The following is a 965,852-nucleotide window of genomic DNA, read 5'->3' as shown; positions in this document are numbered from 1 at the left end:
TGTAGAGAGCAGAGACAAAAGCAACTCCCAGCAATTTTTTTTTTCCTCATTTTCCTGACAAGCCATTTTTTTCACATTGGTTAAAGCTTATGGCAAGGTGAAAGTTAAAATTCACTCTAGACCTCCCCTTTCTCAGTAGGTAACTGAAGAAATGCAGATCTCTAGAATTCTTAATGATATAATAGCAAAATGTACATTATCACATGCCCGCAGCTCTCTGTATGCTCCGAGGCCACGCAGTCAGTAATACGTCTGCTGCCTCTAAAAACAGGGACGCCATAGAACAAGGTCATTAAAAAAGTGTGAGGAGATAAGTGGTTTGCTGCTGTTGTTTTTAGAACCAGTTCAATAAACTATGGTGTCCTTATCAACTGTCACTACCAAGTCTCTTGATAGGATCTGACGTGTGAGGTACATAAACCTGTGCTGTTGTATCACTGTGGCCTGAGTGAAAAGGTTAGATAAATGCAGAATATTGCCCCAACATGCTGTTTAATCTTGGTGATAACAAGAAAGAAAATGGATGTGTGAAGTGAGTTACCATTGAGGGTTGTATCTATATAAGCAATTTGTATATACTGGGTGTAGAGAAGTTAAGAGGGGTTACATTCTTTGACACCGTCATTCACAAAAAAAAAAAAAAAAAAAAAAAACAGGGAGGTCTGGTGTCTCTATGGCTTTGACGCCTTTCCAGTGACTACAGTTTATCCTGCGATACCACTTCTGCTTCCTAGAAACCAGGAGGGTTTCCTGTCCCATATATATTTTATCTCCATTCTTTTAGCTTTTAATTAAGGCGAAATAGGAGCCATATTTTAGAGAAATCCTTTCTAATAAGGATTCAATGAAATCCAAATTCCTAGAGAAATAAAACAATATTAACAAGTCGAGTATTAAAAGTCCACATAAGAGGTATGCTTGTGGAAAGAATAGTCATTATTCCTCAAAATCTTCCTTGCAAAGCCATACTCGAACATCTTTGTCACAGGTTCTAAGGGCTGTGCTAATCCCTGGGCAGTTTTCAATGGTGTGCTGCTTAACTGGCTCCGTAAAAAACAGAAGGCAAGCAAAGCCCTGATTTGCATCATTTGCCAACTTCTGTGGTGTAAATACTCTCACCGTGGCTGATTTCAGGCCACCAAAGGTAGCTCTCGGCTACAACTGGTTATTTCTCCCATTCTGTTTCATTGCTAAACAAGAACTTCTACAGTAACTCTTGCGCTGGCCCTAAAGAACTCACAAAGGTTTTTAACCTTTTTTCCAAGATGACAGTCTTCAGGGGTATTTCTCTTTTATGTGATTACTTCAGACAATTTGGTGAAGCTCTAAACTGTAGCAACATCTGCACCCTATACTTTTCATGAAGAGTTTGCATCTTTAGGTTATCTGCTGAGAGAGTTTTCTGAAGTCACTTGGCTCACATTTATTTTTCCCTCTGCTCATCTTTTTGCCTCAATTTAGTCCAAATCTCACAGAATAAAGGGAGAGGGAGAAGGAAATGTAATTACATTTCTTTGAATTATTTTCTGTAAGTGATAATGTAGAAATTCATCATTTAAATTTTTTGGAAGATATTTTGGGCTAAGGTTGGAGAATCCTACCTGGAGAGAACACCAGCTTCTAAATGAAATGCAGACAGGAATCAGGTCTCTCTATTCCACATCTGCTGGGGATTATTCCTTTAAGGTTAGATCATGATATTAATTCACATTACTTGATCAGTAAGAACATCTTCTGAAGGCTTTCTTCACAGCACCAGTCAAAAAGAAGGTGTTCTTAATCTTTTAGAATATTGTTTTCTCATTCCATGATGCCAGAAATGATAATCATTGCTGCAGTTCCAGTACTTTTTAATAATCAGGATAATTTTGAGAGCAGAAAACTCTTATGTGATTTTCTCATTTGTTTTCTGATTAATATAATTGGAGCTTTGTTATTCAAATGCTTTAATAAGAATATATTTGAAACAAAGGGCATCATGTATTGAAAACATATTTGAAATGAAAGGCATCATGTATAGAAAATAAATGACTACTCTAAAGTAGTATCTATTCTATGGCTAGTTCTCACTGCTTATGAATAAATTTAAAATTTGTGAACTACCTTTTTTTTTTGTATTATGTGTTTCTCAGTTTCTCTACATCTCCCACTGTAGTTATATTCAATGGCACTGCAAACTCCTAAGCACTCTTCCTTATTAATTTATTTAACTCTTACAAACAACCCTATGGAGGAAGTACGAACTCTTGTTACCATTTTACAGATGAGAAATTAAGCTTTACAGATATTAAATTGTTCTTTAATTTGCAATTTTTGAGGAAATATTTTATTTAGGGTAAGAGGAATGTGATCTCTGCTCTAAACTTTTATTATATTATTGGTGTAAATGAATACAGTAGTTAAGAATGGGTACTATCTCCCAAGCAACCAAGAAATTCAATTAGTGATTTTTAAATTAATTTAGAAAAGTTGTGCATGTGAGGTGTGGGTCCATTTCGGAGTGAAGTTTCCTAATGTCCATCTTGTGGATTTCATGTGTCATCAAGCCAACATGTCCAACGCTGAACCTGTCTACACCTCTGAGCCCTTCTTCCCCTGGATCTGCTTCTCCTGCACTTTCCCCCATCTTCCCCATTGGCAGTGAGACTTTTCTAGTTGCTCAGGCCAAATAGTTTGGATTCCTGTCTTCATCTCACACCCTGTATCCAGTCTGTTATGATAATCTGTTGGCTCAACCATTGACATATACCCAGAATTTCACCATTTTTTTACCACTTCCCACTGTTACCGACCCTGGTCAAAGGGACCATCAGCGTTCGTGTGGACACCATAACAGCACCATAACCAGTCTCCCTGCTTCCACCCTTGTTTCCCTAAAGTTATTAACAACACAGCAGCCGAGTGAACCCTTTTAAACATAAGTCATATTGTTACAACTTCTGTCAGCGTCTCCCCATTTCACTCACAGTAACACCCACAGCCTCACAATGGCCTACAAGGCTCTGGAGGACCACCATCCCCTCCCTCAGTCTCCGACTCCCCGCTTAGTACACTCCTCCTCGTCACTGCACTGACCACACCGTGTGTGCGGTGCTGCATCCAACGAGCGGGATGCGGTCCTCTCGGGCGCTGTGCACTAGCCAGTTCCTCCGCCTGACCTCTTGTCCTCCACACCCAACTCCCACATCTCCTTCAAGTCTGCTCAAATGGCCCTTTTCTCATTATGGCCTACAGTGACCCACTCAACTTTAAAATTGCAACCCATCCCCACCCCGCATGCTCAGTTTCTCTACGTCTCCCACTGTAGTTATATTCAATGGCGCTACAAACTCCTAAGCACTCTTCCTTATTGATTTATTTAACTCTTACAAACAACCCTATGGAGGAAGTACGAACTCTTGTTACCATTTTACAGATGAGAAATTAAGCTTTACAGATGTTAATTGTTTTTATCATAATCTCCCACCACAGAATGCCCTCTAGGAGGACAAGGAGTTTGGTCAGTTTTACTATTGATCCAGTGCCTAGAACCATGCCTAGCAAACACAGACGCTTAATATTTGTTGAATGAATAACCCTCCCTCCAAAAAAAAAAAAAACAGGATCCATTATAGTACTGAGGCTTCCCTGGTGGCTCAGACAGTAAAGAATCTGCCTGCAATGTGGGAGACCCAGGTTCAGTCCCTGGGTTGGGAAGATGCCCTGGAGAAGGAAATGGCAACACATTCCAGTATACTTGCCTGGAGAAGCCCATGGACAGAGCAGCCTGGCGGGCTACAGTCCATGGGGTCGCAACGAGTTGGACATGACTGAGCGACCAACGTTATATAGTGTTAATCTGTATTTTATCACTTAATATTACCATCATAGCCTTGAAACTCCAGTACTTTGGCCACCTCATGCGAAGAGTTGACTCATTGGAAAAGACTGTGATGCTGGGAGGGATTGGGGGCAGGAGGAGAAAGGGACGACAGAGGATGAGATGGCTGGATGGCATCACTGACTCGATGGACGTGAGTCTGGGTGAACTCCAGGAGATGGTGATGGACAGGGAGGCCTGGCGTGCTGCAATTCATGGGGTCGCAAGGAGTCGGACACGACTGAGCAACTGAACTGAACTGGATTACCATCATTTCAGAAAGTTAGGAGATTTTTATACTAAAAATGAAGGAAGGTTATAACTTCAGTTCAGTAACAGCTCTAACATTTGAAGAAATTTAACTTTAGGAAAACTTACTACATTGTCCTTTTCTCTTTCTACTATAAGATACTTTGTCACAGGTGGGCACAGATCCAAAGAGCATTTGGAGAGACCTCTGGTCTGTAGGAAAACATACATGGCTTCCTTGAGTACATGCTCTTTATAGAAAGCGATATTCTAACTCCTGAGATGGGAGGGAGCCGAGGGCCAATAGGTAATATGTAGAAAGCCAGACGTGTAATGTGTATAAGGCTTCAGACATGCAACTGATTTAACAGAAAAACAATATAACCTCTTAATATCACTTTTCTCCTCTCACATGGGAACAGTATCAGCTGCCTTACCTACCTGTCACAGTCAAAAGAAGGGATAAACACAAAAACCAAGCTTTATAAAGCATATAATGATAACAGCTAACATTTAATGGATGCCTCCTTTATGCCAGACACTCTTCTAAGTACTTTATCTGTATTAACTCTTTTAATCCTTATAAACAACTCTATGAGATTGGCTCTACTGTTGTCTTCATTTTACAAATGAGGAGGAGACTTGAAGCTTAGCAAAGTTAAGTAATGTGTCCAGGTCACACATGAAGTAAAGCAGCTTGCTGAAATCTAAAACAAGACTGAACCCAGAGTTTTGAGTTGGTCACTAGACTACCACGCCTCTTGCTATACAAACCAGACTGCTTTACAGTACACCTCTCGTATACCTATAGGGTTACAATCCAAAGAAGGCTAACAGCCCAGAAGAAAGACACAACACAGTGACTTCAATTGACAAGAGTTATATGTGTAAAAATGAAGTGAGTGCTAGAATGAACACAGACTGTGGTTTAGTGGGATTAGTCTAGAACTGCTTTGTGGCGGAGGGAATTCTGACCATAATTTGGAAGGAAGGGAGAACATGGCATTGAGGAGACAGGTCATGTTGCAGGTGGAGAGAACGTTATGCAGACAAGCCATTAAGACAAATGCAGGAGACAGTGATGTGTCTACATGATGCCAAAACATCTGGTCAATTCAGTTTAAAAAAAAAAACTCTATCAGCATAGATTTCTTCAGTCAATCCAGATGTTTGGCGTCCTGTAGACAAAACATCCAGATGATTAACTGAAGATCTGACAGAGTTGACTGAATTAACCAGATGTTGTAGCATTGTATAGACATCGTGTCAGGACATTTGTTTGGCTGGAGTGGGGTCCAGCTGTCAAGGAGATAATGGTCTGGGCAATGAGAGAGGACTGGAGCTTGCATTTGACGCAACTGGGAGCTGCTGGGAGAGGCGTGTGATGGAAAGGATGCTTAAGGAAGAGGATTCTAACAACCATGTGAAGAAAAAAATATGGTGAGAGGAAAAGTTGCAGACAGGAAAGAGGATGTGAGTAGAGTGCAGGTGTGTGTGAGGTAATTAGAGCCTGGACCAGAATCAGGCTGGGGAAAGAAACAGGAAGGAGCGGATCTGAAAAACATTACAGAAAAAGAACAGGAAGTCATGATGGGCTAGACAAGGGAGTGAAACTGCACATCACCCCAAGGTTGGAAGCCTCCAGGCCTGGGAAAGCATGCCGTCAGCCTCGCCACAGTAGTGAACCAAGACGGAATCCCCGAGAGACCTCCCCCACGCACCTCCACCCAGAGGCCAGAGCTGGGCCCACAGGCAGAGGGAACTTGGTTGGAGACCACAAACACAACTCTTATGCAACGCTCCCTATTCCTTTTAGAGCCACCTAAATGATTTCCCTTCAAATCCAATTTCATGCAAGGATTGAGAATGCTAAATTAAGACTGTTAGGTAGACCCAACTTCAGCCAAAAAAGACAATATTTTGATGTAATTTGCCTTTATACAGTATATAATGTAAACTAAGATCTATAGAGGTATGACTAAATTAGATGAGATTAAGAGAAATTATAAATATAACCTATATTACCTAGTTAACATTATAAAATCCTGTTAACAGGCACAATTAATGGCTGAATTCAAGAATTTATATATCTTTTAAAATCCTTAATTTATGAAACCTTGGAACACTGACTCTTGGTTTGGATATTCTGCAGATTTTTTAAAATTCCAAATATTTTATTTGACAAGAATCAAGTTTATATTTATCTCTAAAGAATCACAAATTCTAAATTACTAGGATTCAAACTATGGTAACTGTGATAGTGTGCTCCTATTTATTTTTAAAAATTCCAAATATTCATGGTTTTGAAAATTTGCCGTTTCAAATGTTTTCAGCCCCAGGTTTATCAGCCCACCCAACGAGCGCGTGCCCTTTACAAAAACACCCAGGATTTCTTCAACTGTTTCCTTGTTCATTTCAGGAGGCAAGAAACCATCAACAGAGGTTTGTTGTTGTTGTTCAGTGGTTGCGTCCAACTCTTTGCAACCCCACAGACTGCAGCACGCCAGGCCTCCCAGTCCCTCACCATCTGCCAGAGCTTGCTCAAACCCATGTCCATTGAATCGGTGATGCCATCCAACCATCTCATCCTCTGCCGTCCCCTTCTCCGCCCTCCTTTCAACAGAGGTTACTCTCTCTTTGTCCATGGTTTGGAGCAAAACCGAGAATTTCTCTCTTTCCCTCTCTCCCCTCCCATCTCTCTCTCCTTCCTCCTTCCCCCACCAGAGAAACAACACAGAATGTGAGACCATAAATATATTGATGTGTTCCAAATCACCATGGGGGAGGTGGAAGGGTCAGGAAGCTTGTTAAAATCAATTTCCCAGACCTCTGAAATGACAAGTCTGTTGATCTGGGGTGGGAGCCCAAGCATCTGTTGCTTTTTCTGTTAGATTTTTAACAAACTTCCCCAACACTTCTAATGCCTGTTTCCTGAAAATCAGACTTAGATGCTGCCCTAAAGCAGAAAGCTAGAGAATGAAATGCATCTATTGGAAATGCAAATTTAAAATGGTAAAACGTAGATTAAAATTATTTCACATCCCTTAGTCCTTCCTTTATGTAATAAGTGCCTAAGTAAATTCACTGTGTTCTATGATATGCAGAATGTTTCACAGAAACTGCATAAAGTCAAGCACACCTATGCAATCAAGCTAGAAGTGCAGAAGACAAATGGGACAGCTTGTCTGTTCTCAGTTCCCAGCAGTGGCCACGACAGCCCTTCCTGAACACAGTGTGTCCATGATGGGATATATAATTAATGATCTCGGTAAGTATTTCTAGTGCTCCAAGGCTGGGTAACTTATCAGATAGAAAAAACAGGTGAGTTCACCAAAACAATGGGTGATTTATCCAGGTGTGTTTGAATATAACCTTCCCACAGCCATCTTTTTGTAAGAAATACTTCAAAGTTAGTAGATAGCAAACTATTCAAAAAGTTAATCAGTGAAATGTCCCCCATCATAACATCAAGATTACCGTGTTTGTTCTCTACATATAATCCCTTAGGTATCCTTTTCTGGCAGTACTAAATCTGCTACAAGAAATATTAGTGGATTTTTTCCCCTGGTACTATGGCTTCATTTGCCTTAAGCTCAACTCACTCTCAGAAATCTTTTCCCCAAGGATATAGGAATGAGAATAAATTGGGAGAACCTTATTAGGGGCCCTTCATTACCTAAGGTGTAACAATTAAAAGTCAAACTTACTTTTATTGTGCTTTGAATGATGCTTTGGAAACAATCAAGGGTCTCATATGTAACTCAAGTAGTTTTGACTTGAGTAGTGATTCTTTCCCACTTAGCGTTCTCCTGCCACTTTCAAATCTCATCTGCAACCATGGGGAATGGGAGAGAATTAGGACAAGCTAGGATTACAAAAGAAAACCCTTAGGAACTTTCAGACTATAAAAAGCCCTTGCCTTCTGATACAGGTTAAAATGAAGATTCATTTCCAATGATCCTCTTTTATCCCACGGCATGTGCTCTAGAGCCTGAGCATCTATCTGCCTCTACATCCTCTGATCAAAGAAGACAGCTTTCCTTTGCTTCTGAACCAAACCTGGTCTCTTTCTGTTGGTTCAAACAACACCAGGGGTTGGGAGGAGAACCCTTGTTGGGGCTTGACTTCACAGGGTTTTTAACACTACCTTCTTGGAACTCTCTCCTCCCACCTCTTAATCCTGACTCTCCCTTTCCTACCAGCAGTTCTTGTCCTGCTCCTCCTTTTTTTTTTTTTTTTTTTTAACTCTGACCTTAGATGCTGGGTCTGAAATACTCCCTGAGATAAAATGGCCTTCAGAGCCAAGGCATTTAACAGGTGGAAGCTAAAAGTGCTGCCTGTTCCACATGACTTAGCCTGTACCACCTCACTTTCCCACCACGAATACTCATCAAATACTTGTCTGCCTGTAAAACTTGTGGCACAAGCTAGCCGATTTAGTGACAAAACAGTAATTTATGACTTGGGCCATCCGATGTTCCATCTCACCTGCAGAGGCCCATGGCTTGTTCAAGAAATAGATCTGCCTGGAAGTTCAGACTCTACGATAACTAAAGAGGCTTCTGAGCATCACCGTTTGGGACCACAGCCCTCTGCCTCTGGCCCCCAACCATCTGCAGCACTTTGAGGAAGATGGTTTTTCACCAGGCCTACAATTTCATGGCCACCCAGTAAGATGTGGAACAAAGACACTCTTCCCAGGCCTGTGAGCTATATGAGTAGCCAAAGTGTCTCTCCACAAGCTGGCAACAGTCCCAGGTTTAAGAACGAGGTCCTCATGACCTGCTGAGCTGGGAGAATACTATGTTCCTGGATGGCAACCTGCCTTTGGCTCCGGGGGACCCTCTCTGTAGGTATAATGTGAAAATGTGTTTAGTGCCTCTCTTTAAAGAAAACCTCCTCTCTGCTGACAAGGGTTAGTAATATGCTAAAATGGCACACTTACCTCTCTCTCTCCTTTATCCAAGACACTTAGTGTCTCCCGAGGTTTGCTAGTTAATAACAGGGCTATTTTTTTGCCCCTGACAATCCCATCAAGTATCACCTGAAGAAGGGCTAGCCATTTCAAAATCCATAGTAGCCAAAGAATTCTTCTAGCACCTGAACGCAGTTCCTCTTGTCTTCTATCCCACATTATCCTTACTGCTTTTCAATAAAGTATCTCCTACAAATAGAGGGAAAAATATTTTTTATTTTGTTTTTCTGCAAGTGCACTTTTTCTCAATCATGTTATGTGCTGGAAGTTAAGTAAACATTGACCTAAAAATGTTGCAGCACCTTCAAGAACCAAGTTTTTTTTTCCCTCTGTCTCATCCAATATGATGGGGCCAAGTTTGACATTTCCAGAGTATTTAAAATATAAAGCTAAAATATAACCTCGGTGGTCATTGGCCTGACATGAGTCTGGTTAAATTTAAGGAAACTGCTTCCAGGATACGACTTAGATGCTTCAGAATTTGTTGGAATGTGGTCAACAAAAAAATAAAATTTCAAATCCCAGTTTATTTGTTTGAAGGACCTCCTTGAGGTAGACTCTATACAAGAAACAATTCCATCATCCAGAGTGAATATTCACTCATTTTTTTTCCAGCCAGGAGTTTGGAAGAAGCCAGCAGGCAATGTAATCATTTGGTAACATCCTTCCCACTGCCAAGATGGATTAATGCTGGGAGATCTTACAACTGGTGAGTAATCGGTAGTACTTACAGACCCTTCATGATCCCCAAGGTGTGATTATTTTCCTACATGGATTTCTGTCCTCATCCTCCAAAGGGTGCCTTGTCATTTCCTTTACTCTCCCCGCTCTGGACTCTCAAGCCCATGTTACAAGTATGGCATGGTCTCCAAGTCATTGCCGACTTCCTTCTCAAACCAAGACGGTGAGCACTGTAGAGACACTGCTAAAATGTGAGGGCTGTATTATCAAAGTTATACCAGTTTCCTTTTAAGTGATTCTGGAAAGGTATGAATAATTGTTTATTAAAATTTAGAACCTAAGCATCCTTTGGTTCCACTGGTTTGGTTTATTATGCCCCTACCTAATACTCAAGCTGATTTGAAGATATCATGGATATACTAAAATCTCACACTATGGAGAACCTAATTGAAACAATAACCCCACTGTGAGTTTTCAAAATAAACGCTCTTTGCGTCTTTTAGCACTATCATTCGTTCCTTAAATTTTGCTCACCTCCACTACCCCAACTCTTCAACTTATGTTCAACTCCCTTCTTGGACTAAAAAGGCCTCTGAAAAGGGAAATGAAATCTGACATCAAAAGAACTCATATTTGGGAATCAAACAGCCTAAAGGTCAAACGCTGTCTCTGCCACCAACTAGCTGGGAATCCTTAGATGATTCACCTAATTGCTCTGAGCTTTGGTTTCCTCATCTGCAATTTGGACATACAGTTTACCTCAAAAGACTGATGGTTCTTTGACCTAAGCCAAACTCCTTTCCTTTAGGCTTAGGGACCTGCAAACCTTTGCCTCCTAATCACTCAGGAGGTAGGTACTTTGGTCCTCTTCCCAGATCCCTTCAGCTGAGTCCCAAGTCTTAAGGTCATCCCCAACAGTAAGGCTAATTTTGGAAAACTGGGCTAAATATATCTCCAAAACCTCATTATTTCTGATTAGAAGCCTCACCCCCAGAAACACTGTGTTGCCTAAGCTGAGTGCTACCCCTCATTCACAGTAGCCCACAAACCAGTGGGCCCTGCCTTACCTGATATCAGAATCAGCCAAGAGCTTTGAAAACCACAGATGTCTGCTCCACTCCCAACCCTGGAAGCCTCTATTTTAAGTTTCCTGGGTAATTCTGATGATAACCTCAGTTTAAGAAGCTCTGATTTTAGTAGCCACCAAACATCCCTATCTTTTCCTCCCACACCTTTGAACTGGCATATCTCTCCTGAGCTACATAAACCCACTGCTACTTCTGAACCCAGTTAGATGTTGACTATAAGCTCCAAACAGGTCACAGGGACTCAAGCTACTGATTATGGCTTGGGAACCCTCCTCCACATCCCCAGCCCCTTGGGTCCAAGAGGCAGAAAAGGCATCACCTTTTAGCCAAATAAATATAATCAAGAAAGCACTGGGGTTGTAGAATCAGTAGCAGCCAGTGTGGAACAATGGATCTAAGTTCAAAAGATTTAAAGGCCTGAGACTCCAACAGTGATCAAAAGCAGATAAACACCTGTCTCCCTGCCAAGGCAATCTAACGTGATGCAGCACTGAGCGTGCTGGTGAAGTTCATAAAGCAAGCCTAGTGAGACCTCTGTTGTGAGAGAGAGAGTGTGTGTGTGTGTGTGTGAGAGAGAGAGTGTGTGTGAATGAGAGAATGTGTGTGAGAGACAGAGTGCCTGAGTGAGAAAGAGACAGAGTGTGAGTGGGTGTGACAAAGAGAAAGTGTGTGTGTGAGTGAGAAAGAGACAAAGTGTGTGTGGGAGAGAGTGTGTGAGAAAGAGACTGTGTGAGAGAATGAGTGAAAGAGTGTGTGTGTGCATGAGACAGTGTGTGAGAGAGACAGAGTGTGTGTGAGACAGTGAATAAGAGTATGTGTGTGTAAGAAAGTGTGTGTGTGAGTGTATGAGTGTGTGTGTGAGGGAGTGCGTGTGTGAATGAGAAAGAGAGTATGTGTGAGTGAGAGGGAGGGAGGGAGAGAGGGAAGGAGGAAAAGAGAGAGGAAGAAGGAAGGAAGAAAACAGAAAGATCGTGTCAAGTCCTGACGTGATTAAAACAAATCAGCAGGGCAGTCTGCACTTATGGGCATTTTTTAGGAGTACCAGTGCTGCTCATGTGGACCCCAACTCCAGCTCTAACTCCACTCATCCCCAAGTTCCAGGTACTTGCCTACACCCTGCTCACTGGTGTGGTTCATAGTATGGCTCACAGTTTAACATGTGCCTGATAAACCAGACAACACACACAGGGTGTAGGAGCTGGGGCGCTGAGCTGCAGGGACTCCAGTAGGAGCTCCTTCAAGACTGCCCACAAGGAAAGTTCATGGAAGAGTCTGCTGTGAGATGAGACGCTGTGAAGGCAAAGGGAGGTGTCCCTCACTCCCTGTGCTCCTGGGCACTCTTCCCAGCACTGCCTCCTGAGCAGAGTCCAGTAGCTTCCCACTTAAAATGCATCAAGCCCTTTGCTTGACTGGCCTGAAAAGAGTGTGTCACCTCACCCAGAATTCTTTTCAGAAGATTTTACAAAGCCATTCATAAGAACGACATATTTCACTATCTGATGTCTTTACTGACATCCCAGAATCCCTAGAATCCTTTGATCACTTTTTCTCCCAGAGGACATAGCTTTTCAGCAAGACCAGTGTGAGGACCATCTCCAAGGAAAACAGTCAGCATCCAAGGTTCACCATCCTTTGGCAAGCCTCTCCAGGCATCCGCAGCCCTGTTCCATGAAATGCTGCTAGGTGCCCATTCTGTTTTTGCTGCGGTGCCTCCCCGCAAGGGCTCCTGGGGAACACAGGCCTGCACCCTAACTCTGGATCCTAGAGCCCGGCCATCCTCCAGCAACTGGCTAACGGAGCGGGCTAACAATGGTTGGAAATCGTTAAAACAATTTTAATAAAAATCAAGTCATGAGTAATATGGAACTCTAATACAGATCTCATTAAAGCAGGTAGCTATAAAACCCTATACTTTAAAAATAAGACAAGCCTCTCTCTCCAAGTGAATTCCAGTTACGGTCCAGGATTTAATTTACGCTTTGGGGCTCTGATACTACTGCAGATGGTGGCCAAACCATTGTCTCAGCACCGTGGTGATGGTCAAGCACGGTATTAGTACAGAGCAAACCTGCCTGGCTGGAGGGAGCAGGTGGCCGGCCAGCGACCTGCGGGCTGCTGCGCATGCGCATAGCCTGCCGGGGAGGGGGCGTGGCTGTCCGGACGGCGGCCCCCGCGGCAGCGTCTGACATCGCTGTCTGGGGCACCCTCTCATCTCACCCCGACCCGAATTCCTTTCAGGGATTAGTCGTGACTTCGTGATTAATCGGGGCTTTCTGGTTTTCCTAGGGTGACGTCATAGGTGCGCAGAGATAAAACAGGCTCCCCTCTGAAGGCTCCGGCGCAGAGCGGGGTCCTGAGCCCCACAGGCGGTCCCGGGACCCCGCCCCGCCCCGACGGTGGTAGCCAACTCCGCCCTGCGGCCCGGAGGAGCGCTGGGTGCCCCGCCACGGAGCCTCTGCTCTTTATTGCTTTGGCCCACTGGTTAAATGCAAAGTTCAAGACTTTCTGTGCTTCTTTTCATAGTTATAAAAGTAGGACATGCTCATTTCAAAGGCTGGAAAATTATAGAGAAAAGGTAATCAGGCAACGGCTCACCCTGCGGGCTCCATCTCTGTTCATTTTGATGCGTTTCTTTCCAGCCTTTTTTGTCTTTCTTTGCAATAGATTTTCAGGCGTTAAACACTGCCCAGCTGCAGTCGTGTTATAAGGAAATAATTTTGAATCTTTTTTAACTTAATGTGGGAGCAGATACAGTCCATGTGCTTGGATTAGCCAACATTTCTGTAAAGCTCCTTTAGAACCTCCTTAGTGGATGTACTCTCAGATACGAAAATATTATTTCTATTTATGGACATCTAGGATGGGGCTTCCCTCATAGCTCAGTTGGTAAAGTATCTGCCTGCAGTGAAGGACACCCGGGTTCAATCCCTGGGTCGGGAAGGTCCCCTGGAGAAGGCAATGGCAACCCACTCCAGTATTCTTGCCTGGAGAATCCCATGGGCGTGGGATGTCCGTGGGGTCACAAGAGTCGGACACAACTGAGTGACTAAACCACCACCAGGATGCCTCCATCTTTTACTGGAATCCAGGTAACAGGTAGACCAACTCTGCAGCCTCTCATGTCTGCCTGGGATTGGTTTTTGGTGAAACATACAAACCCAAACTAAGAATTTCATCCAGTATATGTTAAAGAGAGAGAACTTGAAAACATCCGCCCTTTTCCATATTGCTGAGGGTGGGGAACTAGGGTGGGGGCTGGCTGCAGGATGAGCTTTCTGTGTCTGTGAAGTGAGAGGTCACAGGGCTTTGCAATGGAGATGGAGGCTGGCAACAGAAGAGGATGCAGCCTCCACTCCGCTGAGAAAGAGAAGTCAAGAAGGTAGTAATATGGCAACTATGGGGAAAACTCCCTGTGGAGATAAGGGGTTAATTATTTTTTGTTGATCAGTCGCTAATTCCTGTCTGATTCTTTGTGACCCCGTGGACTGCAGCATGCCAGGCTTCCCTGTCCTTCACTATCTCCCAGAGTTTGCTCAGAGTTATGTCCACTGAGTCAGTGATGCCATCCAACTATCTCACCCTCTGTCACACCCTTCTCCTCCCGCCTTCAGTCTTTCCCAGCATCAGCATCTTTTCCAGTGAGTCAGCTCTTCACATCAGGTGGCCAAAGTATTAGAGTCTCAGCATAATGCTCAAAATTCTCCAAGCCAGGCTTCAGCAATACGTGAGCCATGAACTTCCAGATGTTCAAGCTGGTTTTAGAAAAAGCAGAGGAACCAGAGACCAAATTGCCAACATCCGCTGGATCATCAAAAAAGCAAGAGAGTTCCAGAAAAACGTCTATTTCTGCCTTATTGACTATGCCAAAGCCTTTGTGTGGATCACAATAAACTGTGGAAAATTCTGAAAGAGATGGGAATACCAGACCACCTGACCTGCCTCTTGAGAAACCTGTATGCAGGTCAGGAAGCAACAGTTAGAACTGGACATGGACCAACAGACTGGTTCCAAATACGAAAAGGAGTACGTCAAGGCTGTATATTGTCACCCTGCTTATTTAACTTATATGCCGAGTACATCATGAGAAACGCTGGGCTGGAAGAAGCGCAAGCTGGAATCAAGATTGCTGGGAGAAATATCAATAACCTCAGATATGCAGATGACACCACCCTTATGGCAGAAAGTGAAGAGGAACTAAAAAGCCTCTTGATGAAAGTGAAAGTGGAGAGTGAAAAAGTTGGCTTAAAGCTCAACATTCAGAAAATGAAGATCATGGCATCTGGTCCCATCACTTCATGGAAAATAGATGGGGAAACAGTGGAAACAGTGTCAGACTTTATTTTGGGGGGCTCCAAAATCACTGCAGATGGTGACTGCAGCCATGAAATTAAAAGACACTTACTCCTTGGAAGGAAAGTTATGACCAACCTAGATAGCATATTCAAAAGCAGAGACATTACTTTGCCAACAAAGGTCTGTTTAGTCAAGGCTATGGTTTTTCCAGTGGTCATGTATGGATGTGAGAGTTGGACTGTGAAGAAGGCTGAGCGCCGAAGAATTGATGCTTTTGAACTGTGGTGTTGGAGAAGACTCTTGAGAGTCCCTTGGACTGCAAGGAGATCCAACCAGTCCATTCTGAAGGAGATCAGCCCTGGGATTTCTTTGGAAGGAATGATGCTAAAGCTGAAACTCCAGTACTTTGGCCACCTCATGCGAAGAGTTAACTCATTGGAAAAGACTGTGATGCTGGGAGGGATTGGGGGCAGGAGGAGAAGGGGACGACAGAGGATGAGATGGCTGGATGGCCTCACTGACTCGATGGACTTGAGTTTGGGTGAACTCCGGGAGTTGGTGATGGACAGGGAGGCCTGGCGTGCTGCGATTCATGGGGTTGCAAAGAGTCAGACACGACTGAGCGACTGAACTGAACTGAACTGATCAGTCCTTCCAATGAATATTGAGGGCTGATTTCCTTTAGGATGGACGGGTTTGATCTCCTTGCTGTCCAGTGGACTCTCAAGAGTCTTCTCCAACACCACAGTTTGAAAGCGTCAATTCTTCAGTGCTCACCCTTCTTTAAGGTCCAACTCTCACATCCATACATGACTACTGGAAAAACCACAGCTTTGACTATACAGACCTTTGTTTGCAAAGTGATGTCTCTGCTTTTTAATACACTGTCTAGGTTTGTCATAGCTTTTCTTTTAAGGAGCAGGCATCTTTTGATTATTTTTAGAACAGTTATTAAATGATCTATTTTAATTCTGTTGGTCACAAGCTCCAATGTATTATTTAAAAAAATAATAATAAAATCGGAGAAAAAAAGGTGGGAGAGCTGGTCTAAGTGAAGGGAGAGAATCACCACTTGCATTTACTGCCCTGCTGTGATCTGCCCTCTGGAAAGTCCCTGCTCCATTTTATGAGAGACTGGTGTAATGTTTTTGTAAGATTCCAGATAGCTGGGATAAGCAGAACCCATGAGCCATCCAAAACTTCTCTGTGGGCTCCTGCATAAGCCTACTTCTATTTTACCTCCTGCAAGTCACCTTGCCTGCAAGTCGTGATAGGAGCAGGAGATAGTGGGACAAAGGCAGCTGGGGAGTAAATTCAGCCTCCCGGGGCCCTTGCTCCCAGGTTTTATGCACTGTGTCACTTGTGAGTCTAGTTAGTAAATGGGCACACCACCCTACTAGTTGTGTGAGGACCAGAACACTGCAGGTCCCAGCCGTGCCTGGTCATGACTGTCTGTAACCCAGGGGAAAGCCAGGAGCAGCCCTGGCTTTCCCTCTCCCTCATTGCTTGGTCTGGGGACGCTTTCCCTTTATGCGAGAGCTCTGTGTCCAGTGTAGTCCGTTTCCTCAATGCTATCTCTGAGAGGAGAGCTAGACTGACCAACTGGCAGCATTAAGACCCACCACCATGGTGCTTGCTCTGAGAGGAGAGGAGAACCAGCTTTCTGGAGGGCAACACTCCAGACCTGCCTTCCAGCAGCAAACCCACCAGCTCCCAGATCTCAAAATCTGGTCCTCTTTTAGTAGCCAGTGGTTTTCAAAGCTTCCATTTCTGGAGGATGGTTTCCTTTTTGCTGTCTGGCTCTCACAGGACTAGGGAAAAGCCAGCTCCTTCACAGTTACTTCTCATCATGTCCAGTGAGGTCAGTCCCTCTTGGCCTGGGCTCTCAGAATCTTTCTCCAAGTCACAACATTCTCTAGGCACTTGCTGACCCTGCTGTGTTCTGCCTGTTAAAAGGTCACCTGCATTTTGAATTCTTTCCACTCTCCTCCCAGTTATTTGTGATAGCCTCTTAGAAGCTTAAAAATAACATTTATTTCCCCGGTGGTTTTGTATATTTCCATTTGGCAAACTCTATTTTGTTCCATGTGTTTCTAAGGGAACAGAAACCAAAATGGTTTTATGTCCTACTTCCTACACTGGCCTGACTGATGTTGTCAGCCTGGAATTGTCCTTCAGCCAGAGTGGGTACTTCCAACCATAAGCTGGACCTTGATGCAGAAACTATATAAACTGCAAAGACAATGGACATTGTTTGGCTGTTGGGAAAGCTACTTCATTGTACTTCCTTTAATCAAGCAGTTAATTTTTTAATAGATAGATTCAAGCCACTTTGCATGGATATGATAATATAAAAGTGGGTTATACCAAGATACTGTGATTGTGAATCCATTGTTAAAATAAAACTGAGGGCAATATCAGACATAAAAATGGAAAGCAGCAGTTACCAGAAGGGGTATACCGGGGGACTTCTGAGGAAAGAAAATGTGCTGGAAATATTCTATTTGAAGATGTGGGTGAATTATATGAGTGTGTTCGCTTGTGGAAATCCAATGAGCTCTGTAATTTATGATCGCATTTTTCGGCATGGATGTTCTACCCCAACAAAAAGATGATTTAAATAAACAGACAAACTGAGGGCTTTGGTTGAGGTAGGCAAGTAAAGGAGCGAGGACAGCTCTGCTTTCATGTGCCGCATATTGTTCTGGCGCTCACACAGTGCTCAGCGGGAAACAGGCTCAGTGCGTATTACAGAAATGGAACAGTTAATGGCCACGGGGCCTGACTTCAAGGAGTTCACAGTTACGAGTCAGTTACAATATAGATGCAAGTGCTCAGTATGTATACCAATGCTGCTAATTAGTTGTGGCAAATGTACCACAGTAATGTGGGGTGTAAACGTTAAGGGACACTAGCTAAGAGGAATATGGAATTCTCTACACGGTCCTCACACCTTTTCTATAAATCTAATCCTATTCTATGTTTAAATTTTTATTTTAAAAATATGCAATGCCATGAGAATGACTAGAAGGAAGAGATTATTTTTGTACTAAGGAAATCAGAGATGACTTTGTAGAAGAAAAGATGTGATTACTTTAAAGGAAGAATAGGATCATATCAAGAAAACTAGGGAAGAAGTTAACTGACAGGTGAAAAATGATATAAGCAACTATGGGGCTGGAGTCAGGGGTTTCCCTGGCAGTCCAGTGGTTAAGACTCTGTGTTTCCAATGCAGAGGGTACAGATTCAATCCCTAGTTTGAATCAAGCCAAACCATGTGGCCAAAAAAAGTAAAAATTAAATAAATTAAGCAAAAAGAAAGAAATTTTACAATCAACAGCCAAGATATGGAAATAACCTGTGTCCATCAACAGATGAATGGATATGAAGATGTGTATGTATATATATATAATTCAACCACAAGAAGAATGGATTCATTTAGTATACTGCGTTCAAGATCCATCCTTTATGGCAACATGGATGGATCCTGAATGCAGTATACTAAATGAAATTAAGTCAGAATAAGCCAGATAAAGACAAATGCTATCTGATTATTACATATGTGTGAACTCTAAAACTCAGACTCAAAGAAACAGAATAGAATACTGGTTACCAGAGGCATGGGGTGGTAGGAGAGAGGGAAATGTTGGTCAAAGAGTTCAAACTTCTAGTTGTAAAGTCATTAAAAGTTCCAAGGATCAAATGCATAGCACGGTGATCATATTTAATGATACTGTATTACATCCTTTAAAGCTCCTGAGAGAGGGACTCTTACATGTTCTCACTGCAAAGAAGAAATGGTCATTTAGGACGTGATGCAGGTGGCACACCCTACCCAATGCTGTGCTGGTAAGCATTTTTGCAATATATAAGTGATCAAGTCAACGTGTTATACACTTGAAACTTACACAATGCTGCATGTCAGTTTATCTCAGTAAAGGTGGAAAAGAAACTGTGGAATGTATCAGGACTAGTACATGGTTCTGTCAGACCGGTGAGTTGGAGGCAGGAAAGAAGTGGTGTGGAATAGGACCAGAGAAGCAGAGGGCTTTAAAAGCAGATCGGGAACAGCCTTCAATTTTAAAACTTAACTAATGCACAAAATATTAGCTCTTGATTGCCATTAAAACTCATTATTGGGCTTCCCTGGTGGTCTAGTGGTTAAGAATCCACCTGCCAGTGCAGGGGACACAGGTTTGATCCCTGGTCTGGGAAGATCCCACGTGCCACAGGAAAACTGAGCCCGTGCCCCACGACTACTGAGGCCCATACATTCTAGAGCCCATCTCGGCAACAAGAGAAGCCACCACAACGAGAAACCCATACACCGCAACAAAGTGTAGCCCTTGCTTGCCACACCCAGAGGAAGCCCGTGTGCAGCAATGAAGACCCAGAGCAGCCAAAAATAAATAAAATAAATGAATTTTTTAAAAAAACCTCATTATTTTTCAATGAAAGACAAATGTTAATTTGAAAACCAATGGATATTAACGCAGGTCTTACCCACTTTTCAAAACTTGACTTTACATCATTTCACTTTTACAAAAGGCCTAAGTTAGTACCTGTTTTTGCTAAAAGAAATCTGAGGAGGATTTTTTTGCTTTTATGAAAAAAGGTGAAAAGCAAAAATACATTTCAGTGTCTGACTTGCAGAGACTGATAAAAGTAGCACCCAGCTCAAGTGGTGAGAAGTGGCCCTGCCGAGCTCCTTCCCCAGAAACTACACTCAGCATCTCAACATCAAGATGCCATAGCTTCTGGATTATCCTTTAGATTCCACAGATAAGTTACATCATATAATATTTATCTATATATCAGTCAGAAACAGACTTATAGATGCAGAAAACAAACTTATGGTTAACAAGGGGGGAAATGGGGAGAGAGATAAAATTAGAAGCATGGCATTAACAGATATCATCTACTATACAAAAAACTGATAAGCAACAGAGTTTACTGTATAGAGCAGGGAACTATATTCAGTATCTTCTAAGAACCTATAATGGAAAATAAAGTGAGAAATACATGTATGTATGACTGAATCATTTGGTGTATTTCCAAAACAAACACAATATTGTAAATCAACCAAACTTCAATTAAAAAAAATGCCACAGCTTTGAACTGTCTGTGAGGATATCTTGATTTATTTTGTGCCTCCTTAGCAAGATGTGCCCTAAGGTAATTGCTTTTTCACTTTTTGCCATTTCACCTTGTGAAATAATTTCCTAGGAACTCTCTATTTTCAGATAGTCATTATACATGTACCATGAACTAAAGGAATTAAATTTATTAAACATTCACTATGTACCTCATACTGTGAAATCACTTTGTCTACTATCTTAATCATCTTAAAATCCTTATGAAGCAGCTGTTATTATTTTATTTTACAGATAAAAAAATCAAGAACGTGTTCATTTCCAACAAACACAAAAGAGTCATAAATATAAAAAATAGATATAGGCACCTGAGATCTTGTTTGTTTCCAACAAGCGCAAAAGTCATAAATGCCAAAAAAATAGATACAGTGCTTACTGCCAGAATGTGCTTCAGTGGTTGAAATAGAACTGAGTTAAAAATATGTTTACATTCAGATTTTGTTTAAATTCATTTTTTAACTGGAGAGAGAGTCATCTGGGACTAATTTAAGTTCTTCAAGACTTAATGGGCTTGATAAACCCATTTATCAAGTTGTTTCATGGAATAATTCAGACAAGTGTGTTTGGCAAGGAGTAATTATCACACAGAGTACCCAAAACTGATAAAGCCTGGCCTACACAGACTGGACTAGACATAGCACAGGAGAGCTGTTTTCCAATTCAACTGTATAAACTCTTGTTCTGTAGAGTCAGAGACAACACAGCCATGCTGCATGGACCATGGCGTGGACAGCCCAGTTCTGAGCTCTGAATGTTTACAAACAGTTCCAAAGGAAATGAAACAGACTTATCTTGGGGTGACTTGCATTGTGACTTGCCTGCAAAGCTAAATTACTGGGTATTGGAGAATAATAGGGTCCAATAGTTACTAATGTCATTTTCCCCTCGAATTATAAGATAGAGTGAGGAACAAAATAGGTTTCAGCTTGGCTCTTCTAAATCTCAAATCATGCAGAAATGAAAAAGTCATCAAAGATCCATAGTTTCTATTGAGGATTTCCTTCCTTTGTTTTTTATTTTCTAATGAGATTTTCCCTCCCCATACAACCACATAACAAATTTTACCTTCTTTATATTTGTTGAAAGAAAACTAAATTCTCAATTCTCTAAATTCTCAAAGAGAAATAAATTCTAAATTTTGCTTTCCTCTAATTCCTGATAAACTGTGCTCTACACCTGACAGCCACAAGGTAGGAAGGCAGCTGAGTCATTCAGAGAAGCATTTTGTTCTTGATCTTGCCATTCAATATCACAGGGTGTGATGAAAACTGGAACAAATATGGAAATCACAGAGGTGCCAGAACATTACATTTAAAAAATGGAATTATTTGAGTCAATCTGGAATGTCTGGTTCTTTTAGTTTAGGCCTCATGGGTAGCATTGTGCTTCAAAAACAACTTGAATTGGCTACCAGGATTCCAGAAGGGTAACATAATCGTGTACCTTTGTGGGAGATGCTTATCTATGTCTCCTACGAGCAGAAGGAGGCTGGATTCTTCTACCTTTTCAAGTTTCAAAATGAAAATTATTCAAAAAAGTTCCAAACCTGAGTGGAATTTGGAAACAATGGGAGGAGGCAGTTTCTCAGATCTTTTCCATTTGTGCTAGTCTTTATTTGAAATAAACGCCCAGCATGAATCAAATCCTCTACAGCTACAGACATATGGGGCTTGGGGGAGGTCCATCCTCACCACTTCCCTTATGTGATTTGGCAAGTACAGAAAAGGTCTCCAAGTTAATAATCTTGAATACAAAATTCAGACCTGCAGAGGAGACAGAGATACTTAACTGAGACCCAGGAGCTGGCAGCAGCTCACCTCCCCTTCTGAAAAATGCAGCTCGGAACCCTGGGACCCCCACCCCCTGGAAGGACACTGCTCCCTCTGCAAAGTCCTCCACTGGGGGCTGTGAACACAAGTCAGGTCTCTTCTCCCCGGGCACTGATGCACAGCACTGTACGGGTGTTGTCAGACCTCAGAAAAGGGTTGGGGAAAACCAAAGGGAATTATAACATATGAAGGAAGGAATTTTCAGCTGTGTCATCCAACACAGGGGAAAAATTCTCCACTGAGTTAAGGGGACACACCCAAACTCCTAACCTCGTTGCCTTGTCACACACTGGGAATGAATCCCCAAGTGCCTCTGCGGTTGGAATTTCTTCCCATGGGGGTAGCCTGCCTCCATCATTCTTCTCTCCTCTGTGTAGTACCCATCTCCATGTCTGGGCTATCCCATCTAGTAAAAGACTCTAAACGGCTCTAGCAGAACAAGCCACGGTGCCTCGCAAGAGTCTAGGATCCAGTTCCCTTGAAGGCTTCATCTTTGGTCTGGGTTGCGGACATGCCTCTGAATGCTACTTGGATGACCCAGATGCTCCTCCCCTCCACACACACACAGAAGCATTCCCCTGACGTAGTAATACCACAACCAAGAAACGTAATACTGTTCAGTCATAAAAAAAGAATGAAATAATGCCATCTGCAGCAACATGGATGGACCTAGAGATTGTCATACTGAGTGAAGTAAGTCAGAATAAGACAAATATCATATGATATTACTTATTTGTGGAATCTAAAAAACTAATACCAATGTACTTATTTTCAAAACAGAAATAGATTCACAGACATAGAAAACAAACTTATGGTTATAAAACGGGATGAGGGGGGCATAAATTAGAAGTTTGGGACTAACATATACATACTACTGCTGAAGCTGCTAAGCCGCTTCAGTCGTGTCCGACTCTATGCGACCCCAAAGACGGCAGCCCACCAGGCTCCCACATACTACTACTTACATAAAATAGGTAAGTGCCAAGGCCTACTGTATAGTACAGGAAACAATACTCCATATCGTATACTAACCTATGGTGGAAAATCATCTGAAAAATAATATATGCATAACTAAATCACCTTGCTGTACACTTGAAACTAACACAATATCGAAAATTAATTATGCTTCAATTAAAAATTAAAAATAAAGAACTTCTTAAAAAGAAGTGTTAAACTGATTTAATAGTATCATCTAATATTCTAATAGAATGCTTCTCAACCTTTAATGCGCATACAGACAACCTGAGGTTGAAGCTGCGTTCTAACACGCTTCCAGGTGCTGCCACTGCTGGTCAGTGCCCAGACTCTAAATAGTAAGGATCTAATTAACATACAATCCATATTCAACTTTCTTCAATAGTTGAAAAATCTCTCTGACAGTTTTTTATTCCTGACTCAGGATCTGGTCAGGAACCATTCATCACACTTGGCTGTCAAGTCCTCTCAGACAGAGGATGGGAGCTTTTTCTTGGCTGCTCACTTACTTACACAAAGACTCAAAGTGGTGACATTTCCCCTAGTGAGACCCCTCACACCATTAAATACTGAGACACGGACCAGCCCTCTCACAGTCTCAGTGAGGGGGAGGCAGAGCAGAGTGCTGTCCTGTCCAGTTGCGTCTGGAAGGAATCACCTGCGGGAGGCACTGTTATGGTTAGGCTCTATTATGTTCTTTTTAAAAAAATGCAAACCACGTATACTGACCTGGATTTTCTGAGACAAGCACAGGTATATGGTGCCTGTCTCAGAATAGCAGCACAGCACTCAAACATAGCTGCAAAAGAGTTTTATTATCCTTGTTACTAGCCTGAAAGGTCTTATCCATTCTCTCCAGAGAAATTAGAGTCCCATTGCTACAGGCATAGTGAAACGCACTGGGTGTACAAACTTCATTTTCTATTCTTCAGAGCTTAGAGTTTAGATGAATTCAATCCGTTCTAGAATAACTCTTCTAAGGACTCCCGCAGGGTGGACCATAGGGACTTGTCCAAATCCCACTACACTGTCCACTGTGGGCTCTACCATCCCCTCCCTAGCTTGGTGTGCCCATCTCATTCACCTGTGCAACCTCATCATAGTAGTATTTGCTAAAATGCTAAATATTGCCTGAAAGGAAAGATGAAAGATGCATCCTTACGGCCAGTTAGCTATCAAAGACTCACCTGAAGAATCAAGACGGGTTATCTCTCAAGCTGATAGAGAAAGGGGTTATGTGGCAAAGGGACTTGACTAAATAGGAGGAATGGAGAAGCAGGGAACCCACATAGGCAGGCAGCACAACCAGCCATCTGGCACCTGAGATGAGGACAAGTGTCTCAAGAAAGGCAGTGGCATTGAAAGGGCCCTGAGAAGCTCCCGGTTCACCAGCCTCATTCTTTGTCCTCAGGTTCACATATTATGCTCCCAGGCAGCACAGGAATTATTTCATAGAATGGAAAATAATCTAAGATGATGTTAGATCCAGACACCCTTGTCCCCTCATATTCCAGTACTGTATTCCCTTACAACATTTTAACAGTAAGAGTATTTTAGCCTGTGCTTGAGCATTTCCTACATGGGGTTCACAGCAGGCCTACATTCCTACAAAACACATAATACTAACAGTTAGTGGTTACCAACATAGACAGCATATTAAAAAGCAGAAACATTACTTTGCCAACAAAGGTCCGTCTAGTCAAGGCTATGGTTTTTCCAGTGGTCATGTATGGATGTGAGAGTTGGGTTATAAAGAAAGCTGAGTGCTGAAGAATTGATGCTTTTGAACTGTGGTGTTGGAAAAGACTCTTGAGAGTCCCTTGGACAAAAGGAGATCCAAACAGTCCATCCTAAAGGAGACCAGTCCTGGGTGTTCATTGGAAGGACTGATGCTGAAGCTGAAACTCCAATACTTTGGCCACCTGATGTAAAGAGCTGACTCATTGGAAAAGACCCTGATGCTGGGAAAGACTGAAGGTGAGAGGAAAAGAGGATGACAGAGGATGAGATGGTTGGATGGCATCACCGACTCAGTGGACATGGGTTTGGGTGAACTCCGGGAGATGGTGATGGACAAGGAGGCCTGGTGTGCTGGGATCCATGGGGTCGCAAAGAGTCGGACACGACTGAGCAACTGAAGTGAACTGAACTGAGTGGTTACTGAATGCATTCAACATGGGCACCGCTCCAAGGGCTTTACAGAGTCATTTAACCTCCACAATAGCCCCAAACCTGTAGTTCTATTATAATCTCCATGTTATAGATAAGGATATGAAAGGATCCAAACTAGACCAAAATTGGGATTATAGACCAAAACCAAGATTATGCATTCTAAATTGGAACAAGAAGTGGGATTCCAAGGCCGGTGATCTTAACCACTTCTCCAAACTGCTTCTCAAGAAGTCACAAAACAAAACAGTTGCTACCTTACAGAGGATTCAAGCCTAAAACATGTAGCACACATATATTATGTATGCACTCAACTTAAAAATGTAAAACTCATAATGCAATGTAATGATCAAACCAGTCAATCCTAAAGGAAGTCAACCATGAATATTCATTGGAAGGACTGATGCTAAAGCTCCAATACTTTGGCCACCTGACTCAAAGAGGCAACTCATTGGAAAAGACCCTGATGCTGGAAAAGACTGCAGGCAACAGGAGAAGGGGGAGGCAGAGGATGAGATGGTTAGATAGAATCACGGACTCAATGAACATGAATTTGAGCAGACTCCGGGAGATAGAGGTGGATAGAGGTGCCTGGCGTGCTGCAATCCATGGGGTTGCAAAGAGTCAGACATGACTCAGCGACTGAACAACAGAAACAACCCAATGCAATGTACTTTTCTTTAAAATTTCTTGCCTTGGTTTTCTGTTTTTCCTATTTTCTACATTTTACTTGTGGTAGACTCAGCACAGACCTTCTGGGAAAAGACTTATGCCAGAGAGGAACGATGAAGATTCCTCCCATAACTCACCCACAACAGGAGGCTTCCCTCAAGGTTTCAGGGGGGATTTGGCAAGAGATTTATGGGGGAGAGAGGGAAGGGAGATGGCTAAATACTGTCTCTGAGATGATGACTTCCAAATCGATCATTCTTGCCCCAAACTTTTCCATTTTGATATCTAATAGACGTCGCCAACTTAAGTCCAAAATGAAATATTTGATTTACACCACTGCTCCCCAAACTGGCTCTCATCCACCTTGTTAAATCATACCACTGGTCACCTAATTCCTTAAGCCAAAAACATGAGAGTCATTTGAGATCTCTCTCTCCCTAATATCCACAGCAATTCCACTGGCAAGTCCCATCGGTTGTACTTTCTAAAGATATCCAGCATCCAAACATTTTTCATCACCCTGTCATTCTCATCACCTCTTGAGTCTAAGCTGCCATCATTCTGCCTGGATTCCTGCATTCGCCTTGCATCTGACCTACCCTCTTTGGCCCTTGTTTCCTGAAGACTCTACTCCAAATGGCAGCAGTGGTCATTAAAAGCTTAAGTGACATCATTTCACTCCCTGCTCAGAACTCTCTAATGGCTTCTCATCAAACTTAGAATAAGATACAAATCCCTCAACATGGTCAACAATGTAAACTCCATACGACTAGTCCCCGACCACCTCTCCAAGAGCAATCTCTATCCCTCTATTCTTGCTCATTTCCTCTGCTCACATGGTCCTTCTTGCTGTCCCTAAAACACACTATGCTTATCTTCCCTTTGCACTGCTTCATTCAGATTGCTTCTCCTTGTCTTCGAACCTTTGTAGGACCTACTCCCTAATTCCTTTTAATGGCACCTCCTCAGAAACAACTTCCTGGACCCCCTTTCTGAAAGAGCTGTTCCAACCCCACCTCCAACCATCATTCTTTACCACTTTGCTTTACTCTGTTTTTCTTTGTGAACATTTATCACTCCAAAATCGTATTTTATGTTTACTTATTTTTATTTATCCTATTAGATTATAAATTTTAAATTTTATAATGGTCTTGTTTCCCTAGTGGCTCAGTTGGTAAAGAATCTGCCTTAGGAGATTCTCTCCTGCAGAACCTGGATCTGCAGGAGATCCAGGTTCAATCCCTGGGTCAGGAAGATCCCCTGGAGAAGGAAATGGCAACCCCCTTCAATTCTTGCCTGGAGAATTCCATGGACAGAGGAGCAGGTCAGGCTACAGTCTGTGGGATCACAGAGTTGGATCCGACTCTGTGACTAACTTTCATAATTGTCTTATTCACAAGTGCTTCCCCAGTGCCTGGTAGATTGTAAGTGTTCAATTTATATTAATTTATTGAATGAATATAAAGATTGCCAGGAGAAATATCAACAATCTCATATATGCACATAGCACCACCCCAATGGCAGAAAGCAAAAAGAAACAGCCTCTTGATGAAGGTGAAAGAGGAAAGTGAAAAAGCTGCCTTTAAACTCAACTTTCAAAAAACTAAGATCATGGCATCTGGTCCCATCACTTCATGGCAAATAGATGGGGAAACAATAGAAACAGTGACTGACTTTATTTTCTTGGACTCTAAAATCACTGAAGATGGTAATGCAGCCATGAAATTAAAAGATGCTTGCTCCTTAGAAGAAAAGCTATGACAAACCAAGATAGCATATTAAAAAGCAGAGACATCAGACTCATTGCCAACAAAAGTCTGTATAGTTAAAGCTATGGTTTTTCCAGTAGTCATGTATGGATGTGAGTGTTGGACCATAAAGAAGGACTGATTTGGTGAAGCTGAAGTTCCAATACTTTGGCCACCTGATGTGAAGAACTGACTCATTGGAAAAGACCCAGATGCTGGGAAGGACTGAGGGCAGGAGGAGAAGGGGACAACAGAGGATAAGGTGGTTGGACAACATCACCGACTGAATGGACGTGAGTTTGAGCAAACTCCAGGAGATACTGAAGGACAGGGAAGCCTGGCTGCTACAGTCCATAGGGTCACAAAGAGTTGGACACAACAGAGTGACTAAACAACAACAACCAGTCCACAATTTGTTTTTAGACTTTCTCACTGATACTCAGATCCATATAACTTGCTGTGCACGACCCACAAGTCCAAAAGGAAATTCAAACTCAGCATGGAAACTGAGCTCACTATTCCTTCCATTCATCCCCTGTCATTTCCAAGCATGATTGACAGCACTACTATTCATCTAGGCCCTCAAGACAGAATTCGGGGTGTCATTCTAGATTTCACCCTTTCTCTCATCCCCAGTCTATCACCAAATCCCATCATTTCTGCTGGTATCAGATTGTGTTCTTGGTCACAAACAACAGAATCCACTCTAGCTGCTTTAAGAAAAATCAAAAAGCACTTACTAAACTATCAGGTAGCACACAGCGTCTTCAGGAGGGCCGAAGGTCCAACTTGGCAGATTTGCAGACAAGAGCAATGCCCAAATCACCCTGCCAAGCTGTCCAGAGGAAACCTGTCACCGCTGACCCAGGCCCCAAAGATCACAACAAACTCCAGAGTGGGAAATTATAGCTAGGACCACTGTCTCTCAAAACCCAGTGGCCCCCACTCTCCTCTGCAGAATGTGTTCCCTGTTATCTCTTTCTTCACGTCCCTCTTTTTTAAAATCAGGTACTAATGGGCAAAGCCTAGATCACATGCCTGTTCCTCATCTGTCAGGAAGGCTTCCTGGGAAATTCCCGAAGCATTGGAAGAGTGTTTAAAAAATGAAGGGCAGCCACAAGGCATCACAGATGTCAGCTCACACTGTCTCCCATTTCCCGAGCCCACCCACCACTGCTGACTCAGCGCTAGTCTTCATAGTTTGTGGTCTTGACTAATATGATCACCTCCTAACTGGTTTCCCCTGCCTCTTTTCTCACCTTCTCACTAATGCTAGAGGACCATGTCTAAAAGCTTACCCTTACTTAGCATCCATTACTAAAAAACAAAAAGTCTCTCAAAAGCTCTCATTGCCTAGAGATGTAAGTCCAAACTCCTTTGACTGGCATAGAGAGCTTTTGTAACATGGCCCTGCCCATCTTTCCACGATCACCTCCAGGCTCCTCTGCTTCCATTGTACCAAACAATTTGCCCTTCTCCAAACGTGGTTGCCCATTCTTCCCTGTTTCTGCTTCTTTGTACACACTCCTTCCTTCTCCTTGGAATGGCCTTCTCCTCAACACACTCTTACTCATCCTTCAGAGCCCAACTCAAGCATCACCTCTTTGCCTCTACCCTGATCCCTCACTGAGACACCCCAGATTTGGTTCTCCCTTGACATCTACCTCTACCACTACTTATTCTATTATTTTGTAATTGTTTGCTTCCACATTTGTCTCTGTGACAGGAAGGAGCTTGACTGTGAACGCCTTGAAGGCAGGAACAATTGCCTTACTTTTGTATCCCAAACATGTTGACTGACTCATAGCAGACACAATGAATTTTGTGGATAAATAGAACTGCTGATGCCTCTGCTGCAGATAATCAACTCCATTTATGCCACTTCCTGTGTGTCAGGCACTGTACTGAAATATTTATACATATTATATATATATATATGATATATGCATATATAGATTCCAATATACTGTTTATTTAACAAAGATAATGACTCTATGATTTAAGTATGATTATCCTCATTTTACAGATTGGGGAAAAAGAGCCTTAATGAAGATATAAAAAGGAGAAGGGGGCGACAGAAATGGTGAAATGGTTAGATAGCATTACCAACTCATCGGACATGAATTTGAGCCAACTCCAGGAGGTAGTGAAGGACAGGGAGGCCTGGTGTGCTGCAGTCCACAAGACTGCAAAGAGTCAGACACAACTTAGTGACTGAATAATAACAACAACAAATAACATTCCCAGGATCACATCACTAAAAACTAAGTGAGCAAAATTTGAACTTGTGATTCCAAAGCTTATACTTTTGATTAATATAATTGACAGCTCCCTGTGAATAAATGAAAATGTGGGGAAAAGAATAAACAAATCAAAGTGTGAAGCTTCACCTTGCATTCTACAGTTGGCATTACTCTCCAGCTTGCACAACCAGAACAGTGTCCTTGCTTTTTGTTATTTTATGTACTTCGTTCGGCTTGAAATACAACTGTTCCTTCCCATGCCCTTAGAGACAGTGAGCTCCGTGAGGGCAGGAAGTCCTATCCTTTTCATCTTCATGGCTGCCCATTTGTATTAGTTTCCTGGTGCTTCCCTGGTGGCTCAGGCAGTAAAGAATCCACCTGCAGTGTGGGAGACCTGGGTTCAATCCCTGGGTTGGGAAGATCCCCTGGAGGAGGCCATGGCAACCCACTTCAGTATTCTTGCCTGGAGAATCCCCACGGACAGGGGAGCCCTGCAGGCTACAGTCCATGGGGTCGCAGAGTCAGACACGACTGAGCAACTAAGCACAGCACAGCCTGAGGTTACCAAAATATTGTACCACAAATTGGGTGGCTTAAACAACAGAAACATATTGTCTCACAGTTCTGGAGGCTAGAAGTCTGAGCTTAAGGTCTGCGCAGGGCCACGCCCCACTGAAGGCATGAAGGGAGGATCTGCTCCAGGCTCTCTCCTAGCTTCTGGTAGCCTCTTGGCTTGTAGCAGCCGAACACTAATTTCCACATGGCGTTCTCCCTGTGTGACTGGTCTTTCTGTGTCCAAATTTCCCTTTTATAAGGAGCCAGTCACTTTGGATTAGCGCCCTCCCTCATGACTTCATCTTAACTTGATCACATGCAAAGACCCTATTTTCAAATAAGGTTGCATTCACAGGGACTGGAGTTAGAACTGCAAAACATTCAAGGGGACACAATTCAACCCGTAACACCATGCATCCAGCAAAGTGTCCTGACGTTATCAATGCTCACTGAACGTTGGTTAAAAGACCTGGAGGGCTCACAGTGAGGCCTGGCCTCCAGCCAGTGTGTCTGAGATTCCCTTCCCTGATGGCTCAGACAGTAAAGAATCGGCCTGCAATGCAGGAGATGCAGGTTCGATTCCCATGTCAGGAAGATTCCCTGGAGGAGGGAATGGCAACCCACTCTGGTATTCTTGCCTGGAGAAACCCATGGATAGAGGAGCCTGCTGGGCTACAGTCCATGGGCTAGCAAAGAGTCAGACAGGACTGAGCAACTAACACACACACATACACCCATGGTGAGGTAGAAAAGCATCGCCAGGTGGTCACATTACTCCTTGTAAAATCTCTACAGGGCTGGTGGGTGGAGAGAAGTTGTAGAGACTTCAGGTCATCTTCTCTTAGAAAACAGTATTTTCTTCCAGGAAGGGTGTAATGTCCTGGGGCTCATTTGTAGATAAGAAGAACGGCATTTTAGCTGGCTGCTTTTATGACAGTGGTGTTGGGCCAAGAGGTTGTAAACATGCCATCCTCTGGAATGCGTCTGCCTGCCTCACTTGGCAGACTCCTCAGGGACTGGATGGGCTCCAGCCGATGTCCAGGCTCTGCATGCTCACTTGGGGCCCAGCAGACTGCCCTGCTGTTCACAGCCGACTCCTCTGTGCCGTCCGGCCCCACCCTTGCCAAGGCTCAGGGAAGAATGATTTTATTCTTTTTTTAAAAAAATTTACACACGTATTATATTGATCACTTTTATGCCTGGCACCATGAGTGTGTCGTGGGCCATTTAATCTTTTTAATCTTTGCCATAATACCACAGAGTAGAGTTTTTATTTAATTGCAGGATGTACCACAGATAAATGAATAAATTTTATCTGTAAATGTTTAAAATAATGGTGAAATGTGTAACCACTGCCCAGAATAAGAAACAGAACATTATCAAGTATCCTAGGGCTTCTGTGGACCTCTCTCCGGTTGCCCTGCCTTCTCTCCCTGTTGCTTTTCTTTATAATTTGCGAACTGTGTATGCATCTCTTAGAGTATAATACTTGGTTTGGCCAGTTTTTGGTTTTTTACATAAATGGAATCATCCCATTTGTAGTCTTAGATTATTTTGCTACATTTTCATGCTTTGTTATATTTTTTATCATCACTCTGTTTTTGAGAATTGTCCATGTTATAGTAGTTCAATCGTTTTCTCTGCTGTGTTTTTCCCACTGTATAAATAAGCCATTGGAGAAGGCAATGGCAGCCCACTCCAGTACTCTTGCCTGGAAAATCCCATGGATGGAGGAGCCTGGTGGGCTGCAGTCCATGGGGCCGCTAAGAGTCAGACACAACTGAGCGACTTCACTTTCACTTTTCACTTTCATGTGTTGGAGAAGGAAATGGCAACCCTCTCCAGTGTTCTTGCTTGGAGAATCCCAGGGACAGGGGAGCCTGGTGAGATGCCGTCTATGGGGTTGCAGAGAGTTGGACACGGCTGAAGTGACTTAGCAGCAAATAAGCCATAGTCTGTCTATTTTACTCTTTATGGACATTCGGAAGGTCACCAGTCAGAGCTATCGGGAACAATGCTGCTAGGATATTCGTCTCTTTTTGTGTTGTTTAGTCACTAAGCCTGTCATGCTCTTCTGTCCATGGGATTTCCCAGATAAGAATACCGGAGTGGGTTTCCACTGCCTTCTCTAGGGCATCTTCCCAACCCAGAAATTGAACCTGTACCTCCTGCACTGGCAAGCGGATTCTTTACCTCCGAGCCACCAGGGAAGCCTACAGGAAATCCTTCTACATGTCTTTAACATACATAGCAGAGTTTCTCTAGGTTACATACTCAGAAGTATAAGGAATGGATTCCAGATATGCACATTTTAGCTTTACTAGGTAATGCCAAAGTGTTTGTAAAATGTTTACACCAAGTTATATTCTGCATAATTACATTATTCCAAGTTACAGTGGATTAGAGGGCTCATTATTCCATGCACTTGCCATCTGCATTTATCAGAATTAAAATTTTCACCCATCCAATGAGTAGGAAATTATAATTTTAATATTAATATATATTTCCTTGATTGTTAGAAAAGGATGAACACTAGTGAATTTGAGGCTCTCTTATGAAGTGCCTATTTTCATTCTTTTTTCTATTGGACCATGCTGTCTTTTTCTTATTGATAGTACACTTTAATATAGTCTGGATGTTAGTACTTTTTGGTATTTTATTTTATGTGCTGAAATACCTTTTTCATCTTTATTACCTCTTTTTACTCCTTATTTGGTGTCTTTTGAAAGATATTTAACCAAATTGAATTTTTCAATTTTTCATTATGGTTTATGTTTTCATATTTTGGCCTAGAAAACCCTCCTTTACCCTTAGAATACCATAAAGATATTCTCCTAATTTGCCTTCTAAAACCTTTATACACTTGCCTTTCATATTTAAGTCTGTATTCCATTTGAACTTGATGTTCGTGTGCAGGTTAAGTTCGGATCTGATTTCAGGTTCTTCCACGTGGATAACCAACTGTCCCAATACCATTTGTCAACTTCATGCATCCACCACAGCCTCTTTGTCTTCTTTCAAGTGTCCACGTGTCCATGTGTGTTTGGAGCCCTCCCTTCTGTCCCACTGGCCTGTTTTATCTGTTCCTGTATAAATATCACACTGATTTAATTCCCATAGCTTTAGCAGATCTGGCAGGGCAAGTTTCCTAGCGGTCTTCTTCCAGAGAATACCGGCTATTCTAGGCCTCTGTACCTCCATAAAAATTCTAGTATCATTCCATCAAGTTCCAGGAATACCTCTGAGAGAATATTGACTGGAATTCTGTTGAATCTCTGTATTTATTGATTTGTAAGCTACTGTAAATTCCTACTGAAAAATTAGCTATATGGCTTCACTTATTTCAGTTCAGTTCAGTTCAGTTGCTCAGTAGGGTCCGACTCTTTGCGATACCATGGACTGCAGCACACCAGGCCTCCCTGTCAAATCACCAATTCCTGGAGTTTACTCAAACTCATGTCCATTGAGTCGGTGATGCCATCCAACCATCTCATCCTCTGTTGTCCCCATCTCCTCCAGCCTTCAATCTTTCGTAGCAGTAGGGTCTTTTCAAATGAATCAGTTCTTCACATCAGGTGACCAAAGTATTGGAGTTTCAGCTTCAGCATCAGTCCTTCCAGTGAATATTCAGGACTGATTTCCTTTAGGATTGACTGGTTGGATCTCCTTGCTGTCCAAGAGACTCTCAAGAGTCTTCTCCAACACCACAGTTCAAAAGCATCAGTTCTTCGGTGCTCAGCTTTCTTTATAATCCAACTCTCACATCCATACATGACTACTAGAAAAACCAAAGCTTTGAGTAGATGGGCCTTTGTTGGCAAAGTAATGTCTCTTCTTTGTAATATGCTGTCTAGGTTCATCATTAACTTTTCTTCCTAGGAGGAAGCATCTTTTAATTTCAAGGCTGCAGTCACCATCTGCAGTGATTTTGGGGCCCAAAAAAATAAAGTCTGACACTGTTTCCACTGTTTCCCATCTATTTGCCATGAAGTGATGGGACCAGATGCCATGATCTTAGTTTTCTGAATGTTGAGTTTTGTGGGTTTTTTTTTAATTTTATTTTATTTTTAAGCTTTACAATATTGTATTAGTTTTGCCAAACATCGAAATGAATCCGCCACAGGTATACCCGTGCTCCCCATCCTGAACCCTCCTCCCTCCTCCCTCCCCATACCCTCCCTCTGGGTCATCCCAGTGCACCAGCCCCAAGCATCCAGTATTGTGCATCGAACCTGGACTGGCGACTCGTTTCATACATGATATTATACATGTTTCAATGCCATTCTCCCAAATCTCCCCACCCTCTCCCTCTCCCACAGATTCCATAAGACTGATCTATACATCAGTGACTCTTTTGCTGTCTCGTACACAGGGTTATTGTTACCATCTTTCTAAATTCCATATATATGTGTTAGTATACTGTATTAGTGTTTTTCTTTCTGGCTTACTTCACTCTGTATAATAGGTTCCAGTTTCATCCACCTCATTAAAACTGATTCAAATGTATTCTTTTTAATGGCTGAGTAATACTCCACTGTGTATATGTACCACAGCTTTCTTATCCATTCATCTGCTGATGGGCATCTAGGTTGCTTCCATGTCCTGGCTATTATAAACAGTGCTGCGATGAACATTGGGGTACACGTGTCTCTTTCCCTTCTGGTTTCCTCGGTGTGTATGCCCAGCAGTGGGATTGCTGGATCATAAGGCAGTTCTATTTCCAGTTTTTTAAGGAATCTCCACACTGTTCTCCATAGTGGCTGTACTAGTTTGCATTCCCACCAACAGTGTAAGAGGGTTCCCTTTTCTCCACACCCTCTCCAGCATTTATTGCTTGTAGACTTTTGGATCGCAGCCATTCTGACTGGCGTGAAATGGTACCTCATAGTGGTTTTGATATGAATGTTGAGTTTTAAGCCAACTTTTTCACTCTCCTCTTTCACTTTCAAGAGGCTCTTTAGTTCTTCTTTCCTTTCTGCCATAAGGGCGGTGTCATCTGCATATCTGAAGTTATTGATATTTCTCCCAGCAATCTTGATTCCAACTCCTGATCCCTCCAGCCCAGAGTTTCTCATGATGTACTCTGCATGTAAGTTAAATACGCAGGGTGACAACATACAGCCTTGACGTACTCCTTTCCCAATTTGGAACCAGTCCGTTGTTCCATGTCCAGTTCTAACTGTTGCTTCCTGACCTGCATACAGATTTCTCAGGAGGCAGGTAAGGTGGTCTGCTATTTCCATCTCTTAGGAATTTTCCACAGTTTGTTATGATCCACACAGTCAAAGGTTCTGATGTAATTAGTAAAGCAGAAGTAGATCTTTTCCTGGTATTCTCTTGCTTTTTAGATGATCCAGCGGATGTTGACAATTGATTTATGGTTCCTCTGCCTTTTCTAAATCCAGCTTGAACATCAGGAAGTTGACGGTTCACATACTGCTGAAGCCTGGCTTGGAGAATTTTGAGCATTACTTTGCTAGCGTGTGAGATGAGTGCAATTGTGTGGTAGTTTAAGCATTCTTTGGCATTGCCTTTCTTTGGGATTGGAATGTAAATTGACCTTTTCCAGTCCTGTGGCCACTGCTGAGTTTTCCAAATTTGCTGGCATATTGAGTGCAACACTTTCACAGCATCATCTTTTAGGATTTGAAATAGTTCAACTGGAATTCTAGCACCTCCACTAGTTTTGTTTGTAGTGATGCTTCCTAAGGCCCACTTGACTTCGCACTCCAGGATGTCTGCCTCTAGGTGAGTGATCATACCTTTGTGACTATCTGGGTCATTAAGATCTTTCTTGTACAGTTCTTCTGTGTATTCTTGCCACCTCTTCTTAATACCTTCTGCTTCTGTTAGGTCCATACCATTTCTGTCCTTTATTGTGGCCTCCTTTGCATGAAGTGTTCCCTTCGTACCTTTAAGTTTCTTGAAGAGATCTCTAGTCTTTCTCATTCTTTGTTTTCCTCTCTTTCTGTGCATTGATCACTGAGGAAGGCTTTCTTCTCTCTCCTTGCTATTCTTTGGAACTCTGCATTCAAATGGGTATATCTTTCCTTTTCTCCTTTGCCTTTCACTTCTCTTCTTTTCATAGCTATTTGTAAGACCTCCTCAGACAATCATTTTGCCTTTTTGCATTTCTTTTTCTTGGATCATATATTTAGGTCTTTTTAACCTCTTTCCTTTTGAAGGAGGTAGCCATTACTTAGGCCAAACTACAGGGAGGGAACACAGCCCTACCCATCAACAGAACATTGGATTAAAGATTTACTTAGTCCCACCCATCAGAGCAAGACCTAGATTCTCCCACAGCTAGTCTCTCCCATGAGGAAGCTTCCACAAGTCTCTTATTCTTATCCATCAGAGGGCAGACAGAATGGAAACCATAATCACAAAGAACTAACCAAACTGATCGCATGGACCACAGCCTTGTCTAACTCAATGAAACTATGAGCCATGTCATGTAGGGCCACCCAAGACGGATGGGTCATGGTGGAGAGTTCTGACAAAACATGGTCTTCTGGAGAAGGGAATGGCAAACCATTCTTGCCTTGAGAACCCCATGAAAAGTATGAAAAGGTAAAAAGATATGACACTGAAAGATGAACTCCCCAGGTCAGTGGGTGCCCAATATCCTACTGGAGAAGAACAGAGAAATAACTCCAGAAAGAATGAAGAGACAGGGCCAAAGCAAAAACAGCATCCAGCTGTTGATGTGACTGGTGATGGAAGTAAAGTCCAATGCTGTAAAGATTATTATTGGATAGGAACCTGGAATGTTAGGTCCATGAATCAAGGTAAATTGGAAGTGGTCAAATAGGAGATGGCAAGAGTAAACACTGACATTTTAGGAATCAGTGAACTAAAATGGACCAGAATGGGTGAATTTAACTCAGATGACCATTATATCTACTACTGTGGACGAGAATCCCTTAGAAGAAATGGAGTAACCCTCACAGTCAACAAGAGTCCAAAATGCAGTACTTGGGTGCAATCTCAAAAATGACAGAATGATCTTAGTTTGTTTCCAAGACAAACCATTTCTAGTACCACAGTAATCCAAGTCTATGCCCCAGCCACTAATGCTGAAGAATCTGAAGTTCAATGAATTCTATGATGACTTATAAGACCTTCTAGAACTAACACCAAAAAAAGATGTCCTTTTCACCATAGGGGATTGGAATGCAAAAGTACAGAGTCAAGAGATACCTGGTGTAACAGGCAAGTTTGGCCTTGGAGTACAAAATGAAGCAAGGCAAAAGCCAACAGAGTTTTGCCAAGAGAACGCACTGGTCACAGGAAACACCGTCTTCTAACAATACAAGACCCTACACATGGACTTCACCAGATGGTCAATATTGAAATCAAATTGATTATATTCCTTGCAGCTAAAGATGGAGAAGCTCTGTACAGTCAGCAAAAACAAGACTGGGAGCTGACTGTGGCTCAGATCATGAATTCCTTATTGTCAAATTTAGACTTAAACTGAAGAAAGTAGGGAAAACCACTAGGTCATTCAGGTATGACCTAAATCAAATCCTTATGATTATACAGTAGAAGTGAAAATAGATCAAGGGATTAGATCTGATAGACAGAGTGCCTGAAGAACTATGGACAGAGGTTTGTGACGTTATACAAGAGGTGGTGATCAAAACTGTCCCCAACAAGAAGTGCAAAAAGGCAAAACGGTTGTCTGAGGAGGCCTTAAAAATAGCTGAGAAAAGAAGAGAAGTGAAAGGCAAAGGAGAAAAGGAAAAATATATCCTTCTGAATGCAGAGTTCCAAAGGATAGCAAGAAGACATAATAAAGCCTTCCTAAGTGATCAATGCAAAGAAACAGAGGAAAACAACAGAACGGGAAAGATGAGATGTCTTAGATGTCTTCAGTAGGAACCTGGAATGTTAGGTCCATGAATCAAGGTAAATCAGAAGTGGTCAAAAGGAAATGGCAAAAGTGAACATCGACATATTAGGAATCAGTGAACTAAAATAGACTGAAATGGGTGAATTTAACTCAGATGACCATTATATCTACTACTGTGGGCAGGAATCCCTTAGAAGAAATGGAGTAGCCATCATGGTCAACAAAAGAGTCTGAAATGCAGTATTTGGATGCAATCTCAAAAATGACAAAATGATCTCTGTTCGTTTCCAGGGCAAACCATTCAATATCACAGTAATCCAAGTCTATGCCCCAAACAGTAATCCTAAAGAAGCTTAAGTTGAACAGTTCTATGAAGACCTACAAGACCTTCTAGAACTAACACCCCAAAGAGATGTCCTTTTCATTATGGGGGACTGGAATGCAAAAGTAAGAAGTCAAAAGATACCTGGAATAACAGGCAAATTTGGCCTTGGAGTAGAAAATGAAGCAGGGCAAAGGCTAACAAAATTTTGCCAAGAGAATGCACTGGTCATAGCAAACACCGTCTTACAACAACACAAGAGAAGAATCTACACATGGACATCACCAGATGGTCAACACTGAAATCAGGTTGATTTTATTCTTTGTAGCTGAAGATGGAGAAGCTCTGTACAGTCAGCAAAAATAAGACCAGGAGCTGACTGTGGCTCAGATGATGAATTCCTTATTACAAAATTCAAAACCACTAGAACATTCAGGTATGACCTAAATCAAATCCTTTATGATTAAACAGTGGAAATGAAAAATAGATTCAAGAGATAAGATCTGACAGAGTGCCTGAAGAACTATAGATGGAGGTTTGTGACATTACAGGAGGCACTGATAAAGACGATCCTCAAGAAAAAGAAATGCAAAAAGGTAAAATGGTTGTCTCAGGAGGCCTTACAAACAGCTGTGAAAAGAAGAGAAGTGAAAGGCAAAGGAGAAAAGGAAAGATATACCCATTTGAATGCAGAGTTCCAAAGAATAGCAAGGGGAGATAAGAAAGCCTTCCTCAGCAACCAACTCATGGAAAGAGAGGAAAACAATAGAATGGGAAAGACTAGAGATCTCTTCAAGAAACTTAGAGGTACCAAGGGAACATTTCATGCAAAGGTGGCCACAATAAAGGACAGAAATGGTATGGACCTAACAGAAGCAGAAGGTATTAAGAAGAGGTGGCAAGAATACACAGAAGAACTGTACAAGAAAGATCTTAATGACCCAGATAATCACAAAGGTGTGATCACTCACCTAGAGGCAGACATCCTGGAGTGCAAAGTCAAGTGGGCCTTAGGAAGCATCACTACAAACAAAACTAGTGGAGGAGATGGAATTCCAGTTGAGCTACTTCAATCCTAAAAGATGATGCTGTGAAAGTGTTGCACTCAATATGCCAGCAAATTTGGAAAACTCAGCAGTGGCCACAGGACTGGAAAAGGTCAATTTACATTCCAATCCCAAAGAAAGGCAATGCCAAAGAATGTTCAAACTACCATACAATTGCACTCATCTCACACGCTAGTAAATTAATACGCAAAATTCTCCAAGCCAGGCTTCAACAGTACGTGAACCGTAAACTTCCAGATGTTTAAGCTGGATTTAGAAAAGGCTGAGGAATCAGAGATCAATTGCCAACATCTGATGGATCATCTAAAAAGCAAGCGAATACCAGAAAAACACTTACTTCTGCTTTACTAATTACACCAGAGCCTTTGACTGTGTGGATCATAACAAACTGTGGAAAATTCTTAAAGAGATGGGAATACCAGACCACCTTACCTGCCTCCTGAGAAATCTGTATGCAGGTCAAGAACCAACAGTTAGAACCGGACATGGAACAACAGACTGATTCCAAATAGGGAAAGGAGTATGTCAAGGCTGTATATTGTCACCCTGCTTATTTAACTTATATGCAGAGAACATCATGAGAAATGATGGACTGCATGAAGCACGTGCTGGAATCAAGACTTCTGGGAGAAATATTAATAACCTCATATATTCAGATGATACCACCTTTATGGCAGAAAGCAAAGAAGAACTAAAGAGCCTCTTGATAAAGTGAAAGAGGAGAGTGAAAAAGTTGGCTTAAATCTCAACATTCAGGAAACTAAGATCATGGCATCTGGTCCCATCACTTCATGGCAAATAGATGGGGAAACAGTGGAATCAGTGACAGACTTTATTTTCTTGGGCTCCAAAATCACTGCAGATGGTGATGCAACCAAGAAATTAAAAGAAGCTTTCTCATTGGAATAAAAGCTATAACAAACCTAGACTGCATATTAAAAAACAGAGACATTACTTTACCCACCAAGTCAAAGCTATGTCACTATGTCAAAGCTATGGTTTTTCGAGTAGTCATGTAGGGATGTGAGAGCTGGACTATAAAGAAAGCTGAGTGCCCAAGAACTGATGCTCTTGAAATGTGGTGTTGGAGAAGACTCTTTAGAGTCCCTTGGATTCCAAGGAGTCTAACCAGTTGATCCTAAAGAAAATCAGTCCTGAATATTTATTGGAAGGACTGATACTAAAGCTGAAACTCCAATACTTTGGCCACCTGATGTGAAGAGCCAACTTATTGGAAAAGACCTTGATTATGGGAAAGATTGAGGGCAGGAGGAGAAGGGGACGACAGAGGATCAGATGGTTGGATGGCATCACCGAATCAATGGACATGAGTTTGAGCAAGCTCTGGGAGTTGGTGATGGACAGGGAGGCCTGGCATGCTGCAGTCCATGGGGTTGCAAAGAGTCAGACACAACTGAATGACTGAGTTCAGTTCAGTCGCTCAGTCATGTCTGACTCCTTGCGACCCCATGAACCCTAGTCCTGCAGTCCTTCCTGTCCATCACCAACTCGCGGAGTCCACCCAAACCCATGTCCCTTGTGTCAGTGATGCCATCCAGCCATCTCAATGCGCCTTTCTTTGGGACTGGAATGAAAACTGACCTTTTCTCGTCCTGTGGCCACTGCTGAGTCTTCCAAATTTGCTGACATATTGAGTGTAGCACTTTCACAGCATCATCTTTTAGAATTTGAAATAGCTCAACTGGAATTCCATCGCCTCCACTAGCTTTGTTCATAGTGATGCTTCCTAAGGCCCACCTGACTTCACATTCCAGGATGTCCGGCTCTAGGTGAGTGGGAGTGATCACACTTTCGTGATTATCTGGGTCGTGAAGATCTTTCTTGTACAGTTCTTCTGTGTATTCTTGCCACCTCATCTTAATATCTTCTGCTTCTGTTAGGTCCATACCATTTCTGTCCTTTATTGAGCCCATCTTTGCATGAAATATTCCCTTGGTATCTCTAATTTTCTTGAAGAGATCTCTAGTCTTTCCCATTCTATTGTTTTCCTCTATTTCTTTGCATTGATTGCTGAGGAAAGCTTTCTTATCTCTCCTTGCTATTCTTTGGAACTCTGCATTCAAATGGGTGTATCTTTCCTTTTCTCCTTTGCTTTTCACTTCTCTTCTTTTCACAGCTATTTGAAAGGCCTCTTCAGACTGAACCTAGACAGCATATTAAAAAGCAGAGATATCACTTTGCCAATAAGGTCCATCCAGTCAAAGATATGGTTTTTCCAGTAGTCATGTATGGATGTAAGAAAGTGAAAGTTGCTCAGTCGTGTCCGACTCTTTGTGACCCCATGGACTATACAGTCCATGGAATTTTCCAGGCCAGAATACTGGAGTGGGTAACCTTTACTATGCCAAAGCCTTTGACTGCGTGGATCACAATAAACTGTGGAAAATTCTGAAAGAGATGGGAATACCAGACCACCTGACCTGCCTCTTGAGAAATCTGTATGCAGGTCAGGAAGCAACAGTTAGAACTGGACGTGGAACAACAGACTGGTTCCAAATAGGAAAAAGAGTACGTCAAGGCTGTATATTGTCACCCTGCTTATTTAACTTATATGCAGAGTACATCATGAGAAACGCTGGGCAGGAAGAAGCACAAGCTGGAATCAATATTGCCGGGAGAAATATCAATAACCTCAGATATGCAGATGACACCACCCTTATGGCAGAAAGTGAAGAGGAACTCAAAAGTCTCTTGATGAAAGTGAAAGTGGAGAGTGAAAAAGTTGGTTTAAAGTTCAACATTCAGAAAACGAAGATCATGGCATCCGGTCCCATCACTTCATGGCAAATAGATGGGGAAACAGTGGAAACAGTGCCAGACTTTATTTTGGGGGGCTCCAAAATCACTGCACATGGTGATTACAGCCATGAAATTAAAAGACGCTTACTCCTTGGAAGGAAAGTTATGACCAACCTAGATGGCATATTCAAAAGCAGAGACATTACTTTGCCAACAAAGGTCCTTCTAGTCAAGGCTATGGTTTTTCCTGTGGTCATGTATGGATGTGAGAGTTGGACTGTGAAGAAGGCTGAGCGCTGAAGAATTGATGCTTTTGAACTTTGGTGTTGGAGAAGACTCTTGAGAGTCCCTTGGACTGCAAGGAGATCCAACCAGTCCATTCTGAAGGAGATCAGCCCTGGGATTTCTTTGGAAGGAATGATGCTAAAGCTGAAACTCCAGTACTTTGGCCACCTCATGCGACGAGTTGACTCATTGGTAAAGACTCTGATGCTGGGAGGGATTGGGCGCAGGAGGCGAAGGGGACGACAGAGGATGAGATGGCTGGATGGCATCACTGACTTGATGGACGTGAGTCTGGGTGAACTCCAGGAGTTGGTGATGGACAGGGAGGCCTGGCATGCTGCGATTCATGGTGTCGCAAAGAGTCGGACATGACTGAGCAACTGAACTGAACTGAACCTTTCCCTTCTCCAGGAGATCTTCCCAACCCAGGGATCAAACCCAGGTCTTGTGCATTGCAGGAGGATTCTTTACCAGCTCAGCCACAAGGGAAGCCCAAGAAAGCTGAGTTTCGAGGATTTGATAGTTTTGAACTGTGATACTGGAAAAGATTCTTGAGAGTCCCTTGGACTGCAAGGCGGTCAAACCAGTCAATCCTAAAGGAAATCAACCCTGAATTTTCATTGGAAAAACTGATGCTGAAGCTGAAATACCAATACTTTGGCCACCTGATAGGAAGAACTGACTCATTTGAAAAGACCCTGATGCTGGGAAAGATTGAAGGTGGGAGGAGAAGGGGATGACAGAGGATGAGATTTTTGGATGGCATCACTAACTCAATGGACATGAGTTTGAGCAAGCTCCGAGTTGGTGATGGACAGGGAGGCCTGGCATGCTGCAGTCCATGGTTTGCAAAGAGTTGGACACAAATGAGTGACTAACTTACTGTATCTTTTTCCTAATAAAGTTCTGTAATTTTCTCCACTAAGCACTTTCACATTTTCTTCTTAGATTTATTCATCACATGTATTTTGGTGTTTCCATAAATTATTATTATTTTTTAAATGCATTGCTTTTTGTAAATGATATGCTGTTTTGAATGACTTTCTAGTAAAATACTGTATAGCTATTCAGTCTCCCTTTTTTTTTCCTGGATGTTATATAGAATGCTTTCAATATTTCCTTAAAAATTATAATGTATTCTGTAGAGATTTTAATGGATATCGTTTTCCAAATTAGGTAAACCTTTTTGTTTGTTTTTTAATCATGAATAAATTTTAAATTTTATTAAATGCCTTTTTCTGAGTCATATGTGCCTGGCAGCTCTTTGTTTTGTTTTGTTTTTGTATGTGGAAAGATTTTAAATTACTAATTCATTTTTTAAAACTATTGTAGTAGAACTATTCAGATTTTCTACTTTTTGAGTCAGTTTTTCCATTATGTTTTTGTAGGACCCAATCCATTTCATCTAAGTTTTCAAATTTATTGGTATAAAGTTGTTCACAATGCCATCCATCTTTTTATCTAGAAAATTTTTTTATAATTGAAGTTTTGTTTCTGCTGTCTCTTTTTTCCTCCCTCATTCATAGTGTTCTGTTTTTCTAGTGTGTTTTGGGGGTTTGGTTTTATTGTGAGTTGCTCATTTTCCTTGTAACTTTATCTGAAAAAATTCTTTAAGTCTAGGGTTGAAGGTGAGTTCCTTTTCAGAAGATTCAAATTGCTTCTGCGAGTCTCCTGGGGGCACTAATCTGGTACTATTTGAAGTTGAATACTTTACTTAAAGTTGTTTTGACCCTGAAGGAGTATGAATTCAGGCTGATAGAGCCTTATGAGGGCTCAGTTATGGTTACCTAATTCAGGGGAGGGCTGTTTAATCCCTTCCCCCAGCAACCAGGTCAGTGCGCTGATTTCTCTCTGTGGCAGTTCGTGCCAGGGTGTCTTACTCGATCTCCATGCTGAGCAAGCACTGGGAGTTATCTCCAACTTCTTGAGTCTGACATATCCATCAAAGTAGAAATTTGCTGGCCGCCCAGAAAACCTCAGGGTGAAAATTACCTCATTTCTCAGTGACTCCAGTGACTGCTGTTCCTTTCCTTTTGGGAATCACAGATTCTTTATTTTCGACACTTAAACAACATGTTTTTGTTATTTAAAGGCACTTTTTTTTCCTTCTTTCATTTTAGTTGGTTCAGTTGGAAGTGTCATTCAGTGTATCTAATCTGCTATACTGCCAGAAACTAAAACCCAGATACTCAGAGAAGGCAATGGCACCCCACTCCAGTACTCTTGCCTGGAAAATCCCATGGATGGAGGAGCCTGGTGGGCTGCAGTCCATGGGGTCGCTAAGAGTCGGGCACGACTGAGCGACTTCCCTTTCACTTTTCACTTTTCACTTTCACGCATTGGAGAAGGAAATGGCAACCCACTCCAGTGTTCTTGCCTGGAGAATCCCAGGGACGGGGGAGCCTGGTGGGCTTCCATCTATGGGGTCGCACAGAATCGGACACGACTGTAGTGACTTAGCAGCAGCAAAGTGAAGTTTGATAAAGCTACAGCCAAGTCCAAAAGCCACCACGTGAGCAGTGCTGACACCTAGAAGGAGCCACAGGTAGTGTGGCCTCTCACATAGCACTCTGGCTATGGACAGGTGCACGAGATATAATTTAAACCCACAGACTCTCAAGCAAAAGGTCCCAGGAAGTCTTCTGTCTCCCCTGGGAAGTAGAAGTTGATACTGCCTCATGGGGAGAGTGTCTACCTCCCTTTGCAGTCCCCTACTCCATGTCTGCTGCCCTTTAATACCATCTTCACTCATGAATCTGGTAATTCTGTGTATTATGTAAGGTAGGAAGAGTCAGGTGTAGGAATGCTTACAGAATCAGCCAAGGTCAGAACTTCAGCTTAGAAGTCATCCCTTAGGGACTTTCCTGGTGATCCAGTGGCTAAGAATTCCATGCTCCCAATGCAGGAGACCAGAGTTTAATCTCCCGTCAGGGAACTAGATCCCACACGCCTCAACTGAAGATCCTGCATATTGCAACTAAAAGGTCACACATGATGCAATTAAAAATCCCTCATGCCATAAATCAAGATCCTGCCTGCTGCAGCCGAAAGATCCTGCATGCTGGAACTTCCCTGATGGTCGAGTGGTTAAGACTCTGCCTTCCAGTGCAGGGGGTGTGGGTTCGATGCCTGGCTGGGGAACTAAGATCTCACATGCCTCAAGGCCAAAAAATCCAAACATAAAGCAGAAGCAGTATTGCAACAAATTCAATAAAACACTTTAAAAATGGTCCACATCAGAAAAAAAATTTTTTAAGATCCCATATGCCGCAACTAAAGATTCCACATGCCACAACTAAGACCAGGCACAGCCTAAATAAATAAATATTTCTTTAAAAGGTCATCCCTTAATTCCTTCATTTTAACAAATGTTTATTGAATACTGTGCTATTCCTGGGGGAGTCACCAAAAACAAGAGCCAATATTTGCATTTACGCAGCTTACAGCTGGTGGAGGAGATCAAGGGATGGAGCAGACTTTCTGAAGGTAGGACAGTTGCTACAAAGGGTGAGCAGCGGATACGGTGGCAGCACTAATGAGTCAAGGGGTCAAGGAGTGCTTCTGGGAGAAGTAACGTCTAGGCAGAGATCTGAGGGCAGGAGGGGATTAGCCAGGCAAAGAGAGGAGGCGGCCATGGTGTTCCATGCACAAAATATCCTGGGCTTGGGAGCTGAAGTGAGGAGCAGCATGAGAAAAGTCTGGAAGGTGGGTAAGGGCAGCTGGGGGAAGGGTCTTGCCTGTTGCCTTAAGAAGTTTGGACTTGGTCTGGAGGGAAATAGAGAGTTAGGGAGGGTTTTAAAGAGAGCTCATTTAGAACAATTGCTCTGGCTGCATTATAGGGAATGGAGTATTATAGGGAATGCAGGGTGGGGGAAATGACACCATGGTGGCCTCTGAGGACTGAGACACATTTAATATTTAGGGCTTTGAAGCCAGACTGCCTGGGTTCCAATCCTACTTCTATCACGTATTGTCTGTATGACTTCAGGCAAATTGTCTAATCTCTTTTGCCTCAATTTCCTCGTCTGTAAAGAAGAGTATGACAGCATCCACTTACCAAGTTGTGAAGCTTGATGACAACACATGTAGAGTGGTTCTGACAACCTAACAAGGAGACCCAGCCAGTCCATCCTAAAGGAAATCAGTCCTGAATATTCACTGGAAGGACTGATGCTAAAGCTGAAACTCCAATACTTTAGCCACCTGATGTGAAGAACTGGAAAAGACCCTGATGCTGGGAAAAATCAAAGGAGGGAGGAGAAGGGGACGACAGAGGATGAGATGGCTGGATGACATCACCAACTTGATGGACATGAGTTTGAGCAAGCTCCGGGAGTTGGTGATGGACAGGGAGGCCTGGCGTGCCGCAGTCCATGGGGTCTCAAAGAGTTGGACACAACTGAGCAACTGAACTGAACTGAACATATATTAAGAGCTTCATTTTACGGTTATTTAAATGGACAGGACTTTGTGGGTGATTGAATAAAGGAAGTGGAGAAAAGAAGAATCAAAGATGGTTGAAGGGACAAGGAAACCACGGAAGGAGCCAGTGGGACATTTGTGTCTAGTCTATAGCTGGATGTTCTTACTTTCTGGTTCTTATATATCCCTGAAGCCTAGCACACAAAGAGCCAGGAACAGTAATTCAGTCCCTGCTTTGGAGGAGCTAACAAAACAAAGTGATGAGTGTTCGGCTGGAAGAATCCACAGGATGCACAGGAATGGCTCCTACCTAAGCTCAGGTGGGCAGGGAAGACATCCCAGAAAGAAACTGAGCCGCACTGTGAAGGACACGTAGGAGCTACTCAAGTGCTGGGAAGCAGGGAGAGGAAAATGACAGGAGATAACCCGGGGAGAGGGATAATGCAGAAAAGCCAGAGAACAAAAGGGAATGCAGCAGAGGAGGGCAACAGTGGAGGTAAAACAAGAAAATAGCAGTGTTACGACCTAATAGTGTGACGGAGTCCTTCTCAACTCCCTTTTCTCAACACCTACCATGAGAACTGACTTTTCTTTTTCCTTCCTTTATTTTTTCTGGGGAATGCTAACTTCTTAAAATGTTTCCAACATGCAAAATGCTCTTGCCCCATTGCTTGCACTTTTAAAAATAGTTCACGGCAGATCTATTTAATCAACGTGGTAGGTCGTTACAGTGTCTATGTGGGCCTGGGCATCTCTGTGATTCTGCATCCCGGGAGTGGGGCTGAGGCCCGGCTACCCTTCCCTCTGTAGGTTGCCCGGAGCACATGACAGACTTTGATGCTAATGAAAACGCTTCTCTGCTCCTCTTCACGGGTCAAGTCCATGGCAACGGGCCAGCTAGCACCCTGGACCTCACTCACTGTCAGACTCTCAATATGATGTGTTCTTTCCACTTTCAAGGCTTAGTAAAGCCACCCAAAGTTTAAGCCAGAAATGTAGCTGCAGGCCAACACTGACAGCACATCCTCATGATTTTTCAACATCAGGAGTGCAGGTGTGCTGGTCACAACTCTTTATGCCCCTCCTCTTCACTCTTCCCAGACCTTGGGTCCTGGAAACGGGCTGCAGCAGTCCCACCAGGCAGCGTCCCCTGAATTCAGCCCGATGAGTCATGGGCTGCTGATTCCACATCCCCAGTGAAATTTCCTGAAATCCAGCACATGGTGTATGCTTATGAAGTTGGGCCACTGGGGGTGATAGTCAGTGCCAGGCATGGCCCTTCCCGGAGGGTTCCTCACTCCTGGCATCCTGAGCTCATTCAATACTGGGGAGACAGACCTGGGTTCAAATCCTGACTCAGCCATGCACTTAGAGAAGCTAAGCCTCTGTGTCCTCACCAAGAATGGCCCCCGGAAAATGGAGGTGATAATAACTACTGTAAAGGGTTGTTGAAAGGATTAGAAACAATTACATAAAGATTCTAGCACACAGTAAGGATGCAACTGTTAAAAATAACATTTTGTAGGACTGGAGGCTCAAGGTGTTAGACTGCATGATTTCAGAGTTTCAGAGAGCAGACTTGGAGGCTGATAGTTTCCTCCCAGGCCAAGAAAAGAGAGAGGGTTGCTGGTGGGAGGGTGGGGAAGGGGTGATCAGACCCTAGACCCCAGGGATTCTCTAGATTCTCAGCCCTTGCCCCATAGGACAGCAGGGAGTTAAATGGAACATCTTTTCTCCACAGTTCACCCCTTCTTTGGGCAGAGGCATGAACTCTCCAGCTTCAGGGAACCCTCTGTCTTCTATATAAGCCACTTTTACAATTTCCCCTTGGCTAATGTTTAATATATAATTTTATAATTAGCACTTCCCAGTCACCATCTCCAACTGTTCTGCAACCCCCCGGGGACTGTGATGTGATGAAACACACCCTCCCCGCTTTGCCACAAACCCTCCCCCACCAGCGCTGGCTGAGAAGGGCACAGGAGTCTGTCCCCTCATTTCCAGAGGGTCATTTCCTCACTTTCTGCAGGCTGGTATCTCAGTCCAGCTGCGGTCCTTGTTCTGGAATGATTCCACATAGACAGCACCAGATGTAACACGCACACAGTTCACCTCTCAGGCCTTCAAGCTTCAGATCCCCTCCACAGTTCTGCTTGGACTGTAAGAGTGCCAGGAGAAAACAGGACTGAGGATGCGAGGCTCCTCAAGGATAATCCTTTGGGATTTGAGCAATCTTCCCAGCCAGACGTTACAATGTGCTAACACCCTTGTGAGTCATGAACTAACTCATGGTCAATTCTGTTTGGAGAACAGGATGAATAATTGAGAGTAACTGGGTGTTTGCTTGAATCTGGGCCTAACCCAGTATTTATTCTGTTTTCTTGTCTCTTTTTGCCTAAAACAAACATGTCTAGTTTCCCATCTTCCTCCACATTCCCAGCCTAATCCTTCACTGGCTCTTAGAGGAAAATCAAACCCTTTAACATGGTCTGAAGATGCTGCAGGATGGCCCTGCCTACTTCTCAGGCATCTCTAGACTGGATGTGAGGGCAACCACATCCTTGGGGGTATGTGCCTGAAAGTCATGAACTTTATTTTCTTAAAAAAAAATTTTTTTGTGGAATACTTTTACAGACAACTTGCAAAAATAAAACAGAAAAGTTCCTCCATTTCTCTAAACCAGCTTCCCTAATGTTCACATCTTACATAACCACAGTCCAATGATCAAAACCAGGAAAATAACATCGGTACAATACTGCTAACTAAACCACAGTCTATATTTGAATTTTAACAGTTTTCCTATTAACATCTTTTTTTCTGTCCCAGGATTTGGGACCACACATTGCATTTAGTTGTTGTTATTTGTTAGTTTCTTTTAATCTGTGACAGCTTCTCAATCACTCGTCTTTTATTTTTGATGAGCACTGGGCAGTTATTTTGTAGAATGTCTCTCGGTTTGGATTTGCCTGATGTTTTCTCACAGTTAGATTGAGATTATGTATTTTTTGGCAAAAATGCCACAGAAGTAATGTCATACTCTTCTCAGCACATCATATCAAGGGGTAGGTGATATTGCTATGTTTTATTACTGCTGATATCAACCTTGATTACTGACTAGAATTGCCTTTTTCATGCTCAGCCTCTAAACATACTGTTCCTATTCTCTATCGTAATTCCTTTGGTGAACTTGTCCTTTCTCACTGGTTTGAGTATCATCTATCTATACCCCAAATATAACCAAATTTGTATGTTTACTTTAGTTCTCCTCTTTAATCTTTAACCTGTATGTCAGTCTATTCATGCTTTCAAATTGATTATCTAGTAAGGATCTCAAACCTAATATTCAAAATCAAACTCCTTAATCTCCAGTAGTCTTTTATATCTTAGTGAATGGCAATCCATCTTCTTAACAGCTCAAGACAAAAAATCTTGGTGTCATCCTTCCCTCCTTTTCTTGCTCACTACATCTAATCCACTAGAAAACGCTGTTGATTGCCTGGTGGCTCAGACGGTAGAGAATCCACCTACCAATGTGGGAGACCCCAGTTCAACCCCTGGGTCAGGAAGATACTCTGGAGTAGGCAATGGCTACCTACTCTAGTATTCTTGTGTGGAGAATTCCATGGACAGAGGCTACAGTGCATGGGGTTGCAAAGAGTGGAACATATTTGAGTGACTAAGACTCTGTATTAAAAATCTGTCCAGGTTCATTCCTCACCAACATCTCAGCTGCTGCCCTGAAGTTAAGTCATCACCACCCCACCTTCTACTTGGATGACTGTAATTGCCACCCACCTGATCTCCTTGATGTTAGTCTTGTCCTCCTAGAGTCTTTTCTCCATACAGAAAAAATCTTTCAAAAACCTAAATCAGATCATGTAATGCCTCTGCTCAAAACCCTCCAATAGCCATCTCATATTGATAGCATCCCATCTTCATCCCGTCGAAAGGTAAAATCCTTTCCTGGTGACCTATATCATCTGCCTTCTCCAATCACACCTCTGATCTCATCTCCTACTCTCCCCCATGCTATTCCTTGAAAACCATCGAGTTTTGTCCAATTCAAGGCTACCTTTGCTCATGATTTCTGTTCTCCTTTTCAGTGATCCTTCACACATAAGTGGCGCTCAACTGATCCAGCAGCACAAATTGGAGCCTCAGTCATACTGGATGATCCCTTTCCCTTGAGTCCAATCCATCATCAAACCCTGTTTTCCCACATAGACAATGCTCAAACCTGTCTATTTCTCATCACCACTGCTAAAGCCTGCGTTCACTATGATCTCTCCTTCCTGAGCTCTTTGCCCACTGCCAATTAATTCCCCCCACTGAAGCCCAAGTGGTCTTTTTGAAATGCAAATCCAGTCAAATCACAGCCTGTTCAAAGGCTCCTCAATGGCTTCTCACTCCTGGTAGACAGAGATCACAATTCTAAACACAGCTTACATATCCCTCCTCCTGTGGCCCTCACTCCTCTGTTCCAGCCACAGTGACCTCCTCTCCATTCCTCCCAGGGCACAATTCTCCCCTCACCATGGCCTGCTACTCTGGAAAACACTCCTCAGCCCAACCTGCTCCCGCTCCCCAGCCGTTTTTTGCCTAGTTGAGACTTATACTTACACATACTCACACAACCTAATCGTCACTTCTTCAGAGGAGCCTCCCCAACTACTCTGTCCAATTGAGGTGTGTGTTCACTCAGTCATGTCCGACTCTTCACGATCCCATGGATTGTGGCCCATTAGGTTCCTCTGTCTATGGGATTTGGCTGCCAAGAGTACTCGAATACTGCCATTACCTCCTTCAGGGGATCTTAACCCAGAGGTCAAAGCCACATATCGAGTCTCCTGCATTGCAGGCAGATTCTTTACCCACTAAGCCACCTGGGAAGCCCCCTTTGTTTTATAGGTACTATCAAAGAATCTTTCCTACAGAAATGCTCACCAATTTATAATTGTCTATTCAGTACTGGAATTCTTTGTCAAATATGTCTCTCCCTCATTAGACCATAAATCTTGTTATAGCAGAGAGCAAAGTGTTTGACACCCAGTTGGCACTCAATAAATATTTGTTGAATGAATGGATAAATTGACGGACTGCTGAAAATAAAATCATACCTTTGAAAGACAGATCTGGCAAATCAATTAACAGAAGGAAGAGAAAGGGAATTCTGTGTAATTAAGAGGCAGAGTAACACAGGTCAGGAAAGAGGAACAAAATCCTAAAGTAGGATGCTGCATGCAGAATGCAAAGTAACTGCCTTGGGGGGCTGTGTTTTGCTGACATACCAGGTCACCCACAAATAGCTAGCAACACCGTGCGCAGTGCCCATAGCTCACCCCACACACGGGTGGAGGACCAACAGACATCTGGCATGCTCAGGAATCTCAGCACTGAGGGAAGTTCCAAGGCAAGGACAAAGGCACTTTCTAGGACATCTTGTCCCTTCAAAAGATAAAGCTGTTTGAATGACAAAGAAATTCCAGTACCCTTTTGCCATCCTTGGACCCTGGGAGTTCATAAATAGCCTGGTTCCTGTGTTTTAATAGCCTCTGATGTATTTGATTACATTTTCAATTCAAATGGTTCCATTACTACAAGCAGCAACTTCATTACCAGGAGGGCCCAGAGCCCAGACTATACTAGCTCCCTGTCATATAATTTAGCCTCAGTCATACCTCAGACAATATTTATACAAGGTCACTTCTTCAGACCATGTCTAGTCTTCCCAAATGACAATATTATTTATGCCAAATGCTTCTCCTAAGAGGTGGAAAACTGCCAACTCTGGTTTAATAGGCTATACGGACAGGCTAGAAAAACATCATTTGTAGCACACACAGTTTATGCATTTAGTATATAACTAGAAGTACAGACTGATCATTGGAATCATGGCCGAAAGCTGGCCCCAGGAAAAAAAAAAAAAAAGCCACAAAAGCAGTAAGGTTTGGATCTTTCCTCCCTGATATTAGTTTTGGAAGCCCTAGGCTTAGCCAGAATTATGAATGCACAAGAGAGAGCTGCTTCAGTGGCTACCTGAATATCCAAACTAGGGGGAAAGCCTGCAAAAGGAAATTTAACTTGGGCGTGTTTGCCCAGCAGCCATCCTTCTGTGGTTGCAAATTAATGTGACCATCCAGTGGAACAGGCAGCCCAGGGGCATTTGGTAACAAAGAACAGTCTAACCCATTGATGTTAATTTACCAAATTATTCACATCCCACAATCTGGAATAGAAATCAGCGGCCAAAAAAATGCCTCCTCTACACCTCAGTCAAAACACCTATAAAAATCTAGATACCAGGAGGCAAAGTCTGGAACATAAACTACTTCATCCTGTTGCCAATGAGTTATTAAAGCACAGAGCGTCGGAGCTGCCAGCGGTGTCTGGGCCTCCCTTGCTTCCAAGCTCCATTCTTGGTGGTGTCTTTAATAAGACATTTGGGCAAAATATATTGGTGACAACTCCTTTCTCTTAAAATCTAGTTAAGGATACAAGTCATGCATTCCACTTAATCCCTTGGGGACCTCAGGAACTTGAAAATCTCTCTCGTAGAGAGTTGGCAAATGTTAGGATGCTGAGCTTTCTTCACATAAAGTGAAAATATCTGTCCAGATTTGCATGATTTATTGATGAAAAATATCACTAATAAACAATTTAAACATTATTGTCCTTTAAAGAGATGTTTACTACTCTTATGTAAAAATACTGTATCTAATTTAAATTTTAGGAACAAAAATGTCAGATTATAAAGGAGTTTAAAAATTCAAAATTTTCCTTTGTATTGATCAACTTGGACTGGTTCTTGTTTCTTAATATGCATTTTTTTAGAGAATTTACATGTTGCATTTTTGTTTTCAAGCACTGTCTCCAGAGTAATTGCCTCCCATTGGCCCAATGTTTAACAGGATTTTATATCATTATGATTTATTAATAATAATAGAATTAACCCTTTATGATGACTATAGCCTTGACCAAGCAACTCCATGCCCAGAATTCATTTCAGGACAGCATTTAAGAGATGTGTGCAAAGATGCAAATATAAAGACATGCATGCAAAGACAATCATCACAGAATTATTTTATTATTGGTAGTAAATGTACAACAATTGAGGACTGGTTAAACAAATTATCCATACGATGGAATACTATATAATCATTAAAAATGTAATACAAAGCAGGAGACACAACCCTCACACACTTCAGACAATACTACAAAACTACAGTAATCAAAAGAGTGGTATTGGCATAAAAAACAGCCATATGTATCAATGACAGAAAACAGAGCTCCAAAATAAATCTACACACTTAGAGTTAATTAATCTTTGACAAGGTGCTAAGAATATAAAATGTGAAAAAGATAGTCTCTTTAGCAAGTAGTGCTGGGAAAGTTGGACAGCTCCATGTAAATCAATGAAGCTAGAACACACCCTCACATCATACACAAAAACAAACTCAAAATGGCTTAAAGACTTAAATATAAGACAAGACATCATAAAACTCCTAGAAGAGCTCATAGGCAAAACATTCTCTGACATAAAATCATACCAGTACTTTCTTAGATCAGTTACCCAAACAATAAAAATAAAAACAAAAATAAACAAGTGGGTCTAATCAAATTTACAAGGCTTTGCATAGAAAAGGAAAACATAAACAAAACAAAAAGACAACCTATGGAATGGAAGAAAAAATTTTCAAACAACACGACCACCAAGGACAATCAGTCTGTACAAATCAACAACAAAAAACAAATAACCCAATCAAAAAATGGGCAGAAGACCTATATAGACATTTCTCCAAAGATGACATACAAATGGCCAATAGGCACATGAAAAGATGCTCATCAATGCAAATTATTAGAGAAATACAAATCAAAACTACAATGAAGTATCACTTCACACAAGTTAGAATGGCCATCATCAGAAAGTCCACAAATAATAAATGCTGGAGAAGATGTAGACCAAAGGGAATTCCCCTACACTGTTGGTACAAGTGTAAATTAGTGCAGCCCCTATACAGAACAGTCTGGAAGTTCTTTTAAAAGCTAAAAATAGAACTACCATATAACCCAGTGATCCCACTACTGGGATATATCCTGAGAAAACCATAATTTAAAAAGACACATGTATCCCAATGTTCACTGAAGCACTATTTACAATAGCCAGAACATGGAAGTGACTTAAATGTTTATCAATAGAGGAATAAAGAAGATGTGGTACATATATATAATAGAATATTACTCAGCCATAAAAAGGAACAGAACTGAGTCATTTGTAGAGAGATGAATGGACCTAGAGTCTGTCATACAGACTGAAGTCAGAAAGACAAAAACAAATATTGTATATTAATGCATGTATGTGAAATCTAGAAAAATGGTACAGATGAACCTAGTTCCAGGGCAGGGACTGAGATGCAGATGTAGAAAACAGATGTGTGGACATGGGGCAGCAGGGTAGGGAGGAGGAGGTGAATTGGGAGATTAGGTTTGACTTAAATATACTTCCTTGTGTAAGACAGATAGCTAGTGGACAGCTGCTATAGGGCACAGGGAGCTCAGCTCGGTGCTCTGTGATGACCTAGATGAGTGGGGTAGGGGAGTGGGAGGAATTCAATAGTGAAAGTCCCTCAGCCGTGTCCAGCTCTTTGTGACCCCATGGACTATACAGTCCATGGAATTCTCTGGGCCAGAATACTGGAGTGGGTAGCCTTTCTCTTCTCCAGGGGATCTTCCCAATCCAGGGATCGAACCCAGGCCTCCCACATTGCAGGCGGATTCTTTACCAGCTGAGCCACAAGAGAAGCCCAAGAATACTGGAGTGGGTAGCCTATACCTTCTCCAGCGGATCTTCCCGACCCAGGAATTGAACCAGGGTCTCCTGCATTGCAGCTGGATTCTCTACAAACTGAGCTATCAGGGAAGCCCCCAATATATGTATACATATAGCTGATTCAATTTGTTGTACAACAGAAACTAACAGAACGTAGTAAAGCAATTATACTACAGTTAAAAAAAAAAAAAGATACATGCACCCCTATGTTCCTAGCAGCACTATTCACAATAGCCAAGATAAGGAAACAATCTAAATGTCCATCAACAGATGAATGGATAAAGAAAATATGGTACATACAAACAATAAAATACTACTCAGCCATAAAAAAGAAATAATATCATTTGCAGCAACATGGATGGACCTAGAGATTATCATACTCAGTGAAGTAAGTCAGACATAGAAAGACAAATATCATGATATCACTTATATATGGAAACCAAAACATGGCACAGATGAACCTGTCAACAAAACAGAAACAGACTCACAGGCATGGAGAACACTGTGGTTGCCAAGGGACAGGCAGGTGGGGGAAGGACAGACAGGGAGTTTGGAGTTGGCAGATGCAAACTATTATGTAGAGAATGGATAGACAACAAGGTCCTACTGTATAGCACAGGGAACTACATTTCATATCCTGGGATAAACCATAATAGAAAAGAACATGAAAAAGAATGTATGTGTGTCATGTACAGACATGAGAGCTGGACAATAAAGAAAGCGGAGCACCGAAGAATTGATGCTTTCAACTGTGGTGCTAGAGAAGACTCTTGAGAATCCCTTGGACTGCAAGGAGATCAAACCAGTCAATCCTAAAGGAAATCGACCCTGAATATTCATTGGAAGGGCTGATGCTGAAGCTCCAAAATTTCGGCCACCTGATCTGAAGAGCTGACTCATGGAAAAGATCTTGATGCTGAAAGATTGAAGGTAGAAGGAGAAGAGGGTGACAGAGAATGAGATGGTTGGATGGCATCACTGATTCAATTGGGCAAACTCTGGGAGATGGTGAGGGACAGGAAAGCCTGGTGTGCTGCAGACTATGGGGCTGCGAAGAGTCGGATATGACTCTGCAACTGAACAACATGTGTATGACTGAGTCAGTTTGCTATACATTAGAAATTAGCACATTGTAAGTCAACTATACATCAATAAAAAAATAAATTAAGAAAAGAGTCATGTTAGGGCTTCCCTGGAGGCCCAGTGGTGAAAAAAAAAAAAAAAAAAAAAATCTGCTTGCCAATGCAGGAGACACAGGTTCAATCCCTAATCTGAGAAGATCCCACATGTTGCAGAGAACCTAAGCCCATGCACCCCAACTATTGAGCCTGTTCTCTAGAGTCAGGAAGTTGCAGCTACTGAGGCCCCAGCACCCTAGAGCCCATGCTCCACAGCAAGAGCAGACACCACAATGAGAAGCCCTTACACCATAACTAGAGAGGAGCCCCTGCTCACCGCAACTAGAGAAAGCCCGCACAGCAGTGAAGCCCCAGCCCAGCCAAAAAAATTAAATAAGACTTAAAAATGAAGAAATCATTTAAAAATCAGTTTATAGAAAATAGCCCCTCGTAGGAGAAAATTCACAGTACACTAAATGAAAAAGGGAATAACAAAGCAATATATACCAAGTGTATATCCAGATGGAATAATATCAAAATATTCACCCATGCAAGACAGTCCTGGAGACGCCCCAAAATTTTGTGGGTCGGGTTTTAGGAGGAGGCTAGGGAAGTAACACTGATGTGATTTCATTTATACCTGCAGGCAGGTAAGACTTGGGAACATTTAGACAGTAAGAATTTTTATTTACACTTTTATTATGGAAGTAATTTGCTTCCTACTTGTCCTCATCCAAGCAAAGAAGGGAGAGCAAGGGCAGTTTTCACTGTTCCTAGCCCAGTGGTGGTTTGGATGGGGTCTGCATAAGATTCCATCTGGTTCTCTGTCTGAATCGCTTTCCTTAAGTCAAGAGCGAGAAGCCTGACTTCAGTCTCACACAGTGAGATCCCTGTGTCCTCAACAGTAAAGTGTTGCCATATGGTTCGTAACACTACAACACTCACGGGTAACCCCTGAAACCGTCTTCATGTCCACGTGATCCCAGAGCACAAAGATTTATTTAGGATATTGTAAATAAAACTTGGATAAACAAAAGCATGAAATGGGAGACCCCACAGGCTAGGCGAAAAAAGTTGTTAGAAAAATAGACCTGCTTCATCAGCCTCTCTGGCAAATAGATATGACCCATGATTTATTAAAACAGGAGCTTTTTCAACACATAATTATAGGCAAGAGAAAAAGCCTTTTCCTAAGAGTGTCTCTGTATGCTTCTGCTGAGACTTTTGTATTTGAATTTGACACATCTGAAAATCATTCTAATTTTTTCTTAGTGTCACTGTTTGGGTAGTACCTGAACAGAGGTAACAAGCAAAGCAAGAGGGGTGACTAAGATCTCTGCGGGCAGGAGCATCATAAGACTGGGGAAGAGGATCAACAAAAGACTCTTGGGATAGACCAACATTTGAGGGAGAAGAAGAAAGAAGTAAATACAAAGGTATCATTCAAGAAGTCAGAGTGTGAATGAGTCGTCTCTGTATCAAACTATGTAAATAACATTTGCTTGAAGGTGGAAATTTTTAGTGAAAAATATGGTTTGAAAGCTATAGTTTTGTTTTGTTTGATGCGAATGGATCTTTGCCTGGGGCTAAATTAATCCAGATGTACTGGATAAAACAAAGCAAAATTATACTTAAATAGATTCAAGAGTTCTACTATTTTACTCATCTGAAAAAAAAAACACTAAAAATAAATAAAGGTTTTCAGGGAGTAAGTGAATAATTACAAGCATATAATCCTACTCCAAAACACTGAATGTATCAAGAAAAGTTTCTAAATGAGCAGACCTTGAAAGGGTCCTACTGGTTTTACAGACCACGGTTTCTCATCCTCAAAGGTTCAACTTACATTTTTGCTAGAACATATTACTAAACAGAGGGGACTAGTGAGGGTTCACTTTTTGTTTCCCAGCCTGCGTGTTGCCTGGCTCCCTCTCCTCCGAAATAACCACAGGGCTTGCTCACTCGGTAGCAATGCTGACAGCATTCTCAGCGACTGGAAGGTAGAAAACTTGTCTCTGTGGTTCCCGAGGCTAGGATCAGACTAGAGCAATTATGCAGTGTTTGGCCCACCTTGGGGACTTTGGCTCTCAAATGGCAGGGCCACGCAGACTAAACTGAAGGTTGTTTTACAAGAGACCATCAAAATCCTCATTTGCATGTGTGACATTCCTGTGGAGAGGCTGATTTTCAATCAAGCTGGCTGAGCCCGATTACAAATCCAGTCTGCTAGTGTGAATGTAAATGGCATCAGCTGGATCTCATCCCTCCCAGTTAGCCTTTGCCTTCTCTGACCCAATGCGTGCTAAGTCACTTCAGTTGCGTCCTACTCTTTGTGACCCTATGGACTGTAGCCCATTAGCCTCCTCTGTCCATGGGGATTCTCCAGGCAAGAATACTGGAGTGGGTTGCCATGATCTCCTCCAGGGGGTCTTCCTGGAGGTTGACCCAGAGATCGAACCCATGTCTCTTATGTCTCCTGCCTTGACAGGTGGGTTCTTTACCACTAGCGCCACCTCGGAAGCCCTAGATCACTAGCCAATTGAGTTTAAATACAAATGATCCCAACACCTTCTAGCTAACAGGAAGACATCAAGTTTTCTTAGAACAATGGTCATCAGCAGCCATCCCCACAATCATGAGGTCCATTGGGTATTTACATTGTACTAAGTGCTTTACATGCATCATCTCCTCCGATCTTCACAGCAGCCCTGTAAAATTAAAGTGTGAGTTGCTCAGTCATGTCCAACTCTTTGTGACCCCATGGACTGTAGCCCACCGGGCTTCTCCGTCTGGGGAATTCTCTAGGCAAGAATACTAGAGTGAGTTGCCATTCCCTTCTCCAGCGGATCTTCCCAACCCAAGGATCTAACCCGGGTCTCCTACATTACAGGAAGAGTCTTTACCATCTGAGCCACCACAGAAACCTTCACAGCAGACCTATGGCATGTGACACCACTGTACTGTCATGTTGCCATTTTTCAAGGGGGAAACAGAAGCTCAGAGAGATTAAGGTTAACTCATCTCTGGTCACACAGGAAGAAGGCAAGAGATGTGAATGCAGACAGTCTAATTTTCACATCTAAGCTTTCCACCCTTTCTGCCTGATGTCATATTGCTTATGAGTAGCATGGCTTCAGTTGACAATAGCAGCAATGAACTTTGAGATCAAAACCAAAAGGCGATGTGATACAAAAGCATAAAGTGTGATTAGAAGCTGTGTCATTTTTGTCACACAGAGCTGTGTGAATCATAGGGAGCCCTCCCACTTCCAGATGGCGATTCTAGTTCATAAAAAACCTGGACCTTATATGGAGGATCCAGACAGAGGATCTGCTCCATGCCTCTGTCTCCCAGTGGTAATAACTCTGTAATTCTGCAGATTTTCTCTGTTAGGCAGCTCTGGGACTCAGCGCTTTCTCTGTAGAGGCCTGGGGGGAATAGAAAACCATCCATAAACAAAGTCCCAAACTGGAGCTGCAGAGGGCAGGTGCCCATAGCATTGCAGTTGCGCAGACTACTCCCCTACCCCACTTTCAGGGTAGGTGCTGGGGATCATGCGGAGAAGGCGATGGCACCCCACTCCAGTACTCTTGCCTGGAAAATCCCATGGACGGAGGAGACTGGTGGGCTGCAGTGCATGGGGTCGCGAAGAGTCAGGCACGACTGAGCGACTTCATTTTCACTTTTCACTTTCATGCATTGGAGAAGGAAATGGCAGCCCACTCCAGTGTTCTTGCCTGGAGAATCCCAGGGATGGGGAGCCTGGTGGGCTTCCGTCTATGGGGTCGCACAGAGTCGGACATGACTGAAGCGACTTAGCAGCAGCAGCTGGGGATCATAAGGAAATGGAGACATTTACTCTTCAACACAGAGATTTCTGGGAGTCATCAGGACACCCTCGGTCTTGAGGACACAAGGCCCTGACAGCCATTCCAGGGGAGAACGAAGCCCAGTAGTTACAAACTTCCCAGCTCTCAGCCCCTGCGGAACCTCTTCCACATATGGAAGGGGGTCCTCCACTCATCACCTGGACAGCAGTCTGGCAACTGCTGGCCGAAGTGGTTTATAACATCTGGATAACTGTTTCCAGATGGGGCCTTCCCCTGAAAGACTTGATTAAAAGTTTCACACTCAGCGTCTTGAAATAACTGACATATGCACAGAGAGTTTCTATCATCTGCACCCAGCAGCGGAAGCAGCAAGCCATGCCTAAGATGAGAGCACGCATCCTTTGTAGGATTTCAAGAGCCTCAGAAAACTGCAAGGCTGTTTCTACTGGGTCCACATCAAAGTCCAGCAAATCCAGCTGCATAGGGAGGCAGTAAAGTGGACTGGACAGAAAAAGAGCTCTGGAATCAGATCTGCATCCAAACCCAGAATCTACCCATTGCCAGCAGGGACTTCAACAAAGACTTAACCTCTCAAAGTCTCAGATTTCCTCTCTGTAAAATAGGAATGCAATAGTCCTTACTTAGAGGAGGACTGTGACATGCCTGCATACAGCAGGCACTCAATAAATGTTTTTTCTCTCTCTCTCTTTTTTTATTATTAGCTGAGTCTATAAACACAATTCACTATCATACTTATTACAAAACTGTTAGCAAAACACAGTAGGACTGCTGCTAAGTCACTTCAGTCCCCATAGACGGCAGTCCACCAGGCTCCCCCGTCCCTGGGATTCTCCAGGCAAGAACACTGGAGTGGGTTGCCATTTCTAGAAGTTCCTTTTTTAGTCTTTATACAGAACATTAACATTAACATTTTAAAAGCATAAACAATAGTAGCAAATGTTTACAATGTGTCCTTTTGAGGAGGAGCTCTAACCATCTCCCATCAGAAAAAAAAAAACAAACCCCACCCTCAATTTGTCTTATAAACAGATTCAGACCAATTCTGACCCCTGGATTAAAATCCTGTGGTCCCTCATGTCTTCTGGAGCTAGACATCTCGATGTTGAAGAGAAAAGGAAGTCTGACTGGACCTAAGATTGGGGGCTTCGCTGGTGGCTCACGGTAATGATGCCTGCAATGTGGGAGACCAGGGTTAGATCCCTGGGTCGGGAAGATCCCCTGGAGAAGGGAATGGCAACCCACTCCAGTATTCTTGCCTGGAGAATCCCCATGGACAGAGGAGCCTGGCAGGCTACAGCTATACGGTCCACGGGGTCACAAAGAGTTGGACACAACTGAGTGTTGTCTTATAAACAGATTCAGACCAATCCTGACCCCTGGATTAAAATCATGTGGTCCCTCACTTCTTCTGGAACTAGACATTCTGATGCTGAAGAGAAAAGGAAGTGAAAAGGAAGTCCAACTAGACCTAAGATTAAGATTCACCAAATATGTGAATGGGTCAAGCAAAATGATCCTCATTTAAAAGGGAGGGGCTTCCCTGGTGACTCAGTGGTAAAGAATCTGCTTGCCAATGCAGGAAACACAGGTTCGGTCCCTGATCCAGGAAGATCCCACATGCTGCAGAACAATTAAGACCATGCCCCACGACTGCCAAGCCTATGCTCCCGAGCCCAGGAGCTGCAACATTGAGTCCATGTGCCACAGCTACTGAAGCCCTCTCGCCCTGGAGCCCGTGTTCTGCACCAAGAAAAGCCACTGTAATGAGAAACGCTCATACCTCAACTGGACAGCAGCCCCCGCTTGCCGCAGAGAAAAGCCCGAGAAGCAGTGAAGACCCAGCACAGCTGAAAACAAATAAAATTAAAAAAAATAAAACTAGGTTCAGAGAGGTTAAGTGATGCTTTGAGTGTTAGGTGGAAGATTTAGTACAAATGAGTAAGCTAATTTTCTTCACTTTACAGCATTTCTCCCACTTTTTTTTTTTTAATTAATTGGAGGATAATTACTTTACAATATTGTGATGGTTTTTGCCATACATCAATATAAATCAGCCACAAGAATACATGTGCCCCCTATCCTGAACACCTCTCCCACCTCCCTCCCCACCCTATCCCTCTAGATTGTCCCAGATTACTGGCTTTGACTGCCCTGTTTCATGTATCTAACTTGCACTGGTCATCTATTTTGCATATGGTAATATATATGTTTCAATGCTATTCTCTCAAAACATCCCACTGTTGCCTTCTCCCACTGAGTCCAAAAATCTGTTGTTTACATCTGTGTCTCCTTTGCTGCACTGCATATAGGATAGTCGATAAATTCTAAATTCCATATATACACATTTATATACAGTATTTGTCTTTCTCTTTCTGACTTACTTCACTATGTATAATAGGCTCCAGTTTCATCCACCTCGTTGGAACTGACTTAAATGTGTTCCTTTTTATAGCTGAGTAAAATTCCATTGTGTATATGTACCACAGCTTCCTAATCCATTCATCTGCCAATGGCCGTCTAAGTTGCTTCCATGTCCTAGCTGTTATAAATAGTGCTGCAATGAATACTGGGGTACATGTGTCTCTTTGAATTCTAGTTTCCTCGGGGTGTATGCCCAGTAGTGGGATTTCTGGGTTGTATGGCAGTTCTATTCCCAGTTTTTCAAGGAATATCCACACTGTTCTCCATAGTGGCTACACCAGTTTGCACTCCTACCAACAGGGTAAGAGGGTTCTCTTTTCTTCACACCCTCTCCAGAATTTGTTTGTAGACTTTTTGATGATGGCCATTCTGACTGGCATGAGATGATACCTCATTATGATTTTAATTTGCATTTCCTTAATATTCCCCTACTTATTTTGAAAATCATTATCAATATAATAATGGCTATAATTTATGGAGCACGTATAATATTTCAGGGCAGTGATAGGCACTTTCCTTACACTATTTCCATGTAATCTTCTTTACAACGTGCCTATAAAGCAGGCATAATCATCAACCCTGGGTTTTTTTGGGTGAGGAAATTGTAGCTCAAAGAAGTTAAATAGCTTGCCACAAACCATAAAGCCAACCAGCAGCAGACCTGGAATCTGAAGCCATCAGTCTAGCTCCAAAGGCATCTGCCAACAGCTCTGAAACAATTTCACCTTGCCATGAGGCGAGCAAGAAAACTAGTGAAAATAATTTTTCCTGCTCATCGCCTGAAATCGTTATGATAGTTAACCTGTGGCATCCTCGGTTACTGTGTCCACAATCTGGGCTCTGTCCACTATTCCTCATAGCTGCTACAAACCCTCTTTTTTTTTCTGGTCTCTATTGCCGGACAGGTGTTCAACACAATAGCTCCCTTTTCCTCCATCTGCTTCTCCTTGTGCAGTGAGGCCCTGATCCGTTTCGGGCGGCTGCTCCCCACATGTGCTCACAGCCCCACTGATGAGAAATGGCAGAAGCAGGTATTAAAGGTGGAGGTTCTGGCTTGTTGCTCTGAATGTATTAAAAACCATTCCCAGACTCCACATAAAGAGTTTTACACACATACCCAGCACATGCGATATGAGGGAGACAGAGAAGCAGACGTGGGGATAACCACAGTGAGACAAGTAACCACAACAGAAGTCTGGAGAGATGGGCCCAAGGAAAGCCGCTTTCACAGACCGGGTGATGGATCGTCTCCTCAGCAGACAGACAGACAGCTCGAGGTACTTATTTTTATAAAAAGTTGACAGAAAGAACTCCAGACATCCAGGCCCGCTCCCTGCTCAGTCCTGTGTCCAGAGCTGACTCAGCTCTCTGTTTCCCTTCGCAGGATGGTGAGTTATTCCATGCGCTCCTGCTAATTATCCCCATGCAGCTCCTTTCTTTTCTCACAGGTCGTTTAAATGTCTCCTCGTCTGGGTTAGAACTTGGGTGGATGCTGAATTCCCTTCTGTTTTCCTCCCCAGGGATGAATTTCTCATACCTAGGGTATTGTTTGTGGGGGAAAATTCTTTCAGTTTAAAGCCCCTTGAGATGATTATCCCAAGAACTTGTCTCACTAGGCTCTTGAAGAGGATTCTCACCATTTACTGAGCACACAGTAGGTGCCAGATAATTTCCATACTCTGTCTCCTTTAACTCTCATAACAATTATATAAGGTCCTTGTAAGTCCCATTATATAGATCGATAGCTTTGTGCAGTGGCAGTATCGTAGCCAATGAGGTTTATCCAAGGCGCAATTATTGCTAATTATTGCTAATTGAAAACAGATCAATAGCACATAGGACATACACAATAAATGGAAGGGAAGACAAAGCCGCATAGCATACTGATTTCCTCAGTGTTTCTTTATAAACCAGAAGACAGAGTGATATAGTAAAAAGAGCTGATTCTGGACCAGGAGACCGTAATTCTTGTGTTAACATGAAAACCAACCAGTTCTCTGGTCTGGGCAAGACATTTTACCTTTGTGCACCTCTGTTCACTTAATCTAAAAAAATGCATGAATGGACTAGCAATTTCTATACCCATGGCTCCTTCTTCCTCTAAATTTCTATGCCTACTGCCTTTTTTCATACTATAGTTAATATTCATAATGTCAACCTCTCCAAGAATAAAGTCCTTAAACACAGCTAGTCCATCAGCACTGAATTGACATCCTTCATCACCCAGCTCTGGAGCACATCTAAGCCACATTTGGATAACAAATGAAGGTAGCCATAACACTTTACCTGCTCCAGGCTAATTCAGCATGCTGTCGCTTTTAAAGACAAGTTGAAGCAGAACTTCAAACCCTGTGGCATAATAACAGATTCAGTTGTTTTACTACCCTGAATCTGAGATATTTCCTGACAAAAATAGGTATTTGGTATTGTAGCTATTTATTTCCGCCCCCCAAAAAACCCCAAAACTTAGTAGATGACAACAAATATTTACTATTATCTTTCATGATTCTGAGCCTTGAAAGACTCAGCTGGGTGTTTTTCTTACATGGGGTCCCTCATATAATTTTAGCAGAATGGAGGCAGAGGCTGGGAGTCTTAAGTTAAAGGTTTTTTCATTCACATGTGTGACAAATGAGCTGAGATAACTGTGGGCTTCTTGGTCATATCTCTGTCCATGTGACTACCTCGGGTTTCCTCACAGCATGGCAGCCCTGGGGAAGTCAGAGTTCTCATATCATAACTGATTCCCCCCTCAAGTAAGCATTGCAAGAGAGCCAGTCAAAAGCTATCCGCCTTCTTGTGAACTAACTTCACTTATTCTGCAGGTCACAGCATTCACAGATTAGCCCAGACTCAAATATGTGGAGGCGTGAATTCTAGTGCTCAGTGTGAGCACAGTTTTTCCCTCTAGGAATGAAGGGATGGTAGTCATCTTGGGGACAAGTTAATCTACTTGGCCTATATCAGAGCAAAATGAACTACAGTAAAGGTCAGTTAGATTCTCAACACCTCTCTCTCTTTTCCTTACACACGCACACGCACACGTGCACATACACAAACAGTTCCAAATGATGCCAATTATAGTACCATGCTTGAACCAAAGATGATTACATAAAGTAGGAAGTACAGGTTTAATCCCATAAAGAATAGGTCACAGAAACCACTCTTCCATTTCTCTCTGAAATAATGTTAAGCTCTGTCACTGATGGGAAAGGGAAAGCAACTTAAGTGAGGAAAATGTCTTCAGAAGAAATAGTAATTGCAGGTCAGTGATCTAGTTAAGTCCATCAGGATGGACATTGAATCCCAGTTATCTTAAGAGAAATCCAGATGTACCCTTGAAACCATTCTTAAAGGAAGGTGAGCCAGCAGGATGAAGTTGCCAGACTCTATTCCAGACGTCCACACCGATAAGCAGGCCTGAGGTGTGGCAGTTTTGATGGGCAGGCTTAAGAACACTAAGAAGCAAACTGAGGATCTGGACAGTATCACTATCAGGAAAGCACATCATAAACCTCAGAATGTGACACTGCCCCAAGAAAAACAGCGACCCAGAGGCCAGCTGAAAAACTAGAGATTCTGGAGTACAAACGCAGGTCAGATAGGAAAGCAGTGGTGAGCAAAGTCTGGATGGTGTGTTGGAACCCAAGAGGGATGGCATAAACACTGGAGTTACAGGCTCCCAAAGGGCTGAGATGATCTGCAAAAGAAAATACCAGCAGCTCCCGGGGAGGAAGAAAGGCTTAGGAGTCATCAAGGAAGCAGCACAGTGACCCTTTGGCTATGGATGCCAGAGCAGAGCTAGAATTACTGTGGCTTGGAGGTGACTCTAAAGGCCCCCAAAAGAAGCATTTCTCTTCATGACTCAGAGAAAGTCAGGAATGAATTCCCTAGACACAAAACTTAAGGAGGTTTCTGGCCTCTAATTGGAATATTTAGGATTTGTCAGTCTTGAAATCTGATGGGAACTGCAAGGAGCTCTGTGGGTCTATGGGGCAGGAAGATGCAATAGAAAGTTATTTTTCTCTCTGGTTCTGCCTTCAGATGGGAATATGAGGCTTGTTCTTTAAGCTGTAGAACTTTTAACACCAGAGGTCCCAATGGGTCAATCATAGTCCACCACCCAGCAGAGGAACTAACTGGACCAATCTTCAGGTTATAGTGCTCAGTTAAACCCACCCCTCTGCCTCTTAAAGCACTCTCCCCTAATTCTGGCAATCATAAAAATCTGTAAGGCTTTTTAATTAATAATCTCATTTCTGGGAACTGGATACAACTAAACTATCCATGAGCAGGGGAAATGCATGTGCATGAAAATGTTCACAGCAGCATTATTTATAAGTAGACAAACTCAGAGCTTCTCAAACTTTGATGTGCATCTCTTAGAGGTTTTCTTAAAGGGCAGATGTAGTAGACCTGGTAGGTCTGAGTGGGGCTATCATCTCTGCATTTCTAACAAGCTCTCAGGTGATATCCAGCTTATCAGGCCACACTTTGAGTAGCAAGGGGCTTACTTTATACGTACTGCTAAGCCTGCTGCTAAGTCGCTTCAGTCGTGTCAGACTCTGTGTGACCCCATAGACAGAAGCCCACCAGGCTCCCCCGTCCCTGGGATTCTCCAGGCAAGAACACTGGAGTGGGTTGCCATTTCCTTCTCCAATGCATGAAAGTGAAAGTGAAAGTGAAATCACTCAGTCGTGTCCGACTCTTTGCGACCCCATGGACTGCAGTCTACCAGGCTCCTCCGCCCATGGGATTTTCCAGGCAAGAGTACTGGAGTGGGTGCCATTGCCTTCTCCGTTATATGTAACTTTAAAAAAAAAATCAAACATGTATATGACTAAATAAATGATAGGTAGGTACACCTCCTCCATGGAATACTGAAATGGATGTTAAAATGATTTCAAAAACAAGCAATGTGAAAAAGTGTTTATGACATACACTAAGTGAGGTATGGATGTGAGAGTTGGACTGTGAAGAAAGCTGAGCGCTGAAGAATTGATGGTTTTGAACTGTGGTGTTGGAGAAGACTCTTGAGAGTCCCTTGGACTGCAAGGAGATCCAACTAGTCCATTCTAAAGGAGATCAGCCCTGGGTGTTCTTTGGAAGGACTGATGCTAAAGCTGAAACTCCAGTACTTTGGCCACCTCATGCGAAGAGTTGACTCATTGGAAAAGACCCTGATGCTGGCTGGGAGGGGTTGGAGGCAGGAGGAGAAGGGGACGACAGAGGATGAGATGGCTGGATGGCATCACTGACTCGATGGACTTGAGTCTGAGTGAACTCCAGGAGTTGGTGATGGACAGGGAGGCCTGGCGTGCTGCGATTCACGGGGTCGCAAAGAGTTGGACACGACTGAGTGACTGAACTGAACTGAACTGAAAAGAAAAACACAGGATACAAAATTGTATACATATTAGGATTGCAATGGTAAAAAAAAAAAAAAAAAAGGAAAAACATTGGAAGCAAATCCAAAATTAACTGAATGGTTCTTTTAGGATACTGAGATTATGTATTTCCCCCTCATTTTCAAGTTTTCCATCATGTTGCCACATTACTTTCATAGTCTAAAAATGCTGGTAAACCGGGGAATATTAGGTAATCATACATCCTGCTTTTCTAGAATAGTCTCAGGTGCCTGTTGTCTCTACACAATTATTAATAGTGGTCCCTTCACTCCCAAAATGCTTTATGCAGTTGATAAATTCTGTGGCCATATTAGATACAGGAATGTCTAGAGGCTAGTTACGTGCTTTCTCTGTTACTTCAAAGCATGTGAAAAGCTGAACTGAAATGCCTGGAGAGAGTAGGCAGGGGATGGGGGGAGGTCTCTGATGTGTACATTGTTTCAGTTGATTTTTTAGAGCAGTTTAGGTTCACAGCTAAATTGAGAGGAAGTACAGACATTTCCCATATACTCCCTGTCCCCACACACGCACAGCCTCACCTACTGTCAACATACTCCCCCACTACAACTGAACCCACACCCAGACATCACAGTCACCAAAAGACCACAGTTTACACTAGGGTTCACTCTTGCTGTTGTACATCCTACGGGTTTGGACAAAAGTATAATGCGTGACATGTGTCTACCATTACAGTCTCATACACAATCGTTTAATTTCACTTTCCTAAAAATCCTCTTGCACATTTGTTATAGGTGTATTTAGGTTGTGATATAAGACCTCAATAGTATATGCATTAAAAAATGTCTGACACAACCATGAAAGCTAGCAATTTTTTAACAGGGAGAGAGGAAGTCAGGCAAATGTTTGCTGTGCTTTTTAAAACTCTTGGTTTTCAGTTAGCTCTTTCTGATCTTTTCTAACTGCACACCAGGAGTCAGCTCATAAGATGAAATCCTACACATCTTAGGGCTGTGATTTTTCTCCTGCTGCTGCTGATCCTCTAAGATAGTAGAGGTAATGTTTGAAAAGGCTGATGATTTGATTCCTTTTTGCTGCTTTTGCTAATACGTGAAATTTTTAGAGCCAGGTTTTTTTCATTGCTGCCTTAAACCACGTAACTTACTAGTCTTTTACTTTATACCTTATAAACCTGAATCAAACTAATGCTACTACTTATCAGTTAAATATTTTTAAAGTATTAAGAGGAAAACTTCAAAACAATTGAATTAACTAAATACAAGCCAGGTTTCCCTATAGCAAATTCTAAGGCACATTCCAATTTCACTGACTTGGAATTTTATCATACAGAATATTATCTTCAAAAATGTAAGCAATCAAAAAAAATATGTGAGCCACGAAAAAAAAAAAAAAAACGTGAGCCATCAATTGCAGCTTGGAAAATATCTTATAAATACACCTTCTGTTGTAATTATTTCATACAAATTGAATTTAACTTGCAATGTTATATCTTTTGTCTTTATGAGATTCATTAATTTTTTTATTCTTACAGAAATTGATATATGTTTCTCTCTCTCTCTCTCTCTCTCTCACACACATACACACACCCCCCCTGGTGTGAAACACTCTAAGTCCTAGGCCCAAACTATTTGCTGTAAGTCCTTGTCTGCTAGTGATTAGGTAGGTGGGAGAATGACGGTCTTTGTTCTTTTGCTCCCTCTGGTGTATATTCCATTTCACCTGTGTAGAGCTAAACTTACACCCCAAGGACAAATGACACTTAGGTGAATGACAATAGGTGGTTCTAAATTGAGAACAGCTATTCAGTATGGGTGTAAGTTCTGATTGATGGTGCATTTAGAAGCAAAAAACAGAAGCCCATGGAGTGGATACTGGACTTCACCTTTCAGGTCATTTTAAAGAATAGTGAAAGACAGACAGGAGAGTGAGAGGCAGTAGTTTGCCATTCCAGGAAAATAAAGGAAAGAAAAAGACAACAGATAAAGCTGAAAAGCAATGCCCTCAGAGTATACAAGAAACAGAATAAGAGTGAAATAGAGTGTGAACAAACTCCAGAAAAAAAAAGTTTAAAAATGCTTAGGGGACAAAGTGTTACTAAAGAAAGGAAATCCTAGCTTGTGAGACTTAACGTGAAACAAGAAGATTAAAATCCTTTATACAATCAGCAAACAAAAGCAAGGAAATATAAATTCTCAAATCCCATGGAGAGCCTGGAAGGGAAGTCAGCGAGACAATGCAGAACATGCAGTTGAGAGGATAAATCATTTCTTTACCTCACTCTACACAAAAAGAAGATAAGGGCCAGGGTGAGACATATTTTCCAGCAAAAGGGTAGGGAATTGTTGAAATGCTTTTTCCTTACCACAAAAAACTAACAGAACACCCAATTCCAATGAACAGGATTCTCTCAGAAAGACAATCCATTCCTACAGCAAACACGGGTGAGGTCTGTGAAGGTGGAAGGAAAAGAGGCCGCCCACTCTGACACCACATGAAATATCTGTCAACTCACTGTTGAAGGAAGATCAATAAGGACCTTAGAATTTGTGGGAGCAGCCTCTCTTGAGGGAAGACACTGGGGTTTTCTCGAGGTGCGGTCTGAGTAATTGGCAAGTTGGATCACTGGAACACTGAGACCATGAGTCTCTCACCCATAACCACAATTTTGAGAGGGAAATTAAGATTGTTTAAAGAATCAAATTTACTTAAAAACATTTACTTAAATGTCTCGGCATGTACTTAAAAACAGTACACACACACACAAAAGACCTGGATTCCAAGAAGTAGAAGTCCACCAAGGTCTTACAGGCTTGAGGGAAAACAGAAATGCCTGACATGATATTGAGGCCAAAAATATTTCCCCTTGGCCAAAAAGCATTTAAAGTTCATTTCTCATAATGAAACACAAGTTTGGCACATATACAGAATGTTTATTTTTTCAAATGGCTGAAAAAGTAGGTAACCAAAACATACAATGTCAATGAACCATGTCCATTCATTTATCCTGGCTATGGATAATCAGATATGGAGTACCCTGAAAGCAATTATGTGAGTGACCTGAATAATTGCATTGGGGCATTTTTGTAGTTGGGCCTTAGAACCACTCTTAATTCTTGTCTCTAACAAATTGTCCTCATTGTTCACCTGCAAAATGGACTCTGTGATAACACTGCTTTTCTCTATACTGGCTTTTTTTTTTTTTTTTTTTAATGCTCTGAAAAAGGTCTAAGCTTTTCTGAGATGCAGTTTTGAAAACAACAAGAGGCTTGGCAATCCAATTCAAATTAATTTGTATACAAACTTGAGTTTCAATGATACAGACAGAAAAGGAAGTGTTTTTGGTTTTGCTTTGTGTGTGTGTGTTTTACTGAGTGACTTTTCTTGAGAAATCTTTCCTACTTAGAAAAAAAGCCATTAAAGAGTTTTCACAAGCTGGAGGGAGTCTTGCCAACATCTTCATTTTCCTCTTTCTTTACCTCCTTGGTTTCTGATTGATTTAGAATTTTTCAATTTGTAAAGGAAAGATGCAAATACTGTGGGTACAGGCAAATACAATTTGCATTTTCCCTGGTAAAATGCATATTTCCTTCCCACAGTTAGAGAGTGGTCTAGAGCACGAAAAGAAGGCCATCTCTCTGACTGGGGCACAAATAAATAGTTAAAACCTTTTGATGTGCATGAGCAGACAGCTTAAAGATTACTGATAGAGACTTTCGTGCTCTTTGATGCACTGTGTGGAAATAGTTTTTTCCTTAAACCAAAATAATAATAAAAAATAATATTGGTAAAATAGTGGTTAAAAACTGAAGCTTAGGGGAATATTTAATTTGTACTTAGGTGGTTATGTTTCTTTAAAAATCTGTTTAGACTGTGTAAACATACATTTTATTAAAATGTCCTTTTTATATCCCTTTTATCTTTCTTTTTTTTTTTTTTGGATAGTACTATGATGGCCAAAGAAATGGCCCTTAATTTTTCTATGTGACCAATGAAAACCAAAGTTAAGTATACTCAGAATTATTCTATGAAGGTTTGTTACCCAACAGACGTGTTTCTGGCGAGCAAGCTGCGAATGTCTTTAAACTGCATGTTTGCCTGGTGTTTAGTTCTAAACTCCAACATATTAGTCTATTTCATTAAATCATAAAACCTTTTAGAAACAAGAAAAAAACTGCTGTTATTTCCAAAGAATAAAAGGTAAGAAAAGACATATAAAGTATGGTTTCCTCGTTTTTGTTAAGATTACAATTTTAATTTGTTATGGAACACTTCTGTTAAACCAGGAAATCCAGCTATAACTCAAATTTGTTGCATTATTTGAGATGAACATACTTTTAGTTTGTAGTGAATCTCCTTATTCAAAAGCTATTCGGAATGAAAAACCCAGTCTAGAAAGTGAACCTTATAGTTTGCATTTTTAAAAGAACTAATTTGCTGGTAGGAAATTCTTCTTAGATAAACCACACTGACTTTTCAAATGCTATTTTTTAAGAAGACCCTAAGGGTCATTTGTCTGTAAAAATAAGGACTAGGCTGCCTCCAGGGGCCGTGCCTTTCCTTTACTCTCGCCCAGGCATTCCAGTCAATCAGAGCAGGGCCCATCCTCTGGCCCCCTTTGCCTACACACATCACACCTAATTTTGGCCAATTTCCCCTCTAATCTTCATCTTCCCTTGTTCTTCCTTTGTTCTCTTCTCAGTTTTCTAAAGGAAAAACTATAGCATTTAATTTGATAAGTAGATAAAAATAAAATTCCCTTTCAGCTTTTAAAAACTGCTTCCTAAATGTACAGGAAAACCTTAAATTGTGAAATGTCAAAATGTCACTGAGATGACTATCTGTTTAAAGATACATGTTATTTTATATACATACACACATAATAAAGTTATACCCTATTCATTAGAAATTCATTAGGAATTTACAATAATTCAACCTGGTTGAGATCAGAATTTATCTTTTTAGTTTTTAGAAATGATTTTACATGGAAGTAATACCATAAAAGATAATAGCATTAAGTTTAAATTACTTAAGACTGTCTAAGGCCAAATGAATATTGTTTTCTACTCAACAGAAAGCGTCCAATAAGAAATCTTGGTAACCTTTTCTTAGCAGCTAATGTGAGTTATTTTTTATTTTGAAAGCAAGACCTACATACCTTTTGAAAAATACCTGTGTAACCAGTTAGACTGTTACATCTCTTTTTCACAGTGTGATGAAAGAAAAAAAAAAACAGACTTTGAAGTTAAATCTGTTTGACCCCTGGCTCTGTCGCCCACTAATTTAATAGCTTTGGACAAACTACTTCTCCAAGCCTCAACTCTCTATCCATAAATAGGGATACTAATACCTGCGCCAGTGACTTGTTTTAAGTGTGCAGTGCTAGATCCCTACTCTGAGATTAGTCGTGTACATTTCCTGCCTGTCCCTGAGCTCTTGGTGACCAGTTTCTTCACGGTGATCTGAAGAGAGGAGATGCAGAAAAAGGACGGAGGAGGGGAAGCTTTCGTCAGCTGGTGTTAATGAGCTGACTCAAATACAGTTGAAAGAAGAGTGATATACCTCCCTACCAACAGTGCGGCATTCCAGAATGTTTTTTCTCAACTGTGATTAGAGCTTCTTTTCCTCTCCAAGATGAGTTTTAAATGAATAAAAATGCTGAAGGGTATGGAAAGCTATGAGATAATTGGCAGTGCAATTATTACATGCCCAACGTATCTTGGGAATGACCCTTCAATACCAAGGTATGGGCTTCCCTGTGGCTCAGCTGGTAAAGAATCCGCTTGCAATGCAGGAGACCTGGGTTCGATTCCTGGGTTAGAAAGATCCCCTGGAGAAGTGAACAGCTACCCACTCCAGTATTCTGGCCTGGAGAATTCCATAGACTGTATAGTCCATGGGGTCGCAAAGAGTTGGACATGACTAAGCAAGTTTCACTTCACTATGATCCTCTAACATAGGTTCATTCATTCATTCATCAATCATTCAACTAGCATTTATTATGTGCCTGTCAAGTCCCCAGAACTGCACTGGGTATTCAAAGATTTAGCCCTCAGGCACATTACAGCGTCATTTACAGACATATAAACAAGCACCCTAAAGTCCTGGCACTCAAAGTGCAGCCTGTGGGCCAGCAACATTGGTATCTCCCGGGAGCTTGCTAGAAATTCAGCATCTTGGTCTCTTTTAACTTTGGTTAAGAAATAAGTATTGTCTCACTGTGACCGATGATCTTATTTGACCAAGTATTTCAAAGTTTTTTGACAAACTTCCAAAATACCAAATTTTAATTAACATTCTTTTGACTTCCAGCTAACTTTGGGATACTTTAGAGGGCATCTCAGAGAGAAATGTTTAACATATTATTTGGTATATTAAATTACAAAAAGTCCATTACTACACGAGCAATAAACTGACTTAAGATATACTATACAGATGAATGTTATTAATACAGACATTCTAAAAATTATATAAAGTTTCTAAAATTTGGATAAGTCCTGGTATAATGCTATAGTTATAGTTGTTATCTTAAAAAGGTGTATGTCACAACAGTAACCAAGCTTCTATATCAATTACACTGTAATCAGATGTCTAAACGTGCCTTTTCAGTCTTTTGTCATTCATAGACAATTATTATTGTACTCTGATGGTGTTACAAAAATGCTTTATCTTCAGGAAGATTCATAGAAAGACTACGGAAGCAGTTACAACAGTTCCACATTAAGATGATGTCTGCGCAGGAATTCCAGCACAAACCTACCTAAAACAAGAAGCTGTCCTGTCCTTGGGGCCCTCAGATCAGGCATCGAAAGATTTTTACTTCCTGACAGGGCAGAGTTGATGCCCCTATTTAGCCCTGAAGCAGCTACAGAAAATGGACTATCCCCCTCTGCTTCTCAAAAGATTATGGGAGTAAAATTTCTAAGTGGGGAATGAAACGGAAGGGAAAGGGGCAGGGCACAACCTTAAAGAATGACAGCCATCGAGGACACAACGCACACTGGTTAGAACCAACTAGGTCCAAGATGGCGGATGACTGATTTCCACTGAACCTTGAGCCTTAATACACTTTCACACTACATGAGCAAGCCCCCACAACACACCCACAGGGGACATTTCCAAAGCTAACCATAAAAGGCCCAAAAGTGGGCAGTGGCCCAAATTCCTGGAAATCTCTGTCTCTTCCCCAAAATAGCTGGAATACTCTTCCCACTCATTAGCTTATGAAACTACCCACCCACTATAAAAACTGACAACACCTTGCCCTGGCCCCTCTCACTTTCTGAGATCGCCCACACTCAGTCTCTGGAGTGTTTATCTCCCTAAATAAACCTCTTTCACTTAATGAAAAAAAAAAGAAATTCAGTATGTGAGGCCCCAATTTGGGCCTAATGAATCAGAATCTGCATTTTAACAAGGTTACAAGGTGATTTGTATGTACATTATAACTTTAAAAGTAGCACTTTAAATGGGACCTAATTAAAAGCTTTTGCACAGCAAAGGAAACCACAAACAAAATGAAAAGACAACCTACAGACTGGGAGAAAATATTGGCAAACAATGCTACAGATAAGGGATTAATTTCCAAAATATAAAAAGTTTAAAATATATATATAAAAACAACAACCAAAAAAAAACAATAAAAAATGGGCAGAAGACCTAAGTACACATTTTTTTGAAGGAAGACATACAGATGGTCAACAGATACATGAAAAGATGCTCAACATCACTAATTATTACAGTGATGTAAATCAAAACTACAATAAGTATTACCTCACATCAGTCACAATGGTCATCATCAAAAAGTTTACAAATAATAAATGCTGGAGAGGGTGTGGAAAGAAAGGAATCTTCCTACACTGTTGGTGGGAATGTAAATTGGTGTAGCCACTATGGAAAAGAGTGTAGAGATTCTTTAAAAAACTAAAAATAGAGCTACCATATTATCCTGCAATCCCACTCCTGGGTGTATATCTGGAAAAAACTCTAAAGATACATGCACCCCAGTGTTCACAACAGCACTATTTACAATAGCCAAGACACACAAGCCACCTAAGTGTCCAGGGACTGATGAATGGGAAAAAACGATGTGGTATATACATACAATGGAATATTATTCAGCCATAAGAATGATATAATGCCATTTTCAGCAACATGGATAGACCTAAAGATTATTATGTAAGTCAGAGAAAGACAATATCATATGATATCACTTACATGTGAAATCTTAAAAAATGATATAAACACACATTTATAAAACAAAAATAGACTCACAGACATAGAAAACAAACTGATGGTTATGAGAGGGAATAGAGGGGGCTGGAGATAAATTAGGAGTTTGGGATTAACAGACATACACTACTGTATATAAGATAGCTAACCAATAAGGACCTACTATATAGCACAGAGAACTATATGCAATGACTTATTATAACCTATAATGGAAAAGAATCTGAAAATATACACAAGAGTATAATTGAATTACTTTGCTGTACACCTGAACCTAACAAAACACTGTAGTTCAGTTCAGTCACTCAGTAGTGTCCAACACTTTGCGATCCCATGGACTGCAGCATGCTAGGCCTCCCTGTCCATCACCAGCTCCTGGAGTTCATTCAAACTCATGTCCATTGAGACAGTGATGCCATCCAACCATCTCATCCTCTGTTGTCCCCTTCTTCTCCCACCTTCAAACTTTCCCAGCATCAGGGTCTTTTCTAATGAGTTAGCTCTTCACATCAGGTGGCCAAAGTATTGGAGTTTCAACTTAAGCATCAGTCCTTCCAATGAATGTTCAGGACCGATTTCCCTTAGGATGGACTGGTTGGACCTCCATGCAATCCAAGGGACTCTCAAGAGTCTTCTCCAACACCACAGTTCAAAAGCATCAATTCTTCGGGGTTCAGCTTTCTTCACAGTCCAACTCTCACATCCATACATGACCACTGGAAAAATCATAACCTTGACTAGACGGACCTTTGTTGACAAAGTAATGTCTCTGCTTTTTAATATGCTGTTTAGGTGCACCAAAACTTTCCTTCCAAGGAGTAAACGTCTTTTAATTTCATGGTTGCAGTCACCATCTTCAGTGATTCTGGAGCCCAAAAAAATAAAGTCTGCCACTGTTTCCTCTGTTTCCCCATCTATTTGCCATGAAGTGATGGGACCAGATGCCATGATCTTAGTTTTCTGAATGTTGAGCTTTAAGCCAACTTTTTCACTCTTCTCTTTCACTTTCAGAAGCTCTTTAGTTCTTCACTTTCTGCCAGAAGAGTGGTGTCATCTGCGTATCTGAGGTTATTGATATTTCTCCCAGCAATCTTGATTCCAGCTTGTGCTTCATCCAGCCCAGCTTTTACCATGATGTACTCTGCATATAAGTTAAATAAGTAGGGTGACAATATACAGCCTTGATGTTCTCCTTTTCCTATTTGGAACCAGTCTGTTGTTCCATGTCCAGTTCTAACTGTTGCTTCCTGATCTGCATACAGATTTCTCAGGAGGCAGGTAAGGTGCTCTGCTATTCCCATCTCTTTAGGAATTTTCCACAGTTTACTGTGATCCACACAGTCAAAGGCTTTGGCATAGTCAATAAAGCAGAAATAGATGTTTTTCTGGAACTCTCTTGCTTTTTCCATGATCCAGCGGATGTTGGCAATTTGATCTCTGGTTCCTCTGCCTTTTCTAAAACCAGCTTGAACATCTGGAAGTTCATAGTTCACATATTGTTGAAGCCTGGCTTGGAGAATTTTGAGCATTTCTTTACTAGCGTGTGAGATGAGTGCAATTGTGAGGTAGTTTGAGCATTCTTTGGCATTGCCTTTCTTTGGGATTGGAATGAAAACTGACCTTTTCCAGGTGGCTTCTGCTGAGTTTTCCAAATTTGCTGGCATATTGAGTGCAGAACTTTCACAGCATCATCTTTTAGGATTTGAAATAGCGCAACTGGAATTCTATCACTTCCACTAGCTTTGTTTGTAGTGATGCTTCCTAAGGCCCACTTGACTTCACATTCCAGGATGTCTGGCTCTAGGTGAACGATCACACCATCGTGATTATCTGGTTCATGAAGATCTTTTTTGTACAGTTCTTCTGTGTATTCTTGCCACCTCTTAATATCTTCTGATTCTGTTAGGTCCATAACATTTCTATCCTTTATTGTGCCCATCTTTGCATGAAATGTTTCCTTGGTATCTCTAATTTTCTTGAGGAGATCTCTAGTCTTTCTCATTCTATTGTTTTCCTCTATTTCTTTGCACTGATCTCTGAGGAAGGCTTTCTTATCTCTCCTTGCTATTCTTTGGAACTCTGCATTCAAATGGGTATATCTTTCCTTTCCTCCTTTGCTTTTCGCTTCTCTTCTTTTCACAGCTATTTGTAAGGCCTCCTCAGACAGCCATGCTGCTTTTGCATTTCTTTTTCTTGGGGATGGTCTTGTTCCCTGTTTCCTGTGCAATGTCACAAACCTCTGTCCATAGTTCATCAGGCACTCTGTCTATCAGATCTAGTCCCTTAAATCTATTTCTCACTTCCACTGTATAATAGTAAAGGATTTGATTTAGGTCATACCTGAATAGTCTAGTGGTTTTCCCTACTTTCTTCAATTTAAGTCTGAATTTGCAATAAGGAGTTCATGACCTGAGCCACAGTCAGCTCCCAGTCTTGTTTTTGCTGACTGTATAGAGCTTCTCCACTTTTGGCTGCAAAGAAATCCAAGATCAAAGTGTCAGTAGTCTTGGTTCCTTCTGAGGGCTAAAGGAGAATCAGTTCCATGCCTTTCTCCTGGCTTCTGGTGGCCTTTGTCATCCCCTGGCTTGTAGATGGTGTTCTTCTGTGTCTTCACCTGGTCTTTCCTCTCTGCAAGTCTATCTAAAACCAAATTTAGTCTTTTTATAAGGACACCAGTCATTTTGCATTAGGGCTCACTCTAGTGACCACATCTTAACTTGACCATCTGCAAAACTCTATTTCGAAATAAGGGACTGGGATTAGGACTTCAACATGTTTTGGGAGGACAAAACGTAATCCTTAGCATGACCTTTGACCCCTCAACTTGAAAATGATTAGGTATTAGTGAAACAAGCTGGGCATTTCAGGTGGTAGAACCAGAGTTAGTAAAGGCTTAAGGAATCACACCTCTCAGTAACCACAGTTGAAGGATAAGAGCAAATGGAAGGTGAGGGAAGGAAGGAGGCAGATTTACTAGAAGACTAGGTAAGTCTAAAAATGCTGCAACAGAATTGAACTTTTCATTCTGTAGGCAATGGAGACCCAAATGGAGGGCTCCAACCTTCAGTGATGTGGCCCGGTTTCCAGCTCCCTGGAAGCAGGATGCAGAGTAGACTGAGCTGGCCTCTGGAGTCAAGTCACCAGTGAAGAGGTCACTACATTGGTCTCTGTGAGAGATGAGGAGGGCCTGAGCTGAGGCAAATTCAAATAGGATGAAGAGTGGGGGAAATGAGAGTCATGAGGAAATGGTGATGTCAGCCCTGGGTTTGTTGCTTAGTCTGCTTATGTGGGAAATACCTACCTCAGGGGGAGCATGTTAGACTTGGGACTTGTGTTCCTTCAAGAAGAGAGTTTGGTCCAATGAGAAAGCAAAACAAAGGATGCTCCCCCTCTCTACCCCCAATCCCCGGTAATCAACCTACAAACACAGCAGCAGAGCTTCCTGGCAATATTCAGACAAAGTTGCTGCAGGAGAAACACTCATGACCCTTCTGGGATTCAGATCAAAGAGTAAAGAGGAAGAACCTGGAATGAAAGGCAGTCTCTATCTCACCAGAAACTTTAGGAATCAACTTAGAATCTTATCTTCCCCAAACCTTGGAGGTGAGCCAGCTCTTAAAGAAGGGTATTGGAAGAAAAACACCCAAGTATCAAATGGCTCAGACGATTTGATAAACACGTGTGCTCGCTGGGAGGCAGGGCTGCTCTGGGAGTCCCTTCATGGCTGGGAAGTTAGAGAGCATTGCTCTAGTCCACGTTCAGTCTCACTCTTTGTAAGCCCTTGGTTCTGCATCCACTTACCTGCTGAACACAAGGTATGGCGGCCTTGGACTGTGGTAAGGCAAGCCTCAGAGTGATGCAGAAAGCTCCCAAACTGCACCTGGTTCTCATAGGGTCCTTGAGCCAAAGTCCTGTCCTAAGCTGACAGACAACACAGACAACTTAAGGGACAAAGAGAAATGACACAGCAGCTAAAAATGAGAAATTTCTCATGATTACACCCTCCTAGCTTAGACACTTTTTCTGTAAAAGTCCAGATAATAAATATTTTAGATTTTGTGGGCCACATGCACTCTCTATTCCATATTATTTGCTTTTAGTGTGTTTTTTTTCTAACAGCACTTTAAAAATATAAAATATCATTTTTAGTTTGTGGGCTGCATGATATCAGGGTACAGATGATAGTTTGCTGACCCCTGGCTTAAAGCTGACCCATGAAGCCATGGAAAACAACAGATATGCAATCTATCTTGCTTAATCACTTGAGACATTTGAGTTTTTATTCTCACCTCTTTCCACCATAGAGTCTGATTAATTGGGCTCTTGCAGTTAGCTGACTTGAGAACTCTCCAAGAATTCAGAAGCAAGGCTTGTGTGGCCTGCCCTCTTATAAACAAACACACTCTAAGGTCTGAGGTGCAAAGTGATTGATGTACAGGAAGCAAAAGGCCTCTAGTCTTCCACTCACTACCGTAAAACCCTGAGCACTATCTTTTTTTTTTTTTTTTTTTTTAACCTTTTGGCCTCACCCTGTGGCACATGCGATCTTGGTTCCCCAACCAAGGATTGAACTTGCATCCCCTCCATTGGAAGCATGAAGTCTTAACCCCTGGACAGCCAGGAAAGTCCCACGAGCACTAGTAAGGAAAGAGGAGCCCCACTGAGAAGCATAAGAAAAGGCCTGCCTCTGAGATGGCATGACTTTACGTTCCCCAAACAGTCATGCGTTATGCTTCCAATTAGCTCCAGCCCTCCCTACATCCTGCAGGGAAACTCTTGGCCAGTTCACACGTGTTAGGTGTTACATTAGCAGCACACATCATGGTATCGATACAACAGGCCTGGTGTTTGCTTTCTGACTCATGGACATGGTTTCTGTGGAACTACGAGCATGCAACCCCAACAATGCCCAGTCTGTTCAAGGTACAGACTATTTTAGGAGTGTCTGGCTTAAAGCAGAGTAGATTAAATGGAAATAATCAGAGAAAGAAGAATTACAAAAAAAGTTTTATGGATAGATCTCAGTTCCAAACCCAAATTTCTATTCTAACATCAAACAATGCAGATACTACTGTGAATTTATATGGATGCAATGGGGTGAATTGGAGTTAGTAAACTCTAGCATATATGCAAAGACAACAATATATGATAAACAATATGGCCCTGGGTGTTTGCGGTATTTTATCCTAGAAGCATTGGTAGAACAGTTGATTTGAGCATATGCAAAGACAGATATTTGCCTGGTAATTGACAGAGGAAACAAAAACAGACTGTGCACTCTTTACACCGAGGAAAAAGATGCAGCACTTTGTTATTTTCCCCTTTCCTTCTCACCCCCCAGGCCTGCTTAGAAGCCTGTTCTCAGGTGCTAAACTCCATTCTCGGTTTACAGTGAGCATCCTGCCAAGAGCCGAAAGGAAAACAACGTGCCTGTCATTAGAGCATCTGGGAACTGTTTTGTCACATGAGCCCAGACAAAGCCACGCTCACCACAGGTCAGTCTGCTCCTCGGCTATATACTTGGGTGTTTCTCTGTGTGCCTCGGAATCCCCTCAGCGTGACCTCACCATTGTGTTGTCCAGAAAAGTATCAGCTGAAAAATAAAGGCCCACTTTACAGCTATTGTATTGCTGTCTTGTTTTATGTCCAGAAATATTCAATTTAAATACGGCTTTTGTAGAACTTGGAAAATGCTCACTATAATTGCTAAAATATCAATGTAAACCCTCTTATCTTTGGGATTTAAATATATCCATGAGCTACTATCAAACTGCACAAGTTGAAAATTGTCTGCAAAGAAATAAAAGTGATAAATATGGTAGGAATATACAATAGTACAAATGATGAAAAGTAAATTGCCCTTTGAATTATGCTCATTTAATAACTAAAAACATTGTACTGCACATAAGGGATTTTATGAGGCATAGCATTTTAACTGCTGTTTCTCAATGCAGCCCTCTATCTGTTCCATCTCCCTCTAAAATGCCATAACCCAATGTCCTGCAACTGTGAAGGAAGGACAAATTTTGAGTTATAAAGCTGGGCTCTGCCACGTACAGCTGCCTTCTTAGAATAGTACAGCCCACTGCCAAAATAAATGAACAGCATCTTTTTGTGGAACTTACTGTCAGAAACCCTCTAGCCTCACGTCTACAAGCTTGATTGGTAACAGAAGCAACCCAAGGAAAACTATGTGATGCCTGCTCTCTGCTTAATGGTGCCGTCTGTGCATTTGTTATTCAGACCCAGCTTTTCATAGCAACCATTGAATATGCAAAGTTGAATTTAGGGATGCCAGAGTTAATTAACACCAGCTCCATTTGATGGCAAGCTTTGTAAACAATCAGGATTCTAACTTCTTTAGACTTGAATTTGGGAACCTGACAACTTTTATCCCTTGGAGTTAGGAATTTTGTATAAAGTATAAATAGATGATTTTAGGTCATATTTACTTGCCAAAAGGTGGAACACTGATTGGTAAGGATGCCCACACACCTACAGGCTACTGGATGAAGGAGGATTTTCATTTTTAATGGTTAGCAGTAATACCTCGTTTAAATTCAGAGGGAGGCCCAGGTTTTCCCTCTGTGGAGAGGCAATAATCTGAGGCAGGCTCTTCAGAAATCCTAGGTTGTGACTTCCTTTTGCTAATTTTCCTTGCACACACTTCGAGAATGACTACTACTTTACTGTTCTCAAAGTGACCATGCAGTTGGATGCAACAGAAGAGGGCTCCATTTTTTCCATGTTATACGCTGTGCCCTGAAGATATTGCAGAGGTTTAGCATCTTGCCAAAGGCAAATTTCCCCCATATTCTACCCAATCTACGTACTTTACAGCTCCATACAAACCATTCCCCTTACACAAAACTCTGAGTTGCCACAGAAACACCCATCTCTTACCTGATACCTGGCATTTGAGACTCAGAACTTCCAAGTTTAGAAACCAGGCAGCTTCTGCTCTCTGAAATGAGAGGAGACTAGTGAATTTTCATTTTTCCAGAGGTTGAATGTCCAGGTTGCTGCTCTTCCTCTGGCCACTTGCATTTGGCATTTTGCTGCCCATTCGTACTGCCACCAAAGCCTGGGCAAGAGAAGTAAATGAAGTTAGGATTCAAATCTGCCAATTTGGTTCCTCCTTAGATACTGCCTGGTAAAAGATCTGGCCAAGAAGGGTGACATGTCTAAACCATTTTTTTTTTTTAATTGGAGGATAATTGCTTTACAATAGTGTGCTAGTTTTCACTGTACAACAACATGAATCAGCTATATACATACACATATCCGCTTCCTCTTCCGCCTCCCTCCCACTGCCCCTGCCCACTCCTCGAGGTCATCACGGAGCTCTGAGCTGTGCTCCCTATGTGTCCAAACCATTTTAAAGCGTAAATTATCTATGAGTTGTAGCCATTTGACAACTTGAAAGTCAGGGACTAAAACGATTTTTAAACCTTTCGTAAATGAACAACTTACTCCAACAAACTAGGAGGACTGTGGACAAGTCAGGAGCCAAAGAAAATGAATCAAGAACCTGAATATGGAGAAAGCTGAAAACTGTGTTGCTGGATCTAGACAAAGAAAGGCTACATGCAGTTTCCTGATATACAATATGAAGGAGTCACACTGAATGAGAGCTGCAGTTCCTTCCAGCTGTGACTTTCTACAGCGTTTCAGCTGAGTGTAAGATTATTATTTGTTTCTGTATAGAGCGGCAATTACAAGGAAAGACCTGGGCACTCAGGGCAGGGCTATTTTGCTTTTCTTCTGCCAGGAAACTGCTCTTCTAAGGCTGTGAAAGATATCCTAATAGTCACTATGAACCCACCTCCACCACGTGAGCACCTACTCTTCACCAGGCACTCTGCTAGGGACCCAGGATACGAAGGTGAATAGGACCCAGACTCTGCCTCCTAGGAGCCCAGAATCTGGTGAGGGAGACAAATGTCAAAAATCACCCCAATACAATACAGTAAGTGCTACACTAGAGATGACATAAGAAATACTACGAGTTACACGAAAGAGCAAAAAATCTTATGGGATAAGGCAAGGCAAAGAAAAGGATGCAAGGGCATTTCTGGGAATGGTGATGAGTGAGAAGTGGAAGGAACTGGAGCAGCCTGTGTGGCTGTAGTGGGCCAAGAAGGCAAGCACAGCAAAATGACTGGAGATGTAACTGGAAACAGTTTAAAGTAGGTTATACAGCTCACTAATTAATGTGGATGTCATCTTCAAGGCAGTGGTTCTTGACTGGTGGTAAGTAGTCATGGCAAGAAGTCAAGAATTCATTGTCTACAGATTGAATGTATCTTATGTTTCTGGATAGATATTATTGGTCAATTGTATGTCGATGCTTTATTTTTTTTCCAAGTTTTTTTAAATTTAAATTTATTTATTTTAATTGGAGGCTAATTACTTTACAATATTGTATTGGTTTTGCCATACATCAACATGAATCTGCCACAGGTGTACACATGTTCCCCATCCTGAACCCCGCTCCCACCTCCCTCCCTGTAATAAATGGTAAACTGTTGCTGAATTCAAAGTAGCTTTTAATTTAGGTAATCTCTCAATTAACAGGTGAAAAGAGTATAGCTATCATGGGGGCATCCATGATGGTTTTTGACATGGAAAAAAAAAAAAAAACATGCAAAAAGGATTGGGAACTACTATTTTGGGTGATAAAAAAATAATTACTTTAAATAAGGGCATGATTACTTTAAATAATGCAGCATGATTTAAATCATTCACTGTAGGAATGAATGAATTTTGGAATGATCACTCTGAAAGATATTCAAGGATGAATATGAGTGCAGTGAAAGGAAGCTGCTCAAGTTGAACAAAGATAAGAGCTTTGACAGTAACAGGAAGAGACAGAGGAGAGGATAAACTCATGAGGTATACCTGTGGCGGATTCATTTTGATATTTGGCAAAACTAATACAATTATGTAAAGTTTAAAAAATTAAATTAAATTAAAAAGAAAGTAGAAATAAAAGGATTTGTTGACAGATTGGATAGACTGGAGAGAGAAAGAGAAGAGAGTAAGGACCACTCCCGGGATTCCCATTTGGACTGTGAAATGAAAGTGGGACATGCAGGAAACAGGACTGTTGGAGAGGACAGGAAGCTTGATTTGGGATATATTCACTCAGAGGTGCCTGAGGGGCAGAGACGTGGAGTCCTTAATGGGAGACAGGGAATATGAGTTGGAACCCCAGGACAGAGGCAGAGGTCACAGGTTAAGTGATTTCCACAGATAACCAGTGGAAGTCACGAGAATAATTAGGAGAGGCAATGGAAACCTCAAGAGTGGATGACATTACTCAGAGAGACTTGTTGATTGTAAGAAAGAATGCTATGAAACACCAAACTTTAGGGTTGGGCAGTAGAAGAGTCCTGACAAAGGCGACAGAAGACGCAGCAGGATCTGAGGGGACAGTGAGACAGAAACTCTGGAAGAGATGGCAAAAGGCTAAACATCACAGAAGTAAATTAAAAGGGAATAAAAAAGAAGGCAACAAATTCTGGCCACCAAGGGGCCATGGTGACCTGTAAGAACCCCTCAGGACAGGAATCGGCAGAGAATGCAGAGCACAGGGCCTTGAGTAATGAGTTGTAAAGGGAGGAAAAGGAGGCCAGGAATGAAAGGAAAAGAAAGAGAGATACGGGACAGTAGATTGAGGAAATAGCAAACAAGGAAAATGATTTCAGACCTGAGGAAACATGAGTGTACAGGTTTCAACCAAGGAGAGGCTGTCAAGGGAGACGAATTATGAAGATATGAAAAAGGAAGGTGTCAACTGACAGAGCCAGTCCCAGAACCAATGAGTGGGTTGATCGTGATTACCTCTCCTCCCTGGCAACCTCGACACAATACTAGTTCTTCCCTGGGCTGGCAGAGAGTTTCACACCACCGTACCACAGCTGTGGTATGAAATCTCTTAATCTGTGGCCTCATGTTGTTCTATCAGCTAGAAATGACTTGCCCACTTGCCCTGCTTTCTCTGTCTTACATTTGCACTCACCCTTCTGACCCAGAGCAAATTCTGCCCTCCTCTGAGAATCCCGCCTGATTTCCTCTGCAATTCCCAGTCCTACAAGACAGAGATGAACCTGCTGGATACTTTTATCACAGACTTTATTTGTTCTGCCATCATCATTTTCCTCTCTGTTTCCCCAGTAGAATGTGAGCTCCTGAGGGCAGGGATTTTGTCATAATGTGCTTTGTATCTTAATTGCCTAGCCTGTTATCTGATTGACAGGGGCAGGGAACTGTAATTGCATACTCACTTTGGAGGGTGCTTCAATCCTAGCAAACTCTGTTACACATGTAAGAAGATCTTCCTCTTACAAAGGAGGAAGCTAAAATTCAGCAACTCTAAGCAAGTTGCTGAAGGTCACATTATCAAAAGTAATAAGTGGTGGGGGCGGGGGGGGGTGCTTTCCTGGTGGTTCAGTAGTAAAGACTCTGACTGCCAGTGCAGGAGACACGGGTTTGATCCCTGATCCAGGAAGATCCCACAGGCCGCAGAACTAAGCCCACGTGCCACAACTTTCGAGCTTGTGCTCTAGAGCCCGGGAGCCACAAGTACTGGAGCCTGTATGCCCTAGAGCCTATGCTCCACAAGAGAAGTCGCCACAAGGAGAAGCCCATGCACCGCAACAGAGTAGCCCCTGCTCACCACAACCAGAGAAAAGGCTGCATAGCAATGAAGACCCAGCCCAGCCAATAATAAACACATAGAATCTTTTAAAAAAGACTTCTTGTTTAAAAAATACTTAAAATAACAGTAACAATGCAGTGGTAGCAAATACAGATCATGTTACTCCACCAGGCACTGCTTTGGGTCCCAACGGAAAAAAAAGATACAAAATTCAATTGATTCCGCCCTTACAGTTTCATGCCTTTTAGCCTCAACGAGCCCCAAAATTGCATCTAATCAATCCTTTTATGCTTTTCAGAGCATCTCCTTAACACGATCCCCGCATATTTGACCAATACACTCTTCTTCCTCTCATTGAGTAGCCATCCTCCTACCACTTCATTACTCTCAGCACATAATTACGGACCCAAGCTCAAAGGTAACCTCTTCCCCAAGCCTGTGTGTACTCAATTCTGCAATTTAACCTCATAAGGTGCAGTTAATTGTGGGATCTAAGTCACATGCATATAGCCAATCTCTTCAGAAGACCGAGAGAAACAGGTATGTTTGGTTATCTTTCTATACCTTGTGATAGAGGACCCCTGGAAGGGAGAGGGAATGGCTGTTGAATGAGCTAATCTTCAGTTTCTTCCCTGTATGGACTGCTTCCCTCTCAAATTGAGCATATCCCAAATTAAAACAACATCTTCCGATAAGTCAGATTTCCAATCCGCTCATACTTTTGTGAGATTTTCTGATTTCACACAGAATTTCTGTCAACCCAAACAAAAAAATTAAGTCAACTCTTTTCTCTTTATCAGTTGTGTCCAGTCTTTTACAAAGACTCAGTGTTTCCTTTGAGAGGAACTGTTCATGGACACACACTTTCTGCTCCATCCCTCATGGCCCTAATCTATCCAGGGTCTCACTGCCCCAGTGTAAGACTGCCGCCCTTGACTCCTAGCCTGTGTACATGCCTCCAAGCTCAATCTCTTCCAAATATCTTTTGTAAAGTCAGGCATCCTTCTGAAGCATGGCTTTCATGATCTCAACTTCTGGTCAAAAATGAATTATTAACACAGGAGAAAAAAACATGTGATGTTTGATTAACAATTCCTAATGCTTGGATATGTATGAAAGACATACATATACATACATACATACAAGGAAAACTAAAACCGAGATTGTCAATCTAAAGTTTGCAAACTTCTAAAGTATGCAAGGATGATCTACTACTTACAAACTGAATTGAGAAATTCTATAGAAGGTGACAAGGGCTTCCCTGGTGGCTCAGTGGTAAAGAATCCTCCTGACAATGCAGGAGACGCGGATTTGATCCCTGGGTCAGGAAGATCCCCTGGAGAAGGAAATGGCAACCCACTCCAGTATTCCTGCCTGGGAAATCCCATGGACAGAGGTGCCTGGTGGGCTACAGTCCATGAGTCGCAAAAGAGTTGGACATGACTGAGTGACTAAAAAACAACAAAAAATAGAAGGTGACAAATTTTTGCCACTTAAAATTGAACAAACCACAGTCTGAAAGAAGGCAAAGACATGTTTCTTTCCCACTTCCTGCATGACATTCTGGAATGTACTTTAGAAAATCAGGCAGCTGTTACTGTACTGCTTTTTGGAATAGCACATTACATTCCCCTTGTATCCTCAAAACTATCCTAAGTGTGTCCCTTACTATGTCCTTCTAGGACTATTGCTCCCAGCCTACAACAAGGTGGGATATAGAATAATGGATGTGGTGAACATGCCTCCCATGATCCAAAGTGCTTCAGACCAGATAGAGGCAGAGACAACCCTACTATTGGTGTGGCAGAAACTTCTCATTGCCACCTCCCCCCGCCCCAGCCCCCAAATCAATTCTTTCTTCTTCTCTGGTAAGAATCTATAGCCGGATGATGGCTTCCAAGAAAGGAACCATCACCTACTCTTCACCTAGGTATCCCCATGAATGAAGTTCTCACCAGTGGCCTTTAAGACAAAGGTGCTCATGCATCTTTAAGAGATAACTGGTATATTCTCTTTACCCCTTATTTTTCATCCCCTTTCCCACAAAACTTCCCAGATGGCAACAGTGGTCAAGAATTTGCCTGTCAATGCAGGAGATACAAAAGACATGGGTTCAATCTTTAGGTTGGGAAGATCCCCTAGAGAAGGAAATGGCAACCCACTCCAGTATTCTTGCCTGGAAAAATCCCACGGACAGAGGAGCTTGGTGGGCTACAGTCCATGGGGTTGCAGAGTCGGACATGACTGAGTACACACACACACATTTGTGCAAAATAAAATTGAAAAGCTAAAAATTGAAGGTTGGGCAATGATTTCTTAAGCAAATGCAGACACCAAATCCAGGCATGACAATATTAATTTCAAACAATGGAAAGTTAAAGCAAAAGACATTAGAAAGGACACGGAAGATCATATTCCTTTATAAAGATCAATGATTGGGATCTGCTACTAAGTAACAAAGCATCAAAATACATAAGATAGAAACAATTAAAAATTACAAGGAGGACTTCCCTGGTGATCCACTGGTTGGAGTCTGCCTGCCAATGCAGGGGACATGGGTTCAATCCCTGGTCTGGGCAGATTCCACATATGTCGGGGCAACTAACCCAAAGCAACACAACTAATGAATCCTGAGAGCCCTAGAGTCTGTGTTCTGCAACAAGAGAAGCCACTGCAATGAGAAACCCAAGTGCCTCAAGTAGAGAGTACCTCCCTCTTACCACAGGGAAAGCCTGCACACCACAATGAAAACCTAGCCAAGTCTAATAAAATTCAATAAAAAATTATAAGAAGTCAATAGACATAAAACTAGAGTGACCTTTTTGATAAGTCAGGTAGACTAAAAATAAATGCAATGAATTCTGGAATTAAAGAATTACATTAAAAATTAAACCATTAAAACTCTAGGTGAAAAATCAGCTGATCTAAGAATGGGTAAATCTAAAAACAATGGAAGAAACAACAGAAGACAGAAATGAAAGATTTGTCTATGTAATTTTAAAATACGTAATCCAAAAAACAATGGCAAATGACATACTAGAAAAAGTTATAACAGGTACAACAGACAAAAGGTAATATTCTGAATTTATGAAGGTCTCATAAATAAACTGGAGAAGGACATGGCAACCCACTCCAGTGTTCTTGCCTGGAGAATCCCAGGGACAGCGGAGCCTGGTGGGCTGCCGTCTATGGGGTCACACAGAGTCAGACACGATTGACGTGACTTAGCAGCATAAATAAATATCAGAGATACTAACATTCTCTGCTAGTTCTATCTAATTGTTCTAAATCTGCACTGTCCAATAGGGTAGCCACTAACCACAAGAAGACTTGAAACAAGGCTAGTGTCAGTGTTAAAATGATAATATTTGGGGTATATTTGGCTAAATAAATTCTATTATTAAAATAACTTTTCACTAAAGTTATTTTACCTGTTTCTTTTTACTTGTTTAATGTTGATACTAGAAAATTTTAAATTACATACATGGCTCACATTAGGTCTTTATTGAAAAGGGCTGTTTTAGAATAATGATTAAGAAAACAAAGAAAAAACTCACAAAAGAACAAATACAAATGACCAATAAATTAGGAAAAAATTGTTTGTACCTCACTTATAATCAAGAAATACAAATTGAAACAAGATACCATTTTTTTCTTTGAAATTGACAAAGTTAAAAAAAAAAAAAAAAGAAAGGACTTCATTGTTGGCAAAGTTTCCATAAAATGAAAGGCCCATAAAATGGAAACTCTCATACAGTTCTGATGAGAGTATAAATGAATTCAACCTTTCTTGAAAGCCATTTGGCAATATGAATCAAGAATCTTAAAAACACTTATACTCTTTGACCTAATGTCTCTGTTTCTAGGAATTCAGCCTAAATAAATAATTTTTAATGCAATTAAAGCTTTTGTATAAGGATATCCATCACAGTGCTATTTCTAATAGTGAGAAGTTGGAAACAAATAGTCAACAACAGAGAAACTGTTAGGTATATCATGGTTCTACCTTATTATTCATATTCTATAGCCTTAAAAATTTAAAAAAAAAATCTAGTGATGAGGAAAATGTTCACAACAAACTGAAAAAAGCAGGACTTATTTTACAGTATAACCATAAGGAATACTGTATCTATGTACATATCATGCATAGAAACAGTATTTCATAACTTTAATATCTTAATTTCCTAGTTTATAACACCTTTCACAAAGTTAGGATCAAAGTTAGATAATGCAAAAAAGGCTCTAAGTGGGTATCTCTGGGTAGTAGAATTATTTTATTTTCATCTTCATACTTTCCTGGGTTTTTTTCCTCCAAAATATTCATGAGTATGTACTATTTTAAAAACAAGAAGAGAACAATCCCTTTTATGAAAGTATCTAGGCCACATCAATCCCCACCCTCTCTCAGGTTGCAAGCCCTCTATGAACCAGAGCCCTTTTCCTTTCCAAATTTATTTCCCATGGCTGCCATTAGTCATGTCAGAGTTCCCTCCATGCCGCGTCTGTCCTCGCCTCCCTTTCCCTAATGCGGTCTGACTTCCCACAGCACATGCAGCTCAGAACATTCACAAACCCTCTCATTTATCCCACCAAACAATCCTGAAAGGTGGTTATTATTATCTGCTATGTAAAGAGAGAAGAGGGAGAGGAAATGGTGTTTTTTTCACTAACCTACAATTTCACCCACCCTTACCTTCTGCACAACTGTTTTTCACCTCCACTCGCTGAGTGACAAGGAGCAAGTTACTTAACTTCCGTACGGCTGGCTTCTCACATGCAAAAGGGGGCAACAATGGTACCACCACCACGGAGCTGCTGTGAGGATGATGGGATCCCACTACTCAGTTCTCTTAGCCCACTGCCTGGCCTCCTCCTACCATTACTGACCCTTTTCAGTTGGAACCCAACAAGACACCTCCTGCCGGGTATCTCAGGCCAGCGAGAACTAGTGCGGTGCAGACGCAAAGGAAACCTTTCTTATATCAGGGAATGGACAGCCAGAAGCTCGGGCTCTAGAGCACAAGCTCATCCCACAGGTTGTGGGCCCGGCTGCCTTATAGGGATCTCGCCAGAGGGGGCGGAGTTCTCGCGAGGCTGGCACAAGTGCGCCGCTCAGCTTCCAGAGAGCCGGGCTGAGCACTCTGCACACTGCCTGCTGCCACCGCCGCCGTCTTGAGTTGAGCGTTGTGCTCAGCGCTTCTGCACAGGCCTGGCCAGAACTGAGTTATAGGAAACAGCTATCTGCCACCAGAAACTCTGGTCTAAAGGGCTGGGTGCGAGGCCTCTGCATGTGGCCCCCTGTGAGCAAGTGAAACCAGACTCAGCACAAAGGATTTTTTTTTAAGTTTAGACCTTATTTCATTACTCAGATTCCTTTTTATATTTCCCAGTAATTGTTAATAGGCTTTGCCGGTGACATTGCCAGCTCAAGTCCCTCCTCGCCTTCCAATTCTCTCCAGCTCCTAAGACCGGTGCCTTTCTCTGCCTTCTCTATTCTTCCTTAACACAGGGCTTGGTGGTTCCGTGTGTTAGCTCTGATTCCTCAACTGCACCAGAAGCTCCCACCAGGGAGCGGCAGAGCCGTCCCCCCCCCCCCCCCCATTGAGTGCTGTGGAACATTCTAGACTCCAACGTCTAATTGCTTGAAAAATATTTAATTGCTTGAAAAGTCAGTAGGATTATTTCACATGTCAGCTCTTGGGCAAACTGAAAATTTCATACAGGGTGAGCAACCAGTCACATGGATTTAATAGACTTCTCCCAGAACATTCTTACAAGCCAAAGACTGAGGAGAGGCCCATCCACTTTACTCAAGCAAACCTAAAGCACCTGCATATTGCCACGGGCTGGATACATCCATTGCGTTAAATAGCAGGGACTCCCCAGGGAAGTTCAGGTGGTGCTAGTGGTAAATAACCCACCTGACAGTGCAGAAGACCTAAGAGACTCCGGTTTGATCCCTGGGTCAGGAAGATCCGCTGGAGGAGAAAATGGCAACCCACTCCGGTATTCTCGCCTGGAGAATCCCATGGACAGAGGAGCTACAGTCCCTGGGGTTGCAAAGAGTCAGACGTTCCTGAAGCGAACTTAGCACACACAAGTTAGCCAGTTTTCTAGCTAACTAATTTCCTCTCCTTCCCATCCTGACCCAAAACATCATATGCTGGATCTCAGCGAGATATGGCCTCTCCACAAAGATCAGGATGAGTCTGATACGATACCAAGTTATTAGCCATCCAAGGAAAAAACAAACAAAAAAACTGCTTTGCTTAGTACACACTTTTAACTAAGGTAGTACTGATAAGAGACAGTTACCGAGATGAAAAGAGTTAGTTTAGGGGAAGCAAAAAACTTAGATACCCAGAATATTTCATCTTCAAATAGATTCAACAAATATTTTCTGAGCGTCTGGTGCCAGGCACAGTCTGGGACACTAGGCACACAGCAGCATTACTGTTGCTAAACTCCCACAAACTACCCTGCTCCTTGCCACCCGCCCACCCCTCACCACACCCCACGATGATTCAGAACCCTACATTTATCCACAAGCCTGCCTCCCTTGACAGCTTGGTGAAGAGTGATGTGGACACAGAAGGAAACCAATAAATATTTGTTGAAGGAATGAATTGGCAAGGAATCCAAGTCTTTGGTTTCCCCACGCCTTAAGCACAGGACACACAGAGTGAGAAACATTCCCTGGGCCCCTGGGAGGTAGGATCCTGCAGAGCTGTTCACAGCATCACCTGGAAGTGGGGAGGACGGAATTCTTTACTGAAGGAGCCGCACACACATGCACCAGGGGGCAGAGTGAGCAGTACTTTTGGAGTTGGCTGGGAGCTGGTGCCTTTTCAAGAGAGTCCTCCTGGAGCCGTCTGAGACCTCCCAGTAGAACAACAACATATTTTCTGTGCTTCTCGGCACATTCATGTTTCTAGTCGAAGTACGGTATCTCTGAAATCCAGCGTGTGATGTCTGGGTCAGGATGGGAAGCGGAAGAAGGCAGTGAGCTGGAAAGTTGGGATTCCTCAGGAAATGTGGATAATTCATCCTACCCTTTTGGTTGGGGAGGCTGAAGGAACAGTCACTGCTGCTGGAAGACTGTGTAACACAATTCCACTGTCTGAGGCGCCTTCCCCTCAGTGTCTGAATGGCCAGCCCCATGAAGCTGACAGTAATCCAATAACTGGGAGGCATTCTTAGTTTTATGTCCCAAGAAGAATGTGTAACATTTAGAGGACAGTAAACCCGAGACCCACAGTGTTCCATTAGACTCTTCCTTACGAGGCAGTAGGCACCACTTGGGCACACTAAGCCTAGCATTATCAGGCAATAATTGAGAAATACAAACTGAAAGAATTCTGCTACAAATGGTATTTATTACTTCAAAAGAGAGAACTGTTTTCCCTTTTATGGCATCGAAGATATCCATTTTTTGAAAATGTTTTCCTAGCACATTACAAATTACTTCAGAGTTGGGAAATGCTCCTTGCTAGGAAGAGGCTGTGTGCTCTGAGGATTGGTCCTGACTCCTGATTGAAAATATTGTTTATTTGGGCAACTACATTCTTCAGTCAGTAAGGCCTGGGGAGTTTACTATTAATCCCAAATGTAAACCCCAGTTAGAGTTGCTGCTTACAAAAGCTGATTACTATTTAACTCTCATGTTCACAGCACATCTTGCAAATGCCTCCAATAAATGAGAAAACAGTACTTACAAGCAATGCTGACTGAGGTGACCTAAATTACTGCTCCTTCGATCTTTTCTCCTACCTCGACTCTCTCCATTGACTGTCCCAGAAAACACCTGAAGGTTTAGCCCAAAGATGAACTTGCACGAATCTGCGGGGGGTGGGGGGGGGTGGGGTGAGGACAGCTGGGAGGACAGGAAGTTATGCCTGACGGCTGGCCTGATGATTGCATGCTCCCTTCCTGTTTTAAAGAATTGCTATCTGGACAGGAATTGAACCAGAAGAACCATAGATACACATGGAGTTAGCATTGCTAGATTTAGCAAAACAGACAAAAACTATTGTATGTGACATATACAATATAGGCCCTGTTTATCTGAGGTTCAACTTGAACTGGGCATCTTCACAACCCTCCATTGAACAGATAACCCAGACTTGCAGGAGACAGGGGCCGTAGAAAGGATGAGGCCCTCAAAATCCCTAAGAGAAAGGTTCTCAAGATTTCTAGGGCAGCCACAAGTACCCAAAGTAGAGGTGGAGAGTCTAAGACTCCTAGAGGGCAAGGGCTAGTCCATCCCATGAGCCTGGCACCCCTGGTCCCCCTTGTTCCCCTGGCCAGCAGTGGGCAGTGGGAGAGGAATCAAAGAAAAGGAGATAGCCAGCAGGGTATGCCCTTTCCTCTTCCTGCAAGCTCCTCTCTCACGTGTTCTTTTTCCTCCTCTCCCCTTCGACTCTCCTCGTCCTCGCCCCAGTATCCCCTAAAGCCAAACAAATCCCGAAAATCAAAAAGTAAAAAACAAAAAACAAAAAAGCACCTTTTTTTCCACTGTGGTTTTCACGTAGATTTTCGACCTACGACATGCAGACATGATTGAAGCAATTAACCCTGAGGTGCGAGCCGCTTCACTAGGATTTGCAGCCACCAGTCAGGAGGCGAGATGGGTGCAGGAGGGGCAGTGGGGCCCCAAAGGAGGGCACCCCCAGCCGCCATCCCCGGAGGCTCCCGGATGGCTCCTGCAGCCGCTGCTGTTTATCAAGCTGCTCACAGGAAGGGCTTCACAAAATAAAATAAAAATCAACTTTCCAGTCGCAGCCCTGACAAGTCCCAGGACGACCAGCTCCCGGCTCCCACACACGCACCCCTTGTGCCCTCTCTGGCTTTCAATTCCAACTCCCCGTCACATGGGAGTCCCCACCTGCTGCCCCACGAAGCTGCTCTTCCTCTTGTAACAAGAATGTCCATCTCGGGTTTTATTTCCTCCCGAGAAGCCTGAGGAAGCCTCAGGTGGGTTTCCATGTCAACCTTCACTGAAATCCAAACATTTGACTTTCTCAAAGGCAGTTTAACCTCTGCCACCACATCCTTAGAGGGGCAGAGGATTTTTTCCCAAGGCTTAAAAAAAAAAAAAATAAAAAAAGACTAGAGCTTTCAAAAGACTCAGGCTTCTGGGGGATTCTAGTCACAGAGTGATAACACATCTTGAAACAGGATATTTATAATTTGTTTGGTTTCACATTTATCCTCCCAAAGCTAAACAGTAATGGCTGAGAGCTATGAAAACACTTAGGTAACAAGAGGGGCCAGAGCAGAGATAAAAAGGATAATTGGAAACAGAGAAGCTGCTTCAAGTCACACCTTCTTGAAGGCTCATAGCTCAGCAGGCTGGAAAGCTCAGGAGAGGCCGCAGCATCCTTCCATTCTGGGCATTCCTTAGCCTCCCCTCTTCCAAGATTTACTTATGCAAGCTTAGCTGCAATTTTCCATAGATCCTTGGCCTGGTCCCAGGCCACCTTCCCAGGGAAGAAGCCCACAGGGATGGGAGCTTGGGGGAGAACAAACACAGGTTCCAAGCTCTGGAACAGGCCACCTGGAAATGAAAGAGAACCTGTCGAGATAAGGGATTTACCCAGGCCAGGGTGCATTGTGGGAAGCGGGTAGGGCAGGAGTGGTACAGCCTCACATGGCCAACCATCAGATGATGAAACTGGGAGGTAATAAATGGGTCTAGTGAGGCCACACGTGGAATAGTATGTTCCTCACGGCCTCACAGGGAAGAGGCACACACTGACTTGGCTGCCATTCAGAGAAGAGCAATTAGGATGATTAAGAGGCCAGAGGGAGTGACTTAGGGGGAGAGATTAAAAGAATTAAACATGTATACCTTGGCTAAACTCAAAGCAGAGGGAATGTGGAAACTCTATAAGCATCCTCAGAACATAAACACGAGGAGAACATGGAATTGTTTCACATAGTCCCTGAGGGATGTAACTGGAAGTAATAGGATGGAGGAAAAGAAAACTGAACTACCTGTTGAAGAAAGCTTCTGAATAGGTCCAGATCAACTCTGACACTCAAGAAGTGTCAGTCACACCGAATTTCTTGAAAACAAAGTCAACAAGGGGAGGAACAATGTGATAGGAGAGAAATAAGTGCATGTAACAGGGACTGGTCTGACAGAGACGCTGTGAAAGGGAAAAAATAATAACACAAGACAATTTCTTTTAGGGCATAGTCAAAATCTTTGGAGGCTCCCTACTAACTAAAATTGATTATTGGATGTCTTAGCTTGGCATTCAAGGCCCTCTCCCACTGGCATGAGTGCACTCTCCTAAAATGACTTCTCATCAGTTCTCAACGTTAAGCATATCTCCTGAAGGTTCCTGCTGCGTTTCCTCCTTTGTTTATGAAATCGCCCAACCTGGAATTCCTCCCCCGACTCCCACTGTCCAGCTATTGAAATCTTACTCAGTATTTAGAATATACTTAAACTCTGCTTCCTCTGGCTACCCTGATCGATCCCAGTGCTCTTCCCTCTCCCTCCTTCCTAGAACCCATTTTGGCAGCTGTGACAAACTCCTTGTTTTGTCAGCTAATAGGCTCATGTAGCACTGGAGACATCATGAACTGGAATGTGTATCTTCTCTCTCATCCTTTGCCACCAGCTTTTTGATCCTTCTTTGACAGTTCTTCCCTCCATGTTGAACCAGAATTCACATAACACTAGGGTCCTGTCCTGCTTTCCTCCTTCCTACCACTCCAGAAAAAAACTCTCTCTTTTTTCTGACTTTCAGATGCTGGTGCTCCCCAGAACTCCTTCTCAGCCACTTCTTTTCTCGCTCTGCATTCTCCCTGGAAGATCACTTCCAATCTTGGGGCTGCAAGGACTCTCTCAACACTAATAATTCACAAGTCTCTGTCCAGCTCAGTTGCTTCTCCTGTGCTCCAGGCCTCTTATTGGGCATCTCAAGTTGGAGGTTCCATGTGCTCTTCAACACGCCCCAGGTACAGATCTGAACTCAATGTCTTCTACTTCAAACCTGCTTCTACTCTTTTCAAGAGAATGCCCCCAACTAGAAATCTCCCTATCACCCCAAATGAAAACTCCCAAGTGCCCTCCTAGGCTCATTCCTGCCCCTCCTCCACAATCAATCAATCATCTCAATCAGTCACCAAGTTCAGTTATTCTGCCATGCCTTTGTGTCTGCCCAGGACTGCCCCAAACTCTGCTCCTCTTATCTGGTGATAGTACTTACCTCCTTAACCACTGATGAGAGCACATCCCTTAGACACAGTACTTCTCCCGTTGTATCCAGAGATGAGCCCAGGTGTAAGCATATGATCCAAGCCTGGCCAATTACAGGTTTTCCTGGGCCCCTACATTTTGAAGCTGTTCTGAATCACAGAGATCAGGACTCCTTGGTTTCATCAGACACTGCAAAGACATGATTTCAGAGCCACCAACAGGTCATGTAACCAGGCCTGAAAGAGTGAACAGCTAACTTCCAGAGATAAGAATAAAAATAGAAAGAGATGGCAGGATGCCATTCCCCAAACCAGCTGTGGCAGGGCCAGAGGCTTCCTTGCATTTCCATGATTTGGTTACAGGAGCCAAAAAATTCCCCACCTTTAACAGAGCTTCTTAGAGGTCATTTCTGTCTCTTTGAGAGTTCCTATTAATATATAAAAAAAATTAAATCTGGCATATTTCTTCTCATTCTGTGCATATCACCATCAGTCTCTCACCCGGGCCACTAAAAGCCTCCCCACTGAATTTTGCAAATAGTTTCACTCCTTTCTGTGTCACTCTCTCAGTGCAGCCACCATGAATTTTCTAGAACTCAAAGCCTGATCAAGACACTCCTGACTTAAAAGTCTAAATTCCTTGTCAAGGCTTACCAGGCTCTGTGCACCCCTGCTCTTGCTTACTTCTGTCACATGCTGTGTACTCTGATGTAGAATCCATTCTGCTTGAATTGCTCTTCTTCTCCTAATTTTGACTCATCCTTAAAGTCAAAGTGTAAAATACCACTTTGTCAGAGAGACTCTGAACTCTAAATTGGATTTTGTGTTAGTCCCTCATTTGTGTCCGACTCTCTGCGACCCCAGGCTCCTATGTCCATGGGATTCTCCAGGCAAGAATACTGAAGTGGGTTGCCATTCCCTTATCCAGGGGTTCTTCTCAACCCAGGAACTGAACCCAAGTCTCCTGCACTGGCAGGTTCTTTATCATCTAAGCTACCTGGGAAGCTCTAAGGAGCCACTCCACGTTCAAGGTCAGGAGGGGCGGCGATGAGGAGATACCCCTCATCCAAGGTAAAGAGCCGTGGCTGCGCTTTGCTGGAGCAGCCATGAAGAGATACCCCACGTCCAAGGAAAGAGAAACCCAAGTAAGATGGTAGGTGTTGCAAGAGGGCATCAGAGGGCAGACACACTGAAACCATAATCACAGAAAGCTACTCAATCTAATCACACTAGGACCACAGCCTTGTCTAATTCAATGAAACTGAGCCATGCCCTGTGGGGCCACCAAAGACGGGCGGGTCATGGTGGAGAGGTCTGACAGAATGTGCTCCACTGGAGAAGGGAATGGCAAATCACTTCAGTATTCTTGCCTTGAGAACCCCATGAACAGTATGAAAAGGCAAAATGATAGGATACTGAAAGAGGAACTCCCCAGGTCAGTAGGTGCCCAGTATGCTACTGGAGGTCAGTGGAGAAATAACTCCAGAAAGAATGAAGGGATGGAGCTAAAGCAAAAACAATACCCAGTTGTGGATGTGACTGGTGATAGAAGCAAGGGCTGATGCTGTAAAGAGCAATATTGCATAGGAACCTGGAATGTTAGGTCCATGAATCAAGGCAAATTGGAAGTGGTCAATCAGGAGATGGCAAGAGTGAATGTCGATATTCTAGGAATCAGCGAACTGAAATGGACTGGAATGAGTGAATTTAACTCAGATGCCCATTATATCTACTACTGTGGGCAGGAATCCCTTAGAAGAAATGGAGTAGCCATCATGGTCAACAAAAGAGTCTGAAATGCAGTACTTGGAGGCAATCTCAAAAACGACAGAATGATCTCTGTTCATTCCCAAGGCAAACCATTCAATATCACAGTAATCCAAGTCTATGCCCCAACCAGTAACGCTGAAGAAGCTGAAGTTGAACGGTTCTATGAAGACCTACAAGACCTTCTAGAACTAACACCCAAAAAAGATGTCCTTTTCATTATAGGGGACTGGAATGCAAAAGTAGGAAGTCAAGAAACACCTGGAGTAACAGGCAAATTTGGCCTTGAAATACGGAATGAAGCAGGGCAAAGGCTAATAGAGTTTTGCCAAGAGAACGCACTGGTCATAGCAAACACCCTCTTCCAACAACACAAGAGAAGACTCTACACATGGACAGCACCAGATGGTCAACACCAAAATCAGATTGATTATATTCTTTGCAGCCAAAGATGGAGAAGCTATATGCAGTCAGCAAAAACACGACCAGGAGTTGACTGTGGCTCAAATCATGAGCTCCTTATTGCCAAATTCAGACTTAAATTGAAGAAAGTAGGGAAAACCACTAGACCGTTCAGGTATGACCTAAATCAAATCCCTTATGATTATACAGTGGAAGTGAGAAATAGATTTAATGGACTAGATCTGATAGATAGAGTGCCTGATGAACTATGGAATGAGGTTCGTGACATTGTACAGGAGACAGGGATCAAGACCATCCCCATGGAAAAGAAATGCAAAAAAGCAATATGGCTGTCTGGGGAGGCCTTACAAATAACTGTGAAAAGAAGAGAAGCGAAAAGCAAAGGAGAAAAGGAAGGATATAAGCATCTGAATGCAGAGTTCCAAAGAATAGCAAGAAGAGATAAGAAAGCCTTCCTCAGAGATCAGTGCAAAGAAATAGAGGAAAACAACAGAAGGGAAAGACTAGAGATCTCTTCAAGAAAATTAGAGATACCAAGGGAACATTTCATGCAAAGATGGGCTCGATAAAAGACAGAAATGGTATGGACCTAACAGAAGCAGAAGATATTAAGAAGAGGTGGCAAGAATACACAGAAGAACTGTACAAAAAAGATCTTCATGACCAAGATAATCACGATGGTATTATCACTCACCTAGAGCCAGACATCGTGGAGTGTGAAGTCAAATGGGCCTTAGAAAGCATTACTACAAACAAAGCTAGTGGAGGTGATGGAATTCCAGTTGAACTATTGCAAATCCTGAAAGATGATGCTGTGAAAGTGCTGCACTCAATATGCCAGCAAATTTGGAAAAGTCAGCAGTGGCCACAGGACTGGAAAAGGTCAGTTTTCATTCCAATCCCAAAGAAAGGCAATGCCAAAGAATGCTCAAACTACCACACAATTGCACTCATCTCACACGCTGGCAAAGTAATGCTCAAAATTCTCGAAGCCAGGTTTCAGCAATACATGAACTGTGAACTTCCAGGTGTTAAAGATGGTTTTAGAAAAGGCAGAGGAAACAGAGATCAAATTGCCAACATCCGCTGGATCATGGAAAAAGCAAGAGAGTTCCAGAAAAACATCTATTTCTGCTTTATTGACTATGCCAAAGCCTTTGACTGTGTGGATCACAATAAACTGTGGAAAATTCTGAAAGAGATGGGAATACCAGACCACCTGACCTGCCTCTTGAGAAACCTATATGCAGGTCAGGAAGCAACAGTTAGAACTGGACATGGAACAACAGACTGGTTCCAAATAGGAAAAGGAATACATCAAGGCTGTATATTGTCACCCTGCTTATTTAACTTATATGCAGAGTACATCATGAGAAACGCTGGGCTGGAAGAAGCGCAAGCTGGAATCAAGATTGCTGGGAGAAATATCAATAACCTCAGATATGCAGATGACACCACCCTTATGGCAGAAAGTGAAGAGGAACTAAAAAGCCTCTTGATGAAAGTGAAAGTGGAGAGTGAAAAAGTTGGCTTAAAGCTCAACATACAGAAAACGAAGATCATGACACCTGGTCCCATCAGTTCATGGGAAATAGATGGGGAAACAGTGGAAACAGTGTCAGACTTCATTTTGGGGGGCTCTAAAATCCTGCACATGGTGACTGCAGCCATGAAATTAAAAGACGCTTACTCCTTGGAAGGAAAGTTATGACCAACCTAGATAGCATATTCAAAAGCAGAGATATTACTTTGCCAACAAATGTCCATCTAATCAAGGCTATGGTTTTTCCAGTGGTCATGTATGGATGTGAGAGTTGGACTGTGAAGAAGGCTGAGCGCCAAAGAATTGATGCTTCTGAAATGTGGTGTTGGAGAAGACTCTTGAGAGTCCCTTGGACTGCAAGGAGATCCAACCAGTCCATTCTGAAGGAGATTAGCCCTGGGATTTCTTTGGAAGGAATGATGCTAAAGCTGAAACTCCAGTGCGTAGGCCACCTCATGCGAAGAGTTGACTCATTGGAAAAGACTCTGATGCTGGGAGGGATTGGGGGCAGGAGAAAAAGGGGACTACAGAGGATGAGATGGCTGGATGGCATCACCGACTCGATGGACGTGAGTTTGAATGAAGTCCGTGAGTTGGTAATGGACAGAGAGGCCTGGCGTGCTGCGATTCATGGGGTCGCAAAGAGTCGGACATGACTGAGGGACTGAACTGAACTGAACTGAACTGATTCTGTTATTTCCTTGATCATAACACTACCCATCACGGTTCTTACAAAAATTTATTTAATAAATGTTTTACCTTTCCCCACTAGTCGATAAGCACCTGAGAGCAAGTCCCTGTCAGCTTTTGCAGAGAGAGAGTGAACAGTGGTGAATTAATAATACCAGCTACCACCTAGTCATTGATGGCTTTCAAATGTATTTCTAGACTTTCTCTCTTGGTTCCAGATGTGTATTTCCAGCCGCATCCTAAACTGGTCCACTTTCTGTGGTCCATATCCTCCTAGGAAAACAATCTAGATGCCTGGGAGTCGCTTTCTGACTCCTCCTTCCCTCTTCCCCAATATGCACTCAATCAAGAAAGCTTATCTGTTATCCCTTCTACTCTCTGGCTACGCCAACTCTGCCTAGTAGAGGTGGTAGCCTCTCAACTGTTCGCATTGATTAACTGGCTTAATTCATTTCAATCTATTCTTGACATTGTACCCAGAGTTGTCTTTAGAAAAATGCAAAGCCAATTGTGTTGCTCCTCTTAAAATTCTTATGTGATCTACTCAAGATAGAATTCCTCTCTTTTATGATCTGGCCAAAGCTGACACTTCTCCTTTCACTTTCTGCCCCTTCTATCTCAATATTGTTCCTGGGGGCTTCCCTGGTGGTCTAGAGATTAAGAATCCACCTGCCAATGCAGGGGACATGGGTTCGATCCCTGGTGCGGGAAGATACCAAATGGCACGGGTCAACTAAGCCCGTGCACCGCAACTACTGGAGGCTGTGCACCCTAGAGCCCTGCTTGGCAGCAAGAGAAGCCACCACAGTGAGAAGACCGCGCACCACAACGAAGAGGAGCCCCTGCTCACCACAACGACATGTGCAGCAATGAAAGCCCATGTGCAGCAAGGAAGACTCAGCACAGCCAAAATAAGTACATAAAAATATTGTTCGTGATACTTATATTATCTTTCATGCCTATGTACCTTGGCATATGTAGTTTCCTCTGCCTAGAATGTGCTTTCTCCTATGTCAGCTTGGCCAGCTTAAGACAACTGAGCTCTGGGAAGCTTACCCTAACTTTCTTAAGCAGGTTTAGAGTAGTCTTCCTTCCATGATGGGAAGGAAGATAATGATAATGATAATAATGTATCACATATATACTATATACTAGTTTCTCTGCTACTAACCATTAGTCTATGTGGATTGTTATGTCCAATAAAGAAACTGGGAACTGAGGTAAAGAAAGGTTAACTGACTTGTCCAAGTCTTCACGCTTAATACATTTCCAGTGTCAGGATTCAAACTCAAACTCAAGTCTCATGGCTCCGAGGTCTATGCTCAGGTTCTTTATGCCATGCTGCTTTCTGTACCTCTGTTATTGCACATACACATTTTATCACTAAATACATTATTTGGTTTATTTCTGTCTGTCCTATGGGAGAGTAACCTAGAAGCAGGGCCCATGGCATTTTAAGTCTGAGTCCCAGTGTGGCAGACAGTCAAAAATGTTTGTTGAATGAATAAATATATCAGTGAAGGTATGGTGAGAAGTGAGAACACTCTGTGGCTTATTCACCTCCAAATATGGACAAAATTGCGACATAGGCAAGTTTCCCCTCCGTTTTTGTGTCAGTGCACTCATGTTTGCTTTCCACCCTTGGGAATGATGTGAAATTAGAGACAACAGGCGAAGGCAAGTGAGTCAGAGATTCCAGGGAAACTGTGCAGCCCAGTGGAGCAGAATTGCATGGGAATAAGATAAATAATATGAAATTCACATGAAGTCAAAATTCCCCTTAACATTTCCTCAAGAAGATGCTATGCCAGGACCCAAAGTCATCGCCTGTTAGAAACTTCAATAAGGCCAGTTTTTCCTCCAGAGTTCAAATGCATTACTGCTTCTTTATTGAACCTTGATAACACAGTGAATGCATCTGGGGGTCATATTCAGGTGTTCCAGGCAAGGGTACTTCTTTTTTTTTAATTTAAATTTATTTATTTTAATTGGAGGCTAATTACTTTACAATATTGTATTGGTTTTGCCATACATCAACATGAATCCGCCACAGGTGTACATGTGTTCCCCATCCTGAACCCCTCTCCCACCTCCCTCACTGTACCATCCCTCTGGGTCATCCCAGTGCACCAGCCCCGAGCATCCTGTATCCTGCATTGAACCTGGACTGGCGATTCATTTCTTATATGATATTTTACATGTTTCAATGCCATTCTCCCAAATCATCCCACCCTCTCCTCTCCCACAGAGTCCACAAGACTGTTCTATACATCTGTGTCTCTTTTGCTGTCTCGCATACAGGGCTGTCATTACCATCCTTCTAAATTCCATATATATACATTAGTATACTGTATTGGTGTTTTTCTTTCTGGCTTACTTCACTCTGTATAATAGGCTCCAGTTTCATCCACCTCATTAGAACTGATTCAAATGTATTCTTTTTAATGGCTGAGTAATGCTCCATTGTGTATATGTACCACTGCTTTCTTATCCATTGACATCTAGGTTGCTTCCTGGCTATTATAAACAGTGCTGTGATGAACATTGGGGTACACGTGTCTCTTTCAATTCTGGTTTCCTCAATGTGTATGCCCAGCAGTGGGATTGCTGGGTCATAAGGCAGTTCTATTTCCGGTTTTTTAAGGAATCTCCATACTGTTCTCCGTAGTGGCTGTAGTAGTTTGCATTCCCACCAACAGTGGAAGAGGGTTCCCTTTTCTCCACACCCTCTCCAGCATTTATTGCTTGTAGACCTTTGGATCACAGCCATTCTGACTGGCGTGAAATGGTACCTCATTGTGGTTTTGATTTGCATTTCTCTGATAATAAGTGATGTTGAGCATCTTTTCATGTGTTTGTTAGCCATCTGGATGTCTTCTTTGGAGAAATGTCTATTTAGTTCTTTGGCCCATTTTTTGATTGGGTCGTTTATTTTTCTGGAATTGAGCTGCAGGAGTTGCTTGTATATTTTTGAGATTAGTTGTTTGTCAGTTGCTTCATTTGCTATTATCTTCTCCCATTCTGAAGGCTGTCTTTTCACCTCGCTTATAGTTTCCTTTGTTGTGCAAAAGCTTTTAATTTTAATTAGGTCCCATTTGTTTATTTTTGCTTTTATTTCCAATATTCTGGGAGGTGGGTCATAGAGGATCCTGCTGTGATTTATGTCGGAGAGTGTTTTGCCTATGTTCTCCTCTAGGAGTTTTATAGTTTCTGGTCTTACATTTAGATCTTTAATCCATTTTGAGTTTATTTTTGTGTATGGTGTTAGAAAGTGTTCCAGTTTCATTCTTTTACAAGTGGTTGACCAGTTTTCCCAGCACCACTTGTTAGAGATTGTCTTTAATTCATTGTATATTCTAGGCAAGGGTACTTCTAATAAACATCCTGCATGGTAAGTTTTATCTGACCCTGCTTCCTAGAGAAGTTGGTACCATGAGTAGTCTGGGAGCACAGATGGTAAGATTGGGTTTTAGAGCTGGACCATTTATAGCCTGTTTGGTGGTAGGTAGAGTGCAGATACCCCCCAGCACAAGGTGGAAGTCCAGCTGTTAGAGCTCCATTAAGTCACATGAACCGGGGAAAAGTGTCAGGTTTTTGAGGTGTATGAGGCAAACAGTAAGTGTAAAGTCAACGAAACTGAATGGATATTGCTAAGCCCCACATCACTAAGAAAAGATAATAAAAGGCTGAAAGCAAAAAACAGGCAATAGAAAGTGAAGTATGAAAGCAAAGGGCCTCCCAGGTGTCACACAAAAAAGGCTCCCAGATCCTTCAGGATGGCAGAGAAAACTTAGGACCAGGTTTTAATCAGAAGAATAGACAAACTCCAAAGAAGGTTGAGCTCCCAGCTGTGGCAGGTATGCTATGCCTGGTTGGAAAAGAATACAGCCCTGAATTAGTTATTGTAAACAAACTCATTTCCTTTTACATGGCTTATCACATTAATAGATTTGGGAAGACAATGCAGACATATACATGCATAAAGTGTCTGTTCTTGTGCACTGAGTGGAGAAATATGGTGGATGTCATTCATTCAGTCAACAGTTAAGTTACACAGTGCCAGGCACTGGACTAATTAAGTGAGATACAAGACAAATTAGTCATGGTAGAAAGGAAATAAGAATAGAATCAAAAAATGCCATTTGGTGAATTGATTTCCATCTACAGGGAGGTTTTTAGTGGCATGCCACAAATCTCAGGCATTGTCCATACCTTATGTAATATTATTTATTAGTCATGATTTTGATAAACAATAATAGGAGACCTATTTGTCACATTTTATATTGGCACAAAACTAAGTAGGTTAGCAAGTACAAAGATGGCAGGATCAAGACACAACCAAGACTGGAAGCATCGAGCAGAAATGTTCAATATAGACAAATATAAATTTTATGTTAAGAATAAGTACAGGTTGGGGGTGACGCAGCTTGATACCAGCTCATGAGGAAGAAAGTTGGCTTTGAGAGCAACAAGAAAGTGGGCTCTGAGAAAAGAACTGGATTGTTTGGAGCACAGAATGTGATCCACAGAGCACCTGGAATACCGTATCCAGTTCTGGGCACCACATTTTAAAAACACTGATCTACTTAAGTTGGTTCAGTGGGCGGTAGTTAGGACATGAAAGGTCTGGAAATCATACTATATGAAGAGAGATTGACAGAACAGAAACCCAGAGAAGACTGAATGGAAACACAGTGGTTATCCTCAAATATGTGGAGGCATTTAGGTAGATAAAAAGAATGTCTTGTATTTTGTTCCAAACAACAGAAATAGAATTCCATTCTCCCTCAGACCTGTCCCATAGACAGGCTAGCATTGTCCGGAACAACTTATAAGGCAGAATGTAGGATTGGGAGATCGGGTTTGATCTCCTCTGCAGATTCCTGTGCTTCCTTGGTGGTGCTAGTGGTAAAGAATCTGCCTGCCAAAACAGGAGATGCAAGAAACATAGATTCCATCCTTGGGTTGGGAAGATATCCTGGAGAAGGAATGGCAACCTACTCCAGTATTCTTGCCTGGAAAATTCCATGGAAAGAGGAGGCTGGCACGCTACAGTCTATGGGATCGCAAACAGTCAGACACAACTGAGTGTGCACACACACACAAAGATTCTTTAGACTCTAACATTCTGTGTTCCCATCTGTCAAAAGTGAAAGTCACTCAGTCATGTCCGACTCTTTGTGACCATGGACTATAGAGTCCATGGAATTCTCCAGGCCAGAATACTGGAATGGGTAGCCTTTCCCTTCTCCAGGGGATCTTCCCAACACAGGGATCAAATCCAGGTCTCCCACATTGCAGGTGGATTCTTTACCAGCTGAGCCACAAGGGAAGCCCAAGAATACTGGAGTGGGTAGCCTACTCCATCTCCAGGGGATATTCCTGACCCAGGAATTGAACCAGGGTCTCCTGCATTGCATGTGGATTCTTTACCAACTGAGCTATCAGGAAAGCTCTTCAAGTGTACTGGAGTGGGTTGCCACGCCCTCCTCCAGGGGATCTTCCCATCCCAGGGATCGAACCCAGGTCTCCTGCATTGCAGGCAGATGCTTTACTGTCTGAGACACCAGGGAAGCCCCATCTGTCAAAATCTGCTCTCAAATACTTCATTCAGACTCAGGCATACATGATGGAAGACAGACTTGTAGCCTCCCCATTACCTCCTGGTTATCTGGACTTTAACAGAGTTAAAGACACATCAAAGGGTTAATTTGCTTGCTCGTGGTGAGGCCATTCTAGCTGAGGATTGCAGTGAGCACTAAAGGGTATGGAGCCCTTTCCATTGCCTAGAATTCGGTGGGACGGGACAGTGTTCCCCCAGGAAGCTCACAGCACTTCGCTTTCCTGGCACAAGGAAAAGTTCCGCAAGAATAATGTATTTGTTGTTAAATCTGCTCTTCCAGCAGAGCTGTCATTGCTTCCCAGGGAACATCTTTACATCACAGAAGCATCAGTCTCCTTTTCAAATGAATGAGTGAATGAACAAAAATGTCAATGCTTTCATTTCCTTTCATCAAAAGCCATGCTTACAGTAATAAAAGACAAACCAGGGTAACTGAGAATACATGAAAGCGGGAGGAAGTACCTAGTAAAGCTTACATTATAAAAGCTCCTTTGGCTGAAAGATTTGCCTGTCTGGATACGAAATTGGCATTTCAGAGCCATATAATTTATGTAAACGGTAGCCACAGAGATATTTTATCTTGGTCATGTGCATAATCTGAAAAGAAAAAGAAAAAAACTGGACATCGTCTGGGAGGACAACTTCCCGCTGGAGCTTTCTGGATGATTTATCAAGAGACTGTGCATGAGGTCACCTCTTTAGGTGGCAGACGCTTTGGAGATAATTATTATGACCACGACTGGAGACCCTCCCGAGTCTGGGCTCAGGACCCCTCCCCAGCCTCTCTGGGCCAGCTGCCTCCTCCGTAACCATGGCCGACAGCTGTCTGCACACAGTCCTGCAGTACCCAGCCCGACTGGGAGTTATTAGCCCATCTTGACGGGGCTCTTTCCCAAAAAGAGACTCACTGGCAGTGCGTTTCTGCAGAGACAAGCTGTGTGTGCTCCTGGTGCGCTGGTGTGTGGCTCCCCTAGAAGGTCGGGGAGCCCGGCCTGGGTTTAGAGTAGCACTCCAGAACAAATGTGTGGTTTTGGAGGATGTGAGGGTTGGAGGGTGTTTGTCTTTACTCAGTGTAATTACACACAGGAGTGAGGAAACAGCAGATGAAGTGAAGGGGTTGGTAAAGACGTAGAATAAATAAAAATGAACCCCAAACAGTGAGAAGGCCCAGAGTCAGCTGGGTCCCATTTCTTTGGTCTTGAGTCACATCAGGGAGGTTGTAGGCCCTCACAGGGGCCAGTTTTGTTAGTATAGTGCCTTGTGAACAAGCTGGAAAGCAAGACCACTATCAAGCAGAAGCCCAGCACTGGATCTGGATCTGAGGGAACGCTCTGGCAAAGGCTTGAAACTCACGGGGTCCACATCCACAGACACCAAGTATGGCTGTGGACAGACAGGAGTGGGGACCTGTTGCATAGGCCTGAAAGGTGGTAGCAAAACGACCCTGGGTATTTCTCTGTGACGAATTATTGTTTTTTTCCTTAAGAGAAGACTGGAAGTTTGCAGGCTGTTCTTGGCAATTCTGTAATCCTAGCAAAAGAGTTACCCAAACCATGGATCTGTTTGGAATTCAAGAGATCGTGCTTATCAATTCCTTATCTAGGTCTGACAACTCTGCTTCACTGTAAGGAAGGGCTTTCACAGTGCAGTTTCCACAGAGTATCTGAAAGCAGAGAAACAATAGGAGAGAAGAAAATAATTTGAGAATGACCTGAGACTATCAGAAGCTGATAAGATTCAAGAAACCTAAATCCCTAATGACACTGGGGGCAACTTGTAAATTCATTTAGTGACTCCAAAATGGTCTCTTTCTCAAACAAATTTTTGTTATTGTTGTTTTACATAAGCCTCTTCACAGTTAGCAACATTTTTCTAAAGTACACACTTTTAATTGGTAAAAGCAATCTCTTGCATCATGAGGAATGAGTCATTACAGGACCCAGACGTCCCCTCAGTTTCCTCCACAAACACATAGGTAAGAAAGTGGGTCACAAGAGCCTGTCATCCATGTCATAGTCTTTCTTGTATTTTTCATTCAACATTGTTTTGTACTTATAAGGAATTGTTACACTAATCATCTTTTTGCCAAATTGGCCACAATATAATCCACCTACCACTGACCAACTACAGAAGAAAAATTAAACAAACATTTTGCTGTTGTTATCCTTTTTTTCCTAGGGGTTGAGCTTCTGAAGCCAGGAGGTCACTTGGATTATGTATACAATTTTGGTAATTGCATTCCTAGATTCTACAAAATGCCACGGCACTCGCTGGAGTCCAAAATAGCTGTTGCAAACAATGACAATTACTGCCCAGACATTTTCAAACACAGCAGGTTACTGGCTGAGGCCGTGATGGAAACCCTAAAAAATATATAAATATTTTGAAATGCTCTGTAAATCAAATTGATGCCCCAGACACAGAGTGGATTGTCTTGGAGCAGCTGAAATCATTTGGAGGCTGAGAGGCTTTGTGGAAGGGTGTTGGAAAACTTTTGAGCTTGTTAATATTAAGCCCCAAAGTCATAATTAAATGATTTTTAAGTTTTCTTTCTCTCCAGGAACAGGGATCACAGTTCTGTCTGGTCACCTTCACCCTTTAAAGGCCTGTACTCTATTAAAAAAAAAAAAAAAAAGATTACAACTTAAATTTCCCCAGTGCTTCCATATGTTCAGATTCCCACATCCAATGGCTGCTATTGGATGGTGATTGGCACCTGTTTATGGAAGGGGGAGCTGAGGCCCCTGTCCAGTGGTGATCTGAGAGACCTTGAGGGTAGGCAGTTGGGGTCAGAGGGGAACAATGATGGCCCCAAGAAATCTTGCTTACACACTCTAACAGTTTCTGCTGCCCTGGGTCAGAATGGAGGAGTTGTGGTGCCTTCTGTTTGGAGTTGGGTGGGGCTAATTTTGTCAAGACTGATTTCCAGAGGGAAGCTTCCAAGTCTTGTCCAGTCCGGGTAAGGTAAGAAATCTGACACTAATATAGTCTCACAGCAGCAAGACAATCTGCCACAAGGCCCAGTCCCACCCCAGGATATGAAAAAGCCTGCTTCAAAAACTCCAATATGGCAGGCTGCCCTTGGGGAAGTAGGAGGTCAGAACTGAACCCAGTGCACAGCCTTAACGAGTATCTCTTCTTCTTTCAAGAGGAAGTCTGGACCTTGAGTGAGACTAAGGAGAGTTACTTTTCCTAATAAATGTGTGTCATGGACAGAATGTTTGTTTTCACCCAAAATATATACGTCAAAGCCCTAACCCTAGTATAATGATGTTCGGTAGTGGGGACTTTGAGAGGTAATTAGGTTTAGATGAGGTCATGAGGATGGGGCCTCCATGATATGATTAGTGTGTCATTGTAAGAAGAGAAGGAAACACTGGAGCTCTCTCTCTGCTAATGAGCACACAGATGAGAAGGTAGCTGTCCATAAGCCAAGCGCAGAGCCCTCAGCAGGAATGGAAGTGATCAGCACCTTGACCTTGGACTTCCCAGCCTCCAGACCTGTGAGAAATAAATATCTGTTATTTAAGCCACTCATTCTATGGTATTTCATTATAGTACCCCAGGCTAAGATAGTATACATGCCAGTATACTGGATTTCCTGGAAGTAAATCCCTACATTCAAGTAAGTCATTTCCTGTAAAAGCTGAAAACTATTGAAAAAAAAAAAACAAAAAAACAAATATCCACCTATATTCACTTCTTTAAAAAATGTTAGTTTCAGGTCCTGGGTTACAGAAAAAAACAAAACTTCCAAACCCCAGAAAGACATGAACCCTGTTCTCAAGGAACTTACAGGCCAGGAAGAGAGGTAGATATTTAAAAAAATGAGCTGAGTAATACATTTAAATTGTCCATGAGTATAATATTAATTTATCTCAGCATTTTCCTGTCTTTTTATTTTTTATGTGCCATGGACCATGTGTTATTTTCCACTTGGCAGTGAATAAATCTGTGAAAGAAGACTTTTATCATTATTCAGTGATCAGGAAGCTGGAGGGATCACAGTTAGTGCAGAGGACATTTTGACTCTTCACTTCCCCCAATGTCCCCTTGAAGGTGCTTCTAGCCCTTCTGAGGACCTGCCTCGTTGTGGGAACTAACTGCTGCTTGTCAGGCAGCCCTTACAGGTCATGGGCAGGACTCTCTCGGTTGCTTGTAGCATGAACCCAATTGCTACGGTCTGAATGTTTGTGCCCCCAAATTCATATGTTGAAATCCTAATCCCAAAGATGATGGTACTGGAGGGGACTGAGGCCTTTGGGAGGCACTTAGGTCATGAAGGTGGAGCCTCACGAATGAGATTAGTGCTTTTTAAAAAAAAGATTTTGGTTGTGCTGGGTCTTTGTTGCTGTATGGGCTTTTCTCTAGTTGTGGTGAGCAGGGGCTGCTCTCTAGTTACAGTGCCTGGGCTTCTCATTGTGATGGCTTCTTTTGTTGCAGAGCAGGGGATCTAGAGCAGGCAGGCTCAGGAGTTGTGGCACATGGGCTTAGTTGCCCCATGCCATGTGTGGGATCTTCCTGGACCAGGGACTGAACTCAAGTCCTGGTTTCTTAACCACTGGGCCATCAGGGAAGTCCAGGATTAGTGCTCTTAAAAAAGGAATCCCAGAGAGCTCCCTTGCTTCTTGCACACAACAAGAAGTTCTAACTATGAATCAAGAAGAGGGTTCTCACCAAAATGCAAAATGCTGACACCTTGATCTTGGACTTCCCAGTCTTCAGAACTCTGAGAAATAAATCTCTGTTGCTTATAAGCCACCCAGCCTATGGTGTGTTATTACAGCAACTTTAACAAGCAAAGATGCCAATGGAAAGGAAGTTCCTGATTCACATATATCAAATAAACAGGTAAGGCCAAGTCATAGGATTCCATTAATGGCTGTGAGGCCAAGCACAGCAGCTGCCAGCAGCAGAAGGAGTAGTGAAGCCATACCAGCTGCCTAATACTGGGATGATAGAGCACTTTTTGGGGGATGAAAAATATGTCCCTGTAGTTTCCTCCTTTGGAAAGCCCTAGACAAATCTGATTTCTCTCCAATTTGAAAGTCATCAAAATATTTAAAGACAGGTGTGAAGACTAAGAATTCTTCTCCATGCCAAGTATTCTACAGCCAAAGACCTCATTGCTTAATGTAAAGTCCCCTCATAAGGTGAGTTACCTGTTCATCTTCTAGTTTGTTCATGTTTGTCCCTCTTTGGTCCTCAGCACAATCTCCAGCAAGAGGGTTCAGTTCAGTTCAGTTCAGTTCAGCTCAGTCGTGTCCAACTCTTTGCAACCCCATGGATTGCAGCATGCCAGGCTTCCCTGTCCATCACCAACTCCTGGAGCTTGCTCAAACTCATGTCCATTGAGCCATTCAACCGTCTCATCCTCTGTTGTCCCCTTCTCCTCCCGCCTTCAATCTTTCCCAGCATCAGGGTCTTTTCCAATGAGTCAGTTCTTCACATCAGGTGGCGAGAAGCCCTGTATCACTGGAAAGGAAATGTCTAAGTTTTTTTCCTAGCATTTGTCTAATAATTATATGCATTTGGGAAACATCTTGGAAGTATTTTGAAGTATAGATCCATCTGTCTGTAGTTACCATACATAAAAGAAGACTTCATAAATATTACCTTTCCTGTACTGTCTAAACACCATGAGGTGCCAGAATATACTGACATATTCTGAAAATAAACTACTCAGAGGAGAAGGAAGCCCCCAGGAATCACTTCCCAAGCAACAGATCATTCAATTGTCATGATGATTAGTAAGAGTTATTAGCAATTTTTCCTCCTTGTCTTCCTCTCCTTTACTGAAATACAATAGTGGCCTACGCATGACTTAGTCTTATCCTGACTGGTAATTCAAGAACCATTCATTGAGTGGCTGTTATGTGAAGAATACATTTCAACATTTTGTCTAAGTGATGGGTCGAGGAGCTACGGATTTACTGACTATGCATGGAATCCATTGCTTGTAGTAGAATGAAATCTTGTCTTCTTCAATTGATCAGCAAAGATTCTTGAATTCCTAATGATTACATTGTACAATTATATTATAGAATTACAAGTAATAGAAATGAGCTCAATCTAGTAAAAGTGATAAAAGGAGGGCATGGTATAAGGATTGAGAAGTGTCTCATGGAATAGCAGGAAGGAGCTGCTTTCACAAGGGACTGGGTGGCAATCAGGAACTAAGGCAACCTCTCTCTCCTAGGGCTGTATGGACTCTCACCTCTGTTTATCGCTGTGTGTCTGCTTCTTCTCTGCTCTAGATAGGTCAGCTTTCCAGTATCACCATGTGCATGGCAGAAGATGTCTGCTTCACAGAGAAGAAGTTTATACATCTGCAGGGCCAGTCATAGCCAGAGACTGACCACATTCTTAAATTCCAACTCCACATTTTCAGGGAAACTCCATCAGCCTATCCACCCCAAAAGTGAAAGTGAAAGTGAAGTCACTCAGTCGTGTCCGACTCTTTGCAACCCCATGGATTGTAGCCTATCAGGCTTCTCTGTCCATGGGATTTTCCAGGCAAGAGTGCTGGAGTGGATTGCCATTTCCTTCTCTAGGGGATCTTCCCGACCCAGGAATTGAACTCGGGTTTCCCGCATTGCTTTACCATCTGAGCCACCAGGGAAGCCCATCCACCCCAAGGACCCACCTTATCCACTCTGGTCAAGGCAGCAGGAACGCGTATAACAGGTACAGCTCTGATGGATGAGGGGCCCCTTCTCAGAGTGGGTTGAACAGGCACCGCATAATGCATCACATCTAGTCCTCCTTCACAGTCTGCTTTCAACTCACGACTTCCATGAATTTATTTGTTTTCATGTATTCACTGTGGTCATCTAAATCTTTTTATCTCATTAAGTGCTCCATCTCCATTTTTAGTCACAGCTTCTCTGTTCCTTCCTCTAACGAAGAGATAGTCATGCTGATTCTCACAAGTTGTCAATCTTCTGCAGGACTGATTCTTGGGAGCAGGTTTCTAAGCCTTGCCAGAACCTTCAGTATCTTTGCTTGGAGTAGAGTGAATACTAGATTCTAGCAAACATGTCTGGGAACAGGGCACATGCTAGTTGGCAAATATCCAATGGAAGCAACAATCCATAGGAATACTCAAAGATACACTTACACTCTGAGAATTAATGGGGGAGTGGCAGTCCAAGCCCCTACCTGTGACTGAAATGATGACACAGGATCCCCTTGAGATTTACAAGCCCACTGTGGTGGTAGAACTGTCCTGGGACACCAACAACCTCAAGACCTGGCATCTTACATGCAAGATGTCCTTGCAGCCTTGTATCAACACATGAGGTAGGGAAGTATACAGGAAACTGAAGCAGCAACATCAGACAGGTGACAGAGGCAGGGGAGGAAGACAGCTCTTCTGCCCCCTCACTAATGCTTCCTCTGCCCCAGTGTCCCCCAGTGCCCTCTAGGTGACCTGTGCCTGGAGGATTCTTCTCAAGGAAGGGCTGTCTGTGCTTCCAAGGGGGCAGCAGCTAGTTCCTGAGGCATGGGGCTTGGAGTACAATGCTGTTTTAGTAAGGAACAGATGTAAACAACTGTGATCGGGCCATGGCAACACCATCCAAAGCTCATCTCCCTGGAGGCCTATACCCGTCAACAGCAATCTTATCATCTTGGACAGCTGGTCCACCATGTTCAACATGCCAAGTCTCTACTGACTGGCACCTCCTGGCTTTGCATTTTATTCTTTTTGGTGGTGTCTGGTGAATTTTTCTTTTCTTTTCTTTTAAGAACTAAGGGTCCTGCCTCTTTGGTGAAACTAGTTGGCTTCCATTTCATTTTTCAGGATAACTCAGTGTATTGATTTTTCCCTTTGCTGGTGATCAACTTGGCATCTATGCCTGTGGGGAAGCTGTTTAGTTTTCCTGTTGTTTCAAGTTGGTTCTAGACATTTCAGACTGCCCCAGACTAGTTGAACGGAGGCATTTACAGGGGTTTTGCAGCCACATGCTCATTCTGAAAGGTCTCACCTGGACCAGCCAGGTGTGGAGTCTGTTCTTTGCCAACTGCCTCAGATGGTGATCTGAGGATTGGCAGGCGACTCTGTCCCATCTGTCACCTGTGGGGCCACACAGCAGGGAAGCAGAGGTGTCTGGTGTCCATCTGCTTCCCTCCAGCAGAGGACCCAGCCTGGGTCATGCTCACTCCTGCCCCTTTGGGGAAAGGTCTCCATTTCACGTCACCAACTGTTGCCAACTTGGATTCAAAGCCAAACTATGTTGGGCTGTAGAACCTTTTGGATATTTGACATTGTATGAGGAATACTCCTGAGAAGGAGGCAAGAGGTCTCAAAAATGCCTCTTTTGGCTGGGAGGCAGGAAACTGACTCTGGGGCTATTTGTACCATACAGCCATGGAAAAGCTGACTCACATCTCCATAACTCCACTTCTCCTTCTCAAAAATGGGGACAATTCTGTCCCTTAAAGCTTCCTGAGGCCTCTGGGCAGGGGCAGGAGCTGTGTTCAGAAGTACCTGAGCCCTGTGGCAGAAACACTCCCTGCTTATAAACAGGCAGGATCATCTATCATTTTGTAACTACTTCTCAAACAGGCCAGACTTTGACTTCTGGCGGAATCCCATTTCTCTCCTCTTGGACTGAGAGCTTCAACTCTTCAGGGAGCCAGTTGGTCCCCCACGAAAGACCTCTGGCTCATCAAATGATATTTATTGACCAGTCTCATGCACAGGGCCCACCACTGGCAACTTAGACAGCGAACTCTCTGAGCACAGACTGTTTCTAACTCTGTGTTCAGGACAGTAACTAGAAATTAGCAGCAATCAAGACTCAGTTGAGATCATCATCTTGGGCTATTTTCTGTCTGGCAAGTGTGTGCATCCAGGCTTCTGCCACAAACCTTCTTAGCTAAAAACCCTCTCTGTCTGCCCTGCAGCCCAGGGGATAGCAGCCCACACTTTGTGGGCAGGAGCTGCTCTCATAACTGTACCTATTTTGGGCAGACACTGAGGGAACAGGCAAGAATTCCTGTAGCGTTAGATCGGTAAAGAAAAGATCTGCCTTGGACTTAACAACTTATACATCTCAAATAGGAGGAGAGAAATTCTGAATATTGGAAAAAAGAAGAAAACCAAGAACCATGAGGGTATATTTATATGAGCTGAGGAAGGAAGTTGAGGAATGGGGCTACGATGAGGAGCATTCCCTTCACTCCAGGTCTGGACATCCCTGTCTGTTTGAAGCAATGGCCTTTCCTTTCTGATGCTCTGGCAAGACTGCCAAGATTTTCCCATGAGCTCATAAAGATGGGCTGTTTTCATTTCTCTAGATAAATTTGGAGAAAGATTTCACAACGGAATCTCAGAATAGTCATCTTCAGCTGGACCTGGCTCACAAGATTGGGCAGCCAGGCATGTGGCAGAAAAAGAACATTCTATCTGGGGCACTGTTTTCAGGAAGCATCCCCCTGTGGGGATGGGAGGAAGAGTGTTATGGAGAGAAGAGAAGGCACAGGAAGGGGATCATGTGTCAACATTTTCTTCTTATATCTTAGTGTGGACGTGTGCTTCCAATGTACTCAAATGAACATTCAAAATAGAAACCACCTAAGTGGTGCTGTTTTGGACAAGTCAGTCTCATGGCAGAAAGAAAAAAGAAAGAGCCAACCACCAATGGCCAGGACACAGAGTATGTCACATTTGCTCACATGCCATTGACTAAGCACAGAAAGTCGTATGGCCAAGCCCAAAGTCAACAGGACAGGGAACAGACTTTATTCTGCAGCAGGGGCCACCTCAAGTCACAGGGCAAAGGGCAAGGATGAGAAAGTAAAGGAGCAGCTGGGAAGAACAATATATCCCACCACAGCCCTGTACCATGACCCACTTATGTAGCTAGTACATCCCCATCCTGTGGGCTTGAGGGTCTTTTCCCAAAATCTCCACAGTGCTTTCAGTTCAGGTCAATCACTCAGTTATGTCTGACTCTTTGAGACCCCATGGACTGCAGCACACTAGGCTTACCTGTCCATCACTAACTCCCAGACCTGACTCAAACTCATGTCCATTGAGTCGGTGATGCCATCCAACCATCTCATCCTCTGTCGTCCCCTTCTCCTCCTGCCTTCAATCTTTCCCAGCATCAGGGTCTTTTCCAATGAGTCAGTTCTTCGCATCAGGTGACCAAAGTATTGGAGCTTCAGCTTCAGCATCAGTCCTTCCAATCAATATTCAGGACTGATTTCCTTTAGGATGGTCTGATTGGATCTCCTTGCAATCCAAAGGACTCTCAAGATTCTTCTCCAACACCACAGTTCAAAAGCATCTTTGGCCTTTGAAAGTCAAAATTCTTTGGCGCTTAGCTTTCTTCATGGTCCAACTCTCACATCCATACATGACCACTGGAAAAACCATAGCTTTGACTAGATGGACTTCTGTCGGCAAAGTGATGTCTCTGTTTTTGAATATGCTCTCTAGGTTTGTCATAGCTTTTCTTCCAAGGAGCAAGTGTCTTTTAATTTCATGGCTGCAGTCACCATCTGCAGTGATTTTGGAGCCCAAGAAAATAAAGTGTCACTGTTTCCATTGTTTTCCCATCTATTTGCCATAAAGTGATGGGACCATTTTTGAATGTTGAGTTTTAAGCCAACTTTCTTCCTCCTTGACTTTCATCAAGAGGCCCTTTAGTTCCTCTTCACTTTCAGTTCAGTTCAGTCACTCAGTCGTGTCCGACTCTTTGCAACCCCATGAATCGCAGCATGCCAGGCCTCCCTGTCCATCACCAACTCCTGGAGTTCATTCAGACTCACGTCCATCGAGTCAGTGATGCCATCCAGCCATCTAATCCTCCGTCGTCCCCTTCTCCTCCTGCCCCTAATCCCTCCCAGCATCAGAGTCTTTTCCAATGAGTCAACTCTTCGCATGAGGTGGCCAAAGTACTGGAGTTTCAGCTTTAGCATCATTCCTTCCAAAGAAATCCCAGGGCTGATCTCCTTCAGAATGGACTGGTTGGATCTCCTTGCAGTCCAAAGGACTCTCAAGAGTCTTCTCCAACACCACAGTTCAAAAGCATCAATTCTTCGGCACTCAGCATTCTTCACAGTCCACCTCTCACATCCATACATGACCACAGGAAAAACCATAGCCTTGACTAGACGGACCTTTGTTGGCAAAGTAATGTCTCTGCTTTTCAATATGCTATCTAGGTTTGTCATAACTTTCCTTCCAAGGAGTAAGAGTCTTTTAATTTCATGGCTGCAGTCACCATCTGCAGTGATTTTGGAGCCCCAAAAAATAAAGTCTGACACTGTTTCCACTGTTTCCCCATCTATTTCCCATGGAGTGATGGGACCGGATGCCATGATCTTCGTTTTCTGAATGTTGAGCTTTAAGCCAACTTTTTCACTCTCCACTTTCACCTTCATCAAGAGGCTTTTTAGTTCCTCTTCACTTTCTGACATAAGGGTGGTGTCATCTGCATATCTGAGGTTATTGATATTTCTCCCAGCAATCTTGATTCCAGCTTGTGCTTCTTCCAGTCCAGCGTTTCTCATGATGTACTCTGCATATAAGTTAAATAAGCAGGGTGACGGGGACAGCACATCCTCATAGACTTTCTTTCTTTTTAAAATTGTGATTCAATATACACAACATAAAAGTTACAATTGTCTTCTTAATGGAAGGTAACCCCGTGGTGGCTCAGACAGTAAAGAATCAGCCTGCAATGCAGGAGACCGGGATTTGATCCCTGGCTCGGGAAGATCCCCTTGAAAAGGGAATGGCAACCAGTCCAGTATTCTTGCCTGGGAAATCCCATGGACAGAGGAAATTGGTGGGCTATAGTCCATGGGGTTGCTCAGAGCACAATGAGCAACTAACACTTTTTTTTAATGAACACAGTTCCTTAGCATAAGCACATGTACATCGTGTACTGCCATCACCATCATCCATCTCCAGAACTTTTTCATTTTCTTCAACAAGAATTCAAATGAAATATAACTCTTCCCTCCCCTCCCCACAGTCCCTGGCAACCACTGTTCTACTTTCTGTCTCTATGAGGTTGACTCCTCTAGGTACCTTCATACAGTATGTGTTTTTTTGTGACTGCCTTGTTTTCTTTACCATAATGTCCCCAAGTCTCATCCATATTGTAGCAGGCATCACAATTTCCTTCCTTTCTAAGGCTGATAATATTCCATTGTATATATCACATTTTGTTTATCTGTCAATGGACACTTGGGTTGTTTCCAGCTTTTGACTGCTGTGAATAATGCCACCATGAACATGGCTGTACAAATGTCTCGAGTCTCTGCTTTCAGTCCTTTTGGTTATCTACCCAGATGTGAAACTGCTGGAAAATATGGTAATTCTAGGTTGAATTTTTTGAGAAATGTCCATAGACTGCGGCCGTCCTTATCTCTGAAGTTTGTGGTAAGCAGAAATTTCTGCTGTTGACGACTTAGGTCTGTTTTTCCTAGAGCCACCGATTCAGTCCCTCAAACTGCTTCCTCCCATGTCGGAGAATATTAGTAAGAATTTTTAGGATTTTGTTGACTCACGTTCTTTTCTGAGTACCAGTTATGATGGGTAGGTTCAAAGGTAGGAGTTGCATGTAACTGTGTGGATTGCACAAGACTTCCCTTCAACCACTGTTTTTCAATACAGACAGCAGAAAATTATTCTGCCTCTATTGTTGGCTTGTTGTTGGTGATGTTTTTAGTCTTTTAAAAAACTCTCTTGTTTATTTTATTGGATTGAGGGAAGACAGATTCTATATTATGACTTTATTCTGTCATTTAATCCTGGAAATCTATTTTTTTAGTTTTTGCTAAAATTGCAATTTCTCTTTTATACAATTTCAGTACATGTCTCAAAAGAGATTGGAGCTCCAGGCTAAGATGCTGTTTTAAAATTATCTGTGGGTCATCACGTTTTCCATAGCTTGTCAAGAGAGTAAAACGTTCATTTTAATTACGCTAACAACTTTCACTAGGAGCTGTTACAATTTCCTTTATGTAGCAGAGAAAGACCAGTTCTGTGGGTCTGAATATTTTTGCTTTCATGAATAATTCAATAAGGCAGTTAATAAAGATGAGTAGTTGTTCACAGGCAATTGGGGGTGAAATGATGGGAGATGATTCAAGCTTTTCTCAGCGGAGCTATGATATCATTTGGCCAGGTTTCTCCAGGCTCCCTTGAAATGCAGGAAGATTTTGAGCATTATTTACATAAATCTCTGCTCTCAGCTTGGATGAAACTAAGGAAAGCATTTCTTAGACTGTGGATATATGCTCAGCAGGTGCTGCAGGCCTCAGCATGGGAAGCTCTAAGTGAAGAGCTCCCAAACACCAGGCTTCTGCCCCCGAGGAGGCTTTCAGATATGTGATATTGTCCCTAGTCCCCTACAAACAGTGGATCCTAGGCACCAGTAGCAGAGACACTGCGGATTTCATCTCGGCCTTTTTGGAGCTGGAACATGGAGTGAGGCTTAGTACCTGCCTCTGTGTTCTCAGGGTCCATGTGCTACAGCTTCTGGGAGCACTCTGTCTCCATGACAGTGCCCTCTGCGAGCAGCTGACTCTTCTGCATGCACCCCTGGAACTGCCATGGCCATCTTGCACATGAGGGAAGCCACAGGCATGTGGAGACAGGCAGAGGGAGCTCCAGGGTTCCTCCAGGACCCTGTGGAACAATGGACTTCCATCTGGAACTGGAACTGCACTGCCCTTAGTGTTCCAGTCACTTGTTTAGAGTTGTAAGTGGTAGGGGTGGTTGAGTCACTAAGTCGTGCCAGACTCTTGAGACCCCATGGACTGCTAGGCTCCTCTCTCCATACGATTTCCCAGGCAAGAATACTAGAGTGGGTTGTCATTTCCTTCTCCAGGGGATCTTCCTGACCCAGGGATCAAACCCAAGTCTCCTGCATTGCAGGCAGATTCTTTACCAACTGAGCCACCAGGGAAGCCCTTAGTGTTGTTCGTGTGTTGTGTTTAGTCTCGCTCAATTGTGTCTGACTCTTTGTGACCCCATGGACTGCAGTCCACCAGGCTCCTCCATCCATGGGGATTCTCCAGGCAAGAATACAGGAGTGGGTTGTCATTTCCTACTCCAGGGGATCTTCCCAATCCAAGGATTGAACCCAGGTTTCCTATATTGCAGGCAGATTCTTTACTGTTTGAGCCACCAGAGAAATCCAGTTATTAGTGTTGTATACATGCAGTTAAAAGCCTTCTTAGTTGAAAAGGAGGTTAAATGGAAAAATAAGAATAAGATAGTTAACTTCCACTAAAGAGAAACGTACTCATGTTTTTAGTGTTCAAATGTACTCTCTCTTAGAAAGGATAGATTTTAGAAAAATGTCTTTGCTTGGCAGAGCAAAAAGTTAGCCACTCGACATCTGTCTTCAAAGTAGTTTGAAATTTTACTGGTCCATGAAATCTGAAAGTCTGGGAACCACTGCTCCAACTTGAGAAAAACTCATTTTTGGACAAAGACTCAGAATTGGGTTTTAGCCCAGTTGCTGTCCTCTCTGGCTACTCCTTACATGAAAGACTTGTGATTCCAAGTCCTGCTTTTCACTTGGTTTCCTGCTTAGAAAGATGAAAAAGGATAGGAAAGACTAATTCACTAAGCTTTCTTTTTTTTGACTGAGATATCAATAAGCCATTGCTCATTCCTTCTTCCTCTCTCTAAACACACACACACACACACACACATGCATGTGAACACACATATACATGTATACACATGCAATACATGCACACACATTCTGTGGGGATGAACATTCTTCCTATTTACCCATCACCTATATTTACCAATTATTAACATTTGCTATATTTGTTTGTTGTTCTCTCTCTACACCTGCCCCATTTAAAAAAATCAATTCTTTGAAAGCTATTTGCAAACATCACAACACTTCCCTACAGATAACTTTTAATGACACAGTTGAACTTGCTACAGTTAATTATGTATGGTTACAGTCAGAAATTTTGCAGTGGAGTTGGAATTTGAGAGAAGTTTCATTAACTAGGGGAGCTATTGACTCGCTGATTTTAAAGAAAAATATGGCTGAAATCATTTGCAGCAAGACAGTTACAGGAAGGCAACACTGTCTTACAAAACGCAGGCTGGAAGCACCCATAGTCCGGAAGGGCCAGAGGAAGGGAATTGTTTTTCTCCATGAGTTACTTGTTTTTCGACCACTCTTCTGGGATCAACAAGCAGAGAGGGATGTTGGATGTTCCTCTTCCTAAATGTGATTTGCAACAAAGAAAGGATAGGCACTGGCAGTAGAATTGTTTTCTCATAAATCCTGCTGGGCACAACGTGCCAGCGGATGAGTCTCTCAACCTCTCTCAGCCTCAGTTTCCTCTTTGATAAAATCAATAATTATTATGATAAGATAATGGACAGGAAGCCCCTTCTAATATGACCTGACCGGATATAGAGCATACAGTAGGTGCTCATTAAGTGGCATATACAATTTTTTTACTTTCTTAAGTTTGAGGACAACAGTTTTAAAAAGAGCAAATGCAATTTCACAATGAAAATATAAGTGTTTATAAAATAGTAGTGTGGTCTCTTTTCAAAGTCTTTATCTTTTAGGGCCACAATCAAAAATATTTAATGATGAAATAATTTTGCTTAAATAATCCACAGTAGAGGAGTGTAGATGGAAAAAAGGCTGGTCATGTGTTGATAACTGCCAGAACTTGGGTGAAGAAGGCTGAGTAGTTAAACAAGTTTCTCTGCTCTTTGCATATGCATGAAAATTTCCAAAATAAATTAAAACAAAATAAAGTTGATACTTTCTTGCCTAAAGCAAAAAAATAAAAAAAAAATCAAATATCTTCAACAGTGTGGGAAACAGTTCTAATTTCTCAGCACCCCTTATTCTTATAAAACATATTACATTAAATAAATACACTATCACTTATTATTTTCTTCATACACTTCTGGAAGGGATCCCATCTGTCTTATCAGAGCTTTTCTCCTAGGCAATTATCAGCAACTTAATTACTATGAAGTGGATGAAAAAGCTCCATTTGTTAGACTGTTGGTGGTGGTGGGGGGGAGGGGAGACTGTAAACAGGCTTAAGTGAAGTTTTCTTTCTGATTTGGAGTGACAGTGGGCTCCAAAAGTGTCCCTGACCATAGCTGTCATCACTAATTTTGAGGAACAAGAATTCCTGGCCACCCAAGAAGACTTTTTGAAGCTGTTTGGAAAGACAGGGTATGAATTTAAAATGATCTGGCTCTTTGGGGGTGGGGAGTGGAGCGTTGTGTGCTCAGTCATGTTCGACTCTTTGCGACCCCATGGACTATAGCCCACCAGGCTCCTCTGTCCATGGAATTTTCTAGACTTTGGTGGGGGTGGGGGAGGGTGGGAAGGAAGATACAAAAATTGTGAATTTTAAGGCATGTTACAGCAAAAATCTTGGGAAAAAATTTTTTTGGTTTGTGTCTTGATATTTACATGGGTATCTGTTTTATATGTAAAAAAAAAAAAACTCCTGGTAAAAATTCACACTTCAAAGTTAAATAAATAAAGGAGTAACTATCTTCTTCAAAAGACCACTTGGAATTCCTTACAGTAGCAGTTGACCCCATATGTTTGAGTATCTGTTTACACATCATTAACAACTTCCTTGAAAACTCTAGGACAGAGGCAGACTAAGGGAGAAGACACTCAGTGCTGGCTTGTCAGCCCCACATGCAGCCAATTCACTTCAGAGGACAGGCTCATTTTGGAATTATCATTTAAGAAAATGGGAAATGACTTGGGCTGCAGGAATGCAACACACAGACAGTTGTGTAAACTTGTGGCATTTCCCAATGGTGAGGAAGCAGAGCACCAAGTCTTGCGCACTTGGCGGCAGCTTTGCTAGCGGTGCTGATAGACCTTGGTTAATTAGCCCTCTGGAAGGGAATCCTGAAAGGACAGCTGTGTGCTAACCTCCAGGGTCTGAGAAGTGGTTCTGCTTCCTGTATTTAAGAGTTGCCTCAGTTCTAAGAGGCCAGAGATCTTTCTTCTCGCTAACAGATAACACATCAGGTTAGGTGGTCCAGGTTTCAGCTAATTTTAGAAGTAGAAATAGGGATATTTAGCAAAAGCATGTATTATATCAGTCTTAAATTGGATTATAAAGTAATGCCAATAATTTTTAGACAAAACACCAGCACTTTTGCATCCAAATGAGTGAAATCCTTCAAAAAAGTCACTTGCTCAAAGCGTATTTGGAGTTGTTTTTGTGGTATCACCTGGGGTCAATTTGTAAGACAGAAGATATTTGTAGCCAAAATGATTATATGCAAATTACTCATCAGATCTGGTTTTGAAATTTTGTGAAAATCAAATCCATCTTACTCGGGGAGATAGTCTAAACAAGCAATTTTAAGACAGCTTTGAGTGATGATTTTGCTCTTAGGATGAGTACAGAGTGATCTCCAGTGATTACATGGAAGGGAACAGCACTCATTTGGAGAGTTAAGTTCTAAAGTATTGATTTTAAAAGCCAGCCATAGGAGATAGCTGGTACATGTAGTTTCTTCAGTTGAGATTAAATATGGGAAAAAATGAAACAGTGGGGCCTCTCCTTCTTCCCTTCAGCAGGAGCTTCCCACACTGGAGGGGACTTGGCTCCTGGCACAGTAAATAATAACATCTTCCTGACCCAGCCTACATTCAGAAAATCCTGAAAGCTAAATTTGTCCGCTCCAGGTTATTATCTTGTTTCATAATTTCAACATACACTTCCCCTTTTAAATCTCAAAATAAAATGTATTTAATTTCTCAACTTTACTTTTTCTCTGTTTCAAAGTTTAAAGCTCTTAAATTTGTCTTTATTGCATTTAGGTCAGCTGTGAGAACTGTTTTTCCCCTACCCATTTTAATTCAAACTCACATTTTATCACTTCTGGGAGTGTTTTTTTAAAAATATCAAGCCATTCTTACTACTATCTAGATAATAAGTACACATTATCTCTTTTAACTTGGACGTCATCCTCCTTTGCCTTTATATTTGTATAGATACAAAGCATCAGGAGGTTTTTTTATTCTAACAACAACATAAGCAACAAACAGGAACTAAATGTTGATTCATTTATATTGGATTTGAATGGTTAAAAATAAAATACCAAAGTTGATGATACTGAAAGAAGGGGAAGAGAACAGCATGCTTTTTGCTTGCCTTTGGAACACAAAAGCAATTCCTTAGTGCATGTACACCTTGGTTTTCCTTCTCTGCAGCCTGTTGAGTGACCTGGTTTGGGGAGGAGCTGGGGTGGAGGGCAGAGGCGCATGAGGTCCATCTTGCCAGGCTGAGTCAGGCAATGCAGCTGCTGGCCTGGGCACAAGCGTGGGCGGCCACCTGTGGCTCCCAGCACAGCTGTTTGGTAGAGGGCCAGCCAAAAGCCCTGTCGGTGGGGTGGAGGCAGGTGGCCAGTCGGACAGCCAATGCATTCTGGCATGGGCTGAAAGAACACCTGGTTCCACTCTGTGGACCCACCACAGAAGGTCAAAGAATGTGCTTTCTGGCAGCAGCCCCATGGCCTGGGCTTTCTAGTCCCTATGGTCCTGCTCTGACTGAAACACAGAGAATCCCACCTTCCTTCTTCAGAACTTACCCCAAAGCCAACACGGGACTCATTCTGCTCCAACTGAGTGGTTGCAGGTCAGCAAGGCCATCTGGCACGTCTGGAAATGGCGTGGGGGGCTGTCAGGCAGGGATAGGCTCCGTGGTTCCAAACAGGACGTTTCAGGAGCGGTGACAGCCTTCGTGTTGTTTGGCTGCTGCCACATCCTCCAGTGTCTTTGACCTTCCTTCTCCTCCTCTTCCCACGAACTCTAACCACATGCTCAGAAACCACTTCTGGTCCCCACCTGTAATTTTCACCAGACATAGGAATTTTCAGAGTGAACACCACCACCACCTACCAGACAGGAGCCCCAAGTTTACCCTTCGGTGACCCCTCAGGCCCCTCCCATGGCCTTGGGCCCACTGCTTCCCAGGAAGTAGGACCTCATCGCCTCTGGCCAGGTCGTTTTCTCTTTGGTAGAGGAGCTTCCTTCCCAGCTTCCTTGTCCCAGAGGTGGGCCAGGCAGCTCCCTTCTATATGCCAAAGAAGTGACATTTCCTCACTGGCCTGTGACTATTCATAACTTATTCAACCTCTCTGAGCCTCAGTTTTAGCATCTGTAAATGGGGATCGACAGTATTGTCCTCACAGGTTTGTTAAGAGAACATTCCACGGGACAGCATATGCTAAGTGCCTAGCACAGAAGCTGGTCACAATAGGGCCTCAGCAAATACTGATATAAATGAATGCCCATGGCTAATGCCAATCTCCAGACATAGTGGGCACACCTGGCCTGGAATCGAATTTCCTGTGGCCATATTTGCTTGGGATTTCAGGAGCGTCATCTTATAATTGCTGCTCTGTGAGCCCATGCAGTAGCCTGCTATCCACAACTGCCCTTGCCAGGGCCACAGAGCAGGCCTCCCAAGAATTACATCAGTCTTGGGCTGGTGGATGCCACCAACTTTTTGAGCCATTGATCTGAAGAAGCACTCAGTTCTAGGAGGCCTTGCCCCTTTTTATGTGAAACCTCTTTGTAAGGTAAGGTATTCAAGCCAAAAATTTAAGAAGCACCTATAGAGTTCAAGGCTTTCAGCGTGCTAAGGAAAGCCACTGACCAAGAGACAATATGGGCATAACCTTGGTTTGCTCCACAGAGCAGAGCCAGCCCTCAAACCACTGTTCTATTTCCGGCCTCAGATATCATCTGCGGATGAAATGAGGGATGAACGAGGCTAGAAATAACCTTCTGAGAAAGAAACGGGAGAAAAGACCATTTTCCTTTTACGTTCCAGCCTGAGGTTTTGGAGTCTAAGGCACAAAACCATTGTGAAGCGCTGCTTTTTTTAAAACCATGTGTCAGTTTAGTCCACACATTTTGATGATATGAATGAGACAGAATTGCAAAAATAATCTGTCACTTTCTTTTATTCAGTGAGTGATCTCTTTTCTGTGACCACTTATTTAGAATTTTCCAGTCCTTCTGGGCTATGACTTTTTTCCCCCCTGAATTACATTTCTTATCCCTTCTTTTAAAAGTAATGAATCTTACCCTTGCCACACAAATTCACGTATTTTCGTTACCAAGGTCAATACCCAACTTTCTTCCTAATTTACTTGAAAAACATGTCACCTGGCCTCTTGGAGCATAAGGTTGAAGGGTCCTACTGCTCCTCCAGCAGTGGCAAAATCTTAGAAAGTCGGACTGTCCTTGGGGTCAGTGCCCTAGGCAAGATAGTGACAGGTATTTCACTGGGAGAGAAACATTTACACAGAAGCTTGAAAACAACTGTAGATGAAAAGACAGATTTGAATCTGAGGGATCAAAGCTAAAGCAGGACTTATTTCTTGGTTGGTGTTCCCCCTCCCTGACCCATAGCAGCAGAACTACCCTTTGCAAATGCAGTGGGAGGCTGAAATAGTTGGTGCCAGGGTCTTCTTATTAACTGAGCATTCATAATACTTCACCGTTTTTGGCTCTTAAGATGACCTTGAGAAAGCACCCCCCAGGACTATCTAATCACCTTACTTGATTCCTTCTAATGTATACAATTGAATGTGTGGGGGAGGGATATGGGAGTGAGTGGATTAAAGCACAAACATGTTTTGGACAATGCACATTTTTTAACGTAATTGATGAAGTTGTCATTATGAAAGTACTGAAACAGCTAAGCATGCAGGAGGGATAACTTATTAGCTGCTAAGCTTCATATGAACTGTTGCCTTTCCATATGATTGGGTCTCTCAGTTCAGCAAAGCGGCTCAGCCTAAGAGGAAATGTCTGAAGGTGGCAAAGTATGCTCATCTTGTTCTTTGTTTCTAGTCGAATATGAATAGAAAAACCCTTCAATGAATGAATTCTTTGTTCAGCACCCTTTCTACAATGAAATACCTTGTGTCTATACTAAAGAGCTTACATGGAAGGCAAAAAGGAGAGGGCAAAAGAGTTGTGGGCCATGTGACTGAAGTTACGTGGCAGTGGCCAGTCTGACTTCCCTTCTGGCCTTAGAACAGCTGGCTGGTGGCATCTGGGGATACAGCCCCACCAGAAATAACTGATGCCTTGCATTTAGATGTTACTGACATACAAGTAGATGTAATCTCTGAGGAGGGTAATAAGAAGGCAACAAGTGGGACTTCCCTGGCAGTCCAGCAGTTGAGACTCTGCGCTTCCACTGTTGGGGGTGCGGGTTTGATCCTTGGTCAGGGAACTAAGATCCTGCATTCTTCACGGTGTGGCCAAAAAAAGAAAAAAGAATGCAACAAGTTATCTCAGTCCAGACACTTCCTGGAAAATTTAGACGATGTAGGGGCTTCCTTGGTGACAGACGGTAAAGAATCTGTCTGCAGTTCAGGAGACCTGGCTTTGATTCCTGGGTTGGGAAAATCCCCTGGAGAAGGGAATGGCTACCCACTCCAGTATTCTCGCCTAGAGAATCAAATGGACAGAGGAGCCTGGCAGGCTACAGTCCATAAGGTTGCAAAGAGTCAGACGTGACTAACACTTCCATTTCACTTTCACTGCAGTATGGTATTGCAAGGGAGAGAGTTCTACTGTGAGTTTAACACCATCTTTTCAGGGAATAGACAACTTCCATCTGAATCATTCTTACAAGCTGAATTTTTATTTTTACTAAATTATCTATGTTAAAAAAATCTGTGCCTGGTGTGGAATTTCACTCCATCAAGTGTTACAATGACTTTTTCATTTTCATTACAAGCAGGAGACTGAATGTAGAACAAGTGTTAGGAAACATGGCAATAAATTAGAATATAATTTACAAAGCAAAAAAAAAAGTAACAGTGTACCACATTAATACTGAATATAAAATAAGCAACAACTAATCACAATAATACAAAGGTAATTTCATTCTGTATTATTAAGGATACCTATGTGACATTCACTCATATAATAAAATTCCTAATGAAATGGACTGTTTAGGGAGTCAGTTGGCTACGCTTACCTTGCCTTTTTTGGCGGGTCTCTGCAGTGGCAGATACTTCTCTCAGTCATGGGGTACCAGTTTCCTTAGGCTTCTCTGAGTAGCCTACATAGCTCACTCCTTTTGGAGGGCCTGCAAGGGTGGCTCAGCCTCCACAGACAATCTTATTGTTAATATTTAGGAATAGGGCATCATGCAGCCACGTGATGGATGAGAGAGCAGCAGCAATGTTGTGATGTGATATGGAATAAGACTTTCTCAGTCAGGTATAAATTTGAGGCCGATTTAAAGTTTAGTCCTATTGTATATATTCTGTGTTTGGATCTTTCCAGAAAGTAATCTGATGCTGTTTCCAGGTGCTCTCTGCCCCCTGGCCTTGCCGCTGCACAACCCCCAGAGGAACATGGCTACCCTCCTTTCTAGCACCAGTTTGGGTGCTGCCGGGGCCCAGGGTTACGGCCCTCACAATGTTAGTTCCTGGGTGAGGGGGAAAGGAGCCTCTAGTCAGTAATGTAAGAAATCTTCTTGAAATAAAAACATAAGCTGGTATTTATGTTGGAAAAAAGCAGATCCTGACAGCAAACCTATGTCTAAAAGGTGCCACAGAAACCACCTATCCTTTGTTGGTTTAGTTTATTTCACCAGGCACGTTAGCACCGAGTTAACTGCTCTTTGCAAGGGACCAAAGGAAGTCAGTGCTTGTGGGCTGCCTGCCCTTCACTGAATGGCTGAGGTGGCACTTGGGCTGTCTTCAAGGCAGCAGAGATAGACACACTGGCCACTCTCGCCCACTGTCAATAGCTCTCTCTGGAAACTCAGGGATGTGAGCTGCGGTGTTGAGAGAGAAAGCAGGCGAGGAGACACAGATGACCATGACCGAGCATGCAGAGCAACAAACGTCCCAGGCTGACTGTCCACAGCAAACCTGACATCTAGTTTGGTTTTTGAAGAATATGAGTTTCTCTTCCTTTCTGAAAAACCTAATCAGCCACTCTTAGATCATGGTGTATGTGATACACCCGACAGGTTGTTTCAGAGGACAGTGATGATTTAAGTCAAACACACTCTTTAACCACAAGTAGTATCTTGCAAAGTAGCCATTTGGTTTGAGTTTGAGGTGTTGGTGTCGCATGGTGCAGTCGTGTTTTGGACACAAAACACATTCATCAAGATCCTGCTGCAAGTGTTCAAGTACAACGTATTCATAAAGCAAGTACCCTCTTTTTGTTTCTCTTCTTAAAAAATCTCACTGTCAAATCTTTTTGATGAGCATGATGTGAAACTTGTGGACAGGGAAAATGTGAGCTAGTCAATTTAATTTAGGTAGATTTGATTCTAGAATTTGAGCTACCCAAGAAATTGGATTTCACATTTAATTGCCATTCAGAGTATCCATAAAAAATACAAAATCCTTGGTTAGGTGACTATTTAAATGATGCTTTATGATCTCTAGTCTTCATGAGTTTTTCTTCTTTGGTTATTGTCCCTTGCCTACCTTAGAACTCACAGAAATAGCGCATCTATGTGCAAGCACACTCATCTACCCACACACTCAAAAGCGCCTGCACACACACACACACATACACACACACACTTGCTCTCATATAAATAAATGCCCTTCTGCCATATCAAAGAAGGGACATCTGGAACTCATCGTAATTGTCAGCAAAAGGGTCTGCCTGGTTGTCACCGAGCCAGTCTGTCTTTTGCATGGTATCATCTCAGCAAGCTCAGCATGCATACGCAACGATCCAACAGGGCAGAAGCCGTTCTGTGGCTGGAGAGGATGTAAACATGAGTGAGTTGGGGTGACTCAAATAAGAACTGAGGCAGCCTGTGTGCTGGCAGCAAAAGGCCTGGTACTTCAGTCTCTACCATACCCCAGGTCTGCTTCTGCATGAAATTGAAATGTTTTTCTCTTAAAGTTTTAATGGAAATCTCAGCTTCACTTGCACAATGGCAAGTTGGCCACAGTCTTTAAGCAGTGAATTTATAGACTTGCACAGCTGCAGTAACTGATGCACTGCTTTAAACTAAGTCCTTCATTGTTGTTCAGTTTAATATAGTTTATATATGGCTCACAGCAGTGTTCAGAACAGGGGGATTATTCCTAAGGAAATTAAGTGGAATGAAGAAAAATAATACAAACTTTCATTACTTCTGATTTATAATTCCGCCTTAAATTACAGTTCAAAGCCCATTTTAGAATTTAAATTGTGGTGCTGTTGTAGTGAGATAAAGTATAGTAAATATTTTTAAGCTATGACTTAAGATTTCTGAATCTTCTTTACTTCCATAGTTGACCAAGTCAAAACAGCTACATTTTAAACAGTTTTAAACACAAATGGATTCAGTGTCATTGCTAAGTCCATAATAAAAATTATCTTAATGGTCCAAGGAGGTAAACAGGCTATTGGATTTACTCGAAAGAACACAAAGGTTCCACAGTAAGCAAGTCTCCCTGCGTTGTTTGGATCTCTCCAATCTGGCATTCCCTCCTACTACCGTGTCCAGCACTTTGGATCAATAAATCCCACTTCACAGAAGTTAAAATAATATTGAAATCCTGTCAGCTAGGGCTGACCAGTGGTTACGTTTTCCACAGGGTAATGCATTTGCAAGGACATCAATCCTCTTCCTCTGGGTGGCTCTCTGTGATGGATACATTTCCACGATGAAATGACAAGGCGCTCTCTCTGGCTTTCCGTGGGTCAGTGTCCTTGGCAGGTCTTACAACACATCTGTCTGAAGTATGCTCGACTACAGAACTTGAACTTCAGCACCAGTGGGCAATAAGCCACTTTGTTCACATCTTTGCACTCTAACCAGTGGGGGGAGAAAAGGGAAAACAATTAGAGGCACATAAACAAGTACATAAACAATGAGCTTGGATGTTCTGCAGAGACCCCACCCCCACCCCACCCCGCTGCCTCCCTGGGCCAATGCACCTTGGCTTTCACATCCATGTGGTTTTTGTTTTCAAGCATACCCTGTCTGGTACACCCTACCAGAAATATTCTTTTGATACATTTTAACACGAATTTAAAAAAAAATTATTTGCAAGGCTTTTCTCCCAGACTTTTATAAGTATGGTGCATGCCCACTGTGTCTTGAAAGAATTACCATTTGTTGGGATAAGTGATCACTTTAGACAGCTTGGAAACATGAGTCACTTTTCTTACAGAGCTTTTATTGCTTCTTTCTCAAGGGTTATTTTATTCAGCAGTGCAAGGTTATCCAAAATCAAACATGAGTTGCATTGTTTGATACCAGAGTACACATGTCTCCAGAGAATCTCTGCATCTGTGGGGTGTGGGGATGGGCCTGGGTGAATGAAAAGGACTGCTGACAGTGGCCTAGATTTAGCAACTACACTAGACAAAGAGGAAAACTTGGAGGGGGTTGGCCTCAAATGGCAGCAGTCTGTGGGTTATGGAAACATGTAGAAATGTCTTTTTTTAATTTGGAAGTGAGACATGGCCTTCTTTTTTCCTATGTGTGTTTTCTCCTCAGTGCTAGAACTGCCACAGTTGAAATCTGCAGTTCTTCCAGCCAGAGGTGAATAAATGATTCTTTCTCCACTTCCCCTTGAGGCTGGTTGTAGAAGATGGGGCTGGGGGGCCACTGTAGAAAAATAGACACAGGCTTTGAGTCTCAGAAACCCCCACCATTCCATATAACCCCACTACTGCTAATGAGGATATTCTTCTCCAGTCTTCTGGTCAATTTTATCTGGGGGTTTTAAAATACTTTGTAAATCTAGTAATTAAATTTCCATATGCCTCCCAGAATCAAAGTTCTACCCTCATTTTTCCAGGTGGTTACACTGAAGCATCCTGGGTAAATTAAGGTAATTAGAATCAGGCAGAACACTGAGAAATGTTCAGTGTAACAGAACCGAGTTGTTGTTTCTTTATTTGCCTGTTTTTTTCTTTGGCTTCATAAATCCACTAAGGTTCAAGAGATCATATGCATGGTACATAAGTCATATGATAAACATGGAAAATTAAATGCAAAGAAATGGAAAAATTTCTAGTCATTATTATTAAAAAGGTAACAATTTTATTGATCTCACTTTCAAGGCTTTTTCAGTGAAAGACTTAACATTTTAAACTGTAACCTTTAATCTTCTGAAAGCATAAGCTCTGCCACCATAGAACTCCCTTGAGTTTTGATTTTCAAAGAGAATAACTGTTAGAAATTTGAATAGAAAATTTCTATACTAAGATTCTCAATGAATTTAAGTTTTCGCTGAAAAAAGGTAGGAGAGACATTAAAAATTGCTTTAAACTTTGCACTAAAAAAATTAGATATTTGGTGAATCAAGTTTGAATTTGAGGTGAAAGTATCTCCATATATTTTAATTTGGAGGCCACTTGTTATTTTTCTTCTTCTCTGTCATGATCAGTGAAAAGTAACCAAAAAGTTTAAGGATATTTTTGTGTTGTATATTTTTCATAAAAAAGAATATTTTTGTTTTGTGTTGTACAAAAAAAGTTGTATCAGTGTAACCTAGAGGAATATATTATCCAGATACTGAAGTTATTAAAATGATGAGAAAAGCTAAGCATAAAGGATGAGGCAACCTAGACAGCATATTAAAAAGCAGAGACATTACTTTGCCAACAAAGGTCCATCTAGTCAAGGCTATGGTTTTTCCAGTAGTCATGTATGAATGTGAGAGTTGGACTATAAAGAAAGCTGAGTGCCGAAGAATTGATGCTTTTGAACTATGGTGTTAGAGAAGCTTCTTGGGAGTCCCTTGGACCGCAAGGAGATCCAACCAGTCCATCCTAAAGGAAATCAATCCTGAATATTCATTGGAAGGACTGACGCTGAAGCTGAAAATCCAATACATTGGCTACCTGATGCAAAGAGCTGACTCATTTGAAAAGATCCTGATGCTGGGAAAGATTGAAGGCGGTAGGAGAAGGGGACGACCGACGATGAGAAGATTGGATGGCATCACCGACTCAATGGACATGAGTTTGAGTAAACTCCAAGAGTTGGGGATGGACAGGGAGGACTGGCGTGCTGCAGTCCATGGGGTTGCACAGAGTCGCAAAGAGCAACTGAACTGAACTGAAAGGATGAGGAAAGCTGATACAATATCACTCATCTTTAATTTCAAAACACCATCCTAATGGGGCAGCCTTCCAATGGAGACCATCACTCTCACACATTATAACAGGGTTTTGGTGGGACTGCTTTAAGTTCCAAATAAACTTTGGCTTTCATCTTCTTTGCCAAAATATAAAAATGATTTAGTTTATAAATGGATAGAGGAGGACTGGCTCTTTTACAGTACAAGGAAATAAAATTAGTAGTCAGACTACTTGGATTTAAGACCAGCTTTCTATTTACAAACTTTATGACTCAGAACAAATTTCCTAACCTCTCTGTGCCTTCAAGAGGTTAAACACCCTCACTTGTGAATAGGAAAGATGACTGTTTCCACTCCCACATGTAGCATGTATATCCAATGATTCTGCCTAGCACAGTGCATAGAATGGTTATTGGCTCTCAGTAAGTGCAAAATACTGAATTACTATTACTACTGTTAGTTATCATTACCTTTTACCACCTGATGACAAGTACGTTGTGCTCTGAATTTCTCAACAAGGATGCAATACTTAGATTACTACTTAGAAAATGCTGTCCTACAGACACAAGTCAGTTTGAAGACAAAGAATAATATTTCCTGAGGTGTAACGTTATTGGGAGGTTCATTACTCCATTGTTGAAGAGTTTCTGAACCAGGAAAATTCTGAGATGAGCAAAATACAAGAAAATTTACAGATTTTTCTTTTAGATTCAGACTTTAGAATTTGATTCAATAGTAGATAATGAATAAAACAAAATATTCATAAATTGTTTATTCCTCCAAGCACCCCTCCAGCCACCCATTCAGGTCATTACAAATAAAATATTCAGGATTCAGCTCCTTAGGTAGGGGCTAGAAATGAGAAGCCTCTTTCACACACAAAGGTCCCAGCATGGCCCTTCGGCCGGAGCGGTGTCTAGTCTAGGGGCAGCCTGAAGGCCCACTGCCAGGGTGTCTCCCTCTGAACTTCCCAACGCCTCTTCTAAGTTAGTTCTCAATAACTTGATTCCAAGTAACTTGATTGAAAGCAGGAATTCATTTGGGTCCTAGGGGTAGGATCAAGCTTAGGGAGGCAGGGACGTTCCAGGATCTGAGAGTATCACTGGTGAGAGTGGCAGATCCAGGGGTGAATTCTGGCACTGCCTCTTCCCAGTATTTGTTTGTCCTTGGCCAAGTGACTTCATCTCTCTAAACCTCAGTTTCTTCATCTGTGAAATGAAGCTCATAGGATGTTGTGAAGCTCGTATGAGGTAACATCTATAGCACATGTGTGACTTGGCACAAGAGTGAGCACTCAGTTTATCAGCTCTCATTACTGCTACCAATAACACATTTGAGAACAACCATCCTGTATTGTTTCTCTGGGATTCCTGTGAAAAATATATAGGCTCTTCACTGGCATACATAAGTAAATTAACAATAAGATTTTAAGAGAGAGCAGGTAAATTATGATGAGGTGAGGAGAGATCTGGGGTAAGTACCAGGGTTGAAGACTGCCAAGCAGATAATGGGCCTTGATGAGATATTAAATGGTGATTCCTGGGCTATGGAAGGACACTCAATATTGATGGAGTGCAGGGAGCTCCCATGAAGAAGGGGCCCTGAGGGAGATTTTATTGCTATGTTATGGTTTTACCTGCTAGAGATTGCTTTAGTTCAGTTCAGTTCACTCGATCAGTTGTGTCCAACTCTTTGTGACTCCATGTACTGCAGTACACCATGCTCCCCTGTCCATCACCAACTCTCAGAGCTTGCTCAAACTCATGTCCATCGAGTCAGTGATGCCATCCAACCATCTCATCCTCTATCATCCCCTTCTCCTCCTGCCTTCAAACTTTCCTAGTATCAGGGTCTTTTCCAATGAGTCAGTTCTTCACATCAGGTGGCCTAAGTATTGGAGCTTCAGCTTCAGCATCAGTCCTTCCAATGAATATTTAGGACTGATTTCCTTTAAGATTGACTGGTTGGAGCTCCTTGCAGTCCAAGGGACTCTCAAGACGCTTCTCCAACACCACAGTTCAAAAGCATCAATTCTTCGGCACTCAGCTTTCTTTATGGTCCAACTCTCACATCCATACATGACTACTGGAAAAACCATGGCTTTGACTAGACGGACTTTTGTCAGCAAAGTAATGTCTACGCTTTTTGTATCACCAACTCAATGGACGTGAGTTTGAGTGAACTCCGGGAGTTGGTGATGGACAGGGAGGCCTGGGGTGCTGCAATTCATGGGGTCACAAAGAGTCGGACATGACTGAGTGACTGAACTGAACTGGACTGAGGCTTGTTGTAGCTTTTCTTCCAGGAGCAAGCATCTTTTAATTTTATAGGTGCAGTCACCATCTACAGTGATTTTGGAGCCCAAGAAAATAAGTCTGTCACTGTTTGCACTGTTTCCCCATCTATTTGCCATGAAGTGATGGGATGAGATGTGATGATCTTCGTTTTTTGAATGTTGAATTTTAAGCCAGCTTCTTCACTTTCCTCTTTCACTTTCATCAAGAGGCTCTTTAGTTCCTCTTCACTTTCTGCCATAAGGGTGGTGTCATCTGCATATCTGAGGTTATTGCTATTTCTCCCGGCAATCTTGATTCCAGCTTGTGCTTCATCCAGCCTGGCATTTTTGCATGATGTACTCTTCATATAAGTTAAATAAGCAGGGTAACAATATACAGCTTTGACATACTCCTTTCTCAATTTGGAACCAATCTGTTGTTTCATGTCTGGTTCTAACTGTTGCTTCTTGACCTGCATACAGATTTCTAAGGAGGCAGGTAAGGTGGTCTGGTATTCCCATCTCTTGAAGCATTTTCCACAGTTTATTGTGATCCACACAGTCAAAGGCTTTGGTGTAGTCAATAAAGCAGATGTTTTTTCTGGAATTTTCTTGCTTTTTCTGTGATCCAACAGATGTTGGCAATTTGATTTCTGGTTCCTCTGCTTTTTCTAAATCCAACTTGAACATCTGGAAGTTCTCAGTTCACATACTGTTGAAGTCTTGCTTGGAGAATTTTGAGCATTACTTTGCTAGTGGACAAGATGAATGTAATTGTGTGGTAGTTTGAATATTCTTTGGCATTGCCTTGCTTTAGGATTGGAATGAAAACTTATCTTTTCCAGTCCTGTGGCCATTGCTGAGTTTTCCAAATTTGCTGGCATATTGAGTGCAGAACTTTCACAGCATCATCTTTTAGCATTTGACATATCTCAGCTGGAATCCCATCACCTCCACTAGCTTTTTCGTAGTGATGCCTAGGGACTACTTACACTGGAAGAATTGGTCTTCAGAGAGGTGAAAACCTGCTCATCAAAGAAGATCAACCAATGACCAGTCTTTCATTCTTTGTCTTTTAAGTCTATGAGAGATTAATCTAGTAATGATAACATTAAAAATAATTTATCAAGTGCTTCCTTTATGCCAGGTATTGACTTAGGCAGTTTTACATATTTATATATATTTAATAATTTTAAGTGGGCATCCGTGATGGGTCAGAGGTAAAAAATCCACCTGCCAATGCAGGAGATGTGGATTCAGTCCCTGGGTCGGGAAGATCCCCTGGAGAAAGAAATGGTAATCCACTCCAGTATTCTTGCCTGGCAAATCCCATGTACAGAGGAGCTTGGTGGACTACAGTCCGTGGAGTTGCAAAAGGGTCAGAAATGACTTAGCGACTAAACAACAACAATCATTTTAAGTAAATAAAATGTCAGCTTTACACAGATGGAAAATCTGAGGCTCAAAAAGGCTACATATGAAACTCATTCTGTGTCACAAAGCTGGTTGGTCTAAGAAGTGGGACCAGAACTCAGGTTTGTCTGATTCCAGAACCACTCTATTTTGGCAGCATTCTTTTCATCTTAATGCAAAAGAGTTTCTGCCTGTCAATACTTACTCTTGGCTGATAACCCTGATAAGTCAATCTTTGGGGACATCATTATTAGGAGATCTGCTCTGCCATCCAAGAGAAGGGGTAAATATTTTTAAATAAACAATGACAGATATGTTTGGACTGGATTTCTGAATGATCCTCAGTTAGCATTGATTTCTAGCTAATATCTAAAATATCTAAAAATTGGTTTCTCTAAAGTGAAGAGGAACTACAAAGCCTCTTGATGAAAGTGAAAGTGGAGAGTGAAAAAATTGGCTTAAAGCTCAACATTCAGAAAACGAAGATCATGGCATCTGGTCCCATCACTTCATGGGAAATACATGGGGAAACAGTGGAAACAGTGTCAGACTTTATTTTTTTGGGCTCCAAAATCACTGCAGACGGTGACTGCAGCCATGAAATTAAAAGACGCTTACTCCTTGGAAGGAAAGTTATGCCCAACCTAGACAGCATATTGAAAAGCAGAGACATTACTTTGCCAACAAAGGTTTGTCTAGTCAAGGCTATGGTTTTTCCTGTGGTCATGTATGGATGTGAGAGTTGGACTGTGAAGAAGGCTGAGTGCCGAAGAATTGATGCTTTTGAACTGTGGTGTTGGAGAAGACTCTTGAGAGTCCCTTGGACTGCAAGGAGATCCAACCAGTCCATTCTGAAGGCGATCAGCCCTGGGATTTCTTTGGAAGGAATGATGCTAAAGCTGAAACTCCAGTACTTTGGCCACCTCATGCGAAGAGTTGACTCATTGGAAAAGACTCTGATGCTGGGAGGGATTGGGGGCAGGAGGAGAAGGGGACGACAGAGGATGAGATGGTTGGATGGCATCACTGACTTGACGGACGTGAATCTGGGTGAACCCGGGGAGTTGGTGATGGACAGGGAGGCCTGGCGTGCTGCGATTCATGGGGTTGCAAAGAGTTGGACACGACTGAATGAATGAACTGAACTGATACCCAAGTAATACACAATCTGCACATAAACAATTATACTTGGAAAGCTACTGAAAGGAATCCTTTTTTTTAGGCAGAATATTTTTGTAATATAATCTCTTTGTAGTCGATCTACTTTGAAAGTCTGGTTTTTACTCTCATGTTTTCTTCATGCAGATAAATTTTATCTACTGCTTTTAAAGTAGTGGAATCTGAGCTAGCAGGTCAAAGATTTTAAGATGACAGAGTCTGATATTTTTATTCTACTATCTTCATGTACCAGCTAAGCACTCTCTGGGGAGGAGAATGAGAAGACACTCTTCTATCTTTTTTCTTCTGAAGCTATTAGAAGGGTGAGAGGTCCTTATAGTGTGGTTTCTGGGACATATTTTGTGAACCTAACTAGTCTCTCCTTTTTTTACATCTCCTCTCACCTCCTTGCCCAAAAATAAAGTTTTACTTTACCCAAGATGAGATTTCTGGAGGGACAATTTATGGACTATTTCTTCTCAGAGAGACTTGGGGATATATCAAGGGCTGAAAGCCAGCTTCTAGGCCTTACGATATGAATTAGACCCACTATTAGAATCTTAAGTAACATGCCAGGTATGCTGGAGTGGGTCTCACTGGTAATCTGGGTTCTGGTGGAGTTGAACAATAAAATTAGACAACCTGTTTCATAGGCAACACATGAATTTACTTATCATTGATGTGCCAACAGTTTTTCCCCAGGTACTTTACATTAATCTTTCAAAACTCTGACCTAAAAGATATGATTTTGAACTAGTCACACTGAACATAAGCTTATGAATTTAGGATGCAAAAGGATTGAGATTCATTATGACTTTGATGGCTTGACTTAACCCAAGGAGTATAAGAGCAACTCCTAAAATGCAGTGTTCCTATATTTATTTCATAAAACACTGCCAAGCCTGCCTAAATCAGGCTTAAATTCTATTAATGGAGGAGTTGGGATACATATGACATATCCTTCCATGACCAAGTTGGACCATTCAGGATTTTTCTCTGGAGAATGCATATTCTCTGTGCCTGTAAGTTCTTTATGAGATTCAGAGGGAGAATACAGTAAGCAGAGCTATGATTCCCATCTAAGGGTCTATCCTTTGGATTACAAAAGTAAAACCAGCTGTACTTTTGTCAAAGAGCCCATGGAGATGTAGAGCCTGGTGAGAAGAGAAAGGCAAAGGCTATGCGCATGTACATGTATGGTGATGGAGTTAGGGGTAGGGGACATGAAATCAGAATACTTTTCCTGATGAAACTATACTTGCTGCTGCTGCTAAGTCACTTCAGTCGTGTCCGACTCTGTGTGACCCCAGAGACGGCAGCCCACCAGGCTCCCCCGTCCCTGGGATTCTCCAGGCAAGAACACTGGAGTGGGTTGCCATTTCCTTCTCCAATGCATGGAAGTGAAAAGTGAAAGTGAAGTCACTCAGTTGTGTCCAACTCCTAGCGACCCCATGGACTGCAGCCCACCAGGCCCCTCCATCCATTGGATTTTCCAGGCAAGAGTACTGGAGTGGGGTGCCATTGCCTTCTCCAAAACTATACTTGAGTCCTTAGTATTTTACATATTCAAACTGGAAAAGGATAAAATAACATGTTTTGCTTGGGAATTTGATAGCACTCATTGCAGTGGGAACAGTCCACTGACTTTTACTAGTAAAGCAAGGTAATATCAACAATGAGACTTCATTTTGAGTCCACCTTACCATGGACTAAGCCATTTCTTTCTCTCTTTATTTCTTGGTTTCTTCTTATCCAGTCTTATTCTCTGGATGCCACCCACAGTCAACTTGAGGTGCTTTGAGCCAATACAAATCCAGGGTTCCCTCCAAACTAGACAGCAGGAATGTGACCCTGAATGTTATGGTGGATTATGAGCTCTTGAAAATGGCAACAAAAATGTCTGGTCTTCCTCACCTGCTTGAACTCAAAGTCCAAATGACCTTCACCATTCATTCCTTTCACTGATTTTAATATATCAGATGACACCTTAAAGGTCAAATTCAGTAGCCGTTTTGTTCCATGGATCTCAGGAGATTGCTGGAGCTGCTCAGGCAGCTCAGAGTCATTTACTTAAGGGAGACTGAGACCCGCCAAAGGCACCGTTAGACAGCCTGGTCTGGTAAACCAATGTACACTAACTACACCTTTCCTGCTCACCTTTCCACACCATGAATCATTACCTGGCAGCAATATATACTAGATGACAGAGTACTTTGTGCAACTGAGAAGCTGAAAAGACTCACCATATAAACTACAAGGGAATCTGAAACTGCATAAAGATGAATAAAATGGCATTTGGGATAGAATTTCAGGTGAGCTTGAGTAGGCTAGTCTCAGCTGCCAGATGCACTTAAAAAAAGTACTCTGAGTAGTATTTCAAATGCAGTGATACCCAGTGTGTCTATAATTCACTCTTAGCAGCAATGTAGTGTTACCCTCATCAGTGGCAGTCTGTCAAAATCAGGCCTATAATGCCTTTACTCTTAGTCGAAGGTTTTTAGGCATAAAAAGCTAAAGCAGATGTTAAACGTGGCAAATTGTATCTTCCTTCTTCTTCCTCCTAGCTCCCTCTCACCATTTACTTTTAATTTTTTGATGTTCCACTTCTGATTCTCTTTCTATTACTATCCTTTGTTGGCTTAACCTTCCTCCATTTCTTTAATCTCTCTCCATTGTTTATTTTTTAAAACTTTATTCAAATTCCATTATTTTATTATGGCTTTAGGGGACTAATGTGCTTAATTTCCATATAGATGCCTAAATTCCTTACCATGATTAATAGTATTCAGTTCCCTAATCTGACACTTTAGAGTCATATGTAATACTTCTACAACATATTCTCATTCCTATGTCCAGTGGTTCACCAGGGTCTTTTTCTTCTCCTTTCTATTTTGTCTTTTTTTTCTTCAATTCATTACCCTCTTTTTTTGCCACTTTTTTAAATTGAAGGATAATTGCTTTACAGAATTTTGTGGTCTTCTGTTATACATCAACAAGAATCAGCCATAGGTACACACATGTCCCATCCCTCCTGAACCTCCCTCCCATCTTCCTCACCATTCCAGCCTTCTAGATTGTCACCATTGCCCTCTTTTTGATCCTTACCATATCTGCTTGAGTTCAAGCCTTCATCATCTCTAGCCTGGACTCTTAGCACAACTTTGTAACTCTTCTCCCACACAAGGCTATCTTCCCTCTGCCCCTTTATACACCTGCCAGCCTAAGTATGTCACTCCCCAACTTCCTTCACTTGTTCCCAGAACTGATAGAGTCTTACCTTCCTTCCACTGCATCCAGGAACCCCCCAAACCAAGTCCCTGTCTCTTTCTTTGCAGCCTCATCTCCACTGCCTGCTCATCTGCCTCCCTCTGCAGCCATACTGAACTATGTTTGACTCCACAGCTCTGTGACTGCACACACTCATCTTCTGCTAGGAATGCCAGGCATCTCAACATCTTCTCAGCCAACTATTCCACCTTTCAGTGCCCTGCCCAGTGGTGCTTCTGCTGATACCCCCTTCCTCTGTGTACTCATGGGAGCTTCTGTCTACCCCTATTATCAGATCAGATCAGTCGCTCAGTCGTGTCCGACTCTTTGCGACCCCATGAATCGCAGCACGCCAGGCCTCCCTGTCCATCACCAACTCCCGGGGTTCACTCAGACTCACGTCCATCCAGTCAGTGATGCCATCCAGCCATCTCATCCTCTGTCGTCCCCTTCTCCTCCTGCCCCCAATCCCTCCCAGCATCAGAGTCTTTTCCAATGAGTCAACTCTTCGCATGAGGTGGCCTAAGCACTGGAGTTTCAGCTTTAGCATCATTCCTTCCAAAGAACACCCAGGGCTGATCTCCTTCAGAACGGACTGGTTGGATCTCCTTGCAGTCCAAGGGACTCTCAAGAGTCTTCTCCAACACCACAGTTCAAAAGCATCAATTCTTCGGCACTCAGCATTTTTCACAGTCCAACTCTCACATCCATGACGAGAGGAAAAACCATAGACTTGACTAGACGAACCTTTGCTGGCAAAGTAATGTCTCTGCTTTTGAATATGCTATCTAGGTTGGTCATAACTTTCCTTCCAAGGAGTAAGAGTCTTTTAATTTCATGGCTGCAGTCACCATCTGTAGTGATTTTGGAGCCCAGAAAAATAAAGTCTGACACTGTTTTCACTGTTTCCCCATCTATTTCCCATGAAGTGATGGGACCGGATGCCATGATCTTCGTTTTCTGAATGTTGAGCTTTAAGCCAACTTTTTCACTCTCCACTTTCACTTTCATCAAGAGGCTTTTGAGTTCCTCTTCACTTTCTGCCGTAAGGGTGGTGTCATCTGCATATCTGAGGTTATTGAGATTTCTCCTGGCAATCTTGATTCCAGCTTGTGTTTCTTCCAGTCCAGCGTTTCTCATGATGTATTCTGCATATAAGTTAAATAAACAGAGTGACAATATACAGCCTTGACGAACTCCTTTTCCTATTTGGAACCAGTCTGTTGTTCCATGTCCAGTTCTAACTGTTGCTTCCTGACCTGCATACAGATTTCTCAAGAGGCAGGTCAGGTGGTCTGGTATTCCCATCTCTTTCAGAATTGTCCACAGTTTATTGTGATCCACACAGTCAAAGGCTTTGGCATAGTCAAGAAAGCAGAAATAGATGTTTTTCTGGAACTCTCTTGCTTTTTCCATGATCCAGCAGATGTTGGCAATTTGATCTCTGGTTCCTCTGCCTTTTCTAAAACCAGCTTGAACATCAGGAAGTTCACGGTTCACATATTGCTGAAGCCTGGCTTGGAGAATTTTGAGCATTACTTTACTAGTGTGTGAGATGAGTGCAATTGTGCGGTAGTTTGAGCGTTCTTTGGCATTGCCTTTCTTTGGGATTGGAATGAAAACTGACCTTTTCCAGTCCTGTGGCCACTGCTGAGTTTTCCAAATTTGCTGGCATACTGAGTGCAGCACTTTCACAGCATCATCTTTCAGGATTTGAAAGAGCTCAACTGGAATTCCATCACCTCCACTAGCTTTGTTCATAGTGATGCTTTCTAAGGCCCACTTGACTTCACATTCCAGGATGTCTGGCTCTAGGTCAGTGATCACACCATCGTGATTATCTGGGTCGTGAAGATCTTTTTTGTACAGTTCTTCTGTGTATTCTTGCCATCTCTTCTTAATATCTTCTGCTTCTGTTAGGTCCATACCATTTCTGTCCTTTATCGAGCCCATCTTTGCATGAAATGTTCCCTTGGTATCTCTAATTTTCTTGACGAGATCCCTAGTCTTTCCCAATCTGTTGTTTTCCTCTCTTTCTGTGCATTGATCGCTGAAGAAGGCTTTCTTATCTCTTCTTGCTATTCTTTGGAACTCTGCTTTCAGATGTTTATATCTTTCCTTTTCTCCTTTGCTTTTCACTTCTCTTCTTTTCACAGCTATTTGTAAGGCCTCCCCAGACAGCCATTTTGCTTTTTTGCATTTCTTTTCCATGGGGATGGTCTTGATCCCTGTCTCCTGTACAATGTCACGAACCTCATTCCATAGTTCATCAGGCACTCTATCTATCAGATCTAGGCCCTTAAATCTATTTCTCACTTCCACTGTATAATCATAAGGGATTTGATTTAGGTCATACCTGAATGGTCTAGTGGTTTTCCCTACTTTCTTCAATTTCAGTCTGAATTCGGCAATAAGGAGTTCATGGTCTGAGCCACAGTCAGCTCCTGGTCGTGTTTTTGCTGACTGTATATAGCTTCTCCATCTTTGGCTGCAAAGAATATAATCAATCTGATTTCGGTGTTGACCATCTGGTGATGTCCATGTACTGGCCATATGGTGAAAACTATTTGTTTGCATGCTGTCACCCCTACTAAACTGTGCTTCCTTTGAGAATAGGAATCTTTGTAGTCTCAGTGGCTGGCACATGGTAGGCATGTTTACAAATTAAATGAATTTATTGGTTGGATGACTGGAAAGCACATTATTTAAACACCGTCACTTAACAAATGGACAGATAGATTTCTATGTGATAAGGCAAGTTCAGTAAAATGTTAATGGTAGAATCTAGATGGTGGATGTTCATTATAAACTTCTTTCAACTTTGCTGTATGTTTGAAAGTTTTTATTATTTTAAAATAAGATACCAGGAGGAGAACCATCTCCTAAACTTCAGTAGTTGAAATAATAATCAAGATTCTATCAGTGGTTCATGTCACCCATAGAGATCCCACTGAAAGATGGTCTTTTAGTTCCCAAGAGATCTTCCTCAGCCCTACTCTGTCTTGCTTGGAGTAGAGATGAACTAGCTTCTCAGTAGCCCTCTTTTCCAAGAAACAAGGGAACCTGACTCTGGTAGAAAAAAGCAGTCCTCTTTTACCTCCTGCGTTAACCAGAACTTGACCTGGTCAACCTTCCCCCACAACTGGACCTTCCTCCCAGTTTCCCCTTTGTAAGAGCTATGTCCTCTCTCCTTATCTGATTTCCAGAAACTGTATCAGGTCACGCTCACATTACTTTCATGTTAAGAGCCTTTTCTCTTTTGAAATCCATATTATCTGCCCATTTCATATCTCTATGGATGACAAGTTATGACTTAAATCAACTGTTTCATCTGTATTTTTCCAACTACAGATTACAACTGGGTCACAGACCATTTAGTCTATGAAGCTTGCCTTGATCCAAACATTAAAGTTATCAGCCACTTAAGTGAGCACTCTTAGCATTTGTGTAAATGGCTCCACATAACACATTCCATCTTGCCTTTTTTTTTTTTTTTTAAAGAAGTATCTTCCCTGTAAGACTATGAACTTACAAGAGTATTTGAATTTCCATAATAAATGGCAGAGGCTGGCCACAGCAAGCATTCAATAAGTAGCTTCTCATGGAATGAACAGATAGTTTCAGACATTTTAATATACTCAATATATATGCTATTGGGAAGCTAAGGAGAACACAAAACAAGTTACAACAGCTATATTATTTCTACTTTAATTCTAATTTTATCCTGTCTTAAATGAGTCAACAGCTTTAGGGAATAACAATTTGAAGATTAGTCATACTTTGCAGGATTAATAATTTCCTAAAAGTTTCTTCCTTTACTGAGAAGGCTAAAGATATTGTCCTAACTGCATACTTCAGATTATGGTGATCAAAAGGTAATCTGGCCAGACAGAAATAACTATGAAGTATTTTTCCAAATAATCCAAGAACTATCAGATTAAACCTATCCATTTTAAGAGAATCTTTTTAAGGCAGAAATAAGTACAGTTGCAAAAGATATTCCACTCACTATAAAAACAGCCTTACATCTCCAGCTGCAAAGTTTATGTATGATAATTATCCACTGTAGAGAACTGCTTGGAGAAATTACTAAAATGGTCTAAAATAAAGTTATAAATATAACTTCAACATACATTATTGTGGGCATGTCAAAAAGCCAGGTCTTTCAACAATTATTAAGCCTTAATCCTTTGATGCTGAAGCTGAAACTCCAGTACTTTGGCCTCCTTATGCGAAGAGTTGACTCATTGGAAAAGACTCTGATGCTGGGAGGGATTGGGGGCAGGAGGAGAAGGGGATGACAGAGGATGAGATGGCTGGATGGCATCACTGACTCGATGGACGTGAGTCTCAGTGAATTCTGGAAGTTGGTGATGGACAGGGAGGCCTGGCATGCTGCGATTCATGGGGTCGCAAAGAGTCGGACACGACTGAGCGACTGAACTGAACTGAACTGAACTGAATCCTTTGACAGTCATGCCAGAAGTCTCTGTACTTCATAATCAGAAGCTCTGTTTTCATGTTAAAATTCTTGATTTTAAGAGTAAATTACAAACAGCATATAAATGTAGTTGAAAATGATATGCCTTAGGGCTCTTCCAAATCTTTGTTCAAATACTGGTTGTTTTGTAATGTGGGTAAGTCACTCTCTCTGTGCCTTAGTTTCTTCGTCAGTAATACCAACTCTCAAAAGGTTGTTATCATGATTATATAATACATATAGATATTTATGTACATGAGATATATATAATGGATAATAAATATAAAGGGCCTAACATAATACCCAACATACTTTACTATGATAGCTATATCCTCTCTTCCACCTTAATATTTTATCTTTCAACTCTGAAAAACAGACTCCCAAACCCACATGAACTGATTGATTGCCAATAATTTACAATAGATGAAGATTTGTTTGCTGCAAGGCTTAAAGAAATCTTTAAATTTCATATTATTTAAGGAAAATAGTTTTGCTATGAAAAGTACTTCTGTTTGTCATAGATTTTTGAGCCCTTCTCAAGAGAAGGAAAGCTAGATTTATAGAACATCCCTTACCAAAGGGAAAAAAGGAGATGGCATTACAGCCAGAGATTCTGCAAATTAAAATTGTGATTTTTAATTAATGTAGGGTACAGCTATACTTCTTTGAAACAGTAAACTATACGGTAAGTACACTGTATTGAGCCACTAGGGAGGTTCTGAGTGGCTCAGATGGTAAAGAATCTGCCCGGAATGCAGAAGTCCTGGGTTTGATCCCTGGGTTGGGAAGATCCCCTGGAGAAGGAAATGGCACCCCACTCCGGTATCCTTGCCTAGATAATTCCATGGACAGAGGAGCCTGGAGGGCTACAGTCCATGAGGTCACAGAGTCGAACATGACTGAGTGACTAACACTTTCACTTTTTATACTGCTCAGATAAGAAATGGGCCACTTGCAAAGATGCAAGTTTTCTGCATCTTGTCATGCTAGATGCTTGCTCTTCCTAAAATGAAATTCCTCATGGAAATGTTGAAAAATAAGATTAAAAAATGTTCCTCAAACTAGATAGATTTTATCAAAAGGTACAATCTCTTTTTAATAGATTACCATATCATTTTCATTTGATCAGTATTAACAAATTATAGTCAGCACAGCTCTTTATCTTTTTGTTTTTTTAAGTACAGTCCTATAGCTGGGTTTCTTACACAATTGAAATTCATGGCTTCAGATGTTTATATATGAGACGCCAGCCTGAACTTCCTGACCATGCCACAGTTGTCTCTGTACTCTTCAGCTTCTGTGATAGTGCCTTGCACATAGTAGCATTCAGGAGATTTCAAATGGATGCTTGATTGAATAAACAAAGTACATTCATTTAAATACAATATAAGAAATTTCAGAATTTGGATGGGTATCTGCTGTTAATACAGAGACTTCCCCATATGTAACAGAAAATTTTCAGAGTCTGAAGACATTGTCCTCCTATATAAACAGCTATACAATAATATTCTTTTATTTTTCTTCAATGAGAAAATTAGTATTTGAAACCTAAGAAGTTCCAAACATATGCTTTCATTATATCTATAACAAGCGTGGATTTTAACCTTTCCAATAGCAGAAATCCATTGTTATAGCCAAAAAGAAACAGAAGTTTTTACTTTCAAGCTTGGTTCATTAGAAATCATCTCTATCTTTCTAGCACAAGTCAAACATAAAATGCTAGGTTGGACAGAACTTTAGAGATTATCTCCATTCCAGTGTTTCATTGTATAGATAAGTAAACTCAGCTCCAGAAATGTTAAGTGACTTAATAAGGTCATACAGTTAGTGGAAGAGTCTGGAAAAAAAACACAACTTAGGTTTCCTGATTATATATCCAGTACATGTGTAGCTTTCACAAATGCTGTATGAAACACACTACAACAGTGGTTTTACAGGGCTCTTTGAACCCTGTAAATCAATACAGTTGAATCACTGAGACTACAGTCCCCTCACCATCTGTACTGGAGGTCCTGGGGAACTTACCTTCAGTACTGGAAATGGGGGTACTGTCACATTTGCTTTCACACTGCTGCATTGATGGAGGTCGACTAGTTTCTGGACAGTCACTTGATGCCTGTCCAGTGTAGGAAAGACATTGCACAGTCCGCATTTGCTGTCCAAGGCCACACTGAGCAGAACACTAAACCAAAAGACAAGGAGAGACAAAATGCTGTTCTCAACAATTTTCAGGAGATAAAATAGATACTATGTCATTTCAAATACTATATATATTAGCTTTTAAAGCCCATATATAGTTAATCTTGGGGAGGTATATGATTAAATCATTCTATTACAGCATTGGTTTGGAAACTCAAGGATTGTGGCATTACCCTAGAATATAGAAGTAATAAAGTTTCCAGAAGACAATGGATGGAGATTTCTTGGGCTGTGATTCCAACAGTGCCAAGCAGTGCCAGTGAAGTGAAACAAGAGTATAATGAGAAAATACCTGTGAGGAAGTAAAATAGTCAGAGATTCTAGGGCTGGGACATCACTATTGCTCCCTATTTATTAAAGACTTGTGGGAAGACAACTCAGTGGTCTACTGGAGTGCTCTGAATCTGATTAAAATATTAGTTCAGTCTAACAGCAGTGACCACTGAGGGCCCTGGTGATGAGACCAGTTTGAAAAAAAAAAAGACATTAAATAAGTACCTTGAGTTTTGTAAAGTATGCAGATCTGAGACAAATCTGAGAAGAGGTCTGTAGGTAGCCAGTTAGCATGTCTCCCTTTCCTTCTTCATCTACCCGGGATTCAATTACTTTAGAACTGAAGTGCTCTCTGGGCCTGATGAGCTATCCTGGCTGACGAGTGAAGCTGTGGTCTATTTTCGGGGGCTGCCACTCAGAATACTGGAAAGCCTGTGAGATTTGGGATCAAGGAGATGAGGAGCTACTTGTGCAAAGATAGGTGATGGTGGTATTTACAAGGTAAAGAGACCGAGGCCCTGCTAGATTAATTTGCAAAAACTCTCAAGGCACTTATAGGACTTGCCAGGATATTCGCAGATACTTTTATTTTTAACTTTCTAAATACATAATGATGAATAAATGCACCATAAAGATGTAATAGAGCATCTTTGAAAGGTATTTTCACTGGTTAATTTCAATTTTAGGAAACTGAATTGAAAGTATAGAGGAGAAGAAAAGGACTTGACAACATTTAAAAGAATAATCTCAAACAGGGAAATTTGGTGAAATTATTAACATGAAAAAACTTCTACATGTCCTTTATATAACAGTACATTGCAACAAAGAATATATAAGAAAGGAAATTCCTATCTAATTTAAATACAAATCAAAAGAGTATGCCTGCACTGATTCTTTAATAGCAGAATATCAATTATAAATTGTGAAACTATCACATATCTACAGATAAACACTTAACTGCATTTGATTCTTACTTAAGCTTATGATGTATATTCCAGTTGAGCACTTTGTAAATTAAACTAAATATCATTATATGAAAGAACATTATTAATTACTTGTTAGACAAATGCAAATGTTAATTATTTTACGGTCATACTTCTTTTATTTCCCCACAGGGCTGAGCACAGACCAAGAATATTTATTTGCCTTAATGGAGACTGAAAATCTTTGCCCACTCCCCAAAGAGGTCTGTAGATATAGCTACACTCTAGCAATAATGCATTTTGGCCACAGTTTTGGTAATTCTATGAAATGCCATTCCTACTAAGTAATGGCAGGCCCAGAGCACAGACAAAATCATGCTGGTGTAGTTATATGCCACTATGATTTACCTGGGCTCTCAGATATTAGAAAATAACTAGCTACAAAGTTAATTGTAAAACCACAGGAAAAGGGCATTGATTCACTAGAAATTTACTTTCTGGAGCATTATTTTTTAATATAACCTAAATAGGTTTCCTTTTCAACTTTCAAAAGAACAATATTTAATTTGCCTTCTATTCAAATATATCAATTTGCGTTCAAAGGATTTAAGGGGACCTTCAGCAAGATAACATAATTTAAAACTGAGAAAGAAAAAAATAGGAATCGGAAGATAAAATATAAATGAATCTAATCAATATAAAAATACAGGGACTTCCCTGGTAGTACAGTGGATAGGACTCTGCCTGCCAGTACAGAGGACATGGGTTCGATTCCTGGTCCAGGAAGATCCCACATGCTGCGGAGCAACTAAGCTCGTGTGCCACAACTACTGAGCCCAAGTGCTACAACTACCGAAGCCTTCGTGCCTGGAGCCTATGCTCTGCAACGAGAGAAGCCACAGCAGTGAGAAGCCCTTGCACCAAAATGAAGAGTAGCGCCTGTTCACCCCAACTAAAGAAAGGCTGCTCACAGCAATGAAGACCCAGCGCAGCCATTAAAAAAAAAGATAAAACCTAATTAAGATCCTTACATGTTTTCTGTGAGGTTAAGAGGATTTATTTTCTTAGTGTGAAAATTAAGAAAATGGTGTTAACTGATTTGTTCTTGAAATAGTTGAGAGAGTTGGCAACAGAAGCCCAAGTTCTGGTAGCTTGTTCAAATCTCTGGTCATCTAGATTATTTCTCTTTAAGTTAAAATGTTAGAATCCAAGAAGTAGGTGGACGTGGGAAGTGTGTAGCTGTGGGAGAAACATGGCTCAGCGTCCGCATGTGGCTGCCGCCGCCTGTGCACTTCCCACACTCCCATCTCATCCCTAGGTCTGTGTGCTGCTGCTCATGTCGTGAGCCCCTATAAATGGCCCAATCAGGAACCTCAAGTGTCTCAAGGTGCTGCTTCAGCAGGGGCCCATAGTCCAACTGCCTTACCTGGCCCCAGTCTCCTGTCACCCAGCGAGGAGGAGGGCAGCGGCCCAAACTGCAGCGGATGCGGACAGGGGGTTTGCTCTCCTCGGAACACTGTGTTGCTGGGAATGTTTTAGAAAGGTCACTGCTCTTGCACAGAACAATCCGATGCTTGAATCCTGGACCACATTTGGGAGTGCACTGTAAATAAAACAAATACTAATGAATAACGATAGTCTAAACATAGAGAAAAATTTGAGGAAAATCTTTCTCTAACTAAATGTGTATTTGAGTAAACAACATACACATGTACTAAATCTTAAGCAAAGTCTTAACAGATATGAAAGTTCCTTAAGTTTTTAAATAGAAGAACTTCTATCTTTTGCCCTAAGGTCTTTAAGAGCTAAATCCAGAGTTTGCTTTTCTTGGCAGCTTATCTTCTTTTGTTGTGTGTAGGTTTATTCCTTTTGACTCTTCCCTATCATTGGCCATATTCAGTTGTGGTAAGATACTACTGATTTTTGGAATGCGGAATCCTTGGTTTCTTTTGATAGTCCCCTGGACTGCAAGGAGATCCAACCAGTCCATCCTAAAGGAGATTAGTTCTGAGTGTTCACTGGAAGGAATGATGTTGAAGCTGAAACTCCAATATTTTGGCCACTTGATGCGAAGAACTGACTCACTGGAAAAGATCCTGATGCTGGGAAAGACTGAAGGTGGGAGGAGAAGGGGACAACAGAGGATGAAACGGTTGGATGGCATCACCGACTCAATGGACATGGGTTTGGGTTGGTGATGGACAGGGAGGCTTGGTGTGCTGCAGTCCATGAGGTCGCAAAGAGTCGGACACAACTGAGCGACTGAACTGAACTGAGGTGTAGTCTTCTGAAAAAAATTCTTATGGGTACTAGTAGGCCATGAGAAATTACCTTTGTGAAGCAAGCTAAGGTTTGATTTAGATGTGTACAGGTGGCCCTCAGTATCAGCACGGGACAATTTCAGTACCGTGGAGGACACCAAAACCTGTTGATGATCAAGTCCCTTGTATAAAATGACAGTATTTGCATATAACCTACACACATCCTCCTGTGAACTTAGATCATCTTTAAATTACTTATGATACCTAACACAATATAAACACTATGCAAATAGGTGCCAGTGCGGCAAATTCACGTTTTACTTTTTGGAACTTTCTGGAATTTTTTTCCCAAATATTTTTGATCTTCCGTTGGTTGAATCTGTGGATGTGGAACCCAGAGATATAGCAGGCCAAATGTACTCTTAGTATGCGGTAGCTAAGAATACATGATCACGGGTAAAGACTTATTGCACAGAGAATCTCTGGATTCTTCCTTGTCCATCAGTTAAACATAAGGAATTTGATGCTTCTTTAGTTGGACCAGTAAGCTCTTCACACTGAGGAAAAGATCCTTCTTCCTGTCACAAAGTCTATTATTTACCTCTTTTTGAAGTTAATTGGAGTGCTCTAGAGTTACTGTTCAGGAGTTACCTACTCAACGCGGTGGCTGACTGAAGTCCTCCAGCTTTTTCCCCTGAACATCTGAACCTTTCCTTAAAATCTGTACTTCTCAGTGAAGTGAGACCCTTACCCACAATATTTTGAAGCCCTGTTTCTACGTCTTTCATTCAAAAACTACTACCAAATTTCCTACAGGAACTACACTAGACTATAGTGTAGTGTAGACTGTAGGGGGAGAGGAGACCTAAGAATGAATAAGTCAGTGAAGGAGCTCACGGTTTTAATGCAGGAGATAGACATGTGAACATAAGAATAAGTAACATTACAGAGAATGTAAGAATATATAAATTCGTGTGCCCCTAGTCATCATCTCCCTATTTTATGATTATGAATTCATATATCCTCTCATTCCTATCAGACTATAAGCTTAAAATTATTTCATCCCTGCTTCATCTTCATATACAACCTCACCCTATCCTCAGGATCCAACAGAGGACTTTGAGAATGCACTCAATAAAGATATTTGGAAATATCTTCAAAATATAAATATATTTGGAAAGATAATGGTTTTGATTTATTTTTAGGTAAATCAAGACCTACTAGCTGTGGGATGAGAATGTCTTAAGGAACAATGTACACTCTCCTGAGCGGCTTTGTCAGGGGCAATCTTGAACTGATGACATGTCATAGAGAGAAAGAAAAATAATACAAATTTTTCATGTGTAAATCAAGGACCCATGAACACCCTTCATCACAATGAATGTAGTAACAGAGTGCATTTCCTCTAACTTAGAAAACATTTAATTAAGATACAGTTGAAGGAGAATAACATCCAGTTTTTTCCAATATGGTTCCAGAAAAGGCTTTAGTTAGGGATTTAGAGGTCAAGAGAGAAATTCCTGATCCCTGTTATTATGTTTTACAGCCAAGTCAACATCCTTTTGTCCAGCTGCAGCTTCATTCTACCCATATAATCAATCACTAGATTCTATTAACCAAAGTCCTAAACCTCTCTCACATCTGTTGATTTCTGTCTGTCTCCACTGCCACTAACCCTCCTACCAACAAACATCACTTCTTGCATGTAATATTGCAATGACTTTCTAACAGGTCTCCTGTTTCTTGCTCTTGTCTTACTTCAATCCACTCTCTAAAGGACATATCTGATTATGTTCTATTTTGATTTAAAAAAAAAATCATACAGTGGTCTTCAAGACATAAACTCAAACTCTTTAAATATGCTTACTATACACTGATAGGAAGGCTCTGCTTACCTTTCCAGATTCACTTCAATAGGCATAAAGCTAATGCTGCTGCTGCTACTACTATGACTGTGTGTGTGTGTTCAGTTGTGTCAGACTCTTTGTAACCTCATGGACTGCAGCTTGCCAGGCTCTTCTGTCCATGAAAGTTTTCAGGCAAGAATACTGGAGTGGGTTGCCATTTCCTACTCGAAGGAAATCTTCCTGACCCAGGGTTCAAACCTGAGTCTCCTTCATCTCCTGCATTGGCAGGCGGTTTCTTTACCACTGAGCCACATGGGGAGACTTACTCCTATGACTACTGCTGCTATTAATAATGGTAATTATGATAGCAGCCACCATTTAATAAATACTCTAGATATTAATGGCTTCCCTAATAGCTCAGCTGGTAAAGAATTTGATTGCAATGCAGGAGACCCTGGTTCAATTCCTGGGTTGGGAAGATCCGCTGGAGAAGGGATAGGCATCAAGTGCTGTGCTAAGTGCTGTAATTCACAAAGTTCTCACAAAAATCCTGTGAGATGACAATTATGTTTAAAAGGAAGAAACAACCTTAGGGTAAGTGGTTGGTACAAAGACATGCAGCGATTAAATGGCAGACATAATGTTAACACCTACTGAGTGTTTCCTGGATGTCAGACCCTACATCATGAACTTTGTATATATTATCTCATTTAATCCTCACCACAACCGTGTTAATTTATATGTCAAGAAACTAAGACACGCGACACTATCTTGCAATCATGCATTCTGTAGAATGACTAGAACCCTGATTTGAGTCTCTTGAGCTTGCCCCACTTGTGTTTGGTCCTCTTGACTTCACACAAGTCTCTTCTACCATTTATCAGTGTTAGAAGACGCAGCCTTAGAGAATTTCTGTCATTCTCTTAATGTTTAATATTATTATTGATAATGATAATCCTACTGCTTTATATTCCACTAGAGTTTCACAGTTCACAAAATACGTTCAATACATTATTCTCATATATATTTTTGAGCCTTTTACAGGAAGCTTAAACAACTTAATTGAGGTTAAACAGATAGCAAATTGTAGAGCTGGAACTAAATTCTAAGGCTTCCAGTCTAATCCATACTTTAGCTCTTAGCATTCATAGAAACAAAGTCTCATGAATACATAAGTATTAATTATTATAAAAATAAATTAGGTGAAGTACAAAAGGACAGAGGGGTACTTCAGACTTTAGGGATATGAGCAGAGACATATAGGATGTATCAGGAATTCCAATTAGTATTTAGTATTCAGTTTAGTGTTCAGTCAATATTTTGAGGCTATGATTAATTTTCTATATTGGGAAAATTTATTGAAAAATGCACTCAAGCCTTTCTCTTTCTCTCTTCATATTTTAAAAGCATATGTATATATATTAAAGCCTCAGATAAAAGAATGTCTATATGGGTATAACTGAGTCACTCAGCTGTATAGCAGAGATCTGCACAAAACTGTTAATCAATGATAGTTCAATTAAAAACTAAAGTTAATTAAAGCCTGGGACATAAGTCTCTTGTTTATTCTAATATCTTTTTACAGTAGCAAGAAGCTTCTGCTCTTCTTTGAACACTGTAGTGATATCTAGCAGTCTTCCCTAAGAGCCTGTGCCAAAGTCCTGTTTACAATTAGGGGAAGCAGACAACGCAAAGACAGACGATTCTTTCATTTGTGTCTGAGAAGTCCCAGGGAACCAAAGACAAAACGAAACAAATGAGATCGATGACAATAGGGAGAAGAATAAAATGAGAAAGCAACACTGAAATTTATTAAGTGTTCTAAGCCCTCTGCATACCATAATCTACCTAATCTTCACAGAAACCTCACAAAGTGCTGTTTTCACACTCATTTTACTAGTGGGAAGCTGAAGTATTGAGTAGTGCAGATAAATTCACATGGCGGTTCTGAAAAAGACAATGATCTGAAAGATAAATGTACAAATCCTCTGTGGGACAATGTGAAGTTATATGCAAAGCTTAACATACAACATCTTCTATTGAGACAAGAAATAATTTTAGAGAATTATAGCCCAAGCTCCACTAAATAAGCCATAGATATTCTATCCTATAGCACTGGAAATAAAGAGATAATCAATTGGATTCTCAAAATAGTGAATTACTGAGAACTACATTAAGATTCAATGAATACAATGGCCCCAAGCCCTGAAGATCTAGCCATGAATATTACATGTCTATAGTCATAATCTCAACTCTTCTAGAGGGTGATTATAAAATTAAGTGTTTAAAAATTGCTTGTAAAAAATTATAAAGGCACAAGGATGTCACTTAGACTAGCTTCGATTTAAGTAGGGCTTCATCCTGCAAATTCTTCTGATCTTATGTCAGCGATGCTCAAGCAGAGACATCCCTCAGCTTGTTTTTATTTTTACTTTGTGCCTCTTCTTTCTTTAAGCTACATTTCATCTTCTCCTCTCTAGCCTTCTGATGAATAAAGATGTTTATCTACCTGACAGCCTCAGTTTTATTTAGTTACCCCCAAAAATAAGAAATCCTAGAAAATCAAGAGTAACCATGATTATGCATATGATTAGTAGGCAGTAAATTAATCATGAATGATTCAGAGCATTTTTTAGAGACAATATTAGTCTATACTCATGTAAAGGGCATATTTTTGCACATTTTTTGAGTATGCAGTAAAATTCATTAGAAATAATTAGAAACTGAATACTTAGTTCAGTAATAAAGTAATTTTTTAGACTAAAGTCTAGTTATAAATATCAAAATCCATTCAATTCATTCTTATAATAGCTGGATGGAAGGTAATTCAGTGGAGAATGAATCTTTAGTAAACTTACTTCTCACTATTTCTCCTTATTGCAGATAAATATCTATTTTTCTTTTTTTATTCATATAATCAGAATCTCACAATTATTTAAAATCTGATCAGACCATTTATTTTTTGTTCTCATCTCAGTTGGATATAGATGGTAATTTTTACGAGATACATTTGTACTTCAGTTTAACATTTTACGATTAAGAAGCAAAAACACATTTTGCAGAAAAAATTTTGAAACCACACCAGGGAAAATAATTTGGCTATCACTTATAAAGGATAGAAACATTAACATTTGGGCGTTAGACTGAATTCTCTCTGGATAAGTGGGTTTAATTTACTTAGTTATGGCACCAGAGTAGAACCTAGGAGTAAACACGGTGATAGCACAAGTATCTACTAAAACAAAGAATGACTTGGAGGTAGATTTCCCCCCACCCCATACTTCTTAAGTAATGCTACCTAAATGTAAACCCCATAAAGTCAATTGAGTATGATGCCAGTCATCCACTTGTGGAAGAATAAGTACAAGAAACAGACCTTTTTCAATGGGTACTCTGTGGGAGTCAAAAGAAACCATTCTTATACATCAAAAGAATGGCTAAGGATTGCTGGAGCCCATCCACAGTACACAGCAATGCTTTCAGAGTAACAGGCCAAGAGAGGGCAAAAACAAAGCCATTTAAGTCCAACATAGCATGGGTGATCCCAGGAGTGAGGCTAGATTGTAGGAAATGGGAAAGCCATAGCTTCATTAGTTCCACAAAAGACTGCAGAAAAGTCATTTTCCACGAAGGTAATTTGGTTGAATTTTTTTTTTTTTTTGCCATAAGCATGGGGTGGGATTCACTGATGGGGAAAATGGTTCCTGGCTTTGCAACAATGGAAATTTTATGTGAGAGCAGCCGGCAAAGAAAAGAAAAAGGTCAGAGGGTACATTCCTCTTACTGCAACATGTTTTCACCAGTTGAACCTCACCCTTGTGATTAGCAGAGCTCAGACAGCTGATAGTTGGAAGTGGGAAGGGGGCAGAAAGAGGAGGAAAGTTTTCATGGGTGTGTCAGAAAGATATTGTGTGAAATTATCTTTGCAAAAGTAAAGTGAAAGAGACTGAACACTGCCTGCTCTTCTGCTGGGACCCCCTCTTTTCATTAGTGGGAGATGTTACATTCCTCTGGGAAGATCAAGCTCCTTGTTCTCACTTTGTTCTCCATAGCTACTCAAACATTTTTTCACTTAATGTTATTTACTTTTACTTATTTTTAATTCATCTAGAGAAGAGGTAGGTTTTGTGGTAAAGGAAAGTGGAAGAGTGAGAGTACACCCTCTCCTTTGGAAAATACACAGGAGAGACTGAATGGGGCAAAAATCATCTCTCCTCCAGAACAAAAGATCAACATGATGGTATTGATGATGTTCAACTAGAATCTTTGAGATGGTAATGGCAGGATTTCCTGACTCATGCTTACCCCAGAATAGTTTTCCTGCATTGCCTGTAGAGAGACAATAGCCTACTAATTTTTTTTGGAGGGGGTGGGGGTCGGGTGGGGTTGGGGGGTGGGGTAGGGCGGTGATAGTCCCAACATTTGTAGTCCATGCCTTTGGCTCTGCTTCTCTACCCTAAGCTTTGACTCAGCCATCTTAAAGAGATAGCAGACATGTGATTAGAAGTCCCCTTCACTTACACATATTTCTTCAGGCAGCTTCCAGGAGTGCCTAACAGCCTCATAGAACCATTTGAGCAAGTCACTTATAAGACTGGAGAGATGAGAATCGAAATGCTAAGAGTAGGGTAATTACAACTTACATGAGGTTGAATTAGGAAGAAAATCTTAAAATGGTATTTGAAATGGAAATATACAGTAGTTTACACAATCTATTTTTTAAGGTGATAATATTTGGTGTTTTATGTTAAAATAAAAATATAATAACAAAGAAAAATGTAGGTCCAGAGACTAATGTGAAGTGAGTCTGCACATGAGAAGGTTTTGCTGTTTTAGTGATTGGCAGAAGTTTTTTTCTAGTTTTTGAACTTATCTTTTTCTCTACTTTTTGCAGAAGAATGATGTGGTATAAAGTTCTGTATTCAAGCCTTTAACCTATCACTACTTTTTCGATCTTATCTTCCATTTATTCTTTAAAACAAATCCTTTCCTCCCACCCTACTTTCACCACATATTCTTTGTATTTTTGTTCAGTTGTTTCTCTTATCAGGAATACTTTTCCAGTTTCTCAGTTCTCTTCCCTTCTTCAAATTTTACACTCCTACAATATTCAGTTCAACTCTCATCAACTAAAAAGCCTTCTGATTCTATTCCAGGCTATTCTGACCTTCTTAGCTTCTGAATTTCTGTATCACTTATACAATCCATCATTGTGTTAAACATAGTCTTATGTTATTCTCTAGTTGTTTCATAGATATTCCTTATTTTCCCAAGTTTATGAGAGTCTTTTGAATTCTCCTTAGTCCCTATCCCAATAAGGTTAGAAAGCACCCAATTATACTTATTGAGTTGGCCTAAAACCCTTCAAACATTGCAGCCAATCATCAGGTCTCCCATTATGATTTTCCAGTAACAATGTTGCCATCATTATTGACAACTATTTATGAATTTCTACAAGGGTTTTGGGTACTGACTTGCAAGTAAAACAACTACTAACATGTACAATTTCATAAAATGTCTCTTCTTTATCAATGGATTTTATCTTCCAAATGAATTTAGGAGTTAATCCATCCACTGTAGGTAACAGAAGAGTTCATACCTTTTCCATAACCACTGAGTGAATAATACCAGGAATATCTCTACATCTGATTGAAACACAAATAAAAGTTAGGCAGAATATAATTACTGAAGCTGGACTATGGCCAGGAAACTTGGGAGAACACTCCCAACTTCTCCCAAAGATTCCACAGATAACCACAACTGGTCAGAATCTCCATTTCCATGTACCATCTTAAACACAATCTCTCTTTCAACCCTAGCCCTCTAGCAAAATAAGGCTACTCAAGTAGTAAGATTCACAGGGAGAAAAGTTAACATCCATACGTTCCTAAAGAACAATGTTTAATTATTTTTGTTTATTTTTTTCACAAACTTATGAGATCTACAGGAAATACCTAAAGCAAGTACCACTATGTTTCCAGCAGGAAATGCATCCTGTTTTGCTAACTTAGAAAAATGATCTTTAGTTATATAGCCAGATACTCATCCTTTCTAACACTAAACAACACTTGAGAAAGATTCAGTTCCTCTTTAGGAAAAGTAGAGAATGGTACAATATGTATATGTGTATGTCTCATGCAGAATGAAAAGTCAATTAACTCTACCTCTTACCTCATTTTTCATAAGACTATTTCTCTGAGGGTTTGGGATTATATTTGACTTTTTACATGTATGCCAGAAAAATATTATCTTAGTCAGATCTTCTTCATTAATTATGTAAGTGGAGGTAATAATAAAATCTGAATTTGACTTTTTGATATGTTATAACCCTCAACTCCATATTTCTTCCACTGAAGCAATTAAAATATATATAGATATATATGGAGAAGGCAATGGCACCCCACTCCAGTACTCTTGCCTGGAAAATCCCATGGACAGAGGAGCCTGGTAGGCTGCAGACCATGGGGTCGCGAAGAGTCGGACAGGACTGAGCGACTTCACTTTCACTTTTCCCTTTCATGCATTGGAGAAGGAAACGGCAACCCACTCCAGTGTTCTTGCCTGGAGAATCCCAGGGATGGGGTAGCCTGGTGGGCCGCCGTCTATGGGGTCGAACAGAGTCGGACACGACTGAAGCGACTTAGCAGCAGCAGCAGCAGCATAGATATATAACATGTGATAATCAATTAACAAATTCATATGTAAGAGTTATATAGTTAGGCTTGAACATTACTTTGAAAAAAAGATAAACATATCACTTATTTTGAGCCTATAAATGCTGCTCAATAATAGCAAAGAAAAAGGAAAAAAAAAGAGAAAAATATACAGAAGGTATATATATATATGTATATATATATACATATATACCTTAACTCACTATAATAGTCTCTCAAATTCACTTCAGGCTTGTTTTTAATCAAATTGATTACTAGTTTCTCATTGAGTTTCCTGACCCCCAAAACCTTTAGTTCCTGGCAAGCAGCAAAAAAATATAACATGGCCGAATTCACTGTTATGCAGTCCTTACTTGTTAAGTTCTAAGATGCTCACACGCTCAGGTGTCCTTAATATTAAATGCTTTGGTATTGATAGTTAAGACATCTCAAAACATACAGCCTCAGATTTCCTTACTTCTGACCAGTCCAAAGCCACCCACTGAGGTGGACACGACTGGTTGTTGCAGGGCTCTTTTTCAATAGGCCGGTGTGTTAAACAACCACTGTAGTCCAGTGTCTCCTCCTCAGAAGGTCCAATCTTCCTGATGCAGAGTACTGCCCTTGTGCGCATCCCACCATCACAAGTCTTGCTACATTCCAACCAGTCCCCAATGAACCACCTGCAGCAAGAAGTGAAAGAAACACAGAAAAGCATTCCCTCAGTGCAGCCAGAGATTTCAGCAGAGTGAAGGCACTATATCAGTGGACTACCTCCTCTTCCCAGAAGAGCTAACATTTCAGTGTTTGTTGATGTGACAAATGACAAACAGAAGAACTGCTTCCATATACATAAGGAAAAGATAAACCACTGTTAGCTGCTTTCTAGAGTATAGTGCATGGGCTTTGCAACAGGCAAACAGGTTCAAACAAGCAATCCATTATGTGTTTTTAAACTTCTTTTTCTCTGTTTTTTAAAAATTAATTTCTAAAATGAGGATAACAATACCAATCATGAGATTCTCATGAGGATTAAGCAAGGTAACATATGAAGCTCCAAGCCACATGCTGGTAAATGTTAAAAACTGGCTCCTCGTGGGAGGGAGAGTCCTCATCCATTGCATTTGCCAGTTTTTGTGATATAGATACTTCATTATGGCCAAATTCAAGCTATCACCCTGAACATAACCAAGAGAAGATATGCTAGTCACAGGGTCTCAGGAGCTTCTAACAACATCTGACACACAACAAGCAAGATACAGAAGCCATTTTTATTATTATATTGAGAGAGGTTCTCCCTCAATTGAGAGTTTGGTGATAAACCACCCTGCAGGAGCAAGGGATTTGTTTCCTCATTCCCAGAAATGTACATCACGCTCTGCATAAGACAGAAGTCTTTACTGTCCTTCTAAGGGCAGAGATGGCCCAGGTATCCATTCAGAAGACATGGGAGTGCTGAAGACTCTGCAGTAGGAGTAGAGTCCTGAGCCAGGTCTGTGAAAACATGGAGATCCCTTGCTTTGACCTCCTTTACTCCTAAAAACAGCTTCTACAGAGCTAATGTGGGAAGAAACAGAAATGTCTTAATAAAAGAACATATCTCATATCTGTAGGTATACCATGCCTAGAGTCATCAATGAACTTTCATATATGCAATTTCAGGTGTATGTTTGTGTCTGTGTCATATTTCTGCAGGACTCACTTTTTTGGGCACATTAATTGGTCCAAGGGTACGAATCATGATCCCAACCAAACCAAGAAGGATTCAGCTTTAGAATTTTTACATCTAACATAAGCAAAAGGAATATTTTCCTTTCTGGTCACAAGGGTATATAAAGATATAAGAGCTGATGATGGCCATATTCCGTGTCAAGTGGAATTAACTGATCTGAAAGAATGCAGAGGAGGAGCTAGAGTCTTGAAAGTATTTGAGTGCTTGATTCCAGCCATTCCTGAAGCTAGGTCCACTTTTATACTTCCCTCGGCTTTGTTAATATAAACCAATAAATTCTCTTCAGTGCAGAAGCTAGCCAAAGTTGAAGTTGTGCTAGTTTCGCCAGAGTCCTGACTGATACATTATTGTATTTAATGTCATGAATATATGCTGAATGCCTGCTATGCTCAAGGCAATGTGCTTTGTTTTATAGAAGAAAGTAAGACATTGTGTTAGGAAAACAGTTTTCCAAAATCATAAGTGCAATGATGGAGCTAGAACAAGATCCCGCATCCACTGTTATCCACTGAATTTCACTTCCAACAATTCAACATTTCTAACAAATAGTAGAATCTAAACCACAAACATGAGGTCAAAAGACATTTTCTTCAATCCATGCTTATAAATCATGCATACATCCTAAACGGAGATGTTCATGCTCTTGGGTAGGAGACTAACCAGAGAGAAGAGTATAAAAGTTAAGAACAAATGTCACCTCTTTCCATGAGCTTAATTTATTGTGCCAGTTTTGTATGTGGAAGATAATACCTTAGTGAAGTCAGAGTACTAGTATCCTAAATTTGAGCCTACACTCAGCCAAATAAGCCACAATGGCCTTTGTTCATTATTATTTTTATTATCTTTACTGACAGGGGGAAACCAGCATTTAGAAATATCATAATTAACCAGTTTCCCAAACTTAAAATATATTTTGTCAAAAATTTACAATTTTTCAATCTAAAATTTACTTAAAGAGTGACAATTTAATCTGGAATTTTAGAAATCTGACGTTAACATCTTTTTTATAAGTCATTTTCCAGAGGAGATTTAAAGTGATTTCCATATTCTTTCCGTTTTGTTTTCCACAGATGAGTAGGATCCTAAGTTGTTAGTACCATTTTTGGTAAAGAGGAAAATGTGTACTGAGAATAATAACTTGCATGCCAGCCATAGTGAAACTCTGATTCAATTCGAAACAATGATTTCATCACCAAGATTAGGGGATAAAACAGTAATGTGTATAACTCAGCCACAAAAAGTTCAGTCATACCACCTCCAGCCATGATCTCATTAGGTCTCATAATGTAAGAGGGATGGAGGCCTTCAAATTAAACACAGGTGCCCAGAGTAACAGCGATGATTCAGGAGGTGTTGCTGTTATTTTTGCTCACAAGGCCAGGGCCACCTCTGCCTTTTTATTCTTCATCCTCTCTTTTATTGCCAACCATCAGAGAAGACTCTTGAGAGTCCCTTGGACTGCAAGGAGATCCAACCAGTCCATTCTGATGGAGATCAGCCCTGGGATTTCTTTGGAAGGAATGATGCTTAAGCTGAAACTCCAGTACTTTGGCCACCTCATGCGAAGAGTTGACTCATTGGAAAAGACCCTGATGCGGGGAGGGATTGGGGGCAGGAGGAGGAGGGGACGACAGAGGATGAGATGGCTGGATGGCATCACTGACTCGATGGACGTGAGTCTCAGTGAACTCAGGGAGTTGGTGATGGACAGGGAGGCCTGGCGTGCTGCGATTCATGGGGTCGCAAAGAGTCGGACACGACTGAGCGACTGAACTGAAGTGAACTGATCTCTTAGCTTAGATGTATCATTCTAGCATTTAACTAGAAATGTATGAAAGTAAAAACATTATCTACCCTCCTAATTTCCCTTCTGACTTTAACTTTGATTTCAGGCTTTACACTCAGTCCCTCCCTGTTGTATCTTTATTGCTCAGCAAATCATCCCTTCCCATGTCTCGCTAAAGGATTAAATCAGCATCCAGATATTTAAGTAGTTGTGCAATTTTACCACTGTATCTACTAGTCCCAGTTTCACCATTCTTCTATCCAGTTTAAGACAGACTACTTCCTCCATCATTTTCCATGTATTTGACCCTCTGATGACATTCTCCCTATTTCTCTTTTTTCATTATCTAGATTCAGTGGTAAAATATGAGCATGAAAATTCTCAGACATTATCAACTGCTGAATCATTATAATCTGCATAATACTGGGGCTATTTCTTTTTGAGCTGAAGAACCTACAATAAAATTGTCTTCATTCTCATCAGGATGAAGAAGCTGTACAGTTAGTGGGATTCATTTTTGAGTGTCTGAAATAAGAGTGGCTTGATATAGCCTGTGTAATCCAATCTACAGTATCTGTACATTAAGAGGACAAACAATAATACTGGAGGAAGGGAATGAGATGATGGGAGTTGACTTCTAGGATCCCTCGCAGGTCTGACATTTTGGAGTTTTATACAGGAATCTGATGATCTTTTCCTAAACTTATAACAGAGTATAGTTGTACATGGGAGTGAGGTACAATGACTCAAAATAAAAAGATACTGTTAAAGAAAACCTTGCCCCTGGGTAAAAATCTCTCTCCAGTCTGACTCCTTTTGCTTATAACTCTTATCATACTTTACATATTTTGCCTTGTACTATAGTTATTTTTATAGGGCTTCCCTGGTGGCTCGATAAGGAATCCGCCTGCAACGTGAGAGACCTGAGTTTGATCACTGGGTTGGGAAGGTCCCCTGGAGGAAGGCATGGCAACCCATGCCAGTATTCTTGCCTGAAAAATCCCCATGAACAGGGGAGCCTGGCAGGCTACAGTACATGGGGTTGTAAAGAGTTGGACAGGACTAAGTACAGTACAGCACCATTTACTGTATTCTATTGCTTTCACCTCTCTGATTTTCACCAATTTAAAAATCAAAGTTACATACAGGAATTATATTCAGTATTTAAAGATTCTTCACATGAGGTCATATACAGAAATCTTTTTGCTATTAAAAGACAGCATGGTCAAAACTGAACGCTTGGCCTTTCATTTTGGATTCTAACTCAGCATTACTTCCTTTTCCTATGGTGAGGCACCAACTTCCTATCAGTCATGCTCTTTGATATCAACTCCTCCCTTTTCCTTTTCCTAATGACTTCTGCCTATGTCATGAATCCCACTATTTTCATTCAATGCCTCTAGAATTCTTGTTTTTTTTTTCTCTCTCTCTAGTCACCTCACCACCTTGACTATTATTCTCATTCTCATAAAAGAGTTGCTCCTCTGACCACATTACTTTTTCCCAGCAAGACTTCCTTTGGCTTTTTAAAGTCTCTCAAATAAACATGGTTATCAGTATTTCTTTATCAATGCCTCTTTTGTCTATTCTTCCTAGTCCTTGTCATTTCCTTTACGTAATATAAGGACAAATCTTATTGCCCTCTTTTTTTCCATTCTCTACTTATAAAGTCTCCAATATGACTAAAGGACATTTAAAATATTTTATTATTTGAAAAGATAGTTTCTGATTAAAAAGTACAATTTAGGATTATAAATTAATGGTATTGGGAAAACAGCAATATCTGAAAATAAATATAGGTCCTTTCCTCAAAGCCGGCAAATATATTTCAGATAGATTAGAGTTTACATTAAAAAAAAAAGACTTTGAAAGCATAAGCATAAAGTGGGTAAGGCCTTCTTAACATTATACCAATGAAAGAAATAAAAGTTAGTTTTCCTATATAGTATTTTACAAAAAGCTTTTATAAGTAAAACTATATCATAACAAACTAGAAAAAAAATATTTCCAAAAGAGTTAATAATCTTAATTCATTAAGACTTCAGACAAAACAATAACAAAATGATAAGCACTTTGATAGAAAAATGGCACAGGCCATGAAGAGGAAAAACAAAAAAGAAATGACCACTGAACATAATTTTTAAATGTTTAGCTGCATCAGCAATTGTAGAAGTACAAAAAATAAAAAAGCAATTAGATATCAAGGTTTTTTTCTTCCCCTTTCAATAGTTAAAGATTGTTTTAAAAATAATATTACCAAGTGTTGTTCAGGTTAGGGAAACAACAGTCTTATGTACATACTATCAGTGAGAATACACTTTTATACATTCTTTCTAAAGAGTAATCTGACAATGTGTCCCAGAGGGTTAAACATAATTCTGTTTACACTAGAAATTTTAGAAGCAAAAATGGTTAATGCTGTGGAATAGAAAGGGATCAAAAGCTAGGGCCCAGAGAAGATTGTTCTACAGTGGAAAGTCAATTCAAATAAACATGACATATCTACTAAATGTTGTAGACGGTGTTTAATGTTCAGAACAATATAATGTTCAATATGCTGAGAACTGACTATAAGACATCATAAATAACTGTTGGTTAGTCGCTAAGTCATGTCCGACCCTTTTGCAACCCCATGGACTGTATGTAGCCTGCCAGAGTCCTCTGTTCATAGGATTTCTCAGGCAAGAATAGCAGAGTGGGTTGCCTCTTCTTTCTCCAGTGGGTCTTCCCGATCCGTGGACTGAACCCACATTTCCTGCATTGGCAGGTGTATTTTTTTACCACTGAGCCACCAAGGAAGTCCAAATAATATAATACCACTTTGTTACATACATGTGCCAATGTAGACATTGAAAAAGATGAAAAATATTAACTCTGATCTTACAAGTATTAAGTGTTTTTTAAATTTTTTTCTTTGTATTTATCTGTATTTAAGAAATTTTATGTTTTAATATGTATTAAAAAAAAACAAACACGATTGTCACACTGTCATTTGAAAAAACTTCTTTCTCCCACACTCATTTAAAGTCTTTTTGAATTCAGTAGTCTTTCAGTGAGCCTTATCTCTATAATACCAATGTAATGGGAATCTTATTACATATGATAACCATTCTGGATAGTTTATTAAGATTTCCATATTCATTTTGTATTGGGGTGTAAAAAAAAAAAGTTAAATTTAAAAAATCCTTTTCATAGTCTGAATTCAAAGAAATAAGGAAAAAATTAAAAAGGAACTAACAAGAAAAACTACACTAATAAAGAATATTTTAAATATGTATATTAGCTGTTTTCAATAAAGAAAACTGATTTTTCTTTTTCAAATTCCATTCTCTTACCTCCAAACAACAAAAAAGTTAAGAAGTAACTTTTTATTTCAGAACTACAAAAGAAAGGGAAATACAAAACAATTCTAATTGTTTAGGTTCATTCTAATATGTCAATTATCCTTAAAGTGTTAAAAAAAGACTCCAATGTAATATACAAGCATGTAATATACTGGATGAAATGACCAACCACTGAAATCTCAAAGGATGCTTGAATAGCATGCATTTGAAATTAAATGAAAAAGCTGAGGCCCAAATAGAACAAGTGTGACCACGCCCATTCAAATGCCTTGAATGGCTGATCATGATAAACATTACATTTAAAAGTACTGAGTGCTGGGGAAGTAACTAGGTTGAGGCTCACATTTATATGGAAATACACTTAGGTCTTTAGAAATGTCAAAAAACAGCTTGTGCATTTTGAGCATCACTTGGTTTTATATAGCTTTTCACTTTCTGTTGAGACAAATTTATAAAAATAATTAGCAGAAGAAAGGAAAATAAAAAATAATTAAATATCTTGTCTTTGTAATACATACCATAGGTTGTATTTCTATACTTTCCCATGTCTGGATTTTAAGGTGTTAGTTACATAGTGATCACATTTGAAAAAGAAGAGACATGAAATTTCAAAAGTCTTAGAATAAAAACTTCTATCACTCTAGATTCTGTGTGCTCCTTATTTGGCAGCCACTAAACTTTTCATGGGGTCGCAGAGTCGGACACGACTGAGTGACTGAACTGAACTAAACTGAAACTTTTCCAGAGACTAGGGGTGTGTATATCCCTTAAAGATTGAAACATTCAGGCAGACACTGACTTTGGATATTGAAAGTTCAGAAGGTATTATTTTGGAACAAATATCAACAAGTATATCTTGATTTAACCATATTTTGTTGCTGTTGTTTAGTCACTCAGTCATGTCTGAGTCTTTGCAACCCCATGGACTGCAGCATGCCAGGCTCCGATGTCCTTCTTCAGGTGCTTGCTCAAACTAATGTCCATTGAATTAGGGATGCCATCTAACCATCTTGTCCTCTGTTATCCCCTGCTCCTCCTGCCTTCGATCTTTCCCAGCATCAGGGTCTTTTCTGAAGAGTTGGCTCTTCACATCAGGTGGCCAAAGTATTGGAGTTTCAGCTTCAGCATCAGTCCTTCCAATGAATCTTCAGGACTGATTTCCTAACACTGGCTTGATCTCCTTGAAGTCCAAGGGACTCTCAAGTCTTTCCAACACCACAGTACAAAAACATCAATTCTTCGGTGCTCAGCCTTCATTATGGTCCAACTCTCACATCCATATGTGACTACTGGAAAACCATAGCTCTGACTAGATGGTCCTTTGTTGGCAGAGCAATGTCTCTGCTTTTTAATATGCTGTTCAGGTCTGTCATACCTTTTCTTCCAAGGAGCAAGCACCTTTTAATTTTGTGATTGCAATCACCATCTACAGTGATTTTGGAGCCCAAGAAAATAAAGTCTGTCACTGTTTCCATTGTTTCTCCATCTATTTACCATGAAGTGATGGGACTAGATGTGATGATCTTCATTTTTTGAATGTTGTTTGTTTGTTTTTTCAAAAAATGAGCAATGTGTAGTGCTCTTAAAAACAGATTTTATTTATTTATTTAAAAAATTTTCTATCTGTTATGTCATGCTGCTGCTGCTAAGTTGCTTCAGTCGTGTCTGACTCTTAGTGGCCCCATGGACTGCAGCCCACCAAGCTCCTCCATCCATGGGATTTTCCTGGCAAGAGTACTAGAGTGGGGTGCCGTTGCCTTCTCCGGTATTACGTCATAGATATGGCAAAAACCATGACATGTATGTCATGTCAGTGTATGATAAAACCCACTGCAATAATGTAAAGTAATTAGCCTCCAAATAAAATAAATTAATTAAAAAAATAAAAATATATAAATGAAAAAAATTAAAATTAAATTAAAAATAAATAAAATAGGAAACAACATAGAGAAAGATTGAATGTTGAGTTTTAAGCCAGCTTTTTCACTCTCCTCTTTCACCTTCATCAAGAGGCTCTTTAGTTCTTCTTTGCTTTCTGTCTATGCCATAGATTAAACCATATTCAGTTCAGTTCAGTTTAGTTGCTCAGTCGTGTCTGACTCTTTGCGACCCCATGAATTGCAGCATGCCAGCCTCTCTGTCCATCACCAACTCCCAGAGTTCACTCAAACCCATGTCCATTGAGTCGGTGATGCCATCTAACCATCTCATCCTCTGTCGTCCCCTCCTCCTCCTGCCCCCAATCCCTCCCAGCATCAGGGTCTTTTCCAATGAGTCAACTCTTCACATGAGGTGGCCAAAGTATTGGAGTTTCAGCTTTAGCATCAGTCCCTCCTTAAACACCTAGGACTGATTTCCTTTAGGATGGACTGGTTGGACCTCCTTGCAGTCCAAGGGACTCTCAAGGGGCCAGAATTCTTTATCCATTTTAAGTCTCAGATTTTTGTGACTCTTACTTTTAGAGAAAGAATTACTTTGTTATAGAATTTCCCTTTTCAGTTCTAGAGAGCCTGGAATACATAAATTTCTTTGCCTACTTTCTTTTTTTTTTTTTAATCAATTTCATGTTGGGAATAATTAGCTAACCTTGGGATAATGGTTACTCTGATTTCTCAAACAAGAATGAAATGCCTTCCATACATGTTCTGTCTTCCATACAAGACAAGGATTAAATCATTATCTTTGTTTTTTGCACATAATTATTGCCTTTTGCTCAATCAAAAAACCTTTCTCTCATATTATAGAGTGTGGCCACTGACAGCGTGTCTCATATTTTTGAATTTTTTAAAAGTCATCATTAAGATGGATGGGCTCTCTTCTTCTGCCTCCCTTTATAGTGAGTTGTAATTGCTACATTAATCAATGGAAAGGGCCTGAAGTACACTTCTATGCCTGTGCTCAACACTTAGAAGACAAGATGCTTTAGGATGACAGAATTTAAAACTGGGTCAGCAAATTAAAGCACTGATATTCCATTACCGAATATTTCTAAACAACTAAAAAAGTCTTTAAGCCTTTAAGATAAATATCTAGAAAAGATAGGATTGCATGCCAATCTTTTATAGTTTAATGAATCTAAGATATCATTATTTTATATACCATTAAACAAAAATAATGCTGATTATTATTTTAAGACACCATCAATTGCAAAATGAATCTAATTTCAGAGATGTTAAAATGCAAAAGATATGTGCTTTAGAATTAAGGAAATATGACAACTGCCAGCACTATGCCAGGATTAATCTACTAATTAATCTACTGATTAATCTACTGTCCGATTCAATGGACATGGGTTTGAGTGAACTCTGGGAGTTGGTGATGGACAGGGAAGCTGGCATGCTGCAATTCATGGGGTTGCAAAGAGTCGGACAGTAGATTAATCAGTAGATTAAACCCCTACTCTAAAGAGGTTACTTACTAAATTTTGTGAATAAATAGGAATAAAAATCCTACCCTCTGTGATGTTTTACTTGATTTTCTTAGCTTAATTTATGAATATCATATGAATGTATGTTTCCAGATAAGAATATCTAAAGTTTTTCTCTTTGCACTTGAAAATATTTCTCACTTCTCTTACTTACTCAGGTGGGCAGGGCTCAGTGTTGCAGGTTCTTTGATTTTCAGGTGGCTTACTATCAGGGTCACAGTAATTGTTCTGGACAATGGAGTTGTCATCCAACCTTTTACAGACCACCTCCTGTCTTTGGACACCTTGAGAAAAGGAGGACATCATTAATTGAAGAGTAGTTTACCTTCCAGTAAGTTAGGTATGCATAGCTTTCCTCTGTGGGGAATCAACCTCACTGGATCCATGCTGTCTTATCTGTTCCAGAATACTTGACTGCTTCTCTAAAAAGGAGAGAAGTCTTGGTCATTATATTGCAAATTTAGGCAAAATCACTGTTCTCATACTTAGAAACATAACTGTTTTCAAGTTCAGAAAAGAAACTATTGGTAATTTTAAACAATTGGTATATCCATATGTATATTCTTCTTCATGCTTTCCTTTAAAAAAAGAAACTTTATTTTCTCAAAATATCATCAGATAAAGTGTATGAATATACATTTCAATGCAAAACAATGGTTGTAGATCTATTTAAAAACAAAACATTAGGGACAAATTTACATTTTAATATTTTGTAGGACAAATCCAATCAATTTAGTCTTTGTTAGGAACACATAACATTCACACATTTCATTTTTATCCCTTCCATTTAAAAAAGGTTTATTTCTCTGAAAGTCCACAAAGTCTAGAATTTAAAGACAGCAGTGAGCCTCTTTGAACTGCAACCCATTAAGTAATCGGTTTGCTTTTGTAGAGTTGGCCTTGTTGATCACACCATCATCAAACAGATATATACAGATTCCATCAAATATTAACTTACAGAATACTTTTCATCCTTAAATATTGGTCTATATAACTTGTTTGCCACAGCTAAAAATATTCTCATAAAAGTTGTAAAATTCTAAATATGTTCATTATTTTTGGCAAAGATATCCACCACAACTTGCTCACATTTCACAAAATACAAGGACACACACAAACACACTCTTATTTGTAAGCATGCCTGGAAATAGACTTTGTGCAGATTCATTTTCTCTTCAGTGGGGAAGAATCAAAAGAAGCAAAGATACAGTTTATCAAAGTCTCAGAGAAAAGTCAATCTACAAGACAATGCTAAATATTTCAGATCTTATGGGGGTAGTAGCTTACTCCCAGAACTAAAAATAAAAGCACAAACTAAGTTACCCCCGCTAACCACCCACCTCATTTCTATAACCAGGTAGGCTAAATTACCCAGAACCAGTTGTAAAAGCAGCATTAGCAGTATCCAGGAAACTACAGCTTCATACCAGGCTAAACCTAAATAAACTTTCAGTTTTTCTTTTTTTCTCAGTTGCTTCTACAGTGCTCTAAAGAAAAGAGTTTGACCCCAGATTAGAGAAATCAATGTGAAACAGGACCATTCGATGAAGCAAACTGTCACCTAAAGAGGTATGCACTAAACGCTTCCTCAAGCTCCCTTACACGCATGAGACCTCTGCAGATGGGGGTGCCACAGCTGTCAGGCTTTGCACACTTTTAACTAAGCCCTGTGAATTTGAAGATAGGAAATCTATTTCCCTGATAGGGAAAACCATTAAGTCCCATAGTCTCCATAATGGTGGTGAGCAGTTAAAGATGTATTTGATTACTTGCAGTGGTTCTCACTAATCATCTTCAACAAGTTTCTTGGTTTTCCTAAATTTAGAGCTTTAAAGCACAGCCAAACAACTTACTGGCAAAATGTCTCAGAGTATGTGTTGTATTCATTCCTTCCCAACCCATTGAAGAGGCCAAACATCTCAGTTTATGCAACAACAGTTTGGAATTTTTTTACTATTAAACTTAAGATTTTTGAGGGAAGAATGATTCACAGTAGGCATATCTTTGACCCATTCACAGATGTTCCACAATATTTACCAGATAGCTCCTCATTGTGTCATCCCAGTGGGCAGATAACTAAGTCCATGTGATTCACCTAGACAAAAATCTCTATTATTAGTCATCGGATTCAACTACCAAATGCCACAATGGCTCAGAATATATATCCGCCCGGCTTCAATACTTTGTTCCTATCAGGAAGAGCAGGGAATTGTTTTTATAGGTTAGCATGGTTATTTTTAAAAAGTCATTCAAATATGATTATACTTGAAGTGGGGAGACACAAAATACCCACTTACACGAAGGACTTACAACTTTAATTAATTTTTATAAATATGTTTAATAATTTAAAAAATACGATTATACTCGCAATAAGAAAGTTGTCATTCAATCTAGTACCTTGGGTGTTTTTCAGAAAAGCATAAGCTTTTAATTTTAATTTAATTTTATGTTTATTGAGGGAGGATAAACATTTTCAACACTACAAAATGGGACTGATATTGCTTGATATCAGTGGCAGAAATATCAATTCAGTTTCTACAGGTTAAGATAAAATTCTATTTCCTTAAAAAATCTTAGAAATGTTGTTTGGTTATAATGATATTAGTTTTTAAAAGTACCCTTAATTATAAAAGCAAGGCCTCTGCAATTTGAATCACAGATGAGATACTAGTTATTAGAGGTAAGATTTACACTTGATTTTAAGATAAATTCTATCCATGTATGATCTTGAAAAAATTCAGCTACATAACATTAATTGTTAAAAATTTGGAAAATACACAAAACCAGAAAGAGCAAAATAAAAATTATCCACAATCTCATATCTTTGCTTTGGATCTTTATTTTTAAGGCTATTTTATTCTTTGGTGGGATCCAGTAGTTAAAATTAATAGTACACAAACTAAAAATGCCAGCTAAACATGGTTAGTGGGTCATTCATTCTTTCACTCATCCATTCATTCAGTCAACAGAGAATAATTACTGAATACAAGGCACTGTACTTCTTTATGTGATACTGAGCTAAGTGTGAAGAATTACAAATTGACTTAATTTTCTCATATCTAATTTCTTAACAACTAGAATTTAGAATATTTAGGGGTGCATTTCAGTTTAATAATTTCAGAATGCTATTTTTTATGAAGCAAAAATTAAAGTTCTTGAATAAGCAGCTGAAATAACTGTTTTACAAAGATACATTTTCCTTGCATTCATCTTTTATTTTCTTCTAAAATGTCACATTAGACAGTGTGGTATTTCACAGTCAAGAACTGACTATACCAGTAATCTATTCCAAATCTTCCTAAAATGCTGAACTATCTTCCTTCAACAGCACAAATCTTCCAACTTATACCCCCCACACTTGGTAGGTTTACAGATTTTTTTTTCTATTTAAGTCAGTAGCAACCGAGTAACTCTCTAAGGCAATGCACTTAACTGAATGGATTTTTCAATACATACTTATGGATTAAGGAAAATGCAGCTTTTAGCGTTAGAAAATTTAAATCAACTGGAAATAATCTAAACTAAGTCAACAAGAGAAATGATTGAGTTTAGAATCTTTTTATATGATTAACCCTCTTGTACATAGCTTCTTTTAAAGTAATCTGTAAAACATTGCTAAGAAATTGATTTAAACCTTTTTGGGAATAATTACATCTGGTTACACAAAACTACTATGCTTTCAAATCTAAAGACGTATAGTTTATAACCCAAAACATAAAATATCTGTATGACCAGTCAGTATATGCCTAATCAAAAATAAAATTCTGGTGGTTTAGTGCCCATATCGTCTGGAGCTATTCAGATGTTCAGCAGAATTTAATTGGTCAGACTTAAAACTGCACTAATTATATTTTATTCTTAAACACCTGAAGTTACAGGCATGCAAATTCTATACCTAATTCTGTTTTTAAATGCAATTCCTCTTCCTTGTAAAAACAAAAAAACTTTGCTGCTTTCATATTACTAAATTTAAGTACAAAGATATCACTACCAATATGCATTTACTCTAAACTCTCTAAAATGAGTGTATCTTGTTTAGAGTCTTTTAATTTGTTTATCATTTTGATTAGTAGTAGTAGTAGTAGTGTTAGTTGCTCAGTCGTGTCCAACTCTGCAATTCCATAGATTGTAGCCCTCCAGGCTCCTCTGTTCATTCTCCAGGCAAGAATACTGGAGTGGATTGCCATTCCCTTCACCAGAGGATCTTCCTGACCCAGGAATCAAACCTGGGTGTCCTGCGTTGAAGGAAGGTTCTTTACCATTTGAGCTACAGAACAGCAAACATGCTTCTTAACACAGAAACATAACCTTTATTTTTAGCTTGGAAGCTTAAATTTGACAGATCTTTTATTTCATTTCTGCCAATAGTTAAAGGTTACAGATGATCTACTTGCCTATCAAAAGTTATGTTGTCCAATAGGAGGAAGGAGTACACAGCTTGAATCACTGCTCAAGGTACACATGAAGAAATGGCATTTAGTATTTTGAAATAGCATATACCACAGGAAAATGAGCAAGAAGTCCTGGATGGAATCCTTCATCTTCTGTGCTTATTCTAGGAAATGGTGATGGTTCAAGAATACAGGGTCTTTTGCTCAGCAGTTGCAGTCATAGGGCCAACCCTGAGTGAAGACTTTAGAGAACTTTCCTCCTTTTCATTTCTTGCATCCTTTTCAGTCCCTCTTCTATTCCTCTTATAAGCTGCTCAGAGTTCTCATGTCCCATCTCTCTTTCAGATAATTAAATCACTTTATACATACATGTGTAAAAATATTTAGCAATTTATTGCTTTTCTCAGGGCATTGTTTTCAAATGCCATAATCAACAAACTAAGATCTGGCATCCAGTCCCATTACTTCAAGGCAAATAGATAGGGAAACAATGGCAATAGTGGCAGACTTTATTTTCTTGGGCTCCAAAATCACTGTAGATGGTGAGGCAGCCATAAAATTAAAAGACGCTTGCTCCTTGAAAGAAAAGCTATGACCAACCTAGACAGCATATTAAAAAGCAAGAGACATTACTTTGCCGACAAAGATCTGTCTAGTCAAAGCTATGGTTTTTTCAGTAGTCACGTATGGATGTGAGAGTTGGACCATAAAGAAAGCTGAGCGCCAAAGAATTGATATTTTTGAACTGTGGTGTTGGAGAAGACTCTTGAGAGTCCCTTGGACTGCAAGATCAAACCAGTCAATCCTAAAGGAAATCAATCCCTAATATTCATTGGAAGGACTGATGATGAAGCTGAAGCTCCAATCCTTTGGCTACCTGATGCAAAGAACTGACTCATTGGAAAGACCCTGATGACGGGAAAGATTGAAGGCAGGGGAAATGGGATGACAGAGGATGAGATGGTTGGATGGCATCGCCGACTCGATGGACATGAGTTTGAGCAAGCTCTGGGAGTTGGTAATGGACAGGGAAGCCTGGTGTGCTGCAGTACATGGGGTTGCAAAGAGTCAGACACGACTGAGATACTGAACTGAACTGAACAGGGCAATTCATCATTTTGGCATCAAATTACCACTTGAATTTCACTTAAAAGAATGACATTTATTAAACTAAGAAGGATGGAAGAGACGTTAAGGGCAAGAGAAAGATATTTTAGGTCTTCTCAAATCTACTCATAAGAACCAGCATTTCAGTTCTAGACCATTCAATTGGTAAGTGTGTAGTCTATAACTACATGTGAGTATAAGAGAAAAAGTGCAACTTTAGGATTGATGGGCTAATCAACACTTAGATAATTTAATCTAGTGGCAAAGCACATCGTATTTACCCAAGAAATAGTTTTTCTGAAGAAGAGGGGGGAGGTTAGTAAGTCAGAGCTTATAGTAAAAATGTGGTTGGTGGCTAAGGCAACAATTTGCTTAACCACAGCATCCAAAGTAGCTAGCAACCAAGACAACACTATATAACCACAGTATACAGAACATATGGCCAACAATATTAATTTAATCTAAATCTTTAGTGCAGATAGCATCCAGAGAGCAACAAGTGCCAGGAAAAAAAAAATGTCTCTCTGCTCTGCCTTTCACAGCTGGAATCTGGCTGCTGTGCTGTGATTATTGGCCAGACATAAGCATTTGTAGGGCAGAGCAAAGCCCATCTGCCTTGGATCTAACAGCTGGCATCAGGGTACCAATCAGCTCCACCCAATTGTTTCCTTCTTCTGAAAAGCCTCGTGCTAGTTTTTTATCTTCCAAAGGTTTCCTTTCTCTCTCTTTCCAGTGTCTTCCCTTCTATCTTGAGGAAAATTAAACATCCTAAGACAGCAGGATTAAGAAAAGGAAAATGAGGCTCTAAAAATATTTATTTTTCTAGAGCAACTGTGTTTAGTGATGGTTAGATAAGGTGGAGCATACAAATACTGTGTTTATTGGAAATCATATTATCCTTAGAGGGAATTCCTACTACTCATTACAAATTAACAGTAATCTCTTCCATGGAAAGAATCTAACTTAACTCATTGAATTCCTACTAAGTCTAAGTCATGGATATTCTATAAGGGGGAAAATGAGTGAGACAGATTTGACTTCAATGAGATTACGTTAATAAGGAAGGGAGAGGATAAGGCAATTACCATTATATTATGGAAACTACCTTATCTAATAAGATCATGCCTTTTCAGACCTAATATTGTTAATTTTATAGTCCTCTCATTTTGTTAAGCTGCTGTCTGATTCCTTTTTCTTTGATATTCGTGGATCTTAAGAATTCTCATAGCCAAATGTCTATGTGGTTATCTCCTTTCACTTTATCTTTTTATGATATTTTTTTCTCAGTCCAATTTCTGCCATGTTTAGTTACCACCTTTTTTTGAGTTCTAGCAGTGTAGGTAAACGGTCTAAGGCAAGTTTTTATTCTCCTTTGTATAATGAGATTAAAAAAATTAAATGATTTCTAATGTTTCTTTCAGATCCAAAATTCTATGAAAGTTGGCTTTTCTTTTTTTCCCCCACAATTCAATTTTCCATTTTTCCCCCTTCTATGTCTGCTTTTCCCCTGTATTCTACAGAATATAAGTCTGGAGAACAGCATTTGATAGATTCCATTTGGTTTTGAGTTGTTTAAATGTCTCAGTTCTTAGCAGTGTGAGGTATGTATCAAAGGAGTCAGACATGTCAAGAGGCAGAACCCTAGAAATAAAAGACTTTATGAGAGGCAAGTTTCCTAATATAAAGAATTAACGCATATTATACTAAAAAGGTATTTCCATGAACTTTAGTAGGAGTTTATTGTTTTGGGTATTTCATTAAAAATCTTAGAGGAATGATGCTAGAGTATAAGATGATTTTGAGCTTCTTTTACTTATTTACCAAATAAAAAAGCTTTTCTTTAATTATATGTAAAATCCTTTTCTTGGAACCAAAGAGCAAATATTTCAGATTTAAATTATAACAAGGACACAATCATAAACAAGCTGTACGTTTTTAAAATAAAGTCTTAATTTTGTTTACATAAAAAAATGGGAGTAGTAATATCATAAAATCCTATAAAATTGTGATAATGCTTATCATTATAAGAAGCTTTATTTTTTTCCCAAAAGTATTTTATTCATAATACCTTGTAAACATGCATAATGTTATGACGGTCAAAAATGAGATTCGGGACAAAATTTCTGTGAAGTGAAACATGACCCGTGATACATAGATCATTAATACAACAGGAATGCACTCAAACATTGCTTTCAGCCCTACCCAAGTTTTTCAGTGAGTAAATATATATGCAGGCCCTATTTATGTTAAGGAAGAACACAATCTCTAAAGCAAGAGAAACAAAATGAAAGAGGAAGGAAAACAGCATTAGGAGGAATATTTTAGGTTAGCAGAGACTTCTTTCCCTCAGTTATAAATCTTAACATTAGAGAAAACGCAAGCCACAGTATGCAAGGGTAAACAGTAAAAAATGTCAGATTCTAAAACTAAACTTGCATATGCAAGATTTTTTACAAGAAGTTAGAAAGCTTAAATTATATTGAAAATACAGAGTAGAATTCAAAGAATTTTTTAGAATGTATATTCCATAGAAGAAGCCATATAAGGAAAATGATAAATAGAAATAGAGAAATAAAAGAAAAAACATACTGGCTTTCAGAACTGTGAATCAGCCAAGAGTATGAGTTTACCTAGTGGAATACTCTTGTGAAGGGCATGTTACATGAGAACTGAGCTAAGTGCAGTCGATGGCAACATTTGTTGCTCATTTGCTCAGTGATGTACAGCTCTTTGCGACCCCATGGACTGCATGTAGTACACCAGGCTTCCCTGTCCATCACCAACTCCTGGAGCTTGCTGAAACTCATGTCCATCGAGTTGGTGATGCCATCTAAAAATCTTGTTCTCTGTCGTCCCCTTCTCCTTCTGCTTCAGTCTTTCCCAGCATCAGGGTCTTTTCCAATGAGTCAGCTCTTCGCATCAGCTGACCTAAGTATTGGAACTTCAGCCTCAGCATCAGTCCCTCCAGTGAACATTCAGGATTGATTTCCTTTAGGGTTGACTGGTTTGATCTCCTTGCAGTCCAAGGGACTCTCAAGAGTCTTCTCCAACACCACAATTCAAAAGCATTGATTCTTCAGTGCTCAGCCTTCTTTACGGTCCAACTCTCACATCCATACATGACTAACGGAAAAACCATAGCTTTGACTAGACAGACTTTTGTCGGCAAAGTGATGTCTCTGCTTTTTAATATGCTGTCTAGGCTTGTCATAGCTTTTCTTCCACGGAGCAAGCATCTTTGAATTTCATGGCTGCAGTCATCATCTACAGTTATTTTGGAGCCCAAGAAAATAAAGTCTGTCACTATTTCCATTGTTTCCCCATCTATTTGCCATGAAGTGATGAGGCTGAATGCCATGATCTTCATTTTTTGAACTCTGAGTTTTAAGCCAGCTTTTTCACTCTCCTCTACATAGCATAGGCTTTTAGGAGCTGTGATGTTCACAAGTGCCCTGCTATGAGCCTGGTACAACTAACCCCATATGTTAAAGTGTACACTTCCTTCTCAACATTGAAAGTTAATTGAAAGAAGGGGATGATGAGAAAGAGTGACTAGGGTAATGCCACAGTCAGTACAATGACAGACTATTGTCTAGTCTAACAAATATTTTAGTTTTCAAAGAGCAAAGCGAAAATTAGGGAATAACGAACAAAGCTCATGCAAATCTTTAATTCCTTGTAAACTCAAGTCACTTTTTACAAAGGCCTTGTGTCATTAAAAGTATCACAGTGATGTGCTTTATGTCTAAGTTTGGTATATAAAGGAACCAAATGTAAGAGGACCCTCGTAGTTTCAAACAGTACACAATACAACCTTAAACAGAAAATATCTTTTATAGGGGATTTTTCCTAAAAACTAATTATATAACTATATTTCTTCAAAGGGAAAGAAATGACAATGACTAATATGCTTTTAATTATTCAAACTAAAATTTCCATCTCTTATCTTTTACTTAACTCTGAAAGTAACTTATGAATGGTAATTTCTAAAGCAAAGGGAAGAAAACAATTATTGACTTATTAATGTCTTTCACACTTCATTCCAGTCAAGTCTATCTTGAAACTCGAAAAATAATTGAATTTTGTTCTCCTCTGTTTCATTTTAGGACCCCATCCACTTTGAGTTTGTTTCCAAGTTACAGTGTATGTGTCATTTATAAGCTGCAATACAAGTGTTAGTCATTATTATCTTTGCTGCTGCTGCTACTGCTGCTAAGTTGCTTTAGTCGTGTCTGACTCTGTGCGACCCCATAGACACCAGCCCACCAGGCTCTGCTGTCCCTGGGGTTCTCCAGGTAAGAACTCTGGTGTGGGTTGCCATTTCCTTCTCCAATTATTTACTAGGTCTATAAAAGTCAAGTTTCAAAACCCTTGTTTGCATGAAGCATATTGTTAGTTCACTAATAATGTCAAATGAACATTATTAGTGATGTTAAATATCTTAGGCATATTTAACATCACTAACAGAATCAGCAAAGAAATTAAAAGGACATCTGTGAATATATAAAGCATTTGCCTCTGTTTTATCTAGTCCTTTGAGAGCTGGTCTCTTTCAGCCAGATATTATACTGGCATAAGGATTGCATTATATTTTTCTAATAATTACTTTTCAAAATTGTTATTTTAGAATGGATTTATTTTATTTCTAAGTGCACAATTATGGTTGTGTTGCATTATTCTTGAAAACAATAAAATACATAACATTAAGTGCTTCTATAGAAACAACGTAGAAATATCTAACTTTCTAAAGGGACCAGGTAATCTGTATGAAAGATTCACTAAAGCAATCTGAAAAGTCTATTATTAGTAAATAGAATAGTGTATATTATTACATAACTTGTTAGGTAGTAAATTGCAAAGAAGAATTTGCTACTGGGGCTCTTTTAAATATATAGTTTTTTTTTTTTCTTTTCCCTTTCGTCCTTTCTTTTCTTTTGTTTTAATCACTTGAAACTGAACTAACAGAAACAGAGGAAGGAAACATGTTCAAGCAGGGCACATCAGAAGAAATAATATAGATATGAAGGAGAAATTTACATACTATTCAAAATCTCTAGGTTCTTAATGAAAGTGCATACGAATCTCCATTTTTATACTGAACATCACTAAGACCCTGAATAAGGAGTTTTTCACATTTTTTCTTCTTATGAAATAAAATTCACCATCTACTGAAAGGAAGTGAGGTGACTAATTTTTGTTCAACTTTACTGATACTCATTTTAGTTTAAATCAAGAGGTCTCAAATTTTCTTGGTTCATAGCACCGTTAGTGTCCCAGTAATTTTTTCACAGCTCTGCCAGGAAGAAAAAAATAAGAGCTTCACTTATTAAATAGTTAGGTCCAAACAACTCAAAAGTAATAATTTGTGTAGTGTATGACCCATGTCATTGTGTTTGCATTGAAAATGTACAATATCAGTAGTGCCTCTGTGAGTGTGCTGTAGAGTCCTGGGGAACCACAGTGCGGTGTGAAAAATATGACCCTAAATCAGGAAATACAAACTAGTAACTGGAAACTATGTAAAGCATCTTAAAAATCTTAAAAAGTAGAAACCAGTTCCAATACATACAAGAATCTAGGTGAGCCAGGTAAAACCACAGAGTAAAATTAAAAAATCTGTCTTAGAAAGAGGAAAAACATAGAATTTCTTTTTAAAATTTATATGCTATTCACGCACACACACACACACACACACACACACACACATTAAGCTTAAGATGATATCCAGGGAGGAAAAAGAATAACAAGTAAAATAAGCATCTATATAAAATTTAGGCATCAAATATAAAATAAAATTAAACAGACTATGTAAATGTAAAAGAAAAACTGATAACATTTTAAATAGCCAAAGACAACTGATCAGAAACATTCCTTAAACACTCCATTGTATAAGAAAAATCTGTGCTCTTTGATCATCAAACAAAATCAAAATTGCCTCTAAACATAAATCTGTCTCCCTCTTCCAGTCCTCCATCTAAGCATAACTTTAGCTTATCTTTTTCTTTTTTTCCCCTGAGCTGCTAAGTAATGAATGGCTAGAAGAGAGAGATGCCTTTGTCAGCAGAAACCTGACCAAACTGGTATATAATTTTTGTACTTCAATACAAAGAGAAAGAAATTGAAAAGCCTAGAAAAAACAATTTGGAGAAAGTAATCAGAAGTGTCAATAGACACTGATTGCAGGACAAAGACTGTGTATTTAGAGTCTAAATGTAAAACTGCTGCTCCTGCTGCTGCTGCTGCTGCGGCTAAGTCGCTTCAGTTGTGTCTGACTCTGTGCGACCCCAAAGACGGCAGCCCACCAGGCTCCCCCGTCCCTGGGATTCTCCAGGCAAGAACACTGGAGTGGCTTGCCATTTCCTTCTCCAATGCATGAAAGTGAAAAGTGAAAGTGAAGTCGCTCAGTCGTTCCGACTCCTAACGACCCCATGGACTGCAGCCCATGAGGCTCCTCCATCCATGGGATTTTCCAGGCAAGAGTACTGGAGTGGAGTGCCATTGCCTTCTCTGAAATGTAAAACTAATACATTAAAATACATATGTATTACTGACCTTTCTTGGCACAACTAAAGCATCCTTAAGATTTCTTTTGTAACAGAACAGGTACAACAGTACAGCATCAACTCTGTTAATTGGTTTTGGAATGCTTTGCTTTAAAGTCTTTGTTAGTTTCTCAGTCCTGTCCGACTCTTTGTGACCCACGGACTATAGACCACTATGCTCCTCTGTCCATGGGATTTCCCAGGCAAGAATACTGGAGCAGGTTGTCATTTCCTCCTCCAGGGGGACTACCTGACCCAGGGATCGAACCGGGTCTCCCGCATTGCAAGCAGGGAAGCTTTAAAGTCTAAGGGTTGTATTAAATAAGAGGAGTACTTGGGGGGTGAGGTGTAAAGGGACTGGTTTGAATAGTGGGAAATGAGAGTACATCTAGAAAGATAGGGGAGGAAATTATCGTGAATACTGCTGCATTTTGCAAAAATTCATTCCCTAACAAAAACAACAATTTCCTAAAACAATTTAAAAGGCCTTCTCTGATTAGAACTTTTAGTCACAAAGAGAAAAAAAAGTTTGTTATCAGTTCTTCATAAATGTTAAAACAAGGGCCTCATATTCTGACTTGTGCGTCTAAATTAAAGTTGGTTGAGTATATATATATCACTTATTCATTTTATTTTTTTTATTTTTTATTTTATTTTTAAACTTTACATAATTGTATTAGTTTGGCCAAATATCACTTATTCATTTTAGCTCCCTAAGTACCACAGAAACTTGAAATGAGAAGAAAGGGTTTTGGAAAATCTATTTAGTATAATTTCACTTGATCTTAGTTAGCCAAAAGGCCAAAATAAGATATTTAACACAATTTCAGTCAGTTTTAAAAGCATTATTTAGAGGCTTATAAATGATTTATTAGGTAAAGAAGTAAGCATGTAAATAAACTACAATAAGCTTTCTAAAGAAAAGTCCAAGGACAATGACCACACTAAACAAAATTGCAAAATTAATTAGTATTCTACCACTCTTTTCATTCCCTTCTCTGATGCCTCTAGCTACTTTTCCACCCCAGATACTTATACCAAAAGCTCATTAACCTTTGCATTCAACTACTAGCCAATTAGTAACAGAGATATAAGTAATGCTTCGAGAGGTGTTTGCATCTGAATGCAGTTTGAAGACTAACTAAACCTTCAATCAGCCTCAAAGGCAGTACTTAACCATGGCTACACATTAGACTTACCAATAGAGCTTTTAAAAATTTGATGCCCAGACAATATTCCTAAACAATTAGATAGGAATATCGGGGGCAGGACCGAGTGTCAAAGTTGTTTAAAGCTCCCTAAGTGATTCCAATGAACAGTCAAAGCTGAGAATCACTGCTTTAGGAAAAACATTTGAAAAAATGAAATTTCAAGCTAGTAAAGGAGAAATTATTAGTGGGGAATATATCACGTTGCTCTACTGTTGTTTAGTTACTAAGTCATGTCTGACTCTTTGTGACCCCATGGACTGTAGCAGCCAGACTTTCCTGTCCTTCACTGTCTCCTGGAGTTTGCTCAAACTCATGTCCATTGAGTCAGTGATGCCATCCAACCATCTCATCCTCTGTCACCTCCTTCTCCTCCTGCCCTCAATCCTTCCCAGCATCAGGGTCTTTTCCAATGAGTCAGCCTCCAGAACAAAAACCACAATACAGAAAACTAACCAAAATGCTCACATGGATCACAGCCTTGTCTAACTCAATGAAACTATGAGCCATGCTGTGCAGGGCCACCAAAGACAGGTCATGGTGGAGAGTTCTGACAAAACGCGGTCCACTGGAGGAGGGAATGGCAAATCACTTCAGTATTCTTGTCTCGGGAACCACATGAATAGTATGAAAAGGTGAAAAGATATGACACTGGAAGATGAGCTCTCCAGGTTGGTAGGTATTCAATATGCTACTGGAGAAGAGTGGAGAAATAGCTTCAGAAAGAATGAAGAGGTTGAGCCAAAGTGGAAACAATATTGAGTCTGGTGATAAAAATGAAGTCCAATGCTGTAAAGAACAAAATTGCATTGGAACTTGGAATGTTAGGTCCATGAATCAAGGTAAATTGAATGTGGTCAAACAGATGGCAAGAATGAACATCAACATTTTAGGAATCAGTGAACTAAAATGGACAGGAATGGGCAAGTTTAATTCAGATGACCATTGTATTCACTACCGTACACAAGAATCCCTTAGAAGAAATGGAATAGTCCTCACAGTCAACCAAAGAGTCTGAAATGCAGTACTTGGGTGCACTCTCAAAAATGACAGAATGATCTCTGGTCATTTCCAAGGTAAACCATTCAACATCACAGTCATCCAAGTCTATGCCCCAACCACTAATGCCAAAGAAGCTGAAGTTGAATGGTTCTATGAAGACCTACAAGACCTTCTAGAACTAACAACAAAAAAAGATGTCCTTTTCATCATAGGGGATTGGAACTCAAAAGTAGGAAGTCAAGAGACACCTGGAGTAACAGGCAAATCTGGCCTGTTTGGAGGGCAAAATGAAGCAGGGTAAAGGCTAACAGAGTTTTATCAAGAGAATACACTGGTCATAGCAAACACCCTCTTCCAACAACATGAGAGATGACTCTACACATGGACATCATCAGACAGTCAACATTGAAATCAAATTGATTATATTCTTTGCAGCCGAAGATGGAGAAGCTCTATATGGTCAGCAAAAACAAGACTGGGAGCTGATTGTGGCTCAGATCATTGACTCCTTATTGCAAAATTCAGACTTAAATTGAAGAAAATAGGGAAAACCACTAGGTCATTCAGGTATGACCCAAATCAAATTCCTTATGATTACACACTGGAAATGGCAAATAGATTCAAGGGATTAGATCTGATAGATAGAGTGCCTGAAGAGCTATGGACGGAGGTTCATAACATTGTACAAGAGGTGGTGACCAAAACTATCCCCAAGAAAAAGAAATGCAAGAAGGCAAGATGGTTGTCTGAGGAGGCCTTATAAATAGCTGAGAAAAGAGGAGAAGTAAAAGCCAAAGGAGAAAGTGAAACATATACCCAATTGAATGCAGAGTTCCAAAGAATAACAAGGAGAGGTAAGAAAGCCTTATTCAGTGAATAATGCAGAAAAATAGAGGAAAATAATAGAATAGGAAATTAAGAGACACCAAGGGAACATTTCATGCAAAGGTAGGCCTGTTGCTCTACTGATAATGTCAACTGATGAAAAAGCTCTGTTCAAGGTAAAGGACCATTTTTATTATAAGAGAAAATGCTACATTTAGAAAATCACTAGTTTGAAGTCTTGATTTCAGCAAGTTACTTGAGTTTTACCTGTAGAAGAAGAATAACAATAGCAATGCCTATCTCCTGGTGCTATTTAGAATGAGCAAATGAAACAGGGCACCAAAAAATGTTTCATAAAACTGTAAAATTTTATTTGTTATTACACAGATGAGCTAGAACCATTTATCATTAAAAAGATTAGTTGTAATGTGATTACAACTATAATATGGATTATTATCTAAAAGATTTATCAGTTTGTTTTAATAATTTACTTTATAAAATCTAAGCATCTAGTCCAATGTTTCTTGAAGTATGATTTCTTAAAGTATGGTTCACTGATACCAGTGGATGCTGGTATTACCAGCATCAGTTGAAAATTTGTTAGAAATGCAAATTCTTGGAGTCTGCCTCAGGCCTACCAAATCAGAAACTGGAGGCAGAATCCAGCCATCTTGTTTGAACAAGCCTTCCAGGTGATTCTGATGCATGCTACAACTTGAAAACCATACATCTACCCAAACATCAGTAAAAAGAGAGTATATACAACTAAAACCAAAAGATAATATATATTATTTATTGTGTGTGCTTAGTGGCTCAGTCGTATCTGACTCTTCGTGACCCCATGGACTGCAGCCCACCAGGCTCCTCTGTCTATGGGAATTCTTCAGGCAAGAATACTGGAGTGGGTTGCCATGCCCTCTTCCAGGGGATCTTCCCAATCCAGGGATGGAACCCAGGTCTCTTGCATTACAGGCGGATTCTTTACCGTCTGAGCAAATATTTAAATAAGAAATGTTATTTATTATTTAAATGTTTAAAAGTCATAGAAAAGGTATATCATCATAAATTGCTACTTAAAAAACTCCTAAAGTTTTGTATTTTAAAATAGTACAATTCTCACTACCTGGCCAAGCTTTATCAATTAACACGTTAATCATGAATACAATAGTAGTATATAAGTTTAGAAGTCAGATTAATTACAGAGTATACAATACTTTGGATAAGGAATTCCCACAATAGTGGGAATAACAATGGTTCAGAAAATAGTCAAGTTTTAATTCTCTCAGAGAGGAAGAGTCACAACTGTATCTTAGAAATCACATTTATCCTGAAGACAACACCCCACAGCATCTCAATGCTTTTATTCAGGCTAAGGAAGTGTGTCACCACTGACTCAGAGAAAAGACCATTTCTTGGACTGAATCACCAGTAATGTTTCCTGCAGTCTTAGATTTGTCATTGTGTCTGCTAAGCAACAGAAAAACAGTCTCAAAACTTCTTATCTTGAAAGATTTCATTAGCAAAAATACCAACATTGCTCCCAAACTCAAAGTCCAAAGGTCTTGCTATTAATTAGACATATGCAGGATAGCATAGGTGAGAACACTGACGAGTCATGAGATTGCAATAAAAAGTTCTTTGAGATTGTTCCTGTTCCTTTGTTTTACATTTTAAAAAGTTTTGGCACTCTCAAGATACCTAGCACCATCTTGTAAAGATGAGCATAGAGTATCCCAATTAAAAATTCATGTTTAGTATTCATCTTTAGCTTCTGCGTGAAACTGAGAAGAAATGACTTTCCCTGAAAGACTCCTTAACTATAGATGAAGTTCCATTTACCATCACTGAGCATATGACTCTGGTTCTTTCTTTGATCAAGATTCCTGGAGCCATAAAGGATTTTCCTTCCCTCAATCCTAAGCCTCCAATATTTAAAGAACCTAGGGTTAAAGGTGGGGTTATGTGTAGGAAGAATAACTCTAATAATTGATATCTGTACTCTATATTCTAGGAAATATTTTCAACCTATTCAAACAAAAGACTATAATCAAAATTATACTGTCTTTCTCTAGCAATTGCTTTGTTCCACCTTACAAGAAAAATAGCAATTCCAAACTTTAATTTCCCCCACTGGAAAGAATAACATAAATATAAAATTGCCAAAAGTAATTCACTTCTTTTGCTCATTCATTTACTATAAACATTTCCTGAGTTCCTAGTATTTTCCAGAAATTGTTTTAGATGCAAAATGAATCTAGTGAGATGCATAGACTTCAGTGATGAGGATGTGAATTCTATGTGTCTAGAGCGCTAGGTTTCAGATTCTCTGTGAACTAGGACCAGTGGTACTGAAATTTGAGTGAGTATCAGAATCACTCGGAGAACTTGTTAAAACAGAGTTTGAGGCCCCATCCAGAGAGATGCTATTTGGTAGGTCTGAGATGGGTCCCAAATTAGCATTTCTCATTAATTCTCAGGTAACACTGATACTGCTGGTCTGGTGACCACACTTTGCAAACTACTTACCAAGAAATAACAGCTCATCACACTATGCCTGCCAATTTTCAAACACTGTACATCTCTCTTCCAAAGAAGGGAATGGCCTTTTAAAGGCTTGTCGCTCATAACTGAGCAGAATTTTAGTTTCCAGAACCACCTCAAATATCTAGGATGGTAGCTCCACAAGACAAGAAAAAAGTACAAATAACAAGGAGAAAATTCTTTTTTCAATGGTTTTGCTTCCTCCTCGTTTTTCTTTTGTTTTATCTCCTAGCACAAGAAGTCTATCTTCTATTGTGATTTCTCAATACTAGGGTCATGGAAAAGAATAACACACATTCAGATTTTTCATATTTCTTTACTTTAATAAAATCATAGTTTCTCTCCTAAATTAAGTCCCCTTTTTTGTTGGACTATCTCCTTTCTGAACAAAAGAATCAGAGTTAGAAGGAACATTGAGAATTTACTTAATCCCTCCTTGGCCTCAGACAAGACTGTATCTAAACCATCCCCAAATATAGCAATTGTCAGTACAAAGATGAATAGGTACTAAGAATTTCCCATTCAACATTCTGTCACATACTTGAAGAAACTAATATACTTTCCCTCAGCCTTCTCTTCTCTGAGATAATCAACCTCGACATTTAAACTTCATTAGATTTCCTAAACTTAAATTTTTTTGACACTTCTTTAATAAGTTTATCCCACCTTACCTCAGGGCCTGAATTATGTATTTACTGTTATCATGAAGATTTCTTTTTGGTATGTGAAAAGGGGAAAGTTAATTTATGGATTAAATAAAAAGGAATTTAATTGAAACAAAGAAAGATATATGTATAAATGCCACTATAATATAATGGCATTCACTTGAATGATTCATTTCAAATATTCTTTATTTTATTAAAAGAAGTAGTAATGCCCTATAGTTTTTAAAATTTTCTAAATCACCAGCCATTTCACACATAAAATGGATGGGAATTAGAAATCTTTATAAATATGCCACAGATTACACATAACCATGTTTCATGATACTTCACACAGAAGGAAAACATTATTATTATTCATTGGTTTTTTCTTTTTTCTATAGTGCTTACTACAGAAGTTGGAGTTTATCCGTGATTTAATTCTATATGAGTTTAAAATTACTGAATCTATTATTGTGATTATTCACTTCTGTGAAAAATAATTTCTCTGATTCAAGCTTTGAGAATCAGAAGTATTTAGAGATTCAGTGAATACAGGACTAGTAGGATAAAGTCCATGTAAAGCCTGTGTTTCTCAGTAGTTTAGAAAGGAAAAATAGGTAATTGGAATATGGGGTAAAATGGGATGATTCACTTTAGTTCCATCTCTCCCATTCTATATATCACTATTCAAAATTTCACCTTTGCTTTTGGAATGGTGAGGTGCTCTAGTCCAGCACAGACCTGAGGGATACGTTTGCTTTCTTGCCTATTAGGATCAAGGTGTACGGTGGAGGCGATGCATTTAGTCTCCAGAGAGAAGGAAGATGCTGCTTGCACAGCACTTCTACTCACCAGTCCATGCAGCAGCAAGGGTGTTGGCTTTGAAGGAAGCCAACTGTCCTGCTCTCCCAGCCAGAGGTAAAGAATTGCATTGGTGGCCACTAGAGGGAGGAGGATTAGGAATAGAGTAAATTGTGGGGAAAAGGCACCCATGAAAAACGCACATGGGACAACCAACACATCACCAACCACCGCCTAGCAGCTACCTCTCTGAGGGACTACCATGGGGTCTGCAAACACCATTAAGCCAGAGACCCAGACCAGTAATTATTGTAGTATCCCAGAATATAGCCCCTTAACTTGGATGGCTGCAGAAGGGAGTTTGAATAGGATTGTGGGAAACACACAAGCACACAAACACAAACATACAAGCACACAGACATACATTCTCATCCCCCATTACAAGATGTTGCATCTGTGCCGTCTGATTCTCACTCATTTTCTTATTTAAAACTCTTGATGTTCTTTACCAAGAAAGTGTTCACGAAAAGCAAACAGCCCACCTTCAAGATAGTCTTGGGAGAAGCACCAGCAGAGACACTCATTGTGCCAAGATGTATTTTACCAACAAATCTGTACAAATTACATGAGGTTAAAAACAAACGGAATATAATGTAATTAAAGCAAAGTTTCTTTTGCTAAATTACAGCTTGAAGCAAACCTGCAAGAAATGTTTCCAATTAGCTTCTTTAGCAAACACAAAGCATAGCTCAGAATGTTTTGCTTTCCATCCTGCCCTCTGGGTGGGCTGCCTAGTGGGTGTCTTACCTCCAGCACAAGTAGCCGAGCATTCTGACCAAGGCTGATGATTCCATGTAAAGCCAACTTCATTGTCTCCACTGCCCGTCCGGGTGATGGGAACATTGAATTTATACCTAATTCCCAAATTCTGTTCCTGAAGCAGAACCTGCCATTGAAAACAACTGGTGAAGATAATTAAAATACAATGAGCCTTTATTCAGATATTTATTATTTCTTTTGAAGAAGAAAATGTCATAACCTAAGTCTTAAGGGAAATTTAAGACAACTTTTAGAATACATGTACTTATACTGAATATTCTCCTTCCATTTTCATGGGTAATTTGGAGCCATTTCTCTCATTTGCCTTGTTTGGTTATACAAATATTATTCAAGCAGGCATTGAAAAGATCAGTCACATGAAAAGAGCAGCACAGTCTCAACTTTACACAGATTTTTTTCACCTTTGGGCATTTTACCATTATTTACTTTAATTTCATCACTTTAATTTCAGATAATAAAACCTGCCCCGTCCTACCTCAAAGGAGAAATGAAATGGCAAAGGCTTATTTACCATGACAATGAGATTTTCCGAGGTGGGACCTAAAGCTTCTAAGGATTCTGGTTCATCAGTTGGTCTCTTATAGTGAAAAGCTGTCCCAGCAACATCAAATTTCCTCGGCCAGTCAATAGTCCAGGCACCATTAATATAGTAATCATCCCCTTCAGATTTTAAAGCTAAAAAAAAAATTAAAAAAATAAACCAAAACACTTTAGCTAAAATCTGAAACTTCATTCACTACAATGTAACTGAATAATAACTGCACTGAAGTGTACAATGAATATCCATTTTCATTTAGACATGGGATTCTTGACCATTTTCTTAAGTGCAATTTAAAATAGTAATTTTCCACGTGAATGTCAAGAAGATATTGAGTATTTATAATGTTATTGATAGAAAAGAATGAAAGGCTTATCTGAAAGAATAAAAATATGGAACAAGCAAGGGAAATTATGACTAAAGGATGGAAGTAGGGGTGAGGAGCAGATTTTCCTGTCCGAATGTTAAAACAGTAATTATACAAATACAGGGGTGGGGCAACCTGTGGTCTGGCACACAGATGGACAGAAAAATAGAACAAAATGGACAGCTAAGAAATAAACACAAGTACAATAGGGAGTTAATGTATAACAAAGGAAGCATCCTAAATTGGTAGAGGAAAGAAAACAAGAAATGGAACTAAGGCAGAAGACTAGTAGGCAAAAAAAAAAAAAAAAATGCAAATTCATCTCATTCTTTATATAAGAATAGCTATCACAACTCCATTCCTAGGTATATATCCAAAAGAAATGAAAATTAGTACTCAAATATTTGTATACACAAGCTTATAGTAGTAATTCTCAATAGCCAAAGGTGGAAACAACCCAAATGTCCATCAATGAATGACGGGATAAACAAATTGGGGCATATACAAGACAATGGAATAAAATTCAGCCATAGAAAAGAATGAAGTACTATACATGACTCAATGAGGATGAAACTAAAAAAAAGAAAACTGCACTAAGTGGAAGAAGCTAGACAGAAAAGATCACCTATTTTACTCTTCTATTTACAAGAAATATCTAGAATAGGTATATCCATAGGGACAAAAAGCAAATTGGTGGCTGCCAGGGACTAGGGGATGAAAAGTAACTGCTTAATGGACATGGGGTTGTTTCTGGGATGATGAAAATATTTTGGAATGCATTAAATGCCACTATGTTGTTCATTTTAAAATGTTTGAATTCTATATTATTTGAATCTTACTTCAATAAAAACGAAGTTTAAAGAAAGGGAGAGAAAAGAATAAATGCCAGATGTGTAATTATTTAAATGTAAATATAGTTAAGTCATAAAATGCTAGGAGAAAATGTGGGAATATTTAAAAAAAAAATAATATTGGGGCATTGAAAGGCTTTTCTAAGCAAGATCAAAACCTCAGAAGGTATAAAGAAAAAGATTAACATCATTTTTTAAACTCCCTTAGGAAAAAACTGTATAAAAAAGTTTAAAAATATGTAATACAAAAATGGTTATCAGCACTACTACATAAAAACTTCTATAAATAAATGAGTGATAATTTTGATAATAATTATTAATAATTATCATGCTTTGACAGTGACAAACATGTCAGCTTAATCTTTCTGTTAGTTTGCTAACTTATTCAAAAACTTTATGAGGCCAGATGATCATGCAGCCCCAAAGGACTGAAAGGGTCATGGTACAGAGTCTCTGACTCTGGAAATCTACCACTTATCCTTAGGAGTATAGATTATTTTCATTCCCTCATCTGTAACTGCCTGGAAAATACATGTGTACCTTCTTGACTTCAAATATGTTGTAAATTCATTTGACTGTCAAAAAAAGTCTAAACTTTGGAGACAGGAACATGCTAGCTAAAAATTATTTAGTCTTAAATTTGTCTTATATTTAAATTTTTTTATTTTCAAATCCCATAGTGATTCTCTCTCATTTGAAACATCAAAATTACCTAGGCAATATAAGGACAAAATGAAGCAGGGCAAAGGCTAACAGAGTTTTGTCAAGAGAATACACTGGTCATAGCAAACACCCTCTTCCAAAAACACAAGAGATGACTCTTGGACATCACCAGATGGTCAATGTTGAAATCAGATTAATTATATTCTTTGCAGCCAAAGATGGAGAAGCTCTATACAGTCAGCAAAAACAAAACTGGGAGCTGATTGTGGCTCAGATCATGAACTCCTTATTGGAAAATTCAGACTTAAATTGAAGAAAATAGGGAAAATCACTAGGTCATTCAGGTATGACCTAAATCAAATCCCTTATGATTATATAGTGGAAGTGACAAATAGATCAAAGGATTAGATCTGACAGATAGAGTGCCTGAAGAACTATGGACGGAGGTTTGTAACAATGTACAAGAGGCGGTGACCAAAACTATCCCCAAGAAAAAGAAATGCAAGAAGGCAAAATGGTTGTCTGAGGAGGCCTTACAAATAGTTGAGAAAAGAAGAGAAGGAAAAGGCAAAAGAGAAAGGGAAACACATACCCAACTGAATGCAGAGTTCCAAAGAATAGCAAGGAGAGATAAAGTTTTCTTACGTGAATAATGCAAAGAAATAGAGGAAAACAATAAAATGGGAAAGGCTAGAGACCTCTTCAAGAAAAGTAAGAGATACCAAGGGAACATTTCATACAAAGATGGACTCAATAAAGGACATAAATTGTATGGGCCTAACAAAGCTGAATCACAACAAACTGGAAAATTCTGAAAGAGATAGGAATACCAGATCATCTGACCTGCCTCTTGAGAAATCTGTATGCAGATCAGGAAGCAACAGTTAGAAATGAACATGGCACAACAGACTGGTTCCAAATACGGAAAGGAGTATGTCAAGGCTGTATACTGTCGCCCTGCTTATTTAACTTATATGAAGAGGACATCATGAGAAACGCTGGGCTGGATGAAGCACAAGCTGGAATCAAGATTTCTGGGAGAAATATCAATAACCTCGGACATGCAGATGACACAACCCTATGGCAGAAAGAGAAGAAGATCTAAAGAGCCTCTTGATGAAAGTGAAAGAGGAGAGTGAAAAAGTTGGCTTAAAACTCAACATTCAAAAAACTAAGATCATGGCATCTGGTCCCATCACTTCATGGCAAATAGATGGGAAAATAGTGGAAACAGTGACAGACTTTATTTGGGAGGGCTCCAAAATCATCACTGCAGATAGTGACTGCAGCCATGAAATTAAAAGATGCTTACTCCTTGGAAGAAGTTATGACCAACCAAGACAGCTTTACTTTGCCAATAAAGGTCCATCTAGTCAAAGCTATGGTTTTTCCAGTAGTCATGTACGGATGTGAGAGTTGGACTATAAAGAAAGCTGAGCACTGAAGAATTGATGCTTTTGAACTGTGGTGTTGGAGAAGACTCTTGAGAGTCCCTTGGACTGCAAAGAGATCCAACCAGTCCATCCTAAAGGAAATCAGTTGTCAATATTCATTGGAAGGACTGATGTTGAAGCTGAAACTCTTATACTTTGGCCACCTGATGCAAAGAACTGACTCATTTGAAAACACTCTGATGATGGGAAAGATTGAAGGCAGGAGGAGAAGGGGACAACAGAGGATGAGATGGTTGGATGGCATCACTGACTCAATGGACATGAGCTTGAGAAAACTCCGGGAGTTGGTGATGGACAGGTAAGCCTGTCGTGCTGCAGTCCGTGGGGTTGCAAAGAGTCGGACACAACTAGTGACTGAACAGAACTGAACAAAGTAGAAGAGATTAAGAAGAGGTAGCAAGAATACATAGAACAATTACACAAAGAAGGTCTTAATGACCCAGATAACCACAATGGTGTGATCACTTGCCTAGAGACAGACATCCTATGAATGTGAATTCAAGTGAGCTTTAGGAAGCATCACTATGAACAAAGCTAGAAAAGGTGATGGCATTTCATCAGAGCTAATTCAAATCCTAAAAGATGATGCTGTGAAAGTGCTACACTCAATATGGCAGCAAAATTTGGAAAAACTCAGCAGTGGCCACAGGACTGGAAAAGGTCAGTTTTCATTGCAATCCCAAAGAAGGGCATTGCCAAAGAAAGTTCAAACTACCATACAACTGTGCTCATTTCACATGCTGGCAAGGTAATGCTCAAAATCCTTCAAACTAGGCTTCAAAGAATGTGATCCGAGAACTTTCAGATGTACAAGTCAGATTTAGAAAAGGCAGAGGACCAGAGATCAAATTGCCAACATCCCTTGGATCATAGAAAAAGCAACAGAATTCCATATAAACATCTACTTCTACTTCACTGACTTTGCTAAAGCCCTTGACTGTGTGTATAACAACAAACTGTGGAAAATTCTTCAAGAGATGGGAATACCAGACCACCTGACCAGGTTCCTGAGAAACCTGTATGCAGGTCAAGAAGCAACAGTTAGAAGCAGACATGAAACAACAGGTTGGTTCCAAATTGGGAAAGGAGTTCATCAAGGCTGTATACTGTCACCCTGCTTATTTAACTTGTATGCAGAGTACATCATAAGAAATGCTGGGGTGGATGAAGCACAGCTGGAATCAAGATTGCTGGGAGAAATATCAATAACATCAGATATGCAAGTGACACCACCTTAATGGCAGAAAGTGAAGAGGAACTAAAGAACCTCTTGATGAAAGTGAAAGAGAAGAGTGAAAAAGGTGGCTTAAAACTCAGTATTCAAAAAACTAAGATCATGCCATCTGGTCCCATCACTTCATGGCAAATAGATGGAGAAAAAATGGAAACAGCGACAGACTTTACTTTCTTGGGTTCCAAAATCACTGCAGCCATGAAATTAAAGACGCTTACTCCTTGGAAGAAAAGCTATGACAAACCTAGACAGCATATTAGAAAGCAGAGACATCACTTTGTCCACAAAGTCCATCTAGTGGAAGCTATGGTTTTTCCAATAGTCATGCATGGATGTAACAGATGGACCATAAAGAAGACTGAGTGCTGAAGAATTGATGCTTTTGAAATATGGTGCTGGAGAAGACTCTTCAGAGTCGTTGAACAGCAAGGATATGAAACCAGTCAATCCTAAAATAAATCAACTGTTAATATTCATTGGAAGGACTGATGCTGAAGCTGAAGAGCCAATACTTTGACCACAAAGAGCTGACACATTGGAAAAGACCAGATGCCAGGAAAGATTGAGGGCAGGTGGAGAAGGGGGTGACAGAGGATGAAATGTTTGGATGGCATCACCGACTTGATGGACATGAGTTTGAGCAAACTCCAGGAGATAGTGAAGGACAGGAAAGCCTGGCATGTTGCAGTACATGGGGTCGCAAACAGTCAGACATGACTGAGCGATTAACAACAAATATAAGTATATCTGAATCTGCACAATACAAAACAGTGAAAACAAAAATAAAAACAAGACATCTAGCAGCTTTGAATTCTCCTTCAATTTAAGCTCTCACTTTTCAATTTTCCTATCTACTCAGTTAAGGAATCCTAAATCACCTTTGCTAGTGTCATAATGTATTTCAGAGCAACACCAAACATTTAAAGGACTGAACAAAAATTTGCTAAGGGAGGAGGATGTGGCATTATGGACTGAGAATTATCAAAGGTAAAACATTTGATGTTAGAAATCTTATTTTTGTTTTGATTCTTGCTGTTGCACAAAGGAATCTAAAATTATGCTGTAAAAATAAAAAAGTCTTCTTAAACAAAGAAAGAAAGAGTCTGATGATACTGATACTCTATCTAAAGATGCATTCCAGATATAGTCTTATTTTTAAAAGATTTAAGGAAAAAGAGGTGATATTTTAAGGGGAGTAAGAACTCATAAGGGCCATAATAGAGTCTAAATCCATCTCAAGGAATCAAATATCAAATAAACATAATTTCCATTCTTTTACATGGGAAATAACTGGGATTGGGTTTGCCCTCCATTTATAAACAACTAGAAAACTCATGAAATATATGAAGCAGCTGTTTTTAGACATTGGTCAGGATGGTGAAGAGCTGTGACATGCAAAAAGGAACACAAAGTGAGTCATATAATTTCCCTAGCTTTCTGCCTGGAGGCACTTTCTGTCAGTGTAGACCAGGAGAACCAAAGCAGAACATGGTGGTCTCACTGAGTTAGGAGACAAAGATCAGAAACTAGGAAGGCTAAAATAGCTGGAATTTGCAGAACCAGAAAATTAGAGTAAAAGGAGGGAATTTGTTACTGAATAGTAGTCTCTATATACACAGGATAAAATTCCATGAGGCCAGACTGCCCCACTCCAATACTAGATAATCATAAGCAGAAAAATTTCTAGAGCAAGAATTCAGAAGTTTCAAGCAATAGGACATTCATCAGAGAATAATGCCTTTTTAGTGGGGCTGAGCAACTCTGGAATAAAGGCTGCTGCTGCTGCTAAGTCACTTCAGTCGTGTCCGACTCTGTGCGACCCCACAGACGGCAGCCCACCAGGCTCCTCTGTCCCTGGGATTCTCCAGGCAAGAATACTGGAGTGGGTTGCCATTTCCTTCTCCAATGCATGAAAGTGAAAAGTGAAAGTGAAGTCGCTCAGTCGTGTCCGACTCTTCGCAACCCCATGGACTGCAGCCTACTAGGCTCCTCCGTCCATGAGATTTTCCAGGCAAGAGTACTGGAGTGGGAATAAAGGCTACTCTGGACTCATCTCAACAGCACTCAAAAACATGCCTCAAAGAGATCAAGCTCATCTACAAGTTACTTAACACTCCAAAGAACAATAAAAAAATCCACAGTCTCAGTAAGAAAATATTCACAATGTACAACATCTAATGAAAAACTACTACAAATGGCAAGGAGGAGGAAAATATGGTCTAAACCAAGAAAGCCAAGTAAAAGCAAGAGACTCAGAAATGATAGAAATTATAGAATTAGTAGAAAATAACTTTCAAACAACTATCATAAATATACTCAAGAACTTTAAGGGAAAACAATCTAATGAAACAACCTGGAGGATATATATATATATATATATATATATATATATATATATATATAATAGATGGATGCTCAGGTCAACACAAAGAAAGAAAGTATGACAGATATAGTAAATTTGTAGGTAAACAAAATAATTCTTATTTAAAAAATTTTTTAAAGGGTAACTGACTCTTTAGAAAAAAATAATAACAATGCATTGTGTTTATAACATATGAAGAAGTAAAATGTGCTTTTAAAAAACAACACAAAGGATGGAAGAATACAATAGAAGTAATCTGTTGTAAGAGTCCTGTATCATACATAAATGTTGTAATATTATTTGAAGGTATATTGTGATAAAGATGCATTTTGTAAATTCTAGAGCAACTACTATTTAAGTAGAACAAAGCAATATAGCTAATAAGTCATTGTGTGTGTTTGTGTGCTTAGTTGCTCAGTTGTGTCCGACTCTTTGTGAGCCCATGGACTGTAGCCTGCCAGACTCTCCTGTCAATGAGATTTTCCAGGCAAGAAAACTGGAGTGGGCAGCCATTCCCTTCTCCAGGAGATCCTCCCAACCCAGGAACTGAACTTAGGTCTCCTGCATTGCAGGCAGATTCTTTACTGTCTAAGCTACCAGAGAAGTCCATTACTTGGAATACCATAAAACATTTGATAAAACAGAAAACATAAAAGGAGAATAAAGGGAAAAATACATGGACAGAATAGAAAAACAGCACAATGACAGACTTAAATCCAATGATTTTAATAATCCTACTAACTACAAATGATTCAGACATAGCTGACTGAGATAAAGTCTTCATGTCCTGTAAAGGTGAAATAGTTTCCATGTGGCCTATTACAGAAAAAGTTTGTCAAGCCCCCGCATTTAGAGATTGTATTTGAAAAAGCAAAGATTGTTAGACACCATAAGAAATGAGAATCAAACAACATGTTGCCTAGAAGAAACATATTTAAAGTTCATGAACACCTACATATGAAAAGTGGATGAACAGAAAAGAATTTACTATGCAAGCACTAATAGAAGAAATCTGGGTTGCCAGATTAGTACCAGTCAAAATAGATGTGGGTCAAAGAATACCATCAGAAATAAAGAAGAATATAGGATAATGATAAAATGTTCAATACATCAATAAAATCTAACAATCTTGAATGTCTACACACCTAACAAAGTTTGAAAATAAATGCAGCAAAACCTTACAAACTAATGGGAGAAATAAACAAATCCACAATTCTAGTTGGACATTTCAACATGAATCTTTCAGTATTTGCTGAAACAAACAGGCAGAAAATAAATAAAAATATACAAGACTCTAACAAAACTATCAACCAATTTAATCTAATTGACATTTATGGAATACTAAATCCAATACCACTATAATACACATTCTTCTCAAGTGCACATGGAATAATCACTAAAAGAGACTATGCTCTGGGGCATAAAACAAACCTCAACAAAAGAACTAAAATCATACGAAGTATCTTATCTGTCCATAATAGAATTAAAATAAAAATTAGTAATGACATCTGGAGTCCCCCCAGATATTTAGAAAATGAATAATACCTTTTAAGACATGATTTATGGTAAATAAGAAAATATTTTAAACCGAGTGTTAATGAGAAAACAACATATCAAAAGTATATGGGATGAAGTTAAAGCAGTGCTTAGAGGGAAATTTATAGTGCAAACTACTTATTTTAGAGTAGAAAACAGACTTTAAAAATCAATAATCTAAGTTTTTATCTTGATAAGCTAGAAAAATAACAAATTAAACACAAAGTGAGTCACAAAAAGGAAATAATAAAGAGAAGAATGGGAATCAATATGATAGAAAATGGTGAAATAATAGGAAAAGTCATTTAAATCAAAAGCCAGTTCTTTGAAAAGACAATAAAATTAATAAAAACTAATCAATTTAATCTAATTGACATTTACAGAATACTAAATGATTTATGGAATAATTCATAATACTAGAATGATTAAGAAAAAGAAGATACCAATCACCATTGTGAAGAATGAGAAAAGAGCCATCACTATGATCCTACAGGCATTCAAAGAGGATAATTAGGTAATATTATCCAAAGCATTATGCCAATAAATTCAACAACTTTATAGCTATTACAAAAACTGAATTTTTCATTAAAACTTCCCACACAGAAAACACCAGGCTTCACAGTTTATTTATAATTGGAGGATAATTGCTTTACAATGCTGTGTTGGTTTCCACCATCAACATGAATGAATCATAGGTACACATATGTCTTCTCCTTCTTGAACTTCCCTCCTACCTCCCACCCCATACCACTCCTCTAGGTTGTCAAGGAGCACTGGGTTGAGCTTCCTGCATCATACAGCAAATTCCCACTGGCTATCTATTTTACGTATGGTAAGGTGTATGTTTCAATGCTACCCTCTCAATTTGTCCCATCCTCTCCTTCCTCCACTGTGTCCATAAGTCCGTTCTCTATGTCTGCATCTCTATTGTTGCCCTACAAATAGGTTCATTAGTACCATTTTTCTAAAGATTCTATATACATGCATTAATATATGATATTTGTTTTACTCTTTCTGACTTACTTCACTCTGTATAACAAGCTTTCGGTTCATGCACCTCACTAGAACTGACTCAAATTCATTTCTTATTATGATTGAATACTATTCCATTGTGTATATGTACCACAACTTTATCCATTCATCTGTTGATGGACATCTAGGTTGCTTCCATGTCCTGGCTATTGTAAATGGTGCTGTAATGAACATTGGGCTACATGAGTGGAAGACAATATTTTTAAGATGTCAATTCTCCCCAAATTGATCTATAGATTCCAAATAATCTCATTTTGTAGAAATTAACAAGTTGATTCAAAAAAGTATATAGAAATGTAAGGGACCTAGCGAAGCAAGAATAATTTTGAGAAAGAACAAATTTGAAGACCTAGTGCTTCTTATTTTTAAGACTTAATGGAAATCTCTATTAATCCATACAATGTGGTTTTGGTTTAAGGGGAGGGAACATCAACAGACCCATACATTTATGTGAGATTGACCTCTCACAAAAATGTCAAGGTAGTTGAAGGGGTAAACAATTGTCTTAAATAAATGTGCTATAGCAATTGAATATCTATGTGAAAATAATTGAACCTCAATCCTTATTTCATACCTTACATAAAGATTCAAAATGGACCAAATATCTAAATGTAAAAGCTTAACTCATAATTTATTTAAGACACATTGAAGACAGTCTCTGCAACCTTTAGGGTAGGAAAAAATTTTAAGGTAAGATGTGAAGGCACAAACCATAAAAACATTTACACATTATATCTCATCAAAATTAAAAGATACAATTAAGAACAAGCTACAGACTAGAAGAAAATATTCGTAAAACATATACTTGAGCAGGGATTTATAACTAGTATTTATAAATAACTTACAACTTTATAAATTAAAAAAAAGTAAATAGGCAAAATATTTGTTTAGGTACTTCACACACAAAAAATCTCTCTATGGGTACAGTTAAAAAGACTGACAATGCCAAGAATTGATAAGGTCATAGAACAACTGGAACTCTTTTACATTCCTGGTGGGAATATAAATGATACAATCACTTTTAAAACAGTTAATTCAATCAATTTCTTATAAGGTTTTCTTGTTTGTTTTTGTTTAGTCACTAAGTCATGTCCAACTCTTTTGTGACCTCATTATAGCATGCCAGGCTCCTCTGAGAATGGGATTTTCCAGGCAAAAATACTAGAGTGGATTGCCATTTCCTTTTCCAGGGGATATTCCAGATCCAGGGATTGAACTCATGTCTCCTCCACAGGCAGGCACATTCTTTACTGCCAAGCCACCAGGGAAGCCCTCTTAAAAGGTTAAACATATATTTATCACATGACCAGATATTTCACTCTTAGGCTTTTTATCCAGGAGAAATGAAAATATGTGTCCATACATAGCTTGTCTGTGAACGTGCAAAGAAGTTTTATTCATAATAGTCAAAGACAGCAAAGACCCAAATATCCATCAACAAATGAGTGGATAAATTCATACAATTGAATACTATTTGGCAATAAAAAAGGAATGAACTTCGAACACACTCAGCAATATAGATGAATCTCAAAATCATTTGTTATGAATGAGAAAAGCCAGATGTAAAAGTACATATTGTTATGATCCTATTTATGTGAATATGAAATTCCAGATTAAAGAAAGGTAATATAATAATGTCAGAATAATAATAATATGTCAGAAAAGAGATCAGTGTTTTCTGAGGCTAAGGCTGGGGAGACTTGACTGCAAAGGATAAGGAAAGAATGTTCTGGAGTCATATAAATGTCCTATATTTTGGTTGTAGTATTTATACGGATACACAGACACACACACACATATAATTGCACACTCTTTGAACTATACACTTACAAAGAATGCATTTTATTTTATGCAAAATATTTTTTAAAAATCAAACCACCCGTAAAGAGTAAGGTGTAAACTGCTAATTTTTTGTTTAGTTCTTTCATGTGGATCTTCCTTTTTAACGTCAACGTGTTCCACCTCAAAGCAGTATGTCTTTTCCTTCCTGATACTGTGCTGCTTTTCCTCATTAATATTTAAAATCTAGCAAACTATGCTACTTACCGATATAGTTCTTTGACATGGCAACTTCTTTGACTTCAATGTGAACAGAGCCTCTTGGTATCTGCACTACTTCCATGTAGCCTGGAACACAGAAGATTACCAGTACTAAGCAGCATCTGGAGCTTTCATCAGAAAATGAGTGTTTAGTAACCATTCAGCAGTTAAGTTTCCTTATTCTTCCATTCTTTCTATACACTTTATAAATTATAAGTAATGAGTAAATTCCCCTTTGTGTTCATGAATACATCTAGAGTGTTATTTTTCTCTAAGTCATCTCAAAATATCTTTAAATCCTCAAAATGTATAATATTGGTTCATGCTTTTTTTTTTTCTCAACACAGGCTCTATGGGAATTTCCATCTTAAAGAAACATTACTAAATGAAACCAAGTAGAAATGGAATAATATTTCCTTAAAATAACTAATCTGAAGCCATATTTAATATTTAAAAGATTGAAAGCAATTTGGGGAGAAATCACTGTCTACTTAAATAAAGAAAATTTTAAAATAAGGGGGAAATCAAGTAATTTGTCTATTTCAAGTACACCAGAGGTGTGAGGAAGAGTTCTTTCTACACACTCACCTCCTCTGGGCAACGAATCATTGAAGAACCCTTCAATGGCATCACATGTGCTTCCATCCCCTCCACAGACTCGACATCTATCTTCCCTAGCATCGGATCCCAAAATATTATCACAACCTACATGCTGAAAACAGAGAAGAATATTCAGTGTGGCAAAAAGAGGAACTCTTGGACCCACTAATCAAATGAATACAACTTACTTATCTACTTGCTTTTCCAGTAAAGGAAATCTAAACAGGAAATGTGAACCACTTCTACCTTTATTCTCTGGTAATTCTAGCTAACATTTCTCAACATATAATTTGAAAGAAAAATATTCTGATTCCCCAGGAATGTATACCTACATTTCTAGACTAGATTTCTTCTTCATTTATAGATACCATGCTTCAATTCTTAAAATATTATAATTTGTTGGCAATGGGCTCTTATTTATAACCTCAATTAACTAAGAAAAAATGGCATATGGTCCTATACAACATGAATGATAACAAGAGTCTTTACTGAGCATTATGGTTTGCTCTTTCTAAACCACTGACCCTTTAGGATATCCAATTGTTAGTATTAGTGTCAAAGACTAGTTGTGGAATTGATGCCTGGATAAATCCCTAAAAGTGAATACCTGTTTCCATCAGCTGAATAAAATTATCATAAAGAAAAAGGAGATGTAAACATGTAATTTTAGAACCTGAAAGTCTACCTTTCTGTTTTGCATTTAATCATAGAAATACAGTTTGTATCTATATTTTTGGCATATTTTGGCACTTTATTTGTAACTTGTCTTTTAGCCATTAATACTAGGCATGTAGTCTCTGAATATAACCTGTGCCTGGGTCTTTTTTATCTGAAAAACATTTTTATACTATCCCATAAACAAGGTTTTCTTCAAGTAAATACATGAAAACACACACACACACTGCATCATCTGATACATAAGATACATTTGGAGGCAAGTTAATAAGGACAGAATTTGCAAGAAATTATAAGATTAAAGTAGACAGTGGTTTTTTGTTTGTTTGTTTTTAAATATTTTCTTTCTCAGTTTCTGGCATTCAATTTATGCTTCTCTTTAAGGTAAAACAAAAGCAGACAAGGAAAAAAGTTAAGAGAACAGTGGCTTTTGTGGTTTTTCTTACGATAAGATTCATACACAGTTCTAGGAAAACACCATGGATTTGCTCCTGCAATTTCCAACTGACTGGTCTGGCTAATTCTCTGAAGTAAACGCTTTAAAAAGGTAACACTAATTCTGTAATGAAAATCATTATAAACGTTTCAAAAGAAGACAAAATGAGAAGAGCATAGCTATTTTACATTTTGAGGAAATATTTTGCTATGAAATACATCAAATAATCTTTCATTGAGAACACATAGTAGCCATACAAATAAGAATTGAATCCTCATTCCCTCTCTTTTGCTATCATCTTGTTTATAAACAGAACATAAGAATAATGAAAATTAAGTTCTAAAATATTTTCATAGCTCTAGCAATTTCTATAACTAGAACATCAGACTAAATCACATTTGCAAGGTGCTTGTGAATGGATAATTCTACCTTTAACTGTGTACATTTCTTATAGAAAATCAAATGAGTCCAAAATGCAGCTCTCTTTATTAAAAATTAGCATAGTATTAATTAGGAGCTACTATCTGAGAAAAAGAGACAACAGCCTCAAAAACCCCAGCAAAATGGAGTGAGATTCAAAATCTGAGCAACCTTGCATTCTCCATTGATACAGATATCCAGTGAATCCGCATTGCACTGAGTCCCATCAATCACCGCAGGGGAACGTTCAGTGTAGAAATTGTAACCTTCAGCCAAGCAGTTCAATGCACAAGGTTTTACCCCACCTGGAAGAGTAATAAATAGAGAGAGAGTAGAAGAAAAGTAAATGGAGTGTTTCTCCTACGGAACAGTGATTCAATATTATCCATGGCAAATTTATGATTGATATAGACATCACTCTCTGTTCTATCGCCTTCTTTGGTAAAATTTCATGTTTATTTGTATTGCTTGTGCAACTTGACGGAGGCTCTGCTGAGTAATATTACGGTTTTAAAACCTCAGGTGTTTCCCATATATATATTTTCAATGTATTTTAGGTCAAAAGGGATCATAGTAGAGGTAACTGAATATTGAAAAGAAATGGAGGGAATAAAAGCAATTTTTAAAAACTAAAAAAAAAAGTTTAAGAAGACCTTGAGAATGATCTCGTAAGACAAATACGAATTTATGCAAATGATATCACTTGTTACTGAAGATGATACAAAAACTGGTACTTCAAGCAGAGATATGGTAGTTGTAAAATTAAATTTAGACCTGCTTTAAACATATCAGGGACTTCCCTCACAGCTGGAGATTAAGACTCCGCGCTTCCACTGCAGGGGGCGCGGGTTAAGTTGGGGGACTAAGATCCCACATGCTGCCTGGTGCTGCCAAAAAGTAAAAAATAAAAACATAAAAATAAATAAATATATCCCATGAATATGGCTTTAGCATGGAGATAAATTCTTATGAGATTAGCAAATCAAAGATAAAAATATATTAAATTTGAATAATTCTATGAGATCAATAAATTGAAGAAATATTGCATAGCATCATATGTATTTTAGCTTAAATAAACTGAATAAAAACTTAAAAATAAACTTTAATTAAAAATCTACTTTTATATTGTGAATAAATGTATATAGTAACTCAAGCATTTTTATTTTGTCACTGAAATCTGTATTTCAATGGTTGTATGTATTTTTCAAGGTTGACGTGAAAGAGGTAAAAACAGATATAAATAGCAGCAATTTAAAAAATAAGCAGAGTGCATATCATAACTTCTCAGTACACTGGAAAGTAGCAATAAATATGAATTTACTTTTATTCAAAACTGCACATAAAAAAGCTATTAATAAATACATAATTATTTTAAAATGCTTTAGTTTGAACTCTTGCTTTGGTCTTATTATAATGATCTTATAAAATTTATCTTTGAAATAAAAAAAGACTACTTCTAAACAAGAAAATTAGGCAGGAAGATGATATGCCTAGGTCTTAGTAAAGGTAGAATCGAGGTCTCTACAGGGTGAAGTAAAAGAAAAGCCAACTGAGTGGTGGAGACAATGAGAGAGAACAATCCATTAAAGGAGATCACTGTTACAGTTGACGTTTGTCATGTAAGAAGATGGCCCAATATTGCCAGACATTCTATTTTTTTCAAGAGAAGATAAAAACCTAGATTTTAAAACTTTAAACTCTTCTTGGCAATTCATTTAAAGTTTTCAAAAATACTGTGGAGTTTAAAACATGTATATAAGTAAAAATGGTTCCTGAACTGCCAGTTTACAACTTCTGGCTGAATTCCATGTTTTCTTCCATTTTCAGTGTCTACAGGCTATAGAACTTCTTTATAACTTATAATGTTATTATTCAGCTTAGGTTAATGATACATTTTGCTGTACTAAGCACAGAAATAACAAGTAATAAATATTTTCTTCCTGAACTGATAATCAAGGTATTATATTTATTTTTATAAGATTCTTGTGAATAAAATTGCTCTAAATTTCCACAGATCTTACTGGGAATTTTTTTTTCATTACTACCCAATATAGTTCTTCCCCCATCTCTTTATTGTAATGCTTTGGAATTTAATGCAGCTTTTATGCATCAGGTTTTAAAAAGAGAAGCTGAATATTTTATTTATACAATTTTAGTATTAATTATGTAAGGTAGTATTTGATAGGCAGGACATATAAATGCTATGGTATATTCCTTAGCCCATTATGCTATATGATAATAATACAAATAAAGTTATTCATCTTTTATTGTTGAAGATGTGTTCAGCTTCCTCCCTACTTTTTAGTACCTTTTTAGGTACTTCCTACCCCTTTTTAGAAGAGGTAAAGTTACTATTTCAAGAAGGGATTTAAGATGACTGAATGGGAAGGTCACATTATCAGTTACCTTCATTTAAAGCTCATTATGAATTTAGGGTTAAGTTACTAAGCACACAATTATCAAGATGCTAGTGATTAAATCTGTGAACTATTTCAGGGACTTACTTCTACAGTAAGACAAAACAATCCCAAATGTATATTTACCTAATAAAAGCAATTCAAAATACATGAAGCAAAAACTTCAACCACATATAAAAAGAAAAGCCATAAAATACTTGAAGATTTTAAGACACTTCTCTCAGGAACTAATTTAAAAACCAGAGCAGAAGAAAATCATAAAGATTATATAAAAGACCTGAAAAATATTATGTCAACTTGACATGATGATCATATAGAACACAATAGCCAACAACTGGAGAAAATATATCCTTTTCAAGTATACATAGAACATACATCAAACTGGACAAGAAGCTGTATCATAAAAAAAATTTTAACTAATTTTAAAAATTTAAATCATGTAGACTACTACTGATCATAATATAAATAAATTATAAATCAATAACCCAAAAATCAAGAAAATTTTAAATTATTTAGAAATAAAAATAAAATAGCTTTAAATAATACATGGGCCAAAGAAGAAATTACAATTTAAATAAGAAAATATTTTTAACTGAAGGAAATAAAAATATATAGAATTTGGGGAATGCAAGATAGCAAAATAAACCCCTCAACCAAAATAATAATAAGAGCAAAAAACTAATTAGAAAAAAGGATAAAAGCTTTTTTTCTTTGAAAAGAGTAATAAAATTGATAAACTTCAAGCAAGACTGATCAAGAAAAAGAGAGAAGATACATATTATCAATATCAGAAATACAATAGTATATATCACTATAGATCCTACAGATATTAAACAGGGTAATAAGAGAATGTTATGATAGTTTTCTGCCAATAAATTGGACAACATGGAAGTAACATAAATTTCTTGAAGACAAACTCAAAATCTGACATAAAAATAAAAAATGTGAATAACTCTGTATCTATTAATGGAGTTGAGTTTATAATAAAAAAAAAATCCTTTTCACAAAGAAAATACTGAGCCTAGATGGTTTAATTAGTAAAATCTGTTCTAAGGAGGAAATATTATCAACCCTACGAACTCTTTCAAAGTAAATAAGAATTCTATTTCTGGAAGCCAGATTAACTGAAACCAAAACTTGTCAAAACCATGAGAAGAAAAAACCTACAAATAAATATTCTTTATGAAGATAGATGTAAACATCCTTAATTAAATATAAGCTATCAAGCCCAATAACATAAAAAGGTCATCAACACCTGGGGTTTAATGTGAAAAGCAAATGTTGGTTTGGCATTACAAAATCTATCAACTAATTCACTCTATAAACAGAATAAAGAAGAAAACACATATAATTGACACATGCACAAACTCTGCTGAAGGGCCAAGTCAGTTAATTAAGGGAAGGAAATAAAATAAAAAGGTAAAAAGATTGGGAAAAAAAAAATAGTACCTATCTCCAGAGAGCGTGACTATTTACCAAGAAAATTCTTAACAATCTACAAAACAACTATTAGAACTAGAAAGGATATTTAGAAGGGTCACGGAATGTGTAAGTTAATATATAATAATCAATCTTATTTGTATATATTAGAGCAAACTATTGAAAATGAAAATTTTTAAATCTTTATTTACAATATTGTCAAAACCATAAATTGCTCAGGAAAAGATTTAACAGACGATGTGCATGACCTTAAACCTAAAACTATAAAGCACAGCTGGGAGAAGTTGAGCAAAACATGGAGAGACACACCATGTTCATAAACTGGAAAACTCGACAGTTAGCATACTAGTTCTTCCTCAATTGATGCATAGATTCAACAGGACAACAACCATAAGTCCAACATGTTCTTCTGTAAAAATTAACAACTGACTCTAAAATTTATGTGGAAATGCAAAACAGAATACCCAAAGAGCTCTTGAAAAAAAGACCCAAGTAGGAGGAGCTTATACTACCTATGTCCAAGACTATACAGTTGAAGTAATTCAGTCAGTTTGGCACCAGGATAGGACTGACAAATACATCAATGAAACAAAATAGAGTCTGTAAATATACTACAAATACATATCATACCCCCAAATTATTTTTAGAGTGTAGATCTAAAGACCAAAACCATAAGGTTTTTAAAAGAAAACATAAGAAAATATCTTCCTGAGTTAAGAGAGGCAAAGATTTCTCAGACAGGACAGAAAACACAATGACTATAAAATATTTAAAAGCTGAAAAATTAGAAGTCATCAAAACTAAAATCTTATATTCATCCAAAATATCATTTAAAACATAGTGAAAAGTGAAGTAAAAGTAAAGAAATATTTTCTCATAAGCTATGAGAAAATACTTGTAAAATTTATAAATGAACCACTTGAAAATAAAAGATAAATAACCAATTTAAAAATAAGCAAAGGATTCGAACAAACATTTTATAAGAGAAGATATAGAAATGCTCAATAAGCACATGAAAATGTGTTCAACACATTCAATAATCAGAAAACGCAAATTAAAACTTCACTGAGACAATATAGACCCACAAGAAGAAGACCGCAAACACCAAATGTTGGCAAGGATGAAGAGCAAACAGAACTCTCATACATTGGTGGCAGGAGTGTGCTTGGTACAATACTTTGGAAAAACATCTGGAAGTTTCTTTTAAAACTAAACTCACAGCTATCCTATGGCTTAGCAATCCCACCCTTAAGTATTTACCTAAGAAAAGTGAAAACTATGCCCATAAAAAGACATACATGAATGTTTATAGCAGCTTATTGATAACAGTTGAAAACTAGAAACAATACAGGTTTCCACCAATAGCAGAATAGAAAAACAAACTGGTTAGCACAATGGAATACTGCTCAGAAATAAAAAAGAATGAACTAATTACATTTGCAGTGATATGGATGGATCTCAAAAAATCAGGCTTAGAGAAGACTTACATGAGAGTAAATATGGCATGATTTTATTTACACAAAGTTCTGTAACAGACAAAACTAACTGATAGGAAAAAAAAAATCAGAACTGGTTGCCTCTTGAAAGTAGGTGGAGCCAGTTGCTGAATAAGAAGGATGAGGACTATGAGAATTTTGGAGGCGATGGTAATGTTCTGTAACTCAGTAAGGTTTTATAGGTGCATGTGTTTGTCAAAACTCAAGGAAAGTACAGTTAGGTAGGTTAAGATCTGTGTACATTGTACATAATCTTCCTTCAAAAGAAAAATAAATATTGAACTGCAGTTAATCTTATGCATGCTGAAGTATTTAGAGAGGAAAGTATACTGATGACTACAATTTACTTTGAAATGCACCTGAAAAACAGAATAAATTAATGAATGGGTAAAGAGATGACTAGACATGTAATAAAGAAGTATATTAAAATATTAATGATAGAATCTTGGTGGTGGGTATACAGTTGTCACTGCAAAATTATTTTAACATTGCTCTGTGTTGGAAAGTTTTCAGAGTAAAATGTTGAGAGAATTCCCTGGTGGTCTAGTGGTTAGGACTCAACATTTCCACTACCGGGGCCTGGGTTCAATCCCTGCTTGAGGAACTAAGATCCCCTAGCTGCATGGTATAGCCAAGAGAAAAAAAAAAAAGTAAGATGTTAGAAAAACAATAAATAAAAGTTCTTTTTAAGAGTACATTTTATTTTTCTAAGAGAAAATTTGAACAAATTTTAGTTTGTGTTTTGGGAGCATAAGAAAACTTGTGCTTACTGAGCAATTAGCATCTGATGCTTGCCTAAATTAGAGCAAAAAATGTTTCCCTAAAAAAGAACAATAATCACCCGTGGAAAGATCCTTGGCCTTTGGCCAAGAGAGAAACACATTTTCTTAGCTTCTTTGAGCTGATTCATATCAGGGTGATAATTCCAAATATTTGATATTATAAATTATTATAATGTCTATATACCTCAAGGAAGTCTGAAGAATTCAGAAATATTATTTGGATTTACAACATTTCTAGGAACTCTGTACCTAAATAGATTAGGTTTTAAAAAATGATTTCTGATCATTTGTACTAACATATTAACTATACTACAGGGAAACTACTAATAAAAACAGGAGACCTTTTTAGTACTAGAGCACTTTCCTGCTTTGATGTGTAAACATTAATTTTTACTAGTCTGTATATGAATGTATGGGTATGTTTGTATGTATTTATATATTCTCTTATATTTGCAAAGCTCTCAAGCATAATGAAAACTCTGCCAGGTTATACATTACCTCCAGTATAGGGTTTCCAGTTATAATACTTCCCACGGAAAGGCATATTGTCAAAGTCTGCACACTGTTTCTCTCGAAAATCTCGGGCCCCCAAAGGACATGGCTAAAATAAAATAAAATAATAAATAGCATGATTGTTGAAAAATACCAAAACCAAGGGACAATGCCCCTAAAATTAAAAATATCTGAACTCCCAACACATTAGCTCACTCCCTTATTTTTGGGCTGTAATTTTGGCATTTGCTTTACTGTTTTACAAGCAGTATTCCGACTGAAGTGTCTGAATTGTAATCTTAGCCACGGAAGAAACAACTGAAGTAATTTAAACAAAGTTAAGTGTGAGACAGTTTCCATATAACTTCACATTCAGATGCATGTCACAGTCCACTTTGCAATCAATCCGTTAGGCGTCTCCTTATAAACAGGCATAAAAACTAGGTGAAGACACTAAAACACAAAATCCTTTTTGGTAACAGTATTTGAGGTCCAGCTGCCACAACTACTCCCAGCTCTTTAAGAAATCAAGAGGCAGGTTTGTAACATGACATTCAGCACTATTAATTGTGGTTTGGATCCCAACTACTATAGCTGTTTACTGTCTAGTCCTGACAAAAACCATATTTTGAGATGTGGAATGAACTGGGCAAAATCCTAGGCCTCAAGTCTAAACACCTTTAAATCAAGGAATTTGGACTTATTAAGATTTACATTTAATCTATTAACATCACGGAAAATAAAATACTAAACTTTCAAAACACGTACATGTGTTGGTTGTTAGAGAAGAGAAGGATGTTGAGAGAGTGAAGAGAGGATTATTTGTTTTTAAAAGACTGGAATGCTTTTTCTACCTAAGTTTTTTAGAGAAGAAATCTTGCCAATCTAGCTAGGTCTAGATTCCAAATTCCACATTATTTAGGGCCATCCTAAAGTTCACAAAGAATTAAAAATATAACTTCTCATAGTGTTGAGGAAATATGACCTAATTTGACTTATCTTTTAGAGTTCTGTACCAGTAGCATCAAAAAAGCCAAGTATATATTGCTTTTGAAACAGGGATGGAGAAAATATTCCCCTTAAACATGACAGAACAAAACAAGTCATTAGATGAAATTCTCAACTGTGAACAAATATGTTAGTTACATTCTCAGAGATCATTTTGAGGACATTTTACTACCCTCCCTTAGATCTCTACATTTATTTGATACAGTTTCCTGGGATCAGTACATTGCAAATGTCCTTTAAATCAAGTGCAAAAATAATAAGGCTACAATGTGCAAACATGTGCAAGGTCATCATTACTTGCTACATGCGAAGAGTTGACTCATTGGAAAAGACCCTGATGCTGGGAGGGATTGAGGGCAGGAGGAGAAGGGGATGACAGAGGATGAGATGGCTGGACGGCATCACTGACTCGATGGACATGGGTTTGGGTGGACTCCAGGAGTTGGTGATAGACACGGAGGCCTGGCGTGCTGAGGTTCATGGGGTCGCAAAGAATCAGACACGACTGAGCGACTGAACTGAACTGAACTAAGGTTTGAATTTCTTTTTTTATTTTATTTTATTTTATTTTTAAACTTTACATAATTGTATTAGTTTTGCCAAATATCAAAATGAATCCGCCACAGGTATACATGTGTTCCTCAAGTTTAAAGCCTAAGATTCTGAAAATAGTGGCAGCAAGTCTACATTCTGTTATGAGCCTTGCATTTTAAGGTATTTTCTGCACATTAAAATATGACACTGCAATGCTAAATCCAATGGTTTTACTTATCAAATTTTCCTTCATATTTGCCCTTTAAAAAAATGAAAAAGAACTATTCACATAGGCTATGCAATGCATCACACTAGAAAGATATGCTTCCACCATCTTTTGTTTCATGGTGTGCTAATTTTTGGAATAAAGAAATGCTTCCCATTACAAGACATTTTCAGGAAACCCCAGAAAATGACCAAGGTTATCAGTGGCTTTGTATGCAGCAAGACTAGTTTTAAAGAAAATATCCTCAATTTTAAAAACACAAGTAATTTGAAATACAAGTTTTCACACAATATTTAAGTATTTGCAAAGCACCAACCACCTAAAACTTCATCCAGGCATGTCTTTCAACTTATTTGGAGTAAAATATAAAAATGGAAAAACCACAATCCTATCTGAGGCAATGCGTATATGATAGCACATTATAAGTTGTCTACAGGTGTTGTATATAGGTGAAAGATGGACGTGTCAAATGAATCAGGGAAATATTTGTTGAGGAAGAAAATCTTGAGTGTATCACAAGAATTATAATAAAAGTGTCATACATATTCTTTATAACATTATAAAATATTAAAATATTATAGAAATTGAGCTGGTTAAGAAAGAAAACAGACTTCTATTAAGAATGAAGCCAGGACTTCTCTGTTGTCCAATGGCTAAGACTCCATGCCTTCAATGCAGGGGGGCCAGGTTCAGGGAACTAGATCTCATACACTGCAATAAAAGATCCCGTGTGCCACAACTGAGACCGACCCAGCATGACTAAATAAATAAATAAAATAAAAATAAATATTAAAGAAAAAGAATTAAGCCAAGTAAAGCCATGGGGAAAGAAAAGAAAAGGTCAATTTTGGGAATAGTTGAATAAAGGTCATCCTGGATAAAAGCAAGGAACTGTATAGAAGCATACAAGTTAACATTTCATAGATAAAAATTGGTTAAAAAAAAAAAGCCCTGAAATAAATGAAGTTCAGGGACACTCACTTCAAAAAACAAAACAAAACAAAACAAAAATCCTATTCTTGACCATCTTGTAATTATTATCCTAAACAGCAGAAAAGTAAAAAGTCCAAAAGAAGAATATTAGTTTAATGACATACTTGGATAACATTTTATTAGATTTCTGACCTATTCTTATCTTGTGATAACCACTCCCGAGGTCAGCATAATAAAAATATTAACAATAACAACACATACTTACGTTTTTCTAAGCATTCAGTAAGTACCTATTCCATGGCACACTGTTCAGAGGTCTCTAGATCTATTATAAGCTCTCTCACCACTCTTGAGATAATTACAATTAATAATCCCAATTTACAATTGAATAAATTATATTTTATTAGTCTGCTTAGTAATAGTTTCAATGAGCAAAGATACTTCCTTCATCTGAGTTGGGGCTTCCATTGGACTCTGTAAATGCTACAATAACAACATAGGTTTTTAGCTCTGTTGCTGCTGCTAAGTTGCTTCAGTCATGTCCAACTCTGTGCGACCCCACAGACGGCAGCCCACCAGGCTCCCCCGTCCCTGGGATTCTCCAGGCAAGAATACTGGAGTGGGTTGTCATTTCCTCCTCCAGGGAATCTTCCTGACTCAGGGACTGAACTCACATCTCGTCTCCTGCATTGGCAGGCGGGTTCTTTACCACCAGCACCACTTGGGGAGCCTATATAAGCTGTTACAACTACTCAAATGTGCCATTACACTTATTAAAGAAGACAGACCATATGTAAATGATAGGGCTGTGTTCCACTAAAATCTTATTTACAAAAAGAGGCGATGGTTCAAATTTGACCCAGCAGGCACAATTTGCCAACCCCTGATTCAGGATGTTAACATATAGATACATCTGTATGTCAGCATTGTGCAGAAGAACCAAACTCACCTATTAATTTTTAAGTCAATACAGAATCATACACTTTAAAGAACTGATGTCAGTTATAATATAATTTGCATAAAATTCTTAAACTTCCTGTACAATTATCCCCATGGGGTCATATACTCTGTAGAATCTACAGAAAGATACATAAAATACTCTTCAGATGACCACAATTATTATCCAGTTCTTTCTTTCAGCCAAAATCTGTTTTCCCATAATCCATTAATCTTGCGCCTTTCTTCTGAACAAATCTAATCCCTAATGGAAAGGTATCTAGACCTTGATGGCTTTCTTATGGGGACATAATAAATTATCATTAGTACTTTTAAAACCAGGCACCAAGAACTGACCTTAAGGGTCTTTTTTTATATTCAGCAAATATATATAAAAATATTTTATGTATCACATATGATCTAGGCTCTGGAGATAATACAGTACACAAAACAGATTAGGTCCCTGCTTTCATGGGGCTTACTGTAGTTAGTTGGAGATGAGAAAGAAGAAAAATTATGCAGGGTACTAAGATGGTAGTGAGGTGGAGGTTGGGGGAAGTTGTTTTAAATGGTAGACTAAGAAAAATTCTCTCTGATAAGGTGGCACTGAAGCAGAGTTAAAAAATTGAGGACATGACTTATGTACATATCTTTAAAAGAGTGTTCCAGGAAACATTAAATGCAAAGGGTCTGAGGCAGGAATGTGTTTGGGAAATTCACAAAATAACATGGAAGATGGAAGGTCTCATAAATTGGAAACTGCAGCAGACTTGGGGACTTGATTCCATACCTTTCTGTTTCTAGAATATATCAGCTAGTGTTATATTTTAATTTAACTGTTTCCTTCAGTGGATGCTCTGAATCTGTGTTGATTAGAAATAAGCTTATGAGGAGTTGTATATTCTGGTTGCAAAGAATGAGAAAGATCAAAGAGTAATTTCTTAAGGAAAAATTCCATAAAATATATTTTTGTTTTGTTTAAGAATAGTGACGAGTTTAGGGAGCAATGTTTTTTAAATTACTTAAGTATAATAAATGCTGACACTATGTCAAAACTGTAATAGGAAATAGGCATAGGCAACAAATTTTTTATGTAAAGTTTGACAAGTTTTCAGCTTCTTAGTGTTAACACTAATCAAGCATCCTATCCTTCTAAAAAGCAACCAGCAGGGCCCCACATAAATCTAGAAAGCAACACTGCAGGTCTCAGTATCTTTTGATCTTCAGTTCAGTTCAGTTCAGTTCAGTCGCTCAGTCGTGTCTGACTCTTTGCGACCCAGTGAATCGCAGCATGCCAGGCCTCCCTGTCCATCACCAACGCCCAGAGTTCACTCAGACTCATGTCCATTGAGTCAGTGATGCCATCCAGCCATCTCATCCTCTGTCATCCCCTTTTCCTCCTGCCCTCAATCCCTCCCAGCATCAGGGTCTTTTCCAATGAGTCAACTCTTCACATGAGGTGGCCAAAGTACTAGAGTTTCAGCTTTAGTATCATTCCTTCCAAAGAAATCCCAGGGCTGATCTCCTTTAGAATGGACTGGTTGGATTTCCTTGCAGTCCAAGGGACTCTCAAGAGTCTTCTCCAACACCACAGTTCAAAAGCATCCATTCTTTGGTGCTCAGCCTTCTTCACAGTCCAACTCTCACATCCGTACATGACCACTGGAAAAACCAAAGCCTTGACTAGACGGACCTTTGTTGGCAAAGTAATGTCTTTTGATCTTAGTATTTTCAAATATACAAAAAAACTTAATATTAGCATCTTTTTCATCACTTTTTTTTTTTTTTAGAGAAATGTGTATGTTAGCACATTCTATGGACTATCTTAGGCTTCCAATCATGTTGACAGATTACAAGAATCTCCTTTCACAATACTTTTTATTGGTAGATAAATCTAAAAAAAAGAAAAAGACTAATTCATTGGGGCATAAAAGTGCTATAAAAAGAAATATCAGCTTTTGCTGACAAACTGTCCTGGGGCTTTTCTATTACTAGAGTTGAAATCTTCATTTTAGTTCAAAGAATAAGGTGACCTTGGAAAGTCCTGGGATCTCTTTGTGCCTTCTTTCTTTCGTTTGCAAAATACACCCCAAATGCCCTTACCTTCAAGAGCAATACATCCCAATATGTTTGCAAATGAGGAAAATTCTGCAAATACTGAATTAAGTTTCTTGTTGTTGTTCAGTCACTCACTTGTGTCTGACTCTTTGTGACCCCATGGACAGCAGCACGCCAGGCTTCCCTGTCCTTCACCTTCTCCCGGAGTTTGCTCAAACTCATGTCCGTTGAGTCAGTGATGCCATCCAACCGTCTCATGCTCTGTTGCCCTCTTCTCTTGCCCTCAGTCTTTCCCAGCATCAGGGTCTTTTCCAATGAGTTGACTCTTTGCATCAGGTGGCCAGAGTATTGGAGCTTCAGTTTCAGTATCAGCCCTTCCAATGAATATTCAGGACTGATTTCCTTTAGGATTGACTGGTTTGATCTCCTTGCTGTCCAAGGGACTCTCAAGAGTCTTCTCCAGCATCACAGTTTGAAGGCATAAATTCTTTGGCGCTCAGCCTTCCAGCTCTCACATCTATACATGATTACTGGAAAAACCATAGCTTTGACTATACAGACCTTTGTCAGCAAAGTGATATCTCTGCTTTTTAATACACTGTCTAGGTTTGTCATAACTTTTCTTCCAAGAAGCAAGTGTCTTTTAAATTCATGGCTCCATTCAGCAGCTGCAGTGATTTTGGAGCCCAAGAAAATACGATCTGTCACTGTTTCCACTTTTTTCCCCACCTATTTGCCATGAAGTGATGGGACTGGATGCCATGATTTTGAACTCAGAGTTTTAAGCCAGCTTTTCCACTCTCCTCTTTCACCCTCAACAAGAGACTCTTTACTTCCTCTGTCTTATGGGTAATAAAGAGTGAGAAGCAAGCTGAGAATAAAAACTTGGTCCTCTCCCCCCACTTTTCCCTTTCCTCTTTTTTTTTCTAAAAGAAATGGGAAGGCTAGGAAGACAGGAGGATTCGTACAGCCTCAGGAAAAACAGCAAAATGAGCATTTTGTTGGCCTTTTCTCTTTTCTACCTTCTGTTTTTTCTTTCTTTCTTACATGCATCCCAAATGCACTCGTATTTCTTCACTATTACACTTGACCAACTTTATACATTGCCCAAATTTAATGTTCTTTCTCTCCACGATAGAAACATATTTTTAGCCACTTAATACCCTATTATTTGAAGAAGCAGAAGTGGAGGTTGGATTCTGACCCTTGCTTTGCTTAGCAAGGCATGTACTTGACATGGGATTGTGAAAAGGGACATATTTTTGTTCATTCACCCAGACAGGTGTCATATACATAAAGATACCACATGCCTCTCTTATAAGTTCCAAACAAAATGACTGATTTCTTAATTATCTGGAACTGTTTTATTATCTCATTAAAAAATTCACAAAGGCATTTCCAAGGTTAAATTTAAGTGTTCAATATATGTAATGAATCATTTCAACCCCAGTTTTTTCTTTAATTGGAAGCTAATTACTTTACAATATTGTGGTGGTTTTTGCCATACATTCACATGAATCAGCCATGGGTGTACATGTGTTCCCCACCCTGAACCTCCCTCCCACCTCCCTCCCCATCCCATCCCTCTGGGTCATCCCAGTGCACCAACCCTGAGCACGCTGCAGTTCATGGGGTCGCTAGGAGTCGGACACGACTGAGCAACTTCACTTTCACTTTTCACTTTCCTGCACTGGAGAAGGAAACGGCAACCCACTCCAGTGTAATTGCCTGGAGAATCCCAAGGATGGGAGTGGGTTGCCATTTCCTTCTCAGCGCACCAGGCTCCTCCGTCCATGGGATTTTCCAGGCAAGAGTACTAGAGTAGGGTGCCCTTGCCTTCTCCAGACCCTTTTCTCTAAGCCTGTAAAAATGTTAAGAATCAAATTTTTACTGTGATTTTAGAAATGTCTCTTTAAAGAACAAAATAAGCAAGTTTTTTTCTATGCTTAAAGCTAGTCTTTATTTCTCAAAACAAGATGACAATATAAAATTCATACTAACCTAAAGGTTAATGGCACTGCTTCTTCTATTTTTTGCCATCTTATATATATATAGACACATACATACATACGTATACATGAAAGTAAACTTTTATAAGTGTATTGAAGTGTACTTATAAGAATAATGTGGTTGATACATATTTGCTTTCTAATTATAACTTGGGACACAGTTATTAACAGTTAGTTAATAGATCAACTCTGTACTTTGTCATCATTTACCCCATACCTTTCCCTGGGGGTAAGGTCTGTAGTTTCATAATTTTCTCAGCTATCTGGTTCTGCTGCAGGTTAAGGTTAGACTGAAAGTAAGACAATGTCAAAGGTGACTAAACTCAGAGCTTACTTTGCCACACCCACCTCCCAAAGGCTCCATCTTTTTTAAGAAGGTTAGAGCAGCATCCGGAAATTCTATGCCTTATTGAATCCTTTCCACGGCACTAGCCTATTGCTAAGCTTTAGTTCCTCATTTAAAAATATTAAAAAAACAAACAAACAAGGCACTTTTCTGGGCAGTTTAGTGGTTAAGACTGTGCTTCCAATGCAGGGGGCACAGGTTCCCTGGTTGGTGGAACTAAGATTCCCACATGCCACGCAGCAAGGTCAGAAAAACAAAACAAAACAAAAAACCAACCCTGTCTTTCCCTTTATAAAAGTGATTTGAAGATTTAATGAGTAGTTTTTAAAATATATAAAAGTACTTTGTAATCTCTAAAGCATAAATGTATACAGTAATAGCTGCACTGATTGAGTACAGATTAAGTACTAGGAATAGCACTAGATGTTTTAAAGTGTTTGTGCTCAGTTGCACATGACTCCTTGTGACCCCATGGACTGCAGCCTGCCAGGCTGCTCTATCCATGGAATTTTCCAGGTGAGAATAATGGAGTGGGTTGCTATTTTCTACTCCAGGGGATATTCACAACCCAGGGACCAAACCGTCATCTCCTGTGTCTCCTGCATTGGCCGGTGGATTCTTTACCACTGAGCCACCTGGAAAGCCTAATTAAAGTGTTACTTCTTTTAATTCTCAAACAGACCTGCAAGTTTGATATACTCTATTTATACAGGTGTTCCTTAAAAATTTAGTGATGTTAGGTATCTTGCCAGGGTAAAACAGCAACAACCAGGATTAAATTTAAGTCAATTCTTCTTTCACTATAGTCTTACCTCTGAATATAGGCTATACTTTTCCTGTGTATCACCAAGGCAAAAACACCATTTAACTGACCTTAAGCAATGAATGGAAGTAAAGAACTGCAGACAGCATGCACCTCTAGCAAAGCTGACTGAAAAAAACACCCATGTACTACATAACCTATGCTTAAATTTCAGAACAGACCACAGGTGAACTGGAAAATCCTTTGTCTCCATAATTTTTTATAGTTTTGATGCATAAAAAAAGGAGGAAATGAGATGCTTAAGATGTAAAATAATATGATTTCATCCTAACCAAGGTGGAGCTTAGGTTTTTCACCAGAAGTTCTATCCTAGTCACATTTTCAAGCAGACAGGCAAATCACAAATAGTATGGAAAGGAAAACTTAAGGATTTTCTGGAAAATAGCTAACAATACCAGAATGCTCTTTTTAGAAATGTAGAAAAGTTCTTTGTATTGTAGCTAATATTTCCTCTTTAGGCTTTGATATAAAGTTTGGCTTATAACCTTAATGTAGGTATATTTTTTACCCATGACAAAAATCAAGTTTGAGTATTTAACACACTGATGTATAAATTCTTCTACTTAAAATACTATGTACACCAATTTTTACCCTCTTAGAACATTTTACATAATAGTTTTAAGTGACTGCAGTGAAAAGTTTCTCAGGAAAGCAGAAATGCCTGCTTAACTCAATATTCTTTTATGCCAATAAAAAGGAGATTCCATATACAAAATAAAGTATTTTTTGAGCAGTACTTGAGTAAACACTTTTAGAAGACTGAGTATATATCTGGATCTTTATTTCTCATAATGGCACTACTGGATAATCATGTTAGCTCCTACCTGTGCTCATTTATAAACACTGTCAGGACCTTATCAATCATTTAAGTCCAAAGAGGGCAACTGTCCTCAACCAATGAACCCTCAGCATCACAGCTTCAAAAAAGCTCTGCTCTCCAAACCCAAGTTCCGTAAGACCACGTCTATTAGATTAGTTCATGATTGCAAATATTCTCTTGAAGTTCCTGTTTAATGATGAGACCAAACTTCATTTAATTATCTTGTCTTTAATAGATGCCTTTTAGGGCTCCCCTTGTGGCTCAGCTGGTAAAGAATCCACCTACAATGTGGGAGACCTGGGTTCAATCCCTTAGTTTCTCAGTAGCTTCAAGCCAAGAAGCATATTCATTGTTCCTGCCACAGCTATTGTCTTTACCTGATATTCTGTCCTAGAAACCATGATGTGAATATCATAGAAAGAATCCTTGTCTAGAAGCCAGAGGCTCCTAATACAGGGAACATACTACACGTCTAATACACCCTGATGCAGACAGCCAGCCTCAGAGTCTATTGTGTGATAGCTTTGGCCTCTAGGCTGGTCATGCTGCTGCTGAGAGTGGTCAGACCAATTTTACAGCTCGCTTTATTTAAAAATCTTACAGACTGAGATTCTCTGTCTGAGGCAATTTATAAGTTGCCTCTTTCAAGAAACATGAGAGAAGTAAAAGACCTACACAAAATAAACACAAGAAAATTAACAAAATCGTAATAAGCTCATACATACCGATAATTATCTTAAATATAAATGGATTAAAAGTACCAACAAAAGACATAGGCTGGCTGGGTGGATGAAACATGTGCATGTATGTACTTCCACTTACCACATCACTCTACTTAAACCCCCAAATTATATGTAATCATTTTACATTGTTAGGTTAATCATATTTCCATTATAGCTTGCAACTGTAATTATCTTTTCTGTCTGACTATTGATTGTGAAAACTGATAAATGTCTTTTACTACTGTGATTATTTAACTATTATCCGCTTAATAACATTGTATTATGATTGGTCAACAGAAAATAATATAATTCTATATCACTAAAACTACCATTTAATAGGAAAACTGGTAATCACTTTTTAAAAATCCTGATGCATATCAGAATTATCTTGAAATTTTTGAAAAATACAAATGTCCAGGTATTGCTTTTTTTTCTCCAGAGTTTCAGATGCGTTTCTAATGAGCATCCATGTTTAAAAACAACTGGACTATATGAGGATTTTATCTAGTTTGTTTCACTTATTCTATTTCATATTCAGTACTCTCTTTTCATTTAGTTTATGTTTTCCAATTTTTGTATCTCTTTTTGTTGTTCTTTCTCAAGCCTTCATCAAGAGTAGTAGAAAAGCTTTTGTACACACACATATATATAAATAGTATGTATAATATGATATATATATATATATTAGAAAACCTACGAATTTTTGCCTAGCTAAAAAATTTATGACATTTTGATTCCACTTGTTTGACTTAGTATGAAAAGAATGCTTAATTTCTAATTTATATTCACTCAAAAGCTTGATATAGTTTCATGTATTCTGTCATCTAATATTACTGTTAAAGGACTAGAAAGTTTACTATCTTAGTGATCTTTAAAAGAAAATTTGAATGAGGCTGGAAACTTCTAATCCAGTTCTAAGAATATAAAGAAATACTGTTGTAAAAAAAAACACCAGGAAATTAATGTCATACAGTATTATTAACTAACGTGCAAATTTTGTTTCAATTTCACAAAATGTTATGGTAGTGGCCATTATTTGTTTTCATACCTTATTCAAGATTCCACGTTGTATTTAGTTGCATTAAGCAGCTTCAGCTGCATGCAACAAATTTTGGCAAATTCTCTTCTCATTTTTATTCCATTACAAATATTTTCTGATATTCCTTGCTATATTAATAGATTCTTAGACATACTCATCATTTAAAAGTGAACATTTAATTTTTTTAAATACATGGGGCTTTTAAGGTATCTTTGATATTAATTTCTCATTTTGATATTAATTTCTCACTTAAATGTTTTCTTCTCTGAAACCACCATCTGTGTTTTTTCAGTCTTCTAAGTTTATTGTGGCTTTCAATGGCTAAGTCAAAGATCTCTCTTGTTAAATGTCACATTACACTTGAAAATATGTGGGTTATTTTCAAATATCTTTTGATATTGACTTCTAACATACTTCTACAGTGATAAGAGAACAGATTCTGTATGATTTCAATACCTTTAGACAATGAAATTTTTGCACCTTGTTTTATGTCCCTGGATGTGTTCCAGTGTCTCCTAGTTTAGTGTCTATGGGAACCTGAATATAACTTGTATCCTACTGTTGCAAGAAAATTGTATAAATCTTAATTATGTTGAATTGGTTCATGATGTTTTTAAGGTCTACTATGCCCTTCCACTTTTCTGTATTATTCATCTTATTAATTTTTGAGAGTTTGATATTTAAACTCCAACTAAAAAAGTCTTAATTTATCTACTTAAAAAATAAGTTTGATATATAGTAGAAATATACACAACCTTGTTCTAAATTTTCCAAGTCTCTTATAAATGTGTTATCATACTTTCATAATTTCATCTGCTATTCAGCTGTATAAAATAAAAATATATTTTGACTTCAGTAATGTATTTTGCTGTATTTCTTAGTGGCACAAAATAAATCACTTATGAACTAATTTGTGTTGTAGAAACAAGGCTGTAAAAACACAGACTATAATACAAGCTTATAGCATAGTTTTTCTAGATTTCTATTGAACAAATGGAAATTAAAATTATCCTACAAGTCAACTCACCACTGAGGAGTGCTGAGTACAGAAAATATGGTTAAAATAATAGGTCTAGTATGTAGAAAGTGCTCAATAAATGTTAGCAGCAGCTATAACTATTACTACTACTGTTGCTGCTGGTACTACTGGTATTACTATTAGTACAAGTCCTGTTACTGCTGCTACTACTTTTGTTGCTGAAAGATAGAAACTAAATGAGCTCTAATGCAGAATCTGATATACTTAACATCTATCAGTCCCTACTTTTTTTGCTTGCTTGTTGTTGTTCAGTCACCAAGTCATGTCCGGCTCCTTGAGACCCCATGGACTGCAGCATGCCAAGCTTCCCTGTCCTTCACCATCTCCCAGAGTTTGCCCAGGTTCATATTCATTGAATTGGTGATGCCATCAACCATTTCGTCCTCTGTTGTCCTCTTCTCTTTCTGTATTCAGTCTTTTGCAGCATCAGGGTCTTTTCTGATGAGTCAGCTCTTTGCATCAGATGGCCAAAGTATTGGAGCTTCAGCTTCACATCAATCCTTCTAATGCATGTTCAGGGTTGATTTCCTTTAAGCTTGACTGGTTTGATCTCTTGCTATTCAAGGGATTCTCAAGACTCTTCTCAGCACCCCAGTTTGAAAGCATCAGTTCTTTGGCATTCAACCTTCTTTATGGTCCAACTCTCATATCTGTACATGACTACTGGAAAGACCATTATTGTTTAGTCGCTAAGTCATGTCTAACTCTTTTGCGATTCCAGGAACTGTACCCCTCCAGGCTCCTCTGCCCATGGGATTTCCCAGGCAAGTATAGTGCCATTTCCTTCTCCAGGAGATCTTCCCGAATCAGGGATCAAACCTGAGTTTTCTGCTTGGCAGACAGATTCTTTACCACTAAGCCACCAGGGAAAGACCATAGCCTTGACTATATGGACTTTTGTTGGCAAAGTGATGCCTTTAACTTTTTAATACACTGTCTAGGTTTGTCAGAGTTTTCCTTCCAAGAAGCAACCATCTTCTAAGTTCATGGCTGCAGTCACCATCCACAGTGATTTTAGAGCCCAATAAGAGGAAATCTGTCACTGCTTCCACCTTTTCTCCTTCTATTTGCCATGAAGTGATGGGACTGGATGCCAGGATCTTAGTTTTTTTAATATTGAGTTTTAAGCCAGCTTTTTCACTCTCCTCTTTCATCTTCATCAAGAGGCTCTTTAGTTCCTCTTCACTTTCTGCCATTAGAGTGGTATATGCATATCTGAGGTTGTTGATATTTTTCCTGGCAAATTTTGACTCCAGCTTGTAACTCATCCAGCCTGGCATTCGGCATAAGGTGCTCTGCATATAAGTTAAATAGACAGGGTGACAATATGCAGCTTTGTTGTACTCCTTTCTCAATTTTGAACCAGTCAGTCGTTCCATGTTTGGTTCTAACTGTTCTTGACCCTCATACAGGTTTCTCAGGAGACAGGTAAGATGGTCTCATATTACCATCTCTTAAAGAGTTTTCACAGTTTGTTATGGTCCACACAGTAAAAGGCTTTAGTGTAGTCAATGAAGAAGAAGCAGGTGTTTTTCTGGAATTCCCTTTCTCTATGATCCTGCGAATGTTCGCTATTTGATCTCTGGCTCCTCTCTCTTTTCTAAACAGAATTCTAATTTTTTCTCAGGAATCTACTTCTCAGAGAAGATGACTCTAACCCCATTTTAAGGACTTATCTGGATTAGCTGAAACCAATATGGTAATATCGTTCCTTTTGCTTGTGACTGGGTTAAGGGTGGGCATGTGGCGTCTTGACCAACAAAACAAGAAGGAAGTCTGCTGAAGAAGCAGGGAAGAAGCTTTGGTAAAAACTTGTCATATACTTAAGAAAGACACATGGGAGTATTTTATCTGTTCTCTTCCTCTGAATATTGTCAGGGGAAAGTACCTTAGTTGTTCCGTTGCTCCCTTTTTGATGCTTTTCAGTTTCCTTTAAAAAAATATGACCTTAGGATATTTTCCTTACTATCTGGTCAGCTCTTTGCTGATTTTAAAATGTTAAAAAAAAATCTTATTCAGCAATCTAAAACAATTTTTCTGTCACAGTAATGTCATTACAAAAAACAGAAGTTTCACATTTGTTTCTAAAATGAACTAAGATTGATTTGATTAAAGAATTTTATACATACTATTTATAGTCTTTTTGTTTTTTTAATATTATATTTACAATGCTTTAGCTATAGAGCAAAGTGATTCAGTTATATCTATCTATCTATCTATCTATCTATATATATATACTTCAGATTCTTTTTCATTATAGGTTATTACAAGATATTGAATATAATCTTCTGTTCTATACAGTAGGTCCTTCAAAACAAAAGTAGACTCAACAGACATAGAAAAAAACCTTAAGGTTAGCAAAAGAAGAAGGGAGAAGGATAAATTAGAAATTTGGGAATAACAAATACAATCTTCTTTATAATAATTAGTTTTCTACTGCAAAGCTAGACTAGCTTTGTGCTGTCCAATACAGCTGTCACTAGCCACATGTGGCTATTTAAATTAAATTAATTAAAGATTCTGTTCTTCTGTTGCACTAGATGAATTTCAAGTGCTCAACAGCTAATTTGACTATGCATTGGACAGTGCATATATAGAATATATCCATCATTGAGGAACATACTCTTGGACAATGCTGGGCTAGATTATGTGTCTAGAAAGTTTAAATTTTCATGTATTAGATTAAATTTTAAAAGGCTCCAGCTTGTACAATTTATGCTCAGATAGCTTTATTAACTTGGATAGCATGAAAATAAATTTTGGTGTGGTAATTTAATTGTCTCAAATTCTGACCTAGTAGAGACAAGGTTAATGAAAAAACATTTATTTGCATATCCATGATATATATATATATATGTGTGTGTGTGTGTGTGTGTTAAATATATTTCCTTAACATTTGCTGAAAGCTGAACCAGAAGACAAAGATACTAAAAGAAATGTAAAGTGACCAATAGTAAGCTTTATAAAAAATCTGAGCATATAAAATATGGGTAAAATGAAACAAGCTTGGCATGTGTGTCTGGCATGTCTTTATCTATTTTTTTTATTACCTACCATACATTATTCATGTTATATAGCACTTGTGTTATTAGGCCCAAAATGTGGGCCCACCTCTACAACTACATAACAGAAATAGATGGGGATTGAGAGGTGGGTTTGGCTTTCACACTCCTACCTAACACAGTCTAATATACAGTAGGACTCCCTTCTTCTCACGCATAAAACCTCTATTTTCCGAGATTTATTTTATTCATCCAAATCACTATTTGGTTTCATCATTGCTTTTTACTAACCTCATGATGACCATTTCCTGTCATTGGTTAAAGAGCTTCATACCTACTTCACAGTTTCACTATATGCTCCAAGTCCTAATGTCACCCACATAGAAGACTCCCCAAACTCCCTACCCTTAACAGTCCTTGAACTCCTTGACCTCCATTCAACATTGAGCATGCACTCTCACGACCACACTCTAGATCTGACCTCAATGAGAACAGTCTCACTTCTCACATCTTAAATTGAAATATTAATACATTCCATTCTTGGATCCCCTGACTTGCTATCTCTTTTACCCTGTTTATCCTGCAACCCTGGTTCTTTAATTTTTATGGATTTTTCAAAGTTAGATATCTAACTTTCTCCCTGCTCGCCCTCTTTATAGACTCCACTGTCATTCCCTAGTGTACAGTGCATGACTCACCAGTATCCTCAAATTTCCTTGGTTTGTTTGCTGTTATGTTGTAGTCTCACCTTTCTCTAACCCATTTTCATCTAAAGCATAAATCTGAGACTAAATTTTAACCTGAACTTAATTTTATTTGTGCCTAGAAAGCTCTCAATGTCTCTTCCTTCTTTTCTTTTCCAATTTGTCCTTCAGGTATTTAGCTTCCTATAGGAAGAAATCCTTAACTCCCTAACTAGGCTATGTGCCAATTCCACATGATTTTATAGCATTCCATACTTATTCTATCATATCACTTATCACCCTGCCTTGTGATTTTCTGTGACTTCCTAAGAAATGATAAAATTCTTGAAGGCATAAACTCTTTCACTCTAGCACTGTCTGATAAAAGTAGGCACTCAATTACTTGTTAATTAATGCTGGAAATTTAATACAATCATTGTAATTGAAGCTACATATAATTATTAAATTGAAGCTACATGTATTATTAAAAATAAATTAATAGAACTAAATATCATAAGCTATAAATAAGAGTGTGTTAGCAATAATATGAGGAGAAATAGAGTAGGGTAAGGAAGATTAGGAATCCCAGGGTTGTAGGGAGAAGGGAGGGTTGCAATTTTAAATTCAGTATTCAGATTAGGCCTCACTGAGAAGATGATCAGTTGAGTAAAGGTGAGGTAAGGGAGTTAGTGATGTAGATATCTGGGTTGGAAGAGTATACAAGGCAAAGAGAACAGCCAGTGCAAAAGCCCTAAGGTGGGAGCATGCCTGGCATATACAAGGAGGGAGACCGTGTGCCTGCAGCAGGGTGAATAAAGAGGAAAACAGTAAAAGATGAGTTCAGAGAAGTAATAGAAGGCCAGACTGTGCAGGCCTTGCAGACCTCTGTATGAGTTTGGATTTAAGTAAAACAGAGAGCCTCTGAAAAGTGTTGAGTAAAATACACTGAAACTCTGCCTCTTATATTGAGCACTGTAGGGAGCAAGAGTAATATCAGGAAAATTCACTGAAAAAGCTATTTAGAATAATCCAGGGAAAGATAGGGGACAACTTCCCTGATGGTTCAGTGGTAAAGAATCCACTTGCTATGCAGGAGACACAGGAAACACAGAAGAGCATATGAATGAGGAACAGTGTGGGAATGTGGGTAATAGTCTCATGATATGATAACAAATTAAAAGCTGTGGTTTTTAGATGGGAGAAAGGAAGGAGTAATAAGATATAATGTCTGGGTATGGACTTCCCTGGTGGCACAGTGGGAAAGAATCCACCTGCAATGCAGGAGATGCAACAGACACAGGTTCGATCCCTGGGTGGGGAAGATCCCCTGGAGCAGGAAATGGAAACCCACTCCCGTATTCTTGCCTGGAGAATCTCATGGACAGAGGAGCCTGGTGGGCTACAGTCCATAGGGTCACAGAGAGTTGGACACGACTGAGCAATTAACACACACTAATAAGCTATAACGGAGAAGGCAATGGCACCCCACTCCAGTACTCTTGCCTGGAAAATCCCATGGATGGAGGAGCCTGGTAGGTTGTAGTTCATGGGGTCGCTAAGAGTCGGACATGACTGAGCGACTTCACTTTCACTTTTCATTTTCCTGCGTTGGAGAAGGAAATGGCAACCCACTCCAGTGTTCTTGCCTGGAGAATCCCAGGGACGGGGGATCCTGGTGGGCTGCCGTCTATGGGGTCACACAGAGTCGGACACGACTGAAATGACTTAGCAGTAGCAGTAGCAATAAGATATAAAGAAGACAGTCAATTCACTTCCAGGCCCAGTCATTCATGGGCTAGGGGAGAAAATACAAGTCCTTAACTTTAGAGGCCTGCAAAGGAAGCAGTATCTTCAGAGGAAAGCCAGTTTCCATTAGAACAATAAGGTAAAAGGAAAGAAAATTCAGAGACTTCAAGATATAAGGGATTGTGCTGATGATGAATTACGAGTTTCTGGGGGCACAGAAGAGTTTCAGTGGTTGGGAAGGGATAGGAAACAGCAGGGATATGCAAAGACTTATGGAATTGAATGGAAAGAGATGAGGAATGATGTGGAAGTCTGGGACTTCTTGAAGTGGCAAACATAAAATGGAATAAAGGCCATAATAAGATTAATCCTTATTTCTTGAACTCAAGAAAGATAATGGTGGCAAGGTTGTGAGTAATGAGGGGCTAAGGAAGTTCAGGGTATGTGTGTCTCTATCTTGATTCCTTTTCAGGAGAGCATATTTGTTCCTAGTGCTGGAGCTTCCTCTGACTCTTGTCAATGGAATTGATGGACCTAAAAGGCTGGTTCCATCCAATTTCAAAAATTCATGTGACCCTCACACACATGGATTTCTGATCAAACTAGCTCACAGTTTAAAAAATTTCCGTGCTCTAGGGGAAATGTAAGCTAACTTTTCATAGCAGAATTTGGTTTTACTTACATCTGTGTTGCAGGAGCGATACCGTTTCCTTTCCCCAAGGCAATATTTTCCACCTCCTGAAGGTCTGAAAACACATTTTGTTTAACATGTGAATATAATATATCTAACCACATAAAGAGTACATAAATTGTTTGATGAAAACATATTGACATTTAAGAAAATAAAAAATTTGTCATTTTATTAGTTATTAAAATAATAATCATGGTGATAGCAATAATGATTATGGTTGTTAAAAATTAAGACAATTTACTATGAGTAATTTTATAAGGCTATTAATTGTGATGATACATACATTCTTAAGAAAATGTGATTAAATCAATGTACTTTCTAATTAACATAGTAAACAGGTATTCAGTTCAACACAATGAGTTTAAAAATCATTTATAATGAAAAGCCATTTTAATCGTATTCAACAAAACACATAATCTGATACTGTATGTTTATCAAGTAGGAAGTGGGAAGTTTGTTTTTACAGACTAGAAATAAGGAGAAGACACTAAATAACTTTCTGGAAATAGCTTCAGTTCAGAGTATATAATGTAGAAATAAATTTCTATCTCATTTCAAATATTACATAAAGTTTAAAAGAATTAAATCTAAACATCAGATAGGCTTGTATTATATAGATACTTTATAGTACATTCAATTAGGGTGTCAAATACTTGTTTTACATAAATCAATTTCTGGAGTATTTAACATTAGAGAAAGTCATATGCTATTACTTTGGCATGTAATATTTGAATGGAAAAAACTAACTTGTTGTTTCAAAAGTGGTCCAAGTCATTCTCTTAAGTATTTTGGTATATTATTTATTACCATAGGGTTTTATACTTTTGGTTATTAAATTACAGTAGCTTGGAGCTGAACTTCATTATTCTGTACTTGTTTTAAAAAGATCAAGTCTCAAGTATAATTTTGGTTCACTGATAACTATTATCAATTTATTACATTATCAATTATCTCATTGATATTAATTACAAATGAGATAATTAAAGTTACACTTTGAATATATTTTGAATGCCAGTGAATGCTGACTTCAAACAAGGGAAAGAAATGGCCCAGCCTGAGCCAGGATGGGAGAAATGGGGGTCAGAGAAAAACAAGGTAGTGGGAATAGTGGTGGCACTGCGTTTATGAATGGCTGACAGTGAGCTCTGTTTAACGGAATGAAAAAACAGAAGTAATACAAAGGGAAACAATTTCAAACTGAAAAAGAAGAAAAAAAGAAGACACATTTAGAGGGAGGAACCAAAGACAGGGTTACTAAGTTAAAATAGGAAAAAATTAAAATAGACCATTTTTTTACCCCAGCAGGGGGAAAAAGCAGAGGTGATATCGTAACATCATTTTGCACCAAATATTGTCAACAAAGAAGGTCCTTAACCTGAGTTCTAGACAAAAATGGGAGCACTTGACATGAAGCAGCTAAGGAGCAGTTTAGTCTCTGGTAGGGCACAAAAGACCAAGTAGAGAAATCATCCACCTGTAATGGGCACTGGTGGGAGGGAGAAGCAATACAGCTTAGCAAGGAATAAGGATGGGCTGGCTTTATGCCAGGGGGACTCTGGCTAGAGAAAGAGTGGTGGGAGAGGAGCAGTCTGACCTGCATAAAACAGTCATGAGGAGAAAAGTGGTGGCAGTTCCGGAAGATGATTAATGGGGGCATGTGAATGGAAACTATTTTAACACATGGGTAGTATTCTTTTCATTGTGATTTGTGATGCGAATCAAGGCATTTCAACCCTTGAAGTGCTCTCATTGGTCTTTTTAATACTAATGTAGCAGTAATAATTTTATGTGACATGTGAAAAGACCTTAGGTTTCCTGGGAATAATGGTAATGTAGCTAAGACCAGACCTGGTTTCATCCATAATTCAGTAGTTTTTGGAGGAGGAAATCTATCTGATTATTACTAGATGAAAAGTCTGGCTGTACCTGGGATAGATACACAATGCTTTTCTTTTTTTTTTAGTTACATAGTAAGGTGAAAAGAAGAAAAAGAAAGTCTGTCTAACAAGGCTCCTCCACTTTCCTGTGCCTATTGCTTGTTCTGAAGAAAGCACTTGGCTCACTGGAGAAACGTTTTTACAGATAACATGTGAAACCACAGCTTTGAATCATTTCCAACTGTGTCTTTTTGTTGGCTCCGGCTTACTTTAGCTACTTACGCTGGACTGTCACAGTGTCTTAGGGATGAGGAGACGCCTCCCCCGCAGGTCCTGCTGCACTCTCCCCATAGTGACCAGGGACCCCAGCCCCCATCTATGCTCTGGGGCCAAGTGCCAAAAGGAACACAATCTCCCTGATAACACCACTGCAAGATTTCACAGAAAACACAGAATTAGCTTTTAGGCAGACAGGGCTACCAGGATAGAAATAAATACATAAGGGTCAGGCAATGACCAATTACAGGCATTAGCATTCTCCCCATAGATAACAGACTGAGAGTTCTTTAACTGTGTTTAGACATTAGTAAAGGTGCATGTGATTTGCAAATTAGCTAAGCAATGATTTATAAATCTCTAACAAATACCAGGCGTCTAAAAAACTTGACTTTACTTCTTTTTTTCCTTCTTTCTCCTCCTCCAGACTTTTGGTGTTTTCTTATTAGAGAGACCTCAAAAGCCTTTTTTAGATATTTTAGTATTATAACATTTTTTTCTTTATATTCCACTATTATTAGACTCATGGAATGATAACGCAATATGGAAAGTTCCCCAGTAAGGAATTTTTATGATGGTAATTGCTTTCTCTTAAAAAAAAAAAAAAAAAAAAAAAGGCCGATTGAGGCTACAATAGTAAAAGAATGTGTTGTGGCATTTCATCTACATGAGTACTGCAGACATAATAAAAGTAATGCCAAGACACTAGGGACAGGGTACAAAAAAACCCTTATATACACTGACTAGCCATGTGTATAGCCCTTACATGAACATGTGTATTGGAATTCTTCTCAGCTTTACTCTCTGCAATAAACCACACATACTGCACATAAGTAGAAAGCCAGGAATAATTTATCGAGATGTAGACATCACATAATCAGCTCATAACTCTAACGTGATAAATCTTATTTGCAGAATATGGTAAAAATGAAAGCCGTTTTTAAAAAAACCAAGCACTACGCAAGGCTTTTATTAGCGCATTTTTCTGAGTTATCAAAATTTGATGAACCATGCTGATGCCTGGAGAAGGAAATGGAAACCCACTCCAGTATTCTTGCCTGGAGAATCCCATGGACAGAGGAGCCTGGTGGGCTACTGTTCATCGGGTCACAAAGAGTTGGACACGACTGAGTGACTAAGCAGCATGCTGATGTTATGAAAGTTCTTTGTTTACATGATGTTATGAAAGTTCTTTGTTTATATGATGAATAACAGTAGTGAACATTATCAGAGTTGAGTAACTGTCAGCAATGTTAGACTTTATATTAAAATGTAAAGGGTTTATGACATGTCATATTTTAAAAGTAATCAATTTATTATATTAATTCTATATATCCAGAATTATTTCACTTTGACCATTTGTACTGCTATCACTCTAGACCAAACTGGCAAATGGAATAGCTTGTTACCTGGGCCTCCTGCCTTACTTTGTTCTATCTATCAGAGAGCTCTTTTAAAACATACTGTGGTATCATGTTACTGTTTTCCTCAAAAGACTGTAATGGCTTCCTCTTCCCCTGTGGTCAACAGTGACCTTTGTGACCTAGCCCCTGTCTCCCTCTCCAGCCTCATTCTCTTTCTGGTACAGAATGCTCCAGACACACACCAGCTTTCTTTCTGTTCCGCAATACACTAAACTTGTTCTCTGCTCAGGGTACTTGGATTTGCTGGTCCTCCTAGAAATACTCTTCTGATTCCTTCTATTGTAGTCTTCTCATCATTTGGTCTCAGGTCAAGTGTTATTCAAAGAGGGGGGCCATCTTTCCTTGACCACTCTTATTATGAAGTGGCTGTACCTCACTACCCCTGCCGCCCTCCCCTCCTCCTACTCCAGCATGTACAGAGATTACATCTTCCTGTTTTAATCCCCTTTACCACTCATTTAAATTACCCATGGCAGAAAGATGAGATGGGTTAGACAGCATCACTGATTCAATGGACATGAACTTGAGCAAAATCCGGGAGATAGTGAAGGACAGGGAAGCGTGGCATGCTACAGTCCATGGAGTTGCAAAGAGTCAGACACGACTTAGCCACTAACAGCAATAACTTATTTTTCAAAAAATTTTTTTATTACTTTTATTGTCTCCTCTCTTTGGTATACAAAAGCCTTAAGAGCCTCATGTGGCTATTCAAATTTAAATTAATTAAAATTGAAAATTCAGTTCCTGAGACCCCTTCTAGGACTCCATAGCCACATGTGTCTAGTGGCTATGATACTTGACAGAGTAGATACAGAACATTCCTATCATCACAGAATGTTCTAACTGAAAATGCTGAATGTCTAGAATAGTGCCCAGTGGATATTTAACAAAACTTTATTGAATGAATACATTAGTTAAATTATTGAATTCTGTGTCCCATTTTGGTTACTATATGTTAAGAAGGAACTGGAGATACTGGAGAGTAAAGAAAGTCAAATTCATCTTTGCATCCTTGGTAGTTGGCAGAGAATGTTTCAGTAATTGTAACAACATAAAGACTTTTTAAGAAAACTGCAAAGGAATTATCATTTGTCCATAAAAAATTAGGCAAGAGGAAGTTAAAATTTGGTTGACTATGTAAGGCCAAACATTCTGATCCTAAATTGAATAAATGTTAAAGTAGTGCATTAAAAAAGATAAAAGAGTTTTGGGCAATTAAGAAGTATTATGAAGAGAAAAAAACCATCTGTCTAAAATGATGAAGCAGAGGTAGTTGGCTGAACCGATAATACAGTACCAACTCGGGAAGCAGGGCTGCTAATTATGTACATGTGAGAGGAGAATGTTCAAGGTGCCAGCTTATGATTTACCTAAGTGATCTTGAAGACCAACCAGTTGGTATAATGGTATATCAATTGTGTTAGATCTTCATCTATATAAAAATCATAACAGTGAACCAAATATCCTCTGGTTTTACATTTTTGGTATTATAAATGTTATTGCAAGTAGCTACGTATAAGAATATTTATGCATCATCTATTTTCCTATGAGAGTAACTGAGTAATGTAGTATTAACCAGCAATTACTGTTCTTCCCCCGCCGCGGTTTGGAAGGACTGATGCTGAAGCTGAAACCCCAATACTTTGGCCACCTGATGTGAATAACTAACTCATTTGAAAAGACCTTGATGCTGGGACTGATTGAAGGCGGGAGGAGAAGGGGACGAAAGAGGATGAGATGGGTGGATGACATCACCGACTCAATAGACATGAGCTTGAGTAAGCTCCGGGAGTTTGTGATGGACAGGGAAGTCCAGTGTACTGCAGTCCATGGGGTCACAAAGAGTCAGACATGACAGAGTGACTAAACTGACTGAACACTTAAAAATTCCAAATATTAAAATTTGTGTATTTTTTAAGTCGGAAACTTAGCATTACTGATTTCAAATAAACACCAATACAGTATACTAATGCATATATATGGAATTTAGAAAGATGGTAACAATAACCCTGTGTACGAGACAGCAAAAGAGACACTGATGTATAGAACAGTCTTATGGACTCTGGGAGAGGGAGAGGGTGGGAAGATTTGGGAGAATGGCATTGAAACATGTAAAATATCATGTATGAAATGAAAAAAAAAAAAATTTGATTTTACATTTATCTTATATAATCACAGAGCTGCACTTAAAGCTCAAAGAGATTTTAGAATTTATGTGGTCTAAGCACTTCGTTTTTTTATATGAGGCAACTAGAATCTTAAGAAGGTTGACTTGCCCAAGATCACTTACTGAGAAAAAAGGATTTGCTGTCCAAATACATATAAAAAATGTAGGGAAAAATCAATTGGAAGTGTAGGACTATATATCCGAAGACATTAAAGAATATGCTAATATATTTTATTGAACTGTTTTTACTACATAAAATACAAAATAACACTAGAGATTTTTTAAAAATTCAATTAGCTGCAAGTGTGTATATATATATATATACATATACATGTTTTTTCATACCTCCTTGAATATTCTTATAATTAGTACAGGAAAAAATTCCACTTTGTGCATTTTTTAGGGCATGAAATTGTGAAGGCCACAAAAACACTGAAAGATGTAGGTTCTAAAGTATTAAATAATATTGTTTTACATGTTTTTTAGATGCTCACAAAATACAGCATGGGGAAAGAAATCACATAAATTCTCCTGTTTTCCTCTTAAAATGTACACTTAAGGTACAAGATAAATACAAATATTCAGTTTGTAAAATGTTGCTCAGTTCTTACCGTTAATTAATATATACACAGCAGTAGTATTCTGTAAGTGGTGTGCTAAAACCTTTTATCATGAAAATTCATGCTATTGATTATATCTATTCTACAGAGTCATAACATAATAGACAATTATATCATAAAGTTAAATAACATAAATTAATGGGCAAAGAATGAAGAATTCATAATAATAATATAAGTATCAGCCATTTAGCAGTTGACAAGAGACTAGTGTCTAGTTTAATAATTAATAAGTCTTCAGTCAGTGTGTTGATTTTAGTCACTCAGTCGTGTCAGGTTCTTTGCTACCCCATGGACTGTAGCCCACCAGTCTCCTCTGTCCATGGGGATTCTCCATGGCAAGAATACTGGAGTGGGTTGTCATGCCCTCCTCCAGGGGATCTCCAGGGGATCAGTCCCACGGATTGAACCCACGTCTCCTGCATTGCAGGTGGATTCTTTACCATCTGAGCCACCAGGGAAGCCCAAGAATACTGGGGTGGGTAGCCTATCCCTTCACCAGGGAAAATTCCTGACCCAGAAATACCACCAGGGTCTCCTGCATTGCAGGAGGATTCTTTAACAGCTAAGCTACCAGGGAAGCTCAAAGTTGCTCAGTCATGTCTGACTCTTTGCGACCCCATGGAATTCTCCAGGCCTGGCCTGAATTACTGGAGTGAATAGCTATTCCCTTCTCCAGGGAATCTTCCCAACTGAGGGATCGAACCCAGGTCTCCCGCATTGCAGGCAGATTCTTTACTTTCTGATCCCACCAGGGAAGCCCAAACATTTTCTTGGCTCCTCTGTCCATGGGGATTCTTCAGGTAAGAATACTGGAGTGGGTTGCCATGCCTCCTCCAGGGGATCTTCCCAACACAGGGATCAAACCCAGGTCTCTCATATTGCAGGCGGATTCTTTACCATCTGAGCCACCAGGGAAGCCCACCACGGAAGTCTGTGTGTAGCCTGTTACAAATTTCAGTTCTCATTTTAGCAACATCCTTCTTTGGTCCAAAGCAAGTCCTTTGTTTCTTTTCTTTAGTTTCCCTAACTACAAAGTGGGGTCTAATTCCAGTTTTTGATTATAATATGGTTTGGATTAGGATGACTACAGAAAGGGCTTCCCTGGTGGCTCAGAGGTTAAAGCGTCTGCCTGCAATGCGGGAGACCTGGGTTCGATCCCTGGGCTGGGAAGATCCCCTGGAGAAGGAAATGGCAACCTACTCCAGTATTCTTGCCTGGAGAATCCCCTGGACGGAGGAGCCTGGTAGGCTACAGTCCACGGGGTCGCAAAGAGTCGGACACGACTGGGCAACTTCACTTACTCACTCACAGAAATTAGTTCTATACAGACATACCTTCAAAGAAGTTAAAAATTGATCAAACGACTTGTTTAACTTGGCTCTCTGGCAAAATGTTCTTTTGTGCATGTTTACTTTCCTCTCAACCTTGTGTTTATAGGAAAGGATCTCTGGAATTTTTGCTACCTCTCCGTCTGGTAGTATTATGTATCTTAATGTAGTACATGATTTTAAGAGAAGAAACTCATTTAACTTAATAAGTTTTTTAAGAAACCTATAAGGAACTTCACGTGGATCAAGTTATTTGAGCTAATTTTCTAGATGATGATATTAATCAACCTGTGCTAAGATTAAATAGAAGTCATAATTAATATAATTAGTTTACACCAAATAAACTTTATACAAATTCTATAAGCACAGTAAAGGTGAGAATTCTGAATTTTGTATTTTCTATTTTTATCCTTTTTTAACCTGAAGATGCCAAAACTGTAAAAGTTCTATTTCCACAGGCATAGAATTTTACTTCATTTCTTAAACTAGAAAAGTTAAATATTCAGAGGGAAACTAGTTTTTAATTTTTATTCTCAAGGGTTATATCCAATCTAGTGATTTTGTACTATTCTAAATATCAGTCATATTACTTTAGCCTAAACTATCCAGATAAAGTAGATAAATTTGGCCTTCTTTTCACTAATTCAGGTGTGTTTAACCAGATTCAGAAAGGTGAAAGAAGTGAAACTATCACATTCCAAACATAAAATCTCGTATTGCTCATTCTTGCTTTTCACATTCCTTCTAAATAAAAGAAATATGTCTTTAAAACTATCTAGAAAGATGATATATTCCAGTGAGGCTTTAAAATTTTTCTTAAGAAACATTTATTCATCATTAAACATTTCTTTCTGTTAAGCCACTGAATTTTATTAATATTATAAATCAAACAATCTAACTTTGAAAATTTGTCAGAATTCTACAAAGTAAAATTCAAAATAAGTATACACACAGTATTTTAAAATAATTTTTTTAAACTAGACATATTTTAGGATGTAATTATGGTAGATCTTGTACCATAGCCAGCACTGGATCTAGTCAGCATCTGGAATAAGATAATTCTAAGGAAATCCTAAGATTTTAAAGGATGTGATATTGGTGATTCAATATAGAACATTCTTCCCAAATCAGAAAAGCTTAGAGTTGGAGCACAGTGTTATTAGAAGGCTTATCTTTTGCTGTGCAGGTGTGGGAATGCTAAAGTTTATTTCAGCCCAAATTCTAAATCTGAACTTGTCATCCCATACTATTCAAATTTCTAGAGCAATTGGAAGAGTTATTCTTTCTTCACTTCCTGTGTTTATAGTTTGGGACACAGTCAAAACATATTAAATTCTACTCTAAGAGAATGAAGATCTAAGGCTGCAAATGTCCTATTATATAGACAGTGCTTTAAAAGGACATGTAATAATTCTAATCTAGTCTTATGTTTACCATGCAAAAATATTAGGAATCAATGTCATATACATGTAAGCCTAAATTCTGCACTGTGTCTCTAATTGGGTCTTGTAGAATCATTAAATTAATCTTTTGGCAATAAACCAAGTATATGAAATGTTCTTTGTGGTCATCATCAGAGCTTACAAGAGCTGGGTTTTGATTATCCTTAATATCCAGTTTAGTAACAATGCCAACACTACTATCAGAATTTTTATAGTGCAGATTTTTGTTTACTATCTCATCAAATATGGCATCCCTCCGAGTTCTGTCCAAAGGGCTATTGCTGATGGCATGTCTAACGAAAACTCTTTTACTGCAAGTTACACTGACTGATTTGTAGGAGTGTGACCCATGGACATACAGTACCAGTGCACTGTCTGGGCTCATCAAATTTCCTCCTTTGGTTAATGCTACTGTCCCAGAGCACATCCATTCAAACCATATGGTTCTTATTCAGCCCTTGAATGGCTTATTCAGGCAAACATCCAATGGCTGTAATAGCGATGTCAGACCCCCCAGGACTCACGCAAAGATCAGTTTTTAATTTTTTGGCTATATTTCTTACTCCATCTGCTAAATGTGCATGGAACAGTTCCCATACTTACATGGAACATTTGTGGAACTGTGCCCCCGGGCAAAGATCCCGTATCTTTTGCAGCCAGAGTTTGACGAGATCATTGTGGATCCAGTCCTCTGGATATGTCTATGCTATCACTTGAGCCATATTTCTCCCCTCCCCCAAACTTAAAAAAAAAGATTTATTTAAAAAACTATGAGCAGCTTTGGTTTTATCCTGCTGGCTAGACAGGATATAGGTTCTTTCTTGTTCCTTCTGCTGAGAGTAGTTTTGAAATTCAGAATTAAGATCAGAGGTTGTGGATATACCATTCATGCTTCTGAGACACACAAACTCATGCTTACAGTCTGTGATGCTCATTACTACCAGTTAAGACAGTCTGGCAAATAATTTTCTGCCCACCACCATCTAAGGTTGGCACATAATAATGAAAAGTAATGATGATGTTCTTGTAACATATATTAGCACCATTCCTCTGAGGAAGCCAACAAAAAGCTCACCAAGATAGTATCTCATTCCATTCTCACTCTATCTCTATGAAATATGTAAAAATAGATTTGCTCTCACTTTAAAATGATTCATTATTTTGCCAATTCACTATTTTGCCAACTACCATATATATTTAGCTCAATGCTCTGTCCAGGGGCCTTTTTATTGTGATTCCAGAGATAACAAACTGTTACAAGTAAATAAATGAAAAATCCACTTATTAATAAAGGGTAAAACATATTGTTAAACCATTTCAGGCTCAGTGACTCAGCATTCCTATGACAGTGAAAATTCGCCTTTTATTCCACATAATTTCCCATTTGAAGGTAAAGTATAATCATAGGCAGTAGAGAAGGACAGTTTTCAATTTTGGAATCAGAAAGACCTGGGCTAGAATCTGAGCTTTACTATTCAATTGCTATGTAATCTTAGGCTTTCAAGTCTTTCTTTCTTCATCTGTAAAATGGAATTAAAACAGTACCCACTGTAGAAGATTTTTGTCAATAGTAAACAGAACAAATATGTGCTTGGCACACTGTAAGTATAAAACAATTCATTATCATTTATAATCATTATTACTGATAATGTCAACTATTTATAGATGGCACGAATATAGACTAGATACACAAAGCTGATCAGACCAATTGAAAACTTTGCTTTAATTTTGTTACTGTTTGCATGGCTATTTTGGTTTGAATTAAATTCTGGGCTCTTATTTACTATCCAAATGTGTGTGCATGCCCAGTCACTTCAGTCCTGTCCAACTCTGCAACCCTATGGACTGCAGCTTGCCAGGCTGCTCTGTGCTTAGGAGCCATTCTCCAGGCAAGGATGCTAGAGTGGGTTGCTATGCCCTCCTCCAAGGGATCCTTCCAACCCAGGGATTGAACCTTTGTCTCTTATGTCACCTGCACTGGCAGGTGGGTTCTTTACCTCTAGTGCCACCTGGGAAGCCCTAATACCCAAATAGGTATAGCTTTAAGAGGAAAATCTGCATTTGTTAATAGCACCATGCTTCTCTCTTAAGGAAAAAAGTAGCTTGAGAACAACAATAAAAATTCATAAACAGATAACAAGGCAAATGCAGTAAGTGAAAAATAAAATAAATTCAGCTCACATGAATAGTTCTTTGTACTTTTCTCCCTTAAAAATATAAGTTGGAAAAAAATGTAAGTTGATCTAGCTTTCAAAGTTTTTTCATAAATTCAAAATTAATGATAAGGATATTTTGAGAGTCTTCTCCTAGTACTCTGTCCTTTCTATTTCTAAGAGTTTTTATGTTTATTTGTTTTTTTCATTCATTCATTTAAAAATCTCCTAAGGCTATTCTATCTATAAAAACTTCCATGACTTTGGAAGAACGGCTAAGATTTGTTTTACATATTAATTTGAGATGATGAAATCCAAAGTATTGACTTTACGAAACTGCACTCTAATGTTGTGAATATTAATGACCTCTTGGTAGGCAAACTTTGCTAACACTTACAAGTTCTTAAATAGACTTTAACGGAGTGCAAGTTGTTGTGCCAGTCTGCTGGAAGCTGAGAAGATTCTAAGGAGAGGGTAAGGAGGCAGGCAAGGGGTTCTTTTAACCTAAGCATTTCCAGTGTTTTCAAATGTACATAACAGAATTATGTAGAATGCATTCGAACAAAGTATTTAACAATTAAAAAGTTGACAATCATTAGCCTAGATTAAGAAAGTGAATCTTTAGAAATCAAATACATTTTTGCTCCATTTTATTTACTTTCTCTTGCCTGTGCTTATTCTTACTTATGCTTAGAAATAATTATATTTCCCTTCTATTTGCTAATCTAAATTTAAATTCAATATTGTTAGCTTTGACATTATTTAGAACATTTTCTAAGTAGCCTTCAAAACTGTAATGCATATGTAAATGACATCTCTATCAATTATATGCACATAAGCTTTAAAATATGGTATTTCAGAGCCCTGCTGTTAAGCACAAATTATGAGAGATTAACTGTGTTTACCATAAAGATGACTGTGTTGGGTTTTCAGATAGCCACTACTTGTGATTTACCTAATTAGAGTGATCATATAATTTACAGATGCTTTCAGGAGAGCTCTTAAGTGTTTAAAAGAATGAGTTCTTCATGCTTTGGGTTAAAAATTAAAATAAAAAGAGATATCAGGTCTAGTGATAGTATTATTACAGGCAAATAGAAAAAGTGAGCTGCTGGTGTAGATCACAAGAATAATAATCAATCAATGGCAAATAAAGAAACAGATTCTCACTGTGACTTTCCCTTTACTGTTGTGTTATTTCTTCTAAGTACAGATCGATGTAAATTACTACTTGTCATTGACAAGAATTGTTGGTTCCAGAATAAACCTAGACTGTTGTTTCAAGAATGTGGTTCCTAATATTTCTATTACATCTATGAAAAAACAGAAAGAATTTTTGGTAGTGTGTGAAGATCTCAGTATTTTTATTGGCTACTTACAAAAGTTTTACAAAAAGATTCTTAATCTTTAAAAAATGACCCTATCAATTTATACACTTAGCATAATTTACCAACATTTTCAAACTCAGCATGGAAAAACCATCAACATGGCACTTGGACATGGGTCCTGAATGAAGCCATCAGCAAGGATTAATAAACTGTGACAGCTGCCCAAAAGCTTTCATTCTTTTCATTTAAACGTCAGATTGCAAGCTGAATTTCACTATAATCTTTGTTGAAACTAGCCCAACTAACACGGAAGAAGTCAGAACTGAGAACAGATGACAGTGTAGTTACTGTTGTAAACTCAGTCCATAGCAATAAATTTTAGAATCACATATATAGCAATTCCTAAAGAATTTCAAGAATAGCCTAAAATATTTTTATCTGTTTAAACAATTTCTAATAATTATGGTTTCTGAAAACTAGGCTGATGATACTAAAAATTATTCAGCAATCATTTCTATGCTCAATAAATTATTCTTCTACTATTAGATCTTTCATATTACAATTTAAAAATGACTCATTAGACTATAGTTAAAAAATATATTTTAGGATCACATAATTTTCTTGGAAATTGTTGCAAAAAAACAGCCATATGACTAAATAGACTCTATTAAATAAGACTGCTGTTGGGCTTTTTTTGTGCACATACAGCTCAAACGTATACATATAGAAAGATGAAACTGACTCAGAAAATACTCACTATACTTTCCTGAACAATGCATATTTGCAGATATCAAGATAATTCATTAGGCTAGAAAATTACTATCTTCTCAAGCACATTTTAATTTGTATGCATGATTTTCTAGTGGCTGAATATCAAAACCAGAAATTTGTCAGTTTCGTCTACATGTTAAAAGCTAATGAATCTTTTGAGCTTACCCCCTTTTCAATATTCCCAGTTTGACAGAGTGTTCCCTCAGCTGCGGGAATACTGTTGGTGACACAGCGGTTGCTTTTGCTGAGACACCAGAGCTCTCTACACACTTCCTAGGAAAGAAGGCAAAAGCAAGTTGATCAGAAGTAGAGACTAAAATCATATCCACTTGTCCATAAAAAATACCCACAGTATATAAGCCATATTAAGCATTACTTGTCTCTTGCTGGTATTGAAGCATCAGAGATGAGGATTTTAGAGGAGGTCCTTTTGGAAGGTAGGTTACCTGTTTCACAGATTAATTTTTAATATTGTCTTCATAATTCTTTTTTCAATAGATAAAGTATATCTTTGTTTTTAAGTATATCTTCATTTTAATCAGACTTTTTAAAATAATGTACACATTCTATTAATAGAGAGTAGTGAGGAGGAAAGAATATGTGGAAAGGACACATATGTTTATGACTCCCCAAAACATACGATAGCACAAACTTTAGAACTAACAGAGTCGCCGAGTAGGTAATTTCCTAGACCTAGTGAAATATTCTAATAAAGAGTATTTTTTTTTTAAAGAGAGACTATGGGAATGTACAGGGAGTGATTTCTAAAATTATTATATCCCCAAAGAACAATCTAGCAATGTTATTTGCAGTTCATCAATGTAGCCCACTTTCATGAAAGGGAAATTTGGTTTTGAACAAATGCTGCTATTTATGTGCCATTTCCATAACTGATGTATTTCAGATGTTATCTGGAGCTGTTCTGTCTTCTTGATTATGCCTTCTCACTACCCCACTGCAGCACAGGAGAATTACATTTAACTGTAATGCTGGCAATTTAAAATATCTCATTTTGTTCACACATCCGAGGTGGCTCAGTGGGTAAAGAATCTGCCTGCAATGCAGGAGACACGGGACCTACGGGTTCAATCTTTGGGCCAGGAAAATCTCCTGGAGAAGGGCATGGCAACCCACTCTAGTATTCTTGACTGCAGAATCCCATGGACAGAGGAGCCTGGAAGGCTACAGTCTATGGAGTTGCAAAGAGTTGGACACAACTGAAGTGACTGAGCATGCATGCACATATTAATCTATCAGATTTTAAAATAAGCTGTCCAACATATACCAAAATAACGTGTTTGAACAGAATGGCCAAAAAAGATTACTTTGGAGAAAATAGTGAAATATTTTAGGTGTTTTTAATATATGCTCACCAACTAGCAGGAGGCAGTGTTCAAAGGCATCCCTAAGAAAAGAAATGCAAAAAAGGCAAAATGGTTGTCTAAGGAGGCCTTACAAACAACTGAGAAAAGAGAAGTGAAAGGCAAAGGAGAAAGGGAAACATATATCCATCTGAATGCAGAGTTCCAGAGAACACTAAGGAGAGATAAGAAAGTGTTTTTAAGTGAATGGTGCAAAGAAATAAAGGAATGTAATAGAATGGGAAAGACTAGAGATCTCTTCAAGAAAATTAGAGAATACTAATGTAACAGTCCACGCAAAGATAGGAACAATAAAAGACAGAGACAGTATGGACCTAACAGAAATAGAAGATATTAAGAAGAGGGGGCAAGAATACACACAAGAACTATACAAAAAAGATATTAATGACCCAGAAAATCACGATGGTGTGATTACTCACCTAGAGCCAGACATCCTGGAATGTGAAGTCAAGAGGGCCTTAGGAAATATCATTACAAACAAAGCTAGTGGAGGTGATGAAATTCCAGCTGAGCTATTTTAAATCTAAAAGATGATGCTGTTGAAGTGCTACACTCAATATGCCAGCAAATTTGGAAAACTCAGCAGTGGCCACAGGACTGGAAAAGGTCAGTTTTCATTCCAAACCCAAAGAAGAGCAACACCAAAGAATGTTCAAACTATTGCATAATTGCACTCATTTAACACACTAACAAAGTAATGCTCATAATCCTCCACACTAGGCTTCAAAGTACGTGAACCAACTTCCAGACATTCAAGATGGGTTTACAAAAGGCAGAGGAATCAGAGATCAAATTGCCAATATGTGTTGGATCACAGAAAAAGCTAGAAAATTCTAGAAAACCATCTACTTCTGTTTCATTGATTATGCTAAAGCCTTTGACTTTGTGGATCACAACAAACTGTGGGAAATTCTTCAAGAGATGGGAATACCAGACCACCTAACCTGCCTCCTGAGAAACCGGTATGCAGGTCAAGAAGCAAAAGAACTGGACATGAACAACAGACTGGTTCCAAATTGGGAAAGGAGTATGTCAAGGCTATCTATTGTCACCCTGCTAGTTTAACTTATATGCAGAGTAATCATGTGAAATGCCGGGTTGGATGAAGCACAAGCTGGATTCAAGATTGCCAGTAGAAACATCAATAACCTCAGATATGCAGATGACACCACCCATATGGCAGAAAGCAAAGAGGAACTAAAGAGCCTCTTAATGAAGATGAAAGAGGAGAGTGAAAAAGCTGGCTGAAAACTCAACATTCAAAACACGAAGATCATGGCATCTGGTCTCATCACTTCAAGGCAAAAAGATGGGGTAACAGTGGAAACAGTGGCGGACTTTATTTTCTTGGGCTCCAAAATCACTGTGGACGGTGACTGCAGCCATGAAATTAAAAGACGGTTGCTCCTTGGAAGAAAAGCTGGGACAAACCTAGATAGTGTATTAAAAGGCAAAGACATTAGTTTGCCTACAAAGATTCGTATAGTCAAAGCTATTGTTTTTCCAGCAGTCATGTACGGATGTGAGAGCTGGACAATAAAAAAGGGAGAGTGCTGAAGAATTGATACCTTTGAACTGTGGTGTTGGAGAAGACTCTTAAGAGTGCCTTGGACAGCCAGGAGATCAAACCAGTCAATCCAAAGGAAATCAACCCTGAATATTCATTGGAATGGCTGATGCTGAAGCTCCAATAGTTAGGCTACCTGGTAAGTACAGCCAACTCATTGGAAAAGATCCTGATGCTGGGAAAGACTCAAGGCAGGAGGAGAATGGACAACAGAAGATCAGATGGTTGGACGGCATTTCTGAATGAACGGACACGAGTTTTAGCAAACTCCGGGAGATGGTGAAGGACAAGGAAGCCTAGCATGCTGCAATCCATGGGGTTGCAAAAGAGTCAGACATAACTGAGCGATTGAACAACAACAACAAACTAGCATCATTAGTGACATTAAGTTTTCAATTTAAACTGGAAACAATATCTATAATATATAAATTTGCAATAAGAACATATTAATCTGGAGTGTAAAGATACATTTATGCAACATTCAACTCTATTGCTATTATTCCCCAACTGCTATTTTATTCTCAAAGCATAAATGTACGAACTTATGCCACATATCACAAGAAAAAAAATTGTAACTGTTTATGGTGATATATAGTAACTATATTTATTGTCATGATAATTTTGCAATATATACAAATATTGAATCATTATGTTATACATCTGAAACTAATACTATGCTATTTGTCAACTGTATCTTAATTAAAACTTTTTAAAAATAATTTTTGCCACATAAACACAATTCAGAAATACAATGGTAACATAATGAATTCACTAGTTAATCACTGCTACAAACAGAGATGCCCCACAGAACACAGCAAAAAGGAAGGATCTTCTGGGGCCCCTCTTTAAGGTGTTTCACTCCACCAGGCAGAAAAAGAAACAAAATTTATATTAGACTTTTAAAATACTCTAAAAAATTCATCTATTATACCTAATTTATCTACTTTAAATCCCATGTGGAGAATTATTGAGCCAGAAGAAAGTTAAAACCCCAGAAAAGAAAAACATGTGCTGTGGATCATAATATAAAGATAAAACTTTCCTGTCCTACAATCCAACATATTACAAATTCTTCTTTCTTTCAAAGTTTCAGTTTCTGTTTAAAGAGAAAGCTATTTGTACTAATTTATTCTTCCTTTTCTACAGGAGATGGTTTTTTGCTATATGTTCCTAAACATATTCTCTTAGTTTATTTAAAAGCAGTAGGATTAATATTCTACGCTCTTAAAATATTATATATCAAAAATACTCATATTCAAAGATAAATATATTAAAAAAACAGAAAAGCATTGTTAGGATAATGATTGAGAAATTACTAACAATGTTGTAATTCTTGACCATACTCTCAATATTTTATTATTCTTATTAGGTATAAGAGCTTCTCTGGTGGCTCAGACAGTAAAAAATCATCCTGCAGTAAAGAATCTACCTGGGTTCGATCCCTGGGTTGGGAAGATCCCCTGGAGAAGGGAATGGCTACCCACTGCAGTATTCTTGCTTGGAGAATTCCATGGATAGAGGAGTCTGGCAGGCTATAGTCCCTGGGATCACAAAGAGTCGGACACAACTGACTAACATTTTCATTAGGTCTAAATCTTACTTTAGACAGAAGAAAAGAAGCCTAAAGTTTCTTTAGACAGAACTATGCAAAGAAAATCCTAGCATTATAAAGGACAATATTCATAGTATCTATTAGGAAAACACACTATTTAGTCAAGTTATAGAAACTCTATTGATATTTTCCAAAAGTTTCTTGAAAACCTCTACCTTAAAATGGCAACTGCTTAAGATATTCTTTCCAAAAATGTAATCTCAAGATTCTACAATACAGTCCTCTGATAAAGCACTCATATGCTTCAGGGAATAACACATTTTGAAAGTTTGATTCCCACTCTTAAAAAAAGAATTTATTATTTTAGTGGGCTCCTGGGAATTTGAATCTGCTAGGTATTAACTTCTCACATATTGTGTTTAAAGTATGGGACAAGAAATCCACGTATGGGGAAACTCTCAAGATGTTAAACTAGTCTTGGAGGAGACTCTGCAGAGTTTTCAAATAGACTTCTCATCTAAAATATCAGCCTGAATAAGAAAGACTTTGAAATCCGAATTAAGAATACCAAGATAAAAAGTACTGTCTTGGAAAAAAAAAAAAGGAAATTTTATTTCTTACTGACAGAGCAAGAGGTCCATTTTCTGGAAGAATTTGAGAACAAGTTCACACTTTCAGAAATACCCTTTTTTCTCTAAACTGAATCCTACACCAAGGTTGATATATTTACATATGAATATCAGTTCCAATTGCATATGTATATCAATTGCTGAATAAGCATCAAAAGGTAGGTCCCAACCTCTAATTAAATTAAATGAATACTGAAACATTTTTACTCTTGGAGAAATTGTATAACAATCATAGTAGGTGGGTTAATTTCCCTAAATAAAATATATAAGGTGATAGAGTATAGAACACGGCTGGGTGACTGAACAATGAACAACATAGTACAGTAAGTGTGAGGCACTGATGACTGTTTTTTGATTACCCACCAGCCTAGCTCTAGAAGAACACAGATCTCTTTCACATACGCATTATTCTTCATAGGATAAGTTAAGATTTTTTTAAGATTAGTTTCACAACCTCTATGAACTAATAAATAATTGCCTATTTTTTACAGCAATCAATTCCCTTCAGTAAACCTATAATTCATTTGAGAAGGCTCTCTACGAGAAATTTGGGTCTTAATGTTTGCCCTTGAAATTAAAGGAGAGAGAAGTCCTCAACAATCTCCATTAAGGGAAATTTCTGTTATATTACACTGAAAATTGGAAATGATATTTCTAACCTCATAGGATCAACATTTAACCAGTTAGGAGAATTGCATGGTAAAACAAGTAACAGTTTATTTCCCATTCATTCAAGAATTTTGTTGAGCATCCATGATTCACCAGGTAATATAGTTAGTGTTATGAAAAAATAATACTATCACTTAGAATTTATGAGAAACAGAAGAAGGTAGGATATAATTAGACATGTAACCCAACTGCCATGAATTGATAATGCTCTGTGATAAAGTCTTTAATATTCTGGAAAGAAATTAGAAGAATGCTATCAATATTGTTAGATTTTCCACTAATTTTTAATTTTAATGAACTGTCCTTATTTATTAAATTTTACTGTTTTTACTTTCTAAGTTTCACAAAAGAATGTAAAATTTCTCAGTGCAAGGTATGTGTGCTTATGGCAATCTTTATAAAAATGTTCCTACTTGGCAAATGTGAGAGTTAGCACCCCTATGTTGGTGTGTTAACTTTTGCAGAAAATTTTTCCTAGCATCCAAAATCTAAGTTTGTGACCCCCCCTCATTAAGCAAATGTGTGTTTAGATATAGCTCTGTGTTTACCAATGCCTTTAATAACCAATTGTTTCTTACAGCCCACTACTACCTTCTGAATTCAACTTCTTTCTTCCAGCATACATTCTTTAGTAGTTAAAATAGCAAGTTGGAAGTGGTCAAATAGGAGATGGCAAGAGTGAACGTCGACATTCTAGGAATCAGCAAACTAAGATCGACTGGAATGGGTGAAATTAACTCAGTTGATCATTATATCTACTACTGTGAGCAGGAATCTCTTAGAAGAAATGGAGTAGCCATCATAGACAACAAGAGTCCAAAATGCAGTACTTGGATGCAATATCAAAAATGACAGAATGATCTCTGTTCATTTCCAAGTTTGCAAACCATTCAGTAGTACAGTAATCCAAATCTATGCCCCGACCAGTAATGCTGAAGAAGCTGAAATTGAACGGTTTTATGAAAACCTATAAGACCTTCTAGATATAACAGCCAAAAAATATGTCCTTTTCATAATAGGTGACTGCAATGAAAAAGTAGGAAGTCAAGAAACACATGGAGTAACAGGCAAATTTGGCCTTGGAATACAGAATGAAGCAGGGCAAAGGCTAATAGAGTTCTGCCAAGAGAATGCACTGATCATAGCAAACACTCTCTTCCAACAACACAAGAGAAGACACTACACATGGACATCACCAGATGGACAATACTGAAATCAGATTGATTATATTCTTTGCACCCCAAGATGGAGAAGCTCTATACAGTCAGCAAAAACAAGACCGGGAGCTGACGGTGGCTCAGATCATGAATCCTTATTGCCAAATTCAGACTGAAATTGAAGAAAGTAGGGGAAACCACTAGACCATTCAGGTATGACCTAAATCAAATCCTTTATGACTATACAGCAGAACTGAGAAATAGATTTAAGGGACTAGATCAAATTTAAAGAGCGCCTGATGAACCATGGACAGAGGTTCGGGACATTGTACAGGAGACAGGGATCAAGACCATCCCCAACAAAAATAAATGCAAGAAAGCAAAATGGTTGTCTGAGGCAGCCCTACAAATAGCTGTGAAAAGAAGAGAAGCAAAAAGCAAAGGAGAAAAGGAAAGATATACCCATTTGAATGCAGAGTTCCAAAGAATAGCAAGGAGAGATAAGAAAGCCTTCCTCAGCGATCAGTGCAAAAAATAGAGGGAAACAATAGAATGGGAAAGACTAGAGATCTCTTCAAGAAAATTAGAGATACCAAGGGAACATTTCATGCAAAGATGGGCTTGATAAAGGACAGAAATGGTATGGACCTAACAGAAGCAGAAGATATTAAGAAGAGGTGGCAAGAATACACAGAAGAACTGTACAAAAAACATCTTCACGACCAGATAATCACAATGGTGTGATCACTCACCTAGAGCCAGACATCCTGGAATGTGAAGTCAAGTGGGCCTTAGGAAGCACCACTTCGAACAAAGCTAGTGGAGGTGATGCAATTCCAGTTGAGCTCTTGCAAATCCTGAAAGATGATGCTGTAAAAGTGCTGCACTCAATATGCCAGCAAATTTGGAAAACTCAGCAGTGGCCACAGGACTGGAAAAGGTCAGTTTTCATTCCAATCCCAAAGAAAGGCAATGCCAAAGAATACTCAAACTACCACATAATTTCACTCATCTCACATGCTAGTAAAGTAATGCTCAAAATTCTCCAAACCAGGCTTCAGCAATATGTGAACTGTGAACTTCCAGATGTTCAAGCTGGTTTTAGAAAAAGCAGAGGAACCAGAGATCAAATTGCCAACATCTGCTGGATCACTGAAAAAGCAAAAGAGTTCCAGAAAAACATCTATTTCTGCTTTATTGATTATGCCAAAGCCTTTGACTGTGTGGATCACAATAAACTGTGGAAAATTCTGAAAGAGATGGGACTACCAGACCACCTGACCTGCCTCTTAACAAACCTGTATGCAGGTCAGGAAGCAACAGTTAGAACTGGACATGGAACAACAGACTGGTTCCAAATAGGAAAAGGAGTATGTCAAGGCTGTATACTGTCACCCTGCTTATTTCACTTATATGCAGAGTACATCGTGAAAAACGTTGGGGTGGAGGAAGCACAAGCTGGAATCAAGACTGCTGGGAGAAATATCAATAACCTCATATATGCAGATGACACCACCCTTATGGCAGAAAGTGAGGAAGAACTAAAGAACCTCTTGATGAAAGTGAAAGTGGAGAGTGAAAAAGTTGGCTTAAAGCTCAACATTCAGAAAACTAAGATCATGGCATCCGGCCCCATCACTTCATGGCAAATAGATGGGGAAACAGTGGAAACAATGGCTGACTATTTTTTGGGATTCCAAAATCACTGCAGATAGTGATTGCAGCCATGAAATTAAAAGACACTTACTCCTTGGAAGGAAAGTTATGACCAATCTAGACAGCATATTAAAAAGCAGAGATTCTGTTTGTCAACAAAGGTCTGTCTAGTCAAGGCTATGGTTTTGCCAGTGGTCATGTATGGATGTGAGAGCTGGACTATAAAGAATGCTGAGTGCTGAAGAACTGATGCTTTTGAACTGTGGTGTTGGAGAAGACTCTTGCGAGTCCCCTGGACTGCAAGGAGATCCAACCAGTCCATTTAACGGAGATCAGTCCCGGGTGTTCATTGGAAGGACTGATGCTGAAGCTGAAACTCCAATACTTTGGCCACCTGATGCGAAGAGCTGACTCATTGGAAAAGACCCTGATGCTGGGAAAGATTGAGGGCAGGAGAAGGCGATGACAGAAGAGGATGGCATCACTGACTCAATGGACATGGGTTTGGGTGGACTCCGGGAATTGGTGATGGACAGCGAGGCCTGGCGTGCTGTGGTTCATGGGGTCGCAAAGAGTCAGAAATGACTGAGTGACTGTAGTGAACCCGAAAATAGCAAGGGACTCATTCTTATTTGTCTGAAAATATCTTTGTTTTAGTTTCATTTCAAAAATAATATTTTAGTCAAATATAGAGTCCTAGGCGCTGTTTATCTTACTCCTGCATTTGAAGATATTAAGTTCATTGACACCTGGACTTTACAGAGGCTGATGAAAAATCACTTGTCAGTCTAATTGCTGCTTCTTTGTGATAAAGTCTTTCTAGTTGCTTTCAAGAGTTCTCTTTGTCTTTGCTTTAGAGCGGTTTCAACACTGTATGTGTTCTTTTTATTTATCTATGCTTTGAGGATTTATATCTTTCTTTGTTTCATAAAAATTACTAGTTTAGTCATTAAATCTTTTAATATACCTCTTCTCCATTCTTTCTTCTAGAACTTCCTATTCAACTTACATTGGACCTTCTTATTCTAACTCATGTCTCTTAATGTCTTTCCATATTTTCCACATCAGTTGATCTTTTGTAGGCTTAAAGTCTGTGGATTGTGATACTTCCTTTTTAGAGATGTAGGTCTTTACCTCCAACAGAAATCAGAGTCATAAAAATTACTAAGTGTCTTCTGGATATAGTTTCTATCAATGTTTTAAAAATAAAACAAATGAATATATCTTCACAGATTCTTTACTTGCCCTAATGACTTCATCATCCTAGTTTTGGAAATCAAGCTACCAAGTTATCTGTGTCCAGTAAAGAGGCCATTCTACAGGAATTTCAAATGTTTCTAAGAATCTAACATTACTGCTACAGATTTTTCTCTTTGTAAGAAACTTGCCTGATAGTTTCATACCATTAATGCACTTAGAAACAATCCAAGTTAAGAAACAAGATTTATGCATCATACTGGCATCATCCCACAATATATCAATTTTACCTGTGCCTCTCCTCATTAGAGAAGTACATGCTGAAGCTAAAAAAATGATAGTTATATTTTGTTAGTTTTGTGTGTGTGCATGTTAAGTCGCTTCAGTCGTGTCTGATTCTTTACAACACTATGAATCACAGCCAGCCAGGCGACTCTGTCCATGGGATTCTCCAGGCAAGTATACTGGAGTGGGTTCTCGTGTCCTCCTCCAGGGGATCTTCCTGACCCGGGGATCAAATCCCATCTCAAATTGCATCTACTGCATTGGCAGGCGGGTTGTTTAGCGACCTGAGAAGCCCACTGTTAGCTTTACTCATCTACTATTTTATGTTTCTGTACCTGAAGGAGTGATTGTTTACTCTAAATAATGTTTTTGAAACATGACTTAAAAAAAAAGTTACATACAGGATTGGAGATAAAATATACAAGTCAGTTCAACTAATGGATAAAAGGTAGAAGGTACACAGGAAATTTGTTAAAAGAGTAGATCCTAAGGAACTTTCCTGGTGGTTAAGAATTCAATTTCCAATACAGGGGATACAGATTTGATCCTTGGTGGAGAAGCTAAGTTCCCACATGCCTCACGGGCCCCAAAAGCAGAACATAAACAACAGAAGCAATACTGTTACAAAGTCCATAAAGACTTTAAAAATGGTCCACATTAAAAAAAAATAAAAAACTTAAAAAAAAGAGTAGATTCTAAAAGTTCTCATCACAAGGAAACAATTTTTTTTCCTTTCATTTTATCTATATGAGATGATTGTTTTAGCCGCTAAGTTGTGTCTGATTCTTTTGTGACTACATGTACTAGAGCCTGCCAGGTTCCACTGTCCATGGGATTTCCCAGGCAAGAATACTGGCATGGGTTGTCGTTTCATTCTCCAGGGGATTTTCCAAACCAGGGGTCAAGCCCATGTCTCCTGCATTGGCTGGAGGATTCTTTACCAGTGAGCCATCTGGGAAGCCCATATGAGATGATGCGTACATGCATACTCAAGTCACTTAAGTCATGTCTAAATCTTTGCAACCCTGTAGACTGTAGCCCACTGGGCTTCTCTGTCCATGGGATTCTCCAGGCAAGAATATTGGAGTGGCTTGCCATGCCCTTCTCCAGGGTATCTTCTCGACAAAGGAATCAAACCTACATCTCCTCAGTCTTCTGCATTGCAGATTCTTTAATGCTGAGTCACCGGGGACACCCATATGAGATGATAGATGCTAGCTAAAACATACTATAGTAATTATTTCACGACATATGTAAATTAAATCATCATGCTGTACACTGTAAACTTATACAGTGATCTATGCCAATTATGTTTCAATAAAACTGGGAAAAAAGACTTTTAAAAAAACCTGGGGACTATGCAGATCTGTTTAATGTACAGAAAAATCTTCCAAAAGTCAGACCTGAACAATCATAATTTCCTAATCAGTGGAGATACTGCAGCATACACTAAATAACTTCTTAGCAATGTTGTAGGCATGAAAAAAGAAACTAATTACTTTTTCACGGTATACTGGCAACTACTGTGCTAGGCATCTTCATATCTGTATCTCATTTCATCATGACAATCTATTAGAAAGTGTGAGAAACATAAGCTCAGAAAGACTTAGCAACTGCTTCAATCCTACCTAAACCTAGATTTCAATCAGTTGTCTAATATCAATGCCTAAAATATCTCCACACAATTAAGCTACTTTTCAGTTTCTTTTAAGTGTATCAAAACTGAATAAAGTCACTGGTCAATTAAGGCTGATTAGTAAAGGTTTACTTACAACAACAACATCATACAAAACCCCACTCAATATTCATGATGTCCTTTATGGACATAATCATAATCCTATACTTTACCTGTATTTTAAAGGAAGATACTTCAACTTAATATTAATTAGCCTCCAGTTAAAATAAATAAATTTATATTAAAAATATTATTATGTACTAATTCATAATATATTCATTCAATGTATGAGCTTGAGAGCTTCCCTGGTGGCTCAGATGGTAAAGAATCTGCCTGCAATGTGGGAGATATGGGCTCAATTCCTGGGTTGGGAAGACACCCCTGGAGAAGAGAAGGGCAACCCACTCCAGTATTCTTGCCTGGAGAATCTCATGGACCAGAGCTTGGAAGGCTACAGTCCATAGATAGGGTCGCACAGAGTTGGACACAACTGAGTGACTAACCCATTCACTTTCAAAGTATGAGCTTAGGCATCAACTTATACATTAGAATGTAACATCATCATGTACATTAGAATGTACATCTCTAATATAATTAAAGATACTGTTAAAATACTCTTCAAAACTTATCTAAAATTTTAATATCAACTCCAAGATTTCTATTCCATTTGATTTTTCAAATGAAGGAAGTTTGCAAATATTAATAACAATAAAAATATTAGCAAGTATAAATCATAATTAAAAATACATAGAGAGAGTAGAGTTTTAAAGTAATCATCTAATGAAAAATAATTTAGCTGATATCAAGAAAACAACTTTGTAAAGGACTGAACTTGGGCTCCTTTGATCAGAATAGAATAATTGGTTTTTTTATAGTCAAAGACATTAGGATTAGCTTTCTTAGTGTTTCCATCCCTTTCAAGTAACTATAGCTGTTAAATGATGCTAAAAAAAAGGGGGAAGAAACGCTCTTTGATTTACCTGAGAAAATTAAAATTAACAGCTGACATGGGGGAAAGTGAAAGTGAAGTCACTCAGTCATGCTCAACTCTTTGTGACCCTGTGGATTGTAGCCCATGGAATTTTCCAGGCAAGAGTACTGAGGTAGGTTGCCATTTCCTTCTCCAATAGGGGAAAGGGATATTATAAAAACATAATACCATTTCATAATTATTATATCATTAAGAAATTAAAACAGTATAAGAAGAGAAAATGACCTTTTTACTGCTAGATGGTTTTTGTTTTTAATTTTTTTAACAACTCTAAAGATCAATTAAGAGACATACACAAATTTTCTGCCCTTGTGAAATCCTAACTGTATGACATCTTGGGTCCCTGGTTCTGGATATGAAACATTCTCTTTGTCCTCATTATCCTATTGGTAACATTTCTCAACAGCTGTTTGCAATAAAGGATCCTAATGGCCAAGGGGGAAAACAGAGCACTAAAGAGGTCAAGAAGGAGCATCGCTGATTAGAAAGGTTACTTATCATTGTATCACCCAAAGGAAAATTGAAAACCAACATACGGTAACCCTGTGGCCTGGCTCCAGGTGTTTAGTAGCCATTTGAAGAAAGAGAATAATGCACCCTTATTTCAGCTTTAAATAGATTAATCCTGTTATGTGTGTAATTTAAGTGCAAGAGATCCTAAAAAGGTTAAAAAAAAAGCCATATATGTATATATATATATATATAGTTATATGTGTATTATATATATATACATTAAACACACACACATACATATAAACAAAAAACTAGCCTAGAAATTTAGATTAAATAACTATCAATCTAAAGGGATTAAAAATTATTAAATGGTTTAAAAAATACTTCTAAGAAGCAAGTGATAGTGTTAGTCGCTGAGTTGTGTATGACTCTTTGAGACCCCATTGACTGTAGCCGGCCACAGTCCCCTGTCCATGGGATTCTCCAGGCAAGAATACTGGAGTGGGTTGCCATTTCCTTTTCCAGGGGATCTTCTCAATCCAGGGATCAAACTTGGGTCTCCTGCATCACAGGCTGATTCTTTAGGAAGCCCAGAGTAAGAAGCAGCAAACCCAGAGTAGAAACTACTGATCTCCAAGAATACAAATGATTATAAACCTATGATTTTTGGCTTGAAATTTGAGTAAAAATAAAAATTAAATCAATTTCTTGTCAAGAATATGCCTGATAAATACATATGTTTGCACTCCAAAAGAATATTGAGGTGTTAAAACAATTCCATGTCTTTTATTCCCTGAGCCCATATCAAACCATACTGTAGAATATTTATGTCACCTTAAAATCCTCAAAGAAAGTGATTCTACAATTTCCCTCAGTACAAAATTCCAGTATTTAATAACTTGAAATTCTTCCTACTACCTAATCGACAACCTTCCAGCTATAAAAAATTAAGGCAACGGTGCTTTTTTATGCTCTTGGTGGGGAAGGAGAACAATTTGTTACCAGCAATCAAACTATAATAAATGTTCCAAAGCCTGAAAGTGATTTTGAAGCCAACATTTAGCTTTCTTTTTTACAGGCTACTCAAACTCAATTTCTTTAAACTTCCCTTATATGTACTTCTAAGTATTTCACTATTATCCTCTCAAGTTATCTGAATCTCTTTAAAAAATTATGGAGGTAGTCAAAAGTACCCAAAAAAGACTAATCAAGTATTTTTAGTGAAATGATTCTCAATGAGAAAGCAAAAATGACTTGAACCTTAGCTAACTCATAGTGATAAAATAATAAACAAAAGACAGTAACATGAAAACATTAAAAAGTGAGTCTAAGAGACAAAATAGGTCAGTCTTAAGTACACTCCATGGGGATAATACCTTGATTAAATAACTCAAATATCTTATCTCTAGCAGGTTACTCTTACTACAAAGAGCTATATTTCAGGCAGACACAGCGTGATGGAAGGCTTCTTAAAGACATTAATTACTACAATACTGTAAAGTAATTAGCCTCCAATTAAAAGAAATAATTAAAAATATAAAGACATTAATTAACATGTTGATAAAAATAATTTATACTGTCCTATATTAAATTATATTTATTTCCTAAGATAATGTGCCTTTGAAATTTCATGATCCTCTGCACATCAATAAGTTCTCCTGGTCTCATTCATTAAAAATCTTTTGTTTTCTATTGCTCTTAAGACAAAAACCTAGAATTCTTAACAAAGCCTGTAAGTCTGATTTGTATCCTACTCTTTTCTTGCCTCATGTACATGATGGCTGCTTTGAGAATGACAGTCGCACTGGCCTTCTCTTAGCTCTTCAAATACACAGCCTCAGGGTCTTCACAAGAGTCTTCTCTCCTCTCATTACCAGATAATTCTTCTCACTCATTTATTCACCAAATATTTTCCAAGCTCCTATTATGAGGCAGACATTGTGCTATTCACTTTATAAACAGCCATGAACAAACAGGCAGGCAGAAGCAAAATGAACAAAATATACAGTATGTTAGAAAGTATCAGTAACAAATAATAAGGAATAAAAAAGTCAGGGAAAATTACATGACATGTGTTTGTGTATGTATATGCTTGTGTATAGTTTCAGATAAGGTTGTTAGGGCAGGCCTTACTTAGAAGATCACATTTAACTAGCTAACAGGTAATCAAATTAGTAAAATGATTATGGACTGTGGTAAGTGCTGCTGCTGCTGCTAAGTCACTTCAGTCGTGTCCGACTCTGTATGACCCCATAGACGGCAGCCCACCAGGCTCCCCTGTCCCTGGGATTCTCCAGGCAAGAACACTGGAGTGGGATGCCATTTCCTTCTCCAATGCATGAAAGGGAAAAGTGAAAGTGAAGTCACTCAGTCGTGTCGGACTCTTAGCGACCCCATGGACTGCAGCCTACCAGGCTCCTCCGTCCATGGGATTTTCCAGGCAAGAGTACTGGAGTGGGGTGCCATTGCCTTCTCCGTGGTAAGTGCTTTGAAGGAAATAAAAAGCACAATTTCCTTTATGCTTTAACTGGGAGCATAAATCTAAGGAACTGGGAGAAGACTGCATATAGATGGATCAGACTGAAGGCCTGTCTGCAGAGAAACTGCATGTGAGCTGAGATTGAAGGATGAAATTTAGTCAAAATGTGATGCTTAGAGTATGTTAACATACTCCCCAAAGTACAGATGGCTCAGATTCTCCTAAAGCACTACTAGCATATCAGTTATATAGGATGGTATCATGGATGACATAGATATTCATAGAGGAAAGGGAAATATGTATTGAATATCTACCGTGTGAAAGGTAAATGAAAAGTATGCTTGTCATACTCTAGCTTTTTGAAGTCTTCAAGGACAAATTAGCTAATGTTCACTGTAAAACGTGGCTGAGTAAAATCTCTTGGTGAGCAATGAACATTTAGGTTGCTTCCACGTCTGAGCTATTTTGAAAAATGTTGCAATAAATATGAGAGAACATACCTTCTTATAGATCCTGATTTCAGTTCCTCTGGATATATACCCAGGAGTAGGATTCCTAGATCATATGGCAGTCTTATTTATAATTGTTTGAGAAAGCTCCATATTGTTTTCCACTGTGGCTGAACAAATTTACATTCTCACCATGTATAACAACAACATGGAAAATGATTGTATTTAATGACATAAATGCAGAGCACCTCTTTAAATTGTATACACGAAAAAAAAAGAATTCTTTTTTCCACATTTTTGTGAACACTAATTATCATTTTTTTAATAATAACCATCCTAACAGGTGTAAGGTGATATCTCATTGCTCTTTTGATTTGCATTTTCCTGAGGATTAGTGAGGATTAGCACCTTTTCACATAATTGTTCATTTCTATGTCTTTTTTTGAGAAATGTCTATTTAGTTTCTCTGTTGATTTTTAAACTGGATCATTTGCTTTTTTTGCTAAAACTATAAGAATTCCTTATATACTGTGGACATTATCCATTCATCAGATATGGATAATGTCCACAGTATATAATTTCTGCAGATTCCATAAACCGGCTTTTCATTTTGTTGACTGGTTTGCTGTGCGGAGCCTTTTATTTTGATGTACTCCCACTCATCTATAGTTACTTTTGTTGCCTGTACTTTTCATATCAAGAAACCACTGCCAAGAACAGATCAAGAAGCTTTTCTCCTATATGTTCTTCTAGGAATTTTATAGTTTCCAGTCTTACATTTCAGTCTTTAATCCACTTTGAGTTAATTTTTGCAATATGGTGTAAGCTAAGGGTGCAGTTTTATTCTTCTGAATGTGGTTGTCCAGTTTTTCCAGAGCATTTTATTGAAGAGACTATCCTTTCTCCTGACTCAGCTCCACCCATCAACAGAAAATTGGATTAAAGATTTACTACGCATGGCCCCACCCATCAGAACAAGACCCAGTTTCTCCCTCAGTCAGTCTCTCCCATCAGAAAGCTTCCATAAACCTCTTATCCTTCTCCATCAGAGGGCAGACAGTCTGAAAACCACAATCACAGAAAACTAACAATCTAATCAGATGGACCACATTGTTGTCTAACTCAATGAAACTATGAGCCATGTCATGTAGGGTCATGTTGGAGAGTTCTGACAAAATGTGGTCCACTGGAGAAGGGAATGGCAAACCACTACAGTATTCTTGCCTTGAAATCCCATGAACAGTATGAAAAGACAAAAGATAGGACACTGAAAAATGAACTCTCCAGGCTGGTAGTTGCCCAATATGGTACTGGAGATCAGTGGAGAAATAACTCCAGAAAGAATGAAGAGACAGAGCCAAAGCAAAAACAACATCCAGTTGTGGATGTGACTGGTGATGGAAGCAAGGTCCGATGCTGTAAAGAGCAATACTGCTTAGGAACCTGGACTGTTACATCCATGAATCAAGGCAAATTGGAAGTGGTCAAATAGGAGACGGCAAGAGTAAACGTTGACATTTTAGGAATCTGCGAACTAAAATGGACTGGAATGGATGAATTTAACTCAGATGACCATTATATCTACTACTGTGGGCAGGAATCCCTTAGAAGGAATAGAGTAGCCATCATGGTCAACAAAAGAGTCTGAATTGCAGTACTTGGATGCAATCTCAGAAACGACAGAATGATCTCCGTTCGTTTCCAAGGCAAACCATTCAATATCACGGTAATTCAAGTCTATGCCCCGACTAATAATGCCGAAGAAGCTGAAATTGAATGGTTCTACGAAGACCTACAAGATCTTCTAGAACTAACACCCCCAAAATATGTCCTTTTCATTACAGGGGACTGCAATAAAAAAGTAGGAAGTCAAGAAACACCTGGAGTAACAGGCAAATTTGGCCTTGGAGTACAGAATGAAGCAGGGCAAAGGCTAATAGAGTTTTGCCAAGAGAACGCACTGGTCATAGCAAACATCCTCTTCCAACAACACAAGAGAAGACTCTACACATGGACATCACCATATGGTCAACACTGAAATCAGATTGATTATATTCTTTGCAGCCAAATATGGAAAAGCTCTATACAGTCAGCAAAAACAAGACCAGGAGCTGATTGTGGCTCAGATCATGAACTCCTTATTGCCAAATTCAGACTGAAAGTGAAGAAAGTAGGGGAAACCACTAGACCATTCAGGTATGACCTAAATCAAATCCCTTATGATTATGCAGTGGAAGGGAGAAATAGATTTAAGGGACTAGTCCTGATAGAGTGCCTGATGAACTATGGACAGAGGTTGGGACATTGTACAGGAGACAGGGATCAAGACCATCCCCAACAAAAATAAATGCAAGAAAGCAAAATGGCTGTCTGAGGAGGCCTTACAAATAGCTGTGAAAAGAAGAGAAGCAAAAAGCAAAGGAGAAAAGGAAAGATATACCCATTTGAATGCAGAGTTCCAAAGAATAGCAAGGAGAGATAAGAAAGCCTTCCTCAGAGATCAGTGCAAAGAAATAGATGAAAACAATAGAATGGAACAGACTAGAGATCTCATCAAAATTAGAGATATCAAGGGGACATTTCATGCAAAGATGGGCTCAATAAAGGACAGAAATGGTATGGACCTAACAGAAGCAGAAGATATTAAGAAGAGGTGGCAAGAATACACAGAAGAACTGTACAGAAAAGATCTTCATGACCCCGATAATCATGATGATGTGATCACTCACCTAGAGCCAGACATCCTGGAATAAGTCAAGTGGGCCTTAGGAAGCATCACTATGAACAAAGCTAGTGGAGGTGATGCAATTCCAGTTGAGCTATTTCAAATCCTAAAAGATGATGCTGCATTTGTTGATGATGCTGCACCTGTGACAATATACAAGGCACCCTGCTTATTTAACTTATATGCAGAGTATATTATGAGAAACGCTGGGCTGGATGAAGCACAAGTTGGAATCAAGATTGCTGGGAGAAATATCAATAACCTCTGATATGCAGATGACACCACCCTTATGGCAGAAAGTGAAGAACTAAAGAGCCTCTTGATGAAAGTGAAAGAGGAGAGTGAAGAAGTTGGCTTAAAACTCAACATTCAGAAAACTAAGATCATGGCATCTCATCCCATCACTTCATGGCAAATAGATGGGGAAATAGTGGAAGATTGTATTTTGGGGGGCTCCAAAATTATTGCAGATGGTGACTGCCGCCATGAAATTAAAAGCTTACTCCTTGGAAGAAAAGTTATGAACAACCTAGACAGCATATTCAAAAGCAGAGACATTACTTTGCCGACAAAGGTCCGTCTAGTCAAGGCTATGGTTTTTCTAGTAGACATGTATGGATTGAGAGTTGGACTATAAAGAAACCTGAGCACCTAAGAATTGATGCTTTTGAACTGTGCTGTTGGAGAAGACCCTTAAAAGTCCCTTGGACTTCAAGGAGATCCAATTAGCCCATCCTAAAGGAAATCAGTCCTGAATACTCATTGGAAGGACTGATGTTGAAGCTGAAGCTCCAATACTTTGGCCGCCTGATGCGAAGAACTGACTCATTTGGAAAGATCCTGATGCTGGGAAAGATTGAAGGTGAGAGAAGGGGACGATAGAGGATGAGATGGTTTGATGGCATCACCAACTCAATGGACATGAGTTTGAGTAACCTCCGTGAGTTGGTGATGGACAGGGAGGTCTGGCATGCTGCAGTCCATGGGATCGCAAAGAGTTGGACACGACTGAGTGACTGAACTGAACTGATCCTTTCTCCATTGTGTACTCCTGTCACCTTGATTGAAAATCAGGTGATCATATATGAATGGGTTCATTTCTGCATATCTATTCTGCTTCACTGGTAAATTACCAAAGGTATTCAAAATGTATATTAATCAACCTATTTAGAAAGAATTCAGACAAGATTTTTCATAACTACAGATGCGATTACTGATAATCCCTACAATGACCACATGATGACAAAAAGGGAAGAGATGGAAAGCTCACCACTGCTACAGTTCTGGGTTAGTCTGTAGATCTTTGTTTAAAATCTTCCCTGACATCATTATAGACCTGTTAGTTGAAAGATTTCTTGATGAAACATTTCTTGATGCTTCAACACTACAAGTATCTCCTCACAAAAAGGACAGAGTGCCTTCTTTGAACCTCCAGTGTTTGTGTTTGGCATTTATCTCATGATGCTATACTCAGATAGCCATCTAAATTAGGGCTGGTTTGTTTTTCCCTTGGAAGGAAAGTTATGACCAACCTAGATAGCATATTCAAAAGCAGAGACATTACTTTGCCAACAAAGGTCTGTCTAGTCAAGGCTATGGTTTTTCCCGTGGTCATGTACGGATGTGAGAGTTGGACTGTGAGAAAGCTGAGCGCCGAAGAATTGATGCTTTTGAACTGTGGTGTTGGAGAAGACTCTTGAGAGTCTCTTGGACTGCAAGGAGATCCAACCAGTCCATACTAAAGGAGATCAGTCCTGGGTGTTCATTGGAAGGACTCATGCTAAAGCTAAAACTCCAATACTTTGGCCACCTCATGTGAAGAGTTGACTCATTGGAAAAGACTCTGATGCTGGGAGGGATTGGGGGCAGGAGGAAAGGGGGATGACAGAGGATGAGATGGCTGGATGGCATCACCAACTCGATGGACATGAGTTTGAGTGAACACCGGGAGTCGGTGATGGACAGGGAGGCCTGGCATGCTGTGATTCGTGGGGTCACAAAGAGTTGGACACGACTGAGCGACTCAACTGAACTGAACTGACTGAAGCTACAAGTATATATAAAGATTGTGATTAAAAGTTTGGCTTTTTCTGAGGGAAAAAGCTATAAGGGAAAAAAGTAACTGAAACCATACAGCAACAAGAATAGAAGTAAAGATTCTTTATAGAGAGACAAAGTTTTACTTAAGACTCTAGATCTTTAGATAGTTGCACACAATCTTTAAATCTAGTGCACAAAATGTGCTTCCAAAGCCTCCTAGGAATAATAATATACTTGTCACTCAAAGGTTATTTAAAAAATCACTTTCCTTTGTACTGCACCCAAGAAGAATAACTGGTACAGTACAATGTGTGTATCATTTAGTCTTAACTACCTTTTATTGTTATTATTTTTTTAAGGGATTTTAAACACACTGTTTACAAAAAATTGGAACCAAGGCCTTAAACTTACTTTCAAAATTTTTTGACATAGAATTCATCATTTAAAAATCCTATTCTTTCATTCAACATATTTACATTGTGTATCTACCATGAACGTCTCCGCTATTAGACACTGAAATCTTTCTCTATGAAAATTTAAAAAGAATTATTTTTTAACATCTTCTGAGGTAGATCCTGAAACTTTTTTAGACAGACAAGAAGAGTAAACCATGATGCCTCCATTATTTTCCCATAGCAATTTTCCTTGTTTCTCTGTTAAGCCTAATGTCATTTTGTCGCCACTCAGTTACTGTGTTAGAATGTAGGCAACTTGCAATGACTCAATACTAAAAGTATAAGTTAAAACTATGAGTCAAAGTGAAAGTGTCCTTAACCCAGTTATTACAGTACCAGAAAAGGTGGGAAGTGGGGGAGGCTTCAAAATCATAACATTTTGAAGACAGAAGTTGGCATTATAAACTCAGAACTTAAAAAAGAAATACATAGTGGTTTTGATTTGCATTTCTCTGATAATGAGTGATGTTGAGCATCTTTTCATGTGTTTGTTAGCCATCTGTATGTCTTCTTTGGAGAAATGTCTATTTAGTTCTTTGGCCCATTTTTTGATTGGGTCATTTATTTTTCTGGAGTTGAGCTGTAGGAGTTGCTTATTTCACACCAGTCAGAATGGCTGCAATCCAAAAGTCTACAAGTAATAAATGCTGGAGAGGGTGTGGAGAAAAGGGAACCCTCTTACACTGTTGGTGGGAATGCAAACTAGTACAGCCACTATGGAGAACAGTGTGGAGATTCCTTAAAAAACTGGAAATAGACATGCCTTATGATCCAGCAATCCCACTGCTGGGCATACACACTGAGAAAACCAGAAGGGAAAGAGACACGAGTACCCCAATGTTCATCGCAGCACTGTTTATAATAGCCAGGACATGGAAGCAACCTAGATGTCCATCAGCAGATGAATGGATAAGAAAGCTGTGGTACATATACACAATGGAGTATTATTCAGCCATTAAAAAGAATACATTTGAATCAGTTCTAATGAGGTGGATGAAACTGGAGCCTATTATACAGAGTGAAGTAAGCCAGAAAGAAAAACACCAATACAGTATACTAACGCATATATATGGAATTTAGAAAGATGGTAACAATAACCCTGTGTACGAGACAGCAAAAGAGACACTGATGTATAGAACAGTCTTATGGACTCTGTGGGAGAGGGAGAGGGTGGGAAGATTTGGGAGAATGGCATTGAAACATGTAAAATATCATGTATGAAATGAGTTGCCAGTCCAGGTTCGATGCACGATACTGGATGCTTGGGGCTGGTGCACTGGGACGACCCAGAGGGATGGAATGGGGAGGGAGGAGGGAGGAGGGTTCAGGATGGGGAACACATGTAAACCTGTGGCGGATTCATTTTGATATTTGGCAAAACTAATACAGTTATGTAAAGTTTAAAAATAAAATAAAATTAAAAAAAAAAAATAAAAAATAAAATAAAAAAAAAAAAAAAAAAAAAGAAATACACTGGAAAATATTTATATTTTATCTGCATTCCTCTCAAGACATTTGAAATTTATTTAATTAAAGAATTATTCAAACATTTAGAATAAATATTATACAAATGATTTCAGAAAAGGAGCAATGTCAAAGGCCATACTTGTGTTAATACTGATACCAGAGAAATTACATTCATCAAAATTCCATCTTAACAATTGCATCATGAAAAAAAAAACCCATATATATGACTAAACAGAAGGATTAAGACTTCTTACCCCATATTTACACTGTCGAGATGTTGCTCCATACTGGAAACGGCATTGTTCATCGGCATCATACACCTGACCTGGGGCCACAGCTGGATAAAGAAAGTCACGCTTGGGAGGCTCATTATCAAGGCAAGTACCACGGCCTGAACTGTTCAACATAAAGGATCAAAGGAGATTAGGTACACTGTGGACTATTTCAATCTCAGTCATGAAACCATGTATTGAGTTCTTTATTTTAATAATTGATGCATGAAAAACAATATATTCTACTAATATATAATCATGGCAAAATAGAATAGCTTTACTAAAACTTGAATAAGAGCTCCAATAGTTTTTTCCAGAACTAAGATACAATAAAAACATCTTACAAAATAATTTAAAAATGTCAGGTTGGCCTTTAAACACTGATTTAAACTAATTTCTGGAGGAATCAAAACAATTTCATACTGCTCTAAGTTTCTTGTTTGCTTTCAGTGAAAACATAACCATATCTGGTAGTGGAATCAAAAACAAAATATGGGGAAAAAACTGGTTGTGATCCTTAAAGAACTAATCTATATACTTCCACCTTGGGTAGAACAAATAGATGGTGTGGTAAAACATGTCCAAAGGTTCTTGAAATATTTCAATAACAAATGGGCTGAATGACAGATGAGGCCAAGATCCAAAGTTCTCTTCTCAAGTATATTAAAAGTGTTTAGTCTCTCAAAAATTTCATATTTCATCTAGGATCATCAGAATTGGAAAAGAGAATGTTCTCTTCTCTATAATTTCTGCTTTTCAAAGAATGCTTCATTCAAACATAGTATTTAATTCAGTGGAACAAATAACATAAAGATCGCCAAAAGTCAGACAGAATATCTTAGTTTAAAGAGCTTTATACTTTACTAAATATAATTGTTCTTTTTATTTAGTCAGTGTGCATAAAATAGGACAGATGCTTTTTTACTTTCATTTCACATGTGAGTAAGTTAGAATTTTTAAAGAATTCCTATGCCAACATTTAAAAATTTTTTCCAACATTCCTGTCAATTGTGCCAGCACTTGTGTTTTTTTTTCCAAATCTTTTCCATCCACTTTGCCAAAGGAAAATAATTTTACAAGTAGGAGTTCCTCAACTATTATTTAGGACAGTACAAATTTTCATTTATAGGTAAGCAAGAAAAAAAATGCATAATAATAAACTTCATATTCACTTCAAATTTTATCATTCTTATAATGCGAAAGCAAATGTTATATACTAATATATATTTGCATAGAAGCAAATAAATAACTTTCAAAAACTGAACCATGCTATTCATAAGGCCCCTTTTTCTTTCATTTATGCCTCTTGGTTAATTTTTATTTTGTTTTGTTTTTTTGATTAATTTTTAAACAATAATGATATTTAGATGGAATATTAAATGTAGTACCAAATAGATAGATGTTATTATTGGCTATTATAATCATTTCATTTGTCACTGCTCCAGGTGTCTATTTAATAGAGAAATTTTTTCACCCAGCTATCCATATTTCATGACAGAATGCTTTTTATTTTCTGTTCACAATGCTTTTAGAAATTGACATACACTAAGAAAGACCATTTCCAGATGAATTTTAAAAATAGTAAGTTCTTTTTATTATATAAAATAGCTTCACATGGGTATGCAAATTTTAGCCAAATAAAATTCTACTAGGAAATTCAAAATTTGTATTAAGGTTAGTGATAAAGAGGTCAATGTGAAAGTATAACAAAAGAAGAATTTATGAGGTAATTCCATTAGTAGTTTTATTTCCTAATTTTTTCCTAAAATATAAATTTCATCTCTATCTACAACAAACTATAAAAGTCTCTCTGAAAGGAGCTAAATATGTAATAAAAATAAAATATCAAGCTAAATTCTATATAAATTAATGGAAAATTTTTAAACACTGACATACTTAAGTACAGGATCCTACAGATATTAAATATTTGCCAATAGCATAACAAAGAAAGTATAAGATATATTCACTTAAGTGGCACCAACTCAAAATCCATTAAAAAAATAGTATACATAATTATTTTTAATTAACCTAAAAACTTAAGAGAAAGAAGTATGTGGACCCCCCAAAAGTTTACAAACAGGATAACCTGAGGAAAAAAATAAAACGTGGAAAAAAATTCTTTCCTGATAGGTAACAGAACTGGATTAACCTAGAAAGAAACAATAATAATTACTTCATTTAAAGTTCTTGTTCCCAGGTATTAATGGTCTACAAATCATGGTTGGTGGGCTTTCCTAGTAGCTCAGCTGGTAAAGAATCCGCCTGCAGGAGACCCCGGTTCAATCCCTGGGTCGGAAAGATCCCCTGGAGAAGGGAAAGGCTACCCACTCCAGTATTTCGACCTGGAGTCCGTGAGGTCACAAAGAGTCGGACACGACTGAGTGACTTTCACTTTTTCTTTTCACTTTCAATCCTGGTTGGCATTCTTTAAAAACTACCAAATCAGATGACTATTACAGGAGCCTCCAGACAATGAAGAATGCCATGTAGTGTGGTCCCCTGTGGGAAAATCTTTCTGAGAAAGTCTACCCCAAAAGTGATTTGTGTTTCAATTGCTTTGTACTGATGTGGTCTAGTTAGTCATCTAGACATGCGTCATCTCTTTCCTATATATATATATATATATATATATTTTTTTTTTTTTTTGTAGAAGAAACACCATATAAGATACAAGTGAAAAAAATAACAGACCTTTAAATAATAAACATATATTTAGGAATACAGCATCAACAAAAATCTTTTAAAATGGATTTGGCTATAGTTGTACAAAATATCAATGCTTGCAAGTCTAGTGTTTTACCTACTAGTGTTGGCTCTAGGATACCAAGTGTAGGATATCTGCAAAGTTGATTTAAACTGTTTCTACATTTTGGGTAGAAAATGTACCACATATTTTCCTTCTAGTAATGATAAATATTACATACAGTAAAACCTTGACTCAAGTATTTGAGGGGTAAGATAGTCTTCATACTTTAATTCTTAACTGAGGGTTAAGCTACAAAAACAGTTTTTGCATGATGTTACTAAAATCTGTCTGTTACTTTTTGGTTATTTTCAAGTAAGTTAAAACTATAAACAGTAAGTATTAATTAACTCTTTAGTCACTCAAGCTGTGTTTGACTCTTAAGAGACCCTGCAGCCTGCCAGGCTCCTCTGTCCACTGGATTTCACAGGCAAGATTACTGGAGTGGGTTGCCATTTCCTTCTTCCAGGGATCTTTCCCAGGGATTGTGCCTGCATCTCTTGCACTGGCAGACAAATTCTTTAGCCCTGAGCCACCAGGGAAGCCCTTAGAAGATAATAATTCTGGATATTTTCATGCCTCTGTGCCATCAATTGCCATTATGAAATATCACAGATGTAAGTATAGAAAGAAGATAGAGGACACGAACCTGAGAGATGTACATTTAACTCTAAGAAGTGTTTTCTTTGTTTTTTGTCCCCTTAGGAAATTTCCAAGTGCTCAATCACAACTCTCTTTGTCTCCCAAAGAATTAATGATTTTTTTCTGTGTAATTCAAATTTCTAATGCCCACATATTACATTTTCATTCTCCAAATAAATAAAAGGTATAAAATCTGAATCTAGAGGGAAGAGGATACAATTAATGATTTTTAAAATAATTATTTTTGCCTGATTTTTAAAATAATAATTTATTTGCTGCTCTCAGTAATTATTCATCTCTCAATTTATTCATCTGACAGTTCTTGAATTCTACATAAAAGGAATCATTTTGTAGGTTTTCTTTTATGAATTTATCCTTCTGCTCAATACTATGAATGTGAGACACATCCATGTTGAACTGTGCAATTGTAAGCTATTCATTTATATTGTTCTTTGATATTCCATTTAAGACTATGTCACTTCTATTAACAAGTGTTTAAATTATTTCTAATTTCTAGAAATTGCAAATTATGCCGACATAAATCATTTTGTATTGGCTTCTGGTATAAATGATTTTCTTAAAAATATTAGATATGAGTTAATTACATATATTTTATAGTTGTTTTAACAAAAAGAAGCTATGAGTAATTTTTACTAATCTAAGCTTACAATTAATCAATATAATCATATATTCTTATGATACTGAGCCTGTTATTTATGCTATTTTAAAATTAATAGTAGTAATATTATATATAAATTTTCTTGAATTTTCTCATAAAATGCCACTTTTAAGCATAGTGAGCTTGTGCCCTAGTGTCATATGTGAATTTTTTCACTCAGAAAACATAAACCTCACTCACTAATAAATGAAATGAAGAACATTGTATGTTCCACGTATAAGATGTTATTACAACTTATTATTGCTTGGGACAAGATATACTTGTCCTGAGCAAAACTGTATACTTCATAAAAGCAGAAGTATGATTAGTTCCCTAGCAGCACATATTTCACAACTAAAAGTCTAATCCTGGTTAATATCTATAGCAATATAGATAATTATTGAACTAATACACTCTACTTTTGTTTATGCTTCTAAGACAAGGCAAAAAATATGTATTAGTTTGAGAACATGCCTTTTCCTTGATTATGAAACTCTTAGTAAATCAAAGTATATTTACAGTTCCAGAAATCCTTACAGAATGATAGCAAAGTCATATTTTATGTATTCTACTTCTAATTTAGAGAAGTCTTATTTACAGAGTTCAAAAATTAGCTTTGAAAATAGGAACATGAGCCAGATTTGTGTCAATTAAAATGTACAGATTCTTATGTAAAATATGGTGTCTTGGCTTTGTTTCCAGAACACATGAAAACATAATTGTAATTTTAGATTTATTTTTCAGTTAAACAATTATACTATAAAGTACAGATCTTCAGCCTATAACAGTGGATTAATCTAAGAAATAGATCTTTCTATATAACCCGATTATATCTTAACAGTTTCTTAACAACAACAACAAAAAGTTAACAGATAATATAACAGCTACTTTTTCTTATAAAGTTGTGCTAACACATATAAATTAAGCAAAAATGAATTAGGTGTCTCATCTATGGCAAGTCAAGTGTCTTACCTACTACATTTTCATAAACTGCTCTACCAATCTTCACAAAACTAACAATATATTACCTTTAAAATGAATTACTCTAAGTAAGACCTTTATCTCTTGCCCTCTATAGGACTAGGATACTTGAACACAACTGAACTTGAGGCTTCCAATATGCAAACACTATGCTAATCATGTTTACTAAGTTATGCTCTTTTTCTCCATATGTAATTATGACTTATCAAAGATATTTATGGGTTAGAGTGAAGTCCCCAAAATATGTCAGATAAATGGAAGGAGGAGAAATTTGTTTTGCTAAGCTGTTTTTTGGCTCCACATAAAAAAGAGGTCCCATCTATAAAAGTTGTTTTCTAATAGACTACTGATAGTGACCTTCAAAAGTAATTGCTCTAGAAGAATTGTTAAGTGCCTTATTTGTCCTGTTCATCTTATATCACTTCTCTTGCAGCTCTACCTTTCTTTCTAGTTCATCTTCAACCATAATATTGCTTCTCTTTTTTTCAGCTTCCATCTTTTCTGTTAAAATATTTAATTTGGAACTGTAGGAAATTTTGCTACGGATCTCTGACAGTTCAAACAATATAACAGACTTTAATTTAAATAGAGCAAGAGTTGATTCACAGAGGCCCCAGGATTTTTGAGGACTATAGGAAATTACTCTGTACTACCACTAAGTGGTGGAAAATGTATGAAAAACTGGCCTCAGTTACTTCTGGCTGCCTTCTACTGCCTGGTAAATTAGCCCATAGACATCAATGAATGTGAGCCATAATACCAGGTTCATCTTCTCTAGTTTCTAAATAAATAAATCAATGAATAAATAAATAAATAAGTCCCGCAGGCAGATAGGAAGGACACTACCTGCAAAGCCGTCGTCGAAAACATCAGAAGCTGGCATAACACGTCCATTTTAACGGTAATGGGTTCTTTATTATTTAATCAGGACGGCTTCTGGGCGATTCATGAACCACTTATTGAATCACCGAGTTTAAGAAATCTGAAAAAAAATATTGGGAGTTGGTAAACACCATCTCCTGATTGATCAATAGCACCTAGTGTTTCAGAATGACACGAGAGACTTTTTTACTCTATTGGCATTTAAAGGCCATGGAATTGCTTTCAGTTGAACATAGTGAATAGTGAATCTCTATAAATCATAGAAAGCTTATTGTTAAAATCCACCATCATCTTTGGCCTATATAGTCACTAAGTAGAGAAAAATATGCATTCTGTTGGCAGGGCTGCAATTCCTAAACAATTCATCTTTCAAGATTTCTTTTTCTTGAGAAGAGAAACTAAAATAAAATGTTATGAGTCTTTTTGAGCCAACTATAAAACATAAATGTAACCTCAATCCCTAATCAAAATATCACTGGATTTTTAAAAATATCACACAAAGCTGTTAAAGCAATTAAGTCCCCTGCATTAATAAAGAGGAACAAAGAAATTCAAGAAAGTTACTATTGTATCTTTGTGCTCCAGTGAACTGACCTTTTTAAAGGGCCTTGAGTTTAAAAAACCTTTATTGCTTGGTCAGATTACAATCAGAGTTGTTTAGTTTACTGTTAAAGAGAGGCGGAAGAGATGCCAACTTCTCCCCAAATCCCTACCCATTGTCTTTCACATCTATCTTTTACTAATGCCTTTAACTTTGTGAGCATTCCCATGAGGATGCAACAGAAATATTTTTATAAAATACAGGATAATAAACCCACTAGAACCCTGTCAACACTAATTATGCTTACACATAGAAAATGCAAAGAGGTAATAAGGCTTACATAATGGTTTTTGGATTAATTCTTTCAATTAATTCAGTGGAATGATTTATTGCAACTAGCAATAATTTTACATCTCTCCTCAAACCAGTGGTGATTTCTTAACTGTATTTTATCAGCAATTTAGGGATTCCCTTTTGGAATGTTTTAACAGCCTTAATACAGTTTTAACTACACAGGGTCTGGCAAGAGATCAAAACCAGTCCTTGTATTTAGTATAAAGAGATATTCCTAGCAAATGGGCTGTACAACAGAAACAAGACAGAGGAATGAGAAATGATATATTCGGGGAAGGAAAAAAAAAAACAAAAAACAAGCAGAGGAAATGCAAAAATGCACAGGAATCCTGAGCATTCATACAGTTTGTCTTTCTGGAGATAGACACTAAGATTCCATTATAAAAACGTGAGCCAAGTCAAGGGAGAGATTCCAGATCTGGCTTGATTTCTGGGGAGAGTAGATCTTCAACAGTGCTTAAAATTTAGGTTATATGGTCTTGTTAAAACATCTCAGAAAATGATATTGCTAGTGCTTTGTGTTAAAAAACTACAAAAAGATGTCAAATTTTCTGTGCTCCTTCACCCAGTTTTGGCACAAGGCAAGTAATATAATTTATCTATTACAAAGATTAAAAACTGTTAGGTTATAGTATAGCTATTCAGAAGAGCTACCTTCTAAAAATACTTCCAATTCCTTCAATTTCATTATCACATTAATTCAAAAGAGTCCATTTTAAACACTTGTCTTTTGATCTTTGACTGAACAAAGCATTGCTCTCGGTAATTTATTAATAAAATCTCTTGTCTGGGGCTTTTAAAAATATGCAATTATAAGTTTTAAGAATATAATCTGGTTCTTAGCAGATATGAACCAAAATCTTAATAAGTAATGTTACCCTACATAGTGTTAAAAGAAAATGTTGGTCACTCAGTTGTGTTCAGCTCTTTGCAACCCATGGACTATAGCTTGCCAGGCTCCTCTGTCCATGGAATTTTCCAGGTATGAATACTGGAGTGGATAGCCATTCCCTTCCCTAGGTGATCTTTCTGACCCAGGGATCAAACCCAGGTCTCCCTCCGAATTTCTAAAATGTTACACTATGATCATGTTAAGGTGAACTTTAAACAAAGACAGTTTTTAAAAAGAATTTCTGTTGCTCTCCTATACTTTGTGTATGACCAACTTTTTCAGAATACTTAACTACTCCTCCTCAGAAAAAAATGGCAGAAAACAGTTGAAGGTAATGATAGAAAAACAGTGCTTAAAACCTTGATATTATTTAATATACCACATAATGAATGTCTATTAAGTGCTTTATATACATTATAGTGTTATACATAATTATTTACATAACAACTTGATGATATGTGTATCATTACCTAAATTTATTCAACAAATCAAGTCACTGAATATTAGAAGTTTAAGTAACAAACATGAATGACCAAGGTCACACTGTTAAGAGAGTGAGACCTAAGTCTAACAGTTTCCAAAGGCTAATCTTAAAGTTCTATGCAGGTGAAATACGGAAAAACATCTGCTTTCCTAAACATAGTTACACCTGAGCTAATTTATAGTCTTCAAATTTAAATAACCGGACTCTTAGAATATACATTAAAGGACCAGCAAAGGAGTTCTCAAACTGGAGAAAAGATGAGTCACTTTAATATATTTTCAAAGACAAATTTTCATTTTCTTATTTTCATTCCCTGGGTGTTTGGTTTTTTGTTGTTGTTGTTTGTTACTATTAGATACTTTGGCATTTCTACAGAATTCAGTTTTTTTTTAACCAACAAAATGAAATATGTAATCACTGAATTAAGGCTTGGCTTATGCATTACTAAATTATGTAAATCTAAATTCTTTCTGACATTCCTTCCCATTTATTTAACATTTCTAACTCATATCATCAACCCCTTTTACAGTCTTACTCCAGTTCTTTAATCTGTTTGTGTCCCCCTAATTTAGTCTGCGTTCTATTTGAGTACAAAGAAAAAATTAAAAATTTGCCAGAGTGATATATTAAAGTATTTGGGGAACAGTCTGAAGTATCACTGGGACCTATAAAAGTTACTCATTATGCAAAGTTTGAAGCACTACATTTTAGGCTTCTATCAATGGCTTACTTCTGGAGCAATTCATCATCACTCTCCAGAGGATTACTTACTCTAGAAAGCTGGTTATATAGTCTCGACTGCAGGCAGACCAGGAAAAGGGATTGGTATTTGCAGTAATGTGAGCTGCCATAAGTTTTGCTGCTTCATGACCTTTTGTCCCACAAGAATTTCCAATTCCATCATGGTTCATACCAAAACTGTTTTGACAAGGAAGAAACATAAGAAACATAAAAGAAAAAAATTAGAAAAAAATAAATAAAACAAACCCTCAATATGTTTTTTTCCCTTATTGGATCATTTATTAGCCCTATCAACATATGGCTTCTATCAAGATAGACTAGATTCTCTAAGGAAATATAGGATTAATGTAAAGAGATTAAGGAATAATTCAATGATATAATGTGTTTCTAAATCTGTTTAAATTTATAATATACTCTCAAATGTTATCTCATATGATACAGTCTCTCCTTGAACAGACAGTGGATGTATAATTGACCCATAAAAATCATACAGTTACTAAGTGTTGAAATTGTTAGTAGAACCTACCTAATACCTGCTAGAGTTCAAGCTATTTCATAATGCTGAGTCCAAAACGGAATTATGAAAAGATAGTTATTATCCACAGAGTTCTACATTATAGGCCAAACATAAAAACTTTTTCTTATTAGTATGTATAAAGGAGAATTCAATACATTTTGTAATTTATGTTTGTGTGTGTATGTGCTTTCAAACCACCTTTTGTAAAATCTTGATACATTTAAGGATTATGAATATAGTCTTTTCTTTAACATGGCCTCTCTGATTTTTTAAAGCTTTTCTTTGCCATTTTTTTCCTGTGTCCTATAGCCATGCTGAGTGCTATCACTGTGATCTAAAAACATATCTCAATGATAAATCATAAAATTTTTCTGTAAAGGATCACTGCATATGAATAAAGTTAAGTCTTTCATCACAAGTAGCCAGAAGTTTAGGTGAAATCACTAAAAAATATCCTTGTTGTGTCCACTGTGACTTTCTAGTAAGTGCACCATTGTATCTGTTTAAGGAAATAAGTAATTTGTGTGACACAAGAAAGAAACAGGTAAGAATAGTTGCTGGAGAAAAATTTGGAAAAGTAGTTGAGAACAGATAGTCTCAAGCTAATAAATGTAAGAAAGTATCAACACTTTAGGAAGTGCACAGACTTTAAAGATTTGTCAGTAAGAGCAACTGAAAATTTCTAAGCAGGAGAATATGGAATTGATCCAAATTTTAGAAAAATTATTATAGTAATTCTGTGGTGGAGACAATGGAATGGAATGAGAATGGAGCCAGGGAACACAGATAAAAGATGATAACCAATTGAGAAATTAGGTAGATCTGAATGAGGACATGGGATAGAGAAGAGGGATTAGATTTGAGACATGTATGGGAAGGTAAATTCACAAATATAATATAAAACAGCTATCATTAAGACAGATATGGTGGAGCGAGGGAGGAGAAACTAATTATTCAGGTGTAGGGACTAACATAAGCAAAAGAAGAGAATTATAGACAGCCCTAAATGAAGCCACCAAATAACCTTCCAAGAATATCAATACTTAGTCTTGGGTTTGACATCAACACACTCAAGCCAACCTCTTCCAGGAACATAATGATGGAGTATACTGTTTGTTGAATTAGATATACATTTTGTCAAAACATATATAAATTTACAGCTATTGATTTACATTAAAAAGTTCCTTACTGTAAATTTATAATTCAATAAACTTAATACTCTATATTTCTCACAAAGGTTGATGCTATATGATTTTTTTTGGAATAATGACAGCTTTAAAAATATCATTTCTGTTTAGCAGCAGCAGCATACAAATCCCTGAGTTATGTTAAGATGGGTATATGCAGGCACAGATGGCTTAAGAAAATCATTTTTTAAAGATTCCATAATTTCTTATTTACTCTTTTCTATGAAAGCAAAGTTTCTTTTGAAATCATATTTCTCCCACCTTACAACAGAAAAATTTACCTTTCACTCATCATAATTTTGTAATAGTTCATTGCCCCAGGGTATAAAAACATGGGTGTCAAGGAAAGAGACAATTAGAAACAGTGTCAGGACTAAGAAGAAGAATGATTTCAGTGATTGAGTAACATATGTAGTTTCTTGCTTTCATCAAGTTTGTAGGACGATATAATCAAATTAACACAGCTGATGGGTTGTTAAAAATTTTGATGATAGAGCCAAGTTTATGTTTTAACAAATAATTCAAAAGAAGTTTAAAGAACTGAGTGATATTTCTATAATAAAATCTCTTCATCTCAACTACATATGTGATCCAATTTTATCAACATTCACATCTATAGAAAAAAAATAAAGAAGCTGAATTGGTGCTGAAATCCTGTCTTATTCTAACAGTACAGAGGTAAATACAGTAATTGAAAATATATATTTAAAGATACATCTTCTATTACTTCTTGGTCTTTTGGCTAAGATCAAGTCTAATAAAGATTTATTTTCTAAGATAAACTTTACTTTTATATTTAACTATTTATTAAAATTCATAATATATATATTCTTCTAATCAATTATTAATAATTGTAATGTAATGAACATATAATCCAGAAAAAAGATTTTTTATGATCACAGGAAATTTTAAAAATGTAATTGTAACTTAAATTTTTTGTTGTAGAGATATTTTATATAATTGAAATACTTTTAAGCATAAAAACATGTTTTTAAAAATATTAAGAAATATTAAAATATGCATTAGGAATGATATACTGGGAGGGAAAGGAGCAGCAGAAATGCTGAGCTAAAAAAGGGGAAAAAAAGATGTAAATCTGACTATAAAAGAAGAACCAAATGGATAAAGAAGCTGTGGTACACATACACAATAGAATATTTCTTAGCCATAAAAAAGAATGACTTTGAGTAAGTTCTAGTGAAGTGGATGAACCTAGAGCCTGTTAAATAAAGTAAGTCAGAAAGAGAAAAACACATATAGTATATTAATGCATATATATGAAATCTAGAAAATGGCACTGTTGAACCTATTTGCAGGGAAGGAATGGAGACACAGATGTAGAAAATGGCCTTGTGGACACAGTCGGGGATAGGAAGTGTGAGAGGAATGGAGAAAGTGGCATCAACATATGCACACTATCAGGTGTAAGATGGATAGCCTGTGAGAAGTTGTTGTGCAGCACAGGGAGCCCAGTCTGGTGCTCCATGATGACCTGGAGGGATGTGATGGAGGGAAGGGAGGAAGGCCAAGGGAGGGAGAGGATGTATGTGTAACTATGGCTAATGCATGTTGCTATATGACAGAAACCAATACAACATTGTAAAAATAAGAAACAAAAACCAGAAGAACCTATTAGTGTATTTTCAAAATGCATAATGATAGTTACCAAATTGCTATGGCATTTAGATTCAATCAGGTATATTTAAGGAGGTTTTTACTTTTTACATAGTAATTTTTGAAGTACTCTAGAAATTCTATCCTTTGCAATTAGTTAGACGTAACAAATTTTGGACACCCACTGAAAAATAACCAATAGGGTACATAGTTTTTAAAAATTCATTAGTAAATAAGGGAAAAGATTTGAAAATTGATGAATTCAAGTATCTGAAGAAGTAAATCTTAAATTCTATTTCTACACAATCTTCATAGTTTCAGGGTCAGGTGCAGATAGCTGTCTTAAGGATCTTGGTTTCAGTTGTCTAGGAGAATGTATACTTTTACAAATTATATTTAAAATGTAAGAAATCCGAGAAACGATATGACTAATGTCAACTGGTTTACTGACAGTGATACAAAGTGAAACGGGACTTTACAATTGCCATTCATGACATCAGCTTCAAAATATCCCTCTAGTACATTGACCAGGCTGGAGTATGTGTGTGTGTGTGTGTGTGCGTGCCTGTGGTGGGTGTATGTGTGTGTGTATTACAGAAAAGTTCCTTCCTGAAGAAACTCTATCAGTGAGGAGTTTGGCAAAAGAAATGAAATTCACTAGTAATTAGAGAAAATAAATGAGAGCAAACTTTAAACCATTATATTAGCAAAAATGAGAACGTTACCTAAGACTAAATATTGCAATGGTATAGAGAAACTGAGATCTTAGTATAGAACAGTTAAATTGTGGTAGGGCAGCTGTTCCATAGGGCAATTCAGCAGTACTTTGATTAAATAGGAGAAACATTATGACCCAGCAGTTCTATTCTTAGAGAGATATTCCAGAAATATTCCTAAAAGGAACATGTATGAGGATGTTAGTGACAGAATTATTTACAATAGCAAGGAGTTGAAGACAATATGGGTGCTTGTCACTGGGGAATGGATAAGTAAACTGAAAACTAGGCAGAAGTTGGAAGTAACAAACAAGACAGACGTCTACACATAAATATAGGTGGATCTTAGAAACACTGAAAAATTGAGAAAAGGAACAAGGTCTATACCAGTATATCATACAAACAAAAATTACATACATATTATCAAATAACAAAGAAAGGCCAAGGAACTGTTCAGAGAGTTAAAGATTAAAGAGACATGAGCAAATGCAACAGAAACTAGACTGGAAGAGGGAAAGGTTAAAAAAAACACTGCTGAGACAACTGAGGAAATTTGAATATGGATTACATATCAGCTAATAATAGTGTATAAATGCTAAAACTAACTTGATAATCATACTGTGGTTATGTAAGAGATTGTTTTTTCTTCTTAGGAAAGGTACTGAAATATATAGCGATAGGGGACATGTCTTCAACTTATTTTCAAATAGTACAGAAAAAAATACACGTACATATACAAAAAGAGAAAGAAATGTTGCAAAATATTAATAATTAAAAAATTTGACTCAAGGACATATGGGAACTCTTTCTACTATATCATTTTCTCCATAACTTTGAAAACATTTCAAACTTAAAAAGTTAAAAAATAAACAGACATATATAAAACAATCTGCAATATTTTGCAAGGATACAGATGATTTCAAATATGCTAAGTCACTTCAGTCATGTCCGACTCTTTGTGATCCCATGGACCGTAGTCTACCAGGCTCCTCTGTCCATGGGGATTCTCCAGGCAACAATACTGGAGCAGGTTGCCATTCCATTCTCCAGGGTATCTTCCAGACCCAGGGATCCAACCCTCATCCTTTATGCTTCCTGCACTGGGAGGTGTTCTTTACCACTAGTGCCACCTGGGGAGCCCAAATATAGGTATCAAATTTATTAAAGGAAAGAGGGAAGAAATGGGAGTGAAAACGGGAATACGGAAACACACATTCACATATATTAAAACAGGGCTTCCCTGGTAGCTCAGCTGATAAAGAATCTGCCTGCAATGCAGGAGACCCCAGTTCGATTCCTGGGTTGGGAAGTTCCCCTGGAGAAAGGATAAGCTACTCATTCCAGTATTCTTGGGCTTCCTTAGTGGCTCAGACAGTTAAGAATCCAGCTGCAATGTGAGAGATATGGGTTCAATTTCTGGGTTGGAAAGATCCCCTGGAGGAGGGCATGGCAACCCACTTCAGTATTCCTGCCTAGAATCCCCATGGACAGAGGAGCCTGGTAGGCTATAGTCCATGGGGTTGCAAAGAGTTGGATACAACTGAGTAACTAAGCACAACACATATTAAAACAAGAAGGGTTCTTGCTGGGACTGATAAAAATGATGTGCCAAGATCTAAGGAAAGATAGATAAATAGATATAAAATAAACTCAGCTCCCTGCTCTTGAGGTAAATAATAATTAAAAAAAAAAAAAAAAAAAAAGGAGAGTTGGTGAACCTGGTGCCCACTCCACTGAAAGAATAGTGATAGGAAGAGAACATTATCATGGTTGGTTTTATGTGTTTAATAAAATACTTCAGATTAGGTAATGATTGTCATTTGTTTTACAGAGAGAGATAAAGACACATATAGGTAGAGAGAGAGAAATGAGAGAGACGCTCTTGTAATTTCCCACATTTTGTTGAGTATGATAAGTCTGCAAGGCTTGCTCTTAACCCAGGCCCCAGGACATTCCTCAGAATAACTTTGAGAAATGAGGTTACATCCCCCTGGACAAATAGCAGGTTTACTTATTACTTGTTATAAAAGTATTGGGCTTCCCAGGTGGCCCTAGTGGTAAAGAACCTGTCTGCCAGTGTAGGAGACAAGAGACTCAGGTTTAATCCCTGGGTTGGGAAGATCCCCTGGAGAAGGAAATGGCAACCTACTCCAGTATTTTCTTGCCTGGAGAATCCCAAGGACAGAGGAGCCTGGCTACAGTCCATAAGGTTGCAAAGAGTTGGACATGACTGAAGCAACTTAGCACACATAGAAGTATTAGATTTCCCAAGCTCACTGTTTCTCAGTTTTGATACAAACCCACTACTTATGTGGCATTTATCTGAGGCCATACTGTGCTGCCCATGTGGGATTTTGGGTTCCTTCCAAAAGGAAACAAAATAAATATGCTTATACTACTTGCTGTGCTTAAGTGCCTGATCCAAAAACTCATGCCTTTTGCTAGCATCCACACAACAGTAATAAGCTAACTTACTGGCTTATAAGTAAGGCAAAAACAAATCACAAATCCAATGATAGAGGTTTGTACTCTATTAGGATAACATCATTAGGAAACAGCAACCCACTCCAGTGTTCTTGCCTGGGAAATTCCACAGCCAGAGGAGGCTGGTGGGCTACAGGCCATAGGGTTGCAAAGAGTCACACGACTTGGTGACTAAATAATAACAAGGATAGCATAGTCAATTATGGAAAGCTAAACTAAGTAATCCTGATGCTGGGAGGGATTGGGGGCAGGAGGAAAAGGGGATGACAGAGGATGAGATGGCTGGATGGCATCACCGACTCGATGGACGTGAGTTTGAGTGAAGTCCAGGAGATGGTGATGGACAGGGAGGCCTGGGGTGCTGTGATTCATGGGGTCGCAAAGAGTCGGACACAACTGAGCGACTGAACTGACTGAAGTAATCCTGAAACCAAAGTACTCCAAAATTATTATTCTTAACTTTTCAGAAAATGAAGTACAAAATCTATTATAACAAAGTAGGCTTTTTGCTTTCTTTCTTTCCCAGGAAATAAATTGTTTGATGAACATTTTCAGCTCAACCTCCCCCAGGCGATACAAATGAAAGACTAGGAATTCCCTTTCTCATATCTTAGTACTTCTTATTGTATCTCAAAAGTTTAAAGGACACTTATTTCTACACTGCCCGTAAAAAGTTTTCCCTTTTCCTCTAATATATCACTCAAAAGCAATAAAAAAATGGGAAAAAAGAAACATAAACTCCACATTCAATGAAAAGTAGAAAACTTGTAAAACCATAAACCACCATGTCATAATGTATGTGGAAGGATGACTAAAGACAGAAAAATCAAAGAGCAATGAAGAAAGACACACAGAGGGGACAGTAATAATTGATCTAAGCTAAAACGAGTAGAGCATGTTCTCCGAAGTTAAGTGCAACAACCTGAGGGACAGAACCAACAATACTTTCTTATAAGCAGCTGGAATAAGGGTGCAAACTGTTGGAATATACACCCTTATTCTAGTTGTCAGTAGAGTAGATGGGGCTGACTAGGGAGTCAGTCAAACCATATTTGTAGGAATCAGTCTATCAGTGAGAAAAGGTGAAAGAGAGATTCTACCTGCCAGTAGTTATCAAAAAAAAAAAAAATTACAGGGTTAAAGAATTTCAGTCATGCAACACTGTATATCATTAATACATTTCTGTTGACAAAGTAGCTCTGGTCCCTCTGCAACATAACCTTCTACAAGTAGTTCATCCAGAAAAATCAAACTCATTCAAATATGTGTGGTTCAAAAGGAAAAAGAAGTGTGTCTACAAATATATTAAATATTTAAAAGAAAAAAAAAGAATAGGAAAGTACAAGTAGAAGATGAAGGACATCTGGCAGAAAAAAATATTGCTACAGAAAAGATAAAAATTGGACACATATGAACCCAAACTTAACAAAGCCATCATTTCAGAAAAATAAGAATTCAATGTAGAGATACAAGTAATCAGGGAAGATATGGTAAGACAAGAGATGAAAACATGAACTATCAGAGGGAATAAATGGAGGAGGGGGAGAATAAAACTATTACAAGAAAAAGGCCATGCTGAGGTAGCAAAAAGAAAAACAGGCAACTGCTAAAAATACTCCTCACAGAAGTAAAAAGAGCAGAGTTTAAAAGGATCAAAGTAAAAGAATCCAATACATGTATCACTATTATTCCCAAAGAGAAGAATCAAAATAATAAACACTAAGAAAAGTGATTTAAAAGTACAAGAAAACTTTCAAGAAATAAAAATGGCTCAAATTTAATCAAATGTGAATTATTCTACATCCTAGGAAAAACTGACACAGGTGCATCCACACTGCATCACATCCTAGTAAAATTACTGGACATCAAAAATGAAATATATTGGGGGCAACACAGGGCAAAAGAACAAATTACCTGTAATAGTAAAATAATCAGATTAACCTCAGATTTCTCCATGGTGACATTTAACACAAGCACACAATAGGAAAAGTGCCTAGGAAAAGTCTTGCATCCAGCCAAACTGAGTATAAAGTCGTTTTGAATAAGACCGCAAGAAACAGAGGTCTTATGAATTATTCTTATAACAACTGCTTCAAGATAAACTTCAGCTTTGTTTAAAAATAATGTAAAGGTGTGATGGTTTATTGACTCTGAGTTTTATAGCAGGCAATATATACAACGCATGTGAAATTAGTCACCAGTCAGATTAACTCCCTTATCATATTTCTTAATCATATTTTCTTGTTTGTTGTTTTATTTTTCTGGAGAGGTTAATTTTATTCTCTTATGTTCATAATATATGATATGAGGGAATAAAACATATATTATACATAAATTATAAAGCAAACATCCATGATATCTCCACCGAATTTAAGAAACCCACATTTTCAGAATAATAAGAACTTGTCTCCTGTACTCACCTTAACAGTTATATCCTTCTTTTTACCCTGAGAGAGAACCATTATCCTGACTTCTGGGGTAATCATTCCCTATGCAACTCTAAACAATATATGTTAACTCTGCCTGGCTTTGAAATCTACACAAGTGGAATCACAGTACACATATTCTTTTATAACTTGCTTCTTTTATTCAACAATCTGTTAGAAAGCATCATTTCGGCTGAGCTGTCTAGCTACACACACCATTCATTTTCACTGCTATATAGATTTCCACTGTAAATACACCATTTAATTATCCATTCAATGATGAAGAATTTGCTGTAGTTCCTGATATGGGGCTACTATGGACAATGCTGCTATGAGGATTCTTAAATATCCTGGTCACATATGTAAGAATATCTCTACAACAGCTTCTTAAATTTTTGGTATCCTTTACACTCTTACAATTATCAATGACCCCAAAGACCTTTTGTTTATGAGGTTGTGTGTAGTGATATTTATCATAATAAAAATTAAAACTGAGAAAAAATTTAAAGTTATTAATTCATTTTAATAATGAAATGATTAGATTCATTAATAACTCAATACATGCTAACATAAATAACCACTTTAATTTTAAAAATCTTCTAAAACAGAAGAATGTCACGGAGAATAACAGCATTGTTTAATTATATTTTTGTTAATCTCTTTAGTATTTGGCTTATTAGAAGACAACTGGATTCACATATTTGATTCTTCATTCAATCTATTGTAGTCTTTTGGTTTGGTGAAGTATATGGTGAAAATCTGGCCTTACATTAACATATAGTTAGAAAAGGAAAGAGTATTTTCATTAGTCCTTTCAGATAATGGTAGTGTTTTTTGATTCTACAATAAAACTTGACAACTAGAAATTTCTTAAAAAGTTTAGTTGCAATGCAGATTCTGAAACCGTTATCAATGATCTCTTTGTATCCTGTTTCATCAATTATCACCAATCTCACTGGGAAAGTCTTTAAGTATTAGGAAGCTGTCAGGCTCACAGTGACAGAACTTTTATTAAATTTGAATTTTTGCTCAAAAATGTTCAAATTTTATCATTGGCAACAAACAAGATTGGTTGTTTTCCTTGAATAGTAAGCTCTTTTGTTCATTTTTCAAGTGAATTTCTGCTAACCACCCATAGTTTTTCATTTGTTCTTTTAAATAAAAATTGTGTTCCAGGAAAAAGCAGCTAGTTCATCTCAAACAACTGCACAAGCGCTTTTCATTACAACATCCAACAGACTAAGACATGAAGCAAAAGGAGGTTTACATACTTCCCATTTTGTGAAACAGATGATTTGTTAAAAGACATGCACTTAAGGGTCATGATTTAATAAAATTAGTAGTTCTTCTGCTTCATCAAAGATATTTTTAAGTGAAACTGGAGTGATGGTAACAAATACAATGACTATTAGCATGGTTGCCTATTTCAAGCTAAAGTGCCAGTACATACTCAACACTGTTTTTGTACAATCAGAGGAAACAACAAAAAAAGTCTTAGTATTATCATGAAAGAAAAAAAGAATACAAAAAAAAGAGCGAGTTAGAAGATGTTCTTGACACAATCAAGAGTTGGAAAACTGACCAAGGAAAAGAGGAAAAGAGACAGTGATAAAAAGACATGTTCCTTCAAAAGAGAAGACTGTTTTCGTTATCAATGTATCCATTATACATTATATATTTGGTAAATATAGCAGCTGCTCAGTAAATCTCTGGAATCAAATAAATTGTACATCAATGAGAGAGTACATACTGATCAACTGTGAACCATAACAGACATAATTTGTGAAGTATCATACGTTTATACATCCCTTGATGGTGAATAATATACTGAAAGTACGTACTATCATATAAGCAGTAATAAATGGGCTAGAGGGCAGGTTTCAGGTCAAAATAAATGGCATCATCAGTCAGAGACAAGGTGGTTGCTATATAGAGACCAAGAGATATGCAATAAAGGTTACTCATTAAGTTTCTGTAACTGAGGAGTCTATCATACATATTAATCTATTGTTACACATGCTTTTCTCAAATATAAGTACATAGTTTTCTATGCAAATGATATTTTTTCATTTGAAACTATATTTAAACTTCCCCTTTCTATGATAGACAGATACAAAGAGATATATCTTAGGAAAGAATGTCTTATGTTTTAAGATATATATGAGGCAGCTCATTTGTGATTACATTTTATGTCATTTCACCATATATTATATGACCATTTAACACTGCAAAAGTAATACAACGTGTGTGTGTGTGTGTGTGTGTGCGTGTGCTCAATCCTGTCTGACTTTTTGTGACCCTACAGACTCTAGCCCACCAGACTCCTCTGTCCATGGAATTTTCTAGGCAAGAATATTGGAGGCTGCCATTCCTACTGGCAGGCTGCCATTTCCTACTCCAGGGCATCTTCTCAACCCAGGGATCGAACATGCATCTCTTGTAACACAAAATAACAATTTACTTTTGATTCTGGTACACAATTAATACTGGTTCTTTTGGAAGATTTGTAAAAATGAAAAAGCGTAAATATAGACTGCTGAGTAAAAATTTAATACGCATTGTCAGGATTTCTTCTAAAAATCAAAACAGATGTTTTCAAACCTAACAGAAAATCTATATAGCTAAGGAAAATCTTAAAATGCTTAATTCAATTTTTTGTCTAAGCAGTTAATTTTGCCATGTTGCTAATATATTAACATCATTGTTCTTTTTAGAAAACCATGGTACTTTAAACTCTGCCTTTCATTTTATTAAATATAAATTCTTCACTAAAATAAGTAGATGACTACTCAGTTCTTCAAAAATATAACACATTTACAACTACAAAAAGAATAGTTTCCTAACATTTTCAATATGATTAAATTTCTCTTCAGAAAGTGATGAAATAATTATAGTCTAAATTGTGACAATTATAAAATCTCAAAACTACGTCTTCTTATTGTAGCAGAAAAATACAAAGGAACAAAGGGACATCTTTCTTTACAATTATTTTCCATTTATTCTCTTTGATCTGTTCTTAGTCATAACTGATCTTGGCTACGAATCACTTGTTATAAAAAAGCAAAGATGAAATTTAAGGGATGTATTCAGAAACTTCTCTACCCACATCTGGCAAACATTTTTAGATTTAACAGCTACCCACTAGGATAGCTATTACCATTTGTTCATGTGTTTTCTAAAACAGAGTTTGGAATTCACTTCTACTTTTGGGCTTTATATACAATTTACTAAACTAAGTGAACTCAAGATTCTGAACTTATTTAGGAAGATATTTAACAAGCGAGGTGCCTAAAAGAATCTAGGACCTAGACTCTTTCCACATGTGTAGAAAGCAATGTTCACATTTAGTATAAACATTTCTGAGTTGAAAGTTAGATTTCTAAAGCCAATGATACCACTATAATGCATTTGCATCTTTTCTACTTCTACTTCACACTTTTTTCCTTTCATTAACTGCGAAGAAGCTAGGGGTCAGAGCAAACAAGCTATTTGAGACATACTAAGATTTGGGGCAAGGTGTGCACATGTAGGTGCATTTGCTTGTGTGCATGTGCAGTGAAAGGTAGGGAAGACAGAAAACCATGGCAAAGATAGGGAAGGTAGCTGAAACAAGGACACCTTTGTTGTTATAATCTTCCATGTACTATGAGCAAAATGTAACTGAATTCGTTTATGGCAGCTGAAATTTATGTCAACCAATTAGTACAATCGTGTCTGTCTACAAATTCATTCTTTGTTTTTCTTGCAAAATGAAGAGACTGCCTTATCAAAGTTCTTAAAGTTGACAGTGACTGAATTCTACTTCAGTAGGTTTACTTTTTTTTTTTTATTACTTCAAGATTTTCTTTCTTTTTTTTTTTTTAAATTTTATTTTATTTTTAAACTTTACATAACTGTATTAGTTTTGCCAAATATCAAAATGAATCACACATACACATACATACACCTATTCTGTCCTATAATTCTAGACATTTAATTCAGTAATTACCTGATTGGTTTTACCTACTTTTTGTATTACTACATGTCATAGCAAAGATTTAATCATTGAAATAATTCAATTTGTTAGAATTGTAAGAACTTTTCTTAAAAAATCTTAATGTTACTATCATTGTTTTAGCTATTATTGGGAGTATGTCTGCATATGTGACAGCCTATATATTAAAATACATATTGTATTAACATATATAACATATATATATGTATGTGTACATATGTGCATGTATGCATATGTAGACAGGCAGTTAACATAATTTTGGCTTCTTCCTAGCCCTGACAGTTATGGAGTAGTATTTTAATAATAATAGCAATATGTTCTAATTTGAAATATATATAAATTTTATAGTAGATTCATAAAATCTAATACACATAGGAAGAAACAGGTATATTATACCATACATGGTATTACTAGTTTAGGTAAATAACAATGGCACCATACAGCTCTAAAGCTTAATCAACTGACAGAGTAAAATGTTTGTCATCTTCCATTGAAAAAAAATATTTCCATGTTAGAAAAAAAAAAAGTTCATTGCTTTTCCCAAAGGGTGTAAAACCTTAAAGGAACCACAACATTCATTTTAGAGTTAGACCTTGTAATATGAACATTTATCATTCAATCATTCATTAACAATTATTGACAGAATGCCTATTACCTCACATTAAAGTACTATTTACCTCAGTCCCTATTACCCAATACATCATGTCCGGCTTTAAATAAACAATGGCAAGTCATGCTGAAACACAGTCAAAATGGAAAAAATAATCATCAAAACTAGACTCAGATAATATACAAATTTTGGAACTAACAAAATGGGAATTAAAGATAATTATAATTAATATTTAAGGGCTCTAATGAAAAAAGTAGCCAATATAGAAGAAAAGATAGGTAACAGGCAGAAAGATGAAACTCTAAAAAAAAATCAAAAGAAAATCTAGAAACCAAAACCAGTGTAATAGAAATGTAGAATTCCTTTGATGATCTCATAAGTAGACCAGACTAACTGAGGAAATAATCAGTGAGCCTGATGACAGCTCAACAGAACCTGCCAAAATTGAAATGCAGAGAGAAAGAAGAATGAAAAAGATGCCCCCCACCCAAAACAGAATAAAACATCCATGAACTGTGGAACAATATCTGAAGGTATTATATGTATGTAATGTAAATACCAGAAATAGAATAAAGAAAGACTACAGTCGAATACATGTTTGAAGTAATGACCAAGCATTTTCCAAAATGAACTGATACCAACAACAGACTCAGGAAGTTCAGAGACTATCAAACAGGATAAATATTTTTAAAAAATCAATATCTACTTATATTGACTCAAATTGAAGAAGACAAAAGACACAAAATCTTAGAAGAAATATCTTGTAGAGTACAAGGATAGGAATAGCAGCAATTTTTCATCAGACATCATGCAAATTCTATATCCAGTAAAATTATTCTTCAAAAGCTCTGAAGGATAAATACTTTCTCAAACAAAAACTGAAGGAAGCTATTATCAGTAGACCTGTACTGAAAGAAATGTTAAAAGAAGTGCTTCAGGGAAAAGGAAAACTAAATAAATTAATTAATTAAAAATAAATATATATATATAAATTTTATATAAAATTTTTGTGCTAAAACTTAAGAGAAACCATTAAAATTTTTAAAGGAAGCATAACTGATAAGCTATGAGAAGAGTTAAATTGAAACCATGTAAAATGCTCAATTAAAACCAGAGAAAGGAGAAAAAGATAAGGAAAAGAAACAAACCGCAACAAAGAGAAAAGTTACAAAAATAGTAGATATTAATTCAACTATATTGATAATCACTTTAAATATAAATGGTTTAAATACATCAATTAAAAGAGAGAAACTCTCAAGATGAATAAAGATATAAGAACCAATTATATACTGAATTTAAGAAATCCACTATAAATATAAAGACCCAGTGAAGCTAAAGGGATGGACATACACAAATTAACCTTGCTCACATGAATCAAGAGAAAACTGGAGCAGCTATATTAATTTTAGACAAAGAACACTTCAGAAAGGAGAAATTCTCAGGATAAAAATATTAAATAGTAATTTAGAGGTCATTTCTCTAAGGAGACAAAAAACTTAACAAGAATGTATGCATTTAACAATAGTGTCAAACATTTGAGTCAAAACTGATACAATGTGAGTCACAACTGATACAAAAGTATACACAAATCCATCACTATAATTGGAGACTTAAACATCCCTTTCCCAATAACTGATAGATCAAACAGGAATAAAAAATCAGTAAGGATACAGTTGACCTGAACAGCACTATCAACTAGATCCAAAGAAGAGACATACAGAGGGCCAACAAGTACTTGAGAAGATGCTCACATCACTAATCACCTGGGAAAATCAAAACCACAATGACATATAATTTTATATCTGTTAGAATGGCTAATAAGAGATTACAAGTGCTGGCAAGGATGTGGAGAAAAGGGAACTACTTTGCACTGTTGTGAGAATGTAAATTGGTATAGCCACTATGGAAAATAGTATTAAGTTTTCTCAAAAAAATTGAACATAGAACTATCATATGATCCAGCCATCCCACTTCTGGATACGTAGTCAAAAGAAATAAAATCGCTATTGCAAATAGATACCTAAACTCTCATCTTCATTGGAGTATTACTCACAATAGCCAACATATGAAAGCATACCAAGGATCCACCAATGAATGAATGGATAAAGGAAATGTGATACACATCCCCTCTCACACAGTGGAATATTATTCAGTCATTAAAAAGGAAATCCTGCCATTCCCTTCTGTACAGCAAAAGAAACAATCAACAAAATAAAAGGGACTCTATGAAAGGAAGAAAATATTTGCAACATGGATGAAACTTGGGGCATTATGATAAGTGAAATAAGTCAGATAAAGACAAATACTGTTTGATCTCACAATATATGTGGAATCTAAAAAAGCTGAACTCATACAGAGTAGACTGGTGATTGTCAGGGGATTGGGGTCTGGGAGAAATGGGAAGATGTTGTTCAAAGTGTACAAACTTCCAGTTATGAGATGAATAAGTTCTGGGGGGTCTCAGGAAAGCATGGCTGACTATAGTTAATAATACTGTATTGTATGGGCTTCCCTTGTGGCTCAGCAGTAAAGAATCTGCCTGCAATGCAGGAGATGCAGGAGACACAGGTTTGATCTTTGTGTTGGGAAGATCTCCTGGAGGTGGCATGGCAACCCACTCCAGTATTCTTGCCTGGAGACTTCCATGGACAGAGGAGACTGGTGGGCTACAGTCCACAGATAGGATCGCACAGAGTTGGACACGACTGAAGCAACTTAGCATGCATGTAAGCACTGTATTGTATACTTGAAACGTGCTAACAGAATCAGTCTTAAATATTCTCACCATACCCACACAAAGAAGCAATTATAATGATGTGCTGGATCTGTTAACTAACCTTATCATGGTAATCATTTCGTAATATATATGTGTATCAAATCACCACGCTGTACACCTTAAACTTATACAATGTTATATGTCAATTATATCTCAATAAAGCTGGAAAAAAAGGAGAAAACACAAATTACAAATATCAAGAGTAAATGATGAAATGTCATTATTTATATTATAGACATTAAAAGAGACAATAATAAGAATAACTGTAAAACAAAATTGGTAATTTTGCTGAAATAGTCAAATGTGTTGAAAGACAAAGTTAACCCCCCCAAAAAAAGACTCAAAGATTTAAACAAATATGTTATCTCACATCTAATTTAAAAATTAAATTATTAATAATAGTCCTACAAATGAAATTCCAGGCTCAGATGGCTTCATTGATAAAGTCTATTAAACATTAAAAATGAAATAATATCAAACTTACGTACACAAACTTCTAGAAAACAGAACACTTCTTAATTCAATTTATAAGACTAACTTCATTCTGATACCAAAACTAGTCAAAGAAATTTAAAGAAAGCTACAAACCAACATTTTTTTGACAAATTGAACTGAAATAACTGGATCTTCATATGAGGAAGAAGAGGAATTTCAACCCTTACTTCACATTATACAAAAAAAGTTAACTCAAAGTACATTATAGATCTTAATATAAAAGCTAAAAGTGTAAAACTGAGACAAAAATATTGAAGAAAATCTTCACAATCTTGAAGTAGACAAAGATTTCTTAGGACACAAAAATACAAACCATACAAAAAATATAAATAAGATTTCATCAAAATTTTAAAATTCTACTTTTCACAAGACATCATTAAAAAATGAATGACAAGCAAAAGACTTAGAGAGAATATTCACATTGCATATATATGATAGACTTTTATCCAGAATATATTGAGAATTCTTGCAGCTCAATAAGAAACACCTCAGTTTTTTTTTTTTCCAAATGGGAAAAGAATTTGAGTAGCCATTTCAGAAGATAATAAATAACAAATATGCACATGAAAAGATGTTTATCATCACTGTTTATCAGAAAATAGATAATTAACTACCTAAAGCCACAATGAGATAACACTAAAATGTGTAATGGATAAATCAAAAAGACATAATAAATGTCAGCAAGGATCTGAAGTAACTAGAACTCCCATAGATTGCTAGCAGGAACGCAAAATAGCCATTTTGAATTAGAGTTTGTTTATTATAAAGTGAAACTAACATATACCATTCTACCAGCAGGACTACTCACAAGAAATGAAACAATTATGTCCAAACAAATTCTTATACACCAAATCTACCTGTGGTGGATTCATTTTGATACTTGGCAAAACTAATACAATTATGTAAAGTTTAAAAATAAAATAAAATTAATTAAAAAAAATAAATTAAAAAAAAAAAATAGCTCCAGACGAGAAATAGCCTAAAATGTGATGTATGCTATTATGATATGGAATATTCTTCACAAAAAAAAGAACTATCTATATACACAACAACATGAAATGAATCTCAAAACCTGTGCTGAGGGAAGAAAGCTAGTCACAAACGGGTACCCACTACATGAGTCTACTTAAAACTACAGGAAACTACAGGAAACACAAGTTTAATCTATAAAGATAGAAACTAGATCTGTGGTTGTCTGGGCCCAAGGAAAGCTGTAGGAGTGTGGAGACTGACTGTAAAAGGGAGCAGAGGGACTTTTCTCAGGTAATATTCATGTTGATATCATGATTGCGGTGATGGGTACATGGTTACATACATTTGTCAAAATTCATCAAACTGTACACAAAATGGATGCATATTTATTGTATACAAAGTATACCTAACCATTTTAAAACTTACTTATGGGAAAGCAAACACTTCGAAAAAACAGAATACTTAACTCATTTTATAAGACTAACACTACTCTGATACCAAAATTAGACAAAGGCATTCAAGTACCAACTACCTTAGTGTATGTTTATTATTAGCCTTCTATCAAGAAAACACAACACTTGTACACATTGCTACATTTAAAATGGATAACCAACAAAGACCTACTGTGTAGCACAGGGAATTGAGCTCATTATGTAACAACCTAAACTGGAAAAGAATTTGAAAAAGAATAGTCATATGTATATGTATAACTCAATCACTTTGCTGTACACCTGAAACTATCATAACATTTTTAATCAAGTATACTCCAATATGAAACAAAAAGTAAAATATATATATATAAAGAAAAAATAAAGTCTTCATATATTATATATCCACCAAAAAAAGAAAAAAAAAGCACAGCACTGATCAAACATTTAAAGATATTTAGGGGGTTTCCATGGTGGCTCATTGGTAAAGAATCTGCCTGGCAATACAGGAGACACAGGTTCGATCCCTGGTCAGGGAAGATCTCACATGCCACAGAGCAATTAAGCCCATGCACCACAACTATTGAGCCTGTGCTCTAGAGTCCAGAAGCTGCCACTACTGAGCCTGCACGCCACAATTACTGAAGCCCGTGAGCCCTAGAACTTAAGATGTGCAACAAGAGAAGGCACTGCGATGAGAGACCCCAGCACAACTAGAGAGCAGCCCTTACTCACCACAACTAGAGAAAAAGCCCACATGCAGCAACGAAAACCAAGCATAGTCAAAAATAAATAAATAAAAGTATAAAAAAAATAAAATTAAAGATACGTAGGTATTTGCAGCAGGAGAGGGGAAGTTTGAATAAAGAGAACAATAATAATAGCTTCCTAACAAAAGTAATCTAATTTACAGTTTTATCCTGAAGTCTTGCTACATTTTTCCTTGGGAAGATTTGGGAGAATGGCATTGAAACATGTAAAATATCATGTATGAAACGAGTTGCCAGTCCAGGTTCGATGCACGATACTGGATGCTTGGGGCTGGTGCACTGGGACGACCCAGAGGGATGGAATGGGGAGGGAGGAGGGAGGAGGGTTCAGGATGGGGAACACATGTATACCTGTGGTGGATTCATTTTGATATTTGGCAAAACTAATACAATTATGTAAAGTTTAAAAATAAAATTAAATTAAATTAAAAAAAAATTCATCTCCTAACCAATCTTCTTTAAAAAGTATATCTCTACTGCAGACCAAATATTGATACTGATTTCCAAAAGCAAGACTTATATATCCCTGCAGCTTTCAATACAACTTTCAACAATTCTTCCAAAATTAGAATTATAGTTCACTCAATTGCTATTAATTAATAAATGAGTTAAGTCAAATCTAAAAGTTTTATGATTGCAAAACCTGTTCATTTTTTGTGAAAAAAATCAGACATATATAATAGTAGAGTAGCATAATGAATCCCAGCCACATATCATTAAGATTACAAAATTCAAAATGTTATTATTTTTGTTTCATCTTTTTCTTTTCTTCTTCTTTAACAAGCAAATCTCAGATGTCCTGCTACTTGAATCACATATACTTCAACATATATCTCTAAAAAATATTGATTTCTTAAAAGATTTCTATTTAAGATTATCTGTTTTTGTACAATATATTATATAGCTTTCTCAATATATACATGCCTGGTTGAATTCTTGTGAATTCTCTTCAACATAATTTTTTTCAATTTCTAAAGCCCATGCTGCCAAGTCACTTCAGTCGTATCCGACTCTGTGTGACCCCATAGACGGTAGACCACCAGGCTCCCCCGTCCCTGGGATTCTCCAGGCAAGAACACTGGAGTGGGTTGCCATTGCCTTCTCCAATGCGTGAAAGTGAAAAGTGAAAGTGAAGTCGCTCAGTCGTGTCCGACTCTTAGTGACCCCATGGACTGCAGCCCACCAGGCTCCTCCGTCCATGGGATTTTCCAGGCAAGAGTACTGGAGTGGGGTGCCATTGCCTTCTCCAAGCCTATGGCAGTTACATAATTAATAAAAATAAAAATAAAAAAATCAAAGAAGACTCTTTTCTCTAAGGTTTCGTTAAGTGTTGATAGCTTATGGCCTGCGTTAAAGCCAGACATATATAAATAAAGCATACAGATCAGTTTTTCATTTGACAAAGACACTGATTTTTTGCTTGCATAAGGGAATGAACATGGTCTTGTCTCAGCTATCCACTGCTGTTTAAAATATACCATCCCCACATAAGTATGTGTGTGTGCTCGGTCATGTCCGATTCTTTGTGACCCCATGGACTGTAGTGTCAACAGGCTCCTCTGTCCATGGGATTTTCAGGCAAGAATACTGGAGTGGGTTGTCATTTCCTTCTCCAGTACATAAGTATACCCTGGGTGCAAAACCATATTCTATTAATACACAACCTAAAAATTAGTACAAAATATTCAAAGTCTAGTAACACAGTAGAGGCACTTCTCACTAATTCATGGTCAAAGATTTTTCATAATCACTTAACATTTACCTTACTAAATGATAAAAATGATAAAAACTTTTGTCTTATACTCTATATAGAGCACATTATACTCTGAAAAGTTCCTGATATATTTACCATATTATTTTGTTTCAGCGCTTTATTTTATTTATTTATTTTTTTTCAGCACTTTATTTTAATAATGACATGAGTTGTACCAGAGTTGACTTGCTAAATTCCTTAAAGTTCAACCCTATGATCTTAGAAGCAAGTAAAAGAATTTTCATCCATGAATAGGGGGTATGTTTAGCACATCCTAACTAGTTGTCTGAAGATAAAGGGATAAGGGGATAGTGATATAGGAATCAACACGGAAAAGCATTTTGTGGATTTCCCCCCAATTTTCCCTCACATTATCAAACAAGAATTAGCTGCGAAATAGTTACTCCAAGGCACATACATCTTAAGAGGTATATTCTACTTCTCTTTTACATTTCTTCTACATAAGGTACAAACCATTCATCTTAGGAAGAATTACAAGGAATTATCCATAAAGTCAACAAAAAATCTAATAAGCTTAGAGTAGCTCAGTTAGAATCTAATAAAAAATACAAAAGAGATAAACCCTCACCTTGCCTATTTAAGTGCATATAAGAACGGGGCTCGTAATGCATATGTTGAGATTGACTAACTTGTGGTTGCATGAGGTAATAGTGCCCTCACTGACACATTATTCATCTGCTGCATGTTACTTGTCCTAACCTTTCAATTTGATTGAACCTAAAAGACCCTATTAAATTCAATCTGATTGCATAAGATTATGACAGTCATTAATAAGTCAGATTTTTAAGTGAGTTCAAGATAAACTGCCTGGTTAAGAGGGCTCTTCCCTTTTGTTTCCCTGCTGTTTATTGCAATGGAAACTAGAATACCAATATTTTTAGGACTTCATTAAAAGTGTAATACTGAGTTTCCTTGTGTCTGAATTAAGTCAGGTTTGAAACTTGTTGGTTACTTGAATTCACACATAAATCAATACCAATGTGGTAAAATTTAAATTGCAACTTTCAAAGTAACGCAAGAGACTGACCCAATTTTACTCTTCACTTAGGGAAAAAAAAAATGAATTACAGATTTATCTCAGGAATGACCTCTGAGGCAAGTATACAATAAACATTCATTTTGTTTGTTCTTTTCCCCCATCCATTTTTCTACCAAAAAAAGCAGACTGTAAAAAATTTAAGGCATACAAACAAATATCAGAAGTTCTTGCAAATAGCCTGCTTCTTTTAGTTTAAAATGTTTGACTATCCTTTTAAAGCATTCAAACTTCTCTCCCTCCACATCAGCAAGCTTTTACATTTACTGTTGCCTGTTGCTTGAAATAAAGTAAGGGTTTTATTGCAACTGGGTGGTGGGTTGGGGGAGGGGAAAGTCATAGGATAGTTTTTGGCACAGATTTATTGAAAACAAATATTAAAAACTCCAGATCCTCCTAAAAAGTAGTGAGAATGATATCTCACTACTCCTGTAATATCAGGGTTTTGTTTTTTACTGACACACAAATACACCTGAAAATGCAAATTGCACAGCAGTAATTACACAAACTTAGAAAAGGCCATACTCATAGATGTATGAACAATGAAAAATCAAAGTTCACTTTATGGTAATGATGTCAATCATGATTTTTAAATATATATGTATTGTCACTTAAGGAAATGAAAGATCATTTAAACAATTTGACTGTGAGAAATTGGGTGTTGAGTGGATCATGGTAAAGCTAAATTGTTTCAAACGTATATAAAAAAAACTTAAGTGTAGTGCATTCACTACTCTGAGGACACTAATCACTGAATCAGCGAGACTATTTAACAAGTCTCCAATTCTTAAGATGATTTATCCCCAAACCTTAAATGATAACACTCTCTATTGAAATCAGACAAAAAGGCATAAAATATGGTTGAGTACGGGCATTTCACACAGTAGTTATTTATGAATTGCTCAAAAAAGTGGAGCTCTAAAATTTATTTTGATTTTCTTAAACTCACTCACTTGTGACCAATCTCATGTGCAATGGTAAAAGCTGAACCCAGGCCAATGTCTTCATTAATGCTGCAGCTCCTTTCAGGCTCACACATTCCAGCCACAGAGGCCAAGCCTGAATAAACAGAAGGAGACACAAAGGGTCAAGCCAAGGTGTTTCAGTCTTAAAAAGCCCATACTTATAAATGCCTGGATTCTTTTTAATAACCTCCATGCACAGAAGGAGCAGTTGGCAAAAGGTTAACTTTCTAGTCATTTGCAAAATCACTGGGGGGAGTTTCACTTTGCCGGCTAGACATTAATATTTTTTGAACTGCAGTCAGTGCTGGAAAATGTCTAGACTAGGGGTTAGATTTATAAATTTTACTTCTGGTAACTTGGGACCACCTAGTAACTTGAGCCAGAAGAGGGAATTCAAGAAAGCATTTCTATTTTAACATTCTTCAGGCTGTAGAAAGCAAAATATATCCACATTATTTTTCTAAAGAGATCTGTTTAAGTTTAGTGGGTTCATAAAAATATACAAGCAACTTTTTAGTTACCAGAAAAAGGGAATCCCAAATGGTTTTTTAAAATGATATTTTTATAAAAACATAAATGAATGATTCAAAACAGAAAAAAGAACTGTTAAAGATGCGAGGGTTTTGCTTTTTTTTTTTTAATTTTCTGAAATTAGTCCTGCAAGTGATGCAACAATTTCTTTAAGTATTTTAATGGACAGAAAGTCATTCACACACTCAGTGTAGTTCTCCCCTCTCTCACTCCCCTAAATGAAGTAGAGTTTTAGTAATAAAGCAAAAACTATGGTGTTAATTCACTGATTCTGGTGAAATGTTATGTTACTGAAGGCATTCTTCTCTTGGGAATTTTACTATGTAAAAATTTTAATATTCATTTTCAAATGAATACCATGTTCTGTGATTAGTCCATAACTTAAAAACAGTGCTGAGAAAAAAAAATATTTGTGTGAAAGATAAAATTTCATGTGTTATAAGGAAATAGATGCCAAGTCATACTTAACACACATATGTACTGAAGTTACTTAGAATAACGTGAAGAAAGAGTAAAAAAAAATATTTCATATATTAGGAGTCTACTATCATCACCCAGGTATTAATAATTATTTTCCCATGAAAAGTGATTTCAATCTAATCCAATTAATATTTACTGAATGCAATAAACAATGTTCTATGCTAGGAACAATATCCCAGTTGCACTAATTTGGAACAGTAAAAGCTATCCAATTCATATTCTTACTGACAAGAAAACTCTAAAATTGCGTTTCTACTGTATCCATTAATATGAAATATCAACACTTACTACCATATTGGAACAAAGTTGAGGTTAGTATTGGATTTGCTAAAAGACTGTTTGCTTTTCTTACTGTTTTATGTTGGGGAGTAGACAGGAATTGGGGAAGGAGGTAATTTCTGTCTCACAGAGTTAATAGTGATATCTTTGTTCTGCTCTTCAATTCAACTAGAAGTCTTGGGACTTGAAGAAGAGGAAGTAAAAAGAAAGATTCGTTGGGCAAGATGACTTTATTGGTTTTTTTTTGGTTAATCAAAAAAACTTAATGACTATTACTTCTAAACTCCACAGAGAGAAAAAGAGAGGGAGGGAAAAAACAAAAAACTTTGCAGTCCATTATCTTTTTTAAGCTACTGGGTTCAATATGATCCATAATATGGGAAAAATAAAGCCACTCTATTTGAATATTGTTTCTCTTTTGAGCTTTATGAAATCTGGTTTAAAAAACTGCTAATATTTATTGCTAAATTAACATTATTTATATTTCCCAAATATATTATTCAACAGGTTATCTTTTTGTTGTTATTGTTGTTCTTGTTTGGTATGTGCCATATAGCCCTATTTTTAATTGAGAATTCTAAATGACTCCCCAAGGTGTATTTGCAAGCACAGATTTACTTCTGCATCTGCTACAAAATTGTTAGCTCTACTAAAAGAACGATCTAAGAAAGAACAGTTCTGGGAAATAACTACGATTTATTGAAAATACAAGGTATATCTTAACTAAAATAAAGAATTTAGATGCTAATATATTTTTTACAACTCCCCACCAATTTTTCTATTCTTGTAAAGTTGAAGCTGTCAGTTTTTATGTGTGATTGTGTTAATAAGGGTTTGATTACCATCAGGTCATTTAGATTTCCTCAGTTTGATGGCCAGTTTGCATGCTTAAATCTACTTAGCCATGTCACAATTAGTCACCAGCAGTACTAAGCAAGACAATATTCAAGAATTGGCATAAAACCAATATGAAAGTTACTAAAAAGACCACTCAAAAAGAAAAAAACCTGATCAACTGTGCCGATAACATATTCGCCACATATTAAATTCAACACATGTATATATAATGCAGTTCATTCAGTTTTCAGCATAAGAGATAGTATAAAAATAATTCATAATAGTTTATAATTTGAAAAATATAATTTATATTATGATTGAAAATACATTGACATGTACCCAAGTATTAATATATTGATTCTAGACATTAAAATATACCAAAGCATTAGGCAGTGTTACTATTTATGTCCCAATGAAGAATGTATCTCAAGTATAAATAAACTGCTTTTAAAAAGCAAAATAGACTATGTACAGATCTACATATGAATATAGCTATACATATTTATTTCCTCAAAATATACATGCTACAGAATACAAGCTGTAGCTGGTATCCTCTTTGGGACTTAGTGGATACTGTACCTAAAACTGATTAAGCACTTAATAAAGGCTTATAGAATTTGCACAATAATGGAGGGAATAAGTTAAACTGTATAGATAATTTCTCCATTAAATAATACCAGTTCATTTCTACAGTAAACACCCTTATATTTCCTTAAGTGACTTAACAATATCCTTGCAGCATAAGGGCAGATATTACTCTTAACTTCATAGATAAGGAAATTGAAGAACAAAGAGCTAAATAAACTGTAAAAGGTAATGCACTAAAACTGTCAAAGCCAGTGGTTGGTTTTTAGCTCAGGTTCCCTTCCTTCGGATTATTGTTGGTCTTGTTAACATAAAACACTATGAAGAAAACCTTTCTGATGTGAGCTTTCTCAGAAAAAAGCTCTTTCTCTGTTATGATTTTAACTAGCAAACTTCTCCACCATAATACTTGTCATTGGCAAACTGGGATTTCTTCTTTCACCATAAATCCTGAGGGAAATGGCCTGAGGGAAATGCTGAAGGAGAAGCCTGGGAAGGCAGGTAAAATCATCAAGAGAAATTTTAATTTCTAAAGGGGTATTTAACTGACCTCCTCAGGAAATGGGGTTAATACCTTTTCTCCCACCTCTACTTTAAATTTGATCTCAAAATTCTCATGAAGTGCATAGGAACAGATTTATAACTATTCCTTTACAGATAAGAAAAGTGAGACTTGTCAGAGAATCTAGAGAATTCACCTTCAGTTGCTTAACTTCTAGGTCTGTAAAAAGTCACTATGACACTAGGAAAAAAAAAACATAGAAAAGGCTCCTTTTTTACTTAAAATAATTCTAGTTGCTTAACAATTTAGTTGACTTGAAAGCTACCATTTTCCCTCATTTGTATTTGCAGTTAACATTTAACCACTATGAAGTTACGCTCCGCAACAATGCATAATTTTTTAAATTGTAGACTAGTATAGAACTGCCTTAAAAATGTGATATTTAGGAAGAACAAGGAAGATAATTCTGCTCTGTCTCCAAGTCTGGCTGTAATATTTTACAAAATTGGATTTTTTTTCTGTACAGGTAATAAAATTTCCAATAATATCTTAATGTATGAGGACATAATCTTTCCACAAATTTGGACCAAAAGAAGCACTGTTCTTAATGTCTCTGCATGAAGTATCTCCCAAGTTTCTTTTTCCTTTCCTTTCCTGAGATTTGAAGGTGCTTTAATTTGCCCTCAAACTCTCAGTATTTTTGGAAAATACATTACAGAGATGGATTATATGAAAATGAGTGGTAACTTTTGATTTAGTATTACTGTGTGAAGATTTTGAAACACCTTCTAATTTGTTTTTAATCATCATTCTACTTGTTTCCTAATCAGTGACATATCCACAAAGGTCAGGTTTAATACTTTATAGGAATAATTTCAGATGTGCCAGAAACGAAAATTACCAAATTAATAATGATTAAAAAGTAAAACTATTGGACCAAAAAGACAATCTGAACTATCCTCCCTTTATAAAAAACTTACCCAGTGTTCCACAGGGCTTATTTTTATAAGTGCAGATATCATATCTATAGAGGAGAAAAAAGAGAAATGAAATTTGTAATCTGATCAAATTTTTTAAATGTTTTGTATATTCATCACATTTCTTTCATGGAGCTTTGGTTGTCAGACCACAATCAGTGCAATTATAAGCAGCCAGCTGGAGTGTCGGCATTTTCAGCACTCTGGGGGACACGCCGGCTGTACTACACTCACAGCCTCTGGCTGCAAGCCAATGGGACACCTGCCAGTAAGAAAGAAAGGTTAAAGTGGATTTCTGTAATTGCAAGTTCCATAAAACCATCTACCATACTGTTTTGAAGCTAGAATAGCCTGTCTGCAGAATGCTACTGCTTCTACAAAAAGCAAACGGGTGGCTTTTTATTCCCAATATCTTTTGGACCTGCTGGAACTTTTTTTTTTATTATAGCCACAGACGGTATTTTATACTTCTGAGCTATAAGCAATATTTGGAATTCCTTCAACTCTAACACAGGTTCTTGTTTAAAAAAAAATAGGGCAAAACAACAATGGGAATAAAATTGATATCATATAGTTTTCCTAGTTGTATATCAAAGAACTAAAAAAACAGCTCAATAGAAAGCTTTCCTAATGTTGGTCAGATACTTATTCCATGCTGTACTACATTAAAACTCAGTATAAAAAATGGAATCCATAACACTCCATATTTTAATATATATTACATTTAGAATGCTAAATCAATATTGATGCAGACATTTAAGTACTTTTATAATACCTTTTTAATCTAATCTCTAAAATCAAAAGTTTTCAAACAACTACAGTGAAAATAAAAAATAAAATTAAAAAGACTGAACATTTTTGTTTGCCTACAATTTATACTAAAAAGGAAAAGCTTTTTTGGGAAAAAGAATAAACTTTCACCAACTACAGGAAAATCTAAGTTGGAAAAGTGTTTTTTTTTATTTTATTGTATATAAATGGTTAGTCCATATCACTTGAAGAAGGGGTTAATAATCAATCTCATTCCTGTTCATCAGATCAAAATGTATTTTCAAGAAACAAATATTATACTGTTGGTTATTTCATTAAAATCCCTGAAGATTCCTTTTGCCTACTTTTGAATTTCAAAATCTTGATCTCGATGACTTTATATTTGAGAAAAGGGATTTCTTCTCTTGCATAACTTTATCTTCTGACCATTCACACATTCACGCCCTCTCTTTTCCTGTAATTAGTAAACCACAGGATTGCAGCATCTGGTACACTCCTAAATATAAGATAGATACCAGTATCTAGTACACTCTTGAATATATATTCTGGGTGTCACAATCAATTTATCTTGTGATTATATGTGTAATGCCTATGACATTACATAGACACCACCCAAACCAGCAATCTTCAACATAACATAAACAGACCTCTCATTGGTAATGCAGATACAAATGCATTACCTATTAAACGGAGCCTATTTCCAAATCATTAATTTCCATTTGTACCCCTACCTAAAGTTGATTTGCTGAAAATGCATCTGCAAGTCACCAATATTCTGTCCCTCTTTCACTTTTCATAATCAGCCTGTCTCTACTTTACAAAAAAAAAGAAAGCATACTTCTCACCCTTCCCAAACCTTGTCACCATGCATTGTTCCCCTGGGGATAAAAGTCTCCAGAGCATAATGCAAGTGGATAATTCAAGAATGCATTGATCCTAGAAGATAATCCTTTTGTGAAAAGCAAGAAAAACCGAAGAGGATGATGCTTGCTTCATCCTGGGAAGATCCTGTGTCTGTCAGTCTATCTGACTGTTTATAAGTAAATCTATCTATCTCATAATTAGAATTCAGAATTGAGATGGTTGTCATGGAGTGTATTAACAGGCTGATTTGATCTAAAAAATAAAGACATCAAAGTCTGACTTAGCTAAGTAATTTGGAAGCTAGGAATGATGTAGCCAGTTAGATTTTATGTAGACATTTTTTCATGACAATGAAGTAGGCACCTCCAAAGTTTTGAAAAAATTTATTTGAAGCATTTACACAATATATGTTTTTAGCTATAGTCTCTGTAGCTACTTAAACTTGCAATTAAAGTATTTTAGATTTAAAATATGCAAAGTGGAACATCATTTCTCAAAATTATTTTAGGGGTCAAATTAAGCAAAAAAATTGAAAACCACAGACAAACACAACTTATATTTCCACCTCTTAGCAGTCCTTTCTTCTCTTCTCTTCTTGCCCTCATTTTGCCTATACCCTTTATATTACACTTGATGAATATTATTTCATTCTGTCATGACTGCAAAAATACTTACACAAAGGCTAAAGACACCAATAATAAAAACTAAAGCATCCTAGAATAAGATATATCTATTTGCATTTTCTTCAGCTTTCTCCAGTCCTTTAGTATATCTATAGAATTTTTCTATAAGCCATTCTATAGAGAAAAGACATCATTTCTTATTGGCTTCTTCATTCAATTCATACTCTATCCTTCTCTGTTCTATACTCACAGAGAACAATTATGACCTATGCTTCACCTATAGTATCAAGTACTAAAAGCAACATTTTTACATTCATTCTTTTATATACAGATGTACTGAGTACCTATCATGTGCCCAGGTATAGTGCTATATACTTGAACCTAAAGATGAACAAGTAAGTTATAGTCTATTTGGGAAAAGACACATAAGCAGATAAGCTACAAAATGCTAAAAGATGATTAAATAAATGTTAAAAAGCTAAACTTACACATAATAGAGCTAATACTTGCTAGCTATTATAATTAAGATTATTGTCACAATCAAGTTATAAACAAAAAACTGTGGAAATACAGATGAAGGAATGATTCCATAATAGAAAACTAGGAAACGGATGCATATAGAACATAACATCCGAAATGGATTTCAAAGATCTAGCCAGATAAAATAGAAAAGTAAATGCATTCTAGGTAGATAACAAAATAGTCAAAGAAGCCGAGTTTGGAAAGGGTATGGCATATGCACGGAGAAGGCAATGGCACCCCACTCCAGTACTCTTGCCTGGAAAATCCCATGAACAGAGGAGCCTGGAAGGCTGCATGCAGTCCATGGGGTCGCTGAGGGTCGGACACGACTGAGTGACTTCACTTTCACTTTTCACTTTCACGCATTGGAGAAGGAAATGGCAACCCACTCCAGTGTTCTTGCCTGGAGAATCTCAGGGACGGGGGAGCCTGGTGGGCTGCCATCTATGAGGTCGCACAGAGTCGGACACGACTGAAGCGACTTAGCAGCAGCAGCAGCAGCACCATGGCATGTGCAGGGAACCATGAAAAATTCAAGAGAGACTGAAACACTCAAAGTATAGGGCAAAATATCAGAATACGAATTTGGGGAGTTGTTGTGGGAAGGATACATTATTAAATACTCTGAATGCCAAACAGATTTTTTTTTCCTATAGGCAAAAGAAACTTAAAATAAGTTTGCACAATAGGAAATATTTTTAAGTATGTTTATATGAATGTGTATACAGATTAAGTTTGCATACAGATAAGTGTGGAAGGTAAATGGTGGGTATCTGAGAGTGGGAGGTGATAGAGTGGAGAGAATATAATGATTTTTACTCTTTTTACTATGTGCGTGTTCGTTGCTCAGTCGTGTCCAACTCTTTGCAACCCCACAGTCTGTAGCCCTGTCCATGGAATTCTCCAGGCAAGAATACTGGAGTGGATTGCCATTCCCTTCTCCAGAGGAACTTTCCAACCCAGGGATCAAACTCTGGTCTTCTGCCTTACAGGCAGATTCTTTACTGTTTGAGCTACAGGGAAGTCTCCTAAAAAAAAAAAAAAATATGAAGCCTTAGCACCCGAACAGGGACATGAACCCTGGACCCTCAGATTAAAAGTCTGATGCTCCAACGACTGAACTATCCAGGCAATGTATACTCTATTACATCGTCCCTCAGTGTTAGTCGCTCAGTCATGTCTGACGCTTTGCAACCCCATGGACTGTAGCACTTTAGGCTCCTCAGTCCATGGAAATTCCAGGCAAGAACAGTGGAATGGGTTGCCACTCTCTTCTCCAAAGTTCTGCCTGACCCAAGGATTGAACCTGGGTATCCCTCACTGCAGTCAGATTTCTTTACTGACTGAGGCACCAGGGAAGCCTAATAAGTTTTTGTTTAGCCAAGATTTAATCAGAAAGCATTTTGGCTATACGGGCCTCTGATTATCAACACAAGAGATAACTGATAGCTAGCCTAATTAATATTTAATACATGTTATCTGCCTCCTTAGAAACCTGTATGTAGGACAAAAAGTAACAGGTAGAACCAGACATGGAACAATGAACAGGTTCAAAATTGGGAAAGGAGTATATCAAGGCTGTATATTGTCATCCTGCTTATTCAACTTATATCCAGAGTACATTATTTGAAATGCTGGGCTAGATGAATCACAAGCTGGAATCAAGATTGCCAGGAAAAATATCAATAACCTCAGATATGCAGATGATACTACTTTAATGGCAGAAAGTGAAGAGGAACTAAAAGCCTTTTGATGAAAGTGAAAAGAGGAGAGTGGAAAAGCTGGCTAAAAACTCAACATTCAAAACACTAAGATCATGGCATCTAGTCCTATTACATCATGCAAATAGATCAGGAAAATGTGGGAACAGTGTCAGATTTCATTTTCTTGGGCTCCAGAATCAATGCAGATGGTGACTGCAGCCACAAAATTAAAAGACACTTGCTCTTTGGAAGAATAGCTATGTCAAACCTAGATACTGGTGAAATGTATGGAGAGAGTAACATGGAAACTTACATTACCATATGCAAAACAGACAGCCAATGGGAATTTGTTGTATGATGCAGGGAACTCAAACAGGGGCTTTATATTGATGAGATAAAGATGGAAATGAGAGGGAGGGGACATATGTATATCTATGGCTGATTGATGTTGATCTTTGATAAAAAACAACAAAATTCTTTAAAGCAATTATCCTTCAATTAAAAAAAAAAAATTTTTTTTTAAAGAAACCTGGACAGTGTTTTAAAAAGCAGGGACATCACTTTGCTGACAAAGGTCCATATAGTCAAAGCTATAGTTTTTCCAGTAGTCACATATATGGATGTGATAGTTAGACCATAAAGAAGGCTGAGAGCCAAAGAATTGATGCTTTCAAACTGTGGTGCTGGAGAAGACTCTTGAGGGTCCCTTGGACTGTAAGGAGATCAAACCAGTCAATCCTAAAGGAAATAAACCCTGAATATTCATTGGAAGGACTGATGCTGAAACTGAAGCTCCAATACTCTGGCCACTAGATGCAAAGAGCTGACTCACTGGAATAGACCCTGATGCTGCGAAAAACTGAGGGCAAGAGAAGAAAGGGGTGACAGAGGATGAGCTGGCTGGATGACATCACTGATTCAATGGACATGAATCTGAGGAAATTCATGGAGATAGTGATGGAGACAGAAGCCTGGCATGCTACAGTTCATGAGGTCACAATGAGTCAGACATGACTTAGCAACTGAAAAGCAACAACAAATGCTGAAAATGGGTTTTTCATTGAAAAAAAAAAAATTAATGATGCTCCAGATCTGTAGATTGGCCGAAAGACCGCAGAAGTACTCTACTACTCTTCATGAACACTTACAATAATTCAGCAAACTTTGCAGGCTATACACTAGGGTAAAGATTCTAAGATTTGTCTTGTGTGCCCACTTAGTGGTTTGAGTATTACAGTGCTAACTGACAACTCTAAGAGTAATAGAATTCTGCCCCTAAAATATGTTCATGCACATATGCAATTCATTTTTTTCACACAAAGAGTACCAAAACAACAGCTGAAATGTCATCCAACATATAACACAAGGAGTATGACCTAGTTTTTGACTCCTTGCTTACTTTATAAATATTTGTATGCTTAATGAAATTTGATCTAAAACTTCCCTTCATTACAGTTGACACCATACACTCACCAAACCCTAAGAGTATGCCTGATCATATTAGCTTAGGTCAGTCTGACAATAAAAATTCCTGGCTGATGGAAGGAATGGGTGATAAAGTAACACAAAAATAATACTCTCAGCACCCTTATCAATCTCTAATAAATCTTGACCAATCCAAATATGGCAGGAGTCCCCAAACTTGGGCCTTTGTCTAAACTACAGACTAGGCTAAGAAATACACTGAAGTCCTAAGTAGTGAGAGAAAAGCTAAAATACAATGAGAAAAGATTTTCCAGATACTGAATTTAAATAGAAAAATTGCACTTTTTCACTATGGTACTTTTTTCTTTGTTTTCTTTTCATGAAAGAAAAATAAAGGGCTCAATCAAGGCAGGTGAAAAAGAGCTAAGAAAAGTGATCAAAAGGATTCTAGATAAAGCCAGATACCTAAAAGGAAATCAGGGATCTTTTTAAATGAGTAGATGAATGCATACATTGTCATTTCCTTACCCTCAATTCATCAGGGTGAATTGACTGACCAAGATCAAAACCAGAGTTAGCTAAATATCTGTTACTATAACACTGGTATACTTTTCTGCTGTGGATACTTTAAACTGTTTAATCTCCTAATCACTTTGGCTAGACAGGGCTATCAGAGGAAACTGACCAAAACATATCATGAAGCTCCATTTTAAGATCTGTACAATATAGCCCTAGCTTACAGTGATGTAATACCTGGGTGGGTTCTTCAGAACTTTCTTCAAAAACTACTTTCCATTCTTATGCAAGTGAAACAATCATTGCAAAGAAGCATTCCTTTCAGTGATCTACTTTTGAAAGTGAAATGAATCAAAATCGAAACCTTGAGACTCATTTGTTTAATATCAAATCACAGACTAACTTCCAAACAGAATGTCCTATGTACTGTGCTGTCTCACTTTGTTCTCTTAGATGTGGTGGCAAAAGCCAAGTGATGGTGACACAGCACTCTGCAGCTTTCTTTTCATGTACTAAGGCTCATTGTAAAAAAATGGCCTCAGTTCTAAAACAATTGTAATAAAATGAGAAAAATTATTTTAATCTAATATATTTGAGAACCTGGGAATTCCAAGGTCAAGGTGGCTGAAGATTCACTGTCTGGTGAGAGCCCGCTTTCTGGCCTGTACACAACTGTGTGCACAGGACTTTTCATTGGTGCTTGCTCTCATGAAGAGACAGAGAGCTCTGTGTCTCTTCCTCTTCTAATAAGGGCACTAATGACCTCATGATTTCAACTAAACCTAATTACTTCACAAAGGCTCCACCTTCAAATATCATCATATTGGGGATTAGGACTTAAACACTGGAATGGGGGGTGTGGTTCGGTGGCTCAGTTGTGTCTGACTCTGCGACCCCATGGACATGGACTACAGCACTCCAGAGGAGATATACATTCAGTCCATAACATTTCACTGCTACCCCCCAAATTTATGTCCTTCTCATGTCCAAATATGTTCATTCTATCACAGCAACCTCAAAAGTCTTAATGCATTCCAGTATCAACTCTAAAGTCCAGAGTCTTACCTAAGTATCGGCTAAATCAGATATGGGTAAGACTCTAGGCATAATTCATCCTGAGGCAAAATTCCTTTTCAGTTGTGAACTTCTGAAATCAGAAAAGTTATGTGTTTCCAAATGGAGGGACAGGCATAGAATAGATGTTCTTATTCCAAAAGGTAGAAATTAGAATGAAGAAGGGGGTGATGAGTCCCTAGTAAGTCTAAAATGTAGCAAGCAAATGCTATTAGACCTTAAGGCTTGAGGATAATGCTCTCTGATACGATGTTCTCCCTTCTAGAACCATTGGGGTGGTGGTATCATCCCATGGCTTCCTGAGGTGGCCTCACCCCTTCAGCTTGGCAGAGTGTTGCCCACTTGGCTTCACCCACTCAGCTTTCTGTGAGAGCCCTCCCATGCAGCTCTGCAGGGCAAAGCCTTGGCCTTTGAAACCAGGTAGAGCCAGTCTTGCTTCCCAGGCTGCACCGTCTGGGCCTGTGGTGGGAGTAGTAGCCCTGCTGGTCTCTGAATTGTCTTTAGGGTCTTCCCTTTTCTTGAAGGATAATTCACATTCACAGCTTTCTTTCATTCCATCCTATTTTCTGTTTCCTTTTGTCCCAGCTGGCAATTTTTTCCTAGTATAATCCCATTTCTATTCCTGACTGTTTAGATGGCTGAAGAGGTCTGTAGCTCATAACCACACTACTCTCCTTGTCAAATGGTTCAGTCAGCCACACACTTAGTGTTCTCTTTTGAACACATTTCCTCACTTTTTGCAATTTGGACAGGATGAGGATTTTCCAAATCTTGAAGTCCAGATTCTTTTCTGTTTAATAATTCCTTCTTCATGTCTCTCTTCTTATATTTTATTTTAAGCAATCAGGAGGAATTAAGGCACTCCTTCAATGCTTTGCTTAGAAATCTTCTCAGCTAAATATCCAATTTCTTTTCTCACAAGTTCTACCTTCTACAAAACACTGGAACACAAACATAATTTGGCCAAGCTTTTTTGCCACTTTATGACAAGTTTCAGTAAGATTCACCTTTTATCCATTGTCCAATAACCCTCCCTTCTGACAGAGACATCACCAAAATGGTCTTTCCATCCATATTTTTATCAACATTCTGCTCATGATTGTATATATTCTAAGAACACTGAAGCTTTCTCTGTAACTAACTCTCCTCCTTTTATGACCTCTCACCAGAATCACCTTTAAAAGCCCCTTCATAGCAACTAAGCTTCTTCTAGCAGGCACCTTAAAACTTTTTCAGTCTTTACACACTACCCAGTTTTAAACCTACCCCACTTCTCAGTGCCAACTGCTGAATTAGTCAGCTTGGGCTGTGTAATAAAATACCAGAGACTGAGTGGCTTTATCAACAAATATTTATTTCTCATATTTCTGGAGCTAGTAAGTCCAAGATCAAGGGGCTGGCAGATCCTAGGTCTGGTGAAGGACCTCTTACCAACTCGCAGACAGCCACCTCTTTACTGTATCCTCACATGGCAGAGAGAGGGGGTGGGCTCTGGTATTGCCATCTTATAAGGGCACCAATTTCATCATGGGGGCTCTACCCTCAAAACCTCATCTAATCTAATTACTTCCTAAAGGTCTTACCTCCTAATACTATAACCCTGGGGGTTAAGATGATGAAATATGTATTTTAGGGGACCACATTCAGTCCACAACACTACTTTAAACAGCAAATTTGATTCAATTTATGAACTTCACTTCATAAGTTATATTTTCCCCCAAGTTACATGTTTTATAATACTTATCTCTGTATCCAAACAACCTTAATTATCTTGGAAAAGTTACTTGCTAATATTTTTGAACTCCTAAAACTCAAGACAACCATATGTATATTATTTGATAAAGGGACATAATTATTATTATGTGAATACCTTATACATTAGTCCTCAAAGATATGTCATTTGTTTAATAAATACATATTTAGCTACTAATTCCTGTCTTATGTCAGAGGTTACCCATGTTTTGCTCATGGGATGAAATAAAGATTTACCTTTAAACTGTAAAACACAACTCTGGTTATTCACATTATAATATGAATTTTCCATTCAGTCTACTAGGATTTTTCTATTGGGAAGCATAAAGATAGTTAGCAAACAATGATTTTGCAAAACAGTCTCCAAACTATTATAGCAAAATGTTGATAAACCTGACAAGATTGAAACTTTCATATGTAAGTTATAAAAGGCCTACCAACACAGGATTTTCATTACTTTACAATAACCAGTAGCCTCAATTCAAAAGATTATCATTTTGGTCCTTCGGGCCTATCCTCAATAGCATTTCAATCTTTCTACATCTCCTAGTTAACTAACAAATTTTATCCTTGATTGTTTTGTCACTAATCATGATATATAATTTTCCATGAATAAATTGCTTCTATATTTCTACTCATTCACAAAATCAGGATATTGCATTGTTTGCATTCTGTCTGGTAGTTAACAATATATTTTTAGCATATTTTTATGTTAGTAAAGAAATATGCACATCATTTTAATGACTTTATCAAATTCTACTGTAACAAAATTTATTTAAACAATTTTCTATCGTTGAAAACATAAATGGTTCCTAAGTTTTCGCTGATATAAACTTAACTGCAATGAACATCACTATGTTTTGGCACATTTATCTGATAATTTTTTTCATATTAAAATCCTAGAAAACAAACACAATTAAGGATTATCATTCATATTGTAATGATCTCATCCTTGCTCACTTCAATAACCTTAGGTCTACCTCTGTCCCCTCTCTACAATCAAGCTGTATTTGTCTTCTTTTGGTTTCCTGAACATATCATATTTTCCATTTCACGAGCTCTGATTTTGCTCTTCCCTCTATTTGAAACACTTTTCAACCAACCTTACTCTCTTTGCTGGGTTACTCTTACTAATCTTTCAAATTCCTAGTAATGCAGTTCCTCAAGGAAGTCTCCCCTGACTAGATGAGTTTTCCCTAATCAGTACCTGTGGAACTCCCTAAATTTTTCCTTCATACCTTTCCATACCTTTTCCTTTCCATCAGATGGGTATTTTGATATGTATGCCTTCCCACTAGATTGCAAATTCTTTGAGATTAGAGACTAGACTGTTTGCTCCCTACTGTATCCCAGTACCCAGCAAAAGGCCTGGCACATAATAGGTATTTAGTGTTTATAGAATTAATGTCCTCTAGAAAAATATCCCATTTTTGTGAACGTGGAGAAATATAGAAACAATTTATTTATGGTAAATAATATATCACGATTTAGAAAGAAAATCAAAGAGAAAATTTATTCATTTGTCAGTTTATGCTTCTGCAAGCATATTTCCCAATGCCCTTGGCACTAGTTAATGAGGCGAAAGTTATTTTAAAGTACTAAAACAAAGTTAAATACTGAAGTTCTTGTGTGTTTGTCAGGGAAGCAGAATTTTTTTTTAAAGGTACATTTAACATAGCAATGCCTAGATAATGGAGTAAGTTTGATTCATTTAAAAAATTATCTACTAAAAGATTCTCTCATAAATTTAGAAAATTAATTCCTTTTTTGAACAAATATTTACTGAGTATTTACCAAGTGTTGGGGTAGGGAAAAACATGGACAAGACTAACAAATTTCTCATCTGAAGAAGCTTAGAAGCTTTTCTAAGATCAGTAAAAGATTAATCAGGCATCACCAAAAAGAGCAAATCTTTTCACTCTTTTACATCAGTGGAGAACAATTTATTGGACGCAACTTTAGTCATTTTAGTTATTATTGTGTTCTACTTTTCCTTTATTTTTCAATAAGAAGTGGATAACGTTTTCTCAAGTTAGCTATATTCTTCCTTTGAGTTTCAACTCTACTCTTAACTCCTTAATTTATATGCTATGCATCTCTTGTTGGGGTGAATGCAAATATCTTTTATCCCACTCTACCTAATATATTATTATTATTATTATAATACCTAAAGCTTAGCTCTGCTCATACCATTCTCCCACTCAAAAACTCAATTGTCTCCAAAAAATCTAAGCACTTTAGCTTGGAGTTCAAGACCCTCAAAAATCTCAATTTACCCTTCTACAACTACCTTTTACTTCTCCCTACATATGTCTTTTATTTTAGCTAAATTTGACATGATATTCACCACTGTCTAAAAAGTGATAGGAGGGACTTTCCTGGTGGTCTGGTGGTTAAGAGTTTGCTTTGCAATGTAGGGGACTCAGGTTCAGTCCCTGGTCAGGGAACTAGGATCCCACGTGCCACAGAGCAGCTAAGCCCTCGTGCCACAGCTAGCGAGACTGTGCACCGCAACAAAAGATCCAGCAAGTTGCAGCGAAGATCTTGTGTGCCTCAGCTAAGACCTAACACAGCCAAATACATAAATAAATATTTAAAAAAAAATAAATAAAAAGTGATAGGAATGTAAATTACTATAGCCATTATGGAGAACGATATGGAGGTTTCTTAAAAAACTAAAATTAGAGCTACCATATGACTCTGAAATCCCATTCCTGGCCATAAATCCAGAGAAAAACATGATCCAAAAGAATATATGCACCCCAATGTTCATGGCAGCACTGTTTACAATAGCCAAGACACGGAAGCACGCTAAATGTCCATCCACAGAGGAATGGGTAAAGAAGATGTGGTACATATATTCAACGGGACTATTAATCAGCCATTAAAAAGAATGAGATAATGCCAATTGCAGCAACATGGATGGACCTAGAGATTGTTATACAGAGTGAATCAAATCAGATAGAGAAGGAGAAATATCATATGACATTTCTCATATGTGGAATCTAAAAAGAAATGATACAAATGAACTTACAAAACAGAAAGAGACCCACAGACTTAGAGGATGAACTTATGGTTGCTGGGGGAAGGATGAGGGCAGGGACAGTTGGAGAGTTTCAGATGGACATGTACACACTGCTATATTTAAAATGGATAACCACAAGGACCTACGGCATAGCACATGGAACTCGGCTCAGTGTTATGTGGCAGCCTGGATAGAACAAGAGTTTGGGGGAGAATGGATAAATACAAGCATATGGCTGAGTCCCTTCACTGTTCACTATCACAATATTGTTAATTGGCTATAGTTCACTACAAAATAAGTTTAAAAATATTTTTTAAAAGGCCCTCAATTTTCCTGTAACCCATACTTTGATGATGCAATATTCTCTCCCATTTATATAGTGTAATTCTAGAGATACTTTAAGCTCATTTCAAATATCTCATCCTATATTATGCCTGATGTGATCTATTCCTTATCTAATTATTACAGCATTCTTACGTTTTACATTGCTGCTTTACACCATAATTACTTATATAAACTTCATTTTATTCCCAAATACTGTCATCAGTATTTAGGAATTATAATAAAATCTGCCCATCATTGTACCCCTCCAAAAAAAAAAAGAGAGAAAGAAAGACAACAAAAGACAATAATGATGAGAATTTGATGGATTTTTTATCCTTGGGATATTTATATTTATCACTGCAAAATTATTAAATGGTGCTCAAATTATGATTAAGCTTTTCATGTGATTTTAGCAACAAGGAAGAAAAATGCTATGTTAACTTGTACAGTTTAGTCCAGTCAGTCATATTTGTTACTGTAAATTAATAATAAATGGGGCATTTTTATTTTATATAGATCAGTTTCAAAAGTTTGGTTAATTGTGAGTAAATCTTTAAAAGTGGAATTGAATGCTGACAAAAAGCAGCTTTTTAAATCTCCAAGGTTAAGCACCAGGTTCTAGAGTATCTAAATTCATCTAATTAATAAATGCCACCCTGAGATATACACTTTCTTCTTTAGAAAGTAAATACAAATTTCAATATTCTCTTGCAGTTGTAAGGAGATCCACCAGTCCATCCTAAAGGAGATCAATGCTGGGTGTTTGTTGGAAGGACTGATGTTGAAGCTGAAACTCCAATACTTTGGCCACCTCATGCGAAGAGCTGACTCATTTGAAAAGACCCTGATGCTGGGAAAGATTGAGGGTAGGAGGAGAAGGGGATGACAGAGGATGAGCTGGTTGGCTGGCATCACTGACTCAATGGACATGGGTTTGGGTGGGCTCCGGGAGTTGCTGATGGACAGGGAGGCCTGACGTGCTGTGGTTCATGGGGTTGCAAAGAGTCAGACACAACTGAATGACTGAACTTAACTTGCAGTTTCAGGAACAAACACGTCATTTCTTTCTTTCGCTTTTTTTCTTGCTATGTGATATGTGGGATCTTAGTTCCACAACTAGTGCTGAATATACACCCCCAGCAGTAAGAGTGCACAGTCTTCACCACTGGACCACTGGGGAAGCCCCCCACATCATATACTTTCAATACTAAAATATTTAAAATCATTATAGCACCTAGAACAAAAAAGGATAAGATTGCTGAATGAAAAAAAAAAGGTTGGTTTTCTAAAAAATAAAATTTCTCTTTATAAACAATGAAAAATGCATCAGTCCATTTTATATTATTTATAACATAAGGACACTTTATACAAATAACTTTACATACTTACTACATCTAAAATGTTTTTTTCTTTCTATATTTTTACTGTAGCATCTTTTTGGTTTTATGGAACATGGTAGACCACAAGAGCTCTCTGCCTTAAAATAAAGTACATAGCTTATTTTGTCTTTTTCCTCAAAAACCTCAAAACCAAAGAAGCTATTTAAAGCAAAAAAGGAAAAGCATAATATACATGTAAAGCACTGCTCAATAGGGAGAAGAATTTTTCTGTTGTTAGTATGCGGGTCTTTTATATCTAGCCACAGCAACCAATAGTCTAGTTCTGTCAGTACTATAGTAGTTGATTTGCAAAGATAAACTAATCATTCCTCTCTTTTATTGATATTCACAATAAAACCAATGAACAGCTGTCATCTGTCTTTAGAAAGCATGGTCTAGTTAAAGAAAGTGGGCAAAGAGGTCATATTGACTATTCTGATTTAACAGAACGTTATATACTACACTGTTATTAACATACTTGATTATAACTTGAATTATATTACCTCTATCAAGTCAATTAGAAACATTTTCCAAAAGACTGATCATAAGTCAGAATTAACTGTTAACTTTCCTTAGGGAAAAAAAAACAAAAAACCAAAAAAACACAGGCTTACCTAATGAGCTACTGTGATCATAAATGCCTCAAATGCCCTTTGATGTAATCAATAAGGATCTATAGTGTTGCAAAAGGTTTCACATATACCATACTCACTTATTATATCATTCTATCTGTAAAATTTTCCTCATATCTAATCTAAACCCTTCATGACACAGTTTAAATTGATTTCTTGTTTGACCTTCAGTGAAGATTGAGACAATCTGTTCTCCATACTTTAATGCATAAATTAAATACCTCTAAGTCATCTCTGGAATAATAAAAATCCCTGCTACTTTAAAATTTTTCTTTTAGGTTTCTTTTTCAACCCTTTAATCATCTTTGTGGTCCTCCTCTGAACTTCCTCCAAGTTCTCCATGTCCTTCTTTAGTGGTAGAGCCCAGAACCAGAAACAATGCTTTCAAAAAGTTCTGACCATGGCAAGTACAATGGGGAAATAATCTCAAGTTTCCCACATTTTTGATTCTTATTTATATGACCTTATAATGTGCTTGCTCTAACCACAACATTACATAATGTTAACCCATAACTGTTGACCCATAATAACCTTATTATTTCTTTACTACTGAGGGGCCTTTTAACTTTACTTAAATTCAGTTACTTATCCTTAGGAGTTCATGATATTTTTCATCTCTAACTACATTGCTTTATATCTGTCCCCTACATTATTTCATTATCCTAGTTTCTAATCTATATTCCAATTTACTAAATTATTTTAGTCTAACACTACTTTCTAACTCTGATATAGTAAGGTACTGACGTCTCTTGCCATATTTCTCTCCAACTTCAACTTCTAATATTTTATCAAAAATATTAAAATAAGTAATCATTATATGTCTGTAAGAGGGGATGAGGTGGTCTTAAAAAAAAAAGGAATGCCAGAATTCATCCTCTTAAAAAGTATGATCGCAGAGATCTTGTCAAATTTGCTCCATCACCTTCAGGTCCCAGCCTTAAAACTGTCCATCTCAGGAGCTAGAGGGTAGAATAAATGATGGACCAAAATGCTTTCATAATTTCCAAAGGTCTCAAAGAGCTATGTTAAAATTTTTCCAATAGTTTTCCCAATAGTTCCTTTTGCAGAAAACAATAAAAAGCTTTCAGGATCACAATACATTATAACTATTTGGGTTTCCTTGCTCTCTACTAGGCAGGCCTTCCATTCTGTCATTAACAGAACAAGATTTGTTTGAATAAGTTTACCAATAAATACAAAAAAAACACAACACTTTCATAATGACCTTATTATACATACAGCTATACCAGATAAAATACCAAGAAAATTAAACTGACCTGGTTTCCACTGGGTAGGAATTTATTATGATGGAAGTATACATAGCCAGATAAAATTCACCAAGTCACATATTGCTATCACACAGACATGAATTATATATTAAACGCTGCTGTCATCCATTGGAGAAGGAAATGGCAACCCGCTCCAGTGTTCTTGCCTGGAGAATCCCACGGACAGGGTAGCCTGGTGGCTGCCGTCTATGGGGTCGCACAGAGTTGGACACGACTGAAGTGACTTAGCAGCAGCAGCAGCTGTTGCTGAAACTAAGTCGCTTCAGTCGTGTCCGACTCTGTGTAACCCCATAGACGGCAGCCCACCAGGCTACCTTGTCCCTGGGATCCGCCAGGCAAGAATATTGGAATAGGATTCCATTTCCTTCTCCAATGCATGAAAGTGAAAAGTGAAAGTGAAGTCGCTCAGTCATGTCCGACTCTTCACGACCCCATGGACTGTAGCCTACCAGGCTCTTCCGCCCATGGGATTTTCCAGGCAAGAGTAATGGAGTGGGTTGCCACTGCCTTCTCCATATTAAATACTGTTAAAGAGTAAATGTACTTAAGAGATGAAAAACAAAGATTAGTACATAAATGCCATGAAGAAAAATAATCAGGTGTTCTATGCTCTATCTGAACAAAGTTGTTCCACACAACTTTTAAAAATATCAAATGAGCACAAATATTGTCTTCTACAAAGTGCAAAAGCAAAAGACATTTAACTTTTCAGTTATAAACAAGAAACAAAGGTTCATTTATTGTTTAAATTTAAAATGATTATATTAGGAAGATGGGAATAAAGTCAGTGGTTTAAATCAATGAAGTTATTATCCATAAAAGAAGCAAATAAAAGAGAATATATAAAATTGACAAATTAAAAAGCTATCATAAAAATCATATTTTTTATAGACAGAGCACTAACTCTCAGAAGTAACAGCTGAGAATGAATGGGACAAAAGACAATTATTTAGTACCATAATAATACATTACTTTGGTGTAAACATTTTTCATCTCTTTATTAAAACTTAATCACAAATTCCAAATTTCACATCAGTAAAAACTGTATAATCTAAAAATAACAATAACTCTTTTACTGAAGATTATCAAGCAATTAACAATATTTTACTTTCTGCAGATTCCCTCTTAACTGAATTCACAAAGCATCCATTGAAAGATGATATTTTTAAAATTATAATGTAACTAATAGCAAGCTAGGAACCACCTTGAAATTTATTCTGAATATTCAACAAGGTTTCCTTGGAAGTTGCCAAACTAAAAAATTATTAGCCCTAATGCAGTTAAGATAAATGAAGTGTCAGGAAAGGTTCTGTGGCAAGTATGAAGGCCTGCTTGGCTGGTAAATTTTTTCTATCTGCCAATTTAAAGAATACTTCACCTTTCTTCCAAAACCACTATTCTTTTAGTCTCGTGAGCACTGTAAAAGTAGTCAGCTTTTTTTTTTTAGAAGATGTATAAATCAAATTTGAAATCCCCAAAGTGCTCTTGCTGTTTTTTTTGCCAAATCTAGTATATCTTCTAGTATTTTCCTCTTGTTCTTTGCCCCTTATATTGCTTTCAAGACTAAAAATTTTTCTGAGCATAAGTCCTAATGGCCACTTTTGTGGATTCATCATAACCCAAAAGGTGTGTCACAATGTAATGTGGTAATGTTCTGTCACAAAACAATGATACTGATGTGAATATGAATATAACATGAAAATGAATCACTGTGTAAATATTAAAAGGTATAATGATAATGTTATGTTAAAACTATACAAAGAAAAGGCAATAATCAAAGGTGGATCATTTTTCAGAGACAAAAAGCAAAATTCTAGATAGCATAATAACTTCAAAATACCAAGATAGTTCAAAAATGTGTTTTCACTCAAAGTTTCAACTTCCATTATGAATTTATGCTATACAGGACATGATTCTACTCTCACCAATTATGGCAAAAGGGCAATTGAACTGTGACATTCACATTTGGCATCAATGAACCAAGAAAAAAAGGTTTGACCAAGTAAAGATAGTATTTTACTCACTGAAATCAAATGACTTCTCTAAATCCTTCTTTAGCCTGGCACCAAGCCACATAGGTTTAAAATTAATGACTACTTGAGACATAAAACAAAGCCACCCTGGATAAACAGAACTGGGTTTACTCGATCCAAGGGAAATGAGTAAACAAGGAAATCAAACACCATCTCCAATGCATGGCCACAAGGATATTTCAATAGAACTATCAGCTTCAAATAGGTCTATGAACATTTTAATGATACTAACACTACATACTCTTCAGGTATGAGAGTATTTCATAAATATGTCTGGAGTAATAATGCTGTCATAACATTAAACTATATATTTTAAGTCAGTTTCTTTATTTTTTAAAGTTGCTCTCTTCCATCCCCTAATCTCATCATCACATTTCTCAATCCTAGTTCAAACACACACACATTCAGACAACAAAGTGATGCTAAGAAACCATTCATGTAATATGAGATTTTTTTTAATACCAGAGCTCCTACTTTTAGTAGACATATTTTTAGCTTACATTTAAATAATTAAAAATGGATATACCTTTTTTCAGATTTTGTCAACATATTTCATACTTCCAATTCATTAATATGATATTTATTCTGCAAGCTTGATAGCCAGAAAAATAAATCACAAAAAATTAAAGCAAGGCCCATTGCAATAATAATTCACTGAAATAATCTGTTACAAATATTTTATCTTGAAAATAAAACATTTTTGTAGATCTCTTTCTAACTAGTGTCCTCAAAAAAACTCTGATCTAGGCAAATAGGAGAACTACACCCTGTTCTTGATTGTGGTGTGTCAGTGAACCTTTCCACAACTATGTCAGATAAAGAGTGCTATTCTTTCCCTCTTGTTTATCTCAAAAGCAGAGTCTATAATAATGGAAGACACGCAGTGTGAAAGCAAGAGCCAAACAACAGGACCCTACCTCTCAAGATCCAGAGGACAGCTGGCTAGCCCCAAAGAGCTATGCTTTTCAGTTCTTGTCTGAGAGAATGCATTTTGCACTTTTCCCTGTTTATTATTTAATATCTTTTCTTCATATATTTTTTCATCCCTGCCAAGGATGCCCCCTGTGTATGTCTCTTCTGATTAATTCAAGCCAATGATACCATACTAACATTTATCACTTTGCTCAAATTCTATTTTGCTGGGAATTTATTAGATTTTAAGTTCCAAATATTGATGCAGCTGCTGCTTGAAATTTTAAGGGTATGTTAAAATTGTGTGTTTTGGAGAATGAAAAATAAAGGTGTTCAGCTTCCTACCTCTGCTTTCCTTCCATATCTGAATACACTTTTATTGAGCTTTCAGTTTTAAATGAAGATAACATACATTTTTCAGGAATGATAAAATTAATAATGAAACAGCCTCTAGTGTAGATTGGAAGGAACTAACCTGGTTTGGCATGGAGTTTGCTGTTGAGTATGATAGCAGTGAAAGTAAAAAAGAGTGTCAGATAATTAAATAATAATTAACAGAATTTATTGCACTCAAAACTACGTATAAAACTACTTCATGATCTACATATTTATAGTCAATTAAACTACAATAAAGGAGGCAAGAATATCCAACAGAGAAAAGGCAGTTGCTTCAGTAAGTGATACTGCAGAACTGGACAGCTACATGCAAATGAGTGAAATTAGAACATTCTCTAACACCAAATATAAAAATAAACTCAAAATGGATTAAAGACCTCTATGTTAGACTGGAAACCATAAAACTCCTAGAGAGAAACACAGGCAGAACACTACTTGACATAAATCATCACAATATCTTTTTGACCCAAAGGAAATAAAAAATTAGCAAATGGGACCTAATTAAACGTAAAAGCTCTTGTATAGCAAAGGAAACCATTGAGAAAACAAAAAGACAACCTACTGACTGGGAGAAAATATTTGCAAATGATATGACTGATAAGGAGTTACTGTAAAATATACATAAACAGCTTATGCAACTCAACATCAAAAAATGAACCACCTGATCAAAAATGGGCAGAAGACCTGAACAGACATCTTTCCAAAGAGGAAATGGAGATGACAAACAAGTACATGAAAAGATACTCAACATCACTAATCATCAGTAACATGAAAATCAAAAGTATAATGAGATATCACCTCACACCTGTCAGAGAGGCTATTGTCATAAAGAACAAAAACAATAAACGCCCGTGAGGATGTGGAGAAAAAGGAATCCTCATACTCTATTGGTGGGAATGTAAATTGGTGAAGCCTCTGTAGGAGGTGCAACCTCAGCAGGGAGGTTTCTCAAAAACTAGACAGCTCCCATATGACCCAGCAATTTCACTCCTGGATATATATCCAAAACAAACAAAAATACTAATTTGAAAAGATATATGCACCCCAACATTCACAGCAGCATTATTTACAATTGCCAAAATACGAAAGTAACCTAAGTGTCCATTAACAGATGAATGGATGGAGGAAATGTATTATATATGTGCTACACACACACACACACACACACACACACAATGGAATACTATTCAACCATAAAAAGAATTAAATGTTGCCATATGCAACAGCATGGAAGGACTTGAAGAGTATTGTGTTAAGTGAAATAAGTCAGACAGAGAAAGATATGGCACTATCATATTTGTAATTCAAAACCATTTTTGCTATTTCATTCACACATTGAGAAATTACTGTAACAATGCACTTTGAATAGTCCTTTGTCCCAGAGATCTAAGAAATACAATGAATGTTAAAGAGAATTAAGAGGAGAAAGACAGTATGTCATCAAAAGAATTCCAAATTTAACTATACAGTCCATGGAATTCTCTAGGCCAGAATACTGGAGTGGGTAGCCTTTCCCTTCTCCAGGGGATCTTCCCAACCAAGGGATCGAACCCAGGTATCATGCATTGCAGGTGGATTCTTTACCAACTGAGCCACAAGAGAAGCCATTTTATCTATAGAAGTTGTTAAAATACAACCTTAACGCTGTGTCTCTTTTATTAAATGTTTCATAATTTTTAGTAGTTAGCCATGCTGGCCTCATATTCCTTTAAAGTAAGCTTTTGGAAGGTATTGATCATATCTTCTCTCTATGATGTAAGCTCTTCTAAGAACTTAGTGAAAACTATGAATCCTCACAGACAACTTGCAAATAAAGACTATAAAGTATGTAACCAGATAGCATAGCATCGACCTCCTTTGGGACCATCTAGAAGTGATTCATCAGATCCATGAATATGAATCTCATAGTGAAAACTAGAAGCTAGTCTTAGACACAAAAACTATAGACTAGAGGAAAAAAATTTCAGTAAGAGCAAGATGGCTTAAAATACTTTGTACAAACATGAAACTAGTTTTGTTTGGATTCTAAATTTGCAGTGAATTTATAAGCCATCCTGCTCCAAAATTCTTCTTTATAAGATGTACAATTATGTCGAATGCCTCAGTATTCCAAAGACACTCAAATAGCCACCACTGCCATCTACCCTAAAAAAAAATTGTTTTAAATATATACACAAATTTAGTACTCAAAGTTCAGTACCAATACCACTTCATAGAACTAGGCACCTCAGTTTCAACCTACAACTCCCAAATTGTTTCCGTTTCTACACCACTGCAACTAACAATCCTGCCAGACTGCACAAAACCATCCAGTGGTTTTGTCTGATGTGGAAAAACATCCATGAGGGACTAGGAGGTGCCACCAATTTCATGCCAGGATAAAGATCTACGTTGGTTGTGCTAGAAATTGGCGCCTTAACCAAATGCATCACCTTATTTCCATTCTCTATCTTTTTGAGCAAAAATTACTTTTACCATGGTAATTTTGTATTTATCACTCAAAAAAACCTGCTTTATATGAACTAATGGTAGTGTACCTGAAGGAATCATTCTGATAGATGTTTGAAAGTGTGAATTTTTATAATGGTAAAACTTTAGAACACAGTGGTCAATAGGCTATAAAAGGAGACTGTGATTGGCTAAAGAGAACAAGAAGTTAGCCTGTCAGAAGATCTGAGTTCTAGTTCTGGTACTACCAGCTGCTGCTGCTGCTAAGTCGCTTCAGTCGTGTCCGACGTGTCCGACTCTGTGCGACCCCATAGACGGCAGCCCACCAGGCTCCTCTGTCCATGGGATTTTCCAGGCAAGAGTACTGGAGTGGGGTGCCATTGCCTTCTCCAGGTGCTACCAGCATCTAGTTATATTCCCTTGACAAGTCACCTCACTGTGCCATAACTTTCTCATACTGGCTCTCTCAACTTCATAGTATCCTGCCAGGAGAACCAGATGAAATATTCTATATGCACAGAAAAGTACTTAATGAATATAATAAACTAGTTAATCAAAATTAATAAAAGGTAACTTCACTTTGTTTTTTTTTAACCCAGAGAGAATTCTGTCAATGAATATTATTTATTCTCCAAAATATTTTCCAAGGCTAAGTACTTTTCTAAGGCTGTTTCTCAAAAGATCAAATTATAAATCTAGAAAAGGAAACACTATTCAAATCATATTCTGTGGACATTTATCATATTAATTCAACAATAGAAAATAGAGCTTTAAGAGTATCCCACATGTTTCATAAGAAAGTTACCATAATACCAGGAATTACTGGACTCAATTCTTCTAATCACATATTTTATTTTTCTCTCGCTAACTTTTTCTTCAATTCAGAAGAGATTTGCCTTCAGTTGAGGAAGAAACAAGTTGAGGAAGAGACAAACAAAGCCCAGTCTACGCATTTCACTCCAGGAAATAAGTCATTCATAAATGTGATTTTAAAACCAAAGATAATTATCCTGTTTCAGTAGAAAACTTTTTATAAAAGGAGTATTTTAAATATCACTGAATAAAAATAATTTCTTTCCAAAAATATGACATCACAGAATGCAGAAGGAATACAGAACAAATTCCAGTTATCAAAAATCTAACAGGTAAAATTAAAACAACTAGCATTTTCCCATAATTTTATATAATACCTAAAATTCAAGATATATCCAAGACAATGCAGGAGCCTATCAAGATTTCTGATGCATTAGGTATTAAATTATATTCAAAGTAAATTCTCATACAAGTATTTATTGTAGCCTAGTTTTATGAATACATATTAATCCATGGATACATGCATGCACACGTATGTGTTCTGTCGCTCAGTAATGTCTGACTTTTTGTGATTCCATGGACTGTAGTCCACCAGGCTTCTCAGTCCATGGAATTCTACAGGCAAGATACTGGAGTGGGTGCCATTTCCTACTCCAGGAGGTCTTCCTGACCCAGGGATCAAAGCTGCCTCTCTTGCATCTCCTGGATTAGCAGGAGGATTCTCTACCAACTGCGCCATCTGGGAAGTCCCCAGTGCATGGAAAAAATATAATTCTCATATAAATAAAATACCAAATACTCCATCTTTTTGAAGAAAGAAATAGAGAATACTCTAGCATGCTACTGATGTAATAGGCAATTCAACTAGAAGAAGCACTTAAAGTGCTTCAGTTACTGGTTTCCCAGTTTTCCTACTTGTAAGTCAATATAAGATACAAAGATAGTAATCAATGCCAAAAAGGTTGTAGCAAGAACTTCAACTTCTTTTATGGTAGCAAAATTACATATCCTTTATGCCCAGACAGCAAAAAATGGTATTTTGGTAAATTTTAAAGTTAGCATTAGGAAAGCAAAAGAAAATTTTAGCATTAACATGAGTTTCTAAAAATTAAATTTTTCCTCCAAAATAATACTTTCTGACATAAGATACAAAGTTTTTTGTTAATTCATTTCAGACCAGTATTTATTATTCTTTTGGCAATGCATATTTCTGCATCTTGAAAATGCATTTAAGTTCACTTTACTATTATTGAATCCGTTCATCAAATCTAAATTATCCACTAAATGCAAATAATTTTCAGAAGCATTGATTAGTGCACTTTTATCTGTGTAAAGTATTCAATTAAAGGTAAGAGACTTTTAAATAATCTTTATGGACAGCCACCTGCCAAACCACACAGAGTTCCTGGTAAGAAAATTATCTTTGAGATTTATAATTTCAAATCAAAATAAATCATCAACTATTTAAAAAGAATAATCTTCTGTGCCAAATAGAAATGTTAACATCACAAAAAGCTTGTATCTAATTATGAATCATTTAAAAATCATCTCAGGATACTTCAAGTTGATCTAAGCCATAACAAAGTTCTCAGAGCTAATTGAGAGTTACCTTCACAATCTACTTTGAAAAATTGAAGTGCAAACATCACACAAATATATGGGAAAGATTCTGGTGTTCTGAACTCTTGTCACTTTGACAAACAGTTCACCATCTAAAAAGTCAACCGCTCTGTGTTTGGAAGGGGCATACATATTCTCTATTTAACTATAGGACACGGTTCTTTCTCCTCAAATACTGATATGAAAGTCTTTTGGCAAAGTACAAGGACTATTTTTCCCTAGAGAAACTGCAGCTGTGAGAGCTGACCTCAGTCTTTTAAGATCAAAGGATTCTGTCTGGGAAAATGATTTACTGATTATCAGAGTTAGCCAGAATAAAAGACCTCAGTCTTCAGAGCATCCTCACCAAAAAACTACTGTCTTTTAGTATTCCTAATACATCATGGAGTACGGCCATGTTGCACAACTCCCAGGATAACATTCAAAGAGAATACAATATGAATGAGTATGCCCCTTGGAATTTCGAAACTCAGCCCTGGTATTACCATCATTGCAAAAGCTTTTTTGACTCCCTGCTAAGCTCCTGATTATGAAATCCTGGTTTATTTTGATATAATCTATTCACCTTAGATATGCTGCCTAGATTAGACCACTTTATCACTTTATACTTCTTGGGAGCCTCATAAAGACCTACATCTCTTATAACAAAACTAAGATCATGCCATTTGGTCCCATAACTTCATGGGGAAAAAGTGGAAACAGGGACACATTTTATTATCTTGGGCTCCAAGATCACTGTGGACAGTGACAACAGCCACGAAATTAAAAAACGCTTGCTCTTTGGAAGGAAAGCTATGACAAGGAACCTATTTTCACAACAGGAATAGACACTCAGATGAAAAGAACACTTATAGACACAGCAGGGACAAGAGAGGGTGGGATGAACTGAGAAGCACTGAAACACATACATTGCCATATGTAAAACAGACAGCTAGTGGGAATTTGCTGTATAACACAGGGAGCTCAACCTGGTGCTCTGTGACAACCTAGAGGGGTGGAATGGGTGGGAGGTGAGAGGGAGCTTCAAGAGGGATGGAACATATGCATACGTATGGGTGATTCATGTTGATGTATGGCAGAAACCAACACAATATTGCAAAACAATTATTCTCCAATTAAAAATAAATAATTTTTAAAAAAGAATGAAATAATGCCATTTGCAGCAACATGAATGCTCCTAGAGATTATGTATAACTGAATCACTTTATTGTATACCTGGAACATTCATGGGAAGAGGAGAGTGAAAAAGTTGGCTTAAAACTCAACATTCAGAAAACTAAGATCTTGGCATCCAGCCCCATCACTTCATGGCAAATAGATGGGGAAACAATGGAAACAGTGAGAGACTTAATTTTATTGTGTGCCAAAATCAAGGCAGATGGTGACTGCAGCCATGAAATTAAAAGACGCTTGCTCCTTGGAAGAAAAGTTATGACCAACCTAGACAGCATATTAAAAAGCAGAGACATTACTTTGACAACAAAGGTCCGTCTAGTCAAAGCTATGGTTTTTCCAGTAGTCACGTATGGATGTGAGAGTTGGACTGTAAAGAAAGCTGAGAGCCGAAAAACTTATGCTTTTGAACTGCAGTGTTGGAGAAGACTCTTAAGAGTCTCTTGGACTGCAAGGAGATCCAACCAGTCCATCCTGAAGGAAATCAGTCCTGAATATTCATTGGAAGGACTGATGATGAAGCTGAAGCTCCAATCCTTTGGCCACCTGATGTGAAGAACTGACTCTTTGGAAAAGACCTTGATGCTGGGAAAGATGGAAGGTGGGAAGAGAAGGGGATGACAGAGGATGAGATGGTTGGTGGCTTCACCAACTTGATGGACATGAGTTTGAGTAAGCTCTGGGAGTTGGTGATGGACAGGGAAGCCTGGCATGCTGCAGTCCATGAGGTCACAAAGAGCTGGACATAACTGAACGAATGAACTGAACTGAACTGGGACACTGTAAATCAACTATACTTTAAAAAAACTTTTAAAGTCTTCTCAATATTATTTGAATATAGCAATGTTACATAAACTATTTGGAACAGAATTTCCAAGAGTCTATTTGTTCTAAGTACTGGGGCTTCCCAACTGACTCAGTGGTAAAAGAATCTGCCCATTAATGCAGGAGATGCGGGTTTGATACCTAGGTCCAGAAGAACCCTGGAGGAAGATGGCAACCTACTTCAGTATTCTCTAATGGGCGGTATTCTCCATGGGTTCATGGAGTCTCAAAGAGTTGGACAGGACTGAGTGACTGAGCGTATATATGCATAGCACATACTGTATTTAGGGTCTCTTAGATGGGTCATTTTTTATGTAAAACTAGCTCAAATCGACGGAGGAAGCAATGGCACCCCACTCCAGTACTCTTGCCTGGAAAATCCCATGGATGGAGGAGCCTGGTGGGCTGCAGTCCATGGGGTTGCTAAGAGTCGGACACGACTGAGCAACTTCACTTTCACTTTTCACTTTCATGCATTGGAGAAGGAAATGGCAACCCACTCTAGTGTTCTTGCCTGGAGAAGCCCAGGGACGGGGGAGCCTGGTGGGCTGCCGTCTATGGGGTCGCACAGAGTCAGACACGACTGAAGCAACTTAGCAGCAGCAGCAGCAGCAGCTCAAATCAAATTAAAGAAGCAAGCATTGTCACTCTTTCTAGTAGAATAACAATTACTAGATTATCACACACAACAGTGTTTTTACCTGCTAATTGCTTTACTTATGTACAGACTTTTTAGCACTTTAGAGATTTACTGTATCTATAGTTTCAGGGAATAAGCATTCCTATATAAGCAAATGCTAGTAGACAAACATCTAGTTCTACTTTTGGACTTTACAGTCATCACATGAAACAAGAAACATCTCTTTTAATACCATAGGCACAAAGTCATCAACTAAACTGAAAAACCCAAAATCCATTTACTCCAAGTTTAAACCAGACTATTTATTTCATCAGATTTCTGGAAACTAACCTGAAAAAAGGAACTAACTTCATAAATGCAACCTCCTAAGGAACAAAGGGATACATAACTTTTCATGCTACATAAAGGCAGAAGTTGAGAATTATTATTCAGAGAACCCTACATCAGTTAGTCCAAATTTTTTGTTAATGGTAATGGTAAAAAGTTTGGCAGGCCTAAAAAAATAACATCTCTATAACTTCCATTCTGATTGTGTCTTCAAATTGCCAAAGTTAGAGAAGGAAGAAGAAAATACTTAATACAGAAAGTCAGCCAAAATCTACCAATCTTATTTGAATCCCGGAGTACAAGAAGCAGAAAGCCAAAGGAAGCTAACTTAAATCATTTTTGGCCTTGTGGATTTACACTCCAAAAAGTGTAACCTTGTTATTTAAGATGTGTAAGACTCTCATAACTAGTGTGTCTTGTTATAAAAATCCATGTTCATAAAATTATTTTACTGATCCCATGTTCTCACAAACTGCTCACAGACTTAAAGTCCAGGTTATTCTAAGTGTAAAATCTGTGAAATCTAAATTCAATTCATCTTATTGCTGTTCTTGTAGTCAATACAAGATATCCCCACCCTCTACCCCCTACTAGGTTCAGTAGTAAGCTGCTCTGTTCTATAAATACTGTAGCTTCTGGATGATTTTCAGGGAAAGTCCAAAAGAAAATAAATTATAGCAGTTTAACCAAGAGGCAAGGAAGGTACAGATAACAACCAAGACAGATTCTCTCTTTTCTAAGCTTCCATTCCAAGAAAAAGAATGGGAAGCATTAAAGAAGGGATTCCTTTAATACAGGCCAGTTAATTTATGAGGCAGGAAAAGAGAATGATGTCAAGCATAATTCTTAAAAATACTACAGAAATAATTATGGAAATGCACTAAAATGAATATTCCCATGAGTAAATTAAATTTAAAACTAAAAAAATTGAAAAACAAGCCACTATTCTTACTTAGTATTCAATATATGCAGAATGATATTACAAATGTGATTTAATAAAATTAACATTTCTGAAGGCAGGGGAGACTAAAGTGAAGTTCATACTAATTAAAAAAAAAACAACCCTGTTTCTCAGAATAAGTCACTTTTTAATAGTTCAAGAGCCTTAAATAAAAGCACATATCAGTAAAATTGGCACAACACTGCAAATCAATTCTACCTCAATTTAAAAAAGTACATATATCTGTAGATTTTGCACTTAGCATGGGTAATATTCCTAAAAACTGTAATGTAAAAAAAAAAATGTGTAAGTTAAATCTCATTTTCCCATGATTACAATGTTAAATTAGAAGAATTTATTCTGCAAATGGCTATTAGCCCTCAACTGTCAGTCCTCTCTAAGAATTACTCTCAGTTCTACAGATCACTTTGTTCAAGATTACACCACCTCTTGGTGTCAGCTTGCATCAAATGACTTATCGATGTAGGGGAACACAGATCCAGCCCAACTACTTCACCCTACATCAGCTCTGAACTGCCTCCCTGTAGGATTGGCTAAGGCTATTGTTCTGATTGAAGCAGCACAGCCCTATTTCTCCTTCAGCCCAATTCTGCTTCCTTCCCTTTACCCATTGGTGTAAATCCCAAAAGTTCTCACTAACAACATCTAGCAGGTTGATCCTGCTTCCAGGCAACCAACCTGCAACTACTGTAGATAAATCAAACAAGATTACTTATATAAATCAAACAAGACTACACATATAACCAATCACATAAAATTATATTTATGATCATACTATATCACATCCTACTGCACAAAATTCTTTTTTCTTAATTCATGGTTGCTTTTTTTTTTTAAGTAATCACAAGGGTATGGAGTAAGGAGATCTTGAATTTACCTCCTCCCACAGACACACCAAAACTATAACTACATAAAAGACAACTATCTCTGAGAGCAAATTAAAGACTAACAGAAAAGATTTTCCACAAAGACGGATATAAAGAAATGACCACATCAAGACAACTAAGAAGGGCAGAGACACTGTCCAATTAGAATTTACACTCCTAGTGTGGCAACCCACAAGGAGGAGGGATGTCACAACTATAAAAGTTGTCTCTGAGGAGTGAGTGGTCTGAGTTGTACATCAGGCTTCCCAGCCTGGGGGACCTGCATAACGAAGAGGAGTCCTTATAAACCTGGCTTTGAAACCAGTGGGGCTAATGTCCTGGAGAGTCAGAGAGCTGTGGGAAATGGAAAATCAACTCTTGAAGGGATCATGCACAAACTCACAGCAAAGGGGCAACAGCTTGAAGAGCACATGGTTCATACAAGAAGGAAATTCATTTTAGGACATGTGCCAGAGAGGCAGGGATCTGGTGGAACTCTGTGGATTAAGCACAGGTAGGTAACATTTTTTCTTTTTTCACTCTTCTTCCTCCTAGTAGGTCCTGAGATGGCAGGCATCATTTCTGTCACTCACTAACAACCTAGCTAACACAGTGAACATGAGTTAATGCCCCACTCTAGCACTCCAGAATCAGCCCTGCCCAAAACACCAAACCCAATACCTCTAAAGTTGCCCCTGCCTCATTCTACCTGGTAGGCCACCTCAGCCAGCACTATCAGTCAGTCAGTTAAGTCGCTCAGTCATGTACGACTCTTTGTGACCCCACAGACTGCAGCACGTTAGGCCTCCCTGTCCACCACCAATTCCCGGAGTTTACCCAAACTCATGTCCATTGATTTGGTGATGCCATCCAACCATCTCATCCTCTGTCGTCCCTTTCTCCTCCCACCTTCAATCATTCCCAGCATCAGGGTCTTTTCCAAAGAGTCAGTTCTTCACATCAGGTGGCCAAAGGATTAGAGCTTCAGCTTCAGCATCAGTCCTTCCAATGAAAATTCAGGACTGATTTCCTTTCAGATTGACTGGTTGAATTTCCTTGCAGTCCAAGAGACTCTTAAGACTCTTCTCCAACATCACAGTTCAAAAGCATCAGTTCTTCAGTGATCAGCTTTCTTTACAGTCTAACTCTCACATCCATACATGACTACTGGAAAAACCATAGCTTTGACTAGACGGACCTTTGTTGGCAAAGTAACGTCTCTGCTTTTTAATATGCTGTCTAGGTTGGTCATAACTTTTCTTCTAAGGAGCAAGCATCTTTTAATTTCATGGCTGCAGTCACTATCTGCTGTGATTTTGGAGCTCAAGAAACTTTAGACTCTCACTGTTTCCATTGTTTCCCCATCTATTTGCCATGAAGGGATGGGACCAGATGCCATGATCTTAGTTTTCTGAATGTTGAGTTCTAAGCCAACTTCTTCACTCTCCTCTTTCACTTCATCAAGAGACTCTTTAGTTCTTCTTTGCTTTCTGCCATAAGGATGGTGTCATCTGCATATATGAGGTTATTGATATTTCTCCTGGCAATCTTGATTCCAGCTTGTGCTTCATCCAGCCCAGTGTTTCTCATGATGTCCTCTGCATATAAGTTAAATAAGCAGGGTGACAATATACAGCCTTGACATACTCCTTTCCCAATTTGGAACCAGTCTGTTGTTCCATGTCCAGTTCTGTTACTTCCTGATCTGCATCCAGATTTCTCAAGAGGCAGGTCAGGTGGTCTGGTATACCCATCTCTTGAAGAATTTTCCAGAGTTTGCTGTGGTCCACACAGTCAAAGGCTTTGGCATAGTCAATAAAGCAGAAGTAGATGTTTTTCTGGAACTCTCTTGCTTTTTCGATGATCCAGTGGATGTTGGCAATTTGATCTCTGGTTCTTCTGCCTTTTCTAAATCCAGATTGAACATCTGAAGTTCACGGTTCACGTACTGTTGAAGCCTGGCTTGGAGAATTTTGAGCATTACTTTGCTAGTGTGTGAGATGAGTGCAATTGTGTGGTAGTTTGAGCATTCTTTGGGATTGCCTTTCTTTGGGACTGGAATGAAAACTGACCTTTTCCAGTCCTGTGGCCACTGCTGAGTTTTCCAAATTTGCTGGCATATTGAGTGCAGCGCTTTCACAGCATCATCTTTCAGGATTTGGAATAGCTCAACTGGAATTCCATCACCTCCACTAGCTTTGTTCATAGTGATGCTTTCTAAGGCCCACTTGACTTCACATTCCAGGATGTCTGGCTCTAGGTGAGTGATCGATCACACCATTGTGATTATCTGGGTCATGAAGATCTTTTTTGTACAGTTCTTCTGTGTATTCTTGCCACCTCTTCTTAATATCTTCTGCTTCTGTTAGGTCCATATCATTTCTGTCCTTTATTGAGCCCATTATTGCATGAAATGTTCCTTTGGTATCTCCAATTTTCTTGAAGAGATCTCTAGACTTTCCCATTCTATTGTTTTCCTCTATTTCTCTGCATTGATCGCTGAGGAATGCTTTCTTATCTCTCCTTGCTATTCTTTGGAACTCTGCATTCAAATGGGTATATCTTTCCTTTTGTCCTTTGTCTTTAGCTTCTCTTCTATTCACAGCTATTTGTAAGGCCTCCTCAGACAACCATTTTGCCTTTTTGCATTTCTTTTCCTTGGGGATGGACTTGATCTCTGCCTCCTATACAATGTTACAAATCTCCATCCATAGTTCTTCAGGCACTCTGTCTATAGATCTGATAGACAGCCAGCACTGATATCCCTATAAAATGGCCCCCAAACTACCCCACCCAGTGGGCATCAGTGGCCAGCATTGGCACCTCAAAAGTATCTCCCACTTCAAGTGGCCAGTCACAACCACCAGCCCACCTGCAGCAGTCACAGTCCAATTACATAGGGGATATCACTTGAGGGGACCTGGCTCTGGTGACCATGGGGCATTTTGTCACTGGGTCCCACAGGATATCCACTACATGTGCTTAGTCACTTCAGTCATGTCCGACTCTCTGCAACCCCATGGACCATGGCCTGCCAGGCTCTTCCGTCCATGGGATTCTCCAGGCAAGGGTACTGGAGCGGGTTGCCATTTCCTTCTCCAGTGATAAAGTGTGAAGTGAGTGAACTGAAGTTGCTCAGTTGTGTCTGACTCCTTGCGACCCCATGGACTATAGGCTACCAGGCTCCTCCATCCATGGGATTTTCCAGGCAAGAGTACTGGAGTGGGTTGCCATTTCCTTCTCCGACATAACATCATTAATTGTAGCTAATATACCTGCTACACATAGAAGAAAAGAGTTAGGGAAAATGAAACAAAAGAATACTTTTCAACAAAAGAGCAAGACAAAACCTTAGAAGAAGAACTAAATGAAATGAAGATAAGCAATTAACTTGAGTTCAAAGATACAGTCATTAAGATATTCAACAAACTTGGAGGAAGAATGGATGAACTCTGAGTAATTAAAAAAGAGGTAGAAAGTATAAAAGAGAAATAATCAGAACTGAAGAATACAATAAGGGAAATCAAAAATAAACAAGAGGGAATCAACAGTAGATTAGAGGATGCAGAAACATTTGATTAGTGATACAAAAACTGAGTAATGAATATCACCCAATGTCAACGGCAAAAAAAAAAAATTGTTTAATGAAGACCATTTAACGACCTCTTGTATAACATCAAGCATACTAACATTTGCACCATAGAGGTCCCAGAAGTTGAAGGGAGAGAAAAAAGGACAGAAACCCTACCTGAAACAATAATGGCTGGAAATTCTTCTAACTTAGTAAAGGGAGCAGACATCCAGGTCAAGGAAGTACCAAAAGTACAAACAAGATGAACTGAAAAAACTTACACCAAGACACATTATAATTAAAATGCCAAAAGATGGGGACTTCACTGGTAGTCTAAAAGTGAAGAATCCACCTTATAATGCAGGGAACATGGGTTTAATCCCTGGTTGGGGAAATAATATCCCACAGGCTACAAGGCAACTAAGCCCATATGCTGCAAGTGCCTCAGGTCTGACTTGAAGCCAATCAATCAATCAATATTTTTTTAAATGCCAAAAGTTAGAGAATCATAAAAGCTATAGGAAAAAAATAGCTAGCTATATACAAGAGAATTCTGTAAGACTGTTAACTGATTTTTCAGCAGAAATTTTATACGCCAGAAAGGACTGGCAATATATATTCAAAGTACTAAAAGGAAAAAACTTATAACAAAGAATACTCTACCCAGCAAGATTATCATACAGAATTTAGGAAGAAATAAAGAGCTTCCAGACAAACAAAAGCTAAAGGAGTTCATCATCACTAAGCCAGCCCATACAAGATACAGGGACTTCTTTAAACGGAAAAGAAAAGAATGAAATGGAATCGAAACAAGAAAATTATGAAAGTAAAAAAAAAGTACTACTGGTAAAGGCAAACATATACTAAAGGTAGGGGATCAACCACTTACAAAGCTAGTATGAAGATTAAAAGATAAAAATAGCAAAGGTATCTATATCTAAAATAATTACTTAAGTGATACATAAAATAAAAGATGCACAATATGATGTTCAAAATGTAAAATGTTGGGGAGGATTAAAATGTAGTGCTTTTAGAATGTACACAAACTTAAGGAACCATCAAAACTACTATTTACCTAGATTGTTGTAGATGAATCTCTCAGTAACCACAAACCAAAAACCTATGCAGATACACAAAAAATTTAAGAAAAAGGAATACAAACTTAACACTAAAGAAAGTCATCAAATCACAAGGGAAAAAAATGAAGAAAGGAATAGAGAACTACAAAAACAAAACAAAACAAAAACCAGAAAACAAATAACAAAATGGCAATAAGTACATTATGTCCAAAATACTTTAAATATAAATGGGCTAAATGCTCCAATCAAAAGATATAAGGTGACTGAGTGGAGAAAAAAAAACCAGATCCATTTATATGGTGGCTACAAGAGACTCACTTCAGATCTAAAGACACAGACAGACTCAACATGAAGGGATAGAAAAAGACATTCCATGCAAATGGAAATGAAAAGAAAGTTGGGGTAGCAATATAAATTTTAGACAAAATAGACTTTAAAACAAAGACTGTAAGACAGAGACGGAGAAGAACATTACATAATGGTAAAGGGATCAATGCAAGAAAATATAACACTTGTAAATATCTGTGCACCCAATATGGAGCACCTAAATACACAAAGCAAATATTAACAGACATAAAAGGAGATATCAACACTAATACAACAGTATAGCAGTAGGGGACTTCAACATCTTACTTACATTAATAGCTAGATTATTCAGAAAGAAAACTAATCATTGAAACGTAGGCTTTAACTGACATGCTGTACCTGATTAAATTAATAAATACATATAGAATATTGCAGTCCAAAACAGTAGAATATAAATTCTTTTCAAGAACACAGAACATTCTCCAGGATAGATCACACATTAGTCCACAAAACAAGTCTCAGTAAATTTAAGAAGATAGGCCTGACCCACCCATGGACCAACTCCAGGACTTCCAGGAATCTGCAGCTAGACTCCCTGGAGTGTAACTCCACTCAACTGTAGCCCAGCACTAGCCCCAGGACCAGCCTGCCCCCACCTGTGAGAAGGCATCTGCAGGATGCTCTAGGCCATGGCTCTGCTCATCAGCAGGGTGACACTAACCCCAGACCCCCAGGGGTTGCAGTCAGAGACCTTGGGATCTGTCTGCACCTACAAGTGAGACAGGCCACCAGCAGGATAACAACAATTCAGTCAGTTCAGCCGCTCAGTCAAGTCCAGCTCTTTGTGACCCCATGAACCACAACACACCAGGCCTCCCTGTCCATCACCAACTCCTGGAGTCCACCCAAACCTATGTCCCTTGAGTCGGTGATGCCATCCAACAATCTCATCCTCTGTTGTCCCCTTCTCTTCCTGCCCTCAATCTTTCCCAGCATCAGGGTCTTTTCAAATGAGTCAGCTCTTCGCATGAGGTGGCCAAAGTATTGGAGTTTCAGCTTCAACATCAGTCCCTCTAATGAACACCTAGGACTGATCTCCTTTAGGATGGACTGGTTGGATCTCCTTGCAGTCCAAAGGACTCTCAACAGTCTTCTCCAACACCACAGTTCAAAAGCATCAATTCTTCTGCATTATAGTCCAACTCTCACATCCATACATGACTACTGGAAAAACCATAGCCTTGACTAGATGGATCTTTGTTGACAAAGTAATGTCTCTGCTTTTTAATATGCTGTCTAGGTTGGTCATAACTTTCCTTCCAAGGAGTAAGTGGCTTTTAATTTGATGGCTGCAGTCACCACCTGCAGTGATTTTGGAGCCCAGAAAAATAAAGTCTGACACTGTTTCCACTGTTTCCCCACTGTTTGCCATGAAGTGATAGGGGTTGGATGCCATGATCTTAGTTTTCTGAATGTTGAGCTTTAAGCCAACTTTTTCACTCTCCTCTTTCAATTTCAACAAGAGGCTCTTTAGCTCTTCTTCACTTTCTGCCATAAGGGTGGTGTCATCTGCATATCTGAGGTTTTTGATATTTCTCCCGGCAATCTTGACTCCAGCTTGTGCTTCCTCCAGCCCAGCGTTTCTCATGATGTACTCTGCATATAAATTAAATAAGCAGGGTGACAATATACAACTTTGATGTACTCCTTTTCCTATTTGGAACCAGTCTGTTGTTCCACGTCCAGTTCTAACTGTTGCTTCCTGACCTGCATATAGGTTTCTCAAGAGGCAGGTGAGGTGAACACATTTAGAGTATATTATACTAAATGAGGGCTTCCCAGGTGACTCAGTGAGTAAAGAATCCACTTGCAATGCAGGAGACAAGGGTTTGATCCCTGCAAAGGAAGTCAGGATCTTCCCTGTCAGGAAGATCCCTGGAGGAGGGCATAGCAACCCACTTCAGTATTCTTGCCTTGAGAATCTCATGGACAAAGAAGCCTGGTTGGCTATAGTCCATAGGGTCACAAACGGTCAGATACAACTGAAATGACTGAGCACAAACACACACACACACATGCTAAGTGAAATAAGCCAGATAGGAAAAAACAAATACTTTATGACTTGACTTTATGTGCAATTTAAAAAATAAACAAAGCCAAAACAGACTCATATATGGAGTACAAACAGGTGGTTGCCAGTGGTGGGGTATATGAAAGAGGTGAAAGGGATTAAGGGGTACAAACTTAAAATAACTAAATCATAAGAATACAATATACAGCACTGAAAGGAAACATTCAATGAAGATAAGACTTAAAGTCACTTAACTTTTCGAGTTAGTCATAGTATGTCTGTTTTACCTCGTCCTTCTAATTTCCCTGTACCAAATATGGTTATCAGAAATCAATCTATGTAAAAGAGAAGAAACTTCTTTTGCTTATTTCAGCCATCATTTCATCTGTAACAATTCTGTTGGATCCTGATATTATTCAAAGGATATCTGCTTTCAGAATGCAAAGACCAGCTCAATTAGCCTGAAATTTACTAGTCTTGAATGGTTTATCACTAATTGCTTCATGTTGTCGCTCAATAGCTATTTCAATGCCTCTTTCCTTTGCATTCCTCTATTGTAGAAATTAGAAAACAAATACTTTTAGAAATGTAGCACAATTCTAGACAATGAGATGCAGGCAGAAGTCCCATTCTTTGTAGGGAATGACAGGAAGATCTGAATGCTTACACCCTCCGCCCCCCGCCAAAAGTCACTAATCACTGCTATACTTCAGTTTAAAAAAATGAAATAAACACTAAAATTTGAACAAAGCAAATTCGAACTATGATTACCGCCAACTCAGATTTTATAGAAAATAACTAATACATTAAAAAAAATTAAGGACTCACTTAAATAACTTTATAACATTTTATTAAGAATGAATATCAAAATATTTTGGCATTTAATTAAATTATTGTAGCTGAATAAGGATATTAAGTACTATATTGACTTCCCTGGTGGCTCAGATGGTAACGCGTTGGTCTACAATGCAGGAGACCTGGGTTAGATCCCTGGGTCGGGAAGTTCCCTGGAGAAGAAAAGGAAACGCACTCCAGTACTCTTGCCTAGAAAATCCCATGGACGGAGGAGCCTGGTGTCCATGGGGTCGCAGAGTCGGACATGACTAAGCAACTTCATTTTCATTTTCAAGTACTATATTAAGAATATTATTAACACGAATACAAATATGAGCTATCTGGTTACCTTTAAGCATAAATTTTCCACACAGGCATATTTTTTCTTGATTAATTCTATAACAAGATAACAATTCTAGAAATCATCTGAACCAGCAAAAGTCTATGATCAATCAGATTTCACAGTTGATAACAGAACTGAGGGAAATACTACTCCTTACCAATATGTTTAATGGTAAAGTCTTGAATGGCAACCAAATGGACAGTGTATATCCACTGGGAAAAGGAACTTATGTTCCAAGGTCAACGAACATCAAAGTCTATATTTTCACTAAAAAAATAAAAAATTGTGGCTTAGGCATGAGGAGTTCCAAAAAAGCAAATGTTCACATGCACTTAAAAGTTTTACTCTCCAAATTACTTCAGTTATTTGGTAGCCTAACTGACCAATCTCCAAAATGTAACAAAGAAAATAAAAAGAAGGTATTCCTGCTTGGAAGACATATATATCAGAAACCAAGTCAAAAAAGCAGATCAAGGGGAAAGGGAACAATGTCTATAAAATTAGATACAACCTTTATATTATTTCAGTCATTAAGAAATTGAATTTGTCAGTTAAGACAACAGCACTAATACACAGGACCTCTTCAGAGAGAGTGACAAGGACAAGCATTTACTACTCTCTCCCTTTTCTTTTATTACATCAAGTCCCCAAAGCACCTGAGCATATGCCATTACCGACATGCTCTGTGACTCACACTCTCTTTCCTTATTTCGTGATCTCCATATTCTCCCCACTTCATATGGCTATATTTCCACTTTATTCTGACATCTGATATTCTTGAAAATGAAGGTAATGGGATTTTAGATTGCCAAATAAGCTAGAAAGACTTATTACCTTTATTCCCTAAAAGCATATGCACATACCCCAATGATGTATTCCTGCACAACCCACCAAGATGACTTGGCCCACATTAAAATCCCGTTTAAGAATGATTAAGTGAATAAAATACTAATAAATGAACAGATTATTTTTAAAAGTTAACAAACTGTTTCTCTAATTTTGACTCCATTTACTTATTTGTGTTTTTGTACATTTTTCCCAAGGAGGAAGTTAGGGGAAAGGAATTGTTAAAAAGAAGAATCAGGGATGACCCTTGTGGTTCAGTGACTAAGACTCTGTGCTCCCAATGCAGGGGGCTAGGTTTAATTCCTGGTCAGGGCACTAGATCCCATGTGCCACACCTAAGACCCAGTGCAGCCAAATAAATCAATTAATTTAAAAAAATCAAAGAATAGCATCAGCATCTGTATTAGTTTCCTGTGGCTGCCATACCAGAGTACTGCAAACTCCGTGGCTTAAGACAACAGAAATTTATTGCCTCATATTTCTGGAGAATAGAAGTTTGAAATCAAAGTGTGAGCAGGGCCACACTCCCTCTGAAATCTACAGGAGACAATCATTCTTCGCCTTTTCTAGCTTCTGGTATTTGTCTGTGACGCATGGGGCTCCTTGCCTTGTATATATATACCTCACTCCAATATCTGACTCCATCATCACATGGCCATTTTCTCCCTATGTATCTCTATCTCTTTGTCTCTTCTCCTCTTCCTATAAAGTCTTATTGGATCAAGGGACCATGTTATTCCCACAAGAATTCATCTTAAATAATGACATTTGCAATGACCCTATTTCCAAGTAAGGTCACTGGGGTACTAGAGGTTAAGATTTAAACATGTCTTTTTTAGGGGGATGCAATCCAACCCACGTAGCATATGACAAATGGATATTTCAAATTAGATGTCTAACTATTCCATCAAATACAAAACGTAGTATTTTCTCTTACAAAATTCTATGCTCCCAGACCTCTTTAATTATTGACTTATTCTTTTCACATCTATCAACCTTTCTTTCAAGATGGCCCTAATTCAGTTTAATCCATTGAGTCAGATTTGTTTCAACAGTCTCTGAATTGGCATCCTCCTACTTTCAAGGTCTCCTCATTCAGACAATCCATTTCAAACATACTGTTTTCTTCAATTCTTACCAACATGTGAATCCTCTTTAAAAACTCCATTAAATATATATAAAGTGCTTAGTAGGACTAGTTCATAGTATTACGTAGTAAAAAAAAAATCTATTACTATCCTATTACTGTATTTATTGTTACTCACATTTTTATTATTTCTTATAGTATTTATATTTTATGAACAATTTTTTCCAAATAAAGATCAATAATTTCTCAAAACTAATTCTGATTCCCAATAAATTTTAAAAGCATCAGGACAGAAGGATGCTTGTTATTCATATTTATTATGGCATGATATTATACCCAAGTATTGAATATTTTACAAACAAAAGGGCAAATACATCCAGTTCTATAGCTGAGAAGGAGTGGTTGTAGGAATTTAAAAATTATCAAAAAGAATAGTGTAGTATGAAAAATATCTCAGAGTATAAGACTGAGCATTTAAGTTTCAATGTGGTCCTTAAAATTTACCACTACTCATTCTAGCTGAGCATGGAGGAAGCACTAAGAATTATGGGGCAGTGATGACCTCTATGGTCAGAGAAAAGAGAAGCTGTTTATGGTGACCAGATTTTATTTTATCAGAACTCCTCTAGTCTGATATTTGAGTATTTTCACAATAGAGGCTCTGTAATTTACTAATTAAGCTATAATTATAATTTTATAATTTTTAAGAATTATAATTTATAATTCTTCTAATTGAATTTTAACCTATATACTATTACATTTTGCCTGGGGATTGAAAATATCTCATTTTTAAACAATAGGTAATGAGTACATCTACTCTATTTTTGTGTACATTTGAAATTTTACACTTAAACATCCTCCTTTACTTGATTTTTAAGTTGCATCCAATTTTCTTCTATATAAATAATATGGTAATGAATATGTTTTTCACAAATCTTTAATGACGTATCTGTTCACATCCTTAAAAGGGATTCCAAGAAATGCACTTGATGATCTAAAGATATATAAATGTTAATGCCATTAATTCATATAGATAAAATGCCTTTTGGTAATCTTAAACCAATTTATACTATCAAACACAGGGGACATGAGGGTGATTAACACAATAGCTTAATAAACATCACTATTAGCTTCTTTAATTAACATCTTAACAAGCAATGACTATTACCTTTTAGGTCTTGATGAATATAAAATGATTAGTGAGAAACAAAGATGATTTCATTGGATTTGTTATGGAAGGGAGAACAATAATGCAAGCTGGCTTCTATGTTAGTCATTTGGAAATTGTACAATTTTAAAATTATCTCATGTTGTCCTTCCATGATACCTGAAGTTCTTCCTTCAGTAGAGTTACTCTTTTGTTCAAAACATAGGGCAGTATGTATGATAACTGACATTTATTGATCTCAGCATAGGTGATCTATTGATTAAAAAAAAAAATTATCAGTGTTAAGAAACAAAACCTATGCTATTAGTCTGAATTTTAGTGTGAAAGCTATAAAATGAGCTGCATATATATATATATATATGCAATTACCCTAAACCACAAAAAGCATATTCATAGTCACGTCATCTAAAGCATATTCATAATAAGAGATAAAAATGTAACTCATAGATTAGCTCAAGACTTCATTCCTTAGTCATTAAACTATTATGAATAGATGTTCAGTAACACATTTTTCAAACTTTATAATTCTATCTCCAGCACAGGACAAGAATTTTATACTTTATATATGGTGACAGTGTACCTTTTAAATCAAAGGTTTTAAAGTGTCTGACAGGTTGTCAGTAAGGTCACTGTAAACTTCAGATTCACGGTTAAGTCAAGCCAACCTGATATCTGAGTGATGGAACAGGGCACTGGACAGCATGAACAAATTTCTTAATTTCCAAGCATGCAATCATCAGCAGTTTTATAGAAGTGATATTTATGATCTCAGAAGGTTATAATGAAGGAGACCATTATTAGTAAGTTTTTTGATGTGCATCTCGTGTGGATTAAACTCATGAGTTACCCTGAAAATTTTCAGTGAGGTTTGTTGGTAAATCTTCTGTCCAAGAAAACAGTATAGTTTATCATATGTTGCCATATATAAGACTATTCAGAGAATTGAAACAATATTTAACACCACATTCTTTTGCCTAAGAATACTTACAGGGTTATTGTTACCCGAGGGATGGAATAGGGAGGGAGGAGGGAGGGGGGTTCAGGATGGGGAACACATGTATATCTGTGGCGGATTCATTTTGATATTTGGCAAAACTAATACAATTATGTAAAGTTTAAAAATAAAATAAAATTTAAAAAAATAATAAAAATAAATAAATAAAATTAAAAAAAATTTAAAAAAAAAGAATACTTATATAAGGTAGGAGAGCAAAGAAGAAAATAAATGGTAGAAATTGTACAATAAATATTGTAAGACTGGTATAGTAAGCAAGCATAATATGCAAGTATATACAGTAAGTATAATATGCAATCCAACCCTTATCACTCCTCCACTACCACCCTTCTGTAGTTTGTTGCATCTAAGGGTTCTCCTAAATCTACTTTCTATGATGTGATTTAAAGCAAGTTATTTAACTTCTCTGAACCTCAATCTCATCTATAAAATGGTAAAAAATAATATCAACCTAGGGTTTTAGTAATGATTATATCTGATAATGTAGTGTCTCTCATCCTGAGAGTATGTAAACTCCGTCTGGTCACAGATTTACTGATAATTGTTTTTGTTTTAGATTTTCATTTTGAGGACAATCTTTTAAAATAATGAACCCAAGCATGATAAAAAATAAACATAAGTATGATTAAAAAATTAAAAATAAGCATGTAAAGTGAATGAACATCTAAAAGTACCAGTATGTAGTGTCAGTGCTGCTTTGGTATTTGTGTTCTGGATCACACTGTCCCCCAAAATTGTCATAATTGTCATAGCTTCAAGTGAAAAAAAGTCACCTTTAATGGTCATTCTTGAAAAATTATCATTAGATATGTATGCCTTTGGTTCAACGAAAAGAACAGGATGTCAGGTATTCAAGGAAACTCTCAAAGCTTAGACTCATACAATTTCTTAGAAGCAGCAACAATTAGGGCCTAATAGAGTTACAAAGTAACTCTAGCCCTAACAATCCTGAAAGCAGAAGCAGAAAGTCACTAAAAACAAACTAGTTTTATTCATTTAATTATAACATCTTTCCAAAAGAATTTGATATAAGCATATTAAAATTAACAAAGCCATAGATATGACAAATGTCATCATAGACCACGTCTCCAGGTCTAATGCATTGAGAGATATCACCTGGTGGTGTGACTTGCCTAGTCAAGCATTTTAAAACTGCTTCAGTTGGTCAGAATTCCTCCTGACTAGTTCATAAAAGGAACTTTTATCACTGGGTCAAAGACAAGAGGGGAAAATAAGTAAGAAAGGGATTGATAGAGTAGGCTGCCAGAGAGTTCAGTAAACTGGAGAAAATTAGGGTAGACTACTTACAGGGCTGCAGAACAGAAGCAAAGGGAGCTTTCAAAGCAAGATACAAGCAAAGGAATGGTTAATACGGTAGCACAGATTGGCAAGCAACTACTTTCATAAATAACAGCATAAATTCAGTCATTCAGGTCACAGAAAATAATACATACTGTTCTCTAATTCTACAATTCTGGAAGAAAGGATAATAGTTTGAGATTCTTTTTCTTACTTACACATTTGAATACCTCAAAATAACAGAGAAAAGTTAGGACATTACCAATTAGCTCACTTTTTCTTTGATCTTTTCTCACACCTTTGATTATACTACTTGCCAAAATCACAGAAAGAACCATAGACAGAAGAAAAAATTCCATCATGTTGTTCACTTTGATACCTTCATGAAATAATCTCTTTAATATCTTTGAGATATAGTTTCAAATGTCTCAAAGTAATGGATCTCCTACCAGCTTATTAAATGAAATTATTTAGTTTTGCTTTATTTTATCTTTTAATTCTAACATCAGCTAGGTTTTCTGTTCCCTAAAACACAAAAAAAGCAAATCTTAATTGAAAATTTCAAATTTACACAAAGCTGCCAAAACAAAAGGAGCACATTGAACACATATATCCCGATTCTCCTATTGTTAAACCTTTTATCCTATTTGCTTTATTATGTACCATGCTCTCTATACACATATATAAAATATTGTTTGAAGTATTTAATGGTAAGTTACATACACCATGGTCCTTTACCCCTAAAATTTCAGTGGGTATTTCCTAAGAAATCTACTTATGGATACTCTCTTATCTAACCACAAAAATTATAAACTGTATACATTATATATTGATAAACCTATTTGTATCTAATATTCTAATTGTTAGTTGACTTAATAATGCTGTTTATGATATTTATTTTTCTCTCCTCCAGTACTAGAAACAGCTTAGGGTTAGGTATTATATTTAGTTGTTATGTTTCTTCAATCTCTGAACATTTCCACAGTCTTTGTCTATTTGACATTGACATTTTTAAAGGACACAGTGCTCACTCCTTTCTTTAAACAAAACATTCCTCAGTTTGCATTTGTCTGATGTGATTAGGATGAAATTAAGCATTCTTGACCAGAATGTCACAGCTGGAGACATACCAGGTCTAACTGTCCTTCATTCACTCTATAAATTTTAGTCACATGGTCAAGTTGTTACATGATTTCTCCACACATATTATGGATATTTTTCTAATTGCAGCCTACTAAAAAGCCTCTTGATGAAAGTGAAAGAGGAGAGTGAAAAAGCTGGCTTAAAGCTCAACATTCAGAAAATGAAGATCATGGCATCCGGTCCCATCCCTTCATGGGAAACAGATGGGGAAACAGTGGAAACAGTATCAGACTTTATCTTTTTGGGCTCCAAAATCACTGCAGATGGTGACTGCGGCCATGAAATTAAAAGACGCTTACTCCTTGGAAGTAAAGTTATGACCAATCTAGATAGCATATTCAAAAGCAGAGACATTACTTTGCCAACAAAGGTCCGTTTAGTCAAGGCTATGGTTTTTCCAGTAGTCATGTATGGATGTGAGAGTTGGACTGTGAAGAGAGCTGAGCACCGAAGAACTGATGCTTTTGAACTGTGGTTTTGGAGGACTCTTGAGGGTCCCTTGGACTGCAAGGAGATCCAACCAGTCCATTCTGAAGGAGATCAGCTCTGGGTGTTCTTTGGAAGGAATGATGCTAAAGCTAAAACTCCAGTACTTTGGCCACCTCATGAAAAGAGTTGACTCATTGGAAAAGACTCTGATGCTGGGAGGGATTGGGGGCAGGAGGAAAAGGGGACGACAGAGGATGAGATGGCTGGATGGCATCACCGACTCGATGGACGTGAGTTTGAGTGAACTCCGGGAGTTGGTGATGGACAGGGAGGCCTGGAGTGCTGCGATTCATGGATTACAAAGAGTTGGACACGACTGAGCAACTGAATTGAACTGAAGTAGACTCACACTTGAAGTCAATCAAACATCCAGCTTCTCATCAAAATTTTGCCCTAGCTTTATCACCCATACATGATCCTTCCCTGATCTCTCTTTACTGTGATGATTTTCAAACTCAGATCATGGTATTTACAATTAGCCTGTAGCATTCTATTATAAACAAGAGCCTCTCTTTCTCTTTATTTATGGTAACAAAACTTTACTGTAAACCTGAAAGTTACTAAGAAAGTAGATCCTGAAAGTTCTCTTCACAAAAAGAAAAACAAAAAAGGTAGCTATGCGAACTGATGGATGTTAGCTAACTTTATGGTGGTAATCATTCTATAATATATACATATCAGATTGTTGCATTGTACACCCTAAACTTACACAATGCTATAGGTCACTTATATCACAATAAATCTGGGGCGGGGGAGAAACTGAATAGAGTAGGTATGAGATTAATTTAGTGTGGGTAAACTACCCGATTAATCTCTGAAACAGAAAGTGAAAATGTTAATTGCTCAGTCGTATCTGACTCTTTGCAACCCCATGGACTGTAGCCTGCCAGGTTTCTCCATCCATGGGATTTTTTCAAGCAAGAAAAATGGAGTGGGTTGCCATTTCCTTCTCCAGGGGATCTTCCAGACCCAGGAATAGAACCCAAGTCTCCCACATTGCAGGCAGGCAGACTACCGTCTAAACCACCAGAGGGGTTTCAATACCAGAAATGGGCTAATAACTAATGTTCTTTAATACTGAATAACTGTCACTACCTATGCGCACTAGCCACTGGTTGTAGAGGAATCAGGATGTTCATCTCTATCCCAGAAGCTCTTCCTGTCAACTCCCTGAAAGTACAGATTATTAAATTCAACAAATGTTTATCAAGTACCTACACAGTGATAAATCAGCAATTAATTTTACTTATAATGAGATGACAACATATTCTGAAGATGATATGCATATAACTATAACATAGTATAAAGTAACAAATACGATAACATGCACAGAAGGTGTCAAAGGAAATAAGAATAAAACATCATCACTATCTATCATAGCACAAACTGTTCTCCCCGATAAAAGTGTCTGGAGTTTCAATGCAAGCCAATGACAATGCATACTTTTAACATGTGCTTTCCAAACTAAGGGCTTCCCTGGTGGCTCAGACGGTAAAGCGTCTGTCTACAATGCAGGAGACCCGGGTTCGATCCCTGGGTTGGGAAGATCCCCTGAAGAAGGAAATGGCAGCCCACTCCAGTATTCTTGCCTGGAAAATCCTATGGACGGCGGAGCCTTGTAGGCTACTGTCCATGGGGTTGTAAAGATGCAGACACGACTGAGCGACTTCACTTCACTTCTTCCAAACTAATATTAGCACACTTTTAATAAATAAATATGACTCCAAATAAAATTGAGGGTTTTTGCCATTAGCTCTGTCAATAATCTTTCCAAAATGACGTGTTTTAAGTGAGTAGTCTTATTACTGTTACTTACTTTTTGTTTTTTCCTTATTCATATGTAGCAGGAAATTTGTGTAATTACAAAAAAAATGAAACTAAGTCATTCAATATTGTGGTTCCAGAGAAGTCAGGATATACAGGTGGCAAGAGCTATATAGAAATAATAGGATCAGTCATCATTCACATGGCAGATTATTTTTCCCAAAGATGATCATAATAACATCTCTAATGCACCTGTCATTTTGACACTCCTCTCAAGAGGTGAGATATGTTTCTTCCTCTGGAATCTCAGCAGGTTTGTGACCTCAGAGGTGAGGTCATAAAAGGCATCACACTTCCTCCTGTTTCGCTCAGGACACTATCTTTTGGATCCTCTTGTGAGCAGGCTGGCTGCCTTAAAGTCAGCATGCTGTGAGAAACTCCCAAGAGATCACAAGGAAAAACTACACGAGGAGACAAAGATGTCCAGTCAGGCTTCAGCCGCATCAACTGCTTTTATCAACTCTGGCTGCAGTCTACCTGCAAATGCATTAGAGAACAAACAACCACTGCCCAGCTGAATGCTTCTCAAATTCTGACCCAGAGAATCCATGAGCAATAATAAAAATGACGGCTGCTTTAAGCCACTAAGTTTTGGGGTGATGTTATGCAACGTAACATGTTAGCATTCTGGACAGTGAATAGTGAGTAACACCATGGACTGGTCTGAAAAGAAATGTCAGGTAAAGAATTGAAGGTATGAAAATCATGCTGAATGTTTATTATAATTCGCATTCAAGTGTCCACAGGGCTCTCAGTTTTCCTCAAAGTTCATCCAGTAATGTTAATCTAAGCAAAAAAAAAAAAAAAAAAATCATGAAGAATAAGTGGTAAAGCTAACTTTGGTCTGCTAGAAAGAGTTAGCAGCAGCATTAAACAGAGTTATGATTCCAATAACTGGATCTATCACCAAAGTTCCAGAGACTTAGCTTCTGATTTACCTACTCTAATATACTAATATTATATATATACTTCGTAAATAATAATTTACAAAGTGCTTTTGTGCACATGATTTCATTTGATCTTATAATAATCCTGTGAAGTAGCAGAGCCTCATAGTGAAAAAACGGAGACTCAGAGAAGATAGACAGGTTGCTTAGAATTGAAGAGCTGGGGGGTGGGAAATGCTTTTAATTCAAACAAGTAGAAGATTTGATCTGCTAGCCTGACCTGGGATTCAAGACATAACTACATGCATGGAGCAACATGATATGTTAGACTCTAATTGTCACTGACCATGTGGTATATGCTGGAAATGTGCCACTCACCAAAAAATGAAGACTCAGGTGTATATTAAATATTATGCTCTTAAATGTTATACTCTTTTTGCTTTAAAAAACCCTCCCCAGAAAAACTTACTTTTTTTTTTTTTATTATTCTCTGGATAATCACCAAAGGCTATTCCAAGGAACAGTCTCAGGAGCCTTATAATGTTTTAAATGTTAAACAAAGTAGGTGCTATTTCAAAGTCCAAAGCTTTGATTTAATGAATGCCAAGCATCTCAAATCCACAGGAAATTTTTTTAACACAACATTGCTGGAGATCCTCCAAAAAGGAAGATTAACATATGGACCAAATGGAAATCTCCTAGAACTCCAAGTACTGCTTATCAGGATGGAAGATATTTGTTGCTATTGTTGTTTTTGTTCAGTGTACCCAAATATGGATTATTTATAGGAAAAAAACAAAGTTTTTTTATTCTTTGCCCTACTAACCACTCCTCCCTCATCATTGGAATAGTTCCATCTCCTTTTAACAACTTCCCATTAAACCTCATGAACCATATCCTGTACTTAATGGGCTGTTAATATTTTAAAGCTTCTGTAGTTCTACTGTAAATCCCTAGTCCCTTTTGCAACATTGAAAATATATACCAAAAAAATTCCTTATACTTTGACAGTTAAACAATAAGCTGTACTATTACAACAGACACATCTCTGGCTTCAAGTTACATACTTGTCATGTTAGCCCACCACAGGCCACAATGCACTGGCTTAATCATTAGAATGGCACTTCAGTGCCTAAAAAAATAAGTAATAAATACAGTCAAGGTAATATGCCAAGAGAGTTTAACCTGATTATTTCCCTCTAGAAAATTTACATAGAAAAAAAGATAATAAGGTAAACTACTATCTCAAGGAAGTAAACTAGACCTCTAAAAACATTTTGTCCCTCCCTCTTTTTTTGGGAAAATATATAAAAACAGTTGAGATGATGTCATTTCTAGTTTCTGTGCCCATTTTTATGCATGCATACAATCTTTTAAAAATTCTTGCCAAGAACTGGAATGAGATAAGTTTTATCTAAGTAAAACATTTAAGTTCAGAAAAAGAAACATTATGATAAAATTTACAGGACTTAAAATGTCTTGATTTGAGATAAGGAAGAAAACTACACTACTATCTGATTGGAGCAGACGTTTCCTATCTACGGCCACCCAGTTTATCCCCTGGTCACTCCTGACCTAACCCATCTGGTTCATACTGTCAACCTTGCTTCTGTTTCTTTTTTCAGCTCTCCAACTTCCTCTTCAACAATTAGAGATTTCAGAGCAGAAAGCTGTGCATTTTATATAAATAGAATATATCTATGATGAATGGGACATCATTCTTCCTTAAATTCTAAGGGATGCTTTTTTTTGATGTACCACAACCATTCTTGAAATTTAACTTTAGTTTTGTTTTGTTGTTTAACTCCTGACAATATTCTCAAATGTTTAACTACAGTGCTATTTTGCCTATTAAAACCAAGACTTGTGTATCTTAATATTTTCTCTTGGCTATATAAATAAGCCCCTAAGTCAGTTCTTCAAAACTCCAATACTTTGGCCACCTGAAGAACTGACTCATTTGAAAAGACTCTGATGCTGGGAAAGACTGAACACAGGAGGAGAAGGGGATGACAGAGGAGGAGATGGTTGCATGGCATCACCAACTCAGTGGACATGAGTTTGAGTAAACTCGGAGTTGGTGATGGACAAGGAGGCCTGGCGTGCTGCAGTCCATGGGGCTGCAAAGAGTTGGACATGACTGACTGACTGAACTGAACTGATATAAATAAGCATCTTAAAATTAGCAAGACCAAGAACTCTTGGTTTTCCTCCAAAAACTTTCCCCAACTCTTCTTAAAAAAAAAAAAAAATTCCATTCAATCTCTTAGTCAGCCTAAAACGTTGGAGCTTTCATTTACTCCTCTCTTTATCTAACGCCACTGGCCCGTATACAATACACTGGCATAATTCTATTAACTCTGCCTTCTAAGCATATATTTAGAATGTGATTCCATTGACAAAATACTGGTTCAAGCTCCTACCATGTCTTATTGGAAGTGCTGAATAACTTTTAACTGGTAACTCGACTTTCACCCTTGTTCTTTATAGAGCATGTTATCCACCTAGACAGAGAAGGCAATGGTGACCCACTCCAGTACTCTTGCCTGGAAAATCCCACAGATGGAGGAGCCTGGTAGGCTCCAGTCCATGGGGTCATGAAGAGTTGGACATGACTAAGCGACTTCACTTTCACTTTTCACTTTCATGCACTGGAGAAGGAAATGGCAACCCACTCCAGTGTTCTTGCCTGGAGAATCCCAGGGACGGTGGAGCCTGGTGGGCTGCTATCTATGGGGTCGCACAGAGTTGGACACGACTGAAGTAACTTAGCAGCAGCAGCAGCATCCACCTAGAAGTCAAAATTATTTTGCAGTGCTTTTCTCTCTCACTTATAAGTGATCTAGTCCCTGAACCTCTCTGATCTTACCTTCTATCTCTCTCTATTCCTATCATTTACTCAACTCCTGCCACACTGGTCCCTAGATTTTCCCTTGGATATGTTTAACTTGCTCCTGCCTCCTTTATTCTCCCTGTTCCATTTGACCAGGTGCCTTTCTCCTACTATCTCCCAATATCTACCTGGCTTACCCTATCACTTCGACCAAGTCTCTAAAATTAAATTTCACCTTAAGAGAAGCCTCCTGACCACATAATATAAAATAGCAATTTCTACACACATACATAAACATATACTGTGACTCTCTTGACTCTGTAATGTCTTCACACATTTAGAACTAGGAATTTATTATGTATTTATTTACCTTGCTTTTCACCTGTGTCCCCAATTTAAATGCAAGCTCTCCCAAAGACAGGAGGAATTTTGTTTGCTCATCACTGTACTTCAGCTCTTAGAATGCATGGTACAAAACAGCTCGAAAAAAATAAATTAATGAATATTACACTTTATCCCAATTTAAAATCACTGTTTATGAATCTTCATCCAGGTTGTCTATTATATCCAGATGTGATACAATAAATCCTAAAAAAATTAGAATAAAGTTTCACATTTTAGTATTCCTATTAATAAATCAATGAATTAAGAAACTATATTTGACTCCGTTTTTAATATAAACACGTAGGTTACTTAAATGCTTTGGCCTCTATGAAAATCACATCCTTGAAAAAGAGAAAGCGTATTATTTGTAATTTCAGAGGACTGCTTACAACTTCATTTGGTTGAATTTATCATATTATTTCTTAAAAATATACTTATAGTCCCAGGTAGCAGTAAAAGCAAAGAAAGAGTGAGAAAGGGCATCAAAAAGAGAAACTTGGGAGTCCCACTGACAAACTTGGCCATGTCATAAATGCTCACGTCCTGGACATTGTTGGTAACCAATTAAGAAACATGTCTGTTTACTATAAAAAATAACATTTATTCTTATATAAATTATTATTACATACAAATTCAATCATGTAACAGTTTGTTGACCAATGCATAATTCATTAAGTCAAATAAATTATGGATACAAGTTAGAGATAATAAGTTGCTAGCATTCTTTTTCTTATGTTGTAGATTGAATATTTGTTGTCCTCCCCCAAAATTTATATGTTGAAGCCCTAACGTCCAATATAAGCCTTAAAAGGCAATTAGATTTAGTTGATGTCATGAGGATGGGTCTCCATGATGAGATTAGTGTCCTCAAAAGAAAAAGAAGAGACCACCTCTCTCTCTCTCTCACTCCCTCTTCCTTTTCCCCCATTAGGGTACAGCAGAATAGTGGCTGTCTGCAAGGCAGAGCAAAATCAGGGAACAGAACTGACTGTCACCTTGATCTTGGAACTTCTCAGCCTCCTGTGAGAGAAAAATTCCTGTATTTTAAACCTCCCAATCTGTGATATTTTGTCACTTGCATCTTGAGCTAAGACAACTTAAATGGAAAAAAATATATTTAAAAGATTTGTATAAATAACTCTAACAATTCTACTATTTCTTTCATAAGCATTTATTCCTATTCCAACTACCTCCTAGCTTTTGCTACCAATCTGTCCTCCTCACAGTCTATCTAGTTCCTGTTACTTCTCATATTGGAGTATGAGTAATGAGAGGAGCTTGGCAGGTTGCCATAAAGTAGGCAAAGTCATAAGCTAAATATGGTGCCTCTTCCTGCTCATTCAATTTTATTCAAAGATAGGAGTACACTGGGGAAAGAAAAAAACAACTTAAAAGTTAAAAGAAAACATTATTATTAAAATAAACATGGATATTAAAACTACAGTGCACAGAAGCCTTGAAAGATATTACGTATTTCTTAAAGGCTGTCACAAGCTAGAAGTCGTAGGTTCTCATGTAGACCACATTACTATGCCCTTAAGGGTAGGGAAGTAGGGAATTAAGAGCTGCTCTACAATATATTCTATTTGTAAGTCTCCTACTAAGTCAAATAATCTCAGTAGGGTGCTAAATATTAATAATAGCTGTCATTTATTGAGTGCTAATTTATACCAGGCACTGCTCTAAAATACAAGAAATATTTAATCATCATAATCACTCAGAGAGGGAGGTGATTATTACAATCCCTACTTTATAGGTGAGAAAATTAAGCACAAAGAAATAATCTGTCCAAGGACACACAGGAAAGCAAGGGAGATCTTTAATTTAACAAATGATTATCATGTGATATATATTCTGGGAGAATATATACCTTCAAAGGTGAAAATACAATTATCAAAAACTAAAAGCTTTTAGAACCAAGAAATTATATTTTAAGAGTACAATGACAAACACAAATGCAGAGTCTCAATTATCAATAGTTAGTCCTTGGTGGAGTGAATTATGATTGTAAAGTCATGTATAAGCATGTTTTTGTGCAAGCACACATACATACATTAGCTTTAACCATATACACATAATTTTATATTGTATAATAATGCCCTTTAAATATTTTAAAGCAATAATTTTATTACTCTTACCATGATAGTATGTTGTAACCTATTTTCATGTTACACATTCATAGCACATGTCACCAATACTATATGCCTACACAAATTTCAAATAGAGGGTAATTTATATACATCTGCTTTAGTAATAAAGTTATAGATGATTCATATTGAGATATGATAGCTAAATTATTGGGGTATTACATATAAAAAAAAAGAAAAGATTGTTCATGCAAAACATATACTTGGTATCGAATAACAAAACTAAACAATGTAATTGAAAACAACAATGAACTTACTGAAAACTATTCAAAATAACAGTGATATAATGTTTTCTGAAAATTCAGCTATATGCAGCTGGAAACTGTTTAATGTTAAAATACAAGTCCGTAATCATATGTATCTTAGTACTTTCTTTTGTATTACTTAATTTTATGAATACCAACTTTTCCCAAATCTTTCTAACTTGCTTGTGTGTGCTAAGTCACTTTGGTCATGTCTGACTCTTTGCAACCCTATGGACCATAGTCTGCCAGGCTCCTCTGTCTACAGGAATCTCCAGGCAGGAATACTGAAGTGGGTTGCCATGCCCTCCTCCAGGGGATCTTCCCAACTCAGGGATTGAACCCACGTCTCTTACATCTCCTGCATTGGTACGCGGGTTCTTTACCACTAGTGCCACTTGGGAACCCCTATAAGGTGCTTTGTAGTTTGCTAATAAACAGCCTTAATCTACATATTAAATAAGATCAAAGTTCACAGAGCTGTATTTACTTCTCTGTAGCATCAAAGGAAGAACTTGTAGTTTTGATCAATTTGTACCCTCTGAAAATGACCTTATAAAACCTAAAAACAGGCCACTATATCTTCTTAAAGAATCACTGGCAACAACTATAAGCAGACTCAGCAGGACATCCTCTCAGATGACAATGGTTTCTCTAAAGAAACTTGACCCCTATATATGCTGTTCCACCTCAAACCAAGGAACACATATAGACTGAAAGTGAAGGGCTGGAAAAAGATATTTCATGCAAATGGTGACCAAAAGAAAGCAGGAGTAGCAATACTAGTATCAGATAAAAGACTTTAAAATGAAGACCATGAAAAGAGACAAAGAAGGACACTACATAATGATCAAAGGATCAAATCAAGTAGAAGATAACAACTATAAATATATATGCACCCGACATAGGAGCAACTCAATATAAGGCAAATGCTAACAAGTATGAGAGGGGAAAGTAACAGTAACACAATAATAATGCAAGACTTAAATACCCCACTCACACCTATGGTTAGATCAACTAAACAAAATTAGCAAGAAAACACAAGCTTTAAATGATACAATGCACCAATTAGACCTAACTGATATCTATAGGGCATTTCACCCCAAAACAATGAATTTCACCTATTTCTCAAGTGCACACAGAACATTCTCCAGGATAGATCACATCCTGGGCCATAAATCTAGCCTTGGTAAATTCAAAAAAAATTGAAATCATTTCAAGCATCTTTTCTAATCACAATGTGGTAAGATTAGATGTCAGTTACAGGGAAAAAAAATTAAAAATACAAACATACGGAGGCTAAACAACATGCTTCTGAATAACCAACAGATCATGGAAGAAATCAAAATATGCATAGAAACATATGAAAATGAAAACACAACAACCCAAAACCTATGGAATGCAGTAAAAGCAGTGCTAAGAGAAAGGTTCATAGCAATACAAGCTTACCTCCAGAAACAAGAGACATAAAATAAATAACCTACCTTCACACCTAAATCAACTAGAAAAAGAAGAAATGAAGAACCCCAAAGTTCAGTTCAGTTCAGTTGCCCAGTCACGTCTGACTCTTTGCGACCCCATGAACCGCAGGACGCCAGGCCTCCCTGTCCATCACCAACTCCCAGAATCCACTCAAACCCATGTCTCTTGAGTCAGTGATGCCATCCAACCATCTCATCCTCTGTTGTCCACTTTTCCTCCTGTCCTCAATCTGTCCCAGCATCAGGGTCTTTTCAAATGAGTCAGCTCTTCCCATCAGGTAGCCAAAGTACTGGAGTTTCAGCTTCACCATCAGTCCCTCCAATGAATACCCAGGACTGATCTCCTTTAGGATGGACTGGTTGGATCTCCTTGCAGTCCAAGGGACTCTCAACAGTCTTCTCCAACACCACACTTCAAAAGCATCGATTCTTCGGCACTCAGCCTTCTTCACAGTCCAAATCTCACATCCATACATGACCACAGGAAAAACCATAGCCTTGACTAGACAGACCTTTGTAGACAAAGTAATGTCTCTACTTTTTAATATGCTATCTAGGTTGGTCACAACTTTCCTTCCAAGGAGTAAGCGTCTTTTAATTTCATGGCTGCAGTCACCATCTGCAGTGATTTTGGAGCCCAGAAAAATAAAGTCAGCCACTGTTTCCCCATTTATTGCCAAAGTTAGTAGAAGGAAAAAAAACCATAAAAGTCAAAGCAGAAACAAATGAAAAAGAAGGAAACTATAGCAAAAATCAACAAAACTAAAAGCTGGTTCTTTGGAACATAAATAAACTAGAAAAACCATTAGCCAGACTCATCAAGAAAAAAAGGGAGAAGAATTAAATCAATAAAATTAGAAATGAAACTGGAGAAATCACAACAGACAACATAGAAATACAAAGGATCATGAGACTACTATCAGCAACTAAATGCCAACAGAATGGACAACTTGGAAAAAAATGGACTAATTCTTAGAAAAGTATAACCTTCCAAAACTGAACCAGGAAGAAGTAGAAAATCTTAACAGACCCATCAGAAGCACAGAAATCAAAACTGTAGTAAGAAATCTTCCAACAAACAAAAGCCCAGGACCAGATGTGAATTCACTTCACAGGTGAATTCTATCAAAAGTTTAGAGAAGAGTTAACACCTATCCTACCCCAACTCTTCCAGAAAATTGCAGAAGATGGTAAACTCCCAAACTCATTCTATGAAGCCACCATCACCCTAATACTAACACCAGGCAAAGATGCCACAGAAAAAGAAAACTATAGGCCAATATAACTGATGAACATAGATGCAAAAATCCTCAACAAAATTCTACTAAACAGAACCCAACAACATATTAAAAAGATCATACATCATGACCAAATGGGCTATAAAGCCCAGGGATGCAAGGATTCTTCAATATGTGCAGATCAATGTGATACACCATATTAACAAATTGGAAGATAAAAGCCATATGATTGACTCAATAGATGCAGAGAAAGCCTTAGACAAAATTTAACACCCATTTATGACAAAAACCCTCCAGAAAGGAGACACAGAAAGAACATACCTCAACATAATAAAAGTCATCTATGACAAATCCACAGCAAACATTATCCTCAATGGGGAATAATTGAAAGCATTTCCCGTAAAATCCGGAGAAGGCAATGGCACTCCACTCCAGTACTCTTGCCTGGAGAATCCCATGGACGGAGGAGCCTGGTAGGCTAGAGTCCACGGGGTCGCCAAGAGTCGGACAGGACTAAGCGACTTCACTTTCACTTTTCACTTTCATGCACTGGAGAAGGAAATGGCAACCCACTCCAGTATTCTTGCCTGGAGAATCCCAGGGACAGAGGAGCCTGTTGGGCTGCTGTCTATGGGGTCGCAGAGTCAGACACGACTGACGCGACTTAGCAGCAGTAGCAGTCCCTAAAATCAAGAACAAGACAAGGGTGCCCACTCTCACCACTACTATTCAACATAGTATTGGAAGTCCTAACCACAGCAATCAGAGAAGAAAAAGAAAAAGGAATCCAGACTGGAAAAGAAGTAAAACTCTCAGTTTGCAGATGACATGATGCTCTACATAGAAAAGACACCATCAGAAAATTACTAGAGCTAATCAATGAATATGGTAAGTTGCAGCATGTAAAATTAATACAAAGAAATCCCTTGCATTCCTGTACACTGACAATGAGAAAACAGAAAGAAAAATGAAGGAAACAATCCCATTCACCATTGCAACGAAAATAATAAAATATTTAGGAATAAATTTACCTAAAGAAACAAAAGACCTATATATAGAAAACTATAAACCACTGATGAAAGAAATCAAAGATGACACAGATAGATGGAGAAATATAACATGTTCACAGATTGGAAGAATCAATATAGTGAAAATGAGTATACCACCCAAGGCAATCTAGAGATTCAATGCAATTCCTATCAAGCTACCAGCAGTATTTTTCACAGGACTAGAACAAATAATTTCACAATTTGTATGGAAACACAAAAAACCTCAAATAGCCAAAGCAATCTTAATAAAGAATAATGGAACTGGAGGAATCAACCTACCTGACTTCAGACTATACAACAAAGCTACAGTCATCAAGACAGTATGATTCTGACACAAAGACAGAAATATAGATCAACAAACAAAACAGAAAGCCCAGAGATAATTCCACACACCTATGGACAACTTATCTTTGACAAAGGAGGCAAAAATACACAATGGAGAAAAGACAATCTTTTTAACAAGTGGTGCTTGGAAAACTGGTCAACCACCTGTAAAAGAATGAAACAAGAACACTTTCTAACACCATACACAAAAATAAACTCAAAATGGATTAAAGATCTAAATGTAAGACCATAAACTATAAAACTCCTAGAGGAAAAAATTGGCAGAACACTCTCTGACATAAATCACAGCAAGATACTCTGTGACCCACCTCCCAGAGTAATAGAAATAAAAGCAAAAATAAACAAATGTGACCTAATTAAACTTAAAAGGTTTTGCACAACTAAGGAAACTGTAAGCAAGGTGAAAAGGCAGCCTTAAATAAAAGCAAACAAAACAACTGACAAAGAATTAATCTCTAAAATATACAAGCAGCTCACGCAGCTCAATACCAGAAAAATAAACAACCCAATCAAAAAATGGGCCAAAGAACTAAACAGACATTTCTCCAAAGACATACAGATGGCTAACAAACACATGAAAAGATGCTCAACATCACTCATTAACAGAGAATGCAAACCAAAACCACAATAAGGTACCATCTCATGCCGGTCAGAAAGGCTGCTATCAAAAAGTCTACAAACAATAAATGCTGGAGAGAGTGTGGAGAAAAGGGAACCCTCTTACACTGTTGGTGGGAATGCAAACTAGTACAGCCACTATGGAGAAAAGTGTGGAGATTGCTTAAAAAACTGGAACTAGAACTGCCATATGACCCAAGCAATCCCACTACTGGGCATACACACTGAGGAAACCAGGATTGAAAGAGACACGTGTATCCCAATGTTCACTGCAGCACTGTTTACAATAGCTTGTACATGGAAGCAACCTAGATGTCCACTGGCAGACAAATGGATAAGAAAGTTGTGGTACATATACACAATGGAATGTTATTCAGCTATAAGAAAGAACACATTTGAGTAAGTTCTAATGAGGTGGATGAAACTGGAGCCTATGATACAGAGTGAAGTCAGAAAAAAACCCAGCAATACAGTATATTAACACATATATATGGAATTTAGAAAGATGGTAATAATGACCCTGTATGTAAGACAGCAAAAGAGACACAGATGTGAAGAACAGAATTTTGGACTCTGTGGGAGACGGTGAGGGTGGGATGATTTGAGAGAAGAGCATTGAAACATGTATATTACCATATGGGAAACAGATGACCAGTCCAAGTTTGATGCATGAAGCTGAGCACTCAAAGCCAGTGCACTGGGACAACGCAGAGGGATGGGATGCGGAGAGAGATGGGAGGGGGTTTCAGGGCTGGGGGACATGTGTACACGCATGGCTGATTCATGTCAACGTATGGCCAAAACCACCACAATACTGTACAGCAATTAAACTCCAATTAAAATAAATTTTTTAAAAAAGTGTACAATTCAGTCATTTTATTGTATACACAAAATGGTCCAGAATATTTTCATCATTATAGCAAAAGAAACTTTGTACTCATGAGTAGTCACTCTGCATTTCTTCTTAGCCCTAAGCAACACCTAATCTATGATTTGTTTCTCCACTTTCTTTTATTCTGGACATTTCATATAAATGGAACCATATAATATATATGTATGAATGTATATGCACACACACACACATATATATATACACACACACACACAGAGCCTTTCTATTTGACTTCTTGCACATAATATAATGCCTTCAATGTTCATTAATACTACACCATGAAACTGTTTATTTAACTTATATGCAGAGTACATCATGAGAAACGCTGGACTGGAAGAAACACAAGCTGGAATCAAGATTGCCGGGAGAAATATCAATAACCTCAGATATGCAGATGACACTACCCTTATGGCAGAAAGTGAAGAGGAACTCAAAAGCCTCTTGATGAAAGTGAAAGTGGAGAGTGAAAAAGTTGGCTTAAAGCTCAACATTCAGAAAACGAAGATCATGGCATCCGGTCCCATCACTTCATGGCAAATAGATGGGGAAACAGTGGAAACAGTGGCAGACTTTATTTTTCTGGGCTCCAAAATCACTGCAGATGGTGACTGCAGCCATGAAATTAAAAGACGCTTACTCCTTGGAAGGAAAGTTATGCCCAGCCTAGATAGCATATTCAAAAGCAGAGACATTACTTTGCCAACAAAGGTCCATCTAGTCAAGGCTATGGTTTTCCCTGTGGTCATGTATGGATGCGAGAGTTGGACTGTGAAGAAGGCTGAGTGCCGAAGAATCGATGCTTTTGAACTGTGGTGTTGGAGAAGACTCTTGAGAGTCCCTTGGACTGCAAGGAGATCTAACCAGTCCATTCTAAAGGAGATCAGTCCTGGGTGTTCATTGGAAGGACTGATGCTAAAGTTGAAACTCCAGTACATTGGCCACCTCATGCGAAGAGTTGCCTCATTGGAAAAGACCCTGATGCTGGGAGGGATTGGGGGCAGGAAGAGAAGGGGACAACAGAGGATGAGATGGCTGGATGGAATCACTGACTCGATGGACATGAGTTTGAGTGAACTCCGGGAGTTATTGATTGGCAGGGAGGCCTGGCGTGCTGCAATTCATGGGGTCGCAAAGAGCTGGACATGACTGAGCAACTGAACTGAACTGATCCTCTTTTTGACTATTATGAATAATGTTATTAGTAATAGTGGACAAGCCCTGGGTGTTCTTTGGAAGGAATGATGCTAAAGCCGAAACTCCAGTACTTTGGCCACCTCATGTGAAGAGCTGACTCATTGGAAAAGACTCTGATGCTGGGAGGGATTGAGGGCAGGAGGAAAAGGGGATGACAGAGGATGAGATGGCTGGAGGGCATCACCTACTCGATAGACGTGAGTTTGAGTGAACTCCGGGAGATGGTGATGGACAGGGAGGCCTGGCGTGCTGCGATTCATGGGGTCACAAAGAGTGAGACACGACTGAGCGACTAAACTGAACTGAACTGAACTGAACTTGGACATTAATTTTTCAATTCTCTTAGATTTATGCCTAGGAATGGAATTACTGAATCATACAGTAATTCTACATTTAACTTTTGAATAACTACCACATTGTTTTTTTTCCAACAAATTCAAACTGTATTCCAAAATGACTGTACCAATGTGCATCTATATCATCAATACAAGAGGGTTCCAATTTCTCCACACTATCACCAAAACTTGTTATTCTGTCGTTTTGATTACAATCATCCTAGTGGGGTGAAGTCCTTTCTAATTGTAGTTTGATTTGCTTTTCCCTAATGATCAATGATGCTGAACATCTTTTCATGTGTTTGTCGGCCATTTGCATATCTTCTCTGAAGAAATGTGTATTGAATATTTTACCCAATTCTTAATTGAATTCTAGTGTAAAATTTCAATATTATTTAAAGAACAAAAGATTAGAACTGAACAATAAGGAAGAAAAATTATAGGATACAATATCAATAGGTTATTATTTAAAAAAAACAAATTTCCTCTAAATAAGCATCAAAGAAGTCACATGAGATAACGAATTAAAGTTAAAATTCTGTTTAGGTTCTCTAATTTTCCTAACAGTAATACAGTACACCCCCTCATCCATCTTGCTTTCAGAACATGTGCAAATGGGCAGGAAACTCTTGGTTATTTTCTGGAGAAAAGGAATGATCTCAGGGAAAAGCCCCCAAAACACTGACACTTTTGCTCCCACACACAAAAAAAGTCAAACAACTTGAACTCACCTTAGGGAACTCACCTTATGGAAGCCCTCCTCAACAAGCCCTACCCAATGTAAATAAGGTTCCCAATTAGCATTTTTTCAATATAAACAGACAGCTAAGGGTGCTCATGGAAAGACAAAGCACAAATAAGTGAGAAAAGAGTGAGTGTGCTTGTACCTATAGCAAATATTCTCATAGAAACTAAACTCTTTACCACTTCTTTTACTTGCTAGTGTTTATTATTTACATGTGCTGTTTCCTTTGCCTAAAACATATATATGCTCTTGTCATTTCCTCCTCCAGCAGGCTTCATCCTTCAGAATTTTTAAATCAAGTCACCTTATTAAAGAGACTTTTCATAGTTTATATATATATCACATGCATTTCTTTGTTTACTTATTTATAATCTATTTCCCTCTGTAGAATATAAGCTGTGACCAGATTTTTATCTCAGTCACTGTGATCCCAATAATTTGCACACAGTAAACACTCCATAAATGCTGAATATATGTTAATGTTGTAGAATGTCTTAGTGAATGAATAAATGCAGCTTTAAGATATTTCTTAGAAGAGATAACAATTTCTTTACACTTTAAGATTATTTTTAAATTGTTTACTTATTTATTTTTCCATTGCAGCCCTATAGAGCCCAATAAACATCTCTTCTTAGTTTTTGCTTTCTCAATTACCCTTTGTCATTAGTAAAATGGAAAAGTTTATTTTTTGAAGAAACTTTTGAAAAGTTACTGTATTATTTCAAGTGTTTCTTTTAGGCCCCTAAACTCATTCGGAATTTAAACCCAAAACTTCAGAAAAACGGACTGGTTGGCAGGATCCCCTGAATACATCATTTACCTTGACAAGAACCATAATTCATCTTCTTTCCTCTTAATAGTGTTTTTAAGTTTGTATATTTTGCTAATATAGCTCATGACATACATAAACTATGAGGAGGCAGGAACAAAGATATGAGAGATTAGCAAACAAAAAATATCAATTTAAAGCAAGGAAATAGAGGAAACGCCTGAAAATTCTGTAATAGCTAAATATATATTAATTTCCCAGTATCAAGTTATAATTTCTCAATATTAGTTCCCTAATTGGACCCTCATTCACTTTTTATGACAGGAAAAAAGACTATAATTGCCATTCAAGGACAACCTGAAAAAAGAAAAGCTGCAGAAAGAGCAGGTTTAAAGGAAAGACTGGGAATCTGGTTTAGTTTGAGACACATGGAGATGTCAACTATGCAACTTGATAAAAAAAAAATACAGAGTTTAGGGGAGGGACCCAGCTGATGAAGTATATTTAAATATAAATGGTGCTTAAAACTGTATAGACATACCTAACCCTATAGATGGTACTTAGAATCATGAAAAAAAAAATAATAATAAGATCACTAAGTGTAAATGTAAGCTGAGAAGAGACTGAGAGAGAAATTGGTAAAAGATGTAAACACTACTTTTTCTTATTCTAGAAAAACTTTTCAGAATTATTTCTATCAACATTTCTTTAACATAGGCCTATTATTAAGGTGCTGAGAATTTATGAAATGAGAAAGATATCATTTATAGGGATGCTGATTTTTGATAGCTTTGGGGGGAGTGGATAAGAAAGATAAGGTGAATTTAGTAAATATGTCCCAAAAGAATCCAGTGTAAAATTACCAAAAAAGACGAAGAACCTATCGTAAAGTGGAGTCTTCCCCTTTTTAAGCCCCAAATCTCCTTTTTCTCTTTCTCCTTTACCCTTTTACATCACTCATCAAGAAGTCCTCATCTTCTAACACCAAAACTCAAAGATTTTTGCCTGGCATCCAATTCTTCAGGATAACAAGAAAAAGGAAAATGAAATGCTAATTCAAATGGTTCTAAAAAGCCTTTCTAAACTGGAGAGAAAAGAGGCATTGAATTTTTTTTCTACCCATTTTTCACTGCTTTGCATATATTAGCACTTAAGTCTCTCTCTCTCTCTCTCTCTCTCTCACACACACACACACTCACACTCACACACACACACAATCTATCCTCATACCCTTTCCAGGGACATATTTTGAATTTGCTCATGTCACTTTTCTGTTAAATTTCTACAGTATCATCCATTATGAAAAGAGAATAGAAGCTAATTCTTTTTCTTCTCAAAACCTGATTGTATCTAACATACAGTTAGTAACAGCTCCAAATTATTACTATGCCTCCCTACAAGGTACCACCTACTTAAAAGGATAATATGAAAACATTATGAAGAATTTTGTCAATACATTCTAAATTTAGATGAAATATATTTCCTGAAAGACTGAAACTACCAAACCACATTGAATAAGATAGTCTTAATAGCCTCACATCTCAGGGACGTCTCTGGTGCTTCAGTGGTTAAGAATCCACCTTCCAATGCAGGGGACAAAGGCTTGATCCTTAGTCAGGGAACTAAGAGCTCAAATGACTCAAAGAAAAGATTCCCACGTGCTGCAACTAAGAACAGATGCAGCCAAGTAAATAAATAAACAAATACATGTGTATTTTTTAAAAGCCCTATATCTCTGAAAGATTTGAATTGGTAGCTAAAAATTACCCCACAAAGAAAATTCCAGGTCCAGAGAGCTTCATTTGTGAATTCTATAAAACGTTTACAGTGAAACAATATTGATTCTGTGTGAGTTTTTTCCAGAAAATTGAAAAGGAAACAATGTTCTCTAACTCACACTGCGAGGTCAACATTACCCTCTTAATACCAAAACCAGATAAAGACATTATTAACAAACACTACAGGACAATATCCCTCAAACATGCATGTGTGCGTGCAAAGTCACTTCAGTTGTGTCCAACTCTTTGCAACACTATGGACTATAACCCGCAGGCTCCTCTGTCCATGGGATTCTCCAGGCAAGAATACTAGAATAGGTTGCTGTTTTACCACTGAGCCACTTGGGAAGCCCATTTTGCATATAGATGCAAAAAACTATAAATAAAATTTTGGCAAATCTTATCTAATGGTATACTAAAAAAATAACATACATTACGACCAAATTGGGCTTATCTCAGAAACTTAAGTTGACACAATGTTCTAAACCAATCAGTGCAATTCACTGTATTAAGCTAAAGAATGAAAAATCATATATATAATCATCTCAATAGATGCAGAAAAGGCATTTAACAAAATCCAATATCCATTCCTGATAAAAACTCTCAGAGAACTAGGTATAAAAGAGAACTTTGCTAGCCTGACTGAAGGGCATTTACAAGAACCCTACAACTAACATCACAATAATGAAAGATGAAAAACTTTCCCACTAAGATCAGGAAGGAACAAGACAATGATGTCTGCTTTCGCCACTGTGGGCAGACAGCAAACTAGCCAAGATGGCATGTTTAGGGTCTCATACTCCACGTTTTGTAAATAATGACTATGTAACAGCTGAGATCATTTACAGCACTGAGCATAAGTGTCACAAGGTACTCCCTCGGACACAGGCTACTTCTGATATATGGGCTCCACCTAAAAAGCGGCAGCATTACTGCTGCATCACGACTGTGTCCATTGGGTCAGCAACAAGAGAAGACAGCCTGTCTACTGATATGGCTGCTCTGTCAGCCAGGAGAGAACACTGTTATGGCTGCTGTGTCAGACAGAAGAGAATAAATGTGTCTGCAGTTCCTACAGCTCCTCAAATTTTCTTCGAGTCTCTCAGATCACGCCTTGCCTACCATAGGTTCAGCGAACAGTGCACACAATGGGATACAGCAAGACAACTGGTGCTGCAATACAGTCAGCTTTATTCCACACTGTACTGGAGAGGATAGTCAGTGAAACAGGCAAGAAAAAAAAATCTTTCATGATTAAAAGAGAAAAGTAAAAATATCTCTAATCTTAAAAATCATTATCATCTTTGTAGAAAATACCACTGGAATCTTAAAAAAAAAAAAAAAAAAAAAAAACAAGCTACTTAAAGTAATAAGGGCTTCCCTTGTGGCTCAGCTGGTAAAGAATCTGCCTGCTGGAGACCTGGGTTTGATCCCTGGGTTGGAAAGATTCCCTGGAGAAGGGAATAGCTACCCACTCCAGTATTCTGGCCTGGAGAATTCCATGGACTGTCTAGTCTATGGGGTTGCAAAGAGTCGGACATGACTGAGCAACTTTCACTTAAAGCAATAAACTTAGCACAGTTACAAAAATCAACTGCATTTTAATATATTGAAAGTGAAAGTGAATATACTGGTGATGAACAATAAGTGGATTTTAAAAAACAGTATCATTTACAATAACATCAAAAAAGGACAAGAGGTGTGAAAACACTGAAAACCACAAAACATTCTTGAGAAATTAAAGACCTAAAGAAATGGAGAAATATACCCTGGCTATAAGTGGGAAGAAGTCTCATTATTAAGATATCACAAAGTCCAGCTCAAATCCAAGAGAAGCTGATTGCACAAAGTTATGAACATCAGGAGGCAGAGATAGCTGGGGACCATCTTAGAAGACTGCCTACCATGGGCACCAATATTAGTAAAGTATCTCCATATGAATTTTTGTTGAATACCCTTGTAATTCCTCTAAAAGTACTCTGGAACCAAACTACCTGGTTTACATTCTGGGTCTTCTAACTAATGTGTGAGCTTGCCAATCATTTAACTTCTCCATGCCTCAGCTTCCTCATCTATAAAATAGAGATAATGATAGAACCTATCTCATGCAGTTATTGAGAAGTTTAAATGATTAAATATAATTCTGTAAAGCACCAAGTATTTGGCACACAATAAAAAAGTGCATAAATACATCCATACAAACAACATAAAAATTTACTTACTATTAAAGTATTGATTATAACATATCTTTCTTAGATTTAACTATTTAGTGATGCCCATTATAAATAAAACACAGTTTTAGGCAACATGTATACAAAGACAATTTACTAAATTGCATGCTATTTAATCTTCAGGGACTGAAGAAAAAGTATCTTCCTATTTCCATTTTTTAACCAAAGTTTAACAAGCAAACATACATAACGTCTGGGATGACCATAATCTTGTTTACCTGGTACTAGTTTTGTGCCTATTATTTGGCCGAAACTGTCAATGGTACCCTCTTTTACTCCTAAAGTGTCCCAGATTGCACAAAAATTAGGGTCACACAAGTGTGTCATAATCCTCAAATGGAATGGAAACTGAATCTAGATAAATACATCTACATAAGGGACAAATAAGCCAGGGATAAAGAAAAAAAGAAAAAGACAAAAAAAAAAAAAAAACCTGAAAAAGGAAGAAGAAAGGTAGGCGGCAGGACAGCTAAGAGTGGTAGAGCCAGGGTGCTAAGAGAATAATAAATGCTTCAAATGTCAAAATAAAAAAATCAATATACCCACAACCTGAAATCAAGATTCCTTTTTTGCCTGTAAACACGGCATATTCTTAAAAGCTTAACAATACTTCATAAAAAATTTAACTGGCATTTCCTTAAGGATTAAAAAATCCATAAATGAATACCAAATAAATATTAAGGTACCATATTTAATTTCCCTTTCCTCTGTTTTTAATATATAATCAAAAAGTCGATATATAATTCTCAAAGTCTTTAAATTTTTTTTTAAATTTATTTAAACCTGTATGCTACAGGCCAAGTTTTAGCAAGAAACCATTTTATAGCTATTTTTAATCTCCCACCTGAAAACATTAGTTGACTCTGGAAATTCTAATCCCTTTAAAACCCAGCAGCATCAAAGCAAACAGTCATGATCCCTTAAGAGGATAAATATGCTGATTTTAATTAAAGACTAAATTATGTCACTTGGTGTATAATTTTTGCATCTGTACTATGAGTAGTATTTATATATCATGTGCATTTCATTAATGAAAAATTGAAAAGAAATTATATATTTTGAAGAAAAGCCTATTGACAGAGACACTTTTAAAAGAGCTGTACCTTGAATTTTCCAAGAATTTAAGATAATAGGAAAAAAGTCCTGGTATGTGCTACTATAGGATGAACCTTGAAAACACTATGCAAAGTAAGAGTTATTCAGTCACTCAGCTGTGTCCAACACTTTGTAACCCCATGGAATTTTCCAGGTAAGAATACTGAAGTGGGTTGCCACTTCCTACTCCAGGTGATCTTCCCAACCCAAGTTTCAAACCTGCGTCTCCTGCTTTGGCAGGTGGATTCCAGTAACTGTGGTTACTTATTTTAAAAAGCAAAAATACTGAATGGTATGACTAGGCTTATTACGCTAGTTTAAAAATAGGCCAAGTACTAGCACTGCATTCTCCTCATGCTAACAATGGTAATTTAAAATAGTGAATATTAAACATGTGGGCTCCATAGCTAACCCACAGAATCTCCACCCCAAATGTTAATGTCTGTGTATCAGATGTCCACTCTGTGTGTACTATGAAAGTTTTATTTATGCCAGTCACAAAAGACTATACATTGTCAGTTCAGTTCAGTCCCTCAGTAGTGTCCAACTCTTTGTGACTCCATGAACTGCAGTACATCTAGCCTCCCTGTCCATCACCAACTCCCAGAGCTTGCTCAAACTCATGTCCGTTGAGTCAGTGATGCCATCCAACGATCTCATCCTCTGTTGTCCCCTTCTTTTCCTGCCTTCAATCTTTCCCAGCATCAGGGTCTTTTCCAATGAGTCAGTTCTTCGCATCAGGTGGCCAATGGATTGGAGCTTCAGCTTCAGCATCAGTCCTTCAAATGAATATTCAGGACTGATTTCCTTTAGGATGGACCGGTTGGATCTCCTTGCAGTTCAAGGGACTCTCAAGAGTCTTCTCCAACAGCACAATTCAAAAGCATCAATTCTTCAGTGTCCAGCTTTCTTTATAGTCCAACTCTCACAACCATACATGACTACTGGAAAACCACTGCTTTGACTAGATGGACCTTTGTTGGCAAAGTAATGTCTCTGCTTTTTAATATGCTGTCTAGGTTGGTCATAACTTTTCTTCCAAGGAGCAAGCATCTTTTAATTTCATAGCTGCAGTCACCATCTATACTATACACTGTATGATTCCCTTTATATGAAGAGTTTATAATAAACAAAGCTGAAGTAAATTACCACTTGCCTCAGGCTGGAGCTTGGGTGGGGAGGATGAAGGGAATGGGGAAAATGTTCTAAAATTATGTGATGGTTGTACAACCCTGTAAATATACTAAGACTACTGAATCATATACTTTAAATGGGTAAACTGTATGGTCTATGAAATACTATTTCAATAAAGCCATTACCAAAAGGGAAGTACTTAGATTATAATATCTATTCAAAATATATACTGTTATATAATATCTTAAAGATGCAAAATATGATTCTGATGCATGTTTAGGGGAGAAAACTATGAAATATATGCATTAGTCATGTTAATTTGCCCAAAACAATGATGCAAGTACACTTATGTCACTAAATTTTCTACTTATTTTCAGACTATAGATTTCTTGAATGTCTTTGACTCAAGATAAATTTAAAAATTGACTTGACTTTAAATTTATGGTGGATATTTCCTGACTTCATGTAGAAATATAAATATTTTTTTAAAAATTTGTCAAATTGTAGAGTTTTACTCCTAAATAACATTAATTAACAATTTTTTGATACCAATAAGGATTATCTAAAATTTTTGTAGCAAGTGTAACATTTTAAGTGTACACACAGTTCTATGTTATCTTCTTAAATTCTGTTTCTAGAATATCAGGTGCAAACTATTAATCACTTCTTGAACTAATTATATCATGTCATACTCAATTATTTTGAAAGAGTTAATAAATGTCAGGTTGATTTAGATGAGCACTAATAACTGTCAGATAATCCAAATAGATCTAGCCTACAAAAGCAAGCTATGTAAGTTACTACTATTTTAACTAAAAACAGATCACAAAAATGGAAGATAAGTTTCAATAATCTACCATTATTCAAAAAAGCACCACATGGTCATATTTTGACAAATTTATACATGATGGCACTATCTCTGGTATTCAAAACTAAAATGTCAGGTAGTTGATATACCATAGAGAAGTAATCAATGCAAGTATATCAGTTCAGAAAGTGACATGAAACTGCTCTTTGATGGGGCATAATATTAAGATTGAATAAAGCAAGATGGTGAAGTAGGAAATATCAACCTTCATCACCCAATAGAAAACAATTAGATAGCAATCCACAAATGAAAATGGTCCTGAAAGGGCTTGAGTCTAAGTCTAATTAAGAAACTACAGTAACATGTCTTGATGGTGGCTCAGACGGTAAAGCGTCTGCCTGCAATGTGGGAGACCCAAGTTAGATTCCTGGGTTGGGAAGATCCCCTGGAGAAGGAAATGGCAATCCACTCCAGCACTCTTGCCTGGAAAATCCCATGGACAGAGAAGCCTGGTAGGCTACAGTCCACGGGGTCGCAAAGAGTCGGACCCGACTGAGCGACTTCACTTTCTTTCACCTTCACAGTAACATTAATAGGGCAAAAAATAAAGGGTAACTGCAAAGAAAGGGGAGAAGGCAATGGCACCCCACTCCAGTACTCTTGCCTGGAAAATCCCATGGACAGAGGAGCCTGGTAGGCTGCAGTCCATGGGGTCGCCAAGAGTTAGACATAACTGAGCAAGTTCACTTTCATTTTTCACTTCCATGCATTGGAGAAGGAAATGGCAACCCACTCCAGTGTTCTTGCCTGGAGATTCCCAGGGACAGGGGATCCTGGTGGGCTGCCATCTATGCGGTCACACAGAGTCGGACATGACTGAAGTGACTTAGTAGCAACAGCAGCAGCATAGAAAGGATCACTGGGGAGATCAGCTTACTGAAGATGTCTAAAGGCAACTAGGAACAAAGAGGAAAGGTGGAAACTATCAGCCACAATACTGAAGAGCCCTCACAACAGCTGCTCTCAAGGAGACTGGCAGTTTTTACCATCCAAGTAATTAAGTTATTGCTGTCACAGATCTTGGGGAAGGAGATGTCACTGTGCTTACCCCAAGAAAGAGCCACTGTTATTCTGGCCTGGGAAAAGAACTTCCAGCTCTCCCCGACCCTGAGCACATCCGGGACACTACAGCGTCTAGTTGCTCCCCTTGTTCCCATACGCCAGACCTGGATCTAGGGCCACTTTGTGATACCCATGCACCAGACTCCAGCTCTGCCACTGGTGCACACATGACCACATCTTAAGACTTGGAGGCACTGTCACTTCCAGCTAGCCAGCACCTGGACCCAAATGCCATCACTGCTCTCTAAGTGCCATGCTTCAGACGCCATCTACATGGCTAATTCACACACATCTACAACTCATACATCACTGCTGTTGTGGTATAGCCAGCACACCAACCCCAGAGCCGCTGTCACTCTGCAAGCACTATCTTTTCAGTCCCCAGCTCTATGACTGCTCCACAGGTGCCCACACGTCAGACACCAGCAATGGTGTAGGCTCTTCCAAGCCAGACCCAATACCAAGAGGAATCCCTTGCACAATGATAAGCCCTGTGAGAGAAAAAGAGATCAGCTGGTCTCCAGCAGCCTTTGCTGCTGCTGCAGGGGTCTTGACCATTGGGGACTCCTGCAATCTTCACCAATGCTAACCTCAACTGATGAAGCTGCCTGAAGACTACACTGCTGGGCCTTCTCCAGAGCTAAAAATGATTTAGCTTTAAGGATACATACAGACTGAAAGCGAAGGGAAGAAAAAACATATAAAAGATATTTCATGTAAAGAGAAAAGATAAACTCATATCAGACAAAACAGGCTTTTTAAGTCAGAAGCTGAAAAAGAGACCAAGAAGGTCATGATATAATGATAAAGGGATCAATTCATCAAGAGCATTTAACTGGAAATATATACATACTCCAAAATCAGAGCACCTTAACATATTAAGCAAATACTGGAAGATCAGAAGGTAGAAATAGGCAGCAATGCAATACTAGTAGGAATTTTAATATCTCACTTTCAACAATGGAGATATATCTCCACAAATATATATATCAGCTCATAATGTATATGTATGTCAAATCATCACATTGTACACTTTAGATATACGTAATTTTGCTTGTCAATTATACCTCAGTTTTTCTTGTTCATTTTGGACATGCTTCACGGCTTGTGGAATCTTAGTTCTTTCACCAGGGATTGAACCAAGGCCCTCGCAGTGAAAAGACCAAAACCTAACCACTGGTGCATGCATGCTAAGTTGCTTCAGTCATGTTTGACAATTTGTGACCTATACATGGCATTCTCTAGGCAAGAATACTGGAGTGGGTTGCCATGCCCTCCTCCAGGGGATCTTCCCAACCCATGGATCAAACCCGCATCTCCTGTGTCTCCTACATTGGCAGGCAGGTTCTTTATTATCAGGAAGCCCTGCTAACCACTAGACGGCCAAGGAATTATCAGCTTCAGTTTTTTTAAAAAAACGTTAGCTGGTTCGGCGAACACGCTGAGAGTAAAAATGGTTCTCCGGTGGTTCCCCAGTAGTCTGCTGCGGAACCTTCGCCAAACCAGGAGGAGGCTGCCGCCTGCGCCGTCTTTGCACAGCTACCGCGTGCAGGCTCCTGATTCTCGAAGGAGGGTCCGAGGCACCACGAGGGAGTTAAAACGTCCACCGGTGTGTTATTTTTAAAAGAAGGCCTGAGAGCTTTGGAAGCCCAGCCAGGGCAGTACCCCTTCACAGAGATTCCAGGCTAACCTGGTGACTGAAGGCCTAAGGTTTAGAATTCTCTTGGAGAAGCACTTTTGGGGTGGCTGGGATGTCCAGGTGGTGGTTCCTGCCACTTCAGCAACAGGCTGTGACAAGAAGTGGAGAGCAGCATGCCTTCTACCTGGTACTGTGTTTTAGGATTTTGCTGATGCAGAGGATGTCCTACCTGGTGTTGCTCAGATCCTTGGAACTTCACATGTTTCCTGCATGAACCTGTGTGAGCAGCTGTCAAACTCCGGTGCAGAGGGGATGGGCTGATTAGAAGTTTGGGGACCAAAATCAATTAGGTGATCTTTATTAGAAAGATTGCAATAAAATGTTTTAAAGCAAATAAAAATAGGTGGGTCTGAGTAAAAACAGGAGGGTACAGAAAGGTTTAGGGATGTGAGAGTGAATGAGCATCAGTTGACATCTAGCTGTATGTACCTCTTTCCAGCTACATTACAAAAAACTAAAATTAGGTTTGTCATATATTGACACCAGTGTGAGGATTTCTAGATGGAGTACCATAATATTTTTAATATTTGAGGTTTTAATTATACTATTAACACAATCATCCAGTTTTCTTTTGATGAATTGGTGAAAACATAGGTTGTCTGGATATATTCTTAGAAGAATAATAATCCTGGTGGTTGTCAGGAGCTGGGAATGAGGAAGTGAGGAAGTATTTAATGGGTATTGTTTCACTTTTACAAGGTGAAAGAGTTCATGGGGATGGATGGTGGTGATAATTGCTCAGTGTTATGAACTTAGTTATTACCACTGAACTGTATGCCTAAAAGTGGTAAAGATTTGGGGAGGGATAAATTGGAAGATTGGAATTGATACATACACACCACTAAGTATAAAATAGATAACTAATAAAGACCTGTATAGCACAGGAAATTCAGTGCTCTGTAATAGTCTATAAGAGAAGAGGATCCCAAAGTGTATGTATAACTGATTCAGTTTACTGTATACTTGAAACTAACACATTGTAAATCAACTATACCCCAATAAAATTTTTTTAATGGTAAAAAAAAAAAAAAGTTAGCTAAAGCTAGTTGCGGTATAACAAATTTCACTATATATTATACATACACATATGCTTACACACACAAAAATGTATATGAACATTTTTAAATATATGTATATATTAATCATTTTTAATATGCTCTTTCAGTTCAGTTCAGTTCAGTGGCTCACTCGTATCCAACTCTTTGCAACCCCATGAATTGCAGCACACCAGGCCTCCCTGTCCATCACCAACTCCCGGAGTTCACTCAGACTCACGTCCATTGAGTCAGTGATGCCATCCAGCCATCTAATTAATTCAATACTGCTGATACCAGATAAAACAACAAATTTTCATTTTTTCAATTTTTTTTCTGTCTGCTTATGGTAGTCTGATAGCTTTGTACAGTGCCTTGCTTTAAATTTATATCAATAAAATATCATTTGATAAGAGGAGATAACATTTTTATTTTTATACTTTTTTCCAAAAGTAACTATTATACCTATATAACTAGGTTCCAAATGTTTTTCTGATTAAAACATTTAAATCCCTAGAACAAAATTGAATTCTCGATGAACGCATTATACATTCTCCTTAGTGAGCTGACATTTCAAGCAAGCATAAATCACGATCTTACCTCCAAATGGTGGAATCACAATCCTGAACATGTCAACAAATGAGTTACATGAAGCAATTTTCAAAGTTAATATAAAATCATCTATGGAAGTGTCATAATTACTTTTAATAAAAGTGGTACTATGATATAAACATATATTCAATTTCACAAGTCAAAAATATACAAGAAAGAGTCAAGAACTGGTAAAACTTCCAACCAATAAAAACCTAAATAATATTCAGAAACTCATTTATATAAGCCACTCTGTGGCCCTAATAAAGATAATTACAGATTTTTAATTAAGGTGAAAGTTATTTTGAGACTTTAGTAACAAATCAAAAAGGTATTCTATGCAGTCCCAAAGGGCATTTTCCTAACCTCCATTATGAAATCAATCTAAAATGATATGATATATGAATTCTTTGTAGTATTGACCTTTAAAGTCCTGAGATCATTTCTAGTGCTTTTTGAACATTAGGAGGAAAATTTTAAAAGAAAATTTTGTGTTCAAATCTCAGACATCAAACAGGCGCTCAAAGTAGCTTATAGAAGCAAAGAAGAGTTCTGCAGAGGATCGCAAAAATATCTGGGCCAATTCAGAGTAATAAATCACACAGTTGAATGCTGTAGCCAGTGTAAAGATAGGGTGGCTAACTGCCCAGATATATTTCCCTACTTGAACACTTATAATTTTGCACTCTTAGTATAACTCCTGTCATTTGATGGAAAAGTTAAAAATCCAAGAATTCCTTGGCAGTTCAGTGGTTAGGACTTTGTCCTTTCACTGTGGAGGGGCCAAGGTTCAACCCTCTGGTAGGGGAACTAAGATCCTGCAAGCCATGCAGTGTGGCACAGTCAAGTAAATAAATAAATAGATTTTTCAAAATGCTGAAAACCCAGCACAGATACAATAACAAAAATATGAATCATCAGGAGATTTTTGGGGAGAGGTAGCATTTTATAAATTTAAGTACTATGAGAGTACAGATACCAATGCAAGTATCTGTGATCATTCTGCTAAACATAGATATAGTCCTCCTCTAGTGATTTCATAGAAACTAATCATATCATACAGACCTTTCTATAAAAGTTTCTATATTTGCACAATTCCTAATATATTTTTAACTCCTCAAATATATTTGGGAATCATACCAGACCATAAGACTCTGAAGAACTGAAGAATTTATCAGCCTGATGAGTCAACATATATGAACAAAGAACTTTAAAATGTTGGTTTTATTCAGCAAGCATATCATAAAAAATTTTTTTGGTTTACAATGTGAGGTAGATGAAGTCAATTGTAAGCATAAAAAAAGGTGAAACCAGAAACTTGACAACTCTATTAACAGGCATATTTTTCAAAAAGCTAGTCAGAGAAGGCAATGGCACCTCACTCCAATACTCTTGCCTGGAAAATCCCATGGATGAAGGAGCCTGGTAGGCTGCAGTCCATGGGGTAGCTAAGAGTCGGATATGACTGAGTGACTTCACTTTCACTTTTCACTTTCATGCATTAGGGAAGGAAATGGCAACCCACTCCAGTGTTCTTGCCTGGAGAATCCCAAGGACGGGGGGCCTGGTAGGCTGCCGTCTATGGGGTCGCACAGAGTTGGACACGACTGAAGTGACTTAGCAGCAGCAGCAAAGTCACATTATCATACTGGGCCTCACAGTTCTGATCCTACATACTTCTCCCCGTCTAGAGAGTCTAATGTGGAGTCTGTGGACATACCACAGATGATGTTTATGTTAAATACAGCCTTGCAAATTAAAAAAAAAAAAAAGTAATTCACTTGCCAGGATAGAATAATGCTTCCATTTTGCTTATTTGTCTATTTGTTATAACTTATTTTGTTTTCATTTTTAAATACTAATAAGAGATCAAAGAAAAGCATCTTTAGTTGATTTAAGTATGGTTCTAACCAACCATAATCAAAGTATTACAAAACTAAGACAGACAGCCAAGTATAAACAAAGATAGGATCCTGGACTTGAGCCCTTCTCTTTTACTTAAATATTTTGAACTGGTTTCCTCATTTCTTACATGAGAAAAATAATAACAATATCTACTTTACAGAATTTTTGTTGACGACTAAGGAATAATGTGAATCTGAATATAGGTTTATAAAACTGGAAAGAAATATATGAATTAATTGAGTTATCATCAAGTAATAATTCTGCCTGAAAGACAAGCAACTCAACATACAGTATAGCAAACATGCTTCTTTATGTATCTCTTAATTAAAATGTTTAATTAAATAAGCATTCATCTAAATATACTGCGTAACTACTGATGTCTTCCCTTTTAACAATCTGGAGGTAAGAATAATTAGTATATTTTATAAACAAGAGTAATGACCCACTTTTATGTTTAAGACAGATTTTTCTCATACTTTTCAATTTTGCTTTAGCAAGTATTTTGTTCAATTAACAAAATATGTATGTGTTTCCAGTTAAACTTTATGAATAGACCTTAATAGAAGAAAGATATTTACTAAATTTCTAAGTCAACTCTAAATCTTTTTTTTCTCTTATTTGGTTCATTTAATGGAAACACAATAACAGTGTAATATATTCTTTCTCAGTGGTAAATAATAAAGTACCATTTTGCCTTCTCTACACTCATTACCTGAATGAGGCTTTAGACAGAACCAAATATAGTTACAATATCAAACACAACAATCAAAGGTAAAATACTTTCAACAAACCATACCTAGTAATAAGAACTGCATTATCGTGGTGGGCAATCCCATTTTCTGGAATGGTGTTTCCATCACTTTGGTGGGAGAGAATGGATTTCTGCCATTTACAGAAGCTATCGAGGGACTTGTCTGCATGGTGGTTTATCTCCAAGTTTGGCTGCAATACAACATGCATACCAGAAATGTTCCAAACAAATTACTAAGGTCAGTTGTTAAAACTTTTGAAGACTAAAGTGGGACTATAATTAGACATAGTGGTTTCTAGGAATAACCTCTTGCCAATTTTCATCTCTGTCATATCTGGCCTAGAATTAATTTAATGTATTATTGAACAGCTATTCTTTCCAGTTTCAACTTTAAAGATAATGTGAATATGTGATTATCAGCCTACAAAACCAACCAAAACCACTCTTATAAGGTCTGCCATGCAAATGCTCATCTTTATACTGAAACATATAGCTAACACACACATATATACATCTTGTACATAAGAGGTATACTCTTGTAAACTATTTCAAATTTGCTTAAAATACTAAGTGCTTAGAGCTGAAAGTCATATTCAGCTAGAACTTTCTAAGAATAGCAATAATAAAGTATACTTTTTAATATGTATACATTCTGTTAAGAGTTTTAGACTTATAAACTAACTCATTCTTACCTGATCTTCTGTGAGAACAATTAAACGGGCCACTATAATATTCACAACGTTTCCTAGGCTGGAATCACGGTAAAGTTTGGCAACCTGACCTCCAGAAAATAAGAAAAGACACAAAGTCAGACAAAAATCACAAAGTGATTGTTCAATTTTTTTAGAGTGGTAGAACAATTTTTCATCAAATTAACCACTGTGTGTATAAAAAGGTATTCTTTTATCTCATGTCACTTAGAACTCTACCCTCAAGATATCTTAGTAAAAGGTTTGTTATACAAATCTACTTTAAGAAAAATTTTCTTCTAAAGATGAACTACAACATAGTAATTAAGAGGGTGAGTCAATCTAAATGAACGATAAAGTAACCTTTAAATTTATCTTCCATAGAACTGAAACACTAATAGATCAATTCTAACTTTCAATGAGCTAGTTCTCAAAATTATTTCACAATAAAAATCCATGACCTTAGTCAAAAATCACAACAAATTATTAAGTTAAACAATTATATAGAGGGATCAAACTTACAATATTCATCACACTCAAAATGTAATGTTCAATGTCTCTGCGGCCATGGTAGCCCACCATCATTTTGTCTGCCACTACTAGTGTCTCCACAAACCGCTCAATGCTTACTGATCTCTTCTGTCTCTGGTGGATATATGTGCCATTAATTGGTAGTGAAGAAGGAAAAGCAGATGTGTCATTCAACCACCAAGGTTTGCCACTTCTTAGGAGGTCTACAATAAAAACAATTACATAGTTCACATAGGTTAACTAATTTAACCTACTTATTAACCTACTTTCATGCAGACATGCTTCTCAAACTCTCTAACATATTAAGATTTTTCAAAGTGAGGGAAGGGGATGAGGAAATGCAGTAATGAAAAAATTAAACTCTTCAAATTTTTCAAAATAATCTTACCTGAAAAAATTAATAACATTAAACTGTCCATGAAAACAAAATAAATCTAATAGTTAACTTTAAAAAAGGAATCTTCAAATAATCAGTTCACATTTTTCCAGTGAATGATTATGTCATAATACTTTTAAATTTAAAATCTATACTTTAAACCATCATTTCAAGTTGTTTAAAAAGCAACTATTAAGCATTAACTTTCTAAACAGCCTAAGACAGTTCTGATGAAGAATATTAATATTGCAAAAATCTATTTCTAAAATGCTTTGCAAGTATTTATTTCAAAATAAGATGCTTTTATTAAACTATTTTATTAGAGCAACTTTACTGCTCTAGATAAAGACCCTGACTCAACGGACATGAGTTTGAGCAAACTCAGGGAGATAGTGAAGGACAGGGAAGCCTGGTGTGCTGCAGTTCATGGGGTAGCAAAGAGTCAGACATGACTTACTGACTGAACAACAACAAACGCTCTAGAAATCTCAGTTCTAAAAAGATATGAATTATCTTTTCCATTTAGTTTCACAGTCTAGAACTCTTTATCCTGACAAAGTATCCGATATATTCCTTTTCCAAACTCTAGAGGTAAATGGGATTAGAATCAGAGTTGAAAGACAATGATTCCAACATGACTCACTTTAAACCAGATTTCAGTGTGGATTGTAGCTTTTCTTTTGATTTCTAGACATTTGGTCCTTCAGCACAGAGGAAACTTTTTAGTACTATGGCATTTGTAAACATTTGCCTAACTTATATTCATCTTCATTTAGTAAACTTGAGCAAGTACAGATCCATTGTACACATTTTATTTTTTTTTTTAAGGGAAAACTTTTAACTATAGATTCATTCTTTTTTTTTTTAATTATTTTGGCTGTACTGGGTCTTCACTGAGGCTTTAGTTGCCTCACAGCATGTGAAATCTTAGTTCCCCGACCAGGGATTAAACCTGTGTCCCCTGCTTTAGAAACACAGATTCTTAACAGCTGGACCACCAGGGAAGTACCTATATGCCCCACTTTCCGATCGTCAGACTGAACAAGAAATCCTTCTAACCATCACTTATTGAAAAATTTAGTGAGGAAAAATTAGAGTACTCCGTATTATCTACTTGATAAAAAGTAGTGGCATTACTCTCTGTTTTCAGCTTTTCCCTTTTAAAAATGATGTTGAGAGAAGTTATAAAGTTTAAGAAATAAGAGAAATAACCATAGCAAGCATCAGTCAAATACTTTGAAACTCAAATAAATTAAATGAGTGTCTATTCCTAGGTCAAAAGGTCAAGAAAGACAGAAACATTCTACTTCTCAATTCAACAGCATATCCCCAAGACAGTCAGTAAGTATTCCTCTATGTCCATCATGGCAGACACTCTTAAGGTAGTTCCCATAACATCCTATGTCCTCATCTCCTTCCTTGAGTATGAGATGGAACTGTGACTAGCTTCTAACAGAAACATGTATATGCCTACATAGCTGTATTATATAATATTGTAGCATCTCTCTTACTACAGTTGTTCCCTTGCTGACTTACAGGAAGGAACCAACCAAGTTGGTAAACTGTATATGCTGAGGCACTGCAGGTGGACTCTGGCAGACAACAAGCCAAAACTAAAGCTTTCAGTCTTACAACAGCAAGGAACTGAATGCTGCCAATAACTATGGGAGTGACAAAGTGAATTCTTCCCCAGTAAAAACTCGGGATGAGAACCCAGCCCTGGTTGAGGCTAAATAAATAACCTATCCATACACAAACTTCTGGTCCACAGAAAATGCAAGATAATAAATGCATATTGCTTAAGCCACTGGGTTTGTGGTAATATCGATATGAGACAGCCAAAATCTTTTCTGCAATAATATTACTCCCAATTTCTCTTGCTCAGTCTTTTGTGATCATTAAACCACTCATACATTCAAATCATGCTTAGTTTTCTTCTTCCTCTGGCTGGACAGCTTAAAGGTCTACATACAGGACAGAACTTCCATTATTTTTATCATTTTCATTTCTCATTCAATTTCTCCTTATTTTTATTTAAAGTATTATATAAAGAATTAGACATAAATAAATAATTATAAAATAAACATTAGCAATAGTGTTTCTCATTTTATAGCGTTTAGTATAAGGTAACTGTTGTTATTATCATTTTCACAGCTTTCAGCTTTTAGGATTTTTAAATGTTAAGTTTGCTTGGTTACTGCTCCATCAGAAATATATATATTCACAATGTCCTTGATCGACGTTCATAAATGAAAAAATGTAATGCTTATACTCAAAAGATTTGTAGTCTGATAAATACATGTAATAAATATGCATGTATTCTGAGTAAAATTTAAAGATTAAATTAAAGTCTCTCCCATGTGATTAGATCATTATAAAACATTATCTACATTTTACAATTATCAATTGACTGCTTAACATTAAGTTTAATGATCTGTAATTAACATCCTTTTTAATGTGAAGTAGAATACACAACTGACTTGTTTTGTTTCAAAACAGAGATAAGTAGTTTTTCAAATGATACTCATTACATGTGGCTTGCTCAGTTTAATCCTGGATTGAGTATAGAATGTTAAAAAAAAATTCTTCCACAAACATATATTGTACAATGAAGAACTTTACCCCCAAAGCCAAATACATAGATCTCTTCATCATCTAAAATAGAATTTTAAGTTTTTGATCAATATTAAACATTTTTAATATATACAGCCATGCAAAATTCTCTCATTGATCTGCTTTATTTTTCATTACTCACTACTTCTTGATGGTTGGCCATGTAGTTATTTATTTAAATGCTTGTTTAGTAACTGTCTGTCCTCACTGGGCTTCCCTGGTGGCTCAGATGGTAAAGAGTCTGCCTGCAGTACATGAGACCTAGCTTTGAATCCTGGGTGGAGAAGATCCTCTGGAGAAGGAAATGGCAACCCACTCCAGTATTCTTGCCTGGAGAATTACATGGACAAAGAGCCTGGTGGGCTACAGTCCACGGAGTGGCAAAAAGTCAGACACAACTGAGTAACACTGTCCTCACTAGAATATAAGGTTCCAGGAAGTACGAACTTTTTCTGCTTTATTTGTTGCTGCATCCCAGCACTGAGAATAGTCTTGTGCATGCATGCCAGATGAATATTTATTTAATAATATATATAAGTAGATAATGCAGGTATAAAGACATATCTGTATGAATAGACTATAAGAACATTCAGTTATCTCTGGGTAGTGGTATAAAAGCAACTTCTCATCCTGTATTTTCTAAAATTTCTACAAAGAACAGACATTTCTTTCATAAAAAGTTTCCTTTTTAATTTTAAAAAATTTAATACAGTTCAAATTAATGTGTGTGGTTCATTTTAGCTCCTTCACTGTCAAACCTAGGGGCAAGGACTGCTTCTTCGCTTTCTCTTTGTCTGCGAAGATGAAGGTATACAGGTATCTGCTGCATCGAACTTTAAACTTTGCATTATCCTTATTTTTCTTGATCTTGACAGATCTGGTGTCCCTTCACCTGGCTGTGAGCAGAAAGTCCTTGATTTCTAAATTTGGTGAGACATGGTGATGAAGTGCAGGGAGCGGGGCCACTCTGAGCTCCTTTGAGCTCAAAGGAGCTCACTTTGAGCTCCATAAAAAGTTTTTTAATCAACAGTAAATCTAACTAGAATGAGAAAATTCGTATTTTAATTTGAGGTAAATATACCCACTGTCAACAGTTTTTATATATTTCAATATAAACTTGAGTTCCTGATAACAGGCAGTGTATACCTGTAAATGCACATCTCACTTTACTATACTGAACTATACCGTTGAACTAGTATCAAAATTAAAATCAGTAGTTCTTAACCAGACATTTCTCAAACTTATTAAATATAAAATTCTTTTTTCCCCAATAATATCTAGTGACATATTCATGGAATTTAGGGAACTACTAGTACTACTATAGTCCCACTACTGGGATGCCAGTGGGAAGGTGTGTAAGCCAGAATTAAGAGACAAACCTGATGAAAGACAGAAATGGACAAACCTGGAGATAGGAAGACTAGAGAGAAATTACAGTGGTCTAAGCAAGAGATAATGAGGGTTCAAACTAAATGGACCAGTGTTAGAGGCAGCAGAAATGGCTAATGAAAGGATGCATTAAAAGCAAAGACCATTTAGGAAACAATTTCCGTAATCTAGGGAAAGAGATTGTACAATATAAAAATCTTCTTACAAGAGGACAGAATTTTACAATGGTGATAAAAATAGAATTGCCTGATTCATGTCTAAACCATTGAAAAATAAGAATCTTCCTGGTAAATACCAATTAGTAACAAAATAGGCACTGCAAAAGTCGATAATTTGAATCTCAAATAGTTAAGAGATACTTTTCAGAATATGAAATCTTTAAATGTTTTTGCAAAAGTTATTGTAAAATCATGATGTGGAGAATGTCATGTTAAGGAAAAAATGGTGGGAAAATTATATCACAATAAACAGCTAAATATTTGAATCCTGCTTTTTAAAGAATTTATATAAGGTTTCACTTATAGCCTAAATTTTGTTAACTATAAGATAAATAAACAATTTCCATACTGTTTAGTTTCATTATTCAATCCAAAGACAAACCAAACTTCTAAAAATTATTTACTATGATGTATTTCATCTCTCAGGTAGATTCACTTTAAGTGATCTTTTTTAGGACCAATTATTCTTGACCAATAAGAATCTCCCACAATTAAAAGCCTCAGAAATCACTCAGGAAAAGAGCATGGAGAATGAGAACAGTAAGCTGAGGAAAGAACTCCAAAGAAAACTTGTACTTGAAACAGAAGAAAAAGAGCCTATGAAGGATACAGAGAAGAAACAGGGTTATACATTCACTAACTCACAAGGTAAACTATTCCACTTTTACAAATCTACCTGTTGAACACATTCCATATTTTACTAAATTTACTGGTTGGTGAACTCTTCTTTGTTTTAAGCTGAAAGCTGTCTCTGAAATACTCTGCTCCTACTTCTAGCTACCAGAACCACATGGAATAAATCTACTTTTTTTTTTAATATAATGTCTCAAAGGTCATCCCAGTAATAATGATGGCTGCTGCCACTGGACTGAGTAACTAATGTTTGCTGAGAGGAGTACTCAGAAGGTTGGATAATTTGTCCACAAATATGCCACAGCCCGTGTTCTTTCTACTATATTATACTATATCCTCTATTTCTCTAAGTTCCTAATCTTTAGACTAAACAGCCTCCTAACCCCTTACCTCTAGTCTTTCTCTTCTGCCCAATTCAGTCTCCATAAGGCTGCCAGAGTAAGCTTTTTAAAACCCAAATCTAATCATCTGATTTTCACTGAACCTTTCAGTGGGAGAGCACTACACTTAAGATAAACAAACTCTTCAACAAAGTTTATAAGCCCTTTGTGACCAGGCCGCTTCTTACAATTTCACCTCTCACAACCACTCACCCCAAACCACTATGAATCTCACCCCTTCTCTCCAATCCATATTCTAATATCCAGTTACATCAACTGTCAGTTTCAGGAATGTGATGTCTTCTCTTTTGGTTCAGAACCTTTGTAAATGTTATTCCTTTTATATAGAACACTCTACCCATTACTCCCTCAGCTTAAAATTCATTTCCTCCACGAAGCCTTCTTTGACCAGTGAAGTCTAGGTTTGTTGTCTCTTCTTATGTATCTCCACAGTATCTGAACTAACACTATCTTTGAATACTACCGTTAAGTCTCTTCAAGTTTTATTCAAGTGTTTAGATTCTTATATCAGGCAAACCAAACAGCAAAGAGTACTATAGAATACCTGTGCATGAAAGCTGTAACTATTATCTGGAAAAAATAAGGTTTCCCCTTCAAAGAAACAGGTTTCTCTAGCGGCTCAGGCGGTTAAGAATCCGCCTGCAATGCAAGAGACCCAGGCTTCAATCCCTGAGTCAGGAAGATCCCCTGGAGAAGGGAATGGCTACTCACCCCAGTTCTCTTACCTGGAGAATTCCATGGACAGAGAAGCCTGATGGGCTACAGTCCATGGGGTTGCAAAGAGATGGACATGACTGAGCAACTAACACTTTCAGAAAAAAAAAATACCAACTTTTACACAGACTTGTATTTTACAGACTTCTTAAAGAGCTTCCAAAATTGACTTGAAATTATTGACAGGTGACATCTTTTAATAGACTCTGGATATTATAACTCTAATTACTCAAATTCCTATTTATTTTTTATTATTAATCTTACCATATGCGCCAAAAGAAAGTGGCAACACAAGAGTATACTTTCTAAACACCACACACTCACCCGAGACCCCACAATGAGAGTGATCATATAAATGCCTTTGCTGAAGGGTAGACTTTTTGTAAATGACATGAGGATGGCCATTTTCATAACTAAAATGTTTGGAATCCTCTGTGGTATTCTTTAATGGTTCAATAAAATATTCTTCATCTTCTGTAGCAATAACACCATGCTAAAAGAAAAAGAAGCAAAGAATTTAACAAGAAGAATCATTTTAAATATTAATTACTACTATCACCAAGAGTCAAAAATAAGGTGATACCGCTCCAAAAAGGAGGCTAAAACACATGCTATTCTTTAAAAAGGATGCTTAAATACCTTTACATGCTTTGCCTTGTACTAAGCATAAAAAATAAATTATTCCCTCCAATCTTCCCAATAACAATGTGAGGTAGTAGAGATCTCTGTATGTTCATGTGGTGCATGCTCAGTCACTCAGTTGTGTCTGACTCTTTACAACCCCATGGACTATAGCCTGCCAGGCTCCTCTGCCCATGGGATTTTCCAGGCAAGAATAGCGGAGTGAGTTGTCATTTCCTTCTCCAGGTCTGTATGTTCACTAAGACTTATTTACTTTCCAAATTGTGCACACAACTTAACTAAATCATATGTGCTTAGGTACAGCTTTATAGTCGAATTGTGACCAACAGAAAATAGGCAGAGCATATACGACTTTCAGGCCAAGCCCCTAAGGGTGTCTGCACTGGAATTCTCCACTCTCCCAGAGAAAACCTAGGAAAAGTGGAAGCCAAAAAAGAACTTGGGTCCCTAAGTGACCTCATGGAAAGCTGTCCAGTCTAGACACATATACAGGAGAAATAAACTTGTATTGTGATACACTTCTCACATTTAAAGCTCTATGTTACACCAATATATATGTCCTTAATTCATATACATGCCATACATCGCCATTTTGCAGATGAAGTACTAGGTTCAGAGGTTAAGAACCTGTCCAGTATTAGACAGAGGTAAGTGAAGGAGCTGGCAGTCACACAAAGCTCTGCTCTTATTTGCAATATTATATTGCCTTACATCTGTTTACTTAGCCAAGTCCTACTTAGCTCAGTCATCATTCCTCTTTAAAACATCTTTGAGTCCAAATGGAGTAGCTTCACGCTCTTCTGAACGCCAAGAGAGCTTGCTATTGGTATCATTTATGTTTAATTAATTCAACACTGCATTACTACATCTCAAGTATTGAATCAATTTTTAACTTTTCAACTCCATGTTGTCTTTTCCCAAGCATACTATTTGCTCTCTTAAACAGAGATTGGGCCATTTCTTATCTCTCCAATCCCCATCTCTTAAACTCTGGAAAAGGGTTTCTTGTATCAGTTACAGGCAAAGAAAGTGTTCCATATGTCGTATAAAAAAAAAAAAATAGCTGATTAAAAGAAATGAGATAGTAAGTTATCTGCATCAGAATAAGAACTCCCAGCTTTGTCTAACTGTGTTTTCCTAAGAATGGAACATGTAAGGACGGTTCTTAATCCAACTAATTTACCCTGTAACTTTGGATAAAACACAAACTCTGAGCATATTTCTTCAGCTGGAAAAATGAAAGGGTTGCTGTAAATTAGTGCTTTTAAAACAGCACTCTAGGGAGCCCTAAGGGTTCCATGGAAGTGCCCTCAGGAGATTGCCACAAACAACAAAGGGAGACCTACATGGCTTGGATTGCTAGGCTTAGGAATCAGCTGCGCTTTTATTAATCTATATATTAAGTTTCCACATAACATTTCATTTGAGAAAAGAATTTTGCTGCTTTAAAAAGAAAAAGAAAAACACTGAAAACCTCTGGTGCAGATAATCTCTAAGATCCCTTTGAATCTAAACCTCTATGATTCTGTTTAGGGAAATTCATGCTAAGTACCACATGTTTGAAGAGAAAAATAAGACATAATCAGAGATACTCTAATTAATAGATGAAGTTGGCTGTCACCTACATGAAATGAGCTAAAAAAATGAGTTAAAGAAGAGAAGCAAAGAGCAAGTGAGAAAGGGAATGATATACCCAACTGAATGTAGTTTCAGAGAAGAGCAAGGAGAGATAAGAAGGCCTTAAATGAACAATGCAAAAAAACAGAGGAAAACAGAATGAGAGAGACTAGATATCTCTTCCAAAAACCTGGAGACAACAAGGGAGCATTTCATGCAAGGATGGGCATGATAAGGACAGAAATGGTAAGGACCTAACAGAAGCAGAACAGGCTAAGAAGAGATGGCAAGAATACACAGAATAACAAAAAAAGGTCTTAATGACCCAGATAATTATGATGGTGTGTGTGGTCACTCACCTAGAGCCAGACAACCTGAAGTGTGAAGTTAAATGGGCCTTAAGAAGCATTACTACAAACAAAGCTAGTAAGGTGATGGGATTCCAGCTGAGCTATTTCAAATCCTAAAAGATGATGCTGTTAAAATGCTTCACTCAATATGCCAGCAAATCTGGAAAACTCAGCAGTGGCCACAGAACTGGAAATGCTCAGTTTTCATTCCAGTCCCAAAGAAAGGCAATGACAAAGAATGTTCAAACTATCATACAACTGTACTCATTTTACATGCTAGCAAGGTTATGCTCAAAATCCTTCAAGCTAGGCTTTAGGAGCATGTGAACTAAGAACTTCCAGATGTACAAACTGGGTTTAGAAAAGACAGAGAAACCAAAGATTAAATTGGCAACATTTGTTAGATCATTGAGAACACAAGGGAATTCCAGAAAAACATCTACTTCTGCTTTATCGACTACACTGAAGCTTTTAATTGTGTGGATCACAACAAACTGTGAAAATTCTTAAAGAGATAGGAATACCGGACTATCTTACCCGTCTTCTGAGAAATCTGTATGCAGGTCAAGAAGCAACAGTTATTACCAGACATGGAACAACGAACTGGTTCCAAATAGAACTGGAAACAAGTACATCAAGGTTGTATATTGTCACCCTGCTTCTTTAACTTCTATGCAGAGTACAGCATTTCAGACTCACAAGCTGGAATCAAGATTGCCAGGAAAAATATCAACAATGTCAGATATGCAGATGATACCACTCTAATGGCGGAGAGTGAAGATGAACTAAAGAGCCTCTCAATGAGGGTGAAAGAGGAGAGGCAAGTGAAAAAGCTAACTTAAAACTCAACATTCAAAAAACTAACATCATGGCATCCAGTCACATCACTTCATGGCAAATAGAAGCGGAATAGTGGAAACAGCAACAGATTTTATTTTCTTGGGCTCTAAAATCACTGTGGACAGTGACTGCAGTCATGAAATTAAAAGGTACTTGTTCCTTGGAAGGAAAGCTATGACAAACGTAGACAGCATATTAAAAACAGAGACATCACTTTGCCGACAAAGGTCCATACAGTCAAAGCTATGGTTTTTCCAGTAGTCATGTATGGATGTGAGAGTTGGAACATAATAAGGTTTAGTGCCAAAGATCTGATGCTTTCAAATAGTGCTTTAGAAGACTCTTGAGAATCTTTTGGACTGTAAGGAGATAAAACCAGTCAATCCTAAAGGAAATCAACCATGAATATTCATTGGAAGGACTGATGCTGAAGCTGAAGCTCTAATACTTTGGCCACCTGATATGAAGAGCCTACTCATTGGAAACACTCTGATGCTGGGAAAGATTGAGGGCAGAAGAAGTGGGTAGCAGAGAATGAGATGGTTAGATGATAGCATCACTGACTCAATGGATAGAAATTTGAGCAAACTTCAAGAAATAGTGAAGGACAGGGGAGCCTGGTGTGCTGCAAACCACAGGGGTCACCAAGAGTCTGACACAACTTGCAAATGAACAACAATAAAAAAAAGAATGCAAAAAAACAAAAAAGCGGCCTAGTCACTTCACATTATTTTCACTATTGTTGGCTTTACTTAAGGATATCAGTACCTAAATTAAATAGAAATACTGACATGAATGCTTCGCTGGTGGCTCAGTGGTAAAAAATCTGCCTACCAATGTAAGAGATGTGGGCTCAATCCTTGGGTTGGGAAGAACTCATGAAGAAGGAAATGGCAACCAACTCCAGTATTCTTACTTGAGAAATCTCATGAATAGAGGAGATTGGCCCTCTATAGCCCATGGGGTTGCAAAAGAGTTAGACACAACTTAGCGAGTAAATAATAACAACTGACAGGATAATAGAATAGGCCACTAACAAACCCTAATATCTGATTATGAATTACTTTACCAAGAAGATTAACAAAGCAATATCAAACTGAGCAAGTCTCCTGAAGAAAAGAGGGTGCATGCAGAAGGGAGGGCTTATATAAGACATTTTGATAAGCATGAAGTGGAGGAAGCAGGGTCTACGGTAGGTGCTAGACTGTGGGCAGATGTCAAAAACAAGAAACTCAGGCTGCTGGAGAAACATAGTCAGAAACCTGATAAATAAAATCTCTAATTTCAAGAAGGTAAAGGTCCTGGAAGAAAATCCAGAGATCTGATGTATTAGGTAGTCTGTAAAATGTTTATACACATTATCCCATTTAATCTTAATATTTCTATAAAGTAGGTACTACTATTTGGCAGATAAGAAAATTATATTGAGCAAAGTTCAGTAACAAATTCACTCAACTATCTTTGGAAGCTGAACTCTTAGTCACCAAATTATAATTCCATTAGTCTCTGAGGGTTGCTTCTAACTTCATCTATTTATTTAAAATGTATGCTTTGAGAGCCTATCACATGACAGATACTATTCTAGATGGTAGGAGTACAAAAATGAAAAAAGAGTTTTGCCCTTTCATGAAGCTTATATTCTTTAGGGAAGAACTAGAAAAAAGGTTGTTTATTCATTGTATAAATAAATGATGAATCAGGTAGCAAGATATGTCAAGAAGAGAAATAAAGCAGTAAGAGGACAGAAAGTAATCAGAGGACAGAGAGACTTGTACAAACTATTTCGGATGGTCAGGAACATCCTCTGTAAGGTGATATCTGAACAGAAACCTGAATAAAGTGAAGGAGTATGCCAGATATCTTAGGAAAGAGCCAGACAGTGGGAATGGCAAATGTAGAGACAACAGGACAGAAGCAGGCACACAGTATCTGAGAAGGAGTTCTGTGGATAGAGGGAGGGTAAGGGGCAAGGATCATGTGCTGTAGGTCAGATGATGGAGTCCTCCTTTCCCTGACATGCCAGTCCCTCCAAAAACCCCAAGACTCATTCCCTGGATTCCATTCCTCGTATGGTTAGGTACATTACATTTTGTGATCTCATCTTCTACTTTCCCCTTCACCATTTAAAACACTGACTATATCCTCTCAAACTCAAGGTCAATTACATATAATTGATATACACCCTCTGCCTCATCTGTGAATGTTCATTTCATCATGTTCAAACAAAAGCCTGAATCTCCCTAAACAACATTTTTCCTTCCCTGGAATCTTCTGGAATGGTGGCTACTTTCTCTCCTACATGCCTCCTATTGGACCTGGAGGGAGGGTTAAGATTTCTTGTACTCAATGCCATTTCTAAGCAATTATCACCTTTTCCCTCTGCAAGTAGTAGTTGCCAACTACTGACCCAAAGTTACTTTCATCACCCCTCAAAGACCTTAGCTTCTGGATCATTGTCACTCACTGCAATACCATTCCTGAATAATTGTTGACTTCAGTATTTTCTTATATCATTGGTTCTTAATATTTGTATTTGTGTATGTGCCCTGAATCCCTCTGAAGGTCTAGGAGAGAAGCCATTGATAAACTCAATTATTGGTCTTTAGTCTACTCTTATTTTGACTCAGCAGCATTTTTCCCTTTAAATACTTCCCTCTATTAGCTTCCAGGATATTTGCCTGGTTTTTCTTCAGGTTTCTTGCTCCACTTTTCTTAGATGTCCCCTCCACATCTTTCTGATCTCCCTAACCTATTGGAGCACCCAAAGGCTCAATCCTTAGACTTCTAATTTATTCTATATATACTCTTTCAAAGCAAGTTCATATTATCTCCTGGCTTTAAATGCCATATATAAAGATAGATTCAGATACAGACATATAGACAGACAGATAACTCCCAAAATAAGTTCACAACTCCCATCTCTCTCTTGAACTCCAGGCTTACATATCTAGCATCCTACACAGTATCTCAAGTTCAACATGTGAAATTATGATATATAAAACCCCCCAACCTACTACTACTACTACAGCTTTTCCATCTCAATTAATACCTACATCTTTCTCATCTCATTGATGGCTGCTATTAATATATTCCAGAGAAGGCAATGGCAACCCACTCCAGTACTCTTGCTTGGAAAATCCCATGGACAGAGGAGCCTGTTAGGCTGCAGTCCATGGGGTCGCTAAGAGTTGGACACAACTGAGTGACTTCACTTTCCCTTTTCACTTTCATGCATTGGAAAAGGAAATGGCAACCCACTCCAGTGTTCTTGCCTGGAGAATCCCAGGGACGGGGGAGCCTGGTGGGCTGCCGTCTATGGGGTCGCACAGAGTCGGACACGACTGAAGTGGCTTAGCATAGCATAGCATAGCATTAATATATTCTAGTTGCTCAGGCCCCAAGCTTGGAATCATCACTGATTCTTTCCTTACTGTGTTCTCTAAAACCTAACATCTGCCCCCAGTTCTCTTTCTAACTTCACCTTCCATTACTCTTGCTCTCTCTCACTTAGCTCTAGCCATGGTAATCTTCTAGGTGTTCCTCAAACACTCTCAAATCAGACTTTCGTATTTGAAGATTTCCACCTGGAAATCTTATCCTTCAGATGTCATCATTCCTTTTCCTACTCCTTTTAAGGTCTTTAGTAAATAATTTTTCTACCTTAGAACTTATCACTATCCAACATATTATCATTCTTATTTACTTAATTGTGCATCTCCTCCACTAGAATGCAGGCTATATGATTACATGGAGTCTTGTTTGGCTCACTGTTGTACTCCTATCACCTAGAACAGTGCCTCATACATGATAAGTACTTATAATCATTTGATGAATGGATGAATTAATAATGAAAAATGTAGACAGGCAGTTGTGAACATAACTAAATGAACAGAAAGTCTAACGGGGTTGTTGGTCTTTTCTAACTATGTGGGCAGGAATCCCTTAGAAGAAATGGAGTAGTCATCATGGTCAACAAAAGAGTCCGAAATGCAGCACTTGGATGCAATCTCAAAAATGACAGAATGATCTCTGTTCATTTCGAAGGCAAACCATTCAATATCATGGTGATCCAAGCTTATGCCCCAACCAGTAACGCTGAAGAAGCTGAAGTTGAACGGTTCGATGAAGACCTACAACACCTTTTAGAACTAACACCCAAAAAAGATGTCCTTTTCATTATAGGGGACTGCAATGCAAAACTTAGAAGGCAATGGCACCCCACTCCAGGATTCTTGCCTGGAAAATCCCACGGACAGAGGAGCCTGGTAGGCTGCAGTCCATGGGGTCGCTAAGAGTCGGACACGACTGAGCGACTTCACTTTCACTTTTCACTTTTATGCATTGGAGAAGGAAATGGCAACCCACTCCAGTGTTCTTGCCTGGAGAATCCCAGGGACGAGGGACCCTGGTGAGCTGCTGTCTAGGGGTTGCACAGACTTGGACACGACTGAAGTGACTTAGCAGCAGCAGCAATGCAAAAGTAGGAAGTCAAGAAACACCTGGAGTAACAGGCAAATTTGGCCTTGGAGTACAGAATGAAGCAGGGCAAAGGCTAATAGAGTTTTGCCAAGAGAACACACTGGTCATAGCAAACACCCTCTTCCAACAACACAAGAGGAGACTCTACACATGGACATCAACAGATGGTCAATACTGAAATCAGATTGATTATATTCTTTGCAGCCAAAGATGGAGACGTTCTATACAGTCAGCAAAACCAAGACCGGGAGCTGACTGTGGCTCAGATCATGAACTCCATATTGCCAAATTCAGACTGAAATTGAAGAAAGTAGGGAAAACCACTAGACCATTCAGGTATGACCTAAATCAAATCCCTTATGATTGTAAGTGGAAGTGAGAAATAGATTTAAGGGACTAGATCTGATAGACAGAGTGCCTGATGAACTATGGATGGAGGTTTGTGACATTGTACAGGAGACAGGGATCAAGACCATCCCCATGGAAAAACAATGCAAAAAAGCAAAATGGCTGTCTGAGGAGGCCTTACAAATAGCTGTGAAAAGAAGAGAAGTGAAAAGCAAAGGACAAAAGGAAAGATATTCCCAGTTGAATGCAGAGTTCCAAAGAATAGCAAGGAGAGATAAGAAAGCCTTCCTCAGTGATCAATGCAACGAAATAGAGGAAAACAACAGAATGGGAAAGACTAGAGATCTCTTCAAGAAAATTAGAGATACCAAGAGAATATTTCATGCAAAGATGGGCTCAATAAAGGACAGAAATGGTATGGACCTAACAGAAGCAGAAGATATTAAGAAGAGGTGGCAAGAATACACAGAAGAACTGTACAAAAAAGAGCTGCACAACCAAGATAATCACGATGGTGTGATCACTCATCTAGAGCCAGATATCCTGGAATGTGAAGTCAAGTGGGCCTTAGAAAGCATCACTACGAACAAAGCTAGTGGAGGTAATGGAATTCCCGTTGAGATATTTCAAATCCTGAAAGATGATGCTGTGAATGTGCTGCACTCAGTATGCCAGCAATTTTGGAAAACTCAGCAGTGGCCACAGGACTGGAAAAGGTCAGTTTTCATTCCAATCCCAAAGAAAGGCAATGCCACAGATTGCTCAAACTACCACACAATTGCACTCATCTCACACACTAGCAAAGTAATGCTCAAAAATTCTCCAAGCCAGGCTTCAGCAATACGTGAACCGTGAACTTCCAGATGTTCAAGCTGGTTTTAGAAAAGGCAGAGGAACCAGAGATCAAATTGCCAACACCCGCTGGATCATCAAGAAAGCAAGAGAGTTCCAGAAAAACATCTATTTCTGCTTTCTTGACTATGCCAAAGCCTTTGACTGTGTGGATCACAATAAGCTCTGGAAAATTCTGAAAGAGATGGGAATACCAGACCACCTGACCTGCCTCTTGAGAAACCTATACACACGTCAGGAAGCAACAGTTAGAATTGGACATGGAACAACAGACTGGTTCCAAATAGGAAAAGGAGTACATCAAGACTGTATATTGTCACCCTGCTTATTTAACTTATATGCAGAGTACATCATGAGAAATGCTGGGCTGGAGGAAGCACAAGCTAGAATCAAGATTGCCAGGAGAAATATCAATAACCTCAGATATGCAGTTGACATCACGCTTATGGCAGAAAGTGAAGAGGAACTAAAAAGCCTCTTGATGAAAGTGAAAGAGGAGAGTGAAAAAGTTGGCTTAAAGCTCAAGATTCAGAAAGCTAAGATCATGCCATCCGGTCCCATCACTTCATGGGAAATAGATGGGGAAACAGTGGAAACAGTGTCAGACTTTATTTTTTTGGGCTCCAAAATCACTGCAGGTGGTGATTGCAGCCATGAAATTAAAAGACGCTTACTCCTTGGAAGGAAAGTTATGCCCAACCTAGACAGCATATTAAAAAGTAGAGATACTACTTTGCCAACAAATGTCTGTCTAGTCAAAGCTATGGTTCTTCCAGTGGTCATGTATGGATGTGAGAGTTGGACTGTGAAGAAAGCTAAGCACCGAAGAATTGATGCTTTTGAACTGTGGGCTGGAGAAGACTCTTGCGAGTCCCTTGGACTACAAGGAGAGCCAACCATTCCATCCTAAAGGAGATCCTGGATGTTCTTTGGAAGGACTGATGCTGAGGCTAAAACTCCAATACTTTGGCCACCTCATGCGAAGAGTTGACTCATTGGAAAAGACTCTGATGCTGGGAGGGATTGGGGGCAGGAGGAGAAGGGGACGACAGAGGATGAGATGGCATCACTGACTCGATGGACGTGAGTCTGGGTGAACTCCGGGAGTTGGTGATGGACAGGGAGGCCTGGCGTGCTGTGATTCATGGGGTTGCAGAGTCGGACACAACTGAGCGACTGAACTGAACTGAAAAATAAATCAGCTTAGACCTTTAACTCTTTTCCTAAGATATAAAACCATAGAGATAAGTTTGATACCCCATATTTCCTTTTCCCAATTCCAACATCCATGGTCCTAAAGGAAAATTATTTTTGAACCTAGACTTCTATATCTAGCTAAATTATTAACCAAACAAGAGGGCAATATAAAGTCACTTTGAAACAGGCAAAGACAGAAATTTTACTTCTCAGGCACATTTTCTGAGTTAATTACTTAACAATGTTCTCCAACAAAACAAGTATGCAAATTCTGTAAACAAAAAGAAAATGTGGAACTAACCTAGGAAAAAAGAAACCCCAAGATCTTGAGCTATTACTAGCTCAAGAAATTGAATAACCCATATACTCCAAGAAAAATGCCTCCAAAGAAGGATGGAATATATTCCAAGCAATAGATACAAAGGCTAAGGAAATGGATGAGTAGTATAAGCAGTGTAAAATTGAAATTATGGGTAAGGAAATATGATTAGAAAGCACCAATTATCTCTACATTGAAAACTATTTTATATAGAACAATTAAAAACAAAATTGGTTAAAAAGGATCTTAGAAAAATGGGATTTTAGAAAAACTTATTTATATATTCCATTTGATTAAAAATGTAATGTGATATAGGGCTTCCCTGCTGGGTCAGATGGTAAAGAATCCACCTGCAATGCAGGAGACTCAGGTTCAATCTCTGGGTTGGGAAGATCCCCTGGAGAAGAGAATGGCTACCCACTTCAGGATTTTTGCCTGGAGAATTCCATGGACAGAGGAAGCCTGGCAGGCTACAGTCTATGGGGTCACAGAGTTGGACACATTTTAAAAAATACCATGACATAAAATAAGAATAAATGTGAGGATTACTAAAACTGGTGAATACAAGTGTGATGAGGAAGGGTATTTACATAGGATCTGCTCACAAATTCCTTATTAGTTGCCAAAGCGAAATGGAAACTTCAGTTATAAACCTGGTAGACCACCCCTAAATCAAAAAATCAAAGTGAATCAACACCACACAGTTTCAACAGGTGCTAAAAGGGAAAGTGAAAGTCGCTCAGTCAGGTCCAACTCTTTACGACCCCTACAGTCCATGGAATTCTCCAGGGCAGAATACTGGAGAGGGTATCCTTTCCCTTCTCCAGAGGATCTTCGGAAGCTAGGGGTCAAACCCTGGTCTCCGGCACTGCAGGTGGATTCTTTACCAGCTGAGCCACAAGGGAAGCCCAAAACAGCTGCTAATGAATAGGAAAAAAAAGAGAACAAGAGACACAGAAAGTTTCAATGAGGATGAAAAACAGATGAGTGACACTCTGCTATTCCCTTAAGTACAGATTCCATTTATAACCTTCTTCTCACCTTTGTCTTATCAACGTCTTTCACCATTCCATCAGTAATCACTTATATCAGCAATTCTCAAATTATTTGTTTCCAGAATAAAATTCTTTTCTAAATTTCAAAGCTATATTTTCCAAAAGCCAACTAGAATCTTTAACCTTTATTCCTTCAGATTCTTCACATTTACTATATCAAAATCACTATCTTCATCTTCCTTTAAAATCCAGCATTCCACTACCATGACTTTTCTCTATTAGTAAAATTCATATACAGCCTGGTCCAAAAGTGAAATCTCAATCATCTTCAATTACTTTCTCTCCTCCATTTCACATCCAGTTCAATGATATTTCAATTTTTAAAAATATTATTAAATATCCACTACTTACTATATGCTAGAGAAGAAAAATCAATAAGACACAAATCCTATAAATTTTCTCACCAAAATGAGGTTCAAATTTATTCTATCTGCTCCATTCCCAGTGCTATGGTCTTGGTATAGACTTTCATTATCTCCTATAAGATCTAACTCATCTTCATATCTCCAATCACTCCTCTTCCCTCAGCTTCACAATGGAATTAGCTTTTTTTCTAAATCTCAGATCTGTTCATTTGACCACCGTGTTAAAATTATCAATGGCATAATTAATGCCAAATTTAAAGAGCTTTTAACAGTATTTTTCTATCATACTTAACAGCAAATGTCATTAGTTTAAAAACAATTAGTTTTGATAATTTATTCAAAAAGAGGAATCTCTTTTGTATATAAAGTTTAAAACTGCTTAGAGACAAAGAAACTAGTGATGAATGTATTCAATATGTCTATATTATAAGGCAGTGGCACCCCACTCCAGTACTCTTGCCTGGAAAATCCCATGGATGGAGGAGCCTGGTAGGCTGAAATCCATGGGGTCGCGAAGAGTCGGACACGACTGAGCGACTTCACTTTCACTTTTCACTTTCATGCACTGGAGAAGGAAAGGGCAACCCACTCCAGTGTTCTTGCCTGGAGAATCCCAGGGACGGGGGAGCCTGGTGGGCTGCCGTCTATGGGGTCGTACAGAGTCGGACACGACTGAAGCAACTTAGCAGCAGCAGCATAGGAAATAACCCAAATATTAAAATCTTAGAACAGTCTTATGGACTCGGTGGGAGAGGGAGAGGGTGGGAAGATTTGGGAGAATGGCATTGAAACATGTAAAATATCAGGTATGAAATGAGTTGCCAGTCCAGGTTCGATGCACGATACTGGATGCTTGGGGCTGGTGCACTGGGACGACCCAGAGGGATGGAATGGGGAGGGAGGAGGGAGGAGGGTTCAGGATGTGGAACACATGTATTCCTGTGGCGGATTCATTTTGATATTTGGCAAAACTAATACAATTATGTAAAGTTTAAAAATAAAATAAAATTTTAAAAATAAATAAATAAAATAAAATAAAATCTTAGTAATCATTTTGACTTATTAACATTACAGAAAATTGACATTTGAGCAAATTCTTATATATACCCATAGCAAAAATTTTTCTCAACTATGTGGTTCTTAATACTTCTTTGAAATTTAGAACCTATCTAAACTCAATTCCATATACTTTTTTATACTGAAATAAGATTGAGGATATGGATGTGATAGAGTAAGGAAGAAAAACAGTTTCTGAAAAATGTGAGTTGAACATCAAAATGTCTATACTCTTTTAAACCAATAAAGCTTTAACAGAACATCTACACTGGCATGAAAAGCAGTAGATGAAATGTGAAATACAGGAAGTAAAAATGGAAGAATGTGCTTTGTTCTACAACCATTACTATGTGCAGCCTTGAACTGTGTATTTACCATTAGACTAGAATGGACTCAAATGCCCAGCATAGAACCTATACTCTTGAAATCCAGTTTCAGGGTAAAATAAGATTTATTATCAATTATCAGATAAATGTAGGAAAAAATATTTTCTAAAGAGACATTGATTGATATATAAGATTTTCCTTCAAGGACTTATAAACCTAAGTAGGTCATGAGTAATTTTAAGTTATGTTGATTACCAGAGAAAGACACGAAAGAAACTTAAAGAGGTAAACAGTGTCATGGTTTCCTGCGTAATACAAACACATACATACACACAATACCCTTAAGTTCCTCAACAAAGACTGAGTTTTGTCTATGCATTAAGCATATATTATTTGATCAGAAAAATTTAACTCTAAAAGGAAATGAGAGGTTTCATTCACTCCTCTACTAATAATACGGGGTTTTAAAAATTGTTCCTACTTTGAAAGTTCAATGCAAACATTATGAAAAAGATTATCAAAAGCAAAGGCAATAGAAATAACAAAAATTTTAGAATGTTTTCTTCCCTAGATAAACCATATAAATATATTTGTGTATATTATTAACCTGAGAAAAGACACTTATATTGTGAATTTATTTCCCCATCAGAAATTTAAAATTATAACAGCTACTTACCAACCCAACACAATTGCTTAAAGCCACTTTAGTTGTACTATGTTGATCTTGCAAGTATCCTGTGTAATGACAGTTGTCTAAAAAATCATGCTTCCACTGGGGTCCATCTTTTCCCCAATATTCTACTGTAAAATGTTTGGACACAAAATCTGTGTTGAGAGTCAAGTTTAGGTGAAAGTGCTTGCCATAGGCTGAAAGTTTAAAAAATAACTTAGATACTGCCTGTTGTGGATCGATAGGGTCCATACTCCGTCTTCTCCTGGAGTGTTTATCATTTTTCACAGTAAAGCTGAGAAAAGCTCCATTTTGATCAACTCTTATTGGAATAGTTAGCTGGTAGTGTTCTAGATAAGTCAGGAATTCCTCTTTTGTAATCACAAGGCAGAAAATCCAGAAAAAACACATGGAAGAAAAGAAAATTTAACAGATCAAAGAAGTAGCAGTATAAGCAACTATATTCCTTAAAACTATGCATTATTATATATGAAGTTAGGGAAAACATGTTATATTAAGCAAAAATGAAAGAGCAAAAGTTTAAAATCTCAAGATGAATTAAATTCCAAATATTCCATTCCTTTAAAAAGTATTTTAAAGTTTTTTGAAAGGCTTTTTTTTTTAATTTAATTCTGAAAACATGAATTCTAAGAGCTAAATTCTATAGTACATAAGAATATTGGTAAAAGTATACATATGTAAAACAACAGAATTTCATTCAGATAAAATGTTGTGAAAGTTACCCAAAAGAGTTTACACAGAATCTCTACAGCCTTGTTTAACTTTTTTTTTTTTTTAATTATCAGTCACAAGGTAAAATACAGCAACCACTTTGGAAAACAGCCTAGCAGTTCCTCAAAAAGTTAAACATAGAACTACCATCTGACCCAGCAATTTCACTCTCAGGTATTTTTACAAGAGAAATGAAAACATACATCCACACAAAAACTTGCACAAAAATGTTCATAGCAGCATTATTCATAATAACTAAAAGGGGTAAATAACCCAAATGTCCATCAATTGATAAATGAATGAATGATGAATAATATGTGATATATTCATGCAACAAATTATTGTACAATAAAAAGGAATACTGAAACATGTTATGACATGAATGAATCTTCATAACAGCCTTCATAATCAAAGTTCACTATCTAATACTATAAAAACACTAGGCTAAGTGAAAAGAACCAGTCACACAGAATAGGCAAACCTCTATGAACAAAAAATAGACCAGAGGTTGCCTTGGACTGGGGATAAGGTGGTTTGGAGGGAAGTGGGGAGTGACCATTAATGAGTTCAGTTTCTTTTGGGGTTGATAAAATGTTCTAAATTTGATTGTGATGATGGTTGTACAATTCTGTGAGTAACTATAAACCAATGAATTGTACACTTTAAATGGGTGATTATATGGTATGTATATTACAGTCAGTTGTTTAAAAATTATCAGATCGATAAAAAATTCATAAGACTATTAAATACATTTTCCTCACTTAGATGCACTAAATATTACCAATTTACCTTCTTAACCATATCTTCCTTTAGCTAAGTTTATCACTAAGGCAGAACCAAATGTCTGCACACTGCTTCACTGTCTAAATATGAAGTTCACCCACAAATATAAACTCCCATGAAACCATGACCAAATGGAAAAAAAATTAAAAATAATACTTATTTCAATTATAAATAAGTTTATGTTAAATGCTACGGCTTTGTTGATTTGAGAGCCACATTTTGTACATATGGACTTCTTAGATATATACATCAATCCATAATGGTCCTGAAAATCTGGCTTATCAGGACAAAAAAAAAAAAAAAAAAAGATGTTACTATACATTCATGGGAGCAGATTTCAAAAAGGTATGCTTTCAATAACTCTTTAAGAATTGGAATGGTCTGTGGAAAATAAAATGATCTTCATTCCTAGGACCTCTGGAAACATCTTTTCTATGACAAAAACTTCAATTTTATGGACTAAAATTATGGGCTCCCCTTGTGGTTCAGTTGGTAAAGAATCCACCTGCAATGCGGGAGACCTGGCTTTGATCCCTGGGTTGGGAAGATCCCCTGCAGAAGGGAAAGGCTACCCACTCCAGTATCCTGGCCTAGAGAATTCCGTGGACTGTATAGTTCATGGGGTCGCAAAGAGTTGGACATGATTGAACAAGTTTCACACATGGATTAGAACTTGACAAGTTGAACTTCTAATTCTTTTATCTAGCTTCTAGTCCTTAGATCGGAGAAGGCAATGGCACCCCACTCCAGTACTCTTGCCTGGAAAATCCCACGGATGGAGGAGCCTGGTAGTCTGCAGTCCATGGGGTCGCTAGGAGTCGGACATGACTGAGCGACTTCACGTTCACTTTTCACTTTCATGCATTGGAGAAGGAAATGGCAACCCACTCTAGTGTTCTTGCCTGGAGAATCCCAGGGACGGGGGAGCCTGGTGGGCTGCTGTCTATGGGGTCGCACAGAGTTGGACATGACTGAAGCGACTTAGCAGCAGCAGCAGTCCTTAGATCAGAATTCTTAAGTTTGGAAACACATTTTTATATTAAGGGTCCACAAGGATCTTACGTCAGAATTTGTCTGGTTTCTTATTCTTCTATAGCAATAACCTTTGGATTCCTTTGAACATGATCTTTACTGTAAACCCTGACAATGAGTGTATTAGTAAAGTTAAGAATCAGAAGAAGAGGCTAGGGTCTTCTGAGGAAGACCAGTCAACTCTAAAATGCACTAGATGTTAAATACTAGTAGGACAAGTTAAAAGTCTATTATAGTCATTAACATTTATGAAACTAGCACTGAATTGACACAGTAGGCCTCTGCTCCTACCATTACACATCTGAAAGAAAATGTTCGTTCAACTAAATATTCAGAATCTTTCCTTGTAAGATTAATAGCAATATTTTTTTGTCAGTTTCAAAAGCAGGAATCCTACCTTGAGAACTGTATGAAAGCCTGTAGTCACTATGAAATTCCGATGAAGCCATGATGAGGCTCAAAATCCAGGTAAACGTCTTCCACAAAATTTCCATAATTTAGAAAACTGGATGATTTTTTAGAGGGCTACCTATGTTCTAGAGAGTCAATACCATACCAAAATCGAAGCATAACAATTTTATTTCTTTACAACTTCTTGCAGATTAGTTATTAGATGTTCCACTATTTAGCAGGTATTTTCCCCCAACATCTGGTACTTTCTTCTATATTTGGATTCATTTTCTCAATCCAAAATGAAAAAAATAATGATGGAAATTTTCATAAGCAGAGCATTAGGCTGAATAGTCACTAAAGTATGGCCATTTTTTAACCTAGAAAAAAAAAATTAAGTTAATTGAAAAACATTCTGAATGGACAGATCTATATTGCAGAATGCTTGCCAAAGGACATATACTACAAAATTACATAATTAAATCAGACCATTGTTGTCCTTCATAGTGTAAATAAACATTCACAAGACTAAGTACCGAATTGGAAACCTAAATGTTTAGAAGGATAATACCAAAGCTACCTGATAATCAAAGAAGGACCCTAAAGAGGATCATAAAAATTCTCTTCTTAAAACTTTGAAAATAACAATGTATGGGTAGAGTGACTAATCTTTTGATAAAAACCAGGCTGACTTCACAAAGTTCATTTTATGAAAGTGATAAACAGTATGTGACTGTATTCTTTAACATTTAGTACACCTCTATCTAGAGTTTGATTTGTTACCTATCATTTTTTTCTTAGAGAGTAGATCTACAAATACACAGTGGTATTAAGCAGCTATTTGTGAAAACTCAGACAGTAGCATAAATTAAACTTCTGAAAAGCTGAACCACATTTACTGTAACCCTTGACTTTATCTGGAAATCTTTTGACTCATAAAGCAACACATATGAGACAATTTATCTAGAATATAACTATAAAGAAAAGTAATTCATTTTCTGAAAAGAATTTTTAAAAATTCAGTTCAGGTAACACAACAGATTTCATGTCCTATCTCATGTACTTTTCTTCTGACTTACAATTTCACTCAGAGGCCATGATTTCACATTTTATACAGAACACTGGCATATTTGGCTACCTGATTTTCCAGCACACAGCACTTTAAAATAAGGAAACAAATAATGGACTAAAAAGTAGCTCAGTAAAGGCAACAAAAGTTAACCAAAAAAAGAGGAAAAACCAAAAAGTAGCTTTATAAACCCAAAGTAATACACTGAAGGTAGAGAGAAATGGTCCTTACATAGCTTAATAGTTCATATTGCGTATATGACTGTGTTATAGCTAAGTATCTGATATTCAAAAGCTTAACTGTAAAATTAACTTATTTGGAATACTTCATTCCCTATAGTGCTAGAAATATTGATTATTACAATGTATAAAAAACCCACAATCGTTTCAAGTTTAAGTCTGTGTTTACAAATTATTAAATTGATAAATCTTGAAAACCAATTCAACCAATCAACAACTGTTGTCTTACATGTTTTAAAAATGATGCTATAACAACATGGAGATAAGAAAAGATTAAGACACAATCTTTGCCCTTTAGGCGATCATAATCTAAGGAAAAAGAAAAAATTCAAGACAGACTGACATATGCCATAATAAGCTTACAAAAGTATTTATAAGAGATCAGATGAAGGGGATGACTTCTGAGTCAAAGAAAGATAGGTGAAGAAAAGGTTATGAAAAAAAATAACATTTGAGATACACCCTGGAAGATGAACAGAATTTGACAAGTCAAGTTTCTGGGGGCAATCATTACAAATTAAAGAAACAGATTCCACAAAGTATAGATGGCAAGAAAAAATGGAAAATACTATTAGTAATGATATTAAGTTTTGTTCCTATGCAGAAGACAGGTAATATCTAGAAAGGTAGTTTAAGGTCAGGTCTAAAACAAAGAGAACTTTAAATATATGTTACTCCTTTTAATATTCATTACAATCTTATAAAGTAGGTGTTATTGCCCCTGTGTGAGGAATGGCCCCTGTGTGAGGAATGGCCCCAGTGATCCTGAATCCTAATACCCCTGCCATTCTGTAACCTCCTTCCTTGGAGTAATTTGATCCTAACTAATATAATACCTCAAGGGTGAGAGGATGTCACTTCCATGATTAGATTACAAAAGATTCTGACTTTCATGTTAACGGTAGACTCCCTTACTGGACTTTGACGGAACAAGCTGCCATATGGATAGGCTCACATGGCAAGGAACTGAGAGCAGCCTTCAGATAACCACTAGCTAGGAAATGCAGCCCCGGATGCTATAGCTTGCAAAGAACTAAACCTTGAATATGTGAGCTTATAAGCATATCCCTCCCCACTCAAGTGTTCTGTGGTTCCCTTAGTCCTTGCCAACACTTTAACTACAGCCTCTTGAGAGACTCTGCAGCACAAGACAGAGTAAGCCATGCCCAGGCTCCTGATTCACAGATACTGTTAATAAATGTGTGTTCTTTAAGCTGCTAAGTTTATGGTGATAATTTTTGCACCAATTGATAACTAATACAGCTGCTAATTTACAGATAAAGAAGTTGAAGCTCATAGTGGCCACATAACTCGAAAACAGCCGGGCAGAGAGTCATATATAAGGTTATCTGACTTTGAAGTCTAAATTCTTTCTATTATATCACATTTCCATTTTCAATTACTCTAACTTAAATATTCAATAGTAATTGCATATGACCAGTATCAAGCTAAATATTCATAAATGATGTTAATTAATGTGAAATTTTAAGCAACTTGATACACAATAACTGTTTTATCTCAAAATTTCTTCTACAGTGATTTAGGCAAAACAACAGGCACTATATATTATTTCTCAGGCAAAAATCTATAAAGAGATTAAATCACACTATCATTCAATAACAGCACAACTGACCCTTGAATTATGTGAGTGGGCAGTACCCAGTTTCTGCAAAAATGTAAATTATAAACTACAGGCGGCCCTCTATGTATGTGGCTTCTCCTAATAGAGTCAACTAATCAAGGATAGTGTAGTGCTATAGTATTATTACTGAAAAAAAAAATTCATGTATATGTGGACTTGCAGCTCAAACCTGTGTTGTACAAGCTCCAACAGTAAAGAAAATAATGCAGTTATCTTGATTCCCAGCCTATTTATGTGCTATCTCCAACTGCTTAACTGTTGCTTCATGAACATTTACTCTTCGTTGTTCTTTTTTCAGATTACTTGAGTGCTGGGCATAAAAATATCCGACATTAAGTATGTCCCTCATATACTTTAATCTTCCTTTAAAGAGGAACATATAATAAACATATTTGAGTTAATTTCTAGTAAGTGATGATAGATTTATAGTGAATCATATTTATCCTTTTTTTCCTATTTTCCTAGGCTCTAAAACTGACAAACTTATAATGAGCCACGTTTAGGAAACAACTGTTTTTTCCCCTTGAGAAATTTCCTGCTCTTCACAGTTTTTTAACCTCTACTTTTACCATTACTACCACTATCTTATAAGTGCCCAAGTTAAGTAAGCAAGTATAACATCCAGAGAAAAAGTAGTATGAACTACCTGCCCAAAAGTACACTAACATTTGATTTAAGAACTTGTATTAAAAAAAAGAACATTGGTGCATAATAGAAAGAGCAGAAGTTTTGAAGATAAACAAACCAGTGCGATAGTCCTGGTTCTACCACTGGCTACAGTATCTAGCACATAGGCACTCAATAAATTTCACTCTCTTTCTCCATTCTCATTCCTTCCTCCCCTCCTCACATTTTTCAAGCTTCCAGTGCCAGTGAAGAAATTTAATAATAAGTAAATGAGTGGGCTTAAGTTCAATTAAAGTCAACAACAACTAATATATCTAACCACTCTTAGTCACCAAACAATAAAAATGAACAGCTGAACTTACTTTCTGACACCTACTGGAGAATTTAATCTGGATATCATAAGCAAATATGTATAGGTACTAATTTTTCCAGATATAGTTTCCAAAATTCAGATTAATATTAAAATAGTACATAATTATCCAAAAAGCATAATGTCCTTACATTGGAAAGCAGAAGCATTATGCTGTGGAATATACAAAAGGTTTTGAATCCTGTTTTGACTGTGAGTTACTTAACTATAATAGATGTTTCCTCATCTATAAAAACATGATTATGATATCTATCTTACAAAGACTTGCTGAGAGACTACATTATATATGATGTAAAGTGCCCACATGCTTCACTTTAATAGTTAAATAAATGTTAGTCCCCTTCTCCTCAATATCTGTCTCCTCATTTTTCAAAGGCCTTCCTTCAAGGAGTTTCATGTTCCTCCATCCATTAAGAATGTGGAACAGCTGGATATGATGATGGAATCAACTAGGTCATATTATCTATTAGAGTATACAGTAAAGAATTTAGGTCATGATAACTGGACTTACAACTACTTTAAATTTGAAAACAGAATCAAAACTTCCATTTTACATTGATTTTACATAGACTTTTTCCCCTAAGAAAAATGCACCAATCAGTAGAGTTAAGGGATCATTTACCTGCTTCCATCGATCAAAGCGACACTAAGTAGAAATAATTTTAAAAAACTTAAACTTTACTGATTTCCTCAGTAGTCCACCCTGGTTGAAGGGTACTTACTTGTCTTCTTCCTCTATCATCTGTACTTCCGACTCAAATGATCTAGGAGTAACCAAGGTAATAGTTTCTCTCGAGAACTATCATTATGGAGCTAAAGAACACGTATAACATCCTTCATGACTTCTTTCATTCATCTTAATTCTGATTATTTTTTTAAAGCTGATTTTGTCTTCACTGAGGAAGCAATAATACTACACTTCCTTCAGGTACTTAAATTTTTATATGTGAAAATTAACTTCTCATTTCATTTTCCAATTATTCATTCAACAAATATTTAGCCACCCTGGTGACTCAATTAGTAAAGAATGCACCTGCAATGCAGGAGACACGGATTCGATCCCTGGGTTGGGATGATCCCTGGCAAAGGAAATGTCAACCCACTACAGTATTCTTGCCTGAGAAATCCCATGGACAGAGGAGCCTGGCGGGCTGCAGTCCATGGGGTCGCAAGAGTCAGACACAACTTAGCAATAAAACCACCACCATTATATGCTAAAACTTGAAATACAAAAGTTTATAGGTCATTTATAAATTCTGTGAGACTGCTTTCCATGGAAAGGTGTAGTTAAGGAGACTTAAAAGTTACCTAACAAGAAAAGCAAATGAGCCAAAAGCAAAAATACACAATATTATTTTATAAAAATCAAGCCCCAAATTACATATAGTGCCCAACTGTTTTTCCAGATGGCAAGTTAAATACGTTATCTGTATTATAACTTCTCTCCTGAAAAACAGAAACACCTTTTTCTCTTGACATTAGCTCAAAATGTTGATAATCCTTTGGTAGAACCAAGAGAGCTATCCACTTCTTCCACCTTTTACTCTTCTCCCCAGAAATGTTCCAGAGAATGTGCTATCAACTCTCTTAATATGTTAGCTCTCTTTATTCTCTCAGAAAAGTCACACACAGCATAAGATTTGGCATAGAGGACTATCCCAAAGCACCAGCAGCTACTAATGGTTGCTAAGGAAATGAAGAGGAAGTAGTAAGAATAGACAAGAGTAAGAATTAATCTTACATGCAATGGCTCAGACATGAAAAGTATTAAAGTATTTCAAGTCTTGAGGTTAGAGAGTTTTGCCCTTGAGAATCACAAAAATATTAATACCACAACACAGATTTCATTTGCTGCCATTTGTAAGAAATTGAATGAATTTGATTTGTTTGAAATCAGCTTATTTGCCTCTATAGCTATTCTTCAAAAATCTAAAATACCAATGATCACATATAAACACTAAATTAATATAAACTGGAACTGCAACTACCACTTCGGTGAAACACAGGAAAACAATTATCTCCAAAATTAATTTTCTCAATTTCCTTTCAACTACACCAGTCTTATGTTAACGTTTATTTTCCTGTCATGAATTTTGAGAGCTGTCATTCACACATCTAAGTTTCAGTCTAATCAACATAACCTAAAAAAGGCAAGAAAAAAAAATTGTCCAAGAAATTTGAACATAAAAGAGTATGTTGAAAATCACACTCCAGTGTGTTTTTAAAAGTTCCAAGCAATAGTTCAGTTTCCCCTTTCTTCCATCATTCTGCACACACTCGCCCCCCCCCCCCAACCCTCCCACCCTCACCCCTCTTCACCCAGACAGAGGGTAACAGTCTGAGCTGCCCTGGTTGAGTTGATCCTAAAGTTAACATTCAGCAGCCCATTTCCAGACAGCAGCGCTAAATCTATTTGGATAAAACGCGTGTGACCCAGACAGTTGGCATTTGGCCCAAACGCGTTGCACCGGCAGCTCAAATAAAAACAAGAGTAAGAAACTCACTCTCTTGTTCCCTCTCAGTGCGCTTTCTCACTCTCTCCCTCTCTTTGCCTCCACTACAACAAGGAAAGAAATTACCAAAGACAAGAATTATAGTAAACATTATCTGAAGGCAGCTTTCCAATAACCCCTGAAGCACAATCCCCTCTCCAGTCTCTGAACTTTGATCCCATATACAATATACACGGACATATCCCGATATTCAAGGCTCCAGAGGGTTATGAGCCTACCATGTCCCAAGTGGCCAAAAGTAAATCAAAAACACGTTTCCATCTCTTTGATTAGCCTATTAAGAGCTTAACATATCTAGAGTATCGGGACTATAGCTAGCACATTAATTCTGCCCTCTGAGCCCAGGCATAAAATATGCACTTGTCTAACTAAAGACACTGACTTGAAACTGTAAAATGCAGGTCTTTTTTTAAGAACTGAAAATCAGATTAAAATCACATCATTATTAGTTTCCCAATTACTATTTGGTGATTTAAGACCACAAAAATCATAATCAAGTCATACTTCACAAAACATGTCTATTTGTATAATAAACATATATTTCTTTTTGCATCATAAAATATTTGCAAGACCCAGAATTCTCCAACCCCCGACTAGTCTGGAGTTAAAAGATTTCTATCTGTAAAATGAGTTCAGTCAAGCTCACTCATTGCCATTAAAAAAAAAAAAAAAAAAAAAAGAAGAAAAAGAAAAAAAAAACACACACAGAAAAAAAGTTTTCTACGCGTTATTCGGAAGACAAGCAAAGCACAAGTTTTAATTTAAAAAAAAAAAAACGGTTTCATTGAATATTGTGAACTCTTCCTTACCGTTTTCATCTTCAAATTCTGATAAAAAGTAAGTTTCAAACAATAGAGATTGCACTGGACGACTCACGTACTCCCTCTCCTCTTTTTTTTCTGCCCCCCTTTGCAAAGCCACAGCAGTGAGTTAGTTATTCTGCAGCCAGAATAAAACCCTATAGTCTGGCTAACCCGGGCTTTAGAGAACGGACTTTCCGATTTGGCAGAAAAAAAGATGCCTTCAATACATCCAGGCTATCATCCTGAGATGCTGCCTTTGCAAACCCCCTTTCTCTCCCGCACCCCCTCCCTCCAAAAAAAAAAAAAAAAAAAAGGAAAGAAAAAAAAAGAAAGGAAGGAAGAAAAAAAAAAGACTTATTGGGGGTGGAAATGGTGCCCTCTCTTCCTGGACAGCTTAGTGCCTTTGCTATGCAAATAACATGTGAAGAGCATCAAAAGGTATCAGGAGAAAAGAAGACAAGAAGAGCAGGAAGGGCAGCAAAGTTTTGTTGAAGTAGCCCTAGATCTCACTACCGGCCCCCAGCCAACTTGAATTGCAGCAGTAGAAAATTTTGGCAGCTTTTCCTCAGAGGCAGAGCACACTGACGTCAGTCTGCAGATGTGCCGGGCTGCGTCGGGTGCGCATGTGTCCTGGGTCGTCACGTGGAGGGGGAGGGGAGGTAGAGGTACAATCGGGGTAACCAACTACCAGCCATTCAGAAGGGTTTAGACAATGTCAACTTTTCCACCCTGTGAATGAGAAATTCTGGCCCTTCTAACCTCAATCCCCTTCCCCACTCCGCCTCGTTTCCTCCTCTTCCTCTAACCTCTTTTAGAAATTCTAGCTTGGTTTGTGATTAGTAGTTTCTTGGAAAAGGCAAGGGGGAGGGAGGATGAATGGCTAGGTGAACTAATGTCACTGTTAAGATCTCTGGTACCCTTCTTCGTGTATTTTTTTTAAAGTCCACACAACAATGTTAAAAGTTTCATATAAACAGTGTCTCTGAGGAAACTATAGTAAACATCAATCAAACATCTTGGCAGATTTCAAGACTCCGTAGCTACAAGTGCACAAAATGCCTGTGTGTGAGCTTTTACTCCCCCTTAATATACCTCAACAAGCAAAATTGCCAACAAAAGGGAAAGTAGACTAAAATAAACTAAGACCAGCACATTTTCCATCTGATTACTGACTTCAGGTTATGTGGGGCTTTAAAAGAAAAAAAAAAAAAAAAGTGGGGGAGGAGAGAGAGCGGGGGAAGAGAGAGAAGCTTGCATTATTTCCAGATGAGGGTGAGACTGGATGGTGTTTTAAAGTGCAACCGGGGAAAGCTACAAGTATATATATATATTTTAAGACAGTATATTGAATGAAACTTCAATGACTGCCCCAACGAAAATAAATCCCAAGTCAGACCCCAGAGTCGGGGGAGGTGGCAGATACCCTCCTGCGATCTCAAGATAAACAAACAAAACCTGAAAACTGGTTCTTCAAGTTTCCCAATCCAACCCCTCCCCCACCAACTCCATACACACCAGCTGCCCGTCCCCACTTTAAGGATAAAACAAGGCTACAACGTAGCACTTTCACTTTCATTTGCTGGGGAAAAGCCACTGGCATTAAACTGTGAGTGAAATGCCCAAATATGTTTTCCATGTCCTAAGAAAGCAAACAAAGTCTGGCACACAAATCGGAAACAGGAAAAAATGTGAAAATAGCTCAGGACAAATGTTGCCTTTCAGCGGTGTAATCTGCTGTATCATTTATCTGTCTCTACCGTTGAGAGGAGGGTAGAGAGAGGTTTAAGAGTTTCCGAGGGGTGGGGAGTGCGGGCGGGGGGGGGGGGGGTGCGCGGGGAGGCTGGGAATTGACGCCTCGAAATTCCAGTTCGCTGTTAATGCCAAGTCAATTTCCGATGGCCAGAACCAGAAAGGGGAATTGGACCGGAGGGAAGGGGATAGGGAGGAGGGCGTTTCTGAATACCAGCTCTTAAGTTTCAAGCTTCTGTTAACACTATTGCTCATTTGATTTTTTTTTTTTTTCTTCCTACACCGGAGGTAGTAGGTGTAATACTTCTGGTGAATACATGAATAGTTGGCTAAAGAAGGCATGAATCAGACTGAGAACATCCAAGAATACAGTTATTTCTATTCTTCTTTGAGGACTGAAAGGGGAACGCATCTGTCCACAGTCAATAGTTTGCATCTTGACCTTAATCAGTTTTATCTGGCTCAATTCCATTAAAATGTAGAAACATGACCTGAGGTTGGAACTGACAGTTTTAAATAAAGATGATTCATATGGAGATATATAGATATAGATAGATATTTACATTAAAATATACAAGTTGGCAGTCCATGGGGTCACAAAGAGTTGGACACGACTGAGCGACTGAACTGAACTGAATACAAGTTGGCTAATCTCTTAGCAATAACTGTAAATACTAAAAATAAGAGAGGGCACAGAGCTGGCTTTGCATCAAACCACCTCTGAAATAGTAGTTGAAACTTATCCTTAATTTATCAAAACCTGGTAGTAGACACAGCCAGCAGAGAAAATTTAAAGTTAAGGTATGAGTAGTAATCATGTCTATAAGCTGACTGAAAAGTTTTTTCTCTCACCTAAGACAAACTGCCTTAGGAAACAGCAGTACTGTAAAGGAAAGGAGCTTATTCAATGAGAAGTGGACTTTGGCTAATTACTTATTCAAAGAGTGCCATCCTGCGTCTAAACAGAGTAATGAAAAATTTCCAAGAGATTCCCATCCTATCCTCCAAAAGACTTAAGAAAAATAGCAAGAATAAGGGTAAAAAATTATCAGCACAAGAAATGATGATTTCTCAGTTTAACTGTGTGTGTGTGTGTCCATTTTCACTGCATGAAAGAAAATTCAAACACATTCAAAAGCAGAAAAATAGTACAATGAATCCCAATGTATCCATTATCCAGTTTTAACAAGTATGACATCATGTCCACTTTTCCTATTACTGGTTCTATCCCACTAGATTACCTTAAAGCCAAACTCAGATAACATCTCATTTCATTCATTAAATATTTACTGTATTTCTAAAATATAAGGACTAAAAAAATAGCCACTACTACACTATTGACTTAAAACAACAATCCCTTCATTTCATTAAGTACTAGATTTCCTCAATTGCAAATAAAGGCTTAAAAAACTTATTGGAATCAGATCCATACATTGCATTAGGTTGATCTCTTATGTCTCCTTTTTAAAGAACTTTTTAAAGAAGTAGAATATTCATAAAGAAAAGTACATAAATATATCTTGATGAAAGTGTTATCCTAATGTATTTTCACAAAAAGAAGCTACCCATGTAACCATGTAACTCTTTTAATCTATTGGTTCCTCCTCATTTCTTATCAGGCTTCCCTGGTGGCTAGGCTGGTAAAGAATTTGCCTGCAATGCAGGAGACCCAGGTTCGATCCCTGGGTCAGGAAGATCCCCTGGAGAGTAGAATAGCTACAGACTCTAATATTCTTGCCTAAAGAATCCCATGGACAGAGGAGCCTGGGAGGCTACAGCCCATAAGTCCCAAAGAGCTGGACGTGACTAAGCGCACATGCATTCCTTATCTTGAAATGTAAACACTATATTAATATTTTGCCCTCCTAATACTACACATACCACTTCCATTAGCATGGAAATGTTTTAGTGCACTACCCAGACATTATTTTTTAGTTGAATTATATGTAACAAATTTAAATCAAACCCTGAATGAATTTAGGTTGCAACGGAAATTCTTTAAAATTCTTATAATGAACAATCCTCTCCTCTTGGACCCTAAGTTTTCACTCCAGCTTTCTGTCTCTTTTCACTGTTTCATTTTAAAATGATGGAGGAATCGGGGTAGGGGAGAGATGGAATGGGAGTTTGGAGTTTGGCAAATGCAAACTATTATAGGTAGAATGGATAAACAACAAGGTCATACTACATAGAACAGGGAACTATATTCAATATTCTGTGATAAACCATAGTGGAAAGGAATATAAAAAGAATGTATACAATGCACTCATTTCTCAGTGGGAGACACCTTGGCTTTAAAAAATAATAGTAAATAATTAATTAAAAAAATTTAAAAAGAAATAAAGATTATGGGCAAAGTGGAATTGATAGCAATTTCCCTACCTAAAAATATCTTTGCTATAAGTTTTTAAAATATAATTAAATGTAAATGAATGGACACTTTCAGGAAATCAAAGATGAAATGAATGGAAATATGGGAGAGGAAGAAACTTGTACACACACACATATATATAAATATATTTTCCTGTACACATGTGTTTATTTTTTCAGAGACTGAAAAACAAAGGTAGAAGAGATTGAGAGTCAGAGAAGAGGGACCAAGGGAATTTTAAGGGTAATAAAAATTGTAAGGTAGTTTATTAATATATTAATATAAATTAAATTTAATTTTTTTAGTTAAGAATCAAGCCATGTCTTATAGTTAGTGTTTTCTTGTATTTTCAGAAAAAAATGAGATGAAGAATTCTGATTTTTATGTTTGTTTGAAATTATTAGTTTTAAATTTACCTCACAGACATTAAAACCAGATTCCATACACTTTCTATACAAAACATTTTATTCTTTCAATAGGACTGGATTTAAATTTGACTTAGTTAAAATAAATATCTTCTAATCTTTGAAAGACTATTATAGGATTTCTTAGGTAATGTGCAAAAGCTCAAAGCATAAAGGAAAAGATTGGTAAGTTTAAACTTATTAATGAAAATTTTAAAAACATTAAAAAAAGCATAAACCAGAAAGTGAGAGAAAAATTATAATATAACTGAAGCATAATAAATATCAAGAATATTGAAAGAACTCTCACCAATCTATAAGGGAAAGGTCAAAAAAAATTTTAATGGTATAAATAGAAAAGTAGCAGGAGAAAAAAACCTGAGGGCAGATAAATGAGTAATGAAATGTTCAATCTTGCTAGTAATCATAGAAATGAAAATGTTTCTTTTATCAGAGTGGCAAAAATGTTACAATTTGATAATATCAAGTGTTTGGGAGGACTGGGCAAACTGGACATGTAATATTTGGGGGTTTTTTATCTTTTTTAAAAATTATTTACTTTTAAAAATGTTTTATTTTATACTAGAGTACCGTTGAGTAACAATGTCATGTTAATTCCAGGTGATTCAGTTATACATGTACACGTATCTATTCTTTTTTCAAGTTCTATTCCCATTTAGGTTATTACAGAATATTGAGAAGAGTTCCTAATGCTACACAGTTCATCCTTGTTGGTTATCTGTTTTAAATAGCAGTGTATATATGTCAATCCCAAACTCCCAATCTATCCCTCCCCTTTACACTTCCCCCTTGATAAACATAGGTTCATTCTCTATGTCTGAGTTTGTTTGTTTTATAAATAAGTTCATTTGCATCTCTTTTTTCAGATTCCACATATAAATGATACAGTATATGCTATTTGCCTTCATCTAACTTCACTTAGTATAATAATCTCCAAGTCCATCCATGTTACTACAAATGGCATTATCTCATTCTTTTTAATGGTTGAGTAGTATTCCATTGTATATATGTATTTATATATATACACACACACACATTTTCTTTATCCATTCATCTGTCAATAAACATTTAGGTTGCTTCTGTGTCTTAAATATTGCAAATAGTGCTGCAATAAACAATGGGGTGCGTGATTCCTTCTGAATTATAGTTTTCTTCAGATATATGCCCAGGAGTGGGACTGCAGGATGATATGGTAGCTCTACTTTTAGAGTTTTAAGGAACTTCCAGGCTGTTCTCCATAGTGGCTGTGCTAATTTACATTCTTACCAACAGTGTAGGAGGGTTCCCTTTTCTCAACACTCTCTAGCATTTACTGTTTGTAGACTTTTTCATGATGGTCATTCTGACTGGTGTGAGGTGACATCTAATATATTGTTGATGGAAGTGTAAATTAAGTGCAAACACCACAAAGAGCAAATTTGGCAATGTCTAATCCAGAAGATGTGCATTTTTGACCCAGCCATTTCAGTTTTAAATACATAACCTTAAGAAATTCTTGCAGATGAGCATCCACATTAATAAGTAAGGGAACATTACTTGTAGCAGTGAATAAATGGAAATAACCAAAATGGTTATCATAGGGGAAAAAAAAGTTGTAATCTATTTCTACATTGTAGTATTATATAGCAGTTAAATGATGGACTAAATCCACACACATCAACATGGATAAATTACATAACATTAAGTTGAAATACTGCAATTATGGATACATTATGATTCAAATTGGGATAGGATGTAGATATATGACTATATGTATATAAAGCTTTAATTATAAATATTTTTAACACTAAATTTATATCTCAAACTTACCAAAGTACGCAGAGGAAGAACATAGTATCTCAGGGATCATACTTACCTAGGAGAGAAAGAGGATGGAATTAAGGAGCACAAAGTGAGCATCAGCTAAATCTATAAAATTGTTTGAAAAACAAAACAATTTGAATTATCACAAAATGTTAACTTATACTAATTCAGGGTATTGAGTGTACATGGGTATGTATTAATTTTAATCTCTGTATACTTGAAAAAATTTGCAACTTTATAAAAAAGGAAAAAAGATTACTGTGATTTGTTGTTAGCATTTACCTGGCAATTTCAAAAATATTTTAAATTTGCAATCAGCAATATAATGATACATTACAGGTAAGCAAAGCTCACTAAAATTCATGTATTGTGTTTTACTTCTTAATTTCAGTCTTTATATCCAAAACTTTTTACTACAGATAGTGACAAAAAATAATTTCACTTTAACCTTTCTTTTTTTATTTAATTTATAGAGTATGAGATCAATTACAGGACTTTTTTTTTTTAACTTGCTAAGAAAAGTGTGTGTATAACCAATTACTTTTAACTGTATTATACAAATATCTATCATTCAGAAAGGAGAAGAAAAAGTCAAAGAATATCACTGAGCTAACAGCAAAAGCCTTGATGCCAGGAAAGACTGGGGGCAAGAGAAGGGGATGACAGAGGATGAGATGGTTGGATAGCATCACTGACTCAATGGACATGAGTTTGACCAAACTCTAGCAGATAGTGAAGGACAGGGAAGCCTGGTGTGCTGCAGTTCATGGGGTTGCAGAGTCCAACATGACTTTGCAACTGAACAACAGCAAAGACCCTGATATGCTGATAACAACTGCCTACTCTTCAGCACTGAGCAGAGAGCAAAAGAGTATAACAATAAAAGGCAAAGTTCTTCCCCTCAATTAAGTTACAGATGGACTGCAATAAGTTACATAATTTAATGAGTAAGTACTTTGGGCTTCAAACAAGAGAACTCAGTGCAGTCTAAATAATGATTTTTTTGGACATACATGTAGACAAATTTTGTGGTCGATTTCTTAGTTCTCACTTGAACTCCCAGCAACATTCAATTCAGTTGATTGCTCCCAACTTCTGGAAATCCTAATGCCTGATGTGACTGTATTAGGAGGTGGGGCTTTGGGGAGATGCTTAGGTCATGAGGATAAACCACTCATAAACAGGATGAGTGTTCTTATAAAAGAAACCATACAGAGACCCCCTCAGTCTTTCTATTTTTGCAAATGAATAATTGCTGTTTTTGTCTTTGTAAACTATCTTTTCTCTTTAGTATTTTTGAAAATTCTTTCTCTTTGATATTTTACAGCTTTATGAAACTGTTTCACAGTGAGGTTTATCCTGCACAGTGTACATTCAGTGTACATTTTTCTGAGGCTTTCAGTTCTGCAGAAAAGTTTTCAGCTATTATCTTTTCAAATATTGCTTAACTATCATTCCTGCTATTCTTTCCAACAGTAAATTCTATGTTGAAGTGCCCCAATTTGTTCTTTATCTGCTCTTCATAATTTTTTTAATTTTTCTGGATGAATTCTTCAAATTATCTTTCAATTAACTAAATCAATCTGTAACTCTATCCAATCAAGAGTTTATCCTACTTGTAGAATTTATATTTTAGTCATTATATTTAATCATATATGGAACATACAATTAATTCCTATTTATAACCAAATGTTGTTTCATTTGTTCCTATTTTGTATTACAATGTCTAGCCCTTTTTAAATGGAAAAAATTAATTTCTCCCAGCAACCTAAAAATACACATTTTAAAGTCTTTGTCAGACTGTTTCATAAAATTAATTTCAGCAAGTTAAAGTTCCATTTGATGGTTTGGTTACATTGGTAGAATTCTTCAGTTTCAAAAAACAACAAAAAAAATCTGCCTCAGAAGGAAAATGTATTTACTATTATAAAGTATAATTATAAATATAATTATAAATATAAATTATAAATTTATAATTATAAATCATGCTCCCTAGTACCACAGCTCTATGGTCAATTACCTGGTTCAATAACATCAGGATTTGTTACTTTTTTGAGATACTGCCACACTAAATATGCCAGATTCTTCCATAGCAGCTCTCCAAATGGTTACAAAATGGCTGAAGAGCCCTAGATGTTTCATGCAGATGTAATAACATCCACCAGAACACCACAAACCATTTCTTCATGTTTCTTTAATTAGTAAGAAAAAACTTTCTCCAATTCCTCAGTTCCCATATACTTCCTTTTCTTTGCCCATAGTTTCCACTATCATTAACATCTTATATTTGGTGTTATACTTGTTAAAACTGAAGAATTAATATTGATACATTATTATTAACTAAAGTCCATAGTTCATATCAGGATTCATTTTTTGTATAGTTCTATGGGTTTTAATAAATGCATAATGTTAAATATCCACCGATAGTTATCATAAAGAATAGTTTCACTGCCCTGAAAATCCTCTGTAATCCACCTATTTATCCCACCCCTCCTGCCCTACCCACTACCAATCCCCTAAAACCACAATCAATCATCTTTCAACTGTCTTCATATTTTTGCCTTTTCCAGAATATCATACAGCGGGAATCATACAGTATGTAGGCTTTTCAGATTGCCTTCTTTCACTTAGGAATATGCATTTAAGTTTCCTTCATCCTTTTTTGTGGCTTGATAGTTCATTTCTTTTCATATCTGAGTAATCCATTGTAATCCATTGTCCTATGATTTGTCCATTCAATTATTGAAGAACATCTGGATTGCTTCCAATTTTTGACATTCATGAAAAAGGCTGCTATACTCAATGGTGTGCAAGATTTTGTGTGAACATAAGTTTTCAACTTATTTGGGTAAATACCAAGAAGCATAATTGGTGGATTGTATATTAAGAGTATGCTTAGTACATTTTTTTCCAAATGACTGTATTTTGCATTCCCACCAGCAATAAATGAGTTCCTGTTGCTCCACACTGTCAGTATTTGGTCATTCTGATGGGTGTTTAGTGCTATCTCATTGTTTTTCAGTTTGCATTTTCTTGATGACATACAATGTGGAAATCTTTTCATCTGCTTACTTGCTATCTGTTTATCTCATTTGGACAGGCGTCAGTTTAGACATTTTGCCCTCTTTTTAATTGGGATGTTTGTTCTTATTGTTGAGTTTTCTGTATTTTGGTGACTTTTATCTTTTTGATATATGTGTTCTGCATACATTTTTTCCTAATCTGTTTTTTTTTTTCCACTTTGACTGTTTTTAACACAACAAAAAGTTTTAATAAAATCCAGTTTATCAATTTTTTAAGAAGTCTTCACCAAATTCAAAGTCACACTAGATTTTATCTTATAGTATTTTCTAGAAGTTTTGTAGTTGTGCATTTTATATTTAGGTCTATGATTCATTTTGAGTTAATTTAAAGGTGTAACATCACTACAGCAGTGCCCAGTTTTCTTTCTTTGCATGTGCATGTACAGTTCTATCACCATTTGTTGAAAAAGACAGAGCTTTCTCCATTGGATTGCCTTTCCTCTTTGTCAAAGATTAGCTGATCATATTTGTATGGGTCTACTTCTGAGCTCTCTATTCTGTTCCAGGGATCCGTTATCTGATTTTGCACCAACTTCACAATATTGGTTACTACAGATTTACAATGAGTCTTAAGGTTGCTGTCAGTTCTTCCACATTGTTCTTCTTCTTCATTATGGCAGATATTCTGGGTCTTATGTCTTTTCATATAAATTTATCCATCTTCCTAGTACAATGCTGAACAGCACTGTTGAGAGGACATATTCTTGCCTTGTTCCTGATCTTAGAGAAACATCTGGTTTTTCACCATTAAGCATGTTAGCTGTGTTTTCTATACTTTTTTTTAAAGAATAAGTAATAATGTACAAGATTGTGGATGTTCTTTATCAAGCTAAGGAAGTTTCTATTTCTAGCTTGCTGAGAGCTTTCATCATGAATAGGTATTCAATTTTGTCATATAGCTTTTTAATAACCTATTGGTGTCATCATTTTTCTATTTTCTATTTTGATAATATATGGGTTACATTAATTGATATTTGAATGTTGAACCAGTCTTGAATATTTGGAATAAATACCACTTGGCTGGATGCATAATTCTTTTAATATATTGTTGAATTTGATTATTTTGTTGAGGAAATTTGTGCCTGTGTTCATAATAGATACCTGTAGTTGCCCTTTCTTAAAAAGTCTTTGCTTTTAGTGTTAGGATAATGTAATGTCTGGTTTTGGTATTAGGCTAATGCCAGCCTCATAGAAAGAATAAGCTTCTATTTTTTGGAACAGATTGTACAGAATTGTCATCATTTTCGTCTCAAATATTTGACAGAATTCACCAGTGAAACCATTTGGGTCTGATGTTTACTGTTTTGAAAGTTTAATAATTATTGATTCAATTTCTTTAATATATAGACTTATGTAAAGTGGCGATTTTTCCTTGTGTGAATTTTAGTAGGTTGTGTCTTTCATAAAATTGGTCCAGTTCATCTAATTTATAACATTTATGAGAACAGTTATTCATAATACTCATTACCCTCTTAATGTTTCCGGGATCCATAGTGATGGCCCCTACATACAGGTTCTCAAAAACTGAAACATTTTCTCCAGTATACTCAAAACCACACACACACACAAAAACAACAACAACAAAAAACCCTTCGAGGCCTGTAAGCTTAGATGGGGTACAAATCAAGACTAATTCTACTGTAATTTACTTTGTTTATGATTGAGATGAAAAGTGGGCAAAAAACTGTGCTATATAAGAAGGCTGGGTTAGCAAATTAAAAAGTAGGATGCAATCATCATAGTTTTCTTTAAAACTTTACACAAGCCCATGCACCCTAGAGCCTATGCTTGGCAAGAAGAGAAGCCACCACAATGAGAAGCCTGTGCACCGCAACCAGAGAGTAACCCTCGCTTGCTGCAACTAGAGAAAAGTCTGCACAGCAATGAAGACTCAGTACAGCCAAAAGTAATAAATAAATTAAATTATATAAAAAAAATTTTGCAAAAGATTCTGTAGTAAAAACATCCCACTTAATAAATGTGAAATCAAAACTTATCAAATAAATCATCAAATTGTTTACTGCTTTTATCTATTTATTTCTGTAATCTGCAACACAGAGAAGTTCACAGACAACAGTATTATCTGCTTTGTAGAAATACTGTCAAACTTATATTGCCAGCACCATTTTTCCTTTTTCTAGTAACTTCAAGGAATAGTAAGTTGCTCATTCCTTTGAATCTCAACTAGAGTATTCTAGGAAGGTATTTTTGTATGTCATCTTCCTGAGAAAGAACTTACAAGTTTTCTAAAATATAACAGTATTTGTATTTTCTACAAAAGGGACACGGTATACTTGTAAGTTTTTGCCTGTTTTAAGAGAGATTTAGTATTCAAGGTAAATAAGAAACTTGAATAATACAATGCAGTAGAAATCAATTTCAAAAATAAAAATATATACCAAGTCCACTCTGAAAATTAATGATATAAAAAGTGTTCGGAATTCTCTAGTTTACCTTATATGTAGCTTAATTATATTGTCACTTATCTACCTATGATAAAGTCTATTTATTAAAATATCATGCCACACCCCCAAAAAAGCTAGAGAATTTTAAATGAGAATTTTATTTATAGAAAAGTCACAGAGGATTAACAAAATTTTATGAACACAATATCATTAGTAATAATTAACAGAATCAAGAAAGGTTTAATATATATATCACTTATAATATACATTAAAATACTTTTAATCTACCTTTATTCATTATTTTTTAATATTCCAATTTTTAACAAACCTAGAAATATTGTAGAATACATGAACAGATGTACTATAAAAATTATGCTACATTATACATTAAGATACTAAGTCAGTTTTTTAACCTCCAGCAAATTATGGCCTTTCACCATAATTTATAAATTTAAAGGATGTAAGCACCAAATACAACTCAAAATGTATAAAATAAACCGGCATATATTTTAAAAGAAAAACATTAGGAATATAATTAACAAAAAATTTTCCAAAGAATAGTGCAGAAGGTATATTTAAAGTATTATAATGATTAAGTCTAGAATGGTTTTTACTTACATTCTTGTCAACTCAGTTGAAAACACAAAAGCACTGACTGACTATGAAGCTATCATTTTTAAATGAATAGTAGATGGCAGCATGAGTCATTTTAAGCATGAAAGGAAAATGGACTATATTATGTGCTTTGATTAGCAAATAACGTTCTTTATCCAAGTAATTCTCAGTGTTTCCATTATCCTTGAATGACAAGATTCTTTATGTACTGTGTGAAAAAAACACCATCTTTTTACTGATGGAAGGCTTCTAATCTTATTCGGGTTGGATCTTCTGGATGTCTCAAGGCAATTCCATTACGCAGGAGCAGCTCAATATAAGGTGGCCAAAAAGAATCACTAATTTTGACATATGGGTCATGTGGAACACCAAATAATCTATTTAAAAGAATCTAGGAAAAAACATCATTTAAGATATATCTTACTTGGAAAAAAAAATTGATACAGATATATTAAAAGTTTTTTTTTTAACCAAAGAATGTTGATCTCTTTTCTTTGAATAATTGTTTAATCATAATTTCTATGTATTAAATAGCTGATTCTCTTTTTAAAAAAACTACAAATATTACTGAATGGAAATAGCTTTAAAATGAATCTTTGCACATGAATTTTTAAAACATTTCCTAAAAACTTGTTGAAAAGCATTTACAATTCTCCCACTTCTCTCAAGATTAATAATTTATGTTAGAAATTTGGTTATAACCATTTCTTCAAATTAAAAAACAAAGTTCAAAAAACTGCATACATGTCTTAATATTTCAGGGAAAGAGAAAACACCAACCTTCCCCCTCCACTCAAAGCCACTTATTCATCTGATAAACCTTCAAAACAAAAATTCTATCATCATTATTTCCTTCAAATTATCTTAAACACTTTGATCTCTTCACTAAGGATATTGAGAAATTTTTAATACCTGTAGTAAATTATATAAGACTAACATTTCTTGAACTACATTCCATGAAATTGGTCTCTCTAGCAATGCTCTCAGAGAAGGCAATGGCACCCCACTCCAGTGCTCTTGCCTGGAAAATCCCATGGATGGAGGAGCCTGGTAGGCTGCAGTCCATGGGGTCGCTAAGAGTTGGATACGACTGAGCGACTTCACTTTCACTTTTCACTTTCATGCATTGGAGAAGGAAATGGCAACCCACTCCAGTGTTCTTGCCTGGAGAATCCCAGGGACAGGGGAGCCTGGTGGGCTGCCGTCTATGGGGTCGCACAGAGTCAGACACGACTGAAGCAACTTAGCAGCAGCAGCAGTAGCAATGCTCATGGAGTAACAGGGTCCTGTGGTTAAATAAGCTCAAGAAAGATGCTAATATGCACTAGGAATGACACATCTTTCCCAGATTCAGGGCATTAGAAAAGTTTTGTAAGAAACACACATTAAATATTTGAACATTAATGTTCTATGAGATATAATGAAAAATGTTAAATATGTATCAATTATTACTCTACCTCCTCAGCTCCCACAAAGTGCCTTCAAAAATTACAAAACCAGGATTCATAAGGGTTAAAAGATTCCTCAAGGGGTACATAACTAGTAAAAGATAATGGATTAGAATCCATATCTTCAAACTGCCATGCCAAAGTTTTAACTTAAAGATATTATTTTAAGAAACCCAGAAAAGGAAAAATAAAATTTATACCATAGCAGTAAAGAATCTGTCTGCAATGCAGGAGACGTGGGTTCGATCCCTGGGTCGGGAAGATCCCCTGGAGAAGAAAATGGCAACCCACTCCAGTATTCCTGCTAGAAAATCCCATGTACAAAGGAGCCTGGTGGGCTATAGTCCATGGGGTCATAGAAGAGTCAGACATGACTTAACAGCTAACAACAGTAAAAGTGTCATAGAAATATAATTAAACTATTAAGTTCTCATCTCAATCACATTTCATGATAATATCAACACCTCTATTCTTGTTTTTTAACATTTCAATTCTTAAAGTAAAATCTCACCTGTCATAAATTTTAGCTAATTTTTTTTTTTTTTTTTTTTTTTTGGGCTGTGACAGTGCAGAATCTCAGTTCCTCAACCAGGGACTGAACATGGACTACGGCAGTGAAAACCCAGAATGCTAACCACCAGGCCACCAGGGAATTCTCTAACTAATTATTTCAAGAACCACATCCTGGAGAAAAAAGCTGTTGGTCTCATTTCTTTTAGGTATGATCATAAGAGAATAAGATATTATTCCCATTTTAGAGCAATTGCTCACATTTTAATATAACTTAAAATCTTACTTTTCATTGCTACATAAAATAATATCAATCAAAATCCTAGTAAATGCCAGAAATAATTAAATGTTAAAAATTCTACTTTATTTTTTTTGGTTGTTTGTTTTTTTTGTTGTTGTTGTTGTTGATTTTTTAATTTTATTTTTTAAATTTTATTTTATTTTTAAACTTTACATAATTGTTTAAAGTGAATATGTATATATTATTTTACTTTTCATTGAACGGCAGTATAAATTTAGTTTACAATTATCATTGATAATACAAGCCTTGGTATGTAATGGTTCCTAAATCTAAGCTTTATATGGTATATCTCATAGTACACTATTCAAAAATTACACATGTATTTCCGAGTTAACTGTCAATATTTGCCACATATATGACAATCTTTATCTTAAAAAAAGTCAAGTCATCCATGAGAAATGGTAGTTTTAGTTTCAGTATAAATTGGAAGTAAATTGGAATATGCTGAAAGATTCAAATTATAATCTAAAAAATATTTGTATTTTGCTTTTCAAAGTAATAATATTCTATATTAAGATATCCTGAGGTATCAAAGGTACATGCTTTCTCTGCCTGACATTTACTTTTATTTTCACAAATATCTTTGACCCTTAAAAAAAGTTTTTGAACTTTGGCAAATTATCAACTATATTAAATACTTTAGATCTTGATATGACAACCTATTGCAAATTGGGTGAACAGGAAGGTAGAGGTACCAAAACCACTTAGCTAGATAAAGACTTTAGTATTCAAAAACACTTAGCTAGATAAATGAAGACTTTAACTAGATAAAGACTTTTCATAAAATTATGATGAAGCAACTTTTCTGAAATCACTGTATTCTAAACTTATCACTCATTTTAAAAAGCCACATTGATTGTTGAACAGCTATTCATAGACCATCTATCTTCCTGTTCACCCAACTTGTAACAGGTCGTCATATCAAGATCTAAAGTATTTAATAAAGTTGATAACTTGGCCAAAGTTCAAAAACTTTTTTTAAGGGTCAAAGATATTAGGTAAAAAAAAAAAAAAAAGTAAATGTCAGGCAGAGAAAGCATGTATAGATTACATAACAGCAAAGGGTTTCACTGTATAGATACTAAATGACATCATAAAAATTTTCTTAAAGTAATAATCTGGAGTATAATTAAGGGTAAGATTTTAGTTTCATCTTCTCTTAAAAAATATTCTTTCTTACTACACAAAAAATAGAAACTAATTTTATACTAAAGATAAATTAATATATGTAATAAAATTGGCTGTATATCTTCAAAACTAAAGCAGCATTTTTTTCTTTTTCAAACCTGAGTATGTGCCTGTACATAGTCACTCAGTTGCATCCAACTCTTTGCGATCCCCATACACTGTGGCCGGTCAGGCTCCTCTGTCTATTGGAATTTTTCAGGCAAGAATACTGGAGAGGGTTGCCATTTACTCCTCCAGGGGATCTTCCCTGTTCAGGGATCAAACACTCATCTCCTTCATTGGCAGCTGGATTCTTTACAACTGAGCCAACTGGGAAGCCCCAAGTTTGTGTATAATTGTCCATAAATCACTAATCAGACAAATCTTCAAGACAAAACAACTACACAAAACACTTACCTCTAACATTTCATGCAGTGTTATCAGCTGTGCAGTTGATTCTTGAATGTTTTTCTTTGAGGAAAGTGTGAATAATAAGGAATTTAAATTTCAGTTCTGACAATGGCAGGCTATTAGACTATTTATTAAAAAATTTTTTTAATCTTTTAAATTAATATCTCTCAATTGCAATGATACAAGATATACTAAAACCAAACATTTAAAATGAGATGACTTTAAAAGAATTCTGAAAGAAAACAACCTGTTGTACTAAACATTAAGGTTCATAAAAATACAGCTGAAACAATCTCTAAGACAGAGAAATCTTTTGTAATTACTAAAACATACAATTCAGACTATCTACCTACCTATCTATAAATATATAATGGGTAAAGTATATTACACATATTATATATACTCATATAAGTGTAAATCTAATTTTTGAACCTCCCCAATAGAAATATCCAAGCAAATGACATTTCAGACTGTACTGATACAGTTTCAGGACAGAAAACTTGCTTCCTGGGGAGATTTGCTCATCTTTTCACAGTTCATGATGGTTCCTAATATTAACTCAACTCACTAGTTCTTTTTTTCCTGGAATGACAGAGAACAGATCTCATTCCAGTTCCATTCTAGAGTTTCATTGTATATAGCTAAGATATGTATCCTTTATTCTTTAAATGTTTTAAACCCAAGAAAGATATTCTATGTTTTTTTGTTGTTTTTTTTTTAATTTTATTTTAAGGATATTCTATGTTCTACCACTAAATATTGTTCTATTTTATTTAGACTATCCTATTTTATCATGGCAATTAAAAAATTCAGTTTTAATTTTGTCATCCAATAAATTTACTAATCCTCTTCAGTTTCATATCATTTATAAACTTTGATGACTATGTTCTCTACCTCTTTATCCAAATTACTGCTAAAAATGTTCAATAGGATAAGGTTCTATGGGAAATCTTCCAAGACAATACTAAGTAAAATCAGGAGCTTTTGAGTTCAGACATTCAATTAACTATATTTCCTACTATAGTGAAATCCAGTACTTTCCTGACAACAGGCAAAGATTACCACCGAGTCCTTATAAGGTCTTACAGAAATATAAATATATAAAAGAAATAGTAAAATAATCCTGACAAAAACAAATGTGATTACTGAATAAAGATGGTAAAGCTGGAGATCATCATCTCCTGTTCCCTTAATACCTTACTAAATGGAAAAGAGGTAAAAAGCAACATATGATTCACTAGTGATGAAACCATATACAATTACCAAATTGATAAAGAAGCAGCTTAGGCACAGATAAAAATATAAAAGTTTGAGACAATCAAAGAAAATGCAGAGAAAAATTATAATAAAAGGAAACAAAAAATGTTTAAACATCAAGATATGATAAGCATATAATAAAGGACAAAAATGGCAATATAATTATATAATAAAGGCAATATAACAACATATAATAAAGTACAGAAATGGCAAGGACCTAAAGGAAACAGAAGAGATTAAAAAGAGGCTGCACTGGGATGACCCAGAGGGATGGAATGGGGAGGGAGGAGGGAGGAGGGTTCAGGATGGGGAACACATGTATACCTGTGGCGGATTCATTTTGATATTTGGCAAAACTAATACAGTTGTGTAAAGTTTAAAAATAAAATAAAATTAAAAAAAAAAAAAAAGAGGTGGCAAGAATACACAGAACTTTACAAAAAAGGTCTTAATGACCTACTTAACCACAATGGTGTGGTCACTCACTTAGAGTCAGACATCCTGGAGTGTGAAGTCTAATGAGCCTTAGGAAGCATTACTATGAATAAAGCTAGTGGAGATGATGGGATTCTAGCTGAGCTATTTCAGATCCTAAGAGATGATGCTATGAAAGTGCTGCACTCAATATGCCAGCAAATTTGGAAAATTCAGTGGTGGCCACAGGACTAGAAAAGATAAGTTTTCATTTCAATCCCAAAGAATGGCAATGCCAAAGAACGTTCAAATTACGTTACAACTGCTCTCATTTCACATACTAGTAAGACGACGCTCAAAATCCTTCAAGCTAGACTTCAGCAGTATGTGAACCGAGAACTTCCAGATGTATAAGATAGATTTAGAAAAGACAGAGGAAATAGAGAACAAATTGCAAAGATCTACTGGATCGTGGAAAAAGCAAAGAATTTTAAAAAATATTTATTTCTGCTTCACTAACTACATGAAAGCCTTTGACTGTGTGGATCACAACAAACTGTAGAAAACTCTTAAAAGATTGGAAATGCCAGATCACCTTACCTAGGTCTAAGAAACCTGTGTGCAGGACAAGAAGCAATAGTGAGAACTGGATATGGAACAGCGGACTGGTTCAACGTTACTGGGAAAGGAATACGTCAAGGCTGTAAACTGTCACCCTGCATATTTAATTTATATGCAGAGTAAGTACATCATGCTAAATATTGGGCTAAAAGATTCACAAGCTGGAATCAAGATCGCGGGGAGAAGTATCAACAAACTCAGTTATACAGAGGATACCACTTTAATGGCAGAAAGTGAAGACAAACTAAAGAACCTCCTGATGAATGTGAAAGAGCAGAGTGAAAAGGCTGGCTTAAAACCCAACATTCAAAAAATGAAGATCGCAGGATCTGGTCCCATCACTTTATGGCATATAAATGGGAGAAAACTGCAAACAGTGACAGATATCATTTTCTTGGGCTCCAAAATCACTGCAGATGGTGACTGCAGCCATGAAATTAAAAGATGCTTGCGTCATGGAGGAAAAACTATGACAAACCTAGACAGCATATTAAAAACAGAGACATCACTTTGCTGACAAAGATCCATATAGTCAAAGCTATGATTTTTCTAGTAGCCACCATGCATGGATGTGAGAGTGGGACCATAAAAAAGTCTGAGCACCAAAGAATTTATGCTTTCGAACTGTGGTACTGGAGAAGACCCTTGAAAGTCCCTAGGACAGCAAAGAAATAAAACCAGTTAATCCTAAGGGAAATTAACCCTGAATATGCATTAGAAGGACTGATGCTGAAGCTGAAGCTCCAATACTTTGACCACCTGATGTGAAGAGCCGACTCTTTGGGAAAGACATTGATACTGGGAAAACTTGAGAGCAAGAGGAGGAGGAGGTGGTAACAGAGGATGAGATGGTTGGATGGCATCACTGACTCAATGGATATGCGTCTAAGCAAACTCAGGGAGATAGTAAAGGACAGAGAAGATGAGGTCACAAAGAGTCGGACATTACCTACTGACTGAACAACAAAAGCAGTATAAAATATAATAAAATTTCCATGAAATGAAATGTGACCTAAATCTTCCCCCAAAACAATATATCATCAAAGCAAAACTGATACTGAATGATCAACATAGTGACATATCCTCATTAAGCTACTGAAGGTCAGACATAAAGAATCTTTCAGGCAAGTAGTCATGCCAGAAAACATCTGCAGGCTGGCCTCAACTTCTCCACAGCACACTTCCATCTAAGAAAAATGGAGAAACCCACTACCAAGTCTTGTGATTTTTTAAAATCTCTGCCAAAGATAAGCCTCTAATTATAAAGCAAACAATGTCAGCAGTTAAAATTTCAAAAATAAAACAGCCAGGAATTCTTGAACGAATTACTTGTTAAAGAAATCCATCATAGCAAATAATGGATTAAACTTAAAAACTCAAAAATGAAAGGTAAAATATAATAAGAATGGAATCTAACAATGTACAATAAAGACTAAATGCATACATGAATGATGGTATAGAACAAAATATAAATGAAATAAAACTGGGAAAGTTAAAAATAAATAATACAATTTACTTATTTTAAATAAACTGATGGCACTTTGGACTTTTGGCCGCCAAAACTGTGAGAAAATTAATTTCTTTTGTTTAAGCCACCTAATCTTTGGTATTTTGTTACAGCAGCTTGAGCCCACTAATACCTCCATTTTTCTAGCTTGACAGAGAAAGTAACCTATCATTTTGTAATATGTATCAGTAGTTCATATACTTCATTTAAAAAAACTGAGCTTATCCAGTATGACTTAACAAATTCATGATAGCTTCTGGTAATGAATGCTTTCTTTAAGAATATCTCAAATCTCTGGTTCTACTAGTGGAGAACCTTAAGAGGTTAAAAAAAAAACCCCAAAAAACAGTTAAAAAAAGGGAGACTAGAATCAGGAAATAAATCACTGAGTTATTTTAAGATTATGATCATTAAGACGTAAGGGATCCTAAATTAACAAAAATGGTTAACAGAAGGCTATCAAAATTTCAGAAATGACTAATGGGTATACATAATAACAGGATCAGAAAAATATTCCATAACAAATGTAAAGCCTACTGATAATTACAAAGAAGAAAGAGAAGAATAAATAAACACAGATTATAAGAAAACAAAACTTTCTCCTTTCCCTAGCCATGTGCACAGTCACTCAAGAAATATGAACTGAGGTACTACAATAGGTATGAAATACAGTACAAATACTAATATGAATTAAACAAAGCAAGCAGCTCATAGAGCATGGTAGGTGAAGAGAGAGACATAAATTGTTACTACAAAATCATGTAATAAATGCTAATAAGATGACACCTAAACTTAATTTAATGCCTCATACAAAAGATGATGTTTGAGTTGCTTTAAGAAGGAATTTACTATCCTCATCAGTTAGGAACTCTTTTGTAACCAGAGGGAATAGCATGTATAAGGCACAAAAAAGTGACAGGTCAAACTGTACATCTGCTCCAATAGCATGGATGAATGGACTCATGCAAGAGATGGGTAAAGTTGGAAAGAAGGCCACAGAGATAGACAAAGTCCAGAATACAAATTCATTACTCTAAGGAGTTTATAGACCTCATCCCAGAGGGTGGCATCAAAATCAGAAAAAAAAAAGTTTTACATTAAAAAGATTAAAATATGTGTATTTTTAAATATTTGATTAAATAAATTATTAAATAGGTAAAGTTTTAGAAAGATCATTCTGGATCCACTTTCAATGCCTATCCTATGCCCACAAGTTCTTATTTATACCCTATTTTGCGTTTTAAAAATGAATTAAAGTGCTTGATTCCAACTTTCTGTCACCCAATGAAATATTTATTTGCTTTTGTGAAAAAGGTTTATTTCATCATAACTACTATTAAAATAATCAATAACTTACCTCATAGGTATAGGTATCTTCTGATTTTAAGTTACATATGTTTATTATAGAAAACTTGGAAAATAATGAAAATGAAAACAAAAACAAGTCTCATTTACAATCTTAGCCCCAGGCATAAAGCACTATTACATTTTTTGGTACCAATTAGACTTTTTGTTATACAATTTAATCATCTATGGTTTATCCTCTAACAAAAATTTGTGAGCCTTTCATCAATTCCTTTGATAGTGTTCAATACATTATTTTTAAAAGCTCCATTTTCTCCACTATATGAATACAATATAAAAAACTATATTTATTTCTAATTTATTGAATAACTAGATTCCTTCTAATTTTTCAATAAATACCATAACGTGATGATGGAATACTTCTGTACATGTACCTATTTGTTTATATCTTTGAAAAGAAAAAAATAAAGAAAGAAAATGAAGTCACTCAGTCGTGTCTGATTCTTTGTGATCCCGTGGAGTGTAGCCTACTAGACTCCTCCATCCATGGGATTTTCCAGGCAAGAGTACTGGAGTCGGTTGCCATTTCCTTCTCCAGGGGATCTTTCCAACCCAGGTATCGAACCCAGGTCTCCCACATTGCAGACAGATGCTTTACCGTCTGAGCCACAAGAGATGCAAACTTATATCTTTGAAGTGCATATTAAACAAGAAAATTCATCAGAAAATTTACATTTGAACCTACGACAACAATTTCATATCTGAATATCTACAAGAATGTCTTCTCTACAACTTACCTTTTTCTTTTTAACGTTTCTATCAGGCAGAGGAAAATGGTCTTCGAGAAACTCACCCAAGGTAACCAAGAGTTTCTCCTTAAATTCTTTTATATCACGCATTTTTGTTTTCAGCTCATTAAAAATTCTAGAAAGATTTTTTTTTTAAAATTAAGAGAATTAAATTGTTGATAAAATACTTTAGGTATAAAGAATTGGTTACTCATAAAATTAATCAAACACTCTGTTCAAACTTCATTGCTCAAATCAAATAACTAGCTTTATGAGATAAACAGTCTATTTAACATAGGAAAACTAAAAGTCAAATTATTAATAAAAGATTATATAACTTTTAACAATTAGTAAAGGTCAGGGTAAGACAATTTCTGGTAAAATTCACCCGCTTTTCATCTATGCATTTTATATAACATAAAAAAGGAAATAATTTCTCCTATTTTGAAAACCTAGAACACAAAATCAATACCTTGATTCAGAAAATGTCACAACCTGCTGTTTCAATTCATTTTGTAGTACATTAAGAGATTCCAATATCTGTTGCTGTTCATCCAACCATTTTTGCTCTCTTTGAATGTGAAAAAAAAAAACAAACAATAGTCAAATAAAACATTAATGCTAATTCAATACATATAAAAGACTAATGGTAATTTTAATATATATATACCTTTCTAAGTCTTCCTTTAATTTTTCATTATTTGACTGAATAGTAGATAGCACCAATTCAAGATCATGTCTCAATTTTTGGAACTAGAACAAAATAATTAAAATTAATTGTTTAATCTTTAATCTTGTAGATAGTTATATCTCTGAACAATAGTGAAATTTACATACTAGGATATACATTCAGAAACCAATGGCAAAAAAAGGCTAGCAAAAAAGTCTTTGAAAGGGAAATATACCCCTTTATTGGGCTCTAAAATCACTGCAGATGGTGATTGCAACCATGAAATTAAAAGACGCTTACTCCTTGGAAGGAAAGTTATGACCAACTTAGATAGCATATTCAAAAGCAAAGATATTACTTTGCCAACAAAGGTCTGTCTAGTCAAGGCTATGGTTTTTCCAGTGGTCATGTATGGATGTGAGAGTTGGACTGTGAAGAAAGCTGAGCACCGAAGAATTGATGATTTTGAACTGTGGTGTTGGAGAAGACTCTTGAGAGTCCCTTAGACTGCAAGGAGATCCAACCAGTCCATCCTAAAGGAGATCAATCCTGGGTGTTCTTTGGAAGGAATGATGCTGAAGCTGAAACTCCAGTACTTTGGCCACCTCATGCGAAGAGTTGACTCATTGGAAAAGACTCTGATGCTGGGAGGGATTAGGGACAGGAGGAGACGGGGATGACAGAGGATGAGATGGCTGGATGGTATCACTGACTCAATGGACGTGAGTCTGAGTGAACTCCAGGAGTTAGTGATGGACAGGGAGGCCTGGCGTGCTGCGATTCATGGGGTCGCAAAAAGTCGGACACGACTGAGCTACTGAACTGAACTGAACTAGGGTGTTCATTGGTAGGACTGATGTTGAAGCTGAAACGCCAATACTTTGGACACCTGATGCAAAGAGCTGACACATTTGAAAAGACCCTGATGCTGGCAAAGATTGAGGGCAGGAGGAGAAGGGGAGGATGAGATAGTTGGATGGCATCACCAACTCAATGGACATGGGTTTGGATGGCTTCCAGGAGTTGGTGATGGACAGGGAGGCCTGGCATGCTGTGGTTCATGGGGTCGCAAAGAGTCCGACACGACTGAGCAACTGAACTGAACTCAGTTCTATGTAATATTTCACTGTTAAATTAAAAGATATAAGAGGTTTTGAGCAATAAATTGTAATTTCATACTGAAAGGCAATTCAGTGGAAAATTTTCAGTAACCAGGCATATTAGGTAGGTCTCTTTTCTAAGGAGACTATACTAAACAGACACAGATGAGAATCACTCATTCAACAAATATTTCTTGATCAATTGTAACACCAGGCACTGTTGAAGGAGTCAGGGATGCAAAAGTGAACAGATTACAAAGAGGGGAATCCACACGAAGAAAACAAACTTGAAACTCCAGAGAGGGATAAATACAATAAAAATAGGTCAAAGCAAGAGTACAGAAATGAAGAGCAGAGATGGCATTTTTAGGTATGATATAGACAACACTGATAGTACATCAAATATGGTCCAATAATGGACTTAAATTAAAAATAAAAAAATTTATTTGAAAAAAATGTGAAAATTTGGATACTAAAAATACAAATAAAGATGCAAATAATCCATGGGTCAAAAACACAATCCTCAGAAAAATAAGAAATTATGATGAACTATTTGAAAATAAAAGCAAGATTAAACTTTCTGGAATAAAGCAAAAGAAGTATTCAGATAAGAATTTACACCACTAAAAGCCTGTATTAGAAAAAAAGAAAGCTCTCTCTCTAAATCTAGCTTGAACATCTAGATCATCAAAAAAGCAACAGAGTTCCAGAAAAACATCTACTTCTGTTTTATTGATTATGCCAAAGCCTTTGCTATGTGGATGACAACAAACTATGGAAAATTTTTAAGAGGTGGGAATACCAGATCACCTTACCTGCCTCCTGAGAAATCTGTATACAGGTCAAGAAGCAACAGTTAGAACTGGACATGGAACAACAGACTGGTTCTAAATCAGGAAAGGAGTGGTCAAGGCTGTATATTGTCACCCTGCTTATTTAACTTATATGCAGAGTACATCATGCGAAACACCAGGCTGGATGAAGCACAAGCTGGAATCCAGATTGCCAGGAGAAATATCAATAACCTCAGATATGCAGATGACACCACCCTTAATGGCAGAAAGCAAAGAACTAAAGAGCCTCTTGATGAAAGTGAAAGAGGAGAGTGAAAAAGTTGGCTTAAAGCTCAACATTCAGAAAACTAAGATCATGGCATCTGGTCCCATAACTTCATGGCAAATAGATAGGGAAACAATGGAACAGTGACAGACTTTATTTTCTTGGGCTCCAAAATCACTGCAGATGGTGACTGTACCCATGCAATTAAAAGACACTTGCTCCTTGGAAGAAAAGCTATGATCAATCTAGATAGTATATTAAAATGAAGAGACATTACTTTGCCAACAAAGGTCCATCTAGTTAAAGATATGGTTTTTCCAGTAGTCACGTATAGATGTGAGAGTTGGACCATAAACAAGACTGGGCATTGAAGAATTGATGCTTTTGATCTGTGGTGTTGGAGAAGACTCTTCAGAGTCCCTTGGACTGCAAGGAGATCCAACCAGTCCATCCTAAAGGAAATCAGTCCTGAATATTCATTGGAAGGAATGATGCTGAAGCTGAAACTCTAATACTTTGGACACCTGATGCGAAGAACTGACTCTCTGGAAAAGATCCTGATGCTGGGAAAGACTGAAGGCAGGAGGAGAAGGGGACAACAGAGAATGAGATGGTTGGATGGCATCACTGAGTCAATGGACATGAGTTTGAGTCAGCTCTGGGAGTTGGTGATGGACAGGGAGACCTGGCATGCTGTAATCCATGGGTCACTAAGAGTCGGACATGACTGAGTGACTGAACTGATGAACAATGAGGTGCATGTATCTTTCTGAATTAGTATTTTTGTTTTATTCAGATATATATCCAGGAGTGGAGTTGCTGGGTAATATGGTAGTCTACTTTGAGTTTTTTGAGAAACTGCCATACTGTTTTCCACAGAGGATACACCAATTTATGTTTCCAACAGTGTTTGAGGTTTCCCTTTCTCCATGTCCTCACCATTTGTTATTTGTATTCTTTTTGACAATAGTCATACTGACAAGCGTGAGGTATTATCATTTTAATCAGCTTATTTTTTTGCTTTTTGGGGGGGCATTACCATGAGGCATTCAGGATCTTAGTTCCCCGACCAGGGATTAAATTCAGGCCCCCTGCAGCGGAAATGCAGAATCTTAACCACTGGACTGCTACAGAAGTCCTAGCTTTTTTTTATGTTGACTTGTTTAAGTCATTTATATAAGTTGGATATTAACCCCTTATCGTCATAGCATTTGCTAATGTATTCTCCCATTCAGTAGGTTGTCTTTTCATTTTGTTGGAAGTTTTCTTTTGCTGTGCAAAAGCTTTTAAATTTAATAAGGTCTTATTTGTTTACTGTTGCTTTTATGTCCTTTAGGAGACAAAGCTAAAAACACATTGGTATGATTTATGTCAGTGTTCTACCCGTATTTTCCTCTAGGAGACTGATGATTTCTGGTCTTACTTTTCTGTCTTTAACCTGTTTTGAGTTTACTTTGTATGTGGTGCTAGAGAATGTTCTAGTTTTATTTTATGTATGGATGTCCAGTTTTCCCAGCACCACTCACTGAAGAGACCGTCTTTTCTCCATTGTAAATTCTTGCCTCCTTTGCTGTAGATTAAATGACCAAAAATGTGTGGGTTTCTTTCTGGACTGCCTTACATGTCTACATTAGTTCCTTATTAGTGTAGAGAAATGTAATATGTTTCTTTCTATTAATTTTGTATCCTGAAACTTAACCAAATACACTGAAGTGTTCTAGTAGTTTTCTAGTAGTGTCTTTAGGATTTTCCATGTATAATATCATGTCATCTACAGTGATAGCTTTACTTCTTTTCCAATTTGGATTCATTCTATTTCTTTTCTTGAGTGATTGCTGAGTCTTGGACCTCCAACACTATATTGAGTGAAATTTGGTAATTCACATTTAAAGCTCAAAAACAAACTCCATTCATAAATTACTTTTTGATGAACATCCATCCTGCTTTCCACTGGGAACACCCCTGTATTAATACTTATAGACCTTTTTTCTAGGGCCATTTATATTTTCCAGAGATTATTTTAACTCCAGTTTGAGGCTACTTTTGTACCATACTTTAGGACCCCTAAAGGAAATCAACCCTGAATAGTCATTGGAAGGACTGATGCTGAAGCTGAAGCTCCAATACTTTGGCTACCTGATGTGAAGAGCCAACTCAATGGAAAAGACCCTGATGCTGGGAAAGATTGAGGACAAGAGGAGCAGGGGCGACAGAGGATGAGACGGTTGGATGGCATCACTGATTCAAAGGACACGAGTTTGAGCTAACTCAGGGAGATAGTGAAGAACAGGAAAGCCTGGCATGGTACAGTTCATGAGGTTGCAAAGACTGGGACACAACTTGGCAACTTAACAACAACAAAGGACCCCTGTAGATAGATCAAGAGAAGGAGCTGGTACTTCCACCACAGTATAAAAATGTTAACTTGAACTTTCTGACTTTTGACCTCACACCAACCTTATTAAACCTGGGATGCTAAGGTCAAAGCCTCAATAGTTTAATGTTTCCATATAACATGCCTCCAGTTTTCAGGTGTGTGGGTGAAAGTTATCCACTTGATTGTAAGAGAGAGACAGAGAAGGCCTAGTGGTCTGTTCTTGATTTAAAGAAATCTTATTTTAAGCTCTACAGTTGAACCCTGAATTTTCAAGTACCAGGTTCCTTCAAATCCAAAGCCTTTCTTCAGTTCTATTGGGCAGAGTCTGTCTCTAAGAATACAGATATTTATTTCAATGTTCTACAACTTTGTTTAAAATTCTTATTTGCTTCTATCTTATCTCCAAAACTTTTATCTAATAAACTGATGCTTTAAAAAACATCTTATTGACCTTTATGTTAAGTTTTAAGGACAGATATATATGTATAATCGTTTAGTTATATGTAAACTTTTAACATTTATTATGAAGTTTAATCAACAAATATTAAATACAAGAGTAAAGTTTATATATTTAATTCAAAATTCAAAAAATCTGAAGAATCCTATTCAATAAAACATAATTAATACAATTTTAAAGTGGTTTCATCTCATTCACTATGGCATGAACTTATCCAAAACACTTCTTGTCATAAGCTATTTTGGGTCACTACAAATTCATTCAGTGACTTACCTCTTCTTTTCCTAATGTTACCAGAATTTCTTCATTCAAGGGAATCACTACAGGAACAAAACAAACAAAAATTATACATATGCTTAGTTACTTCTCAAAAATCAAGAATTTGATTTTGTAGTTTCTAAGATACCGCTTTCCCTTTTCATTTATATAAAACAGAATGTTTATGAGATGCGTACAGTTTTTATAAACATTTTTAACACCTTTACATATATAGCCAAATTATATATCACATTAGACAAATGTGATATTTTCACATTTTGTTTTCAGTGCTTTTCTTATTTTATTTTACCAATCCATCAAAAACAAAATTAATATTCTACAGTGTGTTTCTTAAATATTTCTCTGTGGTTAAATGATTCTATGCATACAAACATAGATCCAATGTATACAGTCTACGCATATTTGTACATATACAAAAAAAGGGTTATTAATTTTGTCATTCCCAGTTTTACAAGAATGAGATCATATCATACACATTACTCTTATTTTCACTCAACAAAACCCACATGGAAATCCTGTGTGGGTTTCATTCATCTGGAGTAAGTCAAATTCATAATTTTAAATCACTGCATATTCCACAGAGTAAATTCATCAAATGTGTTGAGCAATTTCACTACTGATTGAGCAGTAACTTCGTGTCTAGAGTTCAGCCTCAAAAAACAATGATGCAGGAAACATTCTTTTATTTATGTCCTTATACACTGATTCTTTCTTTTATTTCTGTGGGATAGATTCCCAGAAAGTGAATTTCACAGAAGAAAATGTGTATTTTGAATTTTAAAATAGGATGCTAGATTCTTTTTTTTAATTTTCTGGAAGCAATGACTAAGAAACAGCAAAAATATTATAAACTCTTCTAAAAATTCTGCCAGTCTAATGAATATAAATTAAAAATCAAATCCTTATATTTACAAAAGTTCAATTCTTATACTAAATTTATTTTTCCTAATAAAGTGCTACTAAAATTTCTCAAATGATATGCTACTGGAAACTTTCTAAGCTTTCTTCCATGCTAGAGGGTTTTCTAACAGAAAAGAGATATGTAAGTCATAAGCCCTGTAGAACTAAATAGGACTAATTATAGGCAGCCCTGGGATAGCTATACAATGAAAAGAATTCTAAGAATAAAAAGTTTAAAAATCTCCCTTTTGACAAGTGTGACCAAAAGTAGCACTTCATATTCAAACAATCATTTCAACCAATATGGCAGGCTCTAAGAATATAAAGATTTTTAAAATCTTTCCAGTGTGGCAGTCTATGGGATTCACAACCTTAAGCAAGGTGGGTATTTGACCAAGAAGTCAGTGTGCTCAGTGCTAGCAGTACAAGGTCTTTATGTAAGATTATAAGACGTCTGGAAGGTAAAGAGATATACAAGTGTGATGTTACAGAGAAGTCTGCTTTGGATACACAGACATGAAAGCTGTGGAAATTTTGTGTCCTCTCCCTATCCTTCCATCCATTCCCACTCCACCAAAATTCAGATTTTGACGTCCTAAGTTCCAGTACCTCAAACATGACTGTATTGGGGCTGGACCATAATTAAGTTAAAATGAGGTCAACAGGGTGGACCCTACTCCATTATGAATGGCTTTCTTATACAAAGAGATTAGAACACAGATGGGTGACCATGTGAAGACACAGGAAGAAGATGGTAGGCAGTCTACTAGCCAAGAAGAGAGGCTCAGAAGAAACCAACCCTGCCAACACCTTGATCTTGGACTTCTATCCTCCAGAATTGTGAGGGGGGAAAAAAGCTTCTGTTGTTTAAGCAACTCAGTCATGCTACTTTGTTATGGCAGTACTAACAAACCAATATAGAAGTCATTAATACAGACATAACACATTAAAATAGGAGCAGAAAAATATAATGTTGAAATAGAGTAAGAAGCAAAAAGCACTGAACACCAACATTTTAATAACAGAGTATAAGCGGTCTTTGAGATGCCCAATATAATGCTAGAGGAGGCAACAAGATATACGGTTGAATATAAATTAAAATCATAATTGTACATACATACATGTCAGAGGTGCTGAAATTAAAAAGACTACTAGGTGGTAGTGAAGACATAAAACAATGGTGGACATTGGCATGAACATATTAGGTTGGTGCAAACATAAATGCAGTTTCAGATCGTGAATTTTAAATCATGATAACTAGGCTCAAACATATCTTTATTAATCAAAATAGGAACCATTATAATCAATACATTTTTGCCAATGAGAAATAAGTTAGTTTATTCCTGTAGCATAAAAATCTGGGCTTCGGGATTTGACAAACTCTTGGAAAGCATTTTCTGCCTCCTGCTGGTTGTGGAAGTGTTTTCCCTACAAAAGTTGTCAAGATGCCTGAAGAAGTGGTAGTCCGTTGGCAAGAAATCAGGTGAATATGGTGGATGCAGCAAAACATCATAACTTCCAAACATTTTGGAAGCACTGGCTGTATGCTGTGCAGTCAGGTGTTGTTATGGAGAAGAATTGGGCCCTTTCTGCTAATCAATGCCAGTTGCAGGCGCTTCAGTTTTCAGTGCATCTCATCAATTTGCTGAGCATACTTCTTAGATGTAATAGTTTCACTAGGATTCAGAAAGCTGTAGTGGATTAGACCAGCAGCAGACCCCAGTGACCATGACCTTTTCTCGGGGCAAATTTGGCTTTGGAAAGTGCTTTGGAGCTTTTTGTTGGTCCAACCACTGAGCTGGTCATCACTGGCTGTCATATAAAATCAACTTTTCATTACACGTCACAATCCGATTGAGAAATGGTTCATTGTTGTTGAGTACAGTAAGAAAACACTTAAAACGATGATTTTTTTTTTACTTTCAGTCAGCTTACAAGGTACTCACTTAACGTGCTTTTTCACCTTTTCAATTTGCTTCAAATACTGAACAACCATAGAATGGCCAACACTGAGTTCTTCCACAACTTCTTGTGTAGTTGTAAAAGGATCAGCTTCAATGATCCTTTCAGCTAGTTGTCAACTTCTGATGGCCGGCCATGTGCTCCTCATCTTCAAGGCTCTCATCTCCTTTGCTAAGCTTCTTGAACCACCACTGCACTATATGTTTATTAGCAGTTCCTGAGAAAAATGCATTGTTGATGCTGCAAGTTATCTCTGCTGCTTCATCACCATTCTGAACTCATATAAGAAAAATCACTCGAATTTCCTTTTTGTCTAACACCATTTCCCTAGTCTAAAATAAATATAAAATAAACAGCAAGTAATGTCATTAGCAAAAAAAACATAAAGCTAGAAATGTGCATTCAATGTATAATATAACCACATTTATTTAAGATTATATTCAAATATTAAATGGCAAAGTTCAACATTGCAAAACTGCTATTACTTTTGCATCAACCTAACAGTTTAAAACAAGAATGCAGATAAAATTGTTTAGGAAGAGAATGAGAAAAAAGAATCCTGATAACTGGAAGAAAATGGAGAGGAAACTAAGAAAGAAAGTTGGAAAGGAGACAGAAGTAGAAGAAAGCAGAAGGGAGACCTAAACAAAAAAAGAGAGTACAATCATATAGACGATTGAATACAGACAAACATACCACTTAAAAGAATGCAATCTTTAATAACTGAAAAATATCTCCTAGCTGGGTATTATAACCACAGATTTTTAAGTAATTTTCTGTTTCTCAACTAAAGGCAAAAATACCGTTGGACAAATCAAAAGGCAACATAAAATGTATGCAGCTTTTAATGCAAGTATCTAAAATAATTTCTCTCCTCCACTATATAAGTTTCATTCACTAGGAAACAATACAGTTTCTACTGAGCATATAAAATAGTGTCTATGAGAATAAAGTGATGGCTATAATAAAGTCTCTGTAACCAAGATTACTATATTCTAACGTGAGGCAGACATCCTCATCTATAATAATAAAGAAGTATGAAATTCTGTGTGTAAAAACAGAAAAATAAGGTGACCTCCTTATAGCAATGGAATTTAGATCAATTTCAAGAAAGTTAAATACATCTTGAATTCTTCTTGTGATCATTAAATTAATTCAACATTAATTTATAAAAATACAAATCTAAAAATAAGAATCTTACTTTCAGGAGTTTCTTTTTGCCACTGACTAAGTTCAGCAGTCAAACATTTCACTTGCATAATTAATAATGACAGCTATTTTAAAAAAAAGAAGAGAATAAAACAAAGTTATTTCCTATGGAATATTCATATCTATTCATAGATGAATGTGTAAACAGTCTTAATACTTTAATACAAGTCCATAAAATAAGTGGCTAATGTAACAGCCATCTAAACTATAAAAAATTATCACTCCCAACATAATTTTCCTTTAAATTACATTAATTATAGACTATAAATTGTCATTATAGCAGCAATACAGTCCTAAAAATGATCATTTCTAATTTCACTATTCAACCTAAAAGAACCTAAGTAATATTCTTTAAAAAAAAAATATTCTCTGAAGTAATATTCTTAAAAAAAAAAATGCTATTTCTTGCCAATTTTGGGGGACAAATTTGCTTGAAAGATGCTCTTTTTTCCCCTTTCTATGTACTTTTAGAAAAATTGCAACTAGTTTAACTGAGCAGTTATAGTTTAAATACATATATAAAAAATAATTATAAAATGAGACTTATTCCACAAATCACACATACACACACAAAAAAAGTTTTACTATACCAAAGTTTGTAAACTGTATATCCCTTTAGCCAAAAATAAATTAGAATAAATGTTTCTGATATTAGGTGATTCCAATCATTTTAATCTTGATAAATTACAAATCTACATGATAAATCTGTTACCAGATTAGACCATAAAATTAACATGTATGTATGCTTAAATTTCTGGAGAAGGAAATGGCAACCCACTCCAGTATTTTTGCCTGGGAAGCACCATGGACATAGGAGCCTGGTGGACTAAAGTCCATGGGGTTGCAGAGTCAGATGCAACTGAGTGACTAACACATGCTTAAATTTCAGAACATTTTTCTCTCTTCTACATAATTTTTATAGGTAGCCAAATAGATCAAAAACTTACATTTCAAAAATGCAATAGGGAGGCCTCCCTGGTGGTCCAGTGGTTAAGACTCCGCCTTGCAATGTATGAAATGCTGGTTTAAACCCTGGTGAAGGAAAATCCCACATGCCACAGAACAACTAAGTCCATGTGCCACAACTCCTGAGCCTGTGCTCTAGAGCTCTCAAGCCACTGCCACTGAAGCCTGTGTGCCTAGAGCCCATGCTCCACAACACGAGAAGCCACCATAACAAGAAGCCCACATTTCACAACTAAAGAGCAGCCCCTGCTCTGCACAACTAGAGAAAAACCCTCACACAGCAGAAGACCCAACACAAAGATAAAAAATAAGTAAATAAATATTTTTTAAAAGGCAAGCAATAAGTATTCCTGTAATAACTATATTTAAAAGTTACCAAGTACTCTTTTTTTTATAATTAAAATTTACGTATTTATTTTTGGCAGTGCTTTGTCTTTGCCGGGGTGCATGGGCTCTTTGTTGCTGAGCCTGGGCTTTCTCTAGTTGCAGGACCAGGAACTTCTCTTGTTGCAGAGCACGGGCTATAGAGTGCGCTAACTTCAGTAGCTGCAGTGCATGGGTCTAGTTGCACTCCAGCAGGTGGGATTTTAGTTCTGGACCCACAGATCAGACCACAGATCAAATCCATAGCCCTTGCATTGGCAGGCAGATTCCAATCACTGCGCCACCAGTTAAGTCCCTCAAGTACTCTTGTTTAATCAATCTTTAAAATACAGATCAGGAAGCTTAAAGACCCTACTCTGGATCATAACATTGGCTGTTGAATAGTCAGACGGAAAAACCTACTCTCTTTGAAAGATTTACTTAATTATATAAAATGCATCTACAGGTATTACAAATTTTTGCCAAAGAAGAGTTTAACATAATTTTATTAGAGATAATTAAACAAGAATGTAAAAAAGATTTTGAGAACTATAAAGTCACTTATAAACGCTAATTATTATTATTACTATAAAAGGATAACAAATTCTTAAAAAGTAGAGTTTAAACTAGGCAAAACTATCAAAATGATAAGGACTCTATATCACTTTTCCTGAACATATTAAATCAAAATACATAAAATTACTGACACTCATTTTTTTAACCTATTAAAAAATATAATTTAACCTCATACTGATAAACAAAGAAGGCAATGGCACCCCACTCCAGTACTCCTGCCTGGAAAACCCCATGGATGGAGGAGTCTGGCAGGCTGCAGTCCATGGGGTCGCTAAGAGTTGGACACACTGAGCGACTTCACTTTCACTTTTCACTTTCACGCATTGGAGAAGGAAATGGCAACCCACTCCAGTGTTCTTGCCTGGAGAATCCCAGGGACACGGGAGCCTGGTGGGCTCCCATCTATGGGGTCGCACAGAGTCGGACACGACTGAAGCGACTTAGCAGCAGCAGCAGCATACTGATAAAACTCAGCTCTTACCTTTTAAAGCTCAGCTAAGGCAAATACACAAATTACATCTGACACTGCTATAAAATTAAACCCTTTCTAACAAAGAAAAGAGTAGTATTTCTAAAGTGATTTTTTTACAATTTGAGAAATCTTACCATTTTCCCATTTAAATATCTAATTTCTTCCTTTAGAAAATGGACTGAGCTTTAATATTGAAGTTTTTGAAATGAATAGATATGCTGAAAAGAATAAACTAAGCAAGCTTGAAATTATCCTTAAAAGCCTGCTTGCAAGGTTGGCCCCTGGCATCTAGGAACCTGGATCTTAAGTAGGTTCCCACCAATCTGATAAGAGTGGCTCTCTGTGCCTAAACTGTGAGAAAATACAATTTATACTGAACACCTGCTTTCCTCCTAAGAGTCTGGTGTTTTGATAACTGACAGGCAAAAGGGTGCCTATGTAACTACCTCCCACAAAAAACTTTGGACTCTGAGTCTCTAATAAGCTTCCCTGGTAGACAATGTTTCACACTCGTCACAACTCAATAGGGTAATTAAGTATGTCTTTGGTGACTCCACTGGGAAAGGGTCCTGAAGGCTCATGCCTGGTTTCCTCTAGACTTCAACCCATGTTTCTTTTCCCTTTGCTAATTTTATTCTGTATCATTTCAATGCAATAAATCTCAGTGATGAATATGATGACTATAGATTGAGTCCTCTGAATAACTGTAGAGAACCATCAAATCTGCCGGAGAAGGCAACGGCACCCCACTCCAGTACTCTTGCCTGGAAAATCCCATGGATGGAGGAGCCCAGTGGGCTGCAGTCCATGGGGTCGCTAAGAGTCGGACACGACTGAGCGACATCACTTTCACTTTTCACTTTCATGCATTGGAAAAGGAAATGGCAACCCACTCCAGTGTTCTTGCCTGGGGAATCCCAGGGACAGGGGAGCCTGGTGGGCTGCCGTCTATAGGGTCACACAGAGTCGGACATGACTGAAGCGACTTAGCAGCAGCATCAAACCTGGGAGGAATGTTGGAGACCCCCAACACAATAGGAAAAGACATTTTGTGGATTCTTTGGATAATGCTATTACTGACTATCTCAGGATACTGATTATTTACCACTACCTGAGCACTTCCCTCAAAACTGATGTTTGGCTTATTGCCCGAAAATCATTCAGGAAACTTACAGGCTTCATCACTAGTGATTCTGATTCAGAAGGTCTCAATTTCTACAAGAAAAGAATCACGTTTCCCAAGGAAACCAGATAATTTAATTATTGTACAATGATTTCCCAAATATAATATTCAGTTTTACCCTGTACAAAAGAACATTATTTACTTATTGATGGATACAAACCCTTTACAAAAGATGATTTCATTTTTTATGACCAGTTTTCAAAGCTCTGCTATAATAGGCACTTTTCAAAGTGACAAATAAGCATTTTTCTTGTCTCTTTCTCACTCATTCTCATTTATCACTGAGGAGTATTATGCTCATAGATTTTAATGTTTTCATATTGTTATAATCAACTGAAGCCATTATTTTTTTTTGATGCTTACATGATACCAAATATGGACAGCTGAGTGCCTTCAATAGGTTCCAATGTCTTTTGACATGCTCCCAGTATTTCTGGAGAACTTTTATTGGAATTATTTGCATATTTAACTCTGTTCTTAGAATTTTTATTTTAAAAACATTTTTAACTTTTTATATGGTGAAATGCATCTAAATTTTCTTTTACCATGTCTAGATTTCTATTATTAGCCAAGCCATTTTCTTCTGTCTCTACCAAGACTGCACAGTCTCCAGCTTTTCTTAGGTTTTCATAGCAATTCATCTAAAACTTATGTTTCTACAATAAAAGACAGAAGTCCAATTTTATTTTCTCCAGATGAATATCTAGTTGTACCACTATTATTTATTAACTAATTCATCCCTTTCCCAAAGATTGTGCTGTCATCTCTGTCACACTTTAAATTCTTAACCTGTTGCACTGAACCACTGGTATATTTCTAAGCTAATTCCACAGGTCTTTGATTATTCAGATGAATAGTTTAATCCTTTTATGAAGCTTAGGGTAAAATTAGTCAAGATTCCACACAGAAAGTAAATAACTGTGGCTACTGCACCTAACACAACATGGGACAGTCTTTGTTCCAATTTTTAACAAGGTATCACGATAGCAGCCAATGAGCAATTCACTCCATGCTGAATGCATGTGTAGTTGTTAAAACATAAATAATAAAGAATTTACTTATAACAGATAATTCAAAAAGTTTTTAGAATATTTCTCTTAATTCAGAAAGAGGAGAAAATTTTCCAAATCATTAAGTATACAGGTAGTAACAAAAATGTTCTACTTGGCATAAATACAAACACATTTTGTACCTAAAACACAATGTATTCTACTTTTAGGAAGAACAAAAGGAATCATACCTGAGCATTTGAATCAGTGAGTGTCTCAGTTCCAGTAAGTGATAATTTGTTTTGACACTTGATTTAAAAAGAAAAGAAAAACAAATCACACACTATATACCATAGACAATTTCTTTCCTCTATCCTTTAATACCAATGTAATATTCCTCTAAAACAATATACAAATATCTTATGTATGAGAACAATCTTTAAAATCCTTACTTCCTAAGCAAGAGGATCAAGAAGGAAGCCAAACAGGTCCCAACATGAACACAACAAAAGTACAAGTGGACTCTCGACTCAACACAGAATGAAAAAATGAGCATAAGAAAAACAAAAACTAATAGCTAGGGTGAATTAGAAAGTAGATAATGGAAAAATGGGAAATAATAGAACAAGGGGGAAAGCAGTACAGAAAGATAACAAAAAAGGTAAGAAGACAGTTAAAATCATATGAAAATAAAATCATCAGGAGACATTGCTACTATGCTATTGAAAAAGAATTCACAATTGTTAATAGTGATTATATCTAAGTAAAAATATGGGCAACTTAAATGTTAATTGTGCTTATTTCTAGTTGCAATACTTTTCCATAAACATTTTTTGTTATTTTTTAAATTCAAAATTCTATATTGAAAATATTTCAAAAGCAACACAGAGTATCTTAAAATTTCAGTAATCACAGAGTACCAAGGATATATGTTCAAAAAACTAATAATTTTTTTAAAAAGGAAAAAAAAAAAAACCATTAACCTGCCTTAATGTAAAATTTTACTGGGAATAAGATGTAAAAAAATGTCTATGGCCTGTATCATATATTACACTATTTTGAGTAAAACAAATTTTTACCAGCATACTATAGTGCACCAGAGTGATTCTATCTCATTAACTCAGAAAATGTACATATAATTCAATCAAATTTTCTAAATTAATTCATATTTTCACTCAAACCCCATTAAGTATAAAGTGTTCTTACCCTTTATATTCTCTATCTTGGAAAATAAAACCACTAACCACTCAATGGCCCAAGCTAGGAACCTAACTGTTAAGTCACTTCAGTCGTGTCCAACTCTGTGCGACCCCATAGACGGCAGCCCACCAGGCTCCCCCGTCCCTGGGATTCTCCAGGCAAGAACACTGGAGTGGGTTGCCATTTCCTTCTCCAATGCATGAAAGTGAAAAGTGAAAGTGAAGTCACTCAATCATGTCCGACTCTTAGCGACCCTATGGACTGCAGCCTACCAGGCTCCTCTGCCCATGAGATTTTCCAGGCAAGAGTACTGGAGTGGGGTGCCATTGCCTTCTCCTAAAACTATCTGTAATTCCCCATCACCATTTCACAACAATTAACCTCCAGGCCCTTTTAGTCCAATCTTCTTAGTATCTCTTAAATCCATTCTTCTATTCGCAATGATATCTGGCTTTAGTACTTCTTACAGGACCACTACTAGAGCCTCCTGAATATTCTTTCTTTCTGTAGTCTCACTTTTCTACATTCCATCCTCTTCAAAACTACCAGAGTTATTTCCTCAAACAAGGTATCTCATAATGCCACTTCATGTTTATAATCCTTTAATAGTTCCCCATAATATTCATTCAACAATATCCTTCACGTCTTGCCCCTAATTACCTCTCCAGTCTCACTCTACAAATCCTTCTTCTCCTAATTTAAATGTCATACTATTCTACTAAGAGTTCTCTAAATTCTCCCAACATTTATGTATTTTGTTCTTTCTACTTTGTATACCTCTCCCACTTTCACAGGCTAACTCCTATTTATCCTTTTGAAATGAATTCAGTATTATTTCCTCTTTAAGAAAGCTATCTTTGATACCTTCGGGCTAGGCTTAGTACTCCTTTTAAGTGTAGTCTTTAAACTTAACTACCATATTAAAATTTGTGATTGCCTGAATTAGATGATAATCTCCTTGAGGACAGGGACTGCCATAATTTTTTCTCTTTCTACAGCTCACCTAGTATAAAATTTCTAAAATGAATGCTTATAAATCTAAAAAATATTTAAGTGTTTATCATATAATATAATGGCTTTCAGGGTTCCCTGGTGGCTCAGCAGCAAAGAATCCGCCTGCCAATCCAGAAGACACAGGAGATGCAGGTTTGATCCCTGGGTCATGAAGATCCCCTGGAGGAGGGCATGGCAACCCACTCCAGTATTCTTGCCTGGAAAATCTCATGGACAGAGGAGCCTGGCAGGTCCATAGGGTCACATATGTCTACGGTCCATAGGGTCACATATGACTACAGTCCATAGGGTCACATATGACTACAGTCCATAGGGTCACAGAGAGTCGGACACAACTGCACACGTGCATAACTGCTTTCAGAAATCAGTGTAATTCTTTCTTACGTCTATTACTGAAATGGAATTCAACCTTACAGTAATTAATTAGTATATCACTTTTATGTCTTGATACTTACTTCTTCCATATCTTTCCACATTTCTTCACATTTTTTAATAAGTTCTTCTTCAGCATCGGCAACATCTTCCACATCTGTAGTACTATCTGGATCTAGATCTTGCTGATTCAATGACATGTGCCTTATGATTTTTGTTAACCTTGTTAAGAAAAACTAAAGTAAAAAATGTTCATTTAACAATATTCATTGATACCCACTACCTGCCAGATACTCACCTGGAAGCTAAAGATGTATCAGTGAAGAAAACAGGCAAATATTCCTCCAACCAAGGAGCTCACATTTCACTTGAGGAAAACAATATAAACTCAAAAGATTAAAACAAATATAAATAAACTATAAATAAAATAAAAGATTAACTATACATATGTGTTATATATCAAACAGTTTAAAGAACTATGAAGAAAAGCAAGACAAGGAAGAAACATAGGGAGTGCTCAGACAGGGGCAACGTGATTTTTCACAAGGTGGTCATATAAGGTCAATGAGACAACTTAGCAAAAATACGAAGGACAGAAGGAAGTAAGACACATGGATATTTAGGAGAAGAGGCTCTAGGCAGAGGGAACTGTAAGTACAAAGGTCCTGGGGAAGTAACATGACTGCTGTGTCCTAAAGCAGTAAAGAAGCCACTGTGATTAGAGCAGAGTAAGGCAGAGAAAACAAGATGAGGTCAGAGGTCCTTTGTTCTTGAGGTGAGGTCACAGGTTGATGTCTCTATAAACCGCCACCATAACAAATGCTATTCCCTGTTCTGACAAGAGAGGGAAAGGTCCCAAAGTTCAACTTTTGCCCCCCAAGGTCCAGGCCCCTCAAGGTCCAGGCTAAGAGAAGGGGGGTCTCTACATGAGCGATTTCCCTTGCCTGGGAGCAGCCATCCAGCACTCAGCCTGGGTCTTCCAGCCAGTGCCCGGGCCTGGCTGAAGAGACAGCTCTCAGCTGGTAGGGCCCTCAGGGCCAGGTTCCCAGACTCTGCCCAGCCATTATCACTGAGGGAACAAGGTGCCCAAGACCCAGCCTGCCCTCAGGCCACCCAAATTAGGGCCAGGTCCCACACACTGTGACCCATGGATACTGCCATGGTCATTTGATCACAGAGGCGGGGATAGGGGAGATGTTCCCTGCTGCTTCAAGGTGAGGGCTCTAGATCTCTACAGGACACAGCCCTTAGCCTGTACTCTGGCCCCTCAGCTCACCCACCGGCCTGAAACCGGAGGGCCTGGAGAAGCTGGAGAGAAGCCGCAGAGAAGCCCAAGATCCACTTCACTGCACTTCTGTTGTGAAGACCACTGAAAGACTGACCAGTGTTGGAGCACAACTTCTAAGCACCGTGCTAATGGCCACACCCTAACAGTTGTGCCCCTGCCCGGCCCCTATTACATAAGTTTTGGAATAATGTGTCACACTATTTCATTGAAGTAAATAACAAAAATGGAGGTCACTGTTAACCTTCATAAAAGTAGCTTCAAGAGAATCATGGAAGTGAAAGCCTGACTGAAGTAGATTTAAGAGACAGCAGGCAAAGAATTGAACATATCCAGTATATAAAACACTTTTAAGAATTTTTTCTCTAAAGGGAAGAAATAAGGTCCCAGCTGTAGTAAGATACAAGGTCAAGAAAGTTATAATTTGTTTTTTTAAAGTAGGATGCAATATAGCATCTTTATATGACATAGTAAGAGAAGCAAACATTCTAATGCAGAAGAGAAAGGAGAGGAAAAAAGAATAACTAGATCTAATGTACAGAATAAATAGATAAAATAATAATAATATAAAAAAAAAAGATCTAATGCTCAAGTAGAGGGATTGGCTTAAGACAGATGTACATGCAGTTCATCCATTTTAATGGAAAGGTAGGCAGAATATTAGGGGCAAAGATACAGGAAGATGAATAAATATGTAAGCTTATGTAAGTTCTGTCTGGATTGCTTCTCTTTCATTAGTGAAGTGGTAACTAAGGTCATCAGCTATGAAAGAAGATGGGAAAAATACAGTGGAGATTTAAGAAAGGGAAAAAAAATATAAAATACATATATAAAAGAGTGGAAGAGGGTGAAATAGTAGGATAACTGGGTAACATTAAAGCCCACTTGAGGTTAGTAGGCATGAATTTAAAGTGAAAGTAGAACGTGTTTGTGTGTTTTCCTCTATAGTGTAGCAGGATAGGTAAAAACAGAGACAAAATGAAAGAAAGACAAAGTCTAAATTAGTATGACCAGAGGAGTGAGTAGCTAAGCTAAGGTGGAGAATATAATCACTGGAGGAAAGGAGGTCAAGAAAAAGAGAGGCCAGGTGATTTGGAAGATCATCTATATGGATATTAAAATCATCAAGAATTATGACAGAAAATAAGGGAGGGTGACAGAGTCAGGAGCTAAAAATCTTCAAGGAATAAAGGCGCATGACATAATCCTGCTAGATAACTGCTGCAAGGAAAAATGATTGGTGGTAGAGTCTGATGACATAAATTCAATGCTGGGTAATTTTAAGGAGGTGGTCAGAGTAATAAAAAACAATGAGAATATCTATCCCACAATACCAAATGCAAACCAGAATAACCCACCCCCCAAAATAGTTCTATTCATATGGAACTTAAATTTTATATTGTTTAATCTATTATTTATCAATAGAGAGTTTTTAAAGATACGTAAAGTTATGTCACAGATTGGAGGACTCAATATTTTAAGGATATAAAATTCTTCCCAAGTTGATCTATTCAATATTATTTCAAAATTTCAAAAGTTTTCATTTCTTTTTGTGGCATCTGACAAGCTAATTCTAAAATTTATATGGAAGTGCAGATGGTCAAAACAGTCAAGATCCTCACAAAGATTAAGACGGGAAGACTTGTTTTACCAGTTGTCAAACTTATTTTTAAAAAATTATATTAATTATGATAGTGTTCAATTAGCACATAGATAGGCAACTGAACAGTGGAACACAAAACCTTTCCAGAGTCACACATTCAGGGAGCTATGATATATATTGCTTTTTTTTCCAGATATATTTTGGCCCATACACACTTTCCTCATTCTTTTTAACAAATGTGCAATTTTTGTGAGGAAAAATGAGCACAGATATGTGCCTCAATCTTTATAGTACTCCTCCAACCCTCAAAAAATCCAAACCATAAAGAACAGGGAAAAAATATTTTTTTAGCTCTTAGATGAGGAAAGGCCTTTCCAGACAAAACTAAGTAAAATCACTATATAAAATTTTTAGAATTCTGAATGGACAAAGATATCATTAAAAAGTTAAAAGTTAAAACCCAAAAACTTAATAAAGAAATTTGTAATATACTTGGCATCCAAGAACTAATTTCTTAATGAATAATGAATGCTCACAAATTAATAGAAAAAAGCAACAACAAATCAGAAAAAATTTAAAAAATGACCACTATAAAAGTCAGGATATTAATTACTTTTGGATAGTGAGAAAGAGGAGGTAAAAGAAGATGGGAGACTGTGATTGAGATAAGCCAAATGGAGAGACTTCTGCAATGATTACCAATATTTCATTTCTTGATCTGCATTGTAATAAGGGTATTCATCTTATAATAATTTATAAATTTTATATTTATTTTGTGTGAGGTTTTTTGTATCGGTATTTATTTTGCAATAAGAAGGCAAACAATAAAAACACTCAAATAGAAATGAGTAAAGAAAACAAATGAGGAATTTAAAAAAAAAGAATTACATTTTAAATATAGAAAAATGCATTATCCTTACCCATGTCATAAAAATGCAAATTAAAATTATTTTTTCATTCAGACTAGCAATAATGAAAAATTAATTAAAAAAAAAACAATATTGGCAAGAGTGTAGAATAAAAGGCATGCATTGTCTGAAGATCAATCCCTTTGTAGGATAATTAGCAATATCCATAAAAACTTTAAATGTATTTATCTTTTGAATCAGAAATTCTACTCCCAGGATATCCTACAGATATCCCAGGATAATCCTACAGATATATTTGCATAAGTCTACATTGGTATGCTTTCTGCAACATTATCAATAATAACACTCATGAGAGGAAACTGTCCAATTAGACTGTCCTGGTTTAAATTCTCGCTTCAGAATTTACAAGCCTAATGACCTTGAGCAAGTCACTTACATTGCCAATGCCTCAGTTTCCTAATCTGTAAAACGAAGACGGTATTACTTACTTTATAGGATTGTTATGACAATTAACTGAGTTAATATATGCAAAGTTCTTAGAAATGTGCCTGGCGTATAAAGAATTATATCAGTATTGGCTACTAACATTAACAAAATGAATGTTAACTGGTAGAAGGTTGGTTAAACAATTTATGCCATATCCAAATGTGTTTACACTAAAAATCTTCCTTGCTATACACAAAAGATAGTTAAGTTCACAAAGCTATAAACAGTCATTAAAAATTTTTAAAAATTTTTAAGCAAAAAATCAAACATTATATATGTTTTAAATATACCTTAATTTAGAAATTAAGTGCAAATTGATCCTTCCCCATCTTGCAGAATACTAGCCAATAAAATACATTATCAGTGAGAAAAATTAATGTAAAATTCTGCGTGCATGTATATGTATAGATATTCAACAAGTTAGCTGAATGTACAACTCAATGTACAACTCAATGTAACAAATAAATAAGAATACTTAAGGATTTAAATTTTGGAGAAGGAAATGGCAATTCACTCTAGTATTCTTGCCTGAGGAATTCCATGGACCGAGGAGCCTGGTGGGCTACAGTCCACGGGTCGCAAAGAGTCGGACACGACTGAGTGACTAACACAAGGGTTTAAATTTATCATTCCCCACAACATATACCCTTAAATCTACCTTTCTATAAAGAGAACAAGTCCTCAGATATTTTGAAGTCCTCAGTATTACAATCTGGAGTCACTTACTGAAGAACAGTAGTGTTATATTTAGAGATACTATGCCATACAAACTTAAAAGATCTAAAACCAAGACTTAATATTAAAGAACCTCATACTATCATTGGAAGAATAATATACATGAAATAAATTAATAGGAAGTACCCATGTAATTCTAAGCTATATTTATTTATCTGACACATTATCTTAATCTGACACATTATCTAAATGGGCCATTTGTCAGACACTGTGGTTCTAACTGTGTAGATGAAGTCTGTCCTCATGCGCATACATTTTCAATGAAGAGACACAATATAAATAAATGGACAACTAAATATCTGAAATTTCTCCAGGTAGTTGCAAGTGCTATAAGGTAGTAAATTATACAATAAAGACTGCAAGTGCTTTCAGAATTAACTATATCGAAGATCAGAGAAATCTACTGAGAAGAACAAATGGCTTAGTACAGTGCTCAGTACACAGTGCTAGCTCCCTAGAATGACAACGATTATGAGAAACTGTAAAGATGAAGGTTAGATTTGCTATCAAAGAATTAAAAGCAAGATTAGACCAAGTACGAACATGAAAAATTTGTGAGACACAGAAGAAACTGGTGCGATTAGATCAGAAGGCAGAGATGAAATGAGAATTTCTAGTTAGGACATGTCAAATAATGGGAGCCTTTAAAATTTGCTGTTGCTGTTGTTCAGTCACTATGCCCTGTCCAACTCTTTTGCGACCCCATGGACTGTAGCCCACCAGGCTCCTCTATCTGTGGGATTTCCCAGGCAAGAATACTGGAATGGGTTGCCATTTCCTTCTCCAGGGTATCTTCCCCACCCAGGGATGGAACCCACATCTCCTGCATTGGCAGGTAAACTCTTTACCACTGAGCCACCGGGGAAGTCAGGGGGAATTTAAAATTTAGGGGTGGGGGGAATCTTTAACAAGTATTTCCTATGGGCAGTTACCTCCCTGTATTTCAGGTCTGTGCGTGCGTGCGTGCGTGCTAAGTTGCCTCAGTCGTGCCTGACTCTTTGCAACCCTTTGGACTGTAGTCTGCCAGGCTCCTCTGTCCATGGGATTCTCCAGGCAAGAATACTGGAGTGGGCTGCCATGCCCTCCTCCAGGGGATCTTCTCCCACCCAGGAATCAAACCCATGTCTACTGTGACTCCTTCTTTACAGGTGGATTCTTTACTGCTGAGCTACCAGGAAAGCCCATCTGGGGTCTACGACAAAGCAAAAGCAAAGAAGCAATTTATCTGGTTTGAAACAGGCAACCCAATAGATGCCTTCTGAGTGGGCTTCTGGAGGAAGTGTTTTAGGGAGACCATTTGACAAGAATAAACTGTGGAAAATTCTGAAAGAGATGGGAATACCAGACCACCTGATCTGCCTCTTGAGATATTTGTATGCAGGTCAGGAATCAACAGTTAGAACTGGACATGGAACAGACTGGTTCCAAATAGGAAAAGGAGTACGTCAAGGCTGTATATTGTCACCCTGTTTATTTAACTTACATGCAGAGTACATCATGAGAAACGCTGGACTGGAAGAAACACAAACTGGAATCAAGATTGCCGGGAGAAATATCAATAACCTCAGATATGCAGATGACACCACCCTTATGGCAGAAAGTGAAGAGGAACTAAAAAGCCTCTTGATGAAAGTGAAAGTGGAGAGTAAAAAAGTTGGCTTAAAGCTCAAAATTCAGAAAACGAAGATCATGGCATCCGGTCCCATCACTTCATGGGAAATAGATGGGGAAACAGTGGAAACAGTGTCAGACTTTATTTTTCTGGGCTCCAAAATCACTACAGATGGTGACTGCAGCCATGAAATTAAAAGACACTTACTCCTTGGAAGGAAAGTTATGACCAACCTAGATAGCGTATTCAAAAGCAGAGACATTACTTTGCCAACAAAGGTTCGCCTAGTCAAGGCTATGGTTTTTCCTGTGGTCATGTATGGATGTGAGAGTTGGATTGTGAAGAAGGCTGAGCGCCAAAGAATTGATGCTTTTGAACTGTGGTGTTGGAGAAGACTCTTGAGGGTCCCTTGGACTGCAAGGAGATCCAACCAGTCCATTCTGAAGGAGATCAGCTCTGGGATTTCTTTGGAAGGAATGATGCTAAAGCTGAAACTCCAGTACTTTGGCCACCTCATGCGAAGAGTTGACTCATTGGGAAAGACTCTAATGCTGGGAGGGATTGGGGGCAGGAGGAGAAGGGGACGACAGAGGATGAGATGGCTGGATGGCATCGCTGACTCAATGGACTTGAGTCTGAGTGAACTCCGGGAGTTGGTGATGGACAGGGAGGCCTGGCGTGTTGCGATTCATGGGGTCGCAAAGAGTTGGACACGACTGAGCGATTGATCTGATCTGATTTATTGGATAAAAAAGATTAAGATGGCAAATTTTACACATAGGTCAACAAAACAGAATAAAGAGCCCTGAGATAAACCCACACATATAAGGTCAATTAATTTTATGACAAATGAGCCAAGAATATATGACAGGGAGAGTCTTCTCAATAATGGTGTTGGAAAATCTGGACAGCTACACACAAAAGAATGAAACTGGACCACTATTTTATACCATACCCCAAAATTAACTCCAAATGGTTAAAAGACTTGAATGTAAGACTTAAAACTCTAAAACTCCAAGAAGACATAAGTGGCAACTTCCTTGTCATTGGTCTTGGTGATTTTGGGAGTTTGGCAAAAAACAAAAATAAACAAGTAGGACTATATTAAACTATAAAGCCTCTGCACAGCAAAGGAAACCATTAACAGAATGAAAAGGCAACTACTAACTGAATGGGGGAAAATATTTGCAAATCATATATCTGATATGAGGTTACTATCCAAAATACATGAAGAACTCAGACAAGTCAATACCAAAAAGTAATATGACTTAAAAATGAAAATGTTCCAAAGAAGACATACAGATGACCAACAGTTACATGAAAAAGTACTAAACATTATCAAGTAAATGCAAATCAAAACCACAATTAGGTACCATCTCACACCAGTCAGAATGGCTGCTATCAAAAAGTCTGCAAACAATAAATGCTGGAGAGGGTGAGGAGAAAAAGGAACCATCTTACAGTCTTGGTGGGAATGCAAACTAGTACAGCCACATGAAGAACAGTGTGGAGATTCCTTAAAAAACTGGAAATAGAATTGCAATATGAGCCAGCAATCCCACTGCTGGGCATACACACTGAGGAAACCAGAATTGAAAGAGATACGTGTACCCCAATGTTCATTGCAGCACTGTTTACAATAGCCAGGACATGGAAGCAACCTAGATGCCCACTGGCAGACGAATGGATAAGAAAGCTGTGGTACATATACACAATGGAATATTACTCAGCCATTAAAAATAATGCATTTGAATCAGTTCTAATGAGGTGGATGAAACTGGAGCCTATTATACAGAGTGAAGTAAGTCAGAAAGAAAAACACCAATGCAGTATACTAATGCATATATGTGGAATTTAGAAAGATGGTAACTATGACCCTATAAAGAACAGTCTTTTGGACTCTGTGGGAGAAGGCGAGGGTGGGATGATTTGAGAGGGTAGCGTTGAAACGTGTATATTATTGTAAGTGAAGCGGATCGCTGGTCTAGGTTTGATAAATGAGACAGGGTGCTCAGGGCTGGTGCCCTGGGATGACCCTGGGGGATGGGATGGGGAGGGATCTGGGAGGGGGGTTCTGGATGGGGAACACATGTGCGCCCATGGCTGATTCATGACAATGTATGGCAAAAACCACTACAATAAAGTAATTAGCCTCCAATTAAAATAAATTAATTAAAAAAAAAAACACAATGAGATGTTAGAGTGGCAATTATGAAACCAGTGTTGGCCAGGATGTGAGGGAAAAGGAATTCCTTGTTCACTGTTGGTGAAAACATAAATTGGTGTGGCCACTATGGGAAATATTATAAAGGTTCTTCAAAAAGGTAAAGACAGAACTACCATATGATCCAGCAATTCCACTTCTGGGTGTTTATCCAAAGAAAACGAAAACATTAATTCAAAAATATATATGCAGCCTCATGTTTGTGGCAGCATGACTTACAACAGCAAGGACAACCTAAGTGTCTATCCACTGATGAATAAAGAAAATCCAATACAATATAGACAGACATATATCAGCAAATTTTACTCAGCCATAAAGGAGAATGAAATCTCCTCATGGGCAACACCAATGGACCTTGAGAGCATTATGCTAGGTGAAATAAGTCGGACAGAGAAAGACATACCACATGATCTCACTTATATGTGGTATCTAAAAATAATAATAATAAAGACAAGCTCACAGATTAAAAAAAACAAAACAAAACAAAACCAGATTGGTGGTTGCCAAAGATGGGCAGGAGGGCCACGCAAATGGGTGGAGAGGGTTGAAAGGTACAAACTTAGTTACAAAATAAGTGAGTCATGGGAATATAGTGTACAGCACGGTGACTACAGAAAATACTACTATATGAAAACATATACGAAAGCTGCTGAGAAGACTTAAAAAGTTCTCACCACAGGGGGTAAACACCATTCTGTAACTATGTATAGTAATGGATGTTAGACTTACTGTGGTGATCATTTCCCAATACATACAACATACAAACATTAAATCATTACACTGTACACCTGAAACTAATATACGTCAATTATATCTCAATTTTTATGGTAAATTTTGTATATATATATTTTTACCATAGTAAAAAAAAAAAAATTATTTTTAAATAAGAAAGCTTACGTCCAGAAATCCACTAAGAGATGGAAACCTAGACCAGAAGGTAAATGGTCCTGCCTGGGCCACTTGGGCGCGCCTGGATTTCTGCCCAGTCCCTCCCTCCCCACTCCCCAGCCCCACCGCTCAACCCCCACAGTAACAAGCGCTCATTATCTTCTTCAGACTGTGTGTGAAAGAATCAAGAAGCTCAGGAAAAAAGACGTTTGGCAAATCTCAAGGGAGGCCCGACAGTTAACTCGTTCTTTCAAATTCCCCACCCCTATGTCTTTCTCTCCTAAACGGTGGGATTCTAGAGCCGGAGAAGAAAGGGACTCAGGCCTGGTGGGACGACAGGTATCCAGTTTCTCGGAGGTAAGGGTCCCACCATAGGGGTCTGCAGCTCCATATCCTAGGAGTTGTCAACCCCGGGAGTAAGTTTCACCCGATAAGACGCTCTCCCGGCCAAACGCTTACCTCCTCCACACCACAGACCTCAGATCGCCTCAGCCTACTCCAGAAGTGGCTCTACGGCCCAGAACCCGCGCGCGCTGATTGCTGATTGGATCTGCTTCCACCCATTCCAGCCAATCCTGGAACTTGCTCGGCCGCTGACGAGAAGGCCGCGCCGCGGCTTCGGGATTGGTAGACGAGCTGTGAGTGTCGCGCACTTTCTGACGGTTCGGACAACATGGCGGCCGAGTGTGGTGGTGATTTACAGCTGAGAAGAAGAAGGCGCCGGGACCCGGAGGAACCGGAAAAAACGGAACTCGGCGCTCGAGAGCTGGTAGTGGCAGTGCCTCAAGAGAACGAAGAAGAAAATGAAGAGCGCTGGGTTGGGCCTTTACCTGTAGAGGCAACATTGGCGAAGAAGAGGAAAGGTAGCTACAGAGACAGGCACAGGGCGAGATGAAATGCTGTGTCCCCCGAGTGGGAGAGTTCAAACCAGACCCCAAAACGGAGGGTGTGTGATTGTGGGGATTTGTGTCGTCGGAACAGAGGGTCGTCTTCTCACTTCTGGCCGTTCTCTACTCCGAAATAGTGATTTGGACAGAGTAAAACGTCTTTTTAATAGTATCTAGCAATCTCTGGTTTGTTACAATAGAGGCTAAAGCTAACTTGCCATTACTTACGTGTTTGGCACCGCTCATATAATCCGTACAGCTGCCGTATGAGGTTGGAAGTTTTAACCCCGTTTAGCAGATGTGGGAAAGAAAACTTTCTATTTCAGGTTTTTATTTGAAGAGTGGTGGTAGGAATAGATAAGGATAATTTAATTCCTGACTCCACCACTAATGAGTTTTCTGACAATTATAAAACTTTCCTGGATTACAAGTTTTTCATCCAAAAACCAAGACCTGTGGTTTCCACACCATACTCGAGATATCATGGCCGGAAGCATTTTGCCACTAGCGTGTAACAGTGACAAAATTTTATCAAATCAAAAGGGTGATCCAAAAAAGGGGGGAGATGTTGGTGAAAGGGTCACATTAAATTTTCTTATTTTTCAGGTTCTTTGGAATGTTTTCCTTAAACGTATAAGACCATTAAAATGTGATCTTTCTGAAAGCTCAAATCTTTAATTACTCTTCCAACTTAAAATTTTAAGTGATTTCTCATTATTTTTAGAACAATGTCCAAACTCCCTAATATAGCATGTAAGGCCCTTGATACGATTCCTCCTTCAGCACATTTCCATTACTTCTCTCCCAAATCTTTGATCCTCCTTACTCTTTGTCCAAGCCATACTATAACACTAGAGAATGGGGCATGCCCTTTTACAACTGCGAATGTCTACGTGGGTGTCACAAGGTGGAATAATTTTCCTCACCCACTTCACTTAACCTACTGTCGTTCAACCTTTAGCTCAGCTATTACCTTCTCTGGAAAACCTATGACTTTTCCAGTCTGGGCTGAGTTTCTAAATTCTAAAGCACATTGATCATAAGTATGAGATGTATTTATCAGAGTGACATTTTTATGGTTCCAAATTTTGAATACAGTTTGGATACCGATACAGCAAAATTTTATGTATATACATTTTGAAGAAGCTACTTTTTTGAATATTGTTCCTTAACACCCTTAAAGTGCAATTACCTTTTTTACTGCTAAGTCTTTTAAGTTAAATGTTTCCATAGCAATTGTTTCCTCATTGCACTTGCTACATTTTAAAATTGTATGTTTATTCAGTGATTGTCTGATGAATGTTTCTCTTCACTGTTAAGACTGTAAGCATATAAGAGCAAAGACCATGCCTATTTTGCTCCAGTGCTGGGTACAGTGCTTTCCATATAGCAGGTACTCAGTAAGTATTGAACGAATGGATATTACTATGTGTATGTTCGCAATTATTTTCTTGCACTAGATATCAGGTCCCTTTTTGTGGAAATGGAAAAGTCCAAAAATATCAAGGTGCTAATATTAGCGTTAGGAAACAAAGAGCTTATAAACTTAATACAGATGAGACAGTGAGATGCTTATTCTAATTAATCAGTAGTGTATTCAGTTTGAAGAAGAAATTCAAAAACATGTATGAAATGTTAGAAAATGTCACTGAAGATTTTATCTAAAAGGATAGGGTTTAAAACTTAGTAGAAATGGAACCATCCCCTTTAACATGTTCTTTGGACATTGGGCTTTTGTACACATTTTCAGAATGATACTATAAATGGTTATATGGCTCTACCTTATATGGTGCTCTCTCTATATATATTATATACTATATGGCTCTACCAATCAATGATGGTTTTCTCAAGACAGTGTTAACTCTTCATGTCCATGTCCCTTGGAACCTAGTTTGTTCTCAGTAAATATCTGTTCAACAAGTGAACTAACAGCAAAAGGAATATCCATCAGGATTAAATTTAGTGTATATTACAGAAAAATCCAAATGACAATAAATTTAAAAAATCCAAAATGACAATAAAGATAAAAGTCCTAAAGTAGACAGTCTGGGATTGGTGTGGAGGCTCCAAAGGTTCTTCCTTCCTAGTTTTCTGCCCCAACATCACTAGGATATGGACCTCATGTTTGTCCTTGATGGTTATCTCCAAGTTTTAAACTGTCAGATGGGGGAAAGAAAGAACAGCACAACTCTTGAGGGAGACTTCTTGACTGTTATACAACACTTCCACTTTTATTTCATTGGTACTTAGTCACTCCTAACTGCAGAGAAGGTGAGGAATATACTATAGCTGGATGTTAATATTCCCGTATAAAAATGGAAGTTCTGTTAACTGAAAATGAAGAGAGACATAATTTATTGGACACAACTTTGAGCTTGCTAAATAGCAGTGATGAAAAACCATGAAACGATCATGCTTAATTTACGAACTTTTTATGGGCATGTTTGGCCATCATTGGATTGTTTTTAGGTATGTCATTTTTTTACTAGTAAAATTTTTTATAGCTCATATCATGAAATATTTCCTCAGATTACCACTCTTAAAAATGTTTTGCCCTTGGAAAAAGTTTGAGAAGCACGTCAACTGGACATTCTCTAGGATTTTCTCAGCTCCAGAAATCTAAGCATTTATTACGTTTACTCAAACCTAGTATCAGTGACTTCAAAGAGGATCATTGCCTTCAAGATAAACTGAGATGTTCTGGATGGCCTCTGACCTCTTACTACTTATTTAAAGTAGCAGTAATAATTGGATCTATATGGTTGGAAAGTTGGTTGCGATATTTTCATGAAACTTAAGGTTTTTCTCTTTTAATGGAACTTGTATATTAAGCCAGAGCCACTCAGTTCTTAAGTTCTGGGACACAGTTAAGCACCTGTATAAAACCTGAGAATGATTCATGACCAAATAAACAACGGTGCTATTCAGTACTATGAAATAATAAGTTACAACTGGCATAACAGACACTGGATATTTTTTCATTACGTGTGAATTGAGAGAAATTAAAATCTAAAAGGAAATACAAAATATTATCTAGTTCCAGTTGTTAAAAATATTTTTCTTTACTTTTTTCCCTTAGTTCTAGAGTTTGAAAAAGTCTATCTTGATAATCTCCCCAGTGCATCCATGTATGAGCGCAGTTACATGCATAGAGATGTTATCACCCATGTGGTGTGCACCAAGTAAGTCTGTCTGTATTTTTTTCTGAAAAGTTTATTGTTTTTTTTAAATACTTCAGTTTTGAGGTGAATTGTAGAAGTAGCTTTAGGATATTGAGGATTTCTATTTCATTCCATAGGTTTTGAAATAATTTGTTAAATAAAGACCTACATGCTTTTTCCTCTATCATACAAAGATGCATTCTCTAAGACCAAATTCCCTAGTTTGTGTACATGTGTTTTGGAGACAGATGCCAATAGGGGATAATCCAGGTAGTGTCAGAGCTTCCGTGAAGGAGAGTGTGTTAGTTAATTTGGGAGTAATTGGTAGCTGGCTTTTTCAGTAAAAATGGGGAAAATGAGGAGATCCAAGACATTCTGGAAATGTCAGAGAACCTTTAAAATACCTGGATAGGGTTTTGTAGAAGGAATAATAATACTCTGCTCTTTGTTGAGCTCATATTATGTCTAGGTCCTGTATCAAGGCTTTTTCATTAATTGTCCCGTTTATCTTAACAGTCTTACAAGTAGTATCCATCTACATTTTATAGATAAGGAAACAGGTTTAGAGGGGTTTAAGTGGTAGTTGAGGCTGGAGAAAAAAAGGCAATAAATCCCACAGTTTTCTATTTCTTGTATGGATTTTGAACCTGATTGGGAGAATAACATCACATATGTGTATACATGTGTCTTTGTGTGTAAACTTCAAGATCACTGTGGTTGTGGTGAAATGAATGGATTCAAACACAGCAAGAATGGATACAGAGAAAGCAATTAGGAGGCTAATACAGTAATCATAGATGAATTAGAATGGTGGCTGAGATGATATTGGCAGTGAGTATGGAAAGAAGTAGATGATTTACTTTGCTGTTTGGATCAGTTTATTCTTGATCTATTAGAGAATTAAAAGATTTAAATATCTTTATATTCCTTTTATGGGATAATTTTGACCAAATATTAGCTCTTTTCCTAGTAGAAAGTTGTCAGTTAATAAGGCAGCATATAGACTAGCTTTCTATCACTCCAGGTTTCTTTGTTTAACCTAAGGCAGCAGACTATAATGGAAAGATTTTTGAAGATTTTATAGAAACCTAGTGTTTTGAAGTTAGGCATACCCAATATTGAATGCTCTTCTCCAGCTACAGACCTGGGGCAAATACATTTAAAACTTTTAACCTATTTCCTAATTTTTAAAAAGATGGTGAAAAATATTCACCTTATAGAGTTGTTGTAAAGATGGTTATAACTAAGATAATGTATGTAGAGTACTCAACATATAATAGCTTTCAACAAATGGTTTCTATTTTTATATAACTGATGAGAGGCTATACTGTACAAAATGTTGGTACTTAACCAAAATACCTTGGATAATATCTGAAACAAACTTACATTGAGTTTTGCTTTATATGTGAGTAGTATGTTGGGATTTAATTATTTATCACCTTCTGAAAGGTAGTACATTTTCCCTGTGAGAAGACTGCCTGTGGGGTAATTTTAGCATTAAAGGACTCTATGATCTAGTGATTCCTTGTGAGACTTTTTTAATGTCTAGATTACCTCAATCCTGATCCTAGCTCTTAGATTTAAAATTAGTGCAGCATGGAACTCTTTTTAGTGCTCTGTGGTGACAGAGGGGATATATTGAACATGTTTACATATACCTAATTCACTTTGCTGTACAGCAGAAACTAACACAACACAACTGGCGTAAAGCAATTATACACCAGTAAAAAATAAATAAGATTAGTGCAGCAGTAGCTGTTATGATATCCAGAAAAGAGCTTCAAATTTTGCAATGTTATGTCTACCCTAATACAGTGATACAGTGGTTTGTATAAAGGAAGATTTTTTTTGTAATCTGTTATTTAAGAGTCCAAGATTCTCAGTAAATATTTGGCTTGGGGGCACAAAGTGATTTTTGCATCTGTTTTAGAAAGTAACTTCTACAATTTTTTATGCAGGACAGACTTTATTATTACTGCTAGTCACGATGGACATGTTAAATTCTGGAAAAAAATAGAAGAGGGAATTGAATTTGTTAAACATTTCCGTAGTCACCTAGGTAAGAATTTTACTTCTTTGGTTTTTTGGCTCTCATTTCAACTGTATTGATTAAAGTTTCTTTTTAATTTTTTTTTCCTTTTAATTATATCCATTTCTTTTATGTTTACTAGAATGTTTTGATTTGGTTTCTTTAAATAGGAGTTATTGAGAGTATTGCGGTTAGCTCTGAGGGAGCTTTATTCTGTTCAGTGGGTGATGATAAAGCAATGAAGGTGTTTGATGTAGTGAACTTTGACATGATCAATATGCTGAAGCTTGGGTGAGTCTTTTTTAAAGTGTGTTTATATATATATATATTTTTAACTTAATGAAAGAATTCTTGAACTAAACTTCACCATTTCATAGGTATTTCTAAATAGAATATATTACCATTCCATTAAAAAATGTGCCTTTAGATTTTGTTTGGGAAAATTAAGTATTATGAATCTTTGTTATGATGTTGTTTGTGGGCTTCTGCTGTGAGTTTTATCATTAATTACCACAGAAATGTCCAAGTAGCACCATAACAAGGATTAATTATATCCATTTTACACTACTTAATAATTTAATGAGCATCCATGATGTCTAATTTACTGGCATTTAAATTAACTTCCTAGTAATGCTTATTTCAGTAATATAGCATTGTGTTTTTATAAGGCTTATGCGCATTTTTGGAATTCTTGGTGATTCTAAACTTTAAAGTATATTGATACCCAAACTATGTGGTTAGACTGTACAGTAACGAAATTAAACTGAAGATCATGGGATGCGTAGCTTAAGCAACAGAAATATATTTTCTCACACTTCTGGAGGTTTAGTTCAGTTCAGTTGCTCACTTGTGTCCAACTCTTTGCGACCCCATTGACTGCAGCACACCAGGCTTCCCCATCCATCACCAACTCCCGGAGCCCACTCAAACTCATGTCCACTGAGTCAGTGATGCCATCCAACTATCTCTCCTCTGTCGTCCCCTTCTCCTCCCGCCTTCAGCCTTTCCCAGCATCTGAGTCTTTTCCAATGAGGAGATTGGAAAGTACAAAACTTTTGGAGGTAGAAAGTCCAAAATCAACGTTCCAACAGTGTGTGTTTTCTGGTGAGGACTCTTACGGGTTTCACACTTCGTCCTCGTTAAGTACAGGGGAAAGGGGAATATTTTGCTCTTCCACTTCTTAGAAGGCCAAGGCCTGTTGGATTAGGGCCCCACCTTTCTGACCTCATTTAATTACCTCTTTAAAACCCTTTCTCCAGATACAGTAACTTTGGGGATGAGGGCTTCACCATGTGAATTGGAGGGAGGTAGGGATTAGAACTACACAATTCAGTATGTGACAGTACTTTTTGGGAATTTCCTTCAAAACCAGTTTATGAACCACTAAAAGAAGTCAGTCTCATTATTTATGATAAGAACTTATTTTTTGACTACAAATAGAAATACCTATTGATATGTGTCATATTCCCAGCTTTGTTTCCCCCAGACTTTAGCTGTTTGCTTTTTTAATCAAATATATGTTGAACATTTGCCACCTTTGAGGGTATTGAAAGAACAGGCATATCTTGTTTTATTGCACTTTGCACACACTGTGTTTGTTTTTTTTTTTTGACAAATAACAAGTGTGTGGCAACCCTGGATGGAGCAAGTCTGTACTCACCAATTTTTCCAATGGCATTTGCTCAGTTTCTGTCATTGTTTCACATTTAGTAATTCTCATATTTCATTTTTCATTATTATTATATTTGTTATAGTGATCAGTGATCTTTGATGTTACTGTTACAAAAGATTACAACTGGCTGAAGCCTCACATGATAATTAGCATTTTTTAAGCAATAAAGTATTTTTAAATTAAGATATGTATATATACATGTAATTTTTTTAGACATAATGTGATTGCACACTTCAATAGAAATACAGGTAGTGTAAACAAACTTTTATTGTGCACTGGGAAACCAAAAAAAATCCATATGGCTCACATTATTGCAATTTTCAATTTTTGTGATCTGGAACCAAACCTGCAACATCTCCAAGCTATGCCTGTGTCTTTTAAGATTTTATAGAAATTCTGCGAGTCCTCAAAAAGTTTTGAGCATTAGCTCTGTCATCGGAGTAACTGTAACTTCTCAGACTGATGATTTTGAAGGCGAAAACACACAATTGAATATATAAGTTTAGTATGTTGATTACATTTGTCCAGTTCTTTTACACTTTATCAGGTAATGTGTTCAAAGCTCATAGTATTAAGATCAAGCTACTGATAATGAGAGAGTGATATCTGAACATTTTTCTTTTGAGCAAAGCCATGACTAAAATATTTTGACCTTAAATATTTCAAGAATGGATTTGTAAAGTATACTAACATGCTAACCTATTTAAAAGTAAGGTATACATAGACAGGGGCTTCCCAGGTGGAGCTAATGGTAAAGAACCTGCCTGCCAATGCAGGAGACATAAGAGATGCATGTCTGATCCCTGGGTAGGGGAGATCCCCTGGAGGACCTGGGCATGGCAGCCCACTCCAGTATTCTTGCCTGGAGAATCCCATGGACAGAGGAGCCTGGCAGGCTACAGTCCATTGGGTCCCAAACAGTCGGACACTACTGAAGTGACTTAGAATAGCACATACATAGACAGAGACATCGAGATCCAAAAAAAAAATAAATAAATAAATGCCTCAGAATATTTTAAGAACCAGGTCTGTTTCAGTTTCCTTGTAAATACTTGCTGTGTGAGTTCTCTTCCTGTGGTTTGATCAGTCCTCAGAAGTTATTATCATTCATTTATGAGGTCAGAAAGAGAAAAATTAGTAACTTTTCCTATTCTTCCCTGTTCTGTATCTTGCTGCTACATTTGATCAAAGAATCTAAAACTGGCTGAATTGCCGGCAGGGACGTTTTTTGGTGATGGGAATGAGTAAGGATGCTTATGACTTGCTTTGGCCTCTTCTTATCCCCCTCAATCCTTTACTATTTTAGGTATTTCCCTGGACAGTGTGAGTGGATCTATTGCCCGGGGGATGCCATATCTTCAGTTGCTGCTTCTGAGAAAAGTACAGGAAAAATTTTCATTTATGATGGTCGAGGAGATAACCAGCCACTGCATATCTTTGACAAACTCCATACATCACCTCTTACTCAGATACGGCTAAACCCTGTTTACAAAGCAGTAGTGTCTTCTGACAAATCTGGAATGATTGAATACTGGACTGGTCCTCCTTATGAGTATAAATTCCCCAAAAATGTGAACTGGGAATATAAAACTGACACAGATTTATATGAATTTGCCAAGTGCAAGGCCTATCCAACCAGCATATGTTTTTCACCTGATGGGAAGAAATTAGCCACTATTGGTTCTGACAGAAAAGTTAGAATTTTCAGATTCTTAACTGGAAAACTCATGAGAGTCTTTGATGAATCACTAAGTGTAAGTGCCATATAAATTTAATCAGATTTTACTTTTCTGAAAATGTCTTTAGTTTGTGCTATTTCTTAAAAGATTTTTTTTCTGGACATGGACATTTAGATTGATGATTAATTTACTTATCACATTAAAGATACTGTTTGACTGCTGTCTTGCATTGTTACTCTTTAAAACTCTCTTCTATAGGTTTATGATGTGATATTTTCTGAGCCAGTTTTTCTTAAACTTACGTGGCTGTTTTTGTAGTTTTGTTGTTTGAAAGCGCATTCTTTTGAGATCCTCAAAACCCATGCTAGGCTTCCTTCTCTTCTCATTCTTTTCACTCCTGCCTTCTATATGACTACTTAAAAATTTATTTCTCCAGCCTTCTATTATAAACAGACCTGGCCCTATCCTTTTATTTTTTTATTTTTGCTGTCTTCATGAATGGCACCAATATGTATCTGCTAGCACAAGCCAGAAATCTGAGTCATCTTTAACTGTTTTTCCTTACCCGTCTATTTAATTCATCATGAGTCCTGTCAATTTTACTTTCTACATATACTTTAAATACATACATTTCCTTTTAGCACAGCTGTGACTACCCTAGCTCATAATCTGTTGCCTGGCCTATTGCATGGCCTACTCCCTATATCTATTCTAGCTTCTTCCTGACCTGTTATCCATGCTCCACCCAGAGGAATCTTTTCAAAAAACATTATCTTGTCATGTCATCCTTTGAATCTTGCAGTGACTACCTGTTGTTTTTAGGAGGGAGACCAAAATCATGGCCTACCATATTGTACCCCTCCCTGCCACTTCAACCTGCTGTAATTCACCTCCCTCCCTGCCTCTGCTGTACCCAGTCAGGCCTTCTTTCAGTTTCTTGACTACGTCTCCCACCACAGCACCTTTGCATATGCTGTCCCTCCTGCTTGGAGTGACCCCTAGTCCCATTAATCCTCATTCCTCCCCTTACCTATTGAACTCATCCTTCAAATCTCAAAGAATCATTTCCCCCAGTGATCTTCCACTATTCTTCCAGTCTTTTTTTAATGTGGTAGTGTATCACTATTTATTTTCTTTTAGAATATTTGGTCTTATTATTTGATTAATGTGTATCACCCCCTCCCCCCAGTAGATTAAACTGTGTGTCATTTATGGTCCTGTATCTGTTTTGCTTGTGATTGAGTCTCCAGCACTAAGAATGATACCTGACACAAAACTGTTAACAAGAATTTATTGGGACTTTGCTAGTGGTCCAGTGGTTAAGACACAGCACTTCCATTGCAGCGGGGTATCGGTTCAATCCCTGGTTGGAGAATGAAGATCCTGAATGCCTTTTGGCATAGCCAAAAAACAGGGGGAAGAAAAGAAGTATTTATTAGAGCATGTAGCTGTAGAATGAGTTTTTATCCATGCAAAGATAATTGGTTTTGTGGATATTTGAGTCTCATCATGTTTCCATCTTGTGGTTCTCTAACTGCTATGGCTATGTTGAATTCTCCAAAAGTCTATGGGTCAAATCTTTGTAACAATAGTGTTTATTGTACAACAGTGTGAATTCTACAGTCTTTGTAGCCACCAGTTTATAATAGATTCCTTGCATTAAGTACTTCAAAAATGCTGTCACCTTATTAGTGATGTGGTAATAAGTTGGGTGAATTAGCTGCCTGAAAGAATATGAATCCAAACAAAGGGGCAGGTTTGTATGCTAGTCAAATTATCCTCATAACTCATTTTCTTATTGGAAGAATATCACTTTCCATTATGCTTTTGGGAAAAGGAGAAACCTTGTGATGTTTTCTTTAATGGTGGCTTCAACTTAACTATAATTTTAAAACTCTTCACAATTTGCAACTCTTCCTAGATTCCTTAAGAAAACAAATCTATTCTCTGGATACAAACCATTTAACACATATACTCTGAGCTGTTGAATTCACTATTTCATTGTTGTCTTTAATATTTGTTGAAATTATAGGATTATTGTGGTAAGATCAGTAGCAAAGTATAGGACAGAAGTTGAGATTCAGGATGAGGGAGTTTGCCCAAAAAGGGGGGTGCAAATGCCAATTAATTTAGTAATAATGCTAGTGACTAGTTAGTTAATGACTGGTATCTCATAGTTCCATGTTAAGGGTTCTAACTAGTTAAGAGTCCTAGTTTAATAGACAAATTTAATTGGATGGTGTGAAGTTGTATCTTTTGGTATTTTATTAATCAGGAGTACTGCATATGGCCATACAGAGATGATAAGATAGATGATAAGAGATGCAGCTATTAAAGCTCTTAAAGAGATGAATATTAAAGAATATTGTAAAAAAAAATCAATACAGTGTATTAATGCATATATATGGAATTTAGAAAGACGGTAACAATGATCCTATTATGCAAGGCAGCAGAAGAGACACAGATGTAAAGTACAGACTTGAACTATGTGGGAGAAGGCAAGGGTGGGATGATTTGAGAGAATAGCATTGAAACATGTATATTACCAAATGTGAAATAGATGACCAGTCCAAGTTTGATGCATGAAGCAAGGCACTCAAAGCTGGTGCTGTGGGACAACCCAGAGGGGGTTCAGGATGGGGGGGACATATGTACACCTGTGGCTGATTGATGTCAATATATGACAAAAACTACCACAATATTGTAAAGTAATTATCCTCCAATTAAAGTAATTTTTTTAAAGATACTAATGTGCTTAAAAGGTTAGATTAGCATTTATTACTTTTACATGGGCAGATGACCATCTATAAACTTTATTTCTTGAAAATGAATCTTCTTTCTAGCAAAATAATCAAGGCTCCCATACTACAAAAATGTAGTCTAGCATCTACGCTATTTCTGGCAAATGAGTAAAGCAATAGTAGTTCAGAGACTGGCAACAAGAAACCCTAATGTTGTTCCCTAACACGTATATATCCTTTTCATTTCTGGAGTTAGGTATATTGTTGTTCTTTCCACATCTAGAAAAACCAGAGATTTTATTAATGCAAGCATGATAAAAAGTAGTAGATGGGACATAAGCCTGACTGACCTTTTTTCATTCGCAATAGAGAGCCACTTTTGATTTCTGCAGTTTTATGCTCTAAATGTTGGGGAAACTGAATGTAAAGGTCACATCTTTGGGGAGGCTGGTAGTGTGACTGTACATAGTAACTAAGATATGACCCTTATCTTGAAAGTTGTGTATTAAATATCTAAAGAAAAGTAAACCAAATACCCAAACTAAAGGGCACTCATAAAATTCATCCATCCTAAATCACATTTACCTAATGATAATTGAATACATAGTGATGCTCCAAAACAACTTGAAACATTTTCTGAAATATGAAATTGTTATAAATTAGTGAAATCATAAAAAATAAAATCAAGTGCTTGTTAAATGGCAGGTCCATGATCTTGGAACACGGTCTCACAGTCCATATCTGCATTGTGCAGCTTAGTAGCCACTAGCCACATAGGGTTGCTGAACACTTGGCATGTGACTAGTCCAAATTGAGCTGGACTAAAATAAAATACACACTGGACTTCAAAGACTTACTATAAGAAGGAAAAAAGATCTCAATTTTTAAATATTGCTTAATATTTTAATGTCTTTATGTTGCTTTTTTGTATTATTGATTTTGCTTAATGTCTTTTGATAATATTTTAGATATATTGGGTTGAATAAAAGATTAATTTCATGTTCATTTTTATTTCATTTAACATGGCTACGAAAAAATTTAAAATTACATATATGGTTTATATTGGAAAGTGCTGTCTGTGGCTTATAAAATGCAGCATATATATTGTTTCTGCAGAAAAAGCAGTAGTTATATTAACTCTTATTTTTTTTTAATTAGAATAACCAGTTAGTATAAATACTATTTTTATGATTGAATTTTCTAATGCAATTCCTGCTTATAGTGTTTATAGAGTACTCCTTAAGAAGATGTATAAGCACATAAACTGTCAGTGGCTATTAAGGGACACTCTGCTTTTATTTAAATTCTCCTTCCCTTTATCATGTAACATTATTTTTGTTAATAACGGTTTGTTTCCTAGATGTTTACTGAACTGCAGCAGATGAGGCAACAGCTACCAGACATGGAATTTGGTCGACGGATGGCTGTAGAACGTGAATTGGAGAAGGTGGATGCAGTAAGATTAATCAATATAGTTTTTGATGAAACTGGACACTTCGTGCTGTATGGAACAATGCTGGGCATTAAAGTTATAAACGTAGAAACAAACCGGTAAGCTTTAATATCACATATGCTTTTTAAAAATTTACTTCTAAAGGACCATTTCCTCCTTTGGGGAAACAATGGGAGTTTTGTTTGTTCCAAGACAAGTGGAATGGTCCCAGATGTCTAAACTTAACCAAATGTTTTGACTGGATTTTTCTGTGGTCTTTGGTTGTTTATAATCTTATGTAAAAAGTTTCCACTCCTGTTTGTTAAAGAAATGGAAGAAAGATATGCATAGTTTCAAGTTGTTGTTGTTTTTTTTTAACAAGTTTCAGTCTGTCTTTTGCTTATTGATTTAAATTAGCCTGTTTCATGTTAAATGTTGCCAAATATTTTAACCACAGAATTCAGCATTACATCCTGCTAGACATAAAATCAGAAGTTAAAATGCATGAAACCACAATAAGCCTTTTGTGCAAACAGCCCATTTGGTCTTAGAACAAAATTGCTATAATAAGATACTATCACTGAATGTAAATGAAAAGAACTTAAAGTATATTTAAAGGAAAAAAGTCTTGTACTGTACATTTTCACATATAAACAAATTTATATTGTAGTTCTTGGCAATACAGAATCTTTGAAGGCTTGAAGAAAGATTATAATGATAGGGATAGGTTAAAACTGTTTAACTGAATTATTTTTTTTAATCTGAAAATTATAAATACCTACCAATTTAAAATAACTTTTTTGGAGGAATGGAAGAGGCAGAAAAATACTTTTTAAAAACCTTTTACTGGTTATTTTGTACAAAAATAAAAGATAGTTGATTCCTAGCTTTTATCTGCAAAGTTGGTATAATTGGAGTTAATCCTGATAATTTTATTATATGTATTTTCCAGGTGTGTGCGGATCTTAGGCAAGCAAGAAAATATTAGAGTGATGCAATTGGCTTTATTCCAGGGAATAGCCAAAAAACATCGTGCTGCAACTACTATAGAAATGAAAGCTTCTGAAAACCCCGTTCTTCAGAATATTCAAGCTGACCCAACAATAGTCTGTACATCCTTCAAAAAGAATAGATTTTATATGGTATGTGGAAGTATCAATACCAAGAGATAGTCTTTAATGTTTCTTCCAGTTTGATTGGAGTTTTATTTTTTTAACTTGTGCTTTCAACTGAAGAGAATGTTGGCCATAATAGACTTTCTAAACAGCCCCATCTTATAACATTAGTGTTGTAGAATCTTTAACTAGGGTTTGTTTAAGTATTTCTGTACTGTTTTATATCTGGTTTTGAACAAGTTTTCAACCTAGCTTCTACAACTTGTGTTGTCTAAGACAATAGGAAGTAAGTGGCTGTGGTAATAATTGCATCCAAAATTGATTTTCCTGTGGACTTTTAAAAATTCTTCTGTTTTAGTATTATTCATCTTTTACTCTTCAACATGACTTGCACATTTCCTTCTCTAGATACAAATCTTTTTTCACCTTTTGATTCCATTGTAATGATGCTACCATGGTGTACATTCCTGAGAGAGATTTTTTTTCTGAAAAATTAAAAGTACTTTGCATGTTAAGTATGATTGGGCTCAAAATCAAACTACTAAGCTATCTAGGAGTAACACTGTTCTAGTTTTGTTCAGTCAAGCAGAAAAATCTGAAGTGTAGAGACCTCTGCGTCTGTATCTGTCTTTCACGCTTAGAGACTTTCCAAAACCCAGGTGTGATTATTTTTTTGCCTAAAATCCTTAAATGACTCCCCAGCTGTCTAATATATTAACCACTCTCCTAGTTTATCTTTCTTCATTTTTAGTTCATTGGCTATACTGAACTTGATCCCATTTGCAGGACTTGATGTTATTTTTACTTGGTGGTGTTTGCACAGGTTATTCCTTCTGTCAGCCACAAACCTCTCCCCACTTCCTCTTCATATTTCAGATCCCAGCTTGGAAGCCCTCTCCTGACATCAAATCTGGAATAGGTGTGCCTGCTTGTGTACATGTCACACTTTTTGGAATAATTTAGTGATTTTGGGGGGGTGGGGAGGGGTTCCTGACACTGTCCTCTCTTCCTCAAGATAATATAAAATCCATAAATACAGAGCACTATGTTTTCTTCACATACCAAACTCCAGAGTTTGGTGAATTGTCTGACCCATTATAGGATACTCATTCATTCATCTGACAATTTACAAGCAGCTGTGATGCTCTAAAGGTTATCAGCATTTGGTAAATGTGGGAAATAGCAGTTTATCTACTCCAGCCAAGCTTTTAGCCTAAAATGGATATATTCTTTTAAAATAAGAATTTTGCTTGTAAACTTTCAAATTCACTGCTGAAGATTTATTAATATATATGTTAAAGAAAAATACTTTTTCTTGTTATTACCTATAATTTAACTGTTTTGAAGGTAAAAAGAAATCATAAAAGACAATTCTTAATATACACTAAATTTAATTTTCCATCCATTTTATTTAAAAATTGTCTTTCCCCAGAGTTTATGTTTGTTGATTAAACCACACATGTTCCTTAGAAACTCTGAAGAAATAGAAAAATAAAAAATTAAGTCACTCACTGAGTATTTATACTGCTAACATTTTCATGGATTATTAGATGTACATATTCTTAAATAAAACTAAAATGGTATTCATATATGCAAATTTTATATCTTTTTGCAAATCTAGTACCATAAAATAAAAGTAAAATTGTATTAAATTTGAACTTTAATAGTTCTATATGTGAACTAAATCAAGATAATTTTAAAAATTCATATAATTAAATAGTGAAACAGACATGTCATTCTTTGGTAACTGGAGAATAATATGCTAAAGCAGTGACATCCTGGCTTAGTTGATTCTTAGTCTGGAATCGATCCAAGTAGACCAAGGACTGACATTAGGCAAAACAGAGTCTGGGCACTAGATTTACCTTTCTGGAGCTCAGTTAATATCCACCTTTCTTAGGGAGAGAAGATTTCTGCTTGCTGCTGCTGCTGCTGCTAAGTCGCTTCAGTTGTGTCCGACTCTGTGCGACCCCATAGACAGCAGCCCACCAGGGTCCCCCGTCCCTGGGATTCTCCAGGCAAGAATACTGGAGTGGGTCGTGTCTGACTCTGAGCGACCACATGGACTGCAGCCTACAGGGCTCCTCCATCCATGGGATTTTCCAGGCAAGAGTACTGGAGTGGGGTGCCATTGCCTTCTCCAGATTTCTGCTTACTGAGAGTCAAATAAAAGAAATAGGCCTTTAGAAGTCCAGAATTTTACAACTGAAAGTTTTTTCTCAGTTCTCTGTAGACCTTGAGGATCCTGAGATTTCTGCTTCACTCAAAATGTACTATACATCCTTTCTTCCAAGCTTCAAGGTTTAGATAGATCAGATGGGACTCTGTCAAAAAAAAAAAAAAAAAAAGAGGAGGTCAAGGTCCACTGCTGATTGATCTTTGAATCCTCATCCTGCCAGCACCAGGTCCTGTTCACAGTAATAACAATTATTAATATGTATATATTGCCTTCTGTGTCAGGCACTATCTCTAAACACTTTATATCCTTCATTTAATCTTCATATCAGGTGTCATTTTGAGGTAGTTTTTATTATCATCCTCTTTTATGAGTACGGAAATGAAAGTAATGAATTTACTTCCCCAAAGTCATGTTAACTAGTTAAGTGGCAAACTATAGTTCAAATCCAGGCAGTCTAAATAGTGAAAAGTAAGCAATAGATGGCAGGTTAGGTAGGACATACTAGAAGGCAAAAGCAGAGAGCTACCTCAAAACTGCCTGTTTTTAAATGGGTACTCAAAAAATTTCACCAAAAAAGAAATTAAATTCCATTTGAAATCATTCATCTTCATCATATGAATTTTCTCATTAGGCAAATGTAGAAATTTAGCTGCCTTGCACGTCCTATGATTGGAAGCAATTCCATAAATAAGCATTTATTCTGATGTAAATTCTTAGTTTCCTCAAATACTTCATTAGAAATGCAATTTTCTTGTTCATAAATTTTAACCAGATGAAAAATTTAATTGATTTACTCACTTTTTATTTTCCTCCTTGAGTTTACTAAACGAGAACCAGAAGATACAAAAAGTGCAGATTCTGACCGAGATGTTTTTAATGAGAAACCTTCTAAAGAAGAAGTCATGGCAGCTACTCAAGCTGAGGGACCTAAACGAGTGTCAGATAGTGCCATTATCCACACAAGCATGGGAGACATTCACATCAAACTCTTTCCTGTTGAGTATGTACTGTTTCTGTTGTCATAAATAAATACCAGTGTAAATGTATATATTTGAAGAAACTGCAACTTCTTGTTAGACTTAAGATATTTTGAAAAATTGAACTGTTAGATAAAGCATCTTTCCTAAGCTCTCTGATAATTGTTACATTAGGAAATGTGAAAATTTTATATATACATAAACATATTTCACAGGTTTATTATTATGACAAATAGTAGATATGACAGTGCTGAATGTAAACTATAGATTGACACACAAATGTCTATTACCACTACCATCCACTACACATGCCAACTATAGGTTTTGTGGCTCACTTGTTATAACTGGCTTTCCTCTCAAATCTTTAAGGGGTGGATAATTATTTTTCCTTCCTGACATTTGAGTTTGCAGAATGAACATACAATACCAAATACAATGCAATACGACTGGTTATTCTTGATCCAAAAGAAGACATCTTGTACAGTGCCTTGATTTAAAAGTACTTTGTTATTTTGATTTGAATGTTTTATGTCCAATATTTTACCATATCTTGACACCGGACAAAAAACTAGGCAATTCTAGACACCTGGACTATCTCATTTTAAGTATTCAGAACCCATGCATCCACTAAGCCTATTCCCTGATGTGGTTGGTACAAGATTCTCTTGATTCTCACTGCCATTCTCAGCATTGGGAGCTATTATATGATAACATACAGTATTAAATCATCTCATGAGATTAGTTAATATTATTTAGAAAGTGTATCTGAGTGTGTGACTATCATTTAAAGTTTATTAAATTTAGTAGTTGTCATAGCAGTGAATAAGTCCTTGGTCAGGAACATTTTTATGAGAAAATTACCTTTCTCAGGAACTATATACAGTGGGTTATGGTGCTATGGTTATATTTTTAAAAAATACTAAATGACTTTGGAACCTAAATACTCTCAAATTCAAGTAAAATAAGCAGTTGTGATATAAAGATGGTGTATTATATAAACTATAAGAACAGGCTACTGCCTATATACCCTGTCAACTCTTGCTTCTGCTGAGATCAGAAGAAATTATGGAAAAAAAGACTGTCCTGAAACATTCAGAAGATTCTGAAAATACCATTGGGAAGCCAAACTACAAAGAAAACTTTCCTAAGATGCTCCATTAAATTTTCATATTTTTAATATATGTCTCAATAGGTGCCCTAAGACTGTGGAAAATTTCTGTGTTCACAGCAGAAATGGTTATTATAATGGACACACATTTCACCGCATAATTAAGGTAAGTTATGCAAATTTTATATGATTTAAGGAAAAATATGTTATTGTATAATGAGGTTTAGAACCTAAGGAATCTCATTCACACTTAGCACTTTATTAGGAATAGGAAAAATGGACTATGGAAGTCAAAAGAATAATGGATGATCATGAAAATCAGATATAAAACCAAGGATAGGAACAGTAGCAGGGTAGCCATTTTAGAAACACTGCAGCAGTCTTTTGTCAGCAGTTAAAGCAAAGATCAGGTAATGAGTAAAGGGTCTTGCTGAGATAAAATCAGTAGCGAAGGTAACCTGTTTCTAGTGGCTAGATAAGGTCTAGATCTAGAAGATTAAGTATTAGAAGAGCTATGTTGCCACTTTATCTGTGAAAACCACCACTAATACCTGATGAACAGAATGAATTCAGCCCAGGATTTTGTTGAGCCACATTCTATGAAATGTATGGAGCAGTGAGGTAGTTCTTGATTACTGGCAGGTCAGAAATGGCAGAAGAAATGTCAGAAGGAAAAATTAGATTTCAGAGTTCTGAAGGAATTAGTGAAGTGACTGACTAGGACATTCAGAGTGTCTAGGGAAAGGGGAGATAAAAGAGTGGGCCAGTTATGTAAGACCTAACACATTAAACAAGATCCTAAAACTTATCTACACTATTAATTGGTTTTAGTTAGATTATTGAGTGAGATAGTACCTGTCTATAAATGGAAAGACCTTTACATTTTTGTTTCCATCATTGAGATAAGGTGGCAGTTATGCAATGAAAATACATAATCTAAAGTATAACCAAGAAATCAGTTTATAGAATGACATATTAAGATTTTATTGAATATAAAGCACTCTTGACAAATATACGACTCCAAAGCATACATATATGTAATATGTGTAATACTATGTGTACTTTCTGTTAAGGGCTTCATGATTCAGACAGGAGATCCAACAGGTACTGGTATGGGAGGAGAAAGTATATGGGGAGGAGAATTTGAAGATGAATTTCATTCAACATTACGACATGACAGACCATATACACTCAGCATGGCCAATGCTGGATCGAATACTAATGGATCCCAGTTTTTCATAACAGTAGTACCAACAGTAAGTAGAACATGCATGTGTGTGTGCTAAGTCGCTTCAGTCATGTTCGACTCTTTGCAGCTCGATGGACTGTAGCCTGCCAGGCTCCTCTGTCCATGGGATTCTCCAGTCAAGAGTACTGGAGTGAGTTGCCATGCTTCCTCCAGGGGATCATCCCAACTCAGGGATCGAACCCATGTCTATCTCTCCTGCATTGACAGGCAGTTTCTTTTCTACTTGCGCCACCTGGGAGGCATTTTCCAGGTGAATTTAAGCCAAAGATTTATGGGCTTAGATCTAAGAGAGTGAATTCAGTGGAAAAGAGAGCTTCATTATTCTCTATTATTTATATATTCTAGGATATAAAAATGAAAACAATTTAGAAAGGAAAATGGAAAAATACCTAACAAGACTTTACAATCAGTACTTTTGTAATTCAGGCCAATAAATAATAAATTAAATAATTTATTTATAATAAATACAAAGCTGAGTTTGTAATAAAGCTGAGTTTGTAATAAAGCTGAGTTTAAGTCAGCTTTGCAGTATTTGTTGGACAATCCAAAACAAATTATTCTACCTCCGGGCTTGTTTCCTCATCTTTCGAATAGTAGGATGAGAGTATAAGAATTCCTTATTTTAATACAGTTTTCCCCACATTTTTCTATCTCTGAAATCAGAATGCATTTTCCAGCTCCAATTGATCTAAAAGATGCAGATATTAAACATTAAGCTTTTTTATTTTTTATTATAACATGGAACTACTCTTAAAAGCTTCTAAGTGAAAATATATCTTTTTAATTATATTTTAAAATGAAGCCAAAGTTTCTTTTTAATCAAGGACACTGTAGCTTTGATGAAATACATGTTAGAATATCTAGCTCTGCTGCTATGCAGTTCTACAAAATTACAAAAACTCTTTATTTTTTAGAATTAAAGAAAACAATTTATAACTACTGTCTGTCTGCCAGGTACATGATCTCATGTAATATTCACAATACTCCTAGTATCATTATGAAAGTGAAAGTGTTAGTCCCTCAGTCATGTCCAACTCTTTGCAACCCCATGGACTGTAGCCCATCAGGCTCCTCTGTCCATGGGAATCTCCAGGCAGGAATACTGGAGTGGGTTGCCATTTCCTTCTCCAGGGGATCTTCCCCACTCAGGGATCAAGCCTCAGTCTCCTGCATTGCAGGCAGATTCTTTACCTTCTGAGCCACCAGGGAAGCAAGTTTTAAAAAAATAGATGAGGAAACAGTGAGACCTGATGAACTTGCCAAAGGTCAAGTAAGTAGCAGAGCCAGAGTCTGAACTCCTATCTCTGATGCCAGAGCACATGCTGCCTAAAGTATTCCAGACTGCTTCTTGAGCAGGTAAGGTTACTGCAAAGAAACTTAGCTTTAGCAAACATCTCCCAGCTCCCTTTGATCTAAAAGATGCAGATATTAAATATTTAACTATGCTTTTTTATTTTTATTATGACATGGAAACTACTCTTAAAAGCTGCTAAGTGAAAATAATCTTAATTATATTTTTAAATGAAGCCAAAGTTTAATTCTTTTTAATTTGCTCATCCAGTGGGTGTGATTTAAGAATTTAGGGTTTACCAAGATTTTCTATTTGTCCTCCAACACAGCCTTGGCTTGATAATAAGCACACAGTGTTTGGACGAGTGACTAAAGGAATGGAAGTAGTACAAAGGATCTCCAACGTCAAAGTCAATCCCAAAACAGATAAGCCCTATGAAGATGTCAGCATCATAAATATTACTGTCAAGTAAAATAGATTTGTCTCATTGTCTGTATAAATAAAAATACACATACATTAAACACAGGATTATTTTACATAAGGAAGCTCAAGATTCGCTGAATGTACAAATCATGTTTCAGGAATTCAGTATTTGTGTATTTTTCATTAAAGGCTATTTTTTAAAAGCTCTGCCTTTGAGTTTTCTTGCAGTATTTCTCATCATAAGAGGTGATAAACTCAAATGGACTAAAACTCAGGCAAATAGCACTCTTTATACATAATTTCTCAAGAGTCTTAAAAACCATATTAAATAATAAGAATGGTATGCATTTGTTCCTCAGCTTTTTAAAAATATGCCAAATAGTCTGCCCTCAAATGTTTCTTTTAAGAAACATGTTTTCTTAGATCTTAATAAAGGGCATCTTTGGTGATGTACCATTTCCTTTTTTACAAGGTTTGTCTTTCAAGCCGAATAGCTTTGTCTTTTGAGCACAGTCAGTTCAGTCGCTCAGTTGTGTCCAACTGTTTCCGATCCCATGGACTGCAGCACGGCAGGCTTCCCTGTCCAGCACGAACTCCTGGAGATTGCTCAAACTCATGTCCATCGAGTTGGTGATACCATTCAACCATCTCATCCTCTGTCGTCCCCTTCTCCTCCTGCCTTCAATCCTTCCTGGCATCGGGGTCTTTTCCAATGAGTCAGTTCTTTGCATCAGGTGGCCAAAGGATTGGAGCTTCAGCATCAGTCCTTCTAATGAATATTCAGTACTGATTTCCTTTAGGACTAACGGGTTTGATCTCCTTGCAGTCCAAGGGACTCTCAAGAGTCTGAGTAAGTGGTAAGCAAAACTTCAATAAATAGGAAGTTCCTCTGGTCAAAAGTGTTAAATTCTGAATAATTATGAAATACTCTTCAAATAAAAGAATAAGAATAAATGAATACCTGAGTCCATGGTTTTGTATAATAGTTCATTTACTATTTTCACATCATTTTTCTAATGTAGCTAAACAATTTTTGTCTTTAGGTTATAGTATCTCATCTTATTTTACAAAATATATCATCAAAAAAACTATATATTGAGTAAAAATGTTAATATCTGCTTAACAAGGGAGAGATTAGTAGAAATTAGAGCAATATGAGTTTAAGTCTTAAACTGAGTTCTTTATTCACCCTCATAAATTACTTCATAACTATTCAGAATCACTGCTTCTACTTTCCAAACTCTTTAGGAGGAACATGTTCAACAGACCTGTTTAGGAAATTCACATTCTCATGCTTTATATCTAAGCCTATACTTTTCCTTCTGATCAGCAGGAATATTTCCTTTACCCATTTTGTACCACAAACTGATGGAAGAACATGCCTTAACTGTAATATTGTGTCCTCCTTTTACAAAGAACTAAAAACAAAATAACACTTTTCACTATGACATTTATCTTTTTTCCCTAATTTTAGGTGTTTAGACTTATCTATCCATTCATTCATAAAAGCTTAATCCTAAATTTCAGGTAATAACTGCCACCAAGTGGTGGTGGTGATGCCTCATCCTCCCCAAAATTCAATTATTTTTGCTTTGAGAGGAAATTATGTTTGATTAATCAATTTTTCCATTCCATGTCACAAATTTACCATAATCAGTAGACCTAAAAAATATACATTGCCACATGTCTATTTTAAAGCATGTTTTAAACTATTAGCAAGATACTGATACTTACTCATTAGTCCTTTTCATTTATTACTCTTTATAGGGAAAAGTATAGCTATTTTCTTCCTTATTACCACCTTGCAAATTGAGAAGTATCTCAGTGTTACATAAAAAGTCTTTCTTGAGCAATATTAGCTCAGGATATAATGAGGTTTTCCAAGGCCTTCTTTGAAAACAGCTATTTAAAATATGATATTCTGTGTGAAACAAGTTAAATTTAAAATTTTAAAAGCAACTATTTCACTTTAGTCAGTGCAGAATTTTAGCTCTCCTTTAAAAAACACTACAGTTTTAATACACATTTAAATGTGACAAGTTGCAAATAATAACATTTCTAAATTTTTAATAAACTATCTCAATTTGACATTCAAGTCAATCCCTATCCCATTTTGTTTTGTTTCTCTTAACCACAGCACAAATACTTTAATTGGTAATTGGTTACTAGCAATACTACTATACAGATGATTCAGGATGATTCAAGAATTTTTAGAAAGATGATAGGATTTCTTTAAAGTGATCTTAACATTTTATTGCTATCCATACTGATGATTTATATAATGCAAATAATGGCTTGTGGTGATTATAAAGCATTCCAGAATTACAGACCAAGACTATACACTTGAAAAACCTGCTTTACATAAACTATACAATAGTATTTAGCTTAATACAGAAATTCAGTGCCAGGAGGCAAATCCAAATAGACTGTATTTAAAACCTCTGAAGTGTGACATTTCCCAGAGGGAACCAGCGCAGTCTTGCTAATAATTAGTGAAAGTACAACCAGAGATAGAAAATAAGAGCCTGAAAAATACTTTATAAAAAAATAATAAATACTACTACTAGATACAATCAGGTCTAAGCACAATTTTTAAATTGTGTTGTAGAAATACGCTAGGAATGTGATTTAAAAGTCAAGCAAAACGGGTAAAATAAATTTACAGAAGAAAGCAAGTTTACACATTAGTGTTAGACTGTTTTTGAATTACCTAGTAGACAAAACAGTTCAAGGGCTCACAGGCAAATGTAACACTTTTTTTATTTTTCACAGTTACTGCAATCAAATATTAATTTAATTCAGAAGTATTATATGCACAAACTACACTTGTAACAGCATGACCTTTTACTTGAAAAATAAAGGATGAAATATTACATTTACTTATTTACACACTGCCCATAACTGACAGCCTTTTTTTTAATGCTTTGTTTTCTAAAAGTTTTGTTGTTTTAAACGAAATATATTTGAAGAGACTGAACCAAAACAGTGCCACCCAGAAGTCACATCTTGTCATCAGCCATCATAAGGATTTAACTTCATCCTAAAGTATGTGCTCAGTCGTGCCTGACTCTTTGTGACCCCATGGACAGTAGCCCACCAGGCTCCTCTGTCCATGGGATTCTCCAGGCAAGAATACTGGAGTGGGCTGCCATTCCCATCTCCAGGGGATCTTCCCAACGCAGGGACTGAACCCGTGTCTCCTATGATGGCATGTAGATTCTTTATCAAAGAGCCCCCTGGGAAGCACTTCATCTAAAGTATAAAGAGCATTAAAAAAACTATAAAACCCAATCTAGGTATTTTTAAATATAAAATTAGACTGCCATAATAAGGGAGTTTCCTTAAAAAAAGAAAAACAGTAAAGAGTGCACACTTTAAATTTTTTACTCACAGACCTGTAATGTGATATAAATTTTTTACACATTTCTTCTTTTCCTTTTGTAGACACGTTTCTCTCAAACAACCTCTTAAGGCCTTGTCATGAAAATCCTTGATCACATTTTATTGTTTAAATAAATGCACTTATTTTGGGAAGACATTTTAAGGTAATCATTTCCACTGCTTAAATAACTTCTCTTGAGGTAGAGGTAATTTCTACTTAGATCTCTACCTTTTATGTAAGACCAACACTGGCTTCTGTGTGTAACTTACTACATTTTACCTATAGTCATTCTCCTTAAAGATGCAATATTATTTTTAAAAAACACTACTAGGTACTTTATATTGAAAAATAGAAGGACGAATTTAGAACTCTGACCTTGGAAATAATATATCCAGGTACAGCTCTGCAAATCAGTCTTTTCATAAGTGCAGATCAACTAGAATATAACTGACTTTCACAGTTTTTTATTAATTGTTCTTCAGTGTAGTACTGATCTGACATCAGGCCTAGTAGGATTACATTTCATTCTAACTCACTGGGTTTTATACAAAAGGCTTTAAGAGAGCTTTAATAAAATATTAATCTGTATAAAATATTAATCTTCTCTAGCTTATAGTTCTTAGCATTAAAGATGTCTGTTATACTGAACATTAATCCTATTACCCAAAGATGCAGTTCAGATTTTATTTCATTAAGTCACTGCCTTTTTTGCTACTGAATACTGCCAAAATCCAGTGAAAAGGCACGTTAAGAAGCCATGCTCCACTTGCTTCATAGAGAGGTTCAATGAAACCGCTGGTTCATTAGACACTTGGTTGGCTATTCTTCCTTTGAGTGAATAAACCTTCACCTGCTCTTTCACTGTGACTACTTACTTCCCAATGCTGGATCAAATACTAATGGATCCCAGTTTTTCATAACAGTAGTACCTACAGTAAGCAGAACGTGCATGTGTGTGTGCTAGATAATCTGTGTGTACACATGTAATCTGAAAAACTTAACAAATGTATGTTTAAAAAAAATGTATACCCAGTAAGTCCCTGTTTAATCCAATTTAATCTGCTCAATCAGCTATTTAAATTTTACTAGTTTTTAAAAGCAATATTGTACTGAATTCCCAATCCAAGATTCCTTTTATATTAATATATACATTGTAAATTAACTATCTTTCAGATGTAGAATTTCTTACATCATATTATGTGCAAAATAACTCTTAACCACAAAACTTTAAACAACTGCTACATCTAAAATCAGGCAACGTCCAACACTCCAGCAGCCACAAGTTGGCGTGAGAGCCAGTCCAATCCTTCATACAGTCCCATACCACTTCGAGCATCACAGCCCTGAATATACCAGCTTCGGCCACAGCACAATTTATGGAGACTAAGAAGCTCAGTGATTTCTTCTACTGACAGAGCTCCAGCAACATCCTAAAAGATACATACACATAAAAAAAAATTTTCATAAGTCTATGAAAATTAGCATTTTTGTAATTATTGCTATATACAATTCTGCTGGTATCATTTTAACAGAAGCCTAAATTCAACTTTCAGTAATTATTCAGAGATTAATGAATAGAATAGAAAAAGAATTGTTTTGGTTATAACAGTTTGTAAGAACAGTCTTGTAAAAAAATATTTGGCTGCATGAGCTCATAGGATCGTCACTGTGTCACGGGGGATCCTTCGTTGTAGCACATGGACTCCAGTTGTGGCACACAGTTTTAGCTGCTCCACGGCAGGGGGGATCTTAGTTCCCCACCCAGGGATCAAACCAGCATCCCCTGCACTGCAAGCCAGATTCTTAACCACTGGACCACCAGGCAATAGTCTGAAATCAATGAAGGCAATGAAATCAATGAAGGCTGTGCCCCCTGAATGAAAGATACTGCCCATGTCATTATAAGGCATCTACTTAAAAGGAAATTAATACAGGTATATCGTAAGAAATGGCTCTTACGTATATAAAGAGTTTATTAAACTCTCCCAGGGAATTCTCTGACAGTCCAGTGGTTAAGATTCAATACTTTCACTGCCAGGGACCCAGGTTCAGTCCCTACTCAGGGAACTAAGATCCTGTAAGATGTGCAGCAAGGCCAACAACAACAAAAACTCTCCAAACAGCCCTGAATACCCTTCTTTCCAGAAGCAACCAACAGTAACAACTGCTTTCATATTTTTCCAGAAAACTTCCATGCACACTCATGTAAAAGAACAGTACACACTCTAGTTTTTTTTTTCTTAACACATATATTGAAAATAAAGATACATTTCCATTATTAGAACAAGCAGAAAAAAATTTCCACCAGTATTTTTAACTTCTGTATTGCATTCTACTGTAGGTGTAACATAATTTTCTTAACCAGTCTTATACTGAATATTTAAACTGAAAATATGTGCTTATGTGCTATTACATATACATACACATGGATGTAAACATATTTTTAAATACATACACTTGCAAAATTATCTCTAAGACAACCTTAGGATACCTGTCTACAGAATACATTACTAGAGATTTACAGGGTAAAAGGGTATATGCATCTAAACCTTCGACAAAGTACTGCCATATTGCCCTCCAAGAAAATGTCTCACATTAATAACCACACCAGCAGTGTATCCACGCCTGAGGATTATCAAACATTTTCATCTTTAACAAGATGATAAGTGGAAAATGGTATTTCACTCTGCCTTATTTGCATATCTTTAATCATAATGTGAAGTATATCAGTTCTTAATAGCTTGCCTTTTTTTCAAATTAAGGGAAAAATCCTTACTGTCTATCCAACTCTTCCTGCTTATGACATCTAAGCCACTTTATTGCACTAAAAAAAAAGCATTCTTATCCTCCTAGAAGCTGTCTCAAAATCTAAGAATCTTCAGCTGCCACAGTTTGAAAGTATCAGTTCTTCAGCGCTCAGCATTCTTTATGGTCCAACTCTCACATCTGTACCTGGCACCCCATTCCAGTACTTTTGCCTGGAAAATCCCATGGACAGAGGAGCATGGTAGGCTGCATGCAGTCCATGGGGTCGCTAGAGTCGGACACGACTGAGCGACTTCACTTTCACTTTTCACTTTCATGCATTGGAGGAGGAAATGGCAACCCACTCCAGTGTTCTTGCCTGGAGAATCCCAGGGACGGGGGAGCCTGGTGGGCTGCCGTCTATGGGGTCGCACAGAGTTGGACACGACTGAAGCGACTTAGCAGCAGCACTGAAAAAATCATAGCTCTGACTAGCTGAACCTTTGTTAGGAAAGTGCTATCCCTGCTTTTTAATAAGTCATCTAGATTTTCAAAGCTTTTCTTCCAAGGAGCAAGCATCTTTTAATTTTGTGGCTGCAGTTATTGTCCACAGTAATTCTGGAGCCCAAGAAAATAAAATTTGTCACTGTTTCCTGTCTATTTTGTCTTCCTGTTTTTCCCTATTTGCCATGAAGTGATGTTCTCAGTTTTTTGAACGTTGAGTTTTAAACCAGCGTTTTCACTCTTCTCTTTCACCCTCATCAAAAGCTCTTTAGTTCCTCTTTGCTTTCTGCCATTAGAGTGGTGTCATCTGCATATCTGAGGTTGTTGATATTTCTCCCATCAACCTTGATTCCAGTTTGTGAGTCATCCAGCCTGGCGTTTCGCATGATGTGACAACATACAGCTTGGAGTACTCCTTTCTCAATCTGGAACCAGTCTGTTGTTCCATGTCTGGTTCTAACTGTTGCTTCTTGTCCTGATACAGGTTTCTCAGGAGACAGGTAAGGTGGTTTGGTATTCCCAGCTCTTTAAGAATTTTCACAGTTTGCTGTGATTCACACAGCAAAGGCTTTAGCATAGTCAGTGAAGCAGAAGTAGATATTTTTTTGGAATTCTTTTGCTTTATTCTGTGATCGAATGGATGTTGGCAATTTGATCTCTGGTTCCTCTGCCTTTTCTAAATCCTACTTGTACATGTGGAAGTTCTCGATTCACGTACTGTTGAAGCCTGGCCTGAAGGATTTTGAGCATTACCTTGCTAGCCTGTGAAATGAGTGCAACCATATAGTAGTTTGACCATTCTTTGGCATAACCTTTCTTTGGGACTGGAATGAAAACTGACCTTTCCAGTCCTGTGGCCACTGCTGAATTTTTCAAATTTGCTGGCATATTGGTCTCCACGATGCTCTCTAAAAATACTCATGTTTTTATTTTTTCTGTCTGTAGTGTTCTTTCCTTCACATACTAACTCAAAGTATTATCTATAATTTCAATTCAAATCCTACTTTTTATAAATCTTAGAGAATACAACCTTTAGAACTACTCTATAATTTTCCATAATACTTTATATTAATATCACTGAAGTCACTTAGCAGTCTTCTTATTAATCTGCACTTAGCAGTATTAGAAATAAACACTTAACATGCAAACCTAAATACATATGAGTTTCTACCTTATTTCTTTCTGTATACTCCAAGGTACCAAGTATGGCACCTTCCATATAGACTGCATTCAAAATACAGCAGAAACTTTATATCTACTGAGTTATTTCTCTCAAAATCTTAACAGTTACCTTATAATGTGGAATGCTAAAATAAATATTCTGAAATACAAATGTATTACCTGTTTGTTAGCAAAAATCAGGAGTAAAGCATCTCGGAGTTCTTTTTCTGTTAACAACTTTGCAAGTTCACTGTGTGCTTCACTAACTCTGTCTCTATGACTGCTATCAACAACAAATACAACAGCTATCAAAAAAAACAAAAATATTCATTTAGTCACTTGTTTAATTTCAGTAAGTGGGCTAAATATTTTAATGTTATATTATGGTGAGTCTACCATCATTATTTTCACAGGAAGGCTGCCTATTATAGGAGCACCTAGCAATAATTAATGATACGATCTCAAGCAGTTCACCTAACTTTTGGTCTATTTTTTCCCCATCTATAACAGGATTTACAACATTTGCACTACCAAACACATATTGCTTTGCATATCATTTAATATTTTTCTCTTAATGAATGAAAATGTACCTCTCATGATCTACCTACTGATGCTACTTCTTTGATTACTTTGATTACTCTACTTCCTTTACCAAAAGATAGTCTTTTAAAAATAAATAAATCACCAACTTTATCTCTCCAAGGTATTCTCTTTAGGTGCCCGGCACAGCACTTTCCATAATTTTACTCAAAATACACAGCAGAAACTTCATGAATATGTACTGAATTAACTGTCTTTTGAAATCTTTCCAGCTATCTAATGGCAGCTAAACATCCTAGGCTTTCAACCATTCCTCATGTTCAAAATTCCATTTCTTCCCCTTAATCACTGGCTCATACTAACCTAATATCAAAAATTTCAAAGTAAAAATTATCTAGTCTTTCTTCTAGGTGGAAAACAGGATGATATATGGACAGAGAGTATGATAAACATAAGCTTTATGCTGGGGTACAGGAGACAAAATGTACAATTCATTTATGTGAATAAATGCTAAGTGGAATGTATGTCACATAACACAGTTTGGTTAAAATCAAACCACTATGGGTTCTTCTGCTGATGATAACTAATTGTGAATGCAAATAAAGGAGTGGAGGAGTGGAGCTATTGAGAGATTATAATGGGATAAATGTTGAGTTGAATTGAATTGAATAGAGCAACAGAACTATACACCACAAATTCTACCCTATACCATAGTATTGCCAATGATTATACTCATATAAACACTAATAATACTCTTTGTTAAGAATACCAAGAGGAAAGTACCCTTAATTGCTTACATGTATAAGATAAATATTAAGTTATGGTTTTTCATGAAATATACCAGAGTATATATCCCAGTCTATCTCACTTAATTTTCTTAATAGTGTGGGGCATGCTACCAATATGTAATAATATGATCATGTATTTAATCAATGCTAAAATATCAGCTTTATTAGCTAAATCAATGCACTGAAAACTGGACTGATATTCTAAAAATCTGAAAAATTAAGATGTAATTTTTACACTCTTACCTTGAGTATTAAGGTAATAATGTTTCCACAATGGTCTTAATTTGTGTTTTCCACCTACATCCCAAATGGTGAACTTTAGATTTTTATATTCTACCGTTTCCACATTAAAACCTGTTAAAAAAAAAAAAAAAAAAAAAAAAACTTACTTTAATACTGACTTATGAGTGACACACCAAAAACAGGCAACCCCATTTGTACCTGTGACTTACAAATCATCTTCATACAGCACTATCTAACCAACTCCACTTGTAATAAACATACAGGGGGAAATGTATACCTTTAACCAGGGCTAGCCCTCTAATCCAGTAGAGTCCTTAAGACCTTGACAGCTGAGTACCAGCTCTGCAACACTACCACCTCCTCATCCCTAATTTTCAGCCAGAGTCATCAATATTTTATTCCTTCCAACTGTCCCACCAATATTCTATTATATCTTACTATCCCCCCTCAATCCACATTTCAATCCCACAGTCACTGAACCTTGCATTTTTCCTCTGAAATGCTGATGTCTTACAGCCAATCTCCACATCAGATGGGCATAAAGTAAGGCCCTGAGAACTCATCTGTAAGTTAGGGTTTTTTTCCTATAAAATATTCATTAAGGTAAAAGCAATATGCATACTCACCAATTGTTGGAATAGGCTGCATGAACTCATCCTGTTTTAATTTAAACAAAATAGTAGTTTTTCCAGCACCATCTAATCCTAATGTAACAACTCGAATTTCCATTTTGGGTCCAATGTGAACTCTATTGTCCTAAAATTTTTTAAAAAATAAATCTTTTAATTTTGATATGGAGTAAAAGTACTAGCACTTACACTTTTATTTATAAAAAACCTTTGTTAATTACTTTGTCTCCTACTCATTCCTCAATCCATTAAAATCAGTTATATTCCCATATTAAAATACCCTGATTCTGATATTTACAAAGAGGAAATGTATCCTCACTGCTTTATTAAATCTTGGCTTAATAAAACTTATTACATACTATGTAAGCTAACACACACACACACACACACACACACACACACTTATTTTTCCCAGATTTTCTAGCTCAACTGAATCTTCTTTAAATAAGATTTTTCATGCTGTGCTAAATATATTAATTAAAAATAAAAAGTGATGCTTACTTCCTATAAGTATTCACTGTTAACAATTTCACATGTATCCCTCCAGACATCTTCCTGTGCATCATACACTGGTTGACATACACAAGGCAGACACACTTAAAAAAAAAAAATACACACTGCAACTCACTTTTTACACTCAATAGTACCTTACAGAATCCTTTCATTTCAAACATATAAAACTACTTTTTTTCTTTCAATTGCTTTATTATATTCCATTTACCATTTGACCAATCCCCATTGACAAATATTTGATCATCTCTGATTTTTTTATATTATAAATAATACTGCAATGAACATACTTGTTCAATTTCTAGCTGCATGACTGCTCTGCCTCACTTCCCCCATGTATAAAATGGGCATTAAAAATAGACTAAAGTCCTAGAGGGGTGGGATGGGGTAGCAATGTGGAAAGGAAGTTCAAGAGGGAGGGGACACATGCATACCTATGAGTGATTCATGTTGATATATGGAAGAAACCAACACAATATTGCAAAGCAATTATCCTTCAATTAATTTTTTAAATAGACCAAACTTACATAGGATTTTGCAAGAATTAATTTTTTAAAACATGGGTAATTTGGACTCATGGATTTGGGAGAGAAAAAAACAATAAAGAAAAGTGAAAAGACCCTACGAGACACATCGGACTGGGAGTCTCAGAAGGAGAATACAGAAATAAAGGGGCAAAGAGATCTTACCTGAAGATATAATGGCTGAAAACTTCCTAATCTGAGGAAAGAAATGGACATAAAAATCCTAGCTCAATGCATTCCAACTAGGATAAATGCAAAGAGACCCACATTAAGATACATTATAACCCAACTGTCAAAATTCAAAAACAGATAATCTTGAAAGCAACAAGAAAAAATGACTAATCACAGAAAGGGAGCTTCCATAAGACTATCAACAAATTTCTCAGCAAAAACACTGCAGGCCAGAAGGAATGGGATGATATAGTCAAAGTGTTGAAAGAAAAAGGCTTCAACCAGGAATGCTATATATAACAAAACTGTCCTTCAAAAATGATGGGGGAAAAAAATCAAGATTTTCCTAGAAAAACAAAAGCTGAGGAAGTCATTATCACTAGACTTGCTCAAAAAGAAAAGCTAAAGGAGTCCTTCAAACTGAAATTGTCAGCAATATGAAGTCATATGAAAATCTAAAATGGTAACAATAACTACAGGGACAAATAGTAACCTGCATTATTATAATTTGGGTGAATAAATTTAATTCTTCATGGAAATGAAATAACAAACACATTAAAAGAAACTATAAGCCTGTGCTAATAAGTATACAGTATATAAAGATATAATTTGTGACATCAATAACATAAAGTACAGGGGGTGGAGCTGTGGAGAAATAGAATTTTTGTATGCAATTGAAGTTAAATTGTTATCAATTTAAAACAATGTTACAACTAAGATATTTTATGTAATTGTAACGGTAACTTCAAACACACACACAAAAATCCATAGAATATAAACAAAAGGAAATGAGAAGGAACTCAAACCATGACACTAAAAAAAAAAAAAAAATCAATAAAACATAAAAGGCAATGAAAGAGGAAAGGTAAAACAAAAAAAAGTATCAAGTTAGGCAGAAAATGAACAAAATGACAATAGTAAGGGTTTACCTAACAATAATTACTTTAAATATAAATAGACTTAACTCTCCACTCAAAAGACATACTGTGACCTAATGGGTGAAAAACCAAGATCTAAAAATATTCTGTTTACAAAAGAGATTCACTTTATGTCTAAGGAAACACACGTTTGAAAGTGAAAGGATGGTAAAAATGCTAATTTCTTTGGGATGCAAATCATACCCAAAAAAAGCAGGGCTGGCTATCCTAATATCAGACAAAATAGATTTTTAAGTCAGAAACTGTCAGAGACAAGTTCATTATATAATGGAAAAATGGAAGGTTTATAAAGAATATATAATAATTCTAAATATCTGGATTATAAACAAATAGAGTAAAGCCCTAAACATAAGAACCAAAGCTATAAAACTCATAGAACAGCAGAAAAGCTTCATGACACTGGATTTAGCAATGATTTTCTTGGATATGACATAAAAAACAATCAACAGAAGCAAAAATAGATAAATGGGACTAGATCAATGTTAAAAGCTTTTGTGAATCAGAGGACACAATCAATAGAGTGAAGAAGAAAACTACAGAATGGGAGAAGATAGTTGCAAATCATGTGTCTGATAATGGATTCATATACAGAATATATAAAGGACTCCTACAACTCAACAACAAAAAGTCAGATAGAAACAGAAAAACAGGCAAAAGGACTTGTAAAAAATTCTCCACAGAACTGACCAAGAAGCACATGAAAAGATGCTTAACATCACTGATCATCAGAGAAATGCAAATCAATACCACAATAAGATATCACTTTACACCAATCAGGATGGCTACTATCAAAAACAAAACAGATAAGAATAAGTGAAAATGTGGAGAAACTGGAATCCTCATGCACTTTTGGTGGGATTTAGATCATGTGATGCAACGCTAAGCAAAGAGTATGACATTTCCTCAGAAAATTAAAAACAGAACTACTATATGAACCATTAGTGCCACTTCTGGTATTTATCCAAAAGAACTGGAAACAAAGCCTGAAAGAGATGTCTATACAATCATGTTCACAGCAGCACTATTCACAATAACCAAGAGGTAAAGTAACCCAAATACCCACTGATAGATGAATGTATACACAAAATGTGGCATATACAAACAATGAAATATTATTTAGACTTAAAAGGATATTCTGTCACATACTACATTACAGGTGAACTCTGAGGACATAATACTAAGTGAAATAAACCCAGTCACAAAAAGACAAATACTATCCATGTATACACTAAATTTAGAGTAGTCAAATTTAAAGAAACAGAAAGTAGAACAGTGGATACCAGCATATGACGAGAAGCAGGGAATAGGGGAGCAGTCGTTTATAAGGTATAGTTTAAGTTTTTCAAGATGAAAAATTTCTGACAATGTTTCACACAATGTGTATATACTTAACGATACTGAACTATACACTTAAAAAATGGTTAAGATGGTAAAAAATTTTGTGTTTTTTACCAGAATAAAAAAATGTACATACTTACAATCAAGTGCCTTGTAGATGTAAAAGGGAATGGAAAAGGTCACTATATACTGCTAAGGAGTGACCTCTAGGATGTACCCTCAAATCAAAATGCAAGGTGGAGAAGTGAGTACAGTACTCTACCTTTAAATGGCTGGAGCGTACATGCAAACATATTTCTCTATTTTTTTAAATGATGAAAAAACTAAGAAAAATTCTTAATAGGTTTCTATGGAGAAGGGAAGAAAAGCATGGAGGGGTCAGGAATTTAAGTTAGACTTCACTGAATGCACTTTGCTTTGTAGATATGACTCCGGACCATGTGAATGCTTCACAATTTTAAAGGCACTCAAAAAAAGCAAAATGAAACACATGTACCTTTTGAAATTAGGGGTATCCACTTGAAAAGAGACCAAAACATATCAAAAAATGCCAAATACAGTCTCAGACCTAAAAAAATTTATTTAACAATCTAGGAAATTTGAATACTAATTCAATAGTGGGTAATATTAAAGATGTATTTAATTTCTTAGGTGTGGTAATGGTATTTTGATCGTGTTTTAAAAATGATTTGATGTTGGGATGAAATATGTTGAGATTCGTTTCAAAATAACCTGGGAGATTGTAGGTAGAACGAGACTGGGAGAAGTGTAGGTGAAATAAAAGGTTTTTAACTGTTCAAATAGGTGGTGATGAGTACAGGAAGATTCATTACACCACCTTCTATTTTCCACTGATAAAGTTTTCTTTTTTAATCCTGTGGTTCATTAATTTCTTAGTTGTCTGTTCAAGCTAATTACCATGGAAGGTAAAACAATTATGATTTAATTGTGAACAATTATGTGTTCAAAAACACACCTAAAAATGAAGTACAGAATGCATTACCTTTGTAAAAGTGACAGGGATGCTGGCATCCAACTGAATGTGATCTGCAATTTCTGTAAACTGCTGCTGCTGCTTTTGCAATGTTTCCAGTAACCTTGTAATTTCTTGTTTTGCCAAGACAACTCTACAATCATCCTAGAAAGGAGATGATATTTCTTACAAACCTTTTAAAGAAACCAGGAAAAGAGATATCACTAAAACTCAAGAAAAGCTCATTTAACAGTATAGTATTCAAAGTTAGCTGCTGAAGATTCGATGCTTTTGAATTGTGGTGCTCGAGGAGAAGACTCTTTACAGCCCCTTGGACTGAAAGCAGATCAAACCAGTCAATTCTAAATGAAATCAACTGTGAATATTCACTGGAAGGACTCATGCTGAAGCTGAAGCTCTAATACTTTGGCCACCTGATGCAAAAAGTTAACTCACAGGAAAAGGCCTTGATGCTGGGAAAGACTGAATGCAAAAGGAGAAGAGGACAGCAGAGGATGAGATGGTTAGACAGCATCACTGACTCAACAGACACGAATCTGAGCAAACTCCAGGAGACAGTGGAGGACAGAGGATCTTGGCATGCTGTAATCCATGGGGTCGCAAGAGTTGCATATTTAACAACAAAAAAGTTAATTTATGTGTAAATCTGACTAAGATAACAATAGTCAGACATTAATAAATAATTTAAAAGCCCATCAACATAAGAATAGATAAATAATTTTATACTCACAAATGCAACACTATCACAATAAAAATGAACTACAATTACATTTTGACAAAATGAATTTCACATGAAATAAGAGTAGACATGACATGAAGAGTTCTTATTGTATTAATTACAATAATAATTGTAATAAGAATTATTATTATACAATAATATTGTATATATTAATATTGTATTAATATTATTAATTGTATATATAATTATTATATACAATAATAATTGTAATAAGAGTTATTATTATTATAAAAGTGGGTAATAATAATAATTACCACTTTTATTAATTACCAAAACAGGCAAAAACAAAGTATACATTAGAAATCAGGATAGTGGTTCATCCTTAGGAGGAAAGGCAGGTAGTTACTAGAAGAGAGTCTGAGGGGCTTCTGGGGTCCTGGTAATGCCCTGTTACTGGATCTGGATGCTGGTTACGTAGCAATGTCCAGTCCCAAAATGCAGCAAGTTGAATGCATATGCACATATTTCTATGTGTTTGTATATATATATATATATATATACACACATATATATAGTACTCCTATAAAAGTTTTTCACAATAATGAAAGATATACACGAATTGGTTCCAAAAACAAAGGACTAAAGGTCAAACTGTGATGTCTCTGTCTCACTCTAGAGTCCCAGGCTCTTTCCTTCCTGTTGCTCAAATATTATTCCAGAAATATTCTATACATATGCCAATGTATTCGTCATAAGATACAGATTTTCCAACAATATATAAGCTCCATGAAAGAAATAGCATTGTCAGTTTTTGCTCACTGCTGTATATTCATATGAAAAGAAACAAAGTGAAAGTTGCTCAGTAGTGTCCGACTCTTTGCGACGCCATGGACTATGCAGTCCATGGACTTCTCTAGGCCAGAATGCTGGAGTGGGTAGCCTCCCCCTTCTCCAGGGGATCTTCCCAACCCAGAGATCGAACCCAGGTCTCCTGCATTGCAGGTGGATTCTTTATAGCTGAGCCAAGAACAGCTGACTCAAGGGATTCCCTTGAGTCGGGAAGCCCAAGAACACGAGTGGGCAACCTATCCCTTCTCCAGGGGATCTTCCCAACCCAGGAATCAAACTGGGGTCTCCCGCATTGCAGGCGGATTCTTTACCAACTGAGCTAGGAGGGAAGCCATAGTCATATGAGGTGATAGCAATCTCGTTGTTCCAATCCCCAGAACAAAAACTTTGAAGTCCTTCTTGTCTTCTCCTTCCTCATTCTCACATGTACTTGTCAACAAATCCTACTAGATATCCAAAATCTGGGTACTTCTAGCCCCTACTATCCAAGCTACTATTCTCTCTCACTTGGAATGCCACAATAGTCGCTAACTATTGAACTCCTTCCTTCTCCTTGCCATTCTTCATATCAGCCAGATCCTTTTAAGTAAGATTAAATCATTCTTGTGCTCAAAACCTCACAATGGCTTCTCCAATTCAATCAGTAAAAGTTAAAGTTCTTCCAACGGCCCAAAGGCTCTCCTTATATATAATTCCCTATTTTCTCTCATTTCAGCTCCTATTACTCTCTCCATCACTTATCACTATCCATTACGGCCATACTGCCCTCTTTTGCTGTTCCTCAAATACACAAGGCATGTCACCTTAGGGTTTTTGCACTAACCATTTCCTCAACTGAAATATTCTTCATTAAGAAGAGATAGTTCCCTTCACCTTCTTCCCATTTGAGTCTGAGTAAATCTCACCTTCTCTCAATGATGCTTCAGTTCACTTCAGTTCAGTTCAGTCACTCAGTCATGCCCGACTCTTTGCAACCCCATGAATCGCAGCACGCCAGGCCTCCCTGTCCATCACCAACTCCCAGAGTTCACTCAGACTCAAGTCCATCAAGTCAGTGATGCCATCCAGCCATCTCATCCTCTGTCGTCCCCTTCTCCTCCTGCCCTCAATCCCTCCCAGCATCAGAGTCTTTTCCAATGAGTCAAATCTTCGCATGAGGTGGCCAAAGTACTGGAGTTTCAGCTTCAGCATCATTCCTTCCAAAGAAATCCCAGGGCTGATCTCCTTCAGAATGGACTGGTTGGATCTCCTTGCAGTCCAAGGGACCCTCAAGAGTCTTCTCCAACACCACAGTTCAAAAGCATCGATTCTTCGGCGCTCAGCCTTCTTCACAGTCCAACTCTCATATCCACACATGACGACAGGAAAAACCATAGCCTTGACTAGACAGACCTTTGTTGGCAAAGTAATGTCTCTGCTTTTGAATATGCTATCTAGGTTGGGCATAACTTTCCTTCCAAGGAGTAAGCGTCTTTTAATTTCATGGCTGCAGTCACCACCTGCAGTGATTTTGGAGCCCCAAAAAATAAAGTCTGACACTGTTTCCACTGTTTCCCCATCTATTTCCCATGAAGTGATGGGACCGGATGCCATGATCTTCGTTTTCTGAATGTTAAGCTTTAGGCCAACTTTTTCACTCTCTACTTTCACTTTCATCAAGAGGCTTTTTAGTTCCTCTTCACTTTCTGCCGTAAGGGTGGTGTCATCTGCATATCTGAGGTTATTGATATTTCTCCCGGCAATCTTGATTCCAGCTTGTGTTTCTTCCAGTCCAGCATTTCTCATGATGTACTCTGCATATAAGTTAAGTAAGCAGGGTGACAATATACAGCCTTGACGTACTCCTTTTCCTATTTGGAACCAGTCTGTTGTTCCATGTCCAGTTCTAACTGTTGCTTCCTGACCTGTATACAGATTTCTCAAGAGGCAGGTCAGGTGGTCTGGTATTCCCATCTCTTTCAGAATTTTCCACAGTTTATTGTGATCCACACAGTCAAAGGCTTTGGCATAGTCAAGAAAGCAGAAATAGATGTTTTTCTGGAACTCTCTTACTTTTTCCATGATAAAGCGGATGTTGGCAATTTGATCTCTGGTTCCTCTGCCTTTTCTAAAACCAGCTTGAACATCAGGAATTTTACAGTTCACATATTGCTGAAGCCTGGCTTGGAGAATTTTGAGCATGACTTTACTAGCATGTGAGATGAGTGCAATTGTGCGGTAGTTTGAGCATTTTTTGGCATTGCCTTTCTTTGGGACTGGAATGAAAACTGACCTTTTCCAGTCCTGTGGCCACTGCTGAGTTTTCCAAATTTGCTGGCATATTGAGTGCAGCACTTTCACAGCATCAATTTTCAGGATTTGAAATAGCTCGACTGGAATTCCATCACCTCCACTAGCTTTGTTCGTAGTGATGCTTTCTAAGGCCCACTTGGCTTCACATTCCACGATGTCTGGCTCTAGGTCAGTGACCACACCATCGTGATTATCTGGGACATGAAGATCTTTTTTTGTACAGTTCTTCTGTGTATTCTTGCCACCTCTTCTTGATATCTTCTGCTTCTGTTAGGTCCATACCATTTCTGTCCTTTATCGAGCCCATCTTTGCATGAAATGTTCCCGTGGTATCTCTAATATCCTTGAAGAGATCTCTAGTCTTTCCCATTCTGTTGTTTTCCTCTATTTCTTTGCACTGATCGCTGAAGAAGGCTTTTTTATCTCTTCTTGCTATTTTTGGAACTCTGCATTCAGATGCTTATATCTTTCCTTTTCTCCTTTGCTTTTCGCTTCTCTTCTTTTCACAGCTATTTGTAAGGCCTCCCCAGACAGCCATTTTGCTTTTTTGCATTTCTTTTCCATGGGGATGGTCTTGATCCCTGTCTCCTGTATAATGTCACGAACCTCATTCCATAGTTCATCAATGATGCTTACCCTATTTCAAAATGCAATCTGCTATATCTTCACATTTTTTGTTTTTCCCTTAGCTCTTAATCACTTTTTAACATACTATATAATTTACTTATTAGAAATGGTTATGGTTTATTGTCTGTCTCTTGCTAAGTTGCTAATTCCACAAGATTATGGCTTTTGGCCTATTTTGCTTATTGACGTATTCCATGTACCTAGAATTTACATGGCACATAGCAGGCACACAAAAAAATGTCTGACTCATAAATAAACCCTAACCAAGCAGCATCACACCTTGAACTTAGACGATGCATCAATTGTTTTGGAAGAGAGGGATGATTAAATTTTATCCTCAAAATTGGTAATAAATATGTGCTATTTCATCCATTCCTCATTCAGGTATCTCTGCGGCAGGAACTTTTAAGACTACTGGCTGAGATTAGGGTTCTGTGGCCATAAATCAGAATAAAACTAATAAGTCCATATGAAGAATGAATCCAAGGCCCCAATTTCATTTGCATTAAAACAGTGAGATAATACCATGTCATTAACATTTATCAGTCACTTTGACAAAATGCTTCAGAAACTCTAAAATACTTCTAAATATTTCAGTAGCCATGAGCATACTTTTAACTGAAATAAATATAAAAATATTTTGAAGTAGTCACAAGTATGATTTAGGACATGCTCCGTTTCCAATTTTGCTGTGTAGCTTGAGCTAAACAAGTGTTTATTAAGCTCTTTCTAATCAGACACAAAGAATTTAGATACAAAGATGCATTCAGCCAACATTCAGAAGGACAAATGTGCATAATGTATCATTAAACTCCAATCAGGAGACAAAAACCCCAACAATCATGTGAACAGAAAAACTAATACCAAGAACTGTTAACTAGGTGTAGTTATTAACAAGGCAACTGAAAGTGTAAAAAGAGCTCGGAGGTCTCATGCAGGAAACAACTGTAAGAAATAGCTACCACTCTCAGGGCTGGGGGAATAAAGGAGAGATGCTAGAATTATTAAAACTTAGACACTTATAGGAGGGATCCCATGGAGCTGAAACTCAGATCTCTAAGGAAAGCTGTCTCCTCGTGTGAGCAGTGAGATTCACATGAACCCCAAGCAATGGGGAACCCACAGGAAATGACGTCGGCCTTTCAGCCTCCCTCTACTGCCCCCTCCTGGCAAAGCATAAATAACATGGAACCAGCTGGCAGAGCAGGTTTTCAGCGTTCCAATCTCAGCATCACAAAGCAGAGGTCAGAATAGGACTGGAGAAAGAAGACAACTTAATAAATGGCAAAAACATCAATTACTACAATTCAATGTGACAAGGACTAAAGGACGCAAGACTGATGTGGTTACAGCCTAGCCTATCAGATTTTTAAGAGAAAAAGCTCTACAATGGTAGAAAGTTTAGCTCTCTAATGATTTGTATCAACACAATCATAAGCAATATATCAAAAAATGAGAGTGTCTGCAGCATATTAGGATTCCTAGGGCAACAATTAGTCTTAAATTGCACATTTATGAAGACAGATCCAAAACAGTAATGAGAAAGACTGACATTTTTGTTAGAATAATCTTAAATCTAAATCATTTTAAAAGCATATTATCTGCAACATGGGTAACAAATTGCTTATGATACCTCATGCATCAAAAAAAACATGGATTTTATGTGACATAAAAGAACCAATAACTTAGAGCAGAGATGGGTAGTTCATGCTACGGATGCACTCCCCACCTCCCCCCACCAAAAACCAATGAACAAAAAAGAGCAAGGAAAAGGAACTTCAAACAACAGTAAAAATTTGAAGAAGGATTTCCAATATTAAAAAAGGGAGACATAAGCCCACCAAGCAGAAAGAATAGTATATACATTTGGCCAAAAAGGGTTAAAGGGCTTGGGATGAATAAAGAATGACAAGAAGTTAATATAATAATATAAAACTATCTATTAAATTAATAACTAGTATGTACTTCCGGTAATGATTTGATTAAGCTTACAAATTCTCCTTCTTAAACTATGTCCTAACCATGTTTTAAACCATGTACCTGTTGCAAAGTCTTTTCACAATGGAGACAGGCTGTTGAAACCTGAGATAACAAAATAGTCATATCTTCTTGTTGCTGCCTAAGCCAAATCAATTTTTCTCGAACATGAGCATCAACAACACTTAGAGCCATTTCTTCTTGACGACACAGAGTTTCATGCAGATCAGAAAAATAAGCTCGGACACACGATCGGGCATTCTCTGCAGTACCTGGTACCTTGGGCAATAAAAATAAGTTGTCAACAACTGTAACCTTAAAAAAGATTTTTTATGTGAAATAATGAAAATTTCAATACCATCTATAACCTTAAAAATCCCAAAATGTATATCTCCACACAGGACTTTTCCCCTTAAATACAGCCTTTGGATATCCAACCGTTTAAATGACATTTCAAAAAAACAAGGAATACCTAACCTACAGTCTCCCTCAGCCACAAACCTAGTTTTCTCCATCTCAATAAATGGCAACTACAACTTCCAGGCTGTTCAAGCTAAAAAAACTGGAGTCACCCTTAACACTTCTCTTTTTTATCTCTCAACTAATTTCTTACTGAATTCTGGTGACTTCAAAATATATCTAGACTCTGATCATGCCTCATCATCTCTACCTCTACCAACCTAATCAAAGCCATTATCTCTCACTTAATTATTGTAATAGCCTTCTAACTTGGTTCACTAGATCTACCCCTGCTCCCTATAACGTATGCTCCATCCAGAAGCCAGACTGATCATTTTAAATGTTAAGTCAGAATGTTAATTATTACTATGCTCAAAACACTCCCATGGTTTCCCACATACAGTAAACGCCAAAATCCTTTATATGGGATGTTCAATGACAGAATCCCTGAGAAAGAGCCATCTGAGCTGAGACCTGAAGGAGGTAGGAGAGGGAACCATATGAACATTTTGAAGAAAAGCGTTCCTGAAATAAAGTAAAGCAAGTGCCTATAAAGCCCTTTCTGACCTCAATTCCAGCTATGCCTTCCATTAATCATTCTGTTTTAGCTACACTGAGCCTCCTCGAAGTTTCTTAAGAAAACAAGGCACACTCCAACTGCAGGGCCTCTGTACTTGATCTAGAATGTTCTTTCCCCAAATATTAGCATGGTTCCCTTTTCTCACCTCCTTTAGGTCTTTGCTCAATGCCCCTTCTCAGGGAGCCTGTCCTCAAATACCACCTTTCTGGATTTTTCTCCAAAGCAGCTAATAAAATACTTCTGCCATATTTTACTTGTATATTGTCTCTCTTCCCACATTAGAACGCAAACTCTGCATAGGTGGTATTTTTGACTTGTAGAGTGCTGTCTCCATAGCTAGAATAGTGTTTAGCACTTGAGATATGTTCAATAAATATTTATTGAGGGCATAAATATTTCCACCATAGTACAACAAGATCCAATAGAATTTTACGTGGTGACAGACATGTTCTATATCTGTGCTGACCAATATGGTAGCCACTAGCTACACACACATAAAATGTACTTCAAATGTAGCTAGTGAGACTGGGGAAGTAAATTTATTTCTTGCGATTGATAAATAATTTAAACTTAAATAGACACATGAGACTACTGGCTACATTTGACAGAGCATGATTCTAGCCATTATTCCCAATGACTTGGCTTTAATTTTGATTACCAAAAAAAACCACTATACTTTGTCTGTCCCTGTGTTTTATATTCCTGTCTGAAAATATCCCTTTCTTCTCTATGCATGTGTGCTAAGTCACTTCAGTCATGTCTGACTGTTTGTGACCCTATGGACTGTAGCTCTCCAGGCTCCTCTGTCCATGGAGTTCTCCAGGCAAGAATAATGGAGTGGGTTGCCATGCCCTCTTCCAGGGGATCTTCCTGACCCAGGGATTGAGCCCACATCTCTTAAGACTCCTGCACTGGCAAGCAGGTTTTTACCACTAGTGCCACCTGGGAGGCTCAAATGCTTCTCCTCTACAATTCAATTTTTAAAAGCAACTACCACTACTGCCTAAGTTCCTTCCTTCTCTTCATAGCCAAACTCTTAGAAGTTAGACACACTCACCTTCTAATACCCACTTACTCTTCACCTTACTGGGGGTTGGCTGGGGGGGGGGGGGGGTGTATTTCCATTTATTTCACAGACATAACAAATTCAACATCCAAATTAAACTTACCACCTTGGTCTCATCATCCCCTCCCAAATTCTTCTTCCTCCCCGTTTAGAGCACAACCATCCGCCAGGCTGGGCAAGGTGGAAACCTAGGCATCATGCTTGACCCTGCAAGTTACCTATCAATCAATATTATCAATCAATCACTATGACCTACCTATTCTACTTCTTTAACATCTCAAAGCCATGTGCTTCTCTCCATCCTCAATACTGCAGTATTATGGGCCACAAACAATTCTCAAGTAGATAATTTCAGCAACCTCACAAGAGGTCGTCTCCTTGCTTCCAATCTTGTTGTTCCTCCAATTCATTTTTTATATTAAACAGCAACCTTTCTTAATGCAAATCTGATTAAGTTATTCCTATGACAATTCTTCAATGGCTCATCACTGCCTGTGAGATAAAGTCCAAACTCTTTAACATAACTAACAAGATGTTGCACGATTTGGCCCTTAATTCTCCAACATCTTTTCTTACCATCTGCCACCCCAATACTCAAAGCTTCAACCACAGTGAACTTAGTTAAGTTTCTACAATATGTCCAAGTCTCACTTCCAGGTATTTTAACATATGCTTCCCTCTCTGGAACAACTCTCTCCCCATCTCACTCTTCTCCCTGACTAAATTCCCTTAAATCTCAGTTGAGACATCACATCTTCTAGAAAGCCTTCCAAGACTTACCTAAGTTAATGCTGTTTATATGCACACTGCCAGGGCATCCTGCATTTCCCCCACAAAGTAAACAGTTACCACACTTGAAACTCTTCACGATGGATAATAAATTTCCTTAAAGACAGAGACTTTTCAAAAAACTTATTTCCACTGACTAATGCAGTACTGGTACAATGGAATTGCTCAATAAATCCTATAAGGTGAAAAAGTAAGAGGGAAAAAGGATAAGGAGGAAAAAAATCCATACATGTTCTGTGTGGGCCATTCCAATTCCATCTTCGACTATTTGTTCTCCTCCTTCAATGTGCTGAACGATTCCAACTAATTTTCTGGAATAATCTGAAATTTCCTCAGTGAAGGTCCGTATGCAATGAGCCATATCTAAAATTGATGCTCGGATCTGGTTAGCTTCTGGTTCCAATACTGAATGCTATAAGATGCAACATAATTATAGAAAAGAACTCATAGTATTGACTAATGATATAAAATGCTATTTAACTGGCTCCTATTAATAAAAAAAGCATTAGCTGCAAGTGGGTTTTATAACATATTTACAAAATCACAGCATTAAGAAATACTAATTTGCCTTCATTTCAAAATTATTGATCCTTCAAAGAAATAATTTAAAATTTGGAATTTCATATACTGCTAAGAAACCAAGAAATCTCTAAAATTTGATCACAAGCATTAGTTCATCAACTGATATATTATCAACACAATCCAGTGCTTTACAAAAACATGCACAGAAAGAAAAGGACTTTTTGTTTCCTGCTGGAAAGCCACTTTCAGTAAAGAATGAATCATGAGGACTCTGAAATTTTTGATAAGTCATTATAAACCTCTCTTTTCCTTTCATGCTACCAAGCTCAACCCATTTATCATTTAGCTCTTCTTCAGTTTCTACTTTTAGTATAAAGAACCAAGTCAGTGAAAATAAACAGTAGGCTGGCAAAGCAGGCAAAGTTATCAACTTTAACTATATTCATACCTTGTGACCTTGGTGTTTCCCATATTCTTTGCAGACACAACACATGAGTGGGCTAGTTTGACAGCCATCTTCCAAGCAAACAAACTCAATGGCATGCACTTGATGCTGAGAGCACATGGTCTTCTCATGAGGTTTATCAGCTAGAGGCACTCTCCTGTGCTTTGCTAGTGTCTTCGTAGAATGAGTAACTTGGGAACATTCTGAGCACAAGTGAGTTGCACATACAGTGCAATATACAGATGCAACATGAGCTTCATCTTCATCACAACGAATGATGCTCTGATAAACAAAAAAGTAATGTAGTAAAACTTTATTAAACAGAAACTGACTGAGACCCAGAAAACAAACTTACCGTTACCAAAGCAGATACCAAGGGAGAGGGAGGAGAAATAAATTACAAACTACTATATATAAAATAGGAAAACAACAAGGGAACTGTACAACACAGGGAACTATACTCAGTATCTTATAACAATTTATAATGGAAAAGAATCTGAAAAAGAATGTGTGTGTGTGTATAACCAAACCATGTTGATGTATGCTTGAAACTAACTTAAAGTAACTATACTTTGATTAAAAAAAATTTTTTTAACTAAACCCCAATCATTATAACATGCCAAATTTTGAAATACAAAAGCCCATAATCTTTATATATATAAAAATAAACTGATCATTAAATACAAAGGTCATTCACTACTCACTTCTATAGGTAAGTGAAAGCTATTTCCAAAACTGATCATCAAAATATGCTATGAATTTGAGGCCAAAAATACAACCATTGTTTTAGATTCACTGTCAGTGCAAAGGTATCTACTGCAAAATCCCCTCACTTTACACACAAGAAACGAACAATAGAGAATAGAAGTCTGTTTTTTTTAAGACTGAAAGAACTGATACACATGTAAACCTGTGGCGGATTCATTTTGATATTTGGCAAATCTAATACAGTTATGTAAAGTTTAAAAATAAAATAAAATTAAAAAAAAAAATAAAATAAAAAAAAAAATAAAAAAAAAAAAAAAAAAAAAAAAAAAAAAAAAAAAAAAGAACTGATAGTAAATACTTTAAATATACTTGTCAGCATAATGTATAGAAAAAGAGAAGCACAAATTTTATTATTTAGATAACCAAGTGAAGCTTTTAAAAACATAGATGCTTGGACTCCAACCTGAGAAATACTCATTGCTCAATAGGTGTAGATGAAATCCAGGCTGTGTATTTCTTCTAAAACTCCATAGTTGAGTCCACTGCACTATCCTGGTTGAAAATCATTAAATTTAAGAAAGAAATAAAACCCTATGTTACATGTAACCTTATAAATGTTTATTATTTTTATGAATTAGTAAAAAGCATTCTGAGTGGTCAATTTTACATGACAGATAATCAAGAATGCTTCGAAAACTTTTTCTGAATACTAAAAGGCCATAACTGGAAAGGGAAAGATTTGGTATAAATTTCTGCAGAAATAAAAATTAGAAAATATATCAATGGTATCATTCAGTATCACAGTAAATAAAAAATGAACCCAAAGTTAAACAATTTTGTTTGCAACTATGAAAAATGCATATGTATAAAATTAAAAAGTCATGTCTTCTGCTTTCTAGAGCTGACAAATTTGTAGGATCAACATTAGATAATCCTTGATATCTTTCAAAATAAAGGTAAAAGATAAATCATGGGAAAGAACTGCAAAATTTTTAGAAAACAGTGCTTCAGTTTGAGATTACTTTCACTGATTCACTTTATATAGGAAATCATGACTTAATAAAAGATAAGTAAAAAGTCAATCTGACATTTTCCTTGATACTAAATATGTGGTTTTCAAGGTGTTCGTCAAAATTATTAACTATTTACTAAACAACTATTCCTATATTCAGAACAGTCTATGAGTTATATAGACAAATTTTATGCTCAAAATGTATTTTAACTTGTGTTAATGGCCTTCTTTCTAATAATTATTGGACACCAGCCTGTCTGGATAAAGAGAGTACATCTACATACAATTTAACTTTTCATGAGGATATTTAATAGTAATTCCCTCAGGAGCTATGGCTACCTGTAAGGCATTTCATCTCTATGCTAAAAGGTCCCTTTCATGGAGTTCCTCTCTCTTTCTCTGTGTTTTAACTGTTGAATGATTCACTTTTGCATCCTCTGCTTTAAAGTAGGCTACATATCCTTTGTATTCATCCATAATCTTACTCTTTCACTTTACCCTTATATAGAACTAATGATGATAAGGAAACAAGTTCATACAAAAAATATAGTTTGCGTATAGTATTTTCAGAGAATTCAAGCTTCAGTTTTGCTTTTGTTCAGCTGGGGATTCTGTTGCCTTCAGAACTATAATGTAATGACAAGTTGTGTCTCTGGAACCCTACTTTATAGGGTAAGTAAGGTAACATTGTGCATATAATGGCAAATATTTTAAATTAAAAAAAAAATTCATGGTCACAACAAATATTTCAACAGTTCAATCAATACCTCTCCAGATATCCCAATGGCTTCTTCTGCAGCTCCATACTGACCACTATGTCCATTCTGTAGTCTTTCCAAAAGCTCCAATAAAGCAAAATTTTTTTTCAATCCCCAGACACCTGAATCTCCTAGAATATAAACATATAAACTAAATATAACAAAATGGAATATTATTTATTTTACCCCATATCCTGATAGTAATTTCAATGTCTCACAGTTCAATCATTAATAATGTTTAGATTTTGGAAATTCAAAATTTCTCCATTTCCTGTTAATGCTATAACAGCAATATTAAATATTCTCTTTAAAACACAGAACTCCTTAGCACTCTAAGTAGAAACATTTTTTAAAACTCTTATTCTTTTTCTATAATTTAACTTCAATATAATTTATAAATCCTATTTCCTCACTGACTTTTAGTGTATATACTAAAACAAGTGCTTTAAATATTTTTAACAGCAACCTACAGTAAGAAATACATTTTACATTGCAACCCAGTATAATACACACACACACACACACACACACACACACCACTGAAACAGAAGATTTACAAACCAAAATTCACCCTCACAGTGTGCAACACACTGATTGGTTTTATCCTATTTCTTTTTAAAAAATCTTATTCACACAATTAAACTGATTTTATGACCACAAATATGGTCATAAAATATGATGCATGTTAGAAAACCACAGTATGAAAGATACACTTAACCTAAAATAAATCCATCTCTAAACTGGAACTAGAGCAGCTACAGACATTTTCCCCATATCTCATCTAACCTAGAACCCTAAGGGCAATCAATAAATACATAAACTCCTTCTCACATACATACACAGAGTTTCACACTAAAGTCTGACGATACTCCCTTTTAGGTAGGTAAGACTTTAGGGCACATCTGAGTGAGGACCAATGTCTCTTTTCCCCAGAACTGACCATAAAAGGCCACGTGAACAAACATATGTACATGCATACGTGGCCACACACATGAGCACACACAACACAAACTCTTCCTAAGACTATAAATAAAAGATAGATCCTCTGGAAATTAGAAGGAATATCTGCTATGCTGAGCTTCTATACAACAAATACCATCTAACACAAAGCTGCCATCTAGTACATACGCATTGAAAAAACAAAAGAATAATGAAGTCAATGGTTACAAGGCTTCCGTACTTCTTGGCCCCTCTTTACTAAGGGAGGAAGGGAAGGAAGAAAAAAAGAAAGGAAGAAGGAAATTTGGAAGAAAAGGTAAGGAAAAAAGCCATTTCTAGTTATGGTTCTCCAAAAAAAATTTTTTAACTAGGCTAAATATCTTTACCCTCCTGTCTGATTTCTGTGACCTCCCTTCTCAAGTATCTTTATGCAGCCCCTACCCAGCATTTCCCCCTGTCTTGCCATCCTAGCAAGGCTTTCTCAATGAATTTAATTTTTCACACACATTCTACATCAAACTGAGTTCTATCCACTTTGTTTATAAAAGATTAAGAGTACACTAAGTCTTTTATTTAAAAGTATTATCTTGACAGTATCCAAATACTTTAATTATATATTAAACACAAACACATAAACTCCTGCTGCTGCTGCTGCTAAGTCGCTTCAGTCGTGTCCAACTCTGTGCGACCCCATAGATGGCAGCCCACCAGGCTCACCCGTCCCTGGGATTCTCCAGGGACAAGAGTACTGGAGTAGGGTGCAATCGCCTTCTTCACATAAACTCCTAGTAGTATTTAAACAGTATCTATCAACTGCCTAAGATATCACTTAATCTTTCTGTGACTATAAATCAACATCTCAATGACTTAAAACAACAAAGATTTGCTTTTTGCTCATATAACATCTCAGGGGTTGGTGAAGACAAGAGAGATTCTGTTCCCTACTGTCCATGATCAAGGACACAGGCCACTAAGGCTCCAACCACCTGTATCACCTCACTATAGCAGAGAAAACAATTTACTACAAACTATCATAAATCTATCTTTAACAGCTTCTACCTGGAAGTTAACACTCCACTTCTACTCATAATTTCACTAGTTACAGGAAAATCACACAGCTCTGCCTACCTAATCATAAGAGAGCAGGGAGGTATAATTTTACCATGAGGAAAGAAGAGAAGAACCACAAATAATAATAACCAGTACTAATAACTATGATAAACAACTACTGATACTAAAGAAGAATTCTAATTTTGATTCTTTCATATAAACAGCAGTTCAAGGGGACTGGGGTGGTAGAAGGGAGGGATGGGTTGGGAGTTTGGGATTAGTAGGTGTAAACTATTATATATAGAATGGATAAATGACAAGGTCCTACTGTATAGCACAGAGAACTCTATTCAATATCCTGTAATAAGTCATAATGGAAAAGAAAAAAAAAAACAGTAACTTGATTTTATAAGCAGGAAATACAAATTATTTTGTTATACTTTTTAATAGATTTTCCAAGTTTTCTGCAATTTATATATATATATATAATTTCTATAATAGATTTAAACACAAATTTTAAAATAATGACATCAAACTATATCAAGAGTCATTAACACATATTCCATAGGCTCGAATTAGAGTAAAATTCTAAGCTAAAAGGTATAGTAATTACTACACAACATGCAAAATGCCAGGCTAGATGAATCACAAGCTGGGATCAAGATTGCCGGGAGAAATATTAACAACCTCAGATATGTGGATGACAACATTCTAATGGCAGAAAACGAGAAGGAACTAAAGAGCCTCTTGAGGGTGAAAGAGGAGAGAGAAAACACTGGCTTAAACTCTACATTCAAAAAACTAAGATAATGGCATCCGGTCCCATCACTTCATGGCATAACAGATGGAGAAAAAAGTGGAAACAGTGACACATTTTATTTTCTCAGGCTCCAGAATTACTGCAGACAATGAATGCAGCCATGAAATTAAAAGACAGTGGCTCCTTGGAAGAAAAGCGATGATGAACCTATACAGCGTATCAAAAAGCAGAGACATCACTTTGCCCGCAAGGGTTCATACAGTTAAAGCTATGGTTTTTCTAGTAGTCATGTACAGATGTGAGAGCTGGACCATAAAGAAGGCTGAGCGCTAAAGAACTAATGCTTTCAAACTGTGGTGCTGGAGAAGACTCTCGAGGGTCCATTGGACAGCAAGGAGATCAAACCAGTCAATCCTAAAGGAAATCAACCCTGAATATTCACTGGAAGGATTGATGCTGAAACCAAAGCCCCAGTAGTTTGTCCAGCTGAAGTGAATAGCCAACTCACCGGAAAAGACCCTGATGCTGGGAAAGATTGAGCGGAGGCGGAAAAAGATGAGATAAGATGATGATGAGGATGAGATGGATCCTCAACAGAGGATGAGATGATTGGATGGCATCTCCAACTCAATGGGCATTAGTTTGAGCAAACTCTAGGAGATAGTGAAAGACAAGGAAGCCTGGTGTGCTGCAGTCCATGGGGTCACAAAGAACTGGACATGACTTAGTCACTGAACAAGAACATAGAAATTACAACCTATATTCAAGGCAAAATTACTGGTTTGATTGATTTCAGCTAGGATATCACTAACCATTACCTGTCACGAATTCCTAGGTTATCACAGTGAGGGTAGTAACAACCCACACTGTGGTATTTATGTAGAGAAGATACAGTGCCCTTCAAAAGGAAGAAAGGGTCCATCTTACATTTGCAAAGTATTACTACTTCTATACAGTTTTATATAAAGAAGATGGTATGATATATATAAATTACAGAATAAAAGGACAATAAAAACAATGTAAAAATAAAGACATCTCCCCCCGAACCTTATTATTTCTTGATTAATGGTAAGTTAATGCTATCCATAATAATGCTAACACCGTCTTATATTAGCTTTCTGGCAAATGAGCATACTACTTAGTTAAATCAAAGACTACCAAAATCTTAAAAAACACATTCTATCCTACCCTTATAAGAAAATATTTTACAACAATGTTTCTTAGCATTTTAAAGCTTTCTGGTCTAAAAATCTGGGTACTCTTGCTTGTTTTCCTGGTGCTTTAATTTCAAATGTGTTCCACATGATATACAGTCTGAACAGTCTTAAACAGTACTACTAAACTAAAAATAAATGACAACCTTAAACTATTAATTTTGGAGAAAATTCCACCATTAAAAAGAATAAACATAGAATTTATGGTTGTAAGATAACTGTTCAAATGTTAATAAATGTCATTTCCAAATCTGGTATCCTATAGTAATAATTCATTTTGAAAACTATAAAGCAAAGTTTGAAAAGTATGCAAAAAACTGAAAAAAATCCACCAGACCTTTAAATACATTTTAACACAGAACAAGAAGTAGTTAGTAGTTATCAAATGCTAAAAATTCTTCTGTCTTTGATATCAATAAATACCATGTTGAAACTCCAAGTACTTATCTGTATTTTCCTTAATGGCCTATTCATGTCTAAGATAAACCCCGTTTTACAGGAAAGTGGAAAAAGTTAGCATATCTTTCTCAGGTGTCTTACAACTATTGATCTATAAGTACTGAATATAAAAATCCTAGAAGATGAAATAAAGTTAGTCCCTAAGAGTGGGCTAGTTTATAGCTTCAGGAATACTGCTTTTAAAAGAAACTGAAACCTCCTTGGAATTTCGTTCTTTTTATTTTTTTGGCCACACCTTGGCATGTTTCCAGATCAGGAAAAGACCCCATTCGTCCTGCAGCAGAAGCAGAGTCCTAACCACTGGACTGCCAGGGAACTCCCAGAATTTTATAATTTTTAAAATCAAACAGAAAGAAATTGTCTACTATGACATTTGTATTACATGAACAATTTTATATATATATATATTTTTTTTTCCTACCTAGTTCTGTTACTTGCCGATCAAAAGGGCAACGGATTGCTCTTCCATGAAGAGGCAGCCGAGTGAGACAGTCATGACAGACTGTATGACCACAAAGCAGAAGGCGAGGCACTTTGTCTCCTTGCAAAGAAAAGACATCCTCACAAACTCCACATTCCAGCACCTAATAATTGGAAAGAACATATGTGCTCTTTAAATGACTTTAAAGCATAAATATTTTAGGCTAAAAAAAAGTCTGATCTTATTTAATGAATCGATCTTGTTACTTTATTCCTCCATGAAAAAAAAATGTCTAGGTGTAAAATCATAAATCATCTTTTATTACTTCATCTGACAGATCTCAAGAAAATTACATCACAGTGAAATCTCCTTGGAAAGATAACTGTCAGGGACCAAAACAATGTTGTAAGTTAACATCTTAAGTTTTGAAAATTATGACATGATTTGTTATATGTGAATACCTAACAGTATATAACTCTACTGAAGTTGGGTTCTTAAACAATTTCTCTGCAATGAACTAACCCTCAGAACAGCCATCATTAATTTGGACAAAAATAATTTGATAAATGTGCTAGGATGACAACTTACCTGGTAAATGATAAAGAAGTTGTTAAGACAAGAATATAAGTAATTTTCAAGTATCTTCTAACATATATTTACATCATACAATGTAAAGGTAAGAATGCAGTTAGACTTACATTTCAATTCCATGTTCTCAATTAATAATAATGCCCCTGGGTTAGAAAGTTTGTTGTTTATCTAGTTCCAATCACAGGTACCTGACTTGTGAAAGTACACAGAGTCAGTCATAGGAAAGATGACAAATCAACTATACTTCAAGTAAAAAAAAAAAAAAAAAAAGAAAAAAGGTATACTTCAATTAAAAAAAAAGAAGGGTGACAAGAATTGGCATATTCTAATTCTTCAGCCCATAAGTTTGTTTTATAATTAGCCAACAAACTATGTTTATATCAATGAAGGTTATTTCTTATATATTTGAAGTTTTCCACAATTTAATAATTTTTTTAAACATACCCACACTGAACTGTTTGATTGTACCCCAAATTCCAGAACCACCATCTGTGACCTGCCACAGCATGGCTCCTGTTCTACTGCTTCTCTTCTCTTTCAAATTCTATTCTCAAACTATATCAAATAACCTGCAGTTCACAGCACACATCAAACTGTTTTTGCCTCTTGCTTTACGTTAACACTGAAGAAACAGCTAAAAAGACATTTTCCTAGGGATTCTTTCTTTACATTAATAAACTAACAAATTCCTAAGTGAATACACTATCCTTAGGGTTCCCATGTACCATGGATAAGTGTTGATCTCAATACCCAAAACACTGTTAATACTTTAATTGCCTTTCCAGCCTGCCTTACCCTGTTAGACCAAAGCCCTCAGGAACAAGGTATTCCAAATACCAAGCACCTATGTGCTTAGGTTAATAAAGTCCAACAAAATAAAAATTTTAAAACAGTTCAGCTAACCACCACCCCCCAACAAATACATACTACAAGGTTAAAAAGAAAAAAAAACACACACTGAAAACCCAGAGTGAAAATCAGACTTAATCCAGTAAAACTTTAATATTAACTCTACAATCAAGTTGGAGTCAGCATATGAAATGTTAATGTTTTTCACTGAAAATAAACTGATAATTCATGACTGGCTTGCATCCCAGTATGGTCCAAAAGAAGCTTAAATGTAACACATAGTTCACAGAAAAGGCAATGAAAACAGATCTTTAATTATACGAAAAGATGCCCAATCTCACTCAAAGCATTTTGAAATCAGTTGAAGTTATATCAATATACTTTTTTCAGATTGTATTTTAAAAAGCTGATAACACTTTCTACTGATGAAAGTGTGGGAGAGTAGATAAACTGCTGGTTGCTGTGAACTGTTTATTGACTGATATAGCCCCCATGGAAGGCAATCTAACAAAACCTATCAACAGTGTGAATAGCTTAGTAATTCTACTTTCAGGAATTTATCCTCTAAGTATATCACATGTGTATAAGAATATCTATATATTATCCCTTCAAGCATCTTTTGCATTAGAAAAATATTGGAAACAAAGTAAATATACACAGAAAATAAATTAAGCAATATTCATATACTGCAAAACTATGCAGTCTAGTGGGGGAATTCCCAGATGGCTCATGAGTAAAGAATCCACCTGCAATGCAGGAGACGCAGGAGAGGCAGGTTTGATTCCTGGGTTGGAAAGATCCCCTGGAGGAGGAAACAGCAACCCACTCCAGAATTCTTGCCTGGAGAATCCCATGGTGGAGGAGCCTGACAGGCTCCAGTCCACAGGATCACAAAGGGTCAGACATGACTGAGCACGTACACACACATGCAGTCTAGAGAGGAAGAGTCAGGAAACTTTTTATGTATACACAGTATGATTCCATATCAATAAAGCAAAGTGAAAAATGACATATAGAATATTTAACTTTTGCATAATGGAGAAGATATAAAGGAGGCATATATTTTTATATACACTGTTTTGCAAGTATATATCTTTGGGGAGCTAAAGAGAATATTAGTAGTTCCATCGCTCAGTCATGTCCAACTCTTTGCAACCCCATGAACTGCAGCACGCCAGGCCTCCCTGTCCATCACCAACTCCCAGAGTTCACTCAAACTCATGTCCATCGAGTCGGTAATGCCATCCAGCCATCTCATCCTCTGTCGTCCCCTTTTCCTCCTGCCCCCAATCCCTCCCAGCATCAGAGTCTTTTCCAATGAGTCAACTCTTCACATGAGGTGGCCAAACTATTGCAGTTTCAGCTTTAGCATCATTCCTTCCAAAGAACACCCAGGACTGATCTCCTTTAGGATGGACTGGTTGGATCTCCTCGCAGTCTAAGGGACTCTCAAGAGTCTTCTCCAACACCACAGTTCAAAAGCATCAATTCTTCAGTGCTCAGCTTTCTTCACAGCCCAACTCTCACATCCATACATGACCACTGGAAAAACCATAGCCTTGACTAGACAGACTTTTGTTGGCAAAGTAATGTCTCTGCTTTTGAATTATGCTATCTAGGTTGGTCATAACTTTCCTTCCAAGGAGTAAGCGTCTTTTTAATTTCATGGCTGCAATCACCATCTGCAGTGATTTTGGAGCTCAGAAAAATAAAGTCTGACACTATTTCCACTATTTCCCCATCTACTTGCCATGAAGTGATGCAACCAGATTAGTTTTCTAAATGTTGAGCTTTAAGCCAACTTTTTCACTCTCCTTTATATATATTTATATATATATTGTTTTACAAGCCTACTATCTTTCTGGCATGATACACAGGAAACATTAAATTGGAACTGTAGTTCTCTTTGAAGGATGGAAACAGCTGGGGAATAACTACACATAAATCATATATATATGTACATTTACACAAACATATATACAATATACTTCATATTATCCTGCATTTTTTAAAAAAGTCAGTAAAAAAGTATTACTTAAATATCTTCACTTGAAAAGAAAAAAATCTTCATTATCAAATTACAGAAAAGATATTCACAATAGAAATTAGATATTACAAAGTAAGTGCAACATTTTAAGTAAATGTTCTCACTATAGAGACACCATAATATATTACCATTATATATGACAAAACTCCAAAGAACCAAATTAAAATTTTATTTTTTTCATTCAGATCTTGTATCTTTAACAGCATCATTACTCATGTTACTACCATAGTTTTTTTTCAAAAAGTACTAGCAAAAGTCCATTGAATTTTAGTTTAATTTAAAAATTAAATTAAATTAAAATTTAATTTTAAAATTCTAGTAAACCACAGTTACTAGACTATTTTGCATCATCTCAGTAAATAACAGAGTAAGAAATTTTTTTCTTCAGTATTTATGAATAGGAATTGTGGCTAACAGCATAAGAAATTAAGTCCTAGATAGGAAAAAAGCTCTTAGTTTTGTATGCCAAAGAGGGCTTCAAACTTATCACAGGTAAATTAAAATTTAATAAAGCAGGCCATATTTTCAAAGGACTAAGGTCAGGAAGCAACGGTTAGAACTGGACATGGAACAACAGACTGGTTCCAAAGAGGAAAAGGAGTACGTCAAGGCTGTATATTGTCACTCTGCTTATTTAACTTATATGCAGAGTACATCATGAGAAATGCTGGGCTGGAGGAACCACAAGAATCAAGATTTCCCAGAGAAATATCAATAACCTCAGATATGCAGATGACACCACCCTTATGGCAGAAAGTGAAGAGGAACTCAAAAGCATCTTGATGAAAGTGAAAGATGAGAGTGAAAAAGTTGGCTTAAAGCTCAACATTCAGAAAACAAAGATCACGGCATCTGGTCTCATCACTTCATGGCAATTAGATGGGGAAACAGTGGAAACAGTGTCAGACTTTATTTTTCTGGGCTCCAAATCACTGCAGATGGTGATTGCAGCCATGAAATTAAAAGACACTTACTCCTTGGAAGGAAAGTTATGACCAACCTAGATAGCATATTAAAAAGCAGAGATATTACTTTGCTAACAAAGGTCCATCTAGTCAAGGCTATGGTTTTTCCAGTGGTCATGTATGGATGTGAGAGTTGGACTGTGAAGAAAGCCGAGCGCCGAAGAATTGCCGCTTTTGAACTGTGGTGTTGGAGAAGCCTCTTCAGAGTCCCTTGAACTGTAAGGAGATCCAACCAGTCCATCCTAAAGGAGATCAGTCCTGGGTGTTCATTGGAAGGACTGATGTTGAAGCTGAAACTCCAATACTTTGCCCACTCATGCAAAGAGTTGACTCATTGGAAAAGACTCTGATGCTGGGAGGGATTAGGGGCAGGAGGAGAAGGAAACAACAGAAGATGAGATGGTTGGATGGCATCACCAACTCAATGGACGTGAGTTTGGGTAAACTCCAGGAGTTGATGATAGACAGGGAGGCCTTGCATGGTGCGATTCATGGGGTTGCAAAGAGTCAGACACAACTGAGCAACTGAACTGAACTGAACTGAAGGCAGCTCACTATTCTTTTGTGAACATAAATAATTTTATATCCAATTTCTGTCTGTTTTCCCTAATGAGAAAACTCTAACAATATCAACTCGCTCATAAAGCAGGAAGTCATTTTATATATGCAAACATTAGCATTATATACTTCAACTTTTACCTTCCAATAAACACTTCTTACTTTCATCTATAACAATGGCCATGAGATTTTTTAAAATTTAATTTGTAATTTATGTTACAAATTACAGCATGAGGATCTTGCCAAAAAGGACTATCCTACTGCACACCTCAGTCACATTTACATATAAAAATGAAAATTAACAAAATGAGCCCCTAATTTACCAAACTCTGTGCTTTAATAAACTGGAGTTACATCAGGTTTTGGTATATTTTTCAGATTTTAAGACAAACAAGGTAACAAAAGCAGAGACAGTAGTAACATACATTCCTATTACTTCTTATTTCAAGTTATTTCACAAAATAATCTTCAGGTATTCTCTACTTAGAAAAAGCACAATTCAATAAATAAAATCTCAACCATACAAGCCAAATAATGAGGGCACCTTCACATCTCAGACATGCTATGTGTCTTCAAAATAACTTTATTAATGTTTAAAAGACGAATCAACAACCACCAATACTGATTGATAATATAGTTGAAGGCAAAAATGTATCATTCGTTGTCATACGAAACCAACATTAGATGAAAAACCACAGGTGCCTATTACTCAAGATCTTAAAAGAATTTCAGATATCTCCTCCAATGGTTTTGGACATTGCACATTAAAAGCATTCTGGGAATGCAAAAAAATATACTGATATCAACTTAAGCATAACTGGGGGATTAAATCGTTTGTGTGTTGTTGTTGTTGTTGTTTTAAGTCCTCAGTAATATGTAGCCAGGAATAAGAATTACCACTATCCGAGATTACAGGGGATTCTGAAGGTTATTAAGATCAGTTCTCCCTTCCAGATCTATTTATATACGGAAAAGTGGATTCTACGGTTATTTCAACTGAATTTTTGGTAAACCCATTTTAGAGCATTTAAACATGGCAGAATTTCAAACTTCAAACATAGGGTAATTCATATTCCCGAGCATTAACGGGGTTGTTGAACACCCGTACTACCAAAAGAGGAGAGGGCAGGTCAACCAATAACAGATGTCTCATTAAAAAGTAGTGCAGTAACGAAAAGAATACTTTAGAGCAGTCAACTCTGGCTCAGCTACAGTGTTAACCGAAACCTGAGTTTCCTCACTTGTAAAACTAGAATCAACAATTACTTCATAAATAGATATTAAAGAGGTGAAATAGCTAAAATAGTATCTGTCAATAATAATGGATCAATTTCATAAAAATAAGCTTATTAATGTCTGTTGGGTTTAGCTAAAAACAGAAGGCCTGGGGAAAGATCAGCCCAGGTCACTCTCACAGGCCCATAGCCTCCTTTTCACAAAAGTCCCCGTTGGCGACTACAAAGGACTAGAATGACCAGGAGACCCGGTAACCTCAGGCCTGCAGGGATAAAGGTCCGGAGGGGAAGCATAGGCTTGTAAAGCCGAGAGGGACCCGAGTCCGCGCAACCCGCCCAAAAAAGCCAGATCTCCGGGACGAACCGAAGGGAGGCCGATGGCGGAGAACAGAGCACGCAAGGTCCCTCACCTTCACCACGGCCGTCCCCCGGCTGCCCTGACGACCACTGTCTAGTCCCGCTCCAGGCTTGTTTACAACCAGAGCAGCCATCCTAGAAGGAGCCTCGCCACTGAAGCAGCCGAGAAGGCCTTCACATGAGGGGCGGGGTAAAGCCACCTACCCAGAAGCCTCGGCGCTTGCCGCTGGCGCACAGGCGCACTACGACGCCGGGCGTCGCCGAGGCGGCTTCCTCGCACCTCTTCACGCCAGCAGAGGCTTGCGAGTGGGAGCTTTGTTATTTTTATTGAAGAGTCTGCAGATTTTCTCCCTCACACTTCCATCAAATTGATGGGAGGAGTAAAATTAAAGCAAAAAATAAGGGGCTAAAACAGAAGTAAGGTTTTGGGGTGAAATTCTTGCTCCAGTAACGACCTTTTCTCCCCATTTGGAAAATGGACTGGACGAAAGGGGACTGCATCTCCCTGCATGCCATGCGGCTTTTGAACTACAAATCCCAGCATGCCCCATCTACGGCATTTACTGAGAGATGTAGGTATATGCAGGGCCTGTATTGTCTCCGAGGAGTGATTTCTTGAAGTCGCGGTTTGTGATTGTGGCTGGAAAATAGAGAAGTATTTTATGTATAAGTCTCTAAGAGGCAAGAGATGGCTTTGGTAAAAAGAAGCCGTTGAGTCGCTAAAGGACGTGGTAAGAAGAGAATTTAAGGCACCACCGGCGGAGAAGAAACGGTTGGGAATGTGATGCCCTGTCTTCCGGAACGTGCGGTTTCTGTTTTCTTCCGAGCGAAGTGAACCTCTTCAGCCTCCGTAGGCAGTGGGTTCAAAGTGCCGGTCAAAATGGAGGTGAATCCCCCCAAGCAGGAGCACCTGCTGGCCCTGAAAGGTAAATTTTTGCGAACCCGGCTCCCTCTACACTGTGTTCTCCCCTTTTCTCACTAGTTCTTGCAGCTTTTGGCACGTAGACCTGACCCCTGGGATGTAGACCTCGTCCTTCTTAAACAGTCAGTGCTCGCCCTCCTGTTCAGTTTCTTGCCGTGGAGCGAGAGGAAGCTATTTTCTTCTTCGCTTTTTAGGTTTGAGACCTCTTCTCCTCCCTGCGACGGGATGGAATATGCGTGCTCAGTCAGCCAGTCATGTCCGACTCTTTGCAACTCCATAGACTATAGCCCGCCAGGCTCTTTATCCATGGGATTTTCCAGGCAAGAATACTGGAGTGGATTGCCATTTCCTCCTCCACTTGGAATGAAATAGATACCTGGTAAATTACTTACCCTGTTAAATGTTGCTGAAGCCACCAAACAGATTTTAGCCGCAGATGCTAAAGTTCCCACCCTACCCGGGGAGAGCCCTGTGTGAACCAAGATGATTAATCTAAAGTGGTTTTTCCTCTTGTCTCGTCTCTTCATTCGGCAGTGACAAATTTACCAGGCTTCAGCTTTACCTGTGAAATTAGACTAGTATTGTGCCAAGCATTTAGAAATGCGTAGTACTACAACATATAATTTAGGTTTGTTAAAACTCACTGCAGTTTACTTCAGAGTATTGTGTATGGGAAAATTCGTATCAATTTTCATTTTCTGTATACAGCATACAGTTTTGAGTAAGTTTGAGGATTTGATTGGATTATTATTTAAGAGAACCAGCAGGGCATACTTTCTATAAAATTCCTGAGATCTTAGATTGTTCTCTGAGATCTTTTATTTGGAATGCCTTTAGCTTTATTTTATCTGTTTTCTACTACCACATATGTACTTATTTCTTGGGCGCACTACTCTGTGGTTACCAATATCTTCTTGGACTGAACTAAGAAGATGCTTGGTAGACATGTGAATTCAGCTGAACTGCATTTAACCTTTCTTGTGGTATCCATTTTGAGGGATTCTTACCCCCTAACTTATGCTGTAAGCATCAGACATTCCAGAAGCTCACCAGTTTCATTTGTACAAAAAGCATGTACTGATAGTTGGGGTTATCAGAACTGTCTCTGACTATGGAACTAAGAATTTGAAATGTTAACTAATAGCAGTAAGACCTGTGAGCTTAGCCTGAGCAAATGGCCTGGACTAAAATGGCTTATTTCTGAAAGAAAGAAAGAAGAGAAATTGTCACGTTTTTTATCTCAGTATATCAGATATGTAGAATATATATTGCTTCAGTTCAGTCCAGTCCAATCGCTCAGTTGTGTCCGACTCTTCGCAACCTCATGAATCGCAGCACGCCAGGCCTCCCTGTCCATCACCAACTCCCGGAGTTCACTAAGACTCAGCCATCGAGTCAATGATGCCATCCAGCCATCTCATCCTCTGTCGTCCCCTTCTTCTCCTGCCCCCAATCCCTCCCAGCATCAGAGTCTTTTCATTGAGTTAACTCTTCGCATGAGGTGGCCAAAGTACTATATTGCTTAACTCTCAGTTGAACTTTTTCCAGATCACAAAGCTAGTAAGTGATTGAGGTGGTATTTCAACATAGGGCCTTCATCTTTCCAAGACTCCGTGTTGTCTCCAAATGAAGGAAAGAGCATTTTCAGATGCTCTTATTCCCTTAGTATTTTGATGGAAATTTGGAGAAGTTCTGTTAGCTACTAGATGTCATTTTATACACATTCAAGGATAAATTCCAGTGATGTGGAGGCTAACTGCCATTGTATTTTTAGGCTGCTACAGTGGTCTTTCCCAGGTATTTTTTATTTTCAACAACAGAAGGTTCCTGGGAAGGAGTATTTTGGCAACCTAAAAGGACAAGTTATTTGAAAGTCACAGTCAGTTTCAGCTTTCTTAAAGCTCTTTGGACCCATTTTCTCCATTGTCCTAATTATCCAAGAATTTTCACAAGTTCTAATCATTGAATGCCAAATATATCAGTTTAATATGTAAAATATTAAGGCATTCTCACAACTTCAGTGTCCCTGGAATACAACACTGAATAAGTTCAGACAACAGTGAAAGAATTCTCAATGCCATATCTTGAAATGTAAAAATGGAAGGAAGAAAAACTAAAAGCATTATTAAGTAATAAAAGAATATGCTATCTATATTTAGAACCATGTTAAAAATGGATGTTAAGAATCACAGTCATTTTGAATTTAAGAGTTGTCAAATCTGTTAGTGAACATTAACAGTAGGGAAAAGAATCATTATGAGATTGGTTACTTTTCACTTTTCAGAACATGGGTCAAATGAGTGTTGTGACATCATGACAGGGAGCCTCCACTCACAGTCATCGTGGCAACGGGAGAACCGTCATCAAGTAGTTCTCTAATGATTTTTGGAAGAAATGATTCAACCTCTTTTTTGCTTGTTTTTAAAATTTTATTTATTTATGGCTGTGCTAAGGCTTCCCTCATAGCTCAGTAGGTAAAGAGTCTGCCTGCAATGCAAGAGACCTGGGTTCAATTCCTGGGTGGGGAAGATTCCCTGGAGGAGGAAATGGCAACCCCCTCCAGTATTCTTGCTGCATTATTGAACCTGTGTGCTGTGTACTGGCACTTACTTTTGATGACTTAATTTGGTGTAACTTGAAGACTTCTGTGTTCTAAGAGGAAAAAAGTAAAGCTCTAGCCTTCTTGTTCATCCTCCCAATTGGAATTCAGGAGCCAAGCTACTAAGGTTTTGACACTGCTTAAATGCCCCAATTATATAGATGAGACTTTTGTCATGAAACCAGTTCCTACCTAGTCTGATTAAAATAAAAGGTTAAACCATTTTCATGTTTTCATTTGCACTTCAAGTGTTTACTTCTGAGAATGAAATAAAATCATTTAAGTATTCTATTTGTTAGAATTCATGTAACTTTAAAGTATGAGAGGATCCATTTTCTTCAAGGTAGATTAAAAATTACAGTGATTTTCATTGTCCTCAATTCACATCTCAGATTTTTAAGTACTATTACATTTTTGTTCATTATTTTCATATGACTCTGCTGCTGCTGCTGCTGCTGCTGCTGCTGCTAAGTCGCTTCAGTCGTGTCCGACTCTGTGCGACCCCATAGACGACAGCCCACCAGGCTCCCCTGTCCGTGGGATTCTCCAGGCAAGAACACTGGAGTGGGTTGCCATTTCCTTCTCCAATGCATGAAAGTGAAAAGTGAAAGTGAAGTCGCTCAGTCGTGTCCGACTCTAGCGACCCCATGGACTGCAGCCTACCAGGCTTCTCCATCCATGGGATTTTCCAGGCAGTAGTACTGGAGTGGGGTGCCATTGCCTTCTCCTCATATGACTCTAGTATTTTAAAAATCTTAATTTACTTTTTATTTTTGCTATAGTGTTGATTATATATTAATATGTTAATACCAGTACTTCCAAATCTGTTACATCTGTTCAGATAAATATGTTGATTATTAGAACTTTTAGGCTAAAAGGATGTTAAGGGTATGTAATCCAGATTCCTTATTTTCTTGAGAGAAAGGACTTCCAGTTTTGTGGACTGCATTCACATTTATCAGTAGCACTCTGATAAATATCATATTAGAATTGGTTTGTTTTTTTTTCCTTTTTTCCCTGCCTATCTGTATATAGGCTCTCCCTACCATATCTTATTCTTTGTAATACTTCCACTTTAGGTCCTGTTTACCTCTGATTTGGAAAGAGAGAGAGTCTTGTAATTATAAATTACATTCTGGCTCTGAGGGGCTCAGCTAAGAAATTTTCTCTTCATTAAGAATAGAAGGATTACTGCAGAATGACTACAGAAGTAATATTACATTATCGACCATATGAGAGTGATCCCACACAACTGCCAAAAATTGCAGAGAAAGCAATTCAAGACTTTCCTACACGTCCACTATTGAGATTTATTCCTTGGTTTCCACATGATGGGTCCAGACTTCCACTCAAACCTAAAAGGTCACCGCCTGGGATTTCTGAAGAGGCAGCTGAAGATGTGAGACAGTACTTAGCCATTTCAGAATGTAGTATTAAATCACAGAGTTATGATTGCACAGTAGACCTGTTGGAGTTTCAGCCTAATTTGAAAAGAAAGAAGCACTTAATCCAATCACACACGCTGAATGAACAGGCTAATTCTGGAAGTCTGGAGAAACATGCAGAAAAAGAAAAACGGCACAAAAAAAGGTCTTGGAGTGTATCATCACTTCCCAGCAGTAACTGTACTGAAAATGTTTCTCCTTTGTCTAAAAAACTGCAAGATAATCTAAAGGCACTAAATTTGCACTCATTTTATAGAGCAAGATGGACAATAGAACACACTATTTGTAACAACCAGACTCTGGAAGACATTTGGGCAAAACTCAATCGAATTATCAGGAACAACGAACTTCCATCTTGTAATGCTACAATTCAGAGACATTTAGGCCAGATATGGGTGTTCTGTGATATTATGTACTGTGAATATGTGGGGAATCTTCTTAAAGGAAGATTAGCTCTTACTGGGAAAATTAATTTATTTGTGCATAAATATGGTGTTATTTTTAGTATGTAATGAGTTACAGTGATTGTCAAAAAAAAGAATATTCTGAATGAACTGAGTAATAAGTGAAACAGATGAAGAAATTTTTAAGTGTGTGGTTATGTATACAATTTGTGTCCCAGAAGTAAATATCAGGTGCATTCCTAGGTTTTCCAATTAAGTCAGGAACTTTCTGGGTTCTGCTTTGAGCAGCTTTCCTTTAAATGAATTGTGATGAATTATTACTCAAACTAAATTTAAAGGTAAAATGTTCTACTCTTTTTGTTCTGTTACTGCTTTTCCACTAGTCTATTAGATATTCCTGTGAATTATAGTGAATAGTTTGGATTTTGATAAATTCCCAGAATCTAATTTTACAGGATTTTTTCTTAACTCGCCCGAAGTGTGATGATTTTTTTTTAATAAAACTAAAACCAATTCTGTTGGGAATGATACTCATGTGACATAATGTAATTCAAATTGAAAGACCAGCCCATATTCTGCTTATTATGGCCAAAGATATGTAACAGACGATAGCTGATGTGTTGTTTTGAAACAGAAGTACAAAATGTATAATTTGTCTAAGACCGTAATATATCTTTAAGGCAATAAACATTTTTTGAAGTGAAGTATCAAATATGGATAAGAGATCAATTTATTCTTTGTTTAATACAGATAATTCAGTCTGATATTGGTAATGCTAATCACTAGTTCTCTGGTTCTTGGATTCACTGTGGGTTTCCCATAGCAAAATGTTAATGGGTTTACATATCATTTTATAAAAATCTCCAAAGTTGTTATATAATAAAAGTTTTGTTAGAAAGTATATTTAACAAATTTGAATGCCTACCATTAAATAGGTGCTAGAGTAAAGTGGAGAAGGGACAAATGTGGACCCTGCCCTCAGAGCTAACATAGAGACACTATTATTAATGTTTAAACTATATCCGTAAAAAAATCAGTAAGACTATATTCATTAGGAAGGCAAAAACATGCTTGCCTTGTGGCACAGTGCCTGGCAAGGTGAATGTGCCCTTTGGAGGGTGTCTCATAACCCATGCCTCTTGAGGCTCCTTAAAACCTGAAGAGTCTACCAGTTTTTACCTGAAGAGGTTATCTTTTCTAATTAGGTTTCACACTGTTTAAACACGTTTTTGTTTTCAACTATTAGCACCTTTTTTATTGTCTAAAATGAGACTGCTCTGTAGAAAATAATCATCATGTACATGAATGCTTCCAAAAATGTTTAATTAAAAAAATCACCAGGTATAGAGGGAGTTTCCAAGGTAACTTCTTCAGTAATTACTTCCTCTTTCATTCATTAGTCATCTTTGCAGTCAAAACTGCTGGTGAAAAGTCAGAAATTATTCATTTTTACCAGTGAGCTTTGCAGGTGGCTCAGTGGGAGAGAAACTGCCTTCAATCAGGAGAACAGGGTTTGATCCCTGGGTGGGGAAGATACCCTGGAGAAGGAAATGGCAACGCACTCCAGTATTCTTGCCTGGGAAATCCCATGGTTAGAGGAGCCTGGTGGGCTACAGTCCATGGAGTCACAAAAGGGCCGGATGTGACCTACTGTCTAAACAGCAGCAACAATGTTATTCAGTTCAGTTCCGTTCAGCCGCTCAGTCCTGTTGACTCTTTGCGACCCCATAAATCGCAACACAGCAGGCCTCCCTGTCCATCACCAACTCCCGGAGTTCACTCAAACTCATGTCCATCGAGTCGGTGATGCCATCCAGCCATCTCATCCTCTGTCGTCCCCTTCTCCTGTCCCTAATCCCTCCAGCATCAGGGTCTTTTCCAATGAGTCAACTCTTCACATAAGGTGGCCCAAGTATTGGAGTTTCATCTTCAGCATCAGTCCTTCCAATGAACACCCAGGACTGATCTCCTTTAGGATGGACTGGTTGGATCTCCTTGCAGTCCAAGGGACTCTCAAGAGTCTTCTCCAACACCACAGTTCAAAAGCAGGCAATCATAAACAATGTTTTGTTGTTGCTCAGGTCTTATACAGCATTAGGTTGTTAATCAAGGGTTAAAAGTTAAGTAATCATAAGACAGGGTCACTTACATAGACCACAGTGTTTCTTTTCTAATACATTCTTATTATTTTAAAATGATGATACACAGAACTGAAAATATTCTTAGGAATATTTTCTTATGAGCTTCTTATGAGCAGCTCTTTAATTCAAGAATCACATTAAAAAGAGCTTCTTTGTCTTCATATGTGGCAGATGTAAATTTCTCTAATTTACTCTATATAAATTGCTTTCTTCCCCTTTAGAAACAATGAAAAGGTGAATCAGAACTGGGAAAATGAATTTTACTGCAAATAGTGTCATGATCTTAAAGGAAGAAGCAATTCATGTCTCATCTTCCTAGACAATACTTAAAGAATTGAGAGTCCACTGCCACATCTTTGAAGCCTTCTTAAGAGTATTTAAAACCTTAAGACTGATGATTCTAGCACTAATAGTAGGGCTCAGCAATATTTGTAGGTTCCACTGTTAAGTCATCAATGTGAATAAATTGAGGAAAAAAAAAACATGTACAGGAAGGTGAATCTGAGGGCATTTGGTGAAATGCCAAAGCATTTGGGGCTTCCCTGGTAGCTCAGCTGGTAAAGAATCCACCTACAATGCAGGAGACCCTGGTTCAATTCCTGGGTTGGGAAAATCCCCTTGGAGAAGGGAGTGGCTACCCACTCCAGTATTCTGGCCCAGAGAATCCCAAAGCATTTACTGTCTAGGAAACAGGCAACAATACCATAATTTTATTTTTCTCTGTCAATGTTATAAATGTTAATCCATTCCAAGAAAACAGATGTGAAGGGCATCACATGAATTTCTCAGATGAGTTCCTACATAATGATTCACTTATTTAATCTGCTCAAAATATCCCAGATTATTCCACAGTTCACAAAATTGAATGCCTTAAGGAACTAGACAGGTAAAACTAAATATGCTAAGATCTCTAAGGATTCGACATAATTTTTTTTAATGTTCTGGCCAAGATAAATGTATGTGCAAGTTGAACTAGCCTCATTCATTAATTAATAACATCAAGCCTACCTTTTTTAATATTTTAATTTATTGAAGACTTTAAAAAGTTTTGTGTTTTTTTTTTTACAAAATTTTAGGTGAAATCTGAATTTCATAATCAAGTGTAAATCAAATGCCTGTATCCTCTTCAGGTTTTACTCTGTTTTCCTAGTTAAAAGTAAGAGTGAAAGAGGTTTAAAACACTTCCCCATTCACTTCTTTTCCACGTCACTGATGTACAACTGGTTAATGTTCTGAGAGAGAGATGGACTTTGAATTCCCATGAGATGTTTCTAATAAACTTAACATTCAGGCTTACGACCCTGGACTTATAATTAATAATAGGGAAAATTATTTTTGAGCAGAATGAAGTCATCAGAGTCTAATTCTGGCATCTATCTGCTTTATAATCTTTTATATATAAATTACCTTCTCAAGGCACCATCCTTATCTGTTATAGGAGGATAATGATAATTTCAACCTTATAGTTTTGAGAATTAAATGTGTCAGTACTTGTATTCAGCATAAAGTCTGGCACTAGTAAATGTTCAGTAAATATCAACTACACAAGTGACTTTAGAAATTTTAAGGTTAGCTTTTTTTGACTATCTCAGCAGCCATCTATTCACTATAACATCGTTTAATGGCCTCAGTTCATGAAAGTTAAATCTTCAAAAATACCACTTACTTGAGGATTAGGATGAGGTGCTAATTCTGCTGGAACCTGTCTCAAGTGGCAAGGCTACAAAACTGAACATGATACATAAGGGCTTAAACGACAAGGAGTTTGAATAGGACTGCTATAAACTAATAAGTGAATAAACATTGTGATAAATACAAGGTGCTGAGAGAGGCGCGCAGAGGCTTCAGTAGTGGCGGCTTCAGTTCTGTAGAGCACAGGCTCAATGGCTGTGGCACATAGGCTTAGTTGCTCCGTGGAATATGGGATCTTCCCAGATCAGGGGTTGAACCGATGTTTCCTGCATTGGCACGTGAATTCTTGACCACTGAGCCACCAGGGAAGCTCCTACGTCAGTAGAGTTTTGGGTTTTAGATTCGAATGAACATTTAATAAAAGTTCTAGGATTCATTTTCTGTAATAGAGTTTGTATGATTTTTACTTCTATATGTTTGTCTTTATTTTGATGTGGTGAAAAGTCAATCTTTGGAAATAATTGAAAAAGATTTTTTAATTAGAACGTCCTATCCTTGCTAGATTAGATGTAATAAATTTTCACTTTTTCTGGTTCTCTATTACTTAATTTTTGTCTATTATTTGATACATACAGTATTTGATATTTGAAAGGTAAACTAAATTTCATTTTCCCAGATAGTGAGCCAGTTTCCTAATACCTCATAGTGTTGATTGGTTTGGCTTCTTAAAATTCTCTAACATATCTGTATGGTCTTATATTAATAAGCCTATTAGTTGATTATTGACTTGCATGTTTTGCTGTCTGTTATGTCCAGTTTTTTCTCATTGTTTCCTATGAATTTCTATAGCTTATTTTTGTTTTTCTAGATAAACTTTAGATACATTTTGTCATTTTCCACGAACAAATACTAGTTTTGGTTGGAATTCTATAAACCTACACATTTACTGGTACTTTCATAATGTTTACAGAGAATTAATATTACTTAAAGGGCTACTTACTGAACTTCAGTGATCCATGATTATAACACATGGATAAAGTTTACAAAAATCCTTTTTGCATAAAAGCATTGTTTGATATTCAAAATAGCGCATCCTAACATTTTTCCCTGTCAGACTAATATTGGTTAATAATAATTTGTTGGTATTGTTTACAGTGAAGTTACTCAGGATCTTGTTAAAGTCTATTCTCCTACTATACCTTAAGTTTTCAAATTCTTTTATTTTCTACTTTTTGTATAATGAGACATATTACATTTGCATATGATTTTTATAATTCCTTGGATTGTAAGTAAAAGCAAAATTGTTCTCTTTGTCATATATTAAATTCTTATTGTTACATATTAACATTTTTAGTAAATTATTGCTGTATAGTAATCTTGGGAAATACTTAATATTATACTAAGTTTAGGTCGTATTTAGATTATATTTTACCGTAGTATAAAATTGATTAACCTCATACATTCAACTTGGGAACACTGGCATAAAATATTAATATCTTCTTTCTTTTTTTCCCTACTTTTCTAATTGACAGTAATGCGGTTGACCAAACCTACTTTATTCACCAATATTCCAGTAACATGTGAAGAGAAAGACTTACCTGGTATGACACATGCTTTATTCTTCTTGTACCTAGGCAAGAGTTGTATTACCTTGGGGATAAGCCTAGCCTTGCCAATCTTACACTAACTCTTTGCTGTATCCTTCATTGCTTGTTTTTGTACATGTAAATGTGGCCATCTGGGCAGTAAGTCTCACTCATAATCTATAAATCAAGATACTATTGATATCCCATGGCAACAGAGACTTTTAGTTTTAGTAAAAACACATTCCTTGTAATAATACTTTTAAAATTTTGTTTATCCTCACATGTTCCATCAATGTATGTTAGCATTCCCTTTATTAAAAATTATTGGAGCTTCTATATTTTATATCTCATGACCTACATTTTCCTTCGTCCCTAAAGTGTTCATTTTCTGTAGAAACAGAGTTTTTTGGTGTGCATTGTTGTAATGAAGATTAGAAATTAGATTTTTTTAAATATAATTTTTGTTGTGACATTATTTTTTTTTGATATCTCTCAAAACTTTCTTCACATAAATAAAAGTTATTTACAAGATCAATGTTAGAATTTGATGTTTTTCTCTTTCTACAGGAGATCTCTTTAACCAACTTATGAGAGATGATCCTTCAACTGTAAATGGTGCAGAAATTTTAATGTTGGGAGAAATGTTGACCTTACCACAGAATTTTGGGTAAGAATCGTATGCTCACGTTTGAAACACAATAGCACTCTGAAGCCATTACAAATCATGTTTTCAAAAGATGACTATAGGATGGAAAAATGCTCATGATACATTTAAGTGGTTGGAAAAAAAAACAACAGAAATTGTACTATTTGATTCTGGTTTTTTTTTTTTTTTTTTTTAAATAAATGCATACCAAAGTGTTAATAGTGGTTCCTAGGGTGGTAGAATTTTAACTTTCTTCTTTGGTGGTTGTGGTTTAGTTGCTAAGTCATGTCTAATTCTTTGTGACCCCATGGACTGTGGTTCCAGGCTCCTCTATCCATGGGATTTTCCATGCAAAATATTGGAGTGGGTTGCCATTTCCTTCTCCAGGATATCTTCCCTACCCAGGGATCAAGCCTGCATCTCCTACATTGCAGGCAGATTCTTTACCAACTGAGCCAGCAGACAAGCCTATAGATCTTTTTAAATGCCTGTGTATTCCTTTATTTTAAAGGATTCAGTCTCAGTGTCTTCAGAATCAGCTCTTTTCTTCACCTTCACAGCCCTTTACCATCATAAGTTATTGGACTTGTCAGCTTAGTAGGAACTCTAAATGTTTTATTCCTGTCTTGCTCCTAGTTATTCTCTTATTCTAGATTATTACTGAGGTAAAAGCCCCTGGTCCCACTCTGTTTGCAATCAAGATAATTTTTAAAGGTTTATAGAATGTGGTCATTGATTAGTGTCTTGAGAGCTTACAAATATATTCATGTAAAAAATGTTCATATTAAAATATTTTTATATAAACCTACATACATTTATATGTTAATATGCATTATATATAATATATACTAGGCTTCCCTGGTAGCTCAGCTGGTGAAGAATCTGCCTGCAATGCAGGAGACCCCTGTTCAATTCCTGGGTCGGGAAGATCCACTGAGAAAGGATAGGCTATCCACTCCAGTACTCTTGGGCTTCCCTGGTGGCTCAGCTGGTAAAGAATCCACCTACAATGCTGGAGACCTGGGTTTGATCCCTGGATTGGAAAGATCCCCTGGAGAAGGGAACGACTACCCACTCCAGTATTTTGGCCTGGAGAATTCCATGGACTGTGTAGGCCATGGGGTCGCAAAGAGTAGGACATGACTGAGCCACTACTTATAAAGTAATGCCACTAGTCATTTTGATTAGAATAAGTTAGAAAAATAAAATAAATTGGTACAAATACTCTGAGATCAATAACTTGATCCCTTCTAGATTCAGGGCATAAGTTATTTCAAATATTGCCTTTTGTAGCCTCCTTATTAACAAATCTTAAGACTTTTAACGTGGATCTGATTTCAATGACTTATTTTTAGGAGGGCTGTTAGTTTTGGCAGTAGTTGAGGGTCAAGTTACATAGCATGCTTTATAGATTAAATCTGTATTTTGAATTGCACTAGATAATGAATGAGCAGCCTAGTGTAAACAAAGAAATATTGAAATAGTATTTCACCTGAGTTACGGAAGCCACTCTGCCATGACAAGGCTGTAATCCATGAAGGGATTACTATCCTTTAGTAACTTCTCTATTTGATATTCTCAATGGTGCATAAATAGAATATTTGTGATAAAACTTGAATGGATTTCTGTCTAAAAATTTATTTTATTTCACAGGAATATATTTTTGGGAGAGACCTTTTCCAGTTATATCAGCGTCCATAATGATAGCAATCAAGTTGTAAAAGATATATTGGTTAAAGTAAGTGGCATTCTTTTTGGGGATAATTTTTTTTTTTTTTACTTTTTAATTTCTATTCTTAATGTTTGAGACTTCATTAAAATACATGTTCGATACTGACTTTTTAATTGTTATTATTAGCAAGTATTAATTGAACACCCTAAGTTATAAGATATGCTTTGCATAGAATCATTGTTCCTTATCCTCAAAGTTTGTGATAGCTTGGATGAGAAAATATACCAAAGGTAAAGAGCATTTAAATTTCTGTTAATGATTTATGATTAACATAATAAAGGTTGAATTTCAGAGGAGGGATCATCACTGGGGATTGCATCACTCAGGAAGGGCTGTTGAAGGAGAGGGAACACAGGAAGGTCTTGAAAGAATGGCAGGGTTTAGAAGGAAAGACGAAAGAGGGGTGTGGCGATTGGAAGCAGGAACATAGGAATATGTAATGTGTTCTTGTAGCAGTGAACAGAATTCACTTAGTAAAAGCAAGTAAGGTTGTACAGATAGGTAGTAATCACACAGTAAGTGAGCATCTTGAAAGCCAGACTAAGGCTGAGGTTATTTTAAGACAGTGTGCAATCAGTGGAGACTTTTGAGCAGAGGTTTGTGTTGGAAGGCTAACATGAAAGCATTGTATGGGATGGTTTGTAGGAAATAAGCCAGTTAGAAGATTCTTACAGTTTTGAGAATCAAGAGAAAGAATATGCTAGCTCAGATAGAATATGCTAGCTCAGTTAAACACCTTGGATATATTCACAAAGAAAAAGAGCTTGAAAAAGAAAAAAATTCATTGTCAAATCTGTATTCACGTGGCATTTATAATAACAAATGAGACAATACTAATAAATATCCCACTTTGAAGTCTTTGCATTAAGAAATATTAGGTTAGAATTTACTGCAGAAAGCTTGTTAACTGATTTCTTTTTTAAATAAAATCTTTTTAAAACTTTTAGTTCTTACAGACAAAACCACTGCCACTCCCCATGACTTAATGTGATCTTTGCTTTCTCTGTATTTTTCTTGACATTTGCTTTGAAGTTTTATCATAATTTCATTGATTTCATTATTTGATATTTATTAATTGCCTACTCTGTGCCAGGCTCTGTGTTACAGTGGTGAAGAAGAGAAGACATCCCTTTTTAAATCCTGTTCATCCAAAAACCAATTTGGAGCATGAAACCTACCCTGTAATTGTATTCCCCTTCCTCAAGCCAGCCATCCATTCCTCCTTTACTCTGTATTATCTTCCCAAAACATTTAAATTCCATAGGAACAGAGATTTTGGTCTCTTTTGTTCACTGCTTTATCTCCAATTCTTGGAAAAGTCCTGGTGGTAATTAGGAAGTAAATGTTAAGTGCAGCAGTTATAACATGAAAAAGGAAAAAGGTATAAGTGTTTAGCTATATATATAATACATACTGTAGTTATGATTCATGTTTAACAGATAATATAGGGAAACAAACTGGACAGAAAGCCCATGGGTTTGACTGTTTTCTTTTCTTCCCCTCCTCCTTCTCTAATGTCTAAAATGTTAAAGAATTCTGAATTTTAGTTTCGTTGCTTATTAGTTGTATAACCTACGGGGAGTTGTTCTTTCTGTGTTCTCTCACTTGTATGTAAAACAGGGATGGTACAATTACCTTCTTCAGGATTTATTCAGTCACTAAGTCGTGTCCCACTATTTGCGACCCGTGGACTGAAGGATGCCAGACTTCCGTGTCCTTCGCTACCTCTTGGAATTTGCTCAAACTTGTGTCCGTTGATTCAGTGATGGGATCCAAACATCTCATTCTCTGTTGCCACCTTCTCCTCCTGCCCACGATCTTTCCCAGCATCAGGGTCTTTTCTAGTGAGTCAGCTCTTTGCATCAGGCCAAAGTGTTGGCGCTTCAGCTTCACCCATCAGTTCTTCCAAAATGAATATTCAGGGTTCATTTCCTTAAGGATTGATTGGTTTGATCTTGCTGTCCAAGGGACTCTAAAGTTTCTCCAGTACCACAGCTTGAAAGCATCAATTCTTCTGCATTCAGCCTTCTTCGTGGGCCAACTCTCACATCTGTACATGACTACTAGAAAAACCATAGCTTTGATTGTACAGACCTTTGTTGACAAAGTGATGTCTCTGCTTTTTTAATACTCGGTCTAGGTTTGTCATAGCTTTTCTTCCAAGAAGTAAGCATCTTTTTAATTCCATGGCTACAGTCACCATCTGCAGTGATTTTGGAGCCCAAGAAAATAAAATCTGCAACTTTTTCCCCTTTTCCCCATCTATTTGCCATGAAGTAATGGGACCAGATGTCATGATCTTAGTTTTTAGAATGTTGATTTTTAAGCCAGCTTTTTCACTCTCTTTCACCTTAAACAAGAGGCTCTTTAGTTTCTCTTCACTTTCTTCCGTTAGGGTGGTATCATCTGCATATCTCATGTTGTTGATGTTTCTCACAGTAATCTTGATTCCAGCTTGTGATTGCTCTAGCCTGGCATTTCACATGATGTACTCTGCATATAAGTTAAATAAACAGGGTGACAATATACACCCTTGATGTACTCCTTTCCCAATTTTGAACCAGTCTGTTGTTCCATGTCTGGTTCTAACTTATGCTTCTTGACATGCATACAGATTTCTCAAGAGGCAGATCAGGTGGTCTGGTATTCCCATTTCTTTAAGAATTTTCCACAGTTTGTTGTGATCCACACGGTCAAAGGCTTTAGTGTAGTCAGTGAAGCCTTAGTAAATATTTTTCTGGAATTCCCTTGCTTTTTCTATGTCCAACAGATGTTGGCAATTTGATCTCTGTTTCCTCTGCCATTTCTAAATCCAGCTTGTACATCTGAAAGGTCTCAGTTCCCGTACTGTTGAAGCTTGTAGCAGGCGTCAAATGAGTAATGTGCTTAGAATAGGGCCTTGCACATGGTAGGGGCCCAATAAATGTGAGCTACTACTACTGTTTAGTAACTGAATATAATAACAAAAGAGAGGGCACTAATAAATATCCACTTTGAAGTGCCTGCATTAAGAATGTTAGGTTAGAATTTACTGCTAAAGTCTGAATTTTTTTAAACAAAATCTTTTTAAAAGTCTTAGCTCTTACAGGTAAAACCGCTTCCACTCCCTGTGACTTAACGTGATCTTTGCTTTATCTGTATTTTTCTTGACACTTGCCTTGAAGTTTTATCATAATTTCATTATTTGACAAACCTTTATTAATTACTTACTGTGTGCCAGGCACCGTGTTATAGCGGTGAAGAAGAGAAAACAAGAGGTTCCTACCTCAATGCTGCTGCTGCTGCTAAGTCGCTTCAGTCGTGTCCGACTCTGTGCGACCCCATAGACGGCAACCCATCAGGCTCCCCCGTCCCTGGGATTCTCCAGGAAAGAACACTGGAGTGGGTTGCCATTTCCTTCTCCGATGCATGAAAGTAAAAAGTGAAAGTGAAGTCGCTCAGTCGTCTCCGACTCTTAGCGACCCCATGGACTGCAGCCTACCAGGCTCCTCCATCCATGGGATTCTCCAGGCAAGAGTACTGGAGTGGGATGCCATTGCCTTCTCAATAGACCTTACATTTTTGGTAGGGGAGATGGAAAGAAACAGGTAGGCAAAAAATCATAAGGTTAGGGTTAATAAATGTTACAAAAGAAATTAGCAGGGAATGTGGTAGAAAGTAACTTAGTGGGGGCAGGTTGCTAAGTTAGAGAAACTGGTTCTTTCTTAGTTGATGACTTTAATGTTGATCTCTACTTCTGCAAATCAATTGGTTTCTGACTTCTAATGTTGTGTTGAATGATTGTTTACCTTTTAGTGCTATATACTAACACATGTGTACACATCTGTATATGTTTCTATAATATTCACCTGTATATATATAAATTTTAAACCATAGGTTCATATGGATGCCCCAAATTCCAGTCCAGTACCAAAGGTTTCATTGTAGCCTTATCACTTTTCTTATTTGTACATTTTTGTCTCCAAAGGTCTGAAACCTGTCTCTTGCTACCCATAATGTATATATTTTTTGTTTAAACCTGATATATACATAGAAGTTTTAAAATGCTAATCTGTACCCTTGCCAAAAAGCAGATGTTCAAGAGTAAAACATTTGTATGCCATTCTTTTTGTTTTTAGCTTTTGTTTGCCAAACTTAAATTGGTTCTTACTTTTCCTTTCCCCTTGGTATGGTTGTGTTCATTTGCAGTAGAGTTAGGTTCATTTGATGCTGTATGAATTCCATTTTGGATTCCCCCTACTTCAGGGCTGATTTATTTATTTTCAGGTGTGTGTTTGTATGAACCATTACTCTTTTCTAAGCATCAGAGAAATGTGACATCTCTACAGAGAGATGTGTACAGAGAAGTGTCACTCTCCTTTCCTTGCTCCTTCCTACTGCCTTGCTTCTGTTCCCCTATTCCTTCTACCCATACTCACCCACAGCCTGTAGGTAACCACGTTCACTTGTATTTTATTCTCTCTTTCTTTCAAGGCTGATCTTCAGACAAGTTCTCAGCGTTTGAATCTTTCAGCCTCTAACGCTGCAGTGGCTGAACTTAAACCCGATTGTTGTATTGATGATGTCATACACCATGAAGTAAAGGAAATTGGAACACACATGTAAGAATTAATTTTACTGCATCTCAAAGGCTTTTACGTATAAAAGCCTTTATCTGAAATTTTTGCTTTATTTCCACTTATTATCAAGCCTGGAAAATTTCTTCAGGAGTTTTATGTGCCATGTTTACATGTTTGCCAGAAACAGACTTTAAACAAAATGTTTATTGTGTAAGGGGAAAAAAAATGTTCATTTATCTCTAGTTTTATTTTTGCATCTGTAGTCTGACTGAAAAATAAAAATCCATGCTGCAAACCTTTAAAACCCAGGTGGTACTCTAAAAATACTTGTAGAGTATGTTTATTCTTTTGAAATGCTAACAACTGATGTTAACATTTATTTTTAAATTCACAGCTTTTCAGTTCTGGGTTTAACTATATAAATACACTCTATCCTGAGAGTTCAAAAGTAGAGAACCAAAATAAAACAAACTATGAGAGGAAAAAGAAATGTCAAATTCTGTATCCCTGGCCTGTGTAGGTATTGGAATGTGAATGCTCTGTTTTTCTTTGTCTGAGAGGCAAAAATGAACATTTCAGAGCTACCTAAAGTAATTTTAGATTTCTCTATCTGCCTTACCACTCCCACATATAGTTGATTCTCAAAGTCCTATTCTTGTTAATTATCTCTCAGTAGCCTCTCTTCATCTCTTCTTACATCACCATTTCTGTTTCTCTTTGTTGTCTTAAAGAAGTACATATAATATTATCTATCATTTAATTCATTTTAGTAACAAGTTCTGTTTAGGCACTTTTTAATGTATATTTTGGGCTTCCTTGATGGCTCAGACTGTAAAGAGTCTGCCTGCAATGCAGGAGACCCACGTTTGATTCCTGGGTCTGAAAGGTCCTCTGGAGAAGAGAGTGACTACTCCAGTTTGCTTGCCTGGAGAATCCCATGAGCAGAGGAGACAATCCATGGGATCCCATAAAGTTAGACATGACTGAGCAACTAACACTAATACATATTCTGTGGTTGGTATAAGCTTTGGTGTCAGATTTTCTGGAATTCAGATGTTAGCTCAATCATTTATTTAACTATGTGATCTTGAATAAGTCACCTAACACTTCAGTGATCTCCCATTACCCTTAGGAAATTCTGACTTTATATAGGTTTTGCAGAGCTCTCCATACCTAATCCTTACCAAATACTCTAGTTCCACCTTTCATCATACTTCGCTCCCACTTTACACTGCGGTTATATTGGACTGTTTTACCTCTGAATTCCTCCACAACTTGAAATGTATTCTTCTCTTATAAAGGAATGCCTGTGTCATTTTGTTTAGTTTAATTTTACTTCTTCAAATATTTTTCTATGTCTTTTGTACTTGAAATTGTTCACTGAGTGCCTGCTGTTCCCATTAAAGTATGAATTCCACAAAGTTGTCTGTATCCTCAGAATTTAGCAGAGAAATAGTGGTCAACATTTGTTGAAATTGAGTTTATTGAAATGATAATAAATGTGTAAAATCCCCATTTTACAGAAAATGAGACTTTTGTAGAATTAAATAGCTAGTAAATAATGGCATGGAGCTCAAATCTAGCTTCAAAATCTGTACTTTGTTTCCAGCCGTGAGTACTAGGAGAGCAGGTGTTGAGTTTTGATCAACTCTAAATCCCTAGCACCTGGTTTAGTACCAGGTACAAATATAAAAAAGAAATTAAATTACCTATAATGTCACCTCCTAGCATAACCACTATTAAGATATTGGTATACTTCAGTCTTTTTATGTGTATATATAACAGATACGTATAAATAAATAATATTTTATAAAATTTTGATAAAATTACCCCATGGTTTTATCTTTTTTAATGCACCAAGAACAGTTTCCCACTTGAGTCAGTATTCTTTGAAAAAATTCTTAAAATGATTTTATCTACACGCTTGGACTGTGTACTGTAATTTGTTTACTCTGATGTTAAACTTTCCGCTTGTTCAGTTATAAATAACACAGTGATGAACACCTTAATATCTCCTGTGATGGATCACTTGAAATGGGTTTACTGTAGAAGCATGTAAGCATTTTTAAGACTCCTTTCCTGAAGGATTGTTTTCTCAATTTTTATAACCAGTAGCAGTATAAAGAGAGTCCGTTTCTCTAAACCCTCAACAACCGTGTTATTTCTTGGAAAGAATTTTTGCCAGATCCTAAGATGGGGAAAAATCTTAACTCATTATTGTAATTTGTAATTTGTTTCTTCGACTACTTGTAAGGGTGAACATTTTCACATTTTTGTTAGTATATCATGGTACTGTGATTTATATATATATTCTTTTCTCCTATTTTGAGTGAGATACTAATGTTATGCCTACAAAGGTTGATATTGTTAGAAGCCTTTTATCCCAATATGTTGTCCTTTTTTAAATTTTGTTTTAGTGTCTTTGATTTATCCAGTTTGTAAATTTGTAGAGGTCATCCTTTCCATTGGATTTATTAAAAAGCCTTTTCTCATCTTGGAATTTTTTTTTTTAATTTGTATTTTCTTCTACTTTATGTGAACTTATTTTTAATATTCAACTGTTTAGTTATCCTGGTATTTATTTTGGATCATGCTTCACTTTTTGAAGAAAAAGTTTCTGACTTCCATCTTTAAAAATGGTATATCTTATTTTACTAATCATAGCTTTCTTGTTCATGGAAATATATCTATATCTACTGAAACTTTTTTTCCTGCTCTAGCCTCATTTGACTACACTTTCACATCATTGGTATATTTTTCAAATTTGTTGATAGAGTTGAAATGTAGATTAAGTATTAAAAAACAAAATTGAAAATGATTCAGAAATTATTAAGACATCTTTCTGTTTCAGCTTGGTGTGTGCAGTGAGTTACACGACTCAGGGTGGAGAAAAAATGTATTTTAGAAAATTCTTCAAGTTTCAGGTATTAAATCTGATGGTGGGAAATTGTGTTTAGGTGCCTTCCCCCTGCCACCTCAGCCCCCAGGAAATTACAGCTATTTATCTGCAATAAAAACAGACTCCAAATAAAGCAAATACCCTAATGTTTTTGAATTTGTCATGTTACTAGCAATCTAAAGTCAGACTAAGTTAAATAAAAACAGAAATTATCATTGGCAGTATAATGTTTTTATTTAAAAAAAAAATTGTTTGGTTTTCATGCCTTGACAAAACATGCAAGAATCCAGAAGATGGATAAAATGACTATAAAGTCCAGACAAAATAAGTGTCAATAATATCAGATTTCTAAAGAAATATTTAAATGAAGGATTATTGATTTGAGTTAAGTGGACCAAGCTTCCTTCAGAGAAATCATGAGTCACTGAAATTGCAGTTAGAAGTTTTTATTAATACACAGTTTTCAAAGTCCATAATCAAAGAATAATTTAAAACCACTGTTTTAACGCATCTGTGTGTATGGATAGGGAAATGAGAGTTATGTAGATCTAGATATGACACTATATATATTTTTCACTCCTCTGTACGTTGAAGAAAAAGTACTATCGATGGGAAGAAAAAAATTGCTATTGCTTTGTTGTTATTGCTTTTGTTATCACTCATCTGTTTAAGATTTTGCATGCCTTTTAAAAGAAAATAAAAGGTTTGATTGCTTATTTTGATAAATATACTTTGTGATAAATATATATAGAGAAGAATACACAAACATATGTGTTCAGTTTAGCAAAATACTGTGAAGTGTAAATCCATATAACTCATGTAATTGTCACCCAGTCAAGAAATTATGGTAGCTTTTTTTAAAATGCCTTCGGTATTGTTTTTGTTTGTTTTTGTTTTTACAAGAATATTGCATATCCATTTGAAAAGTCTATTACAATTAAAATTGGAAAATGCCTTTGACAAGCATAAACCCAAGATTTAAAAAAAATAAACAAATGGCCAACCAGCAGTGTAAGAGGGTTCCCTTTTCTCCACACCCTCTCCAGCATTTATTGCTTGTAGACTTTTGGATCGCAGCCATTCTGACTGGTGTGAAATGGTACCTCATTGTGGTTTTGATTTGCATTTCTCTGATAATGAGTGATGTTGAGCATCTTTTCATGTGTTTGTTAGCCATCTGTATGTCTTCTTTGGAGAACTGTCTATTTAGTTCTTTGGCCCATTTTTTGATTGGGTCATTTATTTTTCTGGAATTGAGCTGCAGGAGTTGCTTGTATATTTTTGAGATTAGTTGTTTGTCAGTTGCTTCATTTGCTACTATTTTCTCCCATTCTGAAGGCTGTCTTTTCACCTTGCTTATAGTTTCCTTTGTTGTGCAGAAGCTTTTAATTTTAATTAGGTCCCATTTGTTTATTTTTGCTTTTATTTCCAATATTCTGGGTGGTGGGTCATAGAGGATCCTGCTGTGATTTATGTCGGAGAGTGTTTTGCCTATGTTCTCTAGGAGTTTTATAGTTTCCGGTCTTAAGTTTAGATCTTTAATCCATTTCGAGTTTATTTTTGTGTATGGTGTTAGAAAGTGTTCTAGTTCCATTCTTTTGCAAGTGGTTGACCAGTTTTCCCAGCACCACTTGTTAAAGAGATTGTCTTTAGTAAACCAGAAAGAAAAATGCCAATACAGTATACTAACACTTATATATGGAATTTAGAAAGATGGTAATGATAACCCTGTATGCGAGACAGCAAAAAAGACACAGATGTATAGAATAGTCTTTTGGACTCTGTGGGAGAGGGAGAGGGTGGGATGATTTGGAATAATGGCATTGAAACATGTATAATATCATATAAGAAACAAATCGCCAGTCCAGGTTCGATGCAGGATACAGGATGCTTGGGGCTGGTGCACTGGGATGACCCAGAGGGATGGTACAGGGAGGGAGGTGGGAGGGGGGTTCAGGATGGGGAGCACGTGTACACCCGTGGCAGATTCATGTTGATGTATGGCAAAACCAATACAATATTGTAAAGTAATTAACCTCCAATTAAAATAAATAAATTTAATTAAAAATAAATAAATAAATGGCCAAATGATAATAATCTTCTTTGATTGGTATGCTTTATTCAACTAGGTTCTCAAACCATTGGATGTGAAAACCAAATTTTACAATGCAGAGGTAAGTGTGAGCGCCTAATGGGATTTCATGTTCAACATTAAGATCTTATCTGACTAAAATTCTCATTTATTATATTTCTTTTCATATCAGAGTAAATTGCTGATATGACTACAAATTACTTGTGAAAAATGAGCATAAAGTTAAATCACAAGTGATTAATTTCACTGCAGATCTCTTTTAATCTGCTGTTTTCAATTTACATGGAATCAATATGCCTTGATTTTTATTCTTATTAACTTTGAGACTTTCACTTCCTTTCATTAAATGATGACCCTATGCTTCCATTTAATAGTTGTTGTTCCTGTCTAAAAATATTAGCAATCTGTTAAATATTTATAAATGTGGTTGTGATATTGTAAAAATTGAAGTAGTAGATCTAAATCTGCAAAAAATATTTAATATTTATATAGAAAAATATTAAGTAGAACTCAATACATTAAATTCTTTGTCCTGAAAAGTCAGTGTGAGATTGCTAAGTTTAGTGAATGATTTGAATTTCTCCTTAGGAGAAACAAATTTGGCAAAAATATAGAAAGGAGTAACTTTTAGAATAGAAGATTATCTTCTGTTCTAACAAAAGATATAGAATACAATTTGTTATAAGGAAAAGGTTTTATTGCTTGAATTTATTTTACAAAATTCTATTTTATCCTGGTATCTAGAATTCCAGAAAAAACAGATTTCCTAATGGGCCTCTTACTCCCGAAAAATCATGTGTTTCAGATCATAATGATAAACTCAGAGATATTCAAATATCAGATCAGATCAGATCAGCATTTTGAAATGCAAATTATGTCTGTTACTTAAAAACCAGGTGATAAGAAATTTGTAGTCACCTGTCAAATTTGATAATATTATTTTTACCATCAGCATCTCAGAGTTTTTATTCACTATAAAGTCTGTGCTACAACTGGGCATACCAAAACATCTAAGATAAGGAACCTAACTCTGAAGTAAAAACCTCTCAGGAGAAAAGAAAAAAGTGCATAAAATAAAAAAGTTACTAGTATAGTATATAGTGAGACTAGAGAGACTGGTACAAAAAAATGTGCTACAGGAACTCTGGGAATGAGATTCTGGACTAGTCTAAGAAAGCTTCACGGTAAAGAAAGAGAACTGCCTCCGAGTCCAGAAGGAATAGGTACTGGAAATGTGGTGTCGGAGCAGCGAAGGCGTTCCAAGCAGAGCTGCAAGTGGAACGTTGAGTATGTAGTGAAGAATATACATATCACTATTTGATGGCAGGATTCAGTCTCATCAAGGAGATTATTAGATGTTTAAAGAGTTGATGTTTCTTTGTGGGGAGGGATAGGAGAATTGGGATAATACATATTTGTTTTACCTTTTTTTGTTATTAGCAATATATGTACTTAAATAGTCTTAATTTATTATTTTGCTGGAAAAGCTTTCATTCATAGTATGAGGGGAGATTGGTAACTATTCTATTAGAAAAAATAGTTTGGAAAATTAAAAACAAATATGTAGGTGGGTCTTTTTTTTCCTGTTATTGACTCCTAGGAAAGCACATACTAAACTATTTTAAGTTTTCTTTGTTGAAATATGGTGGTACATGAGGGTACTTGTCAAGTAGTTTCATCACACCAATATTAAGGGTGAATTGCAAATTTTTTTTAATTGCTAATAATTCCATAAATAACATAAAAGTAACATACTCCCCAAGAATAAAGGAAGAAACCCACAAGTTTACCACAGCAAAAAGTAATTGGTTCTTCATTAACCAGTTTTCTCTTTCAGATTTTACTCATTTATATATAATATTCTGTTCTTATAATCATAGTAACAATTTTGCTTTTTCAATTAACATTACATATAGACATGATCTTTAATGTAGACTTTGCCAACAAACTTCAGCTAAAAAATTTTCATAAAATTCTGAATTTTGAAAGTGACATTTCTTTAAAAATGAGGAGTGAGCAAATAGCATTTAGGATCTTTCTAATACATTAGGTATTACCTATTAGGCAAACTAATACTGTCCTGCCTGTGGCATAAAGCAGATTCTTTTAACCCCAACTAGGAAATTTGGGAGTTAGTTAAGCATACTAGTTTCAATAGTTTATTACACTATTCCACAGACCTTACCTGACAACTATTGTTAGCCCCACATTTGTCGCAAACATGTTTTTTTATGCTGCATCTAAAAATACTATATGAATCACCAAAAGGAAAACAAGTTTAAGAAAGCTTTGCTAGGGGAAAAAAATGATATAAGAAGCTACGCTTCAAACCTTTGGTTACCTGCTGAGTACAGTGCTCTATGCCAGGTACTGAAGAGAAATAAATATAAACTGAACATCTTCCCTATCCTCATAGCACTTAGATTTAGTGGAGGAGACATAACAGTCCTTCCCTGGTGGCTCAGGCGGTAGAGTTTGCCTGCAGTGTGGGAGGCCCAGGTTCAATCACCTGGGCGGGGAAGATCCCCTGCAGAAGGAAATGGCAACCCATTCCAGTATTCTTGCCTGGAAAATCTCATGGACAGAGGAGCCTGTTGGGCTACAATCCATGGGGTCACAAAGAGTCGGAAATGACTGAAGTGACTTAGCACTTGATATGACTTGATATCACAGTGTAAGCACCCCCACCTACCCTGATCATGAAGTGTACTTATACTCTGGGAACATAGGTGAAAAATGATTGCCAGCTTGATGTTTGATGAAAGAGCTGACATTTGAGATGGCCTGTGGGAGATAAGCAACTTTAGCTGCTGCTGCTGCTGCTAAGTCGCTTCAGTCGTGTCCGACTCTGTGCGACCCCATAGACGACAGCCCACCAGGCTCCCCCGTGCCTGGGATTCTCCAGGCAAGAACACCGGAGTGGGTTGCCATTTCCTTCTCCAATGCGTGAAAGTGAAAAGTGAATGTGAAGTCGCTCAGTCGTGTCCGACTCTTAGCAACCCCATGGACTGCAGCCTACCAGGCTCCTCCGTCCATGGGATTTTCCAGGCAAGAGTACTGGAATGGGGTGCCATTGCCTTCTCCAACTTTAGCTATATACATATATATATATATGAAAAGACGACGAACTATGAAATCTGTTCACTCTCAATTGTTTGGAGTGGTCTAGTTCAGCATTCCCTGAAGTGTAAGATCCCATTATTAGATAAATTTAGAAGAAGCTATACAGTATCTGTCCTGAATGTGGCAGATATTTGTATACCCATCCTAAGTAATCTATGAAGAATTACAAAGTGGTAAGAATTTAAAGAATTATAAAGGCATGGGATTTGCCTCTCTCCCCCAAAATACGCCCTTGAGTATTTGCTCCTGTTTAAGTGTTCACCTGCAGTGTTCTTTCTATTCATTTAACCTTAGCAGTTTCACCTTTTTAGAAAAATGATTTGTCATATTTCTTTGTGTTACTTTCTGTTTACGTCCTTGTTTTACTAATGCTGTCTTGTTTAGTAAATTTAAAAAATGCAGAAATGCATTTTATTTTAAAGTTATTCTTTTCCTTTAACATTTAATCTGATTTTTCTAATTTTTCTTTTTATTTTTCCATTAGAGTGACCTCAGTTCTGTGGTAATTTGATTTTTTATTATAAATTTATATGCTTTTCTTACTTACCACTTTTTGACTTTGCCTAATTAATCTCTCCATACAAAACATAGTGGAAAAACAAAGTTAGTTGTGAATATACTTATGTGACTTTGAAAATATGTATATAATTTGTACTTTTTATATTATATTGATTGTTTTATTATATGAGAAAGTATACGTCAAAGACTAAATTGTCATATTGAAACAATTACATTCTTATATTAGTGTGTTTTCTGTAGATATTTTTTAAAAGAGGCCTTGTTAGCCTTGTTTAAATAGCCTTTGAATTTTCAACATCTTAACATAAAATATCCTGTGATCCTTCACATCTTTGAATGAACTGTGTAGTTGAAATTAATCTTCAAATGCACAGTGGTTTTAGTCTTAATTCTGGGTCAGGTAAAGATGGCCCTTTAACAATAAACTGAAGAAAATTAAATTTTCCCAAGTTGGTTAAAATCATATTTTCAAATTTCTGTTTAATATAAGCAACATTTGTTTATAACATTATATACACAATAAAAACAACTGCCTTAGCACTGAATTCTTAATTTTTTAAATGTCAAGTAACTTTATACTAACTGTTCAAACTAACTTAATTTTCCATTATGCTGCTTATTTTTCCTTTCATTTTATCTAAGCTCTTCTAAACTTATGCAGAAATTGAATTTTTAAATTTGAAATGTGGGTCTATGGTTATTTTTTTTTAAGCAATGGATTGATGGGATATATTTACTTTTTGTTTTTTTGAGAAAAAATAACAAAATGCCTTTGAATGTGTACTTTCTTTTAAACTGATAAATCATTGTATTTCTATTTTATTAGGGCACATGTACCCAGGACAAAAGAATCTGTTTTGTTTTAGATAATAATACATTAAATTATAATTCCATCATTATATTTTTGCAAATAATTTCCATTTTTATGGATTTAGTGTTAAAAAAGCTAAGTGCCAACATTTTTTGGTCATAGTTTATTTTGTTTTATTTCTGTATATATATTACTATGAAACTTTTTGAATAAAGTAATTCTAGAATATCCTTAGTATACCATTTTATATATGTTTGTATCAAAAAAGAGGCAAGTTGTCTGTTATCCTGCGATTATATACCCCCCAAAATAACAAAATAGCATAAAAGAATGTTTAGCATAATTAGGGAATTTTAAAAATTATGTAAAGTACATATGTAAATTACCCCATGACTGAAATACTGCTGTATCTGTCAGTAAGACTACAAAGTACCTTTTCTTTGATTTAAAAACTCAAAGATTTCAAGTATAACTCACTTTTTTTTTTTTTGCCCTGAATATACACTTAACAATAAACTGGGAAATCACTAATGAACACTAAAATAATTGCTTTATAAAGTTAAATCCTATAAGATTATAAAATAGATTATTCACTATACTAATTTGAAATAATAATGAAAATTAAGTTAAATTATGCTGAAATAGTATAACAAAGACCTAATTATCTTAACACATTTCTGAAATGCTAAGTGCACAGGTGTATTCATTATCCTAGATTGCATTTTCACATTTGAATAACTTACCAGAAAATTTAAGATATATGTGAATGAAATTCCAGTTAAACATTTTTGGATGTCAATTCAAAAAATATTATAGTTATCCCCCATCCATTGTTTGATAACTTATCAGTTGACTAACACTTGACTTTGCCCCTGTTAATTATGTTAGGATAAAGATTTCTTTTCTTGCATTAATTATGATAACTTTGATTTGCAGGCATGAACTAATCACATTTATGGTTAATGCTTTTTCTTCAAATAAATTAGATATTGTTGTTGAGGTAAATACTTTAAACACCATCATACTTTGGTGGATTTTTTTTTTTCAGACTGATGAAGTATTTCTTGAAGCCCAGATTCAGAATATTACAACCTCACCTATGTTTATGGAGAAAGTTTCATTGGAGCCATCTATAATGTACAATGTAGCAGAATTAAATTCAGTCAACCAAGCTGGAGAACGGTAAATATGAATTGTGAACTATTTGTTTTTATTTTAAAAGACATGAATTTTTCTATCATTGTTACTCTTGGGTGATTTATGATTTTTTTAATTAATAGACTTTATTTTAGAAGAGAATTTTTAAATTTACAGAAAAATTTATCAGAAGGTGCAGCGTTCTCATGTGCCCTCCCCACTTACAGGGCCCCATACTGTTTACATTTTAACTTGGTGCATTTTTTACAATCAGCGAATCAGTATTGATACTTACTATTAACTAAAATCCAGTTTACATTCGTGTTCACTTTCTGTGTTGTGCATTCTATGAGTTTTGACAAATGTAATGACATAGCCATCATGACTTTACCTTCTAAAATAATTTCACTGCCCTTAAATTCTCTCATGGTCCATCAGCTCTCCCTTCACATAAAAATAAGATCTTCACCATTTGTACCTAGAGCACTTTTTTCAATTTTCACAGTAACTCAGATAAATATGGAACATTTCATCCTTTATCCTGCAAATGATAAAATTGAGACATGGGAAGGAATGATGGAAAAGTTAGAGTGAACAGTAAGTTTCAAGATGATGTATTCCCTCAACATCAAAAGGAGCGAGCACAGGAATAGATGATTTAATTTTTTACAAAAATGAAATACACATCTATGAGTAATTTATAAAAAGAATAAATAAATGTAAGATCAACATTAATATATATAAGAAGGTAATAGCTGGAGAAATACCTGATTTTATTAATCAAGAATGGAAATTTTACTTTTATTATGTTAGAATACAGTAAAGTGTGTAGCCTCTCATACCCCCAGAGGAAAACAATATTTTTCCCCTCTTTACCTGATCCTTTTATTCATTTGAAAATGATTCCTTAGTTTAGGGTATGTTTCTTTATTTTTGTTCATAGTTTTAGAGAAAAGGGACAAGATACTGAAGGTTCTGATTTCTATTGCATTTTTTCAGTTAACTGATATACGTCCAATACTTGAGATAATATATTGCATTCTATTATAAAGAATCTGAAGATTTTCCTATCAACTGAAAAAAATTAAAGAAAAATAAGTCCTCTCAGTTCAAGTTCTTTTCATTTGTATTGAAACCACTGACCTGTTGTATTCTAGATGTTTGGATGGTAGATCATTCAGGTCCTATCCAAAGGAACCATCACAGCCATGGTTTTTCTTTTAAAAGATTCTAGAGAATTTTTTCCATCTCTGTCTTCACCCCTCAGTGTAACTACATTTGGGTCAAGAGCATATTTGCAGCCAATGGATACACGCCAGTACTTATACTGCCTAAAACCCAAGAAGGAGTTTGCAGAAAAAGCAGGCATCATTAAGGGAGTAACAGTAATTGGAAAATTGGATATAGTATGGAAAACAAATCTAGGTGAAAGGGGAAGATTACAGACCAGCCAACTTCAAAGAATGGTGAGTCTAGAGAAAACACTGAAGGGGGTTTTGGCATGTTGGGGATTCAGATAGTTAGAACAAGTTAAATTTCCCTAGGTCTGTCACTAAAACCAGAGCACTATAAAAGGCATTAATATTACCAGAGAATAAAAGACAAATAATTTCACTGACACCTAGGTAGAAAATTGGTATTGATATGAATAGGAAATGTTCAGATGTTAATTTATCCATCGTACATGGCTTTCTACCATGTAAAGAACTTTTTTACTTTACCAAACAAATTAAAATAACTGTATATCAGTTGTTTCCTCATATGGTAATTCATGCTCATTGTTCGTTTTTTTTTTCTTTTTTTTTTCATGCTCATTGTTATCTGACTTCCACTATATTAGAGTTATCTCTTTCTTTTTGCAATGTTTTGGAACTCTTGGATTTATGCTGTATTTACCTACTCAGTTCATTCTTTTTTTAAAGATGTTTAAAATGAAACTCATGTGAGTCCCACTCAAATTATCTTGTAAACACTGGTTGGATACTTTATCTAATTTCTACTCTGAGAGTATGGATAGCGACCAGCCTTCTTTTTCTTGTGCTAGTGAAAATATGCTACAGAATCCTCTATTTATACTGAATATTACCTGCTGAGATACGTTCTAAAATTTACTTTTATTATTTGAGGTAAAAATTGAAAAAAGAGATTACCACTGGGCCTAGTTTAAAACATAGCCATTAGCTATCATGCTGTCATGGCATTTTGATTCTACTGTCTGTCCATATCAGTGAATCTTGTGGAACAGACATGATTTGCTTCTTCAGTGTCTTCCATTTATTTCAGTGTCTTCCTCTACCTGTTTAGGCAATAACCTCACCTATGCAGAGTTATGTTTCTATAAGCTACAGTAAGTATCTTTGGAACAGCTTCCCCTTAGATCAGACCCCCTGAAATTGCTTTACTATTTGCCTATGAGACTCATTTCAACTTTACTAAACATGGAGTAATTATAACAAAAACAGTCAGGGTCTCTAGTGCTATTTTTCAATAGTAGCAGCAAAAGAAGTTAGAATGGATAACAGTAGGACTGTAGTACTGTTAAAATGGAAAGGTTTTTATAATAGATATAATAGATGTATATTAACTGTATTTCTTTTCTCATAGGCTCCAGGTTATGGAGATGTTAGGTTGTCTTTGGAGGCAATCCCAGATACTGTAAACCTTGAAGAACCTTTTCATATTACTTGTAAAATAACAAACTGCAGGTAATGCCAATATTTGTGGATGGATATCCTTTCATTTTTACCTAAGAGAGACTTCTTAAAGCTTTTTTTTTTTTTTACAAGCACATTGTTTTATTTTTTTTTTTTTGAGTTGCCAAATGGTTTTTTTTTTTTTTACTTTACAATATTGTATTGGTTTTGCCATACATCAACATGCTCTGCCACGGGTGTACACGTGTTCCGCATCCTGAACCCCCCTCCCACCTCCCTCCCCATACCATCTCTCTGGGTCATCCCAGTGCACCAGCCCCAGGCTTCCTGTATCCTGCATCAAACCTGGACTGGTGATTCATTTCTTATATGATATTATACATGTTTTAATGCCATTCTCCCAAATCATCCCCCACTCCCTCTCCCACAAAGTCCAAAAGACTGGTCTATACATCTGTGTCTCTTTTGCTGTCTCATATACAGGGTTTTCATTACTTTCTAAATTCCATATATATGTGTTAGTATACTGTATTGATGTTTTTCTTTCTGGCTTACTTCACTCTGTATAATAGGCTCCAGTTTCATCCACCTCATTAGAACTGATTCAAATGTATTCTTTTTAATGGCTGAGTAATACTCCATTGTGTATATGTACCACAGCTTTCTTTTAAATATGCTATCTTCTTGTAAGTTTCCTCTTGCCATATAGTCTTCTCTGATATTGCCATTGAATACTATAAAGTTCTTCATCTGGTAGCTAATATTACATATTTTAGAGGCCCTACCCTATTAGGCACTTTTTAATATTTTATTTCTGTACCTGTGAGGTAGGTATTAATTATTCACATTCTTTGCAAGAGCAAGCTAACTCAGAGCTTGTGGCTTATTCAGTCTCAGAGAGCTAGAAAAGATGGGATCAGAGTTTGAAACCAGTGTATTTGACTTCAAGGTCCATGTTCATTTCATTGTTTACACTCCTTTCACACTTCAGATTACTAAACATGAACTAGTAGGTTCTTAGGGAATAATACATTATAGATTTACTGTAATAAGATAGATTTTTCGGAGCCATATTTATACCTGAGCCGTATCTTTAGTATTAAGAAACTAAAAAGTACTTATGAATTTAATATAAGGGATAGCCATAGACTGGAAAACAGGACTTTGATAATAGAGTATAATCTAGCTATTGAGAAGCAAAGAGCATAGGGTTTTGAGGCCAGAAAAACCTAGGATTAAATCCCAGTCCTATAACTTTGCTGCTCCTTGTAGTACTATTTGGTGCGTTCATGCTAAGTCATTTCAGTTGTGTCCGGCTCTTTGCAGCCCTATGGACCTTAGCCCGCCAGGCTCTTCTGTCCATGGGATTCTCCAGGCAAGAATACTGGAGTGGGTTGCCATTGGGGCATTTTGATAATATCACAGTAATGAATCCAAATCATCATAGTCTGAATGTATAATCCTTTTTAATTCTATATCCCTTACAACTTTATGGTATTAGGAAGATAAGCATTTATCCTTCAAAATTACAAAATACCTACTTACCCTGTGATGCTTCCTAGACCTTCTCACACATAATCATAGCAAATTGTAATATAGTTTTTTTGTGATACTGATACATTCCTATAATTAATCACTAGTCTCTTCTGTATTGGATTGCAAATAATTTAAGGGAAGAGATCATGTCTTACCAGCATTGTAAGTGCAGTGCCTGCCACATCATAGGAGCTCAGTAAAAAACACACACAGGATAAAGAGTTTGTGCTACATGTACCCTTTATGGGTCTGCTTTGGGATTATTTGTTTTGTGTTTTTTGAGTTACAAAAAATCAGTTATTCACCAAATGACAAAGTGCTGTAATAAAGAAATAACAGTTTGAGTATTCACTTTACCTTTTGGTAATTCAAAAAAGTTTTCTAAAAAGCACTTGTTTCTTAGATCTTCAGTTTCTTCATCTATAAAAACGGGATTACTACCAACCCACAACACACACAGACACATACATGGAATCTGCTCTTACTGGATTTTTGTGAAATGTAATGAGGAAATTCATGCATTGCATCTAAACTGGTCTGTGGCACACACTGAACATTTCAAATTTTAGAGGGGAGACAGAGACATATAAAAGCTAAATATCATTAAATCAATACATCTAAAGTTCAAGATTAAATTTAAATTTTAAATGAGTATTTTAAAATGTGGAGCCAACTAAGGAGAGAAAAAGAGCTTAAAGAGTTGAAAGTAAGTCAAGCGTGGTGGTAGAGTAGCAGACCATTTTTCATTATGAAACTTTTGGTTTTGTTTTAAAAACAATGCACATACTTTCACTAAAAGTGTTTTTTTAACTTAATAAGTTTATTTGAACTGGTGGTATCAATTATAAGGAGAAGTAGTCTTTTTCATGTCAAGTGAATACCTGAATAGTTTTACTTGTAAATCTTGCCAGTCATTTATTATGTTATCTGCGTGGTAAGGGCTTCCGAGGTGCCTCAGTGGGTAAAGAATCTGCCTGCAGTGCAGGAGACACGGGTTTGATCCCTATGTCGGGAAGATCTCCTGGAGGAGGGCACAGCAACCCACTCCAGTATTTTTGCCTGGAGAATCCCATGGACAGAGAAGCTTGACAGGCTACAGTCTATAGGATCACAAAGAGTCGGACGTAACTGAAGCGACTGAGCACACACTGCATGGTAAAGGAACGTAGATTAAATAGAAAAAGCACTGGACCAGCCTCAGTTTTTCATTCTCTTTCCTACAGAGTATCTAACAGAAATAGGAAGGACACATAGCAACAAGATTAGACACAGATGTCTGGAAGTCTCCCAGAGAAATGGCAAAACTCTTTTTAACAGATCAGCATCAGGGAGCCAGTGTTCGATACAGAACCAGAAGGCGTACATCCAGACAGGCAGATTAGTCTCAGTGCCACTGTAAACTCCAGAACAAAACCGTGTCCTGTGATAAAAACTATATGATAGATTTTCATTTCTGTTCCTGGTTTGCAGCTGGATACCATGAAAAGAAATTGACTGGCAATAGTGATTTAGAAACATTGCAGTATCCCCTTTGTGAAAAGAACAAGATTTATTCCTGTTTTTCTGATTCCTCCAGCAGTGAAAGAACGATGGATCTTGTTTTCGAAGTGTGATTTAGAAATATTGCAGTATCCCTTTGTGAAAGGAACAAGATTTATTCCTATTTTTCTGATTCCTCCAGCAGTGAAAGAACGATGGATCTTGTTTTGGAAATGTGCAATACCAATTCTATCCACTGGTGTGGCATTTCAGGAAGACAACTTGGAAAGCTCCATCCAAGTTCCTCTCTCTGCCTTGCCCTCACACTACTGTCTTCAGTACAAGGACTGCAAGTATGCTATCTTTTCAGTAATTTCAGTATTTAGGGGCTATTAACCCATAGTCATTTATTATATCCATTCTTTCTCTGGTCATTACCAATGAATGAAAACTTGGGTCTGTGTTTTTCTCTCAATAGAGCGTCTCCGGCTTAAGACTAACAGACACATTCTTAAAGAGAACGTATGAATATGATGACATCGCACAAGTCTGTGTGGTATCTTCGGCCATTAAAGTGGAAAGTTGAAGAAAGTGTCCAACGTTACACTTTTCATTGAGTTGCCCAGAATTTTCTGTATTTTTGTCACCTTTGTAAAATGATCAACAGTAAAAATAAGTATGTTATTTAAATTTCTTTCCTGTAAAAGTTAAAATATTAAATATTTGTTTTGAAAAGAACCATCTACTGATTTTATCTTGCGAGTTATATTCCAAATGAACATTTGTATATTTTCTGCACATGTGATTTTGTTTCACTTTAAATGACGATTGGACTTTGTTCTCCAAAAGCTCCACATTTGAGGCCATGTGTCCCTAGCAGGTATCTTGAACAATGGTCAGTAAACTTTTCATGTAAAGGGCCAGATACTGCATATGTTAGCCCTTGCAGGCCCCGAGGTTTCTGCTGAAACTACTCTGCAGTTGTAATACAAAAGCAGCCAGTAGGCTTTAGTGACTCAGACAGTAAAGAATCTACCTGCAGTGGAGGCGACCCAGGTTCCATCCCTGGGTCAGGAAGATCCCCTGGAGAAGGGAATGGCTACCCACTCCCGTATTCTTCCCTGGAGAATTCAATGGACAGAGGGGCCTGGCAGGCTATAGTCCATGGGGTTGCAAAGGGTCGGAAACAACCGAGCAACTTTCACTTTAGGCAAAAATTGTGCCACAGCATTTACAAAAACAAGCAGCTGGCCAGACTTGACCTGCAGGCCATAGTTTGCTGACCTCAATCTAGAAGATACAGTTGTTTGTTAAAACTTTAGAATTCTCATCATACTTTATTTAGGAGTATTTTCGTTAACACCGGCTTTTTCCTCAGTCAACAAAAAAAGTTTAAAACAACTGTGGTGGTCCTATAATCTTGTATTTGCTAACACGGTATGAATTTTTCTAGTTGTTTTCAGAATTATCATATTGACATCTGTATTTTTGTGTGCATACAAACAAACATCTAACTTTCAGTTACTAAAAGCAGATAAGAATTGGTTTTATTTCTTAAACTGTCAATTACTCAGATAACTCTAAGCTTAGAAGCCTGATCATTTTCTAATTCTAAGCCAAGAAAGTCCTGTTTTTTCCCATTGAAAAATAAACCACTTTTTTTTTAAGGCATACTTAAAGGATTTCCAGCTTCTGATACTTGATTTTGAACTCTACATCATGTATTATTATTACAAAACTGTTTCTGCATGTAATCACATTAATTTACTTACGTCATATACCAAACAGTGAGGAAATTAAGACTATAAACAACTTTGCAACATGGATGTAATAAAAGTTTCAATACTTTGAAACAAAAACTAGTGCTGTTAAATAAAAACTTAAGTTGAAATTCAAGTGTGTGTATATAACTGCTTAAATGTAAATGCATTAAGTCAAATACAAAAATTGTTTTTTCTTAAATGCATAATTATTTATTGCCATGACAAATTGTTTGGTCCAAAATGAAAGCTGTATTCAGAATGAGATTTGCCCTTAAATTGAAGAGGTAATTAATGAAACATCCGTGCAAAATAAAGTGCAAGCAGTGTAAAATTGTCTTTGTCCAAAGACAGTCTTTTCTCCAAAATGAGTACAATTGATTAAATGACGAAATAAGACTTTATAGCCCTGCACTGGATACTTCAGTAGCTTTCAAGGTGTCTTCTCATGACTGAACCTTCTGTTTCACTCCATTCAAATTTTAAAAGTAACATGATGGTCACTTGGGATTCTGCTATATAATTTGACTTAGTTACAAAGCCTCCCTTTTTTATAGGCAATAACCTAGACATATTGTTCCTTCATTAAGTAAAGGTTACATAATGTCATCTTAGAAAGGATCTGTTTAAACCATATTATAAAAATTAGATAACCAATTTGGTACATTAAGTAGAAATGTCATTTGCATACAAAGGACATTGTAAATTTTACATTTACAATGGAAAAGACCCTGATGCTGGGAAAGATTGAAGGCAAAAGGCGAAGGGGGCAGCAAAGGATGAGATGGTTAGATAGCATCACCAACTCAGTGGACATGAAGTTGAGCAAACTCCAGGAGACAGTGAAGGACAGAGGAACCTGGTTGTTACAGTCCATGGGTTCACAAAGAGTCAGACACAACTTAGCAACTGAACAACAATAAAAAATTTTACATAGCATCATAACAATTACAGCTACTATAATGAAAAGTGGTTAATGGAAACCAATCATTCCTAAGTAGAATGTGTATAAAGATTTACTTTAACACCCTCTTGTTTCAGACAAGCAAAATAACATTTGGAACATTCTTTATAATTTTAAGAGTAGCTAACACAATACAGCTACACAAAACCTTCTTGAAATAGCGTGCAATGGAGTAATTTCAAAGTGATGAAAGTACTTAAAAAGCAAAAGTGGCTTGAATAGAATGGAAATCCAGGTAAGTGGATAGATTATCTAGATGTATTATGGGAGATACATTAGAAAAGAAACAAACTAGAAAAATGAAATGGAAGAAATACACCAATTCACATTACTTCATGTAAAAAGAATGGCTACTTTAACTACAGATATTAGTAAAGACATTGTTTTAAACTATTTTTGCTTATAATGTCTTTGATTTTGGTATCAAAGTTGGCAAAATAAAATGAAGTTGGGAACCGTTTCCTCTTCTGCTGGAAGAAATTGTGTAGATTTAATATGAAGTGTTTGGTAGAATTCACCATTGAAATTGGGCCTGTGGTTTTCTTTTCTGGACGTACCTTATTTCTTCAGTGAGTTATGGTAGTTTGTATCTTATAAAGAATTTATCTGTTTCATGGATATGGACCTACAGTTGATCATAGTATTTTCTAATTATCTTTTTAATGTCTACATGGTCTGCAGTGATATCCCTTCTTTCACTTCTGATAGTGTTGATTAATATTCTCTTTATTTTCCTACTCAGAGGCTTACCAGTTTTATCACTTTGAAAGCATCTGTAATGCATTCAAGATAATTATGCGAGGAACCTTTTCTTACGCAACACCAGCAAGAATTGACTTTTTTTTTTTTTTTTTTTGCCCATGCCGTAGGCTGGCAGAATCTTTGGAAGTATGGCGTCTTAACCACTAGATCACCACCCAAGTTGATATAAGTGCAATATAGGAGACATTTCAGAAGGCTTATCTTAGACTTAAGTCCTACTTTTCTCTGGGAAAAGAGCTGTAGGTTCATGTAGCTCTTCCTTGTATCCTGAGCCCAGGCATTTTAGATATTTGCTGACCTAAAAGAGGAGAAATCTCTAACCTAGTGTTGCTTTTAAACTGAGCCCTTGGGACCTACATCAGAACCACTTGGTGTGCTGTGTGGAATGGTGATTCCCAGACCTTATTACAGGACCTGATAAAGTTGAAAAGTATGCCCCTGAATCTGGATTTTTAACAAATTCCAAGGTGAAATTATTCATTATAGTGAAATTATCAAACTGTTCTAATCCAACAAAAATTTTAAGATACCAAATAGCCTTTTGAGATAAAGAGTTATAGTAATACAAAATTAAATCAGTCATCAGTATTACTGATTTAATTTTGTATTACTGTTTCAGTTTTCTTTCACAACACTTGTGAAATTCATTATGTGTCCACCAGCTTTACCAATTTTATAATTAACAAATCAAAGAAATTCCAGCTGGAATTAGAACAGTCTCATCCATCACTCTAGTTAAAGCCATTCCAACACTTAATGCCACTTCTCTTCACTAACTAATATGTATTCTAATTTCAGTACAATATTTCAAGTCCCCTGTTTAAGCTGCATCAAATTAAGAAGCATAAAAGTGACATGCCAAGCCAAATTATAGCAGAGGATGAACATGAACAAGAAGTGTTAATGACCGATACTTTTTGTAACCCATCAAATAATTACGAGTTTAAAAAATCAGTGTCTGCAGGCACATAATTAAAATGCCACTTAGGAAATCCTTAAGGGCCAAGCTATTGGCTTATTTAAATGTAGATATATTTGAAAGTTTCCATGGTAAGGTCACTAGAGAAATTGTGCTAGTGAAATTGAATAGTTATACAACTGACCTAACCAATATTATTAAGGATTTCTAAATGTATTTTATTATGTACTTAGCATAAGTGGCCATGCTAATGTTATCTATACCAAACTGTAGGCAAGATTAGTTAAGACCTATGCAAAAAACCTGAGCACCCTACATTCACTTTCTATACATTCACAGCATCTATCTTTTTGTTTTCTAAACAACACCGAAGACTGCTTTCCACCAGCTCTTAAGATTTTTGTCACCCAACAAAATAAGCAGCATTAAAGACAGTACTGGCCCCTGTCATATCTTCACTACTGATAGCACTGTCAAAGCTAAACCCAGAAAAGATGCTACTCAGGGCCAAGTATATTTCTCCTAAATCAGCATGAGAATCCTTTCCTCTTAGTTATCTCCCCTTTCAAAAAAGTTTGCTTATGGGAATTTGGTGCTAGAGAACTCACCAGTAAACAGCCCTACTGTTCAATAAATATACTCTGCTATTAAGTCTAGTATACAAATACAATGAAGACTTGAAAATGGAACCATGTCCAGTTAAGTGCTACACTGGCACTGAACAAGGTTACTGATGACCTGCATACAAAGGAATCATGTTATGGTCAAGTCAACATAACATAGTCATATGTTATGTTATCTGTTTGTGATAAACCTATTGTCTAGACAGATTTATTTTTTAGATTTGTTTTTGTGTTGGCCACTATCTACAGAAGACACTTGAGAGCCATCACCAACTGCATTCTGGGTGAGGGGCCCCAGTCAAGTCAGGAATGTTCTTCAGCGCTGCTGCTGAATGACCTGCTCCGGATGTGATTTCTAAGTTGCTCTATGAGTTCAGGATTCTGCTGCTGTATCTGCTGAGCAAACTGCTGTCCCCTGTAGTAAAGAGGCAAAGTAGTATGAATTAGGGAATTTCCAACCACACAATACCAACACAAAAAGAACTGCAAACAATGTGGATACTACCCAAGGAAACTTTTTCTATAAAAACAAGTTTTAGATTCAACTTATCTGCAAGTGTACCAGCACCTCCATATACCATTAATACAGTGCAGTGTTCTTTATGAGAAATCAAACACCCAAGCTAACAAGTGAGTTCCTGAATTGAGTGAAATCCACCCCTCCCCCACCCAGTGCTTAACCACAGATAAGCAAAGGGCTAAAAAGAATATGCTTTTTATTATATGTGTGCAAATATAATACAAGGTAAATGGTTCCTGTAATCAAGTCAGTCTCTCATATGGCAGGTGTCACACCTATTTGGGAATGCTTATGAAGTTGCCTAACAGAACTGAGTTTTTGAAAGGCAGAGATTTAATCCAAACTACTGAGTGTGTACCTCCCAATTCCAAGTGTTAGGTATCACTAAAATCATGCCACTTAAAGATCACTCTAAACATGCCATATTGCAAGTGGGTTTACACAGTTGTGGTCACAAACAAAAAATTATATTTGTCACTAAATATAACATTTCCAGTAACAGCATCACACAGATTCAAAAAGCACAGTAGCCTAAGCAACTTGGATGGAAGTAGAGGTAATGTGTTCAAGTAAAGAGAAGATAAAATGAGTTCCTGTAGCAATGACATGTACTGCAAAAGTTTGAATTTAAAGTATCCGAAATCCTATGCAATATATGATTTTTAAATACATATGTGTACATAAAACTCATTAAGTAGATATTTGTCATCTGATTTGCTAAAAAAGTTTTTCTTGGATCCAATCTTCTGGAATCCTGCCTTTCAGGCAGAAAATTTCAATTTATGAACCACTTTTAAATTTAATAACTAATGAGGTCACTGATAACTAACAGTAAAAGATAAAAATTTAAAAAGAAAGCCTTGGTCCCCTTACCTTAGAGACAAATGGTAAAACATAAAGTACTCAAACTGTAAAACATAAAATACCTTTTTTGTTTTTTTAACTATTTCTATTTTAAATAAAACTTACGCTTGGATGAGGCTAGAGAGGTCAGTTAGGCCCCCAACACCAGCAGCAGGCCCCCCAATAGCATTTGTCATCATTCCTGACATTCTAGAGTAGGCAAGAGATAAATCAAATTGGCATATATTCTTTTTTTTTAATATTTTTAATTGGCGGATAATTGCTTTACAATGTTGTGTTGGCTTCTGCCATACATCAACATGAAACCAGCCATGGGTATATGTATGTCCCCTCCCTCCTGAACCTCCCTCCATCTCCCACCCATCCCATCTCTCCAGGTTGTCACAGAGCACCCGAGTTTGAGCTCCTTGCATCATACAGCAAATTCCCACTGGCTATCTATTTTACATACGGGAATGCTTATGTTTCCATGCTGTTCCCTCCATTCGTCCCACCCTCTTTCTTCCACTGTGTCCACAAGTCTCTTCTCTATGTCTGCCTCTATTGCTCCCCTGCAAACAGGTTCATCAGTACCATTTTTCTAGATTCCACATATATGTGTTAATACACAACATTTGTTTTTTTTTCTTTTTCTAACTTCACTGTGTATAACACACTCCAAGTACATCCACAACATTAGAAATGACTCAAATGCATTTCTTTTTATGCCTGACTAATATTCCATTGTATATGTGTACCACAGCTTCTTCATCCATTCATATGTCGATGGACATCTAGGTTGCTTCCATGTCCTAGCTATTGTAAATAGTGCTGCAACAGACACTGGGGTACATGTGTCTTTTTCAATGAATTAGCATATATTTTTAACAGGCAGAATACCAGCCAAGGAAAGCAGGTAGACATACCCACATTGGGTGGGCCAAATGAGTGTGACTTTACGTTCCAATTGACTGACATTTAGGTATCATTTTGGAGCTAATGTGCTCAAATTAGGAGCCTGACAAGTGGAAAGGAGAAATGTAATATACTCTTTCTGTATACTTACAGCTGTTGAACTTGAGGATTCTGCATTAAACTTGCTGCCTGGAATTGAAAAATGGTATCTCTCATCAAAGGCAGTTAATATTTAGAGATCTTTAAAAAAGTTTTTTTTCCCAAGCAGAGAGAAGCTAGATCATGTATATACTAACATTTTACAGAGTTTTGGTGTGCTATACAAAGTGAGTGGGAATATAAAAAAGAGGTACTAGGAAAAATGGTATTAACAATACATTTCACAATAAAGAGATTACAAACGCTAAGGATACTGGCAGCAGTTTACTTCCTCCTATTGATCACACAAATAAAGCCAAAAGAGCTTAGGAAACCACAATAGCCAAAATCCTCAGACTTCAAATACTAGATACCTTCCTAGGGTTACTTTCACCTAAGAGGGTAGTTTTTAGCCTTCTGTGGATTTGCAGATCCCTTTGCCAATCTCATAAAAAATATGATTCTCTCCCTAGAAAAATGCATATATCCATATGTATACAAAGTTTCATCTACAGTTCCAAGGAATCCATGGGCTTCCTGAAGTTCACCCATGGCTTTTTCACAAAACAGTACACGAGTAGGTTAATTACCTCAGCGATAACATCATACCACCACTGCCATCGCAAAAGCTCTCTTACTTGTTTCTAAAAACTTTGGAACTATATAGTTCTAATGGGAAATAGAGCCAGCAAAGCAGAAAAGGAAATATACTCACCATACTAATGAAGGCTGGATTATTTATTAAGCTAGCCATGTCAAAGCTCACTCCAGTTCCTGTCTGTAAAACAATTATATCTGAGAATTACTCTAAACACTACAATTTGATAATTGTGAATGATAAAATATTTCACTTATTTGGCATTAGAAACTTACAGGACTAGATACCTCTCTTAACTTCTGTTCTGCTATTTTCAGATTTGATTTATAGGAATCATTTTCAGGGTCAAGATCTAATGCCTTCTGATAACTTGTAACTGCTTCTTGAAATTTATTCATGGCAGTGAGGGCCAGCCTGAAAAGAATGCATTTTGAGAGTATAAGCTGTATGACTGAAGAACATTAGGACACCACAAATGTCATCAAAAGTCTATCTTGGTATTCAGTTTGAATCCAGATTACACTTTATTTATTCATTGTACAGTTGACCCCTGAACAGCATGGATCTGAATAGCAAAAATCCCCTTATATGTGAATTTTTTGCAACAGTAAATACTACAGTACTATACAATCTGAGGTTGGTTAAATCTGCAGACACAGAGGAACCATAGATACGGAGGAAGTGTGGATACAACGGCTGACTGTAAGTACACGCACATTCTTGAATGCAGAGGGTCAGTACTCCTAACACCCACATTGTTCAAGAATCAACTATAGTATGGTTCACAGGAGTATCACTTCCTTTTAACTCCAAGATTCTGTAAGTCTGGATTCTCTCCATTCTGCTTGGTGCCAGCCTCGGTTGTCCTACATGAATCAAGAACTTAATGATTAGAAAGGGAAAACAAACTGAAAAAAAAAAGTAGATAAATATGAGGAATTCCCTAGTGGTCCAGTGGTTTCACTGCTGAGGGCCTGCGTTCAATCCCTGGTCAGGGAACTAAGATCCTGAAAACTGTGTGGCATGGCCAAAACAAAAAAACAAAACACAGCAACAACAAAAAATAAATACTTACATATGTATAACTGAATCACTTTGCTGTACACCTCAAACTAACATAACACTGTAAATCAACTATTATTGTTTAGTTGCTAAGTCTGACTCAACTATACGTCAATAAAAATAATTTTTTTTAAAGAAATTATTATACAGAGTGATGTAAGTCAGAAAGAGAAAAACAGATATCATATTCACACATATATAAGGAATCTACAAAGATGGTACTTATGAACCTATCTGCAGAGGAGCAGTGGAGACACAGGCCTAGAGAGCAGACTTGTGAAGATGGCAGGGGTGGGGGAGCGGAGGGTGGGACGGATGGAGAGAGTGGTGTGGAAACCACACACTACCATACGCAAAACAGCCAGCCAGTGGGAGTCTGCTGTATGATTCAGGGAACTCAAACCGGGGCTCTGTGACAATCGAGAGGGCTGGATGGGCTGGGAGACGGGAGGGAGGTTCAAGAGGGAGGGGACACGTGTATACCTATGGCTGATCCATGCTGATGTGTGGCAGAAACCAGCACAACACTGGAAAGCAATCATCCTTCAACTGAAAATAAATTTTTTAAAAACTTAATGAGTAGAAATGAATCTTACATACCCTTCCATTTTTAAGCTTACTATGTGAACTAATTTGTTTTATGAATGATTAAGCTCCATAAAAATGTGAGCTGACTAACAGTTCTGTGGTCATGTAACTCCATGATGCTAAAACCACTTTAAGAACTCCAAACTAAATTTGTCCTTCACTACGGCCCACTTTCTTCCTTCTTAACAGAGACACTGAACCACAATAAATATCACTTTACCATAAAAAGTAAAAAAAAGTAAGCTGTGAGGTGTCAGCTAATTACTCTTGAATAAGACATGTTAGTTTTTAAATAGATAAAACTGGCAATCCTTATGCCTCAAATAACACACATTATCCCAGGCACAGGTCAAAGAGTAAGTTACTAAATTTAATGTTTTCCTCTACCTAGTTAGGATTTATTTACTGGAAAATTATTTCAGAACTAAAAACTAATGGTGTATATGGAGAGAGCATTGAAGGTTTTATTTTTTCTAAGTTTATTTTTTAACAAACTAACTCCAATTCTTTCTTGACTCACTTACCTCATAGACTTCTGATCTAGATAAAATATAATGCCTAATCACAGAGAAAAATCTCAGAACCTAATTAGTTTTCTTCCAATCATGAGAGATACTTTATCATAATCCTCAGTTAATTAAGTCAATACATGTTTATTGGAGTCATACTATGTACCAGGCACTATTTTAGATTCCTCAGTGAAAAAGGTAAAGTTCTTGGGTTTGAGAAAATTTTATTCTCTCAGGGGAGGACAAGCAATAAACATGCAAATAAAAAAACATAATATTAAAGAGAATGAATAGGGGCACTAAACAATAAGAAGAAAAGCGGTCCTAAACAAATTAGAGGAGAAACATTTTAAATAGAAGCAGCAATGAAAGCCAAGGCCCTGAGAATGCTGCAAGCTTAGCATGCTTAAGGAAGAGGACAAAGGCTGAGGCGGGAGCACAGAGAACAAAGTGCGGGAAGAGATGATGTCAGGGAGCATTATGGGGCCATGGTGTGGAGTCTGGATTTTATCCTGATCACAACAGAATGACATAATTTGATTTATGCTTTAAAAAGCTCACTCTGGCTTCTCTGCAGAGGATCAACATGGGTGGAGAGAGCAGAGTGAAGGCAGGGAAATGAGTTAGAAGGCTACTGCAGAGACGGTAATTTGGACTAGAGTTGTAAACAAGAGAGCAGTCGATGCTTGAATTCAAAAAACATGTGGAAACTAGAACTGGTAGGACGTCCTGATGGGTTAGATGTGTCAGATATAATAGGAGTGAAGGATGATTCCTAGGCTTTTGAACGAAGCTCAGGGTAGGTAGAATGACAGTATATTTACTGAGAGGAGAAGGATTTAAGGGAACAGGAGTTCTGTTTGGGACACGTTAAGTTTAAATGCTTATTAAAAATCTAGGTGGAGATGAAAAAGAGCTGATTATGTGAGTATGGAGTTTAGACATATAACTTAAGAGCTCCATAAACATATACAGTTGATTTTCATTATCTATAGTAATTATGTGCTACAAGGACACTGCAAACACTAAATTAGCAAACACTGAACAACTGCTCCTAGGGGAAATATAATGTTATGTTCCTGTGAGCCTCTGGTCACAACATTTTCATCAACCAATCAATAGACAACTTGTTTTTACATGTGTTTCTGTTTAAAGAAACCTTATCTAATTGATTCACAGTCAATTGTACTAACTCATGCCTGAACAAAGCTTATCTAACTCAGGTATTTTCTTGGTGAGCCACATTACAGCCTCCTTGCATACAGAAACACTAGACAACATTTCAGCCTATGTTTGGGCAGCCACTGTAAATAAAAACACAAAAATGCAAAAAATATAGCACTAAATAGACTGGGGAAAGAACACTCATTTTACAGCATGAGAGCTGAAACAAAAAAGATTGAGCACTGCCTTATCTGACCTCAACTGAGATCTTGTACATCGGGTGACTGAAGATTTTCGCCATTCTGCAGATGCCCACAAAGTATACTGAGTACAGATTTGGATCCATTAATACAGAGTATTGACAACAGATGAAATTTAAAAACATGGGACAGGATGAAATCAGGGAGAAAGTGTAGACAGAGAGACAGCAGTAGCAGAGGAAAGAGCCCTGCAGCATGTCATTATTTAGAGGTGGCAGAGGAGGAAGAACCAGTATTAGAGACTTTTAGAACATCCAGTGAAGGAGAAGGAAAACCACGAAGCATGGTGTCCCAGAGGCCTAGAGAATGAAGTATTTCAAAAAGAAGTTAATCCTGGAAATTCCCTGGTTAACCAGTAGTTAGGGCTAAACATTTTCACTGCCTTGGCCTGGGTTCAATCCTGGTGGGGGAACTAAGATCCCACAAGCTGTGCAATGCAGGGAAAAAAAAAAAAAGTTAATCATGCCACATACTAAAAGATGGGGTAGGATGAGACTACAGAACTGAATACTGACCTTGGAAAAATATGGACAACTGGTGACCTTGAATAGAGTTCTCAACAGAGTGATACAGATAAATAGTCCTACTGGAGTGAGCTGAAAGAGTAAGAGATGATGAAGACCAGACAGCAAGTACAGACAACTATGAGGGGCTCTGCAGAGAAAGGGGAACAGAGGAATGATGTAGCTGGGTACAAGGATGGTTCTAACAGATGATTTTTTATGATCTTTTCATATGTACTCATTATCACTGTTAGAGATGGGAAAACTGGTATTGTAGAAGATACAGGAGAGGATTACAAGTGTAAAGTCCTTGGTACAAAGGCATGAGATCTAAAGCATGAGTGAATGCATCAATCTTAGATAAGACCCCTTCCATTTGAATAGGAAAAAAAGGCTACCTGTGCAAATACACACGTGGGTACACTGGCAGATACGCAAGTAAGAAGATGAATTTTTTTTTTAATGCATCTATTTTATCAGTTTAGTAAAAGGTTGAGAGGACCATGGAAAATGCAGTGGAAATTTAAAAAGAGTATGTATGAAACAGTCAACTCAGAGGGGTAAGGTGAATTTAGAAGTGTAGTAGGATTAGCTGCCAAAATACTGTGTGCTTGAGATTTGTAGCCTTGAATGTGAAGTAGGTCTACTCAGTATGGTTGTTATGGTTTTCTCCAACAACCACCCATTCATCATACACTAATCATCTCCCTTCCAAGACAGAATTGCAATCATTTCCTCCCTCAATGTTATATTTATCTTATTAGTCCAGAGGGTGCAATATGAAGCAGGAAATTCAAAACCAAGCCATTAAGAACAGCATATCTGATACTACTTGGTAGTACTTTGAACATTCTCCCAAAACTTACCCCATTCTCCCATAGGCCTTGCTGTACTTGGAATCAATCGCTATTGCTTTTTCACAATCCTTTATTGCGTCTGTGTAGTGACCTAATTTACTCTGAGCAGCAGCCCTAAGAGAAAGAGAAGAGATTTTTATTATAAGAACCATTCAAGGCACTAATTTAGATTTCCAGGCGCTAATAAAATTATATTTTCCTTGTCCCAATTTGCGTATCACTCCCAGTAAATATCTACACCAAACTAAGATAATTCTATAATCAAGTGAAAATTCAGAAACAAAATTCAGAGAAAATATGTACTTTGCTTCCCCCAGTTTGCTTTGCTATAGAAAAGATAAAATACGAGGACCCTACAACTGGTTTACCTGCTTTCTAATTTGCCCAAACAGAAAACTGGAAACATCAGGACATTTGGGATTACCTGGGAGGCATACAGAGTGATGGCTGTGAATGGCCACTCAGAGTGTTGTGCTGTTAAATGAGCACATAAGGTTAAGGTCACCTACAAGCCAAAGACGAAAAATGAAACTTAACCTATGTGCCTAAATCTGGCTGTAAATTGAGTATGGCAAGGTATTCAATCTACTTAGCATAGAATCTCAGAGCGATTAAGGACTGCAAGTCCTTCAGACTGAATGGTTCCATGATGTCTCCTGCCTTCCGTCCCAACCATTACCCCATATCTTCTCCTCCAGACTAAGTATTTCTACTTTATTCACTCAACTAATCTATCTGTCAAGGGCAAGCTAATGCATATGTACTTTTCTAGACATAATGGACAGAACAGTAATCATAATTACATTCTGGTGGGGAAGGGAGGCAGAGGGCTCGCAGACTATAAAAGAAAGGCTGTGGTGAGTTCAGATTTCCATCAACCTTTGTTTACCCTGCATGAATGAGACTACTTCTCAAACTAAGGTTATAAAATTTGAAAAAATAAACATAGTCTTCTTTGTGTGAGTTAAAAAATATAAATATGAAAGTAGAAGATTCAACAAACCTGTTTTGGTGGTTCATGTAAAAAAGCGGTATGAGTTCATCTGACTGAATCTGCAAAACTAACAGGATGACAAGAATGTCCATTAAAAATGACCATTAAGGGCTTCCCTGATGGCTCAGTGGTAAAGAATCTGCCTGCCAGTGCAGGAGATGCAAGTTCGATCCCTGATCCAGGAAGATGCCACATGCCACGGGAAACTAAACCCATGCACCACAACTTCTGAGCCTGAGCTCTAGAGCCCCAGAGCCTAGATGGGAAGCCTGCATGAGAAGCTGCTGCACCACAGCTGAAGATTAGTCCCTGCTCTCCCCAGATAGAGAAAAGCCCTCGCGGTAATGAAGGCCCGGCACAACCAAAAATAAATTAATAAAATTTGGAAAAAAAAAAAAAACTGCTACTGTTTAAAAAAAAAATTAAAAGAAGAGATATAGAATGCTATCACTTTCAAATAATTAGAAAAAATCAAGTAAAAATAACAATCAATATAATAGAAAGCAAAAGAGAAAACAGGGCGAAGGAGGAGAACAAAACAAAATATAAGCTAGCAGAAAAAATTCAAATATGTAAGTAATGACAAAATTGCCTAAACATCAATTTCTCAAACTGTATACATGTCACTTACAAAATAAGCACACACAAATTGAAGTTAAAGGGATAGAAAAAGACAATGAGGTGAACTAAAAACCAAGCAAAAGAAAGCTGTTATAGAAACATTAATAATAGACATAATGCAAAGGACATTATTAAGGCTACAAAGTCATCATTTATTAACATTCTTTTTTAGTTCAATTTTACGAAAAATGTTTACATGACTCAGAAGTCAGACATATATTAAAAGCCTCATGCTCACCTCCTAGAGGATGCTTGGCAATGGGGTAGATGGGAGAGAAACGAGAATGACACTTCAAAGAGGATGAAAAAGTAAACCTTCAAACAGAATAAAACAGAAGCAAATAACCCTAACTTTATATCAAAAGCCAAGAATTCAAGTAACTCAAATACAGTATTCTGAGTATACGGCCCTAGTAAGATGCATTCTAAGAACAAAAAGTAAACTGCAAAGAAATTCTCAAGTTTCCTTAGCAAGCCTGCCAGAGCATGTTGACAGCATGTGTGTGCTCAGTCACTCAGTCGTGTCCAGCTCTTTGCAACCCATGGACCGTAGCCCCCAGGCTCCTCTGCCCATGGGATTTTCTAGGCAAGAATACTAGAATGCAGTAGGTTGCCGTTTCCTCCTCCAGGAGATCTTCCTGACCCAGGGACGGAACCTACGTCTCCTGCATCTCCTGCATTGGCAGGCAGATTCTTTACCACTGAACCACCTGGGAAACCCAATACCAGTTGAAGAATAGAGCTTATCAGTAAGTACACTGGTGCTGTTGCAAAGCAGAGCTCTCTTCTGGAGAGAGATACAAATACAAAAAGAGGGAAGGTAAGGAAAATCTCTGTGACGCTAGATGTGAACTGAGAACATCTGGATAAAATGACGACTTTTCAAAAAAAATTATTTTCTAGCTCTGTCCTTTGAAAGCACCTGAAGAAGTAACATTTCAGTGGAAGCTATCATGCCTTGCAATCAGATCTTGGTTTCTAAATAACGATTCTCCACTAAAAGGAATTCCTTGTAGAAATAGTTGAGCCCAGGTTTAAGGACAGAGAAAGTACAAGGCATTTCTGGAATACTTTGTTCTCCCAGAAAGCAAGAAAGTGTTCAAAAACAAATGAAAGTATACAAAAGGACAACCAGTTTAAAGGGCTCCCACTACGCAAATACAGGATAATTTAAGGGTCAAAATGATAAATAGGTAATTTATTAGAACACACTGAACGGTGGATTTTTAAAAATTCATGAGTCCATATGATACTTTGGGAAGACAAAGGAAGAGAGAAGCTGAAAAAGGTGAAAAGGAAAGAAAACTCTTCTTTATAGAAATATGTGAGGAAATATATGTAAAGGAAAGGACAAAATTAGAAAATCGCTATTTTGTAACCATTTATGTTATAATGATTCAGGGACACTTCATGAATGGATGACAAAACATTTGGGGAACAGGGTATTAACATGATTTGACCATATAATTGTTTCCTTGTTTTAACTGAAATACAGTGATGTACAATTTTATGTTTCAGGTGAACTACAGAGTGATCCAACATTTATATTTGTTATGAAATGATCACAATAATTCTAGTATACAACCATCCCTGTACAAAGTTATGACAAAATTATATACCATATTCCTTAGGCTGTATATTATGTCCTCTGGCTTATTTACTTTAAAACTGGAAGTTTGCACCCCTTAATTCCCTTCATCTATTTCACCCAACCCATCATTCCACTCCCCTCTGGCAAACACCCATTTGTTCTCTATATGAATCTATTCTCATATTGTTTGCTTATTTGATTTTTAGATTCCACATATAAGTGAGATCATACTGTGTTTGTCTTTCTCTGTCTGACTTATTTCACTTATTTGGTACCCTCTAGCTCTTGCCTGGAAAATCCCATGGACGGAGGAGCCTGGTGGGCCCGAGTCCATGGGGTCGCTAAGAGTCGGACACGACTGAGCGACTTCACTTTCACTTTTCACTTTCATGCATCGGAGAAGGAAATGACAACCCACTCCAGTGTTCTTGCCTGGAGAATCCCAGGAACGGTGGAGCCTGGTGGGCTGCCGTCTATGGCCGGCACAGAGTCGGACACGACTGAAGCGACTTAGCAGCAGCAGCAGATCTAGCCACATTGTTGCAAATGGCAAGATTTAGGAGTATTTATGGCTGAATAATATTCCATTGTACATATATAAAACCATATCTTCTTTGTCCATTCATCTATCAATGGATACTTAGGTTCCTTCCATATCTTAGGGACTGTACATAATGAATACTGGGCTTCATCTCCCCAAATTACTGTTTTTCTTTTCTTCGCATAAATAACTAGAACTGAAATTGGTGGACTGTACGGTAGTTCTATTTTTATTTTTTTGAGAAACTTCCATACTGTTTTACAGAGTGGCTACACCAAATTACACACACAAACAGTGCATGAGAATTCCCCCTTGTATACACCCTCACCAATACTTGTTATATGCTGTCCTTTTGCTGACAGCCATTCAAAACTATTGTGGGTTTGATTTGCATTTACATGATTAGTGATGCTGAGTAACTTTTCATGTGTTTATTGGCCAACTGTGTCTTCTTCAGAAAAATATTTATTCAGGTCCTCTGTCCACCTGGTTGGTTGTTTTTATGATGAATTGTATGAGTTTTTGTATACAGTAAGCAATTATCTAATAAACATACAGTTTGCAACTCTCTTCTTCCATTCAGCAGGCTGCCTCTTCATTTTGCAGTTTGAATTATTCCTAAGTATTTTACTCTTTTTTGCATGCTAAGTCACTTCCATCATAGCCTCTGCTCTGTAACAAATGTTTAGTTTAATACAGCCCCATTTGTTTATTTTGCTTTTATCTCCCTAGCGTGAAGAGACAGATGCCCAAAAATACTGCTAAGACTGATATCAAAGAGTGTACTGCCCATGTTTTCTTTGAGGAGTTTCATGATTTCAAGTCTTACATTTAAGTCTTGGATTCATTTTGAGTTGATTTTTGCATGTAGTGTGAAAACTGCTCTTTCTTCTTGAGTCAGATTTAGTAAGCTACAACTTTTAGGAAACGGCCCATTTTGTCCAAGGTTCATAATACTTTTATTCACTTAAGGTTTTTAAAAAGTTCCGACTGTATCTGTAGTTCTCTGTTTTACTCCTGATTTCTTTCTCCCCCACCTTTAATCTCACAAAATCTTTTTTTCTTGCCAATCTTCCTCCCTGCCCCACCCCTCCCACAACCTTTGTCTCTGCTATTCATACACTGAAAGAACCAACTCTGCTATTTTTTGCAGATTGTCTGTTTTTAAAATTTTCTTCCATTACCTTTTGTTTGGGGCTTCCCTGGTGTCTCAGATGGTAAAGAATCTGCCTACAATGCAGGAGACCCAAGTTCGATTCCGGTACTGGGAAGATCCCCTGGCGAAGAAAATGGCAACCACTCCAGTATTCTTGCCTGGAGAATTCCATGGACAGAGGAACCTAGTGGGCTACAGTCCACGGGGTCACAGAGAGTCAGATAACGACTGAGTGACTAAACACACACATAGTGTGAGAAGCTGGTTCAGTTTCATGCTTTTGCATGTGGGTATCCAGTTTTCCCAATACAATTTATTAAAGAGGCTGTCTCTTCTCTATTGTGTATTCTTACTTTCTCTGTTGTAGATTAATTGACCATGTAAGTGTGAGCTTACTTCTGGGCTCTTTTCTGTTTCATTGATTTGCATCTGGTTTTGTGCCAGCACCATACCGTTTTAATTACTTTCACTTTGTAGAATAGTTTGAAAACAGGCAGCATAATGCCTCCAGATTGGTTCTTTTTTCTCAAGAATGATTTGGCTATTTGGGGTCTTTTGTGTTTCCATACAAATTTTAGAATTATTTGTTCTAGTTCTGTAGAAATTGTCATTGTTATTTTAATAGGGATTGTACTGACTCTGTAGATTGCCTTGAGTAGAATGATCATTTTAACAGTATTAATTATTCTAATCCATGAGCACAGTGTATCTTTCCATCTGTTAGTGTCATCTTCAATTTCTTTCACCAATGTCTTATAGTTTTCTGAGTACAGGTCTTTATCTCCTTAGTTAGAAATATTCCTAAGTATTTTCTTCTTTTTTGCATGCTAAGTCACTCAGTTGTGTCTGACTCTTTGCGACCCTGTGAACTGTAACCTATTAGGCTCCTCTATCCATGGGATTCTTCAGGGAAAAATACTGGAGTGGGTTGCTATTCCTTTCTCCAGGGGATCTTATTGAGCCTGGTTCTCCTACATTGCAGGTGGCTTCTTTACTTTACTTTTTTTTAATGAAACTATAAATGGGATTGTTTTCTTAATTTCTCTTTTTGTTAGTCTGTCTGTAGTGTATAGAAATGCAACCGATTCCTATATATTCATTTTGTATTCTGCAACTTTAATGAATTCATTTATTAGTTACAGTAATTTTAGTGGTGTCTTGAGAGTTTTTTATATATACTATCATGTCATCTGTAAAAAGTAACAGTGTTACTTGTTATTTTCCAATTCAGATTCCCATTATTTCTTTTTCTTGTCTGACTGCTCTAGCTAGGACTTCCAAAACTATGTTGAATAAAAGTGGTAAGATAAACAAGTCCTTGTCTTGTTCCTGATTTCAGAAGAAATGCTTTCAGCTTTTCACCACTGAAGATGATGCTGGCTATGGGTTTGCCACAGATGGCCTTAACTATGTTGAGGTATGTTCCCTCTATACCCACTTTGTTCAAAGCTTTTATCATAAATGGATGTTGAATTTTGTCAAAAGCTCTTTCTGCATCTGTTGAGATGGCCATATGATTTTTATTCTTCAATTTGCTGAGTTTTATCTTCAGTGGTGTATCACATTGATTGATTTGCAAATATTTAGCCATCCTTGCTACACTGGGATAAATCCCACTTGATTGTGATGTATGATTCTATTAATGTATTGCTGAATTCAAATAGCTAATATTTTGCTGAGAATTTTTGCATCTATGTTCATCAGTGGTGTGCTGTGCTGTGCTTAATATCATCAATGAGACTGGCCTATAATTTTCTTTTTCTGTAGCATCTTTGTCTGGTTTTGGTATCAGGGCGATGCTGGCCTCATAAAATAAGTTCAGAAGTATTTCTTCCTCTTCAAATTTTTGAGGATAGGTGTCAACTCTTCTTTAAATATTTTATACAATTCACCTGAAAAGTCACCTGGTCCTGGGCTTTTGTTTGTCGGGAGATGTTTTGTTGTTGCTGTTTTTAATTACTGATTCAATTCCATTGCTAGTAATTGGTCTGTTCATATTTTCTACTTCTACCTAGTTCAGTCTTGAGAGGCTCTTCAAGATCTTTCAAGTGGATCTAACCTAGCTCCCTTCAAATCACTGCCTCTGCACTGGGACTTGGAGACTGTTAGATTTTACCTGCACCCATTAAAAGTAGAGCCTCTGTTTCCTAGAGTGCTCCGGCTCTCCTGAACGTAATCCCTGCTCGTTTTCAAAGCTGGACTTTCCAGTGACTCACCTTGCTTGTGCAGGACCTCTGGGCTGAGCGGCCCAAGGTGGGACTTGGACTCCTCACTCCTTGGGGAGGACCTCTGCAATTACAGTATCTTTCCTGCTTGTGGGTCACTGACCTAGGATTGTAGATTCTGCCTATATCACATTTCCACCCCTCCTTCTTTGTATCTTTATATCTTTTCTGCTAATTTTCAGGTCATCCTCTTATATATTTGCTCTGTTAGTAGTTCTAATTTTCATATGCCACTGGGAGGAGGTGAGTTCAGAGTCTCCGTAGTCAGCTATCTTGAGGAAGCACCCCATATTTTTAATTATAAAAGAGTAATAGAGGTACTTCCCTGGTAGTCAAGTGGCTAAGACTCTGCACTTCCAATGCAGGGGACCCACGTTCGATCCCTGGTCAAGGAACTAGATCCCACATGCCACAGCTAAGACCCGGCACAGTCAAAATTTTTTAAAAAAGAGTAATAGAAAGGCATGGTAGTCACCACTTTAAGATATCAAACTCAGAATCACTATCAACAGGACTGTTTGAAATTATGGGCCTCCTAATATAATGTAATAAATGGTATACATAATTATTTATGTAGGCTTGATGTCAAAATGTGACCTAAATTTAATCATGAGGAAGCAATCACACATATAGAGAACATGGTACATTCTGTAAGATCACTGGCTTAACTCTTTGAAAAAAATCTGTCATGAAACACAATCAAAAAAGACAGGGATGCTTTCCAGATTAAAAGAGACTGAAGTGACATTAAAAAAAAAGCAATGCATAATTCTTGATTGGATTCTGAATCAAAAACATAGCTATAGATGGTATTTGGGGAACAACTGAAGAAATTTCAATATTAATGCTAATTTTCTTACATGTGAATGACATGACAGTTATACAGAGTACATCTTATTCTTAGGAAATACAACTGAAGAATTTATGATCAGCAAGAAATTTCTGTGTGTGTACATACACCTATAGAGAAAAAAAGACAAAGAAAGAGGAAGGAAACATGGCAAAACATTAGCTACTGTTGTCTCTAGGGTAGACATATACAGATGTTCATTAACTAGAAGTAAGTTTAAATTGGTTTACATTCATTTACCTAATTAATAAATAAAAATACTATATATAATAAATATTTTTTATGAATATATATGCAATATGCTGCCATGTGACTGTCTCACCATTAGAAGTCTTCAACTAGAGGCAATTCTGCCTTCTAAAATTCACTGAATCAATTCAACTCAAAATTTTGATGTATACCTACAATATGTTAACACAGCTCAAAATCAAATATACAGAAATGAAGAGGATATATCTCTGCCCTCTAAACATTCGCTCTCTAATAGGGAAATAGATATGTAAATAAATAAACAATATGGTAAGTGCAACAGTGGAAATATCAAGAGAAGAGGTAACTTAGAGTAAGGTATGGTTAACCCTAGGCAGAGCTGTCTAACAGAACTTTCTGTAATAGACAAGTTCTTTCTGTCTAATAGAACTTTCTGTAATAGACAAGTGCTGCCCAATACAGAAGTCCCTAGCCACGTATGACTAAAGAACATTTGAACATATTAGTGCAATTAAGGAACTGTATATTTTATTTTACTAATGGTAATTAATTTATATTTGAATAGCCAAATGTGGCTAGGAGCTACCATATTGGACAGCACCACTCCATAGGCCATGGCAGAGAAGGGGAGGTTGAGGAGAGAAGAAACTAAGAAAAATCTTCCCAAAATATGCAACATCTAACAGGGTCTTGAAGGATGACTAGCATTTGACCAACTACATAAGGCAGGAAATAGTCTATGCAGAGGAAGGAGCACATAGAAGCATGCAGAGATATCCCAACATAGCATTTTTAGGAAGTCAGTAAATTTCACATTACATGTGCATAGAGAATAAAGAAGGATGGGGTAAGAAAAGTGAGGATAATAAAGTTAAAAGAAAAGAGAGAGCCTATACTATAAAAGATCTGAAGCATCATTCAGAGAAGCTCAAATTTGATCGTGTTGGTAATTTGGAACTAGTGAACACAAAGCAAGAGTTGGATGATTAATTTCATATTTTAGAACAATCCTTTTGGCAGAAGACTGGAGTAGAGAATGGAAATGGGAAGCCAACTGCAGTTAATAGTGTACTAGTTTAGCAAAAGTCAAGACTCTGGATGCAAATGAAGGAGCGAATGAGCTACTTTGGAGATGTATCATAAAAGAAAACAAAGAGGAAGATTCCCTGATACTTACCTTCAGATACTGGTAACAGGGAATAAAGCACAGAGAATCAGACCCAGAAAGAAAGAATGGGCAGAAAGAAAGGGTGTGACTGTATTTCAATCCTGATAGCTTGAGCTTTAGATCACAAACTGCAAGCTGAGATGAAAGATTTGTGCAGTTCACCAAAGAAAGAGGAGAGGCGTCTGAATCTGCAACTAGAAAAGGAAACAGAAATCAGGCTATATTTGAATCTTCTGTGAGATGCAGCCAAACACATCAGTGTCTGAACTGAATAACAATGTGTTCTGCTCTCTCTGGACCTGCTGTCTGATTATCAGGGCATAACTAAAGAAACTCCAGCAGAACAAAGCAGCTGGCGTCATCACGTTTTCAGACACGCTCACTTTCATTACCTTGTTAGAGCAAGAGCAAGAATATAACTTGTGCTCTTTTATAGGAAAAAATTGGCAGAAAAAAATTTACAGGTATCCAGCATTTCACATACTGTATATTTTATATATATATATATATACACATACATTATAGCAAAAACCTATTCTGTAGTATTCTACCTACAGCTAGGAATTACACTGTTTTTGAAAGAAACAAATATTGAAAGCCTGTAACTATATATATGTATGTGTGTGTATATATTTACTCCTTACAACTACTCTATGAAATGGTTAGTATTACCTCTATTTTACAAGTGAGGATACTGAGGCTCAAAACAGTTTAGTAAGGCTACCCAAGGTCACAAAGCTGCTGCTGCTGCTAAGTCGCTTCAGTCGTGTCTGACTCTGTGCGACTCTATGGACAGCAGCCCACCAGGCTCCTCCATCCACAGGATTCTCTAGGCAAGAATACTGGAGTGGGTTGCCATTTCCTTCTCCAAGGCTTAACTGAGATTCAACTCCAAGTTCAACAAACCATCAAATCCACTTTCAACTCAAATTCCCATCAAGTGAGAGGCCTTCCAGATAAATTTTCTCCATCATGCTCCTTCTCCTTCCTGATATTTTTAATTCCAAGTCCCAGGGAACCTAATGACTACATGCTGCTTACGGAGGTGGAAGAAAACAAAACGTATAACAATGTGGTCTCCGTTTCCATCTTTCTGGGAGCTCATGCTGTCTCTAAGCATTCCTTGGTACAACAACCTGATGCTTTCTAATTTTCCTGTTAAATTATGCTCTCTGACATAAAATACATTCCCCTCTCCTCTGTTTACCCTTGTTCTACCTATTCATCAAATCCACCTTCAACTCAAATTCCCATCACGTGAGAGGCCTTCCCGATAATTTTTTTCCATCATGCTCCTTCTCTTTTCCAGTATTTTAATTTCATTTATTGCTTCAGTCATTCAACCAGGTATCCATCCCCAAAACATGACCCGACTCTGGGTAAGGTAATGTACTTAGCCCTGAGGCTGTACAAACAAAAAGACCTGTAAGAATACAGATGGCCCCTGACTTACCATGGTTTAATTACAATTTTTGACTTTACAATGGGGCAAAAGCAATACCCATACAGTAGAAACCATACTTCAAATTTTGAATTTTGATCCTTTCCTGGGCTAGTGATATGTGATATGAAACTCCCTGGTGACCCTGGGCACTGACAGTGAGCTTCAGCTCCCAGTCAAGCCTGTGATCATGAGGGTAAACAGCTGATAAACGTACAACCATTCTGTACCCATGCAACCATTCTGCTTTTCACTTTCAGTACAGTATTCAATAAATTACACGACATTCAAGACTTTTACTATAAAAGAGGCGTTGTCTTAGATGAGTCTACCCAACTGTGAGACTGATATAAGTGTTCTGAGCATGTTTAAGGTAGGCCAGGCTAAAATGGGTCAGTAAATTAGGTGTATTAAATGCATCTTCAACGTATGACATTTCCAAGTTTATTGGGATATAACATCACAAGTTGAGAAAGATCTGTACTCTTCAGGGATGGAAAACAGAAAACTAGCCAGTTTCATATGAAATACCATTTCATATTATAAAGTACTTGGAAATGTTTTAGACCTGTAAATCATTTGCTGTTTTATGAATACAAGTGTTAATCTAAGTGTCTGGTCACTGCAACATCACTGGAAATTCCTTATATTTCTTTTATGTCTTCCATGCATCCAACAAAAACTGGCTACACTCTGGTGAGGTACAGCGCTCAGTACTATAGGGAATACAGATAGATACAAGATACAATATCTGCTCCTCAGCTGAAGTAAACAAGTATGCATATAACTGGGGCTTCCCTGGTGGCTCAGTGGTAAAGAATCCTCCTGCAATGCAGGAGACAGAGGAGATGCTAGTTCGATCCCTGGGCTGGGAAAATCCCCTGGAGGAGGGCGTGGCAACCCACGCCAGTATTCTTGCCTGGAGCATCCCATGGACAGAGGGGCTTTGTGGGCTACAGTCCATAGGATCGCAGAGAGTCGGACACAACTGAAGTGACTGAACATGCATCTATGCATATAATTACAAGGCAGAACATATATGATAAACTTATGTAAGTGTTATACATCATGGTAAGTGCAAGGAACATAGACAAAAAAGTAAAACTAAATCGTAAGTTTTCAAGAAAGGATCCATGTTTTCCTGGTATCCAAGCTGAGCCTTAAACATCAGTAGAATCCTAAAAGGCCCCAAATAGACAATTAAGTCTAGAAAACAAAGACATGCTTAAGAAATATACCAAATGATTGTTTTCTAACATATAAAAAAATCACTTATTAAAAAGTAAACTTTGGTTCATTCTAGTAAGTTTAACATGTAAACAATATTTTGATTAATAATAAACTGAAAATGAGTATCAAAAGAAAGACTTAGATCTGCTATTCTGAGCTTCAAACTTCTGGCAGCCAGCTGGCTAAGAAAAATGGCAAGGAGTAGTTGGCAAGACTACAGGCTACTGAGATATTTATAGCCACCAGAGTCTAAAAAAATCCTAAAGCTTTCATATTTGTAATAAAAACACAAATAAAGTTTTCTAATTATTTAATATTAAATTTCATACGCTATTACTGAACTTCTCAAGGAAGAAGATACTACTCAAATGCAAAAAAGGAGCATAATTATTCATTTCAGTTTAACAATAATTAAATGAAATACAAGATGGGAATTGTCAAGAATTTCTCCTATTACAGAACTAGTGAATATACGACTATTAACAAATGGTAATATCATTAAAAATAAATGATTTATTTTGCCTCCAATTCATCATATTTATGGTTAAGAGTATATGCCTTACTGAGCTCTATAAATAACCTATTTTCTGTTAACATTTATATCTGGTCACAATGTTCTGTGACAGTATTAAATGTATTTATTTGAAGATTTCATATGCTAAATGAAAACCTGTCCAGTCATGATTACAAAGAATAAAATTCAAATAAGAGCAGAGTTTGGGGAATTAATTCTCCACAAATTATTTGGATTTTCTATTTTTCTGACCTGAATTATTAGAACAGGTCAGTAAAGCCATTTTTTTGTGGAGAGAGAAAATGTAGGCTTTCAGTATGGCCAGATGAAATTCCTTATGGATCCAACTCTCCCAAAGGTAACAACTATAAATGTTGGACAACACAAAAACAACAACAACAATTAAAGGTGGCCCAGGTGCCTATGAATAGGAAAATGCCTAGACAAACTGTGACGCATTCAAAGAACCAATACTCAGTAGTTAAAAAGAAAGAACCACGCAACAATCGGGCTGAATGCCAAAACCATTATTTGATCAAAAAAAGTCTCATACACAAGGATATGTATGGTATGATTCCTTTTTTTATGAGATTCTAACAGAGACAAATATTGTCTATGGAAAAACAATAGTTTTCTCCAGTGAGTGTTTTAGGCACCTGACTCTGAAGGGCAGGTGGAACTTCCCGGGCTGGTGGCAATTTTCACTATCGTGACAGGGATGTGGAGTTATATAGGTGGATGCACTTGTCGATACTCAGTGAACATATAGTTAAGATCTGTGCTTTTTATTGCGTGTAAATTTTACCTCAAAAGAAAAGAATGTAAAATACTGAACTCTACTTAATGATATGTATACTAAAATATTTAAGGGGAGCATATACCAATAGCTGCAGTTTACCGTGAAATGTATCAAAAATAAGAGAGGCACAAATAGATGAATAAATGGGATATAGCAAGTAAACTAAAAAATTAGTGGCAAAATCTTGGTTGGACATATGCATATTCATTGTAAACTTTCAATTTCATATGTCTTCACTAAAAATGTTTGAGATCCCCCCAAAATGGAAAAAAACCACTAGATTAATTCAGAACAAGTCCTATAAGACTAACATCATTTCTTTTCTATTTTAACAGGATTACTACCAGACTGGTAACTCAGAGAAAAATAACTGACAAGATATTTGGATCCCGATAAATTTGGATCTCTCTTCGTATTCTGATTAAAGCAAACCCCCAGATTACATAAACAATAATGATAATAGCTATTGCTGTGTACAACACTCTTTACTAGACACTATTCTAGCACTTTATATGTACTATTTAATCTCTACAACAATATGATAAGATAAATAATATTATCCACAATTTTACCAATAGGGAAACTAAGATATTAGGGTAATTTGCTCAAGGTCACATACATGTAAGTGGAAGAGCCAGAAAGTAGAATTCAAAGATTGTGGGTTAGAACCCCGGTTCTTAACTACTTCCCCATGACTGCTCCCCTAGCTGGCTCTGTAACTCATACAATGTAATATATGGTGCTCTTCTCAAATTTGTGGGTGACATGAAGCTAGGACCAAAAGCAAATACATTACAAATAATCCCAAATGATTAAGGAACATATACATAGAAGACTAGAACGAGATAAAATTCTATAGGGATAAAATATAAGATCCTGTATTTGAGTCCAAACAACCAACTTTACCTCCTGAGACAACACTGGTGTGCAGCAGGTGCTGGGCAAGAACGAGCCCAATGAACACACAACTGAGGGGCACAGAGTGTGTGAAACAGGAGGACAGGATTCAACAAGCAAAAGATACATTTAGTAAAGAATGCTACCAAACACTAATATATAGTGTTTTATAGAAGTAGATTCAATGAGAACCCTAGAAGACTGTTTTACTCAAGCCAATGCCAGATATGTTAACTTCTGGGAAGTTCAGAGTAATAGATACAGGTAAACCGGAAAGATTTAGAGCAAAAGTGCAGGATTTAAAGTGAACTATGTGAGGTAAAATTGAAGAAGCTGTGAACATTTGATGTGGAGAAAAGAACTCAAATGAGCATAGAAACAAAGTTCAAAAATGTAAGGGTACTGTCATGAAAAAGAAGAATCAGTTATTCTGTAACTGCCATTAGAATAAAAATAAAGTCAATTGAGAGAAGCTACAGAAGCTGCAGGGAAAACAAAATCAGCATCAACAAGGAAGAATTTCCCAACAGACATAACCACAAAAGAAAAGGTAGGGGAGAAGAGACATCTCAGAAGACTATGAATACCCTAAGTATGATTAAAAAAAAAAAAAAGCTCAATGAAAGATTGGACCAAATTAACATAAAGATTGCTTTCAAGTCCAATACTTAAATAATAAAAGGTAATTTTTATACATCTCAGTCATGAAAAGCTTCAGATTGATTCAAATGGTTATACCAGTGACCAAAATAGACTTGGCATGATAAAATTTAAATGTAAAGGAAAAATAAGAAACTAGATGTTATCTGCCAAGTCTGTAAACAGAGCTGTCAGCCTAAAAACACTGTAATAAAATACAAAAGAAAAGAAAAACAAATATGTTTCCAGTGGTCATGTATGGATTTGGACTATATGAGAATTGGACTATAAAGAAAGCTGAGTGCTAAAGAATTGATGCTTTTGAACTGTGGTGTTGGAGAAGACTCTTGAGAGTCCCTTGGACTGCAAGGAGATCCAAGCAGTCCATCCTAAGATCCAAGCAGTCCATCCTAAAGGAGATCAGTTCTGGGTGTTCATTGGAAGGACTGATGTTGAAGCTGAAGCTCCAGTACTTTGGCCACCTCGTGTGAAGAGCTGACTCATTGGAAAAGACTCTGATGCTGGGAAGGATTGGGGGCAGGAGGAGAAGGGGACGACAGAGGATGAGATGGCTGGATGGCATCACTGACTCAATGGACGTGAGTCTGAGTGAACTCCGGGAGTTGGTGATGGACAGGGAGGCCTGGCGTGCTGCGGTTCATGGGGCCGCAAAGAGTCGGACACGACTGAGCGACTGAACTGAACTATATAAATATTTAAAACTTTTACACGTGAAAAACATTAAAAGGCAAACAATAAGCTATGCAATTAGGATAAAGAGGTTTTAGCCTTAATACACAGCTATAGTGTCCAATACGGCAGCCAGAAGTCACAATGTTGTTGTTGCTGTTGTTCAGTCACTGGGCTGTGAACGACTCTGTGACCCCATGGATTACAGAATGTCAGGCTTCCCTGACTTTCACTATTTTCCAGAGTTTGCTCAAATTCATGACCATTGGTGATACTATCTAACCATCTGCTGCCTACTTCTCCTTTTGCCTCCAATCTTTCCCTGCATCAAGGTCTTGTCCAATGAGTCGGCTCTTCATATCAGGTGGCCAAGGTACTGGAGCTTCAGCTTCAACATCAGTCCTTCCAGTGAATATTCAGGGTTGATTTCCTTTAGGATTGAATGGTTTGTCCCAGGAGTCTTCTCCAGCACCACAATTGGAAAGCATCAATTCTTTGGTGTTAGCCTTCTTTATACTCCAATTCTCATATCTGTACATGACTACTGGAAAAACCAGTAGTTGCTTTGATTATCAGACCTTTGTTGGCAAAGTGATGTCTCTGCTTTTTAATATACTGACTAGGTTTGTCATAGCCTTTCTTCCAAGGAGCAAGTATCCTTTAATTTCATGGCTGCAGTCACTGTCTACAGTGATTCTGGAGCCCAAGAAAATAAAATTTGCCACTGTTTTCACTTTTTCCCCATCTACTTGCCATGAAGTGATGGGAACGGATATGCCATGATCTTAGTTTTTTGAATGTTGAGTTTTAAGTCAGCTTTTAAACACTCCTCTTTTACCCTCATCAAGAGACTCTTTAATTCCTCTCTGCTTTCTGCCATTAGAGTGATGTCATCTGCATATCTGAGGTTATTGATATTTCTCCCAGCAATCTTGATCCCAGCCTGTAATTCATGCAGACTGGCTTTTCTCAGGGTGTACTCTGCATACAAGTTAAATAAGCAGGGTGACAATATACAGCCTTGACATACTCTTTTCCCAGTTTTGAACCAGTCTGTTGTTTCACATCCAGTTCTAACTGCTGCTTCTTGACCTGCATACAGGTTTCTCAGGAGACAAGTAAGGTGGTCTGGTATTCCCATCCCTTGAAGAATTTTCCACAGTTTGTTGTGATTCATGCAAAAGCTTTAGCATATGAATGAAGCAGATGTTTTTCTGGAATTCCCTTGCTTTTTCTATGTTCCAATTGATGTTGGCAATTTGATCTCTGGTTCCTCTGCCTTTTCTAAATCCAGCTAGTATATCTGGAAACTCTTGGTTAACATACTGCTGAAGCCTAGCTTATAGGATTTTGAGCATAACCTTGCTAGCATGTGAAATAAGTGCAACTGTACAGCAGTTTGCACATTCTTTGGTATTGCCCTTCTTTGGGATTGGAATGAAAACTGACCTTTTCCAGTCCTGAGTTTTCCATATTTGCTGGTATTCTGCGTGCAACACTTTCACAGCATCATCTTTTAGGATTTGAAATAGCTCAACTGGAATTCTATCACCTCCACTAGCTTTGTTCATAGTGATGCTTGACTTCACATTTCAGGATGTCTGGCTCTAGCTGAGTGACCACACCATCATGGTTATCTGGGTCATTAAGAACTTTTTAGCTCTTTTTTTCTTGGCACCTTGGAGGCTGTCGGCTGCTTCAGAATGAAGCTGAACATCTCTTTCCCGGCCACTGGCTGCCAGAAGCTCACTGAAGTAGACGATGAACGAAAACTTCGTACCTTCTACGAGAAGCATATGGCCACAGAAGTTGCTGCTGACGCTCTGGGTGGAGAATGGAAGGGTTATGTGGTCCGAATCAGTGGCGGGAACGATAAGCAGGGTTTCCCCATGAAGCAGGGTGTCTTGACCCATGGCTGAGTTCGCCTGCTACTGAGTAAGGGGCATTCCGGTTACAGACCAAGGAGGACTGGAGAGAGAAAGTGCAAATCTGTACGGGGTTGCATTGTGGATGCCAGTCTGAGTGTTCTCAATTTGGTCATCGTGAAAAAAGGGGAGAAGGATATTCCTGGATTCACTGATACTACAGTGCCTTGTCGCCTGGGTCCCAAAAGAGCTAGCAGAATCCGCAAACTTCTCAATCTCTCTAAAGAAGATTATGTCTGCCAATATGTTGTGCAAAAGCCCCTAAACAAAGACGGTAAGAAACCTAGGACTAAAGCACCCAAGATTCAGTGTCTCGTGACTCCAGGAGTTCTGCAGCACAAACGCCCACGTATTGCTCTGAAGAAACAGATACTAAGAAAAATAAAGAAGAGGCTGCAGAATATGCTAAACTTTTGGCCAAGAGAATGAAGGAGGCCAAAGAAAAACAGCAGGAACAGATTGCCAAGAGATGGAGGCTGTCCTCTCTGAGAGCTTCTACTTCTGAGTCCAGTCAAAAATGAGATGTTCTAAGAGTAACAAATAAATAAGATCAGACATCAAAAAAAAAAAAAAAAGAACTTTTTAGTATAGTTCTTCTGTGTATTCTTGCCACCTCTTCTTAATATATTTGCTTCTGTTAGGTCCTTGTCATTTCTGTCCTTTATTATGCCCATCTTTGCATGAAATGTTCCCTTGATATCTCCAATTTTCTTAAATAGATCTCTAGTCCTTCTCATTCTATTGCTTTCCTCTAGAATGAGGAAAAGCATTGTTCTTTGCATTTTTAACTTAAGAAGGCTTCTCATCTCTCCTTGCTATTCTCTGGAACTCTGCTTTCAGTTGGGTATGTTTTTCCCTTTCTCCTTTGCCTTTCACTTCTTTTTTCAGCTATTTGTAAGGCCTCCTCAGACAGCCACTTTGCCTTCTTGCATTTCTTCTTCTTATGGATGGTTTTGGTCACCCCCTCCTGTACAATGCTATGAACCTCTGTTCATAGTTCTTTAGGTACTCTGTGTATCAGATATAATCCCTTGAATCTATTTGTCACCTCCACTGTATAATCATAAGGGATTTGATTTAGGTCATACCTGAAAGGCCTAGTGGTTTTCCATACTATCTTCAATTTAAGTCTGAATTTCGCAACAAGGAGCTCATGAACTGAGCCACAGCCAGCTCCAGGTCTTGTTTTGGCTGACTGTATAGAGCTTCTCCATCTTCGGCTACAAATATAATCAATCTGATTTTGATATTGACCCGTTGGTATTGGCCATGTGTAGAGCTGTCTCTTGTGTTTTTGGAAGAGGGTGTTTGCTATGACCAGTGTGTTCTCTTGGCAAAATTCTGTTAGTCTTTGCCCTGCTTCATTTTGTACTCCAAGGTCAAAGTTGCCTATTACTCCAGGTATCTCTTGACTTCTTACTTTTGCACCTCAGCCCCCTATGATGAAAGGACATCTTTTGTTTTTGTTTTTGGTGTTACTTCTAGAAGGTCTTGTCAGTCTTCACAGAACTGTTCAACTTCAGCTTCTTCAGTATTAGTGGTTGGGTCATAGACTTGGATTACTTTGATGTTGAATAGTTTGCCTTGGAAATGAGCCATGATCATTCTGTTGTTTTTGAGACTGCACCCAAGTACTGCATTTGGGACTCTTTTGTTGACTGTGAGGGCTACTCCATTTCTTCTAAAGGATTCTTGCCCACAGTAGTAGATATAATGGTCATCTGAATTAAATTCAGGGTTTGAATCTGGTTCTTCTGCATCGCAGGCAGATTGTTTTACCATCTGAGCCACCAGGGAAGCCCAGACAACAAAAGGCAAACTACCAGTCACATGTGCCTATTTAAATTTAAATTAATTTAAACTCATCTTAAATTCAGTTCAGTTCAGTTCAGTCACTCAGTTGTGTCCGACTCTTGGTCTTAAATTAATTAACCATTAAAATTTTAGTTTCTCTATTGCACTAGTCACATTCCCAGTGCTCAACAGCTACTGTAATTAGTGGCTACTCTACTGGACAATGCAGATACAGAACATTTCCATCACGACAGAAAGTTCTATTGGAATTTTAGTATCTAACACAGAATAATTTAGTGCAGGGAATTCATTACATAGCTAATAGAAGAGCTGAGATACCTAACAGGATGTTGTGCAGGAATCCAGAGATTAGCAACAGCAGAAAGCCACTACCATCCCTAAGACAGAACAGAATGCACAGCCCAAAACCCAATGTCACCTGGCACAAGCTGGGACCATAGCAGATATCTTAGGTGGGAGCAGGAGACAGGAAGAGAAGCAGCCTCTGCTGGATGAAGACCCTGATGGAAAAAGAGGGGACTTCTTTTTCCCTTCTCCCTTCCTTCTGCTCTCCATTTCCTGCCAGTACCTGCATGACTGAACACAGAGGTGTGAAAGGCACCTAGGAAATGCAGACCATAGTGGTCAAACCCTAATGAAAAAGGAAAGAACAGGGAAGGAAAGAAACAAATCTGAGGTCAAACAGCCTGAAGCCTGCCACAGATACAAATAGATAATTTAGAGGGGGGGATCCCACAAATGGCCAACATTTGAAAAATGTCCAGCCTCACCAGTAATAAAATGTAAATGACAAGACTCTTAAAACAAGAGTAATATTAAATTAGTAATAATAAATACTAATTCAAATATACAGTGCTGATAAGGGTGTGGTAAAAACAGACACATTCATATATCCTAGGGGAGGAAAAGAATTTTCAAATATTTTCAAAGAAGCTGAAATAATTTTGAAATTAGCATCAATAAATTTTTTAACATTTTCCATACTTTTATATACTGTTAGACCAACTGAGTACATTTCCAAGGATAGATCCAAAGTCTAGAAAATCTTAAGTCCAGAAAATAATTTTAGAAATAAAGATGTTCATTGCAGCTGTATAGTATTGGGAAAAAATGGACAACTTCAATGTCCATCAGTAGGTCAAGAATTAAGCAAAGTAAGGTACATTCATCCATTGATTAAAAAATAGTCCTGTTTGTTTGCCAGCCACAATGAAAGGTACTGGAAATAAAAAAAGATTAGGAAGTAATAGGAGACGAATTCATATCTATTTAAATAATGTTTATGAAGGATTTAAATAAACTAAGGACATGTTTGTGATATGCCCAGTGAATAAAAGATGAACCTGAAATTGATTACACTTACATCAAACAACATATGCCAACAGGTTATTAGTAACAGCAGTTGCCTGTAAGTGGTAAATTCATGAGTTTATTTTCTCCCTTCTTTATACGTTTCTAAACTTTCAAAGTTTTCTAAATAAAGAAACAAATTTTACAGAGCTATAAAAGACTCCTTCAGAGCTATTAATGTAAATGTTTAGGAACTGTAAACCTGCCGCAATCATGCTAGTTTACCTGTTACAATAATAAACTGCATTATTTGAATCCAATTCTATCGCCTGTGTGTAACAATCCACTGCAGCAGCATAATTTTCTTCTTTCATGTGATTATTGCCTAAAACAAAGTAATCAACAGGCACAGTAAGTGCAAGATACAGGAAAAAATGTAAAGCCTGGAAGATAAATTTTAATCATAAAAAATTACAGTAATACAAAGGACAATAACATGATTTTTCAGTCACACTGGAGATAAATTTTATATAGTACTGTAGAGCTGATTCGGAGAAGGCAATGGCAACCCACTCCAGTACTCTTGCCTGGAAAATCCCATGGACGGAAGAGCCTGGTGGGCTGCAGTCCATGGGGTCGGACACGACTGAGCAACTTCACTTTCACTTTTCACTTTCATGCACTGGAGAAGGAAATGGCAACCCACTCCACTGTTCTTGCCTGGAGAATCCCAGGGACAGCGGAGCCTAGTGGGCTGCCGTCTATGGGGTCACACAGAGTAGGACACGACTGAAGGGACTTAGCAGTAGCAGCAGAGCTGATACTCCTTAGCCTTCAATGTGTTTGAATGATTTTGAAGTGCAGAGTCTTTCAAAAATATTGAGTATCTTATAAAACCAGACTTCAGTAAGTGAGTAAATGCTACAGTAATGATTATCTCTTGGCAAAATCTAATCTCTTCTCACTTTCCTTATCTTCATCTCCCTCTTCCCTTTTAGAGCTGCCCAACCCTCTTCCAGGTGGACCACCCTCTACAATCACTATCTCAGTCTGGACCTGGTTCTCCATTCCTTCCCTGTCAAAACATATACCCGCTAGTGAGCAAGCCCTCCGAACATGCTGTGGGGGTAAGCTAGAAAAACTAACTGTGTCAATATGTTATTGGCAGATAATATTTTTTTTATGTATCGTTTCCAGAGATAGATTCTTTTTTAAAGAGGATTACGGGAGATTAATTTCTAGAAAGACAGCATTTCAGATACCACAGCTAGCCCACAGGATACTGATCTTCAGGAAAGGCATCTGCAGATACATCTGGCAACAATTTAGCTATGTTAACAACTGCTCAGCAAAATAAGGGATTTCCTGTGGCTATCTTCTGTATTCCATTAAACAGAAAAAAGCGGTATGCTCACTTATAATAACCAATGCTCAAAAATGGAAATTTTTAAAACACTGGGATTAGAAGGAACGATTTATATAACAAAAGCCTCTATTATTCCTTCCAGTTATCTCTAAACTAGAAGCTCTCCTATTAGCCTTTTTTTTTTTTTTTAACAGATCATTACATACTTAATGGGAGAAGAATGTAAATTTGCAGAGAACAGGAAGATTAAAGGAAAGACATCTAAAATCATACAAAAGTTACTGCAAATTAAAAGTGGAAATGGATATAAAGAATGATTGCTAAATGGATATAAAGTGATTTCCACATGATTTCTCTTTGAGATGAGAAAAATGTTCTTTAGTGGTGGTGATGGCTACGCAACTCTGTTAATCTAGAAACCGATGAATCATACATGTCACAGCGTAGCATGTGGTATGTTAATTACAGCTCATTACAGCTTTTGTTAATCTACTAGAAACCGATGAATCATACATGTCACAGTGCAGCATGTGGTATGTTATTACAGCTCATTACAGCTTTTCTTTAAAAGTCAAAAAATTAATTTAAATCCCACCTTCCATAAGAAATGAGTATAAAGCCTCTAAGGAAGAGAAAAGGATTACATAGTTTTTATGATTGAGTAAGAAATTAATAATATCAGTACTTTACTCAGTACTTAAATAGATTAGCTTGTTCTGTGTAAAAGATTTAAATTTTCTGGGTTTTGTGGATTTTCTTTTCGTTGGATCTTTGTGTCTTGGCATGACCTATCTTGGGTTGTATTAAAACCTATAGTATGTCTTTTCCCATAAGCCACATCAAGTGTATAGATACTAAAATCTATCTATCTACCTATATAGACAGATAGTGATATTAACGATAAAAAGATTCAAGTCAAAAAATATTCAATACACAAAAACTCGGGACACAGATATTTGTGAAGATACCTGTAACTAGGCACTGCACAGCACACTTAGACACAGTACTCTCCTGTCTCCTTTATTCCTCAAGACAGCCCTTTGAGATACGTCTTTACTTCTGTTAACAAGGCAGGGAATGACAGCAATGAACACTTACTGGTTTTGTCTGATCTTATTGCAGCTTTTCAGAAGCAAAGCACACAAAAATATTTGAAAGCAACCTTCTGGGAAGGTACTAGCTAGCTAGAAACCTTGATTAACACAGGTAAGTATAACATGCAGCCTGGAATAACTATGTTTGACCATCTACCACAGTCATCTGTTTTCACATGAATAGCAGAATCTGTATGACAGCTGCTTTAACTTTATGGGTAACGTGTCTTAGATGTGACATGTCCTAGGGAAAAGCAAAGGATAGGAGCTTTTGGTTAGAGGTGAAAGCAGTTAAGTAATTCAGTCTCCCCATGCTGCCATAGTAAATAAGCCTCACTCTGCCGCTCATTCCAACCCTCAACTTACTAACATTCATTATATCAAAACAAACTCAAGGAAATGCAGACTCCCAGTGTTCTGCCACGCAGATGGAGTAAATGTGAGGGACAAAAAATAAAAGTTCAGTTTGCCATTTAGTACTAGAGCTAAAGCAAGAGAGCTGCAAAAGCAAAATGTTTAGCGAAGCATATAATATTATACATCACTGAGGATTTCACACACTACAAAAGTCTAAGTGGAAGGAAAAAAAATTAGATTAAATTGCTTCAATTAGAATAATATATGAAAATGCATTTGTATCTAGATAGTTTAAATTCAGTCATTGGGGAACACTGTAATTCAAACAGCAATGAGGATCTATTACTTTATTCTACGGGTAATTTATGAAAGTCCTAATTCTAAAATTTTAAGTCACTGTAGTAATAAGATTTCTTAGAGAAAATAAAAAATTGAAAACTGAACACAGCACTTTCTAATGTAATCCAAAGAAGATAATCACACAATAGTGAAATTAAATATAGACAAAGATACAAAGACAGTGTTACTTAGGATTAAAAAATTATCTGTCTAGGTAAGTAAATCATGGTCACACAGTATCATGGAACACTTATGCAGCCATTAAAAACACTGCTACTGCTACTGCTAAGTCACTTCAGTCTTGTCCGACTCTGTGTGACCCCATAGACGGCAGCCCACTAGGCTCCCCCGTCCCTGGGATTCTCCAGGCAAGAACACTGCAGTGGGTTGCCATTTCCTTCTCCAATGCATGAAAGTGAAAAGTGAAAGTGAAGTCGCTCAAGTCGTGTCTGACCCTCAGCGACCCCATGGACTGCAGCCTACCAGGCTCCTCCATCCATGGGATTTTCCAGGCAGGAGTACTGGAGTGGGGTGCCATTGCCTTCTCTGATTAAAAACACTGATATAGTGTAATTTATAGACCTAATAGAGAGAACCATGCTTGAAAAATGGGAAAAGCATATTCTTTTTCATATCTACTTCTTAGACACCAACTGATTTTTTAAACAAAAACTCAACTGTCCTATTCAGAGTATGAACTAAAAAAAAAAAAAAAAAGGCCAGAAAATAAAAACATTTTTGTACAGCTTCTGAACATCACAAATTCCCTAATTACTCTCTGCCCATTGGACAGGGTCTTTTCCGACTCTCATTCACTGGTGAAGATCAGGACTCTGCCCTATAGCTCCTTACTAGAAATCTTATAGGACTGACCAGGCTTGCCTCTATAGCTTAACATAACTGACCATGATGGAAAAATTGAACCCAGAGTCTCAATGCTGACTTATTTATAAAAATCAAGTATGCTTCAATAGCTTCCCTCGTGGCTCAGATGGTTAAGTATCTGCCTGCAATGTGGGAGACACTGGTTCAATCCCTGGGTCAGGAAGATCCTCTGGAGAAGGAAGTGGCTACCCACTCCAGTATTCTTGTCTGGAGAATTCCATGGACAAAGGAGCCTGGCAGGCTACAATCCATGGGGTCACAAAGAGTCAGATATGACTGAGGAACTAACACTTTCATGTTCAAGCTTTCTACAGCCACTATTAGAAAATTTAATAACACAGTAATCAAACATGCTAGCTAATAAACTCTTAAGTGCCATATACATACATTAACACATGTCAAAGAACTCAAAAACACTAAATACAGGAAAGTTAAAAATAATACTGAAAACCATTTTCATGTCTTTTATTTAGCATAAAGAATTTGGGATCCTGGAGTACACATAGCAAACACAGGTATAAGAATCACCCCTTAAGTGATTTGTTTTGCAAGTTTTCCTCACAACAGATCTGCTTCTCTTGAAACATGCCATACTTGTATCGTTCACAAGCTATCTGTATTTCCAGGCTTCTTCCCTATCACATTCACTTCTGTTTCACAAATGCCACAAGGACGTATGACAATCCGGTCTTGGCAGTATAAACCAGAATCTGACCAGTTCATAGTCACCTTCCCTAGCACTGCAGAAACTTTTACTAAATAAGTAATTTTTCTATGAAACATTTACCTTCATCTTTTAATTGATCAGCTTTTCCCATATCTTCAGGCACTGAGTTTGAGAGAGGCAGAATGTCATTCTGAAATTAAATAAAATACAATGTACTTCATTCATAGAGTCATCCCAGAGAACTATAAGTTACAGTAATAATGACTTAACCATTATTTAGTACATTAACTATAATTTCATGTCATGAAATCTACCATCTAAATAACAGTGTTAACAAGAAATAGGGGAAAACTCCCCTCACATACGTTTATTAGAAAAATGAATATGTGGAATTTTTCCAGAAAAAAGTGAACAAATATGAATTAATTTTTTTTTTACTTGCTTTCACTATACCTAGAAATCCTACTTCATGAACAAAGAATGGAATTGATATACAAAGAATAGTAATAAAAATATGTTCAAGGGATTGTTTAGTGAAAATTCAGAAATACAGTGCTAATATTCTAAGAGAAACCTACTAAATCAAATTCACAGGTACCAATAAAACATTTATAATATGATCCTGTTATTTAAATATATACACAAATATTCATACACACGCTGGCTGAAAATCAAACAACAGTAAGGAACACACAAAAAGTTAACAGTAGGAATATTTGGAAGTAAGATTTTCAGTCTCTTCATTATATCATTCCATACTGTTTAAACTTTTTAAAACAATGGTCATAAAATCCTCATAAGATAAAAAACAGTATAAGATTCCTGCTTTTAGCACCTACTATCATCCTCAAACCTCTTTTGCAATAATAAAGTTCAAACCAAAGTGCTTATGAAAACTAAATAAAAATTTAGAAATGTCTTGAGTGGTAATGGAAACACAATGTATTTTTCCATTTTTGAAAGATTCCTTTTAAATTGTGTTGTTTTTAAACTTGACTCTGAAGTTAATAAATGTTTATAATTTTCAAAAAGGCATAATTTGGAGTCAATATACCTATGATTCATATTTAAAATACATTCACCATTACCTTTGTTTTGACTAAAATGGCAATAAACTTGATAGCTCTAACACTGGAAATACACTTTGTTAATTATACACAAATCTTCACAGGTACAAAATCACTATAAGGTATATAAGTTGTTCTTATTTTTTTTAGTCTTTATCAATCAGTTTTTCTAAGCAAAGTTTTAACATAAAAAAGTACAGAATCAACTAGGAACATTAATAAGTAGAGATCACTACTTAAACTGGACTGTTTCAGCTTCAGGATGTAAGTGTAGTTCAAAGATGCATTGTTGCCCTGCAGTACTTGCTTTTAGAGTTCCTTCCATTTCAGATCTCCTGACAAGCCTAGGCAGTTTATGTGTGAAAAAGTGACTCTGGGGGGTCAAAAAATGGCATATTGAAAAATGGGTTATAGTCCATTCTGTCTTCTAAATCCTTCTGAATGAAATTCTCATATGCATGAAAACATTTGAGCAGTCCACAATGTGAGGACAAGTATTATCTACTTTATACAGAAGGAAAGAATCCATTTAGTATATAAACTTAATTGGGGAGGAAAGCAGTATCCTAAAAATAAACTGTCCAACATTACAACCAAATTCAATTGGAAGGGCAGTGATGTCTCTAATTTTAAGTCTTGCTGCTGCTTCAAACAAGTTTTAGACTTTCTCTGCCACACCCTGCTAACAGACACCTACACAAGGAAGTCACACCTGTTCATAGGACTGTGAAAGGACTGATACCACAGATAACCCCATGTAGATATACTATGGAGCCGGTTTTAAGAAACTATATATTTAAAATAGTAAGCAACAAACTTTTACAAGTAAATCCAATCAGAAATAGAAAAAAAAAAAAAAAAAAGAGCTCTATTCAAACAGAGTGTAAAAATCAATCTGAGTTTCCTGGGAAGAAAAATAGTTTTGATCTCTTCAGTGCTAGTCAGTGATGACAGGAGCAAAAAGAGTGAGCAAATCCAAGCCCTGTCTCAAGCACAGGCTCTTCTGCACGTTGGAGGTAAGGTCAGCCCTGCCGCTGCCATGCCCAGCCTCTGAAATAGGGCTCCCAGAAGAGGCTGTGAGCCCAGACAGTGAAAGAACCACAGAAACCAAAGAGAAGAACAGTACCATGGAGACATGCCACTAGCTCCTTACATCTTCTCAGATGATTAGAATTCATCTATTTGATGAATTAATGTGTAACTGTATTATCCTTTTTCCAAGTATAAAAGGAGGGAGCAGATTACTGACAAATCACCATTTTCAATGCACCTCTAAGGACCTCTTACCAGTGAATTCTAGAAACAGTGTGTGTGGTATTCTCAGCAATATCCCTGCCAGGCTGAAGATACCCTGCATGTTTCAGCTCCTCTCCTGAGTTCCTCAATCTGTACTGAAGCTTGAATACACAGTGAGAATACTAAAAGACATTCACGTGGCACCAAAATGTAATGAAAAATCACATGGGAGGTCTGCTGGGGCCCTAAACCCAGCAACCTTAAGATTTTTCAATCTTTTCACCCATATTTCCTGAAAAGGTCAGAAACCAGAGAGCATGTAAACAATCCCAGGGAGCAGGGATTAGCATCCTTGGATTTCAGTCTTGGCTTTGCACACTGACCACAGAAACTTTCCCTGTTTAAAGAGCCCCATTAATGGCCAAATTTGATAAAAATCTGTCTCAAAATGATGATGCCTTTTTTATACAGTTTCTTCCTAAACATTAAGATTTTTATTTTTAATTTGTATTTCACATTTTAGGGGAACATTAATTCAGATGTCAGAAATTTAAAAACACCCAAATACTATAAAAGACTTAAGAAGTCAACTAAGATATATCATTAAATATAAAAGAAGGTGAGAGGATGAGTAGAGTTACTAATATGAAAATCTAATGCACATTAAAACTTACATTTTTAGGTCCCAAATCATATCCATGGGGACCAACTATCTTATTTATACCCAGGAAGAAGTTAGTTACCTAAGCCTGGCCCCTCAAATATTGACAATCCAACATAATACTGTAGTCACACTTAGATAATCCCATACTAATGAGAAAAGGATGCAAGCTTACCTTACAGAAGGAATTTGTGAACATTTCTGTCAAAGGCTGTGAAACTGCTAGATGTGTGTCTTCTGCACTGATTTTAAAAACTGTCTCCAAGCACTGAATTGCAACTTGAAATAAATTTTAATAGTGAAAAAAAATTAGCTATCTAAAAAAAGAAACATTTTTTTTTTCTGGTAGAAATCTGCACTCTGCAATCTGTGGTAATTCAGCATTTTGATCACAGAACATAAGGAAAACTAAACGGTTCAGCTGCATAGAGATTTCTGTTTATAGACCAGCTACTGAGGGAAGACAAACTGGCTTCTTTTTCTTCACTTTAAGAAAAATGTTACCTAGAATATAATTTCTCAATATGTGTATTACATCATATTCTTTTTAAAGCAAGTCATTAACAACATATTCCCCATTACCAATATCTTGAATAAAACTTTAAAAAACTATTTTTTTAATGTGAAAAATAGAATTCTCAATCTGATTAAAAACAGTAAGAGACATAGTCTCTGGCATGTAGGAACCACTAAGTATTATCCTGATGTACTTACTTAGTTGAAGATAGTTTGGCTTTTAAAAACTCATTCAGGTATGCAAATTTACCAAGCACCTGCTATGTGCAAGGTGCTCTTATAAGGTGGCAGAGACATAACAGTTAGCACAAAAATCACAATCCACATGAAGCTTACCCTTAATAGAAGGAGGCAGATAAACACAACTGTTTGTTTTTGAACCACTCTACTGAAGCATGATTGACATATAAGAAAGTGCACATTTTAATGAGCTTGTCCCCTTTACTGGTGTGTTTGTGTGTGTTAAGAACACTTAACATAAGATCTACCCTCTTATCAAATTTTTAAAATTTATTTCTAATTAGAAGATAATTGGTTTACAATATTGTGTTGGTTTTCGCCATACAACAGCATGAATCAGCCAAAAGCATTCACATATCCCGTCCCTCTGGAACCTCCCTCCCACCCCCGACCCCATCCCAACCCCGTATGTTGTCACAGAGCACCAGGTTGAGCTCCCTGTGTTATATAGCAACTTTCCACTAGCTGTCTATTTTACATATGGAAATATACATGTTTCAATGTTACTCTCTCAATTTGTCCCACCCTCTCCTTCCTCTGCTGTGTCCACAAGTCTGTTCATGTGTGTGTCTCTATTCCTACCCTGCAAATAGATTCATCAGTACCATTTTTCTAGGCTCCATATATATGCAACATTTGTTTTCCTCTTTCCAACTTACTGCACTCTGTACAACAGGGTTCATCCACCTCACTAGAACTGACTCAAAGTTGTTCCTTTTTATGGCTGACTCTCTTACCAAATTTTAAGTACAATCCAGTTAGCTATAGGCCCTCTGCTGAATAGATCTCCAGAACGTATTTATTTAGTATAGCTGAAACGCTGTACCCTTTGACCATTACTTCCCCATTTTCTCTTACCCCAGCACTGGCAACCACCACCGTGCTCTCTGTTTTTACGCATTTGACTGTTTTAGATTCCACATTAAAGTAAGCACAGTTGTTTTAATAAGTAAATTTGCTGCCAAAATGTTTAGTGTTCAACACTAACACATATTTAGAGAGACATATGGTTTAGTAAAAAAAAAAAAAGCCACCACAGCCTTGGAACTCAGGACTCTCATTATCATTATTAATCCAGAAAATAAAAATCTAATAACCTGGGTACAACAATTTATCTCACTTTTACCTCAAGATTCTCATTTATGAAACAGGGATTATTACATATGGTCCTCCTTTCAGGAATAAATCAAAAATCTAGAGAGATTCTATATACAAGTTTGCTCCACTCTTACATCAAACAGTAAGAGTCTGATACTGATGATGATAAGGACAAGCAAAGAATTCTATTCAATGATACCACATCCCATCTATAAAGCACCTTATACTAAAGCTTCCATATGCCAAACACCTGCCATCACCAATTCTAATTCTTTTGACACATCTATTAGATGAAGGGGGAAAGAACTCCACCTATTAGAAATTAAGATACAGACTAACTAGGATGCCCAGGATCACTGGATTTCATTCATCAGTTCAATTCAGCAAATATTTATTGAGCACCTATCATGTCTCAGGCCCTTTTTATATAACAGTGAACAGAAAAAACTCCTGACCTCTCGGGGCTGTCATTCTACTGGGAGATGGAGAAAAAGACTGTAAACAAAAAATGATAAAAAGTAGAGCAGGGCAAAAAGGATGGGAATGCAGAAGGCAATAACAGTGAACAGAAAAAACTCCTGACCTCTCGGGGCTGTCATTCTACTGGGAGATGGAGAAAAAGACTGTAAACAAAAAATGAGCAGGGCAAAAAGGATGGGAATGCAGAAGGCAGAGGAGGGAAGCGGGCTCCAGGTTTAATGGAGTACGCAGCGAAGGCCTCATTCAGAAAAGAGGACCTGGAGATGGGATATTACCGTTATCTAGGGGAAGAACATGCTAGGCAGAGAAAACAGATGTAACAAAAGTCTTCATTTATTTATTTGATATGGACCATTTTAAAGTCTTTGTTGAATTAGTTACAACGTTGCTTCCATTTTATGTTTTGGTTTTTTGGCCCCAAGGTATGTGGGAATCCCAGCTTCCAAATCCCGGATCAACCTGCACCCCCTGCAGTGGAAGGTAAAGTCTTAACCACTTGACCGCCAGAGAAGTCCCTGCAAAAGCCTTTAGGAAAGAGGATTTGGTGCATTCAGAGTGAGAAAGCTAATTTGACTAAAGCCAAGTGAGAAAGAGAAGGAGTCTATGAACTGACATAGATCTGACATGGTCTGTTTTAAAGGATCACTGGTGGCTGCATTAAGAAGAGTCAATGAAGCAGCAAATACAGAAGCAGAGGGACTAGTTAGAGGCCATCACTGTAAATAAGTACTTAGTTCTATCCATTGGTAATATTGGCGGAGGTGGGAAAATGTCAAGATATATTTGGAAGGGACAGCCAACAGGATTTATTGAATAATTAGATGCAGTGTCTAAGAGAGAAGAGTTCACAATGATAAGAAAACTTTTAGCCTAAGCAACTGAAAAGATGGAATTAGGGAACTGAGTTAGGGAAGTTGTGAAATAAAACAGATTTTGGGTGGGAGGAGTTCAGTTTTGGAAATATTCAACTTGAGATGCCTGTTAGACATACAAATGAAGATAGCTAGTAGGCAGCTGGATGTAGAAGCCTGGAGTTCAGAAGAAAGGTGTGGGCTGAGGGTATACATTTGACAGATATCAACATATTAAAAAAGGATAGTTAAAGCCAAGAGGCTGAACTATAACACCAGCAAAGTGAGTGCAGATAATGAAGAGAAGAAGATCAAGCACTGGGCCCTGGATATATCCAGGGATCAAACCCAGGTCTCCCGCATTGCAGCCAGATTCTTTACCAGCTGAGCCACCAGGGAAGATGAAGAATACTGGAATGGGTAGCCTATTCCTTCTCCAGGGGATCTTCCCAACCCAGGATCAAACCAGGGTCTCCTGCATTGCAGGCAGATTCTTTACCAGCTGAGCTACCAGTATATTCCATATACTGGTATACTAGTGTATTCCAGGTCAGGGGAAAGAAGAGGAATCAGCAAAGGAGACAGAAAAAGAGCATACAATGAGATCAGAAGAAAACCAAGAAGAGTATGAGGTATCCTGGAAGCCAAGTGAATAAAGCATAAGGAAGGAGAGGGAATGAGGGAGCCATCATAAATTTTATCAGAGACTGCTACCAAGTGAAATGAAGACTGAAAACTGACCATCTGAACTACATACCACAGAAATCACTGACGACCTTGATGAGAACCGTATGAGTGGAGAGATGGAGGCAAAGGCCTATCTGAGGTGAGTTTAAGAAAGAAGAGGAGAGGAATTGCAGAAAGCAAGTATAGACAATTCTTTCAAAAATTTTTCTAGCAAAAGGAAGACAGTAGGCACTAGTTCAGTGGGGGAAGGGGTGGGTAGTAGTATGGCAAGAGTAATTAGTTACTGGTTTTGATTTTTTAAGAAGGGAGAAAGTTTATATTCTGATGGAAATGATGTAGAAGAGACTGAAAATTTGCTCATGTAAGTCAAGGAGTGTAAAATAACTACAGTGAGAGCCTGGACTGGGACAGATAGGATGAGATCAGGTCTGCGGGTAGAGGGGTTTCATTTATAAAGGACAATGGATAGTTCATCTATGGTGTCCTGGGCTTCTGTGACAGAAGGTCTGGAGATGGGGACGCTCAAGATCAAGATGCCAGGAGATTTGATGTCTGGTGAGGACCTGCTTCCTGGTTCACAGATAGCACCTTCTTCCTTTGCCTTTACATGGTAGAAAGAGTGAGGGAACTCTCTGGCAGTATTAACCCCAGTCACGAGGACCCCACTTAATACCATCACACTGGGCATTAGGTCTCAACATTTGAATTTTGGGAAGACACAAATATTTAGTCCACAGTATATGGTAACAGGCAGACAGAGTATGTGTGTATCGATGCTCGTGGCAGGTAGATGGAGCAGAGGGAGTCTTATGGAATGTTCTTATTAATTCAATTTCTTGATGGAATAAGAAGTAAGGACATCAACAAAAAATGAGTACAAGGGAGAAGATTTGTGGTTTTGAGAAGGCATGAAAAAGTGTTAAAGTGGTCATCTAGGAGAGCACAAATGTGAATGCACTTGGAACAGAGGGCAGCATTAAAGGTTCACTTGAGGCTTGTGGTCATGAATTCAAAGTAGGACTAGTAGTAAGGTTGTGCATCATCCCATCTATACACAGTCACAGAGATGGGGCATGGAGTAGGTGGAGGGTTGGATTTAAACAAGGTAGGGTTCTGCAAGAAAGGGAACCATATACACCAGCATGATTATAATGAGCAACCATGGACTTTAAGCTGGGGGAGTGAAGTAAGTCAGAAAGAGAAAAACAAATATCATATATTAACACACATATATGAAGTCCAGAAAAATGTTACTGATGAACCTATTTGCAGGGCAGGAATAGAGACACAGATGTAGAGAATGGACTTGTGACCTGGGGTGGGGAAGGAAAAGGTGGAACAAACTGAGAGAGTAGCAGTGACATACACACACTGCTGCTGCTGCTGCTGCTGAGTCGCCTCAGTCGTGTCCGACTCTGTGCGACCCCATAGATGGCAGCCCACCAGGCTCCCCTGTCCCTGGGACTCTCCAGGCAAAAACACTGGAGTGGGTTGCCATTTCCTTCTCCAATGCATGAAAGTGAAAAGTGAAGGTGAAGTCGCTCAGTCGTGTCCGACTCTTCGCGACCCCACGGACTGCAACCCACCAGGCTCCTCTGTCCATGGGATTCTCCAGGCAAGAGTACCGGAGTGGGTTGCCAGTGCCTTCTCCGATATACACACTACCATGTGTAAAATAAATAGCTAGTGAGAACGTATATAGCACAGGGAGCTCAGCTCAGTGCTCTGTGATGACCTAGATGGCGGGGGTGGGGGTGGGAAGGAGGCTCAAGAGAGAGTGGAGATATATATATATACATATGGCTGACTCACATTGCTGTACAGCAGAAATTAACACAACATTGTAAAGCAATTATATTCCAATAAAAAAAGAAAGCAAAAAAAAAAAAGAAGAAGAGGGGTGTGGAAAGGTAAGGGATCAACAGCTTGGAGGTATTGGTAGGGTCAAAGAACTGATGGAGTATGAATTCTGTAAGGAGTGAGTTGGAAAAACAGGCAGCGGAAGTGAAATGTTTAAGAGAGAGTTTATGGGGAATAACAACAACAAGGCCTAGGGAAGAGTTTCTCAACCTTGGCCAACTGATATTTTAGACTAGACAACTCTTTATTGTTAAGGTCCATCTTGAGCATCTGTGGTATCTTTATTTGTGACCGCTACCAACTAGATGTCAGTAGTACCAGACCCACTCCCGTCATAATCAATCAAAATACCTCTGCTGCTGCTGCTAAGTTGCTTCAGTCGTGTCCGACTCTGTGTGACCCCATAGACGGCAGCCTACCAGGACTCCCCCGTCCCTGGGATTCTCCAGGCAAGAATACTGGAGTGGGTTGCCATTTCCTTCTCCAATGCATGAAAGTGAAAAGTGAAAATGAAGTCACTCAGTCGTGTCCAACTCTTCGCGACCCCATGGACTGCAGCCTACCAGGTGCCTCTGCCCATGGGATTTTCCAGGCAAGAGTACTGGAGTGGGGTGCCATCGACTTCTCCGCAAAATATCTCTAGATACTACAAAATCACCCCAAGCTCTCTAGACACTATACAATCACGCCAAACTGAGAACCACTGGTCTAGGTTATGACCAAGCAAGTGAGTGGTGAGATCACTGGAGTACAGAAGGTCAAGGAACTTAGTGGGAGAGAACTGGAAGCATTATGAATGAATGTATTACAATCGTCAAGAATCAAGACAGAATAGTGTTAGAGAGACAGTGAGCAGGAGCCACAATAGTCAAAACAGGAAGCAGATGTCAGCAGATGACAATTAACAGGACTGGGTTACACAATCAGATGACAAAGTTCAAAGCTGATGATAATACACTAGCTTCCCTGTAGTGGTAAAGCTAGTATGAGAACTCAGGCTCCTCTCCGAGAGCTTTTTTAAATGTCTAGAAGATGGGCAGACATTAGCACATGATTTTATGTTCAATTAAATTAGACTCACTGAGTCAAAAATAGGGGTCGGTCAAAAACAATTGGCACCATTTCTGACTGCCATATATAACACACAGCTGAAGACACATATTTTTGGCTGAATACTATCCTCAAAATAGGACACAACATCTTGGTTTTAAAAAAACTTTTTTTTTTTAACTTTTCTTTCAGGCCCTTAAAAGTATTATACTGCCTTTGATGAGAAAACAAACATCTTTAATTAAATGATTCCATTATCTGTTTGCTACAGAGTAACTATAAACAACATTTTCCTTAGATAACCAGTCGCCTTTATCTTCACATGGTCTAACAACCAAGGAGGACAAAAAGACCTTAATGGACTGATTGCAATCTCCAACTGCGAGTCACAAGCTCCTCTCACTGCCACCTGGAGAGATTATCTCACCAGATTGCAAGCAGATTTACAGCAAATGCTCAATTTTCATCCCCACTTCCTAAAGCATATTCACAGGGGAAGTACTTGTTGAAATTAATAGATGTGTCCCCCTTTATAGGAGAAACAGCTCCAGATGGAAAATTCAAATTGTACTGTTATGTATTAAATTCTCCCCAATGTACTATCTTATTGAAATAATTAAGTCTTTAGGCCACAAGGAAGCTGGCTCACTGAACCCCCACGAACCCATCTGCAGAATTCTATCTTCTTACGGTTATACTGAATTTAAATTTTCTAACGCATAAGCATGAAGCAGAAAATATGGTGTCAAGGAAACGTGATATCGTCCAAGTCCTGCTCAACTTTACAGATTACCAAATCTAATATTTAAAGCTAACATAAAACAAGGGTGATATCCTCTTATTTCAAGTCCCCCAGTAGGAAGTTATCAGAGATTAATAGTTATTAGACTTTTGCACAGTGCTTTAATAATGACTAAGGTGTTTTCAGATATTGATTCTAAACTGGATGCTTTTCTATTAAAAGAGAGGATCTTCAGAGTAAGAACCAGGATTTAAATCTCAGCTTTGTCACATATTAGCTGTGTTAGATTAATCTATCGGGTTTCACTTACTCCTCTGTTGAATGGGGATAATAACGAACTTAACAGTTACCATGGAGAAAAATTTCCCTATGATAGGAATAGCATAGTTCTGACACATAATAGTTGTTCAATAAAGAAACAAAAGTCCTCTTATCTTGTTGTTAACTGGAAAAAAAAAAGCCTCAGAGGATGAAAACATTACAACCTTACCATAAGGTCTCTCTTCTTGAAAAATCAACAAGATATTCTGATTTTGAAACAAGAGATCATAAAGTCAGACTTATAGTATTTTTAGTCTTTATAATCATAATACAAATGAACACAGAGAACAGGTGCCTACCTTCCAAACTTTCTTGCTCATCTGAGGTATAAGCATCCATCTGACTTTGTTCCCGTAAGAAACGAATAACTGCATAAACTAGGTGCTTGATGGATGACATGTTTAAAGCTTAAACTTTTCCTTGATAAGAAAAAGGAAAACACTGAACTAAGTAATTTTAAAGAAGCAGTGAAGAAGATTATAAATCACAAAGGTCATAAATTACATTAAAGGCAAAAAGCAAAAGCCTGTATTACTTTCACTCCTTTCTTTTAAAGTCAAGAGGGCACAAAATATTGATATGGTAATGTATGACATTTTCATTTACACCTAGGAATATTAGGTTATGTTAAAACTTGCAAAAGTAAATTTTTTCTCAAAACATGTACAACATAAGCTTAGATTGTCACTGAACAGCTCACTATGTCCTAACAGTTTATATGGTAGGTAGCTAGATAAGCATAGGGGTACAGATACAGAAATCCCCAAAAGGCTTTAGTACTATTTTGAGGGAGATTTCATACTGCTGACTCAGAAGCTGATCCACCCAGGGCATCTTCCTTTATTTCATGAGATTTTTTTTCAAATGAATGCATAATTTACAGTCCACCTACTTTTGTAGGTGGAGACAGTTACCGGATGAGGAAATTTATTAGTGAAAGGTTGTTCAACCATTGAGGGTCATTTTTAATAAAAATGGCATTTCTATTCAATCAACAGACATGTCAGATAATCATTGCCCAAGTCGATGGATACTACAAGCCGACCAATGCTCTCTGCAGTAGCTGTGCTCTCGTGGACAGACTGGAAGCTCCGGGTCATGTTCATTCACATGGAATACTATCGCATCCTAACGGTGGCGCAGGTCCAGACGGCATTAATGGCTTATTTCCACTAAATCGCATCATCCATCTGTTCCCCAGGTTCCCTAATTCAAAGCCAGGGTGTGGTACCCACAGCGAGGACGTTTACTACTCGGTGCTTATTTTAAAAGAGAGCCCAGCCTATAGGCCACGGGATTGCAAGTCCTAAATAAGGACCCAGGGCAGAAGGGTGCAAAAAGAATGGGGAGGGGGAGAGGGGACGCGAGACAAAATGAAGTCCAACCTCCTCCAGGCTTCTCCCCATTCCTCTCCCCGGAGCCCCCATTCCTCTCCCCGGAGCACATCGACCTCCTTCTCCCTCCCTTCGTTACCCAGGCCTCGCCTTAGCCTCAACAGCGTTTGCTGCGGGTGAGCCGTGCAGGCCCGGACTGGGGCGGCGGGAGACGCACCCTTCCCAGACAGAAGCCCCTTACCAGGGAAGAGGATGCGAAACGGTGGCAGCGGCCCGAGGGCGTCCGTAAATGTGTCCGCCTGCCCCCTGGTTCTCCGGGCTTCAGCCTGGCTCGGGAGCGCAGCACCGCCGCCAGAGGTGTCCCAAACTTCCCCGGCTCCCAGACCGCCGACGCCCCTCAGCCCACCCCTCGCTGCGCTTGGCTCCGGGTCGCCGTCTCGCAAGAACCGCCCCCGGGGCGGTGCGAGACGCATGGGGCGGAGCCGGGGCGGGGCTGAAGTGGGCGCCAGCGTGGGGCTGCCGCACGTGGGAGGGTTCAGGCCCAGCTGGCAGCCGCCGCCACGGTTGCCTCCTGCGCTAGGCCACTGCACCGCTTCCCGGCGCCCCGCCACCCTCGCCCCCAGATCGGAGGACAACGCGCCCGCAGCCCTTCGCCTCCCAGCTCTCCCATGATCGTCCAGTGTCTTTTGGCTGTGCGAGGCCTCCACAGGTACCTCCCGTGTGCGGGCTAACCTTGACCGTGGGCGGGGGTCTTCTGCCTGGTCAGTGCCGGGCGCCCCGGGCCCAGCCTTTCCCAGCAGCACCCCTACGACGCTCCTGGAACCTTCCCTCCCCACCGCCCTCTTGGTCTACCCCAAGGGACACCTGGCGCGGGAACGTGGGGCCACCTTTCCTTTCCCTTTGTTTGGGACTGCCTCTACTGCAAGCAGTCAGACTGGTCAGAGGCCCTGCCCGAAGGAGTGCAGAAAGATGATGGGAATAAAATCGTTGGACTTTGACCCCCATCCGGAACTGCAGACCTGTCGTTAAAAGTGAGGGCAGCTGTAGACTCAGATAACAATTCTCATTTACTCCTCATGTGCATCGTTGGCACACAGATCGTTTAACATCCACGCAGAATGGAATCGCTATGATTTTGCTGCTTATTTCTGTCCATCCTTTCCAATTTCCTTTTCATTTACTTCTTCCGTATAAAACATTCTACTTCTTGCCGGGGCTAATTGACATGGTCCAAAATGGAGGAAAAGATTGCTTGGACACGGTTTGGGGCAGCTTCAGCGCTGTTTTGGATAGATTACTTAGCGCCTAACCACACCCCTCTGCAATAGACTAGTAGCATGATGGTGAGTGAGAGAATGAAATTCTTTTCCCTGCTGCGACGGATGTAGTGGTTTTCAGAAACAATGGGACTATCACCCGCATTCCCAAATCTAGCTTTCAACTGAAAATCCGAATGAAGAACCAACAGAAAAAGGTAGATCCTTATAAAACCACTTTAGAACGTAGCAATCAGCATGTAAGCTTTTTAACAGTTTTCTGTTGTACGTTGCCACTCATGCTGAGGAGTCCTTATAGTTTTGGTGCATTGGGAACCATAAAATAAACATAAAGAGTTCATGTGATTATTTTGGCCATATTTCAATCTGTCCTTTTAGTCTGCAGGCTGTAGGTGGTAGAGCTGTCAAATGAAGCTATACCAGCAAATGAGGAAATGTAATACAGGTGTAAGAAGAAAGAATAAATTTCATGTAAGACAGTAATTCTCAAACTTTTTAGTCTCAGGATCTCTTTACCACTCAAAAATTACTGAGGACCTAACAACTTCTGTTTATATGGGTTATATCTTTCCATCTTTACTGTATTAGAAATGAAACCAGGCAGATTTAAAAGTATTTATTAGTTTCTTTTTAAACAGTATTACATTTGTTACATGCCTAAGATTTTTAATGAAAAATGACCATTTTCCAAAGTGTTCCTAAAAAAAAAATCACTGAGAAGGGTGACATTATGGATTTTTTTCCTTGGGTTTGTGTGTGTGTGTGTGGTAAAATATAAATAAAATTTACCATTTTAATCATCTTTAAGTGCATAATTCAGTGGCATTAAGTGCATTCACATTGTTATGTAACCATCACCACTATTCATCTCCAGAACTTTTTTATTATTCCAAACTGAGACTCTGCATGGGGATTAAACAATAACTTTTCATTATCCCCTCTTCCAGTCTCTGGAAATCACTATTCTCTCTCCCTCTTTGAATGTGACTATTTTAGGTTCTTCATACTAGTGGAATCTTAGAATATGTGTTCTTCTGTGACTGGCTTATTTCACTCAGCAATGTGTCTTTAAACTTCATCCATGTTGTAGCATGTGTCAGAATATCCTTCCTTTTTAAGGCAGAATATATTCTGTAGTATGGATATACCACATTTTATTTGTCCAGTTGTCCATCCATGGACATTGGGTTGTTTCTACTTTTCAGCTATTTGGAATAATGCCGCTGTGATCATTGGTGTGCACATATTGTTTCAATGTCTACTTTCAGTTCTCCAAGATATGTGCCTAGAAGGAGGATTACTGAATCATATGGTAATTTTATGTTTAATTTTTGAGGAACCAGCATATTATTTTCCACAGCAGCTATACCATTTTACACTCCTTTGGCAAAGCATAAGAGTTCTAGTTTCTTCGCATCTTCATCAACACTTATTTTCTGTTTTGCCTTTTTTTTTTTTTTTTCCAAAAAAAAAAAAAAAGAACCATCCTAGGAGTGGCACTGTTTTGTACTTTTGCAAAACAAATGTATGACTTAATAGAAGATAGCTGGATTCTTACGTCTGCTTCCTTCCACATTTTTTCTGTTGTACTGGTTTTTTTGGTTTAAGAAAATTGAGAAAATCCCACCCATCATGTGTAGTTGTAAAAAGAGAAGTATTTTAATAGACTTTTTTAGATATTCATGGATATTCTTTGATATCACATCAGAGTTTGACAAGTGGTAGGATGGTTACAATGTGAAACATGAAACTATCAATGTACTTTTTTTACTGTTACATTAAAATCCATGAGTCTGTCTTACAGTTTGAATGAATCTTTAACCTATGCATGATTTTGTAATATTAGATACATACCATTTGGAAAATTGTGGCTCACTGTGTTACACATCTTTCTAGTGTTCTAAGGTGCCTAGAGTTTTATCCACCATTGCTTTTCACCATCAGTGCAGATGTCAACCAAGTGGAAAAGGTAGATAATGTCTTAGTATTTTTATGAAATTCCTTCAACCTCATGTACTCCTTAAAATGGTCTCAAGAACTACTGCCCATATGCTCATCCAGGAAGGCAGACCACATTTTGAGAACCACTGATACGTGTTATCCAGATTCTTTGTTTATGCGTGGAAGGAAATAAACATAAAAAACCATACAGTTGTTACTTTTTTAGGAGCTAGCAATCTACCATGAATATATCAATGTTTTTGTTACTCAAGGGCATGTTGCTGCTGCTGCTAAGTCGCTTCAGTCGTGTCCGACTCTGTGCGACCCCATAGACGGCAGCCCATCAGGCTCCCCCGTCCCTGGGATTCTCCAGGCAAGAACACTGCAGTGGGTTGCCATTTCCTTCTCCAATGCAGGAAAGTGAAAAGTGAAAATGAAGTCGCTCAATCGTGTCCGACTCTTAGCGACCCCATGGACTGCAGCCTACCAGGCTCCTCCACCCATGGGATTTTCCAGGCAAGAGTACTGGAGTGGGGTGCCATCACCTTCTATATTGCAGTTAATCAGTGTACTCTATAATGATCCAGTAGTCATCAACCCCAGGCTCTTAAGAATGACTTAGTAACAGAGTCTCTGTTTCAAAACCTGTATCTTCCTTAAAGAGTAAGTACTTGACCACATGGAAGGCCCTCTGTGTACTCCTAATCATCTTCCTGTTCCCTCTGACACTTGGGAATTCATTTTAGTGTTACATGAGTAACTAGGTAACTGGCTTATGATATCTTTTGGGTTTTCCTGAAGGCAGAGTTACTATAGACCCCCTTCCCGAAGCCAGCGTGGCAGCCAGGATCATTGATTGGGGTATTTAGCCAATTTCTTGGGAATAAGTAGACTGGGAATCTGGAGATTGAATTGTAGTTGCTGTTCATCTAACCTTGTGACCTTAATTAAATCACCCAAGTTCTCGGATTTCTCTTAAATTTCTTATTTTGTAAAATGAAAAGGAGTAGGTAAAATGATGTCTAAGATTTCTTTCAGCTCTTGTTGTCATTGCAGTTAAACCAGGAGAATTTCCCCTCATGGAGGCCAGATTGCAGACACAGCATGTGAGCCACGCAAAATCTGATGTATATTATAAAGTGAGGGATGGTTGGGATGGTCAGAGAAGTGAGAGAAATGATTCAACAGTGCTTAGTCCAAATTATAGCTATGATAGCGCTAATTTCATCTTTCCGTTAAACAAAGAACCTTGATTTGTAAAATTATGATAGCAATACATATTCCCTGTAGTAGTTGTTGTTCAGTCACTAAGTCATATCTGACTCTTTGTAGGGCACCAGGCTCTCCTGTCCTTCACCATCTCCTGGAGTTTGCTTAAATCAGGTCTGTTGAGTCGGTGATGCTATCTAACCTAACCATCTATTGATAAGCAAAAGAAAATATACACAATTCACCTATCCAGAAGCAGTCATTAATAGCTTCTAAAATATTTTTTGTAAAGAGACATATTTTTACAAATATGAGATTATATAATACTTATTCTATAATCTTTCTGTAATATAAACATCATTCCATAATACAAATACCTATAATGTAGTTCATTTGTGGGAGGTTTGGTAATCCACTAAACCCTATTTTTTGGACATATCAACTATTTCCAACTTTCTGCTATGAGTAAAAGTGCTAAGATCAACATTCTAGCTATCAAATTTTTAAGTCCTTAATTATTTCCATAGCCAGAGTTCTTAATGATGGAATTTGAACATCAAACGGTATGCATATCCTTCAGGCTTTTGTTGCTTGCTACATATTCTCCTCCTAAATATTTCTACCAAAGTATGCTTTTATCAGCAGAATGTGCAGTGTTAGTTTCCTACACCTTTACTAACACTGAGCATTTTAGTATTTTTTATCCTTACCAATTTGATAAGTGGAAACATTATAAAAGTTGTTTGCTTTCTGATGTGAGAATTTATTCATATGGGATATCTTAGAAAGTCAAACAAATTAAATTACAGCCATCTATAACTTAAACAATATTTATGTTTCTGACTATAATTAAATTAAATTGAGGTTCTCCCCCCAAATCCAGTATATATATGCCCCAAATTTTTAGAGAAGGAAATGGCAACTCACTCCAGTGTTCTTGCCTGGAGAATCCCAGGGACGGGGTAGCCTCGTGGGCTGCCGTCTATGGGGTCACACAGAGTCAGACATGACTGAAGCGACTTGCAGCAAATTTTTAGAGCAATAGTGCTAGAAAAAGAAAAATTAACTAAAAAAAGGAAAGGTTAGTAGTTAACAATTATGAAAGGCTAGACTGAGATTATTTATAGAAATGGATTTTTAAAAGTTGGAAGATTTATTTTGATCTTTGTTGCTTTTGTTCTGTCACATCTTTGATTAAGACAAAGCACAGAACTTCCCTGGAGAAGGAAATGGCAACCCACTCCAGTATTCCTGCCTGGAGAATCTCATGGACAGAGGAGCCTGGCAGTCCATGGGGTTGCAGACAGTCGGTCATGACTGAGCAACTAACGCACAACACACAGAGCTTCCATAGGGAGAAACGCCTAGATTAAAATCTGAAGAACCAAGGAAATTGATGTTTATTGAGTACATATTGTACAATATATCCATAAACCTCTGCATTAGGAATGCCTATGGCCAGGCATTCTAGACTAGATTATACAGGCTATGGTAATCTGGAGCCAGTTTGCTTCAATTTGTATGCTGGTTCTGCCACTCACTAGCACTGTGATCTCAGGCAAAGTTGCTTAACTTCTCTGTGTTTATTTCTTCATCTCTTAATTGGGAATTGATTGGCTGGTTTCTTCACTCACCCAATATTTACTGAACATCTAATGTGTGCCAGGTAGGATTCCAGTCTAAGGATACAACAATGAACGCAGCAGCCAAAATATCTTGTGTTCATGGAGTTCACCTTTGCAGAAGAGATTACTAAGGAAAATACAGAGTGTGTTAGATGGGGAATTGTGCCAAGAACAAGAGTAGGGACTTCCCTGGTAGTCCAGTGGTTGGGAGTCTGCCTGCCAATGCAGGGGACATGGGTTCGATCCCTGGTCTGGAAAGAGCCCACATGCCATGGAGCAACTAAGCCTGTCTGCCACGACTGCTGAGCCCATGCTCTAGAGCCTGTGCTCCACAAGAGAAACCAGAAGCCACTGCAATGAGAAGCCTGCACGCTGCAACAAAGGGTAGCCCTCGCTGGCCACGACCAGAGAAAGCCCACGTGCAGCAATGAATGAATAAATAAATAAAATTTTTTTTAAAAAAAGAGCAAGAGTAAAGCCAGAAACAGGGCAGCCCAAAATTACAGAGATGACTGAAAGGGGCTCACTGAGAAGGTGATTCTATGCCTCAAATACTATGTTTGAAAAAGTAAAAACTCTTTAGTTTTCTAGTCACAATTCTAGTCACATTTCTAGTCACAATGGCATACATTTTAGATAGGAGGGTGGGGGATGAGACAAGAGGGGGAGATTGTCCTCACCTGGACTAGAAGACCTAGTTCTCCCTTCTGCTGAGAGTCTCCTTTACTACTCACACAGAACAGTTCACTCCCAACACTTCTGGTCACGATGTGTGTGGAGGTGTTTTACCACAACAAACAATTCTCTTATACCAACTAGGTATCCAGTAATTTAACTCAGTTCTGCCCCTTTCTACCTGGAGATGGCATCAGATTCCACAGCTCAAGTTCTCAGTCCCACAAGACTGCTCCCACCCTCCTCAGAAGGTAGCTGCACGTCCATGTTGTCACCTCTGCTTCTGACCCATGGGCTGTAAATCTGAGGTTCCCGCAACCTTCTCCTTGGGGTTTATTAATTCGCTAGAGCATTTCACAGAATTCAGGAAAACACATTTACCACTTTATGAAAGGATATTTTCAGGATACAGATGAGCAACTAGAGAAGGAGATGCATAGAGCAAGGTCTCCCAAGCACAAGAGGTTCCGTCCCTTTGGAGTTTGGGTGTGTTCCCCTCCAGGTGTGAGTGTGTTCACTTGTGGAAGCTTTCTGAAGGGGTTTTACGGCATCTTCTTCAGGTAGGCTGATCAATCACTAACTCCATTTTTTACTCCTTCTCCCTTCTCAAGAGAATGGGGGCTGGAGCTGAAAATTCCAAGCTTTAAATCATGGCTTGGGTCTTTCTAGTGACCAAGGCTCATCCCAGAGCCCGCCCAGAGTCCCCTCATCAGAGCAAAAGACTCCAGGGCTTCAGGAGCCTTGTATCAGGAACCAGGGTCAGAGATGGAATATTAGAACAAAAGAAGCTCTTACCAGCTTAGGGATTTACAAGTGTTTTAGGAGCTCTGTGTCAGGAACCAGGGCCAGAGAACAATATGCATCTATTTTCTGTTAACTCATGTCACCTTTTTAGATTGAGAGATAATACATGTAGAGCGCTTTGAGCATTGTCTGGCTAAATCCATTACTATGGCTCCAATAATGCATATAACATTAAATCTCAGTGGAGTACAAGGATAAATCTTTCTTTTTCTGACAAATCTATATGTTTGTTGGGCAGTTTTTCTGGCCCTGACTGGGCTCATTCTGCACCTCGAGTCAGCCATGGGTTGTGTAGGCAGTTCTGCTGATCTTGGCCGAGCTCTCTAACATGTTTGGGGATCTAGGGTGGCCAAAGCTGAGGCCACTTGGCTCTCTGTCACATTATCTCTCATCCTCCAGGAGGCTAACTGGCTTGCTGTAATGTCAGGGCAGGCTTCCATGAGCACCAGTTCAGTTCAGTCACTCAGTTGTGTCTGACTCTTTGTGACCACATGAACCGCAGCACGCCAGGCCTCCCTGTCCATCGCCAACTCCCGGAGTCCATCCAAACCCATGTCCATCGAGTCAGTGATGCCATCCAACCATCTTAACCTCTGTCCTCCCCTTCTCCTCCTGCCCTCAATCTTTCCCAGCATCAGGGTCCTTTCCAATGAGTCAGATCTTCATATCAGGTGGCCAAAGTATTGGAGTTTCAGCTTCAACATCAGTCCTTCCAATGAACACCCAGGACTGATCTCCTTTAGGATGGACTGGTTGGATCTCCTTGCAGTCCAAGGGACTCTCAAAAGTCTTCTCCAACACCACAGTTCAAAAGCATCAATTCTTCAGTGCTCAGCTTTCTTCACAGTCCAACTCTCATATCCATACATGACCACAGGAAAAACCATAGCCTTGACTAAACGGACCTTTATTGACAAAGTAATGTCTCTGCTTTTTAATGTGCTGTCTAGGTTGGTCATAACTTTCCTTCCAAGGAGTGAGTGTCTTTTAATTTCATGGCTGCAATCACCATCTGCAGTGATTTTGGAGCCCAAAAAAAGGAAGTCTGACACTGTCTCCACTGTTTCCCCATGTATTTGCCATGAAGTGATGGGACCAGATGCCATGATCTTCGTTTTCTGGATTTTGAGCTTTAAGCCAACTTTTTCACTCTCCTCTTTTACTTTCATCAAGAAGCTCTTTAGTTCTTCTTCACTTTCTGCCATAAAGGGTGGTGTCATCTGTGTATCTGAGGTTATTGATATTTCTCCCGGCAATCTTGATTCCAGCTTGTGCTTCCTCCAGCCCAGCGTTTCTCATGATGTACTCCACATGTAATAAGCAGGGTGACAATATACAGCCTTGATGTACTCCTTTTCCTATTTGGAACCAGTCTGTTGTTCCATGTCCAGTTCTAACTATTGCTTCCTGACTTGCATACAGGTTTCTCAAGAGGCAGGTCGGGTGGTCTGGTATTCCTGTCTCATAATTTTCCACAGTTTATTGTGATCCATAAAGTCAAAGGCTTTGAAGACCTCCTGAGGCCTAGGCTTAGAACTGGTATTCTGTCAGCTGCCACAGTTACTGGACTGGCCAAAGAAAGTCATAAGGCCATCTCAGATTCAAGAAATGGGAAAATAGATCCTGACTTTTAATGGGAGGGAACAGCAGATTCAAATTATAGGAGGGCATAAATATGTAGAGGGATGGGGCCATTTTAGCAATTAGTCTACCACATTGGCACACAAAAGCTCAATAAATATTAAATATTATTTTTATATTTATAAGTTGCCTAGTTGTATTTTGGGGGTTTTAAATTGAGATTATTAATTTGTAAGAGCCCTTCTAGATGTTGCAGTTTTTTTGTCTTTGAATTTTGGGGTGGACTGTTATTGCTTTTTGCTTTTTTGCCCTATAGAAGTTTACATTTTTACTGTAATAAGACGTATCAGTCTTTTTTCCTTTATGACTTCTGCCTTGGTCTCATGCCTAGAAAGCCCTGTCCTACTCCAAGACTGTAAGTTTTTTAGATCACCTACATTTCTTATAGTACTCTTATGTTTTATTTTTCACAGTTAAACCCTTTCTCTGTCATGAAGACTGACATTTTTTTTTTGGAAAGACTTTTTTCTAATTATTAAGTGAACCAAAAAGGAAATCAACACAGAAACTATAGTAAGTATAAGAGAAAGGCCAGCTTACTAAATATGAGTTTCAGATTTACCATAGCTTACTTTCAAAGACCCTGTCCTTTTCCACCTACTCTGAGATTTTCTATACCTCCTGCTTAGCATTCAAAAGGATAGTCTCATATTTCTCTCCACATGTAGCTGGTATCTTTGATATCTAATCTTATTTGTCATGAAGACCAAGAGAAAATTCTTTTTCTGCCTCACATTGTAGGCAGAGCTATGGGGACTGAAATAATCATAGCCTTCAGGTAACACCTGCTTGCCGCAATGGATGACATATATACTATAAAGCTCCATTGTCAGATCTAATCATTCTAACACTGAAAATTATACATTTATACAGCATACAGATTCTAATAGGAATTTTCTGCCAAGGCGCAACATAAAGTATCTCTTAACTATTTAAGTAAAAGAGAAGATGAATGATATTAGATTCCATCTACAAATTGGACAGCTCTTTTGGAGGTCTCATATTCAGTCATTTTTTCATTTTACAAATACTTATTGAATATCTGTTATGTTATTATTTAATCTCAATGCCACCTTATCCTAAACTATATTTAAACATTCCTATAAATCCTCCCTTTGGAGGATCCTCTGTCTCAATGACTGTCACCAGTTACCCAAGTCAAAAGACTTGTTCCTCGCCTCTTTTTCTCTAACTTTCCTATCAACCCCCAAGTCTTCAAATTCTTTCTCTTCTTTATTTGAGGTGTCACCCCTATAATCCAAACCTTGGTCGTCAGTCTTAGCCACAGTTTTTGGTTCCTACTTATATACTTTCCTTATGAAGACCAAGATCTTTATGAAATGCGAATGTGGTGCATCACACTCTTAAAATTCTTCTTATGATTGCCATGAATCTTAGGATAAAATCACACCTCATTCATATGGTTTATAAAGCCCTATACAGTTTGACCATGACTTAGCTCTCCTGGCTTCTCCTACTCAGTGTTTTAGCCAGAGAATTCATGGTGTTCCCAGAGTAGTTGCTTAAAAAATATATTTGGTGAATGGATGGATGAAAATATGTCATCAGTGATAATGACTTAAAATTCAGCATTCATTCCTGATACCTAAGGAATATAGGCCTAGATTTGGCATTTTTATATGGACAATGACAGTTATAACTTCCACTAGAAAGTAAATATTTCAAACTCTTTATGAAATAGCTCATTGTGAATTTCTTTATGCAAAAAAAAAAAAAGTTTCCAGGGGAAATTTCTATTATATAGTTATGTAATAAAAAATTACAGTGTAGAGTAATATGCAGCAGGAAGCTAACCTGACCAACAGACTCATGGGAATTTTGAGTGTATACCAGTTGACTATGAGGCAGAAAGGAAGCTACACATTAAAAGAGATGATCTTTGTCATATTCCCTTGTCACCACGGGGAACATTCAAATAGTGACTTGGTGCCTTACAAACCCAGTTGGTGGATCTGTACAGTAATAGTCTAATTAAGGAATACTATATATATTAATATGGGCTTCCTAGGTCTCAATGGTAAAGAATCTGCCTGCCAGTACAGGAGATGCGGGAGAAACAGGTTTGGTCCCTGGGCTAGGAAGATCCCCTGGAGGAAGAAATGGCAACCCACTCCAGTATTCTTTCCTGGAAAATCCCATGAATGGAGGAGCCTGGCGGGCTATAGTTCATAGGGTCACAAAGATTCAGACACCGCTGAGCAACTGAGCACACAATATATGTTAATATACATTAATGCATTAATAGCAAAGCTTATTCTACATATGTCAACCTGGATATGGAAGAAGTTGAAGACAGAGCCAGGCTCTGAAGTACTGGGTCAGAAGCAACCTACCTGAGAAGGAACAGAAAGTGAACTTCTCATGAGTGGGTCTGGACTGGCCCAGGGCAGGAAAGCCAGACTCTCTGGACTTGTATGACCTGGAAGCTGCTTGGGCCTGGGGAAACTCATGACAGTAAGCAGAGCATAATCCTGAGAAAAGCCAAAATACTTACTTGTTGTTCAGACCAAGAAGGTAATAACATGCAGCTTGCCCTAGCTGGTGGAAGAAGTACCCAGAAGAATGCAGAGAAGACATGATGTGGATTCATACCCTGGAACCCGTCTCATTCCTGCTCTACTGGACCTAGACCCTGTGCGCTCAGCGCTGTACTCCCATAACTGCACAGACGTAGCCGAAGGGAAGTAAGAACAGAACAGACCTTCTTGGAATGGCAAAAAGGACCCAAGGCTACTCAGTAAGGGGTTTAGCAGCTCATCAAAAGTGTTTTTAATGATACTGAAAAATTATAAAGTTACAGAAGAGGTACATAGTAGAATGTGGTCAATTGAAACCTATATGTAACTTTCAAACCTTCATTCCCTCATGCCACAAATATTAACTGAATGTGGTTACTATATGCCAGGGACTGTGCTACATACCACGAGGAATGTAGATGTAACAAACTTAGGTCCTATTTGCAAAGGACTTAGATTGTATTTGCTTATTGAAATTTACTCTGTACCCCTGTCTTTATCATATTTAATTCATGATCGCTTGCCTAAAAAATACACCTTAAGATTAGTAAAGGGAAAAGAATACTAGGCAAAAAAAAAATTAAACATTAGGATCAGTCTAGTTCTTCTAACTGGGTTCAGAATTGTAATGTGAGCTTTCTGGCAATAAAGACAAAGGGGAAACAAACATATCATTAAAAATGATCAGGAACAGAGTTTTTCCTGGTACTGTTTGTGAGATACAATGTGGTGAAATGTGCATGATATAGGGGAAATTGTGTAAATACAGTGAATACTTACATAGTATATGTATTATGTATGTGTATAAGTAGAGTTTTATGGGCTATTTCTTATTCTGATCCTTCTTAAAAGGTCAAGTTATGATCAACCTAGACAGCATATTAAAAAACAGAGACATTACTTTGCCAACAAAGGTCCATCTAGTCAAGGCTATGGTTTTTCCAGTGGTCACATATGGATGTGAGAGTTGGACTATAAAGAAAGCTGAGCACCAAAGAATTGATACTTTTGACCTGTGGTGTTGGAGAATACTCTTGAGAGTCCCCTGGACTGCAAGGAGATCCAACCGGTCCATCCTAAAGGAAATCAGTCCTGAATGCTCATTGGAAGGACTGATGGTGAAGCTGAAACTCCAATGCTTTGGCCACCTGATGCGAAGAACTGACTCATTTGAAAAGACCCTGATGCTGGGAAAGATTGAAGGCAGGAGGAGAATGGGATGACAGAGGATGAGATGGTTGGATGGCATCAATGACTTGATGGACATGAGTTTGAGTAAGCTCTGGGAGTTGGTGATGGACAGGGAGGCCTGGCATGCTGCAGTCCATGGGGTCGCAAAGAGTCCGACACAGCTGAGTGACTAAACCAAACTGAACTGAAAAGGCCAAGGCAATACAGGCTAGTAAGGGTGATAAGGCACATACATAAACAATTAGAATCCAAGATAGAGGGTGATAAGTGCCCTGGAGAGTAATAGAGAAGTTGATATGGGAGTTCAGGGGAAGGAGAGATTTCTTTCAGGATAAAAGAAAGTGGCAAAGTCATAATTGATCCTTGAAGGTAGGATCTGGACATAGGAAGCCCAGGAGAGGGAGTTCCCTTCCCCTAAGACTATCTGCCAGAATTTAGGAACAGGCACATTAAAGTAAGTTGAGTATCCAAGACAAACATGCTAAAAACTAATGAAATGACTCCAAGAAAAAGAATGTTGCTACACCTTAAACTTACACTGTGTTATATGGGAAGTATAGCTCAGTAAAGCTGGACAAAGAACAAAGTTCAGTGTGTAGAGATTTACACCCCTCAAAAAAAAGAAAAAAGAGAATGTGCAAACAGCATTACTTTGGAGGCTGACCTGGTTTTAGATGTTTGAATAATCTCACAAAGTCTCAGTTTCTTCAGTCCTAAAATAGAGATAACATTTACTACCTCTCATAATTTTTGTAAGGCATGCAGGAACTAATGTAGATGAGAGCATCTGGCACAGTGGTTGATACCATGGGTACATAGTAACTTATAATTTTCTCCTTGCCATTCAAGGTAGAAAAAAGTAGTTCTAAGGACCTGGATAATTAAGAACTGACTACGATCTTCTTCAACTCATGGCAGAGTCACATCGTGATGAATGCATAGTAAGTTGAAAAGTCAGAATCCTTTTAATACACCTAATCTACCAAACATCATCACATCATCCTAGCCTACCTTAAACATTCTCAGAGCACTTACATTAGCACAAGCCTATTTTATAATCAAGTGTTGAATGTCTCGTGTAATTTACTGAATACTGTCCTGAAGGTGAAAAACAGAAATGTGTGGGTATAGATTGATTGTAAGTGTATTGGTTGTTTACCCTTGTGATCACATGGCTGACTGGAGGCTGCAGTCTACCGCCCAGCTCCATGACAGAGTATCTTCCCGTGTAGCGCTAGCCTGAGAAAAGGTAAATATTCAGATTTTGAAGAATGGTTTCTGTGGAATTCTTTTCACACCATCATAAGTCAAAAAATCTTAAATCTAGCCGTTGTAATTCAAGGGCTGTGTATATTCATGAATATTGAAAGTTACAAATGCTTTATCAGTGACTGGGAACAGGATATAAAGACCTACCAGGGAAACCTTAGTAGTGAAAACTTAGAATTCCTGAGGATCTCCACTCCCTGGGACACCATTCTAAAGAGGAGAGTCTTAATAGTATCCCAAGATGAAATCTTATATGTAAGCTAAACACATCACCTGTATGAGAGCAGGATGATGTAAGAGCAGCCCATGGGAAAAACTTAGAACCTTGACTTGTTTTTCGGTTTCAGTGTGAATCAGCCGCTTGATGTGGCTGCCGAAGAACAAGAGAGGAAGGAACTGCTAATCAGATGACACTCTAGGTCTGGGGTGTTAGTTGCCAAGTACAGTGCAGACTTTTCAGTCCTGCCTTGCTCAGTCTCCATGTAATATTCACACTGTTGGCCACACATTCTTTCTTGATTTGCAGAGAAACAAAATTAATTTTATTCTGTTATGAACATTCCTCAAATTTCTTTCAAGCTTTATTTTCCTGACACTTGCCTCTCAAACTCTAGTTTTTCTCTGCTGTAAATCTCTTTTCGGACACCTTTCCTTGAACAGACATACATGCTGGAGTCTCTCCCACACACACTTCCATCTGAAACACTCCCTCAACCCACCAGGTGTGCACTTTTCCTTACCCTACTTTTTCCAGACTTCCCCAGTGTTCTTATCTACATACTGTCCTGAGAGGCCCCAGTCCATTCGAAGATTTGTACATCTGAAGACGTCTGTAGCTGTGTCTCCCATCTGAACCCCTCTCCTTGCCTTTAGGTTCATATTTCCAGTTGCCAGATCACCACGCTTTAAAACCCTGGCATATCTCATAAGCACTTAAAAATCAACATTTTCTTCATTTACTGGTCAAATATATTTTGTGCTCTAGTTTCTTCTTGTGTGGGTGTATGCACAGTCACTCAGTCCTGTCTGACCCTCTGTGGTCCCATGGGACCCTCTATATTCCACCAAGTTCCTCTCTCCATGGAATTTTCCAAACAAGAATACTGAAGCGGGTTGGCATTTCCTTCTCCAGGGACTCTTCCCCACCCAAGCATTATAGCCGCATTTCTTGCATCTCCCACATTGGCAGGCAGACTCTTTACCATTGTGCCACCTGGGAAGTCCCTCTAGTTTCTTCTTATGTGTGCTTTAATTTTCTCTCGGGGTTTACTCCATGTATTATCCCTTTTAATCTGCTTGTCAGCTTGTATGGGTTTTTCAATGTTAAGTTATCATTTCTGAAGCTTACCTAGTAATGTTTCCCGAAAGCTGACCTTGTATTTTCATCTTGCTTAGGAAATGTTTTAAGAACTTTTTTTTTATATTTATTGGTGAGGAAACTCTCTTCTCTGCTTCAAAGAGTAGCTTTAAAGGGTTGGGAAGATCCCCTGGAGAAGGGAAAGGCTACCCACTCCAGTATTCTGGCCTGGAGAATTCCGTGGACTGCATAGTCCATGGGGTTGCAACGAGTCAGACACAACTGAGCGACATTCACTATCACAAAAGTAAATGACATTTGAATGCCCCCTAGAAGAAGGACCAGACCAGCGGGATAATTGGAACATGGCGTGGGCCAACACAGAGCCATGTGGGCCGTGCCCTCTGACTATGTCTCTGCCTATCTCAATTAGGACAGGAGGATATCAAGAAAAGTAATGTATTAGGTTAATAACTATGGGTAACTTGAAGAGAATGGCCGAATTGCCAGAATGATTGGTGTGATTGCTGATACGTATTTAACAGCATTGATGTTGGAGTTACCTTGGATGAGTGATCTTAGATAAGTGATTTGACCTCTCTGTGCCTCAGTCTCTCTGTCACAGTGTTGTTCAAAGATTAAATGAGTTCATATATGTAAAGCCAAACAGCAGCTAGAGGCTTATTCATTAACTCGATGATGTAGCAAGCCAGCCGTCTAATACTTGTGCTCCAGGTTGTCAGCCTTAAGTTGGAGATACACTAGAAAGCAGTATCCCTTTGAAGCTTCTCTAATAATCCATTTATAATGTAACATTCATTATATCTGCAATGATTACTTCTGACTTCATATCACTGAGCTTTGTTCTGAATTCAAGAATTTAAACCACCTGATTTTTTTAGGCCCTTTCCAACTGTGAATTTATGAATCTTCATTTACTGGTCAAATATATTTTGTGCTCTAGTTTCTTCTTGTGTGAGTGTATGCACAGTCACTCAGTCCTGTCTGACCCTCTGTGGTCCCATGGGACCCTCTATATCCCACCAAGTTCCTCTCTCCATGGAATTTTCCAAACAAGAATATTGAAGCGGGTTGGCATTTCCTTCTCCAGGGACTCTTCCCCACCCAAGCATTATAGCCGCATTTCTTGCATCTCCCACATTGGCAGGCAGACTCTTTACCATTGTGCCACCTGGGAAGTCCCTCTAGTTTCTTCTTATGTGTGCTTTAATTTTCTCTCGGGGTTTACTCCATGTATTATCCCTTTTAATCTGCTCGTCAGCTTGTGTGGCTTTTTCAATGTTAAGTTATCATGTTTTTCAAATCACGTGTCTGAGTTTAGAATAGCAACTAGAGCTTTTTTTTTTTTTTTTTTAGTGTGTAAATTTTCAGTCATAACTAAAAGTCATGAAATTAGGATAGCTTTAAAATTGTCAGCTCATTGTATATAGAATCTAGATAGAAAAATGGTAGTGATGAACCCGTTTGCAGGGCAGGAATACAGACACACACATAGAGGACATACTTGTGGACACAGTGGGGGAAGAAGAGGGGGGATAAATTGAGAGTGGCATTGAAATATATATACTACCATGTGCAAAATAGATAGGTATTGGGAAGCTGCTATATAACACAGGGAAATCAGCTTGGTGTTCTGTGATGACCTGAAGGGGTGGGATGGGAGTGGGAGGGAGGTCTAAGAGGGAGGGGATATATGTACACTTATAGCTGATTCATGTTGAACAGCAGAAACCAGCACAACATTGTAAAACAATTATCCTCCAATTAAAAAACATTTTTAAATGTCAGCTCATGGCCAAACTCTTTTCATGTACCTCTTCATCCTCCAATTACTTTGAAACATATGCCCAATATTACTTTAATAGTAAGTATTTCATATAGCTCTGAGATAAATTTTTTTCAAAAATATATAACCACAATACCATTGTCACATGTGAAAATAATGAACACTCATTTGTGGTTGAACCAGTCTTTAAAAAGAAAAGCAAGCTAGTTATTACCCAGGCCTAGGAAGAGGATTTAGACATCATTGTTCACTCAACAAAACCCATGCGTAGATGACCCCAAAAAAAGACTAAGTATAAAATAATGTACTGAGGAGAGAAATCTCTCTCCTGAGTAATTTATTAAGGATTTCAATTCTGAAAAGTATGCCCCAAACACCAATAAAATGTGCCAGAAGCAATTTATTCATCCTCCTAGAGAAAAATAAAGATGGAATGTCTTTTTGAGTTGTGGTTTTCCTTGTATGTGGTAGACCCTTTGGTAATGAATTATTGAAGAAGTCTTGATTTCATTTGTGACACAGCACTCTATTTATTCTAGATGCTTCAGAGTCTCAGGTGGCTTTTCTTAAGCCAATTAAAAGATTTAAGAAAAGTCTTTGTCCATTTATAATAACTTTATTTAAAATTTATAATGAGGAAACCACTGTCCTACACACAAAACTAGAAGAAAGTCAATTTGACTATTATTCTATTCTTTTTCTTGTTTTTCAGAATCTGCCACTTTTCTATTTCATCCTATATAAACTGAGTGATAGGAACCTTTTCTTAAGTTCTGTTTATTTAAAGTAGAAATATTACAAACATCTCTAGTATCACAGTGCTTCATAAGACCTTAAGCCATTTCTTTCAAAAGATTTTTATTTTTATTCCTGTTTCTTGGAAAAGATGACTTTGAAGAGTCCTTTTTTCATTTATTTGCAATGAAATTTGGAAACAAGAACTTACTTCCATTACATTCCAAAATCTAAAATAAAATTACCTTTTTTCATTTTTTTTTAAATGGGTCCCTAACATTTTAAGAAAGAGTTGAAAGTGGGTCCTTCATTCCCAGGGGAGCCTTCATATAATATAATTGGGTCTACTCTTAAGCCTTGTTGATAGAGGAAATTGTACACACTGAGATTATATGTGGTGCTGTTTCCAAATAGTATGTTTTCACCATGTAAGATGGAGATTGAACCATTATTGTTTCCCTGGTCACTTTAGTCATCAAATTTAAGTGCTATGTTTATTTTTATATTAAAATGGGATGGTATAATGAGAGAAAATGGATAATGCTTTTGACTTTATCAGCTACTAGAAGTACTCAGAATAAAGACCACTGGAATATCTCCATATTTGGGATAATTCTGCTCTGTATTCAGTATGTTTGTAGCTGAGTTCATGGTGTACCTTTCTGTAAATGGCTGTTTATGGGAAGTGTAGTGTTACCTTTTCAAGAGTACTTTGAAAGTTCAAACTTTTCATACAGTTTCTTTCTAGAGCTGCTTAACATTTTCTGCCCAATCTAAAAATTACTTTCCTATGCCAGCAGGTGGAAGCAAGAGCAGTTGAATCATAAGACTGCTTTCTAAGTATACTGGCATGTCCTGTAGATAATCTGTCCATGACTCAAAGTATCTTTATGATCTATCCCTTATTTTAATTACTTTTCTTCAGCAACTTTATTATCCTAGCACTTTCTCTTGATTGCTTTATCACTGTATTTACTTAGTGTTGGGGCTGAATTTACTAATCATTCTAAGGCAGGCTAATTTAGATTTTTTTTATTGCTTTCTTATACTTGATTTAACAGTTGCAACATATATGCTGTGTGCCTGTACATTCTTCCACATTTGCCGAAAAGTAAAAAGATAACTAAGATACGGTCTTCATTCTCAAAGAGCTTACTTTCTAGTGGAATGAGAAGGATGTTGTCTTCATTCTTGGCCTGGCCTGGGAAGAACAGATCACTCAGCCATCCTAGTGGATCTCCAACTAACCTATGGCTGGCATTCAGTATTCATACAGATTTTAATTCATTCAACGAATATTTACCAAGTACTAGGTACTGTAGAGGAGCTTAATTTATAAACTTGTGCTTTTTTCCTAACAGAACTTAAAAAAAAGAAAAAAGACCAAAACACTCTTCAGGAGAAGTATCATTTATTTTTAAAATTTTCAATTCAGATTTTATAGATGCAGTTGACATGTAGACCCTAAAACATTAAACTTAGGATTTAGAAGTTATAAGTAACTACTGTGAGTAACATTTCCTAGAATATACTTAGAAGACCTTCCACAAATACTAATCAAAATAAAAATAAAAGTAAGCTATTCTAGGGGTTTCCCCAGAGGCTCACTGGTAAAGAATCCACTGGCAATGCAGGAGACACTGGTTTGATCCCTGGAACGGGAAGATCCTCTGGAGGAGGATACGGCAGCCCACTCCAGTATTCTTGCCTGGAAAATCCCATGGACAGAGGAGCTTGTTGAGCTACAGTCTATCAGATCACAAAGAGTCAGACACAACTGAAGCGACTGAGCACAAGCTATTCTGTATAAATTCTATTAGCTGTTTGTTGACAGCTAATAATAATAATAAAGTATTTTATACAAAGAATATAAAAGAAAGAGGAAAACCAAGTTCTACGGTTGTGTGTGTGCACGCTTAGAAATATAAGAATCTCCCCAAGGTAGAGTTACTTGTTCTGTCTTACAAATTTCCCCATCACTTTATTCGTATAAAATTTGCTGCCTGATGTTCTCATCTATCTCTGTGTCTCTTCTTCACAAGTCTATAAGCTGAAAGGCAGGAACTGTGATCTTATTCATCTTCATAATCTCAGTATTTACTAAAGGAATGAGCGAATCAACTAATTTATTTCATGGGAAAGCCCTTTGTAACGAGCCCTTTTGAGAGTGGGAGATAAAATCTGCAATGGAGGCATAATCACAGAGGATGGTAACAAATCAGTATTTTTACCTGAGAAATCACCAGGGAATAAAGAACTAGCACTCATTGCATAGGATGCCTCAGCTGAGCCTTGTTTACAAGAAATGTATATTATTGGTTTGCCTGAGTACCTTAAGAAAGCATTTGGAACTTCCTAGGCATACACTTCATCAGGTGGTACACTTGCTTACCTAAGAATAATCGAAGGGCTCTGGAAAAAGTGAGGCCTGAGTGCAAAGTGTCACCATCAGCTTGTCTCAGTTTGAGTTGTTTTACTCTTTTGATGCCTTCAAACTGTGGTGCTGGAGGACTCCTGAAAGTACCGTAGACAGCAAGAAGATCAACCAGTCAATCTTAAGGGAGATCAACCCCGAATATTCACTGGAAGGACTGATGCTGAAGGTGAAGCTCCAGTATTTTTGTCATCTGATGCAAACAGACAAGTCATTGGAAAAGTCCCTGATGCTGGGAAAGGTTGAAGGCAGAAGGAGAAGAGGGCATCAGAGGATGAGATGGCTGGATGGTATCACCAATGTAATGAACTTGAACTTGGGCAAACTCTGGGAGATGATGAGGGACAGGGAGGCCCGGCATGCTTCAGTCCATGGGGTCACAAAGAGTCTGACGTGACTGGGCGACAGAACAACAACAGCCATTCTTCAGACATGTCACAAAAAGGTGCTCATGCGTGCTTGGTCTGTTTCTCAGAGACGGATGAAAGCTTAAGTGGGCACCCTTCCACAGTCCTGGCAGCAGCCCTTCAGAGAGTGGTACAGAGAGATCAGACAAGTGATGTCAGTGTATATGCTTTAGCTGCCTACCTTCTCTCCTCATTACAATCAGGGCGGAAAAATCAGGAAGATGCAGATGGTGACAAATCTGATTTTTTTTTTTTCTAAGATTCAGGTGCAACATGAATATAGCATGGTAGTTAAGAATATGGGCTTTGTAATTAGGGTTTAAATTCCAGCTCCATACCAGCTGTATGACCTTGAGCACACTATTTCTGTCTGCCCAGGAAAATTGTATTAATAATGCCTACCTCTTAGCTGGTTGGGAGGATTGAATAAAAAAATGCATGTAAGTTCTTGGTATAGTGCCTGGCATATTAATTTACTTTCGCTAAATATTAGGGGTGATGATGATGCTCATCATTCACATGTGTGACCAGTTGCTAGCTTAGGAGCATAGGTGAAGAGTGGTAAACTGAGGCTGAGAATCCAGGAGAAAGATCAAGTTTTGAACGTGTCGCATTTGAGATATCTATGGGTCTGGAGCCCCATCTTGACATCTGGATGGACTCATGGGAAAACACCCAACTATTCTGAATGGTTACAGGAAGAGAAGCCAGCAAAGGAGACTAAGAAGAAATGGTCAGAAAAATTGAAGGACTAGGAAAGCAGAAAAGCGACATTGCCAGAGTGCTTTTGGTAGAAGAATCAGTGACAAACAAGGCAGTGTAGTCAGAACATGAAAAAATTACAGGACTCAAAAGCTGAAGACCATGGGTTAGGGGACACATCTTTCTTTAAAATTCAAAGAAAGAAAGTGGGACTAAGTAGAGATATAAGTGCCATTTTTTGTATTTTAATTATATTTTTTGTAAACTTAAAAACCAAGCTGGAATGGTCTTTCTGGACATTAATTCCACTAAAAAACATCAAAAGAAATGATCTTGGCCAAGAATTTGATTCTCTGTTTGCTGTTAAAGTTGACTTATTCTAAGGCATTTAATTCCAGAACATTCTGTTCATAAAACAGTTTGATCCTAAGTCAAATTAAAAGGTCTGCAAATGAAAAAGCTGTTGTCTGGAACACTAGTGGCTCAAATACCAGATGTTTAACTTCGTTAGGGGCTTGTTGTTGTTGTTGTTCAGTCGCTAAGTCATGTCTGACTCCTTCCAACCCCATAGACTGTAGCATGCCAGGCTTCCCTGTCCTTCACTATCTCCCAGAGTTTGCTCAGACTCATGTCCATTGAGTCAGTGATGCTGTCTAAACATCTCAACCTCTGCTGCCCCTTTCTCGTTTTGTCTTCAGTCTTTCCCATCATCAGGGTCTTTTCCAATGAGTCAGCTCTTTGCATTAGGTGGCCAAAGTATTGGAGCTTTAGCATCAGTCCTTCCAATGAATATTCAGGGTTGATTTCCTTGAGGATTGACTGGTTTGATCTTCTTGCTGTCCAAGGGACTCTAAAGACTTTTCACCAGCACCATAGTTTGAAAGCATCAATTCTTGAACGCTCAGCTTTCTTTATGGTCCAACTCTCACATCCATATGTGACTACTGGAAAAACCATAACTTTGACTATACAGACCTTTGTTGGCAGAGTGATGTGTCTGCTTTATAATATGCTGTCTAGGTTTGTCATAGCTTTCATTCCAAAGAGCAAGGGTCTTCTTTCATGGCTGCAGTCATTGTCCATAGTGATTTTGGAGCCCAACAAAATAAAAATCTGTCACTGCTTCCAGTTTTTCCCCTTCTATGAAGTGATGGACCAGATGCCATGATCTTAGTTTTTTGAATGTTTCAAGAAGTTTCAAGCCAGCTTTTTTACTCTCCTCTTTCACCTTCAACAAGAGGCTCTTTAGTTTGTCTTTGCTTACTGCCATTAGAATGGTATCATCTACATATATGAGGTTGTTGATGTGGGAGACCTGGGTTCAATCCCTGGGTTGGGAAGATCCCCTGGAGGAGGGAAAGGCTACCCACTCCAGTATTCTGGCCCGGAGAATTTCATGGACCATACAGTCCATGGTGTCGCAAAGAGTCAGACACGTAGAAACTGCTCGGTAAATGACTCCTCCTTTCCTCACTGTCTCTGTTCTTTCTTCCCTCCAAAGAAGACACCAGGGAACTGCTTTATGAGTCAAAAAGAGAAAGGGTACCAACAGGAGGATACAGGCATACACTCATTCCTGAAAGGAGATCACCTAGCGCAGCACTGCCATCTAGACCTTTCCGCTCTGATGCTGATATTCTCTGTCTGTTCAGTATGGTTGCCACTTGCCATGGTGGCTGTTGAGCATTTGAAGTGTGCCTAGTGCAACTAAAGAACTACGTTTTTTGTTTTGTTTACTTTAAATAACCACATGTGGCTACTGTGTTAGAAAGGATAGATGTAAGGGATAACGTGCTGCCTGGCTCGAGGCTTCAAGGTAGAAGAACGCTAGGTGCCTAAAGGAACAGGCGATCCTTGAGGAGTTGCACGGCTGGGATTTGGCATTGATGAAATCCAAAATTAAGGAGTCCCGTACGCTCTGCTGAAAGGAGCCTGGACTTGAGCTGTGGCTTCTAAGTTGTAAGGCGGGGGTGATTTAGTTAGATCAATGGCTGAAAAAGACAACTTTGTGATTAGTGGGAATCAAGATTGAAAAGGCATGGTTCTGACAAAATAACCAGAGAAGAACTAACTAAAAGAGACACAGAAATACCACTTGAGAGGTTGGTGAAATGCAGCCCTCATAGCTTGAACAGAAACATTAGTTCCAAAGTAAATACTGGGAATGTTTGCCAAGTATTTTAAAGAATTGGAACAAATTTCAGGAAATGCCATGCAGACTGTAAACTACAACACTATAGGAAAAGGATGGGAGCATGGATTAAATATAAATTCTGGGGAAGTTGTGACATTTTACGTCATGGAGTTTCACACTAGTCCTGGCCCTAATAAAACACACGTTCCTGTATGGATGTTTATTTGTGATAATGAAGGGAGATAGTGTTGTGATGCTGTTTCAGCCGTGTCAGTACCATCTCGTCTCAAACACATAAAGCATCTACAGTGTGCTCAGCGAGATGCTAGGGTTGTGACACCAGATGAGTACAATGGTTATTGTGCTAGAAGAGTCCTCGTCTGATTTGGCATACAACACCAGCCAGTTGAACAAGTGGATGACAGTTACTTCTGTGTCTAAAATAGATGCCACAGCTAAAAGGTGATACAAGCTCAGATCTATATGAACTGACACAGTCAAAGACACCCTGTGGAAGGACGTGGAGGCCTTTATGCTTCAAAAGAAAATGAACCCAGTAAATTAGAATATTTCTTTAAAATATTTCTTCATTTTTGGCTCTGTTGGATCTTAGTTGCAGCACACGCAATCTTTCTTCACAGCGCATGGACCTTCCTAGCTGTGGCGTGAGGACTTAGTTGCTCTGTGGCACGTGGGATCTTCCCGGACCAGGGATGGGACCCATGTTCCCTGCATTGACAGGTGGATTCTTAACCCCTGGATCACCAGGGAAGTCCCAATCAGAACATTTCTGAAAGTACATTCCATAAAATATTTTCCTAAATTTTTCAGACAATTATTAACTCACAGTAACAATGGCATGCTCATTTGTCAAAACAAAATTCTTTAGCCTGGTAATCTCAGTCAAAATCTGTGCCGCTTGCTTTCTTCGCCTAAATATTTGGTGTTTGGACACAGGAGACCAGAGTCCCAGCAAATGCATCTTCCTGTCAATTCTACTATGGTATTTTGTATTATTTCTTGGTTAGAAATTCAGAGCTGTGTGTTGAAAGTGCTTCAAAGACAGAGGAGAAAATGAAGGTGTGGTTGGGACTGAAATAATAGCCTGGGAGTCTGTGGAGAGCAGGCAAGAAAGCTAGAGTTTAATTAGACTGTGGGAATCTTGGATTTAATCTAGATTTTCATGTTCACATAACTGCATGTAATAACTCCTGTAGGGAAAGACAAGATCACGGTGTGTTGCCTGCTTTCAAATTTTGTAGCTCTCAGTTGCAAAAAGTCAATAAAAAATCCTCAATAGATCCTCAAGGGTACAAGCGCAGTTGCTAGAATGACGGCGGGCGCGCTGGTTTTCCTCCCCAAGTGCAGTTCCCCGGGGCTGCCGAGACACTGAAGGGAAGGGATCAAGGTACCAGCATCCAAAGCACCTAATGAGATTAAAATCATAATAAAGGGGCAAAGAAGGGATACTCAGCGAAAAAACAGTGGACGAGAGAAAGCAGAGACAATGAAGGGAGAAAAATTCTCAATAGATCAAAATGTTTTAGTTAGAAGTATTAGGGAATCCTTCTGTCTCCATCCCTTTTCTTCAGTAACAAGAATTATATCCTGAATGGAACTACGACAGAATCCCAGACGGTGAGAAAAGAAGGTATAAGATTAAAATTTTCATGTGTTCTGTTGACCATGAAATCATGATCTCTAACATCTGTTCCTTTCTTCTTACCACATCTACATTTAGGAAATCATTGCACTTTAAGGTAGCTTCTTGTTAGTTGCCATGGAAGCCATACAGGGGTGATCATGGGTACAGCCATTAAGCCAAGATAGAGCTGCTGACATCTTCATCAGTTTAACCAAGTTAAGATCAGGTGTGCTGTGACCAAACACTCCATCTTTCGATAAATGTTAGGAAATAAATGAAAACCAGAGGAAGTCATCATATCGGTGAGATGTTTGACATAATTTTCTTTTTTCTTTTTTTTTTTTTTAAATTTTATTTTATTTTTAAACTTTACATAACTGTATTAGTTTTGCCAAATATCAAAATGAATCCGCCACAGGTATACATGTGTTCCCCATCCTGAACCCTCCTCCCTCCTCCCTCCCCATTCCATCCCTCTGGGTCATCCCAGTGCACCAGCCCCTAGCATCCAGTATCGTGCATCGAACCTGGACTGGCAACTCGTTTCATACATGATATTTTACATGTTTCAATGCCATTCTCCCAAATCTTCCCACCCTCTCCCTCTCCCACAGAGTCCATAAGACTGTTCTATACATCAGTGTCTCTTTTGCTGTCTCGTACACAGGGTTATTGTTACCATCTTTCTAAATTCCATATATATGCGTTAGTATACTGTATTGGTGTTTTTCTTTCTGGCTTACTTCACTCTGTATAATTGGCTCCAGTTTCATCCACCTCATTAGAACTGATTCAAATGTATTCTTTTTAATGGCTGAATAATACTCCATTGTGTATATGTACCACAGCTTTCTTATCCATTCTTTTAAAGCTATTTAACATTAATGAAACGTGTCCATAGTAGTTGGTTTGTACTAAGACGAGTGGTGAAAGGAGCAGGGTATTGGGATGTAGAAATCTTATGTTTTACTCATCGCTGTCCCTGTTACTATTCCTTACCTCAGTGATCCCATGGCCAGCCTCTTCATCTGTCCTGCAGCTTCCTTGGAAGTCCAACCAATCAGGGCCATGGCTCATTCCTTCAAGGCCTCAGTTCTGTGTATCCATGAGGGATTGTGGGAATATATATTTTGGAAATTTTCAGCCAACACACTACATTTCACATCTCTTATTTTAGGCCACCACCAAGCCTGGGAGACCCTCCAGGCTTGGAAGGTCTTATACTCTGACCTCTGTATGTCTTGTTTTTTTCTCTGCTCATTTCTTCTTGTTTTTTCCTCTGCTCATTTCTTTATCAGCTTTCATTCCCTTTTCAGCCAGGATCCTGTTTGAGGCAAATAGCATAAAACCACATTCAAACTGGCTTTCAACAATAGACTCGAATAACTGGAAAGTCTAGCTCTAGGTCAGGCTTCAGAATTAGTTGATCTAAGGGATCGGTGATGTCAGTAAATATTTGGTTTCCTTCCTTTATTCTTCTAGTCGCAGTATTTATTTCATCGTTTAAGTCAGGTTCCACTCATTCTCTAAGATGGATGCCAGCTGCGGTCAAGGACAGCAACCTGCTCAGTTAGACTCAGGAGGAATGAGACCCCTTTCTCTCACAGCAGTGCTGAGGGTCAGGGATGCATGGGGCCTGGGAAGAAAGCGTGTATATGATCAGATAGGGGAAGAGGTGAATAGCTGGACAAAAAAACACATGCTTAGCTATTGGTCGTACTTGGACTCATCCTTTGTTATTTCCAGAGCCCTTGTCCCATGGGAAACAGACTCCTCCATTTTTTCATATTCTCTGGATCCTCTTTTCTCCTCCTAACCTTTATTGTAATCCATTTAGCTCTGAGGAAAGTATTTCCGCATATCCCTCTTTCTTCCACACGGCATATCACAAAGTAAGGAGGAAAGGTTGATATCTTCTCTGTTCCCGATTCCCTCCTCACCCCCAGCTCTGCTCACAGGCCAGCACCTCTTCACCAAGGCGTAAAAATGCCTCTGAGGCTCACGGTACCCTGCTCATGCTGTTCTCTCCCACCCACCCGGTTGGTGCCCCCCGTTCTTTGATGATTTTAATTTCTGGTTCAGTCTTCTTTTCTGCTCCCAGGCCCAGCCATCAGACTGCTGACTCCAGTGTTCCCGAAGACCGTCTGTCCAGTACTGGGCTGTCGGTTCTCTGCATTCTTCAACTCATTTATATCAGCCATCCACTTCCAGGAAAATATCCTGGTTCTTATCAGGGTTAACCTTTGGTTTCTTAAATTCAGACATCTATTGTTTTTACTAGAGCAAATTTGGAAAACTCAGCAGTGGCCACAGGACTGGAAAAGGTCAGTTTTCATTCCAATCCCAAAGAAAGGCAATGCCAAAGAATGCTCAAACTACCACACAATTGCACTCATCTCACATGCTAGTAAAGTAATGCTCAAAATTCTCCAAGCCAGGCTTCAGCAATATGTGAACTGTGAATTTCCTGATGTTCAAGCTGGTTTTAGAAAAGGAAGAGGAACCAGAGATCAAATTGTCAACATCTGCTGGATCATTGAAAAAGCAAGAGAGTTCCAGAAAAACATCTATTTCTGCTTTATTGACTATGCCAAAGCCTTTGTGTGGATCACAATAAACTGTGGAAAATTCTGAAAGAGATGGGAATACCAGACCACCTGACCTGCCTCTTGAGAAATCTGTATGCAGGTCAGGAAGAAACAGTTAGAACTGGACATGGAACAACAGACTGGTTCCAAATAGGAAAAGGAGTACGTCAAGGCTGTATATTGTCACCCTACTTATTTAACTTATATGCAGAGTACATCATGAGAAACGCTGGACTGGAAGAAGCATAAGCTGGAATCAAGATTGCCAGGAGAAATATCAATAACCTCAGATATGCAGATGACACCACCCTTCTGGCAGAAAGTGAAGAGGAACTAAAGAGCCTCTTGATGAAAGTGAAAGAGGAGAGTGAAAAAGTTGGCTTAAAGCTCAACATTCAGAAAACTAAGATCATGGCATCTGGTCCCATCACTTCATGGGAAATAGATGGGGAAACAGTGGAAACAGTGTCAGACTTTATTTTGGGGGGCTCCAAAATCACTGCAGGTGGTGACTGCAGCCATGAAATTAAAAGACACTTACTCCTTGGAAGGTAAGTTATGACCAACCTAGATAGCATATTCAAAAGCAGAGACATTACTTTGCCAACAAAGGTTCGTCTAGTCAAGGCTATGGTTTTTCCTGTGGTCATGTATGGATGTGAGAGTTGGACTGTGAAGAAGGCTGAGCACCGAAGAATTGATGGTTTTGAACTGTGGTGTTGGAGAAGACTCTTGAGAGTCCCTTGGACTGCAAGGAGATCCAACCAGTCCATTCTAAAGGAGATCAGCCCTGGGATTTCTTTGGAAGGAATGATGCTAAAACTGAAACTCCAGTACTTTGGCCACCTCATGCGAAGATTTGACTCATTGGAAAAGACTCTGATGCTGGGAGGGATTGAGGGCAGGAGGAGAAGGGGACGACAGAGGATGAGATGGCTGGATGGCATCACTGACTCAATGGACGTGAGTCTGAGTGAACTCCGGGAGATGGTGATGGACAAGGAGGCCTGGCATGCTGCGATTCATGGGGTCGCGAAGAGTTGGACACGACTGAGCGACTGAACTGATCTGAACTACTTGTTACATTGTTACCTGTTTCATTGATTTTGCTGAGATTACAGTCTCTCTTCCTATCTCATACAATTTGCTCTGCCCAGGGACATATGCCACTTCTTCCTACCTCCATTAGCACCTTGCTCCACATGTCCCCTTTTTTTTTGGCCAGCCATGCAGCACGTGGGATCTTAGTTCCCCAACCAGGGGTCAAACCCATGCTCCTTGCAGTGGAGGTACAGTCTTACCCATGGGACCACCAGGGAAGTTCCACTTTCGTATGTCATTTAATAGTGAGTGAGTGCATGAAAGCCGCTCAGATCAGATCAGATCAGATCAGTCGCTCAGTCGTGTCCGACTCTTTGTGACTCCATGAATCACAGCACGCCAGGCCTCCCTGTCCATCATCAGCTCCTGGAGTTCACTCAGACTCACGTCCATCGAGTCAGTGATGCCATCCAGCCATCTCATCCTCTGTCGTCCCCTTCTCCTCCTGCCCCCAATCCCTCCCAGCATCAGAGTCTTTTCCAATGAGTCAGCTCTTCGCCTGAGGTGGCCAAAGTACTGGAGTTTCAGCTTTAGCATCATTCCTTCCAATGAACTCCCAGGACTGATCTCCTTTAGGATGGACTGCTTGGATCTCCTTGCAGTCCAAGGGACTCTCAAGAGTCTTCTCCAACACCACAGTTCGAAAGCATCAATTCTTCGGTGCTCAGTCTTCTTCACAGTCCAACTCTCACATCCATACATGACCACAGGAAAAACTATAACCTTGACTAGACAGACCTTTGTTGGCAAAGTAATATCTCTGCTTTTGAATATGCTATCTAGGTTGGTCATAACTTACCTTCCAAGGAGTAAGCGTCTTTTAATTTCATGGCTGCAGTTACCATCTCAGTCATGTCCAACTATTTGTGATCCCATGGACTGTAGCCCACCCGGCTCTTCTCTGTCCATGGGATTCTCCAGGCAAGAATACTGGAGTGGGTTGCTGGTCCCTTCTCCAGGGCATCTTCCCAAACCAAACCCAGATGTCATTTAATAAGTAATTTAAAAAACTGGTTTCACACAGAATCATTAAAAATGACAAATTGCTCAAATAATATATTCAAACAGAACATAAATGAGTATTTTAAAATATTTTGATGTAAGAGCAAGACCTTTTTGTTAAATGTGAATCACTTGATCGGCATTCCTCACTGTCCTTGAGTAAACTCTACGCCAAAATGCATTATTTTTCATTTCCAGTTTCAGTCTGTTTAAAGTGAAGCAAGAGCACTCCAGACACGCATAAGTAATCTAAGTTAAGAAACCTGCTGAATCTTTGCAATTCTGTTTTAAATCTTCTCTAACAGCAGTTTTTTGGTTGGCTTTTTAGTAACTGTCCTGTTTAAAGTATTCCCAAGGTATTGACCTAAACAACAGATCATTCTTTTGGCACACATTTAACCAGTTAAGTACTTCAGTTACATGAAAATGAGTATAATAAGTATCAACAGTTCTGTAACAAATAAACTTGACTCTTGGTGAATATATAACTCAGCTGGTTGAAGGAGAAATGTGGAAATACATTGGAAAATAGTCTGCCAGTCTTGAGTATAACCATCAACCAGTATGTTTCATGTAGGAGACCTCAGTTATTAGGAGAGATGGTTAAGGGGGTCAGACGGCTAAGGCTTCTCCTATGTTAATAATGTGCCTTTCTGTGTCTCAGCCCCTTACATGCCTTAGTCTCCTTGTTCTCACAGCCAGCTCCATGGAGAGTTGCTGAGGTGCACTCTCTCAGTTCTTCACCTCCATACCCTCAGTCATAGTAATCTGACTTCCACCCCTACCACCTGGCCGACACTGCTCTTGCCAGAGTCATTAGTGACATTCCTGTTGCTGAATTCAACAGAGACTTTGTGTCTTCTTGAAATTCATACATCACACTGTCCTTCACTCCTCCCTTTTTCCGTGTTCACTTTTCACAATTCCTTGAACCCTTCCTACTTGATTTTCTTTCCTTCCGCTTCAATGATTAGAGTTAGAGTCCGGTTGTTCTGTTCTTCCTCTGCAAATTCCCCAGGGCCAGCTCAACCACCCATGTCACTCCAATTACATTCAACAGTGATGAATTTTGCTGACTTGTACCACAGCCGCTTCAGACTTGGCACATCCAAAACTGAATTTCTCTGTGTCCCACCAGAGAGCCTCCTCCTTTGTCTAACTTCCCTATTTTAGCAATGGTGCCTCTGTCCCTCTAGTTCCAAGAGAGAAGGCTAGACACCACCTCACCTCTTCCTCAAATACATTCAGTACCAAGTCATAGTGATTTTACTTCCTGAATATCTTCTAAGTTCCCCCTGTTTCCTAGTGAGGTATTCCATAATATTATGCCCCAGTTCCCATCACAGCTTTCCTCTGGAATGAGCCCTCTTTTCTAAACATTTCAACTCATTATAATTTGAGTGTTTTGTTTAAAACACATACCTTTTCTCATCTCTCACCTGATTGAAACCCTTCAGTGGCTTTGTCGTGACCCTTAGAGTAGGTCTGAACTCTTAAGTGATTCCCAAGGCTCTTCATTCTCGAGTCCGTACTTAAGCTTTTCAGATTTTTCATTCCTTACAGTCTTTACCTTTGGATAACTTCTATACATTGTTCAGATCTTGGCTTGCTCATTGTTCCTTTTAGAAAATCTTTCTAGAGAAGCTCCTTCTGTGATATTTCAGAGTTCTCCCTGTTTACCCTATAAAACTCATCTCAGTGTAGCACAATTACCTATTAATCGATTTGTCTTCCCTATATTATAAATTATATATGTTATAAATAGAAGGGTCCCAGTCAATTGCCTTTGTGTCTTTGGCGCCTGTAACAAGGAGTAGACATAGCGCATGCTTGTAAGTGTTTGTTGAACAAACGACATTAAATCAGTCACTTAGCCTTTCTGAGCCTCAATTGCATCATCTGTTAAAGGCGAATATTGTCCTGCCCACATCATAAGGTCGTTTTGGGGTCTTGTAAGATAATAGGAATTAAGTTGAGTATTCTGGTTAAGAGAGTAGGTTCCTGCTCTCTACTTCTTGGTTTTTAATCCTAGCTCTCACTATATCGCCAGCTGTGTGACCTGGGGCAAGTTAGTTAACTCTTCTGTGTTTTAGTGACCCCCTTGGCTAAATAAAAATAACCACAATATCTACCTCATAGGGTTATTGTGAGTTTTAACTGAAAAGCATTCAGTACAGTACCTAAACACAATAAATGTTAGCTATTATAATATTTTTATTTATAAGCTCTAGAATTCCATATTATAACTATATATGCAAACATATGCCATCAATTTTTAGTTTCAGTATTTTAAGGGGTTAAAGGATTGGTATAATTTTTAATTTTTTCCCCTTTATCTTTTAGGATAATACCATACCAGATTTTATTTTTTAAGTCATAAATTCAAGTCAACATAGTTGATTAACATGAAATTTTAGTAATACATTTTTTTAATTGTTCAATATAAAAATAATTTTGAAAATCCTTCCTGAATATCAAAATATTGAGTTTACATACATAGTAGGTAAATATTAGCAAGAGAAAAATATAAACATTAACATAAGAAAGATTACTGGTTTAATTTATAAAGGATGATTATCAATATTATATCTTTGACACCTAACTTTATTTCTCTGATTTAATTACATAAGTAATTCAGTGTTTGGGAAGTCCAAATTCCATTAACTCTGTAACTAGTCAAGAAAACAAGTAAATACAAGAGCATTTAGTTTCATGAGTATGTATTCACCGGAAAGAAATTTGCTCAATTTGAGTAAAAAGTTCTTTCTAATTTAAAATTTAATTAAATAATACACATTTGTCTGTTGACTTTGGACCAAAAAAGTGCCTAATTTTTATCCTTTTCTGATTCTTTTTAGAGTTGGTGGTTCCAGAATTTTATTCAGAATGACTTTAGGAAGAGAAGAGATGTCTCCCCTTCAGGCAATGTCTTCCTATATGGCAGCTGGTAGGAATGTTTTAAGATGGGATCTTTCACCAGAGCAAATCAAAACAAGAACTGAGGAACTCATCTCGCAGACCAAACAGGTGTACGATGCTATTGGAATGCTTGACATTAAGGAGGTAACTTACGAGAACTGTTTGCAGGCACTGGCAGACATAGAAGTGAAATATATAGGTGAGTAGGATGCAAAAACATATAAATATTTCATTTTGTGGGCATCATAAACCATTTTATGCTTCCCGACTCAACAATTCATTTTCCAATTTTACAAGACATTGATTTTTATACAATGATTTGTAATTGCTTAAATGATTAATGATTCATAATTGCTTAGAATTATATTACCTAAGGTAAAAAATTTTATTATGTGGCCTGTGGTGCTATAAAACATACACTCTTGTTACAGCTGCTTTCTGGAGAGCAATATCTATCAAAACTTTTTAAGACATGCAGGCAGATTCTTTACCAGCTGAGCCACAAAGGAAGCCCAAGAATACTGGAGTGGGTAGCCTATCCCTTCTCCAGTGGTTCTTCCTGACCCAGGAATTGAACTGGGGTCTCCTGCATTGCAAGCAGATTCTTTACCAACTGAGCTATCAGGGAAGCCCTAACAAGTGCATACCCTAGCCCGATAATTAATTCCCCATTTAGGTATAATCTAAGAAATAATTAGATATAGGAAAAATCATGTATAAATTTATGTATAAACAGGTACTCTATCATAGCAGAAGCTTGGAAACAACTGCTAAGTGTCAACTAGTAGAATAGCTAAATAAATTATGGTATATTCCCCCTCTGTAACAGTATGCAGGCATTAAAATCATGTTTAGGAGTAGTATTTAGTAACATTAAAAGGACAGAGAAAGAAAACAAATTTTAATAATGTCTTGGGTACTAAGTTTATAGTTGATTTTTAATTTACTCTTTATACTTTTCTCTATTTTCCATATTTCCTACACTTAAAATATATTATTTTTATAATCTAACTATTGTGTGTTCGGTTATGTCCGACTCTTTGCAGCCCCATGGACTGCAGCCCACCAGTCTCCTCTGTCCCTGGAATTTTCCAGACAAGAATACTGGAAAAGGTTGCCATTTCCTGCTCCAGGGGATCTTCTTGACCCAGGGATCGAACCCACCTCTTGCATCTCCTGCATTGCTGGCGGACTCTTTACCACTGCCCAACCTGGGAAACCCCCAATATAACTATTAGACCCTTTGAATTATAAGGAATGAAGAATCATGCCAGTTATCTCAAAGAAATTTGTAGGATAATTATGCCTAAACAATCTTGGCTGTGTGGTAACTGGGCTTTCTAAGAACATAGGCTATAACTGAATATCATAAACATTTGTATGAATTCTGGAATTTGGAAGGTTGTCCAAAATCTTAAGCAGCCCCAGTGACCAAATCATCTCTTTACCCATACCAAGAGCTCCCTACCCTATGTCCTACCATGACACAGGGACTTGACTGCTTTCTCTTCCCTCTATGTTTCTGTTTCAATTTCTGCCACTTACTACCAGCTTCTTCACTCTCGTTTTTGTTCAGTCACTAAGTCGTTTCTTACTCTTTGAGACCATGGACTGCAGCACAACAGGCTTCCCTGTCCTTCACTATCTCCTGGAGTTTGCTCGAATTCATATGCATTGAGTTGGTGATGCTATCTAACCTCTCACCTTCTACCACCCTCTTCTCCCTGGTGGGTCAGATGGTAAAGAATCTGCGTGCAATACAGGATTCCATCCCTGGGTCAGAAAGATACCCTGGAGAAGGGAATGACTACCCACTCCAGTATTCTTGCCTGAATTCCACAGACAGAGGAGTCTGTTGGGCTACAGTCTATGTGCTCACACAGAATCATGACTCAGTGACTTTTTTTTTTTCCACTCTGATTAATGACCACTAAATTTTGCTACAAGCCTTGAACTTAAAATCTTCAATAAAAAAGATCTGATTGGGCTTGTAGTTAGTCAAATAAAGGGAGTTGATTCCCATTCAGCAGAGCTTTCTCAGCAGGCAATTTCATTTGCCTTTTCCACCCTGTAAGTGGTTTGTCCTTGGTTCACATACTCACATGTTCAGTCACTTATGGCTATGATGGTGTGCCAGGGTAATAGCTTATGCATTTAAGAAATGTAAAAATAAGTGGGGAAAAAATCTTTTAAAACAGAATGATCTTAAATTCTGCTTTTTCTCCCCAAATCATACATCTTTTAAATATAACTTTGGTTTTGTGATATTTGTTCTCCCTCTCCTATGAATTTCTCTTCATAGGTTAATCATAAAAATGTTTGAATTTCAGAATAGATTTTTTTAAGTAATTTTTTTAAATTATCTAATTTTTAAATTTAGATAATTTATCTAATAAATTTTAAAAATTATCTATTTTTTTAAAAAACAAACACCATGAATTTGTTCAGGTATTTGTGGCATTTTTATAGCTTCCTTTGTAACCATGTTTCAAGAGGACTGATATGCATAAGGTAGCTTGTTTAACTGGACAGTTCCTTGGTATGTAAAGGGTAGCTTTGCCGTCTACCATATATCGCATGTGTAAATTTTACCTATTTACAATACCTTCAAAGTGCTAAAGAGTAAAATTAAAATATATTGTCACAACATAGCCACAACTTCCCTGTAAATGATACTTTTTTTTTTTTTTTGCTGTAGTATGGATTATTTCAAGACATCAGATTTTTGCCTAATTAAAGTCAAAATACAAATGTTTGAAAAATCCAGCTACCAAGTTTGATATGTGAAAGTGAGAACAGAAGACATCACCACTATCATTTAACAGGAAGGGCCCCAATATTCATCTGCTTACTGGATATGTCCATTGAGATTTCTGAGGATCATTTGAAATTATATGCAGCTTTTTATGTTTGTATGAATGCTTGCATTTGGGGGAGGGTTCATGACTTTGGTTAGATTAAGAGTTTATTGTAAAGGTTAAGAACTTTTCTAAACAAACCCATCCCTCTAAATCACCTGCTTGTTTCTTAAACATGCTTTGTTTTGCCAGTCCCCATGTTTGCGGTCTCTACTTCTCCAGTCCCCAGCTGAGCTCTTCCTCTCGCCCCGCCCACCCCTAAGGTCCAGCCTTCTCAATGGGTGTGGCTTAATGCCTCAGTCCTTGGTATTGCTGCCTTCGAGTTCCTGTCCCATTCATTTGACAGCTAAGCTGCTCTGTCCTTGTATTGTTGTTTATCTTTTCATGTACTGTTCCCTACCCCCAACTCCCAGACTATAAAATGCCTCAGTATGAGAACTATATCTTTTAAATTGGAAGGTTGTGATTGATGTATACACTGTAACTATATATATATATAAAATAGATACTAGCAAGAGCCTACCGTATAGCACAGGGAGCTCTACTTAATACTTGGTAATGGCCTATATGAGAAAAGAATCTAAAATAGAGTGGTTATATGTATATGTGTAACTGATTCGCTTTTTTGTGTTCCTGAAACTAACACAACTTTGTAAGTCAACTATACTCCAATAAATTTTTTTTTAAAGGACATCTTTTTTCCCCTCTACATTCCCAGATAATAAATTGCACTCTAACCATACTTCGTTAATTACTCAGTGCACAGCCTTATTGTTCTTAGCAATGCCCCTGGACTAGCAAAGTCCTGTTTTAGACACTGTTTCTCAAAAGCCTTAGGAGCCTCTAGAGAAAATATATAATCTTAGACTTATATTGGGATAATCCTTCATCTGTGTATGAGGTATTTTTCTTAATACCAACTTGATGAGTCCTTGTGGTTTTTTTTCCTCTATTAACAGTGGAACGAACCATGCTAGATTTTCCCCAGCACGTCTCCTCTGACAAAAAAGTACGAGCTGCAAGTACAGAAGCAGACAAAAGACTTTCTCGTTTTGATATTGAGATGAGCATGAGACAAGATATCTTTCTGAGAATTGTTCATTTAAAGGTAAATGATCTTATAATTCCTTTAACAGGAAAAAAAAAAACCAACAATAAAAACATAAAAGCCTTTGACCAATGATAAAAAGTATTTGAATGTGCCTAGATTTTGTGTCTAATTATTATAATAGAGGGCACAGCGTAGTGTTATATTATGCCACTTAGGTTTATGTTGAGCTACTAATTACATTCATTTAAAATTTTTAAGACCAAGTATAATAAAAGAGTGTACATCTATAAATCTAAGTCTTTTTAACTATCATGGACTTTAATAGTTTAATGAAAAAAATTCTTTGAATTTTAAAAAAATTGCAGCTCAAATGGAGTTGAGTTGTCTATAAATAATCATGTGGTTTTGACCATAAACCTGATGGCATACTGTTTGATTGTGCATGCCGGAGACACTCCTCTCTGTCATTCTTACATTTCTCGGACTCACAGAAATTACGGATTATGAGATCTCTAGGTGGGTCTGCCTTGAGTGTTTTGACTCTTTTCATCACCAATGTTGATTTGCTTCCTAGCATTTTCATCATTTCTTTGCTTTGAATTTTTATTTTCATGGTTCTCAGCAATTTGTTTGGAAAACAACCAAGGTTTTACAATCCTAGGCATTTTTGTTAATTTTGCATGTTGCATATGCAAAATCTCTAAGATTGTTTTCTTTTTAGCAAATTATGACAAGAATTGAAATAAAAAGCTGTTTTATTTCAAATGTTTTATTTGTAATTCACTGTGGCATGTGTAATCAAAAATTTATTTAGACATGTAAGACATATGTGCTATTTTTTCATGTCAGACATTTTTCACCCTTAATTTGTGTTCATCTATGATGACTCATAATTGTTCATCTTTGGCACTTTAAAAATAGCATAAAATAACTCTATGACTATTTTTTACTAAATTGTCCTCGTTTCAACTTTTGACTCCAGTTGTTATTCTATACAATTCAAATCATGGCCCTTATAGTTTCCGATTTTTATTTCATCCCAGAAAAATCTAATTTTTTTTCTATCTGGATATTATATATGTGCCATAGAAAATTTCCCTAGTATTTCTAGTTTTCTTTGATTAAGTGTTTTTTTATCCTGACTTCTGAGTTCTCATTTGGGATTTTCTAGCTTCAAAAAGGTATTGCAATCTTAATGTTATTAATTGAGTCTACCGTTTTTGTTACTTTTCCACCTTCTCTGATTTCTTATAAATATTATCAAAATCTGGGAGGTTTGTCACTTTAGATTTCTTTGTTAAACTTTTATATTTTGTATGTATTGGCCTCTGATCCCACTAAATAACTATTGTGCTTGTTTATGTACTGGACTTTATTTGGTGAATTTAAATACCTACCTTGACAAATAGTAATATTTTTCAGTTGGTATTTTTAAAAATCTAGAACTATCAGTTTCAGCTCTTTGCTAGAGTTGGATGCTTGAATAGATGGTAAATCTCACACCATTCATACCTAACAAAGTTAGATGTATCTAAATCTTCTGTTTAATTTTTCCTTTAACTTTCTTCTAAGTAAAAATAGAGCAACCATGATACAATACATAAAGCCTTCATTAGACTGAGTGATAGGATTTTAAATTTATGTAGAGTCATCAATTTCGGGCTTGCTCTACCTGAACAAGGGTGATCTAAATAATAATCTCTACATTGGCCACCAATGTAGCCAATAATCAAATGTATTATCTTAGCTAGATATAAAGCGTTATTTTAGGTCCTGTTAATTTTCACTTAAGATTGTTGCATAGAAGCATGAAATTACTTTTTTTCACAGTTCCTTAATGCAAACTGCGTGCCCAGTAGGCATTCTAGTTATCTGTGGATGTACAACATGTAACTCTAAAACTTAGTGACTGAAAATAGTAAGTCATTTTATCTTCTCTCATAGTTTGTATAGGTCAGGAATTTAGGAAAGCATCAGTTGAGCAGCTCTGGCTTGGAGTCTTGCGTGTGATTTCAGGCCGTGGTGACTGGAGCAGGTAGACCAGCCAGATATCTCTATTTTCGTGTCCCCACAGGGCACTTCCATGTAGCGTTTCTCTGTGGACTAATTTGGACTTCCTCCCAGCATGGCAGCATCAGGCAGTAGGACTTCTTTTCCTGGAGACTGAGGGCTTCAACGCGGATGTTACAGCATGTTCTACACAGAAGCTGCATTGCATTTTATGACCTGTCTCAGAAGTCACATAGCATCACTTCTGCAACACCATGTTGACTGACTAGTCACGACAATCTCCCAGATTCAAGGGACACCACATTACAGTCTAGGGAGTATCATCTGATTCACAGTCTTGTTTCACAACCTTTAAAATAAGCAAGTTGTTGACTAAATGGATGGATGAAATCATAGTAGGGCATGAGACTAACCAGCGTGCTGTAGTCTTTCTACTTCCTTCCCAGGCAATGCTAGTAATGCTGCTTTACAGTTATACAGCAATATAGTTATCTAGTTTAACTCTCATACCAATCTTGTGAAGTATCCCTTTTTATATGTAGAGAAACTAAGGCTCAGAAATGGTAACTTTCCAAGTGAAAGTGAAGTCGCTCAGTTGTGTCCAACTCTTTGCGACCCCATGGACGGTAACCTATCAGGCTCCGTGGTCCATGGGATTTTCTAGGCAAGAATACTGGAGTGGGCTGCCATTTCTTTCTCCAGGGGATCTTCCCAACCCAGGGATCGAACCTGGGTCTCCTGCATTGCAGACAGACACTTTACTGCCTGAGCCACTAGGGAAGCCCTAACTTTCCAAGAGTCATGGGAAAAAAGTGAAAGTGTTAGTCTTTCAGTCATGTCCGACTCGGCGATCCCATGGACTGTAACCCACCAGACTCCTCTTCCATGGGATTTCCCAGGCAAGAATACTGGCGTGGGTTGCCATTCCTTCTCCAAGTCATGGAAGTGGTTGGTAAATACTTGCCAGAAGTCATGTAGACTTTATGTTAAAGCCCTCAAGGTAAAAAGGTGTCACATTTAATTTTATTTTGCATCTTTGGCAGAGTGCCTGGTACAAAGTACAGTAAATATTTAGTAAATGTTCCTCAAACTGAAGTGAGAAATGGTGACAAATTAAAAAAACAAGCCTTCAGTAATTGATGCAAGGACATGGGCTGTCCATGTGGGGCAAAAAATATTGTATTGCTTCCTCACAACCAAATGAAAAACAATCTCTAATGGATTAAAGTCTTAAAAAGCTAAACTTTAAACCTTCTGGCAGTTTATATAGAAATAAACCTTCATGACATCTGAGCCAGGAAGTATTTCTTAAAAAAAGACACCAAAAGTGCTAACTATAAGTCTGATAAACATGACTACATTAAAATAAAGAACTTCTATTAATAAGGGAAAAGACACTAATACAAAAAAAAAAAAAAAAACTCAAATACTAAAAAAAGAAATTTGCAAAACATGAAACTAGCAAAGCATTAGTACCTAGGATATATAAAGTAATACTTTAATCACTTAAAAAGACAAGCATCACAATAGAAAAATGAGCAGATGACATGAATGGTAGTTCAGATAAAACACAAATGGCAATTAAACATGAAAAAGATGTTTAACCTAATTAAGTCAGGGAAGTTCAAATAAAGACTGCAGTAAGATTCTTCACTGACTGATTGACAAAAATGAAAGTCTGACAGTGCCAAGTATCTCTGCAGATAGGAATCAATGGGAATATTCGTGCACTGCTAATACATGTGTAAATTGATTTTTAAAATAATAGTAATAACTAATTCAGAAAAAAATCTAATCCTATGAAGTTGGATCTTATATTCTTTAAATGTAGCACACCCACCCCACCCCCACTTCAGCATTTACCTAAAAATATGTTTGCATTTGTCCACAGGTGAAATTGAACATGTATTCATAACATTATCTATAATAGCAAAACACTGAAACAACTCAGATTTCCATCAAAAGGAAAATGGGTCAATACACTGTAATATATTTACAATAGAATGTTTTGTAGTAGTGAAGAAAATAAACTACAGCAACATGCAACAGCATGACTAAATCTTCAGTTCAGTTCAGTTCAGTCGCTCAGTCGTGTCTGACTCTTTGTGACCTCATGGACTGCAGCACATCAGGTCTTCCTGTCCATCACCAACTCCTGGAGTTTACTCAAACTCATGTCCATCAAGTCAGTGATGGCATCCAACCATCTCATCCTCTGTCATCCCCTTCTCCTCCCGCTTTCAATCTTTCCCAACATCAGGGTCTTTTCAAATGGATCAGTTCTTCAAATCAGGTGGCCAAAGTATTGGAGTTTCAGCTTCACCATCAGTCCTTCCAATGAATATTCAGGACTGATTTCCTTTAGGATGGACTGGTTGGATCTCCTTGCAGTCCAAAGGACTCTCAAGAGTCTTCTACAACACCACAGTTCAAAAGCATCAGTTCTTCAGTGCTCAGCTTTCTTTATAGTCCAACTCTCACATCCATACATGACTACTGGAAAAACCATAGCCTTGACTAGACGAACCTTTGCTGACAAAGTAATGGCTCTGCTTTTCAATATACTGCCTAGTTTAGTTATAACTTTTCTTCCAAGAACCAAGTGTCTTTTAATTTCATGGCTGCAGTCACCATCTGCAGTGATTTTGGAGCCCAAGAAAATAAAGTCTGCCACTGTTTCCCCATTTATTTCCCATGAAGTGATGGGACCGGATGCCATGATCTTAGTTTTCTGAATGTTGAGTTTTAAGCCAACTTTTTCACTCTCCTCTTTCACTTTCATCAAGAGGCTCTTTAGTTTTTTATTTTCAGCCATAAGGGAGGTGTCATCTGCATATCTGAGGTTATTGATATTTCTCCCAGCAGTCTTGATTCCAGCTTGTGCTTCAAGTAGCCCAGAGTTTCTCATGATGTACTCTGCATATAAGTTAAATAAGCTGGGTGACAATATACAGCCTTGACGTAGTCCTTTTCCTTTTTGGAACCAGTCTGTTGTTCCATGTCCAGTTCTAACTGTTGCTTCCTGACCTGCATACAGATTCCTCAGGAGGCCGGTCAGGTGGTCTGGTATTCCCATCTCTTTAAAAATTTTCCAGAGTTTGCTGTGGTCCACACAGTCAAAGACTTTGGCATAGTCAATAAAGCAGAAATAGATGTTTTTCTGGAACTCTTGCTTTTTTGATGATCCAGCAGATGTTGGCAATTTGATCTCTGGTTCCTCTGCCTTTAGGCAGAGGAAAATCTTAGTAACAACAAATGAAAAAAAGAAACTACATAACACTGCATAAAACAAGATATCATTTTAAAAGGCCAAAAGGAGCAAAAGTAAACAATGTATTTAGTGGGATTTTAGTGTGTAGTCCCTAAGTCATGTCCGACACTTTTGTGACCCCATGGACTGTAGCCTGCCAGGCTCCTCTATCCATGGGATTTCCCAGGCAAGAACACTGGAGTGGGTTGCCATTTCCTTCTCAAGGGGATCTTCCTGACCCAGGAATCAAACCCAAGTCTCCAGCATTGCAGGAAGATTCTTTACTGCTGAGCCAGTGGGGCAGATCCAAACAATGTAAATGTAAGTGGTAAAACTAGAAGAAAATATTTAACACAAAATTCAAGGGAGTGGTTACCTATTACATAGATAAAGGCAACAGTGTTTTAATATTCTGTTTCATAAGTTTAAGGATGGATTTAATTTGTTTTCAAAATATATATCGGAGAAGGCAATGGCAACCCACTCCAGTACTCTTGCCTGGAAAATCCCATGGACGGAGGAGCCTGGAAGGCTGCAGTCCATCGGGTCACTGAGGGTCGGACACGACTGAGCAACTTCACTTTCACTTTTCACTTTCATGCATTGGAGAAGGAAATGGCAGCCCACTCCAGTGTTCTTGCCTGGAGAATCCCAGGGACAGGGGAGCCTGGTGGGCTGCCGTCTATGGGGTCGCACAGAGTCAGACAGGACTGAAGTGACTTAGCAGCAGCAGCATAATATATATATGTATTTATAAGCATTTGTAAATTTCAGATACTATATTGAAATATAACATTTAATGTATCCTTATATAGATCAGAAGAAAAAAAAATGAACACATCCCTTTAGCTACAAAATGTCCAAATATCAAAAGCCTCAAGCCTTAGTGTTTCCCTGTCCTGACAAAGGCTTGGCAATCATTGGCTAAGAAGCCTGCAGAGATCAAAAAAGCCACATTGGTGAGAAAAATGTGCACTGTCTCTAGGCGTATAACATTTTATTATAGTGGCCTGCTGAGTAAGAAGTACAAGAAAAGAAATCTTTAGTGAAATTAAGTGAATTATGCAAGCTAAGTTGAGAAATGCAATTATCTATTGTAATAGTATTTATATTTTTTTCAGAGCTGTGGGCTTGATCTTGCCAGTTGATTTTAGACAATGATTTCAACAGGAAAGTTTTAATGTTAGAGTGTAAATGAATAGGTCACGGGGTTAAGTATATGTTTTTAAGCATTATGTGATCTACCAGCTGTGGAAACTTGGTTCCAAATTAAAATACAAGAACCAGTATCTTAAAACCATGATTTAAAAAATAAATAAATAAAAGAGCTCACATACTAAAGAGGGAAAACTCAGCCCAAAATTCAACATGGCAATGGTAATTCCCTCTGCTTACCATGCCTTCTTGATTTTGAAATGTACAAGTCTAGTCATTGGTCATAATACTATCGAAACTTGTACCTTTGTCAGACTCTTAAAAGTCAATAGATCCAACATCAAGCATCAACTTCCTTGCCTTCGTTTCCGCATCAGCCCAATGTCCTCTTGTGCTTCCCAAGTACTCCCCTCTCTTTTCACTCATTGCAGATTAACATTGTTTGCTAATGTATCTTTTCTTCCTCAGTGGGACTTAAAGCGCTTCAAGGAGATAGTCTGTCTTGTTTCCCTAGTGCCTGACCTTAACTGGAGCTCCGTAAATGATGTTGAATAGAACAGTCCCAGCCTAAATGTGTCCTCATGTAGTGCGGTTTCTCGCTCTGCCTGTGGCCTACACAAAAGCAGACTCTTGAGACAGCGTATAGGAGTCCGCAAGCAGGCCTTTCTGCAGCCCTCCTGCCCAGAGTGCAGGCAGCTGCCTGAGAACGCCCTCCTCCCCACAGTAGCACAAAAACCTGACAGGAAGTATCAGTTCAGTTCAGTTCAGTGGCTCCATCCTGCCCGAGCTACCTCTTTGCAACCCATGGACTGCAATATGCCAGGCTTCCCTGTCCGTCACCAACTTCCGGAGCTTGCTCAAACTCATGTCCATCAGTCTGTGATGCCATCCAACCATCTCTGTTGTCTCCTTCTCCTCCTGCCTTCAATCTTTCCCAGCATCAGGGTCTTTTCCAATGAGTCAGTTCTTTGCATCAGGTAGCCAAAGAACTGGAGCTTCAGCTTCAGCATCAGTCCTTCCAATGAATATTTAGGACTGATTTCCTTTAGGATGGACTGGTTGGAGCTCCTTGCAGTCCAAGGGACTCTCAAGAGTCTTTTCCAACACCACAGTTCAAAAGCATCAATTCTTTGGCATTCAGTTTTCTTTATGGTCCAACTTTCACATCCATACATGACTACTGGAAAAACCACAGCTTTGACTTTTGACATACAGATCTTTGTTGGCAAAAGAGACATTAGTCTCTGCTTTTTAATATGCTGTCTAGGTTGGTCATAGCTTCCCTTCCAAGGAGCAAGCGTCCTTTAATTTCATGGCTGCAGTCATGATCTGCAGTGATTTTGGAGCCCATATAAATAAAGTCTCTCACTGTTTCCATTGCTTCTCCAATACAGCAAGTAAAAGTGATTGAAAAAAGAAACCAAAATGAGAAGCAGAAGAAAGGGAAAGACATTGCAAATACAGAAGAATTTATTTCTATCCCCACTTTAACAGCTAATCAGCTGTGGGATATTGAGGAAGTCATTTAACCTCAGTTTTCTTATCTGTGAAGTGAGTATTTTGTTATTTAGTTAAGTCAAGTCTTATCTGACTCTCTTGCAACCCATGGACTGTAGCCCACCCGGCTCCTCTGTCCGTGGGATTTCACAGGCAAGAATACTGGAGTGGGTTTCCATTTCCTTTTCCAGGAGATCTTCCTGACCAAGGGATCAAACCCGTGTCTCCTACATTGGCAGGCAGATTCTTTACCACTGAGCCACCAAGGAAGCTCAAAAGTGTACATGTAAGAGTATATGTGTTTATGTGCTCATACTTGTATATAAAAGTTCTTAGTTACAGGAGGACCTTGGGGAAAACTAAATCTTGTTACCACAGAGTTTAAAATAAGATCCCCTGAGAATGGATACATGTGTAGAATGGATACATGTGTATGTATGACTGACTCCCTTTGCTGACCACCTGAAACTATTACAACATTGTTAATTGGCTGTACTCCAGTATAAAATAAAAAAAATTTAAAATAATAAAGCAAGATCTCCTGCTGTCAGATTATATAAATTTGAAAATGGCTTCAGAGAACTTTAGCCCCTGCCTACCCATACCAAAGAGGCCTGAGACCTGGTTCAAGTTCAAGGAGATTAAATTCTTTTTCAGGAAGGAAGATACAATTGGATCAGAGCTGTCTAGAAGTGTCGGCTGATTCCCTCTTAGGAAATCCTTGGGCAGTAGTTCTGACCTTGCCTGGAGATTATAAGGGAGAATATTCTTAAGATCAGCTTTGGGATAGGAATGTGCTTTCAAAGCACATTTTAGACGTGCTTTACTCCTACCAGAGATGTCCGGAAATTTCCCAGGACCTCGAGTCTGAAAGGCAAAGGGTGTCTGGTTATAATCGAATCAGACTTTTGTTAAATGTCATTTTTGTGGTAGGTCAAATATTTCAGTACATGTAGTTTGGTCATTTTTGATTATACCTAATTCAGAACTGGTTTTTCTCAGAATATCCTGTTGACACGTGGGTTACCTATTTGGGGAGAATAAGTAGTTACCTAATTTAGACCTGGAGTTTTGAGTTTACTGTACCAAGTGCCCTTCCAGGCTCTCTGAGATAGCACCCTGCAACCACCAGATATTTCCAGTCCAGCCCTCTGATGTGAGGGCACCTGCTGATCGAGCACAGGAGGAGAGGAAGAATTTGGCTTACATCCGCTGGTGAGGCCTCTGATGAGCCTCTGTCCTAAGCTCAGGGCCACCTGTGACCAGGTGAATGCCAGGAACCTGAGAACCCACACGGCTACCCAGCTCAGTGCCTCACTTCTGTCTTGGCCACTGCCCAGATGGGAAGGCCCTCTGCCCTGGATCTCAGCCTCCCCCTTGGGTTCTTCACAGTGTACCTGGCCCTTGCCAGGCCCTTCTCACCAGGGATTGTTTTTTCCTCTCTTCCACTGCACACAGCTACCGCCTAGATTCTCCCCAGCCTTACAACCCATAGTGTCATCCTGTCTGGGGACTCTTGTTGCCATGCCCCACATCTCAGGACAGACTTCCTAGCGCTGTTAAAGCCAGCCTCAGCCAGCCCACGTTCCTCAAAAATCCGTATGAACACTGTAATTTGAACTACTGGCCGTCTCTGAGGGAATCAGCCCCCAGCTCAGCTATCTGCCTAGCCATTCCGGGTGTCTTGCCCCTGCGCCACCTGCTGCTGGCCATCCCCAGTGTGTGCCAATACCAGTTGAGAGGGTTCCACCTCCACTCATGCCAACATGCTCAGAAATTCTCCAGGGACACAGAAAGGACTATTGTGGAAAAAGAAGTCTAACTGTTCTGCCTCCACTGAGAATAAACTCAGAGGAAACTGTGAGTAATGTATGCACAATAAGTACTTTAGTACAATGGCACAAAGTACTTTTTGGTAGGTAAAGTAAGATACAAATCGCTGTAGTAAGTGTTGGATTGGATTGGATTCATACCATCTCGCAGGAAAAGCTGAACGAACTTTTTGGCCACCCCCAATCATACCCTCAGTTAAAGTACAACTCTGTTTACCATCTGCAACAGAATGTAAGAAATTGCAGATGTGTTGCAGCCAGAACTCTTTACTAACAGTCTAACACGCAAGCTCTAAAGCTGAGCATTTTAAAGACGTGATTAGGTGCGAAGATACAAAGCTTGAGGTGAACAGCCCAAGTCTGCAGGGAGAGCAAATGCAGCCCTCTTCGGTCTCTGAAGCTGAGAGGGTGTTAAGGCTCTACAGACCAAAGTCCCTCATCAGCTCTCAGCCACACTGGAGCCTTTGCACCTGCCGAATCTGTCTGGAGCCTCTTTCCTCCCAGGGACCAGAAAGTAACCAGCCACCCAGATGTGCCATGTATATTCTGCTGCCTGTTTTAAAGAAACATGAGGTGTGTTTATTACCTGGCTGTGGCCAGGATAGTTTTCCGCTCTTTCTCCAGGCCCTCAGTCCATTTTACTGAGTGTGTGTGCATTGCTGCATGCAGGTTCACAGGTGCTGTCTATCTCTCCTCCTCTTTGTGATATGCTAGCTCATTTCCCCCAGATATTTGTTCATATGCAGCTTGTCGTGGTCCCTTGATCTTTCTTGCCGAACAAGAGAAAGGCATTTTTGAAGCGCTGGAAGCCTTTTGCTGGTGTTCTATCCAGCTGTCCCTGTTTGGTATGTTGGCAAAAGAGTCCTACCTTCCATTTCTGTGGAATTTGCCCATTATTTCTGTTCTTGCCTCTCAAGTGGAACCAGGTTAGCAAACGATAGAAAATTAAATCCAGATGCTTTGTGATAAGAAAGATGTTTTGTGAAAAAGACCACTCAGTCATAAAGAACGCTCAGAATGAGATTATGCAAATATTCCTATTATCACATTTTTCAAGTGGTACAGCACATTTGATTCTGATGAAAGGCAGGGAAATTCTGGTTAGCTTTTTATTTCATTTTTTCTGTTTTAAATGAGCAAAAGCTCACTAAAGCATAAAAGAACTTAGGTTTTCCAAAAGGGTTGCCTCACAATCACCTGTGTGCTTTCACAGCCCACCAGAGATGATGAATAAATTTTACTTTGGCCTCGTAGTTTATAATTTACCCATGCATTGTTGTAACAGAAATGAAAGAGGTTGTCACACTATTTAATTTCAGGAAACCTGTGATCTGGAAAAGATAAAGCCTGAAGCCAGACGATACTTGGAAAAATCAGTTAAAATGGGCAAGAGGAATGGGCTCCATCTTCCAGAACAAGTACAAAATGTGAGTTTGATTCTTTTTCTTATTAGAAAATAAAAGAATAAATTTTAAAAAATACAATGAAAAGACAGGAAATTGGGAAACAAGTATTTGTAACGTGGGAAATAACTTACAGTACAAATCAATTTACAATGTATTTGGTAGCCAATGATTTTAAATTTCACAACTCCTATTAACCTTGTGTTGACCGTCAAATAGCTGATAACTTAATTGTTCTTTAATTCTGTGTGGATTTTATTTGTTTTGTATGTGCCAGGTTTATCTCCCCCCATTCCGCTGTACGTCCTCTGATAGCTAGTTCAGATCTTAATAGTCAACTTGTATTGCATTCCTTTATGCATACAGAGATAGGGCACTGGTAATAAAATCCTTATGATGGAAAGTTTTAAAACCAGCACTTTGGAATGAAACCCTCTATGAGTAATATACGGACCTTAAAAATGGAGAGATTAGCTTCTCAAACGTTCTCCTTGGCCTAATACCCAGTAAGATCTTCCAGTCTCAGAAGCTCAGCTATAGAATTAACTCATTCTTCAGGATAGGACGACACTGCACAGTATGTGTTAAGTCAGCAGTCTCAAATTTAGTGTGCCTCCGAATCACCCGGAGGGCTTGTTACAGCTCTGATTATACAGGACCCCGCCTCTTGAGAGCTTGTTCTTCAGCAGGTATGGTGTGGGTCTCCAGAGTGGGCATTTCTAACAAGTTCCCAGGTGATGTTGATGCTACCTGTGAGAAGCACGCTTTGAGAAATTGTGTGCTCTATATAAGTTTTATAATCTAGAATTTTTAGAAGAGTGGGACAGGTTAATAAATTCTCTCATGTGTTTTCTTGTGATTTCCCTCCTATTGCTTTCTTTGATCTCCCACCTCGTACTTTTTTCCCTCTCATCTAGTACTTCTTAAACAAATGTTAGGGCCCATAAATCACCTTTATTTGCAAATGCTATATGAAACTAAAAACACAACCTGTTTTCCTAAGGAACCATGGAATTAATTACTTGGTTCTTACCGCTTCATTTACTTTAGTACCCAATACTGATTTACTAAATTAAAATTTCAGATTGGAAAAGATTAAAAGTGTTCATTATCAATAGGCTACCAGATTCATTCATTTACTCAGCAGCTACTTACTATATATGTACCATGTACCAGACTCTGCTTTCACTATACTTCCTAAATATATTTAGTTCTTACAAATTTATGCCTGATTTCTAACACATTACCAGGATTACCTTTCTGTACATATTACATACAGGTTCTCATGGACACAATGTAGAAAATTGCAGAAAACTGTGTTATCAAGCACATCTCTAAGAAAGTAGAGAGAATTGGGTACAGAACCTAGCCTTCATATAAAAGTGAAGCTTCCTTGACTGATGGAGATAAGAATGAATGTTGCATTTTATTGTTATCATCCTGTATTTGTATCTTTGTTTCAGGAAATTAAAGCAATGAAGAAGAGAATGAGTGAGCTATGTATTGACTTTAACAAAAACCTCAATGAAGATGATACCTTCCTTGTATTTTCCAAGGCTGAACTTGGTAAAACTTTGTTGTTTTTTTAAAAGAAGTCTATAATTTAGACAAATAATGTCACCCCACAATTTACCAAATCAAAGTTAAAAGAATTCTTTTAAAAATGTACCTTCTGCACAACCCACCACCCCTTGTAGAAAAAGCACAAGCAAACCACACCTCACTTTTAGGCTTACAAGAATATATACTGTTTGTAGAGACAGTCTAGAAGAAATTTTATAATCTTGCTTGACAACTCATGCTGGTGTTTAACAGCCTTTGGTGCTTTGAAAATTTTTTGCCTCACAGTACCCTCTACATTGTAACTTAAACTGGCGTTTAGTCACTGAGTCGTGTCTGAGTCTTTTGCAACTCCACGTACTATAGCCTACCAGGCTGCTCTGTCCATAGGATTTCCCAGGCAAGAATACTAGAGTGGGTTGCCATTTCCTTCTCCAGTGGATCTCCCCAACCCAGGAATCGAACCTGCATCTCCTGCATTGGCAGGCGGATTCTTTATCACTGAGGCACCAGGGAAGCCCCTGTAACTTAAACTAGCCTTTTCTTATTTGTTATGGATTTGCACAGGGGGTGGGGTGAGGGGGCCTTAATTTTGCCTGTTCCTCATCAAAATGCCATCTGTACAAGTGCATTGAGGCCTGGTCGTATTTTGAATTACCATCTCCCAGGCCACCTGACCTCTAACCACCACCCCATTCCAGTAACATCAAAGCAATATTATAAGGATTGTCATTATTTTACTTGAATTTCAATTACTCCACAAAAATCCCTGGAGCTTCGTAAAGGCACCATGCCAGTGCTAAATAAACCAATCATGAGTGGAAAAATTGATATGTGAGAAAATGATTTTTTGCAGGTGCTCTTCCTGATGATTTCATTAACAGTTTAGAAAAGACAGATGGTGGCAAGTATAAAATTACTTTAAAATATCCACACTATTTTCCTGTCATGAAGAAATGTTGTGTACCTGAAACCAGAAGGAAGATGGAAATGGCTTTTCATACAAGATGCAAAGAGGTATTATAAATGTTTGCCTTTCTTTTGTTTTTACAGAAGATGTTAAGAAAAGGGTTTGCTCTGTTTGCCAGTGTTGAAGCTAGCTCAGAAGTGGATTCCGATTTCTTCATGTAAACATGTTTCTGTGAAGGTCATGCCTCCTAAATCCTCAGACTTACAAGACTTAGCTTTTGGCTTGTTTTTTGGCAACCTTCTTAGTGTGGCCATAGGTTCAGCTGTTCTAATGCAGATTGAATGGGTTAGAGAAACCAATGGTCGTATTCTTCTTCCAAGTCAACAGTCCAGGGCTGGTGGAATAACTCTCTTCAGTAAGTGACTTCTAAGGCGAGTTTCTCACCATTTTCAAGCCTGTTGGGAAGTGGGAAAATAAAATACAGAGCAGTCATCTTTAAGAAGAAGACCTGGAAATGACATACGTCAACTCTATTCACATTCCATAGACCTAAATTCCATCATACAACTGTATCCAGCTGCAGGGGAGGCTGGGAAATAGAATCTTCAATTGATAGCCATTTGGTCAGCTAAGGGCACTCTATTACTAAAAGGAAAAGAGGAAGAATTAGAAATGAATTCTAAGAGTCAGCTAGCCAGCTCCACCACAGTCTGCCTCTCTGGCTATCCAAATAATCATGAGTACCCTTTTTTCTTTCCCCCACACAGAAGCCATCGACCATATGTCAGATCCCAACCAGTTAACTGCCCTTTAGCTCAAAGACCAGAATCTCTGAGCGGCACACAGTCCTCCCCAATTAGAGCTTCTCGTGACCTGGCCACCTGCGAAAGGGTGGAACACTTGCCTGGCCCGCTCACCTCCAACACACACACACCCAGTAGTAGAACAGGAACGGAAAACCACACTAAAGACTCCCATTTGAAAAAGGGAAGCGTGGGAAACACAGCAGGCCCATACCAATTCTCAGGAGCAGTCTGGCAGAAACCGGAGGGATTCCGAGCTCTGTGAAGTTTCCCGGGATAGCCCGTTGAACTTACTTAGGCCTCCTTTCTAGCAAGAATTCCTTTAGCAGTTGTATGCGGTGGCCCCTGGTTTTGCCTGCAGGGAATTCTTTCTTGTCCATTATCCTCCATGACCATATCCTAGACAGCCACTGGTATACATTCCTACTGATGCCAGTTTGAAGTCTGAGGGGTACTTTTGTAGGCCAGGCTTACTTATATTTGGTAATAAAATGCCCTCAGAAACCTAATAGGTTTCTTTTCTGTTTGCTTACAACCAGATTCGTGTTAAAATAATATCCAAACCTGCCAAACTTTTTCTCATATGCGGGCCTCTGTATGGTGTCCACCCTCTGGTCCTCACTTTAACGGCGTCTGCTTCAGGGCCCTCTGAAACCATAGACGTGAGGAGGAAGGCAGCACCCTCAACGCGAATCATAGTTCAATAGCGCTGAGCGTCAGTCTTCTCTACTGGTGTCAGGACAGAACAACTGCCTTTCCAGTCATCTGACGCTCCAGATCAGGGGCCACGGGCAGAATTCTCTTAGCAGAACTCTTTTCCCTCCATCTTTGCAAACTGACCAGTTCTCACTTGAGCTCATCTCTCTTGTGTAATCTTTCCAAAAGCAGCACATACCAACAAACATACACCAACATTCTTAGTTTTCCCAAACAATCCCCTCAGAGCTAAGACTTGGTAGGTGACTGGCTTGCCTTCCAAGTTATGGTGAGCAACAGTTTTTTAACAAATGTTACCTATGGTATACTGAGTATTACCAGCTTCCTACATGACAGCATCTGTGTCCTCACCTTCCATTCCTGTAGGTTCTTCATTTCTCTTATAGCAGCACTCTATTCCTGTGTTTAGTCTCTGTGGGTGTTAGGGTACAGGTTAAACCGATGTACAAAGTCAACCAAAAGCACAGTGACTCAAATAAGATGAAAATTATTTTTCTTCAGAAAGGATTAGTGGGTACCAGGGGCCAGGGAGACTGGGAAATTAGTGTTACCAAGTTTCTGTTTAGAAATGTCTTAGAAACAGTGGTAATGGGGTTGCACAACAGTATAAATGTAATTTGTGCCATGAATTGTACACTTAAAAATTGGCTAAAATGGTATATTTTGTTTTGGGTGTATTTTACTACATTTTTTTTTAAGGTTTATATCTCTTGCAACTAACAGCACAGGGGTGAGTGGTCCGGAGCTGGAAGATAGCTCTGCTGTCCTTGGTATGCGGCTCCAAGGTCATTGTTCTCACTTTCAGTCCACAGCTAGCAAGACCGAGATCTATAATGACCCAGAAATTTCACTCATCACCTCATTTATGTTCTGTTGTCCCATTGTGTATCACATGGCCACAGCTAGTTTTAAGAGGGGCTGGGAAAGGGAGGCAGGTGACCGTGTACCCAGCAAAAGCTCAGAGAACTCTACTACTAAAAGGAAGAATGGGGGAATAGATATTGGGGAAAAACTGGCAGTCTAAGGAGACTGGAAAAGGTGAAAGAGATTCAAACTAGGTAACTTTAGAACTTATGTGTTTCTCATACCCATGTTTCCATTCTAGTTTTAAAATGATAATAATTATAATGCATAAGTATGTGGTGTTTGCTCTTGTACCAGGCATTTTTCTCTGTGCTTTGCTTATATTCTCACGTGAATCTTCATGATCACTCTATAATGTAGCTGCTTTTATTATGTACATCTTTCAGATGAGAAAACTGAGGCTTAGGAAGATTGAGGGACTTGCCAACATTTTGACAACTAGTAAATGGTGGAGCCAGATTTTGGTAGTGTGATCTTCCTTAGAAGCATGTCTATAAATAATTTGATGATTTAATAGCAATTTTTCTTTGACCTCAACATTTCTTTACTTTCTCTGGGAGATTATTTTCCCCTTTATTGTTAAGGAAACAATAAAGCAGTATAGCTATTTGCATAATGCAAATAAAATGTTTAAAATGTGTGTAATAATTTGAGAAAATCCCTAAACCATTTTTAAGCATAGAGTTCTGTGGCATTAAGTATATTCATATAGTTGTGCAGCCATCACCATGTATCTGCAGAACTTTTTCATCTTTCCCAACTGAAACTCTGTATCCATTGAACATAGACTTCCCTCTCTCCCCACCCACCAAGCCCCTGGCATATGGCATTCGACTCCCGGTCTCCATAAATTTAACTACTCTAGGAACTGCATATAAGTAGACTCATACAGTAATTATCCTTTTGTGACTAACTTACTTCACATAGCACAGTGTCTTCTAGATCTATCCATAATTTGGCATGTGTCAAAATTTCTTTCCCTTTTAAGGCTGAATAATATGTAATATGCACTACATTTTTTTTATCCATTCAGCCATTGATGGACATTTAGGATGCTTCTGCCATTTGGCTATTATGAATAATGCCACAGTGAACACAGGTATACAAATATCTGAGTCTCTGTTTCCATTTCTTTGGGATGTATACCCAGAAGTGGAATCACTGAATCATATTGGAATTCTTTGTTTAATTTTTTTGAAAAATCATAATACTGTTTTTTATAGCAGCTTTGCCATTTTCATTAGCAATATACAAAGGTTCCAGATTTTCTACATCATTATCAATGCTTATTATTTCCCTTTTTTAAAAGAGAAATAAATTTAACAGTACCTAAAATTTTGTTAGGACCCTCAATGCTATCTCCTGAGATTTAAAAAAATCAATTATAATTTCAGGAATAAAACTGGATCACGAATCCAAAAAAAAGTCTATAACACTGAAATGGAATAACTTACTAGTTGAGATGTCTAAAAATATTTGAGAGTCTTACCAACCTGAAAGTAATGTAATAGCTCTTCTTTTTAGTGCTTTGGATCCAGTTAATTATTAACCTTTATTTTGGTTTTTCTTGTTGTTGTTTATTACTAGGAGAACACTGTAATCCTGCAGCAGCTACTCCCACTGCGGGCCAAAGTAGCCAAACTGCTCGGCTACAGCACACACGCTGACTTTGTCCTTGAGATGAACACTGCCAAGAGTACAAGGCATGTAACAGCCTTTCTCGGTTAGTCTTTTCTTAATTTCTCATATGTTGCTGTTTCTTTTTTTTTTTTTAATGACTGTTTTGCTGCATGGCACCAACTTGACAGAGGGCCTCAAAACCTACCATGCCCTTGAGAATATTATTTTTCATTCATGCAAGAGAAATGTATTGATCACCTGTTATGCATTAGATACTGTACTTAGTTCTAAGGGTTGCTCATTGTTTATATTTCAGTTATAGTCCTAGTCCTTGCTTCATTCTCTCTGTATCTTGATGGGGATTTCTGTATTAATTCCTAACAAGTTACCTAGAGACCTACAAGGAGATTAGCCTTTGGCTTTGCTCAGTGTCAGTAGGTGTTTGTTAGTTACAGTATGGCTGCTTATGAATTTGTGTGAAATAAGCTGACAAAGAGGACAAAAATGATAAATAGAACATATAGGAACAAGAATATTTTATGTTCCAGAAGCTACTTGTTAATATATAAAAGAATAGGCTTCAAAACTTTTATTTAGTAACTGTCTTCACATTCATTTAAAATCACTTTTTCAGTAGTCTTTTTAAAACCACAGTTCTTATGTCCTTGACAATTAGTCTCTGGCACTCTGTTGTACTTACTCCTCTTAATCTCAGTGTCACTATTCCGGCAGGCACTCTGATACTCTGATTTCATTTTAGTGAAAATGGTTGAATAATATAACCATTGTAAAGATGCTAATTTTTGTTTTTATCATCTCTAGTCAGAGTTTACCAGAGTATGATTTATTTTTTAACTTTCTCATTGACCCCATTCAGACTTTATTTACTTCTAACTACTAGTGTATAATTTTATTAGCTTAGTTAAGTTGGAGACGATGAATAATGTATCAAGATCAGCATTCAGCCTGAAATTTAGACCTCTCTGTTCTCAGTGGCAATACCTTGAATTACTAATGTATATGCTGGCATCGTATATAACATGTAGCAGCTGTGTCATAAATGGTAGCTATTCATTATTATGTTATTCATTCATGAGACATTTATTAAATAACTGCCCCTGATGGTTGGACGATAGAAAAGACTAAGACGAGGTTCTTTTCTCAATGAATTTTCCACTGAGTGGAAAATATAGAAATGTGAACTGGTAATTGCCATATGTTCTGATGTATTTTATGCAAGAAAATGGCTCAGGGAGTTAACAGGTTTGGCGAGAATGTTTCCCTTAGTGGTGACTGTACATACTGAACATTTTCCTTAATTAACTTAATTTTTGAAAGCAGTTTCCCCTCTTTTTTAAAATTGGCAATTGTCCTCTTGCTACCTATATTTACCTGTTCTCTCACAGGCCTAATCAGAATGACATCTCTCTGTATCTTCCATGAGTTTCCTCTTTTCACCTCACAGCCCTCCTCAAGCCTCTGCATTCACCTCTTTATGGGTATGCTTCCCAGGGATCCACGTCCCTTACAGAGCTACCATTTTTTACCTTACATACGTAACAAATTGTGGAGACCAGACACATAATAAAAGCATACTGCATTAGCTAAATACAGTGAAATAGTAAAAAACCGACCACATATTAAATTGCACTGTCCACCTAAAAAGTAGAAATGCTGTGTCCAAATAGACCTTCTTCATAGGAATGGAGTAGTTATTAACTGAATCCATGGCCGTCAAAGGAATTGAGCAGTTTCCAGTAATTCTGATCATAGGTCACATCTGATTTGTCTTCCCTAGCTCTGAGAAGCCAGCAGTGCAGGAGACACAAGAGACTCAGGTTCGATCCCTGGGTCGGGAAGATCCCCTGGAGCAGGACATGGCAACCCACTTCAATATTCTTTCCTAGAAAATCCCATAAACAGAGGAGCCTTGCAGGCTACAGTCCATGGGGTCACAAAGAGTTGACACAGCTGGGCACATGGAACAGAACAGAGGAGCCTAACCTCACTGAAAAATAATCATGTACATGAAGAGTAGTTTCACTATCACTTCGTTGAGTTCTGTGAGATAAATTTCAGCTTTGTTGATGCTGTGAGGAAGTTGTGGCCTGATTTGGGTGGTGCCCAAAAAAAAAAAAAAAAAGGACAGGGAGCCATAAAATAAATTACCCTGAAGAGAACAGCAGTGCTTCATAATAAAGCCTGCTTTCCTGTCTCCCTCCCTCTTTTTCCCTCTCCTTCCTTCCTCCTGATTTTATCTGTATTGAGTGTCACAAAGGAGGAAGCACCATGCTGAACTACTGGTGCTGTGTATGATTATGCCTGCTCCCAAGAGCGATGGATTGCTAACTTTCCCCTCTTCCTCACAGATGATTTAAGCCAGAAATTAAAACCCTTGGGTGAAGCAGAACGAGAGTTCATTTTGAACTTGAAGAAAAAGGAATGTGAAGAGAGAGGTTTTGAATACGATGGGAAGATCAATGCCTGGGATCTCCACTACTACATGACTCAGACAGAAGAACTCAAGTACTCTGTAGACCAGGAGACCCTCAAGGAATACTTCCCAATTGAAGTGGTCACTGAAGGCTTACTAAACATCTACCAGGAGTTGTTGGGACTTTCATTTGAGCAAGTGACAGACGCTCACGTTTGGAATAAAAGTGTTACACTTTACACTGTGAAGGATAAAGCTACAAGAGAAGTATTAGGACAGTTCTACTTGGACCTCTATCCAAGGTACTGAGGATCACAGTGGTGAAAGGGACCTTAGAGATTCATCTCCTACCGAGATTGAGACTCTTGTCTTTCATAATTTTCGTACATGATTCCTAGTAAAGGGATTAAAAATGTGGGCTCTGAAGCCAGAATGTCTAGCTGCATCACTTACTAGGCAAGTTACTTAATTTTTCTCTGCCTCAGTTTCCTTATATATATTATAGGTCCTATGGGAATGGGATGGGAATACCAATCATACCTGCTTTGTATCGTTGTTGTTAGGACTAAAATGGTTAATCACATGCAAAGATTTTAGAAGACTGCTCAGAACACAAGTGCTTGATAGGAGTGAGCTTTCATCATCACCATCGTGATCATCTAGTTTGTGTGCTGCGTTTCTTAATTTACTTATTTATTTTCATAATTAGACTCTGGTTTTTGTTTTTTCACTGTGCCACATGGCTTGTGGGATCTTAGTTCTCTGTTCAGTTCAGTTCAGTCGCTCAGTCATGTCTGACTCTTTGCAACGCCATGGACTGCAGCACACCAGGCTTCCCTGTCCATCACCAACTCCCAGAGCCTACTCAGACTCCTGTCCGTCATGTCGGTGATGCCATCCAACCATCTCATCCTCTGTCATCCCCTTTTCCTCCCACCTTCAATCTTTCCCAGCATCAAGGTCTTTTCCAATGAGTTGGTTCTTTGCATCAGGTGGCCAAAGGATTGGAGCTTCAGCTTCAGCATCAGTCTTTCGAATGAATATTCAGGACTGATTTCCTTTAGAATTGACTCTTTGGATCTCCTTGCAGTTCAAGGGACATTCCAGAGTCTTCTCCAACACCACAGTTCAAAAGCATCAATTCTTCGGCGCTCAGCTTTCTTTGTAGTCCAACTCTCACATCCATACATGACTACTGGAAAAACCATAGCTTTGACTAGACAGACCTTTGTTGGTAAAGTAATGTCTCTGCTTATGCTGTCTAGTTTTGTCATAGTTTTTCTTCCAAGGAGCAAGTGTCCTTTAATTTCATGGCTACAATCACCATCTGCAGTGATTTTGGAGCCTAAGAAAATAAAGTCTGTCACTGTTTCCATTGATTCCCCATCTATTTGTCTATTTGCCTTGAAGTGATAGGAACAGATGCCATGATCTTAGTTTTCTGAATGTTGAGTTTTAAGCCAACTTTTCCACTCTCCTCTTTCATTTTCATCAAGAGGCTCTTTAGTTCTTCTTCATTTTCTGCCATAAGGATGGTGTCATCTGTATATCTTTAGTTATTGATATTTCTCCCGGCGATCTTGATTCCAGGTTGTGCTTCATCCAGCCCGGCATTTCCCATGATGTACTCCGCATATAAGTTAAATAAGCAGGGTGACAATATACAGCCTTGACATACTCCTTTTCTTATTTGGAACCAGTCTGTTGTTCCATGTCTAGTTCTAACTGTTGCTTCTTGATCTGCATACAGATTTCTTAGGAGGCAGGTCAAGTGGTCTGGTATTCCCATCTCTTGAAGAATTTTCCACATTTTATTGTGTTCCACACAGTCAAAGGCTTTGGCGTAGTCAATAAAGCAAAAGTAGATGTTTTCTCTGACCACAAATCAAACCCAGGCCCTTGATAGTGAAAGCATGGAGTCCTAATCACTGGACTGACGGGAAGTCCCTGCATTTCTTAATTTAAAATTGACCTCAGAATGTTTATTATTCAGGTACTCTGCCAATACTCTTAAATCTGTGACCACTCCCTTCAGTCTGGCTGAAAGGCAGCACAGTATTAAGGAATAGCAAGATCTTGGCAATCATTCAAACTTGAGCTGCAATGCTTGAGTGACATAACCTTTGCGAGTCTCTATATCCACCTCTGTAATACGGGAATGATGTTCCCTTTTCAGGATTGTTCTGTACATTCGATTATTCAATCAATGGTAAGAATTAAAAATATTATTATCTCTGTAGCATGCAGTAACTATGGACTCCACAGTATTTAATCAGATATGAAAGGATTTAGATTACTCTCTGTGGGCTGCTTTCTAAAACAAAAGCCACCCTGTTGCAATTTTACTAACTAGACCATAGTAAATAATAGCATCACTTTAGATCAGCAACACATACAAGTTCATAATCTTCTGACTTGGGGTGACTTCAAGAAGGGGCTGGATAACTCCATCAGCCAGATAGGAGGCAGAGTTGTCTTATCCCACTGCTTTATGGACTTTCTTTCACTTCTGGTATGATCTAAAGATAAACCCATGCCAGATGTGGATAAGTCTGAATAATGAATAATGTCAGGATATAGTTTGAGGCCAAGAATTCTTTCAGGGGAAATCCTTCAGCATTGGAGCCTCCTATAACTGTGCCTCGATTCTCTTTCCGTGGTCAAAGATAGTGGTTCTCACTGCCCCATCCTGCTCTTCCTTTGCCAAGATATAACTGCTGTCTTCTGTACTCAGAGATCTGGTTATTGCTACCAGCACTCGTATGGGGACTGGAGAGTGATGTTTCATGAGGGTAATGACCTAGTTAATAGTCACTTTCTGTTAACTGACATGCCTGCTTCTTGTTTTCTTTGTCTACATGACTCAAAAAAAGGATATTTGTAGTAGGAAAGGAAAGACCAGTTTCCGTCTTTTTAAAATTACATATCAATTTTAATTCATCAAACCCTGAGATTCTCAAACAATAGAAGAAACAAAAACAAGAAACAAAAAAATAGTTCCAACGTTAAGACTGCCAGGTAATGGCATCTTTTTAAATCACCATCCTTTTATAAACAAAATGTAAAGATGTAATCTCAGAGTAAGGAAACCTCTGAAATTAAGTAAATCAAGTTTATTTTTTAAAAGGAAAGATTAAAAGCCCCTCAGTGGCACTGATTTTTAAATTGGTAGCAGTCTTTATGGCTTTTCATAATGAACCAAGAGATATAAAATATACCAGGATAAACACTTTCCAGATTACTTTAGTTCATTTTCCCCTGTTAAAAATAATATTTATAGATCTGTTTACTTGTTTAAACAATTCAGTCTAACTACATGAAATCATTGTAGAACCACTGATGGGCCCTTTGAACATCCAGAGACTAGCTGGCTGAAAATGTTATGAAATTCAGTGCACAGTTCCTGGCGTATTTGTCCATAGGTTCTCTTCCTTCCTCTCCCCTTCTCTGTCTGCCTTCCCTTCCCATTGCCCTGCTCACTCCTAGCTCAGGCTTGACCAAGTTCCTTTTGTTGTTGTTGATTTATTTCTACTTATTTATTTCAAATAGATTTTATCTTTTAGCGCCCTTCTAGATTCACAACAAAACTGACCAGAAAGGACAGACATTTCCCATATATTCCCTGCCCCGACACATATATAGTTCCCCCATTGTCAACATCCCCCACCAGAGTGGTACATCTGCTAACAACTGATTAACATTGACACATCATTATCACCTAAATTATATTCGGGTTCACTCTTGATGTTATACTTTCTTTGAATTTGAAAAAACATACAATGTCTATAAACCATTAGAGCATCATACAGCATAGTTTCACTGCCTTAAAAGTCCTGTGTGCTCTATCTATCCATTTCTTCCCCTGCCACACCAGTCCCTGGAAACTACTGCTCTTTTTACTTTCTCCAAAGTTTTGCCTTTTCTGAAATAATGTCATATGTGCTTAGTCACTCAGTAGTGTCTGATTTTTGCAAACCCATGGACAGTAGTCCATCAAGCTCCTCTGTCCATGAGATTTTCCAGGCAAGAATAATGGAGTAGGTTGCCGTTTCCTACTCCAGGAATATCATACAGATGGAATCATACGGCGTCTTTCATTTAACATTATGCGTTTCAGGTTCCTCTATGTGTTTCATGACTTAATAGCTCATTTCTTTTCTTTTTAGCACTAAATAATATTTCATTGTCTGGATGTGCCACAGTTTATTCATTCATCTACTAAAGGGCATCTTGATTGCTTCCAAGTTTTGGCAGTTATGAACAAAGCTGTCATAAGCATCCTTGTGACACAAGGGGCTTCCCTGGTAGCTCAGTGGGTAAAGAATCCACCTGCAATGCAGGAGACTCCAGTTCGATTCCTGGGTCAGGAAGATCTGTTGGAGAAGGGATAGGCCATCCCCTCCAGTATTCTTGGGCTTCACTGATGGCTCAGCTGGTAAAGAATCCGGCTGCAATATGGGAGACCTGGGTTCTATCTCTGGGTTAGGAAGATCCCCTGGAGAAGGGAACAGCTACCCACTCCAGTATTCTGGCCTGGAGAATCTCATGGACTATATGGTCCATGGGGTCTCAAACAGTCGGACACGACTGAGCGACTTTCTTATTCTAATCTAAGCATCCTTGTGCAGGCTTTTGTGTGGACATACACTTTCAGACCCTCTGGGTAGATACCAAAGAGTGCAATTGCTATATTGTTTGGTAAGAGTATGTTTAGTTTTGTAAGAAACTACCAAACTTCTGCCAGAATGGATGTACTATTGTGCATTACCACCAGCTATGAATGAGAGTTTCTATTGTTCTACATCCTGTTAGCATTTGGTGTTGTTGGTTTTCTGGATTTTGGTCATTTTAATAGGTGTGTAGTGGTATCTTGTTTTAGTTTGCATTTCCCTGATGACATATGATGTGGAACAACTTTTCATATACTTAATTACCATCTCTGTATCTCCTTTGATGGGGTGTCTGTTAAGGTCTTTGGTATGTTTTTTAATCATATTGTTTATTTTCTTATTGATGAGTTTTAAGAGTTCTTTGTATATTTTTGATAACAGTCTTTTATCAGATGTCTCTTTTGTAAATATTTCCTCCTAGCCTATGACCTGTCTTACCATTTTCTTTACAGTGTTTTTCTCAGAGCAGAAAATTTTCATTGCAGTGAAATCCAGCTTATGAAGTTCTTTTTCTTTCATGGTTTGTGCCTTTGGTGCATCAAAAAAGTCATTGCCAAACCCAGGGTCATCTAGATTTCCTTCTGTGTTGTATTCTAGGAATTTCACAGCTTTGCATTTTACATTTAGGTCTGTGATCCATTTTTTGAGTTATTTTTTGTGAAGGGTGTAAGGTCTGTGTCTAGACTCATTTTTTTGCACGTGGATGTCTAGGTGTTCCAGCACCATTTGTTGAAAAAAATTGTCTGGGCTCTGTTATATAGCCTTTGCCCTTTTGTCAAAAAGAAGTTGACTATATTTATAGAAGTATATTTTTAATTTCCAAATATTTGGATATTTTCCAGATAGCCTTCTGCTATTTCTAGTTTGGTTCTGTTATTGTTGGAGAGTGTACTTTATATCTTTTCAGTTCTTTTAAACTGTTTTGATTTATGTCCAGCGTATAATTAGTCTTGGTGAATATTCCATGTGTACTCAAGTATTGTTTTCTGTTGTTGAGTTGAGGGTTCTATAAATGTCAGTTAGGTGAAGATAACCGATAATGTTGTTCAGGTTTTTTGTATCTCAGCTGATTTTCTCTCGGCCTGTTCAATTAATTTCTGAGAAAGGAAGCCTCTAAATGATTTGTCTGTTTCTTCTTTCAGTTCTATCAGTTTTTGCTTTGTGTATTTTTTAAAATTGAAGTATAGTTGATTTACAATGCTGTGTTAATTTCTGCTGCAACAATGGGATTCAATTATATATATATATATATATACACACACACACATTCTTTATATTTATATGTGCATTTTTTCTTTTCTATTATGGTTTATCATGGGATATTGAATTGCTTAGTATATTTGGAAGTTCTGCTTTTAGATATATACATATTTAGAATTGTTATATCTACTTAGAGAACTGTCCCATTTATCATTATATAATGTTCCTTATTATCTGTAGTAATATTCTGAGTTTACAGGTATTTTCTTTTAGTACTTTAAAGATGGCATTCCATTGTCTTCTGGCTTGTATAGTTTCTGACAAGAGATGGCTGTAATTCTTATCTTTGTTGTACTGCATGCAATGTGTTCTTCTGCTCTGGCCGCCTTCAAGATTTTCTCTTTGTTCATCATTTTTAGCAGTTTTGTACACTTAGGAATATGGGATAATTTTTTTTCTGGTTCTTTGTTTTGTGTTTGTCTTCCTTGGTGTTCTCTGAACTTACTGGATTTGTGACTTAGTGTCATTAATTTTGGAAAATTCTCAGCTATTCTTTTGTTTTGTTTGGATTTTTTGGTCTGCACTGCACAGCTTGCAGGCTTTTAGTTCTCCAGCCAGGAATTGAACCCAAGCCCTTGGCAGTGAAAGCGTGGAGCCCTAACCACTGAACCGCCAGGAAGTCCCCTAATTTTGGAAAATTCTCAGCTATTCTTCAAATATTTCTTCTGTCCTCTACTCTCTTTCTGAAATTCCAGTTACATATTTAGTAGGTCATTTGATATTGCCCTGTAAGTCTTGATTCTCTGTTAGTGTGTGTGTGTGTGTGTGTGTGTTAGGTAATTTCTCTTGACCTATCTTTGGGTTCAGTAATTCTTTGCTTGGCTGTAAGAAGTCCATCGATGAGACTATCACAGGCATTCTTCATCCTTATTACTGTGCTTTTCACGTCTAGCATTTTCATTGTATTTTCATAGTTTCCAGCTCTCTTCCAAAATTATCCATCTGACTGTGCAGACTGTCTACCTTTTCCTCAAGAATGTTTAACATTTAACAATTTATTTTAAATACTCTAATAGCATCAACATTTTTGTCATGTGAATCTCTTTTTCTTGGTCTTTTTGCCTCTTGACATTGTGTTTTTTCCATGTGTCTTCATATGCCTTACAATTATTTTTTAAAGTCAGACATCTTATATAAAACAGTAAAGATTAAGACAGTCTTTATACCTAGCAGTGGGCACATACTTGCTAGACCTTTCATGTGAGTGTCTGATTCATTCTGTTTAGTAGTTGAGCTGGATTCGGGCCTTGTTATTGCTATGGTTAACCTCAGTGAACCCAAAGCTTCAGCTCAGATTCCTGTTTTGTTTAGGATGAGAGCTTATTTGCCAGTTTTTTTTTAGTCTCTGTTCCCTGCTCAATGTGAGTTTGTCCATTTGTTCTGTGCTTGAAAGGGGTCTCTTTTCATGCTCTTGTTCCTCTCCTTGTAGTAGACTACTATTATTTATTAATAGATTCCTATTAGCCTTGTTAGGGGAGTGTCATTTCTGTTGTTCAGATTAAAGGTCAGTCTTAGGAAGGCTCTGAGTCCCTGAGTATTAGGAGTGGGCCTATTCCATGAATCTGCCCCATCCTCAGCTGTAGGTCTGGGCCGAGGATGTTTTCCTGACTCACCTTCAGAGTAGAGTTTTTTGTTTGTTTGTTTGTTTTTCTGTTACCATCCCCCAGTAGCAGTGAGGTTTTACCAGTGCTCTCAAGGCAACGGTGTTTTTTGCCTTTAAGGTCCAGGCTCGTGTTCTCTAGGAGAGAGATGAAACAGACCCGGGCAGGGCTCCCTTCCACCAGGCCTGCATCAGCACTGATTTTTCTCAGGGTTCTCATCCTGCCCCTGACTTTTTTGTGTGTACCCAGTAAGATCTGTGAAGAAAATCTTACAAATGGATGCAAAATTTCCCTTATGTAATAACTCCTAGTGGTTCCCTACTTTTGCTGGTCCACCATCAATCTTTATCAATTTGTTAAAAGTTCTCTTACTGGTGTCTACAGGTTAAAAAAACACACATACACACAAGCTAAAAAAAAAAAGTGTTTGCTTCCTTTCTCTCTATCCTTGGAGGCATCTGTCTTAGCTTGTAGGTTGCCCTTCAACTTTCACTTTATGATGGAATTCCCTGGTGGCTCAGAGGTTAAAGCATCTGCCTGCAATACGGGAGACCTGGGTTCGATCCCTGGGTCGGGAAGATGCCCTAGAGAAGGAAATGGCAACCCATTCCAGTATTCTTGCCTGGAGAATCCCATGGACGGAGGAGCTTGGTGGGGTACAATCCATGGGGTCGCAAAGAGTCAGACACGACTGACCGACTTCACTTTCACTTTCAAGAAAAGCTGTGATTTGCAGATTGTCCATCATGTTGCTCTAAGAATAGGATCAATGCCCTGTTCAGCTTGATTCTTAATCAAGCCCTTTCTTAATGGGAAGCTGTAAAAAGACTGGTTTGTTTTTGTTTTACCTGAATAACTTCAGCAGGTAAAAAACAGTTATGAGTCATCAAGAAAAGATAATACAGAAAAAGATTTACAAATCAAAACATCAAACTAAACTTAAATGTATTTTAGTGCTCTGAGCAAAGAAAAGAGGAGGAAGCCTATTCCTACAATAAAGTCTAACAGCCCTTAGCTTCTGGAGAGACCATCACAGATATCACATTGTCCTAGCATAGATGACTTTATAGTATAATTTATGGTTTTTTTCCCAGGCTAACTAAAACCATTCTGTTTCCAAAAAGGCCTGTCTGGTTTATAAAAGGAGCTCATTTAATTATGAGTACTGATTCTCCCCTTATTGAATAAAAGAACAACTTTACTCTCTGGATTTTAGTTTTTATCAGTTTTTTTTAATCAATTTTAATTTTAAGGAAAAAAGTACGTAGTAAGTCAAACTCTGTATCTCATATTTGCCTCAACACTATTTAGTGTTTAATGATTCCATCTTTGAAGATGAAAAGCAGGAGCTCGTTAAAATAAATTGGACATTCAACTATACCCTATTTGAGGTATATATTAATTCTTACATTAAGATTTCAACACAAGTTCAGTTCAGTTCAGTTCAGTCTCTCAGTCGTGTCCAACTCTTTGTGACCCCATGAATTGCTGCACGCCAGGCCTCCCTGTCCATCACCAACTCCCAGAGTTCACTCAGACTCACATCCATCAAGTTGGTGATGCCATCCAGCCATCTCATCTTCTGTCATCCCCTTCTCCTCCTGCCCCCAATCCCTCCCAGCATCAGAGTCTTTTCCAATGAGTCAACTCTTCACATGAGGTGGCCAAAGTACTGGAGTTTCAGCTTTAGCATCATTCCTTCCAAAGAACACCCAGGGCTGATCTCCTTTAGAGTGGACTGGAAACCTTGGAAATACACCTCATATCAAGTGATAGTGGGGTTTTTGTGTTTTTTTTTTTTTAATTTTCGTTGTTTCATTTTGACAGAACATTGACCTACTTCATGAAAGGTGAGTTAAATGTTTCAAAGCATCTTCTGGTATCAAATGAGTGAGAGAGGCCATGCCATGTTGTTATTACAGAAGAGTGTTTGTATCTCACCAGTTGCGCTTCTGGTCCCTCAGGGAAGGGAAGTACAACCACGCAGCCTGCTTTGGTCTCCAGCCTGGATGCCTCCTGCCTGACGGGAGCCGCATGATGTCCGTGGCCGCCCTCGTGGTGAACTTCTCACAGCCACTAGCAGGTCGTCCCTCTCTCCTGAGACATGATGAGGTGAGGACTTACTTCCATGAATTCGGTCATGTCATGCATCAGATTTGTGCACAGGTGAGTGATTTTTTTTTTTGTTTAATGGCAAACCTATTAATTGCTTTTCCAGAATTTTCTTCCCACTAATGTCAGATTTCTCAACATGTTTCTTAGCATGTTTTTCTCAGAAGCTGAACGTGTTCAAAAATGTCATAGGGCTTCTACAAAACCACCAAGTTTTTCTTATTGTGTCCTCTTTCACAACATATTTTTACTCCAAGATCAATCCACTGATGAAGGAATTTCACTGAATACCATCCTATGGCGTGAGTGCATGCGTGCTCAGTCATGTCGGACTCTTGCGACCCCATGGACTGCAGCCTGCCAGGCTTTGTCTGTGGAGTTTTCCAGGCAAGAATACTGGAGTGGCTTGCCATTTCCTTCTCCAGGGGATCTTCCCGACCCAGGGTTCAAACCCTGCGTCTCCTGTGTTTCCTGCATTATCAGGTGGATTCTTTACCACTGAGCCACCTGGAAGCCCCACCCTGTGGAAAAAGAAAGAAAACTATTGTTAAGGAAGGGTGTCAAATATTTGTTTTTCCCTTTTAAATCTTTTCCTCAGAGGAATTTGGTATAAGCTTCAGAGATAAACTGTGCTATAATCTGTCTCTTATGCTTATTAATGCTTTGTTTAGTTCAATGGTTTTCAGTCATCCAGACTTTATACTCCTTTTTAAATAATAAATAATTTCTTAGACCGTCCTTTACTAGGCGTCAATTAAAATCACAGATAACATGGTATAAGCATGGGGGGAATTTACCAAGAAAGAGATGTATGTGTGCAATAGATTACAACTAATTTCTCTTTATTTCTAAAAATGGAAAGTATATTTATTCTCAACTTCATAACACAGTCCAGTAAACTAGGCCCAGACTGTTCTAGGATGAACCATGTGAACTTGCTAATATTTAACCACTACTGACATGAAAACATCTAGTTCAGTTGTTCAACCTAACAGTTTTTAAAATTGATATTTACATAAATGGAGGGTGGAGGGACAATTTTCCAAATTGTAAACCTCCATCCATCTCTAAAGGTGAACTTTTTAGAAATAACCTCTTTATTAGAATAGTTTTAGATTTACAGAAAAATTGCAAAGATAGAGCTCCTCACCTTCTTGCCCTTACTGTTAACATCTTACAGTACATTTGCCAAAACTAGGAAGCTAATTTTGGTATGGTACTTCTAACTAAAATCAACACTTTACTTGGATTTTTCTAGTTTTTCCCAAACGGTCTTTTCTGTACAGATTTTTTTTTTTCAAATCTAGGTAATATCCTCACTAAACATAAACAAAAGCATTTTGTTTATATTTTTCAAATTCTGGGCCCGCCAGGCTCTTCTTCCCATGGGATTTTCAGGCAAAACTACCGGAGTTGGTTGCCATTTCCTTCTCCAGGGGATCTTCACTACCTGGATCAAATAAGGATCAAACTGTGACTCCTGCATTGAAGGCAGATTCTCTACCCACTGAGCCATCAGGAAAACCCCTTAATATCCTCACTGAACATAAAAGAAAACATTTTGTTTATGTTTTTCAAGTCCTAGGCATGGTTGTGTAGAATGACATAATGAAGAATTCAGGTTCAGTTCAGTTCAGTTCAGTTCAGTCACTCAGTCATGTCCGACTCTTTGCGACCCCATGAATCGCAGCACGCCAGGCCTCCCTATCCATCACCAACTCCTGGAGTTCAATCAGACTCACGTCCATCGAGTCAGTGATGCCATCCAGCCATCTCATCCTCCGTTGTCCCCTTCTCCTCCTGCCCTCAATCCCTTCCAGCATCAGAGTCTTTTCCAATGAGTCAACTCTTCGCATGAGATGGCCAAAGTACTGGAGTTTCAGCTTCAACATCATTCCCTCCAAAGAAATCCCAGGGCTGATCTCCTTCAGAATGGACTGATTGGATCTCCTTGCAGTCCAAGGGACTCTCAAGAGTCTTCTCCAACACCACAGTTCAAAAGCATCAATTCTTCGGCGCTCAGCTTTCTTCACAGTCCAACTCTCACATCTATACATGACCACTGGAAAAACCATAGCCTTGACTAGACAGACCTTTGTTGGCAAAGTAATGTCTCTTCTTTTGAATATGCTATCTAGGTTGGTCATAACTTTCCTTCCAAGGAGTAAGCGTCTTTTAATTTCATGGCTGCAGTCACCATCTGCAGTGATTTTGGAGCCCCCCAAAATAAAGTCTGACACTGTTTCCCCATCTATTTCCCATGAATTGATGGTATCAGATGCCATGATCTTCGTTTTCTGATTGTTGAACTTTAAGCCAACTTTTTCACTCTCCTCTTTCAATTTCATCAAGAGGCTTTTTAGTTCCTCTTCACTTTCTGCCATAAGGGTAGTGTCATCTGCATATCTGAGGTTATTGATATTTCTCCCAGCAATCTTGATTCCAGCTTATGCTTCTTCCAGCCCAGCGTTTCTCATGATGTACTCTGCATAGAAGTTAAATAAGCAGGGTGACAATATAGAGCCTTGACGTACTCCTTTTCCTATTTGGAACCAGTCTGTTCCATGTCCAGTTCTAACTGTTGCTTCCTGACCTGCATATAGGTTTCTCAAGAGGCAGGTCAGGTGCTCTGGTATTCCCATCTCTTTCAGAATTCAGGTTACATGTGAATAAACCTGAACCTTGCAGCAAAAACTGCAGACTGATACATAAGTGATTTTGTCAATTCAAGACCAAGAGTAGTATAGCCACTTGTCTTAAGAGTGCTATTAATATAGCACAATACCATAGACTGGGTGGCTTATAAACAGCATGTTGTCCTGACGGCAGTTCAGTGCTGGACATTCAGCATCCCACACCTAGACTAGCCCCTACTGCTGCTGCTGCTGCTAAGACGCCTCAGTCGTGTCCAACTCTGTGCGACCCCATAAACAGCAGCCCACCAGGCTCCCCTGTCCCTGGGATTCTCCAGGCAAGAATACTGGAGTGGGTTGCATTTCCTTCTCCAGAGTAGCCCCTAATCATTGTAGTAACCAAAAATGTACCCATTCTTTTCCAGAAAACTACTATCACTTTTGTTAAAAGAAAAAAAAAAAACTATTTAGTTCTTTCAACATTTTGTCTTTACTTCCTGGTGCTTCCATGTTCTATTTTTAAAAAGCAGAGGGGAATAGGATATGAATCTATTCAGATAAATAAACCCTGCTATACTAATACAGCCATTTCTACTCTCTATTTAGTCCAAAGAAAATAAAGCTTTCAGAATAACATAAATTTTCTTCCTTAGATAATGTTAAAGTCTATTTTCACAGCAATAGGGTTCCTGAAATATTTATTTTCCATCAGTGTCCATTCTATGACCAGCATTTCCTTTAAGTAGAATAAAATTAGATTCCATTTTTCTAAAACATTTTTATGAATAATTTGGAAAAGTCAAATATTTTTCTTAATTTCAGACATATGTGACTTAGATTATCTAAGATCCAGGTATGTACTTGTACCTAGATAAACAGTAGATATTCTTTGGATCTGAGAACCTATGAAAATCTGATTTAAGCTATAGAAATCTCTTCAAGAAAAATGTACATAAATTTACGCAACCAAATTTTTACATGGAATTTCAAAGGGCTGCTAACCCCCTAAAGCCTAGGTCATACTGAATTCCAAGCTAAGAACTATTTCCTCCTTTGTTTGGATGTTAATTATCAGCTAATGATCTCATGAGGAAGTCATTTGATGTCTTAATCACATTTATTAAAATAATACTGATCGTCAAATAGGGTTTTCTGTGCTTTTGATGCATGTTCTTATTTTGAAACATGACCCTCATTTAACCTTAATATCATATGTTTATCATGTATTCACAAAGCAGTTCTCTACTACTCTGTTATTCTCATTATTTCTTATGTTAATTTTGATCCTTTGAAATACCCACTTTAGTACTGGAAAATAAATTTCTTGATACTATTTCATTTTAAAGTTCTGTGACTCATGACTGAAATATATATACACTTCTATGGGTGAGCTATATATAAATATATAATTATATATGCGACTGAACATGCTTATGAATATATATGAATCAATATGTATACTAATATACTGATGATAGTGTATATACTGATGATCAATATATATACCAATGAATGAAATACATGTATGTTTCATATATATGCTATGCTAAGTCACTTCAGTCGTGTCCGACTCTGTGCGACCCCATAGACAGCAGCCCACCAGGCTCCCCTGTCCCTGGGATTCTCCAGGCAAGAACACTGGAGTGGGTTGCCATTTCCTTCTCCAATGCATGAAAGGGAAAAGTGATTTTAAAACCTTTTGTACCAACCTAAAGTAGATGGAAATGAAAAAGGAGTATAATAGTTTCTATGAGCAGTAATACTTCTGACTTATCTGAGAAATACATAGTGAATTTATTTATTTGCCATATATATTCAGTAGATTGTTTTTAAGATATGGCAGCCAAGTGTTTCAGTTCTCCAGGCTGGCAGTTTGCAAGTTTGATGACCAAAAGAGCTTGCTAGAGCTTGTCATAGTAATATTTAAATAGGTCAGCAGGAACATCCAGTTTTCAAACATGTAGATGGACTAGTTCAAGGTGTCTACTATCTCATCATTCAGGAGATGAGTTTCACTCCCTTCTTTGTGTTTACACTACAGGGTAGATAATTTTGGCGATAGCAGTCAGGAGGTGGCATCTCTAGTATCTGTTCCTGTTTCATGGCTTTATTGTGGTTTGGGCTGTCAGTAATTGCTGGCCTTTTGAACTTCTGTAGAAAAGAAGGGTAATGCTTCTTAACAGCTTCCATTGTGCTGTCTGTATTGGTTGTGCATTAAGAGCAATAGTGAATTTTGGACTGTTAGAGATCATTATTTTAAAGCAACACATAAGAATCCAATAAAGCCTTATTAAAGTGAAAGAAAAACTTCACATTTCAAATAATGTCAACTTCATCTAAAAACTAATATTTTGTCTGCTTTAAATATTTTGGATTACACACCATTTTAAATAAACATAGTCTATATCAGTCAGGAAGCACCCTAGTGTTATAAAAAGAGTACTGGATTAAAAAATCATTCATATATTTGTGGGCCTGGCTGTTTGACTTTTGGCACGTTTTTCAGGCAACCCACTCCAGTATTCTTGGGCTTCCCTTGTGGCTCAGCTGGTAAAGAATCCGCCTGCAATGTGGGAGATCTGCGTTTGATCCCTGGGTTGGGAAGATACCCTGGAAGGGAAAGGTTACTCACTCCAGTATTTTGGCCTAGAGAATTCCATGGACTGTATAGTCCATGGGGTCACAAAGAGTCAGACACAACTGAGCGATTTTCACTTTCAGCCTCCTTGAGCTGTCTCTTTTTTTCTTACTCATAAAATGGGAACAACAGTTCTCATATATACTTCCCTGGAGTGCTGATGTGATTAAATAATGTGTGAAAAGGTACTTGGAAAAGAATAAAGTGCCATACATATCTGAAGTGTTCTTGTAACTATGCTTATACATAATTCAACTCTTTTGAAATCGATAAGTAACGCACAGGTCATAATTTAAGAAGGTTATAAAGATTGCCATGAAGAAAAGCACTGTCACTTCAGATTTAAAAGAGTTCACAAATGCCTACCCTCCATGGGTATTGGGTGAAGATCTATGGAAGGTGATTGGAAACCATCACATTTGTATTTTTGTTTTGTTTTAATGAGTCCTGCCTACTTAGAAGTTTGATTCCTAGAGCTAGAGCAGAATGAGCACTTTGTTTATTCATTTATTTGTTTTTTTAAAGTATCTTTTTTTTTTTTGGTTGTGCCGTACAGCTTGCAGGATCTTAGTTCCCTGACCAGGGATTGAACCCAGGCCCTTGGCAGTAAGGGCCTAACCACTGGACCAGCAGGGAGTTCCCCAGTTTGAGCAATTTAGAGTATTGGCAGAGGTGGAAAGGAAATCTGGGACCATTTATCTTCAGCATTAACACCAAGGAATAGGTACTTGGAGGAAGCTAAGGAGAGGCTTGATGAGACCAGCCGAGACTATACTGAGCAGGCCAGGAAGAATGATGGCAGCCAAGATTTACTGAGAACTGACCATGTGCCAGGCATTGTAGGCAGTGCCTTACATTCATTCTTTAATTTTATACATACAGTGTGCTCAGAAGTGGGTTGACCAATCTACTTCTATTACTATACTCTTATTGCCCCCATTTTCTTTTTTTTTTTTTTTTAGTTCTACTAGTTTATTGCTACCAACCCACCTCCCTCCACCCCCGTCATGCATGCATGCTGAGTCATGTAACCCCATGGATTGCAGTCCACCAGGCTTCTCTGTCCATGGATTTTTCCAGGCAAGAATACTGGAATGGGCTGTATTGCCCCCATTTTCAAGTGGAAAGAAGCTAAGACTTAGAAAAGTTAAATGTTCACCAGGATCTAACCACCCTGCTCCTTACCCCTCTATTTTATTGCTTGTAACTATTCTTTGCACCCCTATCCTTCTGATGGAGACAGCATTATGTCATGGGGTCTGAATTTGGGCTCCCAGGTATGGATTCCTGTTGGATGGACTTCTTTCTGAGTTTCTTCTATCACATTCCCTCTAAATCAATCTCCTGTAAATGTGTGTGGAATGATGAGATTATGTAGTTCCACATTTCCCTTTGTGTAAGTTGACCTTTTAGGTCTCGGTCCTGAAGTCCACTCAACACCTATCAACAACCTTGTAGCCTCTGCTCCCTGCTCCCAACGCGGCAGCCTGTTATAGTTTCCAACGTCAGTGTTGGAAGCAATTTCTTTCAGGATCCATTTTTGTTATTTGAATATTTGTGTGTTTATACATATACGAGCACATAGACATATGTACATAGAATAAATGCTGAAGTCGTGAACCAAATGAGATGCCATACAACATCGTCTATTTCTCTTTGGAGACTTATTTCTTTTTATTTCCTTACTGTGTTTTCTGTGTGTGATTTCTGAAAAATAATTAGAAAAATATGTTTAAAAGAGAAATGTTATATTGACTCCTTAGAAACAGTTATCTATTGGGTCTGACATGTTGTACTAGATATGATACAGTGGGGTTCAAAAGATATAGTATCTTGAATGCCTAAAGTGTGAGGCTATGAAATGTAAGAATTAAAAAATTAAAATCAGAATATTATTAAGTAAAATGATATAAATTATATACTGATTTACTGATTGAGTATTGAAAGAAGACAAAGTAGAGAGGTGATGTTGGGTTGGGAGCTAAGAGGTCAGGTCAAGTATAAGACCAAGAGAAATCTCTTAGGGTTGTTTAAGGTTTGGGCTTCCTACAGAAACATTCTCCTCACACCTTCATTTATTTCACAAAGATTAATTGACTGTCCACAAGTTTCTGAGCATGTGCTGGATTTTGGAGGTACAGTTGTTAATAAGGGATTCATACATATAAGGTTGTTCTCAGCATTTGAGTTTGAATGGAGTGGAGTGCTCAGCCGCTCAGTCATGTCCGACTCTTTGAGACCCCGTGGACTGTGGCTCACCAGGCTCCTCTATCCATGGAATTTTCCAAGCAAGAATACTGGAGTGGGTAGCCATTCCCTTCTCCAGAGGTTCATCCCAACCCAGGGATCGAACCCATGTCTCCTCCATTAGCAGGCAGATCCTTTACCATTAGTGCCACCAAAGAAGTACTTTATATAAAAGAAATAGTAGTCAGGAAGATATAGCCAGTTTGAGGACAAACATGTGAATTTAAGTTGCAGTATTCAGGACTTCTGTAGGGAATTTCCTGGTGGTGCAGTGGTTAGTACTTGGCACTCTCACTGCTGGAACCTGAGCTCTATCCCCAGTCAGGGAACTAAGATCTCACAAGCTGCACAACACAGCCAAAAAAAAGACTTCTGTAGACAATGTGTTGTTTTATATGTCTTAAATGATGATGGTAATACTGACAGGGGGAACTGTAAGGCTGTTGTGAAAGTTAACAACATGTTATTCAGGTTCTCTTTATTACTATTATTATTGCCAATGATTGCTAGGTATATGCAAAGTTAAAAGTATGACCTTTAACCCTCTGTTTATGGAAAAGCCTAGGAGACAGTGGCACTTTTCTTTTTTTAATGCCTTATTTCTTAAACTTCATCATCCCTGGATTTAGGGTTGGATCAGACAGGTCAGGACATGGAATGACTGCTAGGAAATCATTAGGGGATCACCTCAGACAGCCAGAGTCCACTCTCCTGAGCCCTGTTCTTTTCCCTAAACAGAGTACACCTATTGATTTCAGCAACTGCCTTTTTTTTGAGTTGAGATTTGCTTTCATGAAAATAACACTTTAGTTGTAAATGCTAAAAGCAACGAGTGAGTCTCTTAATTAGAATAATAGCCTATATAAGATTTGGTCCTTAGATATAACAAAGGCTCACGTAACTTGTTGAGCTTTAGTTTATATCATTTTGCTCCAGGTCTCACTGTGTTATATCCATTGAGAAACGACTGTCTGTAGCATCTCATAGGTTTAGACAGCTTTCTTCCTCTCAAAAACTTCTAACCAAACAGGAATCTAAGTTTACATTGTTTTCTAGGCTTTTATTGTCAAAGTATTTCCTGTAGCAATAAGGCTCCTGAGGTCTATATTCAACACCATTGAATTATTCATGTTGAAAACTAGAAAACACTTCTTGGGCTCTTTGGAACTCATAGTTGAAAACTGGGGTGGGAGTGATATTTGTTGGTCATCAGAAAGTAATATCATTCAAAGCCAGGCTGTTTTGCTCACCAGGCCCCCCTTCAGGCTGCCGATTCCTAAGGCTTACCCACGGTTTCTTTGTGAATGGACACAGTGACTGACTGTGGATTCCTTTCCTTTTCAAATTTAGCTATTTGCGGGGAAATTGAGCTTTTGAATTTTATAAGTTCTTTGTCCTCCTCATTTGAAAAATATTTAAATGATCTTGCCCAAAGGGCACACAGAGAAACGGCATGACTTTCAGGAAATTAGTAAGCAGTAGAGTTATTTTTAGCTTTTACTCCTAGCAAACATTTCCTTTTGTTCTTTAGAAGACATTGTTGATCTGTTCATTCATGGGCTGTGGTCTTTCCCCAACTACAGGATGGCTTCAGATAGAATAAGCCCTCTCTTCTCTACTCTGCGTGACGGAACTAGTGTTACTTCTCTTTAATTTTAACTCATGACTTACTCATTTGTTCATGTTTTTCTGCATTCTGGAGCACTGCCACTAACACATACATTTTATTGTTGTTTGGGGTGGATTTTCCCTCTCCCCAGCAAATACTAACCAAAAAATGTTCACACATGCAGGCTGTACAAAATTTATTTATTTTTTAGTCAAAATACTGTATAGTAATAGTTGATGGTGTAATTTTGTCCTAATTTTCTGTTAGGACTTATTTTGCTGGTATAGATACCATCTTTAGAAAGTTATGCGATTAGTATTACAGAATCCCAAATCCAGGATAGATGGTTACAAAGGCTGGCCTTTACACTTCAATGTCATGTTTGATCTTTGAAAAATCTTCCAGTACTTAGAGGAAATCAGGTTTTTAAGCAAGTACACTAACACTTCACTTTTACTCTTCACATAAAGGCAAGTTTGATATAAGACTAGATCCAAAATGATTTCACCATTTTGTAAAATCATAAATTTAACTTTTTCTTCTTTGATTTTTTTCTGTAACAGAGAGAGGTATTATAGTATCCGTGATTAAAGTTGGGGTTCTGACTCAGACCGCCTGGTTTAATATCCAGGTTCGACCATTAATCTCAGTATGCCTCAATTTCCTCATCTCATAAATGGAGATTGCAATTATTATACAATTGTTTTGGAATTTAAATCAGATAATCCATGAAAAAGCCTAGCAAAACACCTAACATAGTAAAGTCTCAATAGATGTTGGCTATTATAATTATTGGATACAATTATTTTCTCTATAGTGTAGGCTGTAGTTATTTTTAGAAGATTATATACAAGAAAGAGGCAAAAACATTCAGTTTTTCTGGAGCCCTTGACTTTCTCCCTTAAGAATTTTTTATTGGAATGTCCTCAAACAGAGGTTACCCAGTTCCATTGCCTAGTGAGTTTAGTTTCCCTCGGCCTGTCAGTATTTGCGGCTCTTCATATCTAGAATCAGCACACTTATAATAGGAAGTCAAGCAAAACAGTTTTTTGCATAAAGAGAGGGAGGCCGAATGTGAGATGGCATTGACATCTGTGCCTCTGCCCTGGGCCAAAAGCAGAATGGCCCATCTGCTGCCTCCTCCGCTGGTGACGCCCCGTCCTCTGCCTTCCTTCCATTTAGAGCCCTGGGGATGATGAAGTCAGGGAGAGAAGACTGGGATGCGAAGCATCTAAAGAGGGAAGCAGGACAGAGGTTCAGGGGAAAGTAGCAGAATCACCCCCATTCTGCAGCTGACGCAGTTGGGTAAATGCTAAGCATTCCTCTACCAATAGCAATTTTACGTGAGTTCTCTGGATGATGTCAAAGCTGAAAAACACCAGCCTGTCTAGTGAATTCCCATCTTTCTGGTTAAGAGCTTTCCTGACATCTGATTCAACAATTTACTAAACTTTCCTTTTTTAAAGAAAACTCTTTTTTTAACACTTAACTTAGAATAAGTCCTTTATTTTTACAAGGGGTACTTTAACTTCTGAGTATATCCTTTGTTTCTCTTTTCTTATAGCTGCATTAAACTCACCTCACTTACCAACTATTATACAATGCTAACTCCTACTGTAGAGGCTTCTTGTTTTAAGGTAACGTCTTCTACCCAATCTGAGAGCTACAGCTCAGGCTTTCTACAATATGGTTGTTTTAGAAACACTTGTTTAAAGCTTAAAGCACAAAACATCATACACCTGAAAGGGATATCAGTCTATAATGTTGTAATTTCACTCCTTAACTGATTTTGATGAAAACTTGAGTAGTTAAGTAATAGATTGATAAATACTCCAGAAGGCATGTACTGAGTAAACAAAAATATTCAAATAGCAAGGGGAACTAGGCTAGGGAGAGATTGTCTTAGATTATGAATCTCTTCAATTTTAATGGGAAACTTTTTTTTTTCTGGCCACACTGCTCGGTTTGCATAATCTTAGTTTCCCCAACCAGAGATTAAACCTTCGCCCCTGGTAGTAAAAGCATTGAGTCCTAAATCACTGGACCACCAGGGATGTTCCTGGGAAATTCTTTTAAAATATTTTTACTTTCAAAGCTTAAGGTTTCTTTTAACTTAAACTAATTTTTTTCAGTTATGATTTCCAGATGATTATTTCAAGTGTGTCTGTGATTCAGAAGAATGAAATATTATTTTAATGTAGATATTTGGGGACTGTTTTTCAGGCTGCTTGGCTACTTGTTTTACTTTCATTTAAATTTGAGGTTATCTTAACCTTCATTTAAAGAGGCGGTTGACTCTTGATTCTAACTTAAGTTTTAGTGAGTCGATTATAAATCATCATCTATGTAATTTTCATTCACTGCTTTTTAAAAAAGATTTTTATGTTTACTTTCTAGACCGACTTTGCACGATTTAGTGGAACAAACGTGGAAACTGACTTCGTAGAGGTGCCATCACAAATGCTTGAGAACTGGGTGTGGGACGCTGATTCCCTCCGAAGGCTGTCTAAGCATTATAAACATGGAAGCCCTATTACAGAAGATCTGCTTGAAAAGCTTGTTGCTTCTAGACTGGTCAACACAGGTATGACTTACCATTTTAGAAAATCAGAATTGCTTCATGGAGAATTGGTGGCGTCTTTTTTAGGTAAGTGGATTTATTTAGAGAAATACAGTTTCCATAGACAGAATGTGGACTGTTTGAAAAAGCAAGAGCAGCTCCAGGGCCTGGGGTCACGTCAGAAAGTGAGAAAAGCCGTGAGAAAAACACACTCCACAGACAGAGTGTAGGCCATCCCAGAAGGCAAGGGGCCTGCTGGCATCTTCTTCTATAGAACTTATTTCCTCTTTTGTAATGATAGCACCCCAGAGTGTTAACATGAGGTGGGAAGGCCACTAAGCATGTTGGAATACTGAACACTGGAATTATATCCAAGAAAAAAAGATGCATCTCCTTATAAATCTTAAATAGAATGAGGTGTCTTGCTCCAAACTTGTAATGAATACTGTTAGAATCCGTTTATGAAATCTCTGATCTTGTGATATTAGAACATGTAGTTCTCTCTTCTCCCAAACATGCACAAACATTCTTATGTTATTAGGTCTCCTGACCTTACGCCAGATTGTTTTGAGCAAAGTTGATCAGTCTCTCCACACCAACACTGCGCTGGATGCTGCAAGTGAATATGCCAAATACTGCACAGAAATTTTAGGTGTTGCAGCTACTCCAGGTATGTAAGTATACTTATCGCAGTTTCCTTCTTCCTGGGAAGCACAGGGTATACTTAACACTGCTAGAGAAGGCAGAGGGTGTCAGGCAGATTACCTAATGTAATTTATTTCTGATTTCTGAAACCAGGCCATGACTTTCAGATAAGCATACTTTTGTCCTTATGAGTTATCCTATCCAAATGTGCTTGAAGGGAAGGCGGCTCCAGCTCGGCAGCATTTTAGTGTAATCAGGCGTGAGCAATTGGCCTCCACTCAGAGCAGAGAAAGCCATTCAGTTTGGCAACATGGCCTGGCCCTGCCCTCCCTGTGTGCCCTGAGACTTCTGTAGGATTGCAGTCAGACCCTGGCACGAGGGACATTTAGAGAAAGGCACAAACTTCTACCTTGTGTCTGATTCTGCTTCCGAGGTCAGTTCAGGCAGTTTGACTCTCTAACCTGATATGATTTATGAGAATCGTGTGAGTGGGTGGGAGATGGTCAGACATACGCATTACATTTGTATTTATTGACTTCAAGCAAACATGCAGCTGTGCATGTAAACACAGCTGGAAAGGTGACTTTTTTCGATCAAAGAAACTGTTTTCTAATTGAGTCAGTCACATTTCTAGTGATAATAAAGGCCCAGGCCCCTCTCTTCCTTTTGTGATCTAGTACATGAACAGCAAACCTCGGGCCGCAGGCCTCCTTGACAGCATCCTTTCTGTAAAGTAGCCCTGGAGATAGATTGAATTGGCAAGACCTTTTTATAGCTTTTCAGGTAAAGAGTTCTTTTTCAGTAATTATGAACCTCAAGTACCATTCTGACCCATTTTAGATATAAATGGGTGTGACAAAGAGAAGGCTCAATATTATTAGAATATTTATAAGACACATACGTGTCTAAGGGACAAGAAAGGACTGAGTTGTCTGTTGGGTGTGGACGAAGCCTCTGAAACTATCGTTAGGCATTCCAGAGCCTAGGGCCGAAACCAGCTCTGAGGTGGCGCTGTCATAGGAGAGAAGTTTGTAAACATCTTGGCCAAGGACACCCATAAGCCCTGGGAGTGCTAGAGGTGACTAGATGCAAGGACCTGGCACTGTCCCCTCCCACAGCTGGACTCCCCATAGGAAGCCTTAGCTAGCTGAGAACCTGATATTTAACATCTGACATCACATTGTTTGAAATGTATCTTTTTTTTAAAGGCACAAATATGCCAGCAACTTTTGGACATTTGGCTGGGGGGTATGATGGCCAATATTATGGATATCTTTGGAGTGAAGTGTTTTCCATGGACATGTTTTACAGCTGTTTTAAAAAAGAAGGGATAATGAATCCTGAGGTATTGTATTGTTTTGTTTTTTCCCCTCCTTTTTTTACTTCTATACTTGCCCTGTCCCCCTTAACTCCTGGTGTAAAATATTTTTTACACCTAGATTTTGAGAATAAGAGGTCTGGTAACAACTTTTAAGTTTAAAAGTCTAGCATCTTCTCACATCATCATACATCATACATTTGCTTTCTATAGGTGATTAATTCTGTAAGTTTGAAAAAAAAAAAGCCTACTGTATTTACTTGCTTACTAGCGTTCCATTATATTGCATAATTAAAATTCAAAGCTTTGTTTATGCATCTGAGCATTTATAGCTGCTAGTTTTGACATGTGCCGTACAGTGTTTTCGTTTTATAGGTTGGGAAAGAAAAGTAAACTCCTTCCTGATATAAATGATCTGCCTACGTTTTGATACACTCTACATACTTTCATTATACGTTTTCTGTGGAAGTCAGCCTTTTTCTGTGATTGGTACACGCCACCTACAACACAGAGTTTGTAACCTAAATGCCTTTGAGTAATTTAAGCTGCCTCATTAACCTGAGCCGTTCCTTCCCGTGTGCAGTGACTTGACTGCCAGGTGGCTGCCAGCCAAACCTTCCTGAGTTACAGTCCCTCTGTCTCCGTTCTTGTTGAAGACTCATCTGTCAGGTTATTTCCAGGGCTGATAATTTTCCAGTGTGTTTTTCATTCTGTTTGATGCAGAAATTAGAAGAACAAAGTGTCAAAATCAGATTCTCTGTGTGTATTTCAACCGACTTATTCTCAAAACTTTGTGTTTCTGGATTGCATACTACCTTACACATGAGCACTGAAATAATGGATGTGATGTAGGCCACCATCCCTTCTCACCAGCCTTCACCCCCAAAACACCACCTCCAGAGTACCTACATTCTATTCCATAGCCTTTCCAATCCCTTCATCGTCCATCCATCCTACCCAGGCTATTAGGTCCCTGCAAGTCTCCTTCCATCCCCTGGCAACTCCACTTAAAGAACGATCAGTCACTGGCTTGTTCTCATAAATACCCTGACTTCTGCATGACCTTCAGCCAGTATCCAGCCCTGGATTCCTCTACCATCTCATTTAGAGATGGTACCCTTGGGGTTCAGATTCCCCTTCTGCAGAATATCCTGAGGCTCCATTTGATGCCCCGCTGCAGAGTCCAGCTGTCTGGACCTCCAGTGTAACTTCACAGTCCTGCTCACTTCCCTAATTGGGGTCCCCACCACCTGTCTCCCTTTCAGCAGGTGCTCTGTCCTCTCTACTAAGGACATTAAGAGCATTGAAAGTGAGTACCTTCATCTTCAATATTTAACTTCTTCCCTCCTGTCTCAGAAGATGGGTGTGTGATACTAAGACTCACTGGTTTACCATCTCAGGAAAAAAACTTACCACTGACTGATAATCTCAGTGCTACCACTCAGTCGTTCTTGCTTTCACAGCCTACTGTCTTGGTGTAAGAAACAGTTTCTGCACACCTCTGCTTCCAGACTTTTGCCTCCACCAACTGAATTGGAAAGTTGTTACCCTCCCCTCCAGAGTAACCACTGATGATCCAGTTGCCAACTCTCAAAGGCCCTCATCTACCTTTTGTCTTGTTTTATTCCTGCTTCTCGGTATTCCTGTCTTTGTCACAGCCCTTAGCTAAGCAAACAGATCCCGTCTGTATTTCCCAGAACTCTCAGCCTGGCAGCCAGATTTCTGTGTTCCCTTGGGTCTTTCTTCCTTCACAAATTTATTCATTCTGCTTCTTCCACCTAAAATCTATGCCTTCCTTGTCTGCGCCTCTCCAGAACTCTGCTGTTCATAAAGGCCCTATTCAAACGGCCACTCATTTATGAAGTCTTCCAGATCACTGAAACCAGAAGTGATCTTTCCATCCTCTGAACAGAAGAGTGAACTTGGGCATGGAATATACAGTCTCAATAAGCTTTTTCTTGTGTCTGGAATGTTTAATATAATTATCTTACAGAATAACAAGATCAGGTTATAAACTATTTTGTACCATAGAATGTGAATTCTGATTTTAAAATACGCATTTAGAAAAAAGTACATCAAAATATTGTCAGTTATTATCTTTGGTAAGTTTATGATTGTTCAGTATTTTCCTGTACTTTCTATAGAGCGTTTCCTTATGTTTACATAGAGCATGGATTATTGTAGAAATCAGAAAACCGTGTTTAAAGAGACACAAGGTCCAGGTATGTAAGAGTATAATTGTGACCTCCACTGGCTCTTAAGTCATTGGCGAGGCTTCCTGGCACAAGTACTACATCACCTCTTTCATCTCCTCTACTCCACTCACTTGACCACACCTTCGGGAGCCTCCACTCCTCCTCTGCTCCTCCAGCTGTCACGGTAACAGCCAAAGTACTGATTCCAGTGGATCCCAGGGAACCCGCAGTTCCGGCAGGAGGGATCCCTGCCATCATGCATCTGTGTGCCTCCTTTCTTCTCAGGCTTCACTGCTTGGCAGCCTGACTGCTCTTAATTCAGACAAAAGGGCAGGGTTGAACGTGGAGGAAGCAAGATCCCATACAACCTGGAGTTGCCTTGTGGTGTCAAAACCTGTTTTAAGTTTGACTGAAATTCTAGATTCCGCTGTGCCAGGAAGTTGGCTTTAATCCCTTCTTTTCTCCTTCCTGTTAAATACTCTGGAACATCATGTCGTTTCCTGCTCCTCTGCTGTTACAGCAATAGTGAGTCCGGCTCCAGAGGCCAAGAAGAATCCACTGCACCCACCCTCACACTCTTCAATTCAGATATCCATTTATTTAAAAACTAACACTTTGGAATAACAATCCTGTTCTACAGAAGCATCTGTCATTATTACAACTATGTCATGATGAAGGGAAAGAATTTTTGTGGTATGAAGAAGTACTGAATTTGATCTGAAGCTGTGGGAATCAGAGCAGGCACAATATATCATACAGTCTTGTTGTCTCAAGACCCCTCACCCTCCCCAGTACGTATATTTGGAGCATTTTGAGAAAATAGCAGGGTGGCCCTTCAAGGAGTCAGTACCTGCTTTTCTTAGTCCCCAAGCTCTAGAGAGGCTGGGAGCTGAAAGATCATGTATTGTTGACATTATTGTTCATGGTCATTAGTATCAACAGAAGAACATCGCCAGGCCTCACCTCTGTAACCTCTTACCATCCTGCAAAGCCTGGGGTCTGAGAACCATTTTAGATCTCAACAAGCAGAACCGCAGAAAGTGTGCAACTTACTGGGAAAACAGTAGTAGGAGGAGTCGAATATAAGCCTGCAGTCTTCTGTGCCCTACGTGTTAGCAACAAAATATTTTATAGTACTGTTGTTTGATAGCCTCTATCAAAGGTTTAGAAGTGGCTCCTTACCTGAAATAGCCTGAAAGTTTGCTTCCTCTGGTTTTATCTCTAATTTTCTATGATCTTCATCTTAACTGTATAGTTTGTTAAATATAACAGTATCTTTAGCTTTTACTTTTTCGACTCATCTCTTAAATAACTATGGAAGGGAGCTACTTGGGAGTAACAGTTTACCAGCAAACTCTAGGAGCTCTTTCAGGATCCCTTTAAGGTTCCGAAACGTGGTTTCAAAATCCAGCAGCTAATCGTAGGGTTGAAGGAATGAGGGCATTTTAACAAGGGCCATTTCTTTTTATAATGCAACTTCATTGTGGGAAAATTTCCTAAAAAGTAATAGACATGCAGATTCAAAGGCAATTATATTGTTAAGCTAGAATTATGTTCCTCCTCTTCTGCATTTAGAGTAATTGCTAAGCTTTGTTTTTTTCCATTAGTGAAGAAGATTACAGCCAAGTATCACATGCAGAAATGAATACTGAGAAAGTCAAAGATAGTGAAGTATAACTGTCCACAGTGCCATAAGGAAGTACCTAGATCTTACATACAATAATGGACAGAGAAACATATAAAGAATCTTGGCTAAACAGGAAGAAGAATTACGTGCCGGGGACTTGCCTGGTGGTCCAGTGGTTAAGCTCCGTGCTTCCACTGCAGGGGGCACAGATTTGGTCCCTGATCAGATGGGAACTGAGATCCCACATGCCGTATGATACAGCTAAAAAACTAAAGAGGAAAATTACGTGATAAAGTGTATTATAAAGCTAAGTATTCCAGGGCCTAGGCCCAATTTCTGCTTAAATGCGTTGCTAAGAGAGAACATGAAATTTCCTCTCCTGATGGGCCTTACAAATGGATTAAATTTCAGCTTCTCTGACCTACCACCCCAAAGCTAATTTTTCTTACACTTCAACTTTTTCTAACAGCATTAAATTCTGCCTGATTTAAGGGAAAAAGGAAGGAAATGGGGTTGATGTCCAACCTACTTCTTGAATATTTTCAATGCCAGACCTTCTAAGCCTTGAATTCCAACCAGCTGGAAGCAGTTTTTCTTCCTTTTTGTGTTCTTCCAGCCCTTCTTTGTGTTTCTGTTAGAACTCTAGAAATCTGCCTTGCTAATTATCTATTTCTTTATCTCACCTTCTGGATTATGAGGCTCTTGTAATAGGAACTGTTTTATTCATCTTAGTGTTCATCCTCTGTATCAAAATACTTACATTGCTGGACCCAACTGGCAGCTCCCCGACCTGCTTCCTCTGATCTGTTCCCCTAATACACGGGACTGGCCAGGCTGCCCTTTTTTTCTCCAGATCTCTTCCCTCCCCATAAATATTTACTCATCCCTCCTCACAAATTGAAACTTCGCTCAAGTTTTCCAGATGACCTCTTTGAGTCAAGGGGCGATTCCGATGCTGTTCTCTCTGACTACCAACACCAGTCTTTCACCTTCTCCCTCCTTCCTGTTTGTCGTCAAAGGTATTCTTTTTCCCACTCACAACCTCCGCACCCTCACTCATAGAAAACAAAGGAAGTGCTGCGGGGAAGAAGTGTACAGATGAGCTATGGAAGGACAGGTTTCAATATCCAGTGTAAAAGCGGGCTGGTGAGCCTGTTAGGCGCCTGGCTGTCATTGCTTGTCCTTGGGCGGATGCTCTCTGCCCTGATGCCTGCTACTCAGAGCAGGAGGAGACACCGGACTCTACTGCCTAGACGCAGTCACAGGAAGCAGGAGGAAGGGAGGGTTGGAAGGCCGGGGGAGCTCGCGTGTGCTCCTGCAGAGAAGCCAGAGGTGGCACGAGACCCAGACTGCTTCCCATTTATGTGTTCTCGTAGACGATGGGTGTCCTTCACTCAGATAATTATGAGTGCTCAAAGAAAGTGAAAGGGCATGGCAACCCACTGCAGTATTCTTGCCTGGAGAATCCCACGGACAGAGGAGCCTGGCAGGCTACAGTCCATGGGGTCACAAAGAGTCGGACACGACTGAGCGACTAACACACACCTAAGAGCTTCCCTTGGTGGCTCAGATGGTGAAGAATCTGCCTACAATGAAGGAGACCCGGGTTCCATCCTTGGGTCAGGAAGATCCCCTGGAGAAGAGAATAGCTACCCACTCCAGTATTCTTGCCTGGAGAATTCTATGGACAGAGGAGCCTGGCACGCCACAGCCCATGGGGTCACAAAGAGTCAGACATGGTTGAGCAGCTAACACAAGATTATTGCATAAAGTGAGTGCCTTGTCTCTCCTACTTAGTATTCCTGAGTCAGACTCAGTCATGTCTGACTCTTTGCGACCCCATGGACTGTATTAACCCACCAGGCTCCTCTGTCCATGGAATTTTTCGAGTAAGAATACTGGAATGAATTCCCATTTCCCACTCCAAGGGGCCTTCCCTACCCAGGAATTGAAACCCCTCTCTTGTGTCTCCTGCATTGGCAGGCAGATTCTTTACCACTGCATCACCTGGGAAGTCCACTTAGTATACTGTTGTATACTAAGTATACACTACAGAATACTAGTATACTTAGTATAATATTTTATACTAATAGTGGAAATGAAGTCTCTTGTGCTTTTTTCTAGCTTTATTAGGAGACAGAACTAATTTTAAGGAAATGCTGAAACAGGAATGCATCTGTTTCCCTGACTATATATGAGTAACTGAACTTAGGGACAGTATGAGAAAGAAAATGAAAGGAGAGGTAGATGACGACTCAGGTTTGTTGAATACCACCATCTAGCAGGAAAGATTCTAGGGAGCAGGCAAGGTGCTAAAACCATTGCTCAGATTCCTCATATACTGAGGGAGGTAGGCATATTCCCACCTTACAGATAAGGGAACTAAGGCCCAAGGCCACATAGCTGAGGATGAAGCCAAGATTTTAACCTGGGCCTGATTCCAAAATTCTTGATCTTGCTTTAAAAAACATCAATGTTGAGGATTTGCCTGGTGGTCCAGTGGTTAAGACTCTGTGCTTCTACTGCAGGGGACACAGGTTCGATCCCTGCTTGGGGAACTAAGATCCTGCATGCTGTGGGGAGCAGCCAAAAATAAAGAAATCTGAACATATTTTTTTAAAAAGAAAGAAAGAAACCATCAGTATTACAGAGGATTTACACAGTTGCCAAAAGATACATGTTAACCTTCCAGGAGTAAAAACCACAGAGGTGACCGATGATAATTTTCCCTTCCCTAAATGACTAACAGGAGCGCTTACTCTATACAGACCCTCCTGCAGGGGTTTTCAAGCATGGAAGTTTCTAGTGGTTGTCTTAGAGCTTCTCTTCCTGCTTTGCTCACAGTTATGGTTCCTCCATTATATAAACAGAGGAGAACCACTCACACCACAGACTCTGTCCACCTGTAGCATTTGTCTCCCAGACAGCGTTCTCCCACCCAGGGAACCAGTACCTTCCTAACACACAAATTCACTTAACTGTTTTTTTGTTTGTTTGTTTGTTTAAAGAAAAGCAAGATCCTATTACCAAAATGACTCTTAAACTCTTCTTCAAACTTCATTGCCAAGGAAATGAAACTATTAAGAGACCATTGCTCTGTAATTCAGGAAATTGAATCAAGTTGTGTGGAGCTGTAAGCAGGGGAGGACCTGTGCTGTTCTGAGCCACGTACTGTGAGACTAAACAGTGCCCAGCTGTACAGTGACTTTACCACCAAGGGAGATGAGAACCGGCTCTTCACAGCAGCGTGCAGCCCCTCTAAACCTTGCTGCTCTTCACTGTCCACAGTTACAGTTCTCGGTGCAAAAGGAGAATATTCTGGCAGATGTCCACATTTGGGTGATTTTTTTAACTTTAAAATTTTCATTATTTTTCCTATAGTTGTGCAATAAAATACACCTTTTTAAAAGACTCTCAGATCTTGAGCATTAAGAATTTCTGCAGGTAAATACTAATAATTGCGGCTGCATGATAGGTTCAAGAGGGTTGACTGTACTCTTGTCTCAAATATTAGTATGTATTGAAAATATTTCCATAATAAATGGCTTAAATTATTTTTATGTTCAGATCAATTTAATTCACATTTTCTAAGTTCCTATACTGCTTCACGCAGGGAGAACAGCCCTTCCTTCCCCCACACCACCCCACCTACTGATTTGCTGTTGTTCAGTTGCTCAGTTGTGTCCAACGCTTTGTGACCCCAATGACTGCAGCACACCAGGCTTCCCTGTCCTTCACTGTCTCCCAGAGTTTGCTCAGACTCACGTCCTTTGAGTTGGTGATGCCATCCAACCACCTCATCCTCTGTCATTCCCTTCTCCTCCTGCCTTCAGTCTTTCCCAGCATCTGATTCTTTTCCAGTGAGTCAGTTCCTTGCATCAAGTGGCCAAAGTTTTGGAGCTTCAGCTTCATCATGAGTTCTTCCAGTGAATATTCAGGGTTGATTTCCTTTAGGATTGATTGGTTTGATCTCTTTGCTGTCCAGGGGACTCTCAGGAGTCTTCTCTAGTACCACAGTTCAGAGGCATCAATTCTTTGGTACTTAGCCTTTTTTATTTTTCAGCTCTCACATCTGTACATGACTACTGGAAAAACCATAGCTTTGACCATACAGGCATTTATAGGCAAAGTAATGTCTCTCCTTTTTAATACACTGTCTAGGTTTATCATTTCTTTTCTTCCAAGGAGCAAACATCTTTTAATTTCCTGATTGCAGTCACCATCTGAAGTGATTTTGGAGCCCAAGAAAATAGTCTGTCACTGTTTGCATTGTTTCCCCATCTATTTGCCATGAAGTGATGGGATCGGATGCCATGATCCTTGTTTTTTGAATGTTGTTTTTTTCACTCTCCTATTTCACCTTCATTAAGAAGCTCTTTAATTCCTCTTTGCTTTCTTCTGTAAGGGTGGTGTCATCTGCATATCTGAGGTTATTAATATAATATAATAGTCTTGATTCCAGCTTGTGCTTCATCCAGCCCAGCATTTCGCATGGTGTACTCTGCATAGACGTTAAATAAGCAGGGTGACAATACACAGGCTTGACATACTCCTTTCCCAATTTGGAACCAGTCTGTTGTTCCATGTCCAGTTCTAACTGTTACTTCTTGACTTGCATACAGGTTTCACAGGAGGCAGGTAAGGTGATCTGGTTTTCCTATCTCTAAGAATTTTACACAGTTTGTTGTGATCTGCACAGTCAAAGGCTTTATCATAGTCAATGAAGCAGAAGTAGATTTTTTTTGGAATTCTCTAGCTTTTTCTTGATCCAATAGATGTTGGCAATTTGATCTCTGGTTCCTCTGCCTTTTCTAAATCCAACTTGTACATCTGAAAGTTATCGGTTCACATACTTTTGATGCCTAGCTTGAAGGATTTTGAGCATTACTTTGCTAGCATGTGAAATGAATGCACTTGTGGTAGTTTAAAGATTCTTTGGCATTGCCCTTGTTTGGGGCAATGAAAACTGACCTTTTCCAGTCTTGTGGCAACTGCTGAGTTTTCCCGATTTGCTGGCATATTGAGTGCAGTAGTTTAACGTCATCGTCTTTTAGAGTTTGAATTAGCTCAGCTGGAATTCCATCACCTCCACTAGCTTTGTTTGTACTGATGCTTCCAAGGCCCACTTGACCTCACACCAGGAGGCTGGCTCTAGGTGTGTGATCACACCATCATGGTTATCCAGTTCGTTAAGATCTTTTTTGTATAGTTCTTCTGTGTATTTTTCCCACATTTTCTTAATATCTTCTCTTTCTGTTAGGTCCATACCATTTCTGTCCTTTATTTGCATGAAATGTTCCCTTGGTATCTTTTATTTTCTTGAAGAGATCTCTAGTCTTTCCCATTCTATTGTTTTCCTCTATTTCTTTGCCTCGTTCACTTTAAAAGGCTCTCTGATCTCTCCTTGCTATTCTCTGGAGCTCTGCATTCAGATGGGTATATCTCTCCTTTTCTCCTTTGCCTTTTGCTTCTCTTCTTTCTCAGCTATTTGGAAGGCCTCCTTAGACAACCATTTTGCCTTTTTGCATTTCTTTTTCTTGGGGATGGTTTTGATCACTGCCTCTTTTACAGTGTTATGAACCTCCGTCCATAGTTCTTCAGGCACTCTGTTTATCAGATCTAGTCCCATGAACCTATTTCACTTCCACTGTATAATCATAAGAGATTTGATTTAGGTCATACCTGGATGGCCTAGTGGTTTTCCCTACGTTCTTCAATTTACATCTGAATTTTGCAGTAAGGAGTTCATGATCTGAGCCACAGTCAGCCCCAGTCTTGTTTTAGCTGACTGTATGGAGCTTCTCCATCTTTGGCTACAAAGAATATAATCAGTCTGATTTCAGTATTAACCATCTGGTGATGTTCATGTGTAGAGTTGTCTTGTGTTGTTGGCTACTCTATAGGTATGGGGCCTAGAACATAAGATGACCCTTAGAGGGGCTTGTTAGACAGTGTTCTAGTATGACACTGAAGAAGTGGTAGAAACCTTCTTGCCTTATTTACAAGTTTTGAATAAATTTTCTTAAAAAGGAGGGGCCTGTAATCACTCATAATGGACTTCCTGAAAATCCTGGTAATGACAGTTTAAAAGATATGTCATTTCGTGCTTGGTCACAGCAATTAATTACTTTTTTAATAGTGATCTAGAACCTAAAATGCAAATGATGGCTATTCTTATTACAGACTTTATTATTCTAAAAAGTAGCAGATCAGAGATCTTGAGCCCAGTACAGCTTACCCCTTCCCTTTCTTTCATTGCCCAACGTCTCTAAATTTGACCAGTGTTAAATCAGTGGATTAGGTAAGGTTTAGTTAGTTACACTCATGTTTTAGGATCTAGATCACTATTGAAACAGTAATTAATTGCTCCAGAACAAACAAGAAATGACACATCTTTTTTTTTCTTTCTCAAGGAAATTAAACCTAGCTCTAAACTGTCACTACCAGGGTTTTCAGGAAGTCCATTATCAGTGATTGCAGGTGCCTCCTTTTTAAGAGAATTTATTCAAAACCTGTAAATAAGGCAACAGGTTGCTACCGCTTCTTCAGTGTCATGCTAGAACCTTGTTCAACAAGCCCCTCTCGGGTTGATCTCTTGCATTCTAGGCCTCAGACCTGTAGAGCTACTGAGCGCTTGAAATGTGGCCAGTGCTATTGAAGAATTGAGACGTGCTGTAAATGTAAAAAACACACTAGATTTTGAAGACATACCACAAAAAATAAATCCCAATAATTGATACGTGTTGAAAGGATAATATTACAGACCTCCTGGTTTAAATAAAATATTAAAATTAATTTTACCTATTTTCTTCTCTTTTTAAACATGATTTCCAGAAATTTTTAAGTTATACATGTGGCTCACATTATATTTCTACTGGACAGTGCTCTCCAGAGTTTATGGAAAGTAACTTCATTTCACTAATTGTTTACTCCTGATTAAGACTCATCTGTGAGGTTAGCTGTGTGCTTATAGATCATTAATAAGTTTCAGATGATTTCTGTTTATAGTCAAAACCTGAAAAGTTGTTTTGTGTGTGTGTGACCCTTGTAGGACTTTAAGTAGTTTTGTATCTGACTTGGTAGATTTCCTTCATCAGCATTTTATTTTCTTTAACAGTTTGACTAGACATCTCTGATGGTTGTACCAAACAGAATCATTGTCATAAGTCAAAAATGAGGTTACTTTTGTTTCTGGAAATTCTCAAGCTATTTATGTACTCAGGGAGGCCATTAGTAGCTGTTCAAATGATTTAATGGATATAAATTTGCATCTTAACCCTGAACTGTTTTATAGGTAGATTTAGAATTAAGCTTCATTGAATTGTCTTGCCTTTCAAAAGGACAGTGAAAAGGAAGTGAAAATATTGAATAATGCTGATACTGAATTTCAGTTGTTTTCTTTCACTTTATCTGCTTATGTATTTGTGTAAATAAAGGCAGAGGAACTGTTGTATGCTTTACACTTCTAGACCTTGTCCCCAGCAAATTTACAAAGGTCTTCCTTCCTCGTGTGGAGCCCACAAAACTGTGGGACATGGGTTGTGGCCTTACCCCCACCCATAAGGAAGAAGAGTTTTTTTTATGAGGCCTTCATAAAGATATGGCAGAAATTGTTTTGACAGCAGCAGCTGGGCTACTGTTTCCAGGTACACACAGTCCCTGTTTGTAGCCTAATTGAACTCCTGTTTTGCTAACTCTTTCGAAATCACATTTTAGATGGGGTAGCAAATAGAAGACTGTTTAAGCTTCCATTTGGCTATTTTTTGTTTGTCTGTTTGCTCATATTGTCAGCATGCTGCTGAGGATCTAAGGAGACGAGACAGTAATAAAGGGAAGTGTGGAAGACCGGAGGTCTAAGCTCCAGATCTCTTAGCTACCAAAGTAAATAAATACTACAAAGCTGTAGTCTAGGGGAAGGAGAACATCCAGAATAAAGCTAAAGTCCCTTTTTTTCCTCTTTTGCATCTAGAGATTTGGAAAATTGCTATAACCATGAATTATTAGGCATGCTTTATTTTATTAGGTTGGAATGAAATACAGAAACCTGATCCTGAAACCTGGGGGATCTCTGGACGGCATGGACATGCTCCAAAATTTCTTGACACGTGAGCCAAACCAAAAAGCGTTTCTAATGAGCCGAGGCCTGCCTGCTCCGTGAACTGGGGCTCTTTGGGAGCCATCCATGTCTGGAGGACAAGCGACATCACCACGTGTTACTGGCCTGGAAACTGAAGGGAGTTTTGCAGATGAAAATGTAGATTTCTATTAACTTCCTTTTGTTTTTTAATTTGAAAAATTATACAGATGTAAATGGAATTCTAAATACTTTGACCTAAGAAAAGATGTGTTAGAAAATAATTGTACTATAAACTTTCATAAAAATGGATGTGATTTCTTTTTATAAAAGTTTCATATGAATCCAATTTGATTTTTTTACAATTATAATCTAGATAATATAATGTAAGAGGGCTAAGAATTTTTTAATTGAATCATATACATTATCTACTTTGATCCTTCTTATATCTCAAAGTTTTATACTTGGGATTTCTCAGCTGATAAATGAATCACGTTCCTCTGATAAATATTTTCTCAGAGCCTTGCATCCATTTTAACTCTCTATCTCCCAGTAAAGTGTGACCTCTTTGCCTGCATATATCTGGGCCAGGGGACTATGCCTCAGTAATGCATGTATCTTTGTATTTCAGGCCTCATGATTTCCAACTTTCCGCCACACTTGATTAATGTTCTTCTAATTGGTTTAGTCTTTCCTGTCTGATGTCCAGTCAGAGAGTACCAAAAAATGAGTTTTAGCTGAAATGGCCTAATGTATATTATGAGTTTTAATCTCAAGTTAGAGTATTTGAGATCTTGGCTTAGAGGTTCATTTCCACTTCAGCATATAAGATTGTCGTGTTTACCAGTTAGAACACTAAAGCAAATCTAAGATTATTTTTCTCTTCTCGGGTTTCTGGTAAACAGCAAGGTCTTTGCCTCCTTTACTCTGCTGCTCACCTGAAGTGGCAGGTAAATTATCACAAAGGCCTGTCTCGAGTGCTACAGGAAGAGAGCTGAACTGAAGCATAAAAAGTCCAGAAACCCCAGGAAATGAGTGGATTCTGCACAGGAGTCTGTGAGGACGGCCGCTCCAGTGTTACGTGTGCTTCAGCTCAGCCATGGGGAAGAGGCCCCTCTGCGGCTTGTTTCATCTGGTGATTTTAAGCGAGCCTTTGGAGCTCTTTAGCTCTCTTTCCTGTGGGCCTAAATTTGAATTTGCAAACCAGGAAACTTACATACTTACTTTTCCTCTAGGAGTCTACTCAATGAGGAAAGCAAAATAGGATAATAAAAAAAATTTTTTAATTAAAAACTAACTTGGAATGTATGCATCTGATAGGACTTCTAATTGTTTCCCAGTATGTACTGAGGTATGACTCTGCCGGCCAGGGACAAAATTAGAACCTTTCCATTCTCTAATCCAAATGGACTTTGTGCTAAATAAAAAGATATTATGCTGCAAAGTCAAATTATAGACAGCAGGAAAAATCAAGAGCTGTAGTGACACAGAAGAAAATTCAGATTATTATTGTCAAGCAAAATACCCTAAACATCACAGGAAATCCCAGCCTCCCTTCTGAGACAATTGCCTGGCCCTCTCACCCCCATATTCATCCCGTGTCATCATCTCCGGTCCTTAAAACTGTTGTTTTTGTTTTGTTTTGGTTCTTTTTTTTTTTGGTCTTAGCAACGTATGGTACTTTTTTCATATCTTTTTTTTCCCCAGACTGTTGTGTTTTCCAGTTTCAGGCAAAAACTCTCTTCAGCTTTTTCTATTGCCCAGTTTGTCTCCTTAACAACAATAACTTTTATCATTTTAAATCTTATTTCATGTGGAAAAACTAATATTTGGTATGGAAAAGTCTACACACAATAAAATTACATTATTATCCAAGAAAATGAATTCACATTTCTTTTATACTTTAATGTTAAAACTGAAATGTATAAGAAAATGGAAGTACTGTGATATTCTTTTTATTTAGGGTTCACATCTGATATTTAAAATCTATCAAAGAACATAATGTCTACCAACAGATGAATGGGTAAAGAAGATCACACACACACACACACACAGAGGAATACTGCTGCTGCTGCTGCTAAGTCGCTTCAGTCGTGTCCGACTCTGTGTGACCCCATAGACGGCAGCCCACCAGGCTCCCCTGTCCCTGGGATTCTTCAGGCAAGAACACTGGAGTGGGCTGCCATTTCCTTCTCCAATGCATGAAAGGGAAAAGTGAAAGTGAAGTCATTCAGTCGTGTCCGACTCTTCGCGACCCCATGGACTGCAGCCCACCAGGCTCCTCTATCCATGGGATTCTGCAGGCAGGAGCACTGGAGTGGGTGCCGTCGCCTTCTCCATACAGATGTATAACTGAGTCATTTTACTGTACAGCAGAAATTAACACAAGTAACAAATCACAAGAAGTAGTAAATCAACTATACTTGAATAAAAATTTAAAAATTACCAAATAACAGCAATAGAAGCAAACACTCGTCAAGAAATATTCTCTAGCATAATTCAAATTAAAGACCTGGTTTTTAAGCCTTTTTGAATGTGGCCAACCATTTCTTGTTCTTTTTTTCCCCCTAGATCTGCACATAGAGTGTTGGTGAGTGTTCTGAATGGTGGAAAACTATAAAAATTGTAATTGACCAACCTACACTTTAGATTTATGGACTAAGACACATATAATAAGGTATCTCTCAGTTATTGAAACAGGAGATTTGGACCTGTTTCAGGTTTTCAGGAAGTCGTTAGTTCACTGAGGGCAGGTTCTTAAACATCTCAGGTGTAGTATGCCTGGTTCCATTTTAAGATGCAACAAAGAAGAGAAAGAAAAGTGCTAATGTGATGCCACTTAATACAGATTTTTTCCCCTTCTAATACAAATGTTGCATGTTACCTAGATAAAGAACTGAAAATTATCTTGAGTAGTTACACCAAAATCTTGCCTTCTTAAACTCTTATAATGAAGGATAGATATCTGTAGCTCTTTACCCTTGACAGACCACTTTGTGTAAGAGACCAAAATCAAGAAAGTAGCTCATAAACGTTTTTGATATGATTTGGTATTTGTAGGTGATTGCCTTAATTAGTGGAGAAGGCAATGGCAACCCACTCCAGTACTCTTGCCTGGAAAATCCCATGGACGGAGGAGCCTGGTGGGCTGCACTCCATGGGGTCGCTAGGAGTCGGACACGACTGAGCGACTTCACTTTCACTTTTCACTTTCATGCATTGGAGAAGGAAATGGCAACCCACTCCAGTGTTCTTGCCTGGAGAATCCCAGGGACGGAGAGCCTGGTGGGCTGCCGTCTATGGGGTCACACAGAGTCAGATACAACTGAAGCGACTTAGTAGCAGCCTTAATTAGTAGAGAATGACAACTTTCTACTTTACCATTTTACCTTTATCCTTTGGGTGCGAACTAAGGTGGATAGGGATCCGGCCTTCCTAGTGAATGTGTTGGTTCATTCATGACTATTTTTCACGTTTTCCTTTTCTGTCATTCACAAGAATGACATTTTTCATGTTTGCAGGAGATTGCATCAAAATACTAATCTCCCAAATTGGGTTTTGGCATAGTTAGCTGATAAAAAGTGTTAAAAAAAAAAACAACCCTATTCCATCTGACCAGATAAAACGACCAAGGTTTCTTTCTTCCCTCAACATGACATTATTACAGTTATGTCTCATCTGAAACTGGATAGCCCTTCAAAACTGAATATGCCTTCTCTTATGAACACTTGATGAGAATAAAAGCAAAAAAGATATACATGCTTTTATTTTCTTTGAAAAGTAGTCAATATCCAAAGTTTACTTTTTTGGATTTTTTTTTTCATTCAATCCACAAATTTTTATTGAGTACCTACTATGTAGCAGCTCTCTTCTAGCTCCCTGGACTATAACAGTATAAAGCTTACAGTCTGGTGGGAGTAGGGATCAGGAGAGACAATAGCAATGGGTGGGCAATAAATGCAATAGCAAAGTAAATTCCATAGGGTGGGGCTTCCCTGGTGGCTCAGAGGTAAAGAATCCACCTGCAAACACAGTAGACACAGGTTCGATCCCTGGTCCTGTAAGATCCCATATGTCTCAGAGCAACTGGAGGGACCGTCCTGAAGGCCAGGGGCTGGCTCTGCTGCTACTGCTGCTAAGTCGCTTCAGTCGTGTCTGACTCTGTGCGGCCCCACAGATGGCAGCCCACCAGGCTCCCCTGTCCCTGGGATTCTCAAGGCAAGAACACTGGAGTGGGTTGCCATTTTCTTCTCCAATGCATAAGAGCCCGACTCTCAGCAACCCCATGGACTGTAGCCCACCAGGCTCCTCCGTCCATGGGATTTTCCAGGCAAGAACACTGGAGTGGGTTGCCATTGCCTTCTCCAGCTGCTGGCTGAAGTGGCTCCAAACCTCACGGCTGCCTAGCTGGGGCTTGGCCCACACCTGAAGCTCATATTCCGTGTCTGGAGTGAGATTCTCCAGGGAGATCCATCCCTGGTTCTGCCTGAGCGTCAGCAGCAGGGCATCCTCCCAGATGTGGTCCGTGCCCCTTAACCGGACCTTGAACTCCATGTCATTTTGAATGTAGTGGGATACCCGGGTGACGGTCCAGGTTGTGTTTCACCTGTGGGTCTCTATGTGGACAACTTGGAGGGAGTGGGGCAGAATCAGAGGAATGTAATCGAAGGGCTTGATATCCTGGGTCATCATTCTCCACTCCATGCCTTTGTAGCACATCACCATCAATTTCATGACATCCACTGCAGTCAGTTTCTGAGCTTCTGGAGAATGTCCTAGGACCAGCTTGCCCAGGAGCCCGGCTTCACTGGTTGCAGCTCACAGGCATGGTTCCATTGTTTTGTAGGAAAAAGCACCTCTCTCATAGGCTGAAGGTTCTGCAAGTAGCAGGTGGTGGCTTGTAGAGCCTCATTTGGCTCCAGATGCAGGAGACATTGGTTCTCAAGTTATAGAAGCATGTGATGAAAGTAGGGAAAACCACTAGACCATTCAGGTATGACCTAAATCAAATCCCTTACCATTATACAGTGGAAGAGACAAATAGATTTAAGGGACTAGATCTGATAGACAGAGTGCCTGATGAACTATGGACAGAGGTTTGTGACATTCTACAGGAGACAGGGAACAAGACCATCCCCAAGAAAAAGAAATGCAAAAAAGCAAAATGGCTGTCTGAGGAGGCCTTACAAATAGCTGTGAAAGAAGAGAAGTGAAAAGCAAAGCAGAAAAGGAAAGATATACCCATTTGAATGCAGAGTTCCAAAGAATAGCAAGGAGAGATAAGAAAGCCTTCTTTAGTGATCAGTGCAAAGAAACAGAGGAAAACAATAAAATGGAAAAGGCTAGAGATCTCTTCAAGAAAATTAGAGATTAGAGATACCAAGGGAATATTTCATGCAAAGATGGGCTCAATAGAGGACAGAAATGGTATGGACCTAACAGAAGCAGAAGATATTAAGAAGAGGTGGCAAGAATACACAGAAGAACTGTACAAAAAAGATCTTCATTATCCAGATAATCATGATAGTGTGATCACTCACCAAGAGCCAGACTTCCTGGAATGTGAAGTCAAGTGGGCCTTAGAAAGCATCACTACAAACAAAGCTAGTGGAGGTGATGGAGTTCCAGTTGAGCTATTTCAAATCCTAAAAGATGATGCTGTGAATGTGCTGCATTCAATATGTCAGCAAATTTGGAAAACTCAGCAGGGCCACAGGACTTGAAAAGGTCAGTTTTCATTCCAATCCCAAAGAAAGGCAATGCCAAAGATTGCTCAAACTATGCAACAATTGCACTCATCTCACACACTAGTAAAGTAACACTCAAAATTCTCCAAGCCAGGCTTCAGCAATACGTGAACCATGAACTTCCAGGTGTTCAAGCTGGTTTTTGAAAAGGCAGAGGAACCAGAGATCAAATTGCCAACATCTGTTGGATAATCGAGAAAGTAAGAGAGTTCCAGAAAAACATCTATTTCTGCTTTATTGACTATGCAAAAGCCTTTGACTGTGTGGATCACCACAAACTGTGAAAAATTCTGAAAGAGATGGGAAATCAGACCACCTGACCTGCCTCTTGAGAAACCTGTATGCAGGTCAGGAAGCAACAGTTAGAACTGGACATGGAACAACAGACTGGTTCCAAATAGGAAAAGGAGTACATCAAGGCTGTATATTATCACCCTGCTTATTTAACTTATATGCAGAGTACATCATGAGAAACGCTGGGCTGGAAGAAGCACAAGCTGGAATCAAGATTGCCGGGAGAAATATCAATAATGTCAGATATGCAGATGACACCACCCTTCTGGCAGAGTGAAGAAGAACTAAAGAGCCTCTTGATGAAAGTGAAAGAGGAGAGTGAAAAAGTTGGCTTAAAGCTCAACATTCAGAAAACTAAGATCTTGGCATCTGGTCCCATCACTTCATGGCAAATAGATGGAGGAAACAGTGGCTGGCTTTATTTTTCTGGGCTCCAAAATCACTGCAGATGGTGATTGCAGCCATAAAATTAAAAGGCGCTTACTCCTTGGAAGGAAAGTTATGACCAACCTAGACAGCACATTAAAAAGCAGAGATACTACTTTGCCAACAAAGGTCCATCTAGTCAAGGCTATGATTTTTTCAGTAGTCATGTATGGATGTGAGAGTTGGACTATAACGAAAGCTCAGCGCAGGAGAATTAATACTTTTGAACTGTGGTGTTGGAGAAAACTCTTGAGAGTCCCTTGGACTGCAAGGAGATCCAACCAGTCTACCCTAAAGGAAATCAGTCCTGAGTATTGGAAGGACTGATGCAGAAGCTGAAACTCCAATACTTTGGCCACCTGATGCGAAGAGCTGACTCATTGGAAAAGACCCTGATGTTGGGAAAGATTGAGGGCTGGAGGAGAAGGGGATGACAGAGGATGAGATGGCTGGATGGCATCACCGACCTGATGGACATGAGTTTGAGTGAACTACCGGAGTTGGTGATGGACAGGGAGGCCTGGTGTGCTCCGATTCATGGGTTCGCCAAGAGTCTGACATGACCGAGGGACTAAACTGAACTGAACTGATGTTGGAAGCATCACTGATGTAGATGCCCGAGGGATGGCCAGGGACAAGAGGAGGATGAGGAAGGACAGACAGCAGGACAGAGCCAGAGCCTACATCACATCCACAGGTGGGGGCTGGGAAGGGAGCCCTGTGTTTAGGACCTGGTGAAGTTCAGCTTCTTGATATCTCAAGAATGGGTGTAGGCCATCTCAGAAGGCGAGTGATCAGAATATTTTTAAAGGAGAAATTTCCACTAGAAACAAATCCACCTAAGTGTTTATCTAGTACCGACTGTATCAAAGTAAAGGTTATATAATCTAAATACCAGGTTAATGTAGCTTCTTCCAACATACCCACAATGGTGGTTTAATCGCTCAGTAGTGTCTGACTCTTGTGACCCCATGGACTGTAGCCCATCCAGGCTCCTCTGTCCATGGGATTTCTCAAACAAGGATGCTAGAGTGGGTTGCCATATCCTTTTCCAAGGGATCTTCTCCCCCCAGGGATTGAACCCAGGTCTCCTGCACTCAGGCAGGTCTCCTGCATTGCAGGCAGATTCTTTGTTAACTGAGCCACAATAACTATATTAATGGATATTTTGTAGAAAAACTTTTTTGGAAAAGTGGGGGTAATGAACACAACAGCCCTTCAAACACTCACTCCAATGACTGATTCTTGAGTGTTTATTTCACTGCATTCACCCTGTAATTTCCCTTCCTGATAAAATATAGGCCCAATGCATCAGGTCCACTATGTGTGCACAAGAAAAGGGAAAAGGGAAAATTACAAGCTATTTTGTTCCTGCCCATATGAGTTGACATTCTAGCTGCTTATTTCATAGAGCTTGAAGGCTCACCTAAAATTTTACTGCCATGATAAAATGTCATTAACATTTGTTGTCAGAGAAACTGTATGGCTTAGAATGTTTTAAAGGTGTGTGTTCCTCGAATCCAACAAGATACTTGACACGTTTATTGAAGTCTTTAAGGCTAAGATGGAGGATATGACAGGATAATTGTTAACCAGGTGGATTCCTACCTATTGAAACAAACTGAACGAGTTGAATAATAATTTACGTTACATTGAGGGAAATCATGGCAAATGGATGGGGAAACAATGGAAACATTGACAGACCTTATCTTTTTAGGCTCCAAAATCATGGCAGATGATGACTGCAGCCATGAAATTCAAAGACACTTGCTCCTTGGAAGAAAAGTTATGACCAACCTAGACAGCATGTCAAAAAACAGAGACATTACTTTGCCAACAAAGATTCATCTAATCAAGGCTATGGTTTTTTCAGTAGTCTTGTATGGATGTGAGAGTTGGACTATAAAGAAAGCTGAGTGCCAAAGAATTGATGCTTTTGAACTGTGGTGTTGAAGAAGACTCTTGAGAGTCCCTTGGACCGCAAGGAGATCCAACCAGTCCATCCTAAAGGAAATCAGTCCTGAATATTCATTGGAAGGACTGATGCTGAAGCTAAAACTCCAATACTTTGGCCACCTGATGTGAAGAACTGACTCATTTGAAAAGACCCTGATGCTGGGAAAGATTGAACGCAGGAGAATGGGACGACAGGATGAGATGGTTGGATGGCATCACCGACTCAATGGACATGAGTTTGAGCAAGCTCCAGAAGTTGGTGATGGACAGGGAGGCCTAGTGTGCTGCAGTCCATGGGGGTCTCAAAGAGTCGGACACAACTGAGCGACTGAGCTGAACTGAACTGAGGGAAATTTTGGATGAAGACATGAGGAATTCTATAGAAAGTATTCTATATTCTATTGAAAAGTGAAGTTGCTCAGTCAAGTCTAACTCTGTGTTATCCCACGGACTGTAGCCAGCAAGGTTCCTCTATCCATGGGATTTTCCAGCCAAGAATACTGGAGTGGGTTGCCATTTCTTTCTCCAGGGGATCTTCCCAACCCAGGGATTGAACCTGAATATCCTGCACTCCAGGCAGACTCTTTACCATCTGAGCCACTAGGGAAGCTTCTATATTCTATAGAAGGTATTATCAAATTTACAGATAACAGAGCTAGAGTGGTTAAATATGATGATATTATTAAGATATAGAGCTATTTCACTGCTGAGACAAATTTAAGATAAAATTGTGCACATTTCATGCCTATGTCAAACTTGACTTGATAGTGGTATACTCAGGAGAAAATGTCCTGGAATTTTTATCTGACCAAATCCCAGTATAAGCCCACAGTACTGCACACCTGGGGAGGGAACAGGAGGCGAGAACTAAAGCTTTGTAAAAGTGTGTCGATGGAAGAATGTGTCCAGGTCAAAAGAATAGTCCCACTGTACTCCAACATGTTAAGATCAGTTACGGTTAGACTATCGCGTTCCAATCAAGGTGTCACATTTTAAGCAGATTTGGGGTGCCTATTACAGCATTTGGAAGGATAAATCACAGGAGGGTGATGATTTGACTTCTCAAGAAGAATACATAAAAGAATTAGGGAAATTCAGTCTGGAGTTGAATTCACACATACAAGTGATAACTGTTTACAAATACTTGAAGGGTATGGAAGAGAGAATAAGGTTACTCTTCATTGCTTCAGAAGCCAAAGCTTTAGTTGAAAATTTTCATGACACTTAGCTCAGTATGAGGAATGAGTTTCTAATGATTATTGTTGACTACAAATACATTATGCTACTGCTGTTAATGAGTGTTTAAACAAATCCTGTGCTTACCAAGATTGTTAAAGAGAGAATTGCTCCTTTGAGTAGATAGTCATGCCAGATCAACTTTGAGGTCTCCTCCTCAAAGTTTAAGATGCAACAAATAATCATCAGAAAAACATCACTCAGATGAAAGAAACATTTACAATGCTGGATCTTAGAAATGGCATTTAGATAACTGCAGCTCCATTATACTGGAGGGATATAGTTGAAGCATTGTCTTCCTCCTCATTCATGATCAGCCCATGTTTATCTAGACATTATTGTTTCCTGGTGGGTAATCTGTTAACTGAGAATGGGAGGTTAAGAGCCGTATATGACCATAAGAAAGCCAAAGCCCTCTTACAGAATGAATAAAAGTTATTTTTCTTCCTTTAGAGAGTTAACAGTTGCTCTCTGTCCATTCCGCCCACCGATGTCTTCATCAAACACACAAAGAGGCAAAAATCTAACTCAAATACTCAAGCTTATTATGCATGCACTCCACCTCATTGCCATCTCTTTGAGTCCTTGTTTCTATCTCTGTCTTCCACAGTTCTTGATTCATAGGGAATAGTCCATAAATGCTTGTCAAATAAAAGCACCTTCTTTGAGATTACTTTTTGCTATAAATCCTTATAGCATTTTTTCTACTATTAAATATTAATTAGATATCTAATAGCATTTTTTTAGATATTTAGATTAGATATCTATAGCATTCTTTCTACTATTAGATATTAATTAGATACCTAATTTATAAATTATCTAATTTATAAATTAATCTAAAATGACATAGATCAATTTGTTTACATCTTCCACAAGAAAAGGCCCTTTTCCATAGTGTCCTGAAGATTTTCTGTGTGAAGTAGATGGGAGAAACATGCTTTTTGAAAAAAGAAAACTTAGCGAGTGGAGAACGTTTCTGAAGATTCCTCCCCTTCCTGCATTTTAGATTATGTTCTAAACCTCAGAATATCTTAATCTAGAATCCCCAGTTCACTAGAAGATCTACAAAATGAGGAGGAAAACACATGTCCACAATTGCCCTAAAATTATGTTGACATTTTTGTATACATGAATAAGTGCAGATTTTGTGGGGGAAGTGTCCCTACCAGTAATCAGAAAATTTTAAGAACTACTATCTTAATTTTTTTTCAGATTTTTGTCTTTATAATTCAATTTGAAGGCTACAAAGTACCCATTATGTATCAGGTGCTGTGCCTGGTACTGAAGATACAAAAATGACAGACAACCTTGAACTCAATTTGCTCACAATGTATGAGGAAGGCAATTAAGTTCATCATATGTTGAGGAATTATAAAAGAAAGGTCTGTTTTAAAGCTTTTCTGCTGTTTTTCTCCAACTCTGGTTGATTCCATTGTACAGTTAGACCCTTGTGCCACAAAATCCCAGGTGGATCAGTGGTAAAGAACTGCCTGCCAAAGCAGAAGACACAGGTTTGATCCCTGGTGGGGAAAATCCCCTGAAGAAGGAAATGGCAACCATCCAGTATTCTTGCCTGGGAAATCCCATGGACAGAAGTCTGGTGGGCTACAGTATATGGGGTTGCAAAAGAGTTGGTCACGACTTAGCTACTGAACAACAATGCCACCTACCACCAGAAACTTCTTTCTAACATGATTGACTTTCTCTTTTCAGACTGTCACCAGTGGAATTAAATGGTGTTCTCACCTGGGATGGTTCAGACAGTAAAGAAACTGCCTGCAATGCAGGAGATCCAGGCTTGATCCCTGGGTCGGGAAGATCCCCTGAAGTAGGAAATGGCAACCCACTCCAGTATTCTTGCCTGGAGAATTTCATGGACAGAGGATCCTGGTGGGCTACAGTCCCTGGGGTCACAAAGAGTCAGACACAACTGAGTGACTATCTGTTAAACCCAGGAGTTTTTACGACTCTGTGTCTAAAGGACTCATAAGCAATAGATGAAAATATTCACTTTAACTCTTTTTACATATTGTGATCAAACCTCTAGCCATTAGAGGAATGGTGTGGGATTTTTCTTGACCTGATAAATATTATATACCAAAGAGGCAGTGGTACATCCTATAAATCTAGAAGACAGGCTAAGATGACCTTTGAGCTATTTACAGAAGGTCCAAAAGTAGTCAAGATTCCTTCCTTCCTTCTTCCCTCAGTGTTGTTAATGTTCGTTTACTACCAATAGAAGCCAAAGGAAAAGCACCCAACTCTTCAGTCCCTCACTGTCAATATTTGTAACCTCCTTATATGATGACAACTAATTAAGCATTAGATCAATGAATGACTAGAACAGCATCAGAGTTTCAGGTTCACGAGAAGGACTGGAACTGGACTTTCAACTTACACCTCATTTCCTTGTGTAAATGTACATTAATTTGTTTAATCATTTCCCTGTCTATGAACTTTTCGGTCGTTTTCACTGCTTGGACGTTACGAACAATGCTTCCAGGATTATCTCTGTAAATATGTCATTTTCCACATCTGTTAGTTTAGCTCTTAAATTCTTAAAAGTATAATTCCTGGTTCAGAGGGTAGAGACATGTTAATATTGTTGAGATATATTGTCAAAGTAGCCATGTTTCTTAAATAATGTTTACAACAATTGTTTAACATTGAGGCAGTCACTAGAGATAAATGAGGAAAAGTGATCAGCAAACAAAGCAAAATATCTGGCGTGACATCATTTATATTGCTTTCTTTCTCCATTGCTGATGAGGACTAAAGGTTACTTCTTTTAGAAAATGGAAGGAGTGAGTCCAGACAGGAATTTTCTTTCTCTAGGATAGGTCCCCAAAGGAATGTAAGACTTTATCCCAGAACAAAGCCGTCATCAGTTCCTTTGTATTCTGGGCAAAGTAGAGAAAACCAAAAGATCCATTTTGTCATCCCCTGTCTCAAATCAGATGCCTTTCTGTGGTCTTAAATGTTTGTGTGACTGACAAGTGGGACTTCTGTTATAATTCACAATGCAATCACTGTTCTAAACATGCACATGGCCCACTCTGTCTCAGCTTCAATTATAAAATCTTCAGCCAGAGGCTATTATCCTCTGTTTTGTTCTGTCAGCAACACAGCGAGCCAGTGAATTTCCAACTGGGATCAGGTGGCAAGAGAGAAATTTCTCACACTTCATCAAGCCTTTATGCACCCCAGTATATTGCCTCCTTTGGGGAGTGAGGCCCTGATTGGGGAAATTCCCTCGATGTCTGTACAGAATCTGTGAGAGCGCATAAAGCTTTGGCTTCTTTCATAACTCATCAACTAAATTTTAAATAAGATTATAAACTTGTTCTAGGAAAGCCAGACAGCTACCTGGTTGACCTTTATCTGCTGAAGTTCGGATGAAGGGGGGTAAAACTGCTAAGCCCTGGTTAAACTTTTTAAGCCCTAGTTTAACTTTTCCCTAGTTAAAAACAACCTGTGTTATAAGGGCGGTGTGCAATTGTGTTCAAGTCTATAACGATCTTATTAGTTGCTCTGACTACCTAGTCAGTTTCTCCGAGCCCTATCAGAATCCAGGCAGGGCGTGTTAGTTCAACAACACACTGTTGTCTATGGTGCCAGGAGACAAATGTCAATGTGCCTGCTGCATTCCTCTGGGATAATAGAAATGAAGTCACTACATTAGAAAATGAGTCATGGGTCCAGGTACACGTCTCACCCTGAACACACAGCCTCTCCCAGTTTAAGGTCATTAATCCATCAGCTGGAAGAGTTCTAGTACCCAGGAGAGAGTGAGATAGAAATGTCACTTAAGGAGCATTGAGGTTTACGATATTTGAGATGGTAATGACAGCGGTTGCTGCAGACACTGAAGTTTAAATGTGAAGTTTAAAAGTTTAAACGCTGAGAGATCAGTGCTAGAATGGAGGGCTGAGAACTCGACAGCTCAAAGGGCTGTTTACGAACTGGGGCAATTTGGGGAAACAAAGGGGGAGCAGAACTAACATTCAAGAGAAGAAAATGTTGTCTTTCAAGGACCTACTTGATTAACAAATGATTACTTTAATTCAAGAGGTGTAGGAGAAGTTTTACTTTTCAAAAACAATACAGCAGATATCTAACCCCTTCCAAAATTTTTTCAGGTCTTGCTAAGCTTTCATAATAAAAGGTATGAAATTAGAAGGAAACTCCTAGAGACTTCCTTATTACCTGCTATGTAGTCAAAGTTTTGTAGTCATGTTTTAATGGAACATTACCAAAGGTGACCTTTACTGCGCATGCCAGAGAAACCTAGCTGTCACCTTGAGACTCTAGAGGAAGCATAATAGGAGCTGTTTGGCAAACTTAACAAAAGTTTATAACATTCCTAAACAGCCTAATCAATAAATAAAAGGGGGAAAACGGTATTCTAGGAACCTAGAATCAACATACAAAAATTGGAAATTATCATTTTTATCCTGACTTTGATCTTGAACACTTCTTTGTGCCCGCAAAACTCACTCTGCACCTCCATCCTCTCCTACACTTTCTCACTCACACCACATTCTTTGAGGACAGAAAATACAGTTTCAGGTTGGGAGTTTCCTTTGATGCTAAGACACTTTAAAGGTAAGTATAGAAAAATGAGAGAAGTAAATGTTTATTCCTTTCCCAACTGGATTTTGCAAAGCAAACTGCTAGAGAAAACAATCCATTCTCAGTGTGCATTTGTCCCCTCCTGTCTCTCTCTCATTCTGCCCAGGATTAAATGTTCCCCTTGTGCTCGACCAAAATGGAAATATGATCTCATGTTTGTTTATTGTGTTGCCTTTCTATCTCATAGGCCAATGCAATACAAGGTAAATTTTGATTTATTGATGTTACTTCGTCCCCCAAACACAGGGAAACTCTTCAGGGAGCTTGCTGTGAGCGTCTCCAAGAGCAGCTGAATCGCCAAGGTAGACAATGTATAAAAATAGAGTGAGGCTTCAAGGTGCTAAAGGGACATCATTCAGTAACGTCACTGCCATACTCCAGGTGCAAGTTCAAGCATTCTACCAGACATGATTGCCAAATATGAATCAAACTAATTTATTATCAATGCTCTTCTTAAATCTTCTGATCTTGGGATTTTTCCAGTGAGAAAGGGGGCTATTTTCCATTCCCCATACAAAATACAAAAAGTCTGATCACATTATACACTTAGTCAAGTGAGCAGGAAATTATCAAGAGAAAAATTATCTGTCTCAAATAACAGTTTGGAGAGAAACCGACAAATGTCTGAATATGTGTATTTATTTCTTTTCTCTCACTGTCATTTCTTTATGTCCAATAAGCAATAAAATATATTTCAAAGGACAAAACAGGGTAACTTATATAACAAAACGAAGAGATTCATAATAGCCTTTGCAATTGCCCATGATAAAGAAAACAAATTTCCAATAGGGAAAATGGGATTAAATGTTAGAAACTGATGAGTTTTAAATGCATATGAAATATCACAGAAAAAAGAAATTATTTCCATTCACACCATCAGACTGGCAGCAACCTGACAATATCTATTAAGATTGAAGTTGCACACATCCAGTAATTCCACTCCAACATATGTGCCACCAGAAACTCTCCAGCATGTGTACCATGAGAGTCTTCTGGAGCATTCACAATATCTTTGTTGGGAATTGTGTAACAGTGAAAATCACCAAAATATCCATCTACATAAGAGTGAATAATGCATTGTGGTATATTTGAACAATGGACTATACTGCATTTAGGATGAGTGAGCTAAACTATATATATCAATATATATGTAATACAAGAGCAATGTTGAGCAAAAAGTCTCATTGCAGAAGGATATGTTTGGGGGTACCATATGTATATACATATGTATATATATATAAAACTTTATTTATATACATATTCAAAGCAATACTATGTATCTTGGATCTATTCTTAGTAGAAAAGCATAAAAACACCCATGTGGGGACTTTCCTAGTTGTACATTGGTTAAGATTCCATGCTCCCACTGCAGGGGGTGAAGATTCAAGCCCTGGTAGGGGAACTAAGAACCACATGCCACATGGCAGGCCAAAATAAAAAAATTTTTAGGTTTAAAAAAAACATCCACATGCAAATGGAAACCAAATTCATAACTGTGTTTCAAACACAAATTCAGAACTGTGTTTCCCTGTGGTGAAGCATAAAGGAGAAGGGGATCTGCAAAACATGTTCAGGGAACTTCAACTGTAAGTGCAATTTTTTCTTAAAAAATTCAGTGCAAATATTGTGTGATATAAGATTTTCAAAGTTTTGTTGTTTATTGCTTGAAATATTTTATAAATAAAAAATAATACTTAAGCAGAATTTGTAAGAATGTAGCTTTCAAAGCAAATTTCTGCCAGTCCATCCAACTTCAGTTTTGCAAACTCAGTCATATAGAATTCCCACAAACTTTTTGTTTAAGAATGGCCCTTGCCTCCATAAAAGCCCAAAATGAGCACCCTACTCTAATAAAAATCTGAAACAGTTGAGGTTGTTATATGAAAACCATGGGAGTTAGCATGCCTGAGTCCTGCCATCTTGGCCTCAGTGGTAGCCGTGGCCCCAAGACTTAATCTACAGGAGTTGGGTTAGATCCCTTACTGCTCCTTCCCAGGTTGTAGTGCTTGACTCATATTCATCAGCAGCCCCCTTTCTCCTTAACACAGCCCAGATTTTCATCAAGTATCTTGATTTATCTAAGGGTTATCACAAGACTCTTGCCAATAACTGATTTGGGGATGGTTATATAAATTAATCTGCACCAATAAAAGGTAAGGAGAACTTTACTAAGGACCTCCAAGGACACTTCCCTACTTCTCAAGATAAAGCTACAGAAAGAAAGGGTCTTTTCCTCTGTCACTGTTGTATATAGATTTGAGACCCAGAACTGTACCAGCCACCTACCTATCAAGCTAACTACCAACACTGAGTAAAGAACAGAACCAAGAGAGTTAAAGTGAACAGAATCAGTGCAGCTAGATTATGTCAACCCGGAAGAATACCTCACCTCTGGGCATCCAAGTAAGCGAGTCAATCTATTTCTGTGTTGTGTAAACCAGTTAGAGTTGGGTTTTTGTTACTTGTGGCCAAAGACATTGTTCCTGAATGAAGCACACATATATGATTCAGCTTCCTCAACTGTGAGCAGGGATAGTAATGCCTGCCCTGCTGTCCTACTTCACTCAGTGGTTTTGGAGATCAAGATGAGGACGTGAATGTGCTTTATAAACTATAAATTTTTCTTCAAGGGCAAACTGGTAGTATCAATAATGATTTTGTTATACATAAAAAAGAATGAAATAATGCCATTTGCAGCTACACAGATGGACCTAGAGATTATGACACTAAGCGAAGTAAGTCAGAAAGGAGAAGATAAATACCATATGATATCACTTATGCATGTAATCTAAAATAAGACAAAATGAATTTATCTACACAACAGAGACAAACTCACAGGCCTGTGGTTGCCAAGGGGGAGGAGAGTGGAGGAGAGACGAATTGGGAGTTTGGAATTAGCAGATATACACTGTTATATGTACAATGGATAACAGAGTCCTATTGTATAGCACAGGGAACTATATTTAATATCCTGTTATAAACCATAATGGAAAATAAAAAATAACTTTGCTATGAAGTGTGAGGTACAAATTATTTGTTCACTATAGGAATTATGTATGTCTTTAGAATATATAAGTAGTCTTTAACTTGATAGATACTTCCAGAAACTTTATGAGAATTTACACATCACTCTTTTATATCATATAAAATAGTTACACATTTACAGTATCAGTTGAGAACATCCTCAGCAATGAGTTTTTATACAAGTACAATAGCTATTTATGTTAAAGGATTTAAAAGACAGTTGTCTATAAAATATGGTCTCCCTGCTTAAAAACTATGTGATCTTTGTCATAACCTATCTGTGTCTCAGTATGTATAGTATCTGTAAGGGTTAAGGGAGAAAATACCTGTAACAAACTTAGATCAGGACCTGCCACATAGCAACAAGCAGAATAATAGCAGCCAATAGTTACTTAGCACTTACTATGTTCCAGACATGTTCCAGGCTCTTCACATTCATCAGTTCATACAGCAGAACTCTATTGCTGCACTGTGGTAGTTTTAATTTTTAAAATAAATTTACTATTAAAAAAATTATATTCCTATTAATTTAAAAAAGTCAAACAATACAGAAAAGTACAAAATGTAACAAAAGTCACCCAAAATTGCATATTATTACTTGGATGCTGGATAAGTTACTAGACACTTCTCTGTTTAATATGGCATGTACACATATGTACACAATCATATACAGGAGCATATGTATGTATGTATATGTGTGTATATGTATGTGTGTGTGTATGCTTAGTCGCTTCAGTCATGTCCAACTCTTTGCGAGTCCATGAACTGTAGCCCTCCAGGCTCCTCTGTCTGTGGGATTTTCCAGGCAAGAAGACTAGAGTAGGTCGCTATACCTTCCTCCAGGGGATCTTCCCAATCCCTGGATTTAACTGGAGTCTCTTTCATCTCCTGCGCTGGGGGCAGGTTCTTCACCACTGGGCTTCCCTTGTGGCTCAGCTGGTAAAGAATCTGCCTGCAATGTGAGAGACCTGGGTTCAGTCGCTGGGTTGGGAAGATCCCCTGGAGAAGGGAACTGCTACATAGCCACTACAGTATCCTGGCCTGGAGAATTCTGTAGACTGTATAGTATTGCAGCATTCTGGCCTGGAGAATTCCGTGGACTGTATAGTCCATGGGGTCGCAAAGAGTCAGACAGGACTGAGTGACTTTCACTGTGTTCCACTGTGTTCTTTACCACTAGGGCCACCTAGGAGGCCCGTATATGTACGTACACATACATATATGTGCACTTTTTTTTTAGAAAGACAGAAAGAAAAAAATGGCATTATTTTTAAAACTGTGTAGCCAGTTCTACATCCTAGGGGATAAAAGAGGTAAGACTTTTTCATATTCTTTGGGATATTGCTTATAAGTGAGTAGAGTCTAGACAGGCAGCAGACACCTAAATACATCGTTATATACACAGGGCCATATGTTCTTTTTTTTACTGGTCTTTATTAACAATTCAGTAAAGTATACTCATATTGTTGTGCAATAGATGTACAGACCTTTTTCATCTTGCAAAACTGAAACTCTCCACCCATTAAACAACTACTTTTCATTTTCTCCTTCCACCATCCCTGGTACCATTCTACTTTCTATGAATTTGCAGCAATCTTATCTTTCATACCTCAATTTTTATTACTCAGCACCTACTATATTCATACTTGGTGAGTAAATGAATGAATCCATATTTGCACTATACAAAAACAAATAAACAAAGAGAGGTCACAGTATTATTTGTATTAGGAAATCAGTAACCTCCAAATAGATAAAATTTTTTTGAACATTTACTAGCTATCAGGTCAGTTCAGTTCAGTTCAGTTCAGTCAGTCGTGTTCGACTCTTTGCGACCCCATGAATCGCAGCACGCCAGGCCTCCCTGTCCATCACCAACTTCCGGAGTTCACTCAGACTCACATCCATCGAGTCAGTGATGCCATCCAGCCATCTCATCCTCTGTCGTCCCCTTCTCCTCCTGCCCCCAATCCCTCCCAGCATCAGAGTCTTTTCCAACGAGTCAACTCTTCGCATGAGGTGGCCAAAGTACTGGAGTTTCAGCTTTAGCATCATTCCTTCCAAGGAAATCCCAGGGCTGATCTCCTTCAGAATGGACTGGTTGGATCTCCTTGCAGTCCAAGGGACTCTCAAGAGTCTTCTCCAACACCACAGTTCAAAAGCATCAATTCTTCGGCGCTCAGCCTTCTTCACAGTCCAACTCTCACATCCATACATGACCACAGGAAAAACCGTAGCCTTAACTACGGTCCTTAACCGTAGGACCTTTGTTGGCAAAGTAATGTCTCTGCTTTTGAATATGCTATCTAGGTTGGTCATAACTTTCCTTCCAAGGAGTAAGTGTCTTTTAATTTCATGGCTGCAGTCACCATCTGCAGTGATTTTGGAGTCCAAAAAAATAAAGTCTGACACTGTTTCCACTGTTTCCCCATCTATTTCCCATGAAGTGATGGGACCGGATGCCATGATCTTCGTTTTCTGAATGTTGAGCTTTAAGCCAACTTTTTCACTCTCTTCTTTCACTTTCAAGAGGCTTTTTAGTTCCTCTTCACTTTCTGCCATAAGGGTGGTGTCATCTGCATATCTGAGGTTATTGATATTTCTCCCAGCAATCTTGATTCCAGCTTGTGCTTCTTCCAGTCCAGCGTTTCTCATGATGTACTCTGATAAAGCTATCAGGTACTTTATGTTAATTATGAACTTCACCCCTACAGTCAATTCCAACACAGCAGTCAGAGTGATCTTTTTATATATATCAAATGATGTCACAACTTTTCTTAAAACTCTGCAGTGGCTCCTTTTTACACTAAGATTAAGCGTCAAAGTTTTCACAGTAGACTACAAAACCATCTCATACCTGGACCCCTTTTCTTCTCTTATCTTTTCTGTTATCTGTCTCGGTCCCTTCATTCCAACCATACTGGATTCTTTGCAGTTTCTCAAACATTCCAACAACACTCACCTCTGGGTCATTGCCCTTGCTGTTCTCTCTACCTGGAACATTTTGGTCTTAATATCCACATTACTCATGCCTCACTTCCATCAGATCATTGTTCCAGCACACCTTACGTCCAGTCCATGCTGAGGAAGGACTCTTCGCCTCACAGCGGCCGAGACTGCACAAGCCGCGCCACCCTCAGTGCCCTTCTCTGACCTCTCATGTGTGGAGCATCTTTTCCCTCTAATGTGGGTCCCAGTGACACACTCTCTGCCTTTCCATCTTAAGGGTTCTCACCATGATTGCTTTTTTGGAAGGGGGAAATTGCGAGAGAGAAAAGAACATTCAAGCCAATGTATTCATTTATTTGTTTTTGTAAGAAGAAAACCAAATCCATCTCAAGCTGAAAAAAACAGTAGTGATGTGATCCCTGACTACCCTTTGAAAAGAGCAACATGTGTCCCCTGCACTCTGACTCTCTGCAATTACTTCCCATAATTTCTGTAGAAGTTACCATCATGTGACCTACCATATACTTTTTACATACTTAGTTTGCTTTTTGTTTCCCTCTACATAATGGCAGCTATTTTTTTCTGTTTTATTCACTACTATATCCCAGCACCAACACCTACACATAATAGGTGCTCAATAAAATGAATACTTTAATAAATAGGGACAAAAAGCAGATCAGTGAGTAGGAGGATTTGATTGGGAAGGAACACAAGCAACTTGTTCTACATTATGTATATAGATTATGCAAGTGTAGAAATATGTATATTTCTACATATGTATATTAGAATTATGGATATGATTGTGCAGGTGTAGAAATTTGTTAAAACTCATTGACATATACACTTAAATAGGTACATTACTATTATATGTAAACTATACCTTAATAAAGGGAATCTTTTAAAACTAGCAATTTTTTAAAACCAGTCAATCCCAAAGGAAGTCCTGAACATCCATTGGAAGGACTGATGCTGAAGTTCCAATACTTTGGACACCTGATGAGAAGAACTGACTCATTGGAAAAGACCTTCATGCTGGGAAAGATTGAAGGCAGCAGGAGAAGGGGAGAACAGAGGATGTGATGGTTGGATGGCATCACCGACTCAATGGACATGAGCTTGAGCAATTTCCGGGAGTTGGTGATGGACGGGGAAGCCTGGTGTGCTGCAGTCAATGGGGTCGCAAAGAGTCGGAAACGACTGAGCAACTGAACTGACAGCAATTTGCTAAAGGTCTCGGTATTTGCAAAGTAGTAAAGCTATAATTCAAAGTATATCTGGTGTGTCTGATTCCAAAGTCTGTCATCTTTTTAAGAAATTATGCCACATCCCATCATCTCTGCCCCACCTAGTTTCCACAACTGGCCCCACTGAGTTCTCTACCAAGAAGCTTAGTCTCACTTGTTTTCAGATTTATACATCTCTGAGGTATGCAATACATCTATGGTTCCGTCTCTCCCACACTTTTAAGATCTTAGGAACATTAATCATATAGATGATTAAAATGTATTTGTTCCCCTCTGGAAGACATAGTATAACACACACACACACACACACACACACACACACACACACAAAACCCACAGTCATTACCTTTCAGAGGCTCAGATCCAAATCAAAAATCAGACACTTGACAGCTACTTAATGATATTTAACTGGTGTAATGGTCCAATTTTATTTGTCAACTTGGCTAGGCTATGCCTAATTTTTAAATCAAATACTAATCTAGGTGTTGTTATGAAGATATTTTGTAGATATGATTGACACAATCAGTGGACTTTAAGGAAAGATTATACTCCATAATCTGGGTGTAGTAATGTGATCCCTGTGATCCAATCAGTTGAAAGGCCTAAGGACAAAACTGAATTTTTCTGAAAGAGAAGAAATTCTGCCAGTGGACTGAAGTGTCAACTCGTTTCTGAGCATTTCCAGCCTACCCTGTCTGATGGCCTGCTCTGCGGATTCCAGACTTGCCTACATAGCCCCCCAAGTTACATAAACCAGTTCCTTGCAATAAATCTCTCTTTGCCTGTGTGTGTGTGTGTGTGTGTGTGAGAGAGAGAGAGAGAGAGAGAGAGAGAGAGAAAGTTTGTGTGTGATTTACGAAAAGCATGCAGGAGTGCTGAAAGAATGTGAATTCTTCCAACTGTTAGTGTTCTAATGATAATTTCTGGGGCTAATTATTTCCTGGGTATTCATATTGTTAGCTGGACTTAGGGTGTCTACATGAATGATTATGGATATATTACCATCTCTTCCCTCTCCATGCCTATGACGGGCTTTGTGTTGATCACTGTACCCAAATTATACCAGACTTAAGCCCTTCCCTATCCTTCTAACCCTTTCCACTGTTTCACCCTTTAGTCTAAATCCTGAGTAGTGAGTACCATCTGAATTTCCTACTACTGTACCCAGCCTCCTTTATCAGGAAGCCAGTGGTCACCATATCTGGAATTAACATGACTGTGTCCTTTGGACATGGCACAAGTAGCTTTCCCTGTCCCAGCTGCCTAAGCTTCTGGAGTCAACTTTTGCAGCCAGGTCCATTTTTCTGTTCAACCATGACAGGCAGATCTTAAACCTTTCTCACCTTACCAGTTCCATGCAGCCACAGCAAAGACACCAAGCTTCCAATTTTCATGGCAAACACTATAATAAAAGAACAATTTCAGTTAACCATGAATGGCTCAATCATAGAGAATAAGGCCTTTTCCAAAAGCAAGTAGGACCCAGTTTTCCAATAATGAGACTGAAAGTTCTCTGTGTGTGTATACACCTAACTTTGTGACTTTATTTTCAGAAATTAAATTATTTTTCAACTGGCTATTTTGCTGAATAACCCATAGTACTTAATCATAGAAGCTAATTTTAAGTATATGCTAAATTCTGTAAACTCAAATATCAATGAGAATGGGAGCATTGAAACGGTGGGTAACAATTAGACAACTCTATTTCACCTGCTTTCAGTAATCAAGGTCATTTTACGATTTGCATGTCCTCCTAACATGGCACATAACCTCCTAGGACACATAACCTAAGCAATGAGATATAAGAAGTTGCTGTTTTCCAAGAACTTGAAGTCAGCTGTGTCTAGTTTGACTGGATAGAACCACTGATCCTCCAACTGGGTACCATCTGGTGGGATTTTGTTATGTTTGGCAGAAAATATAAAAGGTTATCCTGCCAAGATATTCCATACTTGGGTTAGAGACCCCCAGGCTCTGGTTTTGGGTCTTATTTGGTTTTTATTTTTTGGTCTTGTTTGTCTATGTCCATCTATTTTTGATTGTCTTAATTGCTAAGAATGGGCTGCTGGTGATTGAACTTGATGTCAGCAGCAAGGACCTATAGAGAGATTGCTTTGCATCAACCACCTGTAAGCAAACCCTTCAAAATGGAAAAAGTTAATTCAGTTCTCTCTTGTAGCCGTCTAGGCTTCCTTCTCCAGAACTGAATGGCTCTTAGCTACAAGCCCATAGAAAAGAAAATGATGGTATTTTTTGTTAACCCTGCATGCCATTGAGACCCTGGAGAAAAATGGCCTGAAAATGGATCCTTAAATTACAATACAACTTTTGCAACTAGATTTATTTTGTAAAGGGAAGAAAAATGGATGAAATACATTGTGTACAGTCTTTTATGTTGTTGTGTCAGAATAAACCTGTGCAGAGAAGATTGAAAGTTGTTTTCCTGTTGTGCTTGATTCTAGTGAGAAGAAAGAGGGCTTGTGGTTCATGCAAACACTCAGACCACTCCTCCTGCACCCCCATGCAACGCTGATTCTTTACTGCAGAGCCTAAGCCACAGCCTCAGGCTGCCCCCCTACTCCCACCTCAGGATCTGAGGCTCAGAAAAATAGAAATGGTCTCCTTCTCTTATACCCACCAGGGCACTCCTGGTGGGTATGGTCAGGGAGTTACCCAAGCTCATGGGGCACAATATCCATTAAGGCAAGTCCCCAGTAGGGGAATGAATGCTGAGACCGGGAGGCCAATAGGGTCAATCTGGGTCCCACGTGCCCTTTTCAATGTCAGGTTTATTTAATTAGGAGAACACTATGCTAACTTTTAGAGATGATTCAAAGAGAATGGAAAATCTTTTTTTCATTGATTTTAGCAACCCACAACTGGACCTGGGCAGATTTTTTACATTTATTAAATACCCTCACTTCAGAAGAATGTAGAATAGTGCTGGATAAAGCCAGGAGAAGGCAGATTGGCTATATTCAGAAACCCCTGGCAACCCCATGGGAGCTGCAGCAAGCGTAGCTATACCACAGCTGATCCTCATTGAGATGTGAATGCTGGGGATAGGCCAAACCTTGAGCATTATCAAAATTGCATTCTTGCAGGATTGCGAAAAGGGATGCCAAAACAAAGAAGCCTTAATAAAGCACAGAAGGTATAGCAGTAACAGAAGGAGGATTCTTCAGAATTTCTAGAAAGGGTTTTTAAAGCCTACAGGATAGGTATAAGCCCATAGGCAACATACAGATATAGATCCCAAGGCCCCAGAGAATTTAAAGATGGTCAGTATGACTTGTATTGGTCAGAACGCCCCCAACACACAAAAGAAACTGTGAAAGGTAGCAGGAATTTAGGGATGCCTACATTTCAACTTGAAGTTGCCTTCTAAGTTCTTAGTTGCAGGGACCATGTTCAGGAGAAAAGGGGACAAGAATAATCAACAGGCCACTCATCTGGAGGCTGCCTTCACACAGGGATGAACTGGATCAAATTGAGAACCTCTGAGTCAGACTCAGCAAAATGCAGGCAGCCCCACGTCAGTTTCTGAGAACTCCAAGTGTTGTAATCACTTACAAGACAGACTACATCGGGTGGGCTGCAAGAGCTGACATAATTGGAATACATCTCTGCCTGTCATTACCCCACAATCTCTCCTCGTCTTTCAGGTATCTGGTGCAGTCTTGAAAAATAAGGGTCACATATAAATAAACCTAATTGGATTGAGGCAAATAAAGAGGATTAACTCAGTTCCTATTGATTTGGATTAATGTCACATGTCTTCCAATATAGGCCAGTGTGAAAGAGAATATGAATCGAAAGGAATATGTTTTCTGTTTTTAAAGTCTATAGATACTTTTCTGACGAGTTAGATCTTCCTTAGTCATGATAGAAATAAATACCTCTATGTAGAAAACAACTTTTTAAAATATTTGTTCATTATTTTTGGCTGCACTGAGTCTTCATCGCTGCAGGCGGGCTTTTCTCTAGTTTCAGAAAGCCGGGGCCGCTCTCCAGTTGTGGTGCACGGGCTTATCGCTTTTCTTGTTGCAGCTCGTGGGTTTCAGGAGGCCGGAGCTTTCAGCAATTACAGCACGTGGGCTCAGTAGTTGTGACTCGTAGGCTCCAGAGCACAGGTTCAGTTGCTCTGAGGCATGTGAGATCTTCCCAGACCAGGGATCAAGCTGGTGTCCCCTGCATTGCAAGGTGGATTCTCAACCACTGGACCATGGAGGAAGTCCTGAGTTTTTTCCTTTTTTTTTTTCTGAAGTATGGTTGATTTACAATATTGTGTTTCAGGTATATAGCACAGTGATTCAGTTATATATAAACATATGAATATATATGTATAACTGTATATATGTATGTACATAGAAACCTGTATGCAGGTCAAGAAACAACATTTAGAACTGGACATGGAACCATGGACTGATTCAAAATTGAGAAAGGAGTACATAAAGGCTGTATATTGTCACCCTGCTTATTTAACTTATATTCAGAGTACATCATGTGAAATGCCAGGGTGGATGAATCCCAAACTGGAATTAAGATTGCCAGGAGAAATATCAGTAATCTCAGAAATGCAGATGACACCACTCTAATGGCAGAGAGTGAAGAGGAATTTCTCGTCATCAAGAGAACATCTTGATGAAGGTGAAAGAGGAGAGTGAAAAACCTGGCTTAAAACTCAGCATTCAAAAAACGAAGATCATGACACCCCGTCCCATCACTTCATGGCAAATAGAAGGGGAAAAAATGGAAACAGTGATAGACTTTATTTTCTTGGGCTCCAAAATCACTGTGGATGGTGACTGCAGCAATGAAATTGAAAGACGCTTGCTCTTTGCAAGAAAAGCTATGACAAACCTGGACAGCATATTAGAAAGCAGCAACATCACTTTGCTGATAAAGGTGCATATTGTCAAAGCTATGGTTTTCCCAGTAGTCATGTATGGATGTGAGAGATGGACTATAAAGAAGGCTGAGCACTGAAGAATTGATGCTTTCAAACTGTGATGTTGAAAAAAATGCTCGAGAGTCTCTTGGACAGCAAGAAGATCAAACCAGTCAATCCTAAAGGAAATCAACCCTGAATATTCATTGGAAGGGCTGATGCTGAAGCTGAAACTTACAATACTTTGGCCACCTGATGCAAAGAACTGACTCATTAGAAAAGACCTGGATACTGGGAAAGATTGAGGGGATGAGGAAAAAGGGGTGACAGAGGATGAGATGGTTGGGTGGCATCTTTGACTCAATGGACACAAGTTTGAGCCAACTCCTGGAGATAGTGAAGGACAGGGAAGCCTACTGTGCTCTGGTATGTGTGGTCACAAAGAGTCAGACACGACTGAGCAAATGAACAAGAACAACTATATATATATATATATATATATTCTTTTTCAGAATCTTTTCCCTTATAGGTTATTGCAAAATATTGAATATAGTTCCCTTCGTTCTAAGTTGTGGTAAAATAATATAGAACATAAACTTTAGCACTGGAGCAATTTTTAAGTAAACAGTTCAATGTGTTTAGTATACTCACATTGTTGGGCAACCGTCAGCAGTATACAAACTAAACAGCAACTCCTCATCCTGCCCTCCCTCCCTCAGCCCCGGCAGCTACCACCCTACTTCTGACTCTAAGAATTTAACCGCTTTCTATAACTCATTTAAGTGAAATCATACAGTATTTATTTTTTAGTGTCTGGCTTATTTTACGTAGCATAATGTCCTCAAATGTCATCCATGTCATAGCATGTATAAGAATTTCCTTCCTTTTTAAAGCTGAATAATATCCCGTCGTATACATATACCACGTTTCATTCATCCATTCACTTTGTTGATGGACATTTGGATTGTTTTCACCTTTTATCTATTATGAGTAATACTCCTATGAACTTTAATGGGTGAATATTTGCCCAGGTTCCTGGTTTCAGTTCTTTTGGTTATATATCCAGAAATGGAATTGCTAGATCATGTGTTAATTTTGTCTTTTTTTTTTTTTAACTGCCATATTGTTTCCCAGAGCAGCATTTCACATCAGTCATGCAGGATTCCAATTTCTCCACATCCTTACTCACACTTGATATTTTGTTTGGTTGTTAGTAATGGCCATCTTAATGGGTGTGAAGTGATACCTCACTGTGGGTTTGATTTGCGTTTCCCTAATAAGTAGTGATGTTGAGCATCTCTTCATGTATTGATTGTCCGTTTATATACATCTTCTTTGAGGAAATGTCTATTTAGGTTCTTCACCCATTTTTAAATTGGGTGATTTGGGGATTTTTTTGTTGTTGAATTGTAGGAGTTTTTTATGTATTGTAGATATTAATTTCTTTTCAGATAAGAGTTGCAAATATTTTCTCCTGAAAAACAATTAAGTTGACGTGTTTTAATTTTTTTTGCAAGCCAGAACATGTATATTTTAAGACTAAATAAGTGACACATGCTCAAGGTGTTGTTTCAGAAAACTTCTCAAAAAACCAAAGGAATAAAAAAGTAAAAATTGCTCAAAACCCCACAACTCAGAGATAAAAGCATACTTTGGTGTATATATCCTTCCAGATTTTATCCTAAGCATGTGGAAAATTTTTTTACAACACAGATTACAACTCTATTGTATAACTTTTCCTTAACAATACACACAGATATTCATATTATTCTAACGCACTACAAAGTTCTCCATTGAATAGATGTATCATAAAGTATTTAATCAGTCCACCAGTGAGAAGAGATTTAGATGGCTTCTAACTCATCATTGTTGTGAACATCGCTTTATGAAAACCTTTTATGTAGGTATTGCATCTTTGTCCAGTTTGTTCACTTGGGATAAATTCCCAGAAGTTGAATTTCTGGGCCAAAGGATATGCATATTTAAAATTTTGATAGCCTGTACATTGCCAGTCTACCTTCCAGAAAGGCTGAACTAGCTGACATTCTGACTGTGTCTGAGAATGCCCATTGTTCCACACCCTTGCCAAACTGGCATACTTTCAAACAATGGTAAAAATTTGTTCTTGTCTATTTTTCTCCTGTGAATCTTGCTAACGTGCATGACGTGAAACTAAATGAGAGGAATATAAAGTTGACAGATGGGAAGTATTTTGGTCACTCTACTGTTTTATCTGAAGCACACCATTTTCCCCTCAAAGCAAATGTGATAGATAAGCCCTCTCATTTTTTAGTACAAGTTCTAGGAAGTAATTTCCTAAGTGGATTGATTCCTTAGAGAATGTCTCTGAGGATGTAGAAATTACTCAAACCAAATGTGCTTTGGGTTGATAGAGGAGATACATTTTTTTCTACGTAACAGTATCCATCTTTCTTTAAAAGATGTGAAGTGTTTTTATACTATCCAAAGTGTCATACTATAGCCTATTCTGAATGTACTCATTTGATGGAAATTCCTACAGGGGAATTTTCTCCTAACCTGGTTTTATGATTTTAAAAATTTTAAGTTGAGGCACAATTTATACTCAATGTGAATAAATTTTTCTCTTTAAAATCTGATTGTAAACAACTGCAACATTTTAAGATAGCCCTTTCACCACAAATTAAGGAGAGAGGAATATATATTTAAACATGCTCTCTTTGAGAAAGCACACAAAAAAAGGATAGAGCTTTGAATTCAGCTATTTCACATCCTGAATATAAGATCTCAAGCACATAACATGGTATGCTGTTTCCTCATCTGATAACCTAGAAATATGAAATCTGTTCAGCCTTCTCCAGAGAGATGTTGAAAAGCGGGGGATGTCCCAGTACTCTAGTGATTTGGATTATATATTTAAATAAATATGTATCCAGTCAAATATATTGAATTTACTTATGTCTGACCTTGAAGTTTTGGTGCCCAAGGGAGGGTCTTTTTCAAATGAAAACATACAAGTCAGATGAATGCTTTACTATGTAAAATTGTCCTCTTATTTTGGCATGAATATCAATTAAAAGCATTTTGAAATTGTTCAGCTTCACTGACAGCATTATTGAATATGACATAATAAAAAGCCAGAAAATAGTTAAGATAATTATAAAATCCAAACTGTATATTAATAATCCCTTTTATTTTTTCCTTTTCAGCCACTTAATAAATTGAGTGTATTAGATCATTATAAATGTGATACTCTCAATGTTAGCAAATTATGTTTTTTAAAAGGCATACCATGTATACCTATGGCTGATTCATGTTGAGGTTTGACAGAGAACAGCAAAATCCTGTAAAGCAATTATCCTTCAATAAAAACTAAATTAATTTTTTTAAAAAGCCATACCAATTATACTGTTTTGAGAAAAGAAAAAGATCATTCCAAATTCTGTTATCGTAGTAACAAAACTACAAAAACGTCACAGTTTTGTATATTCCCTCCTAGTCTCTATTCTACTATGCTTTTCCTGCATTGTACTGGTTAGGAGTGAATTTGTGTCCCACTCAGATCTATCTCGGAGAAGGCAATGGCACCCCACTCCAGTACTCTTGCCTGGAAAATCCCATGGGCGGAGGAGCCTGGTAGGCTGCAGTCCATGGGGTCGCTAAGAGTTGGACACGACTGAGCAACTTCACTTTCACTTTTCATTTTCATGCATTGGAGAAGGAAATGGCAACCCACTCCAGTGATCTTGTCTGGAGAATCCCAGGGACGGGGGAGCCTGGTAGGCTGCCGTCTATGGGGTCGCACAGAGTTGGACATGACTGAAGTAACTTAGCAGTAGCAGCAGATCTATCTGGGCTTCCCTGGTGGCTGAGCTGGTAAAGAATCTACCTGCAGTGTAGGATACCTGGGTTTGATCCCTGGTTTGGGGAGATCCCTGGAAGAAGGTATCCTGGCCTGGAGAATTCTATGGACTACAGTCCATGAGGTCACAAAGAGTTTGACTGACTGAGCGACTTTCACTTTCACATTTATCTATTCCGCAAGACAGCCCTTTGGGCCTCTCCCCCTTTACTCTCTTGCTCCTTGGGGGAAAATAAAACATTTTCTTTGGTAAAACTAAGGGAAGGAATTATTGTGTTACTCAGTCCTTTCTTTCAGAGTGGCCTGTCCTTGAGGACTTTGTGATAAGTTTACTAAAGTAAGCCATGTCCTTTGAAAAGGCCTGATGTTTAAGGAAATTTATTTAATTCAATGAAGTATTAGTGAGCCCATATAACTACAGATCTATGTCACATTCTCCGACTAGCTTTATTAGTAATGAAGCTGACTTTTTAAAAAATTTATTGTGATAAAAAAGCCCATAACAAAATTTTTCATCTTAACCATTTCTGAGTGACTGATTTAGTAGTTTTAATTATATTTACATTGTTGTGCAATCTCCAGAAATTATTTTGTCTCTTAGAACTGAAATTCTCTACCCATTAATCAACAGCTCCTCATTTCCGCCTTCTCCCAGCTCAGACAACCCACCATTATACTTTCTGTTTCTGTTAACTGGGTTACTCTAGATAGCTCAGATAAGTGGAATCATATAGTATCTGTCCTTTTGTAACTGGCTCATTTCACTCAGCATAATGTCCTCAAGGTTCATCCATACTGTAGCATGTGTTAACTTTACCATCCTTTTTAGGATTAAATAATAACGGAGAAGGAAATGGTAACCCAGGTGTGTCTGCTGCTCTGCAACCCCATGGACTGTTGCCCACCAGGCTCCTTTGTCCATGAGGTTTTTTCAGGTAACAATACTGGAGTGGGTTGCCATTTCCTTCTCTTCCAGGGGATCTTCCCAACCCAGGGATCAAACCCACATCTCCCGTGTCTCCTTGTTTTGTCTGGCCCATGTCAAATAAAGCATAAGTATGAACTGAGGTAAGGAGAGACTTTATTCAAAAGGATTATTGCAACAAGGGGTGGAGGACTATTGCAGTAGGGAGAGTACTTTGATCATAGGCTGTCAGGTCTGCAATCATCTCAAAGGTCTCTCTAATCAGTCCTTTTTATTTTCTAATTGTAGTTGCTTTACTAATGTTGTGTTAATTTCTTCTGTACAGCAAAGTGAATCAGCTATACCTATACCTATATCCCCTCTTTTTAGGATTTCCCTCCCATATAGGTCACCACAGAGCACTGAGCAGAGTTCCCTGTGCAAGGAGTAAATGAGGATGGAAAGAATCAGGTGTGGGAGACTGGGATGGTAGATGGAGTTATCAGACAGTTAGTAGGGCAGGAATTTTTCCCCAGAGATCAGCTGATTGTCAGAAGGGGCAGTTAAGGAGGGGTTATTCCCTGTTCTCATGCTCAATGGTAGGTGGAGTTTTGGGACCAAGTTCAGGGGGAAGGAGATAAACTTGAGTAAAGTTTATTCAAGTTGAGTTAGCAGGTATTTTGCCCAGCTTAGCCAATGGAACTAACAGCTCAGCTAATCAGTTTGAGACAAAGAATAGGAAGTTAGAGAGTCTATGTCTGGCCTTGTCACAGGTAGACAAGGGGGTCCTGAGTCGTGTGGGTAGGGGTTCTTTGCCATAAAACGTTCCCTGCAACACAAAGGTGAGTGGGTGTGTGTATGAGGAGATAGTGTTCCAAGAGCAAGGGGCTTAGGTGATTTCAACACTGCCACAATGCTCTTGGCCACTGCATGTGGTAACAGAACATCCCTTGTGGTGAATCCACTTCTTCACTTGGTTTGAGTGAAGTGGATCCCACTTGGTTCCTTATATGGAAGGGTGTCTGGCCCAGGCTTTACCCATGCTCTGGCAATTCAAGTATGTTATTTTTTGGTTACCATCAGTGATCCACAAAGCCAGTGGAGGTGATGGAATTCCAGCTGAGCGATTTCAAATCCTGAAAGATGATGCTGTTAAAATGCTGTCGTCAATATGCCAGCAAATCAGGAAAACTCAGCAGTGCCAGCAGGACTGGAAACGGTCAGTTTTCATTCCAGTTCCTAAGGACAGTGCCAAAGAATGCTCGAACCACAGTACAGGTGGGCTCATTTCCCACGGTACCAAGGTTATGCTCAAAATCCTTCAAGCTAAGCTTTAGCAGTACATGAACCGAAAACTTTGAGATGTACAAGCTGAATTTAGAAAGGGCAGAGGAACAAGAGATCAAATTGTCAACATTCAATGGATTACAGAGAAAGCAAGGGAGTTCCAGAAAAACATTTACTTCTGCTTCATTGACTATGATAAAGCCTTTGACTACATGGACTACAAAAAATGATGGAAAATTCCTGAAGAGATGGCAACACCAGACCACCTTACCTGTCTCCTGAGAAATCTGTATGTGGTCACGAGGCAACAGTTAGAACCTGACATGGAACAACTGACTGGTTCACTATTGGGAAAGGAATACATCAAGGCTGCAATATTGCCACCTTGTTTATTTAGCTTATATGCAGAGTACAGCATGCAAAATGCTGAGCTGGACGAATCACAAGCTGGAATCAAGATTGTGGGGGAAAATATCAAAATCTCAGACATGCTGATGATATCACTCTAAAGGCAGAGAGTGAAGAGGAACTAAAGAGCATCTTCATGAAGGTGGAAGAAGGGAATGAAAAAGCTGGCTTAAAACTCAATATTCAGCTTTCGGCTTTCGGCTTGGAGGAGGCAAAGGTGCAACTTTCTTCGGTCATCCTGAATCCGGGTTCATCCGACACCAGCCGCCTCCACCATGCCGCCTAAGTTCGACCCCAACGAGATAAAAGTCGTGTACCTGAGGTGCACCGGTGGGGAAGTCGGTGCCACGTCTGCCCTGGCCCCCAAGATCGGCCCTCTGGGTCTGTCTCCAAAAAAGGTCGGTGATGACATCGCCAAGGCAACTGGTGATTGGAAGGGTCTGAGGATTACAGTGAAACTGACCATTCAGAACAGACAAGCCCAGATTGAGGTGGTACCTTCTGCTTCTGCCCTGATCATCAAAGCCCTCAAGGAGCCACCACGGGACAGAAAGAAGCAGAAAAACATTAAGCACAGTGGAAACATCACTTTTGATGAGATCGTCAACATTGCCCGGCAGATGCGGCATCGGTCTCTAGCTAGAGAACTTTCTGGAACCATTAAAGAGATCCTGGGGACCGCCCAGTCTGTGGGCTGCAATGTTGATGGCCGCCACCCTCATGACATCATAGATGATATCAACAGTGGTGCAGTGGAGTGCCCTGCTAGTTAAGAACTGCAAAGGAAAGAGAAAAAGAAAGGATCATTTGACAACAACAACAACAACAACAAAAACTCAACATTCAAAAAACTAAGATCATGACATTTGGTCCCATCACTTCATGGCAAATAGTTGGGGGAAAAATGGAAACAATGACAGACTTTACTTTCTTGGGGTTCAAAAATCACTGCAGACAGTGACTGCAGCCATGAAATTAAAAGATACTTGCTCCTTGGAGGGAAAGCTTTGACAAACCTAGTTCAGTGCAGTTCAGTTGCTCAGTCGTGTTCGACTCTTTGTGACCCTATAGACGGCAGCACGCAAGGCCTCCCTGTCCATCACCAACTCCTGGAGTTTACTCAAACCTAGACAAACTTAGACAGAATATGAAAAAAAAAAAAAAAGACATTACTTTTGCAACAAAGGTCCATATAGTCAAAGCTATGGTTTTTCCAGTAGTCATGTATGGGTGCAAGAGTTGAACCATAAAGTAAGCTGAGCACCAAAAAAATTGATGCTTTCAAATTGTGGTGTTGCAGAAGACACTTGAGAGTTCCCTGGACTGCAAGGAGATCTAACCAGTCAGTCCTAAAGGAAATCAACCCTGAATATTCATTGCAAGGACTGATGCCAAAACTGAAGCTCCATTACTTACTTTGGCCGCCTGATGTGAAGAGAAGACTCCTTGGAAAAGACCCTGATGCTGGGAAAGGTTGAAGGTAGGAGAGGGTGACAGAGAATGAGGTGGTTAGATAACATCACTGACTCAGTGGACATAAATTTGAGCAAACTCTGGGAGAGAGTTAAGGACAGGGAAGCCTGGCATGCTACAGTCCATGGGGTTGCAAAGAGTTGGATAGGACTTAACTGAACAACAACAGCATCAATGATCCAGCATAGAGTACATGATCCAAGCAAGACCGTGGGCCTCCTAGATTTGATCACATGGAAGTTGAGAGAACCCTGACGTTATGAAAGCCCCTGTACCCAGAGTCCAGTTTAGTTCCTCCTTCAGTCTTCCCAGTTATGTGAACCAATAAAACCCACTTTTGCTTAACTATGTAGCATTTTTTTCCCCAAAATAACTGCACTGTAGCCTCTGGAGACCTTGGTTGTCTTGGAATGGTTGAAAGGCCCTGCCTACCTCTTATTATGAAAAATTGCAAGGGTCTCATTTTAATTCCAAGTGAGGGAATGTTGACTACAGAATTCTGGCTACATTTCAAGCTTGAGTAATTCCATCTGCCCTCTCTAAAAACTTTTCCTACAAGAATATTCAATATTCTTAATTTCCTTTACTAGACTTCTAAGCATCATCTTCGCCATCATTTTTCACTCTTCAAAGACAAGTCCTAAATATGGGAGGAGGGGTTGGAATATAATATTCCAACTCAAATTTTGGAAAAGAAACTCTGGTTATCAAGAAAAATGCAGCGACAAAGCCCCAAATGTTAAATTGGTTTTTAATAAGTTTTGTGGGGAATAGATTAACCTAAGGAACAGAAGGAATTGTTTCATGAGTATTCAGGAAGACTGCACGTTAAGGCATCACAGAAGAAATGTGATGTGATATTAATATGAATAATGAAGTTTTGCTTACATTTTCCTAAACTTCAAAAGACATTTTCATTTAATAACTGGCTTGTTCTGATAAAGTCATGAAAGAACATGAAAAGGATTTTAACTGCTTTAATAATTAAGGGGAAAAAATAAGTAGCAGCTACTCTTCATAAGTAAATGTGGAAAAAAATATCTAATTCAACAAATATTTCTGGAGTGTGAGGCACCAGGCTACAGCCATGAACAACACAGACAAAAATCTCTGCCCTCACAAAGCTTCTAGTGAAAAAATGCACCAGTAAAATAACAGTGACGAAGGTCCAGTAATAAACTCATCTGGGTTCCTAGGGCAGGAGGACCTGCAGTCTGCTCTTTTTTTGCATCTCTCTGCCAATTAGAAATTGTCCCACACTGAAATGTTACAGTGATCATCTCTTGAGTAATTTTTGGTTTCTCCTTAAAATTTTTTTGTATTTTCTAAATATATGACAATGAGGCTTTTTATTTATTGGCTGCACTGGGTCCTGATTGCTGCGCGTGGGCTTTTCTCTAATTGCGGTAAGCGGGGTCTTCTCTTTCTTGCATTGTGTTGGCTTCTCATTGTTGGGGAGCACAGGCTCTAGGTGCATGGGCTCCAATAGTTGTGGCACTCCAGCTTCAGTAGTTGTGGCTCGAAGGGTCTAGAGAGCAGGTTCAGTGGTTGTGGCTTGCCCGTGGGCTTAGTTGCTCCAAAGCATGTGGAATCTTTCCAGACCAGGGATCAAACCTGTGTCCCTTGCATTGGCGGGCAGATTCTTATCCACTGTACCACCAGGGAAGTCTGAGGCTCTTTTTAATTAAAAAAAAAAAAAATACTTATTAAAGGAGAAAAAAACCTGACAAATTAGATGTTCAGATTATTAAATCTTGGGAGGGGGAGGCTGACCTAAACACCTTCTCTTGGCACCTAACTGCCTCTCCTGAACTGAAAAGGACTCTTAAAAAAGCAGCAATGTTGCTTTCACTTTGGGAGACCCTCCCCCTCCCATCTCTTATTCTTGAGCCCACCTGAAATATTCTAAAACAGCCTCTTTTACAGCTTCACATACCTTTTAAAATTCCTTTGTAAATATTTAGAATGCCTAGAGACCTATCTCTTCCTTGCATCTTTCCCTTTGTCTTATCTACCTGGTTCTTCTGTCCTTTTACCTACAGAGATCACCACTGTTCTGCCTCTCAGCAGACCAGATAAACCTTATTTACTCAGTATTGCCCCTGTCACTTCCATTTCTAGCTTCCACTTTCCCTTAAATTGAACTCTTCACTCTGAGTTACCATGGCATTTCCTGATAAAATGCCAGTCTAAATTGAATCATATCGCTTATATTTGTAAAAGCTGCTTAATAAATTTGTAAAAGAACCTTTTGCCCCTGGTGGGTTGAAGCATTCCATTATAGACTTTGAGGCCATACGGTTATCAGAGAAAATTCTGGAGTCTTTTTGTTTGTTTTATAATTGCTCCCCTGGTAGTTCAGCTGGTAAAGAATCAGCTTGCAATTAAGGAGACCTGGGTTTGATCCTGTGTTGGGAAGATCCCCTGGAGGAGGGAATGGCAACCCACTCCAGCATTCTTGCCTGGAGAATCCCCATGGAGAGAGGAGTCTGCGCTGGCTGTGTTAAGTTCCTCAGTGGTGTCTGACTCTTTGAGACCCTGTGGACTGTAGCCCGCCAGGCTCCTCTGTCCACAGGGATTCTTCAGGCGAGAATACTGGAGTGGGTTGCCATGCTTTCCTCCAGGGGATCTTCCCAACCCAGGGATCAAACCCGGGTCTCCTGCATCGCAGGCGGATTCTTTACCAGGTGAGCCACCAGGGAAGCCATTGGGTTGCAAAGAGTCGGACATGACTGAGGGGCTAAGCACAGCACACAATCAAAATTTTGTTCTTAAAATCAATTATTGCTTCAAACCTTTCTCTTTTCTCTTAGTTTAAAGAAATTTTTACTCTTTTCCCTATTCTTTTTTTTTGTTTAAATTGACCCCCACTATGGAAGTTGCATTGACTTTTATCAAGGCAAAGGAAGAATTCATTTGACATTTGGGTGAGATTTTTTTTTTAATTATTTTATTTACTTTTTTCAAATTGTTTATGTATACTTGTTATGCTTTTTAAAAACTTTGAAAATGTTATCAATATACAGTATAAAATATGCTAATCTTGTGTAGAGCTCAATTATTTTTTACCTAGCTCCCCATGCCCCACCTTTGCCTGAGGTAATCGCTTTTCTGGTTTCTATTACAATTGATTAGTTTTGCCTGTCTTTGAACTTGAAATAACTAGACTCATTCATTATTTACTTTTTTATGTTGGATCTTTTAGCTCAACACTCTGTCCCTGATGGATTATATCATAGTTTGTTCTCTTTATTGCTATGTGGTTATTTCATTAAATAAATATACTTTAGCTTATATATGCTTTCTCTCATTGAGGTTGTTTTCAGTTTTTGTCTATTATGAGAAAAGTGGCCATGAATATCCCTATACATGTTTTTTTGTGGACATATGCATTCATTTCTCTTGGGCATATAATAAGGAGTGGAATTGCTTGGTCACAGAGTGGACATATCTTCAGCTTTAGTCAAATTGTTGGTGTGTTTAAATAGCAAAAAATTGAAAAGGCACAAATGATTATCCAGTGAAAATTATCTCTCCCATCCCTATCTCAGTTTCAAAGTTCTCTTTTCCAGAGTCAACCAATATTACCAGTTTCTTGTGTATTCCTCCAGAAATACACTTTGTGTATAGAAACATATATATATATATAGCCTCCTGTTTACACCAAAACCACAACACAATACTAACTCTTTGGTCAACAACTGTGAATTAATCAACCCCAGAAAGAATGGTCAAGGTATTTCAGGCAGTAATTTGTTCAGAGTGGACTGTAAATCTGCAGCTAGATAATTCAGGTAGCTCGGTGGACTGACTGAGGTGAAATCAGGCAATGTTCAGGGGCTGCCGACAGAGGATGCTGAAATGGTAACTATACGCCAGATCCTAAAAGGCTTTGAATGCCGTTCTAAGAAGTATGGGTGTCATCCTGAAGAAAATAAGGAACCAGGGAATGATTTTGAGTGGAGGGAGATGGGACTGGGGGATGGAAGAATTGGATTTGTGATTTTAAAGATCTTTGTGGAGGATTAAAGGGAGGAAGAGGAGACTGCTGACTATGAAATGATAGTCCAAACATCACTTGTTATGGTGGTTTAGTCCCTAAGTCATGTCTGATGCTTGCAACCCCATGGACAGTAGCCCACCAGACTCCTTTATCCATGGGATTTTCCAGGCAAAAGTACTGGAGTGGGGTTGCCATTTCACAGTATGAGAATGGCGACAAAAACATATCAAGACTTGATTACTAGTAAAGGTAGGTGGTAAGGAAGAATTGAGAGATACGGGTGTATTGAGTATACAACTGTTTTGGAAAGGGGAAAATAAGGAATTCAGCTCAGACATTTTGTGTGTGACTCCCAAATATGATTTTCAGAGATGCTGATTTTAATTTTCCTGAAGTAATGACAAACCATATTGATATAGTTAATTAAAACTGATTTGGGTAATTTCTAAACCTTCTCTTCAATGTTCACTGATTTCCTGGGAGCCCTGTTGCACCAGCTCTGACCCAGCCACACTTTCACATGGATGCTCGTAGGAAAATTCCACCCAGGATAGGCAGATGATTGTCTAATTTGATTCTCATATCTTTTTCTCCCAGCAGAATTAAGGAGGAGATTAATGGTCAAAATAGAAACAGCTGTAAGAGAGTAAAAAAATAATTTGAAGCACACATAATTGGCCTTAGAATAATTAGATTATTAGAAAAAATAAGCTTATTTATTTCTGAAATATAATTTTACCCCAAAATGGAAAAATTAAGGCATGAGGGGAATTATAACCCAGTCACTTCAGGGCAACCACTGCAAACATCATGAAATACTATATTCTATCAATTTCTTTCCTAGACCCCTTTTGACATAACTATAAACCATACTATAATCATTAATAGAATAAAATATATAGTGGTATCCTAGTGGCATAAGATAATATTTTAAAGGCCTTAGAGGAAATTGAATATAAAGTAAATTATCATTGTCCTCTCCTTAACCTGGTATAACGTGTTACTGTTTAAGGAAACAGAAGAAAATGTGGGTACAGTTGCAGTTAACTAATATATAAACAGGAAGTAGCATAGTCCCTGAGACAGCTTGGCTTATTAGCACTGAAATGGAACCTACAACAATTTTTTAAGTTAGTAAGATCTTTTTTTAACTTGTATAAGTTATGTGGTATCCTAATATGAAAACGGCATTGGCCTTGGGGTACAGCCCTAGCTTTGGCATCACCTGTGTGGTCTGGGGTTTACTTTAACCTCTGTGTTAAATCAGGTCGGATTCTGCCTTGTGCTGCCCCTGAATGCTCTGGTATTACCCCGTTTGTCCACCCCTGCTCTGTGCCCACCCCTGGAACTAGCGGTGTGATCACCCCTCTCCAAACCCAAAGATCATGAGTCAAGGAGGTGCACCAAAGAAAATTCCATGGGGTGGATTATTACCAGAAGGTGAAATTGATTCTGGGCGGACGAAAACACTAGATGTCCATCATATCCAACTGGGATCTTAGTTTCTTTATCTGGAAAATGATGGGCGTGTGCATGCTTAGGGGTTTGGTGTCGAGGGGTCTATTCCTTCGTCTGTCTAGATCAGTCTTCACAGGACTGAAAACACAGTGTTGTTGAGGTTATAGTATGAGAAAACCTGTGTTCCTCTTTTTGACTTCTAATGCGGGGCACCTCTGCCTTGTGACTTTAGGGCAGTTTCACGAGTTTAGACCAGGAGTTTTATAGCAGGTTCCTGAGTGACTTTCCTGTTTTTGTGAGCTGTCTGTGTATACTTCCTGCAAAGAGACTGCTTTATTATTAGCAACACACGCCCTGAAATAACATCCTTCTTTGACCCCATCACCATTTTTATCTTCAGAAAGGCTATAAAGTGTTACCAGGTGTTAAGAATAGTTTATTCTTCAGAGTGCAGTTGCCAAACTGAATTTATTTCTGCTCAAACTGGATAGGGCCTGACTAATACAATGACTCCCCCAAATTCAAGTTTTCCATAAACTGTCTTTTAATTTACAACTCTGGGAGAGGGGATTGTATCAAAGGAATGTGCAAACACGCTTGAAAAATAATTTTAACCAACAACTGTTTCTTTCCTATCTCTACCTCAATGATTATTTTTAATGGGACTGGGTCTAGCAAGATAATTCTGGCAGGACCTTTAAACTCTATAATACACAGACAGAATGTCTCATAAAAAGTTTCCTGCTCTAAAATTCTAACAGCAAATTTGTCTACATATTATCTTTATTGACAAACTACAATACTAATAACAATAGTGGCTCCCTATCTCAGAAGTTTGTTGGGTTTTGGGTAAAATGAAGTTTTTGTTGTTGTTTAGTCACTAAGTCATAAATGAGATTAATGGATATAAAATACTTGGCACAGTATCTGTCACAGACCAAGTGGTCATAATTGTTAGCTCTTGTGATTATCTGTGAAGGGAATATAAAACCTACCATAGAGGGTTGTTCTAAAGTTCAAAAAGGATGGAACATATAAAGTGCTTAACATAGTGCTTGGTACACAGAAAATACTTGGACATAGTTTCTGCTGCTGCTACTAATAAGTCTGTGGTTGTTTTCAAGGTATAATAGTGTTGCCCAAATCAGTAGCTAGCAATATTTACCCTGTTCATGAGTGAAAAAATCTTCTGACTAGAATATCAGTTTTGATCTATTGATTATAAATAACACAATGAAAAACACACCCGAACTCTGCCATGTAGCTGCTAAGAAAATTCTTAATTCAATTTCTTATCTTTAAAAGGGGCTATGATGCTTTTGAACTGTGGTGTTGGAGAAGACTCTTGAAAGTCCCTTGGACTGCAAGGAGATCCAACCAGTCCATTCTGAAGGAGATCAGCCCTGGGTGTTCTTTGGAAGGAATGATGCTAAAGCTGAAACTCCAGTACTTTGGCCACCTCATGAGAAGAGTTGGCTCATTGGAAAAGACTCTGATGCTGGGAGGGATTGGGGGCAGGAGGAGAAGGGGACAACAGAGGATGAGAAGGCTGGATGGCATCACTGACTCGATGGATGTGAGTCTGGGTGAACTCCGGGAGTTGGTGATGGACAGGGAGGCCTGGCGTGCTGCGATTCATGGGGCCGCAAAGAGTCGGACACGACTGAGCAACTGAACTGAACTGAACTGATCTTAATGCTTACATTACATACTTAGCATGAAACTATTGTAAAAGATCGTGTAACATTGGGTTAATTAATGAACTTTGCAAAAGGTCAGAAGAATAACTATATAAAAATAATAATTTCTTGATTATTGTGCATCTACTAAACATTAAACCTATGTTAAGTGCTTCATTTACATTATCTCTTAATCCTCACAATAATCCCATGAAGTAGTTACTATTTTTATTTTTATTTTACAAACAAGGATGAAAGTTGATAGTTGCCTGCAAAGCTGATATGCATACCTGATGTGTAAAGCCAAGATGTCTTGTTAGAATAAAGTTCTTTGGAATTCTTAGGGTACAATAACTTGCTTGGCTGAGCAGTGCACGAAACATGCTGTTGTTTAGTCACTAAGTCGTGTCTGACCCTTTTGTGACTCCATGGACTGTAGCCCCCCAGGATCCTCTCGCTATGGGATTTTCTAGGCAAGTATACTGGAGTGGGTTGCCATTTCCTTCTCTGGGGGATCTTCCTGACCCAGGGATGGAGCTCGGGTCTCGTGCATTGCAGTCAGATTCTTTACTGCTGAGCTACCTGTGGAAGCCCACAAATGTGGGTACTGATTTACAAATTGAGGATGCAAGTGAGGATACAAATTAACATTTGTTCAGACTCCAGATTACTCTTAACATCTCTGCACATGCAAGGTATTATTATTATTTTGTATGTTAATAGCATAAGAGAGTTTTAATGACATGGTGATATAGAAAGAATATCGTGTAATTACTTCAAAGTTATTGACTGACATGTTTTACATATTCATTTCTGATATTTTTAAGGGAACAGTTCTAAATAAAAATAAGGACTACCTCCTACACATGTGTATATAAAAATGATCATTTTCTAGGAAAACATGGGACTGACTCCTTTTCCAAACAGAATCCATGTCAACCAGTGGCTCTTGTGTCTAGTCTAGAAGCCATCCATTTGATGGACATAGACTTTCACAGGAGAAACAGAGGAGCCCTTTCTTCCAAGGAGATTACCACTCTTATTTGGGTCAAATAAAATGGAGTCTGGAAGAGCTGCTCACTCCTAACCAAGCATTTGAATCTCATGAGAAAAGGTGGAGCGTGGTTAAGCATGTGGCAACTTTCTCATTACTGCTGAGAAAATTGATTTAGTTATTATGTTAAATATCTTTCAATTTTCAATCCATCTCATGGTGCCAGCCCAAAATAACTATTTTGGTTTAGACTATAATTCTTTCTTTTCTTTTTTTTTTTTTTACTTTCTGACCCCCAACCCTCAGATGTGTGATCTTTGTTTCCTGACGAGGGATTGAACCAGAACCCCAGCACTGGAAGCACAGAGTCTTAACCACTGGACCACTAGGGAAGTCCTTAGACTGTAATTCTTATACTCTTATACATAAAATATTCCAAAGTGCTAATGACTGAGCTTTCACACTGCTAGACTCTTAGAGTCTTTGGAAGCAGATGCTGTGAAACTTGTGATCTAGGTGGGTACTGAGCTTTGCGGCTCGCTTAGGCTGAGTTTTGAACAACAAACAACCTCAAGTCTAATAACTATACTATATTTTAGCTGTCAATCTATAATTACCCACCAGAAAACCAAGACTGTTGGTTTTTAACGAGGTAGAACCAGTAGCAGGCTTGAGCAGCTGGAGAGAGACAATTGTTAAATATTCAGCAGTTTGAGTGCAGATTTTTACAACTTGGTAGCAGAGAAGGCAATGGCACCCCACTTCAGTACTCTTGCCTGGAAAATCCCATGGATGGAGGAGCCTGGTAGGCTATAGTCCATGGGGTCGCTAAGGGTCAGACACAACTGAGCGACTTCACTTTCACTTTTCACTTTCATGCATTGGAGAAGGAAATGGCAACCCACTCCAGTGTTCTTGCCTGGAGAATCCCAGGGACAGGGGAGCCTGCTGAGCTGCCGTCTGTGCGGGGTCGCACAGAGTCGGACACGACTGAAGCGACTTAGCAGCAGCAGCAGCAGCCTAAAATTAGCCACAATGGAAGTATTTACACCACAGAAGTTGGCAAACACTGCAGATTCACCCCCTTACAACTGGTTTCCACCCCAAAGCTCTGGTTTGCCTTCACACCTTGGGTCAAGCCATCCTGTGTCCAGTGAAATGTCAGGAAACCAACCCCAGGCCTGATGTTCTGTTGCCATTTATCAGCAACCTGCTTTTCATCATACCTAGAAAATTAGCAACCCAGGTAAATGTGAAATTCAGAACACCAATATTTAAAGCTCAGTTTTCATCTCTGAAAGGGAGAAGTTCACTTTAAAGTGTCAGCGGCTGCTTGGCACTGTTGGCTGACATGGAACACTAAAATATCCCAAGGTCTATGGGAAGTGAATGACTCATTCTCCCCTGGTCAGCAAAGTGAGGAGACATTCATCCCTCAAAGTATTACGGGATTTTCCTTCCAGTATTATTAATCACAATGAATATGTTTAAAGATTATGTTTTACTAAGACGGGAGAAATTAGACCTCATGCAACTGAAATAACTGAAGAACAATTCCCCACTGGACTGGGTTAGTCATTATTCTGCTAGTACTGCCTTGTGTAAATCCTGCCTTCTCTGTATATCAGCCAGGCCAAAGCTGCTCTAACTTGTACATTTCATCTTCCAGAGAATGTTCTAAGAATGATGTTTATTTTATTTGTTTTCTGCAGACTTACCAGGCCTCTATTTAATTCACTTAAGGCTTACCTACTGTTTGACTCAAGTCCATGAATACTTATGTTTCTTTGTCTTTGTGGTTTAAGGTATAGAAGTGAAATTAAGGCCTGGAATACAGTGTCTTTGCCAAGAAAAGAAGTAAAAATCCTTTCAGACTAGTACTATAACACTAGTGAGACATCCCCCAAACGTAGAATCCATATCATGCTTTCAAGGAGCCTCAGAAAAGCAAGCTACCTCAGGCATCTTTATGAGATGGATGGGCATGGAGTTCAGGAGCTTTTAAAAATTAACATTTAAAGCAGGAATTCTTTCTCCTCCACAGTGACACAGATATTCTTATTTGAGCTAAGTTTTTTCTGTTGGTTTGGTTTGGGTTTTGGGGTTTTGTTTTTGAAGTATAGTTGACTTACATACAATGTTGTGTCAATTTCTGCTATACTGCAAAGTGATTCAGTTATACATAAAAATATATACATTTAAAAAATATTCCTTTCCATCATGGTTTATCATAGTATATTGAATATAGTCCTCTGTGCTATACGATAGGACCTTGTTGTTTATCCATTTTCTATATAATGGCTTACATCTCCTAACCCCAAACTCCCAGTCTGTCCCTCCCCCAGCCCTCTCCCCTTAGCAACCACAAGTCTGTTCTCTGTCTCTATGAGTCTGTTTCTGATTCATAGTTAGGTTCATTTGTGTCATATTTCAGATTCCACATGTAAGTGATATCATATGGTATTTGTCTTTCTCCTTCTGACTTACTTCACTTAGGATGATAATCTCTGGGTCCATCCACGTTGCTGCAGATGACACTAGTTTTTTCTTTTTTGGCAGAGTGGCATTCCCTCCTGCATATGGACCACATCTTCTTTATCCATTCATCTGTCAATGACATTCAGGTTGTCTCCCTGTCATAACTATTGTGAATAGTGCTGCTATGAACATAAGGGTGCATGTATCTTTTTGAATTATAGTTTTGTCCAGATATATTCCTGGGAGTGGGATTTCTGGATCATATGGCAACTTTATTTTTAGTTTTTTGAGGTACTTCCATACTGTTTTCAAGTGGTTACACTAATTTACATTCCCACCAATAGTGCAAGAGGGTTCCCTTTTCTCCATATCCTCTCTAGCATTTGTTATTTGTAGAGGTTTTTTAAAAATATATTTTATTTATTTTTAACTGATGGATAATTGCTTTACAATATTGTGTTGGTTTCTGCCACACATCAATATGAATCAGCCATAGGTATACATACGTCCCCTCCCTCTTTACCCTCCCTCCCACCTCCCACCCCATCCCACCAAGGATAGCCATTCTGAACAGTGTGAGGTAGTATCTTATTGTAGTTTTGATTTGTGTTTCTCTAATAACTAGCCAGTCCATTCTGAAGGAGATCAGCCCTGGGATTTCTTTGGAAAGAATGATGCTAAAGCTGAAACTCCGGTACTTTGGCCACCTCATGCAAAGAGTTGACTCATTGGAAAAGACTCTGATGCTGGGAGGGATTGGGGGCAGGAGGAGAAGGGGATGACAGAGGATGAGATGGCTGGATGGCATCACTGACTCGATGGACGTGAGTCTGAGTGAACTCCGGGAGTTGGTGATGGACAGGGAGGCCTGGCGTGCTGCGATTCATGGTGTCGCAAAGAGTCGGACACGACTGAGCGACTGAACTGAACTGAACTGAATAACTAGCAATGTTGAGCATCTTTTCATGTGCTTATTGGCCATTTGTATTTCTTTAGAGAAATGTCTATTTAGGTCTTCTGCCCATATTCTGATTGGGTTGTTCTTTGTTACTGAATTAAATGAGCCTTTCGTATATTTTGGAGATTATGCCCTTGTCAGTTAAAGTAGGAATTCTTGATTGTGATTCACATTAGAATCATGTAAGAGGGCTTTAGAAAAGAAATCTCAAGCTCAGACCAATTAAAAGGAGAATTTGGGGCATGGGACTCAGACATTGATAGTTTTTAAAGCTCTCTAGATGATTTATATGTGCACCAAGGTTTGAGAATCATTGACCTAAAGCAATAAGATTAGTTTTCTGCCAGGTGAGATTTGTTCTGTTTAGTCACCTTCCTAATACATGAGAAACCTTTATTTCCTTAGTGTCTGATTACCCAGTTGTTGGCTTTAAGACTTTAAATAGACAATGAATCATGCATTACAAAGAATGATCTAGAATTAGCCAGCTACTTCACATACCACAGCTATGATCATGTCACATTCTAACTCAAAAAGTTTCTTTGTTGATAAGATCTGGTATTGGCGAAGGTACAGAGAAAAAAAGCATTTAAACATCTTCTTTGAAAGCATGAATTGATACAATTTTCTCAGAAGAAAATTTGAAACTTTATATCAAGTTTTAATATGAGTATATTCAGCAATTCCACTTTTGGGAATTTAGCCTAAAGGAGTAAATTGGCAAGTGTAGGAAGATAATCAAAGATATTTATCGCAACATTGGCTATGTTAATGTATATTTTCTAGATTTTTTTTCATTTAACTGCATCCAAGTTTTGAAATGCTTGAAGGTGTACAAGGTCTTCATGGCATGTATTAACATGCAAAAGTATTCATGATATATTACTCGGGGAAAAAAAAAGCAAGTAACCAAAAAGTGTGTATAGTATAATCCACTAATGTTCAAAGTAAATCTACATTTTTATTAATTTTTAAAGGTTGGAAGGCAATACCCTAACTAGTAACAGTGATTATTTCTGATAAGTAAAATTATGGTCTGATGCAAGGGAGGAGAACTTATGCCTCTTCTTTCTACACTTCTGTATTGCTTACGTTTGTTTTAATGTACATGTTTATCATAATTTAAATAATTTAAACGTGTTAAATCATATATGACTCACCATTTTCTGTAAAATAAAGTCTAAACTCCTTAGCTTTATAAGCACTCAACAATTTGTCTCCAAGCCACTTTTGCCAATCTTTAAGAAAGTTTGTGGGTAGAATTGAGTTTCACCTTCACTCTCCCGCTTATACTCACTTAAGCCCAGCTATTCTCACCAAACTGGCATTCATGGTTTCAACCTTTGGGAGTGCCCCTTTCTTTGCTTGGAATGCTCTCTCGCTCTTATTCTCCATTCACTAAAATCCAACTGAACAATGAAGCTCAGATCAAGTAGAAGTCCCCCTCCTATGAATTCCTATATTATGCAATATCTGATACTCAACAAAATTGTTATTGAATGAACAAATGGATCTTCACAGCCAAGTTTCTGTTTAGTTTTCTTATTTGTAACATGGGTACATACTACCCATTATATTAGATTATTGTGAGGATTATGATAATTATGAAAAGTACTTAAGACAACACCAGAACATAGTAATTCATAGTTCAAAAACTGTCATTATGATTATCTTTTTTTCATCTACTGACATGTCCTCTCTCCATCTAGATGGTCAAATCCCGGATGGCAGAAACTGCATATCATGTATACTAGCATCCTTCTCCAAACTCTGTGTAGTAGAGCTCCATATGAAACACACTTCATATTTACTGTTAATAGTGACAAAGAAGATTATGAAATATACATAACCTTCTAACCTTCAAAGAAATAAATCTCTTAGTTTGGAAAATACTATGACTTCAAGGCACCAAGAATAACATGGTAACATGGAATTATCATAGTAAAACATTACTGAGATGAAATATACAAATAAAACAATATATTCTTTCTTCAGTGAAATCACAGAAAATAGAGATAGATCATTCTTTGAACTCTATTTTCACAAACATAGTCAATACACACAAGATGCTAGACAATACTAGTGAATTATTTACAGAAAACACCAGATGAATTTGGTTTATTTAGTCTCTTGTTGGCAGATAGCACATTGTGCTTCTGCAGAAGGCTCCATGTGTTCTAGAATTTTAACATAATGGGACTTTATACACTGTCATAGAAATAGAATGCTCTAGTGCAGAGACACAGCAAGAATGACCAAGTCTTGCTATGTTTAGTTCCTCACATTGTCCACTTCAAAATCACTGCTAAATTACAGCCTTCAAATTTCAGTCAAGGTACTGGCAGCTTTATTGGAACAGTTTCTGTTCCCACTTAATCCCACCGGACAGATATGATCTGCGTGGCGCGGCACAGTGCCATTGAAACAACTGGAGTCACCTGATACAGTACATTAGCCTAGAGCAAATAAAGTCAGATTGTTATTTTCTCTTTGGAGGCCTAAAAAATATTTTTCTGAGCACGGCTTCTTATTTGGTTTGTGTGTTTGCTCAGTACTTTATAGTTAAACGGACTTTGTCCCTCAGCAGTGTGTAACTCCCAATTGTGTCCAGTAATCTAGAAAGTCAATCAAAGTGTGGAAAAAGGATACAAAGAAGCCTTAAATATTTTGTTTAAATTTCAGTCTTGGACATGTGTGTGTGTGTGTGCTCAGTTGTGTATGACTCTTTGTGACCTCATGGACTGCAGCCTTCCAGGCTTCCCTGTCCATGGAATTTTCCAGGCAACAATACTGGAGTGAGTTTCCATTTCCTACTCCAGGGGATCTTTCCAACCCAAGGATCAAACCCACATCTCCTGCATCTCCTATCTTGGCAAGTGGATTCTTTAACTTGAGGAGAGGGATAAATTGGGAAATTGGGATTGACGTTTACACACTGCTGTATGTAAAAGGGGGCTTCCCCGGTGGCTCAGATGGTGAAGGACCTGCCTGTAATGCAAGAGACCTGGGTTCAATTCCTGGGTCAGAAAGATCCCCTGGAGAAGGGAATGGCAGCCCACTCCAGTATTCTTGCCTAGAGAATCCCAAGGACAGAGGAGCCTGGCAGACTACAGTCCATGGGGTCTCAAAGAGTCAGACATGACTGAGTGACTAACACACACATATATAAAATGGATAACTAATGAGAACCTACTATATAGCACAGGGAACTCTGCTCAATACTCTGTAATAATCTAAATGAGAATTGAATCTAAAAAAAGAGTAGCTTCAGTCATGTCCAGCCCTTTGTGACCCCATGGACTGTAGTCTGGACTGTATATATGGACTGTGAATACACACACACACACATACATGTGTGTGTGGGTGGGTATATATATCATTAAAACTGATTCACTTTGCTGTACACTTGACACTAACACACCATTGTAAATCTGCTACACTCCAATAAAAATTGAAAAAAATAACTTGAAACTTACATTTGTAACTAGTTCAGCAACCTTTTGATTGAGAGTCAAAGCCTTCATAGTTGGTCAGTTGATTATTCACAATCATTTTTTTGTTTCTTTAAGGAGTGAGGCACTCCAACCAACCAATAAAATAATCAGGAAACCAAAACCCCAGCCAGCATATAGGATTTGAGATAATTTATGTAAAATGCATATACTAGGAAAAAAGGCAGAGTTAGGAAAACTCTTAATTGGCGGGTTAAAAAAAAGTTTGCAGAATAATGTTTGTTATAGTCTATTCCAGTAAAGGCGAACAACCCACAGACCTACGCCTGCCTACTGGTACACATAGCGAATAAACAAGGAGACAAGCACAGAAGGCTGCAAACTCAGGAAGATGAAGAATATGGAGTATGGCAAGGGAGGATGAAAATAATCAGGTTTTTTTTTTTTAGGTATTTTTGTATTATAATGGGCTTTCCTGATAGAACAGTTGATAAAGAATCTAACTGTGATGAAGGGGACAAGGAGATTCGGGGTCAATCCCTGGGTCAGGTAGATCCCCTGGAGGAGGAAATGGCAACCCACTCCAGTATTCTTGCCTGGAGAATCCTATGGACAGAGGAGCCTTGTGGGCTACAGTCCATGGGGTCGCAAAGAGTCAACACAACTGAGTGACTAAACATGCACTATTATAATGAATTATTATTGAAACATATTGTCAGTTTGACAATATGGAATAGATAGATTGTATTACTAGAATACTAAAAAGAATCTGCTGCTGCTAAGTCACTTCAGTCATGTCCGACTCTGTGCGACCCCATAGACGGCAGCTCACCAGGCTCCCCCGTCCCTGGGATTCTCCAGGCAAGAACACTGGAGTGGGTTGTCATTTCTTTCTCCAATGCATGAAAGGGAAAAGTGAAAGTGAAGTCGCTCAGTTGTGTCCGACTCTTCACGACCCCATGGTCTGCAGCCTACCAGGCTCCTCTGTCCATGGGATTTTCCAGGCAAGAGTACTAGAATGGGGTGCCATTGCCTTCTCCAAAAAAGAATCTACAGGAAAGTTATTAGAATTAATAAAATAATTTAGTAAGATTGCTAGAGAAAAATCAAAATTTGTTGTATTTGTAAACACCAGCAGCAAGCTGTTGCAAAACACCATTCACAATAGCAGTAAAAATTATAAAATACCTGTACAGAGGTGATTATAAACTTACTGAGTGACATTAAGGAAGATTTCAATATCCAGAGAGATAAGCCATCTTCTTAGGTAGAAAGACTCAATATATTAAGAATATTCTCATAAAATTGATTTGTAGCTACAGTGCAGGAATACTATTATGACAACATGGTGTTGGTAGATAGACAAATTACAGACCAGTGGAACAGGCTGGAGAGCCTGGAAACAAAACTACACATTATGATAAAATTTCATAAAACAGGTAAAAAAACTTGTCTTGCCCTGAATTATGTACTCTCCCTGATCAAGTGGGATTATAAAGATCTGGCCCTCTAGTCCAAATGGGTCAACTCTGAAGCGTCTCAGCTTTCCAGTTCCTTGCCTGGTGAGCTGAGGCTTTTCTTGAGATTGTATCACAGTCCAACTTCTCCCTCTATCCTATCCCACCTCATTCCTTTCCCTTCCACACATGCTGATCCTAAGAGTACTCCCTAAGAAACTTTCCACACAAAATCTCTACTTCCCTGGTAGGATGTACATTTACACCAGTATTTTATAAAACAGTTTGAAGTTACTTGATAAAGCTGCAGTTGCATATGCTTTACGATTTATTCCATTCCTAGGTATATACTCTAGAGAAACTCTTCCACAAAATTTTACTATAGGGTTTTTCTTGGTGGAAAGAGATAGCCATGTGGGGTATCTCAGGTCCTAGAAAAGACTACCTCAAACAAGAACAAAACCCAAAGATTGTTCCCATAAAATGAAGGGTTAACTTGTCTGGGAAGGCTAAGGGCTGAGAGATTTGATGAAGTCAATGAATGCTAATTGAATCAAGAATAGTTGCACGTCCGTAGAAGGGGAACCTAGAAGTGGGTTCTGCACCCTGCTCAGGGGTTGAACGGGTGAGTGAGAAGGAAGCCGAGAGGTTGGTCCAAGTAAGGAAACGGCAACAGCAAAAGCTTTCTAAACACTGGCCAAAGCAGAGAAGTCAAGTAAGCAGTTAGAGTATTGCTACAGAGAATAAGGCCGGAAATGGAGTATCCCGAAAAACATTTAAAACGATGCAGATTTAATATGTCAGAAAGATGAGCCTTGAACAATTGTGAGCAGAGGAGGAACTTCCTGGAAATGGTATTTCAGGAAGGGAAATCCAGCAGCAGTTCCCGGCGTCCCTAGGCAAAGTATTTTCACCTTCATAAACAGGTACTCTTTGACAGGCTAAAAAGAAAAATGCTTCCCAATAAATTACATTGATGAATAAGACCAGTAGGTAGCTTGGGGCAATTTCTAAATTAATTACTGGACTTCTATTTGCTTGCCCAGTTTGGTGCTGGTCTCTGCTGAGTAGTGTGGTCTCTGAGGCAGCTGTTGTTTCCGACAGCATTGTTCTCTCTGCTTGCTAAAATGGTTAATATTGTCCTTAAATGACTGCACTTAAATGAGAGCCACTCTGTCCTTTTGGTTACAATAGCATCTATGTCTGATCTGAGACAAGCCTTGCTTATATTCATGGGTCTACCGATTGCAGTGAGGGTCCATCCAGCCCTTCTATGCCAGTGACACATGTTTTTCTCAAAGCTAAAAGCGATGAAGGTAATGAACAAAGTCTCAGATCCTAAAAAGGTTCAATATTGCTTTTGTTTTGAGTGCCTATTACCTCTTTGGAAGACACTTGATTAAAATACAATGCTAATGGGTCTAGGGTTTCAGGTTAATCCCTTGGTGAGAGTTAGTTTGCTTTGGTCTCTGTGGCTGCAGATGGTATTTCTAATGACTACTTTGGCTCCTTTCACAAAAATGGGGCCACAGAACAATTCTTAGCTGTAGTCTAATTCCACTGAAGATTCTGGAGCTAATCCTGTTTTTAGACCAGGGGAATCACAGAACCTGGCCAATTAGCTTCATGATATTCCACAAAAATCATTGCTGTTTCTGATCCTTTTTTGTTCTGGCAACTTCCAGGCAAGAAAGAACTCTGGTCTAGCTTTTTGTGGCCAAGTCTCTTTAGTCTCTATAAGTACCTGGTCTTGTCTCTGTAGATAACCCTTTGCTTTTGGGCTCCAGATATGCCCCTCTCACTCCCAAATTTCAGGAAACGGAGTTCCATCTATACCCAGCCCCCTTGCCTGGGACTGTCTTATGTGCCACTGCATCCCTGGCACCAGACACCGTGGCAAAGGCAAGATTGCCGCTCCCTACACTGTTTCCTGAGGAAGAGGAGTGCAGACATAATCTGGCCAGGGTGTTTGGACTGTATAACTTGTGTGCTATGAGTGTACATGTGTGTGTGTGTGTGTGTGTGTGTGTATAAAAGAAATGGGGTTAAAAATAAGTAGATTCTTTTTCTACTTCTTTTTGAAGTGTCTCATATATAAGGGGCTTCTCTGGTAGCTCGGCTGGTAAAGAATCTGTCTGCAATGCAGGAGACCCCAGTTGGATTCCTGGGCCAGGAAGATCCCCTGGAAGAGGGCATGGCAACCCACTCCAGTATTCTTGCCAGGAGAATCCCCATGGCTACAGTCCATGGGGTCGCAAAGACTTGGACATGACTGAGCAACTAAGCACAGCACAACACATACATAAAGTATGGCACAGTGATAAAGAATCCACCTGCCAATGCAGAAGACATAGGTTTGATCCCTAAGTCAGAAAGAACCCTAGAGAAGGAAATGGCAACCCACTCCAGTATTCCTGCCTGGAGAATCCCATGAACAGAGGAGCCTGGTAGGCTACAGTACATAGGGTCATGAAGAATCAGACATGACTGAGCGACCAAACACGCATGCATGCACACATAAAGCATACAAGTTTAAATGCTGGGTTTAATGAATTTTTGCATATTGGAGACACCCAGGTAATCCCTATGCAGATCAAGATGTGGAATCCTTCCCACACCCCAGAAGGATGTCCTGAATTCCTTCCCAGGCAGTGTCTAACACCCCCACCAGCCTGGACTCAGAGAAGACTGCTATTCTGACTTTTATCACCATACGTTAGTTCTGCTGTTCTTGAACTTAATATAAATGAAGTCACACAGTATGCTCTTTTTATGTCTGGCTTCTCTTGCTCACTGTATGTCTGTTGAGATCCATGTTGTTAGTCCATATTCTTTTAATCGGTTAATTTTCCTTGGGCTTATCTCCCCTTGGCTCATTTCCCCATTGGGGTGGTGAAACCAAGATTCATCTCTGAGACCAGAGGAGACAGCATGCTTTCAGGGTAAGACTTTAGGTCAGAGAAGTGGTCTCTGGCTCCCCACCATTTACCCAGCTGTAGGACTTGTGGTTCCAATGTAGACTTTAGGACCAAAGCTTGATAGTGATTTTCCTGGAGTGTTGGAGGAGGCGCATGGATGGTAAGCACATTTTCCATCTTGCCTTGATTAGACTGTTTCACTTATCTTCCCTTATTGCATTCTTCTGAATGTGACACATGCTCATGGTTCTCCCCAGAGCATGTGATTTTCTGTGAATGTCTAACTATAGATCCTGCTAATTCCTAACCTATTTACTGTTCTCATTCCTGACCAAGAAATCAAACAGGATAACTGACTTAGATAAAATTCCCTATTATTCATCCAAAAGCAAGTCCTACTGAAGGGGAGTGGTGCATAGCATCCTTATTGTGGACAAAAGGCAGCACACTAATTTAGCAAAAAATTTATTATCTTGATGTCAGCTCTTGTGCTAGTTTTCCAGAAGATGCATTAGCTTTCTGACACTTTGTTCTTTCTCCATGTGTAAGTAATTAATTCAGATCCTGGTAAAAAGCTTTTTATTCCTCCTATCCTATGCATTTAAACACTGTTAGATAAAACTATTTTGATAGCATCTCATTTTATAAGATGGAACTACGATTCCACTCTTTTCTCTGTCTATCCCCTGATTGCACATCCCCCTCAAAGTGGAGCAGAGGAAAAAAGAACAGGGGCCTTCTGGCATCTTCTATTCAGCCTTTAGTTCATCTTTGGTTCAATCTTCCTAGAGCTTCCGTTGCACAAATCCCTCATTGTCACTTCTTCATTGAATTTCTTTTCCCAGTAAGTAACCAACCTTTTCTACAACTATTTCTGCTGGAAAGGTGACTCCTTAGCTACTTATGGAGAAAAATGTATATGTGTTGAGGAGCTAGGGGATGGTTGTGGGTATGTGTGTGTTTCCAATGGAACTCTAGTTATTGTTGGCTTTTATTATTTCATTTTGAAGAATCCTTCACGTTTCACTTTCATTCTGGTACTGATGTTGTCACAGGTGATTTAAGAAGAACTTGGCTAATCTACACCCAAGTTGTACAATATTTATTCATCTGTCTTCCTCATTAGCCTTCCTAGAATAGGACTGTCTTTTCTGTCTGACTCCTGACCTAGCCGTGTACTTGGTGAAAAATCAGCTTCTCAGTACAAGACAGCTTCTTGTGTCAGCAGAAAGGCAGAGACTTCCAGGACATGGATCAGAGGAGCAGACAGAGCTCATTTAGCCTTTACCCTGGCTTGGAAAATCTATGCCTGCTCTGCTGCCAGTAGCCATTTGTCACTTGATTCATACCCAACAAGAAGGGAAAATAAATTCAGTATAACTTTCCTTGACACAGAGTCAAATAGAGAGGATGTTATAATGAAGATTTTTTTTTTTTTTTTTGGTCACTGTTTTATAAAGAGCTTAGGACTCCAAGAAGGAGTGAAATAAAAGGCTTGTTGAATGATAAGGCTCTTCCCTTCATTCATTACTATTCAGCCACATTGTCTGAGAGGTGATTATGCGCTGGGCACTGGGAAGACAAAGGTTAGTGAGGAAAGGATCCTTGGTTTCAAGAGGGAGACTGACAGTCTGGAGAGCAGACTGACATGCTGACATAAGTGACAATTCAGCACAACGTAGTGAGTGCTATAGTGAAAAGAATAAACTCAGAGCTATGGTGACTCAGAGAGGCCAAGGGCCAACTCTGCCTGGGCCATCTATGGACACACGTGGACACAACTAGCAAAAGAAGTTGGCAGGGACTTCTCTGATGGTCCAGTGGTAAGATTCCGAGCTCCCAATGCAGGGGGCCCAAGTTCGATCCCTGGTCAGGGAACTAGATTGCACATGCCCAAACTAAGGCCTGGCACAGCCAGATAAATAAATAAATTAAAAAAAAAAAAAGAAGTTGGCAGGGACTTCCCTGGTGGTCCAGTGGCTAAGACTCCACTCTCCCAACACAGGGGGCTTGGGTTTGATTGCTGGTCAGGGAACTGGATTCCACGTGTTGCACCTAAGAGTTCACATGCCGCAGCTAAAGATTCTGCATCCTGCAGTGGAGACTGAAGATCGTGCATGCTGCAACTAAGACCCAGCACAACCAAATAAATAAAAATAAATTTTTTTAAAAAAGTAAAAAGAGGTTTGTAGACCGAGGAAGACTCAAGAAAGCAGGATTCCCTATAACCAGTATTCACAATTTGGGAACACTGGGAGGTGCACTCTGGGACAGAGCTTAGTGCTGGGGATGTTCACTAGAGGAGAGATAGGAGGATTGGGCAGAGAGGGAAGGTCAAGCTGTGATGCAAGTCTGGCAGCTTTAGCCCATTCCTTGGGGGAGCTCTGGAGCAGAAACCATTTCTTCAAGTTGTTCCAAACTGGGCCACATTAGCCAGGCCTTGATCTCCCCTCCATCAGTTACTGGATACGGGTAACTGTATCCAGTTACCCATATCCAGAAGGATGGGGGAAAGTGGATCTCTGCAGCTGATGCAACCCCTACAAGACCTGACAGTTGCATGCCCAGACTACCCCTTGTGCTACTTGGATCCACCGCATCCTGTGTGTCCAGTGGGCCTCTCTCCCTTAAAAGGGGAAAGCTGGTGGAACAAACAATACCCCTTGCTGATGAGACTGGTCTTGGTCCTGTCACTATTTTATTTTAATTTCTCCTCCACTAACCTTTATAGAAAACCCTGGTTCTCAGCTAGCATCTCTGATGGTTTGGGTGACTTTCATGGTGGCATGATCCAGTTCTCATTCCTGAGGAGAGTGAGACCTTCATCTCTACGCCCTTCTCTGGCTAAGGATACTTCTCTCGTCTATTTTCATCATACTTCGGTGAGATTATAAGAGGTGCTCAAGAAGATCACCTAAGCTCCACAATAGTTCCGACCATCAGAGTTAATTGGTGGTTTAGTCGCTAAGTTATGTCCAACTCTTGCGACCCCATGGGCAGAGGAGCCCGGCAGGCTACAGTGCATGGGATTCTCCAGGCAAGAATACTGGAGTAGGTCTCCAGTGTTCATTACGCTTCCTAAATAGGGACTCTTCTTCTTACTTGCTGGTCTCTCTACACAAGGAGCTTGAAATGCTCAGGCATAGCCTCTGTCTGGTTCAATGGGACTCTCACTGTGTTTCCTAGGGGAACTGTTCCTCCTTTGGGGATCAGAAGCTCTGACCCTGCAGAGCCAAATGTAATGAGAATGGACAGCATGAATTCCCTAGGTGGGTTATTGTGAGTGATGGTGACTAGGGTCATTCCTGCTTTGATTCCTTGGTTCCCAGTGCCATGAATTTTCCTAGTAGAGACGTTGAACCCTGGAGGAAAATGCCCCTCTCTTATAAAGTGTTGACTCCGAATTGGCACTCAAGCATATCTTTAGCAAACCATTCCAATTCTCTTTCTGGTCAGCACCTTCTGGTTGGTGTTGTAAGTGGCAAGTCGTTTGGAGAATTCCATGGTCATGGGCCTACTCTCACATTTCCTTTGCTGTAAGTGGGTTCCCCTGATCTCACAACTGTTATGAGGGATCTCGTGTAGGTGGAGCAAACACTCCATAAACTCTTGGAGAGTTATGCTGACAGAGGCTGTGTATGCAGGAAATGTTAACATATATCCAGAATATTTGCCTCTTATTAACAGGAAAATATTGAGTAGAAGGGGCCCAATGTATTCAGCTTCTTACTGAGTGGCTCTTTGGTCTCTTTGGGGATACTCTTGCCCTGGTGACTCTGTTGGTTTCTGTTGCTGACATGTTGCCCATTTGTCAGTGACACTTAGATCAGATCTGGCAAGTGGCAGCCCATGAGATTGGGTTCCCCCATGACTCTGTGTTCATGTGCCCGTTACATCAGCACTGGTTTGGCAGATGAAGTAGACAGACTAACATCAACCAGCGAAGCCATCTTATCTCTTTGGTTGCTTAGAATCTCTTGCATGGTGAATTGTCCCCAGTGGGCATTAATGTGTGGTACAAAGATCTTTATATTCATGCCTATTCTCATCTGTCCATTATGTATGGATGACAAATACTGTCAGTTCAGTTCAGTTCAGTTGCTCAGTGGTGTCTGAATTTTCGATCCCATGAATCACAGCACGCCAGGCCTCCCTGTCCATCACCAACTCCTGGAGTTCACTCAGACTCACGTCCATCGAGTCAGTGATGCCATCCAGCCATCTCATCCTCTGTCGTCCCCTTCTCCTCCTGCCCCCAATCCCTCCCAGTATCAGTCTTTTCCAATGAGTCAACTCTTTGCATGAGGTGGCCAAAGTACTGGAGTTTCAGCTTCAGCATCATTCCCTCCAAAGAAATCCCAGGGCTGATATCCTTCAGAATGGACTGGTTGGATCTCCTTGCAGTCCAAGGGACTCTCAAGAGTCTTCTCCATCACCACAGTTCAAAAGCATCAATTCTTTGGCGCTCAGCTTTCTTCACAGTCCAACTCTCACATCCATACATGACCACTGGAAAAACCATAGCCTTGACTAGACGGACCTTTGTTAGCAAAGACACCCCAAATCAATTATTTCCACTTTAACCTCTGGAAACTCATTATTCAAACTTTCCCAATCTAACCTTTGGATACTTTAGAATTGTGCTTGAGAAGACTTGGATAGCAGGGAGATCAAACCAGTCAATCCTAAAGGAAATCAAGCCTGAATATTCATTGGAAGAATTGATGCTGAAGCTCTAATTAGCTCTAATACTTTGACCACCTAATGCAAAGAGCCGACTCATTGGAAAAGATCCTGATGCTGGGAAAGATTGAGGGCAGGAAGCGAGGATGTGCGTGACAGAGGATGAGATGATTGGATAGTGTCACTGACTCAATGGATATGAGTTTGAGCAAACTCTGGGAGATAGTGAAGGATGCAGAAGCCTAGTGTGCTGCAGTCCATGCAAAGAGTTGGACACGACTTAGTGACTGAACAACAACAACAAACCTTCGGATAACTTTCTCCACCAGAGCTAGAATAGCAGAATTGAGTGTCAGGATAGCAAAATTGATGTTAAGATTCTTTTCAACTGTTTTTAGAAAAAAACACTATTTAAGCCTGTTCTGTATAAAAAGTCAGTAATTTACTACTCCTACTTTGTCTTCAAATATTCTAAAACCTTTGTCCCTAATGTTGTTTATCTTTGAGGAATGTCAAACTGTATTTGATTTTAAGAATGTGTAACTTGGCAGGGCAGACAAAAGTATTACACCTTAGATTAATATCCATTACAGGAAGGTGAGTGAAAAACCAAGTGTTCTTATTCTGAGGGAAGATTTTCAACCTAAATTTTTGGGCCATTCAAAAGATACTGTGAATCACCCTTACCTTTTACATGTTTGTAGATATCTCATATTATGTAAATATCTCTAATATTAAAACTATTAAAATATTATACATTTCATTTCTGAAAACTAGTCTCCCGTCTCATTTTGTACTTGAACAAAAGGTAAAACTATCTGTGACACCTACAATAAAAAATATATCCTTGTAGAATAAAAGGCTGTTTATTAGAAAGAAGTTATCTAACCAGTTAGGCCTGTGGTGGTTGCATAAACAGGACCATGTTCCCTTTTAATGTTAGGATTCTACAAACCCTGTGGCTCATGGGGAAACCAAACGTACAATCCACCTTGGCTCATGAATTTATAAGGATATTCTCCCTAGTAACCTTGTTTGATGTATAAAATGAAAGATTTCGCCATTGTCAGAAGTCTTGATGATCAGCATCTCCCCATTTTAGCTACTTTCACCAATTAATTCTATAATTATTAAAGCAAAATACTGATAAAGCTCATTATATATGCCTTGAACAGAGGTATAAAGAACTTTCTGTAGCTGTTTATTTCCTTCAAGAGATCCTGGGTAGTATAGAAGTATTTTCTGAAATGCTTGTTTAATTGTATTTCTTTTTTCTTGGTTTTGGACCATTAATCACAATACTCCCCGTTTTGTTTCTACCTGACTTTTTTTTTCTGTTTCTCTCTCCTCTTTGGTTTCTATATCCCATTCATACCCCTAAGTTGAAGAAAGCCCAAGAAAGCAAAAGAAAAGGTTCAGTTGAAATGGTGAAATACTTTGTACTTCATTCATACATACATACATACATACATAGAGACAGAGGTCTATGTGCTGTTCCACTGATGTCCCCTAGTATTTCACCTGCATTATTCTCTTTCACTATTTGCTGTTGTTAGAAATAAAAATTCAGTGCATGAATTTCAGCATCAAGAAAAATCATGAATGCACTTCATTGAAATTTAACCTAGTTGGACACCAATGAATGTATCTAGGATACCAACCGCTTATCAAATAAAAAGAAAAAATTAAGGATTAATTTTCTTTAACCTAGTAGGCTTAGTTGGAGAAGGCAGTGGCACCCTACTCCAGTACTCTTGCCTGGAGAATCCCAGGGATGGAGGAGCCTGGTAGGCTGCCGTCCATGGGCTCGCACAGAGTCGGACACGACTGAGCGACTTCACTTTTGCTTTTCACTTTCATGCATTGGAGAAGGAAATGGCAACCCACTCCAGTGTTCTTGCCTGGAGAATCCCAGGGACAGGGAAGCCTGGCGGGCTGCTGTCTATGGGGTCGCACAGAGTCGGACATGACTGAAGTGACTTAGCAGCAACAGCAGTAGGCTTAGTTGATGAAGAAAGGTTCTTCTTCACAGAAGAATTTCTATTAATAAATGTAGAAGGAATAATAAGAAATAATTATTTGAAACCCATGAAAAACTAGTTCAGGCAAAGATCATCTGTGGTTACTACCATTAGTTGAAAAGCTGATGGAGAACTTTACCACGGAGGAATCAGGCTGTCACCACATGAAACCTTTAGTAATCTTAAGAGGCATTATTAAGAGTGGAACAATCAGACATTGTGGGCCTCCTTGTATGACGTAATAGAAGACTCCCAGTATCTCCCATGTCATGTTCGTGCAGCAACACTTTTTTTTATTGAAGTTGGATATAAACAAAGCTCTACAAGTTAGGAAATATGGGAGATGGAGAAATAAGTTGAATAATATCACAAAGGAGCAAACACAATTTCAGAATGTGCAATATTTTTCATAGCAACTTAACTCATTTCTGAAATTACAGTCTCTTGGTATCTTCAGGGGATTGGTTCAAAGACCCCCACAGACACCAAAATTTAAGAAAGCTCAAATCCCTTATATAATATAGTAAAGAATTAGCATATAACCAACTTATATCCTCCTTTATAGTTTAATTCATTTCTAGCGCAAGATAAATACCAAGGCCAAGACAAATGCTATGTGAATAGTTGTAAATGCTATGAAAATAGTTGCCAGTGCATGGAAAATGCAAGTTTTGCTTTCTGGAACTTTCTGGATTTTTTTCCTAGATAATCTTGATCCATGGTTAAATCCAAGAATGCAGAACCCACAGATATGGAGGGCCCACTGTAGTTAACAGCAGTGGATGAAGATAAAGGGGAACAGCTAGAACAATAAGCAAATGCCTTGTGTCTGGGAATTTTATTAAGGAATGGATTTTAGATAATATGAAGGTGCAATTTTTAAGTTTTTGGTTATGATTATGATTTTAAACTTTTATTTTTAGAGTTTCATAGGTAAAGCACACAGGAGTGAGACTTACTTTATGAAAGTTTGGCAGACGCAAAAAAGATATCAAAGTTTTTATAATTATAATTACATATAACTGTAGTCAAGGTGTAAATGGAGGTTTATTGTATTATATTGCTATGCTTATCTGTGTTTGGAACTTTTTTACAATAAAGGTTCAGATGTGGAAGAGAGAGAAAAAGGCAAAGTATGAATATATACTAATATGAAAGAGCATATAAACTTTGAATACTGAAAACCTAAGCTTAGACAACTTTAGTTTTTTCCAGGAGCTCACAAGTTCCAAATATTCTATTATGGAGGAAAAGCATTCCATGAGAAAATGATACAATGAAATTTGTGTGTATGTGTATATTTTTATATCTCTAAGTCCTTAAATAGCAGGCAACAAATGCAGTCTTCAGCAAAATGATAATGATTCCTAGCAGACAGCCCACATGCAGTATATGAAATAAATATTTTAATCTTACTGCATTTTTTAAGATCCCTCAAATGTAGTCATTTAAAAATAACTCAGTCATTGCCAGTGTAAACACCAAACAAATATAGAGATATATCCTAGAACAGATGTCTTATTATTTGTTCGCTATAATTGTATACGTGGAAATGTAAATGTACCAAACCAAAGAACTGGTTTGGTACCTTGCCCTACATTACAAAATGCTAGATCCCTGGGAATTAGAAGACCTGAGATTCATCCCTCCCATGCCTCTGACGTATTCTATGACCTTGGGCATGTTCATTCATTTCTCTTGGCCTTGTTCCCCCATTTTTGAATGTGTGTAACACTTTCCATCTACCTACCTCGGGGAAATGATGAGGACTAATGAGAAAACACCAGTGAAGTGCTTCGAGCTCCTCAGGAAAAAAAACATTTTTTCAGTACATCAGTATATTACATTTTTATTTTGACAGAACCATACAAAGTTTCTGAATTATAGATAACAAATCAAGTTTTATAATCATCAGCAAACACTATGTTGATAACATTTCCTAGCAAGGAATGCTGTCCAAATAACTTTAATTGCACTCAGATTCAATTCACCTTTAAACCTCACAGTTTCACTAGAAAGGCTGTATAAATTGTAATTAAACAGAGAAGATTTGCAAGATTTCAGCTGTTCACCTAAAGGTCTAGAGTGAAAGGTTTTAAAACCTGAGTTCTGGTTGGATGTGATTGTTATAAATTCTGATGTTAATTGTGATAACCACCTGGGAGCAGAATAGGTTAAAATTTGTAATTAACTTTAGTTCTTAAACAAAATTACTTTCTAATCTCCCATTGGGTAGGAACGGTGAAAAAATAAAAGTGTGCGGGGAATATTGATTCTTCAGCTAGACTCACTAATGCAGGGGATGTTTTTAAGTTTCCTTCAATTAAGGAAATAAAATGTATAATAAATGCATTTTAATAAGTCAGCAATTCATTGTGAGTATTGAAATGCTGCAAAGCACAGATGAATGGTTTTAATTTAAGGAAAAGAAGTTAAAAACCTTTGTCTTTTTTTCCCACTTTTAACTCCTTCCTCCTCAGTCTATAAGTTTAAGGATATTTAGGTAAAGTCAATTACATGTGAGAACCCTCCATTGTCTTCCCAGAGCGCTGATGATTAAACCCAAACTCCCTGGCACTGGCCATAGGCCTTACATAGCCAGCCCCTGCCACCTCCTTGCTCTCATCTGTACCCATCCCCCTTGTTCCCTTTGTTCTTTCTTCTGTCCCTTGAACTTGCAGATTCAGCCTTTTACTTGCTATTCCTTCCAATAGGATTATTCTTCCTTCCTTTACATGCCCATCTTCTTTTCACCATTCAGTTCTCAGTTCAGATGTCACCTTAGTTCAGAGGCCTTAGCTGACCCCTTATTGTCAGCAGCCACTTTCCACCCCTGCCTCCTAGCACATCGCCCTACTCAGACATCATAGCATTGATCACTTTCTGATTTTATTTTATTGATTTATGTGTTTGTCATCTGACCCTTCTCTTTTATTCAGTAGGGGCATTGTCTCTTCTTCACCTCTGTTTCTGATATGTTCCTGTAAAAATATTCTAACTATTCAATCTGTGCATTCAACAACTCGGTCACTGCATTGTTCTCTACCAGTAATCTTTATCTCTTCTGGCCTATCTGTTTTTGTGGAATCTAAGGTTGAAACCATCTAATCCCTAGAAGAATGCTCCAAAGAAGAGAACATTAGGAAACTCACTTTACCTAGTTACTAACCCATTTTAAAGATGAAGTTTCTTCTGTCAGAATCAGGAATTAAGGGCTTTTAAAGTAACATGCTTCAGACTGATACGGGAACTTAATCTAGATTAGGCCCTCCATCAAAAGTCAGAGTCCTGATTTTCCCCAATCTGGCCTATGTCTGAAGGTTTACTTGCTAATGTAAGTAGTTGGAGTAAGTGTGTAGTTGCTCGGTCGTGCCTGACCCTTTGTGACCGCATGGACTGCAGCCCACCAGGCTCCTCTGTCCATGAGATTTTCCAGGCAAGGATACTGGAGTGGGTTGCCATTTCCTTCTCCATAACAAGCTTTATTTACAAATGTTCTAGCAGCCAGGGAAACTGTTACTCCTACTTTATTCATTAGCTCAACAAATGTTCAGCTCAGTTCAGTTCAGTCGCTCAGTCGTGTCTGACTCTTCAAGACCGCATGGACTGCAGCACGCCAGGCTTCCCTGTCCATCACCAACTCCCGGAGCTTGCTCATACTCACGTCCATCGAGTCGGTGATGCCATCCAACCATCTTGTCCTCTGTTGTCCCCTTCTCCTGCCTTCAATCTTCCCCAGCATCAGGGTCTTTCCCAGTGAGCCAGTTCTTCACATCAGATGGCCAAAGTATTGGGAGTTTCAGCTTCAGCATCAGTCCTTGCAATGAATATTCAGGACTGATTTCCTTTAGGATTGACTGGTTGGAGCTCCTTGGAGTCCAAGGGACTCTCAATAGTCTTCTCCAACACCACAGTTCAAAAGGATCATTTCTTTGGCACTCAGCTTTGTGTATGGTCCAACTCTCACATGCATATATGACTATTGAAAAAACCATAGCTTTGACTAGACGGACCTTTGTCAGTAAAGTAAAATACACTGTCTAGGTTGGTCATAGATTTTCTTCCAAGGAGCAAGCATCTTTTAATTTCATGGCTGCAGTCACCATCTTCAGTGATTCTGGAGCCCAAGAAAATAAAGTCTGTCACTGTTTCCACTGTTTCTCCATCTATCTGCCATGAAGTGATGGGACCGGATGCCATAATCTTCATTTTTTGAATGTTGAGTTCTAAGCCAGCTTTTTCACTCTCCTCTTTAACTTTCATCAAGAGACTCTTTAGTTCTTCTTCACTTTCTGCCATAAGGGTGGTGTCATCTGCATATCTGAGGTTATTGATATTTCTCCTGGCAGTCTTGATTCCAGCTTGTGCTTCATCCAGCCCAGCATTTCCCATGATGTACTCTGCATAGAGGTTAAATAAACAGTGTAACAATATACGGCCTTGACGTACTCCTTTCCAAAGTTGGAACCAGTCCTTTGTTCCATGTCCAGTTCTAACTGTTGCTTCTTGACCTGCATACAGATTTCTCAGGAGACAGGTAAAGTGGTCTGGTATTTCCATCTCTTTTCCATAGTTTGTTGTGATCCACACAAAGGCTTTGGCATAGTCAACAAAGCAGAAATAGATGTTTTTCTGGAACTCTCTTGCTTTTTCTATGATCCAACAGATGTTGGCAATTTGATCTCTGGTTCCTCTGCCTTTTCTAAAACCAGCTTGAACATCTAGAAGTTCTCAGTTCATGTACTGTTGAAACCTCACTTGGAGAATTTTGAGCATTACTTTGCTACCATGTGAGATGAGTGCAATTGTGCAGTAGTTTGAGCATTCTTTGGCATTGCCCTTCTTTGGGATTAAAATGAAAACTGACCTTTTCCAGTCCTGTGGCCATTGCTGAGTTTTCCAAGTTTGCTGGCATATTGAGTGCGATACTTTAACAGCAAATGTTAATTGAGACCTTACTGATTGCAGAACTTTACTGGTTTCTTTGTAAGACAAGATCACTTTACAAGAAATAAAAAGGTAAAAGATACTGTATTTGTCCTTAGAGGGCTAAAAATCTAGTAGGGGAACACAGAGAAGTAAAAAAAAAAAAAAAAAAAAAATATATATATATATATATAAGTATGGAGTAAGTATGGAGCGTCAGGAGTAAGAAGGGGCCCCTGACTAAGTCTGCTGCTGCTGCTGCTAAGTCGCTTCAGTCGTGTCCGACTCTGTGCGACCCCATAGAGAGCAGCCCACCAGGTTCCCCCGTCCCTGGGATTCTCCAGGCAAGAACACTGGAGTGGGTTGCCATTTCCTTCTCCAATGCATGAAAGTGAAAAGTGAAGGTTAAGTCACTCAGTCCTGTCCGATTCGTGGTGACCCCATGGACGGCAGCCCACCAGGCTCCTCCATCCATGGGATTTTCCAGGCAAGAGTACTGGAGTGGGGTGCCATTGCCTTCTCCCTGACTAAGTCTAGGGGGGTGTAATACTAAAAAGGCTTCCTGGGGAACATGGCACTTACACAAAGCTCTGAGACTGAGTGTAGTTGATAACCAATATTAGATGATACAGAGAAGCCAGAGTGTTTCAAGTGGCAAATGTAGCATATACAAAGACCAGGAAATTATAGAGCCAGCGAAAAAGAAACCCACTAGCTATATAGCAAGGCCTGAGAGGAGGAGAGATAAGAAGGGATGAAGCTCAGAAATAAGTGGGGACCAGATTATGAAAATTTTATAAAACTAGGTTCAGAACTTTGGATTTATTTCTGAGGGCAGCAGCTATCTAGTACATTATTTGTAGCAGGAGGGTGACATGATTACATGTGTTTTAGAGTGATCATTCTAGCCACAATGTATATATTAGAGCTTCAAGGATAGAGACCAAAGGCAAGGAAATGACTTAGAAGCCTTTTGCAGTCATTGAGGTGAGAAATGTTAGTGGCCTGGACTATTAGTGGCAGTGGCGATAGAAAGAAATGATTCGGGTTATGTTTAGCAAGTAAAAGCTGCAAGACTCGGCATCTGGATATGAGGGATGATGGACAGGGATGGATCAAAGATGATAGGTGGCTGGCTTGGGAAACTAGCTGATGGTGAGTCCATTCACCTAGGTAGGAAACTAAAGATGAGAAAAAGGTATGGGAAGAAAATAAATTTTGAATATATGGTGTGTGAGGTGTGTTGGCATATCCAAATTGAGATGTCTAGCCAGCAGTTGGTCATCTTGGGCTTAGAAGAGATGTAGATCAGGAGCCCCTGGCATAGAGATGGTGGCTGGAGCCATTGAAGTGGATAAGAGTTACTGTTCTTCATGGAGGCATGTTGGAAAAAGGAACTGGTTAATTTTTTAAACACCACTCTCTTTCATGAAAATGGCTAACAATATAAATGTGTTATCAAAAAGACAACACTGAAGCAGTGTACCATTATTGCTATCAGAATTTACAGTCTTTTAAGTTCAAGGCTAAGTGCCCAAGATTCAGCAAGTATAAAATGACCATGTGGCAAGTAGGTAAGAATATTTTCTTGTACAGAGAATATAGCCAATATTTTATGATAACTATAAATGGAGTATAATGTTTAAAAATGATGAATCTCTCTATTGTACACCAGAAACTTATATTATATGTCAATTATACCTCAATAAAAGAAATCAACGAAAGTGCACTTCAAAAAGACACATGTACCCCTATGTTCACAGCAGCATTATTTATAATAGCCAAGACATAGAAACAGCCTAAATGTGCATTGACAGGTGACTGGATAAAGAAGAAGATGTGGTATGTGTATAAAAGGGAATGTTGGCCATCAAAAAGAATGAAATAATGCCATTTGCAGCAACATGAGTGGACCTAAAGATTATCATACTAAATGAAGTAAGTCAGAAAGAGAAAGACAAATACCATATTATATCACTTATATGTGGAATCTAAAATATGATACAAATGAACATATATACAAAACAGAATCAGACTTAAAGACATAGATAACAACCTACTGGTTGCCAAGGGAGTGGGAGGTGGGGGAGGAAAGGAGTGGAGTTTGAGATTAGCAGATGCCAACAATTATATACAGAATGGATAAACAACAAAGTCCGTCTGTATAGCACTGGGGACTATATTCACTATCATGTGACAAACCATAATGGAAAAGAACATGAAAAAGAGTAAATATATATGTATAGCTGAGTTACTTTGTTGTATAGAAGAAATTGATATAACATTGTAAATCAACTATACTTCAATAAAATTTTTAAAAAATCATTAAACAACAAAAAAACAGTTTTTTCTTTTTGAAGAGCTCTATATGGCAACCCACTCCAGTATTCTTGCCTGGAGAATCCCTTGGACAGAGGAGCTTGGTGGGCTATAGTCCATGGGGTCGCAGAGTTGGACACGACTGAGAGACTGGTACACACATATATACTACTAATTGGGGCTTCCCTGATGGCTCAGATGGTAAAGAATCTGCCTGCAAAGTGAGAGAATTGAGTTCGATCCCTGGGTCAGGAAGATTCCCTGGAGGAACAAATGGCTAACCACTCCGGTATTCTTGCCTAGAGAATCCCATGGACAGAGGAGCATGGTGGGCTACAGTCCGTGGGGTCGCAGAGTTGGACACAACTGAGCGACTCCTCATACATCATACGATACATTACTAAAGGAGGGAGTCCATGTTTGTTCTACTTAATTAGCTTTCTAAAAGTGCTTTGAGATGTTCGAATGTTGATTGTATTGGCTCTTTCTCCCTAAGGTAAAACCTCTGTCCTGTCCCTTCAGGGAATTAAGTGCTCCTCTGAACCAGTAAGGCAGCTCTGAGCCAAAACTGTCAAGAACTGAAGTTAACTTTGCTTTACTCAAAGTGCCATTTTCCAAGATGCTTGTCTATGTGTTTATAAAGAAAAGGGATCCATAAGATCTGGAGAATTTTGTTTGCGCAAGAAATGTTACAGACAAAAGAAACAGAAGGAAAACTATTCTTGAGTCATTTTGTTTTTTCTCGGGCACCATGAGCCTGAGAAGAAAAGAACATTTACTGAACACCCCCTAAGCAAGTTTCGCACCATTAACAAATAAATTTAATTAGTCACCAAATCTAGTACCATCTGCCGACTCTCAGAAAGTGATTTCTGTAATGTTCTATTTGTGTTAGAAAGGGCAGTTATGTCAGAGACACTAATTCATTTTCTGATTATACTAAAACACATAAGGACAGGTGAAAACAAAAGGAATATAGCCTCTATATTAAAGATTTCTATGGAATTTCATCTGGAAGGAAGATTGGCAATCTGGCACAAAGACTAGAAGCAGAGTCATTAATACTAGGCTCAAAGAGATAGAGGATGGGCCCCAAAGTTAAGACAAGAATGTGTTGACGCATTTCATAAATTGAGAACTTGAGACTACAAGCATCTAGCAGAGAAGCAGAAAATGTGTTCAATACAGCATAATTTTAAAAAAATGTACTTATTTATGGCTGTGCTGCCTCAGTTTTCTCTAGTTGGGAGGAGGGGGATATTTCCTAGTTCCAATGCACGGGCTTCTCATTGCGCTGGCTTCTCTTGTTGCAGACCACCAGCTCTAGGTGCGTGGGCTTCAGTAATTCAGTGCGTGGGCTCAGAAGTTGCACCTCCAGGGCTCTAGAGCATGGGTTCAGCTGTTGGGGCTCACAGGCTTAGCTACTCCGTGGTATGTGGGATCTTTCCGGATCAGGGACCAAACACGTGTCTCCTGCATTGTCAGGCAGATGCCTAACCACTGAGCTACAAGGGAAGCCCCACAACATACTTACTTTTTAAAGTTTATTAATTTCTGTTGATGATATAAAAAATATAGCCCTCCCTCTTGTAGAAACACTGGGGAAAAGTGAAAGAAGAAAAGAAAAATTAATCATAATTCCACATCCCAGCAACATTAACATTTTACAGTATTTTCTTTCATTTTTTTTCCTTCAAACGAATGCATGCTTTGCTTTTGTGTGTATGCATGTACTTAAGACACAGATTCTTCCATATTATAATGTACCCAAAATTATGATGAGTTTTAAAATTGTTGGCTATTATATTTTCATGTTTGCTTCTGCCTTGTAAAGAAAAGAGAATCTTTGTCATCTTAAAATTGAGAAACTACAAACTTATGATCTTATAGGAATTGAGTTTCAACTATTTTATTCAGAGGTAAAAGTATGTGCTCATATTAGGACAAAATACGATAAATTGGAAAAAGTTTATTTTGGAGTATTTTGGGGAGAAGTAGGAACTATAAGAAAAAGAATGATGGGCAGGGCTAGACTGGGAGTTTGGGCTTGACATGAACACACTGCTAAATTTAAAATAAATACTAAGGACCTACTGTAAAAAAATTTTTTTTCAAAAGAAAGAAAAAGAGTGGTGGAGAGTAAAAGGTAATTTCAGGAAAATTTCATGAAGTTTTAATCAAATACAATTAGATGTCTAGGTATTCTTATACCATAGAATTCTCTAACAGCAGAGCCAGCCTTATTAATACATGTCCTGGACACAAATATATCCTCAGTGGGGAGGAAGCATTCTAATGCTTTCCTTCCAGGAATTCACCAAAGACAATATTCATGAACAAAACTATATTAACACAATTTAATAAATTAAACTGATAAGATCCCTCTTATCTGATGTTCCTGTCAGGCAAGTCTCTGTTACCAAATACGACAATCTTATTTTTCAACACATAAGAAAGAATAGCTCCTCTCTCCTGAATATTCCTCTAATTGACTTAAGTGTTTATCCATTCTGAGATTTGTGCTAAGGTCTGGCGGTATAATTGTGAGCACAAGCATACAGCCCCTGTCTTCATGGAGATGATAGTCTTGTGTGGGAAACAAGAAAAGTAAAATAAGTCCAGGGTAATGAAAAATAGACAACGAAAGGAAGTACAGAGGACTCTGGAGATACCTGGGAGGGCTTCTCAGCCCAGAGTTTGGGGGTTGAGAGGCTTTCCAGGGGAGGTGATATCTATAGGAACTCAAGAATAGGAATAAGCCAGGCAAAATGGTATAACAGACCCTTCCAGGAGAAAGAGAGGGCCAGGGATAGGAAGACTGGAGCACAGAAGTGAGGGTGGCAAGAGATGACAATGAAGAGGCAGGAGATGCACCCTGAAAGACTTGGGTCTGGACTTCTTCCTAAGGACAATGGTGACATGATTACATCACTGGCCACAATGTGGAGAATAAATTGGAGAGAAAGGAGACTGAAGGTAGACCATTGAGGAGTCTGGGGAGGTAACCACGAGAGGTTATCTGATACCCCAGGTTAAGGTAGTCGCAATGGGAATGGAGAAAATTGGACACATTGAGAGGTATGCACTTACATTGTTAGTCACTCAGTCGTGCCTGACTCTGTGACCCCACCAGGCTCCTCTGTCCATGGAAATCTCCAGGCAAGAATTCTGGAGTGGGGGACTTCCCTCATGGTCCAGTGGCTAGGGCTCTGCACTCCCAGTGCGGGGGGGCATGAATTCGATCCCTGGTTGGGGAACTAGATCCCACATGCCACAACTAAAACTCAGCACAGCCTAATAAGTGATCTGAAAAAACAGTTGTTTTTTTTCTTTTTTTAAATAAGAATACTGGAGTGAGTTGCCATTCCCTTCTCCAGGAGATCTTCCCAACCCAGGGGTCAAACTCGCATCTCCTACATTACAGGCAGATTCTTTACCATCTGAGCCACCAGAAAAGCCTTGTCAAAAGGAACATGTTAAAACAGGATCCAAATTATGTGGGAAAGGAGGGAAATTAAAACAGTCAGATGGATGGGAAGATATATATACACTCTTTCAAACTTTTGATATTGATTTAAACAGGAATAAAAGATTACCATTTTATTAATAATTTTAAGTTGAATAAGTAATGCATACAGATGTTATAGAATTTCAAGTAGTTTCAAAAGGTATAAAATGAAAATTCTCTTTTCCACCCCAACACCTGCCCTTTAGGTCTCCCTCCTAGGCAATTACTACTAATTTCTTGTATCTTTTCCCAAAGATATGTTGTACATAAAGAGACATATATTATAGCATAGTATCTTGATATTTAGTATTTTCTTTAGAAATTTCAGGTCTATGAATATCCTCATAAAATTTTTGACAAATTATTCAATGATATGTGAAATTTTCATAACATATCAGTATATTTTTGACAACAATATAATTCTTTGCCAGATAAGCAGATCTTATTTTACATTTAAATAAATGTTTAGGAGCTTTTAGGAGTCTATGACCTAAAATGTTTCATAAATACCTTGAGAGCTAGAATAAGACATACTTATCAGTTATCCCTCCACTGTCTCGAATTTCCTATTCTTTCACTATTCTGTACACTTCTTGTTCAAGTCTAGTCAAACAGAGGGCCCCTCACTACACCCAATACTCTCTTCTCTCAACCCCAGCTGTGTTGTGTGAAACACTCTGCCATTTTTTTCCCTGAAAATCATCTCTGTTCTTTTCTTCAAAATACTTTAAAAAAAAAAACAAACCAACCTCCTTCAAGAAATTGACCCTAAAGCACCCCAACCTTTGGAGATCATTTAAAGTGACTCATGGATATTGTGGATTCCTTACCTCTGTTGTATTTTTGCTCCGTTTTCTTCTCAAGTCCAAGAACTCTCTGAATTTTTTGAAGAAAAGTACCTTCTCTTCAGTATGTAAACACCACAGCAATAGATACCTCCTAATGGTTGAGTTCTTCCTCTCAGTAACCCAAGGTGCCCCCTAGAAGTTTCCACCCATTTGCATGTCTTCCTTACAGAATGAGTAATTCCTTTTTCTGTATAACAGCTGTTCACATGCAGCCACAGTCATGCCCACACACATTATTGCCTGTTCACGTCCAGGTAAAACTCTTTTAGTTTCTTCACCTTTTTCTTGGATAATACATTCTTTTTTAGTCTTTCGGCTAAGATCAGTTGTGTTCAGGTGTTTCTAGATAATTCATTGTCTTGATAATCTTATATTTTTGCTTATCAATATCTGGCCTAGCAGGACTCCCATAACCAAATACAATGTTCCATCACAGAGTAAATCCCCTTTCCTCATTAGTGGTATCCAGGGCTGGATCCAGGCCAGGATTTTTAGGTTGGCTGTGGGAGTGAACCTTGCTGGCTTGTGTCTCTGAGTTACAATCAGACATTCAATGGCTACTTCCCATGTAAGTATGAACAGAAGTAAGAGACAATCCAAAATGTCAAGGAAGGGGAATAGTCAGAGAGCGAGAATTGGACCTGAAATAAAAGATTAGTAATTCTGAATGGTTAAATGGGAGTTCCTTAATATGTTCACTTCTTGTCTGTATGAAGTGAACCCTATAGTTTTCCAGTGACAATAAAACACAGAAACACAGGGACAAGGAGCTGAATCTTTTTTACGACATCCTGTCCAAGACATTGGTCAGGGAGAGAAAAATGAAAGGTGCTGAGCTGGTTTGAACAGGACTTTTACTACTTCAAGCAAGATATTCTGCGTTGATTAATGTAGCCTCAGATGGTGGTCACTTTTTTAGCAGTACATCACACAATGGGCTCAGCTGAGATTGTGGTCAGCCAAAACTCTCAGGTCTTTTGTATGAACTGTGGCTATCAGCAGTACACAATCCTGCAGTTTTGCAATTTCTTTTTCCTCTTAAATTCAGGAAATTATATTCATCCTTATTAGCATTTCTTTTCTAATCATTCTACCTAGTTTAGAAGAAAAGTGCTTTGAAATTAAACAGCCTGAACTCAGAACTCAGCTCATCCATTATCTGGCTCTCTTTCTTGGGCAAAATACTTTACGTTGCTAATATTATTTTCTTAAATAACATTTATTTCTTACTAATGGTACTGACTTTGTTCTGTTTTGCCATCCATCCATTAATTTACTCATCCATTCAACAAATGTGTGCTTTCCTTGCACCAGGTACTGTGTTAGATGTGCAATAGATGCCCTTTCCAGAGGTCTTCATTAATTCACACTTAAATTCAAGGATCAACCTTTTGATATGGTAAGACATATGTTTTAACCTCAACTTGTTCTCCAGGTGGGTTAAGTAGATAGAAATCTGTTACTGAACATGTAAAGATTATGATTTCTGGATCTGATATAAATACAACTGAGTAAACATTTTCCCAGTCCACAGGCACATCTATACAACATTTTGTTAAATGTTTTACACACAACAGAGTTTAGGACCAGTCAGTGTGATTAATGGAAGAACGAGAAGAAATGCATTAACATATGTATTCTCCTAAAGAATGTATATTTTCTAGCCTGTGCTTTGTTCAGAGAATCATTGTTTTTAACAGCCTTAAACTTGAAACAACTGAACGGTAGAGAAGTTAATTGCGATATATTAACTCATTGAAATAATACATAACAATGAAAATAACAAATTACAGTTACACACAACAACTTGGATGAATTTCACAAAATAATGTTGAGTGAGAGAAGCCAGACACAAAGTGTGCGTGCATGCTAAGTCACTTCAGTTATATCTGATTCTTTGCGACACTCTGGGCTGTAGGCAGCCAGGCTCCTCTGTCCATGGGATTCTCCAGCCAAGAATACTGGAGTGGGTTGCCATGCCCTTCTCCAGGTGATCTTCCCAACCCAGGGATCAAACTCTCGTCTCTTACGTCTCTTGCATTGGCAGATGGGTTCATACCACTAGTGTCTTGGGAAGCCCCAGACACAAAATAACACCCATTAAATTTTTCCACTTAAAGCATAAAAACAGGCAAAAGTTATCTGTAGGATGGAAATCAGTCTAGTGGTATCCTTGGAGGAGGTTGTGACTGAAAGGAGCCGTGGGAGGTTTAGCCTATATTTTGTGGTACAGGTCTTTAGAGTACTGATTCGTATACCACCCTGCTTAAGACTTTCAGATGGAAATAAGATTTTTTTCCACAAAATATATTCAAGAAATGTAAAGAAGACTAAACCATATTTTGCCTAAATAAGTCAGCAATACCACCCAATTTATGTTTAAGTTAGATGTAATTATTGCTTCTTTTTTAAAATCCTTTCTCATCACCAATGTATCTTCTCAGGCCCAATCTGCTTTTTGAGATTTGGTTGCATGACCAAAGCATCTGGCAGCCTTTCTGCTAGACCAGCTGTCAATGAATGAAAAACAAGCAAGCTCTCATTGCACAATGTGTATCAAGTCATTCCGTTCTATAAAAAGAATACTGATTTGATCTTCAGTGGCTGGGGTCTGGTGGCAGGATGGTGATTGTAACTATGTCTGGTATTTATATCAACCTTAATCACTCACTGTGTACCAGTTGAGAACCTTGGTTCTAATAAGTTGGTCCCAGCCCTATATTTAATTTCTGTAAATTACTTGTTGTCTCCACTGCAAATTAACGGTAATAAATTTTCTTTTTCCTGGGCCAGCTTCTTGTTGTAGTCTCTTAGGTCACTCTCCCTCCCATCTTGCTAGTATGTGCCAGCAGAAATAACACACTAATTTTGATATTGCTGTAAATCAGTGCTTTTTAATTGGGACTGACTTTGTCCCCCTGGGGGACATTTTTGGTTGTCACAGCTAACAACTGGTGATAGAAGCCAGGGATGCTGCCAACATCATATAATGCACAGAGTACCCATAAAGAATTATCAGTTTCAAAAGGTCAATAGCCTTAAAGCTGAGAAATTCTGATAAATAAGGATAAAATAGGGAAGTGATTACGATTAACAAATACATGTCAAACTGAAGTATGAGTAACAGGAGTTATCCTCTGTGTTCGATTCTCTATTCCGTTGCTTTCCTCTATGAACAAGGAAATGAATACTGACTATATGTTCATCATTCCTTGTGCACACCTTTCAGTGGGAGATACCCCTTCTTTTCAAATGAGAATGTCTAATGCTGGGCATTTGCACAATGGCTGAGGCATATTTATGGGCAGTGGAAATTCACGTGAACATTTCATAGAGCCTTAACCAAGAGTGTGGAAAATATTCTCAACATTAAGTCTTTTGGACTTCAAAAAGTTCAATTCTTGGATACTTTGGTTTCTGAACACTCATCCGATTTTTATGTGTTTGTTCTACACCCCCAAAGACCTGTTTCAGTCTCCTCTTTTGACCCTGATTAACTGAGTTTCTTGCATGCTCAGACTTCAGTTCTGCATGACTGGACAAATTCCTAGAATGAACCTAACCTTCTCATCCTCCTTCTAGAAGTGTTGTTAATATTGAATAATTTTTAATGACTTTTCACATTTCTTTCAGAAGTGAGCTTGTAGTGCTCTTCCATTGACATTTATCTCAACGGTTCTAGAAGAGCATTTCTTCTTTTAAATGAATACATCAAATTTTATTTGGGAAAATTAAGTCAATACAATGTAAAAGTATAAGCGGGCTCCTTGTGGAGACATTTGTTTTCATTTGTGGCTGTTTGCACTTCAAACCCTAAGTAGCTTACTGCATTGCAAAGTTGAGTCTTCAGTGTCTGAAGGTCAGTGAAAAGTCCCAAAGAAATGTGCCGCTATTAATAGTCCCCGCAGGACTGGTTCAGATTTGACATTTATAACGCCATCCAAAGGAAGGGATTGGTTCTAGGATTCTTGCGGTGGTGTGTGTGCTCAGTCATGTCCAACTCTTTGTGACCACATGGACTGCAGCCCACCAGGCTCCTCTGTCTATGGGATGTTCCAGGAAAGAATACTGGAGTGGGTAGCTATTTCCTATTCCAGGGGATCTTCCCGACTCATTGAACCCCCATCTCAGGAGCACTAAGCCATGCCTGGAAAAAAAAAAAAAAAGAGGGGCCCACATTTTACAAACTCTTAACCAGAACTCACATCTGATGATTTTGGAGTATGAGCAAGAAGTAGGGAGTAGGTTTTAGAGCCAGCGTGTTGCCCTGGAAATATGCTAACAAACTACAATTTAAGCTTCTAAGTTGGAAGGAGAATATGTGAGTTGACTATGTTTGTTTGTTTTAATTTATTGATGTATATATAGTTGATTTAAAATGTTTTGTTTAATTTCTGCTGTACAGCAAAGTGACTCAGTTATACGTATGTTAATATGTTTTTCATATTCTTTTCCATTAAGTTTTATCACAGGATATTGTATAGAGTTCCATGTGCTAAATAGGACCTTGTTGTTTATCCATCCTATATATAAAAGTTTGTATCTGCTAGTTCCAAACTTCCAGTCCTTCCCTCTTCCATCCCACCTCCCACTTGGCAACCACAAATCTAATCTCTATATCTATAAATCTGTTTTGTTTCATAGATATGTTCATTGGTGTCACATTTTAGATTCCACATACAAGTGATATCATATGGCATTTATCCTTCTGATTTTCTTTTCTTAGTAATCTCCAGGTCCATCCACGCTATGTTTCTTAAACTCAGGCCAAACCTGAACCCTGGTCCTCTCCCTAGACCCTGGAGACGCAGAAGATACTGGGTATAGAAAAATAATTATGTGATTTTTTTTCTCCAGCATTTCCAGAAACCTGCTGACTCCACCTTGGAAAAAATGTGTTCAGAATCCTAAATTGTACCTTCTTGTCAACATTTTCTCTAACGGAAATAGAGTAAGTGTACCATGATTATCATTATTTGACATGACTATAAAAATAATTATAATCACGGCAATGATTTCCATGAAAGCTCAATTAACCAATGTTAAACATAGCAGAAACACAAAAGCTTAATAAAGTAAACATGGAGACTTCTTAAGTAAACTTATAGCTGGAAAGTTTTGAAAGACTTTTTATAACCACAGAGATGCTGTGTTGTAAGTTCCATATGGCAATGCAGAGCCAGTAGAGGCAAACTGTTATCACGTGGTATGAAGCACAGTGATTGGGTGTCAGATAGACCTTGGGTCAAGCCTTGATTTTGTTACTTACTATCTGAGTGATCTTTTATAAATGACTTCAGCTTTCTGAGCCTTAACTTCACATTCAAAATGGAGACAATAATGGTACTATCTCAGGGACTTTTGAGAATATTAAATGACTTATTGTGTATAAAATCCTATTCAGTCCCTTAGTATTAGTTTATATTTATTTCTCCTAGATACCAAGCAAGTAATCATGCTTTGGATACCTGTTAACAGAACATAAGTATGGCAAGATCATGGTATTTATTAAGTTTAATTTAATGACTAGAGATAATCTGGAGTAATTTTTTTTTACCCCATTTATTTATTTATTGTAGTAAAATATACATAAAACTTCCTATTTTAACTATTTTTAAGAAAACAATTCACCGACATTAATTACATTCCCAATGTGTGCAACCATCATCACAATCCATTATAGAAATTTTTCATCATCCCAAACAAAAATTCTGTACTGGTGACAATAATTTGGGGATTCCCTAGTGGCTCAGACAGTAAAGAATCCACCTGCAGTGCAGGAAACTCGAGTAAGATCCCTGTGTCTCGAGGATCCCCTGGAGAATGGAATGGCTACCCACTCCAGTATTCTTGCCTGGAGAATTCCATGGACAGAGGAGCCTGGTGGGCTAAAAGAGTCAGACACAACCGAGTGACTCACACAACAATGGCAGTAATTTATGTAGTCATTTTAAAGTGATTTTTAAAGTATTTTATATAATGGTAATCACATTTTCTTTACTACTGTGTATGTGCAGTTCAGTTCAGTCACTCAGTCATGTCTGACTCTTTGTGACCCCCTGAACTGCAGCACACCAGGCCTTCCTGTGCATCACCAACTCCCGGAGTTTACCCAAACTCTTGTCCATTGAATCAGTGATGCCATCCAACCATCTCATACTAACCATACATACATACATACATGCATTCTAACTAACCATACATACATACATACTAACTAACCATACATACATACATACTAACTAACCAACCATACATACATACTGTATGTATGTCATCACTATAGAAAGTTAGGAAATATAGGTAAAAATGAAAATAAATCATTGGAAATTTCATTCTTCACAAACACATAACATTAATATTTTACTATATCATATCACAAATTTTCCTCTTGCAAGCATATATATAATGGAATGCTATTATGAATTCTATTTTCTAACCATTAAAAAAAATCCTTTGGCTTTGTGATACACAGCACCTGGGGCAAATGACCACTGAGAAGAGAAGCAGAGAATTACTTTTCCACTTCAAAAAAGACTGACAGGGAAGCAATGAGACAAAGGCAAAAATGACTTGTTTTTATGAAGACTGCTTCATTTTAGAGACTAATTATTCCTCAATCTACAGCTGTTGTGATCCTAAGAATTCCTGTAGTAAATCATCCTGAAGTCTAATTGCCATCTCTCTTAATGTTTCAAAGCAAGTAAATAAATGAAAATCTTTTAAAAACCTAACACTCAAACCCTACCTAATAATGATTATCTCAAAAAGGAATGAACAGGGTGGTGGGAAAAGAAATGAAATTACTTCTCTGAAAGTATCTTGTTATATAGTTTAGCCATGTAATGTACATAAATATTTAACATTTTTGAAAAAGAAAATTTAAATCAATCTATAAAAGTTAAAAACAGACTGAAATAAACAAACCAAACTCACATGAAGTAAATTAATGAATCAAAACAAATAAACTCAATATCAAATCAGTAACACAAAGTAACAACTAAAAAGATACAAGAAAAATAATTATTTCAACAGTATACCTTACCAGAACATGTTCTAAGAGCAAATAAAGGTACAAAGAAAACACAAACTGCATTATGAATTTACTTGTTAGACACAAAATTGTTATTATTATATTGAAACTATTTAAAATATACTATCAGTTCAGTTCAGTTCAGTCGCTCAGTCGTGTCCGACTCTTTGTGACCCCATGAATCGCAGCACGCCAGGCCTCCCTGTCCATCACCAACTCCCAGAATTCACTCAAACTCACGTCCATTGAGTCGGTGATGCCATCCAGCCATCTCATCCTCTGTCGTCCCCTTCTCCTCCTGCCCCCAATCCCTCCCAGCATCAGAGTCTTTTCCAATGAGTCAACTCTTTGCATGAGGTGGCCAAAGTACTGGAGTTTCAGCTTTAGCATCATTCCTTCCAAAGAAATCCCAGGGCTGATCTCCTTCAGAATGGACTGGTTGGATCTCCTTGTAGTCCAAGGGACTCTCAAGAGTCTTCTCCAACACCACAGTTCAAAAGCATCAATTCTTTGGCGCTCAGCCTTCTTCACAATCCAACTCTCACATCCATACATGACCACTGGAAAAACCATAGCCTTGACTAGACGGACCTTTGTTGGCCAAGTAATGTCTCTGCTTTTGAATATGCTATCTAGGTTGGTCATAACTTTCCTCCCAAGGAGTAAGCGTCTTTTAATTTCATGGCTGCAGTCACCATCCGTAGTGATTTTTGAGCCCCCCAAAATAAAGTCTGACACTGTTTCCACTGTTTCCCCATCTATTTCCCATGAAGTGATGGGACTGGATGCCATGATCTTAGTTTTTTGAATGTTGAGTTTTAAGCCAGCTTTTCATTCCTCTTTCACCCTCATCAAAAGGCTCTTTAGTTCCTCTTCGCTTTCTACCTTGGAATGGTATAATCTGCACATCTGAGGTTGCTGATATTTCTCCTGGCAATCTTCATTCCAGCTTTTACTTTATCCAGTCTGGCATTTCTCATGATGTACTCTGCATAGAAGTTAAAGAAGCAGGGTGACAATACAGCCTTGTTGTACTCCTTTCTCAATTTTGAACCAATCCATTGTTCCATATTCAGTTCTGTTACTTCTTGACCTGCATAGAGGTTTCTCAGGAGGCAGGTAAGGTGGTCTTGTATCCCCATCTCTTGAAGAATTTTCCACAGTTTGTTGTGATCCACACAGTTAAAGGCTTTAGCAGAGTGAATGAAGCAGAAACAGATGTTTTTTTGAAATCCCCTTGCTTCTTCTATGTTCCAACGAATGTTGGCAATTTGATCTCTGGTTCCTCTGCCTTTTCTAAATCCAGGTTGTACATCAGGAAGTTCTGGGTTCATGTATTGTTGAAGCCTATCTTGAAGGATTTTGAGCATTACCTTGCTAGCATGTGAAATGAGCACAATTATACAGTAGTTTGGGCATTCTTTGGCATTGTTCTTCTTTGGGACTGGAATGAAAACTGACCTTTACCAGTTCTGTGTCCACTGCTGAGTTTTCCAAATTTACTGACATATTGAGTACAGCATTTTAACAGCATCATCTTTTAGGATTTTAAATAGCTCTGCTGGGATCAATCTTAGCATCACTAAAAGTGAAACTACCAGAGAATTCCCTGGTGATCCAGTGGTTAGAATGCTATGCTTCCATTGTAGGAGGCACAGGTTTGATCCTTGGTCAGGGAACTAAGATTCCATAAGCCTGGTGGCATGGCCAAGAGTAAAAAAGGTGGAACAACCAGATATCGCATGCCTCCTGAAGTGATACATTGCTAACAATACAATACTTATCAAGTATCCCTGTGGAGGGCAAAAAATTGACTCAGAATCTAATCAATCCTTTTGATCTAACTTTCATTTATAGGACTACAGGGGATAAAGGAGCCAGTTAAATGACACTGCAAGGAAACAAACATTCCTGAGACTGCTTATCTAGTTTCTTCAACTAGTTAATGGCAGAAGGGAAGGGGGAGGAGTGGGAGTGACGGTTTAGACAAAAAGAGGCAAAGAGGCACAGCAACCAAACACTGTGTGTAGACATTATTTGTATCATTATTCTAAGAAATCATGTAAAATCATGTTTTTGAGGCAATCATCACATTTGATTATGCTCTAGATTTTAAATGATCCCAGAAAATTATTGTTAATTTTGCTAAGTGTGATAATGACATATTGGTTATGTAAGAAAATGTCTGTTTTTAAAGATATTCCTACTGAAGCACCAGGCTTCCCCAATGGCTCAGTGCTAAAAGAATCCACTTGCAATGCAGGAGATGCTGGAGAAGCGGGTTTGATCCCTGGGTTGGGAAGATCCCCTGGAGGAGGAAATAACTACTCACTCCAGTATTCTTGCCTGGGAAATCCCATGGACAGAGGAGCCTGCTGGGCCACAGTCCATGGGTCTGCAAAGAGTTGGACACAACGGGGTAACTGAACACAGGCACACACACTGAAGCATCATATGACACTTGACATGACACAATATCTGTGATTAAGTTTAAAATATTTCAGCAAAGGAAAAAATGGGGAGAACAAGTGAAGCAAGTGTGGGAAAAATTTTAATGTGTTGAATCTGGGTAATTATACATGAAAGTTCATTATATGACCTCCAGAATGTATTTGAAAATCTTCAATACCCCCAGCCAAAATTTTTAACTAAAAAGTTTTTATCTGTTTTGGTTACTGTTGCTATGTAATATATCATCCTCTGAGTCGGAAGTTTGGGAAGAGCTGTCTGGGCAATCCTGGCTCTACAGTTTCTCATGTGTTGATGGCTGGAACTGCACCAGAATTGGGGTGGGAGACAGGGGCAGTGCAGGGCAGAGTAGCAAGAGAGGCTGGAATAGCTAGAGACTGGCCAGGCAGCTCTCCCTCTTTCTCAATTCCTATAAGTCACCATAGGGCCTCTCCATGCGGTCTCTCCATGTAGGCGAATTTGACCTTTCTCACACTTCATTAAGTGTGAGGGCAGATAGAGTATTTACTTGGTAGCTGATGTTTTCAAAAGCCAGTATTTCAGTGAGCACAGTGGAAGCACACTTCCTTTTACGCCCTCACCTGGGAAGTCTCAGGAGTGTCATTTCCTCTGCATTCCAGTGGTTGAAGCAGAAGAAAAAGCTAGCCCATTTTCAAGGAGAAAGTTCATAGATTGCATTTTTTGGTGAGAGGAATGTCAAAGAATTTGTAGACGCATTTAAAAACTGCCACATCATCCCACACATCTGGTGAACAGTCCTCAAAGCAAAAGACCACAAAAGAATTGACAGTCTCTTTATCATGGTTATTCGTAAGTGGGGACTTTTTCTGATTCCTGAGACCATGGAACAACTGATTCCTTCTGAAATTCCCATATAGCTTACAGAGTAATCTTAAAACTTCATAACTTTGGTATCTTTTAAATTACCTTATGAGGTACCACGTGTGAAATGTTCAGCCCACTACTGGGTCCACAGATGCTGGTGACATCTGATACATGTTTAAATTACTTGGAAGTTTTTACTGAATTTCTTAATGGTGAGCATACCATCAATAAGTTATAGTTGGGGTGACCTCGTGATTCTCTGAAAGGCTTGTCATTCTTCCAGTTTGTAGGAGAAATGGAACCTCTGTAGAAACTAAAATTCATTCTAAAATGTTGCAGTTGGGTGATAGTTGGAGATAACAAGAAGTGAGCTGTTGCACAGGCCAGAGTGCCTGTTTTCTTTTCCATTTTGTTTTTACTTTCTATCAGTTTTCTCCTTTCCCTGATTGCCTTTTTATAAACTTTTCCGAGCTACAGAAAAATAGGAGCATCTCCCTTATGCGAAGTATGAATGTGTCATGCCCACGCTTTTTATAGAATACTAATGATGTTTGGAATGCAATCTGTTTTAAAATATTTCTGAACATTAAGCAAAACATATGCCAGATTTCTGTGTCTATAAGAAGCTTCAGATTTTCTTTTTAAATTTTAAAAGTCAAAGATGACTTTAAATTATGGTGAAATTCATTCATAATATAAATTAATGTACAATTTCTCAAACTGATAGAAGCAATACAGATAATTTTTATAGCTATGCAAGGAAAGAAAATCTAATATTCTTTCCCTTAAAATTTAATATTTAATATTCTAATATTTTCTTTCCCCTTAAATTTCCTTTAAAATTATAAGTCACATAAGCAATGGGCTAATTGTAAGTTATGACTATACATTTATTAAAATACTTTGTTAATTTTCATTGACATTACTGTTTTACTTAACAAACAATTATATTGTGTGTTCATATTCTTCATTGATATAGACTGCTTGGCCTTTCAACCATTATATAAAATTCAATGCCTTCACTTTTCCTATTTAGACAATTTTATTTACCTAGAAATATTTGTGTAATTGATATTTAGCTCCACATATCTTGGTCTAATAAGTTTAAGAACGCCATGCTTCCAATCAATGATATATCATACGGCATAAAATTTCAGAGGGTCAAAGCCTTCTGACTGAAATCAGTTGTGATTTTTGTATTGCACGCAAAACTCTCTCTCTCTATATATATATGTATATACCTATATGCATGCATGCTAAGTCACTTCAGTTGTGTCCAACTGTTTGTGACCCTATGAACTGTAGCCCACCAGGCTCCTCTATCCATGGGATTCTCCAGGTCAGAATACTGGAGTGAGTTGCCATGCCCTCCTCCATGCTATCTTCCTGCTTCAGGGATCGAACCCAAGTCTCCTGTGGCTCCTACGTTGCAAGCAGATTCTTTATCACTGAGCCACCAGGGAAGCCCATGTGTATATATATATATATATATACATGAATACATATAATTGCAAGCAGATGAGTTTAAAATGATCTAAAAGTCTCTCATTCTCTGCAAAATGTCTTATTTACCTTTTAAATCATGTTCTATGAGAAAAATGCATTTTTGTAGATGACATTTTATTGAAATAAAGGGTAGACCTAAAAAAAAAAAAGGAGGAGTGCTACATATATTTTCTTTATTACATTCTTTGTAGGATATGTTCTGGCAAAATAGAAAGCATTACAGAAATCATTTAACTGAGGAAGAAATTCTACTCTGCACAAAACGCTCATTGATGTCAGTGGGAGTTCTGTGAATGGAACAAATGTTGAACTTGACCCTGTAATGTTTAAACTGCAATCCTCCCTACTCTTGGCAGAGCCTGGCTTCCCACTGAAAAGCCTTGTAGACTGTGCAGGGATTACACAGCGGGTTAATAGTCTAGTTTTTCGCTTCTTTTGGAACAACAGATGAAACACATAATACCTTCTTTTAGGACTATTACAAACTTTTCAACACAAAAGACTTTAAATGAAGTGATGTGAGAAAGTAAAAGGTAGAGTCTGTAGATGAAAATTTACATTGATAATGATTTTTAAACTATCTTCTCTACTACTAAATCAGAAGCATCAATGAGTCATATATACACTGCCGAAAAAGAGAACACCAAGATGCTGGACACCACTTAGCATATCAATATTGAAGCCATGCTTACTCTTTGTTTTATTCCATTAGACATATGTAAAGAATGATTATCAATAAGATTCCAATGCAAATGTTTTTTGGTAAAATGAGATGCAATAATTATAGATGAGGTCAAGAGAAAACACAGTCTGATAAACACATCAAGGTAAATCACTGTAGTATCAAATTGGAATGGCTCATTTTTAACTCAGTCTCACAAATAAAGAATGTGTGACAAGTCTAGTTATGGATCTAGCACAATCATTTATTGATGCTACAAAATAATGAGCATTATGATCTGGAGAAAAGTCTTTGAAATCACCTAGCTTCTAGAGTGGAGAAGGCAATGACAACCCACTCCAGTACTCTTGCCTGGAAAATCCCATGGATGGAGGAGCCTGGTAGGCTGCAGTCCATGGGGTCACTAAGGGTCGGACACGACTGGGCCACTTCACTTTCACTTTTCATTTTCATGCATTGGAGAAGGAAACAGCAACCCACTCCAGTGTTCTTGCCTGGGGAATCCCAGGGGCAGGGGAGCCTGTTGGGCTGCCGTTTATGGGGTCGCACACAGTCGGACATGACTGAAGCGACTTAGCAGCAGCAGCAGCAGTAGCCTCTAGAGTTATACCCAGGCAGTTGAATAACACCATTATCAGGTTCTTATTTTTAGTAGTCTCTACTTGATAGGATATTTTCCACTTATTTTGTATGCTTTTCAGCAATACGTACACATTGCCTTTATAAAAGAAAGAACAAAGAGAAGAAAAGCAAGAGACCAACTTGTGTTTTAAAGGAGCAGAGGAAGAGGAAGACAAAGAAACAGGAAGTATTTCGAGATGAAATTAAAGCTGCTTTTGTTTTTATTTTACAGAAGTTTGTGAATTACAAGAGAAAAAAAATCCCCCATGACTAAAAGTGAAAATGTTGGCTTTTATATGATGTGGAAAATCTATTGGTACAGGTATTAAAAGTACTTACAGTACTGCATAGAATTGAATAGTTGGCACTTAACACTTTAGTCTCAGATTGCAGGGTTCATATTCCAGCTCTACAACTTCCTACCTATGTTATCTTGCAGGAGGTTATCTACTAACTAGATACATAATTTATTATTCTGATAAGGGTGTATTCAAGAAGAGGAGGGAGTGGAGAGCTTGGGAGAAGGTTTCGGAGACCAGGCTGTGCTTCCTGGACCAGCTGTAGGAGTCAGAAATAGTCACCCCTTGGTGTCTGCCGGGGGGGGGGAGCGGGGGTGGTTGGTGACTGGTTCCAGGCTGCCTGCTGATACTCAAATCTGCAGATGCTCAAGTCTCTTATATAAAATGGCACAGGAGAGTCGGTTCTCCCTACCCACAGAAGTGGAACCACAGATGACACTGTACTTGCTTCCACAAGTAGCTGAGAAGGACACTTGGGAGCCATAAGCCTCCAGGTGTCCCAAGGCAGTTTCAGAGTATCCCTTGGTTCCAGGACTTTTCTACCCGGGGCGCTCCTGGTGCAGTAGGACCCCATTTCCTGGGAATATCAGACTCACTCAGAAACTGAATGGTCTCTATAAGTTTTTGTTCTTTTTTAACCAATTCACAAACTGTTGATTGATAGACGGATAAAGGGATATATTATAATTTTGTTTTGTTTTTAAATTCTTTTGGCCACACCAGTGGATTGCTTGTGGGATCTTATTTCCACCACCAGGGATTGAAGCCCTGCCCCCTGCAGTGGAAGCTCAGAATCCTGGACCGCCAGGGATTCCCTAGACTCTATTTTAGTTTACCCACACTCCTCTTACTGTCAGTGTGATTTTTTTAACTACCCCCCCCATATATAATATATTAAATGAATCTGATTTTCTGGCTTTTAGGAGAGTTTAAACAAAATTTTTTTTCTCTACTTGCTCTTTCTAGTGGTTTTTAACTCTCATTTTTCTTCTCCCTTAATCTGTTGTTTCATACAAACATTTCAATCTTTTAAAAATATTTTACTTATTCCTAGTATTCCTAGTTTTAGGTGTGCATTTGTCTTTTTTTTTTAAATTATCTATTTATTTATGGCTGTGCTGGGTCTTCATTACCTTAAGCTTTTCTTTAGTCGTGGCGAGCGGGGGCTACATCTAGTTGCAATGTGCCGGTTTCTCATTGCAAAGGTTTCTCTTGTCGAACGTGGACTCAGTAGTTACAGCTCCCGGGCTCTAGAACACAGGCTCAGGAGTTGTGGTACATGGGCTTAGTTGCTCAGCAGCATGTGGGATCTTCCAGGACCAGGGATGGAACCCAAGTCCCCTGCATTGGCAGGCAGATTCTTTACCACTGAGCCACCAGGGAAGCTCCTGCATCAGTCTTTTTTAAGGAATTATTTTAAGCCTACTTTTTTCTCAATTACTCCTACCTGATTCCACATTTTGTCTCTATTACTTGTCTTTATAATTGTTGGCAGGAAGCAAGTTCAAGAAGTGTGAATGGTTGAGAGTCCCCCTTACAGAGCAGAAGAGAGGCTTCCTTTTGTTCCTTTCCTCTCTCCTGTGCTATTCTTGCACTTGATCCTTCACAGGGTTCTCCAGCCCCAACAGAACCGTATTCCAGGGACCTAGGGGAACTGGGGATTAATTTCTTTCAGGGCCTTAAACTCACTACACAAACAGCATTTGAATTTTTTTTTTTAATTGAAGTATAGTTGACTTACAATATTGTGTTAGTTTCAGATGAACAGCAAAGTAATTCGGATATGGATATGCACATATGTTCTTTTTCGTTTTTCAGATTCTTTTCCATTATAGGTTATTACAAGATATTGAGTATAGTTCCTTGTGCTCTGCATTAGGTCCTTGTTGATTATCTGTTTTATACATAGTGGTGTGTATATGTTAATCCCATGTGTTTGTGTGTGTATGTGTGTGTGCTCAGTCATGTCCAGCTCTTTGCAACCCTATGGACTGCAGTCCACCAGGCTCCTCTGTCCATGGGATATTTCAGGCAAGAATACTGGAATGGGTTGCCATTTCCTCCTCCAGGGAATCTTCCTGACCCAGTGAACAAGCTCATGTCTCCTGTGTCTCCTGCATTGCAGACAGATTCTTTACTACTTGAAACACCTGGGAAGCCTGTTAATCCCAAGCTTCTAATTTATTACCACTCGCCCAAACAGCACTTTCAATTTGCTAGGACAATTTGCTACCATCTCACCATGTTCCCTGGTGGCTCAGAGGTTAAAGCATCTGCCCGCAATGCGGGAGACCTGAGTTCAATCCCTGGGTCAGGAAGATCCCTTGGAGAAGGAAATGGCAACCCACTCCAGTATTCTTGCCTGGAGAATCCCTTGGACGGAGGAGCCTGGTGTGCTGCAGTCCATGGGGTCGCAAGGAGTCGGACACGACTGAGCGACTTCACTTTCACCACGTTCGGCCCATATTTGCAGAAACTAAAATCTTAAAATCCATGGCTTCCAAAGTATACAATCTTTGAAATTTGGCAAACTGTGGCAGATACATATCCAGAAGTCTGGTGGTCTGGCCTAGGGGAATATGCTGCAAGAGGGGCTTGCAAGTGTGAGCCGAGGCCTGACCCTTTTGGTGTGATGATGCTGGGCTTCTCTGCACACATTCATGGACAGGGATGCCAGAAATATTGTGTCTAGCTTCTGGAACCATGTTTCACTGAGTTTAATGCCCATTTACTTGTCATTAGAAGGCAATTGCTGAAGCCTGGCTTGGAGAATTTTAAGTATTACTTTACTAGCATGTGCTGCTGCTGCTGCTGCTGCTAAGTCGCTTCAGTCGTGTCCGACTCTGTGAGACCCCATAGACAGCAGCCCATCAGGCTCCACCGTCCCTGGGATTCTCCAGGCAAGAACACTGGAGTGGGTTGCCATTTCCTTCTCCAATGCATGAAAGTGAAAAGTGAAAGTGAAGTCGCTCAGTCGTGGCCGACTCTTAGCGACCCCATGGACTGTAGCCCACCAGGCTCTTCTGTCCATGGGATTCTCCAAGCAAGCATACTGGAGTGGGGTGCCATGCATGTGAGATGAGTGCAATTGTGCAGTAGTTTGAGCATTCTTTGGAATTGCCTTTCTTTGGGATTGGAATGAAAACTGACCTTTTCCAGTCCTGTGGCCACGGCTGAGTTTTCCAAATTTGCTGGCATGTTGAGTGCAGCACTTTCAAGCATCATCTTTCAGGATTTGGAATAGTTCAACCGGAATTCCATCACCTCCACTAGCTTTGTTCGTAGTGATGCTTTCTAAGGCCCACTTGACTTCACATTCCAGGATGTCGGGCTCTAGGTCAGTGATCACACCATGGTGATTATCTGGGTCGTGAAGATCTTTTTTGTACAGTTCTTCTGTGTATTCTTGCCATCTCTTCTTAATATCTTCTGCTTCTGTTAGGTCCATACCATTTCTGTCCTTTATTGAGCTCATCTTTGCATGAAATGTTCCTTTGGTATCTCTGATTTTCTTGAAGAGATCCCTAGTCTTTCCCATTCTGTTGTTTTCCTCTATTTCTTTGCATTGATCGCTGAGGAAGGCTTTCTTATCTCTTCTAGCTATTTTTTGGAACTCTGCATTCAGATGTTTATATATTTCCTTTTCTCCTTTGCTTTTTGCTTCTCTTCTTTTCACAGCTATTTGCAAGGCCTCCCCAGACAGCCATTTTGCTTTTTTGCATTTCTTTTCTATGGGAATGGTCTTGATCCCTGTCTCCTGTACAATGTCACGAACCTCATTCCATAGTTCATCAGGCACTCTATCTATCAGATCTAGGCCCTTAAATCTATTTCTCACTTCCATTGTATAATCATAAGGGATTTGATTTAGGTCATACCTGAATGGTCTAGTGGTTTTCCCTACTTTCTTCAATTTAAGTCTGAATTTGGCAATAAGGAGTTCATGGTCTGAGCCACAGTCAGCTCCTGGTTTTGTTTTTGCTGACTGTATAGAGCTTCTCCATCTTTGGCTGCAAAGAATATAATCAATCTGATTTCGGTGTTGACCATCTGGTGATGTCCATGTGTAGAGTCTTCTCTTGTGTTGTTGGAAGAGGGTGTTTGTTATGACCAGTGCATTTTCTTGGTAAAACTCTATTAGTCTTTGCCCTGCTTCATTCCGTATTCCAAGGCCAAATTGGCCTGTTACCCGAGGTGTTTCTTGACTTCCTACTTTTGCATTCCAGTCCCCTATAATGAAAAGGACATCTTTTTTGGGTGTTAGTTCTAAAAGGTCTTGTAGGTCTTCATAGAAACGTTCAACTGAACTGTGAACTTCCTGATGTTCAAGCTGGTTTTAGAAAAGGCAGAGGAACCAGAGATCAAATTGCCAACATCTGCTGGATCATAGAAAAAGCAAGAGAGTTCCAGAAAAACATCTATTTCTGCTTTATTGACTATGCCAAAGCCTTTGACTGTGTGGATCACAATAAACTGCGGGAAATTCTGAGAGATGGGAATACCAGACCACCTGATCTGCCTCTTGAGAAATTTGTATGCAGGTCAGGAAGCAACAGTTAGAACTGGACATGGAACAACAGACTAGTTCCAAATAGGAAAAGGAGTTCATCAAGGCTGTATATTGTCACCCTGTTTATTTAACTTATATGCAGAGTACACCATGGGAAACGCTGGACTGGAAGAAACACAAACTGGAATCAAGATTGCTGGGAGAAATATCAATAACCTCAGATATGCAGATGACACCACCCTTATGGCAGAAAGTGAAGAGGAACTCAAAAGCCTCTTGATGAAAGTGAAAGTGGAGAGTGAAAAAGTTGGCTTAAAGCTCAACATTCAGAAAACAAAGATCATGGCATCCGGTCCCACCACTTCATGGGAAATAGATAGGGAAACAGTGGAAACAGTGTCAGACTTTATTTTTCTGGGCTCCAAAATCACTACAGATGGTGACTGCAGCCATGAAATTAAAAGACGCTTACTCCTTGGGAGGAAAGTTATGACCAACCTAGATAGCATATTCAAAAGCAGAGACATTACTTGGCCAACAAAGGTTCGTTTAGTCAAGGCTATGGTTTTTCCTGTGGTCATGTATGGATGTGAGAGGTGGACTGTGAAGAAGGCTGAGCGCCGAAGAATTGATGCTTTTGAACTGTGGTGTTGGAGAAGACTCTTGAGAGTCCCTTGGACTGCAAGGAGATCCAAACAGTCCATTCTGAAGGAGATCAGCCCTGGGATTTCTTTGGAAGGAATGATGCTGAAGCTGTAGCTCCAGTACTTTGGCCACCTCATGCGAAGAGTTGACTCATTGGAAAAGTCTCTGATGCTGGGAGGGATTGGGGGCAGGAGGAGAAGGGGATGACAGAGGATGAGATGGCTGGATGGCATCGATGACTCGGTGGACGTGAGTCTGAGTGAACTCTGGGAGTTGGTGATGGACAGGGAGGCCTGACGTGCTGCGGTTCATGGGGTCGCAAAGAGTCAGACACGACTGAGCGACTGATCTGATCTGATCTGATCTGAGAAGGCAATGGCACCCCACTCCAGTACTCTTGCCTGGAAAATCCCATGGGCGGAGGAACCTGGTAGGCTGCAGTCCATTGGGTCCCTAAGAGTCAGACACGACTGAGCGACTTCACTTTCACTTTTCACTTTCCTGCATTGGAGAAGGAAATGGCAACCCACTCCAGTGTTCTTGCCTGGAGAATCCCAGGGATGGGGGAGCCTGGTGAGCTGCCGTCTATGGGGTCGCACAGAGTCGGACACGACTGAAGCGACTTAGCAGCAGCAGCAGCAGATTGGCTCAAGATCAAGGTCACAGGAGCGCCCTTTGATGCATCAAACTGGAGTTCCTTTTGCTCACTGAAAATGAACTATCACCCCAACTACAGTAACAACAGCAAGACCTAGCTAGGGTTTCAGTTATGCTGGTTTTTAATTGGAGTTTCTCTTCACCTGCTTTTCAGGGCCCTTACATGTTTCAAAAGTTCATTCCTTTTTGTATTTTGTGTGTATGTGTATTGGTGGGTTTATATATTTTGTAAATACTTCTATATTGGATTGTTACCTTCTTCTAGAATTATAAGAACTCTTTACATATAATGGATGTTAGTTATTCTTTCTTATATATATTTTCTCTCAAACTGCCATTTGTCTTTTAACTTTGTTTACAGTGTCTTTTCATGTTGCAGTTTCTCTGTGCTGCCAAAGTGATACACACTAAACACATCCTGGCAGGAAGAGAACTGGGCTCTAATTATGGTTCTGCTGCTGCTGCTGCTGCTGCTGCTAAGTCGCTTCAGTCCTGTCCGACTCTGCGGGACCCCATAGACGGCAGCCCACCAGGCTCCCCCGTCCCTGGGATTCTCCAGGCAAGAACACTGGAGTGGGTTGCCATTTCCTTCTCCAATACATGAAAGTGAAAAGTGAAAGTGAAGTTGCTAAGTCGTGTCCGACTCTTAGCGACCCCATGGACTGTAGCCCACCAGGCTCCTCCGTCCATGGGATTTTCCAGGCAAGAGTACTGGAGTGGGGTGCCATTGCCTTCTAAGGTCTCAGTTCAGTTCAGTTCAGTTGCTCAGTCGTGTCCGACTCTTTGCCACCCCATGAATCGCAGCATGCCAGGCCTCCCTGTCCATCACCAACTCCTGGAGTTCACTCAGACTCACGTCCATTGAGTCAGTGATGCCATCCAGCCATCTCATCCTCTGTCGTCCCCTTCTCCTCCTGCCCCCAATCCCTCCCAGCATTAGAGACTTTTCCAATGAGTCAACTCTTCGCATGAGGTGACCAAAGTACTGGAGTTTCAGCTTTAGCATCATTCCTTCCAAAGAACACCCGGGGCTGATCTCCTTCAGAATGGACTGTTTGGATCTCCTTGCAGTCCAAGGGACTCTCAAGAGTCTTCTCCAACACCACAGTTCAAAAGCATCAATTCTTCGGCGCTCAGCCTTCTTTACAGTCCACCTCTCACATCCATACATGACCACTGGAAAAACCATAGCCTTGACTAGATGGACCTTTGTTTGCAAAGTAATGTCTCTGCTTTTCAATATGCTATCTAGGTTGGTCATAAGTTTTCTTCCAAGGAGTAAGCGTCTTTTAATTTTGTGGCTGCAGTCACCATCTGTAGTGATTTTGGAGTCCAAAAAAATAAAGTCTGACACTGTTTCCACTGTTTCCCTATCTATTTCCCATGAAGTGATGGGACCGGATGCCATGATCTTCGTTTTCTGAATGTTGAATTTTAAGCCAACTGTTTCACTCTCCTCTTTCACCTTCATCAAGAGGCGTTTTAGTTCCTCTTCACTTTCTGCCATAAGGGTGGTGTCATCTGCATATCTGAGGTTATTGATATTTCTCCCGGCAATCTTGATTCCAGCTTGTGCTTCTTCCAGCCCAGCGTTTCTCATGATGTACTCTGCATATAAGTTAAATAAGCAGGGTGACAATATACATTCTTGACGTACTCCTTTTCCTATTTGGAACCAGTCTGTTGTTCCATGTCCAGTTCTAATGTTGCCTCCTGACCTGCATACAGATTTCTCAAGAGGCAGGTCAGGTGGTCTGGTATTCCCATCTCTTTCAGAATTTTCCACAGTTTATTGTGATCCACACAGTCAAAGGCTTTGGCATAGTCAATAAAGCAGAAATAGATGTTTTTCTGGAACTCTCTTGCTTTTTCTATGATCCAGCGGATGTTGGCAATTTGATCTCTGGTTCCTCTGCCTTTTCTAAAACCAGCTTGAACAACTGGAAGTTCACGGTTCACGTATTGCTGAAGCCTGGCTTGGAGAATTTTGAGCATTACTTTACTAATGTGTGAGATGAGTGCAGTTCTAAGGTCTACTTCCTGCATATTCAAACACTACTGAAAATTCTTAGATTCTAAAGTTTCAAAAGCTTATTTTCTTTAAGTAGGCCAAACATTCTCCCTGAAACTATCACTTCTAATTTGCCTAGCGACATTTTCATAGTGTAAAATCTAGCCAGTGTCTAAACTATTAAAACTGAATTTTTGGCATTGGAATAAATGTCTTAAATTTTTATATAAAATTTGATGAGTTTATATCTACCTGCTCTTACAGGATATGGACTTTTAAAGAGAATATGTGTTTAGCTGCTCAGTCATGTCTGACTCTTTGTGACCCTTTGTACTGTAGCCTGCCAGGCTCCTCTGTCCATGGGATTTTTCAGGCAAGAACACTGGAGTGGGTTGCTGTTTCCTTCTCCAGAGGATCTTCCTGACCGAAGGATTGAACTTGCATCTCCTGTGTCTCCTGCATTGCAGGTGAACTTTTTATAGAGAATAGACACTGCATTTAATATGTAATCTAGAATATGCATACCATAGAGCTACTAAGTCAATGGACACTGAATATGGCTTATGATATTTTATTTGATGATAACGATGAAATGTAGCACTATTGATGTAAGAGAAAAAAATAGCTTTTGTTTATATAGTATGCTTTCAAGTCCATCATCTCATTTGGTGCCCACAGTAACCCTACGAGGTAGATAAGACAGAGCTTTATTTTCCATTTGATAGATCATGAACTATTGCACATGATTAAATGATTTTTCCAAGGTCACCAGCTAGTAAATGCTAATGCCTCTGCCAGAACTTTTCTAAAAGATGACAATATTGACAAGAAAGAATCTATAGTCTAGGTTTCATTATTAAGTAAGACAAAATAGAAATATCAGTTGTCTATGACTAAGGGTTGCTAGAAATCAGGTAAATGAAATAAAATGTCAAGAATGAAAAAGAAAAATTACATTGAAAATTATAAAATATTTGAAGGCTATTTCTTCTCAATATATTTACTTCTTCGTAAAGAAGTGCAAACCTTTTAAAAAGAAATGACATTTTTATTAGTAGTTTGGTATGTGGTATAGCAGGAAATATGAAAAATGTACCATATAAAGATTTGTATAGGAAAACAAAAACCCTCAAAGGGAGGTTCCCCAAGATAGAAGGAAGAGAAATGTGGCATCTGTTTTAAAGGAAAAAATGGAAGAACAAGAAAATTAAAAGTAATTAAAAACTAAGAGCACTAGAATACTCTATGATCTGATGGTTGACATAAATTTAATGGCATAAAAACAGAGATTGGACAAGGAAAACAGAGAAGAAACATTTAAAAATATGCTATCCAGATGAGCATTTTTGAAGGATAGTTGCAGTCAATTCCCAGAAAATAAATTTCTTTCCAAAGGAAGAAAGTATGAGTTAAAGTATATTCAGAATTATTATAGAAAATTCAATTGAGATACATTATTTTCCAAATACTGATTAAGCTAGATTTAGGTGAGATTTATTCAGTATTCTGATTATATGGCCATCATCAACAAATAGAGATGATATTTTACTTTGATATAGGAATAATTTGCTGCTTAACTGAAAAACAAACAAAAACAAGGTTTTATGAAACACAGTTGGCATTTCAGAGCAGGGCATTTAGCCTTATCCTACATCTCAAGTTATGCTTAATACCCATGTACTGGCTATTTTTTTTTTTTTTTGGCATATTTGATGTTAAACAGTTTTGTTTTTTTTTAAGTACTATAGAAAAAAAGGGCTTCCCCAGTGGCTCAGCGGTAAAGAATCTGCCTGCAATGTAGGAGTAGCAGGAGACACAGCTTTGATTCCTGGGTGGGAAAGATCCCCTGGAGTAGGAAATGGCAACCCACTCCAGTATTCTTGCCTGGAGGATGTACAGAGGAGCCTGGCAGGCTACCGTCCATGGGGTTGCAAAGAGTCAGACACGACTGAAGCATCAGCATGCACACATGCATAGAAAAAAATGTAAAGTTATAAGTGGCCTTAAAGGAGTAGGAGAACAGCAATTTCATTACCCAAAGGAAATACTAAGTGAAAGCCTGCATGGGAGGACAATAAGCAGCAGTATTTAATCTTTTCTTTTGTTGACACTGTTAACACTGTTAGCATTTAGAAAGAAGTGTGCATATTGTGATATAATTGAAACAGATTGTGATTCATATCAGGGAAGACCTGAGAGGGGAAGTGTATCAGAATATGGTAATAAAGTTGGAAATTATTAAGGTGACTATTTGCCTCAGTTGGCCCAGAACAGTCCTGGTTTTACATTTCTTGTCCCCGTGTAATTATTATTGTCTGTTTTCACTCTCAAAAGTGTTCTGTGTTGGATGATACACTGTATGGCCACCTTAGAAGTGGGGGCAGCATGGTAAATATTATCAGTGCATTTTAATTGCACTACTAATAACACCTAACATGTTTGAGTCTGCCTAGCAATTTATGAGCACTGTCTTACATAGTCCTTCCAATAGTCTATGAGACAGTATTATAGTCCCTATTCTAGAGATGAGGGAGCTCAGGCTTATGTTTATAGATATTCAGTAACTTGGCCAAGGTTATACAGTAGCCATTCCTAATTCAAGCAGTCTTGTTTCAGAGGTCACAAGAATAATCACCATGCACCATTTATTTTCTCCATACTTTTAAAAATTTCATAAGACATCTGAAAATTTAGATGTCTGAAAAAATAGGCTACCAAATGTATAAGATAGAAAAAAATTATCAAGCACATATTGAGGGGAATACTTCAAAACCTTTTCATAAGTTGAGGCAGACTTCCCTGTGATTCATAAAATATTATTGAAAATAGGTGTGAAAGAAAGAAATATGCTATTGGAGGGATGATTCCATTCCCTGTATATTATAAAATTCTTAATTTTGCTTCCTGTATGTACTTCCTCTTTTGAGCCCAAAGTCCTTTCTCACACGCTTGCCACCTTAACCTCTTGCCCCCTCTATCTAGGCACTAAGATGGAAGTGAAAATAGGAAAGTCAGTTCCTACTAAAAATGCATGTTATAATGCATTTTGATCTACTTCATCTAAAGCTTCTAGACATTTTTTTCCCCCAAGTATAACACCATTCTAGCTCAAAAATTAATTTTTCCCGAAACTGCTATGATAAAAACTTTGGTTTTTAGGTAACCAATTATTTACAGTTGTTGAGAACGGGAGAAAAGAAGAACGAGCACCCTAAACTTTTCCTCACATTCTGCTAACTTTGTGCCCACAGTGCTTTTGCACAGCTGCTGGGCAGGCATGGGGGAAATGACAGGGGAATTCTTTTTAAAACAGTGGGTAGGCTCTCCACATCTCCCCCAACCCCTCCACCCCGCCACCACATGCAGGCTATGTGCATTCCCTGGAACATTTAAGGTCTTACAGCTCTCCTTCAGATAGGTGGCTTATCTCTAATAGACCTTTCCTGAGCCCAGCCATTGGGAAGAGGAATCCCTAAGAAGGAATTCCTGCTTTCACAGAGAATTATTTAGAGAATCACAATGGGGAAGATTGAGCTATACTATCAACAAATATTTATTAGTTTACTCTCTAAGGCGGTCCTGGAGTTCAGTTAATTATTACCGAGTCACAGGCACTCTTATTTAAAGTGGGGTTTAAGTTCTCCTTTTAAGCATAAATTGAAATGTTAAGTCCATCTTAGGTCAACTATAGTAGGATTTTCAAAACAAACTAATCTGTATAGCACAGAACAGAAATGCCTTGTATAAAAAGAACAAATGGAAGATTTAGCTCTATCTGTATGTGCTGCTCATATGAGTTAGAACTAAGTAGTCATTGATGAATAATAAAGATGAATCATTATTTTTGATTATTGAGTACCCTGATCATAAGACTGTCTTTTCACCTTTCTGTGTGAATTTCTGCTGAAGAAACTTTGCAAAGGGGCTATTAAAGAAATATGTCAAAATAGGTTTGTTTTTTTTTTTAAATTTGCCTGTACCACATGGTTTGTGGGATCTTAGTTCCCCCACCAGGGATGGAACTCAGATCCCTGCAGTGCAAGTGCCAAATCCTAACTACTGGACTGCTAGGGAACCGCCCAAATGCGTGACATTGATAAGTGCATCCTGGCTTCCATTCTGTTAAGGCCAGTGTTTTGGGGCTCATTCTAGCAGTATGAGTAAGTAGGACTTATTTAACAATCAGTTGGGAGGGGGGCACTTTATTGTCTCTACCACTCTACTCTCTGTGGATGGCCCCAAAGAATGAAACCACATTTCCCTCTCCTGCCTACTCAGCATCAGCATATGCTATCTCTATATTCCCTTCCATCAAAAGCTGCTTTGGGGAAACAATCTGATGAATTGGTATAAATGACTAATAAAGCTTAAAATATTACCTTTCCCTCGGATTATGTCTTTGTGCTAGAGAAATAAACCACTCAAAGGGATTAAACTCTAGTGGCAAAACTTCAGGTGAATTGGAGGAGGGGTTTTGGGTTATAGGTACTTTTCTAAGCCTCATAGTAATCACCCAGATAGGTCCAGATTGGAACCTATTGGAACCAGTAGGTCTCTAAGGTTAAAAAAAAAAAAAAAAGAGACTAGGGGGACAGGGCAGGTTCTAGCCCACAGACTGGTCTGGTCCTATTTATTTAGGTTGAGGATTGGGATCGGGAAGGGGAAGTTAGGTCTACCTGAATCTATGAGGCCACATTCAAAGGAGTCTTGAACCAATTTCAGACCAGATGCAACACTAGAATCCCAGAAGCCATCCGGTCTCGCTCTGATCTGGGAGACTCTCCATCCTGGCTTGCTTTAGGAGAGAGAGCTCTACCACTGAGTCTGGGCAAACTCAAAGCAGTTTTTGAAAGTGGGGTAGGAGATTTTTCCTGTGATGATTAAAATTAGCTTATATAATACGCTAACTTTTATACAATGGCCAAAATGGATAATTAGCTTGGTATTACTAGTATACCCGGCTGCCGTTTCTCTTCCTAACTTCCAGTTTAATGCTTTTACCTTCAGTTCAGCACTGAATAAACCTGAACACTTTGGCACTATCTGTGAACCTTCAACTTCTGCTCTTAGGCTAGGGCCCTAGGTCTGTTAATTCTTGCAGTCCTGAAGTAGTTAATAGCTCCCCACCCTCATAGAATGTCTTGAACGTCTCCCGGGTTATTTCAAGTGTTTGTCACTAGAGTATAACTCACTTTGGTAAATAATTCTTTGATGGACTTCATCAACTCCTTCCTTTGGATCCAAGCCCAAACCATCTGTAGGGCATACAGCTCTTTATTCAAAGTTGGTTATAAATAATTATCTCTGGAACACAGAAGGAAGAACTGAAGCAATGACTTCAGGGACATAGAGTTAGACTAATTACCATCCTTGTACGCTGTTAAGTACAGCAGAGACTGGGGGCGGGGAATGGTTTGTTTCGTATCTATTGCGTTCCTTCTCGGGGTAAAACAAGGCCGTCTTGTCTGTTAACATATGTAAGGCAGTAACTGCAAAAACTGTGCAATGTTATGGTTGAGGCGTTTTATGCCATATGTGTTGATAGAATGCCTAAGCAGCTCTCTCCGCAATAAACGCAAACGCTGCCAGGCTGAATCACTAGGGCCAGCGAAATTCAACGACTGCACCACCGAAACCTCCAGGGTTGGAAGCCTACGTCGCGTATCGGAGTGTAACCAATATTTCCTCTAACAAAGGCATTATCTTGAGGCAATTTCGAGGGCCATTTTCCCCCTCCCAGGGCCAGCTTTGTCTCCCCACCCATGTGAGGCTGAGACTCGGAGGAGCTGCGTTGCTGAGCGAGCAAGCTCGGAGCAAGGGCCGGCGTGGGAAGCTTCTCCGAGCTGCCGCTGTGGTTTCCTGCAAACCGAGCGTGCCATTAGAGGAAGTTGGAGTGCTGCAGTTGAAAGAGATACCTGCAGCCTTGAAATCGGGGTTGGACTTGAACCGATCACTGTCGTACAAAGAAACTCAATCGGCCGGGGTGGCGGAGGCCTGGAGACTCTCGGTCTCCCAAGCTGGGCACCGGGCAAGCCGGGCTCCACTTAGTCGGAGTCCCCCACCTTGAGGAGCCGGGGAGCTGCAGGCAGGCCTCTGGGGCCTGGGCTGCAGCGGGCCTCACCAGCGAACCCCCGGCCGCCACCAGCCCCGCCCCCCGGTCCCCGGCCCCCCGCCCCCCGCCGCCGACGTCGGCCCGCACCGCCCCCGCGCGCGGTGACTGGCTCGCGCCGGCCTTCAGCCCGGCTGTTGGCGGTTGGGGCGAAGCCCGCGGGAGGCCGCCCCGCCCCCGCCGCGGAGCCGCCGCCGCGCGCTGCTCTTCCCCCCTCGCCGCCGGGGCGGTGGCGCTGTTGCCGCCGCGGCCTGTGAGGCAGTGACTCTCCGGCGCCCCAGCCCCCTTCCTCCTCCTTTCTCTCCGCTCCCTCCCTCCCCGCCCCTCGCAGTCTCTCGCTCGAGTGAATGTGGCGCGGCGGCGCGGGACGCAGCCTCGGCCCCTGCCGCGGCCCCGCGAGCTCCTGAGGAGACGAAGCCGCCGCCTGCCCTCAGCCTTTGCACTTCCCGGGGGAGCCACCGCCGCCTGGGAAGAAGAACGAGGAGGGGCGCGAGGGGACGGCGGCGGGAAAACGGGAGGAGGAGGAGAAGAGGGCTCGAGGGCGAGGAGGGAAGGCGGGGAGGGACGGACGGAAGGACGGACAGCCCGACGGACGGCCCGGGGAGGGGGCCGCCATCGAGCCAGCCCGGCCCCTCGGCTCCGGCTCGGGGCGGCCGCGGCGGCGGCGGCGGCGGCGCAGGCGAAGGGCGCGGCAGGCTCTATCGAGACAATAACCCCGCCGCCCGGCTCCGGGGGCGGCGGCAAGGAGGAGGTGGCGGCCTAGCGCGACCGCGGCTCTCCCAGCGCCGCGGCGACGTCTTCGCCCCCGCCGGCCGGGTTCGGCCGCCGTCCGGTATCGGGGCGCGCGGGTCGCCCGGAGTCCCAGGCTCGGGGCGCACGCCCCCTCCCCTCGCCCTCCCCGGCGCGCGTGGAGCTGGTTTTCCGGGTTCCCCTGGACCGAGCTGGATCCTGCTGTTCGCCAAGGCAGGAAGTGAGTTTCGCACGGTAATTCCGGGCGGTGTCACGAGTGAAAAGTTTTTTTCTCGGCGGGGATCCTAGTTGGGGCTGGGAAACTCCTGCAAAACTCGAGACCGGGAAACCAGCCCGCGCGTCCCAGCCCCCACCAAAGCCACCTACTCTTCCTACTGCGGGAGGCCACTCCACATCCGCTCTCACCGGAGAGAGAAATTGGGCTGGATCCGAAGTGACTAATGAAGGGAAGGAAATCATGTCAGGCGAAGCCTTGAAAAAGCTGCCTTGAGACACTGCCCGACCGAAAGGTAAATTTCACGAGAAGTGTCTACGAGCCACAAAGCTCCCGGGCCAGAAAAGAGAGGAAACTTTAGTGTTTTTCGGTTTTTTCTCAAGTTCCCCTAAATTCTCCTTTTCTGATGTCGAACGGGATAGTGTTTTAGGTGCTGAATAGTAAGATGTTACTCCCTCTTTGGTTATTTTATAAGAGGTTGTAAGAATGAGGTGGGACGAAAAGTTTTAAGCAATCCGAAGAAGAGTGCCTTTGTTTGGCACAAGGTCCAGAAGTCTTAGATTCCTGGAACATATACACTGTGTATATTTCTGATTCATTAAGTTGCTGAACCTGGCAACTTTTGTTTTGGAAGAAAGTTAGGTCCCTGCAGGGAGCGATTTGCTGCTGCTGAGATGGCTGCCACATTTGTTTATACTGTTACCGATTACTTGGCCTTTGCGTTTAATTGTATCTATATAGATTTGTTTTTAGTAGCAGTCTTTATGGATATATTTCATTGAGTTTTATGAAACAGAAACCTTTGCCATTCTTAGTCGTTTTTCTAGGTGGGTAATAAATAGATTTCTTCAATAACTTGTTCCTTTCAGACATTTAGAACTTGATAATATTTGTTTGGTTAATTAATTGAAAACAACTGTCGGCTAGGTTTTTCTTCTTACTGAGAATAGAAAAAGGAGGGAGTAAGTATTGTCGATAAAGAGTGTTACAATTAAAAACACACGTAAACACCTGTGAAATAGTTTGGTTTGTTGGGACTTAGGTGCAATTCAAAAGAGGACACAGAGGAAGGAAAGTAAAACGCTTACAACAATTTTCATGGGCATCACAGTGATTATGATAAACATCTGTGCTTTTGGAATAGTACAGTATTTACATTTTTGTGTTGGCCCGAATGTTTTGGCCGCCTAAGAGCTGATGAGTATCTACGGTGGGGGCAGGGGTTATTGAAGCATGGGAGACATTCCACCAGTCATAAATACAAACACTTCTGAACCAATCGGTAGTCTTTATAGATCAAACCAGTTTTGGTCGCAGCAAACACAAAACGGTTTCTTCAGTGGTGTTTTAATGTGTCTTTTTAAGGTTGGTTTTTTTCCGTTTGTACTTTTGTGGTAAAGGGAGGTGAAAGATTATACTATGCTTTTGAATAAATATTAAATAAGTATGGTATTTGGTTGGTAGGCATATCTTAAATATAAACGGATGTTTAATTGCCCATGCTACCTCAAGAAAGAATAGTTGGCTTTCTTTAGTTCAAAGGAGAGAAAAGTTAGGTCATAAAGGACTGAATCAAATTATTTCACAAATACATTTCAAAATGGGAATCTTTCACCTCTGTTTTGAATTTTTCCCTAAAGCTTAATCTCTAGAACGCCTTTAAAATTTTTTTAAATTGTTGCTAAGATTTGTGAACCATCAGGTAATTCCTGTTAAGTCAAAGTAACTTTATCAGGAAATTTAAAGTAGTTAACTGATCGACTTTATGATTTTGGAACGTATCATTAGGCAACGAAAGAGGTTATTCTTGGGCATCTGAAAGAGGGGAACAAAATAAATGGCATTGAACTTCAGTCTCCTTATATGGTTTATACTTGGCTTCAGAGCAACAAAGCCTTAATAGAGCAAGTCTTTTATAGAGAGCTATCACTTTGCAAAAATGTTTCTCTGCATTAGTACATTTTACTTATAGAAAGAATTATAGCCCTGGAAAATACCTACTTAAATCCCTGTTTTTAGATACAGTTCTTGAATTTTCTTTTTCCCTTGGGGGAGGAGCAATAGTATGTTTAAATGCAGACTTAGTTTGGTATTGAATTAACTTAAAGGAATTTTAGGTTTTAATGTATTATCAAACTATTTTTCAAAATCTTGTTTAAAATGTGACCGTGGTTTAAAAAGATTAAAAAAATGATAATTAAAATATTTTAAAATGGCTTCAAAATTTGGATATTCTTAATATTCTTAGAGTTTTCTTGGATTAAATTGGCAAATCTAGAGTACTTCCAAGGTGTCTGTACAAAATGCACACTGAATGGCCTGTTTATTGAAGGTACTCAAGAGTTTTCCATGGTGATAAACTTAATCTTTCCAACTAATTGATTCAAATATTATATTAGGAAGTCTGCCTGTTGTTTGAGAACAAGCTATTACAAATTTTTCATGTCTAAAAAGCTTACAGAGGTTCATATATAGAAAGCAAATTTTTTATTGCATGTTTTTTCTTAATAAAGTAACTATAATTAGTGATATTTCATATATATTGTTGGTAAATCTCTAAAATTCAGTTATTTTAGTGATATTGGTATTGGACTTTTGGTATAAACAACACCTTACTATAAGACAGACATGAAAATTTCAGAAAATTAGGTGCATATTTGGCCATTTATTTTAAATAATAGCTTATAGATGACACAGTTTAGAATTTAAGTTGTTTTTGGTTTAGAAATAGATTATGGCAGTGTTTATAAAGTATTTGGGCTAATGCAGATTTTAGTAATGTTGGATAGGAAAGTAATTTTTCCTTTTGTAATTGCTACTTATCTAGATTGTCTTTAAACAGACTTTGTTGACTGCATTTTTATTTTGACTCTTACCCTTGCTCATCCATTTCTCTATCACGTTGTGTTTTTTTGGGGGGGTGGGGAACACGTATGTTATAAATTCCTAAAGAAGCCTTTCTCTTTTCCTTTCCTGATAACATATATTGTACCTGTGTTTAGTTCTTCATAAGAAATTATTCAGTTTTTGAATGCACACTATTTACCACGAAAAAATCTGTGTGTGAATTATGCTCTATAATACCTACTTTCGAATTGTCTAAGGAAATAAGCTCAGCATTTCTGCTTTCCACTTTTTCTGTGATTTTACTCCCTATTATTTTTATTTGTGCCTGTAGTCACTTGAATGGTAGTACACCCATTAGATTTAACTTTTAACTTTTTCTGTCTTGTTTCCTAATTGTAAAGGAGAAATCTATCTTTACTCAGCATTCTTCTCTAATTCCTTTATCTTCCTATTTTTATAGTTAGCTTCATTTACTTCCCCTATTCACTCCATGTTCAGCTTCTGTTTTTTTAATTATACTTGGCTCCGTCTCCCATTTCTGAACTTTACCAGTTTATGCTGACTACTTCAAAAATTGTTTAAAAGATGAGTAGAAGACATTTGGTCAGTTCCACTGAACTTTCAACATCCCTTTTCATTCCCACTCAATTTACATGCCAATATTTAACCTAATACTCCTCAGTATATTTTGTTTTAATTTTACTTTGTTTCCTCATTTCTTTTTTCTCTTCAATATCCCTAAAATAACCTCTGTTAAGATAATATCGTGTTACTATGTATTCTTATGTTAAGTAACCCCCTTTACCTTCTTGCTGTATTATGCTTTTGGCCTCTTACAGCACTAAAGCTTATTCTTCTGTATCTCCCTTCTCTATTCCTTTACTTCTTCTCAGATTAGGTGTCTTATTTGTCAGTGTCTAAATTTTTGAAATTGCCTTCTTTTATCTTGTTATGAAATAGCATGAAATTCTGTCACTTATTTTATTCTTCTCACTTCAAATTTTTCCAGGTACCATTGGATGAAGGCCATGCCAGGCTTTATAATCGACAGTGTATAGAAATAGAAAAGAATAGAAAAGAATATCTAAAAATTAAGTTAATAAAAGAAGATTCTACTTATCTGGAGATTATTTACTTGTAGAATGTGGTATAAAAAATTGAAAATAACAAAGATATTTAAGTAATCAAAATAGATGTAATAAAATCTGGGGGCTTCATTCCTAGGGGCATCCTTATTCACAGCACATTTGTTTTTGATTATACTGAGCTGTTTCTTGCCTTTCATGTACTAGAAGAGGTGAGAAAGCACATTGACAACATCATGAAGCTAGGGACTATGCTACAATGAGAGAATAGAAAAGTGGAAAAAAGACTAACTTAGAAAACAGAGTAGTCTCACATTGCAAGGAATATAGCCCATGTTTTGTAGTAACTAAATGGGAAGTAACTTTTAAAAATTGTATAAAAATAAAAAATTTAAATAATCTCAGCTTGCTTTAGGGAAGAGTGCTATATACATTTTATTTGTCGTTGGGAGGATTCACTCAATTATAGCATAGTAAAATTACAAGTAATAGTAATTAGCCCTAAAGCAGCTGTTCTCAAACTTTTTATTCTTAGGATTCCTTTACTCTTAAAATTTGCCGAGAACCCCACAGAGGTTTAGTTTACATGGGTTATATTTATTTTATTTCCTGTATTACAGAGTTTAACAAATTAATTAAATAAACCATTGTGTGTTAGTGTAACACTTTTAACAAAAATATAACTGTTTCCCAAAACAAATAGTGGCATTATTATATGTATTTGTAAGGCTCTTGTGTCTGGTTGAATAGAAAACACTTTGATTCTCGTATCTGCTTCAGCATTCAATCTTGTAGTATACCGTTTTGGTTGAAGTATATGAAGAAAATCCAGTATCATACAGACATATGGTTGGAAAAGGGAGAGCGATTTTAGCCAAAACTTGGCAAGTGGTAGTTGGTTCAACCTGCAGTGTTGAATCTGAAATCATATTAATGAATTTCCATTTCTTGTTTCCTGAAAGTCCATGGTGTAGCTTGCACTTAGAATGAATCTTTTGCCTGTTTACGATTTTGTAACACCATGTATTGGTTGTTTGGGAAATATTGGTTCGTTGAGTTAGTACATTTTCCCCAAAAGTTGACACATTTCATTTTGCAGTAATAAAATCAGAAAACTTGTTAATGTCACAAGTGATCTCATTAATATGAAGCTGTCAAGCTCAGGGTGGCAGATAAAAAGTTTTCCAGAATTCTGAATTTTCACTTGGAAGCTCAAATACTCATCATTGGTAACAAATACTGTCAGTGTTTTCCCCTTGAAGTTACAGGCTTACTTGGTTTATTTTTGAGAAAATGTCTGCCAAATTCCTAAATCTGTATAACCATAGTTTCTCATTCTCTTTAAGGTCAAAATGTTGTTCCATTAAAAAAAAAAAAAAAAAAAAAGGCTAGTTTACTTTATAAGTCTAAGTCCTTTTCCTCAAGATTGCCAATTCTCTACAGAATATGAAGAAGACATATATTGAAGAGTTGAGAATTAATAAAATTATTGTTTTATTGGAGGGGAAATTCTGTGGCAGTCCAGTGGTTAGGACTCCATGCTTTTACTGCTGATGGTCCAAATTTGATCCATGCTGAAAAAGTTATTTTTTTACTGCTTCATTAAAGATATCCTTAAGTGTTTGAAAAGAAATCTGTGAGTATATAATGCTGCTAGTCTAGCTTAATTTCACTGCCTTTGTGCTAAGATACTAGAGATTTTACCTACCATTGCGTTAATATAGTGGGAAAGGGTAAATGATGTTATAATATTAGGATGAAATAGTTTAGACCTTGAAAATTCCTTGAAAGTGTCTCAGGACTTCCCTGGCTCATTGCTCACACTTTGAGAACTTAGGTGGATGTTGGGACTGTAGAGCTCTTGTTATTTGATGTTTCCCCATCCCCCCATTCTGGGAGAATCCTCTGGCGTGATTGTTTAATTCATTAATTTGGTCTTCAGTTCTTTTTAATTATTACATTACTTTTGGGGAAGAAAAGTAGAGTTTCTAAGAACTCTTGCCTTTTTTTTTTTTATAGGAATTGATTTTTATTTTTTAGTGTTATTTTTGGTCGACATGTATTTGAATCTCTGCTACGTATATTGTGTGTGTGTGTGTGTGTGTGTGTGTGCGCGCGCGTGCCAGTCTCTTTGTGTCGGTCTCTTGGTGACCCCATGGACTATAGCCTGCAAGGCTCCTCTGTCCTTGGAATTTTCCAGGCAAGAGTACTAGAGTGGGTTGCCGTTTCCTCCGCCAGGGGATCTTCCTGACCCAGGGATTGAACCCAGTCAAGAAGTATAGTACTTTTACATTATCTTGTTTTTGCTCTATTAAAAATACAGGAAGTTTGTTCCTATTGTGCTTGGAATTTATATCATGCTTCTGGTTTTTCCTCAGATGTTAGATTTTTCAAAGTTTTATATTACTTACGGTGCAGACTATACCGTATTGGTCATTTAAGTATTTCCCCAGGCCAAATGAGTCCCTGTTCTTCTGTCTTTGGTCTGGTTAGCTAATGGGTTTCTCCTTAGGGTAGCTTGTCCTCTTACACATATTTCCTGTCCCTTGGGAAATAATATTCCCCTATTTTCACAGTTAAACTGTCCAAGTGTCGTATCTCCCACAGTATAGAGAGAGCTCCATGGCTGGAGGCCTTAGCCATGCAGCTGTTCTACTATGGTTTTATTACCTGGCTCACTGCCCAGGACACACTTCTCCCAATTCTTCTTGCTAAGAAAAACTTACCCTTTTTGGAGATCCCACTTTATGCTTGTTTTGTGTATCTGGTTCTTCAAATGTGCTTGTTGTCTACCCTACCCTCCCACCAACTCCATGTCCCAATCCACTTTTTCTTTTGTGCAAACTCCTTTCTGTTCTTTTCTGAAGATGTACCGCTCTTAGGTTTTTACTTTGCCAACAAAGGTGCATCTAGTCAAGGCTATGGTTTTTCTAGTGGCCATGTATAGATGTGAGAGTTGGACTGTGAAGAAAGCTGAGTGCCGAAGAATTGATGCTTTTGAACTGTGGTGTTAGAGAAGACTCTTGAGAGTCCCTTGGACTGCAAGGAGATCCAGCCAGTCCATCCTAAAGGTGATCAGTCCTGGGTGTTCATTGGAAGGACTGATGCTAAAGCTGCAACTCCAATACTTTGGCCATCTCATGCGAAGAGTTGACTCATTGGAAAAGACCCTGATGCTGGGAGGGATTGGGGGCAGGAGGAGAAGGGGACGACAGAGGATGAGATGGCTGGATGGCATCACCGACTCGATGGACTTGAGTTTGAGTGAACTCCGGGAGTTGGTGATGGACAGGGAGGCCTGGCGTGCTGCAATTCATGGGGTCACAAAGAGTCAGAACTGAGCGACTGAACTGATAGATAATTTTAAGCTTTTAAAAAATTTTAAACACATCTTTATTAATCAAAATAGGAACCATTGCAATCAACATATTTTTGTCAGTGAGAAATAAGTTTGTTTATTGCTGTCCATGCTTTGGGAATTGGCAGACTCTTGGAAAGCATTTTCTTTCTTTTTTTCCTCCAGACTTGAAACTTTTTATTTTATGTTGGAGTACAGCTGATAAACAGTTTGGTTGTAGTTTAGGTGAACAGGGAAGAGACTTAGCCATACGTGTACATGTTTCCATTCTCCCCCAACCACCCTCCTATCCAGGGATTTTTTTGGTAATTTTTTTCATATTTTAAAATTTGGAACAATGACAGATACACAGAAAAGTTGGAAGCATAGTGCAAATAACTTTTTTGTTCCTGTCAACCTGATGCCTCATCACCTCTAAATACTTTAATGCTTATTTCCTACAAATAAGGGCATTCTCCTACATAATAACATCATAACTATCAAAATTAGGAAGTTAATCCATTACTAACATCTCAATTTGACAAGTCACTCTAATGTCTTTTAGATTAAAAGTATCCAGTTTAGAACCATACATACATATAATGTAATCATACATTACATTTAGTTATATTCTTTAGTCTTCTTTAATCTGGAACAATTTTAATTTTTACTTTCAGGGGATTTGATACTTTAAAGATTATAGATCTTTTTTAAAAATAAACCTTAATTTGCATTTTTTCTGACATTTAATTAGATTTTGATTAGAGTTTCATGGCAGGATTATCATGGAAGTGATTTTGGATTCTTGTATCTTATTAGGTGGCAAGCAATTTCAGTTGTCCCATTACTGATAGGAATTGGTTATGTAACTAAGATTGTAACTGCTAGACATCTATGTCAAGGTACTCCTTCTTCATTTGTAATTATTAAATATTTTGGGACTGAGTATTGAAACTATGTAAATATTTTGTTCCTCATCAGATTTTTAATTTATTTATTTACATTTATCTATTCATGATTACCTGTTATATTCACTGATTTATAATCCATTATCATTTATTGTGATGCTCAAATTGTTGATTTTGCTGGTGAGAACCCCTTCCAGCTGGTTTATTTTCTTTTTGACATACTTTTATTTTCTTTCTTCCTTCTTTGAGCACTTTTTTTGTATCTAGCGCAATATGCTGTTCCAGACTTACCTTCAAACCTGCTGCTTCAGTTATTTTTGGTGGAAAGTGGTACTTAGAAGCCAAAATCAGGGCACTTCTTGTGCTTGCTGCTCTTGGGGTGTTTCTTCTCCTGGCCTTCTTAGTGTATAGAACTAGGGAATATTTTTATGTGCACAGACATTCATATCTATATTTCTGTAAATACAGAATGATTTCACAATGATACTGCCAATTCTAGTCTAGCACCACAGAGTTCACTCTAGTGTTTTCCCTTTCCATATTTGTAACCTTTCTCTGCTAGTGAGAACTAGTTTTGTTTCTGTACTTTTTTTTTTTTTTTTTTTTTTTTTGGTGAGTGAGATGAGGTAAGCATTTCATAAGACAGACATTTTTAGCTACAAGGCCCTGTAGTTCAGTTAATTTTTGAAGTATTTATAAAGGGATAAAATTCTAAAATGTAGCACATTGTAAAATACACTTGGGTGAAGTATTTCATTCCATAGTAATTCCAGGTTACTGTATGAAAGGGGGATGGAATGAATCAGTACTTTTATAGTGTAGATTGGATAGGTTACTTGTGGAGATAATGTTGGGGCTTGATTTTAGTATGAATGCAGTGATTTTGGTGCAACTGTGTTTTTCCATATGAAAGTTTTATTTTTACATAATTCCAAAGTTTGGAATTACCTTACCTTACCTTCTTGATAATTGTGTCCTTGGAATTTCAATCTGTAGACCAGTAGACCAATTCTAGAATCCTGTGCGGTGGGGTGAAAGAAAGTTGTGTCATTTGTATTAGGGCTAACACAAGAAACCTGTAATCTCAAAATGAATCTCCTTACCAAGGCTATCACCTAGTCTAGAATAAGTTAGTTTGACTTGCCCCATCTCTGAAGATTATGGAAGTGATTTTAGAGGTATATTGGGATATTATTTTGTGACTAGAATAGATTTATTCTTAGTCTTCTAGGAAAAGATAAGAATCCTGGCAGCAACAAATGGATTCTTTGGGTGCCCTGTTAATCTCTGGAGACTTCAAAAGATTTAGTTGATTGTCCTGGGGCTAACTGCAGAATATTAGCGTGTGTATAGTAGATGCAGTTCGACCCATGAGAGATACCTGATAGCAACATAATGTCCTGTCTGCTCTTTCTTTTGAAAACTGTTCCTAAACCAGAAACAGTCTGGGAGTCTGTCTTCTTTATCTCTTTGAACTTGATTACCGAAATGAGTACCATTTCTATCAGTTCTGTCTTTTAGGTATGTGTAGAGTGAAATACTTCAGGGTAGGGCTTCCCTAGTGGCTCAGATGGTAACAAATCTACCTGCAATGCAGGAGACCCAGGTTTGATCCCTGGGTCGGGAAGATCCCTGGAGAAGGAAATGACAGCCCATTCCAGTATTCATGCCTGGAAAATTCCATAGAGGAGCCTGGTGGACTACAGTCTGTGAGGTCTCAAAAGAGTCAGACACAACCGAGCAATTAACACTTTCAGGCTTGGAGGGCTGGACAAGGTACAAGCAGTGAGAGACTTTTGTTAGGTAAAGCACTAAAACAGTTACCTTAATTTTTTTTATTGTTTATAAAATACAGAAATTTATAATATAGAAGATGAAAATTCCATATACTTCTATCTCCCAGAGATTCTCAGTGTGTTGTGTGTTCTCTGGAGACTTCTATATGTATTCTAACATGTAAGTGTACATATATGTACATGTCTAAGTATCTTTAGATAAAAATGGAAGATGAAATATTTCAGTGTAAGAGATTATAATAGGTATGTATGTATATGTTAATTAGCATTAATATTTCTAGGTTGTTACACGTGTCGATGAAAAATTAATCAGTCAGTCTAAGAATTGGAAAATTTTATTCGTGCCAAATTTAAGGACTATAACCCAGAAAGAGCATCTCAGAAAGCTCTGAGAACTGTCCCGCCCATTAGAAGTCAACACATGGTTTATATAAGCTTTTTTGAGACAGCGGGCTGTACATTAAATGAAGTATTATTGGCAGTTTACATAATCCACATTTAAGCACCATCGAGGTGGGTCATGTGACCCTTTATAAGATCAAGAAGGAATATTATCCTTTGAGTTGTCCTGTTGTTGGGAGAATGGTGGTTTTTTGGCTACACTGGGTCTTCATTGTTGTGCATGGGCTTTCTCTGATGGTGGCGAGTGGAGGCTGCTCTCTGATTGCAGTGCACAGGCTTCTCGTGGCGGTGGCTTGTCTGGTTGCCAGCACAGTCTCTTGGGCTCGCAGGCTTCAGTAGTTGCAGCCCATGGGTTTAGTTGCCCCATGGCATGTGGAATCTTTCTGGACCAGGAATCAAACCAGTGTCCCCCTGCATTGTCAGGCTGATTCTTAACAACTGGGCATCCAGGAGAATGTTGCTGTTTATGGTTGAGCAGGTATGCCTGTTGATAGGGGAGGTTTGGTCAAAATGCAAAATGAGGATACACAACGTACAGAGACTAAAGGGTAGAGAAAATGCTTATGTTTAAATTTTTCTTGGCATAAATATGAATTTTATTTCATATTCATGACAGTGCTGTGCAAAATATAGGTTTATTCTTATACTTTTTTTAAAAATAATTATACTTATTTTTGGCTGTGCTGGGTCTTCATCATTGCGCAGGCTTTTCTGTGGTTGAGGCAAGCAGGGTCTACTCTCTAGTTGAGGTGCGTGGGCTTCTCAGTGTGGTGGCTTTCCTTGTTGTGGAGCATAGGCTCTAGGCACACAGGCTTCAGTACTTGCAGCACATGGGCTCAGTATTTGCGGCTCCTGGCCTTCAGAGCACTGGCTCAGTAGTTGGGGCACATGGGCTTAGTTGTTCCGCAGCAAGTGGGATCTTCTCAGATCCGGCATTGAACCCATGTCTCCTGCATTGGCAGGTAGATTCTTTACCCCTGAGCCCTCAGATAAGCCTCTATTCTTGTATTCCTTGTATGTAAGTTTTTACACTGTTATATAGATTTTTTTTTTTGGTGGATAAATACCAAAAGTGCATTTGCTGTATGTGTAGTTGAAATTGATTGATAGATTTTCTCTGAAGAGTTTGTATCCGTTTATACTTCACCTGACCTGCCTCTTGAGAAATCTGTATGCAGGTCAGGAAGCAACAGTTAGAACTGGACATGGAACAACAGACTGGTTCCAAATAGGAAAAGGAGTATGTCAAGGCTGTATATTGTCACCCTGCTTATTTAACTTATATGCAAAGTACATCATGAGAAACGCTGGACTGGAAGAAACACAAGCTGGAATCAAGATTGCTGGGAGAAATATCAATAACCTCAGATATGCAGATGACACCAACCTTATGGCAGAAAGTGAAGAGGAACTCAAAAGCCTCTTGATGAAGGTGAAAGTGGAGAGTGAAAAAGTTGGCTTAAAGCTCAACATTCAGAAAATGAAGATCATGGCATCCAGTCCCATCACTTCATGGGAAATAGATAGGGAAACAGTGGAAACAGTGTCAGACTTTATTTTTCTGGGCTCCAAAATCACTGCAGATGGTGACTGCAGCCATGAAATTAAAAGACGCTTACTCCTTGGAAGGAAAGTTATGTCCAACTTAGATAGCACATTCAAAAGCAGAGACATTACTTTGCCAACAAAGGTCCGGCTAGTCAAGGCTATGGTTTTTCCTGTGGTCATGTATGGATGTGAGAGTTGGACTGTGAAGAAAGCTGAGCGCCGAAGAATTGATGGTTTTGAACTGTGGTGTTGGAGAAGACTCTTGAGAGTCCTTGGACTGCAAGGAGATCCAACCAGTCCATTCTGAAGGAGATCGGCTCTGGGATTTCTTTGGAAGGAATGATGCTAAAGCTGAAACTCCAGTACTTTGGCCACCTCATGGGAAGAGTTGACTCATTGGAAAAGACTCTGATGCTGGGAGGGATTGGGGGCAGGAGGAGAAGGGGACGACAGAGGATGAGATGGCTGGGTGGCATCGCTGACTCAATGGATGTGAGTCTGAGTGAACTCCGGGAGTTGGTGATGGACAGGGAGGCCTGGCGTGCTGCGATTCGTGGGGTCGCAAAGAGTCGGACATGACTGAGTGACTGAACTGAACTGAACTGATACGTCACCAATAGTATATGAGAGTACCTCACTATAAGCATTCTTGAACAAATTGGATATTAGCTATCCTAAAATATTTGTATAAATCTGAGACAGGCAGTGTAGTATGGTTTATATATAATTTAGGCTTTGGAGTCAGATTGCTACTTACTGATTGTGACTGCCAAGTTAAATGTAAAAATTATTTTAGAAATATTACGTATTTGTATGTCTTTTGTGTTGTACATGAATTTGGTTGATTTGTTGCTTATATACTTTGGTGGTGTTGTTTGCTATATAGTAGTTTAAATTTTAACATAGTCAAGTTTGTCAGTTTTTATGCATTTTTGGGTTTAATGGTATTATAGGAAGGATTAATACCAGGATTATAAAAATAATAACTTGTTTTCTTACTTCGGCTTAAGGAGTGAAGTAATTATCGAGATTTATTCTCTCCACATTTCTAACTAGGTGTAACACCATTTGTTGAATAAATCATCTTTTTACTTCTAAAAAGTCTATCTTTATCAATAGTAAATTCCCAAATACACTTAATCTTTATCAAGGTTTTCTTTTTCTTTTTTAATACTATGCTGTCTTGGCTCTCCCCTCCCCCATTATAGTATTCTTAATATCTGGGAGTGTCAGTTTATTACTCTACTTTGGAAAACATTTGCCAGGTGGACTTGAATCATTAAGTTCTACAAATACTTCTTGTGTTTATCTTGATTGAGAATGCTTGAATTTATAGATTAGTTTAAGAAGTAATTGATACCATTAGAATAGCATAGCTTTTTCTAGGAAAGTAAATTTTCCATTTATTTAACACTTTATGCTCTTCAGTTGATTTTACGATTTTCTTCTTGTTATATCCAGTGGTTTTTTTTTTTTTATTAGTATGTGTAATACTGTGAGGAATTATGTTGGTTTTTGTTGTTGTTGTTAAGCTTATTTCCAAAAAACTTAATGGAGGGGAAGGTGAGAGCTGCTGTTGCTGTGAATGGGGCTATTTCTTTAATTGTATTATCTGGATACTTAAATAGAAGGAGGAGATTGATTTCTCATGTTTATTACCTACTGCATTCTACTGAAGACTTTAAAAAATCACTAATACATTTTTAGATGGTATGCTTGGATCTGCCAGTAATAGCACTTTTTAAAAAATTGAATAATAAATTATTAAATTGTATATTCTCATGTTTCATAATTTAATATGGATACTCACAAGTATTTAATAACCTGTCTTTTTTAACTGAAAAATTCTTCCCTCGTTTTCTTTCATTGCTTAAGATCATCCTCCAAGATGAGGATAGCAGTCTGATTAATCTTCGAAAGGGATTTTTATTATTGCCCAGGAGTTTCCATTTAATCATACTACACTTTCTTCCTCTAGCATTGTCTGACTGAGGGATGGGAAAGGGAACAAGAAAACTTGCTAAACTCTTGATGTTGATTTAAGTAGAAGTTGGTTCCTTCTATCACTGTTCTGCCCTTTAACTGCCTGTTGACAGTAACTTCAGTGGTATGAGAATGGCTTCTTGAATATTGTTTTTCCTTGACTGCTTTTTTATTTATTTCTGAGAAAAATGCTACTACTTACAAACATTTCCCTTGAACTCTTAGTATGTTACTGTGATGCAGAGTAGTAATTATGTATATCTTTTAATGATAGTTATTTTGGTCCTTTATTTGATTATAATATTAAACTCCAGCTTTGTAGTTTATACACATAGTAAATGTTTCCCAAGAGATCTTTGCCACTGCTTACTGCACCCTAGGGCAGCAGTCCCCAACCTTTTTGGCACCAGGGACCAGTTTCGTGGAACACAATTTTTCTATAGACTGGAGACCGGGACAGGGTGGTTTCAGGGTGATTCAAGGCATTACATTTATCGTGCATTTCATTTCTATTACTATTAAGTTATGCTATATAATGAAATTATTATACAAGTCACCATAATGCAGAGTCAGTGGGATCCCTGAAGTTGTTTTACTGCAACTAGACAGTCCCATCTGGGGGTGATGGGAGACATTGAAACAAAAGTGTGTCCAGTCTTTGTCCAGTCTACTCTGTAATCTCGTTTTGGTTGCTTCACTGCAGAAAACCCTGCTTCACAAAGATAGGATGTTGAAAGTGGAAGCAGGCTTTTCTGTGCTTTTGTGGAAATCTAAGGATATTCTGCCTTGACTTTAATCTAGAGTGGATGGAGGTTTGAAGTCGTCTCATACTTTTAGGGGAGAAGGCAATGGCACCCCACTCCAGTACTCTTACCTGGAGAATCCCATGGACAGAGGAGCCTGGTAGGCTGCAGTCCATGGGGTCGCGAAGAGTCGGACGACTGAGCGACTTCCCTTTCACTTTTCACTTCCATGCATTGGAGAAGGAAATGGCAACCCACTCCAGTATTCTTGCCTGGAGAATCCCAGGGACGGGGGAGCCGGGTGGGCTGCCATCTATGGGGTCGCACAGAGTCGGACATGACTGAAGTGACTTCGCAGTAGCAGCAGCAGCATACTTTTAGGACCACTGTTATTTGCGGTCTCCAACAGTTGATCTTTTCTAGCTTGGACAAAGTAAGTTCACCTGGCTCATTCACAAATGGGTTGTGGATCCATTCTTTTCCAGTATTGGGGTTGTTTGTGGTTGAGAAGTAATGGTCAAACTCTTTTGAAAGCTGACATAGGTGATAACATGGCTTGGGAGAAAGAAGGCCCAGGCTCAGTCTCTTTCAAAATCTCTACTAATGTTTGAAACGTGAAAAATCCCAATGTCCACTCATTGCCCCATAATTCTAGTTTAGCTTTGAGTACAGCCACTTTATCTGCCGGCTGGAACACAGTTGTTCTCCCCTGAAGTGACAGATAGAGTTCATTGAGCAGGTTGAAAATGTCACACAGGCAAGTGTTGTGACCCATTTTGTGTCACTGAAATGTGCTGAGTGGTGACTGTTTTTCTAAAAGAAACCTCTGGAGTGGCTCTCGTAGTTCAGGAGCTCTGGCCAGTGAGCCACCTTTAGAATGCCATCTCACTTCTGTGTATAAGAGAAGATGTGTGTGCCCTGCATCCATGTCCTCTCAGAGCTGCACGAACAGACGTGAGTTAAGGGCATATACTTTAAGGTGGTTGACAGTTTTAATCACATCTTGCAAAATGTTAGGTTCAGGTGACATTTTTTGGCTAGCCAGCATTTCTCTATGGATGACACAGTGCATAGACTCTCATTCTGAAGCTACATCTTTGACCTGAGTAACTGTCTAGTCATGGCAGCTGGTCAGTCTGTGCATATGCTGACACAGAATGACCTATTCAGTTTTCCTGATGTCTAATCATTCAAAGACTCTGCAACTGTGGTGGTGTTGGCAACAAAAGTGCATATAACATATCCTCATGCACATCCTCCTGAAAATACAGCTCACAGAAACAAGTGTTGTTGCCTTGTCAATCTGGATTGCTTACCACAGTGACTCATTAATCCTCTCTAACAGTTGTGCCTCAGCATCCCCTGCTATTTCATCAGTTCATCTAGTTAACGGTGCTAGCCAAAAGAGGAACGCATGCCACCTTTTGAATTGCAGCCTCTCCTAAAAAGTTCTCTTCGCTAATAGTAAAAGCTTTGCTTTAATAAGGTGGTTAGGCACTAAGAATGATGCTCTCAGTGTAGACACAAGTAATGAAGTGGTGGACTTCAGTAATTGCTTCTGTTCATCATGTTCATGTTTCTTTATTTTGAGAAGTTCTTCGTATTTTTTTACTTGTGAAAAACTCCAAAGGCTTGTCTTTTAATGTAGAGTGCTTGGTCTCCATGTGGCAAAGCAGTTTTGAAGGTTTCATGGCTTTGTTGGATAGCTGGTCACTACATATTAGTCAAAGAGGCTTGGAGAATGTGAATCACCTGTTGCAGTGAACCCACAATTAAGTAGGACTCTTGGTATTTTCTTTTAAATCCAACTTTCTTTTTGTTGGCAGTCTTAGAGTCTTTTGCTGTCTAATCATTGGATCTTTCCTTCTTTTCAAAGAAGCTTTGTTTGTGTTTTACTCATTTTGGCTAGAATTAGCTTGTGGGCTTACAAGAACTGTGACTGAGATAAGTATGCAGTGCAGGAGAGAGGCATGGACAGAAATGGTAAATAATTGGCGGGCCATGTGTGGACTAAATTAAGTGTTGGATTCTGACTTAAATCTTGCCACCAGATGTAGCTGTATAATTGAAATACGTCAACTCACTTGCCACTATAAAGTCTGCCACCAGATGCAGCTCAGTTATGACTTGCCATTCATGGATAAAATTTTGATAGGAGTCTGCAAGCAATTGATTTATTACGGTCTCTGTGCAGTCAAACCTCTCTGCTGATGATAATCCATATTTTCAGGCGCTCCCCAGAGTGACTCACCTCCACCTCAGCTCCACCTCAGATCATCAGGCATTGGATCCTCAAAAGGAGCATGCAACATAGACCCCTTGAATGCATAGTTTAGAGTAGGGTTTGTGGTCCTGTGAGAATCTAATGCTGCCACTGATCTGATAGGAGGCAGAGCTCATGTGATAATTGGAGTGATGGGGAGCAGCCTGCTGCTCACCTCCTGCTGTGTGGCCTGATTCTTAATGGGCCACAGACCAGTACCAGTCATGCCCAGGGGTTGGGGACCCCTGCCGTTGGGTTTATTTTTGTTAGTTTCATGTATCAATGACCTTGATCTAATGTGGAAAATTCTGAAAGAGATAGGAATACCAGACCACCTGACCTGCCTTTTGAGAAATCTGTATGCAGGTCAGGAAGCAACAGTTAGAACTGGACATGGAACAACAGACTGGTTCCAAATAGGAAGAGGAGTTCGTCAAGGCTGTATATTGTCACCCTGCTTATTTAACTTATATGCCGAGTACATCATGAGAAACGCTGGACTGGAAGAAACACAAGCTGGAATCAAGATTGCCGGGAGAAATATCAATAACCTCAGATATGCAGATGACACCACCCTTACGGCAGAAAGTGAAGAGGAACTAAGCCTGTTGATGAAAGTGAAAGAGGAGAGTGAAAAAGTTGGCTTAAAGCTCAACATTCAGAAAATGAAGATCGTGGCATCCGGTCCCATCACTTCATGGGAAATAGATGGGGAAACAGTGGAAACACTGTCAGACTTTATTTATTTGAGCTGCAAAATCACTGCAGATGGTGACTGCAGCCATGAAATTAAAAGACACTTACTCCTTGAAAGGAAAGTTATGACCAACCTAGATAGCATATTCAAAAGCAGAGACATTACTTTGCCAACAAAGGTCCGGCTAGTCAAGGCTATGGTTTTTCCAGTGGTCGTGTATGGATGTGAGAGTTGGACTGTGAAGAAGACTGAGTGCCGAAGAATCGATGCTTTTGAACTGTGGTGTTGGAGAAGACTCTTGAGAGTCCCTTGGACTGCAAGGAGATCCAACCAGTCCATTCTGAAGGAGATCGGCCCTGGGATTTCTTTGGAAGGAATGATGCTAAAGCTGAAACTCCAGTACTTTGGCCACCTCATAGGAAGAGTTGACTCATTGGAAAAGACTCTGATGCTGGGAGGGATTGGGGGCAGGAGGAGAAGGGGACGACAGAGGATGAGATGGCTGGATGGCATCGCTGACTCAATGGACGTGAGTCTGAGTGAACTCTGGGAGTTGGTGATGGACAGGGAGGCCTGGGGTGCTGCGATTCATGGGGTCGCAAAGAGTCGGACATGACTGAGTGACTGAACTGAACTGAACTGAATAGGTAATTTGGTGTAAACAAAAGACATCCCCAGAATGGTGATATTTTCCTTAGATTCAGTGGATTTTATCACTGAAAGTGGCTTGCTGCTGCTGCTAAGTCGCTTCAGTCGTGTCCGACTCTGTGTGACCCCATAGACTGTAGCCTACCAGGCCCCCCCGTCTCTGGGATTCTCCAGGCAAGAACACTGGAGTGGGTTGCCATTTCCTTCTCCTATGCATGAAAGTGAAAACTGAAAGTGAAGTTGCTCAGTCATGTCCGACTCGTAGTGACCCCATGGACTGTAGCCTACCAGGTCCCTCTGTCCATGGGATTTAACAGGCAAGAGTACTGGAGTGGGGTGCCGTTGCTTACTAACAGTCTAATCTAGGTAACCATTCTTTTATCTTTAACAGAAGAGGAAACTTTTGGTCCAAAGCGGGGGATGAAATCCTAGAGGTCATGTAGTTGATTACTGACACAATGAGATTCAAAAAATAAATCTAGGGAAATCCCTGGCAGTCCAGTGGTGCTTTCACTGGTGTGGGCCCAGGTTCAGCCCCTGGTTAGGAAACTAAGATCCCACAGACTACTTGGCACCAAAAAAAAAAAAAAGAATCCAAGTTCCCTGACTCTGTGGCTTTCCCTTATATCAGAATTTTCCTAGATATGTTCTGAAATAGTCTCTGTAGAAGAGCACTATTTTTAAAAAATTTGCCAAATGTTTATTTTTGCCTTCTTTCAGTTCTCATCTTCCCTGTCCCTTCCCCAGCTTTACTGAGATATAATTAACATGTAAGCGTTTTGATTTGATACACATATATTGCAATATGACTACCATCTTGGAGTTAGCTAATACCTCCATCACCTCATGTAATTACTTTTTCCTTTTTGTGTATTTAAGACCCACTCTCAGCAATTTTCAAGTATGTAGTGTTTGTCAGTTATAATCAATCACAGTGCTGTGCATTAGATTGCCCCAAACTAAATCCTTCCTTCCTACTCACTAACCCCACCCCCTCCCTAGAGACCCTGCTTTCAGTTCTTCTGGGTGTATACCCAGAAACAGAATTGTTGAAACATATAATAATTTCATTTTTAGTTTTTTGATGAACTGCCATATTTTCCACAGTTGGCTGTACTGTTTTACATTTCTGCCAGCAGAGCCCAAGTGGTCTAATAAGAGCTTTAATTTCAGTACATCCTTGTCAGCACTTACTTCTGTTTTGTTTTATTTTTTGGATAGTAGCCATCCTAATGTGTGTGAAGATGGTATCTCATCTTTTTGATTTATATTTCCTTAATGACAGCAATATTGAACATAGTTCCAAATGCTTATTTATGTTTTCTTCGGAAAAATGTCTTTGTCCATTTTTGAATCATGTTGTTCTGTTGTTGAACTTTAAGAGTGCTCTGTATTCTGGATGTTAATCCCTTATCCAGATACATGATTTGTAGATACTTTGTCTCATTTTGTGGGTTGCCTTTTTTTCTGTTGATAGTGGCTTGAGGCACAAACATTTTTTTAATTTTTGTGAAATCCAGTTGTCTGATTTTTTCTTTATTGCTTCTGCTTTTGGTGTCATAGCCAGTAACTCATTGCCAAATCCAGTGTTGGGAAGTTTTGCCCCATTTTTTCTTTCGAGAGTGTAGTTTGGATTTGTAACCTTTAACAACGGTTTAGCTTAAATAATATGGACTGTTTTGTATTGTTTTCTATTTATTTTTGGATATTTTGGTTTGCTTAACTAAATTGTTTCTTTTTAAAATCAAAGTAAAAATGCTAACGTTCTTCTCTCTTCCCCTAGTTTATAGATACTGCATTTCAGGTTTCTCTTTGAATTAAGCCTTTTATTTTGAAATAATTGTAAATTCACCTGCAGTTTTACAAAATAATATAGTGAGATTTTCCCCTTGAGGCAGTATCTTCAAGAATTTATAACTATAGTATCACAACTAGGATTTTGAAATTGATAGGATACAAAATAGATCCATTGTCACAGGAATCCCTGTTGTTGTCACCCTTTTATTATTACTGTGACTTCCTCCTCCCATTCCTCTCCCTCCATTTTTGTCTTTTCAAAACTGTGTAAGTGGAATCATATATAACTTTTGGGATTGGCTGATTGCCTAATTCCCTGGAGAATTCATCAGACTTGTTGCTTATAGCAACAACTCATTGATTTTTATTGCTGAGTGGTATTCCACAGTATGGATGCCCTGTTGTTGATCAGTTCAGTCTTGTAAAATTCTTTGTGACCCCATGGACTGTAGCACGCCAGGCTTCCTTGTCCTTCACTGTCTCCCAGAGTTGGTTCAAACTCGTGTCATTGAGTCAGTGATGCCGTCCAACCATCTCATCCTGTGTCATCCCTTTCTCCTCCTGTCCTCAGTCTTTCTCAGCATCAGTGTCTTTTCCAGTGAGTGGGTTCTTTGCATCAGGTGGCCAAAGTATTGAAGCTTCAGCATCTGTCCTTCCAGTGAATATTCAGGGTTGATTTCCTTCAGGATTGACTGGTTTGATGTCCTTGCGTCCTTCTCCCTCTCTTGAGAGAAGACTCTCAAGAGTCTTCTTCAGCACCACAGTTTGAAAGCACTACCAGTTTGTTTAACCATTTCATGTCGAAGGACATCTAGGTTGTTTCCAGTTTTGGGCTATTATGAATAAAGTTGCTATGAGTATTCGTGTATGGTTTTTTCTGTGAAGGTAAGTTCTCATTTTTCTGGGATAAATGTCAAAACGTGTGATTAATGTGTTGTTTTAATTTTATAAGAAGCTGTCAGCGTGTTTTCCAGGGTGGCCATACTGGTTTGCATTATTCTCACCAGCAGTGTATGAGAGATCCAGTTTTTTTCCACTTTTTTTAAAACCAGTATTTGATGGTGTTACTATTTCTTCCTTTCTTACTATTTTTGTCTTAGCCATTCTTTTTTGGTACATAGTGGTATCTCATCATATCTTACTTTTAGCCTAATAGCAAATGATGTTGAATATCTTCTCTGTGATTATTCATCATCTGTGTATGTCTTCAGTGCAGTGTCCATGATTTTTGTCCACTTACTAATTGGGTTTTTTTTTTTACTGTTGAATTTTGAGAGTTCTTTATAATTCTAGAACTGATCCTTTCTTAATATGTGGTTTGCAAATTTTTTTTCCCCCTTTCTATAGCTTGTCTTTTCTTTTTTTTTTTTATAACCAAGCCTTTTGCAGAGCAGGTTTTAGTTTCACGAGGTCCAATTTATCACTCTTTATAGTTTGTGCTTAATACACTTTGCCTATCCTTATATTCCGAAAAATTTCTCATGTGTTTTTCTGAAAGGTTTATCATTTTACATTTAAATCTGTAATCCATTTTGACTCAGTTTTTTTTTTTTTTTTATAAGGTATGAGATTTAAATCAAGGATATTTTTTTGGCCTCTTGGTGTCTAACTGCTATAGCACCATCTCTTGAAAAGGCTGTATTCTTCCTCTCTTGAATTGCTTGGGAATATATGTGTGTGACATCAGGAGAGGTATGAAATAGATAATAAAAATCGCATGCAGTTTCACCGCAAAGATAATTACTGCTAATATTTTTATGTGTGTGTTTCTAGTCTGTTCTTAAGCCTGTGTATATGTTATACTTTCCATTTAAAAAAAAATTGTTCCTAACTTTGTTCTCTTTTAATTATGAGTTTTCCATTTCTGCATAAAAAGACACCATTTTAATGATTGTGTAATTTTCTTTTATGTGACTCTGATGTAGTGTATCACTGATTGGATTTTATAGTGTTTCCATCTGTTATTTTCATAGCATAGTATTTAAGACATAATAGATTCTCAGCATATACTTGATAAATTAATTTAGCCCTACTCATCATACTTTAAAAAGACAAAGTTCCACTTTTTAAGTTACTGTCTTATGCCATGCATTGGATTATAAAATAGTATTGAGCCCTTTCTTCAGAATAGAGTGTTTATTCTTTGAATTGTATACAAGGTGAAAAGGTTCCAGTGTATCACTTTACGGCATACAGTTTTTGTTTGCACTATACTGCTTATCCTATAGAGTCTGCTCACCACGTAGGAGCAAGAATTTGAGGTAGATTTTTGGTCGATAATATAAAGTCTAGATTATATTTTCTTCTAGCTTCAGATATTAGATATAACTACACACATGAGCATCTACTTTGTGCTAAGAATAAGAACTGTTGTAAGCTCAGGAGAGGACAAAGAACAGATATTTGAGGTCCTACTTTCCTAGTCTGTAAGTAGCCCTGCCTTTGATCTGGTAAACAAGTGAGCTGAGGCACATAGGCATTCTTTGGCCTGATTGTTATGTCATCAGCTTCTGTACGTAGGCCGTTAGTTTTCTTTGTGACTTTCTAGCATTTTGTGGATCTGTTTGGGGATCTTGTCAAATGATAATTCAAAGGCAGCCTTAACATTTTTTCTTTTATTTTTTTCACTGTATGATATAATTATTTATTAAGATCCCTGTCTGTCCCTTTATTTTCTTTTTTCTTTTTTTACTGTTTGTTCTTAAAAATAAGATTTGAGGTGACTTTTAATAGGATGTGAATACTAGTTAATAGAAATAAAAAAATCAGATACAAAGAAAGGAGTGAGTTATTATATACCTTATATAACTTTTAGGTAGTTTAGCTGTGACAGAACATCAGATTTAGCTAAGCTTCCTGGGAGCCAAGGTTCTCATTATCCTAAATAAATATTGGATTGGCAAAAAAACTCTTTTGGTGTTTTAAGTGTAAATAAAAGACACATTGTTCATTTTCATCAAGAACTTTATTGAATAATATATTCAGCATTTTGTTCTACATTCTGCCATTTTTCAGGCAACTTTATAATTCCTTCTTCCCAAAACTTTTTATCATTTTGAGCAAAGAACTCTTCCAGGTGTCAAATTTTAGAGTCCTCTGGGAATTGAAATTTATTCCATTAAGAGAATTTTATAAAGACCAAAGTAAATGCATATCTGAAGGTGCAATGTCTGGTGAATATGGCGGATGAATCAGAACTTCCAGCCAAGGTGTAACAGTTTTTGCCTGGTTGTCAAATCAAAGGTCTTGCAGTGTCGTGATGGAATATTATGTGTTTTCTGTTGACTACTCCTGGACGCTTTCATCACATACTGCCTTCAGTTGATCTAATTGAAAGCAGTACTTGTTGGACTTAATTGGTTTTCTAGAAGGAACTCATAATAAAGGACTCCCTTCCAATCCCACTATACATCATCATCTTTGAATGAAAACTGTCCTTTGGTGTGGTTGTTGGTGGTTCATTTCACTTGTCCCATGATCTTTTGCAGTCCACATTATTGTGCCCACTTTTCATCATCCATCACGGTTTGTTTTTTTTTTTTTAAATGGAGAGTTTTTATTACGTTTCACTAGAGAATCGCATGTGGAAACACAGTCAAAAGAGAATCGCATGTGGAAACACAGTCAAGAAGGTCTTTTTCACTTCACTTACATGGAACCCAACCATCAAAGTGAGTAACATAATCAAGCTGGTGCAAATGATTTTCAGTGCTTGATATGGATATTTTGAGTGTGTTGGCTATCTCCCTGCATGGTATAACGTTGATTGTTCTCAGTTAATCTCTCAATTTGATCACTGTTAACTTCAGCTCGCCTACCCAACCATGGAGAATTGTCCAGTGAGAAATCTCCCAAGAAATTTGGCAAAACACTTGTGACTTGTATAGTCAGTAACAGCACCTTCTCCATACATTTCACAAATCTTTTTTTTTTTTTTTTTTGCATTTCACTTGTGTTTTTACCTTTCTTGAAATAATAAAGCATAATATGCTGAAATGTTGCTTTTTCCCATTCCATCTTCAATATTAAAATGGCTATACAAAAATTCACCAAGTTGATAAGTTTTTTAAAAAAAAGTACACTGCTGTGACAGCTGTCACAATACAGTCTTAACAAAGTTGTTTTGAATGAAGTTTTAGACAACTAAGCCCTACGAGAGCCATCTTATGGGAAAAAACCAAAGGCAACTTTTGGCCAGCCTATCACAACCCAACACATCACAAATTATCCAAAGGATTGGGAGATTTTCTTTGCATTAAATTCTAAATGATTTCTAAAATGTGAGATCTCTTGAGTAAGAGCTATTGAGCAATGACTGGACAGTATTGTTGACAGTAATTTAATAGCACATATTCTGTAACTCTCAGACTTTTTTATTAATATATATATTTTAATAAAAATAGGATGATATACCAAAAAATTTTAGTACAGATGGATCATATATGAGAGTGGGCTAATGTGCTTCAAGATTTTATGTGTGCATATGTACACAAACACACAAAGCATATACATACATATGTATTTATACATACATATATTTTTGCTACTCTTATTTGATAAGGTCAAAATATACATAGGTGCAGACAGTATTTTTATACTCTTCTTAACCATCATTGTTCTAATTTGTAGTTTTGCTGGTTGAGTAGCAGACAATTTCAGGATTTTTCTTTCTAATGAATGGCATATCAGAATTCTATATTCTTATTTATTTAGCTTCCGAAATCATTGAGAAAGTGGTATGTTTATTGTCAGATTAAGAAAGTTGGTAAGCATTTATATCTGACTGGCCGGTATTCCTTCTTTTACAAGGGGTACTTGCTATTATAAAGCTTGTCGTTTCCTCAGGAGGCAGGTATAGAGCTGTTATTGGCATCTAATGCAGGTGCTTTACTGAAACCACTAAAATACCAAACAGTATGCTACAGATGATTTTGACTAACGGATTTTCAAGATTCTTGAGTATAAACAATCACGTGTCCACTGGGAAAAAAAAAAAAAATCCTTATAGTCTCAGGGAATGTCAGATTTGGGGCAGCATGGTGTCTTGTTTGTTTGAGTTGTCTTTAAAAAAGGGACAAATTTCTCAGGTAGTTGAAAGAGGTGATTTAGAGTCAGGTGGTATTACTATGATGGCTTTATTGACTACACTAAAGCCTTTGATTGTGGATCACAACAAAGTGTGGAACATTCTTAAAGAGATGGGACCACCTGACCTGCTTCCTGAGAAATCTGTATGCAGGTCAAGAAGCAACAGTTAGAACTGGATGTGGAACAACAGACTGTTTCCAAATCAGGAAAGGTGTAAGTCAAGGCTATATGTTGTCACCCACTTATTTAACTTATATGTGGAGTACCTCATGTGAAATGCTGGGCTGGATGAAGCACAAGCTGGAATCAAGATTGCTGGGATACATCGCTCATTATTCAGTTCAGTTCAGTTTAGTTGCTCAGTCATATCTGACTCTTTGTGACCCAGTGAATCGCAGCATGCCACGCCTCCCTGTCCATCACCAACTCCCGGAGTTCACTCAAACTCATGTCCATCAAGTCGGTGATGCCATCCAGCCATCTCATCCTCTGTCGTCCCCTTCTCCTCCTGCCCCCAATCCCTCCCAGCATCAGGGTCTTTTCCAATGAGTTGGCTCTTCGCATGAGGTGGCCAAAATATTGGAGTTTCAGCTTTAGCATCAGTCTTCCAATGAACACACAGGACTGATCTCCTTTAGGATGGACTGGTTGGATCTCCTTGCAGTCCAAGGGACTCGAGTCTTTTCCAGCATCACAGTTCAAAAGCATCAATTCTTTGGTGCTCAGCTTTCTTCACAGTCCAACTCTCACATCCATACATGACCACTGGAAAAACCATAGCCTTGACTAGACGGACCTTTGTTGGCAAAGTAATGTCTCTTCTTTTGAATATGCTATCTAGGTTGGTCATAACTTTCCTTCCAAGGAGTAAGTGTCTTTTAATTTCATGGCTGCAGTCACCATCTGCAGTGATTTTGGAGCCCCCAAAAATAAAGTCTGACACTGTTTCCACTCATTATTAGAGAAATGCAAATCAAAACTACAATGAGATAACACCTCACATCAGTCAGAATGGCCCTCATTAAAAAGTCTACAAAGAATAAATGCTGGAAAGGGTGTGGAGAAAAGGGAACACTCTTGCACTGTTGGTGGGAATCTAAATTGATATAGCCACTATGGAAGACAGTATGGAAATTCCTTAAAAAACTAGAAATAAAACCACCATATGACCCAGCAATCCCACTCCTAGGCATATACCCTGAGGAAACCAAAATTGAAAGAGATACATGTATCCCATTGTTCATTGCAGCACTATTTACAATAGCTAGAACATGGAAGCAACCTAGACGTCCATCGACAGATGAATGGATAAAAAAGTTGTGGGAAATATACACAATGGAATATCACTCAGCCATAAAAAGGAACACATTTGAGTCAGTTGTAATGAGGTGGATGAACCTAGAACCTGTTAGAGTGAAGTGAGTCAGAAAGAGAAAGATAAATACCATATTCTAATACATATATACAGAATCTAGAAAACTCATCCTGAAGAATTTACTTACAGGGCAGCAATGGAGAAACAGAGAATACTCTTATGGACATGGGGAGAGAGGAGGAGAGGGTGAGATGTATGGAAAGAGTAACATAGAAACTTACATTACTATATGTAAAATAGATAGCCAATGGGAATTTGCTGTAAGGCTCAGGAAACTAAAACAGGGGCTGAGTTTCAACCTGGAGAGGTGAGATGCGGAGGGAGGTGGGAGGGAGTTTCAAAAGGGAGGGGAATATATGTATACTTATGGGAATTGATGCTTTTGAACTGTGATGTTGGAGAAGACTCTTGAGAGTCCCTTGGACTACAAGGAGATCCAACCAGTCCATCCTAAAGGAGATCAGTCCTGGGTGTTCATTGGAAGGACTGATGAAGCTGAAACTCCAGTACTTTGGCCATCTCATGTGAAGAGCTGACTTATTTGAAAAGACCCTGATGCTGGGAAAGATTGAGGGCAGGGGGAGAAGGGGACGACAGAGGATGAGATGGTTGGATGGCGTCACCGACTCAATGGACATGGGTTTGGGTGGACCACAAGAGTTGGTGATTGACAGGGAGGCCTGGCGTGCTGCGGTTCATGGGATCGCAAAGAGCTGGACACCACTGAGTAACTGAACTGAACTGATGGCTGATTCACTTTGAGGTTTGACAGAAAACAGTAAAATTCTGTAAAGCAATTATCCTTCAATAAAAAATAAATTGATTAAAAAAGAAAACACTATGGTTAAAAAAAAATTGCTGGGAGAAATAGCGATAACCTCAGATATGCAGATGACACCACCCTTATGGCAGAAAGGGAAGAACTAAAGAGCCTGTTGATGAAAGTAAAAGAGGAGAGAGCAAAAGTTGGCTTAAAACTCAACATTCAGAAAACTAAAATCATGGCATCTGATCCCATCATTTCATTGCAAATAGATGGGTAAACAATGGAAACAGTGAAAGACTTTATTTTTGGGGGCTCCAAAATCACTGCAGATGGTGACTGCAGCCATGAAATGAAAAGGCGTGTGCTCCTTGGAAGAAAAGCTATGACCAACCTAGACAGAATATTAAAAAGCAGAGATATTACTTTTGCAACAAAGGTCCGTCTAGTCAAGGCTATGGTTTTTCCAGTAGTCATGTGTGGATGTGAGAGTTGGACGGTGAAGAAAGCTGAGCGCCGAAGAATTGATACTTTTGAACTGTGGTGTTGGAGAAGACTCTTGAGAATCCCTTGGACTGCAAAGAGACCCAACCAGTCCATCCTAAAGGAAATCAGTCCTGAATATTCATTGTAAGGACTGATGCTGAAGCGGAAACTCCCAATTCTTTGACCACCTGATACAAAAAAATTGACTTATTGGAAAAGACCCTGATGCTGAGAAAGATTGAAGGCGGGAGGAGGGGACAACAGAGGATGAGATGGTTGGATGGCATCACCAACTTGCTGGACATGAGTTTGGGTAAGTTCCAGGAGTTGGTGATGGACAGGGAGGCCTGGCATGCTGCAGTCCATGGGGTCGCAAAGAGTCGGACACGACTGAGCGACTGAACTGAACTGAGAGTTGGGTATTCTTTAAGTGGTTGCATGTTGGAATGAGGACCACTGACGGAGATTGTAATTGTTCTAGTTAATGTATTTCCATTCTTTTTTCCATAGTAATTAAAACATCAGGACTAGTTGTTCTTTTTTAAGATAGACTGTTTTTTTTAAGAGCAGCTTTATGTTCACAGCCAAATTAAGCATAAGGTGCAGAGATTTCCTATATACTCCATGTTCCCACACTTGAATAACCTCCCCTATTATCACCATCCCCCACCAGCGTGGTACTTTGTTATGGTTAGTGAACCTACAATGACACACAATTATCACCCACAGTTCTTAATTTACATTTGAGTTCACTCTCCGTGTATCGTGCATTCTAGGCATTTGGTCAGATGTATAATGGCATATGGAGAAGGCAATGGCACCCCACTCCAGTACTCTTGCATAGAAAATCCCATGGATGGAGGAGCCTGGTAGGCTGCAGTCCATGGGGTCGTGAAGAGTTGGACATGACTGAGCGACTTCACTTTCCCTTTTCACTTTCATGCATTGGAGAAGGAAATGGCAACCCACTCCAGTGTTCTTGCCTGGAGAATCCCAGGGACGGGGGAGCCTGGTGGGCTGCTGTCTATGGGGTCGCACAGGGTTGGACACGACTGAAGCGACTTAGCAGCAGCAGCAGCATAATGGCATATATTCATCAGTATGGTACTATGCAGAGTAGTTTCACTGCCCTTAAAATCCTCTGTGTTCTGCCTTTTCATCCTTCTCCCATGCCCCATCCTTGGAAACCTCTAATCTCTTCACTGTCTCTGTAGTTTTCCCTTTTCTGAAATATCATGTGTTTGGAATCACATGTATGTGTATGGTCTTTTCAGAGTTCTTTGCAGTATACCTCTTAAGGTTCCTCCATGACTTGATAGCACATTTCTTCTTAACCTCTGAATAATCCATTGTCTTTGTGTACCATTCACCTGTTGAAGGACATCTTGGTTGCTTTCAAGTGGTGGCAGTTATGAAGAAAGCTGCTATAAGCGTCTGTGTGCAGGTTTTTTTTTTCTTTGTGGTCATAAGATTCCAGTACCTTTGGATAAATACCAAAGAGCATGATTGCTGCACTGTATGGTAAGAGTATGTTAAGTTTCATAAGAAACTGCCACACTGTCTTCCACAATGGCTGTACTGTTTTTCATTTCCACCAGTATTGAATGAGAGTTTCACATCCTCACCAGCATTTGGTATTGTCAGCGTTGCACATTTTGGCTATTCTAAATAGGCTTACAGTGGTTTCTCATTTTAATTTGCATTTCCGTGATGACTTATGATGTGGAGCATCTTTTCATAGGCTTATTTTTCATCTGTATATCTTCTTTGGTGATGTGAGAGTGTTAGGATCTTTGGCAATTTTTAATCGGGTTGTTTGTTTTCTCTGTTTGATTTTCAGAGTTCTTTGTGTATTTTGGATGACAATCCTTTATCAGGTGTCTTTTGCAAGTACAGTCCTCCCACTCACATATGCTGTGGCTTGGTTTCAGAACCCTCCCTTGCCCCAAGGTACCAAAATGTGAAGGTCGCTTATGTAAAATAGCACAGTATTTGCATGTAACCATGGCATATCCTCCCTGTATACTTTAAATCATCTTGGGTTACTTATAATGCCTAAGACAATGTAGAAACTGTGTAAATAGTTGTAAGTACAATGTAAATGTTATATAAATTGTTGCCAACCTGTGGCAAATTCAGGTTTTGCTTTTTGAGATTTTCTGGACTTTTCTTTTTTCAAATATCCAAGGTTGGTTGAATCTCAGAGTACAGAAACTGTGAATATGAAGGATTAGCTCTATTTTCTGCCAGTCTTTTGCTTGTCATTCATTCTCTTCACATTGTCTTTTGCAGAGCAGATTTGTAATTTTAAGGAAGTCCACCTTATCAATTATTTCTTTCATGGATTGTGCCTTTGATGTTGTCTCGAAAAAAATCATCACCATACCCAACGTGGTCATATAGGTTTTCTTCTATGTTATCTTCTAGGAATTTTATAGTTTCATATTTTACATTTAGGCCTGTGATCCATTTGGGGTTAATTTTTGTGACAGTTCTAAGGTCTGTGTTGAGGTTCACTCCTTTGCATGTGATTGATCGTTCTGGTACCATTTGTTGACAAGACTGGTGCCTTTGAATCACCTTAAGGGCCATGTTATTTAAATTGCATGAAGGTAATATTTTATGGATTTGTGGTTGCCTTTTTTTGGAGAAAGGAAGGGTCATTGTGAACTGTGAGGTTATTCGACTGGCGTCTGCTGTGTCATTTCCCCCATCATCCATTTTGATAGAGAATATTTCTATTGAAATTTTAGAATTGTTTCTACCCTTAGGCCATCGGGTTTTATTGCAAAAGACTCCCAAACTCATATGCCTGTAAGTATTTTCTTAAGAATATTGGAAGTGTGATTCTTATGTCTGTCCTTGACAGTTTTGGACCGAAGGTGTCCTTACGTTCATTGAGAATCATTGATGAAATGGAACACTGTTACACTTGGAGCTTTCAGATTTGCCTCTTATTTGTCCTGTAACCTTTGTTTATATTTAAATGTGTATATAATACCTAATTTGGAGGGATGTCAGAGTTCAGTATGTGAATGAACTGGGCACAAAGCACCTGGCAGTCTTTAGGTGTTCTAACAATATTTTCCCACTTCCTTTTCTACAGAAAATTTTAAAGAAGTTTGTTACTTAAAACAGTATTTTCAGAACTTCCCTGGTAGTCCAGTGGCTAAGACTCTGCACTCCCAATGCAGGGGGTCCCAGGTTCGATCCCTAGTCGAAACAGATCCCACATGCCACAGCTAAGACCTGGTACAGCCAAATAAACAAATATTTAAAAGACAAAACAGTATTTTAAAAAGTAATGTTTGAAAACCTAAGGCTAATTTCACACATTATATATTAGATAAGCCCAAGAGGATTTAAGTATAGGTAGCACAGTACTTTCAAAAGCAAGTAAGACCTTAGGTCTCCTGCATTGGCAGGCAGATTCTTTACCACTGGTGCCACCGTATTAATAATTAAACTTAAAATGCTCTGTTACAAGGTGTTAAGACTGATCTGATTTTCTTTGAAAGGTTTGTGGTGGTTATAATAATAATCAGGCTAAGTTAAACACATTAGCTTTATAGAAAAATAATGATTTCATACTGGCCTCGTGTGTTTATAGGTGTGTGTGTTTGCTGATTTCTATCTTTTTCTGCTCTTTGCTCATGGTTCCTTCTCTAAAGCTTCTTTTCTCTTGAACTTAAGAAAGAATATAAAGAAATTACCTTAAGAAGTTAGGGCCTTGTCTTCACTAAGTAGGTTGCATTCTAATAGAGATTGTTTGGAGAAAGTCCAAAATATAATAAATAACTAATGGTGGACTTTCAAGCACTGTGGCACTTGTGTCCAGGATTCACAAATCAGGTCACGCTTTTCAACAGATTTGACTCTGTTTCTAGGGCAGTGTACACATTGTATAAAAGCATTTTATTTATAGACAGCTTTATTTAAAATGGACTTCCCTGGTGGCTCAGACAGTAAAGTGTCTGCCTACAGTGCGGGAGACTTGGGTTCGATCCCTGGGTCAGGAAAATCCTCTGGCGAAGGAAATGGCAGCCCACTCCAGTACTCTTGCCTGGAAAATCCCATGGACGGAGGAGCGTAGAAGACTACAGTCCATGGGGTCGCAAAGAGTCAGACACGACTGAGCAATTCGCCTTATTTAAAACACCACTTGAAGAACCAGAGAAGTAATTAGCATAGTGAAGTATTAGGTGGAAAAGAGGAGTCAGGAGTAAGGTAAAAGTACTGAGCAAAGCTTTGACTCAGTAAAGTTATAAATTGGGATTCGATTGGCGGTTGCACAGAAGTAACTTAAGTTTTTAAAGGGAGAAGGAAGGTAGGAAAATAAATTTCTGTGGAAAGAAAGATCCGTTTCAGACCCAGGGATCAAACCTAGGTCTCCCACACTGCAGGCAGATTCTTTACTGTCTGAGCCACCAGGGAAGCCCAAATAATAAACGATAAAGTTCACCTGTTTATAAAGTGTACACTCCAGTAATGTTTAGTACATTTGCAAGGTCCTGCAGCCATCATCATCTAATTCCAAAAATCTCATCACTGCCCCAAGCCCCATACATGTTAGCAGTCACTCCTGTTTTCCTTTGCCCCTAGACCCTGGAACCACAAATCTGCTTTCTGTTTCTATTAATTTGCCTGTTTGAAACAGTTCATAAAAATGGAATTATAAAATATATGGCCTTTTGTATCTGGCTTCTTTACCATGGCATAATGTTTCCAAGGTTCATCCATGTTGTATCATGTATCAGTAGTTCATCTCTTTATATAATAGCTGAATAATACATAATTCATTGTATGAATATAAAACACTTTGCTTATCCATTCGTTGCTTATGTGTATTAGATTATTTCCCCTTTTTTGTCCACTATGGATAAAAATCCCATGGATAGAGGAGCCTGGTAGGCTGCAGTCCATGGGGTCGCAAAGAGTTGGACACGACTGAGCAACTTCTTTCTTTCTTTCATGGATAATGCTGTTATGAACATCAGTTACAAGGTTTTCTGAAAGCAGATGTTTTCAGTCCTCTTGATTAAATACCCAGGAATAGAATTGCTGGGTTATATGGTAACTATGTTTGACTTTTTGGAAGAATTGCCAAATTGTTTTTCAGAAGTGACTGCAGTGATTTACATTTACATCAGTGATGTATGAAGGTTTTAGTGTCTCCACATCGGTCCTGATACCTGGCTTTTTTATTAAGCTATCCCTAGTTGGTGTAAAATTTTAATCTCTTGGTGGTTTTAATTTGTTTCCCTAATGACTAAGGGTGTGGATCATCTTTCTACATGCATATTGGCCATTAACATATCTTTGGAGACATGTTTCTTCAAATCCTTTGCTCATAAGTTTTGTTGTTTGTATTTTTAGTGAACGTGAACAACAGTGATTTCTGTGCTGTGGGAGGCCAGCTGGACCAGAAAGCAAGCAAGAGCTAGTAGTTTGGGAAACTTAACGCCCATAGAAGCAGTGCTTAACCAGTAGGAAACAGGAGCAGATGTATAACAGCTTGCCTCTCATCTTATGGACAGACAATTTTGAGACCCCCATGTGCTTCTCAGAGAATTTAAGTAGAATGAACCCCAGTTGTCCCTAGGTTAGGGATGACCTCAATAATATACCGTTTCTTATATTGGCTTTTCCTCCCTATCACATACTCTAACTGCTGTTTAGGTCGTTTCTTAGATGGACTATCTGCATTCAAATCCTTATCTTAACCTTTGTTTTTGAGAGAACCCAAACTAAGACAGGTGTCATTAGAGTACTTAGTATTGAAAGACTTGGTAATATTTCAACATTAGAAACTGGATCATCAACAAGAGCGTGAGTATAGATAGAGAAGAGGGCGAATATCTGCATTCTTCATCACTATAATGTGTTGAGGTTGATATAAAGTGGAGTAATTATCGAAGGATACTGTGGTGTGGCCAGTGGTGTAGGAACAAAATCAGGAGGATGTCATGTCTTGGAAGCTAAGTGAAGAAAATACCTGAAGTAGTGGGAAGTAGTGCTACTACTAAGTCAAGGGAGACATGAGCTTAGAGTTGTCTGTTGGATTTGGCAATAGGTAAGCCATTAATGTTTATTGCACAGACCAAAAAACAATAAACACATCTACAGAAAAACATCTATTTCTGCTTTATTGACTATGCCAAAGCCTTTGACTGTGTGGATCACAATAAACTGTGGAAAATTCAGAAACAGATGGGAATACCAGACCACCTTACCTGCCTCTCGAGAAACCTGTATGCAGGTCAGGAAGCAACAGTTAGAACTGGACATGGAACAACAGACTGGTTCCAAATAGGAAAAAGAGTACGTCAAGGCTGTACATTGTTACCCTGTTTATTTAACTTATATGCAGAGTACATCATGAGAAATGCTGGGCTGGAGGAAGCACAAGCTGGAATCAAGATTGCCGGGAGAAATATCAGTAACTTCAGATATGTAGATGACACCACCCTTCTGGCAGAAAGTGAAGAAGAACTAAAGAGCCTCTTGATGAAAGTGAAAGAGGAGAGTGCAAAAATTGGCTTAAAGCTCAACATTCAGAAAACGAAGATCATGGCATCTGGTCTGATCACTTCATGGGAAATAGATAGGGAAACAGTGGAAACAGTGTCAGACTTTATTTTTTTGGGCTCCAAAATCACTGCAGATGGTGACTGCAGCCATGAAATTAAAAGATGCTTACTCCTTAGAAGGAAAGTTATGACCAACCCAGATAGCATATTCAAAGGCAGAGCCATTACTTTGCCAACAAAGGTCCATCTAATCAAGGCTATGGTTTTTTCAGTGACCATGTATGGATGTGAGAGTTAGACTCTAAAGAAAGCTGAGTGCTGAAGAATTGATGCTTTTGAACTGTGGTGTTGGCGAAGACTCTTGAGAGTCCCTTGGACTGTAAGGAGATCCAGCCAGTCCATCCTAAAGGAGATCAGTCCTGGGTGTTCATTGGAAGGACTGATGCTGAAGCTGAAACTCCCAAAACTTTGGCCACCTCATGCGAAGAGCTGAATCATTGGAAAAGGACCTTGATGCTGGGAAAGATTGAGGGCAGGAGGAGAAGGGGACGACAGAGGATGAGATGGTTGGATGGCATCACCGACTCAATGGACATGGGTTTGGATGGACTCTGGGAGTTGGTGATGGACAGGGAGGCCTGGTGTGCTGCAGTTCATGGGGGTTGCAAAGAGTTGGACATGACTGAGCAACTGAACTGAACTGAGGCCATTAATGACCTAGGAAGAACAGTTTCTATTGAAGTGATGGGGGACAAAAGTGTGATTCCAGTGAGTTTGAGAAAAGTTGATGAAATAATTGGTTAGAGTGTGTATAGACAACTTGTTTGGAATTTTGTTGTAAAGGAGAGCAGAGAAATGGGTTGATAACTGGAGAGATATCTTCAGAAGAGATCCTTTTTAAGATGAGAGGGAAAATACACCTACTCAGTGTCTCATATTGTTGTGTGTGGTCAAAATCAGTTGATTCTTAGGATATGTTAGAGAATTAACATTCTCTTTGGTTTATTTGACCATCTTGTTCTGTACCCGTCAAGGCTTACAAACCATGTGTCATGAGTCTGCAAAGGAAATTGTTATAAGTCATTAGCAGAATCTAAGAAGATTGGGATTTACTCTGGCATAGAGATGAATACCAGGAAGTAAAGAGAAATAAGGGAATATGTACAAGGAAGTTAGTCCTGCCACAGGATTGTGTTTGGGAATAGTTTAGAATCTGGTCAAGGCTATATGAGAAAGTATTTCTAGGTTTGAAATAATGCCAAGATTTAATTTATCAAATTAAGTGCAACATCATTGTGAATATGTTTGTGGTGCATATTTCTGCAGTGTCTCTGTGCACAGCTTTTATTGACCTGTTGTTGAAAGAACCAACTGTGTGTTACAAAAAGTTGAAATTTACTCACAGACCTTCAGTATTCCTTTTTTTGGCACAGTTTTCACCTTCTCTAAGTTTGGTTCTGAGCCATGCTAAAACCTCCCTCTACTTCCTTCCTCTGATTTTAGAATGATCTGATGTTAGGTTTTCAGAGTTAAATAAATCAATTCTGTCTGGGATGTTTGCATTTGTAGTCTTATTTCTAATTGTGGAATGAAGATCTTTTTGTAAGAATAATTAGGCCCTCTTTCTGTTTTATAAATTGTAATTCCTTCTAAACTGAGATAGAGGAGGATTTTGAAGATTTTTCTTCTACCTTTACCAAATTTGTTTCACAAAAGGGTGAAACAGACTGAATCTCTTCCATGGGAGTGTCTTATCTATAAACAGCACTATTTATCTACACTGGGCATCTTCTTTTCTGCTTCTAGTTAGCATGTTGTTGTTCAGTGTCTTGGTCTGACTCTTTGCGACCCCATGAAAGTGCATGTGAGTTAGCATATGGGAGCGCACAAAAACTTTCTGGTCCCCTGGTGAGAATAAGAAAAACCTGTAAAGAATAAAAATTGCATTAAAAAAAATTAGAGGTAGCAAAAAATCAGTGGGATCAAGGAAGCCTTGGTGAACTGATTTCCAGAGATACATGAACTTCTCATAGGTGAGTCAAGAGTATGGCAGCTTTCCAGCCTGGTTTCAGTATAGGATGAAGCAGTAAATGGAAAGACTGAAGGGCTGAAGATAAATCATCCAATCTTCAAGAGACACTGTGGGCTTTTGGGAAAGGGTGGGTATCTGACAAAGCCCCAAAGCAGAATTAAATCATTAAGCCTGATAATTTTATCTACCTTGAATTTTGCTTAAAGAGGCGTACAGGAGGGGTTGAAAAAGCTAAAGAAATGTACAGTTCTGCAAATTCTAATGGTTCTTGAATTATGGGACACTGCTGGAGTTGAATCTAAAGGTAAACCAAACCCAAAATATGTAGAACTGTAGCCCAATTTCTTCCTATCTCAGATTTTGACAAGATCAAAAAGATATGACTGTGGTTGAGGATGAGAAGTTGGGGATTGAATTGATCACAGAAAAATTCACTCTGATTGAAGGCAGGAGGAGAAGGGAATGATAGAGGATGAGATGGTTGGATGGCATCACCAACTCAATGGAGATGATTTTGAATGAGCTCCGGGAGTTGGTGATGGACAGGGAAGCCTGGTGTGCTGCAGTCCATGGGTTGCAAAGATTCAGACACGACTGAGCAACTGAAGCTGCAGTCTGAAAGCTGCAGAACTGAAAGCAGCAGCCAGTTTCAGCTCAAATTGAGTCTGCTAGAAATCTGAATTATCCGTGACTCATTCTAACTAGGGGTTTCCCATGTAGCTCAATGGTAAAGAATCTGCCTGCCAATACAGGAGACACAAGAGTAGGAAATGGCAATGCACTCTAGCATTCTTGCCTGGAAAATTCCATGGGCAGAGGAGCGTGGCGGGCTGCAGTCCATGGGGTTGTAAAGAGTCTGACATGACTGAGCAACTGATTGAGCATGCATGCATGCATCCAAACTGAGAGAAGAGCATAATTCTCTGAGAAAGAAATAAAACTTAACAGTTTTATGCTCATTTCTCAACCCTCATTTTATAAAAAGGATCTAGAATACTATGAAAAAATATGAAACATAAAACAGGAAAATATGATTGTATAATTAAGAGAAAACAGTGAACAGACTTCTTAGATGCCCCAGAGTTAGGAGTCAGTGAGTTAGGAGACAGTTATTTTAAAGCAGGATAACATGTGAGGGATTGAGTATTTCAGGAGAGTGATGGAAACTTTGGAAAAATACCAAATGCAAATTCTAGAACTAAAAAATGCAGTATCTTTAAAAACACTGCTCAAATGGCCTTGATAGCAAATCTGTTATAAGAAATAGACTGTAAGAAACGGTGAGTGTGTGAATAAATACGGAAGTCTGTTTTCTGGTCTTTATATAAGTGACAGTGAATGTGTGTGTGTGTGTGCATGCGTGCACACTCAGGTGTTTCCAACTCTTTGAGACCCCATGCACTGCAGCCTGACAGACTTATCTGACATGAAATTTTCCAGGCAGTAATACTGGAGTCAGTTGCCATTTCCTACTCTACGTCTCCTGTGTTGGCAGGCACATTCTTTACCCCTGCACCACCTGGGAAGCCCTGGGATTTATAATATATAGAAGTAAAATTTATGACCATAGCATGAAATATGAGAGTATAAACAAATACATTATACTCTTTTGCATTTGTTATATATAAAATTACATATGTAATTAGAATAGTATAATATTATTTGAAGGTGGACTATGATGAATTAAGAATATGTGCTGTACATTCCTAGAGCAGCCAAAATACATGTGTTGTGTGTGTATGACTTAAAAGTCCACACAATGAGATTATATAGGGAAATAACTATATTTGGAGGCAGGAAAACAGGAACAAAGAACAAGTTAAAAATAAATAGTAATGCAATAAGCTTAAATTATACAAGTAATTATATTAAATACAAATGGTCTAAGCCAAGCATTGAAACATAGAAATTGTCAGGTTGGATAAAATAGCAAGAACCAACTATATGCTTTGTACAAATGGGCAATTTAAAGACAAATTTGGTTAAAAGCAATAGTGGAAAAAGATATACTAACACTTATCAAAAGAAAGTTGTTATAGCAAAATATACTCTAAGGATTTAGTAAAAGGACATTTTATAATGATAAAAGGATCCATTTATCAAGAAGATGTAAGAACCCTAAATGTATATTTACAAAATATTCAGAATACATGAAATAAAATTTGATAGAAATAAAAGGAGAAATGGACATTTATGCTTAGAGATTTCAGTACTTTTCAGTAATTAGTAGAAAAAGAATACCATAAATTAGGAAGGGTATGGAAGATTTGAACACCACTGTCAATCAGTTTCACATGACATTTTTTGAATACTAAGCCCAAGAGATGCAGAATGTGACATTTAAATACACATGAAACTCCAAGGTAGATCTCATGTGAGGATGTCAAAACTTCAACATACTGTGGAAGACTTGAAATTATATTTTCTTTGTCTACAGTGAAATTAAGTTAGAAATCAATAACAAATGAGAATTCAGTTCAGTTGCTCAGTTCTGTCCAACTCTTTGTGACCCCATGGACTGCAGCACACCAGGCCTCCATGTCCATCACCAACTCCTGGAGCTTACTCAAACTCATGTCAATGAAGTCGGTGGTGCCGTCCAACCATCTCATCCTCTGTTGTCTCCTTCTCCTCACGGCTTCAGTCTTTCTTTCAGGGTCTTTTCCAAGGAGTCAGTTCTTTGCATCAAGTGGCCAAAGTATTGGTGTTTTCAGCTTCACCATCAGTCTTCCAAAGAATATTCAGGACTGACTTCCTTTAGGATTGACTGGTTTGATCTCCTTGCTGTCCAAGTGACTCTCAAGAGTCTTCTCCAGTGGCATAGTTCAAAAGCATCAATTCTTTGGCACTCAGCTTTCTTTTTCTTTATAGTCCAGCTCTCACATCCATACATGACTACTGGAAAAACCATAGCTTTGACTTGACAGACCTTGGTTGGCAAAGCGATAGCTCTGCTTTTTAATATTTTGTCTAGGTCGGTCATAGCTTTTCTTCCAAGGAGCAAGAAGAGTCTCTTAATTTCATGGCTGCAGTCACCATCTGTGGTGATTTTGAAGCCCCCCAAAATTGTCTCTCATTTTTTCCATTGTTTCTGCATCTATTTGCCATGAAGTAATGGAATTAGGAGATCCCTGCATGGTGGTGTTTTTTGGTTTTTTAGCCATACCATGAAGCTTGCGGGATCTTAGTTTCCTGGCCAAGGGTTGAACCCCAGGCACTTGGCAGTGGAAGCTCAGAGTCCTAACCACTGAACTCTCAGAGAATTCCCAGTCTGAATGTTTTAAAATTAAGGTGATTCTGAATAACTCATGGTTAAAAGAATAAATCAAATGGAAAATGAACATTTTAAACAAATGGAAAGACAACATATTAACATTTATGAAGTGAACTTCAGAATTCATAGCTTTAAATCTTGAAGAAGAAAATATTAGAATCATTACTTAATAAGTTTTAGCCTAAGAGAAAAAGACAAATTCAAAACAAATAAAAAGGCAGAAAATATAGACAAAACGGAAATGAGCGAAATGGAAAATGTCCCATGTAAATGAACAAATTGTAAAATTTTTTCATTGGAAAAAAATCAGTATAATTGGTAAACTTAACGTTTAGAGCAATTTATATAACTCTTGAACTTGTGAATCAGCATGTGGTCTTTTATCCCTGGCTTCTTTATGGCATTATGTCCTCAGGGCTGCATTCAAGGAAGGTAAAAGCAGTAGTAGTAAATCTTCTTGAGGCAGAGGCACTGTTGTTTGCTTAACTTCTGCCACACTGAGTTGGCATAAGCAAGTCGTTGTTTAGTCACCAAGTCACTTCTAACTCTCTTGTGACCCCAAGGGGCTATAGCCTGCCAAGGCTCCTCTGTCCGTGGGATTTCCCAGGCAGGAATACTGGAGTGGGTTGCCATTTCCTCCTCCAGTCAGCCCAATTTCAAGCAGTGGGGAAATAGACTCTGGATCTCTTAATCTTGGTGGTGAAAGACATTGTGGCCCTGTTTCTTGATTCATAGTGGTTAAATCTCAGGTCAAAGATCTGGGATTTTACCCTATTTACAAGGTACTGTGTTAACTTGCCAGAAAACACAAACCAGAGACAAAGGGTTTATTACTCCCTGGAAAGCAAGCAGCCACCAGGGCAGTACTTGTGTTGGTTACTTGAGCCTGAATCTTCATAGGGCTTCACAGTGAAGGTCAGATGGGACCTGCACAGGTAGTAGTGTGCACTGAAGAAGGGGCACCCTGAATTGGGAAACCTGACCACACATAGGACCACTCATGACCTGTCCTCTTCTCAGGAGAGAGAGAGAGAGAACCTTATCTTTACTCTGGAATTTAAACCTCCTCTGGTGGCAGGGGATGAGATGATTAGATAGCATCACCAACTCAATGGACATGAATTTGGGCAAACTCCGGGAGACGGTGAAGAACAGGGAAGGTGTGCTGGTGTGCTGCAGTCCACAGGGTCACAAAGGGTTGGCCATGATTTAGCGACTAAACAGTGAACAACGATCTCTGGAGAGAAGACATTGAACTGCCTCATGTATCCTTATATAAACATCTTAAATTGGCTGTAAATGACATTGTTCAGAGAACCCAGGCTATGCAGAAATGTGAGATGCTCATGGAGAATTATTTTCTTACATAGTGTATCTGCTTGCACAATAATATGCATTCTTCCCATATACAAAATCTTATCACTCTTCTCACTAGAGTGTCATGTCAGACTTGAGTCCAATATCTTTATCATCTAACCAAGGTCCAAATACAGATAAGGCTCTGCTATGCCATTTTGTAATTAGAGAAACGCAAAACAAAAATACAGTGAGATACTGATCTTCACCTACTACATAGGTTAAGATTAAGAAAGACTGAGAATATCAAGTGTTGGTGAAAATTTAATTGGAACTCTGGGAGTAGTAAGTGATAAAACTACTTTGTAAAATGATTTGTTTATTTTTTAGGAATAAAATTAAACATGCCTATAGACTCAGTTCAGTTCAGTCACTCAGTTGTGTCCCACTCTTTGCGACCGTATGGACCGTAGCATGCCAGGCTTCCCTGTCCATCACCAACTCCTGGAGCTTGCTCAAACTCATGTCCATCAAGTCGGTGATGCCATCCAACTATCTCATCCTCTGCCATCCCCTACTCCTCCTGCCTTCAATCTTTCCCAGCATCAGGGTCTTTTCCAGAGTCAGTTCTTCACATCAGGTGGCCAAAGTATTGGAACTTCAGCTTCAGTGTCAGTCCTTCCAATGAATATTCAGGGTTGATTTCCTTTAGGATTGACTGGTTGTAGTCCAAGGGATTCTCAAGAGTCTTCTCCAACACCACAGTTCAAAAGCATCCATTCTTTGGCGCTTAGCTTTCTTTATGAACTGTGATCTAGCAATTTCACTCCCCTTTATTTACCTGCAAGAACTGAAGCCTACATTCTCATAATACTTGTACATAAATGTCATAGCACTCTTATCTAGGACAGGGTGTCTTGGTGAGGGTATTGACTGGAAAGTGGCACATAGGAATTTTTCTTGGGTGAGGAAAGATTTTATATCTTGATTGCTGTTGGTTATATGGGTGTATACATTTGCCAAACTATACTTTAAAGGTCTATTTTATTATGTAAATTATGTAAAAACATATAAGTGGAAATTTCTGCAGATGTGGGAACTCCTTATAACTTCAATATGTATGTCAATTGCTTTATTCCACATTAAGATTTTTTTAACATATATATGCTAACCATTGTTTGATATAAAAGTTTGTTTGGTTAACGTTGCTGGCATTGACGAAACTTTCTACTCAGCATTCAGAAAACTAAGAGCATGGCATCTGGTCTGATCACTTCATGGGAAATAGATGGGAAACAGTGGAAACAGTGTCAGACTTTATTTTTGGGGGCTCCAAAATCACTTCAGATGGTGTTTGCAGCCATGAAATTAAAAGATGCTTACTCCTTGAAAGTTATGACCAACCTAGATAGCATATTCAAAAGAAGAGACATTACTTTGCCAACAAAGGTCTGTCTAGTCAAGGCTATGGTTTTTTCTGTGGTCATGTATGGATGTGAGAGTTGGACTGTGAAGAAAGCTGAGCGCCGAAGAATTGATGCTTTTGAACTGTGGTGTTGGAGAAGACTCTTGCGAGTCCCTTGGACTTCAAGGAGATCCAACCAGTCCATTCTAAAGGAGATCAGTCCTGGGTGTTCATTGGAAGGACTGATGCTAAAGCTGAAACTCCAGTACTCTGCCACCTGATGCGATGAGTTGACTCATTTGAAAAGACCCTGATGCTGGGAAGGATTGGGGGCAGGAGGAGAAGGGGACGACAGAGGATGAGATGGCTGGATGGCATCACCGACTCGATGGACATGAGTGTGTGTAAACTCCAGGAGTTGGTGATGGACAGGGAGGCCTGGCATGCTGCAATTCATGGGGTCGCAAAGGGTCGGACACGACTGAGTGACTGAACTGAACTGAACTGAGCAGGGGTCAGACAGCAATGCTGTCTTGAGAGACATGTAGCTATTTCACCAACCTTCTTTTCTCACCTCTTGCTGTATGTGCTGTAAGGCATAGCACATTTTATACATACAATTATTTTCATCCTTCAGGATCAAGTGCTCCTTTACAGTATTTGTTTTTTTCATTACATAAGTTTCTTACCTTTTTATTCTTGTTCTTTTCCATGTAACTATTTTCATTGTTTACTTGCATGTACTTATAGGTAATGGGTTAATAATGTTCATAAAGTTCCTCAGAAGTAAGCACAGGTTGTATCAAATACAGATTAGCAAATATGATAGCCATAGTTAAACTAAAATCTTTCAGAACAACTAAACACCATCTGATAGCTATGGGCATACCTGAGGAGCCTTTGTTGTGCATTTTAACTTCTAAACTCTTACTTAAAAAGGTCATTCCAACATAAGATTTCTCTTAAATCTAGCCACGTATAACTTGTGATCTCTTCAGATCCATAGGGAAGTATACATACTATATTTTTTAAAACTTTTATAGTGATTTCACTTTTCAGTTACAAATATTTCCCAAATGAGAGTTTATCAGAAAATAATGGGAAGGGGAAAAGATGGTAATTTGAATATAGATATACGACTGTGGATTATTGTTGAAACTGTTAAGGGAAAAAAAATCACATCAGCATTTTCTTTATGATAAAGAATCTTGAATTATAGCTAATCTTCTAAATCAGAATCTCTAAGGGAGAAGCTACAGTAATATGTAGCTTTGAAAAATAACCCTAAGCTGTACCATGGCACCCAAGGTTTCTTTTGGGTCCATGAGCAACATTTTTCTTTTAACTGGCTGGAAACTTTGTTGGGATGGTCTATGAATGGTTTTCCAAATCTGTTTATAAAAATGTATCTTTCTCTTACTAGATTATTCCCTACACATCCACTATTGTGAGTCTTGACTTGCCATCTATTCTCACTCCTGTATTTTTCCAGTCTTAATAACTGAACTACCTGAGTTGTCTATATTTGCTATGATGTTATCCTTCTCCTATTTCTTGAATCCCCTACAAACAGCATTTTGTCTCTATTACTCCTCAGTAAGATAATCAGTGACCTTTACCTTATTAAACAGTGGCAATTAAAGTTCTTACTAACATAGTTGATAACTTCCTCAAAATAATTTTTTCCATTTAGCTTTTAGAATATACTTTGGGCAAATGAGGGGTGCTTTCTCTTGACTCACTGCCTCTCTTCAGTGTCCTTTGCTGGTTCTCTTCTCTTCTTTATGACCTCTATTTTTATAGTATCTCAGGGCTCAACCATTGAATTTGTTTTCTTCCTTCATTCCTTTCTTTTTGAACCTGTACTCTTCTATCCACATTGATGCCCTTGATTCTTTCATGTAATTTCATCACTTTATTTATTTTTTAATATTTATTTAGTTATTTGGCTGTGTCAGGTCTTAGTTGCAGCACTCAGGATCTGTGGGCTCCAGAGCATGTGGGCTTAGTTGCTCAGTGGCATGTGGGATCTTAGTTCCCTGACCAGGGATTGAATCTCTGTCCCCTGCATTGAAAGGCAGATTCTTAACATTGGACCACCAAGGAAGTCCCTAATTTCATTACTTTAAATATCTCTAAATAGATAACTTCCAAATTTATAGTCTCAGTTTGGATTTCTTTCCACATCTCTGGATACTCATGCAACTGTCTACATAGGATCCCACTAGGACAGCTTTCAGGTATTTCAAACTCAAGTCTCTAAACACAAACTTTTCTTCTCTCTAACCTCCTTCTGTAGCCATATTCCATCTCAGTTCATTGTTAGTCCCATTTTATCAGACTACCATGTATGTGGGAGTATGTTGCGTGACAAAATAAGTGGCCATCTTTGCTTGATATACACAGAGGTGTTTTCTGTGGTATGTGCTATGTGTAGAATTTGTGGAGAAAGTTAACTCAGCAGTCCTAAACAATTTTTTATAAGGACAAATAGTCTAATGTATTTAGAGTGACCCTTTAAAATTCTGAAACGTATTTATTAATATCACTGAGCTTTTCAGAAAAAGATTACTCATGATGTATGTACTTTTAATTAATGCTGCTGTTTTGGGTTTGGGGTTGTCCTATTTTGGAATGTGTTGGTTTCAGGTACAGAAAATCTAGCAATAGTTTAAGCAAATAGAGGATTTCATTTTCTTATACATCAAGAAATCCAGGTATTTCTGAGGTTGGCATTAGCTCAGCTGCTCAGCAGTGCTGTTAAGAGACCCCCGCTTGCTTTGTCTTTCTATTTTATCAGCCTTATTGGTAGGCTTTTAATCCTCATGCTTGTTGATTCATAGTCATCATGTTCACACCCTTCCCTAGATAAGGAAACAGATGTTTTTCCAGAATCCACTACCATTCTACCCCCAAAGTAGACTTCTAAGTATGTGTCATTGAGCTTAACTGTGTCATCTGTCACTTGTCCACCCTTCTTGGAAAGCTAAAAGTGGGTATTTAGCTAGGTCCATTACCACCTTGAATAAAAGAAACTTCTGAAAAGAGGGAAAAGACTGATAAGCAGTTAACAGTGTTTGCCACAAAGAACCACCAAAAACTACTAAATTTTAAGTATAATTGGTGATTAGAGTTTATTTGCTTGGGAAAACTTTTATTGTTTCTCAGTAAGCTCAAATAAATGGGATTTTAATGGTAGATAGAGTGGTATCTGTTACTTAATATAGGTGAGGGCTCTCAATAGTCTAAAAATATTATGAACAATAAATCCAGTTACTATTGAGAAATTAGCAATTTTGTGTGTGTGAGTTTATGTGACTTAATTATAGAGGATTTTAATTTAGATTTTGAGATAAATAAGAAATTGGAAGAGATGTTCCTTAGTCATAAAGATTATTTTTATTGTTAATTTTGTTTCTTTTTTTGGTTTTCATAGAATGTTGGCTCAATTAAGAAACATCAGGGAGATAAATTCAACCCAGTGGTAAGTAGTTTTAATATCTTTTGTTAGAAAGTGTTTGCATTATTACTATGCCTTTTATTTGGTTGGCACCTCTTCCTCCACTGTTTTTGTATCTGCCTCTTCCTCCATTGTTTTTTGTATCTGCCGTTTTAAGCCTGATTTATAAAGTGGCTCTTAAATCACAACACTAAAATGTTAATCAACAGTCCCCATATGGATCACTTCCTGTTCAGATCAGGTCAGTCTTTCTCCCTGTGCTTTACTTCCTTGCAGTATTGTATAAGGGAGGATCTCTTTGAATTTGGTTACTCATTTCTCTCTCATGTGCTGCTTTCCTCCTCTGACGTTAATAATTAAGGTCCCCCTCCTTTCTTATCAATTAGCAGTTTTAGTCTGCTAAATTAGGATCCACTTTTGTATTTGTTTAAGGACCACTGAATTTATTCTGAGGTCTCAATTGTCCTTTTCACTGCCTCTGTCCACAGGAAGTTCTGTTTTGTTTTGTTTTTTAGTTCTCAAAGTTTTCATTTGAAATATAAACTCTTTGCGGTTTCCTAAAGCTAAGTATCTAATTTTTTTTTTTTCTGAATTCACATTCTTTTCTGAGAAGTTCTGCAGTATGATTAGGACTACAGAAGCGTCTTAGAGGTCATTTTACTTCCATTAGCAATTATTCTGCCCTCTAAATTGCCTTCTACCTCAAGTGCCCTGCACATACGATTTAATATACTAAATAATATACTAAAATAAATATACTCTTCTTTTTTTCTGACCACTCTGTGTAGCACAGGAGATCTTAATTTCCAGACCAGGGATTGAACCCATGCTGTCTTGATTAGGAGTGTGGAGTCTTAAGCACTGGACCACCAGGGAAATCCCCACACTCTTAAATCATTGTATTTGGTAATAGCGTGTCATGTTCCATTATTCTCAGCTGGGAGTTATGCTTTCAAATCCATTATGATTTCTGGAAAATGGATTTTTTTAGGACATATTTTGCAAATTATTGAATACTATCATATATTAGTATAAGCATATAGTAGTTATAATATGAACCAGAGTAATAGTTTGAAGTATTATATTAGTGCTGTCTCTGCAGTAATAGAAATGTTCCTTATCTTTTTTTACTCAGTATGGTATCCATTAGCCACCTGTGAGTATTGAGCATTTACAATATAGTCAGTGTGACTAAGAAACTAGATTTAAAATTTCATTTGATTTAACTTGAATTTTCAGGTTAAAATGCCACTCTGTCTACCATATTGGACAAAGCAGATAGTTTTTTCACCACTTTTCTTAAGTGTCCCCCCTAAGTCATTATCAGTTGAAAAAGAAAGTGTATATTCATTTTTAGAATCTTCTTTTCATTATCTCATTAAACATACAAGTATAAGCTAAATTCCCCTTTAGTGATTAAATTCTTATTAGATCAATAAAACTGCTTTTTCTGAGTAAAATGCACCTTCATAAAACTGTGGTGTGGGAGAAGACTCTTCAGAGTCCCTTGGACTGCAAGGAGATCCAACCAGTCCATTCTGAAGGAGATCAGCCCTGGGAGCTCTTTGGAAGGAATGATGCTAAAGCTGAAACTCCAGTACTTTGGCCACCTCATTCGACGAGTTGACTCATTGGAAAAGACTCTGAGCTGGGAGGGATTGGGGGCAGGAGGAGAAGGGGACGACAGAGGATGAGATGGCTAGATGGCATCACTGACTCGATGGACGTGAGTCTGAGTGAACTCTGGGAGTTTGTGATGGACAGGGAGGCCTGGTGTGCTGTGATTCATGGGGTCGCAGAGAGTTGGACACGACTGAGTGACTGAACTGAACTGAACTGAAGCATATTCAGTAAACTTTATTGACAAAGTAATTTTTTTTATTGAGGTATAGTTTATATATAATAATGCATTAGTTTCAAGTATATGACATAATGATTAGTATTTGTATATGTTGGACGGAGAAGGCAATGGCACCCCACTCCAGTACTCTTGCCTGGAAAATCCCATGGACGGCGGAGCCTGGTGGGCTGCCGGGGTCACACAGAGTCAGCCACGACTGAAGCGACTTAGCATATGTTGGAAAATAATCCTTACAATATGTCTAGCAACCATCTATCACCATACATAGAAGCAATTTGTGTGTGTGTGTGTGTGTGTGTGTGTGTGTGTGTGTGTGTGTGATGAGAGCTTTCAATCTACTGTCTTAGCAACTTGCAGATATGCAGTACAGTATTATTAGCTGTAGTCACCATGCTGTACATTACATCCCCATGACACAGAAATTTTAGATAGAAACATTTGATGTTTGACATTATTAGTGTAAGGGAGGAAAAATTTTCCCTTCCCCCTGTTAGGGTTCCTCGCTGGGTCTGAAAATTTAACTGACAGAGACAGATTAACAGGAGAAAAATGTATACATTTGTTTAATGTAAGTTTTAAAGGACACAGGGAGCCTTTGTAAGGAAAGGAAGACCCAAAGAAATAGTTAAACGAGTATTTTTATGTGATGTTTGATGAAGTGGACTGTTGTGTAGAAATACAATAGGTCAAAGAGTAAATGTAGTAAACGGGGAGATTTAGCAGGCCCTGTTCATTAGAATTTCTCTCCCTTCGTCTTTAGAGATACCTTCTAGTATAAAGAGGACCCCTTTAACAGAAACATGTTTATGACCTGTTTCGGGGGGAAAGGCACAGAGATCAGAGTGACCTTCCTGCTTCTGCTATTTTCTCAAATTCCTTTAGGTTAAAATACTAAGTATTCCCTGAGTACCGTATTTTGTCCTGAACTCCCATCAGTTGTTTGTCTCTATAAACCCTAAAGGAGAAGTATGTAGTAAAGACATATTGATGTTTGAATTCTGAGATGAGTATATCCTAATATATTGAGAAATAGTATAGTGCAGTATGAGTACAGAATCAGTTTCTTTATGGAAAATGGGGATGATAATAGTACATGCCTTAAGATATATGAGGATGAAATGAGAATAAGCATATAGTTTATATGAAGAATTTAGCACAATGCCTGGTGCACATGGTGATTAAGAATAGTCAGATTTTTTTTTCTTTACTTGCTAGGGAAATACTTACCCTTACTGTCAAACACTTTAAGAATATGATATAATTTGAAGAGTTAGAATCAGTGCCTTGCAGATTCATGTTGGAGCCTGAGGCAAAAGAGAAAAATTAGTCATACTGATTCTGTCTTTACTTTTAAATTAACAGTGGATTAATGAATTATTTTTCCAAGAGTTTGATTTTTTACAAAAATGTTGCATTAAAATACGTAGTTTGATTACTGAAGGGTTTTACTGTGTCTGAGGCATTTGCCTCATTGGCTTCAACCTAGTCTTGGCTCTGGGTAGAAGTAATCTAATACTTTAATGGAGTCTTCTGCCTAGGGCAAGAATTTATTATTATTTTGCAAAGAATTGATAACATTAATTAGAAGTCATTCTTATTTTATTGAGGCGAGCTGTTTTTTTTTTTTTTTAGTAAATTAATGTTAACCTCCTAGTTGGAATTAACCTCTGTATGTATGTATATGTTCTTAATAAAACTAGCCTTGAAAATTTTCACTAATTCAGAATTGAATCTTTCCCCTAGTTAGATTGAAATGAAGTCTGCACTGGTGGGCCGCCGTCTTTGGAGTCGCACAGAGTCAGACACGACTTAAGCAACTTAGCAGCAGCAGCAGCAGCACTTTATTGAAGCAAGTTTCTTCTCTAGTGTGTAACCTTAAGAAAATATAAACTCTGTACACTTTAGAAAAATTAAAAGAACAGCATTAATTGAAACAAAATATACTTTGCATAGATAGGAATTCTGATGTGGGAGAGTTATAGGAAAGTTAAATGACTGGTTATGGAGACCTGAAAATACCTTTGCATTCCCACTTTTCTGCTCAGAATTGCATATAATCAAGTTCTTTTTTTTGTTTGTTTGTTTTTTATTTTTTTAAAATTTTTAAATTTTATTTTATTTTTAAACTTTACATAATTGTATTAGTTTTGCCAAATATCAAAATGAATCTGCCACAGGTATACATGTGTTCCCCATCCTGAACCCTCCTCCCTCCTCCCTCCCCATACCATCCCTCTGGGTCATCCCAGTGCACCAGCCCCAAGCATCCAGTATCGTGCATCGAACCTGGACTGGCAACTCGTTTCATACATGATATTTTACATGTTTCAATGCCATTCTCCCAAATCTTCCCACCCTCTCCCTCTCTCTCAGAGTCCATAAGACTGATCTATACATCAGTGACTCTTTTGCTGTCTCGTACACAGGGTTATTGTTACCATCTTTCTAAATTCCATATATATGCATTAGTATACTGTATTGGTGTTTTTCTTTCTGGCTTACTTCACTCTGTATAATAGGCTCCAGTTTCATCCACCTCATTAGAACTGATTCAAATGTATTCTTTTTAATGGCTGAGTAATACTCCATTGTGTATATGTACCATAGCTTTCTTACCCATTCATCTGCTGATGGACATCTAGGTTGCTTCCATGTCCTGGCTATTATAAACAGTGCTGCGATGAACATTGGGGTACACGCGTCTCTTTCCCTTCTGGTTTCCTCAGTGTGTATGCCCAGCAGTGGGATTGCTGGATCATAAGGCAGTTCTATTTCCAGTTTTTTAAGGAATCTCCACACTGTTCTCCATAGTGGCTGTACTAGTTCACATTCCCACCAACAGTGTAAGAGGGTTCCCTTTTCTCCACACCCTCTCCAGCATTTATTACTTGTAGACTTTTGGATTGCAGCCATTCTGACTGGTGTGAAATGGTACCTCATAGTGGTTTTGATTTGCATTTCTCTGATAATGAGTGATGTTGAGCATCTTTTCATGTGTTTGTTAGCCATCTGTATGTCTTCTTTGGAGAAATGTCTATTTAGTTCTTTGGCCCATTTTTTGATTGGGTCGTTTATTTTTCTGGAGTTGAGCTGTAGGAGTTGCTTGTATATTCTCGAGATTAGTTGTTTGTCAGTTGCTTCATTTGCTATTATCTTCTCCCATTCTGAAGGCTGTCTTTTCACCTTGCTGATAGTTTCCTTTGATGTGCAGAAGCTTTTAAGGTTAATTAGGTCCCATTTGTTTATTTTTGCTTTTATTTCCAATATTCTGGGAGGTGGGTCATAGAGGATCCTGCTGTGATGTATGTCAGAGACTGTTTTGCCTATGTTCTCCTCTAGGAGTTTTATAGTTTCTGGTCTTACGTTTAGATCTTTAATCCATTTTGAGTTTATTTTTGTGTATGGTGTTAGAAAGTGTTCTAGTTTCATTCTTTTACAAGTGGTTGACCAGAGTTCCCAGCACCACTTGTTAAAGAGATTGTCTTTAATCCATTGTATATTCTTGCCTCCTTTGTCAAAGATAAGGTGTCCATATGTGTGTGGATTTATCTCTGGGCTTTCTATTTTGTTCCATTGATCTATATTTCTGTCTTTGTGCCGGTACCATACTGTCTTGATAACTGTGGCTTTGTAGTAGAGCCTGAAGTCAGGTAGGTTGATTCCTCCAGTTCCATTCTTCTTTCTCAAGATCGCTTTGGCTATTCGAGGTTTTTTGTATTTCCATACAAATTGTGAAATTATTTGTTCTAGCTCTGTGAAGAATACTGTTGGTAGCTTGATAGGGATTGCATTGAATCTATAAATTGCTTGGGGTAGTATACTCATTTTCACTATATTGATTCTTCCAATCCATGAACATGGTATATTTCTCCATCTGTTAGTGTCCTCTTTGATTTCTTTCACCAGTGTTTTATAGTTTTCTATATATAGGTCTTTAGTTTCTTTAGGTAGATATATTCCTAAGTATTTTATTCTTTCCGTTGCAATGGTGAATGGAATTGTTTCCTTAATTTCTCTTTCTGTTTTCTCATTATTAGTGTATAGGAATGCAAGGAATTTCTGTGTGTTGATTTTATATCCTGCAACTTTACTATAGTCATTGATTAGTTCTAGTAATTTTCTGGTGGAGTCTTTACGGTTTTCTATGTAGAGGATCATGCCATCTGCAAATAGTGAGAGCTTTACTTCTTCTTTTCCAATTTGGATTCCTTTTATTTCTTTTTCTGCTCTGATTGCTGTGGCCAAAACTTCCAAAACTATGTTGAATAGTAATGGTGAAAGTGGGCACCCTTGTCTTGTTCCTGACTTTAGAGGAAATGCTTTCAATTTTTCACCATTGAGGATAATGTTTGCTGTGGGTTTGTCATATATAGCTTTTATTATGTTGAGGTATGTTCCTTCTATTCCTGCTTTCTGGAGAGTTTTTATCATAAATGGATGTAAGCAGCTCTTAATCAGAAGTTAAATAAATTTCTTTGTTATATTAGGGTTTTTCTTGTTGATGAGCAGACTTATAAAGCATAGTTCTTTTCAGTTCAGTTCAGTAGCTCCGTCCTGTCCGACTCTTTGCGATCCCATGGACAGCAGCACTCTAGGCTTCCCTGTCCATTGCCAACTCCTGGAGCTTGCTTAAACTCATGTCCATCAAGTCAGTGATACCATCCAACCATCATCCTCTGTCATCCCCTTCTCCTCCTGCCTTCAATCTTTCCCAGCAACAGCGACTTTTCCAATGAGTCAGTTCTTTGAAAGGTGGCCAAAGTATTGGAGTTTCATCTTCAGCATCAATCCTGCCAATGAATATTCAGGGTTGATTCCCTTTAGGATGGACTGGTTGGATCTCTTTGCTGTCCAAGGGACTCTCAAGAGTCTTCTCCAACACCACAGTTCAAAAGCATCAATTCTTCGGTGCTCAGCTTTCTTTATGGTCCAACTCCCACATCCATACATGACTACTGGAAAAACCATAGCTTTGACTAGACGGACCTTTGTCAGCACAGTAATGTCTCTGCTTTTTAATATGCTGTCTAGGTTTGTCATAACTTTTCTTCCAAGGAGCAAGCGTCTTTTAATTTCATGGCTGCAGTCACCATCTTCAGTGATTTTGGAGCCCAAGAAAATAAAGTCTCTCACTGTTTCCATTGTTTCCCCATCTGTTTGTCATGAAATGATGGGATCGGATGCCATGATCTTAGTTTTCTGAATGTTGAGTTTTAAGCCAGCTTTTTTACTCTCCTCTTTCACTTTCATCAAGAGGCTCCTCAGTTCTTCTTGGCTTTCTGCCATAAGGGAGGTGTCATTCTGAAATGGTTCTTTTAGAAGCATATAAATGGTTACTTTGAACTGTGGTGTTGGAGAAGACTCTTGAGAGTCCTTTGGACAGCACAGAGATCAAACCAGTCAATCCTAAAGGAAATCAACCCTGAATATTCATTAGAGGGACTGGTGGTGAAACTGGAGCTTCAATACTTTGGCCACATGATGTGAAGAGCCAACTCATTAGAAAAGATCCTGATGCTGGGAAAGATTGATGGAGGAGAAAACGACAGAGGATGAGATGGTTGGATGGCATCACCAGCTCAATGGACATGAGTTTGAGTAAGCTCCAGGAGGTGGTGATGGACAGGGAGGCCTGGTGTACTGCAGTCCACGGGATTGAAAAGATTCGGACACAACTGCACGACTGAACAAACAACAACAACAAATGGTTACTTTTAGGATCATTTTGGGAAGTACAAAAGTGCTTGAGTTTATTTTTAAATTCACTATAAATTTGAGTGTGAAGTGAAATGGGCCTTAAAAAGCATTACTACGAATAAAGATAATGGAGGTGATGGAATTCCAGCTGAGTTATTTCAAGTCCTAAAAGATGATGATGTTAAAGTGCTGCACTCAATATGTCAGCAAGTTTGGAAAACTCAGCAGTGGCCACCAGACTGGAAAATGTGTTTTCATTCCAATCCCAAACAACATTCAAATTACAGTGTAATTGTGCTCATTTCACATGCTAGGAAGATTATGCTCTAAGTCCTTCAAGCTAGGCCTCAGCGGCAGTACGTGAACTAAGAGCTTCCAGATGTACAAGCTGGATTTAGAAAAGGCAGAGGAACCAGAGATCAAATTGTCAACATTCATTGGATCATAGAGAAAGCAAGGAAATTCCAGAAAAACATCTATTTCTGCTTTATTGACTACGCTAAAGCCTTTGATTGTGAATCACAACAAACTGTGGAAAATTCTTAAAGAGATGAAAATACCAGACTACCTTACCTGCCTCCTGAGAAACCTGTATGCAGATCAAGAAGCAATAGCTAGAACCGGACATGGAACAACAGACTGGTTCAAAATTGGCAAAGTAGTGAGACAAGACTGTATATTGTTACCCTGCTTATTTAACTTCTCTGTAGAGTATATTATGCAAAATGCTGGGCTGGATGAATATCAAGCTAGAATATCAAGCTAGATTGCCAGGAGAAATATCAACAACCTCAGATATGCAAATCATACCATCGTAATGGCAGAGAGTGAAGAGAAACTAAAGACCCTCTTGATGAATGTGAGAGAAGAGAGTGAAAAAGCTGGCTTAAAACTTCAGCATTAAAAAAGCTAAGATGGTATCCGGTCCATCACTTCATGACAAATAGAAGGGGGAAATGTGGAAGCAGTGACAGACATTTTTTTCCTTGAGTTCCAGATTCACTGTGGACAGTGACTGTAGCCATGAAAAAGACGCTTGCTCCTTGGAAGGAAAGCTGTGACCAACCTAGACAGCATATTAAAAAGCAGAGACATCACTTTGCCAATAAAGGCGCAAGTAGTCAAAGCTATGGTTTTTCCAGTGGTCATGTGAGAATTGGACCATAAAGAAAACTGAGCACTGAAGAATTGATGCTTTTGAAGTGTGATGTTGGAGAATACTCTTGAGAGTCTCCTGGACTGCAAGATCAAACCAGTCAATCCTTCAGGAAATCAGCCCTGAATATTCATTGGAAGGACTGATGGCTGAAGCTGAAGCTCCAATACTTTGGTCACTTGATGCAAAGAGCCAGCTCACTGGGAAAGACTCTGTTGCTGGGCAAAGGGAGAAGGGGGCGGCAGAGGTTGAGATGTGCGGATAGCATCACTGACTCAATGGACATGAATGGATCTGAGTAAACTCCAGGAGATGGTGAAGGACAGGAGAGCCTGGCATCCTATAGTCCATGGGATCACAAAGAGTCAGATAGGACTTAGTGACTGAACAACAGCAACAAATATAAAAAATTTGATAGGAAAGCAGTGTAAATGCATTCTGTTGAGTGTGTTTACAGAAGGGAATATTTATCTGTGAGGGTATAAACTCTGAGAATTGAACTGGAATAGTTTTGAAAAATTGTTATAATGCTTGGACTAAACTTATTTTTGTTTGCATATTTCAGTGTCTAAAAATGACTACAAAACGAAGTTTATTTGTGCGGTTGGTACCATGTCGTTGTCTTCGAGGAGAAGAGGAGACTGTCACTACTCTTGATTATTCTCATTGCAGTTTGGAACAGGTTCCCAAAGAGATTTTTACTTTTGAGAAAACTTTGGAGGAGCTCTACTTAGATGCTAATCAGATTGAAGAGCTTCCAAAGGTATGCTAATCTGGTCTTTGAAGAATTGCCTTTGGTTATTTTTATGCCTAGAAATATGATATTCCCAGTGTTGCCATAATGCTGATACATATGTATATATTATTGCCCTTGTTTTGGTTTAATTTCATCTTTAGGATATGTAACACAATTCAGGTTTTTTAAATTGAATTTTTAACCTTTATCTCTTCAAGTTAATTGCGTTATCTTTTCAAGTTAATGGCTTATTTATGCAAATAATTTAAAATTTTATATTTAATTCCAGGCTTGTTAGAGCCACTAAGGTAGATAGTAAAGTGAAGTGAAAGTCACTCGGGCATGTCCAACTCTTTGGGACCTCATGGACTATACAATCCATGAAATTCTCAAGGCCAGAATACTGGAGTGGGTAGCAGTTCCCTTCTCCAGGGGATCATTCCAACCCAGGGATCAAACCCAGGTCTCCTGCATTGCAGGCAGATTCTTTACCAAATGAGCCACCAGGGAAGCCCAAGAATACTGGAGTGGGTAGCAGTTCCCTTCTCCAGGGGATCTTCCCGACCCAGGAATCGAACTGGAGTTCCCTGCATTGCAGGCGGATTCTTTACCAGCTGAGCTACCAGGGAAGCCCAAGGTAGATAATAAGACACTACAGTTTCTGCAGCCAACAGATTTACCTAGACAAAGAATTGAAATTAATGTTTTTCTAGTTTTCATGAGTTTTTGATCTAGTAATTGAGGATAAATTGTCCTTTTAGTTATCACATCAGAATTTTGTTTTTTTAACAGCTTTGCAGAGGTACTATTCTGTTTTCCCCATTTCAGTTTTGTTTGGAAAGGCTTTGGAGGACCTAGTATTTCTGAAATGTAGGAACAACTAGCAGGAGAAAGTTGGTTTGTTGCCATGAAACATCCTCTCCCATTAACAACTTGCCTGCTAAAATATTTTAGTTGTTACTTCTTTTTTTCCTTTAAATTCTAACCTGACTTCATCCCCTACTCAGTTTCTTATTTTTGCAGAGAAAGTTGCAATAGTTTTACCACCCAAACAACAGTGTTTTTTAAGCTGTGGGTGTAGACTCATTAGTGGCTCATAAAAATCAATTTAATATATGGGGCATTTCCAAAAAATAAACTCTTATTTGGACTGGTGGATTTAGAAGACAAAAAATATAAGACATCCAATTAAATTACAAATTTCAAATAAATAGTAATTTTTTAGTATAAGTGTGTTTCATGCAGTGTATAGGACACTTCTCTCACTAAAAAAATTATTGTTTATCTGAACTTCAAGTTTGACCAGGCATCCTGTATTTTATTTGGTAACCCTAACTATCATAGAGTAAAAAATAGAGAGTGTCACTTGTATCTATTGTAACATAAAATATTTGTTTTAGATTTATGTGTGTATTTATATACATCCCGGATGGCAGCATTGTTTTGAAAGAGTTGCTGTTTGGGTGGCTAGTATAGTAGTAAAATCATTCTGAAAGCCAGCACCATCTGAGATTGTCTTATAATGAAATCTTTATATAGCTATGGATAAAATATTAGAAGTTGTGGGTTGCGTGATCATGAATTTCTTCCCTAGGTTGTGATAGGGTGCTTTGTAATTGACTGTTTCCTTGTGTGTTATTTTTCAGCAGGGAATTTATCTTCCTTAGCTAGGTCTCCTAGAGAAAATGGAAGACCAAAATTAGTCCCATTTTCTGATCACCACCAGTGAGGTCTCATTTTGGGAACTGTGTTGAAAAGAGAGAGGGATGCTATGATAGTGCAAATAACTGAATCACTTATCATGCCTAGCAATTTTCCAGTTTTGGAAGAATGCTCTCCTTAATTAGGATTTATTCAGTGCCATCCTGCAGACAGTTCTGTTTTTTCCTAAAGATTTTACTTTTTAGAGCAATTCTAGATTCACAGCAAAACTAAGAGGCAAGTATAGAGATTTCCCAAGTCCACATAATGGGTCAGATGGTAACGAATCCGTGTGCAGTGCAGGAGACCCGGGTTCAATCCTTGGGTCGTCAGGAATATCTTCTGGAGAAGGGAATGGCAACCCACTAGTATTCTTGCCTGAAGAATTCCATGGACAGAGGAGCCTGGCCAGCTACAGTCCGTGGGGTCACAAAGAGTTAGACATAACTAGGTGACTGACACATGCACATAGATTTATCAAATATGTAACCTGTCCCCACACATGCATGGCTTCCACCATTATCAGCATCCCCCCTTTGATACCAGAGTGGTTAAACCACCACAGTAGTTAGAACTGATGAATCTGTGTTGAAAAATCGTAACCACCCAAAGTCCATAGTTGACATTATGGTTTGCTCTTGGTGTAGTGCAGTCTGTGGATAGCACAATGCATATAATGACATGTATTCATCATTATGCAATCAAACATAGTATTTTTAGTACCTAAAAATCCTCTGTACTCTGCAAAGTTTTTTTTTTTAATTTTTTTTTATATATGAAGCTTAGAAGTAGCCCATGTACTTACTGCTGCTGCTGCTGCTGCTGCTAAGTCACATCAGTCGTGTCCGACTCTGTGCGACCCCATAGATGGTGGCCCACCAGGCTCCCATCCCTGGGATTCTCCAGGCAAGAACACTGGAGTGGGTTGCCATTTCCTTCTCCAGTGCATGAAAGTGAAAAGTGAAAGTGAAGTCGCTCAGTCGCAAACGACTCTTCGAGACCCCATGGACTGTAGCCTACCAGGCTTCTCCGTCCATGGGATTTTGCAGGCAAGGGTACTGGAGTGGGTTGCCATTACCTTCTCTGGTACTTACTGCCTTTGGTTAAATATATTTAAGTCCCTTTTTCATTATTGTGATTTTAGCATAACAGTATGTTTGCTCCCTTATTTTATTTTTCTCTCAAATCAGAGTTCTATATTTTAATTCATTTAAAACCAATTTTACATATTTGAATTTATATAAATTCAGCTTATAAACTTACATTTTGGAATAAGGATACTTGAAACATAAGATTCAAAGTGAAAGTGAAAGGGTTAGTTGCTCAGTTGTGTCCGACTCTTTGCTATCCTGTGGACCATAGCCCACCAGGCTCCTCTGTCCATGCAGCTCTCCAGTCAAGAATACTGGAATGGGTAGCCATTCCCTTCTCCAGGGAATCTTCCTGACCCAGGGATTGAACCTGGGTCTCCTGAATTGCAAGCAGATTCTTTACCGTCTGAGCCATTGGGGAAGCCCTTTTAGTTTCCTATATTTAGCAGCCACTTATTTCTTATGACCCTAACAGAAAATACACCATATGCTAGATTTTGTTAAGTGCATTTTGCCCAGGGTAGAAGTGTGAGGATATAAATCATTCTGAGTAGTCCAATTGTATTCAAATCTATAATAGCATAAAATAATAAGAGGTCTTCTCTGGTATGTGTGTAGGTATAATTCATTCACTTTTAATGATGTTAATAATACTTGTCTTTCTAACGGTTAATAAATGAAATACTTAAGGAAACTGAAGGAATAATCAACATCCTTCTCTACCTTGTTTCAACAGCAACTTTTTAACTGTCAGTCTCTACACAAACTGAGTTTGCCAGATAATGATTTAACAGCATTACCAGCATCTATTGCAAATCTCATCAATCTCAGGGAACTGGATGTCAGCAAGAATGGTACGATTCTTTCTTTCTAAATTTTTGTGTTTGGGGAACATGTTAAATAAATAAAATTTCTTTTGTATTTTACCAGATAAAAAAGAATTTTAAAAGTCAGATTGCAGTCTGTTATATTAGGTTTTTTATATATATGTATAAATCTATGAGAATTTAAAGCAAAGTGAAGACTAAGTATAAACATTTTAAAATAGCTTTAATTGAAATGCTGTGGATATGTGCATGCACATCTGTGTCCTTAAATCTTTTTTCATATATATATTTACTGCCATGTTTGTGATGATGAGAAACTAGTAACAAGTAGCTGTAATGTCGATTGTTAATAACACATTTTGAATCATCTGTAAGCATGGACTGTAATGTAGCTCCTAATGATACTGACGTAAAATATTTACAGTGTAATGTTAAAGTTGAAAAAAAAGTTGTGCTACATTAATGAATTGAACATCAGCAAATACTTACTGAGAGACCACTCTGTGCCAAATACTTTATTAGGAGCTTGGATTACAAATTAATAATGAAAAGTAAAAGGACATAGTCACTGTTCTCTTGGGGTACATTGTCTTGGTTTTGTGTGCTTAGTTTGAACATTAAAGTGTGGAAGAGATGTTCCAAATTGTTAATTCCTTACCTTGAAGTGAGAGAGAAGTAACACTTAAAAATTTTAGAGTGAGCATATTACAATATATTGGAATTATATTAGAATAAGCATTTCCCAAGACCAAGGAAATCCTTATACATAACCACAATATCATTATCACTCAAGAAATTTGACACCATATTTTCCCCTGTTGCCTAGTAATGCCCTTTTTAGCTATTTGCCCAACCTACACCAAGTTAAAGATCACATATAGCTTTCAGTTGTGTCTCTTTGATCTTTTAAAACCAGTTTGTCCATCTTTTTGTGACGTTGTTTTTGTAGAGTTCAGATCAGCTGATTTTTAGTTGTTAAGAGTTTTCTTCTCATGATTTTATTTTAGGTTAATTAATTTCCTCAGCTTCTTCAAGGGCAGTTTGAAATTTGTTTCCATTCCTCATGCTTAATAGAGTGGCAAGTATTGCGTAAATTCCAAAGAAAATGAACTTGATCCATTACCATTGTAGCTGTACATACACTGACAGTTAAGTAGCATTGTAGAAATTTGGAATTGTGACATTAGAAGTCATTAAGTGTAACCTTCCACTCTGAAGGGTTATCTCTTCTACTTTTTGGTGTTACTGATAAAATCACATACACAAAGGCTAGTAACCAATGTTATTAGTCTTCATAGTATGAAACTATTCCTTGGCTCAATAATGTACATGCGTGATTCTCCTCCTGAAAATGCAGTAATTCCAGACTTCTCTAAACTTGAGATCTGTGCAGTTATGCCCTACAACATCATTCAATCAGTATCTTAGACTTTCATGCAAAGAAGAACGTGTTTGAGTTATGACAACCCATTGGACTGTAGTGTTTCTCTTTTTTTCATTCTAGCTTCAGCAGTTCTTTGTGGATTATTGAAAACCTGCTTTGTACAATTCTGTCAGCTTGTGAGTGTTTTTTGAAGAGTTTGAATTTCTGTGTGACCAAAAGATTTAGGATAAGCACTTAAATATTCTTCTCTGAAAGACAATGGCATTAGTTATTGTTATCAGTAAAATCTTACAATTTATTTCATTAAAAATTAAGCTGATTTTGTCTATTCTTTTCTACTCTTTCTACGTGATCTCATCTATTTTTTAAATGGCAGAATCAGTCCCTTGCCTTTTATTTGTTTTCTTCTCTTCTTAGTCTTAAACTGATGTCTAAATGCAACTGCATTTCATTGATGATGAACAAAGTAAGTGAAGAGAGACAGGAAACTATGATTATGTCAGAACCATTCCTTGACTGACAAAAATTCTAGTATTTCTAATTCCAATCTAATAGTCATCATTACGACTGATGTAATTAACCCATTTTACTTTTATAGAGTTGAGAGTATTTTAATTAACTTGTGTAACCCTCAAGTATATGCTTATACGAGTCTACATTATTATTACTTTTTGGCTGTGCCTCATGGCTTGTGGGATATCAGTTTTCTGACTACAGACTGAACCCAGGCCACAGCAGTGAAAGCCCAGAATCCTAACCATTAGGCCATCAGAGAACTCCAAGTCTACATTATTGAAAACAGGAATATATTACACATATTACAGCATGATGTGGTTGATTATGAGAATTTTGAGTTTCATTAGTTGTACATTTAAGTTAACAGCTTGCTTAAAGGATAGCACGCTAAATGAAAGCAGTGTTTATCAAATTTTGGAATTAATTATATTTAGTATTAAGATGGCCATTATGTTAGAGATGGATGAGTTTCATCTTTTATTCTGAATGAGAAAATTGAATTACCCCTACATATACTCCAGTGTTCTTGCCTGGAGAATCCCAGGGACAGGGGAGCCTAGTGGGCTGCCATCTATGGGGTCGCACAGAGTCGGACACGACTGAAGCGACTTAGCAGCAGCAGCATACCCCTAAATATTTTCTCTGTTACAACATCTCATCATGTTAAATGTTGCATAAGATTCTTTAATCTTGTATCCAAGTTCTAGTATTCTTATCCTTTTAGGTGTTTTTATCAGTTCAATCTAATGATACTCTATCTTAATATAACAGGTATTTTTTTCATGTTTACTATCTATATGACCCCTGCTTGGAAGGAGGCAGGAAACATTGTGGCATGCTTTATTAGTGTTTAAGCAAGCTGTATTTATTTAAAAGCACTTGTTTTAGGATTCTCTACTTTCATATTTTCTTAGTTTCTGATATTCTAATATTTCTTCCAGTGTTTCTCACTGGCAACTAATATGGCTTAGTGATTAAAACATTTGTTTAGAAAGAGAAAAATTGAATTGTATTCTGATCATTACTTCTTTATTTGCCATGTTGCTATATTTGGAAATTAATCTCATTCTCAGTTAGACTATACATAATTTCATCAATATTACCACTTCCGTTCTGCCTCATGAGACTGCTAACCACATTGTGGACCAGTGTGTATACAGGAAGTATATAAATTTAAGGTGTTGATATTTGTCTTCATTTTGTAAGGAATTCACTTTTTATCATTTGATGATAAAACTAAAGTCTTAATTTATGAGTGTTAATTTGTCCTTTTTCTTGTCTAAAGTTTTGGTATTGTTAGCTTTTTAAAGAAAGGAAAATCTCACCAGGCTACTATGCCAAGTCACTGCAAATAGCAACTGGTGTTAGAGAAATTAACATTTAACATTCATTGTGTTCATGTGGCTTCTTTTTTTTTTTTTTTTTTTCTTTTTTGCTGCACTATGTAGCACGTGGGATCTTAGTTCCCTAATCAGGGGTTGAACCCCCGTATCTCCTGCATAGCAAGATGAATTCTTAGCCGCTAGACTGCCAGAGAAGTCCTGGCCTGTTTTCTTGAGCAGGCTATTAGAGATGATGATTAAAATAATTTGCAAAAGGGGTTGATAGAGAAAGCTGATGGAGAGAGAAAAGAAACGAAGATTATCTAGCTATCATTCTCTCTATAAAAGCACACTGAATAAAAACTAGGAATTTTAATGCAGAGAAACCAGAAAGAGTAGATCAGAGCTTTCTGTCTGATACGGGAATGCTGGAGAGGTTAATTATGCCTTTTTAAAACTGAGTCAAAACATTCAGAAAGAATGGGTTGAACGTTTATGGGTCAAAACAGGAAGCAGTTCCTTGAATCTGAGAAAATCTGATGATTGGGGACAAAATACTGGAAAAGGCTCTTCACTTTTAAATTCAAAGAAGTTATATTGATTACAAGGGATTATCGATTACTGGGGAAGTCACTTATTTTTTTCTGTTTTAAAATTTCTAAAGTTGTTGATTTGCTTAATAGTTAATGTTGCTTAAATTCAGCTGTTTTAATAAATCAGATTATTTAAGATAACGAAAGAAGAAAAATCATGTGTTAAACTGACATGGAACTTAAAAAACGTAGTCTGGTGATCACTGGTCACTGCTAAGTGTGTTGTTAATGTAGACCATAAGTGGGGTGTACAGTCACTGTGCCTTACCATAGGCCTTAGCACTCACTGTGTTATACCTGGTGCTAACCATACATCTGTTATCCCCTAGCCAGTATAGTCATTTAAGTTTGCAGTTTCTGGTTCAGACTCTTGACTGGAAATCAGTGTTACATTCTGTACTATTTGTTACCATAGCCTTTAAAATACAGAAACAGTAAAGAACCACTATTAACTTACATTGTACATTTGGGTCATTGGAGGGATATTGATGCCCTCCAAACAAAGATCCCCAGGATTACCTGTGATTGAGCCATGGGCATGGAAGGGGAGTCGCAGCGGGTGCTAAAAGACTTTATTACAGGATTTGGGCTTGTACTTGATGATTGGAAGAGGATTTAAGAATATGAGCGTTTGCTATGGATGGAATGCTGTCAAGAAGTATAATTCTGTGACTGAGAATATTAATAAATGTTATCTATAGGGAGGGCAGATTAGAGCAAAGCTAAAGCTATAAGCACTAAAGCAGCAGCAGTCACACGTTAGAAGAAGGGATGGCTTGGACAAGATTCACATTTTGTCTTGGTTAAGTCGTGATTACAAATACGCTTTTGTCTTGATCTCTTGTGGTTAAAGAGTGGCCTCCTTTAATATTGGTATTATGTGAAATTGCTTAGTTCAACAGGGAAATACCAAGGTCTCCCTTTGATTGCATCTTGTTCATAGAAAGACCAAGGACTAGCTGATGGTACCAGGCTAGTTCTTCGATTAGATTTCAGGAGGTATTTTCTCTTTCTCAGCAGTAAAAAGAGAACTCTAATGTATAACCAAAATAGATTAATCTGAGCAGGATAGCCATGTTTAATAGTATCTTCATTTTATTAAATTTCAGCCACAGAGTCAAATTTTTATGACAAGAGTATATGACAAAGAAAGAATACTGTTGAAGTCAAGTGAGAATGAAAAAGGAACAGGTAGTTGAAATTGCTAAAGAATTAAGTAATTCATGATAAAATTCAGGTTATGCATACTTTATGTATGAGGATGAAAGAGCCATCTTTGGAGACAAGCTAACACAAGCATTGAGCTTAGGCCTCATTGAGAAAGTGAGAACAAGGATTTGGTGGAAGTGAGGAAGTTAGTGATGCAGATATCTAAGGTAAGAATGTACCAGAAAGAAGAAACAGCCAGTGTACAGTTTGTAAGGTGAGAGTGTCCATGGCATGTATGAGAAACAGAAGACTATAGTAGCTAAAACATAGTGAGCAAGATGGGAGTGATAGGAATAGAGGTGAGAAAGGAAGGGATTTGGAGCAAAAAGACAATGTAGAGCCGTATAGGCATTTGTATGTGCTCTGACATTTACTCTCATTCAGGTGAAATCACTTGGAAGGGTTTGAGTCAGGTCATTCAGAGCATAATCTGACTTGCATTTTATTTTTATTTTTTTATGTTTTTTAAAAATTTATTTTAATTGGAAGCTAATTACTTTACAGTATTGTAGTGGTTTTTGCCATACATTGACATGAATCAGCCATGGATTTATGTGTTCCCCATCCTGAACCCCCCTTCCACCTCCCTTCCCATCCCATCCCTCTGGGTCATCCCAGTGCACCAGCCCTGAGCACCCTGTCTCATGCGTCGAACCTGGACTGGCGATCTGTTTCACATATGATAATATACATGTTTCAATGCTATTCTCCCAGATCATCCCACCCTTGCCCTCTCCCACAGAGTCCAAAAGACTGTTCTATGTCTCTTTTGCTGTCTTGCGTATAGGGTTATCCTTATCATCTTTCTGAACTCCATATATATGTGTTAGTATACTGTATTGGTGTTTTTATTTCTGACTTACTTCACTCTGTATAATAGGCTCCAGTTTCATTCACCTCATTAGAACTGATTCAGATGTATTTTTTTTTAATGGCTGAGTAATATTCTATTGTGTATATGTACCACAGCTTTCTTATCCGTTCGTCTGCCAGTGGACATCTAGGTTGCTTCCATGTCCTGGCTATTATAAACAGTGCTGCGATGAACATTGGGGTACACATGTCTCTTTCAATTCTGGTTTCCTCGGTGTATATGCCCAGCAGTGGGATTGCTGGGTCCTATGGCAGTTCTATTTCCAGTTTTTTAAGGAATCTCCACACTGTTCTCCATAGTGGCTGTACTAGTTTGCGTTCCCACCAACAGTGTAAGAGGGTTCCCTTTTCTCCACACCCTCTCCAGCATTTATTGCTTGTAGACTTGTGGATCGCAGCCATTCTGATTGGCGTGAGATGGTACCTCATAGTGGTTTTGATTTGCATTTCTCTGATAATGAGTGATGTTGAGCATCTTTTCATGTGTTTGTTAGCCATCTGTATGTCTTCTTTGGAGAAATATCTGTTTAGTTCTTTGGCCCATTTTTTGATTGGGTCGTTTATTTTTCTGGAATTGAGCTGTAGGAGTTGCTTGTATATTTTAGAGATTAATTCTTTGTCAGTTGCTTCATTTGCTATTATTTTCTCCCATTCTGAAGGCTGTCTTTTCACTTTGTTTGTAGTTTCCTTTGTTGTGCAGAAGCTTTGAATTTTAATTAGGTCCCATTTGTTTATTTTTGCTTTTATTTCCATTACTCTGGGAGGTGGGCCATAGAGGATCCTGCTGTGATTTATGTTGGAGAGAGTTTTGCCTGTGTTTTCCTCTGGGAGTTTCATAGTTTTGGTCTTATATTTAGATCTTTAATCCATTTTGAGTTTATTTTTGTGTATGGTGTTAGAGAATGTTCTGATTTCATTATTTTATATGTAGCTGTACAGTTTTCCCAGTACTGTTTATTGAAGAGACTGTCTTTTCTTGATTGTTTATTCTCACCTCTTTTGTTGTAGATTAATTGATCATAGGTATGTGGGTTTATTTCTGGACTTTCTGTACTGTTCCATTGATCTGTATTTCTGTTTTTGTGCCAATACCATACTGTTTTTATTAGTGTAGCTGTGTAGTATAGTCTGAAGTCAGGGGGATTGATTTTCCTCCATGGAGGGGAGAGGGACCAATTAGGGGCATGAGAGTAAGAAATATAATCTACTGTGTGGTGGTGCTAGTGGTAAAGAACCTGCCTGCCCTTTCAGGAGACATACGAGATGTAGGTTCAGTGCCTGCATTAGTAAGGTTCCCTGGAGGAGGGCATGGCAACATACTCCAATATTCTTGCCTGGAGAATCCCATGGACACAGGAGCCTGGCAGGCTGTAGTGGATAAGGTTGCACAGAGTCGGACATGACTGAAGGGACTTAGCGTGGCACACACATGTATAAAACAGATAAGCATCAAGGGTATATTTTATATTACAGGGAATTATAGCCTTTATCTTATAATAACTTTTAATGGAGTATAATCTGTAAAAAATACCGAATCACTATTCTGTCCACCTAAGATGTAATACAGTAAGTCAGTTATACTTAAGTTTAAATAGATCAATAAATGTGAAAATGTGTTCATCTCTAGGAAAATAGCTCAGTTGGCAAAGAATCTGCCTGCAATGCAGGAGACCCTGATTCGATTCCTGGGTCAGGCAGATCCAATGGAGAAGGGATAGACTACCCACTCCAGTATTCTTGGGTCTCCCTTGTGGCTCAGCTGGTAAAGAATCCACCTGTAATGCAGGAGACCTGGGTTTGATCCCTGGGTTGGGAAGATCCCTTGGAGAAGGGAAAGGCTACCCACTCCAATATTTTGGGCTGGAGAATTCCAGGGACTGCATAGTCCATGGAGTCGCAAAGAGTCGAACATGACTGAGAGACTTTCACTTTCACTCTCTAGGAAATATCAGGAAAGTATCTAGTTTTAGTTAATATCTCGTTTATATCTGTGAGGTTCAACCCTCTCAGAAAGTGTTTATTGGGAAAAAGTAAAGATATCATCAAAAGTTGACAAGATATAAATAGGTATTATAGTATGAAAATTGATATTGCCACCCTGGTAAAGAATTTGGAAGCTATTGAGTGACACTGATAACTATGTACCATGTCCTGTTCCAGTAGTGCACAAGAGAGGCAAAGATTCTCCCCTCACACAACAAGTACTTCTAAGATAAATATGTTAATCTGCTTGACATTGTCCCAGGTATCACTGGGTTTCTTTACTTTTTGCCCTCTGTGTTTCATAATGGCTAATTTCTGTTACTGTGTCTTCTGTCTCATTGACATTTTCTCCTGCAGTGACTAATCTTCTTTAAATCCTATCCTGTGGTTTTTTCATTTAGATGTGTTGTTTTTATCATTTGTGAAGTTTCCATTTCTTACATTTAACCTTTTTCTCCCCATCATTTTGTTCATTTTTTCCCTTTAAGTACCATAGCTGTTTTAAAGTCATTTTTTAAAAATCTTGTTATCTAAGTAGAGAATAATACAGTAAACCTGATGTGCCTATCAACCAGAACTGTAATATACCAATCAGTATGTTACATGTATACCTCATACTTTGCCAAACAATCTCTCTCATACATAAATATTTCAAGATGAAGCCACTCTACTGTTAACCACAATTTATAGAAAAACAGCTAACAGTAATTCCTTAATATTGTTAGATATCCATCAGTGTTAACATTTTCTGATTTGAATCTTTACATGAACTCTGTAAATTCTAGCAAAAGTTCTTTAAAATGAATCATCTTGAAACTTTTAGGGAAATTGACTTTTAATAACAATAACAATGATAAAAACCTTTCCTTAACCATTGAGCCCAGATTTTTGAAGTTGTTATTGAGATGATTGTAGAGTTACATGCATTTTTAAGAAACAGTACAAATTGGTACTCTTGTACTTACCACCTAGTTTCCCCCATTGGTGATAATTGCAGTTATATAGAACAGCAATGATATTGACTGATAATGGTATGGTCTCCCAGTCTTACTCAGCTTTCTTCCGTTTATGTGCCTTCATGTATGTGTGTAGTAGCGATGGTAGTGGTAGGTTTAGATGTTGACCATAGGCAGTTCTCTTTGGTCTCCTCTTATCTGGGTGGTTATTCAGTTTTTCTTTAACTTTTTTAACCTGGATAGTTTTGAAGATTACTGGCCAGTTTTGTAGGACTGCTCTTCATTGGATCTGTTTGATATTTGCTTATGGTTAAATTCAGGTTGGTGTCTGGGGAAGGAATGTAACATAGGTGTTGCGCCCCTTCTCAGTGCATCTGAAGATGAGTTGCTCTGTGATGATACTGGTAACTGCTGCCTTTTAAATCGTTGAAGTGGTTGGTGCCTGTGAGAGCTCTTTACTCTTTCCCCTCTTAAAAAATAGTATGTGTTTTGGGGGAGAAGCTTTGAAACGATATCGATATATTGTTTTTCTTCATTCTTTTACCCACTAATTTTAGCATCCATTGCTAAGTTTTGACTGATCAGTTATTGCTGTAGTGTTTGCCAGTTGATGATTTTGTATCATTTCATTTTTTATCATCTGGAATTCTGTGGTTGGCTCTGTAATAAACTTGCTTAGAATAGTACATTCATGAGGTTGACAGAGCCTTAAGTGATCCTCCAGTGTCAGCCCTTTGGAGTAATCATGTGTTAGTGAAGGAATGAGTTTTCTATTAATAGAATTTTGGGAACATTTTTTTTTTAAGTTATTAATTTGCATTCCTAGTCTGGATTACAACAGTACTACTTAAAGTTGGTCTGTGGATTGTTGCTAACTCAACTATTGTTGCTCTATTTTTGCTGAGACAAGTTGAGGTAAGATTTTAAGTGCCTAGAAACTTCTACCATAATTTGACTTGTCACGTTTGTGTTGTATTTTGCAGAAGTATTGATGTATAACTGCCTCAGGCATGTCCATTGGCATATCTGATGCATATTCTCTATCATACCTCTTTTAGCCTCAGCTTTGCCTTCAGCTTTGTTACCCTATATGTATTAGAGGCCAGCTCAGTCTGGAACCCAGGAATTAAAAAGTAATGCCTCTTTTATACACTACTATATAAAAATTAGATAAATAATAAGGACCATAAGGACCTCCTGTATAGCACAAGGAACTCTTCTTAATATTCTGTAATGACCTATATAGGAAAAGAGTCTTTAAAAAAATGAATGTATGTATATGTTTAACTGATTCACTTTTACTGTACAGCAGAAACTAACACAACATTATAAATCAGCTATACTCCAATGAAAAATTTTTTAAAGTAGTGCCTCTTTTTATGTGAAAACACAAAGAATGCTGATTATTCTGAATTTTGTGTCCCTAACACCACACAGAGAAGGCACTGATTTTCTGATGAACAGCGAGAAGGAAAGGAGGGTAAAACTAAACGAGATAGTTTGTCGTTGTTCAGTTTCTTAGTCGTGTCTGATAATGAGCAGTAGTCATAAAGAGGTGGAAGAGAAGAGAGAAATTTTTGTGGAGGTGATTCTGTTTGGTTGACATTGGTGTTGTCAGTTTATCGAGATTCTACTCTGTTGATAAATTTTGAATCTGTAAAGTGTACATTTATTATTAATACTGTTATGATTTTCTCCTTTGTAATTAATAGATTCTTTACAGATAATGATTAATTGTTCATTTTCTAGGAATACAAGAGTTTCCAGAAAATATAAAAAATTGTAAAGTTTTGACAGTTGTGGAGGCCAGTGTAAATCCTATTTCCAAGTAAGTTCTTCTCTGTTGAATTATAGTATGTCAATAAAGCAACTATGATAAAGTAGAATACTACTTTCTACATTTTAATCAACAGTTAATATCAGTCTTAAATCTATACAAAATTTTAGTTTTAGATTAAAAAGGAGCCTTTTTAATACTCTTCCCAACCCCGTATATTACAAGGGTAAATTTGACATCCATACAGATAATGCAAGTGTTGTTCTCCAAGTCCTATGGTTAATGTCAAAAATGAGACTAGGATCTAGGCCTCCTTAGCTCAGTGTTACTTGTGCAATATAAGAATGTCTTCACTTGCACATCCAATGTGTGGCACACTCAAAATTTTGAAAATAAGAGAAGCTGAAAAGTCAAAAAGCTAAAAACAAAAAAGGAAAAAGCTAGGTGATTGGTTGTATTATATACCAAAGGTCACACATATTCTTTTGTGATCATAATGGCTTGAAGCAGAATGCTTTCCTAGTAACAGAGCTGTTAAATTTTGAAAAAATAGAATGACAAAGCAAAAGATGAATATTGTAAAGCATAGCTTAGTATAGCTAAAATGAAAGTTGAAACCAGCTTTCACATATTACAGTAAATCCCCTACATATGAACGAGTTGCATTCTGAGAGCACATTCATAAGGCTAGTTTATTCATGTTAGCCTAGATACCCAATTAACACAATCGACTATACAGTACTATACTGTAATAGGTTTATAATACTTTCCACATAAATACATTAAAAAAAACAAAATATACAGATAACATTTTTACTCTTACAGTATAGTACCTAGAAAAATACAGTCCTACCAGCTCCATCAGTGCTGCTTTTATGCTTGCTTCTGCACATCCTGGGCTTGAAATAAAGATACCATACTACTTCTGTACTGAATATCATACTCTTCAGTAAAGTACACAGAACCACACCAGTTGTAGAGGATGCATGCTTATGACAGTGTATTCCAGACACGTGAACTCTTAGGTTTGAACCTGCAGATGCATGTTCACATCTTTGAAAGCTCACAACTTCAAGATTTGTGTGTAAGGGACTTATTGTACAAACTGAAAAGGTTTTTCCAAACATAGACAAACATGTAAAGGCAAACATGTAAAGATGATGTTTTACCTTTACCTGAAAATACTATTCTAGCATCAAGTTCTAGATCTGTAATTTCTTTTGTTAGCCAGAGGAAATAAAGGCAAAGTTATTTATAGGTTCTTATATGACCCTAAATGTCATTCAGCTTTTAATATTAGTTCTCATTTGGTCATTATAAAATTACATGATCTTTATATGATTATTTAGGGACCAAATATTGAAATGGAAAATAATTGAAACCAGTAGTTCTCAAATGGGGACAGTTTTGCTGTTAACAGTCATTTGGTAAATTCTGAAGACATTTTTTGGTTTACACAACTTGTGGTGGGCAGTGCTAGCTTCAGGTGATGTAGAGGCTACGGTGCTAATGCAGAAGACAGCCTCCTGGCAACACAAAACTATCCAGCCCTAAAAGTCAGCTGGAGAAGGCAATGGCACCCTACTCCAGTGCTCTTGCCTAGAAAATCCCATGGACGGAGGAGCCTGGAAGGCTGCAGTCCATGGGGTCGCTGAGGGTCGGACACGACTGAGCAACTTCACTTTCATGCATTGGAGAAGGCAATGGCAACCCACTCCAGTGTTCTTGCCTGGAGAATCCCAGGGACGGGGGAGCCTGGTGGGCTGCCATCTATGGGGTCGCACAGAGTCCGACACAACTGAAGCAACTTAGCAGCAGCAGCAAAAGTCAGCTGGCTTACCAGGCAGCCCAGTGGTAAAGAATTCAGCTGCCAGTGTGGGAGTTGCAGGTTCAATCCCTGGGTCGGGAAGATCCCCTGGAGAAGGAAATAGCAGCTCATTCCAGTTTTCTTGCCTAGGAAAATCCCATGGACAGAGGAGCCTGGCAGGCTGCAGTCCATGGGATTACAAGAATTGAACACGACTTAGCAACTAAGCACCAAGAACAAAAGTCAATATTGTCAAAGTTTAGAATTCTTTATCTAGTCCTTTCAATTTATGTTAGATAAGGTGAGTTTCAAGACTGCCTGCTGATGTCATAGTCATGTCCCAAATACATTTTTCTGTGTTGAGGTTCATTCATAGTTGACTGTTATGTGCAGATTTTATCTTATTGAGACAAATACTGCTTTACTTCCTTTTTACAAAATGATAAGATACAAACATTGAAGCTGTAAGTTATTATAAAAGGTAAATCTCAATTTGAGGATCACTCATAAAAGAGATAGCTGTTATCTGTTAAGAAAATGTGTTGGTTAGACTGTTTCTTAGATTTTAATAGCTAAAATTCTGCATATGAATTAAGTTTAAATTCTGGTTTATTTTATATAGGCTTCCTGATGGATTTTCTCAGCTGTTAAACTTAACCCAGTTATATCTGAATGATGCTTTCCTTGAGTTCTTGCCAGCTAATTTTGGCAGGTAAGTTATAGTTTCTTCTAAAACCTTCTCTTGTTAGCTGTTAACAAAACTTTTGCCAAGTTTACCAGACTACAGGTTGCTTTAGTAATACTGTTAATTACAGTTTTGTGGGCTCTTCTTTTGTAATAATTTCCAATCATTGTAGTTTTTATAGTTTCTTCAGCACTTGTTACTTTGACTTGAAATTTATTTTCCCAAATAAAAATAAGCAGTGAAAATTTTAAAGAAAAAAGTAATTTAAGACTTGGTTTTAAAGTACGTAAAAATCAGGAGTTTAAATTGGAATAATTTTTGTATATTTGAGATAGAATGCTTTATTCTCAGCACTTACATGTTTTTTAAATGATCTAATTACTGGTTTATCTGTCTTCTTCACTGGAATCGAAGTTCTAGAGAAAAGAAAAATGTGTTTCTGGGACCAGCCAGTTGCTCCCTCCTTAAATTTGTGCTTCTTGTTGTATTATAGTCCCTGAGTAATTTTTCTAATGAAAAGATGAATCAGCAAATGAACAATAGGTATTAAATTATTATTGTGTTCAAATTAATTACTAGAGAAAGTGCTATCCAAATATGTGTTAATATGACAATGTTCTTTTTTTTTTTTTAAAGAGAGATATATCATGTGGTCTCACTTAGATGTGAAATCTAAAATAACCACTGAAACCCCAACCTCATAAATACAGAGAAAAGATTGGTGTTTGCCAGAAGTGGAGTGGTGGGTAGAGATGGGCAGAATGAGTGAAGGTAGTCAAATGATACAAACCTCCAATTTATAAAATAAATCATGGGGATGCAAGGTCATGGTGACTATTGTTAACCATACTATATTGTGTATTTGAAAGTTTCTTCAGAGAATACATCTTAAAAGTCATCTCAAGAAGAAACATTTTTTTTTATATAATTAAGTATAGTGACAGATGTTAACTAGACTTGTTTTGGTAACCATTTCACAGTGTAGTTGACCCTGGAACAATGCAGGGGTTAGGGGTTCCGATCCTCCCAACACCGTAGAACTCTGCATATAATTTACAGTTGGCCCTCCACAGCTATAGTTCCTTAGTATCCAGGGTTCCAAATCCATTAGATTCAACCAACCACAGATTGTGTGGTACCATAGTATTTACTGTTGGGGAAAAAATCTGTATATGAATGGATTCACACAGTTGAAACCCATGTTTTTCAAGGGTTAACCGTGGGTTAACTTTAGCTCAAGTGGTTACTCCATCTTCTGATGCCATGTTCAACGATGTATATACAGACATCAAATCATTATGTTATATACCTGAAACCAACAAAATGTTGTTTGTTAATTGTATTTCAATAAAGAAAAAAGAATTTGGGGCATTGTTGTAGCCCAGTGAACTGTGGGACCCACATTATAATGCTTTATATTTTTATGTACATACACATATATATGGATCTGTGTACACACATATATACACATACACATATGTGTATGTGTATACATACATACATTTCATGTACTTGTTAGATTTCTGTGTCTGGCATTTGGACCACTTTTTTAAATTGAAATATATTTGGCATGTAACACTCTGTAAGTTTAAAGTATACACCCTGCTGACTTGATACGTTGTATATTTTAATATGGTTGCCACTTGCAGCATTAGCAAACACTTCTTGACCAGTTCTTCTGCTCATTTATCCTCTAATTTTATTGGAACGTGCATCACTGAAGTGCCAGAGGATTTCTCCCTATCCATGTCCTGTTTTGTTTCTTTATTTTTCTCTCTCAGACCTCAACTCTAGACTTAAATTATTGTTCTCTAATCTACTAATGACTAATAATTTGGGGGAAGATTTCATTAAAATGCACAAAGTTTATTAGGATTGACATTAGGGGACAATTACTTTGGATATGTTTAGAAATATTTTTTGCAGCTTCTCCCCCGTTAATTCTGAGGAGCAAAAATAAGTCTTTTCTGTCTTTGTATTTTTGTGTAATTTTTAACACGAGATTCTACACATTGTAATTACACAATGAATATTGGTTGCTTTAAAACTTTAGAGGATGACATTAATTCATTAATTAAATTCTTCATCTTTGTCATAGATGCTTGATTTATTTTATTTGTTTTGCAGATTAACTAAACTCCAAATATTAGAACTTAGAGAAAACCAGTTGAAAATGTTGCCAAAGTAAGTAAAGGTGTTATCTTTTCCAAAATTTAGTTCAGCATTTTAAATTCTTAAGAGAAATATTAATTCTCTATTATCTAAAATATGAGTACAAATTATTTTAAAAGACTTACATTTGTGGTCATTGTATTTTAATTAGTGGTGTTCAATATAACAATCTATACATCTCTTAGTGATTTCATAGCTTTCTAGAACTCAGTCTTGTGTGACAAAAGTCAAAATAATAACTATGTAAAGCTCACCTGAGTCCCAAATAAAGGTCCCCATTTCTATACTAGAGTTCTTTCTTAGTATTCCTTAAAGAGATCCATAAAGTCTTCTGTGTGAAGTCTGATTAACTCTAGTTCTCAGAACTTGTATGGTTTTAGTCAGTTGTAAATTAGAAATGGAATGGAAGGCCCCCTACTGGTAAGCTAACATCAGGAGGAGATGACAGTCCAAGAGCAAAAAATAAAATGAAAATAGATCTACAGACTCAAAATGCACTAGTCTACATCCTTTATTGAAGATATGTCTTAAAACATCCTGATTCACTACAGTGTTTTTATAGTTTCAGTTCAGTTCAGTTCAGTCGCTCAGTCGTGACCAACTCTTTGTGACCCCATGAATTGCAGCATGCCAGGCCTCCCTGTCCATCACCAACTCCTGGAGTTCACCGAGACTCAGGTCCATCGAGTCAGTGATGCCATCCAGCCATCTCATCCTCTGTCGTTCCCTTCTCCTCCTGCCCCCAATCCCTCCCAGCATCAGAGTCTTTTCCAATGAGTCAACTCTTTGCATTAGGTGGCCAAAGTACTGGAGTTTCAGCTTTAGCATCATTCCTTCCAAAGAAATCCCAGGGCTGATCTCCTTCAGAATGGACTGGTTGGATCTCCTTGCAGTCCAAGGGACTCTCAAGAGTCTTCTCCAACACCACAGTTCAAAAGCATCAATTCTTCAGCACTCAGCCTTCTTCACAGTCCAACTCCCACATCCATACATGACCACTTTTATAGTTGGCTGCTAAGTCACTTCATTCGTGTCCGACTCTGTGCGACCCCATAGACGGCAGCCCACCAGGCTCCCCTGTCCCTGGGATTCTCCAGGCAAGAACACTGGAGTGGGTTGCCGTTTCCTTCTCCAATGCATGAAAGTGAAAAGTGAAAGTGAAGTCGCTCAGTTGTGCCCGACTCTTCGACTCTTCGCGACCCTATGGACTGCAGCCTACCAGGCTCCTCTGTCTGTGGGATTTTCCAGGCAAGAGTACTGGGGTGGGTTGCCATTTCCTTCTCCATTTTATAGTTTAGGCAGTGGCAAACTACAGACTGGTTGAGTTTGGCCCAGTGCCTATTTTTTTCTAAATAAATTTCATTAGAGTCGCATTCATTCATTCACTCACATGTTGTTTATAGCTGCTTTTGCTCTACAGTGGTAGAGTCAAGTAGCTGTGACAGAGACTATATGCAGGGCTTAAAATATCTGACCCTTACAGAAAGCTTCCCAGTCTCCTGTTGGAATTTATTTGTCAAGAGTTGTCACCTCTTGATAGAAGCATCTCCTGTTTTCCAGGAGTTTGTTGTTCTGTGTATTCAACTTTTGTAGCATCTTATTTATATCAGTTATGATATTTACCACATTAGTCTAATTTTTAAAATACATTTTACTGTCTTTCTACTTGGCTAGCATATTCTCATGTGCATATGTACTTGATCCTTCTTCTTCCCCACTCCAACCCATGAGTATAAATCTCTGAGGGCAAGAAGCGTACATGGTTTTGATTCCCAAAAGACTGAGATGATTACAGTGTATGTTGTTAGCTGTTAGTATAAATTAAAAGGAGAATTATCCTTATTAAAATTCAAAAAGGTTTGAGTTTTTGGAGATTTGGTATTGGCATTGATGAATCCTTAGCTCAGAATTTGACTGTTAAGAGATTTGAATAATCTGGGTATAAATTGTTTACTGAAATAGCTAAGCCTACAGTTAATATGGTGTCTCTGATATCATAGGTAATTCACTTATTTTATCTCCTTATATTTTAATTTTAACCTCAGATTGGACTCTCATGTATTTGCAAATGTAATTCTTTATTGCTTTTTTAAAGACATGATTACAGTATTTGAGGCCTCACAGATTAAAAAGAGGCCATGGTTTTATGTGTCAGGAAAGTCATGTGCATTCAGGTTATGTGAGTAGATCTTTTTATGATCAAAGATTCGAACAGTGAAAAAGCTGTTTTAAATATATAGTTTAGTGGAATGTAATACCATGTTAATCCTGGAGGGCCCAGTACCAAAAACACAAATGATGTATATTTCCCCTCTGAGACAGGAGAAGAGAAGGTAAAAATGAGTTAAATACAAAGAAAGTTTAGAGATAAGCAGAAGGAAATTTGAGGGATGGTTGCTTTTACTTTCTCCTTGAAGTAGGAAGCTGGATCTTAAATGAAGTAGGACCAAATATGCCCATGTTAGCTACAGCAAGTTGAGATGGAGATGCTTTTAAAATTTTACAATGTATTTCCAGATATTACATATCTGTCATTTATATTTTCCTAAATCAGTTTTAAAACTTAGATTTTTAAGGATATTGTTTATAATTGAGTTTTCCAGTGTAAAGGTTTTTATACCCTTAAAAAAAAATTTACCCTTGTTGATATGAAATGAATTGCTACATGTGAATTTTCTGTGTTATCATTATAACAATATTGAATTAAGAAAAATAAGACCATATTTTCTTTTTTCAATCTTACTCCCTCCGCACAGCTCTCTTTACCTTTCTCACATATCAACCTAGTGTAGTATTATGAACGTAGGAATTAGTACCTAATCTTTCTTGAGAAAGATCCTGGAAACATCTTTTCACTTTGTAGTAAAGCAAATTGGAACTGAATTACAGGTTTTCTGGACAAAGACAGATATGAGTAAAGGAAGTCAAATTTTTATACTTCATAGAACCTGAAAATAGGCACTCAGAGAATCAAAGTTAAAGCAACTTTGAGAAAGATTGGTACTGGGAGATAAATTAAAGGAGTGTCGATGAAATGGCATATTTAAAATGAAAGGGTTTGGGAAAATTAGCTTTCTGTAATATTAGGTGAGTAACATAATAATTGGGCTTCCCAGGTGGCACTAGTGGTAAAGAACCTGCCTGCCATGCAGGTAGACATAAGAGACCCAGGTTTGGTCTCTGGGCCGGGAAGATACCCTGAAGGAGAAAATGGCAACCCATTCCAATATTCTTGCCTGGAGAATCCCATGGATGGAGGAGCCTGGTGGGCTGCAGTCCATAGGGTCGCACAGAGTGGGACACGACTGAAGTGACTTAGCACGCATGCACAACATAATAAATTGCTTTACAATTATTATATGTTTTTTTTTTTCACTAAAAAACCAGAGAGATTTAAGCTGATTTTATTTTACTTTCTATTACTAATTTGTTGAATGTCAAGAGAAGATAGAAATAATATGTGTTCTTATGTCATAATTTAAGGAGTCTGTTGGTTTTTAATAATGTTAATTTTCCAGTTAACACATTGATATATTGATATTATGATGATTGTATTTAGCCATATGCAAAAAAAATTTAATATAGTTCCTAAGGAGTTCCCTAGTGTGGTCTGTTGGTTAGGATTCAGCACTTTTACTGCTGTGTTCAGGGTTCAGTCACTAGTCGGGGAACCTCCCCCAGGCCATGTGGGATGGTGTGCCCTCCGATTTTTTTTTTAATTTAATGTAGTTCCTTATCTGGGTACCTGGTAGCAATCTATTAAATAATAGGTTTTTCTAAAAATAATAATTTTAGAGCATAAATATATTTGAATTAATTAATAGTTCACTTTAAGAAGTGCCTTTATTGAAGGAATATAAAATACAACTTAGTTTATTTCATCATGAAATCAGTTTGTACATTCAAGTTTTTGTAATGGCAGAGAACTGTTGGTATTGAGTTGAAAGTTTAAAAATGGTATATTGTAGCTTTAATTTAAAATAAATACAGTCTCCTAATTATATTTTTGATTCATGTAAAACGTTGTTGTGAATTGTATTGAATTTAATTTGAAAGTGTGGAGAACAATGTAATATTTACTGTTCTTGGAATTTTCAGTTAATTATCTTAAAGTTTTTTACAAATACACCATCAGTCTTGAAAAATGGTAGTAATTAATATGAAGCTACCTAACAATCTAATCATTAGTTGATTTATACTATCTGAGAAGTTATTCTGTGAAAAAAACAAAAAATGCAAAGTGAACTACTGGTATTCTGGTCTGTGTAATTACTGCAATTACATCTTAAGAATATAAATAACCTGGGATTTCCCTGATGGCTCAGTGTTTTAAGACTCCACACATCCAATGCAGGGGGCGCAGGCTCAATCCCTGGTTGGGGAATTAAGATCCCACATACTGTGTGGCATGGCCAAAAAGTAAAATAAAAAAGAATAGAAATAACCTGGAGAGAAGCCAAGATCAGAGAATAATTAATAACTTATTTCATTTTTATTTAGAAATTAAATGTGACTTGTTTCTTAGAAAATCATTATTTTTGTTTTGTCAACATTTGAAAGCCTATATGTTATTAGGTAATACATAAGAATATTTTACAAGTTTCCTTGTAATTGTTTGTTTTTGTATACTTAATTCCTTATTACTCCATTGTGCATAGAACTATGAATAGACTGACCCAGCTGGAAAGACTGGACTTGGGAAGTAATGAATTCACAGAAGTGGTAAGTTCTCACCAACCTTACTATCCATAAGCCATTCATTTGATCAAGAAAAAAATGTGAAAATTAAGGTATTTATTTCTTTGCATTTTTAAAGTATAAAATCAGATAAAGATACACACATATTTTGGAGAGATAAGATATAAAAGTTTTTGACAGGATAATTAAACAGATAACAACATCTAATAGGAGTGAGGGTAAAAATGTAAAATTAATGAGAAGCCCATGGAAAAGGTAATTAATAGTTTTTGGCACAGAAAGTAGAAATTCTGAAAAATTATAAGGGAAAAGCTTTCATCAGACTAGAATGCATCAGGAAAAGAACTTGAGTCAAAAATAACTTCATGGGAATATTGCTTAGGAATTTATTCAGTAGTAGCATACTTCTCTATAATTTTACTTAATAGCTAAAAGAAAAACATTGAATGAAACAGCTGTTATTTTCGAGTTGGTAATTAGACCTCTGGATTGTGTTTTTGCTTTGTTTCCAAAGTAGTATGATGCTGAATCGAAAAGAAGAATATAAGCAATTTGTTGTCTTCAGTCATTGCTCCAAGAGAACTCAGATAATAAGCTAGATATTTGTTTTTTGAAGAGAAGCTCCTTAACTTGAAAAATCATCATTAAAATTTTTGCACTGTGTTTACAAGTTTTTTTTTTTAATTGTTGCAAGTTTCAAGTGATAGTCTCAAAAACAAGAGTTTCTCAGCACTGTTGCTGCACAATTGTCCTGTGGAAATTGTATTAGCTCACTAAAATAGCTTTTCAGCTGAAGTCACTGGAGGAGCCTGGTGGTTTTGGGTATCTCATATTTTTTCTAAAATATTGTCTTTCATATTCTGTATTTTAATTGAAGCTGATATATGATGAATTGTTTTGTAGATGTTTTACTCTTTTAAAAAAAAATGCATATTCTGTGCTTAATAAATTATCTGTTACATATTTTCTCAGTATTTGTCTTTACATGTATTAATCTATTGCCATATTAACTATTTTAAGTTTCTAAATTGCTGTTAATTTTATAAATCAGAGCAGAATTCAAAATCATTAAATTTTGGACCATTTCCGTCTTCCAGTATTACACATTTAAAAAAAAATTACTTTACAGTTGTAACAGGTAATGCACAAAAGGGGCTTCCTAGGTGGCTCAGTGGTAAAGAATCTGCCAGTGCCGGAGATGCGAGTTCAATTCCTGGGGTGGGAGCATCCCCTGGAGAAGGAAATGGCAACCCACTCCAGTATTCTTGCCTGGGAAACCCATGGACAGAGGAGCTTGGCAGGCTGCAGTCCATAGGGTCGCAAAGAGTCAGATACAACTGAGCATACACACATGCAAAGCACAAAGAGATTTTTTTAATCCAAGTTACACCTAGAATTCTTACTTATATGTTAACAGTAAATCTGAGTGACATGCGTTGTATGTGTTACTCGTGTTATAGTGATGAGATATGATGACACCTCAATGCCATCATAATGTCAGTGATTGGACACAGGTTTGTGGGTTAACGGAAATATCTTTAAAGGACTCATTCAGAAGAGCCTCCAAGGGTGAATAACCTAAGGGTAAATTTTGCCTGAATACCAAGTCCACTGCTGCTGCTGCTAAGTCACTTCAGTCGTGTCCGACTCTGTGTGACTCCATAGACGGCAGCCCACCAGTCTCCCCCATCCCTGGGATTCTCCAGGCAAGAACACTGGAGTGGGTTGCCATTTCCTTCTCCAATGCAGGAAAGTGAAAAGTGAAAGTGAAGTCGCTCAGTCATGTCCGACTCTTAGCGACCCCATGGACTGCAGCCTACCAGGCTCCTCCATCCATGGGATTTTCCAGGCAAGAGTACTGGAGTGGGGTGTCATTGCCTTCTCCGACCAAGTCCACTAAGTCACTTTAATTTTTTGGTCCTCAACACAAAACAGTATTCTGTGTAGTTACTAGAAGCTTAAAATAACACAATAGGTTTATTATGCCTTGGTTTGCATACTTTTCCTTATGATTGGGTTTTTAAGATGTAGCTTGCCTTCTTTTTTCCTCCCTCTTAGTCATCAGGGAATAGCTTTTCTTTAAGATTTCCTAAAATTCTACATCTTTTTGTGGATAATGATTGAGAGTATACTTTTATTGTATTCTTGAAAGTAATGGATCTTATTAATTGTGTAAATACTTTAACCTGTTATGTAATCAAAAGCTTAATTTATACAATCTGCTATTATGGAATGTCTTTAGTAATATTTGTGTAATAACTATAACACAGTGGAAAGACTTGAGTTTTGGCTTTGCTTTTTCCCCCCTCATAATTTAAAAAAATGTCTTTAAAACTGAAAGTTATTATTAGAAATACCCAGGGGAGCTTCTTTTGGCAAATAAATATATTCAAATAAATTAATGTATTTCCTCCTTCACTTCCATTTAAACAGCCTGAAGTACTTGAGCAGCTAAGTGGATTGAAAGAATTTTGGATGGATGGTAATAGACTGACTTTTATTCCAGGGGTATGTATATAAAATTTTAAAGACTTTGCTTATTGCTGTCTGTCCTTTGCATTTTTACGAATTACACATTTTAAGTATGTTTAATCAGTTTAAAATGATTATTATTAATACTGTTAAATAGAAGCAAATTACATTTTTTTATTGTCAATACTTTGTTTTTAACAATGTTGTGTTTTAGGTATACAGTAAAGTGAATCAGTTATACATACTCATATATCCACTCTTTTTTAGACTCATTTCCCACATAGATCATTATTGAGTAGAGTTGCCTGTGCTATACAGTAGGTCCTTATTAGTTACATGTTTTAGATATAGTAGTGTATATATGTCAATCCAGATCTCCAGATTTATCCCTTGACCCCTTTCCCCCGGTAACCATAAGTTTGTTTTCTACATGTGTAACTCTTATTTCTGTTTTGTAAATAGGCTCATTTGTACCATCTTTTTTTTTTTTAGATTCCACATACTAGTGATATCATATGATATATGTCTTTCTCTGTCTAATTTACTTCACTCATTGTGACAGTATCTAGGTTCACCCACATTGCTGCAAATGACATTATTTCATTCTTTTTGATTGCTGAGTAATATTCTGTTGTATATATGTACAACATCTTTATCCATTGCTCTGTCGGTAGACATTTAGGTTGCTTCCATGTCTTGGCTATTGTAAATAGTGCAGTAAAGTTTGGGGTGTATGTATCTTTTTGAATTGTGGTTTTCTCCAGATATATGCCCAGGAGTGGGATTGCTGGATCATATTGTAGTTCTATATTTCGTTTTTAAAGGAACTTCCTTAGTGTTCTCCATAATGGTTGTACCAATTTACATTTCCATCAGCAGTGTATGAGGTCTCCCTTTTCTCCATGCCTTTTCCAGCATATATTATATATAGATTTTTTGTAGATTTTTTATTTATAGATTTTTAATGATGGCCATTCTGACTATATGTGAAGTGATACCTCATTGTAATTTTCATTTTCATTTCTCTGATAATTAATGATGTCAAGCATCTTTTCATATGCCTTTTAACCATCTGTATGACTTCTTTGGAGAAATGTCTATTTAAATCTTCCACGCATTTTTCGATTGGGTTTGTCAACACATTTCTTGATTAAAATTTTTATATTACTATAATAAATTTTTGTAAAACACAGTTGACTTGTGTACAACTCAGGGATTAGGAGCACCAACCCTTTACACAGTGGAAAAAATCTGTGTAATTTATAGTCAGCTTTCCCTATTTGAAATTCCTTCATAACAAGGATTCCTCCTCAGGGTCTGATGTTCTGCATCCACAGATTGAACCAACTACAATGGGGTACTGTAGTATTTACTGTTGAAAAAAATCCATGTGTAAATGGGTCTGTGAAGTTCTGTGTTGTTCAAGGGTCAACTTTAAGTTTCTTTCTAATGTCATGGAGTATGTCCTTCCCAGGGGTTGCAGTTGACTTTGTATCCTGTTTCATTTTGCCCAGGGAATTGTTGAAATAGGCTATTTTGCATGTAGTTTCTTAGCAGCTGACATTGTGTTTATTCTCAGACCTAAAGCCATATGAATCCCCATATGTGCTAACTCCCTTGCAAATGATGGGCAGCTAAATTCCCAAAGAAAATTATGTACTTGTCACTCTGCTAGGCTAAAATAGTAGGAGCTCTTAGCTTTTACTGACTGTATCACTAATGGCATTAAAAATTATGAACCTCTCATATAAACATTTAATTATAAATTATAATTTGTGACTAAGTTTCTTATCTAAACTTTTCACAAACTGCTATTGACAGAGTCCTTAAATTTCCTTTTTTTTAAACTTACAGTTTATTGGTAGTTTGAAACAGCTCACATATTTGGATATTTCTAAAAATAATATTGAGATGGTTGAAGAAGGAATTTCAGGATGTGAAAACCTTCAAGATCTCCTATTATCAAGCAATTCACTTCAACAACTGCCAGAGACTATTGGTTTGTACTGATTTCTAATTCATGTGATTAAAATTTACTAGTATACAATCTGAGAAACTTATTGCCATTGCTTGATTCAAAGCTTCCATATATCAAATTTTATTTATAAGACAGTTTCTGAAGTCAGAGATCCTATTTGAATTTTTCCTATTGTGATCAGTTACTCAGTTTACTCTTTTGTTGACATTACTGTTTTTCTTTAAGGAAATGTCATTTTTGTCACTGTAATAAAGTTTGAATCCTTTAAAAGATTACCCAAATTCGCTTTAACTCTTGATCATGGCCCTTACCTAGTAACTTTTTCCTATCTTAACTTCATTTTAGACTTAGAAGAAGACAGCTGTATGAGCAAAATCCTTTGAAAATTATACGGTTGACCCTTCAGCAATGACGGTGGTTAGGGGGTCAACCTTCTGCAGTGGGAAAATCTCATATAATTTATAGATGTACTTTTGTATTCACATTTATTTCCTCCCTATCCATGGTTCTGCCTCTGTGTATTCAACCAACTGTGAGTCATGCAGTACTGTAGTAGTAAATTGAAAAGTTCACATACATGTAAATGGATCCATACACTTCAAACCTGTGTTGTTCAAGGGTCAACTGTATTTATATAGTTACTTATCTGGTGGTGCATCAAGGGAGTTGAATTATCTTAATCAAAAACCAAAAACTTACATATTGGCATCTCCATGATGTTTGAATATAAAAATCAGAAATATTTTTACATATTTTTCAATTGAATTACATAATTGTTATAGCTCAGGTTGTGTTTTGCAAATTCTACTATAATTTTTCCAATGCTTTTTATTTTAAATTAAACTCCATTTTTATTGTTTTAGTATTTAGTATACTTACAGTATGTAGAATAGCTTATTATACTCTTTAGAAAAAACTACCTTTGGACTACCACTTCTTTAATCCTTTGATACCGTAAGTTTGTGCTGTGTATCTTCACTGTGATGTCACAGAATTGTTTCAAGGAGCATGGCTACAACAGTGAGCAAAGGAGACAAAAAAGACATACTCTTATGAAGCTTACATTTTAGTGAGGCCTAAATGGATAAATATACACTAATGTTAAGAGGTAATATGTATGTGAAACTTGTAAATACAGGGTAAGGGCATGGAGAGATGGTAGGGTTGGGGTGGTGTCTCTATGAGATAGCTTGGCTTTTTAAAAGTTCTTTATGATTCATGTTAAATGTAATATGTGCTCACTTGACTGTTGATTGACTTCTAGTTCAAGATGAAAAATTGTTTATTATTTCTTCCCTTAATAGGTTCATTGAAGAATGTAACAACTCTTAAAATAGATGAAAATCAGTTAATGTATCTACCAGACTCTATAGGAGGGTAAGATTTTTGTGTATTAAAAGAACTAGAAGATTTTTCTTTCAGTTCAGCATCCTATATAATTTTTCAGATAATTGTTAACATCAATAGGAGATTCTAAAAATATTTAAATAAGCAATTGGCTGCAGGTTGGATTGATTTATAGTCAAGATAGGCCAGTTTTTCTACAGGTGAACTTTAGCTTAGTAGAAATAGATTTTTTTCTAGGTTTGTTAAAGTCAAGTTCAAATGGTCATATGTTCTTGAGTTTTGAGTTATATACAGGAAATTTTTTGTTAAAATATGTGTTTTCTTTTTTAATTAAAGATTAGTATCAATAGAAGAACTGGATTGTAGCTTCAATGAACTTGAAGCTTTGCCTTCATCTATTGGGCAGCTTACTAATATAAGAACCTTTGCTGCGGATCATAATTACTTACAACAGTTACCCCCAGAGGTACTGTATTTAAATTTTATTTTGAATTTTTATTTTTTCTAATTATTAATTATAGGTGTCCAATGTGGTTTTCTTTAGTTTCTTTCAGAGATAATTATGTAACTAAGCTATGTATTTTCTGGATAATAATTAGTTATATTGATTTGCTAATACTTTTGTTCATATGTGAAAGTTAATAATTGAAAAGGAAAAATGTAATTACTTTTATACATGAGAAGAGTACTTTTATTACTTTTGAAAATGATACTTCAGTTACATTTATTAAGCAGTAGGCTAAAGTTTTAATCCGTAATTCTCTGTTTCTCTTTCAGATTGGAAGTTGGAAAAATATAACTGTGCTATTTCTCCATTCTAATAAACTTGAGACACTTCCAGAGGAAATGGGTGATATGCAAAAATTAAAAGTCATCAATTTGAGTGACAATAGGTTTGTAACAGTGTAATTCATCATTTGGCTTATAGAAGACATCTATTGGATGAAATTAAAGTTCCATTATATGTGATAGAAAATCTAATACATGTTTTTCTTTGCATATATAGTTTTGGGTTTTGTGTAGAATTTTTATTTGAAAGAATAATTTTACCTGGTATTAATTATCATACAGTGGTTGTTTTGGTTTATTTTATGTTGACTTTTGCTGTATAGTCTTAATTATCTTATGATAGCCAATTTTATTCCTAAAGTCAGATTTTTGCTCTAATACAGCTGTTGAACAAAGCAGCTTTTAATCTTACCTACTCCTTGTATTAATCTGGGCAGACGTGTGATTAGACACCCACTCAAATAATTTGGACAACACAGCCAAGGTACAAAGCAAATAGATCACTAGGGATGCTAAATTGAAGCAATGTTTAAGTTAAGAACAAATGTCTATAATTTTTTCTGGTGTAAAGAGACTAATAGTGATAAAAGAATATTTGTAGAGCATTTTTACATTTTGTTTTTGTTGTATCTTAAAAGTATTCAAAATAACCCTAATAATAAAACAGGTATTCCCATTTTATGGAGGGAAAAAAATTAAGACTCAGATTTAAGGTGATTCACATTGCTTATAAAATAGAGCTTTTAGTATAAATTTGGTTTTCTGACTAGGGTATTCAGACTGTTCACACCTTCCTCCTTTTAAATTGTTAATTATAGCTATGCAGTGTGGTTTCAAACTAAATCCCTTTTAAAATTAAATTCTTTCAGCTCATACTTTATACCCTAAAACTAGAGCCCTAAGTTCCAACACCTTGAGTTTCAGAGACCTAGATTCCCTTGATTCCTTTGAAATTAGACATAGAAGAATAAACATAAGATGGAAAGTTTAAATAGTCATTTTGTTTTAAATAGGGTCCTGTTTCAAGTTAGCATTGTACTAAGTATCTCTGTTACTTAATTTTCACTCATTATAATGTTAAAATAGTCTTGAGTATGAAAGTGCTGGCTCACAGTGAAATAAAAAGAGTGCAATATTTATAACATAACAAACTCTTACTAAGAGTGGTTCCTATAACAGTTTGTTCTCTCTAAATGCAAATAAAACATCCAAAGCAATTTTATGAAACATTGTTGGTTTAATTTGTCCTTGCCTTTGCATTAAAGTATGGATAGTTGCTAGATTTCCCTAGGTAATTTATTTGAGGTTATTAAATTATCCAATTTTCCCCCCAACCAAATTGATTCAACGGAAGATTTGTATTTTTAAAATTAATTCTTATAAAACTGGATAGTATTATGTCTTACGTCCTGTTCAAAGACCTATAATTGATTTTCTCCTGAATTAAATATTTTTCTCCTATTTTCATATGCAATAACATAACATTATTTAGAAGACCATTAGATCCAGTTCTCATTTTAACATTTCTCATTTTTAAAGTTTAATTTTTGTTTGCATTTTTTTCCCACAGATTAAAAAATTTGCCCTTTAGCTTTACAAAGCTACAGCAATTGACTGCTATGTGGCTCTCAGATAATCAGGTAGGCATTCTGATTTTGTAAATTGATTATGCATTCTAATTTATTTAGGACTATTTAAGAGTAGTTCTGATCTGATACACATGTAAAAACATACAGATACAGATCATTTTTGTGAAATATGTGTAGATTCATGAAGTCCTTTTTGGCCTGACTTCTCCTAAATTTGTAAAAAGATACATTAGGACAAAATCTTCCCTAAATTTTTAATGTTTTCATAGAGACTCTCTGTGGTTTATATCTGTATACATTTGATAATTTAAATTATGTTTCTAATCAAACACTTTGACAAACTTTAGAGAGGTATTTCTAAGGAATTGAGAGTTGTTCCTTGAAATTTTCTTTGGCAGACATTTATTAAAAGCTTATAGTAGGATGTGAACGACTCTGGGAGCCAGTTAGACTGATGAAGCAGATAGAATCTTCTTAGGTTCTCATTGAGTTCACATTCTCATGGGAGACACCCGAGATAAATTAATAACTAAGTAATAATGTTTCAGAACTACAGAGAAAGAGTTTGCATTGGAACAGTAGCAGGGTTGGAGTAAATATACTATTTTAAATCGAGTGATTTAGGAAATACCTGTCTGAAGAAGGGAACAGTAGAGCAGTTTCTCAAATGAAATTAAGAGCGAGCCATGATGTGAGTTGGGTGAGGGGTGCATTTAAAGAATACTAAGAATAAAGATCCCAATATTGGAATGAGCTCAGTGTGACTGAGGAACAGATGAAAGCCCAGAGGACTGGAATGTAGTAAGCAAGGGAGAAAACATACAATTAGATCCAGAGAGGAAAACTGAGAGTAGATCACCTAGGACCTTGTAGGCTAATCCCTTGGGGTTTTACTCTGAGGTAGAAAGAAATCTTGGAGAAGGCAATGGCACCCCACTCCAGTACTCTTGCCTGGAAAATCCCATGGATGGAGGAGCCTGGTAGGCTGCAGTCCATGCGGTCACTAGGAGTCAGACACGACTGAGCGACTTCACTTTCACTTTTCACTTTTATGCACTGGAGAAGGAAATGGCAACCCACTCCAATGTTCTTGCCTGGAGAATCCCAGGGACGGGGGAGCCTGGTGGGCTGCCATCTCTGGGGTCGCACAGAGTCGGACACGAGTGAAGCGACTTAGCAGCAGCAGCAGCAGCAGAAAGAAATCTGTTGAAGTATTTTATTCCAGGAAATAATGAGATATGATTTACATTTTTAAAAGATCATTCTGGCTGCTTTGTGAAGAATAGACTGTGGGTGCTGAGGGTGAGGGTGGGATATTCTGTATTGGAAGCAAAAGTTAAGTAAGAAAGCTGTTGCAGTTAGTTTAGAAGGACATGTTGCTGGATTTCACCTAATACGATAGGAGTGGAGATTGTGAGGAGAGCTTCGATTTGGGATGCATTTTTAAGAAAGCTATTGCCAGAGGGACTTACTGATGGACTAAATGTGGAACTTCAGAGAAAGAACTGAAACAAGTATGACTTTTAGGTTTTTAACCTCAGGAAGTCCAATATTGGAGTTGCCATTTTCTGAGATAGGAAAGATGGGAGAGGAGTAAGTTTGGGGATAAAGTTAATAGTTTGATTTTATGAACGTCATTAGTTGAGTATCTATAATTGCAACTCAGGTATTGGCTGGAGATAAAATTTGGGAGTCAGCATTGTGCAAAGAGAATTTTATACCATGGAAATACATTCAATTACTAGAAAAGATAGAGAAGAAGGTCAAACATTGAATTCAGGAATGAAAGGGATCCCAGAAAGAAAATTAAAAGCACCAGCCAACAAGAGAATGTGTTATCTAGAGAGACATATGAAGAAAGTACTTCAGGAAAGATCAACTAAGTCAGGTGTTGTTGATGAATTAGGTATATGAAGACTGCTAATTGGCCATTGGATTTATTAAGATAGAAGTAGTTATTGATGTTGAGTAATAGTTTTAGTGGAATGGTGGGGGTTAAAGTTTGATTTAAGTGTATTATAGTGCATGGAAAGAAAGAAGGCTGGGGCAATGAACATATCTTAGTAGCCTAGCTGAGTTTCATTGTGTAGACTGTTGTTAAGCTTGTTTTAATGGATAAGAAATCTCTTGTATAATGTCACCATAATAATGGATTGTAGGTCCTGAACAAAAAGAAAAGGACTACCTCATCTGTAATTATGAGGAAACCATTTTTTCTGTATCTATTCTAAAGTATTTCTTACTAGTAAATGTTTTTAAACAAAACAGAATATAAAATGTACTGATTCCTTTAATAAGTTAATGCTTAGTGTTTGAGCAATACTTTATGATTTATCTAAAGCTGTGTTTTCCCATGGAAGGCTTAGATACACAAGTCTCATATGATAGTCCTAAATTCCATCATCAAATTTGCTTGGGAGACATGTTATATCCCTCTTTTGGATTATGTTAGCAACCCTGATGTGTTCTGATAGTAAAGAAACCCTCTTGTCTATATTTCAGAATTGTCTAAACTTCTTAACTAAGAAACCCTTTCCCCCTAACTCTTAATAATATCTTAAAAACCTTAAGTTGATATTGCTGCACATTTGTGAATCAGTCTGTATATCTATTTGTTCTATGAATTAGAGAAAGAAGTATTAAAATGATGATACTTTTGTTTTCATTAGAACTTGAACACAAGTGATTACTACATCTATTAAATGTGTCAGTTCATGTATATATACATGTGTGTGTATATATGTATATCTCTCTTACTTGAATATTTACATTTTAAGTCTGATAAGAAGTTTAGCTGCTAGATTCACAAAATGTTTAAACATCTGCTGGGCTCTGGCTCAAGTACGTATTACAACAATATGAATGAGACATGGCTCTTGGTCTTGAGGACTCTGAACTGTTAGTATATTAGAACTGCTGTGGATAAATCTGTGCCAGAAAATTGTGCCAGATGACTTATTAAGGTGAAATTAATAGCATAGCATCTGTACAGTGTTCTCTCATTCACCTCTTCTTGCACCTCATTTGTAAATTACTTTTAAAATTATGATGATGTGGGGCTTTGTTTTCCCTAGTCTAGCAAAGTAATAAATAGTAAAACGTATGTGATGTGGCTATAAAACCTCCCTTACAGTATGAGGTAGTCATTTCCATGTAAAAGGTTGAAATGTAGGGGAGAAAAATATATGAAAGTAGTTTGATTATAAATTATGAAAATAAATTGCTTCTGGACATTTCACTGACCATGAAGAAAATAAACCTATAGGCAGTACATGCAGGAACATAATCTTTCCTAAGTCTCTGCTGCTGCTAAGTCGCTTCAGTCGTGTCCGACTCTGTGTGACCCCATAGACGGCAACCCACCAGGCTCCCCTGTCCCTGGGATTCTCCAGGCAAGAACACTGGAGTGGGTTGCCATTTCCTTCCCCAGTGCGTGAAAGTGAAGTTGCTCAGTTGTGTCCGACCTCAGCGAACCCATGGACTGCAGCCTTCCAGGCTCCTCCATCCATGGGATTTTCCAGGCAGGAGTACTGGAGTGGGGTGCCATTGCCTTCTCCGTCATAAGTCTTTGGAAGGTCCAAACAGAACAGTTGATCATTCATCCCTCATTCATTTTGTCATTCTTATTCAGGAACCATTTATTGAACAACTACTCTATGCCAGGCAAACTAAGATGGGCCAAATAAGGATACTAAGAAAATTGTTTTAATACAGTATGGTAAAAGACTTGATAGGCTTCAGGATCAGAGAAGGGGCGCATCACTTGGGGATATAAAAGCCAGTTTCCCAGAGGAGGAAATGCTTGCTGTGCCTAAAAGAGGAATAAATCTTCTCAAGAGAGTAATAGTATTAAACGACGAAAGAGGAAGAGTGTTCTGGTTAGAAGGGATATCAGCAGCCTAAGCACTTATTAGTAAAGCAGTGTGATCAGTGTCTCTACAAGTGGTTTTATGACTAGAGCATAACCTGTAAGGTGGAAGAGTTGGACATGAGGCCCCAGAGGTAGACACAGACCAGGTCATGGAGGATCTTATATGCCATACAAAGGAACTTGCATTATATATCAAGGATGACAAACAGATTTTTTAAATTTTACATGTCAACTTTGATAAATTATAATTTTTAAAAGGATTCTAAAGCCATATTTAGGCTCAGAGGAAAATTGTTGTGCTTAGGTTCAGTGTAATTTATTGGCTTTACTAGGACACTTGATAGTGAAAAGGTCCTCTGTGATAATTGTCAGAATGAATAGTAAGTGTAAAAATAGGAATGTCCCAGGCAAATTGAATGTTTGATCATTATAGTTATAATCAATTATTCATATATGTAATCAGTTTAAGAGAAGTGATCCTGGGATGCATGCCAGCACTACTATAGGAGATAAGGAACCTGTGTAACATACAGGCAGGCAAGTGGCATGGTCAGATGGATCTATTAGAAAGGCTTTGGGGTCTGCATTATGGAAGATGGATTTAGCAGGGGTTATGCCAACGGGAAGGCCTATTGAAGGCCATTGCCATACTCAGGTCAACAGAAAATGTTGGCTGAAGTAAAGCGGTGATGACAGAGCCAGTGAAAAGACTGTATTTAGGACATAACTTTAAACATCACATCAATAGAATGTGTGGAAAATGCATGTATGTGAGAAGAAAAGGAGTAAAGGCAAAGATCAGCCTCAGAGGTGTACCCTGAGTGACTAGGTGGATACTGATTCCATAATGGAGAACCACAAGAGAAGGAAATATGTTTATATAAAGGTATTAAGTTCTGGTCAGGTTTATTGGGTTTGAAGCACCTTCGGTATATCGAGTTGACACTCAGAGAACAATTCGAGTGACCTTGAACCACTACCATGACCACCACCTGCCACCTTGTTTTAAACTAAGGTTTCTGTGCTCTTGGTTTCTCCATTCTTTTAATTTTTAACCTCCAAGGATTTCTTAAAATTGCTCTTGAAGACCTAATTTCTTTTTTCACAGTACTGCTATATGTTTTATTCCTTTTATTTGTAAGATTTATAGAAGACTTGTAGCATGAGAAGAGATATCAGCCCATCATCTGAATCACTTTTTCTTGGGGGTGGTTTCATAGCTTTTTATTATTTTCTCAAAGGGGATTGTTGTCAAATTATTTTTTTAATGTTGCTGCTGCTGCTAAGTCACTTCAGTCGTGTCCGACTCTGTGAGACTCCATAGACGGCAGTCCACCAGGCTCATCTGTCCCTGGGATTCTCCAGGCAAGAATACTGGAGTGGGTTGCCGTTTCCTTCTCTTTTTAATGTTAGGGATGGATTAATCCTGTGGAATACTAACATTTAAGTGGCAAACAAGTTACTAGGCTTTGAATGAGTGGCTATAGAGGTAGAAAGAGAACTATATGACAGTGTTTTTTAAGATAAGGATGAAACAGCTGGCCTGAAGAAAGGAGTTGCAACAGGATAAATGCTAATGAGAGGTTACTTCAAATGAAGTCTGAAAAACATCAGTTATATTTTGGCAAGTCATACCTATCTTGCCAACTTACCTTGGCAATAGCTAATGCAGTTTTAGAAGTATATGTCAAATACCAGATTGAAGTAGTTTAAGGAATAAATAAATGACTGAATGGAAACCTATGGTTATTGATTAGTCTTTTAAGAAGGTTGGATAAGAAAGAAAAGGAATAGAACAGAAAGAAATTGGTAACTAGGGGCAAGGTAAGAGAGCATGTTTATTAGTTGTTGAAAAGAGGCTCTATGGAGATTGGGATTAAGGATATTAGAGAGTGATGGATAACTGGAGTGGAAGCTGATGGAATCAAAAGCTCTGGCAAGTATTCTTACATTCTTGAAGGGATCTTGGGTGTGAAGTTTGTGAGAGGAAGGGCTAAAAATGTACGTGGTAAAATTCTTAGAATGTAACATTTTCCAAACTCTTAGCAATTCTTGAATCCTATTTTTATTAAAAATTGTTTTCAAAGATACTGTCTTCTTCAAAATTCAATTTAGGAAGTTTGGAAGAATTTTCAAGCAGCATTGGGAGTCTTGAAGTTTTTACCACAATCTTGTTGTTAATACGAGTTTGCTCAACCGTGTGATATAGAGAAAGCATGCAGTTGGAATAATTCTGGGTTGTACTTTGTCAACCCAGGTGCAAGAGAAGGCTGATGCAACAAGGAGGTCTTGGTAATTGGCAGGAAATTGGTTATAAAGAGATAAGGTGAGGTATGAAAAGAGAAGCGAAGACAGGAAAGAATGATAGTGATAAAGTTGAAAGTTGAAGAGAGTGACAGTCTTGGTGGGATTGATGAGCAAGTAGGTAGGACCAATGAAGTGAGGAGTCTGCATGAAGTCTGTGTTACATGCTCTGCTGGTTGTCTTTTGACTGAGCACTCCTTAGTTTCCTTTTCAGGAATTTTTTTCTGCCAGTATCTTTTATGTTGAAGCCCCTCATGGTGCTCTAGGCTCTGGTTTATTTACTTTTTTTGTACCAGTTACTGACTCTCTTAGTACTGTTAGTGGCTCTGTCGTGTTTGACTCTGTGATCCCATGGACAGTAGCCCACCAGGCTGCTCTGTCCATGGGATTCTCCAGGCAAGAACACTGGAGTAGGTAGCCATTCCCTTCTCCAAAGGATCTTCCCAGCCCAGGGATCGAACCTAGGTCTCCTGCATTGCAGGCAGATTCTTTACCATTTGAGCTACGGATACCAGTTACTGACTATATCATCATTATTCTTAATTGTCTTCAGCCCAGTTCTCTTTCCTTAACTTCATGAACTCACTGCTTAACACTGCGCCTTAGATGTCTCAAATTCAACCAACCTAAAGCTGAACATTACATCTTCTGCTTCAAATTTTTTTCTTTTCCAGGGTTCCCTAGGTCAGTAAAAAGTACTTGCTGGAGACAGAGATCTGAGAATGTAATTCTTAACTACTGATTCTCCCTATACTTCAGTGCAGTGAATCACCTGTCTAGGCTTAACCATTCAGTGCAGTGAATCACCTGTCTAGGCTTAACCATTAAATATTAATATATCAGATGTTTCTGTGCTTTGCTTTATCCCTGCTCCTCCTTCCCTTAAATAGAGTCCACCATCATCTTTCAGTTAGACCTGCACTGTCCAAAACAATAGTCATTGTGACTAGTCCAAATTGAGATGTGCTATCAATGTAAAATACACACTAAATTTTCTACACTTAGTATGAACAAAGAGTGTAAAATCAATCAACAATTTTTATTATTGATTACACACTAAAATGACAGTATTTTGAATAAGTTTAGATTAAATACATTGTCAAAATTAATTTAATCTCTTTTTAGAAACATGTGGCTACCAGAAAATTGTAAATTATCTATGGTTCTCATTTTTTATCTCATATTGTATTTCTGTTGGATAGTGTTGACTTAAGATCATTGAGATAGCTTCCTGAGAGGTCTCTTCCTCCAGTGTTGCCACAGCGCCTAATCTTCTATCACCCTAATTCATTCAGAACCACACTATAACTCAGCTGATCCTTGAGTCTTGTTATTGTCTAGTTTTATCTCCTCCCCTCACATCATTATTCTCATTTCCCCAAATGAGTTCTGTGCTCCTGGAGCATTCGTCCTACCTCTTCTTCCTCTTCTTACCTGTTAATGTCTATTCATCCTCATCAAGGAGAGCTTTCTTTCAGGAATGCTTTCCTCATCACTCAAGATTGGTAAGCAAATACCTCCTTCTTTGTGTTTTCTTAGCACCCTGTACCCTCTCTACCTAGCTCTTACATTGTATTGTAGTTTATTTTGTTGTCTCTGTCCCTCCTCTCATATACTGTAAGCTCTATAGAATCAGTAAAGATGGTTTGCTCACCACTCTGTACCTAGTGCCTGTCATAGTGCTTTGCATATAGGAGGCACTTAGAAAATACTTGTTGAACAGGTAATTTTAGATTTCAGAGAAGGAACATTTAACAGGCTATATTAGAGAAATTATGACAAAGGAGTAGAATGAGTATCCAAAATGAAATAGATCATTGGAGTTAAGTATTTAGGGAATGGAGAGTTAAGTATTTAGGGAATAAATAGTTCTCAATCTCTTTCTGTCTGCTCTCAATAAAAGATGATTCGTTTTCTTATAGTGCCTTTATTGAAATAAAAATCACATACTGTGCAGCTCACCTAAAGTGCATAATTCTGAGGTTTTAATATATTCATAGAATTGTACAACCGTTGCCACAGTTAATTTTGAACTTTTTTAGGAGTGTGATTAGTTTTTTAGAAGCCTCTCGGATAATTTTTTAACATAAATTTTACCTTTAAAAATTTATTTAGTCACATCACATAACATGTGATGTTCCCCAACCAAGGATCAAACCCAGAACCCTGACCACTGGACTGCTGGAGAATTCCCCCTCCCAGATAATTTTTTTTAACTTTGTCTTTTATGTAACTACCTGTGTAGTTAAATTTAGTTGTGTTCTTTTTTTTTTTTTTTTTTTGCCATGCCACACAGCTTGCATAATCTCAGTTCTCCAACCCAGGATTGAACCATAGCAGTGAAAGCCCAACATCCTAACTACATGGCCACCAGGGAAGTCCCTCCCAGATAATTTTGATATGTCCACCTAAGTAGACTTCTTTGCTTCTTCCAACCCACTTCTCATCTACTGAGAAATCATTGGGCTAACAGTACGGCTGTGTCATTTTTATATCTATAGAATTACCCATTACTATTGAAGGATTTGGCATAAAAGAGTCAGAAGAAGTTGGATACTACTAGAAGGTCATTGAGAAACATATATGAGGAAAGGAGCTTGAGTGAAGCAGGGCTTAATCTTTCTCAAAAGAAGGGGTGTTTATACTTGAAAGAGGAGTAATGATCTTGTAGCATTTGTAAACTATCTCCACCTACTGAACTAGGATTTATGCAGTGGGGAGAAGCAGCAACTTGTATCTGAAAAGGCTTCAGGGCAGTGCTGTCTTTGGGAAGGGAGTGCATCTACCATTGCTATTATCTGAGGAGGCCAAGAAAGTTCTCACTGATGATGTTTGAGACACAGGGCAGTATCTTTACTGTGGAACAAGGATAGGGGCACAGAGGAAATGTCTGAATGGGAGTAAGATTATAGGATGACATTAGCTAGCGGCACAGTTTTCACAAGAGTAAGTCCAAAGACTTAATTGATGGAGTGGCAGGTTGAGGGGAGAATTGGATTGTTCCTGCTTGTCTGGAGTTAGCCAAGGCTTAGATTGGTAGAATGTTAGGTCAATAGGCTGGCAAAAATATTAGTTATTTTAAGAAGTAAATTGAGAACACTTAATAACTAGTTAGGGGAAAAGTCGTAAGGAAAAATGAGATCTGAAATAATTGGAGTTTCCAGCTCTGCCCGTGAGTAACTTGGTGTTGCATTAATGGAGAAAGGAGACACAGGGATAAGAGAGAAGAGAAAAAGTTACAGCCTACTGTTTGTACTCTGTTTTCAGCTAAAATAAACCTGCAAATAACTAGATTAAACCTCTTAACTCGTTTCTGCAAAAGCATCTTCTCTAAGGGGAATGCTAGTAGGGGCAAAATAACATAAAATGAAGAGGCTTAGTTTTTGGTGTTACTAAAATCACTGCGATACGTAATTATTGGACTGTAGATATATGTAACATACTTAATATATGAGAACTTTTAAAACTATTGATAGTGATAATTGCAATACAGTATGAGTTTGCTTTGTATTAAAAGCTAAATTTTATTTTTTAGTTTTGTACAAGGTTTCAAATCAATGTTTACAGTTTTATTATGTATATTAAAATTTTTTGTAACCTACACATTGATACTTAATAGAAAAAATGGTGAGTACTTATTCAGAAGTATTGCTCGATATGTATTTGCTATAGGATTATTGAAAATTAAATATTTATTTTCTTTCCCTAGTCCAAACCCCTGATACCTCTTCAAAAAGAGACTGATTCAGAGACCCAGAAAATGGTGCTTACTAACTACATGTTCCCTCAGCAGCCAAGAACTGAGGATGGTAGGAGTTTAAGAATCTCTTTTCTTTAAAAAAAAAAACAAAACAAATAACTGATAAAGTATAGCAAAGATGTGAATTGAATTTTAAGTCTCAAAGACCTACTAGTTTGAAGAAAATTTAGAGAATTGGTTAATGAAGTTCTCTGAAAATGGGAAAATAAGGCAGCATCTCAGAGTTATATATAGTTGAATTTAGAGGTATATCTATACCATGTTTCCTTAAATGATTCCTTTGATTTTGTTAGATGTGTTTTAGTGTGGGGAGACTTCAACAGAAAAGTATGAGATAAGTTCATAATATTCTGAGTCCCCTTAGAGTTCATGTGTAAAGTATTTCACTATGGGTATTATGAGAGCACTATAACTAGTATACTCACAGTACTGAATCAGAAACTACATTTTGTATGGTCAGGCAGCTGAATTTGTTTTTAACCGAAAGAGAAGCATTTTCCTTTATCACAGTGTCTGAGAAATAAATGAGTCAGAAAACACAATGTGCTTAAGGTGGAATTTTTCATACTTTGAGAGTTGACTCTTACATTTAATTCATTCTATTTTTATTACCACACACGTGCCAGGAATTGTGTTAGATCTAAGTATTTAAGGTCTTTGCCCCACCCCTGGCTGCTTCTTGAGGCATGTCGGGTGTTTGTTCCCCAACCAGGTATTGAACCCATGTCCCATGCATTGCAAGCACCGAGTCTTGTAATGACTGGATCGCCAGGGAAGTCCCAGATCTAAGTATTTAAGATTTTAAATACTTAATTTCAAGAAGCTCATGATGTGACGGGGATAATGATGGATAAATTTGAAAGAGAAGGTGTGGTATCTTGAGCCTAGTTAGAGGAATCAGTCTTAAACAGGAAAATGGAAAGAATGGATCCATATAACAATAAATTTATAACTAACAGGATATTGGGGAGCAGCATCAGTCTGAGGGGTTTTATTATATTTACTTTCTCAGTTAAGTCAAAGAGAAAATTGCCTGAAAAGGTTGGGGGAAGGGCATTTGAGGTAAGTGGTGGTGATTTTGTGTGGGAGAGCAGGCTGACTTGGAATGAATTCCTGAGCAGTGTTAAAGATGGAACAAAGAGTAAGGAATACCATAAATTTGTAGTGGTTCTAAACCACAAGGTTATATCATTTTTCTCTGGTTGAATTCCAGGGCTCAGAAGGTAGGTGATTGAAATACCATGTTACAGGATTTACTGGGTAGGTATGACTTAAGGAAAGGGGGAAAAAAGATGAGAGTGGCACAAATAATATGTCATGAAATCTAAGGTGAATAGAGAAGGGAGTAAAAGAATTCTTTTACAGGAAGAAAAGGAAATGAGGTTAAGGAACTCAACACTTACCAGCAATAATAAGTGAATGATTTAGAAGGACAAGTGGAGTGGTCAGGTATTACACAAGCTAAGGTCTTGAGGAGTACCATGATTTTGAATCACATGGGTGAGATGCAGATGGACATTGAAATTGAGGACATCAAGAAATTATGAAATTGTATTGTATTGTTGGGGTCGTCACACATTTGTCATCATTCAGGATTTTGGCAGGTCTTAGGTAGATAGGGCTTCCCTGATAGCTCAGTTGGTAAAGAATCCGCCTGCAGTGCAGGAGACCCTGGATCGATTCCTGGGTCAGGAAAATTGCTGGAGAAGGGATAGGCTACCCACTCCAGTATTCTTGGGCTTCCCTGGTGCCTTATTTGGTAAAGAATCTGCCTGCAGTGTGGGAAACCTGGGTTCAATCCCTGGGTTGGGAAGATCCCCTGGAGAAGGGAAAGGCTACCCACTCCGGTATTCTGGCCTAGAGAATTCCGTGGACTGTGTATAGTCCATGGGATCGCAAAGAGTCGGACACAACCGAGTGACTTTCACTTATGACATATAGGTAGAGAGAAACATGCTATGCAAATGCTAGAATTCCGAATGAGTATGCCAGTGTGATCAGATCTAGTGGCCTCTAAAATGCAGAAAAAGTAATGTTACTACCTGATGCCCTGAATCTCAAAAGATGTGAGATTTATACTAAAGGGTAGAAAGTATAGGTGACCACAAGTTGACAGGAGTGAGAGGAATGGTAAAAGTTACTTTCCTTGGGGTTCTGAAAAAATTCTGATGTAAAATTGCTTTGATATAATCGAAAACTCTAAGAGATCTTTGGGCTGGGCTGATGATTGGGAGTCTTAACCCTCATCCCCACCTCTAGTACATAATGAACAGTATTGGAATTAGGAAGACAAGTTCTGAGTGCCAAACCTTGAATGAAATATTTATATAATTACCATGTTACTTTTTGTAGGGAATTGCACAAAGTCACACATCTGTAGTGTTTTATTAGATTCTCTTCAAGAATCCTTCTGGTAACAGAACAACCCTAAGATGGGAGGGGAAATCCTCTCTCTCAATCCTGGAAGTAGACTTTGTTGGAAACTGCTTGGCTCTGCTTGCCTTTCCGAGTATACCACAAAAAGTATGTCAGGAAGGCTTCCCAGGAATTTGAACCTCGTTGCACAAACAAACACTGTAATTCATTTAATATTAAGCAACAACACAAAGCAAGTAAAAAATTTTGAACTGAGTAATTAAAACAAATAAAAAGGTAAATAAAGTTTTATTCCTGTTGTTAGTATTTGGTTTCATGGTATTCTTCCTGTGGATATGAGCTTAAAGAAGGGTAGGAAGCCCAAAAGAAGGACTAAAAATAAATGACAATTATGCCGGTTTTGTGGAAATAATCAAACTGACTGTATTTGGGTTTTCTGTTTTTCTATTAACTAAAAAGGTGCTTTTAATCTCTTTCGTTTTCTTTTAATGGGCAGAAAATAAGTTGTGATTTTTTTTTTTAATTGCACAAACTTCTTTAAGGTGATTATATATTAATCCATTATTAATATATAATGGATTAATATATAATGATATATATTAATCCATTGGTCAAATGGATCGATTTTTTAAGCCTTGCCTTTTGTTTCATTGCCTAAGAGGAAGCAAAAAACTTTGACAGCTGTTAAGTCTTTAATATTGTATCAGATAGCAGGCAGGATATGTAAGTGTTGAGTTTGTTAAAGTTTAAATTTTCCTTAGTTTTGATATAAAGAATATCTTGCAATCACTTTGTTTACACAGTCAAACTATGTATGTTTAATGCAAGTAGGGGCCATCAGGGTAGTCATTTTTTACCAACGTATTTCCCTTTTTCTGTGTTAACTCCCTTCTTCTAGTACATAATAAACAATATTGGAATTGAGATTTCTGAATGCCCAAACTTGGATGAAATGATTTGTGTATTACTGTGTTATTTTTTGTAGGGAACTACACACAATTACATAACTATAGTGTGCTAATTATATTGTATTCTCTTCAGAAGTCTTTCTCATAAAAAAACAAGACAAATCAGCTTTAAGAAAGAAAAGATGTGTGATTGCTGTTGTGAAGAAATGTTAGAAATACAGCCTAGTTGTTAGTGTAGCATTTATAACTGCTGACATTGACCAGTCTTGATTTATTGTAATGAACATCTCATAAAATTATGAACAAGTAATAGTTTTTCATAATTATAGTAAAATATAGTGGGGTTTTGTTTGTTTCTGTTTTTCTCTAGTTATGTTTATATCAGATAATGAAAGTTTTAATCCTTCATTGTGGGAGGAACAGAGAAAACAGCGAGCTCAAGTGGCATTTGAATGTGATGAAGACAAAGATGAAAGGGAGGCACCTCCCAGAGTGAGTCTATTCTTTTTTCCTTCAAATTTTAAACAAGTCCCCTGATATTTATTGGGTGCATGTATGCTAAATCGTTTCAGTTGTGTCTGACTCTTTGCGACCCCGTGAACCATAAGCCTGCCAGGCTCCTCTGTCCATGGGATCCTCCCAACAAGAATCCTGGAGTGGGTTGCCAGGGGACCCCACCTCCAGGGGACCCCTCCTCCAGGGGATCCTCTCAACCCTGTGTCTCCTACTGTATCCTGCATTGGTAGGCGGGCTCTTTACCACTAGCACCACCTGGGAAGCCTGCATTTATTAGGTACTATATAGCTCATCTGTGCTATTTTCAGAGAAGGCAATGGCACCCTACTCCAGTGCTCTTGCCTGGAAAATCCCATGGATGGAGGAGCCTGGAGGGCTGCAGTCCATGGGGTCGCTGAAGGTCGGACATGACTGAGCGACTTCACTTTCACTTTTCACTTTCATGCATTGGAGACGGAAATGGCAACCCACTCCAGTGTTCTTGCCTGGAGAATCCCAGGGACGGGGGAGCCTGTTGGGCCGCCGTCTATGGGGTCGCACAGAGTCGGACACGACTGAAGTGACTCAGCAGCAGCATATAGCTCATCTGTGCTATTTTCAGGGATACAAAGAAGTATTTGTTTCATTCCTTACCCTCAAGGCGCTTGAAATTTTATTGATCCACTACATTTATGATGTGAAAGTATTTGAGAATAATATAAAATTGTGTGAATAAAAAACAAATTTCATAGTGTACATAAATATAAGAGCAAAACAGATTATTGTTTCTCCCTTTCCTTTCTTTAATTATTTATTTATATATTAAAGGGATGAACAACTCTTTGAGGGGAACATTTTGTTTCTTTATGAGACCGTGTTGTAGTAATAGAAGTAGCAAATACACATTTCCAAGTTAGTTATGGATGTGATTATTTTTCCCTTGTATAATAAAGCTGGCTGAATTCTAGAAAATGATGATTAGGCTGATCTTAGAGGTATTTGGTTTCTGGCACATAAGGCATCATAATGTAGGAATTTTATGTCTGTTTGCATAATTATCTAGCTGGAAAACATGTATCTGTTTCAAAGCCAAGTGCAGTGTTGGCAATATCCATACCATATATCTCCAAATGGAATATATTTAAGTCTACTAAAAAAAGCTTTTAAAACATTGAAATCTGTAACTGTGAAGTTTTTGTTTTTTTACTATCAATAAAACCATCCATTTATTGATCTAAAATGCTTTCAAAGGCCTATCATCTGTCTTCACAGTTACGTTATGAGCTAGGTATGTAGTATAATTAAGATGGACTATAGATTAAATTTTGAGATTGATGTTAGAAATATTTATCTGTAGATAACTAATAAGAACCTTCTGTATAGCAGAGGGACCTCTACTCAACACTCTGTAATGGCCTATATGGGAAATCTAAAAAAGAGTACATCTGTGTATAGGTGTAGCTGATTCAGTTAGCTCTACAACAGAAAATAACACAACATTGTAAATCAACTATACTCCAATAAAAATTTTTTTAAAAAAGAAATACCTGTACTTTGAATTGTGAGATAATTTAATTTATCTCTTATTTTATTTCTCTAGGAGGGAAATTTGAAGAGATATCCAACACCATATCCGGATGAGCTTAAGAATATGGTCAAAACTGTTCAAACCATTGTACATAGATTAAAAGATGAAGAGACTAATGAAGACTCTGGAAAAGATTTGAAACCACATGAAGATCAGCAAGTTGTAAATAATGATGTGGGTGTGAAGGTTAGAAAGCTCAATTTAAAAACATTGACTAAAGTCTATTTCCAGTTCTTTAAAATTTTTAAATGATAATTGATATAATGATCCTTTTTGTATACACCAAAACACACTCCCAGACTTGGGGAGTATTCTCACATTGTTGTTGTTGTTCAGTCATCTCCAACTCTTCGCATCCCCATGGATGGCAACACGCCAGGCTTCCGTATCCTTCACTATCTCCCAGGGTTTGCTCAGACTCATGTCCATTGAGTCAGTGATGCCATCTAACCATCTCATCTTCTGCTGCCCCTATTTCCTCCTACCCTCAATCTTTCCCGGCATCAGGGTCTTTTCCAGTGAGTCAGCTCTTCACATCAGGTGACCAGAGTTTTCACATACCTGAACTAAAAGCTATCATAGTGAGCAAACTGAAATGCTATTATTACCACTTCAGTTGTGGTTACAGACTGTCCAGATGGGCAGGAGAGTGTCAGCATAGCTTTTGAACTAACATTGCCTGAACAAAGAATAAGATAATGAATGTCAGAAAGTTCATGGTTATAGGAATGCTTTTTCCCCTGGTAATATTGATCCATTCTACCCAGTTTTCATTTTAAATGTAATTACTGTGACAGATCATTGACGTTTCCCTAGGATGTTTCTGAAACCTACACAAATCCCTAAATTGTGTGTTCCTTTAATGAACTTTCCCCTCTGCATCTGTATCACAGAAACAGAAGTTTTATCCTGTCACTGAAGTTTCTATTCATTCCACAAAGAGCAGGAAAAAAATCGAGCCTTCCTGAGTTTGCACATGCCAAGTGACTCACTCATAAATACCAGCTTTGCACCTTCTAGGATGAAATGGAACCTTAGCTAAATTGTAAAGTTTAATGTGGCTCATGGATCTTTGTGACTGCCTGTTCCCACAGTGAGCATTTTCTCTCTCAGTGCTACAGATTTCCGTGTTTAAAACATCTTCAGTTTACCCATAATGGGAATATACTTTTAAATTTTCATCTGAACTTTAATACAGTAATAGGTGTAAAGAATGTGAGTTCTTTTATCTTTTCTTTTGCTTAGACTTCTGAAAGTATCACTCCAGTAAGAAGCAAAGCTGATGAAAAAGAAAAGTATATGATAGGAAACTCTGTACAGAAGACCAATGAACCTGAAGCTGAGGTCAGTTCTGGAAATCTGCCAGTGACTGCAAATGTGAAAGCCTCTGAGAACTTGAAGCATATTGTTAATCATGATGATGTTTTTGAGGTATGGCTTTATGATTATTCTGGAGTAATGTTAAATGATAAGAATTTAACATTTCATTGTTGCTAACTAAAGGTAGGGGAAACCTGATACCAGTAGCAGAAAATATGCTTATACAGTTTTGCCATTGAGAAATTTCATCATATTTGTTTACCACTCATTTATCACTTAAGCTTCAACATTGGAGTACAGAGGTTATAAAAATTTTTACTATTTAAGTTAGATTGTGGCAGTTCTAATTCTGTAAAATTTATAATAGCAATTGGCTTTAATCTCGGTAACTTAAAAATGAAAAAGTTGCTGTTGGTTTACCAAATAATAAGTCAGTTATTTGACTTATTTAGGCATTTGTCATTGATTGTAAAGTTTTTTTTTTTTTTCTTGAATATCTGAGACTTTTAAAAGAGATTTTTCCCTTGGATCAACAAAAGCTTTTTTTTTTTTTTTTTTAAAGCAGCTTTATTGAGGTATAACTCATATACTGTTCAACTCACTCATTTAAATAAAGGGTGCAGTTCAGTGGCTTTTAGTGTACTGAAAGTTGTGCAACCCTCACCCCAAATGCTTTTGGAACATTTTGATTACCCTAAAAGAAAGCCCGTACTTCTTAGTTGTCTCCCTACAACGTCTATATCCTCCTCCCCAGTCCTGAGCAACTAGTAGTCTTCGCCTCTAGATTTGGCTGTTCTTGGCATTTCATATAAATGTAATCATACAGTATGTGGTCTTTGTAACTGTTTCATTTAACACAATGTCATCAAGATTATTCATATTGTAGCACGGATCAGTACTTCATCCATTTTTTTTTAATGTCTGTATATTTCATTGTCATCATCCATTATGAACATTTGAGTTATTTCCACATTTTGTCTCTAATGATGAGTGAGGTTCCTTTGAATATTTGTATACAAGTTTTTGTGTGGATATATATTTTCTTTCCTCTTGGGTATAGTTTATACCCAAAGAAAATACATCCTCTTTCCTCTAGAGTTGATCTGCTAGATTGTATGGTAACTCCATGTTTAACTGTTTAAGAAACAGCCAGTTTTCCAAAAGCGATTGCACCATTCTACATTCCCCTCATAAACTGCTGGAGGTATTAAGTTTTATAGAAATTTAGAAAGGTATTTTCTGGCTATAAAGAACCACAGATGCTTTGAGGTGAAGGAAACGTTTAACTTGTATTTTGAAGTATTTTAGTTAACAGAAATAGGAGAATTGAATGAAATGTGAAAAGAATAATGAGAGCAAAAGAACCGCCTTTAGAAAATGTAGGAAAGAGCATTGGTCAGACCATCTGACCAAATATATTAGGGGATATAGTTAATGAAATAAAATTAGTAGAGTAGATTGTTTCCTGATAGCTATGCTGAGAAGTCTGGACTTAATGTTCTATACTATAGTCTTTGGGGAGCCACTGAACATTTTTTAGCGGAATTATCGACATTAAACATAATCATTGTAACTTCCCTGGTGGCCTAGTGGTTAAGACTCCATGCTTCCAATTCAAGGGACGCAGGTTTGCTCATTGGTTGGGGAACTAAGACCCCACATGCTGTGGGGCATGGTCAAAATAAATAAAAAGTTTTAATTAAAATAAACATAACCATTGGGAAAAAATGCAGTAGCTGGGGGAAAGAGTAAGAAAGGAAAGAATATGAGCAAACTGCAGGAAGATTAATCGACATGAGCAAAGGAAACAGAAAGGTGGTGGGAGATTTAGGAGACTAGAGTTTGCAGAAGCCCAGCTATAATATAGTCTCATGGAGAAGAAGGTCTGGTCAGCAGTTTAGATGCTGCTGCTGCTGCTGCTAAGTTGCTTCAGTCGTGTCCGACTCTGTGCGACCCCATAGACGGCAGCCCACCAGGCTTCGCCGTCCCTGGGATTCTCCAGGCAAGAACACTGGAGTGGGTTGCCATTTCCGTCTCCAATGCATGAAAGTGAAAAGTGAAAGTGAAGTCGCTCAGTCGTTCCCGACTCTTAGCGACCCCATGGACTAAAGCCTTCCAGGCTCCTCTGTCCATGGATTTTCCAGGCAAGAGTACTGGAGTGGGGTGCCATTGAGTTTAGATACTGCAGATACCAAAAGGCTGAGACAAACCTCCTCGTCCTGTTATCTCATTGTTTGTATTCATTGTACCAGTCAAGTTCTGTTAATGGTAATAAAATTTCTGCCCAGTTCTTTTTTTTCTATACTAGCTATTACTGCTATTGCAGGACAGGTGTAGTCTTTTGTTCAAGACTATTGCTATACCCAGTTTTCTTTCTGCCAGTCTCTCTTTCCATAAACCTTTAATACCAGAGTTACTATTTTAAAAGATAATCTGCCTTGTGAGTTTCTAGCTTGGCAACTTTCATTAATGACCAGCATGTACTTAATTGAGTTCATACTCAGAGCATAACCTTTTACTATGCAATCCAGTCTGCCTTTTCTGTCTCTCCTGCCCCTTTTCCTAAATTTCAGCTTCATGGAGCTGACTTGCTATACATTTTCTTATTTCCATGTTTCCCTCTACTCAGAATGTTATTTACCTCTTAACTTACCCTTGAAGACTAAACCCAATTTACATTTCTCTCCCTTAACTACTTAACAGTCTAAATCCATTGTAGTAGAGTCTGGAACAGGGTTGGCAGACTATGGCCTGTTGCCCCAAGCTGGCCCACTGCCTATTTTCATATGGCTTGCAAGCTAAGAACAGCTTTACATTATTGAACATTGAATAAAGGTCAAAAGAAAAAGCATATTTTGTGAAATAGGAAAAATGAGATGACATTTAGTTTCACTGGCACACAGCCATGGTAATGTGCTTACATATTCTCTGTGGCTACTTTTATGCCACAGCAGCAGAATTGGTTGGTTGAAACAGAACATGTGGCTTGCAAAGTATAAAATATTTACTGTCTGGCCTTTTTATTGAAATAGTTTTCTGATTTCAGTTCATATTTTATTATGACACTTAAAGCACTTAGAAATCTTAGTATTTCTAATAGAATACTGTTTTAAGACCTTTTATTTATTTTCATTATATTAGCTAAAAATAAACTGCAGAAGATCTGATTTTATGTCTGTTATATACAATGTTAAAATCTTTCTATTAATACTTGTTGACAGCAGAGTCTCTTTGTGTGTGCCAAGAGCACTCGATGGTAAATTGCATGGGACAATTGCCAAATATCAGAGAAAAAAATCATGGAGAGTAATAAAAGATTTTGTCTTCAAATTGGGCAGAAATTGCCATTAATTTATCTTGGTGGAAGAGCATCTCAGTCCTTCTGATTTCTTGGAACCTGGTGATCCTTGAAGGAATAAATTTAAGAACTAGGAATACACTTTTTGTTAGAGCATTTTCACTAAACTGTTCTAACAAATGCTAAAACTAGCACTAAAACAAATGCTAAAATTAGCATTTTCACTAGTTTTTCACTAGCAGGGATTGCGTTTTACTCATTTTTGTTTCTCTGGCACTTGATAATAGTACCAGGTACATACTAATCATTAATACAGTTGAATTAAGGACCACATAGAAAATTATACCTTAGACAGTTTGGTGTAGTATTAATAATTTCCATAGTTTTATTGCCATGTCTTGAAAAATTTAAGTCACATACTAGTTTTATTCAGTTACCGTAAAAAGCTTTTATGCCTGTGTCAAGTATTTTCTCTTTGAAGTTCATATAACTTAATATTTATTCATTTAAGGAAACCAAAATTTATTTTTGTTAATATTTTTCTCTTTTTTCCCTAAATTAGGAATCTGAAGAACTTTCTTCTGATGAAGAGATGAAAATGGCAGAGATGCGACCACCATTAATTGAAACCTCTATTAACCAGCCCAAAGTGGTAGCACTTGGTAGTAACAAAAAAGGTTAGATGTTAAAAGATAGCTTGCTAAGAACAGAAATGGACTAAATAAAATGTATAAATTTTTTTTAAATAAATTTCACTAAATGTTACTATGTTATTTAAAATACTTTTCAGAAGCAATTTTTAAAACATGTCTTTGTAAAGGGTCTATTCCTTATCTCTCATTTTTAAAGAAAAATCCTGATGGATCTCTTCCTTCGTTCATGCAAGTTTACTTACATGACATGGATTTTTTAGGCAGATAAGCCTGGATTGTGATTCCATCTCTACCACTTGTTTGCTGTATGATCTTTGAGCTCCTTAATTTTGTCCATGTGTATATATCTAACTGGGCTTCCCAGATGGTGCTAGTGGTTAAGAACACACCTGGCAATGCAGGAGACATAAGAGATGTGGATTTGATCCCTGGGTTGGGAAGATCCTCTAGAGGAGGACACAGCAACCCACTCCAGTATTTTTGTTTGGGGTATCCCATGGACAGAGGAGTCTGGCAGGCTACAAGTCCATTGGGCTGCAAAGAGTCAGACATGACTGAAGTGATTTAGCACGCATACATCTAACTAGACATACAATGAAGCTAATGAAAGATTTTGAGAATTTCAAATATATTGGGTTAGTGTACTCAGATCTAGCAAAGTACCTTATGTATAACAGATGCTTGTTGTTATTTTTTCTGTTAAGGAACTTTTTTTTTAATATACCCTCTCACCTCCACCTAACATAGAATCTCAGACTCTCAGAAATGAAAGACAACTCGGAGAGTAGCTATCCCTTCCTTATATCCTTCCCTCACTCTTCTCCACCAAATGTCTGAAAATGTCTACATTATCTCCACCAAAGATTTATCCAATCTATACCTTTATGTCACTGATGAAACTTACTGGCAAGGTGGCCCTTTAAAGGATAGCTTGGGGTTTCATAATAATGGTACTGATATTTGTTACTAATTGTTACTATGCTAAATAGGTTACATATTATTATCTAATTGTCACAGTTACCCCATGAGAAGGAAGTCAGTTCATTCAGTTCAGTCGCTCAGTCGTGTCCGACTCTTTGCGACCCCATGAATCACAGCACGCCAGGCCTCCCTGTCCATCACCAGCTCCCGGAGTTCACCCAGACTCATGTGCATTGAGTCAGTGATGCCGTCCAGCCATCTCATCCTCTGTCATCCCCTTCTCCTGCCCTCAATCTTTCCCAGCATCAGGGTCTTTTCCAGTGAGTCAGCTGTTCGCATGAGGTGGCCAAAGTATTGGAGTTTCAGCCTCAGCATCAGTCCTTCCAAAGAAATCCCAGGGCTGATCTCCTTTAGGATGGACTGGTTGGATCTCCTTGCAGTCCGAGGGACTCTCAAGAGTCTTCTTCAACACCACACTTCAAAAGCATCAATTCTTTGGCGCTCAGCTTTCTTCACAGTCCAACTCTCATATCTATACATGACCACTGGAAAAACCATAGCTTTGACTAGACGGACCTTTGTTGGCAAAGTAATGTCTCTGCTTTTCAATATGCTATCTAGGTTAGTCATAACTTTCTTTCTAAGGAGTAAGCATCTTTTAATTTCATGGCTGCAGTCACCATCTGCAGTGATTTTGGAGCCCCCCAAAAATAAATCTGACACTGTTTCCACTGTTTCCCCATCTATTTCCCATGAAGTGATGGGACCAGATGCCATGATCTTTGTTTTCTGAATGTTGAGCTTTAAGCCAACTTTTTCACTGTCCTCTTTCACTTTCATCAAGAGGAGAAAGAAGTTGAATATAAATAGGAGAGAACTTAAGTGCCATGTAGTTTAACAGTATAAAAATTCAGATTCTCAGACCCAAACACCTTAAAGCAGAAGTTACAGAGACCCATGTGCTACCATGCCTGTAGGGTTGTAAACATACTAAGTTACTATCTTTTTATCACTGCTTTTAAAAAATGGTACTTTTTATTACTACCTGCCTAAAGTGGAATATGAATATTATCTGTTTGTTTATATAGTTGTTGCAAAACCATCTCACATATTGAGAATTCACTATTCATATATAGTTCTTTGAAATGATATTAGAAAGGGGAAAGCTGACCTTGGGAAAATTTCTGGATTTGTGTGGTGTTTCTTTTTTGCTTAACTATGCTGCTCATTTTTATTATCAGAATAGGTGAAAACAATTCCATACATGTATGAAATCATTTATACCCCAGATAATAGGTTTATTGAGATTATGAACTATAGTATATATTTCTTACTGTTACAACTTTTTAAAACTAAATTCATGGAAAACAATATTCACCAAAACGGCCTAAAATGGCCTTAAAAACATTATGTAATAACATTTGTGTCAGTAGTTTAAATCAGATTCTGGGTAACTATCGTTGTTCATATTTAAAAAAAAAAACTATAGGTATCACTAAAAACTAACCGAAGGTATCGCTATTTTTAAATTCTTGAATCTTTGTATGTATTAGGACTGAATTTTCTGAGGTGAGCCTCTAGTTATCTTCTGTCCATATAATTCCTTATCTTATCTATTGAGCCAAGACAATATAAATGCCATTTGTCATTACAGGAAATTCTATGTCGCTTTATCAGTAGCTTTATTTTTTTTCTTACAGATGATACAAAGGATACAGATTCTTTATCAGATGAAGTTACACACAATAGCAATCAGAATAACAGCAACTGTTCTTCTCCATCTCGGATGTCTGATTCAGTTTCTCTTAATACTGATAGCAGTCAAGATACCTCACTCTGCTCTCCAGTGAAACAAACACATATTGGTATTAATTCCAAAATCAGGTTTGTGACCATCTTAACAAGATAATTTATTTGTACAATACATAGAGATAGCAAGGCAAATAAATATATACTATTTATATTATATTATTAAATATATATTATTAAAACATAAAAGACTTTGCAAATTAATATTATAGAAGTGGTTCAGACAGTATATAATTTCTTCCCCAGTTTATTTACTAATTATAATTGCTTAGCTTTTATACATTTCCCTGGATTGGGAAGATCGGTTGGTGGAGGGCATGGCAACCCACTTCAGTATTCTTGCCTGGAGATTGCCCATGAATGGAGGAGCCTGGCGGGCTACAGTCCATGAGGTTGCAAAGAGTTGGACAAGACTGAGTGACTAAGCACAGCACAACACATATATTTTCATCTTAGTCTTTTAAATGAAAAGACTTAAAATATATTCTAATTCTCTTCATTAAAAGGTTGAACAGTTTTATAATGTTTTTTAATATAGCCTGTTTAGAATAATTCAAGTTAAAGGGTTATGCTTGATAGAAGGATTTGGATTACTGCTGAATCCAAACCTTATTGTATGGATATTATTAACTGAATTTTAGAGTTATATAGTACTTAAATTCTGGGTATATTTAAGTCAAATTTTTCTATATACTGATTTGCATTACTTTAAAAGGAAGATGAATTTTATGTCTCACATTGAGTTTTAACTCTTATGTAGTTATATTTAAGATTAATCACTTATGCCCTTTCTCTGAATTTGAGGCTAAAATCTAGTGTGGTAAAATATTACTTTTATAACCTCTTGGATGTTAAAATAATGGTTAATTTGTTGAAAAGTAAAATTTTATATAGTTGGCAAGTAGTTCAGTATTTTCTAAATCATGTGTTTTGTAATGAAATAAAGGCTAAGAAAGGGATATAGCCATACCTTCTTTGGTTGTATTTCTAATAATATTTTCTGTTATCTAATCAGAAGGTCAATATTAAAAAATATTTGTTGAAATGTAACTTGCATATTTACACAAAAGAATACAAATATGTTTTATTATTATCAAATAGAAATAAAATATCTTCTATAATTTTGGAATGGCATGTTTTATAAATATTTGCTAAACACAATGTAGTCACGTAAGAGAATAATTATATTTAGTTTCTTTTTTGATCTTCATACTTTGTAGATCTTTGAGTGATTGTTTAGTTCTTTGTATAATTTCCTTATATATATTTGGATCTAATAATACTTAATATAATTGATCAATACTGTGAGGTTTTGAATTATTCATAAAAATATTCTGTGCTCTTACTCAGCTATTCAACTTATTGACCTTATCTCCATGTATGTACCTATCTTTCAAGCATTTCATATTTTAGAACATTCATGCTAAGGTGCAGCAGTAGAAGAGAATTATTTCATTATAAAATATGCACATTTTTCTTCATTGTTTGGCTCTATTAAACTGTATTGTGTTACAGTGATTATGGTAGTGGCAATAATTAATCTTATCTGCATTTTGATTAGTATGTTTTACTTGTCTCTATTTAATAGAAATCTCTTATTATTTGACTGTTACAAAAATATTTTAAAATTACATGCTTGATACTAAATGTCTTTTATCTGTGACTCCCATCAGCACTCTTATCTCTGTGTATCTACACAGTAGCTAGTTGTTAATATTCCCCATGACTAAAAACTGGGCTTTATGATGTTTGTGATAAAATTATCTTTCTTTTAGGCAAGAAGATGAAAATTTTAACAGTCTTTTACAAAATGGAGATATTTTAAATCATTCAACAGAGGAAAAAATCAAAGTTCCTGATAAAAAAGATTTTAACTTACCTGAGTATGATTTGAATATTGAAGAGAGGTTAGTTCTTATTGAAAAAGGTGTTGACTCAACAGCCACATCTGATGAATCTCACAAATTAGACCATATCAATATGAATCTAAATAAACTTGTAACTAATGATACATTTCAACCAGAGATAGTGGAAAGATCAAAGACACAAGATACAGCGCTTGGAATGGGCTTTTTAAGCAATAATGCTAAAGGAGAAGCTGAGCACTTGGAAAACGGAAACAAGTTTCCTAATGTTGAATGCATAAATAAGGTAAATGGACATTCTGAGGAAACTCCCCAGTCTCCTAGGAGGACTGAGCCACATGACACTGATCCTTCTGTTGATGTGGGTCATTCCAAAAGCACTGAAGACCTCTCCCCTCAGAAAAGTGGGCCAATTGGACCTGTTGTGAAATCTCATAGCATAACTAATATGGAAACTGGAGGGCTAAAAATCTATGACATTCTGAGTGATAATGGACCTCAGCAGCCAAGTGCCACAGCTAAAGTAACATCTACTATTGATGGAAAAAATATAGTCAGGAGCAAGTCAGCTACGCTTTTATATGATCAACCATTGCAAGTATTTACTGGTTCTTCTTCATCTTCTGATTTAATATCGGGTGCAAAGGCAATTTTCAAGTTTGATTCAAATCATAATCCTGAAGAACCAAACATAAGAGGTCCCACAACAAGCGGCCCACAGTCTATGCCTCAGATGTATGGTCCTCCACAGTATAATATTCAGTACAGTAGCAGTGCTGCAGTCAAGGACACTTTGTGGCACTCCAAACAAAATCCCCAAGTAGATCCGGTCAAGTTTCCCTCACAGCGCTTTCCTAGATCAGAGAGTACAGAAAGTCACAGTTATGCTCAACATTCTGCCAATATGAATTTCTCTAATCATAACAATGTTCGAGCTAATACTGGGTATCATTTACACCAGAGACTTGGTCCAGGAAGACATGGGGACATGTGGGCCATCTCACCAAATGACCGACTCATTCCTGGAGCAACTCGAACTACAATTCAGCGACAGAGCAGTGTGTCCTCAGCAGCCTCTGTAAATCTTGGTGAGCCAGGTTCCACGAGGCGGACCCAAGTTCCTGAAGGAGATTATTTGTCACACAGAGAGTTACATTCGGTGGGACGAACTCCAATGATGTCAGGATCACAGAGACCTCTTTCTGCACGAACCTACAGCGTTGATGGTCCACATGCCTCAAGGCCTCAGAGTGCTCGACCCTCTGTTAGTGAGATACCGGAGAGAACTATGTCAGTTAGTGACTTCAGTTACTCACGGACTAGTCCTTCAAAAAGACCAAATACAAGGGTTGGTTCTGAGCATTCGTTACTAGATCCTCCGGGAAAAAGTAAAGTTCCTCATGATTGGCGAGAACAAGTACTACGACACATTGAGGCCAAAAAATTAGAAAAGGTAATTAAACATGAATTTTTCGTTTGCCTCCTTATGAATTTACTAGTTTTCCTTTAAAATTTTTGGCATACTTTGTTTTTTAAGCAAGATGAAATAAGATACTCTGAATTATTGAATACATACTTATTATATTCTAGAAGTTTTTCCTTGGTAGTGAGATTAGAGGTCCAAGTTGAGACTTACCCAGACTCAAAATAGTTGCGATAGTGATAGGAACTTCTTTCCTGTTGCTCCTTAATGTTTTCTAATGGGCTTACATTCTTTTGTGTATCTTAGATTGCGCCGCACATACTACAAATAATACATGTATATAATGTTTACCTCTGTTCAGTATTTCCTGACTTCCTGCTCATCTATTAATAATTAATTATGTAAATATGTGTATAAAAACAGCAATTCACTATATAGTTAACAGAATAACAAGAAGTGTATTGTAAATGTATATCTTTCCCCTAAGATTTTTTTCCCAGTTCATGTTGTATAACTAACACTGTCACTGACTCAGATGGCTTCTGGCATGGCATTTACTATTGACTCTCCTATATTGCATTTCTGGCCTATTTGAACTCAGGTGTCTGTGGCTGTAATATAGTTAGGAGATTGTCGTTAAGTAACTTAAGCTCATGTAGATGAGCTTTTATAACTTTATATGTAGATATTAGTTTTTTGAAAAGAGAGAAATGTTTAAAAAAAAATTAACCTTAAAACTGATATATTAGGACAGTTCTGTGGCCCAAATATATAAGGCATATTCATTCTGCAAGATTCAGCTTCATATCTCTCAGCGGATTTTACCCAAGAATTATTTCAGCTTTGTTTATTGATATAAGATATTTTAAAAGGAGCTAGTGTATAGAACCTCAATAAATTCTTTAAGTCAAAATGTTTGGAAATCAATGCCTAAAATTAGGATTAATACCTTATATCAATTCACATTGAACCTTTGTTTCTAATAATTAGCTCTTTTAAATTCTGTAGCTTTAAATAGCTGAGCATCTATAGCATTAGGCAGCTTCATTGTCATATATCCATTTTGTTTCAGCTGTAATTCTGTACATTCTGTTGAGGCACTTGAATTTGTGTACTTTATCTGAGGAATTTGGAAGTTTCTTAAGTAAAGGAGTAACATAGCTGTTTTATAAATAAACTTCTGGTGATGGTGTGGAACTGGATTTGAGGAGGAAGAAGCTATAGCTATAGTTATAGTTAAGTTGATTGAGTTATGAGACTGTCTGACAGTCCTGAGAATAAGTAGAATGAGAAATGTATCAGTGGAATTGAGACAAAAAAATAAATTCAAGAGGCAGTTCTGGGATAGACTTTATAAGGGTTTACTCTGATGGGAATATTCCTGTAATCATTCATTGAGGAAAATGGATTAAACTTGAGGTTGGTACCTTGAGTAATCGTTTTTTGGGGAATGCCATTAACTAGATATTGATGAGGAATAGCAGATTTGGAGGACTAGATGAGTTTGGTTATCTTAATGTTGTTGTTAGTTGACATCTCAGATGGCTATTCTCCACTATTTTCCTGTCAGAGATTTGTCTGGACTTTAGTAATTAGGAGGCAAGGATTAGCCATCTCATTGTTCCTTGTACTTTTCTGCTTTTTATGTTTAGAATTTACTGTATGATTGCTTGGAGAATACATGGCAGTAGTTTCCCAGTTTGCCCACTGGTAATTTAGAGATGAGAATTAACTCATTGAAATTAGGAAAAAGCTTTAGAGGACACAGGGCAACATAATTTAGACCCCAGACTTGAAAGCATTGGCTGAAAATGGTGGAGGGTGACGGGAGATCTCTATTTGTTCCTCTGCATCTCCCCCTCTCTTCCTTAAACATAATTCTAATGGCATGGTGGGCATTTGAAAATTTTTCTCAGGGGATTTCACAATGCCTGCTCTACCTCAAGAGGAAAAGGTGCTGCTCTGCCCTGCTGGGAGTTTAATAGTAAAACAGAAAGCAATTAGTTATTGAAGCTCACTTGGCTTTTTTAAGTAGTAACCCCTCCTTCCCAACTTCCCCAAAAACTGTACCTGGAACACAAACATAGAAAATAGATCTTACCTCAGAAACCTCAAGACTGACTGAATTAAACTTATCAACAGATACTGCAAAGGAATAAAAATTTGTAAAATTATTCCTAATGTCAACATTTGCCAGTATTCCTTATTATATTAAAAACTGATAAGAAGCACTCCATATGATTAACACAACATGATAATTTCCATTTTTACTTGCTGTTATACAACTATTAACATGTAGTAAACAATGTCCAGGACATATGTTCAGCAGTTAATTGAACGTTGCACAATGTGTTGATGTGTTTTGATAGGGTGCAGTTTTATGTGGATGTCTCTCTACAGGCCTAAATTCAAAGTCAGACCTATTCCAAACTTTTAGCCTTCTTACTCAGTGAAATATTTACAAAAACCTCATATATGTTCAAAGATGACAGCAAAGACTTTGTTCCAAGATTAACATATTATTAAAAAGAATCAATCAGACCACTCAAGTTAACATGTAAAACTGTGTTATAATGCACGAACGTGTGTTTTTTACATGTTTCTGTGTGTGATTATGTGTATAATTTATTTTTACTTTTTAATCAGATGTTTGGGGAACCTATGACTTGCCTCTGCCAAATCCTTATTCTTTGTGAAATGCTTTGAGAAAGTGCGAGCCTGGCCTATTCAGCTTTTCCCTTGGTCTTTACTTTAGAATTCACAAAATACCTAAATTTGTTCGTTGTAGTTTTATAGATTCTTTTCATTCTGAAATGTCATATTGCTTCTTTGTATAAGAGATCAACTTCATAATCTGGAGAAAGTAAATTCTTCCTTTCTTCCTTTATTACGGCCATAACAAGCATTTGTGTATTTCTTACTAAGAAGCCATGTTCAAAATGAGGTTTCTCTTGGTTTGACCATCAGACCTTCAGTGTTTAGGGACATGACTAAAAGCATCCACATGTGAAAGCACAGTAGTGAACTCTGGGAATAACCAAGCAAGAACAGGGAGAATCAGGCAGTGCTTTTATTGAAGTACATTGTTCAGGCAACTCTGGGATTGGCGATTAGGCATTTATGTAAACTCAGTCATGGAAGGCGTCTATCAGTGAAACTTGAAGGCTTCTTGAAGGTTAAACAGCAGAGCCACTACTGACTTCGAAAAATACAATCACCTTTAATATCTATTTGAATGGGAAAAGAGTTTTGCATGTACATTTTCTAGATTTATTGGAATTTTTTTCCTGATAATTGCAGAGCAGTAGGAGCCTTTTAAATATTATACCCTAAAAGTCTGTGTGTGTGTTAAACTTTTCTTTAAGACATTTTTTAAGTGTGGAAGGTAATTTTTATTAGAAATTACAAGAGCCAAGTATTTTTTTGCAAACACATTTTGTGCTTTATTATGTATTTACTTAAGACAATTAATTTCTACAGAATGAAGCATTCTCTTTATAAAACCATTTTGACTTAGAAATAACTGAGTGTTGGTAAAGTTTGTCTTTACAAAGAAATTAGTTTGTGTTCTGTGTGTAACCATATACATACAAATACATCTGGATGTGACATCAATTCCTATTTTCGGATGAACTTCTAATAAGATAGGTTAGGAGTAAAACATAATAGACTAAGAGCAGCTGTATGTTTGCACTTTCTTTTTTGGTGTTTAAACATGTAAATGGTTGGGTTTACATATAATTTATGTGTGTATACATATATGTTTTCATGGAAATATATGGTAAATAGTTCCAATTTCTTTCAGTGTCTCTGAAAATTCAGTGTTGCATGGTATTCCTGCGTGATCTGGGGGTTACTTATATATATGTCTATGTGTATAACGTGTCTTGTGAATTTTGCATGCTACACTAATCTCTGTTAAATCTATCCCCTCTTTATTCAGAGCATGCTGTCAAGGTCCTTTAATTCCAATTTTACTGCTGTAAGCAACTTTCACTATGGCAGCTCTAGGGATCTGCATGGCAGCCAGGGCAGTCTCGCCTTGAGTGTTGCAGACGGAAGAGGTTCTGGTGGGCACACTTTTCGAGTGAGTACCTGCAGTAGATCAGTAATTCAGTACATAAATGAGAAAGAAGCCCACATTTCATGTTACCCAAGTGTTGTTGACCAGAGTGTTTGAATATCCACTTACATAACAAATCACCTGCCACTGGCATTAGTTTCTGCAAAAATCCCTGGGTCAATAATGTGTTAACAGTTCTAGAAAATAAATCTGTACTGTGGGTTAAATACCTTGATTACCTCCCAGTTCTTCCATGGCTTAGTTGTAAAGCTCTGCAAAGCTGATTTAGGCTTTACCTCTTAAGTTTCTGTGGTCATAACTAAAGGTGTAGTCAGCTCTTATTTATGTAAAAAGGGGTGAGCAATAGGAGTTGAAGAGGTTTTTTAAAAATTCTTTTTCTTTGCAGTGCTCTCTCTTAAAATTAGCTTGCTTTCCCTAACTCAGCGTTTTAATGCTGTGCCATGCATAATACCTAGAGGGGTTGTAGGAAAGAATAATTTTCACTTTAGTGACTGACAGTTGGCAAATAAATACCTGGAACTAAGTTTAATCATAATTTACAGAATATGATTAAATGTGAGGCTGGAGAAATTGCAATAAGTACCAGTGAAAAGGCAAAACCCAAATCCATTAACACCCACCTAATCATTGTGGGAGGAAGGAAGGTTTATTCTTAATGAAAGTTAAGGGTAGCAGATAAGAAGGACAAAAAAGGAGAAAGAACAGAACAACTCTGGCTGTTATAAAACTTGCCTTTCCATAACAACTTGAGGTGGTAGCATGACCTCTGAGTAAATACTTCCTCTGCACTTCTTCATCCTGAAGAGACCTTTCTCCCTTTGTAAAGCTTAACTCTCTCCCACACAGTTTTATTTCCATACTGACCCTGCTTCTGGGTCCTTTGCTTTTTACTTGAGCGTTCCCCTTTCTCACCACCCCCAGTCCCCTACTACTTTTTCATACACTCCTGGCTTTGGTCTGTTGTTTTCTTGGATAGGAGCAGTATCCTGGGTTCACTTTGCTCTGCCTGCACCTCACTCAGCTTGCTGTCCTCTGTCACCTGCTGCCACTTGGTTTCTGTGTTACATGTTAGTGGGAGCAATCATTTTGTAACTTAGCAGCTTGGAACAGGGAGAGAGGAGATGATGGCTAGTAAGCCCTGCATTTCTGGTGCTCTTTGCAGCTGAAGCCATGGGGTTATTAACTAAGGGATAATCTTTATAGTCATCTAGAGCAATTGTTTTTTACAAATTCTTGATCAGTAATATCTTTTGCTTGTTATTAAATTCAGAGTCTTTGAGTCTGTTGCACTTTAACTTTTTCATCCATAATGTACTTGTTCATTTAAAGATACAGTTGTACATTCACACTTGAGTTTAAACTTCAAGCTGTGAGTTAAGTTGATGATTACACATTTCTGAAAACACATCTCAAAAATAGAAAAGGCAAATAAAGTATTCACTGTATAAATACGCAAAATCAGATCAAACTACATCTAAAAATACTAAGCCAGGACTTCCCTGGTGGTCCTGTGGTTAAGACTCCAGGGAACTAAGATCCACATGCTGTACAGCACAGCCAAAAGAAAAACAAAACAACAAAAAACAACAAAAACCCACTAAGCCATAATTTGAACTAGTAACAGACTGCACATGATAGCTTTGTCACAGATACGGTTCCTAAGACTAAATTACAAACACTTAGATTTGTATGTATCCTGTGGCATATAATAATGAAGTAGATTTCACATTCTTTTTCAAAATGCTGATATATTGAGTTGGCCGGAAAGTTTGTTTGGGTTTTTACATAACGCCTTTTGTAGAAGTTTGCATATCTGTGTTGCCAGCCATAACACTTTTTTGAAGGTAACAATACTGCTATTTATCAGAATCTGTTTAGTTTTCTAAAATATAGCTTGGTGTGTTTAGAATTAAATTAAAGTGAAAAATAGGCACATAAGACTGTATATTTATTGATATTGCTCATCATTAAAAAGTAAATCCTGGATGATACTATGCTGTTAAAAGAACAGCAGTTAATTTTTTTCTTTTTAACTAAAACTCTTTGCTGTACTCAACAGGAGTACATATATTTTAGCTGCTCTTAAAATTTGGGCCTCTGAATTTGGATTAATAACTAAACTTACTGCTGCAAATGTTAAAAGCTAGGTATTACTGTAAATAAAATCATAAAAGCATCATGAATATCTTAACTATATATTCAGATGTACTTTTTACACATTATAAGAATAAACATTTTGCCACGTAACTTTGAAAGACTGTTAAAAGTACTAATTTTTTTCCAGTTTTAGAGATATAACTGACATATAACCTTGTTTTAGTTCAAGGTATACATGATGATGGTTTGATGCATGTATGTATTGTACAGTGATTACCACAATAAATCTAGTGAACAGCCCTTCTAAAGGTGCAGTTATGATGGTAATGTCCGATTTAGTTCTTCATTTTTCCATTGTCTAGCAGTATCTCCTCTTAAGTGTCATCACTGTTTTGGTTTCACATCTTAAAGATCATTATTTGTTTATTTTTTATTTCCCCCTCATTTGAAGCATCCCCAGACATCTTGTCCAGGAGATCCTTGTCAAGATGATATATTCATTTCAGGACAGCAGAACTACCCATCAGCTACACTTAGTCACAAAGATGTTCTTCCAGACAGCCTGATGAAAGTAGGTGCTCAGGGAATGAAGTAGTATCTGTGAGCTTACTGTGTTTTACAGCTTTTGAACTAGAAATATGTTTTAACACTGAAAATGCTTTTGTGAGGACCTTTCCCTCTTGATTAGTAAGTTTTTTTTTTAATAATTGACAAATAAGATATAAAATTGCATTCTGCTGCTTCTTAGTTTATTCCATGATTTTGTCCACACTGAAGAATCATTTTGTTAATTTTGGATTTCTGTAGTATCATCTTGTCTTCTGAATCAAAGGCTTTTGGGCATTCCTGATAGTAAACTATTTGGAGAGTTAAAAATGAACTTGTCTTAAGTTCGTCATTGGATGATGAAGGCATTTTAACAGATAATACTTCTAATGTAACTGGAAATCACCTTGAAAGACTTTTATATATGATAGAATAGATGATGGTTGTAGTCTTATTACTTTTAAACTAAAGCATCACTCATTTAGACAGTACTTTTTTGTCTCCAGTGCTGGATACGTAATTCTTTTCTTTAGTATTTTCCTCAGTTGTTCTTTTGTCTTAACTAAGCCTGTATCCCTAGTATAACCAGATATAATTGTGAAGCACAGTTATATAAACTTTTGCATTGTCCTTGAGAGTAGGAACCCAGCCATTTAAGTTTGCACATATTTATTTATTTTACCCTTTTTTGGTTGCTTTTCTTTTAATTGAGCTCTCCTATCCAGTTGCTTTTTAATATCCATTTTGTAGTTTTGGTTACCGAGTTTGTTTGGAGAATTATGTGTTTTATTCTCCTGAGTAATCTGCTAATCACAGTTTAGTATGTTCTATGGCTGTGTTTAACACTGATGTAGAATGTCAAGTATGCCTAAGTTCTATGTGTCAGCGAGTCTTAAGAATGGGTCAGAAGTAGTTATTGTCTAGAGTATTCTCCCTAGGAGAAAGGTATTGAATCTGCCCATAGGAGTAAATTGTATTAGCATGGAGAAAAGCAAGTGCTATCTACAGAGTGTGCATAAAAAAATAGCTGCAATCTCATGGACAGAGGAGCCTGGAGGGCTATAGTACGTGAGGTTGCAAAGAGGCAAATACAACTGAACACACACACACACACAGTGTTTAAGTGCTCCTGGACAGATTAATTGCTTCAGGTCTAGTGACCAAGTGGTAAACAAGCACAGTTTAAAAAACAGAGAATACAGCACGTCTTTCTCCTCTCTAACCAATATAAGATTTGTGATAGAGGGTTATCTTTGTGCCCTGTCATAAAATACCCAGACTTCATATTTTACCAAGTTCTCAAGTATAATACAGTGAAAAAGAGAACTTTCTGTCTAAGTAAAAATATTCTTCACCAAAACCAAACTTTGTATTCCTCAGCAAGATGCACATAAGAAGATAAATAGTTCTGAAATTGTTGTCATAATCTTTTCCCAAACTTTTCTACTTTGGGCAATTTTAGGGAAGCTGGACTCAGATAATTTCCCTCACAGTTTTTCTGTAATTTCCTTGTGGGTTAATAGTTAACAGTGAAGTTTTAAATGATTGAATAGCTTAAATGTATTTATTTTCTCTTCTACACAAAAATCTCTTTATATGCATATATTTATAATGTAAATATAACCTTTTTTTTTTTTCAGATAGATTCCTCACACTAACAGAATAAGCTATTTTCACATTTCCACAAAGATTATTTTTAAGTCTAAAAGACAAGAGTCTTTAAAACAAAGATAATTCTTTAACAGCAGCAGAATAATCTGGACTTTTTTGTTTAGCCTGTGAAAAGTAAAATGTCAAGGTTTAACTTCTGTGGCTCACGTTCTATGGAATTAGTATTTAGAGAGTTTAAAATTTCATAACTTGAGACACACACACACATACAAAAGGAATAAATCAGTTTTTCGATTGCATTGCTGGATTGGCTTTTTAATTCTGTAAAGGAAAGAATAGAAGTAGAAGAATATACTCAGATTATGAAAAAATTCTACCACAAAAAAACAGCAAATGCATCTTTTGAGTATATGTGAGAGACTAAGTATAGGAAAAGATTCCCTTTTAATGGGCTTACTTAAATTCTAAAATTTTGGCATACTGTTTATCATTTTAACACTGGGTTACGGTTACAGAAAAGCAAACAATTTTAAATGTAGATGTGATTAATTTGAATCTTTAAAAGAGTGAATCTATCAGCAAGCATGAGGCAGACTTAGAATTAAGACATTAACAGGGTTTTTCTTTTCCTTTTAAAAGTGTAAAATCAGAAAAAAAAATGGCATACATGGCATGATAATGTGATTTAGAATGTTAAACTCAAGTGCTTTTGTAATGCTTCAAGAAGAAAATCCAAATATTTGTTATAAGACATTATTATTGGTCATTTTAAGACACTTCATGTTTTTCTTAGATGCCTTTGAGTAATGGACAGATGGGCCAGCCTCTCAGGCCTCAGGCAAATTATAGTCAAATACATCACCCCCTTCCTCAGGCATCTGTGGCAAGGCATCCCTCTAGAGAACAACTAATTGATTACTTGATGCTGAAAGTGGCCCACCAGCCTCCCTACACACAGCCCCATTGTTCTCCTAGACAAGGCCATGAACTGGCAAGGCAAGAGGTAAGAATGATCAAGACTGTTTGGATTATGAGACTAAGCTTTTAATGTATTTTATAGGTTATTTAATTATAGCAATAAAGCCATATAGAATTTTAACATAGTTTTTACTATTTTGTTTAATAGTTTGGTTTCATGTTAAGTTTATAAGGTATTAAACTTTGTGGTTTAACTTGACTGTATGATTCCCCCGCCCATTCTGATAAATTGACATGGGATATAGCGTTGACGGCATGATTTATTTTCCCTAAGGTGGTTGTTTTTCCAAACTGGTTGATGATGTTCCAATAATCAAATGTTCTTCAGCAATATAAATAGTAGACCTTTAAACTTTAAAGGTGTATTATATCTACTAATTGTTATTTGATACTTGGTTTCTGAAACTGGACTATAGTCTCCAAAGAGCTTTGAGAATTAAATCTTAGAAACTGCTTTCAAAGTCAACAGTCATATATTCATGTATTTTGATAGTTTATTAATAAAATAATATCATTAGAAACTTAGAGAAATGTATCATTCATTTTGTTTTAGTTTCTGGAGAAAGAGAGTGTTTTACAACAAAATTTAGCTCTTGCCTCTTTTTCTATAGCTTGGTTGTAAAAAATAATACTAATTGATCATCAGTCCTAGCTCCTTTGAAGGGTATAAACAGATTCAGGAAAGAAGTTAGCCTCCTAACAACCACCCAGGGATCTTTTATATGTCTTATGAAACATAGTCAGAAATACTGTGTAATTTAGATGTTTGCAAATGGAAATTGATAATAAAGTACATGTTTTGTGTGTATGCTCTATGTCATTAGAGTCTGTGATGTCCAAAATATATAAAGTCAACATTAATTGGTTGCATAATCCTCATAAGATAGCAAATAGATTGATTTAGGAGCTATGCTTTATAATCTTAGCTGTGCCTTTAACTCACTAACTCATTAACATATTATTTCACATTGTAGTTTCATTTCATCTGCCCAAATATTTATTTTTGGTGAATTCCTACATATTTATGTTTTCTTGAACTTAATTTACCATATGAATATCATTGTAACTTTTCCTGATACAGCAATAAGTTTATTTTTGTATTAACTCAGATTCGAGTAAGAGTTGAAAAGGATCCAGAACTTGGATTTAGCATATCAGGAGGGGTTGGGGGAAGAGGAAACCCATTCAGACCTGATGACGATGTGAGTTTTGTTTATATATCCTTGAAATGCCCATTAATTTTTATTTACTAAATTAATGCCTTTTATGCATAAGTAAAAATCTAACAAATATTTATTTAAATCTAGATAGACGTCACCGTATGATTTCCCTGTTCAGCTTTTAGTTTTGAAGTGTAATCAGTACAAAGTAATTGTTTGAGGAATACAAATTTAACTCCAAAATATTAATCTTCTTTATATTGTGAAGTGACATTTTAATTGTTAATACTTTTCTACACATCTGTATATGTACTTTTTTATCACTTTAACAAAAAATCACTGTACTACTGTAAGAATCACCAGAAGCACAAATAACATAGCATTATCACAGTGTTGGAGAAGACAGGGAGAAAACTTGTACCACAATTCAAATATTTGCATACTATAAAAAAGATTGCTCCTTGGTACTCTTCTTTTTATGCATACTTCTTTCCAATAAATAATCTTTTTTGTTGTTATTAAAGGGTATATTTGTAACAAGGGTACAGCCTGAAGGACCAGCATCAAAATTACTGCAGCCAGGTGATAAAATTATTCAGGTAATTTAAGATACATCTTTCATTATCTTCTTTTCTTTTTTTTCTTTATAATAGCTGAACTCATCAAATGCCAGATTAGAAAGTAAGCATTTTATGAAGTCATCTTTAGATATTTGTGATTGAACAGAGGCATTTTTCATAGGCTGCTCTCTAGTGCTTTCATAGCTTAAAATACTTCTGCCTTATACCTTGAAAAATCATACTAATCATTTTAAATACACCTTAGCAGCTTTGAAATATTTCCTAGCCTTTTGATTAAGTTTATGAATGTTGTTGTTCAGTCGTGTCTGACTCTTTGGGAGCCCATGGACTGCAGCACACCAGGCTTCCCTGTCCTTCACCATCTCCTGGAGCTTGCTCACACTCATGTCCATTGAGTCGGTGATGCCATCCAACCATTAATGGCAAGAACAAGTTGCGCAAGTTATGAATGTTAGCTTGTTCTAAAATAAGATGAGAAAGAATCCCTTTTGTGGGTTATGAGAATTAAAAGATTTAATTTAAGAAGCACTGAGAGGCATTTAGAACTGTGCATCTGGTGTACAGTAAGACCTCATTAAATGTTTAACCTATCACAAGAAGTATAGTGTTCTTGCTCTGATGGCTCCTAGGCAAGTGGGAAGACGGGACCTCAACCTCTTCTCAGTTCAGTCAGTTCAGTCAGTCATGTCTGACTCTTTGCGACCCCATGGACTACAGCACGCCAGGCCTCCCTGTCAATCACTAACTCCTGGAGTTTACTCAGACTCATGTCCATTGATCAGCGATGCCATCCAAACATCTCATCCTCTGTCGTCCCCTTCTCCTCCTGCCTTCAACCTTTCCCAGCACCAGGGTCTTTTCAAATGTGTCAGTTCTTCAAATCAGGTGGCCAGAGTATTGGGTTTCAGCTTCAGCATCAGTCCTTCCAAAGAATATTTAGGACTGATTTCCTTTAGGATTGACTGGTTGGATCTCTTTCCAGTCCAAGGGTCTCTCAAGAGTCTTCTCCAACACCACAGTTCAAAAGCATCAATTCTTTGGCGTTCAGCTTTCTTTATAGTCCAACTCTCACATCCATACATGACCACTGGAAAACCAGTAGCTTTGATTAGACAGACCTTTGGTGGCAAAGTAATGTCTCTGTTTTTTAATACTGTCTAGGTTGGTCATAACTTTTCTTCCAAGGAGTAAGTGTCTGAATTTCAAGCAGCAGTCACCATCTGCAGTATTTTGGAGCCCAAGAAAATAAAGTCTGTCACTGGTTCCACTGTTTCCCCATCTATTTGCCATGAAGTGATGGAACCAGATGCCATAATCTTCTGTTCAGTTCAGTCCCTCAGTTGTGTGTGACTCTGCAACCCCATGGACTGCAGCACATCAAGCCTCCCTGTCCATTACGAACTCCCAGAATTGACTCAAACTCACGTCCATTGAGTCAGAGATGCCATCCAACCATCTCATTCACTGTTGTCCCCTTATCCTCCTGCCTTCAACATTTCCCAACATCAGGGTCTTTTCAAATGAGTCTTTTCTTCACATCAGGTGGCCAAAGTATTGGAGTTTCAGCTTCAACATCAGTCCTTCCAATGAACACTCAGGACTGATCTCCTTTAGGATGGACTGGTTGGATCTCCTTGCAGTCCAAGGGACTCTCAAGAGTCTTCTCCAACACCACAGTTCAAAAGTAACAATTCTTTGGTGTTCAGCTTTCTTTATAGTCCAACTCTCACATCCGTACATAACTACCGGAAAAACCAATGCCTTGACTAGACGGACCTTTGTTGGCAAAGTAGTGTCTCTGCTTTTTAATGTGCTGTCTAGGTTGGTCATAACATTCCTTCCAAGGAGTAAGCGTCTTTTAATTTCATGTCTACAGTTACCAACTGCAGTGATGGCTGCATCCCTACCATCTGGAGCCCCAAAAAATAAAATCTGCCACTGTTTCCACTGTATCCCCATCTATTTGCCGTGAAGTGATGGTACCAGATGCCATGATCTTAGTTTTCTAAATGTTGAGTTTTAAGCCAACTTTTACACTCTCCTCTTTCATTTTCATCAAGAGGCACTTTAGTTCTTCGCTTTCTGCCATAAGGGTGGTATCATCTGCATGTCGGAGGTTATAGATATTTCTCCCTGCAATCTTGATTCCAGCTTGTGCTTCATCCAGCCCAGCTTTCTCATGATGTACTCTGCATATAAGTTAAATGAGCAGGGCGACAGTATACAGCCTTGACATACTCCTTATCCTATTTGGAACCAGCCTGTTGTTCCATGTCCAGTTCTGTTGCTTCCTGACCTGCATACAGATTTCTCAAGAGGCAGGTCAGGTGGTCTGGTATTCCCATCTCTTTCAGAATTTTCCACAGTTTATTGTGATCCCCACAGTCAAAGGCTTTGGCATAGTCAAGAAAGCAGAAATAGATGTTTTTCTGGAACTCTCTTGGTTTTTCCATGATCCAGCGGATGTTGACAATTTGATCTCTGGTTCCTCTGCCTTTTCTAAATCCAGCTTGAACATCTGGAAATTCACAGTTCATATATTTCTGAAGCCTGGCTTTGAGAATTTTGAGCATTATTTACTAGCATGTGAGATGAATGCAATTGTGCAGTAGTTTGAGCATTCTTTGGCATTGCCTTTCTTTGGGATTGGAATGAAAACTGACCTTTTCCAGTCCTGTGGCCACTGCTGAGTTTTCCAAATTTGCTGGCATATTGAGTGCAGCACTTTCACAGCATCATCTTTTAGGATTTGAAATAGTTCATCTGGAATTCCATCACCTCCACTAGTTTTGTTCGTAGTGATGCTTCCTAAAGCCCACTGCATTCCAGAATGTCAGGCTATAGGTTGGTGATCACACCATCGTGATTATCTGGGTCGTAAAGATCTTTTTTGTATAGTTCCTTCTGTGTATTCTTGCCACCTCTTCTTAATAGCTTCTGCTTCTGTTAGATCCATGCCACTTCTTTCCTTTATTGTGCCTCTTCTACCACCCTTGTAACTTGGCAACCTCAGTTTCACCGTAGTGTATACACTCAACGCTATGTCTGACACTGTGTCTTAGACAAGTGCTTTCTAATATCAGGATTGCTACATAAGAATCATCTGAAAAAGTGGACAAGATCCAGGTTCCTTGGTCCTGCCTTTTGAGCTTTTATTTCCATAGAGATGGGGTGGAGCCCAGGAGTGTAGATGTTGTTCTAAATTGCCAAAATGATTCTTATTTTCTGCCAGATTTGTGGACTATCTGGCAGGAATTTAAATGTGCAAACACAAATTATTATGAAAAAAATTTTTAAGTCTTTTTCTTCTCTCTTCTAGGCTAACGGCTACAGTTTTATCAATATTGAACATGGACAAGCAGTGTCCTTGCTAAAAACTTTCCAGAACACAGTAGAACTAATCATCTTAAGAGAGGTTTCGTCATAAGAGCCGTGGACTAAAAAAACGGAGAGATAGCAAGATTTATTGGAAGATACTTGCAGGGGAAATTAATATTTTGACTATTTTTATATATAAAGAAGAACTCAAAAAAAATTATGTTCAAATTTGTACATTAATGAAATAATGGAACTTGTGATTAGAGGGAAAGAACCACTGTACAGTATATGGGGGAGACTATTGAATTCATACCATATAAAACTTCTCGTTAGGTTTTTAAACATAGCAATCAAGGCTACAAAAACAGATGTATGTTGTTTTTGTATAGAGTGTAGGTTTATTTTTGGATTTCATACTCATGATTGAACTCTGTGCAAGGCTCTAGTTAGCCTTGATTGTAGCCCAGAGACAGATGGCAGAGCTGTCTATCTCATAGCTTTTATGTCCTTATTTTTATTCAACTTATATTAATGTTTTTCTGCTGAAACTTTTCTTTTAATGTGGGCAAGAGATTCGAAGTGTTGGCTTTTGCAATGTGCATATTGAACTGAAGAGTGAGTAGGTGAAGGTGGCGCAGGTGGGTTCCCTTTCCAAGGCCAGATTAAAAACAGTTATTTTCTTTAAAAATCTGGAAGCAAAGAATGAAAAAACAGTTGTTAATGTGTTCTTATTAATAGAATAATGCAATAAAATGTGATGTCTTTTTAAAGAAAAAAGACAATAAATTGTGTTTTATGAGCTCTATAGGATTTGTTCTTGTCATAGCCTTTGACTATACAGTTGCTACTAGTGAATCAATTTTCAATTTTGTAGTCAAAGGAAATTTTTAACTCTACTGTAGATGCATGTCCATGCATTCTCTTTCTTTCTTTATTTTTGGTCCATACATTTTCTGTGTTGCAGAAATCTCTTGATTTTTTTTTTTTTTTTTTTTTTTTTTTGGGCAAATGGTAGTACTTGCAATCTGTTTTATAATTAGTACTCCATTTTAAAGTTAATTTATAATTTTTACTTTAAGCAACAAATGAAACTAAAATGGCCAGTTTTGAGATTGTGTTGCTGTAACAGAAAATGTGAGAAGATTTTGGAAGGCCTCTTGATGTTGTTTGGCCTCACATTGCCTTGGTAAAGTAGAAGGAAAGAGTGTGCATGGAGCTAGGAAACCAAAGTGAGTCTGTGAAACTGGCATAGTGATAGAGAACTGCTGTGGAGAATTGAGAGCAAAGGGGTGGGCCCCTGAGGCCTACCAGTGTGTAATGGTGTTCAAAAAAAGGGCTGTTCCTACAGGTAACATTAAATGTGAACTCAACACTTCAGAGTCTTTAAAGGGTTTCTAAGTGTATGTGTAATAGTGTTTTACCACCAACTGCCTTTGTTCCTCGTTAAGTGTAACAAATATTTGATAGAGTTTATGAATTTTGTTCAGACCATTACTTTTATTTCTTTTTGTTCTGTCTATGTAATCAAATAAAATTTGAATAACATGCAATGCTGAGAATTAACGCATAGTTATTTGGACCAGAAAAAAGTGCCATAGAAGACCAAGAACTGTTTTTAGTCGAGGCTAGTCTGGAGCCTTTCTTTAGAGCAATATTCAGTTATTACAATTCATTTTTAATTACTAAGAATATAATTTTGGAATTTTTAATCTGTTATGCTTTGTTCTTCAACCTTGTTTGAAGGTAAAGTCTTTTATAGGACTAGCAAAAATAGTAATCTACATTATTTTTGCAAAAGTGAGTTGAATTCGTTTCTTGCTAGTCATCGTAAATAGGCAGTACTTTTTAAAAGATGTGAACTCCAATACTGCACTTCTTTCAAGATGTTATCAATTGATTATTGTACTGTATAGTTTTAATAATATTGATTGAAACCCTTTAACAGCTCTTTGTAAATTTTAACTCATTTTAGTTGATTTTCAGTACTATTTGCATAGGAATTGATTTTTATGAATATAGTAGAAAAATGTGCTGTATTTTGATAAAATTCATTTATTGTATGTGTGTTGTAATCTCTAAAAAAATGACAAACAGCTTCTTTAAGACAAGCCTCGGTGTCCCCTTTATTCATAGTTTATTTTAAAATACTAATTTTGGCATTCTAAAATTATTCCCCATCTTGTATTGGTTTCAGTCGATTTTTCACAGTCATATTCTGTTTCCTGGTAACTCAGCTGGTAAAGAATCTGCCTGCAATGCAAGAGACCCCAGTTCAATTCCTGGGTTGGGAAGATCCACTGGAGAAGGGATAGGCTACCGACTCTAGTATTCTTGGACTTTCCTGGTGGCTCAGCTGGTAAAGAATCTGCCAGCAATTTGGTAGACCTGGGTTCGATCCTTGGATTGGAAAGATCCCCTGGAGAAGAGACTGGCTACCCACTCCAGTATTCTGGCCTGGAGAATTCCATGGACTGTATCGTCCATGGGCTGCAAAGAGTTGGACCCAGCTGAGCAACTTGCACTTTTCATAAAAATAAGTATAATTATGACATTTTTTTACTTCTTTACCTTGAATCAGATACACAGGCTATAATTTTGGAAACGGAAATAGACCACAAAGAACAATTGATTTATCAGTGATCAAACTTAAGTTAGTTCTCTGTATATTATACTGAAATATTACAAGTGCAACAAGTATTATATGCACTATTCTAGTTAATTAAAAAAATTTTTTTAATGTTCTCATAACACTAAGTCAAGTAAGAAAGTTTGTTACCAAGATAAGTAACATGACATATAAAAAACTAAAAATAGTTTTGTATTTAAATGGATAGCCAAAGTTTTTTTCTAAACTACTGGAAAATTAGAATTAAATAATAACGCTTCATTAGAATTTCTGTTTTGATAGTGATAAAATTTAAATATTTGAATAAAAGTAAAAATTTAAATCTTCTGAAGAAATAGGATGAGTAATTTGTAGTTAAAGCCCATGCCCATAATTGACATACTTATTTTTAATAAGTATTATGTAGCAAGTCATTAAAACCAAAACTATCTTATTTTTAGTAAGAGTGTTTAAAATTGACCACCCTAAAATTTTAAACAATTAAAAATTATTACATGTCCAGAATAGAATTGTTTACACAAACTACAGTTTTATGCTGATTAAAAAATCATTGGTTCCTCTGAGTGCATGAAATTCTAAAATTCCCTACATACTTATTTTGTAAATATTTTTCTGATCTCTTTGGACTTAAAGTTGTGTATATACTTGAAAAATTCTTCAAACACAAACATCACCATGAACAGAAGTAAAGTTTTAGATACTTGCTGTGCTTAAAAGAAAATCCTATTAGCATTTGTAAAACATTCTAAACTTTTGTTATACATCTAGATTGTTAGAAATAGCACAGTGAATAGATAAATAAACTAAAGAAAAATTGTCATAAAAAGACAGCAATTTTCTTTAACCATTTAGTCCCTTGTATTCCTGGGTATGAAGGAAATAAAGATTTACCTTACTGTTTTTAACTTCTGAAGGAAGCCATAGGTGGGAATGGAAATGTTTTTTACTTAGTTCAAGATTGGTGATCAGTCATATGTATTTGAAAAGATATTTTTTAAATTATTTGAAGTTCTTATTAGCTATCCTTATCTAATGTATAATAAATAGATTTCTTATGAAAGAGATTAAAGTTAAAATTAATTTTGTTTTGTCAAAAGCATTAATAAATACACATAGTTGATGATGTACAGAGAACAAGAAACTACTTTTAAAAGATGCACTAGATTATATAAACAGCCAGCTCAAACCTTTAGGTAATCCCTTTGTTTCTAAAAGAGAATTTAGACAAAGTTGATCATCTTAACATCTAAAGCTATAGTTTCTTTACCTCTGCAGAATTTTTAAGCCCAGGGGATAGCAAGCACAGTCATTTATAGCTTTAGAAAATGTGTAAGAGAATGCTATCTTCTTTTTAGGACTTTGCATTCTCTTTGTGAAGCAGTTTGCAAAATTAAAATTTATAGTCCCCAAAAATGTTCACTGGTGGCTCAGATGGTAAAGAATCTGCCTGCAACGTGGGAGACCTGCGTTTGGTCTCTGGGTTGGGACGATTCCCTGGAGAAGGGAATGACTACGTGCTCCAGTATTCTTGCCTAGAGAATTCCATGGACAAGAGGAGCCTAACATGCTACAGTCCATAGGGTCACAAAGAGTTAGACATGACTGAGTGACTAATGCTTTCACTTTCAAAAAGGTACAGTCCTTTTTTTTTTATTTATTTATTTATTTTTTTAATTTTATTTTATTTTTAAACTTTACATAACTGTATTAGATTTGCCAAATATCAAAATGAATCCGCCACAGGTATACATGTGTTCCCCATCCTGAACCCTCCTCCCTCCTCCCTCCCCATTCCATCCCTCTGGGTCGTCCCAGTGCACCAGCCCCAAGCATCCAGTATCGTGCATCGAACCTGGACTGGCAACTCATTTCATACATGATATTTTACATGTTTCAATGCCATTCTCCCAAATCTTCCCACCCTCTCCCTCTCCCACAGAGTCCATGATATAAAAAAAAAAAAAAAAAAAAGGTACAGTCCTAAAATTTAAGCAGAATTCTCAACTGTGAAAGTTTATTTGGGAAAAATACCTCAGTAGAATCTACTCAGGTTTTATTTTAGAGAACGATTAAGGTACTCCTGAACCTTTCTGTGGGAGTCTTAAGAAAGAGGCTGAAAAATGGTATTACTGATACCATTCTCACTTCAATTATAACAAGGAGGAACAATTACAATATCTTGTGGGCTTTCATCTGGTCAATATAACTTCTAAAACCATCCTCAGTATAATTTCAGGATGAAGTATGAGAAGCTCATGTATCACTGGTGAATTAAAAAGTATAAGCTATAAAATTATGCTCTCTTCCCCACCACCCTGTGACTTAATAGAGCTATTTTTATTTTCTATGAAGAAGATTGTTGACAAATAGTTTTCCACTAACTACCTTCCTTAAATCTAATCAAACCAATTTTGTTCCTCCAAGGCAGAGCTTTAGAAGAATCTTTTTACGTGTTCATCCCAACTAATTTCCTTGACAGAACACTAAGAAAAATAAACTAAAATGAATAAATCAAATAAAAATTAAAGTCAAAGAAAAATTAGTATGTGGAGCATGAGTTTTTAGGATGGATAATTGTAGGGCTCCCCTTCTTCATGAAGGGCAAAACCTAATGCTCAGAACTAATGCCATCCTGGAGTGGATAATAAAACATTTCTTTCATATTAGGATCATCCTTCAAAAAAGCGTTGGTTTCCCCTAGAACCACGTGCACGTTAGTCTCCCAAAGGAAATTGTTCAAGGTTGCATATTGGTTCATGCTTCCTGCTTCCCCTCCCACTCACACCCCTAGAAGTCACAAACATTATTAATACTCTGACAGGTGAAAGTACTTAAATTTCCAAAGTTTGGGGAAACAGGAGTGCAGTGGACAGATAAACTTTGAAGAGTTGTTGGAAGACCTAGGACAGATAGGGACAGAAGACTACCACGGAAGGTGAATTTGACTTCTAGGAAACCTAAAAAGTAGAGAGGGACAATGAAGAAAGAGTTCTTGTAACGATTGGGTGCGGTATCATGAGACTATTTAGGATAACGACCGTTTTTATGCCAAGCAGTGTGTAGGAGATGTCCGACTCAGGACAGCAGCAGCGAGTGTGGATGCATAGATTAGAAAGAAACGAGTTCGGTCATTTTGAAGTGGCAGTTTAATGTCCCCTTCACCCACCATCAGTGCGGGTATTTTGAGAAGGTTACTCACTCATCGCAATCAGATACTATGATGACAACAATAGTTAGCAAACAATTGAAAAACAGCATCGTGAAGAAAGCTAAGGAAATATTTGAAAGCAGTGTCTTCTGATGGGTAAGGGAGACTGTTGAATTTACAAAACAAGCTTAGGAACATTTAAATATCTTTATAATGTAAAGTAGAATTGGCCACAAATTCAACAGTTGTGCTGAGAAGTAGGAAGTATACATCTAAAGAGCAAATCACCCCATCTAGATTTGGATCCCATAGAATAGAAGGCAAAATAATTAAATAGTGTGATGTGAGATGAGAAGTCTTCATGTTCCAACCTGGATGCAATAGGAAAGAGAGGCGATAGATACAGAATGAGGAATCATTCTCACTTGAAATTATTCAAAAGTTTCCAAGTTCTGAAGCACAACATAGGTCCGCAGATCAAATTTGGTCCGTTCATAACTCAACAAAAACTGTAACTTGCATACACTTCTAAATACATGTCACTTCATGTCATTCAGAGCAGGTATAAAGGACACCATGCAAAGTTCCAAAATTTGAAAGAAGTTCCTTGCAAATTGAACAAAATCAGGTTGACTTTAAAATTTTTCATCAGCATATATCCAAAACTTGTAAGTTGTTTCAGCCTGAGAACAAAATACAGTTTCAGAAATCCAAGGAGAATATACAAGCAACTCCTACAGCTCAACTCCAGAAAAATAAATGACCCAATCAAAAAATGGGCCAAAGAACTAAATAGACATTTCTCCAAAGAAGACATACAGATGGCTAACAAACACATGAAAAATGCTCAACATCACTCATTATCCGAGAAATGCAAATCAAAACCACTATGAGGTACCATTTCACACCAGTCAGAATGGCTGCGATCCAAAAGTCTACAAGTAATAAATGCTGGAGAGGGTGTGGAGAAAAGGGAACCCTCTTACACTGTTGGTGGGAATGCAAACTAGTACAGCCACTATGGAGAACAGTGTGGAGATTCCTTAAAAAACTGGAAATAGACATGCCTTATGATCCAGCAATCCCACTGCTGGGCATACACACTGAGGAAACCAGAAGGGAAAGAGACACGTGTACCCCAATGTTCATCGCAGCACTGTTTATAATAGCCAGGACATGGAAGCAACCTAGATGTCCATCAGCAGATGAATGGATAAGAAAGCTGTGGTACATATACACAATGGAGTATTATTCAGCCATTAAAAAGAATACATTTGAATCAGTTCTAATGAGGTGGATGAAACTGGAGCCTATTATACAGAGTGAAGTAAGCCAGAAAGAAAAACACCAATACAGTATACTAACGCATATATATGGAATTTAGAAAGATGGTAACAATAACCCTGTGTACGAGACAGCAAAAGAGACACTGATGTATAGAACAGTCTTATGGACTCTGTGGGAGAGGGAGAGGGTGGGAAGATTTGGGAGAATGGCATTGAAACATGTAAAATATCATGTATGAAATGAGTTGCCAGTCCAGGTTCGATGCACGATACTGGATGCTTGGGGCTGGTGCACTGGGACGACCCAGAGGGATGGAATGGGGAGGGAGGAGGGAGGAGGGTTCAGGATGGGGAACACATGTATACCTGTGGCGGATTCATTTTGATATTTGGCAAATCTAATACAGTTATGTAAAGTTTAAAAATAAAATAAAATTGAAAAAAAAAAAAAAAAAAACAAAAACAAAAACAAAATTTACCTCCCATATAACCTTTCCAAAAGGTGTACCAGAGGATTGGACTTCCTGGTGGTCTCGTGGTTAGGACTCTGTGCTTCCTCTGCAGGGGGGCATGGGTTTGATCTCTGGTCAGGGAACTAAGATCCCACATGCTACATGGTACAGACAGAAAAATTTTTTTTAATGTAAACGAAAAAGATGTGCTAGGGAATATATTGGAATAAAGTGAAAATTTAATCTCAAAAGTAGATTGGGATCCAAGAAATAATGGAACCAAAACCTCTTGTAGTAGAGCAGAGATAAGTGTACTTAGTATTGATAATAATGAAATAGAAGATTCTAAGTTGGAATTCATGTGGTGAATAGTGTTAACATAATAGACATTTAGTATTATGCGTGTTTGTGTTTTCTACTTACACAAGTAAATGCAACAGGCTCTTCATCTTTTCTGTCACACATGATGTGTATACATACAGTTTGATTCCACTACCTTTGGCTTATCCATTTTTACCGTGAAGGACGCTTCTGATGCCTCCACATCACCTCCCTGCTGCCATAAACACCACAGTGGTGAGTATCTGCATTCATTTCATTCTTTTGAAACTGAAAATTTGTCCAGAATATATACCTAGGAGTACAATTGCTTAGTCATAGATACTATTAATTTCACAGAATACAGCTAAAACCATCTTCCACAAAGTCTGCATCAGTTGATACTCTCACTAGCTAAATATGGATCTCATTTCTCCGTATATTTGCAAGTAGTATTATGTGACTTTCAAACTTTTGCATGTTTGATGAATATAACATTCTATTTGACATTGGTTTAAATTTCATTCCTTTAATTACTTATGAGTTTGACAAGTACATATACTTGTTAGCCATTAAGGTTTGCCATTATATAATCATCCTATTCCTGGTGCCCATTTTTCTTTACAAGGCTGATTGGTAGTAGTTCCTTGTCTATTCTAAATAATATTCTCCTTTCATTTTAGGCATTGCAAATATCTATTCCCAGTCTAGATTGTTTAACTTTGTTAATGGTGTGTTTTAGAAAAAAAAGTTTAACATAGATGAAGACAAATTAGCATGCTTTATTCTTAAGTTTTCCCTGTTGCTGTATCAAAAAGCTATTTTCTCACATTTATTTCTACTAGTTAGCTATTTATTATTAATATTCAGATTTTAATCCTTTGAAGTCCATATGGTATATGATCTAATGTTGGGATCAGCCTCCTTGTTTACATCCTGTACTAACAAGCTTATGTCTTTCTATTGATCTGTGTTGCAGTCATTATTATATATCAGATACATCTCCATACACAGACTTTCCAAGCTCTCTGTAGTATTCTTTTGGTCTGTTTTCCTGTTCTTATACCTACACTTTTTTTCCCCCCAGCAAGTGTAAAAGCTTTAAGGAACATACATCATCTAGATTTTTCCATTAACATTTTTCTATTATTAGTTTTTATTTTATGTACTGCTGCTGTTGCTGCTGCTAAGTCGCTTCAGTCGTGTCCGACTCTGTGCGACCCCATAGATGGCAGCCCACCAGGCTCCCCTGTCCCTGGGATTCTCCAGGCAAGAACACTGGAGTGGGTTGCCATTTCCTTCTCCAGTGCATGAAAGTGAAAAGTGAAAGTGAAGTCGCTCAGTTGTTTCTCTTAGCGACCCCATGGACGGCAGCCCACCAGGCTCCTCCGTCCATGGGATTTTCCAGGCAAGAGTGCTGCAGTGGGGTGCCATTGCCTTCTCCCATTTTATGTACTACATTTCTTTATTAACTAACACTATACATATCTATATTAGTTTCAGTCCTTGATAAAACCCAATTAATATTCTTGGATTCTGGGAATTTCCTCTAGATCCACACTAAAAATCCTCTAATGTTTTCTGAAGCTCACTTGAGTAGGTTTCTGTTTTGTACAACTCAGTGATACGTAAAACTTTCCAAACAAAGGCTCAGAGATGTGAGACATTCAGGGAACAATGGAGTGAAGCTATTGGGTTGTGAAACACCAGAAAATTTAAATGTAGTCATTTACTCGAAAATAAAATCTTTGGTAAGAGCCTGCCTCGTGTACTCTTAGCCTTTGTCACATCCTTAGCTAATGAGAGAAGAGACTGGCATTAGAACAAGAGTTCCATTTTTACCTTTAAGAGGGGTCAGAGAACACTTCTATGCCAAGATTTACTATAGGTCCTGGAAACACTTGAGGTTAGACTCTAGCATCTCTGGAAGTACCCATATCACCAACATAAGATATGACTGGTGTGGTAGGCAGAATTCTCACAAAGTATCCGTGATTCTGATCCCTGACACATGTATCTTTGTGTAATTCCTTCCCCTTGAATATGGGTAGAACCTGTGATTTGGCTTCTAATTAATCAAATATAGCAAATTGTAAAGGTTTTGTGGATGAAATTAAAATACCTAATCAGTTTCCTCTAAATGAATCAAAAGGGAGATTATCCTTTATGGACCCAGACTGGTCAGATGAGAACTTTTTAAAAGAGGGTCAAGCTCAGAAGTAATGGGCTTCCCAGGTGACCCAGTGGTAAAGAATCTGCCTGCCAATGCAGGAGATACCAGAGACATGGCTTCGATCCTTAGGTCAGGATGATGCCCTGGAGGAGGAAATGGCAACCCACTCCAGTATTCTTGCCTGGAAAATCCCATGGACAGGGGAGCCTGGTGGGGTCGCTCATAGTCAGACACGATTGAGCACGCACACATACAACACCAGAATAATATCAGCAAGGTGGTGGAATAGGGAGCCCTAGACTCTCACCCTTTTGTGGATGCACAACAGCACACAGACCAAACACCTACATGAGAAAGAGCAGGAAACAAGTTAGAAGGCTCCTGCGCCCCAGGCAAGGTGCAAATAACCATATCAGACCCTGGTACGAAAACCTGGGACACTTACGGCAGAAATCAAAGAGCTAAAGCCTCTTAATGAAAGTGAAAGAGGAGAGTGGAAAAAGTTGGCTTAACACTCAGCATTCAAAAATTAAGATCATGGCATCTGGTGCCATCACTTCATGACAAATAGATGGGGAAACAATTGAAACAGAGACTTTATTTTCTTGGGCTCCAAAATCACTGCAGATGGTGACTGCAAGCCATGAAATTAAAAGACGCTTACTCCTCAGAAGTGTTGTCTATGACCAACCTAGACAGCACATTAAAAAGCAAAGACATTACTTTGCCAATAAAGGTCCATCTAGTCAAAGCCATGGTTTTTCCAGTGGTCGTGTATGGATGTAAAACTTGGACTATAAAGGAAGCTGAGCGCCAAAGAATTGATACTTTTGAACTGTGGTGTTGGAGAAGACTCTTGAGAGTCCCTTGCAAGGAGATCCAACCAGTCAATCCTAAAGGAAATCAGTCCTGAATATTCATTGGAAGGACTGATGCTGAACCTGAAACTACAATACTTTGGCCACCTGATATGAAGAACTGACTCGTTGGAAAAGACCCTGATGCTGGGAAAGATCGAAGTCAGGAGAAGAAGGGGACAACAGAGGATGAGATGGTTAGATGGCATCACTGACTTGATGGACCTGAGTTTGAGTAAGCTCCAGGAGTTGGTGATGGACAGAGAAGCCTGGCATGCTGCAATCCATGGGGTTGCAAAGAGTCGGACACGACTAGTGACTGAACTGAACTCAACTGAATTTGCCAGAGCCCTTTATGCTGTGCAGTGTGATTTGGAGAAAACCCTCAGATCCCATCTACTGCTTGGGGAGAGAAAAGAATAGAACATACGTCTAACATTCTGACTTTTATTAACTTTTAAAAATATCTATTTGGCTGTGCTAGTTCTTAGTTGCTGCATGTGGGATCTTTAGTTGTGGTATGTGAAATCTTAGTTGCAGCATGTGGGATCTAGTTCCCTGACCAGGGACCAAACCTGGGCCCCCTGCATTGGGAGCTTGGAGTTTTAGCCATTGGATCACCAGGGAAGTCCCTAACATTGTGACTTTTAGTGGGTGCTGTATGAGGGACTGATTACTGTCTTGCCTGAATCTAAGCACGGGCAGGAACAAGGTGCAAGCTTGTGCGTCTTAGAGAACAATCAGTATACACCAGAGTGCAGTACCACAGACAGACATGTGAACTGCAATAAGCAATGATGTCGCTGCTTACTGTAGCACTAGGGAGTCCCTAGTGCAGACAAATGGGAGAGAACTGAGTAGAAACCAGCTAACTCCTCATTTAGGAGATTACATAGATAAGCCCAGAGAGAATGCATCCACAGAAAAGGCTTGAGAGGTCTCCAGAACCTCTAATCAGTTTGAGTAGAGAAAATCCTTTCTATACAGAACCAAACTGCAAGTCTCAAAGAGATTGTTGGTTTGTCAGATGCCAAAATCCCAACAAGAAACATGCAGAGAAACAGGAAACATGGCACATTTAATGGAACAAGTGGTCTTCACAAAGTGATCTTAAAGAAACAGAGATATACAAATTACCAGACAAATAACTCAAAACTGTCATTATAGGGGTGCTCAATGAATTAAAAGAGAGCACAGGGAGACAGCTAAATAAAAGAAAAATGATTCATTAACAAAATGAGAATACTGAGCAAGAGAAACAATGAAGAAGACAAATATTCTGAAACTAACATATGATAACTGAATTAGAAAATTCACTAGAGGGACTCAACAGCAACTTTGACCAGGCAAAAGAAAGAATCAGCAAATTCATAGATACAATATTGAAATTATTGTGGCAGAGCGGAAAAAAAAGAATGATGAAGAAAAATGAAGAGAGCCTGGGGGACTTATGAAATACCATCAAGCAGAAAAACATATGCATTATTGGAGTGCCAGAAGGAGAAGAAAGAAGAGCAGAGAATCTAAGAAATAGTGGCTCCTAAATTCCCAAATCTGACATAGGGATGGATATACAGATTCAAGAAGCTCAAAGAACTCCAACTAGGATAAGTCTGAAGACTTACCAAGACACATCATAAACTGTCACAGGACACTGACAAAAAATCTTGAAAGCAGCACAAAAATATGATTCATCACATACAATTTCTTTAGATTGTAAGCAGATTTCCTAACACAAAACTTGCAGGCTAGAAGGGAGTGGGATAATATATTCAAAAGTACTGAAAAAAATCTGCAACCAAGTACTGTCCTTTAAAACCAATGGAGAAATTAAGACTTTCCCAGATAACCAAAAGCTGAGGGAGTTCGTGGCTATTAGACTGGCCTTATAGAGAATACTTTAAGTGAAGTGAAAGCCGCTCAGTCATTTCCGACTCTTTGTGACCCCATGGACTGTAGCCCAACCAGGCTCCTCTGTCCATGGAATTCTTGAGGCCAGAATTCTGGAATTGTAGCCGTTCCCTTCCCCAGGGGATCTTCCTAACCCAGGGATCGAACCCAGGTCCCCCACATCGCAGGAGGATTCTTTACCAGCTGAGCCACCAGGGAAGCCCAGAAAATGCTTAAATGAGTCCTTTAAGTTGAAGTGAAAGAATTGATAAGCAACACCACAAGACCATATGATAATATAAAACTCCTGGTAAAGGAAAATACATAGACAAATACAGAATCTTGTAATATTTAATGTAGGTGTAAAAGTGACTGTGAAGTCGCTCAGTCTTGTCCGACTCCTAGTGACCCCATGGACTGCAGCCCACCAGGCCCCTCCATGCATGGAATTTTCCAGGCAAGAGTACTGGAGTGGGGTGCCATTGCCTTCTCTGGTGAATAACTACTATCTGGTAAATACTTAAAAACAAATAGTCATTATAAATCCCTGTTAATGGATGCACAGTATTTTAAAGAAGCTAATTTTGTTATCAATAATATTAAGAAGGGTGACAGAAATACAGGACTGTGCGTGTGTGTGCTCAGTGGTATATGATTCTGTGACCCCCATGGACTGTAGCCCACCAGGCTCCTCTGTCTATGGAATTTTTCCGGCAAGAATACTGGAATGGGTTGCCATTTCCTACTCCTGGGGATCTTCATGACCCAGGAATCAAACTCTTGTCTCTTGCATCTCCTGCATTGACAGGTGGATTTTTTTTTATCACTGTGCCACTTAGGAAGCCCAAGTTTTTATATACAATTAAAGGTGTTATCAGTTTAGGGACTTCCCTGGTGGTCCAGTGGTTAAGAATCTGCCTTCCAATGCAAGGAACATGGGCTAGATCGCTGGTTGGAGAATTAAGATCCCACATGCTTCGAGGAACGAAGCCCATGTGCCACAACTAGAGAAGCCCATGCGTTGCAACAGAAGAACCCACATGCTGCAACTAAGACTAAACACAGCCAAATAATAAATAAACGAATGAATGGATTTTAAAAATGGCGTTATCAGTTTAAACTTGATTGTTAACACTTTTATATTTTATTACAATGGTGATCACAAAGAAAATATCTAAATAGTATACACACAGAGAAATGAGAAGGGGATCAAAACATAAAAAATTAAAATCACTATAAATTAAAATCGATGAAACAGAAAAGGTAGCAAGGAGAGAAAGGAGGGATAAAGAAGCTGTAGGATATATGGGAAACCATTAACAAAGTGGCAATAGTAAGCCTTCTGCAAGTAGTTACTTTGAATGTAAATGGATAAAATGCACTGTTAGGGAAATTAAAAAGGAGAAAGTCTTGTTCAGGCTTCAGAAGCAGGAGAGTGGGCCTCTGACCTGCTCACCTGCCTAGACACTGCCCATATTCCATGCCTGCCTGCACGCACAGTAAGTCAATCAACACTTTAGATAAGAAAGGGAGTGGTTATTGAGCCCCAAGAGGTCTGGCTGAGCCCCTGGGGTCTAACAAAATCCTATGACTCACAAGGTGAAAGAACATTGTAAAAAAGGTTAAAGTAAAACCAAAGCTGCATTTTTGCTTACAAGCTGGTAATATCATTCTACAACCTGGGATTTTAAGCAGGAGCCCCCAAAACTGCAGTTTGAGTGGATGCACCACCCAGGACTCTTTCTCAACTGGGAGTCCAGATTAAACCAAATAACCTTCTATAAAAATTGAAATTGTCTATGTGTGTAACAAGTGGTTTGTTGATGAATCCTTCGAACATAAAAATAAATCTTTCAGCAATACATGCACCAGTTAAAAGATGTAGACGGGCTTAATGGATAAAAAAGATACAACTACATGCTCTTTACACTTTAGATCTAAGGACCATACACATAGGCTGGAAGTGAAAGGATACAAAAAGATATTCCATGCAAATGGGAACCTAAGAACAGGAGTCAGTTCAGTTCAGTCACTCAGTTGTGTCCAGCTCTTTGTGACCCCATGGACTCAGGCACACCAGACTTTCTGTCCATCACCAACTCCCAGAGCTTGCTCAAACTCATGTCCATCCAGTTGGTGATGCCATCCAACCATCTCATCCTTTGTCATCCTATTCTCCTCCTGTCTTCAATCTTTCCCAGCATCAGTATCTTTTCCAGTGAGTCAGTTCTTCACATCAGGTGGAATCAGGTGGCCAAAGTATTGGAGTTTCAGCTTCAGCATCAGTCCTTCCAATGAATATTCAGGACTGATTTCCTTTGGGACTGACTGATTTCAAAGAAGAAAGAAAGCATGAGAATTTTTTTTTTTTTACAGTATGAAAAGGCAAAAAAAAAAAAAAAAAAAAAACCCAACAGGAGTGGCTATACCTTTATCAGACAAAATAGGAAGAACTTTATATAACCATAAAAGGGTCAATTCGCCAGGAAGCTACTGTGCTGCTGCTGCTGCTAAGTCACTTCAGTCGTGTCCGACTCTGTGCAACCCCATAGACGGCAGCCCACCAGGCTCTGCCGTCCCTGGGATTCTCCAGGCAAGAACACTGGAGTGGGTTGCCATTTCCTTCTCCAATTCATGAAAGTGAAAAGTGAAAGTGAAGTCGCTCAGTTGTGTCTGACCCTCAGCGACCCCATGGACTGCAGCCCACCAGGCTCCTCCGTCCATGGGATTTTCTAGGCAAAAGTACTGGAGTGAGGTGCCATTGCCTTCTCTGGGAAGCTACTGTAACAATTATAAATAGATACGCCTGTTATTCAAGCTCCCAGACATTGAAAGGAGAAATAGCAAAATAATAATCGGAGTAGACCTCAGTACTGTGCTTTCATTTATAGATAGAACAAGATCAATAAGGAAACAGAAGAGATGAAAACCATCACTATGGAACCATCAGACCTAAACAGACGTAGACAGAAAAATGCACCTAACAACAGAATACACATTCTTTTCAAGTGCGTGTGGAATATTCTTCAAAATAGAACACAAGTTAAATGATAAATCTTAAATCTGAGAAGAAATGTTCAGAAATCAGATAAGTGCCTTCCCTGACCACAACGGAATCAAGCTAGAAATCAACAGCAGAAGAAAAACAGGAAAATCCACAAAAATGTGGAAATTAAACAGCACACATTTAAACAACCAGTGAGTCAAAGAAGAAAGCATGAAAAAGATTTAGAAAATATCTGAAGTCAAATGAAAACAAAAACACAACATATGAAAACTTACAGTAAAATCAGTACTAAAATGGAAGTTTATAACAGTTAATGCTTACATTAAAAAAGAAGAAAACCCTCAAATCAACAACCTAATCTTACACTTCAAGGATCTAGAAAAAGAACAAACTCAAAGTTAGCAGATGGAAGAAAATTAGAGCTAAAGATTAGAACAGAGACAAATGAAATAGAGAATAGAAAAAAGGAATTAAGGAAAAAGTCAATGAAACCATGAGTTTTTTTTTTTTTTTTTTTTTTTTTAGAAAATCAATTTTTGTAATTTTTTATTAGTTCCTTGACATCTCCATTTGAAAGCAAGTTGCAGCTCATGTAAACCTGTGGCGGATTCATTTTGATATTTGGCAAATCTAATACAGTTATGTAAAGTTTAAAAATAAAATAAAATTTAAAAAAAGTGGATTGAGCTGCAACCATGAGTTTTTTTTTTTTTTTTTTTAAGATCAATGAAAACAGCAAACCTTGACTAAGGGAAAAAAAAAAAAAGATTCAAGTGACTTAAAAATGTAAGAGGAGATATTACAACTAATGCCATGAAATAAAAAGGATCATAAGATAATTTATAGGGGCGTCCCAGGTGGTGCAATGGTAAAGAATCTGCCTGCCAATGCAGGGGACGCAGGTTCTATCCCTGGGTCAGGAAGATCCCCTGGAGGAGGAAATGCCAACCCATTCCAGTATTCTTGCCTGGAAAATTCCATGGACAGAGAAACTGGTGGGCTGCAGTCCATGGGGTCAGAAAGAATTGGACATAACCGAGTGAGTATGCATACACGTAAGATAACTATGAACAATTACACAGCAACAAATTCAATAACCTAGGAGAAATAGATAAATTCCTAGAAATATACAATTTATCAAGATTGAGTCATGAAGAAGCAAAATCTGAACAGAGCTATAAACAGTAAAGAGAGTAAGATTGAGTTAGTAATAAAAACCTCCCAGGAAAGTAAAGCCCAGAACCAGAGGGTTTTACTGGAGAATTCTAACAAACATTCAAAGAAAAATTAACACCAGTTCTTCTCAAACTCTCCCAAAGATTTGAAGAGGAGAGCACACACCCAAACTCATTCAATGAGGCCAGAATTATCCTTTTAACAAAATAGTAGCAAACAAAATTCAACATTTATAAGGTTTATATACCATGACTAAGTGGGATTTATACCTGGAGTGAAGGATGTTTGAACATATGAAAATCATTGTAATATACATGTAATTTTATAAAACATCAGAACCATTTGATCATCATAATAAATGCAAAAAGAGTATTTAACAAAACTCAACACTCATTTGTAATTAAAAAAAAAAAACTCAACAAACTACAAATAAAGGAAACTACCTCAATATAATAAAAGCCATATATGAAAAGCCCACAGCTAACATCATACTCAATGACTCAAAGCTTTTCATCTAAGATCAGGAATAAGACAAGGATGCCCATTCTCACTACGACTAATCAACATAGCACTAGAAGTTCTAGCCAGAGAAATTAGACAATAAAAATATATAAAAGTCATCCAAATTATAAAAGAGAATTACCTCCATTTGCAGATGGCATAATTTTACATATCAAAAATCTCTAAAAATCACACACACACACAATCACAACTAACAATTTCAGTAAAGTTGCAGAATCCAAAAGTCAGTCACATTTACTAAAGTATCAAAGGAAAAAATAGGAATAAATTTTAACTAAGGAAGTGAAAGACTCATACACTGAAAAGTATAAAATATGCAGATTTCTTTTGGTGATAGGCTTTCTTTATGGTCCAACTCACATCCATACACGACTACTGGAAAAACCGTTCAGTTCAGTTCAGTCGCTCAGTCGTGTCTGACTCTTTGTGACCCTGTGGACTGCAGCACGCCAGACTTCCCTGTCCATCACCAACTCCTGGAAAAAACCATACCTTTGACTATATGGACCTTTGTCAGTAAAGTGATGTCTCTGCTTTTTAATGTGTTGTCTAGGTTTGTCATAGCTTTTCTTCCAGGGAGCAAGCATCTTTTAAAGTGTAATATTGTTAAAATATTCATACTACCCCCCCCAAAATCTACAGACTCAGGGCTGCTGCTGCTGCTGCTGCTAAGTTGCTTCAGTAGTGTCCAACTCTGTGCCACCCCATAGACGTCAGCCCACCAGGCTCCCCAGTCCCTGGGGTTCTCCAGGCAAGAACATTGGAGTGGGTTAACATTGGAGTGGGTTGCCATTTCCTTCTCCAATACAGGAAAGTGCAAAGTGAAAGTGAAGTCGCTCAGTCGTGTCCGACTCTTAGCGACCCCATGGACTGCAGCCTACCAGGCTCCTCCGTCCATGGGATTTTCCAGGCAAGAGTACTGGAGTGGGGTGCCATTGCAGTGCAGTCCTTATCAAAATCCCAATAGAATTTTTCACAAAAATAGGAAAAACCATCCTAAAATTCATATGCAATCTGAAAAGACCTGAATAGTCAAAACAATCTTAGAAAAGAAGAGAAAAGTTGGAGATCTCAGAGATTCTGATTTCAAAACATAATATAAAGCATTACTAATTAAAAGACTATGGACCAACATAAAGATAGATATAAAAACCAATGGAGGAGAGCAGAAAGCCCAGAAAAAAAATATTGCGTATGTGACTAAATAATATCTGACAAAGATACGAAGACTACACACAGGGAAAGGACAACAAACAGTTAAGGAAAAAGTGGATATTTACATGCAAAAGAAACGGTTAGATGGTTTACCTTATACCATATAAAAATTAACTTGAAGTAAAGACCCAAATACCTAAAACTATAAAACTGCTAGAAGAAAATAAGGGACAGCTTAAGGGTATTAGATTTAGCGATGATTTCTTTGATATGACTCCAAAAGTACAGTCAACAAAATAAAAAATTGACAAATAGGACCTCATCAAACTTAAAAACTTCTTTACATTAGAGGAAACAGCAGAATGAAAAGGCATCATATGGAAGGGAAAAAAATAATTGCAAATCATGAATCTGACAAGAGGTTAATATCCAAAACATATAAGGAACTCCTACAAAATCAACAGCAACAAAAACAACCCAATGGAAAAATGGACAAAGGGCTTGAATAAACATTCTCCAAAGAGAATATGCACATGGATGCTGAGTGCTTAGCTGAGCTACTCCATGGTATTGCTGCCTTAGCATCCGTTGTGTTTAGTCAAGTGGCCTTCAGAGACCATAAATTCTGCTTGCCTCTGCATGCAAGCCCATGCCCTAGATTGGACGACAAAGTCACAAGCAAATACAAGTCCTAATATGATTTCCCCAGCAGCCTATGATTAGGTCTGTGTACCAGCGTCTGTATGCTTTATGTGCCCCTTACATACAACCCCTGAGAGGCTTATAAAAAACACATTTCTGGTTTGAATTAATCAATCCATCCTTAGCCAAAGAAACCCAAAGCACTTTCAGTTCACTTCAGTACAGTCTCTCAGTCGTGTCCGACTCTTTGCGACCCCATGAATCACAGCACGCCAGGCCTCCCTATCCATCACTAACTCCCGGAGTTCACCCAAACTCATGTGCATCGAGTTGGTGATGCCATCCAGCCATCTCATCCTCTGTCGGCCCCTTCTCCTCCTGACCCCAATCCCTCCCAGCATCAGAGTCTTTTCCAATGAGTCAACTCTCTGCATGAGGGGGCCAAAGTATTGGAGTTTCAGCCTCAGCATCAGTCCTTCCAACAAACACCCAGGACTGGTCTCCTTTAGGATGGACTGGTTGGATCTCCTTGCAGTCCAAGGGACTCTCAAGAGTCTTCTCCAACACCACAGTTCAAAAGCATCAATTCTTCGGTGCTCAGCTTTCTTCACAGTCCAACTCTCACATGCATACACGACCACAGGAAAAACCATAGCCTTGACTAGACGGAACTTTGTTGGCAAAGAAATATCTCTGCTTTTTAATATGCTATCTACGTTGGTCATAACTTTTCTTCCAAGGAGTAAGCGTCTTTTAATTTCATGGCTGCAATCACCATCTGCAGTGATTTTGGAGCCCCCCAAAATAAAGTCTGACACTGTTTCCACTGTTTCCCCATCTATTTCCCATGAAGTGATGGGACCAGATGCCATGATCTTAGTTTTCTGAATGTTGAGCTCTAAGCCAACTTTTTCACTCTCCTTTTTCACTTTCATCAAGAGGCTTTTTAGTTCCTCTTCACTTTCTGCCATAAGGGTGGTGTCATCTGCATATCTGAGGTTATTGATATTTCTCCCTGCAGTCTTGATCCCCTTTACCCAGTTCTTAATAAAGGCATGTGCTCCAAGTTCTGCCTCCCTGCACACAGCCTTGACCTCCCTCTGTGATCTCTGGGGGCGTGCATGCAGTGTACTTCCCCCAAAATCTGTAATAGACTTTCTGTTTCAATTTCTCTTGCTGAACCTTGGCTCAGCATTCTGTGATCCACTTTAAAAATGTTGATTAAACAAAGTTGTAACAATGGCCAATGAGAACATGAAAAGATGTTCAATGTTGCTAATCATTATGGGAATTCAAAACAAAAACACAGTGAAGTAGGCCTGATGACCATCCAGTGAACACTGTCAAAAGAACAAAAAATAACAAGTGTTGAAGAGGATGTGGAGAAGTTGGAATTCTGTTTATCTGTTGGTGGTAATGTAAAATTGAGGGGCCATTATGGAAAACAGTATAGAAGTTTCTAAAAAATTAAAATAGAATTACCATATGATCCTGCAATCTGGGGGAGATATATATATATATATATATATATATATATATATGTGTGTGTGTGTGTGTGTATGTGTATATATATATATCCCTGGATGTATATCCTAAGGAACTCGAAGCAGGATTTCCAAGAGATATTTGCACACCCATGTTCATCACAGCATTATTCACTGTAGCCAAAATGTGGAAGCAACCAAAATCTCTATAGACAAAAGAATGGATAAGAAATGTGGCATATACAACAATGGAATATGATGCCACCTTTAAAAGGAAAAAAACCCTGTAATACCATGGATTAATTTTGAGGACATTAAGCTGAGAGGACTAAGCCAGTCACAAAAGGACTAATACTATATAATCCCACTCGTATGAAGTTTCTAAAGTAGTCAAATCATTCAAATCATAGAAACAGAAAATATATCAATAGTTACCAAGGGCCACATGAAGGGAGGAGGGCTAATTTAGTGCTAGGGGAGTATAGCATTTCAGTGTTACAAGTAAAATTTCTAGAAATCTGTTGTGCAACCATGCAAGTAAACACTACTTAACTGTACACTTTAAGATGGTTATGTGTTTTAATTTAATCTTTCCACATCCCATTTGAATGCAGAGTTCCAAAGAATAGTAAATAGAGATAAGAAAGCCATCCTCAGTGATCAATGCAAAGAAATAGAGGAGAGCAATAAAATGGGAAAGACTAGAGATCTCTTCAAGAAAATTAGAGATACCAAGGGAACATTTCATGCAAAGATGGGCTCGATAAAGGACAGAAATGGTATGGACCTAACAGAAGCAGAAGATATTAAGAAGAGGTGGCAAGAATACACAGAAGAACTACAAAAAAGATCTTTATGACCCAGATAACCACAATGGTGTGATCACTCACCTAGAGCCAGACTTCCTGGAATGCAAACTCAAGGGGGCCTTAGGAAGCATCACTACAAACAAAGCTAGTAGAGGTGATGGAATTCCAGTTGAGCTCTTTCAAATCCTGAAAGAAGATGCTGTGAAGTGCTGCACTCAATATGCCAGCAAATTTGGAAAACTCAGCAGTGGCCACAGGACCGGAAAAGCCCAGTTTTCATTCCAATCCCAAAGAAAGGTAATGCCAAATAATGCTCAAACCACCACACAATTACACTCATCTCACACACTAGTAAAGTAATGCTCAAGATTCTCCAAGCCAGGCTTCAACAGTAGGTGAACTGTGAACTTCCAGATATTCAAGCTGGTTTTAGAAAAGGCAGAGGAACCAGAGATCAAATTGCCAACATCCGCTGGATCATCAAAAAAGCAAGAGAGTTACTGAAAAATGTCTACTTCTGCTTTATTGACTATGCCAAAGTCTTTGACTGTGTGGATCACAACAAACTATGGAAAATTCTTCAAGAGATGGGAATACCAGACCACCTGACCTGCTTCCTGAGAAATCTGTATGCAGGTCAAGAAGCAACAGTTAGAACTGGACATGGAACAGTACACTGGTTCCAAATTGGGAAAAGAGTATGTCAAGGCTGTATATTGTCACCCTGCTTATTTAACTTATATGCAGAGTACATCATGAGAAATGCTGGACTGGATGAAGCACAAGCTGGAATCAAGATTTCCAGGAGAAATATCAATAACATCAGATATGCAGATGACACCACACTTATGGCAAAAAGCAAAGAAGAACTAAAGAGCCTCTTGATGAAAGTGAAAGAGTGAAAAAGTTGGCTTAACACTCAGCATTCAGAAAACTAAGATCATGGCATCTGGTCCCATCACTTCATGGTAAATAGAGGGGAAACAATGGAAATAATGATAGACTATTTTGGGGGGCTCCAAAATCATTGTAGATGGTGACTGCAGCCATAAAATTAAGAAATGCTTTCTCCTTGGAAGAAAAGCTATGACCAACCTAGACAGCATATTAAAAAACATAGACATTACTTTGCCAACAAAGGTCCACCTAGTCAAAGCTATGGGTTTTCCAGTAGTCATGTATGGTTGTGAAAGTTGGACTATAAAGAAAGCTGAGTGCCGAAGAATTGATGTTTTTGAACTGTGGTGTTGGAGAAGACTCTTGAGAGTCCCTTGGACTGCAAGGAGATCCAACCAGTACATCCTAAAGGAAATCAGTCCTGAATATTCATTGGAAGGACTGATGCTGAACCTGAAATTCCAATACTTTGGCCATCTGATGGGAAGAGCTGACTCATTGGAAAAGACCCTGATGCTAGGAAAGATTGAAGGCAGGAGGAGAAGGGGATAACAGAGGATGAGATGGTTGGATGGCATCACCAACTGGATGGACATGAGTTTGAGTAATCTCTGGGAGTTGGTGATGGACAGGGAAGCCTGGTGTGCTGCAATCCATGGGGTCACAAAGAGTTGGACACCACTGAGCTACTGAGCTGAACAATTAAAAAAAGAGGTCAAGTCCCAAGGTAAAACATTATATTTATTACTATTAAATTTCTCTTTGTAAGCTGAGGTTTATCACTTGTACCTATTGAGATCTTTCTGAGTCCTTCTTCTGCAAACGAATCATGTTGCTATTGTTAACCAAATCAGGTCCAGTAACTTGCTGCACTTGTTGCTTGAAAATCAATACCCAAGAGAGAGAAAAATGTTAGGAGAAAGGAAAAGTGAAAGTGAAGTTGTGATCCCATGGACTGTAGCCTACCAGGCTCCTCTGTTCATGGAATTTTCCAAGAAGAGTACTGGAGTGGGTTGCCATTTCCTTCTCTAGGTGATCTTCTTGATCCAGGGATCAAACCTGGGTCTCCCACATTGCAGGCAGATGCTTTACCATCTGAGCTACCAGGAGAAAGGAAAGTTGCTTTTAATCAGAATACATGAAAGTTTTTAAAGGAAACAAGGGAAGCAATCTAGAGTCATCTGCATCCCCCACTGTGTGCAGTCTTGTCAACTTCTGATTTTTCTTTGTATACTATCTTGTTTTACACTGTTTGTTCACAAGATTACTGAAGGGGAAGCCAGGAAAGCATTCTGGTCATCTGTTACTTATTTTGCATTTCTACTTCTTTGATCTATAGAAAAAAACAACTTATTAGACAAAGTATTGTGTGATCAAAAGATCTGAAAGATGTGTTAAGGGTGGAAATGAGTAGAGCATGAGGGTACCTGGTTTAAGGTTTAGTGAAAAGACAAAAAGAGCACCTCCTGCAGGGATCTCTTTCCTACAAAGATCACTTGGCTGCAATGCCTGCTAACAATGCATTCCACAAGGATGATGTACATGCCTTTTTTCCCTCCCTAGGTAATGTGAAAAACGCACTGTTTTGGGCTTCCCTGGTGGTCCAGTGGTTAAGAATTGATCTGCCAATGCAGGGGATGTGGGTTCAATCACTGGTATAGGAAGATCCCACACACCATGAGGCAATCAAGCCTGCATGCCTAGAGCCCGTGCTCTGCAACAAGAGAAGGCCCACATGCAGCAACAAAGACCCAGCACAGCCATAAATATATAAATCTTTTAAAAAATGCACCGTTTTGTGCTTCATAGTCCCTCTTTCATTCCAAAAGGTAGGTTTCTAGATCCTTCATGGAACAAGAGCCTCACATTAGATGTGAACTCAATGTCTCTGTCATGTAGATCCTGTTTGAATGGCAAGCACCAGTAAGAGTTAGTCACATTTCAAAGGAAATCCCAGGCAGACGTTATTCCTGTCAGTGCCCTCTCTCCTGACACCCACATATCCCTCTATGGAGAAAGTCAAGTTCTGTCTCCAGCTACTTCTTCCCAAGCATTCTTGCAGAGTCACTGTGAGTAGGCCATAGGTTACCCACTGTCCCCTTTCCAGCTGTCTTGAATTCTAGAGCTACCATTTAGCCAGCACTGGCTGTGTGAACCTAGGGAAATTCTTTAACTTCTGTACCTCATTTCCCAGCCTGTGAAATAGGAATAGCAGTACTTAATGGATGACATGTTATCCAGTCAATATGTTATCAAGAAAGAAAGGAAAGCAAAATTTTCTTTTCATAATGTATTTTTATAGCTAGTATGAGACAGATAATGAAATGGAAGAGTTACAGAATTGAAGAGATTTGTTAGAGACAGACAGATGGATTGACAGGCAGGTGGACACCAGGCCTTCTTTGAAAAAGAGACATGAGGCAAGAGAGGCTCTCCTGTTGACCTAGAAGGGGCCACATTGTGAGCTGCCTGTGGAGAGGGGCAGCCTCTAGGAGCAGACGCCTTAGTTCGACAGTTGCGAAGAACTGCATTCTCCTAGGAACCTTAAGGAGCTTGAAGAGGACACCAAACTTCAGATGAGAAGAGAGCCCAGCTGCATTGATTGCAACCGGTGGGACTCCTAAGCCATAGGAACTGTGAGATAGTACGTGTGCGGTGTTTTAAGCTGCTAAGTTTGTAGTCGCAGCAGGAGAGACCTAATACATCTAGCAGTTCAGTTTCTACGTCTTCTTTCCAAGAGCTGGGGAGGAGCCTGTTTGAGAGCCTAAGCCCTGGCCTTAACTTTGTGCCTAGAACCACATTTGCAAAGTCACCCACCCCTGCCCACTCCATTGGATCAGACCCTCTTGACTGATACTAGCTCTGGCAGGCCTTGTTAGGTGTGTTGATAGGGAAAGCACCCTTCCATCAGACATGAGAGCATCCAGAATATCACCCGGAAAAGATATATATATAACAAGCAGGACCATTGATGCTATGCAAAGGATTTTATTTTGAGAACAATAGTGAGTGACATAAATAATTTTATTTGAACTTTAGAAAGTTTACTTTGCTGTATATAAAATGGATGTAGTAGCAGTGGTAAAGAACCCACCTATTAATGGAAGAGATGTAAGAGACGCAGGTTCGATCCCTGGGTCGGGAAGATCCCCTGGAGAAAGAAATGGCAACCCATTCCAGTATTCTTGTCTGGAGAATTCCATAGACAGAAGAGCCTAGCGGGCTACAGTCCATGGGGTCCCAAAGAGTCAGACATGGCTGAAGTGACTTAGCATGCCACAGCATCTTAAAGTTAGTGACATGGATAGGTGGTTGATGTAAAACCCAAAACAGAGATGACGTTGGCACCAGCCAAGGTACTGGAAATGGAAGTTAGAGGAGGGGATCTCTATATACAACATACTTAGGCAAGGCCAGGTTAACAAATGTGGACGGGGTGATGAGGCAGTTAGAAGGCAAAATCAAGGGACAAGTTCTGACTGCAGTTGGAGGATAGGTGGTAAAGCCACTAACTGAAACCAGGAATAATAGATTGTCTTGCACTTGCTTAGTTTGGAGCATTTGGAAATGCCACCTGGCACTCAGGAAGAGTAGTAGGAGAGAGAGCGTGTTAGAGGCCTCCAGGTTGTTACTGCCATCACGGTGGCGGGACACAAGGAAATAGTCCTCAGCATGTCTTATCTGAACTCTGACCTTTCCAAGAATTTCGTATTTAAAAGTTATATTACATAATTTAGTAACAACTTATTTATTCTCATATTGTCATGTGTATTATTTAGTCCTGTTTCCAAAACTATTGGAAACCCCTTGATGGAAGAATCTTTTATATCCACTCTGGTATTCTGGCATTGCAGCGGGTATTGCAGTGGGTACTATGTTTCTACTTCTACACAGTAGGAAAGACTGTTGGATTTTACACTTTATCCATGCAAGAGAAGAGTCAGAGATAAAGAGAGAGAAAAGAGGTCAAGAGATCAGATGTATATGGAATGTTTGTGTAGGACCTATTAGGCCATTGTAAAGATGAGTTTGGTTTTTACTGAGGGAGAGAGTATGAAAAGAAAGTGATAAATGCCATGAAGAGAGATGTAGGAGAAAGAGCTATGGACATTCACTGGAAGCCCCAAGTTGACTTGCAGCACGATCAGTCATGCTTTGAAAACAAAAATTTTGTTATGTACATATTAAAGCACTCCATGTTTCAGTTCAATAAATATTTGTAGATGATGAGTAAATTATGCGGGTGCTGTTCAGATGGTGACTTGGTATCATACAAATTGCAACATTTCACATTAGCAACATCTCCAAGCATGAGAATACATTCATGGAAAAACTGCCATCAGCCGACTGTCAAAAGTGAATCCAAAATTGGCGGCTGAGCCCCAGAGAGGGTTATAATGAATCTGCTCTTGGCTTCAAGAAAAAGTAGTTAAGATGTCTTCTGACAGGCAAATCCTGGATGGCACTTCTTTAACTGATGAGGTATTATCAGCACCGTATACTGGAGCATTCGCCAGCTCCTGCTGCCGGCAGTCAGACGTGCCTACCCTGTGCCAAAAATCCCATCTGTTCTCTATCCTCAGTTTCTTTACAACCCAGTAGCATGTTTCATTTTCTTTAGGAACAAAGGCAAAGACTCTCTAACTACTATATTCATGGTTTAAAAATGGATTGGATTTAACTGATTACATTTTTCAAGTATTATTTACTGATACAGATGCTAGGGTACAGAATTTCAGCTTTTCTACCTCAATAAGGTTTGTGTGTGGGTGTGTGGCTGCGCTGGGTCTTTGTTGCTGTGAGCAGGCTTTCTCTAGTTGTGGGCGGGAGCTACTCTGGTTGCAGTGTGCAGGCTGCTCCTTGCACTGGGTTCCCTCTCGTCGTGGAGCATGGGCTTTAGGGTGCGCAGACTTCAGTAGCTGCAGCACATGGGCTCGGTGGCTGGGGTTCCTGGGCTCTAAAGCACAGGCTCAGCAGTCGTGGTCAACAGACTCAGTTGCCCCAAGACATGTGTGCTCTTCCTGGACCAAAGCCAACTGGTGTCCCCCTGCATTGCAAGGCAGTCTCTCAACCACTGGACCACCAGGAAATCCCCCTCAATAGTTTTGAAAACTTTCTTGCTACTGTGTTAAGAGAATGTTATAAAGAAGTATGTAATCTTCCATTTTTAAGTATCATTATTTGTGCTACCACTTTGAAGAGATACTACTAAGAAGCTAAGAATTTCATTTATCAAGCATTTATTATAAAATACAACCCTGATCAAGAAGATCCCCTAGGGGAGGAAATGGAAACCCACTCCAGTATTCTTGCCTGGAGAATTCCATGGACAGAGGAGCTTGGTGGGCTACAGTCCACAGGATCACAAAGAGTAGGACACATCCGAGCGACTAACACATAATGTATATTGAAACATTTTAAAAGAGGGAAAGATTCCACTAGATTAGTATATTAGAAAAATAAAATGTTTGTTTATTTGTATTTAATAAATTCCCTGGGCATCTTTTATTTTGGTTAGTAACAACAAAATTCTAAATTCTTCCATCATTCTGAAAATCCAGAAAAAGAAGCATTCTGTAACAATCAGAAATAATCTAGATATAATTTATTTCTAGACAATTTTCAAAAACTTTTATTGCCTAATTTGCTTTAAATTCTGCTGAATGTAAAAGAGACAGGTTACAAATTAGCATTTTGGGTTTTAAACTGGTTGTTGTCAGACAAAAGTGAGAACCATTATGTCACTGAACCTTACGAAGTCCTTTTGGTGTTCATGGCAGTACTATATGTAAAGCAAAATACTGTAGCAGCCCAAGTGGGCCATAATATGAGAATAATTAAATAAAGCAAGTACTTGGTCTATTGCATAAATCATTAAAATGATAATCAGGAAGACAAAACAGCATAGAAAAATAGGAAGGCAACATAGATAAATATCATGTTAAGTAGGAAAGACAATTTATAAAATTATATATATCCCATGATTGCCCACTACATAAATGTTATATAAAGGTCAGAATGTACCTTTGTAGAAAGTCCTTCCCCTATTGTCATCAGTTCAGTTCAGTTCAGTCGCTCAGTCGTGTCCGACTCTTTGCGATCCCATGAATCACAGCACGCCAGGCCTCCCTGTCCATCACCACCTCCCGGAATTCACTCAGACACACGTCCATTGAGTCAGTGATGCCATCCAGCCATCTCATCCTCTGTCGTCCCCTTCTCCTCCTGCCCCCAATTCCTCCCAGCATCAGAGACTTTTCCAATGAGTCAACTCTTCGCATGAGGTGGCCAGAGTACTGGCGTTTCAGCTTTAGCATAATTCCTTCCAAAGAAATCCCAGGGTTGATCTCCTTCAGAATGGACTGGTTGGATCTCCTTGCAGTCCAAGGGACTCTCAAGAGTCTTCTCCAACACCACAGCTCAAAAGCATCAATTCTTTGGTGCTCAGCTTTCTTCACAGTCCACCTCTCACATCCATACATGACCACTGGAAAAACCATAGCCTTGACTAGATGGACCTTTGTTGGCAAAGTACTGTCTCTGCTTTTCAATATGCTATCTAGGCTGGTCATAACTTTCCTTCCAAGGAGTAAGTGTCTTTTAATTTCATGGCTGCAGTCACCATCTGCAGTGATTTTGGAGCCCCCCAAAATAAAGTCTGACACTGTTTCCCCATCTATTTCTCTGTACTGTATGATATCACTTACATGTGTAATCTAAAAAGCTGAACATGCAGAAAGAGTAGAATGGTGATTACCAGGGACTGAGTGGATGGAGAAGATGGGGTGAAAGTCACTCAGTTGTGTCTGACTCTTTGTGACCCCATGGACTATAGCCTGCCAGGCTTCTCTGTTCATGGGATTTTCCAAGAATACTGGAGCAGGTTGCCATTCCCTTCTCCAGGGGATCTTCCTGACCCAGGGATTCAATGTAGGTCTTCCACATTGCAAGTGGATTCTTTCCGGGGCAAGCCACCAGGCAGTTTCCCTGGAAATGGGGAGGTGCTGGTAAAAGGGTACAGACTTCTAGTTATAAGACAAATAAGTTGTGGGGATCTAATGTTCAGGATGGGCTTCCCAGGTGGCTCAGTGGTAAAGAATATGCAGATGACACGACCCTTATGGCAGAAAGTGAAGAGGAACTAAAAAGCCTCTTGATGAAGGTGAAAGAGGAGAGAGAAAAAGTTGGCTTAAAACTCAACATTCAGAATACTAAGATCATGGCATCTGGTCCCATCACTTCATGGCAGATAGATGGGGAAACAGTGGAAACAGTATCAGACTTTTTATTTTTGGGGGCTTCAAAATCACTGCAGATGGTGATTGCAGCCATGAAATTAAAAGACGCTTACTCCTTGGAAGAAAAGTTATGACCAGCCTAGATAGCATATTGAAAAGCAGAGACAGTACTTTGCCAACAAGGTCCGTCTAGTCAAGGCTATGGTTTTTCCAGTGGTCATGTATGGATGTGAGAGTTGGACTGTGAAGAAAGCTGAGCACCGAAGAATTGATGCTTTTGAGCTGTGGTGTTGGAGAAGACTCTTGAGAGTCCCTTGGACTGCAAGGAGATCCAAGCAGTCCATCCTAAAGGAGATCAGTCCTGGGATTTCTTTGGAAGGAATGATGCTAAACCTGAAACTCCAGTACTTTGGCCCCCTCATGCAGAGAGTTGACTCATTGGAAAAGACTCTGATGGTGGCAGGGATTGGGGGCAGGAGGAGAAGGGGCGACAGAGGATGAGATGGCTGGATGTCATCACTGACTCGATGGACATGGGTTTGATTGAACCCCGGGAGTTGGTGATGGACAGGGAGGCCTGGCGTGCTGTGATTCATGGGGTCGCAAAGAGTCGGACACGACTGAGCGACTGAACTGAACTGAACTGAACTGAGACTGCGGCGTGCCAGGCTTCCCTGTCCTTCACTGTCTCTCGGAGTTTGTTCAAGCTCATTTCCATTTTGTCGGTGATGCCATCCAACCATCCCATCCTGCCCTCAATCTTTCCCAGCATCAGAGTCTTTTCCAGTGTGTCAGGTGTTCACCTTCCCCAAGTGGCCAAAACACTGGAGCTTCAGCTTCAGCATCAGTCCTTCCACTGAAATTCAGGGTTGATTTCCTTTAGGATTGACTGGTTTGATCTCCTTGCTATCCAAGGGCCTCTCAAGAGTCTTCTCCAGCACCACAGTTCGAAAGCTTCAGTTCTTTAGCACTCAGCCTTCTTTATGGTCCACCTTTCACATCCATACATGACTACTGGAAAAACCATGGCTTCAACTACATGGACCTTTGTTGGCAAAGTGATGTGCACCAGTGTACAGCATGGTGAGTCTAATTAATAAAACTGTTCTGCATACTTGAAAGTTGCTAATTTTTTTTTAATGCTAAGTTCAAATGTGTTTTTTGATAATATAAAAAAGTAATTCTTGAAAATCTGAATACTTACCAGGAAAACACACAATAACTTAAGTATTAAATATCTGTACGAAATAACTTGCAAAAAATAACTGTTGATAAAAAATGTACATTTAGGACATGTGGTTATTTAAAGAAAACAAAAAAGGAAAAAATATAATAAAGAGGGTCGATCTTAAATGTTCTCACCACAAATAGAAAAAATAATTAGGTGATACTAGGGAGGCGAGAGCTAATGCTATGGGAGAGAAATTACACAATAGAGGTGCATTAAATCAATGTTTTGAACACTTTAAATGTACATAATGTTTTATGTCAATTGTAACTCAGTAAAGCTAGGAAAAATGAAAGCAGGCATTGTGTATAATTCAAAACCAAATATGATATTTAAGGCAGTTCTTTTGAAAAGGACTGAAATATTAACATAATTATGGTTTTGAATTTACTATACAAGAAAGTTATTTTCTATACACAATGATTTCTCTTAATTTCTCCAATATTCTTTGTCTGTAAGTTAATAAATATATCCATTTTGAAATTCAGTGTGATCATCTCGAGTGTTTCCACAAGCACCCTTCGTGACACAAAAGGTGACCTTGGGTTTTATTATGGTCTAATTATAACCCCGAGGGAGCTCTGCCATATGTTATTGGGAAGTTATTTTCCTCCAGACTTTCGCTAGATCCCAGATCCTATCTGACCCGATTGTTTGTAGTAAAAGTTTTCCTGAGGTTGTTTCTAAACTTTAAAAAATGTAATTTATTTTAGCCTAGTTGTGCTTCATAAGATTCTAGAACACAGCTAAATGCTAAACGAGTATTTTTCTTTTTCTTTTTGGCTGTGTCCCATGGCTGCAGTGAAAGCACAAAGTCTTGTAAGTTCCCTGCCAGGAAGTTCCCCAGATGTGTATTTAAACTCGTCTTAAACACTGAATTAAGAAATCTCAGTTCGGACACAAGTTTTATAAACAAATTGGGGATCCATTCCACCTTTGACACAGTATTTAGCTTGTGTGCATGATAACCATAAATTTCACAGATACCTAAGTTGTCAATTTAATAAACTAATAGTGGAAAAGCATTTCATTGGTAAAACATTTCCTGAGCTCTCCTTATTTTTGCTTGCTTTAGATGATTTTTCAAATTTGTAACAAATTTCTCCTTAGCAAAAACATTTTTAAAAAATTCACTGAAATGAGGATCACAGTAATCATACTCATTTTTTGTTTTTTGCTAACAACAAACATAGTACTGTCATATACAAAGATAAATTAATACTGTTAAATTGTGTCTTTGAAAAAAGATTATCTCCTTGAGATTAATTTATTGACCAAGACTGTCCTACAGGACTTACTGAAATTATACACATATTTATATCTGTGCTCTGCAGTATGGTAGCCACAAAGTGGCTGTTGAATATTAAAATATGGCTAGTGTGACTGGTCGGAGAAGGCAATGGCACCCCACTCCAGTACTCTTGCTTGGAAAATCCCTTGGACGGAGGGGCCTGGTAGGCTGCAGTCCATGGGGTCGCTAGGAGTCGGACATGTCTGAGCGACTTCACTTTCACTTTTCACTTTCATGCATTGGAGAAGGAAATGGCAACCCACTCCAGTGTTCTTGCCGGGAGAATCCCAGGGACGGGGAGCCTAGTGGGCTGCCGTCTATGGGGTTGCACAGAGTCGGATACGACTGAAGCGACTTAGCAGCAGCAGCAGTGTGACTGGTGAGCTGAATCTCTTACATGTATTTAATTTTAATTTATTTACATTTAAATAGCAGTAACGATATTGGATCGGTCTAGATCAATGAGCGTTTATTTGTGTTGAGGAACAGCATGGGCTTGTCTCAAATGCTGAGTGCAATTGGGCAAGTTCCCTGTGTTCACTTCTCTGTTTTTTGAAACAAATGCTGAGGATTTAGCTTGTTTTCTTCTCCTATTTGGGTTTCCCCAATGGCTCAGCAGTAAAGAATCCGCCTGCAATGCTGGAGACACAGAAGGCTCGGGTTTGATTCCTGAGTCGAGAAGATCTCCTGGAGTAGGAAATGGCAACCCATTCTAGTATTCTTGCCTGGAAAAAAATCTCATGGACATAGGAGCCTCATGGGCTACAGTCCCTGAGGTCCCAAAGAGTTGGACACAGCTAAGTGACTAAGCACAAGCAAGCCTCTCCTATTTAAATTGGCCTGGGCTTCCCTGGTAGCTTAGATGGTAAACAATCTGCCTGCAGTGTGGGAGAGCTGGGTTCAATCCCTGGGTAGGGAAGATCCCCTGGGGAAAGAAATGACAACCGCCTATAGTATTCTTGCCTGGAGAATCTCATGGACAGAGGAGCCTGGCAGGCTACAGTCCATGGGGTCACAAAGAGTCAGACACAACTGAAGGACTAACTCCCTTTTTTCACTTTCATACTCAATTCATTCATTCAAAGAGCAAATATTTATTTAACATTAATTATGTGCTATGCACTCTGCTAGATGCTAAGGGGTGAAAAATGAGCAAGACAGGTCCCTGCCCACAAGGAACTTATAGTCTAATAGGGGAAGAAAGATGAGAAAATACGTAAATAAATGTGATAGAGGTAGCACAGGGCCCAGTGTGGCCACAAAGGAAGGGATTGTTCAAAGTCCCCAGAGAAGATAGGAAAGGTTTCACAGAGGATGTTGTGAGCCATGAAAAATGAGCAGGCATTTCCAGGTGAACAAACGAGGGAAGGCATTTGTTATGTGTTGAACCATGTGCCTGCTGAATTCGTAGGTTGAAATCCTCATCTCTAGTACCTCAAGGTGTGACCTTATTTGCAAATAGGGTCACTGTTGATGTAATTAAAATGAAGTTACACTAGAGGACGAACCCCTAATCCAATATGACTGGTATTGTTTCTCTTTAATATGTTTTTTTAATTCTGTAAAAAAAATTTAAGTTTTTAAAAATATTTATTTTAATTAATTGATTTATTTGGCTGTGCTGAGTGTTAGCTGTGTGGGATCTTCAGTTGTGGCATGTGGGATCTAGTTCCCTGAACAGGGATGGAAACTGGGGGCCCTGCTTTGAGAGCATGGAGTCTTAGCCACTGGATCACCAGGGAAGTCCTGACTGGTATTCTTATAAAAAGTAAAAACTTGGACACACAGACACACACAAGGAGAAGACCTTGAAGATTTTGGACTGCCAAAAGTCAGGGAACTACCAGAGTCTCGAGGTGATGCTTGAAACAGGTCCTCCCTAGTGCCTACAGAGGGAGCTTAGGCTGCCTGACCTGTTAATCTCAGACTTCTGGCTCCTAGAACTGTGAGACAATACATTACTATTGTTAAAGCCACTCAATCACAGTTTGTAATATTGTTGTCCCCCCTTATCCATGGGGGATACGGTCCATCTGCAGGAGATGCCTAAAACTGAGGACAACGCCGAGCCCTATATGTACTGTGTTTTTTCCTATACATACACACCAATTGTAAAGTTTGATTTGTAATTAAGCATCATAAGAGATTATCCCAATATCCAGCATCACTAATCTTGCACTTTGGGGCCATTATTAAAGAAAATAAATGTTACTTGAATACAAGCACTGCATTTCCATAATAGCTGATCTGATAATCAACACTGTTACTAAGTGACTAATTGAGTGAGGTATGCTGGACAAAGAGATGATTCACGTTCTGGGTGGGATGGAGCAGGATGGTGTGAGGCACCATCATGTTATTCCAAATGATGTGCAATTTAAAATTTATGAATTGTTTGTTCCTGGAATTTTCCATTAAATAATTTCAGAATGCAATCGACTGTGGATAACTGAAACCACAGATAATGGGGAAACTACTGGTGCTTTGTTGTAGCAGGCCCATCAAACCCTTATAGCGTTCCTGACTGAGGAAGCAGTGTTGTGAAAGCAAAGCAGATAGGCCGTGGAAGATATTTTTTAAAGTTCTGTTGTTTGTTTACCTAACTCAGCATTTTAGAAGGAAAACAACCAAGCAAGCATCAGCCTGAGTATGACTATTTCTAAGTGTTTTCCTACTCTTGGAAAAACAAAAGCTAAGAATGTAATAATGTCTGGGGCAAAACCGGGAGTATGTTTCTGCTAAAACATATCATGAATCAGAAAATGTTTACTGGCCCTCATAAGTCAGAAGAAAGTTTTTGTTTATTAAAAATTGTCTCCCTACATAAAGTAGTTATACCATTGCTAATGAGACCTCCTTCCCCCCAATTTCCTGTGTAGATCATATGAAAAAAATACAAGAAAGCAACGTTTTCTATTTCTGATGTACCAACTTTGGGAAGAGAGTTCATGAGCAGAAGCTGGGTGGCTGCAGTTAGAACTGTATTAATCTTGGCTGGATGGTGCCCTAAGATCCAATTTCACTCTTCCTATGACCACTGGGATGAGCGGGAGATTAGGATCTGAGAGCCCAGAGTCCAGAAGGCTCAAGTAACATTTTAACTCCTGGAAGCCACATCCCTTTTGAAGGAAGAATTGTCAGAACAGAGTCTTCTAGCCAGGATTCAGCAGTGAGAGAAGGGGCGACTGAGTGTTTAGGACATCAGCCTCTTCCTTTGTGTCCAGGCAGCAGTAAGTGCCAAGCGTTCACTGACTGACCGGAATGTGTCCGGAACAATGAGCTGTGAATTGCAATAAGTCAGGTATGTGCTGCCACTGTCGTTCTGCAACAAGCGTAAATAACAGTAGGCTACCTTGGAGGAAACAGATGTAGCCTAACAAGGCTGAAGCATAACATGCAAGGCAGGTGAGGGTTTGAAGGAATATGTACAAGTCAAGGGCCTTCCCAGGTGGCTCAGACAGTAAGGAATATGCCCACAGTATGGGAGACTGGGGTTCAGTCCCTGGGTCGGGAAGATACCCTGGAGAAGGGAATAGCTACCCACACCAGTATTCTTGCCTGGAGAATTCCATGGACAGAGGAGCCTGGGGGGCAGGGGGGACCTAAAGTCCATGGGTTGTCAAAAAGAGTCGGATATGCCTGAGCAACTAACTCATGCATATACAAGTAAAGACATTGAAAAGTACAAAATTACAGCAGGTTTGATATAGGCATCAGTAAATAAAAATGGATCACTTTCAGACATTTTGAGTTTGAACAGTTTTTCGGACATTCAAAGGGAGATGACCAGAAGGCAGTTACATATACAAATCTTTAGTTAGGGTAGGTGTGATAGTGTGATTTATAATGAGACACATTTATTTGTTTTCTGGCACAGAGCTCCAAAACCATTGGAATTTCTTAAGTGATGAGAGACATAAAAGTATCTCATTTTATGTTACTGTAGTGACTTTGAGGAAAGCATCTAGGTAACCTAAAGATGGGGGCTGGTTGCCAGGCAACTCAACCTTAAGATTAGAGGACTGGAACTGTCAGTGCCGGCCCCCAACCCCTTCACTCACCTCTGGGGAGGAGACAGGGGCTAGACCAGTAATTCAATCAATCATGACTATGTAATGTAGCCTCCATAAACCCCCAAAGCCTCCATAAAAACCCAAAAGAATGATTAACATGTTGCATTCCTTGTACTAAAACCATTTCTAGCAATACTTTACTGACAGCAGAGTGAAGAGCTTTGGGCATTTCATAGTGGAAAATTCTACTTCGATTTTTATTATTCTGTTAAGTTTTTAAGAAGGACAGCTAGGTCTAAATAGTCAACCAGGGTAAGACTATAACATGGCTGCTCTTAAAATTTGCAAATATTCCTATGAATCCCTGTGGGAATAAATTCTATAAGAATGTTTATTCCTTAAAAGTTTTAATAAATGTTTCTTTGATGTTTCCTCCAAAACTTATTGAAATAGGTCAGGAAAAAAATTTTCTTTAATTTGGTTCATTAGAAGACCACATTCTATACTAAAGGCTAAGAAACTGTCTTGCATGTCAGATTTTATTAATATACAGTGGGAACTACAGTGACCAGAATTCCCTGGAACATAGAATAGATAGCATGATTGAGAAATAAACATATTGTTTTAATTAAAAAAAAAAAACAAAAAACCTCTCTTTATGTTGGTCTTAACACTCTTCTGTGTATATATCAGTTCAGTTCAGTCGCTCAGTCAAGTCTTACTCTTTGTGACCCCATGGACTGCAGCATGCCAGGCCTCCCTGTCCATCACCAACACCCAGAGTCCACCCAAACCCATGTCCACTGAGTTGGTGATGCCGTCCAACCATCTCACCCTCTGTTGTCCCCTTCTCCTCCTGCCTTCAATCTTTCCCAGCACCAGGGTCTTTTCAAATGAGTCAGCTCTTCACATGAGGTGGCCAAAGTACTGGAGTTTCAGCTTTAGCATCAGTCCTTCCAGTGAACACTCAGGACTGATCTCCTTTAGGATGGACTGGTTGGATCTCCTTGCAGTTCAAGGGACTCTCATGAGTCTTATCCAACACCACAGTTCAAAAGCATCAACTCTTCAGTGCTCAGCTTTCTTTATAGTCCAACTCTCACATCGATACATGACTATTGGAAAAAACCATAGCCTTGATGTAGTTACTTTGAAATTCTTTTGTTATGACCTATTAGGCAACATAACGGCTTCCCCTGGTGACTCAGACGTGAAGAATCTGCCTGTCAGTGCAGGAGATGTGGGTTTGATCACTGTGGGAGGAACCGGCAACCCACTCCAGAATCCTGACCTGGGAAATCCCATGAACAGAAGAACCTGGTGGGCTGCAATCCATAGTTGCAAAAAAGTTGGACACAACTTGGCAACTAAACAACAACAATTAGGCACCTAGCTGAGTATCTGACCAAGAGAAATGTTAAATAAACAATGTGATTATTCTCCCATGAAAGGGAAACTAGGTGGCTGAGAAATAGGGATTGGGAAAAACAAACTGTATCTTTCCTTTTTGAATATCCACTTAAGCAGCTGTTAACTATATACCCTTTTGAGAGATTCATAGATGAATCAGAGGAAGTAACAGTGATACTGTGACCTTTGCTTCTCTAAACTGGTTCACGTAGTTGCTGTCTCAGTAGTCACATTACATCTACAGTTAGGCACACTGTATTCCTGATTTTGTCATCCCTGCCGAATTTGACTCTTTCTTTTTTTTTTTTTTTAATTTTTAAACTTTACATAATTGTATTAGTTTTGCCAAATATCAAAATGAATCCGCCACAGGTATACATGTGTTCCCCATCCTGAACCCTCCTCCCTCCTCCCTCCCCATTCCATCCCTCTGGGTTGTCCCAGTGCACCAGCCCCAAGCATCCAGTATCGTGCATCGAACCTGGACTGGCAACTCGTTTCATACATGATATTTTACATGTTTCAATGCCATTCTCCCAAATCTTCCCACCCTCTCCCTCTCCCACAGAGTCCATAAGACTGTTCTATACATCAGTGTCTCTTTTGCTGTCTCTTTATAATCATTCTTTCCTCCCTTCTCTTCATTTTTGCTCATTAAAACTTTTTCTTCCTTTACCTTTTGTGACTGTCCTCCCTTCTAATTTTCCTCCTGGCTTGGTTTTCTTTTGGCTGTTTGTTATGTTTGTCCTTTTAATGTTACTCAATGCATTTCCCTTGCCTGGCTAACTGTATCTACTTTCAAGTTTAAATCACATACTTGGTGGCTCAGATGGTAAAGAGCCTGCCCGCAATGCCGGAGACCCAGGTTTGATCCCTGGGTCAGGAAGATCCTCTGTAGAAGGAAATGGCAACCCATTCCAGTATTCTTGCTTAGAAAATCCCATGAATGGAGAAGCCTGGCAGGCTACAGTCCATGGGGTCACAAAAAGTCAGACACAACTGGGTGACTTCACTTTTCACTTTTTCAGTTTATCTTTGTTCTAGACATTTTCCTTAAATTTCATTTCAGGAACTTGTCCATGATGGATTTCAATATTTTTTTCCTTCTTCTCTACAAATTTGCTCTTCCTTTTTATTTCTGGTCCTAAACTAGGGCACTATTACATAGTCCCTCAGGCCATTAACAAATTCCTCCCTCTGCTTTACCATCAATGGTAGATTACTAAGTCTACTAAATAATGTTTTATAACCTTCTAAACCAGTGGTGCTCAAAATGGGGTTCTTGGATCATTGGCAGCCTCATCACCTGGGAACTTGTTGAAATGAAAATTTTCAGTACCCATCCTCCCACCGCATCCGCAGATGTACTGGATCAGAATATCTGGGGATGGAGCCATCAGTCTGTGTTTTGTTTTGTTTTGTTTTGAATATTTATTTATGTTTATTTATTTGGCTGCACAGGGTCTTATTTGTGGTATGTGGGATCTAGTTCCCCAACCAGGGATCAAACTCAGGGCTCCCAGCATTGAGAGCTCGGAGTCTTAGCCACGGGACCACTGGGGCGAGTCTCCACCAGTCTGTTTTAACGTGCCCTTCAGGTGATTTTGATGCACATGAAAGTCTCAGGACCAGTGTTCTAAACAAGTGGTAGTTAATACTGGGATCCATGGTTGGGCTTAAGGAAGATCAAAAAGCACTTGTAATTGTATCTAAAACCAAGTGTATGTACATACATAATTTTCTGAATCAATGGCTTTCATTTCGTTTATTTTTAAAAGGGTTCAATGACCCCCCAATTTAGAACTGTCCCTTGCTTTCATTACTACCACCACTTACCCTTTGAACCCGTCCCTTTTATCTTTAGCTTCCACCTTTTTC

The 965,852-nt window shown here is 37.9% G+C and overlaps 10 protein-coding genes, 3 long non-coding RNA genes, 1 other non-coding gene and 2 pseudogenes across 47 annotated transcripts; 10 read left to right on the top strand and 6 right to left on the bottom strand.

Annotated features, from left to right (window-relative positions):
- Window positions 1-65,163: 65,163 nt before the first annotated feature.
- Window positions 65,164-65,227, top strand: LOC129633467 (uncharacterized; annotated as a pseudogene).
- Window positions 65,228-79,209: 13,982 nt separating this feature from the next.
- LOC129632871 (uncharacterized) lies at window positions 79,210-92,728 on the bottom strand. 4 transcript variants are annotated; one of them, XR_008704716.1, is made up of 6 exons: window positions 92,390-92,728; window positions 88,261-88,448; window positions 83,937-84,117; window positions 82,524-82,626; window positions 80,835-80,954; window positions 79,210-79,673 (listed from the first exon to the last, which is right to left on the bottom strand). It is a non-coding gene; the product is annotated as an uncharacterized LOC129632871 (long non-coding RNA). The 4 variants fall into 4 exon arrangements; XR_008704714.1 differs by lacking the exon at window positions 88,261-88,448; XR_008704717.1 differs by lacking the exon at window positions 88,261-88,448 and having other exon boundaries at window positions 80,835-80,949.
- A 37,925-nt stretch (window positions 92,729-130,653) lies between these two features.
- Window positions 130,654-404,856, bottom strand: ADAMTS6 (ADAM metallopeptidase with thrombospondin type 1 motif 6). Its single transcript, XM_055554447.1, has 24 exons — window positions 404,718-404,856; window positions 401,780-402,144; window positions 387,982-388,150; window positions 381,305-381,516; window positions 380,786-380,869; window positions 380,139-380,284; window positions 304,802-304,845; window positions 300,596-300,701; window positions 277,874-278,020; window positions 268,908-269,049; window positions 245,991-246,098; window positions 234,599-234,744; window positions 232,431-232,494; window positions 213,831-213,933; window positions 207,369-207,502; window positions 205,655-205,778; window positions 205,073-205,153; window positions 193,501-193,664; window positions 192,957-193,095; window positions 173,243-173,372; window positions 163,278-163,482; window positions 153,465-153,641; window positions 150,669-150,825; window positions 130,654-133,767 (listed from the first exon to the last, which is right to left on the bottom strand). Exons 1-24 carry the CDS (start codon window positions 404,812-404,814, stop codon window positions 133,658-133,660), a joined length of 3,354 nt encoding a protein of 1,117 aa, XP_055410422.1. The 5' UTR covers window positions 404,815-404,856; the 3' UTR covers window positions 130,654-133,657.
- On the top strand, window positions 198,790-483,149 carry PPWD1 (peptidylprolyl isomerase domain and WD repeat containing 1). Of its 3 annotated transcripts, XM_055554451.1 has the most exons (12): window positions 198,790-198,793; window positions 461,655-461,866; window positions 464,970-465,072; window positions 467,010-467,110; window positions 467,251-467,371; window positions 470,059-470,506; window positions 474,533-474,723; window positions 475,557-475,746; window positions 478,717-478,898; window positions 480,068-480,149; window positions 481,057-481,239; window positions 482,852-483,149. In XM_055554451.1, exons 2-12 carry the CDS (start codon window positions 461,677-461,679, stop codon window positions 482,993-482,995), a joined length of 1,935 nt encoding a protein of 644 aa, XP_055410426.1. In that variant the 5' UTR covers window positions 198,790-198,793; window positions 461,655-461,676; the 3' UTR covers window positions 482,996-483,149. The 3 variants fall into 3 exon arrangements, with proteins under 3 accessions (XP_055410426.1, XP_055410427.1, XP_055410428.1); XM_055554452.1 differs by lacking the exons at window positions 198,790-198,793; window positions 464,970-465,072 and having other exon boundaries at window positions 461,746-461,866; XM_055554453.1 differs by lacking the exons at window positions 198,790-198,793; window positions 461,655-461,866 and having other exon boundaries at window positions 465,021-465,072; window positions 467,010-467,032; window positions 467,325-467,371.
- Window positions 404,883-461,612, bottom strand: CENPK (centromere protein K). 5 transcript variants are annotated; one of them, XM_055554467.1, is made up of 12 exons: window positions 461,463-461,505; window positions 451,600-451,668; window positions 451,385-451,523; window positions 448,967-449,023; window positions 444,159-444,231; window positions 440,090-440,136; window positions 434,824-434,906; window positions 434,626-434,724; window positions 434,163-434,289; window positions 428,268-428,321; window positions 426,073-426,139; window positions 424,781-425,710 (listed from the first exon to the last, which is right to left on the bottom strand). In XM_055554467.1, the coding sequence occupies exons 3-12, from the start codon at window positions 451,499-451,501 to the stop codon at window positions 425,544-425,546; spliced, it is 891 nt and encodes a 296-aa protein (XP_055410442.1). In that variant the 5' UTR covers window positions 451,502-451,523; window positions 451,600-451,668; window positions 461,463-461,505; the 3' UTR covers window positions 424,781-425,543. The 5 variants fall into 5 exon arrangements, with proteins under 5 accessions (XP_055410445.1, XP_055410443.1, XP_055410442.1 ...); XM_055554470.1 differs by lacking the exons at window positions 424,781-425,710; window positions 426,073-426,139; window positions 451,600-451,668 and adding exons at window positions 404,883-405,090; window positions 418,328-418,373 and having other exon boundaries at window positions 451,385-451,537; window positions 461,463-461,612; XM_055554466.1 differs by lacking the exon at window positions 451,600-451,668 and having other exon boundaries at window positions 451,385-451,537; window positions 461,463-461,612.
- A 2,024-nt stretch (window positions 483,150-485,173) lies between the features above and the next one.
- On the bottom strand, window positions 485,174-521,816 carry TRIM23 (tripartite motif containing 23). 3 transcript variants are annotated; one of them, XM_055554454.1, is made up of 11 exons: window positions 521,675-521,816; window positions 515,020-515,182; window positions 510,186-510,307; window positions 507,702-507,980; window positions 506,961-507,143; window positions 503,901-504,116; window positions 497,423-497,557; window positions 492,936-493,065; window positions 492,310-492,420; window positions 490,919-491,043; window positions 485,174-487,758 (listed from the first exon to the last, which is right to left on the bottom strand). In XM_055554454.1, the coding sequence occupies exons 1-11, from the start codon at window positions 521,753-521,755 to the stop codon at window positions 487,579-487,581; spliced, it is 1,725 nt and encodes a 574-aa protein (XP_055410429.1). In that variant the 5' UTR covers window positions 521,756-521,816; the 3' UTR covers window positions 485,174-487,578. The 3 variants fall into 3 exon arrangements, with proteins under 3 accessions (XP_055410429.1, XP_055410430.1, XP_055410431.1); XM_055554455.1 differs by lacking the exon at window positions 497,423-497,557; XM_055554456.1 differs by lacking the exons at window positions 506,961-507,143; window positions 507,702-507,980; window positions 510,186-510,307; window positions 515,020-515,182; window positions 521,675-521,816 and adding an exon at window positions 506,199-506,402.
- Window positions 521,817-522,404: 588 nt separating this feature from the next.
- Window positions 522,405-556,275, top strand: TRAPPC13 (trafficking protein particle complex subunit 13). Of its 6 annotated transcripts, none has more exons than XM_055554458.1 (13): window positions 522,405-522,547; window positions 532,297-532,365; window positions 532,918-533,017; window positions 534,650-534,734; window positions 539,202-539,329; window positions 542,139-542,211; window positions 544,316-544,360; window positions 547,886-547,903; window positions 549,780-549,913; window positions 551,136-551,334; window positions 552,473-552,573; window positions 555,743-555,890; window positions 556,016-556,275. In XM_055554458.1, exons 1-13 carry the CDS (start codon window positions 522,502-522,504, stop codon window positions 556,121-556,123), a joined length of 1,254 nt encoding a protein of 417 aa, XP_055410433.1. In that variant the 5' UTR covers window positions 522,405-522,501; the 3' UTR covers window positions 556,124-556,275. The 6 variants fall into 6 exon arrangements, with proteins under 6 accessions (XP_055410433.1, XP_055410432.1, XP_055410435.1 ...); XM_055554457.1 differs by having other exon boundaries at window positions 555,740-555,890; XM_055554460.1 differs by lacking the exon at window positions 547,886-547,903.
- Window positions 522,412-527,699, top strand: SHLD3 (shieldin complex subunit 3). Of its 2 annotated transcripts, XM_055554472.1 has the most exons (3): window positions 522,437-522,547; window positions 525,615-525,692; window positions 526,222-527,699. In XM_055554472.1, exon 3 carries the CDS (start codon window positions 526,341-526,343, stop codon window positions 527,097-527,099), a length of 759 nt encoding a protein of 252 aa, XP_055410447.1. In that variant the 5' UTR covers window positions 522,437-522,547; window positions 525,615-525,692; window positions 526,222-526,340; the 3' UTR covers window positions 527,100-527,699. The 2 variants fall into 2 exon arrangements, with proteins under 2 accessions (XP_055410446.1, XP_055410447.1); XM_055554471.1 differs by lacking the exon at window positions 525,615-525,692 and having other exon boundaries at window positions 522,412-522,547.
- A 1,209-nt stretch (window positions 556,276-557,484) lies between the features above and the next one.
- On the bottom strand, window positions 557,485-606,398 carry SGTB (small glutamine rich tetratricopeptide repeat co-chaperone beta). 3 transcript variants are annotated; one of them, XM_055554464.1, is made up of 11 exons: window positions 606,211-606,394; window positions 604,935-605,054; window positions 596,966-597,069; window positions 593,947-594,016; window positions 589,404-589,503; window positions 568,532-568,636; window positions 563,867-563,993; window positions 563,697-563,759; window positions 562,995-563,032; window positions 562,055-562,138; window positions 557,485-560,980 (listed from the first exon to the last, which is right to left on the bottom strand). In XM_055554464.1, the coding sequence occupies exons 2-11, from the start codon at window positions 605,032-605,034 to the stop codon at window positions 560,869-560,871; spliced, it is 903 nt and encodes a 300-aa protein (XP_055410439.1). In that variant the 5' UTR covers window positions 605,035-605,054; window positions 606,211-606,394; the 3' UTR covers window positions 557,485-560,868. The 3 variants fall into 3 exon arrangements, with proteins under 3 accessions (XP_055410439.1, XP_055410438.1, XP_055410440.1); XM_055554463.1 differs by having other exon boundaries at window positions 563,855-563,993; window positions 606,211-606,392; XM_055554465.1 differs by lacking the exon at window positions 596,966-597,069 and having other exon boundaries at window positions 563,855-563,993; window positions 606,211-606,398.
- TRNAG-UCC (transfer RNA glycine (anticodon UCC)) lies at window positions 575,973-576,045 on the top strand. Its single transcript has one exon. It is a non-coding gene; the product is annotated as a tRNA-Gly (tRNA).
- Window positions 585,771-586,534, top strand: LOC129632776 (40S ribosomal protein S6-like; annotated as a pseudogene).
- A 78-nt stretch (window positions 606,399-606,476) lies between the features above and the next one.
- On the top strand, window positions 606,477-699,799 carry NLN (neurolysin). Of its 3 annotated transcripts, XM_055554450.1 has the most exons (14): window positions 606,477-606,678; window positions 619,719-619,810; window positions 638,849-639,108; window positions 642,727-642,875; window positions 653,882-653,989; window positions 655,429-655,531; window positions 656,382-656,542; window positions 660,407-660,542; window positions 662,809-663,175; window positions 672,369-672,570; window positions 684,041-684,227; window positions 684,745-684,873; window positions 686,057-686,193; window positions 698,012-699,799. In XM_055554450.1, exons 3-14 carry the CDS (start codon window positions 638,877-638,879, stop codon window positions 698,144-698,146), a joined length of 2,046 nt encoding a protein of 681 aa, XP_055410425.1. In that variant the 5' UTR covers window positions 606,477-606,678; window positions 619,719-619,810; window positions 638,849-638,876; the 3' UTR covers window positions 698,147-699,799. The 3 variants fall into 3 exon arrangements, with proteins under 3 accessions (XP_055410425.1, XP_055410424.1, XP_055410423.1); XM_055554449.1 differs by lacking the exon at window positions 619,719-619,810 and having other exon boundaries at window positions 606,488-606,678; window positions 672,369-672,516; XM_055554448.1 differs by lacking the exon at window positions 619,719-619,810 and having other exon boundaries at window positions 606,489-606,678.
- A 31,291-nt stretch (window positions 699,800-731,090) lies between these two features.
- On the top strand, window positions 731,091-731,698 carry LOC129633087 (60S ribosomal protein L12). The gene has a single exon (XM_055554856.1). The coding sequence runs from the start codon at window positions 731,174-731,176 to the stop codon at window positions 731,669-731,671; it is 498 nt and encodes a 165-aa protein (XP_055410831.1). The 5' UTR covers window positions 731,091-731,173; the 3' UTR covers window positions 731,672-731,698.
- A 1,318-nt stretch (window positions 731,699-733,016) lies between these two features.
- LOC129633088 (uncharacterized) lies at window positions 733,017-734,595 on the bottom strand. The gene is made up of 2 exons (XR_008704879.1): window positions 734,308-734,595; window positions 733,017-734,047 (listed from the first exon to the last, which is right to left on the bottom strand). It is a non-coding gene; the product is annotated as an uncharacterized LOC129633088 (long non-coding RNA).
- Window positions 734,596-771,387: 36,792 nt separating this feature from the next.
- Window positions 771,388-776,799, top strand: LOC129633253 (uncharacterized). The gene is made up of 3 exons (XR_008704976.1): window positions 771,388-771,472; window positions 774,931-775,024; window positions 776,549-776,799. It is a non-coding gene; the product is annotated as an uncharacterized LOC129633253 (long non-coding RNA).
- Window positions 776,800-798,492: 21,693 nt separating this feature from the next.
- Window positions 798,493-928,460, top strand: ERBIN (erbb2 interacting protein). 13 transcript variants are annotated; one of them, XM_055554813.1, is made up of 29 exons: window positions 798,493-798,699; window positions 822,032-822,129; window positions 844,144-844,191; window positions 853,447-853,644; window positions 857,146-857,263; window positions 867,822-867,900; window positions 870,279-870,368; window positions 872,469-872,525; window positions 877,172-877,235; window positions 879,645-879,719; window positions 881,538-881,682; window positions 882,966-883,038; window positions 883,345-883,474; window positions 883,786-883,901; window positions 885,368-885,437; window positions 895,271-895,370; window positions 898,976-899,097; window positions 900,701-900,874; window positions 901,934-902,119; window positions 905,869-905,983; window positions 908,581-908,764; window positions 910,465-910,840; window positions 911,516-912,007; window positions 915,921-916,064; window positions 918,610-918,729; window positions 921,109-921,318; window positions 922,403-922,495; window positions 922,978-923,052; window positions 926,354-928,460. In XM_055554813.1, the coding sequence occupies exons 2-29, from the start codon at window positions 822,040-822,042 to the stop codon at window positions 926,459-926,461; spliced, it is 3,852 nt and encodes a 1,283-aa protein (XP_055410788.1). In that variant the 5' UTR covers window positions 798,493-798,699; window positions 822,032-822,039; the 3' UTR covers window positions 926,462-928,460. The 13 variants fall into 13 exon arrangements, with proteins under 13 accessions (XP_055410788.1, XP_055410781.1, XP_055410780.1 ...); XM_055554806.1 differs by lacking the exon at window positions 822,032-822,129 and adding an exon at window positions 847,772-847,877 and having other exon boundaries at window positions 910,465-912,007; XM_055554805.1 differs by lacking the exon at window positions 822,032-822,129 and adding an exon at window positions 847,772-847,893 and having other exon boundaries at window positions 910,465-912,007.
- Window positions 928,461-965,852: the final 37,392 nt, after the last annotated feature.

The sequence above is a fragment of the Bubalus kerabau genome, chromosome 18 (genome assembly GCF_029407905.1).
Source record: "Bubalus kerabau isolate K-KA32 ecotype Philippines breed swamp buffalo chromosome 18, PCC_UOA_SB_1v2, whole genome shotgun sequence".
Classification (NCBI taxonomy): domain Eukaryota; kingdom Metazoa; phylum Chordata; class Mammalia; order Artiodactyla; family Bovidae; genus Bubalus; species Bubalus kerabau.
The sequence above is the reverse complement of the archived record's forward strand: the minus strand, read 5'-3'. Positions and strand labels throughout refer to the sequence as shown.

Excerpts from the sequence above, each read along its gene's own strand:
- PPWD1 (XM_055554451.1), top strand. The coding sequence starts at position 461,677 with ATGGCGGCCGAGTGTGGTGGTGATTTACAGCTGAGAAGAAGAAGGCGC. Across the intron at positions 467,111-467,250 it reads ACATTTCCGTAGTCACCTAG|GAGTTATTGAGAGTATTGCG; the intron begins GTAAGAATTTTA and ends TTCTTTAAATAG. Across the intron at positions 480,150-481,056 it reads CATTTCACCGCATAATTAAG|GGCTTCATGATTCAGACAGG; the intron begins GTAAGTTATGCA and ends CTTTCTGTTAAG.
- SGTB (XM_055554463.1), bottom strand. The coding sequence starts at position 605,034 with ATGTCATCCATCAAGCACCTAGTTTATGCAGTTATTCGTTTCTTACGG. Across the intron at positions 589,504-593,946 it reads TGATCAATTAAAAGATGAAG|GCAATAATCACATGAAAGAA; the intron begins GTAAATGTTTCA and ends ACTTTGTTTTAG. Across the intron at positions 563,033-563,696 it reads ATCCAGCCTTCATTAGTATG|GCAGCAAGTTTAATGCAGAA; the intron begins GTGAGTATATTT and ends TTTCAATTCCAG.
- LOC129633087 (XM_055554856.1), top strand. The coding sequence starts at position 731,174 with ATGCCGCCTAAGTTCGACCCCAACGAGATAAAAGTCGTGTACCTGAGG.
- ERBIN (XM_055554800.1), top strand. The coding sequence starts at position 822,040 with ATGTGGAAACACAGTCAAAAGAGAATCGCATGTGGAAACACAGTCAAG. Across the intron at positions 879,720-881,537 it reads GACTGACTTTTATTCCAGGG|TTTATTGGTAGTTTGAAACA; the intron begins GTATGTATATAA and ends TTAAACTTACAG. Across the intron at positions 899,098-900,700 it reads AAAGGGAGGCACCTCCCAGA|GAGGGAAATTTGAAGAGATA; the intron begins GTGAGTCTATTC and ends TTATTTCTCTAG.
- SHLD3 (XM_055554471.1), top strand. The coding sequence starts at position 526,341 with ATGACTACAGAAGTAATATTACATTATCGACCATATGAGAGTGATCCC.
- ADAMTS6 (XM_055554447.1), bottom strand. The coding sequence starts at position 404,814 with ATGGAAATTTTGTGGAAGACGTTTACCTGGATTTTGAGCCTCATCATG. Across the intron at positions 380,285-380,785 it reads TTGTTCTCACAGAAGATCAG|CCAAACTTGGAGATAAACCA; the intron begins GTAAGAATGAGT and ends GTTGTATTGCAG. Across the intron at positions 150,826-153,464 it reads TGACAGGAGACTGGGGCCAG|TGTTCTGCTCAGTGTGGCCT; the intron begins GTAAGGCAGTTG and ends CTTTTGGTTTAG.
- TRIM23 (XM_055554454.1), bottom strand. The coding sequence starts at position 521,755 with ATGGCTGCTCTGGTTGTAAACAAGCCTGGAGCGGGACTAGACAGTGGT. Across the intron at positions 510,308-515,019 it reads TCGGCAAGTAACAGAACTAG|GAGATTCAGGTGTCTGGGGA; the intron begins GTAGGAAAAAAA and ends TTTATATTCTAG. Across the intron at positions 497,558-503,900 it reads GTGAAAAGACTTTGCAACAG|GATGATTGTAGAGTTGTCTT; the intron begins GTACATGGTTTA and ends TCTCCTTTCTAG.
- CENPK (XM_055554466.1), bottom strand. The coding sequence starts at position 451,501 with ATGTCATTGAATCAGCAAGATCTAGATCCAGATAGTACTACAGATGTG. Across the intron at positions 444,232-448,966 it reads TCACTGATTCAAATGCTCAG|CTGTCATTATTAATTATGCA; the intron begins GTATGATTCCTT and ends TTTTTAAAATAG. Across the intron at positions 425,711-426,072 it reads ACAGATTCTTTACTGCTATG|GACCCTGTTACTCCATGAGC; the intron begins GTATAAATTTTA and ends ATTTAACCACAG.
- NLN (XM_055554448.1), top strand. The coding sequence starts at position 606,638 with ATGATCGTCCAGTGTCTTTTGGCTGTGCGAGGCCTCCACAG. Across the intron at positions 660,543-662,808 it reads GCATGTAACAGCCTTTCTCG|ATGATTTAAGCCAGAAATTA; the intron begins GTTAGTCTTTTC and ends TCTTCCTCACAG. Across the intron at positions 684,874-686,056 it reads AGGTGTTGCAGCTACTCCAG|GCACAAATATGCCAGCAACT; the intron begins GTATGTAAGTAT and ends TTTTTTTTAAAG.
- TRAPPC13 (XM_055554457.1), top strand. The coding sequence starts at position 522,502 with ATGGAGGTGAATCCCCCCAAGCAGGAGCACCTGCTGGCCCTGAAAG. Across the intron at positions 532,366-532,917 it reads TGAAGAGAAAGACTTACCTG|GAGATCTCTTTAACCAACTT; the intron begins GTATGACACATG and ends CTCTTTCTACAG. Across the intron at positions 533,018-534,649 it reads ACCTTACCACAGAATTTTGG|GAATATATTTTTGGGAGAGA; the intron begins GTAAGAATCGTA and ends TTTATTTCACAG.